This window comes from Sparus aurata, chromosome 5 (assembly GCF_900880675.1).
Source record: "Sparus aurata chromosome 5, fSpaAur1.1, whole genome shotgun sequence".
Classification (NCBI taxonomy): domain Eukaryota; kingdom Metazoa; phylum Chordata; class Actinopteri; order Spariformes; family Sparidae; genus Sparus; species Sparus aurata.
This window is the reverse complement of record NC_044191.1, coordinates 28267040-29362720: the sequence shown is the minus strand read 5'-3', so window position 1 is coordinate 29362720 and position 1095681 is coordinate 28267040. Positions and strand designations below refer to the sequence as shown.

General features: G+C 42.7%; 20 protein-coding genes and 1 long non-coding RNA gene across 42 annotated transcripts in view; 10 read left to right on the top strand and 11 right to left on the bottom strand.

The window, feature by feature from the left end:
* Nucleotides 1-93431, top strand: part of ccser1 (coiled-coil serine-rich protein 1) — a 120691-nt gene extending 27260 nt beyond the window's left edge. The window contains exons 7-13 of one of the 7 annotated variants that reach the window (XM_030417434.1): nt 13265-13439; nt 18867-18944; nt 30584-30661; nt 35428-35508; nt 46194-46242; nt 55798-55830; nt 88482-88590. In XM_030417434.1, the coding sequence (XP_030273294.1) occupies nt 13265-13439; nt 18867-18944; nt 30584-30661; nt 35428-35508; nt 46194-46242; nt 55798-55814 (478 nt within the window). In that variant the 3' untranslated portion in view covers nt 55815-55830; nt 88482-88590. Of the gene's footprint in view, nt 1-13264; nt 13440-18866; nt 18945-30583; nt 30662-35427; nt 35509-36191; nt 36228-46193; nt 46243-55797; nt 55831-57874; nt 58485-88481 lie in introns of those variants that run through there. The other 6 variants (XM_030417432.1, XM_030417437.1, XM_030417436.1 and 3 more) reach the window with 6 other exon arrangements.
* Nucleotides 93432-142247: 48816 nt separating this feature from the next.
* Nucleotides 142248-636742, top strand: grid2 (glutamate receptor, ionotropic, delta 2). 3 transcript variants are annotated; one of them, XM_030416164.1, is made up of 17 exons: nt 142248-143658; nt 227232-227387; nt 423751-424038; nt 437525-437730; nt 465786-465839; nt 474909-475082; nt 480025-480186; nt 484138-484257; nt 519185-519286; nt 525525-525722; nt 529967-530279; nt 562613-562751; nt 569611-569806; nt 604690-604856; nt 623998-624238; nt 631846-632117; nt 634675-634912. In XM_030416164.1, the coding sequence occupies exons 1-17, from the start codon at nt 143571-143573 to the stop codon at nt 634778-634780; spliced, it is 2982 nt and encodes a 993-aa protein (XP_030272024.1). In that variant the 5' UTR covers nt 142248-143570; the 3' UTR covers nt 634781-634912. The 3 variants fall into 3 exon arrangements, with proteins under 3 accessions (XP_030272024.1, XP_030272025.1, XP_030272022.1); XM_030416165.1 differs by having other exon boundaries at nt 142249-143658; nt 631846-632153; nt 634675-634781; XM_030416162.1 differs by lacking the exon at nt 631846-632117 and having other exon boundaries at nt 142252-143658; nt 634675-636742.
* A 5765-nt stretch (nt 636743-642507) lies between these two features.
* On the top strand, nt 642508-645558 carry atoh1a (atonal bHLH transcription factor 1a). The gene is made up of 2 exons (XM_030416177.1): nt 642508-643744; nt 643990-645558. Exons 1-2 carry the CDS (start codon nt 643468-643470, stop codon nt 644853-644855), a joined length of 1143 nt encoding a protein of 380 aa, XP_030272037.1. The 5' UTR covers nt 642508-643467; the 3' UTR covers nt 644856-645558.
* Nucleotides 645559-670526: 24968 nt separating this feature from the next.
* Nucleotides 670527-673677, bottom strand: LOC115581160 (uncharacterized). Its single transcript, XR_003983998.1, has 2 exons — nt 673595-673677; nt 670527-670817 (listed from the first exon to the last, which is right to left on the bottom strand). It is a non-coding gene; the product is annotated as an uncharacterized LOC115581160 (long non-coding RNA).
* A 3344-nt stretch (nt 673678-677021) lies between these two features.
* Nucleotides 677022-689404, top strand: smarcad1a (SNF2 related chromatin remodeling ATPase with DExD box 1a). The gene is made up of 23 exons (XM_030416875.1): nt 677022-677503; nt 678360-678495; nt 678584-678713; nt 678830-678899; nt 679190-679284; nt 679510-679611; nt 680230-680308; nt 680430-681121; nt 681267-681463; nt 682373-682463; nt 683116-683215; nt 683366-683425; nt 683811-683886; nt 684216-684351; nt 684502-684633; nt 685025-685120; nt 685319-685436; nt 685542-685657; nt 685998-686186; nt 686280-686398; nt 686590-686772; nt 686953-687062; nt 688139-689404. The coding sequence occupies exons 1-23, from the start codon at nt 677389-677391 to the stop codon at nt 688198-688200; spliced, it is 3204 nt and encodes a 1067-aa protein (XP_030272735.1). The 5' UTR covers nt 677022-677388; the 3' UTR covers nt 688201-689404.
* A 636-nt stretch (nt 689405-690040) lies between these two features.
* On the bottom strand, nt 690041-693220 carry prf1.5 (perforin 1.5). Its single transcript, XM_030416878.1, has 5 exons — nt 692814-693220; nt 692273-692548; nt 691802-692073; nt 691190-691331; nt 690041-691096 (listed from the first exon to the last, which is right to left on the bottom strand). Exons 2-5 carry the CDS (start codon nt 692540-692542, stop codon nt 690209-690211), a joined length of 1572 nt encoding a protein of 523 aa, XP_030272738.1. The 5' UTR covers nt 692543-692548; nt 692814-693220; the 3' UTR covers nt 690041-690208.
* A 669-nt stretch (nt 693221-693889) lies between these two features.
* On the bottom strand, nt 693890-705891 carry mpeg1.1 (macrophage expressed 1, tandem duplicate 1). Of its 2 annotated transcripts, XM_030416877.1 has the most exons (3): nt 705442-705891; nt 703546-705066; nt 693890-694769 (listed from the first exon to the last, which is right to left on the bottom strand). In XM_030416877.1, the coding sequence occupies exons 1-3, from the start codon at nt 705889-705891 to the stop codon at nt 694617-694619; spliced, it is 2124 nt and encodes a 707-aa protein (XP_030272737.1). In that variant the 3' UTR covers nt 693890-694616. The 2 variants fall into 2 exon arrangements, with proteins under 2 accessions (XP_030272737.1, XP_030272736.1); XM_030416876.1 differs by lacking the exons at nt 703546-705066; nt 705442-705891 and adding an exon at nt 696608-697072 and having other exon boundaries at nt 693890-696290.
* A 6994-nt stretch (nt 705892-712885) lies between these two features.
* On the bottom strand, nt 712886-713754 carry LOC115581071 (protamine-like protein). The gene has a single exon (XM_030415907.1). It carries the CDS (start codon nt 713681-713683, stop codon nt 713105-713107), a length of 579 nt encoding a protein of 192 aa, XP_030271767.1. The 5' UTR covers nt 713684-713754; the 3' UTR covers nt 712886-713104.
* A 4499-nt stretch (nt 713755-718253) lies between these two features.
* On the top strand, nt 718254-726272 carry tspan36 (tetraspanin 36). Its single transcript, XM_030418110.1, has 7 exons — nt 718254-718524; nt 722713-722904; nt 723126-723200; nt 723289-723384; nt 724480-724632; nt 724793-724876; nt 725517-726272. Exons 1-7 carry the CDS (start codon nt 718465-718467, stop codon nt 725595-725597), a joined length of 741 nt encoding a protein of 246 aa, XP_030273970.1. The 5' UTR covers nt 718254-718464; the 3' UTR covers nt 725598-726272.
* A 7750-nt stretch (nt 726273-734022) lies between these two features.
* Nucleotides 734023-751324, top strand: mapk4 (mitogen-activated protein kinase 4). The gene is given in 10 exon segments (XM_030415830.1): nt 734023-735136; nt 736236-737810; nt 738744-738919; nt 743642-743786; nt 745704-745786; nt 746031-746109; nt 746369-746588; nt 746963-747128; nt 747382-748023; nt 748025-751324. Coding segments are annotated over 9 exon segments (2184 nt in total). The 5' UTR covers nt 734023-735136; nt 736236-737443; the 3' UTR covers nt 748331-751324.
* A 940-nt stretch (nt 751325-752264) lies between these two features.
* me2 (malic enzyme 2, NAD(+)-dependent, mitochondrial) lies at nt 752265-767679 on the top strand. 3 transcript variants are annotated; one of them, XM_030415832.1, is made up of 15 exons: nt 752265-752457; nt 756510-756663; nt 760117-760250; nt 760404-760553; nt 760964-761039; nt 761344-761505; nt 761619-761832; nt 762277-762374; nt 762728-762841; nt 762983-763094; nt 763245-763387; nt 763533-763635; nt 763734-763804; nt 764377-764475; nt 764705-767679. In XM_030415832.1, the coding sequence occupies exons 2-15, from the start codon at nt 756550-756552 to the stop codon at nt 764864-764866; spliced, it is 1752 nt and encodes a 583-aa protein (XP_030271692.1). In that variant the 5' UTR covers nt 752265-752457; nt 756510-756549; the 3' UTR covers nt 764867-767679. The 3 variants fall into 3 exon arrangements, with proteins under 3 accessions (XP_030271692.1, XP_030271691.1, XP_030271694.1); XM_030415831.1 differs by having other exon boundaries at nt 752266-752457; nt 756507-756663; XM_030415834.1 differs by lacking the exon at nt 764705-767679 and having other exon boundaries at nt 752266-752457; nt 756507-756663; nt 763974-764470.
* Nucleotides 767680-768417: 738 nt separating this feature from the next.
* elac1 (elaC ribonuclease Z 1) lies at nt 768418-772839 on the top strand. The gene is made up of 5 exons (XM_030417837.1): nt 768418-768688; nt 770647-770853; nt 770988-771046; nt 771242-771452; nt 771557-772839. Exons 1-5 carry the CDS (start codon nt 768532-768534, stop codon nt 772027-772029), a joined length of 1107 nt encoding a protein of 368 aa, XP_030273697.1. The 5' UTR covers nt 768418-768531; the 3' UTR covers nt 772030-772839.
* Nucleotides 772840-772899: 60 nt separating this feature from the next.
* mier3b (mesoderm induction early response 1, family member 3 b) lies at nt 772900-781668 on the bottom strand. Of its 3 annotated transcripts, none has more exons than XM_030417834.1 (13): nt 781557-781668; nt 780683-780707; nt 780206-780351; nt 779538-779660; nt 779326-779449; nt 778511-778584; nt 778310-778382; nt 778042-778190; nt 777750-777831; nt 776450-776544; nt 776201-776328; nt 775949-776103; nt 772900-775822 (listed from the first exon to the last, which is right to left on the bottom strand). In XM_030417834.1, the coding sequence occupies exons 1-13, from the start codon at nt 781563-781565 to the stop codon at nt 775347-775349; spliced, it is 1659 nt and encodes a 552-aa protein (XP_030273694.1). In that variant the 5' UTR covers nt 781566-781668; the 3' UTR covers nt 772900-775346. The 3 variants fall into 3 exon arrangements, with proteins under 3 accessions (XP_030273694.1, XP_030273696.1, XP_030273695.1); XM_030417836.1 differs by lacking the exon at nt 781557-781668 and adding an exon at nt 780877-781545; XM_030417835.1 differs by lacking the exon at nt 781557-781668 and adding an exon at nt 780888-781545.
* A 52429-nt stretch (nt 781669-834097) lies between these two features.
* On the bottom strand, nt 834098-839355 carry plk2b (polo-like kinase 2b (Drosophila)). The gene is made up of 14 exons (XM_030418203.1): nt 839027-839355; nt 838825-838932; nt 838598-838714; nt 838194-838323; nt 837888-838071; nt 837511-837709; nt 837223-837370; nt 836982-837076; nt 836539-836671; nt 836352-836432; nt 835899-836058; nt 835541-835670; nt 835293-835403; nt 834098-835160 (listed from the first exon to the last, which is right to left on the bottom strand). The coding sequence occupies exons 1-14, from the start codon at nt 839348-839350 to the stop codon at nt 834969-834971; spliced, it is 2112 nt and encodes a 703-aa protein (XP_030274063.1). The 5' UTR covers nt 839351-839355; the 3' UTR covers nt 834098-834968.
* A 1291-nt stretch (nt 839356-840646) lies between these two features.
* LOC115581973 (protein N-lysine methyltransferase FAM173A) lies at nt 840647-848711 on the bottom strand. Of its 2 annotated transcripts, none has more exons than XM_030417593.1 (7): nt 848585-848711; nt 846593-847086; nt 844406-844585; nt 843210-843314; nt 842646-842786; nt 842503-842553; nt 840647-842414 (listed from the first exon to the last, which is right to left on the bottom strand). In XM_030417593.1, exons 3-7 carry the CDS (start codon nt 844571-844573, stop codon nt 842229-842231), a joined length of 651 nt encoding a protein of 216 aa, XP_030273453.1. In that variant the 5' UTR covers nt 844574-844585; nt 846593-847086; nt 848585-848711; the 3' UTR covers nt 840647-842228. The 2 variants fall into 2 exon arrangements, with proteins under 2 accessions (XP_030273453.1, XP_030273452.1); XM_030417592.1 differs by lacking the exon at nt 848585-848711 and adding an exon at nt 847221-847290.
* On the top strand, nt 847340-860219 carry rab3c (RAB3C, member RAS oncogene family). Of its 2 annotated transcripts, none has more exons than XM_030417590.1 (5): nt 847340-847483; nt 849335-849559; nt 853580-853698; nt 857121-857245; nt 857773-860219. In XM_030417590.1, the coding sequence occupies exons 1-5, from the start codon at nt 847466-847468 to the stop codon at nt 857961-857963; spliced, it is 678 nt and encodes a 225-aa protein (XP_030273450.1). In that variant the 5' UTR covers nt 847340-847465; the 3' UTR covers nt 857964-860219. The 2 variants fall into 2 exon arrangements, with proteins under 2 accessions (XP_030273450.1, XP_030273451.1); XM_030417591.1 differs by lacking the exon at nt 847340-847483 and adding an exon at nt 847904-848187.
* A 2506-nt stretch (nt 860220-862725) lies between these two features.
* pde4d (phosphodiesterase 4D, cAMP-specific) lies at nt 862726-1004129 on the bottom strand. 6 transcript variants are annotated; one of them, XM_030417584.1, is made up of 15 exons: nt 1003807-1004129; nt 888138-888329; nt 886199-886235; nt 886036-886112; nt 885611-885663; nt 880629-880741; nt 871917-872010; nt 871469-871644; nt 871273-871371; nt 870996-871160; nt 870624-870723; nt 868072-868226; nt 867839-867961; nt 866433-866615; nt 862726-866342 (listed from the first exon to the last, which is right to left on the bottom strand). In XM_030417584.1, the coding sequence occupies exons 1-15, from the start codon at nt 1004112-1004114 to the stop codon at nt 865824-865826; spliced, it is 2394 nt and encodes a 797-aa protein (XP_030273444.1). In that variant the 5' UTR covers nt 1004115-1004129; the 3' UTR covers nt 862726-865823. The 6 variants fall into 6 exon arrangements, with proteins under 6 accessions (XP_030273444.1, XP_030273449.1, XP_030273445.1 ...); XM_030417589.1 differs by lacking the exons at nt 885611-885663; nt 1003807-1004129 and adding exons at nt 881894-881923; nt 963163-963849 and having other exon boundaries at nt 880629-880819; nt 886076-886112; XM_030417585.1 differs by lacking the exon at nt 1003807-1004129 and adding an exon at nt 963163-963848.
* Nucleotides 1004130-1054546: 50417 nt separating this feature from the next.
* Nucleotides 1054547-1059683, bottom strand: elovl7a (ELOVL fatty acid elongase 7a). Of its 2 annotated transcripts, none has more exons than XM_030418287.1 (8): nt 1059531-1059683; nt 1057766-1057856; nt 1057478-1057668; nt 1057030-1057110; nt 1056828-1056884; nt 1056615-1056720; nt 1056232-1056368; nt 1054547-1056109 (listed from the first exon to the last, which is right to left on the bottom strand). In XM_030418287.1, exons 2-8 carry the CDS (start codon nt 1057827-1057829, stop codon nt 1055861-1055863), a joined length of 885 nt encoding a protein of 294 aa, XP_030274147.1. In that variant the 5' UTR covers nt 1057830-1057856; nt 1059531-1059683; the 3' UTR covers nt 1054547-1055860. The 2 variants fall into 2 exon arrangements, with proteins under 2 accessions (XP_030274147.1, XP_030274148.1); XM_030418288.1 differs by lacking the exon at nt 1059531-1059683 and adding an exon at nt 1058071-1058185.
* Nucleotides 1059684-1060531: 848 nt separating this feature from the next.
* On the bottom strand, nt 1060532-1072944 carry ercc8 (excision repair cross-complementation group 8). Its single transcript, XM_030416788.1, has 12 exons — nt 1072523-1072944; nt 1071593-1071688; nt 1071266-1071367; nt 1070571-1070694; nt 1069047-1069128; nt 1068001-1068069; nt 1067853-1067919; nt 1067031-1067134; nt 1066216-1066340; nt 1063616-1063813; nt 1061432-1061527; nt 1060532-1060904 (listed from the first exon to the last, which is right to left on the bottom strand). The coding sequence occupies exons 1-12, from the start codon at nt 1072597-1072599 to the stop codon at nt 1060839-1060841; spliced, it is 1206 nt and encodes a 401-aa protein (XP_030272648.1). The 5' UTR covers nt 1072600-1072944; the 3' UTR covers nt 1060532-1060838.
* Nucleotides 1072945-1072994: 50 nt separating this feature from the next.
* Nucleotides 1072995-1090177, top strand: ndufaf2 (NADH:ubiquinone oxidoreductase complex assembly factor 2). Its single transcript, XM_030416789.1, has 4 exons — nt 1072995-1073224; nt 1085352-1085441; nt 1086487-1086527; nt 1088702-1090177. The coding sequence occupies exons 1-4, from the start codon at nt 1073110-1073112 to the stop codon at nt 1088942-1088944; spliced, it is 489 nt and encodes a 162-aa protein (XP_030272649.1). The 5' UTR covers nt 1072995-1073109; the 3' UTR covers nt 1088945-1090177.
* Nucleotides 1090178-1090592: 415 nt separating this feature from the next.
* Nucleotides 1090593-1091300, bottom strand: smim15 (small integral membrane protein 15). Its single transcript, XM_030416790.1, has one exon. The coding sequence runs from the start codon at nt 1091267-1091269 to the stop codon at nt 1091045-1091047; it is 225 nt and encodes a 74-aa protein (XP_030272650.1). The 5' UTR covers nt 1091270-1091300; the 3' UTR covers nt 1090593-1091044.
* Nucleotides 1091301-1095681: the final 4381 nt, after the last annotated feature.

The window sequence follows — 1095681 nt, the reverse complement described above, 5'->3', positions numbered from 1 at the left end:
TGTTGATAGAATGAAAATAGGCCAAAAAATACTTTTTCTTAAACTTTTTTAATTTCTTATCATCCATGTGCTTGTTAGATAAAGCCATCTTTGTCGAGTTAAGCCCATTTCTCCCGTTGCAATACTTGATCTAGATAATATTGCTCATATACCCGTTGTTTGACAATAATACAATAATGAATGCACTCAGTTCCTTTTGGTTGGTGTAAGAGAGGGGGGCTTATTGGGTCGGTGAATACTGAATATTTGTATGTGCGATGTGTCTCAATGCCCGTTTTGTGTTAAGATATCGACTTCTCCCTCGTCTCTCCTATAGAAAAAGACACAGAGGAAATTAAATTTTGACAGTTGGGATATAGCTTGCCTGTTGCTATGGTGACGGCAGTCTGCCTGCTGAGAGTTCCCCTTCCGATCCTCTTTTCCCTTTCCTCTTTTTATTGCTGTTTATTACCATGCAGAAGACAGGTAGTGAGTGCATGCAAACACTCAAGAGGTGTCCTTGTTTGTCAGCGTGGGTTACACACTCACAGTTCCCATGTAGCTGCAGTATATGTACACTTTATGTGGTTAAACGCTCTTGCATTGGTTTTCGAAGGCTTAAAAAAGCAATGTCAACATTGTTGGACAGGTCCCAGTTCTCTACAGTGACAACTTAATTAAGTATGACTTCAGAGTTACTATTGTGTCTCTCATGTTTCCCAAAATGCTGAAGGTGTCTGTCTCGTCAACATCAGTGATTCCCGACCAGGGCTACCTGAGGGGGTCCTTCTGTGTTTGCCAGTGGGTACCTGGAAAGATTGTAGAATAGCTGAACTATTTTGAAAAAACTGAGTTTATGTTTTGTTAAAAAAGTACATCCACACATTGAGGCACCTATAAAAACAAAAGTAGCTGTTACTGCAGCTAAGAATGAGTGAGAAGTAGTGAGCTAGCAGAGGTTATTATATAGCTAAATGTAGTGGATAAACAATTTAAATAATTAGCTAAAAGGAATGGATACGTGTTGAAGTAGAACACTTTAATATAGAATAAAAATGTATTTTTCCTTTTTTTTTTATTTTGTGTCTTTCAGAGTGTAAGGAAATTAAGCAATTGTAACCGCATTAACTCTTGTTAATGAAATGCAGAGTAGACTGCGGTAGGGAGTGTAAGAAAGACAGTTTAGGCATACTTGAATCCATCAGTAGTGAAGCAGCACTGAGCAGCGAAGGCAAGTGAAGAGAAGGTGTTGTGTGATTTGAAATGTGAATCGACCCTCCACTCACAGTCAGTAGATATGTTAGATAGTGATGTACTCTCAGTTGGCCCTCTTGTCTCCCACAGAGACAAATGTAATCTGTGCTTATATAGAATTTACTCATACACATATAAACAGTGGAACATGTTTAATGTTTATATGATTCATCAGCCAGGATTTTGTCTTAATCCCACCTGAATTAATATAGTCAGCAAATATACACACACACACACACAAGTCTCCTCCTACCGTAAGTCGTCTGCACTCACATGCACATTTATAAAAATAGACAAGCATAAAGAATCAAGCTGAGCTGTGGAGTGGAGCTGGGGACAGATAAAATGCACTGCAGCATGATTTTCAGACACACACAGCATACAGTGGGAGTTAAAGGGAACACAGAGTGGATTCCCCCTCCCTCTCTGTGCAGTTTGCTGGTGTATAATGTTGCCAGAGTTGTTAATCCAACACACGGTGACAAACTCGGTCTTTTATCTTGTATTAATCTGCGGTTTTGGACTGCTTCATGGTGTATATTAAAGAAGATTTGTCCTTTTTTTTGTTCCTGACACATTCTCTTTAAGGAGATGGTTTTGTTTTTCTCACAGTCTGTGCCCACAGACTGCTCGTACCAGATCAGCATCATGCTCCCACGAAGTCTCAGAGGAAAAGCGCTGGCTATATGCTCTGACATTTTTAATATTCAGAGCAGCCTAATAGGCTAAACGTGTTGAAAATCCTGTAGCGTGCGTCTGTTGTCATGCTTTAGTGTATTGCTGTTGTTCAGCCTCTAATTTTTATCACTCTGTTGGGTTTATTAAATGTTCAACACAGGGAGACTAATTAGTGTTGGCTTTCAGTTTTCTCCCTCTTGCTTTGAGTGAAAACTTGTGGTTCTGATTTTTAACGCAGAGAAACACATCAGATTGGCAGTAATACATTCCTTTGTTTTGTATTTTTTGTTCTGTCAAGTTGTCTGTTCCAGGAATGAAAGAAATTATTTAAGTGGTCTTCGCTGCCACTGCTCCATATCTGGGTCGAATACATTCATCCACTGACAATGTGACATGCTGTACCTGGAGATGCCAGACAGAGGAGCTGGCTCGATGGATAAACTGAAGTTAAAGCACGCTGTTAAAGTAACCCCACCAAAAAACCCAATAAGTGTTGTTTTTAAATTGCTGTTTGTGTGCAAACAAACAAAACACTGAGGAGGTGTCGTAGGTGTGTTTTGAAACTTTGACAGAGCCCGAGCTGTTTTTTTTCCAGCTAGCTTTACACATGGTACAGTACATTTTGTGGGGAGTACACAATCAAAGCTGTCATTGTAGCACTTTATATGCCTAATACCTAATTAGGCAGCTGGTGTCTTGTTTAGAATAAACAATTCATTTGCATCTTCACATCCTGCTCACCAGTGTCCCTCTATACATGAATATACAGCTTGTTTTCAGTGTTGCTACAGAAATGGCTTGTTGAGGAGCATGCATGCCCTTAATATCCCGGATTAAAAGAAGATTATTCCTGGTTCCTTGGCACTTTTCCCATTTCATTTAATCAGAATTGGAGCTTATGCAGGTGATTATGAACGGGAAATGATATTTGTGTGCACCAACTCAGAAAACATGGATGAACGTATTCTCAATGAGAATATCAAGCGTGAACATTTGACACGGATCTGACCTCAGAGCAGAGTTTGTCATTATAAACACCGGATCACTGTCTTGTAAATCATTTGTGCCTCGCTATGACTCAGTGTGTTGAAGTAACGACTGCTCATCTGTGCCATTATATTTTTTCCACAAGCAACTAATCAAAACTATGACTCATCTAAAACAATATATTTTGGCTGTCTGAAAGGAAAGGCAGCCCCGACAGTGACAAGAGAAGGACAGACACTACATTTGAATTTATGTTGATTCTGTTGTTGTAGACCATATCCTCAGAAAACCTTAGCCACACACTGTGCTTGTCTACTTCCTGAAAACAAGTCCCAGACCAGGAGACTAATGCCAAAGTGTACAGATCTGCCCGTGTTTTCTCCACAAAGCCTACGTTTATAATAAATGGCGATGTAGTGAGAGCTCTGGCTCGCACTGTTCGACAGTTTAATCTTGTCTACTCACAACTGTAATACATATGATCACCTTAAGCTGAGAATACATTACCATATGCTTACCGCAGTGTATAGATTTTCATTGTCTTACTCTAATGTTTCCATTGCAGGGCTCACCTCAGCTTTTTGCACTCTTAGCTTCTCGTAGCTGCAGGGTCAGGTGAAATATAATGAGGCTGAGGTTTACTGACTAAACACAAGCACAACACCATTATGAGGTAATTGAAATTCTGGTCCTTTAGTATCACGGCGTCGGAATAACTAGCGTAAAATGATCATGTCCTTAAGTAATGAATAGAATAGATGAACATTAATGTGCACTCCACACAGTGATTCCCTTTGGGTGGGGAATTTGCATTTTTTAACATGGATTTGTTGATTTGAGTTTGAAAATAAAATAGAAAAAAAAACAAATCCAGCTTCAGTCAACCAGTGGTTGCTTTCGTGATGCACTGTCACCTCTGGCAGTCACGCTTTTTTTTTTTTTAAGTCAATTGTCATTATTGAGGATTACAAACACAAAGATTTGCTGTTGAATAACTGGAATAAACACTAACCTCATTAAAGCAACATAATGTAACTTTTTTTTAAACCTCAAAATAACAGTTTTGATGGTACAGTCTCTTGACTGGTATCTCTGTCACTGCCACTCTGCCCCTGGATAGTCCTTACATAATGACTGTGCTTACATGCAGAAAAATATTCAAGTTTTGCCCTGATTTATAAAAAGACAGTTTTCTTCAGAAACAGCAGCAGTGAATACGTCAAATGAAGTGCTCTAACATGTCCTTCATCACCTCAAAATATGTAAAATGTGGAGCTGCTGGAGCGCTTATGCCATTTTACTTTTGTGTCAAAACAGGATTTATACAAAGTCTTCCAGCTGTACGAACACAGTCCTGAACCACCTTCCTGAACAGTTGATATGGTAAAATAAACAAAGTTGATCTCCAGGTCCTTCATGTGTTCGAACCCGAGAACCTAAAATACGTCAAAGCATATAAAAGGCAGGCAACGTGAAAACATGCAAAGTCATAATGGGGGTGAAATAGTAAGACAGAATATGATCATATATGAAATGATAGAATATTATAGATCAAGGGCCATGACAAATCTAAAAACAATAAAAGTACACAGCCAATGAAACAGCATGAGGAAGACGAGGGCAGGCAGGTAAAGTGAGGTGGTACAGCTGAGAGCCAGGGTTGAATGGGTTTACAGGAAGGTGCAGGACACCCAGGTGAGCAGGTGAAGGCAATGGAGCAGACATCTGCAAGTGAGCCAAGCACTAAATAGCGTCGAACAAAGACATGAAAAAGTCACATCCGAGATCAAAAACGCATGATATGATACTTGAGACAACGCTGGAGATACACTGGTTGAGGATGGAACAATCTGGCACCTGAGCGAAGAGAAGACCAGGCTTATGTGGAGACAGTTGATGAGAAGCTGAATCGCAGGTGCGTCTCTCTGTTGCAGAGACCACGCCCACAAGCACACACACTGGGAGGGAACAGGTGAGGGAAAAGGAGGGGGGGGGGAAACAGGACACGAAAACAAGACACCACAAAACTGACCGAGGAAGCAAGCAGTTACAGCAGTAACAATAATAAGATTAATCAAGTAGAAGACAAAGGTCTTGATCGATGCAACTAACATTAAGTGTGTTGTGCGTGCATTTCTACAAACGCAAACTGATGGCTATGCATGCACCAAGCTGACTGCAAACTGAGGGTGAAAGCCTGTATGTCCAAAGAATGCTCCGAGAACCTGTATAATTGGCAAGTCCCACATGTCTTAATCTTAGGATGCTACATTTTGAAAAAGACCTAATTAGGAACATCCAAACAGAAAATGCTCTTTACATTACCCAAATTAAATTCAATATATGTATATTAGGAATATAAGTAAAGTATTACTAGTGTGCATGTAAATGTAGGCACCGTGAACTGATTTATGGGGGGAGGAACTGTTGGTACTCTGTGAGCTCATTACATGTTTTTTTTGCAAAAAAAGTGGCAATGTTCTACTTCAGTGGAATATCGCTTTAAGGCTTTAATACATGAGAAGATTTTGGGCGATGTGGCTTGGCAGGGTTGTCTGAAATAGGAAATGTAATTTGTCACATGGGACCAGTACTAAATAGATCTCTCTGAGCAACAAGAAGTTTTGCTAGTAATTAGAGTGTTCTGATTACACAGTAACACACAGGTTGCTCCCCCTCAAAAAGCTGGTGCGGTGGCTTCCAGCCTCATTGTGTGGGATTAACATGATGATACTCACAGATGCCAAGGCCATGCAGAAGTGGACTGACTCAGGTGGTCGTGTATACCGGGCCAGAAAGAGAAGAATGGTGCACAGGAAAGCGGAAGGGACAATTAGGTTAATCAGAAATGCTCCCCCTGCCGAATCACATTTGTTTTTATATTCTCCCCCATTCTGTGTCTGAAGACCTGCGCTCACCGTTAGGTTCACTGCCTGGAGCTTGGCGTGTGCTCGCTCTTTTAGTCACAGATGCACTTTATGTCTGAGATGAGTTTAATGGCAGCATTAAACATCCGTAGCCTCAGGTGCTGAATGCAGATGAGCACACTGTGTCTGTCAGATGGAAAGAAGGAGTGACAAATGGGGGCGATCATTCTCCAATCGCCGCCGCATACCGCGCGTTCAAGTGCACGCATGACACGAAGATGTCGGCATGACACGCATGTAAACAGCCACACACACACACACACACACACACACACACACACACACATTGATTTGTCCTCATAAATATATCCCTTTTTGTCGGTAAAGATTTAATGAGGGAAAAGTTGGCACAGGGGACTGACTGCCTTTCTCACCGTGTCTCAGTGTTCAAGTGCCCTTTACTGTTATTATTCATGAGACAATGCAGTCTTTATGTAGCTGATTGACAAGGGTACAGCCCACCCCTTTGCACTGCTGCTAAAGATAATGCTCTTCAATCACACATAATTTATTTGACTAGCAGTCATTATTCCTCACTTCAACTTAACATTATGTAAACCCCGACATCAAAGTGTGCAGATAGAAATGTGTTCCATAGTTGCTGGCTGTGTGTGTGTGTGTGTGTGTGTGTTGTTTATATGTTGTGTGTGTGCACGTATGTGTCAGTGCTGGGAGCCAGCAGCCCAGTAATAAAACACTGTGTGAGGTGGTAAAATAATGAAAGTCATAAAAAGGCAGATAATTGGCTTTTTCAGGTCGGTGAAATGGATCGCTTCTAACTCTGCTGTTGAGAAATGGCTCCTGAGAGGAGAGGGGTGGAGAGGAGGGTGTATGGGAGAGGAACACAACAGAGGACGAACTACACGTTGAAAGTCGAGGAGACGCCGGGAAAAGAGAGGAGACGCGTAAGAGAGATGGAGAATAGAGACTAGAAGAAAGAGCAAAATAAAAATATGAGCACAAGTGAAAGGAAGGAGGCATTTTTCACACTCTTCCCCATTTTACTTTTGTCTTTATTTTGTGCAATTACTCTGAAAAGACTACAGAGAGAGAGAGATCTCTGAAAAAAATGAATAGCACTCCTCTCCATTCATTTAGTTCTAATTAGCTTCTCACTGACATGTTCTCACAGTACCAGTTTCATCCACTAGCTGGTGATATACAGCTTCTATATCGCCTCAAATTAAGACTTTGTCCATCTGTGTCATCTTCTGTTAATGACTCGTATCACGGGGTATGCACACATCTACATACAACCTGTTTAGAGCTGCAGTGTGTGTGTGTGTGTGTGTGTGTGTGTGTGTCCATGTCTGTGTGTATGTGGGAGAGAATGTGCAGGTGGTAAAAAAAAAAAAAAAAGAGAGAAATGGGGTGAGCGTGTCGGTCTATCGGCTCATGACAGTGAAAAGACAGATGACCCTGAGAGGAGGAACGGCCTCCCTGCCTGTATAACATCTATCATCACTGAACAGACTTGTCTTCAGCTGTGTCGTGCACTTTCTTCAGTGTGTATGTGTGTGTGTGTGTAATTGTGTGCATGTGTGTGTGCACGTATGTGGGGTAATTACCTGCAGATGAGACTTTGCTGGAAAAAGACTTTGTCTACTCTGTAACTGCAGTCAAGGATATGTACTCCTCTGACATGCTCAAACACACACACACACACACACACACACACACACGCTCACACACACACACACACACACACACACACACACCCACACACACACACACACACACACACACACACACAGGCATTGAAACAGTCACCCAATTCTGAGTTTTCTTCCTCCCTCAGTGAAACCTTGGTAGCATTCAGTTTAACAGCTATCCTGCTAAATCTTGAAGGGAGATTTTAGGTCCAAAAAATCAAATCGCAAAAAGGCTTTTTTATCTGTGTAAGAAATGGCCCATTGCTGGTAATATTCTCCGAAAAAACAATTCAAACCTTTACTTTGCACATTGACATTCTCCCAATGTTCTCAGTGTTTTGTTCCTGCGAGAACAAGGGGGTAGCATATGATTTCCTTTAAACCACTGTATGGCGTTGAGAGTCACAACATGGTCAATTTTAGGTATTGAAAATTTGAAAAACAACGGAAGGGACATAAACCTTGTCTGTTGTCAAAGTCGAGACTTTTGTGTCCCCATCCATCTTCCTGAACCTTAGATCCTTTGGTTTCTGTGCCCTACATGAACTTGAGACATTAATTCTAAATATTATGAGTATCAGGAAATACAATTCTGTTGCAAAGAAGGACCTTATTAGGTTGGAAGAATGTCTGCCAAATTTGCATATGAGGTTGTCCCCGGTGAAACACTGTGAAGGACAATGTCATTGTTGTCGGGAGGAAGTTTGATACAGTGTTAGCTGGCCAGGTATACAGAGGACACTAAGCCATGAAAATGCAAATAACAACGGCACAACTGAGAGAAACATACTAACATCAGCCCGCATAAAAGAAACACCGCTGACACAAAGGGTCTTGGGTTGGCAGGTTTAATAAGAAAATAATGATCCGAACATGGAGATAATGCCTGTGCGTGAAGAAGCAACAATCTTTTTTTCTTTTTCATTCCTGCTTAACGGCAGCTCTCAGGGGACACACTACTTTTTAAGCTATCTGGTTGGAGGGGGGAGGGGGCTTTTAAAGTGAAACTCTCGCCAAAAAGCAACCGAGGCTTTATCAGTGATTGAAAATTAGCTTGCCCGAAAACGAAACTACGGAAAATCTTAAAAGTGCCTCTTTCCTCGTAATTATGCTTTTACACGAAGGTTTGACTCCTATTCAATCACTAATAAAGCCGCGGTTGCTTTTTGGCGAGAGTTTCGCTTTAAATCCCAATGTTACAATGGTACGGGGTTCAGTAGTCAAAGTCTTATCAGCCATTGGGGATGGATGATGGCATCCATTGCCCAACCTTAGATATTAGTCATAGGAGGAAAGTCCAATCATTTTGCTAGAATACAGGCAAAATAAACTCATCACAAAACTCCATTCCTACCACAAAAGACAACTAAAGGACCCTAGAAATAACTGTAAAAGAAATATTTGTTTTTAAATGTTGCCCACAGTAAAACACAATTATAGCCCTTGGTTGCTCAGTTCAACCAGAAATATTCCACCTCTCGTCTCCTATTGTTTTTGGGGAGGCGAGTGTTGTTTGAACCCTTCTCCCACTCATTTTCCTGTCAGTGGATTTGATGTGCACCACAGAGGTAAAAGAGGAATCCAAACCAAAAACCCTGGTGGAAGCTAGAGAAAGGGCAAGAGCGCGAGGCTCAGAGAGGCACACAGATGTAGCAAAACAAAAACAGAGCTACAAAAAAACAACTTTTGAGAGACAAAAAGACCTTTCTTGTCGCACAACCACCGCGCACCTTGACACAAGCTGTCAGACAGACGGGTGCATGATTGATCACATGTCATTTATTTAAGCTGAATTCATCCCGCCTAGAAAGCAGGGTGGAGTGACGGAGAAACAAATGGAGAAAGTTTACTCTAACCTGAGATGCCAGGCAGGAACAAAAGCTTCGAAACAATACCGTTTAAGGGGGAGAAAAGCACCCGTGGCTGCTTGACAGACGGAGCTCACCTGTCCTCAAAAGACAGCGGGCTTCATCGACATTTGTCTGAGGTGCTAAGCAGAATCCCTGCGGGGACACCTTGGGCTTTGATACCGCATCAGTTTAGTGTAGTGGTTGTCAAAGTGATGGGGGGGTGGGGGTGGGAGAGACAAAGGGGCAAAACGGGAGAGCTGTTGAGACGGAGAACGAGGGCTCGGGCGAAAAGTAGGATGGGGTGGAGAAGGGAAGGGCAGGTGAACAAAGAGAAGTAAGAGAGAGGGGAGATTGCGGAGAACAGCGGAGGGTTGCAGATTGATAATATAGAGTGAGTGTAAAAAGGAGGGGATGGAGAGAGTGTGAACGGATGACAGTGAAATGAAGAAAAGAAGGGCGGGATTGTGAGAGGAGAGCACGAGGGCAAAATGAGCTCGCAGTTCAGTCCAACCTTTTCAGCGAGAAGTCTTCGGAGAGGCTCATGTTGATCGATATTTTAGTGATATGGTCTTGTTTTGCTCACATTTTTTCCTCGAAATTTTGCTGTCTGACTTAATGCTCCCCGCCACTGTTTGCTTGGTGATTTTTCTGTGAGAATGGGATAAAAAGGCATCTAATTTCCTCACACCTCCCCCTCGAAATGGCTATCAGTCAAAGCGAACACGGCTCTCTTGATGATAAAGAGCCCCTCGTTTCAGCGGCCGCGTCGCCCCCTCTCTCCACCGCCGTCTCTCCCTCTCCTCCTTTTCTTGATATGCAGACTGCGAACTGGCTGGTTGTCTTTGCGGTTTTTCAGACAGGAGGTTGGTATTTCTCAGCTCACCTTTTGAAAATGTCATAAAGAAGGTGAGATACACAGTCCCCCTTTACGCACTTCTGTCAGAATATCACAGCTTGGCAGAGAAATGTGTGTGTTGTAGTACAGGAATTTTAATACACATGAGGAATCTATTGGTTAATTTTGGTCGTCCTTCCAGTTTCTCATTGGCTCTCGAGGGTTGCTCATTGCTTTTGCATTACACTGACAGCATTATTCTATTACTGCAGTCACTTGAATAATCAGTAGTACTTGGATTACACAAGATACAGTTGTAGATTTTCTATTTGCACTGTAGTTTATATCATGCTGCTTTGCTTCAACAGTATTCCGTCTGGGTAATTCGGAGAAGGGCTTCAAAACCAATTTTGAGTCAATGTGACCAAATCAAAAGCTACATTTAATCATTGGGTGCTTGCGAAGAAGAAATACAATCTATTCATTGCTGAAAGTTTTGCTCTTCTGGAGCACAGTGGCCTTGGTGCCGAAGATTCAACGGGCTGTTTCTGTGTTCCTGTGTTTTGACATTTGGAAAAATCCCTTTGGGTCAAGCATGGGGTCATCCTCACGTTTGTATTGATTGAAAACCTGACATTAATTGATTTTTAATTCTTGTTAATGGAAAAAAATTCCCATTGTACCTTGTAAAGGTTGAATTGTCAGCATTAACATAACTGAGTTTCAAGGTTATTTTACCTGTCGATTACACCGATCAGCCACAACATTAAAGTCACCTCCTTAATACCGTGTAGCTTCCCCTTATGCTTCTAAAAACGCCTCTGACCAGTCAGGGCAAGCACACGGGACCTCTGAGGGCGTCCTCTGGTTTCTGGCACCAGGATGTTGGTGGGCGGATCTTTTGGGTCCTGTGTGTTGCAAGGTAGAGCCTCCATGAACTGGACTTGTTCCAACATGTTCCGCGTGTGCTCAGTCGAATCAGCATCTGTTGAATTTGAAGAATTTGAACTCTTTTTGTTATGTTCCTTGAGCGATTCCTGTGGCGGGGTGCTTTGTCCTGCTAGGAGCCCAAAAGCCTCAATATGTCAGCCGTCTAGCAGTTGCAAGAGGGCCATGCTGTTAATTACAGTTTCCAGGTGATTAGCCAAACTTGTTGTAGAGTTGTGATTAAGCCAGTTTCCTTTGGCGTCTGACAGTTGACATTTTTGCAAATTTTGTAATTGCAATCCTGGCTGCCACGCAGTCTCGTGTTCCTGTCACAGGTCCAGTGCAGTACTGGTGACTTAAGATTTAGAACTATGACGCACAAAACTACCAAGATAACATCTCCTTGACTAGGAATAACTGATGACAACTAAGGGTAAATGTTAATTACAAAATGAGAATGTGGAAAATGAATATGACTTTTCAACACGTATCTTTAACTCCCCTATAAACCACAGCAACAGCTGTACAGCCATGCGATTACATTCATGATTGCACAACGCTATCATGAAGTAAACTGCGTTATTTTCCAAATGTATTTGGCATTTTGTGTGTATGAGTGGCTGGGAGAGACGTGACGGACCAAATTAAAACATTAGTCTCATAAATCTTTTGACACAGTTGAAACTACAACACAGAAGACGCTTCATCTTTGTTTTGAGGCTGATGCCAGGTGGAATATGAAGTAGTCGTACATCCTAAGCAGTTAAAAATGATGCTTCGAGCCAAACCCAACCTCTTAAGCTGACAGAAGAAGTGGAGTGGGCTCCGAGCAATGAATGACTATAGAGATATAGTTTTTATAGATAAGGTCAGCGTTTGTAGTTGTGGCGCCGGAAGGCGAAGAGCGATGAGGACTGCTGCAACATTGATCAAGCCCGACTCTTGTTGAAAGTTTCTCTGTGTATCTGTCCTCTGCCGTGCTAAATGGGTGTTGAAGGTGAGACAAAGAACAGAGGCCATGCACCAGAGACCAAAGACATACAGCTCCAGAGGCCTGTTTACTGTTTAATGGGCTGTGTTCTCAAATGGGACAGTTAATTAAAACAGTGCTGTGGTTGATCTCACCCTGTTGTTTGTGTTTGAATCCAAACCCGCACCACCGCAGACGCGTGCAGAGAAATAGAGTCACAGAGGCTTGCTAATAATCAGGCATTAAACAGTGACTCATGAACTTGTCCTTTTTGGAAAGATTTCAGCTGGGGGAGGTCTGCTGCAGCCAACGCTGAAAGTTAATTAAAAAGGTGTTTCTAAACACACACACAGTCCCACAATCAGCTGCACGCACAAACACCAACACACCACTGTTTCTGCGGGACAGTAATTGTGGTTGCAATGATACAAAAACACATTTAGAATCCTCCAAAAAATCTGAGAAGGATGCAAGCCGGATCACACAGCTGCGACGGACCATAATGAATCAAAGCGCCTGATGATGAAGTATCCTTTTGAGTTGATAATGACAAGACGCAGGATTAGAGGAAGGACTTTGATCTTTGAATGCATTAGTGTGTATGTGTGTCTACACATTTTGTAGGCATTTGTAAGCACTTTTGTTTAGTCTGTTTGAGTGGGAGTGTGTTATCACCTCATGTTGTCAGATTTAAATCATCTTAAAACAGACTTATTACAGAAGTGGATGCTCATTAAAATGAACTCCTTCGGGGCCCCTGTGGAGCAGCTGCTGTGCTCTCTGATCGTTGCAGGTCTTGGTCTGCATCCGACCTTTGTTACCCCGTCTACCACCCCCGTAGAAACCTCTCTTCTGCGTCTCATTTTCTATTTCTGTCTCGTTTATCTTGCCTTTTATCTACGTTTTTATTTAAAGCCTGTAGGAGAAGGATTTCTTCACCGTGTTGCATCTAATTTTCACATATTACAGTTCCGCATGCTGACGAATTACTGTTTAGATCATTTTTGGGCGTTCTGGGAACTATTGGGATGTTCAGAAGTAGCTGATATATTATTGTTTAATATAGCATTAAGACCCAAGGCGGCGAGCCTTTGAATGACTCCACTTGTCGCCCGTTGAGAGCAGATGAAGACAGGTCAATGATCAGGTTTTCACACTGACTCACGCTAACATGAAATCTCTTTATTGCTCTCCCTCTCCTCCAGGGAGCCTAGCCGCCCGACCAGCCTGCTGCCTGCTGACTGGAGCTCGGGGCTGGGTTTGGCGAGGGAAGACGAGCCCTTGCCGCCGGGGCTGGAAACCCTTCCACTCAGGCTGATGCAGCAGGACTGCACTGCTGTCAAAACCCTGCTTTTAAGGCTGAGACGGACGCTGCAGGAGGTGGGATATGCACGCACAGACACAAGCAAGACTCTTCTTAACATCAGTTCATAGAGATCAACTAAAAGCACATCCCAGAACACTATTCTGTTAAGCGGGCCATAGTGGATTTGGCTGCATTGAACAGAAAAACAACACAATGTTGGTACCACGCTGACAGACCCTGATCTGATGAAATTATACGTACATCACATTGTTTTCAACCAGGGTTAGCACATAATATGAAGCCAAAGGCATTTGAAACCAGAACATTACAGAACTTCACTGACAGATCATTCACTCCTGTTTTAATCACTTCTGTTTCAGCTGCATGAAATCTTCTCAAAGTAGCTGCTTTTTTTCCACCGTTGAAAGGTCTCTGTAATCACTTTGTGTTGTTAATTTAATCAGATTCCACATTTTGAAAAGGAAACTAGACGCCTTATTTGAGTGTTTGCCCTTCATATACACACACTCCAGACATTTATCCTCCTGTTTCCGAGTATCACTCTGCTCTTTAAATGCTTTAGCCGCCTCGCAGCTAGTTTACCTCAGGCTATGAGGCCATCTCAGTGTGAAAGTCGGGAAACCAGTAAAAATTACCTCTGCACCATTATAGACGTGATTAGCTGTAATAGTCACTTAGCAAAGCACTGACACGTTGCAACAGCTTCGCAATGTTTAACTGTTAAAACCAGGGAACCATATTGATGGCCGCCGTGCTCACTCATGCTATCGTTTTAACTGTGAGATTGCCTCACATCAGAATGTAAATAGAACTTAATAATAATTTTCAAGCTTTTAAACTTGGAGTACATTTCCATTTTTATCATTTACTGGGATTTTTTTTCACACGCTTTATTTGGGGTAATTGCAGAGAGCTTGACTTGGAGCCGATCCTCAGTCACAATGACAAATTATACAATCAACAGCTGAATGTAAATTCCAGTTTTACTGAGAACACAGTCCACGCAAGGCCACAATGATGATTACACTGTTTTGGAAAAATGCCTGCCGCCTAAATAATTGTTCAAAGTTTTTTATAGTTGTTTTATCTGCTTCAATAGAACCGGTTATTTGGAGGCTGGTGTTCGGCGGTGCTTAATACATTGTGCATGTTTCGTTTCGGAATGAAAGTGCTCATATTTTCACTCACACACTTTGTCCCAATGTTTTATGAGTGTGTGTGTGTGACACATTTGCATACCAAAGAGAGATGTTAGTAAGACCACAAGCTCTGGAAGTTGAGCTGAAAAGACATCCATTAGCGATGTCTGGCTGCTGTTTTTCTTGGAATCTACATGGGTGACCGACCAAATACAGCAATATTATACAGACCCAAACTCACAAATACAAATACACAAAAAGGCCTATAAAGGGGTGACCAGACCTTCTCTAACACCCCACCATTAGTACCTCTAAACTAAGATCAAAGCTAGTGGTGAATTACAGCCCACAGAGGCATGCGTACGGCTGTCTCACATTCTCTTTACTGTTCATTTCTCTGTTTTTCGTCTACCAGGACCACTGTGAGAGAGACATGAGACATGAAAATGATAATTACTGTAGAGAGACATAAACTACAGTGGTAATGGAGAGACTAAAGGGAGTGCAAGGGAGAGAGTACACAGCAGCAGAACATGAATATGAAAGAGGAGATACTTTGCCCTCTTTGCTTGCTCTGTTGTGTCATTAACTTGCAAATTTTGTTACCTTCCATCAGTGTATGTAATCCATTCTGCAGCAAGGGGAGGGTGACTCGGCATGTCTGGATGCTTTGCATATTATTTGCTTGACCTTCTGGTATTGAGCCCCAATCTTCCTTTCTTTTCTTTTGTTTACCTTAACTTAAAGGCCCCGAGTTCACCTTACTTCCCGTCTCTTTAATGTCAGTCAAAACTCTGTTCGGCTTTATGTGTCACACATAAAGCAGCCCGGTTCCAATCCTGTCATCCTCAAAACAACTAAAAAGGATGGGAGAGGCTTTCAAAGAGGCACAAATTACCATAAATGACTCATGCGGTGTAATCTAATATTTTTTAAGCCAGGCGCTCAAGTCCAGAAGTCCAATATTTATCTCATTATCTCCTAGATTTTCTGCATTTGTTCTACTCTATGCCAACAGCTGCAGTAAACACTGTGGAGGCACTCTAAAAATACAATTTGAAAGCCGTTTGTATGGTATCATGCACAACCTAATAACATAGCAAAAACACAAGTTGCCAAGTTGAATTTTGTGTGATACCAAATAAAGTGGCGTTGCACTCTGTTAAGGTTTTTGACAAATGCCATAACATAGGTCAATAATTATGTAAGGTATGTTTTACCTGTATTGCTAGAGTAAGTGCAGCTGCTGCTAACTTTAGCGGCAGTTAGCTAGTTAGCTCAGTTTACAGTGCAGCTAGCAGTCTGGACTTGGAGTTCGGAGCACCGAGGGAGTTTTGGTATTTACACTATTAGCACAGGCGCTTTAGACTAAGACTGGTCAGGGCTAGCTTGTTAGCATGTTGACTTCAGTATATATAGTATCTATGCCACACAATACATGGACGTCATAATGTCAGAATTACATTTTAAACGTGTTCAGCTTAAATTCTCACAAATTGCCCCTTTAAGCTAGACTGTGCGCTGGACTTTCACATTTATTTATTTTTTAGAAAAGTCTTGTTTTCAACTGAGACAGCAAAAGAGAGAACAACTTAAAAAAAAACAGGAGGCATTTCTGCTATTTTTAAATATTGACAGCTGGAGACAGACAGCAAAAGGTAGAGGTGAGAGAGGGTTGACATGCTGTTAAGGGCCCGGGCTGGTTTTGAACCCTTGCCACTTCGCTCAGGACTACCGGGCCACACCAGAGAATGTTGTTCTGGTTTAACACATATGCTGAGTTCAGTTATGTTTTATGGGTAAAGATGTCAAATGTAAGTTGTCAGTGAGAAGACCTGGAGTCTGTGAATGAAATGATAAATTGCAAGTTTGCTGTGAAAGGATTCAGGAAAGGGGAGCTCGGGTTAACATGCTGATGGCAAACTGCAACATCCGAAAGTTTATGTCCGACTTTGACACATTTCTCTCCCTGGTTTCACATCATCTCTCTGTACTGTCTGTAGTAAAGGCTTATAAATGACATAAACACGTTTCTCCTACACACAGCACAGAACAATGCATATCGTGATATGCATGACCTGACCAGATAATTCATCACACTTTTATAACTTCCTGTGTTTTCCGTGTGTCATATTTGTCAAATGACTATGTTTACAGCAGAGAGACTCCATCCATCCTTGATTTTATCTCTCTTTCAGCATTTTATCCTGTCGGTTGCACGGAGGAACATTTCCAAAATACCACTGTCCGTGTGTGCATTAATGTTGCAACACACAATGATCCCCATTTGTCAGCGTCAGCCATGGATTCGAGCAAAACAGTGGCGGCCCCATTTGTTACAGAATACACTCTGTGCAGCAAATTCCTCACATGCACCACCAGGCCCAGTTAGCTTGTGCCTCTGCAGCCTCTCTGTCCATCTCAGTGACTCTTACCCTCAGGCTGCTGCTTGACTTGTGGCAGCAGCTTATTGTTGCTGCCCCCATAAAGTCTTTTCAGCAGCGTAGTGTTGTTACTACAAATGCTGTGGATATAAAATATGTATTTGAGAATGCTATTATGTATTACTGTTACAACACTTTTTGTCAAGGGTTAGGATTTGCGGCAGGATTGTAATACAGCTGGCTACCACGATATCCATCAATATAAGCCCAAGTTTTTATGAACTCTGACGACTAAGTTTTGTATTTTTGCAATATAAGTTTAACCCCGAGACCTCCCGAAGCTCGGGTTTGGAAACAAAGAAAAACTCAGCAATATCCGAGCAGAGTTAGTATTTTAATTTCAAAGAATATATTGCATGGCGGCATGTCGCTAATGGTTCTGCTTCCTGATAAAAAGCCAAATGTCATTGGGAGAGAGTGGGCATGAATGCACCTTGAGTTATTTGAAGGTTTTCATTTCTTGATTAAACTGATGTGTGAATGTGATTAAAGGGGTGTATCAAACTACAAAACCTGCCTCCCTTTCTTAGGCCATTCATCATCTTTCGACATTTAGCTTCTGGGTAGTGCAAGTCATTAAATCCAGAGCTCCCAGGCAGCTTTCTCCATTCTTAAATCCGAAAGGCTTTTTACTGATCCACATCTAATTGTGGGGACAGTTGTGTGTTAAGGCCTGTGGGACAGGGGTGACCTTAAAGAGACTGTGTATGTGTGAGAGCGAAACGGGGGAGGGAGAGTGTTTGGGTGTCTGTGAGTGTGCGCCTGTCTCTCCACATAGGGAAAGGCATTGATCACAGATGACACATTGAGGGCCTGACGCCACAGCACACCTATAATTCTGATAGGGAGGTATGCTTCTTTAAAAGGTCAGCCAAACCAATAAACCGTCAAGTTTATGCTGCGCAAAGATTCGGGCCCATGATGTTTCTCAGGGTTACCTTCAGAGTATTGACAGGAGGCCAAAAAATATTCACAAACAGTCGGGAGTTTAGCCTAGAAAAGCACCTTTTTAGGATGTCTTGATTGTGTGTATGGTCATCGCTCTCACACAACAGAACGGTTGCCTTGCATGTAAATCTGCAAGAGGGCAGCAGATGGTAAGAAATCGCCCCTATCAGAAAACCAAGTATTTGGAACATGCCAGTTAGCATCCTGTGTGTACTGTCATGTCCTTACCTTGAATTAGCACTCCCGACTAAAGACACGACTTTATCTTCTACTTTCCCATCCGTCCTATCTTAAGTTGACAATTAGACCAGCGTCTGCCCATATTTAAGGAGTGTGTGCGTGAGACGGCATGTGCACCTTATGTCACATGAATGTATGCACTGTCCAGCGCGAGCGTGTTGGCGCATATTTTTGAGTCCCCCTCCAGCTGACCCGGCTCTCTGCCGGCTAAACACGTGTGTCGAGTCCAAAATGTGTCCGATCACAGCTGGCTTTAGAAAACACAGAGATTACATAAGAAACTGTCTAAAAAAAAAAAAGTTACAAAATGGAGTTGTGTTCCTACAGCCAAATATTCTGAAACCAATTATCTTGCATTTTTGTGAGGACAAACCTACAGTATATTAATAGACAAGATGTAATCTTGCCTTGCAGAGGATGCTGCAGCTTAAATGAGCACCAATCTCCAAAAAAAACCCCGGTCTTTTATACCTCCCTCTATTTTCCTGTTAAATGAACGGCCAGACTTTTAATGTTTTTGCCAATACTGCTTAACACCTAAATGAAATTGCAAGAATTAAAAGGTGAAATAGTTGCAGATGCCTTTATTTTTATTAAGTGAGACTGATGCTGTAAAAATCATTCTGTGCACACTAGGAGCTTATCAGCGGCACTTATCACGAACCTCAGCGGGATGTTATTTTCTTATTCATGTTTTTGTCTTTTGCAGAGCACAGAGACGAGTCCTGCCAGCAGCCTCCAGTCTCTACCCATCAGCCCTTGCAGTGAAAAGTCCAATCCTTTTAAGGTAAACTAAAATGAACCGTTTTATTTTGCTTTACTGAATCTGTTTGTTTGTGTTTAAGACAACAAAAGAGAGATGTGCACTGAATGCTCAGTTAGTGGCTTTGACCAGCTTTTGAGCAATTGTCATTGCCATCTGTCAATAAGTTTCTCTCAAATCTCTCGAGTAGCAGAGTTTTAGTCCCCTGAATGGTTTTACGATTGTGCTGAATTTCTGCCAGACTGTTTGTCTCTTGACAAGTAGTTTGATGGGCATCACAACACCCAATTAATTATCTGACTGATCAATGATCCAGCTCACGGGCGATTGGATGGAAATCTGGCAGGTCGGAGTTTTTGATCAGATGTCCTGCAGCTTGAGCAGTTACGCGGGTGCCATCAAAAGATCTGCCATAAACTCGTCTTGTTTTGTTGCAACTGCGCTGGTATCTTAAATGTTCCGCTAAAACTGTAGCCTCGAGAATATTGTGACATAAAACTGAACCTCGCTGTGGAACACACAGACCATATTGTCTGCATCTTTCAGCCATCTGTGGCTCTATATTTATTTATTTTTTTGTCTGACTTCCCATTCATAGTAGAATTGGACTGAAGAATGCCGCCTTTCTCTCTTTTTTTCAACATTATTGTTACGTTTGAAACAACTTTTATCAATGGACAAAACTGACGGTGGGGTTCGGTGTTTACATTCAGTGTGAGCAGCCAAGTCGTGCTAGGTCGATCGATCCGAACAGAAAAGGTTGGAGGTTCTTGCTGTGCAGAACGTACATTAAAGATCATTAAAAAGCAGACCGTGTCTGCCTGCCTTAAAGCATTACAGCGAAAATGTAGTTTACGATCATTTTTATACACAAAGAGTGTATAAGATTTACGTAGCTCTGTTGTGCTTTTGGGTAGCTACAACAAACCAAACACCAGGTACTATTTACTCATACAACCCTCAACTACGCCGAGCCAGCCAGTTCAATTAAAAGAACACAGAGGCCTGTCTGTGATCAAAAATATAAAACTGAGTCCTCCTTTGATCTGTGTGTCTCCTTCAGTTTCACCCTTATCAGAACAATTAACAGCCACTTTTTTTATTCCGCGGCAGCTCTCAATGAATCGTAAAGAGATCAAAAAGGAAGAAAGAAAGCAGAGCAGCGAGGCAGGGCTGGGGGACAAGGAGTGGGAAACACAAAGACAAGAGTAGCGAAAAAAGAGTGATAAAAAGCACGAGAGGGGAGGAATAATTGAATGAGAGATGGGCAAAGTGCTTTGCTTGCCATGACAGGCCCCAGACCCCCTCTGTCAACCTAGTCCATCAGAGCCCTCTACGATCTAGATGAGATTTATTAATCTCTGCAGGGAGTGTGTGTGTCCTCAAGTGTGTATGTGCGTGTGCGCCGGAGCAGGGTTTAAATTTACCAGGGGAGGGCTTTTGTCAGGCTTCTCTCTGGGATTTAGTTGGGTGACAGCAGAGTTCTTGTTAGACTGTTGGAGGAGAGAGGAGCAGAAGGGATGAGAATCCTCAACTCTCTAGCACTATTTTAAATCCTATGCTGGTGTCTTATTGATCTGCATTGTATTGAGTGTGAGTCAACAAATATGTTGCATAGTTGTTTACTGAGTTTGCTAAGTGTGTGAGTGTGTGGTTGTACGTGTTTTCACCTGCCTAATCTCAAGAATGAATGTTGGTCATTTCTGTTTCTGCAGATCAGTGATATGTTGTTTAAATGTTGCTTCAGGTCTCCTCATGTTGCAAATTCATGATGGTGACAATGCCGTGCTCGTGGTCTGTTAAGGTTTCGGCAAAAATCCCACTTATTTAAGGTTAGGAAAAGATGATGTTTTGGCTTACCAGGTTTTGTTGGCACAAACATGCCTGGAAATTGTCCCAGACTCCGTCAGAAATATCCAGTTTTGTTGGCACTACCGCGGCTGGGTAATGTGTCGGCGTCTTGTCAAAAGTATCCGGTTCTGTTGCCACAAATACAGGTGAAAATTTACCCAGCGTTTCATCGAAAAATATCCAGTTTTGTTGGCACTACCGCGGCTGGGTAATGTGTCGGCGTCTTGTCAAAAGTATCCGGTTCTGTTGCCACAAATACAGGTGAAAATTTACCCAGCGTTTCATCGAAAAATATCCAGTTTTGTTGGCACTAACGCGGCTGGGTAACAGGTTGACTTCTTGTCGGAAAGAAATCTGGTTCTGTTGCCACAAATCCAGTTGGAAATTGTCCCAGCGTTTCGTTAATAATATCCCGTTTTGTTGGCACTAACACGGCTGGGTAGCGTGTTGACATCTTTCGTCCAAAGTATCTGGTTTTGATGCCACAAACATGGCTGCAAATCCCGCTGCTCCCTAAAATTATTCAGTAGTTAAAACAATTGCAAATTTCTAGACCCCCCTCGGAAAGTGTTCACTCAATTTGCAGCCATCCTACCTGTCAATCTGCCACTATCTCCTCTTCCTCTTCATATGAAAGCTCATATGTATGATATTTGAACGTGATAAGACATGTACAGTGGAAATATTGACCAGACCTCTATGAAATGTGCCCATTTAATGCGTCTGTGGTTTGCAGGAATGTACAATGCCAACATTTATTCTGGTGACTTGGCTGTTTTTTTTCTATCACGGGGCAAGAAAACAGTAGGTTTTTTTGTCGGTGCAATTTGTCACAGTGTCTTAGTTTGGGTGCATTTATCTGTGTTTTTGTGTGTGTGTGAGAGAAAGAGAGAGGAGAGTGTTTGTGTGAGTGTGTGCCCTCTTTATTGACCTACATGGAGTATCAGCGGCAGCTGGATGATAAGGAAAAATTAAAAATGTGGGGTGGGACACAGCATGATGAAGACAGCAGCTCTGGCTCAAACTCTCCCAGGAAGAAGTGCATGGATGGACAGATGGGGAACTGGGTGGACAACTGGGAGAGAGGGATCAGGAAGGGCTGGAATAACTGAGGGCAGATGTCTGATTAAACAGTCCAAACCGCAATTAAGGAGACTTGACCTTTAACCTTTAAATGATGTAATATTGACGGCAAAGATGTAATAATCAATTCATACCGATGCATCTGAAGGTTTAATTTTTCCTGTCTGTTGATTGAGCTCACAGCGATGTAATTCTTGTGCGGATCCATTACCATTTTTTCTATTGATATTTGTTGTACAAGATATTGCAGTCATGCATGGACGTCGATTATTGACACATTATTATCACAATTTTTCCACATATCACAATCTATTCAGTGAAACTTGGTTGGGGTGGGAGGAAATGTGAAAATTCCCTTTTTCCTTTTTCATGTCATTGTCAAATATAACAAAGCTACACAACAGATGATTAAAGTATTTGCATGCCAAACTTTTATCGAAGAACAAGCACCAGCTGGCCTCCAAGTGTCGAGAAAATCTGGACAAAATCGTTGCTTAAAAGCAGTGATTGAAAGAAGCAGATCTCAAGGCGTTTCGGTCCGATTGTCATTTGTAAGAAACAAACTTCTGCAGGAGAACTGTTTAATTTTCCGATTGGCAATTCATTCTGATTGTCCCGAAACTCTCCTCAACTAGAAGTTGAAGTTAGAACCCAGAAGTGGACTGTGGCCTTCTCAAGGAGAGAGAGAGAAAGAGAGAGGGAGAGAGTGGCAGCGGTATAGAGATGGATATAAACGGCAGCAAGAAAGCAGCAAGAGTTGGAGGAATTGAGGTTAGGCAGGAGATGGAAACAGGTAGAGGAATAAGAGAGGTGTGTGTGTTTCTGTGTACATATATAGAGAAGAATGAGTAAGAAGGTAGGAGGCAAAGGCTAACCTTCTGACAGAGCTGGAGGCAGGGAAAAGAAACAACCTAAAGATGGAGAGGCCATATTGCATGAGGAGAAGCGGAGAATGAGGAAATAGTTGCAATGCTGAGAATAGGATATTGTTCTACTTGACTGTAAGATGGATCGGGGAGCGAGGGAATGCAGGGGGAAAGGCTTTAGGGGAAAATGTGGAAACCGGAGTTGATGTGCATTCAGTTTGAGGACATTAAGGTAGATCGCTTGCTAATAGCCGAACTGCAAGAGATGGAGAAGGGAGGGAAGAGTTTGAGGAGGAGGGCGGCAGAGAAAAAGAGCGAGAGGGAGGAGAAGAAGAGAAAGAGTTTGAGGGAGGGGCGAGGAGAAGAGAATTTGTCCTGGCACTCCAGAAAACGACTCTGCGGGTGTAAAAATAATCTACGGTAACCACCTGAGAGGCTGCAGTGTCACAGTGCGCCCTAGTTTAATTTAGACCCGATGCATATGACATGGTTTTTACCAGATTTTGTCCCAGTTAAAGGGTTCTACTGTATTTTAGAAGCGTGAAGTAGAAATCTCGAACTGGAGCTGCAGCCAGAGGTGTGCCAGAGCACCAAAAAAAGTCTAGGACAGCAGGTTTTGTTGTTAAACGTAATTTGCATATGTTCACCTTTGTTTCAGAAGACATTCAGAAGAAAACATTTATCATTTTGTCAGATGTTGCATAATTAGAAATTAATAATGTACAATTTTGACAGCAAATTCTTAATTGCAGACTGTTCTCCAGATTGTAAAAGGGTTAAATGGGTGCAGGAAAACATGTGAAGATGCAAGTTTTAATGGACACACACACACACACACACACTGCAAAACAAAGTAGAAAATGTCGTTTTATATTAAAAAAGAAAAGCACACGGAGCACAAAACTAACCGCTTGTCTCATCTGTCTATCTCACTCACCGTCTTTGTCTTTTTTTAGGCTCTCGCATTCAAGATAACCTTTTACTCCAAACACTGTTTTCTAACTAACAGCCAGGACGTCCAGTGTCTCACACACACTGTCAAAAACTGAAGTGTGTTAATGTGTGAAAGTGAGGGAGAGGTGATCAAAAGAGTATTTCATATTCTGAATTCCACATCTCCTGTGAAGTGTCTGAGTTCTTGAGATAGCATTAAAATCATTAATAGTGAAGTTTGAACAGGCCTTTTACATCTTAAATTATTAATTACAACATCTTAAAATGTGATTCCAGTCTGGGGCTGGTTGCACAAAGACATGCTGGACTGATCCTCTGCATTGCAGGGGGTCTGTGTTCGCTTTTTTTTTCTTCCTTAGAATTCAAATCAGATGCTAAAGAAAACCAAAAAGTGTCAATTTAAGAGACTGCAACAACACCTTAGAAAACTATTTATATGTATATTATTTCCGCTCCCATGAAACACAGTTTTGAATATTCACAGTAAAATGTCTAATTATTCCAGAAGACATACATATTCTTTGATATAAGTGGAGCTGAGCAGCTTAAAAGGCTTGATCAGATGTGCTTTTTTAGATGGATAAAAGTTGTAATTCACTCAGAAGACTCAGGCAATTAATCCCACTTAAAAATACTGTAAGAATTATATCTGAAGTCTGGCTGTTTGTTCGATCTAAGCTGTAGTAAAAGCCTGTCTTTGTACAGCCAGCTCCTGGTCTTCTGATATATCATTTTTTACATCATCACCCATGTGTCTGCCAGTTCCTGTCTCTGCAAAATGAAATACAGTAGAAGTACGGTATTTCACTGCACTTAATTATCATTATTTTTACATCTTTTTGTGTCTGTATTTAATGTCTCAGGGATAATTCCTCATATGAGGCAGCTCGGTGGTTCTCGCTGTATTTTAAGCCACCCAGGCAGGTGACATCTCTCTTCTGTTTCGAACGGCTTAAATTTTACAGAAGCGGTTTGACAGGTTACCTAACTGTTTCTGTGCGAGGTGTCAGCTTTACTGCCTTTTAAGGTGCCTTGGACAGATGGAGTAGCTATAAGAACACATGACTGCTATTCAGCAGACACAACACGTCCTTCAGGTCATAAAGGATGCTCACAGCGTCACAGCTTGTCGTGTACAGCATGTGTCAAGATTCACAGAACTTCCTACTTTCAGAGCTGCTGTCTCATAGCATGCATGGGAGTATGATGGTGATCCGGTCATTAGGCCCTTTTGACGGCTGAGTTAATTCAGATTGACAGGTGATAAAGGTCACAGTGTTTTATTGTACATTCTTGAAGGCATGATACCGGATCTCTAGGTGCAAATGACACATTTTTCATCACCTCCTCCATCTCTCTCTGTTTTTTTTTTTTTTTTTTGCTTTTCTCGCCCTCCTCTGTCTGTCAGTGTGCATAAATAGTACGCAATTAAAGTAATAATTATAGTCCATCAGGCAGATACAGTTGATAAACACAGACAGCAAGCACACAGGAGTAAAGACAGATCTAGACATGAACAAATACTTCATCCCAAAGGTAGGGAACTTAATGCTGGATGAGTGCGAGCAGGTTTGTGTATTTGTCTTTGAGATGCCTTTGTTTTCACAGGCAACTATGAATGTAAAGGGTTCAGTTCTTCACTTGTTCAAGCAGCAAGTTGAGACAATGTAGAACCACCTCAAGAACCTACCTGTTGGATTTAGACTACTATCACTTTTATTCAGCGTGGCTTGAGCAGCTTACATTTTGTATTTTGCAAAGATCGGAAATTGGATTGGATTGTAAAATGCTAAGGATTTGTTACTTTTCGCTTGTTTTTTTTGTGCAAGTTGTAACTCTTCCATTTCTGTTCTACATCGCCTTTTGTCACAATAGTTTCCATCAGCGCTGCACTGAAAATCAAGAAATTTCCCCCCCCCCAAAAAAATCCCTCATTTGCATGCTGACATTTTTCAAACATGGTTAGGACCATCCAAAGCAATTTGCAATTTGGATGCAAGGAACAATTTGTAAGAATTAGGTTAATACACAAAGACGTATGTTTGTAACGCGCATGAAGACGGGCTCAGAAATGGTTATTCCTCCCCGTTCATTCTGTTTAATAGCTCTGCATGGTCTGCGCCTACGGTACATGTGTGGTTTGCTGGTCTATATACCACTAATTGAATGAGTTTTCTTCTGGAGCTTTTAACCAGAATTCCTGGCTGTTACCGAGACAGTAAAACTAAAGGTGATTGAGCATTTAAAAACAGCTGCCCACAACATTGGAACTGCCTCCCTTTGGGCCCACGACCTTTAAATAGCAGCTCAAAGCTCAAAACACCTCCAAGCTTTTTTTTTTTGTGTTGTCATCCTGTTAGAAGAGACGTTTTTGAGTAGGGGTTGTCATGGCCGAATTTGCTGGTACTTTGGCCTAAAATGACACTCCAGGAATGTTTGGTTGTGCTGATTACACCATTTTACACCCCTTCTAGCAAAATTATGGATTGATATTGGGTAGATTGGCCTGAAGATTTAATTGTGTTGTCATTCCTCACGCCCCTTTCCACAGTTTCAAGAAATGGGCAATTTGACAAACAAATGAAAGTGAGATGGTGCTGAAATAATAGCCTCAACCACCCTCACATTTTCTCAAAACTGCATTTCTCAAAAAAGAAGTTAACAAATTGAATAATTTCTTCTAACAAGGGGAATGTAATTCATCTTCATACCCTCTTCAACTCGCCGCTGATTGCAAGCATAGAGTGGCCTCAACCTCTGGACGAAATCACATAAAGTGGATGCACTCCAATGATTTTGATCAGATTTATCCACTCTGAGGCAATTCCAATCACATTAGAAATAAATTCGCATTGGCCCACTTTTCCTCCACAGCCTTTTCCGTTCAATCCAGCCTTGAAGAATTGGTTGGAAAGGCACCTGATGGGTGACTTAATGCACATTGTGGTGCCTTTTTCTTTTCAGCAATACAGTTTCTCATTCAAGTTTCTGACTAGTGAATTCTTTCATCTTTTTCAGGGATTTTTTCCGCAGGATTGTACATTCTGGGGTATTTGAGCCGAGCGACAACGCAGTTCTCTCACAGTTTAGATACCAATCACCTTCGCTGTCTCGCTGTTGAAACTCTTAAGCTCTCGCCTGACCCGTAAACAAACAACGCAAGTCAATAAAGTACATGGATTTAGTCATAAGCCTGTTCTGATCATTATGAACACAACTACTGACACACACACACACACACACACACACACACACGGATGCATTCACACTGTGGTTGTAGCCGGACAGCTCATTTAGAACAGCTTTCAGTCTTATTCGGGTGAGACTAATTTTAGAGGCTAATATTGTAATTGTCACAGCATGTTAGTTTTTCAGACCCATCCAAATCTCATGTTAGTACGTATTGTACCTTCTATGTGTGTGTGTGTGTGTGCGTATTTTCTGAAAAAAACAAAACAAAAACACAATAAAGAAATAGCGGTATCTCCCCTGTAAAGCCAGCCAGGTAAACGAGGTCCACTCTCTTTCAATACCGCTGGGTTTTGTTTGTGATAATTGTTTTCCGTTCTCCCAGTGGGAAAAGGATTTTTCTTTTTATTGCTTGTATCACCGCAGAAGCTCTTAACAAAGCTTTTAGCTTCGTCCACCTTGACCATTATCTTCTACCCATGTTGTAGCCCCCGGACATCAATTACACCTATTAAATGAGGAAGCCAGAAGACAATACCCATCAAAACGTTTTTGAGACACTTTCAGATTTTGAGTATATTGGCCTCTATAAATCCTCAAAATTGTGAAACATGGCCAAGAGCTCTTTAGCTGTCAAGTTAAGATGGGAAGTGTGTATTGGTATAATTGGGAGGAGACCTGACTTTTCCTGGAACACTTCAAGCCACAGAAACGCTCTAGCCGAAGAGTTTGTCTGATGGTCGTGCAGCGGTTTCCCTCCACACCTTTCCATTGTCAAGCCAGGGATTTACAGGTTATCTGCAGATCTTGAAAGGCGTTATTTGTATTGCAGCTTCCCAAAATAAGGGAATTCAAACTGCTTGCAAAAAAAGTTGTTGAAAAACATTGAATTCTTGGGTCAGTTTATGTGTTTTCTGCTACTTTTCTTCGTCGGCACTGAAAAAGCGATAAAATCAAACAATTGTGGGCCACATCGTATCATTTTTCACCATACTTTTATACTTTGGCTGGTGTGATCATGGAACCCTGAATGAACCCTACATAAATTCTCTTTGTTCATTACATTTAAAATTTGGAAAAACTTGATATTAAGAATATAAACATTTCACCGCGGCTTTAAAGAAGAGGTAGAAACATTTTTACATTCTGACATGGCTGGACACCATATTGTATTAACTTTTTTTTACCTTAAACAATGGGGACTTTGCTGATATTGAACCAGCTTTGTATCACTGCAGTACTGTAAGTATATGCACCTGAACATCCTGAACTGCAACGGGTACCATATTGTTTCTATACCGGAACAACTCAGGTCAAACTGCATTGCTGATCAAATTCAAACTATGATCCTGGTCATTGTCCATTTCTTGCCTAATATATTTACAAAATGATATAATATTTTACTTTATTTTTGTGTAGTGTTTAGCCCCAATATGATATTGTTTGTTACCAGTTGGACACCTTAGTGTGTCCTTTTTCAAAACAGACAACATGTCAAAACCAAGCATGTCCCAACTTGCGATACATCACCCATCAGCAGATGTGTTTTTTTTGGTCTCGTGTGGCGCATTTGCCATCTTTCCAAAGCTGAAATGATTCTTCAACCATCAAGTCATATTCGCGATGAACATTTGTGAAACTTAACCTTGATGACAGAAGAAAGCACTGCTTGCTGATTTACTGTTAACACATTATCTCCATGTTTAAAGATGCTGCCCTTTTACTTTTCCATTCAGTCAAGTCTCACAAAGCACGAAGTCTTTGAGTACCCTTAACTGTGAACTTCATCAACCTCCCTCCCCATCCAGCAAGTGCCTCTGTCATGCAGCCGAAACTCCCTATTTTTACTTGTCTTTAATTAGTTATTTGGTACCTCTAGCTATTTACCGACTCCAAAACAACCGTGATGTAACACATTTGTGTACAAGTTATATTTGTACTTTTCTTAATATTGATGTCAGGCTTGCTGTCTGTGTTTGAGTCAGAGAGGTCACTTAGAGGACGGTGTTTTGGCTGTATGGTTCCCTGTGGTCTCTCTCTGACTCCATGTCTGTCCTTTAGCTAGATGGCTCCCCACAGTCTCAGACCATCACGCTCTGCCTCGGGCCCTCTCTGTCCTCTCCTTCTCTCTATCACTGTCCCCCTTTCGTCATACCACCAACCCCATCCCCCTCATTTTCCTCCTGTTATCTTGCCCCTCTTTTTCTCTCCTGCCTTTTATGTCCTTGAGAGGTAATGACCGTCTGTCTGTTTGCCATTTCGTTCCCTCCATCTTATCGCTCGCTCTCACTCTCTCTCGCTTTCTTATTCCTTTCCCCCGCCATTTCTTTCTTTTTCTACTCTCCCTCTAATCGCGTCGCTCTCCGTCCACATTTAATCTACCTGTCCGTTTTTAGAATTAAGTTAATTATTGTAATGAAAACTGCCGTGTCTGGATGCTCAGCTAGATTTTCGGATTTTTCGACCTCCACGTGAACCGGCGTGTAGCCTGAGATTCTCCGGCAGCCTCCCTAAAAGTGACTTTAGAAAATGTGAAAATCGAGTTGGCAAACTAACATTTTTGCTGCACATTCAAGCACATTTGCATAAAATCAGTTTCAAATGTTGTTGGCACGCACCATCCGTTTATATCTGTCTGAAATGCCCTATTTTGAGATTTGTAGCAGACTTGGGGGAAAATGAAAACAAAAACAGTGCAAACTATGTTTTATAAGGGAGTGATCTCACCATTACCTTGTAAGAGTCGTCTTACCAGCAACCTGTTGTATATTTAATACATATTTATCTCTTTTCAGCCATGCCTGAGGTATGAATCCAAACAATATGGTCTTAATCTCTAGGGGACATCTGAAACATCTTGTAAGGCATCATGTACCCCGCTCCAAAAGTCTTTAATGAAGACATGGCAGTGATTTGCATTTAGTTGTCGGGCAGTTTCTCAAGCACACCTCCTTCAATCTGTGAGCTGGTACACTTTGATAGATGGGCCCATATTACCTTCCATTCCTCTTTATATGATTATTGCTACTTCCTTGTCATTTCAGGAACTTTTAACACAAGTCATGTCCAATTGTGCGGTGGATAGATGAGATGAACAACTCAAATAACAATCTCAGCAAAATTATAGCCATAAACATAAGTATTTTACAAACATCACAAACGCACTTTATTTTAAGATATCTCTCCCTACGTAGATATTTTTTGCTGTGAAAACTTTTGTTTTGATGGCTGCCATTACAATAAAGTTATTTTTATTAGTATTATTATTCTCCTCACTCGTCTGTCTCCTGTCTCTGGTGCTCCTCTCCATCTTCCCCACAGTAATGTCGCCCGACAACACAAGGTCATGTTAAAGTGCTGTGCGCTCTGGGGCTCCGCCACAGGACGCTCCAAGTTTATCACAGAGACGTAGAGCGAGGAGGCGATCACGGTCCTGCATGAACCCTTGTGACAACTTTATTACACTGGCACACATACACACTCACCAGACCAACAATAAGGCTCATAAATGCACATAAAACACTTGCAAACACACATAAACGTTTATGGGTACAGCCAGAGAATGACACACACATGCACACAAACGCCATTGAATGTTGTCATCCTCTTAGGCTCTATGTATTGCTTTTGCGGGAATATGGTCCCCCCTTTGGATAAATCACTGCTGTCTGCAGTGTCCGGGGCAAAGTGTAACATGGTGTCTTGTTGCTTGCTGTGCAGGATCCCGGCAGAGAGGAGGCCTTGCTGCAACAACTGAGAGAGAAAGATGAAGTTATTCTCAGACTCCAGAGTGAACTGGTAAGATCCACTAACCAACAAATATGCAGCACATAACAACATCATCATGTTTACCATTTTTGCAGAGTCATTTTGATTCCTCTTAAACCACCAGGGACGGTGTTTTGACATTCAAAATGACTTTAATTCATTAGACGGATATCACTGTGTTGAGAGAACAAATTGGCTAGACAGATTAGAATGATTATGGCTGGTTGGGATAAGAAAATAAGACTGGAGAGCCCTGTTTTGACCTCTTGACATGAAAAATGGGTTTGGTTCGGTAACACCAGCCAGACGATTGAAGACTCTAATGAAGATCATTAAGTGGTTTGAATACAGAATATGCAGTGATGAAGTACGAGCTCATCGAGTAAAATAAAAATGTTTCTCTAACTGCTTCAAAGTCTTTTTTTAACAAAAAAGAGGAGCACTTCATACTCCCCAACATTGAGAAATGGGAATTTTTCTCATCTAATTTTATCTCTGTCACAGTTTCTTTCCTTTTTTCTTTTTTTTTTTTTGGTCTCTGTTTTTCTAAACTTTGAAATTAATAATTAAAACAGCTTGAATGTTTTTAAATTATTTGTTTTATGGTTATAAATTAAAGACTAATAGCCTTTGAAGCAGAGTTTTTTTTTTCATTCCCTTTTAAGCATCAAACAATCCCTCCATAATGGAAAGGTTAAAAAAATTCAAAGAAAAGGAAAGTTTTACTTTTGTTAATGAATTAGTAAAAGCGTTTCCCCCCCCCCCTTACGATGTTCTGCTGTGTGAGCCTACATGCAGCAGAGGGCGGACTGACAGGAAAGACTGACCACAGGAAGAGAGAGTAAATGAATGCGAGAATGGCTTTATAGTTGGCTCCAAGTCACACCGTCGATATCGCATGGCATGGCACCAGAAAGCCCATCTTTTCCGTCTTTGTTAATGTAAACTGCTTGTTCCCGCCAGCTTAATGTAATAGCAGAATTATTGGGGCCCCGTTGCAGCCAAGAGAGAAGTATAATGTTTTCACAAATTTGTCCCCGTAGACAAGGATGGGAAGCACTGAGTCATCTCCGTGTTTGGTTGTTTGGAATGACCAAATTATACTCACAAAATATAGGGATTTATATGCAAAATGAAACGTGTTGTTTTTTCTTTCTTCCCTTTTGGAAGTTGGATTGAAGCTCATCCTGCAGAAATGCTCCATACGGCAACATTTGTCATCATTTGTCATCTACAAGTCTGTAATTTGTCACCTGCTCTATCAAAGCGATGTAATGCAGACATTATGCCAGGCGTTAGCGGGATAATGTGCCAGTGTTATGCCGCTGTTGTGCGAGATGCCAGTCCAACCCACTGACTTGAGTCTCATTTGGCATCTGTTTGTTTGATCACTTTCTGGCACACGCATCTCATTTTTTCTCGCTCTTCGTCTTTCGTCTCTTCCCTCCTCTGACTGCGATAACTCTCTCTCCTTCCCTGTGAGCGGCACCTATCCTCCTCCCTCCTCCTGTCATTTTCAGTGGCATGCTTGTGTCACCTCTGAATGCAGGTGTGTCTGGAGTTACTCTTTTCTCTTGTGGTGCCCGCTCTGGAATGGAGCTGCATTTTGCCTGTTTACACTGTTTAACACTTCATCTAACAGTAATTTCTCTCTCCTCTCAGGTCTACAGGCAACATAACATACTGCGCCCTCGCGCGCTGAAACACCTTTTTAATCGCTGTGAATTATTTCTTGTAGTTAGCGCCGCCGTTAATAAATACACGCGGCAGCTGGTAATAATCTCTAATGAGTTTAACATTTAATTATCATTATTTTCACGAGGAAATGGAATTCATTAAATGAAACACTTTAGAAATGAACCACTCTAAATTTTTAAGTCATTGAAGAAATGTGATCGTTTACAATAAAAAGATTATAGTGTTTCACCTGGGCACTCTTCAGTGGATGGTGTTGGATGTTATAATTTTATCTGTGATAAAAAAAAGTAGGATTACCAATATGATATATTAGCATTAACAGGAAGGTTATTAACTATAATACATTTCACCTAAATATGTCAGAAACTGTGATCTCTCTCTTAATTGCTCTGTTATGGGAAACAGGAGAGTAAATACAGGCATATGAATGAGATCAGTACAAATAGAAATCTGCACTCAGTGGCCGCTTTAGTAGGCGCATCTGTAAAGTCGAATACATATATCTATATATACTATGGACTATGATCTATTGTAGGTGCACCTGTTGAGGAACGTCATCCAATAGGTTTGCTGTGAGTTTAAGAAGTCTGCCGGCACACCGGCGAGCTTGACAAACAAAAAGCGGGTCTGTGTCCGTGAGCTGGCCCCCGAGCTTTATACAGTAAAGCAGTGATCAGACTGCATGTACTAAACAAAGGAGGGCAGTGATCAGTCGGAATTCAATTACAGAGGGATAGAAGCATCTGCTTGTTCAGTGGTAATTTTGTGTAATTTCTTGGATGGAAGGGACGGTTTGGATGCATCTGCAAACTTCAGTGCCAATGTTCAACACAAGACAAACATGACAATAATGTTTACCGCGCAAACAGAAATCACAGCAGATGTTACTGGATACAGGTTCGATACATTTTCACCTAACATTTGAATTTGAAGTAGCCGACTTCATGGATCAGGTGGGCCAAGTTCTGCTGTGTGTATTTCCTTCTGTCAAGAATGCATTAGTCTGTCTCTCAGTACTATCGAAACTCCGCAGTGTACCTGAGGCTCTCAGCCCCGACGCTGTTCATTCCTGCTGAGAGGTCGCACATGTGTAGTGTCACTTTAACAAAAATGAGAAGTCTTCATAAAACAGCGGGGCACTGTGTTTTTTAAGTAGACATGAGTGAATTGTTCAGGATGACTTCCATGTGCAGATTTGGTGCTGTAGTGAGTATTTCTAGCTGCAGGATGTAGAATTTAATCCAAATCAGCTACAGTGCTTATGTTCATGGTAATGGGGGGAACGTGTCAGCCAGCGCAACAGTGTGGCTCATTAATGTGTTTTTAATGGTCTTTGGACAACAATAGAAGTCTATGACTCAGATGAAATGAAGCTGAACTGTATCAGGCAACACAAATGTAACTTTTTAAGCAGCAAAATCAAATCAGTGTTGATTTTGGTCTTTTCATCGGATGAAGTCTGGATGAAGTTTTATATTTTTTCCCAGTTACACTCTCTCTCTTTGATTCTTATCTTTTATTTTCCCTCGTTACCTCATTCTCTTTCTACCCGTGTGGTGAAATGCTAATGCGACCATTTTTCTTCCCACGCCATACGTGGATTTAACAATCAGTCGTCAGGGCATTGTCTGTTCATCGCACTTCTCTCGCTGTGATTTACAGACATATACAGCTTGTGTGTTTTTATGAGCAGAAGTCTGCGCGTATCGCTTTGTGTGTATTGATAAATTGTCGACTACGAGCCTGCGTCCTTGCCGCGGCCGCAGCCTTACTTTATTTTTAACCGCACCACGTGCCCTTGGAACAAAGGTCATTCTGCCACTGCTTCAAATTTACAATGTTGTGCAGTTGAGGGGCCGTGTTGTGCTTCTGAACACTTGTGAGGGATAAGATGTGTCTATGTGGGAGAGTCTAAAAGGGACGCCATGCCCGCAGCGGCTAAGTTAAAGTGCAGGGAAGGGCAGCTCATAGCCAGAGCTCCCCTCGCTCTGCCTCCGTCTGTAAATCTGCCAGTGAGAACCTATTAATTATCTCCTAGAAGGACCTGCTAGCTGGCTGGCCATCACTAGCTGTCACTTTTTATGAGTTTTCTCCTCTCTCTCACTGCCGGTGCATTTTGTTGAAGGACCGGGCTCCAACTGCAACATTTAGCTGCGGAAAAGCCTCCCTTGCATTTCATGTAGGCACGGGCATGACTAATGAAAACAGATTTTTAACTCAGTCTGTCAGCTCGCTCCTGCTGGTTGCGAGCAGGACAGTTTATAATCGGGTTCAGAGCTATGTCAGCAATTAACTTTCTCTCAATCTCCCTACCGTTAACCCATCCCTACACCGTGTCTTAATTTGGTTGATTAACTTTAATCAAGGTTAATGAATTTTCTCAATATTTCATAGCCACCGCAACTTTTAAACCCGGTCTGTTCCCCTACCCATGAGCAGTGTGGGGCGAGCATGTCAGAATGATTAGTGGCGTCGTCATAAAACGCTCCCGGTGGAAATGGTGCCGGGTTCTCCTCGTTCGGAGGAAATGCAACCTGCCTTTTCGAAATAATCACATAGCGGTAACACGGGAGTCGGCAGGTTCCCGGTCAAGGTAAAAGTGCTGTGTTTTGAAGGACGGGGCCAACGCTTTTCTCTCTACACCTCCGACTGTAAATCTGCCAGAGGAAACCTATTAATTATCTCCTAGAAGGACCTTTCTCGCAGGCCGGCCAGCACTGGCTGTCACTTTTTATGAATTCTTCTCTGCCGGTGCACTTTGAGGAGGGTCCCTGTTCTAAAACCTGGCTGTAGAAAAAGTTCTCCTGCAATCCAGCCCAGTTTTATGACCTCTCGGATTTCCAGGAGACGCAGCCGAGTGGGAGAGAGGGATTTGGTTTTGTTGAGGTTGTTTTTTTTTTCTTCTTCCCCTTCTTTCTTTTGATAGCTAGCAGAGAACGTTAGCCAACTACACTGAGTGTTTTGAGCGGAGGCAAGGCACACGTCTGCTGGGAGAGCATTTAGCTGTTCTGATTTATTCCTATTTGATGTTCTTTCTTTATGATTTTTTTTTTTTTGGACTCGGTTGATGGGTGTGTGTGTGTTTGTTCCGTATGCAGGAGAGTGCCAAAGCTGCCCTGAAGATGAAAGACTGCCAAATGACTGACCGCACAACACAGACAGAACACATGGGGCCAGAGGTGAGATACACAGACCACACGCTCTGTCTCTCTCTCTCTGTCTGTCTCTCTCGCTCTTTCTGTCAGACACAAACAACTCATTGTGCGTTTCTAGCACTGAAAATGTGCGTTGCGTAAGAATGCCTGCATCTCTCGGATTACATATCACTAAAAGAAGCTCATTTCTATCAAAAGTCTTGATTACAAGCCCCTTCTTCTCTATCCTTTTACTGTGTTGTCTTATCTGTGGCAATGCATTTTATGCCGAGCCAAAGCCACCATCCCTCCAAACCCTCTTTCTTTTCTTCCCCACCTATTTAAGAGCATCTTTTCATGTTGAGCTAAAGCTTTAATCCATCTTCCTCTTTCTAAAGATGCTGTACTGCAGTGACATTCGTATTATAGTCCACTACCTGCTCCTCCCCCAATTCCCACAATGCGGAGGGAGAGGGTGCTGTGCTGCATCCTACCTGCCTTCCTTCCTTCCTTCCTTCCTTCCTGCCTGCCTGCCTAACGCCCTCAGTTGACATGGCCTCTTTGGCTTCACTAGGGGCTGACAGTATGGGAACGCAGCGGACTTAATGGATGGCTGTCTAAAAATGGCTTCCTGTAAGGGAAACAGGAGCAGAGTTTGGGGTCTGTTTCTTTCTTTTTTTCCGTCTTCCTTTCTTTTAAAACACTTTTTCATCTCCTCTTCTCCTCAGAAAGTTCTTTTATACCTCTAATCCCGCTGCGTGTAAAGTTGGCAAGAAACACTGCTAAAGGGAAAAAGGCTCTTTTATTGGGCGAGCAAGTGGATGAACAATACCCACACCCAGCACTCACATACCGACTTACACACTCAACAGACAGTGATTGGCTTCACCCATCCAATGTCAAGTGCAAAGTGAATGCATTATTTGCACAGAACAGAAATAAAACTTTCCTTCTGGTGATTGTCAAGATTTTTTTTATACAGCCATGAACTTAACTTTACTTTAAAGTAGAGCTGCATGATATGATAAAACTATATGATGATTATTTAGACGGATATTGTGATTGGGATATGTTTTACAAATGGTTGTAATGGTAATTTTTGCAAAAAAAAAATCATTTTCAGCTAACAAACGCTGATGATGATGTGACATTCACTGGGGCCTGCTTTCTTACATCTGGTGAAACAAGATTTGTTGGCCAGGGCGTCTCTGCAGCGCTGCAGTGCTTCATTATAATGACGCTTTTTGTCACATTTTTTATCAAAAAATTACAGCTTATGCGATTTGGAAATTGCACTTGGCCGCACTGTGATCTCGATTAATTGTGCGGCCCTGCTTTTATATTATTTTACTTCCGAGATTCAGACAATGGATGCTTAATAAGAGGATTCTGATTTCATGTTTTGTACATTCAATGCCTACATGGGCCGCAGTATTTCTCTAGCTGCACTGGTTCTGTAAAATTACAGTCCAGAGTCATCAGTTGTAAATTGTTTTTGTGTTGTAATGTTAATGACAGTTTTGCAGTACAGTAGAGAATCCTAAGGAGGGCCAAATCCTGTATACAACTATAAAATAAACTAACACAGTTAAATGAACAGTTATGATTGGGCTCTATTGCATTATGTTGTCCATTGCGGCCAGTGTGCAGATCTATTGCCAGTAAAAGTGTGAAGCTTTAGCTGTTTTATTTGCCACACCACCTCGGAAAACAAGGAGCTGAACGATGGTCCTGTGTCTCTGAACCTCTGAAGGGGGTTTTATTGTCTTCTGATTTTTCATGACGCTAAGTGAAGTAGCTTTGCCTCCAAAACCTGTCGTGATTTTTTATTCCGTAATCTAAAGCCTGTGTAGAATATCGAACTACAGCAGACCAGTTTGATGTGTGGGACTTTGTTTGGTCTACTTGGCGGCGTCCAGGTGGCGGCGGAACAAGATCTGATTACGGTGTTCACGGCGGATCTGCTGTGTGTATCTTTGCTTTAACAATGTGGGCCACTCAAATTAGAGACTACAGATGGAGCACATACTGTACCTGCTGTCCTCAGATGGCAATAAAGAGAATCAATCAAGTAAATGGATAGGACTTTACAGTATAGATGCAAGCTGTTCTGGGTAAAAGTTGCTGGTAAGAAGCGGAATTTATGTTATCTATATTTCATCTTTCGTGTACCTTGCAGGATTTAGTAGAGAACAGAAATGAACAACAACGTTCTGTCTATATTTACATATTGTGTATTATAGAGGTTATGTGGGCTGTCGTTTGAAGAATTTGCACACAATAAAAATAGATGATGAAAATGGACATATTGTAATTAAAGTTTCTGTTAAACGTCTGTGTCTTCCAACCAAAATCTTAAAAATAGCACAGATCTATGGGCACTTTTTGCACAGCACGATCTTGACCAGGCTCACGCAGACGGACTGCAGACGGCCAAAAAAAAGCTGTGAATTATGATATTAAAAATTTCAATGCAGTGCTGGATTGCTCGTGACAACCCCCTCTACTTTGACGACTGTGGTACGTGTGCCCAGAATCCTATCATTTTACCATAACCGTTATCAGTCTTTGTTTTTTCTTGTACTACATTTAAAGTGTCCCTCTTCCTAATAATTTATCACACAGGCTCACACATTAACACGCACTCACAGCCTTAGATACTATGTCTGCACTGTGCCCACGTTGCAGTCACTGACTAATGCGTTTTTTGTAATGAAGCCTGAAATGGCCTCACATAATTGTATGTCGGCCCCGCACACTGAAGCAAGCAACGGTGTGCGGTTTGAGTGTGCAGTATGTGCTAGTGTGCGAAATCTGTATGCGCGCCCATGTGTGTTTGTGTGTTCGACTGTGTGTGTGTTTGTCTTGTGAAGTGGCCATTAGTCCTTGGCCTCAGACAGCAAAGTCAATAAAACGGCTGTTGAAAGTGTCAGAGTAACCTCAGTCAAGTAGGTTGCATTTATGCCTAAGACATTATATTTCACCCGACACCGCGGTTGTTTGCGTGTTGTCACGTCTCACATGGTATAATTCACACATTAGTATTGTGATGCCACCAACAGAGCATGATTTGTTTGCTTAGTCGCTTGTTTGTCCAGACACACAAAAAACACAGCAGCAGAAAACAGACCATGTACAGAGAAGTCTGCACATGGATTTTTGAATTTTTCTTTTCACGTTCTGATTGATCAATTAATTCAATTAAAACCAACATCACTTTGATTTGCGTCATCGGGAGTGAGAGGGATGCTCTGTCTGTGCTCCGACAGCACAGAATATATGAGGAGAGTTTTAATCTTTGAAGATTCGCTCAATTATATCACCTCTCGGAGTGCTCTGATTAATTGGCGGATAATCATTTGAATTCAAGTGTCTCACTCGCTCCGCAGGTGGAAAACAGCACGACATTAGCATATCTGTCTTACAGCATTTGTGCATTAATAAAAGAGGGAGCTAATACTGAAATATGCTCATCACTGTCTGTGTTGGAGGTATATTAAAGAAATCGCAGTGCTTCCAAACTCCCTTTACTGCGTAGCGTCTGGCCAGTGCCACAATAACTTTATCTTCTTAATACACCATGTCCAACTTTAGGAAGTCTGGCCAGTGCTCCACAGCATGGTATTGCTATCATTATAAAACCAGTACCTAGCCATAGAGGCCTCCATATGCTCAGGCCCCTTGAGTAGATGGGCTCTTAATTAGAGGAGCAGCTGGCTGCCCGCTAGCAAGCTAGGCTAGCAGCACAGGTGACTTAACTCAGCAGTAGCTACAGCATGTGCGGCCTGATTTTAGCCTCCCCCCTCCCCTCCCGTGTGTGCATGACTGTGTGCATGAGAGCGAGTGTGTGTTGGCGAGTCTGTGGGAGACGCCACAGCGTAGAGCAGGCCTATATAGGTTAGCTACCCCAGTGCATCGAGGACAGCCGGCTAGCAACAGAAAGTGTGTCTACAAGTGGGGCAGCTATTTCTACTGCTTCCACCACTTCACGAGGTCGACCATCTCACTCACGCTCTCTCCCTCTACCTCACCCTCCCTCTTTTCTGGAACGTCCTCCTGCTTTTCCTCGCTCCGTTGTCTTCCACCTGCATTCGCTCACTGATCCCTGAAAGTGCAGCAGAAGTTAGCTTTCAGAAGTTCCTCCCCTCCTCAGCCAGGTTTCCAGGGCTTCAGGAGTCCGTCAGGGATTCTCCTGCCCTGGTTTCCCCGCCGTCGGACACTCTGTCCTAGGGACAGTTCCTGGCCCCCACAGAAACACAACTTTGAGCCAAACTTTCCTCAAAGTTCCTCTTTTATTTTAATGGGGCTACCTTGTGACCTGCTGAGTTCTAAGAAGGTCCAGGAAAAGGAAAAGTGGTTTGGATTGCTGGAGATCATGCCTCACTCCTCGCTCTCAGCTCACATCACACTCTCAAACGGTTGTTTGCATCGATTTGAGTTTAAATGAAACCTCAGATGCTCTTGTTAGTTTGACAGCTGCAGTTAATAAATGGAAATTGACTGTTCTCAAAGGTAATAATGGACTGTTTAGCATTTTTTCTTGAATTCTGCATAGTTAAACCAATTTAATATGCAATAAAATAACAAAACCTTGGGGCTGCTCAATCGGCCAGATGTCAGTCCTGTTCTCGTGACCTTTTTCCGCTGTAAATGTGTTGAAACCTGATTTTATGAAGGCAGATTGCAGCAGGAAATTAGTGAGGATGTGAGGGGGAGAAATTGGGACCTCTGCAATGACCAAATGCACAATCGAGCTTTGTGAATTTGACCTACAACTGTATTTGATTAAGAGTTGAGTCCTCAAATGTAAATAAAGCATCGATCAGCAGATGCAATATTTGTTTTTCTTTTCATAGTGATTTTGACCCTGCGTAGGCCGCGCACTAAAACTGTCTTTCAATATGTGCAGAAGAGGGTCACTACGTATAATATCTTGGGACATCGTAAAAAGTGCAGCTAAGTACGACCCAGATATCCTCCTGAAGCTGACGAGTTAGTGAGAGAGCCAAACACAAATTGAAAAGTGTGAACTGACCCCCATTTTTCAATTCCACACTTAAAGATTTCTCCCCACTCTCTGTCAGTGCGCCAGCGTAGATATGGCAGGTGGGGTGAAAGACTGACGAGGAAAGAGGAAGTCAGGGAGGGAAAGAAAAAAAAGAGAGGGGGGTTCGACGGAAAGAGGCGAGAAGCTATTTTATGTCCCGCAGAGACTCTTAAGAGCTGGAGGTATGGTGGCTGTTTGAAAGTTTTTTAGAGGGGATTGAATCGATTGAGATTGCTTTCTTTCAGCGAGCTAATTTCATGGGCATTCTTAAAAGGAACATTTTATGGTGGGAATCAAAAGCTCTTGATGGTTAGCTCACTCTTGTTCCCTTTCTCGCTCTGTCTTTCTCACTCTCGTCTCCGTCGTTTTCTATTCTCCATAGATTTAGGCAACTTTCCTTTTTTTTTTTTTTTTTGCCTCCCTTTTTTTCTCCCTTTTTCTCTCCTGGCTTCATCCTAAAAAGAATGAGAGGCAGCTAAGCGATAGTTGAGGATCGTTTATTGTCTGTTAGTGGGCTATTACATTCGAATGGTGAAACGTAAGTGGATCAGGCAGATTCTTCTGTCTTTGTCTCTCATTCCATGTCTCCTCTCTCCATCTCAAATGGAGCGAGGTACGGAGTGACTCAGTTTATGTGCAGAGGAATAACCTCCTTGGGCTAGATAGGTCATAATATGTGAAGAATGGCAATCAGAAAGGGCAGGCGAATGTGTCTTTGCTTATTTGTGTGCGTTTACGAAGGAGTTTAGGCCTCGTCACATCTGACAGCTGTCCATATTCCTCAAGAAATCATGATAAAACTTTAAATATGTATTAATATAAAAGTCAATACATGATGTCGTGTAGATATTTTTGCAGATGTGGTACTACTTTGTTGACGGATGGAAGACAAATAGAGCTATGTGAGAAACATAATTAGTACTTTTCTTTGAATCACAATTAATGTAGCTGTTATTTTAAAGTAGAAACAGATGTCTTTCCAATGCAAAAACTTAATTAAAATAATTGGTACACAAGGTATGACCAACTAAGCTTCAGTTACTGTGATTTCGGAGCAGTCCAGTTGGCAGAATATAATGTTGGCTTTGTGTATTTTTGCGAACAAAAGATGCGAAAATGTGTAATTTGCATAAATGTCATATCAACAAATTCTACAAGACTTGTCATATCAGTTCAGGTAACATGCGTATATGAGCTGACTTTCATGTCTCCTGAAGGTGGTGTTTCAAAATGTGTAAGTGCCAAACCACTGGACATGTTTGTGCCAACGAAATCAGGTATTTTTTAACAAAATGTCAGATCAATTTGCAACCCAAAGGTTAGCATTTTTAACATGACATCGGGACAATTTCCAGCCTGGGTTTAGTCAAAACATGATCTTTTCCTAACCCTAACCAAGTGGTTTTTGTGCTCAGCCCATAAGCGCAGCATCGACATAACATAACTTATGATGATTGACCATATACACTTAAAGTTGCCATATAAGGAAACTATTATGTTTCCATCATCTGTATTTTGCAGGAAAAATACATTGTCAACATTTACTCTGGCGATTGGGTTGTTAAGAGAATGCTCACGGCTGTGGCAGACAAATCATTAGATACAATTAGAGATGTCTGAAAGCTAAAAACAACTGACAGCTTAAGCCAAGACAGGGCAGCAAACATAGGAGCTGGATAATCAGATATGTCGCTATATGTGTCACCCCGCGAAAAGAATGAGGGTGAGATGGGAATCTCTGAGCAAAGGACATGTTTACTCTGCTGACACTGCATTCCTGTAGAGGACAATCCTTTAAAGACGTCTCGGAAAAAAAAAACAACAACTTTATCGAGAAAACAAGCACATAGAGGCTATCTCATGGTTTAAAACAGAGTGTTAACATTTGTTAAAAGACAGACGCTCATTTTTTATTGGATGAAGCTATCTTTGAGTTATTTTTTCTTGCACTCCGTGGGCAGGTCATGTCCTCACACGGCCTGGAGACGTCCTCATCCTCTCTTAATCCTCGTGGTCTTTTATCTTGAAATTAAGGTGCATCACAGCCCCTACCTGTAAAGTCTTTATTTGTTAATCACCACGAGCAATGCATCCGAAACTTTCAGCAAAGGTGTGTCAAACATGACTGAAGTTGTAGCTGTGGTAGCTGGACTTTTCTTCCGGATTTAAGGTGGATCGACTCTATTATGCAAATAAAAGAGTAGATAATCTGAGTTTAGCCCTGATACACCTCCATCAGTGCTCCCCAGCCGCTGAGGAAACAGTAATATCACTTGCTAACAACCTTTCAGCTGCGTGAGAAATGATGGTCCCAACACTTGTACAAACGAAAGGAGAACAATCATTGATTCTTTTTTACTCCTTGCCTTTGTGCTGGGGATGTTTTTGTCCGGTGTTATTGATCCGCAGGGTCAGTGGAAAGAGAAGACTTTGGTCTAGTTTGCCTCTACTCGTGTCCGCGTATTATTTACTGTGTACTGTAGAGACACAGATCATGTTCAGCCGACCCCCCTGTTGAGCAAGCACTCCTAATGAGCGGCTGTGGTTGGTCTCTACGTATTGGGCTCGGGCTGGGAAACCCTTAATCAACATGCATGATGACATAGATCGTATGAGCCTGCGTCATCAGTGCTCTCCGCGTCCGTGCCCAATTTAAGCAGACGGATGGAAGGTCCAGTGCTGATTGTGACTATGTAGGTCTCCCACTCCTATTCCTGTAAACTAGATCATTTTGTACAGCCGTACTGAGTAATAGAGCTGCTAAGGATAGAAAGATAGAAAGAGGAGGAGATAGGGGCTGAGCACGAGAGAGGCAGTTTTTTGCCCTACTTTGAGTTTTTATACATTCTTCTTTTTATGTCTGTCAGTTTTCTTGTTCTTCCGTCTTTCTTCCTTCTCTTCTTTAAATTTTACGATTTCCTTAATCCCTCTTTTCTTCCTCTTTTGTGCCCCATTGTAAAAAAAAAATGGCCTTAATTTTACTTTTTTTTTTTTTATCTCCCTGCACATATTCATCCATTTTCTTCGCTCTGATCTCTCTTCATCGTCATACTTCTCCTCCTTTCTCTGTCCCTGCCTCTTACCACCTTCCCCCCCTCTGAACTCTACCCTTCCCCTCCTTTTCTTGTCATCCTTCTCGCCTTCAGACTCCACGTCCTTCGTCTCAATCATTTACTTTTTCTTCCTTTTCTCATTCTTCTCCGATTTCCTTCAGTCATCTGTCCCTTTCATGTTCCTCGCCCATTCCTTTATATCGTTTCACTCTGCCGTCCTACGCTCTCCTCTTTACGGTCGGCCTTTCACCTGTATACCTCTCCATTCACATTCCCTCCCTCCGTCCCTTTCATCTCCTTTATTACCAGTACTCCTCCACCCCGCCTTGCCCCTCCCTGTCACTGCTCATCCTCTGTTGCAGTTTCCTTTTAACTCTTGGTAACCATGTCCTCTCCTCTCCTCTCCTTTCCTCTCCTCTCCTCTCTGCACCTCTCTTTGTCCTCCTACTCCCTGTCCTCGCTTAAGGTCAAGAGCTAAGTCTAGGGGTGTAGCTTTTGGCCATATCTTTTACCCACTTCTTCGTGTGGTGACTGATATGTTCTGCCCGTTTTCATGTTAAATTCAGATTCGCGTGCTCACTTCACTTCATCACATTGTCGGAAATTAATGAACCCGAATGTTTTGAATTTGAGGGGGAGGCATTGTAGTGCAGTGACTCACTTATTCGTCCAGCGAGATAATTCCGTATAATCATTGGGAATTGCCCGCCTTGCTGGCCAAACAAGAGAGTTCAATCACGCTTATGATACTTATTGTCATTGGTTTATTATTTTATGTAAACAAGTCCCGTTGAGACCAGGGATTATTGTTAAAGAGGGCAGGTTTTTAAGGTTATGCGATTGAAATACAAGCACGGTGTGTCTGCGTGTGCGTGTATGTAGTTTATGTGTGTGTGGATACACGGACTGATAGATGGCTGGATAGGGTGAAATAATGTAAAGTCTGTGTTCAGGGGGGATGTAGGGTATTTAATTGAAGTTTTATGTGACCATCAACTTTTATAGTTCAAGACCTCTTTCCATCTGCCTGCGCCGATTAGAGCTGTGTGTGTCTCTCTCTCTGTGTGTGTGTGTGTGTGTGTGTGAAAATAAATTTGAGTTCAGGTCACAATGTGGTTAAGAAAGGTCGGCTTGATGCATTGACTTCCTGGTGTCTTGTTGTTTATGTGAGGTTGTTCGGCGACCATCAGAGACCTCCAGGAAGACAGTGCATCCATCCAAGAATCAGTGAGGGACAAAACCTTCAAAATTCTGTGTATTTGTCTGTTTATGGACCTGTAAAAAAGCCGCGTAGTGCCCCTTTAAAATCACGTCAAGATCAAATGAGCAAAAATAAATCAGCTATAACGACACGTACACACTGCTGGCTCCAATGAGGCCTGTTTAGCAGTCAGAAGTATTGTCGCCGCAAGGTTTCGCACCATGAATATTACCGCCACAAAGCATCCACACATTAAGGTTTGGAAGATTAATCATATAATGTGCATTTCCACTTGAAGCTAGGCCCCTGATAGACCTCCATATTGAGGCTAAAGGACACATAATACCGCTGGTCCATTAACATGCAGTCAGCAAAATGCAGAAACCATATTGCGCTCCTCAAAATAAATTACAGTAGCAGGATAACAAATTATCATTTAAATGCAAGTTTATAGACCAACCCTGTTTTCCTCTGGTCTCTTTAAAGAGGATGCAGTGTTTACTAATCATATTTCTTTATGCAGTTTGTTTCACAGTTTTAGAATTCAATGTAATTAGTAACAGGAATAGAGCGTTGCCAGCTGGGACAGCAATAATATGAATAACATAGCTGACTATGTAGCGAGAGACACTGTGGAAATACTGTTATTTGGGTATTATAAGTACATGTTTGCACAGTTGTCTGAGAACCTTGTCCTCGTCTCACGTCTTCGGAAGTGCACTGTTGCGGAATCGGTATAACATTTGTAGTCTTTTGGCAATCAAATCTCTGTGTGGGAACACGAGCAGCAACCCTGTGTGGGAACACAAAGAACAAACCACCAGTATTTATAAACCCTGCACTTTACAGAGGTGTCACCCACCGACTCTATTTATTCTTCCGTTCATCAAAACGGGTGTCACTGACGCAAAGCACCTTACATATTTTCAGTGTTACAGAGAAGGAGGCCGGTGAATCCTCGTTCGGTGTGTGTATCCAGTAAGCGTTGCCAGGGCTGTTGGTAGACACTAGCGGACATGCACTGCTGCTGTGAGTGAGTGAATGCATGCAAGAATGAATAAACTGAAACACGCGGGTGAGTGACATGACATTCGTCCTTGTAACAGTGACCATTCAGACGGCAAAATGAACAAGCATTCAACTTTGTAGGCTGCTTTGCATCACTTACACTTTGTGTATTTATTTGGTTTGCAGAGGCCCGTTTGCTGTTATTTACACGTAATGAGAAATGAGTCCGCCTCTGTTGAATGCAAATCAGGGGGGCAGGCGGAGCTGGAAGTTGATTTGTGATTGCTGTGAAGTATACCAAAGTAAAGTGTTTCTTCCTCCTCTGATCTAACAACAATCCCACTTTGTCTCCGTCCCCTCTTTTTCTATTTTTTTTTTATTTATTGGTTGCACTTTGTGTCAACATGTCTTCTGTTTCCAGGGCATCAAGGCGCAAGGGAGCGCCTCTCTCTCATCGAGGAGACAACTGAGTGAGTGTCTGTGTTCTGATATAACCTGACTGGACGTGACTGTGTCTTGTAGTGATCTACCTTAATGTGCCGTACTAGAGTCGAGAACAGGGGTCTTTGTACCGAGGCTTGATTAATCTACACGGTCCCGCAGGCTGATTAAACTCTCCGATCTGCTATTGTTTTACTTCACAAATCAGCTTATAGAGTGCTTGTTCCATTTTGCTTTGGAGAGTTTCAGTGCATTTGATTTTGCACACTTGAGTTCAGTAACCATGAAAGTCTAATTCAAGTGGAATTTATTAGAAAATCAGCTGTAAGTGTGTTGACAAGAGTGCGAAAGGTTATAAAAAAGAAAATATACAGTTAAATCGTATAAGAGATAGAATAGTGACAGAATCCACTGCTGGTTATGTGAAGTGAAATGATGGCGGGTGCGTTAAGAAGAGCCTGTTTATGTATCAATCAATCCCAGTATAGAGACCCTTGAGGAATGCCACCTGCACTGCCTCGTCCCGTAATGTAGACAAGAATGCTGCCTATTGTACCCAACTAGTTATCCTGCCCAAAGTGATGGTGACCGTAAAGGATCTTGGCACCAAGATCATCCCTTTTCTGGTTTTAGTCGATGTGACAGAAGAGTGAAGTCTGTTGGAAGTCAATGTTATATTTTCTGTGGTGTAAGTCAGAGGAGGAAAAAAGAAAAATCTGTTCAAGCTTCAGTCGGTGCTTCAGATAATTTTTCTTTTATTGCGATTCAGTGGTGCCGACCGTTTCTGTTAAAAGCCGGCGATCGTGACAAATGACATGGTTTCAGATTTTGAACAAAGTGAAGTGCACTCCGGTCTGCATATTCTCTAAGCTCATCATTCAAGGGCTTCAAGCGCCAAGTCAAGCAAAGATTCGGGCTCATGAAGGACAAAAATGTGTATTTTGCGCCAGTATGCTAGCTTTATTCATATATCTTGTGTTCGTTAGATGCTTTATGCACTGTCCAGTTCTATAAATGAAACTGACATGTGGCGTCTTAACAACTAGCAGTATGCAGTCATCAGAGTGCAGTCTAATGATTAAGAATCATTATAGAAGTCATCTGTGATCTTAATCCCATGTCAATCTGCCATGTCCATGATTTGTAAAGTAAAAACTCCACCGCAAATACCCGACCAACCATGTTCTGCCAAACACAGAGGTAATGTGATGATGCTAGTCCTGTGTGAATCATCATCTCTGTGATTTGGGGTCGTACATCTGCTTTTTGTTGTCAGACTCCTCAAAAAATATGAAACTTGATCGCTGCTCATGTTTAACAGCAGTCAGTACCTATACCGATAGATACAAAACCACCTATACTAATGCTTATTCAATTTCGTTCAACGGTTACCTTTATTTTTTTCCTTTTGCGGAAGTGTTTTCACTTATGGAGATTTGTCAACCGCCTGCAGACATAAAAAAAACAAAAAAACACTCATGAGCCATGACTTCTACAGTCACAGTGAACACGAGGGCTCGTAAGAAAAAAAAAAAACAACAACACCGCAGACTGTTGGAAAGGTTTGCATTTTAAATACTGCAGTGTGAAACGCTGCATAGAAAATGTTATGTTGCAGGGGAGTTCAGGAATCTCCCGAAGTGAAAACGCCCCTGGGGAGGAAAACTAAACAAAGTGTACTTTCTTCTTAAGTCTATTCCCTGCTTCCTGCCTACCTACCTGCACTGTACTGGATTGTACTGAAGTGGCGCTTGCATGCTTTAGGATTAAGAGCACTGACTTGTGAATGCAGTGTCCCAGCCTCCCTCTTCCTGTTCATTTGTGAACTTTAACCCCATCTGTCATTGCACTATGAACTGTAGCCCCACCCGTCACAGCACTGTAGACCCTTTTATTGACCTGTGTGACCCGTGACCCAAACCATACTGGCTTTGACCACCCTCCGCTCAATCAAACTCACATTACATAACACCGCACGCACGCACGCACGCACGCACGCACGCACGCACGCACGCACGCACGCACGCACGCACGCACACACACACACACCACACAGGCAATAATGCATGCACACTAAGACCGGACTCCACATACCCACACACAATAAGGCACATCTAATGTTAACCATAAATTACAAGGGACCTGTTTCTGCTATTTGAACAGATTTGTGTGTGTGTGTGTGTGTGTGTGTGTGCGAGAGTTTGTGTGTTTATATGGGGGATGTGTGCGCATGTGTGTTTGTGCGCATATGCACTGTCAAGGAAGTAACCCCTGTGTTTGAAGGTTAAGCGTAAAGGGACAATAAGAGCCATTAGAGCCTCATTTCTTTGCTCCATTTGCGCAAGGGCACCTAAGCAATTCCATGCTGGAGTCTCTTGTCTCCTTATGTGTGTGTGTGTATTTGTGTGTGTGTATGTGCGTGTTTGTTGTTAGGTTATTTTGACACAAATGTCCAGATTTGCTGCAAGAAATCCCTCATCCTTTTGTGTGTGTGTGTGTATGTGTGTGTGTTTGTGCTTCTTTTCGCTCATTAAACTCCTCAAGGACTGACAGTAATGCTGTGCTGTTGAATTATTAGTCACTTCTGGACCTGTTGCAGGGCAAACATAAATGAGCTAAGCCTTATTTGTTCAGCAAGGTGAAACCGAGTGTCAACCACCATGGCTCAGTGCTAAAGCCGGAAAAGCCTCATGATGCGGTTCTTATATTGTCCCAGTAGATACTTGTGCTAAGACCCAGACTGGATGTAATGTAAGTAAATGGAAAAGACCCCTGACTTCTCTTTAGAAATACAAAGTCAGTATTTTTTTCCCTAACAATGGATAAATGCACCTCTTTTTTATGTGTGTCTTGATGGCAATTTTGTAAATTACAGCTCCATCAAGGAGTCATCAGGGTTAAAGAGTTTGGGGCCACATTTGCCTCTCAGGCAGTGACAATCTCCCCGTTCACCAGAGCTAAGCTCCCCTCTGGCTTCACTAAATTTGAGAAATAACAATGTGGCTCTGAGAGAACCTAAACTGTATGCATCAGAAAGCTGCACAGCTGCACATAAATCTATCTTACAATCTTAAAACCCTGAGTAAACACCAGGGATGTGACAAATTAAAGATACAAATATGCTAAACATGCGCCTGGCAGTGAGGCGAAATTCTGATAGTATTCTCCAAATGGTACTTAACATTGAGCAAGGAAATCGGCACATGCTTGCAGAGCACCAAAAAGGCGGTGGGGGTCTCTGGGGTCACACTGCAGCATTGGCTTGCTGACAGATAGAGAGAGGTTACATTCACCGTGTTAATCTCCACTGTGATTCAAGTCAGGTCTGGCCCATTAAGATGTATTAAAACAAACAAACTGATTACGGCAGCAGTAGAACAGCAAGTCCTGTGTACTGCAAAGTAAAATGACTGTTTTTATCAGAGACGTCTGGTGGATTTGTAGAGAGCACAGGTGGATATCACTGCTTCAGTTTCCCGTTCAGTTCTGCCATCAAGGTTATTCCTACCACGTCACTTTTGTAACATTGTCTGTATGTGTTTTTGGTCCTTTGTCATATGATGGATGATGGCAAACAAACAATCAACAGGTCGGCCATTGTATTGAGTTTTGATAATTGCTAAAAAAAAAAAGCTCGGAAGAATTAACCTGGCTGCCTTCAAAAAATAATGACGCTTTTCCGCTGTGTAATATACACTTTCCGTGTGAAAGCACTCATACATAAACAGTTGTTAGAAAAAAAAAAAAAAATAGATGTGGAAGTAAATTCAACAAAACAAATACCCCTGGTGTGTAAACCCCTGAAGTCGTAAATTGTAACACTGGCGTCCGTTGACTTTCTGTGCCCCCCAAAGACCGAAGAAAGGAGGATCAAGGTCGACCAGAGTTTTGGAACTGTTAGAAATGTATTTTTAAATAAATTATATATTATTAAATCATGTAGCGACATTAACTCTTTGTAATTAAGCGCTGTGTAGACATAGAGATGGCTGTCACTTTCATACTCAGCGAACCATTCAGTGACCCCTCGTGTCCTATTGATAGGGGCTTTGTCATCCTGGATGAGATCACTGCCATCAGGATTGAAATGTTTTGTCGTAGGATAAAGGTGATCACTCAGAATCATTTGTATTGATTTGCAGTGACCCTTCCCTTTTAAGGGCAAGTGGAACTAAACCATGCCAGCAAAATGTGCCTCACCTATAATGAAGCACCCATAGCAGGATTTGATGTAGTCCTTATTCATTTAGGTAATTCCTTTAAATTGTCACCTGTGTGCATTTGTTAGTTGCCAAGCAATGTCATTGCTTGTGTTAGTGTGCGTGATTGTGCACTGGTGGGGCTGGTCCACTTGTGTCGACATAGGGAGAAGAGGTAGCAGGTGGAGGGAGCGAAAAAGTGCGATGTATGTGCGTCTGTGTGCATGGGTATGCAAGCCTGCCTGGTGGCAGTCACAGCGAGATGAAAGAATCCTTCACCCAGGTGGAGGTTGCATGCCGGAGGAAGTTTTGTGTGTGTGTGTGTTTTGTGTGGAGTTGTCCCTTCTGGGGTGATATGAGGGTGAGAACGACTTCCTGTTTGGCGGGTTTCAGTGTGTGTGTGTGTATGTGGCTACATCATGTCTTTGATCCTCTATTTCGGGTACCCATTGTGGTTCCCTTGTTGCCTGCTTTGGACGGGCAGATGAGAAAGTACAGGTGTGGGGGTGTGTGCATCCGTGGATGTGGCTTCCAGCTAGGGACAAATATCGTCAAGGTAATATTGGATACATCCAAGTGGCCCCTGCCATCTGCAGGTGGTGCTTTTCAGAGGAAGCGGAAGCCAAATGATTCCCAACAACCACACTGCAGTGCCATACAAGAACCTCAGAGGTGGGAGCTGTCTGTGTGTGGGTGTGTGTGTGGGTGTGTGTGTGTGTGTGTGTGTGTGTGTGTGTGTGTGAGTGTGCATGCGTGAGGCTAGCTCCAACGCTGGCTAGCTGCCAGGGCACTTATCTAACTCTGATCCACAGTGCTACTCGCTGTGACTCCTAATTATAGACAGAGGCACTCAAACAGAGGCATATACACACTGTCTCTACATGCTCTCCTGTGTACCATTCACACTAATGAGGCACTCTCCCCGAGGAAGTACCCACACTCCTCGCTCCTCTCCGCGTCTTGATAGAGGCCACCAAGACCACCTCCTCAGCCAGCCCACCTCCTTGTCTTCTACTCAAGGAGAGAACGGTAGACTTGTGTGTACTCACAGAAAAACACAATGATAAGGAGAGGGAAGGTTGGTCAGACGAACGCAGCGACGTACCGAAGAAGAAGAACTTGATGGTGAGCGAAGTGCGAGAGCTGGAGAATTGCGGGGAGAAATGGAGCAAAAAAACGAGGGGATGAAAGAAAGCTGCCGAGGGGGGAGCGGAGGAGATGAGAGAGAGAGACGGACTGCCAAGAAGTGAAGAAGCCAGCAGATAGAGATCACGATGAGGGAACGGACGGCAGGGGACTTGGAATGGCTTGTGAGAAGAGCGGACTAGGAGGAGAAGAGATGGAGGATATTTGTTCTGTTTACTTATTGAGATCCAGGATGCATGATCACAATCCTCCTGCGCTCCCACAGGCTTTCTCTGTCCCCCTCTATCTTCCTGTCTTCCTCCACGTCCTTGTTTCCTCCTTTGTCTCTCCCTGTGTTTTCTCTCCTCTCTCTTTGTCCTCCCCCCCACCACCTCCTCCCTCTGTCATATCGCAACATGGTGAGCATGGCACTCAGTCAGATGCCTAAATCCTTCAGGATTGGGCTCGGGTTTGCAGTAGCATGTTACACATTCTGAATTAGTTGCTGCTTTAAACACAAATCTGGATTTGTTTAGGTGGAGGCAACGTTTCTTTCCAAATGCTTACAGATAGTCCGGGCTTTAACAAGCTGTATACAGCTTCCCACTGCACCTTGTTTCAATAAGAGCTCCGCTTGTATCATGAGCTCGGTGAAGCTTGAGCATTAGGGGGGAAAGTCTATTTTCAACACACTCGATAAAGAAGCAAACTTCACTTATATGGCCTTTAAATCTTGATGTAGCAGTCGCAGGCAATCCGCGGTTAGTTGGCCCTTAAAGGAACCTTCTTTCCGTGCCCTCTAAATAACTTTATCAAGGTAACACCACTCCTCCGACCACCTCCTCCGTCTATACGTAGTGCTGACAGAAGAGAACAAAGCAAACACGAGAGAACAGGAGAGGACAGAAGGGACTGTGGTGGCCACTGCTGCGTGCCTCTCATCCCGGCTAACCCCACCTAGCCCCAGGGGCAGCGCAGGGGGAGAGAGGGGCCCTGTCAGCAGAAGGTGTTTGAGTGTGGGTTTGTGTGTCAAAGAAATAAGAACAGAGAAGGAGAGAGCGTGCATGCGTTTGTGTGTGGGAGTCTCTGATCTGTGCCCCCGTGTATGGCTCTCTCCCCCGCGGGCAGGGCAGAACAGCACAGGGAGGCGGGCACCTAACTGGGCACAGATGGCAGCAACAGACAGGGACGGTGGCGGCATAAACACGTTAATAAATAATTATCTGAACAATGACACTGGGTACACCGGCGTGGGCGGGGAAGGGGGACAGAAGGACAGGAGGTGGGGAGAGAAGGAGGACATGATGAAAACAGAGAGATGAGGAAAGGTTTTGAGAAGGCCAGGAGAAAGAGTGACAGAGAGGGTAAAGGAACAGGACAGGATGGGAGGATGGGGGAGAGGGGAAGGAAGTAAAGAAAACTCGGAGAAGCAGTCAAGTCAAGGACAAAGGAAATGAAGGACGGATAAAAAATTACCAAGGGGGACTGAGGAAGAAGATAAATAGTTTAAGCTCCAATAAACAACATCTGTTGATGGTACGGACACCATACAAGACCGGCGAGACATTACAAGGACTAAAGAAGTGAGTCTGGAGCTTCAGTGTCCACAGATCTTAAGTTCGGTGGTAGTTTGAGCAAAGTTCAGCAGCTGCTGCAAAACCGCAACGGTGAGATCTTTCTTCAGTTTTACGCGTGGAGGTCTTATGATGGAGTTAAAAAGGAAGGGAAAGAGAGGAAAGGGAAAGGACTCAAGTTGAGGAAACGAAAAGTGACAAAGCGATCGATATAAAGTCATGTCGATGGAAAAGAGGGTGTGGATGACGGTGGATAAAGAATGGAGGACAGAAGAGAGAAGTGAAATACCGGGGTAACGGGTGAAAGGTGCAATGAAAGCAATAGCGCAGTGACGTGTGCGCTCGAGTGTGTACGCACAATCTGCGCCACAGCACGCATGTACTCCTGCACAGCCGCGTGTGTCGTGCTGCTGACCTATAACTGCTCTTATCGATAATGAATGAAGAGAGGTCCTTTTCTGCTTCTTGGCTCCCTCTCCTCCTCTTCTCAGACTCTCCGTCCCCCCTCTCTCTCCCACCTGTTTCTCTTTCCCCTCTGTCCTTTTTTTTTAACTCTCCATCATTTTTTCTCTCTCCCTCCTGCTCCCTCCCAGCTCCCCAGCTTTCATTACCAAACACCATATCTGCGGTCAGATATTAATTTATTTGAGTAGCGGGTTAACATAATTAGGGGCTCGGAGCCTGATTGCAGCAGGCGCGTGTGTGATTGTGTGTGTGCACGTCTGCCAGCTCTCAGCCTCTTTAGATATGTTCCGAAAGGTCGAGACCAGATTAACATTTTAACTCGGCGTCAAGAGGGATCCTCCTCTCCCCTTCTCTCTCCCTCCCTCGCTCCTTGCTTATTTTCACTCACAGATTTGTTTTCGTCAAAGCAAGTCGTGTCCTGCTTATACATCACGTTCCGTCGTTTGATAACGGTCACAATGTGCTCATCACTATATGAAAGTTATGTAATGTAAGTTAATGGTTTGCCATATTTTCTGTCTGCCCTCCGTGCAACCTTCCTTGCTTTCGCCTTGAGTGATTAATTCAAAATGGATTTGCATCCTCACTGAATAGTTTACAGATCAAGACGTATTAATGAAGTGAGTGCAACAATGAAACGGCCGCACTTTCATGTCCTCTGCATAATCCTCTTCTTAGACTGAAGCAGAACATCAGCAAATGGCAAAGGATGCCTCGCTTTTTGAGCATTTACAAAGGGTGTGATTATGAAGGGGTTGACCCTCGAATAAAACAGCTTCATGAAAAAAAGGGTCAATTTTATATGTAAATTGACGAGACATTTTTAATCCTCTAACTTAATCTGTGCGTTTTTAACAAGAGCAAAAACAAAAAAGGAAATCATTAAAATGTATCACCCCTGTTGATTTCTGCAACCACAAAAAGAGCAAAAACATTTCTGTTGCAAATGGTGTTTTAGCGTGACAGGAAGCAAAGTTTGACTTCCCTCCCAGAATAAGTGGTGGCAACAGCTTTTGTTCACACAGACAGCGAGAATGACAAATAGGAATGAGGTGAGAAGTACTCTCCTTCAAATGCCGCAGGATGTAATCTTGTCCACTGAAAGTCTGCCTTTTTAAAGTTTAGCCTTGCTCTAAAAATACTTAAGCTAGCTCCTTTGTGCAGGACGGCAGCTGCAGTCTGGTTGGCTGGTTTGGAAGCTGTCCATCGCTACATGCAGCGTGTACCACGCACTCTTATTTTCCACAATACATGCCTAAATTTACACCATCAATTATTGCTGAACAGACTACATTACTGAGTATGTCTCATCACCTATAGATAGAATATGAGGCCATTTCCAGCAATCCTAAATTGGCATCTCCGCTCCTTATCCTGTCGCCCTGGTCTTTGATCCTCCTCTCATCCGCCACCATTCCCCTCTGTCCCTTTTCCAGACCTCCTACTGTCTTGGCTACCTCCCCAAGTGCTGCTTCCGTTCGCGGCTGCTCTTTCGCTCTGTCTTCACTCTTCTTCCTCACTTCCCCTCTCGGATCGCCATTGCTTCTTCGTAAACCCTACAGTTTTCATGCCCTGTCGAGTTTTATGAATTACCACCGTTGCATTTTTTTTTTGTGTGTGTTTGTTGTGGGAATAAAGTACAATTTATGCATGTTCTCTCTGAGTGGATGTGTGTGTGTGTGTGTTCTGAAAGTTAGAGGGTAACGACGCACATTTATCTTACTGAGGTAGACCTTCCTAACATACTGCATTTTCATTTTCCTTAGCCTGCCATATTTCCTTTTGTAGCTATATGTGTCAGGCGCACTTACAGATCACACAGATTCCTAATGACTCTCTTCCTAATGTAATCTCTTCATGACGTTGGCTCTGAAAATCATAAACAACTTCAAGTACACTTATTCTGTTGAACACTCTTTTGAGACTCTGCATGCTTTGCTTCTTTGTGAGTCTCTGTTTGTTTGTCTGTTTGTCCGTGTTAGTGCTGTTTTTCTAAATGCTTACATATGTCTTAGCTGATTCGGTGTGAAGCCTCTGATGTCCCGTCAATGTACGCTCTCCTTGGCGCGCCTCCCGATCTGTGTCCATTCCATGTGTTTGTATTCACTTGTGTGTATTCCATGCTCATGTTCCACCTCACTCATCTCACTGCGCCATCTCTCTTGTGTCTTCTCTCATGTCTTTTTCATCCATGCGTGTCTACCTCCTTGTCCGGAAGCAGTAAGCAGCATGGTATGACGGAGGATTGAAACAGGTATGGGCTGTCTTGAGTTGGGTCGAACTACAAACCTGGGTCAGAGAGTGTTTTTTTTTTTCTCCCAATGTTCCAGCCATATATATGCTATGTTTTATATCAAGGGCACTCTCATAGAAACAAGGTATGAACTGCATATGAATATATTGCTCTTCTTTTAGCGTTACATTAATTTTTGTAATTGATTGATGTAGTCTGGCAGGCCATAGACTACGTAATGGTCTGTTCGCCCTCTAGGAAGGGATAAGCTCACAACTGGCCCAGGTTTGTATGTGCCATCTGCCACCTATCCATCATTTATCTAACCATTCATTGCTTAGCCTGTTTCTCTCTCCAATCAAGACAGCTGAACATTTGATTTACCTTCGTTATGGTAAATGTGACCTCATGGGTGTATTCCAAAGCAATCTAATTCTATGTAGGTCTCAGTGCTCTCAAGTGGCTCTCTCATCCCTGCCAAGTCTCCTCTCCTCTCCTTCCCCCCCCCCCTCTTAAAGATGGAAATCAGATTCCATCTGTGTGGTCTAACTTCATGTGTGAGGATACGGAAAAAGACGACAGTGATGGATTAGAGCAAAAAAGCCACTTTAGACTATTGAGACCCCTTTTTTTTTTTTAAATCTCTCATTGACTTGAGGAATAATTTAAGTGGGTTGCTATAAAATGATAAAATAGCTTTTCTTTCAATTTCAGGTCCCGATTTGTAGTCTCAATCTCTCTTCCACACTAACCCAACTCAATTCAAAAGAGTCATTTTTTCCAGTTCATAAAGATTTCCAGAAAGATTTATTAACTCAGACACGAGCGTCGTCGACTGTCCCTTCAAATGGATTGTGAAAAATTATTTTTCCCAGTTTATGTACTCAAAATAACCATAATAATCAGCACTCATCCTTTCCTGTTCGTTCCCAATCAGCATTTATTTGTTGTCTGTCGATCACCATTCTCTTTTTGATCTGTAGAAATCAATCACTATGACTCGGCAGTGATTTGCATGTCCTAACAACCTGTCCACGAGTAATTCACACTGAGTGAAGCCACAGGTTGGCCACTTTGAGTGATGGCAGTCTATTTGCATCCGTGTGATTGCGCTGCCCCATTGGCAAACCTTGGTGTCATATCTCATCCCAAGTCAAATGTGTTACTTTGTCTGAATCCATTTTTGTTGTTGAACTTTCCGCATTAACCAGCGTTGATATGTGTACCAGATGTACCTGAACACATTAATGGATCAGAAAGATTATGTTTTGTTCCTTCCGGCTGTTGGTATACTGTTGTGGTGTTGCTCCACGCTATCTTTGTTCTCCTCTTAGTGTGACTCAGCCCCTGTAACATCTATTTAATGATGTTTGGGCTGAAGACAGTGTTTTTGTAATAGAGATCACACTGTTGGGACTTCTGTATAAAGCAGTGACAGCTTGTTAAATGGTAGCTTTAGTTCAGCATTTGTCATTTAGTAGTTTTACAGTGTTCGACAATGAGCTCAGGCAGATAACAGTGTCCTCTTTGTACATTAGCTTGTATTGAAATAAATTGTCAGGGTGAGTCTGATTTTGTTTTTAAATTGACACAGAACAAGGCCGGGCAAAATGGTCTAATGGAGAAAAGCGTGGAGGATTGTTAGCGTAATCGCTTTGCAGCTGCATGAATCTGCCTCTGGTGGAAATATTTCACTACTGAGAGCAGACCTGTCGACAGGATTATTGGGAAGGGGGTCATTAGATTGAAATAATTGCGCAATCAGTGTTGCCTGTAGCCCACAGCCTTACAGATATGTAAGGGATAATGCTCAGACGAGGTGTCTATTGTCTGGAATTAATGAACAACAGGACGGTTGCCTCCACGGAGTCTGATAATTCTTGATTATGGACACCTCGAAGGGCATTGTCTCTTTCGTATCTGTAAGGCTACGGCCACAGGAAACATATGCTTCACATAGGTTGTTCTTTCAATCTAATCTTATCTCGCCATTGAACAAAAAGACCATTCATTTTTATTTTCGTTTTTGCGATCCAAATCTAAGGCTTTTTTTTTTTTTTCACAGCAACGCCTGCGGGACTTAAAGCTGAAACAATCATTACCATCCAAGGAGGTGGATGTTTTCTCCCGTAGGAGGAATCTTGGATACGACTTGGCAACTTTACTTCTAGTAAACGGGGGCTTTGACTGCGTACCTGTTGCCATGGTTACTCAGTTCCATAGGTGTCTGTTTATAAGGAAGTAATTGACACCCTGCAGCTGATCAGAATAAAGTCTTCACCCAGACAATAGTACAGTATAACAAAAATGAAATACATTTTGTAGGTTACCTTGAGCTCAGGATCATAACAAGGTTGAAGACTATATGGAGCAATGTTGTCATTTGATGGGGTTGAATGAATACAGCTATGCATCTGCACGGACTGGCGTCACTGACTGAATGTGACAAATTCAGAAAAAAACTAAAAACAAAGCAGCGGAACAATGTGGACCGGCAAACACAATTGTAGCCAGCTTTCAGATGACAACAAAGCCAGTAAGTCGCTCTTTGAAATTAGAGCGGGGGCATTCGATTCTGTCCTTTAGAATTAGAGAGGATCAGAGGGAGATAAAAACCGACAGCACACATTGTGAAGTGCCGTTGCCCTCGAATAAAAACCCTCACTCCCCCCTGACCCCCAACGTCCACCTGCCTCTTCTTTTCACTTCACGGGTTTGATTGATTCCCTCTGAATGAAAAAATAAATGATTGATTGATCCGTCTCCAGTATTAGCAGCCGGCGCTTGGAGCTTTAAGCAGATTCATTTCATGGATGTTAGTGAAAGTTGTGCACCTGTATGCGTTGTCATCAAGCGTCGGCTGTATCGGCAGATTGAAGATGTTGATTGGTATCCATGTGTGAGAAGAGTTTGTGTCGGTGTCTGAGAATGGGAGAGCAGCTGGTGCTGCTCAGCGTGTGGGGGTCTCGGGGGGGAAAGGACATGAGATCATCCTTAGCGCACAACAGGAAGCTACTTAAACTGTCCTTGAAACTAACCAAGCACTTCCTTTAGCTGGAGTACACGTTCCTTTGCATGAGGGATTCATGCTGTGCGCCAGCCTCAGCTGTCTTTTATTTGATTATTTGTTCCACTTCTGGACATTCTTGTGGAGGTGTTTATTTCGGGCATTTTGGCATTGCACATTATATACTCCTGCTTTGGAACAACAATTCCCTGGTTTATGTTTTGTTTAGCTCACAGGAAATGCTTTGGTAACATTTTGTAACAGCCAGATAGTTCATACAAAATTTAAATAGAGATAAACCATTATGGAAATGAAGTGTCTTGTTTAGCTTGCCAGCCAATGTGTCTTCATGTTGGTGTGTTTGCCCACGGCGAGGAAAAGGGGAGCGGGTTAGGAGCATAGCACTCACACATGCATGTTAAATATTATCTTTCTGTAGACTTCCTCTCCGTCTCTCCTTTGTGCACGCCGGCTCATTCCTTCATTACTGTGTTAGACCAGGTCTTTATTAATGAAGGGACATCTGTTTCATGAAAACAGAAAGATGCCTGGGAGAGAGGGGATGGGAGGAGGAGGAGGGGGTCTGAAGATGAAGGCACGCAGAGCGCAAGAACAAGGGAGGGCCAGACTTAGACATCGAGAGACGGTGGGTGGTTGCAGGGGGTTTGAGGCAGTGTGAGTGAAAATTAAAAGGCAGAATGAAAGAGAATAGAAATGCAAGAGAAAAAAAAAAAACAGGGAGAGATGTCAGACATTTGGACAGGAATCGTCTCATAAAGATTGATTCAGTGTATAAATGGGGCCCTGCTCTCACGCCCATACAGCTACATGTACAAATCACATATACACATCACATACATCATCATAAAAGAGCACGGCAGACATAAATTCCCTCACAGACACATACTGCACTGAGCCAGTATGAAGTTGTAAAGCATTTCATTGATCATAATTAAGGCATGTAGCCGGAAGGATTAGTGCAAATACTGCCTGTTAATGGCTACTTTTGAACGAAGCACGTGGAATAAAAAGAATAAAGAGTAGAAAAAAAAAACGTCATGGATGACCAGTTGGAAATTGTCCGGACAGAAATTGGAATTCAGGGTTTAACATTCAGGCTTGAAAAAAGAATCAGAAGGGTTGAATTATTTTAAGAGAGCAAGCACAAAGTGCAGAGTCATGTGCACACAAGGTCACCGAGGGCGTATCTAAGTGTATTTGTTATTTTTTGTTCATAAAGATGCAGTGCCCTGTGCGCCAAAGCTCAGGACAGCATCTAGCAGAATGCGCCGTAAATCAGAGGGGTGAGATGATTAACTATTGTCTCCTCGGCCAGTCACATTAATCGTCTCATACCTTTTAAATAGCTGCTGCGCTGGAGAAAAAATACCTCACCAAAGGACAACAATATACAAATTGTCGTCTGCAAGAAGGAAAGTAATATCCTAGTGTAAGAAGTGTAGAGATGCAGTGTGGGAATATACGGCACAGCAGAATAAACAAACTGACTGACAGAAAAAAAAATGTCTAATGTGTATCTGTTTGTCTAATGCATCCTAATGCATCTACAACAAAGCAAAGCATTAACTGGGAAAATAACAAATTACAAGTTAGATGTTTTCACAATTAGAGATGTTCCTATGGCCATTTTGCAGCCACATTTTTTTTGTGCATTTAACCAAATGTCAAAACAAAGGTTTATCATGTGTAGTGCTGCCATCAAAGGGCTTTAAGATTGAAGGGAAAAGCTTTTAAACAGCCTGAAAGCCCGGAGGACTAAATGACTGTCATTCCCTCATTGCATTAAACTTTAATCTAATCTAATTATGTCTACTGGTTGGAGAATACCAACAACTCTTTTCCTTTTCAGCAATATTATATGATTTTCTGCACATTTCCACCACAGAGCAGACCAGGTGCAGAGTGGGATGATCTCAGTGCAAAGTCAAAAACCTAATTATAACCAAACTACCAGCACCCCGTCTGGTGCTGTTTCGTGTGCATGAAGCCTCTCTGCTCACTTTATAATACCAAACAGATAGGCAAGCTAAATTTATTAGTCATGAAAGTAACACCATGTCTTCCTTCCTCAGTGATCATTTTTAGCTAAAGTTTTGTTTTGTTGACCTTTCTGGCAGTCTAAGAAGTGAATGCAGCTTGCTGCACACATTTGCTAAATTTTACCAAGTGAAGAAGAACAGAATAATTTAATGACCCATATTAGATATCCATTAAGACAGCCAGTTTTTACTTTCAATAAGCTGTTCACTCCTATTGCTACTCAAGAGCTAATGACCTTCACCATAGCAGGCAGTGGGTGCGTTACACTTCCTTAAAGTCCTTTATAGAATTGAGTGAATTAATCCATCCAAGAATAAGCCAAAAAAAGATTGAGAGTATCTAAAATGTCAGACAAAAACAACGTAGACCAAGAACTACTTTTAGAAGTGGCAAACCCAGTTGGACGTAGAAAAATAAGCATTGTTGAAAAGAATGAAGAAATAAACAAAAGCAAAACAAATTAAATAAGCTGAAATACATAGAATAAAAGAAATGCTGGAGTGAAGGAAAGGACAATGTGTGTGTAGTGCAGCGTTGAGGTCAGCCATGGGTGCAGAGGTATCACACACACAGATTCGCGCACTCAACGGCCAAGGTCGGATAGAGTCACAGTAGGATCACAAGGTCCCTGCAGAGGGCCAGGTTATAACTGACAACTATAATTAGGCTAATTAGAGCAACAAAACCATCATCACAGTGGGTAATGACCTGGGCAGGCCAGCAAGGGGGATGGATGGATGGATGGATGGATAGATGGATGGATGGATTGTTGGATGGATGGATGGATGAATGGATGAGTGAGAGGGAGAGAGCAGAGCAGGTAGGCAAAGGGTATTAATTAGGGTGAGGCAAAGGGGAATGATGGATGGATTCGTACAAGAGTCGGATAAAAAGATCGACAGGCTGTCGTTTATGAGCAGGGTCATGTCGAGAGGAGGGATTGAGGGGTGGATAGGAGGCACAGACAGGTTAGCTATCAGACACCTTTGATCTGTCAGTCAGGGAACCCATTGTGCTGTTACACATTTTCACTTTTTTCCTTTTTTTCCTTTGGCTTTGGTTCAGTTTGAAGCCTTTACACATGCACTCAAATGTACTCGTTGAAAGTAATGTCTGTGTTTGCATGTGTAATGAGCGATTTGCTTTAACAACATTGGTTGTAGTTTTACTTTTTTTTCTCCTGCACAACAGTAGACAAAAAAGTTATTCAATTACTTGAGTCACTATGCAGTGTTCCAGGTTCTCAAATGTGAAGATTTCCTGCTAATAACCAAAAGTATGTCAACGGCTTTGGCGTTCTCCTCTGAAATTTCAAGATGCCAACTTGTGCTCTGAGAAATTGTGACATCATGATTCTTTTTGGATATTGCATTTAATTGGCAAAGTAGTTGTCACACTAATATAAAAAGAAAACATTCATAAGTTGCTTCCCTACAGTATTTTTACTCTATGTATAGTATACATTTCATAATGTACATATTTAGCTCAATGCATTTCATCATGGTATGAAAATCAAGTTGAAAAGGTTGAAAATCCTTCAATATCCACAGTAAGTCTGTGTTGATGCCTCTCAAAGTTACAGTGTACTGTTGTGGACAACTTGCCTTGCCATTTTTATTTAAGGACAAGGACATTGCGCCCACAAGCCAAATCTGCAGCTACCCAAACTCCACCAGCCCAACTCAACCACTGCCTCAATTGGCCTCCTACTCATCCACACACTCCACCGCAAACTCGCCCACATACTCGCTTATTTGTGGAATAACTAGGATTTGTGGAATATATGGATTTAAATGTCTTGAAAGGGAGGACATGAAAGAGTGTGACATTTGAGTGAGAGACAGTGGCACACACACAGGGGAGACAAAATGGGGGAAAAGACAGAATCGTGAAATAGAGTGCAAGAGCGAGAGAGAGGGTGGGAGAGATGGAGAGAAGTAAGACAGTATTTTATTTTCTATATGGAGATTATTCTCGGCATCTTTACCTGTTTGTGTGTGTGTGTGTGTGTGTATATATATGTATTGCATTTATGTGGCATGCAGAGTAAACATTTGGTTTCTAAGGGGCTGTATGCATATGCATTATTTGGTATTTTATGGCTAGTGCATCAAAAGTACCACAAAAATACATTATCCCAATATATTGGATGCTAAAACATCCCCTATCGTGTATTTTTATCGTGTAGTTATAAACTGATGGTTGCCATAGTTGAATAACTGATGTGAAGCTATTTTTCTCTCAAAACACAACATGAGGTTTGTTTTTAATTCTGTCTTACTGCTTTTTGAAACTCTTTGTGACAGTTTGAGGGGGAGGCTTGAGGTGGGTGGAAAGATTAAGTGTGTAGTACTGGTGCAACTCTGTGTAAGATTACTAAACATGCCACAGTTCTGTTTCTGGTTAGAGAAGAAGCCGACTTGACCCTTCTATGTCCCCCTGATCAGTCTTATTGTATGTTCTTATACTTTATCAAAGTGTTAATGTAAACTTACTGTATGCATGGTTGGAGCAAATGGACAGATTGAGGAATCAGTCAATCAGGACAAGTAGTTTTGCTTTAATTATTTGCTTTAATCTCTTCACGGTTAGCCTCTTTTACTGTAGCTTGCAAAAAGCTACATTGATCTGCCCGAGTCACGGTAGAGCTTAAAATACCTAATTTCATCTCCACAAACACGGCTGGAGATGACCCGACTTCCCATGAGAATGTTTTTATTTGTGAAATGACTCATTAATTGGTTTATACTCTTGGATTGGATTGGCTGAGAACCTTCTGTTGTTTTGAATAAAAAACCTTGCATATTGACGCCTCAATAATCATCAGTAGGACAAAAAACAGCTCTTGATCAGTACTTATGATTTGTCAACGTTTTTTTTTAGATATGCATGGGAAAGTATTAATGATTTCCTCTTTATGGCCTTGGTTTGTTTCATGTGACTCTGAAGTGATGCAAAACACACACACAGCGAGTCAGTGCACTCGTTTTTTTTTTTTTTGGTTCTCATTGCATTAGCGGGTCTCTTAGACAAGTTCATTAAGCTGTCTACTAAATGGGCCTCAACAGCATTAATGAGTTTTTCATTGTTAGATAATGGATGGAAAAAAAATTCAAAAGGTCAGATCAACATTGATATTCTTAAACAAAAAGAAAACAACCCTGTCTGCCAGATAACCTCCATGTTAAATGGTATTTGCTTTTGCTGTTATCATCATTCACTGCCTTAATTAATAATGACCAAATTTCCACTTCGGTATCAGTAGAGATCAAGTTCTTTTTATCTAAAGATGGAAACAGCTATCACACCTTTGAGCTATTAATGCTTTTTTTTTTTTTTAAAAAGCTCTGTCGTGGGTGGCAAACTCTCGATTATGTCGAGTCTATATGCATATGCGTGTGCACCCTAAATAACGTTTTAAACGGTTTTGCTCATGAAATCGCAGTTCAGATATAAAGTGGATGTAATCGGCAGTTGGGGGGGAAAAAAACAACTTGTGTAACAGAGTTGAAGTTTGAAAGGATAAGTTTGAGCAGAAGAAGAAGAAAATATAGTGAACGTACAGGACTGGTTATTCTCACAGTCTTCTTTGGTAAGTCAGACAGTCCACTGCGGCTCGGTCACAGACTATTTTAACCTTTATTTTGAAATGCCTCCCCTTAACATTGCACAGAAGTCAGGGAAAGTTCTTTTGGGACCTACATGAACTAATTTACAGCCCCAGTCTAACAAGGTTGGCCTCTCAGTCATCTGACTTCTAGCCCCTCTCTTAATGAAGAAATAAAGAAATGAACTACATACTCAAAGGTACCCTAACGGTGGCGTATTTGTAGAATGAGAACAATCGTAACAATTTTTACATTAATCACAAGTGGTAAAGTGGACAGCTGATCATATGTTACTGACCACACATTGCAGTGCATGTCTGTTTCAGATATTTTAAAAAACTCAAAAAGACATGAGCCTGCAAAGAGGTTACACACCTACTAACTCTTGAGTAGCAGAAGGGTGTGTTTGTGAGAAATAAGACAAGAGTGGCGTAGGTAATTTAGAGCAGCGCTTTGTCAGGAAGGAAGTGAATTTAGGACACATATTTCGAAGGAGCGGGCGAATTGGGACAGAGACAGAAATGTTCCGAGTTGCCATGGGCACCAACGGAAAGGAAATTGGACTCCCCTTAGCGTAAGCATACACTGCTTGTAAATTTCTCCAGGGCGTTTGACCCGAAGTCCCTCCGAAATACTGAACTCCAGAAGGCACCGGAAGGCACTTTTTTTTGTGTGTGGCTTATAAAAGCCCCGATAATTGTAGAAGGCACAGGATGTGCCATTACACGACTTCACAGTTTCCTGAATGATTCAGTGTTAATTGGATGTAGTTATATCACTTAAAATGTTGGCTCTGATACTTTCTCAGTGCACTGCGGGACTTATTCCCATAGTCCAAAGATGTGCTTGTCAGTTGAGACTCTAAATCACCCAGCGGTGGAAGTATGAGTGGGCTTTGAGTGGTAGCCACATGATGGATGTGTCAAGAGATTTTTCAGGCTTCTGCATTATACTGAGACAGGCTTCAGCCTCACTGCAGCCTGTTTATAAGAATGCAGTGAGGACCCAAGTGCAGTTCAGCAAGTGAGGAGGCTTGAGGACCACTAGAGCAATCTATCATCTTGGCAAAACAAAAAAACACTACAGCCAACAAGGCTATCTAGCTAATCTCATTTGGCGACAGTCAATCTGCAGCGCTGAAACAACTAAGACAACTCTGCATGTGCACACATGATAGGTGGACTTGCGTGCTAGCAGGAGCAGCCGGATCAGCACCTTGGAGAGCGACACAGTCCTGACAGATTGCAAGACTTGAATCTTTTCATCCTTATGTTGTGGAGATTTGAGTTCTTAAGAGGTAGTAGCAGCATATCTAACAAGTGAACTGTGTGTGTTTGATTTGAGGTAAAGAGGTCCAGTTAACTCTCTTTCAGTCAGTAGCAGTGTTTACATCGACAATATTACTTCCCGGATTAAAATTATTCCAATTGACATTGTCAACTCATACATTGGATGGGATTAAGAGGGTCGAGTGTTTACGTGCAACAACAAAATTAATCGAAACAGCTGTGTGGCGTGTGCAAAAATTATTTTTCTTTCTCGTCAGATATTTTGTCCCTTTTCGTGCGTTTGATCAGCTCCCCGTCCTGAAGATGGATCTTCAGAATCATCAGGATCTGTACGTATCAAAAGACTCAGACTCTCCGCAGTAGACGAGTTTAGCTAAAAAGACGCCATCTTCCGTAAGTGGAGAAACAAACCTCTATTCTTCCACCCCTCCAATGGACTGCTACTGACACGTGCTGCTGGGGCTGGACAAAGGCTACTCAGAACCTTTTCAAACCTTTCTTCAAAACAGCGGAAAGGTTTCTCAGCACAGACACTGTGCAACACAAAGCACTTGCTGAACTTCTGAAAACTGTGAAGTGGGCTGCATTTTCTTTAATGCTCAAAAATATCTGAATTGGAAAAGACTTTCTCATTGTAATGCATACCCTGTGCAGCTTTATTGTGTTGGAAAATATATCAGATCAGAACTTGTATCAGCAGGAGCTCAATATTGAATTACATGGATCATGATCGGATCAGAACGTTCCTACCTTGAGGTGCTGTATGCAGGATGTGAGTGTTTATGAATTCATATAGGGTGAAAACTGGAAGTGTAGTATCAATATAACATTTGGCATCGATACAGGGGGCTGCAGTGGATATGAAACGATATCTTACGCCCATTGACCACACTCAGTTACATTTATATCAACTCCCAAAAAGCAAGAAAATATGATTGGACAATTTTATTACTGAACTCCTCAGTGAAAATATTATTATCAATGGTTCCAGACATTTCAATGGAAAACTATCTATTCTTTTAATAGGGAAAAGCAGCGTTTAGAAAGGATGTGGGCATGGATGGAAACGATATCAAGGACGAGCTATGAGAATTTCAAAGGCCTATCTTAACGACGGAGGTGATGTGAATCTTTTTCACTTTGCATGCTGCTGGATCGTTGATCATTGCACAAATACATCGACTTGGATCGATGTATCGTTACACCCCCGTCTTTCGATCGTCATCAGAGAAACGGGACAGGGAGACTGAAACGGATGGTGAGCGTGTTGGTGACTGTGTTTGTATTTATGTGAGACTGACGGAATGATGACTGACAGGAGTAACTGACAGATATTAAGTGGTGTTATGCAGCAAAATGCCTGCTGCTGCCATAACTGAGATTTTTAAAAGCATATTTTTTAATTTGTGCTCATCCCTGCGACACACACACACACACACACACACACACACACACACACACAAACACACACAGGTGATTTTGTTTATTAAAGCTAATTACTGCGTGGGTCTACACAGACGGTGCTTGATTGACATCTCCCTCACTCCCGTTAGCTTTTTTGTACTTGTTACCTGGTGAAAAAATTTGACATTTATCATTTATCACGGAGTTTGCTGACAACACAGGATTTCCTGCATGGCTCGGCTCCAACCTCGCCTTGAACGGGCAGAGAAAGACGACTGTTTGTGTCACAGTAAAGAGAAGAATTATTTGTGCTTTATTTGTTCTTAATTTAGATGCTCTTTTTTCACCACACAAAATAATATTTCATTAAATAAGCCTAATTATTTCTTCTGTAATTCAGTTTTGTAAACATTACCGCATGCAGGAGTCCAAAGGGGATGGATACTTTTTATAGGCACTGCATGTGTGTGTGTGTGTGTGCGTAGAAGTGCTTGAGAGATTCTGCAGTCAGAGATGAAAGGCCATTTGCCTTTGAGGAGAGGCCCATATCAGAGCTCTACACTGCTCTACATACTGCTTGGAACCACAATCCATTTTTTTTGTTATTTTAAAAATGTATTTTGAAACTTTGTTTTGTTTTATTAATACTTTTTATTCTTTCCACTGTGACATGATGTCAGATTTCATTGTCTTGCCACCCGTCGCCTCGGTTTCTGTCTCCCATTTTTCCCTCCATGATGATATTTTTTTTTCACATTAATACTTCATGCCTCAGTCTGACATGTTTGTGCCAAGGTTCGGGTGTTATTATCCTGATTCTGTTGTGAAAAACATGCACGCTGGTCCATTAAGTGCAGTAACAGATTTGATATTACCCTAAAGAGTTGTTCAAATCGAAAAAAAAAAACTATTTATATTACCATCCTCCTTGTTCTTCTCTATCCCACAGACATCCCCAAGAGTTCCATTCAATAATTTTGCAAGAATTAGAAGCGCAAAAACAAAAATTATATATCCCCACTCTATTTGCAAGCAGCTAAATAAATCACAATGAGGCTTTAGAGTGCCATCAAATAGCATGTTGATGGAAAACACAAAACGAGAACAACAGCCTCGTACACAAGTTACAGTTATCATATCAGTGTGCAGCTGCACATGTGCACAGCCTTACAATCAAAAACACATGGGGACACACAATAAACCGTGCTCCGAGCGATTAAGAAAAGCAATTAGCTCCAGTTTCGAAGGCGAGGATGCGAGAAAAGGCCATGGGACTAACATATTAGCACAGAAAGACAAGTATAGAGGACATTAAGGGGGTGGAAAATATAGGCTCCATACATTTAAAATCAAGCCTGTCATGTCCTTGTACCGAAAAAGACAGAGCTGATCAAAACAGGTGTGCTTGAGTTGGTCGGAAACACATGCTAAAAGTACATTGAATCCACATGAAGAAAGACAGCAGTCCGACTCAGAAGAAGACACATTTTCTATTATTGCTAAAACCAGCTAAAGCCAGTTTCTCCTCCAGCTGCTGAACCGAATAAGAACATAGAAAGTATTTCTATTCACTGCTGCTCGCTCTCCATTAATTAAAGTTAACATACAGCATATAATTGATATTCCTTTTGTAACACTGTGCAGCCTAAAGAACATCCTGGATATGCTTAAATTGTTAAAGATTGCGTTTGATTAAAAGTTGAGATGCTGGTCACCCACAGAGACTTCACAGCATTAAATTCCGTTAATTAGTTCATTTTCAGTCGATCAGGAAAAATGAGAACTAAGATATGACGACAGTTTTCAAAGTATTTTTCCGCTGATTGACCTCTACTTGCTGAGATCAGACTCGATACACGATGAAATCCTTAACAGATAACGGAAAAAATTGGTGTTGATCGTTTCAATCCCGAGTTCATTTTTATTTCTATTATCGTGAAATAACAAAGAAACTTTGTCTCTCCGAAAACATTTCTCTGATTAAACCAACAAAGACACATTTGTTTTTGTGCAGTGACAAACACTTTGTTTAGGCAGCGTTTTTTTCTTATGTCTGCAATCAAACTTCATCACGGTTCACTTAAAAATCCATTTACAACAAATCGTTCAAAGAAGTGACCCATTTTTCTTGTAAACAAGGACCAGCACTAACTTCTCGTAAAAGATGATGTGTATTTATGATGTTGACTTCTCTGTATAAACTTTGGGATTTAGGCCAGCACCAGTAGTCTCCTTCTCGCCGATGCTAGTTTGGCGTCTTGTTTCAAACACGAGATGCAACACTCCATTCTCTCGCTGTGCTACGTAGCCCCATCTTGCAGATGAAAAGCCAATTACATGACTCTCATTAACTCATAGTCGTCCTCTTTGAACATGGTTAATCATGCGTGGAGTGCCGAGAGGATAGAGATTAGGGAGCATGAACACACGCATGCAGAAACATGTCAGGGCGCTGGGGATTGTTTATTTAAAGGATGCCGAGCGCGGACACATAAACGCTGATAAGAGATTTGGAAGCTCGCAGCTGTGGATGTGTTATCGCTCAGCAAGACTCCCTCGTCCTAACGTGTGCCCTGAGTTTGTATATTTGTAATCTTTCCCTGGACATTAGATTATCCTGCTATTTTTGCCGCGAAAAAACGATGTGCGTGTATGTTGGACCCGAGGCTTAATTCTACCCCTTGTAGGTCACGCTGCAATGTGACGTCAAACGATACATGGTCCTGCGATGTGTATGTATGTGCGTGCGTCGCTAACTTGCACACGTTGGTGTGTAGCCAGATGACTAGAAGGCGCAGTGGATCATTAAACACACGAGGGGCATCGAGATCACACACACACACAGCTGCAGTATACTGTACAGTAGAGAGCATATTAAATCAAGCACACATCCAGTAGACAAACATCATGATGGCTCAGACACACACACATGGTGGAGGAAAAACACACACACACACACACACACACACACACACACACACACACACTATCAGCAGCGCCGGGTGGTCTAACTGGGCCTCCGGTGATTCGGGACAGATTCAGGACACTTTGGGTTCATTAGTCAAACCAAAGTAGGACAGATACCTTTAGAACTTCTCTTCTCTTCTCTTCTCTTCTCTTCTCCTCTGTTCTCCTCTCTTCTCCTCTCTTCTCCTTCTTCTTCTCTTGACCCCCCCGCTTTTTCCCCTCTCCTTCTCCCCTCATCTGTATGATCTTTTCTGTTCGTTTTTCAAAGTCTCCTTTTCATCTGCTGGAAACATAAGGCCATCTGTAGCAGTTTCTAGCCCTCTCTTTGTTCTCTCCGTCTCGATCCCCCCTCTGATAACTCTCCTCCTCTCTTTCACTCTAACACACACACACGCATTTTTTTTTTTTGTCTCTCTGTCTGTGAGATACACTCGTGTGGACGCAGATACAAGCTGTGAGTTTGATCTGAGACAATTTGCTGCAACATTAATGAAAGCATAAACTCGCATGAATATTGATGAGCTATTCTTTTGGAATCTGCACATTCCGGATGGCCTAGAGGCAAGATAGTAGGACAAATGCGCACACACACACACGCAAACACACACACACACACACACAGGCACAAAGATGGAATATTTCACTGACAAATATTGTTAATGAATATTCAGCGACAACATGAAATCTGAAATTGTCAGGGTCTCTCATGTTGTCGCCCTCAGAGCGAGACAACTCGAATTTCTCTCTCTCTCTCACACACACACGCACGCACACACACGCACACACACACACACACACACACACACTGCAGTACTTTGCATTGATATCATGTGTCCATTTGGAAAAGTTTCCATGTAGAGAGTTTTCTTCAGCTGCGTCTCTCGTTGCCCGTGCACGCTCATGTGTGGGTGGTTAAAGTTGAAGCTGCAGTCAGAGAAAAATCCCTTCGCTCCTTTCCAGCTGATATTCATATGAATTTTAGTTTTGGATGATTTAAAGGGATAGTCTGGCGTTCTAGGAAGTGCGCTTATTCGCTTTGAGATTATTAATACCTCTGTCATGACCACCAGCAGACGGTTTGATTAGTTTGGTTTAGCGGAAAGTCTGGAAACAGGAGTAAACAAACACCTCATATCTGGCGTGTTGTGTTTTTTTATGGAGGTCTTATGCGGGGGGGGGGGGTATTTTGGTGGGTGCAGGAATCACATTGTCAACGCGAGGTTGCCAGGCAACCAGCCGAGCCTCCAGACTTCCTCATCTAATGTTATCTGTCAGAGAAGTGTGTCTGGGTGTTTGCTGTGTTTGCGTTGCATTTTGGTGTAAAGTGTAGGAAATTGTCTTTTTCTGCTCGCGGCTGTTTTTTCGTCCTCACATACCAAATTTTTTACAGCTTTTTTTTTTTTTTAAACTCCTGGGCAATCTCTTCAAAAATCAAATGTGGGTCTAATTTGTTTTTACGAAAGATAACAAGAGTCAAACTGTGCAAAGTTAAAGTGTTTATTCATGCAATCATAAACGGTTCGACCTCAGTTGTGTGTGTGTGTGTGTGTGTTAGCCTTGTCTTCAGAACTTCAGGGGGATTCAATGAACTTTTAGAAACACTGCAGCTCAAACTTTCATAAGTCTTTGTGGCGCTGCTCGATTGTGTATGCGTGTGTATTGAGCCGGTGTCTTTGTGTATTCCTCAGGTTCCCACAGTTCTCTCTCCTCAGCGCTTCTCAGGGACACAGTGAGGATAATTAATCATAGAATGAATCTTTTTCTCTCCATCTCTGTCTTTCCTCCGTGCTCTCTCTTTCATCAATACTCTTGTATGCACATAAACCTATTCTCTTTCATGCCCCCCATTGTCCTCCCTTTGTGTTGTCCCTCAGCCTCTCTCCTCGTCCTGTGCTCCCTCCGCCTGCTGTTTCTCCTCGCGTTTGATAAGTAAGGAGGGAGACAGACGGGCAGATAGTCAGCGTCGGACTTTCAAGGCCCCCGGGTGCTCAGAGATATGAGACGTGACACTTTCCAATGCACGCACCTGCACATGCTGATAACGCGCCCGAGCTATACAGCCATGCACGCATGCACATATACACACAGGCGCTCGTATGTAGCATACCCAGCATGCATACCAGAGGTGGCAGTTGACAGACACACTCCACAGGGCCTTGTAGGAAGAGATATTTTTTTCTTATCTCAGTCCTTTTCCTCCTCTTCTCTCTCTGTAGATGTTCACATGTGTCTGTCAGAGATATCCATTCCTAATTTTATTTGTGCAACATCAAATATAATAACAGGAGCACAGTAATTATTTGATTAACAAACTAACACAACGTTGTTTTTCTTTAAATACTCTCACCGAGCTGCTTGACTTGTGAATTTTCCGCCCAAAAAATGGATGTGTTATATTTCTGAATCGGATGTGATACCTTGACTCATTTTGACACAGCAGATAAACAGTCTAATGTTTACTCGCTGCCTGAATAGAGAACCATTTATGTTTTCCAGGTATTGGAACATTATTCAGCCCTCGTTTGGCTCAGATTTGCATTTGCAGCTGCTGTGCTGTGGCTCTCTGCAGATAATCTTCCCAGTGAGGTTGGTTGGTCCGCGGCCACCCTAACTGCTACGCGTTGGGCAGTGATTAAAATGCTGCCTCTTAATGCATCCGCCGATAACGGGGCTAAAAATGGGACACAGTGCAGAAACAATGACAATACCAATATAGAATGTAGAATGTAGGCTAATGATCTCTGTGGCTTTTACATGAGAAAAGATTCAATTATTCAGAACAAAAATAGTTCATTAAAACATAATTAGAACAAAATAACTTTTGCAAACTCATTTTCTGAGTCCAACCTCATTTGGAAAATGTGTCTCATTTGGAAAAATTCTGGGTTCTTTCCAGGCAATTCTGCTCAGCTTACCCAACCACAGTTTGTGTGTGTACACACAACATTCGACCATGAATCTCTGCTCAAAAAGATGGTTGCAGTCAATAATGTATGCTCAACATGGTGTGACTGCATACTCTCTCTCTTGCCTCAGCAAATCAATTGTTCCAGTGGATGGCTGCTCTGGACAGTTTGACACAGTATGCCACTGTGGAGCGTCTGTCATAAATGATTGAAGAGTTATTGACAGGTCTTTGTGTGTAGGCAGTCTTGGCAGCTCTAAATAAAGGTGCTAATTGTGTCGTTCTCCTAGAGATTGTGTAGACTCTTACTTTGTGAATTGAGTCGTCCTTCTCAGTCAGCGACTGGTGACGGCTGCACAGCTGGATCTGCTGTCAGTGGCTTTAAATGCTTTGCCATTTCTTTTTACACACATAATGTGATGGACTGCTCAAATAATGAGGGCACACTGATACCACTATTATTCTCTTTATTTATGTCCACTCTCACAAAGACAATGTGAAATTAGTAGCCCATGCATATTGTCTTTTAAAGTAAACTGTTTGACAAGCATCTACTTAATGGACTTCAAAACCTTTGTGTAGATGCTGAACAGTCAAACTAGTTAAATGTGTCATCGACTTTCATCAGCTCAAACAGTTGCACTGTGTTTAACTGCCATTCATCGATAAATGTTTCCAGGACGCAAGCTTGTTTAATTGCGAGCAAAATAAAACTGTCAGTTTCGGAGAGCTCGGTGCTGTGGGATGAATCAATACTTGGCTTTGAAGTCAGAAAAACAATATCAAGAAATAGAAAGTTATGATTTCTCATATATAGGATGAATAAATGGAAGAATATGGAATAGACTGTTTGTTTTTAGGGGTGAGTTTCAATTCACTTAGACACAGAATGTGATCTTTATCCCATTAATCCATTTATTTTCCTGGAAATGGGTTCTGATAGCTGGTTTTGGATTCAGTGTTTTGTTCACAGTCTATCTTTTACTCTCTTTTGTACTTTGCTGGTGCTATCAAAAATGTGCAATTGACTTACTCAAGATGGCATACTGTCCTTAACGTTCCAAAGTGTGGATATACGTATTTCCACCAAGTGGATTTGGTAACCTAATCCCCATATTCCACTGTCTAACATATGTGAACCCTCCTCTCGTGGTATCCGTGCAAATACTTTGGGTTTTATTGATTAAATGTTTGTAAAATATGTTAAAGCTGCTCCCTAGCAGTGGATTGAATAGCAACAAGTGTTACCAGAGTGTCTCTACAGACATTCCTGTGAACATTGAAACTACTTTCTACCAAATAAATAGCCTCTTTAAAAACTATCGACTTTGTCTGCTGGATTGTCTGCACAAACACTCCGGAGCTAACTGACCAAACGGGGGTTGTTTGTTTTTCCCGATTCAAGATGCATGGTGCCCATACTGTTGCACAATGTGAGATCACAGGACATGCTCACTTAGCTGGGACAAAACGGGTGCTTGGTAATTTCATGAACCGAGGTGCTGACGCAGCAGAGGCACCGCGGGGGCGGAGATGTGAAATGGGTTCAATTAGGAGGAATTAATTGTAGGTGTCTTAGGAGTCTGCAACAGCCAATCAGCTAATTTTATTTTCTTTAAACGCAGTGCGTTCCCTGCCGTGGCACACTGACAGATGCATAATGGAGAATGAGAATGCAGGCCAAGTTCAGCCGGGGAGGAAACCAGAAAGTTCTAGCAAAGATGTCACTATTTTGCAAGATGATCTAAACAAGGACGAAAATGTGGCATTAAACATCAAACCACTGACTGAGGTGTCATAGATCAAGTGATTGCCATAAAAAAAATATACATATATTGATATTTTCTGTTTAGCAACAACTTGGCTTTGGACATTGGCTGATTACATGACCTGTAAGTAAAGAAAAACATTTCATCCAGATTCAACAGGAATAAAGAAAAGAGAAAAACATGATTCCCTGCAATCAAACACATTTTTCCATTTATTTTACTCTTGGCCATCAAGAGGATCCACCAGACCAGCTTGTGTTAAATATCTTGCTTAAAAGAAACACGCGAGAACTCCGTCTCTCTCCTCTTCTCTCCTCTTCGCTCTGTCGTCTTGAGTGGAGTGTGGGTGCAGGAGGGCAGTCGCTAGCTGTCAGTGTGATGATACAGGTGGCAGCTGCAACATTATCATCAAGCCTTGCAGACACTTGATGGAAAACCTACTTATTTGCTCTCCTTCCTTTGACTTCTCTTGTCTTCGCCTCCCTTCTCCTCCACTTTTCTCCTCGCCCTTCGTTCTCCAATAACTCCTTTTTCTCCCTCAACCCAACGTTTCAGATTTCCTGCATTGTTTCAGCTCTCCTGGGCTGTCACACAGAACAAGATGAGAAACCGGGAAAGCAGCTTATCAGCTGTGCCAACTGACAAGGGGGGGGTGTAGTTGTGTGTGTGCTGTGTATGTTGGGGAAAAAGGCTTGGTGCAAACGTCTGTGTGTGTATGTGTGTGTGTCTGTCTGTTCTCGCCACAGTATGAGCTCATAATTGCATGGGTGTGTACGACTATTTGTAATCAGACGGACTTGTGTGTGTGTGTGTGTGTGTGTCTGTGTGTGTGGCTGCGTCTGGGGGGGCTTTGATATATATACACAGACAGAAAAGACTTTTGGCTCCCATCAGTTTCATGCTCCATCAGTACTCACCATTGTGTTACAAACCCCACTGCTCTCTCACATACAGACACATACCCAACACACACACACACACACACACACACACGCACTGTCTATATGTGTGGATCAAGATGCCTGCACTCACACACAAACACCACCACTGCTACAACTCCCGAGCTCTCCCACATGATGTATCACTCTGACAGTCCTTACCACACTGTCATAATGACAATCTTCATTGTTTTCCTCACTGTCAGGCTGTCAATCTATCCTGTTAAACTCAAACTGTCAAGTCCCTCTACTTTACTGCTTTGGCCACTGTCGGTACGCATACACACACACACACACACACACACACACACACACACACACAACATGCACATACAACTTTTTATTGTTAATCACATAAACATTATACTATATAACAAGTATACTATATCACTGGATCAATAGTTGCAAATATCAAACATTGATCCTGCCAACTCACAGCCGTGTAGCGACAGCCTCCCAGTGAGCTCGGTCTCAGACATGTTTTGTAAATTGAAGATTAACTACAAGTTTGAACTCTTTGCTTTTATATATTATACATTTCTTATCTGTAGATTTTTTCCCCTAAACATCTGGGATTATTGTGAAAAGCCTTCCATTGGTATATACACCTCATTACTTTATAATAATAATATTGCACCTATGCCTGCTTTTAAACCATGTTCCATTGATAGAGAAAGGGGGAGGCATAAATTATGTTTTTTATGTTAAATTGAATCAGTGACAGATTTATTCTGCCCACTTTAAGACTCATGGTCATATTTTTCCAGGTTTAAAATAAAGATTTAAGAGAGAAAAGACATGAATTATGTTATGATATTGGATATAAATCAGCTACACTGGTAGATCTCACATTCTTTTTATCCAATTAATTATTTAATTTCGGTTTCAGAAGGCAAAGGGACTGATTTATAGATATGGCAGAAGTTTTGTGCAAGGTGCACTCAGGCAGGATACGTTTTTCCGCTTTTGAACCATTGTTGAGTGTAACGGGAAGAGGATGGGTGTCGTGCACAGGTACATGGGAAATGAGTTTTGGGAGAGTTGGACATTTCTTTTTGAGTTTACTGGGAGTCCAGAGAGGATGCGCGTGAAGTATTCTAGCCAGAAGAGATTACAGACTTAGAGTCCTTGAGCTGTTTTTCAAGTGGAACTGGAAGGATTGAGCATTGTTGGTTTGGTGACAGTCTGAATACAGATATTTATTTTTCTGCCATGGCTTCACAGGAAGCCAAGGCAAGTTTAAGACCACATATGGGGAAATGATGGAGAGACATGCAATAGCCAGAGTTCAAGAGTTTAGAGAAGTTACAGAGAAGTATGTTAATATGTTTGGCTATGAGGTATTGATTAATTGGCATGCATGTGAACAATTTAAGGGTAACAGTGAAAGCCTTGAGAATAGAGTGGGACTGTCCAGCGTTACCGCCCCTGCAGCCTGGAGGGTGAGACTGTTGGAGGAAGGAGAAGCCAAGAGTGGTTGCCTGATCAAGGTGGAATAATCCCATCTCTACTGCCAGGTCTCAGCTAGACAAGGGAAGTAAAGCCAAGGGAATGGATTTAGAAACTCTAAGTGTGGCAAGGGTTCCTCATTGCGAGGACAACCCTCTGTACGCTAGTGCTGCCAGCACAATTTGAGGATCAGATAGAAGTTATTGTAACCGTTTGGGGGATTTAATGAACACTGGCTACACTGATTGAATATATGGAAACGGTAGGTTTCCTCCACTGATGGAGCAGTAATCCAGATGAATAGCTGTATGCACATGGTGAGCAGTAGTGACAGCTTACAGGAACATATTAGACAGAGAGTAATGCTGAGCATAGATCACAGCTTCTGCAATAATTAGACAGCACCAGCGGGGACCATGTTGACACCTGGGGGAGCAGCCGGGTGCAGCAATTAATCCAGCAACAGTTGAAGTGCAGTTGAAGGAGGGGTAGTTAGCCTCATGCGCTAATGTGGAGGGAAAATCAGGTGAATGCAGAATTATTTTGCTGCACAACAGATAAAAAACATCCATTCATTTGCTGAGCTGTTCGGTGTCGCAGGGGGCTGGATTGTCTCCCAGCCACACGTGGGGTTGGGGGTAGGTTACACCTCGACCGGGTGCCAGTCTGTCGCACAAAGACATTCACACCTACAGCTTCCAATTCAGCTGATCTGCATTGCCTTTGGATCGAAAAGCAGATTAGATGAAAATGGCATGGCAGCCTTCTCCTTGAAAAGTCACAATCCTGAGAACCAGGCAGAAGTGCCAGTTAAATTTGGATTACTTTACATCCCAAATGATTAAGTAAGTACCAGTTGTGATATTTTTATGTCCAACAAAAAAACAACAAAAAAAAAGGGAGGGGAAGGACCAAAATGGAATAACTAGAAAAGATATTGTGATGTTTGTTAACATTTTCACTGCAAAGGTGGATGGATTGCAGTTGGTCGGTTTTATGTTCAAGGTGACATGGGTACATGGATGTTTGAAGCTTAATGGGTCATTGTGCTGTGGATAATTACGTTTTTACGACTTAATTCAGGCAGCCGATCCCACCGAGCCAAAATGAGCAGCAGCACATGACTAGCAGTGTAATTCCTAGCAGTCCTCTAAAAATAGAACCTAACAGAATAGATCCTTGAAGTGACCACATGCACTGGTGATTAACCCACAGATATTCGGTGTACATGTGCTGAGGTTCCTGACACATAGTAGTTCACCACGTTGCTTTGTGTTGAAGTGAGTCCAGCCTTTTCCCCTACTTGCTATATATTGATGTTGCCCCTCTTACACTTAACCAACGCACGGCTTTCCTCTTCATCCCTGACTCTAGCTTTCTAATTATCTCTCTCTTTCATCTTCAGTAACTTTGGGTGTGTGCTGTCAACTCTCACTCTCACTTTGTCCCCTTGCTCTTCCCCACATCCATCAGACCATCTACCCTCTTGCCATCCTTCCCTCTTCTCGTCTCTTCCTTTGTTGTCTTGCCTCACTATTACCTGTGCGTCGACCCTTCCCCTCAGTGCTTTGGCCCACTCTTTTCTCCTTGTTATGTTATTTTGTCTTTTATCCCACTTTCTTTCACCTCTTTCTCCTCTCACCTCTTTGTCCTTTTGTTTCCCTCTCCTATTCCCCTTCCTCTCATTTATTTTCCACCCATCTCCCCCTCCTCTCCTCCCTCACTTTTGCCCTTCCCCTCGCTTTCCTTTTTCCATCCCACTCCTCCGCTTTTGCTTATGGTTCTGGGCAGTGTTCACCAACCATATTGGCACAGGCTGGTGGTCGATGAGTTTCGCCATGATTACAAGCACGCACACACAGACACATGCGTATGTGCGCGCACACACGGACCTGTTGGGGATGGTGGTTGATGAGCAATGCCAGACTCTCAGCATCTATGCCCATCAGAGCAGCTCAAGAAACCTCATTAGGCCTCCTGGCCACAGCATGGCACTGGCTTCGATACTTGCCAGCCTTCCTTCTTCACTCTGGGAAGAATTTGAAGTCCTGGGGCTATATACTTCTCAACATCGACAATCATAAGTAGTGACTTGGAGTCCCTGATCAAACCCGACTTCAGCATCTCCAGTGATCACACTGGACGCCTCAGAACCGTGGCGATCCGCGATGCTCCCCCTCCCCCCCTGCAGTTGTCCTGCTGTAGCTAGGCAACACGTAATTGGCTGTCATTTATTTGTATGCCTGCAAGATACACACAAGAACTATTACAAAAGCTACATTCAGTCAATCAAAAACAGTAATAACAAGCAAACGGAGAGTTTAGCTGAAAATCCAAATGCCTCAGTAATGTGCTGGTATCAAGTCTCTCCAGGTGGTCAGCAACAATGAGAACTTGTTTTTCCTCCTTTGTTTGGTTATTGACAGTCGAGTTGGCCGTACATGAGCCGTACATCACTGGCTGGATGTGAACTCATGACCGCAGGTTGTTAGTTCAGGTTTGGGCTGCACAATTAATTAAAATATTTTCGAAAAATTGCAGAATGGCCGAGTGCAATATCCAAATCGCAACAGCTACAGATTTTTGATAACATTTAAAATGCGTGACAAAACACTATTGTAATGAAGTAGTTGCTCTCAAGATGTAGTAAAACATGTTTGGTCGGTTCAGATTAGAGTCTCAAATGCAGTTTCTGGGGCCGATGCTGTTATTGGTGAGTAAAATAATTAGAGATCTATATGTAAGCCAATATATACACATTTTTTGCAGTGACCCTTCCAATGTGGTGATCAAACACTTGTCACAAAGATCTGTAATGGAGGCGAGATACAGTATACGCTGATGCTGATATATCTGTGATCGGCCAACAGATATATTGGTTCAGCTCTTGCACAGACTCCAAAGAATGTCACATCAACATGACTGTGATAGTTTTTTTCAGTGAAAATGAAAAATGTGACACAAAAATGATCATTCCTACTAATCCTGAATGATCTCTGAACTGAATCTGTCAATGTCGGTGCAGTATTATTTATTTTTTTACCATAGCATGCAGCCCTTTTTCAATTCTTCTTGTTATTTCAAGTTGAGAAAATATTAGACTTTGACTCTTTAATGTTGGTATCAATGTCTCTAGTAGCCTTCGAAGGAACAATGGTGACTGGCTGCTCAGAAAATTCACCAAAGGTCAACGGAGGACACGGACTCATTTGCATTTTGATTATACTGTATTTGCCACACTGGTCCCGCTCTCCCCAGGTACTTAGCTGAGGATTGGGCTCCGCTGTGTGTGCACGGGCATGCGTGTGTGTGTGAGTGTAATGCTTTGAATATGAATTCTATGCATCACACAAGAAACATAAAACAATTGTTTGCGTGCACCAACACTAGCACCTCAGTGTCTTATGATAACAGAGCTGCTGGCAGATTCAAAGTCTCACAGTAGCATCAACTGCGTTTAATGTAGCCTTAAAGTTCTCACACACCACTACCAATTGTGCGTTTAAACATGTGTGTGCTGTTTATGTGGTTATAAGATTTCCAACTTTTCCCCCTCAGCTATTGCTGTAAATAAGTTTGTTTTCTTTCCGAATTTCTTTGTAGTGAAGAAGCCAAGAGATGACTCAGTCTCAGACAATGTAATATATTCAGGCCTTCGGCCACATTGATATGCTGTGGAGATGCCCTGTCTGAGATATTGTAAAGTCTAAATATTTATCGAGTTACAGACACGCGCAGCCCTGTTTCAGACTTGTGGGTTGCAGCAGGTTACTCTGCGCGGCTGCTGTTACTCAATATAACATCAGCCTAATGTAGATAATTTTGCAGGAGCACGGTGACAGCATTGAAGATTGGTGGCATTGTGAGACGATTAACTGTGCGGTGCATCACATTAGTGTCCTGCCTCTCGGTGAGTGCCTCCAGCAGGAAGGTCCAGGTTGTGACATCCAGCCAGCTGCTTGGCAGTGTGCTGCAGTGTGGGCGCGATTGACAGCTGGAGCGACAGAAACTCAGCTTTCGTCCTTTTCCATCTTTCTAGTCATCATCTCGACCCCCAAACCCCCACCCCGACTGTCACCGCACACAAAGAACAAACAAAACAAAACTTACCTGCCTCTACCTCTTTATCTCCCTCTCTCTTTCCCTCTCTCCCTCTCTCTCTCTCTGTGGTCTCCACACCGCAATAGCGTACCATCAATCCTCCAACTGTCAGGGTCTCTTCAGCCCTGCATGCCGCTGGCATACTTAAGCACCAAGTTACATAACGATGAAAGAGTGAACAAGGGAGAAGAGACAGACAGCGGAGAAGGTGAAAGATGAGAGAAGGAGAGAGGTCAAGGGAAAGAAAGAAGAAACAGACAGGGAGACGGAGCAGTCTTGTCTGGCTTTTCTGTTGGCACTTTTGGTCATGCTGAGTCGATCCATGCCGGGCTGATTTGCATTTCCGTTACCAGTTTGAAGTATGAGTTGTGCCATGTTGCACCATGAACCATCCCCGCGAACTATTTTAAAGTGCTCCCGACTGACTCCAAGCAGGTTTCGTGTCTTCAGATTGGCCTTGTCATTATTCAGGGGTTGAATCCTAGAGTTCTCTTCGTCTGCTAGATTTCGTCATCCTGTCTCCATTGTTCCAGCAATAAGCAAGAGATGCCGAGCACAATTGTTAAGTAGCTGGCGTGAGACAAGGGCATTATCAGTTCATCACCTTCAAGCAGGAAGTCCTGTTGCAATGTAGACTGAAAGTCAAACTGAGGCAAGCCAATCCAGCAGGTGTGTGGAAAAGGGCTGTTTGAGGTCATGTTTATACTTCCTGGACCCACACAATCTCAGAGATCAACTTGCCGCTGTTAACATAGGAGGCCTCCGATATTCAACTACCCACGCAGTTAAAAGCTTTTATCCTATAAACATTAGCATCGACTGAATGGCAAGAAAGTACTGCATTGCAAAGGACAGTTCACTTTTAACAACTCATTGACCATGACTACCATTGACAGTAAAGTGTGTAATGCTCTTTAATGTCTGAGCCTTGTTTTTGTGTCCTTTTCCTGCACTTCCTGCCCAGTCCAGTAATTCACAATATTAATTCTGACCCCTAATGTCATTTCCTTGTTTTGTTCTGTCCTCTCCGGTTCTTACTTTGGTGAAAGTACTCTCCTGATTTGTAGCAGATTTATTAATGTACCACTGCATTTCCTGAATTTTAATGCGCCTCCTGTATCACATAATGCAAGGAAAGTTTCGCATAAAATCCGAGAGACAGGTGAGGCGGAGAGTGAGGCTGTGGTTTGAAGATTCGGGAGAGCTGTGTGGGGAAATAGCGAGGCGAGACAGGGGATAGAGGGGAGATGAAGACGGAAGACTTTCAACAAAGTCTAGGTGGAGAGAGGGAGGCGAAAAACGAGGATGCAGCTACAGGCTGTATGAGAGGCCCACCTCCTCAGGGGGTTGTGTATTGATGAAAACCAGCGAGTTCAAAGTAGAGGTATGCTATGGCCTTGAGACATCAGGCTCAGGCTGCAGTTTCACCCCTCTTTTGATTGTTTGTTGTAGATTTATGCAGCAAAGTGCCTTTAGTTGATGTGGGAGGCTCTGATGTACACACCTCGTCTGTGAATACAGTAGTGATGCATTCTTGGCAAAAGCTACGGAAATTGTAGTTAGAGCACTGCGGGATTCAGCTTTTTATGAACCCAGAACTTCCACAAACCAATGTACAGCACTAGCAGCATATTAGAGCGAGTAATGAACCATTATGGGCATTTCATATCACGATTACAGGCTTCAAGGTTTATTTTTGTTTGTTTTTTCTCTTGCCCGGTTGGGTCATGTATAGAATTCTTAATGGAGCTGAAAAGAAAGCTAGATGGTTCGCTCCAGAGCTACTTCCACCATCAGCTTCGGACAAAATGTTGCATATCTCAATTATTTAGGACCTGCCCAGTCAAGCAAATGAGCTGCGAGATTTGGTTGCCCACCGTGGCATTTTACCAGCCCCAGGCCATCAGGCAAGCCTTGTTATCGACAAATAGTTGGTAGCCCTGTGCACTCTTTTGCAAAAAATTCATCACTGAACAAAATATATTGGTTTATTGACGCTCACTTCTCAATCATACAGCAGCAGAACAGCGTGCAGTGTTTTTGCAAGAGTAAGCGATTTCTAAAGTTTCGTTTGACGCTACTGGCAAACTGTTGGCGTTTCAAGCCACGGTATTTTTCACCCCGCATCATTGTATTCATCTTCAAGTTGAATTATCTTGCATGCGCTATAAAGTGGTGGGTGGTGCTCATGAAGATGACTCATAAAGTTTAAAGTGTTCCTTCCTTTCTTTCACCCAAACATTATTTCTGCATGTTCTGCAGGTAGCTGTGATCGTCTTTAATGAAAGTTCCGTCTGCACCGCAATAAAAACCAAAACATGACCGCAGTTCAGAGTCCTCTCAGAAGGCTGGAAAACCTTTGGAGCTCTGTCACTGCCTTTCGTCATGTTTTCACTGATGCAAAACAAGCCCATGCTGCATGCTGTGACTGCATCTGGTTGGTGCTGGACGGTATTTTACTGCGAGTTTTTCAAAGGGCGGTAATCAAACACAGTTTCAACCCTTATCAGAACATTTTGTTTTATGATTCCTTCAGTGATCTTCACGTACTTTGTACTACCTTGGGACTCGAAAAGACTTGTTTGTCTTTTGATTCCCCGCGTCATATCTCCAGTATCGTTAAGGTCGGAGAGGCGAGATCAAGTTTACAGTTTGTGTCGTGCATTTTTTGCACCTTGCCAGCTCCACATTTCTGTCACACCTGGCATAAATATGCAAACAGATACAAATGAGACTGTCGGTTGAGATGAAGGTAGACAGGATGAAGTGGGATGGTTTGGGCTCACACATCACGGCTGGGAAATGTATTTGGTTATAGTCTAAATAGGATTTAGAGTACCATCTGTGTGGGTGTACTGCACTGTTATTGTATCTGAACACCCCGGCGTTTCACACTTTCAAAGAACCACAGGATTACTTTGTTCACAGAGTATGTAGGTGTCAAAGAATATAAAGAACTCACATTTGCAAACTTTTACCTCTCTAATCTCACTGCGAGGAGCAAGAAACTTTTGGGGTCCAATTCTTTTCAGCCCCATGGCCTTCATTAAAATTGGGTGTGTGGGTGCTGGTATACTGAGCCATGGTGTGTGATTGATGGCAGTTACAGTAAGAGCACTTTGCTTACATTGGGGCTGTTACACCTAGCCGCAGTCTGCTCTGTCTTCTTTAATTACTTAGTTTCAGTTTGTTTGAGGGGAACAGAAGTCACAAAGTAAATCTCCAGCCCCCTCCTCTCTTCTCCCAGTGTCAAAATTACCAAGACAGGCGATAGCAAACATTGTATAGGGATGTTTTAGGGTTTTAAGGAGCTCTTTTATGCAAACTTGGCCATTACCACATTGCTGTGTTCTTCACTGCCCAATAAAAACTAAGGTTGCTGGAGAGGGCCCCCTTAAATCACTCTGATTTACCTAGGTCTACGCTCTATGTGTGTGTGTGTGTGTGTGTGTGTGTGTGAGTGTATTTATAGGACTGTGTGTGTAAGAGAGACTCTCCAGAGTGTTTGCGCACACACAGGCCGTCCTGTCACTGGCGAACAGGCAGCCTGCTTGCCGCAGAGCGTGTACTTGAGAAAGGACACCTGAGTTTGTAAATCAGTCCCGCTCTCCTCCTCTCTCTCTGCTCCGCCGTTGTTCCCAGTTTTTTGCTTTATCTCCGTTTTTAATCACCTCCTCACCGGCCTCTCGCTCTTGCTTTCTCCCGTCTCGTCGCCCTTTTCTCAGTTTGTTTACTCCTCAATGTGTTCGACCTTTTTTGTTTCTTCCTCTCCCTCTCGCTGTCCGTCTGCCCTTACTGTGTTCTCAAACATGCGCCGCCCCCAGCCTTACCCCACTTCTCGCTTGCGTTTGAATATTGTTTTTGTTTTTTTTGGATAAGAAATGTCCCTTTGAAACAGAGCATATGTCTCTACAACCAACTCTTTTGTAGTGTGCCTGGTAATTATTTCTTTCAAAGTTGACTGCCAATTTACATCTTACTGTTCTCGCCTTACCTTCTGTTGTTTGCTCGAATGTCTGATATCTTTTTTTTTTTTTTTTTTTTCAGAGGGGGGTAGGTTAGTGATTTAGCCCCAATTAAGCCATCCCACATAAATCTCCACGACCATAGTGGATATTCAACGCCGTGGCAATTCCCTTATGTTTTTTTCCACAGCGCCCCTATGTAGAAGATTTTGGCTGGAATGGAAATTATCACTCTTCTTAATTAGATCAAGGAATCTGCAAGACGTCTCGTAGTGTTTATCCAGCCATTAGAGCCCATTAGAAGGCAGAGACACACTCCCCGAAGCTCTTTAAGTAAGCTGTATAGACAACGACACACTGTTTGATGTTTTGGCAGAGTGCTGTTGTGTGTTTTTTTATTTATTTATTTATTTCCAGTTGGACATGAAAGGACATGAAGAGCTTTTAAAGTGCAGATTGTTTGGCTGTAATTCAGATATTTCTTTCTTTTTTTTTTTTTTTAATTTAAAAAGCCATATTAAATGAGCATGTCAGGGATCGTTTCCATGTTTCCGTGCGGTGCAGACTGGGAATACAAGCATCGGCGACATACAACATGTCAAGATTAAGATGTTTTAAGTCTTCCGCTGTGAACATCTCTGAAAGAGCTGGGTTACATATGATTGCTTGAAAAAAAAAAAAAGAAAGAAAATCATGAAATTCTCTTTATCTTTAAGACGAGAAAGAAAATCTTTGTATTCCCTTATCGTGTAGATCAGTATCCAGAACAGAAAGGTTCAAAGCGAGGCGTACCCTGTTCACGTATTCTTGTTTTGTTATGTCCTTGGGACCTTTTTTTTATTTATCATATTTACCCCACCCTGTGCTCCATACTGCCTCAGACTAAATTAGAGCCCGGCACAGTCACAGCTAAATCCTCATAGAATCCTTTCATACTTTGAAATGCAAAAAAAGCTAGAAATAGCACCTCACAGTAAGATATTAAAAGTCTGGTGGTGTTCAGGGGCTGGAAACTCTCACAAGCCACTGCACAGACAGAACTCTCCACCATATAGGATCATTAGTAGCACTCTCTCTTTTTATTTTTTGAAAGGGACTGCTAAGGTGGATGCCATGTACAAAAAGGGTTTTAATTTTTCATCCGTTGACCCATCGTGTACTTTAATTAAAGCTGATGCTGTAATTTGTCCTTTAAAATCCAGCAGTATGAAAAAGACTGAGGCGAATAACCAGCGTGACGCTGGCTACATATTTATGAAGCTCACTCACGACGCAAAAAAACACAAAAAGCCCACCAAAAAAGTGGAAGTACACACCACAAGTTGTCAAATTGTGGTATCTCAGATGGGCCAGTTCAGTTAGTGAATGCAGTAAAGTGTCTGCCTTTCGGGGGATTGACCCTTTACAACCTGAAAACAGATATAAGTAGCTGGGATAATGTTATTTATGTAATTAAAGCAACATTTTCTAATGTTTTTTACCTTAAAATAGCAGCTTTAAAATCATTTTGATGGTACGGTGTCTTGCAATGGGGTGAAAGGTGTTACTATCTCGGCCGCTCCGCCCCCCCATCACTTGTTTCAACACATAGTATGATGCAACGAGTTTTGTTTGTAGTTAGCACCTACATTATGTCTGACAAATTGTTACAGACCTGGGATTTGTATTTATCGCAGACAACACCCCCCCCCCCCCCCCCCTCCTGCTTCCAAGTGGTATTATTGTCGGTGCTGCAAACAACAAAACAACACAAGACATAAAGAGTTTATTCAGTCATTTAGTCTATACTAGAAATGGATCACCAGTTCACCTTAGTTTTTACAGGTGAACATCCTCCTGGTGGCAGACGAGTTGTACAGTCATAGGGGTACAACTTAAAGGGGACCAGTGTAAATGCAGATGATGTCATTATTCTACATCCAGATTTACCTCATAATGATGATTGAATTTAAGTATGACTTTCCGCTGCTTCCTCCATCACTGGTTTTTAAATCCCAGAGCTAACATTTCTCTGTGTAGTCAGCATCATTTGTAAATTACACTTCCTCTCTCCCTTCCCTTCTTTAATTTGATTACAGGTTGACAGTATTAGCACATGAATTGAAACCGTTTCATTGAATTAGCATTGCCACTGTTATACTGTACTTATTCACTTAGCAGTGTTCTGGCCAATTACATTTCTACCACTCACACCACATTTCCGCCAACGTCCCCGACACAGTAATTACATTACATTCAGTATTCATTCGCTCGCACAAACACATGGAAACACAATCGTATTCATATACATGTGTGATAAATAAATGCATTGCATATTGACACACACATTGCGAACGCACGGTACGTGCATATGCAATTACACAAGCACGCCACACACGGGAAAACACAGAGCCATTGTGTTCAGCGAATGTCAACTCAGTTTACTCTCCCGTGAGGTTCGGTGTCGAAAGAGATTGTGTTACTTTAGTGAACATTGCGCACTGGGTCCCGGTGTGATTTTGGTTTTGTGTGTGTGTGTGTGTGTTTGTTTGTGTGTTTGTGGGAGAGTAGGAAAGAGAGAGAGAGAGAGAGAGAGAGAGAGAGAGCGAGCGAGAGAGAGAGAGAGAGAAAAGGGGGACAGTGATGAGATATGTTGCATAAGGAGGAGCAGTGGAGTGTGAAAGAGAACAGGTGGCTCCCGTTTCTGCCATCTAGCTTCATGTGCCATCTTCCCTGTGTGTGTGTGTGTGTGTGTGTGTGTGTGTGATAGAAGGAGAGTGTGAGATCCCAGTGCTTTGTGAGTGGGGATTTGTGGATGCCTTGAGCGCATATCTCCATACATGCGCACGTTAACTTGTCCTGTTTCTCTATCAGTTTGTGTGCGTGTGTGTGTGTGTGTGTGTGTGTGTGTGTGTGTGTGTCTGTTCTTTAGTGAGCAGGGTTCCGGTTGGTTTAGAAACAATTAGAACAAGCTGCAGGAGCTCAGAGAGATCGTTCTCCAAATGTCACCCAATTAACAATCTATAGTGAACTCACACAGTGCTCCCTCTCTCTCTCTCTCCCCCATGCTGCCTGTCTCTCTGTTTATCTCCCTCTCACTCTTTATCTCTTGAGACATGTTCAGTGAATGATTCTTGAAAAACGGCAGATTCACATCTTGCACACCCGCTGGCAGGCAAGTGCTAAAGTCTCTAACGCCCGTCCTTTTCCTGTTTGTGTTTCTCTCTCAGACCAGCCATCCAGGCCGGTGGTCAGGACTAGGCAGCAGCAGCCTGGCACCAAGGGACCGAAGGGCAGTGCGGTCGGTGGGGGCAGCGCTCGGAGGGGACCACTCTAACCAGCACCACCCGCACCACTATCCCCCTCTGCACGGCCGGCCTCCTGCATCAGAACGACACGCTGCCAGGGAGGAGCGGCGCTGCCAGGGGGCCTTGGCACAGTCCACGGCCCATAACCCTTCCCCGAATCTGGGCGCCGGCTCCTCCAGCCTGTCCTCTCCCACTTCTGCAGTGTCAGCTCAAGCCTCAGCCGCCTCTACAGCCCAGCTTCAAGTTTCAAATCAATGCCCAGGCTCCGCTTCAGCAGCTGCTAATCACACCGCAATCCCATCTCTGTCCTCCAGGCAGCCGGAGGGGGTGTCCTCCTCTTCTGAGTCCTTAGCTCAAGGAGGAGGAGGAGGAGGAGGAGCTGGAGCGAGTCTGTCAGGTGGGGTAAGGAGAGCAGGAGGAGAACACCATCCCCCGAGTCAAATCCCCCGTGCAATCGGGGCCGGCTCCTCCTCAAGCCTCCACAGTCTCGCAAGCAGAGGGAGCCCCTCTCCAAGCATCTCATCGTCCGTCCAAGCCTCCCCTCCGCCCCCTACTCCTTCCTCAGCCTCCTCTTCCTCGTCCTCCTCCTCATTCACGGGTCGTTTAGGACAGCCACCTCGGGGCCCTCTGTCTCTGCACAGCTACAGTCGTAAAAACGTCTTCCTCCAACATTCCCTACATACTTCGGAGCTGCAAGCTCTGACGCAGAGAGACAGTTGAGGACACACGGACATGTACTCCATCCCATCAGCAGGCAGCCATATTGACCCTGTAGAAAAAAAACTGCTGCTCCTTCCGGTACTAGTTGCTCGTGTCCCAACTCCCCTGGAATCATCAACCACACGTGCTTACAATCACGTCAGTTACCATCCGAACTTTTGCTGGTATTTTGTTCATGGATTTTTCACGCTTAAACACACACAAACGCACACACACACACACACACCAGACTGCAAGTATGAAAAAGGCACTCACTCGTCTATCAGAACTCCCACACTGTGTCATGCTGACAGTTTAGATGTGCTCACGCCCACAGACACACAAAGTGCACGCAGACTCACAACCTCACACACACACACACACACACACACACACACAGATCTAGTGACATGCACTCTCCCACAGAGACGTCATCTGTGATATCTCCGCTTCACAATCTACTGTACACAAACGACAGGGTGGTGGAGTGTCTGTTTAGTGAAAGACGTATTTTTTATCAATTTATTTGGTCATTTTTACCAGTTGAGACCACGTGCTGCTTAAGGAAGTATATGACTGACCATGATTTTACGCCGGTAAAGGATTTATTCTCACATTGCCAAACATCAGATGAACTCTTCATTCCTCAACAGAAGTCCAGATATAAGAATACCATGTTTAGATGAACGTCCTCCACACCGTGACCCCTCTCCTGCATGCTTTTTAAAAAAAAATTTAGGGAAAATACAGGTGAGTATTTTGTACTGCAACAGAAGCGGGAGACTTTTAATAATATTTCAGTGTCAGCTCTCACCTCAGTGTTTCAAGAAGGGAACCTAGACTAGATGTCTACCCTCCTCCTCCTCTCGATAAGGCATTAGATGTACATCTGGCTCGACACTGGACCTTTTTTCTTCAGTGTGTTCTACAATCTTAGATTAGTACAGTACGGAGGTTGGAATGATGAGTTTCATTCTAAAATGAGATATCTGCCAATTGAATAGGCGCAAACATGACATTTAACAAACTGGCATTCGCTTTTACTAAATAAAAACGTCTCAGACAATGAGACTGAGCAGAGGAAGAAAAGGCAGCATTGTGTATTTTCTTCTTTCTCAGTATCAGGTTTTTGGAATGAAACCCTTCAAATCTTCTGTCGGGCCGGGTATTGAACAGGGATACTTGCTGGTGCTTTGCTGTATGACAGTGTCAGTAACCATTTTTAGGATTCAAAAGGAAAAAAAAATCTTTTAAATAGCGGCATTACGGTCGGCTGACACATTTTCTATGACAATTTTACCGAGGCAATCAATTGCGGGGAATCTGATTCTGCTTCGGGGGGGGGGGGGGGGGGACAAACACGACAGAACTTACATTGCACAGAAAGCTGTTTACTCGATCAAATAATGAAAAAGAAAGAAACAGAAAACAGGTTTTTTTTAGCTTTGTAGAAGCATGAGCGCTGAGGTTTTGCTTTCACCGATACCCAGTCCTTATACGTACGTTAGCCTTCTGTCATCTCACACGTGACGGCTACCTTTTTAAACGACCGACATAACGAGGTGGAGTTTGGTATAATAAGGCAATTAAGTTGTTTTGGACGGTAGGCTGACAGCTTCCCTTTTCGAGTGAGATTTACATAAACTGTAACTGCCATGAGTCCAACAACATCGTTCACGCGTTGGCGTAGAAACGTGTCACAATTTAATAGGTGAGAAAAGCCACCTTTCTTTTTCTTTTTATATACATATGCGAACAACTGGACTGCATAGCACGCTGCTCATTCTGCCACTGCTGAATAGTTTTCTCCTGCCGGGCTGACTAGACTGTCGAGCAGCCCTCCTCTTTTCCCTATCGGCTTTAAGGTAAACAAATCTTATAATGTCAACCGGGAGGTGGGAGCGCCGCTGCTGAGCGCAGGCCAGAAGTTCACAGCTCCCGGCGTCGACAGAAAATGTTAGATTTTGGAGAAGTTGTTGACCTTGTCTCTCTCTAAACGGCACCTGGCTGTAGGGAAGTTATCTGTGTGTGTGTGTGTGTGTGTGTGTGTTCTGATACACACCTCATGAGACAACTGCCTGGTAGAAGTGAAGGAGAGCCTGAAGGATGACAGCGCAACGCCCACTTGTGGAAGCTACAGCTCTCCCCCTGGTCCGCTTCGTCTGCTCACTATTTCCTCTCTTTTTATCCACCCTTTTCCTCTCTGTCCTTCTACTCTCGCCTCATTTCTTCCTTCACCCCAGGTTCTTCTTTTTCTATCTATCTACTTTTTACTCCCCTCCAGTCTATCCCCAGCCTCCCGTGCTACTACCTGTAAAACTCACATTTCCTCTCCTCTTTTTCAAATCCGTTATCTTCCCCCCTCCCTCTATACCTGCTTAGCTTACTTACTCACAGCTTATGTTGTCAAACACTGTATCTATCGCGGACTCGGTTGCGGTGGCTCTCCTCAGTCCTGGGCGTTGGGACGTGCGGCGCCGCAGATTTTCATTCCAGCTGTCTAATCAGGGAATAATTTTACACCTGGTGAATGCAATTAACTCCGTGGTAGGATAGACGGCCGGCAGTAATGTGGCTCCGGAGGATCTGGGACCGAGAACCGCAGCTGTAACGCCAACTTAACACTCCCCGCTCGGTTTGTTTACAGGCGGGAGGGTGTCAGTGTTTTGTCGCTGGCTGACCTCTTAAGAACTGCTATTTACATCCCCCCCCTGTCAGTGCACGCATCATAATGCAGTTGACACCATGTGAAATGTCGTAAGGGAGCGTTTGGCCCCGTTTGCACTGCCCACTCTGATTTTTTTAGTTCTCGTGTCAGGCAGCTACGCTCGTTTTTCAGCCGCGCTCAAATTGGGGGGAAAAAAAAACAAACAAACACAAAAGGTAGTTTGGCGGTTATGTCACATATCATGAAAGGGGGGTTTCTGAGATGGCGGTCTAGATGTGAAAGTGCACCGCTGCGTTTGAAAGACATTACTCCGTGTCAAACTGCGAGGGTGAAGCGATATCGCTGGGGAAACAAGGGACCGCAATCATGAAGTGGGCACACCTAACAGACCTCAATTTCTCACTCTACTTAGCAGCATGTTGTGCGCTCGGGACACTACGCTTCATTTGTTGGGAAGTTATTTATTGTTTCCTGCCTTATTTATATTTATTGCCATAGAAACATATTCCTAAAAGGCATCTTGGCACTAACAAACAGAGATAGCAGTCATGATCATGATACTTACTGTTACCGTCATAATTTGAACGAATCACAAGTTACGAGGCCGTCCTAGCTTTTTTTTAAATGTGCTTACTGTGATTATGTTTGTTTCTTTATGAATTGCTGTAATGATGAAATCAAAGCTGTATAACTGTACATAAATTATTATAACTGTCGTCGTTCACCGTTTCATGAACACAACGGGTTTTTTTTGTCCTTATGAAAGCGACACTGAAGAATAGGGTGCACACACACACACACATTGTTGACACACTGCGGATTAAAACACAACAAAAACACAAGTGAAGACTTCGGAGCTCTGAGCTGTTGCCAAAGGCTGTAGCTACACATCACAGAACAAATCTGACTAACTCGCTAAATTTTACACGTAGAGGCCAGTCGACTGACTTACAGACGTCGGGCAGCTGATCCAACCTTTCCCTTCTCTTTTAAATCCAACCTTTGCACTATGACTATTTCCGCTTGAGATTCCTTTGCTGTGTCAGAAAAGTGGACGATGGATGATAATAATCTGTTAAAGCTGCTTTTTTTTGTTCTTTTTTTTTTTTTTTCCAGTTCACGATGAAAGCCTGTGTCTTCGTCTATAAAACTATCGGGTAGACTCTTACTGTGAGCCGCTGACCTGTCGAGGAATACGAAAAAAAGACAAATCAAATCTTTCTCCACAGAGTTGCGTTTCACTTTTCACTGACTTCTGAACAGTTCTGAAGTTTTGTCTGTCTGATGAGAAAATGTTTGATGGGCTTATCTGTGGTCAGAAAAAAAAAAACCCTCGCAGTGTGTTTACCCAAAGTCTTTGTCTTCAGTTTCTGTCCGAGATAGTTTTCTTGTCACTCTCACAGATGTTTGTTCACACAAGAGTTGTTTTATCAAAAGATTCTTTTTTGTTGTCCACTGTGTCCTTATTGTTAATATTTAATACAAATAAAATTGATGAAAACATTTGATTGGATTTTTCATTTTAAAATGAGGTCTTTTAAAAAGTGATTCGTAAAATAAATGTGCCACCGCCGAACAAGAGGCGCGTGTGCGGGGAAAAATCCGCGGGACCATCGGCTCCGTCTCTCAGGCAGGGTGGATTTCACTCTGCAAATCCCGAAAGAAAGGAATGAATAAAATCAAAGACTGAAAGTAGAACGTACAACAAAGTAAAGCATAAGAATCTTAGGGGCCATCGCTCTGAAAGATTCAACACAGAGAAAACTTTTTCCAGCTGCAACACCCGAGTGGACTCTTAAAGGTTTGCACGCAGCAGCCGGTGCAGACAGAAGTAGATTTTTACCTCATATGACATTAGCCTCCAACCTATTTGAGTGAGTTTTCATTTGGCAGTGACCATAAAGTATGGAAGTGTTTAGAAAATCAATTATGTTAGAATGAGTTTGTGTGCATGCTTGTGGGTGTGTGTGTGTGTGTGTGTGGGACGTACACTTCGACTGTTTACCCCGTAGGGAGGACCGGTGCGCGCTCCTCATTTCTGGACTCACTCAATTAGCGTTGGTGATGTTATGACTGGCTGACTTGCGCCGCCGCGCAAACACACAGGATTAGAAGACGGCAGTCTCTGATTCTAACTCGCTCTAATTGATATGACAGAAGGTCAGCACACCAGTAAACACACGACTTATTACCGGAGCTTTGAAGTCCAAAGAGATCAAGCTGAAGACAGGACTTGTTTTCTTTTTTTTTTCTTCTTCAGCCTGTTGACGATGGATGCCCAGTAGGCGGAAAAACATTTGCATTTCTGGCGTTTGATATGTGGTCCAAAAAGCCTAGCGCTAAAAGGAATAATTGATTTGTTGATCAGCAGAAAATAAAACATCATGTATTATTGATAACTGATAGCTATTGAAGTCATTTATCAAGCAAAAAAATGACAAGCACTCCAGTTGCAGTGTGTCAGATCTTATTATTTTCTGCTTTAAATGTTCTGTGTCATCGTGAATTCAATATGTTTGGGTTTTGGATTGATGTTCTGACAAAACATGCGACATAAAGACATCACTTTGTCTTCTAGTAAACGCTATTTTTCATGTAAAGGAATAAATGTAGAAAACTGAGGGTCCAGGAGTAGCTTCCTCCAGAGAATCATCACGACAACTGAACGAACTCCTTTTGAGCACGACTGTGAAATGTGTTTTAAAGAAAGTGCTGCTAAGTGGTCCTCGACTAAAGATATTTCCGGACAATTCACCGGATTCATTATGCATCATTGAAAGCGAGTTGTGCCGTGCATAAAAGTCCGATGGAAAGTCGAATCAAAGACGGAGTGAAAAACCCACAGTGCACGACTGGTGAAACTGAAATCAGGCAGCTGAGACAGACCTGTAACCTAAAACCCAGCAGGATACCAATATCCAGCCTGTTGCTGATTTCTGGTTGCTGTGCTGCGTTCTGGTGAACAGTCTTGGAGTGCAGTTTGGCACGCAGCATGTGAGCCGCATTCTGTGCCACGAAACTCTCCTTTTTTTTGGGATGAAAATGCTGCGGGAGAAGCAGGGTTTTACACAATGACGGTATTGTGATCTTTGATTACGCTGAAGAAAGTTCTAAATCAGATGAGACGTGAACAGATACATTCATCACTGTCATGCAGATGGTAAGTTGGATGAAGTTTCTGATCCACAAACATTTCTGGAGCTTTGCAGAAAGCTACAGTGAAGATTTCAACTTTAAAGCGAAACTCTCGGCAAAATGCAACCCAGGCTTTATTTGTGAATGTATATGAGTCAAACCTTCGTGTGAAAGCATAATTACGACGAAAGAGGCACTTCTAAGATTTACTGTATTTTCGTTTTTGGGTCTACGGGAGTGCTACGGGCACTTTTACGCTAGCATGAAAATTATTACTATTTTTAAAACACTAAGAAGGCTCGACACAACATGAAACCTTGCTCGTAGTATCACCAGGGTCTCTAAACATGAACAGGAGCATTGAGAACATTGTTTGTGTACACGGAGTTTACTAAAAGCAAAGTTTTGAACCACTCACACTAGCAGTTGCTTGTTCCGCTAGCCGCCGTCCTGCCAGTGGAGAAGTGTCGATCTCCGAATGTGACGTAATTTTGTCGTTAGCGAAAAACAATATTGACCTTGAAGTAGAAAAAGGAGCCTCATATAAGAAACAATACGAAAATGAAAAGCCGGAAGATATTGCGTTGCAACAGTAGCGGTCCACCTTAACTCTCCTCCATGTTACGTCGCATTCGGAGATCGATACCTCTCGGCTGGCAGGACGGCGGCTAGCAGAGCAAGCAACTGCTAACGTGAGTTGTTCAAAAACCTTCTTTTTAGTAAACTCTGTGTACACAAACAATGTTCTCAATGCTGGTGTTGATGTGTAGAGACCCTGGTGATACAACGAGCAAAGTTTCATGTTGTGTCGAGCCTTCTTAGTGTTTTAAAAATAATGATTTTGATGCTATCGTAAAAGTGCCCGTAGCACTCTATTGAAAATGAGTTTGACTCGAAAATGAAAATACGGTAAATCTTAAAAGTGCCTCTTTCATCGTAATTATGCTTTTACACGAAGGTTTGACTCGGGTACATTCACAAAAATAGCCTAGGTTGCATTTAGGCGAGAGTTTCGCTTTGAAAGGGTGTAAATAACATCTTCTTCGAATCATTTAGGGCTTTCAGGAATGCATTTGTGGACTACAACACTTCCTATCAGCATCGTTGTAAGCAGATATTGACTAAATTTTCATCTTATCCTACAATATGAAATGTAACGATGATAAAAAGAAATCAATCAGTCAATCAATATGAAACTGAAACATAAGTGACTGTTTATTGGTCCTGCAGCCGGCTTTAATATCTCTCAGCGGGTAACACTTTGCAACCAGCCTGACTTAAACAGTGTGGGTGGTCGGTGCAGGCGCCGGAAGAGAACAACAGAATGGCCAACAAAGGAGCAACAACTGTGCATTTTAGTGGATTTTTCATTAAAGTCCTACCTATGGGGTGTAAACGATCTTGTTCTTATTGTGTAATAAAAGAAGACAAAGTGGAGAACCGCTACACAGCCACAGTATTTTAGTAAGTACCTTATTCACACAGAAAACACCCTGTTAAGTGCAGACTTTTTTTATAAAATGCAAAGAAATGTTTTCTCTTGCACTCGCAGCGTTGTCCTCGCATGACTCTGTTTTAAAAGGATGTATCTCAGTGGTTCAATGGGTCGTCCATTTACGAGCCGCAGATGGGGGAGTTTCACGATCCTTAAGAGCTCCATCGATAAAGATTGTTCAGCAGCCTGCTTTAGTTTTCCTGTAAATTAAACCAACCCAGCAACTTCTGCTAACAACTCTCAAATCGTTAGATTGACACAGGTTTAGTATGTTGAACCAGTCATGTAACCACAGACTGGTGCACTGATAATGAGACTGTTTGAGTGTACAAGGGTGAAAATAATTTTAACTTTGGTGTGTGATTGCCGGTTGAATGTTTCGCAAAAGTGACTCATTTGTTATCACACAAACCCTGTCTTAAAGTGCAGGGTAACGTTCGTCTAGACTCGATTTTAACTTGAATCTTTGGATTTCTTCACTTTTTTTCTTTCTTGCCAAAAAACTCTGAGATCTGAGGTGCGATCACCCCGACTGAAAGACTGTAGAGTCTGAGCACTGAAGGAATCATTTTGTTAGACAACCGCCGTGATCGAAGCAACGGAGCTGAAGAAGTACGCTGAGTTCTTCCCTTCAAGGTTTTCTTTTCGTTTTGGACCAACTTGGATGTTTGTGCTGCTGTTAGACGGACGGTGTGAAGTTTCGTGAAAAGGTAAACTGAGGATGGAAGTATATTGTTTCAATTAAAATCCAAATAAAATCCCTATTCATCTGCTGGATCCTCGTTTTGTATCGTGTTTGTGTTAAATTCAAACTTTTTCTAATTAGACCATGAACTGCAACTCTGAAAAAAATTGCCCAATTATTTTATTCAAGTTCACTTATTAGAGTCAAGAGCTAACGGGTGAAGCATTTCAGGGGGTTGATTTGAAGCACAGTATTAGCATAACAACAAAGCTAAAGCCAACAGGAGTAGGTTGCTTGCCGACCGGCACCTCGTATCGGACTGAAGCGCTGCCAACTCAGATGTGAATGGAAGCCATACATTAATGAGTCATATGTAGTTCGAACAACCAGGAGAAACTAAGGTTATCCTGCTTTTCAGGGCACTGCTGTCGGCGATGGTCTGTGAAACACGCTTTAGCTGTCGAGCTTCTGAAAATGACTTCGCTGCACTCTGTCTCCTGGCTCGTGTGACTTTCTGGTGTCTTGTTAGCCCCCCCGGCAGGCTGGCGCATAGACTCAATTATAATGATTTCATCTCTTAACTTGTTCATCCATAAATCGGCAGGCTTCTTAAACAAAGAGTGTCCTGTGAGAGTGTCCACACACCTCCAGCACACTTCAGACCGGGCATACGCACAGTTCTTCAGAGCCAGGTGTGGGTGTAGAGATGAAGTGGAGAGGAAATATATACTGTGAGCGGTGCTGTGAAAAGTATCCACAGGCATGTATGAGGAGAAGTTTTTAATATGACTTTGGTAAACGTGAAAGTCAACCGTACATTATCCACGAGTAAAAGTGAAAGAATCTGATCTCAGGCAGCGAATATACGAGTAAAGTAAATAATAAATACATTTACATGTATGTATAAACTGCACACCTGCACACCTGGCCGATTATCAGATTCCGTATTTATAATTTTTATGTTTTTTAAATCCGACTGCGAACGAAAAAATGATTCAAAATGTTTTCATGGTTCTTGTCGTGCTTCTTGTGGTTTCCTGTTTTATTTTGAAGGTTTACCCTCATGTTTAGCTCTTCATTTCCTCCCAGTGTTTTGGTCGCCTCGCCATTTTTCTGCGTCCACCTCTGTCTTGGTTGTAGTCTGCCGTCGTGTGTGCTTCACCGGATCCTGTTCCAGTGTCTTCGAGTGTCTCCTTGTGTATGTTTTCTATTTTTTCTTCCTGGCTTTTTCGCTCTCATCATTACTGTTGTGAACTTCGCCATTGGTTTGCACTTTCCTTTTGGCTGCTACTTTGTTTTGTGCTTTTTGTGTTTCCACTTGATTTGTGGATGCTCACCTTTTTTTTGTTAAAAGCTCAGTCTTCTCTCCTTCTCCTGCCTACCTTCTCCCTGTATTTGTGTCCGCTTTTGGATCCGACTTATGAACCACCTCCAAATTGAATCCTAACAAATGTGCTACTTTGATGCAACATACAATTTTAAAAGTAACTATTAACTAAACCGATGAAATAATTGTAGTTGAGTAACAAAAAGTACAACATTTGCCTCCAAATTGTAGTGGAGTAAAAGTATAAAAAAGCAGAAAATGGGAATACTCATGTAAAACACAAGTACCTTAAAATTGTAAGTACAGTATTTGAGCTGTTTATCTGTATCATGTGTGCATTGTTTCCTCTTGGTTTGAACATAAACGTGCCTATTAATAGTTGTATTTTTAAAATATTTTGCAGATTTATGTTTTGATGAAGACCTGTCTTTTTTTGGCTTCCTCACATTTCCCATGCTGCACTGCTTCTCACTCTCTTCCACTCTGCATATGCCTCCAATCTGAAGCCCGTCATTGTACTTTTTGTGTTAGGATCTCACGCTATTTAAATCTGATTTGGCCCACTGCCTCTAAGAAGCCTGCATTTCAATGTGTATTTCAGAGTGAGGTAAAAAAAATAAAAAAAAAAATAGGACACCTCTGCAGGGGACTGGAAAATGATCACTGGTGTCAAAAGAGCACGCATGTCTGAAGAACTTCAGTTCATTTTCGGATCCACATCACATGTCGCAGGCGTTGGAACAAAACTGACGCGAGCGGGACAATCTCAGCAGAAGCATGTGGTGTTGACTTACCTATTCAGGTCTTGCAGTGTTCTTGTAACAACTTGACTTCTAGACGGATCAATAACAGTTTCTGAAGCGCTGCCAGCCCGCTCAGTCAGACTGTCGCTTCGAGCTGTTGGCTTAGTGCGCTGTGACAGGCACGCTTCCCTTATGTCTGCAGGCCCGGAGTGAAGGGGTGAAGGAGGAGGGCGGGTGGGGTTTATCTCTGTGTGTGTGTGTGTGTGTGTGTCTAAAACTACTCTCAATTACTCGCCACTTGAATCTGCTTCACTGCTCTGGCTGAATTTAACTTTGGATTTAAACCATTTTGTCACCTGATCATTGATGCCTTTAGTTATGGTGCCTGCATGATAGAGTGTGTGTGTGTGTGTGTTTGCACGAGCGTGTGCATCTCAGCCGTCTCTCTGTCACTGTGCCATTTGTCAAAATCAGTCTGGAGGAGTTGGATCCATTTAGCTTTGTCCCCCATCTGTCTCTCACCCATCTCTTCCGCTCCCTCCCCCCCATATATCTGTCTCTCGGTCGCTGTCCCTCTCCCGTCACCCTTTTCTCTCAAAGCGGAGCACTCTTACTATTGTACTGCATGGCTGAAAGGCTATTACGCTGCTCACTTTGCCGCGGAGGCAGGCACACATGCACTCAGCGCAGCGTGCAGCCGGTCACATTTGGCGCAGCGTTACAGCCCTCCCTCCGGCCTGAAGTTACAGAGATTGCACACACACAGACACTCAGGCCATTTTGAAAACCAGGCTCATTCGCCGTGCGTCTCGATCAAAGTAAGAGGGCTAAAATCAGGCACAACTCGAGCTAATGCAGGTGCTGAACTAATAAAAGAACCAAAAAACTGTGCATACACAACACGGGCGAGTATTTTGTTAAGAACCTAAAGCCAGTCGGCGGGAGAATATGGAGCAGACCTGCTGGCGTGCGGTGACACTGATAAGCAGGCGCGGTGTGGTGGTGAAGAGTGTAGGTGAGCTGCAGAGGAGGTGGCAAACCGCTGAGGACGTGGATTACTGATACCTCTTTTAGATCAAAGCAAGGGCGTCTGAGAAATCTGTGTTTTCGCTCGCTGCGAAGAGCCGAGGACTGCCACAATCCAGAACTTTGCTCCCTCTCTCGGTTTGAATGTCGCTCGGACAAGGTTGAACACAGGTTCGCGGACTCGACAGTAGATACGTTACGGGTTCAATACTGATGCTCCTATGTGACCTGCATTGTTCATCTCAGCCTTCGTAATACTGTCTCAGTACAATTACGGCAGTTGTTTAATATGTTTTCTTAGGTTTCTCGCACGAAAGCATTTGTAAAAATTTCTCATTCGCTTACTTTCTCTCTGTGTTCAGCTGACATTGAAGTTTCTACATTTTCGTTTCTCCGGACACTCTTCAACCTCGCCTCACAGCTTTACTCGCCTCCATTTCTTTTTCGTTAGGCTTTTTGGCTTTTCAGACAGCTGTCCTTTTTTCTGTCAGTCACTGGCTGAAGGGAAAAGATACCCATCTGCAAAGCTCTCGGCAAGCTCGCCTTCCTGCGGTGCAAGTAGACGGGAATATGAAGCGAGAGTGATGCCCCTCAAACACGCCCGTCGTAGACTGCGAGATAATTGCAGCCCGTGTGAGTAATCTCGGCTGTTTCACACATGCAACCCAAAGCGGCCCATCAATCTTTTCGCGAGACAGATAAAAGTGCGCTGCGCCGCGCCAAGATCTCACTGATGGGCGTGACATGTGATTCACAGGAGACAGATATCTAAATATAAAGGTGATTCTTGTGTTTCGTTTCCTGTCGCAGTCCCGCGTGGTGTCCAAAAACCGCAGCTAAGTTAAAACTTCACATTTCTTTATGCTGCAGCCTCGTGATTCATCGGGTTCATTTTTCTGTTTTACTCCTGGCGCAACGCTGTGCTCATAGTTTGGCCTAAAATACCTTATTATGTTGAGACGAACAAGGCTGGAGATGTCCTGAAGTCTTGTTAAAAACCACCATTTTTTGTAGCCAAAAAACACAACACGAAATTGTCCCAAGGTCCTAAATATCCAGCGGTGTCACCCTGACCCTAAATCAAAAGTGAAACATCTCTTGTTTCATTATAGAAAGATAACCAGCCATCAGTGCAGCACTCCTTTCAGCCAGGTTTGAAGACCGAAAGCTTTGTTGGCTGAACGAATGCTTTATTATGAAAAAGAATTACAATAAAATATTGTTTACATATTTAAAATATAAACATAGTATATCTGTATGAAAAGCAGATGTCCACAGTATGATAACCTTTAACTTTCACCCCACAGTCTACCATCAAAATGTTACATCGCTGCAGCACTCCTTTCAGCAGAGGTCAGAGAGGATGTCTTCACACTGAGTCGAGGATGACCTTACATGTGCCAACGGAGCGCTCGGCACACTCGAGCCAATGAAGGGCGCCACCTTGGTAATTTCGGAAACGAGATTGTCCAATCCGTCTATCATTGCACCATTTCTTGCTGAGCTTGGGCACGGAAGAAGGCTTGGATGACACACAGAACGGCGAAGGACATCAAAGCTGCCACGGCACAAGATGCTGGAAAGAGATATGATGTGAGATAATGAGAGGGCGGCACAGTGCGCCGCGTCGCCTCTTGATCCGAGGTTTAAGGAACCACCCTGAGGAACTATCTCTGAAGCAGAGACCTCTGAGGCCTACTCCAAAATCAGTAAAGCTGTGGTGGCTGCCATGAAGAAGCAACAGCATGTGAGTTAAATAAATATAGAATTAGGCCTTTGTCTTTATTTCTCAGCGATCTAACGCCAAAGGACGACCCCGCCTCTGACTCCCAGCCTCTGCCAAAGACAATGCTGCACCAGCTGCTGCTGGAGCTGAGAGTAGGTGGAAGAAACACATGAGTACAGTGACCTCCACCATCCAGAGCGGCAAACTGCTTTGTTTGCATCCACAGCACAGGCATCTCTGCAGAGAGACCACACAGTGAGCTGGGCCTGTCTCCCTCCACCAAACCTTGCCATTTAAACCAAACAGAGACCATCTTGTTATGGGATCACACCAGCCGCGAAACCCTGTCCGCGTTCTGACCCACTTCAGATCCCTTGGTTCCTACTTTGTGCAGGAATTTCCTCGTCGTGTTGTTGTGGTGAAGTTGGTCACAGACGAAACCAAATTAAATGCGAGAAAAATGAAAAATGTTCTATTAAATTTCGGGCTCCTGCAGGAGACAGCAATTCTAGCCCGTCCCTGCCAGCATCAGTTAGCGTTATCTCCTGGAAGAGGCTCCAAACTTGTGACAAACTAAGTCAGTTAGAGGTCCGGTGGGTGTCTAAACTACGCATCTGAGTTACTATCCAAAGAACGCAGTGACAGGCCTCTCATTAACCACCTGCATTTCATCAGCGCGGAGATCGGTCTCTGGCCTCTCTGCTGCCCTGCATCTGGAGCTCAGACTGCCTCCTACAAACGGGCCTCAAACAGACTATCAATCAGTGCACATCACCGAACAGCACAGACACATCACCGCTGGCTGGATGGTGTACGGAGTGGCGGTGGTGAGCAAGTAATACAACAATAGTTTACAATAGTCTTTGAACACTCTGCCTCAACATTTATGAGGCTCAGTAGAACTAGACAGTCTTTTGTCTGGGCAAGATATTTTATCTTGGTTTATCCCACAACATGTCTGATTCATTTTGTAACCAGGAAAACACCTTCTAGCTCTACAATATATACATACAGCTTAATGTTATTAAGAAATGAACTTAAATTAAGCTAAGTCATGATGTTTTGCCCAAAAATATATATGAAATGAGGAGAAACGTTGGGCCCGGGAAATCCATAAATCATCAATCTGATATTTATAACTATGTGTGCATGGACAAATACTTCTATTATGATGCGTACGTACGTAATTGATGTCACAGTAACAGTATATATCACAGAGCAGTTACTTGTTCCGTAAAGTCAGTTAAGAAATGCTTTAGATAAATAACCATTCATATTTTCTTCTGTTGTTTGAAACTTTCCCGAAACAAAAACTCAACACCAAAACTAACATTCTTTCAAAATGGAGGTAGGTCTCCATTTTTTTTTTTAGGTCTTAAATGCGACTCCCGCCATGATTTGAAACCTGGCCTGTCTCGAGTACAGCGGAGACACTAACGGATAGCTCCTGCTGTAGAAATGGTATTTCCAAATGTCTCCCAGTGGACACATTTCTAATCGCGCACAATATATATTTTACCCTAGTGTGCTGCATATCCTCCATTTGTTTAAATTGGAAGACCTTTTCAACATGTTCCCATAGCCAATTCCCCATGGTGTGGTCATCTACCTTGATTGATTGATCTATATGGAGTCACTGGCCTCTCCTCTTCACCTGCCATTTGAAAGATTCACTGAGAGGGGCACTTCAACTGCATGCTGAGTGTCATGCTATCCCCCCCCTCACATCACCCATGTGCACAGGAGCCCCACAACTACATACGAGTCGACAGTTCAACAACAAGGACGTTCCTTGTCCTTGTCTTTGAACCCTTACTGGCTTTCCCACCCTTGAACACTGCCAGCTTTTGTTTGTTGGAACACACAACCAAAGCTGGAGGCACAGCTGTTGTGAGCTGAAAACTCGGTCCCTACATGGTGGGCATTTGTTCTGCTCCTGGGCCACCCAAGCTTCCCAACAGAGAGAGTTTATAGACATTGGCAAGGTGATTATGTCCACATACACACTTTTGGCGTTGCAAAAATGGTTGCAGCGGTAGGAGATTTTCACGGCAGGATAACAATCTCAGAATATATCAGGTACAGGGTCTCCGAAAGGAATAGAAACAGAGGCTCCATTATCGTTTTACACATTAATATGTCCTGACAAACATGACATGTGGTAAAAACTTTAAATAAATATATATCTTTTACCACTATTATGGTGGAATTCAATGAGCAAATGTGCACGGTATGATAGCTGTCCAGTTTTTATCCATACTGTGCAACCGCAACTGCAACCCTACTCACAGCTACACGAGTAATACTTAAAACAGGTCCACAGGTACACTGAGGTTCACAACATGATCCTGCTGGAGGCTTTATACCGCGCTGAAGAACACTCACCAATCCTTCACCACCCTCAGCACTCAGTTCACGACACTCGCTGCTTTGCAACATCCTCTTCATACTGATTCACATATGTCGGCCCCGTCAGCCCACGGTGCGTTCCCCTCCTCTCCCTCTTTGGCCCTGCATATGAAACCAGAGATTTGTCCTGATAGGGGTCGACTTTCTCACACAGAGGCGTCGTTTGACTACTGCGCCGCTCTGCTGTCTTCCCGAATACAGAGGAGCACATCACAGATTTCAGCTGACATTTTTAGAAGGGCTTTTTTTTGTGTTTGAACTAGGCAGTCGGCGTAACAGTTGGCATAGTTTTCATGGTAACGTACTCCACGGTGCTCGTGTTGCCCACTCAGTGTCTCTCTGCTTTTTTGCTACCGGACTGCTATGTGTACGACGCAAGACAAATTTAGCCTGGGCTTTTACAGGAAGCAGATGGTAGGGTATTATGTTGACGATACTGTTAGCCACTGATGACTCCTCCAGGCGGCCCACTCGGCATCTCTGCTCTTTACCTCCCCCACTGAGGCTCAAAATATTAAACATAATGGGCCATTTTTGGCTTGTAAGAGGAAATTGGCACACTGAAGAGCTTAATTTCGCTACCATTCTCTTTTCATTTCTTCCGTTCACCTTCTCCTCCTTCATGACCCCCCCAAGCTCTCTTTTGCTCCTTCAGTTGGCTTAATGTGAACCTATTAATGTAAAGTCCGATAGATCCAGCTTTGGCTGCCAGTGTTGTGCAGTTTCCAGTTCCAGGAACTTTCTGTTCACATCCAAAGACAAATTTAGACAGAATTGGGAAATGGGTTTGTTGATAACAGAGAACAACCCTACCACTCAGGTCAACACAATCCGTCTTCCTTTGTGTCTTTGCCTGTTGTAGCCACGCGGCACTGGAAATGCTGAAGTCATAGGTCCTGCTCCGCAACCCCAAAGGAGAAAGTTTTGAATTTCCACTTTTCAGTAAATTTTCAGATCATATATATATATAGTTTTTTTTTCATGGCAGTTACTCCCTACCCACGTCTTCTGGCCCGTCAAACTTTTGAAATAAACATAATTTAACATGCTGGTGATCGGCTGAAGCAAGAAAATAAGTTCCGGATTACTTCAAAACCCCTAAAAATCTTGAGGACTGAGGAAATAATTGGAATAAATCAACAGCTTCATGGCACGCATCTGGATTTTAAGATTATAGCAAATTGTGCCGAATTAGTTTATGTTTCTAAATAAATGTGTTTTTTCTTTCCGAAATGCAATGCAAGGGGAATTGTACAGCAGGCAGCACACATTTTCAGGGATTATATAGAAACTTTAAATGAATATTAGGCTATTTGAGTCTGTCAATATCATAAGCTGCAGTGTCCTTGAAACTCTATACACTTATACTGCATTAAAGTACCATCATCATATAATTACTATTAATGTCCCTCCATTTGTTTTTCATGGTTAATCATACATTTCTGTGAATGCAGTGACGTCAGAGTTATTGTCAGGTGCTGCAAAAATAGTGATGACTCAAATGCAAGACACTCAGGAGGCAGGAAGCAGGTATGATTGGGAACAAAAGGAGAGCTGTAACATCAAGCTGAAATCCCAACGCCAAGAAGCGCAAAATTCCAAAAATAAATTGTAGCAACACAAAAGCAAAGAACAAACCGGTAATGGCGTGAGCGACAGGAAACGAAAGGCCAGGAACAAAAAACAGGAACATACCAGGGGAGACAAGTGCTGATTAACCAACAGGTGAGCACAGAAAGAGGGATGGAAGTCACACAAAGGGAGAAAGTGAAAAGCAACGCACGACACACGAGGGCAAAACTCGACAGTTCCTGCTGAGTCAATAATCATCGTGCGTCTGTACTTGGTAAATGTTAACTTTATTTTGAGTTTGACAAGCAAATTGTTTGCCTCATAATGTTTATCTTACAGCTGCTTAATCAGATTCTTTTCAGTCTGAGAAAAGCAATGATGAACGCAATAATATTGCAGCTTCTTTTTAAAGCTGCAAGTCAGCGTCTGTGCTCCAGTTGCTTTCTCCATTCCATTATAAGATATACAGTATGTGCCAGTGATTTCAACATTGTGTGTAACAACCGGTCGACACAATAAGATTGCAGTAAAGAAGATGCAAATTGTGTTGATATTAGTGTGTGGAAATTTCCAGAGTGTTAGAGAAAGCCGGCTTTTCATCCCGCAGATTTGAAAACTTGCAAATTCTGCCCAGCGCCCTCTGAGTCTCTGGATTTGTAAAACATAACAAAAGCCACCAGAAATTACTTTTGCTGCGATGTCTACTGGGTAATCATTTCTAACCAAAAAGACTTCTGATCTCTAAATCCAGTATCCATGATCTTCAATGAAGCAACCCCTTTATAAATCTGGAACAGAAGCTGGGAGGAGCTCCCAAACGACATTAACCAACGTGTGTTCGGGACTGCCAGCCGACAGCACTATTAAGAATTCAAATATTTATGATATTTATTGCCATACACCGCAGCTATTCATCGTGGAAACATGAAAGACGGTGATCTATCATCTTACTCTCAAAACAATTTATTTCAGTATCTGTCCATGATCCAGTCCTCGGCACCACTCTGCTACCAGCAGCGTGGATTCTGCTCAGCTGCACCTCCATCACTCTCAATTTGACGTCATTGTTGTGTGGTCGCATTGAGAGAGATGCAACAGACGCTTTGCCATCTCATCTGAGTGGCTGTCAGAGCTGCAGCAGATTGATGAGTAATCAGTAGGCGATTTATAGAGAATGAATCTGCAGCTATTTCAATAATTGATTGTTTCAGTGATTTTTCAAGCAAAACATGCCAAGTATTTCCTAATGTGAGGATTTGCTGCCTGTCATTTACAATAGTGAATAACGAGTGTTTGGGTTTTGGACGGTTGGTTGGACGTACAAAAGCAATTTGAAGATTTTCCTTTAGGCTTTGGGAGATTTTCCCCAGTTTTTTTACTTTTCACTTTCATTTCAATTAATCATTTTAAAAAAAAGCTTTATAAGATAAAGTTAAAATGTTATAAAATTATTCTGCAATTAATTGGGCAGTTCTAGTGTGCAATATGTGCTAGAAACAAACCACTCTGGACGCTTTTGTTAAAGTGAAACTCTCGCCAAAATGCAGCCTGGGCTTTTTTTGTCAAACCTTCGTGTAAAAGCATAATTACAATGAAAGAGACACTTTTAAGATTTACATTATTTTTGTTTTTGGGCAAGCTCATTTTCAATGGGAGTTCTAGGGGCACTTTTACGCGAGCAATGAGAACATTGTTTTTATGTTCTCAATGCTCGTGTTCATGTGTAGAGACCCTGGTGATACTACGAGCAAAGTTTCATGTTGTGTCGAGCCTTCTTTGTGTTTTAAAAATAGTGATTTTGATGCTAGCGTAAAAGTGCCCCTTGAACTCCCATTGAAAATGAGCTTTCCCGAAAACGAAAATATGGTAAAAGTGCCTCTTTTGTCGTAATTATGCTTTTATACGAAGGTTAGACTCATATACATACACAAAAAAAGCCTAAGTTGCATTTTGGCGAGAGTTTCACTTTAAGAGTGTTTTGTGGAGCCACATATGACCCCTCTATATGTTAAAAAAACACATCCGTAGCAAGAGTACTGCAGTTATCCTAGTATTTAAAGTGGCCACTGATCACATTTAAACCCACCTGATCGTTCTCTTTTCATTACTCATATTGTCATCTCAATATCCGACAAAAATAACCAAATTGAATGTTTTATTTTGACCATATTGTGCAGCCCTAATATGAATATGCCCAAAACATAAAAAAAAAAGAAAAGAATTTGGGCTGGTAGTTGAAACTATGTCTGAATTCCTGTATGGTAGTCCATGTGGTGTTTGTCTTTGTGTGTGTGTGTGTGTGTGTGTGTGTGTGTGTGTGTGTGTGGTGCTCTGTGGCTGCAGCAGCTCCGTCAGGGGACCACAGCAGTGACAGCAGGCTCATTTGCTGCATGATTATCGACGGGGTTGTTGCAACTGAGAGGAAAGGCCGCCTTTGTACAGACTCAGACACTTACACACACACACACACACACATACACACACTCTACACACACTGCTTCTTGTTTAAGCCAATTATGCAGGCCAGTAACCTGCCATATGGCTTGTGCTAGTTCAGAATCTGTATTTGTGTAGATTGTGTGCGTGTGTGAATGGTGTCATTATAACACAAAGTCAGATTGAGCCCGCGGCCGCAGAGCAGATGTCAAAAAAAGAGAAATCTTAACCAGTCCGGCAGTGTGGAGGCAAATGTCCACGCAATGTGTTTAAGAAGTATTTATCCGTCAGTCTCCCTAGTTTTATCCATCCGGTCACGTTTGACGAACGTCTACATCACGATCTCTAATGTTGGTCAAACGGTAGAGGGGCATTTATCTTATGGGTGGATGTGCAGCTGGGGAGGGACGAACAGGCAGCAACCCAGACACACAGATCAGCAGAGGGGCCTGAGTGAAAACGCCTGCTTTCAATCGAGGGTAATGATGTCAGTGCTACCGCCACAGTCACCCATTATGGATTAATGGATTGGAAAGTTCACATAGCGATGCTGCAAAGTCACACGGGGACACTGTTGCACTGCCGAGCCGACAGATCATTCTTAAGTTGGACAGATTTCGCTGATTCGCTGTCAGGCAGACTTCAGAATCGTTGTGCCACGATTAAAAAAAAAATGACGGAGGGAGAATTCAAATAGAAAAACATGTTATGTAACAGGGGTCAGTGCGATGTCTTGTTAAAGTATTGAGAGATTAATTAAATCTGCATGTTGCTCAGTCGGATTTCCTGAGTTTTGAATAATGGATTCGGGGTCCTCGGATCTCAAACACGATGCTTCATCTTATTGTCTCACTGAACTGTGTGCATCCAAATGTATTACACATCCCTACCTCTATGAAATGACAATGTGTAAGTTGTTACTTTGGTCTATTAAATACGGGCATATCCTCTGGTTACTATGAGGAGAATCCATGAAATTCGGAAAGGCGATGGACTACCCACTTTTTTTTTGGGGGGGGGGGGAATGCTGAGAAGAGGAATGAGCCTCGGGCTTGAAAGGACAACTGAGAGATGAGAAAATCCCCCACACCTGCTAAAACCTATTGCACACACACACACACTCAAAACATACACTCACTCACACACACATGCACATCGATATGCACCAAACTTAAGAGCAGTGGGGCTGCAGGCTCTTGTGCTTCTGCTTTGATGTGTGTAAAACAGAGTGCTACTTGTGTACATGCGTGTGTGTATGCGGTTGCGTAGTCTTGTGTCCTTTTGAAATAGTGGTATTGAGGTTGGCTGCACACGTCTAAGACAATCTTTTTTAGATTTTATTACAGCCTCACTTGCAGCTGCTGAAGAAGTGCGCGTGTGTCTGATTGAAGACTGATCATGTCTCGACGCCTCTCGAAAAAAAGGTTAATGCTTCTTCGGCAATGAGCCGTTGCCACTCGGTGTTTTTTACATTTCTGATTCCTCCGCCACTTTAAGGAGAATGAATCCGTCGTTCAAATCGCTCTGTTCATAAATTATTTCGTGAAATTTAGAAGTTGAAAAGGCTTACCTTCCTGCAATTTTAAACGGCTAACTAAGATTTTAATGCAGATAGCTTTTATTATAATTTTCTCCTTCTTCCACACTGAGATGACAACAATGGGCCTTAAGCCTTCGGTACCTAAGTATGAAGCATTGTGTCCGTCTGTCTGCCTGTCTGTCTGTCTGTCTGTCTGTCATTCTCACTGCTACTCAATTTGTTCCAAAATCTAAATCAATCATAATTATTTTTCTTACATGATAGTCAGATCAGATATTTAATGCCAGCAAAACACATACAGTATAATAGGTGAGTGTGTCAAATATTTGATGAAGTATTCTTGTATGGCCATATTCATATAGTCATTATTGTTTTGATTGATACATTTTCATATTGTCGGTATGACAGATAAATTAGATCGTGGTGATAAAGAAAACAAAACAAAAGCTGCTGGAATCTAAATGTACATTTATTAAGGCGAAGAGGACAAGGCTGAACTGCTTTCAAGGATATTAAAATCTTTGTTCATCATATTGTCATTCTCAATGAAATATTGCTTTTTTGGCCTATTGCTTTTTTGGCCTCGCTGCCTCCTCCTTTGTGTGCTGTAACATAATACTTGTTGTTATCTGGGTTTGCTAGCTTCTTTACTCCAACAATGTGTCTTTTGCTCGGTCTTATCTGGCTGAATATATTGTGCTTTGGTTTGTGTTTACCAGAAGAGACCATACAAAAACAAAACAAAAAAACACTAGATTCATGGACCCTAGTGAGAGGATCTGCAGCACATGGTCTGAAGCCAATTTTGCTTGTAAAATGACACATAATCTTGGCACAGAGTACTTTGTAAGGGGACTGTATTGAGCCCTGTGTGACGGCACAGGTATGTGGTCCTTGGCTGGACAGACCCTCTGCCTTCACAAGTCCTCTGCCTCATCAACAGCTCAATCTTACTACATATTTGTAAATGCACAGATATTAAGTTGAGGAGGGTGGAGCAGTGCTGCACACCCCTCTGTGTGTATTTGTGGTCGATGGATTGGGCAGACTAGATTGTTAAATGTGATTTAACATTAAATCTGAAGGGACACCCCTCCACCACCATCACCACCACCGAGTACACATTTATGCACAGGGTACAGTACAGCAGCTTGACCTCAATAGTTATTCTTCCGACATGGGGAATGATCAAATTAATTCAGTGAAATTGTTTGTAGTAAAGCAGCTGTCTGCTGATAAATCCTGAGCTCCATCAGAGCTGTTTAGAAATTACCTATTTCAAAAGCACAGAGAGTTTAATTCTGTTTCCTGTGGAGAGTTTCCTCTGTCCTGTCAAGTTTATAACCACAGCTTTTAGTTTTGCTGCCTAAATGCGCTACGATGCAGGAAACTACTGCATGCATGAAAATGTGTAAACTTGCCTATGTAGGTGCATCTTAGGAAATGACACATGTGCTACACTGTGTGCCGGGTATAAGATAGGGCCCAGTGATATTGAGTTCTGGCCTCCAAGTGCCTTATTATTCAGTATGAAAAGGAAAAAGTTGGAATTTTTCTCAACGAAAGATCAGCCAAAATAACCTTGCAGATGCTAAAGCACAGGAGACAAGTACACAGGTCTTGTGTGAGTGGGCTGTATGCTTCTGAGAAAGGTGTCATAAGTGAGCTAAATTGATTTAATTTGATGCATATTAGAGTATTGTACTAAATTTTTCATTAACACAACATCCAAGACACATTATTGAGCCTGAACTAAAATCAAATCGTGTCCTGACTGATTGTGCACCAACATAAAGAGAGCCTGTAAAACATACACATTCGACAAAAAACCTCAGACAACAAGGAAATCAAGCAAGCCATTGTATGGAGATTAAGCGCTTGTTCAGCTGCTAAATTGTGACTCAACATAGCCTGACATGGGTTCAGATGCCTATGATTTTAGCTGATGATGATTATAGGTCTTTATCGGAATCAGAGTTTGAGCAAAAACGAATTTCCTGTATGCCAGGAGATGGAAAAGTGAAATGCTAAATGTGCTTTGTGCACCGGCAGGGCATGCCAAGGAATCGGACAGACATGAACTGTGTGAGAGCTACATCTTGTCAACATGTCATCATGTTTACCTCCAACATCCTGTATGTTTAGGGCCATAAAAGCTCAACATAAAACATAGATGGTAACATTTAAAAAGGTTATTATCAGAGTTTGAAACCGGCAATAAATAGCAATTTAATACTCCAATACAAAGAATGAAATGGCACACTGTCCGTCTCAAACAGAGCCAGTAGATTTTTTTTAGGAAAGAGTCTAGTCGTACCCCGCAGTACGCTGTCAGAGCTTGACTGCTAAACACTGGAGCAAGATGAAACCACGCCAGATCCAGCCACACAAACAGCACTACCTGTACCATCTCCCATGCTGTGGTCCTAGAACTGTTGGCGCTTCAGGCAAGATCATACAAGCAGCCCCCCCCTACACACACACACACACACACACACACACACACACACTGCTCCACTACTACAGTCTGAAAATATCATGCGGACTTGTGCGTTAGCTTCCATGATTTACGAATGTCAAAAGTAAAATGATTTCAAGTCAAGGTAAAGGTGGTAAAGGGAAATGACAGCGTGTTGTTTGCAGGGCTGAAGTTGCTGAAGATGAATTATAGGTGAGTAATACGCAGCCTTGTGAAGATGGACTGAATACTGTACAACAAACTCATGTGTGGCTGCCCACTCATCTCGATTTGAGAAGCCAAAACGTTACATAACTGAGTAAAAAATATTCAGGAGGACACATACTTGTGTCTTTATGTCACTTCTCCCCGTAATCTCATCCCTCCTTACGGTATGAGGCAGCGATGTGAAAGGGTTTCCCTTGATGATCACTAGAAGCATGCGCACTGTTAATATGATGTCTTTATGTCGGCTGGTTGGGTTTTTGTTCTGGCCCCGCTGAGTAGCAGGGTTGGGAATCTCTTGGCACCTCGTGATCTAAAGCTTTGATGCCTTTATTATGGATGCATCTTTGTTCATTTTTATTTTTATTCAATTGATGATTTATTTATTTTTTTCTTACTGTGTGACTGTGTAATGATCCATAATAAACATTACCTGAGCTCACTCTCAGTCATCCTCACCAAAACTCAAGAAGTAGCCTAGCTTAGATCGCAATCAAGAGGCTCTATTCAGTCGGTTCAGATAGAAGGAATGTCCAGCCTGTTCTTACACAGTTTTTTTCCAATCGATCGTGATGGTAAGAACAGTGTTTCAAAATCATTGTCTGTATTGTCTGCATTTAGACATTAACTTTCAAGAGAGAGCAGTGAAGCGTCCAACAGTCGTCTTTTTTTTTTTTGTCTTTTTTTTTGTCAGGGTTGAGCAGCATTAGGCAAGAGAGTGAGAGATTTGCGTGCTCGAGTACTATTACAGGTTTCCTGAGACAGCTTTAACTCCGGAGCTTGGTTCACATGCTGTCCTTGCATCATCAAGGCCACTGACTGCTCTCGCCTCTACAACTATAAAAAATGTATATACAAGAGAGGAAATGTCTACCTTGCACCGAGACAGCTTTGCCTTGTCAGGTAAAGTGACCTTCGTCTGACGCTTCACCTAAATAACATTTTCATTTTAGCTGTGTGTCCAAACATGGACTACATCAGCAAGAACGTCGGGTTGTGCAGCCCCGTCTTATTATACACAGTTGTCTTGCAGTACATTTCTGCCAAGTGCCTTCTGTAGTGGTGTGTGACCTTCTGCTCCGTTTGTTACTCATGCCTCAGTGTTTTTTTGTTCTGTTGTAATCTAGCTGGTGATCCAAAAATACATTTACATCTTACAGAGTAGAGTATCAGTTGGATAATATAGGATTCACTTGGTCTAAGTGTAGCACTTCAGCCATCATTGAGTCCATGTAGAGATACTATTGTTCTCCTCTTTTACTCGCTCTCTGTCCAAAAACACAGACACTGCTCTCAGAGTGACGGACTAAATTACAGCTTTTAGATTTAATCGATTAGTTGTCAACTATTAAATTGATCGTCAGATGTTTTGATAATCGATTCATCAGTTTGAGTATGTTTTAGAGGGGGGAAAAAGTAAAAATGAACTGTTTCCAGCTCCTTAAAAGTGAGTATTTTCTGGTTTCTTTTCTCATCTTTGACAGTAAACACAATATATTTGGACAAGACATTTTAGGATGTCATTTTAGGGTTTGGAAAAAAACAGATTTTTCACTCTTTTCAGACATTTTATCAACCAAACAACCAATTGATCAATCAAAAAAAAAAAATTGTTGGTTTCAGACAAAATCACTCGCTTCCGTTTGAAACCACACAAACTATGTGCTGAAAATGTAGGCATTCACTCGCTTCTACAAGCCTCTGGCCAAATATTTTCTGGTTAAAACCTGAAAACACCAGCAGCTTGTATTGTTTTGTTTTGCGAGAGCACGCCAGAGAGCTGCCTCATATGAATAATGTGAGCTTCAGACTTCGGAGAGGAGAGACTGGTGCATTACCGAACTGAAACATTTACTGTGTTTTTGTGTATTTAATAAAAAGAAAAAAAAAGAAAAATCCATCACGTAAGGCCCCGCTGAGCAGCCTGAGAAATGGTGCCCTGTGTCACACGTCCTTTACTTCTCCTCGCCACCCTCCATTTGCTTCATCTACCCCGCTGGTGCTTGCTGCAATCAGCGGTGTAATTTTAGGTGGCTCACATGTACCTGCCACTTTTCTAACGACCGAAAATCATCCCAACCTCCAGTGAAAGGCTCACTTGCTAACAAATGAAGAATGAATTTTTCTGTGCCTCTGCTGCAGTCACTTCGGTGCTTATACGTCCACGTAGAGTAACCTTAGTGTACTGATGAATGAATGTTGCTCTGTGGCTTGTTAATGGGGCAAAAATTTAGATAGTTCTATGTGCTGATTCACGTCTGTGTCTCACATCTGTTTTTGAGTTATATATATCTGATACTGATATATACTTGATAGGCTAATATCAGCAGATCAGCCTCACAACTTAATAAGATTTTATAATTATCAGCCCATACATTATATCTTTCTTTCAACATTTTAATGTCATCACAGAACGCATTTCAAATTGTTCCGGTTAACGGTCCTCAGATTTTGAGCCATTATTGAGCCAAATGAATCTACATTTGTGCGATAGGAGTGATCACAGTGTGAGGACAGAGAGAGACGTGACAGCGTATATTCAGTCGAGACCTGAACGCCCTGCATGTGTACTTTTATATGCACCTTTGGAGAGCGAGCTGCCAAAAATACCCACGGACCAATCTTGCTCCTGTCAGTGGTTAGACAGATTCTTCTTTGTCCACATGTCTGCCCCGACCGCTCCTCAACTTAAACAGTGATGATGAAAATGTAGTAAAACTCTCTGGGGGTACAAATTGGGCTATCACCCTCTTTTATGACCACACACACACACACACCGACTGTCACTGTCTCCCCCGCCTCTCTCTTGCATCACCTTTTTTCTCCCTCCTTTTTTCCATCAGAGCCCGTCCTATCCTGAGTCCGAAAGCGTGTGTCTGGAGAATATTTATTTTGACCTGTTTTTTATGGCTCCCTGGATGCATTGCAGCTGTGAGCAGTCATGTGTCTCATTGATAATGAAGGAAAGGGCGAAACAAAGGGAGAGAGGGATGGAGAAGGAGAGTAACTGGGGACGGAGAGCGAGAGCGAGTGCGTCACGCGTCTATTGGATAATGATGACCCATTGGTTCAGAAGTATGTGTCACATTCTCGGTGGCAAGGGAAGGCATTTGACACGCTCAGGACATTCTGTGGTCCCTGCCTGCTTCAATTAAGTGCCTGCTGTTTGTGGCTTTAGAGCCTGTGGCTCCACTAATCTGATGTGTGTCTGTGTGAGTCAGTGAGTTAGAGTTTGTGTACCTCCCCGTGAGCATTTACGTGCGTGTGAGGACTACGTTTCCTTTTTGAGTGCTTGCATGGCCCCGCTGCTGCTGCTGCTGCTGCTGCCGCTGCTGCTGCTGCTGATGATGATGATGATGTGTTCGGAGCTCGCAGCTCTGTTAACCTGTTCGTTAAGTTGTCTTTCACTCACCTCCAACAAAAACTTTCGGCTCATCGTATTCTATTCCCCCTGGTCTGAAAATTACTTTCAGGGACAAGGTTGGAATTTTCCTGTCGCCACAGTAGCTCTAATGCTCATTAAACGCCATAAAAAATAGCTTGGCGGATGAAATGCTGCTCTCCAGAGGAAAGTGTGTGTTGTTACCTAAATCAAAGGCGTTTATCAACTGGACGTTCACCAATTAGGACCCTGTGCATCTTGTGTTTATTCAGCTAAACGAGGTTTTATTAAGCTAACATTCAGCTGAGCGTAATTAGCTTTTCTCTTACTTCTCCGACATCGACGGCGGAATTCTTCAACTTGAGTGACCTCAGCACCATACGAATCGCAGACTTGAATTTAAATCAAATTACAGCAATGGTTATGTTGATAATTGGATGTGTCCAATGTGGTTAGACGGATTTATGATTTGCCCATTTAACATCTTGGCCGTCATCCCCGAGGCCCATATGGCATGACAAATCAATCCAGCCCTGGATTCAACAGTTAGTTTTATCATAAGCTGCTTCAGCATTGCCCGACTTTGCCAAAAGTCCATACACATTTATTTGTAGCGTTCAGTTTACTGTCCTAGAAAAGAGTTTAGCCCCTGGTCTGTCTGTTTTAAATGTTAAGCACAGAGCACAATGGAATAGCTGCGTTTATTGTTGGAGGTTTTCAGTGAACAGGCAGGACTCAAACCGTGACCCTGCTATCGTCATTACATGCAAATTTCACCTTGCCAGCCATTGAAGTGGTCAGATACATATGGAGCACAGAGCCATTGTTTCTCTCTACATAATTGCTGACCAGCAGATAGCTAAATATGTCAGATTTAATGGAGCAGAGTTTGACCCGTCGATGATGTACCTTATCATTATTCCATTCATAGCGAAATATTTGCAAAAAACGAAATATCACAAAGTTGCAAAAATATCATACCAGTTTCTTTTTCATTTTTTGTTCCGTTATCCAAACACTGTTGAAAATGTTCTTTTCATATAAGTGAGAGTGTACATAAGACAATTGTCGTAGCCTGGCTTAATTTCTCAAGGAACGATGGCGACTGTACTGTTTGTTACGTCTTTAAAATGATCATTTCACGTAAGGGAGGAAACGTGAGCAGTATGCTAGAATATCTTCCAGCATCATGGGTTTCTATTCCAGGAATGCCGTGTATGTGAGGGGTATATACAGTTATATAGTTTTAACAACATCAGGGCCTTGCAGGCAAGCTTAGCAGATTGATTCTTTTTTACAGAGCAAAAAACTGCTATTGAGCAAGCAAAGAAAATCTGTTCCAAATTTAACAGCAGCTAAACAGCGGCCCTTTCAGACACCTCAGTCCCATGATGGCTTTTCTGTACCGACTCAGAAATAATAAAAGCGGTTGCATTACCGCTTGTGTTGATCTGCCTTTTTCCAAAAGAATCTTTATCAGAAATCAATAAGGGATTGGATGATAACATAGATCTGCTCCGAATAGATTCAGCTACTTTTTCTTACCACAAAAATGTAAAAGTTTCTGTGTGGTGGTTGGGTTGTAGCTGAGCTCGGCGTTGAGAGGCTCTCTGGTCCGCTCTGTGTGGCAAACACTCAACCATCACCTGAGGACCACTGGTCCTGTATACTTGTGCATGTGTGGGTGTGTCATTGTCCGTGTGACCACTTGAAGCTGCACAAGGACACCAGTGGATATTGTTTTCCAGGCTTTCATTGTCCCGTAGGAGAGCAGATCTGAACTATAGCTATCTGTTAGCCTGTGAGCACGTAGCTGTTTTTAACAACCAGAGGAGACGGGTGGCTGGTAGAAATAAAAAGCCTCATGGTAAAGATATTATTTGGTCGAATGCCCTTTTGATGCTGTTTCACAGTGGTTTATGTATACATGTAGTACAGCCACATTGAAGCGGCATCACAAATGTATTATAACTCCTCACATCCTGCGTTCATGTCTTTTTCAGTCTGTATGGTGACTATTAGCTTAGCTGCTCAGCGCAGAGAGCTCGTGTGTGTGTGTGTGTGTGTGTGTGTGTCTGACTATTGTCACTTGCCAGCTCTAAATATCTTGTACAGCTCTGAGTATTGCACTGTTAGTTATCCATGGCTCGTGTGTTGTGTTTACTGCCACAGTAAAGTAATAAATCTCTGGGTTACTATCACAACATTGCGTCTCTGTTGCCACTTATCAGGGTTTATTAAGACTTCCAGCGGCTACATGAGAGGCACAAGTTATCAGAGTTGTGATGTGTATAGTTGACTGTATTTCTGTTCTGTTAAACTGTTGATAATCTCTATATATCATCTGTCTGTTTGCTGTTTGCAAAAACAGAGACATATAGAGGTAAGTGTCAAAGTTACTAAGCACAATGCGTTTGCTGTGACTGGCTTACTTCATACTAAACTCGTTAAATGCTTTTAATGTAAGAAATGTTCAGTGTGCATTAGCAGCAAAAGACTACAGCGCTCTGTAGACAGTGAGGGTCTTTTCTGGTTAAAAGCATGGTGTAATCGCTGTAAGTCTTTGGTTCATTAGCTGGTGTTAAAACTTGTCAGCGCGCCAACTTTGTATCAACACGATCATCTGGATTCCCGTTCCCTCAGGTGTAACAATGCCAGCTCGACTTATGAAACGAGCCCACACAGCAAACACACCGGTTGTCTTCATAACGCCTATAGGGTTTTTGCTGTTGTGCTTTCCAGGTGCATTATAAAGGTGTTGGCAGCAATTTGACCAAATAGGTCTGACTTGAATTAGAATCATGATGTCTGCGTTACAAATAATAGCTTATATACAATGTACAATCCTTTTTACTCTGAAACCTGCATTCTGACCTTCCTGTGAGAGTCGATTACTTTGAAAAGGATTTGAAACTGTTTGTCAAACCTAAGTGCCATACCACCTTTATCCCTCATCTTCAGCCGTGTCATCTCTCACAATCTGGAAGCCAGGTGCAGCCTGTATCACTGGTTGCTAATCTAGTCAGTGTGTCCCTGATTCCTCCGTGACTTGCGCGTGTCCTAACGTGTCCATCTGACGGAGCCCCGACGGACCAGACACTTCAGTTTCCTCTCTCCTCTCCTGCCACTCGGCCCTCACTTTTTCTATATCTTTCAGGGTCACCTGGCTAGACAGAGAATTAGCCCACCGCTCTGTCACCTGAGGACCACTGGCCCTGTGTGCTCACGCTCCTGTGGTTTGCGTACTGAGTGTGTCATTGTCAGTGTGACCACTTGAAGCTGTATACAAGGACACCAGGGGATATTCTCTTCAGGCTTCCATTGTCTTGTAATGGAGCAGCCATCTGTAAGTCGGTAAGAATGTTGCTGTTTTTTTAACAACCAAAGGAGAAGATCGGGACACGGGGGGGGGGGGGGGGGATGAAATGCCTGATGGTAAAGCTATTAATAGAGTGAATGCCCTTTTCGTACAGTTGTATTGTGTTTTATGTACTGACACACACACACACCACATGCATTGAAGCAGCAACACAACTATTTCCCGTAACATCCAGCATCGCTCTCTTTCCCTCCTCTCCGTCAGCTCAGAAAAAGGGAAAAAAAGTCATCTCTCTCCTGTAAGTAAGGAGCAATAACAACAGCAGGGGCAGCAATGAGAACTGTAAATTTTGAAAACGGATCGCCTCCCTCCTTCCCTCCCTCGAAACAAGTCATTCAAGGCAAACAAACGAGGGACAGGGAATATGACTGCGCGTGTGAGAGAGGGAGGATTGATGGGGGGTATTGACAGAATTTACACTCCCGCCCGAATTGACAATTATCCGCAAGATGAAATTGGAATTGGGTTGTAGAAGTGGTGGGGACGCTTTTTTTTTTTTGCAGCGAAACCCAGATGCAAATATTGGGATAATTTACATGAGCGCGTGATACCCTTCTCTGCCTCATATATTCAAGGATTTAATAGCCTACTTTCCTCGCAACTCTTCTCGAAAAACAGGGGAAGAAAAGGGAGAAAGGCACCGAGGGGGAGGGGCGGTGTGGGAAAAGAAAGGAAGAGACAGATGCAGAATAGAGCTAGGAGCAAATTCAGCCCCTTAATTTGCAAACCGTAAGCAAATTACGGGTGCACAATTTCTTCCCTCCTGCCAGTAGCTGGTGATGCAGTTTGTTTTGGCTGGCTTGCATTTCCCTCCCTGCAATCCATAAGGTGCGCCAAAGCCACCTCTCTGACCGGGGGCAAAAAGACACAGGGGGTAAGGGAAGGAAACAGGGAGATAATAACAAGAAACCCAACCATGAACACAATCAGTAGAAACGGCTATGAATTCTCGGTGCAGCATTGCATGGAAATAACAGTTTGGCGCGTCGGGGGAGGAATACAGCGTTGGTCTGCAGCCACAGTAAAACCTTTAAGAAGGGTCTCCATAGATGAATCTACAAAGGTTACTCTACATCAGAAACAAAAAAGGATCAGCACAAATAAATGGCTAGAGAAAAGACTGAGAGGCAAGTAGCTGGTTGTCCTTAAAGGGATAGTTCAGATTTTTTTTTGAAGTGGGGTTGTACTAGATTCTTATCCATAGACAGCAGGAAGCCGGCGACGTGCTGCTGTGGATGGGATCAGCAGTACATCACATTTGAGCCATCTGAAAAAAAGAAATCAGTGTCTGGTTAGTGTGCAGTATCTAGAGCTTTATGTATGTCACACAGCTTTATCCTCTGGCACTATATCTTCTCGAAACAACACTCCAGGCACAACGCTGAGAAGAGACTGCATTTGAAATGATTGTTTATCCAAAGGGTGTGACTTAAAACCACCGTCAACAAAGACACAAAATACCCAGTTCACCTTCTCTCTCCATAAACTCTTCTTCTACAGTCCTAAAGGTTTCCTCTTGTCTTCACAGTAACCAGCTTTTCGTCTTTCGCTCACATAGTCACTCGTTTTAATTATCTGCTACTTGTTTGCTGATGCTCATACCACTGAAACTCGGGCCCAAACAGCTGCTCTGCATACGAATGGCATAGGAATGGACTTCCTAAAGGCAAGTTTCAGCTAACTAGCAATTTTTCCAGACACTTTTCTACGATCTCTGTCTCTTTCTTACTGTACCGGCTGCACCCTCGCTCCACAGCCACCTGAGTGATTGTGAGGCAGGGAGGCCTCATTAATCACGCCAAGCCAATGAGGAGACAGAAAGCATAGAAACAAGTTAAATGGGAAGTAGGGTACTTCCCCTGGCCTCGTCAGACAATTGCATTTGTGATTGTGATTGAGTGTGTTCGCCGGCATGCATGTTGGTGGAAATGAACTCCTTTGAGAGACAGCCTCTGATGTATCAGCACTTACAAAGTAAGGAGCTCTCCTTAATGCGTATGCCCTTGAAATAATGGCAGGCTAAATATTAGCGCAAGGAAATTTTAAACCAGAGCGAGTCAATTCAGGATGTGGAGGCTCAGGGGCTGTTCTTTTTTCTTTCTTTCTTTTCTTTTAAGTACAGAGAAATAGAAAAAGACTGGGGGAAAGGCAGGGAAATGACATGGGATAAAGGTGCGTGCTCAGCCTCGAATCCAGGACGGTTACAAAACACATCCCCAAGGCCACTGAGCCACCAGGACAAGACATTCAAAATATTTTGCTTTTATTGTTCTGAAGGGTACATAATGTGGTGACTCCAGCAGCCCCTCACCGCAGGAGGAACTTCTCTGTTGTGATTTTAGTTCATCCGCCTTGATAACCTCAGATATAAAACACGTTATATTTTAGTAACAGTGCAGAAGGCGAATGATATGCCCGTGAGCCAAAAAGAGCTTTTTATTGTGTGCCGTTAAACAGGGTGTGCTTTTACTGACTGCGCTGGCTTTAAGTACTGACAATCATTCAGATAAGACTATTTGCTCTCATGGGTTTCTTAAAAGCTGCTTTATTCAGTCCTGTTTGTGGGTGACTAAGTCTATACAGTAACCGTAACTATTGGAGGATGCCCCTTAAATATACCAACATCATAATTTACATCCGGTATTGAGGCCTTAATGAGATACCCTGTTGCTACTGTCTCATGATGATGATAATTTATCATTTCAAGCCTTCATTTAAGCAATCGGGTTCAGCTTCTCTTATTTTGCGGGGAGACAAACAAAGTGCTAACAAAGGGCTGAGTATTTAATTAGAGACGTGCGTACGTTTGGTTCACAAGTAGCCGTCGCGGTAATCATGGTTCAGTTACGTGGAAAGTAATTGAATCTTTCAATTGAGTAGAGGACAAGGAATTGATTAGAAGACCGGTGACAATAACTAAAGGAAAATTAAGCCAATACGGTGTCTTTATTAATGGTTTTATTCTTTCGTTCCCCGGAACATAATGTAACACATGTACAAACAGCGTCAGGGCTTTTAACTAGCCAGGCCAGTCTCCAACCTTCTCACGACTCCGGCGTCTTTTGTTCTCGTTAAAACACGACTTTATTTATCCCTCAGAGCTAACAATTAGCAGACAATAACATGTACCCGTCAAACTCATTGACGCTGTTCCAACGGCACAATGACTCTTCTTATACTAATGGCAACCTTATCTGAGATAATAATAGCTATTAAAATATAAACACCAAGCTCTGTCCCCCGACAAACAACCACCGTCCTACTTTTAGTCCCAAACTATTGTCCCCGCTGTATGCCATTTAAAAACCACGTGTGAATCCAGTTCAACTCACACCTAGCAATTTCCAAGCCTGACATCAGTTTCGGCAACTCTGAGGGCGATGGGACAGTTCATCGGCCTGACTTGAAATTGCAGTGTTAACAGGAGGAGGTTAGAAAGGACGCACAGATGGTGGAGTCACATGATGTCACACCGTGTGGAGGCAGGTAAGACTTCGCTTCACATGGGTTTTAGTAGTGGTGAAGGAAAAAGGAGGATACCACTTGGGAAGTCCTTCAAGGCCTTTATGGCTTCATCCCGTTCTGCCTCCCTGCATTTCTGGCACTCACCCACCAAGCCGCACACACACACAAACACACACACACACACAGGAGCACACACACTTTATCAAACAGGATTCAGCCGTAATTTTATACAAAGCGTGCCCTTGTATGTTGAAGTAAGAGTCACACTGTATAGAAAGTCACCCCGAAACACCTACATGCACGCAAAGGCAATATAACATGGAGTAGGCAGTTTTTCACACTGTTGTCATTACCGGCTAATTTGCAAAATGAAGATGATTAAAGACACATCACTAAGGAATGTGGTTTCTACATGTTTGTTTATCCGTGAGCATAATCACAGGAGCAATAAATCTAATGTTGAGAGTTGGAGGGAGGTGAAAACACACAGGTTAACAGTGTTAAACGCCACAAACGCCACCTCTATAATGTCCTCCCTCTTATGTCTTGCAGTAAAACACTTGACATGATATTTGGCTGCAGCAGTGCTTGTAGCTTGTAGCTTTTAGCAGGTGTGTGTCACACATTGGGGACTTTCAGGGACAAGATCATCGAGTAACAAATCTATTTAAAACAAATACAATTTTATCCATGTTCTGTGTTGACTTCAACTCACACATGTTTAAAAAAAAAAATCAGCTTTTACTATGAGATATAACAAACTTACCCGTTGACCTAAATCTCTGTCAGAGTATAGACACTTAGGCTTTAGTGTGTGTTGGCTCTATTATTACACATCCAGGAAATCATCCGTCAAGAAAAAAAAACTTTCAGCTCGGTTGTGGCATCATTTCACTAAGGCCCACCCATCTCCTCCAAAGCTGCTCCCAGAAGCTGTTGCCCTTCTCATACAGCCTGGGAAGATTCCCCGTTAAACCTCAGAAATCTTTGGGCTCCTTACCATCTAATGAAACTGTAAGTCTTACTTCTGTCACTATTTTTATTGCCGTGGAATTTATTTCCTACTTTTTCGTCCTTTAGTCTCAAATGTCTGAACAGTCCAGGGAACATAAAGTCCTCAGTGCATGACTGGACCGATCCAGTCCGGTCCTGTAAGTAATAATAGACGCTGTCGCTGCAGCCACTGCAAATCGTACACGCAGTTAAGTACACAGTCTAGGTAAATAAAAGTAATATTCCCAGTCTAAAATCTGAAATCTAAATGTACCACTTTTGCTGACCCTATGTATGTCAAAAATTACACAAGTCCTCAATCTCCTCGTTATTTAAAACACTTTGGTCAAAAAGTTAATTTAATTGACTTTGTTGTTAAAAACAGGGTGGATATTTTTGATACTATTTCTTGAGTATGGTCATGAAAGAATCCTGGCGCAGAGCGGCGCATCCCTTTCCTTTCTCTGCCTCTGTGGCCAAGGTGCTGCAGCCCCTACATAATAATCTTGCCATCAAATAAAGTCGGGTACTGCTGCATGTTGCAGTGATTCTTCTTAGCAATCGGCTAGCTCTCTGTTGCCCAATCATTGGAAAAATGGATGAGATACTAAGAGTTTCTGCACATGCAGGCCTACGATTTTTCCATGGTCAGCACACTTGTGCTGTTAGATGAAAACGTGCATCTCTTCAACAGAAAAACAAAACGCATCGTCGAGAGATTGTACTGCTTTTATATATGCCTGCGCCCTGTGACGCAAAGAGCACAGACGAATCGGGAGTGAGAGCAAACCTCTCTCTCCGTCCTGGATTAAGTAAGGGGCATCGCCTCGCCAAACTCCAATCAAACTGTCTAGACATGGCAGTGCTGATGATCTGTTCACCACGAGTCTGTGCCTATTCCTCGCCTAATATGTCTTTAGGAACGCGACACCCAACTCTCAGTATGTCCCCCATTAGCTGGAGTGTTTACTGGTCAGATGCGGCGCAGTGCCTTGTGGTTGATGAAGGGTTTCTATATTTGGACCGGGAGGGAATATTTCAGCCCCTTTTTTTTTTGTCTGCTTTGTCTGGTCATGCTGCATCTTTCCACAGTCTTGTGTCGGCAGCCCAGCAGAGGTTCTTGTTTTGAGGTTCGCTAATACAGCTATGAATATGTAAAGCATTCCGTTTCTGTCATATAGGCTTCCTTTCTATCTAAAAACACCTGGTCATCAGTATCCTAATCCCCTCAATGGGAGTGTTGTAAACTAAAAGTCCAGCATTGAGGGCCTTTAGAACATATCTCCTTGGATGTCTCTAATCCTCACAAACCCAAAGAAAGAAAGGATTGAGGGCTGATACTTTCCCGTAGGCTTTAAAATTGGCTTTGAAGAGGCTCAACACTTCCTGCTACCCTTAGGGAACGCCATTTGGCTTCCTCTTTTGTCAGCTATGTTCATCTGAAGTGCTCACTGGCAGGTCAAAGATTTAGATGATATCACACGACCACTGTTTACCACTCTGGTGACGAGAGCGCTGCGTGTTTGCTGTCTTTCGCTCTCCACTCTGTTCCCATGAACGTTTTGAAGTAGGTTACTTGTCCAGTTTTCACAAATGGGGCAGTAATCAGGTGAGTAGTTTTCCTCCAGGTGTAAGTAAAGAAAAAAAAAACAAAGATAATTTACAGGTTGTGCTGAAATGAAAGCTGTAAGGATTGTCCTCCAAAGATGGCACAGAAGAGCTGTTTATCTTCATACATCAATCTATATCTTCATATAGTGTTTATCATTAAAACCAAAGGGACATACAGTGAGGCAGAGACAGAGAAGGAACAGAGTCCTCTGCTGTTGGTTGAAAGTACTACCAGCAGCAGCATTTATCAGAGCTGAGACAATGCAACAGGCATCCACACCACTGACACATGAAAGTATGCCGTGTAATCCCGCTGACTCGACTGCTAATTCGAGAAGTGCGGACAAGAAAAGGGATGGAAAGTTGTTTAATGTCTTAATATAATCAACTGTGCAACTGGATGTAACATCATCTGTACAAGATGTTTACTTCCAGTTGATCCAAAGACATCCCTCCACATCTGCACTCTTGGATATGGATATTTGCCTGAGATGGTGGATACAAATGCGAGCAGATCGGGAAGAAGCATCGACTCAATCAGTCTGTAGCTTTAGCCAGCTGAAGAGACAACAACATACACACAACGTAAAGAAGTGCTTCTTTGTCAGAGCGCCGAGAGAAACGTCAACATCTCGGAGAGAGCGAGGCTCGGAGAGACAGGCAGAGAGAGACACATATTCCCACAGGTCTATTCTGCGAGAAACAGGTTCTTGGAACGTCTCCAAAGGTTCCAAGAAATCCTTGAAAGATACGGAAAAGAAAAAAAGTATGAAAGCGCTGTTGTCACACAATTGACTGGCAAGGAAATATAATTATTCCCTTCTGAAGGTTTACAAACAATAGCAGGAATTGAAATGAACGGCTGCTATAAACCTGTTCACCTACTTCACCAGCACATCCTTGCAGGGTAAACAGACATGATTGTTTTGTGCTGCTTGATAAACAAGGCCAGCAAGTGCAGCGACTGATGGAGCTAAAATGTAAAATCTGACTTGTAGGTTAATTAAAAGTGATAGATAGATAGATAGATAGATAGATAGATAGATAGATAGATAGATAGATAGATAGATAGATAGATAGATCGATAGATAACTTTATTAATCCCCGAAGGGAAATGAGGTTATCGTAGCAGAACAAATAAAATCTAAATACAAGTAATGAAAACACAACTCAACTCAATAAAAACTAGGAAGTAACGGGAGCTGCTACGACAGCACGGCGCCATCTTGTTTTTACCAGGTAGTGCAGATTTCTGGTTCGACGGTGCTGCGTATGGATCTTAAGAGTTCCTCTGGAAAACAACCGTCCTCAAGGAGATAAAAACAGAAACATTATCCCGGTTAACTCCACAACCACGGGCTATGCAAGCCAGGATTATCTGCAGCAACCTGGACTTAGAAACACGAACCAAGTCTTTAAACGTGGTAATTATAAATCAATCTGTTTCAGGGCATTTTTCTGAGGATTCATGAGTGGCTTGATTATCGATTTAAAACGATAATGCTTGATTATCCCAGAAGAGCATACAGGTGAATATTAACCACGGTGAAAAGTCTTTAATGTAGAATATACCGACACGACCTGAATTTCTGTATGCCCTTTAGAAAATAAAAGTTTTGCAGTTGTGAAGTCATCAGGACGATATTTACCAAGCCTACGAGTTTATCTTTGAAACATGGAAAGTCAGACAGTGTTGCTTGGAGTCGTACAAATATCAGCCTCTTCTGCTTATAAATAACAGATATGTTTCTTCATAACTTCTTTAATATAATAGGCAAGTTATTTAAACCATTGCCAGGATTGGAAGGATTAAAACAGTGATTCAGTTTGCACTGGGCTCTACCACAACCATCATCATGTGGATGTCAGAAGGCAGATTTTTTTAGATAGCGGGTCACCGAGACAGAGGAGTAAGGTCAAAATTCCTCTGGCATACATTACTTTAAGCAGTCATGGTGCTGATGTACTACAAGACTCCGAGAGAAAGGATAAGCAGTGAGCTTTTCCAAGATTTAATAGAGATTTAAAATGAATCTGAAATCGAAAGCGAGACCAGAAGAGGCTAAAAGCAATCTGCAGAGTAGCCATTTTTCTCTGTCCTGTCAGCTGCCTTTCAGTTTCTTCGCCATTTTTCTGCCGGTTCTTATCCACCGAGAACTTGATTATGATTCCCGAAAGTTATTTATTTATTTTTGATTTTTTTTTGGTAAGAATGAATTCTACCATCTTCAAAATATACTCAAAATAAACCACTCAGTATGTTACAAAAATAACCAGGACAGTTCATATCGAATGGATCCCACAATAAATTGTATCATACGTCGACTTCAACAAAGACATCCAGCCTGCACACCATTTCCAAATTAGTTCTCCCAATTCTGAAAGCACAGATTGTATCATGAGAACTCATGTATGTTGACTCTTAACCTGCTTGGCTTGTGAACCTACAGTTTTGTCAGGACACTTTCTAGTCAGCGAGTTCGTTCCTGGACATTTATAATGGAACGAAGACAGCCAAGGCTTTTTTGTCTGTAGTCAGATATATGTTTTTTCTCTCCTAAACATCATTATTTTCCGCCGTATCGCTTATTTCCAATACACTAACCCCCCCCCCCCCCTTTTTTTTTCCTATGTAGCCCTTTTTTTTGAAACACACTTGTCTCATCACGATCATGAAATCAGCTAATGGCCCTCTGGTCAGCAGTGGAGCTGGACTGAGAGAGGAGAAGGGGGGTTGATGGGGAGAGACGAGTGAAAGATGAGAGATATGAAACAGAAAGAGCGAAGAGAGAAAGAGACGGGGAGAGATGGAGGATGGATGAAGGGGGGCAACATGAAAGTGAAAGCAGGCCGCAGCTGGGCTGAAGCTGGGGCAGTCTGCTATTAACGGAGAGCGACATTATCGAGCAGGGACTATTAAATGAGATTCGGTCTGTCGTCCCAGGCCTCTGCCAACCTGTGTTCATCATCCACTACATGTGTCACATGTTTTCTCCCCCTCCAAAGACATCTTTGATCAGGTCCGTGTTAAACAAGTCAATTTTGAAAAGGATCATATGTCTAAAGCAACCTGTCTTTTACATTTGATAACCGAGAATAATTTGGATTTGCCCTTTGTGTACAAAAAAAGATGTATTCAGTATTTTACGGTAAACACTCCCACCTCTGCTTTTTACTATTATTCCACTTGACTACATACTCCAGTGGTTTTGCCGCATCCTCCTGCCAAAAATCTATTTATTTAATTGGTAGCTTTTCAGTTTTGAATTTTAAAAGACATTTTCAATGGAGAAGTGGTACCTTGCCCCCGGCAAATGTAAAGGCATTCCTGGAAAAAAAAGAGCAGCATTTTTATGATCACAGAGGTGTTGAAGATGAATTTCATTTTGTATCCAGAGGAGTCTGATATTTGGAGAAAAAAAAAACCTCAGGTAAAGAACACATTTCTGATTTGGACACTTTATGCCTTCATTCGATGAAGTCATTAGAGAGATGGCAGGACACTATAGGGCAGTACTCTGGGGACATGGGCCTACGTCTTAGCCCCTGAGGCATGGGGCTTCCTGGAGTTACAGAAGATTTTCATTTTGGCATCATTTATGGAAAATGTATGGAATATACCGGACAGAAAACAATATCCTTCATACACTTCAGGACTGTTTGATGAATTGCACCTTTTGAGACGCTGAGTTCTTGAATCTTTATGTTATTTTTTGTCATGTGATCATCAATGTTACTGTTGCTGTCCAATATATTGCAAGCCAGTGTATTTACTTTATTCAAATATATGTGTATTTGAGCAGGGCATGGCACATTTACTTCCTGCATACTGCTAATTGTGTTTACATGAAGGGTTGTATTTCTACCCATTTTTTAAAACGGTTCCAGTTGAGTTTCATTCTGTCCTTGTTGACTGTATTTCTGGTGAAGCATAGTCAGTCCGGGCTCTTGCCAAGGTAGTGCCTTTGGCAAGCTTAGACTTTTTTTCTTTCTTTCAAGAGTTGGTCATGAGTGCTGATCTCAAGCTGGGTTCTTCATGAAATCCCTCAGAGAAAAACATTAAATGCTGCAGGGAGTGCAAAAACGCGTAATTCGTATAAGCCGGTTGGCGCAGACAATAGAGAGACTCCTTCAGTTTGTGTCAAAGATGATACATGCATGTCTAAATGCTTCACATTAGAGACATCCATACTTTCTAATAATGACTATTTTGAACATATAATGGACAAATAAATCATGTTTGAGTATCTGCTACATTTTGCTATAATGATTTAGTGCTTTATATTCCCAGGTCTACTCACTTCTTTCATTCATTGTTGTCAGGAGTATTTTTTTTTATTGCTCTACGTGACTCCATGCTTGAACCAAACTTTCAGACCTCAGCATCACTCATGAAATAATGGTTCCCTGCTGTGACATACAGACCAAAAGAAAAGTTTTTCAGCACCACGGAGAGACGGAAAAGCACACGTTACCATTGTTTCAGGAGAAGGCTGAAGCGATGTGTAATGCCAGTTTAAAAAAAAAAAACTGGATAATCTCATTTTCATCCACATCACTGCGGAGGACTGTTTCCAGCTGCGCCAACATTAAATAGAGAAAGGAATGGCATTGTATTATCAAAGAGCAAACGCACAAACAGAAAGGTGAAATAGCGGGCTATCTAAAATAAATCAATACGTTCTGATCAGTATGCTGTCTAAGTTCACTGAACTTTCAGAAAACATCCGTTTCCAGCATAGCTGTCTTTCTACATTGTATTTTCACCTGAGTAAAAGATAGGATATTGAAATCCAGTGTCATGGAAGCACTATAGTGAATAGCTAGTAGATGTACAGTATACGTGGCATAAATTACATGCCAACTTAGGTGTTGATGTGATTAAGTGTAATGTAAACGCACAGTAGGTTTAACCTCTTTCAACACCAATTACAGTGGAGAGCTCTGCTTTAATGCAAGCTTTACAGAGAGAAAGAATTATTTTATTGTAATTGAGTTGAGAGATGATAAAAGAGAGGGTGAGAAAGCTCCCAGCTGGAAAGCTTGTGCACTCTTACAACTTATAAAACAATTCTCTTATTGACACACTCACGCGGTGGACAGCTCCGAGCTGAAAATGGCATGTCAGCGACACAAAGAGCCTGAACAACTTTGCGTTGGCACATTTTTTTTTTTTGTTTTTGAAAGAAGGCGTTCAGCTAACACAGCAGGGTGAGAGTAAGATTTGTTTTTTCAACAGTACACTTCAGCGGACAGATCTACTGTGAAATGTTCCGAGGGATGTTCGTGGATTTCTGGCCTGGTTTCCTGCGAGGTTTAACAGTCACATAATGTATAGAACGGACACAGTTAATCCAACTGAATAGAGGAGCTTTACCCCTATTTGTACTGTAGCAGCGCTGCATTGTGGTATTAGTGAATGTATTTTGCAGTTAATGCATTTAGGAAAAGCCTCTGAGTAAAACTGAGTACAATAAGACATAAGGACCGGCAGCGCTGCACTTCAGCTCATCCCAAATTTTACACCAGAACAGAGCAGTGCAATCTGTTCTCCTGCACGAGCCACAGTGGGCGGCTCTAATGCTTTTTACTGGCAGAAAGTGATGCTTTTGGTCATATAAGACCAACATTGAGGCGTTTAACGCCATCCATCCACACCAAGCAAATGTCGATATGTGACTCTTGTACGAATTAAAGCCTGCGTCTGCTTTGAGATCCGACCATCTTGCCGCATCTTGCAGTACCCGCTGATCTGTTGACTTTTCTCAGTGTACTAAATTTGAAAAATGCCCGAGCAGTCACAGTGCCAGGATACTATGGTGCTTTCCATATTCAGTAGGGTGGGAAGTGGAAAAATGCTAACTGCGGGAGGTTAGCATAGCAAATAACTCAAGTAATGTGCAATGACAGGAGAGAGGGTGAAGCGAGGCTGTGTCAGAATTGTTTGGCATGTGAAATAAAATGTGGATTCTCTGTACGTACCATGCTGCGCTTTACAGTTAGTTACATAGCTGTTCCAACTGAGCATGCACTGAGATTTCAGATAAAGAGTGTGCTTTATCTCTATAGGTCCCGTCTGTGCAGCGAGCTGCTTTAATGTAATAATGGGCTTTAGATTGGATAGTGTTACACAACAGACCCAAGGACTGCAATAGAGCTATGATAGAGAGCAGCAGGGGATGGTTCTAATGCTCCTGAGTGTGGGAGTGCTGATAGAAAATGGCTTATCAGAAGAATGTCTATTTACTTCTAAGACGCAAATCGGTTTCATTGTGGCACTCTTGTTTGAGGTGGTTTATGCATTCAGCATGAGAAGCAGCAACGGCAAAAAACGTGCACTTTTTAAATGAGTTCTGGTTGAGACAGGCACGAACAAACACGCTGCACACGGACGACGTCAGCCTTGAAGAAGACACAACAGTTACAGTAATTTATATTTTTACCAGCCCCATTGATGTACATTTTACTTGTATGATTGCAGAACGGGTAAAAGATGTATGTATGTATTTATGTATGTATGTACTGTATGTATATTACACATAATTTAAAAAATGCGACAAGAAAATAAAGCTTATTCTTTGGTTGCATGGATCAAAGAACTGAACAATATATAGATACATTTATAATAGAATATATTATCTTTAAGTTTTAGCACCATGCCTTATAACAGAATTTTCTTTAAATTTTTAATTTCTTTTAAAATATTATATAGAAAATATTTAAAACATGCTTTGTATTTATTCATTTTTCTTATAAACTCATGAATGAGCTGTTACTTTTCAAAAAAAATATTGTAAAATATTGGCTTAGTTTATAAAAAGTCCATCAGAAACCACCAGAGCCCAGAGTGAAATCCCAAAAGCTGCACGCAGCAAATGTTTTATATATTTATGTATTATTCTATTTGACAGGAGATAAAACCAGGCGAGTCATACATTCCATGATTGAAGTGGTTGATGCGAGGGCTGAGGTTCACCCTGCAGATTATTATCCTTTGGCAACTCACCAACAAAAATGTCATATGTCATCAGATCTTACATATCAGTCATTCATCTGCCCATGTTAGTAATGTTGATGTCATTTTCTATTTGAAACATTAAAACATAGTTCCTGAGCCTGAGAATCAAAACGTTTCAATTCCAGCCAATCAGAATTAAGAATTTTCCCGTGGCCATGGTATGAAAACAGAGACAAGCTCACATATGATGCTATAATCAATAAGTAAATCCCATTTAAAAACCCCATTTATAATATATTATTATTATTATTGTTTCAACACTGCAGTATAGAAAAGAACAAGAAAAAATTTGTTTCAACTCTGAGTTCTGGCAGCACGACATGAGACAGATGAAGTATCTTGAAGGTTACGGGAAAGCATCCGTAGTTTTTAGGGAGTTCAACTCCTACTGGGGTCAGTCATGCTATAAGAGAGTCACACTCATGGAACTGTAAGCCGCTTAACATAAAAACATCCACCAAATATCACATGTTAATGGCCTATATTACCATATTTTAGCTCCACTGAGTGAGCAGAGCTCCCTATGCGGTATTTCTGAATGTTGAGGTTTTAGATTTTCCACCCTTGGTGATGGGCTCGCGGGATATATATATATTTTTTTGCAAATGCTTCCTCTTGCCAAATCCTCCATTACACGGTATAATAGAGGCTGATCAATTCACTGAATACACTCGGGCTAAAAGTCAAACTTCTTTCTGACATTGTGTGCATGCACTGAATAGACTCCTGACAGTTCCTGATGGACGCCAGGCTTGATAGGGAGAATGCAGTCAACCTTCATGTGGTTCTAACCCCACGGGCACAGCAAGACACTGATGCTGTCACTGATGCTGCTCGGTGTGTATTTTCATTCCCACTGGGCTCCATTTGTAAAAAAATGTATGCACTTATGGTGTTGTAAGTCACTTTCTAATGGATGAAATGTAGCACTCCTGACTTCAACAGCATCCGCATGGGAATGTTCCAATGCTGTGGGCTGTAGCAGACTGATAAAAAAGTCCCACTCTTCAACACTGCAGAGCGAACGCTTCTCAGTTTTAACTCTATATTGGATATGTCCCATGCTGTTAACCGCTGGAGCCCAATAACAGGCTTATGTCGGAGATGATGACATACAGGGAGACAGAGTATCTATACTGTGTGTGTCAGTCCTATATCCTAAAGCCAAAAGCCAACACAGTTTAACCGTTTTCATGCACTTACTGTAGCTCACCCTGCTGACAAAAATGTCAGTGTAGAGAATAGTATGTCAGTGCCTATGACTATAAAGCACATCCCGTTTTTTTTTTTTTTTTTTTGGTATTTTACTTTAATGAAGTCCCGTCCATACTATTGGAACAACAAGGCTTTGACATAACGATGAATATGAGATAAGATTTCAGAATTTCAGCTGTTGTTTCCAGGTTTTCCATCCAGTTTTTTTTAAACATACAACATAGAAGATCTCAGATCTCTCAACTTTTTATTTGAACCCACCCATCTTTCAATTGAGTAAAATAAATACAGCGGTATTTCTTGTTGCCCACGTGTATCCAATTACATTGATTTTTCGAACAATAAATGGTCTACTCTCAGTTCCTGCTGCTGCAGACGCAGACTGCATTCATAGTTAAAAAGGTGTGACAATGATGGAGACCAGAGAGCGGTCTATTGGAAGAATTACATTAATTAAAGCTATTCTGAAGCTGAGAGAATGTGGAGAATAAATCCGAGCCATTGCACAGACGTAGCCAAGTGCAACCATTCAGAAAGTCCTGAAGAAGAGTGAAACCACTAGTGTACTGAGCAGCAGACGTCAAACCAGCAGGCCAATGAAAACATCGGCAGATGAGGAAAGAAGCATTGTGAGAGCTTAAATCACCTCCACCTCCACAGGGCGGGAGTCAGGGTACCGCAATCCACTGTTCACAGAATGCTTTGGAAACAAAAGCACAGAGGCTGCACCAGAAGATTCAAACACACCAACAATAAGAGAGAAGAAGGTGAGATTTGGATTTGCCAGAAATTACAGCGGTGAGGCTGAAAAGTTCTGGGACTGAGAGTTTTATGAAGTGATTAGATAATAAAGATCAGCCTTGACCAAAGCAATCGAAAAGGCTAATGTGCGGAGAAAGAAAGTTTCTGCTCATGATCCCAGGTGAGGTCGGCCGTGAAACACAATAGAGGTAATGTCATGGTTTGGGCTTGCACGGCTGCTCCTGGGATGGGCTCATTGATCTTCATTGATGATGACACTTGATAGCAGCAGCAGCAGAATGAACCTTCATTCAAGAACCATTTTAACTGCCAGGATAAATCGGGGGGTCCTAAATCGTGCAGCATGACAGCGATTCAAAACACACTGCCAAAACAACGTAGGAGCTCGGCTGGGAGAAAAATGGAAAGTTTTTAAGACTGGCTGAGGCAATCTTCAGACTTAAACCCTGCTGAGCGCACATTTCACCAGCTGAAGAGGAGACCGGAGGGAGAAAGACCCCAAAACAGCAAAACAGCAGCGTAACAGGCTGATGTGAAAGTTTTGTGATGCAGTTGTTGCAAGCTGTTTTGAAATAAAAACTGAAATGCTAATCTCTCGTCTCATGTTCATGTTTTGAAGTCAAAATCAAATGTTGTTTTTTAGTGTTATTATTATTGCATAAGGTCAAATGTATACAACCCAGCACGTCTACAGAAACTGGAGACATTTGGAGCAAGAGAAAAAGAAGAAACATACTGCAGAGAGACAAAAACATAAAACAATAACAAAAAAAATGGTTTCCCGTTATTACATTGTTAGCATTATTACATCACTGTGTTTGACCTGAAGGACTTCGAAGTTCCCCAATCAAACTCCAGCCTTCCCTGTGACTTCAAATGTCCCGACCACGTTCAGAAAATTCTCAATGTACAGCAAAGAAAAATAAAGCTGTCTGGGTGTTGAGCAAACACAAGTATCATTTCCCGCGCTGCTGTAAGTTTGCAAGTCATAATCAGACCTTTTCACTAATCAGTCCTTCCCCACGAGCCCTTCACAGTGGAGAGACGCTTCACGTAGAGTCACACTTGAAGAGATGGAGAGACAGGACGAGGTTATGAATCCAAAAAGGTTACGTTTGGGACACTCGCCATTCTTGACTGCGAGCAGGAAACACCTGTCACCATAGATGCCGAAAGACTGCTTGGTTGTTCGGATGTTCAGTCACGGAATGTTGTGCTCCCCTCACAGTGCATTATTAAATACGTACACTCTTTACATTGATGCTCGCTCATGCAAAGACAGAGTTAGAGGTGATGTTTTCATTTTAGTCTTCAGTTTAAAGTGAAAAACGTGAAGGGAAAAAGTTCATGTCCACTCCCTGACATGTCTGCCTTGATGCACACTTGCAGTCAGAGGATTTTTAGTTTTCACGTGCACCACCCTCCAACTGGTTTTGGACGGAGCTTGTTGTGATAACGAACGACCGAGGTACAGGTGATAGATGAGGGTGTAGTGGCCGGAATGGGACCGAGACATGGTCATGATGTGACGGGGAAAAGTAGATCTGTACCAGCAATATGTCTTTACATGAAACAGTCCCGGAAATATTGGGTTTTGATCCGCTTGGTGTAGTTTCAGCACCACCCTACTGGACAGCTCCGGTGTTGAGCGGGAGTCTAGCTGAGCGTTTCAGCACCGCTGCACGAGGACAGCTCCCCAGAGTGCGTGCTCTGTCACCCAAACCCTTGAGCCCACTGACGGCCAACCTTTATTCTTGGATCGCCAGGTTTTTTTTTTGTTTGTTTAGTTTTCATTTGATGACTGCTTGACTGACTAAAATTTCCGCCATTCCTTTTTGTTTCATTCCTCAGTTGCACACACAATCTCGTAAACATTAGGTGTGGAGAAAAGTGAAGGAGAAAGACAGAGGGAGAGAAAAAAGGTGTGCACTTTATAATTACCCCTGAGAACCTCCTCACAGCACCCTGAGTAAGTTCAATACCAAGGCCCCAGGCAAGGATCTAACTCTCTCTCTCCGTCTTTCTCATGTTCTTTCAATCTTTCAGTCTTTGGCTGCCAGTGCTCACCCATCACATCCCATCCCATCCCAGTTCTTTTCACCCTACTCCTTTTTCTCAATCTCCTGGGAGAACAGGAGGAACAAAGGGTATAAAAGGGATTTCGTTTAACGTCTCGCTTCAGAGGGCCTCGTTTAAGTCCAGACGTTTGATAGAAGGGTGAATAACTAATTAAAGACGAGGCAAAATGCTGTGGAATCAAGATTCTAGCCAACTGTTTTAATCATGCTCACGGACGGGCATCCGCACAGGATACATGCCTGTCAGAGCATTGATCAGGTTTCTTATGGTCGCACAGCATTTACCTCTTCTTTCCCCTCGAGAAATATCCCCAAACCCCACATATCAATAAAAAGGATGAAGACCAACACCTGTATTCACTCTTTTACGCGCTCTTCACTACATCCTCTGTTCTCTTTCCTCGGCTGTCTCCACTTGCCTACCCTATCCTCTAGTTTCTCCACTCCTTAGATAAGGGAAACTCTTTGAGCGCATCAATTATTCACTTAAGATGAGTTTAGATTTCGGTTGCGTTCGTGTGTGCGCGGAGAGGGGACGATATCGGGGCGGGGGAATAATGCCGTCTTTGCGAGATAGTGCCATGTTACTCGGGGAATAGATTAGGCCCCGTGATGCCCCCGAAAACACATCCTTCTCTGCCACATTAGCCAGCCATTAGCAGGAAATAGCCACGGGTAGGTGGACAGGTGAAGCACCCCCTTAAAATATTGCTGGATAAACACAAAATATAAATAAATAAGAAGGGGAATCCAATTATTAGCAGAAAAGCGGTAATTCATTGCCTCGCTCGCAAGGGTGGTGATCGATAGCCTAGCGATGTTGGCTGATATTGTTCTTTCCCGCGTGTGGCCCAACAAGATACACCCAATACCACCTACGCTGCAAAGACAACTGGTATAGCAAGTTCCATTTGCATCGCCACGCGGGATCGGATGCTAATGAACACACATTGGCCCGAAATTAACCGGCGTGTTTTGCAACAAAATGCTGCTTCAGTTGTGTTTGTGGATGCAGATATTCTGCTTGTACTGATCCTTGCTCTGTTTGTTTTCTGTGTGACGATAAATCATCTCTGTGGGTTGTTAGTGGCCATTTGAAAGTGTCTGATGGTACTCAGGCTTAATAATTGCTGTCTGGTCTTCCATTTGGGAGCACGTACGCGCTAAAACACACACACACACATACGTGCGCGCGCGGATGGACGGATGCGCGTGCCTTCGCGGCCCTCCCGATAGCAGGTTTCGCCTCAGACGCAGTAATTTTGGCTCTCGCCGCGCCGTCACTTAATGGCATCGGTTGCAGCACAAAAAGAGAAGCCGGTTGCTTCATACAATGTGCAAAACACATGCCATTAACTCGCACAAACACCCATGTCCACATGAATATACAGACGCAGACCTCCTTCTAGTTTTACCCCCAGCAAGACAGACAATGTCCTTGAGAGCCAGTGACAGCAGTAGGCATGCATACTAACAAGCCACCCAGCTCACACCTGAATTACTCTTTGTCTCTCTCTCTCTCTCTTTCTCTGAGGCGCATGTCTATCTGCTTTTTTCCCCCCCTTACCAGTGTGTATGTGCGCCTCTTCGGTTTGTAAGCTCATCAGAAGGCTTTTACGTATATCCCCAGATAAAATCTCACTCACACTGACATGGCCCTCAACACTTCCAAGGTGACTCCTCCAGCAGCTCGCGCAAGGAAAAGGGCAGCAGCAGTTTAGCAACAAAAGAGGAGCTTACACTCATAGTTTATCAAACGGATAATAAGAGTAATGATCGGCAGGAAAGTGAAAGTGTCCCGTGACATACAGAAAATATTTCGGTGACATGACAAATTGTCAATCTCTTGAACATACTGATGTCGTTTATACAGTCAGGTGCTTCACAAAGTGGGGGACCTTCCTCTTCGCCCCCTTTTCATGCCCAATGATATACTATTTCCAATCACAGTAACCCATTCACCTGTGGAATTCTCCAAACAGGTGCTTTTTGAGCGTTCCACAACTTTCCCAGTCTTTCGTTGCCCCTGTCCAAACTTAATTTTGAAGCATGTTGCTTGCACTGAAACTTTTCAAAACTTATGAGGTATAACATTAAAGAAACAAAATGAGTTGCACTGGGCCTTTTTCACAGAAAGGGGAACAATCTCAAATAAAAGCGGGTGTTGTTTTAAGGAGACATGGGGCCGTTTCCCGCTGTCTTTTTTTGTGGCGAGCAGCACCAAACCATGGTTGTTTTTCCAGCCCACACTGTGAACACAGCATTGTGATGAGAGAGAAATAGAAAATTGGACCTAAAAAAAAAAAATAAAGTAGCAAACAATGAAATGTCAAGTTGTGTTTTATCTGTGGTTTTGCAGAAATGTACTTAGCTCACATTATATTGGGGATTGGGTTGTTCCAGCTCCACATGAAGCTAATCGTCGGTAGTGACTGATGTCCTCTAACCCAGTAGTGCTGATTGTTTTAAGGGGGCAGTTATTTTAAGCCAAACCATCATCTTGTTCTAAACCTAACCAATCAGCTTTGGTGACTTTAGTTAGAAAATGTGACCTGGCGTTGCACGTTTGTCATCGCTAACTTGACCGCAGAATGATACCTTGTTGTTTTCATGGGCTGGGGAGGCCATAAGCGGCAGTGACAGGTTGGTTTGGAGTGATTTGGGGTTTGGTTTGATGCAGACGTGAAAATGAAAATGTGACAAAATGCCAGCAGATGAGATGAGGAAGAAAGCAGATTTAATCAGCGTGGAATTCAAACATAACAGCTTTAAAATGTCTTATTCAGTAAGAACCTAAGTCGACCTGTTTGAAAGACGGTTTGAGATTGTTTATCACACAAACTGAGCACCTTGAATATCACTTTTAAAAACTACATCGGCATGGGGATTTGACATTTTAAAACATTTTACACACTATGATTAACCATTCCTGAATGTAAAGGTAGAAACCACTGTGCTTTGGTCTAAACGTGTCTCTTTACTCTTCCTTCCAGGTGACATGCGCTTCATTCCACATTCATTTGTTCTACTTTGGCTTCCTCACTGTACGTATACTCATCCTCACCTCTGCCACGCTCACCTTCCTTTTCCTTTCTCAAGGCGCGGGAGCTTATCTTTTACTTTATTACACATCTCTTCTAATTAACAGTTTTAATGAACAAGGATGTCACATTAATGACACAGAGACTGGCGGTTAATGTTGCGTGACGGACACAAACTATGAGACACTTTATCCTTTTGCGTGTGCGCACAAACAGTTTGTTTGTGTGACTGAGAGTTACCAGAATGGATTTCAAGTCCACGGCTGTACTTTTTTTTTTTTTTTTCCTACAAAGACAACTTTGCCTTTTTAATTTTGTTTACAGTTATCAACAGTGAGAGCTGTAAAAAAAAAAAAAAAAAAAAAAAAAAGAAGTCTCACTGCTGGTGGTGACAATGGCTCCCCTGGGAAGAGGGTACACCAGGCGGTGAAACAGCTCTGCAAAACTAAAAACATTGCTTAAAGGCATTAAGAGAGTGTAAAACTTGCATTACTCAAATGGTTTTGGGTACAAGACGCTAAGTTTCTAAGGAGGATTAGGTGTTAGGTGTTTTTCATGGAAACAAGATCATATTCACAAAATATCCTTTGGGAAAATCCAAAAGGAGGTAAGTAAAGAGGTAAATAATCAGGGGGGTGTGCATATACAGTAGACGATACTGCTGGTATGACGTGAAAACCACAAAATAGTTTCCCCCCATTCTCAGTGGATTGAAACGTTTATATATAACTGGTCCTGAAATGACTTTTTTTGCAGATCGGAGATTGTAAATCAACAGCAGTGACACCCACATGTGTGCAATGCAAGCCTGTATACCGCAGACAAATACGACATGTGTGTTCATTGCGGGGTCACACTGGTATCCACACAGTCCTGAGCTCCCAGTACAGCAGAGATAGAGGGATTACAGGCAAGGATCAGTGTTCAGCCAACACACAGGGTGGATATGGAGGTCTGCATTTTCCTCTGCCCATCCAGTGCGAGATATTCCTCTTTCAAAAATAAGCAATTTCCAGAAATACGCGACTGTGGTGTGCGAGAACCAATCGCCTGAGTGAATTTCAAGGTTAACACTTTCCTCCACTCTTTGCTCAGTGGCAGTCCAAATATCCCCCCCCCCCCCTCCCCCCAACATGTCGGACATTTAAACATTACTGTCAGTCCAAGGTCTTCCTTCACTGGAGGCTCACAAAGAATCCAGATCGCTGAGTATTTCATGACACTACACTCCGATTAAATTTAACAGAAGGTCGAACTCCTCGCTATTGATGGGTTTTTATGAATTAGTCATCAAATTATGCAAACCTCCAAATGTTTTTTTTCTGCCAGGAAGTGAATTAAGGTTTGGGATTTATGATGATTAGCGGTGATTTATATGCAAGGGCTCGGTTACGAGTGTCCCAGAGTGGCATACATTTAAGGAGTGAGTGGGCACATTTGTATGTTCATCATGTGAATGAAAAGGTGTGACGCTCATCCATATATTCACCAAAAGGTCTCAGGAAAAGGTCCTGCCTTGGAGGCGTCGCACTGTGGAAGCAAATCAGTGTGACCACGAAGACACAACCCTGTCACTTGTTTACAGTTCCTCCTATGAGTAGAACAAGAACTGAACAAAATAAATAGCATACTTTATGTCAGGAGTCAATAATTTCCTCACTATCAGTGATCCCCAGACTATATTCCCGCAAGTATTTCATCATGTTGCGAGCAAAAGACACTGCAAGGGCTGAAGTTTTATCACCCAAAATATATTCTTTTTTATTTACATTACCTTCGCTTTTTTTCCCCCTCTTATCTGTGTATTTCCAGCTGCAGCTCGGTCGCTGACAAGAGACGTTCCCCCTTCAACGTGAGTGGTTACATAAACATTTAATAATAAATCAATAGCTTCAAATAGGGGGAGTGAGAGCAGCTTTCGCAGCATCAGTATCACTGTCAGTTTAATCTCCCCGTTCCTTGAATGCGTACAAGTCAGGCCAATGGTAGCCTGAGGCTTCCCAACACTCCTAATCCCTAATCCAAGGTCTGGGGCAGATTAAGAGGAACCCTGGAGACTCCAGACCTCCAGGGAGGCAGGGAAGGGATAAATGGATGATAGAGTGTGGGAGGGGGGTGGGATGGAAAAAGATGGACCAAAGGATGGAAGGATAGTTGCAGGGGGAGGAAAATAATTTTAATGTAGAGCGGAGATGGGACGTGATGGGTGGATTCAAGACAAGGCACTGGAGATTAAATCAACCAGAAGAAATTGATCAGAGTGAGAGAGAGAGAGAGAGAGAGAGAGAGAGAGAGAGAGAGAGAGAAGGGTATTTGGCGGGGGATCGTGACACAGATGACCTTATGTATCATGAATTTCTAACCGGCACTTGTTGAGGTTCAGAGGGGAGACAGCGGGTCGCCCGTGGCAGAGTTGAAGATTGGCAGATCACCCCCTCTCTTCATCTGTTTGCCTCTCTGCTGGATGTTAGACACCCCTCCTTCCCCCCGCAACCTCCCTCCCTCCCTCCCTCCCGCCCCGACGGCCACATTCACGTCTCTTCATCTTCTCCAAGGTACTTCCAGACAGTGGATGCGCGCCCCGGCTGGCAACTGCTGGCGCTCATAGCTGCTGCCTCTCTCGCTCTCTCTTTCTCTTTTCCCTCTCTCTCTCCTGGGTCTCCTCCCTCCCTCTCTCTCACCCTCCCTCTATCGCTCTCTCTCTCTCTCTCACCCACACGGACGCGGCATACCTCCTCTTCACCAGCCACCGTGCGTGCCGGGGCTGACGCGAGTACCCGCATACAGAGTGCGGAGTGTCGTTGCGCGCATCGTCGGCTCCTTTTCCTCCAGATAGCCTACATTTCCTCTTCTTCCTCTTCTTCTTCTTCTTCTTCTTCTTCTTCCTCTTCTTCTTCTTCCCCTCATCCTGACGCAGGGAAAAAAAAGAAGAAGAGTGGCTCCGGAGCTCCCTTTCATCATATGTGTAAGAGCACTCCCCCCCCTCCCCAACCTCTCCCTCTCTCCACCGAGCTGCGTCTCTCATCCCAACAGGAAACTAGAGACAATTTTCGGAATATTGGGTGCCTCTCCGCGGTAATGCCATGTGACAAGGCTTTTTCATCATTTGGCGTCTCTTCTGCCCTCTCAACCTCCAACAACAAAAGTCGCTGTGTTCTGTGTGTCAGCGTGCTCTGGCGTTGGTGATATTCAACGAGGGGCTGATCCGGAGGAGAGAGAGAGATATATATACATACAAGAACAAGCTCCTGGTGAAAATGGAAGTTTTGGCCGTTGGCTTGGTCCGCTGAGGCTGCTGCTGCTGCTGCTGCTGGTGGTGGTTTGGTGATTGGTGCAGGAGAGGAACTGCGTCGCCAGGTCTGAAAAGGCTGAAAGGGAATCACGGGTCATTTCTTTAACCAGGACCTGCTTCTTCAAGACAACTAGGTGTTTTTTTTCTCCCCTCTCCCCTCACGTCATCGAATGGTTAAAGATTTATTCTCTCTAAATGAGCAGCGACGTCCTCCGAGCCTCCTCAGTTCGCCTTAACGCAGCGGCGTTTTGGATGCGGGGTTGTTTCCTCTGCGGCTCAGCGTTCTCTCCGCTCGCCCAGAATATGATTTAACGTCGGGAGGGGGATTTCAACAGGGTACCTGTCTGTGACTACCCGGGGAATCTCTTTACTTGTGTGTGTGTTTTTTTTTTCCTTGGCTCTACAGAGGAGCACCGCACTCCAGCGTCAAGCGGAGAAAATCTCCAGGCAGATATTACAGGGGAATTTCCTTGACCGCCCTTACAGATGGACTAAAGAGAAGAAGCTCCGGGTTCTCGGGATTTTAAACTCTGTTCTCCCTCTCACTCAGAGACTTGTGGGTTTTTTTTTCTCTGCTTCTGTGTTTTTTTTTGTTTTTGGTCTTTGAGGGGGGGACATATCTGTGGACAACATGAAAGTTATCTCGGCTGTGTTGCTCGTCGCCGTTGTTTGGAGCCAGGAGTGGAAGTCGGCGCTCTCGGATTCAATCATCCACATCGGTGAGTTACTGCGCTTTTTTTTTTTCTTTTTCTTTTTTTTTAATTTCGCGGCCACAATAAGGCTTCTGTGTGTGTGTGTGTGTGTGTGTGTGTGCGTGTCTCATGGAAACAGATTGGAGGTTTCAGGCTCGATGTGCGCTGCGCTGTTTGAATCACAGCATCGCTGCTGATTTATTTGACGCCTCGTGGTATGAAATGGGCTTTTTCCCCCTGTTAATGTCGATGACTGCATTCCACTTGAAATGGCAGATTTATTTATTTCTTTCCTTTTTGGGCTCATTCACTTCTTCTGATCTGTCATGCGCCAATGTGGGCATCGTAGCAAAAAAATAAAAATAAAAATAAATAAATGAACTTTGCGTTCGAGTTGAGGGATTATTGAACATCGTATCATCAACAGGCATGTGAATTGATCAGCGTGAGGCGATGGCTGCAAAGTAAAAAAAGAAAAAAAAAGGCACCGCTCTTCCTGAGAACGTAAAGGTCTAATAATGGATGTGAGCGCACAGGATGCGCGGAAAAAAAAAAAAAAACAGGTGGTTTGGGATGGCGTGACGTTGCCCTACATGGCAGAGGGATTATCCTGGGATGGCAGCAAATTTCCTACTTATAGATTTTCCTGGAGCACAATGGCATTACCACCTTACATCGTGAGCTTACTGCAGTGCCAGTAGAGAGAGGGAGAGAGAGGGAGGGAAAGAGAGGGGGAGAGAAAGCGTTTTTTTTTTTTTTTTTTTTAATGTCCCAACGTCTTTTCCGCCTTCCACCACCACCGGCAAAGTGTGGCACTGTTGTGTTGAGTGTGATTTCGACATCAGGGAGCGTATTCTTTCAGGCGATGTAGCAGCGCCTCCGGCTCCGGCAGAGAGAGAGAGAGAGAGAGAGAGAGAGGAGGGAGGGAGGGAGGAGGGGAGGGAAAAGAGGGACAGAGAGGGGGTGATGCTGAAGAGCGTGTCTTGCAGGATGAGAGGAGGACGCGAGGTGGTGGTGGGCACACACACATAATCGTTGCACAACTCGGTGGCCTCGAATGGGCGATGGACCAGAGAGAGAGAGAGAGAGCGAGAGAGCGAGCAGTGTGTAGGTGCGTGAGTGTGACGCGCAATCACGCACAGGCGCGCGCGCGCGCACACACCAGCATAAAGATAAGCACCTGTCCACGTTGAACTGTTATTTGACCGCATTACGCACATGGCCAGGATCACATCCATATTTCAGCAGTCACACACACACACACACGTAGCGCATTACAGACTCTGCCGGTGTGACCCAACAGCCTGCCAAGGAGGGAGAGCACTGGCCCCTGTTTGATCCACTTAGGCCCCTGCCAGCTGATTTACAGAGCAGGACCCCCCCCCCCCCAACGCCAAGTTTAGCACACTACCTGGATGCACTTTTTTTTTCTGCCAAGAGCTGGAATCAGCTTGAGGTCTTGTCTGGGCTCCACACCAAGCTGATGCTTCATATCAGACTTACAACAGCAGCATGGCCCAAATGAATGAGATTTACAACAGGTCAGTGGGAAAAGGCAGCTGGCTTTGCCCAGCCGAATCAGGGTGACACCTCTCCTCCTCGGCGAAACCAGCGTGGTGCTAGTAATGAACTGATATTTCACATAACTTGATTCCTCTTTGAAGATATTCAAATGAGGCTGTGCAGTAGGTTTATTTTTTTTTAGTGCAGTACAGTAGGGGAAGGCTGATGGAGTGCAGAAAAAAACCTCAGCCATGCACACATGGTTGCGAGCTGTGGGTTTGTAGCCCGACGGGGGACGGCGGTGTAATCCACTGGTTTCGACAGATCACCCGGCGACTGGATGGTTTGATCCCAGCAGCAGCCACATGTTCTGCAAGTGTCTCACAGTGAGACACTTGAAACTTTTACCTGACTCACTTTCTCCTGATTGTTAGCGATGAGACTCAACCCCCCCCCCCCTCGGTTGTGAGACATTTTCAGGTTAACAAGATAGGGCTCCTCGGCTATATAGGCTAACTGAGCCGGTGGTTCTCGCAGCTCAATCTGGGTCAAGGTTCTCTGTATGAATGCCGGATGGCCTCTGATCTTTATTTCAAGGCTAACTGGGACTATAGTGCAGTGTTTGGACATGGTGTCTCACTTGAGTTTTTTTTTTTTTTTGCTGCACTGGCTTATAAGAGCTCGGTTCTTAACTCGCTCATTGTGTTGTAGCCTGTGAACCTTTTTCCATAAATATTCATTTGTTTGATTTTTTAAAAAAGACGACTCCTGGCTGATGATGCTGCCTTGGCTTGGACTGAGCCGGGATGCGTATTAAATGTTTATGTGAAGCTCCGCTACACGTCTGCAACAGTAAAACAGTGGACCATTCATTAGAGTCCGAAAAGAGCGCACAGATTGTATACTCAATAACAGCCGTAAATAGATACAGCCCCTCGATAGTAAGCGGCGTTTGTGTTAATGAGTCAGTATATATTTATACTAACAAGGATGGCGAGCATGAAGATGGATAGATGTACTGTTGTATACTGTGTTGGACGAAGAAGAAGTAGCAGCCCCGCAAATCCCCCCCCCAAGTTTGCAACATAATCCATACAAATCCCAGATCCACGTCTGAGGAGCAAACTTACTTACTCGGGTAATGAGAAAACCGAGCGATTCCACCTTGACCCGGCGGTGGCAACCGGGGTCGTGAGCGGTTTCCAATTAGTGCAACAGACAGGGAATGCAGTGTGGAAGTTTATTGGTTGGCTGAATGTGTTCCTGGTTAGTTACAGCTCCATGAAAGCAGTGCATAATAAGTGTATGTGCATGTTAGTCTCTGTGTGTCAGTGTGTAAGCAGACAATGGATCAGTGTGGGCGGTCGGTTGGTCGGTGTGTCTCCCCCCCCTCTCTCTTTCTCTCTCCCCCCCAACCTTGTTTTCTAATCAATAGTTCATTTCCCCGCCGGCCACAAGTACTTTGAATCACAACAAAAGGTGATCACCCAAAAAAACAAAACAATACTTCTCGCTCACGATCAACCCCTCACTCCCCCTTATCTTCGCTTCTTCGGCAGACCTTGGAAACAACAGATAGAGCGGGGTGTGGATGCAGTTTACATGTGCAGGAAAGAGTATTGTGAAATGCGATTGTTGTTTCCTCACAGACGGCGGTATTGTTTCAAGGAAGCAGGAGCCACAACAACAATTCAGCCTTTACCGCCTGTCAAAATGTCACATTTTGCAAGCAGAGATATCTTGTATCCCTGAAGACCAGTCCAGTCTCTCACTCCATCTTCTATCCAGCTCATACAATGCTGACCTGTGTGTGTGTGTGCATCATATTGACTTTGGACTGCATGTGAAAGAAAAAAAAGAAAAAAAAGAAAAAAGTACTATACCCGGCAGGCGCATCACATTGACATGTCAGAAGTAATCCCTCTTTAATCTCTTTGTTGCTGCTAAAGATGGAATGAGGGGGAAAGGAGGGAGAGATGGACGAGCAAAGAGAGAGAGAGAGAGAGAGAGAGAGAGAGAGAGAGAGAGAGAGAGAGAGAGAGACAGAGAGAGATGTATATCAAAGGGAGAAAGAAAGTGAAAAGATGGAGAGAATCAAAGAGAGAGAAGGTGGACTTTGTGTTGTCGTCATCCACCATTTTTAGCGGCCTGTGCTGCAAAGCTGTGCCATCCCTTTCCGGAGAGTTGCCTTTATTTCTGTGATATTAACGGCGGTGACCGGCAGACGTTTCCATCTTGCACTGTCCGGGGCATTAAATGTGATTGAGCTGCTGGGGAGCTGGCACCGCTGCCTCACCCGTCTCCCTCTGCCCCCCTCTCCCTCTCTCTCCCTCTCTAATGATCAGCATGCAGGAGGAAGGGGGGAGTCCGCTTGCCTCTTGGCCCTCGCTGCATCGTGTGCTGCATGGCAATGGCCTTCTGCTTTATGAGGGCGGCTCGTATGGATTCAGCACGTGCGTGTTAGAAATCGAGAGAGACACAGACACACACACACACACGATGAGGCAGACAGCGAGTGGAAGTCTGTCTTGGTTGTGCGTGTGTGTCCATGATTAGTTACGCTTGGAAAGTCGCTGTGATTTTTACGCAGCCAGATTAAGTCCTCACTTTGGAGCCGCACTGGTTTTTTTTTTATCGCCGCGCGGCGTGTCAGAGTGCATCCGCAGGCTCACCATGCATGCATGGATGAGGGGGAAGACGCCAGCGAGTGAGCCTGCCTCACCCGACTTTAAATCATGTATTGTTCATTGGCACGCATCTCTCTGTCCCCCTCTGTCACGCATCCACGCGCCACACTTACACCAATCAACCGAGATACGGTATATTAGATTTGCCCTGGCTGTACTCATGAGTTCTAATGCCTGGTCTGAGCCTGCAGTTTAATATAATTCGCAGTTGTTCACACTGCTCAGATGCCAAGGGTACGGCATATTGAAATGAACATAGGATGGATTCTTGCAGCGTGACGTCTTTATCCAATATAGCCACATATTACACATCCCTCCATGGTTACCGTCTCCGCTGATGTCTCCAGGCTGCATAACAGAAAAGTACAAATTGAACAGACAAACACTTAGATGAGGAGAAAGGAAGAACTTTGTGCGCAACATCGTGTCAAGGTGACACAACTGTGCAATCATGAATTGAAGAGTCAGACACCTGAAGACCCACCGGGGTTCGTTTATCTCGCAGAACACCGTTAACTTTGGTGGGGATGCTGCGTGGTTAGTTGCATTAGAGTACGGCATGGAATTGAGTTGAATCACTGATGGATCACTTTACATCAGTTACTGTCAAAGAGTGATACAGAGTCGATAGAACTGCTGAAAACCAGATTCTGGGGATCCAACAGGCCATGCTACTTCTCGTTAGACACATTAGAAACATTTAAGGCTGGATGGGTCTGTTTGTTTGTTTGATCACTTGATGTTTTTTCAGTGTTCTCTCGCTCGCTTTGCCAAGATTTGCCTCCGAAAAAACACACAACGACACGCGTGGTCGCGGAAATTGGCTGATGAGCGTGACATCAGACTAATTACCGAGGTCCGCCGAGATCCATATATTACAGCTCCAGCTCGTTTAGCGTTTACATTTTTTTTTTGACCCGCGACGTCGACGGTATCGCAGATGACAGCTGATGTTCTATGACACAGTGTGCAGGCTTTCAGAGCCGGTCTCCAAAACTGTGGACTGTTTTTAGAGCTGTGAAGAAATGATTCACTCCTGGACCACATAACTAACGGTGCACAGAATTAGAATGCTAATTAGTTTTTGGAACATTTAATGAAGACTTTTCCTCAAATGCATGTACAGTTTGCGCGTCTGTCGGCACACGTATATCACAGAAACACGTTTTAATGGTCTGTTTTCTGATCCCTTCTTAGTCTCCACGGTGTAGTCCTGCTGTGGACCAGGTAAGCTGTGGTGGACCCTCGTCGTTTAGATGAAAGGGACGGAGAGAGTGAAAAGTTGTGTTAATCCTTTGAAATGCCCGGTTCATTTAAGGTGATGAGGAAGGGATCAGACACAGGTTATTGGCTCTTTGCAGTGTGTGTGTGTGTGTGGTCGTGTGTGTGGCTCTGTCCCTTAAAAGTGGTGACTGAAAGGGAACGGATTTCTGTCATTTTGATGGAAAAAGTTGAAAAGACCAAATGAGAAGTTTTCTTGACTTGTGTGGGGCGAGGAAGAAGAAAAGGGGGGATAGACAGACAGAGAGGGGAGATTTGTCCTGGCATGGCCTGGTTTTTCTTTCACTCTGGTGCTATTCTGGTCTTTTCCATGGAGAAGGATTTCTAAACATCTCAGTGTGTGTGAGAATGGCTGTTCCTGCCCGGTTTTTGTCTGCGAGTTTCACAGCTGTCAACACCGCTTCCTCCTTTGAACTATCAACTTCTGTTTGTGCATGTGCGTGCACGCGCGCATTTTAATCCGCAGTTATGCGCCGATTTAGAAGGGCGGGGGGCTCGGCGGCGTGTATTAGATGCTTCACATCTTTTGAATCATGCATCCATGTGTCTTGACAGATGTGCCTATGCGTGCGTTGTTCGAGCTGGGAGGATTTAGCGCCTCACCTGTGCAGATGGACGCCAGAGTTTTATGTGTGTGTGTGTGTGTGTGTGTGCGGATTTGATTTCTAGAGGTGTGTCTGGTTTGTTTATGTGTCTGTGATGCTTGAGACTGTTGTGCATCCTCTTGTGAAGGAAAAGAGACAGACAGAAGCTCTGACGTCTGTACCTGGTCACTGAGGCAGAACCCTTAACCAGGCCACTGAGACACAGAGAAACGAAAGAGAAAATATATCTGTGTATTTCTGAGGTTGAGATGGACTGACAGGTTGCTGTGAGAAGAAGTATGATTGCTTGTCTGAGGTTGACTGCAGATGTAGGCGAGGAGAGACGGCCCAGCCCCGCCGAAAGGTGCTTCATCTCGCTGCAGCAGTCAGTGAAGCAGGTAGAGCACACCAGATGGCCCCGGTAAGGACCTGTACAACATAGGCCCTTGTTCCCAGATGATTGTATTGTGCGTTTTTTGTGTTTATCCAGTCGACACACGCACAGTCAAACACGCTTAATGTCATCCGAGGACGAGAACCTTGTTCACCACAACAAGTGTCAGTTTGCTTTTTCTGTGGAGATTGACTTGAACCGCTTCCGTGAGCGTGTGTGCAGATCGCAGACAAACACACACACACACACACATGCAAAGACATTTTCCAGTCTGTGTTTTGTTTGGCGACTGAAGAACTAGATGGGCGACACCATTCGAGGATGCATTTTTACTGAGTTTCAGTATAATTTAACTGGTAAAACCCTGGAATAAATCCAGAAATGCCTTCCAAGGTTACATCCAGGGCTTTAAGTGCTTCATGAACAATGCTACCTAAGGCAATTTTGCAGCTTCTCTTATACGTTACTATGGTTGCATGATGTGAGACTTTTCACACAACGCACGGCTCTCTGGCCAATCGTACTGTTTATCGCTGAGGAATTATTAATCATACTGTTTGGCCATTTTCATTCAGAGACGAGGAAAATGCAAAAATAAATTCAGTAGAGCATACCATGTTCCATTTTTAATGCAGTGGGTCTTTTTTGGGGAAGACTGCTTGGTGTGCATTAGTTGTACAGTATGTTATCATGCTAATGATGAAGAAGCTTCAAAGGAAAACAGCTCTTGTCACGGACGAAGCACTAGCATGACTGTCTGTTTCATGTGTCTGCACATTTGTCTTTCTGTAAGGCTTGTGTTGTATGCACGTATATGTGGGTGTTAAGCGTCCTTGTACTGTACGCTGTTTATCCATCCTGTACTTCCTACGTTCTTGCAGTCGGGTGAATTTACAGCTGCCCTCTCCTCCTTGACTCTCCTTTTCTTTTCGTGGTCCTGTTTGTCCTGCCGACACAAATGCTGTTTTAGTCTTCCAGCGTTCTGCACTCTGTCTCACTGGGGCAGAAGGTGCCCTGGGTGTGCATAAAAAGTGTTTTTGTGTACATACTGTGTGTGAGCATGCTCATGCATTAAGCAGTGTGCATACTGCCTGAACTCGCGTGCGCATCAAAGTGCTAGTTTGTGGGTGTATCTCCGGACTGCATCCCGTGTCTATGGGAACGAGCCGGCGTGGCTTGGTGTGTATATTTGTGTGTTTTCATGCACGTGTGTGTGTGTGTGTGTGTGTGTGTGTGAGTGCCAGCTTAATTTGCTGGCATTGCCTCCCTCTCCTTTGAATTATTTCCTCTACAATCATGGCCAGGCTGCTTTTCATAGCACTATAAAACACGGAGAGCATGGCACTGACACGTTTGTTCCGCTCTGTGCACACACACACACACATAAACTCACACATACACACCAATGTGAACACAGCGCAACCACGTCACACAACAGTACGCACACTAGCACACACATACAACACTTTTAAATTCAAGGAACATGGCCTTTATAGTTTTTCCCTGCTTTGTTCATTCTTAAATAATTAATTTAACAGTAAAGCGTATAGACCAGGCCTGGAATTTCCCCATTTTAGGGGCAAGGCCACTTGGCCTTTCGTGTTATTTATTTGAGGGCACAAAGGCCAAAAGCCAGGGCAGCAAGGCCATAAAATATAACAATGATTTTAAGTCCACGTCCATAATGAATTTAATTTAAGGACTAAGAATGTATAAATATCTGTGAAATGAATACATAAAACAAGCTCAGGCGAGAAATTTTCAACTTTCAACTAATTATTAGTTCATGAATGCATTTATTTTTATTTTATATTCATTTTTAACATATACTACAAAGTGACAATCATTTATGCCAGGTTATGTGACTAATCAGTCACTATCGTTTGAAGATAGGGATGGAGAGTCAGGGAGAGTTTCAGCGTATGAACCGTCCCAGTGTGAACGGATAATCTGGAGGCGTGGACCGCAGGCGTGTCGGTTGTGCAGTCTGATAACTGCACAGGTCCTTCACTCAACTAAATACAGAGAAATGTCCCACAAAGCAACGTTACAGGACCAAACAAAAGTAACGTAATCACTTTAACTGTCTTTGGCAACTTATATGAGGAAAAAAATACCACAGCTGTACGTGGAGCAGCGTCCGTCCTCCTGTCTGTCCTCCTGTCTGTCCTCCTGTCTGTCCTCCCGACTCTTCGTCACATTTCTGCCTGAAAAACAGCCTCTGTCACCGGCAAAAAAAATTTAACTCACAGAGTGTTTGTGGTGAAAATAAATCACTGCGACCGTCAGTCCTCCAGACCGAGACTTCGGGAAACACCTGGGAAACACCGACATCGTCATCATGACGTGTACCATCACGCCTCTTTAGGAGCCGCAGCGCCGGCTTTCTGTGTAAATTACACAGCAGTACAGCAAAGATGCTTCGCTCTGTGTGAATCACCATCGGCGGAGAATTAGCAAGTTAATGCAGAGACGCTGTGTAAAATGGGCTACTGTCTTAACTCAGACCCGGCGACTTTTTCCTCCTCCTCAGACCCAACGTCTCGGTCACGCGGACGTCGGGCGTACGTTTGATGAATACCCCTGGTTAGCCAGTGATAGATTGCTGTCAAACTGTCGTTGTAGCCGCCCGAGCGGTTCATGCCAGGCTCGAATTGAACCTACCACTGGTGATGTACGCATCGTCTCATTTGATGTTGCCAGTGTGTCATAAAAAGAGCATTTCTTTTCCTCAAAAGATGCTGGTGTTCAAAGCCATGTTGACAGGGAAGAGGCAGAAGAGAAAACTGCAAAATCAACTAGGGCAGTGCAGGCGGGGTATCAAGGCCACTGTTGCCTTAGGGCAGATATTTTTTTCAGGGGCACGAGGCCAAATTGCGAGGCCCTCTTGAAATTCCTGCGCTAGTATAGACGGTTGGCTGTGAACTGTGAGTTGTGCTACATCCTTTCAAATATGAGCGCATTGCAGTATATATACATATATATATATATATATACACACACACACTCTAAATATATTATATTAGATATTAATATTGTCATTGTTGTCGAAATGCATGACCCCTGTGTCTCAACATGTGAAAGCTTTACTGTCTTTATTAATTATACCACAAGTCATAAGTGTTGTTTACTGAGTGAGGTTTACATATCAGGTTTACAGTCTGTAATCGTATCACACCTTAGGTGCTAATTTTCACAACTACTCCGCGACCCTGTTCACATATCACAAGTTTTTCTGAGGGGAAAATATACAGTGATTTCTCTAAGATGCCCTGAACAAAAACAACAACATTCATCCGCCGTGCTTTACCAATAAAACTTTTACTTTTGATAAGCGTTGACAGTGGATACAGGGCCCTCATTAGAGAAAAATAAGTGCCCGAACTTGTCCGATCTTAACTTCAATTTTAAAGATAGGAAGAATCTTATCTTCATATTAGCAATTCCTGAGCTCATGGCTGTGTCCAATCCTACCTCTGATGTTGCGTTTTAATTTAAGAAATCCTTACTAATCCTACAATCAATTCTTCATTTGGCCCTCGTCCAGCACGCGAGACGGCTCGTGTCCTTATGAACGGCGGTCTCCCTTCACCTGTCAGCGGTGAGCTCAGTTCTAGCTTTGATGAGTCGGAGGCAGTGTCAGTGGAGGATAAATACCCATTTATACATACAGATTTTAATCAGGCTCATTTTAGCTTCTTCAGCTTCTCTTGTCATAGGAAGAACTTTTCGCCCTGCTTGAGTTATTTTTGAATATATTGTCTTGTAATAATAAGTAAACTGAGCAAACACTTTGTCCAACCACTGCAACACATAGATGTGTCCAAACACTCCATAACATCCATTCATAAATTATCATAAATTCAAATTGAACAGATGTATTGCACACCTGGACCTCATCTGGACTTGCTTTGGTTTGGCTTTACTTCCCAGATGGTCACATTTGATACAGTAAATCGATGTGAACGTGTGTGCTTGTGTTCTTCCACCTGTTGAATATTGTTTATTTCATTTCTTTCCACCACCAGGTGCATTTCCATTCCTTTTCTCCTCAGCTGGCTCATTTTCTCTTTTATTGTCTCCCCTTTCTCATCCTTTGTCTTCAGTTTTTATTCCCTCTACCTGTGCTGTACCTCCTCTCAGCCCATCATTTCCCCCTCATCAGTTCCCTGTTCTCCCTCCTTTCATTGCTCCCCTCTCTCTCTTTCCCTTTTGTCTCTACCTTCCCCCTATTGATGTTTTACTATGCTGTCAGCGATCACAGAAAACACGCATCGGAACCGCGAGGTGTTAAGCACTTTGATAATCACCGTCGTGGAATCGTAACGTGCCGTTTGTTTGTTTTGTCTGACACACTTGGCAACACGTCACAAAGCTGCCCATCTGGATCGTAGCTTTCAATCTCGTCCTCCTTTAGAGTCTGAAAATCAACAAACTGCGTGGGAGAGATCAGCGAGTGCCGACATTTGCATATGGTGTACATTTTGAAATGTTTTAAATTCTCTCCTCGCCGTGCAGATACGGAGGAACTTGCCACTTTTGTTCTTGCCCGCATTAATAATTAACGGCTCCAGCTGCTTATCCTGCGTCCGATATATGATGCTGTGGTGAGCCACTCATGTTAACCTGAATAAACTGTGACGCGGCTTCTCGAAGCAGAAGTGAGAGAAAAAAGACGAGAGCTTAATAGAGGCTATGTTATGCACAGCCTCCTCCTGCCCTGCTAATGTAATGTGTTGTACCGCGCAACAGATTCAACTAAACCAATTGTGCGTTAGTCATGGTTGGAATGGCCTGACTCACAGACCGCAGCCTCCCTCTGCAGCTGTAACCCTCATTAAATGACTCCACTGCAGCCAAAGTGTAGCTCAATATCTGGAACACATTCGCGCTTTTGTGTTTGTATTCTTCAACCCCTTTCTGAAGGGAACATCTTAGGGATTCGGAGCCAGAAATGTATCCGTGTGAACTAACGCTGTCGAGGTCGTGCCGAGTGAAGTGCGATCAAACACACGGAATGAACATAAATCGCTATGCTCGTGGTCCAAAAACTTCACTGATGCAACAGAATGTGATTCAAGTGCATTACAAATGAACGGTGTGCCCCTGTTCTTTACTTCGCACTTTCTTCCCCCTGCCTCCAGGTTATGAGGGGCCCAGCGTGATCCCTCCCGGTGGGGGGGGGGACTATATATTTTGCCCCACGTGTTTACTACAGTCAAACCTACCTCCATGTGCATCCATGCAGATCAGCACACTGTAGACGGCAACAACACAGATCCTGAGGCTAAAAAGCTGGAACCGAGGAATGATTTATGCAGCCACCGCATGCAGCGCAAACAGCATTAGGTATAATAAATATGTTAGACAGACAGTAACAGCAGGGGGCTAGAATTGACTGTTTTGGCCATTCAAACAGCGCTACGTGATGAGAATGTTATGTTGGTTTTACTGTTATACTGCAGATCCCATTCTAGGTGCATGCTTGTTTGTATAGGTACAGTAGAGGCATGTCTCAGAAGGGTGATTTGCAGCTAATCATCTGTATTGGGACATTACCATACAACAGTATTTTATCCCAAGCTCTTGAGTGTGGCTCTTATTAAATCTCCAGCTGCTCGTTTCTCGGCTGCCCCCACTATGACATAATTCACAGGTACATAATGGCTCACAAATCTGTATCCTAAAGTTGGTAGAGTTAAAGCTTCATTGTTATTTACAGTACAGGCATGAATTGCATCGGGGACTGGTGGCAAGGGGGATAGCATATTGATTATGGCTGCGTTTTTGTGCTGATTACACAGTCACTGTAATAGTTACAGCATCCAGATGAAAGGGGTTGAATGTTAGGTACTGTAGGTGGGTCCTGGGTAATGACTTGCTGTTTTATGTGTGGTGTGCCTTGATCCTTAGCAAACAGCCCGTGTTGTAGACATTAGGGGTGGAACGATTCTGACACCAAGACCAAAGCCTCGCTAAGAAACGTCTGCAGTCTCAAGCATTGTGTCACATCCCATTAATCTGGCTTTTCAATAATGTCTCAATGCAATATGTGCATTAAAAAGAATTTATTTATTTAGGTTGTGTACTTAGTTAAAATGTAAAAAAGTGTATGTATTTATCTATTTATTTGTTTAGTTTTACTACATTAAATTATCTGAAATGTGGATGTACTTTAGTGTTGTTAATGTTAAACCTCATTTTCCAATCATTTCGCTTCTTTTAAGCCTTCACAAAAGGGCGTCGTCACGCCACAATTGGCTGGGATGGGAGTCCCCACCCTGCACACAGGTGATCTGAATCCATTGCAATCAGTCCAGGGGGATTTTTAAAAATCAGCCCAAAACAAAGACAGATGGCAAGTCTTAAACAATGGCACTGCTACAGAATTACATTTAGACTGTAACATTTCTCATAGAGCGTATTAATATTGCATCAAATAGTGACTTCCACTGTCTGCACAGTGTTATATATGCACAGCTCACTGGCAGTAAACATAATACTGTAAGTATTGCACTACAAGAGACAAGACACTTGCAAAGGTAGAGTCAAGTAAAGCTTTGAATGAGCTGACTGGGTCCTGTAGATGTGTTTACAGCAGTTGTGCAGGGTTCACGTGGCCTGTGGTGATGGGGTCCAATGTGATATTTCTTCATGGGGCCCAAAATCTTTGAAGGCGCCTCTGCTTCAGAGTACCGCTGAGTACATCCAGTACTCCTTGGAATAGATTCTGTTATCGAGACAGCATCATTAGAACCTCTCTGGCTGTGGACAGCCCTCTGGGCTGCCATTCTTTCACTCCTCTTTCTTCTTAACTTGTTTTTCCATTACTCTGCTGCCTCTCTCCTTTGTACCCCCCTCCTGCCCACACATCCACTGTCTTTACTCCACAGTCTTTAAACGTCTGCTGACCTACAATCAAACGAGAATTTGCATCTCTGTTTTTTCCTCTAATCAAGTGTACGCTCTGCTCCCATTTCACTCCAGTCTTTGTTTTTTTTTTGTTCTCTGTGAATATCTGAATCTGAATTCTGTTACCAGCTTCATACATGCACAGCGTTTTCAGTAATGAAAGTTTAGAAATGTTCATAGCAACAATCATTTATATAGTAAAGAGAAGAAGATTCTGCTCTGCAAGTAGAGTCAGAGTAATTGCCTTCTCTGAATCTCTGTATTATGTGTGTGTGACTACAGCTTTGGAAAAAAAAATCTATCTATCTATCTATCTATCTATCTATCTATCTATCTATCTATCTATCTATCTATCTATCTATCTATCTATCTATCTATCTATCTATCTATCTATCTATCTATCTATCTATCTATCTATATGTATATAGACATTATTGGATTAGGCTGCTTGGATTCTTCTCCTGCTACAAAAGCTGCCAGTTAAAGTGCTTTAAACTTGCGGTCTCCATCTACGTTTCCCCTGTCGGTCTTCATCGGGCATGGCTCTGTTTGAGTGAGAGTGTCAACAAGGAGTAAATATAGATCTTTGGCTTTTATTCACTTTAAACTGAAAGTAGTTTTCAATACAGACAGGGTAACCTTTTTCTACTCCTCACTCTTCATGATAGCCTGCTGCCTGCTATTCAGAGCAGATGTTTGTGGGTAAGCGACTCTTTGATAGTCTTACAGGTCCCTTTATGTAAGATGTGAAAGGCACAGTTTGTTTAGGGAACTTAATTATGCACCACTGATTTAGCTTTAACTTTAGCGGCAGCACACTGATAGAGAAATGTTAAACTGTTGCCATCCTCATCATCGCTATTTGCTGCTGTAACATGTTTTCGCACTGTTGCAAATCTCCTAGAAATCTTTTTCATGACATTTTCACTTGTCACTGGAGGTAAAGCCCAGGTGTGACTAATAATGTTACCAATGCCTCGGATTTCTTTAAGTAGTCGGGGAAGCCACGCCGGTAAGCTACCATGCACAATCGCCGTCCCCATAAAAACACTGTCACACAAAAAGAAATGCTACAAAATAAAAGACTTTTAGAAATAGCACTATATTTAAGATTTACTCAAAACAATTCTAACAATGTAATGTACAACATATGAAGCAAAAGGTTCAACGTTTTAATGAATTGAAGTTCAAAAATGAAAGATAAAAACAAGAAACCTAGCCATGTGCATTCAGTAGTTCAGCTGCTCATGTTTTCCTCAAGTCTCTATTTAACTAATATTGATGCATTTAATTATTTGAACTACCCCTTTTATTTTCCCCATTTCCTTGCCTCCTGAGCCTCCAGCTCGTCCTCGGTCACTCAGATAATCTTAATAAAACGAGAAATTATAGGATACCACTGGGTAGCTTTGCTTTTGTTTTATGACTTCAGGAAAACTGTGCACTTCAGGCAACGTGCTGTGGTACACAATTAGGACCCTTAAAAAACATGCAGAAAGTCAAATCACCACTAAATGCATTTCGGGCCCCATAATGTAAAGTGGTCAGATGACTATAATTGGAATCTGTTTTGCTTACCCTCTCCACCCTTCACAGCACGCCGCGAGAAGGAGAGAGCGAGCGTACACTTACCTTGATCATTTATAACCATTATTCACTTGACTGAAAATATCGCTTTTGCGGTATTAAATAAAAAGAATTAGGACTGGGTACTGGTAATCCTTATGCAAATGTCTTATTCAATTACACTGTGGTCCTGAACATAAGTCTTGTAGCTAAATCTTAAAAAGTTAAGCTGCAAATCCTCTTTAGTCTGAAGGTCCCAGCTCTAATCGTCAGGATATTGTTGTTTTTGGTCCCATAATTCCACTGATTTCCGGTGACCTGTGTGTGTGCGTCAGCGCAGGAGAGAGAATGAGTGGGAGTTTATTTAAAAAAATAAAAATAAATTGTGTATATGCATATAAATGCTTGTAAGGAGAGGTTACACTGATTCGTGCTGCATTCCCAAATTGTCTATCTGTCATTATAAACAAAACTATAGTGCTCTCTCTCTCTCTCTCTCTCTCTCTCTCTCTCTCTCTCTCTCTCTCTCTCTCTCTCTCTCTCTCTCTCTCTCTCTCTCTCTCTCTCTCTCTCTCTCTCTCTCTCTCTCTCTCTCTCACACACACACACATTTAAGGGAGTTAGCAAAGCTTAGAACAGGACATGCACAATAGGACAATGCTGTAATTCAGGAAAAGGTTTAGTGGTGAAGGGAGCGCAAGAGTGGATTAGTATGTATTTTGTCTCTCCAAGGCAGCAGGAGTCCAAAGTCAACATACAGCGCCAAGTTGACCTTCGATGACTCAACAGAGCCGCGAAAATATGGTGCGTTCACTCGCTAACTACTCCTTACTGATGTTCAGACTGTGGTGACTGTATGAACAATTTTGCGTAGCGTGTCACAGATTTGTGTGTCTGCGCAATTGCGTTTAAGTGCATGTGAAATACATTATGTCAACAAATTCTTCCCCGCTTTATCGTGACATCAAGTTAACACAATCTATACCGGAGCAATACATCAAGGATTACTACGGCATTATGGAACATTTAATCTTGCAGAGTGAAAATTTGACGAGCGTTGCGCAAATTCCAATATTTGAAACAAGTCTCAAATGGGTTCTTGACATGTTGAACTGGAGTTCGTGATGAGCGGTGGTGCAGATTTGTGTGTCTGTCTGTGTGGATGAACATGCGTATCACATGTACAATACGCACTAGAAGTGGTAGATGTAGGCAGTCAGCTGTTCAGGCACACACACACACACACACACACACACACACACACACACACACACACACACACACACAGACACTCCTCCTCTATGTCCTGTCTGGCTGTGCAGCTCAGCAGAGAAACAGAATATGAGAACAGACAGTCTTATTTTTCCATCTCCATGTAGTTGCCGAGGGTTATGCACACTGGACAGCCATCTAACCCCAGCGCATTACGGTGCAGTCAAACCAAATCAGGCGTGTGTGCATGCACTCATACTGTATGTGTGAGTACTATGAGTGTCAGCTCAGTGCACGGCACTCAGTACAGTATCTTTAAATGTAGCAGTGTCAGCATATCTTAACATACAATCAGTGAATTTTAAAAACTATGGCGGGGGTCATGTGAAAGTGTACAGTACATCTTTGTGGGTGTGTGGGTCTGTTTATGAGTGCACATTGAGCCTATGTCTGTGAAATATATGCAGCATGCATGGAAAAAAAAAGTGTAATGTGTAATGGGCCTTGGTCTCCTAAGGGGAGAAATTACAGCACTGTTGAAATATAGCCTGACTAGAGAGAAACAGTTGTAGCGAGAGGTTACACGAAATGTGAAAAGTGAGCCAACATTATGGATTCCAGTGGGAAGTGGCTAAACAGCGGCTAATTATGTAGTCTGCTCATTGGAAGGAATGTTTTAAAGCTCCCATCCCATTTCTTTTTTATTTGCCCTCATTCAAATTTCTTCTAAGTTGTCGGAGAGATGTTGAGGCTGCGGCTTAAACTTGGCAAACTTTCAGTTTGATGAGGATTAGCGGTCAACAGTCTGGATGACCTCTTATATGCCATGTTCTGCTGTAAGGCAGACAATGCAGAAATAAGTAATAAGGACTGTAAGCTGTGGCTCCTGACTGATGTGGCCCATGGGATTGTTCAGGAAAATGGAACTCGGCTAACTGTAAAGCGATGAATCTCTGTCTGTCTGTGTGTTAACATCTCGAGATTGGTTCATACAATCTACTTCCCACTTAGCATGTGTGTTACTGAGGCCCAAAAGTAGTGCACGTCTGAATTTGGTGCACACGACATGTTAAATATCAATACATGTTAAACAAATAACAAAGACAGCAACGAGGACGTAGCTTCAGTGTTCGGGGCTTCATGGCTCTGCAGACTGAAGCTGCTTTCACACGCGATCACTCTCAGATCGATCTCACAGTGAAGTAGACGTAAACAGATTGGTGATTGATGCGTTGCTTCAAATTGCTGTAGTAATGCGTTGCACGGAGAAAAAAGGCCAAACAAGTCTGGATGAAAGTGGAGAAAAGGGTCAACATGGGTTTTCTTTTCTATAGCAAAAAGTGGAGCTGAGATTTTAAGTTTATCTTAACCTAGTATGTTAGCTAACATTAGCCTCAAGGGCTTGGATCTCTACTGTTGCTTGGCAGCACCGTCAGCTGCTCCGGGATGCCTCTCTCAATGGTTGTGTTGTGGTCAGGCTTGGAAAGTATCGATGTAATCATCTCGTGTTTAAATCCTAAATATCAAACATGTTTGATGTTATCGGAATGATTCTGTGAGCGGTTGAGCTTAAGACTGAATCTGTAAACCTCTCACATTCTCTGATAATCTGATGAACACTGGTACTGGAATTACAGTTGGGCAGCTTAAAGGAACACGATGAACATTGTAAAAGACTGCCAGGTAGTAAAATGTGATAATCACTACTAGGCTTACTGGCATTGTGAACATGCGCTGATGTGCTGATCAAGCTGATCATTGCATCTAACGCACAAACTCACAGTAATGCTTCCTGCAATGAAACAGCTGTATGTTTATAGAACACAAGCCTGGGGGCCAAGTGGTATTTATGGTGATTCTGTCATCTCAGTACTGCTTCTCTGTGTTTTAGGCATTACTGTATGTGACAGCAAAGGCTAGGTGCAGATTTTTAGAAAAAAAGGATACGTGCTTAAACAATGCCACAGCATCTAGAACAGGAGAAAAAAGGGAAACAAGAGTCTCGTTAAGTTATTTTCTCTTACAGTGTTTTGGGCAGAAATGCACATGAAGTAACAGCTGCCACGTTACAGCAGGAGATATTGAGAGGATTTAGTTGATTTAGTAGTTAGTACCCGGTGGGAGAAAGATGTCCTTGACAGCCAGAAATGAGTACATATTATGCACTTTATTCCAAGGAGCAACGGCATGTTTGTGCTGTGGCCTTAAGACATACGGTTGGATGTTTCTGGTTTATCTCTGCATGCTTTTTTAGGCTGTTATGCAATGGATAGTGACTGTAGTCTGAGGGGAATGCCTTTGGCAGAGTGAGACGGGAGTGGTAGAGAACGAGCTCTTTCAGCACCGCTATCTTACATCGGTGGAGCCGGGCTCCGGCCTCTGCCAGCTGCCTTGGGTGGAAAAATTCAGCATAGCAATGATAAGCAGTCCCTCTTTCACATAAAGCCAACTTCAGTGAGGTCCTGCTTCACGGCGCTGCTATGCCGACATATTTTGTTGCGGAGGATACTTGTAGGTCCTGTCATGGTTTAACTGTGATCTATGTCGGGTTAGTCGGACTTCGCTCTCAGAGCTGGTGATGCAGAGGGTGCCATGACCTTTTTTGTTTGGGAGAAAACATGTAAATTCATTCCTAATGTGTAAAAGTTACCCTCCTTTCCGTCCTCTCCGATAATTCTCTTTCCAAAAGAGCCATCTTGACTGGAACAACTCCCCACTCCATGGCCTCCAAAGCATAATATGTAATGACTTCATTATGTCAACTAACTGCTTCTGTAAGTCTAAATATAATGCAGCTCCTTTATTATAATTTTCATACAGCCTAATGGCGTCATCTTTAAGCTGCCGCAACATTTTAGTGAGCATGTTGCACAAGGCTACAGGCGGAGCGCATGCAGGAAAATGAACACACGGCAACAGAAACGAGATTCAAAGGGTGAAAGAAAAAAAAAGAACTGCTTTTAACAGGTGTCAGCCAAATGAAACAGCTTCTCTTCCTCCAGGACAAATGGGAAGGTGCAAAAAAAGAAAAGTCAGAAAATCAAATGCTCACCCTCTTATTCTTCAGTAACAAGTGAAGCTTTTAAATGTAAATGTCCTGCAGGGAGAGGTGCTAAGATTCCGTGTCTTCCTTAACCAAAAACCGCAAAAACCTGTTTTTTTTTTAGCACACAATCAGTCAAAGTGTAGACCATTACATTTAAAAATCTGTAAAACTGTCTTGTACGTATCTGCGGTTAATATTCCCATGAAAGAATCAACCGACCCTGGGAAGCTGTTCAGTAAATGTAACAAGCCGCACTATAACCAGTGCCAATGACTGGAAAATTTCTTGAGGCTTTTAAGTCTCTGCCTACATCTGTCCTGGCAGGACATTAATGAGACCTGATGAGGTGTTGTCAGCTACCTGCTTTGCCAACATACAGGCTTGGCGCTGCTGGCGCTTGTCACTGGCATCAAGCGTGATGGCTATGATGAAGGCCAACCTGAGCTGCCTTACTTGACAATTGGAAACAATAATAAGATACATGTTGCTACCATTTTATTCCACTATAAAACATCTGCTTGTAATTTTATTCCAAGTTCCCCCCCAAAGGAGTTCATTAAAATAACATGGGAGAACACATTTGATTGTGTTCATAATTAAGGCTCATGAGTTTGAAAATGGGCACGGTCCGAACTGTGGTGCCGGAACTACAGAGGTAGGAAGTAGTGTTGCATAATTTTAACGTTTAGCATTGACATAAGCTGCCACAGTTAGCTGTTGACTCACAGTCAGTAACTAAAGCATGCATTTTTCTTTCACTCACGCTGTTAAAGTGATTTTTTTTTCCAAGATCCAAGCATCCACTGTAATCCTAGAGTGGAAACTTTGATGTAACAACACCAAACACACCAAATAAAAGCACAATAACAACATAACAATCAGTAAAAATTAACAAACCAAAACACATTTATGTTAGAACACAGCGGGCTTTTGTGGTTCTTGAGGGACTTCACTTCAAATATACCATCACTGACATAAATTACCTAGCACTGGGGGGGGGGGGTTGATGTTTCACATGCCCTTTATTTCAAACCAAAAGGACGATGTGTGGTAGAAGCAGCATTTTCCATTACCGAATCTACAATAACCTCCTTATTTCCCTCTACCTCAATTATGAAAGAGATGTGGAGGAAAAGAAAAGGATGTAACAGGGAGACACAGTGAAAATGAGATGGGTTACAGGAGGATAGAAAAACAAGGGGGAAAAAGAAGGCAAGCTTTTCAGGTATCTCTCCACCTCCGTCTTCTTCAGTATATCTGATAGCATCTTTGATAGGGTCAGCACGAGGTCACCGAAGAACATGACTGCGAATGGAATCACCTGTCTGCAGAGTTGTTCTTTCTAACGTCGCTCTGGTTTGTCTGTCTGTTTCATCTCTTTTCTTCGCCGACCAGACTCTGAGATGAAACGGGTCTTTGTTCTAAGTTGTCACACAGACAGAAGAAAATGAATGACGCTGAGTGATGATGTGTCATGGTTCAGCCAGAGAGAAAACAGAGAGCTTCAGCTCTTTGCATTAGCTCATCAAAAGAACCGTGTACTGGCGTGTTTGGCTGACGGATACAAGACAGAGATTGTCTGCTGTCCTAAAAATATTGTGCTTACGTTGTAAACTGAGCCATCTAGTTTTACCTTTCATTCCAAAATGTGTAGTTTTGTTTGTTTGTAACTTGATTCTCTCTTTTGTATTTCATGATGTTGTCTCGAGTTAACTGGCTCGCTTAGCTAGTTTGCCCTAGATTATTGTACCAGTGTGCATGCATTTGTTTTCTCTTGGCTTTATTCCAGAAACTAGAAATTGATGCACCTCTAAATGGGGCGGTAGTGCTGTGGTAACTGATAGATGATTTAGAAGGAATAAATTGGATGTAGCCAATTTAAACAGCCTTCTCCTCCTCCTGCCTAAACATTTGTGTTTGTATGACTTTACATCTTTCATAAAACAGGTTGGTTAGTTTTTGAGCGGGATCTCTGTGTGCATGCACCAGCTGATAGTCATGGAAATATAGCACAGGATGTGACTGCTCATTGCACCATTTGTCTCTGACGTGCTGGGATAGCGAGTACAAAGCCTGGTAATCTTTAACACCAAAACTGCTCTTTGCACTGCATTAACGCCACACTTGCTCCCACTCTGCTTCTGTTATTTTTTTGCAGACACAACCATACATATACTGCGACTCACTACAATAACACATGGGAGCAAATTAACCTCATTGTTATATCTACAACCAGACAAAGACTGCTCCATTGTGGATACTCCCACCACTTTAACAATACTTTAGCAGCGAGAAGAGATTCTTTTCATTTCGACATAGCATGCCGCATTAAGACACACTGCATTAGTTGGTGTCATTTTAAAGCAAATCACATCCATGCACAACAAAGTGCATTTACTTACTCTTACAGCAGCGGCAAAAACAAATATGTATAATGTGACCCACGGTGCTGAAGTGGAACAGTGCTGCAATGTTCTTGACAACACACAGCCCCAATTTGCTTCATACAGCCACATAGTCTCTCTTTTCCTTATGAAGACATCAGAAATAATTTACCAGTCCTTCAGTTCTTGTTCAGGCCTTGCCGAGATAAGGCAGATGCTCATAAAACATGTATGAGCTCTGTTCTTTAAATAAAGAGAAACAATGAGTTTTAGTTTTCATGATCTTTGAAAACTTCTCCTGCTTCATTTTTTTTTTTTTTTTTTCCTAATTGAAAACTTTTCTTATGTACTTCGCAATACCCACATGGCTACTTGCACAGAATAATTTCATGGTTACGCTGATAAATAAAGCATCCAAACGCGGGCCAGGAGTCGGTGGGAAGATGTTAAACCACGGCAAAGAAAAGGAGAGGGGATGTAAAAGAGAACGGCAGAGAAAGAGAGAGAACGAAACAGGGCCTTTGCTGATGTCGGACGTCGTATCCAGATAGGATGAGCTGTCGTCTTCAATAGCATATGAGCCCGTCACGATGCATAATTTCTCAAAAGCAGTGTAACAGGCAGAAAAACATGCTCCGCTTGCATAGCTCGTGGAATGAAAACAGCTACAGGGCAGAAAGGGGAGGACGGGATTGGATCGGCCGGATGTCTCGAAGACTTGAGGGGGTTTGATTTGACGAGAAATGTTAGCTTGATGTCAAAACTGAAAAAAAAAAACTGTCTGACTTTTAACCAAAGGCAAAAACAACTCCTTCTGAGAAGTTTCATACAAAACTCTAGGTATGTCTGAAGGCGTCTGTTTTAGGGGGAAATTAACATATTAATGTGTGTGCCATGCCTGCCGTATGCAGAGTGTTTGTGTATCCGTCAGACCACTTCATTTAATCATTTCCCTGCACCTCAGTCCTGCACCTGATGACACGGGCACAGCACAAGCTAAGCCAGTCCTCTCAGCCCACACTCTGAATCACTCTTACTCTCAGATGACTTGGTTAGTGACTGTAAAACAGACGTGCAGTCATACTTTCAAAACCAACCAAAACTGTAATTATATCATTATGCTGCATGTATTTTCTCTCTGCTTCTTTTCAACCCCAAATTACCTTTTGTTTTCCAATAGTGCTGAGCGAATGATACAGATCGTAATCTGTATCGCAGTGTGATTTTCCTCACAAGTAACCAGGCAACAGGAATGGTCCTTGAAGTGAGTTGATGAGAGAGGAAGGGAAAAGGAGAGATGAAGGAAGGACGTTAGAAAAGGAAAGAGGATAAGAGTTGTTTGCCAAAAAAGCAATAATTACAGAGACGGAGATGAAGGATCGGCGAACATGAGTGTAAAGAATCGTGAGGTATGCGACGAGGTGTGTGCCATCACTATAATTAGCTCTTTTCAAGTCATAAAAAAGTTGACATTGACATTTGAAAAGAACGGGAAGAGTCATGGTTAGAGTAAACAGGCGTTAGAGTCAACATTAGAGGGGATAAAATGTCCTCAGTGGCCTCGCTGATTTAAAGTGTCACAACAAAAAATGGCTTTCAAATTACAACAATATAGATTCTGTCTGGCTGCATGTGTATGTTGACTGACGATGCAGATATAATCTCTCAGCTAACCGTCACACCCATTTTTGATATTAAAAATTAATGAAAAAATTTGATCAAGACAAATTTTTCAAAAGAATAAAATCTCTAGAATGGCATTTAGGAAAAAGCATTTTGCCACCGAGGCCCAACAGTCCCTTTTAATTCAATTGAGCCAATTTTACAAACTAAATATGCTATTTTTATTTATTTTTTTAATGATCCATGATTTATTTCCTGGGAAATTAATTTATGAATGAATATCTCGCAGTGTCAAAGGAAGTATGAAAACATTCTGGGATCGGTCCCTTTATCCAGATGAAAAATAAATGGGGGTCCATTGAGGACCAAGATGCATCAAACCAACCAACCGAACAAATGGACACAGGCCAAAACATAACTCCTTTGGCAGAGGTAATAATAAATAAGATATATGGTGATTTAACAACAGTAGTGCAAATGAAACATGATAAATCTGTACTGACGTTAAGAGATTCAACAGCCTGTGAATGGAGGGGGGAAAGAAAAAACAACCTAATTTTGTTTCAGTTTGTTAATCATTCCTGGATTTGCTGATTACCCAGTGTTTGTTGAACATATTTGGATTAAATTATGATTGCCTCTGGAGTGGCTTTGTCCTTTACCTTCTCCTCTCTCTGTTTACTGACCGACGGGTGTAAACAGGTGGAGGGCCTCGGGGGGTGCAAATTGGGGAAATCATTCCAAACCCTCCATTCTGATGTAAATACCCGCAATTTACTTTGTCACTTTTAGTTAACTGTGGAACTTCCCGGAGCTCTTTTCGTCCACAGTGGCACAACAGTTCAGTTTCTTTAGTCTTTGAGTCCGTCTGAAGTTGCCGTAGACGACCGGTTTTAAGCTCCACTGATTGTTAGGAGAGGGAAAAGAAAAAGAAGAGATGAAAGGAACGGTGGAGGATGAGAAAACACAAGTGAGCTGGAGTAAGCAATGTGAGAGATGTAAGGGAGAAGGTGAGACGTTCGGAGTGAGAAATGAGAAAATGAACAAGGAAAGTTAAAAAGGATCTGAGGAGAACTGAGGGCAATTAGAATGAATAAGTCATTAACAGATTAATATTACAATGGATGAATTAATATTAAAATGATCAGATGTATGAGTGTATGTGTCAGTCTGCTCCATGCTTTCACAAAACAGAACAAAGAAAGATCATCTCGGGTCACGGGTGAGAACATCTTTTGGAAAAACCTTCTAAGTTGTGAAAGAGCGAGCTCGATTCATCCAGCGAAATCGGCCTGAGAGTGACCTGCAGATCACGACATGCGGTAGACATACACCGCACCTTTTCAGAAGAAGGAAGAAAGGCTTTGATTAGGAAACAAAGGAAGTACAGTGACACATCTTGATTTAATCAGGATATTTAGTTCTACTGTTTTGCTATTGCAATTTCTGATGGGGGGGGACACACAAACACACGAAAGGATGTGGCACTGTGGTGAACGACAACCCGAGGCAACCCAACCAGCAATAAAACCCCAACTAAATTAAATCCGACATGTTTTCAGACTGTCAAAGATGCTGTTGTAAGCGGAATCCGTAAACTGGCTGTGACTCCAGGTCTGCTGTTTAATGTGTGCACCAGATGAAAGCACAAACGAAGCAGAGAGAATAAAAGACTCGATATATATTAATATATTAAGTACACAACATGTCCAAACAGCAGATATCAAAGCAAACCCATCATTTTTTCCTCACATTCTGCCTCGCTGTCCCTCTCTTCAGCCACATGTCCACATCCCAAGATTCCTTCATTGCTATTCTCTACCCGTCCACCAGATGCCATGTGACTTTTCCACCTGTTACTGTCATCTCACCGACTCAGACTCCAGCCACTCCCTCCCGCCCCGCACTGACCCCTCTCCCTCGCATCCCAGTCACCTACCTGACCTTCCCCGACCACCTGCTCACCTGTTCCCACTTTCTCCCACCAGCCCTGCAGTTTTGACCCACCCATTTTCGCTCACTCGTCGTTAGCTTGTCAGTGTTGCTTCGGGTCATTGCCCTCGAAACCTCTGTTATCTTTTGTCCCGTTACCTTGATTTTGAACCCAGACCCATGCCTATATCAAGTAATGAAAGATCTCTAGAAAAGAGAATAAACCCAAAATCTCCAGTGCTGGCGGAGCTACCTCTCAGGTGCCTGTCAGTTGATCATTTCTGTACAGTCAGAATAGCACAGCTTCAGGCTGCCGGTAAGCTACGCCGTGCTTCTTTGAAGTGTTTTTTTTTTTTCTTCCAATGCACGCCAGACTCCACTGACGAGTGGAGGGAGGAAAAAAAACTCTGCGAATCGTGGATCGTGCTTTTGATTTTTAGTGATCGAAATTGGAAGCTCATTACGTCAAAAGCCAAACACCCCCACATAGCCCTTCTCTTCGTGACGGTCTGTAAGTGATCCGCAATGACAACGGGCCTCGCTGTTGTTGGTCGTTACCTGATCTGAAATGTGAGCGTGAGTTCAACATGCTTGCAAACGTTTGGTTTGTCATGGGATTTCCTGACAGCCCCCGTGCTGTTTAATAAATCATAGACTACAGATATGAGTCAGGTTTCAGAGTTACGTTGTGGTTGAAAAATTGATATATAGGTAGAGATAAGAGTGCTGATATCAGTCGTGACTGCAACAGTTTAAATACTTCATGAGACTTAATGTGATACGAGGATCAGAGAACAGATCAAGGAGAGCTTTGTATACATTGTGTACATGCTTTGGTACTTTTCTCTTATTTATCTTTTATTACTTCTGTTTTTCTCTTTCTGTCTCTCCCTTTGTGTTAACAACCACTCTCACAAACCTGCTCAGTGTTCTTTTCTGCGGTGATGAACTTTATGAAACTCGCGCTGCAGCATACACAGTAAATGTTTATATATGAGTGAATAGCGAATATACATATATGTTTATTGTACATCACTTATACAGTTAAAATATGCCAGTAGTGCTATATAACAGCAGTAGTGGTATAACTGTTACGATGCCAATATGAAAACTATTAGATTTTTTTTGACAATGCTTGGGGTGATTTATAATAATGTATATGTTGAGTGAAGGTAACTGTTTCATTTCACTAATCATTTTAGATAATGAAGATTATCGTTTAATTATCCATTGCATATTTATATCATGTGTTTTAAAACCACATTTGAGCGATCACTGCAAAAAAATTTAAAAGCAGTAATAACAATGGATATCCGTCGGACTCGTTGCTTGTTAACGTTTTAAAGGAACCTGGTTATCGCAGAGGATGCAGAGGCATTCTGTGTTTACCAGCGTCTACTTGATGTCTCCCAATCATTTCTTCTTCCTGTGTTCCCATAAAAGTTAGCACATTCTCAACTGAAAAACGGCCATTTAGGTCGTCTGTGCAAGCAGCTTACTACAGCCCATATTAATGTAAATTTTTAGGGTGGCGACCTCTTGGTAATTGTGATGGAGCAAAGGAGAAAATTAGGAACATTTTATAAGGAGCAACAAGGTCTGCATATTGACGAGGGGTTGGGTTAGGGTGGATGTTAAATAAACATATCTTATATATTAACTCTGACCTTGATCCTGAGTAGTTTTTCTTGCCTGAAACTAATCAAACTGCAGCTGTTTCACAACATGAACCACGTGATGATGAAGGTCCCTTCCACCTGTTGTTGTTTGTCATTTTAAGAACGATCATGCATGTCGTTGTTGGAGCCATTGGTAATCAACCTATACAGTCTGTTAGGTATGAGGACTAACTACTTCTCCTTCCTCCTCAAGATTCAGTTCTGTCTGCTTATGCCTGTGTGTGAGCAAATAGTGATTGATATTGACAGGGAGATGGATATTTTTAACTTTTGAGGTACTTTAGTACATCTAGGTGGTGTCTGCGCTTGTCTTTGGAGAGTTTAAGCAAACACACACGCACACACACACACACACACACACACACACACACACACACGTATATATATAAACTGCATGCATATGGATGTGAGTCAACACAACAAGCTTCCCCAATTATACAATATCAACCCCATGCTGGCTGCAGTTCAACATTTCATTGTTTTTTTGTTTCACGCAGCCATATTCAGCACCTCTGTCATGTCCCGACATCTGCTTTCTATTCACTTCCTCTGTTAGTCTCGCTTGTTTACTTTCCAAAGATTTTCAACTGCATAATTTTCAAAGCCAAGGTCGCCAGCTTGGGGCAAACAGCAATGGAAAGCAACATCAGAATCACCTTGTGTTTTTCTTTTTTTTTTTTCCCTTTCCTTCAGTTTTTTGCCCTAAATGTGAAAAGGGAACTGCTTTGACAGGAAGAACTACAAAGCATTAGAGAACAAAGTTAATCACTGTGGGAGAATGCCAGGGGTTGATAAATGGAGAGACGGAAATGTAAGCACAACATCAGCTATTTGTTTTTCTTTCTTGTGAGTTTTTCATCCTTCGTCCTCATTGTTCCTCCCCCCTCTCTCTCTCTCTCTCTCTCTGCCTTCATTCCACACTCTCTCTGTCGTATCTCTCTACTCACCCTGTTCTTCCGCATTTTTCCCTGTAAACTGTCTCTTTCTTTCTTTCTTTCTTTCTTTCTTTTTCTTTCTTTCTTTCTTTCTTTCTTTCTTTCTTTCTCCGAGTCTTTCTCCCTCTCTTCTCGCTCCGCTTTTCCTCAGTGAAATTCTATTTGTGAGGTGTCAGGGGTCTGGGAAAAGCTGGGCAGGAGCTGAGAGAAAGTGTCATAACAAACAACACAAAACAGAAGAGATTGATTTAACGTTTATCGCAACAGTGCAGTGGCGGTTGAGAAAATTGGTGTAGGTCTGCAGAGCGTGATATGCCGCACAATAAGAGAGGCATGTCTAAAGCTTATATCATCTTAAGCATATAGCCACCCCGATGCACTGACACGAGTTGTTACCATAAACAATTACCATCTATTGAACAGCTACTGAGCTACTCCAGTGGTTGTTTATTGTCTGCTGCAGTGATGTTTTGCAGTAAAAGGCGCACTGATCTTTTGGTTTGCTGATTTACCCTCTTGTCGTGTATTAGTGAGAAATCATGAAGCCATATGTGTTTTACATTTGTGCAAAATAGCCTTCAGAGTGTTGTGTGCAAATTATGTGTGCATGCTTGTGTGTGTGTGTGTGTGTGTGTGTGTGTGTGTGTGTGTGTGTGTGTGTGTGTGTGTGTGTGGTGGTGGGGGGGGGAAGAACCAAGTGTTTTATATGGTCTTCAGTGTCCATAGAGAATTGTAGTGACAGCAGATAATTCTTTTAGAGGAGTCCATTTAAAACGAAGCAGAGGGGAATCAAAACCTCATCAGTTTGGTGGGGGGGGGCACTAAATATAGTCGTTCAATAGATACCCAATCACCCTCTCCAACACACACACACACACACACACACACACACAACACTAGCCGCTTGAACCTTCATCGTCCATCGACGTTCACACTCTGTCACTTCTCCACATGTTTCAATTCATCAATTCTGAAGTCGCACTTTGGGTGGCTGTAATGCTTTAGGAAATGTTTTTAAGAGATGATTACCCTCTATTCTAAGGTTTAGAATATTAGCATCTGAATATACACTAGGCAGCCATTTCATTGAACTGCTAAGTCACAGGGTCCGGAGCCTATTCTAGCGTGCATTTGTTTGAAAGGACGGAAATAAGGGAAAGCACCTGTACTTGGGAAACCTTCAAATTCACATCTAGTCTTGAGGTCAACTGGACTGTTGGAGGAAACTCATACAACACAGTTTAACTCCTAACTGCAATGAAAAAAAAGATGGGGGGCAACACCAGCTGTGCACTGACCGAAGGGATTTTGTCTGACTGTAGTATTACATGTACGAAAGACTTTAAAGATGCAAAACAAAAATACCCTCCTTGTCGCACATATGACTTCTTATATACACTGATCAGCCACAAGATTAGAACAGGACTAACTGGCGAAATGAAGAACACTGAGAACATTGAGATCCTTGCAATCAGTTTATGCCACTTGACACTTGGCACCGCCCACCAAAACTCCACTGCAGACCATGCACATGCACGCAGCAACTACACTTCCCAACGGCAGTTCACAGATCACAGCCCTGTGCACACACTACTCAGGAATCGCCCTGGGAACATGACAAAGAGCTCCAAATCTCTAAATTACCCAGATCCCAATCCAGATCCACAGATTTGGACTTGGCTCTGACCTGTAGAGGCTTGGACACAGGACCCCTCGCAGTGCCCTGTGGTGTCTGGCACCAGGGTGTTAGTGGCGGATCCTTTTGAGTTCTTTTGTGGCTGATCAGATTAGGTGTTAAAGGCCCAACAATTTGACTTTTTAAGCCAAATGAGTAAAGCACTTGGAGGGTAGATGTATGGTGTTTAGTAACTGTAATAGTGATAGGTAATGGGCCCCCAGAATGTTGGCTGACAGGTTCAAAACTCATGAAAATACCGGGATTCACACTACTGAAATGAGAACAACTGTTCTCCTGCACCGCAGAACTGCTTAGACCAGCAGCTGTGGCAGCATCCATAGAACGATTTAAGCTTTTGCCTCAGAATGCAGCTCATCATTCAGTGGCTAGTGTTATAACAGTCTGACAATAGGCAATGACATATTCAGGTCACAGTTGTTAGCAGTGAATAAGGTATCGAGTGCTGTTCAAGGTACTCGTCATCAGTGAGAATTGGGTGTTTGTCTAAAGGGGAATGTGAGATTGCACGTATTTACATTTATGTATAAAGGACTGTCTAAGCCATCATGGATGAGTCCATCAACCAGTGACAGCGCTGTTATTATGAAGTTCTGTCTCTAGATAGCTATTATGAAGTTTTTGTCTCCAGCCATCCATCTAAAATCTGTCCTTGAACAGCACATCGTCTGACATGTTCGGCTCTATAAAACAGTGCCATTCATTTTTGCTCACAAGGGAACGTCAGGAGCAAGTTTCAGCGGAGACACCGGCCACTGCTGTAGACGTGCTTGCCTCCTTTAATTCATCTCCTATAATGGTCCCATGAATTTATGTGGTTCCATGTTGTTGTTCCTTTTTTTATTTTTAGGTTTGTTTCCCATCCACCTCTTTCATTGCTGTCTTTCCAGTGACAGCTTGTCTATCAGTTTTGACAGTTGGAGTCAACCGCTTTGATTTTCAAGTTGGCTATCTAACTGTCAAGACAGTCTGTCTTCGCCATCCCACCAGAGTTCATGTTATCTCAAGTTTGGACCGCAACTTCGATGAATTTTGACATCATAAGACACACACACTCAATATGTAGTTCATGTACGGACACACACATGTACAGACAATCGCAAGATAACACCAACATTATTAGACACTTGCTAATGCACCGTGCACAGACATGCTTACTTGTGCACACAGGCAAAGACAAGAATTGTAGCCTGATTAGTTTTCAGCGAGAGTTTCGACATGTTTTGACAACTCAGAGTGAGCTGTTGTCACAACCTTCAAATGGCTTATGGACAGACTGAATATCCTGTAAGTGTGTGTGTGTGTGTGTCAGTGTTTACAGTAGTGTTACCCTGCTGATAAATCAAACCTCTGTAAGGCTGTGCAGCGTGCAGCCCCAGATGTCCTCACAGGACCAAGTGTTTACTGAAACAGTCACATTAAAATCGTTCCAACTTGAGATTAGAGGAACACTGTTCCTCAGCTGGGCTGTTGAACTACCACTTTGTGTGTGTGTGTCACTCTTTGTATATGTGTGTGTGTGTGTGTGTGTGTGTGTGTGTGTGTGTGTGTTGTCTTGTTTGTCTGACAGAGCTAAATACACAGCTTTCTCAACACGCAAATGAACAGATTTTGGGCAGATTTATTGGACTGATAACGAGTGAAGAGGGCACTGGTGTGAACTGCATCACATGAGGCACAATTATGTAGTGCTCACGGAGCAATAAAAGGGAGTTTTGGGTCAAATTTGTCTATCAATAATTATTGATGATTATTGGGGATAATTATTAAGTATGATACATAATATGATCCAGTTTACACTGGATCACCTCGTGTGATGCAGTGCACAACATTAATGGTGTCCCGTGTGAGGCGAACTCATAACCTTGAGATTATGAGACTGAGTTCAAAGTCCGTTTTGAAATACATTATGAACGACTTGATCTGCGGGTCACAGCAGCACTACGGTATGCTTTTTATGTACCTATCTAGATAGATAGAGGTCAATTAATTGTTTAGTCATGTGATAGGTCAAGCTAGTCTGTTCAATTTCTACATGCAGTGAACTGAATGTTCTTCTCTCTTTATATTTGAAAAGTTAAAGTCAACTTCAGCTCTGTTGCACTGCAGAATGATCTCTGAACGGCAAAAAGTCATGTATTTTAGCAACGCTTTTCCCTCCAGCTAAAATGTGGTTGTGCTTTTTGCGCGGCTACACTGTGTGTCTTTGTGTTTGCATGCATGTGTTTGAGTAATTTCCTGGGTGCATGCCTGCTTGTCTCTCTGCTTGTCAGAGCCAGAGGGATGACTGGAGTTGGCAGCATCTCCATCTTATTACAGGGCTTTTGATATCACTGGAGAAGCCAAATGGGACAGGAGATGCAAGGAAACGTGCGAGGCTGTAAAAATGAGAGTACATGTAATGTGGCTTTCGGCTAAATGACAAAACAGTTTGACTAACCGCTTCACTCCGTTTCCGTCTCTTTGCTTATGTCTGGCTGTTTCTGTTTGTGCATGTTCTTGTGACTTGAGAGGCTACGGGGAGGAAGGCCTCTCCTGTTCGGGTCACATCGCCAACAGAGATGCAGATAACCCTGTCCTTTGCCTCACACTTGAGACAGCCACTCTGAGATGATATTTATTCACGGTAGATGGCAGTTTCGGCTCTCCAGAAACAAAGGCAGGCCTTTTGTTATTGAAATCGGTATGCTTGTCAGACGGCGGTGAATAGGAAGTGATTCTCATTTTCTTTGCAAAGAAATACACAGATGAGTCTGACCTTAACCAGAGGACACTGTAGAGCTGATGAATAGAATTAATGATTTTTAACATCTGCTTGTCTGTCTGTAGCTGATGTTTTTTTGGCATCCTTGAATGTGTGCGTGACCGTCAATTTGAGCTTGTTCAGGGTGCTTTTATGTGTACCGATACACTGAGTGTCCGTACAACCACCAATGTTTATATGCGCTTAGTGAGGAAGATAATTTTAGTTTTAATTCCAATCTTTGTCATAGTTCTGTTGTTCAGGCCATTATTTATATTGTTTTTGATAACGTTGTACTCACTAAGGCAATTGTGATGTGTGGAACGAGATACTTAAACAGCTAGTAAGTACAAAGCCGCACAATCTGTTACAAGTACCGGTTCAAACTAAAAAAACGGATAATGGAATAATGGTTCAAACAATGTGAAAACTACAAGAGAACCCAACAGTGTTTTTTCTCAGGATGATGAGAAAACTGAGAAGGAAAGTAAAAGAAAGGGAGAAAGATGGTTGGGTGAGATATACACATTGAAAGTTATTGCAAACAGAGGGGTGCATACCTTAAAGAAGTGATTCACTACTGGAAAGATGGCCTTTTCATAAAACTGCATGCAGTAGAAAGACACAAATAGTTTGTGTGCTAAATGACCAGAGAGAAAACAAAGAAAAAGGGGCTGGTCAAAAGGTAAAAAAAAAACCCTACAAGTACCACAATACACAGCAATGAACATAGCAACCGAAATGTTCTTGCGGGTGGGTGATGTACTGTTAGCTGGGTGGCGCTTGGTTTCAGATCTGGTTTCAAGCAGCGCCGGCTAGTTCCCCTTACTTTGTTGTTACAGCTTAATGGCACACCAAAATGTGTTGCTCAAAAACAGTAGAGGCGAGAAATGCATTGACAGACTCCCAGTTTATATTCATATCAGCACTGCCTTAGTTGACAGTTTGATCGAGTTTCTGTTTCATGAGCCATCCCTCTCTTAGTCCAACTGTAAATGGAGGCGGGTTTACAGAAAATGTGGAAGTACAATCTGTGATTAGAGTGAACACCCTTACAGACGGGACATGAGCGTGGAGCTTTGGATGCATGCATTATGGTGGGAAGTTTATTCTTGGTCATGAGCATATGCCACCCACACTGTGATGATGAAAAGCTAGTTGAAAATAGGCAAAGTTTCCCTTTTTAAATACAGTTAAACTGCCATCGCACACAGTACTACGTTTCATTGAATGTTCTAATGAAGCAGACCACAGATGAGAGTACAGAACAAAGGCCAAGATGAGAAGGCGGAATCTAATGTGGCCAAACAGTGGACAGAGCAGATAAAAAGTGGAGAACATGAAAGGGAAGATTGAAAAAGATAACCCATAAAAAGGAGAGAGATCAAAACAACAGAGAAATCTGAAAACAACTGGAGATAAGAGACACCGACGGACATCTTTTAGGAGATTGATGCTAAGAAAGAGAGAATACTTGCCAGTGCGGGTCCCTGCATTCTGATGCAGATAAAACCAGGCAGGATAGACGGCGCGTAGATGAGCTAAAGATAGACAGATAAAACCTGGGATCAGAGAATGATGGCAGGATGATAGACTGAAAGTAACAGATGGATTTCACATGATACAAGATGGATGGAAGGTTTTTTCGTTGAGAATAGAAAAGGATAGCCTGGCGGAGGCAGGGATTGAGAGATAAAGACACCAGTAAACAAAAGGAGATGTACACAACTCAACAGGGATGCTGTGCAGGAAATAGGCAGAATGTAATGAGATAGAGAGGTGACAAAAGGAAATGGTTGAGGATAAGGGAGAATGATAGAAGGAGGGACACTGAGTAAATTAAATGAGGCCATGGTGGTCCTGAGGGATAAAAAGAAGTGAGGAAAGGCTGTTGTACCATTTGATACTGGTTATAATGGTAGAAGTACTTTCTTCAGTCGGATATAGCTAGTTTGCCTGCACCTGTGGTCCCCTGACATTGACCGGCCGCTCATGCTAATGTTTGAAGGGGCGCTGTGAGCATGCGAAACATAAAAGTGAATACTCTTTTGAAGAGGATTTGCCCCAACAGTTGTGCAGATCTATCTAAAGACGGAGCTCAGATGTGCAAAATTTATGCTGGAGGTACGTCCCAAAGAAGAGATGACAGTCCCAGCACAGTAATGATGCTGAGTTACATACAAAATCAGATTTTTGACGCTCAGTTGCAATTAAGGTAGCGCAAAATAATCCCACATTGACAAGGGGGCGTAATGGTGAAGGAGGAAGTAAAAGCAATTACAGAGTTTGATTTTATTTGTTTGATTGTATTTATATGAAAACGATATTAAGGAAGGACTGTGATCGTATGGCTCTGCAGATTTGGTCAACCTGCTCATAGATAGACATATTTACAGATAAAGTCTTGTGGACCTTTGTGTAAGATTTTGATTAAAGCCACATTTGGATCTCTGACTGACTCGTGTGAATATGCTCCACTCTTTAAAATTCAGCTGGAGGACGTTTGACCGTTGATTCAGCTCTCCGCCGCGACCCACAGGTCTTTCTGTAACAGTTTCCACTTTTCACAGGAAATCCCAGTGTGATTGGGGTCATGGATAAAGCTTCCTTTTGGCTCAGATTTAGATTCAGTGTGTCTTCTCTAAGTGCTTTGAACTCACAGATAGAGGCGTAACACCTCTCCAAAATTAGCTGCGTACGGCTGTATCTTCTGCTGTTCAGAGATGAAGGACGAAGTGAATACTTTAATCTGAAAACAGGGGGAGGAAAATCCTGCCACGCTGTCAACGAGTCACATTACAACCACGCGCGCTTTATGATCTCAGCGCAAGTCATCACGATAAGCTATTTACCACCTCATCACCTGGTTCACCTTCCACTCTGGTTTCTATTGTTTCTCTATTGTGAGATAGAACAGTGTTGTATTTGAACTTTCATAACGTTAACCCAATAAACTACACTTTAAATCACACTTAATTATACTCAAATACAGTGTGCCGAACGAGAGGAAAAGATGCAGTTGCATTTTCTACACTGTGCCCGACCTCTCGCTCAGTCGCAGCTGCCTTTTAATTGGGATCACATCTCCCTGAGCCCCGGCAGTTGAATAAGTGGGCTGTCTATTCTCTCAACAAAAATAGCAGACTAACATGTAATCAGCAAGAACACAGCATTTGTGTAAATGCATCAACACTTCCATTTCGCACCCCTGAAGTTATATTGATTTGGCATCAGTGTTCTGTGTTACTTCAATCAGCGTTATTCACTCATTGAATAATCATCAGATTAACATTGACACAATATAAAATCAACACTGCTTTATATTCTGCAGGGTTCGGTGGTAACCTGCCAGCTAAACAGAACGCCGATATCAGCTCCTTTCAGCCTGACACTAAGCTCGGCAGCAATCGACATTGTTAACAATTAGCCGAGTCAAGAAAAAGAAAAAATCAAACTTCTTCCAACCAGTAAATAAAATATGTCATTAACACTTATTGAGAAGACTGATGTTGATTCATTTGCTTCATTCGACTGAAGCTTATTCTCTGATTCAGTATGTTGAAACCTCTGCAGGCCCACTTTGTCTGGGATGACATTGACTGGAGATTACAAAGGATCAACATTAATGAGGGTTTAAAACACATTACTTTGTTGGTGTTTGTTTCTCCTTTGGGTCACTTTTAGTCACGTTTACCCATTTGAAAATAAATTACATGTTTTCCCTACAGATTTTTAAAGAGGGTTCCTTTAACCAAAGAGCTATATAATATTAAAAGAACCTCCAGCTAACCGGACCAAGCTGTTTAACTAGGTGTTGGTAAAAATAGATACAAATAATGGCAGCCAGTACAAAAGTGTGTCAAACAGGATTAAAGTAACTGATGTTAGCTTACACTCTTCAGACAGCAGCAGCGCGTCTTAAGCAAAGACTTTCCACGGTTCTTCCTCTGCCCAGTTTTGTGATAGGTAATCCTCCTGGCCAGTGTTGTTGGTAGAGCCACTGTTGCAGCGGCAGCAGCTCAGACACACACATCCACACAGCGAAACATGAGCACTGCTGCCCAAGAACATATTCACTCCAAAGTAAAAGCAGAAAGAGAGATGAAGTGCTGGGGGAAAAGCCCTTGGTCTGACCATTATGTCCCGTTCTGTTCTGAGCAGCCAAATGGAACCAAGACAGATTGGCTGGGGCCGTTATATGCTGCTAACAGCAACATCTGCTTGACTTCCATCTTCCGTGCATATTGAAAACACTCAAACTATCTATTTTCCATTCATTCCTTTTTATATAATTCAGTGTTACCCTGGGATCCGGGTTTTAGAGACATGCCTGGGAGCCATTTTGAATCATTGGCAATATTTAACAAACATGTTTGTCCCGAGCACAATGAAACATCATTAGTGGAAGCAACACAAGAGTAGTGTGGCCAACAAAGTATGTGGGAGGGAAATAATGGCAGCTGAGTCTCCCTGATAATCTACGGACGACAAAATACAAACCCGTCGCCTGGGGAAATGAATCTCCAGTGAGTATTAGCCACGGACATCTTGAGCCACTGAAGAATGTAAGAACCATATCTTATCCGTGTTTGTTCATGTATTTTGATAAGACAACAAAACAATTGACTTGAAGCCTGTTGTCTACATGGCTGCAGTCAGAGTATTGTTATTTTGACTGAATTACCTCTGTCAAAGCTGGCTTGGAGGAGACGTGATGCCTCCTTTTTATATACTCGATAATGACATTCTAATTGTCATAACTTGTAGTCATATGAGATAATTAGCTATATTGCTTATATTCACATAATGTCATACAAGGGGACAATACATGTTAAATCAGTGTATAGTGATAATTGTAAGGTAATTATAAAAAGAGGTAGTTGCTATGTAAACTGACTGATTTAGCATATAGGCTTGTCAAGGTAAGAGTTATTGATGAAAAAAACTAGGGGAAATTTAAAGAGAGCTGTGGTATCTTCTGTTCAGCAGGTCAAGTGTGTGTGTGTGTGTGTGTGTGTGTGTGTGTGTCTGTGTGTGTGTGTGTGTGTGTGTGTGTGTGTGTGTGTGAGAGCCCTCTAGCTCCTTCTCCAGAGGCACTGAGACAACAAAGAGACAAAACAGAGTAAATCTGTATTGATTTTCAGTAGATTGGTTTGCACTTTTGCGCTCACGACAACGCATGATTGTGAAGGCAGCAAACCGAAAAGAACACTCGCACACACACGGACACACACACACGGACAACAAACACATGCTCCAGATATGAAATAACAACAACAACAACAAAAAAAAAAACAGACTTGGTGAAAACGTTGTACTATTCTTCGAGCCCAAAAAACTTGTTTGGTGCAGTTGATGGGTGCTCCAACAAAGCAAGTATATCAAGTAACTCTTCAGGCAAACACAATGCCTTCCCTGAATTAGTATCACAATAAGAGATGTTGTGAAAGTAGTTTTCTTGGAACAAGGCTACAGTGAATTCCCTTTTGGAAGAATCACGCCAACGATTTCCCCAAACTAATAAGGTTTAATCGTCTCGCCTGCAGTTGCATCTTCATTTGAAACAGTGAGATCCTTTTAATACCCCTTTTTTTTTCTTTTTTTTTTTAATTTGTCATTGCAACTGTACGCTGGCAGACATCTAGATTATGATGTAATGAACCTGTTTTAAGAAGGTACATCACTGTAGGGTTTATGAAATAATTAAGATTGATTAAGATGGATTCAATCCTGTGGAGCCTGGCCATTGAATACTGGTACCTATGCAAAGTAACTGACGTAATTTAGACATTTTTGAGTAACAAACTGATTAAGTTTGAGTCAGATTCAAGGTTCTGTGGGTTTTGCATCTCTCTGTGTAGTCGTACGATAACTCCAGACTCTGGCAGTGCTCCAAAACTACCTCCATTATGAACTGAGTCAAGAATATCATACAACCTATTCCATTTTGCAAAATGTAATTCTGTAATTTTTCGTCTTTTCTGAATGAGGATGAGGTTAACTGCTGTGTCAACAAGAGGCGCAAGACATATTTTATTGGTCTTTATTATTCAGGAAGCAGTAGACTCATAGAATAAAACTCACCTTGGAGCGCACGTTGACAGTGGTTGAACTTAGTTACTCATTAAACCCTCCCCCGGGCCTCATATGGTATTGTTCAGTCAAATTTACTTCACTGTAAGAAGAAAATCTAACCAATCAAAAGTATTCACAGCCATCAAGTCAAGTGGAGTTCGTTTCCGTATAAACAAGTCATTTAAAAGAATTATGGGGCAATTCACCAAATCTCCTCTTCAAAGGGATGTGATAAATGCTTGAACAGCAGAGAATCTCCCATCTCTGTGTGCCAGTCCCAGATTACACAGTCGGGGAGTCTAAACATAAGTGACTGGAATTTTTAAAAAAACTCAGCTCAGTTGACAGCGGGCCTCTTTTTTTCCCCACTTCTGAAATTTATAAAGAGGATTCGGTGCCCAATTTTCTCTTGGTCCCCACGTCCTGTTTGAATACAGAGAATGCCTCAGCAAAATGTGCACTTTTGTTGTTGCAGCTTCACCCAAATCCGAATATGTCAAATCTTGTATTCCTTTTAATCTAATTCAATAAGACCCGGGGCTCTTTGAGAACCGCTTTCCATCCAGTGCGGAATTGGGCTGCGAGTGCGCGTGTGCATGCATGTATGTGTGTGTGTGTGTGTGTGAGTGTGTGTGTGTGTGTGTTGTTAGTCATGCATTGTCAGACAGGTTGCCAGGTTCAGGAGGAACACAAGCTTCCATATTTAGAGTGATGAGTTGAGCGGAGGCCACGCTCGAAGGGGACTCAAAATTCACACACATCCCAGTGTCAGGGAGCTGTAGCATGTTTTTTTTTTCTTTTCTCTTTACTCCTGACTTAATTCCTTTCTGCTGAACGTGGAATACATATTCACTCATTCACTGACTCACGCACTCACTCACCCCGACTCTGTATTGCTGTCTCAACGGAGGACAATGCTACCGTTCCCGCTTTTGTGATGCTAATGCTTCACTTTTTCTTATTTATTTTTTTGTAGACATTGAAATGTCTGCAGTTTTGAGTGTCCTTCAGGGGCTTTCTCTCTCTCAGCCACTAGACATGCTTTACAAGAGAGAGAGAGGCAAAGACACAGAAACGGGGGCAGAAAAACAATCCCTGGTCTGCATGCAGTATACATGCAAACAATTGTCAAGACACTGCAGAACCCAGTGCACTTTAAGCTTAAAATGCCATGGATGCACATTTAGAATAACACTGACAACAGAAACAGGAGAGGAATAGATTCTTAAATTTAGTTGTAAGAATATACAGCACTGACAAAATTTGGCGGGATATCCCCCACACAGCAACGCCACTGCTTTGTATGCACAATAAAATGGTGACACTTCTTGGCATTTGCTCTCTTTCCTCTGTCAACACGCGGCTCCGTAGGCTTTGATCACAGCCTCACTTGATAAGAGCGCCGAGACGAAAAAATGTTATTTTCGTTTAAACACACAGAAGCAGGTTCTGCCCTTCGGATCCACTCAAACATGAACAGACTCGCTGAAGGCGTGTGCTTGGAAATATTCTCAATTAATTTCTCAGCTTTGTTAACTCTGGTTTTATGGCTTGATTTGACTTTTTATTGGTTCAGTTATTGTAGCTGATGACGCTGTCTGAAATACGCACCCACTCCCACAGGTGGCTTCTTAGCTTTATTACAAAAGTGCAATCAGGATTCCCTCAGTCTGTAAAGTGCATAAATCTAATATTCATAAACCCATCATACCAATTGTGATATAAATTTAATACAGCTCTGCCTGTCAACTTAACGATAGCAAAGTCTTTGCGCTGGTTTGCAGTGCTGGCATTTTAATTTGCCAGACGTAAGTCTCTAATCACAGGCCAACATTTCATTGTAATTGCTGTGAACAATTGGGAAAAATGAAAGTCTTGTGATCGTTATATGTTATGTGGTGTGACATAAACTTGATTATTTTAGAGACTAGTTGCAGTTAAACATGGCATTGCTTGAGACATAATTATAACGGCACATTAACTGGAGTTTATAGCGCATGTACCGTGGTGCACCTCTACAGGACGTACAGTTGATCGTCATGATAATTTATATGGGACCGCAAGTTTGTCCCGGAAAGCTTTTCTTACAATCTGTAAATCTTGTGTTTGTAATTTGCAATCTTTATTCATCAGAGAGCGACTTGGTAATTTGCCACCGAGCAGCTCGACACAATGTGGCTAATAAGAGTCGAAAATATTGGCCAGCGGCAGTGGATGAGAGCAATCATCTTGGACAAGCCGACAGGGTATTAAGGCAGTGTTTAATTCACAGCTTCTCAGTGGTTCATAAGCCTTTAAAACAAATAGAATTCCCGCTCACAGAAAGGCACACTTCTCGTCCTGGCTAAAGCGTATTGCCTATCTCTGATCTCATGACTACCCCCCCCCACCTCATCCTTACCCCCCTCCTTGTTGCCCATATCCATATAAGCAGACTCCATATATATCTCAGACATAGTTAAACACCATAGGCGGTGTCCATAAAGTTTAATGTTAGCTCTAACAAGATGTCAAGGTCATGCTGCCGTAATGTTATAGGAAGCCCGGCTCTCTCACAATGTGAAGTAATGAAGTTCTATTGGTCATAGTTGAGGAGGCCCATTGTTCGGCTCGGAGGGGGAACGTTAATGGAATGGATTATTCACGGCAGCCTGTTGAAAGGTTTATCACTCAGTCAAACTGGGATATATATTGTCTGTGCATGTCTCCTGGTGGTGTGCCATCTCTGTACAGTCCAGTGCAAACGTGCATCCATACACACACAAACACTAAAGCACAGAGTGTACACTTAAGGCTGTGAACATATGTTTTTCTACGAGGGGGGGGGGGTTGACATTGTAAGTATTTCCTGGACCTTCAACAAAATGCCATTACTATAGGTGAGTATAGCATCAGAAATATTTAAGCTAGTATCGCTGCAGTTCATGGAATACTGATTTCATCATGTTCACAAGGCTGGTTGGTTGGCTGGTTTGTCAGCATGATGAAACAAAAAATTGCTGAACAGATTTCTACAAAACTTAGATGGAGGATGGGCCTCTGCCCAGAATAGACGGCACTAACTTTTGGTGCAGATTTAGATAAAAAGAAGGATCCAGGAATTTTTTTCTCACTTTCTTGAAAATTGCAAGATGAGGAGGGGTTTTTTTGTATTTTTTTTTTACATTTAGGTAATTTCTCAGGGAATAATGCATGGATTTTAATGAAAATGATCAGCTGTATGTAGGTCATCTTTGAGTGAGCAAAAAAGCAGGCTTGTGGGGCTTTGGAAAAAAAAAAAAATCTCATCTTCAACTCAACCGAGGGCACTTTTGTTGCCTAAACCACGCGGTCTAGATGTAAATGCTGGATTCGTACAGCCACTGTCCATCTTGACCACTGCCCTGACACTCCAGCACAGTCTAGAAATCTATTGGTTCTGCCAGTCAAGTAAACGTAAAGCAGCCACGTAAGATAATAGCGCTAAGAGTCACAGAACCATATTAAAATGTATGACTGCTATCATACTATATTGAAACATAATTACATAATATATGTGTTGTAGTCTCCAGACGAAGTGAAAGTGTGTAAAAAAATCACATATTGCTTTACTATAGATAGATCAGCATCCACCCAGACATCAACTCAGCTGAAAACAAACCAATAATGCAACTCTAAATGCAGCAGCAGCTAAATTACTTTTATCCCCCTTTTCAATCGCATGATATTGAATACTTGCTGTTCCGGATAAGTCTGTACCATTCTGAGATGTGAGATAATGAATAGATGCAGTGCTCCTCTCATAAGTTCAGGGCCGGTTCAACTTTGACGTGCACTTAGCGGAGGAGGCTGCCGATGCATCTCTCTGGGAGATTAGCAGACTTCCGTAGCAGGCCTCGATTCTTTCTCTCCTCTCGTTCTTGCCCTCTTGTTCTCCCTGTTGCTCTCTGATTGTTTTGATCAATAATCTTAATGGATGAATCACTCTTTAGTGTGAGAGGAAAAAAAAAACACAGATTCAGAGAGAGAGAGTAGGAGAGAGCAGCAAAGAGCTTAAGATCCCTGAACACATGTTACAGGAGATTGTGGAGCATCTCCCGCGGGAGGTTTTCAGAATATTGGTGGTGGTTGTGCATTGACTCCTCACCTCAGAGGCTCCCTATCATTAAGTGCATCTCCTTCCTTTCCTCTCCCCCTCCTGTCGCTGCCTTCTCTTTCCTCCTTCCTGCTCCTGGTCCCTCCATTCCTCACCATCAACCTCCTATTCTTCATTTACATATGTCTGTCCCAGACATTTTCTCCTTATAGAGAGCACATAAAGAAGACGTACGGTGCTGCTGTAAATCACACCCACCCAATCTTCTCTGGAACGAGATGAGATGAAGAGCGGACCGCGGGCTGGATTCTGAGCTTATTCACGTAGATACACAGGGACCGGGCTGCTTCAAACACTGATACTGAAGTGCAGCTATTTGAGATCTTATGCTGTACAAACGCTGTAGCTTGACCTTTGCAAGGCCTCACATTTGGGTGGCACATCGTGAGGTTGCCTCAGCTGAAGTGAGTGACTAGAGTTGGAGAGAGCAATCATAAGGGAGTTGGAGAAAGTAACAATTTTGGATTTACATTTATTTGTTAAAATGCACAAGAGGATACCAGTCTCAGTAAATGTGGTTTGCGTTACAGCTAATTAAGCCTTTCCAAAACATTTTAAATATCATTCTGCTAAGGTGTATAACAGTAAATAGAAACAACCTTCACATGATGACAAAAGCTTGATATAACTCAATTTACCTGCATATTTTCTCAGTACATTGTTCCCTTCATGCCACTTTGTATATGCATCTTTACAGCAAATATCATGATGGACGTTTCTAGGGCTGGGACGATGCGTCATCCCAAGCAGGAAGTGGTAGTACCTGCGGAGGCTGAGAATAGCCCCTCTCACACAGAGACGCTGCATTAACGCCGCAGCGGCGGTTCGTCAATTCTCCGCCGTTGGTCATTCACACAGAGTGAAGCACTGCTGGAATAAAGGCGAACCGCCATGTAATTCACACAGAAAGCTGCGCTGCCGCTCCTAAAGAGACATGACGGTACACGTCATGATGATGACGTTGGGGTGTTTCCCAGGTGTCCCCCCTGTCAATCTAAACCCGCGGACTGTTTATAATGTATAGTGATTGAGAACCCGGCCCCCTGAACATCCTGGAAGATGAAAGAGTTACGTTTTTCGCGCTAAATTACATTATTACATAATCCTCATCAGTAAACAGGTCGCTGCGTGACTCTGTCACTTGCGGGGACGGAGGTTGTTTTCCGGCGGAAAGTTCACTAAAGTCTCGGTCAGGAGGGCTGACCATCGTGGTGATTTCTATCAACACAACCACTTGAGTGAGTTAAAGGTTATTGCCGGTGACAGACACTGTTTTTCGGGCAGAAATGTGATGAAGAGTTGGTAGGACAGGCGGGAGGACAGACGCTGCTCCGCCTACAACTGCGGTATTTTTTTCCTCATATAAGTTACCAACGACAGTTACAGTTACTAAGTTTTGTTTGGTCATGTAACGTGAAATTAATCGTTAGATTAGTCGACTAATCGAAAAAATTATCTCTAGATTAATAATTGTTTGGGAAAGCTCTAGAAGTTTCTCATATTTACAAAATGCTAACAAGTACATAGATCCAAGTAAGAAATAAATGATATGCTGTGCATTTCATGACCTCTTTTTATACAGACAGCAGAATATATACAATATGAGTGGAGGCGTTTGTAAGAGGATATTATAATGTTGTTTTAGACCACTTTAAGGTCATTGTTTAAAGGCCACACAATTTGATGATTAGATGAGTATTTCATTCACGAAGCGTCAGAGTATGAATGTAATGTATTTTTAACGTTAGCCTTTTATGACTGCATTGGAGTGCAGTGACATATCATGTTTTTCTGTTCTTGCTACGTTTTTTTCCGGAGCAATTATGTGGAAAGAAAATGGGTTTTTCTGCAGTTTATACATCGCATAATAGTGATAAATAGCCTGTTGGTTACACTCATGACATTCCTGGCCTTTATGGCTTGTGTCGAGCTATTTAGAAAAAGCTGCACAGCTATTTGTCTGTACCACGGCAGCCCTATGTTCAACAGAAAGAAATGGCTTAGAAAACATGTCCAAACAAAAAATGCTTTCCAATGCTTTCAGTGTATAACAAATCCCCAAACAAAGCACTGGTTATTTAAAACCCTTTGTTGCTGGCATAATCATGCAGAATGTCGTGACACTGAAGAATCATTTGTATGCACCCTTTTCATATTGTTGTGTTGTTACAGGAAACGAATAAAGAGACACATTCAATATTTGTTCTTGCTAAATATTTGTGCAGCCCCCAAGGCAGGCCCGAAGGTGTACGCGGTTTATACAGAAAAGGTTTTAATAAGCTCAATATAGCCATGGCTCAAATTGTTGTATGGATGCTGTATGTAGATGGCAATATGTAATTCTCATCATTTCTTATTACACAAACTAATCACACAGGAAGCTCACAAACGTATGATGCGATGCCATCGATTCTTTTGGCTGTATTAACAATTTTCAGGCTCACTGGCACGGTTTGTCAATTTAAAGCAATTTATCCATTTTCCCTTGGTTACAAGCTAACCACCTGAAGGCTCGAGCAATATTATCAGTTTGATACAGATCACGTAATTATGTGCCACAGCACATATAAGTTATTACGAGCTGACGCCATCAACTCTTCTCCGGTGCGAAAAGGATTTTTTTTTCTGTGATTGCCCAGAGGAAAGCCAAAGATAACCTCAGTCTCAACCTCATTTCAACCCAAAGATGATGAGCTCTATTTTGGTTGGCCTGATTAGCGGTTTGCGTTTATCTGGGGACCTCTGACCCAATGCGGTACCTAGGGCTGTGTCTGTGTTCAAATGTGTGTGTGTGTGTGTGTGTGTGTGTCAGTTTAGGTCTGTTTAAACTCCCCAGTGAGAGCTTTATATAATTTGTTTTACACCAAGGACAAAGTGTGAATGTGTGGGAAGACATGTAGAGTGTGTATGCATATTTGTATGTTCGCGTGCTGAAATGACTTATCTCAAATGAGTACATAGTCCAGCATCAGATGGAGGTGAAATATCTCATGTGTCACATGAAACTCCGAGCCTCTCTCTCTGTCTCGGTCAGCTGCGACCAGCGTAATGATCGCTCCAGTTAGATCTTTCATTACAAGCCCTTTTTGGGATGGAAGGGAGCACAGCCGGTGCCATCCTCATCAATCACAGTGGCAACAACAAATCCATTATCCAATTATTTTAGTTAAAACTATCCCTAATAGAAAATAAGAAATTGGACTTGTGGTTCTGTGCTCTGTTTTCTTCATTCAAAAATTGAGTTGGGTCATTACTCACAGCCGTAGCTTACTCTAACATTAAATCATCAGTCTTAAACAATCTATTATCTTGCTGGTCATTTATATTTAGTAATAAAATAAGAATATAACGTCAACTTCTTGTCTTAAGCTAACTATTGTAGATGTGCACCATCCAGCCAAAGTGTTTGTTTTTTTTTTCCATATTTTTTCTCTGCTCAGTACAGTTGAGAAGTAAAGTAGTCTCCAATCACCACAGACACTCTTTCCCTGAAAATGTTTGGTTCGGCAGGTATTTACAGTAATGGCGAAATGCTTTACCCATTATTTAGAGCCAAAAATCCAAGAACAGAGATTGTAGAGAACAGCCAGCATCAGGGTTTTGAACCTGTGTGGTTTCAAGTGTAATACATAGTCTGCACACTCTCCAGTGCTAATACAGTGTTAATACAGACACCTGTGGACAGAAAGTTTGAACCAAATAAACTGATAGGACAAAAAGGTATTTCCAAATAACAGTCAAAGAGGATGGTGATATTCGTGCGTTTCACCCTGTTGTCCTGCGACTTATTCCAAAATATCATTGATCTCAATATCTTTGAGAAAGCAGAATTGTGCACTTTGTTTGACATTCATTTTCATGTTTTGTCTCTGCACATTTTCTTCATAAATCAACATTGAACTTGCAGTTTGGAAAGTTATTTGAGGCATGGAAGAAGCTGAGGAAGTAATGCTGTTATAAAACTAAATAATATCCTAAAGTCTGTAGGGGTCTGTTGTTGACTCACATTGTGTTCTAAGATCAATAGATTGAACCAGTTAGCAGCAGATGAGGACAGACAAATGAAAACACAATTGTTAGACAACAATACAACCGGAGTGTATGGACTCACTGACGGGGAAACAGAAAGGAGATGAGACAGAGATTTAGGATCTGAGAGTGAGGCCAACAGCGTGAGTGGAAGACAGAAAACAGAATTGCAGATCGGGCTCAGAGGGTGGTCCCGCTCTGTGCTGGGAGCTTTTTTATGATGTAGCAGTATCAAGACGCCAACTTTTCACCTCGAGCTGCAGGAACAGGGGAAAATTGGAGGGAAATTAGAGGGGTGGGGTCACTGGAAGCAGGATTGTGTGAAGTGAAAATGTGAAGCGAGAATGAAGAAGGTAGGAGCCGGGAGGAGAGAGCAGCGTTTTCAATGAGAGATTGCAAATAGAGGGTTGGGGGGCAAAGAAAACAAAGGGGTTTGAAGTCATGAGGTCTTGGGAAGAAGAAGGGGGAAGGAAGGAGGTAGAGAGCAAAGAGCAGAAGGGAAGGGGGGGGGGGATTGAAGTGCCACACCGCTAGCTGCGCTGCATAATGCATGCGGTGTGATTTGGTGCATGTAAACGGTCTGTGAATCTTTTATAAGATCAGGTTGACCAAGTGATGCCATGTGGGAGAAACCAAAAAATTGGTCAAAGTGGACAGAGCGTCAGACGTGGTCGTGGAGGTAAAAGCCTGCGGGGAAAAAAAAAAAAAAAAGGACATGTTTTATTAAACGTGTGTGCTGCTGTGTTTGTCTCGCGGCTGTGAGGGGTCGAGACGGAGAGGTCGAAGATGTCGCGGTTAAGCTCTCGGTTTGGATGGACGGGTGCTGTCTCCACCCAAAAAACAGGACTTTTCACAGTACAGCAAACAAGTGAATTGGAGGATTATACAAAGCCATCTGCAGGATGGAAGATTCCACTTGGAAGAAATTACAGCTTTTAAAAGTTTTATTAAGATGCCTGTGCAGATTGCCTGAAGGACGGGCAGATGGGGGTGATAGTTCCGGCGACTGCAATTTGTGAAATGGGAGTTTTTGATTTTGAATTGTTGTTAAAAAAACAGACCAATAAGTCAGGGTTATACTGAAAACGATATGAATGAGCACAATTTTTAATCAAATATTTTGGTACTGTCACTGTTGTTGTGTCTCTCTCTACCCTTTAGTCCTTAATCATGTCGAAGCCTCAAGACTCAGTCATCAAGAAAAGAAAGAAAAAAAAAAGATATGGATTGGCAGATATTATGATTGCAATTTGATTCTCAATTAGTGAGGATGACCATTTTGTTGGGGTCTGGACTAAGCGACCGTATTTTCATAAATCCGGAGAACAAGATTTGTAGGCCGGGACACGTCTGCAAAAGTACTGCACTTCATTCTAGCGCCGTTTTGGCACACATTTTGCTTTCATCACAAAAAATTGCATCATCTGCGATTTGCATAATATTGCGCTCAGACAAACTGTGTTCAAGTTCCATCAACTGTGCAGCCCTGGAATGTACAAACGCGCAGGAATAATCTCTCATCTTTAACCCTCTTTTACAATTCAAACCTTGATCTTTCTTGACATGGGCAGAGAGTCTGGCTGAAAAGAATTTCAACACGGCGGTGAATTTCCGGCAGCGGTCGAAGACCTTGTAGACCGTTCTTGAGCCTTGGCCATCGAAGCAAAGTAAACATTTCTGAAAGAGTTCGAAAGAGTTCAATCACTTTCTGAGTTAGAGTCATAAAAGTCAGAGTAGCAGGCAAGCGAAAAGTACAGGGCTGCATTCTTCTCTGCATCATGAAAAATGTATTTCCTTTAATAATGCAGTGTTGTAAGCGGTGGGTTTAGGCGTTCTCCTTTAAACAAAAAAAAAAAACTGTTATCATGATGGAGACAATTCAATTTTTGACAAGTTAAGGCGTCCGACTCGGTTTTTTCTTTCATCGCAAATCTCATTACTCTTTTCGGGCTTTGCTGCAGAGAACTAGATCTCAGCAGTATTTCCTCAAAGCTGCTGAAGTCTTTGGTTCAATGAATCCTCACAGAATCCCCAACTGAAAGAACAAAACGAGTTAACCCGCAATAAGTCTCATCGTATTGTCTGTTTTGGTGACAATTAAGTTCATACATGATATAATTTGCCGATGGTGCCACCGTGTCTCTCAAATGTTCTTACAGCAGCAGTCTAGTACTGCAGGCAAACAAAGCGGCGTGACGCGAGGACTACCGCGGTAAGAGCTTCTGTCAAACGGAGACTGGCAGTGTAATGATGCAGCTAAAGAAATAATGTGTTCAACACTCACAGGCGTGGGATATTTGACAGGTGAGATTCTTAAAATCCTTTTGTAAGGGGAAAATGGACCCGCTGGCAATAGTCCAACTCCCAGTCTGCTATTACTGTGATTTAGAAGTTTCGAAGGGGCATTAATGATGTTTATGACATCAAGGGGAGCTTGAGATGATGTTCAAGCTTCCTCTGTCTCGTCCTAAACTGTTCCGAAATCAATTTTACATCAAGCGCTCTTGTAATTTGAAGGTTTCCATATCAAAGCCTCTAACCTCTAAGGGAAAACTCTTGGGTGGGGAAATTGAGTGAATCATGCTCTCCTCTGCCGCAACGGTGCCCTCGAGTAAGTAAGGCACTTAACCCTCGGCGGCTTCGGCGGAGCGGCCCAGTGGCCCGACGGTAAAAAGATTGTGGGCTGATCCTAAAATTCTTTTGAATGCGCGTAACTGTAAGTGACCCTGTAGACGAGGCCGCTGCAGAAGATCGGTTTTGCTCAGCAGAACATTCACGGATAAATAAATGAAGTGTTAGCAGCTGAAAAAAAAAAAACATTTCAATTTGCTGCTCCCTCGATAAAGAGGGTCAGGTGGTAACAGCATTCTGCTTCATGGTGCAATCTCATGTGTTAATTATTTCTCTATACAGACGGCGCCACAGCCACAGCAACTGAGACGGGAGGACTGGGCACTTAAGTAAAATCAGCCTCACACCTCACACAGCCGCGTGGTGGACGATGTTTTCATAATCAACGAAAAAGCTAATGTTCCCTCTGCTCTTTTGTATTCCCCGAGTTGCCGCGTGGAAAGTTAAGCAGAATAAGGGGCAAATGAAAATAAGAGGGAAGACAAAGAGGCAGCTCTACCAGACAATCACTTTGCATGAAAAAGAAATAGGTCAGGTAGGAATAAGATGGTAAAGAATGCATGATCATTCCACGATGAAGCCAAATTCAATTCAGCGTTCGGCTCAAACTCACTTATTCCGTCTGTAATCACCTCAGGTGAAGCAGCTGTGAGGAGGTTTCCTCATTGTTTTTCAACACCGACTTCAGAGAGACGACTGGAGTTCAATCCAAATGATACGTGCGCCGGCACCTCAGACCCTCTCTGATTTATCCCTGAATAAAATGTAATTACACCAGTATTTAAACTTTTAACGATACTAAAAGTTTGAAAGAAAAAAAAAATAAAAATGGATAAGTTTGTCTTGTTTTTCAATTAGCTTTGTGTATGTAATTCCACAGTTATGTTACCCATTTTGTTGGCGCAAATAAACACTTGCGTCCGGTCAAACTTGCTCCCCTGGTGGTGAATACACCATTACACAGGAAATTGTATCTGACGCGGCTCAGGGACAAATGGGTACTACTTAAGTGGTATTCACATTATGTTTAGTCTCATTCATCAAATAATTCATCAGTCTTGGACTTTTTCTCAGAATTTATGGCGCGGTTACCTCAAGGAAACTTGCTGGCTTTGAGCCATTTATACCTTTAAGCCTACAACAGCTGTATGGAACATGTGAGTCTCCTGAATATTAAGTTGCACATGGTGCGTAGTTTTGAGTGTGCGTATGCTTGTTGTTGATCTCGCCTCTCTCCTTCACGCAAAATGAATGAGAATGAACGGAAATGGCCCAGGACCGTAGAATTGCTCCCTATAAACGGAAAGATTTGACAAATAAATAAGTGGTGGTTTTATTTTACGTTACGTTGAAACGTTACCAGTGGTGGGCTTACAACACATGGAGAGAAACCCAGAGTGTCTCTTTTACAGCTGTTTAGCTGCAGAGTCCTTTATAACAGCCTAACATACAGTTACAGTTCGATTTCCATCAACTTCATTGCTCAACCCAGGTAAAAACATATAATTCATCACACAGATGTCTGTTTATCTTATTGATAATAAAAAAAAAATATATCCTCTTCGAAGTAAATGTCAGAGTTAAGCATCACTGGTCACCTGCTCTTTTCTGCCTGGCCCGTCAGCAGCCATTCTCCCCCAATCAGCCTGCTCCACTCACCTGTTCTCACAGCTGCTCCTCATCACCGGTCCACCCAGTGTATCGACCCCAGCCGCACAGACGCTCTTTGCCAGATTGTTCTTTGTCACTCATGCAAGAATCTCCAGCACTTATGACCTTGCCTGCCTCTGACCGACCCGTCTCACCTGTCCCAGCGTTCCGTCCCCAGCTTTTTTGAGACTTCCCGCTGTGTCCTTTGGTCACCGCTTTGCCACATTTGCTATTGTATGTGTGCGCGCCGTGTGAATATCCACCTGCTGGATCACCGGCTTCCCAGTCTGATTCAGTACGCCGTATCACCCGGTCCACTAGAGACTTTGTGAAGAGACTTTTCTGTGTTATTAATCGTCTTGCCCTGCTCCTGCTGAGTTTTCTCATTAAACATCATTACCAACTTCTCCTGGTGTGCTGCAGTTGGGTCCTGACACAGCCCGTTCCAGTAAACCCGCTGTGCATTTACATCTTCCTTCATTAAAAGATGTATGCCAAAGCGAAATGGAAGCATATATTGGTAACTGGTATTATTCAGCCAATCTGACATTGCAAAGACAGTAGAAGAGACTGTGCTCAATGTCTGCAGTCAATATGTGCATGATTGTAGTGCAACTTCAGTAACTAGGTTAGACGACCCCGTCTATTGATGCTAATCAACGTTTACAGTATATATTATTGGTTTACCATTACGTTAGTCATGCAACAAGACACACTGCGGTCTATATCATGGCTAATTCACTGGATGCATTTTTAGAAACAAGTCTGAGAAAGAGCGAATACTAACATAATGATAATTCAACACTTATATCTCACATTGATCTTTCAGAATATTACACGTGCCTGACAAAAAATCAACCAGTTAGTCTCACTGGTGCTTGTGGTTGGTCTACCAAAAAGCAAATTGAACACAACTGATATCATGTTACCCAACTCAACACCATGAAAAATGTTGATAAAAAGTCAGGCTTCATGCCAAAGTACATTAGCAATTGCAATGCCAAAACCAGTATCAAAACGACAGAATGTTCTCTGCATAAACACAACTTCGTGTCCAACCCGCATTAGCTCCAGCACGTCTGTTTGCGTCTATACAGGCGTTATTGACTCTCTGCTGGCAGAGAATTCAAGGCCAGTGTCTTCATGTGAAAAAAAGACTGTGTTATGTTGGTGCGATATAGATTGTATAACTCCAGCTTGTTAAAGAAACGGAGACTTAATTAAGACACAAACATGCACACAGCGTTGTATACGAGTGCGCAGCCTTTCTGCATCTGGTTTGCTTTAATTGGTGGATTTGGGACAGAAGCATTGTATAAATTAGACCACGCATTTTTCTTTAATTGATCGAATTACACTGAACAACAATAGAGGTAGTGTTTGTGTACTCGTTCCGGAGGGCACGCGTTCGTTTTGGATGGGTATTCTGGAGGGAGGGATGAGGTTCAAGGGCGAGTCGGAAAAAAAAAATGAGAGCTTCAGAGGAGTGGGAGGACAAAAAGTAGGTCCGGACGAAAAGACAACGGAGAGAGAAAAAGGAGGCGCAGAGAACAAAAATAATTGAAAAACTGGGATCTCTGTAGAACACAGAGATAGATAAGATGAAAACAAAGAAAATATAGGATTGTAAGGCGAGTCGTAAAACAAGCGAGACGGCGAGAGCGAGGGATTTGGAAGGAGCAATTGAAAAGCAAAGAATATTTGGAGAGGAGCAAACAAACACGGGGGAAACGAGTGATTCTGTCCGGAGCGAGAGCAGAGTGATGAAGTGCTGATGTATGGGGCCGAGTGGAGAGATGAAGTCTGAGTAAATCGAGGGGGCAGGGACGAGGGAGGGCAAGGGGGGGGTGTTGGAGATCTGCAGCAGGGAGCCACGTCACTGACTCAAGAGATCTCAATCACCCACATCACCCACCTAATCGTCCTCCTTCTTTTTTATTTTTTTCAGTCTCCTGCTTCTATTTTTCACAGGCAAAAAAAAAAGAGAACAGCCTCTGAGATGTTTTTCTTTCCTGTTACAAAAGAACCCCCTTGCCACTGTCGAGGGATCGGGACATAAAACGGAAGCCTGTTTTTCAACCCTGCCATCACTCTAATGTATAACAATTATTTAATTATATCGGATGTTTGACGAACGCTTCTATCCACAGAACCAGATGCTCTTTGGGGAAGCTAAATGGACGAGGCTGGTGCACACACACACACACACACACGCTCACACACACAATAAAAGGTTTCGAGTTGCCGCAGAAAAACAAGAATTTGCATTCATGCGACTGTGTAGCGGGCATTTCCTCCCCTCTGTATCATATTAACAGCGGATCCCATATGTGTGGTATGCTAATGAACAGTGATCTGAATAAACAGATTCAGTTTTCCATTAGTCTTGTTCGTACTTGTTTTCGGTTATGTAAGAAAACTTACCTCATTAATTTATTTTTTTTTTTTTTACGCATGGCTTTTTTTTTTATGTGTTGAAGAAAGAAAAACATGAAATGATGCAGCAGGAGTCTTGTGGGTGATGAACAGCTTGTTGGTGAAAGTCACAGACAGCGGATGGCGAGAGCCGGGCGAGCCGACTTGCAGGCTGCAAAGAGGCAAAGATTGGCAGAGAATCGCAATTTCTTCTCGTCGCTGCCTTTCATATGTGGGCTATAGTGACAAAAAAGACATGCGATCGCTTCTCGTCAAGTTGCTGCATTATTCTTTCAAGTCTGTCTCTATTTTTGTCTTTACATCTTCGTCTTGTGTCAACTGTTTGACAATTAAACCGTCGATTTTAAAACCTCTACCTTTTCCTACTCCCTTCAAAGGCTTCTTTCTCAACCCATTTTCAATCTGTCCATAAATCTGTGAAAGGACATTTGAAAACCATTTTTCTGTCATCAGTTCCCCCTCACGCTCTTTTTCTCTATCCCCAACTCCAACCTGAGGTGCAGCCGTACGGCCCGTGCAGCATCCATTACCATAACCATTACTCCTTCCCACTGCTGTGAACATTATTACAGCCACCGAACCCCCTTGGTGCTGTCACACTGGGCTCCTGGTTGGATTGTACCGCAGCGATGAAACACGGACGTGTGCAAATTAGCTTCTGCCTTCACTAATATGATCTGTAAAAAGGAAGACAGTTGGTTGAATGTGCTATGCTTATGTGCGCCATTCATTTGAATGTAAAGTAGAGAAATAATAAACACGTGCATGCTCATGCATACATAAACATCCCCGTAGTCGTAAAAGTGACTTGTTGACATCCCTGTGTGAACACATGTGCACACACATGCGCCCACACACCGTAAAACTGGTTGGTAGTTTCAAGGACAAACAGTAATGGACACAATAACTAATACCATTTACTTACAGTACAGCCTGTCAACCTGCCCTCCGTCTCCCTTAACATGGCATTACACGGCCAATGGGGTGTGTACCTGACCGCATGTGTAACGTCTTGCGTGCCCGAGCTAGTCGGCACATCGCTCTGTGTAAATGTCAGGGTGTGTACATATATTCATGGTTGTATGGACAGCATTTACATGTCAGGAAATGTGATCTTACGCCTAGCCGTAACTCACTGGCCCCAGTGCCACCGGCGCTTCCCATGTAGTGCGCCTGCTGCTCCCCAGTAAGTAATGACAACATAAAGCAAATTTATGGCCATGCCACTCCGACTGGATGGGGGGGTGCGCAGATGTGCTGAGATATATGTCACCATGCTAAACATTGATCGTCTTCAGCTGTTTTTTTTTATTTATTTATTTTTTGTCCAAGATTAAGGAGGACAGATAGGGACAGAGAGTGGGAGTTAAGGGTTGCAGAGCGAGAGATCTGATGAACGAAGGAGGAGAGGGAGTAGAAGAAACGAGAGAGAACACAGAAAGTGAGGCGTGGAGAAAGAAAAAAAAGTGAGAGACAGAGTGAGGCCTGCCGACTATCTAGTCCCCGCTCCATGAAGTTAATAAACTGCCCAAGAGCAAAGCATCATGGTCATCAATCATTCCAAAATGGGAAGAGAGAGGTGGAGTGAGGGAAAGAGGAGGGAGGAGGGGGCGCAGAGTGGGACTGAGGGGAATAGGTCAAGGTCTAGAGGAGGAGAGGAGTCGTCGAGTGCGAAAATGGACACTGGAACGCGAAAGTAGACACCGTGAACGGGCGCGAATTGGCTGGCCTCGTCCTCGCTCCCCACTCCGCTCGATGCCTCTTAGATGGCGGAGGAAGTGAGACAAAAAAGAAAGTAGCTGATGGAACAGGGAGAAAGTGGATAAAGATAAGTGAGAGGGACTAAAAATGGCTGTGAGGAGGAAAAAAAAGCAGAATAAGAGCGTGCTAGATTAAAGGCGAGCGTGTCGGTGCGAGAAACCTTTCATTTCTTACCTTTAACAGCTTCCAGAGAGAACCTCGAAAACTTTGATTCCCACATTCAGACATTGACTCACGTTGGCCTCATTACCAACACGGCTCGCTCCATCTCTCATCTAAGACAAACTTCCTCTGTGTTTGTGTGTTCATGTGCGAGAGCGTGTGCCCTGCCGTCTCCCTCACGCTGTCTTTGTGTTCACCTCCCTGACACAGATTAATTGGCTTCTATAAATCTAGGTGGAGTACCAGTTGTCTATGTAATGAGCAGCGTGGAGTGAATAGGCGGAAAATTAGCATTAAATTGCACATCATGCTCTGGGTCCCAGTGTATGGCAGCTCACCTCGTTTTTTCTGAATAGGAACAGCATGAGGCACAGATGTTTCATCTCGCTTTAGAAAATATTTCTAATTCCTCTCTTGTTATTAATAACAAAAGGCTCCTAACAACCTTGACTGAACTCCCTGTGGTGTGTTATTAGAAGGAGCGCAATTTAGTCATTCACATGCTAGTCAGATATTAAAGCCACTGGATCAGCTGCTATTTTTTTTTTTTTTTTCCCAGACGTTTCTTCTTCTCGGATTTCGTGACGCCCTCCGACGTAAGATTATGTACTTGCGTGGTGCATCGGTGTCTGCATTTGTTTGTGTTTCCTAGAGATACGAGATATGGATTTAGATATTTACAGTCGGGGTGCAACGGTTATGCGGTCGCTGTATCGGTCTGTCGTGGTAAAGAGAGAGCTGAGCCGAAAGGCGAAGCTCTCGATCTACAGTCAGTCTACGTTCCGACCCTCACCTATGGCCATGAACTTTGGGTCATGACCGAAAGAATAAGATCCCGGATACAAGCGGCCGAAATGAGTTTCCTCCGCAGGGTGGCAGGGCGCTCCCTTAGAGATAGGGTGAAGAGCTCTGCCACCCGGGAGGAGCTCGGAGTAGAGCCGCTGCTCCTCCACATCGAGAGGAGCCAGCTGAGGTGGCTCGGGCATCTGTTTCGGATGCCCCCGGGACGCCTCCCTCGGGAGGTGTTCCTGGCATGTCCCGCCGGGAGGAGAGCCCGAGGAAGACCCAGGACACGCTGGTGTGACTATGTCACTCAGCTGGCCTGGGAACGCCTTGGGATCCTCCCGGAAGAGCTGGAGGCAGTGTCCGGGGAGAGGGAAGTCTGGGTGTCCCTGCTCAGGCAGCTGCCCCCGCGACCCGGCCCCAGATAAGCGGACGATAATGGATGGATGGATGGATGGGTGCAACGGTTGTCCAAATCCACGGTTCAGTCCAGACCTGGATTTCCAAGGCACAGGGAAAAAAAATGTCCTGGGGTTTATTGAGTCGACTACAATTTGGAAAAGCAAGAACACTAAAGAAGACGATGAAGGTAGACGTTCAAATTAAACAGTAGACAACTTGAGAACATGGCATCTGTCCAAACACGGGACTTTTTCACTTCTAAACTTCTTGGCCAGTTGACTCGGCCCGTTTGGAAGAACCCGTGCGGCGTGCTCTCCGCTCGGTCCTCATTCATCCAGTCAGTTTAATGTGAAATGACACTAGTGTGCTGTAACCCCAATGCCTCTCTTTGATGCTGAGCACCAAATAGTGATGGCCCCGGCTCACTGCTATATTTGGCACATGACGCAGCTGGACACCTCGAACTTTCTCCCACATCAGAACAGACGCACAAATCAAAGGTCACCCTGCGGAACGAACAGAAATCGGGTGCGTTTTGTTTTTTGAAGAAGCGCACGGAAGAGTTTTTATCGTATGTTATGTGCTTTCATGTTGGCAGGTTGATCGTGTTTGAAAGCAGCTTGGCTTAACAACCCTCGTGAAAAAAAAAGCTTTAGAAGGCAATCTCAGGCTAGTTGTTTGAAATGCAGACATTTGTGCACAATGGTGGTGAAAAATAGGCTGAGGGGAGAGTAGAAAACAAAACAATTTCATTAGTGTTGCTCAAGGCATTTTCTCTGGAGTGATGCCTCTAGTTTACTTAGATTGCTTCTCATGGAGGCGTGCTATTTACAGCTCCTTTCGCCAGCCCGTGGCCACCAGCCTGCGTCATGGAGACAATGAATTAATCACAGACGGGCTCCTCTTCTCATCTTCAGTCGGAGAGAAATTCCCTCCTCATCTTCATGTCAGACTTGAGCCTGTCACTTTCTGAATCTCTTTAGATTTTCCCCTTTTTTTTCATGACATAGGAGAAGAGAGGGGTTATTAATAAATTCATGAAATGGTGCAGAGCCGTCTCTCGCCCTCCTCCTCTCTGTCCCCCTCCCATCCTACTTTGTCCGATGCTCTGTCAGGGCACTCGTGCTACCCTCATGGGACTAGTTTCCGAATGCTGGTTCATTACAGCGCGGGTTGGTGGAAACTAGGAAGCCATTATGGCTCAAATGGCTAGAGATGGAGACAGGGAGATGGGCCATTGCCTCACTGGGAGATTATTTTGGAATGTGTCTCTTCTCTCGGGAATACTTAGTTTGTGAGTTTGAGGTTTTATGAGCGTTGTTGTGCTGATGTCTACATACCCTTTTCTTTTTTTGGGGGGCTTTTCAGCTATTTGTGCGCATATCTGTCAGTACAAACACTGTGCATGAAAAGATAGCATCCCCAATGCTAGTCGGATCTCTTCTGTGTGTGTGTGTGTGTGCTCCTGTGACGTTTGTACACTGGCGTATGAAACACCATGCATGTTTCTTCCCTCTGTCTGCAGATGCTGTATGAGATAGGACAAGCCCAGTCAAAGCCGTGCGGGATAAATTTAGCTCGTGCTAACACCCTTGGAGGCCTCTTAATAATTGAGAAGGCATCTGCTCCAATTAATGTGGCCCTCTAAATGGAATCCCTATTTAAATTTTTCCTAACTGGGTCACTCTCTTTTCTCACTCTTTTCCACCCTCTCTCTCTCCCCCTCTCTCTCTGCGGTGCAGCAAGGAAGAAAATGAGCTGCCTTCTACTTTTTAAATGGTTTTTAGGGTTTCTGAAACATCATCTGGGATGTTTTGCCTGAGGTCTCCCAAGTGCGCGCACACACACACACACACCCACACCCGCACCCGCACCGTACACACACACATACCGAGATAAAGTTTTGACTGATTTTTCATGTAGCCCTCCTTTGAATGAGAAGGAGGGGGATTTGGAACTTCTTTGAACTTCTTGATTTGGTTGATAGATTTAGCCTATTAAATCAGAAACTTGGGGGAGATGTTACCAGTTGGGCTTATTATGACTGAGTAAGCACTTACACAGCTTGCCTTGATTTTTGACTAGTTATACATTTCGCCTGTTGGAGCTCAAATTGGATTAAGACATATTGATTTTCTTTGATGAGATTATTTATCTCATATTTATGCTTGCTATGTTTATTTGATTGAACACTACTTGGCTTGATTAAGATGTTGGAAATCCAGCATTTGAGCATTTGGTGAGGAAAATGTGTTTGTTCATTGGCCCTGTCAGAGTTCTTCAGCTGGTCAAAGAACTTAATGTACATTTGGGATCAAACGTAACATGATTATCATTATCGTAGATGCTAAGTAACCGCCTCTTTTCATGATTTGTAGGATGAAAATACAACAGGACCACTGCAAAAAACAACTGACAGTAATTAGTTGGTGCACCATGGCATTGTGTCAAATATTCTTATTTCAAATGCTAAAGGTCAAATGTTTTTTTTTTATGTTCCACTCATGGCTGCAGTCCAGCATGGTTTGCGTATGATCTGACTGTCTTGACCTTGTTTAGACACATTTTTAAATTCCAATTTAGTGATTTGTCCAAAGTTTGGTCTTTGAATGTTGCTCGCGGTTACAGTAACAGAGCTTGACAAGTCTTGTCCTTGTGCATTATACCAGCTAATTAGAACTCGGTTTTTATCTCCCTCTGCCGCAAAATGAGCTGGTCCTGCGCTCTCCCTGACTCCCTTCCCTCTTTTGCTTTCCAGTGTGTTTAAGCACACTGACTAATTATGGCACCCCGCTTCACCTTGCTCAGTCTTGACATGAGCAGCCGTCGTGTAAAGTTACAACTGTCACGTAATCCCCGAAGGATTTCCTGAATTTGGGCTATCCCCTCTTGAGTCACACACACACACACACACACACACACTGTTTGGTGTGTCTCTTCTTTTTTGCTTTTCATCTCTGTCTGGCTGTTTCACTTCTTTTTTTAGTCTCCATGTCTGTTTCAATCACTTTCTTTGTGTCTGGCAATGTGTGACTGTTTGCTGGCAACATGAATCCGGGATGTCTGATTGCTTGTGTATTACTGTGTGTATGTGCATGCATCTCTGTGTGCCTATGCTTGGGGGTTGGATGTGTGATGCTAAAAATAGCTCCGTGGGCCATAGCGACAGAGAGATCCAGTGTGCAGCTGGAAGCTGACTCATAGGGCTGGACATTTCTCTGGATGGATAACACTGCTCCTTCAACCTGCCCCACTATACTCCTAGTCTCCCCCACTTTTACCCTCTCCCTTCTCCTTCCCCCTCGATCCTTATAACCACTGCTGGTTTTACTCTCTCAGTCTTCAAATGTCTCAGTTATACCCAAGTGAAAACACATTCTACCCACTATCTCCCTCAGCCCACATTCTCTCTTGGTTTAGTCCATCCTAGTGTTTTTATGAGCATCTCCCCCCTCAAAAGTGGGCCAAAAAGCATGTTGTCACAGTGAAGGGATTTATTCACAGTGGGTGTGACAGCAGCTGCAGTGTTGGTACAGTCCAAGAAATCAGCAATGAAGTTACTGGAAGTAGGTCTGCTGAGCAAGTTGGTATCACCGTGGTCATGGGGTGTTCGTGATGACCTGCCTATAGCCCACACCTTTGTTCTGCTCTTTAATGGATGCTACTATAATAAACTATATATGTGTATGTGCGCAGAAGCATCAGCATTGTAACATAAAGTAACATTTGAAGTCTCATTAAAGAGTCTCATTTAGATTACTATCAGGAAGTAGTTTTGTCCAGTCTGTGGGAGTAATGAAACAAAAAGAGGTCAGGTAAAGAGCTGCAGGTGGCAGGTGGCACACATGCAACTTCTGACTGAGGTAACTGACTCCTTTCCTCTCATTCATGCTATCAGGTTCCCTTTTAGTGTTGGGCTTAAATCCAAAAATGTTGCTGAATAGGCACTTTTTGTTGTTGCGCAAATCGTCATGATTTGAGTCAGTCCGGCACTCCAATGCGGTACTGAGTTCCCTCCCCAGAGAGGTTAACGAGCATTCACACCTGGGCTCACCTAGCCCTAGCAACCCACATGAAGGCCAGCTGGGCCAACGACCCACAAGTTTCCCATACAACTGTGGAACTTCATGCCCTTTAACAACTCTGTAAGGACACTCCCACACAGGGTTCAAAAGCCTGCAACACCCTCTAGTTAGTTAGAAGTGAAGAAGCCTCTTGGATGAGAGGTGAAAGTCCAGTTGCCTGTGATGCAGCACTTACAATTACCATGACCTGGATGACTGAGAAGCTGCTCAGTAAGTGGTGCTTCCTCGTGACGAGGGTGAAAGACCCTCTGGGATATAAAAATGAGACACTTGCCCTTTTTCAGACTTCATCAGTGTACTTCCTGCCATATTTCCAACCGGTTCCTCGTCAACAAATGCCAAAAATGGCCATTGGTTTAGTCTGTAGGTGCATTTTTGATGAAAAATTGTGGTAACTGTTAAACTCACTGAACACGTTCCATTTCCTGTGACTAGCCTACTTCAAAATAAGAGTCAACTCGTGTTTCGACCTGATAAATGCTTTCAATGTGAAGCTGCATTGGAAGAAATGTTTGGTTTTCAATTGACAGTAACTAAACACAACAGAGTGACTTGAATATGTCTAATTTTTTATTTCCTTTGCAGAGCTGATATCATGAAATTCAGCTCCACAGTTAATGCAAATAATATGATCACCATGCCAGTATTATTGAGACTATTTTTAACTTTATCAGTAAAACTAGTGCAAGCAGAATCAAACTGAGAAAATCATGTGCTTTAGCCTTGTAGCTTATCCAGATAATACCCACCATTCAATTTTTTGCTTAAGGAGATTTTCATCCCAGTAGAAAGACGCAGCATTGTTTGCACAGTGTAACAGTGTTGACAAGATTCTTCACTGGAGCAAAGAAAATGACTTTTCGTACTGAAAGTGGGGATTATGTATAGATTACATATGTATTTAGTTTTATCCACTTTCTCTCGATTTACTTGGAATCCTATTTGAAAAAAAAAAAAACATACTTTATGAAGAAGCTTGCTGTATAGTCAGTCTGTGTGGAGAAATGTTGGCAGAGACAAGCAAAAAGAGGGATCAGGCCTAGCAAGGGGAAGGAGAAAAGCAAAGCGAGGGAGATGGGGCTAGCTTAAGACAGAGTGAAGTGAATGACAATTAGAGCGAGGGAATGTCGAAGGTTCAGGCAAAAAGGAGAGTGAAGGGGAGGGAGAGTATGTGTCTGACATGATTCTGTCTGCTTGTGTCACCCTGGGTCGGGTCTCTTTTCGCCTCTCCCATGCCTCGACGATGCAAATCGTCCTAATCTGAATTTAGCATTCACTCCAACCCGCATCCTGACACAGTTCTGTCTCATCCTCCTGCTGAAAGTGAGGCCGTGGAGGACAGCGAGGGGAGGAGAGCAAAGTAGACGCACAGGGGGGGAGGAATGAAGAGGTTGAGACGAGGAAACTGGCAGAAAGTCAGACTGTGTGACTCAGAAGGGATGAGAGCAGAGCTGGCTGAGGAGGGGAAAAAAAAAACACAACTTTCTAAGATAGAGGGGGAAGAGAACGAGAGAGGGGAAAGGGTTATGAGGAGTTCACATTAATGTGATAAACCAAAAATCCTGGTTCCCCCTTTTAACAGCGGATTGTTAAACCTCTCCGGCGCACTTGTTGGCAATTTCTCAAATCCGGTCGGCTAATGCTCAAGGTGATGTACTTAAAAGCTGTTTCTAAATGGGAGCAGCAGCTACTGTACATCAGAAAACAGTTGCCAACGGTCATTGGTTCGGATTATTAAAGGTCAGCACACGGATGACTTGAAGTTCAAGATACTCACACTTATTGGTGCAGCACCACTTTTCATAGTACAATAAACCACCAGAGGAACTACAGCAGGGTAGCTAGAGTAGCTTATTCTGAATCCTGTTGTGTTGCACTCACACACATCTTTTTATTTTTTTTATATTGATTGTCAGTCACTCTTAAAACGATATATATTACGGTGTCCAAACCGATTCGAAAGTTGCATACCAGTTACACATTTAGGTGAAAATCACTGTACCTACATCTACGTAACATATGTAACTCCAGTTACATTAACGGACGTCCCTTCATTGCTTTAAGTCAAAATGACTCGCCGTTGCATTTTGGTTTCACGCTGGACACAGGCAGCAGTCTCCTGGGTGAAAGTCCTGTGTTTGTTTGACCCAACCACTCACCCCTGTCCTCCTCTCTATGTAGACTTTTACCGCACTTAATACCAATTTACCTGACATCCTCCTTTTGCTGATGTAAATATTACTTCTGTGACTACAGGCATCCAACAAGAGACATTAACATGGGACGTAATCAGCTGATTTCACAGTTGACCGATATGGTCGTTTGCAGATGCACGTGAAAACTGTCCCTAACCCCAACCCCATTTTAGCCATAGCCTTGACCTACCCCCACCACTGAACCAATGTGGGACAATGATTTTGCCCCAGTTGAACAAGCCATCTTCTGGTCCTGAGTCTGAGATGTGTCCCTAACAAGTCCCCAATAATGTGTCACTAATAAGTTGTACATACTCTGTGTAGGTGAAGGGGGATCTAAGAAAGTACTAAGCATACATGAAAGGGATCACATCATACACACACACACACACACACTCATACATTCACACAGCTAGCCTCCCACGGCTTCCTCCTCCCCTGATCATACAAAAATGCAAATTCAAACTGTCACACACACACACTTGCACAAGCACCCCAATCCATATCATTACAGCACTGACAGCACCATTCCACATGAGCACCTTCAGCCATTAAAACACAGCTGAATGGAAAACAGAGCGTGGCTGAGAATTAATGTGCGCCGAGCCTGTACCAGAGGCACTTAACACAAGTTTCTCACCTGATGCTGCTCGAAACAGAAGGCAAATGGAAGGTGTAACAAAAAAACATGCAGTGGTGTGGACGTGAGCTAGCTTGTAGGTCTTATAGCAGATCATGGAGGAGGAAAACATCGACAACCGCTAATGGTTAAAGATCGCAGCAGCAGCATGTGGTTTGTTATTCAGGATGCTTCATCCATTATTGTCCGTCTCACATGTCGGCCATGGAAATAAAGTCAACTCCACCCCCCCCACTATAGAAGACAAGTTTTCTTTTATATATTTTAAATGAGCTTCTAGCTGTACACTACGATTTTCTGTCTCGGGTGAAGTGTCAATTAAGTGCCTCTGCCGCGGGCTAAATCAACACCAGCACAAACACAGTCTTTACAGCGCTATAGCTAATCAGACCCCCTACATGGACATGTTCTGATGGGGTGTATACTTGGTTTTGCTTTCTGTGTGTGTGTGCGCGTGTGTTTGAGAGAAAAAATGCACTATATGGGGTACTGAATTGAATTGGCTTAGTCAACTACGAGTGTACAGAGCTTTCCCTTCCACATTTCTCTAACTCTTTCTACTCGTTGACTTACTATACAGTGCAAAATAATAGGATCTCAAAAGGAATTGAGTCTGCAGGTTGTCCCATAGGTGATTTGGCACCAAATGCATCAGTGTAACCTCGTAGGGAGCGTTTGCTTCAATGCTCTCAGATGTAGCGCTAAAGCTCAAAAGCGAGTAACGTGTCTGCCAGGTATGTACAGGGGATCAATACTGACATTGAACCAGGTATCCACCGGGAATGTTATTATTACCCTGGTGATGGAGCTTAAATGTTGTCTTTTTTCTGGACCTAAAGGCTGCATGACATGAAACAGGAAGTCATACGGTAGCTTATTGTTATGAATGAATAATGTCTCCTTTTTTAGGCCTTATATCTAGGTTACTAGTGATTTCTGTCTCTCAGACTTTATTACTCACAAAAGGATTAGATTAAATATTACATGAGAACATCAGTGTTATTCCCCCACACAGTGCAGCTAAGCATGTTGCGACTTAGAATAGAGATGGAAGGTGAAGAGTTGGTGGTGAAGGATGTAATAGATTTTTACATTTCTTCCCTCAGCTTCACTGTATCTATGGTTCCTTCAGTGTATATGTACTATATACAGTGTGTAAAATACAATCTGAGTCACCCGCTCGCTGTTGTTTTCGAATTGATTTATTTTTTTTGTCATTGCGGCTGTTTCTCTGCGTGGAAAATGTCATGGGTAGAGCGATGAGTGTTGGGGTTCTGAACCTTTCTCGGTAGCATTTGCAAGCCAAGCTACTAATTTTCTACACGGTGACATTTTGTCTGCAGCTGAATCATTCAGTAGCTACAACCAACCCTTAAGAGGAAATACTCAAATCCATTTAAGTGAATGTTCCCTCAAGTGAGTGACATTTTCCACTGTTTACTTTTTTTGCTCTCCAGGATCTACAGTCGATCTATTACTCTTGTTTCATCTCTTTTTTTTCATGTCACAGTATATATGTCTTCCTCCTGTCTCTCCCTCCGTGTCCCCGGTGCTTTTTTTGAGACTTTTTCTTGCGCGTTTTAATAAAATCTCTGCTCTCTTTGCCTCCCACTCTCTTGTGTAACTCCTTCCTTCTCTTCCTCTTCACCCCAATCACTTGGTCCTTAAAAGAGATTTCTGGGAAAGTAGAGGATGGAAATCGGCTTCGGAGAGTTGCTTGCTTGTGTCATGTGTTTCCTGGATCCACGAGGTTCAGTCTGTCGTCCCTCAGGGAGCCAATAGACAAATCAATCTCTCCCCGGAAATCGCGCTGTCTATCCCTCTCTGCAGTTCTCATTTTCTCTTTACTTTTTTTTCTCTCTTACTCTCATTTGATCTCCACTCTTCTCTTTTGCCACCATGCATCATGGACTGAGTTCAAAGTTGCTGTGCTAGACTAGAAAAAAAAACTAAACCAATCTGTTGTTGGCAAGAAAGATGTAGGGAAATAAGAGAGAGGCTGGTCGACAAATATACATGTAGATGGTAAAAGAGCAGAATGTGGGTCTGTGTATCGGGATGTAACGAAATCTTTAAGAAACATGCTGCTTATTGACGTCTGAAACAGATGTGTGGTTTCTATACAACACAAATGGTAAAAAGTGTCATTTACATTGGAGGGGTGGACCATGGGTACATGAGTGCATCACTGAGTGCCCCTCTTTTGTCAGTATTCCCTGCGATAAGTAATCTGTCATAGGAAGAAGTCACCAGAAGGCATCCGCTGAGCTGTTTGCGATGGTATATTACTGAGAAAAATGGGACGAAACAACATGCATAATGGGAGCAGGCTCACCATTAGAGTGTGAGTCACATGGCTGATGTAGACAGCTACATTGATGAAAATAGCAGTGCTAGACGCATAGACACGTAGCCGTACAGTATTATGTGGCTAAAAGTGGCGATTGATAACAGCTGAGTAAGAAACCAGATTGACCACTGTACATTTGTGGAATCATGTAACTGCTTCCTGCTGTTCCCTTCACACAAAACAAGTCGATGTCTCATTCTGTCTAATAATGGCCTCGTCCGGAGAGAACAAAAGTAGATAGACTTGCACGCTTTGTCCCTTACAGTTACAGTCCCTTAATTAAATAGTTGATACCGATGCCGTGGTTTTCTAATCCTCTGTAATTAGTCACTAATTAGAATTACATTTCATATAGGGAGCCAGAGAGAGGGCGATGAAAAAGGGTTCTTCTGAGGGCAGAAATGGATTTTCTGCCTTTATTGTTGTTTTTTTTTGTTCTACCTGTTTTTCTGCCTTGCGAGGAAAAAAGAATCCCAAAGCAACAAAGCAGTTTATGAAATATAGTAAGGTCACGTTAGGCAAAGTTAAATAATGGATAGAAGGATAGATGTGGGGGAAAGTTATGCCTCAGGTGATATTGCTTCATATTTACAGCGTTATTAAGATGAAGCCCTTCAAACAGTGCACATCTCACAATGCGTATGTGTATTTGTTTTAATCTGGGGCTGCTGGCTGTAACACAGCATGATTCGCTGTACTGAAAGAAGTGGAGAGGGGGTGAGAGAGAAAAGACAAAGGCAAACAGCAGGTGGTAAGTGACAAGGAGTAATTCACATTCACATTGTAAGTTCTCTGCTGTTTAATCAAATGTAATGAAGCAATGAACACATGGAATAGGTTTCTAAAGGAGGATGCTGTCTGGTATTGACAAATACGCTAAAATACTAAGGCAAGGCAGGTAAAGACAGAAAAACCAAGCTTTGATGCAGTAAGCTAGGGCAAATCCAAGATCCAATGAAGTACAACTAATACAAAAACTAAAAGTACAGGGAACATGTGAAGCAAAACAGAACCAGAGAATGGAGAGCACAGACTGGTGACGAGAAGTGGAAAAGTACAACATGTCCAAAATCAAACAGGAAACAGCTAAACCCAAAAGGCCAAACCCTGAAAAGTAGAGCTGTAAGAATGATTGGAAGTGATATCGTTTTGCAACTGTCGGAGTTATTGAATGTAGCACCACTAGGTGGTGCCTCCTTTTGTTTAGTGGATAATGTAACCTGTACCTAGAAGAAGAGCAGGTGTACTTCCGCTCCACCATGCGTAAAGATGCCGCCAGCGGAGTGAAGACCTCTTTTTATTGTGTTTTATTTTGTGATGTGTTGGTGTACGATCCTCAGCCTGTGTTTGTCAGTGCATGTATGTATGTAATAACTAGTGCCGTAGAGACCTGGCTGGGTTTGGTCTTTATAGTGGAATACAAGTACGTGCTGAAACCCTACATGTTGCCACCGTGTCTTTAAGCTAACCGGAGCTGCCGCCATTGAAAGCGGACCATCACCTTCCCCTTCACCACCCACGCTACACGTTCAAACGGCTTAATTAATTTTTCAGCTCCATAATAGCTTACGTTTTAATAGGTTTTTCCCCAACTGCACCCAGTGGTCTTCATCATATAAAGCTGGTTCAAGTGTCACTTGGGTCATGTGTCATCCAGCAGCGGTGTAACTCCTGGCTCTGTTCAAACATTGGGTATGAATGACCTTTTGATCGTTCTCGGCTGTCCTGTGATACCTGTTCATTGACTCTGACACTCCTTCAGTCGATGCTGTGGCCAGTTTTGTTCTGATGTTCAGAGAAAGCTGCTGACGTCCGCTCCAGGTTCCTTCCTCTAGTGTTCCCCCCGCAGCTGTTACACGCGATGCCTCAGCACGGGGATGTCTTTAGGGTGTGCCTTTGAAGATTTTAAGGTGTTGAATGGTTTGTGGTATTTCTGACTCTGTCATATATTCTGACAGCCCCACTGGGATGATTTTGGAGCTCCCCGTTGGTACTGTCTGTGCTGGTATCAACTGCTTTTTGTAACAAGTGTCCCGGAGTGTTCCTTCCTACCTCTTGAAAAACAAACCTGTGAGGTGTATATAAACTGTGTGTTGAGACTCAGCATCCAAAGACTCACGTTAATGTAATACCCGTGTATATTTGAACATCTTTCCTGTCAGGTCTGTTTCTGTGTGGCCTCAAGCCAACAACTTGAGTTCCTGTTCTCAAATTCTTTCTCTGAGGGGTTATGAGAAGATTTTGTTGTTGAAATTGCTCTCGTAAACTGGGCTCCTAGTCTTACATTTGATTTTAAAAAAGTAACATCTTGCAGCATGAGCTAGATGATTGGCCCCTTCAGGACTTGTAGAAATTTAAAGATCTCTTTTGCTCAAAGGCAAATTGGACGTTTTGAGACCAGTCAGTTGATGCTTGAAACTCAAAGCAGTAATTGTAATGCAGTGTTAGATATTTAGGGGCCGGGCAATACTGTGGTCGTACTGTATGAATGTGCAGTAGGGTGCTATTGGCAACAGGGGATATGCACCCTTTATACAGCTATATCCATTAATGTGAGTATAAGCAGTGTATTCTTGGTCTGATGGACACAAGGCTCCACAGCTTCACATTAGCATGTCCAACTCTTCTGACCATATTTGCCAAGCTTAGATCTCTTTACAAGAAAAGTTCAAGGGGGGATCATTAGTACCAAATTTGAATTTTCTGAGGGTAATATGTCATGGAATTTATCAAAGCCCCCTACCAAAAAAAGACTAAATCTGTATGTGATGGAGGACTTGGACTCGAAACAGATTGGTAAAGCAGATTGGAATTTCAAAATGCAAACCTCCTGGACTAATTTGCATGTGGTGCATAGCAGATTGCTTTGGAAATACACTAATCTCAAAATGAATATGCCTCCAACATAATTCTGTCCCTGGATTGTTGCAGAAGCAGGGTGCTTATTTTCTCTCTCTCTCTCTGTACAGATTTCAGTGGCTATTTTTAATTCATAGGGCTGAGTTTCAGGAAGACAAATGTGTATCACATGATTATCTCCTAAATTATGAAATGGAGCATTTTAGGATTAGGCTATATTACCCCTTTGTAGCACCCCATCTCTCTATCTTTCTCCTATCTCTTTCTTTTACCCTAATTTTTGACCAATTTCTCCTTTTGTTCCCAAACTCTTGCTCAAGCTTTTTTCTCTTGCTAGTGTTCATTTTCAGTTTCCTAGGTGGTTGCAACACAATTACCGGCCTGAATTTGACCCTCTCTGAATGCTTAGCTTCATGGCTGATGTGCCTAACTGGCTAATGGGGAGGACCATTCGCCAGGGGATCTATTACTAAAATCGTATGTATTACTTTTATAGTGGAAGTGTAGGAAATCTCATTGGTGCACACAGATGGGTCTCATAGGGTAAGGTTCAGGTATGAATATGAAGTCATTTGCACCACCTACAATCAGCTTATCTCGCTTACACACAAATTCCCATAACAAAACAGCACATGTAGACCAGCTATCTGTTGATGCTGGAGCTAAATGCGGAGTATTTTTCAGTTGCCGCCACAAGCTGAAATGCATCCACAGTCACCCTCAGTCTTTGATGGGAGGTTATTCAGGTGAAGATTGGCTTGTGATGCCATTAACCTCCAGGCCATTGAACAGCTGATTAAACTTCTTTCATGATACACTTTGCATTTGACTGTGTATTTGTCATCTTGCATGGTATCATGTGTGCACAGACAGCAATGAACAACAGTGTTGCATATGGCTCTGTTCTCTCCTCTCCCCTCGAGAGATTTTGCTTTTGTTCTGATGAGTTGGCTTCCTCATTGGGCAGGAAAAGTGTTCTGAATGCAACCAGTACATCAAGGCCAATTGTGTTTTCCACAGTGGTATAGATGTTTCTCACTGTATTATAACATTATATGAAATGGTGCACATTTAATTATGTTTTCTTCTCAGCATTCCAGTGAATTGTTCTGAAAAACGGGTTGTATGAGAACATCCTCCCAACAACCACATTTTACAATTTTCCAGATATGCTGTCTAGTTGGAGTTGCCCTTTACAATTATATTCTTACTTGCAAAAATATCAAACAATGTATCTGTTCTGTGTACATCTGGTTTGTGTAAATGGTTCCGCTCTAAAAAGGTTGGTCAATCTTGAAGTCTCTCATGTCGTCTGGTGATACTGCTACTTTCTGTTAGTCTCTGCCATGGTGTGTTGAGGGATTCTAGCGAACAAAAGTTGGTTGCCAAGTCTCATTTCCAGATCGTCAGAGTTTTGGGTTGCCATTGCTGAAGCTCAAACTGAGCCACCTATCCGGTTCAAAGAAAAAGCAACCTGAACTCAAGACACTAGACGCACAAGCAGGCAGGTAACATAACAAAAACCAAGCAGTATGTTAAGTCTACAACTCAAACAATACAAAATCCAAGATGCAATAGGCAAATCAGAGAACATAAAGTATAAACCAAAGAAGCACTAGGAACATAGGCGGGAACAGGAGGAGACACGGGGCTGGAGAAACAGCAGGTTGTAATAGATAGGGACTTACCAACTAATGAAACACATGAGCAAGAAAAAAGTGGGGAAAAGGACAATGGAAGAAAGTTAAAAGCAAAACAAGACACATGAGGAGAGAGCTTCAATATAAAACAGGGAATAATCCAAACCTTGACGCTACCAACCCCAAGTCAGACCCACTCAACCCATCTTTAAATCAAAGGTGAAGTATGTTGTTTTGGGGGGTTTTCACGTGTATCTAAATGTGTGTTAGTGTTTCCTCTCTACTTGCCCCCTCCCCCCCAATGACAGACATTGGCTGATTGGGGTGAGAAAATCACTAACGACAGCTTCCTCTGTGTGGGATAATGAAGATAAAGCACCTCTCCATTTTAATTTTGGCTCAAGTGAAGCCAACAGGTAACACTATATTGCGGGGCAGCAAACTTGGAACACCCAACATCCCACACGTGTCTCTGAACACAGGAGCGACTGTCGATTGTGTGGAGTGTATGGCAAACAATCTCATACAAATACATACACACACAGACATGCACCCCCCTCGCCACCTATACCTCATGTACATCACTCCGTTGGTGTTGGATCCTCAGGGCCACCTACCTTACTGCAGTGATGAATAAAACAACAACCACTTGGAGCTGTGTGTGCGGAGAGGTTCTGCTGACGTGCTGGCTTTTAAATGAACTCCTCTGGCTGGCAGCATGGCAGCTTCTGGCCCTGGCTGGTGTGAGTGCATCCACCCCCCCACTCGCAATGGTGTCTGCATGCATACATGATAACCCAGAAAAAAAATTACCTGACAAACAGCCAGCAGCAGCAGCAGTGAGTGATCACATTCAGGAGGAAGCCAGACTCCCCCGCATGGTGTCATTCATCTTTCACATGCTTTAGGATTTATGATCAAATGGTGTTTACGCAACGTTCAGAACACTGCGTATTATTTTTGATCCCCCTGACCTACCTTGATGAACGATTGTTGTTTTTAATGACATTATCTTTCATTGCTCGAAACATCTTTCTTCATTAGATTTATGTTTGTTTAGCACCTTCAGCATTTCATCTATTCACGTTAAGCCTTTTGAACACAGCGGCTTTCTGACATGGTTAATGAAAAATCTTTTGTCATGATTGAAAAAAAACAAATCACTGTTTGACTGCCTGAAATATTGGATTTATTGACTCAGCTCTGGAATGGATTATATGTAACTCTCTCAATGAGTCTAAATGAATAACTGCTCTCTTTCCATCTCAAGAATGTGTTCCATGAAAGTCATTCCTGATGATGAGTATCGTCGATGCCTGCTCTATATGAAAAAGTGTTAAGGGTTAACTTTTGTTGTCATTTGGCATTAAATCAATAACACTGAACTGACTTGACATGGACTCGATTTGATACAGTTACAATTTAAATGTAACATGTCGCAAGTTATGGTAACATGAGGCCAAATATTTCTATGGTTAGAACTGAGCCATTCACGGAATAATAACCGATGGATCCAATCTAGAATTTTATAACATTATTGGCAATTCAATTGTATTAAAGATCGGTCATCATTGCCGTTTATAAGAAGGTTATTTCAGCATTTTGCAATCACAACAACCTTATTGGACATTCAACAGTTATTTTATTTAAAAAAAAAAGTTTGTTTCAGATATCTACACAAATGTGAATCCTTTATCTTCTATTATTTAGAACTTGCTGATGATACATAGATACCACAAGAGAATGAAGTGGTCATAGTAGCGCATACAAACACATTTATATGAGTGCAGTTAACACTCATTTTAAGGCTTCTCATGTCATTTACATGGGCTTCTTCCTGCTCCAGAAAGTGTATGGTGTGTTAGCGTATCTAATATTGTATTACTGGTGTTGATCCAAGAACATCATAATTAATGTTGCTCCAGAACTATATTAAGGAGCCAAGTCCACATCTGGAGCAAGGTTGAGTATAAGTCGTTCACTCTTTGACTCACTGAGTTTACGAATTAGTTTCCATTTCATTTCACTTCTCTGTCGCTGTTTGGTTAAGCATAGGCAACAAAAACACCTGGTCAGGTTTAGGTATCAAGACCCCTTATACAACACTAAACACGTGTTTTTAAAGATAGCTTTTCTTATGTGCGAGTTGCAAACCTAGGCCATTACAAAACAAGATTGGTCTTTTTCAATGACGGTCCTGGGTCAACATTAATTATAACATCCCAGGAACATCAGACTGTGCATGTGAATATTTCTCTTTGATCCCAAAATGAAAGACCCAAAGCAGGTAATTTGTACCACATTTCTTTCTCCTATATAATTTTAATCAGTGCTGAATTTGCACAGCTCAAAACCGGAAAGGAATTTTTGATTATGATGAATTATGAATCATATCCTGATCCTGCGAGCTCACAACACACATCACCTCCTCACCATTCATCCACCATGTCCTTAATGAGACGGATGTCTTGTCTCTGTAATGAATCTATTAATGCAACACCATCATTAATTAGAAGCCCATTATTACCACCTGACCCCACATGGTTATGTCATGTTCTTTTTTTTATTCTTAGTGTGTGCACCGCATGTGTGCGTACATGAGTGTGTTTGTTAACACGTCAGTGAGTGTGTGCCTGCTTGTGTGACCCTTAGGATTGCCCACTGCTAATAGGTTTGCAGATGGAGGAGCTTTATTATGCTCTTTATGACTTTTTAACTGACTCACTGCTCAGTGCTGGTAATGAACATAATGTGTGTGTCCGTGTGTGTGTGTGTGTGTGCGCGCATGTGTGTCTCTCTGTGTGTGTGTGTGTGTGTGTGTGTGTGTGTGTGTGTGTGTGTGTGTGTGTTAGTAATGAATATGAACGAGGTGGATGCAGGTTGGGAACAGAAGGTATTCCATGGGGGTGGTAGTGTACTGCGAAAGAGGCCTTAAGGGAAAAGAGGACAAGAGAGAACCAGAGAGAGAGAGAGAGAGAGGGGGCGAGAAAGTAGTAGGGAGAGATAGCGTGTGAGATAGAAAGAGAGAGATGGATGGATAGAGAGATGGAGGGAGAAAGAGAAAGTGATGGAGGAAGTATCAGGACAACAGAAGTGGTACTGACTCTGCTTTGCTGTGTGAGTGTGTGGGGGCAGATGGATTGATGATTTAAAAAAAAGGAACAAATTAGCAAGACAGGGTTAATGGAAGAGAAAGCAGATAAGACACACTCTCTCAGTGCATTACGGGTGATGCATTGGTATTGCTATATTGATCATAGGTCATTTTCTCAGTTGTTATTTAGAGTCACCGTGTCTCTGCTGGCCACCAGCTCCAGAGGGGCTTATTTATGTTGGACAGGCGCTGAACCTCTGTATGGTGTACACGTGTGGCTGTATTCAAACTTTTATGAGCATTTCTTTGGCTGTAGTTGTTTACCTTGTGCTTGTATGGGTTTGTGTGTGCTAGATCCACACATAATGAAAAATAAATGTTCAGCGTTATTATGGCAATATGACTCAGGACAATAAAGAGATATTGTGCATATTATCTATTCAGTTCCTGCGTCTCTCTGCTTTGATAGATAAACTGCCACCCAAAAAAAAACCCTTGTTGTACTTCCATATAATTGGGTCTATTGTACAAGAATATTGTGGCATCGGCTAAATTTGACAATTTGATAAAAAATGTTATATGGAGTTTTGAAAAATATGACTATTGAAAACTGAATGGGGTGTTGTTATGATTTCTCGCCTTTAATCATTAAAAATAGCTTCAGTAAAAAAAATTTATCATTGAAGCACTTAGGGACCCTTTTGTCCAAGAATATCGTTGAACAATTTCATTATTTTTTAACATTTTTTTATTTTAAACATTTTAACTCTTCCTGCTGGAAGCGAATGGGAGATCGCTATGGGTTTAATCCAATTATTAAAAATTCCTCAGTGAAATATAAATTAAATTTAAGAAATGATACTCCAATGGTTTTGATCAAACTTTATGGCCATTACACAGTTGATTTAAGTGTTTACTAGGTGCACTTGAGTAAAAGTCCTTGTCACTGCCTGTGTGCTTTGCCATACAATGTGTGTAGTTTACAAGGTGCACGTGAATGCACCACGATGTCCCTGTGTCTTGTGGGCGTAGGTGTATCAAACTCAGGCAGAGGATGGAAGCGGCTCACCCATGAATGACACCCAAACATGTTGGAGTCTCGGCATAACATGTTTTTTATCACACAGCTACTTATTCAGAGAGTGAGTGCTTAGTTCTGGAACCATTGGTGCGTTTTAGTTAATCATGTGTCAGGACGTCTTTTGCAGTATGTTTGTTGTGCATGTTCACATCCCAGTGACAATGGAGATATGATTTATTGTCAACACTAGTGTATACGTAATACTATTTGAGCACACTAAAAGAAACACAGTGCCAACAGGTTTCAAAGTCCCAGCTCCAGCAGAGGTGTGCGTCTGCAGCATCACCAAGAAAAGGAAAAGAGTACAAATTAGCCAAACTGAAGTGCTTGAGTTAATGATGAGCAGCGCACCCCCGAGAATCTATGATGGGTTTAGAGGGCAAGGAGGACGGGAGGGAAGAGCGCACTGGGGTGAAAAAGAGCCAGCGGGTGAGGATAAGATGAGATGAAGGAAGAAGAAACAGAGGGGAGGGTGGCGGGTGGGAGGGAGGGAAAGGAGGAAAGGAGAGATACAGGATGAGAGGATAAGAGTGCCACAGGATAGCAGGTGAGGGTGGAAAGGAAACGGTGTGTATGAATGCGCGGAGGAGGTAGAGGACAAGTGTGTGATGGAAGGATAAAGATGAGCGGGGGAGAGAGAGGAGGAGAGGGACTGTGCGAGGGAATTAGAGGGAAAGTTTGAGGGAGAGCGGAGTGATAGAGGAGAGAGCTGGAGAGGGAGAGAGAGAGAGAGACAAAGGGGGAGGGGAGTTCAGAAGTTTTAGAGTTATAAATATCAGGAGCGGAAACGGGGATAGGATTTGATAGCGCGGGGTTGAAGAGGACCACAGAACGAATTTAAAAGTCTGAAGATGCTGCAGACACTCAGTTTGCAGGAGGGGAAGAAGGGCAAGGGAAGGGGGGATCCTCCAAAATCCATTCCTCCCTGAAATATAATATGACATTTATGATGTGTACGAATCCGGAGCCTCTTACTGGCGCTTCAGGCAAAATCCTCCCAAATGTTCGGCATTAATCAAGAGAGTGAGCTTAAAGACTCAAGGTGCTTAAAAAGACTGGCTCCTTGCTTTTAAAGGCAGATTTGAGTTTGCAGTTTCCCGTATGGCTTGGTGTGTTTGCATTTTTAACGAAATGAACATTCATCCTCTTTTTTTCTGCCCTCTCTTCCCCTTTCCTTATTTGTTTCTGCCCAGTCTCTTCTCTCACTTGCTTCCCAGTTGCTATCTCTGTCTCAAATAGCATTTCTTTTTTCCTGAGCTCCCTCTCTGCTTTATTGAATTATAAACACACGTTCCATCTTTGTCACAGTGAAGCTCACGTTACTGTACACCGTGTAAAATGTTAGCTAAACTCGCTTAAGTCCTGTCGATTACCTCGCAGTGTACATTAGCACCTTGGCTTTTTAGCTGTTAAGTGCTCATAGTTGCATGGTTATGCAGCTGAAATTGCAGGTTGATATTGTTGAGTGTGCTAGTCACGACGTCAGTATTCTTATTTTTTTTTTCTTCACTTTTATTCCCTGATAATATGGCAATGAATGCATCGCAGTTCAACACCTGACCCTGCTGTTCAGAGTGCTCAGCGTAACTTTAATGTACCAACAGGAAACAGCCTTCAGGTGTATCAAGGTTTTTAACCACTCTGCCACGCAACAGCGATCTACAGCAATACAAAAAGCTATGCTTTAGAAAAGCATGTTGGCAATATGTGTTTTCCCTAATGCTGTAAAAAAAAAATCAGAAAACACAATGGCTTTTAAAGCAATGTCAAATCATTCTTAAATCAGCCCTCCATACACGGGCAGGTTTACCTGGATTAAATGTCACGGGGGGGCGTCACATTGATCGAGGAGCTGGCGAGGATGAGGGGCCAGAGAGCAGAGGGAGAGCAGAGCGGTGCTGAGGGAGATGAAAGCTCGCAGAGGGGGATGTACAAAAGGGGGGAGAGAGAGCGCAGGGTGGTCGGGAAGAATTAAGGAGCAAAACGGGAAAGAGGTGGAGATAAATGAGGAGATAAAGGGAAATGGGTAAAGGCATAAGTGGAATGGAACTATAAAGCAGAACAGCAGACCAAAGAGAATTAGGTGTGGTGTTATATTAAAAGGAGGAACAGAGGAGACGGATGGAGAAAGAAATCAGTCAGAAAAAGGTTAAAAGTGAGAGCCGTGGTGGAATGTAGGAGGAATGAGATTAAGGGAGGAAGGAAGTTTACAAAGACAGGCGGACTGCTCGACCAGTCAAAGCTGCGGAGCAACCTTCAATTTTTCTTACACAACGTGTTGATATGAAGGAGAATTTAGAGCAGCGGCAAAAATGCTGCATTCATTTTCCTACGCTGTCAAGGGTATCCACAGGTACACTGAATATACAACTCAGGCCATTTAGAAGGTACATTGCTATCACCCTAATTATCATTTACTTATACTTTGGCTCAGCTTAGATATACTCTAAAATCTGGCCCACAGCCACCGGCTCCACTGTTTTAAGATGGCAGGCCGGGGAGCAGAGCTGAGTCAGCTTTGGTTTGCAAATGAGCTGGACGCGGCCAAAACCGGCCAAGAGCCGACATGAAGGGAAACACGAAAAAGAAAAACGGCGTTGTCAATCGGCCGCCCTTTACTTTGTCAGCTGCGCACTTGGGGACCGGATCTAAACGTTCCTTAGATGAATTGGTTATTTCCAAATTATGTTCAGCTCGTTGGCTAATGAATGGAGACACAAAACAAATCCTCCACCTACTCAAAGTATGTTCATCTGTGTGGGAAGAAGAAGCAAAGCCCTGGATATTGACAGCGGGCAAGGAGGGAAACAGTCAGGCTGAGTTCTCTCTGCACACTGTCAGAGAGGGAAAGGTAATGCAGGGAGGGAGACATGGCAGAGTCAGCCTCGACCTTGGCAACAGCTCTGTGTGACAGTGTGGCAAAGGACCGGGGCGCTGCTGAACTATGACTACAAATTCTCCCCGGCTGCACGCCTCCTTGACGATGGAGCAAATTAATTTACACAACTATAATGAAAGAAGCGACGGGGAGGGGGGTTAAAATAATGGTGGGAGAATGAGAGAGGTTGTTCTCGCACAAGTCGGGGTCACCTGGGAGATTTTATACACAGGGGGATGAACACGCTCCAGGCATGCCTCCTTCATCCGGCAATACGGTATCCGCACACACACATACACCTTTAAACACATTTCAAGCATGCTCAATCACAGAAAGCTGTGCGTAAAGCCCTGTAAACAAGGTGATAAGGAATCTGACCTGTGGAGAATTGGTTTCCAGTGGCTTGCCAGTTGAAGCCCCACATGTCTGACGACATATTCGCAAAATAGACTGATTGCAAGCAAATAAATTGTTGACATGCGTTCAAATCTGAAACACGACGGACAAAGGTTGTCAAGGATGATTCAGTATGTCGGGTTTTATCTCCTATAGTATCGTTCCTGCTACAATAATGTCCCGTAAGTAAACGAGATTCTCCTGCTGACCTACTATATCATATTGACACACATACACAGATAAACAACACATTATGTTTGCTCTCCATGCCTGGAAAAATGTGCAAACATTCTGTGTGTAGGTCTTCATGATAAATATGGGATCTGTTTTCATATCTGTCCCCATCATACGCCACTGGCTTGCTCTGCTCCCCGGTTACCATTAATACTTTGTCCTCCTCCTCTCACACAGACACAGACACACACACACACACACACACACACACACACACACACACACATTAATTCTACACTGCCCTCCCAAGTGTCAAAACGCACTCCCCTTCAGCTCTCACATCGATGCTGTAAATAACAGTCTTTGTGCGTTCTCGCCTGTGTTTGTGTGTGTGTGTGTGTGTGTGTGTGTGTGTGTGTGTGTGTGTGCGCTTGTGGACATTTGACACCACAGGACGATAACCTCCCCAGTTCATCACCATCATCACTCAGCACCGCTCCCGCCACCTTGCTTTCATCATCACATTGGGACGGTTACACCGGTCCAGCCTTGCCATGAATCAGCTGTATATCACCCGTGTGTGTGTGTGGGTGTGTGCGTGTGTGTGTGTGTGTGTGTGTGTCCCTCGATAGTCATTATCCTTGTCAGCCTGTCAGTGTTGCTGTCACATTAGTGTCATCAGCTGCAACCTCAACAACAGGTGTGTGAGCCTGTGTGACAGACAGGAGGACCGGATCCCCCACAGTGGGTTTTCTTTTCAGGCATCTTCCGACCCCTGCTTAGAGTCATCTTCTGTGAAGGAGAGAGGCAGACAGATAAATGCGCAGATATGGAGAGCGAAGGGGTGGAGCAGGGGATCGTAACAAATAGAGGAGAGCTTTTGCGAATGAGCCAGCAGGCAGGTGTAGAGACGGAGTCAGGCGGAGAGGGATTTGGCAGAGCTCACGACTTGTTTTACCTCAAAAACAGTCAAACAGAGAGAACCTCGTCTTTCCTCCTTCAACGTGAAATCATTCTGAACAATCCCTCCCTCACTCGTGCTGAATGATTATCACGAGAAGGAGCTGGCTTAATTACCGGGTCTTTATAGAGTGTGGGAACATAATAACTCTGCGTTGGATGATGTGCCTTCCTAATTTGTTCATTTAATAAGGAAATTGAGCCGTGTTTTCTGTGTTCAACAATGTGCTTTTGTCTGCCTGAATGCCATTATCTGATTTTATATGGTGACTCTGATGGCTGAGCTGGATGAATCATTCCCTCTTTAAAATGTTGAGATTAAAATTATTATAGCCATTTCTCCGCCACCAGGCCAACTGGGTTGAAACCGATGAATACTATTCAAGTCGAAAGAAGAAACAAAAAAAAAGGGAGGCAGGCTGATCTGTTTTAGCCATCCATGGTCGGCCATTGTCTGAAAATATGTCCGTCTGGAACGCTTTAAAATTGATTGTCATGGATTTTGGTTGACAGGTTTTCGTGGTTCTCAGGATAAACCCTAATTGCTTTTTTACATTGGTCATTTCCATATATATATTTATAAAAAAACAACAATATATTTAATGTTTGACATAAACTTTTGGGATTTTTGTAAAAATATGCTCATTTTTATTTGATGTTACACAAAAAACAAACAAAAAACATGACGATGAACATCTTAAACATCAACCTTCAGCATTAGCAGGTTAGCATTGTCATTCTGCGCATGTAAGCATTATGCTTAATGCACTACTGTGCCTTAACAGCCTCACTGAGCTGTGGCTGTAGACTACTAAGCCCTGAGCCTTTTTCATTAATGGTTTGGTGAGAGGTGTCAGTCATCTTCATGGTAACCAGCTGCTGTTCTTGAGCCACAAACGTGATCGCCTGAACACATCGCATGACAAAGAAATGATGTGGCCATGACATTTTACTAAAATTTCAGGTGTGTAACATGAAAGGGAAATGTTTAACGTGTACCCGATTATGTCGGCTCAACCACGTTGAGTAATTGTGAACGCCTGAAGCAGGCGATGCTGAGCACAGAATCAGGATCATTCCAACAGAATAATGTTGCCTCACGTGAGCATCACACAGTAACAGAAAGCGCAGTATTTGTTGGGAAAATGCAAGTAAACACTAATCTGTGAAATAAACAACATCTGGTTGATGCATGTTGATATAAAAACAGTATGTATTCCACATGATCAAGCTGCTTTTCCTCATTCCGGCATCCTGACGCTCCCCCATCCTGGAAAAATATGATTTATATAGTATATCACTGTAAACACTAATATAGTCCTATTCATCACGCAGACTGCTGGAGTGTCTGAGTTACACCACTACATTTGGTGTCCTTTTCAAGTTGCTCTTGAGAAAATTTCATGTAGTTGTCCCCTCCAAAGGTAATATTTGATTTTTCACCTGTGCAGATTGAAATTTTCAGGTGAGTTTAAAAGGACTGGCTCATCACACCTCATATGTACCTTATGTACTTAGAGCCCCTCTGCTGCCAGCCGGACAGCGCAAAAGTACAAAAAGAACATCCTTGGGGAAATACTGCAGACTAATAAGTAAGAGTGCATGGCTCAGTGTACCATCATGAGAATAAAGCTGATACGAAGGAACCGGGAAGACCTGCTTGACCACATATTGATTCATTACCCCATCATCATCCTGTCATCATTCACGAGTCTTCTTCAACCATGTTGCTTGCCTGTTTTTGAAAGCGGTTCGGCGCCTTTTCATTGGAAATCAAAGGGGCTGTGTGCTGGATAATGTTGTGTATTTAGCAATTTAGAAATCACAAGGAGAAAGTGCTGAAGCGATTTTATGTAGATGCATCTTCCTCTGCATAATGTCTCCATCAGTCTGTGTTGGTAGGCAGATAATCAATTACTTTGACACAAAAATTAGACACTATAAATAAAGAGGTAGACAACAACTCAAAGCTGATATTTTCTAGACGTAAAATGAAAGACTGTTGAAGAAAATTCCCAGATTTATCATTTTTGTTCCTCACGGTGACAACACGCTCCCCTCCCCATTTTTTTCCTTTTACCTCCAGCATCCTTCATCCAACCCAGGAGGTGATTTGGCAGTGAGAAGACAAACAAGTTATTTATTGCCTCTCTATCAGTGTAAACACCCGAGGAAATTAATACCGAACACTTGACCATTGGCAGACATTTGATCAATACCTCTCGACCAAACAATTTGGGGGGTCTCTACTTTCGGATGCTGCGTCCGTCTCAAATTGACTGCTGCTGTTGTTGTTGATGCCGTTGTCATGGAAGGGATCATTTGGATGGACGTTGGTGGGTAAGCGCTGCTGCCCACACCAATGGATGTGTGTGTGTGTGTGTGTGTGTGTGTGTCTGTGTGTGTCTGTCTGTGTTACCCGCCCTTGGGCCGTCTGTGTAAAGCAAGATTCAGTGCTTTTTACTTCCTGTTGATTTATGTGGTGACGTTTGCCTTTGCGCTCACAATCACATTACTGGAAAGGCGGAAGAACCGGGATCCTGTGTGTTGTGTGCGTACGCGCTGGTCCGTGCACGTCACCGGGTTTGTAAATCATTTTTGAAGCGATGTTGGATAAAATAACAGCCGCCGTTCAGCCGTCCTCCTTTCCCCACTTTTCCCTCCCACACACATTCAAATATGAATCACTTTTTCCATAATACGTGCATGCGTAAACACACATTGAGAATATCTGCCCACGTGGCCACACCCGACGCACATCGGCAGAGGCACAAAAACGCACATTTCCAACGTGATTCATGTTTAAATGACAGAAACCTTTTTTTGTTCATACTTAAAAGGATGAAAGGATTTTAACAACACTCTTGGATGATGAGCCTCGATTAAAGAGTTCGTGTTTTTTTTTTTAATGCATACAGGAAGCTGATGAATCACGGCGCAGGTGCTGTCAAACAGACCGATGGAGAAGAAATAATAGGTGGTTAAGCAGTCATGAAAGAAATGAAATCATTGATAAGCCGCTGGAATAAGGCAGATATTGCTTTATTTGAATGTCCTCCCTTTAACCCAAAAAACACATTGTCGGTGGGTAAAGTTCAGTGTATAAACATACATTTTACATGTGCTAAGTTCCATGATAATGCTTTTTTTGATTCGAAAAGTGCAAAAAACATTTCAGCTGTTGTCTGACTTCCCTCTGACGCGTCAATTTAAAGCCGCCTATACAGCCCTCCTCTCATCTGCTCACACGTTCGTCCTCTAGACACCCGCAACCAACCTAATGTTGTCCTCCAGCGGTGCAGAGCCGGTTTTAAAATGTGTGCAAATCCCTCCCCAGCAGTGTCATCTCCGAGCTGATTCGGAATCCCATTCATAATTTATCTCTAATGGAATACTTAATGAGTCTTTGTGTTTCACTCTTTATCGCTCTGTCCAGGCCTGTTTGTCTCACCTCATCTATACTGCATGATTAAAAAGAACAACAGTGGGAGGGGTGTTTACAGTTGCCAAATTCTGATGGATCAAATGATTGAAAGATGCATTCTTAATGAGGCCTTTCTGGTGTTCTCAGCTGTCCTGGTTTTGAAGTTGGTGTGTAAAAAGTTGGCGTGTCGAAATGAATTGTCCTTCAGAAGTTGCGTATGATCAACAGGTCATTTGAAAAACGGGGGAGGGGAAGTACGACTCAGGGTTTTAAGATGAATGCACTCCACAAAAACACTTCTGAGTCTGTTAAATTTATCATTCGGACTTTTTAACTACAGCACAGGGCACAAGCTGCACATTTTTTAATCTAATTAGGCAGAAAAAGTGTATTTCTCAGACATATCCCTGGAAAGAGAATATCAATCTAATCACATTAGAGTGATACATACTCTTTTTCAGCTCGGTTGAATCCAAAGTACTTCACTTTGAACCACCAAGACAGCATATTTTTCTCATAATTTGAGCCTCTTTTGGAACCGGACCATAACCCTTTGCAGTGGTAGATCCAGACTCCACTCATTGAACTATACCAGACCAAAATACAGTAACGGTCTCGATGTGGTACAAAACAGCTCTCAGCCAATTTAGTGGGCCTGGTTATTAATGAAATTTGAAACCTGTCTCCTTAAAGCACACACAGAAACACATGCATGCGGGCACGCACACAAGCGCACCATACAATACGAGGCTTATTTTCTGGTCAGTGAAATACAGTTAGCAGTGCTTCACTGCGTTGGCTTACACAATTAGTAGCCCAATGGATTCAGGGGATAAACCGGGTTGAAATGAGAGGCTAAAAGAGAAGAAAGAGAGAAATAGATAACACATGGTTAATTGTGTGTAACAGACCAAAGCGGAGACCAAATCTCTACCAGCCAGTCAACGCCGCGTGTTGCCTCATTTGTCTGTCTCGGACGACGCTGCAGGTTGACATTTATTTCTTTATGACTAATTTAGCTTTGTCTTGTGGGAACTTTATCTGCCACTACAGATACTGGCACTCACCAGTCCGTTGCTTCCCCTGCTTCCCTTTGTGCAGCAACCATTTTGGCTGACTCAGTGTGCCCTTGGGCAGCGTTTGACCTTAGAATGAACATTCATGTCGACCCTCCTCCCCCCCCTTATACCCCGTCTTCCTCAAGCTGGGTCCCAGTTCAGGGACTGGATGGATGGTCAACACGAGCAAATAATAACAGAACAGAGGTCTCTCCAAATGTGGCAGGAAATTCAGCTGTCTTTTGTGTATCTGTTGCTGCCCTCCGCAACCCGCAACCCACCACAAGCCTGTCAGCTGTTCAAAGCGGATTTCTGGCGGCTGTTCTCGTGTCCAGAAAAATCAAGTGATCATCTTATATTTGCCAGGTGTTTGTGTTTGGATGGTCATTGGAAATTTGTTGTAATTATATAAGTGTTACATGGGATAAATGTTGACTGAAACGTCATTATTCGTCTTGTAACCTTTGGTATCAATAAGGATTAACGATTTCCGCTTTTCCTTACTGTCTCCTTCCTTGTCAACAGGCGCCATCTTTGACGAGGCGGCACGGAAGGACGACGAGGTGTTTCGCCTTGCCGTGGCAGATCTCAATTTGAACAATGAGATCCTGGAGACGGAGAAGATCACCATCTCTGTGGAGTTCGTCGATGGGAACAACCCCTTCCAGGCTGTGCAAGAAGGTAGGATGACAACAACACTACATTGTCTTGGTAGTTAGCGTGCGTGCCTGGGAGCAACAGGGCCTAACTGGTGCATCATTTCCCAAGTTAAATTTCTGCCGTTCCTTTTGTGATTTGGTATGAAATCATATTCAAAGGAGGGCATCGATTTGCTTCTGGGCAGGTTTCATTTTTGCAGCACGACTTTTCTGGTTCAGACTGAAATGAAAAAGACTTGTTTTTAACATTGATCCCTTCACAGTTTCTAATATTCATGATGTTTTTTTTTTTGGTTTTATGGTTCAAATCTTGTATAAGCTTAGCTCTGGGAGCTGTTAGCCATCCCTGCAGTTCCTGAACAGTTTGTTTACCAAGAAAAAAATGAAAAAGCAAACTGCTACACCAGAATTTTTTTTTAAGACATGCAACTGTGTATAATAAGGAAGACATCCAAGGGAAATCTTGATCTGAATGTCAAACTTCACTCTCAGTGGCTCTCTTTCAGTTCTGTCTTTTTTTGTTGACCCCTTCAGTGTATGAACTGAGACCAGTGAGGCACAGGAAATGAATTCATGCATCACAAACAGCATCAAAAGTTGGCACATAATCAGCCTCTGTCTTTAATGTCCCCTTGGTTTTCATGCATGGCTTGCATGTCCTCCGAGTTGACCTGCGTCACGCTGTCAGCTGAGGACGAGGCTGTGTTTTATTTAACTCCTCTTCCCTTTTGATTTGGCTTGTTCTGACCATGACAGCCAGTTTATTTCATGCAAATGCAGTTTGGACAAGAAATTGACTCTGGATTGTTGATACATGGTAGTCAAATAGTGGAGACACTAGGCTACACAACTCATTTCCATCCATGTGTACACAGATTTGGATATCCATGCCTGCCCGTCAAGAAGTTATGTAATGGGGCCACTGATTCACGACCAAAGCCAACAGGCTGGATTCTAAATCGAGCATTTAATTTGACAGAACCTCGTGTAACAAAACTTTATAGGTCAAGGCTCTAGTTCTTCTGCAGTAATCAGGTTATTTCACCAAAAGACCCTCAGGTGTATACACAGAAAATCAGTTTCATTGCACATATAATATAAACGAGGTCAGCAGTGCAAGAGCCTTTTAATACTTTAGTTGATTTGTTGTTCATTCACATAAACAGGATGGTGAATACATTAACTTGATACATTTTTAAATAAAAATGCAACTGCAAATGATGCTGTTTGGTTTTAATGTAGGTCTGCTGTCGAAGGTTATTCCAACATCTTATAAACAAAGATTTAAAAAAAAGTCTTTTCAAAGCAGCCCCATTGAAAATACTGAAACATATTTTTATCTGATTACTTCACAGCATCACAAAACAAAGGAGACGTTAAGTGTTATTGGTTGTTGCAGATTTATTAGTTGGCTTGTTCGCTCTCTACACAACTGTTGAGCTGTGTGGATCAACACTGCTGTTTGTGTGCAGGTTAAACGTGGCACCGCTGGTGTTCTGATAACATGGGAATGTTATTGAAAATAGGCAGATAGATAGGGATGAGTGTGTGGGTGGTACCGTGGCACTACAGTGATCTGGTTACATAACCGCAGGGCTGGCATAAACACACACACACACACACAGCAGCCGCAACAACAACAGCAACATGGGCAAAAAATAAATAAATACTACATACGCCGCTTCCCCCAACTCATAATCATTTGTATTAGGAGTAATAGTGTGGTATTCAGAATGAATGTTGGACACATTTATCATGGGGTCTGTTTGAGAAGAAGGCATTACACTCTTAGTGAAGTTTCAAAGACGATAACAAGTCCATTGATCGGCAGTGCAATTACTTAAGTTCTTCTCACACATTTAAACACAGCGAACAATAAATTGAAAGAACTGTCTATCTGATAGTCAGTCAGCTTCAGTAGCACACTCAGTTTTTATCTGTAAAGACTGCAAATCATACATTGAAAGGTAATAACGCAGCTAGCACGCTGGCACAAAATAGAATGGTATGATAAACTCACCTAAAATTACCCGAATATGCACGTGTGTGAGATTTTTTAAAATGATGGCCGCCTTTTTTTTGCATCATCCAGCAAATTCACTCGGAATAAAAAGGGAATTAACCAAAATACAGAGGGGAATTAGATGAGGCAGACCCAGCACTTACTTACTGGTGTGATACAGCTGCTCATTGTTCACTGGCTTTTCGTTTAATTCCTTTAAAATGATGACATTTCACACAGTGACAACTCTAACGCCAAAAAGCAACTTGCCAATCAGCATGTTGACGTTATTCTATGGATCCGTTCTTGACGACTGTGGACGAATCAAACACGTCTTGTGTTTGGCCGTGAATGATGATTCAGCGCCAGATTTAATTAACCAGACACGTACTACAGCTTTACTCTCATAACAACTAATATTTGATTTATTTAGCAAAAGTCTTATTCTCTAAAAAAAAATGTTTGCACTCTATTACTTGACACTTATCATATGCCGTTCTCAGCAATATCTTATTGACTTCAGATTAACCAAAACCAGTGGATTTAAAGAGGCACATGAAACATGAAAAATTATCCCTCCAATGATTTAATTAACTGATTATCAAATACAAAGGCCCCATTATCAACACCTGTGCACGCGCTGAAATAAACACTGACTCACCGGCGCATGTGCACAAAGACACACTACATGAATGAGTTAAGGAGAGAGGAGAGAGAATACATTTTCTTTGCATTTCACTCGAACAGGAATCAGCCTGTGCACCTTTCACAAACAATGGGGGTTGTGTTTTTTTCTCAGAGATTAGCTCAGAGGACCTCGTGTAGATGGACTGCATGTGGGTGCGTGCACCTCAAGGAGCTTTTTGAAGGGCTCCATCGTGTTGTTTGGTCGCCGGGCTGTAATCCTTTGAAGTCCAGAACCTGAGTAGTTCTATTATCTGGGCTCTGTGTGCACATACACATGCTTAATGTCTGTGTTGTCTCTTGCTTTCGTTTTTTTTTTTCCTTTTTACTGTGAGGACAGTGAGCAGCTTGCATCTCAAGTGTCTTGTTTAGAATATCGGCATTGTGTGAAATAATGACAGTGAGGCAAGAGTGATGTGACAGCGCAGCGGGCGGCAGCGTTTTGAGCGCTCGCTCTTTGACCGGGGCGCACCGAGCCCACAGCACGTTCCTGAATCCTGCAGCGTGTCTTTCTCCGTCTCTTATTTTTTTGTATCCTGTCTTACATTTTTGTCGACAGGATAATTCTGTAACTTCCCGTTTTAAACTTTGCTTTTTTGGTTCGTGGAATGCTTCTTTTTTTTTTTTTTTTTGCTGAGCGTGCACATTCTTTTCCAGCAATCTCATACATCACGTTCATAAATATAGACACAGCTACAACTCGGAGTTGCCAGGTACGCTACTGTCAAGTGCTGCTGGCTGCGATAGAAAGCTCATAAAAGGAGTCAGTTGCTTAAGAGCACACAGTGTCTGTTGGCAGCACAGGATTTATTAATGACGGATGAAATGCAACTTATTAATATTTTCTCTCTCTCTCTCTCTTGGACTTCAACCAGTTAGTTTTCAATGAAAAACTTGGCTTTGCTTCTCATTTTTTGCCTCTCCTATCCCCCTGACTGATTAAACTCCTGCAGGCCTCCAAGTCCCTCAGTCTGTTGACTCGATTGTCCAAATCTGTGGGAGGGTCAATGAATTCTTTCCTGTCCTCCTGGTGCTGAACAAAACCGCCTGACTCATTTCCCTGCCAGGCAGCCTGTCGGTCTGTCTGTTTGCCCGTCTGCTTGTGTCGTTAGATGGCTGGTGAATTAATCGCCTGTCTTCCTGTCTGCCTGTCTGCCTGTCTATCTGTGTATTTGTCTAGCTAACTGGTAACTTGGCTGGTAAATCAGTTGTCTTTGTCTCTGTCTGTCTCCCATGTGTGAGGGTTTCAGTTGCTTAGATTGGTGGCCTTTTACACAGAGACAGCAGTTGATTGGTTAAGAGATTGCTGCATCTTCTTTACTAGTAAGATAATCAAATAGTCCCTTCAAAGTCTCCTAAATTATTTCCTACTTGGTACATTGGTGTGTTGGTATTACAGCAAGTACTTATGGATTATGAAATAATTACAGATATCACAGATATTTCCTCAGCACAATCCTGCGTCTGAGACATGCATTACACTGTAGTAATCGGTTAAAGTGTAGGTGGATAAATCACAAATTTCCTGGCACTTTTATTCATTAAGAGATTTCTGTAGTTAATACTTTGAGACAACTTTGAGATATGATTAAAAGCAGCATGAACCACATGTCCTCTCTAGGAGCTTTGGTCCTTGCCTCACATCCAATTTGTCCAGACAATTGACATGTAATTACCGCCGGATATGCGAGGGTAAGAGATCATTATTGCAATCAGCACTTGAGACGTTCTGTGCTAGGTGCAGTTCAGAGGTGGTAATAGTAGCTGATCACAAAGCTTACGAAAAAGAATATCACAAGGTAATGATGCTGCAGAGAAATACTGACAGTGATTAAGTGAAATGCCGTCTCAGTTAGCAGCACAGGACATGACGTCCTCTCAGAGTGGAGGCTGGACTGCTGCAGACTGAGGATTGTTAGACTGGACTGGGTCTCAGTGATCTGCAGCGCAACACAAAGTGGGCCAGGCTTGTAAAGTGGAAGGCAAATGGCCCCTTGCCTACTTCCTGCCTCAAACTCAGCCTTCATTCTGATCTCAAGTAAGCACCTGTGCAGATTTGTGACAGCTACGTGCACAGTTATGACGCCATTGCACTGACAAATCTGCCCTCAGACCGACATACGCACACCTGGCAATATACTCAAAACACCTCCTATGATAGTTCCCGCTACGATATGTGTCACCGGGAACTCATTTTGCCGTGATGACATACCCCCACACACACAATCGCAAACCGAAAATGTGGCCAGCCGATGTGGTTGCAGCTGGAAATGACTGCGACTCTAAAGCTGTCTGCCTTAGTTTTAGATGAAACACACAAGGGGCACGTGGCACGGAGACAGAAGTGACATAACAGTGATGGAGAGGTGGAGCGTCAGAACAACAGAACTGCGACGCTGGAGTGAGAAATAAAAAAAAACACAATGCACATCACAACAACAATATCTCTAACAGTGCAGATCGTATGAGAACAATGCTGTTAGTTTTTAAAAAGACTTAACTAATTATATACTTTATCCAAATGGCTTACTGTGTTCTCTGCCCCGAGGGTAGTTTCTCTCTCTCTCTGTCTGTGTGTGTGTGTGTGCATGTGCAAAATTGTCTCAGGAGTGTGTAGAGGGGGTTGGATTAAATCAAACTCCCCCTCTCCCTCCCTCCCGCCCTCCCCTTTCTTCTTCCTGCATGGTGCTTAATTGTGGATCTGCTCCTGTCACTTATATTCACATTTCACTCCCTACACCCTAACCCCCCATCTCCATAGTAACTGAGATAGACATTACTTAGGGAACGGGTGGAGTCGTGTCTGTGTGCGTGTGCGTGTGTGTGTGTGCGTGTGCCCGTTCTTGTCTCCATCGATTAAAGCAATGAGAATCACCTAATTGGATAACATTCAATGGAAAGGTGGGCGTGTGCTGGTGTGTCGTGGGGGGGGGGGGGGCAAGGGAAGAGGAGAGCAGGGAGAGACCACAGGAGGGAGGGAACTCAATAGTTGTCTCGGCTTATTTTCCGTCTCCGTTAAGACTTGACATCACGGGGCACACAACTGCATTCGTGCGCCCCCTGCCACACACGCAGATTAAGAAAAAAATATATATATATCCCTTCACACCTTCACAAGAAGGTATGCGGAGAGAAAAGCTACGTGGTCTTGACAGAACCTGCCAGCGTCTCTGACTACCCGTTGCTTTGTTGTCTCTACATTCTTTCTCTCAAAGTGGAGTGTGGGAGTCCTCGTCAAAACGAGGATTTGTTTAATTTTAACTGTTATTCAGTGCACTTAAGAAATAATCCCGAAGACAGAATGCACATGAATGACTAATCTAAGAATAAGATTAATTCGCTCATTGATCACACAGTATACAGAGTCGACGGCTGCAACGTTTGGGACTGAAGCCAGAACCAAAATCCTTGCTGTTTAGAGGGGGAAAAACATCCTCTGTAATTTACATCCATGACGTTTACGTGTGTCAGATACTAACCTGACAATTCTTAACCCTCCACGGTGTCAACAGTCGTAGATTTAGCGGTAAAGGTCAAGGTCACCGTGACCTCACAAACATGTTTTTTTGGCCATAACTGAAGAATTCATACACTGATTATAACAACACTTCACACACATCTTTAATTGGATGAAATGATGGAGTGAGGACGTTTTATACCAGAGGGTCAAAGGTCAGCTTTACTGTTGTGTCGTAACGTTCTGCAAAAACACCTTTCTGCCCAGTATTCAACGCCAAAAGTAAGGAAGAAGAAGAGCGGATTGTGACAATATCTGACATTTGGTTGGATTCTGCATTGTTGGCCCTGACCATGACTGCCTACCTTGATGTTGGGGTGTTTGTTGACGTCTTCTGCGCTGCTGGGTTGAACATATGTGCTCTGTCAGAATCAACTTTATTATAGGGACACATACAAGGAATCTGATGTGTATTTTTGTTTCTCTCGATGAACTACACGCTATTAGACATACAGCACGAGTTTCCTACAAGCTCCCTGGTTCTGCTCAAATTGAGTCAGCTGATTGTTATTGCATCCTGTGACAAAGCTCTCTATCAGTCCTCTGTACTCTTCTGTACGAAAACTCCCATTAATCCCCATAACCCTCACCAAAAAATGCAACAGTCCATTTAAAGTCTTCACGAAATATGGATGTGAACAGCAACTTGACTGGTTTGAAGAGGAACAAAACTCTCTCTTGAATCTCTTTGGGTTTAGGTTTTGGGTTCTATAGGAGGTTCAGCACCATGGACAGCACCGAACATCACGCTGAGTCGGAGAGCTTCACCTTAGACATCAGAAAAAAATAGTTTTCAGGCAATGGATGATGAAAGACGCTATTACCTTGCCTTCCTGAAACCTTTGTTTTTATTTGCCCAGCATTTCCAAGGTCATGGCTCATTGTTAGATCAGGAGTGCTCAACTGTGCTCAGTGCTCTGGAGTGTTAGTGTTACAAAATTGAAGTAATGCCTTACAGTGATCTTGGCACTTTAACCATCTCTCGTGGTATTTGTGGTGACACTGGGCAGTCTTTGTAATTGGTGCTTTTGAAGAATATTGATTGCTGTGATACTTGTATAGAGAAAACACACATGGGATCATGTGCTGTCACGGTAGAGAACGACAACAGGCTTGCATACCGATTGAAAAACAAAGAAAATGGTGGCGTGAAGGCAATAAGATTTCATTTGAGATATTTTCTTGTGTTAAAGTGATCCAAAAGATTGCAGTGCAAAATGCCTCAGTGGCGTTGAAGATTAATTATTCGGGCTTCTAATGCAAAATGGGATGTGTATAAAAATGATAATAACATTCTCCATCTTCTTTAGTTCTTAATTAAAGTTTCCATGGATCAGAGTGACTGAAATATATATTTAGAAGATGTGTCGTCGTTTCAATTTATCTATTCTGACACAGTGGAACTCTTTGTGATTCACAGGAACGTTGCGATAGAGTGCTAAAGTCAGCACGAAGCAAATGCCCTCAGGGTGCGAGAAACACTTGACTGCGTGAGTGTGATGAGGATAACTACATCAGACTTTGTCATGTTGATGAGTGCACTGTGATAATGTAAACACATTGACAAAAAAAAAACAAAAAACGAAAACCTTTGTACCAAAAGGGCAACAACGCCTCCCTCACGCTCTCTATCCGCGTCTGCTCTGGCGGCAGGATCTTCAGTCAGCAGTGCAGAGAAATGGAGGGCTTTGGTTTTGTAATCAGGGCATTTGGAATTTTTTTCCCTCTGAATATCGCAGTGTTAGATGATCTTCCCTGTTCATGAAACATTAATGTGCCGTTTAAAAGATTTAGAGGACCCCCTCCTCCAGTCTCAGTCTGTAATCCAAACATAAACAAAAGTGTCAGCGCCAGCAGAAAAGTCAAAGCACTGGATTGGAGACAGATTAAGCACTGCATGTTATTGACATAGAATTTAATTTACTGCACGGAGGAAACGCAAGTTGTGGCATCTCAGGCTTTGATCAAACATTTGCTGGGGCTCTTTTGATTCTGACGTTACAGTTGGATATTGGATAACAACAACAGCAACAACAACAACCTAAAATGCACCCCTCTTGGATTGTATAGAGGCCTGTTAGTGTTTGGCCTTTCTTTTTTGTTATCTTCATTCACGGTTGAATGCATCTAGTTAAAGACATGACCTGCGATACCAAAGCCTTGAGCTGCAGTAAACATTTTAGCCAACAGGGGCAGATCATTTCCAAAGAAATCCATTAAAAAAATATGTATTTTATCTAATCAATACAGCAAATTGTCATGAGCATTCCACTGGCTAACTTACAAGTATTACTCATCCCCCCCGAGAAGAGAAAAAAAGTGTCTTTATAGCTTTCTAGATGCTTAACCTTCTTTATTAGCTAGCTTTCATATGGCTAATAATGGCTAAGAGTTATTGAAAATCAGTGGTTCTGCACTAGGACTCATTCAGTGTTGACATCCACTATGATTGCAGTCCAAGTAACACCTTCATTGACAATAATGCATTGCATTGACAATGTTTTTGTACTTCATGCTCAACGGGTGCAACTGAGTCTCCCACGCAAAGAGAAGAAAAAGGCTTATTTGATTAATCGTAACACTGGACTTTGATGGAAACTCCTCCAAACAAACTAAACCGTGTCCTGATATGAAAAATGCTGTGTTTATACCAACTTGAGGATCATGAGCATTTCATCAGCGTTGCTCTAATTTACTTTTGATTAACACAACGAGGATTCATCATCCTCCAAAGACATGACTCAGAGGACACATTCAAACTTGTTAACTCTGAGGAAATGAAACTGCACTGGAGTGTTTAGTGGTTCTGGGGGAATTGGGCCAATAAAAGTTGCCAGAACAAGATGGAAAAAGAGCCCCCTCCTGTTTTCCAGCACTTCGACTTAGAAATGACCTCCTCCAATATGACATGAAATTGTGATTGTTGTTTGTTAACTTTTTGGTTATGTTGTGGAAAGTATGTCAGCCAGTGTTTTTGAGTTTACTGTCAGGTGTCCAAAGCTGTTCAGTCTCAGAAAATACACTTCAAGCACATGTTATGTATGTTACATTTTTGAGCTGTTGCCTCCAGTAATTTTCCAAAGACGATAATTGGACTCTTATCGCTACAGCATTGTCATAGTCCATCCTTGTCTGCTGTGATTGAGCGCTGGTGAGTCACAACCTAAGGCCTTTTGGCCAGACTCAAACACATACATCAGTGGAAGCGACTGTGTTCATGTTCATTCCCCGAAACATCTCTAGTTTCATAACTCTAAATCAACGTGTTTTTTTCGGTTTATTCCAGCCAAACTCAGCCATGGTTAAGGTCAACGTGCCCTCCTTCCCCTCTGCCTCTCAGCCATCCTCTTTCCCCCACATTACGATGTCACATACAAAGCAGACATGCACTGACAATTAGCTGCCATGGAAACCGGGCTCAGTATCATTCAGTCATACGCCTCTTGCTCCCTTCTTGCCTCCCTCCCTCCATCTTTCTGTCTTTGTCCGTCCTCCACATCGTTGTGTCCGCATTCTCTGATGTGAATGCGCGGAACAGTCTCGTTAGCTGCCATAGAGACCAAAGACATCTCATTTTCTGAGGCCGCTTCATCACTCAGGGCCTGGAAGTCCTCCTCCGGCTGCCATCCTCCCTTCATTTGTCCATTCATCTAACTGCCTAACAAATAGCTGTATACCCAGTCAAACCCACACACAGGCGAGCACACGGCACTGACATTTCTCTGCTCACCCTTTCTCCACTAGATTTATCCTTTCCTTCCTCTTTGCAGTAGTCATGGCTAAATTGCAGGGCCGTTAACCTCTAACGCTCTTTTCACAATTCCATCTGTTTTCTTTTTTCTTCGTCTCTCTCTACCACTTTATCTGCCTCTCTCTCAATCTTTGTCTTCATCTGGTGATTAATTGCAACAATTCAATTAACCTCCCTACTAATCTCGGAGTGGGTGTTGGTTAAGGAACGCGAGAGGGGCGTATCCATGGCAACACTGACATTTTACAAGAGGCAATTCGATGCTGTTTGGTGTGTGTGTGTGTGTGTGTGTGTGTGTGTGATGGAGTCCAGCAGCTGACAGCTGGGGACAAACCAGATCCAACCAGGCATTTGGAGCTTTTTAATAATGTTTGTGTGTGTGTGTGTGTGTGTTTGCTCAGTTGGCGGTCGGTCTGTTGATTGGTTGGTAGATAGAAAGCGACGTTTAAATAGAAGTCAGAAGTGCATCTCTATTGAAGGGTTTCCTTCCTGCCCCTACTGAGCATTGCCCAGCGCACACACACTCAGTGACGCACTGAATTCCCATTCTTTCTTTCTTTCTCTCTTTCTTTCTCTCTCTCTCTCTCTCTCTCTCTCTCTCTCTCTCTCTCTCTCTCTCTCTCTCTCTCTCTCTCTCTCTCTTTGTATCAGTCTCTATGGCTGCTTGACAGAAAACTTCCTCCCCTCCTCAGCGCAGATGGAAAAAGATCACCGTGAAATTATTTTTGTTGTGGCTTCTCATTTAAAGGCGCCACTGTGTCCTTCAGCTGAAAACTACATTTAATGTCTTTTGAATAGCTTTTGAGCATTTTTTTTCCCCCTTAAGACTCCACATGAAATACTGTCATTTTATTCCATTCAATAATTGTTGGATCACTTTATAATCGGCATTATGAAAATGGTAGATTTATAATTAATAATGTTAGTTTATAGGGATTTGACTATAACAAAAAATTGAAATGTTTTCTATACCAAACATGGTGGTGCAAGATGGCAGACACAAAAGGCTCATTCTAGGGTAATGAAAACATTATATTTCACATCTTCCCCCATCCTGCACCTTTAGAGAGTTTTATGTTTTCTCTCAGTCAAGCTTAAATGCTACGGTAACTAGTAACCTGCCCCTTTAACTGCTTCCATTTGATTGCATGTGTTTATTATCTACAACTTTATTACAGACTATACACCAAAGTACATCCGAATAATCAGCTCTGTGAGAGTATTACATCATCTCAAGTGGTGATGTGTGATTTAACTTGACGGTCGGTTAATTTATTCTTTTAAACGGTTGTAGCCTCGCGATTATCTGCCAAGCCACACACACACACACATATACACACACACACAAACAACACACACGTACCTTAACCTAAAAGCAATTTGGAATCAAACAACGGTATTCACCGAAGGATAATAATTGAAAGTATTCCCCCCTTAAGAGAATTTAGCTTTGTACTTATGACCAGTGGACAAAACACTCAATAAATTAATAAACAGCACTGATACACTGTGACAGTGCGAGTGCACACACAAAACACACACACATACGCGGCGCCAGCACAAAGCCACCCCACTCTAATGCTCGTGTTTTATTAGAGTCATAAACTGCACAGGCAGAGAGCGGCCAGAAAAGTTTTCCTGATTTGATTTGATGCTTTTTGGATATAAAGTGCTCTCTTGTGGTCTCACCGCTTTTTATTCAGCACAATTGAATTCCAGCTTTTTATTGGCATGAGAGCTGACTGGATTACCAAAATAAACCACACATAATGAACATGTTTTAGACTACCCATTGTATCCCCTTTACACCTGGCAGTGTCCTCATGTCTGCGCATGAAAATGTGTCTATCTGGATCAGCGTCCGGCGTGCACACACACACACACACACACACACACACACACACACACACACACACACACACACACACACACACACACACACACACACACACACAGACAGACCAAAGTAGAGTTTCACTCTGTTCCAGAGATGCGGGGACATGCTCTGCGTCAAGGGACAAAGAGAATAATTCATCCTCTGTGTGTGTGTGTGTGTGTGTGTGTGTGTGTGTGTGTGTGTGTGTGTGTGTGTGTGTGTGTGTGTGTGTGTGTGCAAGCGCATGCGTGTGTTCATACCCCTTTCACCCCGTAGGGAGATTGTAATTGTTTTGCCCACTGCCAGACTAGCCCGGCCTCAGCCTGTCTCTCTCTCTCTCTCTCTTTGTATACCTCTCTTTCTCTTTCTCTTTCTCTTTCTCTCTCTGTCTCTTTCAGTCACTCACAAGCTTTCTGTCTCTCTCTCTCTTTCCCTCTCATTCTCTCTCACACACGCACACACACACACAAACGCACACCACTATTGTCGAGATTTTGGCTTTTCATTTTTTTAAAGCCATTTCATTTACTGCTGCTCCCAACTCGCGCACAAAAGGAAACAGAGGGATGAAAAGTGATGGAGGTCAAACAGCAGGTAGGGAGGAGGAACACGACGTCTGATGAGATTTCTGTAATTCACTGTAGATAATAACAATTTATATTGAAATGCAAATGTAGTCCCGATAGCGTACTTGCTGCACTCTGCTGTAGTTGTGGTGTACTGAGGCAGAACAACTACGTCATGGAACTTGTTATACTTTCTATATCTCGCTTCCAATTTTTTTTACACTGAACTGTCAAATCTATCACCGGGAAGATGATTAGAGGTTTCGCTTTGGCCGTCGGTTGACACCCAGTTGACAGGCTGTCAGTCAAGCTGCTGGCGTTACTATGGCGATGGCTCAAACTAGTCTCTGTCCTCGTCGAAAAGAGTGCCATGTGTAAATCGCCTGCATGAGACGAGTTGAGGGAGGCAGAAATTGGAAAGGCCCAAACAGATTAGAGGGCTATCGAGGGTATTTCTCCTGTTTTTGGACCATTATTGGAGCCGTTGGCGGCAGTTCCCCTGAGAACAGTCGCACAAGCGCCCCGCACTGCACACACACGCAGGAATACACAAACAGCAGAGTTTCAGGGTCAGGCAGGTGAATGTGTTGAGGAGTGAGCAGTGAGAAGCACTTAAATGAAATGCTCCGAAGAGTCAATGCTGTGGCACCGGCCCTAGTCAAGCACATAAAGAGACAGATAAGGAGAGGGAGATAGAGATGCAGAGAGATGAAGTGTGGAGAGAGTAAGATGCGGAGAGAGAGAGAGAGAGAGAGAGAGAGAGAGAGAGAGAAACAGAAGGAGAAAAACAAGATGAGCCGCGGCCTCTGTGGTTTGGGAAAGAGAATTGGGAGAGGTGAAGAGGGACTGTGGTTGAGGAAATGAGCTGTTCGACTGTTAAATTGTCTCTTCCTGCTGCACTCAGCGCCCTTCTGGGTGAAGATGTCAATAATGATTGAAATGTCAGCACCGGATTCAAAACTACTCACGTACCCCGCATGTGTGGAAATCCGACCGGTATTAGAATTTTACTTTGTTATGTAAAATAACGTCGCCGCTGAAGTTTCTTTGATCAGCATCCGCCAAACTGGAGGCAGAGACAGTTGCTGGAACTACAAAGCTACAGGGGCAAAGAAATACACAGATTATCACACTTTTACAGTTTATTTATTGAATGAGTAAATAGACTGCTGGTTTTGTTTGATCTGAGTACATGATTGCAGAGAGTATCCTGTCGAGTCCAAAATCTTTTCTTTTTATCTGATCGGTGCACCGTTCCTTTGTTCTGGATGGTTTTACATTACGTGTTTATATCCCAGGTCCAGCCTCAAAAGAAGCAACATCCTTGTCAGACAGTTCTCTGCAAAGATGTCTACCCTTTCTGCTTCGATTTCTTTTTCCTGATTCTTTTATAGCACTTACAGTGCTTCATTTCAAGGTCCAAGCCTCAAGTACGCCTGAAGCGGACCTCAGGAGATCACCTTAACTTGGAGAAAAAAAAAAAAAGACCTTTATATCTTTATCCTGTATTTACTGTGCTCACTATATTTCATAGCCCTACCCTGGAGTGTAAAATCGAGAGCCCTGAAGTCCTCAGGAAATTGTTAAATTTCCTCTGAGAGGTACGCATAGCTCTACTCACCACTTACATGGTTATTACTTTAATGGTTAGACGCAGCATCAGGCCCTCGTTTTAAATCCAGACACTTGACGTGTCTGCGTGAGAGCATAAATGACAGAATTTATTTAGGTCGTGAGGATAAATTCAGTTATTATAATGATGTTTACTGTTTTCACTCCGGGGCCCAGCCATTCAATATATCTCTGATTAAACTGTGTGCTGAAGTGTTCGGCGCTGTCCCCTCATCCCTCGACACCTACAGGTTGTTAGGTTTCTCCTCTCGCCGCCACCTCTTTATTGTTCTTTCCTGAAGTCAATTTCTGGCCATTCTTTCACTTGAGGGTGACAGGGTGGGAAAGAGAGAATATGAGAAGATCCGGGACAAAGAGATTTGAGCAATGGATAAATCTCTGCAGATGTCTCCCATCTTTCCCTCCTGCGGCGAGGCCGGCCCGGAGCCATACGGCCATAAAGGACATTGTTTATAGACAGGAGAAAGCACTTAGTGCCTCCTTCACACCTTTTAGGCAGAAGGTCTTATGAGAGTCAGAGGGAGAGAAACATGAACGAGAAGGCAGAGGAGAATAACAGAGGGTTGAGGGGTTCTTAGAAGGTGAGCGGCGAGAAGAAGAGGAGGAGGGGGCGCTCCTTTCCTGAGACGAGAAAAGAGGAGACGGAGCAAAAGAAGATGAGCAGATGGGCAGACTAGGTTGAAGAGAAAATGAAAGGGATGAGGCAAGAAGAGGAGGATCGGAGAAACGAGGAGAGAGAGGTCGGAAAAGACACGGAAAGACATGAGGACGGGAGACAACAAGTGCGAGGGCGATTAACTTGACATGTACCGCAAGCTGGTTTTGAAATGTGAATTCGTCAGTGTGTTGCCTCATGAATAATGGGATAGGGGCATCTAATCCCATCATCTCTGGGGCTGGAACAGTGAAACCAGAGGGGTTAACAGGTCAGGGGGAAAAGAGACAGAAATGCTCAAAGTTGACTTGAAATGCGATGATTATTCTGAAAGGTCAGAGCAGAAGAGAAGAAGGAGAAAGAGAAGCAAAGGGTGGAAAATGAGTTGTTTGGAAAGTTGAGTTAGAGGTGCAAGATGGAAGGAAATGAAAAGAACAAAGTAGAGAAAAATAGGAAATAGTTTTTTTTTTCTCTTGGCAAATGGACTTGGAAGGTGATGCTGGGAGAGAGAGAGATGAGGTGTTGGCAGAATAACCACAGTGCCATCAGAGTGAGAGGTACCTGAAGTAGTGACTGCGTGGACTCAAAGAGAGGATTGGATGATGAAGGAGGAAAGTTCGGGGGAAGAGAGCGGCTCCGGAGAGGTGAGCATAGGAGGAAAAGGATGCGCAGTGTTTACAGTCTATTATCATGGGACCACAGTGGTTAGAGGATTCTGACGTTCTGTCTGTCGAGCGCTAATGGCTTTTCTAGTGTTCTCCGCGCGTGTGTGCATGTTCCTGGCATCCATCAAGTGAATATTCTATCGCACATTTCCTCTGGGAGGATTGTGCCAGGGGTAAAGCTTCTTAAAAGGCAACCTGGCATCTATTTTGTGTGAAACTACCCCGCGTAGCAACTAATTCATTCATATTTTATTAACGTCCTGCACAGGCACTTAATGGCGAAGGGATTTTCTTTGCAGCCACAGACGGCTTGTGTGTACTCTATCCTCAGTGGATGTCAGTCACCTTTACCAGCTGTCCGAATTCATTTTTACATTTTAGCACCTGTGGATTTTAAATCTAGCTGACATCCCGGGCAGACAGGCGTCACTGCTGCACTAACCCAGGCCTTAATAACGGCAATTAGATTCTTAAAGCTTCACCTACATCGGCTTTAATAAACTTTCGCATTGTACTATTTATCCGCAGTGTTGGGGAGTAATGAATTACATGTAACGACGTTACGTAATTTAATTACAAAATGTACGTAATTGTAATCCGTTACATTACTGGGAGAAAATATGTAATTAAATTACAGTTGCTTTTGGAAATTTCAATGATTACAACTGAAGTTACATTTGAAAAATCGCCGCAAAAGCTCGGATTTATCAAATAGTTTTTCGCCTGGATTCATGTTTGTTTTTAGTTTTTTTCATATCAACATACTCCTGCCAAAACTGACGCTTGTGATTGGCTCTGTCTGGTCATGTGCCATTCGACTCAACCGACAAACCGCACGGCAGCAGTCAGACTCAGCAGTAACAGTGTCGGCGGCGCAAAAGATGGCCCTGGGCTGGAAATACAAAAAACACTTCATACAGACAGAAGCCAGGCTTCCCTGTATTACAAAGGTGGCTCTCTTTTAACCCGGCTAGATCACCATGGTAACTTATGCTTAGCTCATAACCTGGTCCCGACCAGGTTCTGTTCAGAGTTTAATCATACAATCGGCTATAAAAGCGCCGCTGTTTCACTATTTAACTCATTTACAGCTGACGTCACCTTTGAAAGTCCAGTGGAGCTGGAACAGAACATTTGTACGGAGGGAGAGATCGTGCTGATCCGCTGCTGGTTACTTTCTCTCTGAGCGTCTCCGCCGACAGATGTTCAGCAGAGGGGATACGCTGCTCAGCTGTTGATCCGATTCGTGTCAGGAGGTCATTTATTAGGCTATAGCCTATTTACTTTTATATACAGTCAGTCACCACTGAAAGAAGTTGTGTGCTCGCAGCAGGACAGATAATTTAACTTAATGTGGCCATGAATACATTAATTGTTTCGCCGGTTATGTGTTGCCCAAACGCAGATCTTGAGTAGTCTACTCTGTTTTCTCACATTTAAAAACATGAGATTTGCTTGTAGCTACAGCACCTAAAAAACCCACTGTAACCTATTTTCATACGCACACCAGCCTCGCTTTCAATAAAACACACACTGGCATTTTATAATTGCGATCAGTGAAATATATGAAAACAATATAAAACACAGTTTTAAAACAACAGTTGCTGTTGCTCTAAAGCTTCACATTTAAAAGCAGCTCAATCTAGAGCTGTCAGAAATTAAAATCAGCCTCCTCTTGTCATATTTGCAGCAACACTGTTGCTTCAGGCTGTGATCAGGCTTTTTTGTATCGCTCATACTCTCTCCATTAAAACAACCTGCTCCTCTTGGCTGAAATCAGCCCGTTGTCGCTCCATTTAGTGAGGAAGTGAGCCTCCTTCGCAGTAAAGGCTAATGTCAGACTCATAATATATGGTTAAACCTTTGAACTGAAAGGTTTATCACACTATAGGTCTTAAAATGTGAAAATGGTTAGCAGTTGAGAGATTTCATTCAAAATTAAGAAAAGTAATCATAATGTAATCAAATGTAATTAGTTACATTACTTTGAGAAAGTAATTGAAATAGTTACACTACTATTACATTTTCAACAGGGTAACTTGTAATTGTAACCAACTACATTTCCAAAGTAATCTTCCCAACACTGTTTATCCGTGATGAAAGGCAGAATGGAACGGACAAATGGTGAACCAAGAGAGTAACCATTGACCCATGTCAGTGTGAGTTGATTACTCTCTTTGTTGGAAATGTACCGGGAAAGTTTGAGCTGAAAAAAGACTTTTGTTTTGCACAATAGTCACATGAATGAATAGAAAATAGGCTTCTGTATTTGAAGCAACAATTAAAAGGGCCACCACGGGACTAATTGCAGGAAACGACTGCAAGTCAATTCGCAAAGTGGAGTGATTTATGAAAGAAGGGACATTTGTGCTCTGATTCAAGAGGACTAGCTGGACTTGTTTATGTTTCAGTGTTTGACTTTCAAAGAGGTGTTTCTCAATGATGGCACGCAATGTACACAACTTAAAACTACTACTTTTTTAATACCCATATTTATTTGTAAATAAAAATTCACTGCCACACTGTTGCAATAATTACATGTTAATTTTGTACAATATCATGTTTATATGTATATATGAGTATTCTATTTCTTACCTTTTTAATTATATTGTTTATATTTTACTATTGTTATTGTTTTTTGTAATATTATGTCCTTTGGCTGCTAGGGCAAAAAAAAATTCCCCATTTGTGGGACAATAAAGGAATACTGATTCTGATAAACGCCACTTGAAGACACAACAAGTTAAACCCCCAAATAATTCAAACAAAAGCGACAGGTCTGCCAAAGACATAGACGAATGGGGTTATCCAAAGTGAATGTGAAGGCAGAAACCCTTATACTGACAACTTTTGTGTTTTTGTCAACTTAGTTTGGCGGCAGTCAAAGAAAAAGTGTATGTGGCCAACACCCCCACTCCTCATAACACCGTGGCTCACTTTGAATACGAACAAACAAATGCAGATGAATGAATCCAGCAGTTTGGCCAAACTTAGTGTTACTGTATGTTCCCTCATCAAAAGTATGTCCATTCACCAAAACAAGAAAAAGAATTTTAACATTGTTTTCTCTGCATGCCATTGAATGGATTCACAAGAGAGAATGCCACTGACTGGGTGTTATGTTGTGATGATGCAAAGCCACAGTCATACTGCTGGAGTAGTGTTGCTGCTCGGGTACAAAGTTAGAGCAGTGGTTGAGACACTTTATAGCCGTAGAATACCCTCAGTAATATCTGTTTACGATTTGGGCTCACGATATATGTAACATGGAAATACGTGTGCATCATGAAGGAGGGATTCTTTTTCTTACAGATGTCCAGGTCCCTCTAGTTCTTTATATACAGAATACAAGAGAAGTCGCCAGGCTGGGCACCCTTTGTGTTTTAACAAGTTAAGATACTGGGGCGGCTGTGGCTCAGTGGGTAGAGCGGGTCGTCTAGTGATGAGTAGGTCACCAGTTCGAATCCCAGCTCCCCCTAGTTGCATGTCGAAGTGTCCTTGAGCAAGATACTGAACCCCAAATTGCTCCTGATGAGCAGTTGGCGCCTTGCATGGCAGCCTCCGTCATCAGTGTATGAATGTGTGTGTGAATGGGTGAATGTGGCATGTGTTGTACAGCGCTTTGAGCTGTCGTTAGACTGGAAAAGCGCTATAAAAATGCAGACCATTTACCATACTGAAACCAGTAAATACGTATGTTGTGAGGAGCAGCGCCTGTGTCGAGCCAGATGCGATGGAGGTGTCTGCTTCTCTAGTTTCCTGCAACTTGTGGCTGTGACAACTTATGACACTGAGGGGATTGTAAGTACAAGCAGGTGTGAAATCTACTTAAGTCAGGTGAAATCACTGTGGCTGGTTGGTCTTTGTAGGAGATCTGTTCATGATGAAAAACAAATAATCTTATGCCGCAAAAAACAAACCAAAACAGAGTGATAAAGCTGTGGTCGTAATTAATCACAGAAGTTATTATTTATATTGGTCTTGGTTATTAATAAGGACTGTTTTTTCCAGGCTGAACTATAATACACTTTGGTTTTCAGCAAACTAATAAATGCTTTTCCTTCTTAAACTTGATTGGTATGTTGACATCACATTGTTAGGTGGGATTAAACATAACACAAAGATACTCATAGAAATAACAATGGGCCCTGGTTGGTGATTTGAGGAGGGAATGCACGGTTTTCTGCGCATTGTCTTCAAGGAGTCCCAGTCTTTGAAAGAAACGCACTAACCCCTAACCCCCATAAGAACGACTGAAACGATGGCTCATAAAAAAACCACCAGCCAGCTCTCACACTCTGCATAGCTTAATTGAATTACACCTTGTGCACTGCTTTGTGCGCTGACTGGGTAAGTCGAAGGAGGATCAAGAAGATGAGAAAGACAGAAGTGGCGAGTGTGTGTCTGTGTGTATCCCTGAGGCAGCAATAAGCAACAGCATCTTTAGACAGAGAGTATATTAAAGTGTTGAAAGATTCATAAAGATTTGAGTAAAGTGTTTTGGCCACCAGCGGGTTGACATGTGAAGCATGTGCTTCATTGAGATTGATACAGTATAATAAGTGGTTCAACACAGAAACCCACTGCACAAATCTAAAAGAGGCATAGTGAATACTACATAATCTTTTAACTTTGCCTATAAGCTATTTTTTTATTAATTAATTACATTTTGTATGCTTTATCACTTGAGTTATTGCATTTAAATGCCCCAAGGCTTTTCACTTTTTTTATGTTTTCATACGGTCTTTAATTTGGGCTCAAAGTAATATCATTTTTCTAACATTCTGACATGCGTGGGAGTCTAAACTCCCAGTCCAGGGAACCACAGCAAGACATCACTTTAACTCCTCCTGAATAAGAAATGACCATTTTAATGGATAGTCAATTCTAGATGGCTTTTCTGTAAGCTAATTTCGTCTGGCAAACATGATTCTTGGAGTGAGTGGATAATTTTTTTCCCCCAGGGTGGGTTCCTCAAACAGAAAATCTGCCCATGAAACTCGGTGTACAACATTTCTGTGACCTTGATAAAGTAGCTCCGAAAGCTAGAGACAAGACGACGAGTCCTGAGATACGTGTTTGGTGAATCTACTGTTCGTGACGTGGTACCATCTAAATATAAGTTGGTGTGAACTTTATAGAGTACTTCATTTGTTTGGAAATATTTTTCCTCATGTGTAAGAGATTGTTTCCAGGTGAGTGATGTGTTCTATATTTCAGCTGACAGTTTTGTAAAATGTGTCATCATTTCCAGATTTCTGACTTCTTACTGTCTTGCTGCTACTGACAGGACTCTGGGATGTTGGAATCCAAAAAGCCGGTCTTACATGACGACCATCATTTAAGCGGCAGTAGCACCGTGTCTTCCTCCAGTAGATCTTTTCTCGACACCTAACAAATCCCTCTCAAGAGGGATGGCACCGCCGTGCCGGGGAATCACAGAAACAGCCTAAAACAGTTTGACTCATATCATCATACACGTCCATACAAGTGTGCTGTTAGAGTAAAAGTATTAGCAAGATGTTGACATAAACGCAAAGCCTATGTCCTCAACACTCTGTAGAGAGGGATGAGTATTCATCCAAGAATGGTCCTCCGTGAAATCGCAATAACTGGCCTCAATGCACGCTTAAGTGCTGGAGCGAAGCACACACACAAAAGATCACCACTGAAGGATGCTCTCTTTGACCTGGCTGATTCCCAACAATCTCTGCATGGAAATGGATGGAATGGATTCATTGCCGCACTCCTGCTGTCAGTGTAGGGATTGGAATTGGAAATATTTATTGATTCCAATGGCGTTATCATTTCACTTTGCGGGTCCAAGTGTTTATTCATTCCCTCGTTGAGTGCAGAGCAGTTATTTGTGTGGAGAAACTCACACAGACTTTAAGCACAGCTGTTTTATAATCTCCGGGTCTGAACACAGCGTAGAAAGAGAGTAGGAAAAATGGGTGGTTGAATCTTGAGAACTAGATGTGGCATCGATCTGTCTGTCACCATCTAAAGTGGATGAAATAAGAGAATATTTGTACATTATTTGTTTCGCTTTTTGTCAAGAAAAAATCTGCTCAGACTGCCTTCGCTGTGCTAATGTTTTTACAACATAACCTTGATAAAAGATGTGCTGCTTGGCTGGGAAACACTGGCATTCATGTGTAGAGTGTAAAATACAAGCTGTTTCCAGCCTTACTTGAAATGAGCATTGTATCTTTTACAACTACCACTCTTGTCTTCTTTCTTGATGAAACGTTACTTTGTTGTTGGACCATTTGTCCCATGACCAGGAGCATGGTGATGGTGGAGTTTGGGTTTGAAGTCATCATTTTGTAATGCACAACTGTCGGATAACATGTTTATAAGCTTGGACCATATGGAACTAGTTCTTGATTGCTGTCCCAATGTAAGGATTCTCACTTCCTTGCCGGAATGGGCTTTTGACACAATGTACTGATCCTGCAGTTGGGAGAGTAACCAATATGCAGCCACTGAAAGTGATTATTTCAGCCAAAAGTGTCCACCACGAGTAAACCAAGAGCTGGGATGTCTCCATACTTCCTGGGCACTGCCTTCCTGTGTTTGTTGGAAAGAATGGGCATGGTGCCACACCTGGAGTCTTGATCAATTACACCCAGAGCCTCTGCCTGCTGGCATATAAAGACAGTGAGTCAAGTATATGATCTGAGAGGCAGGGCCCAGGAGGACCATTACCATATTGCTCACTGCTGCTGCCATCCAAATGCTACACCATGAGGGGAGAGCACTGAAAAATATCCGATCAGTGTTTTCCCTCGAATGGCTGGAGTAGCTGTCCGGGCATACAGGTGGGTTTTTCTGTGCTGACAGCAGCAATGCTCAGAGCCAAGGCAGATGAAACATGTCTGGCGGGCGATTACGCAGGGACAAGGACAGCAGAGGCAAGTGGAGTGTGACGAAGCCAACCTTGGCTTTCATTGTTGTCAAACTGGTCACTGAAGACGAATGGATGAGTAGTAGACTGTGCATCGCCTGTACCGAGGGCCAACTCCCAAAGATATGAGAGCGTAAGTGAGACCAGCCAGCGCTCACACATACAAAGATCACTTGTGAAGGCTTAAGAGCTCCATTAGAATGCAAAGCCTATTCAAAAACTTGGCGCCATGGCATTCTTTAGGAGAGTAATTGAAAGCACGCATAATTTTGTTGTACATGGGATAGAACATGCAAAAACACCAGAGCAGTCCTTCGAGCGAGGACACGAAGAGCCTTGGCTGAGTAATAAAAGCCAAATGAGGGACAAAGAAAGAAACGAGGGAGAGAGAGCGAGAGAGAGAGAGAAGCCCGCCATATATGTCAAGGTTGGGAGAAAATAGTGATGCACTGAATTCCCTCCCTCTCTCTCTCTCTGTCTCTGTCTCTCTGTCTCTCTCTCTCTCTCTCTCTCTCTCTCTATTCCTCGCTTCAGCTCTGAAAGATGGTGTGTACAGCATAGTAATGAATTGGTCGCAGTCCCCCCAAAGCCTGCAGAATCGGCCCCATTAAACTGCATTAAAACACAATAAGGCCTCTGTGTGTGCGTGTGCGCATGTGCTCGTGTGTGTGTGTGTGTGTGTGACAGAGAGCCCATATTTCTCTTCCTCTCGCCCTGTATTTCATTCTCCCTCTTGATTTCTCATTCATTCTCTGTCTGGCCCCGTGGCTCCCTCTCGCCGTGCCCGTGCCCTCACTGCCTCGCTCCCTCGCTCCCTCTACCTCCCGCTGCCATCCATCCTTCCTCCCTCTCTCTCTCTCTCTCTCTCTCTCTCTCTCTCTCTCTCTCTCTTTCCACTCCTCTGTCCTGTGTCACCAGCTAACCTCGGTCGCTAACACTCGTCTTCTACCCCCTCCTCCTTTTCCCTTCATGTGAGATTAATATTCAGTGAATACGTTCTGATTTATTAATATTTTTGTTGTCGGCTGCATCCTAGACCCCACTGCTTCCTCTGTAATCACATTGTGTGTATTAATGTATGTGCGAGCATGTTGTGTGCCTAATCTATTTGTTTGAGTTGGTCTCCCCTAGATTGTGTCAATGCGGGGGCATGGCTCAGTCTTTTCTTTTGTGCGCGTACATGTGTGTATTTGTGTAGGCCTCCTCTTTGTGTACGTCTTTGTTAGGTAGCTGCATGCGTGTGCAAGTGTGTGCGACTCCACATACCCTCGCCTGTGTATTCAAATGCCGGGGGATTAGGAAGCATGACTTCCAATTTCCAGACACTGCCTCTGTGCCTTTCAACCCTGAGACTTCTAAAACACAGAGAGAGAGAGAGAGAGAGAGAGAAACGACTTAGTGTGGCTCAACCCAGCACACAGCACAACACAACAAAACAAAACTGTAAAGTGGAATTCACATCACCACAGGAAAGAAACAAACAAGTACCCCAAGAGTTGCAGAAAACGTATGAATATAAAATGCTGATTTCTTCAGATCGTTTCCATCCTCCTCCCAGACAAATCTGTGTTTTCATTTGCTGTTTCGCCCTTTGCATGAAGAAAATGAACGCTCGCAGCAATATCAAATTTACCAAATCTCATTAAAAGTGTATTCAGTAACTGATGATTTACGCTGACCTGTATCGATGACAAGTAATTTGACTGCATTAATTAACCAGTAATCCTCCAGGAGTACCTTGCAAAGCTTTTCATGGAAAAATACAATGAAGAGGAACATTTTCTAATATCTCTGATTATTACCCTGCTTTGTCATTTGCCTTTTTTGGCTTGAGACTGAGCCTTCTTAACATAAATGAGTCATAGGTCTGCTGGAGGTCTGCTCTACCCACAGTATCAAAGAGATCTCTCTCCGCAAGTGTTTCTTTGGGGATCAATGAAGCTGTCTGATACAGACATTGAACTGCCTTTTTATTTTTTTATTCCAGCAAGAGGAAAAAAAAAAATGTCTGCAGCGTGGCAATTCTTTGATCTCAGGAAAGCAATGTGCCAGCTTGCAGTGTTACGAGTTGGAAGAGAGGTGAAGATGCTCCCCAAATCCAGCCAGAAGCAGAATAAAAGCAGAAGTGAGGCAAGAGAGTAAAAATTAGTTACTAAAGCTTTTTTTTGGGTTATTATTGTTATTATTATTATTTGATGTGCGTCAGAAACCCAAGGACAGAGTAATACTGGTAAAAACAATGCTGTCGGATATACTTGTTGATGCCTCGTTGTCTTATCTGTTGTAGATAGATCCATAAGTCATTGTTGGTAAAGGTTTGTGAGTAGAACAGTTTCACCAAGTTGCCCTAAAAAAAAAGCAAACTTTGAAAAGAATGAACAACGAGTTCATGCCTACAGTCTTACCATCAAGTGCATCTTCAGCTGCCAAGTGAACTTCCAGGATCTTTTTCCATCCCACACCCTCAAACATTCTTTGTTTTAGTTTTTGCGACCCACTAGCAGTAGTTAGCTGGTAGGCATTATATCCAAAGCATGGAGGAACAAGTTGGTGCTTATTAGTGTCGGAGTAAGTATTTGGATACCTTACTGAAACTGGCAAATAGACAAGTTTTCCGCGTCAACATATCATTATGTAGGGTCATGAAGGCCATTGATGTTTACATTGGTGCCCTTTAAACCTTGCTATCGCTACTTCTCAGCCACCGGGAACGTGGTCACCTGGTAAAAGGAAGGTTAACTATTATAGATTAAATTATTGAATAAACTTGCATTCATGTCCTCCATTGTTGTCGTTTGTGACTCTGAGGAAAACAGAAACGATCCAGTTATCTGTGCAACAGCGGCGCATACAATGATCGACATATTGACTCAACAACTAATCGTTTCAGCTGTACTTGTATAAACTCTTTATTTTATAACAAAACATCATGTATTAAAGAGATATTTGTTGTGCACTGAATCACATCAGGCACAATTATTTAGTGTTCATTTAGCATTAAAAGTAAGTTTGGGTTAAATTTGGCTATTGATAATAATAAATGTTTAGCAAGGATAATCATTAAAGCTGCAGTCTGGAGTTTTGAGGAAAAAAAGTGATTTGTTTGTGACCAATACAACTAAATTACAATAACCAGTGCCATATGCAGATCACTGTGGATATCTCGAGTAACGAACAATATTCCCCACATCGCGGAAGACGGAGTTACCACGTAATCATTACCCGGTGCAACGCCATGCTACCTTTCTGAAGCATCAGTAACGTTATTTCTCTAAACCAATTCAACCACTTCAGAGCGTACTGGACACAAACTAACGTTAAACTGCCCGGTCACTTGAAAGACACTTTCGCTAACAAGTAGCCATAAAGACAAAGCTAAAGAGAGTTAGCATACAAGCTAACAGGCTAGATTTAGCAACAATCTACATAGCTCGACAGCAACATCGTACTGCCATATGTGCTATTGTGAGAATTACTGTAACCACCGCCACCATAGCCTTGTGGTTAAAACTTAGAATGAAACATATATCAAGCAGGAGTACTTACTTCCAGCAGAAAAGACGCTAACTCTGTGTCGCTCTTGAGTCCTTGAGACAAATCCTGCAGCTCCCTCCACGTCTGAAATGGCGTTCCGATATTTATCCTTGTTTTCTCTCTGGCTCGGTCTAATTCTTTCTTTTTACACTGCTATTCTTTGTCAGTCTTCTTATTTCTTCTCTTTGACATGGGCAATAATGGGGCATTTTTAAGCTCTGTTGTCTGTTCTCCACCATTGTTTACAGTTTGGGCTTGAACGTTTCTGACCAGGTAAGAGCAGGCACTGCACCTGTGTGGGGGAGGGGCACTGCCCAGTACACGCTGCGTGAGGGAGGGGGGCAGCGTATGCACGAGAGTGATTGGCTCTTCTCAGACACTACCCTTGGCTCTCGTTGGTTGTTTTGAGCCGGGAGCAGTGGATTCTTGCAAATCAAATTAGGGCCACTAGGTGGACCCACAGACAGTGGATTTTTACACAGCTGAACTGTATCGTATTCTGCTGTCAGATCATAATGACAATTTTAGCATATATAACCAAAAAATAGTTACAGACTACAGCTTTAGTTATGATAAATAATATGATCCAGTTTACATTGGATCGCCTCACACAGGGCACTGCATCACACGAGGCACAATTATGTAGTGTTCATGCTATCTGAATAGGGAGTGTTGGGTTAAATTTGGCTATCAATAATAATTAATGATTATCCGGGATAATCATCAATTATGATGAATAATGTGATCTAATTTACATTAGATTACTACCCTTGAAGAAGGGAAAAGATAGCCAATTCAATAATTCAGTCTAAACTGTTTCTACTGTACTGTTTGTAACTCTGATTGATAATTAACTTAATAACTACAACCAAAATTACCATAACAGCTAGTAATGGTTGGAGGATTTTGGAGTTCTTGACAGTGTAGAGGTTAGCAACATTCATTCTTGTACACTATTACATGGACAGCAAGATGGTTCAAAAGTCTTTTATTTAACACAAAGATGAAAATACCCAATTGAACTAACATGTTATATGTACAGGTGTGTTTGTGTGTGTGTGTGTGCATGTGTGTGTGTGTGTATCCGGCAGAAAAAAGAATCAATGGTGGTCACTGATGGAGAGTTAAAAGTCCTGTTCTTAGCCGTCCTATGCTAAGCTATCTAAGCCCAGTTAAACGTTACCGGTCTTTGAAGAAAAGGTGCTGGTGGTAGCAGGAGAAGAAGATTGGGATCCCAGTGTTGAACAAAGCTATTCTAGCTGTGCAAGGTCTGATGAAAGTTGGCAGAGGAGGAAACAGTTTTCTCCTCTCCTTTGCAAGGATAGCAGCTCAGTGCTAACTTGCTTGGTTTTCCTCAGATTGTGAAGTTAGCTGGCAAGCTTTGCATTGCAGCTGCTGGTGCTAACTGATCTGGAATACTGGCAGGACCTTTTGTTGCTGCGGTGAGGAGAAGTTCTTCCTGCCTGCTGCAAATGTAGCTTGCAGCTCTCAGCAGCTGTTAGGCCCAGAAGAAGAGATCTTCAGGGTCCTTGAGGATAAGAAGTTGAAGGAGTAGAGAATAAGAGAGAGGAAGGCACTGAAGGTTTGACTATCTGGTCAGAGGGGGGTCTGTCACCCTGACCAACAGTAGCACAAAGCTGAATTTTGTAACTAGGTGTATAGAATGGGGAATTCTAGGATACTTAGTTCAGTTCAGAATCCATTTTGAAATCGACAGTAAACAACTGTCTGTGGGTCAAGTTACAAGTTACAAAATATGCCTGATAAATATTGCCTTATAAATATTCCCCCCACAGTACAAATGCACTTTGTTACATTCCATCATTGGTGGATTGTCCATGTGGATGAGATGAATCAGTGAAAACCATGACTGAAAACAGGGCTGAATATTACAAGGGCACTTATGAATCATCCTTTTTTAACAGTGTCCCATTCTTAGTTGAACCTGAACACAGCTGAAGAGCTGAGCCAAACGTCAGAGAGCACAGGGAGAATAGAGACGTGTGCAGGTAAAAAAAAACAAAAAACACCATGTCCTCGGCAAGTCAGCCTGCTTCAACAGGCTTGTGTAGTACAGAGTGGAAAGTCATGTTCACAGTCTAACCAGTGCACTAGAGGATTTATGTTGCAGTTGCAATGACAAGGTAAAGGCTCATGTTGCGTGCCCTAATGGACACATTTGTTCAGCTCCATGTTGTCCTTTTCAAAAATCTCTGCTTTGGAGTCTGTGGATGAGGATAACCAGCATGAACCTTTTAAAGTGTAAAAAAAAAAAAAAAAAAAAAGATAAATAAGTATTTTGAGTTTATTGTGTGCAGTTTAGCTATGTGCTCGATCAGGAAATTAGATGTAAGCAGGTATTGATGTTATTGTGCCAATGGGACATGAAGAGGCTTTGTTCTGGATGCATGCAACGTTATTTCTAAAATCCAGGAAAATGTGTTTTAAAACACTGGAATTATTCAGTAAAGCCAGTGTTTACACACACATCCTTCTTTTTGTGGCACTAATGTTGCTCCAATTGCAGCACAGTGACCCTAAACTCTTGTTTGTCGCTTTGTAATCATCATTTTGACAGTTTAGATCAAGTTGAAACAGCTGCTTGCAATTTGAGTACCACAGTAATAACTATAATAATAAGTTATAAAGAATAAGTACAATTATTTAATACTATAGATAATTTGGGTCAGCTACTGGATGTGCTATATACTGTATGTTGTCAAGTCTACAGGGCTCTCTTTTCTGTTTACTAACACAGATTTAGCCACTAGTTGGGACTTATTAACACTGAGGAACATTTCTTGAATGAAGCATCCTCGAGAAGAGCAAACGCAAAACACAAACGTCCATTTGGTAATTAGCGACTCTATTGACAATCAGCAGGAGTGCTGACAGCTGATTCATCTTGAACACTGTAACCTGCAGAAAATGTTGGTTTATTAAGTTCACACAGCGGGCTAATGATGCCTTGTGTACCAGCTAATTGGAAGTAGTCACGGCTGCGCTGCATAGCTTTGAACGCCGCCGGAATTTACGCATTAGTTAACGACGGTGCAGCAGAGCAGCAGCAAATGCATGTTTAGCCTATATTAGAGCGTAGTGAATACATCAGCAGATCTCTCAGTGAAATTCGTAGGGGTTAACGTTTGACAGGGCATTTATTTAGAGCCGTGATTGGACAGCTTCGTCGGAGCGATGTGGTAATTCAGCACCTTTTCGGGTGTTTGTTTAGACTACAGAGTGATATTTGATATTCAGGAGACTGAGTAACTGAATGAGTTGCAGTAGATAGAGTCAACACTTCTTTTTCGCACGAAACATCATTCCTCTCGGCTCAGTGTGTCTCCTCATGAAGGTTATGACAAAGTACATCCAATTATAAGCTTCTATACTCTCTTTCCCCGTTTGTATTAAAACTAGTTATGATTCCAGTGAGGTATCACTTGTAGCCCTCAAATGCAGGTAATTGTCTCAATTCTTTTCTTCTGCCTCCGCCTGCCCCATTTTACTTTCTTTTTGTTTTGGGGAGCCAGAAGAAATCAGAGTGAATCGTGATGAAGACACTCTGATAAATCCACCTGTCGCACACACACACACACACACACACACACACACACATACACACTCACACAAAAACTTCACTCTCATTTAGGGAGCTGTCACTCCAGCAGTGAAAATCGCAGTATGGGCGGCACTAAATTTCTCCCGGGTGTTTCAGTGAATCACTTGGGGCACGGGCAGCAGGTGATTTTCCGTGTGGGCCTTATCTTTCCCTCCTACATGCATCAGTCACTTGCCTCTCTTTGTCACACTTGTCTATGTGGTTTTTTGTCTCTTCTTTACCTTTTATCCTCCTCGTCCCTGTCTTTTTGCTTCCTGTACCTCTTCTTTCTTGTCTTTGTTCTCACCCTTTCCACCCCCCATTCTCCCCCCTCTTACTAATTCATCATCCAACTTGTCCTGAGTTCCCCCCCCCGCTTTCATTTCCCCACTTTTACCTCTCTGTTCTCTGTTTTTGCCGACATGTTTCATTTTTTACTGTACTTGTTTTCTTTCATCTTCTCTTGTCCCCGTCGCACCTCTCTTCCCGTCTCTCTCTCTCTTTCCGTCCTTCCCCCTCCTTTCAAGAGAAGAAGAAGGGGCCTGGTTTGCGAGAATTGTTAGAAGTCCTGCCGGTGGGCCTGGAAGACCCCAGGGTGCTATGTGTTTTACTTTTCAGTCCTCATATCTTTTTACATCATTTCATTTCCTCATCTCAGTCATTACTGTCCTCTGTCAGCCCGTGATAAATGGTCCCACAGAGCCCCGTCACTGTTACCATGGCTATACTGTGTCTGCGTGTACGTGTGTGTGTTCATGCGTGTACAAAAAAGAAGGGAGAAATGGATGGTCTCGCAGCTCCCATAATGGTTAGTAGGAGTGTGTCACACGAGGGAGCTACCACAGGTGAGCTGCTGTTGGTTTAGATGAAAACACACAAATGAAGGTGTGACAGAGATGTAGAGATACAAAACAAACAAGTAATGTGCTGATGGGATCTTTTATGGCAGCTTAACGATATATTATGTTAGATCCCTGCATTAAAATGTCTACACGTAGCAGACACGACTAGAGCATTCTCATATATTTTTCAATGTTGTGTATTGACAATATGCAAAATGTCCAATAGTGTTTCAATTCCAAAGAATACCACACGTTTTCTCATGGTTGCAGTGTGTTTTGTGTAGTCGTTATGAGTTTGAAGCGAATGAGACGCAACAATGTGAAAACATGAGTCGTCCATGACGATCTACGCCTGAGTAGCGTCACGCTGAACAATATCCACTGTTCAGCGTGACGCTGAACAGTGGATATTGTTTAATGGCTTTTGCACAGCCGGCGAAGCAAACTCGGTGCAAGTCGACGCTCACATTCAATGTGTTTGTGTGTCCGCGTGTTTTGAATTTCGTCGAGCCTCTCAGTAGATTCGGCACACAACTTTACAGCACATAAAACAACCTACAGTGGAAAACAGTGGAAACACCAACAGTGCTTCATAGCATTGCGCCAAAGAAGCCACAAATACTGAAGTGTATACCTGCGTGTCCTGTTTCCATCACTGACGGATGTTAATGGTTTTTCTTTTTGTTCCAGTGTGAAAGGGCTGTTACAAGGCTGTTGGTGGGTGATTGGCCTTGATAACAGCAGACATAATGTGTGTTTTGCAGTCATGGACAAATGGTTTCTCAAATCAAATGGATCTGTTTCCAGTCCATTATGTCCATGTTATTTGGTTTTATCAGTGAGTAATATGCCTTCAACTGCTGCCGTTGTACACGAGTTTATGAGATCCTCCTGCAGCATTTTTAAATCTCTTTGATCCTGAACACTGCAGAAACTCCCTCACCACTTTTTCACCTTTCTCTGTCATTTTTTTTTTTTTTTGCTGTCATATATTATCAAAGGATTCGCGGATATGCCGGGTAACTTGCAAGAAAAGCGCACTCACCAATCGCCAACATTGATCACTGTTTTCCAGTCCTGAGTCTGACTCCTGACTTGATTAGTTTCTGTTAAAGTCTCAGACTGGGTGCCCACTGTTTCTCAAAAAACAAAACCAGGAAGCATGGCTGCTAAAGGGTCACATAAGTCTGTCTGAGTTACACTCAGCCTGGTTTCCAATGGAGAGATTCCTGGCATCTAAACATTAGCCCGTTTACTGCTACGTTTCTAAAGAGAGCTAAGCACATATTCATTATGTGGCCTCACTAGGGGATGAATTTGCTGCTTCATTCCAACTGCTGAAAAAGGGTAACCAAGGCTTCATTCCAAAGCCTACTGACCACTCCAGGTTCAAACGAGGCTACATGACAACTGTGGAAGTATATTTTCCATGTAGCATTGCTTCGAGGTCAAAACTGTATCTTACAACCGCTTTTCCAATGCCTCTCTGCCAGATGTGTGTCATTGTTTTTTTTCTCGTCTTTGCTCGCCTCCCTGCTCTTGTCTTTTCATTTTCCCTGTAGCAGAAAATCTCTATTTCTCACTGTCTGCCAGCACACAACTAGTGATTGATGAGTTTTCACAGCGAGCTGTAAAACAGACGTTACTCTCTCACCCACAACTGGAAGAGCACGATGTGTGTGTGTGTGTGTGTGTGTGTGTGTGTGTGTGTGTGTGTGTGTACAGGTGTGTATGTCTTCATATTTTTCTGTACGTCTTAGAGATGTTGTGTCAAAAAGTCTTCTGTGGGATTTTGTGAAACTTTACAACAAAGTGACACTGCCAATGTCAAGTTGTTGCATTTGCTTTAAGTGTGTGAATCGGTTGCAGGTCTTTGAACAGGCTTCAGTACATTTTGAGTGACACCTCTAATGGATAATGCCAAGCACTTTGTATGCATTTTCCCTAATTCACTTATTAGTCCATATAAATGATATACGGAATTTGTATTTTCTTGTGAAACCGCCATGTAAGCAGCCTGTAGGTGCATGGATGCCTTTAAAGGTGTACGTGTTGGGCCTTGCTTCTTATTCGTCATGTGCCTAACATGTCGGCATATCGTACCTGCATGAATGTCTGCTCTTCTTCGGTCTGAATCAATTTAAGCTGCCTTAGAAATACGCTTTGACATGTTATGAAATACAGCAGGCTCTTCAAACCGTTCCCTGAAGCCACTGTATTAATATGTCTATGTTTTCAGTTGCTACGATACCACTTAAATGTACTGGAGCTGAAGTTGATTTATGTGCCGTAAAGCCAAGTTGTGACCTGCACATAAATGAACGTGGTCACACGTGTGTGCCTGCTTGGTGTCTAGATACACAGGGAAGATGTATTTACATGATGCAGGTTAATTAAATCCGGTGTCTCCTCCACACTTTGTAGATGATGCAGCAGATTATGCTTAAAGGATTTAAAAATACCTTTTTTTTCTGAGATATTTGCCCTTTCATGTCCATGATTTGACCAAAATTTCACTTCGCCTCGGGGAGGGTCTGGTAAGCCATGTGTTCGCTCTGAAACATTAGGTTTGTATACACAGTGGCTGCCTTAAATGTCACCAGCCTCTCATTCTTCAGGTGCCACTGAGTGACTTCACCTGAGGGATTAGAGCATGCAAACATTCACATTATCTCTGTGGAAACTGGTACAAAATGCAGAGCCCTGCACCCCAGTCAATCCATTAATATAGAAACTTGACATCAAATGTAAATTTAACATTTAAGAAGTCGATTTTCCTGCAGACTGTCTGATTATTTCAACCAGTGTAACATAATATGCATTCTGACCTGACAGTGATGCTGTTGAGCTGTGCTGAGCAGCCGATTCTCCAGCTGCTTGTGGGTGATGTAACCCATCAATTCTTATGCCGTTCGCTATAGCCACATGAATCATCGCACCTCAAGGTATTCTTTACCGGCATGAAAAACATCTCTCACACATGTGCGTCTGTCCGGTGGGCGCTCTGCCGGACTTCACCGCCTCTCCCAGCTGCCAAACAAATGTCTGGGATTAAACTGCCGCAGATGGTCATGGATCATGTGACGGATGCTCTGTAGCCACACAGAACATCCAAAACACAAAGTCTGTCAAACAAAAAAACTGATGGTTGTTACAAATATGTTGATGTCAATATGAAAGGGAAAAAAAAAGATTAACAACTGGAAATGGGTTGTTGCAGCAGAGAATGCTATTTTATCACAGTTCTGTATACCTTTAGTAAAACCTTGAGATTTTGACATTGCCTTTTGATAGATGCGGCGGAAGGACACCGTCCAAAGCAAGGTCGGCGAGTAGTTTCAGATACTCACAGCACAGATAACAAGCTGATTGGATTGTTAGGTTGTGCTTCCTGCTTAATGTGCGTGACTTAATGGAAAACACACTGGTGAAACGTTTTTTGCTTATCTCAGTCCGAGGAGAAAGAGGAAACGCGAGTGGATGATTACTAGCGTGAGAGAGATGAGAGATGGATGGGTACTGGAGATCTGGTGCACAAGTAGATAATGGGGGTTGGGGTGGTGAGGAGCAGAGACAGAGTGCCTCCAGAGTGATACAGATGCCTTCTGACACTGATGTAACTTGAACAGAAGCAGTCGGGAGGGACGTGCTCAGTAATTTCCTTGGAATTGTGAGCTAGGATCAAAAGCAGAGCTTTTGGGCTCATTATAAAAGGTCAAGAATTGTTTCTATATCTGGAGTAGCAGAACCTCTTAAAGGATAACCTTGGTATTTTTAACCTTGACTGTATTTCCCATCTTTTTTTTTTTTTTTTTTTTGGTAAGAGTAACTAATGGGGACAACTAATGGAGAATTCATTCAGTGTTGAGAGAGAGCACTGCAGCCATAAGGCATGGAATGGGCTGCAATGTAACCCCTGCGGGCAATTGCACACCATTAATGTACGTCCATTATTCACTTTTCAAATGTTTAACCAGAAACAGACTCTTGCCGAAGTCACCAGACTCCCTTCGCAGAAACAGTCATTTTATCGCTGTAAAAACAAACTAGATATACCACTTTTGGTCAGTGGGTGACAACATCATGATTGTTTGTGAAATTTTCAAAATGTATCGTTAAAATTAACAAAATGTGCAATCATTCACAGATTATTTCTTTCCCAATATCCGTTCATTGTTTTAGTGTAGCCTGTTGCATCACATGTATATACAGTACTACCATACACTTCTTCTACTGTGACTTCTCATGCACTGAAACCTACCAAACAAAAAGCTCAGTGATCACAATTCACAGTCGCTTGCTTGTGGTCACCTCAACATGAGGGAGCAACCTCTCCAGCATTTTTGTCAGCCGAATCATTTCAGGTTCTGGCCAAAGACCTCCAGCTGCGTCTAGTACAGCTGAAGGCCGAGATTTCTAGGAAAGTTCAACACTTGTTAGATCTTGGCTTTTGAGAATCGCCTTGGAGAACTACTTGTGTATTTATAGCAGCAAGACTGAGGCAGTTTACGATAACAATTCATGTTCCCTCATCGGTCCTACTGTAGCTTTCCTTGAGATCGCTACTTGGACTATATCTTGAGTCTTGAGCTCTTATCATCGCCATTGTCAAGCTCCAGTCCTGCTTTTAGATGATTTGATTCAATAATGTCATAAACTCCTCATCATTCGTGGGCTCAGGTTTACCTTTATTTCCAGATTGAGTCATCAAAACCTACCAGTATTAAATAAAATGCTGAATTATATTAATTCAACTCAATTTTCTCCTTTTTTCCCCGCGTGGTCATCCACATGGATCACGACTCTTCGGACCCTCAGAGCCTGCACACTAAAGACTAACGCCGACCCAGCCAGCTAACTTCAGGTTTAGCATGGGGATAAAACAATTTAATCGTGAGGCTAGACTTTCCAAATTTTATTCGACATTATGGCTCAAATAATGACAGTCAAACAAATAAGTGTTTGGGGGTTGCGATACTCAAAAAGAATAATTCCACGATTTTACAGATGCGTCTGTCCAAGGCTTTAATACCCCATTCTCCAGATTGAGGAAAACAAAACAAAAGAGTCCAAATTAAGATTGGTGCTATTGGGTTATTCATCATATGGTACACAATCAAAACTTGAAATGTTTCGGCCTTTGGACAACCACCAGCATATGCGTGTGTGTGTTTTTTTTTTGTGTGTCTTTACCTGCTGTGTTTATGCAGACATGGAAATTATCCCCAGCTGTAGAGATTTGGAAAAGTGTTGAGACTGATACAGTTGGAGAGATAAGAAGTGTTCCAATTTGCACCCTTGGTGGCTTATTAGGAGCATTGGATGCAGCCTCCACTTGCCCCAGATTACACACACACACACACACACACACACACACAGACACACAATCCATCTCCTTTGCTTTTTTCCTACATCTGTCTCGTATTGAAACTTTGGTGTAGACACAATATTTCATTTCTTTTCTCTTCTCTCCGTTCTCTTTTGAAGCCATCTCGTGTGTGTTTGTGTGTGTTTGTGTGAGCTACTCTCACACACACACACACAAGATTTTCAGAATGATAAGTCACTGAAAATGACACAAGAGGCAACAAGAGTGTATGGAAATCATATTCAACATATGAAAGTGATGACAGAGGGCCAAACGTACATTTTGAAATGCTGTGTTCCGCAGTAGAAGAACCTTTCCCTGTAAACCAGACTGCCTTTACTTACTGATGACGCATCATCACAATGATCTAGACACCAAATAGAGCATTCGATTTTCTAAACCTCTTGAAGTATGAGACTGATCACACTGTAATGGTTCTTCTTCAAGTAGGATTTCATGCTGGGCTCTGTAGGAAATATGCCTCCAGGGTTAGGAGGTTCATGTTTACTGTCCTGCAACAGTTTGCTTCAATTATTGCGAGCAATTATTACAGTTTGTCTTTGGGAATCTCTGCGGTCTTGTTTTTCAGAGAAGAGGGACAACTAAAACTTGAGTCAACTTTAGGTAACTCAGGTATAGTTTCATCACTGTTGAGTGCTGGCAGGGTGCTTGGGTCTCAGCACAAGGACCGAATTAGTAGGTTTTGTCAGTAAATGGAGCATCAAAATGTTTAAAGGAATGCAGATTAGACGGATAGATAAATGGATGAATAAGTTATAAAGGTGCTTAGCTCAGCAGGCCAGAACACACATTTACACACACATACATGGATGCACACATACATGGATGCACACATACATACGCACATACTCAGGCTTTTGTTTGTTTCTGAACTTCTTGAAAATCACACATAATGGCACGAGCGCGTGCGGACACCCGCAGCACGCCCTTCACCACATCAGCCAGGCTTCCCCAGAGTAGGTGTGATGGATGTGTGACAGCTGTGCTCCCTCGTCCCCTCTCTCTGCCCCCCCCCTAATAAATTCTCCATTTCTCACTGAACTCATTAGCTAATTCACAAATCAATAGCAATGAACCTACCTCTCAGTCGCACAGTGGCCCCCCCTTTTCTGCATGTGTGTTGCACGTGTTCCTCGCCCGGATCGCTTTCCTCCTGACATGCCTCTTGATCCGTATTCTCTCCCACAACAGATCGATTTTTCGGTGAGCCCACCTTTAACGGTCACACTGTGTTTTTTTTTTTTTTTTTTCTTCGTTTCCTTCTCACATTGACATTTTCCTAGCTTCTGTCTTTGTTCCCTTACTTGTTTTTGCCTTCTCATCAGTCGCTGCGTAATTGTTTCCCCTGACTTGTATTTGCAAGCGCTGGTCGAGCTGGTTGATATTCTGTCTCTAGCCACGTACTTCTGGCTCCTTTTATTTCAAAGAATGCCTCATAAGACTGAAAGTTTTGAAATAACAAACAAACCCACAAACCCGACTTCATCATCAAATTATTTGTTTCCCCTCTTCCCCCTTTTTTGTGTTTCTGTATGACATTAATGTTGGAAAGCCATTTTAATCAAATTTGTAATGAGGGCCGGCCAGTGGTGCGTGGCGGAGATTAGCGGCGGCTGAGATTCACACGCACAAATATTTCACGGCCCCCTTTTTTTCCCTCTGTCTTTCTCTCATATTCTCTGACAAAAACAGGGATGATTGCTTCTCAGGAAATGTCAAGTGACTGTTAGTGTTGGGGCGGGTGAATGTCAGAGACACCTATGGTGATCAGAGGGTCCATATGTGTCGCATTAGCAGGATCGCAGCTTTCTTTGTGTGCATGTGTGTGTGTGTGCGTGCGTGTGAAAGGCTAATGAAGGAGGTGATATGGCTTATAGCACTGTAATCACACGTCTTGCTGTTAATTAGACAGCTATGAGAGAGATCGAGGCATACAGAGGATGGACACATTAACATAAACACCTCTTCGGTGGCATACATTTCAAAATAAACAGATATTATGCCCCCGATGCCTTTGTGATTACGGTTTTATTGAGTCGGTGTTAGTGAGGTGTTCAGTTTTGTATTATTTTTATTTATTTTTTTTTTCCTTCGTTCTGACAGTTTCAGGTGCCACATTCAGTTGCATCGCAGCTGAGACTAGTCACAGTTTGTGGACGAGGTGAATGAAGCAGTAAATCAAAATGTAGTCCAGGCTGAAATGTACAACTCCCCATCACTTCAGAGGTGATGAGATTCATCATATCCATATTATCTTGGGTGATAAAATGAATAAAACATCATATTAGACATAAAAAAAGATTAAATTACTTCTGCTTAAAGTAAGAATCCTCCAGGGTCACTTTGGATGTTTTTTTTTTTTTTTTTTAATTCAGCATCGCTTGACAAAAATATTAGCAGATGGTCAGATAGTGTGGCCATTCATTATTACTGTTTTTAATTTTTTATTCATTTTAATCAAATTGAGCCGTGCTCTTGGCTACTTTTATGTGGTGCACTCACCTTTTGTGTGCTGTCGCTGAGACTTTGTCATAATTCGGGTTAATTAATTTTCCTATTGCCGAGTGCAACCTTTTCTTTCGCTGGTCCTGTATTTCTTTTGTTGGATCTGTTCTTTTGAAGCAGACCTCTTTTTCATGGCAATCTGACCCTCAGCCATGTTGCATCGAGACGAGAGACGCACTTTACTTAACACACGGGCGGTGCACTTAAGATGACGGGCAGCCTGCTCTTCCTGGCCAGATTCATTAATAAGGCGCGCCTCTCCTAATGCAGGATGCATATGAACCACGGTGCAAAAGGCTTTGTCGACCTGACCCTCAGCCTCCTCTGTTAACGTGCGATTGGTAAAGTGATACGCTGAGTATCATGTTAATTCCAGGCAGCTACTGGAAAACACTGTGCGGTCTGCGTTTCTGCCAGACTTGTCAGAGTCTGGCTCTCTGACCTTTTCTTTCACACCTGGTCTCTCCTTGTTTTGGTGTTCAGCGGCAGACTGGCATTGATCCAGGATGTAGCTACACACCCTCTACCTCTCTGCCCCAATTTCACCTCCCTCCATCTTGTGTACATTTTGCCCTGCGGTGCTCCTATTCATGCCAGGTTGCAGTCACAAGCCGGCCTGCTTGTCATCAGCTGTTACAGGGCCGTTATCTCTCTTCTCAGTTCACTGGCATCTCATTTCCCCTCGCGTCTTGGGTTGAGAAATTCCTCTTCTTTTCAGATTGTGCCTGGCCGGACTTTGTGAATCTGCTTCACTATGGTCTTGAAGCAAATGAAATCTTTATCTTCATCATTAAAAACATATGGAACACTTTGTCCCTGTCTTAAGACCTGTCAGTGTAAGACCAGTGAAAATGAAATTTTCACAGCCTCTCTCCCTTTTTTGTCTACTTTCTCTTTATACTAGAGAGTTTAAACACACAGGCTCCTGGTGAGAGACATTACAATAGCATACAGTATGCTATTGTAATTCAGGATTCTCCCTCTCCATGCAGTTGGCAGTTTCTCACAGCAGAAAGGGCCAAATCTCTGAGGGAACCTGCTTCCTGCCCAGTTCAGTGTCTCTGTTACATTGTGATAGCATAGTGCTGTGACACTGTGGGCAAGTCGCTTGTCATTTGCATTTAATCTGTGATGTCTCCTCACACGCTTGAACTCGTAGTGCATAAGAGAATTAGAATCTTAAATTGTAATTATGAATCTTATAAAATGTTTGTCAGTGAAAGCCTTTATTTTCTGTTTGTTTCCATCGATGCAAAGGTCGTGACCTATCTCAGAACGTGGTCGTCCCTGCTGTGGTCTCGCAGCCCCGTGTCCCCCTGACAGTATTGGGTTCTACCTGCAGGCAAACTGAGTTGCCACTTTGGTGAGCATCTCCCTGGCAGGGGTCTGTGACCTGTCTGTCTTTGCCCTGTGGCATCTTTACTGTCGCCAGTAGAGAGGTTATCACCTCCCTGGCAAGCGTGTCTCTGTGCCCTTACCCCGTGTTAGCCCGGCACATTGCGACACCTCCCTGGCAGAGGTTAAGCTGTTTTCTACCACGTGGAGATACAGCTTCGCTCTCGCTCTCCGCGGCGCCGCACTTGCCCTATGCTAGGCTGGCACATGTTTCGCCTCTTCTTGGCAGAGGTTGTATGATAACTCCTGCCCACTGGGGCTCTTGTTCTGCATAAGGTTGGAACAGGCTATACCAGCGCACCTCTGTGTCAGTACCTCTCTGGCAACCGCTCAGTAGTTCAACCCCAGCAGGCTCTGTCTGGGGCAAATCTCTCTCTCGCTCTGGAGTTGTCTAGTACAGTGATTATCAGCTTGGGAATTACTGTTGCACAGGAGAAAAAAAAGTAAAAAAGTATTTTTTCTTTTTTCCAGCATGTTTTGCGGAATCGTTTCACGGCCACAACTACTTCTAGATATTAAGTGTCTAAAATATGTGCTGCCTTTCGGTGACCGTTTTTAATTATCACGTCGAGTAGAAACGAAAACATAATATGTGTAATTATTTGACACACATTTGATAAAGACGGGAGGCAGATATTTAAATTCCATTCAGCTCGCAAGCCAAGAAACCTGGTTTGCCAAGTTGAGCTTTAGGCCACTGACCCGTCACGTGGGGGCTTGGACTCTACATGTCAGGGAAACGCAAATGGCATATTCTTGGCTTGGTCTCAATAGCCTTCTCTGTCTTATGCATGGCTAATGCCTCCATCATTCGCCCTCTGAGTGCGAGGGTGCCCTCTGCACCAGATAATGCCCTGCAGGTTGCCACATTTGGCAGCTATCTTTCTGTGATTCAGTGGTTCAGCACTGTTGTGTCCAACACAGTGTTTTGTGCGTGTGTGTGTGCCCATCAGGGTCAGTGAATAGAGAGCTGTTACCTCCAGCTCTTCCATTCTCTTTTGTTTTCTGCTTCTTTTTCTTGCTCGGTCTTCACGGCTCAGTGTGCTCCTGTCCTCCTTTCTTTCACAGTTTTTTTTTCCTCTCTAGCGTTCTTGTTTTTTTTTTTTTTTTTTTACCTTTTTTCCTTTTCTCTGTCCCTTTACCTCCGTCTCCATCTCCCATGATTTCTCCCTCCTCGTACTCCGTTGTTCATCTGTTGCCCTGTTTATTCACTCCCACTCTCTTCCCTGCTGTCATTCCTGTCTTTTTGTCTTTTGTTCTTTCTGATCTTCTTTTATCTGAGCTGTCTACATGGTGGGCTGGAAGAGACACAGACACACATGGGGGCACACACACACACACACACACACACACACATGCAGCATGTCGAAACACAGTCATTCACAGACCAACACTCGCACACACACACACACACACACACACAGTCAAACTTTCAAAAACTGGGCACGGAGGGGATTCACAGCTATACACTCACAGTCACACACACAAACACACACACACACACCGTCATACTGTGTGGCTTCGCCCAGAAAGAGGGCTGTTTTCAGGATGAGTCACTCAGTACAGTGTTTATTTCCCTCCCTCTGTTGTGAAACAACAGCTTTCAGAAGCTAAAACCATGGCAACAGCCTCTGCAGCCCTGACTATGGGATCTCGGCCGCATGACATCACTTCAGGAGCCACACACAGACAGGGAGACAGACCCTAACAGACACAGACACGAGATCATGAACACACACACACACAGGTACCCACACAAGCACACACACACACACACACACACACACACACACACACACACACACACACACACACACACACACACACACTCCTTGGCAAAAGTGTTTCCGTCTATCTATCAGTCTATCTCTTGAAAAATCTATAAAGGGACGAGGCGTCAAACCTGCAGGACAGGATCCCAACAGAGGCTGGAGGGAAGACTTAGGAAAATAGATATGGTGGTTTTGAGGGCAGACCGTTAAGTATTTGATTTCCCCACATTCTTTTGTGTTTGTGTGTTTCTGTTGTTTGGTACTTTACTACAGTGGGAGATGATGGTTTTAGTTGGTTGCAAGGTGAGAGTGGAAGAGACGTATGCTTCTTTTTTACATTTCAATTTGGCGTATGATTTTTATCCAGGGTTATTAACATATACATTTAGGACATTTTGTAGACACCAAGCGACTATCAGTAATTCATACATTCATACACTGATGTCGGTGGCTGCCATGCAAGGTGCCGACCAGCACATCAGGAGCAGTTTGGGGTTCAGTATCTTGCCCAAGGACACCTTAACATGCAGACCAGGGGAATCGAACCAGCGACCTTCCGAAAACAAGACGCTGGCTCCAACCCTGAGCTACACTTGCCCAAAAAAAGTCTTGAAATTCAATGTTTCCTGCTTCTAAAGTCTGAAAAGTTAGCTGGTCGTCCTCTATAATAATAATAATAATAGTAAACTGACTATCTTTGGGTTTTGGCTATTGAATGGACAAAAAAGGTCAAATGAAAAAATAACTGGCTGTTTTTTTGTTGCAGCCATAATCCCTTCTGGCTATATAGACAAGATAATCAGAGTATCAAAAAGCTTACAGCCACGCCGTTATTAGAGTATTGAAATAATGGCTTCCATTTTTGGTTTTCAGGATGTTGCACATGTCTTTTTCTAAATCTTTGCAATTGATGAATCTCTGAGGAAGGGATTCACTTCCTTTGCCCAGCAGCAACAAAAGAAAAAGGGAACTAATTCTCTTTCTATTGAATCAGTTATCCTACATGAGAGCACGTTTTCATCGAGAATCAATTGACAAGGATGATTGGAGGAACACTCACAAGCTTTTCTGAGCATAAAGGTAAATGTTCTGGTTCAAGGCACTTACTACTTTGAAAATAATGAAGCTCTCCTAACCTATGCTCAAACGCTTTTTCCCATTCAGAGTTGCCCCGGGCTATATAACTCAATGACACTGTGGTTCTCGAACTGCATATTTTGCTGTGGGGAAAATCCCAAAACATTTAACATTGGTTCTGTTTTTTCCGATTTAGGTTTTGTTGTGAACTCCGATGAGTTGTGAGGATTGAGGCTGAAAAGAATCACGGAGGACAGTGTTGGGCTAATTCGTCAAAGGGGGTAGGTCAAAAAGTCGATTCCCAGAAGAATCTCGACGATTATCTACGACAATTCAGCATCGATCCAATAATTAGACAATAATTAGAAATAAAAAATATAAATAAATGTGCATTTTTATTCAACTCTTTGATATTACTGTACAAACAAACAAAAACACTACACCAGACATGGAATTAGAACAGCAAAGTGGAACACACATTTTTCATTTTGACGTCGTGTTATCACACAGTTGGCAGTTTGAGCGTTCATTACCCAACATGCATCGGGGTTTTGCGGCAGCTGATCCTGTCTGAGGCTTGTCCGAGGGTTTTTAAAGTCGAGACGCGTGCGCTTTGAACTAGAAATGAGGGAGAAAAGCGAGGCGAAGAAGAGCGAGAGCGAGTGGGTGGTGCAGATGAGATGGCCGTTCTCTAAAGTAAGAGCCTGATGACTGCTCTCACCGGGCGCTGACCTCATGCATTGGCAAACAGGCGAAAGCTTCGGTTCACAAAGTGGCAAGCATGCGCTCACTCATACACACCATCCCGTTTTGTGGCTTGCCCATGAGGCGCACAACACGAACACACACACACACCCCCCATGAGTCATTTGAATACACCTGCCTAATGTGTCTGCATCTCATTTCATGCAGGGACCATTTAGAAATTAGAGTTCCCCTCACTGACGGGTGAACCGGTCAACAAGGGGGACGTGTTGACTTGCACGTCTGACTCTTCGCATTCGCTGAGGTGCACCTTGACAATTTAGGCACAGACACACATGCACACACACACTTTTGAGAGTATTTCTAATTTATGTGGCGTCTTTAGTCATTCTTATTCCGGGGCAAAGTAATTTTCTAGCCTGTTCCAGCCAGAAAAACTCCACTCATAAAACAAATGACACCCCAGAGGTTTTTTAGCGGACCAAAGGGCGATTACGAAACATTACTCTATTAAACAACTGCTGTTATTTAGTTTTTAGGGTTTCCTTTTTATTCGAAGTCTGGAGGCAACTCCACAATATGTCGTACAGGCCTGAATGAGAGTCTTTTTTTTTCTGGATATTGCACTTAAAAAAAGAGTGGGATCGTGTTAAATTTTACCAGACATAGCTGTCATTACTCATTTGATACAGTCTTCCTGCCTGACTCTGTCACTGTCTGTGTCTCTACGAGTGTCAAACTGTCTCTCTGTCTCTCTCCATCAAATCCTCTCTGTTTTCTCTGTCGAGCCATCACTCCAATACTGTCTATTTTTAGTCCTTTCTCTCTCTCTCTGGGCAAAGGGGATGGAAAGAAAATCTATGTGGAGAACTGGTTGAAGTAAGATTAGGCTATATTTTCTTCTGTTTACTTTTTTTTTATTTAAATGAGTGCACACCGATAAAGAAGTAGAGCTCTTCTCAGGGGCCGTGGGACAAACGACTGCACCTTTATCTTTCTATGTGGCTCATGGATTATGGTGAGTTACTTTAATGCCCAGGATAGCTCTGCCCTCCCTCGACCTGAGCAGAGGTTCAATCAGCCATGATAAGCTGAAAAAAATAGAAATAAAAGCTCAGCGGCTGTGCAGGACCTCTAATCAAACATCTGTCGGAAAAGTGAATATGGAGGTCATTGGGTAATAATCAGTGTTTTCCAACGTGATGACGATTCCACTTCCTACAGTACTGTAATATCTGAGTAATGTAATTGTGAAATTACAGCGAATTAAAGCAAATTGTGATTTTGGCTTTTCCTGAGGTTTTTTCCATCTTTTCCCCCACAAAGTCGGTGGATCCAGGAGACGACTGAGCAGGCCTAGTAAATGGAATGACTTGTGTCACCAAAAGTTCGCGAACCTTTTATCAAAAAGCGATGGTCAGAACTGATAATTCTTTTTATTAGAATTAGAATTCAGCCACATGTCATGACAGAACAACAAAACAAAAGCTTCCCCAGTTTGTCTTAAAACTGTCTTTTTAGGATTCTTTACTACAATATCATTGATAATTACCATAGGCAAAGTTATTACACAGTTTTATAGGATTTCATTTGGCATGCATGACATTAGTGTCTCTTCATTGAGGCCATCCAGTGTCAAAGAAACTTGTATCTGAAGAAGGTTTTTTATTCAATATAAACATACTTAAACATATATATCTGAAAGTTTCTCCCTGTTGAGAGCCTGCATTTCTTTCCCCTGCACCATGTTTTTGAGTGTTCAAATGCTAGACTATTCTGTTTAAAAGTAAGGCAACACACTTTCTGTGTGCTTGAGTGAAAAAGAATCTGTGGAAATGATGGAGTTGATCTGGGACACCGTATTTCTGAAGATTTTTCCCTCATATAACGAGGAAACTCTTCACTGTGTGCACTAGAGTTGACAAGTCAACATCCAGCTGAACAGATGATTAGTTACACACTTATTTAGCGTGATGACTTTGGTGAATGCCGAGGGATGTGCGCATGGGGGTGGTGACGGAGAGTATGTGTTGAGGAGATAATGAAAAAGACCCACCTAATAGGCCAGCAGATATGAGTTCCCATGCTCTGTCAGGTGTTGAGATAATTATAAGCCAGCAGGTGGAACTAAGCACTGTCACATTTGCCCCGCTGAAGTGTCCTCGAGCAAGACACTCAATCCCCACCGGCACCTGAAGCCCTGCTTTTTAGCTTGCTTTTGCGCTCTGACCTCCCTATCCTGACAGTTAACTACATTGTTATTATAACAGAGGGTGTATTTGACGTTTTATCTGAGAATTAAGGCGTCATCTATCCGACTGTGAGTCGGGACCCAAAATGGAGATCTGGGCTGGTTATGGCGCTTCCCTTTATGCGGCTACTAGTGTGTTTTAATGAGACTGGGCTCTATGGTGAGGCTAGGAGTAAACAGTTTGCTCCCCGCATTGAAAACAAAGCAAAACCCCTACTTTAGAGAATTACCCAGCTCAAAGGTTTTTTTTTTAATGTTTTTTTTCTTCTTTTCCTGCTGGAGGGAACAGGAACATTTTATACAAGCAAGATTCCCTTTGCTCCTTTAGTGTTCATTAAAACAGTACATTAACCAGCAGTAAGAACCTTTTTGGAGCTGGTACTTTACCTTTGATGCTATGAGCCTGACTTGTAATTACCAGGAAGTGTCCAGATTTTCACCGCGGAAGAGGTTGAGGGCCAACGACAGATATAATGCGGCGCTGGCCTGTGCAATTAAGCGCTGCTTTTGTGTCTTGGTGAGTCGTGCTCGACTGAAACATAATGAACTCGTCTCTAACTTACAGAAAGTGTCCAATTATTATTTTTTTTGTTATTAAGCTTGGCAAGACAGCTTCTGACGTAACACCGTTAAAAGACATCACAGTTAGGTACTGATGTGTGTTTCTATACGTCATGTCGACATGAGGCGGGGGGAAGAGTATCACCTGCAGGTGAATATTTTCCAGCAGCTCATTTCTCTCCTCAGAAAGCATCTGATTAAAAAGTGATCTTTAAAAATGCCAGAAGAGGTCAGATTAGCCTAAACCGAGGGTACACGGCGCTTCATTGCCTGGAGAAGCTTTTTAACATTGCACAGATTGATACCACAGGGCCAGCCTTGAGCACACTTGCTCCCTCGTCACCTCTTCCCCAACAAGCTGCGGCATTTATCTCCTGGACAGCCGCAAAGGGCTGAGTCCTTTTTTAATGATTTTTCCACTATCTGATACATCATAAGAGGATGAGGCTACTTGTGAACCAAAGTCACACAGCTCAAACGAAAGAGTCAATTAAAAATCCTTTATCTATTAAAACGACAAAGACTCCTGATAGGTAATATGCATATTTTTGGATTATGTGCTTTTCTTTCAAGACTGTCCCCAAATTGGGTAACGTGACCTTGTTCATTTACGGCCCACCATGCAAGTCTTTAATCTATACCTGATTACATGCAACAATTAGAGGTATGATTCAAATTCAAATGGCGCTCAACCTTTGGGCTCAAGTGGCTTTTAGCAGTTTGCTTTATCTGTCTGAGCAATAACCTCAACATATAAGCCATTACTGAATGAATATAGGCTGCAGGCATGGTCCTGTGCATCATTGTCTGGTGAAATACTACAATTCTGAATGCTTTACAGTCGGATTTCTGAAGGAAAAGTAAAGCCAAAACAGTTGAAAGTTAATGCAGCATTGCCCTCTACTGCACTGAAGATGCTCCTCCGAGTGTGTGTTTATGTGTGAGTGTGTGTGTTTGCATTAAAGAGCTAAAGTGATTTCACGGTTTAGAGACATGTCTGCTACTTTACTCTAAGTCCATTGGTCATGGTGCAACACATGTTGCACTGTTGGTGCTCACTGTCGCTTTACCACCCTTGTTGGGGTTAAAGAGTAAAACAGATGTTTGTTCAACGGAAAATCCATGTTGACCAAACATGTTTCCTGGTACTTTAAATAATCGTATACATTCCCGATTTATACAAAGTTGGGATGCTGTGTAAAAAGGATGAAGCAGAATATGATAATGTTTGTATATACCCATCAAATATGGCAGGGTGGCCTTAAAGGGATATTCCATCGTAAATTTAATCCATGGTCTAATCTATGGTCTAGTTTTCCGACCGCTAGCTTATATAGGTTTAGCAACCTCGGAAAAGACCGCACGATAACAATACACTGCAGTCTATGCCTCCAACCAAGAAACCGCCATCAAAAAGCCAGTCATAGCCACAAATAATGCTCAGAACAGCACCAAACTTCAGCAACAGTACAAATAGGGTCCCAGCACATAGTTCGAGGCATCAAACATCTGCTAGCTTTGATGGATTTCTGTTGAAAAGACAACACAACTCACCACTCTCCTGCAGCAGCTTGCTCGTTGTGGGGAAGCCCTGACGAGACGACCACTGAGTGCAGTAGAGTTCCGCAGCTCAAGGATAAACATGTATGATTATTACTCCATGGAAATTCCATCAAAGTTCATATGTGTCTTGCCTACCAGTTTATAACAGTTATTACCAAAGCTGACAGGGAAAAGGAACGGAATTGAGCATTTCTAACTGCACTCGGTAATTGACTCGTCAGGGCTTCTCCACAAGCTGCTGCAGGAGAGTGGTGAGTTGTAAAGATATCTAGCAGATGTTTGATGCCTCGAACTATGTGCTGGGACCCTATTTGTACTGTTGCTGAAGTTTGGTGCTGTTCTGAGCATTATTTGTGGCTATGAGTGGCTTTTTGATGGCGCTTTCTTGTTGGGGGCATAGACTGCAGTGTATTGTTATCATGCTGTCTTTTATAAGTTTGCTAAAACTACATAAGCTAGCAGTCGGAAAACTTGATCCCTTGAGGGGGGGTCTTACTTGGTGTCACGGTGTGTTGGACCATGGATTAAATTTACGCCGGAATATCCCTTTAAGCTTCAAACCATGAGGCTCTACTTATCCCTGTAGTGCCACTTTTGCAAGCTACGCGCTCCATAGTCAAGTTAGCAATAATGATTATGTAAAAAAAAAAAATCTTGCTGACAAACATTTAGCATATTATCCCTGTAGTGCCACTTTTGCAAGCTACGCGCTCCATAGTCAAGTTAGCAATAATGATTATGTAAAAAAAAAAAATCTTGCTGACAAACATTTAGCATATTATGACATAATGAATTTTGTCCCTGTAGTGCCACTTTTGCAAGCTACGCGCTCCATAGTCAAGTTAGCAATAATGATTATGTAAAAAAAAAAAATCTTGCTGACAAACATTTAGCATATTATGACATAATGAATTTTGGACCAAAACTACTTAGTTAGGTTTAGGGAAGAACGTATGCTTTGGTTTGAAATAATCAATTCACTAGGGGCCTCACAATCTCGATTCTGGATCAAAAATAGATTTTACTTAGCTTTCAAGTTCTGTCATCGTATTCAAAGGCTGTAGCAGCGATCGGCTCATTGTGAATTTGTCACCAGCAACAAGCTTCAAACAAGTTTGGGCAGAGACGATACAAAACTGTGAAAGCTTTGATTGCTCCATTAAAAACCTTTTTGGAACATTACCCAGTGAACAGGTGAATTAGGAACAGGAGCCAGATTTCAGAATTTGTTCAGGCCGGAGGTGGCTGTGGCTCAGGGATAAAGCCAGTGTTTTGTTATCGGAAGGTCGCTGGTTCGATTCCCCTGGTCTGCATGGCAAAGTGTTCTTGGGCAAGATATTACAGTTTTTATTGATTGCTTTGATGCAGCAGTCAACTCAAACTCCACATTTTCAAAACAGTTAACACACAGGTCGAAACAGTGGCACTCATGTTCAAAATGACTCATTTTGTTTGCAAAAGGCTCTAACCGTGCCAAAACATTTAAAATATGCAACAAAAGCTAAATTTGCCTTCAATCAACACAACTTGCAAACAAGTGTACGAGCTCTTCCAATCAACCATTACACAGTGGGCAACAAAATACAAAATACAGCGAATCAGTGCACCATTGCTTGTCATTGTGACCTATTACTCTACGTAGCTTTCATGCCAGTGCCATTTGTTGTCAAATTTGCCATCTTGCAAATAATTGAATCCAGAATCAGAAATGCTTTGATGCATTTTTTGATTCCATTGATTCTTTTTTTCGAACTGTGGCTGAAAACTGAAATACTGTAAATATTACACAAAATACATGGAAACCAAAATAAAATCTATTAGAGTATAAGAAAATAAGAAAGCTGGTAGTCTCATAGTTCACAAAACATTTCTGCAGCTTCACAGCAAGCATTTTCCTGAACAACTGACCTGTTTTAAAACATAGAAAAGAAGTTAAAGATATAAAATATTACAGTAAAGTATAACAATCTATTACTGTAGTGTATAAGAAATAGCCACTATTGATACTCAGTCTCTTCTGTCTTGACGATGGGGCCACATGGCCTCATCCTCATCACATTCATTATCCTCTCTTGCAATGAACCAAGGGAAAAATCTTCTTGCATGCCATCCAACCTTGACATTCCTCTGCACCTTCAATCCATGTTGGCAAAGAACAACACAGCCACTGCACTTTTTAAGGCCTGCAGACTGATTGCTCATTGAAGATTTGTGTTCAGGAGTGTCAAACAAGTGCTTTAGTGATTTCATACTGATGTAGGTAGTTTCTAATAGTTAGGAACAAATGGTTTCTGTTTGGTTACCATAGCTAAAACAATGGAGTTTGGACTGCTTGAATGACATCCGTGTTAACTGTTCTGCAAAAGGGTGGGGAAAATGTGTCAATTCAATGAGAAAGGGTTAACACATTTGCAAGAGGTGTCTTGTGCTCTGCTGAGACAGTGATGATGAAAACCGAGTGGATTCCAGTTTGTTTAAACAGGTCAAAGCAATCAATAAAAACTGTAAACCCCAAACTGCTCCTGATGTGCTGGTCGACGCCTTGCATGCCATGTATGTATGTATGAATTACTGTATAAGCGTCTGCTAAATGCCCTAAATCTAAATGTAATGTAATTCAAGGGGCATTCCCGAAAGTCTAAGTGGTTCAAAAGCAAGGATGGCAAAATAGGTTTCCCACTGAAAATCAGGTGATTGTATAAAGGACTTTACTACATGAGCTCGGGAACACACACTCAAACTGTTGAGGGTTTATATTCATGCTCTACAGAGTATCCCAGCTTTCTTGGAATTTGGGTTGTAAAGTCAGCATCTCCAAACTCAATAGTGTGATGGCTTTAAAGACCTCCTTTTCGACAGTGAGTTTGCCGGACATTGTTGTGCAGGGAGGCTTCAAGGTCAAATCTGTGTCGCTCTCCAATTACCAGTCCCCTTCATACATCATTACATCTGGTCTATCAGTGCAGAGGTGGGCTGCACGTTTGGACGGTTTGATTCCGAGAGACGCTTTTCTCACCTTCCCACATCCGATGGGGCCGGTGAGACCCCTGAACATGTCTGAAACCGTTTTAAAGCTGGAACAAATAGGGTGTGACTGTTTTTTTTTTCTTTCAAATGGAGCTGAGAAAGACAACAAGGTGAAAGAAATCCCTGGGAGGAAGTGACAAACTGCAAAGAAAAGTTGATTTGAATAAACATGAATGGCAGAAAATGGAGCATAGAGAAGCCAAGAATAAAAAATGAGGAAATGAAATGCAAAATGGCCTTTCAAAGAAATTCACAGACAACAATCTTCCCCTCTCTCCTCCCAACACAGATTTTACTTCCCCCTAGCTTTTTAGAATACCAACATTAAAACCAGAGGCAGAGTGAAAGACAGACCTTGGCTCATTGTTAGTCTCTACCTCATCCTCTCTCCACCAATCACTGTCCTTCTTTCTCTTGCTTTCTCTCTCTTCCTCCCCTTTTCTCTTCTCACTCCATTTATGACAGGTCCCCACAGTGTCCTTCAGTCATGACTTACGGTTAAAAGGCAATTACCCAGTTAGACCGGAGGAGTCCGAATCAATACATGCGTGCACACACACGCACGCACTCGTACTGACCGACTGTATAGATCTCTTGGGAGCACAAGAGTATTATTAAATAGTTACTCCTTTCTCCGGCTTGTGGACAATAGTATAGACGTGTGTGTGTGTGTGTGTTAGTGTGTGTGTGTTTGCGTGTGGGGGAAATAGAGATGACTTCAATGGAGTTGTCAAGTCTGAATCGGGATGGGGGGGGGTCATTCAGTCATCTTTCTTTCCCTCCTGCTGGGAGAAACAGACAGTGGGGCAGAGAGGCAGAGGGAAAAAGTTTAAACAGTGTGTCCCCTCTTCACTGGATCACCAGGACACTTCCTGCGGTTTTTCTTCTTCTTCGGATCCGCTTGTGTGTCCGTGTGTGTGCGCCGTAACGTTCGCTTTGCTGCCTGTGGTTTTCCTCTTTTGTTTCAGATCTGTGGGGTACCCTCACTGAATCGCTCCCTCTGTATCCGCTGCAAAAATGATGGCAACAGTGGAGAGGCGCACCATTCATACTTTTTTTTTTCCCTAGGCCTTTGCGATTGTAGTAGTTCTTTATGATGATGTGGCGTGATTTGAGAATTCAGAAAAGGCATCACTGAACACGTGTAAGGAGCCCGAGATATGTGTCAGGATAACAAACGTATTGCTTTCATTGATGTCAGCGTTAGTTGTTGGTGTTAATGCTTTAGCTGATATATCTGGATGGTTTTGAAGGCACACAGTGATAGCAACAACACTGGCGGTAACAGGATATATTTAATATTGCGGTGACAGTGATTAATAAGGTGCCGCTGATTTGGCTGGCTGGCTTTAGCGCTCTCCCAGTGGAAGCTGGGAGACAGAACTGCCACTTACAGCCCGATGCACTCGCTACCATATTTCTGCAAAAGATGGTTGGTAAATTTGATTAAAGAAATAGCCATGTAATTTCTACAAAGTAGTAAAAATCAATGAGGCGGTCAGTTCTCGCTTATATACTGTTATGGGCGCTGGGATGAAATGAATCAGCTCCATTTGAGATAGGACCTGTCATTGTTTAAGACCCCCTTTATGTTCGAGGAATGACTATCTTACATTACCATAATTCTGTGTGAATGATGGTATTGTTCTTTACGTGGCATTCCCAGTGACTGAAAGCTATTTCTTTTCAGTGGCGCAAAACCGAATGGATTCAGAATATTTTCCTGCCCATTAACTGATACGACATATTTCTATATTATATCCGTGTGATATTTGAACACTTCAAGAGCTGGGATTGTCTGCTTTTTTTTATTTTTTATTTTACACTAAGCCATGAAAATACAGTAGTCTAATTCACTTGGTGGCACATGTACCATAGATTTCGACACAGTCAGAAATGAATGTGAGCGACATTCATATGATCATTTTATGTGCTTTAACCAACCTTATCATACAACGTACATTGACAGATGTTGTAATTACCACCAGTAATGAGCCTGAGAGTGAAATGATAAACAGGACCTAGGGGTCTAAGAGTGGAGTGGATCCATTAAAACATCTAACAGGATGCATTACATACGGTCATTTGTCAAGAATGAATAAACAGCACAGCATTAGCTAAACATTTATTTGACCTTTTGTATAGAGAAGAGACTGAATCAACGTAACTGGTGGTTAGAACAGGACCCGTAACGATACCCTGTGGCACGCCCTTAGTGACCAGAAGAAATCCAGACATTTACTTACAAGCATCCCTTCTGACTCTGACTTATAGTCGTCATAAAAGAATGAAAAGAAAGCATGATCATATGCATTGAAAGTCTTAGGATAAATATATGATAACGCAATGAGGATGATTTTACAAAACACTAACTGAAAACTTCTTGTGATATGTTAAGTCTTTGAGAGCTGGCACTGTGAGCTTGTCAGTTCTTTCACCCCGAGGACACGCTGTGTTTATTCAATGCAACCCATAAACAGTATATTCAATCATAAATGTACAGTACATCTTCACAATTATGCGCCTACGCATCGATTATTTTATGTTAAGTCTCCAAGACAATAGATCTTGATTTTCTACTCCACAGTTGAGGTCACTGTAGTATTTTCATCTGTTCTTGATTATACTGCAATTGGTATCTGTTTTGATTTAAAATGCTACAGACTGATCTTTTAATTTCTATATATACAGTGTGCTGTATATTATAATATTTAGAAGTGTCCAATCAATCCCTGGATCTTAATTACTCCTTTCATATGCTTGAATATATACAGAACTAACTGATTATCAATGTTTAGTTTGAAATAGACCGCCCGTTTGTTTAAATCATGCAATCATGTATTTCAGGTGCACAGAAACCATACATGAATAAATAAAGTTGTATAAAATTTTCACCGAGAGATCATCTTTCATCATCGAAACACTAGCCTACAGATTCTGTTTTTTCTCCCCTCTGTAAATGAAACTAATGACATGTTTACACACAGTGCAAAGCAAGCTCGCAGATGCACACACACTTTCAAAGACGCTGGCACATATATGGCCCATATGGATCTGGTGTCCTTGGTGACGTACTGGTATCACTGAACCTGTGTCTGTGGTTTTCAAATAATCATACATAGGGGTTTGAGGCGTGGAGGAGCATATCAGTCAGTGTGTACTGATATGTGTGTTCATGAAAACACACATAGCAGTACATGCACATATGCTTGCGAACAATGAACCATTCGAGCCCCTGACGAAATAGCTTTATTAGTGTTCCGAGTCCAAACTACTTAAGAAAGAAAATAACTTGAACACACACGCACACGCACAAGCACACACACACACACACACACACACACACACACACACACACAAATATACTCCCCCTCCTTATTCCAAAGAGTTGATTAAAATGGGATTATTATGGTGTGCAGAAACCATGGCAATTCAGATTGGGGTCACTTGGGTCAATCTGTAGAAACAATAGATATACCCTGCTGCTGAAAACTCCATCTACAAGTCCTACTGCCGGATGCATGAAACATTCTGATTTGATCCTGCTCATATGAAAATGGTCCCCCTTTTCTATACGCTCATACCCTTTAAGGCTGAGTCTCATATGACTTGCATATCATTGTGTGTGAATGCACTGATCTCATTGCATCTCACTGTGTCCCGGTGTTTCTACATTTCTATTAAAAACCACAGGTTTTGCATAATGTCTTTGTCATCACAGTGGTCAAGGGTTTATTTGCAATCTCATTCACAAATTAATAGAAGCTTTGTCGTTACAGACAAAGGATTATATAAAACACGGCATAGATTTGTTTTGTTCTGGGGGAATTAAACGAAAGAGCGAAGCCAAGTGGTAAGTGCCATATTGGCTTTCCATTCTGAAACAGTAAATGTATTTGGAGAAGACTTCTGAAGCTAATAATATGCCATGAAAAGCTAACATGGCTCAGAATGAGAGTGGTTGAATAAAACATGGACAAATGTTGATTTCTGGATTGGTTAGATGGTAGTGGGAAAACAGTGAGCGCCCAAAACACAGTGTATATAACATGCACACCACTCCACAAACTGTCACGTCTTGTCCGTGAAATGTAAACAATGGCGCATGGGGATTTATATTGTAAATGCTGTAGACACAGCTACCACAGTCAGAACACACTACAATGCTTTTTAGCAGCAATAGCAGGTGTTATCATATTTGTTTAAACAAATATGAGGCACCCATGCTTTCTTCTTACTGCTTTTTGATGTCCCTATCTGCCCACACAGTCTGAGGGCTGGTGATTATGATAGTGTCAGAGTAATGAATATTTTTGTTTAACCTTTATTCATGCACAGTACAGGTTGGCTGGGCATTCTTGTTTACAGTTGCACTGAAAACATGAAGCAAGCAGAAAGCAGATAAGAGTCCAAGGTAAAGGCTATTTTGGGGTAAGAAATCATTGAGCGCCTGGGCCTTGAATTTGTTTTTGTCTTCAGGTGACATTGCAGATTATTTAATAAACCTCAGTCTCTGTAAACACAGACATTCCTGGAGTTAGTTCTGGTGTGAGGTACCTGAAGCCTCAGCCACACACTGCAGCAGCATTATTATGTACCAGACTTCTACAGCAGTCAGAGATGAGATGTATGATGGCAATTTTCTGACAAGGGATTTGTCAGGAAAGACCAACCGACCTTATCATAGGAGATGCAGTGATGAGTGTTGTAATTACCACCAGTAATGAACCTAAGAGCGAAATGGTAAACAGGGAGGCTGCAGGAGTGGAAGCAGTCACGTGTCTGTGATCCACGCAATCTAGAACTCGACGAAAAAACTGTAATTATGTGCAATCTTCTGCCAAAGCTTTTCCCCAGACTTTGAGCAAGATTGTGTGGAATTATGCTAATTATTGTCTACAGTCTTTGTCTCTGGATCCCCATGGCTTTAACTTTGTTTTATGAATTTTAGATATTTTACTCTTATACGTTGCATTCATCAAAGCATCTTACAGGATTCATTGAATGAGGCTTATTTGTCCAGAGTAAATGATCATTGTGTTAAGTTTTGTTGGATATTTACATAGGGAGAAGACAGTGTCATCAACATAACAGGTAACCAGAGGAGGACCTAGAATGAAGCCTTGTGGCACAGCCCTTCAGTGATCAGCAGGGCTCCACACACTTGCAAGCATCCTTCTCATAGTTTTCTACATTTTAATAAAAAAAAGTGATTATGTGCCTTTAAAGGCTTCTTATAGATATATGAATACACAAGCACAGATGTTCTTAATACCTGATCCAAACAGTTGAGATGTAATGATCAACTTTAAAACCATGTCGCACTTTCCCCAATCATGTGTGTTCTTCCTCTTTATCTTGCTCCTGCCATGCAATTGTGGTATTGCCTTTTCAGCTCCACCAGGTATGATGATCAGCTTTGAATAGGAGAATCAGTTTGCCCAACACGATTATTGGAGTGCCGACTTTACCCCCAGAGCTACAGATGTGGTTTGCCATGTTTGGAAACTAAAGAAATCAACAGAGGAAGCAGGTGAAAGTCCTCCGAGTCCCTGAGTATTTACTTTCCAATTCACTGCGCTGTAGTCAAGTAAAATGGAGTGAAATGGAAGAAAAGTTGACTAGACTGCAACAAACGTATGACAAGAAACACACAAGGCAGGAGCGAGCTGCTGCCACAAGGCTTGCACCTACTACAGCTCCAGTGGCACTCCATGTACGAGTGTTTGAGAAGATTCACTGGTATCTCCATTGTCTCTGATTGAGTATTGTCGTGAATGAGAATTGCTAAATTAGGTGGGGCTAAACAGTAGACTGTGCATCCATGATAAGGCTTGTCTCTCTCTCTCGCTCTTTTTTCCTTTTTTCTTTTTTAAAGGAACCGTCTATAAATATAACAATGCAATAGGCAACCAAGTCTTGGATTAGAAATGCCTTTCATCTGGGACTTTGCATTGGTAGAAAAGTGAATACAAGACTTCAATTGGCACCAATAAAGCAGAATTCTGGATTACATGCACTATCACTTATACTGAAGGATATGTAAGGATTAGTCTAATTCTATGTTGCAGAGATCTATCCAGCTGGGGATTTGTCCATCAAGGCTTAGAAACACAAATACATTGCAGAGTTCTGTTTGTGGATGAGGTGTTAATATCACAGGGCATTGACACAGAATTTAGGCTGCTTTTGTGCTTAAGTGATGTACATACAGTTTGATTTCTAAATTAGTTAACTTAATTACTGCTTTTTCGTTGTATTCCTTTTTCATTTCTACAATACTGACTTTGTTATAGAGACAAACACATTATTGAAGACATTTTTTTCTTACATGTACATACCTATTTTATGTCTTAGTTTTTCAATAATTTCTTTTTCCTTTTTTTTTGATTTAATGTTTAAAAACTATCCCTTGTACATTAAGAACATTTAACTGGTGTCAAATTCCTTGTTTGTCTTCACACACTTGGCCAATAAAGCTGATTCTGAAAAACAAATCCAGTAGAAGAAATGACAGGCAAAGAAGTGCTTGATTCAGAGATTATATCTCATCTGATATTTTCCAACAACCACAATATGTGAATGTGCATATATGATGTATCTCTAAGAAGTTTTCGAGTTCACATTCATTTCAGAGATCAGTGTTTGTTGCATGTATATTCATATGATTAATATATTGTCGGTAAACTAAGAGGTCAGTTGGCTTCTTATAACTGTTGTTGTATGTAACAATTGTAACTGTAACTTTCGAAAACCATTGAACTCTGAAACAAAAATAAGTACTTTTTTTCAGTATGGAGAGAACTTTTAAGAGAAACAAGAATATCAGAAAATTTGAACTAGGATATGTTTTTTGTCAACAAAAGGAATATACTTCAGTGATTGGACCCAGGCAGGAAGTAGGTCACCATGAGAAGCAGTGTGACGAATTAGATGTTTCCAGTACAATGAGACTCCCCGCGGAGCCTAGACACTGGTGGTGGTAGTTAGGGAAATCGAGCTTGATGTGGTGCAACTTCATTTGAGGGAAACTGATTGGAGGGCTGATTGCATTGACAGTTGAGGTGGTGGCGGGGACGAGGTGGGTTGGAAAGGGTTTAGGGTGCTGAGATGACAGCTGAATGCAGTCGATCGAGAGAGCGAGAGAGAGAACACGTTTAACATTTGACAGCTTGCAAATGATCGGCCAGAGGATAGAGGAGACTGCGCTTGTGACTCAGAGGGCAGGCGTAAAGAAATAGTCTCCCTGACTGAACTTTCTGAGCTCCATACTGTCTGGAAATATTCTGCACCAGCTAACCCTTTGTTTACATGCACAGTTCACAGATGCACACAGTATGTTTGCTAAGACCACACCGATGACAGACAGTCCGTCAGTCAGTCCGTCAGTCCGTCAGTCAGTAACTTGCACTTTTGGTCTGTAAGTCAAACAGTTTAGTGAGTGGCCAGCCAAACAGAGTCACTCATTCATGCATGCATTCAGTCCGACTGTCAGTCAGTCAGAAAGCCCTCTGCCTTCCAGTCAGTGAATGTAGAACATCAAAAGGCTGGAGCCGCACACTGGGTGCCTAGTGTGAATGCTCTATGAGCAGAGTAATGCGATTAGGGTAGACTGTGTGATATTTCAGTCGGTTAGCACCCTGCAGCCAGATGGAAAACATGTTATGAATATGAAACGCTGCTTAAGAGGTCTTCTGGATTGACTGGCTTTACATGGAAACGTAAAATCTTTAGCCCATTCGTGTCCCATCACCCCATTTAACCTGACAATTAGCCCAGAACTCATCGCCTCTATGGTTGTCTGTGATTCCCACTGGGAAAAAAACAAGCGAAAATAAAGACAGGATCCTTTTTGGGTGACGACCAACAGTACATTATAGTCAAATATTATACTCTATTTCTAATGGCATAACATCTTACATCTACACAGATTTCAATGTGCATTACAAAACTAAAGACTTTATTGTCAGGGCTGCTGAGATGCAAGATCAATTTTTTTTCGTGACTGAGTGTTTTTATTCTCTTTTGAACATTCAATCAGCCAACACATGCTGAGAGTTTTTTCTTTGTAGGCCCTCAGTTTGTGTCAGTGTTATGTGCGCCACATTTTCACCTCAATCAGGCCATACAACAGTGCTCCCCAGTGTGCAGGAGATAAAGAGAGAGAGAGCGGGAGAGCGAAAAAGCGTACAAAGAGAAGGAGTTTGTAGAAGTCTGAGAGCAGCGGAGAGAGAAAGAGAGAGATTACAGAGATGAGAAGAGGCAGTAGATATTCTACTCATGTCGCACCTTTCTTGGTGGGTGTCTCGTCTTCTCAGAGGTCTGCGCCAGGGAGGAAAAGTCATGTTCTGGTGTCAGAGGTTCTTACAGGCATCACTGAAATTGAAACCCAAATTATTTATGACTAGACGGAAAGGTGGCTGTGGCAGCCGCTGATGCTGTCTCCATCCTAATCATTCGCAACAAAGAGTGTGCAAATTTATACTGCGGGCTCGATGTCAATATTGCTGGAAGGCACGACACCTGAGGGACAGAATGGAGACAGAAGCAGACAACAAATGTGAAAAAGTTGGACATAAAACGGCAGTTTATCATATTTGGCCTCTGTGGAAAAAGCAATGCATCGATATCAACACAGTGGAAAGTAACCAAACCTTTTTAGTTCAGAGATGCTCTGCTGTATTTATGCAAATGGTCAATTTGACAAAACCTCAGTGAGACTGCAAAACTTCAGTTACACAGAGTGGATCCTTATTCAAACTCAGATACTACAGATAATAGTTTAAGTCTAGCCAGTGTATTTATCCAAAAAATTAATTCTATAAACATGAATAACATCATTTATATTGATTATCTTAATATTTATATAATCACTATCATTGTCTGTTGTTTGTAATGACTGTGTAACGTGGATCCGGATTTGTCATCAGGGGTGCTCAATCTGGTTAATTAACCACCAAGTTTATTACAACACCGCGGGACATTCCTCGCGTGTTTTCTGAAGCTCTTTAACGTGCTGTGAAGTTGTAACACAAAAGCCTTTCATTGTCTCCGCAAAGAGGTTCTTAAACTCAGCGTTCTCCTTCTGGTTCAGCTGAAGAATAAATTGAAAGATCATTGAATAACCAGCACTGTTAATTGAGTTATGCTTAGTATAATTACAAGCAATGTGTGTGGGGGGGGGAAGAAGCCAAAACAAAACAATGAGAAAACCAGTAATGGCAGCATTACAAGTTAAGTAAAGGCACTTTGTGACAGTACAACATTTTTACTAACATATCCATTCTGCTTAGAAGTTCACTGATGTTCGTTTGTGTGTGTGTGTGTGTGTGTGTGTGCCTTGTATGCATTCTTCCCCCACATTAGTTTGTGAAAGAGGAAATTGTTAATTTAAATCATTTGAATACAGTATTATTATCAGACTCTTATGAATATTCAATTGGGCACAGCTCTCATGCGCACAAATCAACAGCAGCAATTACCACTGTGAATGATAAATTGTTGCTGGTGATAATGGGGGAAAATATTACTTAGGCTGAATGTTAACTCGCGCAACACAAGCGCATTCACCTTCTGTCAGACATTTCATCCTGGGAATGATCGGACTGGACAATGAGATTTCTGGTTCTGGATTTCTGGTTTGGATCCCTGAACCGTGGACGTGGTGAACGATTGTTAGCAATTATGAATGCAGACTTTTAGTATTCGACATATAGTTTGTCCACAAGAGAACAGTGAGAGTCCATTTGCCATCTGCAAAATCCCCACCCTATTATATATGACATTGCAGTTTTAAATAAAAAAAAAAAAAATTTAAGATCCTCGTCCAACATGTTTATTTATGGTTCCGAAAAGAGATATACGGTTTTTAATCTGATCAAACTCTCGAATGTCAATATCAGAACGGGCCGAAAATAGTATCATGTTGCTTTAATCTCTATATTCTCTGAAGACCACTTCCACCACATTGAGTCATAGAAACTAGCACTCACCTGGATTGACAGTTTGATGTGAAAAGCACTTCTGGTCTCCCTCCTTTTCGTCCTACTTGCTCTCCATGCCCTATTCATTTCTGCCGGTTCCCTCTCCCTCCCTATTTTCGGTCCCCCTTCCTCTGTCATGTTATGAGCACCGACATGAGGGATCAGGTCCCCGAACAGTTGTTTGAGCCCTTTTTTACGACCACCCCTCATAAATGTTTCTGGGATGGAGAGGCCAGTTGATTCTTAAAAGATTAAAACAAGTATGAAATGTGGGAATGCTGTGTTGCAGTGATTTAATGGAAAAGGCAATCCGGCAGGGGACTGGGAGAGGCGAGAGGCTGGAGAGGGTTAGTGGTTTTGAGAGACAATGATGTAGAGCCAGAGACTCAAAGAGATTGCACAGTTTAGAGGGAAACATTCGGTCTGAGTCGGAGAGGGATGGAGAAGGAGAGGTGGAGAGGTCATTTCTCCTCCTGAGCCACATCCATTTCACAGTGTTTTCCCCCCGACTCTCCCTCCGGACATCACCTCTCCTCCCCTTCAAGCGATTATCCCTCCATTGGCCATTATATATGTGGCAAAAAGCCTTCGCTTACACACATACTTATCACGTCTGTGCACTCACAGTGCAAAAAGAGACTGCAGGCTTCCCATGACGACCATTAGTGAAAGCCAGAGATTTTCAAGTGCTGCTGACTGCAGATATAGTATGGTGTATATAGAGTATCTGCCACGTCTTCTGACATTTATTCATACTGTTGTCAATGCCTATTGTAAGGTAACGATTAGGAGCCTGAAGCCACACAAGGCTGGGTAGCATCCCATTAATCCTCAAGGATGATGGGAGAACTGGAGCCTGATGGAGTTGCTTGTAGCAAAGGATAGGAAAAAGGTTTAGTGAGCATGGTGGTAAGTGTGGTCCTGTAATTTAGAATGTATCACACATGAAATTAATCTTATCAACCACACCATGTTTCTTTAAATCTATGTAATCTTATGGATCTTGACGGGTTAATTATCCATTTTTTTCTCGTCGAAAACAATTATTTTTGTTAACGTGATTAAAAGCTATCCACTGGCATGCCTTTGGTTGAGTATGACGCCCAAGCAGAGGCTGTGGTGATGGCTTGGTGACCAACCTTGTGGCAGGCTTTTTTCAGGAAAATCTGTGGGATGAATAAGAATAACACTGCTTTGTATGAAACATTGCCCTCTTCCAGTTAAGTTAGCTACACTCACAATCACATTCATGAGTTGCAAACGGATGTGTTCAGTTTACCGTTCACCAAAAATATGAGCATGCTCTATGAAAATGCTCTTTTACTGCCAAGTTTTGACCCTAAAACAGAGCTACATTTGAATTTTGCCTACAGTTGTTTTTTTTTTTTTTACAAAATAGGTTAAACAAAAAAAATAAGCGAAATGTAAATCATACTTGGACTACTCTGCAGACAATACCTTTCCTTCACCATTAAATGGTCACCACATCTGCTCCAATTGATATTAGTGGCACAACTGTCTAGTTAGCAGAACATCCGCCTGATATGTAGAGATATTTTTAGCAGCTATGCAGATATCAGTGACGTTGAAAATCCTCTACTGTGAGGGGGGGGCTCCGCTTTCTTTCTAATGACAAAACATTTTTTGGCAGTTTCATACATGACTCATCGGGTTAAGAGCTTTTCCTGGAAAATGCGGCACATGGGCATTTTCAAAAAGTCAGTCAGTCAGGAAGGGACATCCACTGTGCCGGCAAAAATAAAAACTGGCTCATGTTTGCCAGCGGCGATGTCACCTCACTTCCATGATATACTCCCCCCCCTTTTTTTTCCCTAGTGGAGCAAAACCATGCCGACATTGACAACACGAGTTGCTGATAAGCAATAAGAAGAATGACTGATGTATGCAGCCAGACCAGTCAGAAATAATCCCAATCGTGCACATATGGAAGGTCAGATACAATGCTTGTGACAGCAGTTTTACCACCCTTCATTATGACGGAGGTTCTGGATAATCCATTACGATCACTATGTTAGTAATGATTAGTATTGACCTTGTCCTCTGCAAGAGATGACTGGACCAGAACAATGCACTAAGAGCACTCCTAGCCTGTGCGGAGCCTCTATGACGTTTTGCCTCAAGGTCTCTTGTGCTTTTTTGTTGGCCATACTTTGCCTGTATGCTAATCAATTACTTTAAGCATTCCCCGTCTAAACATAGCTTTTATTATCTGTCTTTTTTTCTCTCTCATTCGATGGTTGTGATCTCTCCTGTCACCTGAGTAATCAACATCCTGTTTCAAAGATGCTTTTCAATCATATAACCCTACGGGGTGTAGCTTGTCTTTGTCTCTGTGTGAGTAGTTCTGCAGCGTGTTTTTCATTCATTTATTTTTCATGAATATTAACTATCTTTTAATTCTTGAAAGGGTGATATTTTTATGCGCATATTAACCCTAGCACACTTGTCCTTGTGTTGCTGCTGTCTGAGTTGCGTGGGTCCATGGGTAGCTTCAGTCATTGAGGGGAGGCGTGTTTCCCTGCTCCTATGCCTGTTTTTTTCAATAGGCAGGTTTTTGTGGTGATTTTAACCTGACGTTAGTGATAGTGGGTAAAAAATGCTCAGGTTTATTTGTGTGCCTTCGCTGGACAAGGCTCACATATCCCAGAAATGGGTGAACCAAAGAACAAGCTCCCAACTCTGTTATAATGTATTTTTTTTAGGAAGTGTTCATCAATGATTTCCTAATTTTTCCCTAATTTAAGAGCCTTTTAAAGGGTCCCACCATGATAGCTTTTTTTCATTTTATGAGATTCTGTATAAGGGGAAAGAGTACTTCAATTTGCCATGTATTGTTGTACTTTAACATATTTTCGATGTTTTATTGCCTATTGACGTTAGTGATGGTGTTACCATACTGCACGTTAGTGTTCTAGGGTTAAAGAAGTTTGGCCATGTAGCCATATTGCTACAGGGTAATGTACTCATGTTTTTCAGTCATCTCTCAAAACACATTCACCTGCTTTGACCTCGTTATTGTTATGCTTAAATCCATGTTACAAATTAATGTTACAAAGGAGTAAAGACACAAGTGCAAAGAGGTATTATATATGCATAAACAAACCCTCAATTTACATATTTCAAATTGAAAACTCTCCTCTGTTGTATCGTCTCTTTGTGTTGCTTGAGATGCATACAGTGAAGAAGGTAAGCATATTTTTAATGAGACCTTGTAGCAAAAATGAAAGCCAAGGTCAAGAGGCTTCATTCAGCGGAACATCATAAATCCCACTGATTCAAACACTCATCGATGTTTATTCGTAATCAAGATGAGTTGGGAGACTTTGACAAAAGAGATTGAAATGTGTTTCCATCATGAAGTGTGTAAAAGGTAATGAATAAGTATTGTGATTCCCACAGCCAACTACAGAATAGTTGACTGTGGGAATCACAATGTGTGTATATATATATATATATATATATATATATATATATATATATATATACATATATATATATATATATATTTTTTTTTTTTTTTTGTCTTCACATTAGTGTGAAGACAAACTGGGTGTGATGTCAGTTCAGTCAGAACGATGTGTGTCTGTTGCTCTTTGAGCTGTGAGGAGAAGGAGTATCGAGTCACAGAACAGGTTGCGGGTGCTCGGTCTATCCCATCAACTCACTGTCCTGTTACAAGCTCAATATTTCCACTCCATTAAAAAAAAAAAAAAGCTAAAGGAGCAGATGTAGCTGCTGACCCTCTCTGAAACAGCAACCTTGCAGTTTGAGGAATAAGCTGCTGCTATAATACCTGCGCCTTCGCTTTGTTGTTGTTGAGACTTGCAGCTATGTTAATACAAAATGCTCTTGATTTGATATGCTTGTTTAATAGAATTAGGAGGCTACTTAAACCCTCTGTATGGGTATATTACTGTTTGACTAATTGATAACGATGCAGTCATGTGAAGATGTTAGTTCCTACACACACGCTTACACCTAATAAATTGAATGTGAACTCTGAACTTCTTACTCATACTTACTTACAATTCTTTGAAAAAGTCTGAATGTTAAAGTGGTCGTGCAGCAGCTGTAAATCACATCAAACATTTTGAGACTGACTCGCTGTAGCATCCATCCATCATGCATATTCCACGCTAGTTAGCCCTGCAATCAGACCGATTGATTACAGTTACACAGCTGACTGATCAATCACTTCCTGGTGGTCATTTTTCAAAGACTTTGGCACAGGTCGATACATGTTTGATAGATGAGAGAGCCCGTTCTTGATTTCAAACAGGGCTCGGACCGTGATGCGCTCTCCTGGGTCTCAGTGGTTGAGAGGATGATAATGTGCTCAGATTTGTTTATTGTTGGCAGCTGGGATCGCCTCAATGCCTCCATGTTTCATGACCATCAGAACCAGCCAGACGTTTAACAGTCAAATATGCACGAGGTGCAGTCAGCTCAGTTGTTTCCTCCACCTGTCTGGAAAGATGGGAAAACATGAGATTCGAAGCACAGTTACTTTGTGTTGTACCAGGTTTTGTTTTCATGGTTATTTCTTCCTTTGGCATTTCAGATGTTCTTGTTCCTTCAAGAGGTTATGTTCTCACCTGGGTGTGTTTGTTCGTTGGTTGTCAGCAGAATTGCACAGAAAAAAAACAAACACCAAACAGATTTCAAGGTGGATGGGTAGTGGCCCAAAACAGACACCATTATCTTTTGACGTGCATCCGGATAGAGGGACGGATCCAGGAAGGTGTTCTCACTTTCTGTAACATCATGACATGACATGATCGCCTTCATTTCTCAGCAAACGTAGTTCGGTGGCTGGAATCTATGAGCCTTTGTGGAGGCATATATGCTCTACTGAAGTGCCAATCAAGTCAGTGTATTTTTTTCCTTGCAGGTTAGTGTGACATACTGTATGCATGTAAAGGAATTCAGAATCTTTTGGCAAGAGACAAGATGTTGGTATCGGAAGCATTCTGGTTTGTGCTTGTGGTCCGTTTGTACCTCCAAGTGGTATTGACCATAGCAGGCTTTAGTTGCATTTAGGTTTGGAGAGCGAAAGAGGTGAAATGCATCGGTGATATCATCTAACGGCACATTTTTATCAGTTGCATTCATATTCATATTTCTGTTTGTACGGATAAGTCGCCTCTCAACACCAGTTCCAATCCTTCTGTCACAAGTTGCCATCTGGACTGTAAACAATGACTGACACGCAGAAGGGGAAGATCTTGGAAGTCTTGGCCCGGCCTCTCGCTGTCTGTTTTCCAGATATCCACTGGCTACGGCCCCGAAACATTTGCCGCTGCCCACAGAGACTTTATCGTCATCGGCTTTCTTCCGATGACGATAAAGTCTGCCGATCGCATTCTTTATCACTGACCCTGTCCCTTGAGTTTTTAAAATGTAGAAAGTAAACAAAAAATGACGGTTCACTTTTACCTCCACCTCACGGCCACGCTGACCTAACCCGCGGCACATCTTGCTGACTCTTGCCGCCTAAATGGCTTTGAGATCGACTTTACTTTTTCTCCCGTCAGCTGGCTGTGGTGCCCGTGTACTACACTAACATATTGATAGCGCAGACAGGAGTCTTGACAAAAAAAATGAGAAAATGTCTCTTCATTGATTTTTGGGTCCGTCTGAGACTACACGACTAAATCCATTCAAAGGAAAAATAACTGAGAGTTTTTTTTGTATTGTTTACTGTTACTATATTGTGGGTGCTGACTCTGAGTGGCTGCAGCGAGACAAGTCGGAGTCAAAGAACACCCACTACCAGACAGAGCTGCTGGTGTGACTGTTATTGCCATGTCACCCAGGAAATGACGAGGTCCCAGAGATATTAACTGCTGCGGAATTGACAGGTAGAGTGGTTTTTAAACTGAAGGTCCAGCGTTGTGTCCCCCTCTTTGGATGGAGAGCGAGAGTGTTACTGGGAAGCAACAGAGCAAAACTGAACGAGACGCATTTCTTTTTTTTTTTTTTTAGATGGACGGTCAGAGGAATAAGTTGCCCAAAACTGCTTAAGAGAGAAATAAAGACCATCAATTTCGCAGTGAGAGAAAAAAAAAATGGATTGTACAAGTGAGCAGAAGAGTAGAAACTAGAAGAAGAGGAGGATGAGAGAGATTGATGTAGCCCGATCTATAGGTGGCTAGTGTACAGGTTCCCAGGAAATTATCGATTTGAGGCCAGCATTGATCCTGACACCGTAAATAAACACCTCCAAATTTATGCAAGCAGAGTCAGCTAAGAACTAAAGGGCAGGGAAGAGAAATGTCCTTGGAGGTATCAGCGATGGAGTTGGGAATCAAACACATCTTTCTTTGTGTGTGTGTGTGGTGAGCCAAGGATGCGGTAACCGGAGTAAAGACGAAGTCCGGCGTTGTCAAACCAAATAGCTTGTAATTATCACAACATGATTTCCTGCCGAGCAAATTGACGGTTACTCTGAGTTCCTACTAACGGATTTCCTTCCTAGATATATAATAATCTCACTGTGAGATTTCTAATTTCGTCTTGCAAACACAGAGAGTGTGAAGCCTTGCCTAAGCACTGAACTCTTGAAGAATTACTTCATCACACAACCTACTGGGATAGTCATACCCATTTTTGTTCCCCTCTCCTCTCTCACTATCTGTCTAATTGTTTCCTTATTATCGACGGCGCATGTTAGACGTCTCGTAGGCAAACACATTCCATGGGATTCCAATAGTAATGCTATACATTAAAGGCTTGCCTAAATCCTCGAGTGCCTCCGCTGTGAATACATCTTCAGCGAGTATGTAAAGTGGGTCGGCACTGCCAGTGGATGGTTCTGAGATTACATTTAAGGAGGCGCTGTTGGTAATGGAAGGGATGTTAGGACAGAATGGCTTTGGAGGAAATATTTAAAACAATGACTGTGTCCCTTTGTGTTATAATTTTTTGAGTGTGTCTCGCAGACTCTGTGATGGATTAGAATCCAGACAGAAGATAGTAAATGATGTGCTCTTTGCCTCAAGTTGATAAAATGCTCCTCAATCATGTTTCAAAGTGCACATAAGGACCCGTGTGGACCCATCGCTCCTGCAGAGGATCTCTGAATCATTAGTTCCAAAAAAGAGCAATTTCATTCAGTTTCATCATCCCAAGGCAATCCTAGTGTGTGTGTGTGTGTCTGTGTGTGTTTGGCACACATGCAAGCATTTTTTTAAGTGCACCCCTTGCCACCATTACAGTTTGGAGATCAGGGAAAGCAACACTGCGCAGTTACAGCACTTCGAGTGAGTGAGAGGATAACAAAGAGAATCTGCAACATCAACTTTTAACCTCGACCAGGGGAGCTTGTCCTTGCCGAACCCCTTTATACTCCTTGAGAACTGAGAACTGGGGGCATTTAATGCACTTCAGGTCTTTTGTTGCAGTCACCTGTATGAAGATTTATAGAAGCAGCGCAAGAGGTCACGTCAGCACTTTACAACCTTGGTTTGATGTCCACACACAGCGAGTAATACAGGAAACACACACACACAAACACACACACACACACACACACACACACACATAGACATGCACACACAGTAGTTCAAAACAACACAAGATCCCACAGTGAAAGATGCAGGCTCAGCTTTATTAGCTAATGCTATTTGTTAAACTCCAGACTGTGTCCCCAACTGTAGATTTCCCCAGAGGGATGTCTGAAAACAAACGACCACCGAACCGCAGCGCAGTGAAGCATATATATCAGTTATTTTTTTTCTTTTGGGTAACTGACACATGAAGCTCCTCGTTTGAAATTCACATCTCTTTTATCCCTTCAACACTCAGTCATAAAAGAATAACATTTCAAACTATGTTTTTGAATTGAATTTTTTTCCCTTCAAATGGACTTACTAAATCAAAAGCTGTTGTACCTCTCAAATGGTCAACGGTGTCAGTGTTTTGATGATAATGCACGAGAATGAAGCTGAAAAGTTAGAGCTGTACAGGCTTTTCCTTTGTTTCTTTGTGTTTATAGCTCCGTTTTTGTTTTTTTTCCTTTTCCTTTTTCTTTTTCAAGTGTAATTCAAGCCGGTACGAATATAGGTAGCCAGACAACATAAACGCTAAGATTGACACATAATCGCTACCTTCTCTCACTTTCCCTTGTGGACCTTGTAATTTGTCTGCTTCAGATGCCACTCAAACACGTTTGTTGAGAAATACTGTATGTATATATATTTATATCTCTAAGTTCTTCAGCAAGCCATTACCCCTCAATGTGCTTAACACTCTTTGGCTTTGCAGACACATGCACTCACACATGACAAACATTCAGAAGTCCTCTCTGCTCTTGGCATTTGGCAGAGACACTGACAAGTCATCGCAATCAGATATATAGCGACGACCAGGAAGTGGGACTTGGAACGGTCCCACGTGTCTCTCTTACCATGACGTGACGGAGAGACACGGAGAAGGAGGCGCAACAGTTCCACCGAGCAAACCGCAAAACTCACCGGGCCCATGAAACCTCGAGAATCAAGTATGTTGCGTTGGGAGGGAGGAGGAGGAGGTTTGAAAGACCTTCCCTGTCAGACAGTCACGCTCGCTCTTAGAGAGAGAAACCCAGGGGGTATCTGCTCAAGAATTATTTTTTTTTAGGCGGCTTCTATGAATTTGACAGACTAGTATTTTGGTATGTAAAGCGCAACAAAGAAAACAAAAAAAAAAAGGTTTTAGCAAATCGGGCAGAATGAATTCAAATCGCTTTTTTTTTTTCTCACTGGGTGTAATAATTAAACGCATTTACCATTACCGGAATGCCATCTCCGTCTTTGAAGAGGTCAGACAGTGTAACAAAGGGAGGGAGACTGAGCAAGATTAGTGCAAGACCGAGGGAGATGGAGGAAAGAACATCTTCTTCCTACATACTAATTCTGGGGTGGAAATGGTTCACAGCAGTGACAGACTGGAGTATTTTTGCCAGCATGGACCAGCACGCTGAAATTAGATGATGTATAAAGCATAATTGTGCTCTCCGAAAAATGCCAGTAATGGACTCCCAATAATCTCTATTATCCTCCTGTATATTTGTCTTTTGAGTTGATATGGGCACGAAAAAAATTAACAGCCTGTGTATCACAATGTCTATCAACCTGTCACGACCACGGCAGGAAATTAACAATTATCCTTCTCATCTCTGTGTTTGTTTGCCAGTCTGTGTCTGTATCCTCCTGTCTGTCTGTCTGTCTGTTTGCCCGTCTGCAGAATTTCCTCTCTATCACGGAACTATAGAGCCGAGCAGGAAATTAACAATTATTCTGCTGATTCCCTCCCTTAGACTGACTGTCTAGAGGCTGCAGGAAAAAAAAGGAAAAACAAAGAAAAAAGAAAAATCAATGGCTATCCCTCAAATGGTCCGTTGTGTGTTTGGGTGTGTGCACACATGCATAGGTGTTAGGTAGACTGTGTTGTGGTGGTAGAGGTGGCGGACATGTCTGATGGACGGGCAGACAGCAGCACTTTGTGTGTAAAGAGTGTGTTTGCTCTTGGTGCAAGGTTTCCTTTGGAGAAGAGAACAATCATCCTGGTGTTGACCTTATAAACATGTCGGTCCAAGCTGTGTTTGTTCCTTGTAACAATATGGTGTGTGTCTGTGTGAGTGTGTGTTTTCTGCACATGTGTTTTAAAGGAATGTGCAAAGCTACATCTATATCAATGCAGCCACCATTTTACAGGAGATAAATAGAGAAAGGCTTATTGACTGTTATTATTCTTTAAAAAGAAATGCACCAACATCTGGTACGATCTATATTACAAGCAACTGCAGAATGTTAATTAATCTCTGTCACCTTCTGTGTGTTTTTCCTTCTTTCTTTCTTTCTTTCTTTCATGCCTTCTTTCTACACTGATGTCATCCCCTCTCTGACAAAGGTAAGAGACACACAAGTGTATGTGAGTGTGCATTAATGTGTGAATGGATGTGTGTGTATGTCAGTCTATAGAAGCAGGATCAAAGCGGTTTACAGCGCTGACTCCAAAGCAGTTGACCCAGGTTTAAATCCCAGGAAATGTATAATCTTTAAAACATCTCTGTGCAACTTTGAACAGAAAAAGATCATCCAGAGGATAGATGGATGGATGGATGTATGGATGGATGTATGGATGGATGTATGGATGGATGGATGGATTTACGCCTCTTGGCATCAGCAGCAGAAAGCAATTTTTTCCCATGTTGGGCTACTCAACACCTGGGGGGGAGTTGCAGGCTTTTAAACTCTGTGTGTTGGACACTCCCACACAGAGTGCCTGCAACTGTTAGTTATAACAGAAGAAGCCTCTCGGATGAGAATTGAAACGTCTTCAAGAAACTGAAACACGTCCAGTTGCCTATGACACAGCGCTTAGAAGAATGTTTAAGTTAATTTCTTGAATTTTTCACAACATAGAGGTGCACAATTTGATCTTATGATGCAATCTTTAAGGGTTAAAAAGGCATATTTAATTTCATCAGCAGAATCCAGTGATCACCAGCTGTGTGAAACCATTTATCTGAAAGGCCAATGGAGTAACATGTGTGTAGTCTGCTTACTAGGAGCATGATATAACATTATTTATAATAATAACGTTATTTTGTAATTGAATTGCCAAACACAGTATATGGAGGTAGTTGAACGTTACGTACTGCATTGCTGTAATTTCCTGCCTCTCGTTCCCCTAAGGTGAATCATCACAGTCAGTTAGGCATTATGCTAACCGTAGAATTCATATCAACATGACTCAAGTGACAGTTACCCAGAGGGCAGGGGTTTCAGTCAAGGTTAAGACTTCACAGGGCATGAGTCATGCAAATCTGAAAGTAAACACACCATCGATGCCCTTTAGCCCTTCTGCCTACTGGCTTCAGTCACTAATCTGTAAGCCTGATTCTTGTTTGTATTGATAGCAACACATGTACATTGTTTGCTTTTTGTATGTCTTTGCAATTTGCTAGATGTCTGCAGGTTGGTACAAACTTGAAGAATGTGTGCCTTTGCCTTTACTCTGACCTCTGCTAATTACAATTTGGCTCTGAGAATAGATGTAGCAGTGTGATAAAATTAACTTGGCAAATGAATTAGTGGCAGACAGCACCCATCATAGATTTATTATTCATCAATCCTTTGTTTATATGCATTGCCCTGGTAATTTGATGTCAGCATATAATTAAATTGTGACTTTATGGAAGGTAGAGATAAGATTATCTTCAACATTGTGTATATAGTTAAGTGAGTTTTTTTCTTTTACAGCCCTGCTGTATAATGCCACAGTTGGCTATGGTACAGAGACACATTTAAGATAGCAGTTGGCAGACACGATAGCATGAACGCAGCTATAATCTAATGCAGTACATCAGAACTGTGATAGTGTTATTTCAACTCAATGTTGAGCTCGGAGGCTGTTGTTTGTGCTGTTGCTGCAATGGATTGCAGGTATTGTAAATTATCCATGTAATATCTCCTGTAGTTCATGAACTTTTAAAATGTAATAATTTTGTTGTGCCACAAACTAATGCTTCTAAATATTCCTATGGCGTTAAATGACACATCTCTGACATGGAGGTCGTAAACATACCCGCTTTGTATGTCGCATGTTTCCACGGTACAATGTCCTCCTCTTTTCCTGCCCACTCTTAATGCCACTGAATCGATCTGCCTGTAGTATCCAAATGAACTGTTTAGACTCGAGTTATGAAGGCACGATTTCTCTTTATGAGAATCTCATGCACGTAATTTAAGAATATCCCATGCTTGCTTCATTTCCCTCCTAAAATAAAAAAAACATCATCTGTTGCTCCAGTCGGGAGATTAGAGATAAGATGAGCTGCATCGATCCCCGAGGAGAAATGAGTTCACTGCTGCGGCAAATGATAGTGCATACAGTAGATAAAAACACAATAACAAAAACGTATGCTGTGAGATGATGTCCTCATTATACTAATGCACAGCTATCATTGGCAGGAGGGGTTTCTTATTACATTAGCTATTGGCAGATTTACACATTGTAAAGCATCATGACACGATGTACACAGCTGCTTTGTCAGGCTGGACATAAAAAAAAAAAAGCCACTGGGAAGTTGAGACCATGAGTCACGCCACAAGACAGAGACAACCTTGTATGAATCGTGACACAGCCCAAATCCAACATGACTCAGTTAAAATGGACAACACAACATGGCAAAACGTTGCAAGTCAGTTCTGCTCCGCATGATTGGAGTGTTGTGTGATGCTGCCAAATCACAAAAGGGCAGTTGGCTTTAAGGAATCTGTTTTTGCTGTGACATTTTGTCTTTATATAAGATTTTCAGGTTGGTTTGCAGTTCAACTGTACTGTTTTGTTTAGTTTTTTTTTTGGCTGCCATCCAGAAGAGACATTTGTAAATGACACATGCTTTATTTTCGTTTGCGTAGTGTGTCACGCTAGATTGACTGTAACGACCCCTGGGAAAGTCGTGATTCTTCAAAGCCCCCCAAATCCATTTTACTTTAAAATGCCATCAAGAACTTGAAAACATAAAAAAAAGAACTGCAAAAAACATAATCTGCAGCACTTGATTTCTCAGAAAAGAGCTCACGGTTGGCAGTAATTCCTATTCTTGGGGCAAAAGTGGATGAAATACATTTCTATGTTTGAGCTTTTAAACGGACAACTAGAAAACCAAACTCTTAAGCTCTGTCCATTATCTAGCTGTGAGGCATGTTATTTGGAGTGTGTGTGTATCTGTAAAGAGGGTGTTGCTGGAGCTAAATGGAAGTATAGTATTTACCCCTAGAGCTAAAGTCAAAAATAGATGTTGGAGACGGTTGAGAAAATAGCTGCAGGAACTGTTAAATCTAGACTTTGACATCTTTCTCCCCACTACCCATTTGGATGCATGGATGCCAACACAAAGCACACAAAGATTCACACACACACACACACACCCACACACACACACACACACACACACACACACACACACACACACTCACACACGCCACCTCATTATGTCTAATCACAGTTTGAGACCCATCATCATACATACAGACCTTCATTCTTGAATGTCAGACAGAGAGAGTGGATATCATCCATACTTCTATTTGTTCGTCAGTGTGGGTTTATTCTCCCCACCATTGTCTCTTCACCTTTTACACTTATGGATATGTTTTCGTCTCTTACCTCAGTCAGCTAGTTATTTAGCCAGTTAGTCAGATACGCAACTCGGCAGACAAGGAGGCCCTCCAGTCGGTGACACTTTGACTCTTAGCGATATTTGCATGACCATTAAGCAAATGAACAGCCAGTCGTTCAGTCAATCGACCCGCCAAGTGTCTGAATTCTGCAGTTATTCAGGAAATGAAGCTCATTAATAGTTTTCTACAGTGGGCTATTATAGGTGCGACGAATATGGCTGTCTGTGGCTGAAGAGGCGCGACTGAGAGTTGTGTGGTCTTTCGTGAGGTATTGTCATATTACAGTGATGGAAGCTGATGGAGGGGAAAAAAAGGGTGTAGGTGGAGGGAGAAGAGGAGGAGGAGGAGGAAGAGTGACAAATGAGGCCAGGGGAATGAACGAGAGAAATGAGGCAGAGATAGGGAGATGGGGAAGCGAGGGTAGGAAGTAGTTTGGAGGTCAGTTAGTATATTGTCTGAGCATTATTGTATGAAAACACACACACGTTCACACACTTGTGTAGAGCAGCAGGATGCCGGTGCCGCTAGCAATAATCTCTTCATCCATCAACTGTATTATAACGGATCCACCACGGTCCACACATGTCCTTTACTGCCTGCGCTCCCACACATGTGAGGCATGGATGAAGATCAGACAACCCCGTACAACTGATACGTGCTTACCTATATCCAGATATCCATCAGTAGTTTTTTTTTTTTTTTCTAATCTAACATCGACAGACATATTGCTTCTGAGAAATGAGATATGAGAAATGCCAGACAGGAAAACTAAATCATTTTCTTTTTTTTTTTTTTTTTTCAGATAGATAGATTATCATTTGTTGGCAACAAACCATAGTATCTCACAAACCAAGAGGATATTGTTATTCCACTGTTTTTTTTTTCTTCTCCTCTTTAAAGTAAGATCTTCCCTCTGATACCGGCGTAGTAAGGGAAAATCTGTCACGGGTTATTTATGAGGAGAGATTTCAGCCTGCAGTTTGCCTTTTGACATATTACTTGAGGATTTAGATGTTGTGTCTAGTCACTCAGTTAAACAAACATCCCATTCATAAACATCGATATTTCCTCGTGAAATTGTGAGAGACTACAAAAATTAAACACTTACTTGATGTTTTTTTTGTAAAATGAAGGATTTTCTTCTTACTGTGGAGGCATTTTCATGATGTGAGGGAATCTGACAACACCAGCAGGGCTTTCCAAATGTACCATTTCAAGGTTGCGTTTAATTAATTTCTTTTTAATTCAAAAACAGCTGATGTGTGTGTGTGTGTGGGGGTGTAGCTTGTAATTGTGTGTGTGTGTGTTTCTGCCCTCTTGTTGGCACGGCTGTGTACATAAAGAAACTGTGTTATACTGCAATTTCAGACGGCTTCCCGCTGTGAGAGAATTTTGATACAACATTGCTCTGCACCTTGCACTGCTTTCGGCTGGTTATTGTTATCTGTAAAATTCCAGATTCTGTCATTGTCAAAGTCACCAATTCTCCGCTCGGTTCTCATCTGTCCAAACACAAGGCCCCCTAAAGGTATACAGTGCAGGGTTTTCCTAATAATGTAATTATAACCCAATAGAAGTGTGTGATGCAGGCTGTATCTGCAGAGACCCTGCCTTCTGCATGTCTTTTTTTATTGTTTAACTGTGTTCAGGACATTTCTGGGCATCAGCCTTTGGGTAGTGCACTGTAACCCTCATCCAATAACAGCAGATTGGGACTTGCGGACTGTTTGACCGAGGGTGGGGCTGAGCTACACGCTTGTTAACATAGAGAGCAAAAAGACAAACAGCAGACAGCACTTTGGCTGCATTCACATGAAGTCTGGAGGAGCTTCTGGAGGTTTGGGCATCCTAATTTGTGCTTTGGAATATAATCGTGGTAATATCCCTGCTTTGTTCTCACTACCACCGCTGGATCTCCTCCTTTGCTCTCTAGTTTGCTTGAGTAACACTGCTCTCTCTCTTTCTGTCTTGTTTTTTGAACCATAGTCGAGGGGTCTGTCTATGAATGGTCTGTGTAGAAACAGCAGCTAACATATCCTGCATAGTATACACTTAAGAAGCTGCTCTGTCCTCAGCAGGTGACTTGTCATTTTTCAATGGTCAAATTTCCTTTCCCTAACAGACTTCCTATCCATGTTGGTTTTACAGTCAGGGTGTTCTTCACAAAACAATCTCATAAAAAAAACAAAATATTCATGCTGTTTGTGCATGGGGTTTGGGTTGGATTTAAAATGCAGATATTTAACCCCAATAAAGTTCAGCTGAGTCACTTTTGATTTGCCTTGTGCTGTTACTGACTGCCTCAAATGATAAAGTCAGATACAGTTTCTCAGTCAAGTGATTCATTATTAAGTCTGATTGTAGCCGCAACTAAGCAGCTGCCAAAACACTCAATGCTTATCATCCGGGGAAAGGATTTGAAAGTTGCCTGTGTGTGCGTGCGAGTGCATGCGTGTGCATGTTTGTGTCTTCTGTTGATTTAGACAGGAGGAGACACACTCAGCTGAGTGCTTTTATGATCAGACAGAACAGCCCTGAAAGTTTTCCGCTGTATTCCCCCAGGGTGGAGACGCACTACGTTTTGGACTAATTAAAGTGATATTTCACTTTGGTGCAACATTTACAGTTTGCACTAGACATGTCCTCGTTTAGGTTCCTGAGAGGTGAAATGCCATCATTGGCTGCCCCGCTAATTAACAATGACTCTAACAATTATGTTTCCCTTCTGGTAGTAAGGCATTCACGCATCAAATACTTTAACTAAATAAAGCAAGATAACGTGATTTCTTTTTTCTCTGCGGATAACTTTGCTACAAGGGACTTTAGTGCCATTTTGAATTATTTAATGTTGATAGGAGTTTGGCAAACAAAAAGAGAAGTTCAAGAAGTTACAGTATGTGATGTTGGACTGTTCCTGGCTTGACATGTCGCGTGATTGAATATCCTAGTGTGTTTAACTTAAGTCAACTTTATGAAATACTCATATACATTTACAAATTTGCCTCGAAACCAATGCAAATAAAGTCAAGGCGTAGGAACGTGAATGCAGAATCATGGTGAGCACCCGTATTGGCTGTATGTGTATTGCTTTCATACGTTATGACAATATGGGCTATTGTGTTGATTACTCTACTAGTAAAATGACTAGATTGGATGACAATTAACCTGTAGATCTGGAAACAGCAGGCATGTAGCCAACACATCCTCACACCAACATGACATAATAGGTTGATTGCCAATGACCATTTCTCAAAACAACATGACCGTGGCAGTGTACAAGTGACAGGTGTGCTGAATGTCTATTGTATACTTGCAGCTTCAAAGTAAAGAAAGCTAGCTGGTTATATGTAGGCATCTCAATACTTTGTTATGTTAAGGGGAATATTGTGTAGGTTAAATTAACTAAGTAACGAATGTAACTGGAGTTATTTACTTTCGTTACGTGACTTAAGATATGTTATGTGCCGTACGTGACATAAGTCAACTAGTTACTAAGTTAAAGCAACTCATTGTTGACTTCTGGGGTCTCTCAGGAAGTGAGCAGCGGCCTTCTGCCTGAAAGCCGCAGGAAGAATTACTGTTGTAATATTTTCTGTGGCCACTCGAGTAACCAGAGTCACGGCCTAACAAGAAAGGAAACTAAGGGCCATAATAGGCTGCTTTCACAGTTTTTTTCTAATGAGGATGGTCTGTATTAGCTGAATGGTCAGGTGAGGTTGATTCTCCCCAGTTTTTTAGAGGCCACAGGCATAAGATAGTAATGAGTTGAAATAAAACATTAACAAATCTCAGTATTATTTATAGAATTGTTTTTCTAGTAATACGTGTGAAAATAACATGGCACAGTGATGTTTGTTTTTTTTTTGTTTTTTGTTTTCACTTCCCATCCTTCCAAATGTAATGGCCAGAGATTTAAGCTTATTTGTGCAAAGAATGGAAGTGAGAGAAGAGCACAGCCTGTAAAACATCCCTCAGCCTTGCAGAATCTCTGCATGCTCTCACACTTCTAACTTTTCATATCCATCTCTCTGTGGGCTACAATGAAATCACACACACACACGCACGCACACACACACACACACACACACACACACACACACACACACACACACACACACACACACAAATCCAATAAGTTTTTTATCAGGATCCGAGTGGCTGCACACAGTAAAATCTCTGTTGTGCTGAAACACCAGGTTTCATATCACATGTGTATCATAGCTAGATCTGTCATCATCTCTGGAGCCTGTGTGTGTGTGTGTGTGTGTGTGTGTGTGTGTCTGTTTGTGTGTGTCTGTGTGTGTCTGTGTATGTGTGCGAGTAAAGACCTCAGCCATGAGCAACCATCCAGAATGCTTATCTAGTAAATCCAACAGCTTGACCGCTTTCTGCTGTTGCAGCAACACACAGACACGCTCTCTGTCACACATACACACACACACACAAAGCTCATAAACACACACACTCACACCACACACTCGTATACACACAGAAACCCTTGCCCCGCGCTGTTATGCCCGACATGCCAGTGTATCGACTGTGCCATCAGCTGAGCTCAGATCTGGCCATTCTCGCTGCTTTGAAGTCCCAGTTGCAATACTGTGTGTGTGTGTGTGTGCGTGTGTGTTAGTGTGAGAAAGTGTGATAGTGTGGACACATGCAGATGGTTTCATTTTTTTCCGATTTGTGCTCTGAGTGTTCAAATTTATGCTTTCGATGTCTGCCTTCTGGTTTTTCTCTCCTTCCTTGATTTTTGTTGTGGTACCGATGTCTCTCCATTTTGTCCCTCTTCGTTCTCCCACTCTCTTCTGTCCATTCAGTATGCATACCACTGCTCCCTCTATTAACCTGTATTAGCCTGTCTTCCGGACAAAGTTAATACCAAACATAACAATGAGGGGAGTGCGTAGACTTTCTGGAGACTGTCTACTGCTTGATATGGACACCCAGGTCAGGTGTGCAGATATAATCCCGTTGTAATTTGTCTTTGTGAAATTATACATATTCTTGACTTTACTCTACCCCCCCCAACAATATTTTTGAGAATAACCGCTACCAAAGCTCTGCTAATTTGGTTATGATAATAATTATTTCCAATAAATTCCCCACAATAAAACTTCACCTTAATGTAGTTATTATGATAAGCAACAAAATCAGGAAATGTTGGTTTTTCACCGATAGTTACTTAACACAGCTCCTGAAACAGCTGCAAGCGAACATGATAATACTGTAGGATAAAGCAGATATCTGAAAAAGTACAAAGAGGAACACATACATTCAGTTAGAGCCCACAAAAGTACTGAGAACTGAACACACAGGGTCTAACCATGTTCCAACAGCTGGCCATGGAAATGCAAATAATCGTGGCACAGATTGACTCAGCACGGCCAAGTGTCAATGGAAATGCTCCATTATTATATCAAAAGACAGGCCTTGTTTTCCACCCCCTTGTTTTGCTTTCAGATAATAATTCTGCCATCTTGTCCCAAGTGTCACTCAAGCAGCAAACATCTCACTGGCAATCACACTTACAGCCTAACAAACCGCAGTAAGAATCGGATGGGAATAAATGAAATTGGACAAGGCAAAAGGAGGTGATTTGAGTGCATCACCCTCAGAACAATGATTAGAGTTATCATCAGCAGACTGATGCTATTTCTGCTGGCTCCTACATGTTGGAGAGGAACAGATTTAATTCTCGTTAATCCACCATTTAACCCAGATGCAGACAGACATATGCACACAGACTACTAATTAGCATGATGAGTATTAATGCATGCAAATAACAAAGTGCATGTGTCAAACAAACCTCTTTTTGGGGGGGGGGGTGGGTTTGAGCAGTGAAAATGAGTTTGAAAATGTATTTTGTGAAGGTTGCGTGTGTATATTTACAGTTTGTTTTGATGTTACCAAGATTATATGTTTCTTTTTCTGTGTTTTTTTTTTGTGATTTCTGTGGAAACACAAATGCTGTTTCTGTATTTTTTTCCACCATCCTGGCTTGTTTGTTTATAATATATCTTAAAATGAAAATAAGTTTTATAGTCCATTTTCTACCAACAGAATGTAGTTGGTCCAGTCTTTAGTGGTAGCGCCTGAGTAAATTCACTAGTCAGGAAAATACTAAAATATGTGCATAATCCCATGCATAATCATAAAAATATAGTTTATGCTGTTCAATGCAGCCAGAATTGCACAGATTTGTACATTGGGGAGACAAAACAACTTCTCTATAAAGTAATTCACAGCACAGGACGGCCAACTCCTCAGGTCAAGACTCTGCTGTCCACTTCCATCTGAAGGAGAAAAATCATTTCTTTGAGGACAACAATGTCAACATCTTGGCCAGATATGACCGATGCTTTGATAGAGGAACTGGAACTGGAAACTGGAACAGCCACCTTTTAACAGAGGAGGTGGCCGACGACATTACTCATCACCCACCCACAATGCAGTACTGAGTTCCCTCAACAGACAGCTTGACACCCATTCACACCTGGGCTCACCTAGCCCTAGCAACCCACACGAAGGCCAATTGGGTCAACAACCCACACATGGCCCTAACAACTCTGTAAGGACACTCCCACACAGGGTTTAAAAGCCTGCAACTCCCCTCCAGTTAGTTAGAACTGAAGAAGCCTTTTGGATGAGAGGTGAAACACTTCAAGAAACTGAAACGAGTCCAGTTGCTTAGAGCACTTCGACTTACCAGGACCTGAGAACCCTCAGCAACGTTCAGGTCAAGGATTCTAAACCATAATGATAAGGATCTTTGGATCTTCTTGAGTGACATCAACAGTATGCGATTGGAAATACGTCATGCATTGTTGACAGAGTAATGTCTGCACATTTCCTCCAAATCACACATTTATAAGTGGACAAAGTTTTGATCCTAAATATTTCCTCGAGATTGAAATATTTGCGGGAAGTCCTTACTCTTGATTCACCGCACTGATGCGGATCTCTTTTGATGTTTGTGAAACCACATGATCTATATAGTAATGTGCACCATGACTCCAACTAGATTCAAAAGATTGAAAGCTGAATTCTCTGTGACCTAAGGCTGTAAGATCTAATATTTAAAAGCAATTTAAAAAGCAATCGTACGCTGATCTTAGCCATCGCTACTTTACCGGTCAAATGATTTGTGAGAGTCAGAAATCATCTGACGGATCTTGAATTCAAACGCTAAACTTAACGCCAAAAGGTTAATGCGTTGCAAGGATGATTACTGAAGAAACTTGAAAATATAGGTTACATACATACATCTAAGTGTTAAATGAATAGATTACATGGTCAAAACTTGCTGATTAGTACAGCAAATTCGCTCCGTCTGAGCACCTCGACGACAGAAAAGTCGACATTAGCATGCAGCGATGCACTCACTCCTTTTCCCCCTTCTCTTTTCCCTTTCTGCCTCTGCCCTTCTCTTCCTCCCAGTGCATTCTACCTGCCTATTGAAGTGCAATGTGAGGTGGAGCCGCAGGGAGTGAGACGGACAGCCGAAACGAGCGAAACAGACAGTTTCAGGCATTTTTTTCCAACCTGTTTCCGAAGCACCGCAGCAATTTATATATCTCAGAGGGCCTTTATGAGCAACAGAATTGAAAATATCAAGTGGACTCAACATATTTACACTCTCCCCTTTTTCTCCTGGGATGAATAGCAAAAGTGGAGGGGGAGGGAGAGGTGGAGGTGGAGGGAGATGCTCTTAGAGAAATTGCAAGCGGCTCCAACAGCACTTGGATGTTACCGGAATATTTTAGGCAAGTTCCTCAAACTATCAACTGTTGAAATTACCTTTAAAGTGGGCTGGAGGGGTCAGAGCTGCACCGCCCGACACACGAAGAGCTTTATTGATAGAGAGTGGTGGTGTGCTACGACAAGCACATCAGGGACATCAGCAGTTTTGGGAAGGGTGCTTAGGTGTGTGTGTGTGTGTGTGTGTGGAGAGAGAGAAAGAGATTGAGGGTAAGAGAGAGAAAGAGAATGCCCTCAGGCTTGGAACAGTGCGCTTACCTTTCCACTACACTGATACCATATCCCCCAATGAATGGCATCACACAAATACACACACACACACACACACACACACACACACACACCCTCTCAATGTCGGCTTCCATACACAGTCTCCCTGCTTTAATAACTGTGGCCGTCTTCAAAAGAGCTTTGGAAGGAGGGAGGGCAGCCTCAGTGTGTCAGCTGTCAACTCAGGCTCGACCACTCGAGACAGGAAGGGATAGTGGAGCCTGTGTGTGTGTGTGTAGGTGTGTGTGTGTGTGTGTGTGTGTGTTTGTTGGCATGTTTTTCTGTGAGCTCGCGGTTTGTTTTGAAGGTCAATGTCCGACTGATACTACACTGACGGCTGTGTGACACCAGACTTAGGTAAGAGTGGCGTTTTTTTTTTTCCCACCGAGGAAAAAAGGCGACGGGGGATCCTGCCACTCACAGGAACATCTCAGCGGCTTTTATATAATTCCAGTGCTTCATTAAACTGAATTGGATTACCAAATATACGGACCCGTACATTTTTCACCGGGGCTCCTTCAGCCCTGTTTAATGGTGTTTAGTGGTATATAAATCTCATTTATGTCGTTTTATTGTATTGTGCTTTGATGTAAATGTCTTGGAGAGATATATTGATAACACTGCAGTGGTAATCAACAGTAATCCTGCAAATGAGACTCAGAGTCAATGTAGCAGAGCATTCTGTAAAATTAGACACAACGGCATCTCCAGGGAGCGTCTTTGGAAGCAGCTTTGGGACATTTTCTGATCTGTTTGCTGCTTTTCTTCATTCTGCCATAGATACAATCCTTTATTTCACTCCTAGTTAAGCATTTGTAATTGATTTATGGCCCTTTGCCATTTAGCTTCACCCGAACTGGTGGGAAGTAGCAACAGGTCAGTTTATATTTTATTGAAATAAATGTATTTTGGTAGATAAGATGTTGCACGATACTTTCCTTCTATATGGTATGCTGGAGGGTGCGCATGTTTTGCATTTACATATAAGCGTTTCGTGTAAACTCAGTGCGAGGTTAGATTGAGATATCTAAAATGTGACATTGTGTTTGAGGAACGTTCTTCTTTTAAAGATATCCACTCCTTTTTAAATATTAAATAGTCTGTTCAGAGTGATTGTGAAAGGTTGAAGATGAAAGCTGCACAAAACAACTCTGAGGTGCCTGCTCGGGGAATTCAATGAAACAAAAACACATTCTCTGACATTTTTCAAGTGAAGCAACAGGCCGGGTGCCGGTACGATGGGGTAAAAGTTTGTTTAATCTAGATTCTGCTCTAAGGAGAAGAAAAATGTTTTGACTTGATGAAGGTTGACATCAGTGAGCAAAACACGGATACACGCTGCAACGACACACACACACACACACACACACACACACACACACACACACCTACACACACACACACACACACACACACACAAGCAGCATGTCAAGTTCCTCTTGAGCAAAGCTACTGTCACTGCTTGTACCCCAGAGCCAGCTACTTTAGGAGCATCAGCAGTTTGGGAGGAGTACTGCGGGTGTGTGTGTGTGTGTGTGTGTGTGTGCGTGTGTGTTTGAACGTGCATGCACATAAGCATTTTCATGCGTGCGTCTGTGGTGTGTGGGATAGGCAGCCAAATGAATCAGCAAGGCAACGCCACTCCCCCGGCCTTTACAGCGAGACCTCTTTTAAAAATCTTAACGCCTTACTGAAACCAGAACATCCATAATTTAACAACCCCACCCTCTCTCTCTCTCTCACGCACACACACACACACACACACACACACACACACACACACACACACACACATGCGTGCACTTTTAATATGTATTCAACACAGACACAAATTTAATGTTTGAATTTATCTTTCAAAAGTCATTGAGAGATAAGAAACAGATAAAGGGCTCGTAGGTGCTGGGAGGGATTGTGGCCATTGGGAGGGAGACAAATTTGGTCTGGTCATATTTCTGGACACAGATTAACTAATTACGTTTTTATTATTTTTCTAATCAGACAGAACATTCATATTGACTTTACCCTCAAAGCACACACTGTTTCACAGAAGATTATGCTCACGCGAATAAAAATGTCAGTGGCCATGTGAGATGGGCTACCTGGAGGAGCGGAGCTGAAAGCAAACACTTGTGTGTCATTATAGCACTTCAACCTCGACTCTCTCTCCCGCATTCTCCCTCAGCGTTGCCTTTAATCTAAAGCCATATTGTATCAGAGTATATATGAAGGTGTTCTCCTTGGGTGCAGATATAGGTTTGAAAGGAATCAGAAGTTCAGACAGGAATGAATTTCTCGATCTTGAATCCATTATGGTGCGAGAACTAACATCGTTTTAGATTTTTGTTTCCGCACAGGCACAGCAGGATTTGATTTTTACTACAAAACCAGTTTAACACCCGAAAAAAAAACACAAGCCCGCAGAAAACTTAAACCACACAGAACAAAGGGACAGATTTATTCAAACGCGGCATGATGTTTTCAACAGCACTGCAGCTCTAACCTGTGATGCCAGAATGGCTTAATTATGTTTTAGCAGGTATTAATCCGACATTATGTTGTGGCATGGCCATATCCGCGCTGCTTATGCAGCTGCCAAATTGGTTGAGGTAGCCGTATATTTCAAACGGCATGACTGTAAATCTTGTGCGTAATGATCTCGACTCTGATCGCTTGTCTCGGTGCACTGATCCATGCAGGGCGTCCTTGATCATTGTCAGGAAATGGAATCATTCTTATTTTTGAGCTTGTTGCTTATAATATCTGAGTTGATGTTCTCAAGGCTTTTCGACGTGCTCCTAGCAACATATATACTGCATACTAATACAGCGCTAGATTGAGTGTATATTATCTGCGTGATGTCAGTTAAAATAACGAAGGTTGCTTTTTATAGCTGCTGTATGATGATACGCTGATGAAAAGATAGACAGTACTGACTACTGAGACTTATTGGATGGGGACAGATGCATTTCCATCTTTGGTATTATTTAGTGCGCTGTTGTTGGCCAATATGAGAAAATACTGAAGACGACGATGAAGTCACACTCTCAAAGAACTTTAAATGACATGTGAATGAGATTTTTTTTGCTGTCCACTGGCAAGGGAGGTTAAATGAGATGAATGTTTCCTTAATAGGTGTGCAGAGTGTCCTGTTTGGTGATATTTTGCCTTTGAAAGTCACCTGGCTACAGAAAAGGACTCAAAAGCGTGTCTTTTTTGAAGGACACGTCTTTAACTTGTGTGAAGCTTTTCAACCAGAGATGATGATCATGATTATAGAATAAAGTGAGACACTGAAACTACTGTAAAGAAGGAGTATAGTATGTCTTTTGTCCGGTTTAACTACCTTGAAAGGGGGCTTGACCCCGTTCTGATCCACATGAGCGTAGCAGAGAAATGAGAATAAGGAGTGGACACTTTTGAGGCCATTTCTTTTCATTTGCTGAAACACACGAGGCACAAAACAGATGAAGAGCAACTCGGAATTAGATGAACATGCGATTTAACTTGACCTTGCTGCAGCAATGTACAGCAGCGCACAGGGTGTGTAACTGCGCCGTGGGTGTAGCACATGTGGCACACAGCTACAGGCCTTTGTGATGCTTAATGTTAAATGTGGATGTGCCCAGGAGTGGTGTTCGTTGAGAGTCAGGTGTGGAGTCTTCGGAGAGTGGATGGATTGAAATCTAGAGTGACACGAAAAAAACATTGGCTTGGCTTTCTATAGAAAATAACTTTCTCATGAATTAGAAAGTAAAGAGATCCAGTGGTTTGTGTTTGAACTACTAGCTGAAGGACTTGCCACGAATTGATGACGATGATGATGATGATGCTTGCAGCCTCTGTCCTGGAGTTGATTAACGATGATGAAATACCTTGATCATCAACACTAATAAAAGACTACATAAGTAAAAGACCAGGAAGTGTTTTTAACTGTTCAGGATATCAAGTACAGTGACTACAACCCTGAACCTTGATTCAACTGTCAAGGAGGACTGCTGATGCAATCATAGCAAGTATGTGATATTTATATGTCTGATAACACAGCTGGCACGACGAATGTACATGTTGATTTATATACTGTAAGCTGCACATTCTATATTACGCTAAAGCGGAATTTAGTCTGAACTTTACCACCGTGTGCTTTAGTAAGAATGTAATACTCTGATATGGACACGCTTTTACTATAGCATCGCTTTTATGTAGTTTCTGGCTTCATCCTGATTCACCCTGAACGATTTTCTAAGCTCTGACCTAAAAAGAAAAGAAAAAATACAAGAAATATGACCCAGTGGTTCCTGGAAATTGTTCCTTGTTGGCTTCAAATAGGCAAACACAACAACAGCTGATTGCATCTGCATTTTTTTACTGGTCGCAGCGCAGTGCACTTTATTCTGTGGCCAATCACAAACCATTCAGTGCCCGACAAGAACTCTAGAATGACTGTGATCAGATGGAGCGTGCTGTGCGTGCTGCCGCCAGCCAGCTCAAAGCGGGACAAGGTACTGGACACCACATCAGTTGTTGCTGAAAAAAAAAAAACATGTTTATTTAAACATAACGAAAAGGTGAGTTAGCATAAAGAAAAGCTAAACACAGCAAAACCAAACAGGATGAGACTCCTATACGGTCTTAAATCCATGGAGTCGAGCTGACTCCGCCCACAACCCTCCTGGACGGGGAGAGGTTTGCTCACAGAGGTTGTCACACTGCTAAGATACACTGAGGATGAATTTAGTGCATTTGGAACAAAAAGCTACAGCCACCACAATGTTATACAATACAGGCGAGCATAGATTATTAGACATTATTCAGCTAAAAAAGGACCTCATTAATTTTAAGGACATTGCAAGAAAAAAAAACGTTCACCTTGTAGCTGCAAACAAATAAATCACGCTGTAGTTCCTCTGAAAAAAAAAATCTCTCCGTGCCAATTCCTTGATGCTGAGTGGGAGTAAGTACGATTTCATTGTCATTTTTGCTGTCACTGATGAAGAGAAACCCCGAGTGGCGGATACCGCAGCCATCGCCATAAATAAACAAATCTCCTTTTTTTCCCCCCTCAATAGAACAATGTCCTTAAAGTCTAAATAGTGTAGGAGAGACGTCGGGGCAATTCTCTCCCTTTTTCTCACTCGCCCCTCTTCCCCGCCCTCAATCTCTCTCGTCTGATGTAAGGTACAAAGCAGGCTATTATCTGTCAGGAGCTCATTTTCTGGTTCCCACACTCTGCCACTGTGGCCGATCAGCATCTGATGGGATAGGCAGTGTCAGAGCCCTAATCCTAATGATCTGTCTGGTGAGAGAGAGTGAGTGAGTGACGAGTGGAATTAGGAAAAGATAAACAAGCACAGTCCATAGTCGGGCGGCTCTACGAGAAGGGACGGGGGGGGGGGGGTGTTGCACATTAGGAAAAAAAAGGAAGGGCACATTAGACTGACTGAGAGAATAAGGCTGAGGAAAAAGGGAAAGCGAGCGGGTAAGCAGTGGGATTGCGGTGGTAAGCTGTTGAATCGGCCTGTCACCGTCACTCACCCTGCCCTCGTCTGCCCCGCGAGGCTTTGCAGTCTCTCTCATTGATGCCTGCTCCAACTGATGCCTTTAGATTTCATGGCCGCTTTAAACACAGCTACCATGCCTCCCTCCCCGATCCCTCTTGAGATAGTCAAGAGTGCACGATGAAGATGATGGTGCATGCATTCACAGGGCCGAGAAGGCCGCCGGTGTTCGATCTCAGTCGGTATTAGCCGTCTCTCGTTGACACAAAGAGACTGAGGAAGAGAACGTTGTCTCGACGAAAGTGCACGAAGGGCCGTTAAGATGCATAATCGCTCGGGCATCCGCGCATGTGCACACTCAACATTACTGCTCGTGGCTATGTTAAATAAAAGCCTTTAATAAGTGGTTTTAATGTATTAGTCATATATAGTTTAGATTATTGTATCACGGGATCCTCTTTATAAACACTCTGAGCGAGAATTGAATCTGCATCACTCTGTCTTCTCCCCGTCTGTCGCCCCCAACAGTCCCTCTCTGTCTCGAGACTGTATTCTTTTCTCTCGGTCCCTTCGTCTCTATTTTTTTTTGCCACTGATAGCTTTTTTTTGTCTCTCTGTCTCTCTCGCTTCTCGTTTCTGCCGTCTATTCTCTCTCCGGCTCAGTCCCCCGCTCCCTGTCCTCTAGTTTCATCACGCTGTCCATCCCAGCAGTTACTTTGTCAGGATCCCGCTGATGGAGTGACGGGGAGAGAAGTGAGTCGGACTCGGGTCAGGGATCGTTTTCCTGTGGATATTAATAAGATGTCTGCGAATCGAAGAGGAGTCAGAGATGTTTAGAGATCCCCTCCCCGACGTCCTTTAATGTGATTTGTTTTTACTTGAACAATGATTTGTGTTTGAGATGTTCATTTTATGGGAAAAAAGTTGAATAATCGTAAAAACCCTAAATCTGTAAAGTCGACTGCTGGACAACAGGTGTCACTATAAAGTCCGCTCTCAGTGTTCATGTGCTTGAGGCTTCAAGTTTCTACATCACACTCTCGGGAATTGATTATCGGAACAGGGTTGGCTTCCGAAGCTATTTGCGATGTCACAAGTCATGCTTGTAGGATTTGTGAGGACATAAAAACTTCACACTTTCTGAATAATAACGTGAAAAGATCCCTCCAGTGCTGAACTCTGGGCATACTTCAGTCTGTACAGTGACGTTCAAATATTCAACTGCAGGAAAGAGAAGAAATAATGTTTTAGAGCTGAAAGAAAACTTTAAAAGAGTGCTTCTTTCTGTCAAGTTTTTGGCCCTCGTGTGATATATCATCTACAGAGTGAACGGTAAGAGTCCAAATAACCTGAGCAACTTTAACATTCTTCTCAAAGTCCACAGTCTAGTCTTGGTAGGTGAAATGGTTCAGCTAGAAAAGTTCTGCACACATAGTTCGGAATCCTCAAAGCGCAATAAATGTTAACACCGGTTAGACAAACGGAAGGTTTCTGACATTGTGTCAGAATTCTCGCTGAATCTCTGAACTTGTCTTGGCTGATAAAATTGGTTAAAACTCGTCAGTACATCGAATCAGAAATGTGTACAGCCCACACACACACAGAACACAGAGCAGAGGGTCAAATATCCCTCTTAATACTTGTATGAAGGCCGAGGGGTTACAAAGACAAAACAAAGTATAGAAACGCTTTTAAAGTTTGCTTCTTGGCACGTTGCTGCAACTCTGTTTGCATCTTTAAATCAAGCAAAGCATAGAAAATCTGCACGCCTGATCTGTAATTGACGCGAGGGTTCAATATGCTAATAATTGTTTTGTGTTTAAAAATAAATCCAACCTGTCAGACGGGAGGGATTTGAAATACCCTTGCGTTGTTCGTGCCCGCTAACGGACCTATAGTAATTATCTGAGAGAGACGACGGCGTGACACCTGTTGAAAGCAGCATCATCTGGCAACTGTCACAAAGACTGCTTGTTAAAAAAAAAGAATATACAAGCCAAACTTCAATATTGACCGGATTTATTAATTTATTAACTCACTCTCCGTTTCAGCTCAGGTTGTATTATAATCATCAATACAGCATAAGATGGTTGTAAGGAGGGGGGGGGAGCAGATGGCCCGGTTTGTTCTCCACAGCTCTCTTTGTTGTTATCCACTTTGCTGTTATCTCAGTTTGTTATTCTCCTCCTGGCTGACAGCAAGTTTGTCCATCTGTATTGCTCAAAAAAAAAAAATCATCTGTGTGTAATGGCCAGAAAAAATGGTGTTTATCTTGTGCGATTGATTGTGTGCGAATGGAACTCCAAACCCACAAGTGACAAAGTAATATGAGATAACTGATCGCAGCGTACAATAAGTAGGTAACCGCCTCAAAATGCAGGAGAGGGGGTCGATACGGGACAGACAGCTTTCAGCGGAATTACCAGTTGCCGCGGGATGGCAGTGAAAAAGAAGGGAAGTGAGAAAGATGTATGTAAAAGACTGATGGAGACGGAGGAGAGACATATTGATTCTCTCTCTTCGCGGAAGCATTTTTTTGGGTCGTCTTGTAGCTTCACTTTCGTCCCAAAACTCCTGGTGAATGTATCAGGTGTCTCTTCGTCTTTGTTCAGACTACCTGCCCAAATTATTTTTTTTTCACACATTCAGACTGTATCCAGATTGATTTTTGAAGTCTGGAATTCAAACCACATATGGTTAGCGGTTTGAAATGTGATCCGGATTTCTACAGATACGTCTCAGTCCGATTTCTGATGTGACTGACGGTGAGAAAACTCAACGTCGTCGTCGAAACCGGAGTGACGGAAGTGCATCAGAGCGGCTGAGCAGAATTCAGGCTGCTATGAGCAGAGTGGTATGGAAGTCAATACAGAGAGCAACTCATCCGTGGAGCGAAGCTGAAATAAACTCCCTGCTCTGTAACTTAGCAATGAAATTGTTTGGTGAGTGAGATGATTGATTGCGCTTTTCGTGTTGGAGCGACCGAAGCCTACGTCCTTACCATAGCACCCCATGCTGATGTGTCGGCGATGTCGGGCCCCAAAAATCTGATCTGATCACCTGCAGATAAGAGTGCGAACACTCCATTTTTTAAAGAAAACAAATCAAATATGCCTGCTTTCTGAGCAGCCTTTGTCTTACTGGTTTATCCTGGAGGATGGCGTTCCCAGGGACATGTTATCCCTCCAGCATGTTCTGGGTCTGCTCCAGGTTCTCCTCCCAGTCGGACGCGGCCAGATTACCTCCACGGGGAAGTGTCCAGGAGGCACCCTAATGAGCTGTCTGAAGCAACCTCAAAAGGCTGCTTTCAAAATGAAAGAGTAGTGATTTCATTCCAAGCTCTTTACATAAGTCTCACACTGCTCCACCTGGTGAGCCCAGACACCCTATGAAGGAAAACCAACAAAAGCCAACAATGAGGTTTGACACTGAAGACTGAACAAAACAAAATAAAGGAAATGTCTTGACTAAACCTTCACAGTGGCTAATTGAGGGTATTTGAGCTCTCAAATGGTTTATCTCACCAATCCCATTCCCCTCTTACATAAGAAATAATAATTGAGCATAGAATCCATTATAGATATAACACGTCTCTGTTATGAAGGCTGCAGCAGATCTGTAACGTCTCCTGTGATGTTCAGCTCAGAGATAATTTACTAAAAATGAATTTGAGAGGACTCGTGACATTTGCATGACCTTTTAATTACAGCTGCGCTCTGGGTTTTGGAAAATATACAGTGCCAATTACATATGTAATCTTAAGTGAGCGCGTTTTGTTTGCAGATTTCTTTGGCACAGACTGATGATTTAATTGAATGCAGACTGGTCTAATTTAATGAAATGTAAAGAAAGTGCAGAGGATTCTGTCTGGAAAAAAAAAATCTGAATGATATTTTTGTATGGAACTGTCTGAATGTGTAACAGCAAAATATGCAAAATAAGATATGCAGTGCAACTGTTAGTTTATACATGCAGTCAGGATTCTTTCATCTGTTCTGTCAGGTAAACAAACATAAACATACATTATCTTGTTTTCACCTGCCTTCACATTAAACAGGACAAGCTTAATTAATCAAGTTCATTGTTTTGTGTTTTTTTTTCCGTTCTCTGTGCCTCCTAGTAGTTTCCTTGAGCCGTTAAACTATGACAGAATAGTAAACGAAGATCACATCCAGCTGTCGCTGGCTATCTTTACCACGGTGAGAGGTTTATTTGTGACGAGCTGTCAGCGTCTGTGGAACTGAAGGACGTTTCTGACATTGCCAGCTCGGAGGGCAGCTGTTACAGTGGCTTTGCTGAAGCCACATCTCCTGTGACTAATCCAATCTTTACAGGAAAGGGAACTTCCTGGCTCACTGATTGCTTGGCTTGTCTGTGTTTTATTGACTGGCTGGTTTGTTGGCTGATTTGCACACTCTAGGTAGCTGTATGAGAGGCATGAATTCACAGCCTGCTGTTGGCTCCTGTGACTAATCTAATCATTACTGGGTAGTGGTTGGATGGCCGGCAGATTGTTTTTTTGCACTTGTTTGCCAGCTTGTTGAGAGAATAAATATATTTTATCAAATGTTTGTTTTTCTATTACAGTATTAGCTGACAGCCTGTATGAAATCAAGGTGTACTTTTGTAAGTACCCAGGTTAAGACACTGAAGTCATTTTGCAAATGGAAAGCAACTGGTTACCGTTGATAAAGTACCCAAACAGTTCTGTCGTAAGCTTTCTGGCTGTTCGTCTTTGGGACAAACTACTATCTGTATAACACACAACGACTAATTAGGTTGATGGACTGACCTACTGTGGAGCTAATATCTCATTAATAGCTTGGCACCTGTAATAGTTGCATTGTGCACAGCAAAAGAATGTAATTCTTTCCGACAACAATCTGGAAAAGGTAAAGGAGAACCACAGGGAGAGAAAAGAAGAACAGAAAATGAGGCTGTGAGAGAGGGATGACAGCCGAGGCAGACGTGGGCGATGCGTCCTCCAAATTAATACAAAGTGCCGCCATCGCCTTTCCATATGTTCCCAATTCACCATTATTATCTGTTGCGTGTCTCTTTGAAAATACAACCCAACAAACAACTTTGATGGTTCAACTTTGCACGATGAAATCTAGCGTCTGACTGAAGAGGTAACTCACTGTATGTGCATATATATACTGTGTATATCTATAGTAGTGTGTTTTATGGGTTTGGCGGCATTTCAAAAAGTGAAAAATTGCATTTCACATTGCAGCTGAAACAGCTCTCACCTGTCAACCTACAGTCCCATTTATCACAGAGAGGGGAGAGAGAGAGAGAGAGTGAGACCGCTGAGAAAAAACACGTGGCCAAAAGAAAACAAGACGACTGCTTCATTACAACAAGGACATTGCCTGACCATATTGTTAATGCGTATATCCTACGTTAGATTGCTCCTGATTATTAGTATTTTCTTAACCATCGATTCAATTCTTCTGTATAGAAAGAGGGGGAAAAAAAGACATGAAACAATAGCTGAGGCGGCAGAATAGTGGTTGAAAAGGAGGTTAAAGTAAGTGAGTCAGTTGAGGCGGTGAGGCCTCTACAATGTCAGCTGTTATTATTTCCACGTTCGGACACAAAATGCTGCATGAGAGAACGGAGTGGTTGTATTTCTGCAAGGTGAAGCAATTAATTACTCTACAGAATAAACTTCCTCCCAAATAATAACACTGTCATTACTGATAGAGCGTGCAGAAAAAAGGGGATATTTATTAGACCAGCTAAAAAAAAAAATGCATTGCTTGTCTTCGCTGTGCTTCAAAGACCATAACAGAGTGAAACCAGCATCGGCTTGTGTTCTCATTTTCAATGTTTGTCCATCATGACTCATCACCGCTGTCATCTCCGACCAGATGACCAAATTCCTGAGTAAAAAATAGTTCTTTAGTAAACAAGACATATTTCATGCTGAGCCGAAGCAATTCAGACGGCAGAAATGGTTCATTTTCCCACCGGTGTTGAATGGTCCATCCATTTCACATCCAATTCCGGGATTTTTATCCTTATAACATAGCCAGTAATAGATTTCATCTTCTCCTCAACTCTATGCCGCCAACGATGAATTCACTGTGACCTTTAACATTTTAAAAGTACAGTGAACTTAGTTGGACACTTTTATGGACCATCCATCATCTGGATTTGTCTTTTTAGTGTTTGTGGGTATGAGGGAGGAGTAATGTACTTAGGGAAAGGCTGTGAGTCAGTTTTAAGAGTATCCATCTTGACAGAGCAGATGGAATGGGCGGGTGATGCTCTTGTGCAGGACAGCACTTTATAAATGATGGTTCAGTAAAAAAAAGAATGACCACAGGTTCTCCGACAGTGTAAAAAAGGTAGTGTTTGAAACATTTTTTCAAGCTCACCAGTGTGAGTCAATTTATAAGACAATCAGTTACTTTTTGTTCCCCTTTTTTCCCTTTTCTTTTCTTGAATATGTTTTTATTTCTCAAGAGAAAATCATTCATGTAATTTACAAACATACTGATAGTCGGTCTAACAGTTTGCAATTTTCTTTTGAGCAGTGTTCCCATCCCCCCACCCTTAAAGGGATAAACCCACAAACGCACAAATATAAAAGTACAAATATAAGTATCACTTACTTTTGCCCCTCGTTCCAATTCAGTCATGGTCAGTTGTCGGTCATGACCAGGTCATCTCGTCGACTAGAAGTTTTGGTGGATATCTGACTGTCAACAGTCATCTAAATTTCCATTCACAAACACAGAAAGAAAAATGTAATTGCATTTCTGAACAACCGGTGCCCCCCCCCCCCCCAATCAAATTGTTTTCAGTGCATATAACTGTTAAGCTAAGAAATGTGGAAAGGGTACTCGAGCTCTATAGAAGATCACTGACATAATCCTCTCCAAAAAAGCGTTGTAGAAAGAAAGACAAACCTTGTTGTTGGACATCCTTCTGCCTCCACTAATGCGGGATTCGACTCTATACTGAAGTTATTTGCACCGTGTTGCACTTTTGAAGTTCGGCCACTTATAATGCATTAAATGTGTGTCCACGATTCATTTGATTATCAGAAAGACGTCAAATGGGTTTTTCCGGATCGTACACATGTACATTTCAAATTAAAGTTTTTACAACAAGGCCCCGGGAAAACATTGGCATGACGGCTCTCCGCTGGTAGATAAGATGTCATGTTCTATAATCTCCACAAAACACCATACAGTATTCACACTTGTCAGTTCAAATGTCGGTTGTGTGCTTCAAACATAGCTGCATGTATTCTTATCTCCGAGGCCATATGCAAACGCGAGATTTGTCCATGTTATATAAATATACCATTCGCTCAAAAAGATCGGCAAATCCATCCTCCACATTGTGATGCATAATTATTACTTATACACCAGAAAATTACTAGTGAGTGATGGAACAGTGTTTCCGATGCAAAAAAACCTTGACCTCCTACAGCGTATTGCACTCCGAATCAAGTGCTCACCACAAAGTAAGCCACCCGCCACCCACACACATGAGAAATAAACTCTGTATGTGAGAACCGTTCTGTAGAAAGATACAAGGTAAAAGGTCTTTTCTTTTTTTGTAATTCAACAACATGGCCGTGTAATAAAATGCTAGCTAGTCCCTTTATGCTATTCCAGAAAAGGATGAATGAATAATGATGCGATGGCGGATAAATTTAAGAGTCTTATAGCCCGTGGAAAGATGCTGCTCTGCTGGTGGTACAGCAGTAAATATTCCGTTGGCCTGTTGCCCAGGCACCTCACCTCACTGACATCACCAGTGCTCTGTAGATGGGCACCGGTGATGTTCTTGGCGGTTTAGATCAGCTGATCGAGAGCCTACCTGTCCTGGTTTGTGCTAGAACTGCTCCAGTTTGTGGTGTTTCCAGTCAGGATGCTCTATTGCTCCTTGTAAAGGTTAACAAGAACTTGGCGCAGGGTTGTAGACCTTTTCCTTAATGAATGCAGTTGTACTGTATATGTGCTTTCTTTAGCAGGGTTGAGATGTGCGGTGATGTCATGACTCCCATGACCCTTAAAATGTTTCCCGGCTTCACCTCAGCTCCACTGATGTAGCCGGAGGTGTGTGGTTTTTTTTGTTTTTTTTGCCTCCCTTGCATTGAGCTGTTGGTTTTTTTATCTGCTCTCCAAGATTTGCTGATTTGTTTTCACCCCGGCCATTTGTCTATTTGTCAGTTAGTTGGATTTTGTGCAGGATCACACAAAGACTACTGAACAGATTTTCCCCAAAACTGAGATGGAGGATGGTCTCGGCTCAGAAAAACCACATTCACTTTTGAGAGCGGATAGAGGATATTTTTTCCTCACTTCCTTTAACATTGCAAGATGTTATTTTTTGTGACAGTTTCATCAATTTCTCTGGGAATAATTCATGAATCTGTATCTGTATTTAGGTGGCTGGTACCTAGTGCATTTTGATCTTAGATAAGGTGAGCTTAGAGTATACTGTAGTTGTACTTTGTGAGTGGTTTGAAATGCAGAGCAACAGATAACCAATGACTGTGGTATTGAATTAGGTTTGATTTAATTAAAGAGGACTGTTGGATCGTTGGCGGAGGTATGCACTCTACTGCCATTGTAGTCTTTTGTGTGTTTGTATGTAGTGTAACCTTTAGTTTATTGTCCTGCAATGCGATATATTTATACTGACTAAACAGCGCTGCGTCAATGTTTCTGATTCGGCGGCATGTGAACCGCGGTGAGCGCTGAATTACGTGACACATTTCGATTGCCACATTCCGTCCAACACCGTAGCATCTGTCAGGACAACATGTCGGGTATAAACAGGAGAGGTGTTGGACGAGAGACCTTTTTTTTTTTTTTTTTTTCGCGGAAGTGCCGGAGCGTGCGTGCATGTTTTTAAAAATCTTCTCAGTTTAATAGCAGGCCCCTGCTAGCTGGTAGTCTCCATATTAATTAACCTTTATGGACTGTCTGCCAGCTCTTCACTTCATTCTCCGCCGTCTGAAACACACACGCGCTCGCACGGTGACGCACGCGGGGAACATACACACTGCCGGTTCTTCACTCCTCCCTCCATCTGTGACATTTACCACTCTGATAGAGACGTATACTCAAGTGGCTCGGGCCCTGAATGCAAATGCGTGGGTGTGTGGTCAAATTTCTGAGAAGTTAACTGCCCTGATACAATTAAGTTATTGATGAAAAGCTTATTGATGAATGCGCCCTTACTGAGATAGATGACAGGTGTGTGCGTGTGTGTGTGTGCAAGTCTCGTATGTTTGAGTGACCACTCGAGTGTGTGAGTTGCAAGAAGGAATTAATTGCTCCCTGCAGACTTTTATGCAATTACATACATCGATGTTTGGAAGAAGAATATGAGCATCACCCAGGGGTGCACACACACACAAACACACACACACACACACACACACACATGCATGGAGAACACCGTTGACACATTAAGCAGAACACAGGCTTATTTAACAGTATGGTTACTGGGAGCAAGATTGATTGAGACTTTATTAAACGTGGGAGGGCCAGGAGGGATGGCGTAAGGACGCGTGGAAGAGAGTAATATAGAGTGAAAAGGGAATGAAGGTAAGGTGGGAGGGCCGCAGCGAGGGGATGAGTGTAAGAGAGCGAAGGAGTGAGAGGCAGGTGGTTGAGAATAAAAAAGATAAGTAGAGGCAGAGGAACGTATAAAGCTAAAACACCGAAATAGAGTTCAAACAGTTCACCGAGGAGAAATGCCAATTTTATACGCAGGGTAGGACGTGTATTTTAGGCCGAGCAGCTGTAATATTTCTGCAAATCTAAAATAAAAATCTGTTCAAATGTGTGCTTTGTATATAAAGTGTCTTATTTTAATCATCAGTGTGTGCATCTCTCACGCTTTGAGTCATGCTCCCCGGTTCCTGGAAAGAGTACGTGTGTGACATTTTTGGTTCTGACTAACTGTTATATTTTTACCAGCGTGCATCACGCAACCTTGTTTACATCCGCAATGAGCACACAAAGACGCCGCGGAAGGGGGAGCCACAGCTGATGCAACAGGCTCCCGAATCCAGCCGTTGGCAGTGCAGAGCTTGGCATCGTCCTCCTCCGTCCCCTGCATTCTTCTGTTCGTCTCACAATCTCAGAAAGCCAGCAGATTGTAGATGGAGGGCTCTCCTCTGTCTGTCTCGGTGAAGACAATTGTCAGCTGGCAGACGCTCAACACCCAATGCCCACAGTTCTTGTCTCTTGCTTCCAGATGCGGCGTATACTTGGCATTATCCCCGCCGCTGTTGTCCGCTCTCCTCGGGGATGTGAAGTAATACCCCCCTCCCTTTTTTTTTTTTCCCAAACCTCCTTACAGACTATTAATACGCCCTTCCAGTACCCTCGCCGAGCAAATCATTGGTTTTACAAGGCGAAACAGGTGTAACAACCAATCCCTGCCAACTGAAAGAGGCACAGCTGTGCCTACTTGCCCTGATTACTCCAGAACACATTTGAATCCCCATTTTGATTTGGAATAAAGCAGTGCAGGGGAGAGGGAAGGGGATGCAGCCTTTTGTCTTTAAAATATCCTCTGAGTATTCACATCTGTTTACCAGCAGCAGTGTTTCTGTAAGTTGTGATAACATGTGACATTAACTAAATCATCCAAACCGCCATGTTTCAACTTGGATTTTCGAATGCCTACTTCAGCAGTTTTTAGAAGAAAGGACGTCTTCTGAGAACGCGTTTGTTTCTGATGACGGACACGGCTGTCCCTGCTTTGTGCCGAGATGTCTTTGAAAGGAAGTTCATGGCAAAGGGAATCAACATTTGTCAAAACAAACTACATTTTTATTGTAATTACCTATTTTGGTATGTCATTTTACACTGTGACACCACTGTGCCTATGGTCTGGTTGGGTTTAGGCCAAACACCTGGTTGCGGTAGTAGAAAGATCACGATTGTGTTCCTGTCGCCACAAACATTGCAGGAAATTGCCTTGAGATTTGGTTAAAGCCATGCAGTGGTTTCGCACTGTCAAATGTTGATGTGCCTCAAACAGTGGTCTCTCTCTTGGCAGCCATCTTGCCTGTAGCTGTCGTGCCATCGCCATCTCCTGCTTCGACTGACATGAACGTTAGCTCACATACAAATGCCAATATTGGGTTCCTCGTCCACCAGTGACTCTGGCTGTTTGGGGGCCCTGTTTACATTGGAGGGCAGTAAATAGGGGAAAAGCTCCATTGTGTTAAACCCAATCTTCCCATTTTTAGATGAAGAAGAAAACAAGTTTCCCTCAATGTCAAAGAAACCTCTCTGCCACGCCTGTGGTTCTTTTAAAACCCAATACTTCCAAATTAAAATGCTATACGTTTTAAATGCAGCATCTGTGTAAGTTCTCTGGAAACTTCCCAGAACAGAAACACCCCGACCTTCCTAAGACTGTTAAGAAAAAGAACCGATGGATTACAACTGCCCCTAAACCAACCTCTCTCACGGTCAGTGTTGGCCCACTTACTTTTTTTCTCTTTTAGCCTTAGACCGTCTCAAAGTTGGCACCATTTTTCACTTTCATCGTCACTGTCTCATCTCCTCTTTTTTCCAACCGAATGAGAGGGAGCGGGAGGGGGGAGGGGGGCGAGTGGGTGGATGCGAGAGGGAGAAAAGAGCAAGATAGAGGGCGGGAGCCTGCCAAACAATCATGCCCCGGCATTAATTGGCGAACAATAACCCTGTTTCCACCAGGCAGTCATAATCTGAGCCCTTTGGCCAGCCTACACTTGATTGGCTAGATGTGCTCACACGGTGCCCTGAGTGCTTCACGGTTAGATGATCCCCTTTAATTTCTTTCTATCTGTCCTGCATCATTTTTCTCCCTATAAGCTCTTTTTTTCTTTCTATCGCTTTTAAGCAATTTAATGTTCTTTCTGCTCCCCGTCTCTCTCCCTGCTGCCTCTCTTTCTTTCTGTGAATTAGGCAGCCAATAAGGCATGACATGAGGCCGGAGGGAATTGTGGGTTTTAGAGTTTATTGGGGTTCACAGTCTGAGAGAGAGAGAGAGAGAGAGAGACAGAGAGAGAGAGCAAACGATGTAACCAAACAGATTTTTATTCCGATGCATTATTGCACAGGGAATATTTGTGTTTGATTGGCAGCTCCTTGACAATATGTGTGTGTGTGTGTGTGTGTGTGTGTGTGTGTGGGTGGGTGTCTGTGTGAGAGTGTGAAGGAAAAAAGGAGAGAGAGAAAATAAGAGGAGACATATTAAGTGATATCTTCATTGTCAAGTCACGTCTGCTCGTAAGTGAAAACATTTGGCTGCATAGCAAACGCTCAGTTGTGCTCAACATCCACCACTTTCCCACGGATAAGATTGGTTTTTTTGCCGACACGTGAGTATGTAATTGCTATAATTAATAGCAATAAAAGTAAAAACATTCTACACCGAAAGCAAGAAAAGTGGCTGTGCAGGATATTAACCTTTTTTAAAAAATCGGGGATGATTGCAGCTCAGTTCAATAAAATATTAGAAATCCATTTATTTGAAGATTAAATTGAGCCGTTTGGGATGTTGAGAGGTGTCGATGATGAAACGTGTCCCGAGGGCTAAATTCTATTAATGTAATGGCACACAGCACAATAACAGACAGACAGACAGAGAGGAGAGGTCGTTTTTTTTCTTTCCCCGGTGAAACTAATTGGAGTTTATAAGAAGTGAGTCAAGGAAGACCAACTGATTGAGGGGCCACAAATGAGGAATGCATACCTCCTCCCTTGTGTCCTCTCTGACTTTCCCTTTCTTTTTCTCAGCCGTCAGCAGTGGTCTACACACACACACACACACACACACACACAGAATGAGAGAGTATTGTCTAAGCCCATCTACATCCCGTTCCACAATTATTCCCGACAGTGCTCTCACCCTTCCTCTCCCCTTTTTTCAATCTCCTCCTGTCTTATCCCCTTCACTTATCTTTGCCCCTCTCATCTTCTGATCATCGCTTTCATCATTGTGTTTGACAGACGCTTTAACCCCAACACCCCCTAATTGCTTTTCCCTCTACACCTGCCACATTTTCCCTCCAATTTATATTCACTTGCCACCTTCTTTTGCTTTTGCTTTTTTTTCTCCCTTCGCATGAGATTTTAGTCCACCAAATGACTGAAGTCATCATCTGTTAAACCGAAATGAGCCTAAACGGCGATGATTTCCTTTTTTTTTTTATTCGATGTTTTTATTCGATGTTTGCTTATGTCTGGATGTTGTGTCGTGGCTGTTTCGTTCTCTTTTTTTTTTACTATAGCAATGTAAAGACTGGATGTTTGCGAAACATAAAGTGCCATACAATCCAGTCAGACAGGAAATGACAGAACATACATGTGGGTATATCTGTACTTGTGCCACGGTCTGCAAATGACATGGAGGAGGGGGAAAAAAAAGCTGAGAAAATTGCATATGGCGTACGTTCCCACTTTTGCCATTACAGCTGCTTCTTTCTCAGCCAGGTTCCTTGAAAACCATTTGTTCTTATGCATAGAGGTCATGCCTCCTTGTTATTCTCCATTTCCCATTTCATGTCTGAGTGTGCAGATGTGTGCCGTCTTTGATGTGATTTTTACATACTATAAATATAGATGTTTTTCAAGTCCAAACTATTTTCTCTCTGGAAAAGTAGGATTCGGCAGCGGGGCAGTAAAACTGGACTGGAGTTCCTAGCTGCTCTTTCTCACCAGGGAGCAGTAATACAGAACAACAGGAGGAATAAAAAACAATCAGACTTTATTTCAGTTCCCGGGTCTTGGGTTGGCTTGATTTGCCGAAGTAATTGCTCTCCAAGGTCCTGGAAAGAGGGATAAATCTCTCTCTCTTTCACCCGCACATACACACACACACAGGCTCATATCCCACACATGAAATGCACATACCCACAGACTCAAACAAATGTTATACACATGTGTGTATGTGCGTGCGCATTTGTGTGCATCTACTCTAATCAGCTAAAAGGGAAAGCATTTATATATTAAGTCAGAGGGGTAATCCAGGTTTTTTTCATGTTTCAACTGTACCTCCCTGCAAATGCAACTAGTACTAGTACTCAGTTTTCCCTCTGTTATCTTTGTGTTTCATACTTTCTGACTTACAAATAATTTTAGAGAGAGAGAGCAAGAAATAGTGACAATGCATGGTATTTTGTATTTCAAAATACTGAAGTTTGTTAAGAAATCACTCGAGAAAATGTTTAGAATCAAGCATTTTGAATTTAAAAGGCGCTTGTGAGATGGAGGCTGGATAGACACAGAAAATAATAATAACAATTTAGGTTAATAACATTGGATTTCACGAGCAGCTGAAGAAAAATAAGAATGTATTAGCTGCTGGTGAGACGTGTGATTACGAGGGCTGACCTGGATGCCTAGTAAGTGACTTCAAAATCAGTGTTTCGTATCTGCGTCAGCTGCAAAGGAAAAGAGGAATGGAGTGCAGCTCCTCCATGGAATGTGATAGTCTCAAAACCCACACGCATAAAAATCCAGCAAGGCAGCATTACTGCTCCGCGTGCACGTATGTAGTCCAGTGAGCACGGGGCTACGACGAGTGCTAGCTCAACCCTCCAAAGCTAGCAACTGCTGAACGCTCAGCCACCAAGTTTGACCTTGGAGACTTTAGTAAGTATATAAGTAAATAACAACCGATTTAATAGCCTATGTTGCTCCCGCCTACCCCGGGGTCGAAGCTTGGAAGCCCTAATAAATGGCATTCAGGAGATGGCTAGTGATTATGAATCAATAGATACAGATGTTATTTATGGACACTTTCTACTTTACTTGACAGTTAGTAGCATCTGGATTTGACTTAATTGCCAAAGATTAAGGTTATCTTAGTTACTCACGAGTATTTTTTAAAGACAAAAAAAGGGATACTTTGTCATTAAGAACCACACACACACACACACACATTCATTTACTGAGTGATGATCTTCATTATGACATTCTTATACACCAGGCATGCATAATGCATTTGAGCCGCTCCTTTATGATTCAATTGCCTCGGACGCATGACATTCAACATTAGTGGCTTCACTGAGCAGGCTCTGTTTACCCTAAACAGTCTCAAAGGGGGAAGATCCAACAGGGAATCACACGCGTACACATACACATACACATACACAGTGGTAAAGCTTAAAAGCACAGGTGCTCTTGAATACATTTTAGTTGTTTGGGTCATACTTTTTTGCATATCTTCCAATATTTGTGTTTTTTTTTTCCACTCCACAAAACCACAGAATGTCCTTAATTGTAATGGAGAAAACTAAGAAAAAGAAGAGCAGTAATCTCATATGGCATCTAAAATATCACTAAAATAGTATCTATTAATTGGCGGCATGTAACGGAGGGTATAGGTTTTTATTGGGAAAAGCAGATGGACTGTTGTGGGGTGGCTGCAAGTAACAGTCGGTGACACGGCCATAATTGTTCATTTAAAACTGATTAAGAGAAATCGATACAGAACCTGCAGCTCTAAACGATCAATGCGAAGCCGGAGCGGAGAATGGGGCAGATTGTTTGTTTATGTGTGGATGAGAGGGCCGAGTGGCGGTGTGCACGCCTGCGAGTGTGTGTGCGGCTTCTTGCATTGATTATTTTGTCGATGTGTGTGCAGGTTAAACTGTTGTTGTGTATCTAGGCGGGGGATTTCTGTGTTTTTCCAATCAGTACAGTCCATTGTTGTACTGTAGCTGACCCGTTCCTTGATTTCTCAAGTTTCGATTCAACATTTATTTTCCTGCCATTTCGAGTTTGACTCAATCTCCCTGTTATTTCTGTCCCCACCTTAGTTATACTGTACTTATACTTGCACCACTTTCATTCCCGGCCTTATTTGAGTTGTTGTGATTTTTTTAAAATTCATTTTACTCGATCGTGTTAGTTTTCCCACCTCACTGTTAGATGTCATGCCAGGTCTTGCACCCACACACACACGAACGCTCAAGTGCACACAACGAGCGCTGGTTCCTTTTATTCGAATCCCTGCAACACCGCCATTAACATTCCACACCCATCCCCAAACCTGGAGAGAGGCATTAACAGATCCCTATAGTGCACGCTCACATGCACGTGCACATGCAGGCGCACACACTACTCGCACACATGGGGGAATCAGTTTTTTTTCTTTTTTATTTATGTCCCTCGCCGGCATTACAAGAGGTATTGACTGCAGAGTCTATCTGCTCTAGCTCACAGTTAATTGCACGAAGCTCATGTTAAAAGCTATTATTCGCTTCTGCCCTCTCTGGGATTACTTAGGCACACACACACACAAACACACACACAGGTGAATAAAATTTCCCTAGATCAAAAAAAAGAAAAGAGTATTATGTGCTATATGTGAAGAGTATGTAGTCAATATTAAACACCTGCTGCACACGCTTTTATTACTTTTCCAGTGCTTCTCTGTGCGCTCCTGTAGACTCTTCTTCTACTGTTTTCTACTGTACAGTGACTATTAATCATTCAAACCCTGTCACCCTCCTACGCGCACACATGCAAAGACAAACACATGCACCTACAGATGTGATTTATTTAGTCTCTTATTGCGTTATGCTGATAGGAATTAGCTTTTGTAATGGCGGAGAATACATTGGCACACCTTGGCCATTGTCTCCATTGTTTTCGCCGAGACCCATAATCACAATCTGATTACCATTTATTCACCTTTGTTTGTTTGTGCGTGTGGCTACTTGAGTGTCTGTGCCTGTGTGTGTGTGTGTGTGTGATCGCGTACATTTCAATGAGTCGGAGGGCTTCTTGGTGAGCCTCCGAGATGGAGAGGTTGCAGGTGCTCTTGTGTGCGGCTGATTGTTCTTACTTCCATGTAATGGGATTGAATAAATTTGTATTCATACTGCATGTACGCATGTGTGCACGTCCGTACTGTTATTATGCAGATGAATGGATGTGAAATAGGCAGACGGACACACTAAAAAGGATGAAGGCAGACGTGGACAAATAGCCGGTCAAAGAACGAGACGGACAGGAAGGTCAGACATGCTGACTCACGGACAGCCAGACTCATGTCGCTCTTATGCAGCTGCGTCTGTCCCGCTTGTTATAGGCAGGTTGGAGTAGTTGTGGAGCAGATGGGGGATGTCAGAATTCAATAAGGCAAACGTTTTAGTTTTTCTATGCGACGCCTTGAGGTGCTACAGGTACGTTTTTAAAAATCAATAAATAATTACAACATCTATTTTGAGACACGGCTATAAAAATTTAACATTTTCTTTCGCTGGAAATCTCCTCGATTTGCTTTAGGGCACGGAGGGAGATTGCTTTGTGGTAGAAAACGTTGAAGGAACTCCACTGGCACCATTTTGTTCAATGACAGGTGGTGAATTAAATGAGGTGCTGATGGAAAACTCACTTCAAACATGTTTATTTTTCTCGGTAAACTGAGGGTGGGGAAATAAGGACTGTAGTGGCAAGAATGGCTTTCTGGCAGGTAGGATTAAGAAGAAATGTGTGATCTTGAAATGTGTTACAACCAGTGTTGGAGAGTAACTGCTTCCATGTTTCTATTTATTTGGTACTGAGTACAAAATGAATGTAATCACAATCAATTACATTCAATAAGGAAAATATGTAATGAAATGACAGTGACGTATCAGAGCTTTGATGATTACAAAGATGCTTCTCCGTAAAAACAAGCGTATATGGAAACATAAATGCTTTGAGTCACATTTCTGGGTGACACAGTTCAGTTAAGACATTGGGACACATTAAAGTGGGACACTATCAAGGGTTAAAAGCGTACAAGGAGCTGTATCTACATTTCGACAGGTTCTGTTTATTGGGCAGTATGCTCTCAAATTTTGCCTCTACCAATCAAATAGATGTGCATTTTCTCTAGGCAACTTGAGTGTGCCATGCCTGCGACCAGCCGACCACATCGAGGGGGGGTTGCCATATTGTCTTACATGGCAGTAAATTAGGGAATATTTTATTAATGGAATCAGAAAAGGGCTCAGACACGGCTGTACAGCGTAAAGGTTGTTTATCAGCGGTGAAAATGTTGTCGGCATGAGAATGTTCAATGTCAAACCTGAGAAAACATCTAAGGGGAAGTTCATGTAACTGCAATCAGTCTCACACACACACGCACATATGCACACACAAACAGACTCACACCATTTTATGTGCGAGGAGTGAGGTGCAAAATGAGTGAGCTGATTTTAACTGTTTTTTTGTTTTTTCTCATCGCTCCAACTCTGATCAATGTCTTCATTAAATTGGCAGCATGGGCTAAATTGGTATCAGTGTGATATCAGTGTTAATGATTGATCACACTGAACATTTTTCTCTCATTATTTTTGAACAGTGTTCAAATCGCAATCCAGCATCAGAGGGTGTTGCTTTTGATCGATACCATTTTTCTGGGTATGTTATGGAATCTGATGTTAAGAATCTGTTTGATGAAGATGAGACGAGGCAACGATCAATGGAGAAATACAGATGTGCACATGCAGCTGAAACTTCAACTGCAATTCTTGTTGCATGAGCAACAATTGTGCTTTGAATCTTTGAAACGCCAAACTTTGACTTTGGTACTGTTCGAGTCTTTTCTGTAATTCCATAAGTGTGTTCGAATGCCTTACTCTGCATAAATATGACATTTAATCCAAGATGTCTTTCCATGGGCATAAATTGGTATATTTACCTATGTGTGAGTGAGCATGAACACTTAAGTGTGCATTCATACGTGATCAAAGAACCAGTTTCCGCTGTGTTCACCTGCCTTCACTCTGGTAAAAGCAAATGTCAGTGTGTAATTATAACAAAAGGAGATAGTTGGAGTCCAGGCTCTGCCCCTATATTTCAGTGAGGATTAAAGCTGTGATCAGACTTGGCAACACGATGAGATGTTTCTTAAATATCAGCTACAAAGCAGGTGTTCATACATTTGTTAGACTTCACAGGAGACGACAGGCATTAGACAGAGACGAGCGTGAAGTTTTTCATCTATTCAAAATGTATGAGGTAATAACAAGAACAATCTGTTCCTGAGCAGAGTCGCACACGTGTTGAATGGTAGCTTTAGACATGTTACAATATATAATGCTTATGCTTGTGCTTAGCTGAATTAAAGTATTTATCACTGAACACTAAAGTCTACAAAACTCCTGATACCAGTGATGGCATTACAGTCTCCATATCAAAATCAGATCGCTGTTTTAGAAAATTGTGACACTCCTGTTGGATAATTATGTGCTTAGAGAGCATAACGAATGTGTCAGTGTTCCAGAACAGTTGCTGTGCTGCCTAACATTAGTAGCATTACGGATTTAGCATTAGTAAAAATTGTATGTTTCAAGAAAAAAACCCTACTACACCAACTGTGCATCTATTGGGACAAACTGCAAACCCACTGTGACACCACCCACCGACTTTGGCATTATGGCCATCATCATCTCAATGTTTTGGGTCAGAGGTGACCATGTTTTTCTTTAAAAAAGGATGGAGCTTGGGAGGATATCCTGATTGGCTCCGACTGAAAACCCCAGGACTCAATAATGGTCGCAACTTGTCATGTATAATGTAGCCAAACCCAAGAGTTTACTCTGTTTTATTGTCTAATTTACTCAAAATTGGACCGTATCATGTCGGCCGAGGCTTTGGCGGAGGCTGTGGAGAGTGTACGACGGAGGATCCACAGTTGAGTGAAGGCTGGGTGGCAGGGTGGCAACGGAGGTGGAACTTGAACGTAGTTCGATCAACAGAGAGGTCAAGTAGTAGTCACAGGTAGTAGCACTGGCTGAGAGCCCATGTACCACATCAAGTAGTCAAAATGATTAAATGCAGCGCAGATGTGTGAGAGGCAGCAGCTCCAGCAATCAGGAAAGCCACCCCCAGCCTCTGCAGAGCACCTCTGAAAAGACTAAAGAACAACACAAGCACAAAACAATGGAAAATCCACACCAAAAGTCATGACACAATGAATGTCATGCTGTTATTGAAGAAGACTTAAAAATAGCACTTGAGACCATGAACTTGTAAGGAAACTTTTGACTGAGGTCACAAGTCATGTGAGAAGTTGGGTCATTGTGTCTCAAGCTTATATATAATCAGATGTCTTTTTGAAACCATTGGAGTTGCCCCTGATCACCATTAGATAGAGCACAAGTTTAAGGCACTTTGGCGTCGGCTTCACTTCTCAGACCCAGGAAGCAATATCCATATATTAAACAGTCAGTGTTTGGGACAGTGTTGAATGCTTGTGAAGTGAACTTTGTCGTTGTCCCCTCAACCAAAACTGCAACTACAATATGTAGGCTGAAGACTACAGCATAAACTACCACCTAGTATATGCTGTAGTCTTCTACCTTATGATGTACTGGGACAGTGCCATAATTTATACCTTTGGACTTCCATTTTTTTTCCCTGCACACTACAAATTTATTTAAAGTGTTGCTCCCCATTTCCAACACCATTTATGATCCCTTGGTCTATCTTTTTCCTCTCTCCCTTTAACTGTATCACATACTGCCTTCCCCATCCGTCTCTTATAAAAGGTTTGACATGTACCTAGTAATTGGTTTTTAACTGACGTGATTTGCCATCCTCTGCTATCACTGTATCTCAACATTTTAATCACCGCTTATCAGTCACCGAGCCACATGATTCTGCAAAGCATCAGGACTTTGAAAGGGAGGACATTGGAAGAAAGGCAGGCGGAGAGACGGCAGATCTTTGTGCAGAGGTTGGGTGAATTAGAGAAATCAGCCAAGAGATAGACAGCTAGTGATTGAAAAGAAGAGGAAAGAGAACGCTAGATAAGGACGGAGTACGAGCATGTGCAGACGACAGTGACAATGGAGCAACAGGAGGACGGGGAAGTAATCTGAGTGTGAGAAAGCGATAGAGATAAGAAGATAAAGACAAGGTGCGGGCGAAAGTGTAATTTGAGCCTTGGTGAAGAGGCACGTGTAAATCCGGTTTACCTAAGAATGTACGCTTTTAAATGTGCAGGTCCTTTGAAAGGCCAACATATTTTGTTTCCTTAAGATATATTTACATCCCCACATTTATTCTTTATAAAAGGAGGGGAGGGAGATGAAAGGGGAGGGGAAAAAAGGAACACAGATGAAGAATCCAGCTGCTCTTAGAGCTGGATTTCTCTAGAAGACTGCAGAAGGAGATACTAAGTAGGGTTTGTGAATTCTGTTAGCTCATGGTCAGTGTCTCTCTCTCTTTTGTCTATTGCCTCATCCCTCCAGTGGCCATTTTCACAAAAAAGCAGATACAGTAAACATACAGTATACACTCTCCCAACAGGAAATCACAGTCTCTCAACAAACGTTCCTCAGCACTCACTCGCCATAAGAGAGACACTCAAGTGGTTTCAACAGTGGTTAGAGGTAATTGCTGGATAGGCTGCCAATGAAAGCATTGAGGTTTCAAGTTGAGCTCTCAGGTACTGTTGTCTTTCCCTCTCATTAAGTTTGTCCTTTCACCAAAAAACAGTTACGCAAGACATTTTTTTTAAGGTTGACCTGACAAATAGCCATATAATCTCGATGATTGCAGTACATACATATCCATAGACTGATGCACATTTGCTTAGAAGAAAACTTCATTTTACAACACTTTACAGCATATGACAAAAAGGAACAGGTAATTGATAGTTTTGCACAGTCTGCAGTCCCCTCACAGACAATATTCTGTATATGCTGTGTTCTATTTGTCCTTATCTTTACCTTCGAATATGGCAATCATCTGATATGAGTCATATTGCATGGTCTAACGAGGCAAGCCGAATGCATTACGCTGCCACTGCACGGAAATCAATTACTTTCTACAAATGGAAAAAGTGAACACTTTTATCAAAAAAAAGGCTTAAATGCTTCCACTACGAGATTAACAGTCTCAAGATCAGATACATTTGAATATCGAACATGCAGTCTGCATGTTTCCTGGTTGATGATCACGACATTCAGCAACCGTGTTTTCCCCCAGAGATCGGTATTAGTATGTATGTATGGAAAAAAGCTCATGTTGCCTTTTTTCATTTTTGCATTTCAGGGATTTGTGCTATTGAGGGGCAGCCAGAAAGGCAGTTTGAGTTATTAGCTTTGAATATTCTTAGTTTTAAAGACGTATGTTGTACAGCGCTGATAAACGGCATATTCTGAGGAGAAAATGGCATTGCCCAATCTTTATCTTACTTTCCTCTTGCCTCTGTCTTGCATACCTCTTAGAAGTTATTACTTAATTAGGCTCTACAATTTCAATGAGCACAGCTGCTGAAGAAGTTCCGTCTTGTAATAAAATATATGGTTGCAGCACAATTGCTTCTCTGGTCCCACCGCCAGAAGATGTGCCTGGAAAAAATCATGTTATACTCTCCTCGCTGCAGTCGGTAATACAATATGAAATTGTGTCGTAATTACTTGGTTGGAAGGCACTGGAATTTCCTCTTAGGATAGAAATGAGAAGTATGAAAAAGCACACCAAGGGCTCGATCTGCACGGGACACTTGCCATTTGTGTTGCACTGAACATCCATTGCACTTTAATAGTGCAGGATTATGCAGGCCTATTCTAAAGCTATGGTACCCCTATGGCAGGAATCCTATTATATCGTGCCAAGGTATATGCTACTGTGAGCTATGTGGATATTCGAGTCCAACTCCTGTATCACTTGATATCTGTCTCTGCGTGAAAGGATCTGAATGAGAGGGATATTTAAAAAAAGCTGTTCCATATTTCCTGACAAATGAAACCACATCCGTGCTGTGGTCTGACACCGCACGTACATTCAGAGCAGCGCGAGGAGGTGGACGAGCGATAGCACGTTTCTCATTGTTCGCAGAGTTGTTTGGATGATCTTCAAGGCCTCTCGATCCGACCATTCTCAAGTGCCTCAATTGTATATTCCAACCACACACAAACATTGCTATGTTGGCGAGAGGTAATACAATATGCAGCTCTGTAACTTCAATCCGGGGGCCAATTGTTTCTCGTCGCTAACAAAGAAATCAACTCCCGCACATTGTCAACACACCATCTTTTCATAATATGCTTCAGTGAAACGACCTTCAGCAGTTATTTCAGTCAATCTCGAAGCTATATAGTATCGACAGCTGCTGTGATTTCTCAAGCAGGAAGTGGCTGTGCATCCATAATTAATTTCTTACTTGCGTACTTGTCACTTTATCCTAAAGTTTTCTCTTTATTCGGAACAGCAAAAGCTTCCACTTATGTGAAAGAAAACAATTTCTACCATAACTTGTTTTTTTTAATTGTCGCACGCAGTCATGTCTAATGATCTAATGACTATCAGAAAAACAACATGTTTAATTAAAGTTTCTTTGATTTTTGTGACGTGCACAAAAAAACAATCCAGCCACACAGATGAGAGAGATGCCACACATACATTCAGCCCATGGTGTTGCTTCCACCTCTCTTGTGATCGTGGGGCCACTTTAATGCAACAATCTACACTATAAACCAACATTTTATGGAGTCAGTTTGATGGCAAATGTACTTTTATTTGTTCACACATCAAGCTGATTCTAGAGAGGGAGTTGGTATTTGACGATCTGCGAATGAGGCTCAACAAATTGTAACCCAAAGCGTCGGTATTTGCCTTCCCGACCTTTAAATCACTCTTTATCTCTTCTTTTTGGTTGTTGAAGGCAACTACTTTAGTAACTTTGGCAGATTCATTAAAACAATATGTCCAACCACCCAAGTTATATAAAAAGGCAGACAGTGTGTTAAAATTAATTGGCTTAATTTGATAACACTTCGAAAGTACATTGCAGTTTGGATCAAGAGCATCTTGATTTAAACCACTTTCGGTTTTGGGCCCTGAATCACACCACACCTGCAACTAGAGGGCGAGAATCTGTAGCCGTTGGCAACTGGGTCAACGCTAATGAAGAGCCATCCAATAGCTGTTAGCTCTGATCACAGAGGCGTGTTTTGAGCCTGACAGGGCCAATGAGGGCACCCGTCTGGCCGTGACCTCATGAATATGTATGGGCAAATGCAATAGTAAGACCTCTTTGATAGGCAGTATGCAAATTGTTCTGATTCGGTTGTCTGAAGTGATTTCCAGTGCGAGGCGTTAGGATCTGAAAACAGATGAGGAGAGGTGTGAGAGTGTGAGAGTGAGAGAGCGAGAGCGATGGAGAGAGAGGATTCAAAGCACATCATTGGAATATTGATGTCCCTCCACAGTACCAGACAAGGTCCTAGTTCATGAGATTGTTAATGACCATAAACTGATGTAAGAACTAATGAATATAGTGATACAGACACAGATAATTATATGTACAGACTCGTATTCAAACTGTTCAACATTCAGTGACCAATTAATCTGTTTAAATAATGGGGTCCACCTCCATGCCCACCAGCGTAATGAACACCAAACAGTCTCGATTGACCTGGCAACCTGATCAGTTTCCTTCGATAGCTGGGAAGATATCTCCCACTTGGTGTGAACCAGCTGACTGCCACAGAAACCGACTGCAGCCTGCTCAAGTGTGTAGCTGCCACTTGTTTTGCTGCAATGTGCTGAGAACCTCCGACTTTAAGACCTGAATTAGAATGTTCTTCATATAACGACTACGTGACGTTATTTATTTATTTTTTTTCCATTTTCGGTTTTCTGATAACATAGCAGGGGTATGCAACGTGAGATTTCCACCGCTGTGTGTGTGTGTGTGTGTCAGATTAGGACACAGTGTAACCTCTACTCGCCTTATCTTGCCACCCGAGTGGTATCATGTGAGTCTGTCCTGCCACCGTCGTCAGATAAATGTTGACTCTGAGCAGGCAGAGGTGAGCAGCAGGGAATCTTTCTGGAAAATGATGTGCGAGAGGAGGCATTGACAAAACGTGACATAAACTACAACCTGATTTATCCGTCTGACCCAGGATCTCTGTTGACATGTGTGAACATACAAAAAATGCTTTTTGATCATCACCATGTGTTTGAGCAGTTTTCCTATGTCTGCTTGTTTAAATGTACAGCACCTTTTGAGTCTTACAACATATTCACCCGTGCTGCATCACTTGTGGCCCCTTACCCACAATGTGCAATCTGATTTTTCTACATGATTTAGCACAGTGTTGTGTTCGGGTTAAATGGCATGTACCAAAATGGCGTACTAGACCCCAGCGCTTAGTTCAACAATTAAGAGTGTCCTCGCTCTAATCACTGCCTCTGAACTTTTTCACTGCTTCAGAAGAGCCATTTAGGCACTAAAGTGCAACTAAAAGCTTCCCGTCCTTGAACTTGTCGCGGTCAGTTCTGTAAACTGGAGCAGAAATTGATTAATTTAAAGCAGTCATCTATAGTGCATGCAGATATTGTCCTTCCTCCACGACCTAGATTATATGAATATGTAAATAGTTGTCATTTTTCAAGTGAGTGTTGGACACAAGATGTCTCCTACTTCGCCGTGAAACCTGTCCTCAGTGTTTGTGCACTGGAGGCTTTAAATTTCTTCATCACACTTTTTGGTGCTGAATATTGGACCAGGTTTGCTTTCAAACCTACTTTTGAGATCACATACCTTTAGCTCCGCCTACAAATAATAAGCAAAGAAAAACTATAATTGCAGGAACGAGAGGAAAAACATATTTTTGACTGTAGGAGGACCTCGAATAAAGCCCTTCCTGCCACTTTTCCCACCCACCAACGCTCTGTTTCATGCAGAAAAACATCAAGCCATTGAGGAAAATTACTATCTCAAAGCCATTTCATGGGATCTTTAACTACAAAGTGACTGCTACAGCAATCTTTGTAATAGTATACAGCACATGGCAGGGCTTTGAGCCGGCAAAGGTGTATTATTGTCAAGGTGCGCAGCCTTTTTTTTGTCCTAACCTGCGCCCGTTTGCTATTTTGGTGACATGCTGTGAACTTGATTGCCTGCAGAGGAGCAGTACAGGAGGGGGTGTGTCAGCAGTGGTCAAGCAGTGCAGTGTGGTTTTGTGAGGGACTGATACCAGCAGCTATCACACCTACTGATAATGTATTCCCACTACAGTCTCCTCCCCTGGCAAAATTTTAGACATGAATGCATTTTGAATCTAAATACGCCAAAGTTTCTGCATACATGACTGGCCACGGACATTAAATATTCTGATGTCTTTCCCTGCGCGTAGGACCTTGAAATTCAAACTTCGTAGTTTTATATACATAACAGAAAAGTTCTCTGCAGGAAGTCTCCGGGTGTAGTGACACATAAAACGAGGCCCTACGTGCTATATTTAATACCACTGCAAATATTTCCATCAGTGCACTTGTTCTATTTGCAGTGGCACAAATGATAATTTCCATCCTCAGACACAAAGCTCTTCATCTTGCACATAATGATGCATCACCTTAATTTTAATTTTCACTCCTTCACAGTTACTTAATGTGCCTCAGGCCCACCCACACTTTTATGTAGGAGTACTTGAATTTTTTGTGATCTTTTCTAAAGTGCAGCTAATTGCTACTTGGAGCCAAAGAGGGGAAAGGAAACGGAATATATTTTACACTGATTAATTGCACGGAGCAAGTGAGCGTCGGGTACATTATTGAAAACACAATCGGACGCTGACCGAGAGCTCGCTGTCCTCACATACACAAACATAATGTGTTAGAATAAAAAAGAAAAAGACTCCTTTTTCCGTCTATATGATTATGCAGGAGGTTTCAGGTTTATGGATGTTTTTGAGTGAATGTCCATACAGCTTTGTGTGTGCGTGTGTGTCATTCACTAAATTCACATATGGATCTTTGTGTGCAGTTCCAAGAGACTTTGAGACTACACTGACTTATTAAACCAATGAAAACATGAGACAGTGTGTGCCTATGTGCCGTGTGTGTGTGTGTGTGAATGCTTCTAAATGTTCGTATGGGAGGACAACCCACTCCACTGTAGATGTTCCGGCACCTTAAAGCACCCCCTCGTGAGCCACATGCTGCCATCATTACTTAGAGCATGGCTTGGTTCAACCGCCAACACTAAACATGGGGTTGTAGAAACTGTGCCTTATGGGGTCTTTTAACTTCACAATTGGTTGTCCCAATTCTGTCAACCCAACACGGAACAGAGTGCGCACAAATACAAACCTGACTGTGTGTGTGAGTGTTTGTGTGTAGGGCTTTGTATCTCTTTGAATGCACTTTCTTCTTTGTGTATGTGCATGTTTGTTTTTTTGTGCCTTTCTTTAATAATGTTTGTTGAGAGATATTGAGCTAAGCTCCGGCGCATTCTTTTTTTGTTGTTGTTGTTGGGTTAAACCGATAAGCTCTAAGTCACTAGTTCATAAGTAGGCCTGGTTGAACACACCAAGTATTTTAAACTTCTAGAGGTGGTGGCTGATCATGTTGTCGCTTTAAAGTTTGCAGTTTCCCAAAAGGTGCTTTGGTCTCTCATGGATGTTTCTTTAAAGCAGAGAAAGACAACTTGTCCACTTGGCCCCACACCTGGCGTTTCCATTAGCAACATAGCTAGTGCTAACAGCTTATGCTGACAGAAGTGAAAAACTATTTTAAGAATCCTAATTTGACCTAGAAACCCTGATCTCGGTGCTATGAAAAGGCAGATTAAACACCCGTTTGCCTCACTAAGTAGGCAGATGTTGTTACTTACTGATCCAGCAGAAAGAATGCAATGTTTGTAATTGTCCACAGTCCCACAGCTAAGGGGGAACACATATAAGCATGGGAACAAACTTTGACACAACACCAGAGTGCTCTTCATCAAGTATATGCCCATACTTTTACTCTTGTTTCACCTCTGTTGCTATCACTCTTCATCTTTCCTTTTTTTGTTTGTTCTTGTATCTTTTGCAGTGTATAGTTATAGTCCACAGTTATTCCAGTTCTTTTATCGTGACCTTGGGATAGCAATCGAGGAAAACAATGTTTTTTTTTTGGTTGTGTTAGTGATTACCTCAGAGGGATAATTAAAGGCCAAGAAAATGTCTATTGCCAGCGTGTATAGACTTTAAAATAAACTGAAGATTGAAACTTGGTCGTCGCTCAGCATCCAGTCTGACCAGAATTGAACCAGCGTTCATTGTGTCGATGTCCTTAAAAAGAGTTACAAGAGATTCATTGATTACTGATTATTGGCCGGGAGGGACGGTTTGAAAGTTTTAAGTCGAACAAATATTAGCAGCGTGTGTTTAATCAATCTAGAAATGTTCCCAAATACAGCTGCTGGCACACTTCTGACTTCAACCTGTTAGCCGAACAGAGTGTATTACAAAAGCAGACACAAGAACAGTGATTAAACACTGATTAAAGCAAACAGCGCTCGGGTGCACAGCATGTATCAAAGACTGAAAACGTGTTCCTATTGAGAGGCAATTCGGTCTGACCTTACAGCTCATCTCCTGCACCCTGACAGTCTGCTAAAGCTCAAAACATGGATGCACCCCCCCCCCACACACACACACACACACACACACACACACACACACACACACACAAATGCTGAGCCACTAATTGAGCTGCTACAGTAGCAACTTACTACTACTACTCACTCACTGCTTTTTGAAATTGTAAATAGGAGGAATCACCAGGGAACGTTTTCATTTCCTGTTATAGCATTTTTCTTTGGGCTTAATGAGCACTTAACAGCAGACTGACAGTGGGGGTTGAGAGTAATGGGCACAAGGCCAGTTGGCTTGATGGGCTCATTTGACTTTGCATTGTCTTGCTGATGGTGACTGGGATTTCTAGCACAGCTGGTTAATAAAAGCTGGACAGTGGCTGACGCTGGTATGCATGCCCACTTGCTCCTTTCATCAGGCCCCAGTTGCCTTGATGAAGGCAATTTGCACGGCCTTTAAAGAACATAGTAAAACATTCTAAGGCACATATTTCCCCTGCCCTCTCTCTCACTGCTCTGCTGACATTAATGAAATGCTCTTAATCACTGGTCAGCAGAACCCTTTTTGATATAGTCATATTTCAAGTTTAACCATATAATAGAACACATTCTGTCTTTAAGGTTTGGTGGAGTTGGCTGATTCCCATCTCTGGATGATTGATTGATGCATATCTCATAACGTCCAAATGTTTTGATTGCATATGTACAGTCTGTCTTCTATGCAGCCTCTTTTCCTAGATGCCCCCCCCCCCCCCCCCCCCCAAAAAAAAAAGAAAAAAGGCCAGCCTACCATTCCCAAAAAAATGGCTTGTTCAAATCCCAACTGTTGCAGCTGCTTTCAATCTCCACCCCAGCTCCCCTCCTTTTCTATAAGATGATATTGGCTCCTGACTGACAATGGTTGCAATGATAAAGCCAGATGTCATTGCCTGATTTGGCTGGTGTAAAGCTTATTTGGGCAGTACACTTCTTGGATGCACTTCTGCAGCCAAACAACCATTGAATGTTGGAAGGGTCTGTCATTCAGCCTTCTGTGCTATTAACCCCCACTCAAAAGAGATTAACACACACAATCAGGCTCAGCCTCAGCTGCCAAGTGCACCGTCTCAATATATGCACGCCCATGCACATCCGAACGCAAACACATGCATGATTACAGATTTCCAGACACATATCTCAAATGTAATGCTTCTACCACTCTCCTCCATAGAAACAGCTGATCTTTATTCTGTTGTTCCGTTATTGGCAACAGATCAGTACGAGCCTTTATACTAATCCACTGCCTGCTCTAAGGACTTTTATTTTGTCTATTCATGGTTTGTGTGATACGGGATAAAACATGAAACAGGTACAGCTAAAAAAAAAATAATACATAAACTCTTCCCTGGGATCATCTGCTGCCTGTTTGAATAATCTTTCAAATTTCAGGAGGCTAATTTACATTTATAGATTAGCTAAAGTGTTTTTATTCACGTTAGTTTCTGCTTATTTTTAAATGTACTAACTTATAATTTATGCTGCCATATATGTATTTAGATTAGATGTTTCATTAAATTAAGGTATACTTTTTTTTTTTTTTTTCCCCACAGCTTGAGTGTACTCATGCAAGTTCAGCACTTGTGCAGGGAAAGAAAATACTCCTCTGCATGACACACAATAATACCTGTTGCCCGCGGTATTTCGCAGATTGTGGCTTTCGTAGCTCAGTTTATTTTTAAGTGTGCATTCACAGCTTGAATGCTCCGCAATTAGGTCTCTGACCCTGAACGCCAGTGGCTACTGTGATGATAATCAAACCAAGCCCACTGTGATACCCTGGCAGATTGTCCAGCGGTGAGCCATTCAATATCTAGCCCTTACTGTATTTAGGGGTTAGAGCGGTCGTAGGGGTGGGTCACAGAAAATATAAACCGAATACCAAACTGTGTGGAAAGTTCAGAAGTTCAAACAAATGGTTTAAAGCTTTCATTCATGTACACGATTGTAACTGCGCACACATCAGAGAATCCTTTTTCAAATGAATCCTCCAGGAATGTTGAAGGTCAATCTGATTGATTTAAGGTCTTAGAAGCAAACAAACGTTATTATTCATCATTTATGGTCTAACATTTGTATGTAAAATGGGGCCCAACATCTTGGAAATGAGATGGGCAATTTACTAAACGCGCTTTTATTGATTGCACTCAGACGTAATCAGACTGCTTTTTAGTCTATTATCAAGTTGATTGGCTTTATAGCACAACTAAAAAGACGACTGGTGAATAACTGTATTCTCGGCTGATTGAGAAGACCCTTGAGGAATCGTCACAGAATGCTTTGTTTGAGGAGCACAATGAAAGAGTTTCAAAAATAATTGGCATATTTGAACACTGGCGTTGGTGCTGGACGGGAACTGAAGCGAGGTACTTCCCGCAGATATTCGCAGCTACCACATATTGTGTATTCCACTCAGCATGGGAGTGAGAGAGAGATGCGTATGTAGTAGATAAATGGTTGCATCCCTGACCGTTACAACTCTACAGTACAGGGCATTGATCCCCTTCATCTTAACTGGACACCTCCTGAGGCCTCGCCAGACCACAATGATCAATACCGAATCCTTCTGATCTTACATTACACATGCTCTGTTTCTCTTTTTCCCACGTGCAGACATTCTGTTTGTGTGATGGACAGTCGGTCGGCCAGGCTCTCTCTCGCTCAGACTCCGAGCAGATTCCGGCACAGAGGCACCGCTGCCCCAAAGCCACGTTCAATTTTAGCAGCTCGGCCAAACTCTGCACGGCGCCTCACCGTTCCCGTCACACAGGAACTGGCATCAAACACTTGATTTCGGCCTCTTCAAAACAATACAACATGTATACACATTTGAGTTGTTTTCCTGCTTCTTTTGAGGGAGGTCCCAGTAAAACATCCACAGCTCATTTTAAAGAAGGAAAATAAAGTATATTTGCTTACTCAGCTCAAACAAATGCTCCTTCATTTCACCGCTGATATTGTGGATGTTTTGTATGACTAGGGGAGTAAAAGTGCGTGTGTGTGTGTGTGTATATATCTTTGTGTGTGTCTTTGGGCTTTTTCTGTCTTTTGGCTGTGAGCTGGAATGGACTGGGTTTGTTTCTGTCTGGACTGATAAGAGGAAGCCGCTTACATCCCTCTCTTATCACTCTGCTCAGGGCTAATATCCCTTTTATTTTTTCTCTCTTTCGCTCATTGTCAACCTTTGTTGTTGGTGAACTGGGAAGAGGTTCAGCAACTTATCAACCGTCCCACTTTCTTGTCCTTCATCTTCCCCGCCCTTCTTTTCTCGTTCTTTCTCTCCCTCCGCCGCTCATTGCCAAAGCACTTCAAGTCTCCAGCGTATCGCTTTGAGTGGCATCAGACCGGAAGACTCATCAAGAGATCATGTGTACTCAGAAGCCGGAGCAAATTATAATAAAACGTTTAAGATTCGTCAACCTTTAGCTTTTTTTTTTTTTTTTTTTTAAGGTTTGCGTGGATGAACTTCGAGCCATTTTTTAAAAAGATATCACTGCCCCCAACACATGTTCACATTCAGAGCTGAAGTGATTTTAATCTTCTCATGGGGGTGGGGCAGAAGGTGGATTGGGATCAACCCTTTTAGGCTTTAAGCTTGCAATAACGTTGCTATCTTATTTCATGTTTTGCTCCCCTCCTTGATGACTTTTCTTTGGATTGGATTGCCTTTTCCCGATGTATTTCCTGCAGAAATAAATGGATTTCTGTTGCCGCGTGTGATGTGCCTTAGCTGTCTGTCAGTCATGTAAGAGATGCAAATTTAAGACTGCAAAAAATCCACTGCACACACGGAAGACATACACGCACACACACAGTGAAAAAGCCTAAACAGATGATGCACACGGATGCTGTATGCATGCACACTCTTTGCAGCAGACGGTTTCTGTCATTTATGCGAGCGTCTATATGCGTCTATGTCTACACGGGATATCCTCCCAAGCTCCGGCCTCCTCTTCGAACGTAGGCTGTTTCTAAATGTCAGGGCTCTACCCCACTTGCAGACTCGTAGACTTTGAGGGCATCCAAACTCACATTTCATCCGGTTCACAAGGGCCCTCAAGCTGACTTTCTGCAGACTTCACCAGACTTCACTGAATCAATCACCCACAAATCATCGCAATACAGATGTAACATTATGGAATTTATTTTGAATGTGTAAAACATTAAAAAAAGGAATCGGCTAGAAATTTCCAGGCTAGAAATAATATTCAACTACACCATAATACTTCTTAATATAAATAATAATATAAATATACATATTTATTATATCAAAATGCATTTTATTATTATGGTCTTCAGAGTCGTCCATCAGTGGCTTGTATTTGCCTTACAGTGTCCTGCACTTGCAGACTTGATGTGATGACAGCCATCAGTCACTTCAGCAGCTGTGGCTCAGGAGGTAGAGCGGTTGCCACCAATCAGAGGGTCAGTGGTTCGATTGCCCCCTACAGTTTGCATGTCAAAGTGTCCTTGGGCAAGATACCGCACATTTCTCCTGGTGATGGGCAGCTGGCACCTTGCGTGGAAGCCTCTGTCACCAGTGTACAGATGAGTGTGTGATTGGGTGAACACGGACCTATGTAAGAAAGCGATTTGAGTGGTCGGTAAGGCTAGATGAGTGATATGTACGGCTCATTGACTGTTTTATCGTTCTGGCTCGAAATAAGCAAGTTATCAGGGGCCATTATGCCAAACTTGAGGCTTCACATACCACTGGGTGGTGTCACAATGAGAATATGCTCAGGTCGGTTTAGCTCCTTCAGTGAATACACTCTGCTGACCCATAAATTGACTGATTGATGATACCGACTTTCACATTTGCTAACTCACTGACACAAAGCGAGCCCAGTGTTTAACATAATACATTTAGGTATAAAAATCTCAATAACGAGCACCAGCAAATTGCAGTGCAGTTGACTTTGTGCCTTTTTCCTATCTTGCTCTCACATCATTGTCATTCAGTTACCATAGCGATCTCTACCTGTATGTGAAAGGGCCTATATTTATCACAATCACCCACAAATTAATTTCATGCACCCTTCTTTTGGAGATTGACAATTATGAGAAAAAAAATTGGGTGTGCATTCACAAATGAGTAAAACCGGCGGAGTGGAATATTTCTTCAATTTATTGCTAAAATAAATTTTAAAAACAAATGTACTGACGACTCCGATGAGCGTGAAGAAATAAATCTACTGAGCAGAGGCAGGAGACAAAAAAAACACAGGAAGGAGAAGAAAGGACTAACTGAGAGGCAGCCCAGATATTCCTCACAAGTCTTCCCAGATGTTCTGATTGTATCTACAGCTCAGAAGGCATGCCTCCCATACATGGTTATCTGTTTAACAACAAGGAAGGGAAGAGTAGATGCAGATCTTCTCACCTCTGGTCAAGTGAGGAAAAGACGGAAAATGGGTAGAAGACAGGAAGTCTGCTAACATAGATAGATTGCCGGCCATCCTGCAAGTTTTACACAAATCGGCTTGATTTGTCGGGGATCTTGTTCTGTAGACACATCTACAGTAGCTTCGAATGGCTAGGTTGTAGAGACCATGAGATATAAACCCAAAGAGCTGACATCACTATGCCCTTATCCAGACCTTAACGTTTAACCAGGGTACTTATGAAATCCTATCCTGTGAGTTCAGAGTGTCCTGGGAGAGTCATATTTTTCTCCCACAACATACGTTCAGTCATACGTTAATTGTACGCAAAAGACACACACACACAGACACACACACACACACACACACACGTATTAGCTTCTGCCCACTGACGTCTCTACCTCACTCGCCTATAAACATGCGCACCTGCACGCGAAGTTCACCAGCGCGAGCACGTACACAAAATCGTGCCTCCACGACTTCTTGTTTATCTTCACGCCTTCTCCGAGGCATCTGATCTATGAAGAACGCGAATCACATGAAAACCATTGATCCGCGCCTTTCATCTTCGCCGTACACGCTGGATGCGAAAAAAGATGCGGTCGATGACGGGGGGGTTCAAGTCATGTTAATCTTATTGACTACTTGAAAGGACGCGGTGATTTAGTGAATACGCAAGCACTCTTGAACAACACACACACACACACACACACACACACATACATACATCAAGGAGCATGCCTGATTGTTTGATGTTTTTTTATCCTACCTTCCATCAAAGCGAGATCTTTTCAAAGAATGTGTCTTCCTGGATAAACATATGTTAACCATAGCTACGCGCCACAGTAACCGGCCGAATCATTGTGTTATGGAACTCTTTTGTACTTTTATTATTGATGGGAACATCGCTCATCCGTCCCCAATCACCTGCTCTTTACACACTTGGGCAGAAGAAGAGGAGGCTTGAAGAAGAAGATTTCTCTATGAATCATCTCTTCCCCAAAGGTGTGCTAACCAGAGAGATTCAAGGGCACGGTAAATGGAAGAGGAAGTATATTCCCAGCCCATTTATTTCCCTTTTAAACTCATGATATGCGGTGCACTATGCAAGGCAGGGGAATGTTTTTCGAAGGTATCTGACAGTAGGGACAGACGGATGATTGAGTGAGTCAGAGGAGTGCGAGGTTACGTGGTTATCTTGCACTCCATTTCTGAGCACTCACCTTTGTGTCTGGGAAGCTGTTCAGATTAAGTAAGTGATGAGGCTCGGTGAGGCCAAAGAAGAGGACCTCTGAATGAGAGGGAACCAGCAATCTTCCATTCAAGATACCTCGGTTTGGGAAACCATTGAGTGAGAATGAAGGAGGACATGGGCGCTTACTTTGTGTCGCATTCGCTTCTGCTGATGTGCCGTCGAGCAAAACATATCGGTGCCAGTCCCAGAAGCAGGATCGTTCTCATCTGATATTGCCATGTTTGTGCTCGCGCTGGAATATTATAAGCAGTGGTGTCCAAGGTCTATAATTTCACTTTACGGAACAGCGACAAAGTCTCGAGCAAGCTGTTGAAGCTGAATTGCTGTAGTATAGGACTCTCGCCCAGGACAGATGATCAACCGTTTTTCGGACAGTGGCCAGGACAGCAACAGGTGCATACATTTCCTTTAATTGCACCTCAGAGAAATATTTGACCGCACAGCAAGTCTCTGTGTCAACAATGAGTAGAAAATCATCAGCATGTTTGGACCATTTGGGCTAAAGATACCATCTGGCTCGATTTGAATTTGAATTATGAAGGGTCGTCCTCTCTGTAGGATTGAAGTCTGTCCACGTAATTGCAGAGTTTATTTTGTTGGCCGGTTTAAATGTGTCTACCTCACTGATTTGTAGTCATCTTTTTCGTCCATTCCCTGTAACTCCCCTTGATTTTGCTGTATTTTAATGTGAACTTTTTAACTTTATGTGAATCACTCTCTAACTCTGTGGATTTGTAATTTAGCCCAGTCTGCTGAAGTGCAGATGACAAAAAAATGTCATAGTTAAATCGGCCTTTTCTGTTTGAACCCTCACATCTTCCACCAGCTTTGTAACGTCATGCAAGGGCGCAGGAAATTAGGGGAACAGCATTGCCTCGCTGCATGGAATTTAAAATAATTAGAGAGCTTCTTCTATCATTGATCTGGTAATTGGGTATGTTGTGGTGTTACTGAAAATAAATCCATGGGATCCTTTGAATCTTCTGCGGAAATTGACTTTGTAAGTCACGCTCGACCTCGCAAGTATGCCAGCGCTATAAAGTTTTCAAAAGTTCTGAAATGACTTCCCAATTTAGGATTACATTTTTAGCTGGTCAGTTGCAACTTTACTTGCATTCACTTGTGCACCTGAGTGTATGTGTATGTGTGTGTGTGTGTGTGTGTGGTCATTTTGTGACATATTTTATTCAGTGGATAAATATATAAATTGCTCGATTTGTTGTTATGTTGAGTGTGTTTGTACAATATTTCTAAAATTACTCTTCTATTTTTGTCTCTCCTCTCTCTCCCTCCCGCTTCCAACTCTTCATTTTTTTACCCACCGCATCCTGTTTTCTCTCCAACAAGGTAAGTGTTTGTCACATTGTCAACACCTTGTCAGATTTCCAAATCGAATGCAGTACTTACCCGTCCAGCCCACACAAAAGGCTAAAGTAATCTCTAACAGTTAGATTCTTTCGCAAATACCGCACAAACGCACTAGAAATCAGCCCATTCACACCATTTCACACGTCTTCACTGGGTCGGCACGTAGAAAACATTTTATAGCTTCAGTTGGAGGTAATCACCAGGCCATTACTGCCTCTGCTGGGATTTTGAGCCTCTTAATTTCTTCATTCCCTTGGAGGGGAGACATTTTGTGCCATGTGGCAACCATTTTAAATACGCTGATACCAGTGTCTGGACAGGTTGGTTCTAATTTTAGCTACGCTCTATACGTGATAGGAAGTCTGATGTTTGATTTTTGGATTTTTAGGGGGTATCAAGAGACATAAGTGAGGTGAGCATTCTTTAAAAAAGTAAGCTAGATAAGGTGATATTCATCAGTGTGAGGTATTTATCAGCTTCACAGGAATATGATATATGGAAAAACAACAGATTTTAGTAGCTTATAAATTTCTTTGTGGAGGTTGTAAACAGACCAACTCATGCAACAGTTCAGACTTGTTTCTTTAGAGCTAATTAAAAACCTGCTGCATTCCCTAATAAATTCTGATAGACAGAAACAGAAAGACGTGTTTGTAAGCTGCAGTTGTTTCATTATTAACTTACAATGGCTGTTGCCTGTGCACCAGACATAAACAAAATAAGAGCTCAGAGCCGGCTCCTCTGTGCTCTAATATTTCCAAATCAAATGACTTCAGTGTTGCGGTGTCCTCACATCCTTTTGTTTCTTACAAAGGTTGTGCTTTTTTTTTGTTTTACCCATCCTACGCTCATTATGCCAGAGCAATAGACGACAGGATGTCAGTATCCTGAGATCTGGAGGCAGTTGCATTGAACTACTGATATGTGGATATTGAGGTTGGCAAACTATTAGATTACTCAACTTTTTAAAAAAATTATCAAACTCACTTTTACTGCAAGGCCCTTGTTTTTGTGAACCTTCGATTCATTCTGCTGTACTCTTGTGTCTGTTATTGCTCTGCCTGCCTGCTTTTAGTTTTCTGTTCTTTTTTTTTTTATCTCTCTAGGACGTTATTTGTTACTCAATTTGTATAGATTTAGTTTTCTTTTTCTTTTTCAAAGATGTTTTGCTTATGACAAAGCCCTGACAGCAAACTTTAAAAACATGTTCTGTACTGACCTGTATGAGTTCAGCAATCCAAAAGCCAGAATGAATGTTAGCTACGTAAGTTTCCAAAAAAACAGGGATACTTCAAGTACGCCTCATTTTGTTTGCTTCCTTTCATTTATGCTCAGGTTGGGCACCATAACCACTTTGTGGTTTGGCTTAAAATATATGTTTTTGGTCGCCCCCACACTGCTAGAAATATCACAAGGTCTTTAAAAACACCTGGTTCTGTCGCCACAAACTTGTCTGCAGAACTTTCCATGACAAATATTTGGTTTTGGTTACTACCACCATACTGGTGCTACTTCCCTCCCCCTCCCGACTTGACAGTCTGTCAATGAACAGCAATGTCAATGTGGTTCGGCACATACAGCCTATTCCACGTACTTGGACTTGTCTTTGGTTCAAAGAAACATTTAACAACTAACTACAGTATGTAACATTACATTCTGGCACTGGGCTGGACTCGAAGGGTACACGTTTGTTATCCGCTGACCACACATTGTGGTAACATCTATAGTAAATGTGTTCATTTTGTAAAATTGACCACATCCAGCTACATGCCACTACTTGGAAGTGTGGAAAAAGCATCTGTGTGTTACTGATATCATCCTTAAAGTTGAAAAAGTATCTGAGAAATGTATGGGGAACGATATCCCTATAATCAGCTCTTGGTTTTGGCTGGAGCAAAAATCCAGTGCTTTGTTTTTTTTCTTGTTTTTTTCCCCTAATACCCTCCCTGTTGTTTACTCAATGTCCTGTCAAATTTTGGCATCATACGCAGACACACACACACACACACACGCAAACACAGATATCTTTCCATCCCAATAGGTCATCCACCTGCTGTGCAACATCTGATATGCTGGCACTTTCTCTTTTCCTCTGATTAGCTGAGAAGGAAGTGGCTGAAGGCCAGTGTAGTGTTTGTGTGTGTGTGTGTGTGTGTGTGTGTGTGTGTGTGTGTGTGTGTGTGTGTGTGTGTGTGTGTTGCATATGTTGCCATTGCATTTGTTACCAAGAACTATCCTTCTGCTGTGTGTTTTTTGCCTCCTGCTGTGAGGGATTTTGGGAGGTACACATGAAAGGGATTTGCAAAGGTTCTAAAGAGACAACACTCAGACAGACGCATGCACACACACACACGCACATACATACACACACACACCTCTCTTTTACTGACTTGAGACATGCTCTGATTACCTAAGATAATCATCTGCCATAATTATCTTTGATGAATAAACTGAATGAAGCACCGCGCAGAATAAGTGTGCGCTGTTTGAAATGCAGAAACTAACTTCTGAAATTAAGCAGCCTTTGCATACATTACCACTCCATTGTCATGATTGCTTTATTATATATTATATATATTATTTCTGTAAGCGTAGCCTTCTGGAGAAAAAAACAAACAAAAAAAGTTTCTTGAGAACCTGTTACGTTAACAGCGTCTTTGTTTGATGAGACCAGTGCAGACAGTGACCTTTAGTCAATTAACTCACAAACAATCTCATTAGGCCTCCCGCTTAATCTTCACTGACAGGTTCTGGCTTTGAACTCGGGAACAGTCAACAAAATTAGAGACACACTTTTGAAATACGAAACGCAGACACCTCTAAACTTGAATAATCCACTGCATCGACAGTAGAATTTATAAGGTTATTATGATGTTAAGTGACACATGAATACGCGTCTCGACACACGCACGAATATGGACACAGGAGAGCGAGGGTGTGTTAAATTGAGTCCAGATTATACAAGATGCAAGACAATCGTTGTTTGGGGATTGTTACACGCGGTGGGTGCAGCCGACTGGAGCTCCCTTCACATCTCCGTCAGGCCGACGGATTGCGGAGTGAGGGATTTTAACATTCTGGGGTATTCTGAGATGAAGAACTTGAAGCCAAAATCCGACGTCCACAATGCAACCGACAAAGCTTTTTTCTGGCGACGTTAAACGGGCTGCACAAAGGCAGATTAGGATGCTGCAAATGAATAACCTAGAAACATTAGGAGGAGTTTAACAAGAGAATGCTCCACTTAAAGCGGATTAAAGATATCGATGTTTTCCCCTCAATTAGGACCCGAGGCAAATATTTAACTCATGCTCTTGTCTCTTTATCTTGCATCTACAAGAAGGGGATGTTGTGTTTTCACCTCCTCCTGCCTGTGCCTTGGACACGAAAAGGCCTAGTCATCTGCAGCAAAATGAGCATTTCTACACAACTGTGTGCTCTACATTAAATGTTTATGTTGTGTTTTCCGTATTTCGTACTGTTCGTTCATCAGTAGACCCTCGTAATTGCATGACCGCGCGGCAGTAATCTGAAACAACAGTCCTCAATAAAGATGACTAAATATTTGCTATCCTGGATTATTTTTTTATCCAACTGACAAACTGAAATCGAGTGGAACCAATAGCAGCCTGCGTCGTTTCAAATGAGTACTTAGACCTTTGCTTCGTTTGGAGCGCCGGTAAATTCTAAATGCGGTGTGAACGCGCCGTTGTTCGGCTAAAGAACGCGCAATGCAGTTTCAGATTAATTTCTAAGGAAAAACAAGATATTTTAGTGGAGGGAGCCGTTTGCTTGCCAAACACAGCTGTCCGTCTCGTCACTCCAGTGACTCTCTGTGACTTCGCCGGCCTTTGCCGAGCCAGCAGTTCGGATTCCTCGGCGGCCTCCATCGCTTCTTCGCTCTGTTTCACCGTTTTTGTTGCTGCGCTCCCTTCTCCCCTCTACCTTTTCATTTCCTCCCCCTCCTCCACCTCTCTGCGTTCCTGTCATTTTTCTTTATCTGCTTTGTATCCTCAGTCTAGTCTCTGTTTCCGAGCGTTTTTCTCTTGTTCTTTCAGGTTATAGGTGAGTGTGTGTCTGTTGTTTGAAGTGAGAATAGAGGAACAATGTGGCTGAAAGGCCAGGTCAGTTCACTGGGGACTAATGGATTCCCTGTGTGGTGCTGCTTTCTTTTCATATGTTAGTTTGTCCAGACCAGAAAAAATGTTGGCATTTTAGTTAAGAAATGGTCAAACAAAGCTTAACTACGTGTTAGTCTTATTAAGGCGCCCACCTTAAAGCTGTTTCTGTGTCTCTCTTAGCTTGCACACTAACATACATAGAGCGGTGATGCATTCCAAGCTCACTGGTTTTGCTGATATTGAGCTTGAGGTGATTGTCATTGCAGGATGTGATGAAGCTCTCTCAGCCCTCTGTACTCCCTCCAGTCTCTCAGTGAAGACGGCATCTTTCTCACTCGAAATTATTCATTTGAATCATACCTGCCAACACAGTGATAACATCCTTTGTGCCAAGATCCTTGAAAGACTTCTACATATTCATTATAATCGTACGAGCCTGGACAGACACGGATGTGCACTGCAACTTGACTGTTACTCAGAGGCACACAATCAGAAGGAGGCAATTCCAGTTTTTTCTTGCCCAAATCAGGTTCTGTTAAGTAGCTCTGCTTCTCTGTGATTTTCACCTCTCCACTCTAATCAAGGAGTGAAGACATTAGACACCCGCTGTGTAAATCAGTGACATCTACTGAATACATCCAGCAATTAAAATTGCTGAGCCTGTGACGCTGTTCACCTTGACTGCTCTTCAGTTCTAGGCCTTCTGTTAAATGTTAGTCATGCCGTCTTCTTTTTTTTAGCCTTTAAAAGTTCATATCAGCAATACACAGATGCAACACAATTCACAGATGAGGAGCATTAATCCCTCCAATCAAAAGTCAAGTAGGCTGGAAATCTGTGACTTATAAGTCAATAAAATAAGTAGATAAATCAAATATAAGTGGTCCAAACATGTCTCACACACGTGGAAGCATTTTCCTTGCTGCTGTCCCAAATGTTAGAAATATGTTCAGGCAGCTTAAGATGTTTTATCGAAGGTAAAAAAAAAAGCATTGCAGCCATGGTTACCCTTAATGCTGTATTTGCCTCAGCCTCTGGTCAGACGAAGGCTGGAGACGATGTCGATCGTTAGATAGTTCTTCAAAAAAAGAAGAGAGACAGCAGGAGTTTCACATTTCCCTTCTTCTTGTAGCACCCCCTTCTCCTTGCATCAACACCTAAGCAGCATTAGGCAGGCTCTACTTCCCTCATTCGACAACTTGTGAATCATTTTTGTTTTGAAAGTGTTATTTCGACTAACACGCACAGGTGGGTGGTCCTTTATTTTTTGGGTCCGTAGCTCCACTTTCTTTTGTTTTGGAAGGAAGAGGTGAAAAAACAGCGTTGGTGCAATCATCGCTGGAAGCGGCTAATCAGTGTTAGAAGTCTAACTGTTTAACACCGCATATGACTGGGACCCCCTGCTGAGAGAGAGAGAGTGGGCCGAGAGCTGACTCACGCACACGGACAGACGTGGTATGAGCGGGGTGTGCGAGTGTGCTCGTGTGACATTCACAAGTTAGACTACTATTCAGCCCTGTATCATAGAAATGACATATATGTATTGCAAAACAGCAAAAAAGGGCTTTAAAGGTAACCTAAAGCGGACGGAATCCGCAAACACATGAGGGACTGTTGAAGCCAGTCGTTGTCAGAACATGACTATAGTGGTCAAAAGTGCAAGCAGCTCATGAGGGCCTGTATTTATATTTATTGTTGAGTGTTGACCTCTAGCGGCTGAAGTAATTAAGACAATTGCAAAGGAGGAAGTGAAGAGAAAAGCGGTGTTAAGAGTGGGATGTCCATATAGGGAAGAGGTCTGAGATGGATGGGGTCAGGTTAAACAATCACAGGGCTTTCACTCAGGAGGCCAGTGTTGACGGAGGTCTTGTACGTATGTCTTGTTGTCTCTGGATCGATGATGTTGCTGCCAATCAAACCTACTCAGTCATTTTGGTTCTAGGATGTGTTCTTAATTAGCATTCCATCAAAGTAGGCAGTCTTACACAACACTATCCACTCACAGATACCGCATTACTATTCAACGTATGGTTGTGTTTATCAGCCAGCAATCATGGTGTTGAGCACAACATGATTATGACAACAATTTAGTGATATACAAACCTGATATCTAGGAGGCCGTGTTGTTCACGAGCACTTGGTAGGACAAAGCCGGGGCTTTTTGATCTTCCTCGTTTTCCAAGCACCTTCAGCATGCTGCTTTAAATTCACATTGTTAATTTGTATAAAGAGCAGTTAAAAATACTTATTTTCCTCAGAGGAGAAATAAGATGTGCAATGTTATTCTCATGCAATACAAACTCCTCCTACAAAAAAGTCCAAGCTGGGGTTTTCCCATGACAATTATCTTTCCCAAACCCCAAGCCAGGTGGTTCAGCCTGCAAACATGTACCTGGAGGTGGCAGATCAGAAAACCCTTCCATAAATCCTTTTTTTCTGACGGGCATATCAGTGTTTTTCGGACGGCAGTGATGAATCTCTCGCTCTCCACATTCATGTAAAACAATGTAATATTTCATGTTTCACATAATGTTTGAGATGGCTGCCATCCCTCTTGGCCCCCAGGACCTCGGTAAATGGCCTATAACTTACTTATTGCTTACTTGGCATCAGAGAGGCTTATTTTTAGCCAGCGGAAACGGATGAATCATGGGCTCTCAAAAAGAAGCTTTAAAGCCTCCTTTTTTTTTCTACGAGGGCTATCACGAAGAGAAAAGCACCAAACACGGCTGGTTTTTTAACTTCATATAATGATAAGGAGGGAGATGAAAGCCTTTTAAAATGAATTTAGGATGCCTTTGATCCTCCTTCAACCATACATAATACCGACATCTGAGGACTTTGAGCGTAATGCGTTGAAAATGTATGGAAAATGCGGAAATGCATGGGAGACAGATCGAAAAACAAAGACCCACAGAATGCTGTCAACGGGATTAGCCGATTTATTTTCTCCTTGCCTCGTATCGTTTGTATTCTAAAATGATCCCAGATGAGTGTGAGCATGTCTTACCTGATTTACAAACTCTCTCAACTTTTGAAAAAAGCAGCGTACACATATTTTTTTTTCATCGTGCCCCCTCGTAGTCTCAAACGGACGAGGTACCCCTTTAGCATCCGTATAAGATGCACCAGACTTTAATCTAACGCCAATCTAAATCCATACAGCAATATCAGAGCAGAGGAAGTCAGGCGATGGGGTGCAAAGACCAACAGCAAACCGAAAGCCAACGTCGACTTCGATTCTTATTATTCACAAACCTAACATTTCGTCATGTGTGTCACATTTGCTGATTACTTATGTCACATGCATAATGTGATGTACTCATTCTAACCCAAACCATGATGTTTTAATTTATTATGAAATTGTTTCACGTTAACGGCATGTCAGGAAGGCTTTCCGTCAATCCCACAGATGCTAAAAGTGTAGCCTACCTTGTGCGTCTGTGTGACGTATCAAGCCGGGTCTCATTCTCAGGTCGTCAAACACCAACGGCCGTTGGCGTTTGACGACCTGAGAATGAGACCCGGCTTGACATGAACACGTAACACAATGTTCTCTCCGTAAACAAATGTTAGCATTTCAAAACCCATCGGAGCGTGCCACTTGATGTACCAAGAACCCTCAATAGCCACACTGAGCACTTGTTTTCTGCTTATATCCACCGTGCTGGTCTCTTGTTTAAACCTCCCTAGCACCAACAATTTATATTTATTGCCAGTACTCAGAGTTCTCCGATACCACGGTGTTTCATGGCTTATCTTCCTGAACAATAGGAGCTTTTACCGTCTAAATAATATATAATCTTAAACATACGTCACAGCTGAACTTGTAGGATCGAGCGTCAATCAGCCAGACCGCACTGCATCGACCCGAGCAAAGTACACCTTTTAAACAAGGCTGTGTGCGATTCGTACCCCGGGCGACTCTCAGTCACACTCTTTCACTTTTTATTGGACGGAGCTTTTTTAAATTAAGAGACTGACATTTACAATATTCTTTGGAAAAAGGTATTACTGAGTGAAGACCGGTTGTAAGGTATGGGCACTTGTTACAAATAAAGCACCCTTTCTGCTTGACAAACTGCACCTCTGCTTTCAGTAAAAACAAAATATAATGGAATCATGTCGGTGAAACTGTCCACCGTGTTCCGCTCCAATTTGAACCGGCAGTAAACAACACAGCAGTTTATGTGAAGCACTGCCCGACTCCTGTCCCAGGCAGGCTTTTTTTTTTTTTTTTTTGAGATATTGTGGATCATTAGTCTGATGTAGAGAGGCTCTGCACAGATCAGCCTGTGGAGGGAGGAAATTAATTTCAAAATGTCAACATTGCTTACGTAGAGAATTCTCACAATCCAAAGACATTTCTCTATATTTATGAAACAATGGGGGACAATATGAGAAATAACAGACCGTGCACAATCTAATACGTCATCGCATCTTTTAACGAATAAAGTTGAAAGCCGAGCTGGTTTGTGCACGGTAAGGGCCGCATTAATTTGACAAACTCTGGCCAGGGGATGTGCAAAAAATAACTCCTAAAGCTTTTGGTAAGCAGAAAAGTTTTTTTTTTTTTTTTTCTGGAGGAAGACCTAGGTCACACAAGAAAGTTGGTTTTGGGTTGAGTTTTTTTTAGCAGGAAAGCGCTGAATGTGCATGTAGGCAGAGAGGCTACAGCGCGGTGTGACACTTACACATGGACACACACACACTCAGCTGACCACAATACAGCGTATTGTTGAGTCAAGGGAACAAGGGGAAGAAACCAGGGACACAAACCCCCCAACAGCTGGTGCTGAATAATGTAAAAGAGAGAGGCGCACACACACACACACACGCACACACACATACCTCGCCTACACCTGGTTTTTGGGGTCTAAGGGGCATGAAGCTGGCATAAGGCCCGCTGTGCCTGTCAGAACCAATCAGAGCATTCGGCTGAGAGCTGGCATTTACAGCTGATTTGTCAGGATCGTCTGGCCCATGGGGTTCGGCCAATAATAAACCTCCACCTGTGGTGACGGATCACCTGTGACACAGCTGGCCACGCGGGGAGAGACATGGCCAGTGGCATGCTTTGAGACAAGACAGGACCAGACACGGGAGGGAGGGAAGGAAGAGGGGGGAGAGGAAAAAGAAAGGAGAGCAGGAAGGGGGAGTGCGCGCTGGGGAGAGTCACCGTTCTAAAACTGTGGCTGGAGACCCCAACGACGCATGTTTGGGGAATATTTGGATTTTACAGTAAACAGAGAGACAAAGACGTTTTTTAAAAGCACATTTTTTCGAGCTGCTTTGCGGTTGATGCAAAAACTCAAGAAGTAAAATCAATGCTTGTATAAAAGTCTGATTGCTGCTAGAACCCTGACTGAAGCCCTAGCTGCTTGTAAGTGATGGATTTTGACCGACTTGATGACGTGTTTTACTTTTGCGCAGTTAGTTGCAGCCATTTAAGCATAATTGTCTGAGCGAAGTGAGCTAAATAAGTTAGCATACAGAAGGTGTTTACCCACCTGTCATCAAGTTAGGAAACACACAGCTTTCAAACGGGAGAAACAGACAGCTTTTCGCTGCCGGTCTGCCTTTTTAAGTATGTGGAGACAATCACGATAAGCTAAGTTTCTGCCTTTTTGACAGGTAAAGGAAGGTGACTGTAGGCAAGCTCAGAGACACGGCATAACGAGACGGGGGGGGAAAGACGGAGGGTGCGTGGGATGTTCGAGAGAGAGGGAGGATTGTGCAGCATTATGCGAGGAATACAGGAACAGTGTAGGTGTATCGAGAGAAATGGACAGAAAAGATCAAGACCTGCAGATGTAAGACAGCTGCAAACGTCCAGCTATAAATACGGTCCACTCCCATGCGTGTGGTGTTGCTATACGGTTGGGGGATGTTGACTGACAGGATGTGTGATGACCTCTCATATTCACACGGAGTTCTGGACCCGGATGTCCACTTCCACTCCTTTTGCACAGACATCTCCACTCACACTCATGGGGAAAAAAAAAAAAAAAAAACCCATACGGAAGCAAAGTCAGAGCCTTCACTTAGCTCGGTGCCATGTCAGTCTTTCAGTGTCTTATTTTAAGTAGCAGTCATCAATAATAGATGTGCTGAGGGGAATAATTGATGGGACACACAGCTTCCTCTAATGCTGCTTAGTTTGACGGATGAAGGGACAGCAGGAACTCTTTGGTGAAATCGTCCTCCACCCGCCCACGCACACGCGCGCACACACGCTCGTATACACCCACACTTAGTTTGACGGATGGATGAACAGCAGGAACTCCATGGTTGGATCTTTTTCAGCACTTTTACAGAAGTTATTATCTTCATCATGTAGAGCAATATTAATAAACTATTGGTCCAGAACCCAATAATGGGCTGCAGACCTGAGTCTGTGTACGTCAGGAGTGAAAGAGTGTTTGGCGCCCGGAGCAGTTTCCTCATTATGAAACTGAGGTTTAGCCCATAACTGTGCTCTGTTGCAGGGCACCTGAGCAGACTGCATCGTTGGCATGGTTAGACTAGTGATGCATAATATAATACCAACTGATGGATTATCCGTCCGATAATGAAATGATGGCAAGAAGCCGAATTGCTTTCATTGACTTAACAAACGTGTAGTAGTAGGTGATGGTTTTCAGCTCCAAAGTTGGTTTGCAGTCCGCCAATTAACATAAAAAGACAAAGAAGAACAATTGCCAAGCGGTGTCGAGTAAAGAGTCCACATATCACAATATTGTTTTTCTTGACAACAGGATTGCAGTTTGCGCTACATGCTCGTTCTAGTGTTGCAAGAGGTGAGAAAAAAAGATTGAACACAACAAATCTTATGACCTCGAAAAGGTTGGACGGTTATTAGACCACTGGGCTGATAAACGTTGGTGAATGACTGACAGATGTGTCTAAAAATTGTATATTAAGACACACCAAACACATTTTTTGTCCAAACTACCGTTACCTCTGCCAAGAAGGTTGTGTTTTCACCCCTGTCGAAACTTGGATGAAATTTTAATGACCAGGTAGCAGAAAAGAAAAAATGTAGTTTAAAAATCAAATGTTATGTCAGTCCTAGTTACTTTACGACTTACAGTAGTGGGTTACCGCCTCCTTGACTCAAATCTTAACCTTGGCTTTTGTGTGTGTCTGCGCTCATGCCCCATTAAGACACCCAACTGGACCATGTGTCTGTTTCCTGCCTATTTGTGACCGTGTTGAGACCGCAGAAACTAAAAGAGCTCTCTCAGCATGAAAAAAGTCCGCCTGCCTTCGGAGATGTCGCTGTCATTTTATGTGCAGCGACATCTACTAGCCACGGCAAGGCTATTTCAAAACTGTGAAGAGGGCACGGGAGGGTGCAAGGGAATGTAAGGCCAGAGCACAAGTGTGTGCTGAAGTGCGTGTGGGGTTGCCTGTGTGCATGTCTGAGGGTATTGTTCCCTCTGCAGTTGCAAAATCTAGCAGTCCCCAAAGCTAAAAACAAAACATTATCCAACGTGTCACACAGCAAAAGAGATATCATCTGACTCTTTTCCAAGAAGAGTGACTCATTCTGTCTTTCCCCGAGCACTGGTTTGATACACATGTAATGTTTTAATCGGTATATGTTATTTCAGTTTTCAGTTTTCTGGCACATGCGTGAGCTTTACATAAAAAAGAAGAAAAAAAAAAGAAACATCTAATATGTAGTGTGCTTCTTTTATTTATGTAGTTGGGTGTAGGCTACATGTGCGCACATTGAAGAAGCAGTGTGTTCTGTATGGTTAGAGCTGTGGTAGATTGCGGCTGACTGCAGGAGTGAGGCTGCCATGATGGAAAAGCAGCGATGCCATCTGGCAGGTTGCATACGCATCACTTCAGCTGTGTAGCATTTGCGGTGCATGACTCGCAAACAGATTTTTCTATGTACACATATGTACAAGCATACGTATGTAAGAGGTTGCATTTTATTGTGTGTGTGTGTCTGTGTGTGTAGGATTGTGTTAGCACAGGCCCAGATTTAATACAAACAGTTCCTTTTGTGTGTTCACTTGTGTGTGACCAGGACAGAGTTGGCTGGTTTTCATGGCCGTGTGTACTGGTGTGTCTATACTGCATGCGCCCGTGTGCCTGTCAAGGACTCATCGCAAGTGTTTCTCACTTCATTCTGATGCTTCACCTCACCTGAGAAAGGACTGGACTAGGTTATTCTTTTATGTTATTTTTTAAAAAGTTTTGTAAGAATCTGATGCGGTTACCTGGAACAACCAAAGAACTCAACAAAAAACATGAAATGATGTATATACAATGAAGAAATGTTGATTTCCAGCATGAACTGTAGATATGACTCACTTTTCATTGATCCAGCATAATAAATGTGAATGTTCTTCTATAAAGTGTTCAGTGTCAGGGTTCATGAAGTGTAACTTTGCTTTGTAAGATCTAAATGCAGTTGATGTTCCGGCTGAGCTGTTGAGTCGGCAATTGGAGGGCCGAGGCTGGAGACATTAAGTTCTGAAGGACATCTTCATTGTAGTTAAAACGATCTTTGCTCAGTAGTTTCACAAAATAATAACTGTCAGACTATTTAATGCTAACGCAACAAAGGCCAGTCCTAGATTGTTCCCACGCAACCTTCAACCCCACATATTTAGCTGCGGGTGTTCATTAATATAAACAGTATGAATACATTTTTTTGTGCATCAAGGACATGTCATTTCTGAGTGTGTATGTGCATTTGGGTATTGTATCATTAAAGTAAAAACTGACTATTTGATCCCTGAGAGGCATCTCAGAGGCAGCCTGTCCTGTCAAAGCCTCATCTCTTTATATACCTCCAATTCGTTCTCTTTCTCTAACCTTACGACTGCATGTAAGTAACCACTTTATCCATTCCTGTTCTCCTGCAACCTTTCCACTGCGCTTCATTTGCATGGTCTGTCCCTAGTTGCTCTTTTTAAATAACCAGCGAGTCAGTCCGAGACGTTATGTTCCCGAAACTCTTGTAGTTTCCTTTGAAAAAACACATCTGCTCGATGTATTCATTTAAGGATTACAACTGTTCCCAATTATTCTCCCATGCTGCCAAGTCAGCCTTTTAAAAATAGAGAGATTTTTTTTTTTTTTGCTATGCTAGGATTAGTTTGGATGTGGCCATTGGGTTGCTGCTTCAAGACTGGAGCAGGGTAGGAACCATCTGGACACATATTATATTGCAAAAGCGTGCGAGCACAGCCATGAATATTAACCCCACTGATGTGTAGACTCTCACAGACCCCGTCATTGGCAAATGGAAGGAGAGAGTTAATTGTTCTCGAGAATTTTAAACACTATTTCGAAAATGACAGATGCCTCAAGTGGCACTTGAGATGTATAATTCAGACATCAGTGGAGCCCATTTATCTATATTTTCAGCAGATACACTGACACTGGGATGCAAAATCCCACCCGACATACATAGAGCACATTGGTGCCAAATGGCTTTAATAACTACCTGCTGTCTAATTTGCATTTAAAATGTTTTTCGTGACTTATATTGACCATTCTCTATTTACAAATGAGTTTGTTAAACTAATGAGGCATGTTGTCACCGTGAGGCTCTCCAGAGATTTGAGCGTTCTGACAGGTAATCACACCGTTCAAAGAGTATATTCCTAATGGACCTTAAGTCATTATTATAATGTCACGCACATTTTCCGTGCATACACTTTGATCTGAGGCAGTAGACTGGTATTAGGTGTAGGGCCAGATGTTACATGACTGCGATGTTATACATAATGAGGAATATAAAGAGCTCAGCCTCCTCGACGCACAGTGTGTGTGTGTTTCGCCATATGGACCGTAATTAGTGGAGTAAACGCAGGTCAGAGGAGAAGATATCAGTCTGTCTGTTTTTTGTGAGCATGCAGTTTCCATGCAACCTTGTTAGAAAAAAAAGAAAAAAAAAATCGAACTGTTTTGACAGGTTTCTTTACAACCGGGACATGACTCGTGATCAGTGTAAATTATCATTTTTGCATCATCATTTTCATTTTCACGGAAACAAACTATTAACATCAGGATGATTTGTCATTGTTGACATCTGGAGAGCGAGATTTGTGGCCCACAACATCTCTGCAGCACTGTTCTCTCTCACATTCTATCTTTTTGTTTTTCTATCTGTTTATAGCAGTTTGGATATTGTGCTTTGATAGCATTTCAGTTAATTTCTCAGCCCTGCCTTAAACCATATAGCTCAAGCCTAAAGACAAAAATTCTACATGTAATACAATATTGGGCGAGAAAGCATATTTGTATGCATTATGCATGTTTTATTAAAAAGGGTTAAATATAAACATTGGGTTGGTGCCATGACAGGTTTCTAGGTTAAAAGAACATTCTTGTTAGAAGGCAGCACCCTCAACCAGACAGTGCTGAGTAGCCAATGTGACCTCTCCTTCACCACATCCTTCCATGTCTTAGATTTCCCGGCTCCATAAAAATCTTAAATAATGTGAGCAAGGAAAATGTTCTCCCAGAAATTTTAGACGCTGTTGAGAACTGTATGGGGAAAATACGCTTGAGTGGTCGAATGCATTTACAACCGCCTTGATGTGAGGAGCCGTGTGTAATGTGTGAGAACCTAGAATAAATAGCATTGTTGTCTTCGCACATTTAAGGGGATGTGCACTCCGGATGACCTCCAAATTATTAAGGATTATGCATTATGTTAACTCGCAAGGAAGAATTGTTTTGGAGGAAGTAGTATCAGTTTTTTTTGCTGTAACCACTAACTGAACATTTCCTTTTTTTTAGATTTTTCTTTAATTGCTTGCCTTTGCGATGGGAGACTGGCTAAAAATAAAACTACCACAGGGCCCTGTGTATGTATGTTTGTTTGTTTGTTTGTTCTTATCCAATAAACCTACGAGGTGAGAGGGCGTGATGGACACGCATGAGCACATACACATATTATCACATGCAGGATAAAAGTTTCGATGTGTGACAACCTTTTTTTATTATATTTTTCCTCACTTTTCTTTATTTCAGCTCCTTTCATTTTACATGGTATTTATCTCCCAGGTCCAGATTACATGCTTCTACAGTGTAATGGCAGCCGTTACAAAGAAGTCGCAACAAACACTCAACTTCAAAGACAACAAAGTTGAAAAGAACAGCTAAGCCTATAAAGAATTTGTCAGAATGAAAAGGTTGTTTAGCCCTCCCTGGAGTGGCTCTTGTGTATCACACCACTTCAGAGAGTCGAGCATACAGATGTATCCGCGGTGGAAATCCCACTCTTCACTATACGCTTACTCCACCAGCGCTGCACTCCTCATCCACCCCAAGTGAATTTGTTTGGAAATAGTTTCTTCTCCCCGCAGCATATGCACTTTACACCAACTACCCCTCAAAAAAAAAAAAAAAAAAGTCATGGTGAAGAGAGTTTGTGTGATTAGTTTGTTCTGCCTCTATGCCAGCGACAGCCTTGGCCCGAGGCTTTATGTTTTCCAGTTCTCCATCTGCCTGTCCCATTCTCGTGAATGTGATATCTCAGGAATTTTTTTCAAATTTGGTACACACGTCTACTTGTACTCATGCATGAACTATTCAGAAGTTTGTGGTCAGAGGTTGGTGGTCACAGTCACTAAATTAGTGACAACAAACTGAGCTGATTGTTTTGATCCTCTGTGCTTCCTGGCTGAAGAAGATAACTAATTAACTAATCATTAATTAGTAGTTATTAAGTACTTACTAGCTACTCTAACCCTTTTTGTGTCTCTTACTGTAAAGTGGTACAGAGAAGCTGAAAAAAGAGTAGATATAGGGTAACAAATGAATGAGTCTCTTGAAATAAATTGGAAAATAAATAAATTCCTTTAAAGAGAACATATTTATAATTTGTAACAATCTATAGACTCAAACTTCAGCAAAATAGAGCATCAGCCTCAGTGTCTGCAACTGGGAATTTGTTTCACTTGCTTGGTATTCAGTGAGAATTGGTACAACATGTAGGCGTAGTTGGATGCTGTCAGCTGTACAGGTGTGACCTTATTTCCCAAACTTTTTTTCCTCACCCCCCCTTTTTTCCCCCCCACGTGAAAATACATCCTAATTGGTTTTGATCAAGCACAGAAATTCTGTAAACAAAAGTTTGGGCAAGAGAAGTGGCTTTGAAACTCCTGAGACTCATATTTCTGTGTGTTGCTTTATCATTTTAAAGGATATAGCTTGAAAAATAATGACAGCTCACTCAGACTTACTTTTAAAGCTCATTCTATAAACAAACATTTTAATTCATTAATTAAAGGTCATATTTTCACTGCACTACAATTCACTAATTGGTCTCTCTCTCTCTCTCTCTCTCTCTCTCTCTCTCTATATATATATATATATATATATATATATAAATATATATATATATATATATACATAGATGTAGAAGCGCGCAGGAGATAATACAAAGATGGCACTGACACATGGAGAAACTGTTCCATTTATAACTCTTCATTATAAAAGCCAGCCTGTATTCCCTGTTGGATGTCAGGAGAAACTCATGAAGTCCCAATTAAAGGATTTGAGAGATTATGTTTCCCAAAACACAATTCAACTCAACTTGTTCCAACTGACCCACTGTAGTATTTGTGCAGAAGAGGCATCAACAGACAGAGAATGAAGAGGCATAGGTTGTTTCATAATCACAGTTTCTGAGGGGATGTGTTTTAATGCTATTATGTCTTTTTCTCTTGGTTCTGGAGCCAACTCGTTAATTTAATTGAGCAGTTAGGCTTGGAGGTAGCACGTTAACTGTGCGTGCTGGCGCTCCCTCAAACAATAGTGTTGTTCTGGGCTTGTGCGTGTGATTTCTAATATGTGTTCACATTATAAGTCATTACTTCTCAGTTTCTCAAGCAAAGCCTTTTATCTGTTCCCGGCTGGTTGATTAGCTGCTATCTAAATCTTTTTTTTTTTTCTCCTTTCTTTGTTGTCCGACAACGGCAAAATGACAAAGATGGAAGACAATGGAGCCCAGTTTGAAAAAGCAAAGTGGAAAGAAAGGAGGAAAGACTGGAGACGGGGACTGACTGCATGACTGCAACTGCAAAAAAAAACCTAAATCTTATTTTCTTACAACTAAAACAATTGTCGTTTTCTGATGTTGCAGGGATGAGAAGTGACCTGTCATTTTAAGTATGTGATGTTTTGACCGAATTCGTTCCTCGGCTCGTTAACTAAAACCTGTCCCCATTTAAGATACGAGCAAACAACCTGTTGAAGTTCTGATGAGTTGGCATAGTTGTCGAGAGGAACCAGGAGGACCAGTGAAGAGCAGTCTGTGGCACCGGAGAGACAAAGCTCGGATAAATTTTGCATGACGCCTTCAATAATAGATGGGGAAGCTGGAGCAACACACCACCCTGCGGGGACTCGCGGACGCACGTACATGCACGCACGCACACAACATTGCGCATCCACACATGAATTCGATTGTGTCGTGAGACGAGCCGGCATATTTAAATTAGGGAATCTGATTTTCCATATCAGTCTGTTGGTTTGTAGGCAAGGCAGAGGAGATGGGAGAATGAATTAAGAATCAGGGACTCACCACAACTCCAGAAAACACACTACGGCGTACACACACACACACACACACACACACACACACATACACCTGGAGCACAAACTTGCTTATTATTCAAATTTCAGTTTTTGCAGGGCAGTGAGGCGTTCGAGTGTCCTCAGTGGAGGATTAAAGTTTGTACTTTTGCACTGGGTAAGAAAGAGACTGACCTCCACTTGCTATAGTTTAGACCTTTCAGCAGTTTTTAGAGGAAATTCCTTAAGAAGACACTTGACACAGTTTTCTATGGCGGTTTCTTTCTTTCTTCCTTCCTTCCTTCCTTCCCTCCTTCTTCCCTCCTTCCTTCCTTTCTTCCTTCCTTCACCTCATCATCTTTTCCCTTCTCAGTGCTTCTATACCTTCTTAGTTCAACTTTCATTCTGTGTCCAAGTGGAACTATTCAGCATAGCGTCAGTGTTTCTTGCGTCAGTGTTTCTCAGGGGACGGCTGAGCAGACCACATCGAAACACTACAGCAGCTGCTCTGCCACGAACATTGCTAAGTTATACATTGGTAGTTGTTTGCAGCAGCTTGTTGCAGCACAGGGAAGAGACGGTGCATCGTAGCATGTTTTAGATCTCAGAAAGTTTGCGACCTTTCACTCTCCTCCTCGCACCTGCTCTCCCGTGATGTGAGTATGAGATATTGAGCGATAATACGGCCTGACATCTACATTCAGTTTATTGACCTTGTACACTCAGCCGAGCCGGTTGCCACTCAGCCAAAACACGTGTCCCGAACATCCACGATAGGAAGCAGGAGGAAACCTCCGCAGCGGAGTATTCCTTGAACCACTTATCATAAATGTAATGAGGCTTGGAGAGTTTAATGGAGTTATGATTAAGCACAACGGAGAGAAGACAGAGGCAGAAAAAGAGATACAGAGAGAAATCAAACAATTTAACAAAAGATGATAATTTTTTTTAAGACTGTATTAAGTTTTTTTTTTTTTTTTTTTGGGAGAGTGTTGGCGTCTTTGTTCTATCCAGATACATTTGAAGTGGTTGAGCCACGTGTGTGAGTACATTTGTCTTCCTACAATGCACATCCTGGAGAGCCTTTAAATGGAGCCAAAGTTCCGGGGTGACATATCCTCCACCAGATCAGTCCTTCCATCGTTCAGGCAGACAATCCAATCAGAGTCAGTGAGGTATAAAACTATGCAAATATTGTTTTCTTTTGTGGCCGTCTGATTGACAGTAGAGTCCTTAGACAGGCTTCTGCTGCACATTCCTTTGAAAGTAGACCGATAGAGACGGCTCCAGTTATTTACCGTCCCTTATATCTTTGCTGGCTATGATCAGGTGCGGTGACCTTGCGCTGGCAAAGCGGCACAAGATGTATTTATTTGCTTGTCCCTGCCGATACCTGTTCTGTCCATATTTTTCGTAACTCGCCATGTCATTGCTTGCTCTGAACCGGAGCAGATAAAGTAGACGGTGCCGAGCAGTTTTCAGTATCGCATTTTCTGCCTTCTTTACCTACCTTGTCAAATCATGTATGGTGACACACAGTGTTGTATATTCATCGGACACAGTTGCTCACCGAGATACTTGGAAAGTGTCGGGACATCCAAAAACATTCTTTTGTCCATTCTCCAGCTCTTAAACTCCTAAAGAAACATTATAATAAGGAAAGTAATTTCACTTCAAATAAAATGATAATATGAAGATGATTTGATTATATCATTAAATTAGCAGTAAGTTGATACTCTAGTAATTAAACAAAATAAGTTTTTGCTTTAAAACAAGCGTAAAAAGCATGACTCATTCTAGCACAAACAGCTACGCATTTCTTTTTGGGTAATTGAAAATGTTAAATTTCACTACACCTTTGTTCACAGCTATCTTCCCTACAGCATGTTGACACAGCGAGTGGGATAATTAAAACTTATTGAATTTAAGTATGTTAAGTATTTACTGTATGTGTGCGATACACCGCATGTGTATTTGCAGCGTGCGTACTCGCTTAACATAAAATTTGCCTGTATAAAGACTTGTTGTGTTTAAATGTTAAAGTTAAAGGTTTTGTTTCACGTTCCCTCTCGTCAGTGACCTCTACAGTTGTGGACTGAAATTATATAATCAGGTTTTTATCCAGAGAAGCCAATGTTCTAACAATTCCCGAGATACGTGCGTTTGTGAAATGAGAATTTGAATCGCTGATTGTCCGGCCAGCTGTTTTTTTTTTCAGGATCACTGCACATGTCAGCCCATCGTCAGGGAAACGGCTATTAAAGTTGCCTTGTTTTGTAAAATCGAAACCCATTAAGTGCTAACCTGATGCACCTGTGTGCCTGCACGGTTGACCAGACCGTCCAGCCAACAGAGATTATTCTGGGTTAAGGTGGCACAGGAGGTGCTCGGATTGTTGTATAAAACCTGCATGTTCCAGCGTGTGGGTGAGTGGGCGGTCTGTGAATGCATGCGCATGACTGCCTGTCTGGGTTTATTCATCCACATTTTTTTTCCACCTCGGTTTCTGTGTGTATACGAGTGTGTGCACGAGGCTGTGCGTGTAAAAAGTTGCTCCGCTCAGGCTTATGACTCATTGGCTGACAGTGTGCAAAGTGCCATGCAAAGCGCAAGAAACAGGAAACATTGGGAGCGACAGGTACGGCAGCAGGTAGATACGGGTTGTGAACTGCGCTCGCAGACGATCTGGTAGTAGGATGAGTCAACCTGCCTCAGCTCTAAGAGGGTCTCTGGATGTGCCTCTGTTCAGCCCTAAATATAGGATTGTAAGCCGCTCTGCGCTTGCTAGTTTCATTTAGTCTCACAACTGCATTTCTCCAACTTGTGTATATATAGAGTGCGACAGAGATGCCATGTTTTTGTGTCAACAAAAAGCCAATGGGATTTTTACACCGGATTTTAGGTTATTGCAGGAAGTAAACTCTGCGGCAGACAAAAGTTTATAAAACTTAAACAGCAAGGTAATTTTCACAAATGAACGCCACTTTTATGATTTGATCAAGCGCAGACATTCAGTCAACAAAACTTGTCTTTGAAATTCCTCAAACTCATATTCCGTTGTGTTGCTTTATGCTTTTAAAGGAGATGGCTTGAAAAACAATGACAGCTTACCAGTGTAAATGCAATCACCAGAAGTGCAGAGCTAACGTTATGCTATGAAAAACACCAACACCAAGTTTCCTACTACATTATATTTCACACACGTAACTATAAGTTGATCTACAAGTCTGAGAGTTAGAATAGTAAAGTCTCTGTAGTCCTATGTGTTTGCAAGGGCCTTTTTTAAGACATGGAAAACTCACGATCAGGGTATTTATTGACAAATTTGATGTTGTAGAACAAAATATGAAAATCTATTGTATCGACCACAAACCTATTTTAGACTTCTAGCCAAAACACATTCAAAAAACATATACGTTAAAGATGAGGGAACAGGAAATGCTCGTGTACTTCTGGATTTTGGGACTCATTTCTGCACACTCTTATGAGTTCACACGCTTGCCATGTCCACTTTTCTCTGACTACCGTTGATCTCTAACTTTTTTAAACGCATATTCTCTTACGCCAAAAACTTCTCATTGTTTTCTAAACTGTGAATTTTAGCACCGAGTTTTAAGTGTTTTTTTCTAGATTACTTCTTCTGCCAGTGAGTCAGCCCGCCCACTCTCTCAGCAGGTTCCTGCTTTTTTTTTTTTTTTTTTGAAAGGGAGTGGTTGCGTGTTGCCAAAGAAACTTTTTAACAGGCTCCCCTTTTAAAACTGGAAGTATTGAGGTTTATTCCCAGTAGTGATGAACCTTTTAATACTGTCATAAACTCACAGCACTTGACTGCTGCACAGGTGACACATTGCTCTTCAAGAACCTTGATGCATTGGGGAGCTGGAACAAAGACATCCGACTGCTCTGCATGTCACTCAAAACGGATTGTGAAGGTAAACATGTTATTTTAAGAGATTTAGTGTGATCATAATAAATCTGTAAAAGATTATTAAAACATATTTAAAGGATTTATGCGGGGAGTCTTTGCACCAATCATCCACTTACATGTGAGAGGTACACTACTTTTTACACCGACGGGATACATGAGCAGCGGTTCACATGAGGTGTCATGGCAGAAATACGGTTGATCTATTTACGGTTCGCCTGTGTTGACACCAAAACATCCTACATAAAAGATGTTTGAATTAGCAAGTAGACGTGAATGGGATTAGATTCTTCAAAAAAAGTATTGACTGAGGTGAAGTAGGTACGCTGTTGGGAGGGATAGCAAAAGCTCTAACGCTGATGATAAAACACCGGGCTGTGTGGGTGAGCAGTTTAATCTCCGCAAATCTTCCTAAGCCATACATTTCTCTTTCATTCGGATGATTTAAAAACAAAGAAACAAAAAGGGAAGAACCACAGAGTAAGAGACGGTGAGTGAGAGACGGAATTTAAATTAGCGGAAGGAAGAGCGTTGACTCGCAGAAAATGCTTTCCAATTTCCATCGTGGAGAGGTTTAAATTAAGAGCTTTTTTGTCTTCACAGCACATGAAAAGCATATTTCACATACATACAGATATTTGCATAAAATGACTATGCATATGAGCGCTGACAAAAATGCATGCGCACGTACATACTCTTTGAATTAACAGCAGTGAGGAAGCTTGGATGGAAGCGGAAAGTTTGTTTCCATGACTATGATTTCCTTTGACGTCTTAATGTGGTGTTACGAAGCAAAACAAAAACAAACGAATGCAGGCCGTTGTGCTTGTTTACCCGTCTTATCGCATAAGGGCTCATTTAATTTGATCGCACATTATACGACCTTTTCGTGTTTAATCACATCTTTTCAATCGGCGACTGTTTTCTATGCGCATTCAGAAAGTTAATTGCCATCTGATTGGTGTTGACCGAGACGCAGTGTTTTTGTTTGGTTTAGTTTTGTTTTGTTTTTTGTCTTTTTCATATGACACATGAATTGCGACTAATTATATCTTTTAAATCAGTCAAATCAGAAATTATATTTGGCTGTTCTGTACTGATCCATGTGAAAGTCAAAAGCTCCCTTCTAAGGAACTAACACACATTGATTTCCCTTTGTAAGTTAAGTAAGAGGAGGCAAAAGTGTTATTTTGTGTCATTCATTTCTCTGCCTGAGCTTTGAGCAGCTTTGCTTAATGATGCTTCTGTGTGGCAACAGAACAAAAAACAAAAAAAAAATACTTGTTCTTGATTTATCTATTTTAGAAATACCCTCATACGAGAGAGCGCTAATATTTATTTTTTAGCAAGTGTTTACTTTGAATCGAATAGAAGCACTTAAATGAATACAGCCATTATTTTTAATTCATTCATTCCACCTGTGCTTTTCTTTCTAGAGTGAGTAGAATACAAGCTCCGTCATGTTTACGCTCTCCTGGGTTTGTCATTTTCCATCTTTTTGCCCCATTCGTTTAATTGAGTGGCTTTTGATTATGATTGCAAGGGTGGAAACCATGAATATATCTGAATGTATCATGAGTCTTCATCTGCCACCAGCCTGGAAATATTCAAGAAATCAAGAATTTACGGACATTTTGAATCATCACGTGCCAATATCCTGTTCAAACAATGCCAACGCTGCCAACGCTGCGTTCTCGTACCGTTCCAGCTCCATATTAAGCATATTATCTCCTGGAGGTAAAAATAGTGAAGGCTGGTTTGTTATAATTACTATCTCCTGCATATTTACCGAGCCACATATGTAAGCTTTGTCTCTGTTTCTGATGCATTCTACAGTTTCACATTGAAAAAGTGGCTGATCTCTATTGGTGCCTGTTGGGTGAGGTGGCACTGTGCATCCAGTGAGGCCAGATGCAGATATCATGCACATCGCACAGAGCTACTGTATTTGGTGAAAGAAACAGTCTGAAGTGCATCATATTTGGTTGATGTAAATGAATAATGAACTAACTAATAATTAAGGAGAAACTCGACTGCATTGAGCGATTTTCTTTTCATCTCGTGCCCCGGTACTGATCCACTTGTTTCTCAGCAAACAACACCGGTAATCCAAACACCTGGCGACTGTCTTTATGAAGCTGGCAACCGACCCACCAAAGCTGTCTCCGCAAGCAGACTTCAGTCAGATCAGATGAAAATTCATTTGTGTTTTAATCTGAGCGATGCTCCGCCATCAGTCAGGTTTTGGTGCGCTGGGAGAGAGTGGGATGAATCGAGGGGGGGAGTCGGAGGAAACGCTGAAATAGTCATTTATTTCAATTTGCCTGATTTCTGGCTCCAAGTTACTGCTAAATAGACTGTAGTACATTATGTAAGGTGTTGCAAAGAGAGTGTAAATGTTACTACGGGGAATATGGCGGAGCTTTGTGGGCACGAATCCACATATGTGTGCGAGGGCGCGCGGATGTGTGTGAACACACATTTGCACATGTTGTTTTCGTTGTCCTCGTTTTCCCTTTTCCTTCCTCCTCCTCCTCCTCCTCCTCCTCGCCTCTCTGTCCGCTGGCTCTCTCTCTCTTGCGCACAAACACCTCCTGCAACCCAGTCAGTGTCCTCCACATCTGTGAGAGCAGCCTGTGTCTCCAATACAATACAGAATATTAAAAGTGGATCACCTCCAATGAATTTGCCCGGTTTAAAAGTCAGTTACCAGCCCTTCCTCCACTAAAGAGTCAAGTGGTGTGTTTTTGTGTGTGTCTAAGACTACGAGGTGTCTCGGCGGTGTATCAAAAGCTATTTTCCACAACTGAGCCACGAGACATCTCTGAAAGCCGGGGCTAGGTCATTGTTTATTGCCAGGCTTTTCCCATGGTTTTTCAAAAGCTTAGGTGCTAACATAGCGGCGGGCAGGGTGGTTTAGATACTCAAACACCACGTCAGTGTCCTCTGGGAACAAACATAAGACTATTAGAGCCGATTTAGAATCCCTATGCAAGGGATAGCAAATTTACTGAGAAGCAGAGCACAAAGGGATTTGGATGTTGTCCTTGTGCGAGACAGTATGTGTCCATGTGAGTTGTCCTTGAGGCGGTGTGATAAAAAGTTATGCGGCTTTGCGAACAATAAAAAAAAATGAAAATAAAGAAAAGTCTCGATAGCACAACTTTGAAAGTGCCGCGGATGAATCAAGCAAAACCAGTCAACTCTCAAATCAGTTTTAGGGTTGCTATAATAACTAAAAAAGTTTGAATTTTCTTTTTTTTTTCTTCTTTTTTTGGAGTGCTCTCTCTTATCTCTCAGTGGGTTGTTTAACAGAGATATAAGGGAGAGGGGAACATATTTTTAATATTAATCCTCTTTTGTCTCACATCTTTTCTCCTGTAGGCATAGAGTTAAGATTTAAGAACATGGGGAAAGAAAAAAAAAAAAAGAAAAAAAGAAAAACACATTAGTGATTAAACTTTATTTCTTTTTCACAATCTATCCTGCTCTCTCGTTCACTACCTCCAGCAAGACTCTGCAGACTCCGGTAGAGACAGATACATAAATCATCTCAGGAGGCTCATTGCCCAGAGAAACAGGCTAGGATCACAGGAAGGATTATATACAACTCTGTGGTTCAGCCTCCGGTCCTCTGATAGGCTGGTGCCATAGCAACCACAAGTTACCATGAGTGAGTTGTCTCCACATGAGCAGTGAGTAATTATGCCTTGTAACGTATGCTTTGATTGGTTGGGCGGGTTTGCGTCAGCAGATGACGATCGCTCAGGAGTTCTTGCCATGTCTGATAAGAGTTCTCAAACTGCGTGCAAGCAGAGATGGGGAAACTTGGCAGGCACAGCAGCATCTGGGGCAATATGCTGTGATGAAAATGCAATTTGTGAATAATTAGATAAAAAGTAACTGGCAAATTATTGAATTTTCAAGTAGGAAGGTAATCTCTGGAAACCCCGGGGAGGAGGCAACAGTGAACATTTGAATTCATCATTTATAAACACACTCATTAATCACAAGGCAGACTCAGAGCAACTTCACAAAGAAAGTGATGTGGACATGTGTTTACCAATCAACAATCAATCAAGTAGCAAAAAGATGCTGTGCTGGGAAGTCACACTGTTGGGTTTTCATGGAAGTATCTGAGAGAGAATAGCAAGGATAGCTCAGTATGGGACAAATAAATGGACAGAAGGAAAAAAAAAAAACAGTCCACACAGATAGCATATGTACAAACAATAATCCACAGGATGTTCTTTGTAATGTAGCTGAGAAATAAAATAAAAATATCTGATTAGTGATGATGAAAAAAAGGGGAGAGAAAAAAGATGGTACGAAAGGAACTCAGCCCAAGTTTCAATACATTCAGTGCATGCATACGTTACACATGGACTCTTGCTGCCCACAAAATATCCGTGAAATAGTGAAATATAAAACTGGTGAAGCACACATTTGTACTCTGGCCATCATATAGGCACAGCATTTTGTGTTTCTATCATCATGGCTAAAGCCTAGTGTCTCCAAAACATAACCTTTTTGGGGATTGAGGTCAAAGCTGGGACAGTTCAGACAACAGTTCATATACACTTGTGGAAGGTACTTTCAGAAATGATGATACCAAATGAAACTGATATTTTGTCATAACCTGCATGACTGCTGGTATTGGATGCGGGTGTCGTGGCCTTTTCTCTCAGAGATAATAACTGGCACTTTTCTACCACTTACTCTACCTGACATACTGAAGATCACAGTGTAGCTGAGCATTAAATTGAGCCAGCACAACAGCTAGTGTTCTGTGAGGCAGAAATGAACACTTACAGCTCAAAGATATATACCTGTAATGGTTTGGAATCACATGTCTTGCCGTCAAGTATTTGATTTTTTTGTTGTTTTTTTTTTATGTTTGTGTACATGCATGCGCCAAAACAAACATAAAGCTTAGACAATGTAAAGGCATTTTTATTCATATGGATTATTCAAACTGAAGATAACTTTTCTGCTTCAGTGTGTCATTATGAAGTACATGTTGATTTTACAATGTAATGGATACAGGATAATTAAACCACCACCACTGGTTCCCCATATAATGTCTGCTGCTAGCTACAGCATTAACACCCACTGACAAGTAATGTGAATAACACTGATCATCTTGTTCTGCTGGAAAAGGAAAACTTTTGGCCCTGCCATTCGTGGGGATGCCACTTGATACACAACACCCATCCAGCCACTGTGGTGAACCGAGCATACCCTTTCATGGCCTTGACACGTCAGAGCTGTACTGGTTTTACAAGCGGAACCTGCACGATATTGAGCAGGCGGCTTTAATGTCGTGGCTGATTGGTACACAAGGAAATACACCAGTGACAAAATGATCATCCCATTCAAAAAACATATCGACAAACCAACAATGAACAGCAGCTTTTAACTGTCGGAGCTGCCATAAAACAAAACACCTCTTTTCCCTGATTGTCTTTACATCCTTCAAGCATCTTTTCTGGTCCTTAAATGAAATTCCATGTACAGTATACGCCACTTTTAGAACAGGAAGTGGACCGTCGTCATTAAGAAAATCTAGTAAAATGCTCCCCTCGTTCCACCTGAAACTAACTCATCCCACTCGTACCTCAACGCCTTCTCTCTTCTCATCTTTTCATCCGCTCATCCTCTCATGGCTCCTCTCATCCCTATGACAACGGTATCCTCTCTACTTCTTTGTCCACGCACATATAATCACACTTGCATACACACGCTGATGGATATGAAAATGAAGGATTGGAGAGGCTGCGGCGACACGGCGGAAGTAAGCTGGCGGAGATCAGACAGATGTAGGGATGGGCGGGCCGGTGACGTTATAAGGGGGAAATCATAAACGTGGGCGACCATTAATCCTTCAGTCCCACAGTTCATCCCTCAGCTCATTCTGCGAGAGAAGTAAATGAAAAAGTGGCAAAGAGATGGATGAATGGGGAGATTAATGTGTAAATGGGTGGATGGATAGGCAGATGGGTAGATGAATAGATAAGTGAAGAGATAAATGGATGGATGGTTTGGATATTTAGGATTCACAAGTCATTACAGCTGCACATACCTTCGGAGGGAAAGGAAAAACTGTTTGAGGGATGGCTGGAGGAGTAATGGAGGCGAGGGGGATGGAGCGAGATATTCAATGAATTCAAAGCATGCAGATTGGGAGATAAAAATACAGAGCAAAGCTAAAATGTGTCATAACGTTCAGCGGTTAAAGGATTTTTTTTTTACTTTTACAAAAGTAAGGAAATTACAGATATACTCTGTTACAAGCCTACATTCATGTCTAGCCATGTTCGATTAAAGTAACTCCTACTGTATGTTCTGTATTTTGTTGAGTTGTGCACCCTGAATTTTTCAAACGGTATTCAAACCCAGAGAAATCCATAGTCTTATTCAAGGTAATGGTGCGTTTCATTTAGTCGCCTCGCAATTGCATCAGGTCCCCTTTTGTACACTCTAGTTACTGTAACTTCCAGGGAAACACAGGAAACACTAGGGGCACATCCAATCTAAAACAATGCAGTTTTTGGGTAGAACAACATGTTTCCTTGAAACAGTGTGAAGCGAGGCAAAATGGGCTCTGAATACTGTTTTATCTTCTTTGGTGGTGGAGGTGTTACCAGTCAGCCGCAATGTGCATACGAACCCTGCGAATTAAAAACATTTAAAAAGCACACAAGACAACAGGGTGTTCACTATATCACAGTTTCCCTTTAAATATACATTTTGCGCCAGAGAGTGTGGAAGAAAGTTGGCCAACTAGCTAGCTAGCCACTCTGTTGTTTACTTTTGTTTTTCATCAGCAATGGTGTTTGTTTCACCAAGATGACAACAACTCCCATGATCCCAGACTTCTTCACAGCATCAATGAATTCCATCATTTGTTAATGTTTCAATTGAGAGATCCCTTGCAGTAGACATTACATACTGCATAAATTACTCAGAGTACCCAAAGTAAAGGTACTCATTATGCAGATGGCCCATTTCAGAATAGATATTGGATTGTATCTATCATTGCATTAATCTGTAAGAATCATTACTCAGTGAACTTTGTGTAATGCCCGCTGGCTTAGTCTGTAAAGAAATACATCATAGTTGATTATATTTTGTACGGATAATCTGACTCAGCTGTCAAAATAAATGCTGTGAGGGAAAAGTACAATATTTGCCTCCAAAATGTAGACACGTAGAAGAGTAAAGTATATAACATAGAAATAAAAGGCCTTCAAAACTGCACTCATGTACAGCACTTGAGTAATTGTACTTGATGACATCCCACCACTGATAACATGGCAATATAGATAGTTGGATGAAAGGAAATGTGCATCCATAAACCTTTCATGTTATTCTTAATAAAGACCCTGAAAATCATCTCCAGTCTTTTCAGAATAAAGGATAAAAGGAGTGATTGACCCGCACCTCACATCCACCACATTTCTTGTGCCCGTAAGAGAGTAGCTGACCCATAGAAACCCACCGACATTCTTTTCTCCATTCTGCTCCATTGGACCAAATCATCATTAGCCTTTTCTTTACTTAGCTTGCACAATTATATAAATCGACTGCCCTGCTTCCACATATTTGCCCATCGTACTGTAGGAGAGTGAGTCGTGAAATTGCTAAAAGAGCCGAGACACAATGGATCAATTATCCTGTAAGAAGAGGGTCACATGAGCTTCTCCTCGCTTTGACATGTACAACATAGGATGATTTCCTTTTAGTTTTTCGATCAAACCCATTTTCAAATACGTTTCTCTCATGTTTTTCTTTCCTGGTTACCAAGATCGATTCAGTAACTTTATATATGTGGTGAAACATTGATTAAAGCTGTTGGATCATGATAATACAGACACAGAAATGCAAAATACACCATGCTTGAATATATTTGCACCATATTTACAGTTTAACCTATCAAACACTTCTATTTTAATGAAGGCTTGAGGGGCTTCATGTATCATACAGCATGCGTTTTCAACATTTACTCTTTTAATTTTCGCTGTGTAAAATAAATGTACTCCTATAACTAGTGATGAATTAATTTTCTTCCAGGGAAATGCATTTGGAGTTTGATTTGGGGATTTTTTTTCAAAGTTAATGAAAGTTGAAAGTTAAATGCCACCGGCCTGATACCAGTAGATCACAAAGACAGATATGTCTGGTAGATTAACATGCCATACTACCAGAATTCGAGCTAAATCATCAATCTAAAGTGCACTCGTGGCGGCAGAGGGCCTTTGGTCTCAACCTGAGCCTCTATCACCTGTTACCATGGTAATCTGCGGGGAGGGAGAGAGAGCAGTGAGAGAAAAAAAAGATATATAGAGAGAAACGGGCTGACACACTGAAATGGGATAAAAGCACCGAAGAGATGGGACAGAAAAACAGAGACGATGTGTCTGTGCGGTGGGCAGCGTTGAGACAGTGATGGAGGCTGAATAATAGAGACGGAGCAAATTTGTGTTTAGCGAGTGCAGTGCGCTCATCAAGGATTCAACCCCGCGCCTCGCACAATGATAAGGTTTAGATTGCAAGACTCGATCCGTCAGATACACTCCATGCCACCGTCTTTATGCCCCCCGTCGCATCATAAGCACATTGGTTCCCATTTTAGAATGCTAAATGGGCGCATCTGATGGCTGAATATGTGTGTGTGTGTGTGTGTCTAAAGCACAATGGAGCGACTCTGTCGATATTCCATTATGCTGTATAATGTTTGGACTCTGGAGGACTGAGACAGAGTGAAAGCGGGAGAGGTAGAGAGTGAAATAAGAGGGAGTACAAGAAGAACCCATGTAATCCTTATGGTATTCTACTCACAGAGCTGTGCTACACAGTACAATATCAGCAAATGGGATTTGATAGGCATATCACGGATGATTTGTCTTGCTAATATTCACTCCAGAATAGAACGATCCCTGATTGTCTCACATCTTATATCTGCGTAACTGTATTTGGGAATATCAATGTCATGCCTCTCTCAGTTCTCTCAGCCCTTTTTTTTTTCTCTCTTTCTCTCGCACCATCCTTTGTTTCTGTCTCCTCTTCCAGCCCTCTGCTTTCACAAAATGTCCATGGCTCTCTGTGTAATGATTCGAGGAAAGCTCGGCTGTTTCATATAATGGCTCCATGCCCCCTCCCTCTCGCCACAGTCACACACTTACCTCTTGGATTCGGTGGCTGGGTTCTTCTCCTCCGGCACGTTGGAGAACCTCCCTTTTGTCTTCTGCGATCATAAAGGACAGCCCAAATGTAGTCTTATTTGACCTGACCGGTAGAATGAAGGAATTGCTGTGGTGTTTTTTTTTGTGTTTTTTTCTTTTACGAGACAGAAAGAGAGGTAGAATGGCAGAAGGTTAACAATTGTAAACTCGAAAGGGACAAGCGACAGCAGGAGGTTTAGCGGGAAAGGGAGCGGAATAGATCCCACGGTGTTTGCAGTGCACTCTGTGCTCTATATGGTCAACCCACATTTAGAGTCACAGTCAGGAAGATGATGTTTTGGGTAGCTAATCATTCAGTTATTATATTTCATGACAGCCATTGTTCAGCTGCCAAACACCAGCTCGCACACGCACACACACACACACACACACACACACGGCTAATATAGAGATTTCTGTCTTTTTTTTGTTTTGTTTTTTGTTCTGTGTCACCGTCTACTTTCTTTGCACCCTCCCGCTCACAGCTCTCCTCCCACACCAGAAGGTTGTTTATAATTTTCTAGCATGGTAAGCAGTGGTCACATTAGCATGAAATTGACTTGTTTAAATAGCCATAAAGCATTCATGGTTGCAGTGATGGCACTGTTGCCTCTCACATGCTTTTCCCTTCATTAGAAGATATATCATCGTTTATGCCACGTGTGTGTGTGTGTGTGTGTGTGTGTGTGTGTGTGTGCGCGCGACTGTGCACACCAGTGTGAACGCATGGTGCTGTGCATTGTTATTCTGCAGTTGTGCATTTGTGTGTGTGTGTGTGTGTATGTGCACGCACATGCAAGTGGAAGCTGTGAAGTTAAGTGATTGTAGTCATTCAGACAACCTCGTCCCACAAATCACCCTCTCCTTTTTTCTGCCACCTCGATTCCTTTACTCAGTTTATGAACATATACATCAATCTTGACTTTTTAATTAGCTTTGTTAAACTATTTTATTCTTGTCGCCGCTCGTGGGAGAAGGGATTATTTTCTGCGTTAGCTCTCAGTGAAGTGGAGCAGAGAAAAGGGTGGAAGGAGAAGGAGCGATGGATCCACAATGGTAATCTGCGAGAGTAGACCCCAGAGAGAGGAAGAAAGAGAGAGCAGGGATTGGGAGAGATGATCCCGCAGGGATGAGGGCAGAGAGATACTTTACAGGCCATCAAGCTTGTTTTTCTCTCACTTGTTCTTTAGAAAGAAAATTGACTTCTGTCTCAGTCAAGCATTAATCTTGCCACAGTGACTGACTCCTGTGCTAGGACATGGCGTCATACATATGCATACAGTACTCGGTGTTTCTTCGACATAAATTCAGGACCGAATGTCCCTAGAAGTTTACCACCGCAGCTTGATAGAATGGGAAACTGAATATTATAACCTAAATAAAATCAAAACAAAAAGAACTAAAACAAAACATAAAGCCCAGTGCAGAGAAGTCGCACTATAATCACAATCAAATTACTAAATGTAGCCAATGGTGCTGCAGTCGCTTACAACACCACAACTGCAACTGAGACCAACAGGGGCGGACGCGGAGCAAAAACCAAGACTTACCCCCTGCAACGACAACAACGACAACTACGCAGGAAACACTTAGCACCAATCCTCCTCACACAGATGCTCATAAACACCACTGGCTCAAGAGTGCAGTTCATTAAATATTGCTGGTGTTACTGCGCCGTCCTTTCAGTCTCCTCCGGTTGAAATATGAATGAGGTGCACAGTGTCTAACATGTCTGCAGAAAGACCACACATACAGGCGAGCAGGCGCGCCCGCTTTCCTTCGCGTCTGCACAAACACAGGCCTGCGTATGCACCTCGCTCACTTACCTTAGAAACACTGTTTGTATGAATTATTTTGCATTGTATCTGTGCATCTAAATTCTTAATTGCACTTTTCCATGCCCTCCAGCCCTGTACTTTGGCTCTCTTTAATAAAGAGCGCTGGGCCACTGTAGGAGCTGGTGCTGAATGATTTAGCAGTTTGATTTTTTTTTGTACTATTTGGATTTAATGCGATCAACCTCGGGATCACAGGAAGAGAAATCACACCAGTCAAACACGGTATGCATAACTGAAACTTTATTTGGAATTACAGCTATAGGACTCTTATTACTCTCACTACAGTGTCCTGGAATAGAGGTTTTCATACGACTTTCCAAATCCACAACATGACATGGGAAATGTTATGATTGGCATGGGACTCATCAATGGTTGTCCAAGTAAATCATTGTTTTTTGCAGGGAAGGGGGGGGGTGAACACCTTTTTAAAAGGCGCTGTATGTCACGTTCTCGTTCGGAGGAGGGTTCAGCTCAATCCTCAGCTCAAAAATACATACCCTAAACAGACACTCTGTTCTTTGTAAACCAGGGGACGGCTTCCAGAGAACTCTGATCCCATTAAAACTGGTCATTAACATTACAGATGTCCTGTCATAGCAGTCACTTTACAGACATTAGTCATATTCCGCACTAGACGGCAATTACTTGTAGGGGTCCATGTGATTTAGGAGTTCAGGACTCAGTGTGGACATCTGCGAACACACAGGTCTGTGCTCAACCAACATTTACTGAGATATTGATTTTTATTTACTGATCGGGTGATGATGATGCCCCTTCACGCAAGAAATCCGAATGGAGAAGCCAGTTCGCACTGGATTAATAACATCAAGTGACCTGTGATTTACAATACGTGGTGGTAATCACATATGCTTACTTCAAACATTACGTGCAGGGCAGTTTCATAAAGGATTAGAAACACAGTGATGCTCTGTAACTAATAACCGGACAACGCATGCGCCCACGATCACCTGGAAGCTACCCAGTGTCACCATTAGCAGCTCAATCGGAGCAATTTGTAGAAAACGACTTTGCTCAGGGGTATATTGGCAGGCGTTCGCGGAAGGATGGCGGGCACAGCTTGCTCCTAAAAAATGAAACAAAAGTTGTGTAATGACACAAAAAGCAGCAAGGGAGGCACGGGCGTGATGGGGGGGCGCTGTTGTGATGATTGTTATGGGACAGATTATTCGAGCAAGACGCGCCCGTTGACATGTTGATGGGAGATTGACAGAGTGGGAGAGAACGAGAGACAAACGGAGACAATGACAGAAGACAAAGGATTACAAACTGCGCTGTTGACGCTGCGTGTGCTTTTGTGTGTGTGTGACGCAAGAGCCGGGAGGAAAGTGTACGTTCTGATATGAAGGGACGGAGTCAAAATGTTTTTCCGAGGGAGTGAAAAGTATTTTTCACAAACAGAACACGGTGCATTTAGCTACTTGTCCGGCCCCCCTATCATGCACCGCTTGAAGTGTAATTCTTTTCACTGAAGGAAGCAGTGAGCGAGGGAGGGAGGGGATGAAGGATGGAAAGTTTTAAGGAGGGCAGAACACAGCTCAGTGTGAAGTGCAGGGCTCGCTGAAGAAACAGGGAGGGGGGTGAGAGAAGAAAGCGAGACAGCAGAGGGCGAAACTAAGGAGGTAAGAGGGTAAAGGAGGAGCGATGACCGGGAGGTGCAGAAGAGGGCACAGCAAGTGGGAGCTAGTGGAGAAGAGGAGGCCAGCGGAGTGTGAACACGAACAAAGAACAGGAGACGGTGGGCGCGAGAGAGGGAGCTGGACGAAGCTGTGGCTCACGCTAGGCAACCGGCAGAAAGTCCGCCGAACTCACGCCCAGTGTGAATGAGCCTCGAAGCGAGAGGAGGATATTGAAAATTGCTGGAGACGATTGAAGGACGGGGGAAGAAAGAAGAAGTGTTAGGGAAGAACAGGAAAGCGTGTTGAGCTATACAGTGTTTGAGTAAAGACAGGGAGGCGGGAGGTTTGGAGGGCCCAGTGTGAAAGCAGTGAGAGGAAATGACAGTTTTCTGTATGGAGTTATGGAAGAAGGGAGTCGAGGAGGGTTGCGAACATGAAGAGGAAAGACGTGGAGGAGAGAAAGAAACAAGATGGATGGGGTTTGGGAAGGAGGAGGCACAATGCAGGAGATGCCCTCCCATTCATGCTGACATGTGAATGACTAACTTGAATCTGCATGGTGGTTAAAGACAAAGGGAAAGGAGGCCGTTCGATGTGAACAAGACAGCTTAATGAATGGATAGTATAGACAGACCCTGGTAGACATTTAAAACAGATATATATGGGGAAAAGGGTCGAGTGCAAAAACAGGTGTTTCAGGGCGGCTGTAGCTCAGTGGGTAGAGCAGGACAGCTAGTGATCGGAAGGTCGCTAGTTCAAATCCCAGCTCTGAGCTGAGCTGAATGTCAAAGTGTCCTTGAGCAAGATACTGAACCCCAAATTGCTCCCGATGTGCGGTTGGCACCTTGCATGGCAGCCTCTGCCATCAGTGCGATGAGCTGGCGAGTTGTCCAGGGTGTACCCTGCCCTCGCCCAGAGACAGCTGGGATTGGCTCCAGCAAAAACCCCCGCAACCCCATAAAAGGAATAAAGCGGTTACAGACAATGGATAGATGGATGGACAGGCTTTTCTATCCGTCCATCTATGTCTGCTTATCTAGGACGGGACTGTTAATGGCAGTTTGAGTGTCTCTCTCTACCAGCCCACGCTGTTGCTCTGAAAGAGTTCGACTCAGCCCCGTACGTGGAAGCCTGATCGCTTTCCGCTTCATCTGTGTGCCTGCAACGGGTTCAGCTCCAGGGGGGGCCCAGTTCTTCCCGTTTCAGTCGAGATAGCTCGCCTCCCACTAGGACTGTCTATAGGAGTCGGAGAATCAGTCTTTGTCTGGCAGCTCTCCTGGGACCAATTTTCAGCAGGAGATCATACCAGGAACTGCTGCCCCAGACAATAAAGATCCTGGGGTCATGTGGCCACTCAAACCTTTCGACTCCAATAAGGTGGCAATTCCAGGAGGGGGAAGCCGCTCTTGGAAAAAGAGAGCGAGAAAGACAGAAGAGCGACATATTGGAGACAGATGAGACCTGGATGGAACGAGGGATGCGACATTCCCTGACGGACAGGTGGGAAAAGGGAAGGACAGGGGAGAAGGGGAAGAAGCATCGTCGCTGAGCTGGAGAGAGGAAACAGCCCGGAGCAAAATAAGCCGCAAGGAGGAATAGCAGCAGGACAGGAGTGCTCCCCTGTGAGATCAGACTGAGTGAGAGGGAGAAAGAGCTGGAAGTGTGTGTACGCCTGAAGGGAGTTAGGGGAAGCCAAAGAGTGGTAAAGACAGGCAGGAGGGAGGGATGCAGAACGAGTGGGGGGAAGGAGCAGAGTTCAGTGAGCTGGAGGAGAGAGCAGGGTGCCATGCAGTACGAGTGAAAGGAAAACACAACAGGGCAGTCAGAGTGTGTTACATGTGGGGGAGTCAAAGTGTGTGTGTGTGTGTTTGCACCTCTGTTTTCCCTGAGAAATGTTTCTTGGCAGTGTTGCGAGGCATTTTAAACAGCATTTAGACCATATGGCACCAAGGCTCTCCCGGGCAAGCATTAAAAATGCCGTTTTTTTTTCTTTTTTTTCTGGGTTTGAGAGGCGTCTGAATTAGGCGCAAAATGTTTTCCTCTCCAATTTAATTGGATTGGGTATCGTTCGCCGGTGCTAAAATGGTACTGGTGCCATGACGGTGCCTGAACAGATCATTTTTTAACAACACTCAAAATGACAGAAAACAACAAAAAAAAAGAATGACTTTTTTATGGCTAATGCATTTTTGGGGCCTTTTTATGGCTTAATTTCTGATAGGACGGGCTGCGACTGACAGGAAACGGGGACAGAGTTGTGCAGAGTGTTGGATTTGAACAAGGCTGCCTCGAGAAGCACAAAGCCGCTGTAAACGTGTCAAATGCTTTGAGGTGAAGGTGAGTTACAAGGGCACCTCTTGCTAAGGCAAATTTGGACTTGAAATTGAAAAATATATTGACTGTCGAATGGGGCTGCTGTTGTAGCTCGAGAGCCGCGAACACAAACATAAATACATGAGCGTAGAAAAGATTTTTTAGTACTATAAATGCAACTGCTGGAATCGACATTACATCGCTATCATGAGGAAAGGCTGCAGTCGTCATCATCACTGGTCTCCCCATCGCCAGAGCAAGGTACGCTCGCTCGGCATGGGGCTCTGCAAGCATCCAAGCTCGGTGCGTCCTTCCACATTCAGCTGAATCATGCACGCATTGCACTGGCAGATCAAGCATCTGTTGCACATCTTGGTGCCACACGTTTTAGCAAAGTCCTTTAACTTTGTTTAGGGCGGTTATTGGTCAACTACCTGCTGCAGGAAGAAGCCAAGATCTGTGTTGTGAGCTTGTCAGGTGGTCGTGTGGTGCCATATTGGCATCTGGTTTCGTTGACCAACCCTAATTATTACATTCACTGGCATTTCCTGTCCACTATGTATATATAAAAATATACATATCTCTCATAGGCATGCTGACATAATGAGACATAGAACAATCTATAGGCCTATATCTGATCGGTGTCTATCTATGTGGAGTGTTTGCTTGACATGCTGTGCATCTGCTTGCATCCCAGCGGTGCCTGCGTGGGTGGATGTCTGTAGACAGTAAAGTCTCCAGTGAAACCTTGTCAGTCCTTGAGATGTTTATACCGTTAATGTGTTGGCATTTCCCAGCGTCTGCGCAGCCAACTGACAGTCTCGAAGGACTGCTAGACAACACATAAACATGCAATCAAATGAGGCTACTGAGTCACCAGCACTGAAAGGAAACCACGCGCTTCAAAAATTTAAATCTTCGCTCTCGTCAGTATTGTTAACATGAAAAACTCTCTCCCAGAGCTGACATCACCGCCGCTGCTCTGCCTCGGAAATAACGCTGTGTTATATCCGTCTGGATGTTTTCATAAACAAATGAGTTCAATATTATATTAGTGTTTACCAGACCCAAACCACCGGAATGATTGCTAATCACCAGAAAATTATGCGATAGAAAATTTGCTAATAGGAATCCCTCGTGGATGGAGACCAATTGAGCCAGCAAAATGTTCTGATGACTCCTTAAAAAAACGGGGAAAAGCATTTCTTGAAATGCCCGGCGCGCAGGCAAACCTAGCTCAGAATTGACTCATTCTGTACTAATGAGCACAAATGTGTTTAACTGCACCATCATGTTAGGAAATACATATTAATGTATTTTGCTTTGATAAGTCTTTTTTTTTTCAACATTTGGACCTTTATTTATATTTCCTCCAACTCCTGGGCCGGCCGAGCTACCATTAAAGAAAAAACGTGACTAAGGCTTAATAGTAAAGCCTGCAGAGGCAGACAGAGGTTTAATTGGGGATTCATCTGAGCTACCTTAAATGTAGCACAACACAACACAACACAACACGCGAACATGCACACCGGCCGTGTTTGCTTTTCTCCCATCTGGGCTCTTTGCGGACCTGCAGTGTTGAAAGTTGCTCTCTTCATGCCTTGATGAGTGTCTGTTGATCTGTGTAGAGTGTGTTTGTGCTCAGCAATCTGGGGTCATGTCAGCTTTAAGCACACACGTGTGAATGTTGTTCTTTTTGCCTTTTTTTTCTTGTAAATGCTTGACTCGACTCCGTTTGAATGGAGGACCGCGAGCAATAACTGCGTGTTCTCACAACCTCTTGCAAATTGCCCTTCGAGACGGAACCCAGAATGCTATGAACTCAATTACATGCTTTCTGTCCGCATGTAACTATAATGCAGGATCCATAATCAAAAACCGAGCATAGAAAAATACGTACAACATAGAAACGGGGGAAAAAAGTGAACACTGTTCTGTGCAGCCGCTCATGGCGGATGCTCATTAGTTGGTTTCTTGGCTTGGCTTCATCTTGCAGAGAGAAAAAATGTCCATATCTTTCATAGCATGCACGGAAATAAACATGGATACTGAGCAAAATAAGATGTAGAACATGTTTTTTTTTGTTTTTTTTAGGCGGGGGGGAGATTATGAGGAGGCCGGCTAGATAAATTCATTAAGGAGAAGGAGACAGCTCTATTGGGTCCTATCTCCTCTGCTCCTCTCTGCAGCCTTAATGGCCTTGTCATTCTCTTATTCTCTTCAGCCTTTTTCTTCTTAATTACTATCCATCCCTTCCTCCCTCTTCTCTGGCCCTGACTAGTCTGGGTTAAAAATGAAAAAGCATTTTGCATCAAAAAGCAAAAAATTCTTCCCTTGATCCTGTAAATCACACCTTGGAAAGTAATCCCACGGAGACTTCCAAGGGAAGGTTGTGACATTATCATTTATTTATCGCCGCGTCTTACATGTTAGCGTTCGGGATGTTTTGGTTTTGTTTTCGCACCACCAACACATTACATCCTTGAATGCTGTGATGAGAGGAACGCGTGCATGTCAACTTATGGAATTATAATGATTCTCGCCGCGCTTATATGAGTAATTATGGATCCGTGTTGTAATTAAAATGGTACTGGGCGAAAGTGATGCATGAATACATCAAAACACAAGGGAAAAACACACACATGCACACACATGTACACGCGTTAATGTTTTCATAATTGCATAGATACATAAATAAACATGCACACACACAGACACACACACACACACACACACACAGGCAGTTACATCCAATCTTCTTGCCCATCGCGGCGCAATAATGTGTGGCAAAGTTGTATTTATTTTCTAATTAAAGCTCTTGTGTTTTCACTGATAAGACGCCCAATCAAGTGAAGAGTTACCCACACTGTTGAGATTCAGATCATGTGCTCGGCACTAGTGAAGAAACTGGATGCGGCAACATATGGAGTGGGATGGGAAGAGAGGGATTGATGGATGGCGGTGGACACAAGAGAAATGATAGAGAGAAAGCAGACGGAAGGAAACGATAGGGGTGGAAAACCAAGCACTGATTAGGAACACGGAGGATGCATCAAGATCTCGTAAAAAAGAAGAAGAAAAAAAAAAAGAAAACGCTTTGAAAACGAACGCAGCTTTCATTGAAATGGAAATTGGTGACAAAACCACAAATTGCAGAACATGACAGGAGCGCAGATTAGATACTCCATTTAGTTTGCTTCATGCTGTCAAATAATTGTTAGAAATGCGTTCAAGCTGTGTAGAAATTTGGGAACAAAACATAATTTGTCTGGAAAAGGATATCATGGTTTGATAGGAAGAGTTCGCGGCAGACATCTTTGTGTGAGTCGGGAAATGAAGCTGCGTCACACAAGCTGAACACAACAGTTCTCACCCTAGCACCGCCTCATATTTCAGTGTCACACTACTTTACTTAATAACACTTATTTAATAGCACCTCTCGTGGTGGGAGGAAGCTCAGCTCTTGTGTGTTGATATAAACCTCGGTGCCCAGGGCCTTAATTTACCTCAACTGCACAGAGAACTCCAGGCTTGTATTAGAGACGGGCTTTAATATTTAAGTTCCTTTATTTTTTATAATTGTATTTTATCATTTTTTAATAAGAAGCTTCCCTGTTGTCTTATCTGTTCCCATTTTAATTGACCGTCACATTTTGAATATTCAGGTGGTGTTACAGCAACATTATCGTGGCATACTCTTAAATTCTCTTTGGAACAGAAATATCGTTCCCACCGCCTAATTCAACTTAGTCCTCCTTTGGCTCAGCATGAAGCTATTGAAGCAATGAAATGCAACACTTCCTTTATAGATGTTTCACATAAAAGGCTTTCTATTGATTGAAAAAGGCATAATCCTCCCTTTTCCCGGTGGGCTAGAAATTGCAGCAGTGATGTTTCCGAGTTTTTTTTTTTTTATGTTCCTCATTACCCTCCTGCGTCAGTAAAAGGATGGTTTTATGGAACACGATGCCAGTAAAGTAAGTGTGTGGGAATCTGACATTCAAGTCTTCCGGCTGACCTCTGACATTACTTCATACATTTCCATCCATATCGATAACCGCTCATCCTTCAGTTGCCAGCGCGTCACTAGCGCCGAGACACGTAGACACAAACAACCAGTCGAGCCCACGTTCACACCTACGTGCAGTTCACCGCATAATGCCATGTCTCTGGACCGTGGGAGGAAGCCCGAACAGCCAGATGAGACGCACAGACACGGTGAGAAGGTACAGACTCCACAAAGAGAAGCCTCAACCAGATGCAGGGTCCAAAACGACAACCTTCCTGCTGTGACGTGACGGTGCTCACTACTGCAAACTGTGCCCCTCCAGTCCTTTACTTTCACCATTTAATACAGTATAAAATCACTATCAACGCCAGTCTTTTTCTGCATTGAGTTACCAGTCAGATTGAGAGATTCTTTGTTAACAGAGCGATTGGACAACTTTTAGTGTTCACCTCAGGATTTGCTCTACTGGTAAGTTTGAGCATCTCAACTGTTATTATAATTGTCTCATTTGTTCATATAATCAAGCAGAGACAGTAGAGGTGAAAACAATGATTTTCCTCACAAGATTTTGTCACCGTAACTTGTCTTCTTTCATACAAGGAGAACATTCGAAATTATGATTTAGGTGTTTATTTTGGTCCTGTTTTGCAAATGCAAATCAGCACATATTGAATTGGTAGTGCATCATTTTCATATTTAGACATTTCAGGAAAAAAGAAGTAATCAGCAGGGGATGTTTCATTGTAGTAGTCATCAACAGTAGTTTGAATATGAAAGTAAAGCGAAGTACAGTACAGTAGAACTGATTTTTGTAATATAACAAATAGTCTAAGGTCATATTGGTACCATACTGTAATACCTCTAATTGCCCGCCTTTGTCAACAGTTGATTTCAGGCCTTTATTTGTCATTCAGCCACAATTATAATACCAGCTATTGTTAAGTTTTGTGTGGATTCAACGATTTGTGTTCTTGTAGTCTTTTGTACATCCTGCTCAAATATTTTCTGTACCTGATATTGTATAATCAAGCAAATGGCAATTGTAGTGTGTCCTGGAATTTAAATGTTGACCACTGGCCCATCTCTCGGATATTTAGAGACTAAATGAGAAAAATTGCTGTGGCCTTCAAAAGCCCATTCACCCGATACTAAATGTGATTCAAAACATCATTACCGCAGTTGGGTAAAGAAATCACCCTGGATGTACAGTGTGTTCTGCAGTGTGTTCTGCAGGGTGTATTTCAGCTGTGTGTGTGTGTGTGTGTGTGTGTGTGTGTGTGTGTGTGTGTGTGTGTGTGTGTGTGTGCATGCGCGTGTGCTCGGACTGCTAAAGAGACTGCTGTCTTAAGCACGGAAGGTTGAAAGGTCTCATTGACCTATTGCACGCACACATGAAAAGGTCAGAGTAGCACACACATGAAACACATCTACCCATGCTCACAAAGACACACACACACACACACACAGATTGCTTATACAACTGTTAAGTGGTCAACTGACACTAAAGACTTTGTATCTCTAGAGGGGAAATTAAACATTGTACCTTTTCCTGCACACACACATGTACACACACATACACACACACACACACACATACACACACATACACTTGCTGCCACATGTATTATCTTTCAGCTGTGCTCTTGTCTTCGCTCTCAGGTGCTCAATTTTCTGTAGCTTCTTTCATCAGAAGTGGGAGGGACACACAAAAGCGCGACACCGGGTGCAGTTTTCTAAATGTCTACTTCTGAGTAGGGGAGGCATAAATCGCATTTCAGACAAAAGACACAAGTTCCACACCAAGAGAGGGGAAGAAAGGTAATGAAACTCAAGGAAACAGCTGATAGCATGCAAAACAAGGAAAGAAAGAGGACAGCTAAGAAGGAAAGAGAGGGAGAAGCTTCGCTGAAGTCCACGAGCAGAAAGAAAGGGCAGAACAGAACATCTGCTCTTTGCTTCTGCTGTCTGTTTTGATTTGCATAGGTGGATTCCTGCAGTACATGCATCTGTGTTTTCTTTTGAGAGAAACAATACTTCCTTTTCAGACAATCTCTACTCTACGCCAGTGAAGCGCTTTGAACGAGAAACACTCAAACGCACGTATAATGGATTCACACAGTAAAGTAAGTAAGCCTTGACAGACACCAGCGGCAGAATGAAGCTTCGGTGAGCAATGACGCAGCATTTATTTTGCTGACAATCAACAATTAAAGTATGATTTTAGGTTGCGGTATGATGTGACATTGACCTTACAACTGACGAATTTCTCGGTAAGGTCGACCCAGATATGACAGTGGGCCCAAACGTCCCTCACACCCCAACCTCTAACTGGTAACCCTCCCAACACACAAGCATACTCACTGTAATCCATAACACTATGGACGCCATCACACGGTAGCAATCATTGCGGATTCATGCAATGAACTCGGACACATTGATTGACACAAGCTGATTGATTACGAGGAAAAATTAATTCAATTACACACGGCACCCAATTAGAGCAAATGGGAAAATGTGTTTAGCAAAGAGCAATTACCGAAGGCTGTAATGATGGTTCAGACTTGTTTTCAGTTTACACAGGGGGATGCAAGTCATTGACCTGGATGACAAGTTTAAATTCCAGAGAGAGAGAGTGAGTGATGAACTCAGACAGGTGCAAAAAGGATTGAATTGAAGTACAAGATGGGTGGATTTTTGCACGACAGCGTGGATAGGTAAAGTCGTATTCTCCCTGAAGGAGAATATCCAAAATATAAATCGTCTTTTCCTTTTTGTCTGGCACTTTCTAAATGGTGGAAAACCATTTTCTGTGTTTGGGGGAAGTTGCAGGGAATCTCAGGCTTTTCAGCCAGAACTTGAAAATGGTCTGAAGGTGTAGGTGTCCCATTTGGGCCTAACATATTTGATGCCTTGTTCTCTTCTAAATTCAAGCAGCTGTTCTGCACTGCCTTTGGCTGGTCCACTCTAACACTTTCCAATATACAGTTGGCTGTGCTTTGGATCATTTTCCTCCTCGGAACATTAATCAGCTCCCCAGTGAGAGGTCTTCAAAACTGAAATTTCTTCCTAAGAATTAACCCGTGCTTGGCTTTTATTTAATTGCCTCACCACGGAGGTCGATAACCCAGACTGACCAGCTGTTTCTTTCATTTCTTATTGGCAGTTTGTCGTACCTCAGCTTGGAACTTTAGTCAAATTGCTCTTGGTCTTGACAACTTGGACCCTCCTCGGTAATTATGTATATTTTTTTCAGTCCTTTCCCACTTCCGTGCCTCCCTCCATCCCTGAAGATAATCATTATTTCTAGGGGTTGTGTGGTGTGTCCTGTCATTCCTGTGAACGTGATTTGTCAGGAACACCTTGAGGTCAAAGGTCAACCTTACTGTGACATCATCATGTCAGCAAAAGACAATCATGTAAACTGCAGCTCGACTGACTGAAGGGCAGCCTACAATCCCGTAATTGTAGATCTCACTTACTGTGGTTTACTTCTACACCCTTTGTTTCCAGCTGTGCTTGTTATAGGCCTAACAATCAAAATGCCATTGCCATGGAAACGCAGAGCTCTCACACTTTCCCTCTTTTTATGCTCAGACTATATCCCTCTCTTCATACCGTACACTTGCACCAGGACAAGGTGATGTTCATGTGATTTCAAAGCGTTTCCACACGAGTTTGTAACACTGCGGAGGCAAGCTCTACGTCAGTGTTAATATGCAGTGTCACCATCATTAAGCGTTCACACAGGAAATCATCTTTGTGGATTTGTATTCATTTATTTAGCTCTTTTTTTTTTTTAAACTAGGGTTGTTACTTTGAGATATGCCTGCTGCCTTTTTTTTTCCCAGTTAAGCCCAGCAACACAAAGCGGTATTTTTATGTCAGCCCTTAAAAGCTTAAGTACTCATTCTGCAATTAAATAAAAAAGACGAGACAAAACAAGTGAAAACCATTGCTCTTTGACATGGCAGAAAAAGCTCTATGCGTCTGACAAAGACATCTGGGGATTACGAAAAAAAAATAATCAAAGAAAGAAATGATGTTCGTTTCAAAGGCAATTTTGTATTAAAACCACACTGGCACGTCTCAGGGAGGAAGAAGACGTGCGCTAGTATGCACAAACGTTTGCGGCTGTATTGTGTTCGAGGGGAGCGCTGGTATTTATTTAACATGTTCTAAAAAGCCATATTTGACGAGTTGGTCAAATATGGCAGCTTGGTCAGCGGCGTTAAGCTTCAAGCGATGAAGCTCTAACTACTCCTATACTGTCGTTTTTTTTCATGACGAGCTACAAGGTCAAGTCAGTGATAATATGTAATACGCAACGTCCCGTTAGTGAAATAAAGTTTGCTGACAAAACCTTCACATGACATGTGACTTTTGCGCGTTGTCAAACTGTTGCAGTTCGGTTAAGTTTAATAACTACTACAGCGACTTTTGGTCGGGTTTACGCTCTCAAACTACCTTCAGGCTTCCCATAATCATTATACAACTGCACGAGAGGGCTGCTTCCAGAAGTGACACTCGAGGGGTAGCTACGATGTTTCGCGTAGATCAATCTTCTGTTTGCAATCTGCAACCACACTGTTAGATGCCACTTATACCTACACATTGCACCTTTAAGGGTTTTTTTTTAGATCTGACTTGATTCAGTGACAGTTGAACAGTGAAAAAAACAACCAAGATAGTTTTGGTGAATTTTACTGCTCACTGCTTTGAATAAATTGTGTTTTATGATGATAAAACGTCTGGTGAGCGGCTGTTTTTCTGGCTGAATAAAAAATATTATAAAGACTTATTCTTTGACCAGAAGGTCTGTCTCTGTAGGGATCCTTTCCATTATGTTGTCAGACACTTAGAATAACAATCTGAGCCTGTCAGTGGCAAACAAACACTTTAAGTGGATATACTTACATACTGTGCAATTACCCAGAGGGATTACGATGCAGACGGTTTCGCGGCTGCTGGCCGGAGCGGTTTCACTCAACACTGGACCACGTTCAAAAATTCCTCTTGCCATTAGTCATTTAAACATGTAAACATGGGAAATAAGGGTTTTCAGGACTTTTCCTCAGTGTTTTTTATGGATTTACTTGGTGTCCTTGTCCTCCTCTAACCATCAATTACTTGGTGTTGAGGTCGCCCGACTGTAGAGTAGAGAGGTTAAATGAAGGATGCAGGCAGGAGGTTGGCAGGTAATGTATAGGCTGACGACTGATTTATGGACAAAATGCTAGACCCTTCAGCTCTGGAAGCGTTTGAACTGTGTTTTTTTTCTTTTACTGTATATGCATGATTCCTCAAAAAAACCTAATATTTATGAGTTGGGTATTAACTTTCAAACTTCTCTGCCTACTATTTTATTTGTCTTCTTCCATTTGGCCTCGGCATGATTTCACCTTCCTTGTTACAAACACTGAGTAGCTTTCCGACGCACACAAACACACACCGGCCCCCCGGGCACCCGTCGACCTGCCGAAACTGGAAACCACAGTCTTTTCAGGGGGTTATAATTTAGTTGGTGCTACTTATTCCGACTATGCTTATTCTTATGTCATTGTGCTGGGAGCAATTCTACCGCCTGTGATGTTTTGGACGTGGACTGTCCTATTAACTTGAGCTTCCCGCCTTGATGTCTACAACCAGAAGAGAAAAGTTGTTTTTCTGCTGTCATATTCGGAAAAACAACACAGGGACTTTAAATGTATGTCAGCCGTTAAAAGCTTAATACTTAATTCAGACACAGAGGAGGAACAACAGAAATGGAAATCCGGAGGTAGAAAGTTCTGTTTGTTGTCGTGAGAAGTTCAGAGAGATTGTTTCGTGAGGATACACGCACAGGAAAACTTCTGTGAGCTAAAGTGGATTTGAACATGAAAACGTTTGCGCTCGGTGATGCTGGAGGAGGACGACGTACAGTAAACGCACGAGCAGAGTTCTTTCTGCCTCCTCGCCATTTCCCAGTTTTATCGGGCAATTGGGTTTTTTTGGATGACAATGGATGGATGTGACCGGAGGGAGAAATGAAGCGCACGGCTTTTCATTCATTCGAATTTTCAGAGATAACTTTTTTTTTTTTTTTTTTTTTAATTTACCTGCTTAGCATTTAATTTTTCCATTTGCCTGGACCTGTTTTGTGGATTTTGTTAACACAGTTGCTGCAGCTCCGGTATGAAACCAAACCTGCGCGTCCTGGGCAGCGCGCTCAGAGCAAACACAGGTGCACTGAGTTATTGTTATCACTGGCAGAGGAGCGCAATTGTGATTCAAAATTACATAACACGGCTTTATAAGGCTGAACCTGCACTCGCTTAGGGTGATTCTGTCCAGCGTTCCCATATGCGGCTGTTTGTAATCCATCCATCGCTCGTCAATCAGGGAAGTGGAGATACACCTTTGCTTCTCTGCAGACGAGTCCATAACTCCTGGAGCAGATGTCGACTTAACGACGAAACCTTGAGAGGTGTGAATGAAACCTTGAGAGGTGTGTTAAAAGGATGTGGACATCCTGCAGACAATGACTCTGCTTCCTGGTTGAAATGTTGCTGTTGCTGTGGGTCCTTTTGCACCGCCTGGAAACTTTCAATGTCAAGACGGGGTGTCCTCAACTGATAAGCGCAATTAGAATAGTCAATTTGTTCGATTTAGGATTGTTGTAGTCTCTCCCTGCTCCACCTGCGACCCCATCTATTCCTCCAATAATAATACAGTTTATTCACTCCGTTTCCACCTCGTTTCCAGACGACTGTCTCTCCAGGGTTGCGCTTGCCTCTCTGTTAAAGATTCGCTGCACTCCTGGCAACGTTAATTACTCGTGTATATTTAGTGTGCGTAAGTGCCGAGACATTTTCGCGCTGCCAAATTACAAATCTCTCTCTTTCTCCTCTCTTTGTGTCTCTGCCCTCCCTTCCGATGCAGCTACGCGCGTACATGCAGCGAAATAAATAAAAACATGCACCCTGACAGTCGTGCCAAACGCGCTCGCAGCAGCGCAGAGGAAAAAACTGTGCCATCTCACAAACCCCTGTTTGTCTGAGAGAATGCCAGCTTGCCCTAATTGGATCACAGTGTCTTCGATGGGACTAGGTGTACAAGTATCAAAGAGATTGAAGGGCTGACAGGCAGCCAAATTAAAGCATTAAACCTTAGCATCTGTCTGGTTTTTTTTTTCGGCGCAGAGCGGGGCAAGAGAGGGAAGTGAGTGGGAGAGAGATTACAGAGGAGAGATTTTTAGGGAGGGGAACAGACAGGTTGAGGGGAGTGGGAGGAGAGGGAAACAGACGATGGTTGCACCATGAGATAGAGATGAGGGGGATGAAATGGTGGAGGGACAAGTGAGTGGAAGTAGCAGAGAAGGAAAGATGGAGGTGGAATAGAAAAACAGAGGGAGAGACAGAGGTCGGAGGTAGACGGTCGGGGGGGTCACGGGTGGGTCAATTCCCTTCAGTGTGTGTTTTCTAGAAAGCGCTTTGGCACATAATCATAATATCTGCCAGAACACACACACACACACACACACACAAACACACACAGCACACTCTCCACATTTATAATTTCAAATATGTCAGAAGTAATTTGGTTTGATCTCTCGAATGAAAAGCGCTCGAGGCAAAGACAAAAGGGTGAAACTATCCAACTTAACTTTATGAATATTATGCATGCCATGTTACCAGGCTGTTTTTTTTTTCCAAGCTACAACAACATTTTGAAATAACATAGTGCTGTTTGAAATATATGACATTACATGATCGAGGCATTACGTTGGTATGCATCCCTAAGGCCTGTGTTTCATTATTGAAAACTTCTGAAAGGTCAAAATCAACAGTTCATGCATTTAGAATTTTTTTTCTCCGTTAGAAGTAAACAACCACAAAGAGTTGACGCAGGATAAAGGGTGCTGCAGCCCCACCTGAAACGAGGCTTTATATAAACTAGCAATTGATAAATCAGGCGTGATACAGACAGGCAGGAGAGAGGGAGCAGTGTGTCCGCAAGATGTGAAAACTTGATCGTGAAGCCTAACGTTGCTCCACAGTTCTGTAGTTTATCAATCAAGTGTATGAACTATGCAGCACAACGGAACCTCTGGTAGCACTGACAAACAGACAGATATGGAGTGCCTTATTATACAAAGAAGAATATCAAGTTTCTCCTAACTCAATAACTCACAAAATGAAGTGATTTTCTGAGGGATTCTGGGGAATTTCTCTCCCTCTTCAGCTCTTTGCTATTGTCGACTGTGGTGAATGTGGCTGCTTTGACCTGTAGTATGTTGGCATTCACGTTTTCCGTCAGCTGTGCTGCAAAACGATGTCAAGCTGTTGTAAACTGTGCTAATTATTATACATGAGTTATCCCCGCCATTCAATTGCATAGAACAAAGATTGACATTTACAATTACTACATTATGTACTGCAGACTTCGTATTACAATCTTTCCTCATAAATAGATACATTAAAGTATATCTTGTGTGATGGTGCTGGCTAGTAATTCGTTATGCCAAAATAAAGAATGCTGAAGTCTTATCTACTTATCTAAACAAATACCATGTAGACTACCTCATAGTCAGTGTCTTTGGAGGATATACTGTGTATGCTGTATAGAATTAACAAAGACTATGAGAAATGGTTGCCAACAGTGATTTCCAAGGAAATGACCACTGTTCAAATAGAGACCTTCTGTGAATGAATGTCGCTGCTCGAATGTAAACCAGGGAATTAGAAAACATGAGATCATTCCAATTTACCCCAAGACATAAATTTGAAAAATATAAATTATACAAATGATCCGATTGACATGCCAAGTAATGCACTGGCAAAATTGTGCAGGCCTGATATGTATGTATTGTACGTTCAGATTGAATATTGGGATTCAAATGCTGTCGTTCGTTGCCACATAGTCCGTTTGGCTCGTAGTCAAACTGATGATGCGGATTAGGTCCTCTGCCAATCTTTGATGTTTAAAAATCAAGCTCTGTTTTTGCCCTCAGGACAGAGACATAGAGATGGTAATTTGTTGCGACACAGCAACAGATTGGAGTTGCATACAAGCGGTGATCATTCAGTTATGAATAGAGTAAACTTGGCCGGTGGTATGCGCTTGACTTTGGTTTATATATGGTGGTATATAATGTGTATCTATATGTTGGCATATGTTTGTAAAAAAGCCCGGAATGTGTCTTTTTTCTGTCCTGTATTTAAACATTGTGTTGACTTAAGTTACAGTGACATGTGTGCGATCTGTTTCCCGAAGATATTGCCGTGACAAATATGGATGTTGCCGTCGTTGTGCACCAGCCAACCCTCCACCCCACATATGACACACAGACACACACAGTTGTAGACACACACACACACACACACACCGGAACACAGTCGTGTGCGTGCATACGTGTGTGAGAGAGCAGGGTGAATTTGCATCAGCTAGATTAACAGGCCATCTTAGGTGAAGCAACAATAGACAAACAGAAGCTCAGACAGACTTTTCCCCCAAAATCCCCCTTTTTCCCAGCATACAGCTGGATGAATTATTCTGTTTGTAATCCATTCTTGCATGAATCTGTTTTATTTGTAATTCCGTCCCCTCTCAGCGGCAACCTCGGTTGGAACACTCCTGAATATTTTCGAGGGGTTTTTAATTTGGTACATTAGCACAAGATGTTTCTCTTTTGTTACTGACTTCTTAGCTCATTTTTGAAAAAGCTCAGACCGTGGTGTGTTTTCCCTCTCCGCTTCTGATCGCCAAGTTCTGGTTAATCATGTTAGAACGTCTGGCAACTGGCAAATCTTCCCTGCAGTGTGCCCTTCGATGAGTCTGTGCATGTGAAAGGCAGAAACAAACGAGGCGACGTCCGTTGATGCTCATTGATAGTGAGTGACGGACAGAGGGAAAATTAAACGGCGTGTGAAAAACTGTTCAAGTTAGTCAATTGAGTTTCTAATTAAGTCATTAGGTAGCATTATTTATTAATAGATGACTATGTTTAAAGGTTATCACTTTTGATTAAACGTTCTGTCTCCGTGACAATCCAATAATGTTTGCGTCAACACATACCACCGCACACCAAGCCTTTATGCTTGTTCCTCCATTGGTGAGGAAATCATTGGTGCAGCTTCCCGTTACCTGTCGAGGTGCCAGACATGTGTCTTTGATTATGTTTTGTAAATAAAATGTAATCAAACTCCGGCGATGTGCCTTTACAATTCTTTTTTTTTAGAAAGTTTCTGCTTCAAAGCAAAGCTGTGGGTTTGAAAGCGCCTCCTCTCTGAACGATTCATCTTGATTATTCCCGATTCTTGCTCTTAATTGGACTGTCATAATTGTTTTCTGTCTCTCGGCATTGTGAGGCTGCTATCACGTCTCACTCGGCGTCGCTCTACCTTGTCACAGTGCTGTTGTTCAGTCTCTAACTCGCCCACCTACACTCCTCCATTGTTTCTTCATGTCACCTCTCTCTCTCGCACACTTGTCATCTCTTCCCTTCGCGGAACTCCAGCTTCATGGCCTCGCACGAAGCCGAAGGGGTGTGTGTGTACATGTTTGTGTGTTTGCACCTGTGTTTTTGTGTGAGTGTGGGTGTGTGTATGTGATGTAGCTGAGGATGTAGTAATCAAGCGCATCGATCTAGCGATATGCAACACATCCAGTAGCGTTGTGAGGCGATTAACACTGATGGAAGAAGCAACGGCGGAGACTTGACTCGCAATTTATCGCCGTTCAACACCGAGTGCAAACACACACACTCACACACACTTGAGAATGTGCAACCGTACGACTGTGACAAACACACCGCATGCTCGGTGTTCGTGCCGCCAATGGACCAGATCCCATCAGTCACTGAGAAACCTTTTAAAACTTTCAGTACCTGTACTGAAACGGCCCGCATGGTGAATTCAGCGATTTCTGCACCTCCACTGGCTGTACCAGCATCGATACAACAACAATATAATCATTCAATACTCTCCGCTACATTCATTCATTCCGATTGTTTCTCCAGATTCTGCGTGCTCAGCACTTTCTCGTGGAACTGAACACTTTTCTGCAGATGTTTCACAGTGAAACGGGTGACTCCCCCCTGAACCACCGGCTCGGCTTTAATTAGACGAGGAGGAGAGCGAGGAAGTGTTGAGTTTTCCTTTGCAGACCACAAACAGCATTATTAGCAAATTGACAAGGCGAAAGACCAAACCTTTAGTTAAAACGGTGACGACTGAAAACAAGCACTTGTCACAAATCAAATTTCTCTCAATGGAAGTCAATAGATAAAACCAATACACGTCTCCACCATTGTTGAAGAACTTGTGTATGACTTGGTTCGTCAGCAGGATTCTACAAAAACTACTGAACAGATTTTCACAAAACATCACAAGCATTTTTCAACATGTCCACTGTTTTCTCCATTAATACCACATGGACCTTGATGAAAACAAAGAAAATCAGGTGTGATCGGCTGGCTGGTATCTATGAGTGAGTACTTGTGATGTTGATCCCAGACTGGTGAGATTAAGTCAGGGTTAGGCTGGTTGGTTCAACTTTGATATTGGATTAGGCCTGACTTAACTGAAGGGGACTGTTGGGCCTTGGCAGAGATCATTCTAGTTCTTTGTTTACTTTTTACAAGATTAAATATTATATTCCATGGCTTGTACCTACACTGCATTCTATCCAGCTTTATTTTCAATTTAATTGATAGGAAGGAAATATTAGTTTGCTGTGCCCTTTCTGTTTCTGAAGTCTAAACGGTCAAGAGGGATGAAGTATTACCAACCACAACGTTACACAGTGTGGGCGAGTGATTGGTTTGTTAATTGTTTTGTGTTAGTAGCACAGTCACAACAAATTCTAATAAGAATAATCAACTCCTCTCTCATAATTTCCCGTCGATTATCTTTTTTGTTTCTTTTTCCAAACAGTTATTTACCCCAACATTTCATGGAAAGCCACGAGAAAAAGTTTTACTGTACGTAGAGCTGTATAAACAGTCAAGTCCGACTGAACGCCGTGTTTGGTTCTGCTGGAGGGATGTTCCACAAAGACAACGTTTCCAATCAAAGTTTGAGCCTCAAAGTCAATTAGTTTCCGTCAGGGGGTCACGCAAACAACCACTCAACAATGTGCCGCTCATTAAAGCAATCAGTGTTTTGGTAAACACATCCAATTCAAATTAATTTTTAGGAAATGAAGCACCAAAAAAAGACATTTGTTATCCTCTGTCAATACACAGTATGGTGGATGTAGGCTTTTTTTTTCTTCTGTTTTCTTTTTTAATGAGTCTGCTATCCGTATGGAATGCAATTACAGTGTTTGTCACTAATTGCCGTGTGTGTTTGTGTGTGTGTGTTTGTTTGTTTCTGTGTCGGTGTGTGAGCCCCCATGTGTGTTTTTCTAGCTGTCTGACTCTCAGCGGTGCTTCGTCTCTTGTCCCATTGTCACCTAGCCGTGTGTGTCCCTCAGCAGCACAGCACTAAAAGCTGTTATTGTTGTCATTGTGCTGAAGCCCTTTGCATCCGCTATTGTTGTTCCCAGTTGCTATTAACCAAAGAACAAGTATCAGTCAGCTGAAAACCTGCACCTGTGGAAACACCGGTGTTACTGACGGAAGGAATGCAGTTCAATAGAGTTAATAACTTAAACTATAATTCCGTATCCATATTCATTATTGACATATAGCGCAACGATTTAGCCAGTTAACCTTTTTGTCCCCGGTAAGTGCTATCGACTGCTTGCCTTTTTTCCTTTTTTGAGACGTGTTCCTGAAGTGTTGTTGTTACTTAATGAGATTCCACCCTCCAGTTTTGTTTTTCCAAGGAAAATGATCAGGTGTAAATGGGATGTCTTCGACAGTTGTTCTTATCAGGCCAGCGTGGTCGAAATCCTGAGACTTTTCCTAGAGAGTTTCTGGATAACAGCGCCATGCATACCTCCTTGTGTATAGGTGAACGGGTTTAATGTCGTTGTTGCATCTACAGAAAAGGAAAAAGTACAGAAACAATCTAATGCACATTCATACTCACACATGCAGTTCATGTAAAGAGATGTCAGAGTGACGGTCACCAGCCGACGTCTGAATGTGTCCACTCAGACCAAATCTTTATAGACAAGCCTTTTAAAAAAGAGAAATATAATGCTTTTTCATTGTGCTCCTTTTGTATAGGTTGTTGTACTGTCAAAGTTGACACCAACTGAAGCTCTTCTCTCCCACGGAAAACACTGCCCCTGAAACGCCTCGTCAGTGGTCGCCTTTAATTCGGTGACTTTGTGACATCACGCTATGTCACCATGTGACACATGCATAATTTATGCCTAGCGATGGGTTTTTACACAGAAGAATTGATTTAGCAGAGCTGCTCTGCCTGGTCAGGCATGTGTGAGCTGACCAATCAAAGCAGACTGTGTAATCAGGAGGGGGGCGGGGCTCAAAGAGAGTTTCAGACAGAGGGTGAAAACATTGCTGCAGAACTGGACAGTATGTGAAACATATATTTTTTGGAGCATTAAAGCATGTTCTAGTGTAACCCAAAATAAAATAATGAACCTGAAAAAGAGAATAATACATCTTCTTTAACATAAGTCAGTCCTGCAATATCTGAGAACAACCAGAGAGATCTTTACTAAAGTGATGTCAAGTACACACCAAAGATGGCGACCGTGCACACTGTAACCCAATTTATCACTCACATGAGCGCTGACAACCGCGCAGAGCTGACTGTATGAATGCAGACATTGCTGCCGGCACTGTATAAAAAAGTAATAAAAAGTATCTAATCAGTTATGATTTATCAGTTTCTCTGCTTCTCCTCTCCATGTATTTTCTCCATGTGTCTCTCTCTCTCCCACACAAACACTCTGACGAGTTCGCCTCACTGTGGACACGCACACACCAACGCACACACACGCAAACCCCACAGAGGACAGCCGCTATCACACGCATTCATAAACACAGGTACATTTGTGAACACTCCTGCATAATCCGCTAATCGTCTGGCACGCTTTTGAAACAGACACCCACCACATACAGCTGCCTTTTGTTTGAACAGGAACAGGAAATATTTGACAAAAGATATACAATGACTTTTAGAAACAAGGTTCTGCCCGGTGGCACAAACACGTCAGCCGACCGCGTTTATATAAGGACGTTTCTGCCAGAATTATCTCGAACCATTAAAAATGACATCTATTGTGCACAAACCCACACTGAAATAATCGCGTCCCTGCCAATTTCCTGCAACGACAATGTGCCTTACACTGTCACACGGGCACAGAGACACATGGGCACAGAGACACACAGACAGAATACTGAAAAGCGCTCATTTGACTCTCAAACTCAGGGTCAGTTTTCATTCCGAGAGTGAATGACATGTGCCACTGAACAGTTCATTACTCAGTGCTCCTCCAGCCGACAGACAGAGAGGGAGAAGAAAGAGTGGGAAGAAAACAGACCGGGCTGAAGGCCTTGACAGGCTCAATGTGCGCCAGCATTTCAACCAGCCGGCAGCTATCACACAGTGATCATGGCAGATTTACATTGCGCTCATTAAAGCCACTGCCAGCAGCAGCTTTAATGAAAAAGGGTATTTATCACACACAACTACAGTGGAGGACGACCCCAAAAAAATGCAAAGCATGTCTGTTTGTTAATCTCTACGTGCTCGTGCAACTACGGATCAACAGAGTGACGGCGTCGGGGCTTTACCGAAAACATTGCTGCAGACTCTGCTGTCGCTTTCCAGCTAAAAACGCATCAGTCCCTCGCTCCGCTCTTCTCTCCAGGTCTTCACAGGGGGGCTGCCATCTGTCATATGGCACGCAGTCACACATCATGCACACAGTGTATACAGTATATGAACAGAGAAACAAACAAACGAAAGAAAAAAAAAAAGAAAAAGACAGATCCGGGAACAAACGTGCGGTGGCACGAACATTCACACCGCACAAAACGCGCAAACGCGCCCACGCGCACTCACTTCTTCTTCCCTCCTGAGCTCGTTCATTCTCGTTACAGCAACATAAAAGTTATCACGCGGGCTGTCAGGGGAGAGAGAGAGGGGAACGGGGAGGGCGAGAGACATCGAGAAAGCGATTGCTGCGGTGCAACTCTTGTATATTTTTCTCAATTTAGTTTTCTGGGACATCGGGTGTGTGTACAGTGAGTGTGTGTGTGTGTTTACAGTTCGTATTACTCTAGATATCCAGTTGAACTGCAGTTTAGAAAAACACAGTGTGGCTCTGAAGGAGACCTGTATCTGTTGGCTGAAGGTCCTCTCAGAGGGCTCGCACATGTACGCATACGATCATGCAAACTCACTCACACAAACACGCGTGTGTCTCTCGGCTTCCTGCTGAGCGACGTACGCGTGGCAGTGGTCCATTTCTGCCGATGATTCGCCTGCGGAGTGGCCAGGAGGATCGCCGCGCTGAGAGGAGTGTAGGCGATTCAGTTCAATTCAATATGCATTTCTGGCACGAGTGTCATATCAACAGTCTTGCAAGACTGTCCAAATGCAATTGGAATGCATGGGAGAAAACACAAATCTCCCTCTCTCTTTCTCCCGCTTCGGTATCTGTCATTACTCAGATGCCGCTGCTCTTTAATCTCTTGATTCTCTCTCCGCTGTCTCTTTTCTCTCGTCTCTGTTGTCCTCTCCCCTTTCCCTGTCTCTTCGTATCTCCATTTGTGCGCATCTCTCCCTCTGCCTTAACCTTATGTGTGTCAGGCTGTATTAATCGCCCCCATTTTTTTCTTTAAATTTCCCTCACACAAACTTTTCCCTGTCAGTTTTTTTTTCTTTCCTCCCCCTCCCCGTCGCTCCCTCCGTCCGTCGGACTCTTCTGCAAAATCAAAGGTGAATGTAGCCTTTAGCAAGGCACTAGCACTTCAAAGCCCTTTCATTTCCCCTCTCTCTTTTCATCATGGGCAGGTTGAGTGGTGTTATAACCCCAAATAACCTTTTCACCAGATGGCCCTCGTGTCCCCGTCTGATCTCTCATAGATGGCTTTTATCTCAAGTGCCGCTGAGATCACACTGTACATACAGCTTGAGTATACAGTATGTGGCCCCGAGTGGATGAGTGGAGGTTTGGAGAGAGAAGCTTCAAGATCAGAGCAATATCCCATGTATTTATGAACATGGTTTGATTAGAAAAGTCCTTTGAAAGCCTAAAAATCATCATTAATTATCATTTTTTTTAAACATTCATATCAATATAAAGCTGATTTTACAGACAAGTGTATCTTTAAACGTGGTTTGATTTGACCAGCCCTTGTTGTTGTTGTTGTAAGTAGGTCCACAAGCTCAACTCTCTACAATTTACAGTGCTCTTCCATACGTTTAAATTAGGCACAAATCAATACATCAGTATGATAGTAATGAAATGCAATGTAAGTAGCAGTGTCAACACTATCCAATTAAAACTGCGGCCCTTCAAAAAGAGATTCAGATTTGAGATTCACTTACTTATCAATTAGCGGCTGACGCATCGCCACATTCCATTTCTGTGAAGGCAGCGCCAAATGAATTGTGCTTTACATAATCTCCTCCATCCGGTTCACTCGCCGCGCTCGCTGGCTGGTAATGATGTCACTTTCACTTTGCTGCGAGTGCACTGCCCACACACTTATGTTCGGTTGTTCATTTGGATGGTGCTGGCAGACCGGGCTCCGCAGTTGCAACAAGTACACATGCACTCCCACATGTGCTCTCCCACACGAACGCAGAGCGGGCACACTAGCATATTTACACACATATATAAAAGCTGCAAAATGCCCCTTTGGGAATCTGTTTCTCGGCGATTCTGCCAGGAGTTTTGGAATGGTGAGGTGTGATATTCCTAGTCACACATTACACAGACTGGAGACTACCTTTCTCCTTAAAAATGAGGGCATGAGGATGTTTTTTTTTTTTGTTTGTTTTTTTGTGATTGAACTTTTCATTTCACGGTTGAGTTAGGACTTGTTACAGAAGTGTTAGAAATCGCCCGTATCCCCTTTAATGGAAGGACCACTTCACAGCTTTTAATGGACAACTTTTATTGTGAGTTCTATTGTCTAACACCCACGTTGCTAAACTCACTCACAACTAAAGGATAACACTAAAGCATGTAGCTGTTGCACTCATTACTTCCGCCAAGAAGGTTATGCTTTCAGCCGTTGGTTTGTCAGCAGGACGACACAAAAACTACTAGACACATTTCCGTAAAGGGCAAACTTATTTCCAGGAACACAATGTTTGCACTTATTTTACTGAAATGTATAATTCAGGATTTTATAGTGTTAACAGTTTTCATTCTCCATCTTAAACCCAAGACTTGTCACCGAGCCTCACAGACATTGCAGATCTGCCAAACTGGCCTTTCATCTGTCACAATGGGGGATACGAGGTTTGACAAACCTTTTTGCTGAGACTCCTCTGCATCTGTAAAAATAGCTGCATCTCGGGATTGTCCATTGGCAAGTGGTTAGCTCTTAGTACAGGTGTTAATGCACCCAAGATGCATTAGGACACAAAGAGATCTGAACCTGCAGACCTCATTTGGAGGTTTTCTGGGCCCCATTTGGACACATTTGTTGCATTTTTGGGAAACAGCTGCCCGGCAAGCGCCAAATGTGCCAGTAAATCTCCAGAGGCACTCCGCCACGCTGGAGGGAAAATGTTTGTACTGAAATAGTCACGTCGTGAAAAAACTCTCAGATTCTGCCATGTGTTGGTGATATTGGTGAGCGTCTTCAGTTTTCGTCAGCGTTTGACTGAGACACGGTTCATTAGCATAAAGAGCGTGGAAGTGGGATCCGATCACAGATGGTCATTCTAGAAGCATGTGTGCATTCTAATGCTAGCTAACATACTTCAACTTGTGATTGGATCAACCAGGACAGATGTTGATGCCGGGAGTAGACTGGTTCAGATATGTTGTCAAGATAACGAAGCAGCAGCAAGACAATTAAAATGGCTTTTTTTGCTTCTTTTAGCTGGAGATCAAGTCGAGAGAAGAGACTGAACACACGTTCCCCTTCTTTCCCCTGGTCTCATACACACACACACACACACAAACATACAAATTCACCGGACCCCTGCCAGTACAGCTCGATCAAAGAGACCGTACACACCACATACTGGACTTTTTTTTTTTTTTTTTTTTTTTGCCTGAGGACAGAATCTGTATAACAGCTAATTTAACAAATATCATGTTGTGTTAGCCTGCATTTTTTATTTGCACGGTGTAATCAACTAGGAAGTGTCAAAGTCTGTGTGTTATGAGTAGTATAACAATTCACGTGGGTGATGTTCCAACTGTGCTTTCTGAATAATACATTTAATATTTATCTGTTTTTTTGCCCCTTGCCTAAAGTATTTCGCACAATTTAATCTTAATTTATCCAAACAAGCTTCAGAGAGCTTCTGTATCGAGCAGTAAACCCATTTCCTTTTTGTCTTGCTCTTGTACCACTAAGCCTTGTGGTTTTATAGCATTTCCCGATGAAGACTTGTCATCCGGCCTCGCCGAAGAAAATTAATGTAGCCGGACTGAATTTATTCCGCATTCAGCCACAAAACGACAAGAGATCAACAGGAGCGGCGTCTCTGGCCCACCTCTGACTGCCTCGGAGCGCCGTGCCAGGGATGTCTCTCGGCCAAGGCCTCTACCTGTCGGCCCTGAAGTGAAGGCATTCTGTTGGGCTCTCGTCCACTTGGCAAACTGCTGCATCCATAGTCGCCTGCGAGGGACACGTCCTTCACAGCTTAGCCCTACAAGTCAGCTGAATTATTCCCTGCTCTGCAATGACGTGTCAACAAGTGGGCAAGACACCCATCTGTTGGTCGCTCTCGCAGTTTGCCGTTCTTTGATCGCTAAATCGAATGCTTCACACCGCCGTCACCCGCCGCGTTGGGGTTTATCACACTATTTGAAATGTTTTATCAATTTGCTTGTTTATTTTCTTCATCGCTCCTCATTAATGCTTTATTTATTCAGATATTAGTAGGCATTAATCCAGAAACAACATGCTCACTTATCGGCAACAAGCTGTTCCCGTGTGTTCCTTGGATCAGGTAACAGAGGTCGGCAGGATTTCAGTTCCTGGTTATGAGAATTAATAATTTAGTTTATTTATCTTCCTTCACACACAGGTGGTGTCCCAAACTTTAATAAGCGCAAACACTACATAGTAGTACAAGAAGCCGCAGTGGTAAATACATTATTTACCATCAAAGATACATTCCTTTAGGCACTTATTCCACATAATTACACTCACTAACTTGAACTTCTTCTCTCCGGATTCGACTAAATCTCGCTTAGTAAACTGCTCATTTGAAATATTAACATCTTTCTTTTTTTTCCAGTAAGTTTCTTGAAGCGAATTTTATTAAACATAACGCAGAGAAAAAGTTCGTGTTGATATTGAAATAGATGGGGAAAAAAACAAAAACAGAAAACTTTGCTGATGCTGGAGGTGAAAACAACAGACTTACACGCTACTATTTCACCATCTGTTAAGATAGATTTTTACAAAGCAACAGCTGTCGTGTCATGTTGTGTAGTATCATTTCGTGCCATTAAAGATAAAACAAAAAGCCAAGGAAATGCATCATCAGGGCTGGTCAGAGGTTAATGCAGCTCACACGTGGAAAGGCTATATATCGTGCGTACATTTACATTAACACTTATCCATTTAACTGATACAGTCATAGAGTCTCTCAGTAAATGCAACCATATATTTACAATAAATACATAGGGCAGGAAAGGTCAAGTTATTCTGCATTATATGTAGCTACAGAGCAACTGTGTAGGAATGAAATTCTGGGAAAAGACACAGAATAGCTCAGGAGAATTTCTTATCAGACAACAATTAGACTGAGCACAAGAACGGGATTATCATTAATTGGACACGGGCGATGCAAGATACTCTTGAAGACAGTTTTCACCTTGTTGTGGAAGGTGCTGACTGGCTGCTATTTTGAGTTGTCAAGGTCATTGCTTCATTTGAGAGCCAGGGGAGAGAACAGTTGAGCCCATGTTGAGTGCTGACCTTCCCAGCACAAAGAAAGGAGAGCAAAAGGGGTCTGTAGTGGCAGGACACAAGACACTGGCTGGCAGGTTTTGCTGGATGGTTGCCGGGAGAGAAGGGACTGGAGATCCCCTCACGGTCTCGTGTGCCAGCACCAGGATTTGGAATTTGATACAAGCAGCCACGGGCAGCTGGATGCACACATTAGCTCTGTGTGCGCATGTTTGCATGTGTGTGTCTGCGTGTGCAAAGCCAGCCCGCTCGCATCCCCGGGGCGTCAAATACGGACGTTTTGTCACATCCCTCAGCATCTCGTACAGATGCTCAGGGTACCTTTCAACATCTGCATGAGAGGCACCAGCTGTAAACGAACTCCAAAACCCATCCGGCAAAATGAGACAATCAGAGCATCTGCTCCACCCAAAGTAGCACACAGAGAGCGACAGAGTCCCACATGAGGTAGAAGGCGGGGTTGAGTGGTGTGTCACACACAGGACCTTCACCCAGGAGAACGGGGTTTGCACCAATTTAAAACCAAGTCAGGAAGCCTTTGCACGTCGAACACAGGCGCTAAATGCTTGGGTTGTCTCGTGTGTCTGTACGAGACGCCGAGGAGCACGCTATGAGACTCACTGATCCAGCTCACCTCGTCGCTTATGGATGCCAGAGTGCTCGATTCCTTCTTCTTTCGATCAAATAGCTTAAACGAACCCGCTTCAACAACACGCACCGAGGGTCAAAAGTATGTACCTATATTCTCAAGCTTGAATATCGACGTACATGAGTTCATTAGCCTCAAACAAAGTCGCAAATAAACTCATTAGGGAAAGGTGCGGTGTGTGTTCAAAGTAACCGTCACAGGAGACTTGAAGGTGTGTTTCTTTGGGTAAACCAATTAAAAACTGCTGTGTGAGGTGAAACAAAACTTCAGTCAGCTGGTGGCTCAAATTCCAATATAGGCGTGAAATGTACAGCGGATTGTTTATTCTAATGAAGAGGAATTCAGCCGCGATCTCTTCCTCTTCCATCTCAACGGCAAAAAAAAGAAAAAAAGAAAGAAAAAAAAAGAAAAAGTCTTAAATTATTCAATCAATTAATTTTGGTTAATCACTCTAACCTCCCATTACATGCATGTCAACCACTCTCTATTGTTTCTCACTCTGTTCCCACCTCTGTCAGCGAGGGAGCAGGCACTTTCTTTCTCACTGAAGTAACTCTGATAGAGTCATGTATAATTACGGAGATCCCCACAGTCTCTCCATAATTCATCCATCTCTCGTTCCCCTCCCTCCTTTCATCGCCTTCACCCTCTCGCTGTCCTGGCCGCCGATTTGCATTTATCTGCATCCGTCTCTATGGCTTTAATCCTTCCCTCATTTTTCAGAGCTCTTCACTGCAACGCTTCGATTAAAAAGAAAAAGAAAAAGAAAAAGAATCACTCCGTCTCTGTTTCCAGCCTTCATTTCCATGTGCCTTCTGAAACACACACCCCTAACTTCCTCTATAACATGACCCCTGTATTGTTTTTACTCATCTCGTATTCTTCACAGCGTCTCATCCATCCGATCCAATCGCTGAATCGTGAAAGTATGCAGCCTCAGCTTGATAAGCTTGTTTTATCGCACACCGTACTACTGTCGAAGTGTCCTTGAGCAAGATACTGAACCCCAAAGTTGCTCCTGATGTGCAGTTGGCACCTTATGGAGGCAGCCACTGCCATCAGTAAGGGTCCTGCGATGAGCTGGCAACTCTTTCAGGATGTACCCTGGCCTACGCCCATAGAGTAAAACTGGATTTGGCCCCAGTAACCCGCAACCCCTTAGGGGGGAAAAAAAAAGCGACAACATCCCGCGACCCTCACGGATAAGCGGAAAGAAAACGGAACGGAGCGTACTACTGTGTTGGGCGCAGAAAAGTCGCACGATAGCAGTGGGGGGGAGGGGATATCTGTCGTACGAACACTTCTTGATATTACGTTTAATATGTGACGCTAATCTGTTGTACGGCAGCATCAGCGGTTCACCAAATTATGTGTGTGGGATACCTCGCAGACACACATCCGTCTGCTTTAAAACCAGCGAATGTTGTTTTCCCTGAGTCATACAGTACCCCAGCGGGCCAGTCAGTTAAATAAACACACAGGAACGTAGAAAATCACCTCACTGCCGTGTATTATCGCCTAGAAATACTAGTCAATATCTCACTCTCTGACTATGGCATGTTTGCACATCATGGAGAATATTGAACAGCAGAAGCACATGCATCTCACACGCGTGCACACACACACACACACACACACACACCCACACATGTGTGCGGCTGACTACCGAAACACCAAGTGGGAAGATATGACATCTGCCGTGTTCGCAGGCAGAGAAAACAGAGACACACCGAGCCATTAGCAGCAAACAACAACCAATCCATTTCCTAAATATGATTAAAGCCCTCACAAATGGGTCATTAACCATGCTGACGAAATGAATATTATAAAAAAAGATAGAGAGAGGATGAAAAAGACTGAGAGAAAGACCCAACTGTGGTTAGGAAACAGTTGTTTTTTTTTATACATAGACGCAGAAAAACCTGCTGTGTCCGTGTGTCTGGGTTTGTAATAGTTCACATTAGGATCTATCACAAGGTCAGGAATTCCAGTAAAGCCGAAGAAAAAGAAAAAAAGAAATTGAAGGGCAAGTGTCAAGAAGTGAGGGAGGAGAGAAAAGAATGGCGCGGACCTGCCCCGGCGAAGTAATAGCAGTGAAAGCCCCGAGGCTGTAAACCAAAGAGCCAAGGATTTTCCCAGGGGACACGTTCATCTCCTTGACTTTACAGCGGATAGAGGCTCGGACGCAGAGATATATATATATACACAGAGTCGGGTCCCTTTTGAATGGACCGGGGGTGGATGGAGAGAGGAACGGCCAAAGGAAACAAGAAATCAGAGAGTGGATAAACTGTTGCGCAGTGAGCCAGAGACGGAGGGTCCTTTCACACCAGGCCTTGTCGGAGTGCAAGCCATTTTGGTTCCCCGCTGATAAAAATCTTGATAATCCTGTGCAGGGGCTTTTCAAACTTTTTCTGCCGCAACTACTGTCGGAAGCTGAAAGCAGTTCAAACCTCCCACTCCGCGTGTTTTTTTTTTGTCAATCATCGACAACGACTGGAGGTCAGTACGATGGGATCGGCAAAAACTCAACACAAATGGTAGCCTGTTAATTCAGCTTAGTTTCACCTCATAATGTCACGCCCCGCTGTTGCTCCATGCAAACCAGTCTGAAAACCTGCAATTTGTTGTGACGAGGGGGACGGCAGGTACGAGACTGACGGAGGAGAACACACGGGAGAAAGCTGCTGACAGCCCGGATAACGCGGACGTCGGATGTGTGCAGGCATGTTATCAGCAGGCCCTGCGTTACTGAGGGAGCGATGTCGGCAGGAGAGAAGGTGTAATGAAAACTACGCGAAGAATGAAGGAGTTTATCTCCGTTTTGTAGAGCACAGGAGGAGGCGGGTCTGCATTCACACGTTCCACTTTGTCTTCTTTTCTTCTGCAGATCTTTGAAAAAAAATCACACCACACTTCGTTGAGAAAGACAAATGCGCTGTAAAAAAAAAAAAAAACGCACCCCCTTTTCTGAAAATATTCAAGCATTGAAAAAGTCCTTAAATGTGGAACAGACACTTTGGGGATGGTGAAAAGAACATAGGTGAAGCGGAAGAGATAAGAAGAGCAGATCAAATGGAAAAGACGAGTGTGTTAATGTGCACGTCTGCGTTTGTTTGAGTTGCATATAAAGAGGTACTTGCCGAACAAACCTTGTCTCGAGCACTTTTGATAAAATACTCGTACGGTGCTGGCTTCCCTCGCAGTCCATTAGAGAAATTAAAATCTTCTTACGTCTAAGATCTTCTTGTCTTTTTACCTTTTCACGGCTCGGAATTGTATAAGATGTATTGTGGAGTAGTGCTTAACCGACTAGATGGGATAAATGAATGCAAAGGATGGAGGCAGGAGGCTCGGATGGGCAGGTGATGAGGTTTCGGCACTGGAGGTAAAAATGCATACGGTGCAGTTTAATTGGATTTAATAAACAATTGAGCTGACGGATGGATGAATAGACGGATGGAGGGGAGGAGAAAAATGAATTGGCCCGTGCACACGCACCAATCTCAGATAATGGAGTGAAGGAGTAGGTTAAGTCTTGATGGGTGGCAATAGGTGAAGGAAGCGGGGGAGGGAGGAGAGCAGGGCTGTGGAGGAGGATTTACCCACCGGTGGCTGAAAACCAGGGAAATTACGCTCTTGACTCGCGTTAGACGGAGGAAGAGGAGGAACACAAAAGAGGACGTGGTAGAGAGACGAGTCGTGTGAAAAAGGGGGTTATTTGAGAAAAAGAAGGGAAGAAAGGAAGCCAAGTAGGAATGGAGGCGGAGCGGAAAGAGGGAAAAAAAGAGAGAGAGAGAAAAAAAAAGGGGGCATTCATCTGGCGAGTGTGATAACGGGCGAGCGCCGTAACTGGGTAAATGGAGTGGTAAAGGGCACTGAATTGAGGGGCAGTTGGAGGGAATGGAGAGAAGAGGCACAGATAGAGTTACAGAACAAAAAATGTAGGCTGGATGAAAGAGTGGATGTATACTTCTCCTGGGCACAAAGAGCTAGCTAGGAATAGATGATGTTAAATGTGACAAGATGAAGGGACCAAAGGGGGGGGGCATTAAATGTTAATGGGAACAGGGTAGGAGGTGGGGAGGCACACTGGGGGCAGGAATAAGAACAGATTGTGTTGTGCGCGAAAATCATCAGTCTGGTATTTTCAGCATCAGAAAGAGCCAGAAGTCGGGGGGGGGGGGGGGGGGACTTGAAGTGATACATTTCAGGAGAAACAAAGTCGAAAAAAGGGCATGTTATCTTTTGCTCATTCTACCTCCCTGACCACATTAATTCAAGCGCTAATTCCCTCGAGGAGTGTGTATCAGCGAGCCAGCGACCCACACAGACACACACACACACACACATACACACACACACACCGAGGCATATATGTAGCAGAGTGTGTTCTCAGCCTGCCAGCAGTGTGAGTAAGCGTCTCTCTCTCTCTTTCTCTCTGCCACTCACTGCTTGGCGTGAACGGCACAATGCATGGCAGCAGTTTGGAGCTGCGGAACAATACATGAAACAATACGCAGACACAAGTAGGTCACCCAATCACACACACACACACACTTACGCACACATATATATGCACACTCAGTTGTAGAAACGCGGGTACACTCTTGGCTGAGGCAGCGCTGTGGGCGCTGGCTTGGATTTCCTCTCGCTTTGTCAGGGAATTCTGATGAAATCAAACGCTTGATTGTGATTAGATACTCGTCTTGCAGCCAGCAGATACTCCACGGCTTTTCATTCATCTTATTGCTTTACATAATGAAATACCTCCCTCGTGTTGAAAATGTATTGAGCTGTCCTTGCCCTTGTCGGCTAAGCAATCTGTAGAACTGAATCAATAGATGCGTGACTGATAATGATATGAAAGAGGACGACCGTCTTTTGCGATACAGGCCTTTTGCTATTGAATGACAGTGCAGTACAGTACAGACGATGAGGCTTTATATATTTGTCAACCTTTTTTTGTGTACCATCTCTACTTAATAGCTTTCCCGTATTACCCGTATTTTGCAGTTCATTGTAGACTTTGTTGCAAATAAACACGCGGGACGACTTTTTGGTAATATTGCATTAATGTCTCAATTGATTTCAGATATTTAATTTACAGGGAAAGGACAAAGCAACACACATTTCTAATCTGTGTATTTAACCTATAGAATGTCTCCATTTCAATAAAATGTAATGTAATCTAATTGCATATAACATGACGAGCCTAAAAATAGTTTCAGTACAGAGCTCTGGTGACCCAAACCTGCTTGTCACATGGTCTTTTTGGTATCTATGCTCCAGTATTTACAGTACTTCATGCCCTTCATAGCTGCTACACTTTCTTCCCGTCTAGTCAACTCATTTTCTTTTCAGTGGTTTTTGCGATTTCCCTCTTCCTTTAGCTTAAAATACTCCCAAACAGGTAACAGAATAAGGCAGGCAGAAGCTGTAGCTGCTGTTGATATGAGACCGCTCTTCATGGCACAAAGTGTTACTATGTGACTCTACCTAGTCATGATTTGTACATTTTTAAAACGGAGGTACGGTCGAATAATTGTAACCCTCTGGGTGATATTTTCTGCAGCACGGTTGCTTCTGAACGCTAAAAAAAATATTGAAGAGATACTACAGACGGCAGCGCCTACCCTGTGAACCTCTCACTCTTCTGCGACTACACTGTGCTGCTTCGTTCTCTGATCATTGACTCTTTGACTCAAGATTATATAGAATTGAGTATTTACTGCATAGTGTATAAAGCAACCTTTCCCAAACTTACAAATGACTTGGCCGTGTTGAAATGTTACTCCTGTTAGAATTCTGTTTCCTCCTGTGCCAGCTACTGACCTCAGTCCCAACTGTGTTGCACATGTTAAGGCCAGTATACGGCACAAATATCAATGACAAACATCAGATAAAAGGAGGTCAGATAAATGGAGAATAACCCATAATTGAACTGCATTATTTTATCAGTTCTGATAACTTTTGAATTAGTATATTCAATCATAACTATTGTATGGCAATTTCAAACTTAGTTGCATCGTTGAACAATTATCGTCTTCTTCTCTATTGTAACTGACCCCTCACGGCCCACCTGGTAGTACCTTCACTGGCACGAGGGTGTCACGACATACACTTACGAAATCACTGGTGTAGAAAATATTATAGATCCGACAAAAAATAGATTGAAGGCGGAACCGAGAAATGAAAGCAGTCACAAATCCATCTGCTACTTCAGCACCATGGACAGTTCCATGAATTTACCATGATGTAACATGACCATGGTCGGTCGGGGGGGGGGGGGGGGGGGGGGGGCATAGATTCTAACTTGCACAAACATCAGTCAGAAGGAGGATCGATAGGTCGGGTAGACCAGACTGACACATTCAGCTGAGCAGCTCCTCTGCCCCTGAACTTGTTCTGTTATAGAGGACTGGGAGAGAGGATGGCAGGTTAACAACAGGGGAGGCGTCCCCTCTCGCCCCTCCGCTCAAATCTCAAAGTTAAGTTTTCTGCATATCTGTGTCAACTTGTTCTCGATTTAAATGTATTTTTAAATTCTGGATACAGGATTCACTCATTTTGGATAATATTGGCTGAGCGATTGTTGGAGGGATACATGGATAATGTCTTTTACTCTATTTAAAACTGTATTACCGCTGTTGTCTCTCTAAGAAATGTTCTACAGCCACAGGCATGGACGCCGTTTTTATTGGCTTTCCTCAGCTATTGATCTAGTTGGTTCCTACCTCTCTCTCTCTATCCACTCCTTTCAATTCTCAGTCACTGGGCCACAGAAACTAAAGGGCTGGGTATCAGTGTGATAAAGTATGTGTATGTATGTATGTATGTGTGTGTGTGTGTGTGTGTGCGTGTGTGTGTGTGTGTGAAGAGAGCTACTTGGGCGAGACGCAGATAGAGAGGGGAATCGGTCACACCTGGGCGCGGGTGAAGTGCTTGCACTCCATTTCTTCTGACAGACCAACAAGCTGGAGAGAGCGAGCGCTCAATAACATGCTCCGTTGCAGGACAACACGTGTACGGCGCACACCGACTTACACAACACGCGTGGCAAAAATGTCGGCACGGAAACCAGACGAGGGCGAGGAAGCGGATCGATGTGCTTCGAAGTCGTGAAAAAAATCCCGAGGAGTAAATGATTTATCTCGTTTTGCAAAGTTGTTGAGTTCCCAATCGAGGGTTTGGTGTCTCACAATAGATGGATGAGTAAATAAAGACAGGGCAGTTAAATTTGACAAAGTGGATGACCCGTGTGGCCGACGGTCCGAAGTCCTCCGATGTGAACATGTCTGTTTGTGTGACTGACATGTACATCCCTCACATAAACACCTCTACAGGGTTTTAACCGCTTTAGCGAGATTGATCCCGGGAATGATTTACCATGAGTCAGTGTGCAGCTCGTGTTCAGGAGGGGCTCGGATGTGTGAGCGTGCTTGTGTGGGTTGGCGGCGGCCGTGGCGGCGCTGGTGGTGCAAGAGTGTGGTTTAGTAGGTGGTGATGGTTCAGGATGAGAGCTGAAAAAAACTCCAAATGGTTCTGATTCTCGTGTGTGCTCGCACTCCTACGCGCCTCTCTTTACGTAGCTCCAATTCTGTTTTTTGCGCTCCGAGTGCAGTCATTGTTCACAGCGGTTATTCTTTAAAGTGTTGGCATGGTATAAGGAAAAAAATTCCATCTGTGCTGCTTAACATTGCACTCAGGCCGCATTTTTTGTTTTTCTTCCCTCCGGGATTATTTATGTGCTTTTAAACTTTCCACAATGCGAGAAAAGTGTGTTTTCTCCTCGCCGCTGTCAAAACTCCGAAGATATGTTTTGCATGCTGCGTCAGCACCTCTAACCCCTTTGACTGTTGCTTTCCTCAGTGATCTAACATTGGGCCCGGGTTAACGCAACGGGCCCTTTAAGTCATTAGCAAACAGCATTAATGAGCCGAGTGCTCAGAAGCCCCCTGCAGACTTAAGAGTGTGTGATGTGGAGGGGATGAGGGCACTAATTCTCCAAAGTGCCCTCATAAGTAGAGGATTAGCAAAGCCTTCCATTAGCTGAAGCCTTGATGATGCTAAGCTAATACGCTATACTGTAGCCAGACAAGAGCAAGGGCAGCTAAATCGTTAGCACGACTGCTATAATAGGGACGGTGGAGTCCGGATAATGTAGCTTATAATACATAACTGGCTTATCCAGCCTCGGAAATTTTTCAGGGAAATGCGCACTCACACACGCCGGCAGGAGATTGCATTCACACTTAATGTATGCACAAACAAATACACAGGTGGACCTTCCCACACACACACACTCCCACACACACACACAGGCATATGCTCGAGCACTAAGATGATAGTAGATAGAAGACGGATGACTGGCTTTAGGAATAATGGCCATGACTAAGCAGTATGCAGAGACTTAGTGGAGTTTAATCATATATTGTTACACTGTAATTAATTCCTCAAAGTGTGGACTTGCACAATGGGCAGTGAGATTGAAACTGCTATAACTTCCACTCATTAATCATCCACATCAATGCATGAGGGGGGGAAACGGTCGCCTGAAATAACCCCGTAGCTATTGCTGGAAAAGGAACAATCTTTTGCCAGTTAATTGCTGAATGGCTTTTGTGTTAACATGTTTATAGCTGCTACCTCCAAAATTAGATTTATGTAAGTAGACTGCTTAAGACTTAAGTGACAACTAAAACCAATTTACCTTAAAAAAAAAAGGAAAAAAAACTACGCCCCAGCTCCATTTGTCTGTAATCCTTTTTTTTTTTTTTTTTTTCTTTTCGTTTAAAATGCAGACTTCTCAAGACAGTTAAAGTGTCACATGAGTTCAGCCTTTTACGGTTACAACTGAAAAAGCGGTGTAGCCAAATTAAATCAGTCGCGCTTAAACTATGTAATTAACCGACAGAAGCGATGAGGCAGAAGCCACGCTGCGCGCCATTAAAGTGCAGACAAACACAGACGTTCTTGGATTCGTCAGAAACTCGTCCATGCAAACAGCTTTGAAAGAAACCCAGTTGACACAGGAGACGCTGTCATATTGTATTGCTCTCGTGTTCTTGTTCTGTCTTCCTCTCTCACGCGCGCGCACACACACACACACACACACACACACAAACGCATGCATGCATGCGCACATACGGAGGGTTTTTATTCTGCTTTTCTCAGCACCAAGAATCTGTCTCCTCAAGCTTTTCTTCTTTCTTCTCCCCTTTCTTGTTCTCTGGCTTTATTTTTGCAGTGTCGACAGATTAGCCCGCGTGGCGTTATGCAGGCTGACTGTGTGTTTTAGATTGTGCTTCCTTGCCATTGTACTTTGCCATCGCGCCACTTGTGTGTGTGTGTGTGTTCGTGTTGACTGCACTGTCTGTAAACTTTTGTTTTCCTATTACTTTTTTTGTTTGTTTTACTCGGTGACAGGATTTTACTCAGCTAGAAGTGAAGTAAACACGGTCTGATGCTTAGCACAGAGCAAAGGACTCAGCGAGGGAGCCGAGGTGAGGGGATGAAATGGAGATGAGAATGAGTGAGGGATGGAAAAAAGGGACCGAGGGCATGAGGGCAAAGTATGGGTGGCCTCGTGGTTAGGAAAGTTTAATGGAAGAGCAGACTGAGGGAGGAGGGGAAGTGTGCGAAAATAAATGAATAAAAACAAAGTCATAACGAAGTGATTAATCAAAAAGATGGCTGGAGTGAGGGAAGGGAAAGAGGATAAGGTGGCTGTTTGTGTCGCCACGAGGGTAAACAAGAGACGAGGGAGGAAAGCGGCTGGTGAGTAAAGATGGTGGGTGGAATGGAAAAAAAAGGTGCTGAAGACGGGATGTTGAAAAAGGCGGTGGGAGCGGGAGGCAGACGACTCCAAATCGAGGACAGTGTGCAACGTGCAGCGGTGCTGTAAGGCAACGGGGGGGGGGGAAAAATGAAAATCACTGCAAGACTGCAGCTTTGAAATGATTGGGTCTGAAAGGTAAGCACTCAGAGGGGCTGTTTTGGACGAGAGGGGAGATAACGGGGGAGTGAGTTGAGAGGGCGGGAGGTAGAGGTGTTTTTTGACAGCACTAGAGGTCTAGTGAGGATGAAACGGTGGGGGGAAGGTAGTAGGAAAAGGAGAGGTGAAAGAGGCACAGATAGTGTCTCGGAGCTGAGGAGCGTTTAGGAAGTCGAGCACAGAGAACCGGGGGATTGTGAATAGTCCGTCTGGCGAGAAGGGCGTCTTTTACAACCCGGTTTTACAAACAGCTCTGAATACACTTTTTATGGACGCACACTTTAATAGTTGTCTGTACCACAGCGCTTTATATTGCACTATTGTTCGTAAGGTCAATGAGTTAATGTGGACATTAAAGCGACTCCTCAGGCTGCAGACCTGACTTGGTTTCGGCTCAGCGCTCCGGACAGAGGATGGGATAAAGTGGCAGAGAAAAAAAATGCACCGCACCAGATGTTGTGGTGATGCAATCATCCCTGTAGCATACCATGGGTCTCACTCACTGCATGTATTAGGTTATTTTTGCAGACACCTGAATTTTTAAAGTACCGTGACCTTTGTTATACACCTATATTATCTCTGCTCGGTCTACGAATAACACAACTTAACTTTCAAACTGGCTGCATATAACAAATTTCAATTTTGTGTGCAAGTGATACGCTAAGCCTTCCCATTTACTTCTGTGAATCTATAGTCAGATGACGTCTGTTGTCATGGTAACAAAATAAACAGTTGCAGCTAGGTTTAGGAAAAGATTGCATTATGTGAACGCATCTGTCAAGTTACAGACAAAAAGTCCTGTTCGTCCACCCTGCTTGGACTTGCTTGTGCCTTATGCTACTTCTGCTATGATGTATGGCATTTGGCCCAGGCACTCATGGGAAATATTGACGCATCAACTGCCAAAAAAAAGCGACTTTGTTGTAGTTTCAAAGTCTCATGTTATGTGTATGTCGACTTAAGCGAGCGCGCTGCTCCTTTGTATATACACGACTCCATCCACTGATGTATCGACTCATAGCACTCTATGCGGCAGCTCCGAAAGAAGGAGTGAAGTCGATTCTTGTGCCATAGCGGGCTTTTGTCTGTCTACAGTATGTTCCTGCTCTGCTGCCATATGTTTGACTACCTCTGTATCCAGCTTCCTCCTTCTCTGTTTTCATGTCCTCGGTGTAAAGTTACCACAGAGCAGGTTGTCTGCGAGCGTAACAGCTTTTGTCCTCAAAATAACAATGCAGTGCATGTGAAAAACAAACGGGAACAGCTTGCGAAGAATTTCCCCGTCTTTGAGCCGGCGCTGTAGTGTGGCGACTCGTAGAATAAGAATTTTTTGCCTTCCTGCATTCTAACCACACATAATTACGACGATCAAAACTACGACTTTGCACTGCACACGGATGTAACACACAGAGATATTTTTCACCAGCAGTGACTCTTGGCGTAAAACGAGTAGAATGATAACTCCCATTTTTCGCTTTGAAAAATAACAAATCTCCTCTTTTTGTTTTTCCTCCCCGCAGCCTGTGAGCTGATGAACCGTGGTATCCTGGCTCTGGTCAGTTCAATCGGCTGCATGTCAGCGGGCAGTCTTCAGACTCTGGCCGACGCCATGCACATCCCCCACCTCTTCATCCAGCGCTCCACAGCGGGAACACCCCGCTCCGCCTGCCCACAAACCGGTCGCCTGCCCGGAACAGATGACTACACCCTAATGGTCCGCCCACCCGTCTATCTCAACGAGGTCATCATGCAAGTGGTGTCCGAGTACAGCTGGCAGAAGTTCATCCTCTTCTATGATTCTGATTTTGGTAAGGAAAAAAAAAAAAATGAACCACGCAATCATTCACACCAGTGTTCATTAAGATAACCTCACATTGATAATGAGGAGATATCTATCATTGGCACGGGTCAAATGAGACACAGTAGGTCCATAATACTGGCTTTGTATGAATTTAGTTTTTCGTAATGTAAGCTTGAATGGCCTCTCAGCGTGGAAGGGCATTAGAGAATTAATGGCTGTATGGTTAAGCTAGAAACTTTGCTCGCCCTCTCTGGCAGTCTGTCAAATAACCAGACAGCAGTCAGACACGGACGTATGTACGCCAGCGCAGAAAAAGATGCACACAGGTATTTTTATGCATCTTTATTCAAGAGACACATCAGACTGTGTGGGTGTGTGCATGCGCTCTCATTTCACCCCACGCCTCTGTCTGCGTGTCTCCTCGCCCTCTCTGTTTACAGTCCATTAACTCTAACATTAGACTAGCGGCGTCCTATGTCCCTTTTCATAAAGTGCCACTCTGTTTTTTTTTTTCAGTGTCTTAGTTAACTTCTACAGGAATATGTTCTTCTGCTGTTTTCTGTGCAGGTGTATTCATTCAACGCGTTGGACGTGATGTGTCCTTTCCGACCCCAAACGTTCCAGTTACTTACTAGAGTAACTTACTAGAGCCTATGGCATGCTGTCAAGAACCTGTATGGGTTTAATTGGCACGACGAGGCCTCGTGATCCCATCTGGTACTTTAATGTGTAAATAAAAGTGATGTGAGTCATACAGGAGGACGCACCGCTCCTAATGGGCTCAAACTTAAAGGCATGTTGCGTTTTGGATGGCGCCCCAGTGTCTGATGTTGGAGCACTTAGTTTGCTCGCTAATGGAAAACACCAGGAGTGACATCACCGGACGGAAGTTTACCACCTAAAAAAGTTTTTGAACCACGGAGCTGCGCGGTCGTTTCCTGCCTAAGGTGATTCAGTGTTGACTGAATCCTTATAGCTATAATGGGGGCTCCATTTCGCTCATTGCGGTCAATTAACACAATTAATGTGTTGTATGCATTGATCTCCGATGAGACCTCTGCAGTGGAATTGTCTTGCAATGCCTTCCGCAGCCTCGAAGTAAATCTTGTAAGGCATTAAAGCCTTTTATCAGCGTATTGAATATGTCATGAAAGTATGTCCTAACCAGTGAGCTCTACCAAGCAGTGTGTATTGGACGGATATCGAGTCGTGGCTAATGCGGCCCCCCTTTTGGAAATGCTAGTCTCACAGATCAGGAGTCAGTGTAGTAAATACCAGAAATAAATCAACTCTGAGCAACTCATGGGGAAATAATCCGTAAATTAAATGCTAGAATAGAGTTGGGCAGATGAAATGTGCTGATATACTCCTACTCTGTGTGTATGTGATACTGTTGGCTAGCTTTTTACAGCAAGAACAGCAATCATTAGACTGTTACACGAATGATAAGAGTCCACTACGATGATAAATGCACTAAGAAATTTGGTTAAAAAAGAACGTTTTTCATGCCATACTGGAGCAGGATCCGACAGCATATCTTCCTAATTACTGCTTGGATCTATGCCGCTTGATTGCGAGCTGTTGATCTGAACATTTATCTGAAGGATTTAGCTGGCTTAGGCCCTTTTTTTTCCATACACTGAAATCTGAAGCAACAGATGCGGTTCGTGGCTGTACTCTGCGAGCCGTGAAGTTCTGTGCTTCTTTGAAAAAGCCTCCGTTTCACACCCTTAAAATCAACTTCATTAAAGTTGCATGCAAATTACCAACAAATATATTCATGCCTGTTCAGAGAAAAGGCTTTTACTCTAACCTTTGCATAACCCCTCACCAAGACCTGAAAAAAAAAGCAGGAATGCCAAGTTTTTTGTCCAACAGCCTTCTGTCAACTACTTTAAATCCCCCAAATGTATATAGCTCCCACAAAATATCTACTCAATAGACCCCAGTCACACACACACACACACACACACACACACACACACACATATGCGTATGCGTTGCGTTGCGCGACCGCAAAACACACTCATGTTCGTACCCCATTTAAATCCCTCCATCCCCTCTGTGCTCTTGTGACCACTGATTCGGCGCGTGGATCCTCTGGGTTTTGGCAGTGCTGTTCTCTCAGCCACAGAAGGCCCTTTAAAGATATCACCACTGTTCCCTAATGGCCTAACCCCCTGTTCAAGGAGAGAAGGGAGAAAGTAAGAGTGCACCAGAGAGAGAAAGACAGAGAGGGAGCAAGACAGCGAGCTAGAGAGAGAGAGAGGGAGAGTGAGACAGAGATGGCCTTTTAAGATGATAGCGGTGTTCCCAAAAGGGCTCGCCTCCGTACGAGGGGAGTTCTTTAGAGAACAGACAGCAGAGTGTGTCCCCTTAAACGAAGCTACGGTGCAACTGTCCCAATCCCTATTTTCAGCTCTACTGGTGCGTTCGGGACACTGAGAACACATGTTTTCTCTCTATTATCTCCCGCCCTCTCGCGCCATCTTCCTTTTCTTTCTACCTTTCTTTTTTTTCCGACTCCCACTCACTCTCTTCGGTGTCTGTCAGTGTTAACGTCGCAAAGCCTGATATTTATTAAAGAAATGTGAGTGACAAGTGCATGTTACCTGCTGAGTCACCTTGTCCATAATCCCGGCAGAGCTACGGCACCGGTCTCGTAGGGCAAATGTGGGGAGTACCACTTAGTGGTAATAACACTGTTGACATTAAGATGATTTGTTTTGTTTTGCTTTCAGCCAATGACAAGAGGGGCCCGAGGCACAACAGTAAAAGGTTACAGCCGAACAAAAGAGACCATTTTAAATGTGCGATGCTTGTTAGGTTGCCGGTCTTTTTTATAAGCTGCAAACAACAAAAGTGATAATATTTTGGAGAATATTTTTTGTGTTTAAAATAAGTCTAAAACCGATAAAAAGGTCCTTAAATATTATCAGTAGAAAACATTTTGCGATGAATTAAAGTAAAGTAAATTAAAGTGTATGAGGGGCAGCCATGGGTCTCTAGATTGGCAGTTTGGAACATAAATCAGTTAAATGCATCAACACAGGATGCAGCTATTCGCCTCACATAGACAACATTTGTAGTGGTCAATAGGGCAGCTGTCTATAATGTCAGCTTAGCCCTTCATGCCCATGTGTATAGCCTTTTGATGGACTGTGTAGTTATAAATATTTTAGCAGATGTTTAAAAATGTGTTATGAAATCAATACAGTAAACTGGTCCTCCACCCAAGAGGATGCCATTTAAAATCAGCCCCTGTTTGTAAAAGGGCAGTCCATTGTTGAAATGTCCCCAAGGGGACTGCAGATGGAAATTAGCTCTAAGCTAACTCTGGTAAAATGCATCAAGTGGCAACATTTACATTGAATATTGATCATGTCAAGTCGGCGAAAGAAGTGTTCGGGTTATGACCCATATCTATGGCCATTAAATATCGTTATGCTGCCGTGCATAGTTCTGCCTAATGAAGCATGTTAATGGCTTTTAAACAAAGTTTCATACCTTAAACCTTCCTCCGTCTTATCTTTAAAATTCCTCCTTACGACAATTTGCTCATTAGTGATAATAGGCCAGATGGGAACAATGGAAAACTCATTTTGTTCCTACCTTTCATCACACGGTGAAAAGCATGAAAATGTCAACCACTGATCTGATGGGTTCACACAAAGAAGACGAGTGTGTGCCGGATTGTGTCTGCGGATGCTACAGGAACACCTCACCTCGTCGTATCTGCCCCCTTTGTAGCAGTGGAGAAAATAAGAAATAAAAATCTTGACAGGGCAGATAGACGAGAGCTGTTTAATGAGCAGAGAAAAGGCTAATAATACAAGGTAGAGAAGAACAAAAAAGAGAGAGAAAGATAGAGAAAGGATGCAACAATGCTAATGGATAGAAGAGAAAGTAATCAAATAGGAGACACATGTCAAATGTGAACTGTGTTCTAGATTGATCACACGAAGACTTCTAGATTGTCAGCACAGACGGCGAATGTGGAGGTCCTTGATGGAAAATACTTCTGCGATATTTATTTTCAAAAAGGTTCAAGTTGCTCCTTTTACTCTCATCTTATTGAATAAATACAAATATAGGAGCGGTAGAAGTGAAATGATGTATCAGACACTTTTCGCTAATAACATATCCAATATTTAGAAACGTAGAAAACACAGTTAAGACCATAAAACAATGCTCTCTGGTTGCCAAGTACAGACCCATTGTGTCGTATGTCAATATTTTGTGAGGGCACGGCTGAAAGCCATAATGACACATGGCACAGAGGACTGTGCATGGGGAAACAGAGAGCAGGATAATGAGCCAAATCTCCACAAAGCCATGAGCCTTTTACACGGACGTTTGTGCAGAGTTTACCTAGAAGTGACGAGTTACCTTGTTTGAACCATATCTGGATTGCAGGAGACAGAATTGAGTAAGGGAGCAAAAAAAAACGAGCGGAGAGGAGAGCAGGAAGGAGCTGACAAGCATGAAGTTGTTTATAGTGGCAAGGGGGGAGAGAACAAGGAGTGATGACAGATGGATGCATAGATGGATAGCTCTTTTTAACAGTAGTGAGGCCCACAGCTGCCGCCAGGAGGGGGGGGGGGGGGGGGGGGGGAGAGAGAGCTGGTGGGAGGGGGGAGAGAGGAGGTGAAAAATACATAAAAGCCATGCCAAGAGAGACGCAGGAAAAGCCGATGATGAAGGAACATTCAGAGGCGTGGAGGCAACCAGGTACACTCATGAGCCAAACACCAAAGACCGACAAGCGTTATACAGGGAGGTCATGTCTTACTTTGCCTCCTCCAGGGTGAAATCGTTTGGAGAGCGAGAAAGGAAAAGGAGATAAAAGTGAACCTGAATATATACGGGAAGAAAACAGTAAAGCAGAGTGGGGATGGGGACAGAGATCTGAGGGCATAGCAGATCTGGTAGGGCAGAGTGAAAGGCAGTCAGGCCGGCAGATAAACAACAACAACAACAAAAAAAAAACTAAGAAGAGGGTGTGAAAGCTTTTGCATAAGGGTTTTACCCCAGAGTTAAGTTCACATCCCTGGTGGACACTGGAGGTGTAATGTCTTTTGCTGAGAGCTGAGAAAGAGGCAAACCAAAGCAAAGCACAGACAAAGATGAGGATCTAACAGCGTTATGAATATGAAGGTGAGGCAGACTACTTCCATGGGACAAAATCTAAGAAGGAACATGTTTATAGCCATGTAGGTGAAGTGTGTTATTTGGTAATCCAGTCCCCCATAAAGCACTTAACTTTCAGAAGTCGTGCTGAACTGAAGGGCATTTTATCCTCACTCTTGTTGTTTTAACCCTGGAAGCATTGCAGAATTTTAACCCTGGAAGCATTGCAGAATTGGAACATCTACTTCTCTGCTCCACTGTTTTGTTTTTTTTAAGTTGTTTTGCAAATAGTTTTTGTGTTTTACAAACTCTTGATATTGAATACACATTTGCAGGTCATTTATAACCGATCAAGTAACACGTACTTCACAGTTTTCATTACTGTAGCAATATGCTTGCTTGTTTTAGCTCCTACCTGTATTTCCTGGATAGTGTATATTAGCAGAAAGAAGAAAAAAGGAACAGGAACTTGGTCTTTTTCCATCACAGGGACCAGGATTTAAAGTGTTTTTGAAATGTATTACCAGTCAAAGGCCTGTGTACAACCCGCTGCCGGTCTTCATTCAACTGCAGTGGACATGCTGACAACGGGTTGAAGGACACAACTTGGTTCCTTGAAAAGGGGTTTCTGGGACTAAAAGTTAAAGGGTACTTTCTTTGGCGCCAACAATGGAGCCAGAATACAACACAACCACATCTAGCGGTTGCTGAGCGTAATGTGCTCGGGTCTACAACACTTTGGTCCAGTTGAGTGCTGATAATCATCAAGTAGCCTGTGCAGTTTAGAAAATGTCAAAGAAGCTCAAGGCATAAGAAGGTCAAGATCATAATTGGCAACAAAAGTAGGAAGGACCGGTGGAAGAGGGGAGCTGAGGGAAGTGGAGAAAATGGTAGACACTTAAGGTATGTGAAAGTCAGGGAAGTGGATGGGGGAGGGGGGATTAAAAGCTGGAGAAAAATTGGGGAGATGGGGAAGGTGATGAACACCTAAAAGGTGCTGAGCCTTTTATAGAGTGTTGGTTTTTTACAAGTGTTGGTTAAGCTCTCTGTGGGGATTCTGGGAACGCGAAGCCCGGGGCTTTTAGAAAACAGAGTGAAAGATAGGAAGAGAAGAAGGGAAATAAAGCAAACGAGTCGTGGACGAAGATAGGCACTTAGATCTAAAGGAACGGAGGATTTATAGAGCAATAAGCAGTCAGGAAGACGACCGATGCTTCGGGGCCTAAGGCATTTGATTTTTCTATATGGAGGTAAACTTCCCAAGTATAGGTTCAGATCCCTCAGATGGCTGCAACTTCAGCTGATGATTTAATTCTCCTGGCCTAAGCTCACACAGATCTACTTTCCATTTAAGGCTCAATCTATATTTTAAGAACCGCTGCCTTTGAGCCATACAACAGTGAAACGCCTGGGGCAGGGATACGGATAGCCAGAGGTGAAGGCTGAGGGGAAAGGCAAAATAAAGACATAAAGATATTGGTCTAACAGCAGCAAAGATGGGTGGAGGGGGTAAATAAAAAACTAAGTAAATAGTAAATTCAATTTTGTAAAATACAGAATACTTTGTATGGAGACTGTTTGTTATATCTGGAGTTTGCTCTTTTGGCCACTGTGAGAGTAAAACTGTAGATAGACTGTGGCTGGAAATAATACTCCGGGCCAATATTTCTAACATCGCTGTAACAAAACCTTACACCTGTGGGGAAAAGAATATATTGACATAAAACACCTCAATGTGCCGCCATCCACTAAAATTGAATTTTTACCCTGCTACCCGTTCTGGCCTCGACCCAATTTGTCATGTAAAACAACACCACGGCATTAAATGGATAAAAAAGTGATGCAAGGTCACACCCGCCCTCCCCTCCTCCTCCCCCTCCTCCTCCTCCTCCTCCAGCTTGCCTTGCCACTTGAGCAAAAACTAATTTGTGTCAGCATAGATTCCATGGCAGCAAGAAAAAAAAAAAAAAAAAAAAACATATAACGATATGGACAACGGGCAATCTAGCTTCACTCCCTGCTGTCGAGCGAGCACCAATCATTGGGAAAAGCCTGCGCTCTGGTAGCTCCATCAAGCTGTTACTGCGGTATGGGTGGATGAATGGAAGGACGGTGCCATGAACAGTCACTACCAGTTATGCTTAGCTATCTAACAATCTAAAAAAAGTAACAAGCCCAGACTTTCTATGCCTCCGGCAGGGAGAGTGCAGTTGAGATAGAGCGAGGGGGGAGCACAGGAAGGAGAAAGGCCCAACATTGTGAAGTCAAATGCAGTGTGAAAGTGTCCAATCCTAAAGTTTGGTATTTTCTTTATTATTTGAAGGTGAGGCAGATTTGTAAGTCAAACAGGCAGGGGGGGGGGGAGTGAGGGAAGGAGAACAGGGAGGCTCTGACAGACGACCAGGGAGTTACATAGGCTGAATCTCATTTGCGGATGTTTGATGTTTCCCTCGTTCGCCTGCACTCGGGGAAATCTCCTCTAATACCGGATGTGTTAACGCCTCCTTTTGGAAAGGCCATTTCATTTCCTCACAGTGTAGAGTTCATATTAACGTTTTCCCATCCTGTGCTATAAAGGCTTTTCTCGGGGCAGTGCAACAACTGATCTGTTTAGATTTCCTGTAATTGACTTCAAATGGCCTACAAGCATCTGCATCAACTTGACCACTCATAATATTGATAGTATGTTGTTTTCAGTGCATAAGCAAGTCACCTAACTGACTAAATTGCTTAAATACTTTACTTTTGTTAAGTTGTAAAGGACAAATCAGGTAATTTGCATTTGAGAAATACTCCTCTGATCTGCAGCCCCTACTACTGCATATTAAGTTATGTTTAAGTCAACCCCTTAGCTAAGGTAAGGGAAACACCAGTGTCATTGTCAGTGTCAGTGCTCATGTTACGGGGATACGCGTTCAGAGTTTAAAAGAAACAAGTGCTGGTTGTAAGTAGGGTGTGAACGCCGGTCTCCAGTGTTGAAGTGACGGTCATTACACATGACACAGAGTCCGCTTCATAGAGTGGAATAACAGGTTGGACTTTACACACTCTCAAAATGTGATTCAGCTCGAGAAAACCGCGAGCAAACAGAGGGAAACTGGGGGAGGTTTCAGATGAAAAGCCAAGGGAAGAGAGGGGGATGAGGGGAGAGCAAGCAGGGGAGAGAAGGACTTGTGGTTTCTGAACACAGACAAAGTACCACTGAGCTGCTCGGCACATGCAGGTGAAATCCCTGCGTGCTGCTGGCTGCTACACTACATTAACTCGAGCTTTCACTCTGAGCCAGGGACTCGGAGGATGGATGGGACAGGGGCTGAAATTGGGTAAGGGGACACGCAAAGAGAAGCACAATACAAAACTCGGGCTTGTTTTATGAGAAATTATGGAAACCATTCCAGTCGATGCAGTTTCCTGTACAAAATGCCACTTCGGTTCAATACAGAAGGCAGTTATCAACAGTGGCATGTTGTGAGTTGGGACCTCCAAATGTGGAAATTGTAATTCGCATGCGAATAAAAGCCTTCCATATAAACGTATTTAAAAATTATGAAAATGCTAATTTCTTATCTGGAAGTTTGCATACATGTGGAGAAAAAAGCCAATGTTGAAAAATACATTTTGTGTGAACATTTTCATGTATATGTGAAAGTAGTCAATCAGTTTTGAAAATGTCCAATTCACCGGGGCCTTCATTTGTTTTTCACATGTTGAACTTTTAAGTCCACATGTGAAAACACTCAATTCACACCTGAAACTGCAACTGTCACAAGTGAAAAGGCAAATACTTCGCCTGCGGCATTTTCGTAAGGGTCAGAGTTACACAGATGTTTGCGAAAAACCACTCTGGCGACAGCGAGGAGCATGGCAACGGAGATACAGTCATCTCTATTAGATGAGGATGAAAAGGCCTGGGACTGAGGGGATGCACAGTGTGTCTTTGCATGGGAGACTTGGGAGGAGTGCTTGAGTAAGATGACAGAGCTCGGGGAGAAAGCTGTTGAGGTGATGGGTGATCATGGTGTTAATGGACCGGTACTGTCTCTCAGAGGAATGTTTCTCAAACAGATGGTTGCCTGGGTTGGCAAGGTCGGCGGCAATTTTACCCGGCTTTCCATCCGCTATGGTGTCCTGAAGCTCCTTCATGGAGAGCAGTCGACAGCCAATGATCCGCTCAGCAGCGGGGAGTACATGCTCGAGCCTTGTCCTTTGAGCGGCAGGAGGCAGGAACTCGACCAAACTTTGATGGGTGGAATGAGGATGCTTTTGACCATTAATGTGTAAAATTGGACCAGGATGCATCCACTTTTGAAAGTCAATGGCATTTTTTAATTTTTTTTTTTTTTTTTGTGGTCATAAGACATTCCTTCGCTGAATATCTCACACATTGTTGCTGACCCCCACGCTCTTGCTCCAATGTGGTTTTATACTTGAGTTTAATTTCTTCCATGCATTATGAGATTTAAATGTCTTCATGGGCTTGTGTGTCTTTGTCTTTAAATGTGTTGCCTTTCTTCACGTGTGAGCTCACTCCGTAATTACAAACCAACAACACATGCTGCAATGTTTAGACATAGTACTTAAGGAGTAACTCAACACCGGGCTGAAAAACAATGTTTTCCTGCTGTCTCTGGCTTACATTTTTAACTGCGCTCAGCCAGCCCGCTCTCATTCCAAGTGCATCAAATACAGCAGCCTGGTCAATAGCCCTAGGCTTCAGAGTCACAGGGCTCCAGTGCAGTATTACGAAAAGCAAGAAAATTTGAGTTGGTTGGTTGGGTTATTCATAAGAAAAACTGCAGAAACTGGAGTTGATATCTGGTTTCTGAGAGTCAAGCATTTAATTTACGTAACAAAAGTCAGTGAACGCACTTCAGTGACTGAAGTGATGCCATGTCACTCTGGTAAGTAGACGTAACTTATGTCAACTTCATAACTTTGGACTAGCTTTAGATATTTCAGCCCGAACAACTATATGTTTTCCTAATATAATATCCGTGTCATGCAGCATGCTTTATTTTAAAAGTTTAACTGGACGTTGGATATTACAGATTGTGTGAACTTGACGTGACGTAAAACGATTAGCCCTTCAGGCCCATAACTAATGCTTGAGGAGTAGGGAGAGTGTCAGTTTGAAGCTCTAGGCCACTGACCAAGCTGCCGAATTTGAAGAGTTGGAACTGAAAATGTCCTGACTCAGCATCACAGACAGACTCGGTTACGTATGTTCAAGTGCCACCGGCAGTGATGTCACGGGGTCATGAAGCACACCTGTACACCCCTCCGTCAAGCTGAGAAGTCAGGAGAACTTAAGCTACTGTTTCATGATTGCTCAGCGCCGATATGCCTCTTAGCATTCGTCACATTATCCTAAACCAATCTAAATATTATGGGTGCGCAAGTTATTCACAAATACATCTGTGTTCAGTGTCGTGAATTTGAATGAGCTGTACAGAGTGAGACAGATGGGGTTTTGTTTTTTAAGCTCCTCACGGAGTGGAGCAAGGAGAATGCATTAGACACACAACTTGTACTATGAGCCGGGGTAGAGAAAGGATTGATGATGGCAAATAAAGCCAGAGAGAGTCAGTCCGACGGCGGGCGGACAGTAAGAGAGAGGACGGCTGACAGGTACAAGGCGACAAAGAGGCCTATAATACAGCCACTAAAAACAGGCGGACTTGACATGAGGCGCAGACAAAGACGAAGTTTATAGACACACGGGCTGATGGGTAGGCGCGTGATTGCGAACACCGGATTGCCATGAATTATTTTGTAATGTAAAACACGAACGGGGAACACGCCTTACATGCATACGAATGTGCAACAAAGCATCGAGCAGCTCGGGTTGCCTACATTATTTAATTTCTTCTTCCTGTGTAGACAAAAGCTTTTTTGATTCCGTTGATTTACAGAGCTTTCTTACAGCAGAGCACATAAATCACACGGCGGGAAAATGTTTATGTAGCTCGGCGCCATTGATTAGAAATGGCAGGGGCCGTTCCATGACAAATATGGGGAGAACGAAGCTTAAATCTGCTTCGACTGGCATAAGTACAGAGTGTGTGTGTGTGTGTGTGTGTGTGTGTGTTTGAACAATCGTAGATCTTTCTGACTGTGGACGCTCTGCTGTTCATTGACGAGGATGGGAAAGTGAATCTGATTTATCTTTTTTCTAGATGAAAGACAGCAGCATGATGAACTAAAGACAGGCATTTGATTATTTTCTGCATCTGCATATTCATCTGCATGTTGACAAACCCATATTACATGTTATCTTAAATTTGTATGAGCCCGTCTGTACGGTATGAAGTGAACGGGGTGCTCAGTGTATCCGTTTTGTTTATGGAGTTAATTCACGTCATGTAGCTCATCAGGAGTCTCGGCAGTAGTGATGATGATTGTGTTGCCGACGATAATATAGTTTAACAGCAATTACAACTACTAAGACGAATAATTATTTCTGCTAATTAATGATAGTAATTAGATTGTAATGCTTTTGTCGCTCCGTGCCCCCCCGACAGATAAGGCCGCTGTTATTTTTGCCATTAAAGATGCCATCTCGATGTCTCTGTTCGCCCAACCAACACATGTACACAGAGCGATTGACATCACACTTAATAGACGAACCAGGACGACTGGCTTGGACAAACTGAAATGAAAGCTAAGAAGACTTAGCAAGACATGCAGACCTGCGGTACAAGTGTGCAAATGTATGCATAAATGTAAAACTCCCTAAGCAGATTGGTTGCCCAGGTGTTGTCCTCTGGATTTCTGCATGTCTCGTGAGTGTCAGCTGTCTGCCTGTGTGCCGGAAAAGAGAGTGTGAAAGTATTTAAAGTTGCGAAAGAAAGAATTCAACTTTCCACCAAACTTTGATTGATTTGCTGTCGCTGAAAGACTGAAAACATTCCTTCCTAATCTGCCCGCCGTGGGAAAAGCCATGACGTGATCTGACACGCACAAAAAAAGTCAGACCTGAAGTCAAAAAATGTCTCCCGCCACACCTCTCGACTCGCATCCCGCTCACTCAAATCAGTGTCATGTTCGGATGTGTGTTTCGTGAATTAATTTCTCTCTGGATCAGAACCGTTGCCATGTGCGTCTCCTCTTAATACGCTGTTAAACCCTCCAAAAATTTGGCATTGATGCAATCACACCGTCTTCCCGGCCCTCTGGCCCTTAACAAGTCTAATCAATCCGGTTAATTGCTCCGCCACGACAGGGGCAATGACGACAGTGTCATCCGTTTTCCATATCAGATACATCATTAGGTAGTTGCTTTACATAACCACACACACATCCTTCGACATCATTAGCAGTGGTCTCAACCAAAGTGCCTTAATTAGCATTACCTTGACCTGCAATGTATCTCATTAGGTATAGGCCGGGCTGTTAAAATCCTGACACCGGCATCCGGGTTTATTTATCATACCAAAAAACCTCTTAATAGCGATAATTACAGTGGTTTGGTTCTCTGATCTCAAACTCTTAACAGTGTCATTAGTTATTTGTTCTCTTAGTGTCCCGGCAGGAGTAAAGAGTGTGTGGCGGTGTCAGCAGGACGGGGCGCTTTTTGTTTAACGTGTCCTTGTTCTTGCAGCACGGTAACTGGCAGATATTCAACACAACAACAAACCGCTTCTCTTATCAGACACACTTGACCTCCACGCCAAATGTCAGCCTCCTAGGGCAAGAACTGGGGCCACGGAAGGCGGGGGGGGGGATCTTTGTGGAGCGATCGGCAGAGAGAAGTTTAGAGCTGCTGGTCGCTTTCATCCCCTTAAATCTGTAAAGCTTACAGAAACCTCAATGTCGGTGCACGTCTTTCGCTAGGGATAGTTCTGTCTATCAGTATCAACAGACCAAAGTGTCAAAATCAATGTAACAGTGAGGCAAAAACATGCCTCTCACTTCCGATGAATCACAGCCCTATACTTTTGTTTTCATTTCTGTGCGTGTGTGTGGGTGTGTGCGTGTGTGAGGGAGAGGGCATGTCTACGTATTGCTTTGGATATTCAAGTTTCTAGAAAGAAGAAGGCATTTAATACCGACATCTGTAGAGTGATGGGTTTAATACAAGGGATACAATGGTAAAGAATCACTGCCAGTAAGATCTCCGGAACTGAGATATTTACCGAACCTATTCGTGCGGAGAGAAAACTAATCAGCTACAGCAGAGGATGTGCTGTAAAGTAATCAGTGATGGTTTGAATATATATCTGCCAAATCCGTATGAGCAGGTGTATCTTTGTCTCTCTGCCCCGTCCTCTATATTGTCTTTTTCACTGTGTAACACTGTCAGTGAAATGCGTGCGTCCCCCCAGAGCCAAACACATTCTCTATCTCTGCCTCTCTTTCTCCAGATATCCGTGGTATTGAGGATTTCCTAGACCGGACCTCCCAGCAGGGAATGGATGTATCCCTTCAGAAGGTGGAATCTAATATCAACATGATGATCACAAGTCTGTTCAGAACAATGCGAGTCGAAGAGCTGCACCGCTACAGGGACACACTACGCAGAGCTGTGCTCTTCATGAGCCCAGCCACTGCTAAGGCTTTTATCACTGAGGTAAGGAGGCCGCTTTCTTTTTTTTTTTTTTTTTTTTTGTCTTTTGCTTTGTAACAATTTCAGTGGGAAACATCAGTTACAGTATCATAAGGGTTTCTCACCATCTGTGAGATACCTTGAACCTCATGATACCCTCACAGCCCTATTTGTCGAGAGGCTAGCATGTCTCGTTGCTCTAAACGCTTTCATACAGACACAGGAAACAGTTGCGCAGGTTAGTACCGCTCCTACTGGACCGGAATCAATCAGAATTGATTTCTTGGACAAACTTCATCCGAGTGAATACATTGGCTCTGCAGCCTATCCGGCAGAAGACATGCTGAAAGAGTGTGCACTGTGTCGAGAGGGAGGCAGACGCCTAACACTAATGCTGGAAACAAATCACATCCAGCAGGTGCACGTCTGGACCAGTGGTCCACTAAATGCTCGGAAGTGTTAAGTCAGCCTGTGCTTGGTTGGCAAACTATAGATTCTAGTACTTCTCGTGCTATTGTTAATCAGTACACTAATATATGTTTGACTAATCACATTTAAAGCAAGATTCAGGCAACTTGTTTTTAATGAACACTGCCAGGTTTACGAAGTTTAACAGTTTGATCTGAGTTTTATGAGCCTGGTGTGCATGTTTCTCTGACTCTGAGCTCTCTTACAACAATAACGCAGTCTATATGTGTTTAAATGCGTGTATTTCCTTACACGTGTCTCAATGACGCCCTTCCCAAACTCACACATGTGCACCGAAACGCATGCATGCACCTCCCCCAACCCCTCCTATTGTGCTCTTTATCTCTGCAGAAGAAGACAATTAGGGGAGTTCCTTTGCTCTTATACATAAATGATATGGAGGTCATGGTTGAAGGCAATAGGCTCTAGCATTAGTTATGAATTCATAATTTGAAGCGGTAGGATGGGGCTTAATCCCATGTGTCATGTTCTCATCTCAGTTTAATTAAAAGTGACCTCGGAAAGAGCAATCACAATCTAATTTGGTTGGAGGCGTGACAGGGAGGGGTGAAAGATGGGGTGTTATTGTGTGTCTGTGAGGACTGTGACAATGTGTCTCAAGGTTTTGCACTCTTACAATGTGCTGCAGACAATTTTAAGCATGCTTTAAGTGATATTTTTAACACTCGAGAGCAGAAACACTCCCACAAATAACTCAGAACAATGACCATTTTGTGTACGAAAGAGTTTAGTTCTAACAGGTTATGTCAACTGGCTACTTACATACCATTAGGAACGCAGCAACATGGATATTCTTTGGCCTGAGTCTTATTGTCTTGGTCTTAATTCATATTAGTTATGTTAGTGATTCAATGGCCAGCTGGGTGCAAATCCACTGGTTTCACAACAAAGTCTGACTGTATGTAAGCTTAAGAGAAAACAGACTTACTTTTCACTTGAGGTATTGCCACTGTAAATGTTTTGTTCTATGAGTTTACAGTCTCAACCAACGGCACTTCAATTCAATTCATTCTTTTTTGTAATTTATGGTACCATGTGTCAGCTCCAGCCGTCCAATGGCGGTAACTTATGGTTCCAAAAAAACAGGATGGCGACACCCATAATGCTTAACTCAAGGCTCAAAAACAATAACCCACAAACCAATGGGTGACATCATGACAGGTTTAAACTAGCTGTAGTCATATCATCTTAAATACATTTGTAAGTGTTCAACCTAATGTGAGGTTATAACAACTTGTTGCATTTGACCACTGTGCATTCAACGTTTTCCATACTTTACTGTGCATTATAATCATACCTGAAAGGTTCAACTGGTGCAACTGCCCTCTCAGCAGCTAACGTGGCTAAATGCTATAATCAAATTAAATAAACAAATTACATAAAATATATATTTCAATCGAGGTATGAATGCTCTACTTTGACAAGTGAAGCCTGTACTCACCACATTTATCAGTCCCACATGTAAAAGCTAATTCATATATATATATATATATATATATATATATATATATATATATATATATATATATATATATATACAGATATATATATATATATATATATATATATATATATATATATATATATATATATATATATATACAGATATATATATATATTTTTAAACCATTGTCAACAATAAAGATGAATGGGGCACTAGTTTTGAATTAAAATAAGACATGTGATAATCCAAAGAAACACCTGGGAAATCTGAGTGAACATATCTGGAAAATAATGATTGAATGCATTCTTATAATCACTCACCCGCTGGTTCTGAGAGATCGGATCTACAATAGGTGTGGAAAATTGCCTCGGCCATTATCCCACATGGAAGTGTCGGCCTCCATTTTAGCGTGTGAGTGGAACCCAAATTACTTTTCAGGAGTTTTTTTCTCTCTCTCTCTCTCTCTCTCTCTCCCTCTCTCTCTCTCTCTCTCTCTCTCTCTCTCCCTCTCTCTCTCCGTCGGGCAGGTTGACAAAGCAGTCATTTAATCTAATTTAGTCGGACATCAAGTGGAGAGGGGTTTCTGAGATGAAGTGTCAGGAGATGGTAAAGATTAGTGGACAAGATTGATGATCGCATATCTCTCTGTCTTCCTGACAAGATGGCAAGGAGGAGTAAAGGGAGAGAGAGGGAGCGGTGCAAGGACTGAGAGACAGACATGTGGAGGCAGAAAGAGATGATTGGGACCTTGTTTTTTTTTTCTCCAGCAGAGTTATTTGTGAGGTCATTTGTCACAGAGAGCACCTCCCATCCAGCTGCATTAGGCCCTGATGTTAGATGTGCACTGGAAGCTGTCCCAAAGCTACAACACTTTGGCAAAGGGGTCGTGGGAGAGGAAGGTAGATGAGATCGTAGGCTGTAGGGAGTGATCAGAGGATGTATGACAATTAGGAGAGTATAAGGGTGGTGCCTAAATCCATCCTTTCCTAACTTTTAGTAAAAAGGCTTTTTGGTAGATTACCCACATGATCAAACATAGACGTGAAAAAGTGTGATCACCAAAGAAGTGATGAGATATAATAATAATAAAAACAATTAAAAAAAGTTTTTTAAAAAAAACAGTGATTCAGTTTCAGAAAGAAATGACAAATCTGACTATTTATACATTTTTGCACTGTCAAACTGTATGTGTTTCCTTTTTGGAACAGTCATTGTGGTCGTCTGTGCAATCAACTTATTATGAAACATATGTACTGTTAGTTGGTGGAAATAATGATTATGATGGGAGGAAAAGAGAAAGTCAGGCGTAAAGTATAAAGAGCCACAAAGTTTGCATTGTGAGGAGGTTAAGTTGGATTTTCAGGCAGAACTTTGTCTAGAAATGTTACAAATGTATCATGTAGCATGCTGCATTCAAGAGTCAGGCTTTAATGGATTAATTGGTTGACTGACTTTTGTTAGTCAATGGTTGCGCAAATCATGTGACCACATATGTAAGACAAGAAATGTACTAAAGAATGGTTTCTAGCCAATCTGTGAAGGCAGATAAAAGTTATCATGGGCATGCCAGCTCATCTATTCCTTCATGTTCCTATACTGTGAGTATCTGTCCTCGCTTTTTCTGTGATTTGTGGCTTTTTTTGTCGCTGTTGTGATGTGAGCCCAGCACGAAATACAGTTCAACATATGCTGGATTCTCAGCAGAATGTCTACCGCCATGCATATCCATGCATTTCACCCATAAGCACACAGATATCCTCTCAGAACCCTCATGCTCATTCAATTTTCTGCATTATTTAACATTTGCTCACTCTGTCGCTTTTTTTTTTTTTTTTTTTTTTCAGTCTAGTACATGGGGGTGAGTGTACCAGCCACAGCCAACAGGGCTTCTTGCTGGTACATACATCTCCCTGTTCCACCTACCTCTTGTAGACAGAAGAGCAAAGAGGGTTTCTTGCCCCTGGGATCATTGTCTTATTAAAAATATTGCTTGTCATAACTAATGAACGGCTTTTTATGGAGTCTTGCAGCTCATAAAAGGACCAGTAACACGATGAATTAAAGAAAATGAAAATCGTTGTGATTATTGCTGTGAGGTTTTTTCTCATTGCTTAAATGTGTCTGAGATGCTTAGCAACTTAAACACAGAGCACAAGAAAAACTGCATAAAATCTTATAACATCGTACATATTTATACTCTTATCATGAATTATGCATGAGAATTACTCGTGGCGGCTATGATCTTGCAGTAAAAGCGATGTATGGTAGAGTAGAAGCAATACCAATAGCTCCAAAATACTGTGGTGGGAACACAGATGTAAGTATTGTTTATTGCAACAAGATTTAAGGGGAGTTTTACCTGCAGTGTCCCAAGGTTGAACTGAAGTGACTGTGATTCTGTAGATGCAAAGCCTTGCCGTAGCCTTTTTCACACGTTTCAATTTGTAAGAAAACAATATTCATTGGTATTTATTGGACGTTGTATCCATCTCTGTTCAGTCAGCGCTTTCTTTCTCCACTCATCATATACTTTCCTGGCAGAAGTAGGACGAAATAATGAGTGAGTGAATATTACAGTATATGAACAGAAGTATTAGTTTTATGGGGGGAAATTGGACAATATTGTCTCGAGTCAGACTTTTCTCAGGCGGAATTAGTCCTCTGTCTCTCTCCGTCACACACACAAACACGAGCACACACACACACACACACACACACACACACACACACACACACACACACACACACACACACAGACTTGCTGTTAGATATGCAAAGAAGTGGAAAATATGAATTTTGCCATTTGATCTCAGGGCGTTAAATTTTAAAAACGTTGCCATTTTGGGACTATTTTCTCTTTAACTGACATTTCCTACTTGAAGGACCATCAAACGGGTTGGAGATGATTCCAGAGATGACAGATGATGCAAATGAAACATGAAGGAAAATATTCTGTATGAGACGTGTTGAATAATGTATTCACTGAATATAGCTGTATCCAGTGCAAAAGTTTTTTTTGGGGGGGCTAAGTAAAGCCTGCTGCCATCACTGTCCACTGTCTGAAAGAACCAGAACACACATCAGTCATAAGGGTTGGTATTGATGTCCGACCAGACACTGAATGATCACACCGTGTATACATCAGCAGAGCTCAGTGACGGCTCTGTATGACCCAGAGAAAATGCGCTCTACATATTGCACAATATGTGAAAACACCAGTATCTACGCATCAATAAATCTCAGATCGCTGGCTTTTTTCCTCGCCTTGGCGCAGTCGCTTGATGAATTGTAATACCAACCTGGCACAGCGCTCTACTTATTTATGTATTTTTGATCATACTTTCAGGTCTCTTTAATTCTTCTTTCGCTGACAGTTCCCCAAACTCAGACATAAAGGCCCTGTGATCTATGATCCTCTTCTCTCATGTCTTGAATTGCCCCGAAGAAAAGGCATTTGGAAGATAAGGGAACTTGGAAGTAATTTTTACTCAGTGGGTGGAATTGTGTTGTTACAGTGACGGTGGGTGGCTCTGATGGGAGCGGGGAGCTTTTGAAAAAGTTGTCGAGTCTTTGTCATAGCTTCAGGATTGTACTTTTTTCTACCCTTTCTTTTTTTTCTATCTCTTTATCTGGCGTGTCTTCCCTTGCTTGTTATTTTTTTAATTGCTCTCATTTCAAATTGCAGCACACCGCCCCACCTACATGCACTAAATAGTTAAGAAGTCGTCAAGTCAAAGTCATAGAAAACCTACTGCAGTATTTGGAACTTTCTGCCAAACCTGTCTGCCTAGACTTTACAATACTTCTCAAAAAAAGTAACACAACCACTCCAAAGTAATTACAAGTTCAAAGTAAGAGCATTAAAGGAACGACTCCCGATGTATGAACATTTAACAGCAGCGCTCGCACAATGTGTTGGCTTTGAAAGACGTCTGACAGTCAAAGGTTTAATACGCGAGTCGAGCAAACTACAAACAGCTGTTAAAGCAATTATACTTGATTATAAATATTAACATGTGAGGCCAAAATAGGCAACACAGTCTAATCGTTCTGTTTTACAATTAACTGCAAACTGTGTGCAGTGCATAGGTGCGAACGATACACAAGAATTTCTCATGTAGAGTTTTCACAGGTGATAAATGTGTTTATTAATAATGACAGGAAGGCAACCAATTGTTACATGCTTTACACGCTTTACACACTGGCTAAGACTCCATGCATCATTTGCAATGAGAGACAAAGACAGACAGATACAAAAAAATATATGTATTAACCGACCCTTTATTTTAACAGGCCAGTTCTCATTCTCATTACAAGCACATACTGCCAGTGTCTATCATGACGGTGCTTCAGCTGATTAATAATCCTCGCAGGAATAATATGGGACCTGGCAATCTGACTTTAATTGACTTAACATTCTCGGTCACTCAGTTAAGGAACCCGTGTGACAAATTGGTCATTTCTCTTTTAAAAAACTGCGACCACAAAAATCATCACGGAAATGATGCAGTCACTTTTAATTGATGTGGAATAAAAGGTGCTGGTAGTGTAAAGATATTTTAATTATAGTGTTTACTGTTTTACATTGTTTCTTTTGTGTGTGTAATTTAAGTGAGTTCAGTCAAAACTCAAAATGTGATATGTCTGGTATATGTTTAAGTGTAGGCCATGTTGAACATGATCAAGAAAAGTCCTGCTATTCTGACAGTTATTGTAGCCGTGTCATAAAGGCTGGAATATGGAATAATTTTTGGCATGTGTTAAATGTTTTTTTTATACTTTTACACAGTGAAGTGATGTATAAAGTTTGGAAAGTACAAATGTGACCAGCAAATTACGTAACTTTTTAGGGTCTAGTTGTCAACATGGTGCCCCTTGACAACTACTCCTTAAACCACAATTGCATTATGTCTTTTATAAAATTGTCATGTGGTGAGGTGAGGTTCAACGGATGAGTGGTTAGAAAAAAATATTTGCAATAGTTGTTCAAGGCTAATGTCATGGAATTCACTTGATACTGTATATCAGCATTGCACAGATGGAAAATATGTCATACAAATAAACAGTACAAGAAATATTTTCCCAAGAACTTCCCAAGACAAGACACCTTTGACAAACAAATCACTTCCTCTATCAGCCACAGGGGATTGCTTCTGATTACAGATTTCAGATCAGCAGTAAATGGGCAATTCGTTCAATGTCAGTTCTGTTGATTGTTCAGTTTCTCTGCCAAAAGCCAGTCATTTTCTCTCATTCTAATCAATTGTAATGTCAGTGAAGGTGACACATATGAGGCAGGGCACTGACTGAAATGTGTTTATGCCACGGATCGTGTCTAAACTCTGCGCACTTTGTCATTTACTCTGTAAGACTGTATTACCGACAACATAACTCGAACCATGAACAAAATATGATAATAAGCTGGTCACAAAAAGATGCTTATTTCATGCTGTGACTAAGATACTGTACATATTACCATTAATCTTGACTATGGTGATTTGGGTAGAAAATTCAAATTAAGGCTGGATCCTTGCCCACAGGTATTGTAAAGAAGCACCTTTAAAAAACAAGCCCTCTATGTGTAAAATCCGCCTGAAGCCAAGCCATTTTCCTGGTCACGGACAATTTTCTCACGGACCTGATCGCCTCTTAAAAAACATTTTAATTCATTCTTGACAATCATCCCTGGGGGGGTCCGGATTAGAAGCCTTCTATTGCTAATGGAGCCTTAATTCAGATGTTGTGATTCCGCCTTGCACCACTGCCATTGATGAATATGTATGTTCTTATCAACACCCTGCGCATGAATTTTCCACAATTTATAATGAATACCTCAGATTCATTCTGGTCCCAAGGGCCATGAAATGTATGCCTGTGCAAGACAATGTGGGCTGTCAATTACAGTCGAAACTGGATAACATTTACTGCACGACATATAATTACATCATATTATATTGTATTACATGCCATTACATTATATTACATTTCAGTGAGGATTAAAGTATGTTTTAAACTTGCGGTCTGACACATGAAAGACAAATTGATCTGAACATCACTCTTTAATCTTCTTAACATTTATATGCATTATACGTTTTAGAATGAAGGGAAATGAGAGAAATCCCAGCACAGAGCTACTTCATATGATTCTGTGGTTCGGTATGTTATAAATGTTCCCAGCCGTCTCTTTTGCGTTTGCTTACTGATACGTGAAGGCCGACGCTTCCCTTTTTCATTCAGAGTCAACTTTCGCTGAACTTCGCGAGGTTAACCACTCAGCTATGGAGGACGGTGGGTTGGCCGAGCATTGTCAGAAACAGATTGAAGGGTAGAAAATGACAGTGATTAACATAGGCGAGTTTTGTGGGTTGTTTGATTGAATTATTTCGACTTTTTTGAGATTTTCTTGGTATTGCACGCACAGATTGTGTGTCATGCCTGTGATGTCTTTTATTATGGGAAATGCAGGACAGGATGTAAGAAAAAAAAAAGGAGTGGAGGAGTTCTTGATGGATTGACAGTCAGGGAGAAGGAGGACAGAAGGGTGCTGAAGTTCATTTTAAAAAAGGGAGGCTATGAAGCTAAGGAAGGCAGGGAGATAGTGAAAGAGTTTGAAGGATCAATTGAGGTACTAAAAATGACAGGGAGGCGTGGGACACAAAGAGGGGTAGGGCTTAACAAAGATTAAGGTGTCTTCAAAGGCATTTAAATTGATAAATTTGGTGACTTACTCCTACAAAACTTCAAAATCAAATGAACTTCCTATCAGCTGTAACGCAGATTGTGCCAGGCATTTGAGCTAATCTCCAGTTAATGCTGGCATGCATGGCATAATGACTTTGAAATTTTGTATTTGTTCCTTGATGGAGGTCAGTGGAAAAAGTGATTTAGAAGGGTACAGCGGGAGGGGGGGGGACAGATAAAGATAGAGACATAAATGGATGATGTAGAGTGTGAAGGATGAAACATGCGAAGAGCAGACGAGCAGAAAAGGTGAAGGGAAATGGGGATGGGGAAGAAGCTGAAGGATACACTTTAGTAGAGAACAAAGAATCAATGGCAGATTGTGGACACGCACGCACACACGCACACACACACACACACACACACACACACACACACACACACACACACACACACACACACACACACACAGACGCAAATCTGTCTTTAAAAAAAAAAAAGTCCACCTGGTTGACATTCGTGCAATCAGCATGCCAGTTGCACTCCCTCAAATCTTGTGACATCCATGGCAAGAGTGTACATTTATGCTGTGTCTCAATTCAGGGACTGCATCCTTCGAAGGACCCGGTCTTTGCGGTCTTTGAAGGCAAGTCCTTCGGCGAGACCTTGTTAACCGCCCCAGCCATTGTTAAATGGGACGGTCTAGCCTTTGGAGCATTTCCTGGATGCGTCACCAGATGTTTTACCCTTACGTCACGATTTCTGCCGCCCAGGCCCGCAAATGGGCAAAGAATCTTGGGATATGTGAGGCCACGAAGGATAGTAGCGGTGCACCCTCCAAAAAGAGGGAAAGAAGGTTGCATTTGTGGGCTGCATTTGGAGGAGCCTTCGAATTGGGACAGCCTTCGGGTAGCGTGGTGACGTAATTGGCCTTCAAATTCGTCCTCCGAAGGATGCAGACCCTGAATTGAGACACAGCATTAGAGTGGCCTTCAGCCTGGCTGATATGGCAGTTGATATCCATAATGGTACTGATATGAAGCTGTTTTTTAGAGGTTATAATGCAGACGACTGATGCTATTCCAGACTGTTAAGTTAATTGTTAACTTAACGGTAAAATGTTTTACAAATTTGCACATAAAAAGAGAGAAATTAGTTTCTTGGGTGCACAAAAATAGGAGCAAAAACAGAAGTATTTTGTATTTATGTCCTTGAGTGTATGAATCAGTTTGCTGTCACTCCACAATGATGGTGGGCTCTGCTTTGTATCTTTCCCAGTTAAGAGGATTGTGCAGCATACCAACAGATACCCAAAGGTGTAATTACATTGGTAATACAGTATGGTCCAAACAAAAGGGTGATATGAAAATGGAAAGAGATTTAATGAAACACAACACAACAATGCTTCTCTTTTGCTTCAGCCTGTTTGAAGTGGTGCCTCCAAGAGACAAAATGTTCAAAAGAAGCCAAAAGGAAATTGTGGTCCACTCATCTTTTTTGTTGAAACATCCCAGATGCTGCTTTAACTATCACAATGTCACAATGCCTCTCATCTACCCATCTTCACACACATTCACACACCAGTGGCAGCACGCTACCATGTGAGGTATGACCTGACCATCCGGAGCATTCAAGAATCAGTCTTGCTCAAGGACACTCAAGGTGACTGCTGTCTCGGTTTAGTGGACGGTCACTCCACTAACATAGCCACAATTGCCCCCATGCTGTATATTCTAACCTCAGCATACGCAGACTATGACCCAACAAATCTAATGAGGCAGTCCTAATGTTGATCTTTACATTATTCATTTTACTGTAGGGTCCACTGGCAGTTCATGGACCTTTCTGCCTGTGTCATCATAGAGTGCATGCACTCCACACAAACATATGCATCCACACAAAACAGACACAACTACACTCGCCGAGAAAGAGAGAGAAAGATGGCATCCTCCGCCTTCCACTTTCCAGTGCAGTCCAAAGGGCACTTCAAGGGCTTGGCTCTAGTTCTCCCCTTGAACTTTATCACCAGACAGAGAGATGGCATTATGTCCTTATCTCAACAAACAGGGTGTGTGTTTGTGTGTGTGTGTGTGTGTGTGTGTGTGTGTGCACGCGCGCATGTGATGTGCGATGACATTAAGGTTTTTATCTGTGCACGTGGAGCTGGAAGGCGCAATGATTATAGAGCATTACTGCTAAAGGACTGAAAGGTTGGCTGTTTGTGTGTGTGTGTGCGTGTGTGTCTGTGTGTGTGTGTGTGTGTGTCTGTGTGTGTGTGTGCAAGGAGCACCAAAGGTTAGCGCTATTGACTGCCGCTAGTGCAGCCACTAATGGGGATGCCAGTAAGTACTTTAGAGATGATACAGATTTGTGTGTGTGTGTGTGTGTGTGTGTGTGTGTGTGTGAGAGAGGGGCTTGTCATCACACATTTCTTTCACTTTGGCAATGTGCTTATCTGCTGTCTCTTTCCCTCTCCCATCCTCTGTTTCCCTGCTATGTACTCAAACACTTAAATATGCGCAAACACACACACACACGCACACACACACACACACACACACACACACACACACACACACACCCGCCCACACTTTGCCTCACCCACGCACCCTTCATGGACTCCATGCCCTACAAGCATCCTTTTCACTCCTCGCTCTTCCGCCACCATGTTTCCATCTCTATTAGTTTACCTTGCCTTTATCAATTTGTCTCCCTTTACTCTCATGAGCAACAAAAAAACACACATGAGTCCCCACACACACACCAGAGATCATTATATCAAATGATGGCACCCCACGACAAAGATAAACATTCTTCATACGATGGGTGATGGAGGTGAGAATGTGGCGTTCAGGGGAGACAATAAGTGGGAGAAAGACATTAAATGTGTTTCTTCAGCCCTTCATCGCCTCCCCATACTAACGCCGCTTCGTTCATGGAACATGTTTACGGCCGCATCATCCGGTAATTCCCACGCTCGGCTCCTAATGGGATCCATGCTATTGAAGACGTAGTAGATGTGAAATTGGAATTGTCTTGGGTGAAAGAGAGGGAGATCGGTGACAGGAAGGAGAGCGGGAGAGAGATGAAGCACAGTGAAACCATTAATGAAAAAAGTGCGAGAGAAAAATGCGGGCTTTGTGCAGCGAAGGAGGACAAACTGGGAGATGATTGTGGATGCGAGACTGTGGGCAAAGACACGGAAAATAGATAAAAGCATTGAATGTTTCAATGGAGGCCATGGAGACGCTGTAAGTACAGTACCTTGCTAACAGCTGACAATAAAGCGAAAGGCTTTCTTTTCCTAAAGCCTCTTACAGTGCATGGATGAATGGCCACAAACAACATGGGAGCTTTTAAGAGGAGCAACTAGGCGAATGTTGAAATGCATTCTGTATGTTTTTTTGTTCTTGCAAAGAGGACAAATATGTTCCCCGGCAGAAACAGATATCTCAACAGTGACACAGACAAGGGGACCAGTTGAGCCTGTGAAATTGAAAGGTGCTGTCCTGCAATTACTATATACATACATTGTTCAAGTATTCTGAGTATACAGGCTTTTGTTATCGGTGTATTACAAAATCTTTTGCAGTGACTCATGCATCACATTGTGTAAGTTCATGGAAGCTTGACAAGAAAGTGTCTCTAACTACTGTAATTTACTGAGCCTGGGGCACTTAAGAACAGAGAATTGCAAATGTGCTTTGTTTTATTTTTTAAAGGTGTAGAGCCTTTACACTGTATGGCGCTGCATGTCGAGCGTTTGTTTTTTCTTTTATCGCAGAGTGTGTAAACACAGAGCATAAAAACAAGGCAAACCCCACATCTACAAAAACAAAAAACACTCAAAAAAAAATATCTGTTATAGACGGAGATGGCTAGAGCCTGCGCCCACAGCAGAGTGCCAGATGAGGGGAGGGATGAAATGTTGCCTTGATGAATTTACTGTTTATCAGACCACAAATTAAACATGAATTAGCGAGCTAGCATGCTATGTCCTAACTGAATGATCAGCGGTTGTCTTGTGTTAATGGGTTTTGTTTATGTTATTTATTTATTTTTTAATTTCAATTGGATTTTTTTTGCAGTTGTTTTGCAAAAAAAAAAGCAGGCAGCGGCGATGCCGATTCAGCTGATTGTGAGCTGTTGTTTCCCTGGTAAACACACCGACTGACTCAGCTTCTCCACCCGTCTCTGGGCTCATTAGGCAGCAGCAACCTGGCCTGTCTGCTCTACACAACGAGCCTAGAGACACAGCAAAAAGCAGCTCAGGAGGATTAGTGACTCCAAGAGGAGCAGCAGAAGACCAGGAAGGAGGCAGAAGAAGTCGGTGTGTTTACTGAGATAACGACAGCTCATGTACCCCCTGTATCAGAACTGCAAGGAAAACAAACAGAACCAGAGCTACTCTGTGAGTTAACAGTTTGAGTCAAGCATAGAGAACGCAACCAGTTGGTCCATCAGAGGCAAAGTAGGGCTGATCTTGCAAGAAAACCACTTAGAACCGTAATCCTGATTCACGCAGGAATGACGTTTTTAACCTGTAAATTGATTGGGCGGAATGGGAATAAGAGTGAAGTGATTGTAGCACCTACATTTTTTTTACATGAGAGGGTCAGAGTAGATGTTTGCCAAGTCTTTGACTTCTGCTCCAAAGACCATGCTTTGCCCCGAAGTCACTGCGTCAGCAGTCAGTTTAGATTCCCTTCTAACCATGAAAACGGTCTCCAACCGAACACTTTTCATCTCTCACTTCGTTTTTGTACATGGTGTGTTTGATGGCCCAACTCAAGCATCATACTGTATGATCCCCTCGAATCTTGCTGACTTCAGTTGAAACTCAAGTCTGCATCGTGATGAAAAGTGACAACTTTCCGCTATGCTGTGTCAAGGAAAACACACACACGCGCACATACAGTCCAATTTCCAAGCACAGCGACCCGTGGAGACCCTCTGCTGTGTGTGCACGAGTGTGTTTATTGTGTGCACAATTGAGGGATCGCTGGAACAAGTGTAGTAGCTTGAGTGGTGTGTATGTTTTTTTGCTGCAAGTCAAAGTTCATTCATTCTGTTCTCTCTTCACTACACCATTTGTCACATGTGATATCTGAGCCACTATTTCAGCATTTTCAACATCACTGAAAATCTGGTGCCACATTTGTTGCCGCCTTGTGGTTTTATTTTGTATCTGGCGACCCTTTACCTCAGCTTGTTCACCTCAGCTTTTCTGTCATTTTCACTTTTCTCTTAATCCCATCATGTAGTAACGTTGTTCTCCTCCGACATGTTGGTGGTGCTTTAATAACACTGTGGACTCATATTTTCTATATATGCTTTGGGATGTATCTCTCTGTATCTCTCTCAGATGCACAAAACAAACAAATTATACACTTGAAGTCTGGTGTGCCCCACTCACAGACTGTCATGTTATCTCCTTCTTCCTTGTCTCTGTAATAGGGTCAGGCTCAGGGTCAGATAGTCTCCTTTCAACAGGCCCCAGCAGGAAATGGAGGAATAAAAATGATTTGATAATTGAGGACCGAAGATGTAATCTGACTTCGGGGTCAGCTAATCTATTATCCTGGCTTTGCTCTGACTTTAGGGCACAGCGCCCCGTCGCTAAGATTTTGCAGGGAGGCATTTTGTGTCGGAGTTATGTTTAATAACTTATTTATGAAGTGTCCCACTTGCTCTCAGCGAGGAGTACACATTCTCTTTTGTGAGTGAGTGATATTGAAATTGCTGATGACATCTCTGAGTTTGTCTCAGTAGGCATGATGTAGATTCAACTTAGCATTATTATGACAGGTGCGCTTACACCTGTGGAGGCTAAGCATAATTGTCTTGATGCCAAAACTGAGACGTAACTAAATTTCATTTCATCAGTGTTTAAAGTGCTTACACCAGTTAAATTCACTGCAGCAGCGTATTGGTAAGCTGTTTAGCCATCAAGTCGCGTTAGAAGCCTATCGCTTAAAATGAAATGCGAATGTGCGTACGTGTGTATCCATATGACTGGCCTCCTACAAGGAACTTATTGCAGATAAGTACAGCTCTGCAGCTTTCCTAAATAGAGGAGATGCGAGGAGAGATACAAAAGAAGTTGATTGAAAGCTTTTGATCAAATGAGAAGTTTGGACCAGAAAGCAGAAAATTAGTGAGTTAAGAGAAAACAGGTGTATGTTCATTTAGATTTTTAAGTGTGCCTTTTCAGAAATAGTTTATTGTGGAGAGATCCTCCCATTTTACAGAACAAACAGGGTCATGCAGACTGAAATATCATTGCTAAAGATGCCGGTGTCAAGCTAGTTATTTTAAGTACTCCGATGTGTCCACAATGATCTTTAAAGTTACGCTATTATGATGCAATACATCCCAGCTACTTTCCTAAATGTTACGCATTTATTTAAAGAAAATTCCTGCAGAATGGCTACTTCACGTCTTAGTAAAAGCAAATGTGATGCTGTGTAGGCCATTAACTGTGATTAAAGGAAGAAAGGCACATGTCATTTTATCTCCGAACTATCAACAATAGAACACTATGTAGGAGGTTAATTATTGAATCAAGTATGTAATTATTAATTCAGTTTCCCAGCGGAGAGCGTTTCCCTTACAGCGTTCCCAATGTCGAGTTGAAATGGACTCATAGCATTTTGATATAAAGCTGTTTTATCATTTAAAGCTAAAATGAAAAGAAAAGTTATTTAAAATGATGGAAATTGTCAGCCCCCTGAGTTACCTGTAAAACACGAGTGCACTGTGAGGTCAGCTCCGCTGGCTGATGACTTTAACATATGCTTCAACCCCTGGAGGCCAAATCAGATGTGTAATTGAGGGCCATAACAGCTGGTTCTCTCCACCATATACAGCTGGTCATCCCCTTCATTGCTCACTCACTCAAACACTGACCCTTTGTACTGTGTACTGATATGACCCTCTCTTTTTTTTTCCTAGTTAGAACGGCGTCCTCTGATGTTGTATGGTTGTTACACTAACACAGATAGGCTACATCCTGTAAGAATAAGACTTATTTGGCCCCCATGTTCCAATAAATGTCATACTCTTGAATCCATCTCAGATGTTCTCAGAGCAATTTTCCAACAAAACCAAGGCACAATTTCCGTGAAATGATAACTTACGCATCCATGTTAGAAAGGTTTTAAAATTATGTATTGTACTGTTAATGGAAAAGTTTTTATGCGGCTGTCAATTCAGTCTTGAAGGTAAATGCATTCAACTGAAAAAAAAAAAAAAAAAAAAAAAATCATCATTGTGTGCTTTATTGACTGAAAAAGTCTGTTCTTCTTTGACACCAGTTATAATTGGCATGAGGCATATCAGGGAAGAGCATTTTATTTCAGCTTGGACTTAGCCTCTGGGATACCAGGGGAGCATTGCTGTTCATAAAGAAAACTTGCTCTCCTTCTGCAAAATAGCTACTTTTCCAACCGCATAAAAATGGCTTTCCAAAATGTGAGTGCAAAATATGTTATGGAAGAGGATACATTTTTCACACACAAGGCATCCTTACACAGATATAGGCACTGCTGCGACGACTCTACAGCAGGAGAGTCCAGTTTTCCAGAACTCATCCAAAATAAAACGTTGTCAACTTTTCCTCTAAATTGCAGCTGAAATTAGTAGACACACGTTTTACTTCTTCACTGCCTGACTCCTGATAAAAAGGTCTGATGAAACTCACGACTCTGTATCACGATTGACACGTATGAAGATAAACCCACGTCTGGTGCCATGAACACTTGTGGTGTACCTTTCATATAGTGCAACCAATGAGAGGGGAAGGGGGAGTGACAGATGGACAGTTGGACTGACCGCAGATGGATGGGTGGATGAAAAATGGCAGAGGAATCGTTTCATATTGGGTCAAAGATTAGACAACGTGTTGAAGCAGAGCTGGCTCAGAGGAACGCTTCAGCAGCACACAAACATCGACAAGATTTCTCTCCCCCCGTCAATTCATCTCCATCTGTCTCAGTCTCACAGCCGTACACAAACCTTTCGGCTAACCTTTCAATCCACTCGTCTGACCTCGCCTTAGGCAATTTCGGTTGGTATAGGTTCCGACATTTTGGGGCACGGGTTAATGTTCTATTTCACCTGTGTTCTGCTCTCTTCTGCCATGTTTTCTCCCACACTGACATGACCTATGATCAGCTTGGCCACTGAGCTAATACTGGGTATTACTTTTTTTTGCAGCAGTTGTCATAAAGATGGTTTACAGAGTGCGATAAAAGCCTGTAATGTGAAGATGATTATCCGTTCTTTTGGCTCATATTCTATTTTTAAAGCTATGAAGCTATCGCATTAGTATGAGTAAACAATAAGATTTGTAATAACTGGCCTTCATTGATGCATAAAACATCTAAGGTGTACAGAGTCGCATTAAACATTTTACTATTGTAACCCCGCTGGCCTGTTGTGAGTGCAGAATATTTATCAGGCAGTCTTCACAGAGAACAGTTGGATTTAGTTTGAGATCATGGTGGCTCAGAAAGTAATCGCATGCAATGTCATGGGTAAGTATTTCCAAACGTAATGTTTGTTCCGTTTAGTTATTAATTCAACCATAAGTGGTTAAAGGTTGAAGCTCATTAAACATTGATGTGACCTAGTCAATATTTTGAGTGGGTGAGCTGAAGACTAAATTAGGTAATAACACTAAATTACATTTTTGAAAATTTGATTAAGAAAATATTCATTTTTAATCATTTTTTTCTTGGTCCAAAAAAAAAAAATCTTGATCTGGCTAGCGTGGGCTTTTGTTTTGAAAACCAGTGAAAAAAGTGGCAGTGTATTTTCAATTGTGCTTTTCTGCCAGAAAAACAACGAATCAGTAGAAAGCAATGGATCATATACCTCATCAGACTACATCCAGAAGACATTAAACTTGTTTTAAGAAGTCTTAATCAATAACATTCTGAATTAGACATAACACATTTGTTTTTTATTTTTTTTGTTTTTTTGCAAGAGTTGATGATCACATGCACAGTACCGATTAGACAGCTGAAAATGCTTGTGTCACATGGCCGGAGGTGATGGTTTTACATTTGTCATATTTTTTTTACTTATTTACTTATTTCAAACTCGACTCTAACTGAATTACATGTGCCACTGCTTGAACAGTAACAGATGGAAAAGTAATACCAAACCTGCAGCCTTAACTTTAACACACATCTCAGTATCATGTCTGAAAAACAGCCAGAGTGAGTGTACCCATCCGGGTGTTGTGTGTCCATCACAGCTGAATGCTGAAGAGCCATTTGACGCCGGAGTGAATGCTGATTATTTGCCTTCACGTAACAGACAAAAGCCAAAATTGCACTTTTTAAATGATATGGGTTTGAATGCAGAATACAAGCTTGTGACCTGAATCTACATCATTGTATTAGCCAGTTTTCCTATAGTTACTGGTGGTTAGACGGGTGTTTTATATGTGTTACGGATGCTAACGGCGAGTAAATCAATTAGACAGCATACACACAAGCATACACACACACACATGCTAATACACACACACACACACACACACACACACACACACACACACACAGCAGTTTACCTAAGATCTATCAAGACCGCTTATTCTATTTGTTCCAGCCATTGATCTGTTCATATCTAAATGTCAGCTTGCATATCGTCATATTTGCTGGGACTGGTCCTGGTGGATGTGTGCAAGTGTGCGTGCGTGCATGTGTGCGTGCATGTGTGTGAGAGTGTGAGTGCAATTGTGTTATACATTGTCTCTGTGGATTTGGCTGTGCTGGTATCTGCGGACGGATCAATAAATTCAAAGGCCGGCATTCGCACACATGCAGACACAGTCTTGTGTGCCTCAGCGTACACACATAGATTCACACACACGCACACCCCTTCGAGGATGATAGATGTCTTGCATGTTGGCCCTTTTACCCTTTGCCATCACAGCGCATACGATCACAGACTTCTGCTGTCCTAGCATTATGTTTTATGTCAGAGAGAGAGAAAAAGAATCCACGGACAGAGAAACGTGTGGCTGCTGAGGAATGTCCGCTGCTGATAGGACGAAAAGAGAAAAAAAGTGAATAACTCTGATGCTCTTTTTTTTTCCCTCTTGTTTTCATCAGAAAGTGAGTGATTGATCAATAATGCCAATGGTGTGTGTGGTGGGTTGGTGAGCAGGGCGAGACCTTGTCAAGATGAGTTTCGGTGGCTTTTGTTGAGGGTGACAGGTCTCCGTTGGTATTTGTGTGTGTGTGTGTGTGTGTGCGTGTGTGTGTGTGTGTGTGGGTGAGAGAGAGAGATGGAGGCAGCGACCTCGTCAAGCGAGCTTCGCAAAGAGACAGCGTTCATAAGCATTCACTAAAAAATCTCTCCCTCTCTGGCACACAAACACAGACGCAATCTGCTTTTTCAAAATCTCCGTTTCTCTGCCGCACTAGCATACGAGCAAAACCTTTAGGGACTTTAAAGACTGCTGGTGCGTGACCACGGCTGGATCAGACTAATTAAACAGACAGTAATAGTTGTGATTTAGAGTCATTAGTTGTTGGGTGGAATCACAGAGGCCTCCGAAACCCCTCTGACTCATGTCATGGTATGGTCCATTGCATGCACGACCAAGACTTTATTACATTCTGACCTATCTCCACTTCTTTATTTTACACAGCACTGATACAAAAGTCACACAGAGAAAAATAAGACTTGTTCTTGTTCTCATTCTGGCTGCATAATCACCACATGCAGTATGCTAATGGAATGGATTAAAAATTGTAGTCATGGCTACAACAAGGGGGAAAAAAAATCCTATTGTATTTCTACCACTGAACCCGGCCATTGAACCTTATCAGGTAGCACCATCAGGTGTGTAGTGAGGCTAGTGAAGTGATCTGCAGTGCACGGGCATTTTACCAGTGAACTTTAACTTGTTTTTTTTTTTTTTATGCTGTGTGACGGTCGCTGAATTGTTCATTTTATGGCCATGAGATGCAAAAAACAATAATCTTCTAGGATGTGACTGTCACCGGTAGGAATGGAGACCTGACAATCATGGCTCTCTGCAGATGGAAGAAATGTATCATCAGTGTTCAGTGCGCTCAAAAAACTCGAAAGGAGACCCTTTTTCATCCACTCGATATTTTTTTATGGACAAAAACCTTTGTCAGCATATGCTTTAATCGATGTATTAATCATATGCCATTTGTCCAACTCAATCACCGAACACTTTCATCAAAATGTGTGCCATTACTCTGCACTACCATGAGAATAGCTTTTATGCCTGAGTGGCCCCACTATATTTTATTAGATTTATCGCTTACTTAAAGTTCCTTGAATCATTGCTTTCTCGTCGTCTGGTTTCACTTTTGCTACTGAAAGTATTCTGAAGCAGCAAGAGCATAACCTGACAAGACAAGACACGTGGATGTCTTGAAAATAAAAGAACAATATTCAGTTTATTCGTGGCTGATGTGTGTATTTGCTGTGTGTTAGCCAGCAGTCTCTGGGCAGGATGCCCTCTCTGTGGCTCGTGTAAAACTCTATCTACTGTGACAATTCACTGCTTCAGTCTTAGCTATCATGTCCAAGATATGTAGGTCCGTGAGTGTTGGCTGAGTTTATGTCTCTACAGGTATCCTCTATTTTCATGATGATGTATGCGAGTGTATGTGGTGCAGGACGCACATTTTGTGTTTGTGTATTCATACAACATGGCAGCGGGAAAAAAACAAACAGGACGCTTGAGACTAGCAGTCTTAGCAGCTCGTGTGCTGACAGAATGCATGCCAACAGAGTGCCTGCTTGTGCGTTTGTATATTGGTATTTCCCTGTTTGCACGCCATCAATCAGAGCTCAGTGCTCCTCTTCCATGTATGGAAATTCATGGAGCAAAGGTTTGTCATACTGCGCCCCCCTCTGCCCGACATCATCTCTTTTTAACTCACAAATAGGCGCGCACATACATTATACCAAAACACACACGCACATAGGGCATCAGACATGCATAAGGCACACTGTGGGGGTAGCGTGACTGAGGCTAGTGACATTAAGCCTAAATGGCAGCGTTGACATGAAGCAGTTATGATGTATCAGGGAGAAAATGCCGCAGTTAGCATGCGCTAAATACTCAATTCATAAACAAGGAGGGTTAAATACGAGGGGATTGAATGGGAGAGATGGGTTGAATGAAAATGAAGCGAGAGGGCGGGAGGGTAATCTCCTGTCAACCATTATGTGTAACGCCGGAGTGGTATTTTTTCAATGTGCTTTTCAACAGATTTCTGAGACATGCAAGTTAAACACAGGGGGAAGGGTCTGTGAGCGGGTGAGAGACAGCAAGGGTATGAAAGAGGAAGGTGCAAAGAGGTTACATAGCTCACTAATTGATGAAAGGGAGTGTTTAAGTGGGAACGTGTTAACCATGAGTTGTATGTACGAGGTTGTCAAGAGCCTTTAAAAGGGGGAAAGGACTGACAGTGGGCATGCTTGGAGGAAGGCAGTGGCAAAAGATGGGAAATGGCTGGACAGACCATCATATGTGGTAAAAATTGGATTGGAAAAAGCTTTCACATGCGATTATGAGATGAGTGTGAGTGGGTAGAAACAAAATGTTAACGCGAGTGCACTGCTTCTGTAAAGGTAAATTTTTATTGTGACACTTTAGTACACAAAAAAGAATTCCCCCGATAATTAATGACTTGTTAATAAGAAACTTTGAATCGAGGATTAAAGTACATTGATTTGACACACATTGACACTATTTGAAGAATTGTCAGAGAACAGAGTGAGCCTTTTTATTTGCCTTTGTAGGTAAAACTCTATTCGAAGTGGTGTGTAAAAATACTACTCATGACGCAATCCCTTTTTAATTCAATCAAGCCAGCATCAAGTAAAACATATTCAAATATGCCAGATCTGGATTTTTATTTGGATCCACACCAGATGTTACTCACTCATCTAAATATACCGGATATTTTTTTTCATCAACAGATCCATGCATTATCCCCTGTCAAATTAACAAAAATGTTGAAAAAACTGAATCTCTCAATGTTGAAGAAGTTACGAAAAAAGATTATGGATCCGTCCCTTTATCCGGTTCAGCACCAAAAGTTAATGCAGTCTCCTCTGGGCCGAGACCAGGGGCGGTTCTAGGGGGGGCCAACAGGGGCCAGTGCCCCCGTAACTCTGAGTCTGGACCCCCCTGTGGCCCCCCCGACAGGGAGTCTGCATCAATAATACAATGAAAGATTTCTTGCAATGATTTTGTTTTAAAGGGAAAGGCAGAAATAAAGTGTCTCAGCAGTTTACTACCCAATCACAATTGTTGAAATTGTAAACACTGTTTTGTCTGAATGAGAGATTTATCCTTTTTTCCGGGTTGTATGTGCCCCCTAACAAAAAAGCCGGCCCCAACCTGGCCCCCCTATTAAAACGGTCCTAGAACCACCACTGGCCGAGACCCATCCTCCGTCCAAGTTTTCTGTGGAAATCTGCTCAGTAGTTTTTGTGTATCTTATTGACAAACCGACCAAATAACAGACAGACGTGGGCAGGAACATAACCTCCTTGATATAACATGTAAAGGCATTTTAATGACGAACCCATATGTTACACTCTAGTTAAAGTCAAGAAAACTTTCTGACACAATAATAGCGGTCTCACGACAGCTGATTACAGTTTATGTTAATTGACGTCAAATCATTATAACAAAGACATCTCAGACTTTTTCAAATGTACACGTTTCACCTAATGAACACAACAGTCATATGCATTCATTACGACGCCTTCCTGTTCATGTCTGCATGCCCATTCAAATAAAGATTTACTTTAAACCGACACATTTTACTTAGTAGTTAATTTGCAATCTCACATTACTTTGTGATTGTGAGTTTATACTGGGAAACTCATGATTAATTTATCTATAAACTAACCAGAGTGAGCAGGATTCTTTGAAAAATAAAAAGTTATCTTAATTTTCAGACTGCGTGCTGTAAGTATTGCTATTTACATATATGGCATATTCTACATCACTCTTTATTATCAAGTGTTACCGCTACATCACTGGGAAAAAAATAAAGACAGACATTACAGTGATTACTGATTGTAGTTTCTGGCGATCACACCACACAAAAGCTACTTCCCTCTTCTTCAAATTCTATTTGCATGTCCTCTCTATCCGTCTCTCCATACCTCTCTCGTCCATGCACACTTTCCTCCCACCTCTCAGATGTTCTAGCTTCTCGGTATATTTGCCTTCCGTCTTAGAGCGTTCAGTTGGATTGAAGGGTTTGGGATGATAACAGTAATCGTACTCCTCGTCCACCTCAAGACCCAGACAGAACCACCTTAACCCCCCCCACCCCCCACCCCACACCCCACACCACGCACTTATGCAGACACAGACACAAAAATGAATTATGGTCATCTAAAAGCAGGCGTGGACAGGCCAGGCTGATAGCATGGTCGTTTTTTTCGTGGGCGCCAGTGGATACATAACCACATAGTGCAGCAAGTAAAAGGTTTTTCTCTGGACAAATAATGCAGCAATGAGGGAACACAGTGGTGGAAATGAGTCTGTGGAAGTGTGTGTTCTTGTGTTTTGCTTTTTTTATATGTTTGTCCTCGTGTGTTATTTTTGTATGCGTGTCTGTACTTTCACAGCTTGTGCTCGCATGTTTAAGTGTGAAGCTCGGATATTCCTGGTTTGGAGGCTGGCCTGTGGACTGTTTGCTTGATTTGATCACAAATAGCGCATGAAATTAAATTACACAACTAATTTTCAATTTAGAGCACTTTATTCAATAGCAACGCCCACTCGGCCTCTTCATGCTTCCCCCACGATGTACTTAGGCGATATCTGCTTTTGCATTAACATTTCTTACTCTCTCACGCAGAAACAAAACAGCCATATATACTGTATACTCGACATACACTGATTGTGTTTATTGTGCTTGTGTGTAAGCATGCAGTGTTTGCAGACTGTCTCTTAAGGTGTTACGACTAAAATGTGTTGAAGCTTTAATACCCTCCATGGCTGCAAACTAAGTGTCATTCTTTCATATTTACTGTATCTTACCTATTTTGACAAGAATTGACTGATGGAATATCAGTTACACAGACAGGATCCAAACGTAAGACATGCAGGCATGTAAGCAAGCAAGTTTTAATGAGCTGATTGTCCAAAATCCAGAAGCCGAACTATAAAAAGTCAGGCTAAGATAATCACGGGAACAAATCAGGAACACAGGGAATACACCAGGACAGGGGAACAGGCACAGGAGCACAGGAGACGCGGGACTGACACGAGGAGGAGAACAGACAAACCAAACAAAGAGTAAGGGAACAACACCGGCTTTAAAACAAACTAAACTAACGCGGGGATGAGGTGCAGGTGGAAACACTGGGAACATCTCAGGTGGCAGTGTTGAGGCTGATGTGAGACAGGTGCGGTGGGAAATCAAGAGGAGCACAGGAACACAGGTGACAACAAGACCACAAAATTAAACAGGAAATAACTAACCATGGAAGTAAAACATATACTTTTAAATGCTCTCTGCTCTGCGTCCGAGGCTCCTTTCTCAAGCTTCAGTAGCTTACCAGGGTGTTCCATTTCACATAACTCAAATATGTCTCGTATGAACTCAACTGTGCTCCGACTTGCTTTGTGACTAAAATGAAACTGAGGTCAGGCCTTGGTATGAGCAGCAGACCTCCGTGTCGGACGGCAGTGGCCTGAATCGATGGTCTTCTCTTTGTTGGACTCTTTCAGGAGTGACATGTTGGACGGAGGGTCGCCGCTGGAACAAAATGGTGTTTGGCTGCATCACGGCCACTCTCCGAAACACATATGAGACCCGGGTGCACGGTGGCATGGTATCGCAGATCCCTGTCCGTCTGCTTTTTCTTTTTTTTTCAGACTTTGAGAAAAAGACTTACTTATATTGACACTGAGTGATTGGATTTGTGCCGGAGCGCAGAGCCGGTGTTTGTTTGATCCCTCTGACTTTAGGAGAGTGAGAAGTGAGTAAGGAATGAAGCCTTTGTGGAGCCGGTCAGAGAGGTCAGAAGGATCTCTGCGATGGCATTGAGCGACTCCTACTTGCCATGCGGGCATCGAGTTGTTCCCGATGGCCGCGGTAGTTTGTTAGTCTGCGTGTGTGTGTGTGTGGACAAACACGAATGCACATGCACACAAACAAGGCAGTGCTGGCTGTTGGCAGCAGCATTTGTGTTTGTGTGCTTAAGAGAGACAGTGAGAGAGAGAGAGAGAGAGAGAATTGGAGAGTGAGTGTATTGAACAGATCCAACCCCTCAGGAATCCCGTCTAGTGTTAGGAGTCTGCCCTTTCGCTAATTAGCTTGAAACATCTGTCCAGACGGCTGCCAGAGGAAAGTTATAATGGGAGAGAAGTGGAGAACTTGCGTGCACCAAGCGCCGGCTGAGCAGCATCAACATACACTTATTTACATTATTTTTACATAACCCGCTCACACTCACAAATTAAGTTGCAAACACTCATTTTCGCATCACGGTGTTTAGAAAGTCAGCGTTGCCCACAATCCCGTGAGAACATTGTCTAATAAGCGCCAACAGGAAGGAAGGAAGGAAGGAGGGAGGGTGAGACAGAAAGATAAACGGGCAGAGAAACCGGGAACAAAAGAAGCGCTTGCCAAACTCTGTCCCTTTTTCCTCGTTCTCCTTTCGCCGTCCTTCACCGCTCCTTGCATCTGCTCTCACGGTGATCACAACAGAAAGAGACAGGAACAGCACGAGAAGCCACAAAAGATTAATAACCTCCGGGATTCTGATGATTCTCATTGTTTTGTTTTACCGTGTTCCGGTGAAGGAGGAGGAAGAAGTAAGGAGACAAATGGAGTCGCAGACGGGAAAGAGAGATGATGGCAAAAGAAATCTTGTTTTGCGTCTCCCTCCCCGTCTCCCTGGCCTGTGTCGCAACGGTGTTTCCTGTAGACAGAGTGTTTTACGGCAGCCGTCGGTGTGATAATGATGAAGTTTTATGGCGACTCTGTGGGAGATTAAACCACTATTAGCCACGCTCCGTCACCCTCTCCAGCTGTTGCCTTTTGTTTACGGCTAAAAAGTGTTTTATGACACACAGCGCCATAGTCACCTAGACAATTATAGCTAATGATATACGAGTGGCACTGTATTTTTACACCGGTGGAGTGGAGGGCGGCGGGGGTGGGTTGCACGGAGAGGGGAAAAGCAAGGAGCGGATGCAGTCGGGGAGTGAGAAGTGAGCAATTAAAGGAGAGCAGAGATGATGGAAGGAGGAGTGAGGCAGGAGCAGAGATAAGAGGGCAAAATTAAAGGCTCGGGTAGGATCTGAAGGGAGAAGGGTGAGAGACGAAGAAGAGGTGAGACGCAGAAACAAATGTTTCCGACAAAGGAAAGTCAAAATCAAGGAAGAAGACTGAAGCTTCATCCCCGTTGAAGAGTAAATGATACACATGGGCTGATGTTACTTGAAATGGTTATGCAAAGTGAGAGGTGGGTGGAGGTTGCGAGACAGGATGATGTACAGGAACACAGAGGCTGTGGATAATAGATGACAGTGTTTGGTTTGAGTGAGCAGAGGAAGATCTGTTTTTTTTTTTGCTTCAGTATATTCATTTTAGTAGGTTCTTAAACGTATTTCAACAGGTAAAAAGGAGTGAGAAACAACCTTTCAGTCAGTAGGAGCTTCAATCACTTTATGGCAGGTGAAGTAATGCCTTTTATGAGTTGCACTGGCCCTTTAAAGGTATTTTAGCAAGTGAAAAGGAGTGGATTGGTTATAATCTGTCTAACATAACCATCAAGAGTAAAATTAAGTCATTTTGATGCGGAAACAACCTTTCAGTCAGAAGGCTGGAGCTGCAATCACGTTTTGGCAGGTGAAATACTGCCTTTTATGAGTTGTATTGGCCCTTTTTGAAGGTATTTCAACAAGTAAAAAGGACTGGATTGGTTCAAGGAGGGGGAAATTAACAGCACATCCGTCTGCACAGAGCGATGCCATGTTAATCCTCTCTAGTCTCTCCGCTGTTCAGATTACATCTACAGTTCAGAAAGCATCTCTCCCACACATGGTTATCTGTTTAACACCAATGAAGGGAAGAGTTACTGCAGTGCTTCTCCCGTCTGGTCAAGTGAGGAATAGAAGGATAATGGGTGGAAGACAGGAAGTCTGCTCACATAGACGGATCGAAGGCCATCCTACGTGTTTAACACAAACAGTCTGTATACATTCCAGTGTGTTACCTTTTCTGTGAACTTCCATTGGATAGATTTTCAACAGAGGCGATGGTTGCTCGACAATGAAAGCGGCGACTCCCGCGATCCCACGCAAGTTCCCGACATCATCAAGCCTACTTCTTTTGTCTTCTTTTGTTTTGATCGGGAGACCTGCTGGTGGCAAAAAAATAAAAAAATAGAAACATGACATACGGTGTTTAATCACACCCTTGCTGTGTGCACGAAGGGGAGTCGTTTGAAGGAGTAGCTGTTCTCGTAATGCGTGCTCCACTTATGTATTTATGTTGTGGGGGAGACATACGGAGAGGGGTGGGAGCGAGTTATGTCACCCTCATGCTTGTCGGATAAATGATTGAGAGGGGGTGTTAGGCGCCGACAGAGTTCACCGATCATGGAGGGGGGACGCAGGCAGACGGCGACCTCAGAGAAAACATAAAAGGGATGACGTAACAGAAATGAAGGTGTAGGTTTGGTCTGGAGCTCTCTGTCTAGGCCGCACCGTTTCCTTGTGTCCTTGCTGCAGTGTTTAACAATCGCGTAGCCACTGGTTAAGACTTGACACGTTTAAATATTTAAGGTCGCGCCATTAACAATTCATAGCAAAAGGTTTTCTTTCTTCCTTGCGCCGACACGTACTATTTTAGGGCGGCGTATTTGTGGCCAAGTGTACGACTGGGAGACAGGAAGGGAGTGAAGTAAGTCTCCTCAGAAGTTTGTCTAATCTGTTTTTAAATTAGCGGGGAAAGCTGTAATGTTGAGATGTGAGTGTGTGTTAGCGTGTGTGTGTTAGCGTGTGTGTGTGTGTGTGAGTGTTCTGTCACGCAGGCGTTGCCGTATTTGCATGTTTTTGAAAAGATTTCTGAATGATACCTTGAGCACCTTTTGATACAAGTTTTCTCAAATCACTTATGCCGAAGCTCCACACTGTGTTCCAGCCTCGCAAATTTCCATAATGTTCTTTTTTCCATAATATTCACACTTCAGTTGCCGTGAATCGCATTATCGGAGCCGGAAAATAACTTTATAGGGCGACGGTAAGGAATTTATTTCTCTTTAAAACAAAAAGTCTGACTATTTTTCCCCTGCAGAAGTTCTTTCCCGTCTTTCGAGCAGTCGTATGTGTCCGAATCTTGCTTGTTGCTACCAAATTAAATGTGTGTTTTTTCTCGATTCTGAATGCAATGGTGTTTTCTCTTTTTTTGTTGTGTTGCAGGTGGTGGAGACCAACCTGGTGGCGTTCGATTGTCACTGGATCCTGATTAATGAGGTGAGTGCCATGGAAATGATTTATGGATCCTGTACCTGGGTGGTGCCTTCACTTCACCTCGTTGCTTCAGTTATCCTGGAAATGTTTATGGTTTTCGATCCAGAACTTTCTAATCCGACTTTATCGTTTAAGAGAGAGGAGAGCTTAAAAAAGTTTTTGACTTCTTTTGTTTTACATCAGTTTATCCAATAAATAATACACAAAACTTTATGCCCAAGGACAATTTAGTTTATTTCAGTGAGTGCTCTCCCTCCTGTGCACCGACAGTACAGTAAAGATTTTATATGTTTACACTCAGCGCTTATTGAAGATAGAGCCATAGTATACAAACAAAGGTATCATTGACGATAAAGGTGACCTTGGTCAGAATTCCTCTGGATGATTATATCCCTGGTTCAGATTCAGTATTACCACTTAAATCTTAAGGGCTTTTTTCGGATTAACAACAGCAGACAAGCAGTGACAGTCACCAAAGTCACTCTCCTCAGCGTGTACAACTCTAATCCTGTCATTTTTCTATTTTGTGTCAGTCACAAGAGAAACATAATTAAACTTTAAGAGTGGCTATAATTTATATGAATATTGAATAGGAAACACATCTTTGATCTCGCTTCATGTGAAGTAGCTTTTACAAAACCAGCAGGCTCAGCTAAAGACTCTGTGTGCACCAAGTGTGTGTGTGTGTGTGTGTGTGTGTGTGTGTGCACACTTTTAGCTTATGCACTGTGTCTTGGTAGCCTTGGGCATTGCAGTGAGCTTGCTGGACACAGCAGGGGGTCCAGGCTGCCACCGACACACAAGCACACACACGCACACACACACACACCCACACACACACACACACTACTGGTACTTGAACACAACCGTAGACACAAGCGGCTGCACTGGCAGACGGGCAAAAAAACAACATGAACTGCAGGAACAATGCAAGACCTAAATGGGTACAAGATGCTTTCGTATAATGCAGTTTCTCACTCTCTCTTTTTGGTTTTCAAGTCATAACCAGCGATGCTGTCGAATGCTAAGAGGCTCGGCGGTCCCATTACTTGCTCAGTTATGCAAAGAAAGTATTTCTGTTTGAACTAAATGTTAGTATGCATGACATCCATTAATGCTTCGGGGAAAGCCAATCATTATTTTGTGATGTTCGCTTTTAGAATGTCAGTCTTGCCATATGGAGCCTTCTTATTTTGTTCATATTTAATATGGGTGAGGAGCCGCAGTAACACTGTTACAGTCCCCGCAAGTGCCTCAGACAACCTCTCAGTATTGTTTTTGCATTTTTCTCAAATGCTAATACTTCTGGGGAGTGAGGGAAAAGAATGAGCCTCGCCCCTGCACTTTAATGAGGACGGCAGACTTGTCGGAGGCAAAAAGAGAGATGTGGACGAATCTGCTCCGAACAACCCCTCAGTATCAGTTACTGACTTCACAGAGGGACTGCTCCGCTGCTTAAATGTGTCTCCTCTGCTAATTGAAACCAATGACGCACCATAATGTGCATTTCATAATGTCACTCGAGAGACTTTTACCACTCACTAACACTTACGCTTTCCCAAGAGACCGTCTCCGCACACTTTCGTTTGGCAGATGGCAATGTCAAGCAGCCTACCGAGCAGTCTACCACTACACGGCTGCCCGGTAGGCTAAACTCACATGTCGTTGTCCGACAAACTGCCTTTCGTATCGCTTTGCATCCCGGCTAAGCATCTGGCATCGTCTAACACTCTTCAGGCTCCCTCGCAGACACTTGCCCTTTACTTTAGCTTTTCCGGAAGGTTTAACGTGTCACTCTGCGGCCTGCGTGTTTGTCGACCAGCACGTCGCCCTGTAACACTTTGTACCTGCCGCCTCTGAGTAATCAGCGGTAGAATGCAGTCTGGCGGGCCAATGTCAGGGGTTCAGAGAAGACAGAATACTGCTGAAGTGTGTGTTCTAGCTTTCACCATAGATTTAGATATAAAGGAATGCGAAATGTAAAGAAATTCCAGGTCACACGTGTGAATCACAACAAATTAAGCCTTTTTTTAAAGGGATATTCTGGTGTAGGTTTAATCCATGGTCTAAATCACCATGAAACTGTTACACTCCCTCTCGAGAGATCAAGTTAGCAGACCGCTAATTTACGGAGTTTATCAACCTCAGAAACGACCGCACGACAACAATAAACTGCAGTAAATGGATCCAAATATAAACCGCCACCAAAAAGCCACAAATACTGCTCAGAACAGCACCAGACTTCAGCAACATTACAAACAGGGTCTCAGCGCATAGTCCTCTGCTAGCTTAGCTAGGGAAGCTGTTGGGAAGCTAAAAACAGATTTCAACTCTCCCCCATCAGCTTCCGGGTCAGGGAAGTCCCGACATGACGATTACCGAGTGCGGTTAGAAATGCTCAATTCCGTCCTTTTCCCTGTCCGCTCTCGATAATAACTGTTATAAACTGGCAGGTAAGACACATATGAACTTTGATTGCTTTTCCATGGAGTCATAATCATACATTTTCATCCATGTGCCGCGGAACTCTACTGCACTCGGTAATCGAGTCGTCGGGACTTCCCGTCAACAGGAAGCTGCTGCAGAAGAGTGGTACATTTTGTCAGCTTTTCAGTAGAAATCCAGCTAAGCTAGCGGAGGTTAGATGCCCCGGACTATGTGCTGAGACCCTATTTGTGCTTTTGTTGAAGTTTGGTGCTGTTCTGAGCATTATTTGTGGCTTTTTGGTGGCGGTTTATATTTGGACCCATTTACTGCAATGTATTGTTGTCTTGCGGTCGTTTCTGAGGTTGATAAAACTCCGTAAATTAGCGGTCTGCTAACTTGATCTCTCGAGAGGGAGTCTACGCAGTTTAACAGTGATTTAGACCATGGATTAAATTTACACCGGAATATCCCTTTAAACCCACTCCGTTTCTTTCATGTGAGCGTTTCTCTCCTCAGACTAAGTCATAAGTGCATACAGTGATGCTGTACATTATAATGGCAATGGATTATGAGGAGGACTATGTAAGAAAGGCAAATTAAATCTTCGTCATGGCTAAGGGAAAAACATAATTGTTAGAAAAAGTTTCTGATTCAGATTCCTAGAACCAATGTGGGAAAAAATAAGTTTCGCACTCGCCAAATAACAAGACACATCCAACAGCTCCAAGAGAGCCGCTTTGGACAACAGTAGGTTTCCACTCGTTAAGTTGTTCTGCATTTCTTATAATGGCATGCAGCTGCTCTGGCTGGTGGCGAACATATGATACGGTCTCTCTTGAGAGTTGTTGGCGACTGACCACTTCTGCTCAGGGAGCAAGAGTCTGTAAGGTGGCAGCAGGGGCTGCTTGTGTTAATCCTACAAGAGTTGTTAAAGTCAAAATCAATTAGTGTGTCTCTTTACACGTACGTTCTCAAGCGTTCCCGCCTTCTCACACATGCGGTCCCTTTTCACTGAAGTGCTGACAACTCTCATGTTTTTCTGGCATTGCGCTCTCAGGCTCTGTCTCACGCTCGCTTGCCCCCTCACAAAAATAAAAAATGCTAAAAATGTCACGCCACGGTTTAAGTTGTCATTGAAAATATAGTCGAGCAAAGTGAGTGTGATGGGAGGAGACCAGACTGGGTCAGAGGCAGAACAGAAAAAAAAGGCTAAACTCTCTCATGTCTCTCCACTCGTGCTGCAGCTGCTGTGGGACTTTTTCTGAAAAAAAAAAAAAAATTGTTGGGATACGTTTCTCGCCTCAGATGGCATCCGAGTCGAGTAAGACTGTCGCGCGAGCTTGAAATGCAAACAAACACTGCCAAATTATCCCAAACATAAATAGATAACTCGTCGGTGGTATTCAAGCCGGCTGCTTTCAACGTAAACGTCGTGGGCAGGATTTTTAAGTCATCTCGTCCAAAATAGTTTGGACAGGAGGGACAGTTGGAAGTCGATACATTGGCAGCGAGGAGGAGAAAGAAGATGGAGACAGAAGAAAGAGCAGAAGTGATGAAAGGAGCAGAGAGAAGTGGTGGTTGAAATGGAGTGAAACAGGACGAAGTTCTTTGGAAAACGTACTTCTTCATGAAGTTTTTTTTGGAAATACGATTTTTGTTTTATTTAATAGTAAGGGTTCTCAATGAACCAAAAACAGTCTGTGATACTTAGGAATGGACAATGGGATGGTTCAATAGAAAAACATGCAAAAGTCAAGTTGGATCACAAATTCATGATCATGCTAAGCCGGTTAAGAGATTCGTGAGAAAGCCATGCTTGATCAGGCTCCTCCGTTTTCCTTTTGCATCTTGCTTTGTACTCAAACACTGTGCTCAAAGTCACAAATGCCTTCATCTGATTCAAAACAAAGCTGTACACTCCCTCTTCTTAACGATATGACGTCCTAAATCTGCTTATCGAGATCGAGATCGAAACGTGGTCACGTGCTGTTGTAGACGCGATGGTCCCACCTCGGGCTGTGTGAAGTCCTCCGGCAGGGTGTTTAAAATTGATGAGCGGCTGCAACATTTTGTCATACGCAATGTCTCCTCGCACTGGTTCTTTGGAGAATGAATATTCCTGTGTGCGAAAGGAGCTCTCCCTCCCCGTGGTTTATTATGGATGAAGGGGCACTGTATGGTTGTCATAACTCTGCTTTATCTACAGCCAGCAGTCAGACAGCCCCACTGAGGGGGAGTTCACAGTTCATAATTGATCATCCTTCCTCTCCCCATCTCCTTCGTTCTGCTCGGGATGAGAGGATGAGGATGAGGAGGAGGGGAAATAATAAGGGACACTCATGGCTTCTCTTTTCCCTTCCCTGTCTGTCCCTTAAGTTCACTAGGATAACTCCAGTGCTCCCTTCTGCATTGCACAACGCTCTTTTTCTTTCTCTGTCATGCTATCATTCTCGATCGCGCTCGTGCTTCGTTACGATTCTCTTTCTCTCTCCGTTTTTACTTCTGCCTCTTTGTCTCTCAAGGGGGACGGGTGTATGGTAATGAGATGAGACGAGATTAGGGCCTTTCTGAAGTTTGTGGCTCTTAATACATCATCACATGGTGGATACTCTATGAAAGCCATGTAACTGAAATTTGGGGGATTTTGAATTGAAGGTATTATACGGTCGTCTACGGTCTAAGAACATTACACAAAACTCTGGTTAATGAAACACTTTTAAAGGATACGTTATTGTGCATTTAAAAAGGTCTTTTGAGTTAAACAAAATAAAATCCCAAAGTCGGTCAACAGAAGCTCCTCTCTCCCGCAGAAAACCCTTTTTTGATGTGCCTGAAACGCCTCATCGGTAGTCCCGCCTTTAACAACATGATTTCTGTAAGTCACTACATCACATTTGTATATTTACACCTATAATGACGATAGAAGTGGAGCTAACCGGAAGCTGAAAACACGATAACCTAACCGGAGACACGGCAAGCGCTGCCGGCTCAGGTGTGTGTGAGCTGACCAATCGGAGCAATCTTGGTATTTGTGAAGTGATCCTTAAAGAGACGGGAGCCAAACGTGTCTCCTTTTAAACCCATTATCCAAATAAACGAAATGCGTGTTGTTTAGTGTCATTTATTGTTCTTGGAAACATGCTGCAGGTACACAGCGACACCGTTTCGTAGGCCTCAATCTTAGCTAACTTGAAGAACGTTCTTATTTACAGATACAGAAGAGCCTGCAGAGGCAGAACGAGCTAACAGTTGAGCACGCTCTCTGCACAGCTGGAAGTGGCCCAGTATGGCTGCAGCCATCTAAACCTACTGTTGTGCTCAGAGGCTCTCTGGGAGCTGTTCAGATTCTTCCCACACTGGTCGAGGTTGTTATTACTTTAGCTCCTCCAGTTTATTTAAATGTTGTTTTCAACAGCCACAATGAAGATTTCATTCGCTTTTTCTAAATAGTCCTCCACATAATCCATTGCCATATAGTGTACAGTATGTATGTACTCACTGCATGCATTAATTAGCTTTAACATTTCATGGGTTTGCACTCAAAACACTTCCCCACTCTCTACCCCTCCCCTCCACTTGAAAAATAAACGAGGATCAGAGGACACACTGCCTGGGAATTTGAATTAAAAACAGATAAAGATCCCCCGGTCCATAAATGTCCTAAGCATGGGGGGGAAAGACACAGAAATGAGAGGGTGACAGAGTCAAAGTCAGAGGAGACATTTAGGGGGCTGATAAACAAAATGAGGCGTGATTCTTCCAGATTTGTTTTGTTTTTCACAACTTTGAACCTTGTGAATATGAGCAAAAAAAGAGGGAACTGATCTGAGCAGCAAGGAAAGGAAGAAGAAGGAGGGTGCGAAGCAGAGAAAAGTGAGGCGTTGAGGGGAGAGAGAGGGCGGAGGGCGAAGTGTGGGGGGTCAGGGGAGAAGCGCCGAGAAGAATTTGGGATGAGGGATGTGTTGTTGTTTTTGACTCTCATCTTCAAAAATAAAAAAAATAAAAAAACACTAAAGGGAGGTTTTGGAGCTCTCGGGTAATGGAGGGAAGGACAGAGAGGCGATGGGTGGAGGTTGATGGGGATGCCCGCGGACCCGAAAACTTCAAGTTTATTGAGTAAACAACTCGTGATTCACTGTGGATGGGAGCTGTTTTTCTTGGTCCCAGCTTCACAAAGCTGGTGGTTTTCGTGCAGACTCATGCATCCTCGGTACTAAATTATTCCGTGATCGATTGTTCAGCTTGGAAAAAAAAAAAGGTGGATAAACTCGCACTTTGATGCTAAAATGCTGACGAGGACCGAATGATTGAATAGGTCACCGGAAAACCAGACGGATACGAGGCCTGCTAAGCGTGATGATAGATTTTCTGGAGCTGCTAATAACGCAATCAGCGGTAATTATCACATACTTGTTGTGAAGGTCGAACAAAATGATTTCCGGCGATTTATCATTATTATTTTTTTTTTTTATATGTATCAAAATGGCCCAAATTAGACTCAAAGAGAGAGTTCTCATGTTATTTATTACGGCTCCTTTTGATTGAAGAGGCCAGTGAAACGTTGACAGGAAGTGGCCTGAGGGGATGTCGGGCGAGAAAAAAAGAGCAGTCTGATAACGTGAAGGGAATGTCAACCCCGCGGCGGCCTCTTCTCCCTCCCAGGACCCTGCCAGTACGCGAGAGCGTGTGTGGTTCCGTGCGTTTCTCCATGTCAGTATGTGCATGTATGTGACACATTCAGTTAGTCTCAGCTATTTACAAAAAAAAAAAAGGCTAACAGCTTTGAGAGCGCGCCACCACTGAAAGTCACACCGGGTGAAGTCTGTTGCGTCTGTCCCCCCGAGACGGAGGGACTAACGGGAAGGATGAAAACAAAGGATGAAAGATGGACACATATGAGGGGACCGATCTCAAAACGATCTTTTCTGTTTAAGAGTGTTTTCGTGTGTGTGCCTGTGCATCGGTGCATCTATTAGCTGGAGCTGGATCTTTTGAGTGGGGTACTCTGCATGCCCTTGACTGCCCGCTGTGAATCTTAATTCTCTTTTGGCCGACAGATCTGCCTTTTTAGCAATTTTCAGCATTTTCCTCTCTGTCCTGCATCTTTTTTTTTTGTTGGCTTTGTAAGTCAGTTCCCTTCAGGGTTTTTATGTAAGCAACTGTTTGGGATTTTTGCCACGTTTTACCCCCAGATGCCAGCGAATAGGCTCCTTGCTTGAACTTTTTAGAAAAATAGGTACAGGGCATTCATACAAGGTTAAACCTGTGAAAAGAATTTAGCACTTCCTCAAGGGATCATCTTTTTACAATCATTTTGATGCATTGTAGATTAAGAACTCACTATTTTAAGAAAATCAATACATTTGACATCAAGGGGGGAGAAAGTGTAAAAGCAACATCTTTCAAATTTCTTCAAAATGTGCATTTTATATATCGAATCTGACAAGCCTGCTTTAAAATGACCAAGACAGCATCAGTTTGATTTAAAAGGCTAGTGCATATTTGTGCATATAGCGCGAGAGGCTATACATCAACCTAATTAAAGCATATGAGGACAGCTATAGTAATGATGCCGGTATAATACTACCTCTAATCGCCATTGATCACATCCCACGAGGATTCACAGGTCTTAATGAACATTAATTACACTCAAATAAAATCCATTGAGATTAGCCAATGAGCCGGCGGTACCTATAATGTTACCCCTCACTAATATAAAGTGCCTATGATGACTTCTTTATGCATGTGCATGCTCTGCAGGCAGAGTCGCATCCATCCTGTCAAGTGCAAGCTGCCATGTGCAAATGAAACGGAATCAAAAGGGTTTTTTGTGTGTGTGTGTGTGTGATCGTGGGGCTTAAAAAATAATCTCATAAAAACATATGAACACACACACACACATGAACCCACACAAACACCAGCAATCACTGCACACTTATGGAAAGGGAGCAAAGGCTGCCTCGGTTGGTGGCAGTGTTACCTCCACCAGGGACGATAAACGTCAGTTCTCATCTCGTCACCACATGACCCTCTGCACTCGCGGAGGATGGATGGAGATCCACGGACGGAGCGAGGGAGGGAGAGATTGTGTCCTAGGGCTAAAATTAGCAATGATTCCTCCCCAAGGTTTTGCAAGGACATGCAGAGTACGTGCAAACACACATGCTTGCACGCAAGCACACACATGCAGACACACACACACACACACGTATGCACACACACACGCTCGGACACGCTTTTACTCTCCTCTCTCCCTCCCTCCATCTGCCGACATGCACCTCTCACAACTAGTAACTATTTTTGCAGTATGATGTAGACGGTGTTTTTTTTCCCCCCTGCTTTCTGTGGTGATAATGGGAAGAGTCAAGCGTACAAAACAAGTAGTGTTCTTTTTTTTATTTTAAATCAGTAACATTTTGTTTTTACAGGGACTTGTATGAGCTTTGTATCCAACACATTTTGTGTGGTTGCTTGTCTTTGTATTTTTTTGTTTTTCTTGTCAAAACTGTTGGCTGCAAGTCTTCTGCAACAATAAATGACATAATGGAGTTTCTCACATTGATTTTTTTTTTCTCTTCTCTCCGTGACCCATTTCTCCACCTGCCCCCCCTACCACCCGCCCTTCTCCTCCTCCCACCCTCTCAGGAGATCTCCGACTACGACTTGCAGGAGTTAGTCATGAAGTCAATCGGCCGGCTGACGCTGGTGCGCCAGACGTTTCCCATGCCGCAGAACGCAACTCAGCGCTGTGTCAAGCACAACCACAGGATAAACAATTCCCTCTGTGACCCCAAAAACCCAAAGTCTCAGCAGCTGGAGGTGAGTCGGTTCGGTGACTTATCCATAGGCTGAGGCTGAACAAGCGTCAAAAGTAAACACTGCTGTTATAGGTAGCCATTAACACTTGTACGGATTATGTGTGTACTAATATACAAACAGTGTTTCAAGCTGAGCGTGGTGCATTGTAGGTAGGCTTAAAAAAATGACAACATCTGGGTGACCTAAGGAACAGTCGTTACCCTCATTAAAGGTCGAGTGCGGTAAGAAAAGGCTCCCTCTAGAGTCAGTGTGCAGTTTGTCTTGTCTGGGCTACTGTAGAAATATGGCGATGCAACATGGGGAACACGGGTAACATCCAAGCTTTGTCTTTCAATCTCTCTAACTCAGATCCACATATTTGAATCGACTGTTCTCGGGTGTCAATGTGCTTATTCGCTTTAAAGGTTTGAGAGCGTATAGTTATCGCTGTGAGCTGGAAAGCTGCTCGGTCGCCAGTCCCCCCAAAAAAAGCTTCAATCAATAACATCAGTGCCGTCCAAATAGCCAAAGCGCCACCAGGGAGTTGTCGTTGGCCCGGTCGCTGGCATTCTGTCCCCTCTGCAGTTTAATTAACATGAAGGATGATCAGGAAAAACAAAATGATCTCACTCTAAATCAAGACCTCTGAAGATCAAGACATCATTTAATTAGGTTCAGCCATTGCTTTTATTTGAAGTGGAGAGAGATTGCCCAGTGGGAATACAGTCAATTGATGGCCGACCGCTTTATTGGACAACTTTGCCCCCTGTGAAAAAAAAAAAAAAAAAAACCTTCATCATCAGCACAACACAGTTTTACAGTTTATAAGGAACAAACTTCAGAAGAAACAGCTGGGCTTGCTATCGATGATGTCACTTGCACGGATGTAGGTGTTTTTCTTCCAACCCGTCATCTGGATAAAATGTTAGCAGTTAACATTTCTGAAACTGACAGATATGTGTCAAATTGGACGTTGCCTGCCATATTGATATGTCTAACAAAAGTATCAAGTGCACAGTACATGTTCATAATTTGACTTCCGTGTCGGGAGACGGAGGGGATGGTGGGGGAGTTAGAGGGAGCGAGGCTGCCGAGTGAGTGTCAGCATTTGTAAGTGTGACACCACTGGATATTTGTGAACAAGGGGCCATCGCATTTTAACATTTGTAAGCCTTACATCACTGGATATTTTTAACAAGGTCTCCAGCTCCAACTTTTCACCTAAACCTAACCAGAGCATGAGTACTGTAAGCACTGTGCCAAGAAAAAAATATAGTGGAAACTAAACCTAAAGAAAAGTCTTTACTGCGGTATTTCAGAAACATACTTTGCCAACAGTTATTCCGATAATTGGGTTTGCGTCTTTTTAACACGTCTCATTTAGGTGACTGATTGTCTGTCACTGTGAAGGCTCATTTGGATGCAGTGACTCCAAACAATCCTTATGTGAGCCCTTACGCCTACCCTGTACCGTACGTAGGACTCACTGGTGATGAATATGCAACACAACAAAGCAAAAAAAAAAAACAACTCCAAGAACCAGAACAACAAACAATTCATCTTACGGTATAGTCACAGAAAAAAATACACAGTTTGTTTACTTCAGCACTTCACATTTTCACAACTTATGACGTGATTTTTTTTTTTTCCCCCTCCTGTTGTTTTTTTTTTGTTTGTTTTAATATGTCCCCCGGGGTGGCAATATGTATGCAATTATTATCTCTTTCTGCGTGTATGTGAGTCATCACGCTGCCATCAAATAGCGTGGAGAAAAAAGGGAACACACTCTTATTTATGTGTCAAGACAAAAATATGAAATTGAATTAATGTGTTGTTGATTTATGTGGATGCATAAGACCCTGAGGGGGAGCGCATTTGATGAAGGTTTGGAAATGCATTGAAAACGGGAACGTGGTCTTAATGTTTATGTGGATATCTCCCCTTTTAAGTTCTGAGACAGTTCTGCTCGCGGCTTTTGCTCGCTGTAATCAGTGAATGGATGTAATAAGTGTTTATGAGTTTTTTAATGAAATAAAATAATAAAATAAAAAAACAAACAGGAAAAAAAAAATATGCCTAAAAGGGTTAAAATCAGCCAAATACTTAAATGTTTTTTTGTTTGTTTTTTTTCTTATTTGAGGGGATTATCTAGGAAGTTGATTGAGACCCATGTTTAGTTTAAACCTTACGGAATGCAAAACATGCAAAATGCGTACATTGTTAACTCCCGCAGGGCTCCGACGCCTCGAATAATGTACGTAAATAAAACTCGCCCTGTGTGTGCTAATAGGAATCAAGTGCTTCTCAAGTGTGAAAAGCTATTATCAAGAATCAGGCCCTTCCAACGGATTCATATTCGTTTGAGTCCGGTTGTGTGTGTTCATTCTGCTGTGGAGGGGCCCGGAGCATGCATGCGTTAATGTATGTGTGTGTGTGTGTCTGTGTGCGAGTCTTTCAGTCAAGGACAATGTGTTTTTGTTCAGCCGACAAAGAAGAGCGAGAGCATTGTGCGCGCCCGGTTTAAAACACGCTGTACACATGTTCAGCTCTACATCCCTGCGTGAGTGCGTGTGTATGCGTGTATGTGCGTGCGCGGGGGTGGGGGTGGGGGGGGGGAGTGAGTGGTTGAATTTGAGAGAGGAAACAAGGGATGGAAGAGAACGACAGACAGACAGAGAAAGAGAGAGAGAGACAGAGGAAGCAGATCAGCTCAGCGGTCAGAGAGTGGCCCAGAAGCCCAATTTCACACTGCAGTGAAGCATATCAACTCAGGCTGACCACACAAGCACTCCCACACACACACACACACACACACACACACATATAATGCTCGCTCGGAGTGCAGCATCCACTGATCATTCTAGCTCCCCGTAGAGCCGTAGATTTTCCCTTTAATTTTCTGAGAAACAGCACAGAGGCAGAGAGAATGACAGGCAAAGAGAGCAAGTGAAGGATCGAGACATAAATGTGAGGACACTTGGAAAGAAAGCGAGAGAAAACATGATGGTAGGCCTTTTTGTTTTGTCTTTTCTGTCTGTTGGCCAACTGCTTGACAAGGAACCTTAAAGCGACATCATGCATGAATTGCCATTTTGTGTGTTTTGTTGCCACGCCCCCAGTTGTCAATTGCCACACCACTGTCTTACAGACAAATCCCAGGTTTCTGTAACAATATTGTCACATGAGCTAACCAGCTAATCGCAGCTACAGTTAGCTGCAGTTTGCGGTTACTACAGCGAAGAGTAAGCTCCGAATTAAAAGACGGTGTGCCGTCAACATGATTTTGAAGCTGTTTCAAGGTGCATATTGCTTAACTTCAAGACTCAGGGTTAGAGCCAGCGGCTTGCTGGTTCGATTCCCCTTGTCTGCGTGTCCTTGGGCAAGATACTAAACCCCAAACTGCTCCTGACGTGCTGGTCAGCACCTTGCATGGCAGCCACCGCCATCAGCGTATGAATGTATGTTTGAATTACTGTTAGTAGCTTTGGACAAAAGCTTCTGCTGAATGCCCTACAATGTATGTTAAAGGTCAAGCGTGCAAGTCCTGACCCTCCCACATGGTGGCTGCTAAAAAAACCAGGGCTGGTGTTTTTTCCTGTCCATTCTCAGCTAGTGTAGAAACATGGCGGGCCCGTAGAAGAGAACCATCAGTGTGTTATGGACCCCGGTACTGGGGCGTTGCTGAGTCTTGCTTCTGATGCAATGCCTCTGGCCGTGGATTCATAGTTTTTCTTCCCCCCATCCAAATAAAATTGCACACATCAATTAGTCAATGTGACGGGGTGATAATTAGTTTCTTCCTCTGTAGTATAATGGCAATATGTTTTCTTTCACACTGAACATCCTTTCACATTTTTCATCTCACGATTTTCTTATTTTTATCACTGAAGGTTGATAAATAAATCGCAGCTTTTTGAGCTGAATTGGAACGAGGCCAGTATAAATGTTTTCGTTCACGGCGAAGACGCAGACTAACCTTTATCATTAACTGACTTGTCGGTAGAAATGCCAGGATTATTATTTTGCAGTAAATACAACGCATTCGGTGCAAGTGTGTATGCGTCAGAGCCTGTGTCTGAAGTGAGTGTGTAGGCCCTACTTCTTTTTGATGTATGGAAGGCATTGTTACTGAGCTAATGGCTTCTGCTCCCCTGGAATTATTCCACTCTTGCGCGCGTTAACGCAAGTGGCTACGTGTCACCTGCTGTTTGTGCGTGCACGTGTGTGTGTGTGTGTGTGTGTGTTTGTGTTTGTGTGTGCACGGAATCATCATGTAGTCAATCAATTTATTATACTCTCATTAACATGGAGACGAGAGGATCAGTAAATCACACAGCGATCGATCACAGACTGAATAAACTCCTCTCCTTATCTCTCTTCCCCCCTCTCTGTCTTTTTCCGTGGTGCCAAGGACCTATCAATATATTTTAATTAACGTCGTCCTCAAAGCTTTTCTTCTGTGCGAGCACACATGTGCAAATATGCCAAATGAGAGCGATGTTTGAAGTAAAATTACCAGTGTAATACAGTACAGGTGCAGGGAACACTGCATACTGTTGGATCTGAGAGAGCTGGGCAGACGGCGGAGGGGAAGATTGGAAGCTCAACTTTTTTTTTTCTTCTTTTTTTGATCAAAGTGCTGATGGATATGAATGCAAGAGAGACATTTAACTTTGATACAGAGTCCAACATTTGGCCTATTTCTACCATTTGCCACCAATATATGCGTGGACCCATCTTTCCAAGCTGCTTGATCAAACAAGAATAAAAAGTGGACTCTCAAACTGAAGCACATTGGTCGTTTGGGTGTTTATAAAACTATAGTATCAGCTTCTCGTCACAGACTGTATTAAGGCAACTGAAAAGCGCCACTTACAGAGCTTCTTCAGCATGAGAAAAGGGAGGTGGAGGGGATTCTGTCATCGTCTCATCTCCTTTCCGTCTCTCCCTTTTTTTCCCGCAGATCACCAACCGCTACATTTATGACACCGTGCTGCTGCTGGCCAACACCTTCCACAGAAAGCTGGAGGACAGGAAGTGGCACAGCATGGCCAGTCTGAGCTGCATCAGGAAGAACTCCAAGCCGTGGCAGGGAGGCAAGAGCATGCTGGATACTGTCAAAAAGGTACGAAAATTCGGAACGAAACACGCGCGCTTCTCCCCTCAAGTCATTCAAGCACACGCACTGGCACACACTTTACATATGCATGGACAAGAAGGAAGATGCTATTCCAAGACGCAGGCCGCCTGAGATTTGGCGAGATGCCAATTTTCAGAACATGATGTTGATGTAAAAGCTCTGTTAAGTATCATTATTCATGTATGTATGTGTGCGCAGACACCCACATGCAAACTCTTTCTATTTCTTAGAGAGCAGAATACTAAGAAGTATGCAGGGTTTTTTATAATTCAGTGACACGTTCTCTTTCACCATACAGGAACAATCCGAAAAAGTAGATCTCTCAATATCTCCTACAGGCCCTGATTAAACACGCACGAAAGACTGAAAGAGAGGAGAAAAAAAAAACGTCTCTCCAATGTTCCCTGATTTAAATCTGAGATGTTGATATCTCAACGACCCGGAGTCACCTGACCCTAATCTCAGTTTGACGACCGTCCATCTGTTTCATCAGCCTCCTGTGGCGTCCTACCGCTGCGTGCCGCTTGTACATGTAACTGTGCCGCGTGCCAGTTTGAAAATAGCTCATAAATACTTTGTCGGTGAATAACACACACACACACACACACAAAAAAATGTAATTCTAAAAATTGTTCTCAGCCAAAAAACAAAGCCCTCACTCACAGCAGAAAACATCTTTGCGTGACTTTGAAGCGCTGTGTTGATTCTTGATTACTACAGCTGAAAAACAAATGCCCGTCCTCTAACCTAACTACAAAACACAAGTAGAATTTCAGATCTCTTCCTATTCTAAGGTGCGTCTCGTGTGTTCTTTAGCGATGGGAAAACGCATTTCTTGCACTTTTCATCGTGATGTGTATTTGCATTTCAAGACACTGTGCTCATTACGGGAAGTTTTAGAGACCTGGCTCGACTATTGTTCCTCAGCTGAGACACTCTAGTTGAAAGGCAGGATGCAGTCACTGCAAAATTCATTTATTTAATAACATCTCTTTGTATAGCTTAAAATCCCCTCCAGGGATGAAGAATGAGTCTAAGTCAATTTTATATTTTGCATTGTTCTTATCGCACTGAAATCCAATCTTCGTTCATTACTTCGACCGAAAGTTTTCCTGTCTGAGCTCAGTAGACTTCATGACCCGAGAGCTCATGAATTCAAAGGAACGCATATATTAGAAGAACTCCACACGCATCAATCAACAAGTTTTGCACGGTTCCTGAACACTTGACTTTTTCGGGGGGAATTCATCCTGCAACCGTGCTTTTATGAATCTCCGCGTCTCACCTTGAGTTCAGGCTGGAGTTTGGCGACACTTTCATCACTGTTAAATCCATTTGGATCGAAGCCCTCTGTTTTGATATCAGCAATAAAAAAAATTAAAAAATAAATAAAAAACTCCTTTAGGAATGGCAGTTTGACTGAGTGATGAAGCCAAATGAAATGCTAATTTAGGATTAGTGTCAGACAATAATAAATGCAGCGCACTGGCTTTCATATCTATCTCTGCATTTCACCTGGAGATCAGGCTGAGGGTTTGGCAACGCTTTCATCAGCCAGCCCCGGCTGTTGCACCAAGTCGGATGTCTGTCTCGACGGAGCCGCGTTAAAGAGCCCTAAGCACTAATAGAGTCGAGTTCAACAGCCTGGCATCGGTTCCACTTTTACAGTGTATCTGCAGTGTGCTTTTACTTACCGATCGTGCCTGTGTGTTTTAATCAGCGTTTTGGTATGCAGGGCCATTATGGTAATGATAAATACTCATTTGCAGCTGTTGATGAGGAGCTCGATTGATGTTGTTGTTCGGCGTTCATTGACAAAATCAGAGCGGAGAATCAAAATGCAGCAGGTGAAACTTCTGTCACGCTCATCAACCGGTGTCTCATGTGAGGGGCTGTTTGAAGGGTACACGTCACTAAACTGTCCATTTACTGCTATTCATCATCCTTTGAGTATCTGCGACTGAAGCACTTATATTTAGGATGTCATTACCAAAGTTATTGATCTCCGTTGAGGCGAAGGAAGTCCTGCAATGCAGCTCGAGATCTCCAGCTGGTGCCCGAGAGCCTTTTTTCGTTCAAAGTCTAATATGAACTCTTCCAGATTAATTATTGCTGTTATTTTAAAACCCAGAGCCGTTCACTTTCATCTTGTTTTTTTAATTTTTAAGGGAGCTTTGAAACATCAAAAAAATATCTTTCTTGTTTGTGTCTCTTGTTTTTTTTTCACTTGGTCCCACGGGCCCAGTGGCTTCCTATTTTCTTTCATAATTTATATTTTTTTTAATATCAGGTGCAATTAAAAGTACGGTAATTGTTGCGAATGGATTGTGCCAATACGGAACTGCCAACACCAATTAACTGAATAATTATGAAAGGCAGTGAACAGTATCCGAGCGGGCTTCACCCTCGGCCCGGGCTTTCGAGGAAAGCAAATAAACAGGAACTTTATTGAGGGTGGCGGCGTGTGCGCACGTGTGTGTGCGTTTGGTTGACCGCGGGGGAATAATATTATGAAATTGGATTACAATAAATAACATATGAAACATTAACAGCATTTGTGAGCGGTATCATAGATTCATAAAGCACATACTAATGCAACCACTTTCTAAACACACGTACATCACACTATCTACGGTACACTCTGTTAGCTCACGTGCCGATTTGCTGTTTTTATCATACGTAACCAATGATTAACATTATGACCACCTGCCTAATATTGTGTTGGCCATCCACCTGTTGTTAAAGAAAACGTGATTCATTAGACAGGGCAACCTTCTTCCGCTGCTGTGTGGTCCAGGTCTGATGCTCACGTGCCCATTGTTGGCCCTTCAGACTCGCTCAAATCCTTACGCTTGCCCATTTTTTCCTGCTTCAACTTTGAGGACAACATGTTCACCTGCTGCCTAACATATCAGGTACCATGATGAAAAGATAATCACTGTTATTCACTTCTCCTGTCAGCAGTCATAATGTTATGCCTGATAGGTGTATATAAGGTTGAACAAAAGGACATAACGTAGCCAAAAGCTTGCCTCACTGCGCATTTCTTTTTCATCACGCCGTGTTCAACAGATGGTTAATTACTGTGTCACGATGATGAATGCACGACAATATATGTGGATATAATGACTTGAAGGTGTGTGTTATATACGCGTGTATATTTATGTGTCCATTTGTGGACACCCCACACTCATACACACAGGTGAAAACACACTCTCACACACACACACACACACACACACACACACACACACACACACACACACAGAGCATGAATCACAGTAAAGGAGACTAACACCTCCCCTTCCCCTGAAGCCGGCGCAGTGTCATTTTCACTGACAGGTCACACTACCGGGAGGCAGGGCAAAGGTTAGGGACTAACACGGCGAGTGTGTGTCTGTGTATATGTGGATACTTATATGGGGAAAATGTACCTCTCCATACAGGACATCGTACGCGCCTAGAGCGAAAAATGTCCAATGACTCCAAACACACCATCTCTTCCCCAAGCCTGCTACTTCCATAACAACATTGCAACTAAATCGTGATTTTTCCACCAAGGGCACAACATATCCAGAAGAAAATGAAATAAAATTACATGTATTTCCATCTCTCCCGAACATTCACCTACTCAGTGCCTGTGCTTACTGATGATAATCACTTTATAAGGGACGGACAGATGATTCATGTCTCAGTTGCGCTATGAGCAGCTGTCACCTCTCATCTTGGCAAAGGATAAAAACACAATTTGATGTCAAATTGTACAGGGAGAATTATTGATGAGGTCTTTTTTAAAGCCAGACGAATACCACCGCATTGATGAGAACTGACATGATTACAGTGATTAGGGATCAATCATGGCTAAGAGCACCGCGGTTTTTACCAGCGATGGTGAAATGAACGGTCGTATTAAAACGTTCCGTCTTCTCCTTGCAGTTCGGAGTGAGCGGCCTCACCAGTTTCCTGGAGTTCACCGACAACGGCACAAACCCCAACATCTTCTTTGAAATCCTGGGAACAAATTACGGCGAAGACAGGGGACGCGGAGTCAGTAGGGTAAGTAGTTAAAACAGAACCCCTGTGTGGTGTGCTTCTGCGGGTTAAGGGGGAATGATTTCTGCTCCAACGAGCAGAGTAGATTTACATAATTCCTGGATTTACCAGGGAATTTCACTGCACCTGCTCTCTACATTATTTTCACCTCATATTTATTCAGGATATGTCTTTCCTTGTGGCTGCCGTCCCTGTGTAGCAGAGAAAAGCCCTGCTGCCTTTCTGTATTCACTTCCGGATTTCTTGTCTGAACCTTCTATATATGTGGCGAAAACAAACGCGAGAAGCAGTTAAAGCCTCTTTACATTATCATCTCTTTGCATTCACAGTCCTCTCCTTTGTTTTCCCGCGTTTGGTTGCTTGTTCATTTTCGTTTTGTTTTTTTTTCTCCCGTGCACCAGTACGGCACAGCGTCAGCCTGGCAACCTACCTTCCCATCAATGAAGCGTGCAGCTAATTGGATTAATTAGAAGCATTTTCAAGTGGTATTTGCTAATGATACATGCATAATGGATTTTAACTGGCCTCATGAAAGACATCCCTTCACTTATAGACATATTCATTACACTGTCTGGTTATTGATTATGTGTGTGCGTATGTGTGTGGGTGTGTTAGTCAGTTGATTCTGCAAACTCAAATCTGGGATGTGAATTGTTATATTTCCTTTATCACTCATTCTGTCTATATGGGCCGTTCATTGTTCAGGGTTAGGGTTAGGGTTTACTTGAGTATTTACATGTTTTGCGGCCTTTACTCAGCTGCATTTCAATGGCAGTTTGTACATTTTTACTCCACATCGAAAAAGTTTAGTTGCAAGGTACTTTGCAGGTTCATATTATCAATACACAATACAATCAAGCAAATCCATGACAATGCACTTTTCTAGACTATCCAGCGGTATGTAAAGTGAAAAAAATCAACTTCACTAACAAGCTACAACATTAAAGTGATCATTACACATGAGTAATATGATCTCTATTATCCTGAAACTGACCTGCATAATAAGTGCTTGCGTTTTAGTACACTTTGATGCAAATACCACATTGTTAATGTCATTTGATAGACTGAACTGTAGCTACTTGTACTTTAGAACAGGATCTGACTACTTCTTTCACCACTACTGACATCACTGACTGCTCAACACACACACAGACACACACACACACACACACACACACACAGTGAGAGAGAGAGAGAGAGAGAGGCTGTCCTCCATACCAGGGGGATCTCTCCACGAGTACAGTGGAGATAGTGAGCAGTGATTATGGATAATGTGGTGAGACACCAACATAACGCAGCATGCCATCACCGACAAAATTAATCTTTAAAGCAACGCATAATTACATTTAGGCACAATTCCCTAATCAGAGAGCATAATTACTTCTGAGGGAATTAAGGCACTTGTTATACACTATTCCTGCCACAGTCTCCCTTAATACTCCGAACATTTGTTGGTCTTTCTTTGGGATTCAATTAAATTCATACATGGAACCGAATGACTAAAGAGTGGCTAATATTCCTCTCGCAGTGCCTGCATATTATCCTTCTCTTTGTCGCTGATTAGTGCCTCTTCAAATTGTTGTTGTTGTGCGTCTAACCTGCAGTAAAAGCATGGCAAATCTCTGTCAAGCTGGGACAAATGGGGAGCTCAATAACATTAAGAAAAGCATGCAAAAACAAAGCTAACTGTGAAGATTAAAAATTAGTCGCAAATAAGACCCGTTTCCTTTGTTTTTTGTTTTGTGATGGACAAGAAATAGAACTGCTATGTATAAAGAACTATTCCTTCTTTTCACCCCCACAGTGTGAGGAAGAAACGATGGGTTAGAAGTGAATAGACTTCGATGAAAATTGATGATTATGAAAAGAAGCCTCTGTCTCTCTCACCCCAGGGTAACCTCTCCCCTCATGTGATGATACTTATTTCTCAGGTTAATTATGCTGTAGGAATCACCGCTGTGCTGTTAAAATGGCTCTTTTTATTATAATGTATCCCAAGATATAGTCCAATATGGCTGTGCACTTGGAAGTTACCATGAATGTAAAAACCTTTGCAAGCATTTAAAATGAAAAGAAAATGAGCCTGAGCTGTGAGTCTGAAATATTCTCATATGATTTATTATTTTTGAAAAAACGAATAAATCTTGACCTCGGTGTGACAGCTCTGCCTTTTGTGTTGATCAAAAAGAACAAAATCAAAAAAATACCCTGTAGAAATTATTAATAAAACATACTGACTGAAATAGATGTGAGGCTGAGTTTGTCATAGGAACAGTGAGAAGGTGATCTTATACTTCATGAATCAGCTTCCAATTACAACAAGTAACATAAAGCAATCAGCAGCAGCAATAGCTTTAATTGAATAACATGATGGAGGCACATTTTATCCTTTCTTTCTTTCTGTCGTTTTTCTTTCTTTATTTCCTTCTATGTGTCTTTCTTTCCTTCATTCTTTCTTTCTGCATTTCTTTCAATTTGTTCCCTGTCTCTTTCTTTCTTTCTTTCTTTCTTTCTTTCTTTCTTTCCTGTCTTTCTTTCTTCTATGTCTTTCTTTCCTTCATTCTTTCTTTCTTCATTTATTTAATTTTTTTCCCTGTCTCGTTCTTTCTTTTTTCTTTTGTTTTCCTTTCTTTCTTTCTTTCTTTCTTCTTTCTTTCTTTCTTTCTTATTTCTGTCTGTATTTCCTTCTATGTGTCTTATTTCCTACATTCTTTCTTTCTGCATGTCTTTCTATTTTTCCCTGTTTCTTTTTTTCTTTCTTTCTTTCTTTCTTCCTATATATCTTCATTTCTTTCTTTTCTTCATTCTTTCCTTCTCTCCTTCCTTCCTTCCTTCCTTCCTTCCTTCCCTCCTGTGATAGCAGCCACTGGTCAGGATGCTGAGGGATCAGAAAGAGCTACACACATCCCTCAGTTCATGGTAACAGATTGCAGGAGAAGTTCCTGATCGATTTGGGAGCACTTGCGTTTCAATCACACTCAGAGAGAACAGGGAATCATTGTAGCAGCTGCTGTTTTAGCTTCTTCATGCATCTACTTGAGGAAATTCTCTTGGAAATATCTCTTGACGTAAGTATTATGTTCGGCGATGCAACATTTTAACATTGGCGTGTGTTTAACATTCCCCTCAGCCACACGGCGGAGGAGCTTATCCACTAAATATTTCATCCCCGCAATTTGCAAACCTTCCTTAGAGCAACCTTCGTTCTATTATTTAGCCTTTACTCTGTGGTGATTTTGTGTCTTTTAACAGCTGTGGCCAGCTGACAATGACCTTCCCTGGAAAGAACACATCTTACCTCTTGAACCAATTTCAATCACCCTTGGTGATATTTTTGAATAAATTATAGATCATCTCCCTCATGTGCACTCTCCCTGTTTCACATCTTGACACCATTTGCGTTTACTTTCATACCATATGCAGTCAAATGTACTTCTCTTGTACCCGACTGCTTCTAGAACACTGATGTGTCTCATGAAAAATATGGATAATGGCTGCATCCCCATGCATTTTATATAGACAAGCCATTCAGTGCTTGCATTTAAGATTCGTGAATTATTGACTGCAGGCCTCACAGAGCCGAGCTACTCAGCACTGCGCCGCACAACCGCATAGATATGGCGATATAAAGTGAGCGCGCGTCTGCCTGATCACACCATTAACAGTATGCATACTCCCCTAATTACGGTATTAACGCCACGTTCTGTTGAGAATACCACTTAACCTGAGCTTTCATTCAAATCCTCCCTCCCTGTTCCGTCTCCTTTTTCAGTCGTCTGTCTCATCCCTGCCGAGAGTCTCATTAACGACGGGCCCGCAGTCCAGCTTCTTTTTTTTTTGTTTTTCCTATCTTACCTTAATTAAGTTATTCATCCATGGACCTCTCTGTTTCCCTTTCGCCTTCATGTTTCCCATCGCTCCCTCTCTCATATCTGCCATTTCATGTCTCCTCCGCCTCTCCCCGATCTGCTCTCACCTCATTCATTCCTCGATCCCCGCTTACGACATTTACCCCGATCATACTTCACACATATGCATACAGTTGCGTAGTCATAATGATAATAGCGGACACCTGAGATTGCCGTAATTATTACCGCTGCACTGTGGCAGAATTGGCTTTCTGCTCCATTACCTTCGACCGGCGATACATGGGCGCCTATATCTCCCTCGCTATACATCTAGAGCCATGCCAGGCTCCACTGCTCTCTCATATAGAGGCGACATGTCTGCCATGTGTAATTGCTTTGTTAGCTATCTGTGACGTCTTCAATGACTTAACAGAGAGAAAAATGGCATCAGATTTATACTTTAGAAGCAGCTCAATACAAAACGGGTGGTGGCAAAGAAGGGAGGACAGGGATGGGGAGGTGATAAGCATACAGAGAAAGACTGATATGTTGCTAGAATTAGTTAAAGGGGCAGATGTGAGGAACAGAAAGGTAAAAACGAAATAGGCGAGAGGAGCTAGAGAGACAGCTAGAAAGGAGATAGATGGCCTAATCCTTATAGATCCCGTATAAGAGATAGAAAGGCAGCGCGGGTCATGATAGAGTCACAATCATTACACTCTGACTCTCTCGCACATGCTCGTTTCTCTCTCGCATCAGCACATATTCTCCATCTTTCGGAGGGGAGACGGAAATATCCTTTCTCTTCGCGTAGAACCAATTGCCTTGCAAACTGCGGTGCTCTTAAAAATTGAGGTCACCTTCAATTATCGTCTCCACTCCTGTCTGACATATGTGATAAATTACGCTAAGTGACTTTGCACAGTCACGGGACCTCTGGCGCCTCCCCTCGCAAGCCCTGTCATCCCGCGTGACACATTTCTCCCATTACATGTTTTGAACGATTGAAAGACATCTTTTAAAAGACGTAATGGCTTAGTGTGACCGCGAATTCAAACACGCATAATAGCCGGCAGTTCATTCAGGAACACACGCGGCATTTGCATAAATCATCTGACGTGTTTGGAAATGCTAAGCTAACCCTTTTGGCTTTGCACGACAATTAATGTCAGTCTGCATGACCGTCAGCACGCAGCGCGGAGAGAAACAGTGGGGTTTTCTCTGCTTTCGACTAAGCACACACACATGCACGCAGAGAGGATTTGCTATCAAACATTACCCATTTCCACTGAGTTCCAAACAGAGTTAATGATTGTTGACACAGTTTCTTTCATAAGGCTAAGCTTAAGTGACACGCAGAGCTGTTTTATTCCTATTTCATCAAATGTAACAGAATAGATTTACGCCACAGACTCTTGTATTAACCTATGGATAAGGAGCAGGAGCATAATCTGAATCCGGCTTCTCTGCAGTTTGTCTCCTCCCGGCAAGAATAGTAGTGAATTTTATTTTGCCAGCGCCTGTCCCAGAACACAGAGATTCATCTTTTATTTAACTCGTTCCAGCTCTTTTTCATTTACAGTACACATCTGCTTTTTTTTTTTTTTTTTTTTTTAATATCTCTTCATTTTTTTATGGTTAGTGTCACAGAGGGAAATCAGTTTTACTCTTTAAAGTGCTTTTCTTTGACATTGTAGTCTATGGGGACAATCTGCCTGTCATTTTGGCTCAAGCAGTACCCCAAGACACGTGGACGGTGGCTTCCTGTTGTTTTTGGCTCCTTCCCAAACACTCACCTTTTATTGGCTTACAGACTAATATCCTCTCGCTGGTCTCGGTTCAGACGATACTTACATCTGCTCTCAGTGCAGTAGTACATCAGGACACATCCAGATATCAGCAGTTGAAATCAAACATGTCTGAGTGCGATGGCTTTTTCCTGGATTGGGAGCCCAAACCAATGTTGACTCTGTCGAGCCCTAAAGCCCCTTCCGCTGAAAAATGTGTTTTTCGTTCTTAGCTATGGTGTGCAGAATGATGTGTGTGTTGACTTGGACACTAGATAATGGTTCCACATTCATCTGCTGAAAGTGTCAGTATGTAAGTGAGTGAAGTAGTTAAACATTTTAATTTACACATATTTAAATAATCATCGAATCAGGCTATTTCAACAGTGGAGGAGTAGATATACTGTCAGGATGTAAACAATATGATACCATGTTCACCAGCGTAGACTGTAAGGATGATGGGAAAGCTATTGTATTTCAGGCATTCGCTGTTAAATCAAAACGGGCAAATTACATTTTTGACCTAAAAGTCACTCACTTTATCCCCAGCCCCTCGGATTGTGCAAATTATGGGCTCAACCTCCGGCACATCCACTTAACTTGAACTGGTATTTGCTATGGTAACAGGATGCTAATCTCTGATCTTACAGCATATCATTCATTCATAAAGATCAGGGTTAGCAACGTTATTGATTGAATACCACTAACACTATTATTATAGCTTAGCCTACTAAGCTAACACTTCTAAAGCCTTTAATAGCCGCTGTGGTTTCAGCTATTATGATCTTTGTTGCTTATGCTTGTTCCGCCAGCACCAGAAGTATCGCCCATGGTAGTTTCCTCCAGTGACCTCCCCACGGGTAAACGATTCTTCCTGATAGAGGCATAAAGGTTTGGACCAAAATCCATGGCGTCATTCAAAAGAGAATTAACATAAGACCTCAAATGTTAACATCACGGCGGTGCTAAACGACAAGGTCAAGAGATCACATAGTTATAGGGAACATCCTCAGGAAACCTTGATAGTCTGTTGAACATGATGTGCCAACCCTTTGAGTAGATTTTGAATTATTTCAAGAGATGAGTAAAATCTTTGACCAGCTTGTGGAGCTAGATGACATCAGTGGGATTTACATATTCTTTGTGTGTCGTACATGATTGAAATTTCTTGGCCATCCACCCAATAGTCATCGAGACACTTCTGTCCCGACCAAAGAGATGAACTAACCCTAACCATCCTCATCGGCCGGCACGGCTTCAAATCTGTTCTGATCCAAACTGAAATGTGTGTGCATGAGTGCACTTCAGGTAATGTGATTTCCATGAGTACATGCATATAGCAGGATTTGACTCAAACAGTCTGAAGTCTATAAACAGTCTGAGCAAACTTCTTAAACTGTTCAGCAGTGACACTGAGCTGAATAAGACTTGAAGGCTGTATAAATATTTCTGATAAAATCTAATATGCCACGGTTACTAACAAGGGAGTGGGCATAATAAGGTGTTTAACAAATTGAGATTTTCACACGCGGCATGGAGCTTGTGTACAACGGCTCCTCACGCACACTCCGATCATGAAACAAACAGCGATGATGCGGCTGTAAAGGGCAAGCTAACCGGCGCTATTTTAGGGAGGTTAGATGAGGGGCATCACCACACTGCAGCTGATTATTACAATTATGTAAAAAAGCCCTGCGGGGTGAGATACAGAGGCTGATGTGAGAAGAGAGGGAGGTTAGAGAGGAGGTACTGATGAGTCACACAGAAAAAGGCAGAAAGAGAGATGGGCATTATGTGAGTCAGAAAACAAAACATGGATGGTAAGTTAGACGAGCGGTAGAGTGAAAGAAATAAATAAATAAGAGGGGAGAGAAAAAAGCAAATCTGGGTGACAGCGCAGTGAAGGGGGCGGAAAGATAGTGACAGAGAAAAATATCTCCAAAGGGGATAGATCCCTATTTCCCTCCAATTTTCCGTCCTATTAGGTAGATTTGCATGTATCTTTATTCAGCATGTCTCCCCCACCTCCAGGGCAGGTGGAAGATTGCGGAAAAGAATGGAGGGGGGGCAGGAAGTGAGAGACGTGGTAAAAGACGCGTGGGTGAAAAAAAAGATGGGGGAAAAAAAGGGAAAAGAAACAGGAGCAGAGAGTTTGGGAAGAGAGGATGACATTGATTTGTCCTGCTTCACAGATTCTTTCCCCGCCACTGCGTTCCTTCTCAGTCATCTCACCTGATAGTAGTGTGTGTGTGTGTGTGTGTGTAGGTGTGTGTGTATGTGTGTGTATGACAGAATGCTTTCAAGCTATTTTTATGACTTACCAGAGGTTAAAATCATCAGAGAAACCTCTCCCGTACACACATACAGACACTTTCTTGCCCATCGGTTCAAAGAGCCCATTAAGTGAGTCTCTTTGTCCTTTCCCCTACTTTACCCTCAGTCTTTTATTCCACTTTATCTACCCCTAAGATTTGATTGTCCTTGCAAAATAAAATGCATCCTGGAGAAGAACATTCTTAAAAGGATAAAATGTCATTCACTGTATGTCATTTATTTTGTGTTTTATTGTTAAGTTGTAATTCCGGTCTTGATGGTCGGCCCGAGCCACTGACCCTAAGCGTAAGCGACGGCTTGAGAATGAGACACAACAATCAACTTCCGTCCTCCGGATTCCCTTTCTGCAGCTTCAACTTTTTTCCCAGACATTACCTTTTAATATCAAGTGTTAGGTTAAAACTTTATGAGTGATTATGTTAGGCCTCCAAACTCTTCATGTCTTATCTTCAAGGTTTTAGAATACCCAAAATGTAGTATTGGGAATTTTCATCATACCAAATTTTGGAAGTTAAATTTGAAACGTTTAATTAAAGAACAAAGAAATACAGTTTAAAATGTACCACCCTGTCAATCAAGATCATGACATGATCTCAAACATTTAAAGGACACCTATTGTGACTTTTTCTTTTTTCCTTTAGTCTTTTAAAAAATGTGCTTGTGCATTAAAACAATTTTGAAAGTTGAAAAGGTCGAAAATGGCACCAACAGAAGCTCCTCTCTCCCACAGAAAACACTGCTCCTGAACTACTCCTCAGTGCTCCCGCCCCTAATTCAGTGATTTAACACAGCTTCCCTGTTGTTGTTAGCAGCGCTGGGTCAGGCTTGTGTGAGCTGACCAATCAGAGGAGGCTGGGTATTCAGGAGGAGGGGCCTTAAAGAGTCAGGAGCTGAAACAAAGCGTTACTACTGCAATGGACAGTATGAGAAAACTGATGCATTTTGTTATTTAGCTTTAGAATATGTAAACATATTACAGTAGTAACCAAAAACTAAATAACAACCCTGAAAATTAGCATAAAATGTCTCCTCTAAAAATATCAATACTATGTCATTGATTCAAATTCCCCGAAAATATTGGATTGGTATTCCAAGAGAAGATGTAGGTTTTCCATATACTTCAATACAACGACGCCTGGATTCTGCAACACCTAGCTGTAGTTATTTTCTGCTTGCCATGGAAAGCCTTCATTCATTTGCATTTAAACTGCTGCTAATTAACACAAACCTGTGTGATTTTTGTAAACAAAGCTAACCTCACAGCAAAGGTTCGATGAGTGGTGACTACGCCTGTCTAACAAAATCGTGTCTGTCACCTGTTTGTCTTAAAAAAATATTGATCTTAATTTCATCTCTCTGCGCTCAGGACCAAAAAAATGACATGTTCGAGACATGTATAGCCAGTCTTACATAAACAACAGTGTAGCTGCTTGTCGAGCTCCGTCAAAGGTACTCTCAACAAACTCTGTATCAATCCGCGCAGACAAAGAAAAAATAAATCATTGCGTTTTAACAAGCAGTTAGCTTACCCAGTCAGGCCTACTGGAAACACACAGCGTCTCATTAGCCTTCTTCCCGTTCTGAAGTTGCAGGCTTTTCATGCCGTCAAAACTCAGAACAAAACCCAGGTGGCGCTTGGATGTATTGGCAGCGAGATATGTTGTTTTTCGTATTACAAAGTTTGTCTCATCGTTTAACTCACAGTTGCAAACAATTGTATTCCTTAGAAGGCTTCAGTCCCCGTTCTTTTCTTCTGTCCTTCTCTGAAGTGTGATTGGTACAGGAGGACTAAATAGCTATCGATACAACCCCTGAGATAACTGCTTTTACCTCTGTGAACTCATGAGTACTCGCGTATTCGCTGGCTTCTTCCGTGGCTTGATTGATTGACGATTTGTTTTAGCCGGAAGGTCGTGTCAATCATGAGCGAGCACACACGCACTGACCAGCGAGTTGTATTCCGGGTGACCACAGCGCGGCGGACACCGGACGCTGATTGAAGCTGACAAACTGCCTCTGGTGTCCTTGGATCGGCTAAGTGTGGGAGCGCACGTGAATTTTTTTTTGTGCTGCGTGTGTCTCCGCGAGAGGGAAGAGAGATATCAAATACAGAGGCTCAGAGAGAAGTGGGGGCAGAGCGAGTAAGAGGGAAGTAAGGCGAGCGAGCAAGTGAAGCTGACAAAAAACCCCCACAAAGAGTGGGAGACAGCATTTTTTAACTATTACCTGCTGTCACACAAACCCCGTCGGGAAAGTCGCTGTGGCGCCAAACAAAAACACCCGTTATGTAAACAGTATGGGTAGCACCAAACGCTCGCCCGGCAGCCACTCGTCTGCTTTCTGTTTGTCGAGACGAGCCGGGAGAAGTTTTATTCCCCAGATGCTCCACTGTCACTCCCGCCTCGTGTCTCAGCCAAGATGGATTCCACTGCAGTGACATAAGGGAAACTAGCCTTAGAACGCTGATGTTTTGAGAAAATGCTTGCTACTGTATAGGTGGAGGCAAATAATACGCTTCTGCTGTATATTATCATTGAAGGAATCCAGCAGTCGGTGTGCTGTAACTGCTCCCAGGGTCTCGTGGAGAGAAAGAAAGAAGGCAGGGATGAATGAATAGCTGTGCAACTGTGTGCCTGTACAAAAGTTTGCATTTGACTCCCCTACCTGCTTCTGAGATATTGTCGGCAGAGCTGTCTGGATAAACCCGGCGCCTGAAGAGAAAAGCATACAGAGGACTGCTTAGGAAGCTGGCATTATAAATCTCGGATGTGAACCCACTTCACCAACCCCCCAACCTTGCTGATCTACTCCAAAACTGTGCTGCAGTGAAGTCTGACATTCCCCGTCTGCATTTTAACAGCAACAGAGCTTTTTTAGAAATAAAAAAAAAAAGAAAAAAGGAAAAGCTGCAGGGTACTGAAGGAATGTTGATTCATGCAGACATGCAGACAGATACTGTGTGTCCAAGTTTATGTTATGTACCTTACTGACATGTTTGTTAAGAGGCTTTCACATCGAGAGGTGGAGGGGATGGCGATGGAGTTGCATGTAAAGAGGCTGCCAAGCGGGCAAGCGTAGTTTGAATCTGCATTGCAGCATTTGTAAGGGTGAGACCACTGGATATTTTCAGATAGACGTTGGGACCAAATGTTTTCTATGGGAGTTCAGGCCATCTCCTGCCATGTTTGTGGCAACAAAAGTGGGGGACACCTCGGGACAATGTCCAGCCACGGCAAGGTGGGCCATCTCCAGCTGAGTTTGAGGCAACAAAACCAGAAGTTTTAAAAGAGAACTTGGGGCCTTTCTGGACACGTCACAGCATAAGCGCAGCGTTGCAACAAGAAAGAAATTGAAACTGAAGCTAAACAAACCCGAAGTTGCAACGTAAAGAGAAATCTTGAACTACATTTTGCAGAAACGTACTTAGCTGACATTTATTCTGGTGATTAGGTTGCATCCATGCAGGGAGAAGAAATCTGCACAAGCTCTTTCTCTGATGTTTAATGTTATTACATTACTTTGGGTCATGGTCGAGAGAAAAGTAAGATGGGCATGTCTGGGTTGATGGAAGAATAAAGGTTCAGTTGAGATTAAAAAGAAGGTGATGGGGTGGAGGAGCTAATCTGAGTCCTGTGTGAAATGATGGAAGGGGAGGAGGAAGGATTCAGGGAGGGAGGAGAGAAAAAAAAAAGGAAGAAGCAGCTGTGTGTCAGCCCTCAAGCTAATGTTTTTACTTAAGTCAAATCAGAGCGATGCATGGATGGATGAGCGCAGAGGTGAGTGATGGATGGACAGTGGGGGGCAAAAAAAGAGGAATAGGCAAATGAGGTGGGCTGTCAGGCCTTGGGTTAATGTTTGCCGCGTGGTGGAAGGATGGATTGATGGATGGACGGATGCACGGATTGACAGGAAGCAAGGATGTGAAGGAGAGATAAGGGGGAGGCCTAATTGCCTGTGACCTGGTTGTAAACATAGCACTACGAAGGTGGCAGCAGAGACTGAAGGAGGGATCAGTGGAAAAGAAAGCAGCGGCGTCTGACAACAAGGTTGCGTCCTCGTGTTTAACGCACCACAGCTTTGTGAACCAGAGCAGACGAGCGGCCTGCAGAGAGAAGAGGGCACGAGGACCTGAGCCGCAACGCTGAGGCGGGACAGGTGCATTTCAGGGGCACGGGAGGATTGGTCAAGGATTACAGAACAAGAATGAGATTAAGTGAGGTGAATAATAAAAATGGCAGAGGAAAGAAAGGCAAGTGTCCGCGGACACACAGGTCCCACTGGAGCAGACCGGTTTGCATGTGTAGAAAGAAAGAAACAAAGAGGTTTGGGGAGAGGTCGTGAGAGTTTTACTTAGGAATGAGATCTTGCTCCTCTCCAGGTAAACGACGCCCGGCCAAAGCGGAGTCCGTTTGAAATGCTGCCCCGCAGGAACATTACACCACATGTCGACTGAAGAATGCAAAAGAGATGGACAAGCAGACAAACAGGTAGACAGGAGCAGGAGTAGACTAAAGACAATGTGAAGAGACAGATCGAGCCAATCACCGGAATAAAAGTTGGCAGTTTTTGAATTTATGTTGTTACGATGCTATGCTTATGGTCAGGTAAGGTTTAGCTCAAAAATACACGTGTTTATTATGAAAAGATCATAATTTGGCCTACATAGTTCTGTCACCACAAACAAAGGCTGGAAATGGTCCCGACATATCATTACAAATATCCAGTTTTGTCCAGTGGTTTCGAGCTCACAAAGGTTGAAACACAGTCTTGAACAGTGGTCTCTGGCAGCCATCACACCACTATCAGAACACCACCATCCCCTCGACCTCATGACAGTAAGGTCAGCTCGTACAGATTTAATATGATTGTGATATGACATGTATTGTGAACATGTATGACACATGAAAATATTGAAGTATCAGTGGTGTGAGGAAACATGAAACGCCAACTTTTTATTCCGGGAGAAAGGTACAAAGACAAAAGCAAGTTTTAGGTTGTCAGCCCCTCTCTCATTTTCGCAGGCAGTTTTCCATGGCCATCTTAAAAGTGGAGAAATTGGATCAATGAGTCAAACACTACAGAGGGGCTATAAAGATTCCCGTGTTCGTGTCGACAATGGTGTGACCAAAAATGAAAATCTGACAAATTGCGTATTTATGAATTTAAAGAGACCAGCAGTAGGTAAGTGTGCGTCGACGAAATTGAGCTGTGTGAGGAGAACCTCTTTCTCTGTGGCACAGCTGACAGGTGTCTCCGCTCAGGTGTGAGTGAATAGCATTACCTGGCAATACATTACTTCTCCATGAAATTGGCAAATATCCCATAACTTTCCACGTTTTCTTTTTTTTTTCTTCTTCGAGCTAAACCCATGCCGGCTCTTTGACAGTTATTCCCGTCAGTGCCGGCAGAAACGCAGGGACTGCTGCAAATGATGGAACTGCTGAAGTGGCTGTGTGAATTGATGGGACACATCTCGGTGCCGCACTGTCCCGGATTCAACATCCTGTCCTAAACTCCGTTTTATTAGCAGACACATAATCCTCCAGTCTAAAAATGAGCAGCAGGGTATGACTGAGGGTTTAGTCACTAATTCATCGGTAAAGCCCTGCCTTCCCACCACTCAAAAGACACTCAGCCACAACAACTAGCACAATTTCCTGTATGAGAAAAAGTCTTGACGTGATGTTCAGACTCCAGGAAATGCTTGCTTTACTGTATTTCTGCCCCTGTATATGAAGAAAAATGCAACTTGTACAAACAGTTTCTTTTTCACAAGCAGTTTCTGTGGCGCAAAAAGTGCAAAGTGAGCAGAAAAAACTGCTCTTATAAGTGTTGACATGAATTTAGAGACACTTAAAAAGAGGGCTGGAGAAGCAAAGAGTGGCTGCATGACGTCAGTTCCGAGGTGTAATCCTGCCTCTAGAGGCCAATCATGGCCTCGTCACTCTTCCACTGGATAATCAGTAAATATTGGCCCAAAGCTATTAAGAACACCAGCCAATTATTCCCCTCATAATTACCAAGACCTCATTTTCAAAGGGAAGTTTTTTCATCACACATGCACAAACCATCATAAAAGTTTCCCCGGGCAGCAGTTAACCCCCGAAGAGACAATTTTACTGAGAAAAAATCAGTAAGGAAAGAACGTTTTCTTTGCCCAACCCAATAATGTTATAGTTCAAGATGCAGGGCAGGGAGCACCATCCACCCACAACCTTAAAATCTGCTCCTTATTAAAGCTGCAACCTTTTCTGATACCAGAGCACATGAGCAGAATTGCCCGTGTAAACACATCTAACCGGGAACCTGTCCTTGGTAGTTTTCCTGCCTTCTCACCAGAGTATCCTGAGATAACAAGTGGCCCCCATGACCTGAAAGAAGATAAATGAAATAGACCTGAGCCTAAAAACTGAACTCACACTATCTACTAATCAAAATGTGTTGTTGGTGCTGCATCACCTTGTCTTTGAACTAAAACCTTAGACTTGAGAACGTCTTCCGTTCCACTGAAGGGTTTTAATCATGTTTTTTTGTCAAAATGTCTCCGAAGGTGCTTTTCATCTGTTTGTGTTGAATTGAAAAAAAAGGGAGGAAATTCATTTTTTTCTTTATCTATTAACTGCTCGTATTATTTGCTGCCCTTTGGTATTTCTGCCTAATTCCCTGATATACACACACGGACGCCACAGCCTATCAGAGTCCATCAGGGGACTGGAGACCAAACAATCATATCATGGAATAATCTACGAGTGAATCACCACATGCCTACAGAAGATTTTCTCATAGGCTTAATAAGCATAGGCAAGAAGGATTTGCGGATTTTCCCCTGTGTGTGTGTGTGTGTGTGTGTGTGTGTGTGTTCGGTTACACATATTAAAGTGATTACAGTAGGGGGAACAGATTTGCATTGGTTTGATATGCAATCCATCTTTCCCTCCCTCTTCTTTCACCTCTTGTCAGCCCTCCCTCCCTCATTTCATTTCCTCTCCTCTCATCTCCTTTCCTGTCATCTCATTCTGCGCCTCTCTCTCTCTCTCTCTCTCTCTCTCTCTCTCCCCCGTTCTGCCTTTCTCTGACTTTCGCAATCGTCCCTTTTAGGACCAAAAAAACCCCCCCCTGAATTATATTAAAGGTGTGACTATCTACGCCATGCCTTTGGTCTCTGTCTATCTGTGTCTTAATTCTCTAGCCCCGGACCATGTCCACACTAATCCTGGTGTGGAAACACTCTCTCTTTTTTTTTTTTTTTCCCCGTCTCTTCTATTCTGTGTTTAGCTTTGCCATTCGTAACAAGTCAGCAGTTTCCACTCCTGAAAATTGGCTTTCGGAAAAGGCTCTTTTAAGTGGATGAAACTTAAAAGTGCCAGTTTAAGGCTGGAAAGAGTGAATGATAGGAAAGGTCTTTGAAAACACTAACATATTATTGTTAGCTTGTTAGCCTTCGAGAAAAATATGGCATTAAGTGCTTTAATGTAGCAGTAATGTTAGATATCCGTCAGATATCAACAGATTTCCACACAACTCCATTAACTTTATTTAATGTTGCGAGATAGGACATTATTTTTTATTATTATTAATTTCTCAGGGAATAATACATGTATCTTGAAAAAAATCAGCTGTTTTTGGGTGGATGGAATCTATGAGTGACTACAATTTGATGTGGATCCAAATAAAAATCCATAGCTAATGGATGTAATTATGTTTAATGTGGTGTTGCATTAGGTATGATTGAATTAAAGCAGACTTTCGGGCCCTGGCGGAGGTATGGGCTCTACTGGGTGCAAGTGTAGTTAACTTTTTATTCAACTAACATCATTAAACTAATGTTCCTGCTGTAAAAATGTGAAAGTTACTTTGGGAAAAAATGCCGAGTGAATGCATTAATATGCGATTGCTTATATTGTAACACGGAATGAGGTTAAAGGTTACAAAGAGTCCAGGCCAGGCAGAACAGAGGTTTCCAACAAATGTATGTGAACATCGGATGGGTCAATAAGCCACAAAGTAGCTCTTGCATCCCAACATCTCTTGAAATCCAGACCAAAAAAAAAAAAACTAACTTGAACTTAAAATTGAGAAATAGTCACACTAAAATCTGAATTTCCCCTCATCTGGCCAGGCTTCACTGCACACACACAAAGGAGTGCATTGATATTAATAGATTCAACAGCTCATTTTGTACCGTCTCGCTTGTGAGCATTGTAAATGGAGCCAGAAAGAACAGAGCACAGTAAAACAGCCATAACTATATATTCACAGAGGAGGAAGTCAGTAAATTCAGCGCAGGACTTGGCCAACAGAAACATGGTATTGTGGGTCCAGGAGACGTTTCTGTCTGGTCTATCTTTATTTTTGTTTGTCGTTTTTTGTTGTCCCATTACAAAAAAAACCAAACTACAATTGTTATTAGCATTGATATGAATAGTATTCGTCCACCTCCAAACTCAATGTCCTGCCATCAAAAACCTTCTCGCTCTCGTTTTGTGTGTCTTCCTGCATGTATCCATCTTAACTATACTTTTTCTTTATGGCACTTCCTCTCCCCCGTTTAGACTTTCCTCCCTCCATCTATCAGTCTAATTCTTGTCTCCCATGTCTGCCCTTCCTGTAGCTCCTCTCTCTCGACTCCTCTATAATGTCCCTCCTTCGCTCTCTTTCTCTCTCTCTCTCTACATCTCTCTCTCTCTGCCAGCTAGGCCTGCAGGCTTTCAGCAGGCTTTCAGCAGCATTACAGCGTGTAAACCTCGGATTACAGCAGCCAGAGTCTGCCTCGCACTGCATGCCTCTGTGGATCACAAATACACAAAGTGTGCGAACACACACCCACCCACACGCCACTTATACACGCACGTCATGCAAGATATTTACATAGCCGCGGACACACGTGACGCTTACACTAGTGTACACAGCACACATTCACATGCTGTGTACACAAACGCTATGAGCGCACTCTGAGTATACACGCGCGGACACACAAGTTTACACACCGTCACCGTTCGACTCCGTCTAAAGTTCCTTAGCTCCCTCTTCACTCCCCATGTCGCTACCGCAGCTAACTCGCCGGAGGATTAGCTCCCTCTCCCCGTGTGTGTTTACCTAACTTCTCTCCTGATTATGGCTGCTGTTTACCTCAGCGGGCCTCCCGGTACTTGCTGACTGCCTCCCGTCCACTCCGCTCGGGTTCTGAAGGACACAAGTAAGGATAACACATTTGTTAGGGCTCCCTCAACATCTCCTGCTGGGTTGCCCTTGAGAAAGGTACCTAAAACGATTTACCCAAGGTTTCTAATGAGAACACCTGCCCAGCTGCAACACACTGATCACACACTGCCTGTAAAACATTGTCTGACAGTGCATTTCATGTATTTTTATTCGTATTCGCTCTTGAAATACAGTTTCCGCTCATAGCAATTAAAAGACAAAGTGGTTGTGTGAGGGCATTCACAGCACTCGTTTAAGAAAAGATTGAAAATTAAATATTGAAAAAGGCCAGCAAAGATGCGGCGCAGGAGAGTAGGTTTACTTTATGAATATTTCATCTAAAATCACAATCTTTTCTGAACATTACCCAAAGTGTTTTTGTTACCTAAACAAAACCCAAATGTGGATTCACTATGTGAACCCTGGTCGTTGTCGTCATTGGTCTTGTGAAAAAGAGATTACCTGTGAACATAATCCATGTTTTACATAAAAGTAATTTCCGGAGGACGGGTTTGCTAAACATTAATTTCACTAATGGAACTGCACAATAATCTTGATCATACAGATGTCACATGTAAAATTGTGAAATTATGTGAATATGAATATCTTCTGTGGTCAGTTGAAGGCTAAATAAGTGGTCACGCACTTAAAAACTGAAGTGGGACTTCAGAGAAACCTGAGCACAATGTGCCTTTGTTGTCTTTAATGTGCAATATGTTGGAACTGGCAATCTGTGGAATTCACACTCAAAACAAACTGGGGGCAGCACGTCACCGGGGGTAGCTGCTAACTGCTGTTAAATTTGGCTACCCATAGGTAGTTAGCTCAGTTAGCCATTCATCTAGCTGTCTGCCCTGGGAGCTCGGAGCACCAAGGGAGTGTTGGTGTTTACACAGTAAATACAGCTAGCGCAGGAGCTTTGGACTTGGGTAAGCTGCGGCTAATTGGTTAGCATGCTAACTTGAGTCGATGTCCCGGCAATACAATACACCGACAACAACTTCAAAACAGTTTTTTCTTCAAAGAGTGTTGGTAATTTGCGTTATTTTTTGAACGTTTAAAACTGAAATTATACTAAAAAAATAATTAACACACTGGAGTCATAATAATTTAGTCTGTCATTATGGTATTTTATATGTATGTAGATTTGTATGATAACACTTTTATATTAGACTGAGTTGAACACTGCGTACGGTCCTAAGTGGCTCAGTGGGTCAAACCATGACACATTCTTCATTTTTGGAATCCACTGTGGTGTCGGTTACAAAGGTGATGGAGCTTTTTCTTTATTCAATGAAAGCCTTTTCACATTTAAAATTTTCATTAGTGTCACAGAAAGTATTTCTCAAACCTCTATAACATTTGATATTCTGAGGGCGTAAAAGTTGCCCTTCCCCGGGCAGAGCACCTCCAAATATATATATATATATATATATATATATATATATATATATATATATATATATATATATGAGTTTTTCTGGGCAGGCACGCCGTCGGCAGGGGATGGGCGAGAACAAAGAGAAGAGCATGATGTGTCCTGAATTTAATTCTGATTCTGTTTTGATGTGAAAAGGTGGATCCCTTAATACCACATCAGTTCAACTTTATCGTCTTCTAGCTGCCTTATGATGGTAATACGGCTGGTGCTAGCGGCTTCAACCTTATTTTGTTGACCGTCTTATGATCTTACCCTCACACCTCAGTGCGTGCGTGCGCATGTGTTTGCTGCTACGGAATATGTCATTGCATCACGCTCACCATCTATCCATCTATTTGTTCTCGCCTCCGCTCAACCTCCCAGTCTCTGCTCGCTGTTCCTTCGTGCCGGTTGTCTTTTCCTGCTAGAGGAAAGTAATAGGTTAACCGGAGAGGTCAAGAGACGTGTTAATGCAACAAAACGACTGCTTTTGGACATACTGGGCTCAGAGACAGGCCCTCGGTGAACAGCGGGAATCAGAGTGACGGGTGACATGATTGGGTGTGTGCGTGTGTGTGTTTGTGTGTGTGTGAGAAAGTGAGAGTGAGTGTTAGACAGCTGAGAAGTGAAGGGCACCAAGTGTATCCCCCTGCCAGAACGGCTGCAAACAGCACCTAACTGTTCACATGTACAACATACACACACACACACACACACACACGCACACACGATACAGTTTTACAGACCGAATATGTCAGTGTCTGTTTCTTCAGAGGTTCAGTACATGACATCCAGCAGTCAGCTGTCCACCAGACTTGTCGAGGTTTTAACAACCGATTCCCACTTACTCACAGGCTGAGTGACCAGCTTACTGGCTAGCTGACTGACTTGTCCACAGCACCGACTGAGCTGACTGGCCGTCAGACTGACTGACACACTGGTCAACAGTCTGAGTGCAGCTGATGTTGTGTACATGGACTCGCTGGGCGTCGTTTTCTCTTCCTCAGCAAGAATACAGAAGTCAACGAAGGAAGCAAATAATAGACATTTAGATGTAGAGATACAAATCCACTGCGATTTCAGGATTTATGACGAGCACTGTGTGTGTCTTGGAGGCAAAAATGTCAAGAATATATTTAATATTTAATAGAAATTAATTACACTAAGCCATTTTAAAAACCTTTTTAAAAAATATTTTTTTCTGATTATTTTCCAGATTTTCCTGTACTATTGAAATAGCCATGAAATTACAAAAGTAGCTTGTGAAGTTACATGTCTAATGTAAAACAGTGACTATAAATAAAAGTTATTTTTTTAGCATATTTAATTTTTTTGGTATTATCGTTGATTAAATATTAAACGGTCAAAAAATAAACATGATTTATCTTAGAAGCTAAAAACTGTATTAAAATTAGAGGGAACATATTTTTATTTTTTTTTAAATGTACATAATCTTTTATTTTACAGTATTTTTTAAAATGGTTTAACCGCCTGTGCAATATCAAATAATTTTGTGTACTTTTTTTTTTTCCATTTTATTTTTTTTGTTAATACTCTTTACTGCTTTGTGTAGCAGCCTTTACATAAGCAATCAACTGTTGGCGCTGCAGTGAGAGGTAGAACAAGAACATGAAATTTAATGCGGTAAAACTTGGCCCGGTGCTGTCTCACTTATTAAATAGAAATTTGTTATTGAGCTTTATGTCAAGTTGCTGCAAAGTCATGGCTCTCAGCCTCTCTAAGATAGTGATTCACAAAGCTTTAGTTGTGATCCAGGTGTCTTAATTTTTCTGAAGAGTTCCTACAAATCGCCCGCTGTAGTCTGGATCAACGCCCGTCCATGTTGGTGGATTAGTCGTCAGTATCTTCTGATACCACCACATCAGGCGTCTGATTTGAAAAAGGTTACGCAGACAACAGTAAAACTATGTTGTGCATATCGCCTCTTTGATCTGACGCTTACAAACCAGGATTTTGAGGAATATCTTACATCCATGTTATATCATGGATATGCGATATCTCCCTGTCTATGTGCATAATTTCTACCCCCACACATATGTGGCATGTATAATGTATAACCCAGTGGTATTTAATGACTTAAACCTATTCCTGCTGTGCTTAACTTCACTTACCACTCCCTGTGGATTTACTTCTTCATCTGTACATGCATTTCATTGCGTTTTGTGTGTGTGTGCGCACGCGCGTGTGTGTGTGTGTTTGTAGTGTGGGCGGGATGCATGATTAAGTTTACATATATTTTTCAGCCGTGTGCATCTCTATGTGCTTCTGCAGCCATATGTGTGTGAAGCCATGCTAAACAGATATAACCAGAAGGGAAACGGCACTCACCAAGCCACAGGTGTAGATGTTATCCACACTATAATGCGCCAGAGTATGGTAGCCATTTAAAGAGCGGAGAGAGACATATCTATACCTATCTATCTGCATGCTGAATCCCAAACTCCAGTTAGACAGACATGGAGAGATGGAAGGAACAGGACAGGAGAGAGGCAAAAAGACAGAAAGTGGAGAAGACGTGTTTCAAATAAAGTTCTTCTCCTTCCCATTAGCACTATTGAGGAAGTTTGCAGGTAACCCCCCTCTGTCAGGTCACACTCGTATTCCCCGCTGGATACTCAACCTTTCAGCAGTCTTCCATCAGCCTCCTCATCCATACACTACACTGTCTGACATCTCTCTCCTCATTTTCCTGTGGGGAGAGAGAAAGCGGCGACAGAGAACTTCTCTTTTTTTAAATGACTTCGCCCTGTATTTTACTTTTTGTTCACGCCTGACACTCTCTGCTTTTGCTTTCTGTGAGCCTCTTTCTTCCGCTGTCTTTTTTATGAAACCATAAACACACCAAGAGATGAACACACAAATGATGTCAAAACATTATTATCAATTTGTAATGCACTTTTGTTTTTCCGATGAAATGCCCGTGGAGCTCTTTTATGTAGCTTAGTTTCTACGCAGACAAACGCGAGCTCATTTGCTAAACGTATCTCAAACACAGAGGTTAATTGATTTGAAAGAGATGTTCCAGGAACACCGCAAAGGCAATTAATAAAATATTGTCTTCTTATTCAATTAAAAGCTGACAGAAAATACATTAAATGATAATGCACTTCAATTATTTAGTAATTTAATCAGTTGACGCTTGATATTCACAAGCATGTTAAAGCAGCAAAGTTTGAATTGTGTTTGCATGCGACAAAACGCCATCCAGCCCACCCTGACGCACATGCACACACGCACACCCACCTACACACAAACATTTTCCCGGCAATTCAAGCGAGCAATAAAACAGCTTGCAGCTCATCTGGGAAATCAGAACAGAGCTCGATGTTGTAGCTATCGTAATGATCAGTTTGTATAGACTGCCGCTGTGTTGTGTGTGCGTGCGTGTGTGTGTGTGTGTGAGAGAGAGAGGGAGAGGAAGAGAGAGGACCAAAGCATATGAGTGATCCTACAGAACCAATTGTACAGTTTATTACTTCAGGCCCTCAACAGATCATCTACCATCAATACACCCCCAGCGTTCGCTCTTTTCCTCCCTCTTGTTTTTTTGACGACTCCCATATGCTCGCCACTGCCGTACATATGCAAAACTCCAAGTAGTTATTCACAAAGGTCCCCTGTCCATCAAGAAATTGATTTGAAGTCATTGCTATGCCCCTTTCCTTGCAGAACCAAAGTCGGCGTACATGAATCCCGGGAATTACTGGAAAATATCCGCAAATTTCGTCTAAAGCTATCCCAGTGACCCGCGCTGTGTCAGGATGTGCAGAGGCACTTGGAAAATGACTCAAGTCTCTTTCCTCCTGCTGTCTGGCAAAGTTGAATGGTAATGAGCAGACATGGCACAGAATATAATTAATGGACGGGCTGGACAATAATGAGCTGAGATATCGCTCGTTGTGTCAACTCAACAAATGTCACTGTACCACCAACCGGTCGTCTGAGGTCATCGAGGTGCCGAATACACAAAAACAAATGTGGATTAGGAGGATTAAAATGCATAAACAATCATTCAAACACTGACATTTGTGTATTGTGTCAGTGCAAGGACCAGTATATCCAAATAAGGTTCTTCAAAATATCTAATTTACTTATTTTACTATAACTTTTTAAACATTGTTAAAATCTTCATTACTTATTGATGGTCTTAGCACAGAATAATCTACTGTCAAGAGTCCTACATGTACTTCAGAATGTTTATGAGATGTTTTATCATATTGATTTTCTTAAAGCAAGTTTGAAATCAACTATATTTACATTTCCAATATCATTTTTGTGAGCTTTCCCTATTGTATGAAGGGTGAATGCTGTTAAGTCAAAAGTGGAGACATGAAAATATAAATATGTATATTTCTTTTCTCTTTATCAATAGACAAATATGCTTACAATAGACAAAAAGACCATCCCAAAGCATCACTGTTTGACACGTTGGGAATTAGACTCAACAATCAACTATCTCACACATTGGACCTTTAAACCGGAATGCATGCTAATGTAATCAGCAAACAATGTTCAAATACAACACCAGTGCCAAGCTTCTTAAGACCCTTTTAGTATACAGTACACTGCTCATAATCACATTCATATGAACCAGTCCAGCCTTCAGAGAAAAATCAAATCCTTTCTTTCTTGGTGAGCCCCTCCAAAGAACAGAATTAGAATGAAACATACCCAAAGCTTCAGTTAAGATACAGCAGCACATATACACACTCGGGTTGGAACAGGCTGTTCGAACAGGAAACTGACATGAAAACAGTGTTGGGTATCACAGTCTGTGAGGTGACTGGGTTCTTTCAAGAGACAAAAGGTCTGAGCGTTTTAAAATTGCTGTCTGTCTTTTGTTTTCTAAGAGGAGATAATGCAACCCTGAAAAAAACAACAACCGCTCTTTGTAATGACGGACCATTTTTCCATGTACATTATTAGTTTACATATTACACAGTTTATCAGTAATTTGCCGGTAATATTTATTTTGCTATTGTAATTGTTTTCCTGAAATCCAATTCTATTAGGGAAGCGTGCAGCTGGGCAGAACTTTGCCTAAGTGGCTTTTTCAAATATAATTGCTTTCCAGGTAGCAGTCTCATTATCAAAGACACTGTGATTGTAATAGGGGCATACTTTTCTATATTTTGTAATTCCATCATAACAATTTAGAGCGAACACTATCACATAAAACAAACGAGTGGAAAAGGTCAGGACTTAAGAGAATCGCGTTCGTTCAATTATTGCAGACGCACATATTGAGGTGGAGAAACTGTGTGGGCGCACATTTAGTCAGCATAATAGAACAGAATCAGACAGAACAGAGTGGAATGGGTTTGCGAGGGAACTACTTTTCTCCGAGGGAGCAGGATGGATGAGCACACCGACTATATGGTTGAGATTAGGCAGCCGGTGGTGCAGAGCACGATACTAATGCAGCCTGGACTGCTTGCTGCAACAAGCTGTCCCTCTCTCTGTTAGAAGAGGGAGACAGAGAGAGGGAGACAGGGTACCGACACAGAGGGGGCGACAGAGAAGGGGTCTGTGGGCCGAAGAGAATTGGAAGAGGAATCGAAGGAAAGGAAGAGAGGGGAGAGGACAGAAGGAAGGCTTGGTGTGCAAGCTGTTTGGAGACTGCACCGACACACATGTTACCCATCAGCAGGGGAGAAAGGGAGGGTTTTCTTTTTGGGGGGTGCACAGGAGGAGAGAGAGGGAGACAGGAGTAGTGAAACTGCTCAGCAGCTTGTCTGCGTCTGTGCCTGGCTACTGTCTCTTTACTGCAATGGCAGACAGACATATGAATGTCTGGCAGGGACGACAGAAGGAGTGTTAGAGAGGCTGCAGAGGCTGGAAGCAACACGCCAGTGTTTGGCAGATGAAACAAGTTTAGCAGCGAGAAAAACAGATAGTTTATGAATGGAGGGATAAAAACTCATATTGTATTTCCTTAGCTGTTTGTTGAAGGGTAAGCAGATAAACTACAAGGAGATAAGAGCCGTCTGCGCTAACAATTCAATATTGCGCTGCATTAGAAAAGCCCAGAATCAAATCTCTCCGGCTCGCTTCACTGGTGAAGCTGATGATGTGGGGTGAGAGGAAGTGCGGTGCCTAATACAGCAATTGCCCGGGTCCAATTTCATGGGGAGTTGCCTTTTTTTGTCTACCGGCAGTAATTTGCGACAGCGCAGGACACATCTTTGACAACATTATTCACACTTTTCTGATAGTTTTTACTTCTTACAACTTCCTGTGCACATTGATCCTGTCGCAGCTGCTTATCTCTGGCGGCGCTGTACACACCGCTCCCAGCCCCGTTGTGTCCAAATGTCACCCCCTATCGATTGTGTTTTTTGAGCTGCTACGAGTCATGTATGTAACAATCAGACCGAAAGCCACAGTTTGTTGCACAGCATCCCTTTGATGCGCTTGCAACAGAGGGAGAACGCGAGAGATGCATGAAGCCCCCCAAAAAATGATCCTCAGTGGTTCTGAGAAGCCATTTAAGCAGGACAACACCTACGTACTGTGTGATTGTGTGTCCATACATGTGTGGTTTGTGTCCATCTTAAGTGTCTGTGTGTGTGTGTGTGTGTGTGCGATCTGTGGGTGAGTTCTGTAAAGAGAAGGGGTTTGTTGTCACAGTAAATGACTCTGCTGGCCCCCACGCAGCACCGGTCGATGGTCCAATTACTTTTAAATGTGTGTGGTTTCACATCCCTGAAAGCGCCCCGAGGTCTGTTTTGGTCCGTGTAAGTGTAAGTGTCAGGTGGTCGCTATGACGGCGGAGGCAGGAAGTGTATCTCCTTGTTTCTATATAACGCTATATTAATGTAGGCTGCATGTCAGGGCATCGAGGGGTCGAACAGCGCTGACATATAACAAGCTGGTCACTATGTCTGTGTGTGTTCGATATCAAAATCTGTCAATCTGTTTTTTCACAGTAACATATCATTATACATTGTTTTGTTTAGTTAAGAACAATATTTGATATCCACAAAGTTACCTCCCTGGAACAAACCAATGTTCCCTTAGTTCCCCGTAGTAAACAAAGAAATAAAAAGGGGGGAAAAAAAAGGAAACATGAATCTTAACTGCAAAGTTGCAGAAAAAAAAGGAAAGGGGTAATGCAAATGGAAATGAATGACTAGAGGATACAATGAACAACGTGAACTACCATCAAGGCTGTGATGAAAAACATAACGCCCTGCTGTGAGAGTCTACGGAATCTCACTTATCACTTCGGCAAAATGACAACATCTGCTGCTCGTGAGAGTGTAATGCATAAATCAACACTTGGATATCTGTTTGTTCTTACAGATGCAACAATGATTGCCCCTGAGAACCACAAAAAAACATTAAAGCTAAGAATTTACCAATGCCCCATGTTGTATTGCTGTTTTTCAGTTTATTGCCATCACATTAGTTGTGATGATTCTAATGACTGCGAAAAAGGAACCAATGATGATTCTCATAAAAACATTTTGAGAGCCAAGCGTATTTCTTGATGGCTTCACAGACATTAATATTAATCGAATTCTAGCTTTGAGAGGTGTTTGTTTTATTCACTGAACTGTACTAATTTCTGCATAAGAATAATTTTCTTGATGGTAGACTGGCAGCAGTCCATTTTAAATACCTTATAGAAGCTAGCAACACAAGCTCAGTGTTAAGTTAGGTCTTTGCTGAATTGCGTTGTAAGGGGTCAGTAGCACTAGGTCACTACTGTCTGTTTATTTGCCATGTATCTTGAGTGATTGTGTGAAGCATTTGTTTTGTTTGTTATAGCTGTACAGTACCCTACTGTTCAGTGGTTGTGGTTAATGAAACTAATTCCCTCCACCAAGGAGATTGTGTTTTTTACCCATGTCTGTTGGTTGGTTGGTTGGATGGTTGGTTTGTCTGTCAGCCAAGATTCAGATAACAGAATGGATCCAGGAGTGTTTTTCTCACTTTCTTTGAAGTTGCGTGCTGAGTTGTTTTTTGACATTTTCATTAATTTCTCAGGGAATAATGCCAGGATGAGTACAATTCCAAGCGAATGCAGAAAATGTGGATCCAGCTGATTTAAATATGCTTTATTTTATATTGGATTTTCCTTGATTGGATTAAAGGGGACTGTTGAGCCTTGTAGGAGGTATGCGCTCTACTGTTGCGTTAGCATTCGCTCAGCTTGCTGGCTAACACCTACCACAGCTCCCTCTAGTGGTACATGGAAGATGTGTGTTTTTTTCAAATGACATAAGTTCACTGGAAAAAAGTGATATGAAATATTGTAGAATCTCTGTATGCTGAAATGTTATATTTTCCAAATAAAGACATAATCAGAAAAAAAAGTAAATGACATAAGTTCATAGTTGTTATTATAATAAAAGTACTGCGGATTTAGAATACTACTCAAATGTAATTCAAAAGAAGTTTAGTCTCTTCTGTAATATTTTAGTTTCAGCCTGCTACCTAGTCACGTTCATGCTTGTCACACGTATATTGCTTCATCTATTACTAATTACAAGCTTAACACAAACTGTGATGGAAAGATTGCACTTAAAGGAAAATTAACATCACAAAAAATGGCTAACAAACAACTTTTGGGAGGGGAACATTCCAAGCGTGTTGAAACTAAAGTTGATGATGTGACTACTTAAGCAGCGCTGTTGAAGCCCACAGCACCTGCCAACCTTACCACTGAACCGCGATCAGCTATAAATTAAGCTGAATGGAGTAGGCCAACGCTGCTGTATTTTTTACGTTAGCCATGGTCGAGGAGAGTCTAATGTTTTCCGAGGTGGTGCATGGTGTAGAAAGTTTGAGAAACACTGGTTCATCTCAATTGGGTGTGAAGCTTGGGGGGGGGGTTGTGCTAGCAAGCTAGATAGCTGGCTTTAGAATAGCCGAGTCATTGATAAGGTTTGCCACTGGCTACCAAATAAGTTCCTCTCCTATCTCAATCTTACTCTCCCACATGTTTAATCTAATTATGAGGCCAAGCTAAAGGTCCTAGAGGTGGGCTCAGAGTTCTGCACCTATCTATATGTGTTTGCTTGGAGCGTGCATGCAAGAGAATGTGTGTCAGTCCAATTTCGGTGCTGAAATTAGAAAATGTTGTTGCAGGGGAAGACAGCGGTAAGATGAGGGACCTGTACAGGTTCGCAGAAACGAGGAGAAAGGATGCATTTTTTGGTCAAAAGTGAAAGGAAAGACTGAACAGAGAGCAGTGAATGAGCGATAGAGGGAAATGAAAAAAAGAGATAGTGCTTGATTAATGGGAAGAAAACATTGTGGGATGCTAATGGTGGTGTTTTGATGCCTGAGTCTACATGGTAACGGTTTAAGCACAGCGGGTCATTCACTTGGTGCACAAACACACACACACACACACACACACACATACATGCACATTTATTTCATACTGTCAAGGGGGAAATGAGCCCTTATCTGGAGCTGTGGAGATAAGCCGAGGCAGTGGGGCACTCTGCTAGCCTGGCTGCCATTTTAGCTCCTGACTCGCATGTGCACGTCCACACACACATGCAAAGGCTGCCATCACAACTCCCCTGGTATATAAGATTCAAAACAATATAAATGTAGAGTGGAAATATTGATATTCGGATAATGTAGCATCACCAATTTTCCTTGTAATGCTGCAGCGAGGTTCTTTCATTCCGACTCACTTTCCTCTCAGTCTCGGCGCCTTACTTTTCCGCTCCCTCATCCTGTTTGCAAGCCCGTCTGTGAAAGGGAAAAATATATCAGATAAATATGTTAAAGGGAATTAAAGGATTTACAGCTTTTATTAACATCTAGCAGCGACCGAGAAATTGCTGCAGCGTTGACAGGCCCTCTGCACAAGTTAGGCTATGGTAGCGTATAATGTGGCCTATAAAAGTTGCCTTTTAAAATGATCTGCGTGCTCGCTGAAATAGAAGTACAGTTGACCCAAGAATACGCTTTTCAGCTTGCAGCAGTTAGTTAGAAAGAACAATTTGGATAATATGCTTAACACTCACCTTCCTCATTACAGATATTGGTCTTAAATGATTAATCAAGGCATCCGCAATGCATCGTGGTTAATCCTTAGTGAGTAGGAGAGTAAAATTTAATGCATAATGCGCGTGTTTGTGTCTGTCTGTTAGTAAATGAAGTCACATGCGTTTGCTGCGCGGCTGCAAACAAAGCCCTCCCCACCTTATGATTGATAGCCTCTGTAATAATTACCGTGGTGCACCACTGATTAATGTTTTTCCCCGCAACTTATTGACTTCTACTTAAACGCTGTGGAAAACGCAGCTTAAACCTCATTCATTACGGGCGATTCCAGGATATTCATCGCAGAATCTCCTTTAATATTCATCATATTCTCTTTTCACAGTGGCAAATTGCAGTCTTAACTCAATACTGAACACTGTGGCTAAGGGATTTAGGGAACTCCATGTTAGCTAAAACAGTTTTTTTTTCTTTTTTTTGTAACTGATAGCCCGAGCAACAGGCGTAAAAGGGCCAATATAGTTTTCAAAGCAGTCTTTTATAGGCCTGAATCTTGTTTTATTAATGCCGTCCAAAGGAATCAGTATTCAGAAAACATGAATAAAACAGACCACATTTTTCTTTTAATTTTGTAACTCTGTGGTTAGCTGTAAATCGTATCCGAGTACATTTACACTGACTTTAAATATAAGGGTTGGGGACTCTCTGCTATTCAGCTGAATAGCTGGGAATACACTGTGCTGTGGCAGGTGTGTTTGCCAAGGTCCACTTACTTACTGGATATCTGTCTGCTTCCTCCAGGCTTTGCCTCAAACAAGCCACGCTGTAAAAAGATCAGGTCAGGGTGTCAGGAACTCAAAAAAGGAAGTGGCTGATAGGGGAGCGCACACCGCAAATGCAGTTTGCTTTTGTCGTGCTTTTTTTATCCTCACTTCCCCCGGTTCCACTCAAGACGTCCAGGTTTCACTACTGAGCCCCTGTCGCCAAACTAAACTGATCTGTAAAAGATACCAGCAGAGGGGCTCAGTTTTCTTCTGAACCTGTTCTGCCCACACAGCAGGTTCTGGAAAAGACACAGACGTTCCTTTTTTAAATGCAGTGCGGCATACATACCACGTCTGAAGGACAAACAAGAGACAACACATGCATATTGTATGTGTGAGTGTGTTGGACCCATGTCCTTGCCTGTGTGGCTTGTTTTTGTGTGCTCGCTACGGAGCTTTTACAGACACATGCGCTGGCCTGACTTTGAACCACAGGGCTTTGCATTTCCATTACAACGGGGTTTTGCCCGCTTGAAGATGTGTCTTTGACTAATCGTATGCTTGTCTTGAGTAGCGGTCAGTGGAGCAGCTGTTGATATTCTTCTTTAGCCACTCTGCTAATTTGTTACTAAAAACATGTCATATCCTTAAATGTCTTCCAAATAAAACCCCATTATTTAGTTATATAAAAGCTTTTATTATGAAACTGCAAAACCAGGAAACGTTTGGTGTTCACCCGCATTAACGAAACAAGACCTCTGACACGGCTGAAAGCGAACATGATGAAACTGTGAAATAAAGTAGATCTCTGAAAGTACAAACAGGGACTCAGGAGAGAAACTAAACTCCAGGCATCAGAGATTCAGTGAAAGGCACTGAGAGCTGAACACACAGAGACTTTCAAAAGTGCCTTTCTCTGTAGTCTCCTGCACAGACATGAGTCGGAATCACAACACAGGCTTAGTTGAGGGGGAGAAGGGGATTTTCACGGGTTTGGCCGCAGTCGCAAGACATCACCGCAACCTGTTTGGAGACGGAGTGGGCACGCTTTTGCCCCCCCCCCCCCCCCGGAGAAAGTCCATCTCGGGCGCAGCTTTGCTCAGCATGGCTCAGCATGGCTCAGCATGGCGTGGTAAAACTGGTAATGGAAATCAAATCAACGCGGCACAGACTGCGTTGCCAAAAAGTGCCATTGGAAAAGTCCTATTAGCTTACCATGTGTAGGTGTGTGTGTGTGCGCAAGTGGGTAAGCGTCTGCGGTAACAAGCAATCCCCAGTTTTGTAAATTGTGTTCACCTGTTCCTGTTGAGCTTGTGTCAGCGCATTAATGTGAAAATAAACACCGTGCCAGTTAGAATTACGTCATGTAATTGAACCTCTCAGCTCCGTGAGAACGTTGGTGATGATAGTTCCTGAAAAATGAATTTGCTTCATGGCATAGTCTTCATCATTCTCTCTACTTGGCTTACATGTCATTTCCTACAGGTGTTTGCAAGTGTGTGTGACAGATATGACAGGATTTATGTCTTGCAGGTGTGTTCAAGTAGGAATTTGAAGCCTCGGATGCGTTTGGCTGCACCGCTAATGTCATTTTGATCGTGCGCGCTCAAGTTTTTCATGTTCCTCACCTCACATCAGATCTTTCTCATTGTGTGTCTTTTGTATCCCCTTCACCTTACATCCGGCCCCATTCCGGTATTTGTAGGTTTACAACTGTTGGCAAGCACACATACACAGAACATTCTGTACGTACACTTGGAAAACTGTGAAGGGTAACAGGCTGCATCTGTGAGTAGAGAGTAGGCTGTACACACACATCCACACACACTCTGATCAAAGACTACGCTGACATCGGGATTGTCATGAGAATAATACGGCAGCAGTTCTCTGTGTTAGAAAATAAAGGTTTGTTGGCTCATCTTCATAGAGACAGAAGATTACAAGTGCCTCTGATTTCTGCATGTTGTAAAATAGAGAAATAACTAAAATAGGGAATTCAGATTTTGTGTATGTGGGTGAGGAGTCACACTCGGAATCCAGCTCCACATCTCCCCCTCCAGGCTGAATGAGGGAAAAAAAAAATTGAGGACATGAGGAGGATGTGTAATATAATCTACCTGGATTTGTCAGTGTGAATCACATGAATGCTGGCAGAAAAGCAGCGTTTTCTAAATCAGAGCAATGTTTTTAATGATGATAAGAAAAAAAAAAAAAACACATAATAATAAGGAATAACAGGATACATAGTAGAGTTACGAGTTGGGTGCTGCAAAAGCCAGAAGAATAGTCAGAGAGATTTGGCCACTCAGTCCTGAGAAGTGAAAACATCCATGTGAGCGGTCCATGGCTCTGCAGGGAAAAGACTCGAGGAAACAATGCCCTGCTCAGAACACACCCTTCTTAAGGCACTGCACGTCGACTCTGCTGTTTTCTGTTAAGGCCGATACGATTCCCAAGCTGAAGTTTTGGCAGGGAATGCTTAAAGTTGTCCCACCTCAAGAGATGCAACAGGAGGGCTAGAGAGATGTCAATCAAGCACACCCATAATAGAGAGATTAGGTGGTGCTGAGACGAGGTGAAATCAGGCAGTAGTTGACTACAAGCCTTGTGATCCTACCAGAGGACCAATACTGTTGCCTTTCATTCTGCCAACAATACTTCAAACAGGATATTAAATGTTAACCAGTGGTAGGGCGTAAAAAAAAGTAACCAGTTGAGCTAAGCTATATTGTAACTTTTTGTCTCAAAAGGGAATTGATCAGAATTGGCAGAGAACCCCAAGTTCAACAGTAACTTCAGGCTTTAGAAAAATGGATTATCCCTTATTTCCCTCCCTGCATTAGGCCCTCTGCTTCTCCACTGTGTTTGTGTTTTCTTTTGAGCACAAATCTCGCCGTGCAATTGTGTGTGTGTGTGTCTCACAGTATGAGTGTGTGGTTGTGTGTTTGTCTTTGGAAAGCAGACAGCTAAATCACTTTTTTTTTTCCTACTGCCACTCTCTCTATGGGGAAACCAGGCTGGTTTGATCTTTGAAGCTGAAAAGCAATATTTTATTGAAAGCAGAGGGCAGTGCGAAGATGAAGAAAATATGGTTAGGGACTAAAAAGAATGTGGTCTGGGGGAAAAGACTGGAAGTAAATGATACAATTTGATAAACATAGGCGCCAGATTGATGAATCACGTTTGAATTAAAGAAATGTGATTTATCACTCCAATGGTACGTAGTGCACCAGGGAAAACGCCAGAGAAACCTTGGGGATTTCATGTACAATCATTTGTCATGTATGTACAGTATGTGCACTGGGACATAATAGAAAGTAGCAAATTGGAAGATAAAGTGTTCAGATAAAGTGTTTTATTGACTGTGTAACTATTTTTCATTGGATCATGTACGTAAACTGAACAGATGGCGCATGAATATGCAAAGATATAAAGAGATATAGACAATTAAAGTAAGAAATACATTCCATAATGATAGAAACACTAGCAACAACAACACAGGAAAACGTCGGACTGGCACAGGGATAATTGTTATAATAATCCCAGAAAGGCTGCCACGCCTTGTGGTGTTTTTTAATAGAGCATTGGCTACCGCACCACAGCTTTTATACTTTTAAGTGTGCTGTTACATCCTTGACCCAATGGGCGTATGAGGTCCTTCCACAGAAGAATTAGACAGCAGGATCCCTTCCCAGGAGGGATGCTAATGCTAGAGAGTTTGATTGGCTATTTGAAAGGGACACCACTTCTGGGGCTTTTCCAAACACAGCAATTATGAGGTTTCGGTGGAATGTTTTGACCAAAATTTTGCAAATATAGAGGACCAAAATGGGTGGATTGATTGACAGGATAAAACATGTAATGTAGCTGGTGCACCATCACACCCCTGGCAGGTGGTATCCGCATCAGGGTACAGCCTGGCAAACCTTCTCCTGCAGAGATGCAAGCGATGGAACATTTTTTAATTGAAGTACTCACACATTTGTGTTACAGATATAAATTTCATCCGCTAGTTCCAACCTTGATTCTTCTTCACAGGCACATTTCTACATGCTTAGACGAGAAAATTATGTTTCAAATAACATCATGTCAACTCAAGACATAAGGCTCTGATGAAAGTTCAGGCTGAAACAGTCTTCCATCCATCCCCCAGGTGGGGCAGCTGGGAAGGAGCCAAAGTCTAGAACTTGTAACTAGCTAAAATACTACCTACTGTGGATGTCTGATTCTTTAACAAAAATTGAAACAGGATTACGGACCAGGAATAGAAATAGTTGTTTATATCTAAAGAACACCCTGAACTGTGACCATATCCTAACGGAGCTTTCAACTGGAGGATTGTTTCAGTAATATTCTCTACCATGTGTCAGAGGAGCAAACAACAATGAGGTGGGAGCTACTTTTTCGGAAGTTAAGGTAGTGTTATAGTTATAGGGAGAGATGTGAGTGAGAGAGAGATACCCCTCATACTTTTGACCTGCTAGAAATGACTTATGAAGCAGAGGAATTTTCCTGTTCCGGATGAATTTTGAAATATGTTTGTGCAACTCCAACAAGATTCAAGGAGAAAAAACAGTATGAAATGAACATTATATCGTGGGATTGTATCAAATGCAGTTGGAATCGGCCTTAGCTGATCTGACCAGTACGGAAGGAGATCATCTGCATACAGAGTGATTTCATGCACGTCAAACTACAGGGGGTACAAGGAGCTGTGGACTGTTGGAGCAGGTAAAATGTTTTGGAATGACATTATTAGTGAGCACTACTGCTTGTGGTGCTGAGTGAAGGACTTTTATCCAGGAGATGAAGCTAGTGCAAAAGCCAAACTTTCAGAGCTGTGTAAGTAGCACATCCAATGTGGTCAAATGCTTGTATGCATCCAAAGAGATGTCTTTTATCTTTTGTAGGTGCTGAAGGTTCTCGAAGGACTGTCTACCTTTTATAAAGCCTGTTTGGTCCGGATGGGGGATTTTGTTCAAAACAGTCTCCAGCCACAGAGCTAAAGCTTTGGAGAGTATTTTGTTATCGCAGCAGACTAGACTTGCTGGCCTATACGAGTCACACTTTGATGGGTCTTTACCCCTTTTAAGGTGGACTGATATCACAGCCTGAGATAGGGTAGGAGGCAGTCACCCATGTTGAAATGCCACTGGGGCTGTGTAAGTGTCGGTACAGCACAAGTGCTAGTTTTCCGGTAAATTATTTATCTAAAATTCAATATGTAGGCTGCCGTGCCTGGGGCTTTACCACTCTTCATAGCTTTGATTGCCTGATCAATTTCTTCCCCTTCTACAAATAAGACATCATCAGAGTCCAGTGTTGTGTGCTTGAGGTCTTTGGAAAAAGTTCGAGTCTGAGTGTGTTTTGATATTTCTTTTCTGCTCTGACTTCGTGTGTGTTTAATAAGCCTTCCTTCTGGATTTGTGTGTTTTTTTATTTTTTTTAAGTCTTGTGCATGGATTTTAAGTGCAGTTGCACCTTTTCAACTTTTTCTTTAAGCAGTTTATCGCTTGGTGAACCCATCATGGTGTCCACAATGTCTGCAAATCTAACCGTTTTGTTTTTTTGTTTGTTTGTGTGCAGCTGGCAACGTGGGACCCAGTCCATGGCTTGAACGGCACGCTGACGGACAGAAAATTGGAAAATAACATGAGAGGCGTGGTGCTACGAGTCGTCACTGTTCTGGTGAGTATACCCCTTTGTTTTTGTTTTCCTAATCCTGCAATCAAAAAGATCTGTTTCACATTCCAGTGTTTGAGAATTGTCCTGCAGTTCACCCAGAAGAATCAAAGACAGACCGTGGTGACTATTACATGTCAGCCCTCAACCCTTTGCTCTGCCGTAAATCTGTCCTTTCATCTAGTTTCAGCTCATCATTCAACTGTCTCTTCACTAATGTAGAGAGGGACAGACTGAGAGCCCCTTTGAGTGAATGAACATGTCAGACTAACATTTTACGAGACAAAGTGCTGAAACGAAAGGGAAAAGTCATAAAAGGCGAAACACAAACCGAACGCGTCGAGGTGAGCTTTGTAATGGACCAGGCTGTAATCATTTCATTAGCTTCTATTTTGACATCTGACCGATGGATGATGGAGACAGTTGAATTCTTGATGATAGTGAGTCTTCAGCTCTGTCTGTCTTGCCTGCAGCATCGATTTGAGTACATCCCATGAGTGCTTTAAAGATTCACTGCAGTAAATTCTTCATATCCCTTCTTTGAAGTAAGAAGCAGAGAAGAAAGAGATAATGCTAGACATCTTTGTGGCTATCCCTTCTTCTTTTCTATGTTTTTTTTCTCTCTTTTTTTTCCCCCCAGTCTTTGATTTTTCACCCTTAAAGGGGAAAAGGGATATGTTATGTGATTTTGAATATCAGCCTTTTCCCCTTCATCAGTGTAGGGTTGCTCCTGTATGTTTAATGTATGTGCGCATTAATGTTCTGTGCTCTATTGTTCTCCTTCCCCTTCATGTTCTGCAACTCTGGTCGTGACTGATGCTTAAAGACAGGAGTAGATAGAAATAGTGTGAAATGTCCAGGGTGCTGCCCGGGAGCACTGTTTTTCGTTTCATGTGAGGATGGTTGAAAGACATACACATCCTGATTGTGCGTGTGAGTGTGTGTGTAAGTGTGTGTGCATGATACAAAGTTTCTGAGGGGACCTTTGGAACAGATTGTTCTGTGTTGCCCTGAGCTGTTTCTCCTCTGATATAACTGTTTTTATGTCTGTATGGAGCAATGGTCTGACACAGTACAATACAGAGGTGCTCTCACCCTGCACATGCACACACACACACACACACATTAACGTGTAAATTCATTCAATTAAACCAGCCAGAGTGTCTTATTATTATCGATCACTTAATTAGCGATGACATCATACCACTATTAGGGCCAATGACTCAATCAATACTATTGATTGGCTTGGACTGTATTGATTATTAAATGGATGTTACCGTGGAATGGTTACATCACTATAATTACGTGTTCATGTTCCTCTACAGGGCTCAGCTGTGTGACCATTCTGGTCACAAATGTGATCGAAATTGATATATTACCACTGGGGATTTAATTTGCACTCCTCAAACAGTCACATTAAAATGATGTGTTCAAGGTGGGAACATGATTTTCTTTGGATGTGAGACTCTGAAGGTGCGAAATCAGAGGGGCCTATAAATAACCACTCTCTGCCTCTCATACTGTACGTTCCCAATTTAGTTTGATTCATCTCAGCAGCTGAGTTTTCATCTTTTGCTGATTTTCTTCTGTGCTCCTTAATTTGCAGAGGTTGCACCCACATTTCTACACTAGGCTGTGAACGAAGCTACTGCTGCCCAAATAATGCAGCCAGAAGGCAGAAGATGTCCCTTTTGTCACATTTTTGGAGAAAATTAAAGAGTGCTTTTCAACCACTTATTTAATTACAGACACATTTGTAACATATTTCAGTGTCATAATGATGATGATGGATGATTAATAAGATTCCATTCAAGAAACAATTACCTATAATAAAGGCCACTCGGCATAACTAAAATAAGATGGTGAAATTTTGACAAAGATTCATCAACATAAGAAAAAATCTAAATGCAGGCAATAATAGAGCAGTGGAAAGTAAAACATTACACACAAGGAGAGGCTTTCAATATAAAACAGGGGGAAAAGACATCATTTTGTTCAACTTCCAAATCTATTGCAGTCTAAACTGTGCTGCATCACAGTGAGTCTCACAGAGAGATCAACACGACACTTGAAGTTTTAATCCTGGAAACAAAAGACTGAGGAATAGAGAATTGCAACAAAGGTCTGAGGGACATTGTGGTTCATGGACTGTGTCAACCCGATGCCCTGGTGATGACCCAGTGAGAGCAGTGAGAGCGAATGTTGGACCTGTTGAACTCTCAGAAGAACAATGACAGGAAAAATATGTGGTGCAGCAATCTACATAAATCATGAGTCACAAAATTTAAGATTTAGCTGTTGAGTAACCAATCCACACAGCCCCTCTGTTATTAAGTGAGACATATCTTCCATCTTTATCAAACACAGACTGGGAGGAAATTCATTTTAAAACAATATGAAATCTAATCTTCTGCAGAGACTTTCTGCAGAGCTTTCCAAAATACATTTTACACCAATTTCACAGACAAAGCCAAAGAGTGTTTTTGAAAAACGCTCACTGCTGCAAATCACCACATGACTCATGTCATTCCCAGCATTCCCTCTGAGGACTTTTAAAATGTCGTTTTTTTGTTTTTTTTAGTCTTTGTGGAAAATTGCTGTTTCTCATCCCAGTCATGTCTCCAAAAACACCAGAGCAGCACTGAGACCACTTCCAGTCAAGAGTAGACAGGGAATGAACTTGTTCAATTAGCACAGAAAAAAAGAGAGGATGAGGAGGGAAAGGAGAGATTCCCATCAGAGAGATGGAGAAGTATAAAACAAGCTGCTAGGAAGATGTTAGATGACATTGCATGAATAACAAGTGTTGTAGCCTCGATGGACGGATGGATGGATGGATGGATGGGTGGATGGATGGAGGGGAGAGAAAGACGGTGTCATATGTTTGGGGAAAGTGGGAGATGTTGTGTGTGCAAAGATAGCCAAATGGTGTTTATCTCAGCTGGTGAGTGGCAGGGGGAAGGATGAGAATGCAAAATACCAACAGAGGAAGAAAAGAGATCAGAGAGACGGACTAGAGTCACAAAGGCAGGTTACACCTGATTTTTTTCGTTCCAAGATTTTAGTCTTGAAACCATCGACTGATCATTGATTGAACCCAGCGGCTCAAAGCCTGACCAACCAGTGAGCTATTGGAAGACCTCAGATGATTACATGACTCGTTGCCTCTCAGGGGTCAAAACTCCTGAAAACCCTGATTTATAGATTTAAGCATTTGTCAGCAACTGTAAGGCCTGTTGCTTTTACTTAACAGTTCTTAAAAAAAAAAACATTATTTGGTTGAATGGTTTCAAATGGGTTGGACAATGTTTTCCCAAAAGTCACCATGTTTTACAAGCTGAAAGGGGAAAGACCTGTGGCGGTCCAGCAAGTGGAGCGTTCATCTCGTCAGGTGTAGGAACGGTTCGTGTCTATGTCCAAGTGAAAGAGGGAACTGTCATGTAATGTACAGCCAACTTGAAATGACATCTGTGTCAAACAACCTGTGCCCTTTTCCACAGAACCGCAAGCTCAGCTAAAAATCGTGGGCTGGCTTTGAGACACTAGAGACCTGAGGTGCTTTTATATATTCTGCTCTACCAGTCCTTTACACCAAACATGCTTTCAGACAGTACTTTTCAAACACTTCCACCCCCCCACACACACACCTACACAGAGCTGCACATGGAGAGTTTCTTGCCGTGTATTGATTTGCTGCTGCTATTGGTTTGTGTGTTAAATGGTTCGCTGGCAAGCTTGCGTGGGTTGACAGGTGTGTATGCATGTGTTACAGTATGGTTATGTGTGTGTATGCGTGTCTTTGCTCTGTATACCATCGAGCATGTTTACTGGAATACCAATTGGGAAGCAATCAATGCACATGAGCAAAAATATATTTGATAAACATGGAGAGCAAATGGAAATGATGAAAGATGGATGTAAACGTTGAATGCGTTTTGAAATGAGAATCTTTCCCATTTGTTTCAGGAACGTCTCAATTTTTCAGTCAGTATGCTGTCGCGGCGAGTGAAACCAATACATATTTATAACTCCCTTCCATTGCATTTCATTGGTAAATATATGATATATATATATATATATATATATATATATATATATATATATATATATATATATATATATATATATATATATATATACATATATATATATATATATATATATATATATATACATATATATATAGTAAGTTACCTTACTCATCAGAGTACTCAAGACCCCTGTTTTGCTGCCCTTTTTGATCTAGAACAGCCAGTGAAGAGGTGCATGAATAGACCCATGAAACTCTCCATGAGCCAGCCTCATGTGTATGCTGGCTAAAGCAGCTGATCATGAAACCTTTATATTTAAATTCCCTGCTGTATTCACAGGGCCAATTAAATTTGAAAAATGCCATTATAGCTATGTAATGCATGATTTACTTTGGAAATGAGCTTCCAGTGTGAACACTTGGAAAAAGGCCTGGGGAAATGGTCCACCGTCGTTGTTCCCCAGTTCAACAGGGTCGGCCATGTTTTTTTTTCTTCTTCCCACCGTGGTTGTTTGTTTATCAAGGTACCCGCATAGGGAAGCAATCAGAGGTAAATGGGGAGTAATTCAGTATGTATGGGTGTGTGTGTTAGTGGGTGTTCCTGCTTTGATTGATGGACGCTTGCGGTGAAAGAAAGGGACTTGGCATGCATGTCCACTCACTGCCTAATAGCTTATTGAACAGCAGCAGCTAGCAAAGGATTAGAAACTGGCAAGTTAATGCGCGGCGTGGCCCTGCGTCTGTCTGTATGTGTGTGCTTAATGTGCAGCCAGTGTCCAGTCAATAACACAGAGGCCCTCATAAATCTGCAAGACATATTGGCCTAAAACATTTCGCCCATCAATAGGGATTTATTAAAGAAGAGAGAAAAAGAGGGGTGGGGACGTAGACGAGAGCCGGGGAGAAAACTCCTCGTTGACACACTCGATTCGAGCACAGTAAATAACATCCAACCAGCTTGCTGCTCGCCTGGTTAAAAAAAAATACCTTGTTTCGCTTTGCACCATGTTCTCTTAATTGCCTTAAAAATGTCAGCATTGCTGGGTGTCACTTAACCTCAACGGGAGACTGCCCTTTTGGTGCGACGGCGATATCAATAAACAAGAGGTTCAGCCGTCCCAGTGCATTTAAAAATGAACCAATAAAAAAAAACGATTCTGCTGAATTGCATGGTGCAATTATTGATTTTCAACATTTTAATTCGCTTGAAAATGTTAAATAGGGGTTGTGTTTTAAATAAATTATGAAACACGGTTCCCTCTGTGAATAGAAAAGAACGCTGAGTAGGGAACTTTGGGAGTCGAGCCAACACAAGATGGTGGGGGGAGGGGGTTCTCCTAGAATCCCAAATAGACAGTCAAAAAAAGAAAGTGCTTAGCGTAGCTTGGAATTTAAAACAGAGATGGATAGTAAGTGAGTCGTTGCATCTATATTGATATACTGTCAGCATCTGGTTGCCTTCACAGCAGCAGCAGCAGAAGTTGTTTTTTTTACCATATTGCTTAAAAGAAAAATGTGTGACCAGTGTTTTGTTTTTTGCCTTTTTTCCCCACAGTTTACAACTCTTATGAATTGCTCATTCAGTGTACCCTGTGGAGTTTTTGACAACTAAAGGCACTCTGGAGTAATGTCGCATATTCTACCAGGGAATGAGAATAGACACGCATGCCACAAGAGAGGCTGATGCATTCCATGTTTTAACCATGGGGGGGGGGGGGGTGAATTTTACCCCAGTTGTGACAGTTAACATGTCAGTGGGGTGACAAATCTCATTTGCACCCAACTTCTCAGGATGGTGTGCATATTGAGAGTTTGGGGGCGGTAAGGTAGTTCTCAAAGGTAGCAGCGTGTCAGTTAAAGGGGAAGGAGAACAAGACTGAGAGCTGAATGTTAAACATGAAGGTCTTAAGACAAAGACGACTTTGATTTTGTTAGTCATAGGAAATTAATGCAATCGTCCAGAGTGTCCAGAAGGATGGTTGTAAGCTTACCTGCATTTACACTGGTAGAGTGTACAAATGTGTGTTGAAATTGACTTTTTTGGACTGGGTGTGTAATGTAGGCACTCACATACGTTCTCCTAACCATCAGGGTGAGCATCATAGTGGTATAATGGCCACTCGGGTAATTGGGTGATTTAATGCTTGAACGACTGGCGTATCGATCGGCTGCTTGACTGACTTACTGACATGCTGATTGATCTTCGCCTTCCAGGAGGAGCCGTTCGTCATGGTGTCTGAGAATGTTCTGGGGAAACCGAAAAAGTACCAGGGCTATTCGATCGACGTGCTGGATGCGCTGTCCAACTACCTGGGCTTCAAGTACGAGATCTACGTCGCTCCGGACCACAAATACGGCAGCCTGCAGCCTGACGGACAGTGGAACGGACTGATGGGCGAATTGGTCTTCAAGGTGAGGAGAAATGTACACATGTGAGCGCACACACAAACATATTCCAAACACACTTACAAAACAAGGACAGTATAGCCGGAGAACAATGACATGGGTTGGATAAATGAGGATTTAACCTGTGAAAAGCATTATGCAAAGGGGCAATTGTTGCCAATTCATGTACAAGGAGGAGAAGCACACATGCAAGCAGGAACATGTGCCATAGACAATTTTAGGTCTATACAGCATTACCCCCTGCTTGCATCACCGAAGTGGCTGCCTATAACTTTTAGAATTGAATATAAAGTTATTTTTACTTCTCTGCAAAGCATTACATAAACTAACTGCCTCATATATCAGCAAGTGCCTCTCGTCTCATGTCCCAGCAAGAAGTCTTAAATCTTCTAATGCCTTTTCTTTTTAGAAGATCCTAAAATGTCCCACAAGGAATCTGGTGAGGCGGCTCTCTGTTTTTATGGCCCTAAACTGTTGAACCAATTCCCCTTAGATCTTAGAACAGCTAACTCACTTGGATTTTTTTAAAACAGGGAAGTAAAGACCTATCCTTTTCACTTGACTCTTAATTTGGGTGAGTTTTGCCGGTGTCGTTGTTCAAGTTTTAGAGACTGTTAACAGTTTTGAATTGTTTGCTTGTTTTTGCTGGTATTTTTCTCAGTCATTGCTTTTGCTGTCATCATTATTTTTATTGATGTTCTTTTTCTATGTATTTCTATTGTTTAATTTAATCTGATCTTGCAAAAATGCAACGCTTTAATTTAATCTGAGCTTAACTTCTTGAAACTGGAGATACAAGTTCAGACACTTGATCGCTAACGACAGCAGCATGTAGCCTGAAGTGGCCTTGAGAGGGGCTGACCTCAGATACCAGATATGTGATGTTGCAAATTGGTGAAAACACGGCAGCTTTTTAATAAATTGGCTGGCTTCGAGTGTCTTCAAGTACTTTATGCATAACTACCAACAGACACTTGAACTTCGTCAGTGGAAAGGGGGAAAACAGGCGATGATGTTGGATTTCACAAAGACGAAGTGGCCTTTAGTTTGAGGGCATGAAATTGCAGCAGTCAGATCATAACTACTTTGACCATTAGCACAAAAGCTTACCACTGCTGCTTCACAAAACTTTTGCGAATCAATCTCTTGCGCTGCCAGGCTGATTGCCCTCAATTTAGATTCCCAATCTCATTGTTGTAGAACATGCGAGTTTCCAGCGCAGACATGGACAACCTTTTCTGTCGCCATCACCAAACATTATTGATATTTAAGATCATTTTGTCAAGTACTGAACAAAGTGACATTATAAACGATCCATTCATCTTTGATGGTTTACTGAAGGAACAAAGTAAGTAGCAGAAAAAAAGTCGTTGTGACTCACATGTAATTCACAGTCTCTTTATTTCTTTTTCAAACATTTTTGGATCTGTGTCTCCATGAGTAGTTGAAGAAGTCCCAACACATGCAGGCACTCACGTTCACTCTTCATTCTTCTCTGCAGAAAACAGCGGCACACATGTTTATTGTGCCACCGAGCATTGTGCTTGGCAAACACTTTGGAAACATCACAAGAAGCGTCTGAATATACCAAATAGCTCACATTTTTTTTCAGGTGTTCCCTGTTCCTCTCCCGGATCGTGAACCCTTAAAACATTCATCGGGTGTTGTCATGAGGAGTCCTGCCAGCAAAGAGCTTGGAGTTCAGCTCAGCTGTACGGCGTCACGCCATTCCTTTGTCTCCGAAATAATTTATGGAATGCTAAAATGGGACGCGACATGAACCAAGCAGTGACAGCAACAATGACCTTTTTTCCCTTTGATACCAGGCAAGACTAAATTAATATTTAGCTAGGTGTTACACTGTCACCATTGAAAGTTGACTCTGCTAAACTAATTTATAATCCATGACAGAAACTACAACCACCATAGCAACTCAGGTATTCTTTGGAATTTTATCTAGTCACTGTGCTAAAGGAGAGGAAACAAAACGTCTTGCATCCTGAAACCAAATTTGAATGTATTCCCTTCAAGGCTAATGAGCACAAAGACCCCATTCAAAATGCAGAATTAAATTTGGACTGTGTGGTCAGAGCTTTAACTCATCGAGGTCAATACAGCAAAGTAATAACCAATTGCGAAACATCGCTCACATACAATGCTGCTGAAACAGAGTATACAGTAGGTTACTTACAGCAATTCACCCATCCCCATCCAGTTTTATACGATATCCATAAAGCTGGTGTTTAATTACCATTTCCCATCGTGTGTATGTGTTTGTGCGAGTGCCTGCTGCGATCTGCATGTGTGCCCTTTGATTTCCTCCTGGAGCTGTAACAATGCTACTGCACGTTTTGCTTAGTCTCCATAGGTCAAGGATGTTTTTATATTCTCAGCAATGTTTTCCCAGAAGTTTCCCATGCTTTTAATTCTTTATTTTCTTCTGGCTGTTTGTCGGGCTTAAACATTTTTTTTTTCTTTTTCTTTTTAAAGACTGCTCTCCTTCCCCTGACCTTGTATGCTGTGTGTGTGTGTGTGTGTGTGTGTGTGTGTGTGTGTGTTCAGCAGTTGTATTCCCCCCCCCCCCCCCCCCCCCCAAAGCAACAAACTCAGAAAAATTGATAGAGAAACGCTTTTGACCATGACGCATATTTATGTGTACACAGACAGGCATGAGGCCGCGAAATCAACTGAACATGCAAATTATTTTGTTTTCCCCATCAGTCAGCAACACGGTTTATCTCTGCAAAAAACCCAATTATACCAGATAATTATTACCCAGAGTGCCCTCTGGAAGTTTCCATGTTGACTGACCACAGCAGTCAGCATGGCAATTCATCTCCACTTTATGCACACACACAGACACACACACACACGTACTTGCATGCATATCATAGTGTTGTCTCAACCAACAGGCATCCTGCAGGGTTTATCCCAATTCTTCTTATGCAGTGTAAGTGACAATTTCTGCACATTTAAGCATTTTGTTTCCTCACTCGACTGTGAAATTAGCAGATTTTTTTTGCCCACAGTGGATTAAAATTTTTTGTTTGTTTTTGTGTGTGTGCAAGTGTGTGTTTAAGTGTGTAATCAGCGTGTGCGTGCTTTTGCCTACAGACACACCTAACTTGGTACTGTTAGTTTTTAACAGCAGCAAAGGAAAATCTCATTATTAAACCAGTTTCATAATATCTGCAATCTCTCGCACGAATATATATTTCAAATACATAAGCACGCACTCACAGCAGCAACTTAAATCCGTGGTTATGGAACAAGCAGATGTCTACAGCTGCTCACAGAGCACTGGGGACGGAAGACATTTTAATTAGCCATCATTGTTTTTTGCATTTAAGCTGAGCTTAACCATTTTTTTTTTCTTGGCAGACAGCTTTATTTTTTCTTTTTTTTTTTCAACTTAAAAGTCTTAACACGTAAATAATTAAAGCAGTCATTAGTTGCCTCTTAAACATTCCAAGAATTCCAAGTGATGAGAAAGCCTTTAATGTTTGTGGAGGCATACTGACACAGAAGTAAATCAATTGAGTCATGAATGAATGATTCAAAAGTCATACATCAAATGATGGCCAAGTCCACGCTGGGCATATAATGGGCCTCATAATACGGCACATGCATACTTATGTATAGTCCAGAGTCAAAATGGAGCCCAATGCACCTAATGAAGATGACCATACAGGCGTACTTTTGGGTATCCTCCTCTTTCTGACCTTAGTTTTGTCTTTTTATGTTTATCTTAAGTCCATTTAGTCAAAAAGTAGCAAACTTTAAGATGTAAGATACCTTGAAGATCATTGTTCGTCTGTTTCGGGAGAAATATGTTATCTGTATTCAGAGAAATTACATTATGCAGGAGTTATTTTTTGTATTGTTTTGTTTTGTTTTGCTTTATCTCCTACACATCTGTCTGTACACAGGTGCGCCCAGACCACTTTCTTTGTAAGTTTTGAAACTAAATAACAAAACACTTCTGCCTACTGGTGTCACATACTGTCAACAAAAGCTCTACTCTATGAAAAACTATACTGTTTATCCACCAACAGCCCAGATGTTTTCCAAGTCATTATAAAGTTTCTTAGCACTTACTATTTAATGCATCCATTTAGATGGTGGGACTCAAAGCATGTACCTACCTCGGGGTACAAAGGGCCACATTTTTGAAGCTGTGCTCCTCACCTACACATTTTCACAGTGTTGATACTTCAAATTCTTCTTCTCTCACCCTCCGCCTCTCTCAGCGAGCCGACGTTGGACTCTCTGCCCTGACCATCACGCCTGAGCGAGAGAGCGTCGTGGACTTCACCACACGCTACATGGATTATTCCGTGGGCGTTCTGCTGCGCAAGGCCGAACGCACGGTGGACATGTTTGCCTGCCTGGCGCCCTTCGACCTGTCACTGTGGGCGTGCATCGCGGGCACCGTGCTCCTCATTGGCATCCTGGTGTACCTGCTCAACTGGCTCAACCCACCACGGCTGCCCATGGGATCCGTTTCCTCGACAACACTGTACAACTCCATGTGGTTTGTGTACGGCTCCTTTGTCCAACAAGGTAAGGAAGGAAACCGGATGGAGGGAGGGGGAAGCATGAGAAGTAAAGCAAAAGACGAATGTCAAAGAATCAATGAATGAATGTTTGGATGGTTGGATCAGGCTTGAAAAGGTGATTGAGGTTTGATGGACACATACAGCAGACGTAGTGGAACAGTGAATACTGGCTGTAGTATAAACATGCAGGCCTGTTTCCTTGAGCCTTCACACCATTCCGTTACTTTTGGGCAGGACGGGAAAGACTTGTATGAATAATGTGAAGCCAAAAGTGATCTTGAACTAAAGATAGGATGGGATGTGCGGATGGTTAACTGAATAGATGAGCTATGATATTTTATTAATTGATAACATCTTTGTTTCACTGAGATTATAAAATGGATTAATATGTAAAATCTAGATGTATGAACAGATTAAGTAATGAACATTTTAGATTAAGAATCATCGTCTATTGGGACATGTCCTGTTTGATTCTCTGTGCCTACAAGATGTGAGGACAACATAACATTAATGGATGGATGGCAGTGTATAAATCAAGACAATCTGAAAGCCCGGAGAGTACACTATGCTCGGGTCCTCTCTCCATTCCTCGTGTATTAAAAAGGTTGATTTCATTGCTGTAATTCTTCAGAGAATTAACAACTCTCGGACTTTAACGAGGAACATTTCCCTTACACGTGGTTACGGATTGAGTGAAGCCAACATACTGTTCACGCTTGCCTTTTAATAAAGCAAATCCAGCTCTATAATTCTGGAAACCCCAGAGTTATTTGTAGATTTTTTTTTTATAGTTTATGATTCTTACCCCAGCTGGCAACCACAAGGTGCAGCCTTGTGTTGTTTAATATTTTGCTGTAGGCGTATTGACTTTTACAACATACTTTATTTGCACGGCCATCACAAAGGGAAAATATAGAGGGATAATGGGAGGGGAGGGCATGGAAGAAAATGTGTGATTGCCAAAGCAATCTAATGTAAAAAAAAAAAAAAGAAAGTTGAATTTTGAATTTGATAGCTGTCCTCTGGGTGCCATAAGTGTAAATTGACCTTTCGTGTATGAGCGCAATAGTCAAATGAGAACAAAAGGGAGGAGAGATTTTGTTCCAGATGGATTGAGTGGAGGATAATAACCTCATCCTGGTTATCTACACAAAGATTTTCCAGAATCCAGCAGACTAACGCTCAGGTGTGTCGATCAGACAGTCGACACCGAGGGAAAAGATTTAAATTGCATCAGTGCAGAAATAGAGCCATGACGTGGAGAGGAAAGGGCAACAGGAATGGAGGGGAAAAAATCTGATCAGGTTGCATACATGTATCCGTGTGTTATGACTGTTTTCCAACTGGTCTGTGTGTTTACTTGAGTTTCCATAGATCTGTTGTGTATGAAAGAGAGACACCAAATATCAGTATTCAGTCTCGTGTTTGCATCTGTGCACATGTATGTCTGGCTGGTAGCATGATAAATAAGTCACTGCTATCTCCCAACGAGCACAGTTTGCTCTTGCTATAAAGCTCTGAGTCTGGCAATAGTTAATTTTTTAAGCCACATTAATTATGCAAATTTGAGGAGTACAGATTTTTTTTTTTTCTTTTTTATGCTGCCTTTCAGGCCCTGAATAAGCAACTGATGAGCATTCCACCGTTTGGTAAATAATCCTCCATCTTGTGCTGCAGCTAATGGTGGTAATGATGATGATGATGATACATGCTAATTGCTGTTTGATATTCGCAATCGTTTCTCTTTTTAGCTGTAATTAACATTTTAGTCATGGCATCATTAGGGAGAAAAAAAGGAGAGGGAGAGAGAAAGGATCTAATTCTTCAGGAGCGTGTTTGTCCTTTGTGTGCATATACGTTGGTGTGTGTCAGTAATAAACTGGTCCCAAAGTGTGTGTGTGTGTGTGTGTGTGTGTGTGTGTGTGTGTGTGTGTGTGTGGCATCAGGTGCATGTTCCTCATGTGAGAAGAGCTGCGCTTTAGCCACAGGTAATTCGTTTTTCTGATTTGGCTGGCCAGAAATATCCTTCACAAAATTAACTGAGCATGAACAGACTACTGCCACAAGGCTAAGTCGGCTGACCTTCCCCGGCTTTAAAGTCACCCGGTATGTGCTTTACTTCCATCCCAGCGACCATTTTGTAAAGCAGAGATGTCAACCTTCAGACACACGATAAGTTCAGGTCTTGCATCAGGGCCCCGTGCCTTTATACATGACGGACGCAGCCACTTGTCATTATAAACCAAGCACACCGCTTCTTCACCTCACCCCAGCAACACAAAGGGCAGTCTGGTGAGACATCTCATTCATGCTGTATTGTCAGACAAGCTTATCTCGATGACTGACTGCCAACCCTCCTCACGCAGAAGTGTGTGGATTATCCAGGTCCACCAAGGAGCTCACACACATCACGTAACCGAGGCTCGATGCTGAACCTTGGAAATGAGAGGCGCGACAACCAGCAAGCTGTAGCTGATATGCTGGACAGGGCCCAAGAGGTTGCAAGACCTCTTGTAGAATGTACCCGCAACCCAGCCGGGTCCTGAAGGCCTGAGCTGGAATTGGCCAGTGTAATAACATCCCCTGCTCATTGAAAAGGTCTCAGGTTTTTTTTGTTGAGCTTACCCCCACTGAGCCATCCTAGGTATCAAATAAATTGTCCTGCTACCCAAAGGCCTTTGTTACACATAAATTGCAAAGCGCAAACTTTGCACAAAATAAGAAAAACCTGCCTCGTCCACTGCTGAGCAAGCATTTGACCACCTTTAGGATGAAAGCATTAGTCTCCAAGGTCACCCCCAAGGGTTCCCAGCGATGAGCCGCATGCAGTCAGAGAGTGTGAATATCACTCACAGGTAAAGTGAGGCAGTGGCTAAAGACAAAGCAAGGCCACCTCTAGAGGTAGCATTTTCATGTGTATGTGTTGGCATAAGCCTGAAACAGATGGCTGGTGCTGGCCTCCAGAACTACACTCAAATCCCCATCCCTGGACTTTGAGATGGTGTCTCGGTGCATCTTTCATACAGAGACCAACAAGGGAACACCGCCCTGTCATTTTACCTTCAAAAATTACAAAGCAGAAATAGCAGCCAAATGCACCCTGATAGAGGAAAATGACTTATATTTGTCAATTCAGTCCCGGCATAATGGACAGAATTGAACTAAATGAACACTGAAAGGGGATTTCCTGCTCCAAGCCAGGCCCATAGGCTGAGCTGCAGGGAAAGAAAGTCCTGATCAACAGGGCAGAGAGGAGGTGAGCATCGCTCCAGAATATCTCATTGTGTGCCAGAGAGTGTAGCTGTCAGAATGTAGATATCCCTGACGGTTGTTGTGTGGTTGTATCATCTGATGTTTGTTACACTCCAGTAAAGGGCAGTGTTTTTTTTATAAACGTAGTGTTTGTTTTTTCCTAATGAAAAATTGTACCCACTGCACCCTCGGCTGTGTGCCTGGATGCGTCAGTGAACAAACATTTACTTCCACAAAGTGTTTGTGAGTGGTTTTTGAGACTTGGAGTGTGGCATTGAAAAGACCAACACTTGAACTGAGCCTCTTCAACACTTGGCTGGAATGCACAAACTGAGTTCCAAGCCCACGCGTCGCCAAGAGCGAAGGGGAGGTACTGGAGGTGTCCGTCAGTTCTGTCAGTTGGTGGGCTTGGCTTAAATGACAAGTGATATTTGAAGGTGGATGGCCTTGACACATATGTCATGACTGCCAGCATCTTCGGGCTACCTTAATGGAGTAAATGCTTCTTTGAATACTCAGGGGGGCTAATCCCATAGTGAGATGAAAGGGAACACACACACACACACACAGACACACACAAGTACACATACACTGAATATTCATACAGCAGTCTTCTTGCAGCAGCACCTGTATGATGTCCCAGACCTTTGTGCTTCACCCTGAAATATTCCCTGTGGGGAAAATTGATTCAGATGCAAACACACACATTCCCACAGCAGGTGGGAGTGAGAGATGAGTGATGGGAGAGAATACTCAAACATGACACTGAAACTTTGCTTTTGGCTGGAACACTTTCTGATTGTGAAAAGGAGAACGAGGGAGGTGCAGAGGGATTACACCGAAGTCTCTCCTCCCTTTTCTTTCTCCTTTCTCAACCTTTGACAATTTCTTTCTATCCACTTCCCTTTCTTATACTTCCATTTTCCTCCCTTTCATCTCTTGTTTTGTGTCCTTTTGTCCTTTTTCTTAACCATCCCTTTCTCCTTCCTCTCCCTTACTTTCTCTCTTAGTACACCCCACTTTCCTTTTCCTACCTCCACACTTCTTCCCGCTTGCTCATCAGGGCCAAAGTACCAGCCAGTTTACTGTCTGTTTACATCTCTGCGTGCAGGTGTGTGTGATTGATTGTGCTAATATCAGTATTACAGAGATATGTTTACATATTGATGCTATCAAAGTTATTAACAACTTTAGAAAGAAAATCCCTTTAGTAAACAAACTATCATTAGGTGAAAGAACGAGTACAGACAGCTTCAATGCAGTATATGGAAGTCCCCTCTTTGATAGGTAGATGTCGCTGAGGGATGCAAGTCACCTCTTGGCAATTTCTTTAAAAACGCTAAAAGAACACATCTGGGGTAACATTGTGGGCAAAGACCTTGAAAGAAGCTTTGCTATTCTATTTAGTTTTTTTTCAAAATAACTAGATAAGTGGTCCTCGCTTAGAGAGTGGAGAAATATAGTGCCCTGTTGGTAATATTGACATGAATGTGTGTGTGTGTGTGTGTGTGTATGTGGGTGGGTGTTGTGCCAGTGGAAGAAGGGTCACATAAAGGAAGCAAGAGAGGGAAAGGGAATAGTGGGAAAATGTCTGCACTCCTTGTACGCCATAAATTATGTGTAATTGGTCTCAAGGAGAGCGAGAGAGACAAACAGAGGCAGGAAGGGAGGTTAGGAAATAAAGAGACACAAAGGGAAGAACTTCACCTGACAGCGTTCGCTGGTAGGTTCTGTATTTTGTGAACTGCTACATCAAAGCCAGAGTGTAAATGTAGGATTTGTTTTTTATTATTCAACAGTAATACAATATCTCATCAAACAGAAGCACCTCCAAGAGCAAGTTTGACCGCAAAAGAAAAAATATCACTGAGTTGAACTAATAAAAATCTTGAGGATCTGTAGCAGTAATAAATAAAAAGTCAAAAGTCCCACATGCACACTTAGTAACCTAATATTGACAAAATGCTCTGATTATATACCTCCAATCTTTGACAAAGTGGCAGAAGAGGAGATTGAACATAAATTTATACAGCACTAACTTTACAATCAACCGTCAGGTAAAGGATGTGAAAGGTGGATATACAGCCCACTCGGTCAGAACGAGGTCACGCAGCACATCACCCGCTGTAAAAAAAAAAGTTGTCCGCACTTTGAGAGGCAATAAACCACACCGAGGGAGAGAAGTGTAGGGTCAAGTGGTCTATGGTGCGAAGTATGAATAAAGAAGCGGTGGAAAACCAAATGTAGCACTTACCTGTAACAGACGCTTTTCCTGCTGTGTAGACCCAACCAGGCAGCAACCACCAGGAGAAAAAGAAAGCAAGGAAGCCTACAAAACCAGAAAGTGCCACTTAAGGCGAGCTTCAAAAGTGATTTACAGCAATAATATATGTGTTCAGAGCCTGGGTCAGTAAGTGATTTTGGTTTCTGGGGCGTGAATATACATATAACTCACTTGCACAAACTGTCTAAAATACAGTATCAGGCTTAAACTTATGCATTAGTTGAAGGCATGGGCGCTTTGAGCCACCACACTTTGCTTCACAATGACTCTTCAGAAACCCATTGGTGATGTCGCTGAGACCACACCGCATGTTTTATGCAGTCTTTGATACAGACTGCAGAACTTTGACTCATGCATGAGGATGAGGTGGAAAATGGGACAGACCATCTAGTTGCACACATCTGTCCTGGCTGTTGTTCAGACCTTGATTGCGGTTTTTGGTTTTCTTTCGGAAGCAGACAGCGTCTCTCCGTTGACGCCGACACAAATTTGATGTGGGTAAATCCGCAGTAAACCCAGACAGTCAGAGAAGCGGGAATATGGGGAACATATTGTGCAGTTGATCACACGACAGTTTAAATAAGGGCTGGAGACAGGATGAGGTATGTAAGTAGTGTGTGCAGAGGGGAACGGTGAGTGGATGTGATTTAAAGAGGATGTGAAATGTTTCCTAAGGAGATTAATTTTCAGCTGCAGTTGGTTACACTTTGGCCCTGGCGGAGGTGAGAAGGTCATTCCAATATTTTTCAGAGCCAGGAGGGGAGGAGAGGAGAGTCGAGGCTGGGATGAGTGATTACCAGGTCACATTATTAGGAGAGCCAAGCACACAACATTATCAAAGTGCAGGGCATTGACTGGGCTGGTATGGAGAGCCTGGACGGACCGCGGCCTGGAGGGGATGGGAATGCGCACTCATTTGCAGCCTAGTACACCAGGTTTGTGGATTTGAAATGAGCCACCGCAGGGCTGTCAGCGGGGGGTGAGGGTGCAACGCAAGGAGCCCAGGAAGAAGGAAAACAAGACCCGCAGCAGTTGGAGGGAGTGCAGTGTGGAGAAAGTTGCAGCACCTCAGACGCAAGTTTCAACAAGCTTGAGCAGCAGTAAAAGCAGAATATGCTTGAAAGCAAAAAAGAAGCCTTCAGACGACAGACACATTCATACATGGCGCTGCATGAAAGTGTTTTCCATCACGGAGGACGATAATGCTGTTCAAATTAGAGTCCGTAAAGTGGATTAAACATAATTTTCTATGGATATTGGAGACAGAACAAAAAAACCAAAGGCAAATTAAAGTGACCATTTTGGTACTGCGTTTGAGTCGTCTGGAGGATTCCATTGAACGTCCAAAGCAAATGTAGTAATGATGCAATTAATTTCTGATCCATTTCATTAAAAGAAAACCTCAAAGTGCTGGGGAAAAAAAAAGAAAAAAACCTAATTCTGAGAAAGAAGAAAAAAAGACAGATAAAACACCAAGAAGTCAAGAAATAGTAAAAAAAAAAAAAAAAAAAAAGGCAGTTCAAAGATAATTTGGCATTGGGGCTGCACAGGGAGGTTTCTGGGGCCAGTTTGAAACGAGAAGCTCCCGATCTGAAGTGCCCTCAGGTGTTGCTTGGTTCTGCCACCGGGGAGCATCTGCAACAGATTACATTTGGACACTATCTGTGAAACTCCTTTCTTGGTGTTTCTAGAAATGTATTCATTTATTTTATTTTTGGTGCAAAGCCACAGTCTCCGAGCGAGGAGAAAGCTGAAGTGGTCGCAGTGATCAGACAGAATGTGAACTCGGCTGTAATTGAAATGTTCAAACGGCCGACAGAAGCCGGCATCCGAAGAAGGCGTCTCTGCCGATGTGCAACCTGTGTAGGAGTGAGGACGGTGCTGTTGTGCAAGTCGGAGGGCAAAATTAAACTGGGAGAGACAGAGTGTAAGAGCGGACGCGTTACCCTCTTTCTTCATCTCAATTCCTGTATTGATACCTCGCTGTCTCCCTTCATCCATCTCGCCGTCTCTTCACTTCCTCCGCCTTCCTGTTCCGACTCCCTAAGTTCTGCCAGCCGATGTCTTGAGCCAAAGCAGAGCAGTCAAAAGCAAAACTCTGGTGTCACGCTGAATATTTGTCTTTCAAAAAAATCCCTCTCGGAGCCGACTCTTTTTCTGTCTTTCTGGTGTTCTCCTCTAATTAATGTCCCAACCAGTGGGGGAGAGGGAAGACACCGCGGAGAAACAGACTGTGTTTTCACGGGTGTGTGTGTGTGTGTGTGTGTGTTATCTTAGCGTGCAGCCCCACAGTCAGCCTGAGTGCTGCCGTCTCTCAATTAGAGCAAACTTTGTGGGAAATGCACACACAGTCGCACGCGTACGCACACTGTGAATGAGCTGTTTTCACTGTATGAGAGAATCTCGCAGACAGACCGACACAAACACACAGGGAGGGCCATAGGCCATAATCAACACTTTCATTTCTCCATCTGCTGCGCCGAGTATCTCTCCCTCTCTCTTCCCCCTTTCTTTCATTTCCCTCTCACACACTCTGCGCCTCCCTTTTTGCCCCTCGCTGTGCGTCTATCCGTCTATATGGGCGAGCGAATATGTGTGTTTTTTCCTTTTCACAGCCTCGTTTGAGCGCCGTATAGAAAACCCCAGATTGTTTCTCTGTTGCCTTCCTCTCCCCTCCTCCTCTTGTGTCTCATCCCTCCTTCCCTCCATCTTTCCAGTTCTTCTCTACTTACCGCTGAGTTTTCTCGATGTGAGGTGCGTTCACATCCAGCACTCCCCGTTCTCTCTCTCTCTCTCTGGCGCTTCCCTCTACGCGCCTCTCCCTCCATCATTATCTCTGTTTCTGCTGTGCCGTGCTGCTGGGAATCCAACGTTATCATCATTTTCGTGCTCTCTTCTTCTCTTTTTCCCCCTCTCTTCGCCTCCGTGCGACTTCCTCTAATCCATTATCCCTCTCTAACGACTCTGTTCTGCCGGCTGTGAAGTGGACCCAACTTTAGGACGCGCGTCCCTCCTGACTGTGCCCCTCAATCTCTCCATCTAGCCTCCCTCCTTTCTTCTTCTCTCCCCCTCACGCAGCCTCACCGAGGGCTATAGAGAGATGTGCCACAGCGAAAAGAGACCGTCCCTCAGCAGCTCCATTAAACGCGCGTCTCTCTTCCGCTGTGTGCGCTCTTGTTTCTGTCACAGTTGCCTCCTTTCCTTTCCCCGCCTTTGCCACTTGCCCTCCCTCCGTCCACTACTTTGTTACCGCTCGCACGTAATGAGGTCCAGCTGTTTTCCAGTTCAGCCACATCCACATTCAGATTCAATCTGCTCTCATGCCATTCAGCCCTCCATGCAAACTGCAGCCACTGTAACCCCGTTGCTAAGTAAAACACACGCGGCATGTTCTGTAAGTACACACTGTAACATATAGTTTTACATGTATCAAGCAGTCTTACGGATTGAACAACCGAGCGGTGTGTTTGTAAAGCGGATACACTTGGCCACATCTCGACCAGCTGCAACATTAATGCTGCTGACATGAATATAAAATTATATAATATAATATGAGTAAAGACTTTCTGCTTAATGAGATCTTTTGACACCTACGCTAAGTGCTTTTTGCTGAAAAAAAAAAACCTCCTGCATTTCATTTAAAATGAACCAGAATGTTGTGCTTTATTTAATGCACTTGTATTTAATCTTGCCCTAACTGTTTCTTGAGGGGCAGCTGCCAAAAGCAGACAACAAAACAATGGCCTTTAAGTTAACTGGCAGAAACTGTTAGCAAACCTTGCTGTATTTACACATCCATCCTGCAGATACGGTACGCATTCATTTGGAATCATGTTTGTGTCCTCCTGGTTTAAAGTAGTGCTTCACTGCTGGAAGTATTTTTATTCAAGTTGGTGCGACATGGCAAGAGAAAACATGGGAAAAAGCCTGTGGTATTCTCAACAGCTCGAAAGGTAGAAAGCTTACAACAACCAGAATACACAGCGCCACACCAGACCTATAAACAATCCCGTTAACGGGTGACATGCAAGTTAGATGGTGCTTTGTTTTACCTCTGAGTTTTTTTTTTACCTGGTTGTTTTGGGGGTTTTTTCACCAGGAAACGGTATGGCAGCCAGCTTGTAAAACATCAGCACTGTCGAGTTTTTCCAGCCTCCGTTTTTTTCACAGTACAGGAATAATGTGGCGACCACTTCTGGCTCACAATCTTTCACTTTTGCAGCGAAACAGTCTGCTAATAGATGTTTCCCTAAACACTTTAGGTTGGAAATTGGCACCATAGTACCAAAACTTTATATTTTATGAGCACTGCCAAGTTTCGACAGTTTGACTCTTTTTCTGCATTTTGCATCATCTGGCAGGCAACACCGGCAAAAGAGTGGTGGAGCTCTGGGTGCAGGCAAAATGCAGAGAATTTTAACATCTTTCATTTGTATATACTACCAACACTGGGGTGATACAAAAGCTGGTTGAAAATAAGCAACGTTCCCATTTAAGTCGAATTTCCAGGCTCCTTTTAGCTCAGCTTAGGTCTTCACCACTTCCTGAGGGAAATGTTTGCTTTTCAGCTGCTAAACGCTCAGTATTTTTGCTCAAGCTAGACAAATAGACTAAATTTACCCGTCTGGCACTTAGTATTATGCAGTTAAGCATATGTAGGGTTTATTTCAAGCTATTCGCCGAAAACAGCTTCCTGCTGTGGCAGAAAATTATGCTATGATAGCTGTGAAAGGGAAGCAAAACAGCAATGTTGTGGGCCAAAGAATTTGTTACTGCTATAGAGCTGGAGGGAGCTGCGGAGTCGGCTGATCATTTGTCGCTATGAGCAACGCCTTTCAGGTATTTCACTGTTAATACAGGAATGCAGGTTACACCCCCTTGAGGAAAGGATCTGAATACTCCATCCACTTCTGCCCCCCAATAACCACAGTCCATAATTTGTCGGCAAAATGGTCAAAAATGGTCCTTTTGGGTGCTTTCAACACGTCTCTGCGCCTGCTAGTATATATAACAGCGAACATTACGGATTCAAAACGCATGACAAAGTGATATTCAACAGTCGCAGTCATTGCACAAAGACGCACATTCAGCAGTAAATGGAAATGCGCCTCCTGTCTGCGTTTTTCATTGTCGTCATGTGGGGCAAAAGATTTGGCCTTCAGCTTTAATTGCCCTGCCTCTCCCCCGCTGGTGGAGCCGGGAAGCTGCAGCCACCAGCTGAAATATGTGTTTCATATTTACCCAGCATGCATGCGTTATACATGTTGGGGTGTAATGTATGTGTTGACACTCACATGCTGTTAGCGCTCTCTCTCATACTTTCTCGCTCTATCTACATCGAATGTTTTAATCATGCTGGTTACGTTGCCCGGGCAAAACATCTCCTGCTGTTCCTCATTCAAGTAAATGTCACATTCATCCAGAGACCACAAACAGAGGCCCGGGCGCGTGGACCGAGGGATACGTTAGAAACATATATAACATACCGTTGCCTGCGTTTTACTGAGCAGATCGTAGCAATGCCACGACCAAAGATTTATACCTCCCATAAAATATAGATCTGTCAAAGCGGCCCAGAAAAACACTTGAAATTAGCTGTGCTCTTTCCACCGAGATTCTTTCACCAGGGAGTCGGCGAAAAGCTGCCGCAAGCAGGGGACAGTAAACGAGAAGGGGCGGCTTAATTACAGTACAAGCATATTTATTTTGGGCTCTCTGTTGTTAACGGCCTCGGATAAACAGACCGAGTGAATTACGTTTATTTCTCCGTGAATGTGCGATAAAGGTCAGGCTCTGAGGAGGATGCAGCTGGAATGAACACCAGATTGAATTGTCTCCTGATAGATGTTGCGCTCACGGTAACTTTTCCTAACAGTTTTAAGTTAATGTACATATTGTTTTGGGGGTATCTGTCAAGCGCAGACCTGAAAGAACGTAACAAAAACACTCGTAATGTAATAACAACTCAATTCAAGTCATTGGAGTTCTACCGACTCAGGATCGATAATACAAGGAGAAAGATACAACTAGTATTCGTCAGAAAGACAGTAAGACAAAGGATAGATTTACTGGTTCCTTTTGTTCAACCGCAAAAAGCCATGGCAACGAACGAGGCCCTGATTTCCCTCAATAACCCTCAGTGAATCCAGATAATTGCGAGATTTATGTGATCATTTATGTTAACAAGGCAATCCCCGGCTCTGCCAACCCCCAGCAAAACTCCCAAACAGCTCAGCCAGATGGAAGAAGAAAGCAAAAAAAAGGAGGAATAGTAGATAAGTCAGTCAAAAGAGATAAAACAGTGGGAGAGCGGAGTGCTGCACACCTTGTTAGACACCTTGTTAGTGCTCTGTCAGTCATTATAGCGACTGCTGAGGCAGGACTATAATAGTACGGAAGGCTGTAACGAAAGACGGCAAAGCTCAAGCTTTTCACAGTGGCCAAACTAACATGTTAGCCGGTGTTATGACTGTAAATAAATACACTGCAAGCTAGAGAGAGGACAGAGGAGGCGGTGAGGTGGTAATAGAGGGCAGGAAACAATGTTGTGGGCCGGAATGAAACCAGAACACATGAAAAAACATTCTGTTGAAGCTCATTATATCAGTGTTGTGGGGTTCAGAGGGGTCACTCTGACAGACGCAACATGTGATTCAAATGCAAATAAGGAATAACATCACTTGCCTCCCGCCTGACGAGCCTGAATGGGATCAGAGAGTTGCAGCTGGCTTGTGCGAAGGTAAGTCCGTGCCATGTGCAGAGACAGGAAGTTTCTGTTGTCAAATGTGTCTCCATCTTGAGTGAGATTAGGTTGGTATCTGTGAACCCAAATGCCAAAGTCGCCCATATTCCAGTCCAGATGGTGCAGGACAAGTCTGCTCCATGGAGGCCCCGTCATGAATTCGACTTATCTCTGAGTTGACGAGGCATAGACCCAGGTCCTCTGGGAGTGCCCTGTGTGTCTGGCACCAGGGCTTTAGCAGTGGATCCTTTGAGTCCTGCGGGTTGTGAGGTGTGCCCTCCATGGATCGGACTTGTTCTGGCACATCCCTTGTCTGATCGTATTGGGATTCAGGCAATTTGGATGCCAAATGTACACATAAAGGGCGTTCTCATGTCCCCCCAGCAGTTTTTTTAGTTGGCAGGGAGCAGCGACCCTTACAGCGTGTGCACTGCCATCGGCGAGGTGAGGTTTACTTGATCCACAGCAACTGTGTTACAGTAGGTGCTGCGTGTCAAAGTGACATCCAAAGCAATTCAGTCTGCCACCTGGCACAAAATCTCCTGGGAAAATGAAGGCTGACGAGCAGCACGTCAGTCTGGCAGGCTGGCACCATTTGTATCTGCTTTCATGCCTCCATTTTAGACTAAAAGAATAAACACAAATTGTTCTGTGTTGTTGTAATAGATACTCGGAAGGAAATGGAAACGATGTAGATGACTTTGCAACAGCGGAGCCAATTCAAAGTGCGCCTATACTACTTTATTGAGTTTTACAGTCTCATCTTCTGATCGGGCTGACACATCTGTATACAGCTGGCTTGAAATGATAGATCACTGTATATCACTCAGCCTCTGTGTGTGCGACAGGATGTTTTTCTTTCTGATTATAGGAGGGCTAAAATTAGAATATCCAATCATAACCTAATTCAGAGAAGAGTTTTATCATCAGCCAACTAATTTTGTTATGGTGTTGTTGAATAAAAAACTCTGCTCCACTCGCACTAGATCTGCTGCTAGACGACATGAAGTTTGTAATTACGATAATTAAAGCAAAGTCATTCTCATGGCTGTTTTGTTCTTTGCTCATATCACCGCAGCGACTAACTAAAGTGTGAGATAATAAACAGCTTTATTTGACTATTTTTCGCTGCAGGGCTGAAAGGAACAAATTAGATTTTGAGGGGAAAGTGATGGAATATAATGAACAGAATGTTTTCCCCGTTGAATGAAAGGTAAAAGTAAACTTAGTCTTACCCCGTGATTCCACCAGGTCCGCTGCTTTACAGCTTCGACCCGGTTTTGCTCTGCTGTCCGGCAACCCCCACCGGTTGCAATTTGAGTCCGCCACGGCGCAGTTCGGTCGACAGCTGGCGTCACAAGACCAAGGAGTTCCCACAATAATCACATAATCACTCCAACCGCAGTTATAGGTATATGTGTTATAAAAACAACAACACAAAGTGTTCCCGACCGAAAGGATTAGCAGAAGAGCTTGTGTTTGTCTCTTTTTTGAGATTTGTGTGCTGGTGTGAGTGTTTTATTTTGAAAAGTAACCAGATGTCATATTGTTGTTTTGGTGCGTGACTTCCTGTCTGCTCGGTGCTAAATTCAGCTGAATTGCTGCGTCGTGCTCCAGCATCCACCAGAAATAGAAGTCCTGCGTATTTGTGCCAGAGGGCTCCAGACTGTCGCAGCTGAGATGGAGCAGATACGCAGCGCACCAGACCTGGTGGAAGTTAACACACTATAGACTAAAGTGAAACCTATAAGCTCCGCTGGCGTGGCAGAGACGCAACGCAGCGAACACGTATCTGGTGGGATCTAGAGCCGTGGAACAGTGTTACTTGTGGTTGTGTGATTGGTTTTCTGTGGTGTGTGTGTGTGTGTGATGCTAATGCCACTTTCACACCAAATTAGCAGGTCTACACAGGTCTTTTAAATGCTGGTCAACCTGCTGAAAATCGCCTGTTGACCTGGTTCAAACTTCCCGCAGGCAGAGCAGCCCGCCTGTGGTTTCTATCTGAAGCATTACGTTATACGTCATTGACATTTCAGCAGACCGCCTCCAAAATGCATTCCTAATTTACGCGCCACCACCGGATGTTGATAACGAGGCATCACTTTACGCAGTTGAATTTAGTGCGTTCACCTGGGTTCTATGTTTAGAACAGAGCTGAGCCGAGCCAAGATGATAAAAACCTGTGTCTACTGCAGTCAGCTGACGCATGTACATATTCCCATTGCACACAGTCCTCCCCATTTTAGTGTGTTTAAGTGGGATTTGACCATTGGAAAGGGGTTACAATGGGCAGCACCATGCAAAAGCATGTTTGTGCGCTCACCAGCAATTAGTTGCATTTGTGTCAGGGGAAGCATCAGTTTCCACAGGTGAGAAAGGGTGGCTGAAGGCATTGCAAATTGCGTGTTATTGGTCCACAGTAAAATAACTGAATACACAACGCAAACTGAGATTAAAAATAGTGTTTTAGAAGCACAGGATTTACACAAAGAGGGAGAGCAACAGAGAGAGCACCTGTTCAAACTATTCTCTAAACTGAGGTCTTGCCCAGCTACGTTCTGTTTCACATTTACCTCTGTGTTCCCTGGAGATGAGGACCACTTCACAGCCTAATCAAATGAGGAAAAATGCAATTATGCACTCAAAAGAAACCTGGGTCACTTTTAGCCAAATTGCCAAGTTCCCATAATCAAAACCATTAAAGCTGTGCTCATAATTCATATCTGACAAAACTATTCAGCGTCATAACGGCAGTGAAACGGAAGCAAAGTCAGTGAGCGGAACGTAAAATTTAACCAATAAAAGATGTTTAGCTTACCATTTTTCAGGAGCTTGTATACCACAAGAGGATGAACTTTTAAAAATACTGGTGAACCAAAGTAAGAGGTGGTCATTGGGAAAGAGGACAATGCTCAATGTAAACTTTGCGACACCATCTTGAAATTCAGCTCCAGTACAAAGTCAACGTTGTACCACCTGGAAAGTCAGCACCCGACTCTGTGAGTGCAAGTCTAAAACACGATTCTAGTTAAATCATGGAGGTGCAATGACTAGAAACATTGACAAGTGGTAATGTACAGTGAAAATAAAAGAGCCTTGTTGTTTTACTAATCTGCTCATTTGAATTCTTTTAATGAATTACTGTTTCACATAACTACCGTGTCATTAGGATTGTCTAAATAATATTTAAACAGAGAGAAAGACGCGCATTTCTTCTCTTATTAATCATGAATCCATCATCCATTGTTCCAGTGGTTTAACAATCTGTTAAGAAAGATGGAAAATCCTAAATCAGAGCCGAAAAAGGAGAAAAGCTTTGTTGAAACAGAAAGAGGTCAACTTATGTGAGTGACGTGTCAAGAAATACATCATCCATTGTAGTAAACAGGAGATACGAACCTAAACACTATACAGGGCACCTTTTAAAAGATCTGTAAGCTTACACCCTGACCTAAAGACACAGGACCAGCTCGAATGCCCTTTCTCTGAAAGATTTTTCCTCACGTCTGTGTTTTTCCAAGACACAAACAAACCAAAGCTCGCGGACGGACGCGGCAGATGCGCACAATCTGGCGTCTGAGTCTTAATGGTTAATTAAAGGGGAAACTGAGAGGTTGCAGATCTGCTTGAATTTCCACAGTGAGTGCGGACGAGCTGCCCTTGAGAAAAGGGGGGGAGGAAGAGCAAGACGAGCTCGTGGAGAGGAGTGACGGAGGGGGGCGTGTGGGTCGGCGAGGTGTGAAATATTGAGAATGACAGTGTTAAAATTGAATATGAGCAACTCAAACGCAATCACTATCAAGCGAAAGAGCTTAGAAAATACACGCGCACTTGGAGACTTGAGTGTGTGTGCACAGGAAGATGCACACACAGATTGCCCTAGTCAAGGGAAAATTGCTGAGAGAGCCATCTGTCAGAAGCTGCTCTCAGAGAGGCAGCCGTCGTCTTATTGGTTTGATAGAACAAGACACAGTATGCATACAGTCACCTTAAGTGATACCCCAGTGCTGTAGCTGCTAGCTGAATTCTCTGCTAGTGTGTGTGTGTGTGTGTATGTGTGTGTGCGTGTGTGTGTGAGTGTGGTGGACACGCACACATGTGCAACTGTGTGGGGTTTCCGGTGAGAAAATGGAAGAGAGATCAGAGAGCCCCGGATCAAATCTGACTGGCTCTGTGTTGTCTCTGTTTGCTTGCTGCAGTATGTGTTAGTTTTTAATAAGGAAGCTTCGTCGTCACTGCAGGTTTCAGACGCCCTCAACAGTTGGAATAGCTTTTGTCTAACTTCTTTTTACTTATTTGATGTAACTTAAAAAAAAAATAGATTTGTAAAAGCGCGTGCTTTACAGAGCAGGCCCTAACTGAAAATCCAACACATAGTTTACCGTTACAAATGTTTCCCGTTCTACCGTGAAGACTATTAGGGTGAAATATTAATAAATAACTTCATCCATCACCACTTTTCTAACAACCTTCGGCTATTATGGATTGGCTGCACACTGGTGTGTGAAATTCTCTCTCTTTCTGCAAGAAAAAGCCCTTACTTTTGCCCTTTTTAGAAATAAGCGTGCAGAAATACAAAAGTGCCAAATACACATGAATACGAACACACTCGCACAAGGCCTTGACTTCCCGTTGGCTGTTGTAACCCTTATACTATACACAGATTGTATTGATCCATATATAGGAGGCGAGCAAGGAAACACAGCCTGTAAATAAGCTCAAAGAAATTTTTGCTGACTCCAACGTTTTTATGTTCCTTTCAACTGTGAACAGGAGGCAAAAGTGCTGATGAGGCTTGGAGAAATGGAGGAGAGAAGAGGAGGAACGAGTGTTTCTGTAATAAGTCCAATGTCAAGCAATTTCTGCATATGGCACACACGCTCAGCCTCACACTCACATTCAGAGCAGCGCTCTTACCCCAGCTATTCTGGAAGGGCATTAGGGAGTTACCACACTAAAGCCATGTGCACACACACACACACACATACACACACACAGACAAACAAACAGACTAAGGCCAGGTTTATCGCCGGTCTCCACACTTGGCCCGGTGCAGTCTGGAACTTCTGCTCTAACTTCATTCATTCCAAGGAATGGGGAAAAGCTCTTGAAGGCCAAAAGGCAGCCGGTTTTAATGAATGTTACAAGCGATGATGCAGCAAGTTGGCCAGAGTGTCCCTAAAGGGCAGATGCACAAGCACACAAGGAAGTGTGTGTGTGTGTGTGTGTGTGTGTGTGTGTGTGTGTGTGTGTGTGTGAGAGAGAGAGAGAGAGAGAGAGTGTGGTTGAGATTTCTGGGGGAAAAAAAATATGCAGAATGACCAAAAACTGTGTAAACCTGTAGAAAATACTGTTGTGATTTTTTATTTAGTAATTCCTTCTTTAATGGTCCCATATAGTTGAAAGTTACTTTTTTTGATTATCGAGCAGGTTTCGGTGCTTCATACTGATGCCAAAGTTGCTAAATCAAAGTGCTCCGGAGAAATGTGTCGCCCGTATTCAAAAACGAGCCACCAGGACCTCCGTGACGGTAACTATACAGCTCTGAACAATACCCCTGGATCAGCCATGGTTACAAAAACAACAGAGTTGATGTGGAAACGCCGTGCCTGCTCAGGCCTGTGAAAGCTGACCAGTCAGAGCAGACTAGGAGCAGAAAACAGACAGAGGGTGAATAGAGGCGCTGCTATGTTGGACTGTATAAGAAAAATTATGTATTTTTGACCAATTAAGCATGTTAGCGTTTTCTAGTAGACTCCCAAAACATATACACTTGAAAATGAGCATAATATGGGACCTTTAAAGAGAATAATATGTTTGTTTTGGACACCCAGCTTTCTCACTGATATTAAAAGAAGCCATTATATATATTAAGGCTACAACTTGGCACCCAGACAGCAATCAAATCAGCTTATAATGGCCATTAAGGCATTCCTCTTGGGCTACATGTTTGGCCACGACTTCCCACATATGGCTGCCAACCACCAGCACAAGACACTGTAGCATCTCTCAAAAGGAAACATGGTGGACACGTCAAACCTAATTTCAGTGTCAAATTTAACTGTGACAGGAGACACTGGATTGTCTCTGTTTCGGTCACTGAGTTGGCTTCAAGTACTGGAGGGGGTTTGTAGTAAGAGCCGTTGTTCGGGCCCGGTATGCTGTCGTATGTGCGCCAGTGACTTTCACCATGTAGTTCTTCTTATCCAAAATACCGTCATTACAAGCAAGATTTCAAAGCACACAGGAGACGGCAGGAGAGAGAGAAAAGCAGCAGAGAGAGGGAGACCCAAACCGTCGGAAACATTTATGAAGTTGGGCTTTTGCAATTAAAATTTTCAGTGACGAAAAACAAGAGCTGTACTATCTTCCATAGGCACAACAAGGTTGAAATGAAAATATGTAAAGTGTTATCTCTTTCCCCTGAACACGCAGACACATATACGATGTGTGGACGTAAGCACAAAGAGTCTCTCCCGACTCTGCTCACACGCAGACACGGCTGATATCTGCATGGCGAGCATGCTCCGGAGCGCGGCTAAGTAGGGAATCATTTGCATTTCAATCTTTTAATTTGCTCCCTTTTTGTGAAATTGAGCCGACTTCCACAAGCTAGCCGCACTGGAGACAGAATCCCATTCCAGCGTCCCCCCCTGAGGGCCATTCTGTACAATTTGAATATCTTTTTTTTTTTTTTTCCTGTTGGAATCATATTGAAACTCATCTTCATATTACACATGTTGAACTCTTGTATTCATGTTCTGAACATGTCAACTCTACAAAGATTAGAGTTTAAGACTCATTACGCTAAAAAATCCAGATGGGAAGTTCTCCTCTGGTCTCTTGGGTGACGGAAGAGAAGAGACAGAACATGTTTTTTACAAAATACTGTATTTGTGGGTTGTGGCGCACTGTTAATCTTTCAAACTCCACTGTTGTGCTCGAGGCAACTTTTTGCCAAGAAAGCAGCAAAGACAAATACAAAAGTATTAAATATAAAGTTCTGCACTGCAACAATCAGCATTTCATTTAGATTTTTAATTACCAAAAAAAAAGTCACAACAGAGTAAAATTGCAACTTTTCCAACTTTTACAATTACTGTTATCTTCCATTTCACATCATAAGCACTCCGTCTGTATAATGGAACTGTTTTGTTTAGTTAGTAGTAGTTTTTCATTTCGAACTCCGCGTTTACATTTTTTGATTACTTCTGATTCTCATTACAATCATGTGAACAGATGATATCAGGATGCCGTTTTTTTATTTCCCCAAATATTTTCCCGAATCCAAACAAAGTGCATCTTAAACCGCGTCACCCATTTGCTGTTTTTCTCACCCGTTCCGAGATTAATGAAGGATGTAGTCGCTCGTAAAGATGACACAAAGCTGGCCTGGTCATGTTCGCAGACATTCAGCTTGTGTCTGTGTTCAGTTTGGTGGTTTGAAGGAGGGTCCAGAGGGCGCAGGTGACTGACAGATTGGACAAGGGTTCTTCCGAGAAGTGTAACATCTGTGTCCTGCAGTAATGATGTGGCATGTTTACCCAGCACAAAACCAGATCAAACACTTGGATATCCACACACACACACACACACACACACACACACACACACAGAGAGAGAGAGAGAGAGAGTCCTTATTTAATCTATCTAGATGATATCTGGCTTGGTCTCTGCACCACTTTGGCTGTTTCTCTCTGACCCTCTTCCTCCCCCACACTCATATCGGCTCTCTTTTTTTTTTTTTTTTCGCTCTGATCTCGTCCTGTTTTTCATTCCCAGGGTTCTTTTATATGCATGAAACTAATTAAAATGATTATTCAAATTACAGGTATGTAACCATCAGCGGTAGATGCCTGCTAATTTGCAGCATAACGTTTATAAGTTAATAAATATGTAATACGGTTATAGATTCTAACGTTTATACAATTATATGTCAAATTAGGGTAAACAAGGTCTACATATAAATCTACCATGGTACTGTGAAACGTTTCCCCCCCCGATCTTTACTCGAATGTCACGAGATGTAAATATTTAAAGTGTCTGTCAGTGTGCATGCACGTGTATTTGTCAATGTCTGCGTGAGTGTTTGTGTATAAATGCTTTCTAATCACATGTTACTGTGTTGTGGCTGTCATTGGCTACTACTACCAATCGGGGTCTGCATGTAGCGTTCATGTCAATAAAGACCGGGCCCAGAGCAATTTGTCAACATCAGAGGTGAATCATTGCCACTATGAAATATTAATACGTCATTCATGAATATTAATAACTTTATTGAAGCAATTACCATAATACCAACACTCCTCAAGCACATGTTACACTTACTACTAAAGGGAAATGAATTATACACTATGTAATATGGATTTATTCTCTTTATGTGCACACACAGAGAAATTAAACTGCTCGCCTCTGAGCGGCGCGTCGAGCTCCGAGACCACACGGGAGAATTATCTGCAGTATATCTGGCACAATATACAGAATATATATTGCGCATTGTCCCTGACAAATAACATAAATGAAATAGATATGTAAATAAAATGTGTTTTATATGAGACGCGTGAGTGCGCGCGGGAAACGTCAGTGCTGCGTACGGCTGGAAAAAAAAAATCAATATGTGAAAATGAAAAAAAATAAATAAATAGCCTGAGACAAGTTGATTTGTTATCTGGTTGCCAAGTTACTGATTGCAGTTTGTTACGCTGAGTGTAATCAAGATGTCTCCTGTCACAATCAAAATTTTGGATGACATTCATGGAACAATTAGTGGAACTTTATCCAAGTCCTCTTGCTGTTGGAGAGATAGATGCAATTAGCTGAGGAATAACTTTCACATGATCATAATAAAAACCTCCCATCGACTTTCATCGAGCAGGTAGACTATATATTACAGAGTATATAACTAATTGTCCAATGAATATTAAATGTTGAGAAATGTTAGCAAACAAAACCTGAATGGGGTAATGTGAACATTACTGCGCCGTTAACATTTCCCCATTACCCTTTTGCCTCCACACTTAATTCCATCTTCCCGACATAAATCTTCCATACATTGTTTGTTCACCACGCGGCTGTTTGTCAGAACCGCATTCCATCATGTTTTGATGATAGTCTGAGGTTTCTTATAGGAAATTGGACGCCATGCTGGGAAGGGAGATACCATTAGGGCCCATCTCCGACTCGTAAACTTCACGCATCTCAGCTCCAAATCCGCCACATTACGGGCCTGCTGCATCCTCATAATGGCCCGCGCTGGCTTGAAAAAAAATAAACGAAAATGCTAACCACATGGAAAATCCCTCCCCGCTTTGGCTGATAGCCAGGGGCATTAGAGGTGGCACATGTACAAAGGAGAGATTGAAGAGCAAGAAGGCAGGAGAGGTGCTGGAGGGAGGGATGCACGCTTTCTGTCACCCTCCGCATCTCCTCTCCCATTCTCTCACTTTTTCTTCCGCCTCCACCCTGGCCCCAACGCCGTAACGCGTCTTCCCCCAAGTTGTTTATAATCACTGGGACACCATCGGTCGAGGGTGATTGAGGTGCTGGAGAAGAAATGGATGGTTAAAAAAAAACGATTCCTGCAAGTCATCAGACGGCAGTGGGGGTATAATCTGAGGCAGTGGATGGGCCTGCTCGGTGGTGGAGATTTGAAGCTTTACAAGAAATCCACATACATATAAAAAAAACCCTCCTGGATGCGCCCACCCGCTCGGTTGGTTTCAAAGCTGCACTCGTCTGGAGCTACCTTTAACTGCAGCATGTCAACAAGGATGGAGGGGGGGGGAGGAAGAGGAGTGGAGGAGAGAAGTGAGAGGTGCAGAGAGGCAAGGAGGCGAAGTGAGAGAGGCAGACAGGCAGAGGAACACGGTGAATGTGTTTGATGCAGATGAGTTGGCTTATAAAATAATGTAGTGCGCCAAAACCTGCTGGATAGAACGGCTCCCGCGTCTGACTTATTTTTTTTTTTCATCCCTGTTTCCGGCCGTCCCTGTTATTTCACTCAAAACAAATGAACAAGCGGGTGTAGACATACTGTACGGTTGTGGGGATTTTGCCAAGTGCATGTGTTTGGCTTTGTTCTTTCGTTGCCTCTGCGATGCTTCTGAATTTGTAGAGTCAAACAAACACACAAGCAAAAACAAAAAAAGGAGCTGCAATCAAACTACGGCCTATAGTTTGACCAACCAAAGTTCTTTTATCGTCAGATTAGCGAGACAGTTTCCGTTACAGTCAAAACTCAAAGATTCTTTGGTACCTAAAATGTCAAATCATTGGTACTCATGTTGTCTTACAAGCCGTGTCTCATTGGCAGGGCATCAAATATATGTACGGACGTTTTTTGCCACGTCCAGATGCAGAAGGTACCTTTTAGCATCTGTATGTCCTGAGCACACAGAAGACCTGGTTCCATGTCCAGTGTAAAGCCAAATTCAAATTCTTTTTTTCAGAACCAAACCACCGGTTGATGTAAAAGCGTCTGGCCGGACCGCAAACAGGTGCTAAATCCTTGCAGACACGCGCATGAACGAGCCGTGTTCGCGTTCGGCAAACCCGGGATGAGAAATTTCTATTTATTCTCTCGAACTTGGGAGCTTGAATGAGTTCAGAAACCTGCTTATCGCTAACAGTGTCATATAATCAGCGCCATGCATAAACACTTTATCATAATCAAGCATATTATGTCGCCTGGAGATGCTGGAAAGTGTTAATTACATTACACTCGTAATTGCTGATACCAGAGATTAATGCATTTGCCAAAACACGAGATAACGTGCTCCTGTATTTGATTTTCGATTGGAAAATGAAAACTTGTTTTTCTCGACCTGATGCGGCTTCACCAGAAAAAACGTGAAAGTTTTCCGTGTTGCGTCTATTTTCTTTCTGCCTCCATCACTCAAAGTTGTGATAGAGTCACGGAACGTGAGTGATCATGTTTGTCTGTAATATCTGATGGAACCTTTCGGGGCTTTGATAATGAAGAAGTAGTTTCTTTAACGAGGTGCTGTTGCTTCTTTGGAACGGCTTCCTGTCTTGAGTTTGAGAGACGTCTTTATTTTGTTTTGAAGCTTTAAGAGAAAAAGAATAAAAATCGTCTTTGCAGAACTCTGTGACATGAAAAGCCGTCATCAGTGTTTTAGAAAAAGACTTGCTGTTCCTATAAACTGCGTGATTGGCAAAGTACATTATGTGAGATTATTCCGACAGCACAAGAGAGTCTGAAACTTGTCATGATGATTCAGAGGGGCTTATGTTTTCTGTTCGACGGTAATGGGAGATTCAAAGGTCCTCGGTGTTCGAGCGCGTAGGACTCTTTTTCTTCTGACAGCACAAAGACAAGTGAAAGCACAACATGTTGGTATTCTGATGACCGTGAAAAGCTGTTTGCCGGTCCCTTTTGGTAAGCACGCGCTAAGTGTGGATGCTGAATAATGTAGTTAAAGACTTTCTGATTCTGAAACTCTCCGTCAAATGCGTGGATTTAGACGTTAAAATCAAATCCAATGTGTCAGTCACAAGGCTGCCGATGAAGGAAAGCAGTTTGCATTCAGCAGATGAAGAGTTAAAGAATCTCACCGCTGCTGCCTCTGTCATCCACCACTGCTTTGGTCACCTGTATGAAAACGCTTTCCTGGCTTTTTTTTTCTTTTACTCTTCTAATTTTATTATAGCTCACACAGTCAGTGGCTGTCAGTAACAGCTCTTGTGTGGATCAACGAGTTACAAAATACAAAATGTGCAATATTACGCATGAAAAACAACATGACATGACCGGGAACAACATCTCAGGAAATGTAAATTCAGCGTTAACTGAACAGCGCCTGACTTTGGCGGCGCAGGCATCGCTTGTCTGATGGATGCATTAGGATTTTCCTACCTCACGCGCGAGGACGATCGCCGACTAAGAGGATAACGAATCATCCTACCAGGTTTTAATTGGAAAAGGTGTGCAAGTATAATAATCATTACACAATGTCAGATAGACACAGTGCAATTTCGAGACACGTTGGCTAGCCTTGTCAGCGTGTCAGCCGATGGGTGGATGCAAATCTTGTGTAGAGTGAAAACCTCAACTGGTAACCAGGCCAAAGTCAACAACAATGGGGAGCACAGGCTGTGACAACCTGATCTGAAGTAGCTCAGGGAGACACGCCAAGTTCTCCCAGGTACACCGATGAACTCCGTCCACCGGGAACCTGCAAGGCAACGCACACACAGATAAAACAAAGGGAACAGCAGGCCGTGCCAAAGGAAGGCTCCCCTCCACGGCTTATAATTGATATTCCATTTCACCCAACTCCAATTCCTACAGAGGCAATCACAAAGCTACTTAACATTAACTTCCTGGCAGTAGCTTATTTGAATTCTCATTTTTTGATGATGTTATTTCAAAGTGTATATCAGTCATCTAAAAATGCATATTTGATGCTTTCATATAAACACAGCACTTTATTTGACCTGTCGGGGCCACAGACGAGAGAAAATGACAGCTGGAGTTTAAACCGAAGCGAGCAATTAGTCCGACAGCTGGTGAGATGTTGCTGTCGGGCAGAATTTGCTGTATCAGAGATGCTGGCAAGTGAGCGCAGCACATAGCATAAGCGCAGCAGAAACATCAGATAGGTCGGACTGCAGAGCAAACAAAATCAAAGGCCAGTTGTCGACCCCAGATTGACCCTTGTTGTCATGGCTACATCGCGGTGATTTGGACTTTATAGTGCTGCATCTTCAGTTTATGAGCCATTTTCTGATTTAACTTTTAAAATGGAACCTGGATTTTGAGAAATAATGTGTTTTTTTTTTTTTTCTCCTTGTCAAAAGATTCTAGATAAAGGATAAGTTTAAAAACTTCATGAATACAGTCCAAAGTACAGTGGAGCGCGCAGAAATAGAGCTGAAAACTTTGGCCAACTTTTCGATGCCATGTGCGTCTTCATCAGGGTCTTCATCCGCCTTGAAGAAGATCCCGACACTATTGATTTCCTCTCCTGATTTCTACTTAGTGTGTTAACAAGTGATGCCAGCTGTGGTGTTCGGCTGCTGCTCACAGAAATCAACCCGTGAGTGGATCCTCACATGCCTGTTTGTTGTCAGCCTACTGTACTCTCCAGCCAAAGTGTCCTTCGGCTAGACACCTTTGAAGGCTATGAGCGAATAAAATTGCTCAAATTGTAGTAGGAAAAAAAAAAGTTACATCACTTTGTTGCAAGATTGCAGCGTTCTCCAACTGGGAGCTGACATCAGCTGAACATATTCCAACTCTTCTTTCCTCATTTATAAAGCTCTAATGAACTGCTCCTGTCCGCTTTCATCCAAGAATGAGTGAGAGTGGTGATGTAACTTTTTCGAAGAGAGGCCTCAGAGCGGTTGGCAGCGGGATTGTACATTTTAATAAAGAGATTGGTGCGTTTGATAGAAGTGGATCCAGAGTCCTGTGGACAGACGCTGTGAACCCCGCTCACCGTCTGAAGTGGGAGAAAGGAAAGGCAGAGAGAGAGATCGATTATTCAAACGTGTTGCTGCTGTCGTGCTGCGGGAGGAGATTACAGTCGCAAGTCTGCACAAGTGGATGCCGCGAGCACCTCTCTCCGCATTTCGGCGCAATATGCAGGACGGCACCGGTGACTGAAGGGGCTTGTTTACACTGACAGCTTAAAGTGAGGAGTATAGAGGCCGTTGTCTATATGCTGTGCACAATATCAGTGCTGCTCCTCAACACCAATTTGGCCCGACACATCTTCCTTTATGTAGTGTTTACCTGTGAGGGGAAGATAAACCTCCACAGACACAAAAAGTCTGCTCTTTTAAAATGAACAGGCGCAAACAGCCGACGGTTACGTGACCAAGAGGCTTTTCAGGCTTTGTAATGCTCGTGCAAGACACCTCCAAAGGTGGCGTGTGAGCTACAGCTCCTCAGTGCAGAGGGCTGAAATGTCACATCTGTTAGAGGACAAACTTTATCACCGTTGTGCAGTTCCTCAGAGTAAGAACCGAAATATTTGGAAACAGCAAATTCGTTCTAAAGAAATAAGGGTTAAATGTTCTGTATACAATGACTACAAAATATTATTTACTCAAATGTATATCTTTCCAATCTTCCCCCGTTCGCAAGGCATTTAAAAACAAATTGAAAGGCCTTGAGTAATATTTACCTTTAAATTCATTCAGGTGCAATTTGTCAGACAGTCGATTGGTGATTCTCTTTCCCGGATGGACAGCTGCAGCTTGGATCACCAGTTCTGAAAAAGTTGAATCGTTGCTAATAGCATTTATACATTATTTTGGCTTTATTTGCATAAAATCAATATAAAAACAAGAGAAAACTCAATATGTATCGGTTTGTTGCCACACTCTTCCTTTTCCCTCCCCAAAGTACCAGTAATCCACACATTATGATGAAGAACACAGTGAAAGACCACAAGTGCAACACAATGCTCACACTGAAAACTAGTCGATTAAATTGATACGCTGGATTTTTTATTCCTCAAAATATGGTTAAAAAGAAATTAACATGTCTTCTCCTCCGGTAGCCTAAAAGTTTCAAAACACCTCGTCGTCTGCCGCAGGCCCCCTTGAACACTCTGTCAACCAAGTCCGCGCTCGACTCAAAGACCAGCACGGCGCGTCAAACTTGTGATTCACCTACATGTTGTGGCTGAATAGGAAACATTGAAGTGTGTGTGTGTGTGGGGGGGGTGCATCGCGCCCTGTGACACTTTGTGGACAAAATGTCCTAGCCCTGGAATCACCCCATCAGATTTACTGCACGCATTCACACAGGATCAAGGACGTTTTTTGCCCAATCATCTTTCCTCCTTGATTAGTTTGTCCTAAGACTGAGGGATGAGGGTCGCGTCTGGTGCTCTCATAAATCTGAGGACTTGATGTTCTCGTTAGATATTTCGGCAGCCTCCTAAATGAGCAGATTTGTCATGTACGCACAACTACACCCAAACTGTAGGTGTGAGTTAGCGTGTGTGTGTGTGTTTGTGTGAAAGCGTGCTGATGATTTATTCTGAATGAATTCATCTTCTCCTGCACATTATTCCATTCGACTCCCAACCAGAAAGATCAATTACTTACAACAGAATTGAAAGTATTTCAGTTTTATTTTCAATTCATTTATTCAATCTGAAAATAATTGTAGTACATATACACTAAGATTTTAGTCAGTGCAATCATGTTTGAGCCCATTAGTCCATCCATTACCTGTTTTTACCAGCCAAAACGCTCAGCAGCCAGTGGGAGTGGGAGAGTGCGGGCTTTTAAAGTGGTACAGGGCTGCTCTCAGATTTTATGCGAACTGTATATTAATGTCAAACACAGCGTTACTCAAAACGTTTAATAAAAGGCTTTGCGACACGCTTCCATGGATGACTCAAATCAGATCATCGAATTATTGTTTTTTAAAAGGACTTTCAGAAGAAATCCTCTGAAAAGATCACTGTCCATCTGTTCAGTCGATCAGAAAATAGGATGGCGAAGTGGGAGGAGTAGAAATAGCAGAACCGTGAGTCACGACACGAGAAAAAGAATGTCCGTCGGCCGGCAACGTACTGCGGCAGGTCAGTCAGTCAGTCAGTCTCATAGCCGAGCTAGTCGGCTGAGCATCCAGATATCCAGTCTCTCAGTCAATCAGAGAAAGTAGACAGAAAATAAGCCGGCAATTAGGTTCTTCTCACCAGTGGGGTGGCCAGCAGCCGGCCCAATGGGGACCTGGAAGTTGAGAAAAATACATAAAGTATTAAACACGGCAAATTGATTTGCAAACTTTCAGCTGCAAACGAGCACATGTAATATTGATTCGGAATCCCATTTTGAGAGGAGCAGGAAGAACTAGAGGAATGCTTTTTTTTTTTTCTTTTTTTTTTCTTCGCCCCGCAGCTACGGGGGAACACAGCGCAGAATGAGGGGGGGAGGCGAGGAGAACGTGTGGCGGTAAGAATGGAGGGCTATATCGAACGGGACACACTAGGGTGCCTTTGAAGCCGCAGAGCTCGCATCCACAAAAAGCTGCTTCATGCTAGCGACGCCTCCTCTGGAATTCATAAACATACACACATGCAAACAGAGACACATGCACTCGCTTACCTTTGATTTTTGTCAGGATTGCAGCCGTTGGAAAACTTGAAAGGTGCCTTGATGAGCGCCTTGAAGAGCGGCTCCTTTATTCTAAGTCCTACAGAGAGGAGTCTCTGTGTAGTTACCTTCAGCGGGCGGCTTCACTGAGGGAACACATACAGAAGAGCAGTTACCTTAATATCTGTACTGAGCAGCTGACCTGATCACCTTTTAGTCACAGCCAATCATATTTCTGAAAGCATGTTCTTTTCAGGATGGCAAGGTCGCTGTTTAGTTGAATGTGAGTTCGGTGTATTCGTACGTTGGCTGCAAGCAGCTGCACGTCCTTTAGAGGGATTCTCAGTCATATACTTCTAAAATGAAGCGAGCATGTCCATCTTGGGAAGCCTGTTTTTTTAAGATTAAAAAAAAAGGGGTATCTGCATCCCGTACACATCGACATGACACCTGACTCAACTGCTCTCTAACTTGAGGGATTGGCTGGCTGCCTATATTCCTCCTCGACGTCGGCATCCATCTGAGCGTGTTCCCCTGTGAGAGAGATGGTTCTGATAGTGCGCAGTATGAGAGATGCTTCCGATGATGCAGTGTACCGCGCCGTGAGAGATGGGCTGATAGCGCTACACCCAGTTAGTTAATAGTTCAGTGGCGTGTGACAGTCGGGGCTTGTGTTAAATGTGTTGCAATCGTAAGAACTGGACACCCGTCTGATTCTTACTCCAAACAAATAAGGGGCGACATGTCATGTTAGAGAAACCGAACTATGACTGCCATTAGCTCAGTTAGCTTCGTTAGCCATGATGATAGGATTCTGATTAGCGGGGATCTCAGACAGGAACTAGCTAGTTAGCATGCCAACTTCAGTAGATATCTCAGCAGCGCAATACATTGATGTTTTCGACATTTGATCAAAACAGTTATTTCTCATTATGTTAACATATATATATATATATATATATATATTTATATATTTTAACTTAAATTCTTACATATTGCACCTTTAACGTAAAAAAAAAGTTATAAATAAACAAGAAGTAATTTGTTTTTTGATCATTTTGCTGTTGGAAGAGCTTACAATGGACCACGAAGCATATTACACACTGATCAATCAAGCCCCCTCCGTGTCAGCACAAAGTTATACAATGTTATATGGCACAAGTTAAAGCACTGATCGCATTAAGTCACTACACAGCACCACACTGGGTACATGCTTTTGACTTTCAACTCCCTTTGGCATCAACCCTCTTCCCCCCCCCCCTCGAGGATTCAGGCTCTCCGTCATGTTGACTCCGCAGGGCCTAACTGGTCAACGGTAGTTATTAAAAGGAGAGAGGAAGAACTGCGCCATAAAACTGCGTTGGATTCCCCTTAACAAACACAGACACAGACAGCCTGACAGACACATACATTATCGTACACTTTACTATGTTAGCAACATTTTAAGAGCTGATGTTTCGGTCCATAGTAAACTGATAAAGAAGTTTCTGACATTTGGGCACCTTTTAAAAATCAATGCCAGACCGGTCTTCAGATAAATCATATTAAGGGCCTTTTCAACCCACTTCTCAATGTTCACTTACTTTTATTGAGCTTCATAAATCCAAGTTTATACAGTGTCTTACAAAGATGTCACCACTCTCTCTCCTTGTGTCTCTCTCTCTCACACACACACAAACACACAAAATGACCTTTTCAAAAAGTCTGCTGTGGTTGATTTGATTTAGACATCGTCCAGGGGCTGAGAGAACCATAAAACATCTAAAAGAACCTGACAAAAGTCTGCCCCCTTCAAATTTTGGGACGTCCAGACGCCGGACCTCAGCGGAGTCATTCTCCCAACCGTATTAAATGTTTTATTAAAGTAACTTGTGCAGCTAGAAATCAACATGAAATTGTTCTGAGACTTGACAATAGCTTTTTTTTTTCTCTTCTTTTTCTGGTAACTAAATCGGTCCTCCGTGGATATTGCCAGTATGAAGCCGGAAAATCCCAAAATACCTTCTGCGGGGTGGAATGATTCACAAAGGTCATGTTTTAGAAGCTATTGAAGTCCAAGATACTGCAGTCACGGTCTGACATATATTTGGACATTTTGGCAGCCCACGTTGTGCGAAAAGGCATCTGTGCCTGCTGGTTGCATTCATCCTTGGAACAGATTCAATTCATCTTCCCACTGCAGTAATTTCCTCATGAATAGTTAACCGCATGAACTTTATCAAAAATGTTATTTTCACATATTTATTATGCTGTAATTGATGAGCGTGTGTACCCGGTTTCCTTTCTCTGAGAACAATTTGATGCAAAGGCAGATACTTACAGCTATTTTCCATGCGTACAGACGCTTTCTGAAAGACTGAATGACATTTTCAAAATGAAAAATCCAGTGGAAAAGGTGAAATGAGTCAGATGAGAAAGACGGCGTCAATCTTTGCTAAGTCGTTTCTGAAATTTGCCTTTTTGTGTCTTTTACTCGCAGGGATTTGACTTTAATCTTAATCATGTTCTGTTCTGTCTTCAAGAAAGAGAAAGTCAGTCTCAGTCAGCGTCCCTAATGAAATATGAAAAAAAAAAAGATTAAACGAAAAAGGATTGATTTCATAACCACAGCGCTCTGCATGTGACTTTTTATGCAAGAAAAAATACTCATTAAAGATCAACACGTTTTTTTGTTTTTTCTTTCAAAACATACACCAGAACCCGGGTTGCCACCTGATTTAGCACAAAGGCATACGGCATAACAGGATAGACGTGTGGCAGAATGAGATGCGCGGGGATTATTTGAACTGAATGTAGAGTACAGTACCGCCACACATTATTCTGCCTAAGGGCCTGTGGTGAAACCTCATGTCAACAGCAAAATACATTGCCTGAGAAAGTAAACCCACAGAGAGAGGGGGGAGAGAGAGAGAGAGAGCGAGATAACAAATTTGAATTAAATCAAACGCTATAAGCGATGAAGGGAGAAAAAAAGATGGGGCCTGAAAGGAAGATGGAGAAAAGGCGAGAATACAGTGGAGAAAGAGGCGCGGAGATAAAGGGAACACGGGATTACGTGGGCGTCACATATATTATTGAGTCCGGGCCGGAGGAAGTGAGAAGCGAGGGAGAGCACCCGTTGGTCGACGTTGCGGTGATCCCCTGCCACAAGGATGAATGAGGCTAATTTCTAACGGGCTTCAATAAAAAGGCAGCAGAGGAAGAAGAGCTCACTGGCTGCAAATCAATCATTTTACTCTGAGCAACTCTGTTGTGTGTGTGTGTGTGTGTGTGTGCATTAGGTATGCATACCTGAATGTGTGTATGCGTGCTTAGGACAAGTGTGTATGAATGGAAACACAAAAAGTCCAAAGATGAATGTGTGTTATTTTCTCTTCAAGTTATCACACACAGGATTGAGGGCAAGAGGGGTTAGAGTGACGGGCAGACAGAAATCCGCACCGGTCGACCTTTTTTACTGCGGCGCGACGAGGCTTTCAGAGGACAGGGCCAGGAAAAAAAAAACAGTTTACAACACAAGACGCGGAGGATAAGGAGGTTTTTATATTTAAAGATGGACTTTTTCATTGTAACGTCCTCCAAGCAGCACTGACGAGCGTTTAAACACGTCCTGCTCAGATTTATCGTTCTGATAATTTATTGCGCTGGCAGTCTTTTCCCCCTTTTTTCCTTTACTCGTGTCCCAAACAGAGACATATTCAGAGGAAACCTTTACCTCCATTATATAAATATTATCTCAAAGATGTAGCGAGAAGATGTGCTCCTCTGATGTCTTTCTGAAAAAGAACAGCGATTCCGTTCCATGCTGCACTGGTAGATCCCGATCTGTTAATCCAGACGTAACCTTTCAGGATGTGCTCTGCTGTTTGTTTGGTTTTTTTTTTGCCTCTCGAGAGTTGCCTCTGTGTGTTAATGTGACGGCTTACGTCTTGGACCGCGCGTTTGAAACCCTCTCTTCGTTTCTTGGTCTGTTCCTGTGCAGGTGGAGAGGTGCCCTACACCACCCTCGCCACCAGGATGATGATGGGCTTCTGGTGGATGTTCGCCCTCATCGTCATCTCCTCGTACACCGCCAACCTAGCGGCCTTCCTCACCATCACGCGCATAGAGAACTCCATACAGTAAGTATGCCGTGACTTTTCTCCGTTGTCAGTGGCGACCGCGCTGGATTCAAGATGTGGTTTAATGGCTGTAATTTCGGAAAAGCTGGGTAATTTTTGATACGAGTACTTACACACTTACATGCTTGGTCACATATGTACCGTAGAGTTTGTGTACAGCTTGTTCCTTCCCCTCTCGCCACCCTTGTCTCCCCCTCCTCCTCCGTCTTCAACACTTCGCAGGATAGTAATTTCCTGCCTGCCTCAAGTTGGATCCATCATCGTGCATGTGTGCGTTCATGTGTGTGTGAGTGTGAGTGTGTTTCCATTGACCAAGATAGGTAAGATGAGGAAAAACAGAGAGAGAGAGAGAGAGAGAGAATAACATACGGTGGGGAAGAGTGTTTTTGCATGTTCCCTCTCAGGTCGCGGGCAGAGAATGCACCGAGGCGACTGGCATAGCCTTCAACCCTCATTGTGCTTTCCCCGCACACACACACACACACACACACACACACACTGGCACACTCACAGACACACAAAACACGCACGTTATTTCCCTAAGCTCTGTGCCCTCTGTTTATCTATCCTTGTGATAATATGTTTGCCTGCTTTCTCTCCTGGTGGCACTAGGAAACGCTCATCTCTCATTGGACTAATCAGCATGCCGGAGCATCCGCTATGCCCGGCAGTGCCACAGTTAATTGTGCTTGGCTCTGGAATAAACAACATTTATTTCTCTAAATCTCATCACTATCTGTCTCTTAATTTGTTTCTGTCAGGTTGTCTCCCCTTCACTCTCTCTCTCTCTCTACCCTTTCTCTTTTCATGCCTCCATCCTTTACTTCCACGTCGCCGCGCTCCCTTCCGGTTTCCTTTTTCCCCTCATTTCAGGTCCTCCTGTCTCGTCCCGTGGAAGGTCTTTAGAGAGAATCACTTTCATTGCCTTCTCTGGCCTATCCTCGCTTTGTTTTGCCCACAACTGCCGTCATTAATGAGCGCCTCCTCGTTTACCGCCTCACTCAGCATCCATTGAGCTAATTAAGGATTTCCATAAATTTTAATGCATTATCTTTCATGTGTCGACTCTTTAGGGGTCATTAGTGGCACAAACAGCCCCTAAACAGCGGCGCCCGTGTGGCCCAGGGCCTCCCAAAGATGGGTGGCGGGGCGAGTGGTGAGAGGGGGGCGCACCCGCAGTAAACGGAAGGCAATTGTCAACCATAACAACACCTTAATGGAGAGAGGATGTTGCCGAAAAAGACGGGGATGTTGTGATTAGCGCGCACTATTATCTGATAAATACTTGATTAACATGTCAGGCAGATGGAACAAGAGTGGATGGTTGATCGAGTGAACGGGTTTTGTTATTGTAAGTATTGAGAGGAGCGAGCAGGCGGGAGCACAGGGCAGGACAGGAAAGGGAAGAGAAGGCCGGGGAAGGATGGAGGCATCGCTGTCTCAGTGAGCCGTCAGGACAGACAGGGTTTTTAAGTATTAATGCCCTTGTTTCATCCTGGAAATGAAATAACAAGTGAGCGTTCAGAACCCTCTCTGGACTATTTCACGCTTGGATGTTTTCCCTCAATTTCAGCGCGAATCCTTTAGGAAAACAGTGAGGGATGGCAGCGAGAGAGAGAGAGAGAGAGAGAGAGAGAGAGGGGCGAAGAGCGGGGAGGCGAGAGAGAGAGCGAGATACAAAGGGGAGAGACAAAACGGTATAAACATTATAAAGTGGAAATGAAGAGAGGGGAAGCGAGTGGAGGAAAAGATGAGACGGATTAAGGGAGAAAAAAAGACGAAAGCGCAGGAAGAACCGAGAGAGCGTTAAAGGTTCGGATGGCGGCGATGAGTCAGAATGAGGAGGGGATTTCGGAGTGCTGGAAAAAACGTGAGGCACCTGTTGAGTGAGGAAGTAGACAGAGCGCAAGACAGACGGAGTGCTCCAGGATAAAAATCTTCCATCTGTGGCCCAAAGTCAGGCAGAATATATCACGTTTCGCGGCCGCTAAACACTGCCAATAAAGTTGATCAGGCGTTTGTGTATGCGCACAGTAGATGTGTGTATCTGAGCATCATGGCGTCCGGTGGAGCGTTCTGTATGTGTGCACGCATGTGTTCAGCCGAGTCAGCAGAGAGGTCCCACTGCTGACCTTGGCAGCAGCTTCTTCGGTTATTTACAGTCAGGACCATGAAGTCACGATGTACTGTCACACACTGAACTGCCGTGTCACTGCATATTTGTTTTTGGTAGCCTATTCCAAAATTAGGCCTTAATCTGAATGTAGCACTTTCTGATTAACACGTGCAGGACAGTAATGCTTCAGGAAACATGTATACAGCACATACAGAATACACATTTTACCAGTCTGTGGCGCTGGCACGAGAGAAAAATCACCCAATTCGGGTTGGAAGGAGACACACACATTCTGTTCAACGTTAAGAAGCACAAGAGTTGGATGTCAGCAGATTTGTTGGCAATGCACAAACATCACATCGTCAGCCTTTTCGGGAGGGTAGTTAAACCAAAATAAAATGCTGTGTTTATTAATCAGCTGCATGTAAACAGGAATAATAGTGGAATGTTAATTTTCACCACCACAGCTCAAGTAGGAGTATTGTCTTTTTTTTTTGGAGCGAGGGCAGAAATCTGAATATTTTGTGTGTGTAAATGTATTCAGCGCCCCTTTATCGCCCTCTGTTGGTGAGGGGTTGTAACAGTACTGGCCCTTTGCCATCAGTAATGAACAAGATAATGACATTTCAACTCCACTGCACAGATGGACGTGAGCACAAAATGAGAAAAAAAACTCCACTGGATCACTTTAGAAAACAAAACATGCGACAGTGCTGCAGAACAACAAACAACAGCAAAAATGAAATAATAAAAACACCTGTATGTACATTGATTATATCAAAACAGGCATGTATTAAGCTTGCCTGCTGGAACACTAGAATTGCAGTATAGTTGGTATAAATCAGTCTAAAATCACACTATAAATGGGTCTTATTTAAAAGATACCTCATAAGGAGATCAAGTGTTATTTAAAAGACTAAAGTACCATAAGTGTCCTAAATGGACAATAATGAGCTTCAGTATTATCAAAACAACCACCTGACAGTACCACACAATTCACCCCCGCGGTGGTTCTGCTGTTATAAAATAAACCATGTTTGGCTGTTTGTTCGAGGGGGGAAAAAAAACAAGAGAAATGCTCTTTGTGTTTTGGCTTCAGTTCACACAGATTGCTTGTTGTTCAAGGTTGCACAGCTGTCTGTAGCGCTTCAAAAGCCATTTGTTAGAAAGTTAATGAACTGATCAAGGCTCTACTGCCTTTACCCAAATTAATTTCCATTCAAAATCACAAAGCGATGATCGCCTTTGCCCTTTAGCTTCTGAAAAAAAAAAAGAAAAAAAAAAAAGCCTGTGCTTTGACTTCCCTAAATACTAATGATTTGTCTGTTAACCTATTTATAACACGTGTGGCCCGGCAACCCAAGTCTTTCAAGCATGATAGAAAATAAATGAAAATTAAAAAATGGATCGAAACAGCCTCTGATGTGTGCAGTGTTCCCCTTTAGGTTCACACCGCTTGTAGCTTTGCAAAGTTCGCTTCCCTCGAGGCATTTTTACAGCAATGGCTTTAAGGCAAGGACGACCAGATGACCACATATGCAGACAGAGAGATACACACACACACACTAATTACCATGCAAGCAATATCTCTCTCTCTCTGTCTCTCTCTCTCTCTCACACACACACACACACACTCGCTATTTGTCACAGGATATATTCAGCTGCTGATCACTCCATTTACTTGCTCATTGAGCTGCTTAGGGGGACTATAATTGGTCGCAAAATGAGCGAACATACACACAGGGCAGAAGGTGTGTGTGTGTGTGTGTGTGTGTGAACTCTTAACATCCCAAAAAATTAAGCGCATAATTCATCCACGCACATCCCAGTGAGACAATAAACACACAGTCATAAATCTGGAGACGACCAATCTGTGTTTTTTTTAATTAAAATCCAGACATTTGATAGTGTTTGATTTAAATGAGTTACTACACACAGCTCTTGTGCTCTCTTTCTTTTCGTCCACTCCTTCTGCAAATACAATCATTTATATGATTTACACGTCATACAGACATTCTGTATTTAAGAGATATCAAAGGACGGATCTTCAGGTCGTGTTTTCATTTCTTTTTCTCCGCATATTTTATCTTGAACATTTTGGAAAGCCACTGCTCGCGTTCCAAGGCCTTCAAGACGCAATTCCCCTTTGAAATTCTTCGAATGTCTCGTCAAAATTCTTTTACGGAGGTTGCGCCGTCTCCTCAAACAGAGATGGGGGTGGTTTTGCATCTTATTTTTCGACTCCTATCTGCCGTGGATTCAACGCACAACCGGCTCCATCCTGCATGCAAACTCCCCGCGCCCTCTCCTCCTGTCATCTCCTCGTCTCGTTCCATCGTTTGCGGAAAAAAAAAGTCTTCTCGCATTAGCGCGTTAAGAGAATAAATGAATTCACTGTGAACTCGGTTTTTCGCTCGCATTTTTTTCTTTTTTGTCTCAGTAAAATCTGAATTTATCTTTAAAACATGCCATATCTCACCCTCTCCCCCCGTCTCCCTACGCCTGCACACACACACACACACACAACATTAAATAACAAGCTCAGAGTTACTGCCCAGTGAAACCGATTCACAAATGCAAGGGGGGGGGGGGATCGTTGGTCAAAGAGTTTGCTGACAGGCGTACGTATTCACGGGGGAGTGGTGTGGAGGGGAGATTATTAGGGCCAAAGATTAATTGACGGCAATAAAAGATTCATGTTCACAGCAAAGTTCATTAAAATTTTCAAAGCTGTTTTTTTCTTCAGAGCGGGTCAGAAGATAGTTGAGGAGGGCATGAGAGAGAGAGAGAGAGACAAACTGCAAGATCTGTGACTTATCATTAAAACGGCAGAATGTGTTATTTCTCGTGTGTGTGTCGGCGTGCGCGCGTGTGTTCCGCGTCGGAGCCTTGTAATAAAACGCGAGCGGCACCTACTCACATGTGTGCCCGTTGTTAAATCTGCTCCGTGGGTGGAAGTATTACAGCTGAATTAATGAAGTAAGATACTGTACACTTGTTGTTCTTCATTAAGCAGGACATGTTGAGTGTTTCCGCGTGCATGTTTTTGTTTCACAAATGTGTGTCTCTCAAATCCATGGGTGGTATGCAGCAGCCATTTAACAAACAAACAGTAATTAGTTCCTGTAATGGTTCTCCATTACATTTCTCAGCGGCCAAACTCTTTGAGAGGCAAGCCCGAGCACTGTTGCGTTATAATTAACAATAGCTTGTGTATTCCCCCAGAGGTGGCAATTTATGGGTGAGGGCTGGAGCGAGAGAGAACGGAGGAGAGAGAGGGAGAGAAAGAGAGGGAGAGAAAGAGAGAGGGGAAAAAATCACAAGACAGACTGACTTGTGCTTTTTCCCCCATTTTTACTTTTGATGTCGGCGCACTCCTTTTTCTCTGTGTAATTCTAGTTATCAGCCGTGGTCAGCTAACAAAGCCATCTCTCAGCGCCGCAAACAGGCTGAGTGCTGCTGACCGGCTCTCCACCCACAGTTTCTCTCACACTTGTTGGTCCTGGTCAGAACCCTATTTTTCTCTTTCCATTCTATGTCAATTACATGTTGCTGCCAGCTTCCACTGGTGGCCCACGGAGACTTCACATCGAAATCATTCATCTTTGGGAGGAAAAAACTGGTGTTTTCGCACCACAGAACTTCATGAATACTTCATGTATACTCCAGACCTGGTCAGCTAACGGCAGAACTTACCAAGACAAGGGCTTGATCATTCATGTCCCCTGCTCTGTCAGCTCTGTGCTGAACAGTTTTTTTGTTTGTTTTAGTGCTTAATCCTGTGCTTATTTACATCACAATATTGGTAAAAGCCATTATGTTGGAGTTTTTTTTTTAATGTTTTTATTTTGCTTTAATTTTGTCCTTACTTAAAAACTACAAGGTGAATATCAGATGCAGGTTTGTCATAGCCGTTTTTTGAAAATGTTAGCGTCTTAGCATATCTGTGTGCTTTGATTGGAACTTTATGAATGAAACATCTTATTATTGTTTAAATATGGACAGTGATACAGTGAGCACATGTATAGCTGAGCTGTGAATGAATTCACCGCTGAATCCAAAGACATACACTACACACTACACACTGTTGGGTTCGAGCACGGAACGCATGCCTGAACAAGTTCACCTGTTCACCCCTCAGTGGCTTAACTAACATTACATTGGTTAAAGATAATTGAGAGACGCTATTGTAAGAACACTAAACACTTGAGAGAACTTCAGAACTGTCTGAAAAGTTTTTTTCTTTTTTTTTTTCCATTCACAGTCAGTATGCAAACCTCTCACCTGTCAGATGAAGCCTTGGGCCAAATGGGCCATGAATTCACACCATTAGGCCAGAAAGATGAAGCCGCAGGTAGCTGTCAGCTAACCTACCATTAATTGGTGTCAATTTGGCGGCTACTGTCAGGTTAGCTAGCGCAATGGCACTCTCACTTCCCTGGATTTCACACCAGTACCTTAAAGCTTCCACAGTCTACATGACAAGTAATCTTAGTAGCGATGTGGAAACTAACTCTCTCTCTCTTTTCACCACCTGAAAAGAGGGCATTACTACAACCACAGCCGCCGAAGTCCAGCTGAAAGATGGCAGCAGCGTCACCACAATAATACCCAAGGGACGAACCGAGCTCCATGCGTAATGTGAAGCTGACCGTTCAGGCAGAGTCGGCACGGTGCTTACAAGGAATGGCTGGCTGACAACGCGCCTCATAGTAACTCTTTTCGCCCTTTCTCTCTCTCCAGGTCTCTCCAGGATCTATCCAAGCAGACAGAGCTGCCTTACGGTACGGTGTTGGACTCAGCGGTCTACGATCAGGTGCGCTCCAAGGCCATGAACCCATTCGAGAGAGATCCCATGTACTCCCAGATGTGGCGCATGATCAATCGAACCGGGGGAGGAGAAAATAACGTCGAGGAGTCCAAAGAAGGCATCCGCAAGGTAGATCTTTACGTTTTCAATTAACCTGTCTGTCACAGACTCACACACGTAATAACACTGTGGTCAAATGACTACTGTGATGGGTTTTAAAGACGGGGATCAGGTGCAGAATGGCTGCAACATCAATAGTAATTATTCTTCACAGAGTGCAGAGCATTCTCGACATTTGACCCTGGTCATTTTTGAGAACATTTTGATTTTGGTTGTTGTTATATGACACAATTATATAAATCCCTGAGGTTTTCACCTCGCTGACGTACATTTTGGAATCTAACTTGTACTGAGTCTTTTGATATATGGGCAACAATGGAATATAATATTCATGATGTGTTCATGAATGCATAATCACCTGAAATTAAGAATCGTAACGGTGGAATGCGCCACTTTATATCTGCAAAGACACTGAGGTTCACTGTTTCCTTGACATAAACATATGTGATAGTTTAAGGTGACATCAGCCCTGAAAACCTGAATGCATCTTGTGGTTTGATCACGAGGCAGCATTCATCCCGCACCCCTTGCTCTCCCAAAGAGCAATTTCACTTGAGAGCATCGCTGCCCAGCATTATGCTAAATGTCTAAGCCAATCACAAAATGAGTCATGTGACAAAACCACAAGTGCTGTTGTCACTGAATAAAATAGGCAGCTGGTAAATAACACCACATTGCTTTGCACAGAGGGGCAATATAGCCATTATATTTGATGTAATGATACCAGTTGGGATGAGAACCAAAATGTCTCCTCCCATAAAAACACCCTGGACATTTATTTCTTCAGTTCTCAGTGCATTTGTTCCTGTTACATTCCAAAAGAGTCAAATACAAGTTTTACAAGAGATTCTTCTTTATTTCATTTGTTTAAATCAATTTAATTTCTAATAGGGAGGTGCTCTAACAATACAAGCCATCGTTCACATCGCACGTTTTTATATTTATTTGCTGTACAGTACGTCCTTATTGCACACAGCTCAGTGTCAGTCCAGATTCCACATACAGCGCATGCTACACGGTCTGTGTTGATATATGATAAATCTATCCAAACGATGTTAATGATACACAGATAGCGTGCGCATGGTTAAATACTTAATTCCCTCAGTGATTACCCGGCATCATAAATACCTGACTTCTTGCATCTCATTTGCACGCATCAACATTTTCTGTTTGCATCGCCCGTTCTCTCATCAAGTAGAGGGTCTAGCTTCATCCCCCCCCCCCCCCATCCTGAATATATTAGTCTTGAACTGTAGCCAGCGTTGGAAGTGTTGGAAGTGTTGGGGAGGAGTGATTAAAGTGGCGGGCGGCGTTTTGAAAATGATGAGATAAACACGGCACATAACGGCATCTAAGCACACAACTATTAACACAACGCATCGCTTGTTGGCAGAGGTGTTTATTGAGCACATATAACTAATTAGTAGTGTGACCATATCAGTCAGTCGGTACGTCTTTAATCGCTGAACAGAGCTGAATGTGTGTGAAGTCCAAATATCTCTATCCTTGACTGAACACACACACGTTAGCCTCTGGTATGACCGAGTTGGCACTCAAAATGTATGTCGTTATTCATTTACATAATTGAAACTGAATACATTTCATGTGAAGCATAAAAGTGTCCTTGTCTTCAACGCAAGCTGCACCAAATCCTATTTATATTTAAATGAAATTCACATTTAAGGGTAGCATCAAGTGTCCAACACAGAGAAGTTAAAACTGTGGATGGTAGTACCAATCAATCAATTAATTAATCAAAATTAATTTATATAGTCCCTTGCAAACAACTCTAACGCAATTCAAAGTGCTTGCAAAGTGATAAAAACAAAAATGATTGAATAAGAGAGAGCAATAAAAGATGTGTAGGTAGAATATTAAAAGATAATGCCAACAATGAAAATAAAAATAAAAATGAAATGATGAAGACCACACATAAAAACGGATTTTAATTGGAAACCAAAATGCTCGTAAAATGCAATAGAATAAAATAAATGATAATGACCAACAGTAAAATGATGACAAAACAAAATATTGATAAATGAATAGCTAAATAATACAGTGTGGATTGGTTACAGTCAATACGTTACTTCTTTTACCTGTGTTACCTAAGTCACCTCCATTACATACGTTATTTTCATGACGTAACATCACTGTTAGTAAGTTAAAAGGAACTCACCGTTGACTTCTGGTTTCACAATGTACACTAACAGCTGTCTCCTAAATGAAAGCCCTATACTAGTATAATCCAGCCATCCAATCCCCGACCTGACTTCCTCCTTTGCAGCTGTAATAATAACTACAGCCACTAGAGGTCGCTTTGTAACAACAAATGTGAAAATGGGTTGTTTTTTTTCTGATAAGGATTGTCTAAAAACACATGAAAGCCAGGCTGAATATATCTTTTTTTTTGTTTTAGTTTATGTTTAAAAATATCAATATGTCCAGCTTCTCTCAGACACTCCGGGAGTCACGGAGCGTAACGGCTAAAAGCTGCATCACAAAATGTTTTTGTTCTGCTTTTGAGGTTTCAAAAGGTTTAAATAAAGGCTTAAAGTATCTGTGAAATGAATCTAAAGTGTTGCCACTTTGAGGCATAAAGTAGAAATGTGTAGACACACTGACCCATTGTGTGAGTGACAAAATTGCCCTTGAATGTTCTAAAGTAGTTTCAAAACCGTTTGAGGACTCAAAAAATAAAAAAGTGAGGCGCTGTGTGAGCATGGAGCCAGGGCATTATCATGGACTAGCACAGTGTTTCAGCATCCTTCGATAATGCTAGATAGGCTGCCCATTTCCAAACCCATATTAGAATGTGTTATTGCTGCAGTATACGAGATAGCGCTGGTGTTTTGTTATGATCTCTGCCACCTCAGTGGATGCGGGTATTTGGTGCCCAGAAAGCGTGGAAAAGACAAGTCGTGATTATCTGGCTGTGCCAACAAGACCAGTCAAACTGTTTCCCACTGATTGGCCACGGGAAGTGATGGGGAAAATCAGTTACACCCCTGCGTGGACATCGGTATCACACCACCGCTACGGAACGGCGGCTCAAAGGACTGCAGTGTCACTACAGCGGCAACACCAAGCGTCAGTGTGATGTGGAACCAACCGTTCCGAAAGAAGTCCGTATGAGATGTATAACAAGTGCATAGCCAGAGACGCTGACAGACAACACGCTGTGTAAATCTTAAGCCCCAGTCCCCTCTTTGCTAGTCCACTTGCATGGTCGTTGCAGCTTCGGACCGGATAGAGGATGACCTGACGAAAAAACGCAGTCAGCGTACGCGAGGATGGTGATCAGAGTGTGTCCTTAAGTGTCAGCAGAAATAATGATCCTATTAGTGATAGTGGCAGCGTTGGTGGAGTAGAACAATAGTCATCCAATGGCTACGTTACATTCAATGTGTTACTGGTGATGCCAGAGGTGGCGTCCAAAGGAAGGTGGTTCTTTAAGCTACTGAGACTGAACGCTCTGCGACGGGAGAGTGTCGCTTTTCTGTAACAGCAGGGTGTGAGGAGGCAGGAGTGACAGGAGACAGAAGTGGATGAAGGGGCTGGTTATAAGCAGGGTGGAGAGAGAGAGAGAGAGAGAGAGGATCTGCTGTTCACGGATAAATTCAGCACGACAGCGGTGGCAGGAAGCACTGCGCGTCGGCGACGACAGAGGCAGCGAGAATGACGCAGACCTCCTCTTCTTCTTCCCTCTCTCTCCTCTCTCTCGATTCGACGTTTTCTCACATTTTTCCTCTCCTCTCTCTTTATTTTACTCTGCCCTTTCTGGTATTTTGCTTTTGCACCTCTTTCACCGCACCGCTGCCTCTCCGTGCGTCCCTAACTTTAACCTCCTCTCTATAATCTTCCGCCTCTCTGTATATCCTCCCCTCTCTCTGCACACCCCTCTTGTCTCTCCGTCAGCCTCTTGTTCGTCTACGTCGCGTTGGAGGCTACAGGGTGCACTCTAGTGGTGCGTTAATGCCGTCCCCTTCTCTCTCTCTCTCAGCTGCACTGACACATGCTGATGTTTTCTGTCTGCTGCAGTGACCCTGGAGCCATGTTTGATTGTATATTCAAACTTGCAGTGAAACAGATTCTTTTTCATTTGATGATCCCCTAAACACAAAAGCACAATTGTAAAACATTAACGCACATTTAATTTGAGTGTACTTGGTTAAACACAGGTTCTGTCCTCTACATTTTTAGCACTTTGTGCCTAAGATTAATCTTCCTTTCAGAGACAATTACAATATTAATTTTACCTTGGAGCTTTTCTCTTAGAGGAAAACGGAGGTGTCAAAAGGCTAAATGATCTCTTGTTCTCAGTTGCTGTTCACAACGTTTCCTAAAAAAGGAGGTTTACTGTATTAAAAAGCCGACTTCGCCGTGCTCTCTAACGGCGAGGAAACAATCACCTCGAAGGTTCCTTCAAAGTGGAGTCTTTCAGATAAATTTGGAGGCCAGAGAACAGTACCGAGAACGGTATTTTCAAGCCGGAGGCTATTCGGAAGGCCATGATGTTATTAACAGAAGCCCGTGAGTCAGTCAGACTCGGGCATCTTTTATTCTCTGTCTCCGTTTGATTTATTTGGATGTGTTTGTCTTCTTCAATCCGGTCCCTCTGCTAGATTTGGTTCCTGTGAGGTTAAGAACTTGATATATTTTCCCCCTCAGTGTCGTGCTCTCTCTCTCCTGGTTTTTTTTTTCCTGCAGCTTCCTCTCTCCCTCTCACTCTCAGGCCTTTTCTCTTTCACAATAAACCTCTTACTCCTCTCTGTCACCGTTGTCTCCTGTGCGCTATGGATTTTCTCCCTTTTCGCTTTCGATTCCGTGCAGCAGAATATTATTATATGTCACAACGGGTCAGCGTCTGAGCTGTGTCTGGTATCAGTTGCGCACAAATGTACACACACAGACACACACACACACACGCCTCCATGTACATGTTGAAACACACACACGTGCACACACAAACACATATTCTCTTGTCCGGAAGCAGTTACGCTTTATACACATTTAACAACGCGTTCGCTCGAAGCACACACACGCGTACACCCCGCGGTTCCTAAGAAAGTGCTGCAGATTGAGCCCTGTCACCGGGTAATACACGTTTCTCTCCCATTTCGGTCAATGATCAAGGCGTTCAATAAACTAAGAGGTGTTGCACCTCAGACTTGATATCTCATTAACTTGGTGTCACATATATATCAAAGACGAGGGTGCAGTATATCTCCGTCTGACATAACGGCGTCTCAGTTTGAGGGGACGCGTAAATTTGGTGTCTATTTATTCTCGCGCGGCCTCAAGAGGGAAGAGAAAGTATATTTTCTCCCGGCCCCCTTCTCATCTGTGTGTGTGTGTGTGTGTGTGTGTGTGTGCGTGTGTGTAATGATGTTAGGCCTTTTGGCCGAACAGCTCCTGACAACTCAGCATTTGACTGTTGTTGTGCCGACTTATGGAAGTAATGACTGAAATGAAGTGTCGGTTACATAGCCGTCTTAATTACTCAACCTGCGCCCCTTGACTGGAGCTTGTAAATCACTGACACAAGACCGCAAGAGGTGAGTTGTGCGAATAACACGAGGCATCACGCATTTTGTCATAAAAAGGGGGAATCATAATGACATAAGAATGCGCTCCCTTTGCAAACCAGCCGGCCCTGCAGCATCCAGTACTGTGCCACTTTATTCCGTGTGCATTATACAGAAATGAGTGTCGCTACGTGTCCATTTTAAAGTGTTCTTATAATGTGATGATTTTTTTTTTTTTCTTTCTTTCTTTCTCCCCTATTCGCAAATGATTCCAGCCGATGTCACAGGAGACCGTGACATATGAAGGAAGCGGGAAATGGAAATGTTTGGAGTGGCTTTTAAGGCCCGACACTGCACAGCATGCACATATATATCGCCGTGCGGTATATGACACTCACACAGTTAAACACACGGACCACTAAAACCTTCACATTTGCATGTCTCTACACACACACACACACGCACCTGACTCGGTTGATGCAAGTGTCCCCGTGTGGATATATGACAGCTACTCTCTGTCAGGCCTCGAGAGCCTCTGATGACTGCTGAGTGATTTTAGAGTTGAGTGGATTGCCAGTTTGAATGATTTTCTGTCTGTGTGCCGCACTATGGGAAGGCTCCCACTTTAGAAAATGTGTCTTCTCCCACACGTCCTTGCGCACCATATATTATCTTAACCCCCCCCCCCCCCCCCCAACAACTCTCATCTTGATGGCAGCTCCTTAAAAAAGAAACCTTCACTGCGACATTAACCGAAATCAAGGCTGGGGGGAAAGAAAGCGTGATAGCGGTCACGTTCTTCAACAAAGACACGTAACACTTTGATGGCTAAATATGGCGGGCGTGAATTCACTGTCCTCCCCAGCCGAACCTTGAACTGAACAGCTTTTTAAACAGGGCGGTTAAGTCTTTGGCAAAATGTGGACCATTCAGAGGTTCATCCATGCACGGAGACAGTGTGTGTGAACTTAAACGCCTCATACATATGTACATATTGAGATTATACTTTATCAAGGACATTTACGTCAGCCGGAGCGCTTTCAGCATTTCCGCTGTAAAGACTGCCTTTTCCAACAAAAAAAAAAAAAAAAACATTTCCGGGATTTGAATTTCAAATGTGTTTTTGGTGTATCGCCATGCTGACATGGATCCGACCTGCTTCTGGTGATAAGGTCACATTGATCAATAGGAGAACACGGTGTTCATTCACACTACATTCAATCAATATCATTTTGGTTAATTTTCTGAAACCGCTCCTCGCGTTTATTGACGATGGCAAATTTCTTAACTTGTCTTACATATGCTTATCTCTGTTCCCGTAACAAGCCCGTCACTTCACATCTCCCTATCACCATCTGCCCATTTAGCATAATGACTCCAGAAATTATGATAAAAATTACCATCATCTCTTCACCTCTGCTACATACATCCCGAGACTGCGAGGAAGGAGCCGTATAATGTAAGCCTATAAGCGCTCACCAATTTGCCATAACGACTGTGGTGATGATGATAAACATTACGCCGATCCCTCCGACAGATAGAGCCGATGGTAAATCAAGCGAGCCCCGCTCGGATCCTTCAGCCCCTGCGAGAGGCCATCACAGCACTCAGGAGGACGATTGAGAGGAGGAGCAGAGGAGAGATGGAAGGGAGGAGGGGGGGAGATGATATGGATAGTGAACGGGTGCTCGGGGAGAAGGAAGGAGGAAATTGGGAGATTTAGGAAGGTGGAAAGAGAGCGATAAGAGAGAAGTGAGGAGCTAAAAGAGGGGTGGAGACTGGGGGGGCTACCGCAGATGGAGCGCAGAGAGAGGGGAAGGATGGAGGGATGCGGAAGCGGAGAGAATTGGCAGACAGGGACGTGGATTGCAGTTAAAATGTCGGAACGTGAGGTGGAGGTATTGAGAACGAGGAGGATGAGCGAGACAAAGAGAGGAGGTTGAGGAGAACGAGCGGAGACGGACGGCGTGGGCGGATTAAAACGCCATGTTTTACAAATACATAAACTTTATTTTTCCGGTTGCTTTAATGGACTCTTGGGTGCATTAATCGGTCGGGCTAAAAGCCATCTGAAAAGAAAACAAAAGAAAGTGCAAAAAGCCGACCCAGTTGAACATTGGAGAGAGGATTTGGAGGCAGTGTTTGTCTGACTATAAACGAGGCCTCTCCTTCAATGACAATGATGCGTTAAGTGGCCCCGGTCATATTTATTCCTCACAGTAAAACTTCATTACTTGCAGCTTATATCATTACACCAAAATGAGAGAAATGGAAGTAAACATAAAGAGGGGGTGGACGGTGGATGGATGGACGGATGGAAGGAAGGAGAAGAATGGCTGATACAGGAAGTAGCCGGGGTGATAAAGGAAGGCAGATAGGAGAACAAGGAAAAGTAGGATGAGCAATAGGAAGACGGGTGAGACTGATAAGAGAGGTGCGCGGGGGAGGGAGATTAATGGATCGAGCAGTGGTTTGGAAGTAAACACAACTGAGAGGGGAGAGCGAGCTTCGGGAAGGCGGCGTGGGAGAGTGATATTGAGCGCCCGCAGACCCCGTCCTCTTCATCTTCCGTCCTCCTCCTCCTCCTCTCCTCCATCCCTCTCTCTTCCCTCCGGCTGTCGTCTCACCGGCGTTCCTTACAAAATAAAAACGAAAAACACGGGGGAAGGGGAAGTCACGTCGATGCGTCTAAAGATCCGGATCCCTCAGCAATGTTAAGAGAGGGTGGATGGGGGGAAAAGGTGTTTAAACGGAGCATATCAATGAGCCCCACCCCAGATGTGTGTGTGTGTGTGTGTGTGTGTGTAGGTGCGCACATTGTGTCGGTGCGCTCTTGACTCGGAGAGGCCTCTCTCACACCTGTTTACCCTCTCGAATCACAGTCAACAGCAGATCTGTAGGCCGCGGTGCTCTCTGAGTGTGTGTGTGTGTGTGTCAGTGTCACTTTTCTTTAAGGACCTCCCGCCAACCAGCCATTGGCCGGGGAGTTGCCAAGGTTACCGAGCAGGGTGGCCCAGCTGTGTTGGGGTGACAGGACACAGACTCTGTGTTTGCGGTTCCTCTCTCCCTCTCCGTCTGAGAGAGAGCGAGGGTTGACTTTTCACGAACAACGCTTTCAGGTCTCAGAAAGCCTGAAGCTGCGCGACTCGTGTCCCTCACAGACGTGCCCGTGCGAAAAACGCCCATGATCCTCCCCGCGCTTCCTGCTCGTCGTCCTTTTTAATTCCCTGCCCTCGCCCCTTTCCCTCCTTGCGTGTTTATGCTTTGTTTTTTGTCCCGATCGCGCTCGTTCTCTTAGAGTCAGCAGGGGATAACTGGGGGAATTTTGACGCCTAAGCCGAAGCAATGTCAGGGTGCAGTGGCGGGGAAAAGCCCATTTTCATTAGATTTTTAAAAACGAATGTCTTATTTATGTGTTTGTCATGTATTTTATTGGATTTGAATGAGATCTCTGCAGAGGCATAAGCTGCCTTGATATATATCTGTCACTGTGCCGGGATATGACTGCTGCAATATCCTCTGTAATAACCCAGCCTCTGCTAAGACCAGAAAATGGCCTTTTGGCTGCTGGGGCTCTCTCATTTTCTATTTTCTAGTAGTGCAAATCACCCTGACAGGAATAAGAGAAAGCTCTTTTCCTGCAGAGTCTGATAGCTCATTAGGATTCAACACAACGAGCCCAAACAGCAAACATATTTCCCCGCTGTTACAATTCTCTGCCTGTGTGATGACAGCGTTTCTGTGTTGTGACTCAGATTCAGGGGGAGCAGATGAAAAGAGCAATGCGGAAGAGCGAGAATTTACTCTTCGTATTACAGGAAAGGGGACGGGGAGGATTGAAAGAGACGTTCGGAATGGGGGAATGATAGACGCTCGATAGAAAAGTGCGGGGACAGAAAGATAGATGGAAGACGCCCTTGGCAATTGTGCCGATTGATTAAAAAACTGGCATGTTTGCTTGAGATTTGACAAAGGGACGCGAGGGAGGAAATAAAGGGGCGGTGGGAGAAAGGAGATATAAGTGTTCGCTTTAATAAGAGAACAAAGAAATGGAACGAGCAATGAACAAAATCTCTACTGTTTGTTTCCATCTGTGTCTCCTTATCTCCTCATCTCTAATAATGACGCCTAATTGCCTTTTTATCTGTTTCTCTCTCTTCTGCGAGCCACGACTCGAGAATCCGTCTAACACCTTCACGACCTTCTTGCTTTTAACTTTGTCCTTTTTCACTCCCTCTCCCTTATTTTCTCCCCCTCTGCCTCTCTCAATATCTGTTTTTCTCTCCTCGCCTTTTCGTACCCGTTGCGTCTGCGTAATAATTACGGCAGCAAAGAAGGAAATCATTGAGAGTCGGCGGATGAAGGCGGCAATTAACACGATGCTTTTATGCCTGCGCGTGGAGGTCTTTGTGTGTTGTATTTGTTTGTGTGAGCATGCAAATGCTACTGCCTGCACAAAGTAAGAAGACGCGCCTGAACACAAAGGGGACGTCTGGAAACTCCGTATTAGAGTCTCACTTGTTTCGCTTATTGTTAGCCTGTAGTCTGACTGAGATAAACGGAGATTATGGGATGGCATGCCGCTACGTAGACGTGCTGCTACTGCACTTGTTCAAAAGATCAAGAGAAATGACTACAGATACAGGTTTGAGGCTACTTGTACAGCAGAGTAGGAGAAGAAAAAGGCGAGGAGAGTGTGCAACAGTATACAAACTTCAGGAAGGGTTAAGATTGCACTTTTTCCATTATTTAATATCCAATTCTCAGTAGGACAACCTACATCACCATCCTACGGACCCCCATCGAAATATGAAATGTTCCGTCATCAGTCTATATCAAAACCTTTACACAGTTTTTAAAAGATTTACCATAAATAAGATCACGGAACAAAATTTAGATGTTATAGATTTTAAGGCAAGTTACCCGTTTTTGGTCCATTGTCAGAGACGAGAGCAAAATTCCCCACACAGCCAGATGTACAACATATATATCCTTTATTGAAGATAAACATGAATTAAAACTATAACTAGACACCCTAAATCAAAAGGGGCCCCCACAGGTGTCGACCCAAATAGGCCCAGATGATCACCCTACATCCTTACAGCACTGCAGGGGAATTAGGATGCACTTTACACACCAACACTGTACACCAGTGCAAAGCAATCAGACCGCAGTGCACAATAATGGTACAGCATGCACATCAATAATTAAGGACCACACCGAACTGTAGGCAGGTCACTGCTGCCTATAGAGGGAGGCAGAGGGCTCCCTTGACAGGGAATCGACACACTGTAAGATGGTTATTAAGGTCTAAATCACATATAAACAAGGACAATTGAACTCAGCAGGACGAAACATAAACATTAAGCATCAAAATAACTGACTTCCCTCGCCCGGTCTGGCGACGAGAGCCGCAAAGATAGAGTTTGCCGTAGTGCCAGGATGCGCCAACAGCAACACTCCCTGCAGCTGGGATGGCAAGGCAGCGTGGCAGCAGACGGCCTGCTCGAGACGGCGTGACGGCATGAGGTGATGTGTGTTGTCACAGTGATAACAGCCCCGCGAGGCGCAGCAAAGGCACTAATTCTCCCCGGTTCCCTCGCGAGCTAATGGTGCTACCACAGGCACCGTCTTCACTGCTGGCAACGAACAGCACCCTCCCTCCCGACGAAAGCAGTTCGGTCTCTCTCAGGAGCTGCTTGGCCATTAGGCGCAAACGCTTATCTCAGTGTGGTCCTCCCAACCACCCAACAAAGGTGAGAGCTATCAGTTCATCATTTCTCTCAGGTAGGCGGGATATCTTCCCCACAAGTGTCCACAGGGAGATAAAGACCCTCCCTCACATTTCCTCGTGCTCTACATTTAAACATGACGACGTTTTTTGCAAATGTGCCTACATGGACTTATCGGTTGCAACATCGGTGCACATATACATTTGCGGCCCCCGCAGCTAACAGTCTTCCAATTTATTTGTCCTTGTGCTTGGTGGAGACAAGTTTAAAGACAAAGAGGAAAAAAAACCCCCGTAGCTTTCCAGCCACTTTGACTTTCTTTACTTGATCTAGTGCTGAACAAAACAGGAGAAATGCCTCGTTTTCAACTTCTACTTCTGCTGCTTAAAGTTTATTCATCGCTGCGCACCTTAGACAAGCTCTTCAGAAAATCCTCTCGCCAAACATAAAGGCCTGCTTTCGGGTTTGTCCTTGTGTTGTGCTTTAGCAAACCGCGTCAAACTAGAGTTCTTTTAAACAAGGACACATTGATAATATACATATATTTAAAGCGTTTTATAGTGAGGCTTTTTTCCCTCTGAATAAGTGTGTGATTTTGATTTAGTTGGGTTTCATTTTTCAGGTCGGCAGTGATGAGGCTCAGGCTGGCTCATTCATTAGACGTTTAGTGTGATTTAAAAGCATAAGTTATACTCTGATTTCGAGTAAGAGACATCCGATAATGAGCTCCGTGGTCTTAATAACATCTTTCACCCTTCACACCCTTAACGAGAGAACTCACCTTAATGAGCCAGGGACGAAAGATGTGGCGGCGTATGGCTTACAGAAAAAAACAGAAATGTCAGCAACAGGCACAAAAAACAAAAAGAAATACGTAACACACTTCTGATTTTAGAAGATAGACAACACCCTAAATTGGGAGGAAGACCTCAATTCCAAACCAGCTGTTGGCCATGTAATTAAAATGTTTCATCCACTTTTTTTATTTTTTTTATTTTAAAAAGACAATTAAATTAAAGTTTTTATCACCGTCTGAGATCCTGTTTTTGTCTATTACCGAAGTCCGAGATACAACGATACACATCATTAGTACATTTAGAGGCATGTAGGAGATTAAAATGCACTCGCGGATGATACGGAGGAGAGACTACAAACGCAATTAGGCCAATGGAATCACAAAGAGCAAAGTCGCTAAAGTTAGACAACAGTATTAATCAAAGGGCCCGATGCCCCCGCTGAGAGAGAGAGAGAGAGAGAGAGAACTTTTTAAACACATTTTTCATCCGCCTGGTCCGTGTCATGTCGAGCCATGTCTGAGACCCAGAGCTAACCGTTAGATAACATCTTAATTTCCAAGATAAAAAGAGCACGAAAAAGAAAAAAAGAAGAAAAATGGAGGATGAATCGCCGCAACTCCCTCGCGTTTTGTTTTTGAGGAGGAAGCTGCGAGTTCAATTACCGGATTGTAGATAAATTAGGGAGGGGGACGAAGCAGGGGGTAGAGGGAGAAAAAGAAAGCATGATATAAATGGCTCTGGTGGCGGTGTATCTGGTTACAATTGACCCGTCCCTCTTATCCTCACGTAACCCTGAGCCCGATCCATTTCTCATTCTTTCCTCCTCCTCTTCCTCCTCGGTATGCTCCGGCTACGTTTTTCCTGCCCTGCCTTCTTTTGTCTCCCCTAAACTCACTCTCCGTGTCTTTTTCTAATTTTTTTTGTGCCTCTTTGTTATTTCACTCTCCTCTGTTTTGTTTCTTCTTCTTTTGTTGTCATCTTCCCCTTTTCTTCCCCCTGCTTCCCTTCCCTCCATTCTCGTCTCTACCCCATTGCTCTCGGGCTTCTGGCCAGTATCAAGGTGTTTTCTCATCCATCCTCCCCTCTCTCCCTCTGTCCCCCTCCGTCTCTCTCGCTCTCCCCCCGTCCTCTCATTTTCATGCGGCTCACCGGGCAGCCATGCTCTGCGTCTTTATCTCTGTCTGTGGGAGAGGAGGCGGCCTAGTGCCAGCGACTAATGGACTTTTGGAAAACACAGACAGCCATGCATCACAGTCCGGCAGACTAGGGAGAGAGGGAGGAAGGATTTGGAGTGAAGCCGAAGGGAGAGTGGTTTTAGAGAGAGACATACAAGGGACAGAGTGGTAGTGAAGGAAAATTAAAGTCAGAGGTTCCTCTAAAGAAACACAGAGAAAAGAACGAGTGGGAGAGAAAAGTCCCAATGTCTGCAGAAGCTGTAATCAATAATGAGATCTGTAGCCCATTCTCGCTCGTTTAAAGATGGAACACTTCCCATTATTTAGCCAGCCTCTGCGTTTGTCGTGCAGGCAGAGAAATTGCTCGTGGACGTCGTAATATTCAGTCTTTTCTGCGTTTGGTTTAAAAGCAGGAAATGAATTGAGAGTGGTAGCAAGAAGAAGCTAAAAGAAATGACCAAGGCAGGAGAGAGTCGAAAAGAATTCTCCCACAATTCAAAAGAATTACAGGCAGATTTCAGATCTAGAAGCCTACAAAACGGTGTTCTTTGTAGTATTTATGTAAATGATGGTATTGTGCTGTTTTGAGGCTCCAATATGGTGTTGGTGGCGGTGACTGTAATTATGTAGCACTTTTCTAGTCTTACCGTCCACTCGAAGCGCTTTACAACAGAAGTCAGCCTTCACACACATGGTGGCGGAGGTGTGCCTGTCACCACCTGCTCATCACGAGAAAAAACGCGGGTGGAAGAGCCGCTGGGAGCAAATTGAGGTTCATTATCTTGCCCAAGGACACTTCGACTTGCTGCCAGGGGATCCAGGGATTGAACCACAGACCTTACGATTAATGGACGGCCCACTCGACCTCCTGAGCCTCTGGTGCCCCGGTGTTGATGTGATTCTTTGAGTGTGCTCCAGACTGTTCAGCGGGTCAATTTCCAGCGACTCACTCATGACTCCCAACAGGACTGCTGCAGCGTACCGGGCAAAATGGTTACCTTCGCACGTTGTTAGATTCAGCCACTAAAACTGCTCGGTTAGGTGAAGGAAAACATTAACTTTTGGTCACACAGTGGACATGAACAGCTACCGATCCACGCCCCGACCTCCTCCCAAGGCAGAATGTTTTTGCTCTTCATACTACTTCACGTGGCTTCCTCCTTTGCTACTGTAATAATCAAAACGGCCACTAGAGGTCCCAGCCGAACAACAAATGTAAATATGGGTTGAATAAGCTGCTTTCAAAGTCAGCCTTTCTGATGAGGACGCATTGGACTGTCAACTGGACAAAGAGACACTGATACAGCCAACAACTGTGGCTGAGAGAGTCGGTCATTGTAGTTGATATTTTGAATCTGGAGTGAGGTCAGCAAACTTTGAGGGGAGTCTGTGCCTCTTTCACTCATTCAGCAGCAGCGGTAACAACTGTTCATGTCACCGTGCGTAAAAAAAATAAAATAAAAAGTCAGTTCAGCTGTGTGCTAAAGAGCTTACCAGTCAATAGAGTGCAGTAAAAAACACAGTGTGGTGCTTCAGTCTCTCGGCAGCCACAGAGCTGCAGCCTGGGACCAGTTTACTAATTCAGGCTTCATCATCACCATATCTTGTTACATTTTTTTTTTTTTGCATGTAGTAAATAGATTTTGTTGAGATATTGCATTGAGCCTAGTGAAGTCTTTATTTCTAAATCATGGGAGGGTCAAAATAAATTATTTGTAGGGATTTGGGAGAGTCTCGCTTTTGTTATGAAATCAAATATAATATCCCCTCCTCTCCACCGCGACTGTTTTCAAATGTCCCTTATAAATAAATCATCAAGCCATCCCCGCTGTGCCATGTGCGTAGCAATGCCCATTCTGAATGTGAATTTTGTTGTGGTGAGGCGACCGCAGGTATTAAAGAAGGAACACTAAACAGATTATTCTGTGAACGCATAAAACTAAACTCAACATACGTGAAGGGGCTTTGTAATTTTCAAGAGATCCGTGCGTGCGCGACTCACCAGCTGAAGCCACACAAGTTGCGGCTTTTAAGCTGTCACCTTTACGGCCCAATCTCAGAGATGGATCGCGTAAATAAAAAGAAAGAAAGCCCAATGTTTAAACATTGCCCTGCGTATCGGAGTTCACCTCCACCGCTATTGTATTTTATTCATCAAGGAGCGACTTTGTGGCTTTGTTTGGGCGCCGAGGAGGCCGGAGACGGAGCTTCAAAGCTGCCTCACGTGAAAAACGCCATCGAAGTGGGAGTTTTGAAGTAATCCAATTTTAAATGTAAAGAAAAAATTGCTCTGGAAATTGCTGTGTACCGTTGTGGTGCAGACAGGAGAAAATCATGGCTGCAAATTACGTGCTCAACATTGAAAACCTCTGCAAACTTCAGGCTCATGAGAGGCAAGAGTGAGACTCCTCTGATGGAACAAAGGATCACAGCTTTTCATTATTAACTGAACTGCCAGTGCTTGAATTGTTATTTTTATAAATAATAATGAATTCATTGATTATTATTCTTAACTCTTGTTTTTCATCGCCTGCGTGCTACAGCTTTGTTCTGTAAAACTCTGGACCTCCGTGGCACCAATGCTACATCCCCCCAAAAAACTTGAAAGTAGCTTATGAAAAGATGTGAGAGATCCACTGGGGCGTAATCAAATTGGTGAATATTAATAGAAGCGCGCCAAGAAATGAATGATTTGCAGTTAATGTGCCCCGAGAAGAAAAAAATACAGAAAATCCGTCTAGAGAGCCTAAATAGAACAGCTTTTTTGTCGAGTGAGACGATTCTGCCGGAGCTCTGCTCAAACTGTAACGCGTCTGCAAAACTTTTTTTTTTCCTCAGAAGCCCACCAGACCTAAAGTTCCCCGGTAACACAACCTCCGGCCATCTGAAGAGAACAGAATGCTTCTGGTGTTGGTTCATCTCTAAAAATTTTAATTACCCAACACGGTGTCATTCACGGTGTGTCAAACCGCTAAAGCTGTGGTCCACCCATGTGTTTCTGATCAGCGCTCTCTCTCTCTCTCTCTCTCTGAGTACCAAGCAGCTCTATCTCATTTGAAAAGCTCCTCCAGAGAGGAGAAGAGGAGAAGAGAAGTAGGTTGTAGCTTTAGGCTTAGCAGGTGGAATAATCTCTGGTGTCTAGGTCACATCTCAAATTGGGGAGAATCTGTAGCGTGCATGTGTGTATAGGAATATTTCCACACACACACACACACACAGTCAGGGACTTACTTGAACCAGTATTTGCAGCAGAGATCATTTCCACACAGTACTCCCCCTCCCCTCCATGGACTGCATGTGGAGAGTGAAACGCATCAGTAACGACTGAACGCGGGCCTTCAACCTCGTCAAACTGCGAGGCGGGCGTCTCCCACTGCGCGTGCGGACGGACACTTTCATTTTGCGAAGGCGCTGTTAACCTCCTTGGGCGCGACTTCTGGTTTCTGTGAGTTCTGGGAAATCCAATGTCTCATCTTCACTTTCCCTTCTGACAGGTGTTTGTATTGACCGACCGAGTGAAAAGATTCTCCACCTGTCTCGCTGGCTACGCGCACGAGAGCAGCTCGCGAACACTGCACTGAGGGGTCAGCGTTAACACCAGCGCTCGGTGGTACGGACCGCGGCGAATAAAGGATGGTCAAGCAGCATTACAACGGCAGATGCTCGGAAATTCTTGACGAATTCATAGGGCCAATGGGACCGTATGATCTGGAAGATTCATTTTAGCAAACAGCAGCTGTTCATTAATTTTTGTGTGCGAAGCGCAGCCGTGGAGCCACTCGCATTAACAGAACAGTTCTGAAATATTGGCACCGGCACATCAGTCAGCCTGCTAACTGACAGCGAGGTTGTCTTCTCCGATTTCAGATCTTCAGTGTCGGGATTAGTGGCGCTCATTTTACTCGAACTGTGTTTTTAAGGTCCTACAGGTGAAACTCCTGCGGAAATTCAAATTATTCAGGGGTAAATTGAAGTGTTGAGGAGGAAAAAAAAAAAAAAAAAAGCTACTCCGTTTAATTACCCCCGGGAGTAGACGGAGCTGCAGTGACTGATGGTGTGAGAGCACTCGTGCACCTAAATCTGTTGCTGGAAAGGCATCTGAGTGTATCAGTCATCATTTTCTCTCCTTGCCTTCATAACTATTTCTTTCCCAGGGTTCCAATTAAAACTTCCCCAAAATCAGTATTGCTTTCGTATTAACATACGCGAGGCTTTAAAAAAAAAAGAAGAAAAAAAAAATACAAGTGATATGATATCTGGAAGCTTCAATAGAAGTTCAGCCTAGAAAGGCCGACTTTTGTTGCACACGCAGAATCAGTCTGCAGAGTGTGCCAGTGTTTTCCCTGGCAATTATTTCTTGGTGGTGTGGAGGGCTTGCGCTGAGACCATTTGGCGCCGAAAGGCACCACTGAAACCATTGCTAATGAACTTAATTTAGGAGGACTGGCAGCTCCTCAGCGGTGGGTCGAACACTGCGGTCCGCATTTAATAAGGCCTTTATTCTCAAGATGTTGAACAGGCAGAAGACATCCTGGATCCTAGCCCTTTTAACACAGAGGCGCCGCATTGCCGACGCAGCGAAGGCTCGCCATTTCTCCGCCTTTCTTTGTTCACACTGAAACCAAGCAGCTCACCAGTGTGTCGATTCATACAGCATGCGTGGTTATCTTCCCCCGGTGTCCACCTGTTCATCTCAACATGTGCCCGCTGGCTGTTTTCTAATCATATGGATGCTGTTATAATGTGTTGTGATTGAGATCCCTGACCCGCCGTGCATCCTGGAGAGAGACAAAGTTACGTTTTTCGCTCTAAAGTACATAATTACATAATCGCCATCAGTAAACTCTTACTGAAGTGGAGGGATGCCATTTCCTGTCGGAAAGCTCACTGTGTTCTCGGTCAGGAGGGCCGACCATTGTAGGGTGAAATTGTGTCAGTGTTTTACTATAATTTAACGACGTTATACACTGTCGGGTAGTTTCATTTACCGCAATGCATCATATTCAATGAGATCATCACATTTTCACTTTATGATGATGACGATGCTTTTTCCATCCAATCCGAGAGAGTTCTTAAGTAGTTTATTTTGCTAAACAAGTAGAAGATGTTTCTCAATCCATGTAGGAACACTTGGTGGAGGAGGAGTAGAGTGAGAAGAGCGATACTGTATTTGTCTGCAAGACCGACGTGCAGTAGAAGTGCCGTATGAAAGTTCGTAAAATTGAAACACTCAAGTAAAGTGCAAGTTAGTACTCGTGCAGTATTTGAGTAAAGTTATTTAGTCACATTCCAGCCCTGGCTTTTAGCTTCTCTTTAGTCCTGTTTGTGATGCATCTGGGCTCAACATCCATGCTGATCTTGCCCACAAGCCGAGGGTATAACTGTGCAGTTCAACTCTTGGTGAGTTTAATTAGCGGTTCCACAAGGAGGGGAAGGGTTCGCGACAAGCGCACTGACCGCTGAGATGTGGCCGACACGTGGCAGTTAGGAGAGCTGCAAAGCACAAAAAAGTTTTAATTAACTTGTTTTTCTTTCCGATGTTTTGGAGAGCAATCTGACCGCGGACATTCGCAGGCTGTCAAGCGACGTCCCTCCACAGGTTGTCCGGTCTCATTCGAACTGAGGAGCTCGGTAATCTGACACGACCTTGAAGCGAGGGCCAGACCCTCCACATCGAGAGGGGCGAAGGTGGCAGACGGGGTTCACACGTTCAGCATGTCCACTGGACTTGATTGAGTGGACGGGGACAGAGACGGCGCGAACCAGTTGAAGTGGGACCTACTCACCGAAGAGCGGACGGGAAAACGGATGGATGGATGGATGGATGGACCGAGGACATTTTTTTCTCTGCTTTTTTGTCCGTTTGACCTGAAAAGGGTCGCTCGGTGTTTCACTGCCACTGGCACAATTACTCCTCGTTATGCTGCGAATTGCTGATAACATATTCAGCGATGGGGGGAAAGAAAAAGCAATGTGTTTTTCCGCCGTAGCATTAAAACTGCACCAAACCATGGGAGCAAGGAAAAGGAATCAGAAAAACAGTCACATAGCCTTCACTTAGACTGTAAGGACGGTTGGGGAGAGAGAATACGGTGCCTGAGAGTATCTACTTTTTTTTCGCACGGAGAAAAAAATAAGAGAGAAATCTCATAAAAACACATTCATACAGTCACATATGAACTGGCAGCACAGTGAGAGGGGGAGATGGAAAAGCTCTCTGGACCACTTTCATTTCTGTATTCCAGCCTGAAAGCAGTCACGTGTGCGGGCTGCATACAAATAGAGAGGCGCCGTGTGTTTTTTTTTGTTTTTTTTTTTTTTTTGGCTGTGCAGAGATTGTGGGCACTCTGGCTGTCCTCGTGTTTTATGTTTCTCAAGGTCACTCCTTTTCTCGCTGTAATAATGCAAAATCTCCCAGGTGTTAGTAATGAGCTCATCGGCGCGCGTACGACTCGGAGATGAAGCCGTACCGGAGGACTTGCGCATTCAGCTTTTCCCTCCGTTTCATCTGCAAGTCTCAACGCGCTTTGTGCTCCTTTTTTTTTTTCTCCTCTCCTTCAGAATTTAACTCGCACCCACGTCTGTCTCACTTTGTCAGCGTCTGTGCTCGTCATGGACAGATTTCACTTCGTTCTTTTTTTTTTCCGTCTGTCTCTTTCAAGCTGCTTCTGTTCCCAGTAGCTTTCCTCCGCTTGGCCGCCCCGCTGTGCAGCGATCTTGACGATGTTGATTCTTTTGTTTTTCTGTTTGTTTGGTTGTTTTTTTTTTGTTTTTTAATGGAAAGATCAAAGACGCAAAGGAAATTAAATGCAAAATGAAAGTGCTTATTTTGCATGCGTTCGCCAACCTTGATATTTCAAAACTTTTGCTCTTGTTTTGTTCATGTTTTCGGGGGGTTTGTTCCACTTATGGCAGAAAAGACGAATTTAGTGAATGATAAGTGCGAGGTCGTTGAACACCTGTTTGTTCTCAGACGGAGACGGCTTCACAAAGACTGTCTCAATCGCTTAACTTTTCCAGACAAACGGAGAAAAAAGGTACAAAAGCTTACCGTGGACCTGAGTCATCATCCATGTTTAAAACACGTCCCTGAGTTCTAGAAAAACACAAACTTTGACTTCGTGTTTCAGATTTAAATCCGTCTTCAGCGGAAAGCAATTGTTTTCAGAATTGAATGCTGGCATTTCTACATTTCTAATAACCAAGGACACGTTCAAATTAGTAGATCTCATACATAATATCAACATTTCTGTACCTGTCACATCACATTCACATTACATGTATATGAGATGACTCATTTGGGGAGATGAAAAAGGAAGGTGCTGCTGTTACAGCTGGTGGAGACAGCTGCAGAGCCAGAGACCGCTGATGAAGGCTGTTTTGATAAGGGACCATAGTGTTTCAACATTTGTCATCGTCAAACCACTGGATTTTTTTATGATATGTCTGAAAAAGTTTGTGGCAACAAAAACAGGATCTACAGCAGAGTAAAAAAGTGTGAGGAAAATGCTTTAGCTTGAGCACTAGCAAAAGTCCCTCTGTTTTGCATTTGTTCAGGATGTAATATCACAGGATTTTTCATCCAAAATACTCAAATAAGCTTCATAAATCAAGTGTAAAGCTGAATCTTTGAAAAATGTCTATGAATTCCACAGTATTTTATGTAAGGGATAATGCCCGACGAGGTGTCCATAAACAGGAGTTAATGGACGACGCGGAGCCCTAAGAAGTCCATTAACTTCTGTTTATGGACACCTCGAAGGGCATTATCCCGCTTATACCATGGTCACTTGCCAAAGAAAAGAAATTTGGACCATTAATTTACATTTTCATGCGCTTTACAATCAAAATATAAAGTTTTTCACAAGCCATAACTTAGTATCCCTGGTAACGCCTGAGGGTTTGACTAATACCTGGAACAGTCATTACTCTCCCGTAAGATTCTTATGCAACGGAAGCGTTGTTCACTCCTCCAGTAAATAGGACGGACCATAGATACGACTTGGCAACGGGAGATATTCGCTCAGCCATGAGCCAGAAAGCTAACGCTATGCTAGCAAGATTCAAAGTCAATAGCATTGCGTACGGTTGACAAACAGTAAATATAATTTGACAGTATGCTAGCTAACACGATTAGCTAGCAAACCAGTCATGTCATTGTCCCCAAATCAATAGCAAGATTTTCACGAACAAATGACCGGCAGTGTGTAACGTTACTGTGGCCGCAGCCTGAAGTAGAGAGTTGAACAGCGAACGGGATGAGTGATTATTCGCGTATCAGTAAGTTTAGAGGGGAAGTGAACTTTCTGCAGCTTGTGTGTTACAGTCGCCACCCTGTGGTGTTCAGAGGATTAGACACTGAAGGACTGACGGACTGAACTTAGTGCTGGAAATAAAATATTAAGATTTGATATGCCAGTTAGCGCATTAATTTACAGCGGTGAACAGTCAATTTGACTGGAACTACTTAGTAGGTGTCCATGTATCAGGGGTTAATGGACACCCTGCAGCCAATCAGAATCGAGTATTCCCCCAGACCATGGTATAAATATCAGTATCAGTATTTTGTGTGTCCACCCCTTTTTGCCTTAAAGACAGTATGCCCTAGAACTGGCATGGACTTTGCAAGTTTGACCCGACAAACCCGATGGCTCATGTTATCCCAGCATTCCGGGACAAAACACGAGCAGCTTTGTTGAACACTGTCACCTTGTGACGTCATCATTCATCAGGTTTTGCACTGACTTGTGGAGTCCATGCCCGCTCGAGCGCCTGCTGTCATTAAAGTAAAAGGGGACATACCAAAGATATTCTGAAAATCATGGACATTTTTGGAATGATGAAACTTTTCACCCAAACTGTTCAGGTGATATTTTCATTAGTGATTTAAAAAATGCAAAACAGATGTATTTTGATCGGTGGTCTCACAGTTTTTCAGCCTACGGTATTTGACGAGTCTTCAGGCGGGTTTGTGGAGACAAAATCTGGGAGGCCACATCTTTTCCTAAACATAACCAAATGTTTTTTTGTGCCTAAACGTAACCACACCGGGAGCATTGCAGGACATTGCAACCAAAACAAATGTAAACATACCCGTTGTGTGCAGATATGTATGTTGCCAACGTTTATTCGGACGATTTGGTTCAGGCTGTTACCGTCCAGTGTCGTGTTCATTCAGCTGCACATCGCAGAGCACCATCCACCTATAGCTTTACTGCTCCACTTCCCCTCCCCTGAACAACAAACACTGGTTGCACATGACACAGCTGACTGACTTCAATCCAACTCGCTCCCGAGGCCTCCCCTGGAGATCATCTGCACCGATGTATTTTTAACCTTTCAGCCAGACGAGGACTGAATTGTTGCCCATCTTTATTGAAATGCGTTTTTCTTATATATAACGTGCCTGGGGTACGGCAACAACGCGCATCAGACGAGCTGCTTCGTGCAGAATAGATTGAGCTGGAATGTGATTGTCCTGTGGGAGGACTTTAGTTCACAAACAAGATTTTCAATAAAAGCATGCAATACTTCAAAAAACAAACGAAAAAAAAAACAACAAAAACATCTCATCACAACAAATGCTATTTTGATGATATTTTTTGGAACAAGAGGAAAATTTGTAAGGCAATTGAATTCATCCTTGAAGTGCACAACACTGGGGAGCACTGCAACATAATTCTGTTTGCACTTTGGAAATTGGGATTGGAGGTACATTAAACCTGCTTCTTTTAATTGTTACTTCTGCGCCATTTTCAGCAGGCCTGCAAATCCCTGTTAAAACCAGTGACTTCTGGTGACCATCTGGAGGTTACTTTCGAGGTCGATATTAAACGCGGCGCATGTGATCCCATTACCAGCCCAGCTCCAAAGCTACTTTTGCAATATGTTCAGTTCTCACATTGCTGCTGAAACATTTTGAATGTTTTTTTTATTTCAGTTACATGCAGAAAACGGTTGCGCCATGATAAACAGTGCTTCGGGTTGTGTGGAGAAGAATACAGTTGACACAATTGATGTAATTAGTAGCAGTACAAGCTTTGTGTTGTCTTTATTGTGGGCTGTGTAGGTCCCACTGTTGGTCCCATGTTGCCGGGCAACAGGGCAGACGCGGGGCAGACGCTCAGGAAGTTGATGAACCCTCCTCGGTGTTAATGCACACATACACATCATCCGTGTGCGTGCTAGAAGGCTGATTAAGAAAACAAGCGCGCGAGACCACTATGAAAAATAATGCCGACTTTTTTCGGAGGCGAGCAATTGTAACACACAAGACTTTATTAGGAAAAAATACAGTTGAACAAAGGGAAGATGAAAAGGAAACAGAGAGAAATAATAATTTTTCTGCCAGATCCTATTAAGGGTGGCATCTTAGTTTTGGCTCACTGATCCGTCTCGGATGATCCGTCTCTCCAACATCTGTCTCCAATTACTCCTCTCTTATGCTATCACATCTTTCATCGGCTTAACGGGGTCTGAGCAAAGATCTGCATACAGCGTGGCAATAGGCGATTAATTTCTGCCTTTCTTTTTTCTTTTTTTTTTTTCCCTCCTTCCTCCTGAAGAAACAAAGAGGACTAATGACAGCTGAGGATAATTAAACAACAGAGAAAACAGAGGAGAGGCAGTGAGGAAGTTGTCATATTGCGTCTCGGGGGATGGAGACAAGTGTTGCCACTAGAGCAAGCAGTCGGACAGAACGCCTCATGAGGGATTGATGCCACCTGCGTGCCAGGCTTTCATCAACTGAGATCTGGCCATCAGCGTCTTTTATGTGCGTTTCTTTCTCGGGGGACGGAAATGATTGATCATTGATCGTCAGAGAATGGCAAGTAACGCAAGTCTGACTGTGGTGTGTGAGACAAAAGTACTGCGCCCACACTGTACTGTTCGCTAAATTAAAAACGAAATAGGAAAGAAAGTATGATGTTCTGACGGGCAGCTGTAGCTCAGGAGGTAGAGCAGGTTGTTTGGTCTAGTAATCGGAAGGTCGCCGGTTCGAATCCCCGGCTCCTCGAAGCATCCTTGAGCAAGATACTGAACCTCAAATTGCTCCTCATGAGCAGTTGGCACCTTGCATGGCCATTAGTGTACAAATGAATGGGTGAAAGTGACAAGTGTTTGAGCGGTCAGTAGGCTGGAAAAAGCGCTATAGAAATGCAAGTCCATTTAATGTAAGAGCTGGGATTGGGAAGTTGGAGGAAACCAGCGAGAGCGAGCTGCATTTTGAAAGAATCCAACCACAAAATCCCAGCCCCTGTCTCATGGCCTCCGTCCAAATACATAAAAAGCACCCTCCCTAACCATGCTGAGTGCCCCGTAGCGCTCGCCGTCCAGCTGGGAGACATGAGCGAACGGCGAGCATACGGTCAGCAAGCTGTCTTCATCTGCTTTGTCTGTTGGATACATGAATAAACAACTCTGTTAAGTGTCACGGTCATCCAAGCGAAATCCAAAAAGGCTACCCGGCGCGGCACAGCGAACAGGTCTGTCCCTGCTGTTACTATGTATTGATTATTATTGGATGTGTAGAGATATTCTACAAATGTAACACATTTTGTGAAAAGCATGAAAAAAAAAAAACGATAATCAACAATGTAAAGAAACAAAAAGCAAACTGGAAACCGTGCTGGAAATCGAAACTCTTCTGTGGCATCGTTCCGTTTATCCCATCAGTGTCATGACTGCTGTTAAAACACAGGATTTCACGAGGCTCCCACGACGCGCTCTCCTTATACATTTCAATAGAAAGTGTCCTGGAACAACCCCGCTGACGTACACTGATGCAGTGCGATGCATGGAGGGGGAGGCGCCGTCTCGCTCCTCCGTGCCTGTGATTGATTTGCCCGCACCTAAACTTATCTTTATTCAGATCTTCACATATCTGCAGAAAGCCAGCTAACGCAGACTGGAGGGGAGTATTTGGCGGGGGAACAGCCTCTCATTGTGACGCTCCCTGATTCGTCAAACGAGGCCCAAACAGAAAACGCAAGCACAGAGCATGTAGGGGGGAAAAAAAAGACAGAGAGGGAGACGGAGATCGTCGGTTTAAGGATAGACAAAACCATTTGTAGGTCTGCGAGGGCGTGGTTCGTGTGTGTGTGTGTGTGTGTGTGTGTGAGAGAGAGAGAGAGAGAGACTATCAATCATGTTTAAAAATGGCGTAAAGGCCCAGATCCTCGGCGCTCGTGGCCTGAGATGAAAATAGTAGAAGTAGATGTGAGCTTGTCCTCTGGGCTGTTGCTTTTTTCCCTCCGTGCGTCTGTCTCACATCAGCCTCTCTCTCATTTCTGAAAAAATCAAACAAGCCAAGGGAGAGTGATGCAAGAAAACACATGCAGAGGTACGCAGGGGCGGGGGCGAAGCGTGCGAGGAGACAGTTTAGAGCTGAAAGAAAAGTTTTTGTGCAGAGAGACGGACGAGAGAGATCTGACAGTGAAGTATGAAGGTTAATGATGTCATTTCTGAATTGCAAAAAACCATCTGCACATCTTACGCTTTCATAGGTAATTTCCAAACACAACGCTTCTACGTAAAAAGATGAACAACATCGCAGTGGTGGTCGAAGTGGTTGGGACTCAACAGGCTGTGCTAGTGCTAGTTAGTCATAAGAGCTCCTGGAGTTTTGTTCTTTGTTCTCCGTACTTTGTTGTTTACTTGGCATTGGTCCATCATTTCGCTTAAAAAAAAAAAAAGAAAAGGAAAATAAAGCCAGCAAAAAGTTATTCCAGCTAACCTGCTCGCTAACTGATTAGCAGAGCCACGTCCGGAGATGCTTATCATATGCAATAACTAGAATTAATTTGTTGGTATGCCTCGGAGAAAGAAAAAAAAAAAAAAAAGGTCTTAACTATACCGCTCTCCAGTTCGGATTAAAGCGGATTTCCCCTCTGTTTAAAGCTTAATAATTTCCTGGGAGATTTAGAGAGTAATAAATATGGATTATGTTGTCTGCTGTAAGGATAAGGATGTGCAGCCACCACAAATCCATGCGGATAACATAACGCTCAATAACGAAATAATGCATGAATGGAAAAAAAAAACGGGCGAAAACGTATGTAGATGAAGGCCACGAGTCTTCATCTGAAGTTTTTGTTGTGTTTTGCAGCCACTTCATCAGTGTATTCCCACCGGAGAGACCAAAGCCGAGCCTCCCGTGTGTGAAACGCTCCATATTCATTGCTCCGAGGCTAAATACCGAACATTTAGGAAACTGACTTCACACCATGGGGACGATTTGTTATGTGCCACTTTAAAAGTGTTTGTAATTTAAGACGTAATTTATGGATGAGGGGAAAAAAAAGACGCCGAAACTCAGAGCGAGATGAAGAATCTACTATTCCTTTTGCAAGTCGGGTGCCCTTGAAGGGATCTTTCTGAGAGAGTGGAGGGGAGAGAAAAAAAGACAGAGAAGAGAGAGCGGACCCCGAAGTAGTTTGGCCGTTTTTGAAGTTTCAGCGTGGCTAGACTCTGAAGCAGCGCCGTTTGAACTATGGATGAGATAGACGGACCTCTTGAAACCTGCCCAGGCACTTATTCGGCTGGTTCTGTCATATAAACTGAAAAGCATCACGTAGAGAGAGAGTTTTTATAAGACGAGATGAGTTCACGTCGAGGATCATGGCACAGGCTTTACACAGTTAAGAAAGTTGTCAAAGTTCAGCCGTCACCTTTTATTTATTCACACATTTCTGTTTCAGCTGGCTGATAGAGACGGACTGACCTCGTTTTGAGGTCTTTTTTTTCTTTTCTGTTAGTCAGATTTCACCGAGAATAAAAAAAAAACCCTGTTGATCAAAAGTTACTGCTGATAAAAGTTAAGTGAAGAATCCCAGAAAATAGTGCAGCTTAAATGAAAACTCTTCTGGAATTAGGTCATTTTAGTTCCCAGTTATTCACTTTTGCTTTTGAAATATCTGAAATATTTTGCCATGATGCGACCAGATCATATCTAATAATGTTCACAGGTGAATTTACTTTGGCTGACATGTTTTTACTTTTTGATTTTATAGGGGTGTTTTGTCAACTCAGTGTATCTACTCGAACATCCCACGTACTAACTGAAACATTCTCAGTTGAATGCTAGTACTACTAATGCCTCTTTATGACCGTCATGAGCGAACAAGACCATCAGTGAGAAGACGCCTGCCACTCAAAAACAGTCTAAACTATTTTTCTACGATGGAGTGCTGAGGATAGATAGCCATGAACACATACAGAATTGCTAAAGTTATAGTACTAAAAGAAGAAAAATAGTATTGCTTATCCGACAGACTCGTAAATACTTGGTTAAGGTCAGGAAAGATGTAGCAAGTACTTGGTTGGATATTGGAAAAAGAAAAAGATATCTGCTGATGTGAGGCATTATGATATTAATGAGACAGGAGACAGGGTTTTAGTGAGCAGTTATTTAATCGTCCAAGACTCGTGTAGATGTTTTTTCCCCAGGATTTCAAAATTACAACTCATTTAATCTCGACTAATTAATCTGGCATCCTCTCCTTCTTACGTTGGCTAGAATTATTTGTCGCTCGGATCATTAACTTGATCGGCTCCTCTTTTCATAATGTCAGAACTGTTGTTTGTTTGTGCTCATTTCCATATCGTTCAGTCATCTAACTATATTTTTTTCCTTCGTCTTTTCGGTTTATCCAAAACATTTCCGTGCCGCGTCTGTAATCAATTCAAACGATGTTCCACAACATGTTAACATTCGAGTCACAACCCGCTCTGTGTCTTGCTGGAATATTTACAACTGGTAATAGAAGAAAATGATGAATAATTGGTTTCTCTTTAACTATTCCCTGTTTCCTGTTTTTGGCTCCTTTTGCCCGGCGAAAAAGAAAAGGAACGCAAATCAGAGCTGCAGTGAAAATAGCACAGGCTTGTGCTTCAGTGGTGTTATGGCTTCATTAAATGAGCTCCGCCATCACGTAAAAAAAAACAAAAAAAAACCTTTAAAACTGATAAACAAGACACGTAGAACATAAACAATGAAGGAGCAACAGAATTGGGGGTTTATTTTGGGAATTAAACAGCGACGTGAGTGACAGAAAAACAGAGGAGGGAGAAGAAAGAGATGCCAGGACGGCTTTAATTCAGCGATTACGGATCTCAACAGGTTGTCCGTGTCACATTCATGAGGGACCAAAACAAGAACCAATGCAGTGATTAGGATTCATCGGCGGATGTTTGATGGCGTGCGGTTGAGGCGTTCTAATGCGCCTCAGTCGGTGTCTGCGTGTGTGTTTGGGCGCGTGTGTGAGACTGCGATTGTTGCCAAAGTGTCTGTCGGTGTGTCTGAGGGGGAAAAAACGGCTTCTGATAATTAACTTGGCTCAACTCGAGTCACAGCTCTGGAGGCGGAAGAGGAAAAAAAAAAGGTAAAAAGAGTGCACATGAGTACAGTGTCGGCGAGCTGTGTGAGGACGCAATTGAGATGCAGCAGTTAGTGCGCGAGCGAGCGAGGCGAGCGTCGCGTGCATATACATGCTGCTCGTGCACGATAACCTAATCTCGGAAGCGCAGACGTTTTCGAGCAGGTGAAGACCTCGAAGTGAACTCACTTTGTGAAGAGTTCACTTGAGAAATGGCAGGCGGGTGTAAGCAGTTATTATTGGCCCCGACTTAAAGATTTGATGGCAACGCTCAAATGCACCTGCGTAATGGAAGTGCAGGAAAGTTCTGCGGATGCTATCTAACGATAATGTGCAACGGAGTGGAACAGTTTATCTCTTGTCCCCCCCATTTGTATGGTGATGTGAGGTCTTATGAAACTCTGAAACGCTGCTCGAAAAAGAGGTTTTGTTTAGCACCAAAAATACCTTATCAACACAGCCCACTGGTGAGCCGTAATCATGAAGAGTCTTTCTGGATTTTGTTGATGGAGGCTTTTGTTTGAGGGGCTGAGCGCCGAACATTACAGCGAGAGAGAGGCTGTTCTATCCTATTGTTGGACATCCCCTCCTCTGAGAAAAGAGCTACCCTTTTTAGATTTGATCAACGCACCAGAGGCAATAGCCAGCTATTGAGCAGCGGGGGAAAAAAAAAAAAAAAAAAAGACAGTTGTTTGAAAATCATTCATCTCAGCTGAGACAAAAGTTTGCGAGTGTGGTTTTTCTTTTGTGGGTTGACCTTAAGTAAACTCGGAGCGTGAGCGAATGATAATGTTCCCGTGTATGGTCTCTACAGCAGCCTACAAAGAAGCTTTCGTAATGTAATATGCACAAATTACAACACGCCGAGTGGAACGTACTGTGTGAATGAAATGTGTAGAAAACAAATCCAACATGGCGAGGCAAAACCTTTATGAAAATGCACCCTTGATGGCTGATTTCATCGGCAGTCCCTTCATCTGATGTTAAAGGGCATCACAGCATTGTGATAAAAAAAATATATATATATATATATAATGCTAATAGAGATAAATAACATTATCCATTATCAGATGATAGGTGGGTAAAAATAGCATCATCGTTGACATAATTGGGTGTCAACAAGCATTCCACCGATGTGTTGTTAGTTCGACCTGTGTGTGTGTGTGTGTGTGTACTGTATGTAATATGTCATTTGTAATATTTCATGTATAGTGACGATGATATTTACAGAAAAGCGTTGCCGTGTATATTTGTGGATAAACCAGTGCGGTGTTGATCTGCGACGATCGGACCGAGTTGTCCACTTTCGACCACCAACCTCTAACGATCCATGAAATCTCTCTCACAGCTTTGCGAGCCCAAGTTATTATCGGCCCTCTGCTGATGTGATAACCGGGGAAGCCAGCGAAATGATAGTGAAATGATCGCCGAAACACTCCTCCACCTTCCTCCTCTTCTCCTACAGCTGTGTTTACCTCCGTCTTTTCACACCGTACCAAAACTCCCCGGAGTGAGTGCGGAGTCTTGTGGCTTCCCCCTGCAGTCAAATCTCAGCCACTATTTTAACATGTTCAGGAGGAACCTGGTTATGTATAGAGACGTACTGAGGCATGAATATGTTGCCTCGCTTTAATGCCGCGCACAGTATTCAGGTCATACTGTGATATAATATGTAACCTGCATCGCTGTAAACTATAAACTCGTTGCCCTTTTACCCTCTGGCAAGCTAACCGGATCTGGAAAATGTTCAGATTCGATTTGAATTCTTAAGACAAATGTAATTTGTTGGCTATATTTGATTTTCAAAATAAAGTATTCCATTGGCATATTTCATAAATATTTATTTAACTATCTCTCGCCTCTGTTTGTTTATTCACTCGGCTGTGATAAAAGGGATTTCTTGCCTCCGTGACTCCAGACCACGACAAAGTTGGAATGCTTTTGTCCGTCTTATGCACTAGACATTCTGAATGTGTTATTGCTATTTTGATTTTGAGTTGTATTTTAAGAGGCCATATAAACAGTATTAGGGGTTAGCCACTGTACACGTGTGGTGTATGCATTGTTTTTCTTTTTTGTTTACCGGCACAATGTTGGATCAGAGGTGTACAGGATTATTATTTCAAATGGAAACACGGGGACTATCGCTGGTGTCAAAGGTGCTTGTAAATGCTTTAACCCGGATTTCACCTTAATTGGAGCAAGGCCGATTGCCCGCTTGCGCTACGCATGCAAATGCGAAACATAAAAGCCTGCCTTGCCTAGATAATCCCGCTGCGTCCTCGCCCAACCAGAGAGCTCATCCATCTTGTTCGCCGTTGACCTTACATTTCCTATAGCGACGGACGGAAGGTGGAGTTTCAGTCTCTCCCTCTGCTCTCCTCCGCACTGTTCCCTTTTTTCTTTTTTACTTTTCTCGGATGTAGACAGGCTGCAGACCTCAGGGATATGAGCTGTGAGTGTCAGACACTTGGAGAGGAGAAGTATTGTTGATGAGTTGGAAAAGAAAAGAGCTACGCCCGTACATCGAACAGTCTTTGAGGCATGCTCAGACTGCTCAGCCCAATAACACTGTTTTTTCAGCTCCAAAGTTCTCATCAGTTGGGAAAAGTTGCAGACTTAAACAGAGAGCTGCTTAAACATTCACGATCACGTTCACAATCAGACGTAGCGCAGCAACAGGGGCGAGGCGACCTTCAACACATCACTTTTATGGTACCTGATTATGATTTTGTCTGAAGTAATTAATCAAACTTGAGCCGATATTAAAGCGTTATTGTTCTGGTACATAAAACCAAATGCTCCCTCTCACCAGTTACATCGTCTCTGTGTATGTAACAAGGTTGCGGCGGCAGGCGAGAGCGTTTTCCACTCACAGACCCCAGCGCCGTTTTCATCGTGGGACTTATTCCTTGTTACGCCATTGTGTGGCTATGTCTACAAAGTCCAGTTTAATTACATTAAAGTTATGGGATGGCACACTGCGCTTGAAGACATAAACACCAGTGCACCTGAACGCACCTTAACAAAAACTGAGTGGCCCCATGTGAGGTCCCAAACCGGCAGCTGATAAACTATGTAATAGAAACTTATGTAGGATTAATCACATCACCCATACAGAACCCCATGATAGAAGATAATGGCGGAGAGCTTTTACATCCATTACATGCTGAACTGTTCGTTCAAAAACAAACTGACCCCTGACACGTTCAGTCTTTTCTCCCTCATAATCACTTTTACCCCCCGAGTCTTTTAGGCCAGAGGAGTTTTCCTATTCTGCTTCTTCTAAAATGGCTCCAAGCATGTTTTTGTCTCCTTTCATGATCCAAATGTAAGCAAACGTCAAGCCTAAACACCAAAATTCCAAGGACAGAGCCGGAAGTTATTACTCTTTATCACTTTTTAACAACTAAATCTATGTTACTGGCTCTTTTTTTTTTTTTTTTTTTTTTTTTTTCACTGATGCTGTCAAAGCATTTTTGTAAACACAACAGCAGAATCGGCCTTTAATATAGTACAACCCTGAAAAGTTGGGACGTTGTGTTAAGTGTAAATGAAAACAGAGTGCAATCAGTCGCAAACACAATGCGCTGACAGCAGCCGGTTTTGAGAAGTGTTCCCGAGACCATGTAGTAATATCGTTTATACAACCGTGTGTTCCATCCTCCATCAGATTGTGGTTTCAAGCTTTTCTCAATACCGATAGCTTTGCAGGAAACGGCAGCTGCTCGTTTTTTTTTCTTCTTTGTCTTCCAACTTGATTATTTCCAGCAGCTTCCCGCTAAATTTAAAAACGCGAAAAGGCAGAGTTTGTTACTTTAACAAACATGGCAGTGCAACAAGGCGACCTCTGTGGAGGGAGACCTGCTCACTGTGTAGATATAAGTTAATAAAAACACACCAACTCTTATTTTCTGGTGAATATACACTAATTAAAACATACTTATGAGCATTTTTATTTATATTATTGCTAGATGCCGCTACATATTACACACTGTACCTTTAAGACCAAGAATATATACATCAGATAATAAAGATAAGGCTGATAAACTTGATAAACAGTTATACAAGCATGTATGTTGTTTGGATGCTGACACACTCTGACATAGAAACGTTGCATTTCTCCAGAAAAGTTCATGGAGTGGTCACTTTTTGGTCCCCTGTGAGAATATATATATATACATATATATATATATATATATATATATATAAAGTAATCCTAAAAAGCTATGAGTACACTCCTGATAAGCCAACTGCAGTTGTTTTTTTCAGTGGGATGACATCAGAGGTCATTGCATACACACTGTGCATAACAATACATTAAAGCCCTTCTCACCTAAATGTAGCGTGAAAAAAAAAGTGCCCCTTAATGTTCAGTTGTAAGCTGTTGAAACAGATATTTTACTAATTTCCCTCCACAAAGCCCATAATCTTTTCAATTCAAAAGCAATAATGAAAAGCCATAAAATTATTCTTCAAAGTAATAAAGTGCTCTTTCCACTCTTTTTAAGGTTGTAAAGAGCAGAATGAACCGTTTTGATGCCCTGCAGTGAATTACTGCGCGCGCGCACACACACACACACAGGCAGACACTCGCTCACATGCACGCACGAGAGCACACGACGCACACACTACAGAGGTCCACAGACTGTGAAATTACCCAATCAGAGGGTCTTGTCAGTTCTCAGACATTAGTCATCACACATGGGCCTAACTTAGGTGATACACACACACGCGCGTGCGCACTCGCTCACGTGCACGCAAACACACACGGCAGAAGACAGAAGGGGCTTGAAAATTTCATAAAGCTCCATTAAAGTTAATGACACACCAAGTCCAAAATAATGTGTGAGAAAAAAATGTGTGCGGAGGCGTGTGTGCGTGTGCTCGTTTGAGTGAATCATCAGACGAGGTGTCAGGATGTGAGGATCGCAGCCAGGTTGTTTATTCTCCACTTTTAATTTTTCTGTGAAAATAAAGATTTATTGAATGTTAACGAGAATCCTTCACTTCTGCAAAACAATCTGCGGCTCTTAGCCGGAGTCACTCTGACCCTCCGGTTCCTCTCATGATCAAGCTGCACAGAGCGTACGTTTTACACACACCTACGCTTTGCCCACACATGCCGACATAAAAACATGCCCATCAACATGTAAAACATATCCAACATGTACCCACGGTAAGGAAGAGCCACAAGACAATCGCCCTCGAGGGAATGTGAAGCAGTAAAGCTGCTGCAGGAGTCGGTGCAACACTCAATTTTTAAGCTAACAATGCAGGATTGATCATCGTTGTGAATTATATCTGTTCTTGTGTTGGTCCTCATATTCCACTTCTACAGTGTCTGAATGTACTCGACCATTATTCAGCTCATCTACAAAGACACATGAGTGGAGGAGGAGTAGCTTTATGAACATTTCCTTATTTATAGAGGATGAGCTAAGCTAAATTTGGAAGTATTGCCAAAAAATACATTAAAAAGAAATGGAAGTCTGATTTCCCAGTGCCAGTTGGATTGCGAGTCTCAGAAGTGAACAGTTGTATATCTTTGGGAAAGACACTAAGGAACTCACTTTTTTTTAGTTTTTTTTACAAAATATGGCAACCTTATATTAACTACATGGACTAGTGATCTAGTAGTTATTCTTAGTTACATTTTGATTGTAATTTTTACATCATTATTTATTTTATCGTCTGATAATTATTGAGGCAACTTATGAACAAGGAGCGTTATTGTGTCGTCAGTGTGCGGCTGTATGTTCTGTTTTCCGCTTAAAAGATAAATACTCCAAAAACAACTATTCCTAACCATACCTCTCCTTCCCCTGTTCTTACAGATGTGATAACCTCAACACTGACTCCAATATCCAATATGCAGATATTCCGTTATTGTATGTATTATGTAATGCAAACAGCTCAATATAGTCCAGGGGAGGGTACAGAAACGGGCTCTGTAAGTAGATACTTCACCAAGGGAAGAGCAATGAAAGGCACAAGGAATAGATGCATATAAAACACTCCTGCAAGTAAAAGTCTGTGGAACACTGTTTCAACAATGTGTTGCTCTATAGGCAGTGTAATATCATGCCAACACAGAGATATAGATCAATATGACTCCACTTATGTTTGCTTGCAAACTTGAATGACATGATTTTCAAAAAGATCAAGGATCTCTTGGAGAGCCGGCTCAATAAATCCATCGAGTTATGACCCGAGGTGAAGATGCACCTTTCTGAACATCGTGAACTGTGTGTGTAATGTTTATATATTTTTTTTTTATTTTCAGGTGAAATACGGCCGTTTTGGTTTCGTGTGGGACGCGGCGGTGCTGGAGTACGTCGCTAATAATGATGAGGACTGCTCGTTCTACACCGTCAGCAACACCGCACCAGACCGTGGCTACGGAATCGCCATGCAGCACGGCAGCCCCTACAGGGACATCTTCTCCCAGAGGTAGGAGTCGTAACAGCAGCCAGCATCCGGCAGCATCTCTCACTGTGTTTTATTTGTTATTTTAAGGACACATTTTAGATGCGCACTGATGGAAATGCCAATTTAATTCCATGTTGTTCGTGTCAGTCATGTTGTCTTCGGTGTGAGGTCGAGAAATATCCCCGAAGTTGAGAAGACTTTTTGTAGAGAAATGCATAACTTGAGGAGAGGTCGTGAAAATCTTTACTGCTCCGAATTCATTTCAGCCAAATAAAAAAACGGCCACTGCCATAAACTCTGCCCCTCTGCTTGTTTGAAAAACTCTCCTCTGTAGGTCAGACACCAAGTACATAGCAGATTAAAGTGCACATCTATCTCCCGGAGAAAAATAGGCAAATGGCACTTTCACAGCTTTTGTGCAGTGCCGCTGTTTAACCTTCCGCACAAACCGCTGGTTCGCGCTGAGGTTAGGCGAGCCTGACAACACAGCCTCACAAATAAGTCAAGGGCAGACAGAGAAGATGTATCCCAACCGATCCCAGCTGTTTATGTTGTTGCCGGAGCACCCGGGGGTGGGGGTGGGGGTAGTTGATGTTTGTTCAAAGCATCTCATGGATCGGGGAAAGGAACTGAAGTCATTCACTCATCCACTATTCATGTGGTCCCGTATGACTATTAGGAAGCTCGGTAACCACACAGAGGTCGCTCACTCATCTCCTGTCAGCCGCCGAGAAGCCGTCTGCGCGCTGTTTTACAATGCTGAGTGTCCTTGTTTGTTTGTTTGTCTGCATTCATTTTTTATGCGATGCCGTGAGATCTGAACCACATCACCAGACTGCAGGTTCGGTCGGGTGAGGTGAAGTGTCTCCGGGAAGGCCGCGTGAAGGGTTTGCTTGAATGCCAGCGGTGTCGCACGTTGGCTTTATTTGTGAGCGGGCACGAGATTGTGTCAAGAGGACGGGGGAAAAAAACAAAATGTCTGATGCCTTCATTAAGCTGTCATAATTTATTTTATGTAAAATAGTGTGTCAGCGCGTGCGTGGTGAGAGATGGGAACACATTTTCTGTGTGCGCGGGCCGAAATGTGTGAGCTTTACAGAGCGTGTGAGTGACTAGGCCTGTCTGTTTACAGCGCCATATCCGGTGGAGCGTTGCGCTTCAGAATATTGCCTATCATGGCTGTTATCAAAATAAACAGGCAATTAATTGACAGGCCATGTTTCCAATTCCCTCCTATTATTTCAGGGGGGGCGATGTCACACTCCTGGGAAGGCAGTTTTCAGACAGTTTGCTCACTCTGGTCCCCGTGGCTCTAACGAAAACACACGCAGAAATTGTCAGGAGAACAAAATAATCACAGGAGGTATAATTGTTTTGTTTTCCTTTTGCTGTGATTTTTTTATTGATTTTTTGATTTTTTTGATTTTTCATCCTGACACACTTTATTATACAGGTTAATGAAGCACAGAGAGGAGTTTTAATAGGAACTGTATTAGCGGTCCATGCTCTGATCGCACACAAAAACTATATTCATTCCGCTTAATTTTTCTTCATTGGCCTGGTCATAATAAGTCTGGGGACTTGTTGATGACCGGTGCAACTCCTTCTCTTCAAAATAAAACCGTAATAATTGGTTACTGGTATTTTTTCCTCACAACTAACTTGACCAACCACAACTGCGTTTGAGCAGAACATGATCAACATTAAAAGCAGGGAATAAATTGGGTATTACATCCACATTTATACTGGATTCTGATTTTGTTGAACACGACTAGTTTCAGCTTCTACGGATAAGAGAGGATTTTGGTTTTAATTTTGACAGTAGCAGAAAAAAGTTGGAGTTTCTGAATTATTAAGCAGCCAATCATAATCTCTGTCCACAGCAACAAGCCCAGAATGCTGTGACGGCACCTTTCCAAAAATACTGAGGGGGAAATGATGTGAAACTAGTGTACAAGCCTGAGTGTTATGAAGTCTACCAGGCTGCAGTATCTACAGAAATGAGATTGGCATTCTCATCAGTGGATTGCTGTCTGGATCCCATTCACTCAAAGTGGATTTCTAAAGCATTAACACACATTGCTGGGTGGAGGGGAGGGGGATAGCCATCCAAAAACCACTAGGGGTAATGGGAGGAATTATATCAAAAGCTAACATCTGCTTCGCTGGTCTAACCCTTCTCAGATGCCACTGCAGGCACATGTGTCAGGCACCACCAGTTGTAAAAATAGTTGCTTGAGCTCCTGTATGAGTATATTCTGTCAGGCATTTCTTTAGTCTTCTAAAAAAATAGATTTTTTCATGTCTTGACATGACGTGGCAGAAGAAAAATATTGACTTCAGCCTCGGGCTTTTTTTGTCTTTGTTTTAGAAGAACATGTTCAAGTGTATAGCAAGATTTGTGCAAGGCTTTTGTTTCTGTCCATCACAACGTTTTTTTCCAGATGAATTGCTTTCCGTGGGTTTTGATTCCTCCGGCCCGTCCTCGGCAGAAAAAAACTGCCGAATAGATCGTATCTGCAAGCAGCATCTAGCTGTGGTAGTGATCATGACAGGCAGAAAGGAGGAGGTCAGGTGATGTGTTATCTAATGGAAATTCTGACCCAGTACACTGCTGGTTATTTGAACTTACATACTTGACGCTGACTGTCACGTAACTTATGTACTTGTTTTAACCCAAAACATGATGTTTCTATTGACCTAACCAAGTAGTTTCGGCGCCTAAACTTAACCTAAGTGGCAACTACATAGGTCTAGTATGTCGTATGTCGCTGGTACTCTCTACCGGTAATAGTTCAGAAAAGTGTTAATGGTAACAGATGACATATGATAATAAAGTGATGGAAAAATTCTTTGGCACTGAGACCCTACAGGGAGATTTTGTAATCAAGGTCCATCTGCCCTTAGCAGCAGCCAGAGGAGTGCAGACGCTGGTGGTGGCGGTGGCTGATGGCTCTGCTGAGACCGAAGAGGCTGATGAGGCTGTAGAAAGATTAGGCTGATGAATCTATGATGATGGGACGGCATGACCCAATTTAAGGCAGGAGGAGAAATGTTTTAAAAGGATCAGTAGCAAGATGGTAGGCTGAAGAAAAGAGAACAGATGATGTCTCACTTAAAAGCCCAAGACAATGACAGCAATGACATGGTGATATGAGAAATAAAGTACAGTCCAAGCACATAGGAACGGTACCTGTCATTTGAGTCACTGGCAATCGACCCATCTATTACTGTTTTTAAAACTTTGTGGTAGATTTCATCCTGTCCTTGCTATTGTTTTCAAATAAAGCTCCATGAAGTACATAGAGCAGTGTCCCACAAGGATCAGTATTGGGTCCCCATGTGTTTAATCTCTATATTCACAATAGTCATTTTCCAGCTGGCATTTGTGCTGATGATGACATCTCCATTGTGCACCAAGGCTTCCAAGTCAACAAAACGATTGCATTATAACACCTGTTGATTCACCCTCTCCCACCCATGCCCTCATTGGTAACCTAGTAAGAGACTTCTGTCATGGGCATGCACTACAGACAGGCTGAAGAGATCCTTTGTCCCCAGGGCGATCACACTGTTCAATACCACACAAAAGGGAGGAGAACTGGACTTTTCAGCATGAGTCCCTTTCTGCCCCTACCATCACATCACTGTGTCTACTGTCTAGTTTACAGGCTATATTAGCCCCCTTACACACAATCTGGACTGTGGCCTTTACATGTACATTTACCCCTGTTGGCGGTTACAATGTCCACCTCTGTATTTTAACCTAACTTTCTGTGTTATATTGTCCTTATTTTGGTTTGCACATTCTTGTTATTCTTGTTATTTCCATACCCATGTTTAACAACAAGCAGAGTTTGCACTGATTATATTCCTGCACTGTCCTCTTCACGTTCTTTTTACTTTTACTATTATATTTCTGTGAGTGATCTGTTTTTTTATGTGGGTGAAATATGTGTGTATGTGTGTGTATTTGTAAGCCACTGGATGTCCGAAATTTCCCTCGGGGTGAATAAAGTGCCTATCTGTCTATCTATCTAGTTGATATAGTACAGCATTGTTAAGCAACAGGAAGTTGTTGCAATATCAGATTGTGCCACAGTAACTCATGTGGAAATCATTGATCATAAATGACAAATTCTAATCCTCCGTTTCCCTTTTGACAACTGAGAAAGAAAACAAACACAAGCCTTTATGCCCAATAATGGGTTACGTGCACCTCACTATCATACATTCTTCCAAATCAATTTGAAGTTAGAGTCGACTGTTCCTCTGAGGGACTTTAAAGATTTACTTGACGATATGTTTTTTTTTGATTGTTTTAATCAGTGTTTTAATTAATTTTGTTTTAAGTCGCCTTTGAAAAAAGAGATCTCAATCTCAGTGCATTTTCAATTGCTCGACAAAACAAAGAAAAGAAAGACGAGACTTGGATTTAAGCTGTAATACTATAAAGAGAACACAAACATGCGAGATGAGGCGTTAATGTGGCAGCGATCGATAAAGATCTAAATACTCAGCGATGGTGTGGTGTAATTGGAGAGGGAATCTGCAACTTCTGAAGAGCACTATGCATTACGTATGTGTGTGTGTGCAAGTGAGTGAGTGTGTGCATTCTGCATACTTAAGGAGTGTTTACTATCCGCAGGTCCCTCGAGGTAATGTGAGAGATGAAAACTAATTTATTTGCTTTGACACTTCGGAGAGACAGAGAGAGGGGCAGTATCTGTGGAAAGAGACAGACTGCTACAAATTTATCCTTTTTTTACCACTTTGTTTGTTACGAAGAAAACGTCGCCGGAGCACAAGTGCACCACTGTATGTGTGTGTGTGTGTGTGTGTGTGTGTGTGTGTGCGGATCTGAGTCTATTTGTCGGCTCTGTCGAACAAATAATGTGCGGCTGTGTATTTGTCGCGTGTGTGTGGGTGCTTGCTGTGCTGTGATTGATGGAGACAGCCTGCAGATTTACCAGAGTCAGAAAACAGTAGCGTAAAGGGCCAGTTCGCTAATTTAAACTGACAGCTACTGACAAGTTGTTTTGAAGTGCTGAAGGGGTAAGACTGTGGAGAAGAAATAAAAAATAAGCCATCTCTCCCAGGCATATATTATTTTTGTCTGTTTGAGTCTGCGAGCATTGATGTGAAAATTTTCAAATAGAAGATTTAATCCATAGCAGATGGACATCTTGAGGGTGCTGCAGTCTAAGAAGATAAGCTGCGGGCCAGACGTTTTATTGTGCATACTGAACGCGATTACGTCTTACATCTCGATTGCAAGATAGATGAGGTGCCTCTTTGTTAGCGATTATGGTCAGGGCCGCAGAATTTAAAGTGTGCAGTGTAGTGAGTGCAACAAATTCAATGGAAGTAGATGATGAATGTCAGTAGGAATAAACAGTTCAGAGGAAATGAATTATATGCTCATTAGTATGATTACACAGCGCAGTGTTATTTAAATGATAATTCCACTCTTCAGTTTAGGCACACGTTAGGCGAGCAAAGAGCGCCACATTTTTACATAAGAATTTGATCATGGTCACAAAACGTGTTGCGTTAAACTCCAACAACGAAGACACATTCATTGTGTTGTTCTATTGCCCGGCTGCAGACAAATGTGGCCTAAGGGCCGATAGTTGAGTGCTTCCAAAGTAGATCCGTGGTACACTGTATTTCTGTGGGGACCATGGCAGTGCGTGTTGTATGATAAGCTTGAGGGCCCAAATGACGCACAAAAGAGCGACAAATCACTGCAGCGATCACGGACAAAATGACACCTCAAAGACAATGGGTTCAGATTGCTGTGCCGAGCGTACACCACAGGCTGGCTCCATTCTGGACAAATGACATTAGATTGTTGGTTTGCGGCCTTGTCATTTCCCGTCCTGAGTTGCGTGAAAGTAACCACATTAAAAAAAAATAAAATCCATCAGCTTTGATTTCCCTGGCAAATGAGCTATGATTTTGGACAGCTGAGAGGGATTTGGACTTTTTTAGAGTCCAAGTGGTTTGTTTTCATTTCTTATCTTGGAATAAGATGCATGTTTAAAATTGTTGTTCCGTGTCAAAAAAAAAAACAGGATCACAGAAGAGGATTACTGCGTTGGTGAGTATGGGTTTCATGTGACAGTCAAGTGACAGTGTGTATGGACCCCAGCTAATGTGTTTCTCTCAATGCCACTTGTTTCAATACACAATAGAAGGTAGCAAGGTCACGGGGCATGCATATATCTGAGCGATTATAATGACATTATTTTTCTCTCCCTCCATCGAGATCATCGGCGCAGACGTTTTGCATTTATTTCAGTCTTAAATCAATGCATCCTTCCTTCAGTGTTCCCTCTACAGCCTTGCTGGGCTTTTGTGAGTTATCTCATATCCTGTCCAAATGATAAATTCAAGTCAAACCATAGTAAACAATGTGTTTTTCCAATATAAAAGTAGTCTTCTTATAAAAAAAAAAGCTGTTTTTAAGTGATATTAAAGTTGCTGTGAATAAAAAGGAAAACTGACTCATTGTTCGCTGTGGTTTCCGTGTTGATCTCGGCGACGCTCGTGACAATAAAATTGTCAGCAATAGTTTAGAAAACTGTTGATGAAGTTGAGTTGTGAAAGTTTGGTTATTGCCAGCCTCAAAGTGAAATTTAATGAGTCGTGTAGTGTGGAGTTTGCCATCAGAAATGTATATGATAGAGATAAACTAAGCGGCATCGCTGAAGGACACATATAAACAGCTTTTAAAGCTGCCCATGTAAATCTTACATTTTAGTCCCAGCACAAGGGTTGTAAACACAAGAGGGCTGAGGGTAATAGCTCAGTCACTGGATTTTTTAAAACAATCACTTGATCACATTGGTGTTACTGCAGGTGAAATTGCCAGGAGCTGTATATTAAATGTAATGATCTGACAGAAACGTCCCTCTTATTGTCCTTGTAATCAGCCAATACAAAGACTCATTAAACCTTTTAAAAAATCAGGTCAGCTCTTCATAAGATGCTTTGCTTATTGCCTGTCAGTCACATGTGACAACTCAGTTTAATTGCTTTACCTGCAAAGCTGATGACAAAATTAGCAAGTTAGTCAGTTGATATGAGACTGATAAGGAGCTGTTTTGATATTGTTCATTGCTAAAGTAAAACTTTCAGCAGTCTGTGATTCTGACATTTCTAAGAAGTGTTTCTGCTTCCCTTTGTCTTATTAACTGTAATGTCACATTGTGGTCAAGGTAATCTTCATGAGCATTTTAAGCTGATCAATGAATTAATTAGCAGATAAAATGATAATGAAAATAAGTGCTGATTAGATTCAACCAGTGTTGATTAAAGAAGGTGGCAGCTACACTTTGTGTGATAAATTAAACCCTGTGTCTGTTATTTGTACTGAGCAGCTTTGTGACTTTTACACTTCAACACATTTGCCCACTGATATAAGAGCAGAGCAGCACTTTCACTAGTGGAGCCTGATAGCACACAGTTTGTGTAACACCTCTATGAATGTTACTGCAGTGAATTTTACTGGCCCAAACAAAAGTTGCACAGAGCAGCTTTTGTTTGCCTGCATAGTGGTTTATTATACTCTATTCTCTATTGAAAGAATAACTCAAGTTTTGGAACATCAGGGAGTGAAAAACACATTTTGCTGAAAACAGTCTGGCTTGGTTTCTAATCCTCGATGAGAAAACTGACTTTATCCTCACTCGCTGTTCTGTTTTTGAGGGCCCTCCGAGGAATATATTATCCAGAGCATTGGCATTTTTTCAGTTTCTTTCCCCTTTCATCTCTCTCTCTCTCTCTCTCTCTCTCTCTCTCTCTCTCTCTCTCTCTCTCTCTCTCTCTCATTTTGTGAGCCATTGGCAATTAACCCGTCTTATTACTGTTTTTAAAGCTGTGTGGCAGATTTCAGACTGTCTTTACGATTGTGTTCAAATAAAGCCCCACAAAGTACTTAGAAAGGTGTCCCACAAGGCTCAATATTTGGTCCCCATGTGTTTACTGTCTTTATTTATGATAGTCATTTCCAGCTGGAATTTATGCTGATGATGCCATCTTGTATTGCACCAACTCCATCGTACACCAAGGCTTCCCCAAACTTGTTGTATAGTCCAAATCAACAAAACGTTTGCAGATCACACCTGTTGATTGACTCGGGCTTGGTTTCGAATCCTGGACGAGAAAACTGACTTTATGCTCACTTTCTGTTCTGGTTTTGACAGCCCCCGAGGAATATATTACCCTCAGTATTAAAAAAAAAAGATTTCCCCTTTCCTCCTCTCTCCCTCTCTGTCTCACTCTTTTTACTATATTTAATTCATTATATTGGCCATGATCCAGATTTCCATTTTCATCCCATCGGAAGGAAAGAAATCCCCAGAATACGGGCAGAGTGGGAAAAAGATATAGAAGAAGTAAAACATCACATCAGTTCATTTGCATCCAATCAGCTCAATTCAAACAAGTTCTTAGAATTCATGTTTAAAACAACTGAGATTCATTTATTTTGAACAAAAAAAGACCAGGGTATTATTTTTAAGGCTCTTTGTGGTGCCATTAAACCATGAACTACATGCATAATCAAAAAATAAGGCTCCTGCTGAACAAGCCAAAAGCTAAAAAGCAACTCATTTTATTCACCATCTCTCCCTCTCCATCATACACACACACTCATTCACACAGTGAGCTCGAGTTAAGCTGGAGGCTCTGAAGCCTTCAATTTCCAATCCATGGAAATCACTATCCATGGGGGAAAATAATGCATTTTTTTCCGAGGGTGTTGAGCAATGAAAGGAAGGATCGCGTGCGTGTGTGTGTGTGTGTGCATATGCGTTCACGTGTGTGTATTAGTGTTTCTACAACAGTGACATTGTTCCAGATGACAAAAAATTGATTTAATGTCAAGTGTCAATCTACCGTTGCTCTCCCCTCTCTCCGTCTTTGTCTGAGCCCTCTCGCTCCCGAGCTGTCACTCCTCTACCAATCTATCACAGTAAAACTCCAGCCCACACACTTACTGCATTCATTAAATCTTTATTAATCACAATTAATGATGGGGATGTGGCTCTCTCTCTCTCTCTCTCTCTCTCTCTCTCTCTCTCTCTCTCTCTCTCTGTCTCTCTTCCTTTGTCTCTCCCTCGCTCTCTCGATGTGTTAATGATGGTTAATGACTGTTTGACTTCTGTGCGTTGTTTATCATAGTTCAGCTTGATAATCTGTTCCAGTTCACCCACACACTGCGGCTTAACGACGCTTAATTGAAAACTTTGTTGACAAAGTGTATGACATTGAACCCTGAGAGCGCTAATTGGAATAATTAAGCTTGGCAAACTTTACTTGAGGGACCAAAGCCTCATGGGTAAATGACCTCCCCTAACCCATCCCTTGAGCTTTGATATATGAAGACACAGATAATTGAAAGGGCAAGATGGTGGCTCGACGATTAGCGCTGTGTGACTCACAGTAGTAAGGTCTCACGGTGACACGCTGACCACGCTTGTTTCCCTGCGGATGTCGGCCACGCGTTCAGTTAAAGCAGCGTGTACGCCAAGCGCTTTTAGAAATGCAGGAATCCAGGGAAGTACAGGGAGTAGACGACGAGACTTCGTGACTTCCCTGTCAAGACTGTACACTTGATTCCCTGAGCGTAAAATATTCGGCAGAAGTGGATCACTGGTTCCACTAGTTTCTTTTTCTTACTGAAGTATTGCCACACAGGATAAAACTCATTGGCCCCAAGAAAAAGCATTATGAATTACAATCCACTGCTTGGGTTTGCCTTTTCACCTGCTGTCACGCTGATAGCATTGGATAAGAGTTTGCCGTACTTCTGTCTGTGCACTTATTTGTCTGGTAAAGAAAAAAAAGAATGCACCAATGTCAATGTGTTTTATCAGTAGGAAGTGTGGTTGAGTTGAAAAAAGCCCAAATGTTGAAGTTCACACAGCTTGTGCTTTGTTTGTAGTTCGTGTTCGTAATGGGGTTTAGAGTCATAATTTATGAACCGTGCATCATCATGCTGATGTTGTCTAAGGCCTGTCACAGCCCTCAAACCCTTAAATCAGTGACGCAGATTATGCACTGAAAAATGTGGGCTGTTTTAAAATTATTTACGATGTCTGAGACACCGCTCCTCTCCTGCTCTGCTCTTCTTTAATGGCCGCCCCGTTTGAGAAATTCAGCAAATTCTCCTCAGAATCCAAGAACAGACTCTGCGAGATAGGTTCGGTCTTTTCATATTTGGTACCAAAATAACTCCCGCTCAAAAGTGAACTCAAATATGCACCGCCAGTGCTGGAATAATATTTTCTCCTGTCTGAGGCGAGTCCAGCCGACTGTGGTTGAATAAACACTTTCCAGACGCAGGGGTTATTGATGTGTGGCTGTTGGTCAGTGTGCTTCAGACTCAGCGTCTCATGGAATTATTTATTTATTTATTTATCTTTGCTAAGACACAGGGAGAGAATAATCAGGAGCAGGTGCACTTCACTGACCGGGTCGATGCTGCTGAGTCTCTGCCCTCTTCACTGCCCTCCTTGCAGAAGTGGAAAACAGATTAGGACAAATGAACTAAGTGACTGCAGCACGGGTCAGTTCGGAGCTCATCTTTGCGGTTCACTGTGATGCATTTTTGACAGGTTTCGCTTCTCGGTCGAGGCAGGCCACGGGGCAAAACGCCGCATGATGTCACGATGACAATCTGATGCTTTATCGATTTTCCCTTCGTCTCAAAACGCGGGTGTCAACAATCAAGGCCGGCGCGCGCTTTGGCTCGCCGTGATTCAGCATCTGAGGACACTTCAGTGGGGTTGTTTGCTGACACGGGTGCTTGAGCTCAGCTCTCTAGCTTGAAGGCCAGCCTCCCTAATCACTATGTCACTCTCACCCACCCGGAGTAATTGAAATACCTGCCGCAGCACAAGGTTTCAGCGACGGGTCTCTCTCACTGTACTTGTTCCAGCGCACGTATTTTCTCAGACTAGCTTGTACTCTGAGAGGGAAAAAAAACTTTTCTGACCCTGCGCTCGTGTAACTACTTTTAGATTCTTTTTTTGTTTTTTTGTTTTTTTTACTTATTTAACTATAATATGAACATGTTTCTTTTTCGTGTTTTCCGGCGAGCCCAACGCCACGGAGGCAGCCAGAGCCCGCTGATGCTGCCAGCTCTGTGTTAGGCTAGTAACCGAGCTGTCAACCCAAGGATCCTCTTCTTTAAGGAGCCGACAGCCAGCGGTCGTCTCAGGGCAACAAACTCATTTTAGCACAACACCTCCGTCTCTCGTCCCCCCTTCCCTCCCATCCCATCCTCCATCGCCACGCTGCTCATTCTGTTCTCTCATCTCGTCCGTTGTCTTAACTCTTCCCCTTGCTCTCTCCTCCCATCTTGTCTCCCCTTACATTCTCTCTCACCTGCGGTCTCCTTTTCCACGTTGTATTATTTCATTGTCAGCCATCCATCCACACTGAACACACTGCCAGGTTTTGTCTTTCTGTTCCCTTCACTTAACTGGCACTCTCCCCCCCTCCCCGCTCCATCTACACGTTCTCTCTACACCTCTAACTTCTCCGCAACCTCCACTTTTCACAGCCTCTTACTCGAAAAATGTGCACGCTACAGAGGTGACAGGATGGGAGTACCCATTTCAAAGAGTGAGACTGTTCTGATTGCTGCAGACACAGTCGGCCGTTCCTCAGACGGCGGTGTGTGTGCTCCGTGATGACACACCTCGCCTGAACACCCCCTCTCAGAAACAGTTAAGAGGTCTATCTAGCCAGTTCTACAATTCACTGAAATGTTTCACATTGTGCTTGATCATCTAACCCACACCGCTCTGCATTTCAACCAGCTACAGCTGCAGTAAAAAAAAAAAAAATGCTGCTGCTCCTGGGAAAGAGCAGCACGGGACATAACCTGCATTTATAGGGGGCCTTATGGATGGGCCCAGGGAAGACTGCAGAATCAACACAATATATGGAGTTACAGTGCATTTAAAAGGCCAATAAGTGAGATTTTTACTACCCCATAGCAGAAAATAGCCATAATATATCTAGAGGGGGGTGATAGCCGAGGTTGATCAATACCAGTGACTCAACGATCAGTTTGCCAGGTGCTGAGATAACAGGCTTTCAAAACTCACTTTGTAGCCTGTGGTTCTGTTTCTGGAACAGCCCCGCCGTCCATCTGAGTCACAGAGTCACTCCCCTTGCTCCGGCAGCAGTGCGGCAGCACAGTGGGAAATCTCTTAACAGTCCATTTTCACTCCAGTAAGGACATCATTTATAACCTCAGCGACTGCTCATTAAACTGCTGCAATTAGAGGTTTCTGTCAAATGAACTCCTAAGAGCCCACTTTTATGGTACTAAAGGAACATATGTACTGGTTATAAATATTGAATTGTATTTAAGGGTTTTTTTTGTTGGATGGAACTACACGGATTGAACGTCACAAAAATGTTGCTACTGAATGTATTTTGTGTTCCATCCAACTATGCAATCTTCCTTTGCACTAGCCAGTAGTCGTAGTGGGTACGGCATTGGCAACACTTGGTTAAGTTTAGAGAAAGATCCTGGTATGTTTTGATACAGAAAAAGTCGTCAGTGACTTGAGAAATAGAATGAATCGACCAAAATCATGTGCTTTTTTGCCTGAACTTAACAACAGACTGGTCTGGATGCAAACCCTGACCAGCGCAGACTCTGCAAATCCCAGATACCTTCACACTTGTACGTGTCATAGGCTACATGCTATATTAACTAGGCTACATACTTTATTGACATGTCTACAAAATGTGTCATATCATGTTAACAGTACATGTTTATGTGTTTATGTCAGGAGGTGGAGTGACAGGAGAGAAGGGTGCCAAGCCAGTGACCACAGTTTGAGTCTGAGTTTCAAATTTCAAATGGACAATTTTCAGCCGTGGTTGTGGTGACATAAAGCTGATATTTTTGAAAGGAAGTCGGGACATGTCCAACTGTGTTTGTGTGGACACAACCGGGTGTTTGCCAATTGTATTTGTGCTGACAACAGATGCATATCTACGTCCAGTTTTCCTTACCCTAACCAAGAATTGTTTTGAACCTGTTTGCTGGGGGGGTTCTATCGCCATGAGTAGGTGTACTTGGCCTACAACGGTGTTTGAATCGGTGGTGCATGTCAAGTGGCATCCATGCCCGGGTGCCAGGAATGAAGGTTTTTCATGGCAGAGCACTGCATTGTAACCAGATGATGAGTGATTGAACACATCACTTTCACGTTTCACGTCTGATCACGTCACTTTCTGTGGTGTTACTGTTGCGGCTGATCTATGTGTGAAAGAGAGAGACAACAAGCACTCTTTGTTCACGTCCAGGTCTCCCTCGGCTTTTCCATTCGGTGAACAGTCCTGATTTCTCGCTGGTGTGCGACTGTTCCTACATTTTTCATGCGATACTCAGTGAGTCACTTTCTCCCTCCTCCTCTCCCTCTCCCCCCTGTGTGTGTGATCTCAGTATAATATTTTACATTAAATGCGTTTTGTCAGCTGCCAGAATTCACAACATCGTCGCATTTCTTTTTTACGTTTCGCCCTCTCTCCCTTTCGTCAAGGCTTCTGTCCCTCGCTCCTTTATCCAAATCGCTATGGTGTGCTCCTTCTTTTTTTCCGGCTTGAGTCGACTAATAACGTGTGATCATCCCACCATCAAGGCTGCTGCCATAGAGTTGCCATGGCAACATCTAGTCCACGCAGTAACGGCCACTGCGGAGAGCGCGGGGAGGCAGAGACACACACTCATATACAAACACACACACACAACGGTTGCCCTGCACCACAGAGGCAACCCTTGCTCATTTGTTTTAACAGCCAGTGGGAGTGTTAAAGTCATTATAGATCTCCCCAGTCAAAGTCAACGATCTTAAAGCAAGGTGATGACTCATTACACACACACGGTGTTAATGCATCTCGCAGCACACCAGCTGTTTCACGGGCACCCTCGCGCGGGAAGATGCACGCAAGCGTACAGTATACCCTTATACGCTTAACGTATAATAATACACTGTTACAAAGACAAACACACATCCAGTCATGCTCTGCACGCACACACAGGACAACTGTTGCACCCAAAAAAACGCCACAAGAGCCAGTGAGACATAATTAAATTCCACCTATCCCACACGCGCTTCACTCCCCTCGTGCATGTGACATTCACAATGAAACCCCCTCCCGAACTGTACATTGTTGTCGACAACAAGGCTTTTAATTACATGTTAACATGCAGTCGACAATGATATAGCAATACGATGCAGTGCACGTCCTCAGACAGCATTCATATGTACTAGGTGCTATTTTTAGTGATTAAAGTGATCTATTTCCTGATACCTCCGGCAGCAGTGCGCTGACTGATGACGCCTTGAGCAGAAAACACTAACAGCCCCTGAGGGAAGAAAAAACATAGCACACATCTAAGTGTACACTCCCTCAGTTCAATATTCTACATATTCCGACTGAAATTAAAGCCAGAAAAGTTTTGGATAACTGTGCAGGGAAAAGCACACTGCTGTGCGGAAATAAATTAGTTGTCATATTTTCTTCTCCCGTGCTTTTTCACGAACGCCGTCAAACTCTGCATAATGTATTGGATATTTCATTGGGGGCATAAAGGAGTGTGACACAAATACACACACTCTTTGATTAGCTGCTCCTAGCTCTCATTATGTCAGCCTACCATTGTTTTCCAAAGAAGCCCTGCGCTGCAGAATCATAGTGTGTTTTGAGTGTGTGAACAAGCCTTCACACTTCTACCTGCGTCGCCACGTGTGCGTACAGAGGCAAATTTGGGCGCCTTTGTGTTTTTCGAGGGAAGATGATGTTTCTTTTGGTGAGACAGCAGCAGACAAATTAGAGATCTAGACAGATGGTATACTGCGGGGAACCTTTGACTCAAACCATGTTTTCGTCAGGCAGCTCACTGTGGCCTTTCATCCTGCCTGTCAGCCATACGATAGAGATAGAGGAAGAACAGCGGTAACCGCTTGTGTGTTTTAAATTGATGGCTTTTTCTCGCAAAGTAAAGGCGTTGCTAACTTGTGGCTGCCATGAGTTAACAAAGTCCTCTCATAGGCGTGTGGGTGATTTTACATGCTTTGGACTGACATGTTTAAGCATTAGAACTTGGATTACTCAGGCAAGATCATATTGCATTTATAATTTGGTGTATCTGCTGTATTGTTGAAGTTCCCTGTAGTGCAGCATGTAAACATCTTCATATTCACTTTTAGTTCACACCATCTGTCCAAAACAGACACTGTACAGTGATTGGACAGAGTTTCCAGGTCCGAAAAGTAAAGCAAATGGGTAACTGTCTCAAACCGGCGCTCTTTCTAATGGCCAGTATGGGATGACTCCAATGGTTGCAAAAATAATCTGATTGTATGTAAGCTTATGAGAAAAACACTGTACTTCTACAGTACAATTGGGTTGTTACCCCAGAAAACAGTGTTCCAATGAGTTCAAGTTATAAATCGCAAGTTTCAAGTCTACATTAAAACATTACATTACATTTGGAGTGAAATTAGACGATGAAACAGGGTATTTTTTAGGGCGTAGCTATCATGTGATCGAGTCACTGCCAAAACCTGTCCGTGGGTTTTCAGTCCGATCCGATCATAATAATTTCCCTCGCTCCACCCTCTCGTCTGGATGTGGTCACTTCTGCCTCCAGAAAAACAAAACGGGAAGGCTCCGAAAGTAGTCCACAAAGTGACATTATGGAGGCTCCATCCACTGTAATATAGGCTATGGTCCAACTCAGGTATTGTCCGGTGTTTTGATGTCAGGATGAACAAGACAGCAATCCGCACGTAATAATTCCAGCATGACCGTCATTTCTATCCGCTTCCCCCCCTGAGTGTCCCGCTATCACAGAGTCAAATCACTGTATTTTCTGTCTATCTGTGGGCAGGATAAAGGCAGCTTAACCCCAATAAGCTACGGTAAAAGCTATTGTGTGTGTGTGTGTGTGTGTGTGTGTGTGTGTGTGTATGTGCGCGTGTGTGTTCCTGTGAGTGCATGTCAGTGTTAAGGGTTTGATTCAAGGGCCTATCGGGGAAGCAGCTTTTGCATAACTCTGATAGGCCAATTAGTGCAGAATGATAGATGATGAGCTCCTTGGGCAGACAGGGTCGTAATAGAGGGGAGAGAGAGAGCACTCTGTCCTGAATCTCAAATCTGCCCGGCTCCATCCTCCCTCGAAGTTGTGTGCAGCTCAGTCACATCCTAATAATTCCTGTGATGAAAGTCTCTTTTTGAAATGTTTGATCTGTTTGATCTTTGATCAAGTTGTAGGGGAAGCCTTTTAGTTCTCCTTTGTTGTTTTGTTTGGCATCCTTTTGATTGTGTAGGAGAAGACGAGGGAGCGTCGGCATTTAGCGAGTCTTTGAGCTTATTTTTTTCAAAAAAAGGAAATTAAACGTTGATCTTCGGCATGCAGCGGGATCATATGTGACGTCCTATAGGTGGATTCGGCGGCTATATTCAGGTGCGTTCGCTATTTCTCTCCCCTGCCAGGAAAGGAAAATGTTAATCACCTTTTTCCGCTGTTTGTTTTCCCCGCAAAGGTCAATGGTAAATAGCTTCTGTAGAACTTGTCGCGAAGGCATTTACTGTGTATAGTAATCGCGTTCGCCAGTGTTAAAGTAGATGAAACAAGAAAATGCCACTCGCTCATGCCGCTCCTTAAGTGCCACACAAAAAGCCCCCGCGACATGACATTTGTGACACATAATAGCAGTCGGGGCGCGAGCCGAGATAGCAGCTGGCAACTCCAAACATAAAGCACGCCTCCTCTTTTTGACAGACATCAAAGTGACTTCAACTCAGACAAGAGAAATCTTCAGAAGTTGGCTGATTTCCAAGCGAGGAAATCATGAAATATTTTGACAAAACATTGCCTGGCTTCTTTGATAGGTGGGATCGCTCTTATTTCTCATTTCTCATTAAGCCTGCGCGTGATCCGTCTTCCTCTGAAGCCGTCTGCCGGAAAATTCTGTCTTGTGTGTTTCTGCATGTCTGTGTGTGTGTGTGTGTGTGTGTGTCAAGCATCTGTTGTCAAAGTGACAGAAAAAAAAAAAGGTCAGCCCCGCGCGGAAGACGCATAAATTCTCTGGGAGGAACAAAAGCTTGTTTTAACTTTCATTAACTGTGATTTTCTGCGAGGACAGATGAGGACAAACCAGCAACGATGCTGTTCAAATACTGATGGAGAAGCCGTCCGTAACCCTGACCTTATCCAACATGTCAACATGCATGTCAACAGTTGGTGATGTCAAGTGTTTCTGTGCTCTTGCTCTTCCAGCAAACAGCAGTCTAGCTGTTCTGCGTTGTACAGTACAATATCACAGTCCAAAAGTAACTCACTGAACATGTCTGAGAGAAAATGGAGCAGGGCCCACTGCACTACTAAAAAAGAACAGCTGCAGGATTGATGTGAGAGGAGGGATGTCTACGCTGACTACCTCTCCTTCATGCCAGAGGAGTAATAACCAGGACACACAAGTAGGCCGGCTGCCTTCGTTCTATTACTACTCGCCCAACACTGTTGCAGATCTGTTTGATTTAATTTGTTTTGAGTCAATATTGCATATCATCTACACAAAGTCTTTTTCTAATCTTGGCATTAATCTGCGCTGATCTGAGCCAAACAATCCCACATTCAAGCCGCAGTTGGTGGACATGATCTCTTATTGGAATCGGTGTCGGTGGATTTGCTGCACGAATTAGCCTTCTCTTCTCTTCTCCTCTCTTCTTCTCTTCTCCTCTCTTCCCTTCTCATCTCATTCTGTCACATCAATTACAAACACAACCAGCGTTTTATCCATGTTGCTCCCCAGTTCCCAAGTCATACCAGCTCAGTAGAGCCCAGTTAGTGATAAGAGAGTGTCCCTAAATGGGAGTGACGTGGTTATAGGACGACGTGCTGGGTCTGTTTAGCTGATTTACATCGAAATGAGCCGTGTTTTCTCTGGCTTTTGTGGGTGAAATTAATTATGTAAACCGTCTGCAGGGCTCATTTGCATTTCCTGATTGATTTCGGTCCGTTCTGCATATTCCGTACGAGGGGGGGGAGAAAAAATGAAGATGAGAGATGGGCACTGTCAGTCATGTCGGCATGCTGTTATTGAGATTGCAGGAGGGGTTAGCCCCCAGGAAGTTCTGCAAATAATTGCAAACATCTGTCTTTATGTACACATGTATGTGTTGCTTGGACATGCACGCCATCAAGTTTGTGTCTTTGTTCCCTAATGAATTAGCATCTCCTGGATGTTGTCAATCAGTGGGGCGGCTTTGTTTACCTATGAGGGATTACTTGCGTCCATTTGTTTCCCGTCTCAGTATGTTAATGCCTGTCAGGGAGGTATATATGTATGCGCATCCACACATTTTCAGACTGCCTGTTTTTTTCCTCTCCCCTTTCCACGTGCCCCTCACGCCTCCATGGCCAGACCGCCTGTTAGATACCCAGCCGAACGCTAACGGAGCCTCTGTCTGTCTGCGTGTGCGCAGCTCTCCTCCAAACCAAAACGAACGACCCAGTTAAATAATAAGCTGAAGGCTAACAGAGGGACCCCATCAACCTCTGAGCTGTATCCTCTCTGAAGCCATCAATCGTGGGACTAAAGCTCGGCTGCATAATGACATTGTGGCAGTGTACTCGCGCCGTGCTGCAAAACATATTAATGTTAGCCATAATGAGTTTGACAGCCCAATATGGTTGTCAGGGATCGGGGAGGGTTTTGAACTGGCAAACACTGCCCTCAAATGGAAGAGAGTGGTCATAGCAGCTGCAGTGAAAGCTGCAGTGTTCTCAGATTTTGTGCTGTTGACTTGTGAGAGCATCTTTTCCTTTCTCCGTGATGGCTTCGAAGCATTTTGATTCTGTAATCATTACAGTGGCACTCAGACTCCATCAGTGTTCATACCCAATAACTATGCTCATTCTGGACAGGGTTATCTTACTGTCCTGAATGTTGTTAGCTTGTTGCTCATTCATGCATCTATACATTTATTCATGCTTACTTGTATTTCACCTCCTTCAATTGCCAGAAACTTCAGCTGTAAACTGACTGATTTTAACTGAGATGCCGTCTAACATGATTCTATGCTTACATGCCCGTTTCTCCTGCCTATATCCTAGAATCCTGGAGCTCCAGCAGAACGGTGACATGGATATACTGAAACTCAAATGGTGGCCGAAGGACAGCCCCTGTGACCTCTACGGCTCAGTTCAGACACGACAGCGTGGCAGCGCACTGGACATCCACAGCTTCGCAGGGGTTTTCTGTGTCCTAGCAGCCGGCGTGGTGCTCTCCTGCCTCATTGCCATGGTGGAGAGCTGGTGGTCGCGGAGGAAGGGATCCAGGGTCCCCTCCAAGGAGGTATGGGGATGGATGGGTGGCTGATAGAAGGAATCATGGTGCTTAGAGAGGTATCGAGCCTCTAGGATGCAATAGATCGCAACTTTTATCTTATAATACCTCGTTAAAAAGTAAAAGGAGGGATGGAAACTAAAGAGTGGACAGATGATGATGGGATGGGTGATGGGTTTAGCTTAGGCAAAGGGAGCAGGGTGTTGCGTCAAGAGATGCAAAGTCCAGACTTTGTGGCCCAAAAAAATCATAAGAGACGAGTCCTGTTTGCGTACGAGTTGCAACACCGAGGGTGTCTGAAACCTCTGAAAAACCTCCCATGTTCACAGCATCAACAACACTATCCTGATACCACAGGCTTTTACAACGATCTGTCAAAAAGAATCCTGGAGGTGCTATATTAGATCTCCAGTGATATCTGACATTGATCTTTTGCATAGGCTTGTGGATATAAATCTCCGGGTGTGTACGAAGGGAAAGAAAAAGGTCAAACACGACGGATTACAAACTACCCTGTCATGTCATTAATTCCAACAGTTTGCATCATTAAAGTTACCATAAAACTATCACAGTGATTAACAAAAGAGATATTTCTGGACTGGCTAATGGGTTTTCCCTCCAAGGCCTCAATAGTTGATCTGAAGTACAATTCTTACTGGTGCCAATAAGATATCAAATATTAACTATGATGTAATATGATTATACACTGTGAATGAACTGATGTAGCTGCATGTCTTCGCAGATATAAACATTCAGCCCATCATTACAACAACATGTTTCCAGTTGACCCACAAAATCCTGACATCTCTTTATAACACCCTCACAACACACAGTCCAGAGTCCAGTTCCTCATTATGGATAATTCACCAGCGTTGGTCCGCATGTACTCAGTAGTCTGCTACTTCTGTATCCTGTATAATTTATTAATGCTATTTTGAAGGTGGTGATGATTTAGAATGAGGCAAATGTCAACAGGGTTACTCAATCACGTTTTTTTTCCGAAAAGTTAAATGTTTTGGAGGGACGATGACACTGGCAACGTTTAGAAGCCAAACACAAAAAAAAAACAGCCTGAGGGCCTCTGTTGGAAATGCTGCAGCGTGCCTTGACCATGGCAGAGTCGGAAAACACTGACTCACAGCATTTAACATGGGTATTTATACCAGCGTTCGCTTCCAAAGCCGTGGCAACACTCCACCTTGTAAATTAGCAGCAGCGCCCTGTGAAATATCCAATCAGCCTATCTGCGGTTGATCACCTCAGCGGGGATATCGTTTGAGACAATCAAAGCGACTCCGGCGACACCTTCCCCCTTCGTAGAAACCCTGCTGTCTGACAGGAGCCTGGTTCTCTCCACCATAGACAAAGAAAGGTAACGTCTTCAAAGAAAATCCCAAATGGCTAAGTGCCAGTTTTGCTGGCCATGCCCTTTTCGCCATGATATGACAGAGTTCTAGCCTTTCTTGCTAACCTCTCTATTTAAGCCACTCGGTTATCCAAGGCTGCCAACTCAACTCCCAACCCCACCTCGTCCACCTGCAACGCCCACTGGGATATTTACCAAAACACAGGTGGGAGAAAGTTGTCTAACAAAATGACTTTAATCAGCGCTGTGAAATATCAGCAAAGTGTGGCAAATTCGGTATGCAAAACATGCCACTGATGAACTGAAAGAAATGTAATTATGTGTGAAATAATATTTTCACTTTTGGTTTGGAGTTAATTATTTATGTGTTAGTAACAAATTAGACCGAGGCATGAAGCAGCGCAGATTAATTTTAGCAGAAACTGTTTTTTTTGCCATCAGGTAAATGACTCCAGCTTCAAACAATTGCTTTTTCTAAATAGCTATTTGATAAAGGCAGGCCAAGGTTAATTTTGTGGATTATAATTTAGAGAATTAATGTAGCACAGTTTTGAAAACCCATCATTCAACTTTCCGTCCCTGGAAGTATAAGACCAATTAACCGTCATTTAGACATTAGGTGTTTAAATTGTTCTACCGTAACGTATTAGAGATATTGTTGCCTAGTTACCAGAATAGGCTTTTTTGGGGGGGGGGGGCTGTGACCATTATACTAATTAGGATTGTCTAAGTGATGTCTGCATGGCTCTGACTACCAGAACACTGCAAGAATCCTGTCCTGACTCCTTAATTTCTGGTGTCATGCTAATTTAAAGTTCCACTATGAATAAATTGGAAAAAAAAAAAAATTAAAGGGATGGAAGCTGTGAATGTACCCAGGATGATTCAGTGTGAGATCAGGTTACTTTTCCTTATAACACCAATCATCTGGCAAGTAATTAAGAGGAAAAGTTTCTACACGAAAAAGTCGATGGACCACTGGTTTCAAATGATTACATGAGCCGCTCCCGGTCGAACGTTGATTCATCACCACAAATGATTGCATCACGACTAATTTCTAGCTTTTGGAGAAGATGTCTTGCACTTGTAAATTGTTCATTAACTGCCTTTAAGGGATACTAATGATGTGACTTTGACACGAAAGACAGAAATACATGTTAAGACGGTATACTTGCAAAACAAAACATTGGAAATTGGTTATTGCCGGCAAATAGGTTGTTTGTGACTTGACTGATGTGCCCCATCGTCAGCAGCGATCACTGCGGTGTGCACAGGCTCGTTTGACAAACTACTTGGAAGTTTCAAGCCGTTCTGTTTTCTGCATTTCAATACACCACCTTCAGTTGCTCGCAGCTGCCCAACGTTGGCGAGTTATTGGCTGTATTTATCACTTGTCGTTTGGGCTGTTTGCTCATTGATTAATTTAATTGTTTAATTTTACTTTTGCACCCGTGCGAATTCCTCTTTCCTCTGTGGAAAAGGAATGAGTTTAAAAGCCAAAACTTGCCCACACAGACTTCTACCACCTCTGCCAATTCGCCCTGTGCAAGGTCTCCATGCATCTGCCGTGACGTGCCATAAAAGTGGCTACAAGCCGCAGTGAGAATAGAACAACAGCAGGTTCAATGCAGTTCAGTGTGTCCAGGCTGATTTAGCTTCTTCAATAACGCGGTATGTTTACTGCCACTTATCACGTAGAGATCGTATAGGACGACTAAAACAGAGATTGCGTATCTCTCAGTAGATCCGGTGTTTAAAAATTGAGTAATACAGAAACACAGTCATCAGTTTATTGAGACTCAGTCAGGTGAAACCACGCTGCTCCACAGCCAAAGCCAGGTCTGTTAAACATGTTAGGCTGTGACCTGTTATTTGTAATAATTTCTCAGGGGTCCCACCTTATATGCAGCAACACTGGCACCCAACCGACATTTTGTTTTTGATCAGTCAGCGATATGTTTTTTTTTTTTTTCTTTAGCACACACACCGGCAGAGAAGACACGCCATGTACCCCCTACCTCCCGCCCCCCTGCTCAGACACCAGCTTTAATCTGTCATTCAGATCAGTAGTCATGTCTGCAGCCCCCCCCCAAAAAACAAAACAAAAAAAAAACCTTCGGTTGAACCCAAAGTCGTGTTAAGCACAGTGTGCTTCCACTGCAACATGCACACACACACACACACACACACACGCCCCCCTGCCATCTTCATTAGCCGCAGAGAGCAGCCAGTGGAATCAGCCCCCGACTGAGTGCAGGAGTGGAGTCGCAGCAGTGAACAGGAGGGACAGCAGGGATTTAAACGGTGATAGTCTTTGATTCTCCGCGTACATATTGTTTAAGGTTTCGCATAACAAGAACACCGGGGCGTAACTGACATGTGGAAATCAGGGTTATTGATTTAGGAAGTTGCACACGGATGACAGCGTGCACTTGATTACAATTCATTTCAGATTAAAGGGTATATAGTTTTCAGCCTATTTCGTTTTTTATATGCTTAGAGGACGGACTTGCATCTTATCTGAAGACAAAACGGCATGTTGGGATAACAGTGGGGGCAAAGCAACTAACTGTGCATCATTTGAATACCCCAGACGCTGCTTCCATGGCGAAAATGACGCCGGCTCAGTCAGCCATATTTGTTTTTGATAGTTGACCCCTGGCATTGATCCCTCACCCTATCGTAGCGCTGACTTATTGATTTCTGTTGGTTTGGCTCAAGGTTAGCTCAGAGTAACCACTGAACCTGGAGGGCTCGGTATGCTTCAAACAACGCGCTCGTCAGATCATCAAACGGCGTCTGATACCTCCTGCGCCTCCGACTGGGGGGGAGGCTACGATTAGTAGAGTTCGAGAGAGTACACCCACTTCTCTCAGTGAGTGGCCGGATAATTTGTGGAGAAGAAGTAGGCAGGATTTGACCGTCCCTCTACGCAAACACTGATATCATTGAAACAACGTGATACTGCTTTGCCTTCAGATCAACAGGTTGTACAAATTAATTTCTTGAAAGCAGACCTACTGACGATTTCTGTTTAAAAGCTGCTGCAACTTCAAACTAGAGCGCACCTCATCATTTGAAGTTGAGATACTACTTATGTCTTCCGTAAATGATCCTGTCACAGAATATGTTAAAGCAGTGGGAATGCCACACTCGGATGTGAAACCATCTGTGCAGAATCTTTCCAAATGGGCGACCAGCTGCAAAGATGGCTGCTGAGAGGAGAACCGGTGAGGGAGTCAAGCTGGGACCACTGCAGCATGTCCTGACTCAGTGGAGGAAGGAAGACAAATTTAAGTCAACTTCAAAGCAGCTAATTAGATTAAATTGCATATGTTGCATTTTGTCGACTGGGGAAAACCTCTGCCTCTGCATGCAATTTGGCCTTAGTCATGGCCAATGGAGTAAGTCTAGTGTGTTTAATGTCGCACCAACTTCCTCGAGTCAAATTAATAAAGTGAAGCAAACCATAAAGATGGTAATTAACTCCTCTAGACGGCTCGCTCTCTGTCAGTTTAAATGAAGAACTCCTCAACCTCTGGCTCGATGTCGCGGCGACCGTTAGCGCTGCATGAGAACATCGCGGCGAGCCAAGAGCACGCAGCTCCCTCTGCGTTTTTTGCAAGGTTCACATTAAATAGGAAAGCCAGGTGACCCAGTCTTTTATGCGTGGGCCACGAAAACACTTGGCTTAGCAAGATACACTGGCACCAGGAATATGAACCGGGGGTGCAGACTTGGCACGGGGACTCTGCTTCCGATGCACCACTCCAACGCAATGACTGTATATAGACCGTCTGTATAGAGAATTCAGGCTAATATCAGCCACACGGTGATTTACATGGTCGTCTGAACTTTACTGAGTGTAATATTCTATTCGAGCCAACATGGCGATTGTGGAGATTTTAAAGTGACTTACAATTTAACGCTCCAGTTTATTTTAATCCAAAATCAGCATGTGCACAAATGTACAGGGATTATCAAATGGGTCCCACACCTGTGGATTGTCTATCTATTCAAAAGAACCCTGACGAGCCCTTTTTATTGTCATCCCCGAAGATGGCCAACAACTTCCCCAATATGGCCGCCCTCGCAGTAACACAAACACACCGACGCGCTCGCTCCCCGCCACGTGCATGAACACGCGCCATCATTGCCTCGCATTTATCTCGCCTCCTCCGCCATGTCAGGCTCGTGGCGAAACAAGGAATGCTCAGACTTTGTCTCATATCATGAAGCCCATAAATGCTACCACGATGCACATTTGGCTCAGCTTTGTTTGAAAACATGCTTCATGCGATACCCCCACCTCCACCACCCCGTCGGTTTTCAGTTCATGCCCCTCCCCTCCCCCTCACCTGGAGCAGTCAAAAATCAGACCTCCCTCCTCAAGATGGATGCCATTCACTCAAACTCATGAAAGACTCGGCGCAGATCATGACCACGTTCATCCATCCAGACTGTGCGGCCGAAATACAACCATCCCCACCTGCCACGCACCGACACACATGCTTCCTGCCTACATGAAGAACCCCACGATCCACCTTCCAACCTCTAATACAACTAAGCTTGTCTATGTGTCTCTGTGTTTTCTTATACATACTAAAACATTGCATACTTACATAATGTCTGTACACGCCTTTGCATCCATACTGTATGCTGTTAACGCTGTGGTAACTGCCTTTGACTGTCGGCTTTATGTCAGTGTTCGTGTCCGTGGTTCTGTCTTGTGTGGAATGGCTGACATCGTTAAATATGAGTGTGCTTCTCGATGTGAACAGTTTCTCTACCGGGCTCGTGCGCTCGACGCGCTCACAAATGCACACATTTCCACAGAGAGCTGACTTATGTGGGTCACCGATGACAAGAAATGTATAAAGATTGAGCGCAAGGATACGCACATATAATAAGGAGGGGTTGTGCAACTGTGTACTGACAGTCTACCTGCAAGTCATCCCTGCTGTCATGAGATACTTCACATGTTAATTCAAGTAAACGGTGCCTACAATGCAGTGGAGTTCTTATATACAGGATATTTTTGACATTTTTGGAAGTTGGTCACCTTCCTTTGCATTGCTGCTGTGCTCAAAAGCATCTGAACTCATTTTGGGTCGGGTATGTCCGCAGTGATAGCGCTCTATATCTAAGGAAAAATGGACCAAGGTGCCTTTAACAATGCTTTGGAAGCTAGTCTAAATTTTGACAACCTTTTGAAAAGTCTATTTCACAGATGAGTGTCTGAGGCCCATCCCATTCATAACAGCTGTATTGCTGTATTGCTTTACCCTTTTTTGGCCTATATATGTTCTACCAGAGGTTTGTATGAAAGAGTTCTGCCAGTGGAATCAAAACATTCCAAACTGAGTTCGACCAATGATGCCGCGTATCGACAAACGAGAAATGCTGATCACCGTCAGAACTCTTCCATAATGGTAACATCTGTGTTTTTTTTGACAGTGTCTGATATTTCACATAATTCCATAGATTTAGCGCGAGAAGAGCGGGCACGTCCCCTCCGTGTATCGTCCCATCTGGTACACCGAAAAGAAAAGAAAAAAAAAAACGGCCGACCTCCGGGAAGCTCTGTGGTTTTGGACGGGAACTGCCGCTCTCCTCGCTCTAACTCTATATAATGATCTGTGTCACTGTGGCTCAAAGCTCTCATATTGCCTTTTTTGTTTTGTTTTTGTAGATAAGTACTCTGTGTTGAGGGGTGTAGCGGGCGAGGGGGAGAGAGAGAGAGAGAGGGAGAGAGCAATACAAAATGGCATTTAAACGTCTCCCCTTTCCAGGTATATAACGACTGTGTGAATGTCTCTCCGGGGACACGACACAGAACGACCTGCTTAACTGTGTGTGCTGACTGACTGCCATGTCTTTCTTCTCGCTCACCCCCCACCCGTCTGTCTCTCCAATTGACTTCTCTCTCTCCTCCACCTTACCATCCCTCCATCTGCCTGATCTTGTCCGTCACTCATCCCCTCTCTGTCTCCGCCACGTCTGACGTTTGTCTGCCTGTGTGTTTGCCTGTGTTCTGTCTATTATGCTTCTTTCTTTTTTTCTTTTTTTTTTTTTTTTTTTTTTTTGTTTTGTTTGTTTTGGCTCGTTTGAATCTCCCCACCCGACTTGCATGCACACAAACACACAAACACATTTATATGAATTACCCCGCGTCTCTTCTCCATCGCCCTCTCGCTCTCTGTCTCTCTCCCTGTCCCTCTTGCTCACACACGTCACACACTCGCACCAGACGCAGGCAGATGGCCCATCTGCCAGGCAAGCTGCCGATCCGTGCCCTCACAGCCCCAACGAGCACCCTCTCGCCCTGGGCGGTCAGACCCAGAACCAGACCCCCAACACCGCCAACACCAATGTCCCCACCGCCACCCATTACCAGCCCCCAGCATGCTGCGACATACCCTGCGCCCTGATCGTGCAGCACTCCTACGAACCCACCAACCCCTCTGAGCTCGCCCCCAAAATGAGAATGACCACCTTCACCACCTCACCTCCCACCCCAAGGTTATACATACAATAGAGGATAAAAATAAATCATTGGTTAGTAATGCTTGAAGACAGATGCCATTTGAAATGCCGTTACACATGAATGATGCATTAAGAGAAAATGATGGACGCCGGGGAGCAGGGTTACGGCACAGCTCCCTGCTGGAACCAAATGTACCTCTTTTGAAGAATATTTATAAAGCTGGCATGTCGCCAGCTGGATATATGTGCAATGATGCCTTTCTGCCATTAGAGGGTGCTGTCCCTCCGTCTAAAGTAAAACAGAACCTCTTTGACCAGGCTGTCAGAGTTACATGCTCTGTAGAGTTATGCACGCAGGTGTAAGCCTGCAAAAGTATTTATTTTTAACTAAACAGAGATTTTTATAAAACCTCAAATTGTAAGATGAAGTCAGAAACCCTTGTGTGGTCTAGACTTTGACAAGAGATATACATTTAAATACATTTCAGACCTTTTAGATTTCTATGTCACTATAGGTTATCGTCTGGGTGATTTAGGGTCTTTAGTGGTACAGTGGACATTAGAAAGGAGAAAAGCAGGACACCTCCTTCTTAGTGATGCAAATACACTCAGGCCCTGCCACGTATTTCCGCAAAAACCATCCACTTCTCCTCCCTTTCGTTCAGCCCTCCTAGTTACCCGTTAGTCTCCTCTCACAGGCAGCCGACTGACCATTTGTGATTCGCTCTTCTCTTTCACTTCCCGTCATTTCTTTGAAACCAACTTGTACCCTTTGGATACCCCCCCCCCCCCTTCCTTGCAAACCGTCAGTGTGTGTATGATAGTGTCACGGCAAACGTTAGCGCCCCCCCATCCTCTCCCTCCTCCCAATGTCCCCTCCTTAGATGGCAACCGGGGGCCACCGCCGTTGGTCCCTTCTGTCCCTGAGCAACACACAGTAGGTCCAGAGCCCCCCCAGACCCGAAGGACACGGTCAGTAACTCTACCTGTACCCTCAAATGATGTGACTTCCTTCCTCACAAAAACCCTGTTTGATTTTTCCTCAAACGATATGCCCGAACACCAAAATGAGACACCCCACACCTCCCACCACCTGCTTCCGAGTCTCCACAAAGCTAGAGAAGCACATTGCCACCTGTTTGTGTGTGTGTGTGTGTGTGTGTGTGTGTGGAAAATGCAAAAAAAAAAAAAAAAGTTATGGAAACACCTTCCAGCACCTTCCACCAAAACCTTCTCCTCTCTATATCCGCACCTCATCCATCGCAAAACCCAGCTCCGTTGCACCACTGTCCACCCTCTCCTATCCAGTAAAAGCATGAAACACCTCTTACTGAGTGTCGCCATACTTTAGACTCTGTGGATAAGTTATTCATATGTGAATAATAAGTTTCATTTCAACTTATATTGTTAAGTTAAAGTTAAAGCTTTAAGTTAATGTATGTGCTTTGTCTTTAGGTGAAATTGTTAAGACTGTTAAAGTTGTTTAAAGATGTTTGATAGAAAGTTAAGTTATGTACCTTCTGATTGATAAGCCGTTAAGAGTTGAATTGTGTGTGGCCTGTGAAAAAATTCACTTGAAAACGAGATGTCAATCTCAACGTGAATTTTTTTTGGCATGACGGCCAGAATGCAATACAGAAAACGAGGAAAACAGGAAGCCTGTTGTATTTTTTTTTATATTCTAGTTACTATAATCAGCATAGACCTAGCACCCTGGAATCGCAGAGCACACAGCATGACAGCGGTGTGTTTTTTTTCTGTATGCATTCCAGATCCTCTGCACTCCCTTTTTAAAGAACCTTGTAGAAGTGTGTGTATGTTTCTCTCTTTCAATATCCTGACCACAGCTCAGAGTGTGCTTCTCTATCCTCCCCTCCATTTTTTCCTCCTCTCTTTCTGCTCTCCTCCCCGCTTCCCGTCACATCCACGTTTCATGTGACCATCAAAACATCTCTCCATCGGTCTTATTTACTCACTCTCATTCTCATCATTAACTTACCGCAATGACCTCAACTCGAATCGCATTTTTTTTAATGGTGCCAAAAAACGTTTGTTTGGCCGCACGCGTGCCACCCTGCCTTCATCAACTCATCATCTGCGTTGTCCAACACTCTTCTCATGCTTTCACTATTATCCTTGCTGTCCATGTATACCGGTCGGATGGACGACATCCCTGTTGCCGAATACAAATGCACCCCATCCTTGTCCACTTCCTCTTTTTTCTCCACGCGTACTCTCCTCTGTACTCTTCCTTTGCTGTTCTCTCCATTTCCTTGATGCTCTTTTTGCACACCCCTCACTTCTTTTCCTTTACCTCCTTTCCTTCCTCTATCAATCTTCTCTCCATTCATCCCTCTTTTCTTCCATCTCTCCTCCTGTTCCTTTTCCCCCTCCATTTTCCTCCATCCCCTTCTCCCATCTTTAAACACTGTTCCCGGATCTTTCTCCCATCCTATTCCTTCTCATACTTCCTTTCCTTCACACACCTCATTTTCTCCTCCGACTGCCTTCCCTTCCCTACTACCATTTACCATCACCGCTTCCTCTTCTCCGTCCGACTCCCACTCCTTCCCCCGCCCCTCCCCACCTGCAGGACGATAAGGAGATCGACCTGGAGCACCTACACCGCCGGGTTAACAGCTTGTGCACCGAGGATGAAAGCCCCCACAAGCAGTTCTCCACCTCTTCCGTCGATTTAACACCCCTTGACATGGATGCGCTGCCGGCCGCGCGCCAGGCACTCGAGCAGATCAGCGACTTCCGCAATACCCACATCACCACCACCACCTTCATCCCCGAGCAGATCCAGACCCTCAGCCGCAGCCTCTCTGCCAAAGCCGCTGCCGGATTTTCCGCTGGCTTCGGTGGCGGCGGCGGCGTCCTCCAGGACCACCGGACTGGCGGGGTGGGCCCTTTCAGGCAGAGGGCCCCCAACGGTGGCTTCTTCCGCAGCCCCATTAAAACAATGTCCTCCATCCCCTACCAGCCCACAGGTCCAGGACCCAACTTTGGATATGGCAATGATCCAGACAGGGGCACCTCTATATGAGGAGTTGCTAAGGATACGGTTGGATCAGGAGGAAGAGGAGGAGGTAGAGCAGAAGGAGCGAGGCGAGGTGGCGAGGGTCGGTCGGTCACGGGATGGTAGAACAAATACATTGTGGCTGAGCTAAAAAGTCAGAAGATAGAGATCCGTGTACATAGGAATCTTTATGTTTTCAGTTTCTGCTTGGGTGTTTCCAGGGGTGTCCATTATGTACGTGGAGAAGACGAAGGAGGTGGAGGTCTGTCGGGGGTTTCTATCCTCCTGCAAACCATGCCGGTGAGGTGCAAAAAGGGGAGGGGGTAAGGGGGGTGGGGGGCCTGAATCTTTGCTTTACTGTTGTTGTTGTTGTTGTTGTTGTGATTGTTTGGGGGATTATTTTGGGGGATATGTGTGAAAGGGGATCTCTTTTTTATTGTTTCTGTTTTACGATATGAAGACTGCCTCATATAAAGGAGATCTGCTGAAATGACCTGACTATTATTATCTAAGCCCCGCGTCGGAGGGTTTAGTTTATACCTACTCCAACCACGGGAAACACTTGGATGTTCCTGTGAGCACCAGGGCTGCCACTGGTGGTGTGTATAACCATCAAACAAGTCAACAGGGGCTCACACTACTAAGCAATTAAGGGGCAGTTCTTGTGTGAAGGCATATTTAACAATAGTTTCGTCTGTAGCCCTGGGAACACATACAGCAGCTCCTTGTAGTTTCGAAAAAGGTCTCATCTCAGTGGATAATGGAAGATTCCACTTCTCCAGTTTTACTCTGCCTTTTCACTATGTGGGAGTCCATACTGAGTTTTTCTGTTCTCTGGTGTTGTTCCACAAATATCTGGGGTTCTAAATGTCCAGTCATCTCCGAGATGGTGTCCACACGGTGGCCTGCCTAAGACCTAAGACTTCACAGCTGAACTCACGCTGACGCCATCGCGGCGCATCGGTCTGGAAACCGCTGAAATGCCATGACAGTGCAACAAAATGACACTGTAGAATCGCCAGTTTTGGTGCGTCGATCTTTAACTATTTCTGCCATTTTGGTGCATCAGCCTGAAACTGTTTTCACCATTTTGATGCACATTAAAGACTCTTTGTCGATCCCACTGCACTGTACCAGTGCCCACAGACCTGTAAGTGATTGTATGTAGATCTGACCTTTTTTTCTTTTCTCACCTGTACCGTGCTCTCTGCTTTTCAAGTCAAGGTGAGATCCTCCAATCAGACTCTCACAAGGATAGCAAAAAGGGATGATACGAAAAACAACTTAAAGGAAAAAAAAAAACATAAAAGACAAAGCCGAAAGACTTCAAAAAAGCTTATGCTTATTATATGTCTTTTATTGATTTTTTTGTTTTTGAAAAAAAAAAAATAGATTTTAATGCGTGGAATGTGTTTTGGTCAGGAAGTACAAAAAAAATAACATTGTTCTGAGCTGTCTACTTGTTTTCTTTCCTCTCAGCAAACTTTGAAAAACTGCTAAATGAGTGCTGTAGTCTCTGGTTTTGCATCATTAAGTCATTCAAACTTTTAATTTTGGTTTTGTTTTCTTTAATTTTTCTTTTGCTTAATTTAGTGCTGCCATGACCCGGGTGTTAAAAAGATAAAAGCTCATTCTGTAAGGTTGTGTCACGTATCACTTCTTATCAGGTTCAGGTGGTGAAATGGAGTTTATTTTGTCTTGAGGAGAAGCCATCGCAACAGCATCTTCAGTACAGGCCTTATATGTCAACTTAGCTAGCTGTACCCTCCCGACTTCCGGTCGAATCCCCAAAAACATCACCGCGGACCGGAAAAACACTTAGAGCAGCGAAATCACTGGTTGTGCTTCAGGGTCATCGGAATGTGACAAAGAGTCCACGGCCATCGGAAAGAGAAAAAACCCCAATGGCTGCCTTTTACGAGATGAGTCCGAAATATACTTCTATTTCATATCTGTAATGTTAAGGGTACTGTTTCTATAACTTGTTTTTTTAAAGTGCCAATTAATTAAAACGAGACCATTAAGGTGCATTTTGGGGTCGGGGGCAGGGGCAAACGATAGGGTGAGAGCATTAAAGGAATATTTTGTGGATTAGTTTGGGGGGGGGGGGGGGGGGGGGGGGTGGTAAAATGGAACCAAATCTTTTTCACTAACACTGTATTAATAATTGATAATGTTAGTTGTTTAGAACAAGTTTTTCAGTTTGTTATCGTTAAGAACTAAAACTGCAAAATGTTGTGCGTAGAGAACCCAGTCGAGCCACAGTGTTTTTGAAGCAAGCATTCTTAGGCATTCTTTTTCTTATATTAGGCTACAGTATGGCTATTGAATGACAAATAGGACACAGATTAAAAGGTTTTATTTAGTATAAATGAAAGAGACATTATAAAAAAAAATGTATATTTTACATGTTGATGCTATTTTTGTTTAACAAAAAAAGAAAAAAGAGTATATCATGACGAGCTTCAGTGTTGAGTTTCGCAGTCGCATTATTGCATTTGGTTCTTTCCCTCGTTTCTGCCCACGGTCGACACCGAACACATCAACGCAAAAACTCTCGCTTTTCTCACGTCATCCTGAGTTCATTTTATTATTTGCTGGCTAAATAACAAAGAGTTGGCAAGTTGATTAAAAAGAAAGCATGCACAAACTTGCTCTTGCGCTACCTGTTAACATTTTTAATGTCATACATAGAACTACAGGTTTTACTTGATAATTTTCAAAAATTTATGATGTACAGTATTTAATATAGGCCTATTTTGTTGTATGTGTTGCATATTATTCAAAAACTGAACAAACTGGGGCCTCTGTTACAAGTGGCAAAGCTTTCTGTGTATAATTTGTCTAATAAACAGGTTTTCTACAGTGGGATGGTATTTGTTGTTTTTTGCTAATGTAGACAAACGGCGACCCAATCGCCGGAATAAATGTTGGCAACGTATTTTTCTGCATAGCACAGATATGTTGAAGCTTTTCTTGTGTTTGTTTGCAGCTTTATGGTCAATATTCACATTTTGAGAAGCGACAAAACGGTGCTTGTGGTGTGGTGAGCCACTTGGGGCTGGTAAAAGATGGATGTTATGGTTTACCACAAACATGGCTGGAAGTTCAACACCTTGTTTAAATGGTGCTGCTTTTCATCTGCAAGCTGGTCTTACGTCACGTCAGAAATGTCCTGTTTCGTCGCCACTGACACTGCAAAACGTCCTGAAGTACTGCGACAGTTACAAATGTTGAAACTGTGGCATGAAAGTCAGCCATCACCCCTGTAATCAGAACGTGATATGACAACTGTTGTAGGAATGTTTATATGATACATGTGAATTGTATAATATTAACACATCTGTGGTTTGCAGAAATGTACAATGCCCGGCCTTTTGTTCTACCAACTGGGCTGATAAAAGTGGTGCATTTCAGACACATAATGTTATTTATGGGATTTTTCTGCAATTTGTAAACGATGACTGTTCACAATTCTGTGTGATTTAACACAGTAGTGGCTCTACAGAGTTAAGTATTCCCCTTATGCCAAACTCCTTATGTCTTTTGTCTGTTCACTTTACATATCTGTGAATTCAAGAACCTCCACTATCTGACTGAGCTTTTATGAGAGTAACATTTCAAAGTAAAGCACCAACAAGTGGGGATTTCTTTGGGAGATCAGAGTTCCAACAGTCTAAAAAAGGGTACGATGAGTAGCTTATTTTCTTGACATCTGGTGAAGTTTTCCCTCTCCACAGCGCTCGATCGCCTTCTCTTCCAGCAGCAGTGGTTACTGATTCTGCCACGTCTTACTGGTAAGTCGACCCGAGTACTGGTAAGTAGTCGCGCTTTCCTCAAGACGAAGAGCTTTATTCCTTATTTCCTCCGCCTCACTTTCTCTTTTATTTAATTATCATTTCTTAACAGCATGTATAATTGGGCAACGCGGGGGCATCTGATTTGTTTTTGTGAAAATAATTCAACGAAAGAGAAATGTTTCCCCCCTTGAAAACTCCAGTTTAAAGATTTTTGAAACCTGCAATAATGACTTACCTTGCCTTCGGGGGAGGTTTGTTGACTTGCATATTACAGTCTCATTTGGACCTTTTTATTCAGGCCAATTGATCCAGAACAAATACAATTAAAATTGATTAATGCTGGCGGGTTGTCATTTAACTATGGATGAGAAGGGATTTCATCTTGTAGCACTTGTAGCTGCAGACGATTAAACCTGATGTGAAAGTTAAGGAGAAAAAAACGTTTTCTTAAATGTGTATATTGGGTGAGCTGACATTATTTTACGTAGATTATAAGTTCAAACACGAGCTAAGCTTTTGTGTTTTTCACTTCAAATAGGTTATCCCTTCAAAGGCCTGTATGCTGCTGTTAACAGCTGGATAGACACGCTGCTGAGCATGACTGCTGTCAAGTTCAATGGAGCACTACGTCGCAGTTCTCATTTCCAACCAGAGAGTGGCGCTGTTTAGTCCCCCCTTGTCAGAGATCTGCCTGCATCTCTTCAGGCTTGACTCACAAGACATTAGCATAATATTAGAAATAAAATGTGAGAAATTCATTCATCAGATGCTGGTGGTGCTTTTGATTTGAATGGACGCGAGTTAGCCGAAGCAGAGGATGGATCAGCATCTTTATATGCAGTCGTGTAAGAAGCTAAAAACCACACAAAAAAAACTCTTGAAACACTGATTCAAACTTAGAAATGTGTATTTTTCTCCATGTGCACTGGCTCAGGTCAAAAATGACTGAAAAGCTTGGGAATAAAAGAAAAGCTCTGAGCCTGAACCTGAGAGCGGGAATGGAGAAAGAACCTGTGCTGAATGTCAGTCTATCCTACTTTTTGTTTGAGTGTCTACCAGCAGTTAAAACTTTTATAAAAGTTTAATCGGAGAGGCAACATCGACTAAGCTGTTGAGGGCACAGAAATATGAACAATCTAGTTCTTTTACTGAAGAAAAAAGTGGCAATAACAGAATGTAGAGTGATCCATTGGAAGTAAAAGTAATGGGAACATGATGTGCTTAGAGTATCAAAAAAGTGCTATGTGATATTATTGAATTTTTAACATAATGTCAACACCTGTGAGGTACTATAAAGTGGCAGCTGATTGGGGTGATTAAAAGTCTTTTTCAAGTAACTTGCAACTAAAGCAGTCAAATGAAGCTATGCATATTGCTTATTCATGCTGTAATATTTTTATTTATAGCTATTTTCCACCAAATTTTATTTGCAAAGCCCAAAATCACAATCATGTTGCCTCAGTGGGCTTTACAGTCTGTACAGTCAAAGACATCCTATGTCCTGCGACCTTCTCTCCACCACAGTGACCTGGAGGAGGGCAGGCCACACAAGATAATTAACAGTAAAATAAGATAAACATCAGAATAAAGAGGCGTCACATTTTACAGAAACACGGCGATAAGAGATGGTAAAACTGATCCGTCTAAAATAAATGACACTTCAATAACTTTGTGATTTTTCGATGGCAAAGAAACGTTGGAGGCCCTCGTGTTGCTGGTGAAACCACGTTTAAAAACAACCTCCTTGATTCAGTGGGCTGAGGAGAGGCCTCGGTTCAGTTCTGAGGTCCCTGTCCAGCTCCCCTCACTCCAGTCTCGTGCCTGTCGCGCCCCGGTCTCCCAGGAGATGGGAATGAGAAGCGGCAGCACGCAGACTCCTCTCGCGCATCGGAATGGGATCCCCCCCTCTCCTCCTCCTCTCCTCTCCCTGGAGGAGCCCCCCAGGCGTGACCAATGGAACATAGAGTCTCCATTGTGGCTGCGACACTTTAATAATCGCCAGCTACAATATCCAACCTGTCGGTAGCTTCAGGAGCCCGGCCCGGCCTGTTGGATGGGGCTTGTAGGTGGGAAGAGGGGGCGAACGCTCGGCGCCAGACCTCTTGCCCGCAAGACGTCCCCGTGATGAATACATGAATAAAAAGTAGAAAAGACTGATGCCGGGTTATCTCTGGAATTATGGGATTTTTCTTCACGGGAATTAGGTTTTTGGCCACAGTGAGGGTCGGTATCTTAAAATATGGACCAAAACCCCTTTTTTTTTTCAATCGTTGCTTACATACGAACTATCAAAGTTGTGATGTTTGCAAAAATAGATGGGACCAAATCCAAGTGCTTAAAGTGTAGTTTCCATTGGGCCTGAATTTGGGGGATTGGGGCATTTAAAGGTGCACTCTGTAGTTTTTTTGTTTTTTTTTTTAGAAGTCAAACTAACAATTTTAACATTTATGATATTATTAGATACTGAAACAAACTCAGAATTATGTATTTTTTTCCATAACTGAATAAACAAGCTGTTCTCAGATGAAAATCAGGTCCCAGAACACTGTTTGAAGCTAGAAAGGTGGCAGGGTCCGCCAAATATAAACAAAGTAAAACAGAATGAAACTGTTTCGTCCTTTAAGGTCAGTTTGTTTATGCAGTCGTGAAAACAAAGACAGTTTGTTTATTTACTTTAAAGACAGTCAGTGAGGATCTTTTTCTCTTCTGATTAAAATGTCTTCCCAAAAAAACTACATAGTGCACCTTTAGTGCCGACAAAGCTGTCGGTGGGGGCAGCAACAGGTAGACTGAAGATGCCCCTCTTCTTGATCACTGTCCCATATACATTGGGCTACTGTATTTAACACATAACTGAAGCTGCACCCTCCTTATCCTAAATCGACCGTGGCAATTAGGTTAAATAGTCAATTTCCACCCAGCGATTAGCCCAATGTGCGTTTGCCGAGCTAGGCCTAAAAGTTTGCATCCTAGTAAGCAGGGCGGCTTTGATCAGTAGACTGCAGGCGGTTCCCTAAACAGATATAATTTGTCTAATTTTTTTTTCTTCATATACATGCTCTTTCCTTGAGACTTGTTTTTAAGGCTGTAATTAAAGGCGCACTATGTAGTTTTTTGGGGAAGAAATGTTAATCAGAAGATAAAGAGCTATATTGACTGTTTTATTTTTTTTAAGCGGAAACAAACTAAATAAACTGTCTTTGTTTTCATGACTGAATAAACTGAATAAACGCAGTGTCATACTGTTTTACTTTGTTTCTGCGTGGCGGACCCTGCCACCTGTCTGGCTTCAAACAGTGTTCTGGGGACCTTAATCTCCTCTCAGAACAGCTTGTTTATTCAGTTATGGAAAAAGATAAATATTTCTGAGTTCCTATTATTACTTCATGTAAATATTAAAATTCTGAGTTCTACTTTCTTCTCCAAAACTACATAGTGGCACTTTAAAATATCTGGTAATGAGGTGAGAAATGCAATTCCAGTGTGTGTGTGTGTGTGTGTGTGTGTGTGTGTGCGTGCGTGCGTGCCCGTGCGTACTTTCTCCTCACGGCCCTTCAGTAGCGACCGCGCGCCACGGTACAGCTCGCTCGTGTCAGCACGGAAACAGTGTGGAGCGCGAGACCCCTGCTCATGTTTCCGTACCCTGTGAAGCCCTTTTTACCGACAGGGCGTTCCGAGAGCCGGATCAAAAGAGGGTTTTTTTTTTTAGAGCCGCCACAAAGGAAAAATGGAAACTGGAGAATGATCTTCCAATGAATGAATCGACAATGAGCGCGCGAGCCCCCAGGAGCCGCAACATTTTTTTTTTTCTTACTTCTTTTTACTCCAGCTGAGTTTTGCTTAAGTTTCACTGCAGCCTGAAGTTTATTGACAGACTTTCCTCCTTCAAATATGTTCATCAATGCAGCATCCTGCATGCATGTGTGTCACTGTTGAATGGAATGAATAAAAATTGTTATTTTTTTAATTTAAGAATAATTTATTGGCTTGTTTTGAGATGGAGCTCCACACTTTGACTTGGTGCGTGAGTGACGCGCGCAAAAAAAGGGGGAAAACTTTAATCTAATCAGGTTTTTTTTTTTGTTTGTTTGGCCACACAAACTTAAGTGCGGTGTCTGAGATGTGACTGACACACGCACAGGTAGGAGCTCTGTCCCAAGCTGCGCACGTCTCGCGCTGTCCACGCTCCTCACCTCGGAGCGTCACCACCCCCCATGCACGTGCGTCCTGTGGGAGGTTCCCCTTACCTCCCCTGCGTTATACGCTCCTTAAATTGTAACGTTATCATAAACAGTCCGGCTTCGGGGGACCATAATCACCTCTCTCGGGCTTTACCGAGACTTCTCATTGGACGTCAACACGCGACCAGCGCGAGGAGGGGGGCTCCCAGACGCGTGCCGCTTTTTAAACCGACGCCGCGCCTCGAGACACCAGAGAAGGAGTCCAGCACGCGACAGTGATATTCACACAGCAGTGCGTGCCTCCAAGAAGTTTTTTTTATATATATACACACATACACGTTGTCAGTTTAACTTCACCTACCTTCTTGGGGCTTCTTGGAAACATGGATGTCCGAAGCGTGGAAGACTGGAGCAAAGGCGCACGGGACGCGGCGGTCCTGGACTCGCGGCGGCAGCAGCAGAGCCCGAGCGTGTTGGAGAGAGGCGGGGAGCAGCAGCTCGAGGAGTCCCGCTACGAACCTGGACTGACGCTCGTGGACAGCGGCAGTGACCCACGCGCCTGGCTGGCTCTCGTGCAGCCTTCTGGCACCTGCGCGGCACACGCCACCTCACCCGACTACCTGCGACACTCGCCTTGCTCCAGCACCGGCTCCTACCAAGGTGAGACTCGCCGCTTATGCAGTCAATTTTGACGACTTTTTCGAATCGGCATCACATGCAACAGGCAGCTGTGATTAAGCAAAGCAGCATTACAGTTTATTTTGTACGGTTGCAACATTTTTATTGGCTTGATTAGAAACTTAAACTGTCACATGAATGTACAGAATGCATGTATTCTACAGGTTGCTGTCAAAGCAGAGCAGTTTTACTAAATGTTTTCATATGTTTTTTTTTTTATTTTCCAGAGAGTGGCTCCCCGGTGTCATCGGGCCACCCCAGCCCTCCCAGCTACAGAAAATCTGCCAAAAGCCCCTCCTCTTCTTCGCTCAAAGTCCGGGACCTGTGCCGTCTTAAAGGCACGGTCCCCGGGCCCGAGGAGGACTCATCCGCCCGACAGAGAGCCACGTCCAGCAGACCGGTCAACGGCGTCCAGAAGCAGAGGCGCGTGGCCGCCAACGCTCGCGAGAGGAGGCGGATGCACGGGCTGAACCACGCGTTCGACGAGCTGCGCAGCGTCATCCCGGCGTTCGACAACGACAAGAAGCTCTCCAAGTACGAAACTTTACAGATGGCGCAGATTTACATCAACGCTCTGGCTGACCTGCTCCAGGGTCCGGCCCCCTCCAGCAGCAGCAGCAGCAGCACCGGCGGCAGCAGCAGCAGCAGCAACACCGATGTCACAAACAATAACTCGCCAAAGGTTGACATTGTGCTGGCAGCCTCCGTTGGTTTTGATGGGAAGGACAGGGCTGCGCCGTCCCCGAAGACCTGTAGGACGGCCGCGCCCGCCTCAGGTGGCAGCTTACCTGTCCACATCAGCGGGATGCCTTTCCGCTCCTCTTTCGACGACGCCTCGTTTTCCGCCCTGGTCGAAGAGGCGATGTGTTCGACCTCGGGCAGCTCGCTCGCAGCGGTCTCGGGAGGGAGGAAAGAGTCTCCCCGGAGCGACGGAGAGTTCTCCCCGCACTCCCACTTCAGTGACTCGGATGAAGTAGCGATGGAGCTCCACTCCAGCGAAGAGGACGACCTGTCGGACCTGAAGCTGCGCAGCCACCACCACCACCATCACCATCACCACCACCGTCACCTCCAACACACCGTTTCTTTCTGAATGATTTCAGATATATAAGAGACTCGATCACAGGTTCACTGCAGCCTCCAACAAAGTCATGTCCGTAAACCGTGTCAATCCGTCTGCCGCTAACAAAAACCGCATTTTAAGGAGGAGAGAGATTGTTTTATTATTATTATTCAAAGAAAAATGAGTTCAATTTGTAACAGTGGGCCTGATTCTATTTTATCAACTTGTTACATACTCTAAAGGTTATTTTTTATGTGAGATAGGCCTGATTCGGTTCCTGCCAATAGATGTATAGCCTATAATTTCCAGTTTCCATGGAGACGTGGCTGGAAGACCCCCTCTGCCATGTCGCGCGCAGCACTGCCATGGGTATCTCCCACGTCACTCCGACCAAAAAAAAAATCTGTCTTCCACAAAAATCATGACTTCATGGATAATTGCTTATATTTGATAATGTAAGAAGAAGAAAAAAGACAACAACAAGAAAGTTTTTGTAGCTATAAAATGATTTTCGTTGTGATTTTGTTTTTATCTGTTCATTTCTATGCGTAATGTATTTTGTTTTTGCAACTTTAAAAGTTCATGATGTGCACTTTAAACCTATACGAGCCAGAGGCTTGAGAAATGCGACTTTTTTTTTCAAACCATAAACGATATTGTTTTTGCTTTGTTTGTTAGTGTAGTACTGCCAATTCCGTACAAATAGCCTATTTAATTTTAATGTAGCCATCACTGCCGCCTTCTTTTTGTATTTTTGTTTTTTTCTTTTGTATCTTCAGATGAACTCGTGTGTCTTTTGCTTTCACTGGATGAGATTAATTGACATGTATATTTATTGCTGATGTTTTTCATTCCATTTGCTTTTTTAAAAAATAACTCCATAGTTAAATTTGCTTGGGGGGTAAAATTTAAAAAAAAGTTATCATTATGCCATTTATTGTTATGTTAATTTGATTTTTGGGAATACATAAATAAATAAAAAGAATGAAAAAAAAACGAAAATGTGAGGTTTCTTTGTTGTTTCTGGGCACCTTTCTTAGACAAGTGCAAACGACCCTTGTGAAATGTTTATTTCATTTAAATCTTATCCTTTTTTCTAGGCTATTAATAATGATACTAATAATGATAATAACTACTTATAAACCAATATAGAGACCAGTAATATAAGAATAAGAAGAATAGGTTGTATATGATGTCTGGTAAATGAAGTGGTAAGGTAATGACTTATACACTGTTATAGAGACCAACATAATAAGAAGAAGAAGAAGAGGAAGAAAAAAAAAGAAAAAGTGTGAGAAGAAGAAAAAAGGTAATTGGTAAATGAAGTGAGTTAAAACTAGACCTTATCACAACCTAACAAGGTAATAACTTATACACTATTATAGAGACCAGTAATAACAATAAGAAGATGAAGAAGAAGAAGAAGAAGAAGAAGAAGAAGAAGAGGCTATTAAAAAGGATTTAATGAAAATAATAATAAAAAAAATTAAGGTTATAATAACAATGTGGGTGTATTACGTAATATAAAGTATAAAGAATATTACTTATAACGAAATGTGCATCAACAGTGCAGTTAACTTCATGAATGTGTGATTTAAACGCAGTCACAGTAAATCCAGAGGCCTTCACTGAGAAATGGTGTGAGGAGGGACAATGAAGCGCAAATAAAACTTTTTTTTTATGTCCGACATTTCCATTTAAGTAAAGAGAACTTTCGTCTCCTGCTCTCCTCCTATGTCGCCTAATTTATCGCAAACGGCGACGTGAAACGTGTCCAACACGCGCTCGCTCGCCATATGCTGCAGGTGCACGCGCCCCCCCTCTTTGACTACCTAATGACTTTTATAAACTTCGATGTTTGTGGCGAGATTCAGGAAGAAAAAAAAACGACGCATTCACTGAAAGCACAGTTCAACAAACTTCTCCGCAAAAGTTTTATTCCTGAAATTTTTCCTGAACTGTTGCCATGTCGTCCATTTGGTGAGCACCACATTCGGTAATGGGGAGCGTGCATTAATTTCAGGCTATTGTTGGCAGGCTCGTGGGCCGAGGTGTTGGATGGCCTCAATGGAGCACGCGCTGTCAGCTGGTGAGCGCTCGCGGGTCCCCACCGTGTCCCCGAGGACCTTACTCGAGAGGGAACACACTTTTCCCCACTAAAGAAAGACACACACACACACACACACGTCAGTACACCTCCTCCTCTGTACTTCTCTCTTTTCTCCTTTCTTTCTCTTTCTCCATCACCTCCAACAAAAGCACGCGCATGTGGACGTGGACGCACGTACCAACGCTGCGTGACTCAGACTGAAGTGCGTTTTTTTTTTTCTCTCTCTCTCCCTCTCTCGCTTATTTTTTTTTAAGTCTCGACTCTTCTGCACTGTTTTCCCAAAAAGCCTGGCGGACAGCGGGGGCGTGGAACGAAACAAAAGCAAAAAATAGATTAAAAAAATACTCGGAAATTATTTATGAAACTCAGCTACCTGTTTGCTCGCTACCTGTCACTGCTCTGTCTCCCACCCACTGTTTCCAGCCAATCACAGCCCCGTGCCCCTTTGCTCGCCCCCTTGAAGGCACGGAAAAAAGGGGGGGAGAAATATAATGAGGATGCCGCGCTAAATAATTAACGGAATTTATGCAGATGGGGCTGGATGCGAGTATGATCGGACAGCCATCTGCGGCGAGTTCGTGAGGCGGTGAGAGACGATCGAATTTCAGCAGGTTAAAAACTTTTTTTTTTTTAAAGTTAACTGTAGGAATATTACAGCGAAGTCGGGGGGAAATCACCGCGATCCCCGTGATTGTGCCTGATGTAACGCGCGAAATAAAATGTGATGAAATGAATGTTTATTTTTATCCGCATTTATGGACGTTTTAATTTCAACAAAAACGTGTGGGTTTTTTTTTTTGTGTTTGTGGTTTTTTGTTTTTTTTTTTGTTGAGAGCATTAATGTGTGATATGCAAATAAATACATCCCCGAATATGTGTAACGATGAGATCAGCAACCGTGGTACCACTAAAGGGTTCGACTTTGCATAAAATTGACGTTTGTTTTTTTTTTTTTACATTTATAGTTCAACCGCAAAAACCACGAGGCGCAACCGCCAACAATTCCCCTTTTTTTAGATTCATATCTAGAGGTTGATATCTGGAGCTGCAGCTGAAGGTGCGTCCGTCTCACGGAGTCTTTAGTAAGGCTGAATGGCGTCCTTAAATAACACACATTTATGTTTTTGTTCCAAAACAAAACAACTAAAACAATATGGCTGCGTGGTATGTTAATGATCACCATCAGGCCCGTGTGTATAGAAAGCGGGTGGTAAACACAGCCTTTTCTTCAACAGGTGGGATGCCGGCCAGGTTCGAGGTTTCTCTGTTTCACACACATTAATTATTTACGCACGGACGTTATGAAAATAACAACAGAGTGGTGGAGTCGGGGAGAACCTGAGACGCACCGACGCGTGTGGATGCTGTTGTGCGTAAAAGAAGAAAAGAAAAAGAAGGGGGGGTGAAAAAAGTACTTTTGCAGCCGTTTCATTGTTGTGTTTTCACAGTTGTGTTTGTCTTGAAGGGGAAGTTTTTTACCCTCCCAATTGAAACCTTAACAGCTTTTGTAAGGACACATCTTCTCATAACCATGTGCCATGATGCCATAAGGCAACAAGTGGCAGACTCACAAGTATGAGGAGCAGCCTTTTCTTCACGTCCTTCCATGGCAAAGACGTTTAAGCAAAACATAAAGTAAATACAAATGTATGACACCATTGTCCACCAAGACAGCTAAAAATATTACAGATTGTATGCAAAACAAAAAACAAAAAAAGGGGAACCAAACAGAAAGTTCCAGTGCAGTCGGTACAAGAGGTGCGTTGGATATGTTTTTAAAACTCTAAAGTTGGGCTCATTTCAGTAAGTACATTCAGAATAATGTGCATTCCAAAGCTTCTTCTTCTTCTTCTTGTTTCTTTCTTTCTTTCTTTTTTTTTTTTTTAATGAAAAGAAAAGGCGCTTGCATTTTGTATGAGATATGGGGAGCCGAGCAGTGTGCTTGTCCAAAAAAAAAAAAAAAAAGCCACGGGTCTCTCTGGGGACCCAGAACAAAAGGCAGAACTGGGCCATAGTCTCCATCTGCTGTCCCGGAGAGAGGGAGAGAGAGAGAGAGGATACCACAGGAGAGATAGAGACAGAATAATAAGTGAGAGGGACGGAGAAAAGAGAGAGTAGGGAGCAATGGGGGACATGATGGGGAGTGAGAGGGAGTAAGAGCAAGACAGATAGACAGATAGATAGATAGATAGATAGATAGATAGATAGATAGATAGATAGATAGATAGATAGATAAACCTCAACCAACTGCGAATTCACCACCATAACGACCCCTTTGTTGGATCTTTCTCTTAAATAACCCCCGGAGCCCTCACCTCTCATTATCACGTACTGTAGCGTAACCTATAGTGATCCCACAAACACACACCGCACAATGCAGGGCAGCTGTGATGTGCAACAAGCACCTGTTGCATCGCATGCTCCAACTCAGCGGTGCCATTAATTGTTAATGAGTTTCCTTGTTAGTCACACAAATTTGTGGCACAAAGTTGTGTTTTGTCGCGGTGTTGTTGCAGGGAAAGCAGAAGTCGTAAGATAATAAAAAGAAGAGACGCACGTTGGATTCTGACGAGCAACGCGTTTCGTTGTAAGGGAGCCTGCAAAATGAGATGTTGAAATACCCCTTTATCTGGATTTGTCTGGCAACAATGTGCACTTAGTACTCAACCTGTCAAATCTATATGCCTGAGGATCGTCAGCCGATGTGTGGGTGTGTTTGGTTATGGTCTTTGAGCCCGTAATTCATTCATTTGAAACCCAAACTTGTCCTGTAAACAGAATTGTGATTTAGAGTTTATGGCAAAACACACGATTACATAAACCTGTAAAATCATCATCAGTAGATACTCAACAAAAAGACAGTTAAACCCTAAAAAAATGTCCAACGTAACTCACTCAGAGAATTTGTGCAAAAAAGCAAAGGAATTACGGGTAAAAAAAAAAAGCTTCATCATTTCATTTGCATATCAAAAGTCTAATTACAGCGGGGGGGGGGGGGGGGGAATGAGCCCTACCAGCTCTGAAGCAGCGCCCAGAGGCAATCAGCACAGACGCTTTCTAGTTGAGGAGTTGACCAGGACACACATGAGTTAAAGCAATGCCCTGCTCAAACCATTTAGCAACCTTAATGTATATATATATATATTTTTATACTATCCCCAATTGACTTTAAACTTTATTACTTTGACCAAAGTTATTTAAAATATCTGTTGGATAAAGATTTTCATTTGGAAAGAATCCCTCGAGTTGCACCTACACCTGAGTAACATCAAATTTTGGTATCTACAGCTGTTTCATGATGTCATGGAGCAGTACGTCAATTTCCCGAATTCAAAACAAGGTAAAAATCTTTGCAGTTACTCAAAGGGATCAACAGCATGACATGTGTAGCGTCCCCCATCAGCTGGAAACTAAGAATGACATGGACATGATTAAGACTTTTTTAATAAAGCGGGTAAAATTTCTACTTATTTGGTTCAGAAGTGACTAATTGGGCGAAGAACCGCTGCAAATGAAAAGCTCAGCACAGTGCAATCATTCAGCTTAATTAAGAAACCAACTAAGTCAACGAGTGGTTTCCTAAATAATCGATTACAGGTGGTGGCATGCAACAAATACAACAAACACAAGTTTTGATAATGAGGGTAATTCTTCTGCAAAATGACATAAATCATAAATCACGACAGCTACAGAGATGAAAATATTGAAACACGGACATTTTTTCTCTCAAAAGGCCTTCCATCTTCATAAGGGGAGGTGTTAAACTATTTTGACAAAATACATCCTGCGGTTTCTGTGATGACAGGCCGCCCATCCCTTCAGATATGTCCAGCTCAACACACACACACACAAACGGCGTACACACACTGTCACAAGGAAGAAGATCGTTTATCTCTGTGGTTCTCTCCATGAAAGACGTCTATGGGTGAAGCAGGGTCTCCCAGGGCTTTGTTCTGGGCAGGGTTCGGCTTTTTGTGTCCGCCACCTTCAAAGCAAACGTACATGAACACGAACATGAGGCTTCTTGGGTAACCGGCCCATTGAAGAGCAGCACAATGGTGCTACCAATTATCCACAGTGCTCAATGCTGCTGCGGAATCAGTTACATGGCTTTGTGTGTGTTTGTGTGTGTGTGTGTACGTGAGTGTGTTTGGTAGATTTGCATGTTTGAGGATGTAAAAGGTTTGATGTGTGTGCGCTCAATTAATGTCGTTTGGTGTGTGCATCTTTACTCTCGTCTTCTAGATCACTTCCTGAAACGTGCCTGCTCATCTTCTTGTTTACCATTTACTGTCCCAGTACCTTCCAAACCTTCTAATGTTTGATTTTAATTTACTTTTTGTCACAAAAGCCTCAACTAACAGTGGGTGTGTGCACCTCTCGTGTGTCCGTGTGTAGTATAGCTATACGTCCCAATAGGAAACACCTCAACTGCAAGGCTATTTACTCCCTTTGACACCGTGTGACTTCCAGCGGGGTCGGGTTACCGAGAGCGTGCGTCCAGCCCTCCTCAGCTGGATAAGAGACCTTCGCTCCGACTCCGAGCACATGAATAGAAAACCTCTGGAAGCTTCGGAAGTGATTTGGCTGGAGGTGCTTTTTCCACCTTTTTTTTCACACCTTGGAACATGAGAGGTGTGTGAGAGGGTCAGAGTTCAGAGAGGGGAAGGTTGATCTTGTGTGTGTGTGTGTGTGTGTGTGTGTGTGTGTGTGTGTGTGTGTGTGCGTGCATGCACCCGAACACGTGAGCATCCACCGTGAACCTACACACCCTTTGACACCCCTCACTTGACACCACGCGTCATTTTCACCACACATAACCTCCGCTGGCAACCTGCCAGATTCACGTGTACTGTACGAACATGTGTACATACAGGAACATGAGCTGTGAGTCACTGATTGTCACCCCGGTGAGTCACCAGTGTCGGGTCCATTAGCCGAGCCAAGTGACAAACTCTGTTTCAGTATTATATCAGGTGCCTGAATTAATTCATTTAACATGGTGGAAAACTAAGAGGAGGAAGAATGTAAGTGAATGAAAATGTGACAAACTATAATAAATACGTAGGCATGTCAAGTTTCAAATTCGCACACTGAGTTGACAGGTTTTCATTTGATAGGTGGAATGTCCAGTTTTCAATTAAACATAAGGATTATGTAAAAAAACCCACTTGGTTAATGTTAGGAAAAGATTTCTTGATGCTGCAACTGCAGATTCTTATAGGATCAGATTTAAGTTACGTGTTATGAGAAAGCTGTGCTTATAGTCGGGTTAGGTTTAGGCACAAAGGCCGCCTGGTTAGGACTAGGAAACAATCCTATTTATGGATTACCTGGTTGTGTTACCACAAACAAGGCTGGGAAATGTCCAGAAGGCTTGGTTAGAAATACCCCATAGTTTCACCCTTACAAATACGGGAATGCCGTCTCCAGAAGTGGTCTCTCACTTGATTGCTGTCGCTCCGCCGCCATCACCTCCCTCGGCTGACCTGAAAGTCATTCATTTACATGTAGTCTGATCATGACATGACACCTATTATGTTTCATTGCGGTGACAGGGCTGGAATATATGCACCCAGAAAAGAAGGTCCACATATAGACACCGCCTGATTCTACCAATGGTCGGTTGATATAAATATTTTATCCTTGGCAGTCTTATACCCTTTTTCCACTTGTCAAAACCCCCACTTAAACCCCCAAAGATCAAGCTTTTATGTGAATGTGAATGTGTTAACTCAATTGACTCTGCAGTAGACCTGGGTCTCTATCATCTCGGCTCGGCTTTGATCTAAACATAAAACCCAGGTGAACATGCTAAATTCTGCCACAAGAAGGGATGACGCACTATCAACTTCCAGTGGAGGCTTGTAAACACAGAAGGATTTTGGGATTCGGGCTCTTCGAGGATGTTTCATTACTGGACACAGTGTTGAAGGCGGAGCCCCGTTCATTCCTATGAAAGCTGCTCAGTAGTGTTGTGAAGCCAAAAAGCTTGACTTCCTGGCTATGAAAACACTTCGATTGCCAACCCAGCCGGTGAACTTCTGGTTTAGGGTCTATTGTTGTTTTTCTTCTGTTACAACTGTTGTCAGTGACGTATAACTTAACGCTTCGGATGAAAACCACAGACGGGCTGCCTTGCCTGCGGGAAGTGAGAATGGGATCAATACGCGATTGCAAGCTGGTTTGCCCGCATTTAAACACACTGTGTGGAAACTGGTAATGGTTTAGGTGTGAGTGAAAACGCTCTACCCTTCATACCGGCAAATATTAGGCTGTGAAAAAGAGGGAGATTTTCTGGGGTATTCTATTCTCAACATCTTCCTCCCATATAACACCATGCAAATGTTTGTGTGTGTGTGTGTGTGTGTGTGTGTGCGTGTTGTGCACCAAGTTGGGTGAAATTTGGAAGCTGATTTCTTCTACCTCTACCTCTGGGTTGGGTTGCCAGGTACCACGCCACCCACCATGAAATTGGGGAGATTAACTCAGGGAAATTACCAGTCTGGGATCACAAGGATAAAGATAGGAAGACAATGCCAAAAGTTCGGAGTGTTGGCAGGTGTGTCCGTTGGTTTGGAGAACTGAGATAGTCATGCACACTGGCTTGTAAATTTGCATGAACACACAGAAAATTAGGAAGAGAACGAGGACAAAGACCCAGGAGGGGAGCTGAAGAAGAAGAAGACAAACATTTTGATAAGGGTTGATGTCAACCTGCGAAACATCACAGTTAATGCATATGTCCGTCACCCGCTGGTGAGTCTTCTGTCTTCATATCAGTACAAAGGTCGAAGGCAGAACGGAGGAGATGGTCCTCTTTCCTGTCCCTTTCTTGCTATTTTTGGCCCCACTCACCTGTTAAGTTAGCTACATCTCCTCCGTACTCTTGTCCTCCCCGGGCCCATTGTACAGTTGCCCCTGCGGATCTCCTTTCAGCTCGCTGCCCTACTCAGGTGAGGGATACAGTATATTGAAGCAGATTTTGCTTGTATTTGATTCCGCTCCTTTTCATGGTGGCTGAAAGCCTGGCCTCCATACTGCCCCCTCCCTTCTCTCCCTCCCTGTCCTGTCCAGTTCCCAGGGGACCCCCACTCTTTCCAGGGCCGGCCAGGGTGGAGCAGCCTCAGAGTGGGGCAAGTAGGGAACAGACAAGGGTATCGCTTACAGCCTTCCTCCTGCACTCACACAGCACACAGAGCGCAGACAGTGACGGCGCACCCCCTCACCTCGCCCGTCTACCTCTCTCGGGCGCACATAGACACACTGCGGTGTCGGTGCACTCTCGGGCGTACACATGCACATGCACATCTTCTCCTCCATCTTACCAATTAGAGATACATGTCCTATCGTTTTCACCACCCTCTTTTCAATCTGTCCATTCAGCCAGCGATCCAGGACGGAGGCGGACCACAATGGGGTCGTGGAAAGCCATTTCTGTGCACTGAAAAGCGAGCAATTGAGATTTGGTGACTAAGAGTGACACAGACGTTTAGATGGAGAATGGGACAAAAACCTTGATGCAGAGGCAATCACACAGGTAGAAACACACACACACACACACACACACACACATCCTATATATGTACACAATCACATGTAGAATGGGCTCTGTCTGGGCTCCCTTCTTGTCAATACGCCATGTACTCACACACCTTTACCCTCCTGCATAAACCAGCCCGGTATATCACATAACATTCCTGTTCCATGCTACAGCATTTAGCTTTAAACCGTTTGATATTTTTCCACCAGACTCAAGCTTTTCGATTCTGAGTTTACACAAAGTATACTGTTACAGTAGCATGGTATGTAAAATGTAATACATTCACGCTTAGAGCTGACCTGTGTGCAACTTACAGGGTGGTTGGACTCTTGTTTTTACTGCACTATTAAAGGTGTAATTGCTGCTTAACCGTTCAGCTGAGCTCTATTTAAATTTGGTTCAATTATACAGGGTGTTAAAATGTTATGTCACTGTCAATACCAGGGTCCAGGGTGTAGGATCTGCGATCTATTGGCGGATTCAGACCATAATATTCATAATTATGTTTTCATTTATGTGTTATCAACTGAAATTAAGGAATCTTTGTATTTTCGTTGACACGTAGCTAGCTTTTTTTCTGAGAGCACATCCATTTCCACCGAGTCCATCATGTTGCACCACCGTGTTTCTATAGTAGCCCAGCATGGACAAACTTAATGCTGGCTCTGGAAAGGACATCTCGTGTTTTTTTGTGTGTGTTTTTAACTGCTGGGGGATATTCAGTTGTTTGCGTTCTGCAATTTCACCACTAGGTGTCACTAAATCCCACATTGGGATTTGTTTTAAACACATCCTTATGCAGTACCTAAATTAGTGAATAGGTCGATCGTCAGTGTTTCCAGAGACCACATATATCAGAATTCACAAAACAACATGTCTGTCCAGCCCCATTGTTCACCAGAACTTTTCACTCTTTATACTGTTTCTCCTCACTTAGTCCTTTCTCAGCTGTAATAGAAGTATGGTCAATAAAGGTCATAATGAGCTAGTTTTATTTTCAACTTTTTGTTCCCAACTTGTCAAATATCGATGCTTTGTGGTGGCGACCGACTCGACCTTCAATCCCAAACTGTCAGCATTTGTCGAATTATGAATGAGACTCAAAAATCGACTTTTCTTTCAAAGTTCTTCAATAATGTAATTACCCCCTCATTGATTTCACATTTGACCATTTGAAGTTGGTATGGGATTAGTTTCAATTTGAGAGAAAAATAAGGACTGATCTGAATTAAATATGGTGAATATAAACCCTGAAGACTTTTGCTGTAACCATCCTTCTGTCACAACTATAATGTAACCACTTGAAATGACAGTTCATTAACCTCATATGTGATATTTAAGGGTTGCTTGTATATCAGTCCCCCTCAGTAATCACCAGTGGGACTCTTGAGTCCTGAGATAAAGCCCACCCAACAACACACAACACCCACTTACAGAGGAGCGGTGCTATCATGTATTTCTCGAGTGGTCTTTTTACACACAACAGTAGCTGCAGGGCGTACTCGGAAACAACAAGCCCCCCGCTAGACTTAAACAAGCGCACGCCGCTTCCCGCCGTGAAGGAATTGGATTAACATGGCTCTTTTCAGCTAGACAGGAAATGTAACAGTGAACGTCAACCCTCACGAAAATAGTTGAAATACCTACACTCTATTGCTCACAAAGAGCTGTTTTTAAAGTCGAATACTAAATCTAAACTTCCTTCAGATGGTCTTAAGTCTATCCATTCCTAAGCATATTTGTTGTCTGTTGGTTGGTGATGCCTGCAGGGCATCTTTAAGGGTAAAGGACCCTTCACTGAAACACAAGATCCCAGCAGGATAACACAGCTAATATAGCTAGACATTTCCTATGGCTGTAACGGATTAGCAAGCCTCTCTGCAGGCGAACACAAACACATAAACAATGGTCGTGTGACTGGACTGTGAGCTCTGGCTCATATTCCACCTGTTAAACGCACTATTTCTTTCGATGAGACATTTCCCTTTTCCTCTTTCCTCTTTTAATTCTGAAACTAATCATGTTCCACCAGTGTATTAATACTTTTTCAGTGTTATTCAACTGCATTAAAATTATATCTGTGGAATTCTTTATTTATTTATTTATATATGTATATATATATATATATATATATATATATATATATATATATATATATATATATATATATATATATATATATATATATATATATGTATATATACATACATACATACATACATACATACATACATATATATATATTTTTTTAAAGAACTGTCTTCTTATCTCTGAAAAGGAAGCCACATTTGCACTATAAACACATAAAATAGGATCAATCGCATGTTGTAGTTAAGGGCGCAGAAGTAAAGTAAATCCATTTTCTTGCCATAACGCGAGAACTTTCTGAGCCGACTGTTTGTTTGTAGCTGATTTGGCCGTCCTTATCTTCCTCCTCCTCCCAGATTAGTGCTGCAGTCTGCCTGTTTTCACACCATTAAGGCCAATCCACATCCTCTCCATCTCCCCTGGAGATCAGTGACGCCTCACTGACCACATCAATCAATCATTCTCCCTCTGACTACCTCTCTCCCGCTCCCCTTTTGTCTCTCTCTGTATGTCTCTGTCTCCATATCTCTCTGTCTCGCCTACTCGACTTTAATATCTGTCTCATCCCTCTTTCCCACACATGACATGGGAACTACTTATCATAAAAAACAAACATAGATGCTTCTCACAGACAGGGCCTGTCTTGGAAGGTGCTTTGGCTGGGGACTTATAACCATCAGCAAGTAGCTTTTGTAGTTTTTGACAAATATGAAAGCATATTTTCTAAGAACAAGATGCATTGCCTGCAGAAATTGCTGTATTCACCCCTTTTTGTTGGCTTATTTACATGTATTTTTTTTTCTCAGGTGAATCTGTTTCCACGAAGAAACTTTCTGAATGTGCCACGTGTCGATCTAAAGCAGCCACACATCCTGCAGTCTTCCAGAAAAACTCTCTACTTGTCTCCATAATGGGGTCAACAACGCGAAATCTGTAAGAGAAGTGGGGCGACAATAGAGATCGGTTGAACTTGCACTCCGTGTTTAGCAAAAGGTCTTTGTTCTTGCATTGCCCTCATGGGAGGTCAGGTACTGTGACACAACATGGAGGCCACATATGTGTGTCCGATGCATTGTGATAATAATGTAGGCCTTTTTTTTCCGCTTCTGTTCAACCCTAGACCTTGTTCAGTCAACATGCAATGTAAGGATTTGCAACCCAATGGGCAGAATAAATGCTGACAATGTGTATTGCCAACATACGGTGCAAACCATGGCTATGTTGAAACTTTACATTTCATCATGCTGCAGCGTCACCTTTCATTCCGGCATTCAATTTTATGTTGTGACAACGCTGTCCTTAAGGCCAGGTTTAGGTACAGAAACCACTTGGTTATGGTTAGGACAAGATCATGTTTTGGCTTAAAATACTTGTTTTGGTCGTCACAAGCCCGGCTGGAGATGTCACAAGGTCTCCTTAAAAAACAGCTGTTTTTTTGTTGCCCTAAACCCGGCTGAAAATTGTCTTGAAGTCTTTGTAAAAACATCCAGTGGTGTCACTCTGGATTCACACAAACTGGCTGTATCAGTGGTTTGCAGAATTAATTGCCAACATTTTACTCTGGCGACCAGGATGGGATCTATCTGACTATATCAGCAGCTGAAAATAGTCCTCAAACGATGTACAATTTCCTGTTGAGGCAACGTTCCTTCGCTCCCTTGGTCTTGAAATAATCTGCATTAAATTTAAAATGTTTGCTACAGTGCCCAATTAAGATTTATTTTGCCTTTATTGGAAGACAAAGCTATATTTGGGAGTCATTTTTGAGGATTTTTGGAAAGTGTCGTCATCATCATGAAATAGATTAATGGTTTTCTCCTGGGTTCTTGTGATGATAAGAACAATGCAGAATAACATACACACACATAAATAGCTGTCCATTACCCATGTCAAGTTTTGTTTGCCAAACTGCTTTGTCCCTGCTCTGTTGTTATTCTGCCAGCCTTCTTATCTATCAGTATCCCCACAAATCTGTCATACTGTCTCTCACCTGCCTGTCCGCATACCAACCTGTCTGCTTCCTTTTTACCACTCAGTCTGCATGTCTGCCAGCTAGGAAAGGTCAGCTCTAAATGGGCTGAGTGTAAACAATGCCCTCGGTACCCAGGACGGGGACAGCCGGCGTCCCACAGCGGACATCCTCCCACCGCCGCATGTGATGTGCGGCCAGCCCTCCCTTATTCATCTTTGCTCTTCACCCTCTTCCTCCTCTCTGCGCTCGCTGCGTCGGTTTTCTGTCTTTTGCCGCCCTTTTCTACTCTTCTCCTCCTTTTTCTGTTCTGCTTTTGGCCAATTCTCACTTTGTTTTCCCACCACTCTGTGGTCTTTCTCTCCACCTGCCCTCCATCTCGGTGTCCGTCCTTCCCCTTCCTTCCTCTCCTCCCCTCCTCTTCCCCATCGGTCCCCATCAGGAGGAACCTAATAGGAAATCAAAGTTTCTGGTGGAAGAATGGAGTGGGGCTTAGCGTTACCGTCCCCTGGGTCCTCCCTGCTGAAAGAGGAGTGCAGAAAAGACTCTATACTGGCACTGTGGAGAGGAAGGTTAATGCAGCAGATAGTCTTTCCCTTGCTGTTTTTTTTGTGTCTCTCTATCCATTCTTTCTCTCTCAGACACACACTCTCTCTAGCTCTCTTTATTCTGTCCTTTAAGCTCTTTCTCCATCTCGTGCGCGCACACACACACACACACACACACACACACTCGATGCACATGCACCCTTTTTCTTCCTCTCAAAGAGTGAATAGCAGGGCAGGTGAACTCAGCTGCCCCTGGCCGGATGGCGTTTGGTGAGGTCGGATTTGCAGCTCGCCGCTGCACTACCCGTCCTTTGGGATGCGGTGTGTGTGGTTGTGGAATGGACTGCGTGTGTGTGTGTGTGTGCCACCCCCAGCCCGGCACGGCACGCACCCCTGCCCTTCAAAGTACTGCCTATGTGTAGCAATTGACTCCATGGCCCCCGCGAGCTCAGGTACTGCTGCCTCGTCAAGCATGTCGAGAAGCGTTTACAAAGGCTGTCCCTGTGCGTTGCTACATATGGAACGATGTTTCCCATTTAAATAATAAGCAGACTTTTGAATATAAATCAGCACCACACAGACAAAACCTTTGCATCTGAAAGAAACAACTTGTTTTTCACAAATGAAAAGTGTCTTGTAGAGACTCTTTGCTGCTGCTAAAAGCCTTTATCCTGGACATGCTCGGGTATAGTAGATTGGAATAGAACAGAATGTATTAATAATGAATGATGACCTAATGTTGTGTAACTTTTGGGAAGTTGCGTCCCATACATTAGAATTAGCATTGTTTTCCAGCATTAAGGAGTAAAAGCGTCTATAGGTGCCCAAAGCCAAAGATTAAAGGAACTCAAATTAATAATTTATAGCAATTTACATATGAATCACTTTTTATTGGACATATATGAGGGGAATGTTACGTGACTTGGAAAACGAAACCCTCCCTGTTGCTCTCGGTTGCCTACACAAGCCTGTGGACGATTTGTTGAAGCTGTTTTAAGACTGTTGGCCTGTGGATTGCTTCGTGAAGGACTCGGGTCAGTTTTTCAGCAACAATCCAAAGGACATTATAAACGTTCTCAACTGCCCTGTTATAGTGCCTCTCTCCGCTCCGCTAACAGAGAGCAACGGTAGCTAACGTTAGTTCAGAAACAGAGTCCACTAACATGAACTAACAACTGACCTTCAGCACAGCACAGAGGTTTCGAAAAGACCCTTTAAGGCCTTGTCACCACATAGATGGACTTTTTTGCAAGAATAGCATTTTCCTCTCTTTCACATCAAAACAGCATTTTAGGTCACCAAAACAGAGTTTTTTTTAAGAAAGCATGGTTTTATGCACCAAACGGCAGACCGGTATGTTTGATTTTTAGCACACAAATACACATTTTGACTACATGCTCTTGTGAATGCTCTTCTTTGGGTTTTGAGATACCATGTGCATAGACCTTATGGTCACTGGCATGCCCATTTTATTGTTGGAGTCATTTTAGAGTTCTTAAGCGTACAGCGATCCTGTCCCCCCCCCCCCCCATTTTTCAAACAAATATCTTTGCAACAGACCAAGGGTCCAAATACCCGTTTAGCAAAATATTTGTATTTATGTTGGCAAGGCCTACAATGCTGCCCTGGAACAACAACATCTCTGATCCAAATTCAGCTAGGGTGATTTGTCGTATTTCTCTCTCTCCATGTTACCTGTCATATCTGTCATATCTAATTGAAAAAAATGGAAAGGGGAAAAGGCACGATTGAAAAGCAACTGAATAAGATAACTTTGGTTGTGTTGATAAGACCTGTTTCTCTTGAAGAAGGGTTTCAGAATATGTTTTTGTATGCTCTTGTGTATCATTTGCGCTTATGCCTGTGCATGCTGGGTGTCATACACAAAACTTGCAGAAACTGCCATGTAAAAGTGAGGCTTAGCCTAGAATTAGTCCCGTATTTGCTGTCAAGCGTCAGCCGATCCGAGGGATGAGCAGCCCCAGACCCTGCTGTGTTAAGCTGCTCAAACACTCAGAGGTGGAAAGGATTAAACAGTGCGGCGTGCCTCGGGGTACAAGGAGCACAGGGAGTGCCGGAGGAGAGGGCAGGGGAGATAGCAGTATGGGACAGGGTGGGGCGAGGGAGACAGAGCAGGAGGTGGTGGCGGAAGATGAAACACACGGAAGACAACCGTGAAGACAGAGGAAGACCGTGAGGCTTCATGCGGAGGAAGAGAGAGGATGATGCTGTAGCTGAATCCAGATTCCCAGGAAACAAATTCCGACCCCCCAAAATGTTCCTCCTCTCTGGTCCCCTCATGCCTCCCCTCCGCTGCCTCTTTACCCCTCCTCTCCCCTCACGCCTACACACCACCCACCTGCCCTCTGTGCTCCCCCACAGAAGAGTTCGGATTCTTGGAAGGTGTTGGGTGTCTACAGTGTCACAACTAAACAAAACCATTTGAAAACAAAGTGGGCCGGTGAATGTGCCGGCGCAATCCGACCCCTCTCCCTTTGTGGCCGTAGAGAAAAACGGCCTCTCAGAATCAAGGGGATGGAGGGCGGGCAGGGGGAGGCACACCATCTCAATCCACAGGTTATCCCCCCCCATGCACCCACCCAGACCCGCTTTTACCACCGCCTCCTCTCCAGCCCACACACACCCACACTTTTAAGTGCACCCTTCAAAGGTGAACATGCTATCTGAAACAGAGCCGTCTGTGTTACAGTACCTCCAAGAACAAGATACTCCCTCTTTTTACTCCTTCTTTCTCTTTTATCCACTTCCATTTGCTCTTTTTCCCACTTCAAATATCTTACAATGTCACTTTTATTGCAATAATCTGAATGCAACGTTCATATGTTTCTCTGAGATACTGAAAGAGAATTTGACGATATCAGGTTATATAATCAGAGTGGACGTGTAATTCAAGGCCGCGTCGCCCTTTTTAAGGAGTTGATCATATAGAATTCAGCAGGAATTTAACACATATCAAATGTGACCTTTTGAAAAGAAAAACACAATGAGAATGAGTAATGGTGAAAAATAAATTCCTCACAGAGAAGTTATGAGTTAGCGATCACATGTGACATGTGTATGACAGGGTGACGATGAGGTTATGAGTCACAAATATGAGATCTTTGGAGACAAGAAATAGAAGAGATTACTCATCGTCATATGCCTAAACAGCGCATGTATTGTTTGGTTACATAAATGTCGAGCTGTGTGAACACGCCTCAGTCTGTGGAATAGCCTGCCTTTAAAAAAAAACTCACCTTTTAGCCTGGACATTTTTCACGTTAATGAAACTCATATTCTTTCAAACTATTTTTAAGGTTAGAGGTGCGTCTTGTGTATGAATTGGCAGTAGGATCAACATGTAGTCGCGAAACTGTTTCTGGTAGTGACCATACTTTAATCCTTGAGCTTTCTTGTGCTTGGGTTTGATATTTGCAACAGCACCAGTATTATTATGATTATAATTATTATTATTGTTTAACAGTCATTTATTTCATTATTTTGTTTTCTATATTGTTAAATGTGACAAACACAAAGAAGTACACAGGTCATCTGTCTTGTCTACGCTGCTGACTATGGGAAAGTAATGCCCCCCGTTTGTGTGTGTGTGTGTGTGTAGGTGTGTGTGTGTGCGTGTGTGTCAGTGTGATGAACTGTCTGTCAATCATAGTCAGAGTTAATTATTTCGTCGCCCCGCTGGGTGTGAGTGTGTGTCAGGAACTCTGACCCGGAGACCTGGGGTTGGGTCACAAACAAACACACACACACACACACTCACACACATCCTCCCCCCAGAGAGCGGAGAGGTCCACCCATGTCCTTCCAAGAATCGTCCATTGGCCACCTGACTACACACAACGAGGTAAGTGTATGTGTGCGTTCTCGAGTGCACAAACTCTTTGCAGACTAATGAAGAATATTTTCATTTTTTATACAGGTATTTGTACGTGTTTGTTCACAGACTGCACAGTGTGTTAAGATTTATTAACACTACAAGTAAAAACAAGCTCAGGAACTTAATTGGGCTGACATTCATGCCTGTGTGTATGTGTGTGTGTGTGTGTGTGTGTGTGTGTGTGTGTGTGTGTGTGTGTGTGTGTGTGTGTGTGTGTGTGGGACAGTGTGACGAGTGGAGACGGAGAAGGGCAGGACCCCTGGGAGATCAAGTAGTCCTGCAGGCAGCACAATGGACACCCCTGGCTTGGGTCTTTTATATCAGACGGGTGGAGGCAGGGGGGCAGAAAATAACACAGCGAAGCACACTGCCATGATTAAGAGGCTGGTTAAGTCGGACTGTGTGTTTGTCTCTTGTCAGTCTGTGTGTGTGTCTGAATTGGAGGATTGATAGCGATAAGCAGCTTCGATAAAAACATTTTTTAAAAATGGCACTTATGAGCAAGGAGACAATCCTAGATATCAAATCCAAGAGGGTTTTTCTGGATGACAGGTTTCTTAAAATTTGTGAAAACACTTGTGCAGAGATGAGATTTTACGGTCGGTTAAACACACTGAGGCATCTTACTCAGCTTAGAATGAAACTCGCAGGCTAGATAAATTATTCCTCTGGTAAGGAGGCAGATCTTCTAATCATATCACATTTTTTATAAATCAATTAAATAAGAGTATTATATACGATTAACCTGACGTCATGCTAGCTTTGCAAGTAAACACACGGCTCCTTTTTTTTGTCCTGAATGTTCTTTTGTTTAATTGTTCTCGAGCCGTTATGTGTAAACACTTCATGAAGACAACGAGATCATGTTAAAAAGACTCAGTGACCAGATGTTCTCACTGTCCAGGTGTTGCCCTGTGCCTGGTTAGCACTGTCTACATAGGTTTTCTTATTATAAATGGAAATTGTACATTTTATGCTCTGCTTTTCCAAAGCATTCTTCAAAAATAGTTGTAATATCTCTCACTGTATTCATTGCCCTGATTCCCGCTCCAGAGTGCTCGGTCCTGTTATCTTTGCATCCTCAGAAACATTTATTGTACAGTGACCCCGCTGACCCCGGCATCAGTTATCGCAGCCAAACAATCAGCACCTAAACCGCCGGGCTCGAGCAAATCTCGCCAGTGTGATCCGATAGACGCGGCCCGTGTGAATAAACAATAACAGAAAGCTCCTTTTTTTTAATCACATCTAAACCAAAAGCCCTGCTCTTCATTTTCCCACAGGGGAGAAATAAAAAGCTCTCCCAATAACCGGCACCTACATGTGTCTCGCTCCATACACTCCGCCACACACTGTGAGCCAAATTGATGGAGAGTAACTCAGGAATGAAAATTAAAACACTGTCACCTTGTTTTTGGAGATGAAAGATGCCGAGTAAAAGAAAAGTGAGCGGGGCGTTATTGGATTAGCAGCCGGCACAATCGCATCTGTTCAGATTTGCCTCTGTGCTGTAAATGCGATTGTGGGCAATAACATGTCGATTAAGGGGGCCGTGGCTGGACTGTTGGAGGCTTTGTGTGAGACTGCAGAGGAGGTGATCAGATTAGCGAGGGCCGGAGTGGAAAGCCTCGGGGAGAGGGGGTGAATACTGATGAGGAGGTCCAGAAGTAACCACTTGAAAAGTAACACTTTTTGGCACATAGTGTATTGGTTTCATCTCACTTTGCTTGACACCAGGAAGCACAAGGAACAATGTGATGAAGAGGGTTTTTTGTGTGTGTCTAATAGACACTAAGTATGAGAAGATGACAATGACAGACATCGTAGTTGCTAATAGTTTAAACTTTTCTCTGGCAGGAAGCACCAGAAGAGATCCTGACCACTGTAAAATATATGTCAGTGATACCACTTTCACACACAAATATTGTGTTTAACAAGGCCTAATAATTACTGAAATACCAGACTGTGATCACAGACCCACATCTCAAATCTTGTCACAACAGTACATCTTCAGAAGATGTGTAAATATAGTTGCTGAAAAAAATTACAGAGATTAAAAATGGCTGACAGTGAGGTCAAGCAAAACTGAAACTGAGCAACTCCACTGACGAAAACTGTAATCCAAATCTGGAAAACAAACACATGGTGTTGGTTTGGTTAGGCTCATGAAAACATGGCGGCTTAAAATACCTATTTTGATAACCACAAACATGGCTGCATTCTAGAAATGGCCGCAGGTCTCTATGAAATTTGATATGTAATTCATATAATTCATTCATATGTAAAAAAAAAAAAATTCCTTCCGCTTGTGAAAATACCCAGTTTAGTGTAAAATTTGCATTTTCATATACAAAAAAGGCACATTTCATGTCAAGTCTTGTCGGGGGAATCAAACTGGTTCACATGGCTGCTGATCAGCTTTCATTAATTTTGCTGTTAATAATGCAAGCGCGTAGGTTACTTGGACGAGCAAGACAAAAGGTTATGTTACATGTATGCGTTTGTGCTTTTAATATTTTCAAACATTATGTTTCACTTTTTTTATCAGACGAAAGTTTGTATCTCTGTTAAATTTTACCAAATCCTAGTAATTGCTGTATTTCAGGATAACTCGTACCGAAACCACATAAAAATAATAAGTCAGCCAATACTGGTAATATGCTAACACTTAACTGAAGCTAATGCTAGCTCCCACAGTAGTAGGCCTACGTGGTGTGAGTAAGCTAATTAGCCCGAAATGCTAAATGTTGTAGTTGACATCAAATCAGACAACCCTAACCCTAACCCTAACCCAAAATACAGATACAAGCCGCTAACGGTTGCTAATATATTAGTTTCTGTTTGAAAGATGCTGTTGGAAACAGTCAGTCTGACATGGCCGTAGCTGTAGACATCAATATTCCTCTTGGCAGTGGTAAAAAAAAAAACATTTCCCTTTCATCTTATGTGCTATACCACTCTTCACCTCATGTTACTTCTTCCCCCGTCTCCACCTCTCCATCTCCTTCCTCCATCTGTGTCCCCCAGACGACCAAGGCCTCTCTGATTTCCACCTGGCAAATTGTCTTATCGGTCAGCAAGCCGATTGGGACGAATGAAAACATGACCTTTCTCAGGCGGGGGTCTCGAACAGAGAACTCCGGGTACATTGATCAGCCCTGATAAAAAGCTCAAGGAAGAGGATACTGCACGGTCACACAGGGACTTATCTCCAGGTACACTGATCAGCAATGATAAAGCCATCGGAGGATAAGGGAGAGCAGTGGAGTGGCAAACAAGCGCCATTAGGGTTATTCTCTTCATACTCGGAGAGACGGAGAGATAGGGAGAGAGAGGAGGAGAGAAAGCGGGGTAAGTGGCTAACAAGACCCATTAGTACTACTCAGACTTTCAGAGTGACGGTTGGCAGGCCGACTGACTAGCTTGCTGATTGACAGGATTGGACGGGGGCTGAGAGGGGGTGGAGAAAGAAAAAGGAAAGAGTTGGTAATAGAGCAACAGAGAGACAGTTGGCACCTGGTTTAGTTAAAGGATTTAAAGGTCCTGTGTGTAGGACTAATGGGGGGTTGGGGGGAGAAATGTGATATATTATTCATTATTATGTTTTCATTAGTGTATAATCACCCTGAAACTAAGAATCATTTTTGTTTTTGTTACCATAGAAAGCCTGTTCCATGGAGCCTGGATGGATCTAATAAGGGGAAATCCAGAGGGTGGAGCCCTGCTCCTTCCCATGTAAGCTGCTCAGTGACGCATGAAGCCACATTCGTTTTCCTGGGTGTAAAATTGTCTGGATCTTTCTGTAGCTTCCGCATAGCACGTGTACACGAGTGACATCCGGCAGGTGGCTAACATCCGGTTTAGCCCCCGTCATTTTAAGTTTTGTTTATTTTTATATTTTTTTTATTTTTAATGGTGGGGCTCTTCTAAATTTTATCAAACTGAATGGCTCAAATTCTTATAGTGGAACAAGAAATTTATTTAGCGGTTGTGGCGCTCAAACATTTTCTAACAGCGTCAAAGGTTAAGCTCACGGGGGGAAAGTCTTTTTGGGGCGAGTGTGTGCATCACATGGTGTTGTAATTACACAGTTTGGCCACTATGTCAGATTGGCTTCAAAGCACAGCGCCGTTCCCGACGGGCCTGGGAGTCCGTTATGTTGCCCCACCATATTTCTACAGTAGCTCAGAATGGACAAACCGAACACCGGCTCTGAAGAGAACTTTTCTGTTCACGCATTTTAGCAGCCACCTTAGGGGAGGATGAGGCAAGGGGTGTTCGGTTGGTCATAAACTGCAACCTCACCACTGTACGCCACGTAATCTTACACACTGACCCTTTAATGACTAAGAGAGGAAATTAAGCTTTAATAATCATCAGAAATACAGGAGTAAGTTGCGAGAGAGTTGAGAAAAGAACCAGTTTTTCGAGGGGTAAAAAACACAAGTTGATTTTGACTTACACTGAAAACAAGTCCATCTTAAAAATCAACTAAAATTAAAATCCCGTAAAAGCTTGTTTAAATGTACCAGTTAGAAAATGAGATAAGGAAGTCCAGTTTGAGTCGATGAGTTTGACAGATGCCAAAACTCTGCAAAGCTATAAAGCAGGATTTTACAATCTTCACTTTATTCTTTACGTTTTAATGTTAAAAAAAAAAAAAAAATCCTGTCCCAGGAACGTGCCCTTGCTTGCACTATTTCTTTTGCCCGTGCAATACAATTAGTTGCAGACAAAATACAAGCCAGTCTGAAGTCTTTTGCAGGACGATGATGTTAAATGTGAGTGTATTTTGTCACACAGTGCATGTTGATCTGAGGCCAGTCCTGGTCTCGGTTTCATTTTAACACACCGTGAGCAAGCGGATCTGTACCCTGCCAGCTTATGTGTGCTACATCCCTCTCGTGCAAGATCCGGACACATAAAACTGGTGACAAAACTTGTAAAATCAAATGTATCTTCTGACCACAATAGGTAAGAAGCACACAAGAATGGAGGGATGATGAAGAAGTTGTAAGTCAAGGGTAAGTGGAAGCGGGAGAAAAAAAAGAGAGGAGGGAATACTGGAAGGAGGAGAGTGCGCGAGGATACAGTGCAACTGGCTGGCTAACCTTTCACATCAGTCCCATTGTCCCACATTAAAAGCACCAGCGTCCATTGTGAGAGCACGAGGGGGGGGCACGGAGGAAAGTTAGACGAAGAAGAGAAAGTACAGAAAAAGGGACAAAAAGTAGGAGGATGTGACCGGAGCATAAATCGAGTGGGAACAAAAAAAGTATGATGGGGAGAGAGAGAGGGGTGGGGGGAAGATGGGGTGAAGGTAAAACAAGTTTGGGTGTGCGCACAAGATAAACGGCCCCTCCTCTTCACCTCACGCTTGGCTGCTCCTGGACGGGGAGCGAGGGAGCGAGGGAGAGGGGACGGGGAAAAGAATAGAGGGTCACACGAGACAGTGGGGGCTTTGTGGGCACTTATCGGAGACTGACGGCGAAGCAGCGGACCCGAAGAGGAGGGACAGTGAATAGAAACGGATGTAGACGTGTGTGTGTGTGTGTGTGTGTGTGTGTGTGTGTGTGTGTGTGTTTTATGTATGTGCTCGTTGGATGTGGAAGGGGGCGGGGGGAGGGAGAAAGAATAGAGGGATGATGCAAATAAAACAAGAAACTGTGAAGACCAAAAAAAGAAAAAGGGTCAAAGGGAAGCACGACAAGCAGCCGCGTAGATCACTTTACCGACCTGAATGCACCTTCAGGAGAGACTGAGGAATGGAGAAGGAGAGGGAAAGAGGGAGCACGGGGACACCAACAAAGAGCGAGAAGGTCAAGGAGAGGTATATGATATGGAGGGAGAGAAAATGGAAGGCGGAGGTAGGAAAGGACCGAGGTGGGAAAGATTTGGTTACACAGCAAGAGAAGTCCAGTGTCATGTCCGTCAAAGGTGGTGTTTCGCACACAGAGTGACTCCCCTGTGAATGTCAGGGAAATCGGGATCTGTGGTGGAAAAATGTGCCCGGACGCCAAAAAGTTTGGTTTTTCTTGTTTGCTCACTTTCCAACGCCGTCCCTCTCCTTCACTTTCCCACTTCCACGCACACAGACACACAAACACACAAACACACTCAGTCAGCGGCAGCTCCCAGCTCCCCGCGGTGCGCCCGCTGAGAGGGGTCATGTCAGACATCAACCCCCGTCGCGTCAGCTCTTTTTCTCCCACAATTCAACACAGCTGAGGCTGTCACCGAGCTAACCTCCCTTCCCCCCAGAAAAGGCCCAGACACTGGCCCCTAACATTCACAGAGACACGCACATGTTTATGATGTACACACATAAGTCCAAACACGCACACACACACACACAGCGCGCAAACACACACACTCTCATTCACACAACTTATCAAATGCGCACATTTGGATGCAGCAGCGTCCCCAGAGGAGACAGACCCCCAACTGGTGTCCGCCAGCAGGGATGCTGATCCTGTGCTGACATTCCCATCTCAGTCGTCTCAACCTCGCTGTCAGTTTACAGAAAGGAGAGACCGGGACACACACACACACACACACACACACACTCATAGTCACAGTGTGTGTGTGTCTGCGTCTGCCATCTAAAAGAAAAGCTTAACGAGTTTTTCATTCTCTTCCTGTCCAGCCTCTCTCCTCCTCTCTTTAGATATAGTGATTTCGCAAACGACTTCAAAACTTTGCTGCACCTCGTTGATTGCACGTTTTTGTGAATCTGCATCGGCCTCCTTAAAATATTTATCACCCGCGATTGGAACCTGCTCCCTCTGACTGCTGTCAAAGCAAATTTTGCCTTTGAAATAGTGGAAGCAGAATAAGAAGTTAGCCAAAAACACCAAAAGTAAGGCAGAGACACGCGATCGCTTACCACTGGTTAACAACTACAGGTGATGTAAGTGCATAAAAAAAGCTGTGATCAAAGCCAAATCTTGGAGTATTTTTACCATTCAGCCTGTGCTTCAAATTTAATTTGAAACACTTGAAACGCAATCAAAATTGTCACAATCCAGTGGTTAAATATCAAAATAGTCAGGGAGTCCTGACTCTTATTATTTTGAGAAGGATTAAAACAACCAATCCTGATAGGACACCCGCTGATCGGAGCTGTTAAGTATATTTTTTTCCCAAACCACTGAAGTCCTCGACGGAGCAGAATAATGAATCATAGCTCTACAATATTATACGTCTAAATGACAGAGACATAATTGGCATCATTAGATTCAAACAATCGCAGACAGGGAGACAATGCAAAGGCATGCAGTGCCAACAAAGCTCTGGCTGAACAGCGTTCTGTAAGGCAGCCTGGGGATCGGTCATTGTCCCCCTGTCTTTCTGCACGTCTCCTTCTGTTTAATTAAAACACTGTGATAATGTGACAGACCCGACAAAGTTGACTGCAGCCGCTGATCTCTGCTCCCACAGAAAAGAGGGAACAACAAAGGGCAACCTTTTAGCTATACCACAGGCTGATGTTAACCTTTTTTTCTTTTAAGAACGATTGTTAATAATAATAATTAGCAACATTCATAGGTAAGTTTGCTGGCATGATGAAACAGGTGAGCAGTTTACAGCATCAGAATATGAAGTCATGAAGGTGTCACTTATGATATAGATGAAATTAACAATGTCTGATTAAGGGTTTGCAAACAGGAGGACAATACAGAGGAATGCAGCGCTAACAAAGCTCAGTTTGACTGATGTTCTGTACGGCAGCCAGGAGGATCAGTCATTGTCTCTCTGTGATTGGTGGGTTGTCTCGGCTGCTCCGCAGCATCACCTCCAGCAACATGGGAATTCTCCCCTGCTGCTGTTTCTCTTTGCCTGCAGAGAGAGAGAGTGGTTACATGAGTGATGACTAAACAAAAGCAGTACAAAAGAAGTCAAGTGAGTAAGTTATCTGACAGCCGATATCGAAGAGCGTTGTCATGATATCAGCGTGCTCACAGAGTGTGCAGATTACGAAGGCATCAAAGGGAAACTGGGCTGCTTCCATCAGCTACACGCGCAGCACATTGCAGTTCCCTCTGCGAGCTTTGTGCACGGAAGTAAAATCGTGCGTATCGGTCGATGTGATCTGCCACATTAATAGCTCAGTTGTCATCGTGTTTATGAAACCAGTTTATGCAAAATCAGCATGAGTGGTCTGTTATGATACTGTGTGCCAAAAATGATGGGATGAGGTGAGATAGGTGGTCAAAGTGATATGCAAACGGACATCTCCATTATCTCTAATAATGTCAACTTGGTGGTTTCCCTATGCAAAAAGCAGAAGTTGCGGTCGCTCGCAGTGGTTTCACCCGGCAGAACAAAGAGGCGGCACCACCGTTCACCCGAGTGCTCAGTATGTTGCAGAGGCTCACATTTATGAGCTTTTTAGCAACTATGTAGGAGTTTCAAAGCATACCAGCATTGACAACAAGCCAAGCTATTTAAAAATGAAATATTGATATTGTGTCAACACTACACTACACTATGTGATAATATCGTGCATAAGATGGATTGCCTCCTGAATCATTTTTAAATCTCCCCTTGCCAAAGCATATGGTGGCAAAGCAACTTGATGCAGGTTGCCACCTGCCACAAAACAGAAAAGTCAATCAAGTATAAATGTTCTTATGCTTTTATACAGTCTTGATTACAGGCTCTCTGTTCACCTCCCATCACTCGTATTTTAAGTGTAGTTCATTTGCCAAATAAGAGACAAAACACTAAAATAACCAAATTTAAGATAAAGATAAAAATGGCAGCTATAACAGCGACTGTCCAGCTTGTTTGCAATGCAAATCTATGGCGTGTGGAGGCAGTCTGACTGAAAAGCCAAGGCACAAGTTTAAAAAATCCTTTATTGGTGGTTTTTGAGAGTCTTCATCAGGACACGATCATGTTCGATAAAGACTCTTTGTAGTAGGAAGGTGTGGGTGCAGCCATTCACCAATAAAGCCTTCTTAAACTTATCAGAGTGCCTTGGATTTTCCAGCAGACTGCCTCCAAACACCGTAGATTTTTGATTGCAAGCAAACTGGTGTCACTGGTTTTTTTTTTGCAATTTCATCTGTATTCAGTCTGTCCTCAACTTCACCCAACCTCCACAACACTTACTTTTACTTTTACACTTGATCCAGTGCAGAACTCACTGCATTGTTTTTTGGGTTTTTTCCCCGAGCATATTTAAAAAAATAAATTTCCATAGACGTAGCAATAATATTGTTATCCTAAATTGCTCAGGCCACAAATATTGTGATGTGAAAATCTAATACTAATATTGACAGCCCCGTTTGAACACATGAAGTTGCGAGCAAAGAAACATAAATAGCTACATGCACAATCACTACATTCAGGATTGTTTTGGCTTTTACATACAGTAGAATCACTATATCTTTACTCCCGTGGATCAACTGGATCTCGCCTAGTAATAATAATATAAATAATAATAATAACAACAATAATAGTAATAATGATAATAATCTTATCTATCTTTGTCACTCTCTCACCTTGAAGCTGTTTCAGTCAGAGTCAGTGGCTACAACTATTTTTACCATGAAATGTCTCATGTGTGCAAGTCTCTCCATGTATTTCTTGGGGGTGGGGGTGGTGGTTACATCCCAGACATGTTACCACGGTGACAAGGTGCTCCCTGTCGCCGTCGGGTCTCGGCCAAGTTGGGCGCCATGGTGACTGGGTGGTGACAGACTTTGTGACGAGTCTGCCGGGACACCATGGTTGGGTCGACCTTAAAAAACACACGCAGACGCACATGCAATGCGTGCACTTACACGTGCACTTGACACACTGGCCTTTAAACAACAGTTAGGCTCACATGATGAAGACAGAGGCAGAGGCAAGCACTTGGCATATCACAAGGATACACGCACAGCATCAGAAGTAATCACATGTACAGGAGGCACACTCAGGTCTAACTCACTGGACGGTGTTTGGTGTGTGCCTGCGTGCATTCTGTGTGACTTTTGATATTAAATTGAAAAACAGTTTTCGAGAGAAGAACATTGTCATCACCTGCTTCCCTTCAGCGATGTGAACGATTCCAGGCTTTCATCACAGTTATCGCCTCGGGCCAAAACGTCCATTAAAACATCCTGAGTACTCATCTATTTTTGTTGATGCTATCACTGTGTGTGTGTGTGTGTGTGTGTGTGTGTGTGGTGGGTGTGGGTGGGTGTGTTTGCGTGTGTGCATGTTAATGACTCGCCTCAGCATTGGCCTGGTGATTTATATTTCTGTGTTTTTGCATGTGCGCCTGCTTGTCTGCGTGTGTGGGTGTGTGCGTGTTTCCATGCACACATAGACTCCTACGTGGTCGTCGGACACACGCGCAATACAACCCAAGACAAACAAAACAACGGTAAACTAACTGTCTATCCTAATGCAGATGTAAGATGCACACACACACAGACAAAAAAAGAAAAAAAAAACCTTGACCAGGAGGACAGGAGAAGGCAAGGAGCCACAGTTTGAGCTTCCCGCTGTGAGGGGTCACAACCCCTATCAGACTCTGTGTCAGTCTGCCTTTGTGCCCCGGGAAGAGCACAGACACACACACACACACACACACACACACATATACACATGCATTAACTTACATGGTCTCCATGACGATGGCGGGGGCGACAGTAAGGCGGCAGGATGGCGCTGTGGCGCTCTGATGAGAGGACCCAACCTAATCATCATAATATATTCACTGTATCTGAGCTGAATCTACAGGTGTAAGTACATGCTCCATTTACACGTCTGTGTAAAGTGTGTTAGGGACGACTGGGGGCTCGTGCAAATTGTGCGACATGCACCGTATACGTCACGAAACAGATGCTGTTATATTTTGTTTTTTAGAATCAATCACTGTAAATAAATGGGATTTTTCCAGCTACTCCAAAGAAAGTGATTTTAAAAGATTCCTTTTTGTGTTTAAATAAGTACAGATGAATAAACTTTTTCTCAATTCTTTTTTTAGATGGAAAAAAAAAAGTCAGCATCAGAACCACAGGCGAAAAATTTTCACTTTCTCATTCTGAAATCTTGTGAGATATCTCTGATACTATTGTTGGAGGCAGTCCAGCTGAGGGTGAACGGGGGGGGGGGGTTGTCTGCCATTGACTTTGACCATCACGACCAAATAAGGGAAGGAGATACAAATCGCTGTCATGGCTTCTTAAGGGAAATAATGTGTTACTTTGAGTCACTTACCAATAAAAATATATATCTCTGTATATATATATCTGTGTATGAGACCGTCATTCATTTAGACAGGTTACAATCTTTATGAACTTCAGCAGACTAATCTGTGAGCGTGAAGTAGAATACCAGGGGGACAATTGTGTCAGATTTTGATTTTTCTTTTTTTATCTTTTTTTTTTAAGTCAAACTTCTCCAAGATTCTACAAAACAAAATCTTTAGAGTAAAAATATATGCCTAAATCCTGATAAAAATGTTCAGTCTTTTACATAAACTCTGGAGTAGCCTTTAAAGTGCTCCCCGGAAGGAACTGTCTTAAATTTCAGGTCAGACTCTACATAGTCCTCGTCTTAACCATAAATATAATTATCATATTCGTCTTTGTGCTGCTGTACTCCAATCTAATCCACCCTAATTAACTTCCTGCGATTGCTTAAACGCAGAGGGCTGGACTTGCAATGGGCCAAGAATATTTCTGTCGCAGTGCGTTTCCAGATGATTAGAGCAGGACCTCAGACAAAGTGCATAATTATGGTCGTAAAATGGCAGTAAAAACAATCGTACTTGTCCTCACAAAATTGACATCAATAAGAGTACGCAAGGCGCACCCACACACAGGCGAAGGACCTACAAAGGGATGGTTCTCCATACTGGCAGGTGGACCTTCTGCCATCACTGACAATGTGTATATGCTGCCCCCTTTTGATCAGTAAGCGTATGAAAGTCTCTGACTCACCAGAAAAATATGGTCAGTTTCTCATCTGAGTGTGGCACCTAGTAGACAACCTGCAGAAACTGGTTAATTTAACCAGAATAACAAGGAAGGAGTCCATAACTTAGTTGAAGAGGTTTCTTTGATTGAGATATTGGTTGTATAAAACTGGTGGGACTAATTCAGTTGAGAGTGGCTTTATCTCATTCAAGTGTGCTATTGTTGTTATGGTTAACTGTAACTAATTAGCCTACTATTAGATTTACTTTGATAAACTTCTTCTGCACCCCCAATCTTGTCGCTGAGTTGCAGCTCTTTTGTTTTGCACCCACAAAGAGTACATTGTGCCATAAAAAGACCATTATTTTGTGATTTTTGCTAATTCCATCCCCTTTACTCAGCATGCAAGGCAATTAAAGGGTAACTCCACACATTTTCCACATTTAAGATAACGGGTCTTGGGGAGTCCTACTGTATGTGTGAAAAAGGGTAGAATAAAGCCTTTAGTGACAACAGAGAAAGAATGTAATCTGATTAATTGCCTCCAGCGTGCATCGTGGGTAATGTGGGCACCTGCTTCTGAAAGCATTCAACTGGCCTCGCATTGTATTAAAAAATAAATGCCCTAAACTCATACAGCAGAAACAGAAAAACTGCATTTTTAATTCCACACATTTTTCTTCCTTTTTAAAACTCGGTGCATACACTACCTAGAATGCACCTCACTGAGTAATGTCACTAGAGGTAACTTATCTTTCTCATAAGCATGTAAATGTAAACACATTTTAATGTGTGAAATTGGTGGAATTACACTTAATGAACAAGCAGTCACAACCACTGACTATAGAAAATTATACAAGGATATAGCCAAATATGGGTTACCTTCCAGTAATGGCGTTACATAATTTTTTTTTCAGTCCTTCAAACTATTTTGGGCTTAAAGCTCAAACTCTCGCCAAAATGCAACCTAGGCTTTTTTTTGTGAATAAATATGAGTCAAACCTTCGTGTAAAAGCATAATTATGACGAAAGAGGCACTTTAAAGATTTACCATATTTTCATTTTCGGGTGAAACTCATTTTCAATGGGAGTGCTTGGGGCAAATTAGCGCTAGCATCAAAATCGCTATTTTTAACACACTAAGAAGGCTCGACACAACATGAAGCAGTTAAGTAATCTCTGAGTGTGACGTAACATGGAGGACAGTTAAGGTGGACTGCTCCTAAAGCTTAATTCCATATAAATGCACGGATAATTCATTGTTTTGTCATTAGCAAAAAAGAATATTGACCTTGAAGTTGAAAAAGGAACCTCATATAAGAAACAATACTAAAATAAAAAGCTGGAAAAGTCACGTGAGATATCACGTGGATAGTTGTTGCCAGAAGACAGTATCGTTCCACCTTACCTCATCTCAAAGTTACGTTGCATTCTGAGATCGATACTTCTCGGCTGCCATGACGACTGGAAGCGGAAGAAGCTACTGCTAAGGTGAGTTGTTAGAAAAACCTTCTTTTTAGTAAATTCTGTGTACACAAACAATGTTCTCAATGCTCGTGTTCATGTGTAGAGTTCCTGGTGAGACTACGAGCAAAGTTTTATGTTGTGTCGAGCCCTCTTAGTGTTTTAAAAATAGCGATTTTGATGCTAGCATGCGAGTGCCCCATCACTTGGCCCGAAAACTAAACTACGGCAAATCTTAAAAGTGCCTCTTTCGTCGTAATTATGCTTTTACACGAAGGTTTGACTCATATACATTCACAAAAAAGCCTAAGTTGCATTTTGGCGAGAGTTTTGCTTTAATGCCTTTTCTTACATCACCACATCACAGGTTAAATAAGCCATGTTGGACCGACTCAAGATAGTTCACCTCCTTTTATCTCACAAATACAACCCTGCAACACCATGAGACAGAAACAAGCTACTTAATTTATTAGACTACGCTAAGTAAATAACACGAGTCGTGTCGGGAGGGTTACAACAATACAGTATGATGTATTTATGATGTATCGCCGTTAAAGATTCAGGCTTTTTAACGAATCAAAGCAGAATTTAAGCAGAAACGGAAGTAGGCTACAGGGTATTATCTTGATTCAACCGTGAGTTTCCGCTCAGCCTTTCCTCTGTCCAATGAACGAAGCCGGTACAGTATCCTCCACTGCCGCTGGAGTTCGCGGGAAACCGGCTGTAGCTGTGACACTTCAAGCAGTGATTAGACTCCGGGTTAAACAATTGTCTTTATTACTAAATTAGCCTCTCATCATCCGCTTTAAACTGTCAGGGTAGAACACGGAGCGCTGACACAGCTTCAAAACGTCGTCTTTCTAGGTCTGCTGCCCGGGCTGAGATGCTAACATCCGACGCTAGTTAGCGTTAGCTTGCTAGGCTGTCTTATTGGCTAACAGTAACGCTGTGCTTTATGCGACACGGCAGAAAAATACTGCCGTCTACGAAGAGACAAAGGGCTGCCGCTGTCAGGCACGGAACAGACAATGAGCAGGTTCAATCTAGACCGTTTTCGTTTTGACAAGAAGGCAGCGACGACACCAAACAAAGACCAGGACAGCGGCTCAAAAAGTCCAGAATCCGAGAAGGAGAACAAGCCAGGTAACTAGCTGATGTTAAAAGCTAGCTCACAGTGATGGTAGCCAGATGTGTCAGGCATGCTATCGTTAGCAGTAGTTAAGTAACATGTTGAGTATTAACATGCTGTCAGAGTGACTGTTTCCTACGTAACAGTCTGTCTGTAGCCACCCGGGGAACCCAAACATGACAGTTTCTGACGTTAATTTGCATTTAATTTGCAACGTCTGTATCATGACAAAGAGGTTATTTTGATGTACGTTAATTCGAGTTGTTAATTCTGACTAAGTCAAACAACACAGTGCTTTGAAGGCAGTGTGTCAATACTAGTAATGAAAAGGCATTTTACAAATAGCTATTGGAGCCTTAAAACAATGTATAATCTACACTGTGTCCTTTAATTCTGTGTTTCATCATATATTTTAACATTGTGAGGAGATATAATCACCCAAATGTAGTCAGGTAGGTGATAAAGGGAAAGGCATGGGGACATGGGCCAAATAAGACTCTAATATATGATCCTTAAGCTAACCAGAGTTTCTGGCCGGATCACCAGCTTCGATTTCTCCCTTTAACAGTCTTTGAAGGAGCCAGATACCTAAAAAGAAAAAAGTGAATCATTTAATTACACTATACTTATTGTATTCTGTCATCAGTGACTCGTTGAGAAATGCCCATTATTCTTAAGTGTCACTCCTCTTGCTGTTATCACCTCACTGCATCCTGAATAGTTGTGTACAAATAGAGGAGAAGCCTAGCCTACAGTATCTGTATATCATGATGAAGATATATTTTAACAATGAGCAGAACACATACAAGTATAATATACATTCTAGTGGATTCATCTGCTAACTTGTTTTTCTACCATTTTGCTTTCCAGCTCAGATGAAACCCGTCAAAGCAGCACCAAAGTCCCACACCCGAGGAGTGGTTTTCGAGGAGGTCATCACTATTGACTTGGAGGAGGATAAGCTCTCGGACGCAAAGCTCAAAATATCATCAAACAAGACAACCAAGTAAGTGCAAACTAAAAATGGCAAAATTTTTTCACAAAGTGCAAAGTTATACTGTCTTAACAGTCTTGTTGTTGTTGTTTTTCTACAGGAGTCCTGCAGCGAGAATATCCAATAATGTGGACTTGCATGATACAGATGAAGATGATGATGAGTTGGAGAACAAAATGAGTAGATTACTGGAGATGTTTCCTCAGATGACAAGAACGCAGGTGCTTGAGGTGAGTTCAAATAGAGCTCTGCAACTTTTCAGCACAGAACGCATTAGCCTGCTTTGATTTATGCACTGTTCATAAGAAACAATCCCTTTAATCTCCTTGTTCTGTTCTGTTTTCAGGTCATTGGGAGCACAAGCACATTGGAAGGGGCTGTAGCTGCATGTATTTTACAGTTTGGTGATAAAGATGGTAAGTAACATATTTTTTATAAGCACATAATAAAATTCCATGCTTTGTTACTTTTTCCTTTTTTTTGTTTTTATGATATATACAACAATGTGTGGCTCTTTCTCTGGCCCACAAACCAAATTCAGAACCTGATTCATTACTGCTGGATGTGGTGTATAGGTGGAGAAAAGCAGGAAATAATTTCAAATATGTGAAAAATGTTGCAGTAAAAGCTGTTACAACTGCTCAGCATGCTACCTTTCTCAATAAGTTGGCTGCATTTGAGATCGCTGGCGGTTGTGTCTCTGTAGCCTCCGAACAGGGCAAGAAGAGAAAGCAGGATGGATCCAGCAGTTCTCAGGACAGTGGTGTAACTCAACCCAGCAAGAAGAGGAGGTCATCATCGGTAAGATGACTTACTCAAGCTACCTTCATGGTTTCAAACAATCACGTAATTCATCTTGGCATCACACTGCAGAATAAACCAGTAGGCCTACTGTTGTTTAGTTGCTCATTCGGCCACAGAAAACACAGATAACAACTTTTAGTCGTTTTTTTATGGAACTAATTAGGAAAGGGAACGTTCCCTCTGCACTTTAAATGTACTTTTCTCATTTTGTGCAACCAAAAGGTTTCTGGTGAAGAAGAAGATGAGGGCAAGGAACCGAGCTGGGAGAAGCAGGAAGCCATGGTCAGAAGACTGCAGAAAAAGTTTCCAGACCAGGACAAGGAGGTGAAGACACACAGACACCTTTTCTCACCAGTTCCCTTCACATTGAGTTTCATTGTAGTCCATTCTGATTTTACTCTCTACAATTGTAAATACTCAGCAGATAACTGTAAAGTAGCTGTATGACTATAAGAATGTGATTTTAACAAAGATCTCCTTTTAGTTTTTGATGCCTTCCACAGTAGCTTTGCAGCTTGACAAACTGACAACTTGTGCACTATTTAGCCTAGCTGTATGTCCATTTGGTAGGATGGACATTCTATAAAAAAAAACTCCATAACATATTATTTAATGTAAAGCAAACCCCAGTTTTCTGCATTCAGCAGGACTATGGAAAGGAGAGAGATGAAAAGGATCTTTTTTCTGTGTGCCAAAAAAACATATTTCCCAAAACATCCAATTCCAGATAATTAAGAATTAAACTTTAGGCATTTAGGATAAAAAAAATTACCGTTAATTTCTTTCAGCATGTCCTATTTGTATATCAAGATTTCTAGAAAATCTACCTTTTATCCTTCAGTACTAGTCATTCATCTGTTTTTTTATGTCTACTTAACAACACACCACAGTAACAAAATGAAAATTTTCTGCTGACCCTTGCTGATGTCTGTCTCTTTGCAGGAGCTGCGGATGGTGCTGCAAGAACACGACTGGAATGTTGAGGACGCTCTGCAGGTTCTACAAATGTTCTCAGACCCTGGTGTGAACAAAGCTGCCATCTTTTCACTGTGACCTCATGTATATGTGTACTTGTATCTATTATGTGGATTTATTCTGATACCACTTCAGGCTCATATTGTTTTCTGTCTGTCTTTTGTCAGATAATACCAGCTTCAGCTCACCTGAGACAGAAGATAAGAAATCCAGTAAATCGAAGAGCAAAGACAAATCAAGCCAGGACCACATAGAGCTGAAGCGCCACAAAGATCATGGAGACAAGAATAAAAGGAGTGATCGTAAGAACCGCAGAAAAAGTAGTGCATCAGAGGAGAGTGCAGATGATACAGACGCTACAAAGGACAGTGAGGACAGCGATTCGGAGTCGGACGACAGCGAACGTTCCAAAAAGAAAAGTACCTCATCTAATATGTCTACATGGTTTACCAAACGTTCTAATTCAGTATCTTCATCCTTACCTGTCAAGAAATCAAATACCTCCTCCTCCCTGAAGCCGTCCTCCTCTTCCTCTGCTGCTCAGATGTTGTCCAGGTTTGCCAGTGGGACCAGTATAGCTAAAAAGCAGGCAGCAGAGAGCAAGCAGAAAGCGCGTGCTTCAAATGAACATGTTAGTTCTGAGGGGGAAACTGAGGATGAAGAGGACACAATTAGCAGTGAGTTTGAGGACTCTGACAATGAGCTGGACACTAAAGGTGGCATGACGGACCTGAAGAAAGGGATCATCAAATTCTTCCAAAATGCATCAATAGATGAGCTGTCACTGATCGCCGGGTGCTCGGTTAAAAAGGCCCAGAAGATTTTGGAACTGAGACCCTTCGATAGCTGGCAAAGCCTGGTGAGAGTGTGTGAGAGTGAGTGAGTGATAAATGAATGCTTAAATTCTACAATGGATACTGTCCTAGTACATTGTCTGATACATGGTGGTCACTAGATACTTGACAAATTGTGTGAGTGATAACTGTATGTGCCTTCGTCTTCAGGTCGATGTTTTCCATAAGGATAACGGACTGTCGGAGGACTTGCTGCTGGGCTGCAGAGTCGTTCTCAAAGAGCGGAAGGTTGTCCTGGGGCTCATGTCGAAATGTGAGACCATTTCCTCTAAAATGGTCAAACAGGTCACTGAGGTGATGGAGAGGGGCACGGGGTCTATGAAACAGCCCCGCATACTCAACAGCCAGTGAGTAAAAATGCACATATAGTACAAATAATGTGATGGTTAAAGGTGCAGTATGTGGTTTTTAACCAGTAGAGAAAGATCTTCATTGACAGATTTTTAAAAATAATGCTTATGCCTAAACAAACCAAAAGTCTTCTTGTTTTCATGACTGAATAAAAAAATAAACCCTGAAGGATAACTAAATTTCATACTGTTTTACTTTGATTATATTTGGCGGACCCTGCCACCTGTCTAGCTTCAAACAGTGGACCTTATTTTCCTCTGAGAACAGCTTGTTTATTCAGTTATGGGAAGGATAAATATTTCAGAGTATTTGGAAATATTACAATTATGAGTTTGTATTTTATCTCTAAAATGACATAGTGAACCTTTTAAAATGATAAATTGGTGAGAAAAAAAATTAAAAATGTGTAATCATACACGATCATCATTTTACTCAGTAGCAAAACCTGGTGTATATAAGGTGCTTGAGGAGGCAGCTTTAAGATTATATACACAAGATCAGAAAGTGGAAAGACATGTTAAAATTTTCTCATATTTTCATGTATGAGTTTTGTTTGTAGTGGGGCAATCGAAAACTCAGATGATGAGAGAAATGCATGTATTTTTCTTTGTTATATGATGAATTAGCCTGATGGGAGGGGCTTATATAACGCTTCCTCAGGGCGAAGGAGTCCGTCTCTGTTGGGTGACAGAGAAGGCTAATTTTTGCATCTCCTGCGTTCCATTTCTAAAAGGATCAAGGTAGAACCCTCATGATGGTTTCACTGATGTCACAATAGTTGTAACAGTTCTGCATATTTGGTTCCATAAATGATACTTACTTTCCTGCCTTTTTTTTTCTCTTTTTTTTTTTTCAAATAAAAAGCTCCAGTTCTTGTTCTCAGTCTGTTATTCATTGTATTTCAGGTACCAGCTAAAACCCTATCAGCTGATTGGTCTGAAGTGGCTGCTGCTTCTGCATGAGCACAAACTGAGTGGTATCCTGGCTGATGAAATGGTAAGAGAACCTTCCTGGAACCTCTGGGAGAATTACTGGCTAGTCTTGATCTTGAGCCCAACATCCAAAACTAATTTAAGACCCCAAACATTTAATGAGCCAAGCAGGACAGCAGGCTTTTACAGCATGTTTCACAGCAAGTCACCTCTCGAGTGTTACTGTGTGAGGATCAAAGAGTGCTTTGCGTGGATGTGTATCCTGCAGGTGAATAAACAATCAGAGCACACAAGAAAGAAAAAAGAAATGGCAGAGAATAATACATTTGTTGTTGTTTTTTTAGCCCCAAGATAGTGGGAGAATTGAGAACTTTGATTTGTAAATTTGAGTAAAGCTTGAGTGCTTGCAGTGGAAGTCTGTAAGGATTTTTGTTGTTTTTACAAGTAGCACCTGATCTGAAATAAATAAATAAATAAATAAATATATATATATATATATATATATATATATATATATATATATATATATATATATATATATATATATATATATATATATATATATATATATATATATATATATATATATATATATATAATTTTTTTATTTATTTTTTATTTTTTTTCTCTGTCCATCTGACTCTTTTCTTTATTGTGTCTGATATCTGTCTGACTCTGTATTTCTCCATCTGTCTCCCTCTTTCACTCTCTGTCAGGGTTTGGGGAAAACCATCCAGGCTATAGCGTTTCTATCCCAGCTTTACCAGAATGGCATAGAAGGTCCTCATCTCATTACTGTGCCATCCTCCACACTGGGTAACCTTCTCCACAAATCACATTATTTTGCTACATTTTCTTTGAATTATGTAATCTAACAACAACATATAATTATATGTTAAGCTTAAAGTAATTTGGTTTTGTCTCTTCTTTAAGGTTATGTTAACAAATATTCTCTCTTTCTTGTAGATAACTGGGTCAGAGAGTTCAAGCTGTGGTCTCCAAGCCTCAAGGTTCTTGTCTATTACGGTGAGTCTCTTCATTCATCTTTTCACATCAATATGGTGCCAGCTTAATGCTAACCCTGCAGTTGTTCTGGCAACTGTAAGGGTTCATTTTGATCAAGCGTGCTCAGAGACAGCTGAAGAGGACTCTGTATCGCATTTGAGCATTAAAGTGTCTTAGCTGGACTAAAGTAGGTATAGGTAGAAGACAAAGCATAAACCAGAAAGTCCATTTCACGATGACTTGTAAAACCCTGAGCCACCACAGTGCACAGTTCTTATGTTCCTTCAAGGCTTTCCTTTGGAAAGTTATGATTTGTTCTGAACATGCTATGTCATAATGAATACATTTAATGACAGTTTCTTGCAGTTTGAGACAAAAACGTTTTGTACTTATATGTTCTGTACAGGATCAATAGAAGACCGCCGCTACCTCAGACACGACATCCTCAATAAGCATGTTGAGTTCAACGTCATTGTGACCACGTGAGCAAACACACAAACGATCATATTTACAGAATATTACAGTTAAAGTGAAACTCTTGCCAAAATTTAACCTAGGGTCTTTTTGTGAATGTACCCGAGTCAAACGTTCAATAAAAAGCATAATTATAATGAAAGAGGCACTTTTAAGACCGATGATATTTTCGTTTTCCGGTTCATGTTTGACTCGGGTACATTCACAAAAAGACCCTCGGTTGCATTTTGGTGAGAGTTTCACCTTAAGGTGCTAATGGAGAACTAAATCATTTCCTCACTTAAATTGTCAATGCAAATGAATCATTTTGTTTTATTCTGATTTGCTTGTTTCACAGGTATAACGTGGCCATAGGCAACGATAACGATCGCAGCCTGTTCCGTAAGTTGCGTCTGAAGTATGCCGTGTTTGATGAAGGTCACATGCTGAAGAACATGAACTCTCTGCGCTACCGCCACCTCATGGCTATTAACGTTAGTTCACTTTCATTTTTTATGTATTTTATACTTCCACGTCTTAATTTTCTGTATATGTTCGCCACAATTCTTTGCCCTTCTACGCTTTTCTTTCGGAAGTATTGAACATAACAGTTTTAAGATGTCTCCATGTCTTTTTCCCCGTAGGCGGAGCATCGCCTGCTGCTGACAGGAACTCCTTTACAGAACAACCTCTTAGAACTGATGTCTCTCCTGAACTTCATCATGCCATCTATGTTCTCCAGCTCTACTTCACAGCTCTCCAAAATGTTTTCTATGGTGTGTGAGTGTGTGTTACACTGTAGCTCGGTTTTTGTGGACAGATGGTAGCTGTGCTATTTGAAGCTGAAAGGCACCGAAAAATTGCAGGCACACCACTTGGAAACACTAGCCCGTCCTCGCCCTTTTTATGTTCTAAACTGAAGCAGTGTTGAATAATAATCAGTCAGACATTCTGGTATAAAAGCTTGGGTTTGAAATGCTGAAACATACTTCAGATATAGCATCACTCCGGATACTTCATGAAGTAGCAAGTTGTGAGAAGAGTCCTTCACTTTCCTTTAGTCCCATTAAATTATTTGTTTCACAAATGTAAAAAGCAACAGAAGTGCTTGTCTTCAAAGTTTTTTTTGGCTAATCTGAATGTTTCATGTTGTCTGTTATGTGTCAGAAATCCCATGAGGAGCAGAGCAGCTTTGAGAGGGAGCGTATTTCTCAGGCAAAACTCATCATGAAGCCTTTTATCCTCCGAAGAGTCAAGAGCGAGGTGAGTTACTCGTGTCATAAAAAATTGTAAACATTTGTCTTTTATTTCAGTATTCTGTTGAAGCAAACTTGTAGCATCACAATAACAAACGTTGTAGGTCATTACCATTTTCTAAACTGTGGCCATAATGTCATTTATTCCACTCATTGGTATCCTGTGTAAGTATTGTGATCCCCTTATCATCTTTTCTTCCTTTAGGTCCTCAAGCAACTACCAGCCAAGGAGGAGAAGGTAGAGTCTTGCTCAATGAGTGAGAAACAGCAGGTTCTCTATAAGACCCTCTTTCAAAAGCTCAAGGCTACCACCAATGGCGAGAGTGAGTCTGATTCACTGCTCCCAGTTGTGCATCACATTATTGTCTTGTACAGATCACAGAAATTGATGTCTGGTTGATAATGCCCCTTGTGCCTTTTCTGTGCAGAGCGCGAGTTGTGCAATGTGATGATGCAGTTGAGGAAGATGGCCAACCACCCTCTGCTTCATCGACAGTACTACACCACAGAAAAGCTCAAATCCATGAGCAAACTCATGCTCAAGGTCAGTCCTACTCCCACTTCCTGCTTTGTTTTTTACACCGAGCAGTTTCACAACTACCTTCTCCGGCTTAGCTGGCTGATCACACAAACATTTAAATGACTTTGCTATCATAAAGTATTTGATTAATTAAATAACATAAATGAACACAGAACATATTCAACACCACCAGTGCCACAACAAGATAGGGATAGCAAAGCATTTTTGTGTTTACACTTCCACACACTGTCTTTGTTGTTCCTCATTAATGTCCCTCTTTTTACTCTTCCCTCTGCAACATTTTTGGAGAATTTCTATCACCCCTCACATTGTTTCCTCCACTCTTCTTTCTCTCCCCCCACAGGAGCCGACTCACTTTGATGCAGACGCTGCTCTGATCCAGGAGGACATGGAAGTGATGTCAGACTTTGAGCTGCATCGTTTATGCCAGCAGTACTCCTCCATCGGCACCTACCAGCTTGAAACCAGTCTCCTGCTTGACTCTGGGAAATTTCACCACCTCACAGAGCTGCTGGCCTCACTTAAAAACAAAGTAAACACAAATGTGCAGAACCATGTCGTGATATATGCTTTTTGCACACAGATGTATATCATGTAGCATAACTTCTTGCCTTTAATCCTACAGGGAGACCGAGTGGTATTATTCAGTCAGTTCACCATGATGCTGGACATTGTGGAAGTGCTGCTGAGACATCTTAAGCATCGTTACGTCAGACTGGATGGATCCACTCCCATAGCTGACAGGTCAGAGTTGTACAGACGATCAAAGTCAGATAAATTGGAGCCAACGAGCCAGAATCATTAAGCATTTAAGCTTGTAAACACAAAAATCTAGCCGTTACTTAGAGGTGGAAAATTGAAGCAGTGTTTGGTATTCAGCCTCATCATCATACCATAAATATTGTAATGATTAAACTCATCTCTTTGTCCTGCAGGATTGTGTTGATCGATGAGTTCAACACGGATCCTGACATATTCGTGTTCCTGCTGTCAACGCGTGCTGGTGGCTTGGGCATCAACCTCACCTCAGCTAATGTCGTCATTCTGCATGACATCGACTGCAATCCTTACAATGACAAACAGGCAGAGGACAGATGTCATCGTGTAGGCCAGACTAAGTAAGATGGAGTCTATTGCTAATACTCTCCTAATGTAATAAGTCTTGGAATTGGAACGCCCTCTTATTATGTCAGTAATAAAACTCTGATGAGATTAATTAATATTAATGTAATTCCAAGATTCGGTGCTCCAAGTATTGATCCGCGGCTGTGACTAACATACCTCACTGTGGGTTTCAGGACTGTACAGGTGATTAAGCTGATCAGTAAGGACAGCATAGAGGACTGTATGCTGCAGCTGGGCCAGAAGAAACTAAAGCTGGAGCAGGATATGACCGCTGCTGAGCAGGGTAAGAAGACGTGCACACATACAGTTGTTTTCTTGACTGCATGCACACCACTTCTGTATAAATACATGAAACTGACTGAATTTTCTAGCAATCTGAGTTTTAAAAACCAACAAAAAGAGCAGGGATGATTTCTTAAGTAGGGTTTGTTATAGAACAGTAACATCCAGATTTCACTGGGCTTGTCTGCACTGTTTCTTTTGGGCGCATTTGGTCGCTGGAACTGATCGTGGCCGTTCTAGTCAATGCTTGTGTCTCCACCAGCTGCACCAACGCACATTTTAGCGACGTTCCAGAAGCACCTCCCAACTTTTTTCTGCTAAAAATACGCAGCAAGTCTATTTTTGATGAAAGGGGACCACAACCACCTTCAGCTGCAGGGAGCAGATAGAGCCCGTCAGGAGGTCGGACAGTGGATCTGCATAGTGCATCCTTTCAAGGACAAATGACAACATAAACACAAACTGAGCAAGTCAAAAATATCATGCAGACATGGCATTCCACTTATGGAACGCTTCCAGTAGCATATGAACAAAACGACGCCACTGTTCCCCCATCTAAAGTTACTCCTCAAATAAAAGATATTAACAAATCATTGATAAAGTGTTCATCGGTAAGGAAAGAGGTCAAGCAGCATCAAGAACTACACCTACTACATGCTAAACCCAGCAGAGGTGGCAGTAATGAAGAGTTTTCCTTAAGCAAATATTTGTTGGTGAAAGTGTCTTGGTAACTCTGCAAGGCAAAATTAAAGAAAACATGTAACAATTATATTCAGAACAGACGATTCAACATTTCAACAGTCAGATAATGTGTAAATATGGAGTGAACACATTTTTAAAAATGTGGTTCATGAAGAGATAGAAGGGAAGGATTCCTCTTTCAGGACAGACAGACATGGAATAGAAGCGCTAGTGTAGAACTGCAGGCAATAGATCCGAACCTCAGGGGAAGTGATCGTTGGTATGTCACATTGGTTAGCCATATTTCCTGGCACTCTGTGTTTGAACCAGTTGACCTGTGTTTACACTAACCTTCTGCATATGAAAACATATAAAACATGAACATTTGTTCTTTAGGTGATGAGGGGACCATACCTGAAGATATGGCATCTTTGCTCAAAGCCTCACTGGGACTGTGATACACAAACACATGAAACTGGTGACAGTAGAAAACCCGTGACTGATGGTATTCCTGTGATTCTGGGCAGACTTGAGTGTTCTGTCTGAACACATGCAACTACTGATAACCATATGCTGCCATGGAAAAAAAAAAAAACTTCTGATGTTGAGATCTGATTAACTGTGTAGAATGGTAGCTGTGCCTAAAACACTATTTTTACAGTTTTTGCTCCTACTTTGATTACGAGACTAGTAATATAGAGGCAATACAACAAAAGAAATGCCTTTTTGAATATTATGCACTCCTACCTGTGATGTGAGTCTCAAGCTGTAGAAACTTGAAACAAAGTGGTGTTTAGAAGTTCAGACCAAACCGGCAGGAATGCAGCGCGAGTGCACCATTGAGCGTGTTGACTGAAAAAAGTATCGCCGTTTAAGTTGACATAATCCACACAGTGTTACATTATTCAAATTCAAATACAAGTACCATATGCTGGTCAGGAAAAATTATGCTTACAGGCTGTCTTATACAGATGACATATTTCAAGTTCAAGTAGGGATATTATGCTTACACACCTGAAGAGGTGGTGCATGGAAAATGGAAGATTCTTTACCATCCTTCATATCACACATGGTTGCATCCTGTCACTTTTTTTATATAAAGAAAAAGGTTTACATCAGAACATTTAAAAAGTCGCAGGTAAGGCACTGGAAATGTTAATATTCCCATGAATCTCCTCTGTGACCAATCCTTATAAAGCATTTTACACAGCTGAGGTTACATGAAAAAGTATCTGGAAAATTGTATTCTATGTCACTGTAAATGTAGTGTGTCGAGTTTCCTCCTGATATCATATTTTAAGTTACTTGTTCAGCCAAGGCAGACTGTTTGACCTTTATAAGATACATGGTTGTGTGGGTGTAGTCAGTGCATTAAACACACAGATATTCCAGATTTTCTAGTGTGTTTATCTAGAAAATCAAAATATGAGAACAGAACGTCTTTAATGAATGTGGTGCTTGAATTGGTTTCTTCTACGCCTTTGAATATCTTAAGCCAAGCGACACAGTGAAGATGTTTGGAGGAAGTAGCTGCTGCATTTATGTATTGTAAAAGTGGCTAGTGTGTTGTGAGTGTACAAGTGTTAATGTAAAAGCTTTTATGAAGTCATTTGTATGTTTTTAAGGTTCTTGTTTGAACTGAATAATAAAAATTTGAATAACTGTTTGTGTGGTCATTCCTACAGCGATTCAGCACAAACCTCTGTCACTAAGAATATGATCTCTTCCGTTTTTTGGGGGGGGTTTTTTCGGGCCATTCCTGGACTGTTGTCAAACCCACAAATGCTGATGCTCCAAATACTCAACTAGCCAGAGGAAGGCCAAGGTTTATTGCTTTTCAAATCGGCACACCAGTTGTGAGCTGTGCTAAAGTAATTGCTGAAGGGTTTTCTTATGACCGATCAGGCTTTTATATTGACAGCCAGAGCCACTTCCAGCTCAAATAGTCATTTGCCACTTTTATAATGTCTGCCCTGTATTTCTGATCAATTTATTTGAATACAATTAGCTTTTGTTTCAAAAAGGTTTGGCAACAGTAAGGTCTGAGATACTTAATTAGAATTAGTTTTGACTAAACTGGAGTAAAATTTATATTTTTTCATTGGCAATATGTACTGTTGCTCAATTATTGCCCAATTATGTGAATCAAGGTACGATTGTTTAGTGTTTACTTTATCTAAAATCTTTAAGTGTTTGCTTACTTCTACAGCTTATAAAAAGGTGATGGTTTTTGTGGTTTATTGCATTATAGCTATACATCAGACCTAGAAACCCTCAAAGTGACACACACAGTAAATGTCCAGAATCAAAATCACTTTATTTTGATATGTACAATGGATGCACAATGGACCACATATATACTACATACATCATACTTGTCAAACATTTGTCCAAGTCAGATACTAAAGTTTAACATTAATCAGTATGAAAAAAAAGAATACTAAAATCTACTATATACATAATAACCTACTCTGCATTGGGGGAGTAGCGTCCACACCTGAAGCCCGTCAAGTGAGCATCACATTTGATGCTGTAGGAAAAGTAGAGGACACCTTTGCTCAGCTGACAGCTGAGAGAACGACTTCCTCGCTCAGGGAAGACAACACATATACCCGCTATATCATTGTAGAGCACATCCCTATCCCACACTTCAAACCTCAACTGCTGACCCAGCTCCACTGATCCAAAGTCAAAAGTTGCGTTCCACACTGGGTCATTGTTGTCCATCACCGTATCCGTCTCCTCATACATGCCGTTGTAGAAGATCTTCACGTAGGCGTCTGTTTTCGTGAAGGTGTCTGCCTTCAGACCTGCAGCTCTCTGGATTACCAGTCTGAGAGTTCCTCTGCCAGCCCGTAGAGGGCAGCAGTTATGATCCAGGTTGGGAGTCGGGGAGCAGTTCTTGGACCCAAACTGGTCATCCTTCAGCTGGTTGTCTTTAATATACTCCTCGACAGTGCTTCTCAGATTAGCACTGATCTGTGAGTCCTCAACCAGATGATGCAGAGGGAAGATGGCGTAAGAAACCACATCAGGGTTGTCGTGGAGGCTGTTCATCCAGCTGTTGTACGCCTCAGACGGGTCCTCCTGGTAGAGGATGTCTGGGAAGTACCTCTCCCCTCCGATAACCTCAATCTTATGGGTCATGAAGCCTTGGTAAAAGCCCATGCTCATATTACCCTTCAGGAGGTTGTCGCACTTGTTGGAGAAAGATGCATTGGCAGGGAGGAAACCAAGAGCCATTCGGAGTTCAGCGTTCAGACAGGTTTTGACTTCAGACTCGGTGAAGCCTTTGAGTGTGGCCAGGCAGGTCCTGAAGGCAGTGATTCGCTTCACCTTACCGCCAAGCTGGACCTAAGAGATGTGAACATATAAAACTCATCATCTAAATCTACTATTTCAAAAAGACATTCTTCAGCACCAGTACTACAGAATCAAACATCTGACCTGGTGTATGTAGTGCGTTCCATAGGTGTCTATCAGCCGTCTATACAGGGCTCTGTTCTGGCTTGTATTTATACTCTGTGGGAGTCTCTTCAGATGCTTTGTGAACTCTGCACTCAGCTGTGGATGGTCAGCCAGCCTGTAGCTAAAACAAACAAAAGACGTGTGGAGTTTAACCACAACACAAAGAGGATATGAACTTGACTATTACAATAAACAGTCGAGCTCAAGCGGTTGTAACTTGTAGCGGTGCAAAAAATGTTTCTTTTGTTTAAGTTTTTTCCTGAATGACTTTCAAATCTTTTTTCTTAAATCACCTTCTTTTCAAAATCTGTTTCTCACAATAAAAAAAAAATCTTCACGCTATGGCTAAATCATCATTCAATTTCAATTTATCAATTTTCAGCTGTGAACTATATGCTAACAATGCATTTGCCTTCTTTACATGAAAGGTTCAATCTGTAAAACAGTTGATTATCGAGTCTCATTCCCAACACATGATCATATGATCAAGTGGCAATTAATCCAGTATTCATTTTGCATCTGTTGAGTCTCATTTGAATTTTATTGCTAAATATTGGATTGAGGGTTTTCTTCAACCCAACTCGTCTTTACCTGTAGTAGGTGCAGCTGATTTCATGGATGGCAAAAGTGGCCTTGTCCACACTGTGCTGCGAACGGGCAAACTTTGCCAACTCTGAGCGGCTTCCGCCCAGCACCGCGTTGCCATAATTCTCCAAACTCAAACCCACACCCCAGTTGTTGTTAACCAGGGAGTTGGAGCTGCGCAGCAGGGAGTCCACGGAGTGATGGAGGGCACTGGAAAGCTGCTTACTGCAGCGGCTGAAGGGGCGCCAGTCGAGCACTACTGCTGGGAGCCTCTGAATCTGAGAAGGCAAGGAAAGGCAGGAAGTAGAGTGGGATGCAGGTGGAGGAAGAAGTAGTTACAGGAAGTGTGGAATAGAATAGAGGGAAGAAAACCACAGGACAGAACGAGCTAGAAAGAGTGGTTTGGATATTAAGTGAAGGGAGTTTAGACTGAAAACCCCATGGAAAAGAGAAGAAGAAGAGTTTTACAGTTTTTACCTGTCCTTGTTGGAAGCGGTTTGGACACAGTGTGCAGGTGTGGTTGTCAACCAGATGACCTTTGACATTGATGACATACGCCCCTGTCCGACGCATTCGCACCACATCAAAACCCTCCCCTGCCAGGTTGTGGCCCGGGACAAAAGGGGCTTTCTCACACTCTGAGCCTGAGCCAGTCCGACAGCCCTGGACCCTGCAGACCTCCATCACGACCAGTAAAGCCAATATAAACAGGATGAGGTTGCTCTGTTGGTATCTTGCAGCTTGCATGGTTACCTGAGTGTAACAATGCATAGGGTGAGAGAGTAGTCAGTAAAATCTGTATTCCCACAAATTTCACCTATTTCCACAGGTTTACCTGTAAGTAGACTGTAGGGTAGCGCTCTAACGATCAAAAATGAAAAAGTGTTACACAGTAAACACAGATGAGCCTCTAATCCCCTCTGCTTCATAAACCGGAGTAATCCTGCCACAGATGTTGTGTCAACTCTAAAAACGTGCACAGCAGACAGATGCACAACAACACGACAAGCACTCTTACCTTGGACTGTAACTTATCTATCGGCCTTCAGATTGTGCCCTTGTCCTCTTTTAGAAGCTGTCAGTCTGTAGCTTCCTTTGCCCTCCTAAAAATTCCTCTCCAGGTTATAACAGCCAAGAAAAATACGTGCGTCGCCGTCTTTGCTAACCCCATCGACGGCACAGCTCACTGTAAACGACAAACTGCCAACTGACTAAACTCTTGATCCTACTGGAGATGAAATCACGGTTGAGAGAGCTTCGGCTTTGCTGGGAAGCTGTGCTGAAAGCCTGCTGGGTGCACTCTTTTGTCTATCTGCCTGAAAAAGACGAAGGAGGGAGTTCCTCTGCTTCAGGGCTATGTATCTCTCTCTCTCTCTCTTGCTCTCTCTCTCTGTCTGTCTGTCTCCCTCCCCTAAGGCCTTAACAATTTCCTCAGCATGAGTGGGTTTGTTTTTATGTTCATGACCCAGCTCTATGAATCCCTCACAGCTGTGTATGAGTGTGTGTTGTGTGCACATGTATGTGTGGGGGAGGAACATCTAATCACGAGAGGAACGATGCACAGTGGTGTGAGCACTCTTTACTGGAAATGGCTGAATGTATGTGTGTGGATGTACATGTGAGTGTACAGCACATGTGTGATCTGTGTTTGTTGGAGTGACTGCGTGTGTGTTTTTGTCTGTACAACGTCTGAGCCGGCCTGTCTGTGTACTGATAACCTTACCAACACCATGAGGTCAGTTTTGCCATTGTCTATTTATGGATGTGGGTGGAGTGTTGGTGGTTTTCTCTGCAAAGTCTCTCCGCGCTCTGTGCAAGAGGTTTCACTCAACATGAGGCAGAGCAAGATTTGTTTTTTCAACACAAATATGCCGTTTTATTTAAAGAACCAGTTTGTGTTTGAGTGCCACGTTTACAATCTTGCGACTTTTGCATTTTGAACTAACCTTAAAACTTAGGTGTAACTATACCTTCCTATGCCTCATACATATCACACAGACCTGTTAGACACACAAATAACTGAGGAAATAGGGCACTTCTGAAGTTTTAAAACAGAGACATACAAAGCACAAACACAACATACTCATTAAAACATATTGTTTTATAATACTTTAATTAGTTAAGTGCAGCACAGGGAGGTTTGATTGACAATTACAAAGTCTATTTTAATCAGAAGGTACAAAAACTTAAAAAGATTTAAAAAATACAAAAAATAAATCTTTCATCTAATGCTTTTGTTCATATTAAAAAAGAGAGACTTCAATCATCTGTTAAAACATACATAAACAACACATTGTATAAACAGTACATTCAAATAAAACATTCAGTTCTTAATGGGGGACAGATATATTTGTATACTACGTTGCTGTTTGCATATTGGCCTCTTGAGGGCAGTATTGGTTCCCTGTGGCCTCTATAAAGCACTTCTGCTTTTTGCCAGTTGGTTTCAAAGGCAGCTTGATGCTTTTAAAATGACATGTTATCTCTCGCTTATGAGTGAAAATACGAACGTATGCTAAATAACAGCTTAAAGTACACATCATGCTTCCAATAGATGTGTTGTTTAACTCGGACATTTACAATTCATAGCAGTTGTTATAATGCAGCTTTGTGACTTGCTAATTGGTTCAATAGACATTTCAAACAACAGTTATTAATGCACAGCCCAACTGATTCAAACAAGGAGCCCTTAAAGATGAAAATGTGCCACTCCCAGAAGATACATGACAGTGATTTTTAAACTGACAATAAACATGGAAGTTAAAAACAAAAAGTCTTGTCAAACCACGCGAACATTTCTCTGTAAGTGGTGTGTTTTTTCTTAAGCTTGCAGTGTCTCCCTCTCTCCTTCTTCACGCTCTACCTCCTCGCGTATTTCCTCATAGCCTCGAGCTCTCGTAAACCCAGACACCCTCCTCCTCTTCTTCACCAGGACTACTACCACTATGACCACCAGTGCCATCAAACCCATCACCCCAAAGGCTACTCCTGCCTTTTCTCCACTAGACATCTGACTCAATTCCGGGTTAAGCTGGCGTACCATTTCCCGGATTTCCTCCGGTTTGGCCAGTTTCCACGCCTTGGTCTTCCCCACTCTGACCCAGGTCTTGTCATCTTCAGTCATCACCATAACAGTGTTTGTGGATTGCATGCTGACAAGTGGAGGATTAGTGAAAGGAGGCAGATGGATCGGCTTCAGCTCTCCACCTGTGAACAGTCCTGACTGGACACAGTAAAGAATTTCACAGCCGTCGCTCACCGTGACGAGATGCTGGCTGAACCTGGGAGGGCAGTGACGTTGGGACCCTGCTAGTGGGTTGTTTGACTCACAACTGAAGAGGCCTCCAAATGGCACTGAGAATCTGGTGGCAGTTTCATAGTCGTTACTCACACAAATCATTTGGCCATCCGAGAGAAACTTTAGTGGAATGAAGTTTGCGGGGCACCTTTTGGCATTTGTGAGGGGGTTCAGGAGAGAGGGGCTGTAAATGCCTCCAAACAGATACCCTGAGTTTTCTGGTGCCTGACCGTTCACAGAGCACCAGTAGGTGTTGATGCGAGCAGAGCGAACGTGGTAGTTGTCTTGACACACTTGTCGATGGCAATGTGAAAGGTGTAAAAACCCACAACGATAGCGTTCGTCATGGCAGTCGTATGTAGTGTAACCCTGCTGTCTCACTTCTGATCGCAGTAAAGTGGGGGAGTACGGTGGGCGACAGGAGAAGGCACCTGTGTCAGGGTTTTTCTGGGCCAGGGCATCACAGAGTGGACCTGCATCTGAGCTGAGCTGAACACACTCTTGGTAGACCCCACCAAAACTGAGGTTTGTAGCGGGGCCCTCGCAGGATGAATCATCAATGTTGGCTTGGAAGTTAAAGTTCTTGGAGTTGACATCGACACATCCAGGACGTGTGTTGACCTTGTAGTATCTCTCTATGGCCTGACTCACTCTATGAGCCACTTTGCCAACTGTTGGCTGTGGCAGATCAGGGAAGGTGTTGGTGTTTATGAAGAAGTGTAGGGGAAATCCAGACCGATCAATAGTAACCAGGTTGTTCCTGATACTTTCCTGCCACTTCTGCAGAGTGATGCCAGGATAGAATGGTGTGCCGCCATGGCTCTGGATGAGCGAGTATGTAATATTTGACTGATATGTTTTCAGTGAAGAGCTCTGTTGGGCACTTTGACTGCTGATGTCAAACTTGAGTTTGTCAAAAAAGTTTAAGCCTGCCTGTGCTGAGATAGAGGAACTTTCTGACACACTGTTCAACACATATGAAGAGCGGAGGTAGTCTTCTTCCACCATAGAAGCCCCGGCATCGACACTAGTGATAACATGGGTCCCATAGTCCAGCACCATCTTCTCTGAGAGATAATCAGCGTTCCTTGTTTGGTTGTTTTCAATTGCGTCAGCTATCTCTTTGGCTTGTTGAGCAAAGCGTGTGTCCAGAGCGAAGTCTGGATAAGCCTTAACTGTGTAGATGAAGTTACGAACCTTTGAGAAAAAAAAACAAAGATATTGTGTTTTACTAAATACCATATGCCATACTTATTTGAGCTTGTTAATGTTCTATTCCTCTTCTTTATTTGCTTTTAAAGTGACATCCGTAACACCAGGAAATGCAGATAAGAAATGGCCTGGGTTAATTGCGCACTTATTTCTCCTACAAACTATCAAATGTCAAAGGGCAATAAACATCTGTATAAGCAAAATTTAGATGTAATTCTAAGTAGAAAATGGCTTCCACAGCTTTGTGCTTTAAAAAAAAAATAAAAGTTTATTCATTCAAACAATGGATAGTAAAAACTTACCTGCACTCTGGCTGTAGTTGAAGAGTCTTTGACCTGATGTGTTTTCATCCTCTTGTTCTCTGTAGAAAACTTTCCATTCAGCACAGAGAGGAAGGATATGTCTGCATTTATGCTGCCAGATGTTGAGCTTTTCTGATCTAGCCAGGAGCTGATTATCTCTGAGTTTGTCTCCACGCCCGTCTCCTTGTGCGGGACGACAAACACCTCATCTGGGATGAGGTAGAGTCCGTCTTCAGTTGTCTGGCACTGGAAGTAGCTGATGTTCATGACTCGACCGGCATCCATGTTCCGGAGGTTGTCCCAGCCTCCACCTGGCAGCACCTCCAGCGCTGTGATAGAGATGTTGGTGGAGGCACGACATTGTCTGAGCCAGTTTGTGGGGCGGCTGACAGGGACTGAAGAGCAGACATGAAGGAGAGAGAGCGCCAGGAGGGTCACCGCTGCCTTCATGGTGGCTGTGTGAGAAAAGACTTAAGGCAACTGAATATAAAGTTCAGGTTCCTCCTCCTCACGTGCAGTGTATCTTGTGACAAAGAGGAAGTTCTTTTTTGAGAACATGTTGAGGAGGAACTGGTTTTTGCATTCATTTACATGTCATTTATACAGATTTGTTGACTTGTAAGCTATTATTAACTAAAAAACGGAACTCGGTACATTTCCTTATTTGATCTTATAATTTAATCTTTCACAGAAAAACAGCGTCATATTCATAGGCAATATCATAAAACCTGCAGTATGGGAGCCGTAAACCAGAGTTTTAGATGGTCTAATTACATGATTTATATTGTCTAATCCTTCATGTGAATTCAGTGCTTAATGTAATAAAAGTGTGTGTTGAGATGAACTCGAAAGTACTATGCAGAAGTCATGAGAACCTGCCTGAACATGTACAGTTCTGAGTAAATGAGACAGTCTCAGGAGGAACACCTGAGCCATTTGAGTAAAGTCACATTCGTCAAGAGTTTTTCCACGTACACAAGAGCAGTGCCTGTCAAGCACAGTTATACTTCAGTTTCACTCTTCAGTTTTCTCTCATTATTACCCCACACAAAAAGCAACTTGCTACAATTTGAAATAAATTTGATTGAGAAGAAGGAGGAAATTAAACTTAAGTTTAACATAAAACCCAGCAGACCAGAGCTTAAATGTGCACATCTCTGGTTGATCCATTTGTTTCACATGATTCTTCAACTGTAAAAGTTCAGGTACAGGGGTTTATCACTTCGTCTTATTTAAGGGAATGGAAAGCAGACATGAAAGAACACGACACACAAAAGGGAAATTATGCTGTTTTCACATCTTCTGTGAACTGTCACATGAGTGTACGTCACGAGGAAGAACCCAAGAATTTCCCAACCTAGCCACCACCCGACGTCATCACCAGACAATCAAGCCTGAGCCTGAATGTTTGAGCACAACTACACAAGATAAGACATAAGCAACATGTGAAAAAAATACAGGAAAAGCTCTGTGTTTTTCTCAAACGTGTTTCCTCACAACCAGTAGCTCTCGACTGGCCCCTCCAACACCTCACCTTACAGGATCACAGGTGATGAGACTTACCAGTAGACTTTTCACAGTAACAATTACACTGTCAACACATTTAACTATATCTACAAACTAGCATTCCTTATCCTCACCACAGGATCTTAAAGAACAAATGACAAAGTTATTGGTCTAATAATCTCTTAATACCTGTGCGGCTCTTCACATACTCTATGAGATTGTTATTACTTTGTACCTTTTATACTAAAAGCTATTTTATTATGTTAAAGCTTGGTTTAACCATGACAGTGCTAACCTTTTTCGATTGATTATGGATTATGTTTTAAAGTGTAATAAATGGACAAGCTAAATCTTCCCAATTTAACATGAATATTTCTAATTGAAAATTAGAAATATTGGTTTAACTAATTGAAAATTAGAAATATTCCCAATGTAACATGAATATTTCTAATTTTCAATTAACCATCTTTAAAATTTGCATTTTCAAGATATATTATGGAAATTACAAGCTGCGTTTAGGCTGCATACAACTTAATTTTATAAAAGCAGCTCCACAGCAAACAAATTCTACCAGTTACAATAGAAACCGACCTGAGATGACACTTACCAGCGGACAGTCCCTGTTACTGATTCCACCCAGCAGATGGCAACACATAACCATGCGGCTTATGAACCCAACAGCTCTGTGAGTCCCCACATACTTTACAAAATGCTTTCACTTCACAGGCTCAAGGCCTCTCTGCTTCAAGACAAAGTATACAAAGGCCCAGTGTTGTGGATGGAGTATTGATCACAGCTTCTGTAAGACCTTTCCTCACTTTTTTATCTCATTACTGGGTGAAATCAGCGCACTCTGTTAAAGGGATATTCTGGCGTAAATTTAATCCATGGTGTACCGGCCGGGAGAGTTATCATACCGTAAATTACCAAATAATAATAATAATTTATTTGGGACCAGGTGGCAATTTGGGACAGGCGTTTAATTCCTTCCTCTCAAAAATCTGGGATGAAAATGTCACAAACTTCGCCAGCTTCTCGGTGAATTCTCTGGCATCTTTCTGCAAGTGAAGTTGTTGCGGCGGAGGAAACGATTCAGCCAACCAGCACTCGCGGCAAACCTCTCATCTCTGCTGTCACTCATGGTGGCGTACATTTGTTCCGCCATCACCCTGATCACTCTCTCGTGGCGTGCCCGTTTGCTGGTCACCCATCCCCACATGTCAGGCTCCTCGCTAGACTTCTTCCTCCCTCCACCATGCAGCCTGGCCCTGTTGCTGTCCTCCTCGGACAGACGCTGAAGCTCGGTTTTATCTCACTCTCTTGGGGTCGACAGAGAAACGTCTAGGCGCAGCAGAAATAAATAAATGAATAAAAATAAAATAAAAAAACAGCCCTCCATCGGCCCATTATTGATCGGCCCACCGGGAAAAATCCCGGCACTCCCGATGGCCAGTCCACCCCTGCAATAGCAGTTCTCTCCAGTGGCTGTGTGTGTGTGCGCACCCGCGCGCGTAGTGCGCACAAGCGTGCGCTTTTGTTTAGGGGCACAAAAAAAATATTTGCAACGGGGCCTATCACCATGATGTTACGCTACTGGGTTAAGGTACAGTGGTTATCACTTTTTCTTATCAATTGGAATGGAGGACAGAAATGACGCTGTTTTCCCATCTTCTGTGAACTATCACAGGAGTGTATTTCACAGGAATAACCCGAGAATTTCCTGACTAAGCCGCCACCCAACACCAGCACTCGACAATCAAGCCTGAGCCTGAATGTTTGAACACAGCTACAAAAGATCAGACATACACAACATACGAATAAACTGCAGAACTCCAATGAATGCAATAAAACTATTTTGTATCTCATTTTTTATCTCATTCCCCACTTTCATAGTTTATTTTGGGTTCATAGAAATAATCAATAATCAGTCTGACTGCCTCCTCCAACACATTTACATCTACATTTGGGGCTTTTAGCAGATGCTTTTGTCCAAAGCGACTTAATTCATACATACGTCATCACTTGTGATCAAGTAAGGGGAGGTGTATGACTGTATCAATACATTGTTCAAAGTTCCAAGTACAATGTCACCACATTACCTATATAATACTCATCCTTATTTATCCTTACATTTATTTTTTTTTCACAGAAAAATTGCTTCATATTTATAGGCAATATCATAAAACCTTCAGTATGGGAGCCATAAACCAGAGTTTAAGATTGTCCAATTACGTGATTCATATCATCTAATTGTTCAAGTGAATTCAGTGCTGACAGTAATAAAAGTGCAGTGTGTTGAGATGTTGAAAACCTGCCTGAACATAAGTAAGTTGTAAGTAAATAAGACAGTCTGAGGAGGAACACCTTAACCCTCCAGTTTCCTCATATTCTCTATACACCCCGTGTCCTCCAGGTTAAGTGTGACCTGCCTTCACCAACACTAAACCCAAACCCTATTAGCACATGTAGGGCAGTATGCAGTGCACAGCCTTTGCAGATATATTTGTTACACCTGCAGCACACAGTATGTGTTTTAGAGTCCTTCTTTGGTGGGCAGATGTGAAACCTTTTCCTCTTACTTGTCCCAACCACAGCTGTGGGGAGGTTTGGTTAGCCAGACACTCGGGTTGATCTCCCCCAGATCTAGCCACCATCGCTGCCGCTGCCTGAACAGTTTTCACATCTGCTGATGCTTCTGTGCAGGCGAGATGCTCCCTTCTTCGGATGAGTGGAGTTACATTACCAAGTAAATGCAAACTTTGATGAGAGGACCTCTCTTTGCTTTGATGCACGCGCAGCGCAGGTGGGAGTTGAGGCTTGTTCTTTCGAACTGTGCCAACCACAGTGATCTTCCTCTTCAGTCGCTGCTGTCCGAGTTCATAGGAGGTGAGGTAATTGTCACATGTGACATTGTGACCCCTCAGTCCCTCTGTCATACAAGCACACCCCACATCCCCTGGTTCTTCTCTGGGCGTCCATTGGTGGGCTTACCAGTGTAGACTTGTATCTTCCAAGCATAGCTGGATTTGACATCACAGGTGACCCATGACTTGATCCTGTATTTTAATGGCTTGCTGGGCATATACTGCCAGAAAAGGACAACAACCTTTTTTTGTGAGATTACATTATTAGTTGGTAAAATATATATGTATATATATATATGTACTAATTAGTATCAGCGTGAGACTTACAGAAATCGGTAGTAATAGTAGTAGTAAACAAAATAAATAAGAAATAAAAAAGATTAAGAATGCAATTGAAAAAAAGAACCATGGCGCTGCCGTTGCCAAACCAGACGAATGTAACATGAATATTTCTCATGTTCTACTAACTGTCTTCAAAACTTGCATGTTCTAGGTGTATTAGAACTTATATTGGAAACACCAAGCTGAGTTTGCACTGCATACAAGGTGAACTTGATTTTATAAAAGCAGCTCCACAGCAGACAATTTCCACCATTTACAACAGAAACTGACCTGAGATGACCCTTACCGGCCCAGAGTCCATTACTGAATCCAGCCAGCAGATGGCAACACATAGCTATAGGGCTTATGAGCTCAACAGCTGTGTGAGTTCCCACATACTTTACAAAATGCTTTCACTTCACTGGCTCGATGCCTCACTACTTCAACGTAGCGTATACAAAGGCACAGTGTTGTGGAAGAATATTGATCACAGCTTTTGTCAGGCCTTTTCTCGCTGCTTATCTCATTACTGGGTGAAATCGACTCATTCTGTTAACATTTTGTCATGCCAAACTCACCTACAGTCAATAAGACAAAAATCTCTTGTCCAGCATCCGTCTTTTAAAGACAAAAGTTGCATTGTAAGTACTGAACTGTATCGCAAATGTGTGACCATTTCTATTTCATGTATGAGAACTGACGTGGAAACACATTCATTTGGAAATGCGTTTGGGTTTGCCACTTTACAACTTTTGGTGTTAAAATGTATGTGAATACTGGACGGCAATGATCCCACGCTTAACTGTGTCACGCGGCAACTTTCTGAGCAAGCTTGTTCGTATTCCTGTATAACTGTGAATCCAGCAAATCAAGACTGGGTGCTAAATCACCCCATGTTCACTAATTGACCTCTCCCTTCATAATGCATGCTTCATAGTGAGCATTGCATTCAGATTTATTAGTCATCATAATTCTGCAAGGGAAATTGTCAGCTGTACAACAGGACATACAAAGTGGACATTACACTGTTTTCATATCTTCTTTTAACTGTTTACAATCTTGCGCATGCTTACCTTTAACTGTGAGTTTTGCATTGTATGCTTACCTCAAAACTAAGGTGTCAATGTACCTTTGGTCATGAAAAGATAAAATGTGTTTTATTAAGCTCAAAGATTCAACTCCATTTGTTAAGCTTGTTATATATCACACAGATCTTTAGGACTCACAACGAACTGAGGAGTCAAGGCACTTCTAAAGTGTTTAAATACAGACATACAAAGCACAAACACAACAATCTCATGTGACCATGTTGTTTTATAATACTTTAATTAGTTGTTAGCTGCAGCACAGGGAGGTTTGATTGACACTTACAAAGTCAATTTTAAGCGCACGGTACAAAAAGGTCAAAAGATTTTTTTTTAAAATACAAGAAATTATAAATCTTTCATCTAATGCTTCTTTTGTTAAAATTATAAAAGTGAGACTTTGCAAAAATCGATCATCTGTTAAAAAAGATATGTGAACAACATATTGTATGAATGGTACATTCAAATAAAACATTCAGTTCTATCCCCCATTTAAGAACTAGATGTTTTAGTTCAACGTACCGTTTATACAATAGGTTATTTATGGAAATGTTTGAAATCTTTATACTACATTGCTTTGTGCATATTGGCCTCAGGGCAGTATTGGTTAACTGTGGCCTCTGTAAAGCACTTTTGCTGTTTGCCAGTTGATTTCAAAGGCAGCTTCCTGCTTTTTACATGACACATGTTGTCTCAGGCTTATACGAACTTAGGCTAAACATCAGCTTAAAGTACACATCACGCTACCAATAGATGTATTGTTTAACTTGGACATTTACAACGCATAGCAGTTGTTATAATGCAGCTTTGTGAATTACTAATTGGCTAAATAGACATTTCACACAACAATAATTGATGCTGATTCAAAGAAGGAACCCTCTAACATGCATATTTTTCACTTGTGTAAGATACATGACAGTGATTTTTAAAATGACGATCAACAATAATGCTAAAGACTAAAAATCTTGTCAAACCACATGAACCTCACTCTTTAAGCAATGTGTTTTTCTTAAGCTTGCTGTGTCTCCGTCTCTCCTTATTCATGCTCTACCTCCTCGCGTATTTCCTCATAGCCTCGAGCTCTCGTAAACCCAGAAACCCTCCTACTCTTCTTCACCAGGACTACTACCACTATGACCCCCACTGCCACCGGAACAATCACCCCAAAGGCTACTCCTGCCTTTTCTCCACTAGACATCTGACTCAATTCCTGGTCAAACTGGCGTACCATTTCCCTGATATCCTCTGCCGTGGCCGGTTTCCACGCCTCTGTCTTTCCCACTCTGACCCAGGTATTGTTGTATTCAGTCATCACCATAATCGTGTTTGTGGAATGCATGCTGACAAGTGGAGGATCAGTAAAAGGAGGCAGATGGATCGGCTGCAAATCTCCACCTGTGAACAGTCCTGACTGGACACAGTAAAGAATTTCACAGCCGTCGCTCACCGTGGCAAGATGCTGGCTGAACCCGTGAGGGCAGCGACGTTGGGACCCTGCCAGTGGGTTGCTTGACTCACAACTGAAGAGGCCTCCAAATGGTACTGAGAATCTGGTGGCAGTTTCATAGTCATTGCTCACACAAATCATTTGGCCATCTGAGAGAAACTTTAGTGGAATGAAGTTTGCGGGGCACCTTTTGGAATTTGTTAGGGGGTTCAGGAGAGAGGGGCTGTATATGCCTCCAAACAGATACCCTGAGTTGTATGGGGCCTGTCCGTTCACAGAGCACCAGTATGTGTTGATGCGAGCAGAGCGTACATGGTAGTTGTGTTGACATACTTGTCGAACACAGTCTGAAAGCCACAAAAACCCACAAGAATAGGTTTCCTCATGGCAATCATACCCTGTGTAACCCTGCTGTCTCACTTCTGATCTCAGTAAAGTGGGGGAGTACGGTGGGCGACATGAGAAGGCACCTGTGTCAGGGTTTTTCTGGGCCAGGGCATCACATAGTGGACCTGCAACTGAGCTGAGCTGAATGCACTCTTGGTAGACACCACCAAAACTGAGGTTTGTAGCGGGGCCCTCGCAGGATGAATCATTAATGTTAGCTTGGAAGTTAAAGTTCTTGGAGTTGACGTCGACACATCCAGGACGTGTGTTGACCTTGAAGTATCTCTCTATGGCCTGCATCACTCTATGAGCCACTTTGCCAACTGTTGGCTGTGGCAGATCAGGGAAGGTGTTGGTGTTTATAATGAAGTGTAGGGGAAATCCAGACCGATCAATAGCAACCAGGTTGTTCCTAATATTTTCCTGCCACTTTTGCAGAGTGATGCCAGGATAGAATGGTATGCCGCCATGGCTCTGGATAAGTGAGTACGTAATGTTGGACTGATATGTTTTCAGTAATGAGCTCTGTTGGGCACTTTGACTGCTGATGTCAAACTTGAGTTTGTCAAAAAAGTTTAAGCCTGCCTTTGCAGAGACAGAGGAATTTTCTGACTCACTGTTTAACACATATGAAGAGCGGAGGTAGTCTTCTTCCACCATAGAAGCCCCGGCATCGACACTAGTGATAACATGGGTCCCGTAGTCCAGCACCATCTTCTCTGAGAGATAATCAGCGTTCTTTGTTTGGTTGTTTTCAATTGCGTCAGCTATCTCTTTGGCTTGTTGAGCAAAGCGTGTGTCCAGAGTGAAGTCTGGATAAGCCTTAACTGTGTAGATGAAGTCACGAACCTGTGAGGAAAAAAAATAAGATATAGTGTTTTACTGAATAATATATGTAATTCGTATTTGAGCTCGCTAATATTCTATTCCTCTTCTTTATTTGCTTTTAAAGTGACATCTGGAACACCAGGAAATGCAGATAAGACATGGTCTGGATTAATGCTCACTCTCTTTGCTGAACAGTCCTATAAACTTTCAAATAATAAAGGGCAATAAAAACGTATTTATATTATAGATATATGGTAATTTGTGGTAGAGTAGAACTTTGTTATTTATGTAAAGAATATATTAGGAGATTATTTTAGGTTTTTATAATGGCTTCCACAGCTGTTTTTCTTTTTTCTTTTATTAAATTATTTTAAACAGTGGATAATAGAAACTTACCTGCACTCTGGCTGTAGTTGAAGAGTCTTTAACCTGATGAATTTTCATCCTCTTGTTCTCTGTAGAATACTTTCCATTTAGCACAGACCCAAAGAATATGTCTGAATTTATGCTGTGAGATGTCGAGCTTTTCTGATCTAGCCAGGAGCTGATTATCTCTGAGTTCGTCTCCACGCCCGTCTCCTTGTGCGGGATAACAAACACCTCATCTGGGATGAGGTAGAGTCCGTCTTCAGTTGTCTGGCACTGGAAGTAGCTGATGTTCATGACTCGACCGACATCCATGTTCCGGAGGTTGTCCCAGCCTCCACCTGGCAGCACCTCCAGCGCTGTGATGGAGAGGTTGGTGGAGGCAAGACATTGTCTGAGCCAGTTGGTGGGGCGGCTGACAGGGACTGAAGAGCAGACATGAAGGAGAGAGAGTGCCAGGAGGGTCACCGCTGCCTTCATGGTGGCTGTGTGAGAAAAGACTTAAGACAACTGAATATAATGTTCAGGTTCCTCCTCCTCATGTGCAGTTTATCATGTGACAAAGAGGACAGTATTTGTTGAGGCTGTATGGGAGGAACTGGTTTTGGCTTTCATTTACATGTCTTGTGTACAGATTTGTTGCCATATAGGCTCTCATTAACTGAAATGGAACTTGTTACATTTCCTAGTTTATGCTTATAATTTCAGCTTTCACAGAAAAATAACTTTGTATATATAAGAAATATCAGCAATAAAAGTGGAGTGAGTTGAGATGAACTCGAAAGTACTGTGCAGATGTCATCAGAACCTGCCTGAACATGTAGAGTTGTGAGTAAATGAGACAGTCTGAGGAGGAAAACCTGAGCCAATTGAGAAAAGTCACATTTGTCAAGAGTTTCTCCATGTACACAAGAGCAGTGCCTGTCAAGCACAGTTATACTTCAGATTCACTCTTCAAGTGAATAATTATTGGTCTAAAAATCTCTTAATACCTGTGCGGCTCTTCACATACTCTATGAGATTGTTCTTACTTTTTACCTTTTATACTACCTGCTGTTTTATTATGTTAAAGCTCGGTTTAACCTTGATAGTGCTAATCTTTTTCGCCAAATGATCACTTTTTTAAAGTGTAATGAATGGACAAACTAATTCTTCCCAATATAATATGAATATTTCTCATTTTCTCTTAACTATCTACAAAACCCTCACCAGAGTCATCACCCACTGTACAAAATTCTTTCACTTCATAAGCAAAAGGCCTCAATACTTAAACAAAGTATACAAAGGCCCAGTGTTGTGGAAGGATATTGTTCACAGCTTTTGTCAGGCCTTTCACACTTTTTTATCTCATTACTGGGTGAAATCGGCTCACTCTGTTAATGTTTTGCCATGCCAAACTCACTCACTCGATCTTGTATGTATTTCTGTATCACTGTGAATCCAACAAATCAAATCTGGGTGCTAAATCATCCATTGTTTACTAATTGACCACTCCCCCCATTGCATTCAGATTTACTAGTCATCATAATTCTGCATAAAGATTGGTAGCTGTACGCACAATGGTATTTTTTGCAAAATGGCCTATAATACGTGGCACAATGCTATGTGGTACGGCTTTATTTCCATTGTGGGATTTTTGTGGGCATGACACAATATTTTATACAAAATTACACACACCAAATACCTCAGTATAGGTATTGCAACAATGTTGTAGGAATAAGTATTGATACTTTAACAATGAGATCAATGATAAGCAATGATGGTAATGAGAAAATAAAAACTGAGTAAAGGCAAGGCAAGGCAGGGAAAGTTTATTTGTATAGCACAATTCAGACACAAGGCAATTCAAATTGCTTTACAGGCACACACAATTTGCATTAAAAGATATAAAAATTTCATTTAAAACACATTAAAAATTGCATAAAAAATGTTTTAAAAATTGCATTCAAAAACAAGTAAAAAGCTTTAAAAGAGACAAGACTGTAGAATAAAAGTCACAATGCACTTCAAAGACTTGAAATTGCTTCAGTTAAAAGCAGTGGCAAAAAGAAATGTTTTTACTCTTGATTTAAAAGAGGTGAGAGTTTGGAGCAGACCTGCAATTTTCAGGGAGCTCGTTCCACATATGTGCCACATAGTAACTGAATGCTGCTGCTTCATGTTTAGTTCTGACTCTAGGGACTGAAATCAGACCGGTACCTGACAATCTCAGAGGTCTGGATGGTTCATAACACGGCAGCAGATCAGAAATGTATTTTGGCCCAAAACCATTCAAGGCTTTATAAACCAACAGCAGGATTTTGAAATCTATTCTTTGATAGACAGGAAGCCAGTGTAACGATCTAAGAACTTCAGCGATGTGATCTATTTTTTTGGTTCTTGTTAGGACTCGAGCAGCAGCGTTCTGAATCAGCTGCAACTGTCTGATGGAGTTTTTAGGGAGTCCTGTAAGGACACCATTACAGTAGTCATGTCTGCTGAAGATAAATGCATGAACAAGTTTCTCCAAATCCTGCCGAGACATAAGCCCTCTTATCCCGGATATATTCTTAAGGAGATAGTAGGCTGACTTTGTAACTGTCTTGATGTGGCTGCTAAAATTCATGTCTGAGTCCATAATTACACTGAGGTGTCTGGCTCGGTCTGTAGTTTCAAACGTCACAGACTGAGCTGAGCATAGACTTTTAGTTGTTCTTCCTTGGATCCAAAAACAATTATTTCAGTCTTATCTTTGTTTAACTGAAGAAAACTCTGACACATCCAATCATTGATTTGTTCAGTGCATCTACTGAGCGTTTGTATGGGATTATAGTCCCCTGGTGATATGGTTATATAAATTTGCATGTCATCTGCATAACTATGGTAGCAAATTTCATTGTTTTCCATTATCTGATTTTCATCCGTTTAAATGTTTAATTACCAATAGACACAAAGTAGTCTCTCTCATTTAGATAAGATTTAAACCAATTTAGTGTTGTATCAGAGAGTCCAGCTCAGTTTTCCAGTCGGTCCAGTAGTATATTATGGTCGACTGTGTCAAACACAGCACTGGGATCCAGTAATACTAAGACTGAGATTTTTCCGCTGTCTGTAATTAAATGAATGTCACTGAGGATCTTGACAAGAGCCATCTCAGTGCTGTGATGTGGGATCGAAATCCTGATTGGAAAACATCAAAACAGCCATTTATTATTAAGTAATTGTTCAGCTGTTGAAAAACTTTTTCAATTATTTTACTTAAAATTGGGAGGTTTGGGCCTATAGTTACTCATTACTGATGTGTCTAGATTTCTCTTCTTAAGGAGTGGTTTAATGACTGCAGTCTTAATGGTTTTGGGGAAGACACCTGAGAGGAGATACATGTTGACAATCTGTAGCAGATCTGGAATCATGCATTCTGAAACTTTTTTGAGGAACGCTGCTGGTAAAATATCAAGGCAGCAGGAGGAAGATTTCAAATGCTGTATAATGTCTTGCATGTTTTTTTCATTGATTGGATCAAACTGTGTCATGGTATTGGAGTTGGTTTTAAATGGACAAAACAACATCACACCTCCTGTACCTGATACGGTGGCACTGACCACTTGTCTAATTTTCAGAATGTTGGCAGCGAAGAATGATGCAAATTCATTACAGGCCCTGGTAGACAGATGTTCAGAGGCTACTGGCACAGGAGGGTTTGTTAGCCTGTCGACAGTAGCAAACAAGGCACGAGCATTATTTTTGTTCTTGGTGATGATGTCTGAGAACAAGGACTGCCTTGATTTTTTCAATTCTAAAATAAAAATGTAAAGTCTGGGGCGCGCAGGTGGTCGAGTGGTCAGTGCGCATGCCACATACGCAGCCAACCCTGGTTCGATTCTGGCCGGAGATCCTTTGCTGCATGTCACATCCCCTTCTCTCTCCCGTATTTCCTATCTGTCTACTGCTTCATAAAGGTGTCTATGCCGGTAAAAATCTTTAAAAAAAAAAGAAAAGTAGTCTGTCTTTATAAATGTCAAAATGACCCTGGAGATTTGTTTTTCGCCACCAGCGCTCAGCTTTTCAACTTTTCCTTTTTTCCATCTTGACTAGTGTGGCATTTCTCCAAGGAGATTTTTTTCTTACCAGAGACCAACTTCACTTTAGTGGGTGCAATGGCATTGATGACATTTGTAATTTTGGAATTGAAATTATGCAAAAGGTCATTGACAGAGAACCTGGAGATGGGTGGCATGGAAGAGAAATCCTCAATGAATATGTCACCAGTGTTTTCAGTGATGTCTCGCTTTGAAACAACCTCAGTTTGAACATTGGTGGACACAGATATATCACTCTGAAAGAAAACAGTAATGGTCAGTGAGAGCAACATCAGATACCAGAACCTTAGAAATGTTCGGACCCTTTGAGATTACTAAGTCCAGGATGTGGCCCCTGTTGTGTGTGGGCTGTGTCACATGCTGAGTGACTTCAAAGTTATCAAGGACACAGCACGGTTCTGTAGTCCATCTGTCCTCAGGTTTGTCGACATGGATGTTAAAGTCACCAACAATTAACACACAATCAGAGTCAATGCAAATAAGAGACAGTAACTTAACAAGGTTATCAAAGAAATACGTACAGTATTTAGGTGGCCTGTAGATGTTTAGAAATAAAGCCCAAGAGGATGAGTTTACCTGAAGAGTCACATATTCAAAAGAAGTAAAACTCCCATAAAACATCTGCTTGCATTTGAGTAACTCATTAAACAGAATACTAACACCTCCTTCTTTTCTGATGCATTCTAGTTTCACTTATGAAAGAGAAATTTGCTTGCTTCAATGTGAACAGAGCCATTTTTATCCTGGTTTAACCAAGATTCAGTTAAAAACATAAAATTAAGATTGCGTTTGATGATAAAATCATGTATTAAAAAAGAGAAGTGTTAGTTCAAGTAGAGCGGTCCCTTTACTGTAATGTTGTCTTCAGGCCAGGAAAAGATCATTCTTGTGCAATAACACAATAAGACAATAGTTAGCCCCAGCAGAAAGATCAAATATCAATGTCAAATCTTGTGGCTGAAGAGTCACGAGGGATTTCCATCCTCTGGTTCTCTGTAGAAAATGTTCCATTCAGCTCCGAGTGGTAGGATATGTCTACATTTGTGCATGCGTTTACATGTTGAGCTTATCTGATCCAGCCAGGAGCTGATTATCTCTGAGTTTGTCTCCACACCTGTCTCCTTGTGTGGATTGAAAAACACTTCATCTGTAATGTCATTGCAAGCTGAGTTCACATATTTATGCAGGTTGTCATAATACAGGAAATGGTTGGACAGTATGTGGTTTTGCCAAAGGGCATACGGTATTGGCTAATCAACAAAAAAAGCCTCAGTACACCTCCAAATTGACCTATCTTATATGTTTTTCTCTTTCTACTGTATGTCCCATGAAAGCCATGTTTTACCAAGGTTTCATACTTCGTGTCCTGCCTTGCTGAGACTAAAAACGGGTTGTCTTAAAATGTCCAGCAGCTGAATGACAAATCAGATGTGGTCATAGTGACGCCCTTTAGCCCCAGTGCTAGTTGCATGAACAACCTCTCATCTAGTCTGGGTACCTTGTCAAATATAGTTTACAAAGAGGCCTTGCAACCTAGGTGATACCTTTGACTCAGAGCGGTCTTTATGGGCAGGTAACCAAAGTGTTACAGTCCTGCTCTGCCAAATGAGACAGTTAAAAAGCTTTAATATTGACTATTGTAATACACTTCATCTGGTTTTAACTCATGAAACATCCAAAGACTACAGTTGATTCACAACAAGTGTCATTTATATAGTTTTATAGTATATATTACTTGATAGTTCTAACTTCTTTTTATTCAATACAGATTTGCTTTTATAGCACCAGGAATAGACTACATCTTTAATGGGAAAACATAGATATTTCTCCTTTTCTATGGACAATCTTAAAAACACTCTTTATTTAAGATACATTTCTAAAATATCTAATACCAAGTTAGTGAATGTCTGTTGCAGTTTTAATAGGAAACGTTAAATACAACTTGGGCTACATAAAGGAACATAATTGTTATGTTATTATAAAACTAGCTCTACAGTTATCAAAGTTTACGTGTTGCAGTAAAATATGACCATAATGAAAACTGTGTTCAAGGGGAGCTCAGCTCTGCTGCTTTTGCGCTTCCTTTCCACTGAATTAATTCTTGGAAAGTTGTATGGTTGCAGCACGAAACTTGCCTGCTGGTGGACTCTACAGCTGTGTTAGTCGCCACATACCGTACATGCAGGCTCTAAGTTGTAGATCATAACTTTAGCCTTGATCCTGATCACTTCTTGAGATACATTTTTAGTTGAAATCCCACCTTTTGTGACATTTTCTTCGATCAAAGCGATCACCATTTTAACGGCTGAATTCAGTTATACACTCTGATGCATTGGACGTGCCTGTAATCATCAGCCGGGCAGAGCTATCGCTTCATCGGCAATGAAACCCTGGTATGTGCCTACTGTAGATAAGAGGAACAGCAACGAACATGGCCCGACACGCCCGTCAAGGCTCACAGTTGTCAGTGACGGTCAGCTGGCTCGTTACCAGCTGTTGGATAACCAGCCTGGCCCCAGGCGGTGTTCATTCTTCTCTACACAAACTTTATAAATTGCAAACTAGAGTAACTTTTTCTTTTTAACTCCCACCGGCATCTTTCTGTTAAATAAACGTTTTACTGTGAGGCAGATGTGTGACAGTTACTTTGAAGAATGTTTAAATTTGACCACAACAGCTGCTCATGTCTGTCACATCACAACACACACTTTTGGCATTAAAATGTGCGTGAATACACCGTGCCTGACGCCGGAGTTCCCGTGCGTAACGGTGCGTAAAAGGGGCCACGCCGTAACTTTACGCGCGCGCCCTTGAGCGTTCCTCTGCCTCACTGTGAGTCAAGCAAATCAAGACATGGTCCGATACCATCCCCTTTGTTCACTCATTCACCTATTAAAATTCAGCAGACTAATCAGATTTCAGACAAATCATCACAGATTTGCGTCAAAACGTGCAGCTGTAGAGAGGCACAATTGTATAAAATGCGGCTTGTTTTCGTCACTGGGATATTCTAAGGGCATTAGATACAATGTTTTATAAAATTGCACACTCAGAATACTGCAATACAACAGTGCAGTGTGTGCAGTGCGCAGTATAGATGACCGTGAGTGTTTCCGGGCACAATCCAAACTATTACTTTCTCAAAGTAACGAACTGTTCTTTTAAGCGCACAGAGTACTTCTTTATTATACATTATTTTTCTGATTCATGCACTTGAAATATGTTATGTAGCTATACATTTAAGGTTCAATTAACTGTTCTTTTCTTAGTTTAATGGTGTCCAAAGCGGACTGTAGAGCGTTCTAGGATAAACCGAGAATATGTCAAATGAAATAGAGGTCATAATAAGTCGGAGTTTTTTGTTGTTGTGTTGTAAAATCACAGGACACGCTGGATAAATTAAAATAGGTTTATTATTTCCATCAATGCAGTTCTTTGCCGAACAAGGCAGCGGTGTATAAGCAGCAGGTTCAGTATTTTCTAATCTAGAAAAACTGTAAAATAGCTAAAGCAAACTCAAGTACTTGGAATGAATGCACAAGTTTAGTCCACGCACAAGTTTACCGCCACCAGGAAGGCGTTTGGTCAGCATTCAGCGTTTTTCATGAGACTTCTCACTTCTTGGCAGCAGCCCTGGTCCTGGTGGACTTGGCGACCTTACGTTTGACCTTCTTGGGACTCTTTGCCCTCTTAGGCTTCTTGGCTGCAGCGGGCTTCTTTGCTGCAGCGGGCTTCTTCGCTTTCTTGGGACTCTTTGGTTTCCTCTTCTTCTTAGGTGACTTCTTGGCCGCTGGAGAGGCACCTGCTTTCTTAGCGCCAGCCTTCTTGACCCTTTTCGTCTTTGGCTTCTTCTTCTTCACCACCTTCTTCTTTCGAGGTGTGGGAGGCTTCTTGTTCAGCTTGAAGGAGCCCGATGCCCCGCTGCCCTTTGTCTGGACCAAAGATTTGTTGGCCACTAAGCGCCTGATGGCGATGACAATTCTTGCTCTGTTCTTCACCACGTCGTATCCTCCAGCCTTCAGAGCCTTCTTCAGGGCTGCCAGGGACATGCCGCCGCGCCCTGTGTACGTGGAGACAGCCTTCAGTATCAGGTCTGACACCGAAGGACCAGTCTTCTTCTTCTGAGGCCTGGCTCTCTTCTTGGGAGATTTGGCCGGTGTCGCCAGGGGCGCAGCAGCCGCGGGAGAAGACATTGTTATTGCGCTTATATCAGGGTCAAGTGGGTGACAATGACAGCGATATCTCTCTGCTGTCCCTGTCCACAGGGTCAGGGCTTATGAGGCCACGATGAGAACCGTGTAGAGTGAACCTCCCCACCACTGCGCGCCTCTTCACTTCATCTCAAACATGATACAGTTTGTGTTTTCTCCAGCTGGATTATCCTCTCAAATCCACGCGTAAAGTGTCGGGAATTCTTTTAAAAAGCACACCATAAGAATCAGCGTAATCTTAACTGTCTGCATATATATTTTTATTCAGCGATTTATTCAAATATATCAGAATTTGTTGGGTTTAATTAAACAGCTGACCGTTGTGCTGCGTAATTCGAGACGCGTTTTTTGGACTTTTTGGCCAAGTTACACCATCTCAACAAACAGCAACAGACTTTTAGGATTCAGTAAGCTTAAATGGTAATGTGGCGGACCCACTGGCTCCAAACCTTCGTTGCATTTAAGCCGTTTTCTAAGATTAAATTCGCTTTAAGATGACCAAAGAAACACAGCTGCCTCGCAAACCCAACACATCACGACAGATAAAAACTCCCGGAGCGCAGAGGCAGGACAGTTTCAATGAGGTGACAAAGAGTTAAATTATGAAAAATAATAATGTCACATCATCATATTATATAGTTGAAATATTACTGCAGGCTACTGTGTGTATCCTCTGTGTGGAGGGAGATGGACCACAGCCAGAATTAGAGTTATCAGTCTGTAAGGAGGGGCGGACAAAGAAACGAATTTAAGATTAATTTCCCGGTCTTTTTTTTTTACCTTAAATGACCAGTGATGGAGGCACTCACAGCAGTGTGCATATTTGTGTATTTAAAAGCTTTTCCTTTCTAATTACGGTTTGAAACCCGCTTTAATCACAGGACACGAAGCCATAGAAACTTAATAATCCCATCATGAGCTTTTCCGTTTGAGTATGAACAGATCAATTAAAGCAACAAAAGGAATTAGTGAAACAATGACAGCGTAACGCACTGAATGCTCCTCAGTCTCTACAGTCTGTAGTTCTGTCGGTAAATGAGCAGCATGCACAGCTTATAGTGTAATGTTTCCTGTGATAAAGCTGGTCAGAAGTCTGTTTGAGTGAAACATAAAATTGCATTTAGTTGATCTTCTTTGTGACAATTTTGCGTTCTTTCACATGCTTGTGCCTCCAAAATTTGATTTGGTTTCACTTGGAACAGAGTTTTAGTGGCCACAAGTTAAACTTTATTATTATTATTATTATTATTATTATTATTATTATCATTATTATTATTATTATTATTATTTTACAAGTGCAGTCTGTTTTCTGTCTTTTTTCCCAAATAACAGATAAAAAAAATTAAAACAGTATTAAGTCGTATTTGTAAATGTTCATGTTTTTTTTTGGTTTTTTTTTTTGACACCACACAGAATTTTGATGCTTACAATATTAATTTGGTAATAATACAAACTTAAAAAAATATTTTTTTTCCATTACTGAATAAATAAGCTGTTCTCAGTGGAAAATAAGGTCCCCGGGACACTGTTTGACGCTAGAACGGTGGCAGGGTCCGCCACATGTAAACACGTAAACGCTACAAAACGGTCAGTTTGTTTATTCAGTCGTGAAAATGAAGAGCGCATGTTTATTTACTTTGTTTAGGCATAAATAAAAAACAAAAGTCAGTCAATGAAGATCAATTCTCCTCTGATCAAAATCTTGTCAGCAAAACTACATAGTGCCCCTTTAAAGTGATTGCACCAGAGCCAGCCAGCAGCCGATTTTCATCTGTTGCCCCCCGAGGCAGGTGAACAACACGGCACAGAACATCAAATACATAAAACGTAAAACAGCACAATACATGAAGGTCCATTACATTTAAAGCACTGATGGACATTTACACAACATTGAGCGTTAAAACTTAAAACATGAACCAACATTTGGGTTTATTACTGGTTTCATACTGGAGATGATCGGTGGAGACATGGATTGGAATATTAAATTATCTCTGTCTCTCTTTGGCGCTTCTTTCTCCATCTGCTTTCCCCCCCCCTTTCAATAACATGAGATATAGTGTGTGTGCATGTGTTTATGCTTGTGCGTGTGTGTGAGGAAGCAGATTGTCAAATCTAGTCCTGCCGTCTGTGGTGTACTGATAGCGCCTCCTCCTGTTGCATGCAAACAAAAACACACACACACACACACACACGCCTCCAACAGAGTGACCTCACGTGACACAACAGTTGTGCCAGCAAGAGCAAATAATCATATTCTTTTACGAAGATTGCAACAAAACACATGAACTTGAGGAAATGAAACTTTCAGTCAGTGCAGTGGATGTGTGCATAATGTGGTGTTGTGTGGTGCACAATAAAAGAAATGCGACTAAAGCGAAGAAAAGATACCATGTGATGCAAGAGGGGGAGCAGCCAGCACCGGGAGGGGAGAGAGACGGGGAGGGACGTTCTGGGTGGACTGACCAGGTGCACCCAGGAAAAACTGGGCTGACCCGGATCTGAAGGAAGAAACACAAACACAGACAGCAGCAGGGACGAAGTATAACCACACAGGCCATGGCAGAGCCAGAGGTAACATGAGTTACAACACAGATACAGTTTGCCTCTAAAGTAGCTTTGAGTTCCAATTAAAATATCTGTAATCTTTTCTCTGTATTTGTATAAACCTTTGAATTCATGCTATCACACTGCTGGGTGCAGAACAGAATGAGATAAATTATTCATATCAGATCATATAATGATGTGGTGATCTCAGAAAGGAACTTGGACCGAGAGCAGGATACATGGACACACATACGTTTACCTATTTATAACACTGCACTGTACAGCGAGTACACTGCAGACGGACCTGTTGTTCCCATAATTAAACCATAAAATGTAGTTCCCTAACTGAAGGGTTACTGAAACTGTCCACAGTCTGCATCTACAGGGACGAGTGATGAAAAGGACGATCAGCCGTCACCTTGTGTCGTGCTCTCCTGCAACTTCCACAGTAAGAAACCTACATGTGTTTAGGTTGATCAGATCTCCAGTTTGCAGCCTACCAGCGTGACACAACCGAGGCCTGCACTCACTTTGGTGTGAGAAGCCGAGTTCTGGAGACGTCGGCTGTGGAGATATTAGTACGCTTGTGGTGTTCAAGGCACCATAAAAAAAATAAATAAATAACATCTTTCAAAACTTAACAGTAATGTCTCTTCACAGAAATCATCACCTGGTCCCTCGAGATAATCCACCGACCTTGTTGTGAGCAGTTTCATGTAGAACTCAGAGGCTCAGTTTTACTTTAAAGGAGCACTATGTAGTGTAGGGGAGGACATTTTAATCAGAAGAGAAAAATATTCATTGCCTCGTTTTTTTCTTATGCCTAAACAAACTAAATACACAGACTGACCTTTAAGGACAACGCGCTTTCATTACTGTTTATATGTGGCAGACCCTGCCACCTTTTATAACTACATACAACAGGGACTAATTTCTGTGCCTGTATTCTGTACTTTTTTTAGGGTAGGAGTGATTCTAGAGAACTTTACAGTAACTTTTTGTAGAAAAGCAGCTGCCAGCTCTCATCCGTCTCCTCCTGAGGACAGACTGGTTGGAGAGAGTCAGAGTAAACGTTTCTGCTTCCCTGTGGCTGATGTGCGTAATTTGATTACCATGAGAGAGGCCGCCTGTGAGCCGATCCTGCGAGAGTAACCTCGTTTGGCTCTTTCACTTAAATGAATTCACATCAAGTCTTTGACTTACTGGTTTGCCATCGCCTTCCCAGCCCAACGCCTCGTCTTCCTCTCTGTGTCGCTGCGATTTTTAATCTGTGCAGAGTCGACTGGACTCCTTTTAACACACAACATGCTCCCACCTTATGACAAAAAGCTGCAATGAATCGCAGGTTTGTAGTTGCAGAGCAGTAAAAAAAAAAAACAACTCAATACTGTCACCTTTAACACATATATTCTCCAAACCAGGGACAGGACAATATATGATTCTATCACGATCATTAATGTTTTAAACATTGAAATTATTAGTTTGATTTTCTTCTCAAAAACAACAGAGTGTCCCTTCAAGCTGTGTGCTGTCCCTGTAAAAAAAGAAAACAGCATCTTAAAAAAAAACCATATAAAATATGTGCAATCTGTGAACTTTAAGGATAGCCACCATAAAGAAAAGTAATAATTTGCAAATCGGTCTTCATTGACTCGTTTTTTTATGCCTTAAATAAAATTAAAACTCTCTTTGTTTTCATGACTGAATAAACAAAGGACAGTTTCCTCACTGTTTACATGTGGCGGACCCTGCCACCTTTCATAGTGTCACACAGTGCTCTGGGGACCTTAAATTCCTCTGAGAACAGCTCGTTTACTCTGTTATGGAGAAGGAAAAAAATACACGTCTGAGTTTGTATTATTACCTCATTAATACTGTAAACGCGACACTTCTGAGATTGGAAAACTACATAATGCCCCTTTAATCATTACACAAGTGAGAGGTGTAGGCGCCCAGCAGGGGGGGGAGAGGGTGTGTCGGAGGAGCTGCTCAGACCTGTTCAGCTCCATCGCTCTCCTCCCCGAAGCATGTGACCGTGAGCTCAGAGCCGCTGCAGACAGACGGATCGAGAGAACTTGTGACCAGATCAGCAGCAGCAGCAGCAGCGGCGGCGGAAAGACAGACAGGCAGAGAGACAGATCGCGGCTCTGTGAGATAAAAACCGGACCCGAGCAGCTCCACAGCCCTCCTTCGATCACTCCAGCCTTCCTCCACGCAACATGGACTGCGGGATTTTAACGTCCAAGACCGTCCTGCTCTTCCTCAGCCTGGTGTTCTGGGTGAGTCGCGCTGTTTGCGTCTCCACCTGCGGAGGTCTGGGTTCACACCACCGGCCTCCGTCTTTGGAGATGAGCTCTAATTTGTTTGAGACTGTGTTTTTCGTTTCGTTTTAATTTTCTTTCTGACCATTAGTGTTTTTGTTTTTGTTTTTTAAATAAAAAAAAAATCAGATTTATGGTTTGATAAACATCCGGAGAGCCTGCCTCAGTCAGCACTGGCCAGCACACTTCCCCTACTTCCTCTTTACCTCAGAGTGCATATAAACTGTGCCAAGCTGTGATTCTAGAGAACTCTTGAGAAACATTTCCCAACAGGCCAGGTCATCTGAGGGGGGAACTCACATTTACTGGACTTTGCTGTGAGTCATTTTACAGTAGAAAAGCAGCGTCCAGCTCTCATCTGTCTCCTCCTGAGGACAGACTGGTCGAGGACAGAGTCAGGGTAAACTGCTCTGCCTCTTTTTGGCTGATATGTGTAATTTGATTATCATGAGAGAGGCCGGGCCTGTGAGCCGATCCTGCGAGAGTGACCTCGTTTGGCTCTTTCACTCAAATACACTCACACATCCTCTTCCCCCCCCCCCCCCCCCCCCCCCCCCCCCCCGACGCTTCGTCTTTCTGCTGTCTCAAACCTGTTCAGAGTCGACTGGACTCCTGTTTTTCCTTTCTTGTTTTTTCTGAACAGCTGACACACATCATACTCCTAGCATATGACAAAAAGCTGCAATTGATTGCAGAGCTAAAAAAAAAATCAATACTGTCACCTTTAACACACATTTTCTCCAGACTAGGGACGGGACAATATACGATTTTATCGCAGATCGTGACAGAAAAACACTCAGGGAAAGCTGATCGTCGTGGATTTCCATTCTCGGGATTAAGGCTGTGGCAGTATGAGATTTTCACTACAGGTCGTGGCCAAACACGATCACGATAGTTATATAATCGTGATAATCATAGACATTCCGTCAAAAAACTGCTAGCAATCAAATCCGTCTTTCACTTTGTTTGCTTTGTGTTTTGTTTTCAGTTTTTTTGGCAAATAAATTACCCTCAAAGTGTAGGGAGGAAGAGACAAAACAAAGAGGACAGTTAATATAAAGTACTTTATTACTAGTGAAAATGCAACCTGATGAAGTCAGATGATGTCATCGTGTGTGTATTATCACGGTTATCGTGAATATCGTGATACTGCGATGCCCCACACTGGTGGTTTGATCATCTTATCCCCACTATCGAGCATATTTTGACGATTATCGGGATAATATCGTCAATCGCAATTATTGTAGCCAGGATAAACGCGAATTGTTTGTATCATCCTGTGTATCCTTGCACGGGAATCTGTCCTGTTTCCTCCCAATAGCTTGAGCTCGGTTATCGCCGGTCAGGTTCAACAAACCGAGCCCGGTCCAAGCGTTGGACCTAAAGGGATCGTCACATCCGTGTTTGTTTTCTTTCCTCTGTTTTGAATATCTTATATGTCAGACCTCTGACTGACACAGTGCCAGACATGAAAAAGTGCACGATTTGAAACATGACGTTTGGAGAAAACAAAAAATAAATCATAATTCAATCCCGATATTGAATTATCCTTCTGACCTCAGCCCGACCCACTGGCAGACCAGACTCTATGAAATCCCATTATGTAGATAATCATTGTAGAAAACCACAAACTTTTTTCTTTTTAAAGTCTTTTTATTTATTTTTAGGTACGATTTGGTGAATGCAGAGAAAATCAGTACAAAATGTTCCATGTAATCGGAAATATCAATTTGGATGTCACGGCGGTGAGAGTGCTACGCGTCCCATTGTTGTAAAAGCAAAAACTCTTAAACAGATTTGATGGTGATTTGAGTGGAAAATCAAAACGTTCACGGGTTAATGTGAGCGAATGGTTGGAAGCACATGAGCAGGAACGTCACGGCTGCCCTCTCTGCCAGAGAAACAAAAAAAAAACACACTTCTTCCCCCCTGGGATCAGATCTGATGATACAGTGCTAGTACGTTTCTCGTGAGGGGGCCCACTACAGATCAAGACACATCGCCTCGGAGGGTTCCCTCGCATTCCGGAGAGGTGGCACGGTACGCGGGCCGTATACGTCGTGTAAAGCCTCTTTGTGCTGCTTCTTAGGCACAAGATCAGAGTTTCTGGGAAGATTACGGGGGGAGAGATGGAGGGTGGGGGGAGGAGGAGGTAGAGTAACCACCCCGCAGAGATCCCGTGACTGTGGGGTGATTAAGAGAAGTGAGTCATGAGGCTGAAGTGGAGGATGAATGATTGTTTGGGCGCACACATGCTCGCATAGGAACAAAGAAGGCAATCTATAACCCCACCTCAGTGCAGGGGGAAGTAAAACCGAGAGACGACAATAATGCGCAGACGCACACGGAGGGGAATTTCTGAGTGTTTTTACTTCTTTTATTTCAAGTCGCGGTGGCAGTCGTCTTATAAGGCACAAGATTTTCCATCAGTGATGCAAAGGGAAGTTTAGCTGATCACATACACACTGTGATTTGCCCTCATGTTCCAGTTTACACAGATTTATTTTTAGCTCTCCGTGTCCCGCACTATTGGACTTGTGTTATCACACGCCGGGGTTTGAATCAAGTCTGATATAGAGCGAGGTACAAAGGTCAAATGGAAGTTGGCCTGCTGATAGTGAGATCCATAACAGGGCCATTGTTTTCTTACACGTCAGGATACACATTTTAAGTAGGTCTTAAGTGAATATTCAGTTTCTTTAACGATAGATGATCAGTTATTTATGATAACATTTCAAATTTGTTGGACGTTTTTCCATCCAACAAATTTGACATGATGTACGTAACAGACATAATCGTCGCATACGCTGCATTACGAGTGAAAAGAACCGACACTTTTGGATGTGTTTGTGCCCACCTCTGATTGTTGGATAACACACTTTTAATCAGTTATATTCTTACCAGCATTATTGTGTAACTCGTGTTTTATCATTAACAATCCCTTGTTATCTCCATTCCTGGTTTGACCCACAAAACTTTTTCAGCTTGTTGACCAGCAGACAGTTTTTTTTTTTTTTGGCCTACGTATGACTTTTATGACAGGACAGCTTCTGAGATGACAGGAAACAGGATGCGAGTGAAGGGGGTGGCCCTGGACTCCTAGCTTTGGAGTTATTAAGGAAACTATTTAGTGCGACTCTCTGCAGGGAAAGTACAGAAACTTTTTATCCCAGGTTTTTATCGACCACGAAGGTTATCCCAGCACGATCTACAGCGTGGTGTTTTTCATTAACTCACTGTCATTCTGCATTGAGAGACTATTTCTCCTTCTGCTTTGTCTTTCCACCATTTTTCAACTTTTTTCTGGGATCTAGTCTTAGATTTAAGCAAAAATTCTTCAAAGACATATAATTATAGGATTTTTTGGGGGGGCATTTGCCACTAGGAGCAAATCTTTATAGGATACGGCCCCAGATCAGGGATCAGTCAGTGTGATCCCTGTCCATGAAATTGGCCCCAAAGCATGCAGTCTTATGATTGATGAGCTCACAATGAAGCATGACTCCTAGGAAAGTCGTGATGTCGGTGTGACTCGGGGCGTAGATCCACATCTGACTCCACCGGGACGGCTCATCAGTGACCTTAACGTCCTGTGTTCATCACATGAAGTCACAGCATCCGACCCGACTCTTGTGACTCTCTCTCTCTCTGATGCTTTTGACTACAGCACACACGGAAAATACAGATCATGCGACACATCAGTGGTGTTGTTTATTGTGCAGTTTATTTCCCTTGTTGGATGAAAGTTACGGGGAGGTTTTAGTAGGTCAGTGATGAATGATTGTTTACTCTGAAGTGGAAATTGTCCAAATTAGGACAGTGTGCCGCAGTTCAGCTGATGGCACAGTTCCTAGTGCTTTGTGTAGAATCATCTGTGATCAGGAAATGTCAGAAGATAACAATGTGTACGTATCAATTGTGTTTGCTTCAGTGGATCCTTATTTTTCAGTTTATTCCTGGTGCAACATGCAGAGTAACGAGAAAACTAGCGTGTTCTCGTGTTTTTTTTTTTTTCTCCTGAAGTATTTTATTTTTTGCTCGTCTATTCTTCTACCTCTGAATATTGAATGCCTCTCACCATATTTCTCAACCTTATTGCTAAAACTTTTGTCGCGTAACACACTGATGTTTCCTCCTCCGCCGCAGGCTGCGGGGGCGGCGCTGGCCTACGTGGGCGCCTACGTGATCAAGAGCTATGACAACTTCGACCACTTCATTCAGGACAAGTACACGCTGATCCCGGCGGCCATCATCATCGGCGTCGCCGTGGTGATGTTCATTTTCGGTCTGGTGGGATGCTGCGCCACGATCCGGGAGTCCAAAGTCGGCCTGAGCTTTGTAAGTTTCTGTGTGTGTGTGTGTGTGTGTGTGTGTGTGATGATGTGTTCTTCTTTTGCGGTTCCATTTTCACCTTCAACCTTTTAGCGCATCGTTAGTTATCGCCCTTAATGTTTCGTCTTTGTTTTCAAGTAGCTCATTTTTTATCATTTAACTCTGTTTAGCTTCTGTTTTCCTCTCTGAAATGCTTCACAGCTCGTCTCACTTTCTTTTCTCTCCAGTTCTTCCTGATCATCATGCTGATCTTCGCAGCTGAAGTTGCTGCTTTGGTATTTAGCTTCGTCTACCAAAACAAGGTGAGTCGATGACCCGTGTTCTCTGTCACATGATAAAGTTTGCTGACGGTAAACAATGTTAGACACATGGCTGTCGATGTGCGTCCAGATAAGCGGGGACCTTGAGCGCTCCATGAACGACGTCTTCGCAAAGTACAACGGAGATGACGCAGAGGGCAGAGCTGTGGACTACCTGCAGAATCAGGTTGGTGTCGTGTTCCGCTGTACAAAAATAGTTTTGTTTTCTCGCTTGATCTTGCGTCCTCTTCCACCTGTTCTGCGCCGCTTGCTTTCTCTCTCGCTTGCTTGCTTTCATTTCCCTCTCTTCGCCCGACAGTCTGTGTGTCTTGCCTTTTTATAGAGAGAAGTCGTCTTTAAAGAACAACAGCTGGAAACGCAGCATACCGCACATGTTCTCGGTTATCAGTCCTGGTTAAACTGGAAAGACACAGACACGTGATACTGTGTTCGTGTGAATGGTCATTCATAAAATAGTTTTGCAGTTTCAGAACAAAAAAATCTTGATTAAAAAAAAAAAAAAAATACAGACAGACAGAAAAGACAGAAGAACACAGAAGTTCATAGAGCAAAAATCCAAAGGCTGTCTGGCAGAATGTTTAAAACTCCTTTATTCACATGTTCTCCTTCATGCTGAAATTCTTTAAAACATCGACAACGCATGTTAAAAAAAGAGTAGTAACCCGAGCGTAGCAGCACAAAGAACTTCTTCACGGTGGGTAGTTTTGCAGTTTGTTGACATGAAAGGGTTCCCAAGTGTCCTTGAAATCCTTAAAAGTCTTAAAAGCTTTGGTAAAAAAGATGGACATAGGTCATTGAAAGTGCCTGACTATATATTTTGTGTAAAAAATATTTCTAAATTGTTAGGTAAGCTGCTGGTTGCAACAGTAATGAACTTTGTTCCGTGTCTCGAACGCGTCTTGAATTTGAGGGAACTGCACCAAGAAGAGTCCTTGAACAGTCCTTGAATTTTGTGTTTGAGAAGGTAAAAGTCTTCAACTATACACGGACAAATAAAGTCCATAAAGGACTGCTGAGCTCTCCGCCGTCGTGCTTTTGATGCCGCAGATTGACACTTCTGCATTTGCCACGTCATTCACAGACTTCACACGTCTCTAAATACCCTCTGTACCTCCCCCACCATTATCTTCCCTTTTCTCTCTTTCTCTTTCACCGTCTTGATTTATCATATCTCTTTTTTTTTTCAAAGCTGTGAGTATCCTCTGGACTCATCTTGGGTTTTGTATTGACTCCTGTCTGTCCTCTGTTTGTCTCTGTGCAGCTGCAGTGCTGCGGTGTCAAAAATTACACCAGCTGGTCCAACACCACCTGGTACACCACCCACAACAACACAGTGCCTCACTCCTGCTGTAAAAACGACACCGCCGCCCAGTGCACCGGCAGACTGGATCAGCCGAACCTGCTCAACACAGAGGTATCCCACACACGAGGACGCTTACTGCTTTTTAAATGAAACAAAAATAAAGTCTGCAGAATCGAATCGTCTCCCGCCTCCGATGGGGGAAAAAAAAATGTACAGGCGGACATTTTTTTTCTGATGTGCGCTCGCTGAACTTGTGTGCGTGTGTTTTCAGGGTTGTGAGCCCAAGCTGGATCACCTCCTGCAGGGTGTGCTGAGTTACGCCATGCTGGTCATTCTGGGATTCGCCATCATCAAGGTAAAACGATGATCACGGACAGTTTCAGTGTTTGCTGTGCTGAGGGCTGCTCCTTGAAACAGAAAATGACCTGCCACACACAGCAGGCACACATCTGTTTTTCACAGCGTGTTATACCAGCGCCATAAATTACATTTATATAATCACGTTAACAGAAATCTGTTTTTGCCTATTAGATTAAAATACACTCTAAAAAAACTCCATGACTGATGAATCACTTTAATTAAATTGAGGATTTTGACCGATGGATTTTATTTTAATTTTTCGGGGTAATGACTTTATAGAATATGACAAAAGATGTTTGAGGCTTTAGTCAAACACCTCAATAGAAACTCTGTATGTTAAGAGATAACACACATTCGATACAGCCCCGCTATTCACGCACTTGTTCCTGTTTCAGTTCTGCTTCCTCGGAAAGTCGACGTCAGAGGTGACGGTACAAGGATTTAATGACCTTGTGATTTTCCCTCAAACCACTTCTGACTCTTCCTCTGAGTTTGAGGACAGAACCCGTAGTACAAACTTGTTTTAAAAATGGCACAGATACAAGTACAGCCTCTTTGCCCTCTTCACACACGACCGCTCCAGAACATGAACTCTAAGAGCTTGTGTCTGATCACCTTCATCTCCTCTGTTGCAGTTCTTCGGGATGCTGAGCGTGTGTGTGATCACCTGCAAAACCGGCAACCGGAGGAGTGGCTACCAGCCTCTGTACGCCTGAGCCGCCTCCTGATACCACTCACCACCTCCTCAGTTTTGCTTGATTAGGTTCGCTGACCCTTCACTCAGCAGTGCACAGAAGCAGTCCAGGCCAACCGCTGTACAAACCTTACATTTTATTTAAACGACGGCACATGAAGTACACACACTTGACGACGATGGGGTCAGTTTCCGTGTGGTTGAGCGGCCCGATGTTTCTTTTCGCTCTCCCTTGGGGGATAACACACATGTGAGAATAGCACAAAATACCACTTTGAAAGTAATAAATAGTAAATATGAATCCCTGTTGGATTGTGTTTGCTGAAAGTCTTACGCTCTAAAGCATCTTTTAGTGTCTTCTACTGACTGTCAGCATAGCACAGCTGCCTTCATTCACGTCACCGGGGAGAAAAGGTGTTTTCTCACTCTGCTGCGTCATGTAGATAATCTTTTAAACAACCTTATACTTTTGGAATGTACCATAATGAAGGACTTCAATCTATATTTGAAGCTTTTTGTGATTGTGAACACAAGGATAGCAGTTTAATGCCTTATTTAGGTGTGTATGCACACACACACACACTTATGTTAAATGTCATGGTCAGTTAACTGTATTGAATTAAGTGACAGTTCTACATAGTTGGACTGTGGTTGTGTTTATTATGTTTCTAAATTAAACAGGTGAATGTTTCCAGAACTTTGGTGTTGTGTTTGACATTATTGTGTTTTCTCGTCCTCTGATAACATTTTGTAAATGATACAAAACCGGGCAGGTCAGTGTTGCAGAGTGTACATTGAGGACACGTCACACGCTGGTTATCTCTGCCTTACCTCCTGACTCTGCTGATAAAGGGGCCCTCAGCGCCGTACCTACAGGAGATAGGAGGGTTCCTCCTACGTAAACCTTGTGAGTGATCAAAAGGGACAAATGAAAAGTATAAATTCAAGGACGTCAGAGTCATCAAGGACCACAGATTGGGGGATTAATGAGGCTGTAGATACAACTGATTACAACCATTAGCTATAAAATAATAAAACTTAAGAGATCTCGACTTTTTTAATTGCAAATTCGAACCTGCTCTGCATCAGCGACACTGTCTGCCCTAATGGGTAGGTCCCAATCCCTGTATTAGGCCAAGAGGTCTGACGTTTTATACAGGTGTAGTTGACAAGATGTAGAAGTTGGATGCATAGCTCTGGAATATAGCACGTTCTATTTCTTGTTAAATCCAAATATGATTGAATTTAGAAGGGGACGGATATATGCATTGCGGTTTTTGAGCTGTGTTTTAGAAGACGTAATTCAGATTGTGTTTTAGCCAATTGCTAAACATAAGCTACGAGATGTTACTTTTCATATGCAGTCTCATACATGCACTGTTGCCTTACAGTTAATCTGCTCTAAGTGTTAACATTTAGGTATGGTGAAAATGAAAAAAAAAGAATAAATAAAAGCGGGTTCATCTTAGAAGGTTAAACAAATATCCATTTGAGGTCAACTGCTACACTTAATCTTGCGTTATCACGTTTGTTGCTGGTGTGTTTTTAAGCTGCAGTAACAGAGAAAGTCCTGCAGGTGGTGTTAGAGTGATAAAGTCTGAACAACCAGTTCTGGTGGTGAGGAGACACCACGGCCCCACCACCCAAAAAAACCCCCACAACTATTATGTACTTTGTGCAGTGTAGAGGAAGCTATGAGGCCACAGTGTATCATTCAGTTATTATAATGAACGAATAGATCGCAAACACGTGTTTTTAATAGGACTCGAAGATGTTATAAAGGGCTGAAAGCCTTTTACTAACAGTTATTTCTCCTCTTCACGTTGACAAAACTGTCGAGTCACTTCTTCTCTCTTGTGCTGGAGTTTCAGTGAATTGCTCTTTGTTTGTTTGTTTGTGTGTGTGTGTGTGTGCTGCTGCTGCTGTATCAATGACGTCCGCTGATGTAAATGACCCTGCCGGCCCTGTCTCAGCGTGCGTCCCTCTCGTATCTATTGACTGCATATCTTATTCAGGGCATATCCTCGCCGCTCCAGGCTGTGTTGACATTTAGACAGGCCGGTCCTTTTCAGAGAGAGCTGTTGGCGCACGCACAGGCCAGATAACCTTGTCGCCTGGTGGACCTGCCTTCCTCCTCCTCCTCCTCCTCTCTCCTGTCTGTTTATCTCTGTGAGCTCGTGTGTCTGTTTCCTCGCCTCACCTTTTTCCTTCTCTTGTCGTGCGCCTTCGTTACCTGTTTCTGTCTCTATCTCCTCCCAAGACCACCCATCTGGTTTTCTGTCCCGTGACCCCTTGTTTTTTTCTTCTCAACTTCCCCTCGCTCTCTGCAGTATCTCAAGCGTTAACCCCTTGATATCAGGTGGTGCAGCAGCGAAGATAGTGCTCCCTCCCAGTAATGCTGCACACTGTGAGTGAAAAAGACAGCTGCTCTGTTCCGATTGATAAATATTAAAGTTCTCAATGGTGACTTGCTTTATACAGGCCGGTGAGGTGAAGGCTGACTTTGAATAAACTGAGGCATGGGCAACAATGGGATAAGCCATGTTATAATCTCAAGAATTCTGCACTAATCAGTTGTTTTGTTTGTTTGCTCAGTTTTAAATTGCTCATTCAAATTTCAGGCGTTGATCCGGTTGCATACGGATGTCAGGACAACGGATGATGTTATGTTTTGATGTTTTTCCTTGTTTTGTTATAAGACCAGGAAAGCTGTAAGAATTCAAAAGAAGATACAGGAAAGTTCTCAGAGGGTGCTCCTCCGCTTTGCCAACCTCTCCGGTGAGTCAGTGCTGGACCTCGATCAATTTAAGGCACTTATAAGTCATTAGTGTGGGCCAAGCTCCAAAACCACTGGATCTCCTTAAAGGGGAGGACAAATAAGATAAAATCATTTATAACCAAGTTTTATACTGAAACAAAATATTCACCATTACTCATGAAAACAGCAGAAATAAACATTTTATTCATTATTGCTATCATAGAATATCAGATTTTTCATAATATTGCTGAATTTTGTTGTACTTGAGGGTGAAAAAAGTCCCCCCGACAGGGAGAAGATAGTGCAACATAGGTCATTAACACATGACATCACAGCAGCATGGCGGCGCCATTAGGTGCCCCGATCTGTTAAAGCAGCTGCTGTAGTGTGAAGTTCACAGCAGATCTCTCCTGAAAGTGCTATCAGTTTTTCTTTTCCTTTGTTTATGTTGTTAAAATTGAAAGAGAAAGAGAATGATGTCTAAAGGTGACAAGAGTAAAGCTAACCCATTCACTGTATCTTTTCAAGGGCCCAGATATTTCATTGGACAGGCTTGATTCTACGATACATTTCCCATAATGCCACTGGTTAGTCTTTAATAAGCCCCGCCCTGCTTCTTCCCAAAGCCACACTTCCAGTTTGTACTGCTCGCTTTCCATTATCGGTTCCTGAGTCTCAACTTTTACAAATTAAAACATTGTGCAACATTTTTTACAGGCTTAGCATAGTGATGAGTCAAAACTACAATTAATACGTGAACTGCACCTTGAAATATTAGAGATGCAGTAGTATGAATCGGGTTTTTCTTCCTGTTTCATAACAACCGCCATTTTCGGCCTTCACTTTCTGTCAACTTCAAGGCGAAAAAAAAAACAAAGAAACTGAAAATTGTTGAATTCAGCGGGGTGAGAGCTGCTTGTGCGCATGATTTGGCGTGGTAGCATTTGTTATTCCCCCATGAGTCATCTTCGCACACCTACAGATGAGCCCCTCGTCTGGCTCCTCTTCGGGCCATCATTCATCACCTCCCTGGTTTAAAAAAAAAGGAAAAAAAGCATTCAGCACAAACACACACCGGGCGAGACGACTAAGCCAGATGTTATCACAGAGAACGCACGACACACACAGTACGGCAGCTCACGCCTCCGAAGGTAAAAGGGCAGGCAGGCAGTTTCTGTGTGTCCAAGTAGAGATACGAGGACTCGTGAAATTTCTGAGGCTAAATGCATTTTCTGGATTTGTTTTTATTTGTTACGTAGCTGCATATATGTGACGTATGATAAGAAAAAATAAGGGACTGTTTCTCCTTTTTTATAAAGCAGTAATGCAAATAAATAGGGAACCAGGTTTTACTTGAATGACCCCCCTTCATCTTCCTTTCAGGGAAGACCCGTGAGCAATAACACGTACTGTCGAGACCAGGAGCAGGTGCTGCCGACAACGCACATGCCCCACGCCTTTGTGTGTGTTTGTGTGTGTGTGTGTGTGTGTGTGTGTGTGTTTCTGTAAATAACCACCCACCACCGACACTGTGATGTCTCCATTTGTCAGATGCTATCAGTGTTAATTAGAGGGAGCAGAAATACAGAAGTGGAACAGAAACAGAGAACAAAGGCTCAGAAGAATTAAATGAGCAGCAGCAGCAGCAGCAGCAGTATCATGGTCTCATCCACATTATGATTTTATAAGTCGTTCAGACGTTCTATCCTGACTGCGTCTCCGTCTCTTTTTCTTAGCTTTCTTACCAGGTTTTCTCTGCTTTTCTCCCCTTCTTTCCCGATCTCTTTTTCTGTTAATAGCAATTTAAAGGAAACCTCTTATGCTTTTATTTTTACATCGATTCCTGTGCATGTAAAAGGTCTTAAAAGTTAGAGTCCGCACCAACAGAAGCTCCTCTCTTCCACTGCGCCTGAAACGCCTTGTTAGTAGCCTCGCCCTTATTTCTGTGACTTTGTGACATCACACTATGTCACCATGTCACACATTTGCGTAACTTATGCCGAGCAGCTTGTTTGGCGTGTAAGAATTGATTTCGCACAGCTGCTGTGTTGTTGTGAGCGTTGCTGGCTCAGGCGTGTGTGAGCTGACCAATCAGAACAGGCTGGGTGTTCGGTATTAAAGAGACAGGAGCTAAAAACGAGCCAAAGATGCCAAGGTTTTTTTTATTTTTTATTTTTTTTGGCTTACCTCTGTTAGCCAGTGTCTTTACTTTAACCTCCAGCTACTTTCACTTTGTATGTTCGTCCTCCCCTGTAGATGATTTCAGGAATTTGAATCACAGACGTCCCAAAAGACTCCAGAATAAGTTTATCCTGGCCTTTAAGGTCGTTTAAGTTTTTTGCCATCTCATCCCTTTGCTGCAAATAACAGCATGTTGTGACTCTGCAACGTCTCCGCAGCCGTGTCACTGCAGCAAAAAATAAAACACAACCACAAGGAGACACCAGGAAGTGTCTGTGACTGTAGATACACTCTTGAACCGCACTGCCGTTTGTCTCACTCACATCCGAATGCTTACATATCGTAGAGACTGGAGACCGACCGACGGATCGACACTGATACTTAGATTCTACGCAGTGGTGTTTAGTTTGAATGTGAGATTTTTATCTTTTTGCAAAATGGTCAACACTACATGATCTGACAGCATCCCGTTTCCAAAAATAAAAACATCTGGAAAAAGTCTTCGCAGTGACGCAGAAGCAACATAAGTATTTGACAATTTCCTCTTCACTACATTCCATCTGTAGCCCGTCTTATCTTAGCGCCGCACAGGAGGAGGAACAGATACACACCTGGGAGATGTGCTGTGAAGCTAGGAGTCGAGCGGGGTGAGCATTTCTATACTTTTTCCAATACAACCTCCACCCCCGCCTGTAATCACAATGTAACCGCTGACCCATCATCTAATGGCTTATTGCATTTAGCAAACTATTCAGCAGCATTTCTGTAAAATTCCACTAAAGGGCTGATGAAATAAAGTAAATTGACTGTGAGGTCTCGGGGTTGTCGAGAGATGAGAGAGAGAGACATTTTTAACACTCCTGCCGGGCTCTCGGGGATGATGTGGATTCCAATCTCCACCGCTGCAGCAGAAATAGCGCACAAAAACCAGAACTATCTCTCCTCGTCTCTTTACACCGGGTTCATCACATTAGTTGACTCTTGGGTCTCGGTTTTATCTTCAGCCTCTCTCCTCTCTGTTAATCCTGTAACACCCCTGCCTGCATAATCATTATCACATTCATTGTGACCTGCCATCTCTTTCTTTTTTTTGTACTCTCGTAAGAACACTTGTACTAAACCCAGACTGTGGGACTTAAAGGAAAGTTCACCCAACAATGATCATTCGGTCATTATCAGTCATCCTCATGTAGATGGAAAGTTGGGTGAAGTTTAGCGGTCCACAAAACATTCGGCAGCTGAAGCATCACAACAGCATCGCCTAAAAACATAGAATGGCTCCATGCATTGCATACAGTGTAATCCAAGTCTCCAGGAGCCCCCTGAGATCCCAAATTGATTTGAAAACAGACATTTTTTACACTCTTGATGCACGGCTGAAATTTTAGCCTTCAGACAGCATGCACACTAGCTATTATTAGCAGCTACAATGTAGAATTTAGCGGATGTGCAGCATGGAGCCTTTTTATATTTTCTTTTATGTTGTTTTACTGCAAGCCGCCAGCTACTGCAGTTGTTTAGCAAAATGCTACAACGCTATTTGGCTGTGAAGCTCCAGAAGACTACAAAACTTTATGTGATATTCCATTTTTGGGTGAACTTATCCTTTAAACTATCACACAATACCGCCACAAGACGTTGCAAACATCGGAGAAACTGTTTTTGCTCCTGTTGTGCTCTCTCTCCATCTTCATGAGGGCAGACAGCCCACACAGTGCACCAAGTTCACACAGTTTCCTTGAGTTGTCGAAGTGGTTTTGGTAAAAAGTAAGACAGAAACAGAAAATCACTCTAGGAGTGAAACTGCATGGGTAGCTTTTCCATTTGCTATCACAGTGTTGTTCTGTTTAGTTCTCCTCTCGTTTCTAATGATCGCTGACCTGAAAAAGTTAATTTCACTGATGGAGTTTTGTGGAACAACGACGCGGCTGAAATGAACGGACTCTGTCAGAGATGTAATGCTCTGCAGGAAACTTACAAAGTGGGGTTTGGGCCAGTAGAGTGTGAAATTGTTTAATTTCATCATGCTATTATAGATAAGAAATAATTTAATGGAGTTTCTCATTTTTCATTTTCTTTGGCATTTGGCTTTTTTTTTTTTACACATAATCAGACATTTCCAGTAAAATCAGGCTGTTTTCAAGTATACGCACTCCATCTCCACTTTCACCAAAATTACATTTCATTGTCACTCCCTCCATGACCATATCTCTCTACAAGGGAGACTTTACTCCGCATTGCCGCCATGATATAATGTTAGCAGTTAACGTTTCTGAACATCACATCCGGAGGTGGAACGTACGTTTTTAGAGTCAACAGGCAACAAACCACAGGCTATCTTTTACAAGGCACCACGGCGTTTCATTATTTGTAGATGTGATATTTTGAAAGAGGAATTCAGGTGGATCACCAGCCACGTTTCTGGCAACCAAACCAGATATTAGTAACAGGAAGTTGTGGCCAGCCTCCAGCTGTTTTTTGTGGTGCCAAAACTGAATATTTCTGAGTCGACCTCGGAAGATTTCCTGCGGTGACCGAAAGCTATATTTTTCACGGGATGTCCAGACATTTACAGCAACGTTTGTGGCGACCAAAACAGGTATTTTGAGCCAAACCCTGATGTTTTCCTAACCCTAACCATTTTTTAAAACTTTTTTTTAAGCACAGCATTCTGACAAGGGAAAAACATGGAGACGGTCTGACGTATCTTTGTTTGCAGAAACGTCGGCTGCTAAACTTGGCTAACATTAACTCTGGTGGCTGGGTTGCTTTACTCTGCTATTTTTTACTCATCCTTGCTGCAGTAAAAAGAAAAGAAATGAAAAATAAGGCTCATCATTCACCATGAACACAGGCTCCTCTCTGGGGGGGGGGGGGGGGGGGGGGGGGGGGGGGGTCTCAAACCCCCCCGGTCCTGCACATGTCAGGACTGTAGATGGCTCTGATAAGATAATCGAGGCTGGAGGCTGGTTCGGGTTTTAGAGACCAGGAGAGCAGATAAGTGAGGTCAGGAGAGAGAGAGAGAGAGAGAGAGAGAGAGAGAGAGAGAGAGGTACTTAATCACCCATGGTGCAGTGTGTGTGAGTGTGTGTGAAGGTCTAGTAGATGGTGTATCAGACTGGGGGTGATCCGTCCTCTCTCCTCCTCTCCTCTCTCCTCCTCTCATCACTCCCGAGCAGCGCGGACACAGAGCGGACAGTCGCCCACAGTACCCGGCTCTGTAGCAGCCGCCTCTGGGCTTATCTCATCTCGGCGGATCGCTCCCGGTGCCGACCCGTACCGGCTTGCCTCTCCCTCCCCGAATCATCACACACACATACACACACACACAATCACACACACACACACACACACACACACACACACACAAAGGGAGAGACAGAGATGCGGTCGCTTTTCACTTTTCTTCGCTTCCAAGGATCTCTCACATCTTTTTTTGGTGTGTGTGTGGGTTCCTCCGGCGGATCTTTTGTCTGCGGACGGCGGGGCTGCGGCTGCGTGAGTACGGATCGCTTGCTGTTGTTATCTGTGCGTGTATTTTCTTTCTTCCTCCGCTTGTTATTGCGCCCCAGCTCTGATACCGAGATGGATCAGATAACGAGGGGGAGCTGGATGAGGTGGGAGAAGAAGAAGAAGAAGAGAGAGAAGAAGAAGGAGAAGAAGGAGCACGAGCTGGTGGCACTACTTGTTCTACTTATTCTTCTTTCTGTACATGGGCTCTAATTTTTCTTTTTATTATAATTAGATCAATCTCACTGTTTTTGTTCTCTCAGAGGGGCGTCACTGGAGTCTGGAGACACACACACACACACACACACACACACACACACACAAAGGCAGCAGCATGAAGCCAGTGTGCAGAGAGGATGCAGCGTTTCCACAGTGCAACAACAAAAAAAACGCCTGTTTGGAAGTAAATAGAGAAAGAAAAAGAAAGAGAGAGAGAGAAAGGAAACAGAGGCAGCTGCACACAGCCAGACTACAACAGGATGTGTTTGTTCACATGGTGTCACCTGCACATGTGTCAACATCACACTGGCTCACAGTGGAGAGAAGCTTTACTTTCATGTATTACATTTTATTCTCACTCAACCTAAATTAAAGGCAGTTCGTTTGTTTGTTGTTGTTTTTCAAATCCACCGTCATATGATGCGATTTGTGATCCACAACTCCAGATATTCACTGTTTTCGACTGCACCGCATCACCAAACTGCAAATGGTTCTCATTCATATTGAAGATTCTCGTTGCATAACCCCGAAGAAATATGGAGTATAAACGCACAGAGAGAGAAAGAGAGAGAGAGAGAGAGAGAGCACCAAGCACCATCTCCAGTGGTTATGCATAATGCATTAAGTTAGCTCAGCTGCACCTCCCACCCAGCACACCACTGTCAGCGCTCCCCCCCTTCTCTCTCTCTCTCTTTGAGTCCCTCTCCTCTCACCTTACAGTCAGGCCCCTGACCGAGGCCAGCACGGACACAGAGTGTGCGCTTGGAGTGCACTTTCAGTCCGGTTATTGTGTGCACCTCAGAATGGGAGAGGATAGATGGATTGTTTTTTTCAGTGCTTTTGTCATGACCTTTTTAATTTTTCAAGAGGTGGAAATAGAACTGAAATGTCAGGTAGGCCGAATCTCCTGTAATTTGCACAACAATGAAAATTCAGTCATTATCTGGTCACCCTCAGGCCGACGGAAAGTTCGGTAAAGGTTTGTCGTCCACAAAACATCTCTGGAGCTTCACGGCAAAAGAGCGTAAACAGCTGGAGTACGTGAGGATTTGTTTTAAAGGGTAAAATGGTAACAAAATGCCTGATGTGTCTCTCCGTGCAGCTCGCTTTGTGTAATCCAAGTCTGCAGAAGCCCTGAGATCCCAAATTGTTTTAATACAACGTTATTTACACCCTCAATACGTGGTTGAGCTGGTGCACCCACTTCAGCCGGTTTGCGCGCCAACACTTTTTAGCAGCTACAGTGAAGACTTCAGCCCAAAAAAGGGTGTAAGTAACATCTTTTGGACACAGCCTGGGATCTCAAGGATTTCGGAGACTTGGATTACGCCAGATGAGCTGCATGGAGCCACTTTCTGTATTATTTAATACTTTTTTTTGCATTTTAAAACAAGTCCCCATCTGCTTCGGTTGTTTCGGAGAATGCTGCAGCGCTGTTTTGCGGTGAAGCTCCAGAAAATAGCTCCGAAACTTCACCCGACTTTCCATCAGAAGGGGAAAAAAGTAAATAATAACTAGATTTTTTTCCATATTTGGATGGACTTATCCAAGAGCCAAAGATATTCACTTCACTGTCACAGTGGAGTGAGGAAACCAGAAAACACGCGCGTTTGAGAAGCTTGAATGAGAACATTTGGACTTTTTTTCCCTTGATTAATTACTCAAATGATCATCAAGAGAGAGAGTTAGGCTGTCGCTCAAAAGGATGCTGCCACGATAATCCCTCCCATCCTGTCAGATTGTCTCCGCTCTGAAATGTCAACAGTGTCATATAGCAGCAGATATTAAAGCCTCATTGAATTGATTATCCTCTCTAAGCACATTGAGTTACTGCTTGCAGATTAGGTTACGCTGCCATTGGGTGTTATGTAACGCTGACTCTCTTGCGACACGGACCCTGTTAACGCCGCGGCTCTGTTGCTGTGTAACTTTCTCCTTCAGCGTGTCTCTTCACCCCATTTCCTCTTTTTTTTTTCTCTTCCTCCCCAACAGCAGCAGCAGCAACAGCAGATGTGATGAGCGATGCAGCTAATAGCATCATCCTCCCACAGGCCTGATGCTGAAAATCCCTACATTCATGAGACAGCAACAGGAAGCGGATTACTGAGGGATTAAACGCATTGCACACGTATGCCCATTCTAGGATCTGAAAACCCAACTGTGGGTCTCAAAATGAATGAACTCGCCTGACTGACTGACTGACTGAGACCCTCCCTTGGTATCATGGAAGAAGAGGAGGAGCCGTCTCATTGAATGTAACTCACAGAGCCCCTCCCGTCTCGCTATCGAAGGCTTTGACTGGTCGATGAGGATTACGGATTTATAACCAACACAGCAGAGAGAAAAAGAGGGATAGAGAGAGAGAGAGAGAGAGAGGAGTGCAGAGCAGAGCCGGCTGTCTGCCTGCTGCTGTCCCATGATGCATCTACACATGTGAGAGCAGGATCAGCCTCACAGAGGGCTGTTTCTATGGATACCCCTGCCCTGGGTTGTATTAATAAGACTCACTGATATTCTGACTATCTGTGCGTGAGGAAAAAAAACACATTAAGAGAGATTAGAAGTGCATCCCGGCAGCTGAGGACAGCGCCGTTACGGGGCAGAGAAACGCCTCAAACGTGCCGTGGATGCTTCACCAACATGTGTCTGAACCTGTAGCTGCAACGTGGCGGATTGATTTCTTCTTCTTCTCCCTTTGATTTCTCTTCTTTTCCTTTATTTATTTTTTTTTCTTTCCCTGGCGTCCCATTTGTCGCTCCGTGTCTGCGGCTGCGTTCAGGAGAACAGCGGGGTTTGGTTTAAAAAGAGCGATTTGATAAGAATCTGCCCACACAGGACTGGAGGAGGAGGTGAAGATGATGCACAAAGACACCTCTGTGGCCATAGAGGACAAAACTTTTTATTTATTTTTTATTTTTTCTAACCAGCTTGCAATACTGAGCACACTGAGCACAGCTTGACATTCTGGATAAAATAATCCTCCTATAACCTTTGTGGGCCCCCTAAAAAAAACTGCCACCGCCTCTCACCAGACTTGTTATCGCACTGACATCCAACATGCACCAGCTACCAGGAGAAGATTCAGGTCTCTAGTTCAGACTCCGGACTCACCAGCAAGATGTAACATTAAGCGCAAAAGAGAATTATAAAGCACTTTTAAACGTATCTTGAGGTACTTGGAATCTGTCCACTGAGCAATCATGGCCAGACAGGACGCCCCCCTCTTCCTCCACGGCTTTGACCTGGGGGGCCACTTCGTTGACCTCCGACCTCTCGGCGTAGGCGTCACGGGCCTGGTCCTCTCGGCTCTGGACCAGCGCACTGGACAGCGCGTGGCGATTAAGAAGCTGGTGATGCGCGACGCCGTGACGGTGAAACACGGCCTGCGGGAGGTCAAGATCACCCGGCGGCTGCTCCATGAAAACGTGGTGAGGGTTCACGAGGTCCTGGCGCCGTACGGACGACCTCTGCCCAGAGACCCGGCCCAGCTGAGCGCTCTGTACATCGTCCAGGAGTGCATGGAGACGGACATGGCTCGGCTGCTGGAGCAAGGGCCGCTGCACACAGGTACGGGAAGCCGAGGGGAAAAATATGAAATGATAAAGAAACGCAAAATACTGTTTTCTTTTGCTGACGACGGTTAAAGTCCAGTTTTCAGCACAGTGTGTTGCCTCGTGCTCGCTGGTGTTTTGTTGCTGTGCAGCTGGCTTTGTTTGCGCTGTGATTTATTGGATCTGGTGACAAAGCTTTTGAGACACTTTCTTTTACTGAGACAGCACTTCATCATCCACATCCAAAAGACACACGGTTCGATATAACATTGCATTTATTTATGTCTCAGCTTGCTTGTGTTGAGTGAGACAAACCATGTTTTTTTTTGGTGTGTTTTTACATCAGAAGATCAGAATCATGCCCAGAATGTGCTCGTTGAACATGTGTTTGATTTATTCTTTCATGTTGAGTTTTTAAATAGGACACGTGTGTAGGGCTGCGCAATTAATGGCAATATTAGCAAAGTTGCAATATGGAGTGCAATAACCAAAGACTCTGAAGCTGTGATTCTTTTATTGAATAAGCGTAAAATGTGTGACAAAACAGCATTATAGAGTCCTGCAGTGCTGCAGAGATGCCTTGGCCTACACATCTTGGATTATCAAAATACTTGGTGAATACATTTCTTACGATCAACTGTCGAATAGAGCCCTGACTGTTAAATTGATACCAATGTTGGCTTATGTCACAATCACATTTAAGGGATCATATATATCGAAATCTTTTCAATGTCGATATTGGCATCGGACGGAAAACGTTTATATTGCTCGGGCTCTGTTATCGAATATCTGACTCATTTTTGCAGCTTTTACTGAGGAATAACAGAGTAAAATGCCGAAAAAAAGGGCACACATTTTCTAATTTCCACATAAAATGTATTGACCGGCTCAGTCATAAGCCTCGTTGCGTAGGAACAGACGCGTCCTGATGCCTTTTGCCCTTGAACAGGTCACGCCACGCTGCTGTTCTACCAGCTGCTGAGGGGACTGAAGTTCATCCACTCTGCGAACGTCCTGCACCGAGATCTGAAGCCCGCCAACATATTCATCAACACGGACCAACTGCTGCTCAAGATCGGAGACTTCGGGCTGGCCAGGATAGTCGACCCTCACTACTCTCACAAGGTACACAAACTGTCCGTATGTCTGGAAGTCTCTTCACTCTCAACTCGAGCAGATCCCTTCTCAGGTTTAGAAATCACGACGTTGGCTTGGTCATACATACTAGTAGCTGGATGTCTTCTCTTTCAGTAGCGCTTGTACAAACATTCCCAGCCTCAACCTCGTCACTCTTAGTGATATTTGTCTCGGGCATGCGAGTGTAGCAAATGTGCCAAGTGTTCTTTTTGACGAGAGGCCAATCGCCCCGCCTGTGATCATCGTTCTCACTGGGCTCATGCTCTAAACAAGCTTCAAATTAATTTCAGGAATCCCTAATCTTCCGAGGACGAAGCCAGAATAAAAGTTTTTCATCTCCTCCCGCGTAGTATTGGCCGACACGGATTTAATTAGAGAGCAGCGCGGCTTTGATACGCGTCCTGTCATACTGGGAATATCCATGTCAGGAGAAGCTGATAAAGTTCAGAGGGTTTCTTTCCCCCCTCGCTCTCAGTCAGCCTGCCGACGGATGAAGGCAGGAAGTGTATTGTATTATTAAACGTTATCTCTGCTCTCCTCCTACTGAGGTAGAGCTGGGGGAGAGATAGTGGCCCCTTGAGCCGTGGCCCCTGTGTGGTTATCATCAGACGGCTGGATGGATACACTATGACACACTGTTGCGTGAGAAAATCAGGAGGTTTTTGCACGCACGCTTTGTCGCACACATCACAACTGAATCTTCAGAATAATTGATCCGTCTCTCTGATGTCCCCTCCTGAATTTCCAAACCCCGAGCTCTAAGAAGTGCGCAGAAGAAGCGTTCTCAGCGTTGCCACCGCACTGCAGCCGAGACGACTTCCGTGACTGACATCTCCGATTACACATCTCCGTGTCTGATGTCTTCGACCTGTGTCTCTCTCTCGCATCAGGCTGAAGCCCTGCTATTACAATAACGTCTTCTTCTCTTCACCCTGTCATTAACCTGTCCGACGCAGACGAAGGCTTCTGAGAGATTAACGCGACAATTTACCTCTCCATTGTGCTTGCGCTAAGATCCCACAGCAACACTGTAACACTAGCAGGGCAGGATGTGTGTGTGTGTGTGTGTGTGTGTGTGTGTGTGTGTGTGTGTGTGTGTGTGTTTGTATGATTGCATGTATTTTTTCTGGGCCTGTGCGTGTGGAGAGGAGCTCTCGTGAAAGGCGATCTTTGTCAGAGCAGAACACGGGACTGGGGATCAGCTGGGCGCAGACACAGGGGTTTGGAGAGGAGGAGGTGGAGGAGGAGGAGGCAGGGAACAGATCAGGAGCAAGGGTGAGGAAGATGGGGGTCATGGAAGGGTGGAAAAAGGGGAAAGAGAGGTTAAATGTACAAAGGGAGAGAAAGAGCAAAAGGGGCAAAGAGGAGACAAGAGGGGGAGGGGGGAGGACGAGAAAAAAAAAGATGAAAAGCGAGGGAGATGAAGGGAGCGTGGTTCGAGCAGGACAGCGGAGACAAGGTTTTACTTCTGTCTCATTCTGTCCCCCGCCGACTCTGTGTGAGTGTGTTTGGATGTCTCTGCTCTCACACTGCGTACCCACAGAAAGTGCTCCAGAGAACACAATGTTCAGGCTCCAGACAGACAGACAGACAGACAGACAGATTGATACATAGATGAATAGATGTTATTTTTCCCTCTTCTGGTGCTGCAGCACAAGCCTCTCTTCAAAGCTTTGATTGCAGGGACGCATTAATAACCAACAACAGTGCTATCTGCAAATTTACACTCCAGTTTACCAGAAAAAACACAGCCACGGTTCTGAATTGTTCCCGGATTTTGTTGGATGGAGTCCGTCCCCGGCCGATCGCGTGTGTGTTCGCCAGCAGAACACTTTGTCGTCGCCCGTTAGCGCGAGATTGTGTCGCGGCGTCAGGAGTTATGTGTGTGCGCGCGCGCGTGTGCATGTAAGATGATGCCCTGGGCTTGTTTGTGATGCAGCGTTGACACCGAAAGCAGATGCCTGCAGTGAACGTGCTGGCTGCCTTTCTCTTGTGTTTAATAATTCAAAGCCAATTCAGAGCTGGCTTTTTTTTTTTTTTTCAAAACATTTTGTGGTAATGGACGTGGGCAGTGTTGACCTCAGCTGCGATGGAAAATGCATAAATAGTATCAACTTACATATTGAGCCATAAACCAGGACTGGTCCCTGTATGCCGCCTGGCTGCATGACTCTTTAATAAGTCCCTGCATCACAGTCAAACTTAGTCTAGTTTTATGTGATGTTTGACGCACCAAAGTGGGAGGGTCAGAGTGTTACCCCAGTGTTTTTTATTTTAATTTTTTTTTTCGGCCTTTATTGATAGAACAGCTTGAAGACATGACAGGAAACAGGATAAGAGAGAGGGGGAGTGACACAAAGGGCCCCAGGCCGGGACTCGAACCCGGGTCAGCTGCAGCAAGGACAAAGCCTCGGAACATGGGACACCTGCTCTACCAACTGAGCTAAACGGCGCCCCGCTCCAGTGGTTTTTAAGGCAAACTGACTCCGCAGTGGCTGTTTGACCAGCGCCGGCGACTATGCAGACAAACATTTGCTCAGAGAGATGACAGAAAGGTTGAGAGGAGAGAGTGAAGAGAAACAGAGACTGAAAAAACATTATTTGCGATGTTGTTTACAGTCTTCTCCAGTAGGAACTTTCTGTGTGTGTGTGTGTGTGTGTGTGTGTGTGAGCCAGCGTCACCTGCTGGGCTGCATCTGCCCAGAAATTCTTCATGACCTGGATGAAGGACGGAGGAGAAAAGGTGAGCGAGAGCGTTCGAAAAGAAAGTGAGGGAGACAGTGGGAAGGTTAAGGTTGCGATTTCCTGGAAACATGGTGAGACGAGAATGGGGGGTGGGGGGGGATGGAACAGGTGAGAAAGGAGGTGAGGCAGGCAGGGTGGCATGAGGAGACAGATGGGGTGAAGTGGCGAAGGAAGAGAGAAGAGGGAGGGGGAGACGTAGCCGCCGGAGGGTGACGCAGAGAAACGCTGAGGTGAGGTGAGATGAAGGGAGCGCGTGGTGCTGACACCCGAGGAGGAAGGAAGAGAAGGAGAGAAGAAACGCTGATGAAACTCAGGCCTAAATATGTGTCTCTCTCTCTTCCAACCAACTTTCGAAGCCGTTTTCTAATGAACTCACGTGAACTACGTTGTGCTGTGGTACATGAAACACGGGCCAGCCTATCAGAAGCTCGCCAGGGAGAGCTCAGATGTAGGGAACGGTGAGCGCGGAGGGGGAGAGAGGGAAAGACAAGGTGAGTGTATGTCTGTCGGGCCATCAGCGAGCGCTCAGCATCAGTTTTCTGCTCCGTCATCCGCTGGCACACGCAGGCAGCGAGGAGGGAGGGCGGTAAATAAGGTGCAGCGTAGGCCCGAGCAGGCATTAGGAGAGAGGGATGGAGAGAGAGAGAGAGAGAGGAAGTGGAAAAGGAGATGCTGCTGGAGTAATGAGAGGAAACGAGAGAAGAAGGAGGAGGAGGAGGAGGAAAGAGTGGAGAGAAGTTAGTTTGTATTCACAGCTTTCTCGACAGGGCGACTCATCTTGCATTCAGGGAGTCGTGTGATGTAATGAAAGCTGGTCCAAAAAAGACTCCTAAAGCCAAATTGACATTTGAAAAAAAAAAAATTTTCGGCCAGGCTGAATTCTTCTAGGTGGCGGCAGATTGCTGGAAGGGATGTATAAGTGGGAACATTGGCGTGGGCTCAGTATGAATAAAGGGATCTGAATCATGCCCCAAACCCTCTGAACGAGACTTAGTTCACTGTATAAGTATATTTTTTTGCCATCTTCAAATAAGAAGAAACTTGCCTCTCAGCTGTCAAGAAAAATGTAATTATCAGAGGCACTTATTTTTTTTTCCCTCCCCTGCTTCCTGTGGTGTGATGTTACACGCGTCCCAAAAATAATTGTAACTGGTGTGGAAGAAGATCACAGAGCAATTTTTTGACATCCAGTTTGAGTGTGCAAACTCATCTCGGCCGGGATAAATCCCATGCTGTCTCCGTGGCGTAAGTCCTAAACAGAGTACAGAGGGAGAACGGTGAACAGCGAGATGGAAAATGGAAAGAGCAGAGATTTTTTATTTTTTTAGGGGGGTGGGGGGGCTCTTTCCCAACTGTGAAAATCACAAAATCCAGCAAAAAGTGTACAAAAATAGTGTGTGAGTTATATTTAATCTCATTACACAGCGAGTGAATCTGGTTTGCAAGCGAGTTCGCCCGCCTGCAGCTCATCTCCATGCAAGGCGCCCGTCCGTGTTACTCATGAGGTGAACATTTACAGAAGTAAAAAGGCCTTGTTCGGAGCAGCGCTAATGAGAGGACGCTGTTGTTGCGGCGCAGATCATCAGAGCAGGTGTCTGCATGTCAAGTTCCTGATGCAGGAGCCGGCTTCCGTCACCGCACACACGACCACAAAATGATGACATCTTCGTGGGTGTAAAATAAAAAAATATCAGTTGTGAGCTCGAGTTTCCTTCTTTTTTTTTTTTCATTTATTTCTTTTTTCGTGGCTGACATTACTGACTTTTACAATGCTTGCACTCACACGCAACAAAAATAGCTACCGCAAGAACTGCCAGCTGGATTGTGATGAATATGAGCAACTCGAACACCAGTGGGCCTATCTGTTGCATCCTCCTCACTAATGGAACTACAGCACACCATTCTGATATCGTCTAACTTCCTCTTCCTTCCCTCGCCCCCCCCCCCCATCACCTGCTTCTCCAGGGCTATCTGTCCGAGGGTCTGGTAACTAAGTGGTACTGTTCCCCCCGTCTGCTCCTGTCCCCCAACAACTACACCAAGGCCATAGACATGTGGGCTGCTGGCTGCATACTGTCGGAGATGCTCACCGGACGCATGCTGTTCGCAGGTACTGTCTCTCACACAGGCTCTCTGCCAAAACACTGCCATCGTGACCTTGACGTCCCTCAGCAACGCTGTGATTGCTTATCATCGATTTGACGACATGATTAGCTACGATTGTATCATTGATATTTAGCAGAAACATCTTATTCAAAGGGTCCTGCAAGATCTTTTGGGGGAAAATGTCCAGGAACGGGTGCTATTTCTGATGTTTTACACATCTACTGTATGTAGGCTGAGTTGTGGCTCCCATGGAGGACAGTGCATGTCACAGATAAGATGAACATTTAGATAAATGTATCTGCACAGCTTTAACTCTTTTTAAACATGCAGAAAGTCACAGTTTAACATCTGCAGCGTGGGTATGCTGAGTATGAGACAGTGACACCAGACCAGCTTAGCAATGACAAGTGAACACAGCAGCACAATCGGGTAAATCACTCGTATTCAAACACGTCTTTTGTGTCCTTTGTTTGCGTGTGTAAAGTTCTGTCAGAAATCAGAAATGCAAAGGAAAAAGGGTGCTGAAAGACTTCATCACAAGGTGACATCAGACGAGAGCTAAGGAGAGTCTCTCTCTCCACGGTGTCCTCCACCAAAGATGGACTTTATTCTCCTTCTGCAGGCTACTTCTTTGCCTGACCAGAATAACAATGACGATAAAGAAATTGTGGCTGTCTGCAGCTGATGTAGTTCCTCCTGACAGGCCGATTTGACCTCCACCAGCCCTCTACGCCACAGGAGAGATGGTTCCACGAACCCACTCGCGTCATCCGTTCCCTGGTGCTCCCGTCCGCTAGACTTTCACACGTCCACTGTTAGAGATGCTTGGCTTGCTCTTCACCGAGCCAGCAGAGTATACATGCACGGGACAGTATATTTTTTTCATTGCACTCTCATTCAAATACACTGCCACTGCTTGCTTACGGTGGTGAATGTGTTGGTATAGCACCACCTGCTGGTGTCCATCGGCTTGACGAACACATTCAAAGGGAAAAATGCTGCTGCACCGGTCTGAGCTGAAACGTTCAAGCATCACCTCTGGTTTTGATAAGCGACTTTAAAGTATTTGTTTTCAACCTGTTGTTAAGAGTAAAATGCGTAAATTTTGGGACTTTTCTTAGAGTGATGGCACTTGAATTTCCCCTCTGGGTGTCAGTAAATGGTGATCTTATCTTATCTTATCTTATCTAATCTTATCTTATCTTATGAGTTTCTTCCTCCTACAAACTCAACCTGGTATTTTAGGTTATAGTGGTTTAACAATAGGATTGTATCGTAGTCGGCATCAGTGTCTGCTAATATAAGATGGATGTGGGATTTGAGCAGTGCTGCCCAAAAGGTTGCACTGCAGAAACAAAATTTCCTGCTGCACAAAATACACTACCAACTGTGTTTGGGTGTGACCAGAAAGACGACATGCCTGAAATTTCCACCTTTAGCCTGTTTAACCATTAACCTTCTTGTTCTGTAAGTTGAGCTGGCGACAACAGCAGATGTTGAACATGAACATGTTATAGGTTAAGCTGCGACAACTCACTTTAGTGGCCTGCTGAGTGGAAAGTTAGATGGAAACTAGTTGGAAGTTTCCTGGAAATGTATTTAAGAAGTCACCAGCTATCAGCAACTGCTTATTGGAAAATAAATGTCAAACGTGTTGCTTGTTATTTACCCCCTACTCACCGTGACATTACCAGATCTGTAAGATGAACTGTTGCCAGTTTTTTTTTTGTAATGGCTGTCTGCAGCTGCCATCCGTATAATTTTTATCGCCCCTCCTTATCCTTCCATTTCTTTTCACCTGACAGCTCACACCTCCTGGTTATCCCTGTTTGACTCTAATTGGTCACCTCTTTTTCTGCTTATGTAACTGATCCTCAGTGTCTTCTCTGCTTGTCTCTGATTGGTCGGCTCCCTCTCCCAGGAGCTCATGAGCTGGAGCAGATGCAGCTGATTCTCGCCACCGTGCCAGTGCTGAGAGAGGAGGACAGGCAGGACCTGCTACAGGTGACTTCTCGGTGTCTGCAAGCTTATTGTTTAAATGTGGAACGGGGTGTCGTCATGCTCCCTTTGCAGCTTTAGACCAGACGAATTCAGTTTGCAGCCAAGGTTAAATGTGCGCATAACTCTCTCCAACTAGATTCTGCTTTGTAGAATCACAGCACCTTGACTACTCCTCAAGCACGTACAAAGAGAATTAACCACAGCAGAATGATGTGCATACCTTAACCCCACTGTCATTCTTTCCCAGGTGATGCCTTCGTATGTCAGTCATGGATGGAGAGTCAAGAAACCCTTCTCTGAATTGCTGCCTGAAGTGGATGCTCAGGGTGAGCGGAGGGAATTGAGTAGCGAGAGGAAAAGGGAGGTCAAGCAGTGTGTAATAGAATGGGCACAAATAAGAGTAATGGAAAAAAAAACATACAGATGGATGAAGAGATGATAGAGTAGCATAAAGAGGTTTGGAGGTCTAACACGTGTGATTTAGCCCTGAGAGAGTGAGACGAATGAAGATAACACACGTCATGGCCACCGCATTTTATTTATCTTCCTCTTCCATCCCCATTCTTCTTCTTCTTCTTCTCTCAGCTGTGGACTTCCTCGAGCGCATCTTGACCTTTAACCCCATGGATCGGCTGACGGCTGAAGCAGCGCTGTCCCACCCCTTCCTCCAGCAGTACTCATGTCCCGAGGATGAGCCCACCTCGACGCATCCGTTCCGCATCGAGGACGAGCTGGAGGACAGCCTCATCAACGAGCAGAGCCTCAGCAACAGCAACAGTCGGGCCTCCAGCATCCACTGGGAGAGGTGGGTTGATTGATCTTTGTATGGTGGTTTGTGGTCGGGAGGTTGAGGGACTTTTCCTCTTCATTTGTTATAATTCTTAATGAAAATTATTATTGTGTCAATTTGTGATTACTACTATAACATATTTGCTGCATTCTGGTCTGTCTTGTTGGTTTTATCGCCAAATAATCAAGTGGCCCTTTGTGTCGAAAAGCACAGTCTGACATAGATTTTGAACCAGTGCAGAGTCACATTTGTTTTTTGCCTTATTCACCAAGTCAGTCTATCTCACTTCACACATGGAGCACTGAAAAAATGGTAAGTCGACATATCATACCGAGCCTGTGGCACAGCAAAGTTATTACACGACTAAGACAAATGGCTCATTTCTGCAGGTACGAGAACAGCTTATCAACAGACGTGTCCTGGCAGCAGTCGGGTGGGAGGTGCCGCTGCATGCCCCCCGGCCACACCACATCTGACATGGGAGACACCACAGAGGACGAGGAGGTGCAGAGAGACCCCCGGGCCAGTTCCACCTCATTGTTAGAGGAGGCTCAGGTGGGATACGCTCTGTCATTTCCCTTTGTATCGACTGACTTGTACTTCAGTGTGACCATTATCTTAGACTTAAAGTAGAGTCGCGAAGAAGTTGGTAAAGCTGATCAGGTAAAGTGGTACAGTGACTGTTTCCAGTCACACGGTAAACATTGTTATGCTTCCAAATGGAATAAAATCCCTTCTTCATTACATTCCCCATGTTTCACCTCCTTCCTCCCCAACTGTCACCCCCCCCCCAATCTATCTCATATAGGTCGACCCACGCAAGTATTCCCACAGCAGCTCAGCCGAACGCTTCCTGGAAAACTCTCACTCCTCTCTGGAGCGGGCCTGTGGTTTGGGCTACGGGGAACTGGACTGTGGCCGCTCCTGTGACTACAAAGTGGGCTCCCCTTCATATCTGGATAAAATTGCCTGGAGGGAGGGTAAGCCTCAACACTACTCAGAGCCGAAGCTGATCCTGGATCTGTCTCACTGGAAGCGTAACACGAACAGCCTCCACGTGCCTGCCGAGCCTATCGGCGGCAGCGTGGAGGACCTGGGAGAGATGAAGGAGGAGGAAGCAGAGGAGGCGGAGGAGGAGGAGTCGGGGGATTTATTCCAGGAGATCTCCCGCTGGGTGGAGAGCACCCAGTCTCGTCTGCACTCGCCCAGTCCCAGTCCATCTTTGGAGCCCTCCTGCTACGCCTCCTCCCCGCCTCTTCCTCTCTCCCCGACTGACCTTCCAACTCCAGTCTTCCACTACGCGGAGGTTTTGCGACAACCATCAGCTGACTTTGACGAAGACAGACGAAGCCCGCTGCCCCCTGTCACGTCTTCCCCGAATTCCCTTCCCTGGCTCCTCCCCTCGTCTCCCACCTCTCCGCTGCCTCCCAAGACGCCTGTCACTGTGTCCCCCCCCCACCTCACCCCTTTTCCCTCTCCAAGAATCCCAACCCCTCTCCTCTACTTCCTCCATTCCTCAGCCAGCCAACGATGGCTCTTTGGAGTCACTTCCCATCAAGCAAAAAGAGCGGCTGTTCGACCTGGACGTGTTCATATCCCGAGCTCTGAAACTGTGCAGGCAGAATAGGGAGAAAGCTGACGGGAAGAAGGGGAAAGAGGGAGGATGGAGGGAAGAAAGCAAGCAGCCGAACATTAACAGAAAGGTGCCCAGGCTTCCAGAGCACAGGACTCCACCACCACAGACTCCCAACACGTGATGCTGAATTTCAACTTCCGGTGTCACCACAGCATAGCCTCGGCACTTCCAGATGCTCATAGTGCTTCTTCACAGAGTGAGGATCGAATACGCTGCTTAAAACATCAGAGCTTAGTGTTGGCAGCAGCTGTCTTTTTGTTACCAAACCCCTCACTTAAACAGGCAATCCTGCAGCTTTGTCAAGAGGTGCTCTGACGGCAATAAGAGGTCACAAAGCATTGGGGGGTAAATATTAATAACCGTTCTGCAAGGATTTGTTCCACGTGAGAACATTCAGAAATGCTTAGCTCATTGTGGCATTTGTGATCTTCTGTGACACAAACATTCAGCCCGCTACCAACCTTTTCCCTGGCTGTTGTGTGCTGGATAACACTAACCTACTGGCGAGGTATCGTTTAGTTTCTTTTAAGTTTGTGTTTCTATACGAGATTGCTTGCTGTGCGTCCGTCAGTCAGTCAGTCGTTCAGTACATTTTTGGACACGTCAGACAGTCTTCCAATGGTGATGTTCACCGAATAATGAAAGCGACACAGGGAATTTTTTTCCAGGTTTCTCTGAATGTATTAACTGAACAACAATCTGTGAAATGATGCTCTGTGGTGAACCATTTTAGTATTTGGTTTTAACACGCGTTGACCCAATGAGCTCTGTCACCGCGACATACCTTGTAAACTTGTATAAAACTGTTGTCATATTTAATTCTACGGTACATTTTTTTCGAGACTGTTGTTTGGCGCTGTTCTTGTGTCTGAAATATTCTTGTATTCTCTGTTGAACGCTAGAGCACAATTTTACTTTACTTCGGAGTGAGTTGTAGTTTTTTTATTTTACTTGGAACGCTTTTATGGTTAATAATTTATGATTACTCAGCAAACTTTGCTCTAGCTCAATCGTGCACCGAAAACAAGGTCATCATCTGCTGTGCACTTCACTGAACAGATACCATCCTCTCTGTACTAGGTGGCCAGATATCTGTCTTCAATCGCTGGCCACAGAAAAGCTGTAATGCAAATAACAGTAGCCTATATTTTGGAGAATGTAGATCCTTTGCAACCTTTATAGAAACTGATTTGTACTCAAACTCCTCTATGCTGCCTGCTTAATATATTAATAAACAGTATGGAACAGAAAATAACCAAAAACATATATTTTCAAATACTTTTCTATCTAGCGTGTCGGACAGTACTCCCAGAATGTTATGTATTCTGATCAAGGTCACCAAATCAGGTAAAGAGACGCAGTCAGATAAGTTATGAACAGATGAGGGCTGTTGGCTTGTGCCTCATACATTCTCAATCAACTGCATGTGACATTCATTTCACTTGTTGAGCGAATGGAGAGCATAAATGGCGTTAAAACCACTCGGCTGAACTAGTGCCAAAAAGAAATATTGTTAAATCCATGCGCCCCATATTCTGTTACCAAGAGGAAATAGCATTTCCACCATTCCTCATTTTGCTATTTGACATGTAATCCCTTGCTGTGGGTCAACCATAGACTGGACACAGTCAATGGGCTGTACTTACACAAGGGAAAGGCTATCACTAAGATGTATAAATGTCACTACCAGCACAGCTACAACACCCCAGAATAAGATGTGTTTTATCTCTCAGTCCAGCATCTGATATCCATTCTGTTTAGACTGACGTCCAGTCAGTTAGCAACAAGTCTGTCACACCTGATCACATTAAAGGAGACATATTATGATGATTTACAGGTTCATAATTTTATTTTGGGTTTAACGCTCCCAAAATTTTTTTTTAAAAGAAAAACCCCTCTTACCATGTCTCCGACGGCTCTGATGCGGTTCACCTTGGTAAGCTTCACTTCTACCACGAATACAGGCTGAATTATGTAAATGTGAGACGTGGGAACGTAGTGATGTCAGGAAGTCACAGAATTAAAGGCGTGGCTACTGACCTGATGTTCCAGGCACTTCAGGAGCAGTGTTTTCTGTGGGAAAAAAGACCTCCCTTTGGGCTTTTTAACCCACAAGACCTTTTACATGCACAAGAACCTACATAAAACATCAAAGCATAACATGTCTCCTTTAATAGGTTAAGCTGGCAAAGTTTTCTTTACAGCAGGTAACTGATGATGCTCATGTGACTTTGGTCTAAAAATGTTGACTTATTTGCACCTGTAAGCAGACCATCAGTGGCACAACGTAGTATGACTTCCTGACTAAGGATCGAGTCATATGTGACAATGCTAACAGTACAACTTAGGAAACAGCAAAGCCAGATGTATTCTTTTGTATTCACAGTAGACATATAGCACATTTAGAGTCACTAGCACAGTCAGAAATACAGGTTTTCCTCAGCGACAATAGAATCTCTGTCACCGTCAGTTTATTTTCATCATAATTTAGCTCAAGAATTTCACCACAGCTGGAGCAACTGAGAGAAGTAATATCCAAAATGTCCATTTCCTAATCGAGATACATTTATGTATTCAGAAATAGAAGCTGTGCTGCAGTCAAACTAATTACTACTTACTAATAAAAAGGAGTTTTTTCAACCTCTGCAGGTCTAACAATCACATTTTTCATCATTATACTGTTTCCTCTGCAGGTAAAACCAAAGCCAGCAATAACATCACCGACAAATAACACAACCATACTGTAACACGTATGGTTACTGAGCCGACGTTAGTTATTTTAAGTGTGTGAAGCAATGTAGAAAATGTGCCTCAGTACACCACAATGCTTCCAGCTTGCTGAATGTAACATATCCTCTCTCTGTTCTGCATGGCTTTCACAACTATTCGAATAGCTTCAACTCTGTCGTTTTGATGATGTGTCTCGTCGTTGAAAACTTTCTATTTCCGTGGACCGTGAGCTCTTATTCCTTTTGTACTCACGCTTCAAGGGAGCCTCAGCTTTTCATTTGAGGACAGCTTTGAGGTTTTTAAATGCTCAATATTGATTGATAGTATCTCTTTTTGCAGTTTCTGTTTTTGCTGAAAAAATAATAAAACAATACTTAAACTATTATTTGACCTTGTAGTTGTTGTTGTCTTGGCTCAATACAAATGTTGCTGGATAAGTTATTGAATGGTATTTTGTATTTGCTTTTATTTTTTTTTAGAGCCAAGTACATTTGATGGACCAATGCACAATATGTTGACATCCTCAAGATAGGCCATTATACAAAACTACCACGTAGTCCTCTTTGCTGTGGTGGTTTGCATTTCATGACAGCCTCTGCCACCCATATATGAATGTGTGTGTGAAAGGATGAGTGCTGGCTTGTGTTAAAAATTGCGTTTAGTGGTTGCTAAGTTTGCGGTCCATTCACCAGTGGACTAGAACGGTGATGGTGTGGATCTGCCTGGCTCTTGTCATTTAATGCAATGTATATGCAGCCTTTGGGGTACCTGAGGACCTGGGATCCATGTTGCCAACTGGGTTGGTAATCTGGCTCTGTGTAGCAAAATTTGTGAGAAGCAATGTTTTGTAAAGTTTTAAATTAGGTGACCAATCCTAACCTCTAATAACATCGACTGTTTAGCTATTAATGCTGCCTTGGTGCACTCCTTTGTGGCGCATGTTGTATATTATTTTGCTTATTTTGCAAAAAACAAACAAACAAAAAACACAAAGATTTATAAGAACTAGCAATATCTAGGTAAAAAAAAAAAAAAAGAAAAGCCCACACATGTGTAATGCTGAAGTTTAACCACCAAAAATACAGGTGAGTGAATTATTCTTGCTCTCTATAGCAAGATTTAACATAATACTAAATTTAACAAAGTCAACAGAAAAAAGAAAAAAAAAGTGTTCTTACTTAGCGATAAAGTACTTATTTATTCAAAATGAGATGATATTGTTTTACAGTAACTACGGCCGGTGGGCTTCCCTCCAATTTTCTTGCGCATATCACAGTCATTACGGTAACCAAGAAGGAAACCCCAGCACGTGATAGGATGAGCGGCCGAGCTCACTGCGTGCGCGTCAGTCTCCTCTCCTCACCACCACTGTGCTGCATCAGTGGCTGCGGCTGAAGGACAGACCAGGAGGTGAAAATACAGCAGTTTCACGGCGAACTCCAAGAGAAAAAATGCTCTGAAAAAAACAGCAAACTGTCCAAACGGAAGCTACCGCAGTGATAAAATATTCAGGAGCAGGTAAGTCGAGCTGTTATTGTCAAGGAAATGGAAAGTCCGGTGTCATCGAAGAACTTCCCGTTACTGAGCCAAGACGTAGCACGCAGGGGGTCTGAATGAATGACTGCAGGCGACTCATCAGGCTAACAACTTTCATGCGGGAGTGCTGTCTCCGGTTTTACACACATTAGCTAGGACCGTGGGCTTCTCTGTTCACACGTTCGCCGAAAACAGGCTCTTAAACAAACGACAATGCTTGGCATGTGTCCGTTGGAAGCTAGCCAAACGTTAGCTTAGAAGTTAGCAGTTGTTAGCTCCCTCTGTTTGTGGATTTGGCTGTGTTTGACATCGCTAGGCTAAATAATTAGCTTACCACTGTAGCTGGTGGAGTCTGTTTGACAGGTCCATCTGATTTCTTCAGATGTTCACACTCAGCAGTGACATTCCTTCCTTTCACCTACATCTCCAACCAAGATGGGGGTAGAAAGAGTGGGTGGTCAACACTATCTCCTTTTATTATTTTTAGTGTTAAGCATCAAACACAATGGACAGTTTTACCACATTTACAAAAAGGCATAGCACAGTAGTAACTCATATAAATGAAAAAAAAAAAAATCTTAAGCTTCCTCACTAAATAATCAGCTCAAATATAACTCAGTATGTGCTTTTGTATATATCTAGTACATTGGCTTTGATGTTCAGTGGCCATTCAATGTCACTAATGAAGAAACAAGATGGGCAAGTCTTTGTTTGTCAGAGAGAAGGAGAAGAATAACACCTGTCAGAAAAGCCACACCTAGTTGGTTATTGATAACTATGATTATGATGTCTCTTTGTCAGTGTAAGGTAATGTAAGCATTCTACTTCTTCTCTGTGATATTGTTTAAATAGCCTTTGCATTACACCAGTGTACTCCGATCCTAGTAAAACACACCATAAAACACATGTGTGGGTGTGATTGATTGCTTGTTAGTCTAACAGAGGAGTGTACTGAAGAGAGCACTGTGGCTTTCTGTTGTAATTTCCGGAGAGAAATCTTTTGTATTATATTATGCTTGCCTCAGTCAATACAGTCATTGCTTTGCACACAAATTATATTATGTGTACTTCCAGACGCAGTAATGCAAAACACAATAGTCTGGCCTGCTTACTGCTTATCTTGTTCACCTAATCGTTTTCCATTTATTAATTAAAGCAATTAAACCTCAAGTTTATCCAGTCAGGTCCAGTTCATGTGAGCATTTAGGCTGGTCAAATTCAAAGCCAAAGTAGGCAAGATACTTTGTGTTGATGAGCTCATCTCAAACTTAGAATAATCAGTTCACTGTAACTTTGATTAGGATTGATGAAATACAAATACACATTTGCTGCATTTTTGCGCGCTATTTGCATACAAACAATGACAGCGACAAACAATCCAAACCTGTTTGTGGCTATGGAGTGTGTTCAGGTTGTTCCAACAGTGAGACAAAGCTGGTTCAGTACAGTCACTGTGCAATAGTTATCTTGCAAGCAACAAGTTTGATTACCTAGATCTGGCACAGAGATAAAGTCTGGAATGACATTAAATAATAAAAGGGATTTAGTTGCTCTGTTTAGGCTTTAAATATTCTAGAAACAGGTGGGATGCTAAAGTAGATGTGGATAGCCAGAAATTATTCTTGTAAAACACATTCAGAGAGAATGTTTTTCCCCTCTGATTGTCATATCGACAGAGATGAAAATGTCTGTTGATTGTTGGTGCTGCTTATAGAAGCAGCACCACTTAGCCCCCCTGCCTTTAATGCTGCTTTCTAAGCACTGATTCCTGGATATGTTGCTGGAAGCAAAGACTGTGCCAGCTGGCCATGTTTGTAATTTCTTTCATCAGATGTTTGGTCAAAGAGACATGCGCATGATCAGACCAAAGCGCTCCCTTTGAATCTGTAAAAGTACAGGCTAATGGAAGATCACACCAACTGTTTGTTAAGAGAACAAGTAGGATTACACAAGAACTACTGGAAGGATTTCCACCGAATTTGGGTGCAGGTTGGATCTCAGCCGACATTTTTGTTTCTCAGTGAGTAATGCTTGGATCTTGATGAAAATATCTGATGTATTCAAGTGGACAGTATCTATGGGTGAGTGCAGTTTGAAATGGATCCAAATTAGAATCTGGATCTAGTGGATTTAACTATATTTTATCTGATGTTGGTGTAGGTGGATATTAATATGATATCATTGGTAGGCAAGCAGGAACAGTGAGATCAGGAATGGAGGATGGCAGGAAAACGTTGACGGCACAGATGACTTCTGTTTGTCACACGAGCTGGCCGGAGGTTTGTTCTTTAGCCACCTGAGCTCAGCTGTTGTGTGTTATTTCAGACCATGGGATCATTCAAATGTTTTAGATGTCATTTTCTCAGGTCATCGTCCAATATGTTTATATGATAATGGAGATTAGACGTTGCCAATCGTTGTTTTCTAAAAGCTGACTGCAGTTGACTGTGTCTTGTATTTCAAAGCAATACTTCTTGAAGACTTCTGCCAGCCTCACTCGCTAAACTGCTAGGAACTAAAATAGACACTGCGTGCAATGATGCTCACGTTGCTGTCCCTCACATAACTTGCTTACAGGTCCAGTTTCATTTCCTCTGGGTCAGGTCTTGACATTAAGGAAGGCCAGAACAAGTTTGGGCTGGATAATGACATGAATAAAAACATGAGAAACGGATTAAACAAGCACATTTTAGTGTATTTAACAGTTGGGTTGTGATCTGGCCTGCTTTGCTCTCTTTTGCAACACACTTGAGCTCTTATTGACTTTTACATTTAAATCACAAGATAGCATTAAAGCTATATCATATGTGGCAATGTAAAGTTGTTAGTTTTGCAAGTTTTGCAAGAAGGCAGCATTTTTACCTTCTGCTGACCTTTTGCTATGACAGTTATCACAAGGGGATGTGAAGCTGCTCTTACTCTTGGCCTTTTTTCCTGCACTGCCACAACACAGCATAACACAACTGTGAATAACCGGTCACATGCATGACATAGCTCTTACAATGAAGATACTGTTCCAGGCCACCACCATCAGCAGAAAGTAGGATAGGGGCACTTGTGTGAAGTGAAAACACTATTGTGGTTGTTGATGTGGCATCATTCTGCCATCAGATAGAGCTTCCAGTATTTATTTATGAGCTTGTTTCATCTCCTGCACTCCCAGAATATTAGAAATATTTTATACCTTCAGGTACATTTTGTAGATGTCACTTGATTGTCACTATGATTTCTGTGATATGTGTTATCTGTCTTCCCATCTTTTGCTATCTGTCCACTGATGCTCCACCATGCTTAAGCTTGTTCTCTGTCTTCATGTTGAGCTCAGTGCGAAAAGGATTATGACAATCTTTTGAGGCTTTGTTTCTCAAATCACGCACTAAATCACTTCTGTGCGCATCCAGATTAATGACTGCCCACAGCCGTCAGCATTTCTAATCCTCAAGGGTGGAATTGTCCATACACACCAAGTGCATTTATAGGCCTCTGTGATTACGTACCAGTAGGCCGACAGTCTTAACTTTTGATAGCTTAACATCATACTAAAGTGTGATAAGGATCTGAAGATGTCACATGCTCAAAGGTTGTAGTAGTAGTGCTTTTTATGGCTTCACCATCAGAAGCAAGAACAATTCATTCTGAAAGCAATAACTCTGAGTTTATGAGTTTCACATTCACACTACATTAAAATTGACAAGTGGGTCTTTCTGCTGTTTGAATCTTGTGTGAATCCAACTTTGACAGACATTCGTTTTACATGTTTGACTCCACTAAACTTGACTCAGAGTTGAAAACCGGCAAAAGCCGAACGAATTTATGTGAAGGTCCATGGTAATATGAACTACTGCACATACATATTTTAGCCTGCAGACCTGCGAGTAATACTCAGCATCCCACAACAGCTGCTTTCTACAGCCAACTTTTGCAAATCCATTGTAAGTCTCCCAGCCATGAAGGTGTAGATGAAGATGGAAATATCAAATCTCCAGAAAAAATAGTAATATTATTAATGTAGTTTATCTCTCCGTCCTCAGCAGCTCTCCGCCAGTGGACCTTTCAGACCAGAGACTGTCCATCATGTTGTCCAGACTGAGAACAACGTGGTCCCTGAGGCCCTGTGTCTCTGTTTGCAGATGGGCACACACCAAAGACAAGGGCAAGCCCCTCATGCTCAACCCTCGCACCAACAAAGTAAGTGAATTACTGACGTTATGTGTGGGAGTGTGTGTCGGTGAACATAGCGGTCAAACAGATGGCAGCTTTATTAACACGTCTTTCAGCATGTCGCCCATTTGTGCTGGATCCATGCCAATTGTTCCAGGTTATGAAGTCGGCTAGTTGGCTTATGTGTTACAATTTATTTTCCACACTGACACAGAGCTTGTCAGAAATTTGTAATGTTGTCTGGTTAAGATGAATAAATTAATACCAATAAATGCAATGCAAAGGATCAGTGGAGCATGCACAATATGAAAATGCTGTCTATTTAAAACAAAATATTTTTGACCAAGGCTTTGGTTGTTGACATGGCTTTAGTTTTCCCCTATATTCCTTAAAGTTTGAGGCTCCATATCCAGGTCCCTTTTCATACTTTCCCTCTGACACTCCTCCATCTCCAAGCAGTTGTCAACATTGCTATTATCCCTGGATAAAAATAGCTAAGAGCTGTGTTGACATACAGGAATAGACCTGAAAATTGTTTGAAATGTTTGGCAGTCTTTTATTAGACTACTTTTTTCTATATCTCAAGAAGCACAAATATATTTAAATTTCTGCCGACTCTGAGAAATGTTTATTCAGTCTTGAAGTATAATGTTTTTGAAAGAAGTAGAATATTTTTACACATGTACACATAACAATTACCAAAAATACACATGTTCACATGTTGAGCGATCATGCAAGTGCATTTAAGTGTGAATATTTTGACAGTACAGACAACATGGCATGGCAAGAGCTGCATCAGTTAGACTCCCCCCTTGGTTAATGATTGGTGTGACTTCGAAACTATAAAACTTGCTGTTGCCCAAGGTTTTATGTAAATTGTCCTTGTCTAACCTGGCTTAGCGTGTAAACTTGTTTTCAGTTCATTGATGGTTTTCAGGCATATACTAATTTGATTCATCACTAGATTTGAATCTGTTCAAAGCATTTTTTCTTGTGTTTACATTTTTGAGATAATAGAGGCAAGATTGTTAGCAATTGATATACTTCAAGGTAATAAAATTGACAATGTGCATTCCTTTGTTTAAATGGCTTCCTAACCAATGACTTCATGGTAACATTTTGGCATTGTATTGTTTACCCAGAAAGAATTTGTGATTAAAGAGAAGCTCATCAGATAGATGAAAAGCATTGGTAGAATGTTTAAGTCACACCCACTAGTCAAAAGTCAAAAACTGTTAAATCACAACAAAAACCTTTCTCTTTTTATCTGCTTCTTATTATGTTTTGGAGCCGTTCATATCTGCACTGTAAAGGCCTCAAAAATGTGTTGCTTTACTCCATTTTCTTTCTTTCGTTTACTCACAGCCTGTAAAGCACCTTGAACTGCTTTGTGTAGAATCAGTACTATACAAACAAAATTGCGTTACCTTGCCATGCACCTGTAACCACACCCAGTAGTGGTTGTTACTTTTGCATCGCAGCAGCAAGGTGGGGCCTTCAAATGCAAAACAAATAATTCAAGTTGCTCTCTGATGTTTGATTAAACCCGTAACAAATGTGTATGATATTGTTCGGTTCCTTTGCTGTCAGGTTTTTTTCCCAGCCACTGAAAGTTACAGATGACATTTGTAACTTGAGGCTGTAGCTGCTTGAAGTGTCATGATATCACTCTGTGCAAGTTGTGCTAAACTTAGCCAGGACTGCACATGTTGTGCTAAATATAGACATTCCAACCTACATGTAGACTGGTCTCAGTCTAGTTGGCTGATGGCCCAAGAAATACTGTATCTACAGCAACAACTTTCACATTGCACCCCCACCTGATACCTCATTGTGCTCATTTCGTCTGTTTGGGTCGAGTTTAAGAAACCCATTTGCCAATTAAAACCAACTCAAGTGTGAAAAAGATTTGAAGAGAAGGTTTTTAATGCTCTTCTGTTGGCAGTATTGCTGTCTGGTGGTGTTTTGTATTTAGTTGGCAGAATTTCTTGCAGCACTTCAAGTCACAGAGTTCATTGTGTCTTGCACACTTGAAAAACACTTAAAAATGCATGAAGCACGACAAAAACAGCAGCATGCCGGCTACTCATGGGGCGACTATAAATGTCTGAGGAGATGTGACTCTCAGCAGACCGCATCGTCACGACTCCTGTGACCCCAACAGAAAAGGTCGGAGTGTTGCAGGAATGCATTGTTTATTACATCACACAGAAAATAAAGACGATGCGTGATGAGATTCCTCTACCGATGTAGATTTTAATGAAACCCTCATAGGTGAAGTATGTTAGCTAGGTGGATGATCTATGTTGCGCAGTTTAATTAACAGGATGATCTAAAAAGGACAACTTAAACCAGTGATTTCCTGGCCAATGTATGAATTGTAAATCCAGTTTCGACAGCTGTTCAAAACCATGTTGATGAAGTATAATGTGCTTGAAATGCTGTTTCATCCTGTAGACGCATACAGACAAGTCATAAGATATACAGATAAACATACATAAGAAATAAACAGAAGCAGAATTTGCACCATTTTATAGATCAGACCACTTACTGTTAGAATGTCTCAAAGCACTCAAAATAAAAAGGATGTTGCGTTATGTTTAGAGGAACTGAGTAATGGAGCGAAGTGAAGGGAAATGCTCCATCAGCATGACTCAGCAGTTTGCCAGGGGAGCCCCCAGCATTCATCAGTCACAGAATAATCAGCCCCTTCCCCAGCCCCAGACGTTATGGCTTCCATGTGTGAACGCCCATATTTCAGTGAACCTACACACACATAAACACTCGCATACACTGCAAGAACATGAACATTTTGTGCCCCTCCCCCTTCATCCTCTCTTTCACATGGGGTGTTTCTTCCCAGAGTCCTCTTCATTGGCTTATTTGAGGCTTCTCCCCTCTCTTACCTTTTTCCCCTGCTTTTCTGGTCTTCCCACTACCACTCCGTAACCCTTCTTAAGAGTCAAAAGGTCAACCATAAGCCTGAGGACTCATAGGTAATGCAAAGCGCCCTCTCGTGACAAAACTACATCAGTTTGTGACAATTTCCTGCGGAAGCCTCTGTAAACTAGTCCAGCGATTACTATTATTCTATCAGATCAGAGATATTAATTAATTTTAAGTATGAAACTTAAAAGCAGTGACATATTAGTAGCAGAGGGGTGATATTTAAACTTCAGTAGTATCTATAAAATGCTTTATCTGGTTCATTTTTGCCTATCCGAACAGTAATAGTAGATACAAAATCACAAGAAATCTCCAGGGCACTCTCTTTCAAACTATTAAAAATGCATGTCACAGCATGGCCTTACATATTTGTGCAACCACAGTACACCATTTCATAACAAATGCTGCCTGTTGAATTCTTAGGTTATGTAGTCAGTGTAACACGACTGAAAGTTATTCTCTAACAGGTACAAGATCGATACCTACATTCTCCTGGTCTCCTTGCTCATTCGTCCCTTTTTTTCCCCCACATAGGGCATGGCCTTCACTCTACAGGAGCGACAGATTCTGGGGCTACACGGTCTGTTGCCTCCCAAAGTGGAGACTCAGGACATTCAGGCTATGCGCTTCCAGAATAATCTCAAGAAGATGGTTGATCCCTTAGAAAAGTAAGGACATATATTGTGTAAAGCACTGGAAAGTTGAGCCTAAGAAATGTCTTCTCTGTTCTACTTTTAGGAATTTTCGTATTAATCATATAGTATATCATATCATTTAAGTATTTTTCTCTCTTTCTTAATTCTTCTTTGTTTTCCGCACAGATACGTCTACTTGATGGGCATCCAAGAGAGGAATGAGAGGCTTTTCTATAGGGTGTTGATGGAAGACATAGAGGAACTGATGCCAATTGTTTACACTCCCACCGTAGGCCTTGCCTGCACACAGTATGGACACATCTTCAGGAGACCCAAGTAAGCAAACAGTGAAGTTATCAAGGAAATAAAGGAATTTTGTGGTGTCTGAGCCTTTTAATGTAGTTTTTACTTTGGTGGCTGACATGCTGTACCTGCTGCCCTTTCCGGAATGAATACTTAAGTCATACAGGGATCATTTTAGCTTTATGCCTTTAGTCTATATAACTACCAGCATTCTGTTTAGTCTTCATTAAAAATGATCTAACTGGTGGAAAAAAATCACCCTACTTGATAGATTGCAGAGTTTGACTGGAGCTCTCTGATGATTAATGGGTGTTGCATTTTGTCTACAACTTGACTTGAATCATGTTAAGGATGTTATTGTAGTGGAAATATGTTTCCTTATCCTTTTTTTAAATGGGCAGAATGTCGTCAAAGTTATCATACAATCTTGTTTCTATTATCAGAGGCTTGTTCATCTCCATTCGGGACAAAGGACACATCCGTTCCATCTTGGACAACTGGCCAGAGCCTATTGTTGCAGTGAGTGCCTGCAAAACTCACCAAAATAGCATATTTTCAACATTTTGTACAGTGTAAAAGAGGTCCAAACCACACTGAGAATTTTAGAAATTAACTGTGAATATAAAGATCGTCACTTATAGACTTGGCTACACAACCATGAAGTCTAGGAATGTCGTGTAAATTGATTTCTACATTTTCTACATTCACCTGGCTAAGACCCAGTTACTGAGAATAATGTGCTTGCTAAATGTTACTAATCTACAATTTTGCTGATTGATGTACTTCTTTTCCATCTCCTCTCTCCCACTCTCTCTTTCTGTAGGCAGTAGTAGTAACAGATGGAGAGCGTATTTTAGGATTAGGGGACCTGGGTGTTTATGGAATGGGCATCCCTGTTGGAAAACTTTGCTTGTACACTGCCTGTGCCGGCATTCGACCTGAGAGATGTCTGCCTGTGGTGATAGATGTTGGCACAGACAATGAGGTTGGGAAGCTACTGTATATGTGTGCTGTTTGTATACTCTATGTGTGTATGTGCTTAGGGGAAAGAAGGAAACTTAATCATTAATCACATGTTTGTCCTTGCCATCGAAACAGACTCTCCTCAAGGATCCGCTGTACATGGGCCTGTACCAGAAGCGGGATCGCTCTGAAGCCTACGAGGAACTGATTGATGAGTTCATGGAGGCTATAGTGGACAAATGGGGCCAGGACACGCTGATTCAATTTGAGGACTTTGGGAACCACAATGCCTTCCGTCTAATCAGGAGATACAGGGAGAAGTACTGCACCTTCAACGACGATATCCAAGGTTCGTGTATAACCATTCACATAGCATCTGGGAGTTTTGCTTTGTTTTAAAGCAAGTTTTCTTGTTGTATTAAAATCAACAGTTGAATAAGAAAGAAAACTGCCGCTCCTCAAAACCATTTCATTGTCGGGGGATCTTTTTAAAAGCCTTTTGGTTTCTTTCATTTCACCATAAAAACAGAAACTTGCTTGAATTAAATGTGCCATTAAATATTACATATCGTGACCTTGAAGTCACAGTATTGCAACAAGGCCCTACAAGAAACACTTAGAGCTGTGGTAGAATCGGTTGCTAAAAATCTACCCAAGAGGACTGAACAAGCACAACAGAACTTTAAACAAAGAAGGTCTATCCAGCCCTCCTATCCAACAAATGGTGATTCATCTGCTCTCTTCAAGGCAGACACTAAATTGTTTACTATTGTTTTGTTCGGCGTGTTTTCAGGCACTGCATCTGTAGCTCTTGCTGGTCTGCTCGCAGCTCAGAGAGCCGTTGGCAAACCCATTACTGAACACCGGGTGCTTTTCTTGGGCGCTGGAGAGGTGAGATCATATTTATCCATTAATCAGTCCGTGTGAATTCTCTTGGTTTTTCTTTGCTTTTGGGCTTATTTCTCTTTTAACTCTCTTATATCAAAAAAGGAAAATAGGCCCTCTTGTAATGGCCATATTGCCCCCTGCTGACCAGATCTGGTAATATTAATAATAAACAGTAAACCAACATTTTTATCAAGAACTCAAAGAAGTCAAAATATGCTCAACATCAACCAGAGCTTTTCGGGGGAAAAACGTGGATTTGCTTAGTCATTGTCTTAAAATAAGAATTCAAGTTTATCTACAGATACTCTGTTTGAATTCTTTGAATGTTTAGCTCAATAAGATTATTTTCTCATTAGGCTGCTCTTGGTATTGCTAATCTAATTGTCATGGCCATGATGGAGGCAGGGATGACCCAAGCTGATGCCAGACAGAGGATTTGGATGTACGATAAACATGGCTTACTAATAAAGGTCAGTGTGTGTATTTTTGCAGACATTGATGACCACGGTACATGATATGTCTGTGTAGCTTCCTGTCTGGTTCACTGTTGGTGGGGTTACTATATTAAAATTGATATACTGTTGCAACAAATGTACTGTATGTGACTCCAGGACAGATCACAGGAAATGGACAGCAACCAGGAGGCATTTATCCACGACAGTCCAGGGAATGTGCAGAGCTTCCTAGATGCTGTCAACACCATCAAACCCACAGCAATTATTGGTAAAAGAATCAATTTGATTTTGTTCGTAGCATTAGCAGGAGAGTCTATTTATCATTATTTTAAGTCTTAAGTCATCATGTCAAGGCTCAGTGCTTTAACTGTGGGCTCACAAGCACAGGATGACCAGCATTTCTCTTCCCTTCTTCCAGGTGTGGCAGGAGCTGGACGTCTGTTCACTCACGATGTCATCAAGTCCATGGGAGCCCTGAACGAACGTCCCATCATCTTTGCCCTGAGTAACCCAACCACTAAAGCCGAGTGCACAGCAGAGGACGCCTACACACTCACTGATGTACACAGTTCTTTCTGCTTTACTCTCTTAACTCTGAAATATATCATTAAGAGTTCCTGTCTAGTCAAAACACTCTTCCTGTTGTCCTGGCTTCTTTACCATCGGCCATCAGCCCTCTCACACTCTTTTTTGTTTTGTCCAACAGGGTAGATGTCTTTTTGCCAGTGGCAGTCCATTCGATCCAGTGACTTTGAAAAATGGCCGCGTCTTCACTCCTGGACAAGGGAACAATGCTTACATCTTCCCAGGTAAGAGAAGAAATCAAATTGATATTAATGTGCACTTTTTGAGCAATCATTGGATTTCATGATAAAGGAATTAAAACACTGCTCTGTGTGTATTCCAGGTGTGGCCTTGGCTGTGATCCTGAGTGGAGTGAGACACATCAGTGACACAGTGTTCTTAGAGGCTGCCAAGGTCGGAAATCATTACTCAGTATTTCTCAATGTGTCTCTTCCTTGAACTTTACCTCGCCCTCACCCCATCCTCCACTTTCTTGCTGACTCTGATAAACATACATATGCTGTTTAGTGTCCGTATAAACCCGCTTTAACCCACTGATGTGTCCTGTTCCTTCTCTTTCTAGACTCTGGCTTAATAACTAACAGATGAGGAGCTTTTAAAAGACTGATCCTGCTTTGCACTTCTTCCATCTGTGTTCTCCCCTCTCTTGCTAAGCTGCATTTGACTTGATTACGTTGATAAATGCTCGATGAAAATTGATGATAAAAATCACAAGATGATTTCCTGCCAGCACTAAATATTTAAACGTTTGCATGATACACAGTGCATGTTGGTAATATGAATGCTAGTTTTGTGTTCAGTTCTTATTTTGACTTATTCAAAAGCACATTTCTATTTCTATTTAGTCCTAAAATCAGAAGAGAAATGTGCTGTAGCCAAGTGATAGTAGTGGGTTTTTTTTGTCTCTGTTTATTGGATCAGATAATTTCATCTTGAGCCTAAAAGTATTTCTGTACTCCTTCCAGACCCTTGCAGAGCAGCTGACAGATAAAGAGCTAGAAGAAGGCAGACTCTATCCTCCTCTTTCCAACATCAGAGAGGTCTCTGTCCAGATGGCTGTCAAGGCAAGTCTCCTGAAAATGATTATTTCCAACTTTGGCTGAATGGTTTGATTATTGATAAACCTGTTCACATTGATTCAAACCTACCTAAATGTAGCCTCTTAATAACACAACAATGCTGCACACTCAAAGTTGGTCGTAGCTGTCTAGTAGTGTTTGGTTTACCTTCCATTCTGCGTAGTACATGCGTCTGGCTGTTAGTCAATTCTCCACTTTGTCTTTCTTGCTGTAGGTGGTGGAGTATGTCTATGCTAACGGCATGGCGTTCCGCTACCCTGAGCCTCTGGACAAGGACAGCTTTGTACGGTCCACTGTGTGGGACACCAGCTACGACTCCTTCCTGCCAGACACATACGACTGGCCAGGTGTCAGCTTCAGCCCCAAGACCAACTAGAAGTAGAACAGACCCTCACTGTGTCTCAATGTCACTTTTCCTTTGTTTCCCACTTAACTCTCAATCACAGATCTTCAGAGATCGTGCAAACATCTGCTTATGAAAAAAGGCAGTAGAAGCTCCATGTTACTGTATTTGCACTAAACCAGTCTTTTTAGATCTGTGAAAAGGAAGAGGCAGGAAGGTGGCATTTGAATGGAAAAAAGTTATTTTCACTTTACATCCCAGTTCTTTATCACCTCTGCATCACACCTGAACCTGCACTGCACCAGGAGGTCCACCTGGTGGTGGGAAAAGGCAGTGTTTTATTGTTGCGATACATTTTAATGATCTATTCTAAAAAAATCACATTAATAAAATGAATATCAGAATGTGGTATATGGATGTAAAATACCACTTGAAACTCTGATTGTCATACTTTAACAAGCAGAAACCAAAATATTCGCTATCTTTTTAGTTATAAATGAGAATTATGTGAACCGCTGTTAGGAAATGGCATGTACAATGCTTCTTTTTCCTCCTATTTTAACACATATTGACTATGATATGATGCATTTTGTTGTCTACACTCGTAATGCAGATGTTAGTCCACTTTTAGTAAGCTTCAGATAGTCAAACAAGTTTTTAACGTGGAGTTTGGACACAGTCTTTTTTCCCACATCAAATAGGCCTCTGGTGGGTGATCCAACCAACGCCCGGTTTAAGACGTGGTTAACGACTCTTTTTAACCTAGGCTTAAATCAGGCCAGATTGGTTATCAGAGAAGGTGTAGGAGAGCAGAGGATTAAAGCACTCAGCCTTTGTGATCAAATTTTAAGAGAAAAAGAGGAAACCGTGTTATTCAGAGTGAATTTCTTAAGAAAGGCCACAGAATATGAGATTATGTGAAGGGAAGTTAAATGAACTATATCTAGAAAAAATAATTAAGAAACCGACGTCCACTCCAGCATTTTTTTTGTATGAATGCTTCTGACCCATTTTGTTTATTTAATATTTGAGGGTGTATTACATGTTTTGCTATTATACTGTATATTCTGTCATCAACACTCCTTTAATGAGTTGTGGTAAGGAGAACCCCTTAAAAATGACCTCTTTGCTTAAATGTAACAATATAAACTGTCCCCTAGATATTTCAAGAAACGATGTGCTGCATCAAATGATTGGATAAACATTATTTTCTATGTAAATTATATTTTGTTAACTGTACATGTCCTTTTGTGGAAACCAGGACTGTCTGCTGAAAGAGTATTTGTAAAGTTTTGTGAAGTACATGCATGTGTGTGTGTTGGCAGGTTGGTGTGTGGGTTTTGCTCCTAGGAACATTCAACAAGACAACAAATTTATAGGTTCTAGGCTGCGTTTCACAGTTCTGATTGAACATGATCATTAATAATAACAACACTCACTTTTCAGCTTTAACTATATTCAGAGATGGAAAATAAGGCAATTTAATAAAAGACTAAAGTAAAATGGAAGATGAGATAAGTAAAGATAAGATAAAGTAAAATAAAAAATTAAATCGGTTATAAAGAATTAAAGTGCAGTACAGACATTGTATTTGATTGGCAGCTGCAAGCAGCAGTCTTAAGCCTTGATCTAAATAATGCACCTCATAATTTGCATTATGAGTCATTCATGATTCACATTATTGGCATAAAAACTTTGTGACCTCTTTTAGCAGCGCTTTTTGGTTACTAAGATCTTGACATCCTGACATTTCGGCTTTCTCATCCTAATCACACTCTGAAAAAAAAAAAAATCACAGCATCAGCTATGTTTAGTGTCACAATAGAAACTGTTATCTTTCGACACAAACATTTATCAGAGCATGAGTCAAGATGACTTGCTGAGTCAGAACTATCAGCGACAGTATATTGTTAACTAGTCACAGTTAGAGTAGACGGCAGCTTCCTCGTGAGATATCCTATCGACTATATTCCAGTTATATCTTCCGAATATACCACATTGTAATGTACTTCACTTATCTCAGTGTAACCAGTGACAGTCGACTTGCTCTGTCCACAAGATCTTTACATTTCGCTCTCTTCTCTGGCTGCGTTCTATCATAACGAAAAAGCTAAAGATTTAAAAATGTTCTGTTCAGTGTTAAATGTTAGAACTTGCGAAACCTTGACACAAAACATACAGCTAACATGTGTTTTAAGTCTGAAAAAATGTACCAGTAATGTTAAAACTACCAACACTGTTGACAAGGGCATTAGAAATCTGTAGGTATCATCCTTACATACTGTTTGTCTAAATCGATGTCTCAGGCTGCTGTCTACTTTTTAATCTCAGGATGCAACATATCTTTAGGACCTTCTAACCACCTGCATTGAAGTGCCTGCACAATGTTCAATGTCTCTTCAGCATCACTTCATGCTCCACGATGTAGACCTCACAGCCATCAAACAACTCCACAGCACTATGAATTTAGTTGTCAGTTTGTTTTGAACAAAGTGGAGTAATTGTGTTGTATTCAATGTGCAGCTTTTTCTCTCGTATACTGTGCAGCTTCAGGGTGGGAACACGATATAATATATTTTTAAGGAGAGTTTGACCCCATTAAGTGTCTGGTCATGTGTCTGTCCAGCTGTTGTTACTGACTGTAATCGTCCAGTATGAGGTTTTAACTATGTTGTGTGAGAATTCAATGATCGGTTTGCCCACATCGCATTCATGCAGTGTTGTGTCCTTCGAGTCTGTGTTTTCGAAGTTAACTTTTATTAAAGAGTAATATTTCCTCAGTGTTTGTACTCAGAGAGCAACATGCTTGCTGAAAGCGCAGAATAAAACCAGTTTTTTACCGGCTCCATTGTCTCCTGACATGTGTAAATGTTTTCTGTGACTGAGCAGTTTTATTCACCCAAATGCAGCTTTGTTTTATCCGTGCTGTTAAAGAATTAGGCACCGCCATGTTTCATTTGTTTAATCAATATAAGTATATAAAGCTGAAATACTTTACTTAAGTACAATTTTAAGGTACTTACCACTTTATACTTGAGTTTTCCTTTTTCTACTACTTTTTACTTCCACTCACTTGCATTTCTGAGGCAAATATCTGACATTTTACTTCATATTTTTCACACATGTTTTATAATTTTAGGTATTAGTTGCTTTTCAGATTGCAGGATTCATCAGAGCCAAATAAATGTTTTCTAAAATGTAATATTGTCTATAATGCGATTTAAAAAAACAGAAAAAAAAAACTCTGATTCTATAATCAGAAAAATGCTGAATTTTGGATCTGATAATTGGTCGACCACTTCACCATCTACTTTAATATCGCATATTTGTACATGTATACAGTACATGCATTGCCAGAAAATTACTTTTGATACTTAAGTACATTTAATATGAGATACTTTTTGCTTTTCATATGGGTGACTTTCACTTCCAACCAAAGCAAAAGTTTAAAACAATATCTGAACTTTTATTGAAGAAGGAATTTTGTGCACTTTTAACAGACTGGAAATATTTTAATCGACCCTTTTATTAATCTGGAGAAATTCGACCTGACATGAACGCACCACCGTCGCTGTTGACACGTCATCACCATGGGACTGTTTACAATGAGCATGGCGACCGTAGAAATGTGTCAGTGAAGGAAACATGCTGCTTCAACTGTAGACAAGTTTAATCAGTTTTCTTGTAACTTCGGGAGGATGAGTATGGACGTGACTTTCCTCGGGACCGGCTCGGCCTACCCGTCCCCTCACCGCGGGGCTTCGGCTCTGGTGCTGCGGACAGAAGGGGAGTGTTGGCTGTTCGACTGCGGGGAGGGAACCCAGACACAACTGATGAAGAGCCAGCTCAGAGCCGGTTAGTCACTGCAGCCACTCCCGCAGCCTGCTGCACCTTCTGGGGAACTAAGTGAACGTCTTTAGAGTCATTGAACACCGAACTTAAATAAACTGTATTCAGTTGTAGCAACCACCCACACTTTCATTTTCCACTGTATCGCGAATCCACCGAGGTGAAGTTAGTTTTAGGTTGGATATTTGACAGACATTCACTCCGGAGACTCAGTTTAGCCCAGTGTCAGCAGGGGGAGGACGGTTAGCTCGCCTCCCAGAACCTCGCTGACTTAGGGACCATCAATAAATTACCCTATTGTTTGTTTGATTTACACAAAAATAATGTTTCTTCTTGCTGTTCTTCATGATTTTAGTGATAATTATGATTAAAAAAAATAATACTGAACTGATTTAATGTAGATTTTTTTTTCTGGTGCTCTCTTCAAAAGTAAAAAATGTGTTTTTTATGTGTGAAACAGAGTGAAAAAATGTGTTCAACATGTGAAAAAATGTTCACTCTGCTCTACGCATGAAACAAAACAAATTTTCCTCGGCTCGACACATGAACAGAAAGTTTAACCCGTCAAAAAAATGTTTTTCAGTTGGATCGACAAATGAAAACATTTTTTTTTTTTTTTTCCCTCGGCTCGACTCATGAAATCCTAACTTTCTAACCTATGAAGGAAGGAATTGATTTGACGTGAGGTCAAAGGTCAGAATACTGTAAATAGAGTGTGTTCATTTTTATGGTGGTTTTCAGGTGAGTTTTTCGCCACATTGCATTGAAATGTAACTCTCGGCTTGAAGCATAAAAAGAAATTTTTCAGTCGTTAAACGTTATTTTTTTTTACTCAGCCCGACACATGAAAAAGCTTCTTTTTTTTTAAAAAAAAAAAAAAAAGAAAATTCTCTTTTGTGAAAAAACGGTTTTCACTCAGCTCAACACATGAAAAAAGAAATATGTTCAACCCCTGAAAATTTTCAATTTGCTTGACACATGAAAACAAAGGTTTCAACCACATAAAAGGAATGTTTTCACTCATCTCAACACATGAAAAAAAAGTGTTTCTTTCTCGGCTCAACACATGAAACACATTTTTTTTTCTCGGCTCAACACATGAAACACATTTTTTTTTCTCGGCTCAACACATGAAAGTAAAACTTTTTTCACTTGACGGATGAAAACAAAGCATTCAACCATGAAAAAAATATTTTACCTCTGTTTGACACATTATATATTTTTTTTCTTGGCTTGACACATGAAACAAAATTTGTTTTCTCTCAGCTAGACATGAAAAAATAAATGTTTCCTCTGGACTGGACACATGAAAAGAAAGGTTTCACCCGTTAAAATTTTTTTTTCCAACCAATGAAGGAACTGATTTGACGTAAGGTCAAAGGTCAGAATACTGTAAATAGTTTATTCATTTTTGAGGGGATTTTGAGGTGAGATTTCTCCACATTGCTGCAGTGAAATGTAACCAGATTTGTACCTGTGATAGAGTAAGGCATCAGGAAGAAGATGCAAATACAATGATGATCTAACCTATAAAGGAATTGATTTGACATAAGGTCAATACAGGATCCTGTCAATAGAGTGAGAATGTTTTCAATCGGATCTACACAAGAAAAATGTTTTTCTCCTCCTCGGCTTGACACATGAAATGAAGAGTTTCACCTGTGAAAGATTTATGTTTTCATTCGGAGAGAAAAGTTTCAACCTTGAAAAAGAAATGTTTTCACTTAGCTTGACATGTGAAAAAAAATGTTTTCACACAAAACGCTGAACATTGAACCTTGATAATTTCTTATTATCACTGTCAGAGTCTATAAGATTATAGACAACAACAACTGATTCATGTGATAACTAGAAGATATTTTAACCTTCTTTAGTTTAATCCAGCTCAGATTTCCTCCATAATTAATTTAGACAGAATGTCCCCAGCAACCTGATAACAAGTCATTTATCATGTTATTTACCAGGTCGAATCACCAAGGTTTTCATCTCCCACCTGCATGGAGATCACCTGTTTGGTCTGCCTGGTCTCCTTTGCACTGTGAGCCTCAACACCAACCCCGACTCCCAGCAGAGCCCTAACTGTGTGGACATCTACGGGCCTCGGGGCCTCCGGCATTTTCTGAGGGTGACGCTTGGCCTCACGGCCTCGCAGCTGCTCTTCCCTTACGCAGGTAGTCGCAGAAGAAGTTACTACATTTAGTCTGTTTTATTTCATTCAATCTTTTCCTTGCTGTTTCATTGTAATATCATGTAACATCCTGTGCTGTCATCTCATCTACTTTTATATTTATGTATGTTGATGTAGTGCACGAGCTGGAACCCACAACTGACCAGAGTCCAGAGGAAGGACAGCTCAGCCCGGAGGTATGTGTCTGATTTTTGTGTTATTTGTGTTTGGTGAAATCACACCTCAGCTCTCTGTTTAGTTGCGGTGTCCAGATTGAGCCCTACTTCCAATCCCAAATGTTTCTGTAGCAGGATTGATCCAGTCATTTAGTCATTTTGGTAAAATGTGTGGCGTCATCTTTAATGTTGTGTTTTGGTTTTGTGTCTCTTCAGGCGACAGCAGAGCGCGGCCCTCTACACCCACAGGAGCAGCCAGGCCGGACGATCTCCCTGGATGTCTCCAGTAACTCTTACCTCCTTTTTGAAGACAAGAAGTTCGCGGTCAAGGCCTTCAGGTTATTTCATCGCATCCCCTCGTTTGGTTTCTGCATTCAGGAGCACGATCGACCCGGAAGACTGAAGACTGAACTCCTGAAGGAACTAGGTGAATGCTCTTTCTTATTCTTTCTTTATTTTACAGAAATCTGAAACAGGACAAAAATAGTATGAATTCAAACACAGACAGTGGTCTTATTTTGTGTCCCCCAGGCCTGAAACCTGGGCCGCTTTACGGCCGCCTGAAAGCTGGAGAGCCAGTAACTCTGGAGGGCGGGCGTGTCGTTCTGCCCAGTGAGGTGTTGGAAGAAACCATCCCCGGGAGAAAAGTCTGCATTTTAGGGGACTGCAGCTCAGTTCTCGGGGACGGGCCGCTGACGTTGTGCAACGGAGCGGACGTTCTGGTTCACGAGGCCACCCTCGGGAACGAGCACCGAGAGAAAGCGGTGGACCACGGACACAGCACGCCTGAAATGGCGGCGGCAGTGGCTCGGGCTTGCTGCGCGCGGAGGCTGGTGCTGTACCACTTCAGTCAGAGATACAAACCCAGCTCCCTGCTGAAAGAAGGGGACGAAGATGACGTCTCGGAGCTTAAGAGACAGGCTGAAGACGCTCTGCGGGACAGTGGTGTTGAGGTGACTCTAGCTGAGGACTTTCTTACGCTGAACATTCCTCTTAAGAGATGATGGGATTAAACTACTGGTGTAGTAGGTATGATTAAGAACAGAGCAGATGTCTGTTGGCCGTGAACAGTTATATATATATATATATGTATATATATATATATATACTGTATATGTATATATGTATATATGTATATATATGTATATATATATATGTATATATATATATATATATAAAAAGTCAGTTTATTGTCATATCTGCAGAAATTTTCATTTTGTGCCTTTGTGAATATTTGAATTTAAAGCCTTTATCAGACGTGGCCATATTATCATGCATCCCTAAAGTTAAAGATCTGTTTCCAAAGTAAAGAACTGTCTAACCTACTGTGATAACAAGTTAAGTAGGGATTATTAACAGCCGTTCTTAATTTGAAAAAAAAAGGGCGCAAATTTCAATCAGATATTCTCTCTGTGACACTGTGTGAATAATCACGTCATAGGTTTCAGTTTTACTCACATTTTCTTTCACGTTGACCACAATCTCTCCTTATGAATCAGTAAACATAGAGAATGCATGTGATGAGAAAAGAGCGTGCGATCGTCTCACAAACCTTTTCCAGAGCTTTATTTCTGGATCTGTACACAAGGTATTAAAGTACAACAGAAAATACAAAATAATGTTTAACAAAAGAAAAAAAAAAAAAAAAAAAAAAAAAAACAACTCAATGTTTATGTACAATTCTTATAAACAATAAAGATAGCTTCTTGAACATTTCTCATAGTGAAGTTTTTGATTGTCTATATTTCTGGATATACATTTTTAAGTTTTGTAGGTTTTTTATTCACAAAGGTGTTTCTGTTTTCATCAAAGGACTCAAGTTTTTCTTTGTCAAAACCACAACTGCTATAATTTTTTTTGTTTTTTTCCTTTTTAAAACTTCAAAACACAATACAAAATATAAAATAAATTTGCTTAGTGCTCGCTTGCACACACAAGTCTCATACCATGAGATATCAATAAAATATCACATTTTCGAGAGTTCACAGAGTGGTGAAAAAAACCTACTTCTACTACTTAATGGCCTTTACATTCTGACAGTTTTTCTGAGTCTTTGTACAAACCACAGGTGAAATAAATATCACTGCACTGCTAAAGCTAGAAGAGCTCGGAGGACCTACTGCATTATGCACATTGCATTAAAAGAGAAACTAGCTCTCCACATACTTAGAGCAGCAGCCATCCCTTTACCATCGAGACAAATATAGACGACGACATGGAAAAAAGATTTTTTTTTTTTCGAGGAAAGAAAGATGAGTGTCTTTTACACATGGCTGCAAGTTTTGAATGCAAATCTGCAACACTGAGTCATATCAATACGTCTTTAGGTAAAACCGTTTTCAGTGGTACACTTGAGAAAACAGACGCAGCTGGCATGCGTGGTTTCAGCTGGGTCCTGGGGGGGAGGGGGTTCTGGGTATCATGACTTTTCCCAAAGAGAGAAAAAACTAAATAAAATTCAAACACCAAGTCAACTGGTAAAATGCAAAACCCAAAATATCTGTACATATCTACAAATTATTGCCTTTTTGACAAGGAATCAAATTAAAACCTTTGTATTAACACAGATTCACAAGTGTAAGAGGTCAGTTAATAGACTTTTTAAAGGCTATTTGCTAATTATTTACATGAAACGCAAAGTGAATATCTTCTGACGCTGGGCTTATAAACTGAATTATAAAAAACAAAACAAAAACTTAATGATGGTCTATATGCATGGATCCTGTCTGTACACACATGGTGCATTACAAGATTTATGGACATAACAAACATGTTGTACCCCTGAAACAAACTAATTATTCATAGCACAATGCATAGATAAATTAAGTAAACACTACTACTGCATCCAATCAACTGACGATGACCTGCTAAACATTTTACAATTCACAATTAAATGGACTTCAGTCAAGAGAAGAAAGCTCCATTTCTGCTACTAGACTCCAAGAAATTGTCGACCAGATTATAGAAGGCATTCTCTCTAGTCAGTAGAGGTTAGGCAGAGGTTAAATACAAACACAGAGTGGCTTTAAATAAAGAGATAATACTGCTAGCAGGTTTAATCCAAGCTTGCGAAGTGGTCTGAAATGGCATTACTTAATTTAGGAGCATATTTGAACATTAATTTTCTTTTTTTACTACAACTAAAAGGACGAATACAGCTAAGCTTGCCTAATAGTAGCATGAATGACAGCATTAGTTCCAAGGATTAAACAAAATCTCACCAAAGGTAAACATATATGCAATAAATACAAACTTTACGGTGCCAGATGATGTCTACGTTTATCAACCATTTAACCAATATCTTTGCATTGCAATATTGCTGTTATGGTTCTCTTGTCTCACTGATACCCTCTACGAGAGAAGCAGGATTAAAAAAGAAAAAAAAGAAGAAAAGAAAAACTTCCAAAATTCCACCTGTAAAACAAGGTGACTCCCATTATGTTACACTACAAAGGTGTTCGTAGTCACCCGTTTAAAAAACCCAATAGAAAAACTATGAATCGAGGACTATAATTTGGGATTGACTTAAAATGAACTGTTGCAAACACTCACATGTTCCAGTTTGGCAACTTTGAACAGTTGAAAAGTAAACGAGCATACAAACTACAGACAAGCTTCCACAGGAGAAAAAGATTTTTCTTTAAATAAACCAAGCTGGAAGGCCTTAGCAACTGAGGCCACGACACTTCCTGGTCTCCAAGCTAAATTACGTGCTAGTGTTGCTCTTCATACAAATGTCTAGCCAGGTTTATTCAGGGGCAAATAAACCCCATTTGCACCTGCCTGTTTACTAAAAAAGTACCTGTAAACCAAACACTAATTAAAAACAATAATAATAATAAAAAAAAAGTACCACTTCAAGCAACAAAGTGCAGCAACTAAATACTAACACTAGAGGCAGAAAACTAAGCCATTTTTGGCAGCTCGAAAGAATGGCAGGATAACTTAATGTAGCTCTGAAGATGTTGTGTGTTGATGTGAGGGAGGAAGATACACAACTCTCCTACTGCAGCCTCTGGGCCCCACTGTACATGGACGTTACACATCTCAAGACCGCGAAACAAAAATAAAATAAATGGCTATATAAACTCTTGAGAGAAATCAAGATTTTAGTTCTATATGATAGACATCACTGATGTCATATTACACAAAAATGAAAACAAAAAAGTATATTCATATACATATATATAGATGTATATATATATATATATTTTTATAATAGAATTTAAACAAATCAGATTCTCCAGTGAGGTCAGTCTTATGTACAAGCTGGATAAGGGATTTTTCAAAAGGGAGAAACAAAGGGAGAAGACGACAAAGATCACTCTGACTGAAGTGCCGCAGTGTGCTGTGTGTGGTGCCGTGCATGTGCTCCCAGAAACCCGTTGGGCTCATTGCTGCCAGCCAAGCTCCCAAAGTCTGTGACGGACACCGCCATTTTGGCGCCGGTAATTCGGTGGTGATGCGCCGCTGTCCGTCGCGCTTCAAAGTCCACGCCGAGGTTACCCACAGACACGTCATTGATAAAGGAGTCGGGCAGGGCCATCTTGAGTCTCTTGGAGGGCCGCTCGCAGTCCTTGTTGACGCACACTCCTCCTAGCTGGCCCAGGTCAGAGTGGTAGAAGCCAGCGTCGAGCATGTTGAGGCAGTCGGGGTCCGCGCCGTTAGAAGGGAACCCAAGGGATTCGTCGTGGTTCAGGGACCCACGATGGAGACTGTCCAGTTGAGGGAAGCTGTAGGAGTCCAGGCAACTAACCTCTGCAGGGCTGCACACTGTGGCTACACTGTTACTCAAAGCTGCAGGGGAGACAGGACACACAATCAACACTGAATGATTTGATAAAAATGACGTGACATTAACAAATGCTTGAAATCTTTACTACAATAACTGTCTTTGTGTTTTTCTACCATCCCATTACTGACCTGTGAGGTCGCTGGCAGTGATAGAGTTGAGCAGGCTAAGCTGTTGGTCCGCGGAGGTTTCCAGCCGCCCTCCTCCGCCCGCTCCTGAACACACAGAGGAGGAACTGTCCACTGCCAGTCCTTCTGCTTCATCAACCAGCCTGTCCATCAGGTCACTGGATCCAAAGAAACATGTTCAACATTTCTTCTAAACGATAATTTTCTTTTCAGAGCTCACTGTATTAAACACCAAACACTTCTCTTGACACTTACGTTACACCGGGATAGCTGCTATACTTTTTCTTCCCAAACCGATTCTGCTGCACGAAAAAGTCGAAGCGCTCCGACTTTTTCCACATGTAGTAAAACGCCACACATTCTGCTACTGTTCGTGTTGTCACCTGACGGGGGGGGAAAAAAGAGAAGAAATACAAAGAATGAGACCATTTCACAGCTTAATATGTGTAGTTCTTTGTACTTGTACAGAAAATAAATCTCGTCCACTCATGATATGAGACTCACTTTGTGTTTCTGTATGAGGTGAAAATTCTTGTCATACATCTGTAGTGCGTGTTCAAAGTTCTTGCATTCCTCTTCTGACCACGGAGGCGATTTTCCTGAAATAAAACCAGAAATACATCAATATATTGTTGGTGCACGATAAAGCAATCCATGTGCAAACAAAAGGGTAGAGCCATCCGGTTTCGAGACTGAATGTGTGTCAAACCTGTCATTTATGAATTTCTATAGACTGTATGCGATGTGCTGATTAAAATCAATTGTGAGGTCACTATTTTTTTAAAGTTTTTTTTTTTTTTTTTTTAGGATTGTGTATAAAGGTGGGTCCCACACTGACAAATGGGTGACAAATACATACACCATACCACAACATGGGTCTGTATTGTTATTATGTTCCTGTACGAAACGGATTTTAATTGCCACATGAAACTCACGCAGAGCTCACTTCATGCGAATAAGTGAGCTCATTCTTCCATGTTAAATGTCTTGTGGGCGATGACAGTGATTGGTTAAGGGCTCGGTGTTAAAAACTCAAATGCTGAAAAGCGCACAGTTTACGTCAGAGGCAGGACAGAGGAACCTCTCACCACATCAAAAGTGAAACATGACAAAGAATGAAAAATGAGAAGATGCGCTCAGACTAGTGATCACAAGTGACTGTGGGATGTTATGAGAAGGATGGAATTGACTTACAATGGGGCGCAATATTCATATCGCTGTTAAAAATCATGAATCATATTCAGGGATATATATTAAGTATAAATTATATAAAATGTAAAACATGAATACATGTTACACTGCATTACTAAATTAAACTGGTGTCATAATGGACATTTAACACCATTTCTTAATTTTAAGAACCCTTTCTAAATGTTTTTAGTTGTATTTTATTCTGTTTTTCCCCTCCAGTGTTTAGATAAACAAGTGTGAATAAACATTTTCTTCATTAAGAAAGTGTAGGGGAAAAAAATGCTTGTATGTATGTAACAAGTCTTGAATACAAATAGATGGATTGGCATAGTCGTTGCTGTGGTCATGGTCGTGATGTGCCTTCCCAGTACATTGTTGACTGTCAAACTAGAGCAGATCATTAAGTTTTAAAGAGCTACGGAGAAAACTTTCCAGCAGCTGCACATGGGTTTCTCAGAACATTTAAAAGTGCCACAGCACCCTTGAAAATGCTCGGCCAATTGTATCATGACGATTATCAATTGAGCAAAACATAACAGTTACCTTCAACAGAATGAGATTCTTACGATTTTTTTTGGGTTGGCTGGCAGCCTGCAGTCTTTCCTTTGCTTACCTTTTGAGGACTTTACACGGCTGCAATGTCTCTCTAGTGCTTCACGGGTGTTGTAGTTACACTTGACGAGCTCATTCAAAGCCTATGTGGAAAGAATGAAGTGGTCACGACAGGAACATTAAGCAAATAATTCCCATGCACCGTAGAAACAAATTATCTGAAGTATTGAAATCATTATTGCTATAGGACACAGAGAATGAAAGTCAATTCAAAATAATGCCAACTGCATGTATCAAATACAGTGTTCATTGTGTCGCAACATGAACGGATGGAACATTAAGACATGACTGACCTGTTCATTGTCTCGAACGTGCATCCCTGGTTTGTCACATCCTGTCTTTTCATCTGTTGTCCGTGACAACACGTCACACAGGAAACTCCTAACCTTGTTCTCTGGCAATGTACCTGGGCTCCATAATAACTCGTCTTCATCTTCATAAGCTGCATCAGAAAGTATATCAAGTAAAATTAGTCACCTGGTATATATGACTTTGTCTCTATTGTATAGCTAGAATCACTGTAAGCCATCACATTAACGAACATGTAAAAAAAAAAGTCACCTTTCTCCCCATCTTTGTAGTGACAGAGGCAAGAAGGAACATCTGCTTGGTACTCAGTTCCAACCATTATTTCCTATGATGAAAATCAAACAAAAGTCAATAAAAACAGAATGTTTAACAAAACACTTTTGGATATTCAACTTAAAACATTAAGTGAACTTCATCTTTTAAAGTGTCCCAAAATTAAATTGTATCTTTTACCTTTCTGGAATCCTCTGGGCTTGGGCCATCTTCATCACACTCTGACTCTTTGTCACCATCAGAGATGGCGTTGGCTGATGGAAAAACAAACAACAAATAAATACTTTGACACAAACTGAATTCCAGTGGCACCTCATTGGTGCTGAGGCCCAGTGCTTTACCGACCAAACCGGTCTTGGTACTGTAATACGCAATTAAAATGCCAACAACAAACTTGATACATTACGTCACCTACACTTTTTGGAAAGCTTAAAAGTATGCAAACAGAACTACAAATATCACTGTGCTGAAACAATAAGGCTATAAATCAAACAGATCACCAACAATTGCACATTTTTTATAATTAACTATTTGCATGAGTATCAAGCAGAAATTATATATATATATATCATTTCATATCTCATTTAATAACCAAGTGATTTTTTACACAAAAATGTCAAACCTTCACTCATGTCCACCTCTGAATTGTGAAGATTTGCTGTAATTACTCTCATGTGAAAGTCAAGTGACGATCTAAAAGTTTTGGACTGTTTCGCTGGACAAATAAAAACACTAAACGTCAACGTGGGCTTTAGGAAATTAAGCTTTAGGAAAGTGGACTATATTCGGACATTTGATATACCAAACAATTAATTAATTAATAAAGAAAATAAGCTGGAGATTAGTTAGTTATAAAAAAGTTGTTGATGTCTTGAATCCGGTGGTTTATTTGTATTAACTAGCGCATGATACTGTATCGCATTACATGACCAATCCAATACATCCAATGCAATGCTCAAGACAATACGTTCAATTATACTTTACATCACACTTACACCGAAGTGTTCTTGGGAAGAAATCCGTCGCCTCGTGTGAGGTTACAGAGGGAGTCAGATCATCAGCTGACGACTGGGTTTCCTCCTCATAGTCCCCAGACAAGAGGTCTTTAGCTATTTCCTCCTAGGGAGAAAGAATAAAATTCATTGTATATTGAAGCCCAATCTTTCAATTGGCTAAATACCATCGCCATTTAAGGTTCATTATTTACCTTGTCCAACGTCATGTCTGGCAGCTCATCAGTCAGGTCTCCAGAGGAGCTGTCTATACTGGAGCCTGCTGAGGCTTCGTAGCGATAGATGGCCAAGAGTTCCTCCAAAGGCATGTTCCCCTCCTGGAAGAAAAAAAGGGGAAGGTTATACTCGGCAAACCATAAATTTAATACAACCACTGTTATATTTTCTGTGTCATTCAAATTACAGTAAAACTTTCAAACTGAAAACCCTTGTGCTTTTGACCCAATTATACATCTTTATGCATAATGTTGTTTTTTTTGTCAAAATGAGCTTAAAGCCAGTTAGTGGCTAATGATACACTTATTAATCGTCACCAAGAGATAATTTATGGATGAACTTTACAGAGTAAACAGTACATAGACTTGACTTTAGCATCCGCTGCTATAAAAAGAGCTGGCTTCCCCATATCATTATATAGGTCACACTAGTAACTGTCAGCTTTTTTCCCCAGGTGACAGCAAAGTGTCAGTACTTGCAGCCCCACTGCATTTAGAAGACGGTCTCCCTGGATTTTCACTATAAACGATACAAATCTTGCATACACACAAATGCGAATTCAATTATTTAAGGTCATTGTTTTTGGTCGGGTTTTTTGTTGGCATTTTCATCGTTTTTCAGACATTCTGTGCCTTCGCTAATTTACCTTTTCCAGATCTGCAAGCTCCGAGCGGAAATTCCCCCCTCCCTCCAAAGACTCTTCCTCCTCCAGGGTCCTCTCGTCATCATACTCGTGAACTAACATCTCTGCTGTTGGGTCAAAGTCATGGTCCTCTGACGACAAAGAGCCAACTGAATAAGGGGGAAGAAGAAGAATCATCAATATTTACATTTATCGCACAATTAAGCTTTTTTTTTTTTTTTTAACTCTGAAAATCAAAGATTCACATGTTTAATAAGATGCATGTAAATAGTTATCATTTTACAATAATAATTTTAAAAAACCACTACATTTTGGCCATTTCAAAGCGCTTTTTCTCTGATAAAACATATAATAAAATATACAACGTTATCGTCACAGTTCTGTTATGCAAAATCCTATCACAAAAATGCAGGTAAACTTAAGTACATACATGATAAAACTGAGAGGAAACGTCTATATTTCAGACAGATGTTTTCTTACCTGGACTTGAACTCCCTAGGGAAGCCTGCAAAATAATAAAAGTAGAGCATAAATAAAAACAACAGTTGAAACATGGATTCAAGTGCAACATCAGCGCTTCATCCAGACATGTTCTATCAAGCCGAGTGAAAGAAAATGCATTCACAGTTCGTGTTTTCACCACCGTTAACAGGAAAACTGCATTTGCCGCTAACCTTAACGTTACCTGGAATAGGTGGCTAATTCAACGTTAGCCGCAGTTGGAAGCCGCACACTGAGGACTCTTTTGAGCAAAAGTGTCGTTTTAAAACCACATAATTAAAATGATACTTTTCGTAAGAGACGCTCGAAGTAAAACAGAAGAATAAACTGAGGGCGACAAGACGATTTACACAGTGTCGGCTTCTGTAACAGTTAAGCTAGCCAGCAAGCTAACCCCCCCAAAGCCTGATGTTAACGTTATGCACCGAAAAATGTAAACACTAATTCCGTTTGCGCGGCACAGCAATCGACAGAGTTAAATGGCCTATACCATATAGCTGTCGCCAATTTATCCCGAACGGGAAAAACAAATTTCCATTCATAACAAACGCGATACAATCTGTTATTTCCTTTAACCAACAAGCTAACGTTAAATTTACGTATCAATTTACACAGCCGCTACACCGAAGCAGCTGAGAGAGCGAAGGCGCAGCGGCCTTGTAGTGAAGGATCAGTCCAGACATTCAAGCATATTTTAGAGGAATAACAATGACAATTATGACACGAAACACGCTACACAGAAGGCAAAAACCATCGTCGCCCCAATCGATGGCGTGGAAATGAAAAATAAAGCACACAAAATTTAAAAATATCGATTTAAGATCGATTGCTTCTCCCCTGTTTTCCCTCTTACCTCCGCCATATTGGTACCTTTAGCTAATGGGCTCGATCTAGCGCAGTACCCGGATCAGCGCTCTGAGCCAATCAGCGATCCAGGTGACCGTTGTAGTCGTGACGCCGTTCAAACCAACCGCTGGCCAGACTAACGGGAATAATTTACACACGGTGGATGTGAAGCCGCTGTATGGAAACATGACAAACACAAACATGTATAGAAATCAAAACACCCACGAATTACCAAATATTTATTAATAACACGTCGTTTATGGCGTTGGTGGCTCACACAATGATAATTATACAAGAACATTCCTGGAGCGGTATCGGAGCATCCCAGCTGATTTCCTGGTCTCCTCAATACCGTTTCACACAGATGTGGCGTTTTTTACAGCTCTTTTTTTAGTTTATTTAACATTAGCAATTTGATATGTGGTCACGATGCCTTTAAATGAAATTAGCGAGACTTTTATTTATATTCATAGTTGTTTGTTCACGCTGGCTGTTGCTTTTACATGTTATAATGACATACTAAACTGATTAGTGAGTGTCTTTTAAGAAAAGTAAGCTTATTGAAGTGTCAGATTATCTTTATATGGTAGGTTCATCATGTACAACCATAAACCCTGATTGTTTTGTATTGTTTTATAGTGTTTTATTTATGTTTTCAATATCAAATATCATTTTCCTGCCTGTTCTCTGATACTCTACTTCATATGAAAGTATTCATACCTGGCACAAATAAAACATGTAGATTATTATTATTATTATTATTATTATTATTATTATTATTATTATTATTATCGTCACTATTATTGTTATTGTTGTTGTTAGTGTTATTGTTATTATTTCATTTTGCTCTGGCAGCATTTATTTTTGTTCTACTAAAATGTCGCCAGTTTTCTTTAGACAGTACTTGGTCGAAAGTTCAAACCAGTTCTGGTTACAAACACTGAATAAACTATTGGTTTCATGACTAGTTCTGTAACACAAATAAGTTTAATTCGGTTGAAAGCTTTTATTTTTCTTCTGCGTGAAAAATTCTTGACTTACTGAATAATCTCTACAGCTACAAGCTAATTTGTATCCATCATATTACAGGTAAGCAGGCCTACTCATGAAATATCTCAGTCATAACACTTCATTTAAATCAAATTAATAATTAAAAAAAACAACTATCCCTTCAAAGCGAGTTTTGGACATACCACAAAAGTGCTTGGACTAAATAGACTTGCTAAAACAATTATAAACTGAAATATGTTTGAAATGTGTTTAACAGACCAGCAGAGGGCAAAAGTACCCTTTGAGAGTATTGCTGCTCCACTCACAGAACTTTATATTTCCCTCCTCCTCCCTCCTCTTCCTGTTTTGGAGGACTATGAAACCTCATCATCTTTTCAATCATACAGTAACATGCAAAAACAGATTGCCTATTGGGACAGGGAGGAGTAAAGGTGGCATGGTGGACTTCACTCTTAATTACCAGCGATAGACACTTTTGTAACTGTATCTTGTACATTTTGAACATCAGGCTCTTGGAATAGCTATTTTGTGGACAGAAGAAGCTAAAGACACTTAAAGATTTCCACTCCTTCAAGGTGACTCCTGCACCAGCTGCAGCCAGCGGGGGATCTGCAGTTGTCTGTGCACAAGACTCAAATGATAAACTGCTTCCTGGCTCATCCAGAAGCAGGACGGGAGGCGGGCATCCTTCCTGCAGCATAAAAGAAAGTTTGTTTTTGCCAGACATGGGACTCATGTCAATTAGTCCGTGTCTTAAGTAAATCACAGGTTGTGTCAAGTCAAGTCCAAAGTCAAGTCACTGTTTACCTGTACACAAGAAACTCCAGTCTTACCTGCAGTATCCGACCTTATAAACATACGAGACAAGATATTAGTATCTGTCAAATAATGATATTATTGACCAATATATCCAACCTGTTGAATTTGTTTATTGAGATTCAGTGAAATAAATAATATATTCAAACAAAAAAGTTTTATAAAAGCTTTCTTAATTTCTTCGTGATCAAAAAAATATTCCTTTCCCACTTCAAGTGTGAAATACTGACAGCCAGATTAAAAAAAAAGACTAAACTAAACTAAAAACATGAAATGAACACAGACAACATATGTGACTCTTCATGTCTTAAGTCAAAGTCAAATCTCAGCTCATTTATTTTCTGTCGAGTCACATTCCAAGTCATTAAAACAGTGATGTGAGTCCGCCCAAGTCAATTTTTGTGTAAAGAGCATCATTCTGGTTTGTCTTAAAAAAAAAAAAAAAGGGAGTATAAACATGCAGCTACATTTGCTGTTCTCAGCGAACACGTGGAAAAACAATGAGATGAGACCTGCAGCTAGAAGACACAGAATGAGAGAAAGGAGAGCAGTCTGATGTCTAGATTGTGTCCGTTAACTAAGAACTTCATGCTCACACTTTTAATACACATCCTCGTTCAACCACACCAATGCATATATTAACATGCATGCATAAACATTAGAATCTGTGAATCTGTAATCGTTCTTGCATAACCATCTAGACAGACTGCATAACTGTCAACCGTACTGACTCATGGCTTGCAAGCGGTGAGTGTGGAACTCTTTAGTTTAACTACAGCAAAGGGTCACAGGCTGTTGTTTATATACTGGTCACATTTAATTTGTTATTGGCTTTTTTTTCTTTTTTTTTCTCTCGTCGCATGTAAACACTTCTGTCTTTGGAAAACAGAATCCCCCGTAATGCGTAGGAGGTGAAGCGTGGGCTTCGATTGGAGGAGTCTACAAACAAATGAGTCACCGTGTTGAGACAGTTGAGGAGCACATCCTTCTGCAGGCCACATCTGTTGACCCCTTCACTGAGCGAAGTTGGACCATAATAAAGAGCCGATAAAGTGGCTAAAGACTCTTGAAGATGCATTATGTCGCTCAGGGAAGAAATCAGGGGAGAAAAAGATCTTTGTTGACTATTGTTTTATGCCTAAACAAACAAAGTAAACAAACGCTCTTTGTTTTCATGACTGAATAAACTGAATAAACAAACTGACCTTAAAGGACAACACAATTTCATCCTGTTTATATGTGGCGGACCCTGCCACCTCTCTAGCTTCAAACACTTTATTATCCTCTGAGAACAGCTTGTTTATTCAGTTACGGAGAAAATAAATATTTCTGAGTTACTGCCTCATTATTATTGTAAATCAAAAAATTCTGAGTTTAAATTTCTTATTGCACACTCCCCCTTTAATATCCAAGATGAAGTCTGACTCTTCTTCTCCTTCTTCTTCTTCTTCTTCTTCTCGATTAAGTAGTAGTACTTGTGGTGCGCTTTTACCATTTGTGTGTCCTTGTGCACATATTAAAGCAGTAAAATAAGAGCCCTAACCATCTGTCTCTCATCCCTCTTTTCTTTGGGGATAATTTATGATTATTAGAACCATTTGAAAGCCCATTCGAAGCCTGCTGTCCGAGAACAATGTAGTCAGGAAGAGGTGGGTTCCTCACCCAATGAGTGAAACTGTCAGGTCAACAAGTTATCCTGTGACGTAGTTTATGGAGAGATGTGTGACAAAGGGTCACAATCCATTGTTGCAGTGTGAAAAGGATGTAGCTCATTAACACTGGCCCACACCTACACCGGTTTTGTGATTGGCCGGCATCAAGCCCACTCAGCTGATGTGCGATTAGAGCAACCGAGGCACAGGAACCCCTTTGTAATAAAAAAATGGTCCTGATAATTATCAATTATACCTCAGGCCAGATGACACATAGGCCGCATACTTCTTGATTTTAATTTGTTTGCTACGTCACTGGAGGGCTTTGAACTGCAACTCATAACTGTTGTGGACGGTGTCTGAACATGAATAAACCATTAATTAACGGTGCATCCCTGCACATCCAAGATGATGAGTCACACCGTCAGGAATAAACTTGTTGAAATGCACTTGTCCATATCGGGGTATGCCTGGCTTCATGCACACAAAGACTAGAGGGTGATGTGAAGCGATGCAGTGTATCGTTTAACTATTCAAGCTTGGTGGATGGCACAAAAGCTCAATTAACATTCTCATTTTATTTATCAAATGCACATTTGTGCAACAGGTGTTTCATGAAAAACTGTTTATATTGTGTATTTACAGTGATGTAACGTAACTAAGTACATAGACTTAAGTATTGAGCTTAAGCACAACTTTTAATTGTATGCTACTTTGGAGGGATATATTGCACATTTCAATCTTCTCCATTCATCTGATAACTTTACTGTTACAAGTTACTTTGAAGATTGCAGCACATTTTAATATCAATTTACTTAATCAGCCATCACAAATAAGTCAGAGAAATGCTGAATATCAAAACCAATAACTGGCCTGGTTGATAATAATAAAGGTTTACAGTTTAAACATACATGTAGATGTATATTAAATGTATTTTTACTTGTACTTTTGATACTTAAGTACATGTCATATCAGATACTATATTTGAACAAGATATAGGATCTTTATTTTTACTCAAGTATGACTCTTGGGTACTTTAACAACACTGTATTTACATGTATATATAAATGCAATGTATGTTTTAATAAAGCAACTTTTTAAAAATCAAATAACTATAAAGATTAAACCGCAGGCCTCACATTTGTTTGGATTCCTTCTCTGTACTGAACCATTATGAAGTCAGTACCGTGGCATAATTCACCATGCACTTTACATACACACTGTCATGACATCGCCTTTCTAAAGTATACAAGCCACCAGGTGGCAATGTGTGACAGCTGTGGGTTCTTCATGACTCAGCGTTAACATTTTCCATTTCCTCTGTGCTCCAAACACCACCCTCAGTCAGGCTGCAGCAGTGACCGGACCAACAACACACACACACACACACACACACACACACACTTATGTAAAACAACGTGCAGTGACACAGATTTTTGGTGTGTGTGCAAGTTACAGTTACAGTTACCGCCTGCACCACTAAACATTCGGCATCTGTGGAGCAAGTCATGTGGTGTCAACAAACCTCTCCGAAGGGCTTAGTCAGTTTGACGTATACCGATGAGTAACGTAAACGAGCTGTTGCACTTTCTGCAGTTTCCACGAAATCCTTTGAAATTGTGTGCACATATCAACACTTGTATCAAACGCCTGAGACGCATGTAAGCAACTGGCAGCTGTAAAGTAAATCCTGCTCCATCGCCCGTCTTTTCCCGTGAGAATAAACAAATCTAGTTTTTAGATTTACATCACAGGAGAGAAGAAACTAAGGCCGGGCTGCAGTGGGGAAACGGATGCATGACAGGCCGAGCAATCATCAAATTGTTAGTGAGCTCTCTGGTGATGCCAGTTACAGCACACACTTCAACAAAGGGGGCATTTAAAGCAGCAGTCTGAGAGGGAGGCCATGAATTGAATACGTAACAGACATCCCATCCGACATCAACCTGTTTACTGATGAAATATCCTAGAATCCTACCATGGTCAGCGCTGTATCATGGTGAGTTTTATAACATTGACACACTGCGATCCTTTCATAAAATGTGCTGGTATTGGCCGTGAGTTCCGGTCCTCTTTTGTGTCCTTGAACGTTCTGAGTTCTTTTTCTATTACAGTATTAAAGTGAGTTTGTGCTGCTGTACTGTAACATAACAACATGTATCTGTCTCTCTCAGATTCGAGGATGTTTATTTCAGAGTGACGTTCAGCAGCCATTGCACCATTGCCACAGCTCCTCCAGCTCTCAATAGCTCAGGGTGCAAGCTCAACTCAACTAACATCCCACATTTGTCTCCAAAGTATGCACAAATGTTAAATGAAAGGTTGCTAAGTTAAATCTTTAAAGGTTAATCGTCTAACTTTGCATACACCCACTCCCTCTACAGGTTTTTCTGTCGTAACAAGCAAGTACGCTGTACAAATCCACTGTGCGGATCTTTTCTCATTATCGTAACCTAATTATTCACTTTTTCTTCGTTTCAGGTTAATTAAACATTAACATTTCTACTTATTCATTTGTTTATGAACACGAGTTATTCCAACTTGAACTCTTTTTGCTTGAAACAGTGACGTAAATCAATGGTATTAAAGAAACACAAAATCTCTCTTCTTTCTTCATAGTCTGAAGAAAACATATGTGATGGAAACTTACCGTGCATCTTTAATTGGCTTCCATTAAGAGTTAAGTCGTGGCTGTTTACTTTCACAAAAATGAAAACATTGTTAACCCCGATGAAGGTTTGTACCGAACTCCCTCACACTTTTGCTCTTTGAAAATATGACCTCATCTCTGTGCCAATACCAATGTCAAGCCTTTTAAATCAAAACAAAGAGCAAAGAAGGGTTTTCTTGCTTGTTTTTGTGTTTTTGCAGTGGGCTATTAATGTAACAGCTGCAGAGGAAGTGTAATTCTCCGTAAAAAAGGATTCCATGGTGAATTAAACTGGTTTCGAAGTACTTTTAATAGCCAATCTCCCCAAAATTTCTGCGAAGGACTTCAGGAAGCCTTTAGTGGGATTCAGGGACCACTGTGTTCTCAGACGCAGTAAAATGCATCCTTCCTTTAATTCTGCCAGTAACCTTGCTAAACACTGTAACTCGATTTACTCAGATTGGATCCTAATGCCCCCGTGCTTTTGTTTTACACTGCACAAACATCTGCGAGGACTTTAACTGTTCGGGGAACTTATCTGGTTCCACATGGCGAGCGTCGGTGCATAGTTGGAAGGCAGCAGCGTGTTTGAAACACACAGAAGTCACAGAAGGAAATAGTGTGATGAATTCTTCCACAGGCTCCCTAAATGTTTCAAAAAGTTATTTTCAAATTGAATGACTGTTCCCCTAGCTAGACTGCCAGCCTTGCACACCAGTGGGGTTGTTACAGGAAGTGCACAGTAATTTCTTCCACCAAACAAAATAATAACAAAAGATGTAGTTTGGTGACTTTGTGAAATAGCGTGGGATCATGGGAGTTGTTTTCTTCGCGGTTTAAAAGTCGGTCAGTCACCCTAGAAGCATCTTTTGCTTTATTTGTAGAACAATAACAAACGTCCACTAATATGAAAGCAGTGAGCGCTAATATTAAGTGTACGTTGTGTATGTTCATCGTGATAATGCTAGGTGTTTTCTCATGTGACTAAGACGTGAGGGAGCTGGATTATGTTTGGCGATGACAAGGATGTGCTGCGCTCACTGTACACAGCTACTGAGCTGACAAACATGACTCTCCTCAGCGTTCACCCACCGCGACAATAAGCCACTGTGGCAGCAACAGATTCAGTCAGTGACCAACCTAGGAATGTGAGTACACACACACACACACACACACACGCTGGTGCAGTACCTGCTGGGTGTTCTTTTTGTACTGAAGTATGTTCACCACGGCTATTTTGCTTGTGTTTATATATGATTAGACGATGATTTGATATGATATGATATGATATGATATGATAGATGATTTAGACAGGAGGAGACTTGATAAACTTATCAAGAAGGCCAGCTCCATCCTGGGATGCCCTCTTGACTCAGTGCAGGTGGTGGTAGAGAGTAGGATGATGAACAAGCTGTCATCGCTTCTGGTGCAGGAGTCCCGCCCCCTGCAGGTCACTCTCACAGCACTGGGCGGCTCCTTCAGCAACAGACTGATACATCCTAAGTGTGTGAAGGAGAGGTATCGCAGGTCCTTCCTTCCTGCTGCTGTCAGACTGTACAACCAGCACTGCTCCATGTAGACCTCACCCCGTACTCTGCACTGTGCAATAAGTCTGTACAAACTCATTTCATCACCCATATTTATTACCTATTTTGAAAATCTGTATATAAAAATGTGTTGCTCATTTTTGCACTATCCATGTAAATATGTACATTTGTTGATTCTATTCTATTTTTCTTTCCTTTTTAATTTATTTATTTTTTTTGTCTATTTTTCTCTTTCTCTGTCTTGTAATAGTCTGCTGCTGCAACAAACAAATTTCCCTGTCTGCGGGACATTAAAGGAATTCTGATTCTGATTCTGATTCTGATCACGGAATTGAACAGTTATTTATTCATGAGTTTATTAGACTAAAAAAGATCTTGTTAAAATGCCAGATTCCTCTGGTTTGGAACAGTCAGTGCGTTTACATGCACAGTTTAGTCAGATTACAGCCATAGTTCGACTATGCTACTCAACCAGACAACTGCAATTATCCAAGTATACATGCCGGTGAGAAAATCGGATTATTGGGCCGAAGCATGTCATACCCCGGTACGCTAGGTGGCGCTGTACCCATTTCAACTAGTGGTAACAGAGTTACCTCCGGCTGACCTCTTTACATCACCAGCTGCCTCGGCATTCAAAAAGGATGGTGTACGAAGAGCGAGACGAAGCTACATCTTTGTACATTTCGTATATGGTGTACATGATAATTACACAAACTAGGTGCACAATGGCGCGCTTTCTTGCGGTGATTTCGGAGGAAAGACGCTGCCGCCGCCGTCCGTCTACTTCTGGCTCACGGCCCCGGGGAAAAACGTATGATGAAACGTATGCATGCAGGAGTAATGCGACTATCAATCGAATAATCTGGGTGCTTTAATTCGACTATGAGAAATCCGATCCGGTCCGATTTTAGTCAGACTAAGGTGTATACATGCATCTTAAAGATCCGATCATAGTCGGACTAACCCAGTAATTCAGTTTTCTTGAGTGTCATGTAAACGCACTGACTGTTTGAAACATTTGGGATAACGTAAGCGCACAATTCAACAAAATGCTTAACGAGGTCACTTAAGACATTTTAATGCGGATTGTTACACATACCCTTAGGTGCTTGCTTTTAAATGTTTCTCTTTTTCATTTGTCCTGTCATGTGCATTTTCTTTGTAGGATTCTATGTGGGCGGGATGTACTCTGAGGACACGTTGTAGAAGATATTACCAACAGATATTTTCAGTTTTCAATATAAGTGGGTCCATATTTCCGTTGTCCGAGCTGTGTGAGAGCATAATGCACATTAAAGGGTAGCATGGGGAGCTTACTGTGTACATTCTAAAGGGATCTATGTTGTTTCCATTTTACACATTCAGCCTGCAGGTCTAGCGTGTGCCTGTACTGAACTCACAATAAAAACCCTTGAATATGATTATGGATCTTGTTAATGGCACCTTGCAGCTATATTCCTTTTGTCAGCAGCCGTGACAGCTGGGGATGTATTCACCTTGTTAGTCTGTGAGTGTGTCATCATTGCAAAATGTGCTCCGCGAGACCAAGAAATACCAGAAAAGTGGTTTGGAGTATTTCTGCTTGGTGTTTATGTCCGTCTGTGGGCAGATTCTTGTCAGAGGGATAGTGTTGCAACTGTGCAAGATGCAGTCACAGGTGTGAGATGAAAATGATGGCCAAGTTCAAAGATGGTCGAGGTCAACAAGTGGGCCCGAAGTAGAGGTGTGCCCCCCACACACACATTCATGGTTTAGGATACATCGTAGTGGGAGACAGAAGCAGTTTGAGTGCAAACTTCACAAGTTAGTGGTCTAGTTTTTATTCTTCATTATGCACAGGAACTCAGTCAACCGCAGGAAATGTATCCAAAAGAGGGGGGACACTTTATTCCACGTTAATAAACTGACAAACTGTAACGTGGTTAAGAGCTTATTCGTTGAAATCAGTCCAAAAAGCACACCATTACTGTAATGCAGGCATTACGACCTGGTGCACGAACTTCTCCGGTGTGTTGGGGGTCTGCCATGTCTCTTCAGGTGATGCTGGGGTCTGTGAGTTCGAGAGCATGCAATTACCAACAGTCTGGGCATTAGCGGCGCTCCTTGTATCCGGGACCCCATGCTGAGCTCTATATAACAGCACAGCAGAGTCCACCTCTTACACTGTCTGACTTAAAGGGACACGGACAAACAGACAGAAAGAAACACACATAGCATGTGTCCGTCTGATCTAACAACCAAACTAAACACTTGGCACTCCTCTTTAAATCCATCCCACTACACTGTTTATCAGCGCACAGCCAGCGACGGAAATGTTGTATGAATCCTGTAGTAAAAACTTGGCAGTTCAGAGTGTACTGTGCTCATTTCTCTAAATGCTGGAACGCTGTGCGGCGAGAGCTCACTTCAAGGCGGAGTAACAGTGAGTGGGCACTGCAATTTCCTCTCTTTCTGTAGTCAGACGCAGTATCTGCTTGTGTAGGTGTTTGTATATATCAGTAACTTGCGTCATGCCGCATGCTCACATGTTTTATCTGAGACTACCTCTTTGAAGGACTTGCTGGCAGCAGCAGCAGTGGTAATGCCCATATTTGTGGTGATGACAGAGTAAACGCTTGAACTGTGTTTGTGAAGAATTTCCAGCCCCCGAAAAACACAATTTGCATCTACCTGTCTCTCACAAACTAGTGCTGTTCTGCTGGTATGTGTTTAAAGACCTCTTTATCCTCTAAATTATACAAAAAGAAAAGAAAAAATATCCAGCTTGTTGCAACAGCGATAGGCCTATATGATCTTACTCTGCTTACACATCATGTTTCTTTCGAGAAGATGCATCTCTTTCTTAGCTCATCACATTAAAGGCCACCCGGAAGAGCCTGCGAGCACGTAGTTGTATCACTCAGACAGTACTTGACACCTGTGACAGTTGTCAGAACCACTTATCTCGGGAGCAGTGGTGAAGGTCTTTATCTTTATCAGCTTAGACAGGATGTTCTTCTCTGAAGCTCCTTTGATTCAAGTATCGAGCAGAATTTATGCAAAGCGATGAGCAACGTACCAAATGTGAAGGATAGAGGAAACAGCTGTGTTGTTATGGATAAGAGGCTCCTCGTGACGAGACATGTGGGTGATGCGGTCTCCATGGTTACCGAGGGAGAGAAGGGAGAGAACAGAAGATGTAGAGGCTGAAAACTTGGGAGATTCTCACTTCCTTGAGTACACATGCATTCAGATGTCACACATCCAACTCCCATTCCTGCAGAGACGTTCTTACAGTCGCCAAATTACAAAGGAGTGCTGTCGCTCTCTGCCACCCACGCACCGGCTCAGAATATGATAAAGAAAAAGAGACTATGTTTTTTTTTTATAATCACTTCATTCAATAGTAAAGCCATCAAACATGAGACAATCATCTCTTGTTTAAGGACATTGCCAGCTGTCTAACAAGTTAAATGATTTGAAGTATTTCCCGTCATGGTAGACCAACATATGAATAAGACTTCTGTCTTCGCTGACCTCTTTCATTTCATCTTTGCTGACATTTGGATTCATCAACAAAAGCAAAAGCCAAACTTGTGGATGTGAAAAGGACAATATTCAAACAACAGTGCACTCTTTTTTAACACTTAAACACTCAAAGCTGCAAAAAGGAAAGATTTATTATTAACAAAGGCGGAAATGATTATGTAATGTTAAAACCTGCTCTGCTGTCTTTGCAGCTTTAAGGAGCTGGGTTTTTTTAACAGCTTTGCTGTTTAGGCTCAGTCTCACAAGTGAACTTCTTACTCAATATACGTCACCAACACCAACATGGCCGACAGCTCGAGTACGAAAAAAGTGAAAGTCACAACAAGTCTGGCATTATAGACATCTGCAGTCATGTGAAAGGAGAGTTAGTCAGTTATGTGAGTTTGCCAATATAAGGGGCCGACTCTATAATGTTTTAAGTTTTGGGTTTTGGTAAGCGAGTCAACTTACATGGCTGTTGAATTGGCCTGTTTATTCAGTTTCATGACAAACCGCAACTTTCTTTTTTAAGTTGACAAACATCCATATGTGTAATACACGGCACAAATCAAATGGGATCAAAAAAATGACGTGTCTCTTTCCATTCACTAGCATACACAAAAAAAAAATAATAAGGTACCATCATGGTTTACCAGAAGGCTAGCTAGCTTTAGCTACGGACACTGGTCACTGGTGCTAATAGCTAACGTGTTGAATCATCGATTACCATGGAGCTAGCTTGGTATCATTATTCACATTAACATAAGGAGGCTCTCTGCTGTCCATCAAATATCAGTGTTGGGCAAGTTAGTCACAAGAGGTATTATCCTGCTGTTTTTAGCTGGTAACCCCACTTTTCTCTTCCAGCCCCGGACCAACCGGCAGACTCAAATGGTGAAAACTGTGAGGTGTGTGGGAAGCTAAGAGCCAGATATTTCCCCTCAGGAGTTGGTGGAGAGCAAATTGAGTGAATATTAGACTTCCGTTTGCACACAAACACAATATCAAGATGAGTGCTGATGCTGCACCGTGTCTGCTGGATTTGTAAATACATTTCCAAAAACAACTCTTCAAGGTAATAATTTGTCATTGTTGTGTTTACAGTTTCCTCAGAACTGTTCCAGAACACTCTTTCATGCAGACTGAATCATGAAGACATGGCCAAAAACAACAAATTGTTCATCAGATTGGTTGTTTGGTAAGTTAGAAAAAAAACCCCATTATCTATACAGGAAGTTCTTCTTACGGGAAAGCAACACACTTTGTGCATTTTAATTCCTTAAGTGCGTCACGTTATGCTTACCGCGGCGCTGCCCGTCAAGGAGAGAGGCTGTTGTGGTCAAAGAACCATTACTCATCCAGGCGATGTATCATGAAGCTGAAATGATGCAGCCGATGCAAACGAAGAGCAGCTAACGGAGGAGCGTAATTGCGCTTCCGACGAGGTTGATCTCGTTAAGTCCAGAAAGATTTACATGCTACTTCAGCGAACACAAATATTGGAATCCAGGGTAATCAAATGTTTTCATCAATGTGCTGTCCTATTCCATTAACGGTGTGTTCATGCATCGTGTGCTCTCATTTACAAACTCTGATCCTAATTTCTGTTCTTGATATCCTGTCACGTCTCTCACACAGAAAAGCAAACAGTAAGCCTAATGCCATAACTGTGCATGAAGTAAAAAGCTGTGTTTATGTGCACGCTTAACATAACATTTCAAAGTCAGAATATCAGCACTCTGACAAAATTGGATAATGATATAAAACGACTGTGATGTTCTGTAATTATGCTTAAAAACAGCATAAAACTGATTTAGGATGGCGACATGGAAGAGAACATTTGGATCTAATTTTAGCGCGACAATTAGTTTTGGCTGAGTGTTACTTTTGATGTTCTGGCCATCTGGCTCCGGTTCCTAATGTAAATTTGAGATTAAGATTAGAGCATAAAAGCAGGGCGGTGAGAGGACCTTTTCCTTAAAAATAAACTTAGATGATCATCATTATGTTCACTAAGACTAATAATGTCTTCTGTTTCTGGCACTTGGAAGAATTGTCTTTGGCTTTAAAGGAACCGGAAATAATTTCTCTACTGCTCTCATGACTCATTCCATTACATTCAACTTTCAAAATCACACTTATCTATACCGAGGGGGGTTCTGCCTTTCATCATTATCTCTCCTGGGCTGAATAGGAGGCTAGTTATTTAAAGAGAAAGTTCAGATGTATTCACAGGTGTGTGTCTGGAAGTAAAGCCGTCTGTGAACTGCGATAAGGGCATAGAAAAAAGTCTAGAACTATTTCCTCACCTGGAAAATTGTATTCCCTCGGCTGAGACGGCGCAGCTGTTTCATTATTTCACTCATAAAGATGTCCGATCGCGGGACGGTTCTGCTGCGAACATATCAAATTGTTAGGTGACAGAATCTCTCAGCTTCCCTGTCAATCTTTACAAAAGACTGTGAAATTGTGTTTTAAAATTGGTAAAGAAAAGAGTGAGGAAATGTAAAAGGGAAGTTCTCTGCAGCGCTCCCAGGACAATAGCTGGGAACGTGTGTGAGAATTTAACCAGTGGAGATTCTCTTAACTCTGGAGCCCAGGGGGCCAAAACGTTCTCCCTTGGAGGAACAAAAAGATAGAAAATGAGACTAAGATTCCAGCTAACTTCAAAGTGTCACTCTGCCATTCTTGGATTGTGAAAATGAAAAACTGCTCAGACATCCTACTTTTATAAGGAGCATTCTCTCGAAAATAAAACAGCATTTTATGTCATAATCAGTTAAAGGTGCAATATGTAACATGTATAAGAACAACTAAGGGGCAACCTTTCACCAGTGTTAGCGCTAAATGCTGCTGACAGTAGCCACCATTAGCTAGTTAGCTCAGTTAGTGATGAAGCTAGTGGTTAGTGGACTGTGAGCTCGGAGCACCAGGGAGCTGTGGTTGCTTACACCACTAGCACAGGAGCTTTGGACCGGGGCAGGCCAAGGCTAGCCTGTTTAGCATGCTAAATTCAGTAGACAACTCTTCAACATGATACTTCACATTCTGTTGATCATTTTAGTTAAATTTGGAATGTTTCTGACTAAAATTCTTACATATTTAACCTTTAAATGTCTTTTTTTTTCTGTAAAAACATCTGGAGGCCTGATTTGAACCTTATGACGGGCCAACTTTGGCCCACGGGCCCCACCTTGGGCAGCACTGCTACTGACTGCAGGGAAACTCAGAGAGAAAACAAAGAGCCTATCATAAAAAATATATCCAGCATTAAAAAGTCTGCTTTTATAAGCGGCAACTCATTGATAACTCTCAAGAATGAGTGTTTGAAAGTTAGACACAATGTGCCCTCCTACTGTGTTTTCTAATCCTGCCTTTATCGCACTACTGCGTTATCAGGAGTCCGTAGGTGGTTGGGATGGAAAAGGAAAGAAAAAGTGTACGGAAATCTCTGGTGGAGTAGCATTTAGTGGGCATTATGTAAGCACTCAGTTTTTAAGCTGTGCAGTAACTTGGCCCACTTATTTCCATTGTGCAAAAAATTCCTCTCGGCCCCCATCTCTTCCTCTGCTCCATCACTAATGCAGCCCCTGGAAATAAAAATGATATACTTAAAATTAGGCACTCAGATGCTGTAACTCTTTCCCAGTTACCATTAATGTCTGTTATTTGAGTCGCCAGGCGCAGAAAGAGTGGCAGATAGGAAAAACAGCCCCTTATCCATCGTCCAAAGGACACAAAACAGGCACAGAGCAGATTATTATATCTCTGAGAAGCTAAATATAGCGCCCTGTGTAACATCCTGAAAACAAAGACGTAACTGTAAACTTCCATCCTCCGTGCTATTCTGATCGGTTTGGAAACGTGAGAATGCTCAGGACACAGGTCCTCGTTGGCAGAGAGCCCTGAATTTTCTGTGACATAAAAAGTTGCCGTGGGAGGAGCGTTAGCCAATGTAGGCGATTGTTTTCTGTTGCTGTAATTAGATTTATTGCTTTCTATGCATTGTTGCGCTTGAATATGCAGGCACGTACACTTCAGACCAGGATCTGTGCAGTTTATCTAACTAAACAATCACTATATATTTATTGCGCCTCAGGAGGAGCATCTGTCTCCATCAAATCTAAACATCAATTACCTTACGCTGTCATTCAGTGAACGTGTGGTTTGCTTTTTAAGCTAAAAAGACAATTATTTAATCATTTAAATCAAGCTCAAACATGTTTTCATTCATGTACATTATACCTGCCATGGAAACCGCTTCGACCGCTTTGAATCCTACACAAAGGACATAGGATGGAAGGTGTTCCAACACTTCAGCAGCAGTGGGACGTGCTCGGCTCACCTCTCTGCCCTCTGATTCACAAGCGCTTCACTCCCTAACCTGGGTGGTGCTGACTTTCACAGCATTGTTCATGGCCTCCCATAGTCCGCCATTTTGTTTCCTGTGGAAGAACAGGAAGTCCTGCCTGCAGCTGTTCCCAGCACTGTGAACTAAAGTGCTTTTGCAGGGCACAAACACAAACACACACACACACACACACAAAGGACTATACACACATCCTCTTCCTTTTGCGGCTTCCCCCTCAGCCTGCGCTCAGGATGGCCCTCTCTGATGTCAAGATGACCCCGGGGATGATGGGATGAAGCCAGATGCACGTCTGCTTTCCTTTTCAAGATGCAAAACGCCTGCCTGTACTGGAGATACGCGGATGCAAAAGCATTACTGGAAGGACGTTGCAACATACAGGTCATTTGGGGGGTTTTAGTGTATAACAGAACACATGTAACACCAAAACACATTCCTGTACTGAGTAATCAGATGTATCTTCAGGGTTTGCAGGATTATAGCGTCGTCCGTTTCCATACTCGCCATGTGGGAACATAAGTGAACCTGTGATGCTTGTTCACAGCCTCTTTTCTACGAAGGCAATCATACAAGCGTGAGAAAATACCTAATGACCCCATTCATACAGGGGGACTGATGCCCTCATGTCCGCGTGTTGAAAGGTTCCTGATAATGAGTATTGATATTGTATGGGCATCAACAATTGCATCACAGATAATGCAATTGGCGCGACAACTTATCTGCGCCGGTTATTGTTCCTGTGCAGTGATCCTGATAATCCCTGGACCTTTTAGCAGATTCGAAGTCAGCTCAATAGCCACGCAGTCTGCAGGCACTCACAGGGTTGTGGAGACGTACAGCACAGAACATAAATCATGTACTTTGTTTGATGCCGATGAATGTTTCCCTGCAGAAATCTGTTAATTCAACACGTAACATAAATGGGGCTAATGCCAATAGTTTTGCAGGTATTTAGTCTTAAACCAATTAAGTTTTGACCAGATGGATTACATTGAAAAGTCACCAAACGCCACCATCATCTGTAAATCATTTCCCTCCACCTCTTGTGCACTGCTCTCTCCTCTCTTTGGGGATCTGGAAATATCATGCTTGTCGTTTGTAGTTGTGGTGATGTACAAAGTTGTTTAACCACAATTGGTGGTGACCATTGCTTTAAACAGTCCCGTCTTAAACATCAACACCAGCAGCCGGCTGGCTAAATGTGGTCCCTTACCATCCATGACTGACTCAACCACCATGTAATGCACAAAGGATTTTTCAGATGTATTATTCTATTGCTTAAAGAAAATTGTGGATATGAGACTAAATGGAGCTGTCGAGCAGTGACGGTGATTTTGTTATCTCTCACTTCTTGAACAAAGAAAAAGAAAATATAGTGGGTCAGTTCAATTCTGGATCATGAGCGTTTCACCTGCTGATAAAGAGCTGCGTAATTAATCCGATCGTGTGTTTCAGGATGTTGGTGGTCTCGTTTGACGCACAGCTATCTAAACAGGAACCCCACATTATAAAGCCAACAAAAGCAAAATTGTGCCAATTTCGGGTGAAAGAAATTCCCTTGGTGTGCAAGGGCCTTTCAAAAATGTGAGATCGATCTTATACGAACCAAGAAGTTCTTCTCTTAAAAGGAAGAACGACTTATATGTATGTATGTAATGCATCACCTGTAATATCCTGAGTACCAAAAAAGGACTAATGGATCTTTTTGTAGGTTTGAGAAGATAAAGCCAGAGCGGCTGGAACTGAAAGGGTTTCCGGACACTTGAGCAGTCTGAATGCTTCATACACCACCCCGTTGCCAATCTAATCTGCTGCATATTATCACTCAAGTTCTCCAGCAAATGCTCACAGTATGCTGGCACCCAGTGGAACTGATTTCCATGATTGAATGCTACATTGATGATTCGACTGTAATTGCTTCTCTCTTGGCCCAAGGTCGTAGGCAACTGGAGTTTATCTCAAATGCACTTGGTAGGAGGCAGGAAAACACCCATGGACTTACTGCAGGTCCGTCAGGCCGAACATACACCCTCTCATTTACCTGTGGGCAATTTAAAACCGCAGTCCATTGTATCTGGAGTGTGGGAGGAGAGTGAAGGATTTGGAGGGAACCCATGGAAACACAAGAAGAAGCATGAGACACCGAACATTCTATTTTCTTTTGCATAATTCTAATGATCCCTGTTGGAAATCTTCGTAGGAGTTTTGATTTTAATTAAACTGGCATTATTCTGTCCCTGAAGCACAATTTTTGATTACTCATAGTCTAAGGAGCTGTAGAAAATAAATTGTTACAGGTTGGTCGATTGGATGACGGTATGATGTAATGCTTATTTAAAGAGCATTTAGCCTACATGTAACTATATGTAGAACAGTAACCGAACGTTGGCGTGGGATTGATCACAAAATATAACTCTCACTCACTTCCTGTGTGCCTTTGCCTGCATTAGTCTTTCCAATATCTGCCACAATACAACCATCCTAATTAAACAGAAGCCGTCACGACTGAGAAAACCCTCGCCAGATTAAATATTCGAACTGCAACAAAGATTCTCTTCTCTTAAGCAACGGTTTAGTACATTTTGCAGATGAACCAGCCCTCCCTCTCGGCGTTATTATATGATGAGCAACACCAGTGAGTAATACAATAAAATGACTTTTCAAGTATTCTTCACTTTTCTTTTTCATATCTGAAGGAAAACTTATGCCCTCACGGTTTTTAATATTCCTGAAAACACACACAAACGCAGTGTGTGTTTATGATACGAGCACACCCCCAAAGAATGAAACTGAATCTCTCACATTCCTCTAATTAATTAGACTTCCTCTGCTTTAGCCTCTGGAGGGGCCGGTTTCCTCTCTCCGACCATCCATATGCTTCCTTTAAGGAAGGATGCCATCACACCTCCTCCTCCACCCTAAAGGTTCCACCCTTTCCTCACTTTAAACCCTTGGCCCAGTCGAGTTCAGTGGAGATTGGGTGTGAAGTAATACAGCGCTGTTTCGTACATTAAGTCCTGCAACTATGCATTCTATGTGCGCATGGATACTGTGTGTGCTTTGTGTGTGTGTGCAAGTGAAAAAAATGGAAAGACTACCTCAGAATTATTAAAAGAGAATCCCCTCTGAGACAAAGGGATGACTCAATATTGCTACGTGCGGCATCGAATTCTCCTGTTAGCTTATTTTATGCAACACAGCCCGAGTTTTGTGCCGTATCACTCAACTGAATTAATCCAGGGACCGGTGTAGGAGATTGAACCTGTGCATTCATGTGTGCTGATTCCAACTGTGAAACAATCTCTGGTTTATTGACTCGTGGAGAATGCCAAAATTTCATATTGCAGACAGTTCCCAGCCAACACTTTCCAGTTAAAATGAGGACAATGTGAGGAAGCTGTCTTTTTTGTAGGCCTCTTTTCAAGGAGGCTGGATGAGCCTCATAGTTGCAATAACAGCAGCTGAGCACGGGGGGCACCATCCACCCACACAGGACATCTATATCTGTGGATTCGTTTGTGACTCACTAAAAAAAAAAAAAAAAAAGCGCCGGCTCTCTGACTAAGGGGCGAAGAGGAGGATGAGTGTGAAATATTGGTCGGCTCTGGCAGAGAGAGGAGAGCATAACTAGCTCGAGAGCGAGCAAGCGAAATCGGTGAATCATCGTTGGGATCCCGTGAAAACACAGGGCGGCGGAGCCTCCCCCTTCACAGGAAGCCTCTCCCACAGGGCGAATAGGTGAGGAGAGCCAGGGAACTTCCTCCTGCTGGGGGAACGCTCACCTCTGCGGCAGAAAACCAGGACATCGGGCTTTGAAAAAGGCGTCGACAAAGTTGGGGTCACTCGTGTCAAGCTGCAGCGGCTTCCCTAATTGTTGTAAATCACCTGAAGGCTGTGGCCCACTGCCAGCTCGGACATTAAAAAATAATGCAAGGAGCTTTGTCTGCTCAGAGTACCAAGCGTTTGAATTTTAATGGAAAAATACTGGCCTGAAGTTCAACCTTCAAGCTTGTGCTGCTCTCTGCAAAGAAAACCAAGGCGTACACACATTAATCCCATTTCTCAAGAGCTACACGACTACATCTACAGCATATTTTAAACACTACTCCATGTCCTTTGCGAGGCTCTTGCTGATTTTTCACACTTGTGTGGGAATGTCCCTGAGAATGTGCCTTGGCTTCCGCGAGCACCATATGTGTGAATGCGTAGATTCCACACACCTGTGTATGTCTAGCGAGCCAGAATCTGTAGAAACCCTCTGATGTCATAACCATAATTAGCTGAACTGTGACAGCAGAGGACATCAGGGGGCGAGAGTAGACATGTGAGAACATCGAGCATATGCTCGTGATGCAACGGGAACATACAGCGGGGAAATACCAGCACAGAAGTTAATGCAATAAATGTACCAATGATTCAGATGAAAATACATTAAAGTCACTAGTGTGGCAGGTAAGGTTCATGCTAAAGAACACTGGTCTGCTCTCTGAATAAGCCCCAGGTGTCACAGGTTTACCGGAATAGCCTTTCACTGAACGGCAGGAGAGAGAGTCACCTTTGAACGGCGTGATGGTTGTGTCACCCTGTTGGCATCAGGGTTGTCACATTCTTCAAGCTGCGGAATGTCGAAACTGCCATTTCCAACAGGAAGTGTGCTCCCTCCTCTGATTCATAAGCGATTCATAAGAAAAAACGTCCCTTCCAGCTATTCCAAAGGTGTCTCTTGTGCCTTTAAAATGAAAAAAAGGACACATTCTGGTTCAAGGAGCATTTAGATTATGCATTGCAATTCATATTTTCATCGAGAACATCTTAAAGTTCCTGTCCTCAACATGAGCGTCCCAGCTTAGTGCAACCCCTCTGTGAACCCCAAGAAGAAGAAGAGGAGGACATACTTTATTAATCCCCTTGGGGAAATGTGATGTTTTTACTGTGTTGTTGTTTTTTCCACACACAGGCCCGTAATACAAACATAAAACAACAAAAAGTATTAAATGATTGTTATCCAGGGTTGACAGGCTGAGGTCCATGTAAGCCTGCATTGGACGGAGGGCTCTGATCTGTCCTGAAGAGGTAGCCGGTCCATCATATCGTACAAATCAGATTACATTTTGCACCTTGGCGTCCTTAAGTCTGCAGCATAAGAGCTTGCAAATTCCACACAAGGATAATTCTGCAAACTGTCAATTAATCCTGCTCGCTCTTACCACAAAATTTACAACGGAGGCATGTCAAGACAGTCGCTGAATTACACGTCCTTCTGTGACGCCCACTTCCCCCAGGCTGTCTGAGGTCTGATTCACGAATCTCAACAACAACTGAGGTCAGAAAGCCCTGAAACAAAACAGGATGAGGGTCTGTTCAATGGAGAGGAAAATGTTTTTCTCGTGAAAGATATATTTTGGGAAAACAAAAACCAACCAGAGCTTCATGTTCCTGACGTCGTCCTGCACACGACCAGTTTAATCTGACATGTCGCTCTGGATCATCGCCGTCCATTTTCTTCTAGAGTCACAGTTTCTTTTGATAAATAAACTGGATTTCTGCGTGTGTATTCAAGCGTGGTTAGGCTCCACATACAGTAGCACCCATAGCCTAAGTGATCATAATTCATAGGTTGAGGTAATGCTGTGATTCAGTGCAGCGTTTTCTATCAGCAAGCACCATGGCGTTTCTCTCTGGCTGTTTACAAGATCCAGTCCGAGGTGCACGTCATCCAGTGTGTCAGTGCTCAGCGGTGCCTGGGAAACAATGGATGAGGTAACTCTTTGAGGCCAAAAAAAAAATACATAAAAAAAGCTTTTCTTCAAGGCATGTTTTGAGCACCGAGGAAGGGGATTGGCGTTTTAAAAAGCAGAGAGGGAGGAGAGGAAGAGGAGGACCTTACAGGCCTTGGTTCCCACTGACTGTGTGCAGCTGGAGGACAATAATGTGAAACAAACAGTGAAAGGAGTAAACATGACCACTCCTTCAGTAAAGTCCCCGAGGCACCTGCAAGATAACATGACAGGCTTTTGTTGCGCATGACATTGGAAATCCTGCACTTCAAAGTCAACATTTGTATTAAAGGGCACAGGTTCCTGGATGACCGAAGAGCATTTTTACCGTAGACTGGGTTGCCATGGAATTTCGTAAAAGACAGTCATGGTGTCCAGAGGATAAGCCCTGCTCACTTTGGCGATCCCCTGACTTTTCTGCTAGCACCGAAATGAGTGTGCAGTTTTAACTGACATCTCGGTGACTCATTTGGCACGTTCATGTTCCCTCAGGGTGAAATGCAATAATGTTTGGTGCGGCTGGTTCAAAAACATTCAAGGGAACCAACACTATCAACAGTGTTCACATTATGTCAAAGATGTCCATGCATTTTGATGTCTACTGAAGTTAGCATGCTAATCAGCGAGCCCCGGCCCCATCTTTTCACATAATACCACTTCGTACAGGCAAAGGCGACAATCTGACAGCCAACGTAACTCAGCTTGCAGATAGTGTATATGCCAGCTGCTAGCTGTTAGCTCTCTTTCGGTCTTTCACGTAAGAAGTGAACTCCTTGTTGCTTCTCTCCCGCTGCACACCTCGCCAAGGATAGCTAGCAAATAGCCGCAGTCGTTGGTTGCTCCGGTGATAAGCTGCCCCCTTAGATTACTGTGATGACAATAATATGAGCATCCACAATGATGAATGATAAGTGTCTGTAAACAGTGGCGCAAAGCATGCTCAGGAAAATGTATATATTATGAGATGAGAAGAGTTAGGACAATGCAGCAACATCTTTTGAAGACAAATTTTAGTCATATTTTCGTATCAGTTAGCATTAATTATCCTGGCGAAAGTCAAAGTCACATACGACTAGGTAAAATGATGTTTTTTATGTGTAATTTGCAGCCTAATATTAAATCATATGCGCATTTTGTGAATGTGACGCCCTGTAATTATATTATATTATATATTATATATCATATATTAAGATATCTGTTGGCTGTCCATTCCATTCTATTTTTCATCAAATAACTCCCATCAAGTGATCCCAACAATATTGTTTGTCACTGTCGGTCATTATAGCTGCATCCATCTGAGTTATACGTTTTAAAACTCCTTAGAGTTGTTGTAGTTACAGATTTTTGTAGGTTTAATGTCGCGCCATAATCCTGTTTAATCACAATGAACATGGTATTTCTGTGCAGTAACGACCCACCAGTCTAAGGCTGAACGTACAGTCAGATACAGTTGACTCAAAGTATCCCACAATGCATTGTGAAAAGTACAGATCAACCAATGGTCAGTGACCAAGCATTATATATATATATTGTCGTGTGTTGGGCTGGAGGGGGAACAAAAATGACCTGAACAGTGTTTTTCATTTGCCCGATGAGCTGACGACACAGTCCACCATGTAGAACTGATGTGCAAAGGTATTCTTTAAAGTCCTGTCACATTCCCTTCCTCAACCGTACACGTGAGTGAAATCACCGGCAGTTGAAGTTAAGCTCTTTTTTTTTTTGTTAAAGCTCTTCAACAGTCATTATTCTTATAATCAACCCTCGCTATAGTAGTTGAGCTTCCAGTACGCTTTGAGTCATCAGTGGCAACTATTATTAAGAAGGAAGGTGAGAAGAGGAGGGTAGAGGTGCAATGTTCTTGGCGTCCCGCGGTGAAGAAGTATAGTTGTTTTTGCTTCGTCATAAGCTCTTATTGTTTCATTCTCTAGAGCCAATCATGCTTATTCATGGGCTTCAAACTGATTCAAAAGGCTTTTTTTTTTTTTACCACCACATAATGATCTCATTTTGTTCACAGCATGCAAAAACATTGTATATAAAAATTATATGGATGGCCATCAGAGAGTTGCAACTGATGTTTTTTAACTCTACAATTGATTTATGAACCAGGTCATTGTTTCTTAACAATGAAATTACTCTACTAAATCTAACCAGCTATAAATGTACTCTTTAGAAATGAAATGCTCCCACTGTCATCTCTGTAGTGACTGAAGAGCCAGACGAAAAAATTAGTTTTTTCAAGCATGGAGATGGAGATGGACCTGGACCTCGCTGTCTCAGGATACTCTTGCATTCAGTTGTCTTGTAGTTATTGCAAAAATCTAACATATGTTGCATCATCTATTGAGATGCCTCTCATTTGCATCCTACACTCAGTGATTGCAGCATGCCAGCGTATGAACATCTGCATACATAGAGCCTCATGGACCAGGCACAGTAGTGCTTAACGCTTTTTTGCTGGATAACCCCGCAGTGGATTACACATAGGCGTCTAATTTTACCCATGCTATTGTGCGCTAATATCTTTGATTAATGACTCAGCTTGTTGGTTTGTAAATATTTGTCCTCCTACTACGCCTGATGCAGCCGGCGTTATCCAGGCCTGCTCCCCGTCGTGTTTACCGGCCCACTAGAGAGCAAGAGCCGACCGCCTCTGTTCCCTCAAAACATCATCTGGCTCCCACCTCTGTTTACCGAGCTACATGTGTCCTCATTAAACGTGGAGTGCAGCTATCCAGACAACACTCAGAGGTTTGTTGTCGTGAGCCCTGCGGTTAGTGGAGGAAAGTTCACCACATTAGAAAAGTCCCTTGTTCAGTTAAGGACCACTGACGGTCAACCACACGCCAAATTGCCAGCGCGGATGCATGTTGAACAGGCTGTAGGAAGCTGGAACGATAACCATTTGGCAGCGCTGCTCGAGACTCACTTGGATGTGAAGAAGAAAACATGATTTGATTCCACCTTCCTGTGTTGTTACTGTGCAGGAAGTGCACTGCAGAGAGGCTTTCAGACGACAAGGGTAAGAACAAAGATGGAGGAGAGAGAGAAGACAGACCGGAGCGGGTGACCTTTAGCAGACAGGCTGTAGATTAGGAAGAGCAGCACAATCCTTTTCGAGCTCTCTGAAGAGTCACAGAGGATTCTGGGCAGCTTAACTGGTTGTAATTGCATGTTAGTCCATCTGGATGAGAGGACAGAGCAGTCAGCAAGGGCAGTGGGTGGGATCAGCTGGGACTGTGTGCTTGTGTAGACACTGTATCGAAGGAGAGACGTACTCAAAGACCGCAATCAAATGACAAATGCTCATTTAAGGTCAGGTTATAGCTGTGACAACAAGGAAGTATTTTGTTTTGTCACATCGGTATGTTTCAGCGTCCATCTGCAAACCATTCCTTCCAGGTAAAATGCTGTCAGTGCACCACATTCAATACATGATTTTCAAATTCAGCTTTATTCCTGTAAACTACCCGAAAAAGGGACCTGAAACGACCTGAAGGACAGTACTTTGGTCAATGCACTTCACTTCTTTCTACCTTCGTGTACAGTGTGAACGAGTGTGTCCGCGCGTGGGTGCGAGTGAACAAAAGAGCGAGGCAGAAAGGACACACTGTTGATGTGTGTGTGTGTGTGTGCAGCACACCTCTGTGAACCTTGCAGTCCATTCGTGCGTGTGTGTTTGTGTGTCGCCGTCAATCCGTGACCAAAAGTGGTAAGTGACGGCCACATGGGGCCAGGATGGCTAGTGTTGTGGGTGGTGGTTGAACATGATGGCTTTTGACAGTGTGCCTGTGTGTGTGTGTGTGTGTGTGTGTGTGTGTGTGTGTGTGTGTGTGTGTGTGTGTGTGTGTGTCAGTGTGTGTTTGTGTGTGGCTGTAGGAACAGACGCCTCAGTGGAGCAGACAGTAACTGCAAGCTCCGTCACCCCCGGCATTAATAGAGGCTGGTGCACAACCATGTAAACACCGGCAACCCCTTGCAAAAGAAAAACGTTTACAACATTTATCAATAAATTTGTCATTTATAAAATCATAGCCTACCACTGTTTAACTTATAACAGCATCCACATTATGAACAATAAGATTATAATAGTCTCCATAAAAACTGTCATTGGTTTCTCTTTGTTTATGGAACAAAGACGAGCTAAATTTCCTCGCTAACACATCCGAACTAAACAAACTAAATATAAGTCACCCAAACACTCACCTGGGCTTTTCTTTCCGCATTCTCCTCTGGTACTGTATCCGGTTATCAAACTGACCTCCGTCGGTCTTGGGTCGGTCCGAGGTCTACGGCCGCTGGCTCCTAAGCTAACTGAGCCATGAGCTTATTAGCTAGGATAGCTAGTAAAGAGCGGCTAAAGAGCAGCAGTTGTTGGTTACTCAAGTTATGGCCATATTCTACGAATTTAATTAAATTTTGTGTATTGTTCCTTCTTGACATAATTTGCATATAATCATTATTTCTAACATTTTAATTCTCATTATATCATGTTCATTATCATCCTCATCTAGAGAGTATGTCATTAGCTGTCTCCATTACATTACGTCTGCACAGAGGTGTTGTTATCATATTTGAGCGAGGGCTATGATTTCATTTGATTTCATTTCAGTATTAAAATGCTGCAGCACCAGCAGTGACTCACGTAAGCAAGGGAGGCTGCAGTTGACAGAGGTGACCTTAAGAAGAAGACGGTCCTTGAAACATCATCCGTGTGTGTGTCACCATGGATACGGTGACAGGAACCAAGCCAAATCTTACTTTAGAAATGATGATCTAAAGCAAACGCGCCGTGGTGTGGCTTACACTGGCGGAGCCGGTTATGGTAACACGCTCGGCAGTCATGTGTGGCGAGACAGTAAGACATTGTTTGATGGGGTTTTAGACGATGACTGTGACAGTGAAAAAACTTTTATGACGGTACCGCGGCGGACGAGGCAACTGTGACGAGCGAGGGATTTCTCTGAGACCTCAGAGTTTTTCTTTGCGTGTCATTGATTTCCCCGACAGTTGAAAAACTTTTATAGAGTTTTACTCTGCAAAAAGGACAGATACTGGCCTTTGTATTTCTGAGACTGGTGCTTATTGTTTCTCTGAGTAACTGTCTAAACTCAGGCTGAGACTTCATTCTAGATATTCATATGAAACTACAGCCCATCAGAATCAATGGCAGCAGAAACAGAGATACAATAACAATTTCTCCACTGACAAAAGATTCAATCGAATGTAATGCCCTGTTAGTCCTGATTATTGACCAGACCAGGCACAGGCCCAGAAGTCTGAAGGTTGTGAATGAACCTCTTTCTGCTGTGGCCACTATTAACACTTTTAGTTACTATCAGTTCAATCTAATTAGTTATTTAACACTTCAAATCCTCTTCAGCTGCACACCACAGCAGGGGTTCTTAAACTCAGGGGAAGGCCCAGCTGGGAGGCGGCTACGAGCCAGTAACAGGGTCCAAATGACCAGGGAAAAATAATGTCTCTCATAATGTGTTTCTGCTTTGAGCAAACATACACTGAAGGCACTGGAGGCTTTACTGCAAAGCAGGATTTGTGGAGGTAACTTGAGGTAACACCTTCTGATCAGTTTTCTTGAAAATGGCATTGTCATTCAGAGACGATCCTATAGAGGTCGGTGCACAGATGGTGAGAGGTGTACCCGTGTAGGAGGGCGACCTTTTGTCTTCGCCATTGCATTGTTTTCCCGTGGGCTGTGAGCAAAGTCAAAACCATTGTGCTTTTTCATACCAATATCATCTAACCGAGACGGACTGAAGCACTTACAAGATATAAAAGCACTGCTTTGAATTGTGTCCTTATATTTATACAGACATTTCACACTGCAGGGGTTGCAGCTGTAAGAATAAGGCTAAAACTGCCACACACACCCCATGAGAATGCATGTAAGCAACACGTTCGATGGACTACACACATGTAACAATAGTCAGATCCACTCATACCGTCATAATTGTGCAAATGTATTATAAGACTATCAATTTACAAATTCACACAGATGGTGATTGTTGTCAGCTGCCCTTCCCGCATTTGTCAGCTGTAACTTTGTTCCAAGCTGTCTACCACAACAGACAGGACCCCAGATGCAGGCTGTGCGAAGACGCCCCAAGACAATCCTGCACATAACAGCGGGCTGTAAGATGCTGGCAGGCAGGGCGCACATGGAGCGCCATGACCAAGTGGCTGGCATAGGGTACAGGAACAGCTGTGCCGAGAATGGGCTGGAAGCCCTTAGGTCAAAATGGGAGACACCTCCGAAGGTGGTGGAAAATGACAAAGCCAAGATCCTGTGGGACTTCCAGATGCAGACCGGCAAACTGGTGATGACTGACCAATCGGACATAGCTGTGGAGGACAAACATCAGAGGAACGCAGTGGTGACAGATGTAGCAATCCCAAGCGAGAGCAACATCCGGAACACGAGAAGCCCGAGGAATACCAAGGGCTGAAAAAAGAGCTGGAGAAGATGTGCAGAGTCAAAGCAACAGTGGTCCCCGAGGTACGAGGAGCACTTTGGGCTGTGACCCTGAAACTGGAAAGGTGGCTCCAGCTGATGCCAGTGACAACATCCAGGAGCTCAGTCCTCAGAACAGCTAAGACACTCCTCAGAACCCTCTAGCTCCCAGGCGATGGGTCGTATGCTGCCAATGCCCCTCTTTTCATGTGAACAGCTCGTGGCTAGATGTGGAAAACATGGGCTGACTTGTCAAGTTGATAATGATCTTCGAATGATCGCTTAGCGGGATTGTGATTGTTGGGATTAATGGAGCCAGATCACAGAAAGATACCCCGGGGCTATCGTTTGCTATTATTTTGTCACAATTTTAAAGAGAACAAAGAGCACTACGTCAACGCCGGCCTCCAATAATGATGAATAACTCAAGATGAATCCTTTGTAGTTCAAGAGGGTGCGATGGTTTTTAATGAATCTGAATTTCAAAGCTCCAGCTGGACGTTGGGAGAGACCTAAACAAACAGATCAAGTGGAAGAGGGCAGCCTTTATTTATTTTTTTTACAGTGCTCCTTTTTGAATTGCGTAATGTGTGCCACAGCGATGTAACCTAAAGGGCACGGTCACAGGAGTTGCTATGCAACTCAGACAGATGCCAGAAAACGGGAGTGAAAGGTGCACAAATCCAATCACAGATGTTTTTTTTGTTTTTTTTTAAATGAAAACTGCATCACTGTACTTTGGTAATAGGGCATAAAATGTCAGGGCAGCCGGAGGATGAATCACCAAATTGTAATCTTCCCGTCGCTGACATGTAAGTGTCACACCGCGCAAACTCACTGCATTAGAATGGCGGTAATGTTTGGAATCAGTGAACAATGGAAAGTATCTGCTTTGGTATTCAGAGAACGCCGCGCGACAGCTTCACGTTGCAGTGTCGGTGATTAAGTGACAAGCCGAAAATGAATGGCATACTAACACTGCTCACACATCACGTGACTCGAGCAGTGAGCATGATGTCATACCCCTGCCTTTACTCTGCAAACATCCTTATACCATTGGAAATGACTAGAACAATCCATCACTTTGCCCCGTTATTGAATTGTAAAACTTGGTTTGCATTCAGCGGACGCCCGTGGAGAATAAATCGAGGAGACGCTGTGAAAAGTGATAAGGCATCAGGATTTGTATTCAGCACATAACCTCAGGCTGCGTCTCTCTCTCTCCCCTCTCTCTCTCTGTTCTCAGACTCTTTCACTGTCACATAATTTTGTAAAATTTCAGCTATTTTCATGATTCATACCCAGATATTCAAATCTTTTCATTTGCCACGGCAGCCCTCGAAGAAACACACATTTTAAGATTCGGTTAAAGCAGTCCGTGACACATCCTGTAAACCTGCAAGAGGAATGTAATTCAAAACAAAGACAGAAACTGTGTCAACCCATCACACCGGCCTCACAGAGAGCCGTAATAAACCCCATGAACTCTTGCTCCATATTCCGTTTGATGCAGTACCTAGCTCGCAAACTCCATTACGGTTACATTAGCTGACTCGAGTGCTGTGATATGTTATTGACGTTGCAGAGGAGATGTGGTCCGTGTGAGCACGTCTCCCGACTATACTGCGCGTCATGTCACCGCACGACGCTCCCATCGCTTCTCTACTTGCTGGTATTTGGCATTTTATTTGTTTTATGATTCATGCGTCACCTCCATGACCCTTTTTCCTTTTCTCGTAGTCTCTTCAGCTTTTAAGGATCTTCCTTTTCGCCCCTCCCTGTGTTTTCCTCTCTAACACTAGCGTCGTCTTCCTCCCTCGCCTCTACCTTCATCACTCTGTCTCTTCTACCCCCCCCCCCCATCCTCTCTGCCTCCTGTGCACATTAGTATTCTGTTCAGTTCCAGTCAGTCTAAGCAGGGAGGCTGTGGATGTCTGCTCCTCTGGTTTGAACCCACTGGAGTGAGGCACCCCGGCATGGCACAGCGCTTTATTCATCAGGGTGTAATTACTCAGACAGACACACACTCACACAGACTCACACGTAACTTCTCTGCTAAATCTCTACCTATCTCTGCAGGCGGAGATTAAGCGTCCCTCTCCTGTACAGCGGTAAGAAGAGTGCTGCTGCACCCTGAGCCGCCCCTGAGTGCAGGCAGAGCTGACAGATTTCATTAGAGCTGTGATGCAGGCTGTCTCGGCGTCTGCCTTGATAAGTCCTGCAGGACAAAACAGGACCCAAGACATCACGACAACACACAGCACAACACACAAGCGGCGTCCAACAGCACCACGAAACACAGCATGACGAAGCAAAAGAGGAAAAAGGGTGATAGGGAAAGCACCGAATGACGCATCGTCGTGACTGTCACCTTGAAATTGCAACGCAGCTAATCACGGCGGCTTTATTTTCTGGAAGCCGTCGACTGGGTTTCACTTTAGTTCTCCAGCCAAACTATTCCACTGGGATTTTTCATGTGAAATCAACAAGCACAATACACACTGCATCCGGGAGGATTGGACTGCACTGGACTGAATATCTGCCGTACTGTATCTTAGTAACCCAGATGGCATTTGTAAAGACATTCAAATGTTCAGTGGAGCTGAATATGCTAATTCTCGCTTCAGTGCCAACCCAAGCAAAGCAGGATGCTTCAGCTCCTGCTTGGGGAACGTGATAATTTCAGTGCCGCTGCAGCAGCCAAGCCTCCACGTCTTTCACTCTCTGTGCAGTCACGAGTCTGGCTCTGCGAAACTAGAGGCAGAGATTTGACCCCCGGGCTGTCGCTGTGAAGAGTATCAAAGGTCTGATGTTGTCACTGAGATCTGTCCTAGGTCTTGACAATGTTTGGTCATGCAGTGCAAACATGGCACACACACACACGCGCGCACACACACTGGTCCCTTTCTGTTGTCTCGTGAGGCACCAGTTCGCAGCCCGAGGCTCGACTTCTCTGATCTGTCACCACACCAACTGTGTGATCTCGGTCTCAGCCACATATCGCTTTCAGGACAGTGCTCTTACGTAACTGGCAAGTCCCTGGTTGGTCAGACTTCACACTTGAATCATTTTAGCTTTGGAATTATTATATTATTATAGTCTTGAAGTGCCTTAAAGTGTAATCCTTGGGACTTCCATCATGGTGGATTTGGCGACACCTGTGGTTACTGGATGTGCCAGCAAGTGCAAGTTAATACTACAGGTTACCTCAGCCAAGGAGGTAATGTTTTCACCCGTGTCCATTGGTTTGTGTGTTGGTTTGTCAGCAGCACTACACAAAAACTACTGGACTGATTTCCATGAAACGTGGATGGCGGATGGGTCTCGGCCCAAAAATAGACTTTAACTTTGCGTTAACTCTACATTTAGATCCGGATAAAGGGACAGAGTCAGGAAATTTTACTCACTTTCTTAAGGTGGGTGTTATCTGTGAGTGAGTACAATTCAATGCTGATCCAAATAAAAGATCAAGCATAATTAAATATGTTTTATTTGATGACGAAGAGGCTGGACTGAGTTAAAGTGGACTGTTGGGCCTTAGCAGAGGTACTGTATGTGCTCTACTAAGTGCCGTTCTAGTTTTTTTTCCCCCATCATACTGTGAGCAACTACAATCAGCTTTTTTGCACCACATGAGCACGAGTAGTTTTCACAGTGAAGTTGCTCAGAGGTGTGCGGACGACAACAGCTCCCATGAGAAAAACATGTCCCTGCAAAAGGCAAACTGATCCATTATAAAAAAAAGTGTTTGTTTTTTTTTAAATGTCATAAATGGCTCTTTCCTATTTTTGTCAAGTGAATACTGAACAGTGAGGCCAGTGTGGAGAGGATTTTTTTGTTCCGCGTGAGATTGGCTGGCCCTGCCACAGAGAAAAGAAACATACTGTGATCAGAGTAAAGGTAATCATTGAAGCAACTCAATGAATTTAGAATCTGTGTGCTGTTCACGGTATGAATAAAACTGCTGAATTAAAACCTTGGTTTTGATTCTATAATTGTGTTATATAACTTTGAATAATTTGGACTGTGAGTTTCACCTGTTCTCTCTGAGGCATAATGTCATTGATTGTCCTCATGCAGGGCCATTATCAGACCCACCGCATCAGTTACCCTTTACTTGCTTGAAATCCCTGACTGCTACACAGACGAATCAATACGATGAACCTGGTAGGGAACATCACTTGGTAATCTTCCCTGCATTCAGTTTGTATGTCACTGAGTTCAAGTGGTGCTTCTGTGCCTTCACGAGCTTGATCACCAAGTCGTCTGAATGGAGAGGCCGATACGGATATCGCACAAAAGACAGGGACGCTCGTGTCAGCAGCAGAATCATGCTGGCTTTCTCCATGAGCTGTAGGATCCTGACATTTCCTGTTCGAGACTTTATTTTAAGGGCTGCATGTCAATTTATTTGGCAGAGACACTCTGTGTCTTTTTTCGTGCCCTAACGAATCAAAGTCATTGTATTCCCACAAAGCCTTCCAAGCACCGTGACAAAGTAATTTCAAGCAGGTCCTGTGAGAGCCGCAGTGACGTTCTAGGACAAATCAGACACTCAAATTGTCCCCTGCATGAAGCCTTTGGTTGTAAGCAACACTCTCGGCAGGTCAAATCAACTTGTAATTTGTCAGAGAAATGCATAATTTCCTGTCAGTTCGAGGTATTGAATTTTTCTTATTTGTGTAAAAAGTCAAGATGATCTTTTACCTTTGAAAAGTTACAGTTGGTGCAGCCTCACCTTAAATCTTCATTCAATTCTCTCCCTGCCCTAAAGCTGTGAGTCAACCTTGTTATTGTCGGTATGCCATTGAGCAACTAATGGCCGGTATGAACAAGCTGAAGGAATTCAAAGCAGGAATGAAGCTGTGGGAGATGGAACTAGATGCTTTGTGTTTTTGTGTGCTCTTTTTTCTCTTCATGTGCATCACTAATAAACCTGCACCACTTCTCAAAATCGGTTGCCCGATCGTAGTCTGTTGATAAATTGCATTCAAAGTTCTGTTTCGGGGGGGTTTTTGATTTGAACCTGCTGAAGGGTTGACCCTGACCCTAACCCTAACCCTAACTCACAGAATAAAAGGAGATGTTCTCAGCAAGACAAATATGTAAAACCTCTGGGTTTCCTGACAAACAGTTAAGGAATTCATTCTTGCTTTAATTCTGGCTAAATGTCTTGCGCGGCCCGTCAGACATGCCTGGACATTTTCTGTATAGCCTCAGCAGAATACTGAGTTTCACACATGTGGCTATCGTATCGCGCACAACCAGATAGCTCCTGATGTGTTGGAACAGAGTGAAATATACCCCGAAAATTGAGACCAACAACCTCAACGAACCAGTGCGGTGATCCGTCTTTACTGCCATAACATCAACGTTTTACAACTTGTTTACAAATGTTCACATTCATATTTTAAGCCAATGGGTCCTGAAGGGAATTAATATTTAATTGCTTGAATTTATAGCCAAGGGTAGTGGAGTCACCATAAGTTAAGATCAACTCAAATTATTTACTACAAAAATACAAATATAGAAACACAGTGAATCGCTGAAATGTGCTACCATGGGGATTTATATCCTCAATGTCCACTTTTTTTCATCAAAATATATCAATTATTTAAATGCTGTTTGTTTTCAAAGCAAGAAGCAGGACGCTAAAAATATTAACCTCAGCGCAAAAAATGTCAGATAAACCTGGCAGCGACTACAAGTGCGTCATCCAATAGAAAAATCCCGATTCACTCCTTCATTCCTCTTGCAAGGACTGCAAAATGATGACATATTGTCAGGAAAATGACATTGAAGTGACATTGTTAATGTGAGTGCATCATCCAGTTGAGACTCACTTTAAGGATGCAATCTTAAAAGCATAGCCTCCTTTATCACTGCGCTCATTTCCTGTCATCCTCTATATCTTTTGTATTGTGAACGCGTGGTGACGTCTGAGTGCTTGGTGACGTCTGCTCCTGTCAGGTCCTCCGGATACGAATGCACTGAATTACTTATATTACACCACTGATGGCGCCTGCGTTATTACAGTCAATTATAACTGACGGCTATCAAAAGTGTGCAAAAACATTATTCTGTACAAAAAAGAACAACACGTGTTTCAGTACGGAGATTGAGCAAAACTGTATTGCACGATAACGTACTGTGAATGGAGTCTTTTTCAAGTCAAATGTATAAAAGTTGTTTTTTAAAACTAAATAAATGCTGAATAAGATCTGTATCTGAGCTATTGTGTGCTACGGTTCATGGTCATGACTGTGTGATGTACTTTTATGAATATTTGTTATTTGCACTTGCTGCTGCAACACAACCTACCTCGATGCAACCTTGCACCTCATGTAAATACTGTAAATATCTTTTAGTTTATGTAGTCTATTTCATTCTGTCTGACTTGCTTGTGTGTGTGTACATCTACTCCACGTGCCTTAAATTGCCAAATGAAATACTGTGAATTGAATTGAACTGAATGTGTAGCTGTATGTCTAAGCAGTGTGTTAACGTCTTGAGCCAAGCTGAATCTAAAACATTCATTTCAGTGTAAAACGACAATAAAGTTGTATCATAATGTTTTGTATTGTATCTCATATTTTGTATCGTATCACATCATATTGCATCGTGTCATATAGTTGTGTATTGTATGGTATCGCACCTTTTTTATTGTATCGGACCGTTTCACATCGAGTCACATCGCTCCGTATCTTATTGTTTCGTATTACAGTCGAACCTGTGAGGTGTATCTCTCGGCATGTGTGTCTGTTTGCTGTTCAAAGTACAAAAATGAATGTTTTGCATGTGAGGGGGTTACAGAATTTCACTGTGATCAAGTTATCTGTGTAAACTATAGCCTTATTGATCAGTTAGTTTAATTTGGTTAATGGTAGGGGTTAAGCATGCACAGGATGTATTGATTGAGAATTGCTTTTTTAACTGTGGAAACTATACAGCAGCATTGCAGCAGCACCCAGGATTTCAGCGCTGCTTCATGTTCCTTCACCCTCATTGCCAACATGAATTAACAGAACATTGCCGTTTTTTTGCAGAGGCACTTTCAGAGTATGCAAAAGCAAAGCTGCGGTATACGCCTGTACAGTTCAATCCACAAAACCCTTCCACGCCAAAATATTGTCTAATCTTTGAAAAAACAAACAGAAAGGCCGCTGCACTGTTTTTGTTTTCCTGCTAAAAGGCTGAAGTGCACCTGTCGAGGAAAAGCAGAGACAATGGGGTAAAAGGAGATCATCCATCAACTCCTCTGAGCCCTTCCCATCTCTTTTGCCCTGCTCTCTGTTTCCTGTTGTGCAGGAAGCATGGCTAAATCCGCTCCACCCACTGGCTGGAGGGTAAACACTGCGTGGGACACAGAGATAGAGAACAAGGGCAAGCGGGCGAGTGAGTCGCTTAATAAATAACCAAGACTGATTACAGCCGAGTGGGGCTCATTGAGCAGATGAACTGGAGTCAACCCTGATTTATTAAACAAAGGCCAAATTAAAAGCTCAGCGTGTCAGAAGCAGCCTCACCTCTGCTGAACTGTAACACACAAAGTAAGTTCTCTGCAGCTGCACATTTCTATTGTAAAAAGGCAAGCAATGGCTCATTAACTCAGGAAACAGCCCGGCACGAACAGAACTATGGGGTTAATTTAGGCTGCAGGAAGCCTCGTGCTTGGACAGCCGACACTTTCCTGCTGGAAGGAAAGGTGTGATTGCTTGCGCACTCACCAATCTGCAGCTGCAGAGCCTCTTATATACCGGCAAACAATCCACAGCTACAGACATTGGTGTAAGAGGAGTAAGGGTGTTTAACATTACAAAGATTATAGTGGTATCACTGGACTTAATGTTGTAAGTTATGAGTTTCTTATGGTTAGTAAGTCTTGGATCATTTCATTTTCTCAATTAGAATTAACTATTATGTTTGAATATAACGTTCACGTTTCCAAGCTTTGAATTCAAAAAGTGACAAATAGTACGCCTCTTTTGGATCAGTGCCGTAGACCAATTGTTAGTGGTAATATATCAGCGTAGCAACATTGTGTAACCATTTTACAGCATCAGAACATTTTTAAGTTACAGTGACGTTTCATTGGGTGAATGGTGTCACTGTCTCAGCTCAGTATCACAGTATTTGTCACTTTATAGCAGTACCTCACACACAGCATCAACTATCACTGATTTGGGTGAAAACTGGATCACTCTTGATGATAAATCCCCCCCCCCCCTTACCTCCAGAAATGAAATTGCGGATACCGCCCTTTACCTGCATTTATCGATGTCGTGTCACTCATGGCGATCAAATAGGCCTCGCTTTCACCCCTGACAGCTGCCTGCAAGCAGTGGTAATCGTTGAGTACAACATTCTGGCATGGATGTGTGGTTCCCTGCCAAAATCGTGTCAATCTGTGGTCGCAAAAGTATGCCGCAGTTATGAGTGGCACATAACAGCAGCACACGACTTAAGTGGTGACGTGTGCCCAAAAGGCCGGCCAGCTCTCACTCAGCCATTTACAGCAGAAGACAATGAGCAAGCATCAGCTATGTTCGAGGGACCGGCGTGTCCCAGACAGGCAGAGCATAGGAGGAATGACAATTACACCCACTCGTCGCCGCATTGCATTGTTGATCATTTATTTGTAAAGCATTGATCTGTGGTGTAACAACCACAGGGAAATAATTCCTGACGACTTAAAGGCATAGAAGTATATTGAACGCTGCCTCATTGTCAAATTGAGCGCGCGGGAGAGTGATGCTGCAACGGTGCTTATCAGTTAGATGTCTACTCGGCTTTCATCCCAATCCTGAGCAGTCCAAATGATTCAGCACGAACACCAGAAAAAAAGCCATTGAAGCTGTGAGGAAGAGTTTAACAGTGGTCTCACGGCTGAATAATGAGCTGTCATTTCTGCTGACGTGCGTCAGCGCCTCGCGAAAGCTGCTCGGCGCTGCACTTTTTGTGAACTTGCGTCTCCGCAGTCTATTCCAGGAAACAAAAGGAACTTTCTTAACACTGTTATTAGTTAGTTCACAAGGTCTCCTTCACTTTAATGCGTCCCACTTCGGCGAAAAATTTGGCAAGCAAATAGACGTGTCATTTGGTTGTGTTTACCTATCAGCGCCGGGCGTCTCAATCTGCCGTTTGTGAGTTCAAGTGCAGAGTATTTTCTGAAGGGCTATGTCTACCTGTCACATGAAGCCAATTTTCCCTGACTGAATAATAATCACTTTCTTTGACCTCTTGTGGCTCTTTATATTCTCTCGCATCTTTAGAGAAACACAATCAAGAACCGAGTGACTCACGAGCATGCACACATACACGCCACCGTGCACACACTTTGCCCTAATTGGCTCGCGACAAAGCGTGCCGTTTTCCCCAGTGCCCTGACAGTTGATTGCTAATAAGGCTGAAACGACGGGTCCCGCTGCGAGGCTCCTGCGTCACCTCGTCGTCATTCCATTCCCTTACCCAGTTGAGGCAATTACAGCCCGCCACCCCCGACCATGTCATCTCCCAACGCCACAACAGCTCTATGTGTTCTTTAAGCTGCTCACAGCTCACGGAAAATGACTACACAAACACTGTAGGGAACATGATGTCATTACTCATTTCAGAACACATGTGAAGCAGGTCAGCGTTACTGATGAAGATTTTTACAGGGACAGTTTTACCTGTTGAATGAATTACATGGAATTAGACGGCTGTCTGAAAACCCTTTGCTACGAAGGAAAGCGTCTCCGCAAACAGTTTTTAAAAAGGTCTATACATTTTCTCAAGAAGACAGAATCTTCGAGCGACTTTACAACATTGGTTTTATTAGTCTTTTCTGCAATGTGTACGATGGTTTTATGTTACTCATTCACAGGACAATTCAAATCTGACACAGAAACATGTTCCTTGCTTTCCCTTTTGTCATGTGTAACTCCTTATATATATATATATATATATATATATATATAGCTTAAAAACAAAGACAGTGCAGTTTGTGACAGCTAAAATTAATTTTCATGCACTTTAAAGCCACATGTTTACATATAAACTTTGTAACCTGAGAGCAAAAACTAGAGTGTATTTTGAGTTACTGTGAAGTAAGACCGAAAACAGCACATTGTCCACCTAGAAGTCCTAAAAGATTACATAGTGCACCTTTAAAGCTGCTGTAAGCTAGATATTTGCATTAAGATAAGTGTTTGGCGCACCATTATCTGGTATTTATCCAATGGAGATAACGTTTTGGACAAAGTTCCGGAGCAGGAACACACCTCAATCACTCACCTTCCTGTCGTGTGCCCATATCAGCCCCACCTTCATGCCTGCCTGTTGTCGTTTCCCGTACCCCACCCTCCCTCCACTTCTTCTGTCTTTCTCTCGCTCTCTCTCTCTCGCTCGCTCGCTCTCTTTTTCTTATAGGAGGTCTGTCCGCCTTCCCAACACCACAGCCGCTGCACACTTAAACACCGCACTCATACTCAATTGCCTTCTTCAACGCCGTACTCACATTCCACCTCAATAAACTGCCAAGTGCATCTCATTGATGGCGCGGCCCCCATGCAAGTGGAATCAGGACAGGTAAGTTCGTAAAGAGGCGGTCCTGTTCATGAAGAGAGCAGCATCCACCTGTTTGCCGCTACGTCTGGTGATAATCGCTGCCCGCCCTTGTGATGATGTAGAGAAAGGAGCGTGACGGACAGGAAGTTACCAAAAAACACTCGCATCGGCTTTACGGCTGCAATTTTGACGATGTCTGTGATCTGAAAGCAAGTTAATGGTGAATTCTGAGCACGCAAAAAAAAAAAAAAAAACTCAAACTTGAGCAAATCTGTTTGTCCATCTGAATAGCTTTGCCGTTTATGACAAAACACTCTGATACCACACACATTTAGTTGAGTAGTCGTTAGGGCTCAAGTTTTATTCATGACCGGAGTGGAGCAGAAGGTCTCTGAGTAAATAAAGTAAATATGAGAAAGCAAATTGACTCACCTTATTGTGAGTGAGACCATGGAGACATATAGGCTAATCAATGGTGAGCACTGACTGTGAATGCACTGAAGTACTGTAATGTCCATCTCACCTTCATTTGTCAGAGTGGCTCAAATGCTGGTGGAGTAGCAAGCCGATTAGCTTGTGGGCTTGGAGGAAACACTACAATACATTGACTAAACACAACATGTTCCCACTGTGTTACATAATCCCTGCGACGTAAAAGCCTAATGTATTTTTAAAAGGCATCGGTCCCCTGAGGGCCCCTGGCAGTTAAATGTCTCCGGATGAGGCTGTGACACAAACACTGATCCTGAAGTCAGTTTAGTCGTATAACGTCGTCTAGCTGATGTGTCAGAGGCGGAGATTTAATGTATTTTGAGTAACAAGGAGGGAGAGTGAGAGACGAGGGAGACATATGTCAGAGACAAACTGTTATACGCCTACAGTTTGATATTTGGGTTGCCAGCTGGAAAATAGCCTATATCTGATATGATTGGGCGAGCAAACGCGTGATCTGATTTTTTTTTTTGTTTGTGTCTCCAAGTGACATCATCTTCATGCAGAAAATCCAGATGCCGGCAAACTTCTTCTGAGACGAGTGCATGAGGGCTGAGGGAAGAGATAAAAATACCTGACAGCATCTGAATGAAAATATGCACTGTGACAGCCTCCATTCCCAGGTGGTGAATCAGAGATAACATCACTGAGAATACTCCAACTGAATTAAACTCTTTGTTCCGGATTCAGCTTGAATTTCTGTGACAGCGACTGAAATAAACTGACAATAATTACGGCGCACGTTCCACCGCTTCTCGCAGCGCTTCCCGGGTGCCGGGAATACTTCCGAATCGTTCGAAAAAGGGCCTCGATGTAATTGCGTGTGTGTGTGTGTGTATCTTTCAGTCACAGTGTGTGTCCCCGTTGACTTCTCCGACTGTAGACACAAATGTATCAGGCTGATAGATATCTAATCCCCTCAGGGCTCACAGGAGATACCTGGCGCCCACCTCATTACGTCAGACAGACATCTCTGCATGGAATCTGGGTATCATTATCTTCCTGTGGTTCGGACAATGGATCCTCACATTAAGAAACATAAGGAACAATGAACAACAGCGAAACGGTAGAGGCAGATTGCAGATAAAAGAAACACTGCAAGGCAAAGCCATTGCCCAATTACATGAAGTGCCTTCCTCATTCTTGATAAGGGAGGTTTGAGGGATCGACTGAGGCGTGTCTGGACTTGTTCACACTGTTGCGAAGGCTTGCTTGTGGCAATGATTTCCTACGCAGGACATATTTCCGCTTTTGGAACACAGCCAAGGAGAATGTTTTCTACCACTCTCTTAGCTGAGAGAGCTGGGAGTGTTCATGCAAGGTGCCGTAGACTGTTTCCAATCAAATCCACAGACTGATCATGAATGCAAATTCTACAGTTGTTCATCCCTCCTCAGGTCCTCGTGGGGGGCCGCAACAGCATAATGAAAGAAGACAGAGAGGTGAGCTGTCACTCCGAAACTGTCAGCGCTTCAAAAACACCCACCTCTCTCAGCACAGTCATTCCTGTGTGGATACACATATTCATTATCATTACATAATTCTAGTGGATTAAATTAAAGTATCCTCTGAGTTAATGTGGAGAGAAGGAACAAAGTAGCAAGGAAGGAAAAATCTTCAGGTGAATGAGTACATGTAGTTTGATACTTTTCACAACTTCTTATACACCATGAATCATCCGTGAGAGCGCTAGCAGACACACACACACAGAGCTATAGTTCAGAGTCTTTTGTTCACAGGAGCCGCATGTCTTTGAACCTGGAGAAGAAAAACCTGTGGGGAAAACCCACACACATAAAAAAAACCAAAAAAAAAACATGGAAGCTTCCCTGACAAGGCTGAGATTTAAACCCACTGAGCCGCTGAGCCGCCGTGAACCTGTTTGTGCAAAATCCCCGACAGTGCAAATGACACTGCAGATGCATTTAAAAAAAAAAGTTAGTCAAGCCTGGATAGGGTCTACTGGTAGGCTTTTAGCTGACACACACAGATGTACAGACACAACTTGCAATTACAGGCTATCAGCACATCACTCCACTGAGGGTGAGTAAAGCTCCTCGTCTGTGTGGCAGCACTTAGCCGGGCTAGTCACACAGGTGAGCTCAGGAGAGCCTCATGTGCGGGATGACACCTGCTCCTCTGCACGGAATGTGAACTCATCTGGAGCGCAGGCAGCAACAGTCCTTTTATGGATGTTAAATCAGACCCTGCACAGCCAAAACAAACCCCTGTGTCCATATATCTACCAGGATATAGAACATATTGTCAGAAATGCGGTGTCTATGGTCATGAAACTGGATGGCTGGATGGTTTGGTTCAAATGATGTTCTTATGTCCTTGACGCTAATGTTAGCTAGCATGCCGTAGTTGGCAGAAACTTAAAATCTCACCTCCAATTATGACTGCAGGATAGCAAACCTGTGTTGAGTGCGTCTCTCACTCATCCAGTCCCGCTAAACCTTCTGCTTTTTGTCTCACCTCCCAAATCTCCATTTTGTTTATGTCTGCTTCCCCAAGGGATCGCGTGAGCTGGTACATTGCTCCCTCTGGTACAAATCTTGTGGTGTGGGTGTGTTAATGATTCTCCTTATGTGTCTGACACAACCCAATTTCAAGAAGCCATCAGGATTGTAAAAGGCCTGTAGTGTGAGTCTAGTTTCCGTCTGTAGAGCCATGAGGCTGCTGCTGAACAGAGCAGAGCAGTGTTCACTATTTATTAAAAATGGATTAGTTTTGAGTATGTCTCATGTCCAAACTGCACCACATTCAACACAGCACTTCACTGGGTTCTCAGCAACACACCTGCAAAAGGTAAAGTTGATTGGGTGAACGGTTCTCAAGATGTGCTGCCAACAATGAGACACACGGAGACACATATCTCTTTGAAGACAATAGAAATAAAAACAAATGGATAGAAAAATATTCTTGTCATCAGCCTGTTAATTATCTTGTAATCCTTGACCTTTCTTTGGACCCCTTGAGGGGGACAACTGTCTCACACCATGAAATCAGTCATGACATCAGCTGTTAACACCAGCAGTGCCTCCAGCATGCTGCTGGATTTAAATATATTTTTAGTTTGTCAGTATATTTAACAGCTCTCTGTGTTCCCTGTTGTTGTTTGGAGTTTCCTTTTATTTGTGCATCAGGCTATATTTAACTTAAAGGATTTGTGGGGCTGCTTATTAGCTTGTCTCTTCCCATCCACTTGCAAACCCTTGTATTATTTCACTTATTAGTCCTATTATTACACCAGGGTTCTGTTAGAGAATAAAGTCCACTTCTGTCTTCTCCCTCCAGCCCTGAACTCATCTGGCTTATTGTTCCCATCTCATCCGTCGTGCCAAACAGAGGATATCCAGTAGGATGTGTTCCTGTTCGCTTCCCCTGAAAGGAATACAAACAGTGACAACAGCTATTGTCTTGCTGCTTGGTTAACAGTAAACGGGTTGACAGTTTGTCAACAGTTATTGTGTCATATTTGACTCGTTGTAGGTTCATTCAGTCATTCTCAATCAGTCATTAGCGCCGTGGCAGCTCCTGTTGCCCATTATAACAACCAGTGAAACCATGAATATTTAATAATAAGCTCGCACCTCTCAAACAGCTCATTTCCACGTTTTGCCTCATGAATTCTAGCTGCTAAGATATTATCAGAGTCACAATTCACTACTGAGTAGACATTTTTTTATTGTCCTGTTTATATAATTAGATTGCTTTTGATGGTTTTTGAAGCTTTTGAAGTTAATTCATCTAAAAAGATGGCTGTAATAAAATAATGGGAATCTGATGCCAATGTTTGTACTGCACCTTATTTTTGCAAATGTCTTATCAGGGTGGACACTTCCTGCCTCCTGTTATCTGAAGAGTAACAACGATAGGACTATATTGCCAGTCAGGTAAACCTTGCTTTAAAAAAGATCAAGCAGGTCTGACGAGATAAGACAGCAAATGACCTCATCTAAAGGTGGGAAACGAGAGCCCAAACGGTGCTGACTGTGTTTTAGAAATCATATAAAGGTGAACAGAAACCTGTACGCTCGGCAAAAGAATCGAATTCTCAGATGGTTCTAACTTCTAAAAGCTGTTCTTTATAAAAAAAAATAGATTAAAGATAATGCTCAGCCCCATCGCCATGATGAAATGTTAGCAATTAACGTTTCTGCTAACCACAGATACTTTCAAATGTGAACATTTCATAGGCTACGTTTGTATTGGCATTCCCACAATGTTAGTTCTAACATTCAAATATTAACTAAACTTCTAAACAGAATGTGGATAATAGGGACGTCAATGTATTGGTGCTGAACGTCACAGTCATTAGCTCCTGTGCTAGCATATTAAGAGCAACACTCCAATGCTGCTCTGACCTTCCAGTCCAGACTGCTGGCTGCGCAGCTAACTGAGCTAACTAGCTAATGGCAACTTCAGTCATTAGCAGTTAGTGGTTAACCAGGTGATCCACTTCCCCCTTGTCAGTTTGGAGTATGAATTTGACAGGTGGCTAATTCTTATCTATTGCACATTTAACCCAAAACCATTTTTTTTCCCAACCCTTAACCCCCTTTGTGCCTAATCCTAACCAGAGCATATGCACAGTGTTGTGACAAGAAAAAAAGAAAACTGAATCCAAAGACACGTAGAAAGACAAGTTGCAACATAAAGAAACTTAAGTTCTAAGTCACCTGTGGTTTTGCTGAAATTGCTCTTAGCCAACATTTGTTCTGGCATTTGGCTATAAAAGCCGAGATTAAATTCACACACAAAAAATTCTATTTCTTCTGTCTGCAGCCATTTCGAAACGAGGGCCTCTGAATGACTCAAACGATGTGTGTAAAGAGAAACGCCGTTCGGTGCTGAATAAAATAACCAGCGTTGTGAATGCTCATGGTGAGACTCGTTCAGCGGTTTTAATGAAATAATACGATCGAAACATTTAACCGAGGAATGCGTGCACGCAACACAGGATGACTAACAGAGAGCAGCCGGATGAAGTGCAGCTGGATGTTTACGTGCGGGTGAGGATGAGAACGCCAGTTGCCATGGAAACAGTAGTGTACTGTGTGTCTCCCACTCAGCTCAATGGGAGAGCAAGTGGAGACTGCCGATGTATTATGAGAGACGATGCATTGATTGGCTCGCTGATGGGGCTGTCAGACGAGGCTCCGGAAACGTCGCCCTACCACGGCCGCCTCATGCCAGTCTCCGGCGGCGTTTTACCTTTTTCAGGCAGAGACCTTTCGTGAATGACAACACCCAGGCACACAAAGAGGGCAGGATTATGTTAAAGAGACAGCAGTGAAGTTGCTTGACTTCTCGCTCAGTCAGTCAGTCAGTCATTCTTAAAGCAGTTTGTGTAATGAGAAGTGTTTTTTTTTTCTTGCTTTCAGAGAATACCGTCAGCTTGTTAGGACCTTTACACACCAGGGATGTAATGGCACAAAAACGCGAAATACTTACCTGCGAATTAGAGTTTGGATTGATCCAGACTGAGTTGTGATGTTACATCCTGTTCAACAGAGCGTGATTATGCGATGCCTTAAATTACAGTGCGAAAGCTCTGGAAAATCGACCACCATCGTGTTCCACTGTTAGAGGGGGGAGTTTATTCTTACTCCAAATTTTCAAGCCCCCTGAGGCAGTTTGATTTGTTGTTCGGAGCTATATAAGTGAAACTGCAATACTGTCATTTGATGTGTAATTACTCGTGACAAAACAGTTTTAAAAAATATATCGACATGAGAATTTCAGAAGAAACGGCGGCTCCTGTTTGTAAAGGCATTCAAAAGTAGCTGATGGTTTCTCTGTGTCTGCTTGTTTGTCTGCTGCATAAAATTCTCAGTTGAACATGAAGTGCTCTTTCAAGAGGTAAAAAGAAAAAAAAAAGAAAAATGCAATGCCCCCCGTCTTATTTCTTCAACAGCAGCTGCTGCTTTGAAAATGTTCTTGAAAATGCCAGCCCTCGACAGCGTCTTCAAAGTTCAAGAGTTGGCCGGGTGCTGAGATTCATCTTCCTTCAGCTGAAATCCACCCGGCACTGCAGTACATTCATCCGCCCCTGCATCTGTCCCGTGCACGTTGGGAGAGTCATCAATTTGGAAAACTTTACCTTTGGTATTTACCGCGCGAAGGCTCGTTCCAGTACTGTGGGCTGGCAGAAATGCCAAAAGGTGCTTGAGTTACAATCTCTGAACAAACTTTGTATTGATCAGTAGTCCAAAGTTCTGAAACTCCTTGAAGGTGCGTAATAATACGTGATATCTATATATCTACATAACTACACAGCGTTAACTTGGGAGGGTTGATAATATGGAGTTTGCAGTTATGTAGGCGATAAAGTTTGGGGCAAGTTGTGACATTGTGGAAGCTGAAACCTTGTATTAACAATTCTAGATCTGCTAGCAAAGACTTTTTGTACCTTTCAATTTGAAAATATATGCTTTATATATTGTATTATTGTTACATAGAGCACTTCTGTGTCTGGCAGTGACAACAGAATGTAAAGCATCACCATGAAGCCAAAGAGGAACATTAACATTCTACTGTTAACTTGTTGAGCAACGCAGCCCCACCTAAATCCACAGGGAGATGGGGTGTGTGCGTGTGTGTGTGTGTGTGTGTGTGTGTGCGGTGTGTAGGATTTACTTTGTCCTTCTATCTCTACAGTGAGTCACAGGATTGAAACGCTGCTTTGAAGCCTCTGGAGTTTCCTGCCTGCACGAGGCAGGGCTGTGTTTTAACGCTTGCCACACTTCACAGGCCTTTGCTTAATGCCTTGCTTTCCACGTCAATGCGGTTCAGCTTGAATAGCCTTTAAAACCACGTGCCTGCAATAGTTGGCGTGATGGAATGGTGGGAGGACAACACAGTTTTAGTCTGCTAATGGTTACTGTTGTGGACTGAGTTTAGAGATTCCCCCAAGGTTCTCCTGTGAACAGAGATTTCCCATGTTCCTGGTCGCAGGTCATCAGGCGCTACTGGGTGCACCTGTGATGTTGACCTGCTCAGTGGATTGTGTGTCTCCAGGGAGTCAACGCCATCAGTCGGCTTTGTGTTTGAGATTGTTCTTTTTGGCCAGTTTCCATACATTTAGTTTCCCCCTCTGTCCAGTGACTCCCCATCGCCACCCTCTAGACACCCAGGGACAAATTTGCTTTCACCCTTTTTGTAATTGTGCAGTGTTTTGCAATTTTCCCCAACCTAAGACCCCTGTCCTTCAGGGTTCACTTTCTGGGGAAATGTTTTGTCGGTTGCTTTTGCATCATTAAATAGTTTGTTCACTGCACTAAAACATGGTTTTGAGAACCCCACTTGAGAGGCACTCAGCTCATGCGAGAAAAAAAAAGGTTGACCCACTGCAAAATGCTTACTAGTCTGACATTGCAGTGACAGCAGGAAGCAGGATAGATGCAGTAAAACACACTGCGGTGACTTGGTTTGTTGGAGAGACAGATCCTCACGGATGACTCTGAGCCCAAATCTGAAAGTGTGGGTGAGGGGGGTGAAAGTGAAGGGGGTGATGTCGCTGAACCTGTTTCTGAAGTGGGGTTAAAAACAGCGAGAGATTAAGCTCAAGATAGGGCAGATTAAGTTTGAGCTCATGAGGACGCAGTTGGCATACCGGGAAGGGCAAGGTGAGAAGGAGCAAGCCATTTGTTTGAGAGAGATGGATCTTGAGGAGCTCCGTGTCAAGTCAAGTCAACAGCTTACGTTGGAAGAACTTTGAACAGCCGGCTTGTGCCCCCACTTAACGAAAAGGAGGTGGATGAGTATTTCACTCTCTTCGAGCGGGTTGCTGACACTATGAAGTGGCAAGAGGACTTGAGACCATTAATACTCTAAAGCTTGTTGGTTGTAGAAGCTAAGAGTGTTTATGCATCTTCGTCTGTTTCTCAGAGTTCCGATTCAAAGACTCTGGAAGAGGCTAGTCTACAGTCCCTGTGAGTTGATACCAAACATGTATAGGCAGCAGTTCCAAAGACAAAAAAAAAAAAAAACACTGAGCAGGGGAACTGCAGCTCCTTTATATAGCCTCCTGAGCTGATTGCAGTCAGCTGAGTGAGAACATCACAGGTGCACCCAACAGACCCTGATGACCTGTGATCTAGATCTTGGGAAATCTCTGTTCACATCAGGACCTTGGGGGGAATCTCTGATCTCCGTCCATAACATCTCCCCCATTTAAAAGGCAACAAATCTAACAGGTTTGTTGGCATAGCGCAAAAACAGATTCCCACTTCAATATAAACTCACAAGGAAACGTTGCCTACAGCAACCAGGTGGCTCAAGATGATTGAAGAGGCCTCAAAATCACACAGTGTCCAAAACACCCAGTGCCAGGCAACAGTCCCAAACAAACCTTGAGTACATTTTCTTTTCACGTCGTAGATTTACTTTTCTTCCCATTTCAGTGACTACAAATTCACCTTTGGTTTTTTGGTCCCATTGTTCGTCTGTCATTTTGATAGAAACCAGCCACAAAAGGCTCTATACTACTTGTATCCAATATCTAGTTGCGCTCCCCTTAAATTCACTGTTCTGATGCTGATAATCTATAAGCACCAGCTAGAGGATTTACAGTTAAAAACAGACAACCCTCTTCCCCAGCAATTCCAAGTGGATTGTTCTAGTGTCCTTTGCAGTAACAGATATCAACGACACAGAGCAAAATATTTTATTCAGTCATTTAGTCAAAAATTGAGTCGGGAAAGCAGATGAAATGAGTGTCAGGCCGACTGTATCGTCAGTGATTCTTCACCCTGTGGCGGTGGAAATGATGTTTATAGGGATAAATCTAAGAGTGGAGTCCTTATTCTAAAGCGTTTACATTAGGCAATCATGATGATACTTTTGAAGCAAACAACGTGTTTAAAACGAGAGATTGAAGCTCTAGGACAAGTTAAATGTGACCAACTCCGTCGTTGATGAGCAGATAACTGTCAGACAAGTCGAAACTCTGCAAAGAAGGAGCACCAGCATGAGAAACCGACTTCTGAAAGTCTCTATAACACACCCTCTCATTTGCTGGTATGGGCAGAATGCAATTTCCACTTTGTTGCAGCTTTACCAAAGACGGGCTTAAAACAGTAATTATCTCCCAACCCAGCGCATTTCAATGATCATCTGTAAAACTGCTATGCTATAATGACAGGATGGGGAAGGTTGATGCTGCAGGACTTTTGGACGAGCTCCGGTTCCCGCAGGAATCGCAACCAAAATGCCAAAAATTCTCAGGGAGGAGACGGGCTCTGCTGCTGTTTTCTGACACCGTACCGAGCTACGGATTTATGAACTGAACTATTAATTTTTTATCACTGAGTCGCAGATCTGGCCTGAAAACTAAACCGACAAAGAGAAGCTTTACCAGTACAGGGGGGAGAGGAATTTCACATGAAGTATGGATGAACTGCAGGAGCTCTTTCAGTCTGGTGAACAACCACTGAATTTGGCGCATTTGTCATTTACATGCTCGTAATAGTTTAGCCGTTACTTAGTAAAATGTCGGTACGTTTTTCTGCTCATGTGCTGTAGTCCAATGTGTCGGATTTTTCTCATGGAGAGCAGTTTTTTTCACTTCAGCCTTATCTTTGCCCTTTATCGGGAGGCTGCCCACACACATGTGATGTTTTTATGAAGGGAGTCAGCAGGTCATTGGCTGCCCCGCTCTGAGGAAGTCACATTCTATCGAGATCACGGAGGAGGGTGCAGGCACAGTTATTATCATAGGCGCTGAAAAGGAAAAGAAAACTCAGTCTTTCAGTTATAATGATCGGCTTGTGATGCTCATCCACTGCACGTGACAGCCTTTTGCGACAATCCAGCACCAGTGTGACGCAGGCGGTTCATCTCAGGTCACCTACAGCTGATGTATTCGTGTGTGTATTCGTGTGATTAATGTCTGAATAAATGAAACTTCCCTGCGATTAGGTGGCAATTACACGCTTTTAATTTAACACGTGATCTGAACATTTTAAGTGCACGTCGGAGCTTTGTGCACATTTTATTACATTGATTACATCTGGGTATCTCAGTCAGGAGCCTCGACTTGAGGCTGTTATGACAGTACTCGCCTACATACTTCAGTTTGGCTCATGTGACGGTGCAAAATGAAACAGAGCCAGCTTGACACAGACTCTCCCTGAACTCACAAGCCCTCCCTGTCAGGATCCATTTCTTGAAAGAAATACTCAAAATTCAAAAGCATTTAAATAAATCTAATTCTTTATACAAGTGCAAAACTGAGCAGCAGTAGTAAGGCAGCAAGGATTCAGTGTTCAGATATAATGCAGACACTTTGATGTAGTTTTCGGGAAGATATTCAAACTCAGATAAGTAATATTAACAATATTACTAAAGGAATAGTACAAACTCAGAAATATGTATTTGTATATATTTATATTTATCTTTCCATAACTGAATAAACAACCATCTGAGAGCGGTTTAATCGTCGCGATCCATGATATAATGTCCCGATAATCATCTAAATATTCTTAGAATTTCTGTAATCGTACTTCTTCTTGCAGAAATAGAATAGAAATAAATGATGGTAAGCTCATCTTCCTGTCCCTGATTTCACTTGTTTTTTTGGGGGGGATACAATGTGCAAGCTGTGCCTTTAGCCATGGTGACAGGCTTGGGCAATTCAAAAGACTATATTTGAGCGAACCACTCATGAGCAGATATTCATGGTTATTCCAATATGAAAACAAACCACAAGTGTATTTTTGTGTGAGTGGTTTTTTTTTATTGTGATTTGCCACCGCTAATGGGAAGTAAATAAAACATAAATGATGTCAAATAAAACCACAAAACAAAACATGGATGTATACACAAGCATCGATATGGATCGAATATTTCCGGTCCCTCTCTTTCTTTGTTCCATTTTTACTCTTCGTTTTCTGAGTCGGACACACACCTGCTGGTACACTTTGATCCATGAATAAACCAGGAGTTGTCGTAGCAAAAGGTTCTATTTCCAGCCAGGAAGAAAGAAGGTCTATTCAGAGAGCCGATTGTAGAAAATTACAGGAATCAGACGAGGGCGCATGAACGACGCAATACTGAACATTAGTGGTCACTGCACCTCTCACGGTGACTCATTCTCAGCTTTGGACTTATTTGAACACCTGGAAGAGAACCAAATATAGTGAAAGGCACACACACATAGACACACACCTTCTCACATGAGACACTTTCTTGGTATTTGCAGTTTGCACTGGCAACTGTACAACTCTTGACTGCTGTGCATTGCTCATCTCACACTCGATGCTGTAGGCTACAGGCAGAGAGCGAGGGGGGGAGATACAACAATCACAGCTTCCTTTACAGTACATCTGTTTTTGTCCACACACTGTTGTAGGAGGAGGAGTGCTGACATTTGATATGCAAAGGCCTTTAAATCCCTGAAGTGCATCTCAGTGTGTGCACATTTAAAGCATGTGTTTTTATCTTTTTTTTTTTTTATTTTGTTCCTGCAGAATGTGCCTACTATCACTTTTAATGCCAAACTGACTCACTCTTCTGCCTGCAGAGGACTTTATGATAGAAGCCGAAGCATAAAGATCCCTGTTGTCACTCCGGCTTAGACTCATTCCGGAGTTAAGTCGGCCCGCACGCACAAGAATTTCCCCCACTGTCAACGCGGCATTACGGAGGAGCAGCTTTATGAGGGTGACACCGACAACCAGCAGTGTCTTAGAATTTTTTTTTTTTCCCCACATGACAGTGACGTTAAGACCATCATGTCAACTTAGCTTTTTGAACCCCACAGGGTTTTTTCTAATCTGTTCACCTTCGTGTTATGCTCGAGAGAAAATTCCCATGGAACCAATTTGGAGGATGCTGACTCATAGATGAGATCCTGACTCAACCTGAATTTCTGCTTACATTGATCATTATAGGAGCTGAACCTACATCGGATTGGGAAATGTTTCAACTCGTATAACCTCAAGAGGACTTGGCACTTTTACTCCTGCTTACTTGGAAAGAGCCAGCAGTATGTTATTAATTTGGCGCAACCCATTGCATCCATGTGATGGAGATGGAGATGGAGATGGAGATGCTGCACTTCCGTTCAGACATCAGGACCGAGGGTAAAAAATACCCAGGAAAGCCTAAAAACTTCACGTCAACAACGAAATCTATTTCTGTCCGACCGAAGAATCCATTCGAGGGGCCATTACTGTCAAAACACACGCACTCAGACCTGGAGGTGTCGTCATGAATAATTCCTGCTCCTTCTCCTTGTACTTCCTGTTCTGCTTCTGTCTGTGTGGGTATGTTTATGCATGAGCCATTCATTATTGAACTCTGAAGAGCACAGATATTCTGAGTGAACATCTAGAGGGATGACTCAAACATCCACGTTTCAACTTCCATCATTACGTAAGCGCGGGAGGTGAAGAGGTGTTCAGCAGACAGCCCGGATCAAACACCCGTGTGGGGAGCCGAGCGGAAAAAGCCAATCAGTGGCAAAAAAAAAAAAAAAAGAGTTATTATTTCATGACATGCACTAGGAGTTCCGACTTTCAGCAAAGGATGAGCTGTGCCAGATGACTTTTTACGCAGCCGTCACCGGTTTCCGACTCTTACCAATTTGGTCATTGGCTGCCTGTTGCCATGGCTACAGTCAGTGGATGTGAAATGATGTCCAAGAATGACTGTAGTCGCTTTGCTTCAAAAGCTCTGATGCAATTGCTGACATAACGCGACCAATTCTGTCATTTCACGAGTCTGTCTCTCCTTCCAGCTGCCTCTCGCTGTTTTTTTGCAGTCTCTCCCTCAGTATTTCCGACCCACCCAGCTGGCCTATCTGCTCATCAGTGCCCTTGTTTGTATCCAAAGTAACACAGTGCCCGTGTGTGTGTGTGCTCGCGCGAGACAAGGCCGGCCGCACTGAACAGCCACTCATCTCCATTTATCACTGTGGAAGAAACTTAGCCTTCCTTGAACCAGAGAATAAACAGCATCCGTGTAAACATGCTTTTTTATCACGACCATCGCTCTCTGTGCCCATTTCCTGTTGCAGACAACAAGTTTACAGATAAAATACTTGCTTTGACTCGGACTAGTGCACAGATATGAGTGTAATTAGGTTCGAACTGAGACCAAAGTTCATTTTCTGGTTTGTTTTAAATGCACTAAAATCGTGTTTTGAATGCAACTTAAAGGCTGCACTATGCGCTTTTGGACGAGAAAATGAAAGAAAAGGTTATATTTACAACAGAAAAGGGGCGCTGTGTAGTTTGGTGGAAGACATCTTAATCAGAAGAGAAAGATCTTCATTGGCCCATTTTCTTTTGTTTATGTATTTGCTTGTGCCTAAACAAACACTGAATAAACAAACTGACCTTAATCTCATGCTGTTTATCACTTTGATTATATTTGGCGGACCCTGCCACCTTCTCTAGCTTCAAACAGCGTCCTGGGGCACTTATTTTCCTCCGAGAGCAGCTTGTTTATTCACTCATGGAAACAATTTATATTTCAGAGATTTTATCATTACCTCGTTAATATTGTAAATATTCAAACTCTGAGTTTGGGTGTCTTCTTCAAAACAACGTAGTGCCCCTTTAATATATAGGTAATGTATAATACAAACTCTGAAAATGTGTTCATGTATCTAATCTCATTTTGGGGCAGAGAGAGACAACAATACATGTTTTTTTTTTCTTTGTCAAATGAATGAGAAGGACTCAGAAGTGGAGTTTCTTTTTAGAAAATGCTCTTTATTATTAAATAAATAAATACTGCACTTTTCTGTCACAATAAGTTATTTAGCACATTTTCTACCAAGGTGATAATGGCTCCTTAGGGGTCCTCAGAGGATCCCTTGTACATTTTTTTTTTTTTTTAAATGTCATTCTGTTGTCCTGCCCTGCCCACTCTCCCCCCTCTCACATCACCCCTCAGGTCCCCCAGCTCCATGTGCTGAGTCCGTCTGTCAGTAAAGACAACTAATCACAGTTTTAAAAGTTGGTGTGATGGTACGTCCCTCCCACTCACACACACTCTCACATACACACACTCACACACACACACTCACTCACATATAAACGAACTCTGGAGCACCCGACACACATTAACAAATCATGTCTGTGACACACACACACTGTACATCATTTACAATAATCCACATCAGTTCATGGATCGTTTCTATAAAACAGCCTCGACTATTCTGTACACGTTTTAAGCTGGTGCCAGCCCAGCGTTTGTCTTGACTTTCCCCTCTGAGGTTCACATTCGTACCAACATCCTCATCCCAACAAAGCTCTCTCTTTCCTCTCCTCCAACAATCAACATACAAAACAGCCCTTTTTCCATCCTCTGTCCTTGTGCTACATTTCATTTCCCCCCCCCATCCATCCATCTGCACGGTCTGTCCGTATTATTTTTCCACCCGCACATCTGCCGAGTCACGAAGGTGCCACGGTGTAGGAATGTTAATTGACTTTTCACGGGTCCGTCCTCAAACTCCTCCTTCCCTCGCACAGATGCCCTCCGAGTCCTGGCTCTACTGCAGCACTGCAGTAGCACAATGGGTGGGTGTAAATCAGTCCAAACGAGTGGGTGTTTAGCTGCATCTCTGCAGAAGCATGTTCAGGGAGTACACCATGCGTTCACGCAGGTCCGTGGGGCAGCCGGACGTCAGCAGGGAGCTGAGTTTGAAGGTTTTGGAGACGCGGTCCTCGTTGATGTATGTCAGCATGTACTCATCCCTCTGGCAGCACAGGATGATCTTGGTGTGGTCGTGGTAAAAGTTGATCTAGGGAGACAGGAAAGGAATTTATTTATTAGATTATACTCGTTGGAGGTTGTTTTTTTTTTCTTATTTCCTTCCAATGCATTGCACCTAAACACCGCTCCTCTGAGCATGCCCGGCAACGGCTGTGTTTACCTGGAAAGTGCCGTCGTTAAAGAGCATCATGAGGGCGCGGTCGGACTTGAGCCACTGCAGCAGGTAGAGTCTGGGCATGTGTGCGTCCGTCATGCTACCCAGGTCCCCGCCCTGAGAAAGCAAAGAAGAAGCACATCAGGATTAGACAGGCTGCGACATGAGAGATACCATTTCTAATTTCAGGGTGTGGGGAGGCACATCAAAGCACAAAAGAAAAGAGGAGCGAGGGAATAGAGATATTCACTTACATCCATGAGGTTCTCCTCCATGTAGTGGGAAAAGTACTTGAGCACGGTCACCTGGCCCACAAAGTGCTCGGGAACCTCGCAAGTGGGGAAGACGGAGCGCTGGCCCAGCTCTGCATAGTAGTGGATGGTCCTGAGGAGGCGGAGGGAAGCAACCAGTCAGAACTTTGTGTCAAAGAAGAACTATAATGTACTCCAACTTAACAAACCACACCTTCATTTATCTGAAACCACTAACAGGTTCTTCAAACTAGCTCTACGCACTCCAGCGTGCTTAAACAAGCCATTTCCATTCCATGTAGTGACTAATAACTTTCAAACTTGAAGGTGGAGTGTTGCGAAAGTGCCGGATGGTGCTTACTTTCTGTCTGGCAGGAGGCTCATGTGAGTGCCGTTGTTGAAGAGAACTCCCACGGTGTGATCAGACAATTGGTAGCCGAAGCCGTACTTGTTGGAGTAGTCCACCCATTTAGTCACCCATTGTAGGCTGCAGCTGTTTGAGCCCTGAGGAATGTCGTCCGCTGCGGGGTGAGAACACAAGAGGAGGAGGATTAGGGCGCAATTAGAGGGAAGGTTTGAATGGGGAAAAAAAAGAAAACGACGGGCACCGACTTTGTTAAGGCACATTGAAGTTATCTCAACAATGAGCTAGGAGGAGGGTGTGTTAACGAAATCAGGGAGTGTCTCTTTAAAGATCACCATCTCCCTCTGTTTGGACATTTCAAGGTCAAACACACAGATAACGAGCTTTAGCTGTATCACGAGAACTATCTGATCAATGACTGCATGAAAATCCTCTCAGTGGTCGACTCACCTTTAGGCATGCTCTCCAGACATCCCCTCAACACACTTGCAACAGTCTCGGCCACGCTCCCTGTCGTGCTGTCTTCCAGGCCTGTAGAAACAACAACAACAGGTGAGCATCCATGACACTCTAAAAAAAAGGGACCATGAGGTCCAATCTGATCATGGGTCTCGCTGTGAAAACGAGGCGCACTCACATTCGCTGCTGCTGCTGCAGCTCCCCAGACTCCCTCTGACGATCAGGCGGATGGTATCTCGCGTCGTTGGGGACTGGCTCTCTGTTGCCGGGGCGACGGGGCTCTCGGCAGATGGCGGAAGTACACTTCCATTCTGGGGTGGGAAACGGTGACGACAGAGAGTTAGAGTCTGCGAGTTTAGATCATCTCTTCCTACTATGACTCAGCGGTCACCCACAGATTGAAAGTGGTTCGGCTTCGAAAGGTTGGAAACAAGTGCTTTTAGTTTGTTCTGTAACTGCAGCTCATTATAAAGTTTAGCACAGCATCAGAGTGACTCACTGGAGTCTCCTCGACATGATATCGCGGATCTACCCATTCATTTAATGGCTCTGCGCATAATGTGTTTGCAACAATCACCTACGCTAGATGTGCTGTTCTGTGTTGAGTAAATGCCCGCTTACCTCGGAAATCTTTTTGCTCTGCTGCTGGCTGATGACTGTTCTCTCCAGGTCGTGCTGCAGCTTGTAGATCTCCTCTTCTTCTTTGGTTAACTTATCTATCATGACGACAACACACAGAAATCAGAGCATGTTTGAGATAAAACCAGCAAACGATAACCGTAAGTGAACGATAACTGGCTGGAGTGACAAGTAGCATTGTTCTGCAGCACCAGAGTGGCTTGCTGCTTGATGCAATACTCACTCAGAGTCTCGTAGTATTTGACCTTGTCCCTCCTCCCACCGAAGAGCGCAGCGGCAGCTTTCTTGAAGAAGCTCTTAGCAGGACTGGAGACGTGGAAATCTGGTGCCGAATGGCAACAGCTAGGCGGCAGACGCTCTGGACTGAAGCCCTGCGGAGAACAAAAAGTGGGTCAGCGCGCGTCTGGTGGGAAGGGGGTCACTGTTACACTCCTACACAGTGACATTTTAGACAGATACAGACAGCCACAGGGCGGAACGGGCAGATATGGAGGTGAAAATTGTGTCTAACCTGTGTGAAGAAGTCGTGCCTCAGAATGTGGTCGAGGTTGGGTCTGTCCTCTGGGATCTTGGCGAGCAGGGTGGCGATTAACTGCTTGGCCTGAGGCGACAGGGAGGAGGGCAGGGAATAACGCGCCTCTCTGATACACCTGTACGTCTCCTTCAAGTTGGTGGTTTCAAATGGGGGTCTGCCCAGCAGCATTGTGTACCTGGAGCAGGACAGAGGGGGAAAGTGAGCATATTTCTATCACAAAACCTTTACCAGACAAGTGAACTGCAAGAAATATAACATTCTAGGGCATGCAACATGATGCCAAAGTGTCATTTTAAAGCTGATTAATTAATAATCACTACGCCTAATGGTGGATTTACAGTTTGCCTACTCACATTACACAGCCCAGGGCCCAGATGTCTGACTCGCAGCCGTGGCCCTGCTTGTTGAGCACCTCGGGGGACAGGTAGTTTGGAGTTCCGCAGATCGTCTTCCTTCTGTTTCCTGCCGGCTCCAACTTGGCAGCCAGACCAAAGTCCCCGACCTTCAGCTCCATCGACTCGCTCACAAAGAAGTTACCTGTCGGGGGAAGAAAGAGGAACGGTGGCGATCAGCACTTGATATTCAACCCAGGATGAAAGGCTTAACACGGCACAGGTTGTTTAAAGAAAAGAAGCGGGGTGGTATGAAAGATTTCTCACCGAGTTTCAGGTCTCTGTGAAGGATCTCTTGTTCGTGCAGGTACCTCAGACCGGACACAATCTGTCTTAGGTAATAACGCACTTCTGGCTCAGTGAGCACTTTGCGAGCCTTCAGGATGTGGGCTAACGACTGCAGAGAGACAAAATATGCAGAAAGGAACGTTACAGAGCTGTAAATAATCATATTTTCCACTGTGAAGAAAAAAATAATCTCATAAAACTGCATGGTCTTCTATATATATATATTTGCTGGATCAGAACAGAGTACTCTTATATTGGTGACAGACTCTAAACACTGCATATGTGCTGCCTCATTGGCTTTAGGTGCATTGCAGGTGTTGCCCAAATTGGAGGCACAACCAGTGACAAAGCTTTAAAAAAAAGCAAGTTGCTGGAGGACTTACTTTTCTACTGCAGTACTCCAACAGGATGTAGATGTTCTCCTTGTCCTCGAAGTGGTGATAGAAGTGCACAATGTGTTTATGGTGCAATACTCTGTGCAGCTCAATCTCTCTGTCAATCTAGCGGGAGGGAGAGACAACAAAAAAATCGGTCACAAACTGTATCTGAAGGCTGGTTTTGGGAGAGAAGACGGTCAGAGCGGTGCGCAAAGACGCGGCTGCGCGCTTACCTTCTCCCGCTGGTGAGGTTTGGAGACGCGCGCGTGTGGGATGATTTTGGCTGCATAAACTTTGCTGGTGGAGAGGTCGGTCATCTCGTAGCATTTAGCAAACCCTCCCTGGAAAGAGGAACAAATTGTGTTAACTGCTGTGTCTTTGGGTTCGGTGGTAATTCCAAACAAAAAGAGAGATTTTTTTTTTTTTTTGCGCTACCTTGCCCAAAACTTTTCCCCGGCAGTAGCACTTCCCCGTGGCGGGGTCGGTGATAATCCTGGCCATCTCCGAGGGCCCGCTGCGGTCATCCGGCCTCTTTCGGCGCGGCTCGCAGGACCTCGGCTCACACATGCCGCTGCTGTTGTTAGTCTGTGGGGGCCCGCTGTTTCTCCGTACTTCCATGAGAGGTGGTTTTTCTGTTACAGTCCCGCACTTCAGAATGCAGCCCGGAGAGCCCGTCGCCCAGCCTTTATACCCTGGCACCCTCCCCACCCCTTCTGTCTGCCGCCCTCTGCCTGACGTCACAGTGTGAAATGAGAGCATGAGGTCTGCTTCGTATCGATTACCCTGCATGTACATGGGTGTTACTGACGGCACAGACATGAAATCAAAAGTGTCTGGATTCTGGTCTTTATGGATTCAGATGATTTATTTTTTATTTTTTTGCACCAACAGTCGCCAACCAGAACATCAACAGTGAGGAAGCAATACATGTTCTGTGGTTTAACTGTTGATAAATGGACCTTTATTTTTCTTTTCTTTTTCTTTAACATTTTGGCGCAAAATATAATTCTACGTGTTGGAGGTCTGGTGCATCTGATCGATATGAAAGTCCACTCTGCAGAGGATAAGCATGATCAGTATTCCGTTCAGGCTCACCTCGTCCTGTGGTTCAGCCACAGAAACAGTCTGGAGTAACAGCGCCCTCAGGTGGAGAGTCTGGAGTCTGAGGTGTTGCAACTGGACAGTGACGTGTGACACCTCATTGGAGTGATTAGTGAGGTGTGTGCAGAGGGATGAGTGGGAAGGATGCAGAGGTGGCAACACATCAGAGGATTTGATTTGGTCTAGTTGCAGAGGCAGGAATGTACATAGTCACTTCTCAGTATCATGGTATATTCTGCCTTTTATATTGAATTAATTTCATAAATTTATCTTATTTTATTTCCTATTAGGCACTGATATCAACACTCTTTGTTGATAGCCTATTGAGGTTTTGTGTTTCACTCTGATGTGACCATATTTTGGAGAATTCTCTCGCCCATGAATTTCCTTCGGGATTAATAAAATTCCAAATAATGCACAATGTCACCCTCCTGTTCACTTCAGGTGCCACGGTAAGAAAGTTTAAGTGAGAGCCAAACTCTCCAAATTTAGCTCACAGTCCCTCAAATACGCTGTCTTAACAACTTTCTGTCCCCATCTGTATCTGACTGTGTCCAGATGAAAATCAGCACTAGATTATCATTCATGAGTGTTTGTGGAAATGCTGCACTTGCAATGTTAAAGGTCCACGATTTCCCTAAAAAAACAACAACAGATTCTCAAATAATCATCTCTCAGTCTTCACTTATGACCCACGAGCCGTGTGTTGGCTGTCTGCGTCTACACAGAGCTGCCTTCTGCCTGAATGGTGTTAGTGGACTCAAGTGTTCGTGACTTAGACTCGAGCTGACTGAAATCACTGTCTGCATGACTTGAAAATCATCTTAGACTTAGAATGACTCATGACTAGTTAATGACTTGATACCTGATGACTTGAATGACTTGTCTGTGTTCATTTTCTTAGCTTTTTCTTGTCCTTGTCGATCTTTGATTGAGAAGAAATAAAGAGACATGTTGAAGTTTTTGGTTTGATTTATATTTAATTGCAACAAATAATTCAGTTCATTGGCATACGTTTTTGAGCAGGTTGGATACATTGGTCATATGTCGTCTGTTTTACTGTGTTGTGGACGCTTTCCAGCGTCGGTGATTCAGTATTTGACGACCTAAAATTTGAGACTCAACAATGAACTTTACTTGGCGTTTTTACAAACAAAAGATGACAAATATGCCTTTAATAAACTCGGATATTGACACAAAACCAAAAACGAATGACTTGTTCATTAGCAAATTGTCAAATATCCCAGCAAATTTGTCTGTCAACAAACACACAAACAGACAGACGGTTACTTATATAACCACGGCTCTCAGATGAAAGTGCTTCTTTCTCTACCCAGTGACATTTTCCACAAGACCCTCACGAGTCAGGTAAAACAGATCATTATACACCACCTGTGAAGAAGCTGCACACGAGATATAAACACCCGCGTGCGAAAGCCTCAATAGCTGTCTGGGAGACGGACAGAAACGAATCTCAGAATGGCCTTGAGCTGGAGGAACATCCATTCACATAATTTTCTCTTTTTGGAATAAACACAAGTAAACAGAACATACAAAATCTAATAACACCCCCGACTACTGGGACAAAAAGCTTTTCAATCACATCCAAAGAACACTGACCGCACGAACCCTGCGGCTATACAGGTTTATTAGTGTCGGTGTGGAAGTGAAATTGTATTAAAACTTTATATTCAGGTACATATGAACCATCAGTTAGTTATTTTTAAGCACATTAGTAGCACGTTGTCTCTGTATGAGTCACTATAAAACACATAGTATTGCCTTATTCTGCACGACCTTATTCTGGGACATTTAGAGTTTTCCCTCAATTCCCTTATTACTGCTTATCTCAGTGCTGGCCTCTTAGCTATTCTCCCATAGTAACACTTCCGTTGTTATATAACAAAACATAAAACAAGTGTTAACAGTGTGCACACAACTCAAAATAAAGTCTTTCTAATGCAGAATAAGTTCCTCTTTCTACAGCGAGGTCTTGTGAATTAATGGCCGAGCTGTTGTAGATTATGGTCCTGCAGAATAAGGCATTAATTGGTGCTTAGTAAGGACTAATAAACAACCAATATGCTACTGGTATGCATATTAATAAGCAATTAGGTTGTGTTTAATATGTGCCCACTAATATAAAGAGTTACCACCGAGGCCATGGCAGGCTAGATGGGAGTGCATGATGGTATTTACTAAACAGGAACAGGAGTGACAGCAATTTGCTTTCAGAGGTCTGTTCTGTTCTGTTCTGGTAGTTAATAGTTTGGACAAACACCGCAGGGGCGAAGTGATGTCATCCTGACATCATCCTTAGTCACGGCCCCTCGCATCCTCCCGGCGTTCAATGAAGTCTTTCACAGGGATCGTCAATTGATTTCTCCGAAGTGTCTCAGTGATTACCTGCTAAGATTTCTTTTTTCTACATGGCATTCCTTTAAATATCACATTTTAATAACCCGCCTCTGAGGGCTTTATTGCCGTAGAGAACGACAAGTGCTGTGAAACAACATTAACCGTTGACTGTGACTTATCACACAGCTGTGTTTGGTTCTTTTCTCAAGTGTGAACGCACGCTGCTCATGTCATAAGCGAAAGTCTGGTCGAGACCGGAGCCGGCAGACGACTGTTGCGGCCAGTCGGGGAAAGGAAAACGACAAGCGATGACACGCGCATCATCGGGAAGCTCTTTCAACAGCTTCTCACCCAGCACTGCCATCTGTCAACCAATCAGAAAAAGAGTGAAAAGTGAGTCGCTTGAAATGCCGTGTTTGCTGTGCAGGATGACTTAAAAAGAAGCTACCAACCACTCCTGGAGCAAGGAAGGCTGTCACATTGTTGTACGCAGATAAATCAGTCTGTAAAAGAAGGAAAGACAAACACATGATATCACAAGTCTGATCAGGATCAATAAAAGACATCTTTTTTTTTGGGGGGGGGGGGGTCCAACCTTCCAGAAATCTTTGTTCACAAAGGTCGCCTGGCCAGAGGGCACTCCTCTCCAGTGGGCTTTGCTCCTGGCATAGGTCAACAAAATGGAGTTAATCTCAAAGCCGGTGCACCGGAAACCAGCGGAAGAGGCTGCAAACACCTGCAAAAACATCACACCTGGTGATGTGAAATACAATCACACCGTCTCATTTAAGAATCACAAACACAGAAGCACACACGACAAACTAAAACACGAGGAATTTAAAATCATGAAAAGCCGTCGGATGTGCTCTGTCACCAGAATAAATGCTGTCAATGTACGTTTCTGCAAAGTTGTGTCAACGCTGTGCTAATGCAGCGGTTAGGTTTAGTAACAAAAAGGGAACGTTTTGGCATATTTTGGCTTAATACCTGCTTTTGTCGCCACAAAACCAGGGTACGTGGTTTTGTGGCGACAAAAGCAGGTATTAAGCCGTCAAAAGGCTAGGGTCCGTCAAAATGTCCATTTCTTTCACACTGCACAATTAAAACACAGTTTCAAACTCTTTTCCGTCAAACACAGTCACTGGCTGAGCCCACTTACCACTCTTCCATCTCCAGATCCCAGATCTGCTAAGCGACCTGTTCGTCCTTCAAGCAGCTTCATAATGTTCAGAGTCTGATCTTTACTGGACGGCAGATACGGAACCTGGGCCACAATGCAAACATACAGTGAGTCAATACAATTAGCAAGCTGTATTTTCCTTATCCAAAGGCTGCCTAGCTATCAAGTTGGTCAATTAGCGCTCTTTAATTTGTCTTCCTTGTTGATAAGTCGTTATTAAATTCTACAGTAGAGAGAGAATTACGAGCTAATATAACCTCCTTGGCAAAGGTAATAAATCTGCAGCTGGTCTAATAAGCGTGGCGCTCCAATAAAAAAGCCTACGGAGACACACGTTTCTTATTTTTCATGTATAAACTTCTCTGGATGGGCTTCATATCAAGTCCACCTCTGCTCACAGCAGTCGAGTTGTCCAAGCGCCGACTATAACCTTGAATCTGATATCATCCTCGCTGTCAGTGGAGCCTTTTCGATAACGTCTGCTCCGAGTGAAACATAAAGCAGGCCTCTTTCTTTAGCTGAGGGTAGAGCGGGTTTAATTTGCGATCACGTAAAATTCCACTTTTGAGCATAACGTGTTTTTGTGCTTGTTGTTGCTGAGAATAGAACAAAACAAGACAGAGCATCGTGAATACAGGACAACAATAAGGGCAGAAGCAATCACATTTTGATTATAGTATTAGAATTAGCTTTAAAACCGCTTGTTTAGGCTTAAAATGCACAAAAATATGCAGATTTGTCACGGAGCAGCCTGTACTCATCTTCATTGTTACCTAACCTAACTCATAATCTGCTCCTCGTTCTCATGTTCCCTTGTTCATTCTGTACTGACACTGAAGAAGAAAAAACAAGCACATGATCCATTATGTCATAAAAATAGCTCCCTGCACCAAACACACTTCAGATTACACACTGCAGAAGACGGGGCTGCTCTCCGTATAAACATAATCACCGTTACAGACTTACCGTTTTCTTCTTTTCCCACATTTGTCGCTCGCACGGAGCGCTACGCTCCAAAATAAGCAAATTATCGTTAATGTGCAAGTCATACTACGCGTCGGCTTCTTTTTCTTCGATTTCACACATACACACATGCAGCATCTGATATTTGAAAGATGGCAAAGCAGGCGGGTAAAAAAAAAAAAAAAAAAAAATAGACAGGTAATATCAAGCACCTTGAGTCTCCAGGGGACTCTGCGGAAGCCAGGGGTAGCAAACAGGCTCCAGACTCCGTACACGCCTGTGAGCAGGGCTCCCAGGCAGGCCGAGAAGGCAGGGTGGGGTCTGTCGGTCGAAAGAACCCGACTGTGGTCTTGAAGAATCACCTCAATGGTGTCCTCCATTGTGAACTGTCACTAGTGTGGTTAAAAAAACAGCAGAGGAGGAAAGATACCACTGCAGCCTGTACAAAATGTTCCTATTCTGTAAGGAAATATGTCTGAAGAGCTCCAGAACACACACTAACATACATAACCAATACTGGATTATAGAGGTCAAGACTGATATTGATATGAAATAATTTTTTTAAATTAGTTAACAATACAGCTGTAAATCAAAATTAAAAAAAAAGAAAAGAAACTGACGACCGCACTGTTCTTCCGTATGATATACTACGAAATACCACAAAATACCAACAAACATGTTGGGAGCGGTGACGTCAACGGCTACCTAGCTACATTCATGAAAAACAGTGAAGGACGTATGGATGAGCTCATACACAACATACAATTTGTTTTTAGTCAGCTAAAAAGAAATAGAAATAAAAATCATCTTAATCACAGTGTTTCATTTGAGCGGCTAACGGTCTCACACAATGACAGTCTGCAGCAACCGCCGCTGCTAGAAAGACTCAAACATTATCTGATGTTTGCCTAGACCTTGGATTACCAGGCGCTGAAATGAAACGTACAGTTACCTTGGTGACCATAACATTTGGGATACCGAACAAAATATAACAAAGGTCTAGTCATTTCGATGGTGTAATGAGTAGCATGTCACCAAAGAAACCATCAACTGCCGCTCTTTGCTTGCTAGGAAGAGCTAGCTAGAGTTTGCGGGACAGCGAAAGAAAGTTGGGTGTCAGAAGTGGAGTGAAAACAGAGTGTAGAGCTGGAATATTTTCACAACTCACTCTGTAAATTGAGGGTTTATTTCAACCAAACCAGAACACTGTGGGATGACTGTACAACGACGGCCAAAGACTGTTCAGGTGAGTTTTACTTAGCGTATGTCGGGTTTGAATAAAGCGTGTTCTACGGTGAGTTAACAAGCCAAGTAGCTCGTCTTAGTTTGGTAAAAGAGAGAGAAACTTGAATTCATTTCTTGACATTTTGTGGGTTAATTTTGCTCATTCATTAAGCTAACAGCTAGCATAATATCTGCCAGCTTTCACTACAAAGAGCGAGACAGGACAGGCTGGGCGCTAGCGGGCTAGCATGCTAACTTCAGTACATCTCTGCAACGCAACACGGACATGTTTGGCATAATGTGAACTTGCAGGTTTTTCCTCACACTCTGACAATAATGTGAGCTCATTTTTTTTAATGTTTTAAACTAAAATACGGGCCACATGTTACAAAGTGCTCCTTTTGATGTGGAAATGTTACATATTAAATCTTTAAATCGACACATTTTGGGGGGAAAATGTAATATTGTTTAGGGATAAAAATTACAAAGATATACTGACACAAGCTATTCAGTGTGATTATAAGATTATTAGATGTTTTGACAGTGGATTAACACACTTTTGTATATCTGCAATGCAATTTGTTGTTTGCATTTATTTGCCAACACATAAGCTGAAATCAAATAATCCAGCCTGTCAATTGTCATTTTTATATTTGGAATAAAAATTTGAGGGTGTAATAAACAGCACATACATAAACTGTAGTTGTCACCTGAATATTTGGAGCTGTTGAATTTTATTTTGGAAAACAGGGCGAGCTTGCCTAGAATAAAAACAACTAAAAAGTAAAGTCTTCCTTTGTAAACAGATACAGCTCAAGTTCAAGATCAACATGTCGCAACACTGATTTGATTCCTGCCCATATTGCCTTGTTAATCATTCACCACATGGCTGCACCTTTTCCCAACAGCAGATGGAGCCACCGCGACCTCTGCTCGTGCAGAAACATCTAGAAAAAGTTTTTGTTTACCACGCTCGTGTCCTGAAATCATCAGAAATTACACCTTCGCTCATCAAACTACAACAACATTTATGTTAAAGAGGAGATCCGCCACTTTTACACGTACTATTATTCCAAAGCAGTCTTCAAACAACCGATATTTTGGATCTTCTGATTCTGCACGTGAAAAATCGGTGCTAAATATGAAGTGAATGAACGAACGGGTGAGAAACTTACTCAGGAGAGAGATGCACGCATAAAGTCTGCTGCTCTGTATGAAGTTATAACAGCGATCTGTAGAGACGGGCGTGTTTGTGCAGCCTACCTTCGTCTGCTGCTGCGCACACACCCACAAACACAAACACACACATACACACGGATCCTCCAGTCAAAGGGCGGTCAGTCAGCACCATATCCCGCCTATAACTCCACACACGTCCTATCAAATAGCTGCCCAAACTGGCTGATACCAGACTCATGGCAGCGTGAGCCTCAGCTCGTATCTAGGCTGTGCCTGTGCCCCCCATCTTGAATCGGGTTTATATAATGTGTGTTGTGTCTGGAGCTGCGCTTGCCTGCTCCTAGCGCACGGTGGATTATTCTGAGCACCGCCGGCTTCAGTAAGATGAGTAATAGAGGGCAAACAGGAAAAATGAGCCCCTTGCAGCCCTCACTTCCGCAGTTTGTCATTTGGCACCTCTCGCATTAATTATGCAGCTCCCATAATCCGCCTGGAAAAAGAAAAAAAGAGGAAGCCGAGGTGATTATAATTGCAAAAGATGCCCTTTTTTTTATTCACTTCCGCCACTTGCTTCCATTGAAAGGTACATGATAATAATATTCATCAGCGCACACACACACATACTCAGGCCTTTCTTATTTGCTCAGCCGCCTGCTCTCTGAAGCTGGGCTGGATGCATGGATGGATGGATGGGTGGGTGGGTGGATGGATGGGCGGGGGGACGGCTGCAAGACCCGACCCGAGAGTGACGCAAAAAAGGAGAGGCCATTATATTTGCTTCCTGAGGGGAAAAAAAAAGAAAAGATTATGCTGTCCAGCTGGGAGTTTATTATAGCTCCTGGAGTAGAGAGATATCACTGAGGCTAAAAATGGATCTGTATGGGAAGGTAAGCTGCGTTATTTTTGTATTATAAAAGAGATTGGGAGAGCATCAATAACATCACATCAGATTGAGATTTTAAGATTTCAGGGGTAAAACACATTTTAGTTTTTATAGAATTCTCTTATAGAGCGATGAGCGATGGAAGATTGATATTTTTTTTCTTTCTTTAAATTAAAAAAAAAGAAAGCCGAACTAAAAGAAGGTTTTTTTCCCCCTACGCTTCCTCATTAAATCGCACAGCTGTTGGCAGATGCGACGCGCCGCATGCTGGGTAATGTAGTCGCACCTCCTCGTTTCGCCTCCGCTCTTCCACCGGCCAAAAAACTACAACCCCCGTCTTCGTTTAGGCCACCACCGCCAGCACCAGCATTCGGTGACGTCAGAGACACGCACGAAACACTCTTTCCCCTTTTTTCTTTTTCTTTTTTTTTTTTTTTTTGCTCGTGCTCATCTCACGCGAGCCAGCTCAGGGGCGCGTGCCACATCCGACGCGGAGAGGGGACAGCTCCCAGGTGCTGAAACTGGTCGGCGCTCCAGAGAGAGACACACAGAGACACAGAGGGGGGAAGGAAACCGACGCCTGCGCTAGACACAATTATTTTAAAAAAGAAAAGAAAGGAAGGAAGAAAGAGAGAGAGAGAGAAATAGTATCCCTATTCTGCAGAACAGGGGCAGATACAGATAAAGAGCCGAGGCCTTCAAAAACAGGTTTGTTCACACAACGTCCGTTCATTTATTAATAGTTCTGTGGATGAAATGACCTCCCTGCCCAACAATCGCTCGTCTATAACATTTAACTAGCGTCTAACATCGTGTGGTTTATTTAGCTCGACTGCTGCTATCACGGCGTGTGTGTGTGTGTGTGCCAGCATTGCACTGATATTTTTCGGAAAGCGGTGTCCTTGCAAATTCTGCCTTTTTTTTTTTTTTTTTCCATACACGGAAGCGAACAGAAACCCGGTGCAGGCTGTGCAGGATGGAGGTCCGGCATCTTTCTTTCTTTATATAGCAGCCACAAAGAGAGAGAGAGAGACAGAGAGAGAGAGAGAGCTATAGGCTGTCCATGTTTGGCATTAAAGCGCAGTGGCTTTGTCAAAACATTCACCTTGAAGCAGGGATGACTGCGCTCTTGTCGTCTTGGTAGCACTCTTGTCCTCTTGGGTCGCTGGTTTGTACAGGAAAATAAATATGCTCAGTGTATGTTGTTGAGGTGGAGATTCATTTCTACCATACCTCCTTTTGTGGGCTGTAGTTTTTAATATGGAGGATGACTTAACTCGACTGCATTCAGTTTTTTCCAAATGTAGCCTAACCCTAAAATAAAATCATCACACACAGAATTGGTAAAATAAGCACGTGGATGTAAAATATGACACCAAATAGTTAAGTTTGACATGTATTTTTCGAGAATTTAAAACAGTATTTCGCCCCGGCACAGAAAACTACTGTATTATAATTGTGTTTAACGTCAATAATAATCAATAATAATCATTTTACTTTAATTAAATGAGTAATTTTCAAAGCTCAGCGTATTAAAAACCCTGCTTATCTAATACTCAATCAATACAACAGCTTGCTGTGTTGGTCATGCTGGTTTGCCTGACACAGCCTTCTGTCACCTCTGATCTGTGGCCTGTTCAACAAGCTTGTACAGTACTTTTGTACTATTAGCTCTTTTCTTCGATCCTTTAATTTCCTGGACCCTGTGCCAACATCAATTAGAAAGTTTTCAAAACAAATAATCTGCTTTTTATTTGTTGTAGACGCTCCACATTCTCTGTGCGTCGCGGCTCTGTACAGCCTCACATTAATTCAAGGTGAAGTGCCTCAAGCAATCTTTTGTTGTTTATTTCAGATGGCTGCCACTCAGGACGTGAAGGGGAAGGGGGAGGGAGGGGACCAGAACTTTGACTACATGTTCAAGCTGCTGATCATCGGCAACAGCAGCGTGGGCAAAACGTCTTTCCTGTTCCGCTACGCCGACGACGCCTTCACCTCGGCCTTCGTCAGCACGGTGGGCATCGACTTCAAAGTGAAGACCGTGTACAAGAACGACAAGAGGATTAAACTGCAGATCTGGGTATGAAATATTAACATCTGCGAGCATTAAACATGTAGAAGTGAGCCTAGAAATCCCTCTGCTTACAAAGCCAGACTCCATATAGAGTTTCTACATAACCTAAAAATGGAGAATAGAGTACAAAGCAGCACCGAACAACAAACTTCTTTTAGGTTTCCCGTCCATGTTCCTTCTGTCATGCCAATCATGCACACATTCACATTTAATTCCCCTAATTCCACAGCATTTGCATGTTGAAACACTAAAAGAAATCATTTTTCTGTTGTCCTCCAAGTGCTCCTGGAGGACTACCTAAGCTCTAAGGGGGAAGGGGCTCTTCAGAGTTGCCCTGCCCCCCTTGTCTCTCTTGTTCGACTCGTCTTTGCGTTCCTGCAGATTGACTCCTGTCTGTGAAAGGCTGTCAGTCTATGCCCAGAGCCCACTTTCCCCCCCGACCTCTGCCCCTGTCTTTCTCTGCTGATCAATATGTTTCGAGGACCGTGACAGGAGCTCTGTGCTTAGCAGAGACCTGCGCACACAGGATCACCTTTGCATTCATTTGTCATGGTTTGAGCACTTGGGACAGATCACGCTTGCTTGTTATGCGGGGACATACTTACCTTTACATGTCTCTTTTTACCAAGATACTTTGCATCGTGTTATGCATGTAGAAGCATGTAAGCTAATACTACTCATTTCACCATTTGTGCTTGGGCTGGACAAAATATCGACATTATATCATTATTGTTAAATCATAATATGACATAAGTGTTGCTTTTTTTTCCTGGTTTTAAAGACTGCTTTACAGTAAAATGATGTATCTTCTCTTAGTCACTATATCCACATTACTGATGATTATTTCATAAAATATCTCACAGACCATATTCACCATTTTCCCTCTAACATCACGCTCACGGTGGGAAGCTTAAACGCTGGGATCACTTTATGTTGGTGTGTTACATTGTTAGTCATGAACTTATTATTTCACCGCTTATTACACATAAGCTAACATTAGCATTCAACCACTTTCACTTTCAGGCTCAGAATGTGTCCACGATGTCCGCTGATATTTAAGAATGATGGATAATGCTTTTCCTCTCCTTTTATTATGTGTGCTAACACTGTCAAAAGGTAATATTAGCTTGGAAGTGGTTGAATGCTTTCGTTAGTTCTTCTCGAACGGAAGCTAATGGGTTATCAAATGTTGTATTACTTTGAACTACGTCCCAATGTCCCTCCAGATTTCATTGCCTTTTCAGTTGCCGATCAACTGGGAAGAGGTGAAATGATAGCACTTTCTCAGATTCCTTTAATTTATACCACTATATAGGTATAACATTTAAGTCTCCCACCCTGAGCGTGATGTCAGAGGAAAATGGCCACCATGTGATCTCTGCAATGTTGTTGCAACATTGATATTGAGGTATTTGTTTAAAAATAACACAATTTTATTTTAAGGCTGTATCGCCCAGTCCTATTTTCCATTTTTTTTCTTCTATTTTTCAATTCAGATAAAGGACTATTTCACTTATGAAGCAATGTTTTTCACCATCCCATCGGCCATAATATAATGTCAGTGTTTCAATTTCAGCGTCTCAATTTGCAACAAAAAACATGTTCAGTTCTTTGTTCCTGGATGAAAACAAGTAGCGCTTCAGCAGCGTGCTTAATTAATTGCAGAAAGCTTCAGGAGAGGTTGTATTGTGTCGTCTTGGTTTGGAGACAGATGGAAGTCTCAACATCACTGACAGGAGACTAGTAAGTGTTAGTTTGGCACACAGCGGGGAAGAAACACAGAAGCAACACCTTCCTCAGAATGTGTTGGAAACCGAAGGATGTCTGAGGCTGTTTTAATTAGGAGTTCATGTGAGCTGTGGAAGCAGTTTGTATCAGAATACCTTTGAGACAGTGAGGAGACACGTATGTAAAAGTTTTTCTCGCTCTCTAGATTTATATCACCTTCTTTTCCCATCGCCATCTCTCTCTCTTTCCTCCTTCCTTTCTGTACCACACCATATGCCAAGTTTCCTTCAGAGGCTTTGCTCTCTCTTGTCATAATAGTTGTCTTTTGCAGCAATTAGCCATCCCCAGACATTTGGTTTTTGCTAATCATATAAAGAACCAAAGAAGAAGTGTGCCGGCAGGATGTGAAAACCGAATTTGAACAGTCAAATGGCTGGCTAATCGGGGTAATGTGTTTTCATCATTAGCAAAGGGAAGCATATTCAGAGAAAAAAAAGGATTGTCTTTGCATCCACATAATTGGCCTGTCCGTTTTAATTAGGCGCAAAGAGAGCTGAGACTTACAGTACCATAAGTGGCCATTTAAGGTGATGGCTATTGGCTAATGTCATTGTGGTAGTCGCACCATTAATCTGTGGAGAGATAAAAGTGTCAGAATGCATCTCAGAGTCGTCCCCTGTTGTCATATTTGGCTGAAGTGAATGGAAACACACCGCCGAGCGCTGCCAAGACGAATCTCGTGAAAACCCTGATTTTCACTTTACTGAATGAAGAAGAGTTGAGGCGAGTGTCGGCCTCCGCTCTACTTGAAGTAGTCAGCTTCTTGGATTGATTTCTGGTGAGCTGCAAGACTACAAGCGAAGCTTTTCAAGGAGCTCCAATTCGCAGGGGTCAGCATTTTTTTCTGTCTTTTTTAACAGGGAATAAGCAAAGCTGCTCTCTAAAATAGCCTGGAAATGCAAAGGTCATTTTCAAGCACGCAGGCAAGAATCAATAGGATACTGAAACGTCTCAGACTGTAGGTTAAAACAGAATTCAGATTAATTGTAAATACTTTATCATGACTTGGCGTATCCACAGTAAATAAATCCAGTGAAACATCGTCATCACCTTCTGTTAGTTTGTTCTGAATGTCAGCCCATAAAAGATGCTGTTACAACAACAAACACCCACTGCTGACATTAAAAATGCACACGTTCACATGCAATATCTGACAAAAGGTCCTAGGCGTGGTGTTAGTGTGTGTGTGTGGGGTGTGTGTGTGAGAGAGCTTGGCAGAATGTGAGCTCTGTCCCTGTGAAGTGAAGGTCAGAGCTGTCCTCTGGCCATAACTGGCACACTGTTGCAACCATGTGCAGACTGATAGAGAGCAAAAAAAACCCAATACAATGTGGCAAATACAATCCAGTGCAGCCTGTCGGGCGTCTGTTTAACAAGAGCCAAGTGGAGCATCCAGAAGTCCTCCATCATGATTCAGGGAAGGCTGCAAACACACTTGTTGTGGGTGGAACAACAGTGAAGTAAACAGACAGTGCAAACATGAGGGACGTCTTTAGGTATTTATTATTATGTAACTTATCTACACAATTTTCAGGGCGGGTACTTTGAGGGAACAAGCTCAAACAAACACAACAGCTCACATATCTCTTCCTCGTGGAACCACTCACTGTACAAGAGCTTCATCTGTCTGAATTGGGATCCATTAGCCTTTTCATTGACATCTGGTAGCAGAAGCTACAGCGACGCTTGTTTCCAGGGCAGTCTGTGTACAATGTTCTGCTCCTCGAGCACTGTATAATCACTGGCTTGCTCGGCCTGTGAGCAATTTGTTCAGCCTTATCATGAACAGCAAGCAGTTCCTCGTGGCTTTAATCATCCATCCCCCCCCCTTTTTCTAAAAAATGCATGCCATAAGCTGAGCTCTGAATACCGCACCGCCAAGTGTTCAACACAGCTGAGCAATTATTTTATTGAGGCGGGGGAAAGGATCAATCACCTCAGCCAGAACTGAATCGCTGTTTCGGGCAACCTCATCGATGCAAAGCCAGCGAGGCGATTAGCATTATGATTGTTTCGACCTCATGGACACAATAAACGTAGCCCTAAGCAAATGTAGATCTTCCGAAATGTAGCTCCCTCGATTGCAGCATGGTATGTAAAAATAGCTGCATATTAATAATGCACATGTCTGCTCACTTCCCACTTGCATGTGCTGTGCAGGGTCATGTCAGTGTGGCTGAGCCTCACAGTGCAGTCAGGCGGCTAACAGAGATGCTAAATCATGTTGTCTGCGTGTAGGACACAGCAGGCCAGGAGCGCTACAGGACCATCACCACAGCCTACTACCGCGGGGCCATGGGCTTCATCCTCATGTACGACATCACCAACGAGGAGTCCTTCGGCGCTGTGCAGGATTGGTGAGTTACTGTTTTGACACTTTTTGTATGACCATATCCACACGTCAAAAACCGCTTCCTTTTTGTGGCTTTAATGCAATAATTTGATGTCCTGCACTCTTGACATTGCACATGGTTTTTCCTTCTTCTGATACAAATCTCCAAAGGTAAACGGTTTACTCCGGACAGCGACAGTATATTCCTCTCGCTCTAATATTTGGCTGTCTTGTTACGTAGCGTGTATTCTTGTATCTCCGTCAGGCTCCCAAGGAAAACTTGTCAAGGTCATGGCTCTCGTCCATTCATGAGTCATGCAAGCGTCTGGAGGCTGAACAGCAGCCAGGGCCCAAATGTCGGTGATTTATGATGATGATTCTTCATGTCTAAAACCGGACTTGGGAGGGGACGTTCAATTGGCTGCAGAAACCAGGTTTCTGGGTTCCGATTCTTGCTCCAGAAAAGTGATTGCGTCATCATCAGCGCAAACAGCCAGGAAAGCCTTGAGTCTCAGCTCTAGAGCTAATTGCGTGCTTTGATTTACAACTTGCTGATCTTTCTCCTTACAACCCGACTCTCTGCAGGTGTTGTGGTGAGAAAATGTCACCCTCCATTTAAGTTACACCCTGCTGCCCTGCACAGTTATCTCTCTCAGCCAGCCCAAGAGATTACGGGTGCACAGAATGAGCATTTTCTCGAGAGGGAGAATCAAATCGTCTCTTGATGTCTAACGCAACGAAAATGATGATATGTCTCACACAGACTTGACATAGACAGTGGTGTAGTTTTGCAGTTGGCATGTGCATGTGGCTTGCACCCTTCTAGGACTGTGACAATCGCTATTAAGGCCAGTGTCTGCTTAGCCTGCATCACTTAGCTAGCAGTGCTTGACAGCTGCTTGAGGAAGCATCCGTCCAGGCCCAAGCAGCTGCATTTAACAAAAGAGAACCTTATTAGGATGCGTTATGTTAAAATGCTCCACATTATCAACCTGATTTGTGTTGGAATACATTTACCATCATTATACGGCAGGAAACACATCCTCCTTCTAAAGAGGGGTCGGCGCCAGACACACCTATTATTCTTTTAAGGCCGGTCTGACACTTTGATGGAATACTGCAGTCTGAGCGCTGTCTGTGATGGGTGTCTTAATTAATGGAGCCAAGTGTGTCACTGGCAGCGACGATCCCGGAGAGTTACCTGTGAGCTTACTTAGCAGACTGTGCACAAATCAGTCAGTCAGTCGTACACAAAGAAAGAGCCTCCTTTTTTTTTTTTTAAAACACCCTTCATATAACCACTATTCTTTCCTCTCTTGCCTTTGCCACCGGCTTTAATTCCACTTTCTCTTTCTCCTGGTTCCTTGTGACAAGGTTGTAGGAGAAAAAAAAAAGAGGGGGTTGCCATGGCAACGGCTCCTTTCCCCCGACTGTGCCTGAATTAAGCTTTGTGACGTGCTCATTTCCTGCCCGTGACAGAGACAAAACAGGGAAATAATGTAACGCTGCAATAAAATGTTGGACTTAAACGATAACACGCTAATTAAGCGATTTTATTACAGCATTTACTTTCCTTTATCACCTGTCCTCTCTCCTCCAGAGGCCAAATTGTTTTAAAATCACTGTGTATGAATACAGACTCTTCATTGCCTGAGTATGCAGCTCTGTTAGACGAGATACAAACCCAATAGTTTTTTTTCTCAGTGAATCAGCAGCTGGTTTCGAACTGACCCACATCTGAACTGTTATAACAAGTCAGAACTGGACAGAAGGGAGGAGGAGTGCCAACATCATGCTGTTCTCTCTCCTTCTCTCTCTTTTGGAGTCGTTGTTTCTTCCTCTCTTTCTTACTGGCTCTCTCTCTCACTACTGCTTACAGCCTGTGGTATGATAGCTGGCCTACTTTTAGTCATACAGCAACACCACAGGAGATATTTGTTCCCTAAAATCCCTCTTGAAATGCTTTTTTTGAAGTTAAAGCAGCGCTAGCGCCTCTCTGTAAGCTCACATTACATTTCTTGTAAATGTTGAAATGGTTGTTTTGCAGGAACAGTAAACATGGCTCATGGTGTAAATGATTTGCTAACCTTTAATGCTCACATAGTTAATTTTATGATTTCCTTCACAGCACATAAAGTCCTGGCTGAGCTAAGAACAAATCCAATGTTCAAATCGGTCAAAGTATGAGGCTGCAGCGCATACAGCAACATTTCTTCTTTACATTTAAATGGATGTCAAACAACCTTTTTTATAGTGTGTTTTTAAAAGATAATCAGCTTTGTCAAATAATTAAAAACATATTAAGTGTGTAAAATCATAAACTTTGTCTTTGTCAAGAGTAGCCACAATTCTTTCCCACGTTTTGCCTCCTTAATGTAGTCATTTGTCTTTAATGGGTCATAGTAAAAAAAAACTTAATAAAACATAGTGGTAATGACTTTATATACAGTATAGTTAGATATAGTCAGTAGTATATTTCTCCTACCATTCAAGTTGCAAAGAAATGTAGTAATATTAAATCATTCTCATGCACATGTAACATACATTACAAAACATTATGACAATATAACATTAAGGGAAACACATTAAAGGTCCCATATTGCAGAAAGTGAGATTTCCTTTAATCGGAGAAATGTAAAATATACCTTTTAAACGCTGTCAGAACCTCCGTAAGGTTGTGGTGTCACAACTATACAGCCAATACCCTCAGCAACGCCCCCAGCACGGCTGACCCTCTCAGGGGGTACTACTGCATATGTTGAAAAAAGTAGACTAATGTTTTTAAAAGCTTGGTGTCAACATTACCCTCAATGCAACTGAGCCACTGAGTGTCATCACTGGAGGTAATTTATCAGATTACATGTAGTGTCGCCTGGAGCCACAAAAGTCTTTATCCTATTTTTTCCACATATGCGGTGGCACTCCCAAAGACCTGTAAACATACTCTAATGTGTAAAAATAAGGAAGTTATCCTGTAATTTGCCCAACAACCTAGCTAAATTACACATTTGCAAGATGAGCATCTTCTGTATAGTCATTATTTACAATTTTGAAGGACAGTATGACAAATATCATTATCTAACGGCTCAAAAATAGGAAATAATAACCTATCTGAGAAAAAAGTGATTGCATGTTTTTCAGTCCTTGCTGAATTGACCCAATTTCCACTGCTGCCATCAGTGACTCAAATATAAAACCATGCCAATCCCACGGTTATGCAATCACTGTTCACGACCGGTCCAAATGGCGAACCAGCTTTACATGTCGTCCTTTGCTCCTGCCATCTTTCACGTTCATTTCCTGTCCAACAAAAAGTGGCACAAAAACCACTCCGACAAGCTTCTCCAGAACGCAGCAACAGCATTTTTTATTTTCTTTTTGATTGTTGTTTTTTAATTTATTTTTTTGGTATTTGTTTCTAATTATATCTAATTGTTTTCTAATTAGGTCAACCCAAATAAAAACCTACTCGTGGGATAACGCACAGGTGGTGCTGGCTGGAAATAAGTGTGACATGGAAGAGGAGAGGGTGGTGTCAGTGGATAGTGGCAGACTGCTGGCAGAACAGTTGGGTAAGTCTTTGACCAATATTCGTCCTTATGTAATTTCAGTTGGATGGTGTTTTTGTGACTTGCTAGTACTTGTGTTTGCTTTTGTGTATGGCTGCAACCAACAATCTTTTTTATAGATGATCTGAATGACCGTTTGGTCTATAGGATGTCAGTAAACATATATAAAAGATGTCCATCTTTCTCAAAGTTACTCAGAGTTCAACGTGATGTCTTGTTTTGACCCATTCAGTTTCATATGTTATAACACAGATAAAAGCAGGAAATCTCCATATTTGAGAGGCTGAAAATAGCATTTTCTTCCAGTTTTGCATGAAAGATTTTCAAAATGTAGGAGATAATTCTTCTGAAAACCATCTCTACATTTGGGATACCACCAGAAATGTAAAAGCAGCTTTGTTTTTAAACTTTGAACAGCAAAAATGACTGTCAAAGCTTCTCTTAAAAATGAAATCATGAATATTCATCATTTGCTCGTTGTCTCTGGTCAGCCCTGTCACTTCACGTTACCTGCTCTTCCTCTTCCCAAGGCTTTGAGTTCTTCGAGACCAGCGCCAAGGACAACATCAATGTGAAGCAGACCTTCGAACGTCTCGTTGACCTTATTTGCGACAAGATGTCCGAGAGCTTGGACAGTGATCCGGCCGTCACCACAGGAGCTCCCACTGCCAAACTCACAGACACCGCTCCGCCCCTCCAGCAGCCCGGATGCAACTGTTAGTGACTGATGTCAGGAGGGGAAGGGGAGGGCAGCGCAGGTCCCGTAAGGTGGTAGAGTCGTGTCCTTCCTCAGCGTTATCACTCCTTCTAGTGCTGCTTTCTCTGGACTACAGTTCAAACCCCGTTTAGTGGTAGAATTACAAAATCCAGTCGTTATCTCTCAACTTTATCACCTTATATCAAGAGCAAATAACCAGAAAAAGAGAAATGGCTATTGTAAAATGTGTAACATTACAGGATATCTAGATATCATAGAGACACCATATTCTCATTCTTTAGCTAGTTAGTACGGTTATAAACCAAGTATATTTGATAAGGCTTGAAATAGTCCATAGTCATGATGTACAGTTAATCCTTAAGACCTTTAAAATCTTTAAGACCTAGAATAATTATGAAATGAGGGATAGAGTCAGTGAGTGCTTTAATGATTCTTTTATTCTTGTTTTTTGTACGGTATGTATTTTCCTTTTATAGGATTATTCTGTCTCCTAAAGCTGCCAAATCTATGATTTAGTGCACTATAGGATGTAGCGGCTTTCTTTCGTGTAATGAGTGTGTGTGGCTGTGGTGTGATTGTATAGTAAGTGCGCGTGGGTTTGCATGAGTGTGAGTCTTAAGTCGCAAACGAGTGCAACTTAGTCATCTCAACAAAAAAAAAGGAAAAAAATCATCTACCTTGGATAAAAAAGTGGCCTTTCAGCATCTCCAACACGGCCTCTGTAAGTTCCTCTGTCATGCTTACTTTCGGAATGAATCCAGTACGTATAATGTTGATGTGAGTACTGTTCCACGTTTTTTGCTGTCTGTAGATGTGTGATTTCTCTGATAAGTATACCTGTTAAATCTTAAAAGCAACTATTTCTATGTGCTTAGCCTCTCAGATGACCCTTTATAGTTTGATGCGACGAGCATGCCGCCAACAACAACAAAAAAAAAAGGTCAATTACATGTTCTGTTTTGTCTAAAGATAAAACCAACCAAACAACAACTTCGCTAAATAAAGTCTCACACTGACAAGGCACAGTTCAGTGTAATTAACAAAAACACCTGATTAGCTCTGGCATGGAATAAAACAGCCATATATATATAGATATTGTTTAACTTTTGAGTCAGCATGCTAAAAATCCATGTTCGTGCTACGATATTAAATCCCTTCAGAAGGACAAATCTCATCATAGACATACAGTAGTTTAAACTGGGCAGCATATACAGTACTGTAGTGGTCTTAATGATAATAACTTAAGTCCATATAGTATGAAACATGTTTTTAAAAAATCACGATAGCCTTTCAGTTCTGCAGTTTATATATATATATATAAAAAAAAAATGATGTGCCAAACTTTACAGTCCCTCCAGCATCGTCAGTTCTTTGTTGCATAGTTGAATAAAAGCTCCAAAAAATTGCATGAAGTCACTCCTGACTTATCTATGTAGATTTATATAATGAGATAGTGTATATATATATCACTCTGTGTTACAGATTTTAGGAGCATTGTCACGGCACTCGCCGTGAGATGCAATGGGCCAATAAGTGCAATATTTTATGAATGAAACCCTGTACATAGTTTCCTCCCGTCCCTGAGTACGACCACTCTATCTGCAGTATGTTTGGGAATGGCTCCGGAAACCGATGAACAATCTCTGAAAAAAGGAGTGTGCGCATGGTTGCAGCCACTGAGTGTGTGATTTCGTGTGTGTGTGTGTTTGTGTGTGTGTGTGTGTGGGTGGGTGGGTGTGTGTGTCTACCTGCCGTATTGAACAGACAAATTACGTAATATAGTGTATTGTTTGTGTATACCTTTTGTACAAATGTATTCACGTACTATATGCTGTTCCTGCTAACTGTTGGGTGTTGATTGAACTTGTGTTATCATGTCAAAATGCAGTGTTATTGTGAACGATAGTCAGGGGGGATAACTTAGTCCACGCCATATGCCGTACTGTTGTAATTCACAGACAAAGGTAAACACACAAACTGGTTCAAAGACCCTGCTCATATGTGTGCACACGTGCTCTGTGCGTGTGTATCTGTGTATGTGTGTGATGATATCATTTAACACAAATAGCCATTCATTTAATAGAGGAGTAGATATATGCGGCAGTTCAGATGCCCAAACCGTCATTCTGGTCAAAATCTCATCCTAGAAACAGTATGACTTCTGATATAACTGAATATATTTGTTTCTCAGAGTGCAAGCAAAGTAAGAAATAATATGTTTTTGAGATTATAGGAAATAAATCAGATTCTATCAGTGGGCGTCTGTGTTTTCTCTCGCTCTCTGCTGACTGGACTGAAGCATGATGGGGGGATCTGGTGGCTGCTGCCCTCTAACTGAGACCTGGTGTCTCTACTGTCAGTGCTGCTCAGGCACCTTGGATCATTTCTAGGACGTGTGCACCACCTAGTGTTGGAGAGCTATGCCTGCGCCAACATGTCACAGCTGGTGGGGGTTGTGGAATGTGGGACTCAACTTTTCTTGATTACTGACATTTAATGCTACGTTATATTTATACTTCAGTACATATCAGAGGCAAATATTGTAGTTTTAACTCAATTTATTTACATAACTTGATTACTTGATGCATATGAACCCACCAATACATATACATAATACATGTTAAAATGCATCAGTAATCAAATTTTCAATAATATGACAGCTATTTACAAAATACAAGTATTCATGTACAGCAGCTGCTGTCGGGGTGATAACTGTTCGCTGGGCGGCTAATGCTAAAGAATTAAAAAATGGACATCTTTGTAAGAAGCAGTAAGTACAAAGAGGAGCGACAAAAAAATATTTTCAAGAGGTAAAGGAATCACGGGGAGCTTAGTTTAAACTCCAGCCAAAGTTAATTTTACTGACATGTTGTGACATTTAGGTAACACTTTATAATAACCGTCGTTAATTGATGCTATGTTTACAGTTAATTAAACATTACTTAATAGTTATTTCACTGTTGACACAATGAATTGCTTTATAAACCACTGAGTAAGCAACTGTTTATTGTAATGTCGCGGCTGATGTTGATAACTCTTTGGAAAGTGTTCATAAATACTGTGTAGCTATAAACATTATTTGGATGGCCATTATAAAGTTGCAGCTGATGATTATTAACCTTTACATTTACTTAATATAGGCTTTATAAAGCATTTCATTTTCCATTAACCTTGAAATGACTATTAACTAAAGTTTAGTTAACTGAATTTACCATTAATTATAATTATTGTAAAAAATGTTACCAATTTTTAGGTTGTAAATATCATTTCGATAATTGTTTATAAATTGTCGATACATTTGTATGTATAAAGATATAAATGAAGCAATGAGCACTGGAGACGGTGAAGGAATAAATGTTTACTTTTTCCTATTATTTAATCAGTTAATTTGATTGTTATTCTTGTTTTGTGTTAGTTCTTTAACATGTTTGAAGTAAAGGAAATCAATTAATAAACGCTATATGAAGACACAGAGCTCTGTAAACTGCACACCTCACCTACTGGCATTGGTTTGAGACACATCTTCCACCTAAAGCAGTCTGTTATTAAATCAATTTTATTTATATAGCCCAAAATCACAATCACATTGCCTCAGTGGGCTACCACTGAGGCAATGTGATTGTGATTTTGGGCTATATAAATAAAATTGATTTGATTTGATTTGATTTGTCTGTGTGGAATTACTGACACATAAAGTGTTTGCAGGATGTGTGTTAGCTCTCAGGCTGTGATCTCCATCATCAGCAAATGCACAGCGCCTCCATCTCACACTGTGTAGCCATCTGAAACAATGACAACAAGAAACCAGTGAGTAGGCAGAATCAACCCATGCTTTTATTTAATCCATTGCATATAAAAACTTTTTTTTTTCATTCTTTTTTTGTTTGTTTTTTACATAAAGTTGTATGATCTACAGTGCTATCCAATAAACTGCAATTAACAAGGAATCCATTAAAATAACATTTTTAATTGTCTTGTGAAACTTCCAGACAAGTTGGCATTCTAAAGACATAACCCAAAAAATAATTGTCCTGAAGACCTTTTTTTAAGTTACAGTTTGTGTTTTTCCTTTCATACCATAAAAAATAGAACACATAATGAGAAAAGAACCCACTGTTTCCATTGGTCCAGGGCTGTTTAGAATCTACAGTATGTGTGTCAAAAGAAGAGTCCCTGTTTCGGGACAATGATGCACTCACCCAAGACCCCTATCCCACCCCTCCCAACCCCCCCAACCCCACCCTTCACTACAGAAATATACTAAAACCCCTTCTCCTTACCAGGTAGAGAAATGTCAGTGGTTTTGGATATTGCAAGTAATGTGAGTGGAAGTGTGGGCCGAGCATAGATAAGCAACACACCGTCAGTGTTTCAGCCATAATTAATGCAGCAGTGGCTGAACATGCAGATGTGTCTCAAAGCCTCTGTGCTTCGCAGGCCGCGGTCGAGCGGCAACTGCACGCTCCCCCCGTCGCACCCCATTCAGTGTTTGCAAGCCGTGACACAACCGCAAGGATGCGCGGACGATGCTGCTGCAACTCGGCAAAGTCGCTCCCCAACATCATTTACATCTGAGCGGTTGTGTCACACCTTTGAGCGTAGTGGCAGGGCGTACAGAAGATGCGAGCCGCTGCGACCGGGTCTACGGCATAAACGACTCTTGGACATCCGGCTATAGGCCACACATCACTCAAGTAAGTAAATCTATGACTTGTGGTTGACCTGAATCTCTGCAGACAATGTTTTCCAGTGCCATGTTTTTTTGTTTTTTTTTTGTTGGTTTTTTTTCCCGATAGAGCAACTTGTGTTTGGCTGTGATAGTAAAAAGGCAACATTTTTTTTTTTTTTTTTTCGAAATTCACAACAGGAGATCAGGGTAACCCGAGCCAAAAGATTCACTAATGCAGCAAAAGAGAACTAGAAAATAATCTAGGAAACCAAAAAAAAGGCTAAAAGTAAATGACATGCATTGAATTTAAGGCACAGCCCATGGGCCAAGGAACAGTTTCTTTTTAAAAAACAATTTGGCTTTCCCCCCTCTCTTCACTGAGCTAGTTCTCAGATATAAGCGACATGTCGATGGATCATTTTTACACTGAAGCTCATGTGTAATAAACATTCTCTCAACAAGAGGTACGTAATACAGCCACACCATCACCAAAAGGGATGATAAGAATCAACCATTTACAACAAACGGCATTATGATAGTAATAACATTAATAATTATATATTATATACAGCACAATAAATATATGTTTGTAAACAGCGATAAAACCAGAAAATCTTTTTTTTTATTACAGGTAAGGGCATCGGGTGAGGATGAAAAAAAAAAAAAAAAAAAAACAGAGCAAGAGAGAAGAAATTAAATCTTGGCACAAAATGAAAGATTAAATAAAAAGTTTTGGAAAATGACACATAATCAAAACAAACACTGTTTAAAAAAAAGCAGTGTGCAGTATTTCAAGTGGGTTTTTGTGTGTTTTTTTTGTTTTTTTTGTTTTTACATTTGTTGATTTTTCTATATTTTATGTACACAGAGAGGGGAAAAAAATAAAAAGTATATTGTGGTATTGTAACTGGCAAGCCTGTACTGTGGTCTATGCTACAGTGAAATATTTACTGTACCACCTTTATATCGCAAAAACCAACAAATAGAAAAATATACCAATAAATAATAGCATCAGGTGTAAAGTGAAAAAAAAACAAAAACAAAAAATGAATGAAACGAGACTCCTGGGCGAAGGTGTGAGACAGCACTGTTCGAGCCGAAGTATTCGTGAATGTTTTGGCGAGTTTTAAAAACATAATAAAGTGGTGATATATGGAGATATCAGTGCATTAGAGTATCTAAGTAGAGGACAGTCTTATCTGATGACTACACGACGGTGCTGATTGTCTTGTCGAAAAACAAAGACAGCAACTGGGTTTGATGTTGTGATGGTGAAATTAAACAATGACTGAAAAGGGCGATTCCACTCATTCTACGCATGTAGGTGTGTTTACAGGTCTTTGGGTGGAGTACAACTACATGAAAAACCTTTTTTTGTGGCTCCAGAGGACGCTACGTGTATTCTGATCATTTGCCTTCATTGAGTGGCTAAGTTGCATTGTGGGTAATGTAGGCACCAGGTTTTGAAAAGGAAGAAGAATGCGTGAAATACAAAAAGGCATTTCTCGTTCTGCTGAATCGATTTTGATTTTTTGATTTTTGATTTTGATTGCGCGTTCTTCCTTAAAGACTCTTACAGCGTCATAGGAGTCGAGAGCAGTGGACTGCCTTTTCACAAACCTGGTGCCTACGTTAACCACAATGCAATGCGGCAAAACTGAGTGACATCACTTAAAGGCAATTTTTCAGATTACATGCAGCTTCCACTGGAGCCACAAAAAGCTTTCTAACCCTCTTTTTCCCCCACATATGGAGCATTACTCCCCGAGACCCGTAAACACCCTGTGCTGTGTAAAATTTGTGGAGTTACCCTTTAAATGATAAATAAACTCCTAAAGCTTAAAAAACAGAAGAGAAGAGAAGAGGCCGACAACGAGCAGCTGTTGGTGACGTGTGCAAGAAAAATAAAAAGAAAGGACAATAAAATAAAAGCTTTCAGAACATTGGTATAAAATCACCCCAGTAGTTTTTTTTTTCTAACACTGTTACTATTTCTGTATATTTCGGAGCACTAATCAAGCTTCTAAAAAAAAAGGTGCTTTTTGTATCAACTACAAAGCATTGCATTGTCTCAGGATGTGTTCAAAAGAACTGCAGGCAACGATAATAAAATTCAAAGGCTTCATCCGTGTCACAAACCATTTTTTTCAGTGAGAGCAAAGCACAAGGATTGCAGCTTCATGCTTCCTTCCCAGTGAAAACGCTCACCAAAATAAGAGTCGTCGTGAATCAATTCCAAATCTTCAACTCACAGGACTAACTAAACATGAGTATAGTGGCATGGGAGTAGTAGTATAAATGCTATTGGAGCAAGTGCAAACACCTCGGAACGCTCCTAATGTAATCCAGCCTTCAGAACACTGTGACAACTATTTTTTTTTTCTCCCCATTGGTTTTTCCAAAAGTTCTCTGATCTTCTTTGCTAACAAAAGAAAGCCAAGGATTGCAAAAGTAAATTCTAGAAAATATCTGAATCTTACATACAGTACGATACAAAAATTAAAGAGGTCTAGGACAGCATCATGGCTGTTAAAATTTGAGCTTTGTATCAGTCAGGTTTTTTCAAGGAAGACTTCCGACATCAGAAATGCGTCTCGAAAAGCTCCCCAGTGTGCTGCAGCTTTCATCTCTGCGCCGCCCCGTCGGGTTTTTTTTCCCCCAGCGGAACGGCGGCGTAAAGCGCCTCCTAATTCGCAGTGGGGAGGAAATGACCTAAACCGAGGGGGGAGATTCTCATGGAACACGCCGATAAATGTCTCTGTAGAGTATGGGCACTTGATAAAAACACAGAAACACTGCTAAAACTTTTTTTCAGGCAAGGCTGAGACGAAGCGGAGGGAAGGAAACGTGTGATGTGAACGGGCACTGAGCAGCCTGAGAAGCTGCTCATCCGTGTCCTAAACAGAAGCTTCTTACAGGGGAGGTGTAAAAGTGAAATAAAGACACACCACTTCAGTACAAACGGGAATGGAAAGGAGTTTTCCTGAGTGCAAAAAAACTTGAAGAAGTACCGGTGGGCATGTTTGGATAAAAGCTGACGGGAGGAGTGGCCAAGGTGGAGAGCAGCGCACGCTTTGGAACCATAAACATAGATGTATAAAAAACACAGACTCCACAAAACCCAAAAAATATTCTATAAATAATCATCTGTCATTACTAAGAAGAACAGTTAATCAGGTGCTGTCTATAAACTGCTATGTGTGTGGGGTTTTCTCCTCCTCTGCCTCCTCTTCATCCTCCTCTTCCTCTACTACCTCTTCCTCCACGACACACGGTTGTGAGCAAGGTGTGTCCGCCTCCTCCTCCACCACCTCCTCCTCCTCCTCTTCGTCCTCCCCCACCTGTTCGTCCAGAGGAATCTCTGTCGATTCAGAGTCCTGCGTGCAGAGCGTTTTAGAGTCAGTACAGCTGTTTTCCTCCTCTTCCTCCTCCTCCTCCTCCTCCTCCTCCTCCTCCGGCTGGCTGCCGCTGTCTTTCTCAGTGTCCGACTCGCCGTCCTCCTCCAGGGTGAGCTCGAATTGGAACTTGTCCCCTCCCGGGGGTCGAGTGCCGTCTTCAGGCTCGTCCAAAGCAGGAGAGGGGCTTTGGGGGATGGTGCTTTGGTACCACTCCCTGTTGTCCTCCAATGTGTCCAGGATGTCCTGGGCGTCCGGGTGGACCAGGTCAGCCCACGTCTCCCACAGAGGGTGAACGATATAGTCTATGAAACCGACCTGTAAGAGGCGCGGAGGGACAAGAGGTCACTTAGCGTGCGTCTATGCACAGCTTACATGCACATGTGCGTATGTGTGTGCGTATGTTACCTGGTTCTTTTCTACCGACGCGTTGTGTTTGTCACACATGGGGCTGATCTCCATGCCCCTCTCCCTCTCTCGGTCACCCTGGCTGAAGAACTCCTCCATGATGCGGTCCGTCCACTGCCGGTACAGCTGGAGAGGCTTCGTGGGGTTGCTCAGGTCTGCACAGTGCACCATGTTCTGGAGAACCTGAACACGACAAATACCAAGCATTACTGTAACTGAAGCACAACCGTGAAATGGGATTTGATCGCAGAGTTTTCAGTTTACCGAGGCCCTGATTAGTGATGAATTGTAACCAGGTACATTTACTTAAGTAGTGTGATTAAGTACAAATCTGAAGTATTTTTTTTACTGTACTTGAGTGTACCCATTTTCTGCTACTTTATACCTCCACTTCATTATTTTTGAAGGCAAACATTGTACTTTTTACTCCGCTCCATTTTTGATAGCTTAAGTAACAAGTCACTTCACACACTGCAAGCTGGATCAGAGCCAAAGTAGTGCATTTTATCTCCTATTGAATAAAAAGCAAAAGAAAATCTTTTATTCAAGTACAATCCACACAGGTGACTTTCACTATTACTAAAATAATATTTAAACACGGTAGCTGGCCCCGATGCTGTATTTTTCTACTGATATTAAAGGAATGAGAAGATTAAAGGGACAGTTCACTCCAACTTTTTCCTCTTACCTTTAGTGCTATGTATCCATCTAGATTGTTTTACTGCGAGTTGCAGACTTTTGGAGATTTTGGCAGCAGAGATGTCGGCCCGCTATCAAATGAAAATGGAACCAGATGGCGCCAAAAAATAAACGTTCCTAAAAACTCAATAGCAACGTCGCTTCCTAGAAGTCACGACCTAGTTAAACAAGGTAATCCACAGACCTTGTTGTCAGCAGTTTTCTGCAGAAACTATTTTTCTTTCTACTGAACTACACCTGCTAACCGGATCACTGCACAGAGAGAAGCGTGCATCTACACATGGTCGAGTCCCTCTGCTTGGTGATACTGCTGATGGGTGAGAGAGAAGAGCAGAAAGAAAATAAAAGTTCCTCCATCAAACTGCTCACAACAAGTTCTGATTATTTTTAAGTAAACGGGTCACGATTTCTGGAAAGACACTCATGTTGAGGTTTTCAAATCTAGTTTTTTTTCGGAGCTCTGAGCGCCACAAGCCGAGTGCCATCTTGTTCCGGCAGACATCTCTACGGCGGATATCTCCAAAACTTGGCAATACACAACACAACAGACTAGATGGTTAAAAGCACTACAGGTAAGAGGAGGAACTATCCCCACTTTGCTACAGAATCTTCAAGACGATCAAGTTTTTTTTATTTTTTCAAATAAACATAACAATTGGCTGAGTCCTGGTGATATGGGTCTTGTTGGTCGGTTGCTTTGTTCTGACCTGTATCCTGTCAGAGTAGTTGTCCAGCAGCAGGACACCAGAGCTGGTCACCTTCTTGGTTTCCACCATTGTTTTCAGATCAGCCAGTAGATTCATGTGCTTGGACATGTCTGTTGCTAGCACCTAGAAAATAACCAGAACAAACCACAAAAAGTGACTGAATGAACCTTTAACGGACCCCACGTAATATCTTTCTCCGTTCCTGCTTCACAGAAGAGATCTTTCTCACTTACGATGTCAATGACCATCTTTCGCAGTGATTGTCTTTGTTTTTTGGTCAAGTTTTGGAAGATGTCACAGTTCTCCTCTTGTAGAAGCTTGAAACCAACTGCTAGATGGTGGTTCTCCAACACCGACGAGTCATTGTACATCAACGCTAGCTCTGAATCTGCACAGGAGACACGATTCATCATATCAGTCTGTGGACATGGGTTGTTTTCAGATTTTAAATACAGTACATGGGATTCGAAAGTATGTCATGACAAATGCAACTTACAGGTAGAACTTTTCGAGATGATTTTACTATTTTTTAAACAAATCGTCTTTTTCTTTATTCAAGCATTGCACATGAGTATGGAGGTATGTAGCATCTGGAATATGTGGTGACGTGCAGGCAATGTTTTATGCGTGAATAAGCTTATTGAATTGTATGAGGCAGGTCAGTAAAAAGGAAGCGCCAGGTTTAACTATATCTAGATATATATAGAAATATATCAGAAATGCGGACTTTGACGCAAAAGAGTATGACTCATTTTGAAAAAAAAATTAATTAAAAAGGTGGAAAAATGAATGAATGATGGCAATTAAGACCTCAGAAATTCAAATAATACAAGGCCATATATTTATAAAAATTAAATTTTAGACATTGTAAGACTTTTTAGAAGGGCCCTGAAATACTGAGAAAACACAATGACATGAACAGAAAGTATGCATGGATACATTTGGAGTTATTGGAGTTCAGTTATTTTGTGAGGCGAACGCTAGTACGCAACAAGATGTGAGGGGAACATTAGACCTCCGCATTGTCCATGTTTTAGGTGTGCTGCAGCTACACATGTATCATCCGTCCTCTGCAGCAGCTGAAAGCACCGGCGTGTTTTCTCCACCGAGAGGTTTCCCCTCTCTGGGTCATCTGAAGGTCCTCTCTCTGTATTTAGATTTTCCATTAAGATGCATTAGTCTTGGCCACAGTGGAACCGAGCGGCAGAGGGGAGAAAGGGGATCCTGCTCTGTTGCTCTGTGGCTGACAGAAGATCATTCTGGTGGCTCCTAACTAGGATGACTCACACTGCCTTTACTGCAGGGATTCCCCATTTGGGCTTATGGGAAGCACAAAGCACACCGTGTAAAGCATGTGAGACTGCGCAGTGTCTTTTTCTGCCCTGATAAATTATTACTAATGCTCTTATGCAACGCTCAAATGTGTAATGGTCTCCTGAACGGCTGTTTAAAGCAACACCCAGTGGATATAAACTTTTATTTGTTTGTGTTTTCCTCTAAATTGCCAAATCAAGGCGGTATTTATGAAACCTCCAGCCATGACTGAGTCAGTTGAAGCAGACAGAGAGAGAGCAGGGGTTCAGTCTCTAGCTGGAGGACACAACACCATGAACCCACTCCCCTTTGGTTACATCTCGTTATGCAGATGGTTTTGCATTTATTATTCCAGGTTTTGTGATCTGCCTCCACTTCACAAGGGAATGGAATTTGTGTGGTGGTGCTCACAGCAATAAAAAGAAAAAAGAAGCACGTTTTAGAAATATCATCACATTACATCTCCTCCTTAACTCGCCGTTGTCTTTAACGGGAAAAGAGATGCTGCCGTTGATTCTTTAAACTAAACTAAATTTGTCAGTGCACTGAAGTTCGACTTTGCTCTATTTCAGAGAAAAAGTGATGCAAGAAAATTACAATAACTTCAAAATCCGACCGTGTGTAAGCTTCAGCTTTAGTTCCTGCGGCCCGTGACAGCCGTCTTTTTAGATCCAGACCAGATTGTATTGTATGATAGCATATATCAAGTTCATGTACTGTATGTCATATTCCTGAGCCGAGGAAAGACTTGTCGTTGCAATATTTGCCACAAAAATGGCATGAAGTGTGGTCGAGAATAAGGAAGCTACGCTGCGCTGTCGAAACAACTCGGAGAACGACTGACATGACAAACAAAAAGTTGACCGCTCCTAGCCGCTGCTACCTTGTGCTCATTTAAAAAGCTAAGTCACTGCTGGTAGTTCAGGGCAAAATAACAAACAGCAAAACAGTTGAAGTGAAAACAAAATGCAGTCTGATGAGCAAGCTGGTTGTAGTTGGGTCACCTGTAATCCCTCCTATTACATCTTTGTCTTTGGGAGGATATTTTTTCTCCTCCCTCTTTTCCCCTGAGAACATGAATGATGGTGTTACCGGGAAAGAGTAAGACTGAGGACAAATATTGATTTCCTGTTTAAACCCCTCCACCTCGGAATCACATGTCAAACCTTCACACCTGACTAAAGAAACACATGCTGCTGAAGATGTGCACGTGTTAAAACACACAATATCTATAAATATGCACTTTTTCTTCATATGCAGCAAACATTCATCACTTATGTATATATTCATATTCATTCATCTGAGGATGGCTGATTGTCAGTGTGTGCGTGTGTGTGCTGGTGAGGACACAGAGCGCAAGTTCCCACCTGGGTATCAGCCTGTGAGCATGTGTTAGTGTTGGTGAAGATGCACCGATGACACCGCTGAGCAGCTGACGTAGCTGCTAAGACAGCGCCGCATTTAGACTCACTGGTGTTGATGAGGAACTGGTTGGAGACTCCAGGATGGTCCACGTCGTGAATTGCACTGGCAAAGATGGCAGCTAGGATCTCGAGGTCTGTGAACACGGCCTGCAAGAGAAAACGAACCGAGCAGAGAGGGGAGGAGGGAGGAGGAGGTGGAGGGAGGAGGAGGAGGAGGAGGAGGAGGAGGAGGAGGTGCATTGATGAGAGAAGTAAATCGTTGGACAAAAATATCCTCACAAGTAAGAGCCATTGATTGGACTTTGTGCAGGAGTTTGATTGAAGCTGATTGTGGGAGCGAGGGGCCGTGTGTGTGTGTGTGTGTGTGTGTGTGTGTGTGTGTGTGTGTGTGTGTGTGAGCGTCGTCCATGTGTACCCACCTCGAGGGCGGGGGTGGATAGCAGCACGTGAGTTGACTGGGTGACGTCAGCAGCATGGATGTTGTTATGGTAGGCCACATCGCCATGATAATGGTCTTCTAAGGTCATCAGGTACGTTATAAAGGTGTCAAGTGGAATTTTAAACGTTTTTAACAAGTCCCTCTCCTGCGAAAAATAAAAAACACAAAACAGAAAACACAGGAGGGAGGTTATGGTCACAAAGCATTTGGACAACGAGGAAGGATTTGGACAACGAGAAGCAGTCGACGGTCGTTACCTGGAATATCGTATACATCATGACTGTCAGTGGCCGATTCCCAGAGAACTCTGAGATTTTAAAAACGTTAAGGCCCCATTTATTCACATGCTCCAGCTCCTGAAAAAGGGGAAAGGCAGACACAACACGTATTAATGTGAACGCGTCATTTCTTTTTTGGTCGCTGTAGTCTTTGTCGGGACAGGCAAACACACACCTTAGCGAGTTCATCCTCGGTCTCGGTCTTGACGCCGAAGCGAGGGATGTTGGAGTTCGTGAGGCTGGAGGAGTGTTGCAGCTTTTTCACCCCGCTGATCTGAGACATGGGCTTGTTCTTCTTCTCCTTCTCCTTCTGCGTCTGAGGGGATGGCATCTCCACTTCATGTTGCTTGTCTGCAGTGAGACACGAGTGGAAGGTGAGTATGAGGTTGATCCTTTTATATCACACTTTGTTTTAGGGTTGATTTTGTACATGCTCAACCAGAAGCGGCTGAATTTGATACAATGGTACATCGATATCCTGGTTGGTTAACACTTTCACCCACAGGGTTTTAGAAAAAAAGAACGTATGTGTGCATGTGTTTGGTCAGGACACAGATGAATTTTTAATTTTTAATTCTTTTTACTCCTGACTGGTGAGTCTATCTCCCTGTGTCATCACTCACCCAGGAAGGTGCTGGAGATGAACTCAGACACCTGGTTCCCAGAGCGGCTCATCTCCGATAGGTGAGTCAGCTCCCTGTTCAGCATCCTCTTGAACTGAAAAACGGACACACACACACACACACACACACGGATGAATGGTTTCTTTTTTTACAGCTGTTACTCAGAGGCACCATCACATGTTTAAATAAATGCAGAGAAACACGATTCAAGAACTGAACAAACTCATTTAAAGCGAAAAAGGTTGAGGCTCCTTTTACAAAAAAATTTTCCATCTCCATTTTTTTTTTATTAAAAACATTTTTCATGATGATGAAATCAACCCAAAGCCCTCCTGCTGACTCTTTCCTAGTCACGTAACAGAAGCTGTACCCAGGAATATCACCATTTGTGGTGTAACACACGTACATACGAACACACACTCAGTGGGTCAGAGGGCTGCTGCCAGGGGATGTGTGTAATCAGTAACCCATTTTTCTAGTTTCTTTCCTACAATTTCACTTTTTTTTCCCTCTACAAAGCAGTTGCTCCTTGCTGCCTCTCCCTCATCTCATTCACTCCTCTCTCTCTCTCTCTCTCTCTCTCTCTGGGGCCTAATTGGAGTGGCGGACTCGAATTTAGCCCCGGCTTTTGATTTGATGACCAAACTGATTGATGTGGAGGAGAATGCTTCAAATCAGGTATTTTCCAAATGGCTGCAAAACAAAGAGAGTTACGAAACAGATTGCACAAGAAGAAAAAGAACAAAAAAATAAAACCTCTGGAACAAAGACGCCTGCATTGTCTGATTGGTTCTGGCTTTAGGCCAAATGCATAATGTATGAATATTGATTAATTATATAAATCAATATTGATCACTTTAAATAGACCATTACAACACTGCAGAGCGCTTACTGCGCACGAGGCAAGGAACTATCGGTCGTGTGCTTTTGTCAAGCGAGAGGAGAGCAACAAAAACAAATCTGGTAGAGATAGGCTATATTCACATGAAACACAATTAGTAAACTAATAAATACAATAAGGTCCCTGCAAAAAATCCAAGAATTTAACGATATTTGCCTTTCGAAATTTGCATTCTAACAAAAAAGTAAAAATCCTCCCTCATTACGTCAGAAAATATGGAGCAACCCAACCACCCAGAGGATTGCTGACCTAAAAAAAAGGGTCTTCACCGAGCTCCGAGGGTTACTGCGTTATTCTCTCTAAGAGAGCTTTTGTGCCATTCAAAAAAATCTGAAACAAGTATTGAACAATTTACAGGTGTAGTGAACGTGTATGCGTTGTGCCTGCGTTTGTTCTTTTTTATGCTGTTTTGACACCTTTTAAAAAGGACAATGAAAGCACCACTAGTTCTCCCCGTCTCAGATACACACAATGACACACCTATGAAGCGACATGTTGGCGATGAACTGTACGTCATGTTCTCTTTAGTTCTTGGCCAAAATGAGAATTAGCGATAAACTACATGAAGAACCCTCACCCTCTGGAAATTAATTCAAAAAAAGACGTTAAATAGCCATAAACACCTGAATAATCAATTGAACTACTCAACAGACAGCAGGTCTTACCTTTATATATCCCCAGGACACAGAGAGCAGATAATTTGCTTCAGGCATTTTGACAAATCAACGAAATAGATCCAGGAGCAGGGAAGATACAGGTTTACAGCCAAAGTTCAAGTCAACAATTCAGATGGTGAAAGCACTAGATGCCGGAGAAACGAAAACAGTCAGCGGCTCTTGACAGTAAAAAGCCCTCAAACCGAAGAGGCTCGATGTGAATCTGCCGAAGCGAGTCCATAATTGAAGCATCGCGTTCCTGCCCTACGAATATCCACAGAAACGAGCCCATGTTCCAGGGAGCAGAGCGGAGAGTCAGACTCTGAGAGAGCAGCGGTGGAACGAGGCTCCCCAAAGATCCGATGAGAGCATATCGTGACCGCACACACTGTCATACACACTGAAATCCACACACACACACACACACACACACACGGATACAGACACACGCTGCTGAGGTCGTGAATAATTGATGATGATGCGGATGCTTGGTAGATGCCAAAGCCACCAGGACGGCAAAAAAATGTTTCTGTCAACAGCTTCCAAACAGGGCTGGCTGCCTGCTTCTCTGTGTGTGTGTGTGTGTGTGTGTGTGTGTGTGTTTGTGTGTGACCCAAGCTCCCATGTGAAGAGCACAGGCTGCTTCCCTCACTATGTCACACAACAGCAGCAAATCAGGGCCCAGATACGGAAGAAGTGTGAGCTCATCATCACCTCTGATTGGCTTGGATTGGAGCAGAGTTGAGGTCACCTGCTGTGTGATTGGCTGGAACCTAACTCAGTGGAAAATCTACCCCTTCCCTTTCCTTCCATTCCTGCAGTGCAGCGGGATGTGACTTTGTGCGCGTACGTGCACATACAGTACATACACATGCAATATAGCGCGCGTGCGTACGTGCTTACGTGTCGGCTGACCCGACCTTCTGTGCAGTGTTGTGTAAAAAAGCACAGGCTACCTCATCCAACACAGTACAATACTGGAAAACTGAGGTCAGCTTTCATGCCAGTATTCATGCGAGATGAGTCACGGTAACATCGCTCATGAGGTGATGTAAATACACGGAAAACAATTGATCTCGCAGATAGAGTGAGCGTCACAGTGATCTGAAGTGGGCTCGGTAAGACAGAGACTGAAAGCAGTGTGTCCACACAGGCTGGTGTGTGTGTGTGTGTGTGTGTGTTACCAAGCTCAAGAGGTTCTCTGATCAGTAATAGTACGAGTGTTCCCTTTATACAATATACTATACTGAAAACAACATGTAATGGTGTACGTAAGAATGAGTTATACAACATGACAGGCCGCCATTTCTATTGCTGCTAACTCAACACTCGAAACCATCGAAACAGACCTGAAACCAAAAATCGACAATCACGGGGAATGAAAAACACTAACTTACAAACAAAACTAGAATGGCACTCAGTAGAGCGCATACCTCCACCAAGACCCTACAGTCCTCTGTAATTCAATCAAGCCAAATTCAATGTCAAACATGAAAGCCCTGCATCCAAATCCAAACAAAATGTAGGCTCAACAGATTAAGGATCTGCATCTCACTCGTAGATACATTGCCATCAATATTCTTGCATTTTTTCCCGGAGAAATTAACAAAAAAGTTGCCCTATCTTACAACGTTAAAGACAGTGAGAAAACCATTTCCCGGATCTGTTCCTTTATCTGGATCCCCACCAAACTCTAATACGGTCTATTTGTGGCCCAGACCCATCCTCCATTCAAGTTTCATGGAAATCCGTTCAGTATTTTTTCCATAATCCTGCTGACAAACCAACCAACAAACCAACAAATAAAAACGGGTAATAACATAACCTCCTTGGTGGAGGTGATATAGCTTAAAAATGGCAGTGGGGAGTGAGATGATGTGACCTGAGAATCAAGACGAGTGAGACGGGATGTCTGAGATCAACTAATTATGAGAATGTTCTTTGTATGGACGGACAGCGAGCTTAGATTTTGTTTACTGCCAACTGAAATGTCTATTGAAGTCAAGAGTTAAAAAAAAGTTAAGAATTGACAGCTGGATGAGCCAAGTCTATTTATTCAGCTCAATTCAGGGAAACTCAAGGTGCTTTATATTAAAGTGACATTAGATTACACACACACTAACTCGTAATAAGCCTGAGAAAACAGAAAGGTTTTCAGTTTAATTCTGCGTGTGGACACAGCTGTGACGGACCTCTCGTCTTCAGGTAGCGTGCTCCAGAGAACAAGACCAAAGTAGCTCAAAGCCTTTTGGTCACAAGTCTTCATCATGTCTACCTCTTCTTTGATCAAATACCTCCTGATTTAAATCAAGAGTATGGCACTTTAAGCCCATTTCATTTTGGCAATGTTGTTGACAACACTTGAGAACTTCTGTATAAAAATCTCGCTTATGTTTGTTGAATAATGGATGGATTTTGAAGCTTTCGCAGCACAGCTTCACTTATGAGGCGAGGAGGTTTCAATCATCTTCCTCTCGCTTGTGTATGCGAGCGCACATGTGCACTTGCATGTGTCGTGTGGCCTGCGACGGTCCGGTGGCTACAAGGATTGAAAAGGGACCAAACCTGTCTCTGCTTACTTTACACCCAACCTCTACAGCCAGCCGGGCGCTGTGAGTAATTTACAGCTACACTGGAGCAGATGAGACAACAGGCTCACTGAGATCCAGCAGCCTTGATTGACTCAGAGCCAAGCAGGCCGCCACAGGCCCACCACACACACACACACACACACACACACACACACACACACACACACACACACACACACACACACACACACACACACACACACACACACAGTTTACTCCCTGCAGAGGCATATACACAAATATAAAGCCCACCGACACCTTTCCTGTCCACACACTCTCCCTCTCTCCTTCAGACAGATATAGTACACACACATATTGATAGCTTGGCCGGGAGGTGTGAACACAAACTATTGGGTAAAAATTGGAAAGTGTCACACGGAGCTCAGTTGTGGCTTGTGTGTAATTTGTTCTTCGGCAGAGTGACCAAAAATAGCCATTCCCTGCTGTATATAGCCCGCGACACCTCCACGTCTCTGTTGCATTTGTGTCTTTTTTTTTTCCCTTTCTCACGTCGCACATTTATTCTGGTGGCAGACGCCCCCTCTGTACAGAACACAGGGACAGCGGGAACACTCTAATTGGCTCAACTGTTTTCAATGAATGTGCCGGCGACTGGTCATTCATGATCAAAACAAAATGTGCAAAAAATCCCAATTATTGGAATCAGGGTGTTTTTTTTTTTTGAGAGAGAGAGATTGCAGATAAATACGTTCATTTAAAAAAGGGGCTATTTACGGGCTGGTGATGAATAAGAATCAGGTGTTCGTAATACTCAAGTAAAATACCTCAAAAATTCTACTTTAACGAACTACAAGGAACTTTTAACTGGTTGTGAAACAGCCTCGATTTTATACTGATCCCTCTGTTTGACCAACACAAGCAAACGCTATTTCTGTCCAATTATATACCTGTCACAGGTCAGGTTCCGACTTGGTTGGCACAAAAAACATTTTTTTCTTCGCGTCACCCTTTTTATCTTTTGTCCAAAGGGGCCAATTCCCCCGTTGTAGCTTTAAGTACAGTACTTGATTAATAACAGTAATTGTACATTGCTACACTGGCTTTTCAAAATGTTGACAAAAATTTGGCCTCATTGATTATTACGTTTCTGTATCTGCCCAAACAAACATTAGTAAGACGGTCTCATTACGGCTAAACCCTTAATGATAAGGAGCAACGCACAAACAAATAACAATAACAAAAAAAAAGAATAATGGAAAGACAGAGATAAAAAGATGAAAGCAAAGAGCCATTATTCTTTTCAACCTAACCTTCTCGGTTCAAAAAATCCAAAAGAAAAAACCTTCCAGAAGCTTGTTGAGTTATTGGAGAATGACTTTGACTCGCATGTGAAGGACGGAGGAGCTTTTTCTAACCGAATGACCAATTCAGGGAAGTCTCCTGGCTGAATTAGATCTCACTTCTGAGGACATAGCAACACATAAAGTAACTAAAATAAAAAGCATCCACAAAAAAGACCAGAATGCAACTTTAACACGCCTCACTTTTTTAAATGCTGATATTCCAAACAGATTACTTTTGCAGGGCATGCCACCAGAATAAACAGAGCAAATACTGCTTAAAGTGATTACTGATCCTTCAATTTATCAGAGAAATGTAAATCACTAAATTTAGAGAGACATGGGACAGCAAGGGTATGAAGTATTGTAATATCGACTAAAGCTGTCACACACATGTAGTGGAGGGATGTTGTGGATGTCTAAGTTATGGCAGATGGGACATGGCTAGACATTTACCCTACCAAGACTACACTGGACGCCACCATCAAATATCTGCACAGGAAAATGGACAGTGTTTCACAAATAATGACAACAGTAAAATAAGGATATATGATAATGTCTGTGTGGGGCATGCACCTTATAACCACCCTCCAAACACACCTGCAGTGACAGAGCAGTGCAAGCCTTTAAAGATGGGCTAAGCAGTGTGAAAATGTGCCACTCCCTAAGGAAAAATGATCCAGATACCTGTTCAGCCAATCGCAAAACTCCTTATCGAGAATCTGCCCTGCTGAAACAATGGTGTCATGAACATCTGCTCGAGCCAGGGTTCAACAGAGGCTGCCAAAAAATCTGGATCGAGACGTTCAAAACGCTGAGAAGTCTTTGCTCCCGGAGATCTTTGGGAGAAACTACACTTTTGACAATTTTATAGAGTAATCTCAGGAAATGATCAGAGCATGAAAAAGCATGCTGATCATAGTTGAGAAGGCACACACTGTTCCTTAGACAGAGCCAGAGGAAGACCAGCTGCTGATTCACAGAAAACACCTTCACCCACACAAGGGGAAATATAAGCACAGGAGCATCCTGAGCTAGAACCACTGGATAAAGCCAATAATCCAACAAAGCAAAGATTATGATCACTATGACTCTCCACATAATGTGTTTCATAGTGAACTGAAAATAAGCAGTGTTCGTACAGTGTGTTTGGGCTAGTGTGAGATCCTTCAGGCACACAGTATGTCACCTTGGTTGACTTGCGGTTACAGCAGCCCTTGGGCTTAATATAGGAACAAAGGGAATCCTTATATTAAGAGGTGACGTGCGTTCTTTTCCCAGGTTATGTCAGAATCTGATAAGGGTCATTACTCAGGGATGTTTGAAGGAGAAAGAGCTGCGCTGCTTCAACAAAGCAAACCCAGAACAGCAGCTGTGGGTACACAACGCTGCTGCTGCTAAAGCTCCAGCACACGTGATGATTTTCATAAATCATGACATTCACAGTGGATGAGCCGCGGATTGTTGTTCAGTTTCGTTCCATTTTATTATCTCTTTTTTTAAATCTCAATCAATTGAGATTCATCAATTCCTTCATTGATGAATTCATATGTTCAGTGTTGATAAATGAAAGTCTGAAGGATACAGACATAATGTAATGGCTCTGTGAGGGAGACGTAGTGATTGTGTGTGTCTGTGTGTGTGTGTGTGTGTGTGTGTTGCTGGAGTGAAGCTGGTTGGGTCCGTGGCTGTTGCCATGACAACCAGAGATAGCTGTGCTGGTGAGCGATGGTGAGAGCGCAGTGCATTTTACATGTACAGTTAAAAAAAAATAAAAAAATAAATATGTTTTCACTTTTAAATGAGGTCGGTGACCTGGTCACGCATGCCATCACGGTAACTTCAGCGGGCGAGGAGTGCATCTGTGTAATTCCTTTGTCTGTCCGTCCTCCCCGCCTCTCATCTTGGTCCATCCCCTCCTCGTGTGACATCACAGTGTGTGACATCACCAGAGCCCAGAGCTGATCAGCATTCAGAGCGGCATAGCAGCCTCCCTCCACACACACACACACACAAACACACAGGAGGCGACTGAGCATGCTCACTGCACAACTCCCTGCCTGCATGACGATGCTATCACTAACACACATAGACAATACAACACAAAGAGTCCAACGTACGCTGTGATGCCTGACTGCTGAAAAAGGCATCAAAACGCAAAAATCATACCGCTCACATGACGACCAATAACGATACCTGACGCTGAAATAGCAGATACTACGGGATGATACATACTTGACAAATGAACAGCCTTGATTCAGGCAAAGGAGCAGGTCAAGTAATAGTACAGAGCTGCAATGACTAATTGACAAGTTGTCAACTATCAAATCAATGGACAACTATTTTGATAATTGCGATAAAAGAAAAAGTTCTCTGGTTCCTGGTGAGTAAGGTGGATATTTTCTGCTGTATTTACACCTCTGCAAGTGTAAATTCATCTTTGGGTTGTGGACAGAACGAGACATTCTAGCACTGCAGGAAATCAACATTTTTCAGTCCAAACAACCGATGAATCGAGACAATAATCAACAGTTTAATCGTCAGCAACGATCATTCGTTGTAGCCCTAAACTGCACTTAACTTGTTTTACCTCTACTGTTTTCCTCAAGGACACTGTTTTTCCCTTTACCTCTTAAACACATTATACCTTGTATGTTTTGTTTATCTAATTAATATCTAAAGCGCTCGTCTTTATTCTGATAAAACTGTGCCCAGCGTGTGACCCTGACCTGGGGAACCCACTGGTTGTTACGGGCTGTACTTGGAGCAATCTCTGGCACAAGAATAAAGTGTGATGTGATATTTTTTTAGCAGAAATTAGACAAATACACGAGGTAATACAAAGAGTTTTTGCAGTGTACAGCAGTTAAGAGAAGTGTAGAATTTACCAAAAGATTTCTCTGTGACTTTATGATTTTTCATTTATTTATGAAAGTACAGCTGTGCAGTGGGTGTAGAAGGAACTCCAGCAATAAATGTCACACTCAAACCAAAGTTTAGCAGCACATCCTGTTCACATCAGCCACAGGAACACACACACACACATATACACACGCATACAGTGAATCCTGGGTAGCAGCTTCTGCACATTTCAGTTTCACAACATTTCACATTTCAGTTTCTAGAAAATGTACACGATGCATTCATTTAGAGAGATAAACCCAAAAGCTCAATCAACAGATGCTTACAGATGTTGGCCTCCAGGATTACACTACTATAAGATGAAAGTCTCAGCAAGTTAAACTTTTTTGGGTTGTTCTTACCTTGTTTGAGGCCATCTCACTGACTGAGTGTCTCGTCTGCAGCGTCTCCAGCTGGTCCAGACACCAGTCCAGCTCCTCCAGGGTCTCGGTGGCCAGTTTCTGGTAGGCCTCCTCTGCAGGGGCAAGACAGGAGGGCAAGGGGTCAGTAAGGGCCCGCTTCAAAGGGCTAGTGGACGGTCCAGGCCCGGGGTCTCCCACCCCACATACAGCTAAGCTGGGATACCCCGAGTAGACACATGGGTGACTCTTCATACTGGACAGGTGAGCCAGCTGTGCGGGCCTGGGAGGAGGGCCTTGTTGTCCTGTATCCTAACCCACAGATGAGCGGTCACAGGTCAGCTGTGGCAAAAGCTTGGAGAAAAAGAAACCTCCACTGCACTACAGTTCAAAACGCTGGACTCTTCCTGTTTCAGAGCAAGTCAGATACAATCCCAGGGGGAACAGGTGCAGGTGATGGGTGGCAAACAGCCACCCTGAGTCAGTTCTGGGTGCCCAAACGGACGTTAAATCACAGCAGAGAATTCAGAGGGATTCCACAGAGCAAAAAACTTAAATCTCACACAAACAGTCTCACTATCTCCCATACAGGCACACGTATATCACAGTCAGCGATCTAGGTGTATAAGGTTTAAGCTGTCATTCATAAGAGAGATGTAATTCCAGTCATGTAGCAGGATGAACAGCAGTCTGCTTAGCAGGCCCATGTCTGCCATAGGAGGGATGGAGGGAAGACAGGGACGGTGGAAAAGAGGATCCAGAGAGAGGCTCAGAACCAGCCAAGATCCATGTCAATACTGTCCGGCTCGGAACAAACACCAGATTGTTCACGGCATCCTGACATGGTTGACGGATAAAAAGACATCTCACGGCCACACGCACGGACGCAAAACAGACACACACATGCATACACACACACACACTCACTCACACCAGACGAAATGCTAACCATAACACATTATGATATTGTCTCCTCAGCCTCTCTGCCAATAAAAACATCCATGGTATCCGGGAAAGCAAAGGGTATAATCCGGTGATGTGTGTGTGCTGGATAGTGTTTCCTATAGACGCTGTGTGTGTGTGTGTGCGCGCGTGTGCGTGTGTGTGTATAGGGGATGGGCTGCTATTTCTTCGGCGTCCCTGGTAGCCAAACGTGCTGCTCTCCCCAAGCTGTACCTAAAGCCTGAGAGGACTGCACTGTGGATGGGGAAGGGAGAGCGACAAAACGCGGGCTGGAGTGATGGAGGAGTGGAGCCAGAGCTGGGAGCTCCCTATACAGTGCTGTGTGTGCATGCATGCTAATATGTGTTCAGCATACAAACACACCGAAGCAGAGAGGTAAACAAATAGATGTCTGACGTCGATATGGTAAAGATGGTGGAACTGCTGGCGTCACGAGCCCGATATCAAAGCGTCCTCCAGTGTCTTTTCATTTGAAACCGAAGACATGACCCTCTCAAAGTCAGCCTGTGTTAACAGAAAATGTCACCTTGTCAGAAGCCAATTAATATTGATGGCCTGACTAATTTGGGAAAGCACAGGCATTTAATACTATGTGATCTGTGGTCTGGGAGGGGAGCCGTAATTCAATTACAAAGACGGAGAAACAGTGGCAGATTAAAATACACGAGGACCAAATTTAATCACATGATGCCATATCAGATTAACATTTCAGTTAGCATTTAAACTACATAGAAACACTGTGTTGTCTTGACTTAGGCTGGAGTGACTCAAAGAAAAATCTGATTATTCCATTTATCTTCCATTTTGGGACAATTCATTTTTAAATGTTGCAAAGTTTACAGCATGTGTAGTATGAACTGATGAATTATAATGTTATGTCGTTCACACCATTTGTGTTTCCATGCAGGACCACTGACCGTCTCTCCACCTCTTTTGTCACCTCCTATTCTCAACAATTCCCACCTTCTCCCGCTTCATTGTCTTTGACAAATCTCCCCCTCCCTCCTCCCATTACTCCCCTTCCTCTCCCACACTCTTCGTTTCCTCCGCTGATCTCTGAACATCCTTCCTCCTCCCCTCTTTTGTCTCCTTTCTGTCTCTCTCCTCCATTCTTTTCTCCCAGTCTCCCTCTCTCTCTCTCTCTCTCTCTCTCTCTCTCTCTCGCTCTCCCTGGTGTGGTGTCAGTGGCTAGGGCGCTACTCTTTCTGACAGCAACTGCACTGACGTCAATGACATTCTTCTCATGCTTAGTGCGACATCAGACACCGGCGCTCGGAGAGGCCACTCTGCTGCACAGACGCAGGGCTGCAGCCAAACTATGTACCGGAACAGCTCGACAGTGAAGTCGGACTGTGAGCGGGAGAAGATGAGGAGGAGGAGACAGAGGAGGAGGAAGAGGAAGAGGAAGAGGGAGAGGAGGAAGAATGAAAAGGGGGGGAGGCTGAACTACTAATAAATTGCACAGATATGGCATCAATTGTTCAGATATTTCATATATGATCAAATTTCTTCATGCATCAGAACAAATGCTTAGATGTTCAGCAGCATTCATGACTTTTCAACATTTTACAAAATAAATGTGCAAGATACTGTCTATGGACTACATTCTACTAAACACTAGATGCTGCTTCTTTTTCCCTATTTAATAATGTTCAGCTTCCACTTAATTCATTCCTCATCCTTGTGTTGTTCTATACAAAGGTTGCTGTCCCTCCACAAAAAAACAGTTGCATTAAGCACTGTTGAGGGACTTTAGCGTGAGTATGTGTAAAAGGAAATACTTTATACAATGAAAATATCTGTATCTATTTACAACATTCACACTTCCCTGTTTGGATAGAGAAATAACTGTCTGTCATCTCTTGAATAGCTTTGAGGAGGACAAAGCCTTAAATGCCTTAAGCCTTGTTGTTTTCATATAAAGCACAAGATACAATATTAAGAATGGGGGAAACAGTCGAGTAGTATCTTTATATCCATAACATGAACAAAGTTTGAAAGTTTAAGAAAAAGTCACACTGCATTAATTGGGATTGAGTATATATGATTTTAAATGCTAAATGAATATTCTCGTACTATATTAAACATTTTGCACATTAAAGTTTGTTTACAGGTATTGAGGAGTGTTACTGCGTGTGTGTGGAAAAAAATAGAATTAAACATTTTGTCAAAACACTGCCACCTACATTACCCACAATGCAACAAAGTGACATCACTGGAGGCAATCCAGCAGATTACATGCAGTTTCCTCCGGAGTCACAAAAGTTTTTTTTTACCACTTTCTTCCACACATGCAGTGTTGCAGTTTGTCCCCGTGTTTGCTCTGCTGAAACTCTCTCTTATGCTTTAACAAGCACAGGTCACATAAATAGTGATAACTTGTTTTAAGATTAGACGATTCAAAAATAATTGCCTCTGTGCGAACAGTGATTAAGTGACAGATGACAAGAAAAAAGCAAGAGACGATGACAATGGGACGAGGACTGATGGGGAAGTAGAGAAAGAAGCCTTGAATGCAGCTCTTCATTAATTCACTGCCACCCTCTCACTAATTTACTGAGTTACTATTATGCCTACTTCCTTTATTAATTCAGGTATTCTTTATCTGCGAGATGACTTAGTCACCGCCTCATTACAAGTAGTCAATACTAAAACAATCATGCTCATGACTCATAGATGTCACCAGTTTATGGCTGTGCACCAGTATGATTGTGTTCTAAATATAGCACAATGCCACCAGTTCTTCATGTTTAAACAGGTTAGTATCGGGTATTGGTTTCTTTTTTGCACTTAAGATATGTTTTTACCCTCCTCAGGACATGCATTACTGTGTGTGTGTTTACGCGATTCCCCTGGTGCACATGATCTAAGGATAATTTCACTAAACAACACAGTTATTTATTAACGCCGGAGGTTAAACGGTCTCTCCTGCAAACAACAGTTAGGTTACAGCCATCGATACTGCTAAAAAAGCAAAGCGTCTGTCAAGGACAAGTCTATTCTGGCCATCTGACTAGACTGTCTGTGTCATGTCCTCCTCACAACAAAAACTCTTAAAGTAGGCCACAGAGGCTGGCTGTGCAGCTGACACTGTCCGTCTACTGGCAACAGCACGTCAGGACTACAGGGCAATCCATTAATAAAGTATTGATAAGTCTGTGTTTATGGATAAATAGTTAACACATGGAAGGCACTGAGCAGGCTGCATATTGGCTAAACAAAAACTAAACACACATACAGAGATAATATAAGTGAAAGACATTGATTTACCTCAAAACAATACGTTTACCCAAAAATGAAAATAACATCTTTACGAGCTGTATGCAGTATGTTTAGGAGAATGCTGCAACTTCATTTTGCTGCGGAGCTTGAGAAATGTTTTCATTTTTTTGTGAACTTAGCCTTTATGTTTTTTTAGCAAGACAACTGGAAAAAAATACTCATTACAAGGCAGCTAATTATATCGTTTTTTCCCTTTCATCAGTTATTTTCATCCGGTGAACAAATTCTCCACAAAATATGTGGTCCATATTTGTATTCTGACCGCGTTGGATACCATGTTCATGTTCTTTGGCTCCCTGCAAAGCGTGTCTGTGTTTGCCAGCCTCCCATCACCGGCATACTGACAACTTACAATAGAATAAAAACAGCACTACAGCAACACCAACGTCAAATCGGGTTCAATCTGTTTACTGCCAATATTCAACCTTTAAGTCCCTTTACGAAGCATGAATGAAATTTTTAGCAGATATAAGAACATTTTAAGTATTTATCAACAATTATAGTCTACAACAAAGACATAGTTCAGTATTACAACTATACTGTCATAAACAAGCCTAAACCAGCCTTCACTTACGTGTGCCCACATGAGAGTTACAGCTGTTGCCAACTAAATAAATAAAACCTTAAAATTAATAAAAAGAAAGTTGTTTTTATAGATGACTTATTCTTAGACCACACACACACACATACACACACACACACACACACACACACAAGCCATTATGCTGCATACTACATACCTGTAAAGGTGGTCTTGGTGATGGGTGGTGGCGGGTTGCACATGGGTGATCTCCTGTCACGGGAGAAACAAACACACAAATTGAGATATTTCCTTCCCAATCGGGAATGTGCCTCAAAACGTTGTATATAATTCTCATCTACTATTTAATAAGGACGCACAATTATTCCTTCACCTATGTAAAAAGCACTGTAACAGAGGGAACCATTACAAACTATAGCTTCTGTTGTTGTAGTACTCAATCTGAACAGCAGAGGGCGAGCAAAGCCAGACTGTGAGTGAGCACTGGACGCAGTATGGCTTCAATCACTTGTTCAGAGGAACATCTTAGTCATAAAGTGTTCAAACATTGTGATATGCTGGCATGCTGTCCGTACTGCAGTCACTCCTCCCACTACGACAGATTTCCAAAGCTTGGCAACTTACTTGTTGGATGCTCTGTCTTGCTGTAGATTAGTTAATGCACCAAAGTTGTTTCGTACAGTTCTCAAGCTGGCAAGAACCTGAGGGGGGAAACGTGATCGATTAGGACGGGGTCGCACAGGAGTCATCCGTGTATGTGAATGGAAAACGTGAAGACAATACAAACCTGTGCAAATGGCGTTACAATCATATCGTCACCATGACTGGAAGACACAAAGAGAGCGGCCTTAACGTCAGATACAGATGTACAGTACATTGGCATTTGACAACAGAGGAGAGTGATCATGATCGGAGAAGGTCAACGGGGGGGGGGGGGGAGGAGAGTGTGGGGCTTCACATTAGATTAGTTTCAGCGTCCCTGATGCACTCCATCACAGTGACATGTTTACTCATCACATCAGCTACCAGCTGAGGCCCGCTTCACAATGTGTAACAGTTTCCGGAGCAGTTAAGTGTTTCACTGAGAGAAGTGAGGGGACACGTGGAGGTGAAGCAAGATATCCTCACAGCGAGGAGACTGTAAGCCCCTGCAAGACATGACGCTCACACACTCATCCTTCCCCTCCCTTTCAATCCCTCCCCTGAACCACATATAAATATATATATATATATATATATATATATATATATATATATATATATATATATATATATATATATATATATATATATATATATATATATATATATATATATATATATATATATATCCTTGAGGCAATCATTATCATTTTTTTAATTAACTTTTATTTAACTTGTGGAAAAGTCAGCGGAGCACGTTTCTGAGTTGGCTTCACTGATTGCCCACATGGCTCCTGGAGTAGGTGCAGCCTGGCTTAAGGGCACGTTCGTCGGCATTGTTGAGGAAAGCGGAGGGGCATTACTCATCCAGTTCCAGCTAAAAAGAATCTAAAACATTAAAAACTTTGAGTCAGAATCCCATTGACCTCCAAGCTACTTTCGTGACTGTGAGCACTGTCAACATTTACCCAGGTGACGAGAGCGTAGACCACATCCACGTCACGCACGCACCCACCGGGCACGTGAGCCAACGTGCCTGCCGTGAAAGTGGAAAGAGACGCTGGCATGTCATGTGCTCGTGTTGCAAGACAAACAGAAGGTACTGAGGGTAAAGATGACTGGCTTGATTCTCTTATAGAATGACGGAAATAATCTTTGCAGAGAGATAAGAGAGGGGCGAGAAAATGTGCCTATTTGAGGCACAAACTGGCTGTCCTAGCTCTGTTTTGATGATGTCTGTAAAATGATCAGAAAGAAAGCTGGCAAGACAAGTTATCTCCTGCTCTCGAGCTTCCTTGCACGTGCAAACTCCAGGGGAAAAAAAAAAGATATGATTAGGCATAAAAGATTAATGAATACTTGTAACAATGGTTTTTAACATGGTAACTGGATAGTGGGCGGAGGTCAAGGAAGGGTCATTGGTGTAATACTCGAGAGCAGTAAGGAGGAAGTCTAAGGTTACTGTAGGACATTATTTTTCATCCTTTTGTCTATTCGTCTTTCCGTCAGGCGGGATTGAAATGCTATGTTTTCAGTCAATATTTTTTTTTTTTTCCCAGTAGCACTAAGTGTGCAGCACATGTAACCGGATAGCCGCCGTTGTGTGGGAAATGAGAAATGCGCTTTCAGCATATACACTGAGCCTGAAGATGCCAGCTAGTTTGTGCGGAGTGCGTTCTAACACAGTTATCGGGGCAATAAGGAGTAACTGCTATAAAAGATCGCATAATTACAGAAGGTAAAAACAGACTAAATGCGAGGTAAGAGTCCATCCCATTGTCCTGGGAAAATATCAGAGTCACATAACCCGTGCTTATGGACGTTTTGTGACCGACCACCCTGTTTATGCTACTGGATATGCCTAAGAATAGATGTGACACCACACAATCAGCTGTTGGTCATGCACACCCTCCTACCGGGACGGAAGCTATCGGCGTGGCAGCTTTAATATCTGGTCAGTCATGACACTGAGGAGTGGCTCAGAGAGGCCGAAACAAGAAGAACACTTTCAGCACAATAGGAAGCATTTGGGTGTTTCTTCCTTATAAAGGTTCAGGCGAAGGCAAAAGACACCATACACTCACATGTCACTGGCGATGGAGGAGTTTCGGGACATAGACTTGGGCGAGAGGTCGTAGTCGCTGTCGGAGCGGTAGAGGAACGACTCTCTCCGTTGGCTGTGGACAAAATTGGCCTGCAGGATGAGGCCTGAGCCCGGGCTGGCCATCGGGTCCAGGGGGCTGCGACCTGATGACGTGCCATTGTCCACATCGAAACTGCATATGGTGAGAAGCAGAGGGAGAAAGACAAAAGTATCAGAATATTGATCATGTACAGTTAATTCCAATCGGCATAGAAGATAGAAATAATTTGCGAGTTTAAACATTATTTTGATGATATCTGACGGGTAAAGAAAACGCCTGTGATGAGGCCTCAACAATCAACTGAGGCTGATAATCAGTCTATCCCTACAACAGAGATCCTCCAGACTGTAAATCATACTCATCAGAATGAGGGAACATGACTGTTTGGTGCAGACCCCAGCCACGACGACATCGTCATTCTTTTAAAAGTATTTTTCAGTGAAAACTAAATGCAAAAATGACCATTCCCACTAATATAATGACTAGCACGCCATTAAAATATCAGTCAAATTACTGTTGTTCAGCTCTGTGATCACGCTAAACTCACAGATGACACTCCAAGAGTATAAATACTAATATGCAGATGAACAGCCAACATTCATTTGTGTCATTAGTCAAAAAGTTGAGGTGATCAAGTTTCCTCGAACTCAATAACAACCGCCTTCTTTTAACAGCAAATGACGTTTGACAATTTCTCCGGTCTTCTTACACAAGAGCCCACCATGCTTGAATTAATAAATTAAGTGCCTTCTGTAACAGATTGCACTTATGGCTGCATGATGTGCCTCCATTATCAGCATCTAAATAAATCACAGGCTTTGCGCAAACATTAATAAAGTCTTGATGACTTCAGAGCTTACTCGCTCACTGACCAAACCCACATGAATATGTATGTTTTTTTTTTTTTTTCCACTGCAGCGACATAGGAGCTGCCCTGCATTTCCATATGCTGCTCTAAATTGGCTCCACAGTCATGAGCCGTGAAATTCAAAACATGACATGACGTACGTGTGCATGTGGGCGATGCACTAGGCTCTACTGCCGGCTGACGTATACTTGCTCTTGACCATTTTTAAACCGCAATGAGTCACTTCCTCAGTATCCGACTGATGATTGGGTGATTATGATTGGTAGGAGACTAATTGGCACATGATCAACAGTTAGGACCACCAGCGAGATTTGCCTCGGCTGAACTCTGCGCAGGGCCGCAGGGAATACCTGTGCTCTACCGATGCCACTGAGTCACACTTTCTAAACCAGTGACACCCTTTCCAACTAGCATGTCACAATGAGCTCCTTAGTCTCCTAGGCGATTGTTCGCCCGGGTGATGACTAACCCCTGTCATCAGGGATATCTGCCCCAACGCAAAGGCTATCGAGCAATCCCATAATCCCGTCTGGCGTAGACGCTAAGGTCAAGGGGCGGGGGGATTCCCCTACGTGTGACACAAAATACGCAAGGGGATGATGTCCTCTTTGTCACAATCATCATCGTCATCCTCACTATGGAGACAGCCGCACAATCTAATCCAATATCATCTTTCTAGACACCCTGCTCGTGTTAGCGTTTCCCTGCCAGTATGCTTGTATGCAGACTGAAACCGTGTTGTTTGCAAGGCAGGGGCTCCAGGCTGTAACTACTTTGGTCGCACATGTGCCAAAAAAATCTGTCGAGTACGCCGTAAAATTCAGCAAGTCAGATTCAAAATAAATTATGAAAATGCTGTGACTGAACTTTTAATGACGAGGTGTTTCGGGAGCAGTGTTTTCTGTGGGAGAGAGGAGTTTTTATAACTTTCAGGATCTTTGTCACGCACAATAAGTGATATAAAAAAAAACAAGGGAAGGAAGAAAACATGAAAAAGCAAAACAGTTCTTCTTTGAACAGTTGTTTCAATGATGTTCAGGGGAACCTCAGCTAACACCATCGAGTGTTAAAAGTTAAGTCTGGAGCCCTGCATGGTGTAAAAGCACTGGACTTAAACACTCCTCACCATCACAGTACCATGAGAAACAACTGTCATTGCCATCAGTATCCTTCCAGTTTTCCATCTTAAGCTTCGGGTTTTCTTAAGGGTACTTCACATCCTCAAAAACAGATGATTCAACGACATAAAAAGGTGCATAATATTATAAATTGCAATTTTTAGCAAGTTTGGTTCGCAGGTTTTGAGAAAGGAGAATGTAGATTGCGTAGTCATTAAGCGTAATTGACACACAGGACATGCCGGACATATTTTCCACAACGAAATGGCTAACCGTGGCGCTATCTCGCTGTGATCTCAGAGTAACAGCAGCAAAGTGAGCGCGAGCTTTGCTTGTGGAACTGGATCGTTTGGACGACGGCCTGACGAGCGAGGAAAGGGCAAACACATCGTCCTCACCCCCGTCCCTAACTGGCACCTAGACAAACATGGAGGCAATATGGGAGTCGCAGCGACTCCAGCAACTGTTTTTCACAGTTGTGTCTGACTTACACACATCACCCCTGATCCATGTCCTTGAGTCCTCACTCACTCTGTCTCTCTATATTTAGTATTTGAGCAGAAGCATGTCAGCACACACACACACAAACCGCACCCTTTTATCTCATCAAGTGATTCATATACTGTTTTTTTTTTTATTTACTGTAGGTGTGAAACTGAAGACACACATGTGACATACATATCGTCATAACAGGCACAAGTGCGTCCGCCCTTCAGCTGTTCTCTGTTATAGGTGTGTGTGTGTATCATGTTTGCGAACAAGACAAAGACAAAGACACCGACACAGATAGAGAGATAGCGAAAAGGGGTGAAACTTAACACCCAGCATATGTTAAACAACTGATTCATTATCACATTGACTCTGACGTCACAGCCTACACAGACTTCCAGCCAAACCTCTGACACGTAACTTCACTCTCAGCGTATGTGTGTGTGTGTGTGTGTGTGTGTGTTAATCCACAGGCACGCCCTCAGCGGGAATGACATGATTAATCTTCACATCTAGTTTACGGAGGTATTGCACCAGCATTGACATCACAGTGGGAACGTCTGGAATTCTTCCCAAGCTCTGACAGTCTTTGATGAGTAAGCATGAGTTTAAAAAAAAAAAAAGAAAAGAAAAGGAAACAAAAAATTTCAACACCCCCATGACTGTGTTGTGAGCGTCAACAAAGAGCACGAGTTCGACTCACAGGGGGGATTATTGTGGAGATGGGAAGTAAATCCAGCGTTTCTCAGAGGCGGAGACAATAAGAAACCACAGTTTACACAAAAAGAGAGCGATCCAGAACTGAGATATAAATGGCCAGGAATGCAGGACGGAGGGAGACGGACGCAGAGTGACATTAAACTATGGAAAATTTTGACATTGTGCAGACTGAGAGGAAAAAAATAAATAATGTATCCATCTCCCCAGTCCTCAGAAACCACCCGGACCATGTGTGGAGAAAAGTCAGCGTGCAGCATTACCTGCAAAATACGTAGATAACTGTCCTAAACTAAACAAACTCTACATTTAAGCACAGCCATGATTGTACTTCTCATTTTGTGATCATCTATGAAGTTTTCTTGTGTAAAATGTAATCATTAAATGTTTATGGCAATAAGAAAGAAAAAAAGAATGCTTCACTGTAACTGTTTACTATCCAGTATGTATTGATCAGCATCATCTACTGTCAATATTACAGGGTTCGTACACATTTTTCAAGGTCAAATTCAAGCACTTTTCAAGCACTTTTAAGGGTCATTTTTAAGATTTTCCAGCACCTTATTGCTGTAAATTGCGGTAAAATACGTATCTAAAGGAATATATATACTTATGATTTTTTTCTTCACTTTTTATCACAATTATGTACATTGTATTATGCTGTAAACATCTAAAATTATATTCTATAATAGCAAAAACTTCAGAAATTAATTATCCAGTCTGATCCCAATTTTGTGAAAGACACAGAGTTATAATGTCAAGCACTTTCAAGCACTTAAACTAAAATCCAAGCACTTTTCAGACCTTGAAAACACAACATTGAAATTCAAGCACTTTCAAGGATTTCAAGCACCCGTACGAACCCTGATATTAAAGCTGCAGTAAGTGTTATTTTCTTACTAAAAGAAGTGTTTAATAGCTCGATAAGAGAAAATACATTTTCTGGTATCCCTGCCCACTTTATCCAATCGGGACAGAGAGAACTCCATAAAGAGGCAGTCCTGTTCTGATTGTGAACACAGGATAAGCTCCCAATTCCAGCGCTCTAATGCTAAACAAGCCACGCAATGAAAACACCTGAAGAAAAGAATGAAGCGAAGAGAGCTGCCTCGCAAGACGAGCAAGTCGTGCAAGTGTGGGGTCCAAGAGAGGAGGGAGGGGACTGCTAGCAGCAACACAGACGGGACGTTAGCCAAAAAGACAGTGACAGCAACTTTCATTTGAATGAGAGAATCTAAACCACGTAATCATACATTAAGCAGAATTTAGGTTGTTACAATGTTCTAGCAATAATGCAACATAGAGACAAACCTGCTAGTAACTTGATAATCCTGCCATAACTTTTCACCTGCAACTGGCAGGTGATTTTGTGCTATAAACTTCAACAGAAACTCCCGAAAATGACAGGTTGGTGTTTAAAACATAAAATTTTCTTGAGTAATCTGACAATAACAGGAGGGCCGGGGTGCCTGGTGGCTAATCCTCGTTGTAACCACGGCCCAATATCTGTCTGATGGCCAAAGATTGTTTGCTGGAAAATGAAGCCATAAAAATTAAGTTAAAAGTATTACAGTACCCTGAATAGCATTCCCTGCTAAGTAAATTAGCTACAATAGCCCACAGCTACATGAGTAGACAATAAGACGCCCTGTGGGGACGGCGTTTCCCACAAGACTAGAGTTTCATGCTCGAGTTTAGAGCTGCGAGGAACAAAAAAGAGATAAAAAGAGGGATTCTTAGTTGCTGGGAAACCTTTCAGCTGCTCTGCATCAGAGGTTAAAACACAAGACATGTACAGTAGTTGTGAGCGCTCTGAGATCGACGAGCGGTGACTTTCTACTGTTCGGTCACATACATGCCTGAGGACACCGCGCCGCTCTGTTACCCTCTCCGTCTTCTCTCTGTCTGTGACTCTCCATCACTTCTGTCTCCATCTCCGTCTGTCTCCCCTTTTCTTTTCAACAAACACACACACATGCACGTACACACTAAATGGCATGGATCAATGACTCATTCATTTTCAGCCCTGGGTCACTTGAGCAATTATAAACACCACAGGAGCTGACGTGACAGCGCTGTGAGGAGACGTACTGGAGGACGAGGTCAGGGCATGAGTGTCTTTGATAAACAGTCAGCCGAGGCTCTGTTTTTGTAACGCAAACTTGATATGTTTTGTCTCCTCAAACAAAGTGCAAACAAACACAAGCAACTACAGATGCTTCTATAAAAGTTCTGAAAAAAAAAAAAAATCTTTCCTAAAACTGGGCCAAAAACTGCAGTAAAAGTGGAGCGGCGCTGATCAGTGTGTTGGAGCAGGCGGAGGGAAGACGACACTCAGATTTATTTTCGAAAGCTGAGAGGACAAAGAGGGGAGCAGGCGGTGGAGGGAGGACAAGGAGAGACATGTCAGAGCGAGAGAGTGTATTCAAGTGTATTTATGAGGATTGGGAGGAGTGTCGGTATGTGATCCTCAACGTTTGCCTGGTCAACCTTGGCCGTGTTCTTAGTGCACAACAGCAACCGACGACAGAGAACAGAGAGGCCAAAGGTGACACAGGCAGAAGAGAGTTGACACAGGGGAAAGCTAACTTTCAGACTTACTGCATGCAGTGGAAATATGTTGGTTTGGTGACACTGCGCAGCCACAGTACCTCCGTTTTACATGTTTATACCCCTCATGAGACTAAGAATGTGTATATTGGGAACGTGACATACGTGGACACTCAGTGCGCTTCCAGAAGATAATGGTGAATCCAAACAGAGACACCACGAGAGTTTAGAATATATCCTCTTTCAAGTTGTTGTCAGATCAAAGATCATGGAATAACCAGACACCAGAAAACTCGGTACTATGTCATGATTTTGGATGAGCATTGTGGGAATTTCGATGTACCTCGCCTGAAAAATGCTGGAACATGACCATGTTGTTGGGTAATCTCATTTTATCGATGTGTTGACAGAATTGTTTCCTGCGATTCCAAAGAAGTTGAGACGCTGTGCAAAGCATAAAAGGAAGCGAATGCAATGATCCTTTTATGACATATACTCAAAGGAAACTGTACAACGACAATATATCTAATGTTTTTTTACCAACATTACTTAAACATTTTGTTTGTGAGTGATTATATTTTGTTTATATTTACGTTTAACACCGCTTTCCTACTTATTTTGGAGACAGGGTTGTGTACGGGATGTCGTTCGGAGCGATTGTATCATACTGACTGAATACGATGAACGAGAATGGGCTGCATATTCAACTCAGATTCAGAAGAAGAAATATGGAATATTGTTACCACATCTTCCGATTTTATTTTGAAAAGAAAGCGCACAAGGACCTGTCGCGGCAGCAAAGGTAACCTGCATTGATAATTGGGGGGGGTGAATTACGCTCCATCTCATCTTTAACTGAACCACCAAACATCACAAATGTGCGGTAACACCTCTGAGTTCCATTTCCCAGGATAGTTTGAGCAATGATTAAAGCATCTATTGCAATACTTGGGCGGGACATTATTGTGATTTAACATTTTTGGATATCCAAGCCCACGCCTAACTGTGACTAAGTCAGTTTTTGTGTAAACCATGTTCTGTGATCTATGGTGGCTTAAAAAAAAACTCAAGAGAAAGTAATTCTGGATTCTCTTAGAATATCATAACATTCCTGAAGTCAGTATGATATTACACATATACTGTAGAGACTGGCTGTACAGTAAGTATAATGGGCCTGAATGAGTAAGCTAAAAACATCTTGTAAGCTTAAATAAAGTGAACCTAATGTTGGAGCTAATTCAATTCCACTGTTATATGCTCTTTAAATCCTGGTCCAAAAGACTGACTCCATGAGGCGACGAGTTAATGCTCGTAAACCTCTCATTCTCAGCGCTGTCATGTATGGAGCGAGCGAGGCCAGGCAGCACCTGACCACCAAGAAAACATGTGACATGAGATAGACCAGGACAGAAAACAGTTCATGAAGAGGTCAGCACCCACGGGGCAGTCAGGCCACGCAGATAATGATAACCGAGACACGTTTTGTCCATACACCCACCCACACACCCTTTTTTTAATCCACTGATAACATTTCAAATTCTTTATTTTGCTGTACTAAAAAGCAGTACAGCAAAATAAAGAATGAAGGAATGAAGCAAAGGGTTATTTTCAGGATCTGATTCGATTTTGTCAGTGTCGAAAAAATTCATATAAATGCTCATCATAATTTCCCAGAGCACAAACTCAAGTCTTCAGATGACTTCTTTTGTCCGGCAAACAGCCCGAAACCCAAAGGCTTCTCGCTGACTTTAAGAGCAGCAGCAGCAAATCCTCACATTTAAGAAGCTGTAGCCAGCAGATGAAAGGATTAATCAACCATCAAAGTTGGCAATTCATCTTCTTTTGACCGGCTATTCAATTACACGACTAATTACTGCAGCTCTACAGTACATTACATTGTTTCCGTCTGTTAAAAAATGATTCTTAGAGGCTCACATTATCTCTGAGCTCTCTGTCTCCCTCTGGTTTTTCTTGCCCTGTCAGGTATAAGCACAGCGAATCCTTCACCCTCTTCTTGTCACCGCTTCAGTCCTCGCTGTCACTGTGCCATTCAGCGAACTCAGTCAATCATGAGAGACGTATAAAGAAATCACCATGGCAATGCAGCAGACGCAGCGTCATCTCAGGTCACGCGGTTCAAAGCAAACCAGTTCTGCTCCTATAGTGGTCCTCTCAACTATGGACCTATTTTCAGCCCTATTCATCGTCTCGGGTCCGGATCGCTAAAGGTCAAATGCGGAAAACATGTTAGATAACTTGCGAGTCGTCAGGCCCTATAAGAGGCCGGATAACCTTCAGCATTTACGGCCCGTTTGACATGCTTAACTGGGGACTGACAAAGGCCAGACGCAAACACTTTAAGTTTAAAGTCACACATTCCCCGCTTCTCACTGCGGGTTTGAGAGTGTGGGAGAGGTGATACACTGAGGGCGTGGAGCTCGTTCCCTAATTCTCATCTTTCACCTCCCTTAAACTCAAGACTAACATGCTGAGGGATACTCAAAAGCCTGTGCACACAAGCCTACATTCGCACGGCTGGGTGGAGTGGGGCCTGTTTGAGTTTGGTCGGGCCAGGGGGCACGTCAAACACCCGGGACCGCGTCACTGCCTTAAATACGCACAAGCAGACACACGAGTACACAAGCACTCACGCAAGACACTGTCACAAATGTGGAGCTAAGGAACACACACACACACACAGACACTTATGCTTGTGTTGCTTGTACTTATCTTGAGGAGAATTAGCGGATTTAGGGATATAACACGCCTCTTCCTGCGTTACACACGCATACACTGCGCAAACACACCCACCCCAACACAAACAGCTGAATTGTCGCCTACAGTTCAGGTGTTTTTCGAGTGACAGCCGCGGTCACATACTGTAAATGTTGTGAGCACAGTTGTGAAAGACAAGGCGAATGGCGAGAGGCGCCGAGAGAAGCCTCGATGAAACAGAAGAGAGGAGGGCAGGACAGATGGAGGAGGCGGTATGCTTCATCCAGCTGAGCACTGGCTTTTGGTAGCCATTCAAGAAGATGGCTCATGCAAACCTCACACTGCCAGATTGTCAGCTTTTAGCATTAGGAAGAGCTACATTCTGCAGACGGCTCCGGCACGTATATCAGGTTTATGTGCAGCTACATCATGGCTTGTTGCAACCCTCTCTCCTATAAGTTATGTTTGTATATTGTACATACACCTGGATTATGTTCAGAGACAATGTTTGCAGTGGATGGTGGTTGTAGAAAGTCTCGGGTTAAACACATAGTATGCAGGTTCTGCCAGCAGGGCAGGAAAGGGCTAGGGAAATCTTTCAATCAAAACAATGAAAAACAAAAGCTGAGGAAGTCTTGAAGTAGTGTGGGATCATGGGAGTTCTTGCCGTCATTGTTAAACTACAAACACTGCTGGTGGAAATATGTGTGATTAAGGCATGAATGTCCAAAGTTCAAGTCATATTTTTATGTAATGTTTAGTTTGCTGACTTCCTTCATCACTCGGGTGTATCCTTGGGATTTTAGGCAACCCAAATAAAACGCACCATTACCTCTAGGTAGGTTATGGCAACAAAAGCACGGCGCAGGGGCACTGGCTGTCAGAGCTGGATAGAGACTTGGAGTGGTGTGCCGAGTTTTTTTGCAAGAGTTGACCTGAATCCGTTTCTTTTTAATGCTTAAGCAATCCGGCTGTTTGGGTAGCCGATGATTATTGCACGAGTGCGGCAAATAAACACAAACGATCCCGCGGTCAAACTCCCTCCACTGAAAAGGTAACGTTTTCATGTTTTGTTTATGTTTAGTCCTCGCCAACTTTCCTGTCCCTTTTCTCTAGGACTGAACATTGTTGGAAACAGAATGAATGCAGAATTCCTACACATTATATCTTGGATGAAGAACATTTCCTCATGATTTTAATACAAAAAAACTTGGTCTGCATTGCGTTTCCCTCAAGATGCGTTTGCTATCGCAAATGAGCCGAATATATATGTCGCTCCTTAGACACATGTCTGCTTTAACACCTCTCTGCATCAAACCACGTCACGTACTGTCTGCGATCAGCAGCGCTACCCTCAAAGACCTAATTACTACGTCTTCATTTCACACAGGCGGGCAGGTTGTAGAGCAGATTAATGAACTGACAACGTGAGAACACTATGAACCCTGCAGGGAGGTCCGGCGGGTTTCAAACACATGCTGCTGGGCAACCACCACCCCAGGAACGCTGTGTATTTGTCCAGGGTTGCCCTGATCCATTTACAGCTTAGCCTCAGAGTATCGCCATGGAAAAAAAACAAAACAAAAAAAAAAACTGTGAATATTAACTTCCAGTGTTAAAGCTACAGGCCAGCTTTCTTAGTTGGAAATTAGTGCTGACAGGCAAGGGCAAGTTAAGACAGGAGGGGAAAGGAGACAGGAGGGGGAGGGCAATTTGTGCCCCTGGCACTGCTCTCTGCATCCTGCATTTATCTGGAGCCATGTGCAGACAGGAGGACGTATGAAGAGACAACACATTCCTCAATGAATGATGCCTTTGCTGTTCTACTACCTTGTGTTTCAAACAATTTCACAGGGAGTTCTGATGAGGGCACACCGAGCGTTAGACACCAGGGTCACGACAAGCACAGCAAGTACTACGTTGTTAGTGGGTGAGTCTGACGAAGCGTAAAAATATACTGGAGTTGACGACAGAACTAATCTTATCTGACCACAGGACATGTCATGCCCTGCACAGACAAACTGTAACGAACATATCTAAGAGGCGCAGGAGGTTGCCGCAGTTCCCCCCCTAAGAAAGAGGCCGAGAAGTTTTGATCACGAGGAGAAGGCTGAGAGCTCAAAACACAAGAAAAGGACAGCGAACCAACGCACAGACGGAAAGGAAGGACTTAGCCGGTGAGGCAGAGGAAAAGTATGTCAGAGAGCAACAAACAGACGGATGGAGAACAATAGAGAAACACACAAACACACACAAGCACACACACAACAGGATTAACATGAAAATGGTGCCAATGGGGCAAAGTTCTCCCGTCTATTTACCATATTCCCTCCGTGTTCTTCAGCGAGCTGGTAGAGCGCGACCGCGGCTTAAGGATGATACTCATGGTCCGGCTTTGCCTTCCACAGCCACACACATCACATCTGCAAACACACACATATAAAAGCCACGCACGCACACACCCCCCTTTTCGCAACAGCCCTCCGCTGTGGTCTGACCACGGTCCTCACTGGTCTGAAGTGATCCAGTCAGAGGGAGCCTCCTTCCCTCAGCGTTAGGTTAGCGGAGTGGTCAGGTGTGCCGAGCTCTTCCAAGATTAATCCACACTGCTGCTGCTGCTGCTCCTCGAGCTCCGACAGTCTGACAGTAGGTGCTTGTTTAGTCAGCTCTCCTTATCGCTCTCTCTCTGTCACTCACTTGCATGTATCTTTCTTGCCAGATCAGTGTGTGATCTTCCTCTCTCCTAATCCAGCCACGCACTCTCTCTCTCTTTCCCACTCCTCTCACTTTCAGGTCCCCGTCTTCTGTCTTTTCTCCTGACTCGTGGAAATAAGATCTCCTCTTCCTCCCACGTTGTGTTTCTGTCCCTCCCTCCTTACCTTACTGTGTCCCTGTCTTTGAGTTACATGACTCTCCTATTCTCTCTCTCTCTCTCTCTCTCTCTCTCTCCCTCTCTCTCTCTGTTTCCCGGAGCTACAGCTTGGGTACGTCTGGAGTGGGAGGGGTTGTTTTGGTAGTAGTAATTCCTTGAAGGGCGGGACTTGTATCATCAAGCAATCCCAACAATCGTCTCAAGTGTCAATCACTCGGCTGCCACAGCAACCTAAAACCAACGGCTAAAGCATGCCGATGATCTGGGGAGAGCGCGCATGTAAAGGCTGTGTATCATTGTTCCCAATAAGAAAAGCAATACATTGAGAAAGAAAAGGGATTTAGTGGAAAGCTTGTGCTTTCTCTGGCTGACAAACAGGGGTTAGGAAATGTGTTGGCACGTGGTACGATTATTAAAACTGAACATACAACGGGGTGGGAGGGGGGATACGCGGAAGCAAAAACTGACTAAATGAATTTAACTATCAAATGTAGCAATCAATTCTTAGGATTACACAGGGATACCTAATGATTTATCCACACCGTGAAGATAAATCAACCTTCTCCACGAGTTATTTTGACAGAGAAGATCTTGTATTAATTTGTACAATTTATGAATAATCTTCTTCGTTTTAAAAAATTCTCCACACCAGCAGAAGCACTCCAGAGCCTGGAAAGTCTCACATCTTTTTAAAGGTCAGCCCTACATTTTTTACCGTCTGCACAAACTGTTCTCAAAAAGATGAAGAAGCATCGGAAGAATCTGCTTCTAAGCCTAATTTACTGCATCCAGTCGTGAGTTGTGTGACCCCACTGAACCCTTTTCAGCACTTATATTCCACCTTAGCAGAATGCCTTTTCTTCTTTTGACACCTGAGGACTATTAAATGATATGCATCAAGCAGGTTTACATGCTTTAATGCTCAAACAACACATCAGTTTTCTCATATTGTCCGGCAGCATCGCATGTTTCTGTCTGAAACGCTCCCATTTTGTCTTTTATGCTTATTTAGACATTAGAAAAAAACATCAGCCATGCCCTGTGCAGAGTGTGGGGCTCAGATGGCGTCGTCTGCTGTCAGAGTTCTAGGCTAAGGAGCTAACATTAGCACTCCACCAGGCAGACAGGTGTGTCATCTGTCTGGCACGTCAATCACACATGAATGAATAAAGTGAAGCGAGCTCCCTCACCTCAGTTTGCACCCTGTGTGCGCGGCTTGTAGCGCAGCGGAGGATCACAATGGATGAGTAGGATGGGGTGTAAAAGTCTAAATGATACGCGTGCAGCCTCGCATACAGTGAAACACTCACATGCACGCACAGACGAATGTAAGGATCCTCTGTTGATTCTCGATTTAAGCAGTGCCATTACAACCCGCTTTCAAGCGTTATCCTGCATCTCCATATCCTGTGCTAGCACTGCAGACAATTATCTTTGAATTTTATGCAGCCCTCTGTGGTGCAGTTATCTGAGGGGAAAACACAGCACTAAATCAGCAAACACAGTAAAAGAAAAAAAAAAAAAGTAGGACACAACAACTGCTGCGTCTCTTGAGGTAAAAACTTCACACCGAGAACAACAAACACACAGCATCAGGGTATCCAAGCCATCAGTGGTGAACTTGAAGACGTAAGTAATGAGAGTGACATCAGTCAGGGGATGCTTCTCCTTTGTTCAGGAGAGGTAAAGGGCTCAGGCGAAAGAAAGAAGCAGAAAAGGGAATGCATCCGTCCGCAGCTCTCAGGGTGGAAGAAGAATGAATTGCTCATTGCATCCATTGACAGACGATACTGATAATACATCCACTTCATGGCTACTGACGCCTCAGTGTGAATTACGTCGATGTGCTTTTATATCAGGGGAGAAAAGACGCAGACCTGAGGAGGGAGCCGGGCTGATGTCATCTGCTAATGCGTTGTATACGCACATGCAGATGAGACCTCGTGCTGAAACGTACAGAAAATGACACACGACCAAACAGACACTCGCTCGCCTTACACGCAGACACTTCTAAGCAAATGGGAACGCAGCAATACATGAGTGACGCGTGATCATGATATTGACTTAGAGGATAGTTTCCCTCCCTCTCACATCGCCTCCGCTCCTCTTGGACAGAGCAGCTGTTTTTATGCGGCCAGAGTAGATGGTGGGTATGTTTTGCTTTGTTATACAGGTGAAAGTGTTGCCATTAACGGAGCACTTGAAGTGAGCTATAGTTAGGTAAACAGGCAGACAGGCTTTCACGCCTGCTTGGCTGAATAACTTGGTCAAAGTGTTGAAACTAATCCTATTAAAACTGGGCAATCCAGCAGCACTGAAACTGCACAAATGAAAACAGCCCAGCACTTCACATTATTTCAGCAACAAATGAAAAGTTCAGAACTTTGGTTTTAGTCGGAGAGAGAAAGAAAGTGGTTCTCTTGAGCTTGAGAGACACACTATTGCTTCTCGCATTCCTCTCCCCTCCCGTCTCATGTGAAAAGTGCATAATGAGTATTTACTTTTTAGGCTACATGACTGCCATCCCCAGGAAGCGGAGGTGTAAGACCCAAACAGAAATAATGAACCTGGTCCTGCTCAACAGGCATTACTTTTGGAAGAGACACAAGAATGTTATTTTGCCCCCAAGTCAGGATCAAATTGTACATTCAGTGTAGAATCAATCTAATGCGAGAAGCTCAACAATACGTAACTCCCAGAATGCCACTGGAGATCAATACCTCAGCCCCTTTTCTTAACACAGATATTTTTTCTTTTCTTACCAAGAGAATTCAGCCAATACCATCATAAATCCAGAGCTGCAATTATTGTCTTGAATATCCATATATATGTTATTCTTTACGTAACATAGTAATTCCACTGCTTTCATTCATATACAGTATTTCTATTAAGTGCAGGTATAACAGTATAAGCTGTAATAAAAAAAATAAAAAAAATTACAATAGTTACCACTTTTCTAATGATTTTCAGTTAATTTTCTGTTTCTGTTTAATCATTTGAGTTTATATATTCAATTGTCTATGTTGTTAGGCAAAATAAATAGGGATGCACATTATATTTTATCAGACAGATAGATTATCTTCACAATAATGGGTAATTCACATTATTCCACAGGGGCTGATAATGAAATTATAGCCCATAAACAGAGCCAATAATATCAAGCCGAATTGCATTCATTGACTTAATAATGAAAATGTCTATAAGTTTTAACTCTTATAAGAACTCTGAAATATTAAACTCATCCAACTTTGCTCACTACATCTGAGTCTTTCTAACCCTCAGGTGTGAATAAGCAAAAGGTTAGGAACAACAATGTGAAACTGGTTACCGTATCGGTATTGTCCATGAGGAGCAAGTAATTATCATTCATCGGTATCGGCTGAAAAAAAATACCGCATCCCTGGAAAAGAGGCTGCATTCATGTCATAGCAGGTAACTATGGTTACATTTCTCACACACACAATCTATTGATTGAATCTATCTAAATGACTTACGAAAACACATGTAGCTCCATCTAATAAGCACCACTTAGTAAGAGTGTAAAACACATTGAAGAACTGCTGTATGCAATTTAATGGGACAAGACTGCCACCCAGTGATCAATGAGTGTATTTCCTGTCATAAAAAAGCAGCTGCATAGATAAAGTGAAGATGGACATTGACAAAATTATTGATTTTGTTAAAAAAAAAAAAGACCTCTTCCGTAAAACGGGCTCCAGTATATGGTGCAGATAAACACACTCAGCAAATGCTGATATAAATAGCACTGAACTAAGACGCAGGCAGTGAGCACAGATGGCGGGTTCAAAGTATTGACAAGGCTCCATCCATATCTATGTGTCTACAAACCAGCTACCAGCCATTACTGCTGCTTCATATTCAAATATGTAGAGGCACAAACACACATGCACTATTTACTTCTGTGCATCTACACTCCAAGACTACCAAACAGACAAGAGGACGCAGATGTAATCAGATGGTTGCACTTCTTAGTTTCGCCTGGGGTCGCAGAGTTCATATTCGTCGGTGAAATGCAGTATGAAAATGGGCCTAACCAGGTCTTCAATTTTCTTAGTGAGCTTTAATGGACACAGAGTGCTCTGATGATTAGCTTACCCTCTACTCTGGTTAGTGAACCGACCTGTCCTCCTGAACACGCCGATGCTCTAGATGATGACTGGATGAAAGCAGCTTATTTATCATTTGCACTGCTCTTAGCTCTGTAAAAGCAAAAAAAAAAAAAAACACAGATGCTTCTCGTGGAAGTCAGAGAAACAAGCGGACACACACACACAATTACACACATTTCAGGCCCGCGCTATAGGTTCAGCAGAGTAAACAGCAGAACCGCGGCTTGGACAGAGATCTAACAACGCAACCAGCCACTGAGCAACGACCATTTACACAACGCTCGTTTCGCTTTGCGAACACGGCTCCAGTTCTGTGTTGTCCAGGTGGAGCTATTCATCAGCTAATGTTCTGATAAGAGAGAGAACACACACGATTTGTGTACATTCACAGGAGTCATACAAACTCGTACATCCACGCATATAAACATCACATAGTTTCCACACACAGCGCAAGAAAGAAGCCTAAACTTTTCACATGCGAGAGTTGGATGTCAACTACAAAGAAGGAGAAATCCAAGTGAAAGCTGACATTAACAACAGTAATATTTAACTATTCGGAAAGCAAACAATATACCGTAGAAATCATACAAGATAGAAAATGTAGTCTATGGTCCCATCATCTACACACTCCAGCCTCTACCCTCCCATAGTTTCAGTCCAAGAGAGCAATCCATACCCCCTCCTGCCACGAGGTTTGATGTCGATGGGCTTGTTGGTGGCGTAGGGCGAGCCGTTGGAGCAGGCGTGGCGGTAGCGGGCTATCCTCTCCAAAGAAAGATAATCTGAGTTCACAGGCAAACTCATTTCGGTGTCAAGGCAGAGAAAGAAAGCGAGAGGGAGGATGGAAAGAGTGAGTGAAAAGACAGGATAGGGCTCGACATAGGTGTGACTTCGATGGGAGAAAGATTGAGAGGGATGGAGAGGGAGAGAGCGAGAGATGCAGGAGAGAGGGAGGAGCAAAGTGCAGAGGTAGAGCAAACTAATTTGTCTGTTCTCTCTGATGACCATCAACAGCCAGCATTGACAGCAGAGATAATCATGTGCAATCTTGCCTTGACGTTACATAATGACATAATTCTTCTCTCCACCTCAGTTGACGCTCTGTGACGAAGAGAAGTGTGATAATGAGCCCAACAATAAAGATGAAAATCTGACGCCCATCAAGAGTGCACATCTAAATTGAAACAACCTCCCACTGCAGCTAATGCTTGAGTTTGTATCTTCCACACTGCCTCCTTATCCCAGCACGCTTCAGGATTCTTGTGCCAATAAATTATTGACCTGTAAATCACTGGGAAATAAATATGATCAGCTATTGGCCAGCAATAAAATTATAGCGAATAAATAGAGCCGATAACCATAAACCAAGTGAAGGAGGATCAACAACAAGCGCAGTACGTTGTTATTGCGCTCACAACATCAAACTGCTGCATCTGGATAAAAGCAACGCTGCGTAGTGCAATTTGCAAAATACAGAAATTAAGTTTCCACAAAACGAGTCTTGTTACAGCTAAGAAATATTAAATAACTCATCTATGCTCACTACTGTACGGCTGAGCCTGAACTACATTTTTAGGAACTTCTTTTTAAAATAAATGAAAGTGAAATTTTCATAAGAAAGTATCATGCATCTCTTATTAAAAAAACCCTAATCAATAACTGTACAGCAGCCAGTTCAAAATTATCTGTTCTTGGACTTATCTTGGGAGGCTTTACCTGACGGGTCCAAGAGAGGAAGAGCATTTTCAGAGCAAATAATAGTGAATTTACTTGATCCCTAAGGTAAGTGTGTGTGTTGTAGTAACAAGGGCGAGCTCACACTCTGATCTAACATGAGCAGGGTATCTAAAACATAATATCTGTATTTGCAAAAGAACATGCAGCTAAAATATAATATAATTCACATGCCAAACTAACGCAGACACGCACAAACGATATCAATGGGACAAAGAGAGTCAACGCATGAATCAAGCATGACTTTTACTCCAAAAAACGAATAAAAAGACTTTCAGGGTGTCATTCTGACAAATAACTCTTATCTTAGAAGTGCACCAGCTCACTCGCCAACCTTGGGTATAGCCAATTTTCACCACTAGGGGGAAGCAGAGTACCACAACACACAATCCAGAACCAGTAGTGCAAAACCTTGAACCATGAGAAAATACATGTTAACAAGTGCAATCTGAGCAAAAACATGCCCAATAATTAGTAGAGCAGATATACAGTATGCATAATTATAATACAAACTGAAGCATACAGTTGTGTTGGTAGATTCAGTCCCATGATACCAGGGTTAATTGAGCATGAAGTTTTATGGTATTTCAAATGAGATTAGCATCATTTGTTATCTTGTGGTACCACTTTTTTTTGGACGCTTCAACACTATTGAGATATAAATCTAAATCCCTCCAACCGATAACTGTCTCAGCAGCTCCCAGCAGCCAGCAGGGTGCAGCCTGCTCTGCGGGGAAAACGCAGACACGAGAGCAGCAACGACCGTCTGCAGCAACGAACACACGGAGCCGTGAATCTCTGCGGAGTTACGGCTTCTGCTCAGCTCTGACAGAAGCAGCCAGCATGTGACAACAGCTCCGGGTTGGACGGGCGGGCTGTCAAAGTCACAGATGCAACGACAGACACAACAGGCTTCCACACTCACAGTGAACATCTGAACACCACCACACACACACACACACACACACACACACACAACATGTACAGGAAAATGGCTTTCACACACAATGCAACAGAGACCTCGACTTCACACGCTCCCTTCGCACAACCACATAACCTGTAACGAGAGCGTACGTTTGCCTCGCTGATGAGTCGGCCACACACCGTCAGCGGCAGCAGCGAGCTGTGACAGAGCACCAGGTGACGGCGCCACTGTCGTCACTCAGTGTCCCTCAGGCTCAGAGCCAGGAAACCAGAACCACTGCATGTGAAATGTTGAAGCGTGTACATACAAGCTTCGCCTTCTTTATTAAAAAAACATGAGGAGGTGTGGGAGAACACAGCTCAAGTGCATTCTTGTTTTGGATGATGCTGCAAATCATGTTTCAAAAAGGATTTAGGTAATGGGAATATGTTGTGATTCAGCCCGGGACAAACCCAGTTATGTAACAATGGAACACATCTTTCACACAGTTCAGATGTGATTTACCTGACACTGTGATCAGACAGAGAGCCACAGAAGAGACACTTACATTATTATCATTATTATTATCATTATCATTATTATTATTATCATCATCATTACAGTGACACAAATCAAGCGAAGCAGGGATGCAGACTCCACAGATAAAGTAGAAAAAGTGCACAGCTAATTGACATGCCTTGTGCCAGAGAGCGAGGGGCGGGCTCTCCTCCCTCTCATGACTGGCAGGGTCAGCGACCTCATTAGGGGGCTTAGGGACATTGTGGCCTTACAGACTGGTACTGGGACAGAGGCAGGGGGAGGATGGAGATACGAGTGTTAGGTAACTGGCAGCAGAGACACACTGTGCGAGACACCAGCTGAGTAGCACGTCGAGTCAGTAAAACAAGCCTAGTGAATGACAGAGGATGACGTGAGAGGTACGCCCAGAGCGGGTGTCGGTAATAGCGCTCAGAGAATAAACGGGTTTTACATGTTTTTTCTCCAAATATGTTTTTTAGATTTTATAAAAGAGAAAAGATTTTTTTTTTTTTAAGTCTGATGCTCTCTGGGGTAGGAATGCTTCAGTTCACTTCATTGGATCGGTTAATGTCCATGATGTGACCCACCCACATTAAATACAGTTTCTCTGTCGCTGACATTGTCTCTGCCAGGTGTGAGCCTGGAGGGGGTCATGAGTGTGTGCATATGTCCACAGCTAATCTCACATTCTACTGGACCCGTCAGCACCAATACCCTTTGTGCACATTCACGACCGTGTGCTCGAGGATATCTTGTGGTTGTGGTGACTCACAATTTGTGAAAAAATGATTTTACCGAACATTGTGTTTTCCACCCCCAACTGAATGCTGACTCCTCGCTCCTCTACTGCTTAGTATCATAAATGATCAACGGTTGCAGTTGTTAAATGATCGACAGCTGCTGACCCCAGACAAACCTGGCGGAGATCTGAACTCTACTGAGTGCACTTTTCTTGTTATATATTCAGTTGGTTCCTTTGAGCCCTCCCGATGAATCTAGCAAGAAATTTCATTCAACTTCTGTTTTCAGAGCAGCGAAGAAGAAGTCGATTTCAGGTGAGTCAGACAGAGCAACATATCAGCTATTTGACTCTGGATAACCCTGACCTGTAAAACGCTGAGGTGTTCAGTATGCAGGGCTGTAATTTCGAGGGGTGGCACGAGTGTTGCCAATTTAAACACGAGCAGTCTTATAAAGCGTTTGAAGCCCCATCACGTGAAAGCACGGTGACTTCATCAAGACAAAAGGGGTAAAAGGGTGGACCGAAGGAATTCTCATTTATCCACACAGGGTATCGGTATTGGGAAAATGGCGCAGTCCTTTTTTTATGTAATGACACAGGGGCAGCAGTTACGATGAAGATGAACTAAGATAATCTTGATGACAACCATGTTGTTACATTGTTTCCCACCACAGACAATTACTAAGACGGACTGTGAGAAATTAAGAGTTACAGGGAGAAGGATGGAAGCTCATTCAGTCGGCCCTTTGTCCAGAGTCACACACAGTAAGTGAGCAGGAGGGGAAAGATCTGATCTCCACCCATCTGTCGGATTCAAAATCTGACCATCAAGGGAGCAGTTCCATGCAGAGCTAACTGAATTGTATAAGAATGACGACAGGGAGCGGTGTGGTACAGCACGATGAAGAATAAAGAAGAACTGTGGCTTTGAGACACATGTGCAACTTAGTGCCATGGAAACTGAGCCGCCGCCGCCGTGGCAGGGAAATTTAATACAACTGGAATGATTGGATATTTGTTTTCAAGTATGTAAATCAGCAAAGGTGATGTGATTATGAGACAACAATAGAATGGTAATAGAGATTCATGCGGCACTGTATTTGCGTAAATGGCTCTCAGCCAGTCGTGCTGCTTGAAAACAGCTGTTATTATGTGTGTCAAGGAGCAGTTCTTTCACCTCGGCTAGACTCGCACTTCCTGCCTGCCTTTACAGTCCCCTGCTAGATTCGTGTTTATAATGGGGTTGCCATGGTGACCTGGCAGAATTCAAAAGGGACAGGTAAGTCCTGACAGCCAATCAGCCCTCAGTTGCTAAGGACACGACGGCAGATTGTGTAATGAGAAAATAAGAATGACAGCGGGCTTCTTGGAGGGTCAAGGACGGGAAGTGGAGTGAAGTGACACAATTGACACTGATTGTTTTGTTTCTAGGTTTGAAGGAGTTAACGTAACCTGCAAATGATCAACCCCGACACTTCATCGGCAGGATGTGACTGCAGTGCACGCCAAGAAATTAGCTATTCACAGCAGCCACTTAATATTTCACAGCAGCCATGCATGACTTACCTGTGCTCTATTTATACAGCGACCTGACTCACCGCCTGCAGAGAGGATTTAAGCTATTGTAGCTGAACTATTGTTTGTCTCAGACTCACAAGAGCAAACACACACACACACACACACACACACACACTTGCACATGCCCACCCAATCACCACCATGAATTAAAAAAAATAAAGACTGGAAAAAGCGTGACCACTGAAGATAAGACCAACAAAAGCTCCCGCTTGTGCTTTGCATGTGTGTACTTGGAGTATGTGAGCATCTTGCAGCGTAAACTGGCAACGTGAGTGTGTCGTGATGCATTAGCACTGAAGTGATGCTGGACAGAATGAATGTGAGAACCATGTACTGAGACCAGCATGGAGAAATCTGGCTCAGAGGCACAGAAACACTTGTGTCAGCACAGCTCTCAGACTCACATCCTCATCAGAAACCTGGCAGAACAACGACCATCATTATGCAGGGACTGAAACAAACAGTTCTATTTTTTTGTTTTGTTTTATTACTAATTCATCTATGAGTATATTTCTTTGACAAATCTATGAATTTTTTGGTCTACAATTCATAAGAAAATTGTAGAAAATGCCCATCGCTCTAGACTTTTGCTTGTTGTATTCTCTTTGTTTTGTTTTTTTACCCTTTGGGTTAATAAAATCAAGTCTGTAGTATCTCTTCATCTTCCACACATACACACGTGAACAGCTTTTTAGGTCACTGAAGCTCAATTTTTGGTGTTTACGTCTGGACGAGCAGAAACTGAGATTTTCGGATGAACGATGACGCGGACACACACGATTATCAGTGTTTGCAGCATCATCAGAAAATGGGATCTTGGAGAATGTGTTATTATATCGAGAAAAACACAAACTGAAAGTTGATCATAAAATGATAGAAAATTATGTTGTTTTTGCTGACAGGTTTCCAAGGAGACTTTATGTAGAGTCATGTTCCTCTGCTTCATTCATAGTCTTTTTCTGTCACTAAGCAACCAACCAAAGTATACAATCTGCATCCTGTTTACAACAGCACACACACTCCCAGTGTACCTGAATGGCCATTGTATATGTGTTTTCAGGCGTGTCGTAACGATGGAGATTACTCTGTAATTATTACTCGCTGCAGTAAACAGTCAAACAATTGAGAGGATTGAAAGAAAAACTGCAACTGTTTAGATGATCAATTAATAGTTTGCATCAATTTTTTGGCAAAAAATGTCAAACATGCTGGCTCCAGCTTCTTAAATGTGAGGATTTGTTGCTCTTTGTCATTTAGTAAATGAAGAGCTTTTGGGTTTTTGACTGTTATTTATTAATTTTTTTGCATTTTGTAGATAAAAAATGTATCAATTAACTTGTAAAAAATACTTAGTAGACTAATCAATAAATGAAAATAATCGTTACTTACGGCTCTAGTGCAGACTTGAGGGGTTTGCTTTCTCAGGGATCAAAATTATGACGGAGAGAGGTGGGAAAATTAAGATAAAAGTCATGTAATTTTACCTCGAGTAAGTTTTAAAAGACCCAAATGCTTCTAAAGATGTACCGACAGTACATCTGTAAATTGCTTGTTGTCTTAACCAAAAGTCCAGAAATTTTTTTTTAAATATGTGTTTAATTTGCAAAGTTACCAAGGGGAGCAGCACATCGATCAATCGTGATTATTTCAGTCTTATCAATGTCATATGACAACTTCTACTAGGGATGCAAATTTTAATTCATTTCTTCAATCGATAGCCGTCTGCTTTAACAATCGATTATTGATTAATCATTAATAATATATGAAATCTGTTGCTTGCTTTTCCGTTAGCAAACTGTTTTAACCACTTGACATGATCTATGTTTTATGTAAAATCAGAGTGGGCTACATTAGGAGCTTAAAGAACAGATAGAGACCTCCAGACATAGAGTTACTTGAATAATAAACTCAATAACACAATAATTACTTCATTTTAATTAAGGAGCTTCTGTCTGCACTTTTAAGCAACTGGCTACAAAATTCCCAAAAAACTCAAATAAAACTTCTGTTCATTCTCAGCTGGCCAGAGTATCAATAGTTTGTCCGATCAAACAAATCGTTCTTCAACCAATTCAAATTCGCAATCAAAAGCACCACTGTGGGTGCTGCGACTGTGTGCGCAGGGGTTTTGTACACATGAAAAGTCACCAGACCACTGGCTCAAACACCAGCAAAAGCAAATGAGATCACACCGTAATCTCCAAAGCAGTTTTGTAAATGAAATCTGTTGAGCCAAGTGTAGGCTTTGAATGGCACAACACAGCCTCACATGAAAAGTCCTCTTTTGTGCCTGTGTGCGCCAGTGTGTATACATGAGGAGTACACAATTATGTGTGTGCGCGCTGTATTAGTATCATGATATGGGAGTCTAACTGCTTCTCATTATCAGGACTGCCGAGCTGTTTGAAGATCTGCTCTTATCTCCACATCACACAGTATGCTCTCAGTTATGGACATTACAGAGGAAGACGATGCTGGCCCGCAGACAGTTATTTGATGGACACTTTAATGGAGAGATGAATGAAGAGATGATAACCGGAGACTCGTGGGCCGCAACAGTTTACGCAATAGGCTCTTGCATATCACACATGGACACACACACACACACTCACACACTAGTTCTAGCTGTAGTGCACCGCAAGCACATGGTGAAGCTAATAGGTTTAACTTGGCAGCGGCCCCAGTGATGTCAGAGTAATCCCTCATTAAAACCCTGATGACATCATCACACTGGGGAGAGTGTGTAAGAGCTGAGACCTCATGCGTATGGAGAAGTTGGACGAGTGTGTGTCTGGATCTGTGCAATGTGTGTGTGTGTGTGTGTGTGTGTGTGTGTGTGTGTGTGTGAGAGAGAGAGAGGGATACCCTGCCATGAACGCCAAGGGTGTCCACGGTGCAGTCCAGATAATCCAGGTTAAGATGTTCCTCAAAAACACACACCGGGAACACTCCCATCACATTGACTACCTCATATGCAGTTTATTAAGTACACGTCCTCAGTCTCACAAACAACTTCAACCTCCAGACAGAGGAGTGAGAAGAGTCCAGGACGGGTTGATAGAAAACATTTTGACACTGCGTGAAGATGTTTACAGGCTGAAACAAACTTCAGACTAGTGACATCTATTATTTAATACCACTTCCAATAGAAAAAAAAAATACACACCCGGAACTCAGGTTTGTCCTGTAAAGCTCAGCTGCTTCGAGGTGTGTTACCATGTCGAGTTGTTAAATACAACACAGATCACAAAAAAAACCTGGGACACAGTCTAAAACGTAAGTAAAAACAGAATGCAATCATTGCGTTCCAAGTCCCTTTTAATGATACTACCGCCTGTTACTGATTAACCTGTGGAATGTTCCAAACTGGTGATTTTTTTTTTTTTTTTGGGGTCTCACTAAAAACTTCTTGGTATTTCACCCAGATGTTGATGGTTTTGCAGGACGTGGCTAGCTATTTTCCAACAAAGTGTTTATTTGACCTCACGACTATGTGCATGGGAAGTAATAGTCTGCCTTGTAAGACCGTTTGGATGTTATATGAGGAAGTTTTCTGCCAGAATGCCTTCAGCTAGTCAGGTGAAAGAGGTGTACAAGCTGAAAAGCCTGTTTTGGCAGCAAGTCGTGCTGGATGAATGGATCTTTTATATGACTTGAATGCAAACAACCAAAGTTCATATTCTCTCTGTAGTTAAGACATTTAGATTTTTACTCTTTTCTAAACTGACTGAGTGACTTTAGTGTTTTCCGGGTTTAAAGATTTTCAGTTTTCATTTGCAGGTTGGTACTTACCAACTATTTGGTTAGGTTTAGGCAACAAAACTACTTGGTTAGGTTTAGGTAACAAAAGTACTTGGTTAGGATTAGGAGACAAAACTTCTCAGGTTGCGGTAACAAAACTAGGTTAGGTTTTGGCAACAACAATAATCGGTTAGGTTTAGGCAACAAAACAAAACTGGTTAGCTTCAGGCAACAAAACAACACCAGTTAGCTTCAGGCAACACAACTACTTGGTTAGGTTCACGAGACAAAATTACGTTTACGCAACAAAAATAATCGGTTTCACTTTACAGATGCTGCCACTGGGTGAAATACCAAGTTTTTAGGGAATCCGGTTTTTGAGCATTCCACAACTTTTGTTTGTTGCCACTGTCCCAACTTGTTTAAAACATGTTGATGGTTATTATTTTTTTTTTTCCTTTCAATTGAGGGCATGTAATCCTGCAATAACTTCTGTGTTAAGATAACTGTGAAAATTCAATTCAATTCAAAAAAAAAAACAAACAAAAAAAAAAAACATGTTGATGGTATTAGTCATTGTGTATATTATTTTGGTACTGTTGAACTGAATATACTGTTTGTGAACAAGTATTAGCAAACTATCGCATTCTGCATTCACAGTGGCCCAGTTTTGCTGGTGTCAGTGTTGTAGATGCAAGCAATTTAAGTGTAAGTCACCACAAGTGTCTGCATCAACAGTCAGTAATCAGCTGTAGCTGACAGATCTTTCCACATTGCTGTGACAAGTTGTTATTCCATCACTCCAGAAATATTTGCACATCAGGGATTTCACTGCAGGACAGTCTCCAGATATTGCCAAAAGGAGAAAAATATCCACACACAAAAGAGTTCTGAGAAGAAACAGCACTTTCGAGTTCATATGTGAGCCGGATGTATGCAAATTAATTATTCAAATGATGAACAGGGATGGTCTTGCTAGTTTAGCAAAGAGAGAGATGATTCAGTGGGCCCATTAAGGATGTGGTCAAAATGGACACACTAAAAAGAGAAACACCTGGTCTGACATGGATGGGCCTGAATTTAGTGCAATGGCATGAATTGAACCTGCTGGGTGTCAAAATTGCAGATGTGAGGCCGTTTTGTACACACCTTATGTTCATGCTGTCAAGGTGGTGCAGGAAATAGAGGTAGACTTTAGCTTACTTTAGAGCCTCTGCAGAACAACCCACCAGGATCCCTGCAGTACAGTGTCAGTAAAAGACTGCAGCACTACCTATATGTACAAAATGAAGTGAAGATATTCAGCGTTGCCACAAATGTTCTGTCATTGTCCGTGTTCATTCCCGTCCTGCTGAGAGAGTGTTATTCTACACCCTGCAATGTGAGAGTCTGTCTTACCGGATGGATGAGAAGCGTAACAGTTGGGGTTGTGCAAGTGGGAGTGTATTTCCTCATAGGAAGCACTGTACAATCACATTCATAATATGCCACCGCATGCAAAAAATACAGAGGAAGGTGAAACATGTAGACTAAACATTGTTTATGAAAAGAGCTTGGATATATGCAGGAAGTCCGACACAAGGCACAAATAAAACTGGACAAAAGAGAAAGAAATATCAAAGAAAACTCTAAACTGTTCGAGTCATACCAACAGTTTTGTGTAAACTGGAACTCTACCGCTCGACTCTGTAATACAGCATTTTCTTTGCCAAAACACTGTAAACAAACACAATCCCAGTCGTCATTCACCTTCCTTTACCCTCACAGGCTTCCTTGCCAGCGTTAGCTGGAATTATAAGACTGCATAAGTCTAATATTTTTAAATCCAGCCAGGTATGTGTGTGTCAGGGGACTCCCTCTCCCAGCCTAAGCCCTTCTAATCTGTTTTCATGCCTCCTCATACACACTGTCGTCATCATGGCAATCCTAATCACCATCATCGTCATGAGCAATTCCCTCCCGAGATGAACACGGTCATCATCATGCTTCCCCGCTAATAAGAGGTAATTCCCATTACGTTTGTGATGTTCCGTGTCTTATGTCTGTAACGCAGACCACAAGGGAGAGGTGGTTGAACTGTCAGCTGACAGAGTCTGACACGTAATGAGAATGAGCGTAACTTTCTTGGACAAGTCAACACACGTTTGGAAATTGAAAAATCTGAAGAGGGATTACCCGTTAAATTGCCGTCTCTCACAGCCAAGAAATGAATGCCAGATGACCCTCCCCCCCCCCAACCTCCAAACACACACACACCCAGACAGAGAGCGAGCAGTGACGCATATACCCTTCAGCCTCAGTGTGTCTTGAAGAACACCCCAGGGCTAGGGCTCAGCACTGTTTTCTTTGAAACACTATTCTCCACATCTTTTTGTTTCATTACAACTGTTTGTTTTTTAGCGGTGGTGGGAGTTTATAACAAGCTGCTCTCAGAGAGCCGCTTTGTTCCTGCAGGAAAGGGCCTGGGCATGATAACATCTGTTGGCTCACCGCAGGTTTTGTTTGGGTCAAATAGTGACGTACACAGCTGCTCGGTGGCACTCCAACTCACCAAGGACTAAGTGATCATATTTCCAAATTTCTTTGTTTTTTTGCCACTGAATCAGCACTGACATTTGAATGTCAGGAACATAGGAAAGACGCTTTGATCCCAGTTTGTATCAACAATTGTGTGTACTGTAAAAGGTGAAAGGACACCGACACAGTATTCTGGACGTCATCGGGGATGCAACTAACCCCCACTTACAAATGGGATCTGTATCCATTTACGTGATCCCGACAATAAGTGATCCAATTTTTTTTTACACGTATTACACCAGTTGTTAATCCTTTCTGGTTATGCTCATTGGGTTCAGATTTCTGTCCAACAAAACACAATGTGACTAATTTCAGGTGGCAGCTAATCAGCCACAGACTCCCTTGTTGTTGAGTTAAGGTTTTTGAAACTTCAAGAAACGCTGCTGTTTCCTAAGTATTTGCTCCCTCTTGAAAATGTAATACTTGAGGTGAGTCCTTAATTAAACTATTGTGCCACTTTTCACTCTCAGTGTGTTGTAGAACCAGCATGTAGGCTACTCCGTGACTAGATAAATTAAACGCCATGTCAACAACAGATCTGCTGCACGGATAAGTGCCACTGACACTATTCTTTCACACTTATTTCTTACTGTGTCTCATTAATTTCCCAGCCATACAGCCTCCATCATGCAGCTCTGTTGGAAAACGTTTGGTGCTGTCATGGCACAGAATAGACGTAGAAGTGTGTGTAGCTATGCTAGCACATTGTACGGATTATGTTTCTATATATCTAATATCTGAACACGATTCAAGCCAGAGCAGCTCCGGATATGGTCAGGCAGATCTGACCACATTCCTCTGACGTCATGTCATCTTCGATTAACATGCAATTCTCCTTATCTGGATATTATGATCCAGATACAGATTGCATTATCATACCAGGTGTAAATGGGGTGTGACGGAAGTTACATTTTCACCCATGTCCATTTGTTGGTTGGTTTCTCAGGAGGATTACACAAAAACTACTGAAAGGATTTCCATGAAACTCAGACGGGGGGTGGGTCTTGGACCAGAATAGACCCCATTAATTTTTGGTAGAGATCCTCAATTTTTTTTTTGTCACGTTCTTTAACATTGTGAGATTTTCCCCCTTCCCCATTAAAATGGCATGGAAATATGCAAAGATCTTCATGCGCTGGTATCTATGGGTGAGAACAACTGTTGGGCCTTGGTGGAGGCTCTACTGAGCTTTTTCCAGTGTTCATTATGGCTTAATCCCCAGTGGGATATCTTCAGATCTCATGTTTTGTTCAGTCAACAGACCAAAACCAAAGATGAGAAGAAAAAAATAACCAAATCCAAACATGAGGGACACTGAAATGTGTTTTTTGGATTGATCATTTCAGCACTACTGGTCACAAGACAATATCCTCATGATTTATTTTCACGGTCAAACCGATTTTCTGTCAAACACCACTACCACAGTCATTCAAAAACAGGCAAAAAGCTGAACCACATGTGCTGAAGCAAAATACACATTTATTACAATTTGGCTTTTCTTCATTCCCAGTGTTGCATTTGCATGGGGCAGTCCCAGCTCTCTTTAGCCGGAGCTTTAGCTTGTAACATTTCTATTTGTGATTTACGGTGACTTCATGTAAGCATCCCCCCCACCCGCCTCCAATATGTCTGGCTGCCATGCTGTACTCTTATTGATCTGTCCATCTTCTTGCCTGTGTCCCGGAGATGAACACAAGATTGAATGCCCCTATCTGGCGGCTGCTGTGTGGACAGCAGCGAGCGACAGCGCAGGCCGGGATGAATAAAATTGAAATGAAATGGATATTTAAAACGAATGTGATGTCAGGGCAGTGCCTCTGGGCTTTTCAGCATCGTGGCTCTTGTATGTTCTGTATGTATAATGAAAGCCTTTTATTTCTGTTCTTCAGAATCAGAATCAGAAATCCTTTAATGTCCTGCAGACGGGGAAATTTGTTTGTCCACATTTGTTTACAAGCCAAAACATCAATGCAAAGGCACAAATGAAACGGTATTATCATCTTTATTATAAAATGAGCTACAACATCTTCTTAAAATGCGGAAAGCTGCCCATTAGATAAATTGGCAGCTATGCACCAAGGTTGACTCATTTCTTATTTGTCTGGGTGAGAGCAAAAAAATATCATATGGTCAATTATTTTAGTGATGCTAATAGATCTGAACTGTGCTAGCCTATTGTTGTCTGCCAATGTGAAAGTGTGTTTTTGGCTCCGAGACACACTAATGACTAATGACCACACTGTCTGGAGATTTTGCTCATTTTGCACCGCATCTCATCTGACCTGAGGGGTATGTTTGGTGTTCTGGAAGGTGCGCGTGTGTGCGTGGGTGTGTTCAAAATACACACGAGGTGTTTCTGTAGAACACACAGACGAAGGGAGGGAAAGAGGATCAACTGTAAATAAGTGGCAGAATAACACAATAAGACATCCAAGAGCGGCGACGTGTGAAAGAGAAATCGGATGAAGCAAGGGAACGGCCCAGATGAGACTGCCGCTGACACTGGCGGGCTCAGTTTGTGTGCTCGGACGGATGCACATCGGCAGCAAGATGTCCCGTGAAATAATAACCTGATCATTTAGGCAGCTCGAAAGAGGCCGTGATGCAAATACATAGAAAAAACAAGACGAAACAGTGTCAGCAGCAGTGCCACGTATGCAGATAGCAGTTAGAACACGCCTGCCATGCTTTAAGTGACTTCATAATCAATTTGACACCGACGCTGCCTCGTGGGAAAGCTGGGGTAACAACAGATTCCAGCTAATTCACACCGTCAAAGCGTTTATTCACACCCTGTAGACCAGTCTTCAACATCGAGTGAAACTGAAACTCTTGAGTGAGACAGCGATCAGTCATGTCTCATTCCAGGTGTGTCACAAGATCTGCCAGAACTGCTTAAGATTAGTCATCGATCTTGCGGTCAGACCGAGTTCTCACACAGACGCCCAGATGTTTGGCTGAATTCACAGAGTGGTGAACGCTGCAGCTAGCAATCCCTTTGAATTAGAGCTTAGGTCTAATTGAAAAAGTTAAACTAAAAGGTCAAATGGTGTGAAATATCAAGTAGTTCCTCTCCAAGTCTTTTAGTTCATTGTTTCGGTTTTAGAACTCACAGCTACTCACAGAATTCAGTTACTTTTTTCAGTGCTTGACTCTGTCTGCATTAACAAAAATGTAAGATCACTTGTGGAATATAAGACGCCAAACCCTGTAACATTTGAATTAGACCTGGAAGCTGTTGGACGAACTGCTTTAAAGATGTGCTATGAGGTATCAAATTTTCACACCATTTGAGTTATTGTAAATTGGTATTATGCAGTTTGACGCAATACTGTCTGTACCCTTAAAAGTGCCAGATTTACCCAACTGTTCACTGTGTCAGCTTCATTTGCAGCCACAACAGGAAGCTGCGTCTTTGCGAAAAAAGCTTGAAAAGACCAGCAACAGTAAAAAAAACACAAGAAAGTGAAACCGATAAAATGCTGTACTCGGTGGAGGAGGTGAAATAAAGAATTACGTGTCTTCAAAATGCTTTTTCGTCTCCGCTCGCAGTCTTTCTTCACACACAACAGCCTGGCCTCTGAGGGAGAATGCAGCCGAAGGAAAGGTGTGAAGAAGAGAGGAGTGTTAGACTGTGTGGTCCTATCAGGGGGAGTGAGTGGAGAGCAACCCTTAATAAGGCAGAGTACATCAGCATTGCCCCGTACAGTGGGCCGGCAGAGATTGATGCTGCAGGTGAGCTGTGGCTGTGTATTCCACACATACACACAAACTCGGCGCCCGGTGGTCCTCCGGGACAACGGTGAGTGATGACTCTGTCTCCTCAAAACTGACAGCGGGTCTCTGCTCCCACCAAAAAGCCCATTTTAAAAGCCTCGCCTCAGTCCCAACAACATGAAGTGATAGAAAGTAATCTAAAGTTTGGCTGAGATTGACCCGCCAGCACTGGAATCAACGACAGTGTGCAGCAGGGAGAAAGCCTCAAAGAAATTAGATAACAATGCCTTGTGTCTTGTTATCTTACTGACAAAGTGTGCTACATCTGAGGTAGGTCCCCGCTGGGGCCGCCGCGAAAGAGCAAAGGAAGGTTACGAGAGCGAAACCTGATGTGCTTTAACACCTTAGCCCGAGAAAAAAAAAGCTGAGAAAAGCACAGCGAAATGACACGTTTAAACAGTTTATTATCCTCTGCGTACACACACACCCTCTAACATTTAGTAGCGAGAGGGAGAGAGAAGTGATGCAGTAATGCATCTCCAATCCCCATTTTCTAAATATAGCCTCATCTTTCCTCTTCCCTCCTGGTCTCTGAGGCGCTGGATTCACTTAATTGGATTACTACACACACTTTTCATTCCTTTTCTGGTTAGACTTTAATGAAGTTTATACAATCATTCATCTCGGCTTATTCATAACGCCGCTGAAGGAGACACCGTGCACGTTTAAAAACACAGGAGGAAACGGTGTGTCAATTATTGCATCACCCCTGAGAGTCTCCGTGCAGTCGCGATTATGTATGCAGGCTGGAAGCATAGGTCGATAAAGATGCTGACTGTAACAATAACCTATAATGCCCGCTGAAAGAGAAAGAGAGCATTTGCCAGTCATGCTCCTTAATACACCGTGCGATGGATGTGGAATTTACGAGCCCAAATAAATACAACATGAGGACAGTATATGTACGTTTGCGACACAGTACCCAGATCCATCTTTGTGTAGTCTTTATAAGATCTGCTCCCTCAGTGCTACTCTGCTTGTGCGTTACACGGAAGGCAGGGGGACCGGTCCATTATCAACGTACAATGAATAATAAAGATCATCCTGAAAGCTCCTCTGGACTGGTACACGCTGGCATACACCACTATGGTGCATAGCTTTACTGTGAAGAGAAAGAGAGAGCGAGAGAGAGAAAAAAGAAAAAATCCTTGCCTGGGGTTTAAATGGAGTCTGACAGGCTCATCTCCCATTTTCAGAGACTAATGCTCAACTCTGACAGCCATGACAGGCCTGAATTGTTGTCGCAACACTGTCACTAGATGCGCTACATCCATCCAATTCAGCAAACACAATAGACCCGCGCCGGCCGTGAATCACATCTTAGTCAGATTTCAAATTAATAAAGGAATTACAGCAACAAGGGAAGACTATCGAAGCAAATGCGTGTTTAGAGTAACTCTCGCTCGCTCGCTCGCTCTTTACTGCTGTTATGATATTTGTGATTGCATTTGCATTTACTATACAGGGATTATGAATTGAGTTTATGGCGACAGGAGAGTAACCTGAATCCAGGTTACACACCATTATTTCACTGTAAAACACTAAAACAGTTGCATTGAGTCCGTCCACAGGTGTGGTCTCATGTAATAATGCAGCAATCACTAGTCATGAACGTTTCCCTCTGTACTTGCTGTGTAACCTGCAAATTTCTCAGAAGGGGGATCAATAAAGCAACATCTTATCTTATCTTATTTTATCTTATCTTATGTTAATGGGCTTTGCAAGCTAGTATGATCCCATCAGAAGATAGTGCCAAGATTCTTTTACTGGTCCACAACTTGGAGATAGGTCAATTATCGGTATGGCCAACTGTCAGGCCCGATATTCACCGTTTTTGTTGTTGTCCTATCTGCGATTTTTCTGTGAAATTTCCGATACAATAAACTAATTTGAAAATGTGCTACATTAGCTCTGATGCAGCATCCTCTCACACAGTGACCAGTCCACAACAATATCGTATTCAATAGCCTATAAACAATGAATTATCTGAATCTGCAAAGTGAGGAGTGACTAAATGTATCAAATAAATTGCGCAGAGGAAGTATAGAGTGGCAAAAAAAAAAAAATGGAAATACTCAAGTGAAGTACCTAAACCTAACCTCCTAACCTTGATTTCTAGTAATCGATATCAGCCCTGAAAAAGCCATATGGGTCCACACCCTACTACGAATGACTACATGGTCTTGGTCCTGACAGCTTACCTGATATGATTTCAGGTTATCTACCCACTAAATCCCTCAAGTCCCTAAGTAGCTATTTTTAAGTTGTCCCTACAGTACCAACTGGTCTAAGACCCACTGCGAGGCCATTTAAGGCTCCTGTAAGTGATACTGGAAGAGTTAAATAGCTCTTTATTCCAACAGTGTTCGGTCAGTAACCCATGTCTCTCCTCTCCCCTTTATCCAATCAGGATTGGGAAGAAGATCAAAAGGCAGTCCTGTCAAATCAGGGAGACGGACAGGCACTGCTACCTACACGGGCAAAGGTGGAACAGAGACGGCTACCAGTTCCAGCGCTCTCATTGACGGATTACACTAGCAGACAGGCAGAACAATGATAAACACTTGAGGAAAAGAAAGAGGCCAAGAGAGCCGCCTTGAAAAAAAGAATGGCGTAGAGCAAGTATGGTGATGTAGAGAGGAGGGAGGGAACTGCTAACTGCAAAACGGACAGGAAGTCAGCTAAAATGATGACAAGGCTGACAGCAGCTTTAAGCTTATGCTCTCTCACTTTTTTTCTCGTCAGCACTTGGAGGTGCTTTGGATGTATGACTCTTGCTGTATAAATAGAGTTTGACTGATTGATAAAACAGATACTCGGCGCAACTTTGAAGCATAAAGGGTGTTGTCTGCTGATACAAATTCACCAACTACAACCTCGCTCCTCTGAACTTTCCACTACCTCCGCCTGCAACTGAGTTTATGTTTATACAGTCCGACTGTGCATGATTGAAAGGCCGGCCTTTTTCTTTTGTGTACGCCTGTGTACATGAGTAAGCTGGGTGGACACGCTCATGTGTGTCTTTCTTGTGCGCCTTGACGTCTGCACAGAGTTCATCTGTTTCCCCGCATTTATTCCACTGTGCTCCATTTACTTCTCCACGGCTCCCTTTCACTGCCTCTGCTTGAAAGGTCAGTTAATGTCCCTCTATTCATTCCAGTCAAAAATCTAACTCACCTTATTAAATGATGTTGAATTCAACACTCAGACCTATTAAATGGCCCGATCAGGGCACATCTGATCCTCTGCAACGAAAGCTGATGTAACAGCTGAATCAGTGGCTGCTACTGATGAGCACAATTTGGGCCCCGATACTGTAGATTGCATTGACAACCGATTGCGGTGCTCACCTTCCACATCCTCCAACCTTTACATGCATCATCCACCAGGATAAATGGGAGGGAAACTATGGAGGAAAGGATGAAATTCGATGTGCACATGGTATCTGTGCTTAGCTTTAAAACAAAGCACGCAGAACACCCAGAGGCCCAAAGCCTATTGTGACTGAAAAAGTACAAGGAATGTGGTTGAGACCGTCATGTGTAATGTGGCTAGTGTGGTATGTGTACTGTCGCACAACAAAGAACGATACAAGACAACAAACAGTTGTGATAAACGGCAATATAAACATCCGCTGTCATCTTTTGCCTGATTAGCATGAAAAGCTCAAATCACTGGGAAAAAAAACACGTTGGAAATACGAGCATTGTTCATATCCCAACGGTCCACTGTGATGACATCACTGACTCTTCTGTGTCCCTCCCAGTTTATAATGTAGCTGGGAGACAACAATTCCCATAAGATACCCAACCTAAGAATGACTAATCAAAACAAGATGGCAGAGAAACCCCGGCAAAGCAGCACTTTTGTCAAGATGGTTTTTCCAGCTAGTCTCCATCTCAGCGCTACAGCACAATACCTCGGTTCAGTGTGCCTGCTATTTCTGACCGGCCCTCCCGTTTTGTGGATCGACTTGCGCATTTAGTGTGGGAGAAAATGACAGGAAATGTCTGGCCCATTTAACAATAAATTCCCCTGAATACATCTGAGCTGAGCTGGGGGGGGAAAACATACGCTGGGCTGGGATAGGCTAGGCTAACCTAAAGGGAGTTCCTACCGTACCACACAAACAACACAGGCGCCCATTTCATGTATCAAAAAATAACTCTTAACCATAATCCTTGAGTGTGTAAACCCAAGGAAAAGACAAATACATTCTTTAAAAGTAAACAAATTGACATGCATCTTCACCAATACTCACCATATCCAGGAGTGCCTTCTAAAAGGGAAATGGCTGAGGTGCATCATGGATCTGTCAGTGGGAACACCTGGACATTGTCCAGGCTTCATAACGAGGATGTGTTCAGCACTGATCCCCCTCCCTGATAACCTTTCACCCTCTAACTAACTAGCTATCTATCTGCAGGTGCTGTCCCAGTGTATCCACAGGCCCCAGCACAAGATGTAGTGTCCCATACTGCAGTCCACTGGTGTGATGCACCCATCCAGACCAGTCTCCCAGTAAAGAGCCCTTTCTCAACTTTCGACCTCACTGGTTTGGTCCTAATGCATCACTGCAAAAAATGGCTGTCTTACATCCAACAAGGCAATCTCAAAAATCAAACTACATATATGTATAAAATCCACTGAGTTCCATTGTTGAAATAAAGTGATACAGTAAAAAAGAAACATGAACTGGAAGCACACTTCAGCCTAGTGTGAACTCTGTCTTTAAGTAGGGGAGTCTCAGCAGTACAAGCTCACAGGCGGCCACCCGCCAGCTAGGCTCTCCGGCCGCTGCTCTTTTTTCCGTGGGATTCTTCCTGCAAAGGTTTGGAAATTACTGTCCCACATCCACATGGTGAACCGGTTCAGGGACTCATTCCTCCGGAAAACATTCCTTTTCCTGACAGCCAACGATGCCGGTCGGAGAGGCAGCGGTAGTCACACCAGCATGACAGAGCATGTTACACACAGAGTCGCTCAGACTCTCACATTCGCTTTCATCCCTTCAGCTTTGCCCGTTTTGTTTCTCGTGCTCTGCGTCTCGCTCTCTGTTCGTCCCTTTCGCAACCTCCTAGGGAGGGAAGTGAGGAAATGGGGAGAAAAAAAACAAAACAAAACAGTGACGCTTCTCTTCAGAATCTCCCCCTCTCTCCGTCTGTCTCGCTCTCGCTCGTCTCTCTCCCCCTCCCTCCGCCTCCTTCCTTGCTCCAGTCAGTGGGATGTCCTGACCCTGTGTAAGGGGTGTGCCTGCTCCTTCAGTATCCAGTCAGCTAAACCTATTGATCCTCTTACCACATGCTGCTCTCCTTCATTCAGAGAGGAACAAGTCTGCACAGGACAGCGTATACTCATGCCGAAAGCCTCTACTGTAAAAAGTCATATGGGCAAAGTGTTGACAGAAGTAATTCCCCTCATTTCCTCCACTTAAATCCATCATCCGCTCTGCCTTTCTTTTCTTAGGTAATGTGTATTTGTGTCTACTACAGCCCTCCTTCGTCATAACAACGCAAGCGCTGCTGTTGCCCCGTCACACTGTTTTCTGTTTTTGCCACTCTAAGCACAGCCTCTGTCTGTCTCTAGTGTCTGCATGCACGCCAGTGAACCATGAAATTTCAGACCGCACAACAAATGCCATCTTATTTTCCTGCACGAGCGTGCGTTTGTGTGACATACAATTTGTGCGTGCGTTACTGTGGAAGCGTGCTGGGGGGCCTCTCAAGGCATGTTTGTTTCAAGAAACTTGTTATACAGGATGTCATTGCCCTTACTGCAGTAGAATGCATTCCTCTGTTCTCACACCAGCTGCTTTGGCGCTCCAGATACAGTGCGTGATGCCGCCTATAAGCCAAACAGCAATCGTAGAGAGTAAATGTCCCACCATCTTTTACATCGGCTGAATTTAACGTGTTAAATCACAGCAAATCTACGATTCATCAAATTCATTGGTATTCACAGTACATGTCTGTCTGTTACAGCTGCATTTGCAGGCATTTGTAAGAGTGGCTTTGCGTGCCCACTGTCGTTCGCACATATGTGTGCAAGTGGTGTTGGCACGGAAGTTATGAGTCGAGGCTGGGGTTAGCGCACTAAGGTTGTGTCTGTGTGTGTGTGTTTTGCATTAAAAGCCATAGCTGTGGCTGAGCTCCAGTTGCTGCGGTCTGAAAAACAGGATCCAGCGCTGCTTCTTACACACATCCTGCCCAACACACACGTCAGTAGCCTCTCAACTCCTGCCAAAAGTCAAACCACCTCACAGCCTCTGTGAGCCTGCACCTTCAGCCACAGCAGCCGCTTTTAAATAGGGTGGAGGAGCGCTGAATGCTGAGGAATCCGCTCACAGGAAAATGAAGACATAAATGCAGCTCTCTGGGGGGCTGTGGGTAGTTTCTGCGCGGAGAGGGTTGACAGTTTAGGCAGCAACGGGGAGACAAAAATTCAATTTAAGACACTTTGAAGGTTAAACAAGGAAGAAGCTACAAAGCACCTGTTATTCATTATGCACACAGAAAAAAACCTCTCCATCTGTCTCTGAGATTTACTCTTAAAAACAAGGCAGACAGCTCACGTACAAATGGGAGCACTCTAATAATAGAATATACTCTGTATGTCCTCGTGTGTATGTGTCTGCATGTGAGCAGTGTTGCATAATCTCAGTCCCTGCTTTGGGGGCTGTTGGCCCCTGCTCTACTCGACACTGGTGAGCTGTCACGACTTATCCTGCAACCCGAAAGAGCAATACTGGTGGAGAGAGAAGGCAAAAATACGGAGCGTAAAGGCAAAAACACAAATAAATAGAAAAGGCGAAAATAGATAAAAACACAGATTTAGAGAAGGGGTAGGGGGCTGAAGCGGATGCACATGCCAGCATCTTTTCGAACAAGAAGGGAAATGGCGAGGCGTTTCATCACTTCAGCGCTGCTGCAGTGACACAGCCTTGAAACAACAATATGTGCCTGACAGAAAGCTGACACAATAACATATTACCGCCATAAAGTACTGGCAAAGTATGAACCCATCATCACGTGCGACCCCGACTTGTGAGCAGAACAATCTATTCTCTAGCTACAAAACATCACATTGTATTTGAATCAGCAGGCCGTTTCCATTACGTTAGCGGTCCAAGATGGCTCTCTCTGTAGCCGAGGATCTGGGGGGGGAAGGAGACCGGATTACGCAGCACAACTAGTACATATCGATTTCACGTGTACTGACATTTGGCAAAGTACTGTTCTTCATTTATCTGCAGATCGATGTCCAGAGAACACCGGCAGAACAACCGTTACAGTCACGTAACAGAGCTGGTCCAACAGCACGGCCCGCCAGTGGCATGACTGCTGTAGCCCTGGGTGTTTTGCAAAACAAAAACAGACATGATGTAACTCCTCAGGTCATAAAACCCCAGCAGCACTGTTTGGCAAGAGGAAAATCAATAAAAGAACTGCGTTGTGTATCAATGCTCACATTGCTCCGCCACATTTAGCAGTGAACAAATTAAAACCACAGCAGCACGGACATTTGGTGAAGTTCAATCATCATATCAGTATTAAAAAATCCTACATGCTTTACATACAAAAAGGAAAGCAAATATCTCTAGCGACTGAGAGAAAACTGGGCCCAAACGCACGTTTTGTTCCTTTGAGGTAGGCCAGCTGTCCATCACTCCATGTGTCGCTGTGGAAGTGCCCTGGGCCCAGTCCTCCTTCTTGCCATTCACAGACGGTTATGCGGTGGCATTTGAGCAAAGGTTAACTTATTCCCCCTTCGAATCAGATATTTGTAATTAGATTCCCACATCTAATGGGGACACGGAGGCTTCAAGGGCCATTTGTAGAATGTGAAGAATGTTTAAGTGGCCCAAAAAAAACGCTAGCGGAGCATGGAGGGGTTGTTTTTTTTTCGACTCTTTGATTTTAAGGCAGATCAAGGGACAGAAGGGAGGGACTCAATTTATTAGAAAAACGTGAAGGATTACAACGAAAGCAGCAGCTGTAGTCATTGTGTACTGTGTACTGAGCTGTCTCACAGTAATCGGTTATTTCACTATCAAGAGGATGAAAACTAGGCTAGTATATTGTCTTAAGTTAACCATGGGTTGAATTATTAATAATAATGATGTGGATGTTCTCATCACTTCCCCCATAAAAAAAAAAAAAAATAGGTTTGCACAAAACATGACTAAAAGTGTGTAGTGTTGTGTTTTTGGGTTTACTAAGTGCACCAGGGATGAGACTAAATCAGCCCTCATTCATAAATCTGCTTAATCAGATGGCGGGACAGACGCCGTGGTTTAAAAGCATCATGAATTTCGGGTTAAAAACCACCATCGTAAACGGTGATATCTGTTTTGACTGCTTCACGAGGCGGTTTTTCAGTGAGCAGGTACAGATGGGAACGTACTGAAATATCAATGGTCCATAACCTCAGGCAATCTCCACTACAGCACCATCTGTTGAGGATGGGTCTCAATAACAGTTGGTGCAATCAACTCTGCTCTTCCCTCTGATACCTTCATTATCCCATTAAATTGACAGAGAAAACATCACTTTCCCTATCTTAAGGTGCCAATACCGAAATCCAATGTGACATGTTGCAAATGCCACGTTGTGTACACTGCTGTAAGCAAACACTGTAATTTGTTCCTGAACACCTGCCAATACACAATGCACTAACAAGGATGTAACGACTGCCCTTTAACAGTACACTGTTTCTGAAATACTGCCTTTGATACTGCTAAATTCAGTGCAAAAGAGAGACAGCTGACAAGGAAACACATCAACCTGTTAGCTGTAAACATGAGAAGGAAACGCAGGAATGTATTGCTGGCTTTGGTTTTTCCCCTTTGACGTCAAGAGTTGCAGAGGCGTGTCAGCACAAGTGATAAACAGAGTGTGGAGAAACCACAGATACTGGCAGTTAAAAGTTAAAGATATAAAAATAAAAAACTTTATTTTCATTCATAGCAATATTCATACTGATCCAATTGGCTATATTAATCTTCATCACTCTGATTAAGTACCTATAGAAAATAGCAAACTCTAAATGTACATTACATTTCTGTGTGTTTTTTTTAACATGTGCTGCAGATTGACCTTTCACAATGCACCTGCTTTCAATAAAGCACTAATTAGGACGTGCAGAGCTGCAGGATTTATTGCACGTTCTGGTATTTTGCCTCTTGACGTCAGGACATCCATAGGTGTGTCTGCACAAGTGAAAAACAAGAGGATGCAACATGTCGCACGCTCTTCGTTGTCAACTTGGAATGTGGCTGGTCTGATTAACTGTCGATATAAGAGATTAACATCTGCCGCAATGACAATATTGTCTTCCACTGTCCTGGGAAGATGAGCAGCCAGCTGTGTAAATAAGGAAGAGCCTAGTCAACACCACACTCTATCAGATGGACCGTAAATACATTCAGTGCCACAGGAATTGTGCCTTGTGATAACTATTTGGATGTTTGGATGTTTGAAGTTTTTTTTAAATTTCCCCCCAATTCCTGATTCGTTTTCCGTCACGCAATGCTCTCTTAAAGCTAAGAGGCATGTGAACACGCTGCTCTTAGGCAGTGAAGCAGTTGAAATTTACAACATCAAAGGTGTTCATGGCAATAAATGTACTATGGAAACAAATGCACTGAATTGTTGAACTGAACTGAACCCTCACAGATCTATGAATACACATGTGCAGGCGAACCTTCACAATAGTGTTCTTTTAATAGCCAGCATTGTACTTTTTGATCTGCTACCATCAGTGTGTAAATAGGACCAATTAAATGCTGCATTGCACATTTCAATGAGAGCTTTGTGCTGAGGCCATCAAATTAAGCTTACCAGCTCACCCCCGTGCAGGGTGAATCTTGGAATTGGGTGACAACTGGAACACCCTAGTTGGGGGGGCAGTGTTCACCAGTCAATATCTCCCATAATTGTTTCCTAGTAACCTCCACAGGAAACCCAGAGATATTTATTTTGCTCAGTGACACACACAGTCCTGCTGAACTAGGGATGTTGGACTTACTGATATATTAGGGCTGTCTACATGTTATTAATGAATGTGACTGGTTAACCATTTCTGATCTGCAGGTTTTTAATAATGTAGTTAATAATGTTTAGGAAGGCTGAAGTCCATTTAGCTTTACCTTTTGCTGCCATCATTAATGTTTTTTTTTAATAACACCTCTGCTTTTCCTGCTACGACAAGACAAAATGTCTGCTGTGAAAAAAACCCCATCACAATATCCTTAGATGCAGGATTGTTGTCACTCCACAGTGAACAGTCAAAATTTTAAAAAAATATTCTTTCCCAGGTAGGGGAAAAGAGGCCTGACTGACAGAAATGTGTGAGTACTGTCACCTAAATCATCATAAACCGTCCATAAACTGGGAATGAAAGTGGTCCAATTTCTGTTACAGCCATTTGCACTCCCAAAATCAAAACTATGCTGTGGTCAATATATTTTGAAACTCGGCAAAGGTCGCAGCTGACTTGCACAATATTGAGCGAGCTGAGAGGAAACGTGGGCACTGCTGAGCATTATAAAATCCTAAAAATATATATAACTCCATGCCGTTAAAACTGACTTAGAATACTACATTGCATTTAGTGGGCTATAGGCCCCTTGACTTGTCAAAGCAGGACAAGCACAGGTGTGACCAAGAAAGCAATGTCAGTGAGGGAACATGCACAATAACCCTGGAACTAAATGCAATGCAGCCATCATCAATGTTATAAATTCCAAGTCAAAATTTCTTCCGTGAAAAGAGACTATTAAATTCTCTTTTCAGGCCTCTGTGTGTTGTTCTGCAGGCAGACATCGGTGTAATTAGTATCATGTGATCTGATGTGAACTGTTTGGCTCCAATTCCCTGTTGCATCTGTTGTGGTTTTATACCTGCGAGCCGAGGGGGCAATTATCGAAGCAAAGGCTGTTAAAGACGTAGAGAAGTGACAAGGTACATATTGCTCGCAGATGTGCTGATTAAGATAAGTGTTTGCTAATAGTGTACACTGCTGCCATACGCAATCTCACTATTGCAGCTACCTGTCTCCCTGCAAGCCTGTTGTGTAGATCTACAGTTTGCTCCCACTCTTACCGCCTAAACATCTGTATCCATCCAATCTGAAACTCTCCACACCTCCATTCCCAGCCATGGTGTCGGCTCTGTTGCTCAACCCCCTCCAAAAATAGACTTTTCCTGCATTGCACCAACGTTGTGTCACTGTTGTAGCCAAGGTGCTCGACTGGCTCCCCCCCCCCCCCCCCCTGCACTGGCTGACTGGTCTGAGCCTTAATCACAGCACTGGCTGGACTGAGTGTCTATCTGGGTGTGATTAGTTATTCCTCCGAGGGACGATATGACCCGATGATGACCGACGGTGATACGCTAATTACTGTAGGCTCGGGGGAAAACACATGTCTGCCGTTACAATGAATGAGAGAAGAAGTGATCGAAGATCCTGTTCAGTGTAGAGTATCTAATCTGTTATCATGAATGGATTCTCTCAGTTTTCTTTCTCATCGCTTTTAATGTGAAACTTAAACTTCTCCAACTTTCATTGTTCTTTTTTATTCATAGTGTCTATTTACCATTTCCCATGATGGTTTTCTAAATGCATTTCAAATTGTTTTTGATTGTTTTCAACTTAAAGGCTGTCAAAACTCACTGGGACATCTGTCACAAGGTGGAATTTATAGTATTATGCATATAAAGCATGCATTAAAGACAAACTATCAGACGGCTGAACATTGCCACTGCACATGAAAAATTATTTCACAAATGTAGGGCTTTTTCCATAGATGCAAGTTAAATTTGTATAGTCTCAGTCAAATACAAATATATATGATCAATAAAATTATGCGCTTCTGATGTTATGCCCCATTCCAGATTGCTGCAATTGAAATTTCCAAGAAAGGCTTTTAACAAAGGAAAACGATAATGCAGTAAACAGACTTCATGGATCAGAAATCTGCATAACTGATCTGCACGATGTCCGGTAGCGGTTCCTGAACCTACATGCTCCCGTTTATTTTGGCATCAAATACAAAGCAAATACTGTAATGGGATATGATCATGGACAAGTTTCCTCTACAGCCATTTTAGTGGCTCTGTGAGGCTGTACTGTTGTGACTAACATCAGCATGCAAACATGTTAAGTAGAAATGTTTACCATGCTCGCGGTGCGTTCCATTTACATTGGAAGTTGGACGTCAGAGAAGGGAATGACGTTCCAGTACAACAAGTTAGAATACCAGTTCCAGCCATGTCAGGGATTGTTAGCTATTTCTTTGACCTCTTGTTGTTTCTGTCTTTGTATATGCAAAATATCATGTCCACAGACAGAACTGTCAGGAAGACTAACTTAATGAGACGCAGATAAGACAGAGGTGCTAATAACAAGTATATTCTGCAGCTTTCAAAGCTGGTGATTTGTGAAGCAGCCATCTTGGATTCTGAGGTCAGGGTTAGTGAGGTGCAGCTGACTCTCCAAGTCAGAAATCCAAATTCAAGAGGAGTTCCAGTTGAAAATGCTAACAGGGAACCCTTTCTGACTTCCGACTTGGAAGCTGGAATGGAATACATCATCACAATGTTAAGTTAGCATGTTCAAATGCTAACATTTTTCAATTACACAAAGAACAAAAACACAAAGTGCAGTTTAGGCTGATGGGAATTTGCAGATATTTGGTCATGAACTAAAGCATAGGAGATATGTCAGTAAAAAAATGGCATGGCATGCAAAATTGTATGGAATCTGTCCAATAGTTGTCCAGATAGTTCAGTCAATGCCAACGTGCTGGAATTCTGTTAGAATATCTTAAACAAGTCAAGAAGAAAGGAAGAGACAAAGACAAGGTAAATATTCCTTCAAGCTTTTAAGATAAACCTGAAAAAATGTGAATGACTTAGAAATGTGAATGAGCTATCTTGGAGAAAATCTGTCAAATGAATTGCAAGAGCTTTTTCCTAACATGTTTGTCGGTATATGCCCCGAACGACATTAAAGGGCATGATTTATGAAGCAGGAGAAGCATGTAGGAAAGAGCACTGTGGGGGGACTTGTGTGACATTAAACTGTTGAAGTAATTACAGGTTACGAGCAGGCTCGTAGGCTGTAAAATTATCTTACTCTGAAAATGGCTCAGCCTGTGACATTCTGTCTGCAAACTGCGGAGGAAACCACCGGACGGCACACACCCTACCAAATACTTGCATAATGGGCTCATATTTTGGTTCACATGTACAGAGATTGAACACACGTAAAAGGGGCAGTGTGAATGCAGAAGTTACAAAACGAAACACACGATAAAAAAATGTCACTCTTCAGACCTCAAAGAACATTGAAGAGGAAGAACGGCTGTTTTTATTTTTTTTACAAATGTGATATAATTCAAAGTGACGCATTATATAAAAGATTCAGCAGATACTAAATGGACTTCTGGCTTCCATTTAAAGCTTCCATTTCATTTCAGCCTGTATAATAATCCAGTTTAAAGTGTGGCTGATTTTAACTCCTGCCAGCTATTATTGTGTAAATGATCTTGCAAAAATGACTTACCTACTCAGAGGTGTGGTTGTGATTACAAAGCTTTTCTGCAAATACAGTAAGTGAAGTGTCACATTTTTAAAGTTTTTTTAGCTTCGAACACACTGGAACATTTCCCAATAATACTGAAAATGTTCGGATATCATATCTTGTGTTTCCCCAGAAAAAAAGTGAGCGTTCGATTTTAAGGAGCAGATTCCAATCCAAAAAAGTCCAACAACCAATGCTGGTCCCATCCCACAGAGATATCATCCCTTTTCATGTCCTAATCCAGTAATTCTGTCCACTGAAAATTGGACCCACTCAATCAAAAAATAGAATAACAAAAAACAAGCAGTTGATGGTAATAAGAAATTATGAAATGTGATATGATTTGATAATGAGAGGCTTAAAATAAGTCCAGGCATGATGGTTAACCAACAGCAGTTTGTGGCCAGAAAGCGTGGGAGCGAAATGTTGACTGACAATTCACTAGTGGCTTAAAACAATCATTTGTGAATATCACTTGGTATTCACATTACTGTAACCTACACAACCAGAATGCATTTCTCCATGTTTATCATGGCTGGATGTGGTTGCAAAGGCTGAGGAGCGGACAGAAATGGCCTCGCCACCCGTGTCTGCTGTCAAGGCTCTCATGACATTTAAAAGTCAAACTTTCACCCCCTCCCCCCTTTCATTCACACCTCACCATCGCCAAATGAAACCTGTCAGCCAGATAGAAAGTCCTGGGCTGGTGGATGGTGGCTTATAAGTTAAGAGACCAGTCCAGAAAAAAAAAAAAGAACATAAAACATTCATTCTGTACAGTAAGTTCTGAGAAAAAGAAGAGAAGGAGAATGGAGGGAACATGAAGTGGAGACAGTTGCAGTAAATGTTTTATAAGATGCAGCGTTGTACAACTGCAGATGAGATGGGAGGAGAAATGGAGTTTTAAAGAAGGTTCCGAGAAAGTCGGTGTGGGGAAGCTGATGTGCGAAGAGATCCCCTGCACATCTTGTTAAATTTGTGTGAAAAATCTGTGTGAGGCTGGTGCAAGTTAAGGTTAGCAGGATGAACAATTACGACATCCTCCACTGAGCTGAGAGCAACTTCAGACTCACAGACTCTCTGCACTCTGTCCAAGAAGCATAAGCAGACAAGAAGCAACAACAAAACAAGTAAAACTCTGCTTAATGGCTCTTAACGCCAACGGATGTAAAATCAAGAAGAGACAGCCCTCGTTAGAGCCCCGACCTGCCCGCGTGCCTTCACAGTTTCGCATATGTGAATTCGAGGTAAAAAACAACAACATGCAAATGCGAAGGACTGCATGCATGCACCAGCATATGGATAATCCACTCTGTACATCTGGGTGTGTTTGATGTAGTTACAGGCTTCAACAGGCAGACAAGTAGAGAAACATTAACCACAAAAATGTATAAGATGAGATCAAAGGGAAGAAACCTACAGCTTTACGGGAAACTTTGAACCATCTGGTGGATCTTTTGATAAAAAAAACACTCACTTTGACTTCTGGGAAAAATGACACAGCAGGCAGGAAGCGAGCTAAAATATCCCCAGTTCCACTGGAGGACCCCCCGTCACAGGCAGGTATTCACCCTTAGTGAAGAGACTGCTGAGGAAAAGATTCCACCCTCGGATATATTATATAAATCTCCCTGATGTTCAGTGCATTCGAGGATTTCATCATGAAATGGTGAACCAACTCTCTCCCAACCTGCCTCATCTACTGCAGTGGATAGTTACTTTTTTGTTTAAACTGTACATGAACATAAACATTCAGAATAATAATAGATCCTGATCAGTATTGAAGGTGTTCACCATTGGGTTGCAATCTACAACCACACTGCTAGATGCCACTAAATCAAACCACACTGGAGCTTCTTACTTGGACATTTCAGTTGGTGAGCAGCTCATACAAAACGTGACTAATAAAATCTGAAGAAAAGACACCAGCTGAATGCAACGCAAAAGAGAAATTGTGTTTTTTTTCATCGAATACCGGATTGTAGTAGCAGTAATAAACACATTTCTCTGAACAACACACGTCCCTTTTGTCGCCCAGGACAAAGATAGTATCACGACACGGTGATTCTGCAATAATAAATACGTAGGAAGACAATCCTCTAAGGATACATCACACTGTCTGTCTAACTGAAGAATACAAAATACTCAAAAAGAGGGAAAGCGCAGGGATTTTGTATTTATTCACTACATTGTGGTGTTAGTTTCACAGAACTGCAACTTGTCCATCTTCATGTGTGCCATCACTCCAGTGTAAAAAAAGGCACAAACGACACAACTATGCCTCACTTTAGTCCTCTCCAATCCGTGTAAATCAAGTCTAAATCACAAGAATTCATGGAGTAGTTATTCTTGTGGGTCAAAACGTCAGGGGAATCAGTTTAGGATACCTGTAGGTTCGATGATCATATTCCAGGGATGGGGATGCGATAATTAACGATAGCGATATTTTATCCGACCCCCTAAGCAATACTAATTGATGAGTGACAAAGACATAGTGAGCTTCCCCACGGAGATCAACAGAGTATCATGTTACTGCCATCATTAAAATTGTCCACAAAGGTAATGGGTATGTCACGCTGACAAACACCTGCTCCCACTGACTGTAAAACAGCTGCTTCTCATGGCACACGCGTGTACAGTGGGTCATCTATCATCTAAGCTTGGCCTGGCGCTGACATCATCCAGTCAGTCAGTTTATTTGGCTTTAGTAATATACATTTAAATCCTTTTGTATTTGAAAAACAACGTGTAAAGCTGCGTGCAGATCAAATGAATCCATAAAAAGATTTACGAGAACACATTTTTACGCTCTTCTTCCTAAATCTCACAGATTTAAATTCATCTCTCCCTCGTACCTCCTTTCCCAAAACATTCACTCCGTCTATTTTTCTCCCTATAAGAGATGTAATAACTCCCTGGTGCGTATAACTGAATTCTTTTACAAGAGACGGGTATAAAGGGAGCGCTCATAAAAAATACAAAAAAATAAAAAGTAAAAAAAAAATAAAAAATCTTGTTTTCTTTTACTGTGACTCCGGCTGCATCACAGGGAGGTGGTGCTGCAGAGAGTGAGTGGGTGGGGATGGGTGCATGGATACACAGAGAATACAGTTACACTACAAGGAAAAAGGCGCAGAATGAAAGAGACAAAGCGAACAAAGCGGAGACAAAATTGGAAATGAGGGAACAAACAGAATACCGATTGGACCTCTACAAGTAGCTGTCTGCTGCATTGTGGCCCGGCATCAGCGCACAAAAAACCCCCAAAATCCCCTAAATCCCACCCAAAAAAAAAGAAAAAAAAAATGTTATACTCTGCACATAAAAAAAGAAAAATAAGTAGAGAGGGATGAGGAGAGAAAGAGACAGATAGAGAGAGTGAGAGAAGGGGCAATAGTGTGAGAACAGCATCGTTACATAACACAGAGAAGCAGCATGGGAGCTACCAAAGGGGAGCTCCTGGGCTTCTGCAAGTCGCAGAGTGACGCATTGCCCTAACACACACATTCACACGCGCACAGACACACGCACACACGCACGCACACACACACACACCACCCTCAATGCAGCAAATGGCACACATTCACATTGATGTGCTCCATCCTGAAAGAAAGCCACTCCCACGCGTTTATCATATTCTAGCCGACGGCAGCAGAAGTGACGATACATTCATTACAACGCTCCCCTCACAGCAGAAGAGCAGGAATGCAACGTGCACAATCAATTTAATCCATGAACTATTTAGACGCCGTGGAGCCGCGGAGAAGTTCAGAACCATTGTTGTAGCTCAAATATTTAGGAGGAAATGATAAGCAGCCTCAGATCTGCTTACACTGATATCTTGGCTTTTCTCTAACCGACCAAGAATGATACAAAACCATGAAAGCTTTCTTCATGCCGCTGCTGAGTGATACCAAATGGTGAGATTGGGCCGGTTGAGATCAAGTGTCGGATTTCCGGTGCTTGGTTTTTCCCTGCAGAGATGGACGGTTGTTGGTACTAAATTAGTCAATTTTGCAGTTAACAAATATTAAAAAAGGTCTAACAACACAAGGATGAGGACAATATCAAGGTTCACTTTCCACCTAGTGAATATAAACACACATGCATTTAAAAAAAACATGTTTCAAATAGTGCTTAGACAGACATGATGATGTGACATCGGATGGGATCTGCACCAAACAAACATGTCCTTTTACATCTAGATGATAAGATCTGTCGGCCAGAGCGCTACAATACTTCATAACAATCATTCTTGTGTTCACAAATGTTACCCTTAGCAATAGATTGCAGCTTCTGCGATTTCAGTGCAGTCAGCAGGATAAAATGTTTGCGCTTAACGTTTCTGCAAACCACAGATGCTTTCAAATGTGCACATTACAGGCAACACAACACATCGACATTTGTACAAAACGTGTCACTTCACGTTCAGGCAGAGCGGACGGTGATGGAGCTACTGGCGACATCTCTGCCGGGGGGATTTTTGAAGAGGGACCAAGGCGTCTCAACATTTGTTAGCGTGACAACACTGGCCATTTTAAAAGGAGATCTATGGGCGATTTCCTGCAGTGTTTGTGGCAATAAAAAACGGCTATTATAGACAAGAAGTTGGGCCATCTCAGGCCATGTTTGGCCCAAGGCAGGTATTTTCAGCCTTAATACTGTATTTTTCTGTGACAAGAGAAACATTTAAAATTGTCAACATAAGCTCACATTGCGATATTGATAATATTTTGATCGTGCAGCTCTAGTTTGAACCGTTTAGGCATTCGTAAAGATTTTTGCACATGAGGCTCTCCCCTTACTAGAATTTATTGAGGCCTATTGATTGCAACAGTATCACAAGGTTTCAGAGCCTCCGCAGATCAACACCATTTCTCATCAATCAGAAGCGCAGCAGAGCAGAGATGATGCTGTGTTTTTATAGCCCATCTAGAGGAAGAGTGCTAAAACGATGCTAATAGCTTTTTTAATGCCATCCATCTCTCTGTCTTTCTCTCGCACTGCCTCTAAACATAAAACATGCCTCAATAGCAATCAATCTCCTTAGATGCTATTTTTACACCAAGGCATGACTGAAGGCGCACACACACACACACACACACACACACACACACACCAACAACCCTGAGCTGAGGCGGGATCGATTGATGAGCTCAGAGGAAAGCAACCTGCATTCCTCCCATCTGGGAGCGCAGAAGCGGGCTGCTGCAGAGCGCTTCGCACTAAACACAGGAAATCAATATCCTGCAAGTTAATGAGATAGACCCCCTAACCTCAGCAGCTGATTAGATAAACAGATTAGCAGCAAAACACAACACTGCCATTAGGGTGAAAGCAGTGCAGACACATACTGCTCATGCCAGTCCCATTAAACAGACCTTACAGTCAGTGATAAAAATAAGCTGAGATTTTATTATGTGGCTGCTGCTGCCGCTGCTGCTGCTGCTGCGTTCGGGAAAAGATAATTCACTATGTGCTTTTATTACTATTTATCACCACCATTTCTAAATGTTCCCAGCTCACAGCCACAAAAGACAAACTTATTATATGAACACAATATCAGAAGTATTAACTAGTCAAGTTAAATTGATGCTGAAGTCGGTTTAGTAATATAACCGGGGGGTTGAGTTTTCAAGCTTTCGGACCCACAGAACAGAAACATCGACAATGATCACGTTACCTTTTCGAGGCACCGCATGTTCAGGTACAAATCTCGGCTGTTTTGTTACTTACCTAGGAAGAGAAAAGAGATGGAGGGAGACAGAGGGGAGAGAAGGTGGGTGGGGGAGACGGAGAGACACAGAAGTTATCAGGACAATCTATTGACTGCCGAGAGATGTAATTTGTGCTTAAACAAGCATCGGGGCCCATTTTCTATGACTCCTGAAACCCCTTTAACGACACTGCTTACTGGACACACACACATGGGAGTAATGAGAAAGGTTGGGAGTGTATATCAATAAACTGCAGCGGTGAGAAAACTGCTCTCTCCCTTTATCTCACTCTCTCTCCATCCCAATGCAAGCCTATCGATCGGGAGTCAAGCCTCCCATATTCGGCTCTCCCGTCTCATCTCTCCTCCTCGCACCCCTGACCCTTTTGTTATCTACGCGCAGAGAAAAGAAAAACGTCTGCAACAATATAACAATGTCACCGACCATGTCAAAGGAATTGATGAGGGGTGCTGTTGATATGAGATCGAGGCTATGAAAAATGTGGGCACATCGTTACATCAGACGTCACCAACGCATGTCACTGTCGACTGCTGAGTGACAGTCTGATGGTTTAGAGATAGGGACGGGTTATAGACAACACATACTGTCACATCATATACATTTTCTGCCAGACATTTTGCCACAGTGTCTTTACTGTGCTAGCGATCACTGTAGCATCAGTGGAAACGTCAACACACGGTGGCAAATCAACGAGCAGGACTGCTTTCCACGTTTGATGCAAAATCACGGAAGACTACATTCGGTTTTAAAAGAACAGAAAGTTAACATCAAGTTACTTGAATAATCTACTGATAAGACAAGCTAATGATGTTATTTTAATTGTCACTGTTCAATAACAGGCCAACAACAAAAATGCAACCCATATTGTGGCTACTGAATTGTTAATCAGTTTGTATGGAAAGTCTTTCTGGTATTTTATTTAGAATTTCTCATACCAGTTTTTTGTATTTTTGTTTTGATATATTTTGTTATATTTTGCAAACTGAATTTCCATGGATTAAAAGGTGAGACCCTCCCTTCCCTCGTCTCCCTCAGTTGTCTTTACGAGCCTGTGGACAATTAGTTGGTCGAATTTTCCACGACAATCGAAAGGATGTGACTTTAAGCACATTCTCCAGTGCTTCGTCTAACAGCTAACGTCGGTGGAGTCCGCTAACATCAACTAATGACCAGCTTACACCGTAACACAGAGCACTTTTTAAATCCTTATTGGTGAGTAACTGACTAATGACTAATCATTAACATCCCTACGGTTAATAATATGAGTCCACAGTCGTTCAGGAGTCTCAGTTCCATCACGCCGCTTTACCTCTCACTTTTCATTTTCCATCCGCCACCTGTCTGACCAAGCGAGAACAGAGGGAGGAAGAGGACATGCAGACAGGTTGACAACACATTCAGACTAAATGTCAAGCGGGCAGACGAACCAGAGCAAATATATATAGCGATAAACAAAAAGGCAGATTAAAAGAAAACGCAGCTCAACTGTAGAGAGTGAGAATCAGCGACACAGATGGAGAGGAAAGGTCGGGCACACTGGTGATGCTAAGCAGTGACTCAATAAAAAGGGCACAGAGGCGTATAGAAAATGACTCCCGTGCTCAGTTGGCACGCAGCCAGGAGCAGCCATTAAATTTACACTCCGGCTTAAACAGCTACTCTACCATGTCACTGCTGAAACTCGGAGGGACGGTTCTCACACGATAAAACTGGAGATTTACACATCCTTTGCTATAAAAAAAAAAACCATAATCTTCTTTTCGATGTTATGATTATCACTGATTGTAATGCATTAAGTTATTGCACTGTATTTAATCGCAGTTGAGACAAGACACAAATGGAGAACCGACGACTCTTTCATAACCATCCAGTCCACTCTGTCACTCATTATTCAGCTGTCTTGTTCGACGAGGCAAAAAGCCTTTTAAGGGAAGACGCTGGCAAAGACGTCATCATCCATCTCCGAATTGCTGGTGGTGACATTTACGGGGAGGTAGCAGGCTGACGAGCAGCGAAGACAACAGCTTTAAAAACAGAGGGGACACACGGGCTCTCAGACTCAATGACGGATACCTCAGTTACCTTAACTGCTAAATAAATCTGAGCATACCACCGACACGAAACCTTTCACTGCAAACTGAATTCTTTGTGTGAACTTGACCTCCTAGAGGGAGCAGGAAGAATATCATGTTCTCTTATGTCAGCCGTGCTCAAGTCCATATGTGACCTCTGCAAAAACTCCGTGACTCATGAAGCCGAGCATCGCCGGGCCCTGTGACCACACACACATGATGAGCTCATGTAATACTTCTCCTACATGCCTTCCGTGCCAAAAGGCTATGCTGAGAGCCACAGTGACTAAGGCTCATTCTGCTTCGGGACTCTGAGCGCGCGGGTAAAGGACAGCTCTCTTCGGTTAGCTGGTTCTAATGAGGCCTGTTTCCGTGGTGACTAGATTCTCGGCTGGTGATTTATAGCATCACATAGTCATCACCTCCAAAGCGTCTGGTCCTAGAGTGAAGGACGACAGCTTTTGATGGGGAACAGCTGCGGAAAACAGGTGTGTGCTTCTCATTACGGACATAGCAAGATAACGATGGCTTTTAATCACCGGCCGCAGATATGAGGAGCAAGTGCGCGAGTGTGGGGAGTCTTTGTTTCGTCCATTACATGTGCGCGGACGTGTGCACACTTGCGTCGCGTCTGCGTTTTACGCCGTTTCCTACATGGGTTTGCGTGCGCGTTTACATGTCTTTGTAAGCGTATTTCTGCATAAGCTGTGCGTGAGAGAGTCGATGCACAATGAGAGAGAGAGAAATCAGAAGGGAAATGGGGTGTGTGTGTGTGTGTGTGTGTGTGTGTGTGTGTGTGTGTGTGCACAAGCAACCTTCCCCGGTAAGCAGACGTGTGTTTTATGGGCGATTCCGCTATGAATGCATCAGAAAAGCAGTGACGCAAAGAGTCCTAGTGCCGCATCCCACTTCACCACAAACTAAAAAAACACTCTTTGTTTTTCTGGCATGGATTAAAACCCTCTTATCCCTTCTTTCCACTCTCCTTTCTATGAGGCATCAGAGGAAGAAAAATGGAAAATACAACAGAGGGGGAGGATGACGTGACGAAGAAAAAAAAAAAGGAAGGAGCAGAAGAAGGAATGCGAGTCTGAGGCCTCACCTCCGAGCAGTACTCGCTTAAGAACTTAAGCTCCACAACAAACAAAGATACCAGACCGGAGCTCTACCTAATCGTAGCAGCTTATTCTCCATGACTGTGTCTACAATTGGGAACCCACCAATAGTTGCTTTCCCACCACTGGCAGACATTTCTGATGCCTTTGACTAATGTACTGCAGCTGTGCAAACACATGCACGCATCCAATGCTTACAAACAAATGCAGCCGGACATGTGCAACCATGCATACGTAGACAAGCATGTACGAACACGCTCGGATACAGGCATGCAATTACGTTTTTTGCCTCTCTATGTCACCAGCGACCTGCAAAGACATGTCGGCACACCCAGGTCTGGCATCCTGCCACCCCGTATAATGACATACTGCATCAATGCTACATGCAAATCGTTCTTTCTCTTGCTGAAACCGACGCAGGAAATGAGCGCACTTATCGTCAATAAAATGCAGTGCTTAAAGGGAAGGTACGTAATACCCCCCCACAGCACCACTTAGCTGCCAAACAAAGAAGAAGGCAGCTGCTATGAAAGAGAAGTGCCTTAATACAAATGTTTACTGACATATACAATATGTAGTTCAGCACCACAATGTAATGTTACACTAAACGAAGCCTGAAGGCAAAAAAATGCCCGGCCCATTTTTAAAGCAGTATTTATGAGCCTGATCAGAATCATGAAAACTTCAAAGGTTTGTCTGGCTACACAGAATTGTAAACATTTTTTATATTTTATTTTTTGCTTCAGTCATGAAATTCAGCACAATTGGTCTCGGGTTGGGCAATCCTTTTTAATTTCATATTGTCCAATCATGGTTACTCACCAAGGGGCGGTGTAGGGCAAGTTAAATCATAACCAGCCAGGGGGAATTCGAACATGGACGAATTTGTCCTTGTGTAGGAGTATCACAGAGAGGTAACGCACACCAAGGGCTTTAATGAGGGGCCGATCACTGACCACATACTAGAGTAGAAAAGGTGTCACCCACTCTGGCGCCCTATGAAGTTTTCTTTAATTAGATGGCGTTTTTGCCCTCAGGCCTTTCTTCAAGATCAAGACGTCTTGATTTTTAATATTAACTTCTGTTGTGGATCACAGCGCATCTTTTTGTATTTATTCTTTTTTATCTAACCTTTATTTAACCAGGAAAGTCCCATTGAGATTAAAAACCTCTTTTTCAAGGGAGTGCTGGCCAGAGGCAGCAAAAATTCTACAGTTACACATACAGACATACAGACAGTAATTAGAATTGTAGAAAAAACAATTAGCATTTAAAATTATAAAGAACAGTTAGAAGTATAAATAACAGTTACAAGTATATGTAAGCATAGTTCTGTTGAGCTGGCTGGGTGTCAGATCCATTTCAGAGGGAGGCAGACGTGCCAATCCTATATGCACAGTGTGGCATAGGTTCTTAGTTCTGACAGTAAGTAAGTTAAAATCTTTCTAATATCCACAAAAAAACAATTAACAATCATCAGCAAACAATCTGATCGGCATACGTCACATACTGAATGTCCAAGATCGGTCACTGTTCCCATAATACTGACACAAATCAAATAATGGTCTGCCATTTGCTACTGAACTGCATCTGGGTAAGGTAAACCAATCTTTTAAGGGGATGAAAAGCCAGCTAGTCCAGATGGGATTAAAGCTTTGATAGAGCATTGAAATCCAGCGTTCCAACGCGTCCTTTAAATGTCAACCTTGTTGTTGCATTGATGTATGTATCTTTTATTAATAAAATGTCCGAAATTTCAGGAAAAATGCCAAATATAATTTTCCGAAGCCCAGGGGGTCATCTGTGAAACTGCCTCAAACCCTGCAAATGATTCAGTTCACTATCATACCAACACATAAGACAAAGAACAACAGCAAATCCTCCAAAATAGCTGGTGATTAATTTTCACTTGATTGAAATAATTGATGAATGATACTCACAAGGCACGCAAATCATCTGCTATTATACTAATCTCGTATAGAAACAAACCCTATTTACAAATCTGACAATTCAGGGTGAAGTTTCTGGTGATCAACTGTCTTACACATTGTTATACATATTTTTATATATATTTGTATGTATTATTGCCCATTCTTAAATTATGTTATGTTAAATTATACTTCCATCATGGTTCCTGCAGTTTAATCATTGGAGGGCAAGCTGCACTGATGACACCTGTATGTATTGGCAACTGTATGATGAACGTCCTGTATCATGCTGATCACTGAAAACCTGGTGTTTTGTTGGGGTAGAGGGCCTTTGTCCTTTATTGAAAGAAGGGTAAAATATTCCAGAGCAAATACTGCTGCTTCCAATTCCATAATTGAATTCACTTCTTAAACAGACGATGGTAGAAAGTATGTGGGAGTAACGCAATCCAACGTCATTTAATTTGGGAGAACAGAGAAAAGCATCCAGGGAGGGTAACGATGTCGGGTCGAGAGACATGTGATGATGATTCCCTTGTTCATTTGTATAGTGAGCAAAGAATGGTTTTACTCCCAAACAGTAAGCAACAAAATTAAAAGAAAAAAACTAAACATTTCGGGACCACAGCCAGGAAAATCCCCGAGGGTGCGTCTGAGCACAGTGGCATCTACAGTGAATCTAAGACTTGTGCAATTAGGATAAGATTCATTACTGTGAATGACCCTGCGTGTTCTTTAAACAGAGAAACATGTGCTGCTGTAGGCGGGCGCAGGGGGCCGCAGCCTCATAAAAATCATGCTGGGGATATTTTGTGCTGTCAGTATTCAGCAGCACTCAGTTTCTGAATTGCTTTGTATGGTTCACTGTAGGTGCATGTGTTGTTACACAGCTGTTTGTTTTGTGATGTCAACTGACAACTTGTCACACGCAATTAATTTCTCCCAGGGGACAATAAAGGTATCATCATCATCATCACCACCGCCATCATCATCGAATTACTCTCACAGCTTGTTGCGGCATTTTCCATCCCGATGAATAATGTAGGCCTCCTCTCCTCATGTGGCGGCAGTCTGCGACAACCTACATTATTTATTAGGTCCCTAGAAAATGCTACTTCGAAATCCGTAATTATTTTTTTCCTGATAAGGAAGTGGAGTTTAATTGGGGATGTTAAGGGGGTTTGTTTCATTTTCTTTTCTTTTAATGTAAAGCACTTTGGGCTGCATTTTTACATGTATGAAAGGTGCTGTATAAATAAAGTTGGTTTGATTTGATTTGATTTGATTTAATTTAAATATCACTGTGGGATGACAAAATCAGAGTATGGCGGAACTTCCGCACCTCTTACATCACATTAAATGCCTCAAGGTGTAATGCTGTTTGCTGTATTATACCTAAACACGCTGGTCAGCAACTTAAGAAAATTGGTCTATGCACTCCAACTTGCTGATGATTGCAAAAATCAAGCGTCTGATTTATGGCAAATCCTCCATCACCTGCTGCCTCAGCCCTTATTGGAGATAAACGGGCATGCTTACCTTTGTTTATGTCGCTGCTTTAAGATGGAGCAGTTTACAGCGCTTTGCATAATGACGGTATTCCTGAAATTATGTTTACTGCGAGGCTGAGGTGAGGGCCGGATCACTCCTTCATTCGGCTCTAACAGCCCTCTGATAGACCTTATATCACCAATTGCATCATGCAGAAGCAGTAAGAAAAAAGGCTTTAAAAAAAAAAAAGACATCTTGTGCATAAACCATCTGGTCTATCCCAATCACAAAGAAACCTGGAAAATGGAGATGGTAGGTAGAATTACATGCCACTGTTTTCTGTCATAGAGAGATAAAGAAAACACAGACAGCAATTTCAGTTTGTTAAATACGTCAACGGTTCTTTAAGGACACATGCTCATGCAGCTTGCTAAGATTATGGTAAGTTAGAGTTTGAGGAGAAGCATTTTGTTCCGTGCATCATTTGGAGGTCAGGGTACTCACAGACCAACCATCCATTCATCCATTTATGTATTTTTAGCCGCATATCTGGGTCAGGACAGCTGTGGCAGCAAGGTAACCCAGGCATTAGGGCAGTTTACAGGTAGGTAAGGCGATTCCGGAGGATGACAGCTGACTGTTGAGTCTCATTTCTGGGTCACCAAATACCAACCCTTGGGGTAAGAATTTTGGGCTGAATTCCGATCCCAAGTGTACTTCTCGACCTGGGAATGAGAAGTACGCTTCTCTTGAATCAAACCCTTGACATCATTTTGAAATGTTTGTCTGAACCTGGCTCATTTCACCAGGACCCATTGGGACCCGATGTGTTTGGGTTTGGTAGATATAAATACTGCAACATTAGCTATAACTAGCAGTAAGGCTGATGAGGCGCTGGTGCCAAATAAAGTCAACACAATACTGAGAAAATAAAGGACTATTTCAAGTCTGGCTATATTTATTTTATGGCCAGATCGCCCCACTTTACCAGACGTCTTTCTCTCAACCACAGTCCACCTGCTTATCCTTGGGGAATCTGAAGGCCATAAGTGATATGTAATCCCACCAGAGTGCATTTCCTCCGATTGGATTTGGCCCAAAAAAAGACCAGGACACATCCTTAAGATGCCCAAAGCAACTCAACTGGCTCCTTTTAAAGTGAAGGGGGAGTTCTACTCCAAGATCAAACCAAGAGATGTCTCTGCAGCTGTGCTGTCAAATCGTTTACGGGTGGTTTTATCGTCAGCATAGATCTGTTTTCTACTCAACAGCAGCCAATATGCTTCTTTCACTGCAAGGACAAAAGACCACCCCTGTCTCTTTCACTACTACAGATCAGTTTTATTCATGAGATTGTTCTTGAATATATAGTAAACTGTAATTTAACAGAGGAACACAAAGAACATCAGCTGTCTCACAGTGAGTACAGTGTTGAAAATGGCTTCTCAGTTGGCCCTTCTCCATAACACAGATTTCCATCCCCTGGATGCTAGTCTCATGCTTCACTCAGCGGTAACAAGTTAATTCTAAACAAAGAAGTCAAGGCAGAATCAAGCCACTGATGCAAAAGACACAGATCCAGCTCTCATTTCTCTCTTCCTCTCCCTTCTTCTCCCTCCTCCACCTCCACTCTCCTCCTCTCTGGCTTTTGAGATAAGCTTTCTGTCCATACCAATTTTAAAAGAAGATTAAGCAGTTCTGGCTCTCAAATCAATTTTACCCCCCAGTGCAACATGAAGACAAGTGCATACACATGCACACCGACACACAAGTTCCAGCAGGCACAGACATCAACCCAGGGAAGATGTGGCATCGCGCTGCCTTAATCAAACACACATCAAAAGTAATTAAGAGAAGCTGTGGCATGGTAGCCATTATTTCCTAGGTCAAATATCAAGGCAGATTAGATTCTAAAATTAGCTCTTCATTTCCAGTTAGTTATCAATATTACAGCACAGAAAGGTTGGAGACTTGCACAGTGGCTGTGTCTCGTCTCTCTCTGCTGACCTGGCTGGTGTTGTAACATTTGGAATCTGAGCATAGTTTAATCCAATTAATGGGAAATCCTACGCACAGGTCCAAAAACAATCAAAAGCAATGCCTAAGATAACAAACACCTTTAGAAAAAAGGGTCTGAAAGAGCCCTGAATCTGAGGTGTTGGCACCCTGGATCAGACACGAGGCATGCAATCAAACCTCATGCCAAGAGGAGTGAAGGCACACAGCGATACAGAAAAGGTCACCTCTCCACAAGTGATTAAACAAAGCAGAACACACAAAGCCTTCCAACATGCTTGGACACACAGCAGTCCCTTAATGCTGCTGGAGTTCATATCCAGGTTAGCTGCCTGTTGTCACGGAAACCAATGAGTGTGTTTTAACGAGGCTGGCGGATGGAAGCACATTTTCGAGCAATCCAGATGTCCAAGGTCTTCTGACGGCTTGAGAGGTTTGCTGCATCATGATGTACGTACGAGCGTGTGAGATCTCTGGGAGGCCGTGAACCTTAAGAGGAAACATTAAAAACAAGATCCATACCATTTACCCACAGTGGGTACCTAACGTCATAAACACGTTGAAAGCAGGCTGCTGGTGGTGCAAGAGAGTTTCTGCAGGACTGGGTCACCCAGAGTTCATGATGTGTGAGTCACTCTTCCTCACCTCTCTACCTGTGGCTGTGTTCACTAAAACAATACAGTTACATCACTTAATCGTGACAGTATTGACATAACACTGGCTGGAGAGACATATACACACACATATATATATATAAGTGTGTGTGTGTGTGTGTGTGTGAAGCTCAGTCTGATTATCACGTCTAAACCTTTTAAGAGAATGAGAGAGACAAATGCCTAGTTTGTGCACCGCTGTGCGCTGCAGCTAATTCACACTTAAAAGCTATTGAGCTCCGCCAAGATGAGCATCTGGAGGGTGTTACCCACCGAGCAGTCCTCACAGAGGCAACACAAGGGTGATGGAAGGTAATAAACAACACTGTAAATATACACAGCAGACGAATGTATGGAGCAAGAGGAGGATGACGCCACCATAAGGGCGCTACAGTAAAACTTAAGCAACACGCCGTCCTGTGCTCATGCAGCGGCTTTGAATGGTTTCCTGTTGCACTGATGCAACTGCAGCTTGAACTCAATCCAAACTAACTAACTAAATCATCAATGTTTAGTATACAGGTATAGCCACGAGCATCTTTTGTTGAGAATATGTTTCCTTTCCAGCCTCAAAGCTGAAAACAAAGACTGTGTTGACCACAGTGTGCTGATATCACATGGATAGCTACAACTTAATGCACTGCTCTTTGTACTGTAATGACACTCAACAACTGAATCTGTAAATCTCTTGACATTCATCTATCCAAAGTGGCCACCACTTTCCACCTGTAATGTCATATTGAAGCCCTTTTAAAATCCCATGGGACGGACTGACAAGGAGTGTATGAGTAAATCTCTTTGTTTCCGTCACCTCATTTAAAGTTTGATTCATTTTATGTATATTTTCCAGAATTAAACATGACAGCACATTTGTCTGATATTGACAATTTCAGATTGCCAAAGCAATCTGCCGATTGTTCTGGGAATCTGATGTTCCTGGAATAATTGATAGGGCTGCTACGAGGGAATTCAAGTCAAATGTAAAAGATTGCGTTGTGACATTGTGTTCACCCATTTGTAGTGTGTGACAGTCGCACTGTGTATTTTGTATTGTGTATACGGCTGTATGTTAATCTCAATGAGACTTCTACCTGGTTAAATAAAGGATATCCAGTATACATGCACCACAGCAGTGAAAGGTATATTTGGCTGTGTATCTGCAAATTGTCAGAGTGTGTGCATGCATGTGCGCGTCTGTGTTTGTACGTGTTGTGGGGGAAGTGTGATATAACTGTTTTCCTGTGTGTTTCCTGTTTCCCTGTTTACACTTTGTGTGGGCATTGCTGCAGTGCATGTTGCCAAGCTACTAAGCCTTTGTGATTGAAGAGCAGACATTTTCCAGTTTGCTGAAATACTCAACGGGTAAGAGGAGATGTCCGAAAGCAACAACTGAAGGCGACTGTCACCAAGTAAAAATGCTATACATACACAGCCGAGGAATTAAAGAATTACTTACTTTAATGAATGACTTTGTATGAGATAACAGCTAGTATCTAGGGTAAAATAGGTGTGTACAGTTGGCTTTGAAGAAGATAAACATTTTGGATCATAGAGGGGATATATCTATGAATGGTGTTGTCAAAACTGCCCCGCAGATCATGGCTTACCCCCGTCCTGAACCCATACCTATGTCTTATCACTCTCCTGTTGTTAGACACCTGCTCTGGCCAAGAGCGTCCATTTAAAGCCATGAGAGGGGGTCTGAGGCGGTGATCTGTTTTAAGTACCTGCACTAATCCTTCCACTTCAGGTCAATATCCAGACTCTCCCTGAAAGCCGGCAAAAGGACCTTGTTAATGCGGCCAGACACAGCACGCAGACCTGGTACTGCACCACACACCACAAATCTAATTCTATAAATAGAAATCTTCAGCAGCGCTGGGGGAGCCATTGGAACGTATCAATACAGAACACAAAATAACAGGTATCGTGTACAGAACCTCGGCCCATTAAGACAAGTGCTTCTCTCGGAACTCAGGATTTTATACGGACATTTAGATCATTATTAGCACACTGAACGCAGTGAGAACAGTGTTATATCAGTTTCAGCATTTTATTGTTATTGCACATGTGACTGGAAACATCTTGGTATCTTCGCTCTGGGACATGATTACGGAATACAGTCTCTTTTATGACATGCTAGAATAACAATGAGGTTGTTAACTGCATACGGTTAAATAAACAGTTGTGTATTCTTAGTTTTCCCCCTTTTGTCTGGCGGCGCAGGTTGTTTTATATTCATTACTGCTTCATTATCTGACATTATTGCATACTATCATTATCAACGCTAATTAATTAATTGATTTTTAATAAGTAATTTCACTTTCTCTAGTCCCAGCTTCTATCAAGAGTGTTAAGATGCTGCATATTTTTATTAAAGTTTGTGTTGAATAGCTCTCGTTCCAACAGCAATCACTATTACACGTTGTTTGATCAGTGACATATCTCTCTCCTCCCCCTCCTCACGCAGTGAAAGAAAATACATTTCTTAGATATCCCTGCCCACTTTATCCAGTCAAGACAGAGAACTCCATAGAGAGGCGGTCCTGTCTGCTCCTGCTTATTTCTGCTTATTTCAGCTTATTTCTCGTCCATGTGTAGACTGTGTACGTAGAGTGGAGGGTGCGATTGCTGCAGAGAGCTCTCCATATTCTCCCCTCTCTCTGACAACAAATACACTCTGCCACTCCCAATTTTCTTGGTGCTAGGCGGTCTGGCCAAAAATTACACCGGCCATCCCAGCTCTCCAAATCCACTCAACGTTTCCTCCGCCATGAAACCGACTGAATAGACTTCACGTTCCTTCCTCCAAAACCATCTTCCTGCTCACGGGGGAAACCTGCAGCTCAAACATCTGGCCTAAACAGCCCCGTAATTAATTGGTTTGCAATTTAACAACAATGCAAATACCGCAATGTAGTTCTCATGCAAGATGTGCCTCTTCCCTTATTGTGCCTTTTTGTTCCGTAATGTAATCTGAGCATAATAGCTGTACTGCAGATGGCTGTAAACGAGAAATTAGTAGTGGCATTATAGGAAAAACAATGTGACATGAACATGAGCAATCAGAACAGACTTGTACTAAATTGACCGGCACGAAGTCTATCATCCGAAAACACACCGGACGGAGATACTCGCCCGTGCATGCACACGCACGCGTGGCGTTTTCTACCTCCGTCTCACTCGCCCTCTTCCTCCTGAGAAACATGAGAAACTAGGCGCAGACCAATTGCCTCACTCTCAGAGCACGCTGTTCACTTTCTCGTCTGCTAATGCTGCATGCAGAGGCGCTGAATCAATGCAATCAGAGGAGACAGCCCCAGTGGTCAGACAGGCAGACATCAGAAGACTGGTAATCAGGATAGGTACTTACACAAACATGAACAGACTCACTTGTAAAAAAAAAAGAGGCACGCACACACACACACACACACACACAGACGAACACACAGACATGCACACAAACATTAATGTGCAGATGTATTTGCACAGTCTATATTTGCACACACACAGACGCACGCAAATGCGAGCACACAAAGGATGAAAACACACGCTCATAAAGAGCAGGATATTGGAAGCAGCTGTGAAAGATGATCAAGGGATGACATCAATAACAGGACGCCTCTCACAACACAGGAGGCAGCTGCATCTTAATTGGACACGCAACTCATTAGAACTGCCAGAGGTGGACCGACTGTCTCTGTGCACCGAGGCCCCATTCAGACAGAGAAATTCAAGGTTGGATTGAAGACGCTGGGCGGGTCACAGAAACAGAAACAGAGGGGGGGAAACGGGTCAACTGCTTTTGAACCGTCCTGAAACTGTAGGTGAGAAGGCAGATTCCTTTTCACTCACTGATCTCCTGTGGCGGTCTGACAGGTGATCCATGCTGCATCTCCTCAACAGTTGAACGGTTCTTCAACATTTTTTACACTTGGAGACAGTCACAGGGATCGATTTCAACTTTCTCCTCTTGTCACAACTCTGCTTTCTGCTCTGTTTAAGTAGAGTGACATAGAGTGCTTGGTTATGGTTAAGGAATACATGTTGTTTTGGCTGGAACATCCCCCTCCACCTCCTCACATGAAAGTCAGGTAATAAACATGTGAATGTGACGCAACATGTTCTGTGAAAATCTTGATACGGTACATAGCCATCGACATGTAAGATAAGATAAGATAAGATAAGATAAGACGTTCCTTTATTGATCCCCCTTGGGAGAAATCTGCAGTACAGAGGGAAAAATTTGAACGCATCTGGTTTGCGGTTAACGTTAACCGCCAACATTTCTGCTCAGGAGTCTACGAGCGTTGAGTATGTACTACTTCCACCTCTTCCTGTCCCACATGATCTTTACAGTCGCTGCATTGATGACAAGTTGCAGCTTGCCATGTCATTACACATCTGGCTCCCAACAACTAAAAACTGGACCGGATTCAAAAGGCTGAAACAGGGCCAGAGATCTTGTCAGATGATGAAAGACGACCCCGCCTCAGAGGAGTCCTACACGGAACAATGCCCTCGTAACGCGGCCCCTCGGTATCAGACCGAGCCTTGAAACGCAGGAGATGCAGACAGGAGGTACTGGGTGAGTAATAGCCGGAGGAAAATGAAGAGCGGTGTAAGGAAGGACTGCCTGTGCAAGGACGGACCATCTTCTCTGTTTTTTTTTCTTCCGGGCATCAGTTCTTATCCAGAAATATGAAGTACATCCTTGACCTGATATCGCTCAAACAAGTTCCTCATCTTTGTGGTTTCTCCATGGCTCTACAGTATAGCACATCGTTGGGAATATAAGGTTTCAAACCCTGAAGCCTGATTCTCATATATGAGAGGTGTTAATGTTATCTGGAGATAAGATAATTTCATTGGGTTCAACTTATTTAGCATAACACATACTCTTTATAATTTAAAGAAATAATAATACAAACAAAAAACTGATTGTAATCGAGTTATTAACAACACTTGGTCATTTTATTACAGTTAAATTTTGAAAATTTTATAAATACAGTAAATGGTAGCCAACAACTCCTCCGGCCTCCAAATTGCATGGTGTTCATGACAGAATGTAACATCGCACGGCTTCCTCCTCCTCAGCTTATTTCTCGCCCATGAGTTGATGTTAGCCTCCTGCTGCAAGACGTTGCTGTCGAGTTTTTCCAAAGTATTATAGTACCATCTAGTTTGGTTATATATGAGAGAAGGCAGACATCTCTACAGCTGATATCTCCAAATCCATCTAGATGAATACACAGGACTACAGTTAAGAGGAATAATCATGATTTTGTGGAGAACTGACCCTTAAAACGAACTGTGTCCAAGTATAGAAAAACAGGCATTATGACATGAGAGGGTTATACTTTCAATTATTCTTTAATGAGCCGAGCCTGACGACTATAATCAGACATGACCAATGGATTTACCACAGCCATGCATCATTAATGGATCTCACCTCAGGCTACTAAGGCTCTCACAGAAAATGATAATGAAAGCTCGAGGCCACGTCCATTCATCATTCAAGTCTTTCAGTGATTGGGAGACTCTTCACCAAATGGAGCCTTGGGGGGGGGGGGGAATATAGCCACTACCCCTCAGCCTCGAATCAGATATGCAAAAAAGAGTGCACGGCCATCTGCAGTCCAAAGATACCCACAGCTATGAAAAAAAAAAACTTTGGCAGCCCTCCTCTCAACTCTCTCCATCCTCGGGCTATTCTGCCGAGGCTCCGGCGCAGCTGCGTTTATCAGAGCGGCCCCCTAATCAGTAACTGAATTCTCCCTGAGCAATCAAGTCAAAGTTCTGGTGGTGAAATCAGCAGAAATAAAACACAGCTGAAGATAATGAAGGTGCGAGCAAGAGAGAGTGTGGGGGGCAAGAAGGAGAGAGACAGTCCACTAATTAGATAGACCTCTGAAACCTGCAGTGACTTCCTCCTGATTAGATCACACTACGCTTTTTTTACCTCACTGGATTAAAAAAAACAAAAATCCATAGTAAACAAGTGAAATACGCTGCCGTTATCCATCTGTTTGTGCATTCAGTGAAGTGAAGTTTACACAAAGGCTCACCAACGTTCATGATTTCCTTTCTGCATTGCAGCAAATCTGAGGCCAATAAATAAATATGTAATCATGAAATACAGGTGAATAACACAATCAAAAGGAAAACAAAAAAAAACAAAAAAAACGCATGAATGGCTGACGTGTGAGAGCAAACACTGACAGAATCTGTCAGCGATTTTGGTTGAATCAAAAAGACATCAACATATCAAAAAGGCTTTGATGAGGCAGCTGTGGCCTCTTCAACTTCATTCTGGTCATCTTTTAATTAAATCTGGTGGTGCAGTAACCACCGCTAACACACTTTCATGTGTCCAGATGTAAATGATTTTCAATACGCGTGTTAACGCTTTATTTCTGTTCGGTGAAGTACTGCTGAGCTGAACTGAGCCGAATGTCACAGGGATCAGCACGCTTCAGGAAAATGACAATCCCATTTAGACTGAGTGGTATCATAACTTTTAACAGGTAAAAAAAAAATTTTAAAATGATGTGCTCGCAGAGCTGGGGGCGGTGTTAGCGTCCCCACTGGGTTTTCAAAAGGGTTATAGAATTTGACATGTAATGGATGTGAGCCTGACTACTTCTGGCATTGCACCGGGCTTGATGATCACGATGTGAAGAAAATGAAAGAGCGGGGGAAGGAGACGAAGCTGAAAAGGCTAGAAGGACTCACAGGAGCTCGGACAGACTCACATGGATAAATATGGAAACACCCACTTACGACACTATTCAAAATCACAGAATGCTAACGACCATTTCTTTTTCTGTCTGACCCCACATTCAGCAGTCACGTCGAATGCATTACGTTACCATACATTACATCATGTCACTTAGGGGCTCATGGTTTACTACTACTACTTTAATATACGTCGTATTTTTATCCAGTGCTGCTTTATCACATCATCTAAGTCACGCACATTTACTTAAATGTGTATCAGACCCTGACCTGAGATCAGGTAAAGCAACAGCTGTGATAATCAGATTAGTTCCACAGTGTCAGGGTGGCAGTGCTGTGTAAAAAGACCCACTCACTGGCACAATGATAAGAAAAACTGCACCAAAAAGATTTAAGGTCAGTGTTTAAATGTGGTTAGTCTGATGGATTATATCCTGATTTGATTTCAGGTAGCGTGGAAAATTTCTGATTTCTTGCGGAGGCATCTCGGTTTGGACGGCCCGGTCATTCGCAATACGACACACAAACGATAACGTCCAATCTGGAGTCACAGAGGTGCATCAGAGCAGCTGAGCAGCATCCACGCCACTACTAGCAGAGCAGACACCGTGATTCTCTGGAGGGAGAGATGATGGATTACCATTCCTCATCCTGCTGTGTCGGAAAGCCACATCACCAGCATACGTAGTTACTGACGCCTAAGTCGTTACCATAGCAATCCATGCAGGTATATCGGTGATGTCTGGACCCCAGAATCCGATCTTATCACTCGCAAATGATCGTGCGGACGCTCCGTCTTTCGGATCTGATTTGAGAGACAAATTGTTTTTTTCCTGCTCTGTGACTATAGCTTAAGTGTCACTAACTGAATAAAAGTCTATGTAAAAGCAGAGTTGGTTAAGTAAAGCTGAAAAATAACAACACATAGATTGGAAACCGCAGTCTTAGTACTTCCAAAGGTTGTGCTTTTATTTTGGTCTGAATGCTGTATACTTACCGTTCTATGACATCTGTCATTCAGGTCAGTCAATGACCACTACACTAACAATAACCCAGAGTAGGACTTCTATTCATGATGCTGCAGTGTGGTGCTGATGAAATCCCAAATGAATCCAGCGCTGTGGTTTAACTCCATTTTAATGTGATAACTGCATTACAGCAGCGGCTCCAGGGGGCTTCTTCATTTTTCAAGTGACATATTACTGTTGCTGGGATTTTAAATACACCACCAGCATGTAAAAACCACTCCTTCTCTATCCCTCTCTACCCGCCCCATCACTCATCCTTCTGTCTTCCACAGTCTCTTCCAGTCACATTGTTATATAATCTTAGCTTCCTTATTCATCTCAGCTAACACTGACTCGGCCACTTGCTCAGAATACTAAGTCAAATCTGAGTCATGCAACCAGGGTCCTGCCTAATCTCCAACAGTGGAAGAATCACACAGATACAGCGTGTTCGTCTCCGTTAGTGTATGTTTGTGCGCATGCATGCAAAACTGTGTGTGTGTGATCTCATTGATTGGTTCGAATCTGCCCATCTTTGCAAATGAAAAGCTCGTACTCTGCTGGTGTGTCAGCAACAGCAGCACTGCTCAAATGCTAATATGTATGCAAATCACAGGCGCTCTATTCTCCCGGGTGGAGAGCAGTGTTTGGGCTGATAAAACCTGGAGAATCCTGCTTGCTGCGCACGATGGCAGCTGCAAATCCAACGCCAACGCAAAAGGTAACTACTTAAGCTGAGCTACACCCTGAAAACAATAAATATTAAGAAGGTATGGACCACAAACTGGGAGGCTGACAGTACAAAAGAACAACAGGCAAAATGGCGCTGACTTTTATTATCTAAATCCAGAACCAGCAACAGCTATAGAGCCATATTTCACCTGGATCACACACTCAGCGATGGCTGCGAACGCACTGAGGAGGCAGTAAGAGGGCTTGAGTTGTAAAAGGCGTAAACACATCAGTTCGGTATTCAGGAGTAAAAATAACCTCCCCATCAGCTCATCAACTGAGGAGGAGAAACATGCTTCTGCCAGTCAGTGTTGAATTCAACCATCTGAACCAGCTCATACTTAATTTACCAGGAGGGGTGACAGACAAGTACATTTTCAGTTTCATCTGCTGGGGCAGCTGGGAATCTAGGGCTTTTTATTTATTTTATTACAGAACTGTGTTAATTATTAATTCACCCTAAACACATTTGGACTAATCTAGCAAAGTCAATATTTTAAATCAGGTTTTTATTAGCTTTCACAAGAAATATTCTTTTGATTAAGGCTGCAAACATTCATTTTCATTAATCAAACATTTTGTCTAAAAGAATTACCGTCATGTCCAAGAGAACTACATTTTTGAACATGGTTTTTTTTTTGTCGCCTGAAAATCATCAAAACAATCACTTATCCAGTTGGTTTGGGTTTGGGTTTCTGTCGATCAGCTAATAGGCTGATCAACAACCGTGTCCATACAATGTTATTAAGCTTAATAAGCACAGAAAATATTTGAGAAATAACTTCTGCCATTTGTCTGGGACGTTGAATGCTTCCAGGACAGCTGGACCTGCCCCATTTCTAACAGAAACCCTGGATATCACTCTCATGTCTGTAGTGACAGAATAGATTAGAGTCACGTAAAGTCTAGAAACAAGGGAAGCAGCTAGCCTATAAAATTGCATTTTTTCCTTGTGAATGTCGAAAAACATCTTCCTTCTTGTGAAAGAAAGTGAGAAAAAAAATTCCTGGATCCATCCCTTTTTCTGGACCCAGCACAAAAGTTTAATTTATTCTGGGCCGATCCCATCCTCCATCCAAGTTTTGTGAGAATCTGTTCAGCAGTTTCCGTGCATTCCTGCTGATCAACCAACCAGCGAACAGACATTAGTGAAAATGCCTTGGCAGAGGTAATTATTGTTTCGTAACATTCCAACAATAAGTCACATGACTTGTAAACAATTGCGACCTTGACCAACAATCATTGTAGGAACTCCATTAGCTGCCTTAAGGAAAGACACGGCACAGAGAAACGAGAGAGACCGCGGGAAAGACATGCAGGGAGAGATGATATAACCGCGTGAGAAGTGGAGAGAGTCATGCTCTGCTTAGATTAGCACCACTGTGTTTAGCTCGAGGTCCTACTCCCACACTCTCCCTCACTTCTGCTCTGCCTCTTTCCCTCCATCCCACCCATCCTGCATTCACCCAACCGTCAATCATCAATCATTTATCCAGCGATCCTTCAATCTATCATTCATCTGTCCACATCTGCCCAACCCGCCGCCCATTTTCCAATTCTATTCTAGTCTGGCCAGAGGAGAAGCACTGGCATCAGCGCCACCAGTCGGAGCCACCTGTTCTCCGCTCGCTGAATTCCCCCTCTCCTGTTACATAAAGAGACACTTGCACTGTTGCAATGCAGCATCAGACGCTGTTGTGCAACAGCATTAAAAATACCTCAGGGTCAGGGAGGAGGAAAGTTGAAAACAGGATATCAACAGAGTTATTCAGATGGAGAGAACAAAAAAAAAAAAAAAAACCAAGTCATGTTGGCCTATCCGTCACATTTTGCTATCAGCTTCATAAATATATACACATATATCTAGATAGACAGACTGGCAGACAGACAGATAGACAGATAGATAGATAGATAGATAGATAGATAGATAGATAGATAGATAGATAGATAGATAGATAGATATTGTGAGAGAACATTTTACCATCATGCCTTCTCACATACGCAGGGGTATAAATTTAACTAAAGCAATGTTATCATTATGAAGTAGACGTGACTTTTGAAAGCAATTAACCTTCTGTCATACTGTCCAAACATTTGAAGCAAGCATATAGGCACATTGCAGAATGTCCTGACTGTTTGTAATGAATGTGTCAGTTTATAAGACAGACAGATGCGCATACATACTGATCCACTGAGGGCGTCATATCCACTGCCCTCCACTCAGTCTTCACACACATCATCAAAATGCTGTTTGTTGACTTCAGCTCAGTGGTTAATACAATCTCACCCATGAAGCTGTTTGGAAAACCAAGTATGCAGACGACACCACCATCATCGGCCTCATTATCAACAACGATGTGAGTTCATATCGGGATGAAATCCACAATCTTGTTCGAGTTCTGTACAGGGAACAATCTACAGCTAAACTTAAGAAGACAAAAATTCTGGAGCCCAGTTCTTGGCTCGTGCACAGCACAAGACTCTACAGCGGCTGATTAAATCCGCCCACGACATCATTGGCTCCCATCAAGGTGACTCGACCTCAGATGTGCTTTACAACCCTGGCGTTGTTAATTGTTAAGTTAATGTAATCTTGTAAACTGAACATTAAAAAACATGTCACATACATTGAATGCGAAGGAATCACTAGCAGCTGCGTATCTTGCCTTGTGCCTTTGCTTTTGTGAAAAACAACTCAAATCCTAAACATATCCCCTCATAGCCAGGTACAATGTAATACTGAGTCTTAAGTCTGCTGTCAACACACCCAGTTCTTCAGATACTCTTTAATTCCATACGGAAAGCCATCCTAATGCTCCTGCTGCCGTTGGATGGCAGTGCTGAAGCTTAGCATGCAATAATACTGGCAACAATCGAGTAAGACCCACCACAGTCTGCTTAAAACCCCCTCAGCCCATCTCAAATATTTATATCTTTCAAATTTTCATTACACCACTGTCACATTTTGTCAACAACTGGGACTGTACAATGACACCAAACCCCATTTGTGCAATCCACTACGTTCCATTAAATCCTGAAAAGTACCTTCGTTTCGTCTTTGCAAATACTACTACAGCCGATCAAATTCACTTAGAGCAGAGAAGCCGATCGGCGATGCAAGTATGTTAATATTCTCAAAGCGACTGTAAAACAATACGTATGGTTTTCCCAGTGTCGTGCCCATTAGGAAAGAGCGAAGCAGTACATCAGGCCAATCGGTCGATGGAGAAGGATTGTCTTGTTAATGAAGTGTGGAGTGGAGCCACTGAGGGCTGTGTATGTCACTGGATTTACAGCGCAGCGGCCCCGTGATTCCCTGCAGCTGTAAAACAATGAGGAGGTGATTGGAGTAAATTGGACTGCAGCTGTCAACCTCCGGACTGCTTACAGCCATCTGATGGTGTCTCTCTCACTGACAAATTGTCTCTCTCCGGTGCCCTTGCTCACACGTGTTCGCACAAACATGGCAATTTTTTCTCCTAACCTCCCACACTCTCTTTATCTCTGTCTGATATTCAGTCTGCCACTCGATTGTTTTCGTGAGCTAAGGCGCACATATAGACGACCAGCAAGTAGTACATTGATCAAGTGGCCATTGGTGTCTTTTCCGCTCTTGTTCCGCTCTCACCCAGGAAGTCATGATGCAAAGACCAGCTTCGAACAAAACACCCATTTTCTACCGAGATCACAAAGACAAGTGGAAGCAAACACATTCCTCCTCTCTGTCTCATACACAGAGATGTTTCTGCAGCACACTTAGGTGAAGGCCAAACACTGACTGTGAAGAATGTGTGAGCGGAAACCAGAAAAGTGTTTTATAAAAATTCTGTACCGAGGATAAATGTCAGAATGAGGGCTGGCTATGAATTTTAGAAAAAAAAACGTATGAATGACATTTCAAAAAGGTTCTAATGGTGACTTTCTTTTTAGCTGAAGATTTCTATTGCTTATATCGGAAAAGTGTCTGTAGGTATTTACTCAAGTACCACACAATTCAGAGGCACTTAATGTGACTTTGTGCAAACACTCCAATGCATTTTGTGTGCGAAAGCTTTAGCTTTGAACCATTTGCAAATTCAATTTAAGAATACAAAATATAATCAACTCATAACAATGTACCACAACAGACTTAACAACTCAACAATACCAAAGTAGTTACATTTAGCTCCACGTTTAACAGCTGCAGCAATCAATACTTATAATCCAATGATGTATATGTATATGCAACTCTGAAGAGGACATTTTGCAAATATGTCCTTTTTACTTTTGGTATGTCAAGTATATTTTGATGCCAATGCTTCTGAATGCAATACTGTGAATGACTAAAGACACATTTCTAAAAAGTCTAGCTGTTGTAATCTATTCAAGAGAGTAGCTCTGTGTCAAGATGTCACTGAACATACCTCGGGACACAGTTTCAGTATGGCTATTTTATGTGTTTTTAATATTCATTGCACTGCAGCAGCATTCAGTGGCCCAGGGACATCTATTCTTCATCAGGATTTGACTGCACGGACGATACAAAACCGAATAGATTCACTGATGGTTTTCATGGGATTTCTGATGATAAAAGATGTTGCTTGCTACAAAATAAGCCGAATTAAGAGCACAGGCAAATGTATTTGTCTGAATTTTTGGAGAGAGATTTTTGGAAAAAAGTGACATCCCTAGTTATGCCATATTAGGTGGTTTTTTCTGTAGTATTAGGCTAGTTTTTATATAGTTGTTGGTTAAAATGTTTTCTGGTGGGTTGTGATCATTTTGGCTGATTTTCACAAATAAAAAAGTTAGGATATATTCCAATAAATCCGTTGCTCTGAGCTAGTCTTCTAACGATTAGGCAGGTTCGAGCTCCGACTGTGCGAATCTTTGTCAATCCAATCTGGCAACCCTGTATAAAGCGAGGGCCTGCAGGCTGTAAGAAAGGATAGGAAACTCATGGATACTTAAAAAAGGTGCTTTGAAATCCAGGATAACTGGATATAAAAACAACAACATGCTAAAGAACACACCAACAGCAGGCCTTAAGAAAGGGAGCAGCTGTGAATATTGGATTTGACAGCAGTCTAAATGACTAGATGGAGAAAATTCAAAATTGATCCCCCCTCATAAAAGAATGATGGTTCCCTCCATGTGCATACTGAATGTCAACTGAGCATCATAACGGAATATGTTATGATATATTTCAGCTCACATTTGGTGTTTTTTGTTTTTAGTTTTGTTAAATCAGGGATATTATCTTATCTATAATGAATGCATCGCCCTGCCGACAGTGCCATTTGCTCTTTTCGCCCATGCTGTTCTAATCAGTTGCAGACTTTTCATCCTGATGACAAGGCTGACCGTCACAGCAGAACAGGGAAAATCCATTGCAAGACTGAAAGCGTTTCTGCTTCTTAATATGGAACTGTGAGAAATAGCTTTCTACTTAAAGTGGGCACATGGGAGAACGATGGCGGTGGTGTGTAAAATTACATAATCTGAATTAACAAGCCACGCACAAGCCATATTTTCACATACACACAAGACACAGTTGAATTTTGCACAGAGATAATTAATTCATAAAATTCAAATTATACAGACACACAGGAAGCAGTGAGCCTCTGAAATAGAAAAAAAAAAACTATAGGAGCCATGAGATGCTGTGTGTCTCCCTGAGCTATTAGCGGCATCAGTTCTAAGAAGCTAAGGGAAGGGGGCGAGAAGAGAGATGCGGGGAAGAGAGACGATGGATGCAAAAGAATGGATGAAAGATAAATTAAAGAAGAGAGAAAAATGGGAGATTAAAAATGGAGAGAGCGAGACAAGCGAACATGAAAGGAAACCCAAAATGCAACTGCCTGCCATAAAAAGATACAACACTGCTCGAGGTAGAAAAGCAAAGAGGGAAATAAAAGACAGAAGCGGGAAGTAGCAGAGCAAAGAATTTCAGATATGTGTGAATTTTTTGAGTTACGTCATGTGCCCCGATCCAGATGCCTGAAGGGTGGTGCCTAAGTGAAAAAGAAAAAAAAAAATGAGAGTGGGGGCGGGGGGGGGAGGCGCGAGGTGCAGGGGGCGAGATCGAATGGGGAATAGATATGAGACGGAGGGAGGGGATGAGGCGTGGGCGAGTGCAATGGAGGCTGATAGACAGCCAGGAATAGAAGACTAATTAATAGTCAAAAACTGCAGGCACGCAGGTGTGGAGAGAGAAAACCACAGCAGGAGGGGAAGAAATGTAGTGATGGATGGCTCTACCTGCCTAAAAAGACAGCCAGCGTTTGGGTTTATCTCGTCATCTTCACATATCGCACTATTGTATATCACACAGGAGGTAAAAGCAGACACAGCATGGAAGAGGGGGGAGCACGGATGAAGATAGGGGGAGTGAGAGGAGTAATAGGGGTAAAAGACACACACACACACACACACACACACACACACACACACACACATACACACACAAAGGATAGAGAGAGAGAGAGAGATAGAAACAGAGATTAAGCTGGACAGAGATGAGGAGTGAGAGGGAAACTCATTATCTGTGGTGAGAAGAGGGTTTCCTAGGAGATTTAACATGAATATCCTGCGAGGGGAGATCTGCTCGCGCACGCTCCTGCCATTTCTCCGTGAGATGAAAGCATTCAAGTTAAACCGCAAACAAAGTTTAATTACTCAAATGGCTTATCACACACGACAACCCTAAACGCACACAATGTTCGACAAACAGTCCCGACCTTGAAAGTTTGCCATGGGTGCGGTTTAGACCACATGCTGTCCGACAAAAGACAAACACACACATGCACTTTATGCGCCTGTGCAGTGATAAAAGCTTTTCAATCCTCTCTCGATCTCACCATGTGTGTGCGACAGTGAAGCGCCTCTGTTTGTGGATGTTGTTGTTGAGCAGCATGCGGCGAAGCAGCCGCGGCGAGTTGCGGGGAGACAGGCGGGGGGAGATGGAGGAGGGGGACCGCCGGTGTCCTCTTGGCCTCTCCGGCTGCAGCAGGTTCTCCCTCAGGATCTTCACCAGGTCTTCGTTCAGGCCGGAATGTTTGGGCATGGGGGGCACTGCCAGGGTGTCCTGGTGGGTCACCCCCATGCCTGCCTGCTGGGCCATGCCTGCCCCCGGCTTCACCGCCACCCCCGCCACCAGCACCGGCCGAGTGAATGGACAGTAAAGGCAGCAAAGATATATCAGAGAAAAAGCAAACGAGACACTAAAACGTTTTGCCTCTCCCCTGTCAGAGTCCAAGGATTTCCTCAAAATTTAGGGAAATCAGGAAAAAAAAAAAATGTAATAAAAAAATAAACATCCAAAAATCCTCTGGATGATAAACTGAAAATCTCTGCTGGTAATTCCTCACACCAGCGGCTCCCTCTGTGCAAAAGCAGGGGATATAAAAAGCGAAGAAAAATCCCTGTTTTTTTTTCTCCCTTTCCGTCTTTTAAGGAGCCAGCAGATGAACAGAAGCACTGAGGGCTGCTGCCTTTGTCTGCTCTGCAACACTGGATGTCTGCTGTGGAAGTGCAAGAGAGAAGATGAGGGAGGATGGAAGGGAAGAGGGAGGGCGGGATGCAAAAGAAAAAAAAAAAAAAAAAAGAAAGAACAGGGAATTCCGTCTATTCCAGCTCTTTCTCCCCCAGGCCTGCAGGGGAACTCAACACAGTCCAGTGAAATGGAACCCAGTAAGAGTTTAGATGAACTAATTCAGTCTGTTCAATCTCAGAACAGCCAAGCCCTGTTCTGTTCGGTAGAAGCCTACAGGGAACCCGTGTTGGTCACTGGTGAACCAACACGGTGACTCAGTCCAGCACGGCTCAGTTGTTCAGATCTGTTCTATCCAGTCGAAGCAGGCAATTTATCCTTCCTTCCTCTCCATACACAGAGAGACTGACTGCTGACTGCAGCCAGTTTATAAGCTACTGATCCTCTGGAGCTGAGCGGAGTGTGAGCATGTGTGAGAGAGTGTTTGAGCGAACGTGCGTGTGTGTGTACACAATAGAGAGGGGGAAAAAACAGGGAGGCATGGAGAGCGAGATATGGTAAGCTTGAGTAACACTGGGCAAAAATGTTGTATGCATGAATGTGCCGGAGAGTCGAGAGGCACATGCATCTGCGAGGGTGGGTTTTTCTCGATGCAGCAGACCGCACTAAAAGCACCCATTAGTTATTGAGTAAACCCCCAATCCAGAGTCGGCTCGAGAGGACATCCCTAGGAACAGCAAACGGTGCCATGTGTGCACTTGCATGCGCACAAATTAGCATACGCATTTTAACTAGAATTTGCACCTAGGCGACAGACACATGCAGCCATCTCTGCGCCAGATTCTGCCACTCCCTCTCACTGTATTAGATTTTGAAACATGGTCTGCTGCTGAATGCAATACGCTACCACCTAGCCTTAGCAACCAGCAGCTTATCTGGAATCCAGAGCCTACTTGCCTCAAACCAGCATTCGGTCATTCTACATTCAACAAGTAGACGTCCTTAAAATCGTATCTTTTTTGGTATAAAAAAAATTGACTGTCCTGTCCATGAATACAGCTTTTACTAGTACCCAGCAGCACCCACACCACCTAATTCTTCAGGGCTACCTTTAACACGAAGGCTACCCTGAAGCAATACCGGTTTCCATACTTTTCACTGCCTGATCATCCCGAAATACCCGAAATACACATTCAAATGAACCTTTAGTTTCCCTTTGGCTGTTCTCACTGCACTAATTCAGCTCTAACTTAAACATACATTTAGATGCTCCCCATTAATGCATTCCAGACAAGCTGTGACCAAAAAGGTGAAAATACAAAAACATAATCGGGGATCTCTCTGTGGCTACAGTCCACATTCCTGAGATTAAGGGGAAAATGAGCCACACGTACGGCTCTACACAGCAGTGGCGCCGTGACGTTGTGACCTACATGCCAACGTCAGCATTGCAACACATATACTTTCGTTTCATCATCTAGGATCTATGAACGAGTGTTACAGATTTTGCACCAATTCATCCTAACAATGTGAGGAGATTTCACAACATGATTCAGAACCTTAATCTGCTGGTGGCACTCGATGAAAGCACGGCAATCAGTCATCAATCAAAGTCATTCAGATGCTTCCTCTGGAGACCGCGAGTGTCTTTAACACATTTCCTGACAATCCAACAATTGTCAGGTGCATACAGTCTTAAGAAAACCACTGGATTGGAAAACCGGAAGACTTTCCACCATTTTTGGCCATTCACTTCTTTTAACACATCCTCATACCTTATCAGTTTCCAAAAATCATGAGAATTGCTGTGCAACAGTGTCACATGCACTGGAAAACCCAGTTTGGTTAGGTCAAAACTACTTGTTTAGGTTTAGGAAAGCATTACGGATTTGGTTAAAACAACTGCAGTTCGTTACCAAAGTAACTTGTGTTACCTATCCTGTTATTGTTTAATCCAACCATCCATCCCCAACCTCCTCCCTATACAGACTTTTCACTCGCTGTGCTACTTCTCCTGACTTCCCCCTTTGCAGCTGTAATAGTGGACAGGCTCAATTTTTCCTGCAACCATCAAGATACTCAGATGTGTCTTGTGTTATATTTAGAACAATATGTGAAAGTATGATTTGACATTTCTTGCTGAGGTCTCATGAAACCAATAAGCAAAAATACATACATCTTAGTCATTATACACGAAAACTCGATTTCACACTCCTCAAGAGTGCAGGTAAAATATACAACTCATGACGTATGCAGCCTAGCAACCGTCCAGCAGCACTCCAACAAACCACGCAAGCAAAAACCCTGGCAACCACTTAGCAGCATGCTAGCAACACCTTGGATCCACCCCAGGCAACCATCTAACAACGGCTCAACGACAACTTTGAATGCCCTTCAAAATCACCCAGAAAAATGTATTTTTCAAACACGATGTCTGAACCATCACACCACATCACGCAGGTCAGACTGTGAAGCTTCTTACTGAACAAAATTTCTATGTCATGAACAGCAAAACTGTTTTCTTACTGGTTGTATTGTGTCTGACGTATAAAGCTTCAACAGGTTCTGTGCCAGCTGGTGGACGACGGTTCAAGTCAAGAACTGGCACTTACGACGCTGTAGTTCCAAAGAAATATACGTACAAAGGAACTTATAAGAATACTCATGAAGGACTGTATTGATTATTGTAGATTTGAATGGGAACACTTTTGGCCTATAGAATGTACCATGTGCCTTAGACATGCCAGGACAAAGGATGGTGGATTTTGGGGGTTCCCTACCTCCAGGTGTGAAACAGTTGCTAACATCCTTTGAAAAGGCTAGCATGCTGCTTTATAGTCAGAAAAATTATTACAAATTTGGATTCAAAAAGCCTTTCAAAGCAGTAAAGGCTGGTGTCTTTGGCTTGTCAACATCACCAAAATGCAACCATCAGTCAACGGCAAGCTGCGGTAGTCACTCAGACACTTTCAGCCATGACAGCAATGGAGAGCTGCTGGCCTTCGTTTGACAGCTTGCAATTCATCATCACTTTGAGACAGTCAAAAGGAGATGAATGCCATTCTTTGAGCAAATATTTGATTTGTTTTTCTCTCGCACGATGAACACACACATCATTACTGTCATTCTTTCCCAATCCTTGTCCTCTCTACTACTTATTTCTTCCCGACGCTGCCTTCCTGCTACCTGTCTTACTGCCCGTCTCTTTTTTCTCCTTTCTCTTTTGTAAAACATTTTTTTCTTAACCCCTCCCCGCCGCTGCGCGTGACGTCGATGTGAATATCCCCCTGGTTACCAGGGGCAACATGGATGGAGAGGGACAAGTGGATTTGTCAAGAACTAAAGGCTGGAGGAACAAAAGCAAGAAAAGGGAAACCAATCTGCAGGGCAGAACTGGAGGATGTGCAGACGCTCAGACGTATCGCAGACACAAACAGGCTAGCATGCGATGAGAATGCAAACAAAAAGCATGATGTGCACCTCGCATAGGTCTGACTACAGACTTTCAGGAGTTTCTTTTGCAGAAATGCATGAAAAGCTGACACAAATGTTATCCAACAGCCTTCCAAGAAATACTTAATCCAATGTAATGCAGTGTAGTCGGACAAAAACTGACCTTAAGGCCTCTAAGAAATTAACATAGACGGGTTTTTCGCCAGTGAATTGCAAGACCAGCTAGGCCTACTTTTGTATGTATATTTAAGACTAAAGTTCAGCAAGCTACTTTAATCAACAACTCATTGCACAGGTTGTGTGCTTTACAAGTCGAGTCGAGAGAGAGGAAGACAGAGCGCGTGTGACTGGAGGTATGAAGTTTGCACTAAAGTTAAAGCCGTGAACATAGCAGAGCAGCGGCTCTACAGTTTTTTTTGTCAGTGACTAAATGCTTACAACTCCTCAAGACCTTGGCCAAGATCCTGGGATTTGCCTTGCACCTACTGATTAAAGAGAAAGGGGTTAGCCTCAGAGTTAGCGACACCTTCGACCCAAGCTCACTTAACGTCGGTCAGTTATTCTCATTTGTGTGACAAGCTGCTGCCCCCCCACCCAAAAAAGACACTTAACCTCGGGACATGACAACATGTGTGCTAATCCTGCATAGAGATGAATCGACATGTATGAGAGTCTCAACAAAAAACTGATGATAGGCTTCACAATCGCAGCATTTTGTGTAGGTGTTGATGATATAGTCTCAAGCCTTGTGCATTATGCACCAGCCTGCAGGATGCATAACAGATGTATGATTCATACCCGATCAGCAGACAGTAAGATAAGCAGATACTGTGACTTCACCATATACAGTACAGTGCCATCGCCGCTTCCCTGATGCATACCGATGGAAACTGAACACCAGAGTCTTTAGTTTTGTTTGCATCTACCTTCATACATAATTCATCTTCTGCCTGGGTTTTTGACAAATGTTTTGTCTAAAAGCTTTAATTTGCCCATTTCTCTTCCTTGTAAAACAAAACCCCAGGTGAAAAATGAGCGGCGCACACTGTCCGCTCAAATAAAGCATCAAATCTGTGTGCAAATCTGAGCTCATTGCACACAAGCTCCTCGCAAAATATTGTTTAATATTGACAGATTGGATGCCTTTCTTTTGGCAGCACACAGCATGCCGTCACCTCGCGGAGCACAGTCTAGAGCTTAGCTTGTTATTGGCAAATAATCTCAGTGTGACACTTGACTATCAATCCGTGCACTTCAGTTCACATTTTGTCTAAGGATGACGAGGGTTTATTACATGGGACTGTTGCCATAGTTACCATTTACATTAATTTATTTGTATAAACATGCAAATGGTAACTGCAACAGTGCTGAAATGGTATTTTAACAGAGAAGGAGAGGGGGGTGTCCTGAAAAGGAGGACTGAAACAATGGTTTCTTTACAGTTCATACCATGTATACCCAAGTCTGTACAAGCCATAAGCCTACTATCAGACAGAATGCATCCAAACCCTTAATGCAGCTCTGCCTCCCTCAAGTGGACATCTTCTACCAGTGTGAGATTCACTGACTCATCCAAGATACAGGAAAACTGTATTTCCTTTTTTTTTCCCTACTTGTGCTGTACTATTTATACATACATATTTAGTGTATGCTTTCATCTAGAAATACTAATACTGCTGCATTGCATTCATGGTTGAGTCACCATCAATAAATCAAATGGAGAACATTTGGGCACAATCACATACATCATACATTTTAAAAAGGCACTGTAGAGATGATAAAAAAAGAAAATAAAAATAGCATTGCGGGAAGAAGCTCTTCTCAATCCTGCGTACAGTGTCGTTTAGGATTGAAAAGAGCTTTTGCCAAAACCTTATTCAAGTGCAAAACGGGTTATTTGTTTTCAGCAAAACATCAACTTCTGCAAGTAAATCGATATATCTGTGTTAGTAAATGAGAAAAAAAAAATATTAGGAAAATGTTTAGAATGTGGGGTAAAATATATTCACATATTTCACATGATAACCATCTCACTAAATGTTGTGTCACACACTCATTATTCACACACTGACACATTACATGGGTAAAAAATTGTCTTCAGTGATCATTTGTACACATTTGGGTAAAAGGCCAACGCTCAACATGTCCAGGAAATGCACCAAAATATAAATATCATGAAAGCAGATCAAGCACAGGGTTGCTTTCACATCTTTGACCAATAGATGGCAGCATTTGATTACCAATATTTTCCGGCGACCAGAACGGCACCAGAAAGATGCAGAGCCAGACTACAATCCAGTTGATATGAACCACACAGGGGCAGGTTAGTGTGTCCTTAGCCTACTGGGACTAGCAGTAATGTGGCTGTTTATGCAGCTATTAGTCTTTGATATGACATCCATTTTATTCAGGGCTCATCTCCATCTTAGGCCGTATGGGGTCACTACCGCTTTAGCTCCCAGAGGATCTCATGTATTAGCTGTCATCTTTAATGTGGCTGCGCAGTGCTGTTAAAAGAGCGCAGTGTTTTCCTCCCTTTGAGCGCTGACATTTTTCTTTATAGTTTTAACATTTAAGGAGCTCTCGCCTCGCATGACTCACAGCCCGCGGTGAAAGCTGTGCGGCCTCGTGAATGCAAAATGGAGTCGGTCCACTCCTCAAAGAAAAGAAGGGGGAAAAAAAATATGTGGGAAACAAACTGTGGAGTGTGTGTGAATCATTTTACAAAAGGACAACGCGGTGCAACAAAATGACAAGATGTGGCACGGCCGTCAAGCGAAGCCTCGGTTGTGCATCAGTGCTCGGCTCCCTCGCAAATAAGCCGGTGCCGCCTCGCAAGAAAGAACCGAATACTGACGGGAGAAACACAAAACCTGCTTGTGAGTATAATATCAAAATAAAACTCTTTGAAAAACAAAAGCAGTGCTGCATTTGGAATACAGTATGCCTTCCCTCAGTGGACTGCTCTTTATCTTTATTCATGAAGCTGAGGGATCTGGTTTTGTTTTGAAACTCTGGACCGCAACCGCATCGTATATGTTAACTTAAAACGGATTATTTCACCTACTATTCCTGTAGGTTTCAGCCCTCATATTCCTACCATCCGCCTCTCCCCAAATAAGCAAGTACATCTTCCTGTCGGCCTCTCTGAGGTTATCTCATGGACAGTTAGCTTCCTAGCACAGCTGTCACAGTGACCCTGACGGGGATTGTGGTCCAATTCCCCTCTCCCTCACTGACGGTCAAAGGTCGCAGCCTCTCCGCTGGAGGCCTAAAAGTGCACGCACAGGCTCACACATTCTGGCACATGCATAATGATGAATTACAGCTGACAGTGTTGCTGTGGTAGAGCAGTAAATAAGAGGCAGCCGGCATTACAGTCTGAGATGTGGAAATCATACTGGTAATTAGGCTCCTTCTGCCTGTGGGAAATAAATAAGATATGGGTTGTGTTTTTCACATTCATCATTAATGAAATCAAGTGCACATCTAAAACCAGCAACAGAATCTTACAAAGCTCATATCCAACACTAACCCCAACGGGTCAAGACCGCCAGTCGGGAGAAAAAGGGAAAATAATGGAGCAACAAAGAAATAAGAATTAAAAAACAACCTCTGCTGTTGCTATTAATTTGATTCTCAAAACACTACGAGTCGAAGCAAACGTTCCTCAAGAAGACTGAATGACCCAGTAAGCTCAAAACTTCAGGGAGTCTTCGGTTATTACAGTGTTCACTGCCAAGGAAAGAAGCAATATAGACCTCAGCCAGGATCCAGCAGAATACTCCGCTGGAACATTTGATTAAGTGCGTGCGGACGTGCGCACTGTTGAATGGCAGCTTTTGTGCATCCGTCTCATGTTTGGCTGCGTTTATTTTGAAGCGCGGCAGTAGTTGTTATTTATTGAGCTTCAGCCTGCAGTGATGAGCAAGCAAATGGGCAGGGGAGAGGCGGTGCAGAGGGATGGAGGAGAGCGAGGGAGGAAAAAAGCGAGCGGAGCTGCTTGCAAAGCGAGCGAGGAGCTCAGAGCAGCTGTAAGAGCTGTAACTGACGCGGGGTGACAGTACATGGAAGTGGATGAATACAAATGACCACAGGGATAAGGGAGAGAGGGGGTTATGAGGAGGGGGCTGAGGAGGACAGGGTTGCTCAAGAAGTAGCCTGTGGTTGTAAACATGGTGGGCTCTGGAAGGCTGGACCTGGTGCCTGTGGATGCATATGTGTTTCCATGTTCCCTGTTTATTTGTGCGCGCCAGTTAATGTGCTCATGTGCTTCTTTGAATTAGCAGAACACACCACAGTTCTACTTACGTGGCCGACGGGGGTTGGAGGCTGTGTTTGTGTGTCAGAGAGAGAGAGAGAGAAAGATGGAAGGAGAGAGGTATGAAAGGGAGGGGGGGGTCCAGGTAGATCACGTACGATGAAGTCAGTTCAGTGGTTTTACGATGGTGGACCGCGCTAATAATACCAGTGACCTTGTTCCTTCCTCAACTGGAGCTCAATTCTAATAAAGGATGACGCGTTTTACACCTCATTGGTGGAACTTCATAAAAAGATATAAACCCCTCCTCGTAGTACAAAGGCTCCACTGCACATATCCAATCCACACAGAGGATGCATCGCAGGTGAACACAAATAAATGACTACGCTCATTATGAATAATCTAATAAATGAAGTTAGAGTGAGTTTATGATATTAGGAGGGGGATATTAGCGGTACGACATGGGTGTGGAGCTGGCCGCTGATGCGTGACGAGAGCGAAATTAGTCCTCAAAATTGACACTGAATAATTAATGAGAACCACATGCTCAGCTCGACTTTTCAGCGTAATGGGTTTCAGTGGGGGATTCTCAGGAGCTGCTGAAGAATGTTCTCTAGACTTGAAGAGTGGAACCTTTAAAAGTATCATGGTAAAGAAATTAATAAATGGATCCAATAAAGAGACCTCATAACAAAAAGGCAGAGAAAGGTGGCAGTTACATAATAGTCTATGAACACGTTGCTGCATCAGGAACAAGATCATTCAAAAAACCCAACAATACAACGATGGGACACGAGTGGATACAGTAAGCCGAAGCACAGGTAGTCAATAGATTCATGGAGCGAGTACTCATTTAGCACTGTTTTCCTTATTACATGCAGCTGAAGCAGAGAAATATTGAGGAGATAGCGGTGTTCTTCCTTTACCTAACCTGGTGTCTACATTTCCCAAAATGCAACTCAACCATCAACAGTTTGACAGCGGCACAAGGTTCAAGCAGGACTGAGGAGCAGGATCAGGGATATCACTTGAGTCAATTTATCAGACTTGACACAACTCTCTCTGGAGTCACCGAAGGCTTTTTACAACTATTTTTAGACAGTAGACAGTAGCACTCCCCAAGGCGATTAGGCCTTCTTCACAGGAGAAATCCTGACTTTTCATAGTAGGAAAAGCATTGTGGAAGTAATGAAATAATGCTGTCTGATTTCTGTTTCATGGTCCTAGTAGTGTGCGTCTCTGTCATGACTTACTAAGTCTAAGGTTGGGTATCATTAAAAGATAGTTGACTTCGATACCACTTCCTGAACGCTACTTTTTCCGATACCAATTCTATAAAAACTGTTTAAACAAAAGACAACATGACAAATACATGTGGTGAGCCCCGTCTCTGGGCGTAAGCTGGTCTTTTTCTTGCATGCCTTGAGACAGCCAATCACCAGCACTTAGTTAGATCTTGTGTTTTTCGATATTCTACAGTAACAAGGCATTGCGGTCAGTGCCATAAAGTACCTGAGTTCGATACCCAGCCCTGATTAAGACAATTGAGTGCAATTGTGCAGTTGCTAATGTTATTATTACAACATTTTTAGACAAAGATCTATTATGACATTGGTTCATTGGTTGGTAACTGCATAATAGTCCATAGAATAAAACTTGTTGATACAGTCAGCAAGTTTTCAACCTAAGCTAATGATGGAAAGTCGTTCCAGCGGTCAGGAAAAGAAACCAGAAGTGCCGTTTCCAAACTCAGAGCCAATCAGTGTTGAGTTGTTTCTCATTGCCCTGTGAACTACATGAGAATTTCCACATAAATCTGCTCTTTGAGCTCGCGGAGTGAACTGGAACAACATTTAAACGCGGCTTACATTTCCCTGTAACGCAGGCCCAGTATGATTACATAGCAAGAATTTGACATGCAGTCTAAAAAATTATATTATTCATCCATAACAACAACAACAGATGAAGCATAGTATTACTATTTTCCTGGAACACTGGATGTTTCCATGCTGTGTTTTCACAGCTAAAGCTATTTTATGCAAATTTGCTGACAAGAGAAAATGGTGAAAATGAATACCACCTTGAAAGAAAAAAAAAAACGACACCTTATGGCATACCACAAAAGATAATTAAGCCTTTTTAACCAATTGGCATGTTTTACAAGGATTGGAAATGCAGGGAGAAATTATGGGAACGGTTGAAGCAGTTTTTTAAAAAACACAACAACAACACATAGTTTATATAATCCACAGCAGTGTAACCAAAATCATTTGTATTGTCAAATCTACACAATCCAGAATTTCGTATTCTTAGCATATCTATTATTTTGATTAAATATGTACTTTGAAGATAACAGACCTTATTTGCCTATTTTAAATTAATCTGTGTTCATTTCCGTAGATAGATAATCTTTTTGTGTCTCATAAAAATCTATTTGTCATTGTTCATAAAGACTACCTTCATCTGCAAACAATAATCTAATGTTATCCCTCCGTAGACTACAGGTCTGCAAAAATAAAGTAAACCAACCCTCAACAAGTAGACCGTTACTCTGCTAAACTAATGACACATCAGGCTGGTTTGGTTCCGATTCAAACCTCACAAAGTTTTACTGCCCACTTCATCCCCCAGCTCCTCAGTGCCTCTTACTTCTTCCAGTTTACAGACAGAGAGAGAGAGGGAGAGAAAGCTTTGAATCTCAAGCAAACATATTAATCTTTCACATGCCTACGCAATGGCGTGGCACATGTTTTGACACCAGCCAAAGAAAAAAAAAGCACTTCCATCGACAGTTTCCAAGCCACACTGGCATAACAAAGAGCACAGTGGAAGACCGCGGGAAACTGCTATGCGGTGAGAAAGAATAAAGAGCGAGGCGAACAGGAAAATAAAAGTTCAAAGATATTTTATTTCTGCTGATCTCATCGCGTCGGGGGAAAATGAGGGCAGTCGAAGAGACCAACACCAATTTAATGTTATTCCCCCGGAGACTTTCTTATTACTCATTTCTATTATGTCACTTCACTTTATCAGTGCTTAAGTTCAGTTTATTTTATTTTTTCAAGCTTTGTTTTTCTGTCACTTGCTGGATTTTTATTGAAAACAACATCATCATCATCTGTTCATTAAAGTTCCAGATACGACAGTTTAGCACTTTTTGCGATCGCTCTGATTGCTTTTTTATAATATTAAAATATTCAACAACACAGTGTGGATGTAAAAGGGATCTTGTTGGCTGAGGTAGCTACTGGTGCTATGAAAGACTGAAACCGTTCCGTCACCGTTCATGTGTCTATTTTTATCATCTGTAATGTGTTATTAATGGCACTAATTTCCTGCGACAGAAGATGGACTTCAAAATGAAATATCTCGCCTTGATCGGGGAAGAGGAGTGAGTAAAGACGAACTGAAAACTGTGGTTAACCTGTTGTTTCTTGTAATAAAACACTACACACTACACAAAGCACCTGTGGTATCATGTTTCCATTGTTTTATCACACCAATTATTTCCATAACCTGGTGAAGAATGCAATTTAGTGTGATTGCAATGTTGTCAGCCAGGTGGAAACAGGAGCCATTTTAATTTAGACGCTGATCATTAAGACTTATGTGTGTGCAAGTCCTGTGGCAATGTAATCATGTTGAATCAATTTCTACGAAGGTGATAATGAAGGGACCTATAGTATGAGAACTATACATTTTTCTCCCATTCTTTATTCATTACCTCTAATTACTGAAGGAGAACATTTCATAGCTTATTTACTAAACACATTCCCTGCCAGCAAGAAAGGAACACAAATATTGAATATGCCGGCTGACAATCATCATTTTGTTTTCTCTTGCCAAATGAGACAAACAGAAAATTTTAATTTTCTACATCATAGGAAGATTTGCGAACAGAGCTCGCGCTCCTAAAACATGAAAAGCCCTCGTGCAGACTGTACAAATAGCAAAGATGCCTGAGGTTGATGGGTAAAAAAAAAAACTGAATGTTGCCAAAATATGACATTTTGTGCTTCTGAATAATACAGTGTGGTTAAGAGACAGGCCGTGTAAACATGTAGGACCTCGGGGGGGGGGGATGTTTTACAGATGGAGCAATCAAATTCAGTGTGAGGTCGAGATTTTATTTTAATCTATGCAACATAGTCAACTTCCTCTACCAAACTGTCAGCTGAAATGTTTCTCGGCAAGTTTAACTTAGAAATTCTCACAAGAGGTTGCACATTTATCATTGAAAAAACATCTGAATGAGATGTGTACTTTCCTCGCCTTGGCGTTGCAAACGTGACACCAGGCGTGTCGTTAGACCTGGGCTATCGCCCCAGATGTTTTGGGAATAGCCCAGGATCTCTGTGCCTTAAAAAAAAAAAACAAAACCAAATATAATTGCCAAATGATGAAAAAAGGCGCAGAGGATTTCATGTGGTCGCATATCGAACGGCCAGCAGCCACAAATGCAACATTGTCACCAGCGCAAATTGCGCAGAAGCTGACCTTACTTTCCTTACGGCATATGCCCATATATGGGCAGAGTCAGAATTATTTGTTGCAAATTCAACATCAGTGTTATTCTTTCGCCCTCTATGCGTTACTGATATTACCAGAGCCCGTCTATTAGCCTACTGTTTAGTACAAGTGCATTATTATGGATATACGGAGGTTCTTTGGGAAAAGAAGTCACAGCCAGAGCAAGAAGACGTGGAGAGTGAGACATCATCTCCCCCAGCCACTGACGAGGAGCAGGGACAGCTTGCTTGCACACATTCAGCAGTCCCGCCGTGAATTCAACCTCTATATGGTCACCTTGACACCGGGTAGGCACATGTGTTAATTATTGTGGTAAATCAAATCAGAATTGTGGTCGCGGGTGTAGTTTGGGTGTGTAGTCTGACAATTTATTTCTCTTAATACCCTACAAAGCCTGCTGTAGGCCTTATGTAGAAAGACAATGAAGCAAAGAAATTATACAAGGGAATGTTCTACTTGCTCTAATAGCCTATGCACACAGCACAGGTCGTTTTCTAGCTGGAAATACAGTCATTACTTTGAGTTCATGTCAGCTAAAGATGAGAATATTGTAGTGACTGGGGGAGTACCGATTGCGGACGGTGAGCGCTGATGGCGCAAAGACTCATGGGAGCGAATTCTCAAGTGCTCATGAGACTGTTGTTGTTCGAATATGTTTGGTTTTGTTGCTTTCTGTACATGTTCTGAGTGTTGTTGTGTTATGTTGTGTTCTGAGTATGTGTGATGGTGAATTGGCATAGACACAGATTTTGCAGTGTGCCACCATGGCCGAGTATGGTAGGGCGGGTGGTGATGTTCATCAAATGTTTGTGCATAAGGATAGTGAATAAAGTTGCAGTCCTGAGGCATTGCTGCGTGAGTGGCACTGCATCTGCTCGTTGTACACTCTGTGCTGGCTGTACTTTTTAAAGGAGTAACTAGATTAATTTTTCAAGGTAACACTGTCTGCGGGGCTAAAGCCCTAGATGTTTTTCACTCCTGGCGACGCCCCTGCGTGACACCGTCTATTGCATGCTTTTGGCACCGCACCAGGTTAACTCCACAACATTCCAAAAAATGATGTGTAAATAGCATAGAAAAATAATAAATATGATAGAGGATGATAGAACGTGTTCTTGTAAGAAACAGGAGAAGAAGAAAAAAAAACGTTGCATAAACTCTGGTTCATCTTTTAAATATATTTTTGAAATAAGAGCACACTGATTATCACTTTTCCAAAAAAAAAAAAAACTGAGATCAAGACGTGTCACATGGGATGGTCTCAGATCTCAGAAAATAATTAATCACCTAGAGATGAGCTGTCTTGGTGCTGTATTAAACTCCGCTGAAATCTCTACAACGGGGCGGTGTAGGTAGGTGTCCCCTGGTGTTCGGCGTGGTGTTCTGGCAGCATTTAAAAGCATATACAGTGCTTTTTAAAAAAATTTGGCATTACATAAACCCGAGTGCTTAAAGCCTGGTAGAATAACATGAATAAAAAAGTGAGTGACCTGTTTTTCCAATTCAAATCATACTTGGCACTCACATTTAAATATTCATATTAGTGTTTAAATATCAACATGCATGTTATCTAGTGGAGTTTGGAGTTTGTCTAATATTGAGAGTCACGAGGGACTGTGTGTATACGAGTAGCAAATTAAGCATATGGCGCTTTCACTTAATTAATATTCCACATGTCTAGTAACTGCATATATTAATTGATGTGTTTTTTTTTCTAGAGGAGAGAGATCTTTGTAGAGGTGATGGTGCTCCGGCTCACCATAAAGCACAGCCCTGCAGAGAGGTTTCCATGATGACGTTTTATAATTGTGTATTTTTCTGCTGAGTAAACTGCAAAATTAGTCTTTGTGTAAGACGTGCTTTGGCTGTCAACAAGACGGCAATTTGCAATAAAACAGAGAGCAATTTGCTCTGTGTTTTAAAGTTCACAGCTATTATCGGATCTTCAATTTATTCCCCATTACACTCCTCGCTGACTTTTTTCATGACACACTTGCTCAGAAATGTGTTCGTTTTTCGGAATGAATAGAGAATAAACAAGGACTATCTATGCTCGGTTTTATCATTTCAGCTGCGGTGGCGGCGGCGGGGGGTCACATGACAATCGATGGTGTGTGTTATTCCTGCTGTCATAAGAAGATAATCCATGAAATGAGTGTGTTGGCTGGGCTGCCTTGAAGAAAACAGGTTTTCTTCCACCCACTTTAGACCATCAGAATTCTCCTGAGGCAGAAATTTAACTCTTCTAGGATACTGTTCCATACATGAGACCATCTTAGAGGCAATATAAGCGCTTTAATCTAATTCTTCTAACCACACACATGCTCACTGCAGTAATATCTTTGTAACAGCTATCCTCACCGCACCATGTTGGTTTTCTAGACGTAGCTGTCCGGCTCTTTGCTTTTCAGCAGAGCTCTGTAATATGTGCCGTGGCCCCTGACTCTTCGGAGCCTCAGAGTGCAGCCTCATCCACTCTGCCTCCCACTGTTCATCTCCACTTTCCTCCATCCCCGTTTTCCTGCCTGACGTGCCCTCTGTCGTCTCTGTGGCCCCAGTGGACGTGGTTGGTGTGACCCTGTCCAAGCAGGATGATGGTGAAGTGGGATGGGAGGGGGGTAGGGCTCTTTGTCCTCTCCACTGCCCACTCCTCGGTGCTCCCTTCAGGAGACACTCTCAGTGCCTCCATGCACGCCCTCTCTCTCTTCTCAGTTCTGTGCACGAGCCGTCCAAAAGCACCAGAAAATGACTGTCCTTGTGCCTGCTGTGCTCTTTTCCTTTCAAGCTGGACTAGTGTTTGTTGTGGTACCGTTGTTTTGAAATCGGTACGCGACAATGACTTGGAAAAATCTATTTTTTTGACTTTTTATTATGTTGAAAATGATCGATGCGGCTGAAACAAACAAACGAGTAAAAAGATTCATGATTTCTGAATGTGTTTCCTTGAAAATAGACAAAGAGAGTAGAAATGCGAACATGGCAGATAAAGGTGAAAAGCATCAAAATGATTAACGATCACCAGCAGTTTGCCGCATGTCTTTGAACCAGGCAGGTATGTCATCGCTGATCGCTGACAGTCATCGTCTACGGAGCCCTGCACCATAGTAACATCGTGATTTTAAAGGTGCCCGACCAGAGAGTTTAAAAGAAGTTTGTTGCTTCTTAATGCACTAACATTACGTGTCCACGTCCCGTTTCTCTTTTTCGTATTAAACCTAACCAGTTAGGCAAAACCAAAACACTTGGTTAAATCCTTTCTACAGGCCACTTTTAGCGTGTTTCAATGGTGCCATTGTTATATGGCACCTTTGTTGTTAGCTTAGCTTCCTCAGTATAGCTAGCTGGCTAACTTTATTTCAAGCTTCTGAAGCTGCACGCAGTCACAACACAGTCACCAACACGAAGTGCAGAACCCGGCATGGGATGTATGTTATTGGTGAATGCAGACAGTTTTTCTCAGTTGGGTGAGGTCAGTGGGTCAGACAGTGGGAAACGGTCAAACTGTGCAAACTCTGACAACAACAATGTCATTGCCCTTAACAATGTTTCACTGTGGACAGGTGCCGTTTTCCCATCACATCTGCTAGTCTGGCTCTACTTGGTTTGACTCAGCATGGCAGCATGGCAGCATGGCAGCCTGGCCCGGCTGGGATTTAACATTTCCACCACAACTTGGCTAACCTTTGAAGGTGTGTCTTAAACCAACGACGCGCTTGTCCTGATCCTCGGGGTACTATCGAAAAATCACCGCGTGGCTCCGCTAATTCACTTAAAAACACCTTTCATTCCCTGTAACTTCTTCACAACAAAAGCTGAGAGCGAACACCAAGAAACAGTAAAACACAGACACAAATAGGATGAGAGAAACTAAAGAGATTCAGATAGAAGCTACAAAAGTACTGAGAGCTTAACACAGACTTTAAAAAGCGTCTTCTATCAGGTTTCCTGCACAGACAAGAGTTGAGGATCAATTTCAGGGGGAGATGGGCGCTTGTCACGAGTTGGCTGCAGGCACGTGTCGTCACCACAGCTATTCAAGTCACTAGTCCTGAGCAGGTCAATAGCCGGCGCTGCTCAATTCACCGCTGTAAAACTGGCGATGGAAAAGCAAATTGAATGCTTGTTGTTGTGTGCAGAAATTAAATGAAGCTGGGACTCAGCTGTGGCACTACACATTACATTACTTCATTGTTCTTTTACAACAGCATTCTTAATAGAGATGAAAAACAATACGATATCCCACTGAATAAAAATCTAAAACTGTCTGCAAACTTAACCATTTTTCTAGTCCAACAGGTCCCCAAGTACCTCCGTGAGAATTTCCAAGTTCTGCAGCTTTTTTTAAATCAAATATCAAAATCATGCCAATTATGCATTTTGGCCGCTAAAATGATATTCTTGGCCGGTAGATTATTTTTGTCTGCCAGTTCTCTTGGCTGGTGAGCCCAAGACAAAGACACAAACACATAAACCCCAAGTCAACCCCTGATTGTGTGTCACGCATTGTAATTGAATTACTGCATTTAAAAGTAATAAAACACATCTATTCCTGCCTGCCAGGAGTGAAGTGAAGATGGGAGAAGCCAGAGAGGAGCATTATAATTATTAATAATTAATGTTCTCTAATTACTTATTGCTTTCCAATCACTTAGTTTGAGCTCTCAGTTAAACAGTCTGTTGTTTTTGGATTGAGAAGACTGCTTTCAAACGCCCAGTCTCTCGTTCTGTGGTCGTACAGACAGCTGCTCCAAAAGAGAATGTAATTAAATATCAAAACGCACATTAAGACGGTCAGTAAATTGAAGTTCAGCGCTTGCTAGGTCGGTGACGAGCAATTTCCGTTATCCCCCAGGATCAGCACCTTGGAAAGTGATTATGATCCACATACAAGGCAGGACACCACTATTATCTGTTACTGACTATTATTTAACATCAGCGGGGGCCTTCAGAAGCCTGTGGGCGGGTGAAGTCACATTAACCAGAGGTGGACAATAAAAAACACACGGGAGATAAGTGGGTCGATGTCACGGGACATTGAGGACATTCCCCTACAACATCATCAGATACAGGACGTTTCCAAATGAGGCAGAGCTTGAAAGCAGCAGTTTCCCTGGCTTCCAGTCTTTATGCGAAGCTAACTGGCACAATCATCTTATTGCCAAAGCACAAGCTGGAGCATGCAGAGGTCTTTGCTATACATATGCCTCCTGTCGCTCTGAGGTTTCAAAGACCCTCTCAAGGTCTCCTGGACACACTAATAAGAGCTGTTTTCACTTGACCCTCCAGTGGTCAAATTGTTCTTCCTTACTAGGAAAAGCTCTTTAATCCTTCTCGGTAGACGTCTGAGTGGCCACCCAGAGCTACATAAACTTTAAAATAAGAGCTACGCCCTGAATTACTCAAAATTTCATTTGAGATTCAAAGTCCTCAACGGAAAGTACTCCTCAAGCTCAATTAAAAGTTATAGGGAAAATTAAAGTCGAAGTAGTATGAGTAAGACGAGCATGAGAAGATGACATAAAATCAAAGTACAAAAGAGCAAAGCAAGAAAGTGAGAGTGAGAGGTTGTAACTTCACAGGCAGGGGAAGTCGAGTGTTCACTCTCATGTTGCATAGAGAAACACTACAGGCTTAAAATCACCCTGCTCTTTCTCCCTGCTTGTTACTGAAGAGTCACTTAAGGCTCTGAGCTCTGCTCCACTTTCATCTCTTCTGGTGTATCACACATTTAGCTGTCTCTCCCCACTTCAAATAACAACTGCATCTCTCGATGGGCCTCTCACTGCCTCTCTGATGTATAGCCTATTAGTACATCCATGTACAGTAGGCGAGATCCAGCAGGGTCATAACTTATTCATATGATTTGCTCGTAGCCCCTTTGGTGAATATTCTGTGCTAGCAGACATCTCCCACAAATATACTCACGTTGTTTCTGACTGATTCTTTCATAATTTCATTTCTTGGGTGATTATATTAAAACGCAGCAAATTAAATTTGCATGGTTCAAGTGAAAGTACAAAATTCTGCTTAAGTTTCAGATCACGGAACAGCCTCAGTCAGACAATTTCCATATTTTAACAAAAAGCATCTGCAATAATTATTGGTCTAATATGCCTTTGGTCCTTTGGTAATGGGCAGCTCTTCTGGGCGTATCTGACTTTTAAAAACAAAATATGTAGAAATTCTGCAATAAAATGTTGATGACTAGGTTAACTAGGCTGTTACATAGATGTTGAATTGTGTACATACATTATACACTAATATGTATATATATATATATATATATATATATATATATATATATACATATATACACATATATATATATACACATATATATATATATATACACATATATATATATATATATATATATATATATATATATATATATATATATATATATATATATATATATATATATATATATATATATATATACATACATATATATATATATATGCTGAGCAGCATCTCCTCCCTACAGAACTTTCTGCAGATGTCTGTCCCCATAACGACAGAAATTACATATCTTACACTTAAGTGCCTTGTTCAAAAGCACATCATCAATATCTATTGAGAAAAAACACAGGACATTTTAATGTGCATTGTTCTCCAATCAGACTGTGCCGACGCGTCTAGAATTCTAACCAATCACAAGCATATTTGTTCAGTCTCTCGGCTAGACTTCGGGCTGTGCCTCCCTGTCGCCCTCACACATCAAATTGGATAAAAAACAAGAACAAGAACCGAAAGAGAAGAAATAAAAGCTGCAGCAGCTATACTGTATGTGTGGCGTTGGGAGAAGAGGAAAGCATTCTAGCAGACGGAAAGGAAATGCTTATTTCATTATCCACTGAAAGGCCGAGGACGACGACCACTGAGTGAATGCCTAGGTGCTTGGCAGATGGTGAGTCACCTGACAGGCAGCTTGCTGACTGAATGCATGTTTGGTCAGGTGGCTAGCGGTTGTTTCTGCTCCCTTCTAGGCTGGGGAATCGGTTATGCGTCTGCCTGGGTATTGGCTGACTGGTTGGCTGGCCCACCTTCTGTTTCCAAGAGGACGGAGCCACAGAACACACACACACACACACACACACACACACACACACACACACACACACACACACACACACACACACACACACACACACACACACACACACACATTTAACCTTCTTTCTCCTTTGATACGCTCTGTGTATACATCAGCTCCCCAGGGTGCTGTTATTAATGAGCGCCCTGGAGAGATGTTGCAGTAGATATATTCACTCTCAGGAGCATAAACACACCAATGTCACTGCTTCCCATGTTAATGTTTGCTTTGATAAACTACACGAGATGAAGAAAAATCTAAATCAGGTGATGACGCGTGAAACGTTTTCGTCTCCGTTTTCACGCTGCTGCAACAACCGGGCCCGGTTCAGCAAAAACACCGAGAGCAACGAGCCGTCCATTTAGCTGGAGTCGACAGAGAAAGTCTGAGTGCTCAGGCAGCCCTAACACAATCACAAGCCACAATTGATCTGTGTTGGTCAGAGAAACACTATTACAGCTCACACAGCTTTGATAAACATCACCCGTAAGCACAGAGCTTGCCCGACCTCCACGAACGACCCCAGCCGACCTCAATACCGTGCGCCATCTCTATACAATATCCCCTTTGTATAGAGAGGACATGCACATTTTCACCTCTCAGCCAACACTCACAGGACAACCTCTACAAAGCCATTATCCCCGCACGTGTCTACATCCCTCTATTCATCTCTTAACATTTGAGAATGTCACCTTCCCCCTGAGATACGAGCTAATACAAAGTAAAGCCAGCGTGCGCGTGCAGTGAGCGACTAGTGCTTTTCCCTCCGAAGATTTCATTTTCATCCCTGTTCTCGTGCGGCTTCCTATAAGCAGGAAAAAACATATTCAACATGAAAAAGACCATGACAAGAGGAACTTAGAATGGCTCTCAGAAGAGTGCATACCTCCGCCAAGGCCCAACAGTCACCTTTAAGTTAATGAAGCCTTATTCAGTATCAAATAAAACAATATTTCAAATCTGCTAGGTCTGGGTTTTTATTTAAATACATATTTATTTGATCCTTTACAGGAAATTGCATTTAAGGTCCAGACAACAACACGTTCAACACTGAAATATAACACATCTATACTAGGCACAAAGTACTACCAAAAAAAAAAAAAAAAAAAGTTGTACCAAATAAAGCTATAAAAATACATGTAAATATATAGTAAAATAGCCAGTGTGGCATACAAAATACATACAAAAAAATGTTTCGCAAATTAAACAGTCTGATAACAGCTGGCAGGACGTCCTGCATTTCGATCCACATCACATTATACTTGACCAGCCACTAAAATACGCCTGACCAATACTGGATCTGTGGGGGCATTACCAACATATGTTAATTGGATAACTGTATGCAAATGTCAAATTAGACATTTAAATATCCAGCTTTAACCTTTAAATGCGGATAGCGATATATACTGATATGACTGCTATAAGCCTGTATCAGTCAATAATATTGGCTGACTGATATATTGATTGGGCTCAATAAAGCCCAGTATACATTAAGTGTTTTTTGGTATTTGGACGAGAGAGAGACTTAATTCAGCAAATTGTCTAATTGTGTGCAGAAGTTTCGTTCTTGAAATGCCTGCTCATTCAGATTAATTAGCAACTTTTCACGGGGAAAGTTTAATGCATTTGCCAAACATCTTTCACGGAGATAAATGCAGTTAAATTACTGATTTTAATGCATTGCTTTCTCCAATAATGGCTGACAGGAAACAGAGAAGACTAATTTCACTGCTGTGTTTGTTATTGAAACGCTGGCTTTTTAGAAAACCCAACAAGCTTTCAGCTCCACAGCTTCTTCTGATGACAGCATCTAACAACGATATCCCACACGGGATTAAATCTATAACTGTAGCCCCCGAGGTATCTGTCAGACTCACAACAAAATCAACAACAGTCTATAACAAAGCAGTAACAGACAGCTGAGGTCACCAGCTGAAGGTAAAACTGGTGTGTGATTGGCTGCCTGTTTACGTGGGCCCACAATTAAATCAGGAACTCTGTGTACCGTAAACAGATTCATTGAACATTATACAAGTACAGAAAGTAATTATCCACTGAAGAAAGGGACTTACTGTAGGTAATATCAAGGAATAATTGTGCTGCACAGTTCAGTAACCAGAACACTGCAGCATGACTTATCCATGTGATTTAGAGCCATGTGAAGGAAAGCACATCAGAGACACTTAGTGCATGCAAGATTATCCCCTTGTGTCTTAGTAGTTAAAGGACAAAACAAGTCCATGGTGCTTTCGTTATCCAGATTTGAAACGATCAGTGAGGCTCCCAACTTTGGTAGCCCTCTCATTAGTGCAGCAGGCAAATCAGGTAACAGACATCTGCAGAGGAGTGAACCTCGTAACACTTCAACTACTCAAGCCAGATGGCTGAGACAGGATGAACCCCACAGGGACCACTTAGACGGCAAAATATGTCACACATTAACTGTCGGGATTCAGTCGTCCTGCGGTGGGCTTAAAAAAACACGATGTTGTTTAGCAGGGAAATTCTCGAAAAGCGAGTAGATGCCTCTCTAGGTGATAAGGACAGTAAAAATCCACTGCTGAAGGTGCGGAATATTAAATGTATTTAATAAGGTATTCAAACTTAACACATCAGCATTAAATAACATGAAAACATAATAATGATAATAACCCCACCATGCTCTATGCCCTGTACTCTGCAGTTTCTTTCAGATCCACAAGGGCATTTTTGAATAATGTGCCAAAAGGTTACTGTGACATTTTAAATGTCATTTAGCAGTCTGTCCTTGGATCCCACAAAAAAAATAGAACATTTAATTAAATTAAATTCACAGTGGCTTCTAGATTCCCTGGGATTGAAACAAATTGGCCTCATTCTTTATAATTCAGTATCAACGACAACCAATCAGACGAGTATTTCAAAGAAGCTCTTTGAGAAACTTTGAAGGACGAAACATCCGTCTTTCTTTATCCAGTATGATTTACCAAGTCACAATATGAAGTGTGCTATTCAAAAGTGCTCTGGCACACAAGAAAACAATGATTCACCAAAAGCAGCTTCATACACTGTCAGGTCTGTGTCTCCTTCCCTCTGTGGAACAAAACCACTGACAAGGCAGTTTCCAATTATAGAAGCCAGCAGACACTCATCAAGAGGAGGAAGTCTCACTGTTTCCCTGAGCCCATCCAGTGGCACCTTCACTTTGCCGACACCGCAAATACTTTTATTGTTGTCGGCTTTGATACGCAACCACATTTCCGGAAGGGTTCGGCTCTCGGTGCTTGGGAGCGTTAGCTGCTGCTAAGAAACGCAGCCATTCAACTTTTCTGTGAATGAAGCAGCTTGTGTGGCTTCAACCCTAAAAAATCATCTCATTAAAGTCATTCTGAGAGAAGATTGGATAAGTAATTTGATTGGTTGGTTGATTAAGACCAGTCAGTAGGCGACTTTGGTCTAAACTGAATATCGAAAGCTATTGGATGGATTAGCATGATATTTTGTAGTGAAATTCATGGTCGCCAGATGCTGAATCCTACTGACTTTTCCTTTCCCATCTTAACATTTTCGGTGTAAAGAGATGTTTAAGCTACTTACACTAGCTTTAGTCATCCACTACCTGCAGGTCAAAATATCAATTTGCCTAATATTTGGTATATGACAAAATACCTAACTACTGTACATTGTCTTCATCATTTACTTAAAGTAGGCTACACTGAGATGGTAGACCTGGTTGAGAGCTGTAGCATGGTTTCCATTTCTGGTAGGTTTTATTTGTTTTCGTTGTGGTTATTTCCCAACTTTGTTGTACAGTACATACAGAGTGTTTTATTTTGAAACTGTACCGAATGCACTCGGCCATAGAGAGCCAAAGCCACGCCCTTTTCAGTTTACCTTATGAGCCCTTATTCCCAAAACTGTGCATGGTAGGGAATGGAGAAACTAACATCATACAGTATGTGTGATTCATGGCACGATTCAAGCGGGACTGAAGCATTATTTTACATTCTCCATTCACTACCATACAAACTCTTTCCGAAAATAAAGGTCCCAGGGGGCAAACCGTAAGGGGCATGACTTCAGCTCTCTATTCCAGGACTTGGATTAGATCACAGACAACCGTTTTTAAGTTTTGCTTTTATGAAAACAAAAAAAAACCTCAAGGTGAGGCCTCCTCTGCTCGAACTGAAATGCAGGAAAGCATAAAAGGTCGTTTTTTACAAAATACTGGCGATGCTTGAGAGGATTTAATTACTTCAGTAACCCACACGATGGCCTTTGCTTAATAACTCGACATTCCTCAATTTAGAGGCTGCAGATGGGGCGCATGTATCACTCCTGCCGCTGCGTGATGGCTAACAGGGTTTGGGCTAAAAAGAAAAAACCTGCCATCGAAAATCCTGAAGTCGGCTGTGAAAGACATTACTGGGAAGCATCACCCAATAATCTATGATCTCTAAAGATATGGCTCGAACTAATGATTAAGCTGGCGGTTGCTTTCTCAATCAATTTGTCTATAAATTAAGAGAACAATGTCCTAGACTTCAAGTTGAAGTCTTTAAATTTCAACAGCATTATTATAACATGAGAGAAAGACAAGCACTCACTCGAGAAGCTGGAACTAAGGGAGGTGTTGGGCATGGTTTCAGATTCTTAATGGCAAAAACAATTTTTTTGTTGAGAATTTTAATCTGTACTAGATGAAAGGATATACACATCGAAGTTAAATACAAAAATGAAAGGGGGATTGAGGTAAGGCTCTGAGTGAGTGCCTTCAATAACAAAAGCTACACTAGTGGTGCTTTGCAGTTAGTTAGAGGTATATAATATGCCGGTGTCTAACAACGCCGCACTGCATTAAATAATTTGCATTAACAGAAACTCAACCGTCCCACTCCAAATACACCCACTTCACCAAAACAGACTGCACCAGCAAACATCTTCTTTTTTTTTTTTTAGGACTCAAATATATAAAGCATTATATTCATACCATTTTAAAGCCTGGCAAACTGTTCACATTCAGCCACATTGCTATTCAATACATCAGCAGGAGGACACATTCTTCACCTTCCTTTTGGCTTCAATGGATCTTGGTTATGTGGCAGCGTAGGGACAGTGGTTTATAGCCTCTGCCTATTCGGTGCGGTTTAAATCCTGACTTCTTTTCAGATCTGTGGAGCTCTATTCATCACCGGAGAATACACAAGGGAGGCAGAGACACACGGATACTGGGGGGAAATTATGTATACACAACTGCTCCATTGGGAGGACGTGAGACACTCAGAGAGACTGTGAGAGAGAGACAGGGGAGAAAGAGAAGTCAGGCGCTTTGAGAGAAAGCTTCAGAAAGTCGGTAAATATCAGCGAGTGAAACACTCAGTGGGATCTACAGAAGAAGTATGAGGCACCATTATTACCACTTAAATAAATTCCACTGTGGAAAAAAAAGGGAATTTTTTTCTTAACAGGCTGTTATGACCTACAATAACTCCTGGCTTGCAATTCCACAAACACTAAGCAAACTGCACTTTCAAATCAAGGACAGAAAATATAAATATGACAAAATGCACCTAATCGCCAGGATAAAATGCTGGCAATTAACATTTTTGGCAAACCACAGAAGCACCTATACATACGCTATGTAGCACAGTGACATTTGTATGAAGCACGACATATCACATTCACATTACGTGTTTATTACCCTTGTTATCGTAAGGTCTCTGGTATGATTTCCCCTGGTCTGCATGTCAAAGTGTCCTTTGATATTAAACCCCAAACTGCTCCTGATGTGCTGGTCGGCACCTTGCATGGCAGCCACCGCCATCAGTGTATGAATGTATTTATGAATTACTATAAGTCTCTTTGGACAAAAGCGTATGCTAAATGCCCTACATGTAAATATAAATGGATATTTTTAAGGCAACATCAGGACAATTTCCAACCATGTTTGTGGTGTCCAAAAAAGGTATTGTAAGACAACCCATGATGTTTTCCTAACCCTAACCAGCATATAAGCACAGCATTGTGACAAGAGACATACAATATTTAACCTAAAAACATGTGAAGTTGCAACATAAAGAATAAGGAATATTCTTTCTGTACATTTATTCTGTCAATTCAAGCCAACATTAAAAATGCATAATAAATATATATCTATGGAAACATTATATTCTGAGCTCAGTGAATCTCAAACCATCGTCAAACTATGTGCACATCCGTCTGATTGCCACTTACGCAATTAGTTATAAATATTGTGCACTAACAATTCTTTCCCCCGACTTGAACGCACGATTGGGATCGCAATACTTTAAAACCTATTTGTGCAAACAGCGTTTTGCCTTATATCGCAGTTTTCAGGGACCACTTCTCACATCTCTAGTTTTTTTTATTCCACTGCTGAATTTTATCTAGTGAGTGAAAGGCAGCAAATAAGAGGCGCTCACTTCATGGTCGTAGCTCTTCATTGTGAGGAAGGTGGTGAAAAGTTCATGTTTTTAATTGTGATTTAAAGGTGTTTGAATCAATGTCTCACTGCCCACACACACAGAGACCGCTGAATCTTATTATGTAGCAGTTACAGTTTATAGCATACAGGTAGTAAAGACGCTGTCAATGGTAGACTGAAAAAAAAAAAAAAATAGCACTCTGAGCATGAAAAGAAAATAAGATCCCATCGGAGGTGTTTTCAGGCCAGGTGACTCATAAAGGGGTATGCTTGGTTAAATGGCACACACATTCTCAGATTCGCTATTCTGAAAAAGAAAAAATGATAAACTCCATTTATGTAGCTCTTTTATAACATGTTAACAAAGGCTTTACAAAAAAAAAAAGAGAACATCATCATGTGATCATTGGACGCCACAAGGACGAACTGTCTAGACTACTATCAGGTTTCCTTTTCGTTCATTCACACCATGGCCACATTGAAGAGCAGTTCGACAGTACGGCTTTTCAACACAGTGACAAAGTCCTTTGGAACAGGAGCGTGACCCAGTTATAGGGTATGTAGCGTCAAAGACGGAACTGGCCTAGGACAAGAAGACAAACAATGATTCAGTATGATGGACGGACCTGCAGTCTCATTACATACTGACTTAGGGGAGATATGCTAGAGGGCATACCTCACTTATTTTGGCACACACGTGCTATGTCGTGTTCCCGTGCCGCGCAACTCAACTTTTAAAGCCACTCTGCCAAATTAAAAGTGCAGTATTGTTGCAGGGACCACGTGCATCATATTACACAGCAAATACTGCGAAGAGCTCCCGTGCTTATATCTATTTTAATGAACCTTGTTGAAAATGCTATTCTCTTTTAAATGAAATGGTTCAGCGTGACCATATCAAAATTAATTTCCTCTCTCTCTCCACCGCTTCCTCTTTAAAACTTCAACACTGCCCATCTGTAGCTAGTGCAAAGTCCGGACAGTGGGCGCGTATGATAAATGGAGCGAGACAAGGGAAGATAAATGGGTTAAGATGCCGATGAGATTTCAGTCCCTGATGGTGCACACACTGTATGGGGATGGCGTGGGCTTTAGAGTGCCAGCAGGCTGTGGCGTTTGAGATTAAAAACAGTGAAGAATGGTGAGTATGAGTGTATGGTAGCAAAGTCCAAGAGGTAACTCACTGCGAGGGGCATTTTCAAGTGATATTAACCCTGTACGATTAAGTCTTCATTCAAGTAGCAGCATTGTTTTTCTAGGGCATTATTATCAGTGTCCAAAACCACAGCAAAGTCTGAAACCTGGTGAATTCTGAGTAACTGTGTCTCAAATGGTGAAGATACATTTTTTTATTTCCAACTTCACTTCCCCAAGACCTTGCAGCCCTTTGCAATATGAATTTCTGATATGTTACAGTTGAGCCATGAGTCATCTTGGGCTAAATGATGCAGATGAACAGAGGCAGGTAGGGCTCTCCCGAGGGAAAGGATGGAAGTAGGGCACAGCTATTCAGTTCTCCAAGATGTCCTGCAGACACATCACATTTTTTTTATCACTCCTGCATGGGGAATAAAAACTAGATTAAGTGTAACGGACTATCGCATTTTCCCTCACCCTGCCTAGCTGTCTGCACATATAACCAAATGAAAAAAGTATGAAAGAAATATAACAGGGCCACTACAACTAGTGTATTCACCGTGTGAGGCACTGAGCTGTTTCACTGAATCCTTTCTTGCACGAAATCTACTGCCAGCCAGGTTTTTCTTGACAAATATCAGACTGAATGATTACCAAGTCTGGTATCAGTAATTCTAAAGTGGAAGAAAAAAAACAACAAAAAAACAAAAAAAAACAAAAATGTTTCATGATTGCGGCTTTATTATTATAACACAATTGTCACATCTCTTCTCTCTCTCTCTCTCTCTCTCTCTCTCTCTCTCTCTCTCTCTCTCTCTCTCTCTCTCTCTCTCTCTCTCTCTCTCTCTCTCTCTCTCTCTCTCTCTCTCTCTCTCTCTCTCTCTCTCTCTCTCTCTCTCTCTCTCTCTCTTCTACTTCCAGTTACATGATTGTATTGTATGGTAGTCTTGCCAGCCTAACAAATCCAAATCAAAAGGTTCCCTGTGGAGTTTTTTTAGAATAACAAAGTTGTTTACATTATTCCTTTCCTGTTCATGCATTGCTTTACCTCTTTGCATGTAAATGCAATTAGTGAAATTTGGTACAACTGGCAGACAAAACAGGCAAGAACTCCATATCATTCCGGGTGTTCTAAATCTCACAGGGTCACCTAAATTTCAGTTTTTGCCATCGAGTTGCTTTGACTCTTTTTTCCTCTGTGAACCTGCCATTGGAGAAAGACACCTGACACGTGCATAATTCTAAAACACTTTGACACAAACAGGCCACATATTTAGGGAATAGAGATTAATTGTATAAACAGCTATGACCATTCCACTGTTGAATATTTTCAAAAACTGAGGACCTACTGGAAAGGTGAAACGTGCTGTAGACGAGAACTTTCCCATCTTCTCGTGCCCTCTTCTCTTTCCTGCACTCGCTGCTTACTGTCCTCAAAGCATCCTCATGAGATCTCATCACTAATGAAATCAGTGCACCCCTCTAACTAATGTAGCCATGGCGACTATTTCCCAAATGAGCAAGGTGACCTTCTGCGAAATGCATTCAGGGGAAATGCAAGCAGATTATGATTCACCTCAAACAGGATGGATCTATTTCATACTGAATAAATCTAATTTATTGTACAACTGCCTGTAATGTTGTGCCATGTAAATGAACAGTACAAATCAAGGTGTGGATGGAATCGTTACAGGGGAATTTCTGTATTTTTCAACCTGGACCCTTTTAGCGTATGTTTTTTGGGTCTAAATGACGAGAGCGCAGCAGCCGGCAGTCATGAAACAGGCTGCAGGTAGTCCTTTAGGGAAAACATTATGGAATGAGCCCGCTGAGAAATAAAATGTTTCGTTAACTTTTCCCATTCCCAAACCTGTTTGTTATGGTGGGTAACTATGTAAGTCTCAAGGAGCAGCCTTAATCTAAAGTCTCGCAAGAGTTGATGCAGAAAGACATTGGTGAAAATGTCAGCGAGAGCTGGAGAAAAGAGTGCGCCAACGAGACTGTTGTGTTGGAATACAGAAAGTGAAGCTTTCCAAAACCGTGCCAACATAATGTCGAGGAACACTTTGTACATTATTCAAACTGCCTACTGCTAGAGCAGCACACACTGAAGTTGTGGCAAGTTGTGCTACAAACAGATGAACACTCCTGTGCATCCCCTGCATTCACCATTTTTGACTAGTATGACGACTGCCAGACGAGAAAGGAGAGGAAATCGAGCTCTGAAAAACTGCTGAATGTTTGCTGTCAAGAGCCACATTCTGTGAAAGGGGACTGCTGTAGTCCTTACTCTAGGGTTTTAAGCCTCTACTTTCTGTGGGAGTGAATTTCTTTCTTTTTTTTATCTTAATGGCCAAATATCTATATTTCCAGTCAGACTTCAAGGTCAAGGTGGAGTGGTTTTGAATGTTTCTATGAATATTTCAATGCTTTTATCCACTGTGAAAACCAGTTAGATCTTAAAAGGCTTTATTTTCCATGAACGTTATGGCACCTAAGATAAATGTCATCAATTCAGTATTCGACCACATGTGAAATATCGTCCCTGAGTTATGGCATTGAATAACGGCCCAAAAAGTGTTTTTGCATAACTTTATGAAGTCGCAGTGAAGTGGACCTTTGACATTTCGGATATAAAATGACATCACTTCATTATTTTATCTGATTAGACATCTGTGATTTGCAACCAAGTCTTTTTCTCTGTCGGCTCAGAACACATTCTGACTGTTGGGCGCGACAACTTGATCTGGGATGTTGTGGTGGAGACAGGTCAGATGTAGGCACAACTCTGAGTCTGATTTCGCTGCGACCAGACATACCCGGGAGCAGCCTTAAATCCAAGCTGGATTAACACGACTCTTATCACAACTCCTTCACACTCCTCCCTGGGGCAGTACAGCTGGTCAAGTTGGGTGGTAAAAAAGATGCCTTAGGCAGAGAAATTCTCAGAGTCCACTGCTCTCAGCCCAAAACCCACAATTTGTTTTGCACTGGTGATGAACGTATTTCTGTCATTAGTGTTTCTGCGATAAAGGCAAAAAAATTAACAGATTTAAAAGAAAAATGTAGCAAAGTTTGAAGGAGCTGTGTGCCTCAATTGAAAGGGGAAAGCCAGAGCTGGAGCATCGTAATGGGCCAGATCTAACTTGTGTACAACAGAATGGTCTCTAACGATGATGTAATTACAAACACTGGTAGACAATCTGAAGAGTTCTACTAATGGCTCTGTAATAGAAGCCATCAAGACCAGCCTCTCCATACTCCCCCATGGGTCTGCTATGAAATCCATCTCCTGTTAATAAGCAAATGGTTCTGGGCCGATTTATTAGCCAGTCATATCCCCATAGTGACATGAAAACAGCTCATGAGTCAAGGTTGTAAACTGCTGCTCCATCTGCATCTTTTCAATATCAAATACACACACCCTGTGGGCATGTAAGTTAGCAGTAAAAGATTGTGACGTCCTTCACGGAGAGCGTCAGAGTTGGTTACAGAGGACGACAGCAGAAAACGGGTCCACAATGTCCCTTTAAACTTCTCAACTTCTTTTGAAATTAAGTAGGTACACAATCATAAGGCTTTCACTGAAAGGTCTGCTGATTTCTTTATGACACATAGGAAAAAACTAAAAAGGAAAATTATTACAAATTAATATGATGCTCTAGCTTGGCCTTTAGTTTTTTTCTGATACCATCTAGTCATTTACTCCTCTCATGCACGTTCACTTATAATTTCTTAGACTTTCAATTGATATAAGCTTTTCACATCCAGCCAATAACCCAGCAACACACCCACGCGGTTCACCTCGCATCTTGTTGCCATCTTTCGAAATACGAGTGTCCCTCTACCCTCACTTCATTCCTTCTGTCTTCTGTGCTCAGTCTTTGCAGACTCACCCGGTTCATTTCATCAACCTATTGGTCTCAACAGATTCTTCAGCCAACACCATTGTGTGGAGTCCATTCAGGGATTGTCCTTGCTGCTGCTCAGGGTAGAGGGCCCCACGATGACGAGATCCCCCCTCTGCACCAAGGACTTTCTGATAAGACTCGATTATCACATTTAATCTGCTGTCATAAACATTATCTTTACTTCATTCACTTGTCTCTCCTGATTGAAACCTGATTAAGTACGTTAAAATCATTTTCAAGCACTGTTAATCTACAAAGGCTCTGATGGGCCATTAATTATTCATGACTGTTTTCTGATGAGCTGCATTTGTCTCAAGGAAACAAACATGCAAATTGCAGATGACCTTGTGTTTCTACAGGGAAGTTATACTGTTGACCTCAAAAGTCGTGGCAAAACTGCTGGCAACCCTCAGCATTCAATGATTTGTTAGTACCGTGCCACAATAATTACCTTTAAGTTAAATTGTTTTCCCTTGATTACAGATTTGATTTCATTTACTTCATGACTATCCTAACACCGAAGCTGTAATCCACTGTATACCAAAGGGCAGAAAAACTTCATCCCAAACCAAAGCACGTTGTCTCATTACTTTCAAGATATTACTTCCCCACAGCCAAGAGGCAAGAAGGGTTTGCGTCATGTTAATGTGGTCATCTGCCCACGTCGACGAGGGTCTGCATGCAACCTCACATTTATTACCAAGCGGTCTGTTTGAGATTCGAGTGCATTTCGAGTGCTCCTTTGGCCCTCAGAACAGAGTTACATGGTGTAGTGGTTGAAGTCTCCCCCTATGACATGGAACAACCCTTCAGGACCCCATACATCATCAGTCAATTGACGGTCAACATGGTGTTCACGTTACAACCGGATATTTCTAGTAGGGCATCTTGATATCTGTATGGCACACTGATATCAGAGGAGAGGTACCAACTGCTGCAACTTGCCCTGCTGGGGAGTGTGCATCATCTTCTTGTTACTACATATTTCATACATTGTGGCTCCCTGTGAGTTGGGGGTGGAAGGCAATTTTCCTGGTTCAAGTACAGCGAGGGACCTTTGTCGTCATTCCTCATCTTGCTCTCTCTACCCTGAATTCCTTTCTCACATAAACTGGCGTTCTAAAATTTGGCTTGGTAAACCAACTCCTTAGAAAAATATCCGGGCCCCTTTACTTTGCCAAATGTTTGACTTTCTCCCCTTCATTTCTCACAGAAACTTGGGCAATTGGGGAGTTGCTTGTCTTAGCTTTCGACCTAAGAGCTGCTGCCCGTATGAACAAATATCGTTTTGTTTTTTTTGGGATGGGAAAGCCAAGCAGATGAACTGAAAGCAGCCTCAAACCTGCATAGATCTGCATTCATTCAGTGTTGGATGGTTGTAATAGGTATGGAAAACTGCTAGAACTATTAATCTATTCAGATTTCTTTAACACGGACGTAGAGCAGGAGGAAGGCAGTGGTACAAGTGGTGGGGATTCAATCCGCCGCAGGGAATCCTTCATGTTTCTTGACCAGAGCAGGCTGGTTTAAATGTGTGTGTGGCAGGTCATCAGATGAGAGCTGACAGATGCGGCAGGAGACATGTGGGCCTAAAAGGCAAATCATTCAGCAACCAAGATGCTCAAAGAGGAAGGGGAATCAATAGCCATAAACAGCATGTGTGAGAGCAAAGGGAGACAGGAAAAGACAATAGCACAGATGGAAGGAAAAGATTCAAACATGAGAAGTCACTGTATTATAGTATGTATGTTATTTGTGAGCATGCTGAGAATCAGAGATTTGGAGATGGAGAGGATGTATGTCTCAAGACTAGATTAGACCTCGTCGGGAGTCATCTGTGAATCATGCATTGGGTATTAAAGCCGAGCATGACTGACGGTTCCCACAACAACTGCCTTTATTACAGTGCAGTTTATGAACCCTGATCATGTTTAGGGAGCCTGCTACTCGCCATCAGGTTAATTGTGAGTAGATTTCTTCCAGCATTTGGTCTGCAATAGCTGCCACCCCACTATCCATTCTGTGTGGCCTATAAAAGCCATTGGATGAGATCATATGTTTTCATTGTGATATGACTGGATGTGAGGGAATATGTTGCTCCCCAGTGTGTTCTACTCGATCGGCATGCGAGCGAGGTTTGCACAAGACTGTTTTTTCAATCTCCATCCGCTTCCACTGAGAAGCCATCCCAATACCAGCTGCTTCGAGGGAGAATCTGACCGCCACTGCCTGAAATACATTTATTGTTGAAAATCAGTCTGTCCAGTCCCTCCTATGGGGAAAACAAGACAAAAGAAGTCCTTTTATTTAATTTTTTCTGTAAGATTTTCTCATTACACTTTCTTTGCTACAACCCTGAGTCCAATGAAGCATTATCCTACATACAATCAGGTGTTTCACAAAGGCTTTTGTTGAGTTTTTGTTGAGCGTTCCACATCTCGCTTGAAATGTGTTGCTGGTATTAAATTCAGAATCAGCATATATTTACAAAAATCAATGAACTACATATTACTCTTGTTAGATTTCTAATCAGATGAAACCATATATACAAACTACTTTAGCTTTGTTCTGTTTTCACTTGAGAATATGTCAAAAATGATTAGAAAATGATCACATTATGTTTTATATATGGTTTACACAGCATCACAACTATTTTGGAATAATTGGGGTTGTAACTAATAAGTCTCCTTTCCATGATTTTTCTGTAAATTGAACATTAACCTGACAATATGGAGACATTATAGAAACGTAGAACGTATCAGTTGCACTTTGCAATCAGTTTTCAAGTAGCAAAAATATTTCATGAATTCTTTGGAAGTGTGTATGCCGTCACAATGATGCAACATTGACAGCTATGAAACATGATGCAAGTAGTGGAGCTGCCATATCAAGACCATGTGCCTTGTAAAGAGCAGTGAATGCTGACAGTAATTTCTGTTTTCATATCTCTCCCCATAGCTTTGATACAGATATCACGACAATTTAATTATCACTAATTCATACGTATGTATGGTCTCTTTCAAAGCTATCAGCAGACCCAAGACCAGACCAGTCACTAGCCCAGCTAGAGTCTTTATCACCCTGTGGCGTGTAATAGGATCAGTCCGGCACAGCCAGCCAAGAGCACAGGGAATCACCCTGCATCAAGCAGGGAGTCTAGAGAGGCTTTGGCTTGTAGCCTGATACAAGGCTGTCCTTCAAAAATGGTTTTCATGCATTTTATTAGCCTCACAGATGACCAGTGAGGACACAGAGCCAGGGGGAGCAATGAAAACAAATGCCTGTTTCCTGCTGGTAAAAATTAGATGACCGGTCCCCTCTGCTTCACAAACGCTGCTGGAGCTCTGTTTTCTATTGTGACATTGCCATTTCAGCACAGCTCCTCGCTTTTATGAAGCAATAATGTTATCCTATAGGGACAGTCACACACAGTGGCCTGCAGTCCCTGCTGGACACCCAATATGTTCCCTTAGCAGGATCCCACTTTGCCCGTCTACCTGCAGTGCTGTACAAGAACAGATGTGTAGAGTTAAAATACATTTTTTTTTTACAATACATTAGCACTCAAGCCAATTTCCCTGTTGTGAATTTTAATTTCATCAGTTTTTGCCTGTTTGAGCTTTACTCTGTGTACAATTTCCCTATCATACAAAACCTTGTGTTGTTTCCCCTTTTCATGCAGTTTTGATTGGAAGTGTTACGTAATGATCCCAGTAAATTGTCTGACCTGACACGAACAAAGCGATTCCATCCACCGCTTTCTTTGTTGTGACACTAAAACTGATGGCAATCAATGAAATTGATTTGTGTTGTCACTTCACGCTCCACAAAACGGCAGCAGAGAGTGCTTAACTGTCACTGCATTCTCATCTGAGTGTGCCAGCCTGCAAAATGTGTACATGCTGCTACAGTACATGCTGTATTGCGTACACCAAGCCAACACAGTATGGTTGCATCATCAACAATAAAAAAAGTATATCGTCTTGATAGTCTCTAGACTTGTATCTTACACCTCAGGTTCCCAACGTCATAACAGGTTAGATAAGAACCAACGAAAGAAAGCACACACACACACATTAGTCTTAGAAGATTGGTTTTCTTAAGGACTGTACCCTCGTGTTTTAGATGGAGGTGAGGTCACTTTATCATTGAATTACAGTTTAAGAATGTCATTATATAATTGGGGAGAGACCTGGCTGGGGCAGGGACTTTCTGCGGGGAGTTTACAAGTTCTTCCTGTGTCTGCAGGGGTTTCCAAAGCCATGCAAAAATGTAGGTTAATCGGTTACTCTAAATTGCCCCTAGGTGTGAGTGAGTGTGAATGGCTGTTTGTCCCTATATGTCAGCCCTGTGATGAACTGGCGACTTATCCCGGGTGTACCTCTCCGCCCCAATGTCAGCTGGGATCGGCCACAGCCCCCCCGACCCTGAAAAGGATGGACTATATAACAGGTTTACAGACAAGGCTGACAGGCAGACTGACTGAAACTAATATATAGACTCACTAATGGATCCTGAGCAGCTGTTATGTAGCCTGGGTTTTATTATGGTTCCCCGTGAGTGTTTTTGGTTATAATCCATCCACTTAGTGAATGGAATGCAACCATATTCCACCCACTTCTATGCGTGCTTTTTTTGTATCAAGGGTAGGCCGTTTGGCGATTTTTAGATCACCTCTATATCTTTATGGTAGTTTTTTCACTCCCCAAAATCTGTATTGGCATCAGCCCCAAAAATCAGCATTAGTCGGGCTCTAATATCCACTACCATGACCCTTTTATAACATAACAGGAAGCCTCTAGCCTCAGCTTTACTCACTATTTGACTAACCACCTCAATGTGTCTGCATCAGTAACTTCCTAATGCACATGCTCTCATCTTTCAAAGCCTGGGTAAGTCGCAGGGACTCGTCTGAAGAACATACTCAAAATAGCTTTAATTTCTGCCTGAGTGAACAGGTCAATAAGACCCAGACAAGGGTTTGACATTCACATAATTATCAGCTCTGCCTGCCTTTTCGTACTGTGACATTAGACAAAGTATAAACTCTCACGGAATTTAGAAAAATTAGCACTCGAGCCAATTTCGTTACCAAACCTACGTGACGTTTAGTGCTGATCTCTGCTAATTGAAAGGTTTGTTTGAATTTTTTCTCGTGTCTGCAGTGTGTTCATTAGCACGTTCTGTACATGTTTCACATGCCTGGGAGTACAGCCATACAGGAGATGAGCATTGTGCCAGTTCCGTAGCAGACTATGCAGCATGATTGTGGCTGCGCCTGGGGGTTGAATATAGCCACATACCCAGTGGCAGGGGTTGCTATTAGGTACAGCTACCCAATAGCATTTCCTGCTCACTAACACCCTTGGGATTTAACTACACAACTGGGAGGGGTTATGCTTTACACTGGCTAAAACCCTCAATCTGACACCGACATTCACAGTAGGGAGGATGACTAGTTGGAGACAGATCAACAACCGCTAAATACAGCGTAGAGTGAGAGGGAAGCAGTACGTTTTCCAATCTGCTGCTTCTGAGGGGAAGACATGTCCAGATGGAGCACCTTCCATCCTTCCCCTCCTTACTTAGTTTCATCCTCTCTTGTTTTGACATTTTCTTTTCCACCCAGTGAATTGCCAAATCTTGATTGCTGTTTGACAGAGAGAAGAGAAATCATGGTCCTCCTCTTCAGTGACATCTCGACAGATAAAGAAAACCCCCTCGTGCAACATCCCCATGGCAGGGACAGGCAAGCAGTAGGGGAGAAACGGGAGAAATGCCATCCCCTCATCAAAGGATGCTCCAGATTCTTTCTGAGGTCTCACAGAGGCCTTGAGCAGCGTATAGGCTCAGGCTAGATTGTGACACATTTGGGTGATGTGTTTTACTTCGGGGCTGCTGGACCTTGCGCCGAGAAAGCCGCTCAGGCACACACAGTAACATCTGCAGTCCTCTGAGGAAAGACTTGCTGTCTCTCTCTATCCGTATGACTGATATCAGCTGTATGTGTTGAGCAAGTAGCTGGCTCTTCTTATTAGTTTCCAACAGAGACAATGCCGAAGAAGTTGTTTATATCTGCCTGTTCTAATCAGGAAATACGTCTTGTGTATCTGACTTGCAGCAGCAACTTGATCGCAGAGTTTTTCATGATACGTGACCTGCTGCTGCGTTGGTAATTCAAAAAAGTCAACAAAGCGCATGACTTGAAATTTAAACACATGCATCACATACGAGTGTCTGAAGAGCCCGGCTGTATGCTAAAAAGCTTTCAAGCCGAGAGGAGGAGGTAGCCATCATAGCTTGGCTGCATGTTCACAAAGGCTGTTGAAAGGAATCCAATAAATGCCAGGAGGGCAAACTGGACGATACAATCAATATGGCAATATGCTAAGGGAGCTGTTTTTATGAAAAAAAATGGATCAGGAATTTAAAAATATCTATTAACAGGGCTCCAGGGTGCCACTATTTTGGTCGCACATCCACTCAAAAACCTGTCAAGCACGACTAAACAATTTCATTGGTCGCACCAGTTGCGCATGAGATTTAGGTTGTTGTTTTGTGTTTTTTCTTTAATTGAGATTATCGCAATTTCTTGTTGCATGTGATTTAAAAAGAAAACCTTCCAGTTCCACCTTTTAACTGTTGAGTTAAAATGAATTTATGGACTTTTGCACCTCAATAAAAAATGTTGAGAAATTGTCAAATTGTCAAAAAACATTAGTCTAGCAGCCTAATTTAAAGGTGCAATATGTAAAAAAAAAAATAAAAAAAATTTGAATTTGTACAATTCATACTGTCACCTAATAGGGACAGCATATCAACAGAGTGAGTGCTAACAGCTGCTAACTGTAATATATTCTATGGCTGTACCGTAGCTACTGTAAGCCAGTTAGCTCAATTAGCCATGCAGCTAGCCAGAATCCCGAAGGAGTTTTGGTGTTCACATCTCTTGCACGGGAGCTTTGGATCGCAGTTTTCAGGCATCAGAGACATCTTTGACACAGCTTCAAAACTGTTTTGTCTTCACATTCTGTTGGTTAATTGTTTTACTAAAGTTCTTACATGTTTCACTTTTAAATGTCTCTTTTTTATATACTTACGTGTCGTTTTTAGCTTTAATTTACATGTAAATCACACAGAATTTAAACAACCAACTTAAGCTGCGGCTTTTTTGCTTTTAACGAAACTTCTACAATCTGTGGTGCGTCACATAATCACCTGAAATGTTACTGTGAAGAACACATAATTGGAAGATTGAATAATCCCCATCTCTCAAACAATGATGCGTTCATTAAATGACATCCAAACCAGACAAAGGCCTGTGCAAGTCACAGTGGCAGAAGGCATGCAACTCAATGGATGCGCATGAACACCGCATCAAACGACCCTATTGACCGGCTGCGCATAATGGCGTGCTAGGGGGGTTAAATCTTGATTTGGCCTGGCGTGAGTGTTCCTGTATATGTGCTAGACTGCACTGTGCTCTTATGTAATCAGCCATCTGTCTAAAACTTGATTTGTTTGGGTTCATTTATGTGTAATTATCCTCCCGAAGCAGATGTGAAATGTGCTTGACTGGTCTCCGACTGCAGTTGCACTGCATGAACGTCACCTGGTAAATTCTTACAGGCGGCAGAATAAAAGTATGAGTTCAGTGCAACATTTTAACAGCACATTGGTGATTTTGGTCCAGCACACCACTCTGCAATGTCACTTCCATCTGTGCTCCCTTCCTCCTTCCCTCCCTCCCTCCCTCCCTCCCTCTCTCTGGCTTCTCCTCCATGTGACTGTTCTGCCACTGTGACAGGGACCATTCTGTCTGTCGGCCAGACGAGCCAGTGCGCTTCCTATAGTTGACTGCTGAGTGGTCCTGCAGGCCAGTATCACTCATGTCTAAACAAAAATGTTTGGGGGGTTTTTAAGGAAGGAATAAAGAGCCGAGACAGCAATCCGTTTGAGAGAAAAAACATACAGAACAGTCACTTTAAGCCAGGGAGCTGAGGTGACCTTCTCAGATTTCATTTTTAGTTGCTTTTTTTTTTTTTTTTTCTCCCTCCCTCCTTCCCAGAACAAGTGAGTAATTAGAGCAGAAACATTTCCCCCACACACCCAGGCTGTCTGAGTGCAAGGGCTGCCTTTATGTCTGTCAAGGCGGGTTTCGCTGAAAACTGCTGTTACTGCAAACACCGCGGCCGTCATTTTCTTTTTTTTCTTTACAGTACGGCGGCTTGCGTTTGCGAGCAACCCGGCACTTGTCATGCGTGCACTAATATTATCCAGGTTGTCGTGTGCAAGTGAGTCAGATTACTGCGAGTGTCATCTCAGAGGATGCGGTCTCCACGCATTAGTGATGATGTAAAGCCCTCTTAGCGTATATAGGAGCACAAGGCTTGTAAGTGCCATTGGATCCTTGAGGATCCCCAGATCACTGATCTTAAGAAGATACAAGAAGGCTGCATTGTACGTGGTGCGTTCAGGGCACCTATTCATACATCCTGTGACCTGCCTTTTGGTCAACGCCTACCTTTCATTTCCATATCATCCATCACTCCAGGCTGTCTGCCTAAAGTGACAGATACAGAATAACTAACAAACATGAGCTGGTGAGTAGTCGCCCCTCTTCTCTTTTGACTTTCCTACTTTTTTTTCCTCCATCTATATCGAGAAATTAACCCATCCTTCCCAGGCGCACACACCCCCTGACCAAAATCAAAAGCGGTAACAGTGAAAACATACTATGCAGACAGACGTTGTGGATGAGGGTTAAGTGGGGAAAGTAGCATGACCGCGACGCTCTTGTGGCAGTAAATTTGCGCCCGTTTCTTTCTTTTGTCACCTTTTTTTTTCCGCCGTCGACTGACTTTATCCATCCTGTTATCTTTACCGCCACAGCCATGCTCGTAGTAAAAACGCGTTTCGACAGTGTGCCACGAAGAAAAAGTGATGCGGAACAGAGGTCGCGCAAAGGCACAGCTACAGAAAATGAAAAAAAAATGTTTTTAAAAATACAGTATAACGTCCACAAAGTTCGGACTTAATACGAGCCGGAACACTTATCCTCTCCCGCGCGTCTGTCACACACACATAGACACACACACAACGCCCATCCTCATGAAATTGGAAAGAGACACACAAGATGAAGAAAAAAGCAGTTTCCCTTGTCTGTCTGTCTCTCTCTCTCTCCCTCTTTTTGTCCTTACCGTCGAAGACCTTGAAAAGACGACGGCCACGACATCCTGGATTTCTTCAGCCCGGGTCGGTGCCCCGTGTCCACTGCGTAAGTCCGGTCCATGTTCCTCGGGTTGAGGTATCTCTCGGTGTCCGAAAAGCCTCTTTGTCTCACTCGGTCGTTCTTGCGCACTACCAGCGCGTGGTGGTGGAGCGGAGAGAGCGCTGCCTGGTTTTGCTGCCTCCACAGATGTTTGGGCGCCTTCGCACTCACGCCGGTTCCGCCGCCACCGCCGGTGACCAAGGACGCCGTCCCCACTTTCCCGCAGGCAGGGTCCATCCTCCCCTCGCCAAAGTTGGTCTTAAAAATATCCTCTGTCGGCAAGATTAACACTTTGGGAGCATTCAGGTAGAAGAGAGGGGAGGATTTTTTTTTATTACACTGCGAGTTCAGATGTTATAGAATTATAGATAAATTAAAAAAAAATAATCTTTTTTGAATTTTTTCTTTTTTTTCTTTTTTTTAAGGCTGAATTATCACCCTCGTTGTAATAGAGACAACTTTTTTTTTTTTTTTAAGTCACTCTGTGCTGCTTCACTTCCAGTTTGTTTTTAGGTTCAACTCCATCAACTTTACCCTCGCAGCCTTGCAGAAACACACACATGAATCCATTTACGCATCGCGAGAGAAAATGTCGATAACTGAGGTTTGGAGATGGAGGTCGGGGTGTTGGGGTGGTGGGGGGGAGTTGCCCCCGAGTGAGGCTACGAGGAGAAACTCTCAATTGCTCTCCAAGTAGTGTTGCCCGCTCTGTCCGCACACGCCCATCTTCAGCAAGGTGCTGCAGCAGAGGCAGTGGTGTGAGAGGTCCAGTCCGGTACAGGACAGTCCACCACACGGGCGGATGCTTCTGTCCACGATATCACGCAGAAACTTCTGCGAAGCCGCCTCGCGGTTGTACTTCATTGGACGTACGTACAAAAAAAAACAAACAACAACCGTCCAGGACACTTCCTCCCTCCGCCTGCAGGAACCAGCGGCGACGGGATATAGGGAACAGGGTAATACATTAAACATGAGGGGGACCCACCCAAAGCACCTCCCCTGTGAGTGACAAGCAGGAGGTGGGAGTGGGCAGAGAGCCAGGTTGCAGTGAACCAGCAGTCCAGATTCATCACCAAGATATATATGTTTGTTTGTAGGATAGAATTCCCCAAACGAGGAACTTCTCAATAACAGCAGGCTTTGAACGCACCACAGGTGAAGAAAAAAAAAAAAAAGCCAACCCTCACAGTAATTAATAACACTCTGGGTTATTGCAGGGTGTGTGTGTGTGTGTGTGTGTGTGTGTGTGTGTGTGTGATGTCCACGGGGTACGGAGCAGTGCAAACATCCAGCCACCTTGTTAAATCTCTCCTCCCCCTGCACTGTTTGTCATCATTTCCAGGGAAACGGGACTTTGAGGCAAGGTCCGCTTTCTTTCTGTCTTCCTCTCTTTCCCTCTCTACCCTCGCAGCAGTACGGGGAATGCAATCACTGCCGCTCCAACGGCAGAAGTGTAATCTCGTCCGAAAACAAGGCGACTTGAAGCAGAAGTGGAAGGTAAGTGTAGTGGTGGCAGGGAGAGAACACAGAGAAGAGATGCACATGCATGCACACACGAGCAGCTCAGGTGTCGGGCCACCTTCACCTGCTGGTGTTAACCGTGGTCCATGCTGAGAGCTGAATGGAAACTTCATTTATTTTCAGGGGGGGGGGGGGGGGGTTTGGTTGTTTTTTTTTTCCAACAATTTCATGGCGGCGATTGCATCCCAGCATGCAGCGGGAGTCGCCTTTGTTTGTCACTTGGAGTCGGTCATCAAACATCTGTTGAAATCTATATCTGCCCGGAGAAAATATAGCACGAGCTCTTCAAGCCTCTCCGTCAGCGTGATGAAAATAGTGTATCATTATGAGACAATGACCGAGATAACTCTCAGTGAAGCCGGTAATTACTGATCCCACCTGACTGTATCTGTGCCAACACTGACCGTGTTTGACAGAGCAGGTTATCAGCCAAAATTGAGCAGGAGTTACTTGGTCTCAACACAATTTTATGGACCTAGAAGAAAAATCCAACCATTTCTACTCATAAAAAGACAGTTGCGGTCTCACCTTACATTAAAGCACAGGAGAATAAAACCAGTCAGTTCCACTCAGTGGGCTACACAGAGTGTTAATTAAAAAAGGTAAAACAGCACGGCTATTGGATTAGTACACGTGTCAACCAGTACACTGAGTGCAGTTGTAGAAAATTGGTATCAGGAGAGAATGAGTTGGATCTGTGCATGTGTATCTATGATCTCTGGTGTGTGGTGGTTGGAGAAATAAACAAAGAAAAAAATGTTATTTCCAATTGACATATGACTCCGGGGAGGACGTTTTGGAAATAAATGCACTGATATCTCTATTACCTCCACCAAGGAAGTTGTAGTTTCACCAGTGTAATGCTTGTTGGTTTGTCAGCAGGATTAAAAAGAAATTACAAAAACGGATTTCCACGAAACTTGGATGGAAGAATGGTCCAGGCCCAGAACTAGACCCCATTACCTCTTGGTGCAGCTCCGGGCAAAGGGATGGATCCAGAAATGTGTTATAACTTTATTCAAAGTCATGAGACAGGGCTTTGTTCGACATTTTACTCCATTTCTCAAGGAATAAACGAGCGAGTAAAATCTGATCCTAGATCTGGTGGGCTCAAATTATGGTTGCGCAGTTATGGGTGGCTTAAATTTTAGAGTGATTCGGGGCCATCAAATTTGATATTGGAACAAAAGGGTACTTTCGGCAGAGGTCTGCAATATGCTGAGTGCCATTCTAGTTAATATGGTACAGCCTTTGATGGCATACATTCATATCTACGCATTAATAACGAGATGAAAGTCTGTTGGTTCGCGTTTCTGTCAGTATTCGTTGATGTCTTGGCGTCTGTGATTCAACAAAGGTACAGTCTTTACACTAAAAGACGTTGATGTACTTTCATGTGTTCATCTCACAGTGCAAATTCTCTTTTATGTTATTTATAGCACAGTATAGTCGGAAATCCAGCTCTGTTGGGATTCTAGCACTATAAAAATCATGTAAAACTGGCTTTGCTATGCATTAAATCTGTCATAATGTACAGTAGATTGATTTTAAGTGTCATGAAAAGTCAAACACTGGTTCTGTTTAATGGGCAAATCATAATTTTTGCATTTGCGTTATTAGTGCGTCTAATGGAAGAGTGGCACGTCGCTTCACGCCACTCTTTGGAGTTAATCCTGCAGACAGCCTCATTTAGCCGGCGCAACAAAGTCAGTGACACTTAATTCAGTCAAAAGTTTGCAGTGGGAGCGTTTTAGTGCCGTACGTCTTCCGTCCTTAGTGCTTCACAACTGTGTATTTCTTCCTCACCGACGTTGCTGAATTATACATGAACAGAGCTGGAAGCAAAGTTAAGATGTATGGGTTTTATTAAAATTCTCCCCATCAACAGTTTTTTCTCCAGTCCATTTTTTATTTTAATTTTGAACTGTGCATACTTAGCAGCTTCTGTTATGAAAGCAGTCAAATGTGCTTGATGTTGGTGTTAACATAGTGTGTGGTTCAACTGGAAGACAGGGCTAAGTTATGATAGACCGGTACACTGTCGAGCATAATACTGGTCGATATAACACTTTGAGTTAACACCAGATTTGGTTCTTTTGTCGCTGCAGGCAATAGTTCTGAAAAATAAGAAGGACGAACTTTAGACTTTGAAGTTTTCCTTCCAAGGAAAGGTAGTTACATTATTGAAAAATGGACGGTATGACCATCTGAAGTAGCGGGGGACGGTGACAGGCCTGTCCTGCCCTTTTCCTCCCTCAAATAATCACACAACCTCCCTTGAAATCACCCCAGTCTTTATCCAGACAATGTGACATGGTTTTCAAAGCGTGGTCGTTTGAAACACACTTGGAAAAGCGTATGCTCTTTTCTTGAAGTTCCCATAAAAAGTTTGCTGACAATTACTCAGGGAGAATGGGTCCACCTCTACGTCTAAAGCCTGGCACTTTTTTGGCATTATCAAAACGACTGGGTAAATTATTCAGTATCGACTATGCTTTTTCATCATGGGGGGGGCAGTTTTTGTCAGTGATATAGTAAAAGAAAATGTTGTGAACAATGTAGAAATGTGACACGCCAAGCTACAAACAAAAGATCACCGCATTTCTGGACTGTTCTTGATACTTAGGCAAGAAATACTGAAGCTTAGGAAGCTATTTCAGCACTGTTGTGCATCAGAGCTGCCAAGGAAATTGCTCTGCCTGCCTGAAAATGTCGTTTAGAGCCAAAAGACACCAGCTCTTCTCGTCTCCTCCCTATAAAGAAGTCCAGAAGTCAATAAAACTTTTTTTCTTGTTTAAAGTCTCTCCACAAGGTCTGCTGAAAGCATTCTCAAATTAAAGCTGTTTTTAACGAGCTCAGGCCTTATTAATACGCAGTACCTCGCTACTCATTCCTCTGTTGTTTATTCACTCTGTGAGACTCTGCAGGCCCCTTCATCTTTGGCAAAGAGGAACAGAGAGAGGAGGACAAGAAAGGAACAATTAGAGGGAAAAAAGAGTAAGCTGGCGCATCTTCCGTCTCATCTGGCATCTGACAAGCCATTGAGCGGTGTTATACAGGTAACCCGATGTTGGCGAGTCAGATAGAGGGTCTTCTGAAGCATGCATCAAGGTAAAAGACAAATCAATGGAGCGTTGCTTTCTCTTTGATTGACAAGTTAACTCTGTCATCTGTCCCCGCGTGCAACGCTAACCCGGGGCAATGGGATTTCAGACTGACAGATAGGTTGGACCTCTGAATGTATATAAGCCTTTTCCCCCACTGTGTGGATGTATTTTGGGACCAGTAATATCACGGACAGCCATCCGTAACACAGACCGTTATTTGGTATGTTTGTCTGCCGCCTGCCCCCAGAGAATAAGGCTGGTCGGAGACGCCGTGTCTGTCTCTGCCAAACCTCATTTCGTCTTAACCACTCTGATACATTCTCCAGCATCCTCCGGACAGGGTGTGATTCTTCTCTCGGTTGTTGTTTGGCGATGTTTTTCCAAGCGTGAGAGATTGTGAACAGATAAAACTGAATATTCGTCTTAACCCTTTAAGGTCAGCAGCCTGTGCGATACGTGACACAAAATGCCAAAACAAAAGTGAAGATAATCAGAGTCAAAAACAAACCCTGATGCACAAGACTGCTGCACTGACTTATCCAAACGACAACAAGAAGCTGCGCGTCGTCACTGGAATTTTCCGAGAGGTGGCTTTTATCTTGTTTATCATGATTCAAATGTTGATTTACATTCCCTGTTGTGAGATTAGTAAGTGAGCGCGGTGACGAAAATAAATCTATTAGGCCCAGTTATTTGATGAGTCACACTCCTTAGAGCATGTAGCCTGTCTGGGATCCTTTAAACACCAGCGGTTCGCATGTTATTCAAGCATACGTTGTATTCCTGCCAACCGATTTGGTACCTCAGACAGCCACTGGGTTTTTGAGAGTTGAAGGTTGCGTGGGAACGGTTATCCATCACCGCTAACATTCTGTCAGCTACGTATGTATTTTCAGTTTTTATGTCACCTTATGAAGTGAAGGTTTGATCCTGCAGCAGCTGTAACCAAGGAGAGATTAGAAAGCCGTCTTGGAGCTGTTACTTCAGCACACTCAGACATCTGTGAAGTGAGTCTTTAATGTTGATTTAGCGTTAATGTGCATGTTAATGTTGTAATCTGCGCTTTAGCTGCCAACACAACACAAGCCCTGTTTGCTTATTGTTAGTCCACAGACAGATTATAGGTCATTTGCACAAAAATAGACTTTAACTAGCTCTAGATCTAAGTAACACTCAGGATTCAAACACAAACATATGGTTCTTGACCATCTTAAAGAAGCAATTAAAATATTTGCAGCCGGTGGCCACGCAAACTCACAGTTCAACATTGGTGAACTTTGATCACGTCTCAGCCACAACCGGCCATAACACGCTTGCACATCCGCTTGCACACGCCTACTTGTGACCATGTCATAAAACTGGGCTGTCTATGCAGCAGAAAGACAAATAATTTTACATGACCAGGGAAACAGGACATGGTTTTTTCCCTTTTGCTCTTTAGATGCCTGCATACACAAATGCGGTACAACGGGCACATAACACACCATCTGGCAGATTTGAGGGATTTTTCCTGGCAAGAGTTGAGGGGGACTCTGAGTCTAGGCAAAATGGTACAAAGTTAACTATTGTTGGTTTGGACAGTATACTAGTAGCACGAGATGCAAAACTAGCAAACCACTCAACAACCTAAAAATGTCTCCCTTCCGGAAGAATCCAGCTTCAGGGACATTGCAAGCACGTAGATAACACATGTTTTAAAAAACACATTTGAGCCTTTATGCACAGTGTCAGGTAGTTAGCGAGTGATGTGTCCTCATTCGCTTCAAACAAATTCTATATTGATCCACCAAACCACTCCGCTCTGCTCGCACCTGTCTATAATTACCCAGTCACCGAAAGGCATTTGTGAAAAGACAAAGATACAAATCGACACCGTCCTACCTGCTGGTGTCAGCTGAGGTGATGGCGATGAGGGGCGGGGTGCGCAGTGGCAGTGTTGTGGGCCGCGGCGGAACTGTGACGGTGTCCGACTCCGGCTTGCGATCAAAGTAGTATTGTTCTGCCTGCCTAAAGGCCAAAGGGGGCAACTGGACGGTACGGCAAGACAGCCTCCGCACCAGGAAGGGCTCCATGCAGGTGACTGGCCCCGGCTCCGGGGAGTCTGATGAATCATCAGACACCTGGAATGCGGAGGAAAGAAGGGTGGGTGAATCCGCTGAAAACATAGGCCAGACTGGAATCGGAATAAGAAAACGTACAGAAATTGACAGAAATGATGACAAAAGCACTTCAAGCACTAAACAGTAAAATGTCCAGTGTACGGTTTTTTGTCCAAAGTTAAAGGTTCTTCTAGTTGAAATGTGAAAAATGAAAAGCCCTTTAAAATGTATAAGACCTCATGTGATATAATAGACTGAACAGCACTTGGAAGAGAAGGGTTTCCTAACGGTTTTTAGTCACCTCTCAGACCTCTAATCTGGCATCACACTCTCAGGAAGAAGATTTCAACTGACCATTTGTCAGTTGATGAAACTTTTTGTGGAAAAGACTGTTGACCCTGTGCTTCAGGAAAAATTTTCTGATTAGGTGTCCAATTTGTGGGCGACTGATTGCTGAATCTCATTCCCAACTCGTCAGATACTGACACTTTGGGCTGTTAGGTCGGGCCGGGAAGCAACCAGAACTGTCCGTATTTGACAAGGTGGGAATGAGACTCAACAATCGACTATCTTTCAAATTGGACCTTTAAAGCAGAATGTCACGGTCATTTTTTTATGATCTCTAGCGTATTGTTAAGTTGTTAAAAAAAAAAAAGTACACTTAGTTTCCAGTCTTATTGCAAAAAAATCATGCTTTCATGAAGGTTACAATGCTCAGTTGATCTAATTGTCCACCCCGGTGAGAGTAGGATAAATAACTTAAGCAACTCCCTGTATAATGTAGTCCGGCTCAATAGCACTACAAGCTACATCCTCAAAATGATCATAACATTCTCCAACACAGTTTCAACAAAAAATGAACATTATCTTAATGAACACAGGATTCACGGTATTAGTTTTAGCTCTAAGTGTTCCCCAGCAAATAGGTAACTGAAGAGTATATATCATCGTGTACGAGGTAAAAAAAAAGCCAGAGAGCAGATGCTAAATGGGACAGATTTATCTTTGTATTCCTTCAGGGATGTTGTTTCCAGATGGGCGACAATGTGCTTCATAGTTCGCTCCAGTGAAGCTCAAAAGCAATCCAAGAAACCCAATACAGCAAACATTTGCTCATTGTGATGTAGTTTTGATTTTGGAGTAAATAATAGTCGAACAGTGGCTCACCCAAATTACCAGGAGAGAAAAAGCTGTGATTAAAAAAAAAAAAAATCTTCCTTACAACATAAAGGCACCCGGGCACAATGAACGGACTTCATACCTGAACATAGAATGAGAATTAACATTTGACTTACATGCGCCAAATGATCAGAAAAACAGTAGGGGCTCCAAATTGATGCTGTCGTTGCTCTGTGCCTGCCTGATGTGTAAATATGCAGCTGTTGAGTACGACGTTAGCCAACAGCTTCACACCCACACGTGTGTTTTCACTCAATTTGACTGATTAGACCACAAAGCTGCAACTTCTCCCACTCTCTGCAGCCAGCACAGTCCTGTGACGGGTCCAGTCAGGAAAAGAAAGTGAAACCACCTGTGTGAGGAGGGAAAGTGGTTTAATGTCGTCTTTACTATTTGATGATTTTTCGCTTATTAAATGCATTTGTCTGTTTCATGGTGGTTTTCTTTCTCTTGAGCTGAGTCACAAGGAGCGCTAACACAAATCTGCTGATATTATTCATAATGAACACACACTATATATATTACAACCACATTTGTCTTCACACATTATAGTCCTTTTTGCTGTCATGGTGGCACTTAACACAGGCTAGTATTTTTTACCATTTTTTTATATCCTTGGTTGAGTCATTCCCATCCAAACGACTGGGTACAAAATCTCCCCAAACAGGAGGTGGAAGAGTCTAAGAGATATACTTTCTTTTATCAATGTATTAATGATGATGATGATGATGATGATGGCTGCTTTGCTTATCCTATGTCCTGTAACAGTGTCGCTCCTTGTCCCTCCCCCGGAAACCCCTCATCTCAACGCCAAAACAATGACAGAAAGTTGACACTGCCAAAAAATAACTTTAAAAAACCCGTCACTGAAAAAAGAAACATGAGAGACGTGAAAAGAAAAATCTCAGACAAGAGACAAGACAGAAGAATCCAAAGAAATGTCAAAACAACAACAACTTCAATGTGACTTTTTTCAGTGCCAAATATTTGTGTCATTGCCGATACAACTTTTTCAAATATACGTAGACGTTTCACTGCCAACACTTCTTTTTGTTGACGTGACTCCAGGCTGCCTAAAATTAAGGGACCTGTGGTTTCTTATACGTTTTCTGTATTTTCCTATTGCTAATTGTTTTATGCATAACAATCTTTAAGTTAATTAAGTTAAATCAAAGTTAAATTAAGTTAAATTAATTGTTATACCTCTGCTTTATACGACTGGAATCATTAGGGCTTCCTGCGTGGCATCTAGTCAGCAGAGAAAAGCTGTGTTTGGGCGTTTGCAATTTATTTGACAGTATTTGCATTTTAATCCTCTGAGAATGGTGTATTTGAACATTTCCAATTTGCATCCAAATTTACCAACCGCGTGTGGCTCTATGAATAGTTAATGTACTCCTCATTTCTGTATGCATCACAACAACATAAATGATTAATAAAGACAGAATATTCAGGGATGAGTCAGGTGAGAATCTGAAAGTGTTATTAACAGGATTACATTGCTTTTAAGAGGAGCGATGTCCAGGGACATGTTATAAAATAAACTATTTCTGATGACTACTAAGTAGTAAAATATAAATGATTACTCAGTACTGATGGGTTGGACCGCACCCATCTTCATAATTGGCATTTATTTGAATCTCAACTACACTCCTGTGAAGTTTTGCGACTGTGTATTGCATGGTTGTGATGCTATTATGCTGACAAAAGTCCCTCCACAGACAAACAAACAGCCTGCAAGGTAGTCAAAGTGCTGCTTCTGCGGTCGTACCATATAATTCTGTGGTAGGTGTACACACACTGCACTGTTTCTCCTGAGTACTTGGTAAAGGCAAACAGAAAGTCCCATTAAGTAACCCTGAAAAACTGAAAGCTCAGAGTCAAAATGACACATCACAGCGGGTCAAACAAGGAGAGCAAAAAAAATCAAATTACAAGGATTTCGCTGAAAGGCAAGAGCCATCTGAAAAGCTCAGACTGTGTGCTTCTGAGGTGAGGCGAGTGTGAGAGGAGAGAAACTCATTCTGAAACACAAAGTTAAGCTGGAAGAAACACATCAGGTGGTCAATACATCATTAAGTGGTCGAGGGGTGGCAGCAGGGCCTCTACTTTAGAAACGACTGCTCCGAGGCAAGGTCTCCTACATCGACCCAGACTCATCAATCGTGTACAAACAACACAACTTTTACACTTTCAAATTGCGTGCAAAAAACACTCATTTTTTCACTAAAACACGATGGAAAGGAAGGTGTATCACCTGCACACACATTTGTGGTATTCATGCGCAGACTGCAGCCACCGGGCTGCCTACATTATAGTCGAACTTAGTCACGCCATTAATGCTCCTGGAAATCCATTAGCAGTTATCATTCTCATTTTCATACACCAAACAAATGACTTGATGCAAATGACTATTTTTAATATCCAAATTGATATGTTGCTTGCTTTGTATTGGCCTCCAGCACAAGGGACTATTTATTTTTTTCCTTTTCCTAAACACACAACAATAACTCGTATAGCAGAAGTTGGACTTCGTGTTGTTTTCCTTGGTGCACTGTCGTTTCGGGACAGCACAGAGGTTTATTTGTGTATTGAGTGGTTCCAGGACTATCTTTGATTCAGGACTGCACCTGATTGCAAAAGCGCACACACATATGGAGCGAGCTGCTGAGGCAGCATGATGAATTGAGGCAGAATCTGTGCCATTAATCTTGCCACAAACCGTGAGGAGTTTTCATTTGTTCTGCATGAGTAACAAGGCTTCCCCCGTTAAGCGAGGGTCAACCATTAACATTCAACATTACTCACCGCTCTTAAGATCACTGCCAGGGTTAATCGGTAAGGGGTCCTGGGAGAAAAGTGATGTTAGGTCCCAACCACAGCTATTTACGCAATGTGATTGCCTGCACAATCCCATTATGGACAGTACTCTTAAGATAGATTCATACCAATGTTCTTAGCTGATACTGGACTTTAAAGGTGACCTATTATGCTTTTCATTTTTTCTTCAGTGTGTTATGATTTCTGATCAAGTTCTTGTGCATGTAAATAGCCTTGAAAGTAAAGCCCAAGCCAGCAGGAGCTCCTCTCCCCCACAGAAAACACTGCTGCTGAAGTGCCCTAAACGGCTCCCCGCCTTCGGTCGTGACTTCGTGACATCACACTATGTCACCATGTCACACATTTGTATAACTGATGCCTATATTCTTGATAGAAGTGAAGCTAACTGGAGGCTCAAAACACAACTGGGCTGAGATATGGTGAGCGTTGCTGGCTCAGGCGTGCGTGAGCTGACCAATCAGAGCGGAGGGGCCATAAAGAGACAGGACGGATGTGTTTTTTGAGCATTTAAAGCATGTAAACCTGAGCAGAATGTGCCTCCTTAAATGATGAAAATTGCCATTTCATTATATTATATGCAGTATATTCACATGCAGTGTTGCTGGACCATCATAATAAGCCTTACTTGCAATAATCTACTACCATCTGAAATGTGATCCATTACCCCCTTATTTACTTATTTCGATCTACTTTGTGTGTTGCAGGTTTTCACCCAGCAGATTGATTTGCTGTGCCAAACAGTGCTATACAGCGCATGCGTGGCCCAAGGCGGCCTGCTGAATAAAAACACCTATTCGCCCTCCAAGTGAAAGCACATGCATTATCCTGGCGGTTAGCACTACACAGCATTATACGTCTCTATCAGACCAGAAGGACCTCTCGGAGCACTGACTTGTGTGTGCGCCTGTCTCCCCCTCTCTCCCGCCCTCCCACCCACCCACCCTTTGTCGTGACTGTATTGCCTCACCCTCCCCTCCATTGTAAACCCCCTCAGCCCCCCGCTGCATCCATCAAGATGCCAATCTTCATGCAGGAAGCAAGTGAGCGTTTCATTCCTACATAATTACCTGCATTAGACTCATTGTGAGCGACGGTGGTTCACGAAGGGGAACGAGGGAGCCAACATGATTAACCCTCACTTTTCAGCCGGCTGAGGGTAGAGCAGACGGACGATGGATGTAATGAGTCAGCGACGTGAAGTCATCGAAGCCAACCACGAACTCTTTTGACTGACAATATATTCAGAGACTTCAAGACAATTTATGTCACGGCCCTTTGCTCTTTTCGTCACTCTTTTGTCCCTGTTACGGTGACATACAGGGCATTGCTTTTATGCACTACACTTTACTTTAGGCTATTAGATCACTCTTTGAAAGCTTTATGCGTGTCGTTATTGCAAATCCTCTCTGTATTCCAAATTGATTTTATGTCTGTACATTTGTCACTAAAGTTGGAAATACCTGAATCTTCAGACAAAGTAGCAAAAAGAGCGTTCACCTTCCTTTTGAACCTTAAACCTTTAAATTTTCTCCTTTACAGCAATCCTTTAAAATGAATATTTCAAAATCAACTTAGTCGGTTTGTGTCCTGCGGTGTCTCTCTTCCTTGATCTATCCTTGACATTTGTGGAAAGTCAAATTTAATAAATGAATAGTTTGTAAGTAATAAAAAAGAAATGTGAAAAATGTTTTCATGGCCGAGAAGCACGACACAAGAGACCGCAGAGAGGACGAGGGTAAGAACATCCAACCGTCTGTGTGTGTGTGTGAGTGAGTATAGATTATGCACACCGTCCTTCATTTTCACTCACTTATGCTGTCTTTTCTAATGCCTGAAGGGGCCCTTTATCATAAGTGGGATCAGTGAAAGGTTAATTGGTCTGCTGTGACTCTTCTGTGCTCTCTGTGTACTTTATGTGCCAATCCACTGGCGGTTCGGTCAAACAGTTTGGGCAGGGGCGTGCCGTGGGTCAGACTGGACCAAATCAACAGGCATCCTTGCTTAACAATTAACGTGTTGTGGATTTTTGAAATGTTCGTTTAATTTGCAGAAAGACGTTACTAAAGGAGGACAATGTTTTGTACGGTGGTTATCAAAACTGACTGCTCACTAAAAGCTCGCCTCGTTGATAAATGTTAATACGGCTGGAAAGCTTTCAGTTCTCGCACTTAACAACGTGTCCATTATCTTATTTTGGAGGATTTCAGACATAGATTGACAAAAGTAGCAGTGGCGGTTCTAGACCAGTTTTAATAGGGGGGCCAGGTTGGGGCCGACTTTTTTGTTAGGGGGCACATACAACCTGGAAAAAAATATAAATCCCTCATTCAGACAAAACAGTGTTTACAATTTCAGCAATTTTGATTGGGTAGCTAACTGCTGAGACACTTTAGTTCTGCCTTTCCCTTCAAAACAAAATCATTGCAAGAAATCTGTCATTGTATTATTGATGCAGACTCCCTGTCGGGGGGGGCCACAGGGGGGTCCAGACTCAGAGTTACGGGGGCACTGGCCCCTGTTGGCCCCCCCTAGAACCGCCCCGGAAAAGTAGCCTCTCATTTGTAGCCAGCGACAAAGCTCAGGTTAGGCATCGAGGATATATTTGATATTTTATCTTATTACACCTGAACTCTTATTCACCCATTTCCTCTCACATTCACACACAGCTGGTGGAGGAGCTACCTCAGACCCAATTCATATGGCAGCCATTTTTCTCCAGAGGAACATGGAGCCAATCTTCACGGTTGAAACAACATATTTGATATTAGCGTTTGATAGTGTTACACGAGAGGGTAGGAAACATATATTAATTCTGACACATCAACACACACCTAAGACACGTGTATTTAATCCTAGATGTAAGCAAGCTTGAAATGTAACTTTACCAGCTTGCTGTCCTTGGTTAACGAGGAAGTAGCTGAATGCTAACGTTATGTGTTGTCTAATGGTAGCCAATGGCTTATCAAAAGGCATTTGCGTTTCCAACCCTTGAGAGAGACATCAGGGGAATATGCTGGCTATGTTTAAATGGTCGACAGTTGGCTCTGACCTAGCTGCATGTCGTATTTTGCTCACGGGCACTTCAGCAGACACTATGGAAGCCTGTCTTTATCAGAAAACGACCACGTAGTGTAGGCTGACGGTGAAAACAGCTCATTACAGCACATAATGCTGTTCCTTAACTTCATAACCACGATACATGCATAGCGTAGATATGGCAGCAACGGAAGTTCCATAAGTAACTGAAGTTCCATAAGTAACACATCATTATGACTAACTGAACCAGTACCTATAAACATAAACCTAATCAGGAAGTTTTTGAGCCATAACCCAGCAACACCTCCAAGACGAATCTCCGGTGTGGTTTGTCACTGGTACGCTGCAACAGTCATGTTGTTTCGGTGGTGACTGGCAATCGACCTATTCAGCCATTTAGGCAGGAGGAAGCGCTGGCGACGAGACGACGGAGGGATCAAACGGACAACCCTGGGATTAATGGACAATCTGCGCCGCAGCCACCCCGAAAGCATCCCCAATAAAGCGACACTTTAGGTCTATAAACCGTTTAATGTCATGGTGAGGAAATGCTTCATTCGCTTCAGAAATAAGTGGTTTCACTGTGCATTTAATTTGGTTTGGGGCGGCTGAAGGAGTGAACAAATCAATGCAAAATAGGTCCTGCCCTGACCCTGAGCTTACATGTGTTTACGCAACCCTTTGGAGAAAATCTGAGAAAAGGGAGCTAGTGCGGAAACAAAGTTTGTTTAAACAGCCTGAGGAAACCTTCACTGTAACAGCACATCAGTATGTATTACCAGGAGAAATCTCTGCACCCATTTCATAAAATAGGGACTTAGCAGTTTTTGGGACCAGTCAGTACACAAGACTGAAATAAATGAACCACCTCAACAGGGGTTGTGGGGATCTTTGGTGTAAGACTCTCCATGTGAGGCTTCAGACATGCAGGCGGATCAATATCGGCTCAGTCAGGTATTCTTCTCACATGCAGATCTCATTAACTCATGTCAGGACTGACAAGTGTCCACATCTTTCACTCTATTACATTCCCTTCATGCAAATTCAGACCTCCTCTACTTTGACTTTGTGAGTGAGCTGAGCAATCTGGACTCCTTCTAACGGTCCTTTCGCAAATCAAACATCTCTGTTTACCACCATCTCCATCTCCACTCTATATCACGGGGGATCAAACGACGTATGACGTAGGGATCTGCTTTCAAAGCTGTTTAAAGTGACTCATGCATGATTTATTAATAAATTCATATCAATTAGACCATTTTGTCGGCAAACAGGAAGAAGCCATCCCTAGCGCCGTCCTTTTCTGTTGACCTTTTAAGAGATTAAGATGGCACCGAACATCACGCGGGGAATGCTTGGCCTTTCAATTTTTTGTACAAATTCACAGTGGAAACAGCATCTGGAGAAGAACTCAGCCCTGACAGCTTTACGATAATTACGCTCATATAGAAAATAATTTCATAGAAAATGAAATCACCAGAATGTAAGGAAGAACACGCTTCCCTGATCCTTCTTTCTTTATCTTTTGGCAGCTTATCCTGCAGACACCATCTGCTGAGAGGGTTTGAAGCATTACCTGAAGCTAGCTGAGAGGCATTCCCTCACGTTTGTGATGACATAATATGCATTTTTGTTACATCATTTTCCATTCCAAGATAAGAGACTCTGAGTAGGCATCCATGCTGACAAGAGGTTGCAAAAACGTGGTGTTTTTCTGACATAAACTATTCAACAAGACGGCTGTGATCACAAAATGCTTCAAGAGTCAGAATGAAAAAACAGGAATCTCTTCTGGCCTCGGGGCAACTTGCACCATGCTCAGTACGTGCAACCCTCCAGCGTCAGCGCCATCATTTATCTCGGCGCTCCGAATTTAGCGAGAGATTTTTTTATCAGAGAATGAATCTTAAATGGATTCTGGGTAAAGCCCGGGAGCAACGAGCGAGAGCGGTGGCTGGGAGAGAAGTTAAGACAGACAAAAGGGAGGATGAGAGACAGGGAAGGAGAGAGGGGAGATGAAAAAGAGAGACTGATATTGGAGGAGAAGCAGTAAATCACTGGGTTGAAAAAACAATTTGGTCCATCCATTTATCTGGCGGTACATGGGCAGCACTCTGCTTTCTGGAACCCAACACTATATGTGAGACAAAGGGGAGGGAAGGCGGCGTTATCTACGAGCTCACTTTATTGATAGCCTCCTTGGATGTGAAGAGAGCACAGGGTGTATGCGGCCTGATTGATTTCGGCGGACTTGATATCGACGGCTCGTGTTACTCTACAGTCAGTTGCGGCTTTTTGTTTGGCACATGCCGTCTTGGTAGAAGGGTTGCCTCAACAACACGTGTTATCAGACGCTTCATGGAGAGACTTACTGGTATTTACAACCAGGATGTGTGTGTGTGTGTGTGTGTGTTCTTTGCTGCTTGATCTGGTGGATCATGGAGTTGTAAAACACACCAACCCGTGGGGTAATAAAAAAGTAACTCACTTCATCTCCTTCTGTACACAGTGCTCACAGCTTCAGGATGAATTGAAGAGGGGTGGTGAGCTGGGATTTGGGAATATTCCACTGTTACGCTCCTCTGTACTCCGAGGACCCACGTTATGAATAATTCCTCCGACACAGGTTCATGATGGTTCATTGTGTCCATACATAGGAACGGTTTTGCATGGGAGACGCATACTACCTTTTAAATAAAACATACTGTAGTGTGGCCTCCTATCTGGTCTGGGAAATACACGGCAAAACAGTGACTTTAGTTTATTTTCAGCTCCTATATTGTAGGTAACAATTTATGTGGATTTACATCAGTCTTGTGGTGGAAAAAAGGCAGAAAATAACATATGTGGTAATTCGTAGATGTGTTTTATCACACGCTACAGAGAACAGAGGCGTTTCTGGAAGCTTTACTTGTCGCTAAAGGTCTTAACTCCCCATCTGTCATTGGAATACCTCAGTTCCGTAACACATTAACTGTGCAAGATATAGTGTGTGCTTGCAGCTGCACCACATGTGGCAGTAATTGTGAATTCCAGCGTTCCTTCCTTGTATTTACGTCAGCTGTGGGAAATATCAAACACCTCCTTGCATCCGCTAGGTATATTTTGCTACTGTTATATGCAAATTGCCTTTCTATTCTTAGACATTCTTGGCATACATGAAACAACATGATTACCTCTTTTTTTCTTTCCCATCTCAAGTACATTTTCCGTTCATTACGGCGTTCCCAGTTGAGCTGCAAGATTTTTAAAAAAACGTTTATTTTTTTCTCAAGTTGACATGCCTTTCGGTAAAATATGTATGATTCTGACAAGGTTGTGAAAAGTGTGTAGATATTGCAGGTTGAGGCGAAGCAGGCGCAGAGGGCACTGTAACGGCATACATCCTCTGGTTTCCTATTTATCTCTGCGGCGAAAAGTGAGAAAAACGAGACGTGAGAAAAAGATTAAGTGCGAGAAAACAAGCTGATAAAGAAGTAACAGTGGCGTACTGAGGTGTCATACTGGAGGTGTTGAGGGAGATGAATCAATTTGATTCAAAGAGCCCCCCTCTAGTAGCCTAGGAGGCAGAGAAGAAATGCCTGGCAGGGACATGACCCGGAGTCCTCGGCTTGAGGCATGGCTCGCTTTGTGCGCGGCGAAATGAGATGAAACACCCTCGAAGCGCCTCAAACCTCCAGGGAGGGGAAAAGCTTTGCGGCAGATGCAGAAAACAATACTAAAACAATGATACGTGGCTGATAGGATACTGTCACTTAAGAGGCACAACACATTTCCACGTATTTTTCTCATCTTCGCCAGGGGTCGAGGTCACTGCACTGTGATATACGGATAAAACACAAAGCCCACTTGCAATCTCTCGTATCTACAGACAAGCGAGCTGCTCTGAAGATAAAGCATCGGTGTCTCGACTGTTTTGCAATCGGAAAGTGAGAAGGAAACACGCCGCGTGTGTCATCCAGGAATTGAATCTGCTTAAACTGGGACACTAACAGGGCAAGCAGATTAATCACTCCATGATTCCTCCATGTCGACCTACCCGGGGCCAAGTTCACACACACGCGGCTCCTCATGCATCAGCCCCGCATCCGCGCCGAGATGCGCTGCCAAACACCTTATGCAAGATTAATCACACTTTAAACGCAGTCAACAGGCTGTGAAATGAGAGCGGCGAGCGGCTGGCAATGTTTCTTTACACGAGGATAAATAAATATCGAGCCTAGGCCCTACCTCTTCACCTGCGCGTGTGGTGATTGTGCACGAGGCTGCCTTCAACATGCAGACAGACCCTGACAAACACACGGGCGCCAGCTAGATGAAAACAAACCTCCACAGGTCGAGTGTTGGCAGGCTTGGAGGGTAAAAAACATATAATTTCCCTGAGTGCCTGAGTATGTCCTCTATGCATGGAGCAGCCTGTTAATCTAATTAAATGTTTCAAATATGCAGTAGATTGCTCTACTCGCTCATAAATAAATAAGCAGGTAGATAAGCAGTCGCTCCACGACAATTAACATTGTTTGCTCCGGGCCTGTCAAATCCGTGATAAGCAGGCCGCAATTATCAGCTCCATCGGAACAATGACCTTCGCTGTGTTTGAAGCAGTAAAATGTTCAATTGGATGAAAAAACAAGACGGTGGATTACGAGGAAAGATGAAGAGCCCCTTGTCCCTGAGACGAGATATTAAAAAAAAACATTTCTCTGCGTTATTGTTCTCGATAAGTGGTACCCATCTTTAATGGGTCGCTCAAATCCTGAAGGGAATTCCGACAAGCGTTAAGAGCTAGAGCAGCGGCTTTTTGGGAATTGATCATCGCAAAGCGGCACTCCGGAGCGCTGTTGCTCTTTGTGAGATGTCTGTATGAGAGGTTAGGGAATTATATAAATCATTACATGTTGTCCCAGCCCTTTATTCCATTACACCATGTCCATTCCCTTTATTTGATGTCCTGCAGCTGTCTTATGTCCTGCTTATCCTTCAGTCACTTTCCGCCTCTCTGATAACGTTCCCCTCCTCTGATCCCGTTCAATCTAATTTCCCTGCTCTTTTCATTTAATATCTTGTCATCCACTTCCCCTCTCATCTCATCCTGCCGGCCCCTCACCTGTATGTTGCCGTGTGAACCGGCTGTCCTGACGAATAACCTGATTTAAAGTCGGTAAATAATTCAAGGCTTAATTCAGATCCTCTCCTTCTTTGCACTCCTCCTATGTGCCACATCTTTACCATATCCCCCGGTCCATTCACCTCAATCATAACCTTCCTCCCTCTCCTCGAGGCCAGAGAGGCCCGAAAACACATGGCCTGGATGCTCCCCTGCCGGGCTCTAATTGGTGATCAAGATGTGTGCGGGAAGAAGACGGAGCGGCGTTTGGCCCATTTCCATTCCCTCATCACATTCACAGGGCCACAGTCACATCTGCGTAACCATGGTGATGCTGATAAGGTGACTCATGACTATTCATCAATGGCGCCGCCTGATTGGACAGCCCCCGAGAGCCTCGCGAAGCGTATTCATCAGCGCAGCCTGTGTCCCTGCTCTACCTCAATACGCCCTTCAGGATGATGAGGGAGAATCTCTGCTGCGCTCGGTTTGTTTTTCACATTCACCTCTTGTCTTAACCTCACCCTCCACCTCGCCTCTCTTCCCCCTAATTACCTGTCCTCTCGTGATGTCCCACCCATTTCTCTCGGCACTTGTCTCCCCTTCTCCAACCCCTCTGCCTGCTCCCCTCTTAATTGATGAAGACATTAATCACAGCCACACGAGACATCGACTGTCGCTCACCTGGCCGAATCTCTGCACAGTTACCTATCCTGCTGGTATCTTACAGTTAAACTTTCATGGGAAAGTGGATTGCAGTAGTCACTTCAGATTCTTTTTCCCACAACTAATGAAAAAAAATCAAAAATGATTATGTTTCCCCAGGTCCCATTTTTTGTTGTTGGTGTAATGTACAGTATGTAATTCTAAAATTCATCGCCTCCTAAGAGACAGAAAAAGTGAATCATCAATCAGTTTTTGTTCCATTAGTAGTGGTTTTATACCATTTTAAAGGTCATTTGTTCCTGGTATTATCAGTTTTTTTAATAACCATTTATATTTGTTCTGCTCTTTCTTTTTTTTTTTAATAATGTGCCAGTGGGACTACATGCTCTTTGTTTTAATGTAATGTTATGCATCAGTTTGAACAGCCCCAGGAGTTCATTAGCATCAGCATCCATTTAGATTTTCAGTTTACAGTACAGCACTGTTTAATAAATGCTATTTAAAGGTTCAACGTGTAAGCCAGCTGTCGACGGTAGCTCCAAAAAGATAGGTGGCAGCATAATATCAGTGTTGCTGCAAAGTTATAAATGTATTATTCACAAGATTCCTGGGAGGCCGCTGGGCGAACTATTACAGGCTGTACTTTTATTTCTTCGCGAACTTGTGTAAGTGACAGAGTACCATAATAACTGACACATGGATGGCCCTTTCAAGGCTTTAGAAGTGTTATCTTAGAAGGCCAAGCAACAATAATAGCAAATGAAATATTCACTTAATAAAGTCACTCACCTAGATCATCAGGAGTGAACGATATGCCATACCAATCGCTCTTAAGGTTGGTTTATAGTTGCACATATGCTCTACACAGAATCGAAGGTGTAACCTGTCCAAGTGGCCTGTGCCACTGTGAGCATTTACACCTGTGCGCTAGCATGTCTGTGTTGCTGGCAGTGGTGAGGGGATTGCCAGCTGTACTTTACCCGGTAAACACACCAACCCCTTCGCCTCGCAGCTGTGTCTCTGGGATAGGTAGAGTGGACAAGCAGAGTGTCCACAGGGAGAGCTGCCCTTCTATGACCTAAGAAGTGCAGCAAGCGACCAATCAGGAGAGACTTGAACATCAGAAGAAGTCAGTGGTCCCTGGTTTAGGCAATTTCCGCCTCACCAGAGGAAAGCTGGAAAATGTGATGCTACCAAGCGGACCAATCGCTGTCATTGCAGTCTGCATTGCAGTGATGTGCAGTTACATTATTGAAGAGGTGAACATCAGGCTACAGTGTAATATACAGTGTAGGGCATTTATCTATGCAGCTACAGCACAAAATCAATGCACATAAATCAAGCTTGGAAAATAGCAGGGAGAGTGACGGCATGTACTAGAAGGCATGCCCACAATGTGCACAAAGAAAATAGGTGGGTTCTCTTTGTTACGTATCTTTGTAGTTACTAGTAGCAAGCTGTGCAGCTTATGGCATTATTAGCTGACAAGAGTTCGCCTGGACTGTGACTTTTGAACATGGGGGAGTCACAGGTTTACACTCAACATATGATAATAAGCTTGAAAATTAAAATAATTTTTTTTTCTTTCTAACGCATACACGGTGCAAGGGCATCTTCCACATATTTACAGCAAAGCGCATTCAGTGCATTGAAGCTGTGGATCAAATAATAATATGGTTCCTATACACATCAAGATAAAGTGGAAAAGTGCGGAGAACTCAGCACCAGGCTGTAACAGCCTGTTTGACATTTCTGTCTCATCTTTCACTATGACTCATATAGAAAAGTGGACCGTGTGGCAAACTTACAGCGGGATTTCTTTTTTTTTTTTTCATTTTCTTTTTAAATCCGTCATTTATATTTTGGCCGAGATTCCAACAAGCTTCTTTTCAAGTGAAGTTTCCCATTTGCATACTCGATGTATTTCCTCTTTGGTGTCAGCCCGTTTGAAAGACTGGCACACCGGCCCTACGTTTGAACTTCAACTCAAGGTCAACAACTGTAGAGTATGATTGAATATCTTATTCATGCATGGAGGGGGGGGGGGATATGCCTGATAGTGTCTGCCGCCACTCTATCTGGGCTCCATCTCTGGTTGAATACAGCAGCTCTGACCTCGCTACTTGTTTGTTAGGATTTCCAGGAACCTGCCTATCAAATCCAGATGGATGGTGGCGGGTGACGGACAGCTTGCACACAACACCATGTGAGAGCACAGATACAGTGTACGAGCTGTCGGGGATGGGTGATAAAAGAGATACGCAATGAAATTAACACCAGTTTTTGCATTAATGTGGGGGTTGTATATCATAGCATTATAAAAAAGTTGACAATGCTTTACACTCCATAGTGAGGGCGGTTAATTAAAAGCCTGTATGTGAATTTATTGGTAAGAATTAACCATGGCAAAGATGTGCGGTGTGTACCTTGTTATGTTATTTACTGTGCCATGTAGAGCCAATAGGATCAGTTGATTCATCGATTTCGTCAAAATGTACCAGAAACTACTTTGTTAATCAATTATCCTTCTCTAAATTGTTGAAGCTCTCATGCAAACATCACAAACGTTCTCTTGTTCTAGCTTCTCCTTTTCAGATAGATATAAAGTAATAAAAGAAGATCAAAAAACTCTTTTTGACATTTTAACGACCAAACAATGACTCATCTTTAGAGGAAAAAGTTGCATAGCTCATCATATCATGGACTTATAAGAAACCAAAAAATACGGTTGCAGAAGTGAAACATTTCAGAACAAACCTTTAAAACAAATGCGAAAAAGGTTTACAAAAAATAGCCCTTATATCGTTATATAATGAATGATAAGAACACGCAATCCATCTTCAGTCCCACATGAATCACTTAACGAACAAAGCCCTCCTTTTCAAGAAAAACCATTAAAGCTACCTGCTTGAGACATAGCTAATGGTGTGACCCTGAGGGTGCATTACCACGTTTACATTGCACTTCACATAAGCCGTTTCGCTGAGACAGTATGTTGGTATTCCAGTTTAGACATCAAACATCAAGAGACCATCTCCCCGTCTGCATGAAAAAATGAATTTGCAGCGAGCATCTTCAATACCAGACTTTGTTCTGTTATGAAAAATGTATGATAATCAATGACAATAAATATTTCACCTCACTAACCCAAGGATGTCTTTACAGATGCGCTAGTTGTAGATCAGAGCTCTGGTTTATGTGATTTGAATAATCTTACATTATCTGTATGCGTCACGTTTGGAGGTTTCCATTGTAATCTGAATCAGGACACCCACGGCAATATATTTATACAGATGTGTAAATGTACATGGGTTGGACAATAAAATAACATCGCAATATCTGTAGGCTATATCACGATGCACAAGATTTGTCTCGATATTTTTAAAATCAAATATGACAGTGTTTTTCTCCAAATGCCTTGACAGTGATGTTGTAGGAGTGACTATCGGTACATTCAGAAAGTATTTACACCATAGACTTTTAATAAATAATAATCAGTAATGTGGATATAATGACTAAGTGGGTAAAGACAAGTCCAAATCCATCCATCCATCCATGCAACATAGCCTCTGTAACACATGTTCTCTGATCATTCTGTACATTTTAATTTTATCCACTGTGATGCCAGCTGAAATCTGACAAACAGTTTTATTACTCATTAAATATTTACTACATAAATGATTCAAGAACTTTGTAAAATTACATAAAAAGCCACAACACAAGGATTTAGCAACTGACAGATCACACAATTTAAAATGAGGAAAAGAAAGAAAATGAAGAAAGAAGAAAGTGAAATACTGTATTTCCACCTTGCTATCCTCCTTCACACCAGCTGTCAGTCAGGGCCTTTGATTCTAGCACTTCCCATCATCCGACAATTGTGAACAGCGAAATACTGGGGTTCCCTGAGAGGGAGTATATAATTTTCCTCTGTATTGGAAGGTAAATGCGTACAAAGTACTGATATGGAAATAAAAAACTCACTTATTACTTGCTGTAAAGCGCATATTGCAATAATAATGTGTGGTGTCGCCACAGTAAGACCATGTAGTCTCATGTGGTGATAGCATATCACCTAATTTACATTATACCAGACCCTTATTTAATTACATGAATAGTGATGTACAGTAGAAAGAAATTAGAATGGTTTTGCCATACGAAGAAGGGAAATGAAGACTATCAGATGAAGACTTATTTAAAGATGGAAAAAAAGGGATGTCAAATGAATGCAGAAAGACAAAAAGCTGGTCTTCACTTACACTCTCCCGCTGGTTGTCGTCCCCGGACCGGTCATTCTTTTGCATGGTGCGTGCCACCCCTGAAAACAGGCAGGCTTCAGTCAGAAAAGAAAAAAAAAATCAATAAATAAATGAAGAGCATCTATGAGGAGGCACCTCGTCTCATCTAACCTCCCCCCCCCAAAAAAAAAAAAACTGGTCATGTAAACTTTAAAAACCCCTTTTTTTATAACTTCAGGCTTTTTCATGTAAAGTTTTGCGTTAATAAACAAACAAAACACGAACACATATTGCACAAATCTGTGAAGAATGTGTGATCTTCTTTAAAAAATGTATTCTTTGTTATTTGCGTGTAAGATGGCGTAAGATGAAGATGAAGTGAACGGCGGAGGTACGTTTAAACCACCTCCAGGGGCTGATGTGTTTTGAGGAAAAAGAAAGCTTTGATCTCCAGGACAACCAGGTACCTGTGTGTTCGTGTGTCTAGTGTGTGTGTGTGTGTGTGTGTGTGTGTGTGTGTTAGTGTGTGTGGGTGAGAAACGGAGCCACGCTGGGATCCACTGGCCTATTAGGATGCATTAGAGTGTAAAAGGTAAAGGTCAGTGAATTATCAGCCAGAGTTACACAACCCTGTTCTGTTTACCTGGCCTAATAACCCCGAGCCTACACCTGCCTCTCCTTCTTCCCTGTCTTTGTCTCACTCTCTCTCTCACACACACACACACACACACACACAAACGCGCGAGAACACACTCGGCCGAGACAAACTGTGCTGAACTCGATGTCAACAGACGAGCGAGAAGAGCGTAAGAAAGTGTTGTGGCACATGCGGGAAAATCCTGTAGAAACTTCAAAGATGTACATAATCGAACTTTTGTGGGGTTTTATTGGAGCGTTCGAGGACTGTTTATTTGCGTTTTATCTTTCCTGTCACGTCTCGGGTCGACTCTCTTCCCGGTTGTTATCAACCTGCATGAAAATATCACGAAAACAGGCAGACAATTCAGGAATCCTCATTTTCCTCTGCATTTCTAAAACAACTCCTGCTGTCCTCTCTGTTTATTACCATCAAATTCAGCGTGGATGTATATATGCAGTCCATGAATAATATAGTTTCCCCCTGCGACTTGCTTTGTGGTTGTCTGTGTTCCACGTTAGCGCTCACAATTCGTTTTTATCGGCCTATCCCATGCATAGCGACACATACCTGCATGTCGCTCGCCATTTACCACACGGTCCTTCATTTCCCCGGTCCATGACCTTAACAACACCAACTCGGCTCTGTCCCTCTCTAACCAGTCTCATCAACAGCACTGGATGTACTTTGAATGAGAGATCAGTCAAATGGGTCACACATTATCCTCCACTCCGGTCCTTTAAGCTCAGGCCCGTCTCCGCTAAATAGATGTGGAGTGACAGGATGGCCAGGTAATTACCACACAGACAGAAAAACAGATAGAGCCGGCAGGACAGTCTCCATCGATTAGGTTCCAGAGGAGAGGAGAGGAGAGGAGAGGAGAGGAGAGGAGAGGAGAGGGATATTTGTCATGAAATGGTGACAAGGCTTCGCATAATGCTGCCTTTGGGATAAGTAAACTGACTTTGTCTGTCACAACTCTGTGCAGAGGACAGAGCATTTGCACCATGTCAAGCATTCACATATAATAAACACAAAATGACTTCCTTTTAGGGTTTAGTTATTTTTTTTTGCATACGCTCCTCTGCTCTTTTTATCAGAGTGGACTCCAACTGGGACAATTAATTTTTTTTCTTTCAGACGAATCGCGTTTGAAGCACCATCGAAATATTCGAAACCCTTAGTTTTGTCAATTTGGGCTGGGGAGCACAGTCCCATTCAGACTGCGGGGTGCACCACATGATCGCAGCGTGACAGATGTGAAAATGTCGATTTGGTCCTCGTTTACCGTAAGCGAACGAGGGTACAGTGGGGTTTGATACAGCAGGAGTCAGGGTGACTTCATGTGAGTCTGTACAGCATGTTTATCCCTTGTCCCTGTGTCCCATATATATATATATATAGAGTCAATGTCCTACATTTTCACTGGCTAGTTTTCAATAGTCAAACCACTGCAGCACAGATGCTTCTGACACACTTTCCTAAAACCTGGCTTTTATCCAGAGGCTGTGTGTTTATGTTTTATGCCAATCAAAATGTATCAACTTGGGTGAAAGCGATTGATTTGAATTGGACATTATATACAAATTACCTCTCTGCATTGGTAAACTACAGCACTGCACATCAACGCACTCAACACACTATTTGTTCCGCGTTCGGTTTGTTGGAATCTGGTTGTCTAATCTCGCAAAGGGCTGTGTTTCATGGCAGAAGGCGCACGAGGCGGATAATCATGAGCACAGAGCGCAAGATAACCTCGGGGCAAAGCCGCAGCCTTGACCTATGCTCATATTCTGCTATTTTTGCAAGTGTTAACCGCGACAAACCATCGCCACAGTTACGGGCTTTGGAATCAGAGCCGATTTGTCGCAAAGAAGTGTCAGTGCGAGAACATGTAAATGTTCAGTCCAAACATTTCCTGGCAGCTCACATTTTACTGTCCCTCCGCAGTCACTAACTGTTATGAGAACGCACGTCCTGATGATTGTGTAAAGCCTTGGCTGTGTGTTGAACTGGATACATTCTACACGTTTGCACTTGCATTGTGTTCGTGCCTGTCTGGGGAAAAAAAAAACCCCCTGTCAATTATTTTCAATTCGTCTAGACTGCAGTTTTGAACAGATAAACAGATATTTTAGTCAGTGTCGGCCTTCCTCTGGTTGTATACGGCTGTTGGGGCAGCCTGTCAACGCTGAGAAACCTCATATTACCAGACAGGCAGAGGGATACTAACTTCTCCTTAACATGGCGGCGCAGTTGGCATTTCTCAGCTGTCAGGGGGCTAAGCTTCTCACTGCACACTGTCTCGTCATTAACAGTGACTCGAAGTCAGCTAAAAGGTCCACCAGGGCTTGAATTAAACAGAAGGAGCTGCTCAGATGACCGAGATAAACTCTCCCTTCCATCTCTTCGCTCTCTCTCTCTCTCTCTCTCTCTCTTCGGGGTGGGCCTTGAGCCCAAACGGGATGAGTCTCCAAAATAATGTGGATTTCAGCCTTGAAAGCACAAGGCTAATTTAGCAACAGGGGAAAAAAAGAAAAAAAAAAACACAACAAAAACTGAATCAGCAAGGAGACATGGCGCGGATACAAAGTACACAGAGGGAGAAACAGAAAGATAAGCAACATCACACGCCCGATCTCAGCCAGCAATTATTATTCACCTTGTTACACGCGCTTCCTCAAAGACACATTAAGAGAAATCTTTTGACACGCAGAATTCTCAATTAAAGTGGCAGCCAATGACCGCACGAGCGTCCCTACAGCGATCTGGGTTGTAAAGACTGCTCGCGCTCTGTGACACGAATACATTTTTAGACTGAATAACCCGGTCACGTGGCGCTCTTCTTCTTTCAGACACAGTCTCTTCAGTGACAGTCGGCAGCACCAGTCTCTGCACTAAGACAAACACACATCCAGCCCTGCTTTTGTTGAGCAGGCAGGCAGCTCTTATTGTTCGTGTGTCTAAAGTGTGTGTGTGTGTGTGTGTGTGTGTGTGTGTGTGTGTGTGTGTGATGGAGCAGACTGGCAGGGTGTGTGCCGACAGTGCAACCACAGGGGGCTGATTTCTGTCTGGGCTCAAGCATGAGTTGAGGTGCGATTAGACCTACAGTTTCCCCCCCACAGAGAGTTCCAGATACAGTTCGTATGTATGTAGAAAAACTCTGTTTGCAGATTGCTATTCTCCCACCACCACCCCCGTCCCTTTGATCCATCCTCTGCTGGCTTTTTCAATTAACTTCCTGCCATCTTTGGGAGAGCGATGACAGTTTATCCTGTGTGATCACATTAGAGCAAGTGGGCAAAAAAAAAAAAAAGGAAAAAAAAACTGAGCTGAGCTATGACTTCTCCTCGCCCCAGCAGCAGAAGGTCACGGCTGTCTAATGTCCTCTAAATTTTCCGAGCTGCCACGTGAAACGTCTCTTTTTTCTTTCCCCCTCCACTTGTCGAGCTCGCACAGCTGCTTATTGAATAATCGCTCAAAAGTATCTCTCGCCTTTTATTGTAGCCATTCAATCAGCTGGGATGAGCGGGGCAGGCGGCGGTGGCTCTGCTGAAGTAGCCCGTCACTTCGTATTCCCTTTGTAAGGCGGATTAATCAAGTGTGCTTTTTTTTGTGTGTGTGTGTGACTGTGTGTTCAATTTGCCAAGCTAATATTTTGGAGAAAGGAGATTAAACATCGCTGACATTGAGCGCCGAGCTAAGACGGTGAAATCAATCAACAAATCAGTCAAAAGCTGTTGAAAAAGGTCCATCTGAGACTCTTTAAATTAAAATAAATTACAACTCATTACACGGCACACATCAGTGTTTCTCAGAGTAAATAGGCAGCGACACTTGTTTGACGCTCACTTAAAGCGGCCCATGTACAATCCAATCAGTCTCATTTCTCAGCTATTGACTTAAGTGGATTTTTTTTTTTTTTTCTTTTCCCCCACCTCGTGAAGTTCCCCCACTCGGAGGAGCAAAAATATCATCCTATTGATTCGGTAATTGCATTTTGGTCACTGATTGCGGTTTTAAGATCACCGCTGAAGCATTTCCGCGGTGAGGATGGGCTCTCGTTGGGAGGAATACATGAATAGAGAAGGGGCCTGGCAGAAACATAGCAGTGGCTCCTCCAAGTGGCGCCGCACTGTCTGGACACGGTGGCTAAGAAAGACGGGTCCCAGCAGTGTGTGGAGGGACACACCTCCATTGTTTGGCTCACCTTGTCCTGTCCTTCACACTGAGGACAACCATTACCCGCCGCAGCAATCCCTCTATCCATCCATCCATCCATCCATCCATTTATCCATCCATGCTTCACATAAATCAGCTGCCATCAGAAGCACTGGACGACTGTCAACTCCTTGTAATACAATCACACTCAAACTCAAAGGCATGCCAGCACATTGTACATGTGGGCACAAGCACCCTTGAACACAACCTGCTGAATGATGAATGTGTGCTGTCACTTGGTACAGAGTGTCTATTTTAGGAGAGATAAGGAAAGCCCTCGTTCTATACTCCAGAACTCCACACTTCATCATCATATGCGGTGACTGCAGAGGCTCCAATTCACTTTCAAGTGTGGACAAATGGAGAGCGGCTGCTATTAAGCCATATCTGGCAAAACAGCTCAATTTCCCTTCCATTCATTCACCACAGCACTTTGTTGACAGTGATGAGCCCTTTGTAGCGGCTCGAAACAATTTCACAGCGAGTGGACCGCGGATGAAAATACAATAACATTTACTTGAAATGTAAATGAGCCCGCGCACCTCGAGCTCCTCGAAAATAATTGTCTTATATTCCACCTATTGTCCTGCAGACCCAAGTATGAGTCACACGGTTGCTATTATTTGCTTTTTGTGCTGTGAAATTGAGGTCATCGGATGTGGGAGTATTTTGAAAACAGCTTGATTTCCAACTGTGCATCGGCAATAAAAGTCTGTCTGATTGAAATTACTCCTATTCCAGGGTCTTCACTCCTCAGACAATTTATTTGGCTCACTCAGCGCTCGGAGATGGATTGCCTGCCTATAATTTCACTAATAGTGAGAAAAACAAACAAACAATGAAACATTCTTGCCATAAGAACTTCTTAGATGTCCTTATAGTCATCTAAACGTCCTTTAAATGTTAATGCTATGCCATAAAAATTTTAAAAAAAGAGTATTTGCTCTAAAGATTAATGATCTGAATGCTGATTGCATGTACAAATTGTGCACTCTGTACACAGACATCTGGTGCGACTGAACAAAGAGTAACCTTCCACTTTGTTTTCAAGTTTAAAGTCTAGTAAAAAGCGCTTTTTGCGTCATCCGATGAGCGCTTTGTCATTTTCAAAATATGATGTGATACAAGTCCTGCTGTCAAATGTAGAGATACATAATTATATATTGGCCAGATATTGGAAAATGTATAAAATATATGTCAATATTGGTAAAATTATAGCAGAACAATGGAGCGGATGATATGAAACCAAATAGCTTACACTGACTTAACAAGCATGGCATGTACACACTCCAGTACAGTAGGTGGTGGTATGCACCTTTAGAGTTCTGCTATAAATAAGCAGTGAAGAGGTAGAAGAAGAAGAAGAAGAAGAAGAAGAAGAAGAAGCCAGTGTTCAGTTGTAAAACTGTAAACACGTCGTCATTGGTCTGTAGACTGCCAACTGCCTCCTGCAAGTCCCTCAACTTAATGAAAGAGCAACACAAAATCAATGGAGTGCCCTTCTTAAGTGTCATTTTCATAACCTAATAAATGACAAATTCTTCTGCGTTCATGTGGATTTTATGGTCATTTAAAAAATGCACGGGTGTACCATTTCATTTATTCTTTATGTCGACAAATGGCACCATAACTGCTGCAGGTCTTTCAGCTCTGCGTTTTGAATTAACAGTGAGCGGCTCAACCGTCTGCTCTCATCGATCTTCGTTTCGAGCCACTGAAGACAGTTGTTTTCCCAAAATAAATGCCCAGATAAACCCGCTGCACATCCACAGCACTGGACCTTTAGTTACCTACAAACTGGTGAACACAGTGGAGCAATTGGCCGCTATTGAGACAAACTTTCCCCAGGAGCTGGTTGACAACTCAAAAGAATAATGTTCTGTATCAGATTAATGTGTGAATAGGTGACTAAAAAGTTGATTTGCAAACAAAAAAGTTAAAGTCCGTTTTGGTTTATTTGGGTTTTTTTTCTTGTGCACTTCAGGGATTATCTATATAATTAGTCTTGGCCATGAAGTAAACATCCTATTTTAACAGTAACGTATTTTAAGAGCCAATTAAGAGGGTCACTGGAGGACAGAAACCGTTTGTGGCCTTTGAAACTATAATCTGTGGAGCTCCTTTCATTTTTAATGCTGACTGATATTTCAGTGAACCTTCGTGTCAGCACCAGTTTATGGCTCGCTGTGGGCCGGTTAAACCAGGTAAAGCCTCCAAGGAAAATGCCTACAGTGTCAGCGGCAGTGACCGTCCACGTTGTGGTCCACAAAGAGTGGAATGCAGATGAGCATTAGGCAAAATAACATTTGATACATTTAGATCTAACTACATTGTATGGATCATGAAACAGTGCTGCTCTACTTTGAGCTGCCAGCAGAGGTCCCCAGAGAGCTATTATTATTATTATTATCAGCTTGCATGTCTCACACCTCTCTGATGCCCTCAAATATAAAACATACAATAAGATTTGTCTTTAAATCCACAGTTAATAACTTAACGTATTAGTTTACAAAGCAGCTAGCACTATACAGCACACCCACTGCCTCTGCTGATGTAAAATTACACGATTCTGAGCTGATGTTTCTGTTTGTATCCTGGCCCGACAGCCCTCTTTTTCCATCCCTCTCACACACAACAAGGCATTGTCTCCTCTCCGATTTCTCTCGTACACATGGCCCACTACGGCCTCATGACATCACCGACCCAAGGCGTAAAGTAGGGCCCTGCAGAGCCACAGATGAGTCACTCCTATCTGTACAGCCTAGCAGTAAAACAGCAGACACGCAGCGGTGAGCTGAATCTCCCCGTCTGCATCTCCACCCCCCTCATCAGATGTGATTCAATATGGCCACTGATGACTGACTGAAGAATGCCTCTTAATGTCAAGGTCGCAAAAGTGCTTTCCTTCCCATCTAATGACCCGGCTAGTTAGAGAATGACTGGCAGCAGTGTAATTAACGCTGGGTGCCTCGCCAGTCCTTTTCCATATGTTAACATACAGGCTTGGGAAGATACACCAAACAAAGCGCGGACGCAGAGGCTGATTTATGTCCGGGGCCGGCGCTACGATCTGCTTCGAACATGATGAGGAGCATCAAAGCGTATGAAATAAGCGAGGCTTGCTTTCATGTACTGCAAATCAAACTTGAAAACATGATTGCACCGCAATAATTAAAGCTTCATTTACCCTCCATTTTATTGTTTGCTTATTGGGAAGCTCACTCTCAACACTGCTACGATGTGAGGTTTGCTGCATGAACACACACACACACACACACACACACACACAGAATATACACCCTGACCCTGCGTCCAGCCACATTACAAAATTTTCACTCGAGACGTGACGTGTTTTTTCCCTTGGCACAATAGCTTCAGCTCCCGTAAACGCGTCACACCGTTTCTCTCCCACAATATTTTAGTAAGGTGGAACATCTTCCCTTTGATGCACTGTATATGTCTACGACAATTTTTAATAATCTGCCCTGAACTGTTTTTAGTTTGGTGTTCTGTTGCTGCGGGACACAGTCAGGACCGGGTCACTTGCAGACTGCCTCCTTGCCACTAGGGGGCCCAGATGGTGAGGGAAAACCACATCAACTGTCTTTAAAAAAAAACATCCCTGATCCAAAACCTTCTTTTAATGTTTATGTATTAATGTATTTATTGATTTTCTCTTCAATCATACACAACGTTAGTCTCGTCAATGTGCATGAAAAAGTACTCCAGTGGTTTCACCTCATCAAATGTGTAAATGTAAGGTTTCCATTTCAAAATTGAGTCCGAATAAGTAAACACACATATCAAAATGAAATGTGCAATGCAAATAACTGAAATAAAATGCAGAGCTGTACTTGACTAGCCAACTGCATATGAATACTTAAGTATTAACAGATATGCTAAAATAAATTCCCTAAAAAAAAGAATAGGCGTAAAAATAATAATGTGGCAGTTAAGTCATTTTGTTTGTTTCTCAAATTTTCTCAGATTTACAGGTTTTTGTTTCTTCTAGCTTTGCTATGTAAGTTCACAATTTGAAATACAGTTAACTTAAGCCAAGAAAAACTTCAACATGTTGGAAGTAGTTTTTGTCTTACCAGCAGATGTGTTAGCTTGACGCAGGTGAGGCGGTTAGCTTATGCTACAGAGGAGGACTACGCCTCCCTCCCCGAACACCAAAGCTGTCTAATGAGCTACATTCTTAGCATTCTTAGCGTCTTGCTAACGTTTGTCACTGGTTAGCATACAGTTTCGTGCGGAGTTAGCTAGGTAGACAGTGGACCTCACATTGTTACAGTAGTGCAGTTAGCCTACACGTGCAGCTAACGTCAAACCAGCTAATGTCAATAAAAGACTCCTAAAAAAAACTAAAACACAGCTCCTTTCTACAGATCATGAACTAGTATCTTCTCTCTTTTTCGTCCTTCCCTTAAAAGATGAGCGCGCCCTGAGTTTTAGCAGCACTTTCCTGCTCGGAAAACAAAACCACAGTAACCTAAACTTTTGCATTTGGCCATGTTATTAAAATCCAATGCAAATACATGGCGGGTTCAAATCAGCTGAGCTGTCCTGAAGCATATGGTTCACAGAAAGGACGGTGGCATGCAGTGAGTGTTTTTCGTCGGTGGAGGAGCTTCCTCCCCTGGGCAGGCAGTGCGAACGCTACACCGGGTTATGCAAGTCAAAAGGGAAGGTAGTGTAAGGTAAGCAAAGCGGACGAACCAATCAACTGAGGAAAGGGCTGCCAAAACTCTGCTGCTGTGAGGTGACATGTCATTTCAGATTTCTCTTTATGTTATGTAAAGGAAGGCCCGACCCTCTGAGGCTTGGTTTGACCTCGGATTACACGGAGGCGAGCCAGAAAGCTGATTAAATGTCCGTAATCTTATTTTTATAAAAACATTTCCAGTGGCAGGAGTACGAGGAGGATCAGGGCCTATTTTTCGATGGCCAGATTTGCTCGTTTGAAACAGCATCAAACTCCCAGCATGCTGGATGCTGTCTACGTAAAACCAAATATTTTCCAGGAGATAATGCCTCTCCAACTCGTCCATGCAGAGACAACATATCTTGCGATTAGCACTGAGCCGGGATTGTCAGTGTCTTCTTGATAATCCAGGGACCAAGTAAAATAGCAGAATAACAGATTTATCATGAACTCTCGACTCCCCTCGGTTATTGTATGGAACTGGGGCATCCTAAAGTTCACATGTGTAAAATAATGCATCTCATGTATCCATTAGTACAATTCGCTGGTCAGAGCCCTGCAACTGCATAACCTGATCATTTGTTTCACCAATTTATGAGACGAGCCGGCTGCAAACCCCATGCTGCAGATCAACATGTTTAGGAATTATATTAATTTAGGCCCGAGGCATGTGAGCCGACATCCCTAGGTGGTCACATAGGATTAGACCCCACAAATTCACTGAATACTCTTCCAACCGCAGCGGCGACAGAGACGGAGAGTAGGACTGTGAACGGAAAAATGGAAAGCGACGTTTTACTACAGAAAGCATCCATCCAGTCTGGATCACTAAACAAATGAAAACCGGGAGAAGGAAAAACAACGGCGCGCTGTCCTTTCTACGCGAGGGTTTCACTTCACTAATTGCTTTTTCCTTACGAGGGAGCATTTAGTTTATCTGTGCGCAGCTCCATCTCACATCCGTGTACGGATAAAGACAGATAAATGGGATTATGAGGAGGACAAGAATACGGTGAGACTTTCAGATGGCAGGGTTATTAGCCCTGTGCGGATGACATCTCGGTTTCAGCATTAGAAAAGAAAAAAAAGGACGATGCACAAAAAATTGTGACGTTGAATGAGATACACCTAATTCAAGGCAATTGTATTGAATCTATTTAATGTGAATACAGAACACAGACCCCAAACAAAGCTGGTATCAGGTGTCTCGAGGCTTTTACCGAGTGAGTCACGCCGGTGAGCATTTAGTGAGTCAGATTTATCTAACCACAGAGAGACACCTCGTCAGAAGCTGCCGGGAATACTTACTGGATTGAGATAGAAACATTGATTGTTTAAAATACGGACGGGTTTTGGTCTGAAAGGTGAAGCCAAACCTGCATCTCCTTAAGAGTTAGTCGAGTTAGGCAACTCCCCTGGTTTCAAAAAGAATATGATTGCATATATGCCTATGAGAAAATGACCCTACCTCTCACTTGATTCACTACCTCAATACACAGTTCCCTCGTGAGTTTACAGTCTCGATCGTTAGTTTCAAGTCTTCTTAAACACAAGGTTTATTTTATAGACTACTGTCCCATTTAGAGGAAAAAAGGACGGCCCTTGGAGGGAAATCATTCCGATTGGCTGTTCAGGTCAGTGGACCGGTGCACAAAAAGAGAAGCGGTAGTATCCATGATTTCACCCCTTTAGTGCAGTTTCTCATTATTTTTGCCTTATTCAGCCTCTTCGCCAGTACCCACTTTTTTATCAGACATATTCTAGATAAGAAGCCAGACTGGTGTCCAAAAAATGTTGCCTGATGATAACAGCGGGTTGTGTATCTGCAGAGAGGTATTTCCTTTTACGCTGCCACAGAATATACAAGCTTGCTGGCTGTGGACTGTAGTCTCTACGGTGCTCAAGCTTTTTTGGCTGAGACACAGGAGACGTGAGGCGACGCAACAGTCCGTCTCGGTCGCAGCTAGTTCTCTGATGTGAGTGTGGTGTGTCGGGGCATTGACGTGCGAGCAAAACCTCCCTTAGCTAATGTTAGCTTCCTGGCTTCAGTCCATTCACGGACGTGTCAGGGTTCTTATCAGACCTGATAATAACAGGGCACGTGACCGACTGCCTGTGTTTCAACACACTGTAGCCAACTGGCAAGAAAAAAAGCACATATGTAGTTCATGTCATTCAGAGGAAAGGTGGAGCCTCAAAGTAAATATCAAGAATAAGCTCAAACAAATCCTTTCTGGCTCCGTTGCAGGAAAAAAAAAAAAAAAAAAAAAGTCAAATAATCCATGTGCCGCCCCCCCCCCCCCTCCCATGTTTATTCAACCCTTCCTTGCACAAACACTGGCTGTCAAAGGCACTTAACTCCAATTACTCTGCGGTGTGTGCTCACTCCAAGCAATGCAATCAGTTCTCAGTCAAGAGACAAGTTGATATGTTACAGAGCAACTCTGTCCAGTTGTTTGACCCAGCAGCAGGCGCTGTGGTGAGACTGGAACACTCATTATGTGCCGAACGGACTCTGTAATAAAAGGCATTCTTATTCCACTAATGCGTGTTGAACTATCATCTTATATTGATAGTCACAGTGTTGGGCAGATGTGTGTGTCTGTGTGTGTGTGTGTGGGTGTGTGACGGTGTGGGTGTGAGTGCATGAAGAAACAAAACAAAACAAAACAAAGGAGTTGGGTTTCAAGGAAAATATTCCCCCCAGTCAGCAGAAGCACGCAGCGGTTCATGTGTATTAGAGCTACATTGACCTCACGCCGTCTAAACATAGAAGATGTCAACAGTTGTTTACGGAAAGTTTTTCTGCAGCGCTGGAAAAAAACAAAGTATTCTCCTATTTGCTCAACGAGGCACCAGGACGTGCCGTGCGAGAGATGACCAAAAGATGACCGGCGCATACCACCGCTCCCTTGGGACGTTATAAAGCCCCCCCACTCATCACGCCCATCCCCTTCGTAATCCAGGCCAGGGCCGATACGAAACACGCACACCGCGCATCTGTAAAAGTACAATTCGCTGCTACTCCTCATTTTAAAAAAAGCTAACAAACACAATGACAGGACTTCCAGTGCAAAACAGAGGAAAGGGAAGTACAAGTGAACCCGTGGCCCCAGCTGCTTCTCTCTTCTTCTTCTTCTTCTTCCACTCCTCCTCCTCCTCTCTCAGCGTGGTCCCTCGGAGGTCATTCTTCCTGCCTAACGTAACAGAGTCATCGCGCACAGATGCTGCAGCCGAGGTAGAGATCCGTCATCTGTTTCGGCAGGCCGCGCTCATGTCGGTGTTCGTGACATCACTTAGAGGCTAAATCTGCGCTAACTGCTGACCATAACATTGTGGCTCAACAGTAAGATGTGGTGTTGTGGCTCTCTTGATAACATCCAGCTGTGCTCAAGGTCAGTGTTTACTGGGCTCCACTACAGAGAGAGAGAGAGAGAGAGCCGGGGGATAAATGCATCCATCTTTTTCCTGTATGGCTCTTTTGGACATGCCTGTTGAACTCATTATGTGACATGACTGCGCCGGTCTCAAGGCAGGCATATGGCGCTGCCTTGTAAGGGCATGCAAACGGAGAGGACTCCTTTCAAAGGTTTAATGTCACGCCTGTCCTTGGGTCTCTTATCAAACGACGCGTTCGTCACCGGATTCGTGACGGTTTTGGCCAAACATCTGAAGACAGGGAAGTGGCAAACCATTTCTGAGTGGGGAACCTGTTTCCTGTCCCTTTGAAGCTCAAAAAACAGATAAATATACCTTCCGAGGCATCCGTTTAAAAGGACTGGACTTCGGCAATCAATCAAGCCCCGTTAATGTTACGTTCAACTCAGCAAAGTCCCTAAATGACCCAGTAAAAAAGCCTTAAGCATACAGAGACTTTCCTGCTCATTGTTATGGGAACAGAGTTTCCAATAAAAAGATACTTAAATGCCTCTGGCAATGCTTGCTTGTTCTGTGTGTATGTATGCATATTGCGGCCCTTCCGCACAAGAGCTTTAGAGGACTTTTGCATGCTCTCCCTTGCCAAAAGGAGGGAGGAAAACAAACACGGCCTTTATTACAGTAATGAATATGCTTTGGGAAGCAAATGATATAATTTTCCATTAACTCCCGCACATAGAATGCCAAGAGGGGCTCCGGGAAACCTGTGACATTTGACTTCGCTGGCACCAGACACTGCGGTCCACCACTGCTTGCCTGACCCCTGAACCTTCACCTCTGGATACTCATAATAGCTACAACAATAACTATGTCACTCATAGCTGCCTCTGCGAAACAGAGCCGCCTGGGTACAGCAGAGTCTGATGAACACTTGAGTGGACATCGTCACTTCAAGTTCAGGTCTCACAGATCATCAGAGGTGAGGCTAATGGAGGTTTTTTTGTGCACATACAGCACATGCAGACACACACACACAGCTGCAGCGAGTGATACTAAGAGATCAGCAGCAGTGCAGATGCTTTTTGTCCCTGTACAGTACACACAAAGTACATCGAGCCAAGCTCATTACTCTGCGCTCCCATTCACTCACACCGGCAAGCAGCAACACTCATTCAGAAAAGAGACCTTGGGGCAACGTTACAACAAAAGATACAAAGTTTTCCAGAATAAAAATTGAATTGGTGCTCCATGATAACATTGTTGAGTCAGCCATCCATTAGTCGGCCCAGTCTGACTTTGTCTGAACTCTGCACAGTCGATGTTTCGTCGCTGAGGAGGAGAGGACAAGGTCCAGGGGAGGACGAGCTCTCTCAGCCTCGTGACGACAGCCTCTATCTCAGAACTCAGAAGAGGTGATGCGCAGGTGAAACAATGGGCTCAGTGTGTTGCTCCCATCTCACAGGATTCATCCACGTGGAGACGGAGTGCAGCGCTGGCTGGCTGGCTGGCTGGCTGGCAGTCTGACAGTATATATTTGCATAGTAGAGGTCAGGTACAACACAAGGCTCCCTGTGTTCTACACTGTAATAAAGGGGCTCTGAGACAAGCGGGCTGACGGACAGGTGGATATTGGAAGCTGCGGGCTCTGAAGCGAGGAAGGACAGGAGGAGGCAGCTTGTTAGGATCCACTTTTCGAGCCTCTCCCACTATTTATCTTCAGACGGCTTCAAACTAAGTAACACAAAATGAAAATGTGGATTGAGGAGCTATGGTTGCAAGCTGTTTTTTTTTTTTTTTTATGAAACACAACGTCATTCGAGTCACGGCCTCCACCTGTGAGCCAGGCCAGGATATGAAACATAAACAGCTCCATATGTTTGTTAGCCGGTCAGCTGGCTCAACGCAAAAATCCTCCTGGGTCCAATTTGGGTGTAATCACATGATGTAACTTTTAGAAAACTCACTCTTCCTGTGTCCGTACACGTCGCCGCAAGACGCAGCGCCGCTCCTTGTATGGACTGCGACGTGTGTAGAGCCGCGCGCTTCACGCTGTAGCAATCTGCTTTGACTAGTAACTTGATAAGAAGCACGTCAATGGAAATCAAGGGAGTTGTTCTCGAGGCGAGGCGATAACCCGGCTCAGAGGGAACTGTGCAGAGTTGCTGGCTAATGCTCCGCCACATGTGGCGGTTTAACGAAGAAAAACTCTGACACGTGCAAACACTTTGCACACAATTGCATCCACACACTCAGGACATCCTGACAAACGCACACTGAGGGACACATGCTGTCACCTTCTGTCTACTTCTAATTTCTCTCCTAGCTGTCTGTCTCCTGCCATTGTTTCCATTATAATGTTGAAGTAGAACAGGGGTTATGCTCTTTAAGTCTTACACTGGAGTCAAGTTACATTTCTCTTGCTGCTAAGAAGACTGTGTGCTCCGGGACTCACATACAAACAGTGACTGTGTCATTTCTTGTTCCCTTTGAATTTATGTGTGACTGCAGTACAATTTGGAGCAGGCCTATTTATAGCCGACTACAGCTACCACCACCACCACCACCCTGCAGCCTGAAAGTCACACCGGGAGATTTTGGGAGGGGAGTCCTTGAGCTCCTCTGTCAATGCGAAGCATTGCAGTGACAGGTTTGCTGATGAGGTTGGTCACTGTGAAGTCGCACTGCACCGTTTCCTGCCCTGACACACCAAGGCTGCATCCTTCCCTCCACAGACACAGACTGTAAGTACATACCTCCTGTAATCCAACTAAGTGCAAGCACACACACACACGCATGCAGAGGTAAACACAAACACTCGTGCACATGTTCACACACTTGCACATGTTCAACTTCTAATTTCAGAATATGTATGCTGCAGTAGACAGTTTGTGTTAGTGTATCTATAGCATGTGTGCATTGTATTACATTTTCCTGTGATGTCTCACTTTTTCGCCCACAGCAAGAAGAGCAACTGTGCTACAGTTTTGGTTATCAATAGAAGAGTAACAGGGAGGAAAATATGGTAATAAAAAGAACTTACTTCTATCTAATATCTTTTGAGAAAGTTCCAGAAGCAGTTTATCTATCTGGTCCGAGCTACCGTACGGTGTCTTCTGTCTGCTCTCTGGGAGTCCCAATCAGAGAAACCAAAACAAACAAAAGTATCTCGTGTGCATCTCCAACACAGCAAGTCCCACTCCGCTGCTCACTGATGCTCTCTGGAATAAGGAGGGAACTCTGCTCACAGCTCCCGGGCCCACAGCCAATCATGTCAGAGTGGTTCCTGCCTCTTGGCCAATCACGTGCCTCTCGTGCTCCGGCCTCCCACCCCTCCTCCTCCTGATGAAAGTTCCCATGGTTGTGGACAAACTCCAGAGGAGAGGAGAGGAGAGGAGAGGACAGGGGTTTATAAAGGGAGACAGTGAGAAGAACTGCGGTAGTATTTACAGTCAGGGGGAGAACTGAACAGCTGTGGAAACATTTTCCATCAGGAAAGAGTGACAAGCAGAGAGAGAGACAAGAATCGCTCTCACTCACTCATTATTGGATCATGAGTTTGTCGTGTTTAAAGGTGTGTTTATGAGTTTTGCCATGGTTTAACGTAATAAAATGGTGCTTTTGTTCCTTAATTTGTGGCGGCAGTTGCGCTGATATGTCTGACACTATATGACTTCCTATATCAGATACTGTCTATATATTAAAGGCCTGGTTATATACCACCGTCACATCTGTTCATTAAAGGTCCAGTGCGCAGGATTTGAGGGGACGTAGGAGGATCTTTTGGCTGAAATGGAACATAATGTTCATATATCTTTTATCATTTTAAAGTTTTGTGCAGACGTGGCTGTCGTAATTATTGTGACAGCAAAGGTGTAAAGTCAGGTGAATTAGAATAAAGAGCGTGAAATTGCTCATAGGACTTGGGGAATTGGTTGGTAAAACTTTCACCCTAGGACACCAGAGTTACTTTAAGTAATGTGAGTGATGTTGTACTTGAACTGTAAATTCACATAGGTGATGTACTAGTTTAAACACAAACCACACTGTTTTCCTAAACCTAGCACAGTGTCCGTATGATGAAGGTCTGCAACTATCTTGTCTTGGTGGATTTTGTTACCTTTGGATGCAGCCAGGCTAGTTGTGTCTCCCCTTGATTCCACTCTTTATGCTGCGCTAAGCTAGCTTTCTCTCAGCTCCAGCTTACACTGAGCTGTCTGACATGAGAGTGGTATGCCTTCTAAACTAACTAACAGCAAGAAAAGCAAATGCATGTATTTCCAAAATGTCTAAAAAATGACGGACCAGTAAATCTTCCAATTATTTCCAAGTCCAACTTTCCGGATCTTTTCACAAGGAAAAAGAAGTCTGACAGTGACATTCACAGCTACAGAGATATAATTTGTTTTGACATGTTTTGCAAAGTAGCGCACAGATTGATGCAATTCACGGAGATGATGTGACTTTGTCTTGCGTCACTGACCACGGAGAATGCGGCGTACCCTGAGAGGGCCGTGGAGCAAATACGTTCACTGTATGCAATAACACCTTGATAAGACCGATATGGCTTGTGCTGCCGTGCCAATGAACGTGTGCTCCGCTTGCATACTGCTGAAGCAGCCTCTGTCGTATTTGTTTAGGCTCTGCAGCTATCAGTGACACACGCTGACGCACACATTCGCACACACACTCAGGCACCTCTCTTTTTGCCCTGGAGGGTCTTGAGCCACGGCGTTTGGTCGAAAGAGATTCTCACCTCAGCCGTGAGGTGAAATCGGCCGGGGCGGGACTTTGAGATGCCGCCAGGTTATCTCGAACATTTGGATAAGAACCCGAGATAAAAACATTTGTGCGCAAAAACATTTGTTTGCATATCTTATTTGGACAATGATGATGGCATCGTGATGTGCATAGAGTGGGAGTAACCAGTCATCTGTGGCACACAAGGCATTCATTGTATTTTATTAGTGAGCCTTAAAAGTGCAGAAAGATGAGCTTTGTTACCATTTGATGCAGTCGGTTTAGCGGTTTCTTTCCTGTTTCAAGATAGGACAGATAGCATATAAGTGTCTCGACCAAAATGTTGAACTTTGCTTTAAAGGTGCAATATGTAAGAAGTGGCGAAAAAAATCAGCTGCTAACACACAGCTAGCTGCCGATAGCTAGTAAGCTGTGTCTGGACCAAAAGTGTTCCTGGTGCATGCATCACATCACGATGTAATTACACAGTTTGGCTAGAACTAAATTTGGCTTCAAAGCAGCTTCAACCATACAACTGACTACAAGTATAATCAGTGAAACTGTTGGGAAAATCTCTTCTAATTGAACAAGACTCCAAGTCAAAGTAAATTGAGTTCAGCCGGTGCACATGTGGATCTCCACAGGTAATCAGGACGAAAAAGTGATAGTAACCTCTGGATTGGGAAAATCTGATCACATGCTCCAAGACACATGAACAGCTTGAAGGGTGCCCCCCAGAGTGCAAAGCAGAACCTATGCAATAACTCATCAGGAATAATCACATCAAATCAAAATATGTACCTTATCTGAGGCCCCTCTGGACATCTGCTGCCAGATCTGTCTCCAGGCAGTTCTTACATGTCTGAAACATGTTCAGCTCAGGGTTCTTATCTGGACAAACAGCTTAAAAACATTACATTACTCACTTATCATGCGGATTCCCGTGGCTGTGCTTTCTCCAACACTCCCTCCATGTTCACACTATTAAACTAAAAACGCTGGCAGGCAGCAGCCAGCAAATAACGAGGATGAACGAAGCTCAGAGAGTCTATAAAACCTCACAAAAAACGCTCAGACGGACGAGATAGCAGCAAACAGCATCCAGCAAATGTAGCACCGCCGCTGTTCCTTTTGAGAATTTTCTGAGAACACATTTTGCGGTATAATGTTCCCCGTTGCTCCGCAGGACTCATAAATACACACAGAAGCCAATGAACCTCTTCCTTCATCCAAATATTGACTAGGAGCACGAGCAGCTGTAACAGCCAGCCCTTTTTCACACAGCGGATAGTAGTGATGACATTTGAGTCCTTTGCGGAAAAATTCCGTAATGTTCCCTTTTAAGTCTGATGTTTTAATTTATCATACAAGACTGCGTGTTGCCTGAATGCGACACAAGCTAAGATAATAACAAATAGTTTGCCTGATATTTTCTTTCTCGGAGAGAGCTATCAGACGATCCATATCACTCAAATCTGTCCTTTAAGTGTGAAGCTTGAGCCACTAGACAATTAAGTTAGCTTAGCATAAATATTAGAAACGGGCCTGGATCTGTCCAAATGTAAAAAGCACCTCTAAATCCTCATTTATGCCCAACATTAGACACAGATAGGGTCCAGATGTTTCTGCAGGTTCTTTGAAACCTCATGGATATGAAGTGTTAGCAGTACCTCCGGTAGACAGGGGGGCAGTGTAGCCAGTTGTTCTAGTGAGACACAACCACGGGACAAGAGGAACAATAGTCTTACACCTTCTTATATTGGCATAGCTTTTTGAGGAGAGGTTATGTGTGTTGGTGTGATGTTTAAACACTTGTATGATGTTACTTCACCTAGGAACAGAACAGCTGGGAGGAAATTGGACAGGAATTATATGCGAGTTACACGGCGGCAAATAAAAACAGTGGAGGTCTGTGCGGGACTGATTTAATTGTAGGCCGTGACGGTTATATTGTTCGAAATGGATGCACCTGTTTTTGCACGTAAAAGGGAGAATAAATGAGCCCCGATCCTTATGAATAAAAGCTTTACATCTTGTTTGTTTAACTGATTTTACTGGAGGGTAAAGTGAAGACCGTTGTATCCAGGAGCAGTGGATTCCTGTTTTGTTTTTTGTCATTATAAGAACTACTCTTGCACGTAAATTCCCATAAAACAGCTTTTTAATCAAATAATTAATTTTTTCAATGGATTAAACGTGAATGTGTTCATTTCTGAGGTTTAAAGATGTCCCCCTCCCCCCCTTCTAAGTCTCCAAGCTAATCCAAGCTAACCATCTTCTGACTTAATTATAAGTCGGAGATGACAAAACATTTCTTTGAAGTGCAACTTTGCAACGAATATCTCAATGGTGGATTCAGTTTTTCCGAGAAGAGAGACAGTCAGACGGGGAGATGAGAGTAGGCAGGCCCTCGGGGAACATCCAGGCAAACAGGCATGCAGGACTGGGATTCAGCAAAGCAAGCAAGAAGAGTGCTAGTGTATGAAGCTGTCTGGCCCCAAGGCTCGGCAAACGCACAGGAGTGGAAGGGTTATGCTAATACCATGCAAAGGGTGTACACTGTGTTCCTCTGTGGTGGTGCAGCATCGAAACATCACACACAGGGATAAACAACGGGAACATGAATACATATTTACATGTGTAATTTGTTGTAGTACTTTAGTCTGTAATCTGTAAACGGCAAAGGATGTACTGCTCCCATTCTTTAGAAACACATGAAAAACGTCAAGGCGTGCTTCACAAATAGCCTCTCTCCGCCGCCCGACCTTAAACAGATATGACAGCTTACAGCCACAGAGGCAGCAGCTGACACACACAGCAGACCGCACTAACTCCGCCGGGGCCTTGTTGGAGGACAAGGCGGCGATCAATAAGTCGGCTTTGCGACAAATATACTGCAGCGGGGGTAGATAAGTACCTGGAAAACCTCCCTCGGTCCGAAAAAGACCAGATTTGTTCCACTGCTGTGCGCCCAGAGTTACTGCGAAAGCTGTTGACAGCACCATCACAGAAGCGAGGGGGGGGCAGATATGTTCTTCATGGTGTGAGGTGTGGGGACTCGGTGTTCTGCAAAGGTTTGCCCAAAGGGATAAACACACGGTTAATATTACACATCTAGAGATGTATAAAAGAGCAGGTGCACAGAGAGCCCACGTTGCCGGCTGACTTGAATGCAAATTGTTTGCTAAAAATGTTTAGAAAATTTTTGAATGTGAGGATTTGATGCATTTACTTTGTCCCAGACAGGCGGTGGACGAATCAAGATGCTTTAGAACATCAGAATTTACCGCTGAATTCACACTGGGCCTCCTCATTACAGTATTGTTCTTTCTCATGTTATCGTCGCACTGACATCTGTCACATCTCGCTACTTGTGATTCAACCAAATTATGACACGGCTACAAAAAAAGTTACAATAAATCCAGTAACAAGGTACTACTTAATCTTAATCTTGAAGGTGCCATATTTGAGAAATTGCCACCTGCTGAATTCAAACGGCAAACGATTGTGGGGCAGCGGATCACCAGAGTCACCTTTAACTGATGCTAACTTTAGGCGGTATTAGGCAGTTAGCTCAGTTAGCTGTGCAATTAGCAGTAATGGGCACCAGAAAGTGGGGCCAAGCAGCCTCCTGGTAAGCACAACCTCACAGTGGTAAGGTGTAAGGCTGTCACAATTAATAAGCTCGTAACAACGCCATCTTTACAGATAAAAGATGCTCGCTGTCTGTAGAGCTCTGTATTAGCTTACTGCTAATGCTAACGGAACATTTCCTTCAGCTGCAGCTTCACACTGAAAGCTTTTAACTGGTGAAACACAAGATGACGACAGGCTGCACACCTTCCACTTCTCAGTGAGGTGACCGACTCTTTCTCCCTCACTAACGTTACCAGGCTCCCCGCCAGCATCTGCGGTTTTAAATCGGTCGCTTTTGCTTTATACTTTGAGAACAAATCCTCTGCCATCGTTGTAGGTCGACTCTCCTTACCCTCTCTTCACGTGATGAGAATGTAAATCAATGTAAAACCTGCAAATCAAATTGTAACGTTAGCGTCATTGGATAAGTATTGATTTTTTTGAAAAAAGCGACTGTGGGGGCACAGGGCAACTTGTGTAATTGGCTTTGACGGCTCGCTTGTGTTGTACCGCAAACGCGACTGATCGAACGAACGATATGAACGATTCCTCCTGCCGAGCTGATGGGAACTGGATCTCGACATCGAACGATGAAATCCTCGTGTGATGCCCGACCACAGTGTAACACCGGTAACACCATAAAAGGAGAGACATCAGCTGTTCTGTCAGGCCTCATGAGGTACGAGGCGGTATTACAGGACAGGATGCACCGGGGCTGCCACATTAGCATGCAGACTTCGGTAGATATCTCTGCAGCAGCGCTATACATAGACTTCTTTGAGATAACACCAATACTGCTATCTCATTACTTTCTGTTGATAATTTCAAAAATAATGATAATTTCAAAAATTAACAAAAATTCTTTCATATTACACATTTACAGACTCATAAAAAGCACAAAGAGGGCGCAGATTTCAACGAAGGCTCTTTTCATCCGCTGACAAAAAAATAAGAGCCCAAGCTTCACTTTTAAGAAGCATATAAAACCCTAATCAGAGCAACGGGCACAGAAAAATCTTCGATTTAAGATGGCACACTGGCAGCAGCACACTGGCAAGCACGTCACTTTTCTGCTAACCCCAATCATGGTGTCCATCATTTAAATTTTAAGCCGAATCACACTTATTCTTCCCTTCTCCCACTGAAGAGCTCTTAATGGGAGGAGAAAGAAAGACAGAGATGGGGACAGAAGAAGATTAGATTGTTATTAGGGGCAACCAAAATACCCACAATTATCTGAAACACCAATGATTATTCTCAGAGAGCCATCTGCTCTCTGCCGACAGACTCGGCTCCCTGCTCCTCGCTGTCGTTATCGGACCACCTGGGTGACACTTTGCTCTGGCTAAATTCACTCCGCATAATCACATTTTAAGAGGTTCAAGAGATGCGGCCGAGCAAAATTAGATTCACCTTCATCGAGCTTCTGCATAGTGCCATGTGTTTCCCCGTCTCAGAGGTTTTTCATGAAGTTAATAGTGGAACAAATGTGTAAAGTCTGACGTTTTGCTTCCTCTCCTTTTGTTTATCCATGGTTTTTTTTTTTACCCCTCGTGGCCTCTTCTCCTCCCCCCCTGCGGCACCCTCTTCTTTCTCCCACACAGTCAGCACTTTTGTTGTCCTTCACCAGAAAAGTTTCCAGGGTGCTGCCACCCTTTCTAATTGATAGAAAATCAGGAGGCACGTCGAGGTGGTCTGTGGTCACGAGTCACAGCCGCTGATGTCGATGTTGCACGAGATGGCGCCACCGCCTTGAAGTCGTGATATGGTAAATTACAGCAACAAAAAAAAAAAAAAGCAATTACATTTAATTTGTTTCTTTCCCTTATCTGCAATGGCCTCTCCTGCTGTGACTGTGTGTAGCGTGACTCTGCCATTTTAGAAAAAAAAAAAGCCTCATGAATCCTCCTGACAGTCACCGCGGAAGGAGACAGCGCACAACATTTTGAGACGTGGTTCCTTGTCGTGCCAGCTTTGATTGTGGCACAGAGTGACAGCGGTGGCCTCCTGTTGGACTCTGGAGTTCCCTGCAGCGTTATAGCGTCCTTAATTTCATTGTTCCAGTGTTCCAGCCAGCAGGTTAACTGTTTGGTTCAACCCCCCCCCCCCACCATCCACCTTGTCTATCAGTGTCATTTCCCAACTGCAGCCAGCAAAGAAGCTCCAAAAAAAAAAACCACGGGGCTCTACCTTCCTAGCACCAAATGGCAAAAAGACAAAGTTAGCAACTAGCTGGTAAAAAGTAGATTTGATGAGACATATACTTCTCTTATGAGCTGGTGGAGAGTGACTTACATCTGTGTCCTGATTGGTGCGTGATATCAACTTTTCCTCAGCTGAGCCCGGAAACACGAACACAGACATCTCTCGCGTGGTACTATAAGCAAAACTCCTGCAGCTCTTTGGCAGCAAATTTTACTTTCAAAAATCTATTTTCTTTTCTTTTTTGAGGGGGAGAGGGGGGATCATGACATTTTTACAGATGCTTTCAGGGTGACTAGGTGTTCCACTTACACGGACGACACGCCGTTATACAGACTAAACTCTACTTTAACACTACAAATGGTCAATTTAACGTTCAAACGGCTATAAAGGCAGGATAAATGTCACTGCACAAACGATAAGGGGCCATTAAACTAATTTATGGAATCGCTGACGATGTTAGATCTAATTGAGACTGAAGTTGAGACACATCCATGTAATAAATTACAGTCTGCAGTAAGGAAACGTCCAGATTTAATTGGACGTATCAGGAACTCTTATCAACACAGAGTGTGGGTATGGCGGACGTAAACAATTAGTCTGATTATCGTTTGGCCACTCGAGCAGAAATGTTCTTCGCAATGGCAAATATGAACGCTGAAACAAAAACACAAGAAAAAAATGAGATGAAAACATCTTGTGGTGAGGGCCCCGGAACAAACCCTGCTCACTGACTCACCTCGTTTGTGTTACACATATTTGCAGCGATGAGTCGTCTCACACATCCAGCCTGATAATGACCTAGTTATCTCAGCCCTCTTCCTTAGTTAAACCAGAGAGGACCTGCGAGGGTGGCTCCGAGACAGACAGGGGTTGTTGGAACCCATCATGGTGGAGCACGATCATCAGTGCCCTCCGAGGGATCTGCCGTCCCGTCGCCTGCTTGCGTTCAGTCGGTCAGATTCAGAGCTCATTAAACCAGCTGTGCGTTTACGCGGAGAAAGCAGCAAACTTTACATCATTCCTGTCATGTGTAGCCGTACTGATGTCAGCTGTTTTGAAAAGCTCTCACATTTGCCATGACAACAGCTGAGTGTCACTCAATAAAGAGTTCAGGGGCTGTTGGTTGGTGGTGCTATCATTATGCGCCACTTCAGAGCAGAAGGACGTTCTGATACCTAACAGACAGGTCAGTGTGCTCTCTCCAGTCAGCTGGATGGGATCGTGTGTATGTGTGTGATGGTGTGGGGGAAGCGCGAGTGCTGGACAGAAAAAGAGCTGTGTAAAATGTATACTGTTCTATGTCTGAAATGATATAGAGGATGTATATAAAACGTTTTCATCACCATTTAACTATCTTACAAAACTGAATCAAATATGGCTCTTTTTTTAAAAAGTTCATCAACAGAAAAACAAACCTATAAAGTCAAAGTAAAAACAGATGTAAGTGATCTAATATGAAAAATAAAAACACTTGTCTGCGTAAGAATTCTCGCCCTAAAACTCTGTTTTTAATGGATACATCCTTGGCAGCAGTTCCATCCTTCACAGGTCTCCATCAGGGGGCAACATCTGGGCACTGATTCTTCTAATAAAAAGCCTTTTCCAAGTCCAGTCAGAACACATTATGTTCCTCCAGAATGGATATGTTCCTCTGCAGGTTAAGAAAAATACATTTACTGTGATGAAAATCACCAAAAAGACAAGAACTCACAGCTCATTATCCTGGAAACACAGAGAACCACATCGAGGTATAGTAAATTTTAAGTGGATTAGAATGGAGCGTTGCTAAATAACACGTTCCACCAGATGACTAACAGCAGAGGAAGCCAGACTTTTTCATGAAGGTGAAATTTATTGCATCTGTTATGTGTGGTGATCCATCTTACTATAATGCACTGAATCTTGTACACAGTGAACCATCTCTAGTCTGTAGAACAGCATCTCCTACTGGAGAAAATAGCTCATTGAAGTCAGTTCTAAGCTTCAATTCAATTAAACAGGAAAATGAAAAAGGCAGTTTATCGAACGTTTATTGTGAAGACAGTGTATGATGAAATACATTTATTGCAAAGCATGAGGTTAAATAGATACAAGTTATTTTAAATTACACGTGGTTCCTGGTTTTCCCTTTAAATAAATAAAAAAAAACTCAACTCGAACATGCTTCCAAAAGAGGAAGTGCAGATAACCTGCAGGTTTATTTACAAGTAGATTAAACGTTAACAGCTTTGTGTTAGCAATGCAGCCCAAACGAAGCTGCATCAAAAAAAATTAAGTCTTTAACAGGTTGCATTAAAAAAATAAAACCAAAAAAAGGTTATGCAATAAGTTTAAATATTCAGTGTTTATTGGTTCCTTGTTCCCCATCCTGCATGTCTAATAAGGTCCCCTGTTCCAACACATCTGATTGAAATGATCAGCTCATGAAGCTCTGAAGCCTGATAATTCATTTGAATCAGGTGTGTTGGGGGAGGGAAACATCTAAAATGATGGGACCAGGATGGAAAAACACTGGTTTAGTTGCAGACAGTTTCCTGTTAATCTTCCTATAGCTACACAATTTTGACTGCTACTGGGGAAAAGGAGGTTAACTCCTTTTAACAGGGTTCGTACACATTTTTCAACGTCAAATTCAAGCACTTTTTAAGCACTTTTAAGGGTCATTTACAACATTTTCCAGCACCTTATCGCTGGGTTAAAATACATATCTACAGGAATATATATACTCATGATTATTTTTTAACTTTTTATCACAATTATGTACATTGTATTATGCTGTAAACATCTAAAATAATGTTTCATGATAGCAAAAACTTTAGAAATTAAAGAACAAGTTTTATCCAAAAAAAGGGAAGCCACTTGGCGTTCTTCAGGTATACTTGCACCGGGACAGAGTCCTGAGAGCACCCTGTAATTTTCTTTTTTGACATAAACTTTTATAAGCTTTTTGCTTATTCATCAAAGTTTATTAATATTGAACGTGTCATCAGTCCAAATTGCATCAAATTCACCTTCTCAGCCACCCTTCTCTATTGCTACCAGGCTGCATGTGTAATGATACACACACACACCACACACAGATTTTATTTCTCCTTGTAATAAGAAAACTATCCAGTCTGATCCCAATGTTGCCAAGCCACAGAGCTATGTCAAGCACTTAAACTAAAATCCAAGCACTTTTCAGACCGTGAAAACACAACATTGAAATTCAAGCACTTTCAAGGATTTCAAGCACCCGTACGAACCCTGTTTTAACTCCCTTTTCTTTTACAGATTTATGATTGAATAATCTCATATTTTGACCCATGGTGACCATACCTTGGATAAACAAAAGGCAAAATGACACTGCATCAGAGTACATTGATCGTTTATTTTCATATAAATACATATAAAATATAATATAAACATTTCATGTCACATCATTGCTTACAGTATTACTTTCTTGTACGATAAAGGAATCTGACAAGGAAATGAACATCTGTAAATCTTTAGTGTTTATGGGCTTAGACCTGAATAATAAAAAAAAAAGTGGAATTCTTTCCACCCCTATGCTAAGCTCAATCCTGTGTCCTCAATCACCAAAAGGAACAGAGTGTTACATTCACTTTTCACTTAAGATCATCATAACTATATAAAAACTACTCCACAGACCTCAGTCCGAAGACACTGCCTGACTCCAACACATGAAGCGAAATACTTAAAAGCCAGCAAAGCAAGGCTGCTAACGTTTTTCAGCTGGCTAAATGATTCCATGCAGTTGTGCGTATACGGTCCTGTGAAACTTATTTTGCAGTGGGCCTCAGTAAGGAAGTAGCAAAACTGTAGTTCTTGTTCTGGATCCTATGAGAACCACATCGAGCCGTCAGCCCTCCTCTCTGGTCATCTCGGTCACACCAATGCTTCATAGGACGATGATTATTAAGTCAGGAGAACCCATTGTGAGAACACTGAACATCTGTACCATCAGCAGTGGTTGTGACTCAAACCATAGAAAGGTGGGCATGCATTTGTGATCACAGCTAAAAAACACCCTGTTCTGCATGCATTAACCATTTATCATGTGTATTTTGAACACCACATTGACTCAGAACAGTCAACATCATTTTAGGTCAAGTGAAATAAACAACCTTTAACTTTTTTTTTCAGTGCGCAGCTTTAAACACAAACAAAAAAAAAAAAAAAAAAACTGGATTTCCTAAAAGCCTTCAGACAAGATCAAATCAAGCATAAAAACATGATCTTAGCATTAGAACCTTTTTGAAGAGACCCAGCTTGACTGTACAGTGAGGGTCCGACAGGTTTAAAGCCCTTATTCAGTGTGAATAGTGAAGCTGATTTCTGACAAGTAATATTTTTCCTTCAACCTTACTGTAGCAGAAAGAGGGACATTTGGAAACATCCATAGAGGAACTTTACCTTCAGTGTAAACAAACAAAACAATTTAAAAAAAAACAAACAAAAAAAAACACCTACGTCTGGGTCAATATGCCTCTTAAATATAACTTTGGTCATAATTTAAGGATTGTCTGTCGCTGTTGCAAGTAGAAAAGCAAAATCAAAAAAAATTATAGTCCAAACAAACTGGGGTTGAACCCTAATCTGCAGTGGTTTGTCTACGTACATGGAGGTCAACCCTGAAACCTCCTGATGAGCACAGGCTTGCGTCACTCATCTTTTTCATGACTGGCGTTTCCATTCATGACACCGTTGGAGTGGTGTGCCCATGTCTGAGCCTGCAGCACTTTAGGCAGCCTCTTGCCTTTGGTGTAGGCGTGGTACCAGAAGTTGAGGAAGAGGAACAGGAAAATCATGCCGTACAGCCCGATGATGTAGACGAAGATCGGGAACTGGTAGGGGCAGTCCGACATGAAGAAATACTGGGAGATGTGGGTGGTCACCATAACAAACTGGATCTGGGAAGCAACAAGGAAAAAGAAGGGTTGATTCCATTGCCAGGATTTACTACAAGTTTTCGTAATTTGAACTTTGAGGTCATAAGATAAAAAGAATATATAAAAATGAACACGGGACATACCAGCTGAATGGTAGTGAGGTATTTCTTCCACCACAGGTACTTCTGGTAGTTGGGGCCCATGGCAGTCAGGCCATAGTAAGAGTACATGACAACATGGACGACACAGTTAAGCAGGGCGTGGAACGTCCCCATACCACCTGGAAAATATTTAATAAAAAGGGAATATCATTAATAATAGCCACAAAATGTTAAAAAAAACAGTAATGTAACATCACAGAAAGTGTTGCTTGCACAGTTAAAAAAAAAAAAAGTTGACATTGCAAAAACTGTAATTTCCATCCTAATATCACACTTTTATTGATTACAAGGAAGGAACTTTTTTCATCATTTTTTTTACTTGTCTTTGAAGTGGCACATCTGATCCTGCGAAGAGGAAATCCTACCTGCTGCGAACCGAACTCCAAACCACCATGTGAAGGGCATGATTGAGTGGTGATAGACATGAAGAAATGTCACCTGGCTATTCTTCTTCCTCAGCACAAAGAAGACCTGGAAAGGGACACTAGTTCAGTTTGTTGTTTGGTGATCAGATTTACTGCAACACGATACACAAGGAAGTGTTTCTAACCCGCGTCTGACAAGTATTTGTGGCTTACCGTGTCCAACATCTCAATGAACTTTGAGAAGTAGTATAGCCAGCATGTTGCTGCCATCTAGAGGAGACAGAAAAGACAACACTTCAGTGCTGGTTCAAAAAACAGAAAAAAAAAAAAAATATGACATCCAGATCTTATACTGCAGTTTTAGTGCCAAATTAAAGTTGTGCAATACATCTCGATGTGGAAATGAGTGGCTTACCCTTATAGCCTGTGGCGAATCGGTGTAGTTGACCAGGTCGCAGCGAAACGAGTATCCTGTTCCCCATCCTGACATTATAAACTGAAGAGAAGAAGAACAGTACAGAGAGTGGTCAGTCAACACTGTGCCTTCAGAAACGTATCTGTAGGTGAAAGTTTTCCTTAGATTTTTCTTATTCAATTAGAAACGTTGCTGGTTACTTAACATGTGACTGCCGTACACACTAGAGCTACACCATGTGTTACAGGAAACTGACATTGATAAATGGGGAAAAATTCTAGTCATGTTTATGTTAGGCAGCTCTGAGGCAACACACAGACTACACCTGCCAATCTGGTTCAACCTCAGCAACAGTCAAGTTGTTTAAAACAGTCCGTGAACATGAGTATTTCACAATACTGCCGATGGCATGTGTCGCTGCTTTGTTAAAGCAAAAGAGGTCACTCACTTCATAGATCATGTAGAGTGAGAGCGCCACCACGCTGAAGTTGTACACTATGAGGACTCCTTTGAGGTCGAAGGCCTTACGGTTCTCCATTATCCGAGGCCCCAACGACGTGACGAAGTAAATGTAGGCTGCGATGATGAGCGTTTGGGGGAGAGGGGACGACATGAGGGGCCATTGCTCCGTCCGCGAGTCTGTAAGAGAAGGACGTAGACAAGTCGTGAGATCAACGAGGTTCATGAACAGAAACAAACCCAAAAGCAATAACACTTTGAATGTGGCGAGACTCACCTGCGTTTTGGATGAACTCATCATAAATGAGGGCAGCTGAGGACTTTATACTATCAAACTCCATCTTCCAGGCAAGATCTCAGCAATTCACCTAGAACGGCAAAGGTTAGGAAGTTAGTTTGGACCGGACAAGAGTTCACACATCCAAAAGCTGCTAAATACACTGAACAGCAAGTTTTAATGTTGAGGAACTATCAAGGTTGCCAACAGCTAGAACTTCCTCCACACTGATAATGAAGTCCCAACAGGAAGTCTACCCAACAACCAAAAACAAGTTTGACCTGAGCTAGTCATCTGAAACTAACCGCAATAAGTATCACTTGCTCCACAACTGGTATCTGATAAGATCTCAAACATTTAGTCATTGTAGTTGTACTTGAACGGCACTACTGCAGCGGCTGAAAGAATGGACTGTATTGGGCGGGGGGGGAGGGGGAGGGTCACCGGGCCATTCTTCGCTGCCCCTTCGAGCGGACAAAGCCAAGAGTGTACGGGCAGTACAATGGGTCGCAGTCAACGTCTCAGAACGAACAACAGTGAGACCAGAAATTATTCAAGAAAATGTACACATGGCTACGGTAGAAATCATCTGTTGGTCCGTTGTCGTGATGATCCGTGACACATTTTGAGAGTCACCGTTAAACATTCTTTGGCAACTATGATGTGTAGCCTAAAAAGAAAAAAAGGCTGACAGGAGGAGGGCAAATCACACTGTGTGATGTTGTTCGAATCACCTCAGCCTAAATTGTCCAATTTTATAAACTGAAGGTTAATGGGAGTAAATGTTCGCCCCCCCACCTGGTGACAGTGCTGAAGCCATTATAGGTCAATGGTTTGTATAAAAATGTACCATATAAATAAGTGTTTCTTTACATGGGCTAATGGCTGGCACAGTGTCACAGGGTGCATACTGGCTCCGGTGGGGAAAGTTACACAATGACAGGCCTGACTGGTTCATGGAAGATGTCTCAAAAAGTATGGGAACGGTGCCAAGAGGGACCTTCTCTTTCTCAGACACACACAAAAAAAAGTCAAATAAAATCCACAATGAGTGAAAAAATGTTAAATAATTCATTTAAAAAAAAAAACAAAAAAAAAAAAAAACACAACATCAAGCCAAGGTCTGTTCAGGTTTCAGGGGACATAACCCTACATGACAGGTTTTCAAGGCGTGTCAACAGGAACTTGAACAAGGCATGGGTAAGTCACTGGGTGAACCGTGAAAGAAGGCATGGCGGAGTCTGGATTCTGAACACTAATGAAGAAGACCTGGCAAGCCTTGACACGCCAATTTAACGTTGGAGCCGGGGACGTAAAGGGCTGCTACTCCCATGGCACACCTCGCCATTTTGTGTCTGCAGCGATGCGACCTCCCAGGGTGTACAGAGAAAAAGTTTTGAGTACATTCAATGTAATGTGTCTATGACGTATTACATTTACACCAGCTCACTTAAACACGAGTTATTTACGTTTAAAAGAAAACCAAATAAGTGACCGCTTAAAGAATCAAAATGAATAAGTTTCGCTTGTTTTTTTAATCCAATATTGGCTAATTTTTGTTCAAACAACAACAAGGGGCCACGCTGATGCGGACTAGGTGAAGCAATTGATGGAAAAACTAGTCCGGCGGCTCCCATCCTCTTCTCACAGACAGGAAATGTTTCTGCGGTCACGTTTTTAGCGTCGACGCCCCGCTGCTCTTTACCTTTCTCGTCAGGTACTTTTAGGTTGTTTTACCATCAGTTAATAAAGTGAAGTTACTCACCTGTAGCGCTGCTGCTGCTGCTGCTGCTGACACTCAAGGGAAAAAAAAAATCACTTCGCGCAGTCAAAACGTGTCTGTATCCAACCTCCGGGCTCACCTGCGGCTCCTCGCGACAGGTGTATTTCCTGCTCTGTTCACGAGTTGACAGAGCGCGCTCCTTATGGCAGCCATCGGGGGGGCGTGGTCCGGTCTCCACGCAAGCTTCCTCGCTCGCTGATTGGCCTGTTCGCTGCCCGACAGAGCCCGATTGACGTTCATTCTTCAGCGATGCCTCATCGAAAAAGACTTCCCAACAATAAAGTATCCTCCTCCGACGTCATTGCTCAACGGTTTCAGCCCCCAAAAAAGGGTGCTAAGAATAAGTGGGTTTTTTCCACAGCTTTTCTAAAACTACAGTATGATTACACAACTCAAAGAGTTAAGGTTGCATTTTATAAGACAGAAAAATTTAAGTCTGTACAATTCAAGACACATCAGGGAATTTGGCAGTTGAAACAATATCCTTGATGGATTAAAGTCACTGGAGTGATAGGCAACAAGTAATAGTCTCATAAAGAGGGATAACAATGTTCATCTGTACTGTATTTTTGGAATTTGTGTGGGGGGTTTGTGTAGGCGGGTGGGGGCTCATGTGGGTCCCAAGTGTTCACATGGAAACAAGGCGAATATATAAAACTGATGTTGGGGTGGTGATGGACAGAGGTTTCAGTATCACTCCTCACTGTTAGTTTCAGCAACGAGCTGACAGCAGCAGAAACAAATGCCAAGTGTGTCAAGAAGACAATGGGTGTTTCTCACATGTGAGGATCATGGGGAGTTCCTTCTTGACACACAAACTGAAAGACTGACACCACACACTGTGTAATGTCCCTTTAAACAAAATATTACAAAATGTCTTCAGCTTATTGTGTGAAACCACAGCAAAGATGCATTCTGATCAACAGAGTGTAATTTGCGCAATGTCAGATTATGACTTATTGAAAAATCAAGTACAGAAAACCTTTTGCACCGTAAAGCTCTTTATTATTTCTGGGCTTTACGTTCAAATAAAAAAAGCAAAATAATAAAAACAAAACTATATAAAATTTACAAAAAACTGTTGTAACATTGTGCATATTTATAAAGTCAAGTACAATTATTTACACATTTCATCTTTAAGGCCTTCCTCTTCGACAGCGCTGATGAAAGAAACAACACTTCCTTGAACCCACGTTTCCGTGAAGCTGACAAGTTAATGGTGACGGATGTGTGCTAGTTTGCATGGTTACACACCTCCACAACTTTCAAAACGCATTCAAAACACCAGCGTTAATCTTCATCGCTGCTCCATGCATCCTGAAAGGCTGGGTTCACCGAAGCCTGGCCCACAGCTCTCTGCAAGGAATAAAGAACATTTAGCTCAATATTAAGTCGTATTCTTTAAATAGATCCATGATAAAAACATACACATGATATCACACATATGTGCATATCACAACCATTTATGGAGAATTCAAAAAAGCCTGGAAACCACACATCCCTCTCAAATTTGCCTAACAGCAATTGGTATTTGACTGATGATGATAACTATTGCAGAGTTCATCTGATAGTTGTGCAGACTAGTTAAACTGGACACACACAGAAGCCGTTTGTAATTCAATAAGCATTACGAGAATGCAGAAAAGGCCCGCTACAGCCGCGTCCCAGTGGATGAGGTTTCATTATTTAAATTCCTGAGATGAGACATCGCTCATCTATGATCTCATGGCGACAAAATAACCAGATTAAAAGTTAAGAAAAACACAGACATTAATCATTGCGTTCACTGAGATTTTATTAGAATACAAGATAATGATAAAAAAACACATGAAATAAAATTAAAATGGTTCCTTATATATCTGTTTAGTTTATTGTTTTCCTACCGTTGGTGCGCTGTTCGACTCTTCTTCCACATCTGCGGTGCGAAGGATAGGAACCCACGCCAGGATGTTACAGTCTTTACCTCCACTATACAGCTCCTACACACAAAGAATAAGGACACATTGGTTCACACACCAAACAAGGACATCAGCACCAGGGGAAATCCAGCGTTAACGAGCATGACGTGGATCAGGGGTAAAATAATAAATCAGCTCAAAAGGGTCCATGCGGTGTAAGTGAACTCATGGGACACATTAGAAGTGCCATGGGAGTGATCAGTGTCATTACATCAGATGAGACGGACAAGGATAGGACCAGGTGTCTCTTCCTGGAACTCCTTGGAGTGACAAGCTGCCGAACTGCATTCTTGTGTCACACATACAATGACTGTGTTTGACACCGGATGTTGACTTGGCTAATACAGAGAGAGCGTGGCTTGGACATCCCTCTACAATTGTTTTGATTATGTGAGGTTATTAAAAGACACGTGAGAACAAAAACATACCTAAATAATGATGTTAACAAATAAAGACTTTTATGGGTTAACTATATTAGATCTTGAACAGCAGCAAACAACTGTTTGTTATGTAAAGACGTAAAAGAGTGATGGCATGTGGAACAGAAAATGACATCACTTTCACTCTGTGTGTGTTGTGATCTGAGCTTCTCTGTTCTTTGTTTGGTAGCCAGGCTGGCCACATGTGCACGAGTGTGCACGCGAGTCCCTCTCTGTCCTCTCCACGGTTATTTTCAACATTGCAGCCTGGTTAGAAACACTCACATTATAGCTTAACATACAACACAGCTACAGTTTTGTAATCAGATACCATTTTCTTTATATCAGGGGTGCTCTTATGGCAAATCAAGTGGCAATACATTTTATATATTTCACCTTTAACAGCTTTGTATCGTCAAGAATGATGTGATAAACTAGCATCATGGTTGGATCTAAAGGTGCATCAGGAGCTGACTGATTGCTGCCAAGAGCTTGAATGAAAGCAAATACTAGTTTTAGTCAGATGTTACCATGAGGTAAATATTTGGCCATTTGTGGAATTGGCAGGTTTGTTTAGTAATTACCTTGTTAAAATCTGTGTATTGATTTTGGAATCATCAAATGTGGGCATATTAAATCAGCCTTAAAAAAAAAAAGGCCCTGGGCTTTGTTTTGGCTTCTGCTACTTAAAACATCAAACGTACTTGTTATTTTTTTAAAGATACTGACACATCTCACACGTTTTTGTAAGGTGTGTTAAAAAAACCCAAAAATAAACCAAAACAAAAAAAACCTGCATTCCTCTGTTTGTTACCTGTGACGAAACTCTAAAAATTAAGGCTGATCTGTTTGCCAGAGTCGACTCCCTTTATCCTCAGAGTGATTTTCGGTATTTTGTCACACATCATCTGCCACTGCGATACACAGAGCTATTATTGATTGTACTGGTTTATGTGCTTGTACATTTGTTTTTTTATTTGCATGTTTATCTTAGATGTTTAACTTGTTATGTCAGCACGATTTCCCCGTGTGATACTTCAATCTCACAGCGCTGAAACTCATGTTTGCCGCTGAGTTTACATTTGTGATGTTTTGCATCACAGGGAGAGACTCTTGATAACATCTTAATAATAGCCATTTTCTCTCTGATAATCCCATCCATCAATCATCACATGGCAAAAAGCACATGCAGAGGACTATATGCTAAAATAATGATGAAACTAAAGTAGCACATACAGTATATTTGACTCTAATAAAGGAGATGGCATTACAGTTAAACCTTCACCAAGTGACTCCTGAAAATAACTGAGTAACAGATGACATTTAGGCTGGGAGCGTTCACTTGGGTGTGACTGTATTTGCATTTATAGTAGCTCAATATAGCTTGGGAAATGTTGGCTTGACCGCGTTATCTGTCCAGGGAAGTGACTCATTTATGAATGCCATGATGATTGCAAATTTCCACTAGCTCACCATAACCACTATAACACCTGAAGAGATAAATTTAATAAAACAATGGACAGAAAGAAAGCGATCTGAATTCTCTTCAGACCAGCTAGACCTGACTGGCGGACCAAACAGAAACACCTATATGGATGGAAATACAAACAAAGGCAGCTCAGCGGATGGATGGGTATCTTGGCCGGATGAGGGGAAACAGTCACCACCCTGGGACTTCAGTGCGTCTCACCTGGTAGTCCGTGTGAAACTCGCAGCAGTCGACGTTGTTGTAGTGGCCCCTGAGCATCGTGACCAGCTCTCCTGTGTGGAGGGCGTACACAGCGACTGAGCTGCCGCATGGCACGAACACAAACTCGGGGCTGCAGCCACGTGACACTGTGAACTGGAGCCTTTTACGACTCTCGTTGCAGACCTTCCCGTAATTCACCTGAAGGACAAACCGTGAAGGCACATAAAGTTCAGATCATGTGTGTATATGTCAAGATATAAACTACTTATGACACTAAACAATGTGAGTTGGTTTTGTGGATAATGATCAATCATTTTATAACTTTTTGTTACAAGCCAGCCATTAAGTGCATTAAAAAAATATGTGTATAGAATGTGTTCTGTGCATCTTCCTCCTCATTTCCTCCTTATAAACATTTGCAAAAGGCTTTTTTTTTTTTTAATTATTTTAATCGTGTATGTTTATATCCTTGTTCACACGCTTTCAGCCTTCTTCTACCTGGCTGTTGCTGAGGCATTGACGCATTTCCTGACCCGTACAGGTCAAAAGCTCCATGGGATACTTTCATTATTCACCTGAGTAGGACAGCCAAAAAAAACAAAAATACCATTTGAAGGCTTCTAAATCAGAACTGATATAATGATTCACCTCTCAGGTTATTCAAACCTGTTTAAAGGTTTCTCCAGGACTTGCAGGGACCTTGAAATGAAGACAAACAGGTACAAACAAGCACATTTCTTCACCTTGATGGTGTAGATTTATGAGGCTCAGTTCATGTCTATGTTACACCAAGAAACCTGTTTAATGGTTTGAATGGGGTAATGTTCCTGTGCAGCACAAATCCCCACTACTTCCTTTATAATCCCACTCTGATCTTCGCCCAGTAGAGAATGTTCTCTACCCTTTGAGTCATTCGTTGTCTTGCGGTAGCATGGCAATGGAAAAAAGCCCACCGTGGCAACTGCAGTATGAGGCAGCAGAGCAGGAAATTAGAACAGGAGACTGTGAGAGCGAGTACGGCCAATAGCATGGCTTTCTTTGCCATGGCTTTAGGGTAATCTTATGTTCCTGTGGTGTGGTGTTGTGTAGGGCGTTGCATATACAAATGTCCCATTATTTTATGGAAACCCGATCCTGTAAAGACATCCTGTTGGCCCAGTCTGGACAAAAAAAAACAATTTGAAAGGGTTCAGTGTGAGTTTTACTATCGCTTCTTTTCTTTTTTTTTTTTTTTACTATCACCAAAAACTAAAATAAGAATAAGAGTCTGTCCTGAAGAGTCTGTGAGAGGAGTGATGTAAACAAAGCTGTCGCATTTAGTTAACAGTGGCACCTTGTTGGGTAGTGCTTGTCATTGTTAACCAAATTCCTGTTTCACTTGTTAACATACTACTTTCTCCCACTTCATTATTCCTGACACTGATTTTTTTACCAGCTCCATCTGTTTTGCTTGGTTGCGTACCAAATTGAAAAGTTTTAGACAGTAAATGTTAATTTCATGTTAATAAAAGTTATCCTGTGCCCCTGAAAAACTGACAATAATTGAGGAAAAGTAACCTTACTTTTCTTTTTGGTAAAACAACCAAAAAAACAACTCAATTTGCAGACAATGTTGAAACTTATCTCAGAAATGTAAAGCTCTCTTTTATGTTTGATGCAGCACTGAGATGTCTCCAGTTACACTGAATGGTGGATGACAAGAAATAGTAAAGCTGTCATGTCATGTCAAGTCTATCCAATGTCATGCGATAGCAACCGATCACTGGAGGGCTGTGTTAAGATTTATCATCTGGGTTGATCGAGCTGGATTGCTGTCCCTGTTAGAACTCGAGCAGCAGCATTCTGTATCAGCTCAGACTTTAAAGCCTTTAGGAGCCCAGAGGACAAGACACTGTGACCTAATTTGCTGGTAATGAAAGTGAACTTAAGATTAAGGATATTGTAATGTGTTTAATGCTTATTTGTTTCTGGCTTTCTTGAACACAACAGAGACTGGCCACAATTAACAAGAATAACTTGTATCCTCTAAGAAATTGTATGAAATTCAACACATTAAATCAATATCGACCGATATTTTGGTATTAAAACTAATCAAACTCTTCAGCTATATGGGGCGTTTTTGCCTGATATAACTCGTGTTTTGGTCTGACGGCTTGTCTGTCCACTGTAAGGTTGTGCTTCTACAGAACACCATATAAGTGTGCACATGTATAAATTGCATTGAAACAGGAGCAAAGAGTAAACTTGAGAAACTCCACATGTAATACGGTCAGAAAGATATTACTGATACACAGCGACGTCCAGAACCAGCGATGAGTGGTGCCAACAAATTAGAAAAAAAAAATATGTATAAATGAGCACTGAGATCCAGGATAGACAGCTGGGCTGAGCCTGCGTTTCAGAGATCAAAACCAGACTGGAGGGTATCACTTAGGACATTTTGGGTATCTATTCCAATTGTTCTTCACACTTCTTTCAAGGAAGTGCAAACGAGATGCGGCTGCCACATTTGCAAGATCAAAAGTGTCACTCCAGGTAGGTTACGAAGACAAAGCATTCACGCTCTCTTTCTCACACATACACACACACACAATCCTTACCAGTGTGTTTTCCCCAGTGGCACTATTCCATAGTCTCATACGGTCATCAGTTCCAGTCGTGAGGAGGTGGAGGCCATCACCGGTAAAGCACAGGCCATTCACTCTGCCATTATGAGCTGTGTTCACTGGTTAAACACAGGTAAAAACACGGTCACATCCATGTGTTATTCTTTTCCTCCTTCATCTTTATAAAGAACCAACAGCGCATCGTTTATCACATCACTTATCATACTAATAAATCAACGAATCAACAAATGAAACAGGAAACTGGTTTCCTCTAGACAATGCCCCCCTTTTGCTCCGACACAAACAGGACCTCGGGCAAGAAAAACAGATACTGTACATGCAGAATGTTCACCTCTCCTCTAGAGAGCTGCTCGTTATGTTTACCTGTATGGCTTGAAAGTTCATTTACGTCACGTTCAAGAGGAGGAAATGCTGAGGAGGCATATTACTTAATTTTCTTCTTTAGACATTTGTCATTAGGAGCATCAGTTACAAAGACGCTTGTTGTTAATTCCTCACAGTTTATCCAGATTATAATTCCACACGTTTTTGGGCTCAAGCGCACCACAGCTCCTGTTGTATGCATATAGTGTGCCTATGCATCCCGAGTGTAGCGTAAATGCTATCATGTGGGGTTTCTTAATCGACGTCTTGGACAGAGATTGTAGATTATTATGGTTGAGGTATCACCTTCTGTACTTTTAATCTCTATATAAAAGGCAAAATGTTTCTACTGACAGCCCAGCTAACTAAGGATGAATGATGAAAAACAGACAGGATAAGAAAGAGAAGGGGAGAAGCAACAGTACCTGCCTCAGAGGAGGCTTTTGACTTGTCTCCATTATGCTGGTCCAGAGTGAGGACACTACCGGAAGCCCGACGCACATCCCAAACTTTCACTTTGCTGTCTGCACTTCAAAGGAAAAGGAAGGAATGCATTATTTTACACTCTCCTGGTTTATTTGAATATAACCTAGTAAACTATTGAAAATAGGCACACGTTTGATCAACCCACTAAGCGCAATATAGAAATAGGGTTGCAACAGTATGAGATTCTTTACAATATGATTACCATTAGTATTGTCATCCGTTGTATCCGTTACAATGAACCTTTACGCTTTACCTTGAAACTGGTATATCACTAGAGATTTAAAGGCACAATACATTCTCAAACTAATAAACGTCGTAGACATGAGTGTATAGAAGCCAGTGTTTGTTTTCAATAGGTCAGTTTTCTACTGGGAATTTAGATGCCGCGCTGTAATAGAATATCTGAGCGCCTCTCTGTGCCAGTTGTTTTCAAAATCACTTACAGTCCACAGAGACAACAGCACACTGATCCCAATTGGTTAATTAGCATGTCTAATGTAGCATAAAACAGGTGGGGACTGTATCTACCATATGCTTTACTGACAGGGCTAGCAGAGTGCCGCAGTTAGTATGTGATGTGGTGACATTATCCTTGACTCAGGGTTGCGATGCGGCCAGATGGGCAGGAACTGAGATGACAAGAACTGCTGGGACACAGCATGGTGGGGATTGTCCTGTACCTGGCATTATTCACAGAAGTGGCTCTGAGGGCAAACTAGCTGATTGTTTCAGAGGGTTAATCTCCAGTTAACGGTGCCTACCTGGCAGTGGCTAAGATGTGTTCGTATCTGGGCGACCAACGCACAGCCAGGACCTCTGCTCTGTGACCTGGAGGGGGATAGTTATTATTCATGTGCATGGGAAAAACACCTGGAAAGTAATTGTGTATTGGTGTGCCAGGCCACTAACCCTGAAGAACATGAATCCGTGAACCAGACTTCAGGTCACACAGCTGGATTTTAGGGTTTTTGGTGCCAACTGAAAACGCAGAGACAATTAAAAAAGTTGAGGGAGACTGAAAAGACTGCCGTTATTTTCTGGTTTAAAACACTAAAAAGGGGGAATAACAAAGATTCTTAAAGTTAAAAATGTCATTTAATCTTACCGTTTTATGTTTACATTACCACTCATCATTAACATTTTATGGATGTAAATAAACATGTGAGTATAATTTGACAGCGTGTGTACAAGCGAAAGGTGCTCCAGGGTTAGGTTAAAAACAGGTTCTCACAGACAAGGCGTGGTAAATATGAAAACTCACTGATACTGTCTTCTGATAAACATGAGCCAACACACCCAGCATGTATACAATAGGAGAGGGAAGGCAAGGTAGTTTAAAAGAGCAAAGAGGATGATCTGGATGTCATTAAACTCTAAATAGCCCAAATTATGCTGGTTTAAATAGAAAACTCAGAGGGTGTTTGCAAGTTGATAGATGGGCATGTGTAACACCTCTCAGAGTGAAGGAAGCATTAACAAAAACAGACACTGTGATTGTCCCCAGCTTAGAAATAGGTGTGTCAAAGACAGAGTTTAAGTAACAGGGAACACCTTTGCGCACATTTATGAGCACATACCCAGCAGGCTTGAGTAACCTGTTGGTCCAGCCTGGTGGCATGGTGACATCCCACCTAGATTCCTATGTTTTTTTCTCCTCAGAAATCTGTCTCTGAACCTGAAGCCATGTGTAAACAGCTTCTGGCCCTGTTCTGTCCCCTCCAGGTACATGTCACTTTATAACCTGAGGTAAAAACTCAAGTACAAAGGGGTTCAATACTGGGGTGGTGTCTGTGGTGTGCTGCTTTTTGGGAGAACTGCTTGGAGAGACAACCTGACAAACGGGGTAACTAAAGAAATTTTTGTCCAGTTTTCAGTGCTTTTTAACATGCAATCACAGAAATGTCAAGTCTAGCTGGTTTACTCTGAGATCAGCAATAACTGTGGCACTCACACACCTGCAATGAGACTGTGCTTCCTTGCGATGGGGGACAGGTGGTGGCTGTAGACATTGTCCTCAAACTCAAAGACTTCAGCTGGCTGAAGAAAAGCAGGGAGATGGACAGACAAAGAGGGTCAGTACGCTAGATATTTTCTGTATAATTTCTGCTATGTATACTTGTGCATGTAAGCCAAATGAACATTTTAATTCTATGATAAAAATATACAAGCATGACCTTAAATGAAGCTGCAGCCCTAAATGTAACTGTGGTATAAATTCAGCAAAGTGCACAGAAGGGGTTCAGAGAATGAATTAGGTAAAAATAAAAGTGAGCAGTGTGTGAGGGAGGGGGCAACAACTCAGAGCTCAGAAGGCAGCTCACCCGAGCAGCGGCGGTTACAATGCAAATTCTTCAGCAAATATAAAAAGCCTCTCTGTGCCCCATCTGTCAGCGAGTGCCAGTACCAGCATGGCCTCAGCCAACACACAACCACACACACACACACCCACACACACAGAGAAGGCTCTGTTTGCATAGAAATACCTAATATGCAAACACACTATGTGCACGCCAATGCAAAGCACACAATAATGTGGAAATACACAACTCCGATAAATAATGTAACAGGTATGAGTGTATGAGTGTGTGCGTGTGTGTGTGTGTGTGTGTTTCTGTGGGACAGAGTCACAAAGAGTAAAACAAATGAAAGGGCGGCTGGTTCTTTTCTGTCCCTTCCCTGACCTTTTGAGGTGACCGCAGTGCCAGTGTAACTCTAGCACAGCTCAGGGCCTGCCATATGGGACTAGGTGGCATAGAAAGGTAGAAAGCATGAAGCAGAAAATAAGAAAGAGGCGGGTAGAGACAGTGAAAAGAGCAAAAAGAGAGAAAGGACAGTGGAGCTTTAAAAAAAACTAATGTCAGCCAGCCAAATATTCTCCAATATGCAAAAAATTACCTGTTTACATGTGATAATTATAATAATAATAATAATACTATATATATAAGTCTATATGTTAATCAGCTCTATTCTAACTAAGTTTATCTTGGACACTATTATACTGAAAGTTCTTCCTGGCTTTGTCCATCCCAACTGGCATTTTGCACACAGGAGAAGTAATTCTACAGGTGTACCTAATGTAACAGGGTTGTAAATAAGAAATCCGTCAAAATTCATTAATTTATTCTTTAAATCTTTTTTGTTTCGTTTAGTCAGCAAGTTATTGTGCTGCTGGCTTTTATTTTATTTTCATGCGAGGCTTTTTACCGGTATGTAATTTATTTTGACAGTTGGTGGCTGCTTAGCAATGGTAAAGCGTCAGCTCGTCCCCTTCTATGTTTGTCCGCTGTGTGTGTGGGGCAGGAGCTGTGCTTGGTGTCTCCATCAGTAACATCAACTGTTTCTTGTTTCTCTGTCGTCAGAATAAATCCCGTGAACCTGACTATAGCCTGTGTGTTGTCTCAAATGATCCGAACCGAACAAGAGGGTTACACTAATACATGAAACGTGTATCAAATTAAACATTTAACACTGGGCTTTACCTTCAGTGTCTCAGTGTCCCAGACTTTCATGGTCTTGTCAAAGGAACTGGAGACAAACATGCCAGTGTCGTAAGGATACCACTGGACTGTCTCCACACTGAATTTGTGCACATGTCGACTTGACCTAAATAAAAATAAAAGACAAAACAAAGTCATAAAATGTGACTTATTACTTTATAGACACAGATTCTTGATTAATTTCTTTCGTAATGTGCATCCCCCATTCATGTTCAAAACATAAAAAATACAGTAGTGATCCAGCACATTAAAATAGCGTGAATGTGTCTTCCGTTTGTGGACAATAAAGCTATATTCAAGGCTCTGCTGTTGCTGTGTGCAGCCATGAAGGTGCATGCTGTCATGACAGATGTTACACAGAGCAACAGCAAATATCTAATGATATCAGGTTATTTGTTCAGGCTGAGGTCACACTGCCACAAATTAGATCTCCATCAGAGTCGGAGCCATAGTGTACAAAACAAGATTCAGCAGGATCTTTTCACATCACCACATCACAGAACCAACAGAAACAGAATTAAGTAGCCAAGGGAATAAACCTTCTGATTCAGGACATTTCACTTGTATGTATAGTATGTGGTCTTAAGGACATGACTCTGAAAAGGACATAGTACTGTGAGAACTTGATGCAGTGCTACCCTCCAGTGGACAGAATGAGTAAAATGATTAAGACTTGCCTGCCAACTGTGCAGACTGCCTTGCAGGTGTACTGTGGTTTCCCACTGAAGTTCTCCAGGTCATAGATGACGATTACTCCGTCTGCTCCACCAGACAACATGCTAAACAACAGAGAGGGATGACTTCACAGATTACACTACTTTCTCGACATAACTTCCAATTTCTTTTCCATGTATGAATGGCTGTAGATTTCTATGAAAACTTGTCACAGAACTATGTGTGGATAGGGTGACAGGAAAAGTGTTTCACTTCTGTTTTACTGGTCTTTTGGGAAGGGTGTGTTAAATACTAATCTATATGTAAGTAACAGAAAGTTGTAAACTTACTATCTGCCCTCTACCGCATCAATGTCAATGGCGTTGACGCCATTTCCGTGGACTCTGTCCACATCTCTGTCAGGATTCAGCGTCAAACTGAGGACCCTGTGAAGCGGAGAGAAGAATACAGGTGAACATTTCATTATTCATATCATAACTTTGAAGCCCAGGGAGACTATCAAAATAAGATAATAGTGAAAAAGGTGAGGCAAAGGGAAGAGATGACAAAGGCATAGTGTTCCGTTTTCTTCCGTTTTTGTTTTTTTCCGTTTTCTTTTTCCGCTTATCTGTGAGGGTCGCGGGATGTTGCCGCTTTTTCCCCCCTAAGGGGTTGCGGGGCTTACTGGGGCCAAATCCAGTTTCATCTATGGGCGTAGGCCAGGGTTCACCCTGGATGAGTCGCCAGTTCATCGCAGGACCCTTACTGATGGCAGTGGCTGCCTTCACACAAGGTGCCAACTGCACATCAGGAGCAACTTTGGGGTTCAGTATCTTGCTCAAGGATACTTCGACATGTAGCTCAGTCCCGCCCTGGGGAGCCGGGATTCGAACCAGTGATCTTCTGATCACCAGTCAACCAGCTCTACCCACTGAGCTACAGCCGCCCCTGACAAAGGCATAGTGTATGTGACAAAATAATGAACACTTTTAAACCATTATTAGACGTATTTATCTCAGTTAGCCAATGCAAAGCAAATTCATTGTCGACAATTATGATGTTTGGATTATCACAAACAGAATTTATTGAGTGGAATTTACCAGAGTTGGCAAGTAAAAGCTTCTCAAATATCTAGACATGCCAACTGTTCTCTTTATCTGTTTAATATTAAACTGTAGATGGAACAACCTGGTACATCCATAAATGACTTCATATACTGAGATTGTATATTTACGAGCTCTCTGAGTACTTTGCTAGTTATGTATGAATGCCCCGCTCACCTTCTCGTTGACTCTGCACGTCTAAGTCGCAGAGGGTCATCCAGACCAGCCTGCCTTGCTGTCAAAAAACCCAACATTGCTTCAATCCTAAAAAAAACAAAAACCCTACTAATCCCAGTTTTTAAGAGCAGAACTAGTGTTTAGTATATGCTACCGTTAGCTGACCTAGCTCAAAAGCTAGCATATTACCTACATTGAAGAAAGTTTTTAATCCATTCTGAACTTTTTGGCGTCCATAAAGCCATGCTATCATGCCAAAAGCTCCGCAATAGCTGTATGTGCTATTTATATCTCATTTGGGTTCTCTATGTTGATAACATAGTGTTTATTTTACACTAATTTCAACTGGCTACGCAGCAACTCAATACAAAGGGCCGCCATGTTGGAACGTCGTACCCCCATTCTATTACGAACGCGATGATTGGCTGGTCGGGTAAAGCCGACCAATCACAGAACGGCTTATTAAATCTCTTCCCCACCCACGAACACTTGCATAAACAGCCCAGTGAGAGGAGGGCAGGCAGGCTGGCGGCTAACAGGGGACACTCCAAAACACAAACCCAAAACCTTCGGGTTATTCTGAAAAAATGAGCAGGATCGCCGGGGTTCTGCGGCGTACGTTTGGACTAGTGCGCGAACACGTCGGGACGGATCAAATGGGGAATAAATATTACTCTGTCCCAGAGCAGAAGACGTGGACAGGTAAGTTAAGCCTTGTTGAGCTAAACTTAGCTAGTGTGTTTAACATCCTTGATCCCCGCAGGTGAAGATAATGGAGATGGCTCTGAAAGCAGGGATTAAACCTAGTTTTATACCTTATCTGCCCCTGACAGTCCTCTGTTTGTACAGGCCATGGTTGTGTTCTCCACGACACGCCTACCCTTTATCCCCCAGTGTTTTTGTATAGCTAGCCACGCATACTGTACTCTGGCGGAAAAAAGAAGCTAGCAGTGTGTTTTGTGTTGTGTTATCACTCTCCTCTTCAATGTGCTGTTGTGACTTTTACCTTTACCCTTTCCCCCCTTGTAGTGTGCAAAGCTGGCCACTAGATGGAGCAACCACTTCAGTAAGAGCTTCCCCCTCTTTTAGTGCTTTTAACAAGACTTCTTGTTTGACAGCTAAGTGCAGTTCGGATCTTACTCATTCTTGGGGGGCAAAGGCGATGGCAGCTCCACAGTCACTGGCCTTCAAAGAGGAGAGCGAGTCCTCCACTATTGCAGATGAAATGATGACATGTCTGCGGCGAGGATTTAGAAGGAGGTCATATATCCCTACTGAGACATGGCAGTGCCACAGTCTGTAGTGCTCAAGCCAAGATGGAGAAGTGTGTCATCGGGCTAATCCATGGTGCAACGCCAGTGGTGTCCTTCACGCCATCCATGACTGTTAGAAGGCCAAGGACGTGATTCGGTGCTCAGGCTTTGCTGTGAGTCCTTCTCCAGTCGCCCTCTCTTCAAGAAGTGTGTCTAGGACGGGGGGGGGATGCTGAGGCCGTTGTGATGACTCATCTCAGCGCAGGGAGTGGAGGTGTGGTGGCTCCCTGGCACAGGAGCCTGTCTTCCATGAAGGAGAATACTGACCGTTGCGTTGATCAGATGATGACACAAAGTAATTGTGGAAAATTCCAGTGATTTTTGTGCCATACGTGCTTTTGTTTTCGTAGGTCCCGTCATTCTTACTTAACTCGTTAGCGGAATCCAGGCTAGAAATCTCACTTTCCCTTCCCCTCAGCAACATAAATCATCATCAGCAGGGGTCCTACTCAGACTATAGGCCGCGGGTCAGGGGTCACAGGTCCAAGAGCACGACCTTTGCCTGCTCCAGACATGATGCTGCTGGTTAACCAGCCATGGTTAGGCTTGTTAGTAACAAAGGGGTTACGCTTCATATTTGCCGTGGATACTGCGCCTTGGAGTCCACTCTTAAGATTGGTTAATCAGTCGTGATTTTGACAATGTTTTGGTTTGAGTCATTTTTTCCACTTCAATTTCAACCTTTTCTGAATGAAACCTTTTGGAGGTTAATATTTTTCTGGTGTATTTTTACTCTCTCTGACAGTTAAATGTTCATTTCCTTGGACAAAACCAGAAATTTGAGGATGCAGACATGAGCTTTTGGAAACACTGTTTGACATTTCCCACTATTTTCTGACAATTATAGACAGATAAATTGATTCATTAATCAAGGAAATGATCTGTAACAAAAATAATCGTTACTTACAGCCCTACGACTCCCATCCCAGGAACCGTATTTGTCCTACTGAGAAATGCACAACACAGCAGTTATCTGGGAATAATCGTGTCCCATCTACATATGCTTTTGTTTGTCTCCTCCTCTTGGTGCCACGTTATATAAAGATTAAATCTTCCTCTGACTTGCATAGGCTAAGTAGATGTATACAGTCAGCGGTCCTTTCCTCAGAGGACAAAACCAAGCTGTTTTTGTGTTTTTGTTGTGCTGGAGAGGATCCGACCTCCAGCAGGCCGCGAGCCCGCTTTCCCCCTCTCTCTGACTGAACTTGACTTTGAGCTTCACCTTTTCTCAGCAGTTTGCAGGGGAAACTTGCGCCCACCTCGTATTTATAATTCATTACAAGGCTGCTCCTCCACCCCTGGCTGTCAGACTATTCAAATGAGACATCACACAAGCCCATTTCCTAGCACGCTACAGGCTACCGCGTTCACTGTCCAATCACAGTGACTGACACTGTGCAGAGGCTAGTTGGCCCGTGGAAACACTGGTTCCGAACAAACACACTCATAAAGACCCAACAGGCACACACACACACACACACACACGGGCTCGTATACAGTCATAATAAACAAATAGAAAATAAATGGAACGCACATTTGCTTCGCTCTCTTTTTTTTTTTTTTTTTTCTGCCACTCACCCCGTCCAGCCTTGTGGAAATAAAGCAGATGCATTATTCAGTCCATATGTCTTGCTAAAGCGAGCTCTTTTTGATCTTAAACTGATAGGCCAAGCGTGGGCTCAGGGCCTTAAGGCATGGACCGCAGGGCTTTCCACTGCAGCGCACGAGTGGTGGTTGAAGTAGGTGAGGAGTCTCTCTCCTCTCCCCCCCGCTCTCCTCCTGCCTACTTTGTGTATTCATTTGTCCATCCCCAGCGTTCAGTCCATCCCTCTCTACCTTTATCCATGCTTTGCTGCTCCCATTTTCTACCTCTCTCAGTCTGTTAACTTTCAGAAAACTGGGGCGTAAGCAATTCCGCGTGTGGTCGGCTGTGTACGAGCACGTTAATGGCCGCTAAGACGGAAAAATAAAAGCAAGCTACTACTTTTTTTTTTTTTTTCTTGTTTTGTGCGTGAATTTGTCCTATCCTGTCTCAACGACTGTCCAGATTTCTCCTCGGGTTGACCTCTTTATTTGCCTCCAGTCAGTCCTTCCTTCCCTGGCGCCTCCCCTTCACCGCTGCCTCTTGATTTTCCTCCTTTGAAGCTCAGTCCAGTGAAGATTTCTATTCACAACAGAGGAGTTCAGCAGTGTGTGGAGGGCTAGACCCAGCAGAGAGCTTTCTATCCCCCTCTCCTTCAGATGCTGCTGCACATCAAAATGAAAAGGGCCCGAGTCTGAAGTACACGCCTAGAGAGGGGAGAATGTCTGCCTCTGTCTCTGCCTTTAGAAAAGGTCCAGCTAAAAGAGGCCTACTGTGTGCTGCCGCCCCATAGAGAGAACTGTGCTATAGGCTGTGGAGCCCCAGTGATTGTTATCTATGGCAGGGCTACAAGAGAAAGCCACTGGCAATCTGGCCACTGGTCTTTAGAAGGTCTTTGCCTTGGTGTTGGCTCCATGGAGCTCAATAGAGAATCTATATTCTTCTCTCTTTTCTGTATGCGTCTGTCCCCCAGGCCCCAGCTCTGCCTCACACTGCATGGGGCGCCGTGTCATGCTGCCCGGATGAAAGCGAAGCATTCTGCGGATGGGCTCATTCGTCTTGGGCAGTGGGCCTGCAGCTTTGACGCCTGCCTTCCCTCCCTTTATTTAGGAAGAGAGGCGCGCTGACATTATCGGCCGCTGCAGGCACATTTGAAAATAATTGCCTGTATGATTGCTATTTTTCTTACCTCTTTGAGGAGGTGTAGCCTTTGTCTTGGAATCAATGGCTGCTCAATACTGGACAGGGGAAAGGCAGTTTCCTTTCATGTCTCGGTGAAAAGGATGTATTTTTAGCGCTATTCATTTAAGCAGTGTGTGCCATGCAGTTTTAATCTATTGGTCCTCTCCGCCGCGTGGAGAATGGAGGGGATTCGGAGGTTCTTCAGAGGTGTGCCACACTGTTGCGGAGAAAAGATGCATTGACTTGTCGTCCTATCACTATCCCTCCTCTCTTTGTCTATTATTTATTTGATTCCCCAGCTCTGTTCTATGAAGTGAAAAACTGAAAAGGCCTCAGTTCTGCTATTTCAGGATGGGTGACTCTGGGGACAGAGGGAGGAGGTGTGCGTGTGTGTGCGTGCGTCGTTGTGCCAGTGTGTGCATCTCCGATTGTGTACATGTTTGCGCGGCATCACGTCTACACACTCTATCTTTGTGTGTGTGTGTGTGTGTGTGTGTGTGTGTGTGTGTGTGTGTGTGTGAGTGAGAGAGAGAGAGAGAGAGAGAGTGCACCCGCATGCACATTTGTATCTTCTTTGTGTTTTTAAAAAAAGGAGGAGAAAAAAAAAAAAATTCTGCGATTGTGTGTTTTCTCTCCACTTCATGCCCAAACACACTTAACACAACAACAGATGGCTGTGTGTCATCAGAGCGTTGATTCAAGCCGCACATTTCCATGGAAAGAGTCGCAGCGGAGAGAGACGAGGGTCCAAATGGCTGTTTATTCTGCCACAAGTCATCCCCAGGGTGTGATGAAGGAAGGTCTATACTACAGTAGGACACCAAGTCAGTGTTTACCATGGAGCGGTTATGTCCGGAGCCGTTACAGTAAATCACGTTAATTGATCAGCGCGCGTCGCTGTGCACGGGGTTTGAATGAAGGTTGTTTAATCATTATAGGGAAACCAAGTGGGTTTAACTCGTCTTGCTGTATAGTGTTTGCCAAGCGCGTGTGTTTGTATGTGTACGCGGCGGAACATCATGGAGTGGCTTAACTACTTCATTAAAAAGGCATTCGAAGAGATAGATGCTGAAAGTGAGAAACAGGCACATTTATTTCTTATGGTAGAACATTACAAATGGGCCTCGCTCCAGTATGAGCACTTTAAGCGTTTGCAGGTCTATTAAGCGCGGCGTAACCTACAAATTTGACATGAATGTGATTGTTTGTACCACCTCCAAACTGATTTGCAGTTTGGCGAGCATTTGCAGACAGTTAATGATTAATCAAATACTTCTCTCTCCCCCCCACCTCCCGTTTCGCCCAGGCGTGATTCACCGTCCAATGCGTTCACGTCTCTCTCTGGTCAGATGGCCAGCGAGATGTTTTGACACCTCGGGGCTCCTTGTCTGTCAGAAACTCAGCCAGAAAGACTGACAGACGGACCGACACACATGCAGACATCCTCCTGGAGCCCGCCGCTGCTTATTCAATTCGGAATATTTTAATAAAGCAGACAGGCAGAGAGAGAAATCAGGCTAGGGGTAAGGGAGGAAAGATAAGGCCGAGGGAGACTCCACGGAGGGTGGAGAAGAAGGTGGGGTATAGAAAGTGAGTGACAAAGAACAAGGGGGATGCTGACATATGGGGTGAAATTATAGAGTGGGGGAAGAATGGAGAGAGTGAAAGTGAAAGGAGGGTTTTTCTGACAGAAAGAGGGTGAAATGAGTGGGTGGAACAGGCAGACAGATAGAGGGGGAGAGATAGAAGGTGGAGGTAGGTTAATGGAGGGAGAGAGTGGAGGGTGGGGGGGGGGACTGGAGGTGCATCGGGAGGGAAAGGAAGGGGGTTGGATGAGAGTGATGGAGGTGAATAGAAAGGGGTGGACAGCTCGGTGTATGGACATCACAAGCTCGCACGGGCCTCGGAGGGAGCCGGGGAAGGAAGGAGGGGTGTCCGCACACACCGCTCCACAGCCTCACAAAGGACGCCGACTTCCTGGCCTTTTTTCTATAACCCATCAGGGCAGGGAAGAGACTTCAAGAGGATGGGTGGTCTTAAGTGGAAGTGGGGCTAAAGCATCCCCTTCCACCCTCAAGTAAGCCCGCACTTGGTTAAAAGCAACACACAGGGGAAATCAGAGCATTCTTTTTCAGCATGTTATTACTTTTATATGAATTATTCTCCTCTGTTCTGCCGTGAGTCCCTCAAGCCTCGGCGGGATCGACAGCAACAGGGACAAACAGAATGAGGGCTGAATTTAAAAAAAAAAATAAAAAATTGTGCAGCAGCAGCAGCAGGCCTACTTTACGCCCGTAAGCTCCTCCTCCCACCAGGACTGATGCAAAACAACGGCTGGCCTTTTCCCTCTAAACCTCATCCCGCGTCACTAGGCTCAGGGCTAATGGGTATCCATGGTTACAGGCCTCACACATCCCCTCCATGTTTTGTTTTTTTTCCAGGGAAAGAGATTGGAGGAAGAGACGGAGAGAGAAGGAGAGTCGGTATTGGTACCTGGTTGTCCTTGTATCACTGATGCTTATCGGATCACTCCGTCTTCATAAAGCTGTCCATTACCATGCACGTGCTCGTCCCCCTCAGTCCCTCCGCAGCGCACAGCTCAGCTGGAGAGGAATAAACTGGGCTCAAACCAGGCTGGTGGCCTACACCGCGTCAGGGCGGCTTTTTGTTCCAACACAGTGTCAGGCCTTAAAGTCGCCGCTTCGCGCGAGCATGAAGCCCGAGACAGCTGCTCGCTCTGCTGTCTGCTGAGAGGCAGAAGTGGAGGAGGAGGGTTACAGTGGTATACTGGCAACATGCCCTTGAAATAATATTGCGGGCTGTGTTGCAATACACAATATACATACTTTATATCTCAATTTCTTTTTTCTAAAATTCTTCGAAAGCATCAAGTAAATGCTAGAACTGGAGGCAAAATCAAATATCACAATATGGTTGACTCAAAACCTCAATATGAAGATTGTAGGGATGACTGTTGGTACGGAAAAATCTAAATTCAATCAGTATCTAGTCTCACCCTCTTGCCTATGGAAAGTCGGTTGAAGTTTCGTAGTCGACAAAACATTTCTGGAGCTTCACAGAAAAAACAGCACTGCAGCATTCTACTAAACATCCGAGAGAGACGCAGGACGGCTCCATAATGCACATTTGGCGTAATCCAAGTCTTCCAGAAGCCAAAGTGATTTTACAAGACGTCTTAATTGCAACCGCTAAGCTAAGGTGAGGGTGTAAATAACATCTTTTCGTATATCTTTCCGATCTCAGAGCTTCCGGAGACTCGGGATGAGACCGGACAAGCCGTAAGAAGCTAATTTTGAAAGTCCCCATCTACTGAAGTTGCTTCGGAGAATGTTTTTTTTTTACTGTGAAGCTCTATAAATGTGTTTTGGACTACAAAACATCATCGGCATGACAGTGAAAAGATAATGAATTATTTTAATTTTTGGCTGACTTGCCCTTTAACACAATAACATTTTTGATAAGTTATCATCGGTAAGGTGGATATAATGGCTAAGTGGGTAAATGAAGTACCAGAACAAGCCTTTAAAACCAGGAAGGGACAACACACGGCCATATCAGGACATCAACACATTACGTAGTCTCATATCATGGTAACAATATAACATTGATCCATCACCCAGCCCGGGTTGTAAGTGGTTCAATTAGAGCTGCATGATACGGTTAAAAAGGAGACGATATTGTTGTTATTTTGACAGATATTGCGATTATGATATGATCACTACCATTAGTGGGGATGATCATTTTTGCATCATAATTAGCCTTTTCACTGAAAAGCTATTAAAAATCATGCTGATGAGTCATTTGTCGGGGGGGTTCGGATCAGACAGTCTGGAGAACAAGATTTGTAGCCCAGGGCATCTCTGCAGCACTTCATTATAAGGCTGTTTTTTTTTGTCACTCATTTGACCTTTTTATCAGACAATGGCAGCTTCTTGCTGTTTGAACACTGCACTTTGCCGATATTTCTAGGAATTGTGTGGCTGCAGGTGAAAGACAAGTGTGCGTAGTGTTTCTCGGGATAGGTGTCGGCGTTGATGAGGAGCAGGAGATGCGGGTCCACTAGTTGGAGTCTGATGCAGAGAGATCGTTGTGTTTTGCTGTATCTGAGTTTTATTGGGCTCTCCATACCCGGATGTCGCCAATCCAAGAGTGTTCCCCTGACATCTTGCGTCTGTAATCAAAGACAGAGTGCACACCGCTAGAGAGACAGCCCAAGACACCCTGAATGACATTGTGGAGGTGAAAAACCTCTCAGGTCGCCCCCCCCCCCAAGCAGTACTCACCTGGGAGCTGATGTGTGAAGTTGGGGGTTTGTGTGTATGTGTGTGTGTGTGTGTGTGTGTGTTGAAGCAGGTGATGGAGTTTAGCGGGGTGCGTTCAGGGTTCAAAGAGCAGCCCTCTGAGCGCATCACGTCTTATTCCGAGGAACGGGAAGGATCGGCGTACCCGCCGTTTTGATTGGCTCTCGATCTGGCTGCCACGGCAACCCCCTCACCCATCCTGCCTCCCCATGTCTCCTCCCCTCTTCCCCTCCCTCTCTCCTCTCCCCTCCCCCTCCGGTTCCACAGCTAGGCTCACAGATGAGTCGCGCTCAGACAGGTGAGATGGCTCATGAATATTTATGCGGTGGGATTTCATTCCTCCTGCCGCTGGCCCCTCCCCCTCTCCAACGCCGCGCTGCGTTTGTCCTTCACGGTGAGAGGCAGCGTCCTCGCTCCTGTCCCTCAGGTTAATCTGCCTGCTCTGTAGCCAGTGCGCGCGCATGTGTGTGTGTGTGTGCGTGTGTGTGTATGACTGTGTGTATTTGACTGGTAAGTAGGTTTCCCCTAGTGAGTGATGAGAAGGCAGACCTGTCACAAGGGGCCCTGCTGAGATCGAGAGCTCCTAACACCTTTCATACATCTCTCTTTCTCTCTCTCTCTTTCTCTCTCGCTCTCTCTCGCTCTCTGTGGGGGAGAGGGAGGTTGCATGTCTGACGGCTCACACCTATTTTGATGGCTGTCAGTGTCAGAGATTCCAAAGTATGGACGATATGAGAGCTAGTCGATCATCAGAAAAATCAAGTGGTGGCTTTATAATCAGCTGATCAGTAGAAATAGAAAAAAATATTTACGGGTTTTAAAATCCTCCTGATGAGAAGATTTATTCTCATACTTCCATTTCATGTAAGGAAGAGAACTTTGTGACACTCATTTTTGCATCTTAATAATACAGTACAGTACATGTTTGATTTTTGCCTGTGGCCAAACATTATGTTTCTGTTTCGATCCATCCAGAGAAAAAGTTTGCGCAGCCGTCATATAAATGGTTAGATGTCCTCTGTGTTTTGTTGTTCATGCCCTTCCTATGTTTGCAATTTGTAACAGCATTAACTACTTAAAGCTCTTAAACATCATAAGAATATACAAATACTTGCTTTTTTCGGTTTTTCAGCATTGTAAAAGAAAAGAAAACAACCTATCTTTAGGTTTCCTTCAACTGTTTGCCAGCTGAGCAGTTTGGATTAGTTGATTTATCTGTATAACTTTTTAATAACCATCATGAGTACATGGTAAATTTATAGTTGATTAACTTTAGTTATAAGTTATTGCACTGTTAATAAACCTTTTATTAAGCAATTCTTTACTGTAAAGTTGCGACTACTTCTTACTACTTCGACATACTTGATGAATAGTTTTGTTTTTCTTCTTTGGTAACAGTGAAAAAAACTATTAACTAAAGTTTAATTGACTTTAAATTTACCATCAATTAATCACTGTTATTATAAAGTTGTTTGAAACTTAACTTCCAACTATTTTGATAATTGACTGATACTTTTGAGCCTTTTTTCCAAGCGAAAATGTAAGAAATTTGATGTTGCAGCTTCCTAAATATAAGGATTTGCTGCTTCCCTTTGTCATCAATGACAGTAAATGAAGAGTGTTTGGGTTTTTGACTAGTGGTTGGACAAAAAGAAGCCATTTGAAGATGTCACTTTGGGAAATTGTGATGATAATTGTTTTTAATCGGTCGGACAAAGTAAGCGATTTTAAGACATCGTTTTGAACTCTGCTGATGGCCTACATTTTAAATCAATTAAATTGAAAATGGAACGCATTGGTACTGCGAGGGGGTTTGTTTGATTTGAAAAATGTGAAAAAAACTTCAAGACTGTAGAATAATTGGCAGTGACAGTAATCGTAAGTTGCAGGCGGCCCCTTAAGAAGGCAAATCAGCATGCAAATACTGCGCCAGGCCGGTCAATTCTGTTATGCTAGATTACATTAGGAGCGGGGCTATACGCAGTGATTATATTCTTGTAAATAAACCCAGCGACCAGAAGAAAGTTTGCTGTTTTACATTTTTAATGAAGATGTATTATTCTTTCCCTATTCTTGTATATGCTCTTGTGAGGTAATCAGATTTGTTTTAATAGTGGTGGTGCCTTTCCTTTGAAATTTCGTTGCAGGAATATAATATAGCCTCGGCCTGTGTTTTGTTTTTTCCGTTTTTTTTTTTTCGTTTCATAGTTGTCCCAGATCAGTTATTACCAAGAGAGCGAGACCCCCCCCCCCCCCCCCCCCAACCCACCCAATCAGACTGACAAGCCTCCTCCCAATGTGTATGTGGTGGGAGGATCAGCCGTGTTTCATAAATATATGTACATACTGTATTTGTTATTTAAATCCAAGGATAAAAAGCCGTGGTGGAAGGGGTTTAGTCATGCTGCAAAAAGCAACAAGACAAGAGGAGAGAGCCATGTTGGAGTGTGACAGAGAGCAGAGGGGGAAGATGCAACCTAGCGGAGAGAGATAGAGACAGAAGAAGTGGGTGCCTCTCTCTATGCTTATTAGTTAGGTATTAGCTGCAGCTAAGCGCATTGCTTGTGGGGGACTGTGTCGTAATTGTGCCATTTCAGTGTGCCGCCACCCACACCCCAATGCAAATATGGATAGGATCTGTTTATAATTAGCGTACCTGTTAAATGTATTTTGTTAGTATTGCCTGGAGAACAGCAGCCTTTTTGTTTACTGGCAGTTGTTTCAGTTTTTTTTTTTTTTTTTTGTTCTGTTATCGTGGGGTTTTATCGAGGAAACCGTGCCTCAGAAGGTGTTTTTAAGGCATACGTGTAAACAAATGCTGAGATCATAGAATGAACTTTTACACACTGCCGGGCTAGTTTTTCAGATAGGGTGAGAGACTTGCAGTGTTTTTTTTGTTTTGTTATTTTTTTTTTCTCATCAGACCTGGATGTAAGAAAAGTAAAGCTGCAGAGTTGGAGCCTGTGAGGCCCTATAGTGACAATCTAGTGGGAACCAAAGCAGAACCAAAGCAATACTAGCCTAATTAGCTGACCTGATTACTATATAGGCTGGATAAAGTATGGAAAGGAATCGTCCTCATAAGGCATAATTACAGAACAGCATATGCGTGGTTTCTTTCCCCCCCCCCCCCAAGAAGTAAGAATAAAAAACAGAGCATAAATACTTTTATGAAAAAGGCACGAGCGGAGCCGCCTCTCTACCACTTTTGAGTGCCATCATTCATCCATCGCCGTGCCATAGCTATCTGTCATGGCTGAAGTAAACATTAAGGCCATCAGTCTGCGGTGTGCATGGAGGTGCTTGCCTCCATTTGTCCGTGTCCAGTCAGCTGCGGAGAAAACGGTGATGGAATCCTGACAGATTGTCTGTGTTTTGGAGCGTGTTGTTTTCCTTGCCCAACCATTTCTCTCCTCCTAGCCATGTTTGCCATGCATCATCTCTCTCTCTCTCTCTCTCTCTCTCTCTCTCTCTCTCTCTCTCTCTCTCTCTCTCTCTCTCTCTCTCTCTCTCTCTCTCTCTCTCTCTCTCTCTCTCTTCCCCCCCCCCTCTCCGTCACTCCCTCTACCTCTTCCTCCTCCTTCCTTGCCTCATCATTTCTCAGAGGGGATGGGAGCGATGGATGGACATCCGGCTACCTGCGAGGAGAAACTATGGAAACACAGCACCTGTTATTAGTGCGCGCTGTATGGAGCTCCCGTAGCACCACACAAAGACACAACCGGCTCTTTTTTTTTTTTTTTTTTTTTTTATTCTCTCTTCCTCTCTTATTCTGTCTCCCTCCATTGTCCCCCCCCCCTGCCTTCCTCCTCCTCCTCCTCTACCTCCGTCTCCATGTCATTGTGTGCCAGCCAAACTTGTCTAATCAGCAGATTCGACCAAAATAATTGGCGGTGGCCTTGCTGCTAGCGAGCGTCGTGCTGTATACAGATAGGGAAAGGAGCACTTAATATTCCGCGCAGCCCGTGCCTCTCCTGTTCTCTGTGATATCTGACCTCTTTTGTCTCCTGCTCGGCTTGATGTTGATTTTGGAGGGCATTGTTAGCCGGAGCGCTGTGATTGGAAGAGGCTGTCAGCGAGGGGGGCTGTGGTTGGTTGGGTTAAAGGGAGGCTGATTTGCATAAAGGCTTAGCCCAGATTTGGAGCCACTCAGCGAGATCTGAGGAGAAGGGCCCGAGGGCCACGAGGTAATCATCCGTGGCCTGTCACAGTGCTGTCATCCCTCTGTGTATTTGTGTGTCTGTGCGTCTGTCTGCGTCTGTGCGTCTGTCTGACTGAGAGCATTGTGTCTGCGCCGTCTTTGTGTTTGTTTGTATTTTCCTTTTGCGTTTTTTTTTTTTTTTTTTTCCTATGCATCACCGTTGAGCAATCTCCCGCCTCACTCACACTACCTCTCGCTGTCTGTTTCGTTTTTTTTTTTTTTCTTCCAGGAAGGGTCATCCATGCCAAGCGGATGGTAGAGGCAGCCAATCCTACAGAATATGAATATATAGAAGGCAGCATACCGATAGAGTGGGACGGTAAGTCTGGACCGCAGCAGCACTGTTAACTTCAGCTATCACTATCATGGATAAACGACTATGTTAACAAAAGAGCTACCCAGCAGAGTACACAAAGTGCTGCACAAATATAACAAATTCATGGCAGCATCTATCGGGGGCCTAGGCTAATCCATTGATTTTCTTTTTCTCTTTTTTTTTTTCTTATCATACTGCGAGATGGGGGTTGGGAAAAGCGTATTCATGAGTTATCAAAGACGCCTTCTGCCAGTGTTATACAACCGTACCATAAAATAGTGTTTCAAATTTTCTTACAACTGGATACAAACTGTTCCCTCTGTCTCAGACTGGCTTTATCCACCTTAAACCCCTCATCCTGCTTCGCCCCATCCCTCATGCATTTTCATCAGGATGCAAATAAGAAAGGGATAAAAGAGGCCCAGAATCCCTGCGCTAGCTAGAGGAAGAGTTAGAAAAATCTCTCCCCTCTCGCTCTCTCTTCTTCCTGGCTCCCTTTAACCTGCTCTGCTGTGCAGCCAGCTCAGCCAAAATAGAGCTCCTTAAGAGAGAGTTAAAAAAAAAAAAATGAAAGAAGAAGAAGATGACAGACAGACACAGTTCTACTCAGGAGGAGAAAGAAGGACAGAGGTACTGATGGAGAATGACAGAGTGTGTACTTTCAAATCCGAGAGATCAGAGCACATCCACACTTCCTCTTCTGAGACCCAGCACTCAGTGGCCCTGCTCTGCTTAGACTAAAGCGCTATCGGTGTTTTTGACTTCATCGTGTGTTGGATGTGTTACCAATGCTGCATGTTTCCCTGTAGTTCGCTGGGTGAAATGAAACAAAAACCAAACCGAAAAAACCCCCGGATACATTCTTCCCAACCAAGCGCGGTTACTCAGTAGTTGCACCGAGCTGCTGTAGTGCCCTGGAACTCAGCGGTGCCATACCGAAGCTGCAGCGCTTTTAAATATGACTGCAGGTTTTGTTAGTGCAGCGTATGTTTGTGTGGGTGTTCTCACTCTCCTCTTTTTTTTCACCTCCTCTCTCCTACTCCTCCAGCATGGATCCGAGGCAGACGGAAGGAGCCCCCCTCCATCGAGGTACGTCTACCCCCCACCCCCCCTCCCTCTCCCTCTCTCTCGCCTCCCTGCTGTGCTGATGGTTGGACTCTGGGGGGCTGGTTACAAGGGAGGCAAAGAAGCAAAGATGGAGAAGGGAAAAAAGGCTTTGATTTGTTTTTATCTTACAGTTTTCGAACTGAATCCAGGAACTTTGGGGGACAGGTGTTAAAATAAACAGCAGCCGAAGTGCATTGATGGCGAGACGGAGAGAGCAAAGACAGCCTCCGAACAAGGGGCTCACTGACACCATGTCCTAGTTTACTTTCTTTTTCTTTTTTTTTTTTTTTCCGAGCAAAAAGCCTGCATCTCTGCTTTTTTGTGTTTTTTATTTCTGGCAGTCTCGGAGATGGGAATGGTGAAGGAGTGCAGTTTTTCCCCTCGTGTACCTCTCACTGGGTTTATTGCTCTTTAAATGTGAGAATGCTGGAAATTATTTGGCCAACGAAATGTGGGTCTATAGGAAATCCCTTGGAAGGCCAATAACCAGGCACTCTTTCTATCTCTCTGTCCTCTCTCCCTGCCAGTGGCCAATGCCATCCCCTGCCTCCATTGCCAGAACATTCTCTTCCAATTTTCTGCCTTGCGTCTGCCCAATAGCTGCCATCGACAGCTGGACAGTGTTGATGTGGCCAAGGCTTCACTCCCAGCACATTACCCTACCCCTTGTCACGCTCCCTCTCTTCCCGGTCCAAGCCGACATAAATTGATTGGATTAAATCCTGTCATTAACAGGCTGGAAAAGCAGCTCAGTATGTTTGTCCCCCCCCTCCTCAAAGCGGGGCTTTTTGGCCACAGTTCTCCCCTCTCTTTTCCAGTCCTTCAGTTCTGCCAGCACACAACAGCATTATGCCCAGTCCTCCCTTCCCTTTTTGGTTTCCCATGCTAGGGGAGAGGCTAACATCGCTGGACTCACTAGCTGTGGCTCAAGTGGGTAACTATTCCGCCGGTGGACTTCGTTCAGCTTCTAATTGTTTCCATGAGTTGGAATGGCTGTTTATACTGCGAATGCCTCCTGCCATGTTAGTTTAACAACCCGTTCCAAGCACCACATTTTTAACCAGGGTTTATTGCACCAGTATTGGTTACCTGAACACGCTCTTTCTTTTCCTAGTAAATGCCCTTCTTCATACTCGACAGATAAACACATTTGTTCCTGGAAGCTGCCCAGTGCAACTTCGTGTCTCCTTCGCTTTTGACTCGTGCGGAGTTGGCTTTTTTTGTGCTTTGCTCCAAGACAAAACAGAGGCTATTGATTAAAGAGGAGGAATTATTACTGGTTCAGCTTTGCAGGGAACGTTTTGGAGGTTCCAGTAAGTAATCTTGTAGTCATACTCAATTTTCTCAAATCTTTAGGAAACTGCCACCTCAACATTTCCAACACCTCAGAACCTTGGTAGACGATGTCTGGCAAGGCAGGGCGAATGACGTTAAATTAAGTGAATTCGTCATACTGTTTATACTGTGGTAGGGGTCCCTTCAAGGCCCAATGTGTAGGATTTAGTGGCATTTAGCTATGGGGTTTTAAATTGCAACCAACTGAACACCCCTCGTCTCACCCTCAACTATGCCGGTCACTAAAAAAATTAAGCCCACTTTAGTGCCACTGTTCAGTTTGTGGTAAAGTAATGAAAACACAGCATTTCTTAGTTTTCGGCAGAAACACACAACAGTAGCTAACGTTAAGCCCTGTATTCATATATGGAGACCACAACATGTAGCATCAGGGTATCTACAGGAATTCAGGAGTTCCTCGAGGCTTTCTGTCAGTGCCAACAAACTTGTTGCAAAAGCTGTGCTGATTTTAGCAAAATGTTAATTGTTAGTTAGTTGGTTGATCCAACCATCAGTCTCCTGCCTCTTATCTGGGTGCAGATCATGTTAATTCATTCCTTATGTTACTAGGAATTCTTGTCACATATATATATATAGCTTGGAAGTACTGACTAAAAGGTGATATGAATGTCGATAAATTCAGATACTTAATGAATAATTCCGTGCCACATTGTTCCTACTGGTTTTCCATTTTTCTCTGACTGGTACGACCATTAAAATATAATGACATTCTATGTGGTATTAAAAAGGTCTTCAATTCAATTTTGTGAGCAGTGCAGAAGCCCTGAATAGAAACGTATGTCCGCCTGTGTATTTTATAGGAGTTGCTGAAGAATGAGTCTTACAGGGTGCAGATCAAACTAAAGGCCAAAGAGGTGGAGGAAAAAGACCTGGCCCTACAGGCCAAGGAGTACAGGGAAGGCCTGGTGGCCACTCCTGCAAAGACTTTGGCCAAGGGCCACGCATCCAGCACCAGCTTCGGCAAACAGGAGCTCAGCGAGGAACCCTCCACCGCTGGAAACACATTCGAGCCTGGCTCCTGGATGCCCAACCCCAAGAAATAGACATTCACATACACTCAGACTGCTATATAATGTGATACCATCTTTTAGAAAAGCCCTGCAATAAATACTACCAGTGTGAAACTGATATTCACTTTTAGTTGAAAGTCTGAATTCAGTGTTAGCAGAACCTTTCAGCTTAATGCAATCCAAGTCAACAACTGAGGGAAGTATTTGGTTCAAGGCTGTTTTATTGGACAGTATTACATTATACAAGGGGTTCTATTTTTCCAGTCCCTCCGTGTATTATATACACAAGACAATAACCATCAGTCTTCTGGAAGCTGACCATAAGAGACCACAATGAGTCAATGTAGCTGAAAGGTCTGCTCATGAACTGAAAATGGTTTGCACTTCCAGAAGTCTATAAATACTGTGCAATGTTTAATGCAAGAATTTCAAATAAATTGTGACTATTTCAATTAATTAAATTTGATACTGACTAAATGTTGTCATATTCAAGATGTTCAGCAGAACAAAGCTCCAGTATTCAGCTATAACCAAAGAAACTATGCAGTAATGTTAAATGTCCCTCGGTGATGATTAGCATGATTTGTGGAGGGAACATGTGGAAAAGCAGGTTTAATCATGAAATTCTGAAATCAGCTTGGATGGTGCCATGAAGCTGCAGCTGCATCAAACAGTGAGCGAATGTTTCTGTTTTTGATGGAGGTGTATGTGCTACGAAATCAAATGAAGAATGGTCAAATGAATGAATAATGTTGGAGCGTATTGATCCCAAGTAAGAAGTTCTTTCACTTGAGGTCAGAGTGCATTGTTGGTCACAGAGTTGCAGCAGAAAGTTCAGCAGGGTTAGATCATTGCTAAAAGAGCAGCATGAACTGATATACTGCAGCTAGAACACGGTATCCCTGCTCAGTGTGATTTTCAAAAGAGATGAAAGTACGCCGAACCCAGGTATTAATAAAACTTTAAGTGAAAGAAAAAGGGGAAAAAAAAGATCTGTATATGTCTATTTAAAATGTTCCAGCTGCTTCTTCACAAGTTCACAAGTGATTAAAATCACCGTACCTATATAAAAAGTATTCATGATCCCACAGGACTTCTGAGTGTTTTATTATCTCACACTGAGTTACAGTGAGTGTAATTAGTTTTTAGTACTAATAAACAAAAAAAGACTACCAAACGGAACACAAATCTTTGCAAAACACATGAACATACATTGTATAAAACACAAATAATTGCCTGCATCGCAATAAAACCTGGTCAAAACAACCCTGGTTCACTCCCTTTAAGTCAATATTTAATGGCGCCTTTGGCAGCATGCTGGTCTTTTACAGTTGTAAAGAGTTTTTCTGTTTGACCTTCCTGTACGGCGAGGGATATTCAGCGCCTTAGATTTTTTCTTTTATCCTTCCTCTGGTTTGTTAGGATGTTCCTTTGTCTTCACACTATTCTCCTTTTCTTTTTACAAACCGAATAACCAGCCGTGCGAATGCAGTAGTATTTAACCTAACTTCACTTGTCACACCCTTATCGTTTTTCTCTTTGACATTAGAGTCAGTGCATTGAAGCCTAATTACATGCTCACTATTTCAGCGTCACAGGGGATGAATACTTTTTACACCGACTGTATTAAAAGCACTTGCTGTATTTCTTCCAGTCTTATATTAAATCCACACAGAGGAAATTAGATTTTTCTTATCAACCATGAAAACTTTATTGATTAGAAAGTAGTATTTGGGATATTTTGAAAGTGACTCGGAAAAAGTTCCAGTATGCTCATTACATCGTCAATTCAGCAGAACATGGATGCTAACAATGGAATGCAAGGTGTTGCAACAGCTGCGCAATATTATCAGCGGATCTCTGTATAAGAACATTATACAGATGACCACTGTGCTCTTGCTGACCAAAGTCCCACTGGGACGAGCTTCCTCCAGGCAGTACTGTCCGTCTCAGCACTGTTAACGCCTGTGGGGCCAGTGTCCCTCATCCAACCCCGGACATGAGGCGTTGTAGCCCTGTGCTGACAGTAAGGCTGGGACGAGGAAGGGCACCGTGTCATTATTTGGAATAAGGAGGGCTGCGAGCTTGGTGGTTGCTCCTCTTTTCTTATGCCCTCGTTCTACCCTCACAGGCTCAGTCTTTCTTGGTCCTCTTGGCCTTGGCTATGTTCTCCTGCCGTTTCTGCTTTTTCTTCTGTTCCCGGTCACGTGCCTCGATCATCTTGGCTAGTTTCCAGGACAGCAGTGCACTGGCAATGAAGAGAGGTGTGAGAGCCAGTATGACAGTGGTGAGGAAACCGTAGGGGTCTTTGGCAGCCCACTCCACCACATACTCTGCCCATGCCCGAACGTCAATCATCCTGTTCAGCAACGACGAAGCTCAGTCAAACCTGAGAAAGGACACCAGGAGAGGGATCAGTGAATATCCAGAACAGTGTGATATGAAAAGAAAAAAAAAACAAAACAAAAAAACATGATAACAATAACCAAGGTCCCCTCTAACAATAATGATAATAGGAGTGGGTGTGGAAGTGTTAAGGATATATATTTCTACTTTCACAGTGTAGGAAATTTCATAACCAACCTGTCAATAATATAGTCATATAGTACATATTCTGGTACACCTGTTGATGCAGATGTGAAGTTGCTCTTTTATGCCGTATATTATATAATACATGTGTGTTTTGGACCACTGGTTAAAGAAGCAAGTTGACAATGGTACATGAGGTTCTTCCGCTCTTTGATTAGTTCTAAACTTGAATTATATATACACAACCTTTCTGGAAAATTGGCAAATACCAGTGTTTTCACACGTTTTCTAGAAGGCTTGGGTGCTCACAGCGATTTTGGTGTCCTCCAACTTTAAGTTTTTAAATAAAAGCATGATTTCAAAGCATTTTACACTATTACATGTATCATATCTATATACAAAAACTATAATATGCTAATAAATAAACAATGAAAAAGCTCAAAACAGCTTACAAAAAACAACCTACACCATAAAATGGTAAAATTGGTCTGGAAAGCCCTGAACACCCAATAAAGTACCTTCTCACATTGCTGCATATTGATATTGATGCACAAAGCAGCAAGTTGATAAAGGTAAGGTTTCACATAGGTGAGGTTTCTTCCACATATTGATTAGTCCCTGCCTTGAAACATATACATAACCTTTCTGGATAATTAGCAAATACCAGAGTTTTCTCTTTGTTTGGCCAGGATTTTAACCTCCTTGCCAAATAATTGTGTGTGTGCGTGAGAGTTCAAATCCTTTTAGACCATTATTATTAACAGAGCATCATGAGTACAAAAGTTGGAATAGCTAGAGCAGATGATAGAAAATCAACACTTGGGTGTTGCACATAAGTCTTGTCATGGCAGGAAAATCCCTGAGGACTCAAGGAGGTACTTTCTCATATTGAGGCACATTCATTACACTCTCTCTTTCACTTCCGTCGATTCCTATGGAGGTGATGATGACATAGAAATAAATATTAAAAGAATTAATCCAATAATATATATCTGCAACATCGCCCTCAATGGCCTAATTTACCCGTAGATATCCTAAAAAAAAAAAAAAAGCATTATTAGCTATATATTACTACATATAGCAACTTCATAGGGTTAGGGTTATTTTTACTGTATTTGACAATCTAAGATTATATTCTGCAGGATTTCTTGTGTTCAGTAAATCTGGACTACCCGGTGAGAGTCAGAGGGAGGGTGGTAAAAAAAAATTGGCAGTGTAATAGGTGTAGTAGTTGTTCTGTCATCTGGGTAATAGGGTGTCCAGCGCTGAAGTTCTTGTCACTCATGCAAGAGCTAGACATCTAACTTAAATAGCTTACAAGATTAAATTTGCAGACATTAATGAAGTCATTGTGAGCTGTATTTTCAGCATTTCAGAAGTCTATCTGGAAACTCACCTGACTCAATAACTATTCTGCTCAATGTGCCAAAATACTGTCTCAACCAGCATTTCAATGCCAGATGAAACGCAATAAATATCAAGATATACGGTCACAAGTCCAGTGATTATAGTCACACATTAACTGACCTGGTAGATAACCGTAACGATAGCCAACAGGTACATACCAAGTGACCTGACTAATTATCTAACACAGCAAGCTTAGATAACATTTTGCTGGAGGTTTTCACTCCATAACCCATCGTTATCACAATGTAACCCACTGGCCTCACTGCCATTAAGGGTCGAGTCATGAATATGCTTTTATCGAACCATTTAATGTAAGTTATTGCTATCTGAAACGGCCCCTCATAAAACCGCTAAGTTAATGACCACCGGCTAACTAGCATCAACCCGAGTAGCATCTACCTAGCATATGTTAGCTGCATCCAGAGAAAACCCGATATGAACCATTTACTCTGGATACAGTAGCATACAAACAAGCTCAGGAAACAAATTTACATTGTCCGCCACTAGGATAAGATCTGTATTTCAGATATATGGATGGGGGAATTATATTTTTTACTGACGTTAGCAACGCTAGCTAACCCGCCCATCCATAACGGCCTAACTTTAAGTAACGTCATCACTGACTCTCGGCTAAACAGCGCGACAAAGATGAGTGTACCAGCGATGAAACAACACGTTCATAGTTTCATAATGGTAAGTGGTGGTAAAAATGTACTGAATAAACTTACCAAAGTGCCGAGATTTATATACACGATAATAAGTACCAGCTCCTCCCTGTAACAGGAAGTGGTGTGGACCCTACTTACTGCCTGCTCGTGATTGGACATGACGTCTATCCTCAAACACGGGAAGTGTAGTCTTTTAGCCTCGCCTGTCAAACTGCAGGGCACTGAAATCTAAATAAAGCTCTCATTTTTGTGACTTTGGAGCGACTATTGCATTTTTACTGACTATGGTTGCCCATTTTTGCCTGTTCTCTCTCCTGGGAACACAAACTTGAAATAAGCAGCTGATAAAAGTGCTTTTGGGGTAACATTTAAACCAACAATTTGTGTAAATGTACTGTGGCAGTAAAAAAAAATCTACTAAATGCAATCAAAATGCAATCAATTCAGAAAGGCAGCAATGTTATTTTTAAATATATTAATGTTAACCCTATTCTTTTAGCATGTCTTTTGTGTGTTACATATGATGTATTTTGAGACTATTGTACTCTTAGGAGAAATATGAATATGCTTTCCATAAATATGCTTTCAAGACATGGCTGCTTGGTAGTGAAATAAAATTAAAAAACACACTACAGGCCAACACGTTATTGGATATAGAATAAGATGACGAAACTTCTGATCATGTGTGGAACTGCTAGGAATGAAGCTAACAATGAGGCAAAAACTCTATGAAAACGCAAAAGGCTCCACTGGCCTTCTGAGAAAAGATGACTAACATAACAAAGGAGGACCTGCTGGCTTTGTGAACTTCCTGTGGGGAAGTATTGAAACCAAATCAGGTTAGGCCACATCTGCTCTGTCCATACGGCATGGATCACTTTCAGAGCAGTTCAAAGGCCAGCCTTTTAGACCTACTCACAGAGGAAGGAGAGGGGCAGCTGGGAACACATGCAGACATGCACATTGCAAACACACATTCTGGTTTACCAGCATAGTTTTGGCCGGGTTTTATAGACAATTTAGAAAAATATCCACAATCTGGTGGCTTTTTTGTTACGTGCGTATAATTATTTGCTTCTGCTACATGTCTCCCCAGGCGGGGAGAACCCAGGGGGTGGGCAATGAAGCCGCACCCTAAACCCCTGATGACTATTTGACTCCTACAGAAGTAGGCCCCCTTTTCAGGATGCAGCTATGGAACTAACATTATCAACAGACAGGGAGGAGGACCATAAAATGACTGCACCACAATTTATAGTTAACCAGCTCCACTAGTGGTGTGTGTCATAATGGTTACAAGAAAAACCGCTCGTCTGGCCAGACCTTGAGGAATTTTCAACATCCTTTGATTTTGCTTTTGATAGACTCACAACTACAGCAAGGAGTAAAAGAGTAGAGAACACGAGTGGACCCAGAGTTATTAAGGGGGGTATTACAGAAATTTTGTGTTGCACTTTCATACAGTTGATAGAGACTTAAAACACTTCAAAAATGTATGGGCAGAATCAATGGAGCAAAGGCACAAACATCTCGATCTAAATAGTATGGTTGAAGCATCAAAAACACGGGATCCTAGACTTCACATCAGGCAACTTTATGGCACCGAAGGGCCTTTATGGGTGGTAAAAGCATTTCAAACTCCACATCCCTGGTTTGTAACAGGCGCTCCGTTTAAAATTTTATTGTCCCAATTGAGAGGCGAAGTCACGCCTCCTCCGGTGGACCACCAGGCCTTACTTCAGAAAAAAAAACAAGCTTGGTAGTGAACGGCAACCGCCAAATAATGTGTTGATCCTGTTTGGTGGTGCCATGAATTATACATTTGTTGTTTGAACTTTAAAGATTACTTTTCATCTTGAGAAAGTTGCAGTTTGATACAAACGTATGAAAGATAAGAATATGAAAATACTTGATTATGAAGGCTGCACATTCAACAGTCGCTGACTGTGAGTGATGTCTCGTTTTAACACTCACCAAAATTCACTATAATTGAAAGCCTGTGGAGCTCGTCCCATAGATAAGCTAGCTCACAGAACTGACACACTCTCCTTCCTTATAACTGCAGTTTTCAAAATGGCCAGATTTAATGTGATTCCTTTGTTGGACTTTTTCTGTGCCAAGTTGGCGGCAATGTTGCTGCTGGTAAGGAATATTGTGCGAGATTGA

What these genes read in the sequence shown, in the direction of transcription:
- prf1.5 (XM_030416878.1), bottom strand. Translation starts at nt 692,542, where the DNA reads ATGCAAGCTGCAAGATACCAACAGAGCAACCTCATCCTGTTTATATTG. An exon ending in ACCGCTTCCAACAAGGACAG is followed by an intron (nt 692,074 to 692,272) that starts GTAAAAACTGTA and finishes TTGCCTTCTCAG; the next exon opens with ATTCAGAGGCTCCCAGCAGT. An exon ending in ATCAGCTGCACCTACTACAG is followed by an intron (nt 691,332 to 691,801) that starts GTAAAGACGAGT and finishes TGTTTGTTTTAG; the next exon opens with CTACAGGCTGGCTGACCATC.
- mpeg1.1 (XM_030416877.1), bottom strand. Translation starts at nt 705,891, where the DNA reads ATGAAGGCAGCGGTGACCCTCCTGGCACTCTCTCTCCTTCATGTCTGC. An exon ending in CAACTACAGCCAGAGTGCAG is followed by an intron (nt 705,067 to 705,441) that starts GTAAGTTTCTAT and finishes TTTTCCTCACAG; the next exon opens with GTTCGTGACTTCATCTACAC. An exon ending in AGGCAGGAGTAGCCTTTGGG is followed by an intron (nt 694,770 to 703,545) that starts GTGATTGTTCCG and finishes GTAGCCTTTGGG; the next exon opens with GTGATGGGTTTGATGGCACT.
- tspan36 (XM_030418110.1), top strand. Translation starts at nt 718,465, where the DNA reads ATGGACTGCGGGATTTTAACGTCCAAGACCGTCCTGCTCTTCCTCAGC. An exon ending in CCAAAGTCGGCCTGAGCTTT is followed by an intron (nt 722,905 to 723,125) that starts GTAAGTTTCTGT and finishes TTTTCTCTCCAG; the next exon opens with TTCTTCCTGATCATCATGCT. An exon ending in CGAACCTGCTCAACACAGAG is followed by an intron (nt 724,633 to 724,792) that starts GTATCCCACACA and finishes GTGTGTTTTCAG; the next exon opens with GGTTGTGAGCCCAAGCTGGA.
- elac1 (XM_030417837.1), top strand. Translation starts at nt 768,532, where the DNA reads ATGAGTATGGACGTGACTTTCCTCGGGACCGGCTCGGCCTACCCGTCC. An exon ending in GAAGAGCCAGCTCAGAGCCG is followed by an intron (nt 768,689 to 770,646) that starts GTTAGTCACTGC and finishes GTTATTTACCAG; the next exon opens with GTCGAATCACCAAGGTTTTC. An exon ending in AAGGACAGCTCAGCCCGGAG is followed by an intron (nt 771,047 to 771,241) that starts GTATGTGTCTGA and finishes GTGTCTCTTCAG; the next exon opens with GCGACAGCAGAGCGCGGCCC.
- smarcad1a (XM_030416875.1), top strand. Translation starts at nt 677,389, where the DNA reads ATGAGCAGGTTCAATCTAGACCGTTTTCGTTTTGACAAGAAGGCAGCG. An exon ending in TTCAACGTCATTGTGACCAC is followed by an intron (nt 683,887 to 684,215) that starts GTGAGCAAACAC and finishes CTTGTTTCACAG; the next exon opens with GTATAACGTGGCCATAGGCA. An exon ending in CATCGTGTAGGCCAGACTAA is followed by an intron (nt 686,773 to 686,952) that starts GTAAGATGGAGT and finishes TGTGGGTTTCAG; the next exon opens with GACTGTACAGGTGATTAAGC.
- elovl7a (XM_030418287.1), bottom strand. Translation starts at nt 1,057,829, where the DNA reads ATGGAGTTTGATAGTATAAAGTCCTCAGCTGCCCTCATTTATGATGAG. An exon ending in TGAGTTCATCCAAAACGCAG is followed by an intron (nt 1,057,669 to 1,057,765) that starts GTGAGTCTCGCC and finishes CTTCTCTTACAG; the next exon opens with ACTCGCGGACGGAGCAATGG. An exon ending in ATTCGCCACAGGCTATAAGG is followed by an intron (nt 1,056,885 to 1,057,029) that starts GTAAGCCACTCA and finishes TGTCTCCTCTAG; the next exon opens with ATGGCAGCAACATGCTGGCT.
- rab3c (XM_030417590.1), top strand. An exon ending in GGATTAAACTGCAGATCTGG is followed by an intron (nt 849,560 to 853,579) that starts GTATGAAATATT and finishes GTCTGCGTGTAG; the next exon opens with GACACAGCAGGCCAGGAGCG. An exon ending in ACTGCTGGCAGAACAGTTGG is followed by an intron (nt 857,246 to 857,772) that starts GTAAGTCTTTGA and finishes CCTCTTCCCAAG; the next exon opens with GCTTTGAGTTCTTCGAGACC.
- ndufaf2 (XM_030416789.1), top strand. Translation starts at nt 1,073,110, where the DNA reads ATGAGCAGGATCGCCGGGGTTCTGCGGCGTACGTTTGGACTAGTGCGC. An exon ending in CATACCGATAGAGTGGGACG is followed by an intron (nt 1,085,442 to 1,086,486) that starts GTAAGTCTGGAC and finishes CTACTCCTCCAG; the next exon opens with CATGGATCCGAGGCAGACGG. An exon ending in AGGAGCCCCCCTCCATCGAG is followed by an intron (nt 1,086,528 to 1,088,701) that starts GTACGTCTACCC and finishes TGTATTTTATAG; the next exon opens with GAGTTGCTGAAGAATGAGTC.
- plk2b (XM_030418203.1), bottom strand. Translation starts at nt 839,350, where the DNA reads ATGCTCTCATTTCACACTGTGACGTCAGGCAGAGGGCGGCAGACAGAA. An exon ending in TCTGGAGAGCATGCCTAAAG is followed by an intron (nt 836,059 to 836,351) that starts GTGAGTCGACCA and finishes CTCACCCCGCAG; the next exon opens with CGGACGACATTCCTCAGGGC. An exon ending in TGGAGGAGAACCTCATGGAT is followed by an intron (nt 835,404 to 835,540) that starts GTAAGTGAATAT and finishes TTGCTTTCTCAG; the next exon opens with GGCGGGGACCTGGGTAGCAT.
- ercc8 (XM_030416788.1), bottom strand. Translation starts at nt 1,072,599, where the DNA reads ATGTTGGGTTTTTTGACAGCAAGGCAGGCTGGTCTGGATGACCCTCTG. An exon ending in GCAGTCTGCACAGTTGGCAG is followed by an intron (nt 1,070,695 to 1,071,265) that starts GCAAGTCTTAAT and finishes ATTTTTATTTAG; the next exon opens with GTCAAGTCGACATGTGCACA. An exon ending in ACGGATTCATGTTCTTCAGG is followed by an intron (nt 1,067,920 to 1,068,000) that starts GTTAGTGGCCTG and finishes ATCCCCCTCCAG; the next exon opens with GTCACAGAGCAGAGGTCCTG.
- pde4d (XM_030417584.1), bottom strand. Translation starts at nt 1,004,114, where the DNA reads ATGGACCCTGCCTGCGGGAAAGTGGGGACGGCGTCCTTGGTCACCGGC. An exon ending in TCTTTTCAAGGTCTTCGACG is followed by an intron (nt 888,330 to 1,003,806) that starts GTAAGGACAAAA and finishes CACCATATGCAG; the next exon opens with TTTCGATGTGGACAATGGCA. An exon ending in TGATGTATACGATATTCCAG is followed by an intron (nt 871,161 to 871,272) that starts GTAACGACCGTC and finishes TATTTTTCGCAG; the next exon opens with GAGAGGGACTTGTTAAAAAC.
- LOC115581071 (XM_030415907.1), bottom strand. Translation starts at nt 713,683, where the DNA reads ATGTCTTCTCCCGCGGCTGCTGCGCCCCTGGCGACACCGGCCAAATCT.
- grid2 (XM_030416162.1), top strand. Translation starts at nt 143,571, where the DNA reads ATGAAAGTTATCTCGGCTGTGTTGCTCGTCGCCGTTGTTTGGAGCCAG. An exon ending in CTAAGGCTTTTATCACTGAG is followed by an intron (nt 437,731 to 465,785) that starts GTAAGGAGGCCG and finishes GTTGTGTTGCAG; the next exon opens with GTGGTGGAGACCAACCTGGT. An exon ending in TACGAGTCGTCACTGTTCTG is followed by an intron (nt 519,287 to 525,524) that starts GTGAGTATACCC and finishes TTCGCCTTCCAG; the next exon opens with GAGGAGCCGTTCGTCATGGT.
- smim15 (XM_030416790.1), bottom strand. Translation starts at nt 1,091,269, where the DNA reads ATGATTGACGTTCGGGCATGGGCAGAGTATGTGGTGGAGTGGGCTGCC.
- me2 (XM_030415832.1), top strand. Translation starts at nt 756,550, where the DNA reads ATGTTGTCCAGACTGAGAACAACGTGGTCCCTGAGGCCCTGTGTCTCT. An exon ending in CACATCTTCAGGAGACCCAA is followed by an intron (nt 760,554 to 760,963) that starts GTAAGCAAACAG and finishes TTCTATTATCAG; the next exon opens with AGGCTTGTTCATCTCCATTC. An exon ending in CTTCAACGACGATATCCAAG is followed by an intron (nt 761,833 to 762,276) that starts GTTCGTGTATAA and finishes GCGTGTTTTCAG; the next exon opens with GCACTGCATCTGTAGCTCTT.
- atoh1a (XM_030416177.1), top strand. Translation starts at nt 643,468, where the DNA reads ATGGATGTCCGAAGCGTGGAAGACTGGAGCAAAGGCGCACGGGACGCG. An exon ending in CAGCACCGGCTCCTACCAAG is followed by an intron (nt 643,745 to 643,989) that starts GTGAGACTCGCC and finishes TTTATTTTCCAG; the next exon opens with AGAGTGGCTCCCCGGTGTCA.
- LOC115581973 (XM_030417593.1), bottom strand. Translation starts at nt 844,573, where the DNA reads ATGGAGGACACCATTGAGGTGATTCTTCAAGACCACAGTCGGGTTCTT. An exon ending in GATCTGGAGATGGAAGAGTG is followed by an intron (nt 842,787 to 843,209) that starts GTAAGTGGGCTC and finishes ATGTTTTTGCAG; the next exon opens with GTGTTTGCAGCCTCTTCCGC. An exon ending in TGAACAAAGATTTCTGGAAG is followed by an intron (nt 842,554 to 842,645) that starts GTTGGACCCCCC and finishes CTTCTTTTACAG; the next exon opens with ACTGATTTATCTGCGTACAA.
- mier3b (XM_030417834.1), bottom strand. An exon ending in CAGACATGACGTTGGACAAG is followed by an intron (nt 779,450 to 779,537) that starts GTAAATAATGAA and finishes CTTTCTCCCTAG; the next exon opens with GAGGAAATAGCTAAAGACCT. An exon ending in ACCTCATACAGAAACACAAA is followed by an intron (nt 776,329 to 776,449) that starts GTGAGTCTCATA and finishes CCCCCCCGTCAG; the next exon opens with GTGACAACACGAACAGTAGC.